General features: G+C 42.5%; 11 protein-coding genes and 1 long non-coding RNA gene across 32 annotated transcripts; 6 read left to right on the top strand and 6 right to left on the bottom strand.

Annotated features, from left to right (window-relative positions):
* Nucleotides 1-754: 754 nt before the first annotated feature.
* rg (A kinase anchor protein rugose) lies at nt 755-452,738 on the top strand. 19 transcript variants are annotated; one of them, XM_033467852.2, is made up of 53 exons: nt 755-4,157; nt 202,866-202,970; nt 277,171-277,297; nt 277,403-277,503; nt 278,876-278,971; nt 280,801-280,922; nt 282,895-283,021; nt 284,181-284,300; nt 284,472-284,618; nt 285,416-285,523; nt 286,587-286,727; nt 286,836-286,981; nt 288,506-288,719; nt 292,780-293,032; nt 294,575-294,717; nt 294,823-295,019; nt 295,090-295,198; nt 295,275-295,356; nt 295,881-296,197; nt 296,284-296,505; nt 297,732-299,589; nt 299,821-299,986; nt 300,135-300,288; nt 300,408-300,587; nt 301,616-301,756; nt 301,942-302,049; nt 302,173-302,344; nt 305,557-305,925; nt 309,012-309,142; nt 311,190-311,300; nt 312,521-312,728; nt 314,117-314,455; nt 315,976-316,102; nt 316,251-316,359; nt 316,458-316,633; nt 318,109-318,383; nt 318,525-318,661; nt 414,981-415,098; nt 421,111-421,213; nt 424,952-425,067; nt 432,765-432,877; nt 433,541-433,681; nt 437,073-437,192; nt 437,360-437,512; nt 438,443-438,515; nt 440,409-440,593; nt 441,866-442,085; nt 442,245-442,325; nt 442,993-443,160; nt 443,384-443,647; nt 444,101-444,297; nt 444,411-444,562; nt 444,694-452,738. In XM_033467852.2, the coding sequence occupies exons 1-53, from the start codon at nt 3,954-3,956 to the stop codon at nt 444,782-444,784; spliced, it is 10,137 nt and encodes a 3,378-aa protein (XP_033323743.2). In that variant the 5' UTR covers nt 755-3,953; the 3' UTR covers nt 444,785-452,738. The 19 variants fall into 19 exon arrangements, with proteins under 19 accessions (XP_033323743.2, XP_033323752.2, XP_033323751.2 ...); XM_076520763.1 differs by having other exon boundaries at nt 756-4,157; nt 285,416-285,472; nt 292,810-293,032; ... (1 more) ...; nt 305,554-305,925; nt 441,887-442,085; XM_033467859.2 differs by having other exon boundaries at nt 756-4,157; nt 285,416-285,472; nt 292,810-293,032; nt 294,823-295,013; nt 305,554-305,925.
* Nucleotides 317,126-318,115, bottom strand: LOC143259285 (uncharacterized). Its single transcript, XR_013033098.1, has 2 exons — nt 317,456-318,115; nt 317,126-317,379 (listed from the first exon to the last, which is right to left on the bottom strand). It is a non-coding gene; the product is annotated as an uncharacterized LOC143259285 (long non-coding RNA).
* Nucleotides 388,617-390,929, bottom strand: LOC117219025 (protein mab-21). Its single transcript, XM_033467869.2, has one exon. The coding sequence runs from the start codon at nt 390,579-390,581 to the stop codon at nt 389,487-389,489; it is 1,095 nt and encodes a 364-aa protein (XP_033323760.1). The 5' UTR covers nt 390,582-390,929; the 3' UTR covers nt 388,617-389,486.
* Nucleotides 394,774-397,103, bottom strand: LOC117219024 (protein mab-21). The gene has a single exon (XM_033467868.2). It carries the CDS (start codon nt 396,754-396,756, stop codon nt 395,659-395,661), a length of 1,098 nt encoding a protein of 365 aa, XP_033323759.1. The 5' UTR covers nt 396,757-397,103; the 3' UTR covers nt 394,774-395,658.
* A 7,406-nt stretch (nt 452,739-460,144) lies between the features above and the next one.
* Nucleotides 460,145-553,186, bottom strand: LOC117219017 (synaptotagmin-10). Its single transcript, XM_033467846.2, has 10 exons — nt 552,956-553,186; nt 477,569-477,831; nt 476,281-476,427; nt 475,383-475,514; nt 467,866-468,020; nt 466,352-466,520; nt 466,137-466,257; nt 464,594-464,765; nt 464,282-464,482; nt 460,145-463,101 (listed from the first exon to the last, which is right to left on the bottom strand). Exons 1-10 carry the CDS (start codon nt 553,038-553,040, stop codon nt 463,098-463,100), a joined length of 1,449 nt encoding a protein of 482 aa, XP_033323737.1. The 5' UTR covers nt 553,041-553,186; the 3' UTR covers nt 460,145-463,097.
* LOC143259284 (adenylate kinase 7-like) lies at nt 492,976-495,131 on the top strand. Its single transcript, XM_076520755.1, has one exon. It carries the CDS (start codon nt 493,120-493,122, stop codon nt 493,585-493,587), a length of 468 nt encoding a protein of 155 aa, XP_076376870.1. The 5' UTR covers nt 492,976-493,119; the 3' UTR covers nt 493,588-495,131.
* Nucleotides 495,683-500,317, top strand: LOC143259338 (adenylate kinase 7-like; the record flags this gene model as incomplete). The annotated part of the gene is made up of 2 exons (XM_076520996.1): nt 495,683-495,895; nt 499,376-500,317. Coding segments are annotated over 2 exons (669 nt in total), but the record flags the coding sequence as incomplete, so codon positions are not given.
* LOC117219018 (adenylate kinase 7) lies at nt 500,450-541,207 on the top strand. Its single transcript, XM_076520754.1, has 6 exons — nt 500,450-500,954; nt 511,140-511,454; nt 514,796-514,947; nt 515,189-515,328; nt 520,224-520,382; nt 540,091-541,207. Exons 1-6 carry the CDS (start codon nt 500,761-500,763, stop codon nt 540,466-540,468), a joined length of 1,338 nt encoding a protein of 445 aa, XP_076376869.1. The 5' UTR covers nt 500,450-500,760; the 3' UTR covers nt 540,469-541,207.
* Nucleotides 553,187-574,070: 20,884 nt separating the features above from the next.
* On the bottom strand, nt 574,071-646,962 carry LOC117219019 (uncharacterized). 3 transcript variants are annotated; one of them, XM_033467850.2, is made up of 5 exons: nt 646,825-646,962; nt 644,189-645,967; nt 598,934-599,167; nt 582,634-582,699; nt 574,071-574,700 (listed from the first exon to the last, which is right to left on the bottom strand). In XM_033467850.2, the coding sequence occupies exons 2-5, from the start codon at nt 645,923-645,925 to the stop codon at nt 574,527-574,529; spliced, it is 2,211 nt and encodes a 736-aa protein (XP_033323741.2). In that variant the 5' UTR covers nt 645,926-645,967; nt 646,825-646,962; the 3' UTR covers nt 574,071-574,526. The 3 variants fall into 3 exon arrangements, with proteins under 3 accessions (XP_033323741.2, XP_033323740.2, XP_033323739.2); XM_033467849.2 differs by having other exon boundaries at nt 644,189-646,200; nt 646,825-646,952; XM_033467848.2 differs by lacking the exon at nt 646,825-646,962 and having other exon boundaries at nt 644,189-646,818.
* Nucleotides 646,963-656,669: 9,707 nt separating this feature from the next.
* Nucleotides 656,670-722,746, bottom strand: Gycbeta100B (guanylate cyclase soluble subunit beta-1-like). Its single transcript, XM_033467824.2, has 14 exons — nt 722,620-722,746; nt 722,237-722,310; nt 711,760-711,860; nt 708,783-708,901; nt 703,728-703,883; nt 701,437-701,590; nt 699,878-700,032; nt 696,944-697,072; nt 696,744-696,826; nt 686,803-686,973; nt 684,110-684,347; nt 680,940-681,080; nt 679,115-679,272; nt 656,670-661,776 (listed from the first exon to the last, which is right to left on the bottom strand). The coding sequence occupies exons 1-14, from the start codon at nt 722,620-722,622 to the stop codon at nt 661,647-661,649; spliced, it is 1,812 nt and encodes a 603-aa protein (XP_033323715.1). The 5' UTR covers nt 722,623-722,746; the 3' UTR covers nt 656,670-661,646.
* Nucleotides 663,574-669,544, top strand: stops (SOCS domain-containing protein stops). Its single transcript, XM_033467825.2, has 2 exons — nt 663,574-663,812; nt 668,306-669,544. The coding sequence occupies exons 1-2, from the start codon at nt 663,683-663,685 to the stop codon at nt 669,208-669,210; spliced, it is 1,035 nt and encodes a 344-aa protein (XP_033323716.1). The 5' UTR covers nt 663,574-663,682; the 3' UTR covers nt 669,211-669,544.
* Nucleotides 722,747-785,936: 63,190 nt separating the features above from the next.
* Nucleotides 785,937-895,891, top strand: Gycalpha99B (guanylate cyclase 1 soluble subunit alpha 2). The gene is made up of 12 exons (XM_033467842.2): nt 785,937-787,327; nt 847,791-847,864; nt 848,681-848,757; nt 885,359-885,704; nt 888,211-888,598; nt 889,658-889,837; nt 891,282-891,420; nt 891,499-891,665; nt 891,885-892,028; nt 893,159-893,313; nt 894,070-894,286; nt 894,625-895,891. The coding sequence occupies exons 1-11, from the start codon at nt 787,148-787,150 to the stop codon at nt 894,266-894,268; spliced, it is 2,049 nt and encodes a 682-aa protein (XP_033323733.1). The 5' UTR covers nt 785,937-787,147; the 3' UTR covers nt 894,269-894,286; nt 894,625-895,891.
* Nucleotides 895,892-975,175: the final 79,284 nt, after the last annotated feature.

Genomic DNA, 975,175 nt, shown 5'->3' with positions numbered 1-975,175 from the left:
CATTACAAACGAAAAGAGAAGGTAAAGCGTACCTTACTCACGCGTAACAGTTGCAAAAAGATAAGCAACTTTAACTCCTGAATCTCGCGGGATCCTGCGTCCGCCGGCGCGGTACGTTAACAATTCAAGAGAGAGAGAGAGAGAGAGAGAGAGAGAAGAGCAACGACCTGAAACGTACGGAAAACTTGCCTGAAGTTCGAGGCTCGTCTGTCTCGGTAATAATTCGTCCGTGGAACCGTGTACACTTATCATTCAGGAAAATGATTGCCTGGTCTTAAACCACCACCGTGTGGCATCCGGGCGATCGCAGAGGGATCGCGACGTTGCGAGAAGATGAGCAGAGGGAAAGGAGCCGCGAGGACGATGAAGAATAAGACGTGGGTGGCCGGCTGTGCCGGTTGAGTCGGTGTAAACGACGAGGGGTTGGCTCGAGCGGGGCTGAGCGTCAGTCGAAGAAGACGGACGCGAAGTAGATCGGGACGGAGCTAGAATGCAGGATGGAACGGTGTGGAAGAGACGCGAAGAGAAGCGAAGAGAAGAGCAGAGAAGAGAAGAGCAGAGAAGAGCAGAGCGGAGCGGGGCGAAGGAAGGGCGGTGGGGAAAGGGCGACGGAGTAGGTTGGTGGATTTTCCGGGCAGAGGAGGGGGGTAGCTGGGGGTGGCGCCGCGGGCCGCGCCGTCGCCCAGCATCCCTCGTTTCCACCCGCCCACCCTCATAAAGGCGCACCCTCACGCCGAGAGTATCTGGTAGTCATACGCTGGCCCGTTGCGAGCCCGCCGATATACCGCGCCTCTCTCGCACGCTCGCGCGCCCGCTGCTCCGTGTGCACGCTTTGATCGCGACGACTGCGTGTGCCAGTGCGTTGACCCAGTTCGTCCTTCACGTTTGTTCTCGGAGCGACGTGTGCCCGCGACCATAAAGCCAGTGAAACGGAACGCAACGTAACGCAACGGAGCCGCAACGGAACGGAGGCGGGGCAGCGGAATAATCGGCGGCCTTCCCCAAAAGACGCCGGCGGAAAAACCGCGTCGCCGAGGGGCGCGAGTGTTGTAAACACGCGAGCGGCTCGCGGCCGAGTCGCGCACGCCGAGTCAGGCAGAGGATCAGCCGAGCAAAATCCCTCCTCGAGGCAGTGTGTCGTCGTCGTCGTCGTCGCTCACATGGTCTGTGTTTTGCTCCCCGTGGCACCACCTCCCTCCCCGTAGACGGTGCGAGCCCCGCGAGCGAGCTGAAACGCCGTCGACACGCTCGTCGAAACACGTCGACCCGGCCCCCGCGCCGCGTCCTTTACCCCTTCGCCGCCGTGCAATGACCGCGCGACGCTGCCTTCGACGTGGCCTTCGGCGAGACGCGCGCAGACGTTAAAATCATCGTCCGCGTCCGATCCGCCTTTGACGTAGTCCCCCGGTTCTCGTTAGTCCGACGTCACTGTCGTCGGGACACCCGGCAGAAGGCTCTCCCCGTCGACGTGTGCCGCGTCGGCGAACCAGCTTCGGCTCGTCGAACCACGTCCGCGCTTCTGCGGTCCGCCGTCAATCGACGCGCTGCCACGCGAGGTGTGCACCTGACAGCAGTCTGCCCCGTTGATATCGAGCCTCTCTCTCTCTCTCTCTCTTTCTCTCTCTCTCTCTCTCTCTCTCTGTCTCTCTCTGGGCGACTCTACCGCGGGGAATCTCGGTCGCTCGGTGGCTCGCGGAGCTGGCTGAAACGGCTCGCTAAAAGGCGAGCAGCGTCGCCGACGAAGATGTCGCGCCGTTTGGCCCACTGAAACGATCGTTCGCGGCGACGAGGAGAACGATACGCAGCGAGCGAGCCGGATACTTTCGGCGCCGGGTACGGCGACCCGTACGAATATGGATACGTTCCTGATAATGGGCATCTTCTTCCTGTGCTACGAGGTGTGCGATCTGATCAGGCGTTACGCCACACCGCAAACGGCCGAGCCGCGCCGCTCGCTCGAAACTTCCGCAGCACCGCCCTCGCAACGCGTGTTCTCGATCTCCCACAGGATGCAGAACCGTCCAGCCTGTTGCCCGCAGTAAGCCTGGGATCATCTGCCTCAGCCGACACACACACGGTCTCTCTCTCTCTCTCTTTCTCTCTCCCGTGGAACCGGAACTCCGAGCGAGACGCCGGACGAGAGCGATCCGTCAGCTTCTGACGCGCGGGGATCGCTGTCTAAGGAGCGAGCCGCCGCCACGAAGACACGTACGTGTCAGCTGATTCCGGCCGGATTACCCTGAGGAGAGCCAGCTCGCGACACGGAGCGACGCTCGACGATTAGCCGACACGTTCCCGTTAACGAAGCGAGGAGGAACAGTTTCGCCGAGTGAGGCAGCTTCGCGAGGATTCTTCGGTGACAGCTCGGCCGTTCGGGCGACCCGAAGAAGTTGGATCGTTCAAGGAGCCTCGAAGAAGTGAAAAGACCTCGTCGACGACGTCGCAATCGGCTTTGGGAGTTTACAAACATTCGTCTGCTGCCGCTGCTCGCGTGCCGGACGAGCGACGAGATCTTAAAGCGTGCCGAACGCGGGTCGAATCGAACGTGTTCCTGCGAATCCGTCGCCTCGAATTGAATTCACCGGGGCACCCGGACCACTGTGTAGGCTGGAACAGATCGAAAACAGCGTCGGGCATCGTCGGAATCGATCGCAGAAGCGTCGCGGGACGCGTAATCAACGCGTGCCGACTTGATCGCGCCGCTACTAGCGAGCCGAGGCGGAAAGTCGAGTCATCCCTCAAAGATTCGGCAGCGCCGGTATTAGCCTAAATTCCCGGCGGTCCCAAAGGAATGCGGGATTGCGTCGCGTCGGCCGAGCGCGAGGATTAATCCGATCGAGTGACGGACAGCGCGAGGAACATCGGCAGAGCGGCCGAGCACCCAGCGACGTTTACACGAATCAGCATGACATTAGGATCCTAATAGAGTCGGCAGGCATCCGTCAGACAGAGCGCGACCGGCACCCATCGGTAGGCGGGGGGAACGGCCCTGACGGCGATCGGGGCCGGAATTGTGCCCGACAAATGTACCGAACATGATGGAGCGTGTACCAGGCCGGATCGATAGCGAGACGACGCGAACGCGATAGAGAGAGCGAGAGAGGATCGCCCGGCAAACCGGCCCCTAATCGATGCGATCGACGCGATCCCGATTGATGTAGCGCGACGACGCTCGTCTGGGAGACGACGCTCGCACCGGACCTCGTGCACCGCGGGAAGATGCGCGTTCGAGCGGATACGAGCGGAACGAGACACGGAGAAGCTTGCCGGCCGTGCGTGCCGGTGTCGGTCTCGCGTTGCTCGCGCTACCAGTGAGCTGCGTTTGCCCAGCCGAATCGACGTCGGTTCGTTCGTCAGGCCACAGCTACTGTGCCCTCCTCTACGCGTCTGTTTACGCTGCAGCGACGAGCTCCGGTTCCGCGCGGATGCACGGCAACACGACGGCGATCGATGATCCCCGGATGTCGCCGGGATCTCGACACGAAAAGAAGTCCCGAGTTCGCCAAGAGACGTTGAGCTGGGATCGAGAGACCCGCTGGCAGTCTCCACGTGGCGTCGCTGCGGACGATTGTCGTCCTTGGAACTGCACGACGATGCGCTCCGTTCTTGGGCCCGACCTAACACTACGCCGTCAGAACGTTCCGCGGATCGAGTAACGCCGCTCCAGCCGGACAGTTCTCCTCGTTTGTTTCGCGACAGTGTTTCGCGACCTTGACAGTCTCGCCTGGTTTCAGTGATTGACCCTAATGTGCCACTGTTCGCCGGTGTTCGAATTCTCGCACGGTTAAGTATCTGTTGTTGTTGTTGTTGTTGTCGTTCCGCTTCTTCCTGCCGAGAGTTTCGTTAGAGACGGATTGTTCGGAGCGAAGAGGAGTTTTCGAGGTGTTCGAGAGGAGAGCCAAAGCGGGGATCAGAAGATTCAGAAGAACGCGCCGCCCGGTCCAGAGAGAGACATGGACTCTCTGGAGCGGCTGATGAGCGCAGGATTGCACCAGCCTGCCCTGATGGCGGTCACCAGGTCGCCGAACGCGTTCGTTCAGGCTAACCTTTGCTCCGTGGTCGGCAGGAAGGGTCGTCACCTCACTGGCACCTTCTGCCTGACCGGGGACACCATGGAAGGCATTATACAGTGCCTCGTGTTCCTCAAAGCGTTCTCGGTAAGACTTCGTCGACCTGTTTTAAGGATTCTTAAGGACTTTTAGAGGATACGCGCGCCGACGAGACGCGCGGCTAACTTTGTCCTCGAAGAAAGAGAGTAGGCTGTAAATATAATACGTGCTTATATTTAGACCGCGGATTTTAAGCTAAAAATTGGTAAACGAAACAGAGAACAGCGAAGACGCGAGAAGAATCTGCGAATACAGTAATGTCTTCCCAACCGACGCTCAGATTGCGCAAAAAAGTGGACAATTTGGGAAGAGGAGATGCGATTATTCGAGTCATGTAGCCCGTCTTTATAATTGTTGAGAATCAATGACCATAAAAACGATCCTAAAAGCTCGAATATTCGTATCTCCTCGTCCCAAATTGTCCATTTTCGTGGACAATCCGAGCATCAATTAGAGAGACATTACTGTACTGTCGCATCGCTGTCGCTGCATTGACAGCGTCGAAAGAAGGAATACATCTTTCTTCGACTTCTATTTTGTACAACCGTTTGTATCGTCCGTCGAGGACAATTTTTATTTCGCATAAAGATCCGCAGTCCAGATATTTCCTTCGAATTTTCGTCGTTGACTAAACTGGCGCTCGGTTTTCGCTTACAAGCCGCGATCGAGTTTTATATATTTATATTGCTTGATTGGAACATGTTATCGAATCCATTAGCCTCTAAAGTGTCTTTGAAAGCAGCACACGCCGCTTTTTTGTTATAAATCGAGTAAATTGCGCTTCGGTGATTCAGTTTTAGTACGAAGCGAACGTATACCTGCTCTATAAAGGTTCACGTTGCAGCCCAGCGGCTCGGTCTTCGTTCTTTTAACAGAGTTTACCGTCTGTAGAGCGAACGTGTGTTCAACGATGAACGGTTCGAGGAGCAAAGTGGCCTCGCGAAAATTGCTCCTCGCGGAAAGTCGTAGGCTCTGTCCGCGAGGAACGATGCTACACCGAAACCGGCTTGTCTCTGTTCCCCGGAATATCAGACTAATACCCCGGGAGCCTGTTCCATTTACCAGCGGGCCAAGTGGATGGGAAACAATGTCGAAATTGTTTGCCAAATATTCGTGGAACGTCGGTTGTAGAAAGCACGTCGCTAGGGAGCGCGATAATGACGGCGATACATGCCGCGAATGAGAGACCCGTGCTCTATACCTCGAATCGGAAGATTTAGGCTCGTCGAGGCGATGCGGGAAACGGGCCGAACATTCGACGAGATTATCGTGCGTGCTGAAAATGACCGGAGAGCGGCCTGATTAGAAAGATAACGACCCGGCGAAAGTGCGAGGGCTCCGCGCGCCGCGACGATCCGCTTGTGTTTGTCCGAACACACGCAACCAGAACTATTGTGCTGTTGCCGGAGTAAGCACTGGCCGGGACTACTGATGCACTCTGCACACGAGATGCGCCGCCGAAGTAGCGCAATTCTATGCACGAGGGTTTACCGTTCGACATCGGATCGCGGAAAGCTCGCGTTGCTGCAAAAATTATTATCGCTGCTGGCATCGTTGCCCGATGATCTACGATTCGTGCTACTGGAAGTACTGTAAATTCTCTCCAATTTTTCATCAGCTTGTAAGCAAAAGTGGAGAATCTGAGAAGAGGAGATGCGATTGTGCCTCGTGGCTCATTTTTATAGTTGCCGATTGTCGGCAATTTATGAAAACGAGGCTTTCCTCTTTCCAAATTGTCCATTTTTGTTTACAAAGCTGAAGGAAACTTAGGGAGAAATTATATTAAATTATATTATTATATTCATTATAATATTCTTCTTTTCGCATACGAGATCGCATACGATTGATGCTACTGTCATTTCTAAAGTCCATTTTTGTTTGCAAGGGAGAATTTTAATATTAGGATGGATTTATTGTACACTTCTTTCTGCACTCATCTTTGACAGTGTACGATCGCATACGATTCATACTACTGTTGCAATCATTTCTGAAGTTGCTATTGTCAGTTTTTCGTCGAGTTTGCATTCGTGTCATTATCAATTTCTGTGTCTATTTTCGCTCGATCGCACAGGTTTCACATTACTGCAACATTTGTCAATGTCTGTCCATATTCAGTTTACTCTACTGAAGGATCTATTGACTCGTATATATCACACTGCTGTCTTTTCCTGATCACTAGACTGCGGATTTGATGCATTCACGATAAAAATGAGTAGTTTCAATTTAAGAGAGATTGAAAGAATTGTCAAATGTCACTGTGTCATTCCCAATCTAATAAAATGATTTCAGAAGAAAGAATGAACTTTTTATTTAGTTTCTATTTCTTGCAATTGATGCAGACAGTCTATATTTTGCAAACAAAATCAGCAAGTCTACTGATTACACTTGATTGATATTATTGTCTGAAATTGTTAGTAATAAGTATTATTATTTATATATATTTATTTAGTTTCTATTTCTTGCAATTGATGCAGACAATTTATATTTTACAAACAAAATCCGCAGCCTACTTATTACACTTGATTGATATTATTGCCTGAAATTGTTAGTAATAAGTATCATTATCTGAATTCACTATTATCAGTGCCTGATCAGACACCTTCTACATAAATACAAGCAGCTGTTTGATTCGCACTTTTGCCAACAATTCGTTCGAATCCCATACATTACTGCAAACATTCTTTCCAAAATTGGCTCCTCGAGCCATCAAACTTCCTAATTACCTCCGCAAAGATCCTCGAATCTCGGCGGACCACGGGGTCAGCGGTGTCTCGGACTAATTACCATCTCAATTAGACACCTCGGGGCGAATCTGATAAAAGAGATCCTGCCCCGCGATGCGAAAGATTCTGTACCGAAGAATTCGCGCGTCCGCCCACGATTGTAATTCCTGCAGCTCTGTTACGCGAACAAAGAGAGAGAGAGAGAGAGAGAGAGAGAGTGCAGCTATCCGAAGCAATTAATTAGCAATTAGTTTCCCGGGAGTTTGAAGTAGAATTAGAGATTAGAAGTTCTCTCGCGAGTTCCCGCGATTTCGACTTTTCCAACAATTCGCGATCAAAACGGAGAGTCTTCCTCGGGAGCGTTCGTCGTGAATCGGACGAACTCGGCCGAGAATCGCAAGAAACGTTGCCGTTCGATTAAAGAACAAGCACGATGCTTCCTCTCGGCTTATTGAAACCCCGCGAGTGAGTCATAGCTTTCAGGCTTTCATCGATTACAGGGCCAGGAAGAACGCGAGCCCTGAACCATCCCTTCGACTCCAGCCGCGGCCGCCCCCTGCACATAAATCTGTGCCAAAGCCCTTCGCTTTTCGCTGTTCGCCCTTGGCTCCACCTCGGCCCCCGTACACCACCCACGGAATCTCCCTCCGACGTAATCGGAGCCCTCGATCAATGGGCACGCTCCTGCCCCCGGGATGGAATTTTTTCGTCATTGTCAATCAATTTTCCCGGAAACGCGAGATCCGCTCGGAAGCGAACAGTCATTCGAATATGAAACGTCCAGGCCATTTATTTCGCTATATCCGGCGAACCTATCGGGCGCATTACAAGCTCTCGACGGGACTCGAACCCGCGAATTCGGCGAGCCCAGAAATTTTATATTGCGTTGGCAACTAAGTAATTGCCGATTTGTTCGATGAAATAAAAAATTTGTTTTTACTTGGGACGAAGTTTAATCTGTAATGTATTTTCCATTTTGTTCGACGACCTTTTGCCATCTCGACTTTGCCATAATCGACCCGAAATGGAATAATCGAGTCCGATTTATTTTACTGAACTTCCGATAAGGTTTTAAGAGAAACTGCTCAGAATATCCTGGGATTTCTACTCCGACATTGTTCATCGGATAGTATGTTTTGATACTGTATAAACTTTTTTTGCGAAAAGTTGCGGCCTTCGAAGTTATTTAACAAAATATGTAGCCATGTATGATCGTATATGTGGCCCGCGTGTGCGAAACGATCGCTACGAATTTTCAGGCACGAAGGCAAAATTAATGAAAATATCTTGGATTGACGATAAATCGACTAACGATAAATCGTGTGAACGAAAATCTGCGTAAAAGTTAGTAAAAGTTTTATTCGATAAGAGATAAAGGCGACGACAATATTTTCTATGAAATCGTATCATTTTGGTTACACAAATTCGATGCATTTTTGCATTTTCTTCGACAAATTATCGAGGCGTTTCCGTCGAAAATCGATTAGCTTAGAAGTTATGGTTTTTGTCCCGAACGCCCGTACAAGCGTAAAATGGCGCCTTCCCGTAAACTTTTCAAATGTTACAATATTTGTACGATCACTTTTACACGTGCCGCTCGAATTTATTTGCCAAAAATACGAACATTCACGGACAATAAAAAATAACATAATAATAATAATAATAATAATTTTATAATATAACATTTACGGATATCATAAAAATGGGAGTGAAAGACATCTATAACCGAAATCGGCAATTACTTAGTTGCCAACCCAATACATCGGCACACGGTACCCAAAAGCCTTTTAAATAATTTCGTCGGCGTTGTTTCACCCGATTCCCTCCTCGCACACACCTATTCACAGTTTATCGGCTGCCGCTGAATCGAACGAGCGTTGCCTTCGCGCATCTGTTATTGTTTTTATTCCGATACTATCGACAACCACTGTTTTACGACGAAGTTCTTCCGGTTGTTTTAGCCGATCTCGAAGCTTCTTTGCATTCCTTGGACGAAATATTGTCGGGCGAGAATATGGAGACGGGACGGTAAATTTTCTGTAATTTTCCTTCTGCTTGTAGACAGAAATAAATGATTTATAGGGAGGAGATTCGAGACCTGCGCCTCGTTTTTATAATTGTTGATTTGTTGATTGAGAATTGTCTGTTTTTGTTCGCAAGCTGAAGGAAAATTAGGGAGAATTTATCGTCCTGTCCCAATTAGGGAGAAAAATTTTGTTCTCCCAAAATTAGGGAGAATTTTTACTGTATTTCCAAATTCTTCTGACAATTTCGCTGCTCCGTCTTTAACCCTTGCCGTACCATTTTCGTTAAAATTTTGATGTTTAGAAGTTTCAAGATTATAATAATTTCTTATAAAGGAGAACAAAAATCGTATTTATCATGTGCCTAAGTTTTCTATGTAACTATGTTTAACCGTTTTAGCGCCGAACGACGATATATCGTTGCCGCGGCTGCATTCGTGAAGATGTTTTCTTAAAATTTTTAATAAGCAACTGCTCCGTTTCGTATTTCTTCTTTCTTTTTGAATTTTCTAATTGTCGGATTCGTAACGTTTCTGCAACTTCGTCGCGAGAGTTTACTAAATTACATCAAACAGGCTCGCTGCATTTCGTTCTGGCAGAGACGTCTCCTTTCGCCGGCGCTAAGTGGCTTAAATATTTAATGCAAGAAAACAGGATTTTATTTCGATCTAGAAGCGCGGAGTCGTTCTTAAGCTGTTAACCGGGAAATTAACTTTTGTTCAACTTGGTCCGCGATTTCTTCTCTCTTCGCAGTGAAAAGTTATGTTATCGCGCTGATAGCAACGAAAGGAAGTAGCTTTTCACTTGTTGCTGTTTTATTTGGAACAAATGTTTTATTGCATATTTAGGAAATATATACACGAGTCAAATGTTTGCAATGTCCCGACGCTGCTTCACACTTTTAAAAATGTCCTTAACGAAGAAAAATCGCTATGCCCATTGCAGTTGCTCTTCCTGGTATAACGAAATATTTCGTCTCTAGCGTCCATTAATACTAAATTGCCGGAGCTAGTCAATTTAACTCATTTACGATTTTATTGTAATATATATTATATTATTATAATATATATATTATAATAAAATTGTAAATGAGTTATTGTACTTTATATTAATAAATAAATATATAAGTATAATAAATTATTATTATACTTTATACATATATAATATTATACTTATACTACTTTATTATTATATTACTTAATATATATAATATATAATATATTAATATATACATATAATAATAATAATAATAATTTTTAAGTATATATATTATATATATTAAGTAATATAATAATAAAGTAGTATAAGTATAATATTATTATATATGTATAAAGTGTAATAAATATTATATATATAATAATAATAATATAATAATAATTTTTAAGTATAATAATAAATATATATAGAAAAACTTAAATAATTTGTTTTTAAATATATGTTGCTTTTTCGTAGAATTATGACCAACATATATTTTAAATAACCAGCATATATTTTAAAAAAAAAGTTATTTAAGTTTTTATATTATATTATTTTATATCGATTGTTTAAAATACACGATTGGTCATAATTCTGTTAAAAACCAACATATATTTAAGTTCTTCCATATATAATAAAATCGTAAACGAGTCAAACATACTAGTATTTGTTGCAATACATACGTAAATGAATCGTTGTTATAAAATTGAATAGAAAGCGGTCTGAACGCGGCGAGACAATTTAACGCTTATACGACACAAATTGAAATTATTCTGCCGTCACGAAGATGTTTTCACGCGGTTGAAATATTCTTTATGACGGTTCCGCGATATTATTCCGGGAGACAGGAGGAAGTCGACACAAAACGGTGGCCGGCGTCAATCTCAATTCCAGGGCAGTTAGCGGACCGATCAAACCCGGTCGATGAGTCCACGCTGCCCTCGGCACCTGTCCAGTTCCATCTGTCAGCTCCTCTATGGGAGACCTCAACAGCCGCACGCGACCTCCGACCGCAAAGGACTCTAAGTTCATCTGGGTCATGTGCCGTACAAATCGAAAACAAATTGTACACTTGCAGAGACCCCCTTTTCGGAACACGCTCATCGCGGTATCGGGGAGATACCGGCCCGTTCTGAAACCGCACAAACTCCCCCAACAAAGCTGTCCGAGCGGGCGTCTTCGGCGAGAGCCGTTCCGTTTGTAGGACACTTCAATCTCCTGCCCTTTGAATTCCCGGCTTTGATCGGAGGATACGATATCGCGAGGTGACAAGCCGACATTTCTTACGGGCCGGCGAGAGAACGGTCTAAAAATAAAACACCAATTGCCGGGATCATACGGCGACGTCTCGTAAATCCTTTCAACCTGTGATCCACGTGCACGCGTTCTCGGGAGAACGATTTTATTTTGCGGAAAATCGCGCCGACACTAATTACCGGCACCGTTCTGAATCCCGACGAGAAATTTACTCGGTGAAACCGCGAAATTGTTCGAACGCGAGCGGACGTTTCTTCCGAAAACAGCGACACGTATTTCAACGATTCGACGTTAACCTTTTAGGTACGGCCGAATTCTGCGCGAGGCGAAGCGTTGCTTTCGCTTGCGATCGAACTTTGATTAAATGCATATCTCTAACTTGCATAATTCACGCGATCTAGCACGTCGATTGCATTGCGTCGAAAACAGCCAAATCGCGCGCTTCGTTTCCAGCAGGTAACTTTCGAGGAAAATTCATCGCAGGCCACTCCGAACTCTCTTCTTACCATCACGGTGATCGTTCAAATTTCGCTAATTTTTTCCGCCAGCCGTTTTGTAAGAAACGATCGGCGGTTCGTAGCGCCGGCAAACCCAATTGTCTTCGAAATGGAGACAAATCGAAGCGAGGCGCGAGGTCCGCGATTGATACCCGCCGTTGGAGCGCCGCGTCACGCCATCCTCCCATGAAAGAACCTGGAAAATGAGGGACAGGGTTATGCGAGGTCGGGTCGCTAAATCGTCGATAATGAGAATTCGGTGCCGGCTCGGAATTATCCGTGAGCGGCGTCGCGACGCCCCGGTGACTTCGCGGGAATGGCTTTCGACAGTCGGATAAGGAGATAATCTGCGCAGGTTCGACATGCAAGAAACTCCTGCACCATCGCCCGTCTCCTATCTTTCGAAAGAAATTTTCCGTTCTCGGAAAACCCCTCGACCGCCCACGCGCCGGCAACTGGGTCAAAGAATTTTCATCGTGGCACACCGATGCAAATTGCACGCGAAGAGCTCGACGAACTGTCATGCACCGACGGAAAAAGCGGTTCTTCCATTAGAGATACATAGAAATCAAATTTGTTCTGTCGAATGTTTACGAAGTTATCTTTGGGCTCCGCTGTTTTTTTAATACTTTGGTCACTACGGATCTCTCTCCCTCTCTTTCTCTATCTCTGTTTCTCTCTCTCTCTCTCTCTCTCTGTCTGTCTTTCTAGATCTCTCTTTTTCCCTCTCTGCCTCTTTATATCACTCTTTCTATATATATCTTTCTCTCTCTTTCTCTCTCTGTCTTTCTCTCTCTTTCTCTCTCTGTCTTTCTCTCTCTCTTTCTCTCTCTTTCTCCCTCTTTATATCTCTCTTTTTCTCTTTCTATATCTCTCTTATTTTCTTTATATTTCTCCCTCTTTCTCTCTCTCTCTCTCTCTTTCCCTCTTTATATCTCCCTTTTTCTCCTTCTATATCTCTCTTATTTTCTTTATATTTCTCTCTCTCCCTCTCTCTTTCTCTCTCTCTCTCTCTTTCTGCCTTTCTAGATCCCCCCCCTCTCTCACAGTCTTTCTATTTCTCTTTTTCTCTCTCTCTCTCTCTCACTCTATACTCTCATAAAAAAACGATTGTAGCCGAACTCATATTCTATTATCTCTGAAATGGTATTCTGTTTTGTTTTTTTGAAAGATTACTTTCCTTTCTCGAGAACGCGGCGACTTTCGACTAGAAACTTCTGGTTTCATTTTTGCAATCCGATTCTGTTCTTACACGGTAAATACGTTCCAGAAAAAAAAGCGTGTAAAAAAAACAACGTCCTTTTCACACAGAAAAACAGAGAATTAGTTCCATGTCTAAAAAATATTAACATTGATAACATTGAACATACGCATGGTTAGTGGAAACAATTGTTCGGAAAATTTCAATCAAATAACTTTGTTAACCGTGCCAAATCGAATGAAAACGTGTAAAAAAGCAAATTGAATTTATGTTTCTAAACCGTGTGAAAACAGAATTGTGTATACGTATTTGCCTTTTCTCTAGTGTATTGCGGAGGCTTGCAATTGTTTTGTCTACTTTATTTATACACAGCATATTCATCCTTTTATTAAACTGAAAAATAACGAGAGAATAGCAAAAAATACGATCCTGGCACGAATGAAAATTGATCGCGTAAATTCGGATCTATACAAAAGAAATGCCGACGCATTGAAATTTGCCGATTCCATTGGAATTTGTTCGCACCAACAATCGATTTTATTCACATTTTGTGAACACTTTGCTGGGAAGCTGATTGTTCAGTGTAATATGAAGAGGTTGAAGATGATCCAGTGTCTTCTAAGTATTGTTGCGCTTCTCATACCAGTTTCTCCCGCACAGCAATAATTCGGGCTCCAGTCTGCGAACGAATGAAGCTTTAATTAACGATAAAACGAATTCTCGCAGAAGAGAGTCTATGGACGCTGCAGAAATTCCAGCGTTATAACCACCGTACCGGCGCTACAATTGCTAAATCGCATTCAAGTTTGATTCGTTCGGAGAAAAGATAACAACGCGGGTTTCTTGTTTTGGAACGGCTCATTGTGGACATTTCAGTCCGCCGCGACGCCGAACGGCGTATAATTAATTCTGACTTCTTCATGGAGCCCGAACGTTGTTATTCGACTGCGAATTCCGCGCGTTCGTTCCGGGATGCAGGATGAATGGGGCACAATAATATAATATGGGAATATTAAACAAATTTCCGGCACTGTTTGTTTATCTCCTTCGACTCGCACGATCCATCGGCGCTTTCGTTTTAATAACTGCTTTCACGCGTCGTTGTGCGAGAATATCAATTTTTGCAATGCAATTTCGATTTATTTTGACGCGTAAGCGGTTATGTGTTACCGCGTAGACGTTGCTTAAAAGCGCAAAAATAAATAATTTGGGAAGCAGAGACGCGATTATTAAGCCTTTGCGGCTCATTTTTATAGTCACCGATTGTTAATAACTATGAAAACGAGACGCAAGGCTCGAATAATCGTATCTCCTCTTCCCAAATTGCCAATTTTTGTGCGCAATCTGAGCGCGAATCAGGGAGAAATTACTGCATTTTGATGCACCTTGTACACGTTATGCATAATATAATTATATAATTATATTGAAATAGTTAAAAGAATGGAACCTGGACAATAATTTGTTTCGTGATCAAAAAATTTCGAAAATACATTTCTCGTTTTACACCTTTTGCGTCAATGCATATGGTTTGCTTTATATCTAAAAAAAATATATGCGATAAGAGAACAGTAATTCTCAGCGCATAAATTAATTTGGACAAACAAACGTCGCCAATTTACAACACTCAATCTGAAAGAAAATGACACACGGTAACAAAGTAACATACCAATGTACTTTACATTATTAGCCCATGAATTTTTTGCATTTACAATAAAATGAGTAAATCAAATCCAAAGCCAAATTCAAATGAAAATGCTACAAGAATTTAAAGACACATCATCTCGAACTTGTTACAAAGTTTAAAGAAAGAAAGAAATGTATATCTAGCTCTTGTACGTTCGTAATTAATGAGAATTTACTGAAAATTTATATTTTCCATTAAAATCTGCAATCTACTCATTACACTTTCCGATATTCAGCGTATTTTTCGCGCACAACCGTCATATGCATATCACATATTTATAGTGCATAAACTTCCACAGTTTAATCATGACAAGCCCAGGCTCTGACGATCGCATGACGATGACGCTTTGCGAATGGTCGCCCGTTGATTTACATTGATCACAATACTGCAGCGTGCAGCGAACGATATTCCGCGCCGGAGACAGAAGGCCTAATTATTGCATGCTCGAGGCCTAATTATTGCAGTGGACAGCAAGCATTCATACGTGTAATGTATCTTGCCCGCGATTCGCTTCTATTCGTCCATTTTTACCCAAATTCGTTACACGATTCGCATTTTTTGCAGCATTTATTTTCAAAGAAAAATGAAGTCGATGCAGCAATTTCTCCGTAATTCGCGCTTAGATTGCGCGCAAAAATAGACGATTTGGGAAGAGGAGATGCGATTATTGTGCCTTGGAACTCATTTCTATAGTCACCGATTGTTAATAACTATAAAAACGAGACGCAAGGCTCGAATAATCGTGTCTCCTCTTCCCAAAATGCCAATTTTTGCGCGCAATCTGAGCGCGAATTAGGGAGAAATTACTGCATTTTGATGCACCTTGTACACGTTATATACAGTAAATTAATAATGTACAGTAAATTCTGCCCAATTATCCTTCAGTTTATAAATAAGAACGGTCTCGCGGCTTATTTTCTCAGTTACCAATTGTCAGCAATTATAAAAACGAGATGCAAGGCTCGAATAATCGTGTCTCCTCTTCCCAAATTGCCAATTTTTGCGCGCAATCTGAGCGCGAATTAGGGAGAAATTACTGCATTTTGATGCACCTTGTACACGTTATGTACAGTAAATTAATAATGTACAGTAAATTCTGCCCAATTATCCTTCAGTTTATAAATAAGAACGGTCTCGCCGCTTATTTTCTCAGTTACCAATTGTCAGCAATTATAAAAACGAGATGCAAGGCTCGAATAATCGTATCTCCTCTTCCCAAACTGTCCATTCTCGTTTACAAGCTGGAGGAAAATGAGGGAGAATTTATTGTACCGTCAAAAATCAATACAGTAATGTCTCTCTAATTTTTGCTTAGATTGCGCGCAAAAATAGACAATTTGGGAAGAGGTGATGCGATTATTAAGCCTTGCGGCTCCTTTCTATAGTCACCGATAATAGATTAATAAATTATAGAATATGAATAGAATAATGATTATAGTCACCATAATCATCGATGTCAATAACTATAAAAACGAGACGCAAGACTCGAATAATCGTATCTCCTCTTCCCAAATTGCCAATTTTTGCGCGCAATCTGAGCGCAAATTAGGGAGGAATTACTGCATTTTGATGCACCTCGTACACGTTGTGTAGTTCTCTCGAGGGTTCAGGATGCTACAAACCACCGAAACCATCTTTCGCAAGCCATTCGAATCTCTAAGCTATCAACCACGGTGGCATCATCTCGACCATCGTGGCAAACACGACCGATGAAGCGTCACGCCAAAAACTACGAGGATGGCCCGGTGTTTTCAACGAGGCTGCCGCTTAAAACACAAACACCGGTGCACTTTGCGTTGGTGCAGTCAGCTTCAGAATATGGTTCGTTGGCATACAGGGTGCTCAAAATGTGCGAAGCCGGAAGGAACATTCCAAATTCATCTACGAGACCAATTTATTTTCAATTCGGATAAAATTCATTCTATTTTATTATTCGATCAGTTTCCATCTACGAAGCTTGGAAAATTGTTTATATTTAATTTCCGATTCTAAAGACTTTTAAAAGATACACATTGTTAGTTGTGGTTTATAAAAAGAAGCACTGGACAATATTTCCAATTGTTTCAGACTCTTTTGAGTCTAAATTGACGCGTTTCATGCGACCGAGAAAATAATGGAAACTCGTACCAGCGTTAAATTAATTATTTTAATTATTTCAGTATTTTCTTGTTGTTCGAATGATCTGAAACTTTTGCATAGATTCTGTTTCTATTAATTGGAAAATTATGGAAGGATAGAGAATTAAGAAGTAGTATAGCACGGATAGCTAAATAAAATTTTATTCAACCGAATTTTATTCGAATGAGTTCTGCGAATAAAGTTTTATTCGAGTAACGATTCGAATAAAGTTTTATTCGAACAACGATTTGAATAAAGTTTTATTCTAATAAAGTTTCATTCAAATAAAGTTTTATTCGAATAAAGTTTCATTCAAATAAAGTTTTATTCGAATAAAGTTTTACTCAAATAACGATTCGAATAAAGTTCTATTCGAACAACGTTTCGAATAAAGGTTCTGTTCCAATAACGATACGAATAAAAATGTATTGAAATAACGACACGAATAAAGTTTCATTCGACTAACGATTCGGATAAAGCTTCTGTTCGAACAATACCACGAGAAACTGTAGGAATAAAATTTCATTCGTTATTCGTTATACGAATGAAGTGTGCCCAGCTCGGATGAAGAGTGCCTTCCGACTCCATATTTCTGGAGCATCCTATAGACGGGGCGGCTGTCGTTCTTCGGTCGAGTAGATGGCATTCTTCGTTTGCTTCGCGCTGCTCCGAGACGAAGGGTGCGAGGAAGGTGACGATAACATCTCTATGAGACCGGCTATGAATTTTTATCCAGGCCTGGCCGTGGGCTACGGGCCTACGGGCGAGTAACGAACGAATCGCGATGGCCTCTAAAGAAAAAACCACTTACCCCGGTGAGCTCGTTTGACGATAAAAGTTATTGGCGCGGCGATGACGTAACGGGAGGGATGGCTGGGCTTCAGAGAGAAGAAGAGAAAGGAAAAGAGAGAGATAGAGAGAGCGAGAGAGAGAGAGAGAGAGGAAGGAGGGGTTGGAAGAAGATACCAGTCTGAATGGCCGGGAGTTGAAACTCCCCTGGAAGATGGAACCAGGAAGAGGAATAAAGAAGGGGAACGGTTTAAGCAGAAATCGGCCGGCTCGTGGTTCCTCGGTCCCGGTTAACGATGAATCACGTTCCGCGGCTCTCTTTTTAATACGACTTTTCGCTTCTCGAGGATCCACCGACGCCGACGCCTCGCGCCGAATCCCGATCCGGCCGGGTATTAGGCGAACCGACGACCGCGAGATCGGACGCAATACCGAGTTATGAACTTTCCGCGAAACTGACGCCGGAACTGCTAATATCGCTGAGTGTGTTTTCCTGGGAATCCTTTCGGCTCGTCCTCCTCCCCTCTCCGCGCGGTCAACGTATTAATAAAGTTCCCGTTTGAATTAAGCTGCGGGATCGACTCGGGATTCACACAGAGTACAGTATTGTCTCCCTAACTGACGCTCAGATTGTGCAGAAAAATGGACAATTCGGGAAGAGGAGATACGATTATTCGAGCCTTGCGGCTCGTTTTTTATAATTGTTGACAATTCGTAACTGTAAAAACGAACCGCAAGGCACGAATAATCGTATCTCCTCTCACCAAATTGTCCATTTTTGTGGTCAATCTGGGCGTCAATTAGAGAGACATTACCAAATCGAATGAAAACGTGTAAAAAAGCAAATTGAATTTATGTTTCTAAACCGTGTGAAAACAGAATTGTGTATACATATTTGCCTTTTCTCTAGTGTATTGCGGAGGCTTGCAATTGTTTTGTCTACTTTATTTATACACAGCATATTCATCCTTTTATTAAACTGAAAAGTAACGAGAGAATAGTAGAAAATACGATCCTGGCTCGAAAATTGATCGCGTAAATTCGGATCTATACAAAAGAAATGCCGACGCATTGAAATTTGCCGATTTCATTGGAATTTGTTCGCACCAATAATCGATTTTATTCACATTTTGTGAACACTTTGCTGAGAAGCTGATTTTTCTGTGTAATATGAAGAGGTTGGAGATGAACCAGTGTCTTCTGAGTATTGTTGCGCTTCTCATACCAATTTCTCTCGCACAGGAATAATTCGGGCTCCAGTCTGCGAACGAATGAAGCTTTAATTAACGATAAAACGAATTCTCGCAGAAGAGAGTCTATGGACGCTGCAGAAATTCCAGCGTTATAACCACCGTACCGGCGCTACAATTGCTAAATCGCATTCAAGTTTGATTCGTTCGGAGAAAAGATAGCAGCGCGGGTTTCTTGTTTGGGAACGGCTCATTGTGGACATTTCAGTCCGCCGCGACGCCGAACGGCGTATAATTAATTCTGACTTCTTCATGGAGCCCGAACGTTGTTATTCGACTGCGAATTCCGCGCGTTCGTTCCGGGATGCAGGATGAATGGGGCACAATAATGTAATATGGGAATATTAAACAAATTTCCGGCACTGTTTGTTTATCTCCTTCGACTCGCACGATCCATCGGCGCTTTCGTTTAATAACTGCTCTCACGCGTCGTTGTGTGAGGGTATCAATTTTTGCAATGCAATTTCGATTTATTTAAAGCGGTTTTGTGTTTACTCGGAGAAGTCGAAGAATCACCATTCGATCGACAAAGGTTTCGTCGGTAACAATATTCATAAATCGACGTTATCAAGTCACCGATAACGTTTGCGTTATGTTTACCTGTCAATGGTACTATTGAGGCACCGCTAAAATTGTTATATCACGATTCCAAAATCATTTCTATATTATCAAAGCTCAGATTTCAATAATTGTTAAAAATGTAACCTGTTCTACGAGTCGCAAGACTCGATTTCATACGCATAAAATGCACTTTGTGATATAAAATGGAAATACTGTATAAGTCAGAAAAATTATTTTAGATTTATGATTAAAACGGCTTCAAGAGTGCAAAGGGTTAATGTCGGGAAAACGAGGATCGATATACAAAAAAAAAATCATAAAAACAATGTCGGTTAAGACATCGTCGGCGAAATGATTGTCGGCGATTTGGTACAAATATCCTCCGCGCAGCGTTCCACCAAGCGACGCGATGCGCAATTAAAATATTTTGATAGGAAATTGCGTTCGAACGGAATCGAGCCAGTCTATCGGTTGCCCGAAACCAATTTGAGAACGTCGGAAATCGCTCCAAGTTTCCCGCCGTCCCCGCTGCTGAAATTTATTCCTCGTCGAGCATACCTTCTCCCACGCCGAACGTAATGTTGTCGAATGAAAATCACGTAATTCAATTACACCTGGACGAATGATCGACTCGTTTCCCAACGCCGCTGTTCGATAGTCGTAGCCGATATTCGTTGGAGAATTTTGCCGCTGATGAAATTGCAACCTCGAGCGATTTTATGCTAATTGTAATTTCGTAAATTACAAGCTGACGTATTTTTTACTGTATCGAATCGGCTTGTTCTTTACTGATTTTTGGGACACCCTGTACAAGCTTAAAGATTTCATGCTAACAGAGGGCACTAAAAGTGCATGAAATAGTGAGCTAACTTTTTCACAGCAGATAATTCGACGTTTATTGGATGTGTGGCTTGCAGCAACGATGACAACTTTGAGATTCAAAGGTTTTTTAATTTCTGCGGTTTGGTTAGCATCTTTGCCGTTGCCGCTGTCTGACTATTGGTCGACGTATTCCACTGGGGCGACTACAAATTGTCTTTGTGTTCCTTGTTCGAATACAAATTGTCTTTGTGTTCCTTGTCCGACTACAAATAGTCTTTGTGTTCCTTGTCCGACTACAAAATGTCTTTGTGTCCCTTGTCCGACTACAAATTGTCTTTGTGTTCCTTGTCCGACTACAAATAGTCTTTGTGTCCCTTGTCCGACTACAAATTGTCTTTGTGTTCCTTGTCTGACTACAAATTGTCTTTGTGTCCCTTGTCCGACTACAAAATGTCTTTGTGTTCCTTGTCCGACTACAAATTGTCTTTGTGTTCCTTGTCTGACTACAAATTGTCTTTGTGTCCCTTGTCCGACTACAAATTGTCTTTGTGTCCCTTGTCCGACTACAAATTGTCTTTGCGTTCCTTGTCCGACCACAAAGCAACCTACTCTACTCGTCTGATCATGTTTTACTCATTCCATTGCAATTGGAATTCTCTATTCTACTTGTCTGACCATATATGAGCTCCATTCTACTTGTGTAGACACTGATCATCCTTATTCCACTCCTGCGACGATGATTCCACTCGTTCCATTTATGGAACAATAATATTACATTTTAATTACTTGATAATTCACATCACAAATTATTGGCACATTATCGATATAGTTATAACTAGATTGCAGATCTGAATGCAAAGTGACAAATTTTCAAGATAATTGTAAGAGATAGACACTCGATAAAAATAAATTGTCTCTTTTAATCATTCTGATCATTTCAAAATAATTTAACAGTATTATTAGATTCTTTTCTGTGTCTTCATAATTTCATATATCAGTCACTCATTTTTGTGGTAAATGCGTAAAACCTGCAGACCAGTTCTAATTGGATTTATTAACTTAAATTAATCAGTAAACGATACACGTGTTAAAAAGGACGACATTCCTTGTTTTCCCACAGCCAGGAAAATGTGATTCGCGCCGCCATGTTAACCCTTAGAGGACCAAAACTATTTCCAGTTTACACACTGCCAAGTCCAGACTGTTTTTCAGACGAAGGGTAATTTTTTACTGAAAATTTTTGTATCAAATATAGAGAAGAGATATTCATTTTTTCAAATAAAACTTCGTCGATATATTTTCATCGAAACAATCGTGCCTATTCTTCCAATGTTTCCTGCCAGCTTTTACGGTTTTATTGATTTCTGCCGCGTGTATGGCGGCATTGGGCCATTAAGGGTTAATATAAAATTTTTAATATTAAAAGCACGCGGTAATCAGTGGTAGCTACAATGATTCACGAAACTCCGTATTAGCGAACAATCGGGGCGAAGTCGCGAGAAGTAAAATATGGCGAAAAATAAAAATGCCGGATGCGTTCGGTCATTATCGAATTCGCGAGCGGGAGCTTCGCCGCGTTCGCGTTGAATTAAAAATCAGGTTAAATAATCGAATCGTTCCGACGGCGGCTGGCGACGCGCATTCCCCTCCCCTCCCCCCTGGCCCCTCCGCACACAAACACCAAGAAATAATTCACACGGCTATTATCGGACGACTGCGTCCGCACGGTGTCCCGGTTTCCCCGCGGGGAACCGAATTATGTACGTCCCTGGGAAAGTCCTGACCGCGTTCCGCGGACTGTTTATTTAAAATTTCCAACGAAAATATACTTCGATCCATTCAATAACGTTCCGAATCGCGGCCGTCGCCACCCCCCTTCGCCCCCCTTACTGCTCGCTGCCCAACGTATTTACATTCATAAAATCAAATTCCGGTTTCGCGTGGAAATTGAATCGCGCGACGCTCTGAATTACTATGGTGACCCGATAACGCGGTCGGATTTGCCCGATTTAAGGCCGACGGGGGCTGCCCGAAATATTATAAAGGACGCCGGGCATTGTTGGCTGGCGCTCGGTTTCGCTTTGAAATAGTTTTATTCCGGCCGGCGGACGCTTTGAACCGGCCATAGAGAACCGTTCTAATTATGCGACGGAATCTCTGTTGCTCGCAATATTGAATTTCTGGTTATCAAACTTTCTGTATCTGCGTTCATGCTCGGAGCACGCGGCGCACGCATTATCGAACACCGAACGGATATATATCTGCGTATAGGATCATAATTGCGACGGCGTTGCAATTAATTTAATCCGGTTAGTCTAGATGCTGCGATAGGTGTACAATAGTTTGAAACGTTATGGAATTTCTGATAGATATTCCGGTGGAAAGAGTCGGTCCAATAGAATTTAGTGGAATAGAATCGTGGCGGCGCGTGTCGCATTTTCCTGGTTGGGGAAAACAAGGAGGGTCGCCCTTTTCTAACACGTGTATCTTTTGTTGATTAAGCTTGAATTTTTAGGATAATTTGGGGTCGCGTTAATTTATAGCGATTTTATGATATATTTCGCTTGTCTGTTTAACTTTAATACCTTGTGAGGGGGTGATATTGCGGAAGACATAAGTGGAAGTATTTGAAAATGCGAGTTACGCCACCTGCGATTCTAATACACTCATTTAGGAACGTCTTAAGGACGTAATTTCTCTCTAATTCGCACTGAAATGGACAATTTGGGAGGAAGAGACACGATTATTCGAGCCTCGCACCTCGTTTTTATAGTTGTCGACAATCGGTAATTATTAAAAACGAGCCGCAGTGCTCGAATAATCGCATCTCCTCTTACGAAATCGTCCATTTAGTAGTATAGCAAGTAGTATAGCACGTGTAGTATAGCTAAATAAAATTTGATTCGACCGATCTTTCGAATGAGTTCTGCGAATAAAGTTTTATTCGAACAACGATTCGAATAAAGTTTTATTCCAATAAAGTTTTACTCAAATAACGATTCGAATAAAGTTTTATCAAACAATGCTTCGAATAAAGTTTTATTCGAATAATAATTTGAATGAAGTTTTATTCGAATAACGATTCGAATGAAGTTCTATTCGAACAACGATTCGAATAAAGTTGTATTCGAATAACGATACGAATTCGTTATCGAGTCGTTATCGTTTTTATACTTGTCGACAATCGGTGACTATAAAAAATAAGCCGCAGTGCTCGAATAATCGCATCTCCTCTTACGAAATCGTCCATTTTTGTGCGCAATCTGACCGCGAATTAGGATGAAATTACCGTAGTCGCGATTGTTTCGAAGCAGGTCCGCCGGTTCGCGGCGAATAATTTCAAATCATACGGCATAACAAATGGCCGCAGTTTGTTTCTCGGTTTGGAATTACGGCGGAGCGTTTAAGTGCTCGAAAAGTAAAAATTACGGGCATGTTAATTAACGCATTCCTGGTGTCCGCTCTAATTCTGGGAACGCTAAGCGGTCCGAAACGAGAGATTAAGGGCGGCTCATAATACAGACGATCGCCCGCCGCGGCGGTGTCCCAGAAGTTTTGCAAGTTTAATATTGCTAAGGATCTTAGCCCGGTCCCCGGTCTGCTTAAGAAATCCTGTACAGTCGCTTAAACGAAACTTTAAACCGCCTTAAAGGAACAGTGCCGCGTGCACTTCTTCCCCACCGGGGTCTACTTAAGATTCACCGGGTAGATAGTAGCACGCAGGGAACTATTTCAAGTCCGATTCCCCTTATTTCCATAATGGCTCATGTCCTCGCCATCTGCTCGACGAACAAGGATACCTGTTCGAGTCTTCCAAGTTCCGCGGAAAAATGAGTTATTCCGGTCCCATCGCGATGCCTGAAATCCGATTTGCTTTCATTGTTAAATTCTGTACAAACGAGTCGCCTTTCTTCCGGCTCGGCGGAAACATTGAAACAGCAAATAAATCAACGGTGGTTAATTGTCTCTCTCTCTCTCTCGAAACTTTGGACACACTTTTCAAGAAATTGGCTGGTCGTCTGGGACTACAAAGCTGCCTAGATCGAAGGAAATTCGTCCGAAACATTGCTTCTAAATAGCAACGATCATTATAGAGGGTGTTTCATAATTATGTTCACACTTGGTAGAAGATGATTCCCGAGATCATTTGGAGCAACTTTTTCCTCAGCGAAAATGCAATCCGTTGCTTCGTTCACGAGTTATTGAGGAAAAACAGTGATCAATGAGAGGCGAGCTCGGCTGGCGCGCGGCGATCGAGCCAGTGGGCGGAACTGTGCTTCGATCGCTCACTGGCTCGGCCGCGTACCGCCAGCCGCGCTCGCCTCTCATTGGTCAGCGTTTTTCGCTGATAACTCGTAAACGAAGCCTCGGATTGTATTTTCGCTAAGGAAAAAGTTGCTTCAAATTACCTCAGGAATCTCTTCTTTCCGGGTGTTAACATAATTTTGCAAGAAGAATAATTCAATGACGCCTGACTCTGGAGCCTTCGCCCAGCCAGTCGCGAGTATCAGCAAGGCATGTATGAACCAGCAGGAATTGTATCTATCTCCCAGTCATCTCATCATCTGCCACATAGCTCGAAAGTGCTCAAAAGACCTCGTGTAGCTGGCGTGTGACGGCTATGCGAAGAACGTCGCGGTGGCAGTCGCGTATGATCCGAGGACGTTAATTACTCGCCGACTCCATGCCTGCTCCAGGGTAATTAAAGGAGTCCCTTTCCTTTGTGCGGCGCACTTCGGTGCTCGTGTTTTAGCTTGTCGCGCCGCCTACGGTTGAAAACTTCGCCGATATTTCAGCCGGGGTGCGTTCACTTTCGTACGCGCGCAACAAGAACCCCGGGTCCCGCCGAGAGTTCCGTCTTACGCTGTTTGCAACTTCAATATTATTCTAGACCGTTGCGAAATCTTACGGCAAGAACCCGTCCAAGTTTATGTCTCGACAAAATTCTCTCTTTTCTACAAACTGGAAACCTTCGAGGCTTCGATCTTCGGTGCATATGATTTTGCGATCGCGCGCGGTGCTTCGAAGGCGAGCGAGATTAAACTCCTTTGTTATTTAATATGAAATATAGTATGACGTTTAATATGAAGTATCAGATTTCGTAAATATTGACACGTTCGCTGCTAGAGTCACGCATGCGTCACGATTTTGTACTTCGCGTAAAGGACATGGAATTAATTGCGAGTATGATTGTCGTATATTATATACAAAGTTAAACAATAAATAAAGTTAAAATATATTACATATGAAGTCTATATAAAGTTGTAACGCATAGCATGGTACAGTAAATTCTCCACAATTGTCCCTCGACTTGTGTACAAAAATTGACGCGAAGTCGCGTAAAATCCACGCAAAGTCGTAGCAATGAAATCCTTCCACGCGTGACAATGTATAATACGAAGAGCATGATGCGATCCTGGTGCGTTTCCAACAGATTTAAAACAATAAAAATAAGCGAGCTCGCACTCCTCGAACGTCGCACGACTTCACGCGATACGGCATTAGTATGTTTCTGCCTTAAATCGCGCCAACTTTCGTGGGCTCGAACGAAGTACCCGCGCCAAAGATTATGAAACAAACTTTGCAGAAGTTTAAGTGCGTGAAAGTAGAGTAGTTTAAAACGAGCGCGGCCAGAACGTTGTAAGATTCTCTTACACGAAGTTACAGGAGTTTTGATATCGACAATGTTTTCGTCTTAACGGTTACCGTAATTTCCGTCGCATTGTCCCGCAGCTTCGGAGTGAAAATGGACAACTTGGGAAGAGGCGACACAATTATTCGAGCCTCGCGGCTCGTTTTCATGAGTCTAATTATCAACGAGTATACATATAAACGAGTCGCAAGGCTCCGATAATCGTATCTTCTTCTTCCAAGTTGTTCGTTCTCGTTTCAAAGCCGAGGGACAACGTGAGAGAAATTACTGTACTCGTTTCCCCGATGCGCGCGTGCTCGCGAATAAGGCTGCGAATTTTATGCACTTATGGCAAAAGTGGAGAGACGGAACGTGGAAGAGTGAACCGATTGAGAGAAAGTAAGGACGTTGGCGCGATGCAGTAATTTTTCCTAGAAGTGTTCGGAGATCGGAATTGAAACCGGCAGATATGAGAATAATATGTCGCGATTTTTCGGGGCTCGCGGCTCGTTTTAATAGAAACTCGGGGCAGTCGGCAATAAAAAGCAGGTGATGCTAGAATAAAAACGATGACTTAAATTTCTTATTTCTAATTTATTTGACTTATTTCTAAGGCAATTTGGAGGCCACGCGCCACAATTTGAAAGCAATTCCGAGGTCAAAAGACACTATTCGAAGGCAATTCGAAGGTCACAAGACACGATTCGAAGGCAATTCGGAGGCCACAAGACACGATTCGAAAAATGATGACTTAACTTTTTTATTTCTAATATTTTGCCACGATTCGTAGGTAATTCCGAGACCACATGACGCGATTCGAAGGCAATTCGGAGGCCACATGCCACGATTCGAACGCAATTCGGAGGCCACATGCTATGATTCGAAAGCAATTCGGAGACCACATGACACGATTCGAAGGCAATTCGGAGACCACACGCCAGGATTTGAAAAACGATGACTTAACTTCTTTATTTCTAATATTTTGCCACGATTCGAACGCAATTCGGAGGCCACATGCCATGATTCGAATGCAATTAGGAGATCACATGCCACGATTCGAAGGCAATTCGGAGACCACGCGCCAGGATTCGAAAAACGATGACTTAACTTCTTTATTTCTAATATTTTGCCACGATTCGTAGGAAATTCAGAGGCCACAAGACACGATTCAAAGGCAATTCGGAGGCCACACGACACGATTCGAAGGCAATTGGAAGGTCACGTGACACGATTCGAAGCAATTCGGAGGCCACGCACCAGGATTCGAGAAACGATGTCTTAACTTTTTTATTTATAATTTCTTGCCACGATTTGAAGGCAATTCGGAGGCCACCTGACACAATTCAAAGGCAATTACATCAATTACATCGCGTACCTCGTAGCTCCGCGCTTTTCCTTACCCGACTCGCACCCAAACAGACCATTTTGTATCGTCTTCCAAGAATTCGCGTTGCGCGCCGCATCACGCGCTTGACCGACCCTCATCATCGACGTAGCAACAAATTACATAGAACGTAGAACCAGCGCAACGAAATTCACAGCAACCCGAAATTTGGCATTTCCTTGCGAGATTACCGTAATTCCAAATCGATCAAATTACTTCAAACGGACGAAACGTAGACCTTGGCACCCGACGTTTTGATATTTCTACAAACAATTTCCGCTTTCCACGAAGATTCACGATCTACTCATAAATAATCCCACGATTACGTGACGCGCAGGAGCAATTGCGACAGATCGCAACCAGTCCCGAGCAAATCGTACGGTCTCGTATAATCCGCGACAAAAGCGAGAAAACACTCGACAGCCCGATGGTTGTACATCGGGCAGGGTGTACAATTTCGAGACCGTCCGGGGGGAACGGGCGCTATCAAATGCCGTTGGAGCGCCGTGGGGAGCGTTGTCGTGGATTTCCGAGAACCGATGTCGATCTGATTACTTTTCGCAGACACACCTCGTACACGCCTATTCGCGTTCCTGTGTGCGCGGGTGGTGCGCGCATCTGCGACAGACACCGGCGGCTCCGTGTGTCTGGGTGGGCGGACCACGGGCTGTTCGAGGCTTGACCCCGTTCCAGGTGTTCCGTCACTCGGCCTCTCGCCCCTTCTCGCAGTTCTCGGGCTGTTCTCGTAATAATAGATTTATATGCATAGCTTCCCGCGAGCGGTACAGGTGGTTCCGTAACTACGGGCACGACGAGACGACGGCGAGGCGGCGGCGAGGCGACGGTGAGGCGGCGGCCGTGCGAACCGCTTTGCGACTTCGTAATGCACCGGCGTGATAATTGTATTTTAAACGACGCCGGCTGACGTCACCGGTTCAGGCCCCGGGGCTGTTCATCGGCGACGATGTTCGCGGGCTACCGTCGCCCGCTCCTTCGCCGCTACCGCGTTCAAGGGACCACGGATCGTCGTAGGCCGTAGGGTTCCGGCCGCCGCTGTTTCATTACCGGCAAATTGCAACGGACATTGTTTCGCCGGCCGGGTCGCACGGCTACTTTGATCCGAGCCGCCACGCAAATGGATTGATGGGGCTCCGCTGCTATCGGATAGTGCTCGCCGGATTCACCCGAGGCCTATCCGCCGTCCGAGGATCGTGATTTGCTTCGTTACGCGTCGGCGCGGTTCGCTCGGAAGCTTATTGCGTAAGTCGGATCACTTCTGGCTCCGTGTTTTCGAACGATCGGAATTGCGAAGGTGCTAAAATTGTGTAATACGGGGACCTCTCGTGTGTCATCTCTAGATATACTGTTGTGTCTTAAAAATGGTGAGCCTGCAATTATTTTTAGAAATAATGGTGCATAGTGAATACAATGAAGTTTAAGGTTTATTAGTTATCTCTCTCTCTATAGTTGAAGATTGAAAAGTTAACTTGAAAATTCCTTATATCCGGAATTTTGTTGTTTTATATTATTGTCCTAAATATATATATATATATATATATATATATATATATATATATTATTATTATTATTATATATTAGTATATATATAATAATATTATTGTCCTAAATATATTATATTATATTATTATATATTATTATATATATAATAATATTATTGTCCTAAAATTATGGTACTTCCGGGAAATATGGGGTTCCTGAGATCATTTGAAGTAACTTTTTCCTTAGCGAAATTGCGATCCGCGGCTTCGTTTACGAGTTATTAACGAAAAACAGTGACCAATGAGAGGCGAGCTTGGCTGGCGCGCGGCGGCCGAGCCAACGAGCGCACAGAGCTCGGTTTCGCGCCCGGTCGCCTAGCGCCGAGCGAACTCGCCCCTCATTGGTCAGTGTTCTTTTATGAATAATTCGTAAAGGATGCATCGGAGAAAATTTTCGTAAAGGTAAAAGTTGCTTCAAATTACCTCAGGGATCCCTCATTTCTTGGAAATACCGTAATTTTGGGACACCATATATGTTCTTCTGGATAAGACATTTTCAAGAAAAATGTGTAGGAAGTGATGGTTTAATTGAATATGATAAAATTATTCTGAATGATGGAAGCGATTACGAAGAAAATTATGGTGGAGAATGTTTGTTTTACACAGATCTTTGCTGTTCAGACAATGGGTTCAATGTATAAAGCGCTGCCGAAATAAATTGTCTATGCCCAATGTGTGAAAAAAGGGAAAAGAATATAATTTTCTGAAAAAGTCAAATTGGATCTCGCGTTGCGGACTCATTCTTCAAATCCGTGAATTTGCATACTTCTAGTTTTTTCTTCACTGCGAAGACGCGGAATTTTTTGTCTGTATTTTTTCAGTAGATTGTAAAAGAACACGATTGTAAAGATTGTAAAGTCCTACCGCTCTTATTGGAAGGTTATTATTTCATTCATCTTATTTATTCACGTTTTGAAAAGTCGGCTTTTAATCTGCCACTCAGCAGCTGCTAATTAGTCACTCTCGTTACGTGGGAGTTCTAGAGTCGAGCTCTGTACTTAGCACGCAATCTGATCTAGTAATAGAGTAATAGCAAGTAATAACAAGTAATTAATAATAAAAGTAAGAAATTAATAATAACAAGTAAATAATAAATTGGAATCGAATGATGCATTCGCACGTTTTACAAACAAATGGTTCAACGAAGCATAGTAGCAGCGAAGTAACGAAGTCGTAACAAAGAAAAGGGTTAAGACGTTCGTGAACAAATCAAAAACTAATAATAAGTAATTAATAATAACAAGTAAATAATAAATTGGAATCGAATGATCCGTTTGCACGTTTTACAAACAAATGGTTCAACGAAGCATAGTAGCAGCGAAGTAACGAAGTCGTAACAAAGAAAAGGGTTAAGACGTTCGTGAACAAATCAAAAACTAATAATAAGTAATTAATAATAACAAGTAAATAATAAATTGGAATCGAATGATCCGTTTGCACGTTTTACAAACAAATGGTTCGACGAAGCATAGTAGCAGCGAAGTAACGAAGTCGTAACAAAGAAAAGGGTTAAGACGGTTCGCGAACAAATCAAAAACCATGGTAAACGAGGTGGCCGTTATTGCACCCCATTCAAATATTAATCCGAAGCGACGTGCATTTGATAATGAATTCACCGATGTGCATGGAACGTGTACAAGCCACGAGCGAATTTCGCGATGTTACGGCTGGTACATCGATGTTACGTGTAGTGTGGTGCGCCGTAGTATGTTGCTCGAAGTTTATGACACGGCAATTGCTATTGAGTTGGAAAGTCAAGGTACCGGGGAGCACACAAGTTTACCGTAAAGTGACTTCCAAGGGTTAACTCGAAATTAATTCGCCCAACCGGTGCACGCTGCTTGTCCATAAAATCACGGCAAGTGATAAAGCCTTTCTCGAACGGAATTCTTACGGAAGCCTAGACGCGGCGCCGCGATGCTGAAATATTTAGACGGAGCATGTTCTTTGACGCTTAGTCGATAGAGAAAGGTCTCTTTGGAACCGTTTCGCGTGCAGATGTGCTCAGTCGAGGAAGTTCTGCGACCGTGTGCCGGCAGACGGATTTCTGTACTTTGAGATTTTCCGGCTTTCGGGCCGGTTAAGCTTCTTGTTTGACAGCGAAAAGGACCCATTAGGCACTTTCGTATTTTCTTTTTTCTCTTTTCTTTTTTCTTATTTTTTTCTTCCCAAAGAACCTGCGCGCCGCATTTCTCTCGACCAGGAGAAGGAAAGAAGCAATTCTTCTCTCTCGGATGATCGTTGAAGCGGACCTTAGCCTCCTCTCTGTTTCGATAACACTTCAAGGGAATGTCTACAATGTGGTTCACTTTGAAAATATTATTTTACAAGGTGTTTAACGGCTCTTGAAAGTTTCAAGAGGTAAGATCCACGATAAAAGCAGCCGGAGATGCTTGACCTTACGCTGTTTTCGTTCGAGCGATACGAAGAAGTAAAAATTTTACGTTCCTCGGTGACGAATTCTGGGAACATTATATGTGTATGTACGTAATGGAACTGCATTAAATTTCGATCGGGAACACTGAGAACCGATTGCCTATCATTACGCACTTATAGCTCGTAAAAGTACCGCGAAAGGTTTTCCGAAGAGAGTATAGCAATTTTACGCACGGTTTTATAGAAGTCGGAGTTTGAACAAACATCTGCGACTTTCCTTTAAAACCTCAATCGTTGCGTTGCTCTCTCACCGAGTCATTTCTTCCGAATCGAAACATTCGATTCTTCCGTTATCAATGCCTAGGAACGAAAGTAAACGATGACATACGAGAGATTAAAAGTGTCTCGTTCTATTAGAGAAATGATTAAAGATACGTAATTACTTTTTCCACGTCGAATACCAATATCGCGATTTTTTGTAAATCTTATTTTTATAACAATGTAACAATGGTTTCAGAAATATTCTAAACATCTCAAAATATATTTGAGAATATGTTTTTGTTTTCACTGAAATTTAGTTTTTAAATAGCCAATGGTTACTACTTTTTACGCACGACGAGTATACTCGTCGACGAGTATATTCGTCATGACACAAAATACTTCCACTTCTTTACGACGAGTATACTCGTCATGACACAAAATAATGCATCTTCTTTATGACGATTACATTCGTCATGGCACAAAATACTTCTGCGTCTTCATGACGAGTATACTCGTTATGACACAAAAATGTTCCACTTCTCCATGTCGAGTATAGTCGTCAAGACACAAAATACTGTCACCGACGAGTATATTCGTCATGACACAAAATACTTCTGCATCTCCATGACGAGTATACTCGTTATGTGACAAAAAACTTCCCCTTCTCCATGACGAGTATACTCGTCAAGACAAAATATCGTCATTTCTCCATGACGAATATACTCGTCGTAACAAAAAATACTATCACTTCTCAATGACGAGTATACTCGTCGAGACAAAATATCGTCATTTCTCCATGACGAATATACTCGTCATGACACGAAATACTACCACTTCTCCATAACGAATATACTCGTCAAACACAGTTAACTGGTTAAGCGAATATCACGGGACAAGAGCGAAAACATTTACCATGAACGCAACGAAGCGTTTCTTAAGCGATCTTATCATCCGCGGACTACAAAACCGTCGAGTTAACCCTTCAACGGTACACCTATTACCAGCGACCATAATTGTCAGTATTTAGTCATTCTCGGCCCTGTTAAAGTCCTTCACGTCTATAAGCGCACGTCAAACATCAGAGACAGACACGAAAATTACCCTTTTACGTGGAATAACGAGCCATCGCGTGGGTGTTCCACACACCCCAGTCTCCGTAGTATGTTTCACCCAGGGATCCCGCGACACCGTGTGCCCCGCCGACGAACGATAAAACCTTCACCTGCATACATTGAGAACCGTGGCAGCGTCTAGTAGAATCGCCGCTCGTAAAACCGTATCGCCGACCGATCGTTTACCCGCGGACTCGAAAAGTTTTCCCCGTCCGCCGCGCGTCGTAAAGCAAGCCGGGCACGTTCGCGCTACCAACATGCTGTTATGGTCGCAAAAACTTCGTTTCCTGGCCCGCACAAACAAAACGCCCTCCACGCTGACGAACAGATTTTTCATCGGCTCTGCAACACGGCTGCGTTTCAAATATTTTCTCTTCGAGTGCCCGAAAATATCAGCTTTTTTTCTATCAGATTTTTTTCCTCTCGCAAATTCGAGACTTTCATACTGTGCTGTTATTATTAATCGACAGATTGTGGATTTTTCTGTGCAGAGTATACTTCTCTGTGTCATTGCTAGAAATGGAATTCGAAAGGAAAGTTGATTCTTTATTTGACGGTTTTAACCCCTTAATGCACAATTAAAAAAAAAAAACCGACCAAAAAAGATCAATTTTTTTTATCTAAGAAAATACATATTTGGACCTTAATTTCAATAAATATTTAAAAAAAATGCAAAAATTACTAAAAATTCAATAAAAATAGTGGATAAATAATTATAGTGAATATTGAATCGCATTGCAGATCGAATTTTGTACCCATCGTACTGTTTTTCATATATTCGAATCTGAACATTTTAGCGACATAAGTTGCGACGCCGACCGTATATATACGGGTCTGCACATTTTGGCCGGTTTTGCACGCCCGTGTTAATACGTTTCTGCGCGTTAAGGGGTTAATGAGTTACGCGAGAAATGTTTGACGGACTATTGTTTCGTTCGATTTCTGCGAAATACAGTAATGTCTCACTAAAATGAATAATTTCGGAAGAGGAGATACGATTATCGCGACCCGAATCTCAATGTGAATCTCCTCTTCCCAAATTGTCCATTTTTGTGGACAATCTGAGCGTCAATTAGAGAGACATTACTGTATTTTCGTTTCGCTTAAAAATCCCCTAGAATTGCATGAAACGTTCGATCGCATAGATAAATGATAATTTAGCAGAATAAACAAATATCTCAAATTTCTCAGCAAAAATGCAAAACTCGTTGAGTCAAGTTCATCAGCGTTTCATCGCTTCGATCGCCACACAAACAGCGTAAAAGCTAACAGGAAATTCAAGTATTTTATTAAATCGACTAAAAATTGAAAAGTTAGATCATACACATCGCATCGATTACGTTGTCGATGTTCATACGTTTTGCGAATCCGAGTCTGAAAAAATCTGAAAAATCTAATAGATCAACGTAAGAATTAATACTTGTTGCATCCGATTGTTCAAGATTGTCGGAACTAGACAAGAGCAACCAGATTTCCCGCACGCGTAATCTTTTGGGCGACCGAGTTGAAGAATTCTTGGAGGCTGGCACCGGATGGGAAGCAAACGTTCGCTTAACACGTTCCGTGCCGAGGTTTTTTTACTCGAATCTTCACACTTTGATATTTTACTAAAACTTGATGTATTACGTGCAATTATCAATTCTCGTACACATAACAACGTAACAAAAACTTATCAACGCCCATTCTTGCGGTGGAAATTGATTCTTCGGTTCTAAATTTCTTGTAAACAATTTGTTCAGTTCACTAAGTAAACATGCAAGCGTGTACCATCGATGGTACACGTGGCACGGAACGTGTTAATAAGTGTTTCGGCCGAATTAATTGGAAACGCGGTGTGTTCGAACGGCCGAGTGTTTCGCGAGTGGAAACCGAGGAAAGAGGGAATTGGGTCGCGCCGAACGTCGCGCGCGCGTTAAACGAACGCAGGAACAGGGATTTTGCAGCGGCAATCGGATATCACGTGCGCGAGAACAATCTGCGATCTCCTGTTTCTCGCGCGGAGGCCTCGTTCCCGCGCTCAAACACAACGCGTCCGCGCTTCTGTCCCGCGGAAAAAGGGGTTTTCCACGGATTTTTATTTGTTCCGCGTCGGAAGGTACAACGTGTATCGATGACGGAGGAAGCACGAATAATCGAACTCGGTCACCTATATCGGCGCTCCTCTTTAAATCAGCGGAATAAGAATACGATGATTGTGCGCTGACATCTGGGGTAGTCATCGACCCAAAATCTTCTCGTATACGGTGAATTGTTCGCTCTGCGGAGGGACACGTTGCACAGGATCTCTGTGTGTGTGTGTGTGTGTGTGTTTTTTTTGTTATTGAACTCGTTCTTTTAGCAGTTTTGCCTGCTGGCAAGTCGCGAAATAAAAATCTTCAAAAATACGTGTCCCGTATACAAATACGGGATAATAATAAAAATAAAAAAAATAATAAAAATACGGAATAATACAATAATAATAATAATAATAATAATAATTTTATTTATACATATAGTAAAAAACACGTTTTTACAAGAAAACAGATTTAGGATTTAAAGAGAAGTTTTCATTTTACCGAAAAAGAAATACGAAAAAGAATTTTGTTCCAACTTCGAGGACATTAACATAAACAATAGTCGATAATATAAATATCATTGTCGAAAGTATTTTTCCGAAAGCTGTCTGTGTACTTCGTGCAGTCTGTTTTTTGCAGAATTTGTTTGATTTTGATATAAAATATGAAATATAAAATATCGAACATAAAATATCGAGCATAAAATATGAAATATAAAATGTCAAGCATTAAATATCGAGCACAAAATATCAATTATAAAATATCGAACATAAAATATCAAGCATAAAATATCAAATATAAAATATCGAGCATAAAATATGAAATATAAAATATCAAACATAAAATATCCAGCAAAAACATGAAATATAAAATATCGAGCATAAAATATGAAATATAAAATATCAAACATAAAATATCGAGCACAAAATATCAATTATAAAATATCAAACATAAAATATCGAGCATAAAATATGAAATATAAAATGTCAAGCATTAAATATCGAGCACAAAATATCAATTATAAAATATCGAACATAAAATATCAAGCATAAAATATCAAATATAAAATATCAAACATAAAATATGAAATATAAAATATCAAACATAAAATATCCAGCAAAAACATGAAATATAAAATATCGAGCATAAAATATGAAATATAAAATATCAAACATAAACTATCGAGCACAAAATATCAATTATAAAATATCAAACATAAAATATCGAGCATAAAATATGAAATATAAAATATCAACTGAAAGATAGATGGAAAGATATCTATTGCAAAAACATTTCTAAAAGTTTGATACAGTTTGATCTGCGCAAATGCCGCCCATAAATCGAGTTCAGACCTCCAGGAATCCTGCGCGATAGATTGCAACATGTGCACAGTGCGGCGTATCTCCCTTAAAAAAACATTGAGACGTCCGGTTTCTAATTAAATCGGGGTACGATGTACACAGAACCGACTTCCGCGGGATGCGCTAATTTAATTGAATATGTACATACGTACCACGCGCTATTCTCAGCCAAATGTTCAGCCGCCGAGCGGGCACAGCGAAGTGTATACGCCCTGCAGAGAACACCCCTAGATTCAACAATGCAAAGATCTCAGTTTACCAACCCGTCCAACCTATACCCTTTCGTGCCCACATTGTGAATGTGAATCCTCTCAAAGGATCCACGAGTGTCAAGTGACCCGTGTTTGCGCTGAGCGCGTAAATATCGCGGAACAAACTCGCTCGTGAAAGTTGCCCGACGTTCAAATTCGACGTTCTCTCCGCGTTCAATATCTTTCGCGAGACACGTCGCGCGTGTTCTCGATCGTAGAAATTTAAACAAATCAATTCTTCTTTTGTATCTTCTGATAAAAGTCGGCACAGATACTTCTATGTTAATGTTTAGGTAAAAATGCTTGTCCACTTTCTCGTTTCTTAATTATTAAGCGAGACTAATATTATTATTGTGACTTATTATTATTGCGACTTATTATTATTTTTATTATTATTATTATTATTATTATTGTTGTTGTTGTTGTTGTTGTTATTATTGTTATTATTATTATGACTAATGAAATATACTATTTTTTAGAAATTTAATTTACAGATATTCCTTAGAAAAAAGCTTTTCAGTCGTCAAGTTCGCGAACTGTACATTCTACAGTTGTTATCTTCGAATGTGCATCGCATTTTAATTGTTTGCTTGCGATGATTAAGTAAAGGCTTTTTACGAAGTAATTGAAGTGGCGTTCTTGCAAGATAAATATTTAACAAGTTTCTAATTCTGCGTATAGTTACATAAAATGCAGTAAATACCTTATGGGTTTTTCATTTACAAATTTTATAAAATTGTCTTCAACCGGCGAAAGGAACCGAATCCGAAGACAAGTATCAAAAGACTGGAGCATGAGTGTTCATATGTACCAATTAATAGACATATTAATTTTTCAAATATATATCGATTTAAATTATATGCAAAAAGAAAATATATCTCAATTTTATATCCTTTAACGAGTTAATAAATATCTTACTTGTTGTCAAAATCGAAATTAATCTAAAATACAAATTAATTGTATGCTTGAGGTAAGCAGATCTTCTTGACAGAATTATTAAATTCTGTGTGAATTATTAAAATGTATTGCAACATTTTCTTCTATATGATACATGCTTCGTTCAAAACCACCGTTCTTTCTCTTATGAATAGAAATGTTTAAAAACCATTAAACAATTTCATCAACAGCCTAATTACTAAATACAAAGCTCAAAGTTCACAAAAATATAAATCGATGTCGAAATCACCTGGCACGTCCACATCACCAGAACATTTACCTTAAATAATAATTGACGTCTACGCGCGCCGAGATATTAGAACGTCTTCCGAAGGCGTTCAACTTTCCAATTCTTAAATTGATTTGATTTGATGGAACCGGCGAAGTTGCTCGGGTCAAAGTATCGGCAGACTCCAAGAAAATTGAAGAGGAGCAAAAGGAAATTTTCTTGGCGGACACCGAGGGCTGCATCCGCGTCCGGGGGATGGGGTTAAAACTGGATCAATCGAGGGGGTCCGCGTGAATGCCAGCCAGGAGAGGGTGCAGACAGTAGACAGGGGCGCGCGCCGAGATTCGAAGCATCGTGAATGCGGCGCATAGAGGCGCGGCAGCGGTGTTGTTTTTGCTGGGTAAACGCGGGACGACATCGACGGTTTCATTTGGCGGAAGCGCAAACACCGATCCCCTGCCAATAAACATTCCCAGCCCTTGGTGGCCGGCCCGCTTAAGTATTCAAAGCCTGCTCGATTTCCGCCACGCTTTGAGGCCACAGCCTCTCCCCTCGCCCGCCCACGCCCCTTTCCCGTCCCTCCTGCTCCCAGCCATCCGCGAATCGCTCTGCGCCCCGCGTTCTGATAAGAAATTGTCGGATTCGGCGGGTGAATGGGTACCTGCATTCGGCAAATGAAATCTTTGATCTTTCTGTGTTACACAGAACTCGCCCTAGCAGCGCGCGTCCTTTGCATCTCAGGCGCATGCAGCGAACCCTAATCCAAAACCCCACCTTCGTCGAGTCCGTGAAAATCATTTTGCAACGAATGCATTCTTTTGAAACGCGCGACTGTGCAGATAAGTGTTGCAAGTACGAATGAAATATTATTCGACACTGTCGAAGAGATATTCAATCGAATGAAAATTTATCCGGATAAATATTTATCGAAATAAAATTCGATTCGACGCTATCGAAGAAATATTCAATAACAATCTATCCGAATACAAGTTTGTTCGAATGAAGAATTATTCGAATGAATAGATGGAATAATTTATGACGAAGTCCAATAATTTATATTGAGGATACATAATGATGTTTACTTCGGTTTAACAGGTGTAACATTGAATTAGGTAGGTAGGAGTTCACAGTACAGAGTGTCCCAAAGTTATGTTAACACCCGGAAAGGGGAGATTCCTGAAGTGATTTGAAGCAACTTTTTCCTTAGCGAAAATGCAATCAGAGGCTTCGTTTACGAGTTATTAGCGAAAAACACTGACCAATGAGAGGGGAGCTCGGCCGGCGGTAAGCGGCGCAACCAACGAGCGGTCGAAGCCCAGTTCCGCCCACTGCCTCGACCGCATAGCGCCAGCCGATCTCGCTTCTCATTGGCCAGTGTTTTTCGTTAATAACTCGCAAACGAAGCAGCGGATTGAATTTTCGCAAAGGAAAAAGTTACTTCGAATCACCTCAAGAATCATAATTATGGGACTCCTTGTATACTACTATGCAATCTAGAACCGAATGTACTATCGTTCCTCGAAGCACAAAGATACAAATCAGGATAAAGTCTTTCGTCGAACTATCGCAAATCGTTGATCTTTACGATCCCGAAAAGATTCGTCGAATTAATCGTGATCGCAACGATCGAAACATTGGTTTGATGATTTCATTGGCAGCGCAGGACGCTCTATGGACAAGGTATCGCACGGAAATGGAATCAGCTCGATGCGAGCAGAGTATACAATCTAATTCAGCAACTGAAACAGATCCTGTAGGGACGATATTCGAGATAGGTATCGAATAGACTTCGCCATGGAGACACACCGAATGAAATCGATATACAGCTTCAGACCATCTGGCGATCCAGGTCCACGTTAAAGTCTTTCCGAGTCCATTGAATTCAATCCCATCGCATCTGTGCGATTTATTTGGTGTACCAATAAGTAGACTGCGACTTGTCTTCGTAACATTGCAATGAATCCTCGTTGCATTACTGATGCAAAACTGGATCGCTACTTTCGGATGAAACTTTCACGATCGCCACGACTCGTCGTTTTCGTGGATACGCAAGAATCGCGATACAATATTATATAATAATATTATATATTATATATTATATATAATAATAATAATATATATATATATATATAATTATAATAATTGTTACATTCGCAATAATTTGCGTAATAATGTATTATATTATATTATATTTTTGCGATATACATATTATTACTTGTAACCGAGAATATCCTTATAATAATGATATTATTATTTCTGCATTGTAATAATAATAATAACGCAAGTTATTCTTATTACTGCATTGTAATAATAATAATAACGCAAATTATTGTTATCACCGCAATACAAACTGTGATCGCATTAATTCGCAGAGTACTGTAGAGTGTTATGCTTGTAGCAAGTGGAAAAGGTCAGCATTAGTCAGACAGAGAGTTTGCATTGTTCGACTTCGACAGAATTTTCTCCTGATATTATCATCAATCTATTAAAACGATTAAAGCAGAAAACATTGATGTATTATGAAATTCAGTTGCTAATGTTTAATATTAACAGTAGACAGCGGATCTGCATGCACAATTTGTCTGCAATATTTGCAAGATAGAGGAGGTGCATAGACATTCATTTCTTCTCTTGACAACTTTAACACGTTCAGCGCCGACAATCGACCACTGAAATTCCCAAAAAATCGAAGCAATTTAATTCATCAAACCGAAACTAGAAAGTTAAAATTGATCAAAGCGGATGACATTAGAACTCTTTCGCATACGAAACATCCTAATCAAATTCAGTTTGCTCGAACCTATTGCAATGAATATGAATTTTCAAAATTGGTCAAAAATTAGGGTCCCAATTTAACCCATATTTGACCGACGCGGCGCTGAACGTGTTAATTCGCTAGAAATAAGGCAACAATAGTTGTCTATTATTTAATTAACTTTACCATTTGGCAATGGGTCTATCAATTTTTCTTGTAAACGCATAAAATCCGCTGTCTAATGATCGCTATTGTCTCTGCTTTAGGAAGCAGTAACTGGCCTTGAACTTCACGTGTTACACAAAATTGTGCAATGGCGCAACGTAGCGCTGTCAAGACTTTAGAACGCAAAGCCATCAGCTAATGATGATTGAATATTTATTTAAGGCTTTTCTAATTCAAATTTAATAACAATAGTAATATTAAACAGAAACGCAATAACCAACCGGTGCATTCGCGTAGTAAGTTGCACGACGATTCGTTTCCCCAGCCGCAGATTATTTTGACACAATATCTTGATAAAATATAAAATATTAAATCGTACAATCTCTTATAAGTTCGTGATTATTACATCAACATTTATTCAAACTCTGTTTTATTTATTCAAATTCTGTTAGGGAAAGATGAGTATCTCACTTCGATCTCTGTAACAGAATAAGAGAACATCCTTTTAAATCTTTGCTATACTTTGGCGAGTCTGACTCGCTTTGAGTCTGACTGGCTCTGATTTTGTAATAATAACCTATTAACGCGTTAAGTGTCGAATATTCGCGCAATATCAAAATCAATTGATTAATGAAACCGAAACTGAAAAGTTCATATTTACCGTGGAAAATATCAGCTTGACTCTTTCATATTCTAAAAATTCCAGTCACATTCGGTTCGTTCGATTTATTATAATATAAAAATGAATTTAGAAAACCTAGTGAAAAATTAGACGAAACGAGCCGAATAATTATTATTATTGCACTATTAATAAGGCTCGAATAATCGTATCTCCTCTTCCCAAATTGTCCATTTTTCTTCACAGCCTGAGCGTCAGTTAGGGAGACATTACTGTACTTGCCGATCCTTTCATGTCGCCGTGCAGCGTGCGTCGAATGTACGGTCGAGCCGAGGATCGGAGAATGCTTAAGATGATATCCAGACTCGGGCCCCGGGATCCGTAACACTTGCTTTAATGAGTTTCGCGGGGCGAGTCGCGTGCATCCCCGTGTGATCCAGCGCGCGTGATTTAAACGGACATCATGGATAAGCACGAAACGCGGCCGCGAATTCGGATCTGAGCTCGATACGGCTCGGCGAGCCTCAAAAGAGGGACCTAGATTCAGATCTCCGGAGGCGGCCGCGTTTCCCACGATCAGCACGGATTCATTAAAAGCGATGAGCCCTCGATTCGCAGTTCCGCGCGGCGAAATCAAGACGCCGCGCCGCGTCGCGCCGGCTCCACCCTATCCCCCTAACAGCTTCACCCTCGCCCCCCTTCCCGGGCCGCCGTTTTACCCGGTGTCACCCTTACGGCTCCCGAGTCGAACTTTAATTACACCTCGCGTGCCTGTTTTAAGTATGCGCGCGTGAAGTTACTACCGCCGCCGCCAATTAAGGTGAATTAAACTTCGACGAACCGACACATCGGCCGACGCCACGGCGCGCCCCGGCGTCGCCTTTCGTTGTCCACTTTTGCACAGTGACACCGTTCCTTTGTCCGTTTTCTGGAGCTTCTGCTCTTATTTTTCGATGACAAACGCGCTCCGCTGCGGCGAGCTTCTATCTAGTCTGCTCCAGAGATTGCAGCAGTTCCGTCGATCGCGGGTGCTAGAGTCTTTCGGATTAACGAGCTCTCGATATTTTAATCGTTGACTTAGCTTGGGTATTTTCGTTTTATTATAGTCGTTACATTCGCTGCCGACGCGTGAAATTGTTGAATTTTTACAGGCAACGTTAAATAATCGTAACAGAGTTAATTTTTATTGGAAACAAATTTTTGGCCGTAGGAGCCTCGAAAAGAAAAAGGCAACGCAGACAGTAGACAGTCGTCGCACTCTCTCGCCAGATGCGACGCAGCTCATCATACAACAATGTAATACCATAATTTAAAATATCATGTCCGTCGCAGGGCAACCTTCAACAGAAATAAAAGGGATTACCAAGCCCGTTCAAACTGACGATCCCTAAATGTCCAGTTCCATATGCTTTGTTTTATAATTTGTCGAAATTAGAGTGACTCGTTCATGGGAAATGATCGAATAAACTCCTAGATTGAAGCGCGCATTGTAATCAAAATGACGAAAAGTCTGAGTTAGTTCGGGCTTTGTCGTTCTCACAAAGCGACACTTGTTTAACCTTTTCTTTTTTTTAAATGTAACCTCTTTTAGAGCTCGCTAGGATTAAAGTTAAGAAACCGGAGACATTCCGTCGATGTTCGTAGATTTTTTAGATTTTTCTAATCTTTCCGTCGTGCTCATCTGTTCGCTTTTCTCGCGAGTCTAATTGCGGCTGGCGCGAGCCCTCCGCGTGTTAATCAGTCATAAATCGGCGGGATAAGGTTTTCAGAGGCGAAGTTCTTAATCTCGAGAAGCTACCGAGAAGTATGTTTGCGTCATAAACCGGTGCATGTAGCGATCCTCATCAAAATATGTTCGCAGCAGACTCAGTTTCGCGGAGTTAAGGTCGCCGCAGCTGAAATTGCAAAGTTTAATAACGCGGATGCTTACAGAGGAATACGATCTTCTGTTTAAAGAAAGTTTCGCCGAGGGAAACCTTAATATCCCTTTCACCCACTTCTGCAAACTATAGCGGCTTCGCTATAAACGCTGTTTAATAACTACCATATCGCCACCGAGGTTCCTTCTAATTTCTTACTAGCGTGGTAAGACGCTGTTGCAGGACCCAATTGCTCGATACTTACACGTGCGAATCATTCGAATGCTACGACACAACCATTGCATGCGTCGTTATTTATTGTATAAGAATGTATAAATTATCGCAGTTTAAGCAACGAAAGCGTGTTCGAAGCGAACGCTTTGTCATTTCGTCGCGACCGTGTTCATAATTCACTTAACAAATTGTAAATTACTGGTAGGAAGAGTATCTGATTAACACTAAATTTACACTATCGAATAAAAATTTATCTGGATTACAATTGATGCGAATAAGTATTTGTACGATTAAGATTTCATTGAAATAAGATGGCATCTTTTATTTGAATGAGTATTTGTTCGTGCAGAGAGCAATTCGCTCAGAAAATAGTCGACTTGAACAAAGTAAATAGAATGTAAAGTGTTCTTTTCACAATTTATTGATTAATTTCGTCCCTGTTAATTTTCAATTCCCTGTTAATTCCCTGTTAACAAAAATATATTGTTATATTTTGGTTATATATTGTTATATTGGTATATACTGTTATATTTTGGTTATATATATTTTTATATTGTTATATACTGTTAAATTTTGGTTAAATATTGTTATATTGTTATATACTGTTATATTTTCGTTATATATACTTTTATATTGTTATATACTGTTAAATTTTGTTTATATATTGTTATATTGGTATATACTGTTATATTTTGGTTATATATATATTTTTATATCATTATATACTGTTACATTTCGGTTATATATTATTATATTGTTATATACTATTACATTTCGGTTATATATTATTATATTGTTATATACTATTACATTTCGGTTATATATTATTATATTGTTATATACTGTTATATTTACATTTTAATCTCTATATATATAATCTTATTATGTAAGAAACCTTAGCACAGCTCTCGCAGTCGAAGCACAGACTATGTCATAGTATAGCCTTCCTCGACGAATAAGAAAATTGCTCAGCGATCAGAATTTGTTTAGAAATGCTCGCTCGTTCGCCAGAGCATCGACAACCGTCCGAACTTTCGTCGAGATATCCAGCACATGAATATGACACGTTGTCGGCGAAAGTTCCGGGCCGAATGGGTGCCGTAACGAAATTACTCTGTATCGATGATAGGTGCGAGATACGATGTCCGATGTTATAGCCGACGATACTCCTCGGTGGTCTTCACGGTAAATTAATACCGGCGGAGAGGATCGGGATAGTCGGGACCGGCGCTGAGAGATTCGATTCCGACTGCAATAACAAGTTCCGGGTGTTTATTCGCGGGAACTTCGCCACTGTTATCGGAGCGCGGTCTCTCATTCGATTTTTCGAAGTCGCCGCTCGAACGATTTCACCGCGACGCCACGCCGGAAAGTTTTTATTGTCGGCCGCGATTTTCATCGAGGTGAAAGATTCGCGTTCTTACCGGAACAATTTAGTCAGCTTTTCGCGTCGAGCTCGCTGCTCTCGGAGATTCTGCAAACATCGCAATCGCCGGATACAATCTGTCGAAATATTAGTGCATCGCGTCTGGGTGTCCCGAAATTATGGTACTTTCGGGAAATTAGGGATTCCTGAGGTTATTTGAAGCAACTTTTTCCTTTGCGAAAATGCAATCCGAAGCTTCGTTTGCGAGTTATTAGCGAAAAACGCTGACCAATGAGAGGCAAGCTCGGCAGGCGCTAGGCGGCCGAGCCAATCAGCGGAACTGGGTACCGGCCGCCTCGCGCCAGTCAAGCTCGCCTCTCATTGGTCACTGTTTTTCGCTAATAACTCGTTAACGATGCCTCGGAGAAAATTTTTGCAAAGGAAAAAGTTGCTTCAAATGACCTCAGGAACTCCTAGTTTCCCGGAAGCAACATAATTTTGGGGAACCCTTATAGTCGTTCTGGAACAGACGTTTCGCCGCATTATGAAATTGCTTGGAACACAATCCGTGGCGACTTTTGGCAACTCTCGCATGCAAAATGTTAGTTTATGGATACGAGAAGCTGTATACAAAGTTTCATACATTTCCCACAAGGTTGAAAACTTCACTTTAGTTCGTGTTTTCGGGGATCCGTGCCACCGTGCGGCGTAGAATGTGCATCGCTTATGCGAAAATCGTTGAGAAATGCTGCGATGCTGATGTCGTCTTCGATGGTCCAGTTAGACGGTATCGTCTCGTCGCATACTTTTGGAATTTAAAAACTTAAAAATTAAAAATTTGAATTTTAGAATTTAAGAACGTATTTAACACTTCGCCGGCCGCTTATTTCTCGTGTCGCCTTTACGCTGCCGCCGGCGAATTTCACGCGGATTCTACTGCTAGCGACGGTGATATTTACGCTATCCGTCGTACATGGGGTATGGTTGTTATTAAAAATGGCACTAAAATTAGTGTTACATAAATTTTAATGCATGTTTTTATATCTCAAAATTATCACTTATATTATTTACTTACTTATATTATACTTATATTTATACTTATTATTATTATTATTATATTATACTTATATTTATACTTATTATTATTATTATTATATTATATATATATTATTATTATTATCATACTTATACTTATATTATTATTATTATTATTATTATTATTATTATACTTATACTGATATTATTATTTATAATTTTAGGTTTAATATTTTACAAAAATGTTAAGAAACATCGTCGCTGCGCTGAGCCGGTGACACGCGAACGTGTCTCCGGCCGATAACCGTCGGGGAGCAGAAGTCACGCCAGCGTGACAGCGGCCGGCAAAGTGTTGAGAAAATATTACTAACAATTATACACATTCGACGAACGATAAAAAATCTCGCAAAAATCGATGAAACGAACGTACGATCGTAGAGGTCGAAATTAGCGAAGAACCTTCGAAATTGTCTCGTTCGATCGAAGTGCAAACAGCACACCGTTTCAAACACCGAAGAACCAATTAAATTGATTTTCTCCGAGGTTTCGCCGGTCCCGTGGCGCCTCTCTCTCTCTCTCTCTCTCTCTCTCTCCTCTTCTCCCGTTATTAATTCGCCCATTACGAGCGCGAAGCAGTGCTCCCGACGAATTTACGATATCGCCGCGAATTATACGCGCTCATTGTTTCTCGCAGCCGACTTTCGCCAGCCCGAGAACGCTTCGCCGCGGCGCGGCGGCATGACTAATCGGTGCCGAGCGTATTTTGTTTCTCGAATGAATCACCATTGTTTCGGGCGCCGAAACGCCGCCGCGCCTTTATACGTCCCACGGAGAAATGGATCCCCGGCTACCGAAAGCATGTTCGCCGTCCCCTCCGCGGGGGGCGTAGCGACGCCCTGCGGTCGGCAGGCTTTCGGAACCGCCGTGAATAACGAAAGTATCGGAACGATGAAGTTCCGCGCGGACGATGTTCGAATAAATTCTCTGGAACACGAGCATCGCCGGCTCTCTCTCGAGTGTGTTCTGCGCGAATAAATTCAATGCGACCGCGATCCGCCACGCTTTTGATCCCGGATCATGGAAATATCGGTGATAAAAGGGGTGGCACGGTTTTATGCCTGTTATGGTAATCGAAGGAAATTCCTTGTAGCGCTAGATATCTATCTGCTTTTTACGATTAAAGGAAACGAGAATTCGCGCGAGGATTCGGAACTCTCCCCTCTCCCCCTCTCTCTCTCTCCCGTTGGATTTAGCAATCTTTACTCCCCGGAGCTAGTTTGTTCGGGTTTGTATTCATTTTGAAATCTTTAATGTAGCTTCGGCGATTACCACTTTTTAACCCTTTCGTTACGGGTGCCGACTATAGAATTCAGAACTCCCCCCTCTCCCTTTCTCTCTCCCGTTGGATTTAGCAATCTTTACTCTCCGGAGCTAGTTTGTTCGGGTTTGTATTCATTTTGAAATCTTTAATGTAGCTTCGGCGATTACCACTTTTTAACCCTTTCGTTACGGGTGCCGACTATAGAATTCAGAACTCCCCCCTCTCCCTTTCTCTCTCCCGTTGGATTTAGCAATCTTTACTCCCCGGAGCTAGTTTGTTCGGGTTTGTATTCATTTTGAAATCTTTAATGTAGCTTCGGCGATTACCACTTTTTAACCCTTTCGTTACGGGTGCCGACTATAGTCGGCGGCCGCGAGACGACCCGTGTGTACGAGTGCCGACTATAATCGATGTTCGCGCGACGATCTGTTATTAGAGCGACATTTTCCATCGCTCTGTCTCGTTAAGATGACTCGTTATCATTTTCTTGACTGCTCGTGAAATGCCGGATGGCTAAAAATAGCCAAAAATTAATAAAACAACTGAATAGTCGAAGCTTTAATTTTGTTTGGAAAATAAGAACCTCTTTTCTTAAGAAGCCCTATTGTGTTAAGTATAAGTATCATTCCGTTCTCTTTGGACTATAAAAACGAGCCGTGTGGCTCGAATTCCCAAATTGTACACCTATGTTAACCCTTTCGTTACGGGTGCCGATTATAGTCGGCGGCCGCGAGACGACCCGTGTGCACGGGTGCCGACTATAATCGGCGTTCGCCCGACGATCCGTTAATAGAGCGACATTTTCCTTCGCTCTGTCTCGTTAAGATGACTCGTTATCATTTTCTTGACTGCTCGTGAAATGCCGGATGGCTAAAAATAGCCAAAAATTAATAAAACCACCGAATAGTCGAAGCCTTAATTTTGTTTGGAAAGTAAGATCAGTTTGAACGATTCGGTAACATATTATTAGACTCGATAATTATTTTACGCACGCAATGCCTAAAAAAAAGAAATCCTCGAAACGACCCGCTTTTAATCATACGGTCGAATGCCGCGTATAGTAATGTCTCTCTAATCGACGCACAGATCGTCCAGAAAAATGAACAATTTGGGAAAAGTAGATACGATTATTCGAGCCTTGCAACTCGTTTTTATAGTTGTTGACAATTCGTGACTATAAAAACGAGCCGCAAGATTCGACTAATCGTATCTCCTCTTCCCAAATTGTCCATTTTTCTGGACGATCTGTGGACGTCAATTGGAGAGACATTACCGTAACGCGCGGCCGAAGGGTTTCCGCGTTTCCGGCGTTCCGCGCTCCCGTCGGATACCTGGCAATCCGGAGATTAATAACGCGGCGGTTGCTGCGGTTTATTTGCCGTGCGGCTTCGTCCATGAAAACATCAAGCTTCCTCTGCGGATGACACGGCCGCGGTAAGAGCGAAATTATTTTCATTTCCACCGGGGGCAACGCGTTCGCGGAACGCTCGCAACTCGCTGCTGCTCGTTTCGAACGGTCCGGTCGGATTTTACGCGCATCGATCGTGTAACGTCGATTTGTTCCACTTCGTCGTCGTCGGGGAACGTCGTCGGACTTTTTCTTCGCCCTCGGATGCTTTTCGTTTTGGAATACTAAACGAACCGCGAGGGCACCGGGCGTCGATCATTCTTGTCGTCTCGCGTGTCGTCTTAAGGGTCTCGGTTTTGCATACGAAATGTAAATTATGACTTGCCGAGCGAGTTTCCGTTACTCGCGAAATTCGAAATGTTGAGTGTATTAATTAATATCTCGGGAAATATTAATTCTCGCCTGTTTTTTCGAGGGCGAGTGTTTATATTTTTCGTGACATTTTCAGATGTTTTAACCCTTTCCTTACGGCAGCCCGCTACGCTGGAGTGACGCCACTAAACGGGGCACCGAGCCGCGAAGCGTGCACTTTGCGATTGTCTTGTACGCACACTTTTTTAAGAGCTACATGACAACTGTTTCATCGTATTATATGAAAAACATGAAAATGAGTATATCGTACGAATATTAATCCTTTGCACTCGAAGCAATTTCATCTGTACATCTAAATTAACTTTTCTAACTTATAGTGTTTCCATTTTATACGACAAAGTGCATCTTATTCGTATGAAATTGAGTCTTGTGGCTCGTACGACAGTTAGACTTTTAACAATCTTTTTATATCGAAGCTTCGATAATATAAATATCATCTTGGAACGTGATACAAAAATTTTAGTGTTGCCTCAGAATCGCCACTCGAGTGCAAAGGGTTAAGTTATCTACGTATTTAGAAAGTTTGCTATTGTTACAAGTAAAGATACAATTTGAGGTGGTTAGACATCAAATTATAATTCTTAGTAATTTCATTCGGTATGGTAAATTCTAAAACAATGGTCAACGCAGAGGCCTACGTTACAATTTTTGCATTCGTATCTAGACTCGCGTCTTTTGTCGTTTGCACCGCGAACAACGCACCTTCTATTTCGGTTTCTTTTCCAACTGGTACACAGAGCGAAGGAAAATGTCGCTCTATTAACGGATCGTCGCGCGGACGCCGATTATAGTCGGCACCCGTGCACACGGGTCGTCTCGCCGCCGCCGACTATAATCGGCACCCGTAACGAAAGGGTTAACATAGGTGTACAATTTGGGAATTCGAGCCACACGGCTCGTTTTTATAGTCCAAAGAGAACGGAATGATACTTATACTTAACACAATAGGGCTTCTTAAGAAAAGAGGTTCTTATTTTCCAAACAAAATTAAAGCTTCGACTATTCAGTTGTTTTATTAATTTTTGGCTATTTTTAGCCATCCGGCATTTCACGAGCAGTCAAGAAAATGATAACGAGTCATCTTAACGAGACAGAGCGAAGGAAAATGTCGCTCTATTAACGGATCGTCGGGCGAACGCCGATTATAGTCGGCACCCGTGCACACGGGTCGTCTCGCCGCCGCCGACTATAATCGGCACCCGTAACGAAAGGGTTAACATAGGTGTACAATTTGGGAATTCGAGCCACACGGCTCGTTTTTATAGTCCAAAGAGAACGGAATGATACTTATACTTAACACAATAGAATTACAATAAAATTAATAAGACGATATTAAAAAATATTCCATCAGATTCCATATTGCATAACATTCTCTCTTCTACGATGTTTCAAAAATTCGATGAAAAAGAAATTAAGGACCTCTTTCGATCATGATTATTCGACTACGAATCTTCAGGCAAAATAAAAATTGTTTGCACTAATTACAAAATATAGAAACTATATAGACAGTAATTTCAATCGGTTGATGGTAATGCAACAATATTTTCAAATTGTTTAATCGCTACCATTCGAAAGCAATTAGACCGTTCGTCGACTCGTCGTCGACCCTTAACATCGACGTAGCAGTGAATTACATAGGCGTAGGACTAGCAGAGTGAAATTCACGGCAACCCAAAATTTAGCATTTACGAGAGAAATTACTGTACCGAAAATGAAAGTTTTCTGCACTAATTACAAGATGTGGGACCTACTTAGACAATCATTTCATTCGAAGGCAATTCGACCGTCCGTCGACTCGTCGATCCTTGACATCGACGTAGCAATGAATTACATAGGCGTAGTACCAGCGCAGCGAAAATTCACAGCAAATCTGGCATTCCCGGGAGAAAATGTCGTTTGCAGACGCCTCTGTCGCGATGCAATCGAAAAAAAAGGGAAAAAATAACAGTCCGAGCGAAAAGCTTGCAGTCGCATCGCGATCCGTGAAACTAATATCCGCCAAAAAATATCGAACCTCGATTTCACGCAACCACCGATAAAAAAAAATCATCGCAGACGGTCCGTGGGCAGCGGCGTCGCGTTGCTCAATTATAGCGACTACGCGCGGCGACCGGGCCGCCATAGTTCCGCCCTCGGGTCGCCAGTTTCCCAATAAAATTCGGGTTAATTGGTGAAGTTAATAAGTAGCCGGACGACGAAACCAACTCCCGAACGGAATTCCCTTTGGCGCCGTTCGTTACCGGACGCCTTCGCGCACGAAATCGCGCGTTCTCTATTGACAAGCAGATTACCTGCGAGCGAAACTTCGAGCCCGTTCGACGGAGCGGCCGTTTATTAGCCGACGGGGGAATGGGTTTTACGTTTCGCCAGCAGCCCGACCGTGTCCGGCACCGTACGGTCCGTGAACCCATTCGCTGCATAACAAACAACTGCGATTACGCGCTTATCAACTAGCCGCACGCCGGTTAATGCAGCCGATTATAATATTATAATACGCGTGGCCGTAAACGCGCTCGTTCCCGCGGATCCCTGGCCCGATGACGACATTTCCGAGCCTTTGGCCTCGTTAAACGTCTCCACCTCGGTGTCCCTCCGGCGGATTCAACTCGCTGGAATTGAGAAAAATCACTGCGGCGAACGGCGCGACCGGCTACTAAAAATAATTACTATTGTATTATTGTTACTGAAAATAATTTTTTGAAATCGAGAAACGAGGTTCAAGGCGTTTAAGGACTTGCGATAAATTGCTTACTGCAAGTGTAGTAATAGTGTATAATATATAATAATCACATATAGGGTTTCCCAAAATTATGGTACTTCCGGGAAATTAGAGATTACTGAGGTCATTCGAAGCAACTTTTTCCTTTACAAAAATGTTCTCCGAGGCGCCGTTAACGAGTTATTAAAGAAAAACACTGACCAATGAGAAACGAGCTCGGCGGGCGCGAGGCGACCCAGTTCCGCTCATTGCCTCGGCCGGCTAGCGCCAGACGAGCTCGCACCTCATTGGTCATTGTTTTTCCTCAATAACTCATAAACGATGCGTCGGAAAAAATTTTTGTAAAGGGAAAAGTTACTTCAAATCACCTCAGGAACTCCTCATTTCCCGGAAATGCCATAATTACCCTGTATAATAATCGTGCCTCCTCTTCCCAAATTGTCCATTTCTGTTCACAAGCTGAGGGACAATCGGAGAGAATTTACCCGAATTTACTAGAATTTTACCTGTTTGTTCGATGTTTGTTCAGAAACACGTGCCAGGATATATTATGCAGCGATGCCATTTATAACTATGTTATTGCACACCGAAACGCGCATAAAAACGCACACTCGCACAGCTCCAGTTGTAACGTCGAAGCAACGAACACGCGTCCCGGCGTCAGACGTCTGCAAGGTTCCCGAGCACGAGCCGACGGCTGTGATTATCCTGAACGTGGCTCGATCGTCGCAGAAACGCGGAGAACAAAAGTCTCGCGTCATCGATAACGTCGGCGTACGTCGCCGGCAACACCGTTCGCGGATAACGCGCGTGTCCGCCTGCCACCCTCCAGAGATCCCCGCGCATAACTAAACTTAATTACGGGGACCCGCGCCCCGGATTATCCGCAGCGTCAGCCCCGAGCTCGTAAATATCGCGATCGTGCGCCGCTACCGATACACGGAGCACGTTCATTAATGAACGTTGTCGAATCGAATCAAGGGGAGCGCAGCGCACACTTACCGATCGTCAGTCTGCCACTATCGCGCCGCGCGGCTGATTAGAACAATATTTACTCGCGATGCGGGGACATTTTTTTCTGTTTTCCCAGCCGTTCAGCGATTCGACTATCTGACGAATTTAGCGATCTACTTTCATTTTTCTTTTTTGGAACAACCGTGTGTACGTTTTGTTGTAGGGTTCGTTTCAGGGTTTCCCGCAAATTTCAGCTGAATGGAGTAATGTTTCCCTAATTGATGCACAGATTGTGCACAAAAGTGGACAATCTGGGAAGAGGAGATACGATTATTCGAGCCTTTATGGCTCGTTTTTATAGTTACCAATTGTCGACGATTATAAAAACGAGTTGCAAGGCTCGAATAATTTCCTCTTATACATATACGGGGTGTCTCATATTTGGGTGTCGTGTGTACGTTTTGTTGTAGAGTTCGTTTCAGGGTTTCCCGCAAATTTCAGCTAAATGGAGTAATGTCTCCCTAATTGACGCTCAGATTGTGCACAAAAGTGGACAATCTGGGAAGAGGAGATACGATTACTCGAGCCTTTATGGCTCGTTTTTATAGTTACCAATTGTCGACGATTATAAAAACGAGTTGCAAGACTCGAATAATTTCCTCTTATACATATACGGGGTGTCTCATATTTGGGTGTCTCAGTAACTCTGTTACAAAGCGATATCTCCATTATTGTTGACAACCGGTAACTATAAAAACGAGTTGTAAGGCTCGAATAATATCTCCTCTTCTCAAATTGTCCATTTTCGTGGACAATCTGAGCGTCAATTAGGGAGACATTACTGTATACAGTAGCCCACAAAAGTTCATACACCTTCTAAAACGTGATAACTTTTTTAGCATTCGACTAAATGATTTGAATTTTTTTTTAGATTACAGAGGGTCTAGTCTACTAGACAATGACTGTAATGCTTTCTTTTTAAATTTTCTTATTACCTGAAATGACAAAACAAATGAAAATCTCTCGTTTCTTAACTTTTTTATCTGAGCCTATAACGAACAGAGTTGGCGTTTAACGTGTTCAATTATTTTTGGTACAGAAATGTTATTCAAAACCACAGGCACGTATATCAAGCATTTATAAACAAAAAGTTATCCGATTACCGATTTTTTAATACTAATTCCGAACCCAAAAGTGACAATGAGTATTTCCCTGAGAATTTTACGAACGGTGAGCGCGAGGGGACCTCCCGTCATTTCCAGGATTAAAGCAGCGAGGCCATCGAGAAATTATGACCTCCTCGTTATTAGGACAATTGTTATTCAAACAACTAGCTTCTGTTTCCGAGGAAAAGAAGCTTGCGAGAGCGATTCAGGGGCCGCGACGGAAATGTCTCGCCCTCGAACCTCGTGTCGCAAATGAACGTCACGCTCCGTCGGTCAAAAGAGAGAGAGAGAGAAAGAGAGAGGGGAGAGAATGGTGTCGCGTTTGAATTGCTCTCGCGAACGAGCGAAAATACACCGGCGAACAACAAAAATAAAAACGGCATCGTCTCGCGAGTATGGAATAAAAGGCGTGTCGCCTTGAACCACTATCCCCCCACCATTGCCGGTTCCGGTTCGTTCGCCATTTATTAACACGTTCCGTGCCGAGCTTTTTTTACTCGAATCTTCACACTTTGATATTTTACTAAAACTTGATGTATTACGTGCAATTATTAATTCTCGTACACATAACAACGTAACAAAAACTTATCAACGCCCATTCTTGCGGTGGAAATTGATTCTTCGGTTCTAAATTTCTTGTAAACAATTTGTTCAGTTCACTAAGTAAACATGCAAGCGTGTACCATCGATGGTACACGTGGCACGGAACGTGTTAATGAAAACAGGGTCCGTTTTCCTCCCGGTCCCCGTTCCACCCTGCGCCGACGAGAGACTAACGTCCGGACAATTTATCCGGTCGCGCGCTTCGCGGAATTGGAACAATGAGCGCGCGATGCTCGGGCCAACCTCGGGCCGACCTCGGGCCAGCCTCGGGCCGATGAAGACGACCCGGCCGATTCCTGCTGAATTGCATTGATAAAGCCCACGGGTAGACGGACGTCGCGTCGAAATTGCGTGAAGTATGCATGCGGCTGTTCGGCGCGACCTGTGTTCTCCGCTCTCCGCATCCGCCGAGCCGCCTCTCAGCGCCGGCTTGCCGTGCGAGCGTGGAAAATCAGGGCTCGGCAGGCCGCTCTAGAGACCGGCGAACCTGGTACTGACGCTTCTCACTTCTCACATTAACCGGGTTGATATAGAGCCGGTATCGATGTCAGTTTCCCACCGAAATACTGTGGCGGACGCCGCGCCAGGACGTTTCGGCTGTTCCGCGCGCGCGCAAATTCCTCGCCCGATGAGAACCATTTCGACGAGCCCTCTGGTTCGCGGAAATTGCTGCTTCCGGGAATCCTCTGTGACGTGTGGAACGTTTTTAGACGGACGCTCTGATACCGCACAAACTCGTCGGCGGGTATTTAAGTCAAATTTGCCAGCGGTATCTGTGTGGATGGTTTGAGATTAAGATTGAGATTAAAATCGCAGTCAAATTGAAGTTGCATCTTGCAGTGAAAATTTGTGTAATGAAATAAAAATGAAGGATATAAATAATATAAGAATATAATATAATATAATATAACATGATATAACATAATATAATATAATATAATATAATATAATATAATATAATATAATATAATATAATATAATATAATATAATATAATATAATATAATATAATATAATATAATATAATATAATATAATATAATATAATATAATATAATATAATATAATATAATATAATATAATATAATATAATATAATATAATATAATATAATATAATATAATATAATATAATATAATATAATATAAGAAAATAAGAATATAAAAATAGAAATAAAAATAATAGTGAAAAAAGAGAAAGTGGCAGAGTTCAAAATTTGCAGCAAAATTACACGTATTTCTCGTGCAAGTGTACATTTGTTTACCTTCGTACAGGCTGTATAGTGATCTAGAGAAAATAAGAAACTTGCTGATGTCTGCTAAATGTTTTACTATTCCGAGTGTCAGCGAATCGAAAATGTTACAAACGCATGAAATTCTCAGAAATTACAGTAGCACGTTGACTACCGCGTCGATCATATATAGGTGATACTACTACGTTTTTTACCGTATATTAGCAAAACAGTTAAAATACCTTCCAATATAATCAATTTTGTTGTTGACATATTTGAGCTCGATTTTCGGCACTTGGCGTGTCAAATAAAAATGGCTAGCATTTCTACGAGTGAAAATCCGACGTCTGTGAAATATTACACAGAATGTATCGTAGTCCAATTGAAAATAAGAAATTTTCTTGCTTACCGTTCCATTGTTTCGATCGCCGAAAAAGTCGAAAATGTCGCGAACGCATAAAAATCCACGTTTTGAATTGTTCAGCTGAATGGAGTTCGAATGATCGCAGCCGCGGGCTAAATACGATGAGAGATTAACGATTACATCTGCAAACGCGCTTCTATTAGATCCGATTGACGGCAGAAAAAATTCAAGGTTTGCGAACAGTCGCTAGAATAATGGAACGAGAACGACGAGAACGTTTCCATGGAGCGTGCCCGGCTTTTCCCCCATTAGAGCGCGGCGAATTCAATCGCGGCGCGAACGAACATTGGATTTCGGAAAATTGGGAACGCACAGCCGGAGAGAAATTTCGAGATACATAATTGAGATCTATCAATTAGAGACTATTCTAAATCGACCATGGAGCAAAAACGTCGCCCTTTCGACGGTTTACCGGCCGGGTCACAAGCCGCGTGGAAATACAATTAAACGCGAAGTCGCGTGCGTTTAATAAAGCATTAATTAAAACGGATTGCAGGCGTCCCCGTTTCTATGGCTATCAATTTTCCGGTCTCCGTTCGTCGATAACCTCGTGGAAAACCGGCGTTCCCGCGCGCCGATGTAAATCCGACGAAAAATAGTGCGCCGGCTGACGGAATTTCGCGCGGTTTTAACGGCAGACCGACGTCTTTACAGGCCGATTATGTTTCCACGGAATCAGCGAAATCGCGCCATCGAAACGGTCGATCGATCGGAGCTCGTCAATTCCTCGATAAATTCCTACGCCGGATTCTCGAAGAGCTGTTCCAGCGCGAATCTTTGGAAAATCGATTTGCCAAACATTTTCTTCAAGAATGTACATACCGCGTGGGTCCACAAATTCGCGCGGTTGTCATCTCGATTTTAATTTCATCGCGTAACAATAGGCTGACAGTCGCGTCTAGTACGTCGTCCGATTGCTTCGGTTTTCTCTTGTTGCGCGATCGTTAAGCTGATTAATTTTCTGAAAATTATGAAGCGTCGAGTTAACGAGAATCCGACGTATTTTACTGTACGATTAACCATTTGCACTCGAGCGGTGACTCTGACGCACCATTAAAATTGTTATATCACGTTCTAAGATAATTTTTATATCATCAATGTTTAGATATAAAAATTATTAAGGGTCTAACTGTTGTACGAGTCACAAGACTAAATTTCATCTGCATAAAATGCACTTTGTCATGTAAAATGAATATACCATAAGTCAAAAGAATTCATTTAGATTTACAGTTAAAATGGCTTCGAGTGCAAAGGGTTAAATTTGCTTTCAACTTACCGTAGTTCTCGAAAAATTGATCACTTTGTTACGATTTTAATCGTAAAGCTTCAGAAATGTATATGCGAATTCCCGCGGAGCTTATTAGACGAATTATGGCTGTTCGAAGGAAGCGACGTCAATGGTATTGTTACTGCGGATAGATTTCTGCAGTAATTGACGAAATTTAGAAACGAATGAATTTTTTTATCGAACCCAAGGTGTACTTACAAAAGTATAAATCATTCGATGACTTAAAGAAATCAGAATCGGGGCCTATAATTTGCACTCTTCCATCGAATTATGAATTCCATGAAACGATAAATTTCTTTCATGGTTATTTATACAGAAAAGATTCAGCAATCTGCTTAACTGCGAATCTTAATACATTGTACTATAATGAACAGAAATTCGCGTCTTCATCTGTCTCATTGTATCGCGCCTGTGTTTCATGGATTCAGACGATCGCAAATGCTCAAAATCGTCCGCCGCCGACACCGACTGCAGAAGTTGCAAACGTAACACGAACGAGGAGACTGCGGATAACTTGCACAGCGATTCGGGGAATGACGAATGTAAACCAACTGCGAAGTTGAAGTAACAAGTTTCGAAATTAGTTATTACGTAGACAGCAGAATCAACAGAACGTACCGGATACGTACTTCCTAAAATAACAGTTTTATCATATAACCATTATCGCATTCGTGAAACACGGGTCTCGTCTCGAGACACATACACTTCGGGACAGAAAGATAACCTGTCGAAAATTAACGTGATTTTTACGTATTTAACATTGAAGTCAAGCTTTCATTTTTACAGAAACTCGTAAAATATCGCGATAAACACACGCACACGCACACACAAGTGAAACAGAATTGAATTCCGCCTAAACAATTTTATTCGACAAGAAAATAATTTTTGTGCAAATACAGGGTGTCCCAAAAATGTCTCGTAATCTGGAAATGGATGATACCTGAAGTAATTTCAAGTAACTTTTTTCTCAGCGAAAATGCGATCCGCCGCTCCGTTTACGAGCTATTAACGAAAAACACTGACCAATCGGAGAGCGACTGCGGCCGGCGCCTCGCCCTTGCGGCCAATGCCGCGTCGCGCCGGGCAGCTGACGCAGTGGCAGTGGTCGCGAGGGCGAGGCGTCAGCGGTCTCTCATTGGTCAGCGTTTTTCGTGAATAACTCATGAACGGTGCCTCGCAGAAAATTTTTGCAAAGGAAAAAGATGCTTCAAATGACCTCAAGAAACTCCCATTTCTGGATTGCGAGACATTTTTGGGACATTACATTTAATAACAGTCATAAATTTTGGTTAAATGTGTTAAATCATTTTGTCCCACTATATTTCCAGAAAAATTCGTTCGTCAAAGAATTCGAAATTCGGTTCTACCTCATTTCCGTGCGTTTCTAACGGTATTTCGCAAGCTTTTTGTGAAAGCAAAACCTTGGCAGTAACGTCGAATAAATGAAAATCACGTTAATCTCAAAGTGGGCTATCTTCTTTTGCCCCAGAGCGTGGCACAATGGCAAAGAATCGAGCGCGTGTGCGCGCACCACTACCACCGACAAAGACAACGTGGATGCAGCGTTTCAGAAAAAAGGAAAAAAAGAGAAGAAGGCGCAAGTGTGTACGCGTGGCTCTGTGTTACGGGAGCAGGAGCACAGTGCGTGTAGGTCCGAGAACAATATGCATGGCGAACAATGAGATGGTCCATAAAAAACGCGGATGATGCTTAATGGCGACGTGCTGCGCGGGTACGTGTCACCGGTTACTTGAAAATCGATACACCGTTGCCTTTTTCTTTTCCCTTCGTGCTGCTCTACTCGCCCGTTAACCTGAATACCATCGAGGTCTCGATACCGACCACATAAACGCTCGCCGAGCTGCTAAATTAATTAAAAATCGTTCGCTCGGCCGTCCTGTTTTCTCTTAATGGGCTAAGATTGCAGCATGTGGCGCGCAACAAAATAACCTTGTTAAGCCCTAAACCAGCGAATAACCTTGGCGAAGGGATGGCAATTTGATAAGTGGAAAAGTTGAATATATCGGGGAGGTTTGTGCGATTTTATAGCGCGAGATGCGTCAGCGGAATTTTGCAAGAGCTTTAGAAGCTAGTTGTAGTAAATTCTTCGTAATCGACGCTCGATTCGGGAGCTCCTGCGAAGCAGGATTATTATATTATTAATAAGTATTATAATATAATAATAATAATAATAATAATAATAATAGTAGTAATAATAATAATAATATTATTATTATTATTAATTATTATAAAATAACCGAGACAGTGCAAAATATAGATTTCAGCCAGTTAAAGTGTAAAAGTACAGTAAATTCTCCCTAATTTTTCATCAGAAAAATGGACAATTTCGGAAGAAGAGATTCGTTTATTCGAGCCTTGCGGCTCGTTTCTATAGTTACCGATTGTCAACAACTATTAAAACGAGCCGACAAAATCATATCACCTCTCCCCAAATTGTCCTTTTTTGTGTACAATCTGAGCGTCAATTAGAGGTAGAATTTACTATGATTTATCGTCGCCGGCGAAATTCGTGTTCCATTTAGCGGCTAAAATTTCTTTGTCCTTCTGAATTTAATATTCTCGTTGCAGCATAAAATAAGAGAACGCGAGTTAATTGCATTCCGCAATTTTGCAATCGCCGCGAACGCATAAATATCTGCGGTAGAATTTTAAATCGCCAGAAATAGCGTGATCCAGATAAATTTGAAACGCGGCCACAAAAGGCTAATAACCGCGATTATATTTTCGCGTGCTGGACAACACACGATCGGACCGCGTTGCGGAAGTTAATGGTTCGGATAATGTAGATCCAATTGGAATCGTTAAGACCGGGACAGCGCGGACGAGCGAGCAACGCGTCCGAAAAGTCATTTGCTCGTCTTTTTGCCCCTCCATTTAAATGGAGATTTTAATTGGCCCGCCGGTTTTCCGGTTAACGCGGCTCCGTTATAGTCTGAATCAATTTCGCGTCAGACATTTCGCCCGACTATAGTGGTTTCGAGCGATTACACGGCCGCGGCCGAGCGTTCGCCCCGTGAACCAAGGCAGACGATGGATCAAGCTTTCACCGAGATTATTCGCGACGCTTTCGCGCAGTCGGGCCACGGCCGCGAGCATGCATATGAAAAATAATACTCGTTTCGCTGACAACGAAATGCACGCCGGTTCATTGTTTCGCGACGCGGAAAAACTGGCGGGCAAGCTGCGGTGGTATATCGGCCCGAAGAATTCTGCGCGACGAAGTGCTCTTTTCACTGCTTCGAATTGGAAAATTGTTTGACTATAGAGCGCACGATTTCTACAAATTGTAAATGCATGCTTCAAGGGAAAAATTATTAGATGCATATTTACGGTTTCTAAGCAATTTACGTCTTACCTCGGTCGCTGTAGAACGTGTAAACACATTTCCCATCGTATCATGCTCTTCGATATTTATCTTTCCGAAAGTCAACGACTACTTTCGTTCGTATATCCCAAATATGTCTCGCAATCCGAAAGTGGCGGGTTCCTCGGGTCATTTGAAGCAACTTTTTCCTTTACAAAAATTTTCTCCGAGGCACCGTTAACGAGTTATTAACGAAAAACAGTGACCAATGAGAGGCGAGCTCGGCTGGCGCGAGGCGACCGAGCCAATGAGCGGAACTGGGCTTCGCGCGCTGGTTGACTGGACCGCCTCGCGTCAGCCGTACTCGATTCTTATTGGTTACTGTCTTTCGTTAATAACTCGTTAACGGTGCCTCGGAGAACATTTTTGTAAAGGAAGAAGTTGCTTCAAATGATCCGAGGAACCCGCCACTTCCGGATTGCGAGACATTTTTGGGACACCCTGTGTAATGAATATATATAAAATATTTTTCATTTCTTTTTTGTTCGTATATATACAATATTTTTCTATTTTACCAGTGAGAAGAAAGAACGAATTACACACACACACACACATACGTACTATGCAACGTTTCGGCGTCGCAGCCGTTCGCATTCATCCGTCACGGAATGCCGGATGAAATCGAACGTTATTGATTTCGCGACGGTGACATAATAAATCGGTTTCCCGCGGGTTGTCACGCGAAAGAACATCAAAGTCGGATTGTGTCGGGGGCTCCCGCGACCCCAAGATGCAGAGAGAGATCCTAAGAGCAATCAACCGTCGAACATCTGAAAGCGACTGGCGCGTGTATGTTTTAGTATTTGCCGCGGTCGGCGAACGGCTGTGTGTCGTCGTTTTGATTTATTGATGGGGCCGCGCCGGTGACAAGACGTTGACACGGTATCGCGGAAAAGCGTGCGGCTGCCAGCGAAATTTTACACGTGCACGCGTGCTCGTGTTCCACCGTCGACGATTTAAATGCGACAGAATTCCCCGTGGCAAGTCGAAACATTCCGCAGTAAAATTAAACTCCGTTTAGCCATTTTCACGGAGCTTCGCGACACCGACCACCGAAATCCCGTTTCTCGGATTGCTTCGACATCGAAGCTCGAGTTCGAGTAATTCGGAACTAATCTGTTTATTTTCTCAATTAATAGAAAAATATCGAGAATTCCAAACTATATCAGTGACTTAGTAGCTTAAAACTGTTTCTACCAAGCACCATGTCTCTGTTTTTCTTGTTCAACGCAATATCGAAGCGTGTGCATGTGCATTCTATTATTCTAATAGATTTATATAATATTATTCTAATATAATAATATTATTCTAGCATAATAATATTATTCTAATATAATAATATTATTCTAACATAATAATATTATTCTCTAATATAATATTATTATAATATTATTCTAATATAATATTCTAATATAATAATATTATTCTATTATAATATTCTAATATAATAATATTATTCTAATATAATATTCTAATATTCTACTATTCTACAAGCGTGTGCATTCTATTATTCTTAAAATCGTATAATAGAAATGTATAAATAACCCATGAATTACTATTACTATTTTACGATTAAGTACATTCACTTTACTGTACAGCGAATCAATCTCATCCGAGATTTGGAAGCTTATACAGTAATATCTCTCTAATTGACCCCCAGATTGACCACAAAAATGAACAATACGGGAAAAGGAGATACGATTATTCGAGCCTTGCGGATCGTTTTCATAGTTACGAATTCTCAACAACTATAAAAAAACGAGCAACAAGGCTCGAATAATCGTATCTCCTCTTTCCAAATTGTCCATTTTTGTGCACAATCTATGCATCAGTTAGGGCGACATTACTCTAATAAGAAAAAAAAGTTCGAGTAATTATATCGGCTACGAATCTCTCGATCCTCTTTAACAAACAAATGGATTTTGATTCAATGGCGCGTCCTAGGCTCGCCTAAACACGACGATTCTTTAGGTCGATTCGGAATAAATCCCGCAGAAGGGAAACGAGAACACGCGACCGTAGAAACACAGCTGGCTGCGTTCAAAATCCGTTCTACCCGCAATCCCGGGACACTCGCGACTAAAACAGTCGCTGCTTGTGAACTTTGTTCGCAGTTCAGTCTTGCTGAAACCATCCCGAACTTCGTAGCATCTCCTCAGACTTCTCTAGTACACCTCCGCCCGTTGTACCACAGTCCCGCGGAAGTCCTCGCGAAAAATATCACTTGCAGATGCGACTTCTTTCCGATTAATTTCGCGCGACCGAAACAGTCGTTCGAATGGAAATATTCCGACGCTTTCCCGCAGCTCGTTTCCTCTAGTACCGTTGCTACGAAGAAAAAAAAGTGACACATTCGTGTTCGACAGATTTTATCCGAACGTTTGTTTCATTCGTACCGAGTATCTCGCGCGGTCGACGACCATTAGGAATACAAGGATACAATTTTTAAGAAGTTAAAGTTTCTAATCAGTGATTCTGTAAATTGAAAATAATTGTGTGACTTGATTTATTACTGTCTGGTACGTATTATTGATAAGCGCTGCTTTGTTTTCTGTAATTATTAGCGAAATAATTGGAATCATTGGAAATCATTTCGAAGGAATTTTTCTCTTCAACGATGTGACAATATGCAAAATTGTTTCGAATACTAGAGACACGACAATTACGTATTAAGGTTAGATAAAGATGTAAAAACATGCGTCTCCTATTTTTTCTGTCATTCCAAGTAATAGCAAAGTTTTAAAAAACGTAATAGACTACTCCTTCTGTCATTAAAAAAAATTCAAGTCATTAAGTTCAGTTTTAAAAAAGTACCATCTTGAAGGGTGTCTACATACAGGTTAGTCCCATAATTATATTAACACCTGGAAAGGGGTGATTCCTCAGGTGATTTGAAGCAACTTTTTCCTTTACAAGAATGTTCTCCGAGGCATCGTTAACGACTTATTGACGAAAAACAACGACCAATGAGATGCGAGCTCGGCTGGCGCGAGGCGGCCGAGCCAACGAGCGGTCGAAGCCCAGTTCCGCTGATTCGCTCAGCCGCCACGCGCCACGTAATCTCGCCTCTCATTAGTCGCTGTTTTTCGTTAATAACTCGCGAACGAAGCCGCGGATTGCATTTTCGCTAAGGAAAAAGTTGCTTCAAATCACCTCAGGGATCACCTCCATCCGATAGTTAACATAATTATAGAACACCCTATATTTTTGACCCGGAATGTATATCCACGGCGATTAAGAAATCTAATAAATAGTAAGCCTTTCGAGCAGTGTCAACTTTTGCCCCACTTTTTAGAAAGAAAAAACCGACCATTTTACAACGTTACACCGTGAATGCGCGATCCCTTAATTCCGTAACCGAATCGGGAAAGTGAATAAACGTCTCCGGCTCGATTGGCCGTTCGATCGATTATCGGTGACCGTGCGAAAGACTATTATACTAGCACGAAATTCGGCCGGTTCTCGTTGGCATTAGGACAAATTAGAACCGTGCTTGGACCGTGGAATCAATTGTTGGCCCGTAATTCCCAGTGGCCAGGCTCGCCGTTGTCTCCACGCGTTGTAATGACCGAAACCGTGCAATTCCGGCACTCCACGAACTACGGAGGTCGAACGAATCCTTTCGGTCGATCGTGTGCCGGCTGGTTAATTGCTCCTCATCACTGTCTCGCGTAATTGGTGTCGAACGGAGGACGCACGAAGACGCGCAAGGAAACGCTAACGAACTGTCGCACCGGCGCCCCTTAAATTCCGTTTTCGTTCGCCCTCCCCGCTCTGAAAACAATCCCACCCACGTACGTGACCCACGGACCGCTACGATCCGCCTCGGTTTCACGATCGACGGACATTCGTCACGATCGCAATCCTCCCGGATCGTTAATTACAAGCGGCGGACGGCAAAGACGGCGGACTTTCAATTCTTTGACCCCTGAGCAGAGCGAAGGTATGGGTCTGGAAGCTTCGGTTATTAGATCAACCCTTTCCTCGGTCTCGTTGATCGGCATTTCAACCGGAGCGAGCTAACTTGCCGTTTTCGTTAGTTAAAAGTGACAATTTTTCATACACTTCGGGGAGAAGTCTGCGATTTTCGTGAATTTTTTTAACCAGCTACAGTGAATTCTTCCTATTTCGACTGTCGGTTTGTACACAAAAATGGACAATTTTGGGAGAGGAGATATGACTTTAATTAATATTATTGTATTTATATTATATTCACATTATATTTACATTATATTTATATTATATTTATATTATTATATTTTTTATAGTTACCGATTGTCAAGAACTATAAAATCGAGTCACAAGACTCGAATAATCGCACCTCCTCTTCCCAAATTGTCCATTCTTCTTCCAAGTTCAGGGTCAATTAGGGAGAACTTGCTGCAGCTGCTTTTTGACAAGATGTTGCCATTTCGTCGTGACGAATATACTCGTCGAAAACAGCCTAATCATATATTTTATAAAACTGTTGTATTTGAACAAAATACGATGAAGATCAAACATACACGGTATAATTGCAGTAATTTACACACTTTTCGAAGAGATTGTAACAGCTAACTGATCAAACGATAGCTTGACGTATCTTCTTGATATTTTTAGCATGTTTTCATTCATCGTGACCGTTGCAAAGTTATCGCAGTCGGTGTCGAGTCGTGCAACATTTTCAAAGCCCAGCTCGTCGCGTATTAATTTTTGATAAATCGACCGAAAATCCCGTAATTCGTGTAATTTGAATCGAAGTGGTTCGGTTCACAGCATATTCTGCACAGAATCGCGTAAATTCAGTCGACGCACGCTACTAAAAACTTCAAAACATTTAATTTCTTGATACTTTCGCGAAGGAAGTCGTCTCGAAAACATTCTCCGGGAATTTCGAAATAATCTGAGCGAAACTAACGTACTTACAGGAGAGTTTAAAGCGTGTTTTCGAAAGCGCGCTTCATAGTGCTTCGAGTACTTTGATTGCGCATTTCTCGTCGCGACTGCAAACTTCGTAAGCTTATTTCGAAGATGAAAAATTCCGAAGTCAACGAGGCATTTAGCATATTTCTTTTTTTTCCCCTCGGCGCTCACATTGCACGCGAAACCATACATTCTAGAAGATTAACCTCTTTGCACTATTCAATTTAACCCTTTGCACTCGAGACTACTTTAACGCGAGAACGAAGACGTTCGTTTCAATCTGCAGTATTTCCATTTCGTATGATTGCTTTTATTTGATACATATGAAATAGAATTTAAATAAAAAAATAGTATAAGTTATACTATTTATTTATACTACTATATATACTACTACTAAACTAATACTAGTTATACTACTATAGTTATACTATATTATATATATATATATATATATATATATATATATATATATATATATAATACTAATATTATATTATATTATACTACTATTATACTATATATATACATATATTAGTATACTATAACTAAGTTATTATATAGTATATATTTACTTATACTGTAAGTTATTACTTCTATTATTTGAAAATGTATCAAAATTTTAATAACGTGGAGATTCTTTTGGAAATAGCATAGCAATTTTCAGCGTCACCTCAGAGTCGCCGCTCGAGTGCAAAGGGTTAAATCCACCGAACAATAAATACGACCGATGCGTGCTGTCTCATAAGAACGAAAAGCGAACGAAAAGCGAACATCTGCATCGTGTTCCACGAGAAACATTCGTGATTCGCAAACAGCGTTGAAATGCAGCTCGACGATCGTGCCGAATTTTTGAAGCCGACAGTTTCAGCGGGTCTCGAAAAGATTCTCGAGAATTCGAGATAGCGTGCGGGACTTTTCGTCGAATTTGATTTATCGCGGGAACGCGGGAGTTAAGCCAAATATAAAGTCGGATTAAACGGTGAACGCGGAGTGGGATTTTCTGACGCGTCAGGGCCGACTCGAGATTCCTTTGATCGTTCGCAGATTGCTTCGCGAATTTCTCCGCTGGCGGGAAATCGGATTCCCGAGTATCATCGATATCGGCGAGCGTGCACGGAGCCGTTTGCTCGAATTTCGAAACGCGGCACGCGGAGCATTCGCCGAGTCGGAGCTCGTTATAACGGAACACGTACGTCCGATACGCATCATTGGCCGGCGCGAGTGCATTTTCGCCTGCGCCCCGCGATGCATCGGCTGCAAATTTTCACGGGCTATGAGCCTGGAAATCGACTCGCGGCCGCAATCACGGCCGAAACGCGGCGAAACGTCGTTCCGCGATCGAATCGGAACCAAGCGTAATCGGCTTATCTTCGACTCGGTCGATCCCCTATGTGTGTTCCGCATCGCATGAACTGTTGCGCTGTCTTACTCGCATGATTATTACCGGAATTTCCGGAAATAGAGGCGGCGCTGTAATTGCAAGCATCGCCCGAATTTCCGCCGATTTTCCTTCTGCACCGACTGCGCGGATTTTTATGCAAAATGCTGACGAAACACGAATGTCGTCGCTTCGCTCGGTTGTAAAAATGTAGTACATTGTCCACTAAAATGGATAATTTGGGAAGAGGAGATACGATTATTCGAGCCTTGCGGCTCGTTTTTATAATTGTGGACAATTTATAACTACAAAAATAAACCGCAAGGCTCGAATAATCGCATCTCCTATTCCCAAATCGTCTCTCCTCTTCCTATTTTCGTTTACAAGCTGAAAGAAAATCGGGGAGAATTTACTACTACAGCACAAGTAAATTCTCCCTAATTTTCCTTCGGCTTGCGAACAAAAGTGGACAATTTGGGAAAAGGAGATACGATTATTCGAGCCTCGCGGCTCGTTTTTATAATCGTGGACAATTTATAACTATACAAATAAACCGCAAGGCTCGAATAATCGTGGCTTCTCCTCCAAAATTGTCCATGTTGACAATCTGAGCGTCAATTAGAGAGACATTATTGTACTTCCAAAAATCGCCGCTCTTTTTGTAACGTGTCCTAACATCGCGATGCCAACAAGTATTGTAAATCGATCGGCTTGTTCCGTTGAATTTTCAGAAACATTTGAGACCAAATTTGGACGAAAAATCTCAAATTCCTTAATTACCTGTAATTGATCGGTACGCTGAAGGATTCTTATCCGTAAATAAATTAGATAAAAATGTCTTCCTCCTTTTAATAATTGTAATAATAAGTAATAATAAGTGATGCAACAATATCTATAAAGCCTTCTAATTTCTTTACGGTTTTGTGTTTAGCCTTTCGATTTTCGTCGTAAATTGTACCGTGATGCAGTTGGCCAATAATTCCTACGGCAAATTATTGATTTCCTTAAAATTACATAGGCTTCGAGGCGTATTTTCGGACGGCAATGCCACCGAATTCTTTGATCCGCGGTGCACCGTGCACCATCTTCCCGGAATATGTGATCGGCCTCGGGCAAATTGAACGCCGGAGCCACGCAATCAATTGTCAACCGCAATTCCCCAACCAGCTTCGTGAAACGTTCAAGACCAGGGAAACACGTTTCAGGGAATATCAAGGTTTAACGGTGCCCCCTAAGGGATTCCTAATTGCACAACGACGCGTAATCGACGCTTTTCTCGACGAGCTAAGCGAAATTCGTAATTTTTCCCGATTCGATGCACATTGGAACTGTGGCGAGACTGCTCGACGCTTTGAATTTAAATATCTCAAAAAATCGTAGATTTTCTCAATTGGATGTCATGCTCGACGCATGATTTTACAATGTTCATGCTTACGACACTTACTTTAATGGCAGCAGTATGTTTCATCGATGAATTTTTTTGGGTCAATTTTCCTGGTACAGTAAACATGCTTCAATTTTCAAGACATTGACAGGAAACAAATTAGTCGATTTCGACGAACCATGTGGACACTTCCTTAATTAACATAGCTGTGAAAAGAAAGTTGTGACATCGTTAATGAATATTATTATAATTGATGATATGATAATTGTAATAATTATAATAATTATTTACTTTGTGCCATATCAGAGGCTATCTTTTACCGGTAACGTATTTAATATTGTACTAATAATAACAGAGAAGCAATTTAATTGTTTCACTAAAATATTAGTAAATTGTATTAGTATCGTATTTTATTGTCATGTATTAATATCATATTTTAGTATCATATATTATTATTATATTAGTATCGTATACCAAAGCATTTATATTCATTTAAGCAAACGCGAGAATTATGCATGCTAATTCATAATTATGCTTAGCATTGACCATGCTAATGCGAGACAGGAAAACCTCTTCGCGTGGTCAACGACCGCCCGCAACGTAACAATGCATTCTTAACCTGTCGCTGACGCTTTTAATTACATAATAGACTTGAATAATGAAATCTCCTAATTTAACGTTACTAGTTGTCAGTGAATATGCATGCGAAATAGAATTTGCCGACATACACGCATTAATTTCTACCGTACAATTCATTAAAAGCGGCAAGTGTCCACATACTTATGTTCTCGCATCTCAACAATTAATCGATGGTGCATTTAAAAAGCTGCTCTCGATGCATGCGCGTGCATAAAAACGGTTAGGAGAGACTGCTACGTGGAACGAAAATTACGGCGACGCCCTTTCGCGCGACCATAAACGAAGTCCGAAGTTCGCCACGCCTGTAAACGATCGAGCGTTTCCAGCGGAGTGCTTTTTTTTCGAAGACTCCGCTTCGACTTCGTCGTTGGGATCCATTAGCATCGTAAACAACGATGCTAAATCTGTCGTTCACTCTCGACAAGCCAGCTGCTCCTAGAACCAGAGGAACTTACCTTTTTTCTTGCCGGGGACGGGGGTCTTCGGACGCCATCAACGGAGCTCATAAATCGTGCCCCAGGCTTCTCTCTCTCTCTCTCTCTCTCGGTTCTTCACGACCCACTTCTTCACGAAAACGGCACTTCTCTGACGATGTCCTTCATTCGTCATCCGAAGTGCCGCTGTAACGCGGACGCGTAGAATGCTTCTCCGTTATTCAGCCACCTATCGATCGTTCTTCTGTCAATTTATTGTTAGCGATCAGCGCAATCTCTCATATATTGCACGAGAAATGATTATATATTCATATTCTAGAGAAATGAATTCCTTACTTTTCGATGTAGAAATCATGCTGCATTGGTCCTCTTTCAAAGCGCATTTCAGCGCATCATAAGTAACGATGGAAAGTATATTCTACGATAAATATTATTAAATGGATGAAAATTCTGTTATATTTCCATTCAAAAACGGACAGAACTTTCCGGTAGACCTAATAGCAATCGCAACGCGCCGCAAGCACGTTAATGGAGGCTCCATTAGAATTTAGAATGTTCCCGGGGTTAAGATCGATGACACCGGCGCACCGATCACTCGATTTCGATGATACGCGCGTTCAGTCCTCGCAACGAGAAACGCGTGCCTCGCGCCGGCTGATGGACGGGATGCGCGCCGATCGCAGTAATCCTTCGTAGATAGTGTGCAGCTTTCATCGCGCATTCTGCAAATACCTGTAAATTGGTTCGAACGAGGGGAATCCTGAGGATAACGCGCATTAAGGTATCGTTCGGTGTTGCGTAACGTGCCCGCTTTCTGCTAATGGAACTCGCAGTGTACAACATGAAGCTTTATCGAGGCCGGCCGACAGACAGACAGACAGACAGATAGACAGGGTTCGTCATTAATAGCGATGCTTAGATCTGATCGAAATTGACTAATGACTAGAAGCAATCGACCATCATTCGGTACAACGATATTCTGTCATCTCCGTTCGTAATTTCGTAGTGAACTAATCGCAGAGCCAGCTTGAAATGCGATGTTCCGACAAAAGCATTTCCACGATATCGAAGTCGTTTAACACTGAACCTACCAAGCCGGTCAGAATGACCGGTTGTATTTTAAAATTGCTGAAATTATAAGAGACTTTTTCATCGGAAATTATTAAACGAATTTCACGGTCCGAGTATTCGTTGCAATCAAAATTATGGGAAGTCTAAATGGATTCGATTTTATCGTTCTTACAGAGCAACAGAGACTTGTCGCTTTTAGTGCTCGGTAGGTTTAGCGTTAATTAACGATTGGTTCCGCTCTTTCGTATTCTAAAAATTCTAGTAACATTCGGTTTGTTCGATATATTGGAATGAGAAAGATTTCCAGAACCTCGTTAAAAACTGGGCTCAATCTAGACTTTACAACGAGAATGTCCTCAAAATCTAAGCAATTTGTCCAGTGAAACTGAAACTCGGAAGTTCAAATTTATCGTAGTGTATGGCATTTGAATCTTTTTTGCATTCTAAATATCCTGGTCGAATCCAGTTCGTTCGAATGTATTGTAATGATAATGAATTTCGAGAACTGGTGACAAATTAGTGTCGTTTATATGCGATCGACGCTGCACTCAACGTGATAAGATTCAATATACCAAGTAAAACATTCGTTCTTCGTTGATCTAAGAATTCAACGATTTCACTCAATAGCCAACAAAATCAAATACAGTAAATTTGACGGTAAATGATTTCGCAGTTTCCCCAAATTCCCAATGCAAGCTTAAAAAATGGCGCTCTCCGAACGGGAGCGCAGATTCTCGCGGAGAAACTTCGCGCGACGGAGATTCCACGGCGAATTCCTCGCGTATCGCCATGCTGCCGTAACCAAACTGCGTTATCAAAGGCTAACAGGGATGACAAGGTACACGAATATTTTCGAAAAACGCGAACAAATTGACCGAGGCGAACCGAGCGCATCGGCTCAGAAGAATCGCAAACAGAGGTTCCGCGAAGTGATGATCGCTGCGCCAGGTAAACGCTGGATTATTTCATTTGGCGTGGCGATAACACGACGCAAACAATTGCGGCGAATCAATTATTGAGGAGACATCGATTCGCCGCGAACGGACCGGCCAATGTATATTTAAATCGGTCGCCGGATCGCCTGTCGGGAAATGTCGCGTACAAGCGAGAGCCTAACCGCGTAAAAGTTTTAATTTCGATAATTTTCTATTTGGTGACTTTTGATGTTTTTATGTTAACAAGTTCCCAAGGATCGTAAGTTTGACCATGTTGATATTTTATTATTGATATTTTACTATATTTATAGGTTATATATTCGTAGATTAATTATTATATTTTATTTTACCGATTAATTATTACATTTTATTATATTGATATTTTATTATATTTATGAGCTATATACTTATGATAATTAATCTATAAATATATAGCCCATAAATATAATAAAATATCAATATAATAAAATGTAATAATTAATCGGTGAAATAAAATATAATAATTAATCTATAAGTATATAGCTCATAAATATAATAAAATATCAATATAATAAAATGTAATAATTAATCGGTAAAATAAAATATAATAATTTCAATTAATTAATTTCAATTTACGGATTAATTATTATATTTTATTATATTTATGGGCTATATATTGATAAATTAATTATCATATTTTAATTTACGGATTAATTATTACATTTTATTATATTGATATTTTATCATATCGATATTTTATCATATTGATATTTTATCATAATGATACAATATTTTATCATCCCATATTTGAAAGAAAACAATTCTGCAAAATCGCAGCCTTCAAATCCAACTTATTTCCTACGATTCGTCCGCTTTCAAGTTGAAGTACAGTTTCGAGCGATCGGACGGCCATTTTAAAACACCGCGCGGCGTCTGGAAGCAACAGTTTGTCCGTAACGATGATAGCCTAATTGCAAGAGTCGGGTTGCCGTTCGACGAGCATAATTTATGAACGGCGTTCGCGAATGAATAACTAACCAGCCCTCGACTTCGCGACCCGGTTCTTCAACCCCTTCTTCATCCCCTTGCCGAGCGGCAATCCGTCACTTGGAGACAGCCGGCGAGCGGCGACGACAAACCTCCCGTGAAGGAACGTCCGAGGAGACTCGCGCGCGGCACCGTAATCCGACGATGATGAATCCTCTTGTCTTGTAATCCGTTCCCGTCAATCAACCCGGATAAAACTTCATTACGCGATAATAATAGAGAAATAGATGGATCCTCGTCATCCATAAAGCGTTCGCGTGCTGCCGTCGTCGTCGCCGAATATCGCTGTCGGCTCGCGTGAACGCACCTTTAATCCGTTGACGTACGGATAAAACGGAATTCGATGCGTCCGAGAAATACTGTTTAATTTTCGGCTCGACTGAACAATTATGTGCGAGCCGAGAAAGAGAATGTTTCATCCCGAAATTTGGATCGTTATATATTAGGTCTACCGGAAAGTTCTGTCCGTTTTTTAATTGAAATATAACACAATTTTCATACATTTAATAATATTTATTGTAGAATGTACTTTCCATCGTTACTTATGACTTCTTGCCAGCGTGATGGCAACTTGTGAATGCCATTTTTAAAAAATGATTTATTTTTAGAGGCGAAGAATTCGACTAGTGCTTGGTTGACATCAGCTTCAGTTTTGAATTTTTTTCCTGTAAAAAGTTTTGCAAAGAGAGAAACAAGTGATAATCGGAGGGTGCTAGGTCTGGGGAGTATGGTGGATGCGACAGAATTTCCCAGCCTAGCTCTGCGATTTTCCGACGAGTCGCCAAAGCAGCATGTGGTCCGGCATTATCATCGGTAACCATGTGTTCACGATCGCGTCTCGCTTAATAATGACACGAGACATCTTTGTTTCAGTTTATTTAGGAGAGTACATGTGTGTAAATGCAACGATAAAGAGAGATAGTCGTATATGTCTCAAATCAACATGCGCATATGGATTGAAACTTGAAGTGACACTATCGGACAGAACTTTCCTTTGCACTCGAGTGGCGGCACTGAGGCGCCACTAAAAATTGACATACTATTTGATTTCACAATCATTGCAAGAGAGTATTAGATTCGTTTATATTTTTTTAAAAAACTGTTAAAATTGCATTGTACTATATAGATAGTACATTGAGTATATAGTATATAGATAGTATATAGATATATAGTATACAGGGTGTCCCACAATTATTTTAACAGCCGAAAATGAGGGGTAGCTGAGGTCATTTGAAGTAACTTTTTCCTTTGCGAAAATGCAATCCGCGGCTTTGTTTACGAGTTATTAACGAAAAACACTGGCCAATGAGAGGTGACGGTGCGAGAGAGAGGGTCCGCGAGAGAGTCCGCAGCACGATGCTTTGACAGAAGGTCGGGACGGACTCGAGCCGCGTTCGAAGTATTGAACAAGTCACGAAGCGAGAACTTTCCGGATTTTTTTAACTACATAACAGTGATATTTTTAAGATAAACGCTGTTCACCTTTACTTTAGAACGTCTGAAGAATATTCACTAATTTTTCGAAATAATCGCGTTAAGGTACGTAAAGGATTTGTTTTTTAGAGAAATATGAAAAATATTATCGATAAGAAACTCACCCATTTAGTTGAGGATGCATTTGCTAACTCGTACGTACTGACCTCGTACAACGAACAGCTGATCCCAGGTCGATGACCGCAACATTCGAGGGATACTGTCGGTGGAACCTCCGGTATGGTTATTTGCGAAGTTCACTTACACTGCACTGTCACCAAACACTGATCAGTTATTTAATCACTGATAATCCGAATCACTTGTGGATATTTAAGAAAGATCACTGAGACTCGTTCGCGGATAATCGTTTATTCGACGCGTTCGTTCGGAAGTCGACGTTTCACTGCCGAAAAATTCAGGCCTTGACTGTGGGTCCTTGTTGTTCTTCGTTCGGCCGTCCGAGGAAATGACACTCGATACCATTTTCTTCGCACGGCCATTAATTACGTTCTAAGAGCGCAGGGTGACAGCGGGTCGGACACAGTTTACGTCTGTGCATATCTTGTTTATTTCATTTGGCGGTACCCTGCGCTTCGAAGAAAATAGTATCGGGTGTTATTTCCTCGGACGGCCGAAAGACGAACGACAAGGGCCCACGGTCGAGGCCTCGATTTTTTGGCAGTGAAACGTCGACTTCCGAACGAACGCGTCGAATAAACGATTATCCGCGAACGAGTCTCAGTGATCTTTCTTAAATATCCACAAGTGATTCGGATTATCAGTGATTAATTAAGTGATCAGTGTTTAGTGACAGTGCAGTGAAAGATCAGCTGTACGTTGTACAAGGTCAGTGCCCTTCGACATCATGAATTTCAGCCAGCAAATGCATCCTCAACTAAATGGGTGAGTTTCTTACTGATAATATTTTTCATATCTCTCTAATAAACAAATCCTTTACGTCCCTTATTTATTATTAAATCAGCTTTGCAAATCATTCGTTAATCTTCACTGTACACCTTGCATAAAAATTTCATATGGTACACATAAGGTGTCATGCACACCAGAAAATTAAAACGACTGTCACGGTTAAACTACATATTATTTCGAGTCCGAAAAATTAGTGAATATTCTTCAGACGTTCTAAAGTAAAGGTGAACAGCGTTTATCTTAAAAATATCACTGTTATGTAGTTAAAAAAATCCGGAAAGTTCTCGCTTCGTGACTTGTTCAATACTTCGAACGCGGCTCGAGTCCGTCCCGACCTTCTGTCAAAGCATCGTGCTGCGGACTCTCTCGCGGACCCTCTCTCTCGCACCGTCACCTCTCATTGGCCAGTGTTTTTCGTTAATAACTCGTAAACAAAGCCGCGGATTGCATTTTCGCAAAGGAAAAAGTTACTTCAAATGACCTCAGCTACCCCTCATTTTCGGCTGTTAAAATAATTGTGGGACACCCTGTATAGATATAGTATATAGATATATAGTATATAGATAGTATATAGATATATAGTATATAGATAGTATATAGATATATAGTATATAGATAGTATATAGATATATAGTATATAGATAGTATATAGATATATAGTATATAGATAGTATATAGATATATAGTATATAGATAGTATATAGATATATAGTACATAGATAGTATATAGATATATATTGAGCTTATAGAGGCTCAATTTCATATGCGTAAATCGCAATAAATTATATGAAATAGAAATACTATAGATCAGAAAACGTGCGTTGGATTTCGAATTCAAATAGCTTCGACAGCAAAGTGTTAATCGGGTTGGCATATGACGTTAATGGAGAACGATTGAATAGCATTATACGATAATAATTTAGTGGTTCTTTAAAGTGCGAAACATTTCCAAACGTTGTCGCATATTGTCTAGTATGACATTCGCCGTGCGAGATCATTGCTATACTGAATATACAACGTGCTTCTTTCCGATTTACTGATTTGTAGATGCAACTTTATTATTATTGGTATTGCGGAGAAGGGGGAGGGTGGGGCATCTTGAACATTGTAAACAAACCAGAATCTGTTATTCATTAGAATTACCGAGAAAACGATAACTAATCGAGCGTAGCCAACAACGATATTTTGTTGCTTCTAAGATAAAACAAAAAAGTTTCTAATGAAACATGTTGACATTGAATTTTATTATAAACTCGACTTGAAAGTGTTCGTTAGAAACTCGAGTTGTTGCGTCGAGTTGTTTCAATCGCGAGATTGAGTTTGTACGTCGAATGAACGGCATTTTTATCGTACGATGTACCATAATTTTTCTCTGAAAGATGGAAATTGTAAGCGAATGTTACTTGATATACGGAACGTTATTTAATATCGGCGTATTTACATGCGTCCGGTACCGATATCCGTCGTACTGCTATAGATAGGGTTTGTTCCCGTGCAATTACAGATAAATACAAACAAACAACTATCGCATCGATGTTGATCAATATCATCACGTTCGATAAGCGTTAAATTGTAATTACCTTGTGCTAGCGCCACAACTACAACGATATTCATATTATGTAATATTACTGGTTTGCGCGGAATGAACCCACGCGAAACGTAATATCTAAATATATATCTGTATTGAAATTGAATAGGATAGAAAATATCGAATATCGCGTGTGTATTAATTAATGCATTAATAATTCGGTTTTTAACATGTGATGCTGATGTTTCTGGAAAATTAGTGAAATATAATAGAACTTTGCAATACATATAATATATGTATAGTACTCGCGTGTTACTTGAACATGCTGCGCGATGAAGAATTCATTTCGTATTGCAATGCTGCGTACAAATGTGCTGACAAGCGTTCATTAATTGATTCATTAAGCATTCAACGGAAAACCCCTAACTGATTGGTTTCTTTCACCCGGAAACGAATAAATATTATTTGTAATTGTAATGTATATTATTATTATGTGTTAATTACTATTATTATATATAAGATAATATTATTTATAATTATGATTATTTATTTACGCGTAAAAGAAACGTTATGGAGTACATATTACAGCGACAGATTAAACTGAAATAATTAAATATAATATTATTTATATTATTATTATATTATTTATATTTATATATAATATTATTTATAATTACAATTATTTATTTACGGTTAAAGAAAACTCATCAGTTAAGGAGTACATCAACAAGCGACAGATTAAACTTAAATACTTAAATATAATATTATTTATATTATTATTATATTATTTGTATTTATATATAATATTATTTATAATTATAGTTATTTATTTACGGGTAAAAGAAACTCATCGATTAAGGAAACTTAAATACAATAGAAATATCGCATAGCGAAGATTTGAGCACGGAAGAAAACGAGTTATCGGAATTACTTAAAATCGTGAATGAAAAGTCGAGGGAAAAATAATACCAAGATCGCGGAAAACTATACTAAAAACTGATCGTTGTTCTTCGCACATTCGCTCCCGTCATCCAGACCAAAATTAACGTAAAGTACAACAGACACGACACCTTCTTCGCCACCTCGCGCGTGTTTCACTTCAAGAGAACCAAATTCCCCCGCTGCGAGCTGTTCGAATCGCGTATTCCATAACACCAGCGTTCGCTGTATCTCTCAAAAAAAAGAGCAGCATTCTTTCGAGCACCCAAAATTCCTTAAGAGGAACGATATCGACAACCGTGCGCCGCTCCAGCGGCTCTCTCGTAACGGCGGAAAAGAAGCACCGCGAATTTCCATAACCGCGAGCGAACCGCCGGCGGTTCGCCGCGGCAAGCGATCCTTCACGGTCCGCTAAAGGAGCTCCAATTCCGAAACGACATTTCCAGGTGGAACAGCAACAGTTTCGTTCGAACGAAATTCCCGAATCGTAACCCCGTTCCGCTCGGGCCGGTTGGAATTCTCGCGGCTGCAGTCCGCGTCCGTTGAAACGGCGCGGCGGCGAGCAGCTTGTGTCCACAAAAGCCGCGACTTCGAGCCTGTAAAAACTTCTAAGCTAGTGGTCGAGGCGGCGGGAAGCCCGTCGGCCCCGGAATTTATGCGACTCGTTCCGGCGCGCGACTTATGGCATCGGGGAACAGCGTTCCCGACGCCGCGCCGCGGCGCGAAACGCGGATCCGCGGTCGAGCATAATGGCCCTCGTAAAGATGGAATTGAGGCGATGCTCGCCGGCCGGTTTACGGCCCTGCCGAGTGATAATCCCGCGGCCGATTCCCCGCGAAATGACAACCTATCGCTCCCGCACGGCGTGCTCTAATTAATTTTATTAACCGTCCGCGGCTGGCGAACCGCCGACACCGGCGATCCGAGAGTCCGATATAACTTCTTCGTAGAGCGCATCTCCGCGCGTCGAGACTGTAAAACGGACACGCCGTCAGCTATTCTGTTTTAGGAGGCAAGGCATTTTTGTTCGCCCCGAACTTCGACCTAGTTTTCGTTGCTCGGGTTATACGGGATCGTTTATAGTAATCGGCGCGAAGTGTGCGCGGTTTTACTGTATCGCTTACTAAACTGGCCGTGTTTATTCGAACTGGAAGAAGTTCGAAGTATAGAACGAAGCTTGGTATAGTGTTCTGTAATAGTAGTACATTGTGAACGAGGTCACGCTGTGTCAGGCCATTGAATTTTAGAATTCGTCGTTCTCTGACGCGCGTTGCACGTTTTTGTGTTGTAGAGTAATTGGTTACTGTAAATTATTCGTAATTGGCGCTAAGATTGCACGCAAAAGTGGACAATTTGGGAAGAGGAGATGCGATTATTCGAGCCTCGCGACTCGTTTTTATAGTTACCGATTGTCAGCAGCTAAAAAAGCAGCATAAAAAATCGTATCTGCTGTTCCTAAATTGTCCTGTTTTGTGTACAATCTGAGTTCAATTAGGAAAAATTTGCTATACTCCGAGCGTATTCAGAGAAATCAGCTGCATTTTCATTGAAGTGTTATCTAGAATGCATTAAAATCTTAGAAAAAATATCTGCTTCTTTCCGCCAGCAGAGAAAACGCGAATACAAAAGCATTAACCCTTTGCACTATATTAATGTCAATATATATTCATATCAAAGTGGCATCTCTTTTTAATTATTATTTTCATGCACATTGTAAGGTAATCCCGTAAAATGCATAAACAGGAACACAAAATCTTTTATTTATCAGTACTCATAAAATTTTCGAGCAGCATAATAATTTCTCAATTCTTTCAATTTCTGTTCCGAGTGCAAAAGCATTAATACTTACTCTAACGGCGAACCTGTTGGATTAAAATATAACTGTGCACGTTTAGGTTGATTCATATTTTCGTTCATACAACATTCATTGATACAACATATGTTCAACGTACTTCTTAATGCTAGAAATACCAATTGATGGTCAGTCAAAATGTCTGGTTTCTCGTTTTTCATTTGCAATTCCTGATACTACAAGATTGTTTTTGTCAGAAATTGTTCTATGAATATCTTCGTCCAAACACATATTATAATAAAAATCGAAGGAAATTGAAATAAATCCAATCTTCTCATTGTTACAAAACAATATACATCAGTCATATTTAGGATTCGGTAGTTCTATCGTTAATATTCGTATAAACTTTAATTAATCGTGTGAAAATTTCGATTAATTGTGGGGAAACTAATTGGCCGAATAACAATATCTATATTTCGGATCCGAATGGACCCGAGGCCCGCCGTGCGAGCATTAATCATCGATCGGATTATAGTTGTCACGATCCCCGTGTAACATTAAACATCGTTAATACACGCATCAACGTAATTACTTAAAAATTCACGAGATCCTCAATTAACTCGTCGAGCTCGCAATGTTTCGATGTTTTCAGAATTGCTCGCAGTCACTAATTCGGAAACATGTAATATTTACCGAAACGATAATCGCCGGTAATTGTCACAGCCCGGTTAAATGATTAAACTGCTTCAATTTACATGCCTGTAAATTCAAGCTTCCGACCCTAAGAGCCGGTCTCGAATAAATATGGAACGCAAGCGAAACACGATTCCCCGAGGAATAGTACACTGGGAACGGAGAATGAAGACATTTATACGGGATTCGTCCCATAAAAGCAAAGTCCGCGATTACCTTCATGTTTATTTCCCACATTTCCACGCCCATCATCGCGCATTCTTCTCGCGCGAAGACCCTACTTTATTAGAGAACATTTCACTCTACCCGTAACTATTCCGTGAAAAGGACCGCGGCGAAGACAAATTTGTCGTATTCAGGCGTTACGAGGTGGGAGGGGAGGAATAGGAGATGACGGATGCGTACAGCGATTTAGCGAGCCACTGCCAGATAAAAGGCGCGTGGAAAAGACGCATAAACCGGTTGGGCTTCACCAGATTACCGAATAGCGAGATAAACCATAAAATTTCGTTGGGATTCAAGCAGCCGCGAATTTGTAGAACCGCGCCCCTCTCTCCCCCTACCGGGGGGAATACAAATTTTACACCGCGTCTGCCGCGGTGCTGTGCCCGCTCGGCAACGACCATGAATGCGCCACTCCGCCGACGTCGTAACATGCAAATGGGAAGAGTTCATGGCGACGCATGAATTTGTCCCCGGTATACATATTCATCCGTCATTTACATTTCCGGCGCATTACACCGGCCGCGCCGCGCCGCGCCACGCGATTCGTTTCAATTCTTCGCCACAGTCAATTTTCCGGCGGCATTCGCGCGACGATCAACGCGACTCACGGGTCTGGTCGGCTGCCAAAGATCGGCCGAATTAGAGCGGATTTTGCATCGTCACGGATGCTTCGTAATCGTTCGCTCGACACCCGACCGTGCACGCACGTGTCCGACGACTTAGCCCGAACTCTCAAGTGGACACTGATAACAGCCCTGTGTGTCTTGCGCGATCATCCTGCCGATACCGATGCAGTTGCCTCCGAGGTGTTACGTGACCCGAGAAGCCCGCACTGCATCGATAGTTAGCCTTTTAGGTACGGCTGAATTCTGCGCGAGGCTATTTCTCTGGACGGCAGAGTCTGATGTGTACTGTGCAGAGTCTGATACTGTATATACAGGGTGTCCCAAAAATGTCTCGCAATCCGAAAGTGGCGGGTTCCTCGGGCCATTTGAAGCAACTTTTTCCTTTTCAAAAATGTTCTCCGAGGCACCGTTAACGAGTTATTAACGAAAAACAGTGACCAATGAGAGGCGAGCTCGGCTGGCGCGAGGCGATCGAGCCAATGAGCGGAACTGGGCTTCGCGCGCTGGTTGGCTGGGCCGCCTCGCGTCAGCCGTACTCGATTCTCTCAATACCAATGTTTATATTAAGAAAAATTCACGCGAATCGAAAGAACGTGCGATTTCTTGCGAACACGTTTGCTTCTGCCGCGTCTAACGAACGTAATTTTTCTTGTTCCAGGTACGTATAAACGATGAAGAGCGCAGGAGATCGGGATTGAAGTGCGCTGGATGCAAATGCGGTGAGACGTCGGCGAGTCGCATAACAAACGCACGGTTAACACTCTGCAAACGACCGTAGAATGCAAACAAATCGTTTATCATACTTTCCCCTCCCTCTCTCTCTCTCCCTCTCTCTCTCTCTCTCTCTCTCTGTTTTTCTCTCTCTCTTTGTCCCCCTCGGCCTGTCAAACTGTGCTTTCATAAACGGGCTCAGAGGCGCCCAGAGGCGGTGCCCGACGATCGGCGGCCGAACAAAGCTTTCAGGCCGCACCGATTATTTATTCAGCTAATGTACATTAGAACGATTGGGCGGCGGCACTCGTTACAACCGGCAGCGAGTGTATTCGGAAATTTTGGTCGGAATCAGCGAATCGAACGGAACCCGGCCGACATTCGATCTCTCGCACAGGAGGATGAATTTGGCTCGGCGTGTCGAACGCTTCGTCGCGTTTGTCCATTCATCCCTGAACCCCCGTTGATTAATTAAGTATTTCCGTGAATGAGAACGTGACTCGTTTGATCCATCGTTTGCTCCGGGCACCGCCTTTTGCACGAGTCGAATCGAGAAACCGGTTGACAAAAGATTGAATACGCTTTCGGGCGATTATTTATTATTGCTTTTTCGCGAGAATTTATGGACGTGTTCCACACGGGAAATGTCATTGTTGCGTTGTTCGCGGTGCTGGTTCACGAAATACACTAATGTCTCTCTAATTGACGCTCAGATTGTCCACAGAAATGGACAATTTTGGATAGAGGAGATACCATTATTCGAGCCTTGCAACTCGATTTTATAGTTACCAATTAATATATATTATAGTTAGTATATATAATATATAGTATAGTATATATATAGTATATAATAATATATAATATTATAATAGTAATATATAGTATATAGATATCTCTATATAGATATCACTTTGTAACAGAGTTACTGAGACACCCCATATATGAGACATCCCATATATGAGACACCCCATATATGTATAAAAGGAAATTATTCGAGTCTTGCAACTCGTTTTTATAATCACCGATTCTCAACAACTATAAAAACGAGGCGCAAGGCTCGAATGATCGTGTCTCCTCTTCCCAAATTGTCAATTAGGGAGACATTACTGTACTCCGTTTTCTAAGGTTTTTTCTTCGAGGAAATAGCATCCTGAACGATATGCGAAGATTTATGGATTCGTTTGTATCGAAATGGAGAACGACTCGCCTCGGATTTCTCAAGTTACAGGACGGGGATGCCTTTGCAAGTGGTTGTTTAATCAATCATTTTGCCGTACAGCGCGAGTCGTTATCTCGATACACACACACACACACACACACACACACACACACACACACACACACACACACACACACACACCATTAACCAGTTAAGCGCATTTGTCGTGTATACACGATTCAAGTCGTAGCTTCGTGTGCGATGGTAAGTTCAATTATTATCTAGAGGACTCGCCAATGCCAATTCTTTCGCAGCTCGAGAAACTCTTTCGCGAAATAGCGATGCTTTATTTGCACGCGACGGACTGTTTTATTAGAATTAAATTTTGAACGACTTCATTGTCTCGCTGCACGTGTTCCGGCGATCGCAGCGATCGACCTCTGAACCCTCCGTTTATCGACTAGTACATCCATTCACGGAAGCAGTTTTCGTGCTTTCGTAACTCGATTGTTTAGCGCAACGTTCCGCGAACGCGTCGTCGCGACGCAAATATTGGCCGAACATTGCGAGCATTCATCCGCGCCGCTCTTGTTTATACATTCCAACTTGCTTTACTCTTTTAACCCTTTCGCTACGGCAGCTCCATCCGCCGAAGCACCGTCACCGAATGGAAACTCGCACCGGAAATATGCACAGTTGCGCGTGGTTTCTGTGTATATGTTGTTCCAAGTCTTAAATAACAATTGTGCCGAATAAAACAATCGTTGCTCTAATGTAACAAGTGTATTCACATTTTTAATTTAAAAAGACTTACAAAATTATAGGTAACATAGGTAATTATAATTATAGGTAATTATAGGTAACATAGGTATTTGGCTGGGCCGCCTCGCCCCCAGCCAACCAGCGCACGAAACCCAGTTCCGCTCATTGGCTCGGTCGCCTCGCGGCTGAGCTGGGATTCGACCGCTCGACCGCTGGCGCAGTTGGGTCGGCCGGCTCGCGCCAGCTGAGCTGGGATTCGACCGCTCGACCGCTGGCGCCGTTGCTCGATCGCCTCGCGGCAGCTGGTCTCGCCTCTCAGTGGTCACTGTTTTTCGTTAATAACTCGTTAACGGTGCCTCCGATAAAACTTTTGTAAAGGAAGAAGCTGCTTCAAATGATCCGAGGAACCCGCCATTTCCGGATTGCGAGACATTTTTGGGACTCCCTGTATAATTACGAAGCCTAACGATTAAATGTTTAATATAATTAATAATGAGACGAAAATTATTAAAAGATAATAATATGTAAAAACTAATAATACAATTCTGTGTGATGTATTTGAAAGCAAGGATCTATACAAAGGCCAACATCGCAATCTTTGCGCTCGTACCGCGAATCCGTTCTTTTATCATTTTTGCTACAAATTACACATCCCCGTCTTCTGTATACACTTCATTTCGATGCCGCATATACGCGGCGCCCGTACCCACGGGTCGTCGAGTGGATGCCGCCTATATGCGGCGCTCGGCGCGAAAGGGTTAAGAATACAATTCCGGCCGCTGAAACATTCGCGTTTCGAACAAGAATCACAAGCTCGATTTCACCGAGCTTATGGCACTCCGTAAATGAGTGTTTACATCGTGCAGCACCAGAATTTTTCCAAAGGAGTTCATGCCGCGAATGAATTCGAATCTTTTTCGGGCAATTTTCCGCGCTATTGAAATCGCAAAACAAAAAAATAATATCCCGACCTGTCGGAAGTGTTTTTTTTTTCGGGAAAAACCGTGCAACGAATTCTTTTGAAAATTTTCCGCCAGTTTATCCTGCCATTGAAGCATCAAACGAAATACCTTTTGGACAGAAAAAAATGTTTCCAGTTCAAATAAAAATATTTGTTCGATGCGTTGCCGCGCGCAACGGTTGTTTGCGTATTCTCTTGGAGCTGAAAATATCAAATGATGCTTTATCCGCCAGCGCCTGTGCGCTGCTTGAACTTATATTTCACGGGAGTATGTACAACGGACGGGCCGCGCGAGTTCGCTGAAAAACGAGCTCGCGGAAACTTGTTCGTTTCGGCCGAAGTGTTGGTACAGCGTAGCCCCTCGTTGCCGAAAATTGTTCCTTATAAAATATGAACATCAACCGCTCGTCTGTTCCTCGCCGCGAGTGCCTCGCCGAGCACCGACGGAATTTTTGCAATCCGTTCGTAACTTTGTCCGCGCCGCCGTCGAGCATAGTACAGTAATGTCTCTCTTACTGACGCTCGGATTGTCCACTAAAATGGATAATTTGGGAAGAGGAGATATGATTATTCGAGCCTTGCGACTCGTTCTTATAGATACCGATTTTCGCCCGTCGTTTTTGTGTCCTAAGACGCCCTCGGAAGTTCGATGCGTTGCTTTCTGCAATTGTCTTCCGAGGATCCTCTACGATCGTAATTGAACTAATCAGACACGGCAGATGAAGATAAATCGTTTTCATCGGCGAAATATAGATATACAGTAATGTCTCTCTAATTGACGCTCGGATTGTCCACAGAAATGGACAATTTGGGAAGGGGAGATACGATTCATCGAGATCTTGCACCTCGTTTTTATAATTGTTGATAATCTGCCACTATATAAAAACGAGCCACAAGACTCGATCAATCGTATCTCCTCTTCCCAAATTGTCCATTTTTAATGCGCAACCTGAGCGCGAAAATTATGGGAAAATTACTGTAATTATAGTAAATACTTTGGCTAGTTGGCGCAACTCGTCGCTAAATACAGTGAATTCTCCCGAACTTTCCTTTAACCCGTAAACAAAAATGGATAATTTGGGAAGAGGAGATACGACTATTCGAGCCTTGCGGCTCGTTTCTATAATTGTGGACAATTTATAACTACAAAAATAAACCGCAAGGCTCGAATAATCGCATCTCCTTTTCCCAAATCGTCTCTCCTCTTCCTATTTTCGTTTACAAGCTGAAGGAAAATCGTGGAGAATTTGCTACTACAGCACAAGTAAATTCTCCCTAATTTTCCTTCGGCTTGCGAACAAAAGTGGACAATTTGGGAAAAGGAGATACGATTATTCGAGCCTCGCGGCTCGTTTTTATAATCGTGGACAATTTATAACTATACAAATAAACCGCAAGGCTCGAATAATCGTGTCCCCTCTTCCCAAATTGTCCATTTTTGTGATCAATCTGGGCGTCAATTAGAGAGACATTACTGTATTTTCGTTTCGCTTAAAAATCCCCTGGAATTGCATGAAACTTTTGATTTACCGGAATTTCCGGAAATAGAGGCGGCGCTGTAATTGCAAACATCGCCCGAATTTCCGGCGATCTTCCTCTTGCACAGACTGCGCGAATCTTTATGCAAAATGGTGAGAAACACGAATGTCTATCACGGATCATCGCTTCGCTCGGTTGCAAAAAAGTAGTACAAAATGTCTCCCTAATTGACGTTCAGATTGTCCACAAAAATGGACAATTTCGGAAGAAGAGATTCGGTTATTCAAGCCTTGCGGCTCGTTTTTATAGTTACCGACTGTCAATAATTATAAAAGGGAGCCGAAAAATCGTATCTCCTCTTCCCGAATTATCCATTTTTCTGCGCAATCTCAGCGTCAATTAGGGAGACATTACTGTAATCCCGTACGATTCTCGCGGCTTTTTGATGCGGGCTGAATAAATCGAACGAGCACACGGCTTTTCGACTTGTTCCCGAGTGAAATTCGCGTCACGTACCGAACAACGCGCGACATTTCTAGGTCTAAAATGTTTTTCTATCTGCGCGGATACTCGACGGAAGAATTGGATTGCCCGGGGCTCGGCCGGCGGCGGGATGATGGTCGGGCGACTTCAATATCTCGTTTCACAATTCAACGCCGATGGAATTCATACTGTACTCGACAAAAGTTACAGCCGAGCTTTATGGCCGGCCGCTATGGATTCTTCGTTAATTCCGAATACTAGACCGCCGAACGGAACCCATTCGCGGAATACTTCAATGCCGGGAACAATTTGCAGGATACGCGTACACTTCGTTCCCTCGCAATCAATACAATTCTCTACGCGCGACAAAAGCCCGCGAAGCTGGTCAATTACCGAGTTATTCGCAATTAACCGATTGCGCGCGTGTACCGCGATTATTGCCGATCCCGGCTCGGTCTGTAGACTGCGGGGCCTGCCAATGGAACAACTTTGTCATTTAGTATTAATAGGGTCGGTGGGCCGACGACGTTCCACGAAGTTTAGTGCCGCAAATTCTCTCTAATATTCCGTCCGCTTGTAAACAAAGCTGGAGGGTTTGGGATGAACCGATCGTCGACAGTTATAAAAACGAGGTGCGAGTTTCTCTTTTCAAATTGTCCTCTTTACAGTTTTGTTTACGAGCTGAAGGAAAATTAACGAGAATTTACTGTACTCGTTTCGTCGTTCGGCCGTTTCGATTGATCATTTTGGAAGAACGCGGAAAGGAGCATTCGTCTCTGAACAGTACAGTTACGAATGGAATCATCGATTGGAATTATTGTGACGCGAGTTATATTTCCCTTATTTTGAAAAACAAGGGGTGTTGTTGTTTATTAACACGCGTGTTGTTAACCGTTCGAGTTTCATTGAAAAAACATGGTCGAACATGGCCGAACAGCGCAACCGCGCTTGTCTCAATATATGCATCATTAGTTTATAAATATTTCAAGTTTTGCTAATAATAAAAATTATTGAGGAGATAACGATGAAATACAAAATGTGTTGATTGTATCATTTACATCTAAAAAAGCAGCTATGCGATGTACGTGCGGAGTCAGTTGTCCATAGCGTTCACATGTTCTGAGACTTCGTCACAAAATCTAACTGAAACGGTTAAGATAGATTAGAGTTAAGTTAATTTATAGTAACTTTTTATAATCGATTTCACTTGTTAAATTTGTATTTTTTCGATCAAACATGTCTCTCACCCAAATTGTGTTAACGGGAAATCTACCGTGTCAAAATGACTGGTCGCATATCTTCTATTTTACAAATGATTGAAGTTATAAAGATTCTTTTATAGGAAATGCTTCGATAAACTTAAATTTAATTGATTATCGAAACATATCCTATAAAAGAATCTTTATAACTTCAATCATTTGTAAAATAGAAACTATGCGACCAGTCATTTTGACACGGTAGATTTGGTGACATAGTGATTGGTGTGCGTTGCTGTTATAAGAACAAGAGTGGTTTCAATTAAACTTTTCGCCATTTCCACTATATTTAAAACTTAAATTTAATTGATTTAAATATAGTAGAAATGGCGAGAAGTTTAATTAAAACCAGTCTTGTTCTTATAACAGCAACGCACACCAGTCACTTTCAATGGCCAGTAGATTTAATATTGAAAAGGTATAACTTTTTTAAATCACTTGAACTCGGAAAACTGTCACCAAATCGTACATTTTTGCAACGAAAAAATCCAGTCACGGTTGAAGTATGATCGCACAGTGAAGCATAAATGACTTATATCGCGACCGGTATACTACCGAAAATAAATTCTGAATTCGGTAACATCGACGATTCCGAGGCTTGGCACGAACTTCGAACCCCGTAAAGTAGTTATTCGGGGACCACTTGTCTCAAAGTCGCCGTTCACGAGCGATGGGGCCGGAAGTCGTCGGGGTTAGCGACAGAAAATAAATCAATATCGATATGGCGATCGGATCAGCTCTCGGAGCAGAAGTGAGGTAATGGTCCACTCCGGCGCTATCAAATCTGTCGAGATTCTCCGGCGTCTCGTCCCCGGCCTCCCTATTTTTTCCATCCCCGTTCCCATCCCTCAAGACTCTGTTTCCACTTGATTTTCCCGCGCCCTCTCCCCGACCTCGTTCCAGTCCGCCCTATTTATCCGAGCACCGTGCAGGGCTCCGACGAAAGGTCCGAACATTTTGCTATTTTCTGCACCCTCCATCCTCGTTCCGCTTCACCTAAACCCGACCCCGGCCGCGCTCGCCGCCTTTTGTGCCATGCCAACCAGATCGGATAAACTCAGAAACGACCCCGGCGACCATTAAAAATCTCCAACTTCGGTTCCGCTTTGTGCACTCTAACGAATTTTTTGGAAGTTTGCAATTGCGACGCGACGCGACGCGATGCTATTAAAGGATTGCGTTAGGATTAAAGCAACGCACGCGCACTTGTGCGCGGGTACATTCATTTACGGCGAAACGACGGCAGAAGAGGAATGGTCAACATCTGTCGCCCGAGATTTGCGTTTTTTGCCCGGTTGTTTCACTTGCTTGTGTGATCAGGAGAACGTGGATGCTCGAATAATAGAACTTTGTAGATAAATTCTGCCTAATTCTCGCTAATTGACGCTGAGATTCGGCACAAAAATGGACAATTCGAGAACAGGAGATACGATTATTCGAGCCCTTTGACTCGTTTTTAGAGTTACTGATTGTCAACAACTATAAAAACGAGCCTCAAGGCTCGAATAATTATGTTTCTCCTTCTCAAATTGTTCATTTTTGTGTACTGTGTTGATGTACTGTATACAATCTGAGCGTTGATTAGGGAGAATTTACTGTACTAGAAATTTGGTTGTACTGTTGTGAGGTCATTTTAACTCTTTACACTATGATTTCTGTCATGACTGCGTTGATTAGCACCTGCATGCTACTGATAAATTCCTAGCTGATAATTTAGACATATAATCTATCTTTATCGAATGCCAACCTTTACTTAAGCTCTTTTAATAATGTTTTCTTAATATTTTGTATAAATGACAGTCTCATTTCTCATTTCTTCTTCCTTCTTGAATTTTCTCATTACCAGATTCTATAAAATTCTTGCAATTTTTGCAATTTCTTTTCGAAACTTTACCAAACTATATCGAACGGGTTTGGTATATTTCGGTCAGGTATACGCGACTCTTTTGGTCGGCACTAAGAGGGTTACCGTTGAAATATTGATAATGAAAGGTTATGTCAAGGGTACAATGTTGGTATAGTGTTAGATAGGGCTGATTCCTGAGGTGATTTGAAGTAACTTTTTCCTTAACGAAAATGCAATCCGCGACTTCGTTCACGAGTTATCAACGAAAAACATTGACCAATGACAGGAGAGCTCGGCTGGCGCGAGGCGGTCGGAGCCCAGTTCCGCTGATTGGTTCGGCCGTCTTTTCTCCGCAAAGGCGCACCGATGGAAATACGATTTTCAACCAATTCTCGACCAGCCTGAAACATCGAAGAATATAACCTTGGCGTAAACACGCTTTCCCATATCGTCCTAGACAGCTAACAGTTACGAAACACGGCACGTAAGACGGCCACGCGGCGTCGAGGGGCAAAGAATTTCGCCAACTGCGAGGAAGATCAATTTTCAGCGGAACATCGGCCATCGCGAAATCACGTAACCCACGCGCCGGCTGCGATTAATGGCGCACACCCCGAAACTTTTTCCATCGTTCGATCTGCTCGCCGACTAGGCGTCTTATTCGGCCTTGGGGAATTCTTTTTCGGCGTCGCGACGCTTCGCCGGCCGTGCGACGCGTTCCCGAATTCATTCTTCCCGCCGGTGGACCTTCTATTTACCGACGAATTAAGGGCCCTCGGCGAAACGGATTCTCCCTTCCCCCGTGAATTATTGAATCACTTAGCCTAACTAGGCCCGACCTGTTGGCCTCGTTGACGCCGGGACCCGTAGACATCCGGCTCGTGTTTGACTTTCGAATTCCGCGGACTTGGCCGACTCTGTTAGTTCCGTCGTTTGCCTCCTTCGGAGGCGAGTAGAATGTCTGCTGCACGTGGCGGTGCCTGTCCTTGATGAAGATGTCTCATTTTGTTGACTTCTTCGGGGACTCCTTCAATCGTGTCTCGGATGCTTAAGTTTTTCTCGAGACCCGGCGGAGATCGGGATAGCCTCATCGTTTCAGGTTTGGCAACCTCGCACGTTTCCGATCACTTTCAGACATTTTTAGAATTAATCATTTCGATAATTTTCCACGATTCACATTATCATCAAGTTGGCTTACTAGGAGAACCTCGGCTTTTGTATGGCATCGTATCGGACTCGCGAAGATTTGGAACATGATCTACTAACTGTACAGGGTATCCCTTAATTATGTTAATGCACGGAAAGGGCGGTTTCCTGAGGGGATTTCAAGTAACTTTTCCCTTAGCAAAAATGTAATCCGAGGCTTCGTTTACGAGATATTAACGAAAAACAGTGGCCAATGAGAGGCGAGCTCAGCTGCCGCGAAGTGGTCGAGTCAACGGCGCCAGCGGTCGAATCCCAGCTCAGCTGACGCGAGCCGGCCGAGCCAACGGCGCCAGCGGTCGAATCCCAGCTCAGCTGGCGCGAGGCGACCGAGTCAATGAGCGGAACTGAGCTTCGACCGCCCGACCACCTGGCGCCGTTGACTCGGCTGCCTCGCGCCAGCTGAGCTGGGATTCGACCGCCCAACCACCTGGCGCTGTTGGCTCGGTCGCCTAGCGCCAGCTTGAGCTCGCCTCTCATTGGTCACTGTTTTTCGTTAATAACTCGTTAACGGTGCCTCGGAGAACATTTTTGTAAAGGAAGAAGTTGCTTCAAATGATCCGATGAACCCGCCACTTTCGGATTACGAGACATTTTTGGGGCACCCTGTATAGATGAACTGCGAAACAAAGGAAACATGAGAGAAGAATAGGTACACCGTTACAGTGTTTTAATCGCATAGAAATCGCTATTCGTTCGACTTCTGCTCCTTGCAATCGACGAACGCAGTCTTCGTTTTGCATAATAATCTATCGACAACTTTGAAACTGTTCGGATCAGTGGGTCACCGACGTCCCCAAGAGTTTTGATAGCGTGGTCGAGAAGATTTCTCGATAATAACGATTCGAAGTCCTCTTCATGCTCCGACTGGAAACTATCTGTGTCGCGGCTATACGGTCTCCTTTTTCCAAACGGAGGGTGGTTTGTGTTTGTCTTTACTTACCGATAGAGGCTCTTACGTAGCAAAAGGAACGGGTGTTTGCGGAGCCCGTGTTAGTTTTAACTTCATTGTATCCGAGAGAAAGATTCCCGCGACGGCAGCAGCAGCAGCAGCAGTAGCAACCTAATTCCATTACGCATCGGATCGATTGACCGCGAACGGATACACAAAGCATCGGCGACGATCGATCCGGCAAACGAACCGCCGATCGCCGGGGATCGGTAATTCCACTGTTCCGGGAAGAGGAGGATACTTCCTCGGCCTTCTTATCGCGAATGTTCGCCCGGCACGATAAGTAGAAAAGATTAGGGTTCAGTGTCCCGGCGCGCAACCTCGCCGAAGTTACGCTTTTCCTTTCCGCGGCAATGAAGCCAAGATTATAAGTCCATAATGGAAAAACTTTGCTCTTAAAGAACGGCCACGCCGATTCTGCACCGGCAGCTGGCCGACTTCTTTATTTACCCTCCGCGATGGGCCGAAATTAACGAACTTGCTGCGTCCACGGGAAAGAAGGATCCACGACGGCCGACGGGACCGTCAGGTTAAACAATAAACCTCCCCGAGCCGTAATTGCAATCCTCTTCCTAATTGGACGCCGAAGCTCGGGACGCTTCGCTCGAGTTTCTCGGTACCGTTATTACAATAATATCGCCGGCCGACGAATTTTCTGGCGAAGTTCGTCAACGTCGCCTCCGAGTTTTTAAGAAATTAAATTTTCAACGATGAGGGCCAACTTGAACATTTTCTACCCTCTTGCAAGGGTCGAAGTTGAACGCTTTAAATGCTGAATAAGGTAAATTCTCGTCCGATTGTTCTTCGGCTTGGAAACGAAAGTGGACGATTTGGGAAGAGGGGATACGATTGTTCCACGCGGCTCGAAATAATAACCTTAATTACTTAAGTTAATTGTATCTCCTCTTCCCAAATTGTCCATTTTCGTTTTTCAAGCTGAGGGACAGTTGGGAAGAATTTATGATAGTTGAACGATTCTTTCGACTCTCTCGAATGCAATGGTTACCTTTTTTCGAATATTATTTCGATTTTTTAGCAGACGTAACCCTTCGATATTTTAGCAGATGTAATATCGTCGGATTGCGAGCGAAGCAAAATAAAATCTTAATAATTTCAATATTATTTATTATCTCCAAAAAAGGAATCAAAAGCTCGATACAAAAATTTGTGATAGAAATTTTTAGAAAAAATTCCTAATGTTTTAGTAATGGTTTCCTTTTTACGAACATTATGAACATTAAACCGTGTTCAACCCTTCGATTTTTTAGCAGAAGTAATATTGTCGGGCTGCGAGCGAACTAAAATAAAATCTTAATAATTTCAATATTATTTATTATTTCCAAAAAAGGAATCAAAAGCTCGATACAAAAATTTGTAATAGAAATTTTTGTCATTCCTTCATAAAGCAAGCCATGAGTTGGGGGCGGGAGGGAGGGAGAAGAAAATTCCCAATGTTTTAGTATTCATTTACACGTTCGCGGGCAAATTAGAAATTTTGTGGGGTCGCCGGCGACCCTGGAGGATCGCCGCAGGGTTAATCAACATTCGAATTAACCAGCCAATTTTTTCTACTTTATTTCCTACTTGCGTACACTTTTATCTAAAATTCAGACGTACAAAACTACGTGCACGTATTATGTTCATAAGAAAATGTATTATCGAAGCGTGCAGCAGGTAATTCGAGATCGAATAAGCGAAAATCTCAATAAAACAGCGATAATATTCGATAAACACGGGATGAGTATTACCGGTCCGAAGTGCCAGCCATTTAGTTCCCGTTCGGTTGGCCCGCGATTTCGAATTCGCCATTAATTTTGCATTCGTTCAACGACTACGCGGACCTGCGTTCGAAAAAGGAGAAGAAAAAAGGAGCGGAGGCAATATCGGCGCGGAACTCGGCGTACAACACCGCGGGCTAAATGTTCGTCGATTTAATATCGTTCCCCGTTAAACTCGGATTACCGTTGCGCCGGCCGCCGGCCCACTTTTTCTGCTTAAAAAAAGACGGTTCACCGTCGAAACACCGGTTAACCTGTTGGCGACGGCTGATTAGCAATCGCGGCTGGATCATGAAACCGGAAGCACGCGCGCGGCATGTAATTGCGAAGAGATTTCGCGGAGCGTTTTGCCCGTGCGGGCGAATATCTATGCGCATGAATTTGAAACTTTTCGAGCAATCTTTCCGCGTGTACAAAACGTCGATGAGTATTTGCGACGCGCAAATAATCGCGGGCCCGATGCCGTTTCTTTGCATCGGCTAGCATTCGAAGCTCGGTAACCACGGGAATACAGATCCTCCCGGTTCTGATTAATATTCATTAACTGATGCGAACCGCGAGAACGCTTCGCCACTAGATATAACGATCCCTCCAATTAAAACTCCGTCGCGTCGAGTTCGTTCTATTTCGGCGATCGCGAAAATAGCCGCGGCTTTCGTCGCCTTGGGCGGCTGTCGTAAAATAAATTGCTATCGTCCGGACACGATGCTGCATTGTCCTATCGCGACGTTTAATATTTAATACCGTTTATTGATAAATGGTAGCGATAATAGAAATATCATTACCTAATACCATTCGTTTGCGCAATTTGTTTTCGTTTTCATTGTACGATGACGTTCGCTTGACGATTAGACTGTACAGTAATGTCTCCCTTACTGACGCTCAGATTGTCCACAAAAATGGACAATTTTGGAAAGAGGAGACACGATTTTTCGATCCTTGCGGTTCGTTTTTATAGTCACGAATTGCCAACAACTATGAAAACAAGCTGTACGATTATAATAATCGTATCTTCTCTTCACAAATTCTCCATTTTCATGAATAATCTGAGCGCCAATTAGAGATACATTACTGTATATCCTTATGAAAGTCAACTTCGCTAAAATCCTCAGCGTGCATACACGGAACGCCAAAATCTAAAAAATCTAATTATGTAAAAAATGTAAATTTTTGTTACGAGTTCACAGAGATAAAGCTAGAAAACCTCGTCTATCCGTCATTCCAACCATTTACAATTTTCGGAAAAGCTTGTTCGCTGATTGCTCGCGAAACTAGACTTTGCAACATGCGGAAGGAAGTCGTTCGCTCGAGTCCCTAAAAAGTTATCCGGTTTCAAAGGGTGCACGCAGACCTTCCACGCGCGAGTACGTCGCAACGACGTCGCGAAACAAATCGGATTCGCAGCGGACTCGCGGCGTACTCTCGGTCGCTCTCGACCGGTCCGCGGCGATGAGCGACGGACAAACGAAGCTCGCGGAATTTAATCAGCTAAATAATAAATCCAGAATCTCCGGAGACATGCGCCGCCGCGGCACGCGTCCACGTATTACGGGGAACCGCAGCAGCTGGCCTGGCTCGTCGTTGCGAGTTGCCCCACAACCGTAAATTATGAACCGCACTTCTGGCCCCCGCGGCTTTCATTTTTATGACGAGCGTGTGCCGCCGGCAAAAGTGGAAAAAAGAAAGCTCGTTTTCGTTCTACATCGGGGAACGAGGATTGTAAAACGAGCCGGGGCCAGCTTTCCATGGGAACTGCGATGAGGAAACGGAACAGAGCCGCGGCCGCGACCGAGCTCCGCTTTTACGGCGCAATTCCGAGCTGTTAATTATCGTCGCGCCGCGTTTCCGCGTTGTACGCGCGGCCGCGTTAATAAAAACGGCCATAGTTCCGCGGCCGCGCCTTCCGCGGGCGAATTAATTCCTGTCGTTCGCGGCCTCGATAGGGAATCATTAAAAATACGCGATCCTATTCCGCGGAGCTCCCCGTTCCATCGACGCCGATCGTCGTGTATTTCCGATCGTGAATCGTCGAGAACAGCTGTGTCATTCGGAACGCCGTTCTCCTCCGCGGGAAATCGCACGTTTTAGAAATAGATCGGACCATTTTAATTCCCGCGTATACAGCGAATTTCTCCCCGATTTTTCTTCAGCTTGAACAGAGAAATGGACGATTTGGAGAAAGACGTTTCGGGACTATTTATTCGGGCGGCCCGTTTTTGTGGTTTCTGATTGTTAATGGTTATAAAAATGAGGTGCAAATTGTCCAATTTTTGTTTGCAAGCTGAAGGAAAGTGGGGAGAATTTATTGTAATAATTAGTTTATTTATTTAGGCGTAATTTCGGCATAATTTAATAAGCTCGCGATCGGCGCTCGTTGTTAACGATAGTCTGGGTGCAGCGTTTTAATAAGGCAGATCGTCTTATGAAATATAAATAAAAATATTATGTTACCGGAAGATTGGGAGTTTGTGAAGTATGATGTTAGGAATCACAATTCTGTGCAACGACGAATGCAGAATTAATTTTTTCTGTGCGACGCACAGAGTCGTAGCTCAACATTAGACTGTGGATTTTTATGCAAAATAAATGTCGTCTGCGTCAATTATAAGAAGAATAGAAGAAGAATATAAATATTATTTTTGCTGTATAGCAATCATAACAACTAGAAAATACTTTATTAATAGTCTTAACTTCTTTTTTAACCTCTTCACAGTTTTTTGGCTTTCTCATTTTTGTCGTAGATGTCACAGATACGAATGGAACGAGACAAAAGTACTATATAATTAAGCAATGCAGTTGAGAGTACGTCGATAAATAATTAACATTCATAAATCTAAAATTAAATATGCAAAAACGATGCAATATCCTTGAAAAAGCCTGCGCGAACAAAAATTATTAAATTAAACAGAGAATGTGAATAAATAGAACAGCATAACGTCGTAGACAAACTGCAACTATTCGTAGCTTTTTCTTTAATATTTCTCTTTTATATTTTGTATTTAATATTTGGACGCCTGTTTAGTCAAATGACAGCTCATAAGAATAAGAATAATCGTTCTAAGTAAATTAAATATGTAAGTAAATCTAAGTAAAGCTATTTTAAGTACATTTTAAGCCTTAAAAAAGTAAATCTAAGTAAATCTAAGTAAAGCTATTTTAAGTACATTTTAAGCCTTAAAATAGCTTTACTTAGATTTACATAGATTTACTTAGATATTTAATTTACTTAAAATATATTTACTTACTAAAAGATATTTACTTTCAATATCTAAGTAAATTAAATATCTAAGTAAATCTAAGTAAAGCTATTTTAAGGTTGAAAATGTACTCAAAATAGCTCTCCTTAAATTTACTTAGATATTTAATTTACCTAGAACGATTCGAAAATCACTAATCTAATCTAATCTTACACGCTGCAAGCACATTTTAAACCTTGCAGCGTGCAACATCAGATTAGGTTAGTGATTTTCTGGTTACCATGGCGTTCGAAATTGTTGCGAGTTCGGCACTCGCTCGGACGTAAAGTATATATCGCGTTGATTCCGAGCGCGCGAGCGGAAGAGAAGGATGCTCGACATAAATTCTGATCAGAGATATCCACTTTGCGGGGAAATTCTTCCGCGTGATTTATCTCGCTGAGCAGCTCGTTTCAATTTGCCACCAACCAGCCGACAACCCTTCGTATCGCGCGTTGCCCGGCCATCGTGGGAACCTCGGACACCCTTGATTATTTCATTCGCTTTTACGGACCGACCTGGAAAAACCTTCCGCGTCGCGAGGAAATCAAATACCCTGGAATTTCCATGAATTGTTCATGGTTTATTTGCTATCGGGTGGGTGGGAAATATCACGTCCACCGGAAAGTTCAGTCCGATAATGTCATTTCGAGTTTCAATACGCGCGCACGTGGCAATTTCGAGCGTATTATTTTTCGGAAATGCTAATTTACAAATCGCCAGCGCGCTGGCAATTGGTCGTAAGCGACGACGGAAATTACATAGGACAATAAATATTATCGAATGTATGGAAAATTGATTGTTTTCTTTCGCTTTTAGGTAAGCCTAATAATTTGCAAATATGTGGGAAAAATATTCTGATTTGGAAGTTCGCTCGAAATCATGCTTACACGCTATTTTATATCTCTTTATGGAGACGACAATGATCTACGCGCATTTTCAGCAATTTTTATCGTGATATTTGTTCCACTTAATTATTTCATTAACACCAAACCTACCGCGGTCAAAGCGACCGCTTTCTTATTTTGCAATTCTGCAAAGTTCTGAGATTGTTTCGTGGAGAACGCTTGAATAAGTTATATCATTGGAGCAAGTTTTATAATAAAAACTTCACAAATTCTAAATAAATTCGGTCTTCTCACTTTTGTGAAATAATACATGCCAGTTAGTATTACTGCTTTGTAGGTTTAGTGTTAAATAAATTTCTTTTGAAGAGAGGTACCTTTAAAATCTCAATACAGTAATGTCTCTGTAATTGACGCTCAGATTGTCCACAAAAATGGACAGTTTGGGAAGAGGAGATACGATTATTCAAGTCTTGCAAACTCGTTTTCATAATTGTTGACAATTGGTAACTATAAAAACGAGTTGCATGGCTCGAATAATTATTACGGTACAGTAATGTCTCTCTAATTGACGCTCAGCTTGGAAAGAAAAATGTGGACAACTTGGGAAAAAGAAGTACGATTATTCGAGTTTTGCACCTGGTTTTTATAATTGCTGATAATCTGCCACTATAAAAACGAGCCGCAAGGCTCGAATGATCGTATCTCCTCTTCCCAAATTGTCCATTCTTTATGCACAATCTGAGCGTCAATTAGGGAGACATTACTGTAATTGTGAATTAGAACATTTGGAAATCGTCATTTTAAAGCTTATGTTTATTGCGTTTCTGAACCTATTTACAGTAGTCAGTAATGTCTCCCTAATTGACGCTCAGATTTTGCACAAAAGTGGACAATTTAGGAAGAGGAGATACGATTATTCGAATCTTGCAGCACGTTTTTTTGTATAGTTGTTGACAATTCGTAATTATAAAAACGAACCACAAGGCTCGAATAAATCGTACCTCCTCTCCCAAAATTGTCGTATACAATCTGAGCGTCAATTAGGGAGACATTAGACTGTACAGTAATGTCTCCCTTACTGACGCTCAGATTGTCCACAAAAATGGACAATTTGGAAAGAGTAGTACGATTGTTCGATCCTTGCGGTTCATTTTTATAGTCACGAATCGTCAACAACTATGAAAACAAGCTACAAGGTTATAATAATCGACATTACTGTACATCGTTATGAAAGTCAATTTCGATAAAATCTTCAACGTGCATTCACGTGAATTGGAACATTTGGGAATCGCCATTTTAAAGTTGACGTTGATAGCGGTTCTGAACCTATTTACACCAATCAATCGGTGTATCCATGTTCACAATTAATTTGAATGAAAAGACTGAAACGTTTTTCGCGGAGCAAATCCTCTGAAAATTTAAGAACACGTTTCCCTGTCTCGGTGACATTATTTCTCGGAAAAGTGGCCTGGGATATATAGAGCTGTCAGTTTCGGAGGGACTGTAGAGTACTGAAGTAGTTGAAAAGCAGAAACTATTTTGATTAAAACTGCTGCAGGTGAAACGGCAGCTCGGCATGCGCCAGCCGAGTAGTACGAATCGTAGCTGGCCGGACAGGATTCTTAGCGGATCTATCTCCATTCGTATCATGTCCCTCGAGTATGGCGGAAGTTCATACATAATCAGACAGTATATTTAACGTTCGCATTCAAGATTAGTCGGGCGGATGATCAGAACCGATCTCCCGACTGCACAGACACAGCTGTTACACTTTCTACGTGCTAGCAAACCGAAGTGCGGATACTTCAACGGTTCAAAAGTTCACGGACTTTTCGATTTGGACGGTTGCCATTTCATTAAAAACACTATCCTTTTTTTCCGCTGATCGTAGGCCAAGCGATAGCTACGCGAAATAAAACCTAATTGGAATTTTTCATGGCAGATAAAAACCGGACGACAAATGTCGCGTGGAAGCAATTTCGCGGAACGTCCTAGTTCACGGGCGACGCGAACCTCCAAATTTCTAAATAAATAGAATTGAAAACATTTCTCGGTAAGACAAAGATTCCGGATTCGTACACCTCGATTTCTATTTTTAACACTATACCTACCGCGGTCAAAGTGACCGCTTTCTTATTTTGCAATTCTGCGAAGATCCGAGACTCTTTCGTGGAAAACGCTGGAATAAGTTATATTATTGGAGCAAGTTTTATAACAAAAACTTTACAAATTCCAAATAAATTCGGTCTTCTCACTTTTGTGAAGCAGTACATGCCAGTTAGGTTATATATATAATATATAATATAATAATAAAAATATAAATATATATATCATATATATAATAATAAAAATATAATGAATATATAATTATATTTTTATTATTATAAATAATACTATATATAATTATATTTTTATTATTATATATAATACTATATATTATTTTCATTGTTATATAATATTATATATTACTATATTATTATATGTACTATTATTATATTATATTTACATTCACTTAAACGTTTAAATATTGCTGACAAGAGAACAAAATTGTATACACACTTCGACAAACGAAATGTCACATTCGCACTTAATTACTAGAAATCTGTAATTCTAATTACTAGAAATCTCGATCGCGAGTCAGACTCGTCGAAGTATAATACAATAAAGGATTAATACATCGAGAGTACCGCTACGATCGCATTCAGTAATCTTCGACTGATTATCAGAATTCATTTTTCATCCATTCATTCAAATTTCATTTGGATGTTTACATAGACCGCCAAAGGGTTAAAATACGATCCGCTCCGATAAAATATATCCCTCAGTTTCGCAAATAAAATTGCTTAGATTTTCAAGAATCTTTCGTCGTCGATCTTCGCCGCCGCACCGTGTTAAACTAAAGTCAACGTCATGTGCGGTACATTAATGCGATTTTTCTGGACAAACATCGTAAAAGGCGAAAGCTTTGGCCCTTCTCGCGCAAGCTGTTGACCTCGGAGGAGGAATCGTCGCTCATATTTTCCGACTCGACCGTGTACGTGTCCCGCGTGTTGTCTAACAACTTTATCCGGGAGAAGCGTGCCCGTCGACAGCGACCTTCCTCGAAACGACGAGAATTCCTCGGGCGAGCCGGAGTGTGCAAACGGACTCCGCATTTCGCACTTTCGTTACCCCCCCCCCCCTCCGACCGGCGCTCCTTTCCGACTGCGCAGGCGAGACCCAGAGTGACGAGCACGTCACTGCGCGTCGCGGCCGTGTAATTCGAGGCACGTTTCGCAATACGTGGAGAGAGAAAGGGTCGCGGAGACGAAACGAGGTCGCGAAACGCTTTTTTACCCTCTCTCTTTCTTTCTCTCTCTGCTCTCTCTAGTCTCTCTCTGCACTCTGTGCTCTCTCTCTCTCTCCCTCTCTCTCTGCACTCTCTGCTCTCTCTCTCTCTCTCTCTCTCTCTGTACTATGTGCTCTCTCTCTGCTCTCTCTGCTCTCTCTTTCTCTCTCTGCTCTCTCTCTCTGCTCTATGTGCTCTCTCTCTGCTCTCTCTGCACTCTCTGCTCTCTCTTTCTGCTCTCCTCTCTCTCTCTCTGCTCTCTCTCTCTCTCTCTCTCTCTGCTCTCTCTCTCTCTCTGCACTATGTGCTCTCTCTCTGCACTCTCTGCTCTCCCTTCTCTCTCTCTCTCTCTCTCTGCTCTCCTTCTCCCTGCTCTCTCTGCTCTCTCTCTCTGCTCTCCTTCTCTCTGCTCTCTCTCTCTCTGCACTCTCTGCTCTCTCTTTCCGCTCTCCTCTCTGCTCTCTTTGCTCTCTCTCTCTCTCTCTCTCTGCACTATGTGCTCTCTCTCTCTGCTCTCTCAGCTCTCTCTCTCTCTCTCTGCACTCTCTGCTCTCTCTCTCTCTCTCTCTGCTCTCCTTCTCTCTGCTCTCTCTCTCTCTCTCTTTGCTCTCTCGAGGCATGCCAACGTCACGTGCCGCTCCCGTGTAGCATCCGGTTTCCACGAAACGAAATGGAACGCTGTTGCGCGATTTAAAAAGGCGGCCGCTGCATCGAAAGCGGATTTACATCGCGCGCCGGGATAGAATGGAAACCCCGCGTCGTGCGCGCGCGAGTAACCGGTCGCACGGTCGGTTCCCCTTTCCCCTGGTTTTTCGATCGGGAAACCATTTTTCCGCGACCACCTCGTTCTCGCGGGCAGAACAGCAACGGAGATCGCGCCGTTTCCTCCCGCCGCAAAGTCAGATATTTGCCCGATTTCCCTGGCCGATGTTATTTTTCTCGCTGAACTCGTCGGATATGCATCCGCTAACTTTTTTTTACGGTGTTTTAACTCGGAGAATATGATTATAAACGAATAAAAATTAGGAGTAAAATATACGAAATATTGTTTTTATTATTCGATGGATTCGAGACGGGTCGTTTTTATTTATTTATGGTGTTTTGACGTAGTGGTAGTAATGTTAAACGTTAGGAGACAGATATTATTATTATTATTGTTCTTCTTCTTCTTCTTCTTCTTCTTATTATTACTATTTTTTATTATTATTATTTGCTTTGTATGATGGCTATATGTTTTTTTATTTATTTACGGTGTTTTGACATAGCAGTAGCAATGTTAAACATTAGGAGACAAATATTGTTGTTATTATTATTGTTATTATTATTATTATTATTTGCTTTGTGTGAAGGCCATATGATAATTAAAAAAGCATGTAAAAGAAACTGAAAACAATTAAAGACAACTTAAAGATCATAGAAAACTGTGCGAAACTATTCGAGAGCATTAAAAACCATTAAGAACTGTTGCAAAGTATAAAAAATAAATTAGAAACAATTAAAAGCTACGGAAGACAATTTCATACTCTGTTTTTGTTCATCGTACCTCCTCTTCCCAAACTGTCGTTCGTTTCCAAGCTGAGAGTCAATTAGAGAGAATTCACCGTACTCCCCCCCTCCACTCCGGTTTCGTCCCCTTTTTCGCGCGCTCCGAAAGCTCGTCTCGCGCGTTTGACTGGTAACCGTGCGACGAGAAACCGTTCTCCCAGCTTTTCCCGTTGCCTAACACCGTTACGCCGGCGATCTCGTTTCGCTCGCGCTTTGCCGCCGCGAATTTATCGCCTCGGGCGAACCGGCGCCGGCTTTGCGAGCCCGCGAACCGAAGGAGATGCACGGGTACAAGCGCCGTTTACTCTCGGTCTCCTGATCCCCGAAAAATCCTTTCTATGGGGATTAATATTCCCGGAATGGGGAATTAGAGCCGCGCCGCGCGTTTTACGCTCGTCTGCGCCGCGACGATCGCTCCTGGCCCGTTGGGGCTTAGGGTAACGCGGGTTTCTGGTTGCGAAAAAAATGAGTGTTCTCATTACGGAGGGGCCGCGTAAATCTGTTTATCGAAACTTGAAATTATTCGTGAATCGATCGCATCGCAAGCAATAATTGCATCTTGAAAATACTTGTTTTTTGAAATTATTGGTGAATCGATCGCATCGCAAGCAATAATTTCATCTTGAAAATACTTGTTTTTTGAAATTATTGGTGAATCGATCGCATCGCAAGCAATAATTGCATCTTGAAAATACTTGTTTTTTGAAATTATTGGTGAATCGGTCGCATCGCAAGCAATAATTTCATCTTGAAAATACTTGTTTTTTGAAATTATTGGTGAATCGATCGCATCGCAAGCAATAATTGCATCTTGAAAATACTTGTTTTTTGAAATTATTGGTGAATCGATCGCATCGCAAGCAATAATTGTATCTTGAAAATACTTGTTTTTTGAAATTATTGGTGAATCGATCGCATCGCAAGCAATAATTGCATCTTGAAAATACTTGTTTTTGAGATACGTGTGTTGGAATTCGATAATACGAATGGCGCTTGATGAGTTAATATTGATTCATATTTAATGTTCTCATGGTTTAATATTTTCGATTATATTTCGACGTTCGTAGATTTCTTTCTTTGTAATTAGTTTCATTGGTTTCGTATGATAAATTTAACTATTGGAAGCGTGAATATTGAACTGTTATTTTACGGCCATGGAGCGTCGCAATAACGATTTGGAAAATACATTATAAAAAATAAATAATTAATAATATATACATAAATAAATAAATAATAAATACATTATAAAAAATGCATACAATTTTTGTGTAAAAATTATTCGTAAAACAATTTAAGAACGTCGATGCACAATTGTCAATTAATTGCAATCAGGAACGAATGAAATTTCTATTTGTTTGTTATCATTGCTGCAGAAAATTTGTATTTCGAAGAAAGATCCTCGTTCCGCTGATCATCGATTGTAGATAATTAGAACGTTATTTAACGGATGCACGTTGTAAATCGATTGACCGTGTTCGTAAATTCTTCGGCGAGTTTAATTTAAATCAGTTTATTTCCTCTTCTCTTATCACGATGTTGTAGATTAATTACCTAAAAAATGAGCTGAGATTTCGATAATCGAGCTTCGGTAAAATCGGAACGAATTCGAATCAACGCCTTTCCAAAGTATTAAATCGATTAAAAAATTGTCGATGCTAACAAATTTGTATTTCGAAGGGAGATCCTCATTCCGCTGATAATCAATTGTAGATAATTAGAACATTATGTAACAGATATACCTTATAAATCGATTCATCATGTTCGTAAATTCTTCGACGAGTTTAATTCAAATGTGTGTGTGTGTGTGTGTGAGAGTTGATTTGATAAAGAATAAATTTATTTCTCTGATGAGATTATTTTCTTATTTTCTCTTTTCTTATCATGATGTACATTAATTACCTTAACACGTTCCGTGCCACGTGTACCATCGATGGTACACGCTTGCATGTTTACTTAGTGAACTGAACAAATTGTTTACAAGAAATTTAGAACCGAAGAATCAATTTCCACCGCAAGAATGGGCGTTGATAAGTTCTTGTTACGTTGTTATGTGTACGAGAATTAATAATTGCACGTAATACATCAAGTTTTAGTAAAATATCAAAGTGTGAAGATTCGAGTAAAAAAAGCTCGGCACGGAACGTGTTAAAAATGAGCTGAGATTTCGATAATCGAGCTTCGGTAAAATCGTAACGAATTCGTATCAACGCCTCTCCAAGACCTTAAATCGCTTAAAAAATTGTCTATACCAAAAAGATTACCAAAGACAATGAAACCGAGCAACGCGATTGTTCGTTCTCTTCCAACAAAGTCATCGTTCGAAAGCAGAGGAAGATTCCAGGAAATATTACCGCAAGAATGAAAACTTGAAGACACGAACGCCCACTCTGGCACCGGGAAGATACGTCGAGCGTGTCCCGTCGCTTCTTTCAAGCAATCTAAAGAATAACACCCCCGTGGCGCCGAGTTTCCCGACTTCGGATTAAGCCGCGACTGCGAAACGATATTAAAATCGCCCCGTAGCGTGCTCGCGGGATATATAAGATATTCGCGCGCGTGCGGAAGGAATAAGTAGAATATTCGCGTCGAGTCGAGTCGAGTCGAGTCGCGACGCGTCGAGAAAAGTTCGCGGCGAAAGGGAAGGTGTCGGAGGGTGCGAGTTAAAAAGCGAACGGGCCGTTGGGATGGCCTTTTCCACGGGTCGGCGATGCAATACTAAAAACTCCGGCGTCTGAAAGTTTCTCACAAAAGCACGCGAGACATGGGAGAAGCGTAAGACTCGCGTCTTCCAGATATATCCAGGCAGCACCCTCTTTCGCCCATTCCGCTCCAGCGTCGAAAGCGAGCAGACACGCCGGTTTACGTTTCCGCCGTCCAGACGCTTTCACCGTTGAAAAGCGTGGCTCTTCTTTCAGCGTCGCCCTCCTCCCCCTCCCCTCCCCCCGCCCCGAAGCAACCCGACTTTTGTTTCGCCCGTAATTTATCTTCCGATACGAAGAGCCAGCTTTATGATAAATGAAAGTAAACCGAGCACGGACCTGCTAAACCGGCATCTTGCTCTCTTCCTCTCTCTCTCTTTTCCCCTTTCTCCCCCATCTCCCTCTTGTTTTCGTCGTTCATGCTTCTTCGAAAATAAAACGCTGCCGCGAGCGATGTTTTTAGCGTAGAGATTGTTGTCGTCCTTATCGGAGAACGATCTCGTTTATTTTCGAGTATTATTTATTCTATGGTGCTTTTAGGCGAGCGGATAATATCCTTTTTGGTGGAAAAGTGCGTCTAGAAGGCAGCGTGCAAAATTCAATAGGAAATTGTGGGTGGCTCTGATTATTTTACGGTATTTTAATTATTTTTACAGGTTAACACATTTTACATTAATACCGAATCTATTGTGTCAAAGTGACTAATTTTACATTCTTTAATCAGTTAGTTGTTCTAATCTCTTTGAAATGCGCGTAAGTTACTGTAATTACATTGAACGTGTTTGACTTTGTTCATATTTTGGTTAAATACGACAATTTCGTAAAATGTATAATTTAATCCTTTGTAATTTTTCGATTGCAACAATTTCTTAGAAGTGACAGAAAATTGATGTTTATTGTGTACCTAAATTTCCTCGAATGTTTAAATATCGATGACCACCAGCGTACGATTTTTGCACAATCGAGCAACAACGGGAGCTCCGAGCTCCTTTAAAATTGAGGTCGCGTATTCTTCGCGAACTCTTTCTTCGTCGATGACCGGTCGGCAATTCTCGCGGAACGGAGCACAAGAACGGTTCGAAGCGGCGATAGATCCGTGTCTCGCGGCCGTGATTTAATTAAAACGGAAGAGGGTAGTTTATGAACATCGTCGGGGCTGATTAAACGCTATTCGCCGACTGCCTCCGATTAACTTTTCTTTTCACAGAAGCCTTTGCCTTCGCCGATTCGTTTGACCGCGCGGTTTTCTCTCGATTCGCTCTCTTTTTCTTCGTACTTTCCCTCTTCCCCCCTCTCTCTCGTCGTTCTCTCTCTCTCTTTTTTCACGTAACGGGGTATCAAAAGCAACGCGGACTCTGATTAATTCCTCGTTAAACGTTTCACCGCCGGCCGGAATACCGGTTCCAGGGGCGATTCCACCGCGGATTCACTTTACGCCGTAACGACCACCACGACCTCAATTTCTGTAAAACCGCTCGGCTTCGTTCTCATAAAGGATTCGATTCCCGTCTTCGGTATCATGTCCCGAGCCAACGAATTTTCTCCGCACACTATCTGCGCGCGTTCGACGTTTGTTTCAGTGTACGACGACCGCTTTTACGGCCGAGCCTCGCCGACCCGCGGGCCGAAGTTCCACCGAACTTGATTGCACAGAGGCAATCCCGAATTTTTCGTGGCGAATTTCCGGACCGTATTAACGGCGGGCTAACTGACGTGCTGCGAATAGATCCCAGATTTTACGTGTTCCCGCCGGGCTCGCCGGAAACTCGTTCGAACCCCCACTGATCTTTTTTTTAGCGCTCGTTGAGAACACAAATATAAGGATAAGAATTTCTTTTTCAAATTCCTTGGCTCCTCGGAAGGAATATACGTTGCCTTCTGTACAAATTTCAAGAACTTATGGCAGTGAATCGACTGGTAGGTGATTGCTGCAACGGAATGAAACGTTTTCTGTGCAGCTTTGCGCAACGTAAAAAATTGTCCGCGCTCGTTGCAAGAAACGATAGTCACTTAGGTACTTATGTCTTTGTTTAATCGCTTTAACAAGTCGATAACGATGTATTGTTGTCCTCGAATTACTCGAATCTTGCATCTGTCTTAAATTGCACCTTCTCATTTTTCCCAGGAAAATCGACTGGCTAAAAGTAGAAAATAATTTCCTCGCGAATCGACCGCCGATGATTCCTTGGCTTCTCAGAAAGAATATACGTTGCCTTCTGTAAAAATTTCAAGAGCTAATGGTCAATTAGTAGGCGTTTATTGCAACGGAATGAAACGTTTTCTGTGCAGCTTTGCGCAACGTAAAAAATTGTCCACGTTCGTTGCAAGAAACAATAGCCACTTCTGTCTTCCTTTAATCGCTTTAACAAGTCGATAACGATATATTGTTATCCTCCAATCGCTTAAATCTTGCAACTGTCTTAAATTGCACCTTCTCATTTTTCCCAGGAAAATCGACAGCCTAAATAGAAACTAATTTTCTCGCGAATCGATAATTTGGCGAAGCCGGATGAAATCGACGATTCGAGAGAAATCGGACGGTGTCGAGTTGCCGAAAGTTTTAATGAAAAATGGAGTTTCGCATAACGATCCGCAGTGTGGCTATAATGAGTTGCCATCGGTAGCGCGCGCGTTCGACGTGATAGAGAGGTCACGTGTCAACGTTACGGCGGCACGATTATCGATCAGATTCCCGGTACCAATTTCTCCGTGGGTAAACAGTGCCGCGAGAATATCGGAAATTCGGTGTCTGGGAAGAAGCATTCTCCGACGACGGGGACCTGCTCCGCTCCCCGTCTTTATTATTATTTATGGAACCAGTAATTGCATGCGTTACGGTACCTCTTGCAGGCTCAACGACTCCGAAAGCCTAGCCGAGCCGGCGAGCTTCGTGGCTTAATCTGGCAGAGCCGCAGGAAAATCTACCGAAACTTATGAACGACTTCGAGCAACTTCGAATCTGGACGTGAATTATTGAAGCGGCTTTATTCTTGAAGCAGTCGTTTGGAATGAAGCGTTGAACATTTTGTCTGTGTATTAATCGAAAGAGAACGGAAAATATCGTAATACATTTGTCGCGTTTTATAATCTGCCTTGTTTTGTGCAAATGTAAGATATTTCAGAGTCGTTGTTGCAAAAATAATTGCGCTTTTGAATCATCCGTTTGCAACGGAGCGTCATCGATGTCCAAAATTATGGTATTGTTGGGCAATGAGGGATTCCTGAGGTCATTTGAAGTAACTTTTTCCTTTACGAAAATTTTCTCCGCGGCTTCGTTTACGAGTTATTAACGAAAAACCGTGACCAATGACAGGCGAGCTCGGTTGGCGCGACGCGGCGGAGCCAATGAACGGTCGGAGCTCAGTTCCGCTCGCTAGCTCGGCCGCCTAGCGCTAGGCGAGCTCCCCTCTTATTGGTCAGTGGTTTTTCGTTAATAACTCGTGAACGATGCCTCGGAGAAAATTTTTCTAAAGGAAAAAGTTACTTCAAATGACCTCGGGAACCTCCCATTTTCCGCTTGTGCAATAATTTTAGGACTTCCACCTAAGTACTTCCACGCAACAAACGCCTGATAGAAATCATTTCGAATCGGGTTCGTTGAGAATTAGATTTCTGATCGTTCGCAGATTCCGAAATATCCACAGCTAAGTGACGATGCGTCACGATTGCTTCGATGGAACATGAGAATCGCATCACTGAAATCTACCATGCCCCGCGCACTGTTCGTCGACTGCGGATATCGTGTTCTCGATATCGAGAGGAAAGTATTATTCCACGAATAGGGAAAAACACGATCGGACTTTGTTGCCCTCGCCTGGCAGCAGCTTGCGTCGGAAACTTCGAGGCAGCCTCGAAAAAAAGACTGAGCCTGTATCTCCGTGCGCATGTATTTGGAGATCGCGGTTCGAGGCACAGCTGGCAGAAGACGAATTGCAAAGCCACTCGGCCCTCCATCGGCAGATACGATGGTTAACTTATTTCCGCAGAACGAAATTCCATCTCGATTTCTTCTTCTTCCTTCGAATCGCTGCATTTGTTCCAGCAACTTTTCTCTTTCCAAAATTGCCACGGAATTTCAAGTGGGCGCAAAACTAATCGGAGTCGCAGAAAACTCTGTGCCGAATTACCTCAGGAACCCCTCATTTCCCGCTTGAATAATAATTTTGGGACACCTTGTATATATTACGGGTGTATTATGGAAATGTTATATTATAGTAGAAATATTATATTATTTGTCAATAAATATTGTAAGTCGGTCGACTTACTCCGTTCTAAGACTACGTTCAGACGAAACGCTTTAATTGTCCCATTTACCTGCAATTAATTGGTAATCAACGATTGTATACCAAAAATAAGTAATAATAAAGTAAATATAAATATAAATAATATATAATAATATAATAATAAAGTAAATATAAGTAATAAAATATAAATAAAGTAATAATAAATAGTTTCTACGCATAAATAAATAATTACGAGATGCGCTGATTTCTGTGAAATTTTAGAACCGCATAGAGCTCGCAGCAATTTGACGATACCTTTTTCAGACTTTCCCTCGATGCCGTATCATTTCTGTTCGCGAATTAATTAATTCGCAGAATGGTTTCAAAGTTTCGATCAATAGGAGTCAGCTCTGCTGGGAAAGAATTTTTATTTTTTACACGAAACGCGTATTGGATGGAAGTATAAAAAAGAGGCTGGGGAAAAAAAAAATGTTATTCAAAAGCCCGCACCGCGTACCGGATCAAAATTAAAATTCACTCGTACCGAAAATGGGCTTTGAATTCGTTATGGAATTTTTTGCAACATCCGCGTAACCTGCGTTCGCTGCCTACGGTCGAGTAATACGATGTGCAAAATGTAGATAACAACGGCGGTGAACACAGTTCCGTCATTTCCTTCGCGCAGAGGCGCCGCTTCGAATAGATGTGCATCGCGAACGCGGTGCTCTTAACGCTAGATTGTTTCGGCGCGATCTCTTAGCGATTTAATCCAACGCGGCGACGAAGTTGTAACTGGACCGTGAAGTTCTGCGTCATTTTTAAGCAGCACGTCGAAATTCTCGAAATTCGCGAGTCCGAATATTCCCGACGATATTCGACCACCGGAGCGAAACTCGATTTTCGCGCAGCAAATTGTTGAGTTGGTTCAAAAATATTCGTGCGTATTTTGTAACGCAAGAACTGCGGTACATTTGATCATGTATTGGGTTGGCAACTAAGTAATTGCCGATTTCAGTTCTAGATGTCTCTCGCTCCCATTGTTATGATATCCGTAAATGTTATATTATAAAATTTATTATTAATTACTGCGATTGCTGCGCTACATATATGTCACAAATTATCGATATTAAACACATACAAAATTATGAGATTCATTTTTAGAAGATCGCACACGATAAACTGTTATATTTTATTTATAAAAAACCGCAGTATTTGGGGTGTCCGCAGTAATACCCGCACTAACGATATTTTCCTAGCGATTTTTCCGGTCAAAGTCGACGATCGTTCGACGCTCATCCATCGGCTCACCCCGCCAAAATGTAAATTCCTGCAGCTTACAAACTTATTGTACATTGACTTTGATTAGAGAATCAAAGCGAGAGATCGAAATCAATTTATTTATGTTGCAATTTGATGCATTTGATCATGTATTTGATCTTTTTATTATCGCTATAAATGCATAGGATCCGCAGATGCGAATGCATCAGATGCAAAGGTGCAATCGAGTTGACTTAACAAAACATGAAATATAATTTTCGTAAGTCGTGTTTGAAAACAGCGCGCGGCAGATCGAAATCAATTTATTTATATATTATTTATTCAATCTGATGCATCGAAAGAACAAATCGGCAATTACTTAGTTGCCAACCCAATAGTTTCGATGCTCGGCGCTTGTAGCGTCAAACCACCGAAGAATCTGCGTTTATTACAATAAATCAGATAAATAAATCTAGTAATAATATTGTTGCGAATCACTCCGTTTCTCTCGCGTCGTGGCATTTTATTTACAATAAAGAATATAAACTGTGATACAACTCAATTGAATTATGTTACAGATCTTTGAATTTGAAACGTTGATCGTTCGACGGTCCGATCTCGACTCTTTGATTGTCTGTTGGAAACACTCTTCCTTGGCGACCCCTATCTTCCATTATTTTTAAGAGGTTGTTCACAACAGGGTTTCACATTACAGCGACATTATTTGGACAGTGACAATGTTTTGGGTCGACGTAATTCATTTCAATGTTTCAATTCATAATTTCAATGTTTCAATGGTCGCCGTAACAATGTTTTACCGACAGGTTACCCAGTTATTAAAATTACCTAATTATTAATAATAAAAACTTTCTTGGTCTAACTATATCCTAATGCAAGCTGGAAGCACGATCACGTGGAACCAAAGTACCGCAGCGTTCTCGAAGTAGTCACAAAGGTGGCGTCATGCGGATAAACTTTCGTTCGATACAACTTTCGTCTCGTCGAATTCTGAAGGAACTGCTTTAACGAACGTGTGCCAAGAACGAGAGCCCGTCAAGCAACTTCGTTAAATCTTAATTATCGAACCATAGTGTGTAACAGAGCAAAAGCAAGCGCTGTAGCGACGCCTGATCGATCAGTCGACGTTCAACGCTCGATGAAGACGTTCCTGGAAAGGTATCAATTGCCTGTGTCAAGCGAAAATGAAACGTGTTCAGAATAGGTGTTAACCCTTTGGAGCCTGTCGGAACGTATGTGTGCCACCTATGTATTTCGTACGCCTATTGGGAGAAATGAATCCCGTTTTGCTAGAATACTCCTAGCCCTTAACATTAAAAATGGATAACCTACACTAAAAAAATCAACATTTCTTGTTGCTAGTATCTTCACGAGCGTAAAACTTGACTTCAGATATAACGCAAATTAACAAAAAATAAATCAGATAAATGAATCCGATAAATAATAATAAATCTGATAATCAGATAAATAAATAGTAAAAATATTTTACCAGAAAGTTACCTAGTTATTAAAGTTACCTAATTATTAATAATAGAAACCGTGAAAGGTGTTGCAACCGTTCCATATTATGATACAGGTTATTCTTATATATTCTTTTTTTTTATAGATTTCTGTTCTCTTTTCTCTCAGTTTTTCTTTATATTTTATCCCTGTCTTCTACAATCTCCTGATTAAGATCATTAATATATATATACATATAATAATATAATAATTATGATATATATATATGATTAAGATCATTAATTAAGATTACCAGAAAGAAAAATGTCATTGCTTGCACATGAAATAAGTAATCACAATTTTAAAACCTTTTAAAACCATTTTATTTACATGTTAATTAATCGCGTATCTAAAATATCTATTCGATTAAAGTAACAATTTACATTATAATTTATAACAACGTATAAAAATCCATACGTTGGAACAGTAATTTCTCACAGAATATATCTAAAATTTTTAGCGATAGCTGCGGTAGAGATTCAAAACGATTTACAATACTACTTTCGTATTATTTATCACTATTTATTATTATTACTTTCTATTACGTCCGGAATTATTTTCATCAGTTAAATCGTTCGAGTGCGAGATTAATCACGCTAGTTAAGCGTTCGAGTAGCATGCGGTTCGTATAATATAATCAAAATTCAATTAAAAAACGAGGAGTCGAGTGCGGCGGGAATATTTTCATTAAATTGTGACAATATATAGAACAATTAATATTAATATATATATATATATATATATATGTATATATTAATATTATTAACGAAATATTGTTAGCAACACAGCCCGGTCTCCGCTACAATGAAACACGCCCGATAACTCGCGCTAACAACGTCGAGCCGGACAGAATCGCCGACTATCCTAGTCCGGGAGGAGGAGGAGGGGCTAATAACTTTTTCGAGGGAAGAGGGGGGGGGTCTAATCGAGTACATTCTATTGGAACTATCCCCGGACGTCATTATCGAACGGCACTAACGCCTCGAACGAGCGATAAGGCGGCCAGACGCAATAACCGTTCACGAACTTGCAACTCTGCCGGCTGCGGAGGGTGGGGCGCATCGACGGGCCGGAGTTAACGAGAGTAATTGCATAGCTCGCGCAAATTTGTAAACTCCCGACAGGGCGGCAGCGTGCGGCAACGGGCGGCGACGCGGATTTTCGGTCCTGCGGCGCTGAAAATGTATGCAAACCGCCACCTCGAGGATTCGCCGTCCCTCCCTCTCCCTTACCCCGCCCCTCCGCGCTGTGCGCGAGTTCCACGGCCGTGTTATATTGAATTTCAAATGCGACCCGATGCGATAAATAAACTTACCGGCGACGCGGGAGTTATCGCGCGCGCGATTTTACCCCGCGCGGCCCAACGCGGCCCCTCCCCTCCCCCCTCTCGCGGCTCCGGCGACAACCCGTCGCGGCGCGAAATTGTGAAATCCTGCGGAAGCCTCGATATCGGCGCGGCACGGGGACGCGACGGCCGATGCACTAGCGCCGCGCAATATTTATTGGCATCCGCGGTTCGCGGAGCATATCCGTGAACGACACGCGCGACCTTTGTCCCGTCCGCCGCCGTCGCAGCAGAACTATTATGCAGCCCCTCGATCGGGCGTGTCTCTTTTGTCGCGAGCCTGGAGGACGCGTCCTTCGAAGTTCCTGCGGCCGGGATTCTGTCGACGCTCAAAGTCAAGGCGCACCATCGACGACGGAAGCTGTTCATTCGCGTTCGTATCGGTCGACGCTGTTGGCGCACGAAGAATCCCGCGAGATTAAAGTGACGCGGGTATCGAAGCCGGAGTTCGATAGGGAAAAAACGTGGTATAGTGAATTCTTCAGAATTGTCACTCAGCTTGTAAACCCCAAAAAGGAGAACTTATTACTGAACAACAATATTACTAAACAACATATTACTAAATTCTCCCTAGAATGCCAAATTCCGGGTTGCTGTAAATTTCCCTGTGCCAGTCCTACGCCTATGTGACTTATTGCTACGTCGATGCTAAAAACTGACGAATACAATTTTGTATATATTGTATATAAAAATATTGTATAATGTATATTTAATTATCATATATTATTATATATAATAATATAATAATATATTATAGTAATAATTAAAAATATATCCATTGTTCGTCTTAATTATTGTATCTATTTATTAGAATACAATTTTATGTATACTGTATACAGTATTTTATATATAATAAAAAATATATATATATATATATATATATATATATTCAAAAAATATATATTATATATATTTATTTTTTATTATATATAAAATATTGTATATGGTATATATAAAATTGTATTCCAATAAATAGATACAATAGTTAAGACGAACAATGAATAATTCGAATAAAATATTCGACTGAACGGACAATTATAAAACATGATTATTCGATCGTCAACTGCTTTCAGCGTTGTCTAAAATATAAAAAGAAGTATAATATCAGAAACATCTACTTTTTCATTGAAAAGATAGCAAAATCTCCGCCCCTCGTGCACCGGTGTTTCAACAAAGTTTTCAATGACTTAACAGTCGGTTGATAGGCGGAGAAAATAGATTGACCACCCTCGCGGCGCTAACGCGATCCGGAAGATTAGCAATTCCGCTCACGAACGTTCCCCTCGCACGCTCAGTTGTTCAGCGAAGCTTTCGCGAGTCGGCGCGCTTACGACAGATCAAGATCCCGGGGTCTCGAGGAGCTTGCACGGGGATTCTTAGGGGACGTGGAGAAGGGCGGGAGGGAGGAAGGGGTCCGGTAGCGCCGCGTGGAACGCGCGCCTTGGGAAAGCTCGGAGCTATTAGAATCTGTTTTGCGGGGCCGCGGCGGATAGGAGAGCGCGTAAAACGTTGCACGGCGAGCGGTAATGAATGTAGAACGGTGAAATCTGGCGGGTCTCGCGAGGGCGCTTCCTGTCGGTGATTTATCGTTCGTGAACGAGTCGTAAAGGACGCTTCCGAGCTCGGGGAACCTGATACCGGAGCGCGATATAGGTATTCAGATTCGCCGGATAAACAGCGGCGGTTTGTGCCGGCGACCGATTAAGATTCCCTGGACCCTGACCCTCCCTCCCCGCCCCACGCTCCGCCGATAAAATCCCCTTTGTTTTCCATCCGCCGCTGATTAAATAGTTCCAAATTTAATTCCGCCGTACGGCTGGCCGCGGAATTACGCCCCTTAATGGACCCTTTTAAAAGCACGTAATACACATAAAAGCGGACACGTTCTCCGGACCGGTGCTCATGCCAGTTTTTAAGTGGTCCTCCGCGAGAGAAAGGAAAAAAAGGGCACCGGAGCCGGGCGATGGGGGACGAAACAACGGGGATACACCGAGAAAGAGAGAGCTAGAGAGAGAGAGAGAGAGAGAGGGAGAGGGAGAGAGCCAGTTAACCTCCTTTTCAGCCGGCAATTATGTCCTTTGTGCTACTTCCGCGAGCACGTTGATACGCGAACGAGGCGACGTGATTTTCACCTGGGACCCCGAAATTTTAGGCACAGATTTAACACACGGAAAAATGATAACGCCGAGATATCGTGTTTTATAGAACGGGGCACGGTTTGCAAATGCCACGATTAATTGGATTATTAAAGAAAAAGAAAAAAGTATATTATTATATATATTATATATAGTACATATAGTAGTAATAGTAGTAGTAGTAGTTATATATAGTATATTATATTATATTATTAATAATATAATATAATATAATAATAGTATAATGATATATAGTAAGTAAGTAATATATAATAGTATATTAATAGTATATATTATATATTATGTATTATATTACATACTATATAAATATACTATATGTATACTATATATATTATATATTATTAATAGTATATATATTATATATAGTATATTATATTATTAAAGAAAAAAGTAATATTAATACTGGATTCACGGAATCTGTCGAAATGGCGGGCCACTAATTTTTTCATTCACGATTATTCATTTCGTAAAGATACATTTATAAGTTATTTATTCACTATTCGCGTTACTCGCGGCAAATATTACAACGACATTCGTTAAAAATCGGGATAAATTGTCTTACTGTTACTTTTCTAAACTAATATAAAACAGTTTATTGTGCTCCGTAAATCTAGCGTCAACCCTTTGCACTCTCGAGGCCAAATTAACGCAAAATTTAATATAGTTTTCCCGACCTACTGCATTTCCATTTTATATAACCTAATGCATTTTATACGCGTGAAATTGAATTTTATGACAGATGCAACAGTTCTTCAAATATGACCAAATTCGATTGATAAAATTATTCCGAAACGTGACGTAACAATTTTTAATGGCGCCTTCGCGTCGCCGTTCGAGCGGAACGGGTTAATATCGCTGAATAAACTAGTGGCGAATCGAACGAGGTTCGTTCGACATCGATCTACGAATTACGTCGCCGCGGATCTGCCATAATTTGTACAGCTGTCGAAACGAACGTTAACTCGAGAGGAAAAAAGCGTGTTCTCTTTCGAAACACAGTTTCGTCCGGTTTCGCACAGTATCTTATAGCATTGTCATGAAGTGGAAAGAGAACGCACCGGCGAAAGAACGAGCGCGCTAACGAAACCCGGTGAATTTCCAGCCGATGAACGCCGCGCGAAACAAACCGAAATTGATTGCACAGACTGCACGGTTCACAGTACACGGGCATATTGTGTTGTTTCGATGCTGGTTCTTTCCGGGCTTGTTTCGCTGCGCTTTGAACACGCGTAAAAGGCTAATCACGAAACCGGGTTAGTTTCGTACTCATTTCTCCGGGTAATCCGGCCGGAACGCGTTGTCGGAGAATGCGACCGAAAAAGTGCCGAAAAAAGCGTCTAAAAAATTCTCGGAAACGGGCAAAACTTTTGCGCAAACTATTACAAACTCCGTGACGTGGATTTTTCAAGTTCGCTGTACAATTATTTCGTATAAAATTGTTAACCCTTTGCACTCGAGTGGCGACTCGGAGGCGCCGCTAATATTTCTTGTGTCACCTTGTAGGATAATTTTGATATTAACAAAGTTCACACGTTTGAAGAATTGTTAAGAGTGTAATTATTGCGCGAGTCCCAAGAGTCGATTTTCATATATGCATAAAATGCATTTTCTCGTATAAAATAGAAATACTGTAAGTTAAAAAAATGATTTTATACCGGGTGTCCCAAAAATGTCTCGCAATCCGGAAATGGCGGGTTCCTGAGGTCATTTGAAGCAACTTTTTCCTTTACAAAAATGTTCTCCGAGGCACCGTTAACGAGTTATTAACGAAAAACAGTGACCACTGAGAGGCGAGATCAGCTGGCGCGAGGCGACCGAGCCAATGAGCGGAACTGGGCTTCGTGCGCTGGTTGGCTGGGCCGCCTCGCGTCAGCCGTACTCGATTCTTATTGGTCACTGTTTTTCGTTAATAACTCGTTAACGGCGCCTCGGAGAAAATTTTTGTAAAGGAAAAAGTTGCTTCAAATGACCCAAGGAACCCGCCACTTTCGGATTGCGAGACATTTTTGGGACACCCTGTATTTTCAGTTGGGGTAGACTTCGAGAGCAAAGGGCTGATACAAAGCATCGACAATTTTACAACGAAACGTTGCCAACGTTCTATCTTTATGTTCGTTGCTCCGACACTTTCGTACAATTTTCTGCGCGTACAAAATGTTGCAAGCGTGGACAATGTTCAGCTCCAGCGAACTCCTTTAAGAAAAACAACATCGTTCGCATTTATCGAGCGTGGGGCTCCCGCTGGATCGTTCGGCAGGTTTCAGCGGCAACGTCTGCGCCCTCCTCTCGAAACGCGACGGTTTATCCAGCCGTGGTAAGTGTATTAATCCTCGCTGCACGAGGAAATAGATATGCTTAATGAAATGCGCTTTCGGGGCGCGCGGTGCCTAACTCGATTTATACCACTGCGGTAACCGGGCTCCGCAGTGCGTACACCGAGCCGCGGATGAACGCGTTACCATATTTCCCACATGATAAACCACGAAAAGCCGACGCTACAACCGGTCGCCCCGAAATCCGTAGCAATTTTCGAATGGCAATCTGCTCGACTGATTTTCCTCGGTAACCCCGGACACGCCATTGTTATTTCTACTTCCGGACCGGTCATTTCTAGTTTCGACGGTGAACTCGTTTCGCGTTCGATCAGCCTTCAGTCCTAGAAAATATTCCGGTGAAAATATGATTTAGATACTTACCTGTATAAAAAACGTTCCGTACATTTTCTATCGATTTTTTTCGCGTCTGTTCTGAATCCTTTCGTTATTATGTTCTTCTGTTATTCTACTTAATTTCCCTATACAGTAAATTTCGCCTAATTGACGCTCAGATTGTACACAAAACTGGACAATTTTGGAAGAGGAGATACGTTTGTTCCAAGCCTTGCACTTCGTTTCTATAATTGTTGACATTCGGCAACTGTAAAAATGAACCGCAAGGAACGAATAATCGTATCTCCTCTTCTCAAATTGTCCATTTTTGTTCATAATCTGAGCGTCAGTTAGGGAGAATTTACTGCATATCCTAATTAATCTCGTCACTTTCTTTTCTTATCTTTTTCACGCATTTCATCATTTCTTCTTTTCCTTCCTTTCCACTATCGCTATTATTTTTGTTTTCTATTTTATTTTATTGTATTTATATTGGTATATATATTACATGTTTCTTATAATATGTATATTACATGTTGTATATTATATGTTTTTTACAATATGTATATTAATATGTATATTATATTTCTTCTTACTTGCTTATTATTATTATTATTCTTGCGTAATGTATGTATTATATAATATCTATTAATGTATATTAATAGGTATATTATATTCCTTCTTACTTGCTTATTATTATTATTCTTGCCTATTTTATATTCTTCCAACTCATTTATAATCATACTCGTGTGATTCCTTTTATGTCGCCTGTGTTGCATGAATCGTCCCGTAAATATAACAATAAATTATTATTATTATTGCTATTATTATTATTATTATTATTTTTATCTTCGTTATTATTATCGGAAAGCTCCGTCCAATAACAAGAGCCACGTTCAATATTTTATACAGCGCTTTCGCGACCGATCCGAGGAAAAGACACGGAATTAACGTCAACGTTCACTATAACACAGTAATCGACCGGAGCCCGCATCGTCGTCGATTCTGTAGCACGACAAAGGATCGATGAGCCCGTCGTTCGAGTAATTAATGCTTCATGTTTCCCGAGTCGGATGAAACCCGAGTGGCTCCGGCCGCCGTGAAATCGGGTTCGACGCTCCTAATGAGACGTGAACTTAAAAAGAAAAAGAAAGAACTGTCTACCGGCGAGCATCTTCCGCGTCTTCGCAGGACCTCGCGGAAAAATGGGCGGAGAGGGGATCCGTCGGGTCGATCTTGACAAAGCCGCCACTTAAAGCGGCCTCTTAATTGCGAGGCAGGCCGGTCGGTCGATTTCTTGTCGGGCTCGTTTCACCGTCTTCCGCGGCCGTCCTTTGTAATTTTCGATGGAAAACCGTGAGCGAGCCGAGCGGGCCGAACAGACGACGAAAAGCTGCCGGAACGGAGCGGAAAGGAGAATAAATTCCGACGGCGGATTTTCCAAGAGAAACCGATCGAAAATCCTCGACGGCGGAAACGGACTTCGCCGATCGAGAAGTGGACGAACGTTCCCACGGCTCGATCGAACACGCGGACCAGTCGCGACAGGCGCGGGAAGAAGTTTCGTTAGGAGAAGCGAAAATAAGCGGATAATGGTACTATTGGGTTGGCAACTAAGTAATTGCCGATTTCAGTTATAGATGTCTCTCACTCCCATTTTTATGATATCCGTAAATATTATATTATAAAATTATTATTATTATTATTATTATTAAGACAGATGTCTTGATGATTAAGACAAATGTCCGCCTTATTAAGGCAGACATTTTCACCTAGCTTACATTCTCAGCAATTAACGTGCACAACTTTCATTTCGCATAAAGATCCGCGGTCCATATAGAACCTTCTATCTGCGGCACGCCGAACGACAATGACGCCTCGAACATGGTGTACGGTTAAAAAACAGACGGTCTCCTAACTTGTGTGTAAGCTGGGCAAACCAGGCTCTTTCGAAACAATCGCGTCGTTATCGATCAACCTGCAGCCGGGCGAGCGTTCTGCGCAAGAACCGGGCAAGTAGTTCGTAGTTCCGGCAAAGTTATTGTTGTTAAATTCACCGTTACGGTCGCGGTCCCATAACCGTATTAGAATCATTAATCGGCCCTCCGCCATGGAAGAGTTGCTAACGAGTGTTAATGAGGCCGCGCGCGGATAAACATTGAAATTAGTTCGGATCGAGAGACTGCACTCCCCCCCCCCTCCTCCCCCGAGAAGACTTCGTCGAACGTCGTTACGCGCCGTGTCCAAAGTTGCCGGGAAGTTGGCCGTGCCCTAATCTCGTCCTGCTGAAAATCTACCGCCGGTGAAACTATTGGGTCGGCAACTAAGTAATCGCCGATTTGTTCAATGAAATAAAAAATTATTTTTTACTTGGAACGAAGTTCGATCTGTAATGTATTTTCCATTTTGTTCGATGACCTTTTGCCATCTCTCCGACAACTTGAGCAAACTTCTCAATCTCAAACAGGACAATAAATTGCTCATTTTTCTGCACAATCTGAGCGCCAGTTAGGGAGACATTATTTCATCGATTAAGAAGAAATAAATGAGTGCAGCGTCCCGAGCGACACAATAAAGAAGGAAGAAAGACAAAAGTAGTCAGCGCGTCCAGCCTCGAAGCATTATGCATCGAACTTTGCAGCAGAACATATTTCTTTGAAATATCAAATTCGGCGATTCTTTAATCGAGATATCCGTTCGGAAGACTCGCGATAGGGAATCCCACGCGTATGTCCACTTGCAGTAGGCAATTTATCGCAAGACCTCAAACGTCTTGAATCTCGTTTCTCGATTTCAAGAAATTATTTTCAGTAACAATAATACAATATTATGGTTCAGTAGCGTAAATAGAATTCGTTTTATCCTCGTTTTCTTGAAATGTGACTGCAAGTACGTGCAAGACCACGAGTACAAATATCCGCATTTCACCGATTGCCAACAGATTCCGGTCGAATTCGCGCCCCGGGGGGCTAACATATCCGTCATCGTCGAATCGTCACGTTTCCATTTCGACACACGCGGGGTGTGGGGGGACAGGGTCGCGGGGGCCGGCTGGGGTGGCACCGTGGTTAGCGACTTGCGTTCCAAATAAGAACAAAAGATAAGTACCCGGTACCGGTGTCGATGCTCGAGTTTCCCGCAGTACGGCCATTGTGCCGTGCACACACGTAAAAGCGACACTTTGCGGTGCAATAGCTGGCACGATAGCATCCTTCGAATCGCCGCGCCGATTCAGCGTATCGCCAAAGGCGGAGAACGAGGAGGGATTGCTAACCCGAAAGGTGTGTCTGTACATTGCCCAACAAAAGTCCGACGAGGTCTACGGGATCTACCGATTCCGCCAGAATAGCGTCGCTGACTATGTCATCTTTCGATACTTCGTTTGCGGCCATTATCATCGTTGTACAGTAATTTTTACCGGAAATGTTCGGAGGTCGGAATTGGAACCGGCAGATCCGAGAGTACTAAGTCTCGATTCTTCGGGCCTCGCTGCTCGTTTTTGGAGAAACTCGGGGCAGTCAGCGGAAAAGGCAGCGGCCTTTTCATTTTTAATTTTTGGCCACGATTCAGAGGCTATTAGGAGGCCACGTGAACACGACTCGAAAGCAATTTGGAGACCACGTGACACGATTCGAAGGCAATTCGGAGGCCTCGAGCCACGATTTGAAGGCAATTCGGAGGCCACATGAAACTATTCGAAGGCAATTTCGAGGCCACATGATTTCGATTCGAAGGTAATTCCGAGACCACATGCTATGATTCGAAGGCAATTTGGATTGTATGCCATGATTCGAAGGCAATTGGAGCACGTGACACGATTCGAAGGCAATTCGGAGGCTTCAAGCCACGATTTGAAGGCAATTCGGAAACTTCAAACCACGATTTGAAAGCAATTCGGAGGCCATAAGCCCCGATTTGAAGGCAATTCGGAGGCCACGTGACACGATTCAAAGGCAATTCGCAGGCTATATATGCCACGATTCGGAGGCAATTCGGAGGCCACATGCCTCGATTCGACGGAGAACTTGACCATAAACCGTCGCTGTGATCGATCTTTAGCACCGACGTAGCAATGAATTACATCGGCGTAGGACTAGCACAGGGAAATTCACAGCAACTCGAAATTCGACATTTCCGGGAGAAATTACTGTATCAGATCAGTATCTATAAAATGTCAGATTTTTAAACGAACAGTACAACCATCAAATATTTTTCTGAAAGATATTTATTCCATCAAAACATGATCCCCACACAATTACAGTAATTTCTCTCACATTGTCTCTCAGCTTGGAAACTAAAATGAACAACTTGGCAAGAGGATATACGATCATTCGTGTCTCGCTGCTCGTTTTTATAGTTGCCGATTACGAACAACTAGAAGAACGAGTCCCTTCTTCTCAAGCTGTCTATTTTCCTTTAAAAGCTTAGGCACAATTCCAGAGAAATTACTGTACACGTTCGTGAAAATGTTCGAAAATAATTCGTACCGCTTCGACAAAGACGTTCTTACGATCTCGTTTCTATACACTTCTGAGATTCTGAGAACGTCTTCACCCCCCACCCCCCCATTTGCTGCGAAGCTGTTGTTTAAACGCTGCTCCGGGGAACCGCCTGGCGAAAGCAAACTGTATTTATTGCTCGGCGCGAAAGGTGTTTCAATGGGAACAAAAGAACAATGGTTCCCTCGAATCCCGCAGGCCCTCGCGTCGAAGGATTTACAAATGTCATAAAGCTCGGCGGATCATGAACCGCGAAGTTGGACTACTCGCTTTTGACCGGCAGTGTACTCGCAGAAGGGCTCGCGAGGGAAGAAGGGAGAACGGCGGAGACGGACGAACGAACGTGGGCAAACAGAAGGAGAAAATAAACGCGGAAGGATATCGCTAAACGGCCAGGAAAGAAAAGGGATGAAGAAGGGGCTATTCTTGATTTGCCAGGGGCTCCCTGAAGAGGTGCGAGCGAGACAGGCGCGGCCAGGTTACCCGGCAGCCACAGAATTGTCTATAGAAGCCAGAGGAGTAGGTGGCGCGTGACGCGAATGCCATGCCCGCGCGCCGCCGACCTCCGACCTCCGTTTTGTCTCCTCGTGCACCTTATTCCTGCGGCTTTGTCTTCCTTCTCCGTTCGTCGGAAGGAATCCTTCTGGTACGACCGCGATCAGCGTTCATCCCGATCAGCTCGGACATCGTTCGATATTTCTCTTTTGCCCCCCGCCTCGTCCCCGCAATGCGCCCTTTTGTCCTCCGAACTGATACTACGCGGCCTGTAATGCGATTTCGAGACCTTCGATCCTTCGTTTCTTGCACCCTCTGTGTTTTCATCTCGGCTTATCGATTTCTTACGTCGCGTCGGACGTTGTCCTCCTTTTTGCCGGGTCCCCGACGCTTCCAGATTGTTCTGCTTCGGTTCATTAGCTGGATGGCACGGCATTGGCTCCCGATTCCCGAAGTCATTGACTCGAGCACGGCAAAATCAGTCTTGTCAGAATTCCTGTTATCCGAATAGTACCGGGACGTTTTGTTGCCCGGGCTCGTGGCTCTTCCCGGCGATAGAGGATTCCGAGAGGACTTCGAACGGACTTCGATCATTGGCTAGCGGATTCCATGCATTTAAAACGACGGAATCCAGGCAATTGAGAAATATAGATGTATATGGGAGTGATATTTAATACTTTCAGTATCTTTTTACAAGAGTAATAGTTTCTTTGAATTATTCATTCAATTAATTCAATATTATTCGATTCGATTAATTCGGTATTATTCAATTCAATTAATTCAATATTATTCAATTTTATTAATTCGATATTATTCAATTCAATTAATTCGATATTATTCAATTCAATTAATTCAATATTATTCAATTCAAATAGTTCAATATCATTCAATTCGATTAATTCAATATTATTCGATTCAATTAATTCAATATTATTCAATTCAATTAATTCAACATTATTGAATTCAAATAGTTCAATATTATTCAGTTCAATCAATTCAATATTATTCAGTTCAATTAATTCAATATTATTCGATTCAATTAATTCAATATTATTCAATACAAATAGTTCAATATCATTCAATTCGATTAATTCAATATTATTCGATTGAATTAATTCAATATTATTCAATTCGATTAATTCACTATTATTCAATTCAATTAATTCAATATTACTCAATTCAATTAATTCAATATTCAATAAATTATTTACTGTATTCACAAATTAAGTAAATTTATTTCTTCCACGTGTAATTTCAGTAGCTTCAAATTATAGTTTCCACTGTTTCGTATTCCATCCGTTCGCGTCTCTCACAAATGTGCAAGATTCGCAGTCCAATGACGCGCATCCGACAGAACATGAAGTATGTTCGGGGTTTAACGATGTGTTCCATGATCGAGAGCGAACGCAGCCAAACCGGATAAGAACGTGGTGACGAGCGAAGCCTGGTAAGCAACGAGAAGGGAACGAATAACGCTTAATAAACGTCGGGTATATCGCGAATATCAATAAACATTAAATGCGCCGGCCGCGGCTTTATAACGTCGAGTCGGACGGCGACGACAATGGATTCCGGTCCGTTCGCGAACGAAATCGCGGGATATATGCAATCCGTTTACGCGGACGTAAACGGAACACACAAATGAAATATCCGCTGTTCCTGACACGAGCTTTCTTCGGGCTTTTCATAGAGGCGGATGCGAAAAGGGATAGAGATTGAAAAGTGTGTTCCATTTATGTGACAGACGGGTCCTGGCGTGGAAATGCACGGCGACCCCGCGGCTTTGCCGAATCTCCCGCGTTGATATACAACACTTGAAATTGATTCCAAAGAAAATCCTTCCGAGCACCGGTCGCAACGCGCCTGAACCCGGCGATCGCTGGTCGCGCGATCCTCTCCTCCCCCTTTTCGCTTTTCGTTTCGATTCGGCGAACTCTTTTTTTTTACGATCGTTTCGTTTCGGTAAACGAACGAGAAGCGGAAACGGTCCCCGAAGGATTTTACGGTCAGACAGAAACTGGTTGAATTAAATAGGACATAAAATCCGACGGCGAGCGAGCGGTCGCGCGTTTCGTCGGCGCAGAGAGGAATCGGAAAACAGTGCCCGATCCTTCCCCCCGCGCCAACTTTTTATTACGCCCGGCAAGTTTTACGTCCTCAAAGGAAAACTCCTCCGACCGCGGCCCGATGGTACTCTGTAATTTCGGTATGGAACTCGAGAGCTGCGCCGGAAGAAGATGCGGCTCCCTATAAATTGAAAGCTTTCCATATTTCTCGGCATGATAAAGATTGAGCCCTGTAAAGTTAACATGCCCGGAGTCGTGCCATCCGGTAATGGATAAGGTGCTCCCCGGCTACTCGACTTCGATACGAATCGTTATTTCGATACGGTGATGATCTTCGCGTGTTAAACACCCGGTATATCGATATAAGTGTAACGTGGCATTGATTAACGCGGGAAGCGTAGAACATTAAAAGCATTAAAGTCACTTGTCCACTGAATTGGGCAAAATTTTGTTCGGATAACCGATACGGGAGAGATATTAAAAATTATTCTATCTTTTTATTCGAATGAAATCTTATTCGAATAAGAATTCGTTCAAATAAGAATGCATTCGAATAAGACTTTATTCAAATAAGAATTCATTCGAATAAGAATTCATTCGAATAAGAATTCATTCGAATAAGAATTCATTCGAATAAGACTTTATTCAAATAAGAATTCATTCGAATAAAACCTTATTTGAATAAGATTTTATTCGAATAAGAATTCGTTCGAATAGGAATTCATTCGAATAAAATTTTATTCAAATAAGAATTCATTCGAATAAAGTTTTATTCGAATAAGATTTCATTCGAATAAAGTTTTATTCGAATAAGATTTCATTCGAGTAGGATTTTATTCGAATAGGAATTCACATTCGAATAAGATTTTATTCGAATAAGAATTCATTCGAGTCAGATTTCATTCGAATAAGAATTCATTCGAGTAAGATTTCATTCGAATAAAAAGATAGAATAATTTATAACGAATAATAAATAATAATAAGTAATCGTTATTCGAATAAAATACTCGACTACAAAGAATTCATTCGGATAATTATCTTAGATAAGTATTTATCCGAAATAATTCGAATAACGTATAAATATTGCTCGCTGCAATAAATTAGGAAAATTCTGAAACAATCATAAAATTCTCATTCTTATGATCATTATCATAATAAACAGAATTTGCTAAATCCAGTACAATCCTGTGAAATTCTCAACCAGTAGAATAAGAACAACCTGCAGTCAGACAAGTAGAACAAGCATGTTTATAGCTCAGACAAGTAGAACGAATAAAGTCTACGGCCAGACAAGTGGAATAGATCCGAATAAAAAGCAGAGCGAAGTTGTGTTCACTGTTTTATATTTCAGCTGTTCATTATTCATATAAAAGCATAAAATCCACGCTGATAGTTATGATCCAGGACCAGGCGAGTAGAATCGGGTCTACGGTCGGGGCGAGTAGAACAGCTGCAACCGAGTCGGGCAAGTGAAATGGGAGAATGTAGCTCGAGTAGGTAAAAGGAAAATAAGATTGCCCATAAATTGAAAGCTTTTCATATTTCTCGCGGTAATAAAGATCGAGCATTTCGTGCCTGGAGTCGTACCCACAGGCGCCGGATATTTTCCGGATTTTCGACAGAAAATGTAATCATTACTTCGGTGCAGCAAAAAGAGAGAGAGAGAGAGAGAGAGAGAAAGGAACAGAACTACATTTCGCGGAGCTTTTTTTCCCAGCATCGTACATAAAACGTCGCGGAACTTCCACTCTCCGGGCGCTTTATTTGCCGTGCAAAAAACGATGGATCAGCAACGGGGATGGCATTTTTCTTCAGCCCGAAACCTTTATTGTGAATATTGATGGATGTCGTGTCCCATGTAAATGAAATGAAAGTGCTGTCACCGTGGTTATCATCTGCGGGATAAAAGAGGGATGGATGATCCGTAAAGGATTCTCCTCGCAAATTCTTGTTGCGAATTTCAATTCCTGTTGTCCGTGACACGTCGCGCGATAAAAATTGCTCGAGATGGATTATACGAGCATTCGCCGAAACTGCTATTATATCTGCTTCTTTGTGAATATATACGAACTCATCTCCGGGCCTCTTATCAGTCCAATTTCAATCTTCAATTATTCGTCGCGTCTTCATTTATTTGCACAGATATTGTTTCACCGAAATCTCGCCATTAAAGAAATGCTGTTACACTATGAAATGGGTAAAAAATAGCAGCTGGAATGCAAATATTATAATAATGATATTATAATAACATTATAATCAAGATAATATTATAATAATATTACAATCAAGATAATATTATAGTAATCTTAGAATCAAGATAATATCATAATAATTTTACAATCAAGATAATATCATAATAATATTAGAATCGAGATAATATTACAATAATAATATTATAATCAAGATGATATTATAATAATATTAGAATCAAGATAAGATTATAATAATATTAGAATCAAGATAATATTATAATAATATTAGAATCAAGATGATATTATAATAATATTATAATCAAGATGATATTATAATAATATTATAATCAAGATAATATTATAATATTACAATCAAGATAATATTGTAATAATATTATAATCTAGATAATATTATGATAACATTATTAGCATAATCAAGAGGTTGAAACTGTTCTCTAACGGACTAAGCAAGAGAAACTAATCAACACAATATTATAATAATATTATTAGCATAATAAAGAGATTGGAACCTTTCTCTAACAGATGAAAGTATTGTTACGGCGACTTGTCCAAATCAAGTCGCTGTAATGTGAAACTGCTCTGTTGTGAGCAACTCCATAAAGAAAAATAGAAGAGAGGGGTTGCCACGGAGGTGTTTGATCAACGGACAATCGAGGAGTCGGGATCGGACCGTCGAGCGATCAACACCATCTAATTCAAAGATCTCTAACATAGTTTAATTTAATTGTATTATAGTTCGTGTTCTCTATTGTAAATAAAATGCCGCGACGCGGGAGAAGTGTAGTAATTCGTAACAGTATTATACTAAACAAGAGAAAATCGTCGAAACGCGTGACGGAATAGCAAAGACAAAATTCAAGAGTTTCCAAGAGAATGTCCGAGGAGACTCGTTCAAGAGGCACGGCGATGTTTGAAGTCGGAGGTGTTTTGAAATTTAGCAGGACCGTTTCGCAGTACACTCTGTCTGCAGATTGTTCAGAATTCGAGTCAGAATTCGGACCACGTCGGGCGCTGAATATACGAGGCACACCCGACAACGAGCTGAAATTTAATAAGCAGCGTCTTTACGAACGCGGGTCGACGTCGCGAAAATTTCATACGCTCCCGCTTCCTCTAACCGTGTAACCCTTGCCTGGGCCCGTACGTGCGCGCGAAATCCTTTTCCACCCCTAATTCTTTTCCCGCCCCTTGATTGAATGGACGGCCGTCTTGGTAGGTAGCTCGCGCGAGCCCAGCGCGAAACTGGTTTTACCATTCGCCGGCGAGGAGAGTCCTTCATCCGCGGCACGTCGCCGAGTAAACAAGTTATTGCACTCGACTTGTCCTCTTCGCACGCCGAGAGAAAAGGATTTTCCCGGAGAATTATGGCCGCCGCGGCACTTGTTCGTTCGACCCCTCCGCTGCCGGAACTGGCGGAAATATTGGGTCGGCAACTAAGTAATTGCCGATGCATGAGCGTCGAACGATCGTCGACTTTGACCGGAAAAATCGCTAGGAAAAATCGTTAGTGCGGGTATTATCGCGGACGTCCCAAATACTGCGGATTTTTATAAATATAATATAACAGTGTATAGCGTGCAATCTTCTAAAAATGAATCTCATAATTTTGTATGTTTTTAATATCGATAATTTGTGACATATATGTAGCGCAGCAATCGCAGTAATTAATAATAAACTATTCATTTTAGTAAGTAGTCATTGCTTTGGTAAAAAATCGACGTACACTGTCACTATCATCTGTCCTTAAATATTTTATTTAAAATTTTATTTAGCTTTTATTTCGAAGAAAATGAGTTATGTCAACTATGGCTCGCAGTGATAGGTACATAACCGCGGTAATATATGCACACGTATAGTTTCTTTATATTACGCGTTTGAATGAAATTTGTGCTTTCAGAGATCCAATATTTGGGAAAAGTAAATGTTCAAGTTCAAGAATAATAGATATAGCTGAAGTTATCAATTCATTGGCGTAAAAGGTCTTATTTTCTCTGTCGAAGTTCGCCTTTATTAAGAAACCGCAGTAATACGTACACTTAGCCTACACTTGCCCTTTACAAAAAAAAGAAAACAATAAATAGTTGCACTTGTATCAACCACGGAATGGCTAAACATAATACGAAAGATTATAAAAACAAACAGAATTGAATGCAACAATTAACTACTGATATCAATCTCCTTTTTCAAATCTAGCTGTAATAAAAATTGCGCTTTGCCCAAAAAAACACAATCCCACGATCGAAGACACGAGAACATAAATTGTCATTCGCGTCGTTGAACTCCGACACGTTCTGTCCTTGCGCGCACAACAAGTACGTTGAACAGGAATTTTTTTAGACAGAATATACAAGATTTTTGCAAGAAGATTGCGAAAGGTGAAATTACGAGTTCGCCGTATTTTTACAAGAGCGTAAAAAGTGTATCGCATAACCTCGCGCGCACGAAGATCGGATCGCGGCTTACGTTTCTTTTTGTGTGTGTGTTTGCACTGCGGAGCAGGTTCGCGCTGCGCCATTTATTGAAACATGTTTTTTATGGGGCTAAAAACCGGGCCGCTTGAATATTCTTTTTGAATTTCTCCGCCTTTGCCGCGGATCAGTTTCTAGAAGCCCTCGGCAACACGTTCCGCGATAACAGTAAAAACATTTTCTGTTCGCAAAGATATACGCCCCCCCCCCCCCCGGAACACACGTATCCATTTTACGTACGCGGAATTATTTTTTTCCTCCTGGCGCGGTACGTGCGATTTGCACTGTGCATACACATATATACACTGTCTACTCTAGTTTCGAACAAATATAACCGGAAAAGGAACGGGACCGGCACGAGGATCCCCCCGGTTATTGCAGTCGACTACTATATTCGAACTAGAGTCTCTCCGCCGAAGAATCTGCATAAAAGCTTCCGCCGATTGCATCGCATAAATTGCAATCGGGTATCTCGCGACTTTCTCGTTCGTCTTCGTTCGACGAATATGTGAGCTATCGAAGGAAACGCGTGTCGATGCATGGGCAATCCGTGTCTCGCGAATCGATGCGACAATTTTAATTGAGATCTCCGTCGAGCTATATTCGAAGCTCGGATTTGGGTTTTTTACTTGCCGCAAGTGCGGTCGAACCTTGACGTAAGAAAACTAATTCGGTAGATGGTTGTTCGTTCACAAATTTGACGTACATGAGCCGTTTATTTTGAAAGTGGCATAAGTCACTTTTTCGAAAAAATCGAGTTAATGGTAACTCCGTACCGTAATTACAATTAAACGGTATCTTTTCATTTAGAAAAGAAAAAAAAGTGACTTATGCCACTTTCAAAATAAACGGCTCACATCCAGGCGTTTATTATCATAATTATTAAGTAAAATAACATTTGATTAGTTAGGATCTTCGATCCATGAAAATGAAGAGGATCAAGCGAACAGTAATTTCAGAAGACAGTGACGATGATTATTGAAGTGTAAATATTATTAAAGTATTGAAGTATTGAAGTATAAAAGTGTTATTAGAATAAAGAGTTATTATTACAGAAATTATGAAAGTAATTTCAGCATTTTTGAGATTTGTACTTAATTTTACAAAAATTGTCCATGCTTGTTTCTGTCTTATAAAAAATCATTAAAAATACTTCGAATGAATTTTTTGGACCTCTGTCGTTTTGAAATTTCTCTCAAATATATGACAAAATACAAGTAATTTCAGCATTTCTGAAATTTGCGCTTCTTAATTTTACGAAAATGTTCCATGCTTATTTCTGTCTTATAAAAAATCATTAAAAATACTTCGAATGAATTTTTTGAACCTCTGTCGTTTTGAAATTTCTCTGAAATATATGACAGAACACTTTCGATAAAACACGAATTCGTATCAGTTCTAGGGGTCTTCTAACACGGTTTGTACAGCACAAAACCAATCTATCTATCCATCTATTTGTCTGTAGAATGATAGTAATCAAGCAAGTAGAACAAGGGCAGCATAAGCCAGGCAAAGTCGAGCGAGTAGAACGCGACGACTTTGTTTCGGACAAGTGGAGTTTATCAATTTAGGTCGCGAACAGCCACGTAAACTCGGGATTTGCTGTCTATAGACGATTCGTAACCAGTAATTGAAGGATTAATGATATCGGAAAGCATTCGCGTCGCCTTTGTTCGTCCTGAAATAGGAGATCGAAGCTGCTCCGATCCGAGGGAGATCGACGATCTTAATTATTTCGAGGCAATACGTCGTTCCTCGTTGCCCGGCGAATTCATGGCGCAGAAATTCGAAGCGTTTTGCGGATGCGCCTTAACTGTCCGTGCTACGCGAATAGAACAAGAAGAAGAATCAACCGAAATATTCCGAACAGGCCCATTAAGATCGTCCGATAAATACCTCGTGACCGTAGTATCGCGAGTCCTATTGCAATTAAATTGTTCCCGATAATTTGCGACCGACAGGGACCGGGCAAGAAGAATAGATAGATAGGGTGTATAGAGAAAGAGAGAGAGAGAGAGAGAGAGAGAGAGAAAAAGAAGGGATCTATCTCTCTGTCTCTCTCTCCCTCTCTCTCTCTCTCTCTCTCTCTATATATATATATATATCCTCTTTTTTCTCTCTCTCTCTCTCTCTCTCTCTCTCTATATATATATATATATATATATACTCACTCATCTCTCTCTCGCGCTCTCTTTCTCTCTCTCTCTCGCACTTTCTCTCTCACTCTCGCGCTCTCTTTCTCTCTCTCTCTCGCACTCTCTCTCTCGCTCTCTTTCTCTCGCGCTCTCTCCCTCGCGCTCTCTCCCTCTCGTCCTCTTTCTCTCTCCATTCTCTTTTCTCTCTCTCTCTCTCTCTCTCTCTCTCTCTCTCTCTCTCTATATATATATATATATATATATATATATATATATATATATATATATATAGAAGAGAAATATATATATATATATATAGAGAGAGAGAGAGAGAGAGAGAGAGGACGAGAGGGAGAGAGCGCGAGGGAGAGAGCGCGAGAGAAAGAGAGCGAGAGAGAGAGTGCGAGAGAGAGAGAGAAAGAGAGCGCGAGAGTGAGAGAGAAAGTGAGGATGAGAGAGAGAGAGAAAGAGAGAGCGAAAGAGACGGAAAGAGAGGGCGAGAAAGAAAGACCGAGAGGGAAAGCGAGGGGGAGAGGGAAAGAGAGATAAAAAGGGGGAAAGAGAGCGGGAGAGAAAGAGAGAACGACTGCAACTCGTGGAGAAGTAGTAAATACAGTGTCGAAGAACTTCCCTGAATAAAATGGCTGCAGCGGCAGGGTTCGATGGTCTCGTTTATATCCGGCCTGTCAATAAACTGCAAATAAATTCTCTGCTGCTTACCGGGGCTAATGCATCTCATTTCCAGCCGTTTGCGTTCGACCGCCTTTCGCTGCTCGTTCCCGGGCAAATCTGGCCCAATAAAACCTAGCGAACACAAGCAGTTACATTAATGCGACCTCGAGGAATCGATTTTACACCGGGTACATCGTTTCGCCGGAATTTGCGAGTTCACGGTCACATTATGCCCACCGGTGCAGTTTAGTTTGCACGCACACAGAGAATATTAAAAGCAATGATAATGCTGGGAGAAAGAGAGACAGGGAAACGCGATTTAATCGAATTCTCACGCCAGTACATTCGTTTGGTCACTCGATTACATTAGTTACCTTGCGAAACTACGTTTTAACGCGGACAGCTTGCATTTGCTCTCTTGACGATTAATCGTTTCGTTAATCATTTTTCCAGCCTCTTAACATTTTATTTACTGGACGCTTGTTAAACGGACTTTTCAGTGTCTGAACCGTTTATAAGAGAAGCTCGATAACTTTCTTTTAACCGTTTGGGGCTTCGAGCTCATTGAAAATACACGGGCGAAAAATAACCGAACAGCGCGATAGCGCTTGTCTTAATATGCGTATTATTAGTTTACAGATGTTTCAAGTTCTGTTCGATGGAAGTTATTGAGAAGATAACGATGAAATACGAAATATGTTAATTGTATTATTTACATTAAAGAAGAAGCAGCTATGCGATGCACGCGCGTCAGTAAAGTTGGGCGCGCTATTTCAAGTTTTGCTGAATAAAACTTACTGACAAGATGACAATGAAATATTTAATCGTATTATTTACATTTAAAAAAGAAGCAGCTATGCGATGCACGCGCGTCAGTAAAATCGAGCGCGCTACATCGACAGTCCGAAAGCGCGCCGTCGGTTGTCCAGGACATCACAAACGTGCTGGGACTTTTCTACACAAAAGTCCAAACAGCAGCGACTACGCTGCTTTTGAACTCGCACGGTAAAATAACAATACGGATAGCAAAGAAAGCCAGCGTGCATCATCTTCCTATCGAACGTAAGCGATGCTTTCCAACCGCGACCTCTTTAACCAGTCGGAACCCCAGCGCCCGTGTCTCGGGACACGGAACAAAACGCGTCCCATTGCTAAACAAAACTGCGCATTTCCCGGGCGCAGTGTCTGTCTGTCCAACCGATCTATAAACATATTATTTATCGAAAACGAAATCTCTTTCATAAAGGTACAACCGAGCGAGCACGTTCGAGCCCGCTGTCCCGTTTCGCCGCAATACGGAGAATTTTATTTCCCGGCCAGCCGAAAATGCAATTCAATCTCGAACAATAGAATGTTTCAACCGCGACGCCGGTAAAGCGAGCTCGCGAGCGCGCACGAGAGAGAGAGAAAGAGAGATAGAGCTTCGAATAAATTTATTGTTCCGCGTCGATTCCGTTCACTGGTTCGGGGATAACGTATTGATTAACGCGATTCCGTCCTCGCACCCGCGCGGAAATCACGGCTCGGCCGCGGAACCGGTTCTTCCTGCGCCATTATCCGGGGACCAGGGGGCCTCGTTCGGCCTTAGAAAGTTCGCTACGTGATTTGTTAACGAGATTAGCCCCTGTTGCGACCTCCTCCCTCCCCCCCGCGCGCCGGAAACTTCGGCTCTGTCGGTTACGAGATCGTGCGACGCCCGCAGTTTCGTAACGTGTCCGCAATAAAATCAATCCGACGAGCGAATTCCTTGGGAAACGAGAGAGTCCCGGGTCCGCCGTCGGGGCCCCACGATTTACGCGGCCCCCGTCGCTCCCCCGTACGGTGCCGCGCTAATTTCGTTCGGCCGAAACCGAACGGCAAGCGCCGCGCGTATCTGGCCCGGCCCGATTCGGCCCGACCCGTCTCGGATCCTCCGGCGACGCCCTCTCCGCCGACCACCACCCGGCAAATTAGCGGCGATGTCGACGGCCAATTAATTTTCGAACAGCGATTCATCCGATCCACGAACCCGCGCTCGTTACTGTTACGCCGGGACAGCATTGGTTCTGCAGCGGCTTTTACGCAACGCTGCGAATTCTAGACGATTCGTGACATCGGCGTACCTTCTTTTTGTTTCTCGGAATATTGCCATTGGCGGAAAGTATTGCATAAGTATAGAAAATATTACGTTGCCTTTTAAAATGCAATATAATTAATTAATCAATTATTATTATATATATTATTATTATATATTATATTAATTAATATTATTATATGTTATCATTATTATAAAATTTATTTTAAAAATTAATTTAAACACAAAATTAAATAATAAATAAATAAAAATTAACATATATCATTATATATATAATATTATTATAATAATTAATTATATATTATACATTATTATTATATATTATATTAATTAATTAATTTAATCAAGTCCAATCGACTGGAGTCTTTTTTTAAGCGTTAAAGGGTTACCAGTTTATGATACAGTATACTTTAGTATACCTTGTTTAGTACTACAGTACTAGCATACTCCTTTTTTTAATTCTGTTACTATATAAAATGATAACGAAAGATAAAAGACGCTCGTTTTTCAAGATTTTTATGCGAAGCTGGAAATTTAAAAAACGCGACGTTTGTTCTAAATTGATAGATTTTAGCTTGTTTTCTAAGGCTCGTTGTTTCCAGAGAGGACTCGTGAACCGGTCGCTTTTAAAGCCGCGTTATCTCCTGCGAACCATTCCGCGACGCCACGCGATAAGAGAACGAATTTAACGAAACATCCAACGCGAAGCACAAACAGAGACCGACGCGCAGGGGCAAGCGAAAACATTTCCGCTTTTATCCAATCGAGTTCGCGATGCGGAGTGATAATTGCTTCCACGGTAGCACAATTTTATGATCGACAGACAATTACTGGCTGGGACGTACTCGAAATTGAAAAGTTCCGATCCTCGATCCGAGTTTAATCAATCAGCTGTTTTGCGACCTCTTCGAAGAGTGTGTATACCTAAAGTGTGAACCTAAAGTGTGCACATAAAGTGTGTCGCATAAAGTAAGCCATCACGAGTATGCTACTCAGACACTATACATATATATAATACATAGTTTGTTTATAATTATTATTTATATTTTTATTTTTATTTCGCCTTGTCTTTCAGATATTCGAAACGTCTTAAAATTTAATAATGTATTTCGGATTCGCGCGAAAATTGCAATTTAGACTTTTTTTAGACAAATTTTTATGTAAATGACGAGCGTAAAAGAACGAGTATACTTGAAATAATAACAGGAAATATTGTCACTTATTCGTGACGAGTGCTTTTATTCGTCGAAAACAGTTCACTGATTAAATCGCTGTGAAACGAAGCATTTACTTTGCGCTCTTATAAAACAATAATTTCTCCCTAATTCGCGCTCAGATTGCGCACGAAAGTGGACGATTTGAGGAGAGGAGATACGATTATTCGAGCCTTGCGGCTCGCTTTTGTAGTCGTTGACAATCGGTAACTATAAAAATCGTATAATCGGTAACTATAATAATCGTGTCTCCTCTTCCCAAATTGTCAATTTTTGTGGACAACCCGAGCGTCAGTTAGGGAGACATTACTGTAAATAGTCAAATGACGCGTTGACTCGTCACCTTCGGCTAAACAAATTGAATGAAACATTGGACTACGATAAACCAATAGCCGTACAATTGAATGCAACAAAAAAGCGACTTTCGAAAACATGATCCAAAAACTACAGCCGGTCAAAATTGTGCATCACGGTAAATTCTCTCCGATTGTCCCACAGCTTGCAAACAGAAATGGACAATTTGGAAAGAAGAGATACGATTATCCGAGCCTTGTACCTCGTTTCCATAATCGTTGACGATCGACAACTATGAAAACGAGGCACGAACAATCGTATCTCCTCTTCCCAAATCGTCCGTTTTTGTACGCAATCTGTGCGCGAATTAGGCAGAAATTACAGTATTACGCCGAAAGGAGAGAACGCCGCGACGATAATCGGGGAATCAAAACTGACCCGTTGTCATCGGAGCGATATTACGTAACGGTATCCGTGGGCGTCCCGATATTACAGTGCTATCGCGGAATCAGTTTTATCGACGCGATTCGCACGCACAGGAGCGTCGAACGCGGGCCGCGATCGATCAATAACATCGCGTAATATCATCGAATGTCAGGGGGCTCCCGATTCGCACGTTTTCTTCGCGAGTTTACGAGCGGTGCCGAGGCGGATAATCTGAGGCGGCGCTCGGCACACGCGCGCGAGCGTGAAATTCGCGCGTATAATAGAATTTACCGCGGTTTTTTCCGCGGCGGGGCGCCGTGCCAAGCAGGAAGGGTTTTCTTATTAACCCTTTCGCTACTTCGGGCCACTATAGTGGCCCTCCATAAGATGCCACCGAGGTACTACGGGCCACTATGGTGGCCCTCCATAAGATGCCACCGAGGTACTATGGGCCACTATAGTGGCCTTCCATAAGATGCCACCGAGGTACTACGGGCCACTATAGTGGCCCTCGATAAGATACCACTGAGGTACTACGGGCCACTATAGTGGCCTTCCATAAGATGCCACCGAGGTACTATGGGCCACTATAGTGGCCCTCCATAAGATGCCACCGAGGTACTACGGGCCACTATAGTGGCCCTCCATAAGATGCCACCGAGGTACTATGGGCCACTATAGTGACCCTCTATAAGATGCCACCGAGGTACTATGGGCCACTATAGTGGCCTTCCATAAGATGCCACCGAGGTACTACGGGCCACTATAGTGGCCATCGATACTACGGGCCACTATAGTGGCCCTCTATAAGATGCCACCGAGGTACTACGGGCCACTATAGTGGCCCTCTATAAGATGCCACCGAGGTACTATGGGCCACTATAGTGGCCCTCCATAAGATGCATTATACAGGATTTCCCAAAAATGTCACGCAATCCGAAAGTAAGGGATTCCTGAGGTCATTTAAAGCAACTTTTTCCTTACCGAAAATGCAATCCACGGCTTTGTTTACGAGTTATTAACGAAAAACAGTGACCAATCAGAGGCGAGATCATTTGGCGCGAGACGGCCGAGTCAATGAGCGGAACCGGGCTCCGTGCACTCGTTGGCTAGGCCGCCACGCGCCAGCCGAGCTCGCCTCTTATTGGTCAGCGTTTTTCGTTAATAACTTGTAAACGAAGTCTCGGAGAAAATTTTCGCAAAGGAAAAAGTTGCTTCGAATGACCTCAGGAATCTCCCATTTCCAGATTGCGAGACATTTTCGGGACACCCTGTATTGCACAATGTTATTTCCTCTCATACTGTAAATTAAAGAGCGCGTGCTAAGACGTTATAAAATACCCTGGAATACCCTTTATTTATAAATACGCTTTGGAGAAAAATGTTTTCGTCCCGCGGCGCTCCGTTCAGCGGAAGTACCGCGGCGGAGAACCTGCCCGTAGCGAAAGGGTTAACGGCGACGCGGCCGGGTCATATTTCCCGTGAGAAAACGGCGGCCTGAGCAGCAACCGTTTTTTGGTAAACTGCGAGTTCCGGCACGCGAGCCGGGACAAAGAACGCGCGCGCGAGCACGCGGGATCGAGACGCGGAAAATTTCATGCGGCGTTCCGCTGCGGCCGGAGGACGATCTTCTTCTCGTTTTACCGGAGCCGAGAGATACGGGGCAAGGTTTGTCCACGGCGGAACCGTTCGGCGGGTCGCATCCTACCGGAACGCATCGAATGGCTCCGGCAACAGCTGCGTATCCGAAATGCGTTAGCATAATCGAGTGCATTAGCGATTACGGTTATTACCCCGGGACAGTGTGTCTGGCGGCCATGAAACACCTTTGTCCTCCGAGCGTCGCTGAACGCCGCGCCGCCGGAGTGCAAATTTGATGGGGACTTGTTGAAAAGTTGAATCACAAGTGGAACTTAACTGTCCGCATAAATTTTTCATGGTACCGTTTCTTCTTTTACGACGCGATCTGAAATTCAGTTTCTGGCCGCACGGAACTGATGCTCCGGGACAGGATGAAGCGGACGCGGCGCGGATGAGGTTGCCGAATGTGTCTAACAGGATCTGTAGAATCTAAGAACTGTCCATCTAAAAACGCAAATTGATTGGCGTAATGATGAATTTTCAAGTCTGAGCAAGTAATGCTGTCACGTGCATACAGTGGCCCGCATAAGTATTCGTACACCTCTTAAAACGCAATAATTGTTTTAAAAGCGAACTGAGTGACTTGAATTTTTTTTTAGGTGATAGAGGGAACTTGTAGACGATGACTGAAATGCTTCTATCTTTTAATTTTGCTATTACTTGGTACGACAGAAGATAAGAATCTATCGTTTTTCAACTTTTTTATTTGAGCCAATAACGAAATTTTTTAAAATGTTTTCTGTAGATCTCAGTAACTTGCATGTTGAAAAAGATCGCAGTTTTATCACGATTTTGACCAAAGACTGTAAGAAGTCTGCAGTTGTTAAAATCCTCCGGTTTTTAAATTTTCGTTATAGGCTCAGATAAAAAGGTTTCAGAAACGAGGGTTTTTAATTTTTTCTTTTCATTCCAAGTAATAACGAAATTAAAAGAAAAAAGAAAGCTTTTTAGCCACCGTCTAGTAGACTAGTCCCTTTGTCATCTAAAAAAATTCAAAGTCATTTTTAGTGCAGTTTTCAAAAAGTTATCGCGGTTTAGATGGTGTACGAACTTGAATTTGAAGATTTATCTTTACGCTAATCTATTATAGTAATTAATGTTATAAAACTTTACTTTGCGATTTTAGTTTTTAATTGAACAAAGTACTCTAATTTTGTGAAATTTTCGAGGCAGTATAGCATGGAAACGAAGCAATTCGAGCTACAAAAAACTAATTCCTGTTGATCAAGATACAGAAGAAATATATAATGTTGTATATGAATATATAATATATAAATATATAAATATAAATATGAATATATAAATATTTAAGTATAAATATACAATATATAAATATATAAGCATAAATATACAATATATAAATATATAAGCATAAATATACAATAGATAAATATATAAGTATAAATATACAATAGATAAATACATAAGTATAAATATACAATAGATAAATATATAAGTATAAATATACAATAGATAAATACATAAGTATAAATATACAATAGATAAATATATAAGTATAAATATACAATAGATAAATACATAAGCATAAATATACAATAGATAAATATATAAGTATAAATATACAACAGATAAATACATAAGTATAAATATACAATAGATAAATATATAAGTATAAGTATACAACATATAAATATATAAGTATAAGTATACAACATATAAATATGCAATGTATAGATAGAAATATATAATACTCGTGTCGATTGCCGTAAACACGGTTACCATCGGAACAATCTGGGCTCATCAAAACCCTGCTCCCCATGAACTCTGATACACTCTTGTCCGCAACGGTGCACTGCGGATACGCAAAAATCGACGATCACGAGCGCGGCGCGGCGCGGCTCGTTATGTTCTACGGTGGCGCGATAAATCGCGCGATATGAGTTTCATAAAGCGGGGACGAATTATGGCTTCAATGGGGCAGCGGTAGTTCTCCGCGGGCGCGTCTGGGCGAAGCGAGAAAGGAAAAGGGAGCAAAACACGGCCGTGCGAAAGGAACCGAAGAAACGGCTAGAAAAATTTCCGACCAACTCGGAAGCTATCGATCGACACCTCTCGAACGTACTTTCCCCCTTTCTTTTATGCAACCGCTTCGGCGCTGCCGCCGCCGCTCACGCTTTGCTAACGCTGATAAACGTGACCGCAGAATTTAGCGCCGGAGTCCGCAGCTCCGGCGGGGAGAAAGGGCTTCTCTGGATAAGTGGGTGTTACGGTCGAGAATTTCGGGGAAATCGATTTTTTTTCCAATTTCGTTTGAAAATTTCATTTCGCGCTGGCTTGAAAATATGTGCGCGAAAACCATTCGCACGACTACGTAAAGATATCGTTGTTACAGAAGTTCGATCGTAGACGAACGCACTTTTTTATGAAACTGGTGTGAAAAGCTTTAATCGCGTTTTTATCCAACGCGTGCTTTTTAAACTGGCGTTCGTGATATCTCGAGATCTAGTTGACCGATCGACTTAAAAATTGGAGAGTTTAAAAGATATTAAATAATATATTATATGTGATAAAAATATTAAATAATACACACACATCATATATAATAAAACTATTAAATAATACTTTTAATATGCTGAAGGCAAAGGAAAACCAAAAAATCAAAACAATGATTTTCAAGGTGCCACTATTTTTTAATCACCGAGATGTTTACTTCATTATAGTTTCTGCGAGAACTGCACCTTTTCCCACGCTGTTTAAGAATTTCGGAACGATTGGAATCGTGGAAGCCAGTGGGCCATTAAAGCCATTAAAGAAGTGGCTGTAACTTCTGAAATTTTTAATATCTTCAGACGACAAATATATTACTACTTTTTCCGTTTGAAGCTTCGTTTACGAGAAAATCGAGTTCGAAAATTGTAGATAATATGTTTATTATCATCCACATATATAAACGTGTTATCTGCACATCTTTAAACTCGATTTTCTCGTAAACGATGCTTCGAACAGAAAAATGTTATTTCTCCTTTTCAACGTATTCTCGCAGATAGGATCATTAGATGCTCAACAATGGTACCACTTTTCCTGTAATATATCTGTAATATAATTATATTATAATATATCCTGTATACAGGATGTTCCATAATCATCTTCACTCCCGGAAAGAAGAAATTCCTGAGATCATTTGAAGTAACTTTTTCCTTAGCGAAAATGCAATCCGCGGCTTCGTTTACGAGTTATTATCAAAAAACAGTGACCAATGGGAGGCGAGCTCGCTTAGCGCTAGGCGGCCGCGCCAACCAGCACTCGAAGCCCAGTTCCGCCGATTGGCTCGGTGGCCTCGCGCTAAGCGAGCTCGCCTCTCATTGGTCAGTGTTTTACGTCAATAACTCGTGAACGATGCCTCGGAGAACATTTTCGTAAAGGAAAAAGTTGCTTCGAATGACCTCAGGAATCACCCTGTCCAAGTATTAACATTAATTATTATGAACACTCTATATATCAGCGGAATCCCAATACAATACAATCTGTATATTGAAATAAGAAATGTCTCAGTCTCGATAAATAAATATACATTTCAGCTCGTAATTCCGCCCTTAAGCTCGGGTCAAATCACGATCCCCCTAGCATACTGCGCCACGCGGCAGGCCGGCGTCGTGCTCGGCTGAAAATATTCGGCAATTCCGGTTAGGAGGAGAGGATATCCGCCGGCTCTTGCCCGGCCAGCTAAGTTGATAGGTAATGAAGATAAAAGCTCCGGAGCTCCGGCAGAAAAGACGCCGCCGGTTCGGCCGAGGGCAAAAGGAGTGCGGGCCGAAGAACTGGGAATTCTGCAATTAAATCCCGTGCCTCCGCTGTTCTCGTCCTTTCCCCGCGATTCGCCGATCCGCCCTTTCCTCTCGCCTCTCTCCTCGCGCAGCCCGTCTGCCTCGAATCCGCCGTTCCGCATCCCTTCCTACCAAAACCCCCGAGCTCCCCATCCCCCCAATCTCGTTGTTGCCCACCGCGTTACCGCCTACAACAGAAACTAAATCCTCCAGCTAGAATAGATACCCCGCTGGAAGTAATTCCGGATTTGTAAGCCGTTTTACCGGGGGGGATCTGCTTTTTTCTTCCCACCCTACCGCCGACCCTGTCCAATGGCCGGGACCTGGCCACTGCACCGGTTCTGGCTACCTTCACAATTATTGTGCTTCGTTCTTTTTTTGTTCTTTTCGGTTTTTTTTTGGTTTTTGTTTCTTTCGTTTGCTCTGTCCGAGCTGACTTCGCCGGAGCCGTTCGAGGAACTCCGCCGTGGAAACAATTTTGTTGGCCCTGCTGTTCGGCAAATTGAGCCGCATTTATTTTTATATGCAATCGTGTCTTTTTTGCGAAGAATCGCGGGAGTTGCTTTCGTGGTTGCGGTCGCGCGTGGCGCGGAATGATCGATATTCACGCGTTCGCGCGGCGAACGTGCTTTCGCGCGCGGTTGAGAAAACGGCGGCGCGATTTAACCGGTTAACTGTGTTCGACGAGTATGCTCGTCATGGAGAAAGGGCGGTATTTTGTGTCGCGACGAGTATACTCGTCATGGAGAAGCGGCGGTATTTTGTGTCGCGACGAGTATGCTCGTCATGGAGAAACGGCGGTATTTTGTGTCGCGACGAGTATACTCGTCATGGAGAAGCGGCGGTATTTCGTGTCGCGACGAGTATACTCGTCATGGAGAAGCGGCGGTATTTCGTGTCGCGACGAGTACGCTCGTCATGGAGAAAGAGCGGTATTTTGTGTTGTAACGAATCAATGGAACCCGATTTGCTCAATTTTCCTTTCCATCTAAGCGTACAATAAAATAAGTAAGCAAAAGTACAAGGAAAAATAGCATACATTGTACTCTATACTGTTATATTATTATATTGTACTTTAAAACATCTGTTAAGAAGTAAATGTTCCTCCAAACTTCTGATCAATCAGATACAGAACAACCGTCGAATTGGAACTTTTGTAACACAATTAATGCATTCACATAAAAGTTAAAACTCGAAACAGGAAAAGCAATAATTCAGAAGTTAAAAGTTTACAAAAATATCTTACATTTATAAAAGTCTCCAGTTAAATTACAATGAAATTCAAGCTTCGCTCGCGAAGGTTTCGTCAAAAATTGAGAAAGAAGATATATTTGCAACGCCCTATTCATTTGTCGCAACATCTGCATGTATGCATGCACACGCATCCTTAGTCACGTGGTTCCGAAAAAAATCACGCGGCATTTAAAACAATCAACCGTCGCTATTTCACCGCATCTACTTAAACATTCGAGAGACCGCACTTTTCTCCGCCGCTGCTGCAGCTATCTTCACGAACCGCCGCTGCAGCTCTGAATATTGCTCAAAGTGGCCGCGAACGATGCATCCCGCGTCGGGATAAAAAATGAATAACGCTCGGGTGCATCTCTTGCAGGCCGGTCGAGCAATACGCGGCGGCAGAGGCCTAGGCGACGCCTTCTGCACGCCGGAAGTAGCAAGGGATCGCAGGAACCCGGTTAAATGAAATATTCCGGTAGCTGGGAATTGCGCTCCCCTGGGCCCTCCCATCGACGGAACGGCCGGTCCAACATTTACGAGGCGTTGCATCCCGCGACTCCGCGGTCGCAATTGCGCCGTACCGCTTCCTCGCCGGAGGAATAATAAAGACGCGGCCCGGCCCCGCGTTTGTTGAATTTAACGCTGCAACCGGAAAAACAAGCTCGCCGGATGGTTTATAGAGGACGCGTCCCGCTGCTTTACGGTCCGAAATATTTTCATTCTGTTTACGAGCCGCGGCCGTAATATAGTATGCAGAAAGAAGTGAAACGGTCGACCGGCTCTTTTGTTTATTGTGTTCCGTGGATCGTTGTTTTGCATCGAGGAGAGAGGGCGCTGCTTTTCTCCGCAAACGACTTGCCGAACCGTGAAACGATCGAAAGACGATCTACAGCATCGATTGTGTCAGAAATGGGGTGATTATTGGGTTCCAAACCTGGGTAAAAATAGTTGAGAAAGTATTGGAAATCGTTAACGAAATATTGTGATTAATCCAGGAAATGCCAAATTTCGCGTTGCTGTGGATTTCGTTGTGATAGTCCTGCGCCTATGTAATTTATTGCTACGACATTTAACAGAAACGTGTAACTTCTGTTTGCTTTCTTGCTTTTAACAATATACATACCAAAAACAATACATATCTCGAATGTACGCACGAATGTTAAGATACAATCAAGAAAATATTTATTTCAATTAAATGTTTCAGGTTCGTATCGTAAAACCTATATTTTCAATATTTATTACACGTTTGTAAAATCAGTCAAGTACGTCAAATAGTATTTCATTTAACACATAAATAAATTACTATCTCCTCTGAAGCATACAGGGTGTCCCAAAATTATTGTACGAGCGAGAAATGATGGGTTCCTGAGGTCATTTCAAGTAACTTTTTCCTTTACAAAAATTCTCTCCGAGGCAGTGTTAACGAGTTATTAACGAAAAACAGTGACCAATAAGAGGCGAGCTCGAGTAAGTGCGCGGCGACCGAGCCAACGAGCGCGTGAAGCCAGGTCCCGCTGATTGGCGCGGCCGCCTCGCGCCAGCTGATCTCGCCTCTCATTGGTCAGCGTTTTTTGTCCATAACTCGTTAACGGTGCCTCGCAGAACATTTTTGTAAAGGAAAAAGTTGTTTCAAATGACTTCAGGAACTCCTCATTTCTCGCTTGTACAATAATTTTGAGACTGTATATAACACAGTTGAGAGAAATAGTATATCCGCAAATATTTCTGTTTCTTAGTTGAAATAGTTTAGTTTTTACCCAAATCCGCTTCGGGTTTCGTACGTCTGACCCTGACGTCCGTTTCTACCGAATCTTCCTACACGTTTCTTACGCCGCTTTGCACCTTTCGAAAGCAGTTTGCGCATTAAACTTCGACGTAATCGTGATTTACGCGAAAGAGCGACAAATTCGCGCGACGCGAGCGTACAGTTGCGAGTGAGAATGAAAATTTGCGCGAGAGATGGCGGGAGCGAGAGAAAGAACATTTCCCTATTATCCGACGGAGATCCAGAAATGGGATAAAATCCAACGTAAGCTGACTTCAACGTCTGCCCTCGCTCTTTTCAGGGTTGATCTGCTTTCATTCCGGCGGCGGCACAGGAGAGCGCGCCGAACATTTTTCGACATGCATTAACGGCGCTGCCTGAAAACCGCGCTCCCATTTATCGAAAAAAACTGGCGGACAGCTCCGAGCGACAAAGTTCCGCGTAGTTAGCGGAAAGGTACGAGCGACGACGACGCATCGGATATTAAAGGAAGCCTAGGCCAAAGGGAAAACGCGCGCGCGCGTGCCCTCAAAGGGTTTCGTCACGCGACACGACCGCGCTTCGCTTGTCAGTTAACCGTCAAAAAGATACCGGAAAGCCGGCCCGAAGGAAGCGTTATTTTATCTAGCCTTTTCTCTAACGACGGGGAACACAAGAGGGGCTCCCCTTTCAATGGGACGCAACCCGACACTTTTTGCAGGGCGCGCGGATGCGATCTGAAATTAAAAACTTGGAAACGCCGTGAACGCCGGGGCTCGCCGTTCCGCGAGCCACGCTGTCGCGGAAGTTATTTCGAAAATGTGATTATTAGCCTCCTCGAAGGAAACGCTCCCGTCGACTGTTACCCGGCTGAACATTTTTCTGGAAATAGTTCCCGAAGAATCCCACTGTCGCCTCGACCCTTCGAATCGGCGAATTCTTCCCGGCTGCCTCGTGTGCGACTACTCGCCCGGAATCTCAAAATTTTCCGATTCGACGGAGCTTTTCGGCATCGTCCGCCGAACGACGGGCTTTCGAAGCTCTCGACGACGGCGCGTCCTCGAAGACATCGAGTTCGCTTCGAATTAAAAAGCATTTCTTGCAATAGACGAAACTCGTCGGATTTTTATGCGCGCGTTATGCGACAGATATTCTGGAATGCGTGATCGAACGAAGTCGTTCCATGGTGGAAGAATACGCGTTGCTGTGTACAGGGTGGTGCGTCAAGATCTGGCGTCTAGATTACGCGAAAATCGTTTCGTATTTAGAACAATGTTTCGAACAGGAGTTGCAGAGTTTGGAATGGGGCGCGCGTTGATGGAATTAATGTTTTCCTGTGGTGCTTTTTGTCGAGATTTTATCTTTACTTTGAGACACACACATCGAATGAATGCAAAATGAATGCAGAATGATTGTAGAAAGAATGCAGAATGGACGCACAACAAACGCAGAACAAACGCAGAACAGATTCAGAACAAATGCAGAACAAATCCAGAACAAATGTAGAAAGAATCCAGAATGAACGCAGAATGAACACAGAACAAATGTAGAATAAATGTAGAAAGAATACAGAATGAATGCAGAACAAATGCAAATCAAATGTACAATGAATGCAGAACAAATGCAGAACAAATGCAGGATGGACACAAAACAAATGCAGAACAAATGTAGAAAGCACGCAGAAAGAATGCAGAACAAATGCAGAATGAATGTAGAAAGAACGAAGAATGGACGCAGAACAAATGCAGAATGGATGCAGAATGAATGCAGAACAAATGTAAAAAGAATGCAGAATGAACGCAGAACAAATGTAGAATAAATGTAGAAAGAATACAGAATGAATGCAGAACAAATGCAAAACAAATGCAGAAAGACCACAGAATGAATGCAGAATAAATACGGAACAAATGCAGAAAGAACTAAGAATGAACGCACAACAAACGCAGAACAAATACAAAAAAATACACACACACACACAATGCATTTCGTTTAAGACGCCGAAATCCGAGACCCGAAAGTCCGCCGACGTTCTAACGCTAACACGTCCAGCAAAACGAATCCCAGCAGCTCCCGCCTCTGCGGCAAAAATATCTCTGACCATGGTTTAGCAATATCTATATCGAGCGAAAATCATCCCAGCAGGCTTCTCGGGTTCGAGGGTCATAATTTTGGCCGCGGTCCAAGAAATTTCGTTCGACAGTGGGACTGGGATCGCGCGTTCGCGACAACGCTGCCTGTGAAAGCCAGCGGATTGCGGGCCGGAATTGCGGTACCGACACCGGCTTCCGCGAAAGACGGTGTCTGCGCGGATCCGCGGAATTACTTTTTTGCTGGATAAATCCATTTCCGGGATGGCCGACGAGCGCGACACCGTTGCGAAAAACCGGCGGGGGTTGCGAACACAAAAGAAAGAGAGAGAGAAGAAGCAAGACAGCGAGAGAGAGAGAGCGCGAGAGAGAGCGCGAGAGAGGGAGCAAGAGAGAGAGAGAGCGCGAGAGAGAGAGCGAGAGAGAGAGAGAGCGCGCGAGTAAGAGAGCGTGAGAGGGAGAGAGCGCGCGAGTAAGAGAGCGCGAGAGAGAGCGCGCGCGCGAGAGAGAGTGCGAATAAGAGAGCGCGAGTAAGAGAGCGAGAGAGAGAGAGAGAGAGAGAGAGAGAGAGGAGGCGAAAAATGGAGAGAATGCGGAAAACTCGGATGCAGGGAGCGGGCCGGGGGTGTTTCGCTCGCGAGGAGCGGCGGAGGGGGGAGGCAGGGATGGAACGTGATTAATCGATGCTAGCGAGCAGACGAAGCGAAAGAGGGCGCCGTGACAAAGAGCGACTTCGCGATGGCGCCTGCACGCATAGCGCCATTGGATTACCGTGGGTTAACGAGTTAACGACGGAGGCCAACTCCCGTCGTCACACCGCAGCCCATTACCCGTGACAAATACCGCGCTGTGACGTTGACTTTTTCCACCCGCGCACACCCGTCCTCGATCGCACCTCGCCCGTGTCCCGCTCTCCCTCGTTCACCGTCGCGTCGTGGTGCCAGCTCCCTCGAAATCTTTCTCTCCGGCCCGGCAAAATGAATCTCTTCGGCGCCGAGATTCTTTTTTTTTCTCTGACCCGCGATCGTCCCGACACTTTAACCATCGCGCACATGGGCATTCCACGCCGGGCCGTGATTCGTGATCGACGCCCGGAGAATTTCTGCCCGTCAAAACCGCGTCCCGGACGAGCATCGACGGTCGACCCGCTGAAATTGTTCGATTCGGCTGGTTGCGATGCGGTGTTTTCACGGTCTCTCTCTCTCTCGATCAACGTTTCTCGACAACGCGCTCGCCGGAAACAGTGTCCGAGCGATGGTATTAGGTCTACCGGAAAGTTCTTTCCGTTTTTGAATTGAAATATAACACAATTTTCATACATTTAATGATATTTATTGTAGAATATACTTTCCATCGCTACTTATGACTTCTTGCCAGCGTGACGGCAACTTGTAAATGCCATTTTTAAAAAATGATTTATTTTTAGAGGCGAAGAACTCGACTAGTGCTTGGTTGACATCAGCTTCGGTTTTGAATTTTTTTCCTGTAAAAAGTTTTGCAAAGAGAGAAACAAGTGATAATCGGAGGGTGCTAGGTCTGGGAAGTATGGTGGATGCGACAGAATTTCCCAGCCTAGCTCTGTGATTTTCCGACGAGTCGCCAAAGCAGCATGTGGTCCGGCATTATCATCGGTAACCATGTTTTCACGATCGCGTCTCGCTTAATAATGACACGAGACATCTTTGTTTCAGTTTATTTAGGAGAGTACATGTGTGTAAATGCAACGATAAAGAGAGATAGTCGTATATGTCTCAAATGCAACATGTGCATATGGATTGAAACTTGAAGTGACACTATCGGACAGAACTTTCCTTTGCACTCGAGTGGCGGCACTGAGGCGCCACTAAAAATTGACATACTATTTGATTCCACAATCGTTGCAAGAGTATCGGATTCGTTTATATTTTTTTTAAAAACTGTTAAAATTACATTATACTATCTATTGGCTCAATTTCATATGCGTAAATCGCAATAAATTATATAAAATAGAAATACTATAGATCAGAAAACGTGCTTTGTATTTCGAATTCAAATAGCTTCGACAGCAAAGGATTAATCGGATTGGCATATGACGTTAATGGAGAACAATTGAATAGCATTATACGATAATAATTTGATGGTTCTTTAAAGTGTGAAACATTTCAAAACGTTGTCGCATATCGTCTAGTATGGCATTCGCCGTTGCGAGATCATTGCTATTTAGGAGAGTACATGTGTGTAAATGCAATGATAAAGAGAGATAGTCGTATATGTCTCAAATGCAACATGTGCATATGGATTGAAACTCGAAGTGACACTATCGGATAGAACTTTCCGCTAGACTTAATATTTTCGGGAATTTTTCGAAAGCTTTTTAACGCTGTTCGCGCATCGTCGCTGTTTCGGCGGAATAGTCTCGTTCGAACGGAACGCGTCGAAGATACACCGTCGAGAATTCTCCATAGAATACGACGCCGGAATCGACGCTCTCGAAACCCCTCGCCGTTTAGGCGTTGATTGCGAACAGGGAGTGGAAACGGTCCCGAAAATGACCGATTCAAGCGTTTTTGTGCACGCTGGGACCGAAATCGCGGCGCGAGCGTCCTGGCGATGATTCTGTATATAGAAATAAGCCGGAAGGAGAGCAACGTTCTTTTTTGTTTAACTCTCCGGGGCACTGGATTTCGGGAAATAAAATAGTCTCATGCCGCGCAGAAATTTTATCGCGTTTTCAATTCAATGAAATTGGTATATTTTTATTAACGAAGGAATCGTATAATATAGAGACATAAAAAGAGGGATGTTAAAACATGGACGATGAATGAAAATGTGTTTCTTTGTATTACTTCATAAGTTGCATAGTGAGACTAGAATAAGGTCCCATCATGCTTTCTCATCATTCACAAACAAATTTAAGCTTTAATATTTATTATACAACTCTTCGCTTGCTTATATCGAAGTGCTTTACGATTTTTCACATAAAACCGGGATGAAAAGATAGACGCCACAAAAATTTCGCTTGCATATATAATAATATATATAATATAATAAATTTAATATGTATAATATATTAATAATATTAATAATATAATATATATAATATGATAAATTTAATATTAATGTGAAACTCTTTTTATTATATATATTATTCATTATATTATATAATATTATTATATAATATTCATAGCAATTCGGTTCACAGAAATAAATAACATTGTTTCAATGCAGCGAAATTCAGTTTTTTTATTATTAAAATATGTTATCACAAAAGTGCATCCAAAAGTGCATCCGTATGGTACAGCCGGTGCATTTCAAAATCTGCCGTAGTCAAAGGGTTAAAAGTGTTATTCTTTTCTACTGGCTGTGTACACTTCGGACGACTATGACTCGCAGCCGGCGCGAGGCATTTTTATTCAACGTAGACGTAACGATCGTCTTGTGAACTGAAAACGGATCCTGGGAATCTTATTTACGAAACAGCGGGTGGCTCGCGCGTCACAGCGCAAAGAGGATATCTCTCCGGAGGGGTTCTGCAGCGGTTACAACTATCGCGCGCAGGAGGAGTATCTGTATCGTAAAATTTTACCGGGCCGTTCTCCTTGACGCGCGACGGTCCTATCTCCCGGTATTTGTACAGTTTCCCCGTTCCGAGCTCGGGATGTAGGAATCCCGGTTTACACGAGCCGGGATTAGGTCTTAACGAAACTGTCGGGAGTTAGGGTAACGAATGGTCTCGTTGAAAATTCGTGTTCCCTGCACGGTGATAATAAAATGCGCGCCGACAGTCGCTTGCTTCCTATTCTCGGTCGGAATGCCCTTTCTTGAATACGCCGGCGAACAGCCGGCATTTATTCCTCGCCTCCGCTTTGAAATCCCCGTACTTTGCATTCCGCTGATTCTTTTTACAGTATAAATAAAATGGAACGAGCCAGTGACATGTCTCGGGAAACCTTCTGCTCGGTAACTACAGGGTGTCCCAAAAATGTCTCGAAATACTCGAATAGCGGGTTCCTCGGATCATTTGAAGCAACTTCTTCGTTTACAAAAATGTTCTCCGAGCCACCGTTAACGAGTTATTAACGAAAAACAGTGACCAATGAGGGGCGAGTACGCTTCGACCGCTGGCGCCCTTGGCTCGGTCGCTTCGCGCCAGCTGAGCTACGATTCGACCGCCTCGACCACTGGCGCCGCTGGCTCGGCCGCCTCGCGCCAACTATATATATATATATAATTTTGCACACATGAGTTTTTCTTGGTCTTCTATCGAACGGTATAATATTAAAAAAGACCTCTACGGGCAATTTTGACCATCTTAATCGGCTAGGCCCTTTTTCGAAATTGTGACGTCAGGCCACAGATTTCCCCCTGCAGAATTTTGAGCGAATTAATCAGAATGTCTCAGCCGGAAACGAGGTTTCTCAAATTTATCAACGTTGCGAGCGAACAAAGTTCAGCGGTCTGTCAAGATTTCTCTGCTCGACGAAATTCATTTCACATCCCGGCAGCCGCTTTTATTAAATGCTCCGAGCGAACGAAAAATATAACGACGATACAGAGAGTAATATACCGCAGCCACGGGATCAGAGATGGACCGGGGATCTTCGTTCCTGTGTTTTCCAATAAATTCCACGCGCCAGACAATTTATTCCCGATATTATCGCCTCGCAGAGCACGCAGTTGCCGGCCGGCCGACTTTTGCCCTCGAACTTTTCATTAAAACCTCGAGTGGCACGATGACAAGGGAAAGTTTGACGCGGAAAACATGTTTTCCAACGGCGCGGCTGCAAAAAGTCGCTCTCCTCTCTCGCCGCCACCCTCTTCTGCTAACCCTTCTGTCTCCCCCGGTCCTCTGCAACTCGAACTCCCGACTTGGGCCCGTCCTTTCTGTGTCCTAAGACACCTCGGAAGTTCGATGCGTCGCTTTCTGCAAGTGTCTTCCGAGGATGCTCGATCCTCCACGATCGTAATTGGACTAATCAGAAAAGGCAGATGAAGATAAATCGTTTTCATCGGCGAAATCTAGATATACAGTAATGTCTCCCTTACTGACGCTCGAATTGTCCACTAAAATGGATAATTTGGGAAGAGGAGATACGATTATTCGATTCTTTCGGTTCATTTTTATAGTTACGAATTTGTCAACAACTATGAAAACGAGCTGCAAGGCTCGAATAATCGTATCTCCTCTTCCCAAATGATCCATTTTTGTTTACGGGTTAAAGGAAAGTTCGGGAGAATTCACTGTATTTAGCGACAAGTTGCGCCAACTAGCCAAAGTATTTACTATAATTACAGTAATTTTCCCATAATTTTCGCGCTCAAGTTGCGCACTAAAAAAAAAAAAATGGACAATTTAAGAAGAGGAGATACGATTGATCGAGATCTTGTGGCTCGTTTTTATATAGTGGCAGATTATCAACAATTATAAAAACGAGGTGCAAGATCTCGATCAATCGTATCTCCTCTTCCCAAATTATCCATTTTTTTGTTTACGGGTTAAAGGAAAGTTCGGGAGAATTCACTGTATTTAGCGACGAGTTGCGCCAACTATCCAAAGTATTTACTATAATTACAGTAATTTTCCCATAATTTTCGCGCTCAGGTTGCGCACTAAAAAAAAAAATGGACAATTTAAGAAGAGGAGATACGATTGATCGAGATCTTGTGGCTCGTTTTTATATAGTGGCAGATTATCAACAATTATAAAAACGAGGTGCAAGATCTCGAGCAATCGTATCTCCTCTTCCCAAATTATCCATTTTTTTGTTTACGGGTTAAAGGAAAGTTCGAGAGAATTCGCTGTATTTAGCGACGAGTTGCGCCAACTAGCCAAAGTATTTACTATAATTACAGTAATTTTCCCATAATTTTCGCGCTCAGGTTGCGCACTAAAAAAAAAAAAATGGACAATTTAAGAAGAGGAGATACGATTGATCGAGATCTTGTGGCTCGTTTTTATATAGTGGCAGATTATCAACAATTATAAAAACGAGGTGCAAGATCTCGATGAATCGTATCTCCCCTTCCCAAATTGTTCATTTCTGTGGACAATCCGAGCGTCAATTAGAGAGACATTACTGTACATATTCGAGCCTCGCAGCTCATTTTTGCAGTTGCCGATCGTCAATAATTATAAAAACGAGGTGCAAAGCTCGAATATTCGTATCTCCTCTTCCCAAATTGTCCATTTTAGTGCGCAATCTGGTCGTCAATTAGAGAGACATCACTGTAATTACGTTCATTCTTTTAGCCGCAGCAGAGTTACTGTAACAAAGCCGTAAACAATGCTTCGACTAGAACCGGGAAAACGTTGTTCGTACTGCGACAGAAATCTCGGGAAAGGCATTTCGGTAACGAGGAAGATAAATGCGTTTCCAGACGCGGACACAGTGTGGCTCCTTTTTATCCGAAGCGACCGATCGCGCCGCGCCACGCATTCGTCCATAAATTTGCGTTCGGCCGGGTTCACTTGCGCAAGAGGCTGGCATTCCCGAACGAATCAGCGTTACACGTGTTACTCGAGGATGTCTCATTCATCCTGCCCCTCGGCCCGTATCGGGCCGGCTCTCGATGCTCGTCCACCACGTCCAAGCCCTATCTATCGAGCGTAGGGTGACTGCTGTGGGTGGGCGTCGGTCGGAAGAAGGACGAGGCGCGCGGAGATTTATCGACATTTTGAACCGTTCGTCGGTATTTTCAATTAATGCGGACGCTTCGTACACTCGCGGAATGATAATACAAAAATCAGGCCACCGGATTTTTACATCCTTCTCTATATATATCATTGCTTCGCAGTTTTTCCGCGCGCTTCTCGCGCTCGTTCCCACGCGCTGTTCCCGGGGTTACACGGGATTCTACGACCCCGACGACGCGACGCGCCGGTCGTCGCCATTATCCGGTGTCCATTGTGCGCGATGAAAAGAGATTGCGCGTTCCGAACGCAGGTTCTTCCAGGCCCGGCGCTGGTTAACGACGACGCGCCGGCGACAGTTGCGTTAATTATGCGCGTCGCCCGGCTGCTCGGCTAACGATGGATTCGTCCAGCGACAGGGAACACGGGCACTAACTAACTAACCGTCCGGATGTTTTACAGCCGCTGGGAAGGCGCCGGCAGCTCGGCCTCGCACGGATTTATCGTGCATTTCGAATTTCTGTTCGCCGGGTTCAACATTTGGGAAGTACAGCAAATCCGTCCCGATTGTCATTCGGCTTGTAAACGAAAGTGGGCGATCTGGGAGGAGGAGATATTGTTATTCGAACTTCGTGGCTCGTTATTACAGTTGCTGAATTTTAACCCTTTCGTTACGGGTGCCGACTATAATCGGCGTTCGCGCGACGATCCGTGTATCGGGTGCTGACTATAATCATAAACATTTGGGAAGTACAGTAAATCCGCTCTGATTGTCATTCGGCTTGTAAACGAAAGTGGACGATCTGGGAGGAGGAGATATTGTTATTCGAACTTCGTGGCTCTCGTTATTACAGTCGATAAATGGTAACGCAATCGATACGATTCCTTTCATACGATTAGGATAGTGGAGCCGGTTACTGTGGGGTGATCAATCGTCGCGCCTTCGGATTGTTTTCGGGGATCATCAACATTATCTTCATAGGATAAGGGCATATTAACACGTTCCGTGCCGAGCTTTTTTTACTCGAATCTTCACACTTTGATATTTTACTAAAACTTGATGTATTACGTGCAATTATTCATTCTCGTACACATAACAACGTAACAAAAACTTATCAACGCCCATTCTTGCGGTGGAAATTGATTCTTCGGTTCTAAATTTCTTGTAAACAATTTGTTCAGTTCACTAAGTAAACATGCAAGCGTGTACCATCGATGGAACACGTGGCACGGAACGTGTTAAATTCGTCCAGTCTTTTATTTCCTTTACTTTTGAGTACAGCAATTTGTTGCGCCGGTGACCGGCGCGCCCAAATTGATAGAAATATATATATATATAATTTCAAACAAACGTCAATATCTAAAATTTTGTGTTATTACCATCGTCGATTCAAACGGTGGCCCCTGTCGCAATTAACACGTCAAACATAGTTATACACTGTAACTATTGCAGATAATATTTCAACATTATATGTATCGCATAAAAGGAAATTCGTCGTGGCGCCACGGACAATTTCTGTAAAACCGGCGTGGCATTGAACGTGTTAAATTTCGTCATAAATACGAAACGATAACCCGCAGTATATTCTGTCGCTATCGTCAGTGTGTGTAGATTGCATTCAGTGTAGAAACAATCGCCGCCCGATCAAACAGTCCGGCGAAAGCAGAACCCGATGCAGGAATACACGGCCGGAATTGTTCCGTTCATTGTAGAAGCTATCGATATATCTCGGAGCTTCGTTAACAGAGACGCGATCGCGCGATCCGAAAAGTAACACGGAAACGGAGAAAAAAGCGAGGCTGCAACGTGCAACGTGATCCAGGATCGATCCAATCTCGGGGGAATTAAAGCGAACGGAATAATTTAGAGAGGGTTACGAATCTACGCTCCGTCGAAGTTAAACAGCTTATCCGGCCCCGACAGCGTTTTTTTTCGGCGGATGAAAAAGCGGAGAAACAGCAGAGGGGTGCAGAGGGGAGAATCAAAGGTGAGGTTCGTTCGTTCACTTGCCGCGGCGAAAAAGCCCGCAGGAACAAAGCGATTCCGAGGATAAACGTGGCAATCCTGTCTCTCCGCTGCGCCGATTTTTCACCCTTTTCCGCTCCGCAGCTATGCCACCCTTCGCGTCGGCCCTTCAACGTTTCCATTTCTCCCGCCAATTCGATTCCTTCGACCCGGCCGATCGAGAAGGCTGACCGACGTGGATCGCGGGGCCCGTCGATACGGCGAACGGTTTCGTTAACATGTTGCAATTTCGATGAACCGCAACTCAATTTGTATTACTCCGGCACCGCCGAGACACGGAGTGAGAAACTCGAGCGTGCACAGCCGACGATGCATCGCGACGCGCATCCTCGTTTCTACGGTGTGTCCTCTCTCGTTCGAGGTGCAGAAAGTTCAAAAATACCGGACGAATTTATTGATGGAAACGTGCTGCGATCGCATTCGTGGTTGGATGCGAACAACTCGCGATCAAAATATTTCAGCTAGGATATACAGGGTGTCCCAGGTTTTAATGTTCAAACTTTGTCGGTATGTTCTATGGCACGAAGTAAGAAAAAAATGTTATTTAAACATAGGTCATTTAGAGCTTTATTAACAAGATATAACAAAAATTCAGAATAGGAATAGCAATCAACTTGCTGTTACTGCGAGCATTGGCTTGAATAGATCAGCACATACCGTGTGTTTACATACCTTCTCTTCCAAAATTGTCCGTTTTTGTTCTCAAACTGAGCGTCAATTGGAGAGAACTTTCTGTAGTTCTCTGTTATTTTAAGATATTTTAGAGCATTTAATTGTTCTCTCCATAAAATTGATTATTTTAATATAATAAAATTGATATTTTATTTTACTATTTATATTTATTATTTATATTTTATTAATTATATTTACAAAATTATATTTTTTTGATTTCTGAGAAGATATTTTTGATTTCAAAGAAGGCGTGAAATATTCCAAGGATTTTTTGTGCTGCTTATTTTCAGATACCTTTGAAAATTCAAGCTTTATTTTTCGGATGTTTGATTCGAGCGCGTTTATTATACATATTGTGTCACGGTTGCACCGACGGAAATACGAGTCATGAATATCGGAGCACACTATAGATCTCGGTACTTGGTAACCCCTCTGTGAGTTTCGTTAGCTCGCGGTTTCGAGAGTTTGCGGCTCGCTGGCTACGTGCTTTGCCGGAGAATGCAACCTGATAAACGGAAATAACCCACTCCCTTATCGGCACAATTATTAATTGCGAGCGCCCGTCGTTGTTACCTTGAGAAAAGCTTGGATCCTGGAATCGAATCGATCTAATTAGCAACGCGCGGCGTTCGCTGTTTCGTCGAATCCCGGTTATTTGGTTATCCTAAAATCATCGTTCGAACTACTATGTAAATCTTCGTGTAGAGTACAAATTTTCCAAATCGATTCTGAAAAGCTGGAGCTTTTAGAGTTGGTCGCATTTTCTTGGAAATGCACACAAATTGCAGCCCGGTCAAAAATTTGTCATTTGAACGAATCGAAGCAGAAAATTTGCAGCATGACAGTGTGTTGTCATTTCAAAGAATTGGGGGACAAATTTTCAAGATGTTGCACTTTTAAAAGGTACAATTAACCAGTTAGCTGTGTTTCTTCAGTATTTTACGTCACGACGAGTATACTCGTCGCACGTAAAAGATAGCGATCCTTGGCTGTTTAAATTGCAATTTCAGTGAAAACGAAAACATATTCTCAAATTTCAAGATGTTTAGAATATTTCGAGGCCGATCCTGCACGAAGCTGTTTGCATTGTTATAAAAATAAGATTAGAAAAGTATCACGACTTTTATAAGTATCTGATTTTTCCTGCGTTCTTCGTTTATTATACATGTAGTATGTGTTAACATTAAGCGAATTAGTAATAAAATCGTTAATTTTATAAAATAAAACCGTCTTTTAGACTCAATATTTGAACAGCGACGCTTACTCTGCGTTCGACGAGTATACTCGTCATGGAGAAGTGGCAATATTTCGTACAATAATTTTGATAACAATTTTATTCGTAATAAAAGTGTTAATTTCGTCAAATAGAACCGTCTTTTGATCCAATATTTTGACAGCGACGCTTACTCTGCGTTCGACGAGTATACTCGTCATAGAGAAGTGGCAATATTTCGTACAATAATTTTGATAATAATTTCATTAGTAATCAAATTACTCTGCGTTCGACGAGTATACGCGTCACCATTCGATAGATGACGTCACAGCTAACTGGCCTATTTCTTCGTCCCCCGGATTGAGAATTCCTCCTCCGGGGATTCGAGAGCTGAACTGCAACGAACTTTCGAATAAGTCGAAGTGTAAATAATTAGGTTCGCCGTGAAACTTCCATGCATCGTCGACGAACCAAAGGGGATCGCGATCCTTTGTGACGGAATACCGCCGCGGGAACGTTTCGAAGACGCCGCGTGTGATGGATAAATGACGGAATCTGAAATTCGCCGACTATCGAGCACTGTTCTAAGAGCGCGCATATCCGGCGACGCTCGGCGAGTCATTGATCTCTTCGCCCAGGAGGATTCCTCCATTGTCGCCCGACGAGCGACAACATGCCCGGCATATTTCGACGCGATGACACAAAGGTGCGCGCAACTTGAAAGCACCTGTACACCGTTGCGCTCCATAGAGGAAACTGCGACGTAAAATTTACGTGGCTCCCTTAAGAAAGTCGTCTGGTGGAGCCTGCATTATTCCGTAAACAATGGGCCCGGATCGTAATCCCGTTGCGCAACCGGCTCGAGAGCCGGTCTTCGATCGATCGCGGAAGATGATCGCGAATACTTTCACAGTGATGTTTAACCCTTTCGCGTCGAGCGCCGCATACAGAGTGTCCCAAAAATGTCTCGCAATCTGGAAATGGTGAGTTCCTCGGATCATTTGAAGCAACTTCTTCCTTTACAAAAATGTTCTCCGAGGCACCGTTAACGAGTTATTAACGAAAAACAGTGACCACTGAGAGACGAGATCAGCTGCCGCGAGGCGGTCGAGCCAACTGCGCCAGCGGTCGAGGCGGTCGAATCCCAGCTCAGCTGGCGCGAGGCGGCCGAGCCAACGGCGCCAGCGGTCGAGCGGTCGAATCCCAGCTCAGCTGGCGCGAGGCGGCCGAGCCAACGGCGCCAGCGGTCGAGCGGTCGAATCCCAGCTTAACTGGCGCGAGGCGGCCGAGCCAACAGCGCCGGCGGTCGAGGCGGTCGAATCCCAGCTCAGCTGGCGCGAGGCGACCGAGCCAATGAGCGGAACTGGGCTTCGTGCGCTGGTTGGCTGGGGGCGTGGCGGCCCAGCCAAATACCTATGTTACCTATAATTACCTATAATTATAAATACCTGTGTTACCTATAATATTGTAAGTCTTTTTAAATTAAAAATGTAAACATACTTGTTACATTAGAGCAACGATTGTTTTATTCGGCACAGTTATTATTTAAGACTTGGAACAACATATATACAGAAACCACGCGCACCGTGCATATTTCTGGAGCTAGTTTCCGTTCGGCGACGGTACTTCGGCGGATGGAGCTGCCGTAGCGAAAGGGTTAAAATTATCCTTGAGAGAAACGCAATGTCTTGGAGCGTCTAGAGTAGCGGTGTATTCTTATTTAAAGAGCGCGAGAGGATTAATTCCGAGAGAAAATGGAGGTTGCCGATGGAACGAACAAAGAACGCCGGTTTCTTTAAATATGAAAAAAATAAGCCGGCTTTAACGAAGGCGGCAGCGGAAGAAAGCCCTTGTTTCCGGATTCAGGAAAAATTGAAACGGGAAGAGTCTGAGAAGCCGAGCACACGGGAAGGATTACTCCGAGCATTCCCGTTGGAATATTTCTGTTTGCTCTTTTGGTTATACGTTCAACGTTACACGGAGTCTTCGATAAGGATGATCATAAGGGCGCCGTTTAAATTAATTACGAGCGACTACGGATGCTGACAATGCCTCGGCGAAACTTGCGGCGATCTTCTCGAAACTCGCTCTTTTCGTCTCTGACGAGTGAATTCTTTGAGATTTGAATTTATATATATATATATATATATATATATATATATATATATATATATATATATATATATATATATACGTCGACGAGATAAACTGGACCGTGCAGGAACCGTGCGATATTCGAAGCGCACCGGCACGTATAATTGTTTACTATTTCTGGTTACACGGCAAGCCTTTCTCTCCCCTGACACCGTTCTCCGCTTCCCAGATCCAGCCTTAACGTTAACGCAACGAGTATACTCGAGTTCGACGAGTATACTCGTCATGGAGGAGTGGCAATATTTCCTACAATAATTTTGACAATAATTTTATTTGTAATAAAATCGTTAATTTCGTCACATAAAACCGTCTTTTCGATCCAATATTTTAACAGCGACGCTTACTCTGCGTTCGACGAGTATACTCGTCTTGGAGTAGTGGCAATATTTCGTACAATAATTTTGATAATAATTTTATTCGTAATAAAATCGTTAATTTCGTCAAATAAAACCGTCTATTCGATCCAATATTTTAACAGCGACGCTTACTCTGTGTTCGACGAGTATACTCGTCATGGAGTAATGGCAATATTTCCTGCAATAATTTTGATAATAATTTTATTCGTAATAAAATCGTTAATTTCGTCAAATAAAACCGTCTTCTCGATCCAATATTTTAACAACAACACCTACTCTGCGTTCGACGAGTATACTCGTCATGGAGTAGTGGCAATATTTCCTACAATAATTTTGATAATAATTTTATTCGTAATAAAATCGTTAATTTCGTCAAATAAAACCGTCTATTCGATCCAATATTTTAACAGCGACGCTTACTCTGTGTTCGACGAGTATACTCGTCATGGAGTAGTGGCAATATTTCCTGCAATAATTTTGATAATAATTTTATTCGTAATAAAATCGTTAATTTCGTCAAATAAAACCGTCTTCTCGATCCAATATTTTAACAACAACGCCTACTCTGCGTTCGACGAGTATACTCGTCATGGAGTAGTGGCAATATTTCCTACAATAATTTTGATAATAATTTTATTCGTAATAAAATCGTTAATTTCGTCAAATAAAACCGTCTTCTCGATCCAATATTTTAACAACAATGCCTACTCTGCGTTCGACGAGTATACTCGTCATCATTCGATAGATGACGTCACAACTAACTGGCCTATTTCTTCGTCCCTCGGATTGAGAATTCCTCCTTCGGGGATCGAGAGCTGAACTGCAACGAACTTACGAATAAGTCGAAGTGTAAATAATTAGGTTCGCCGTGAAACTTCCATGCACTCTGACGAGTGAATTCTTTGAGATTTGAATTTACGTCGACGAGATAAACTGGACCGTGCAGGAACCGTGCGATATTCGAAGCGCACCGGCACGTATAATTGTTTACTATTTCTGGTTACACGGCAAGCCTTTCTCTCCCTTGACACCGTTCTCCGCTTCCCAGATTCAGCTTTAACGTTAACGCAACCGGCACAGTCACGAAACGTTACAATGTACTACTTCGGCACGGTGCAACAAACCAGCGAAAAGTCGGGCGTTCACGGTGCACGCGCGGCGCACGATGCCTAGTTTATTGGAGCACGTGACGCGGTATTTCTTTTGAAGCGCGCCAGCCAATGCCTTCCAACCTCCGGCGAAATTACATTCCTCCTACGCAACGGATATTTCGCGAACTATCTAGTTGCCATTTTCTCGAAGAAGTAATTACGGTCGAAACTCCCTATTTCCCGGTGAACAAGTTCACGCGGCATTGGCGTCACCATAGTCGGCCAATTTCGCCGACCGAAGACGTTGAAACATGCAGGAATATTTAGGTATATATCGCAATGTATAATATTGCAATGTGCATATCACAATTTTTTCTTTCTCTTAAATCGCGTTTTCTAGGTTGAAAAAATTGCTCGTTCCGATGTGATAAGGTTTAAAATTATTTGATTTATACTCGCGGTAATCGCGACAAGTAACTTTCGTCCTCGCAGCGAAAACGTCGATATTTTCAGTTTTTGTCAACGATGTCGCAGTTCTGCGAAAAATTTGAGAAAAATTGAACGCGCTGCTTGTGAGAGTACCTTATCAGGGAATTAATTCCAGGCTGGCGCATTATTTAGTATAGTATATATAGTATAGTATTTTTGTTTTCGAGATATCTCCGATTTTTTTTTTGGTTTTCCTTTTTTGATAATCACAGCTTGCAACCGAAAAATCTGAAAAATTTCTGTAATATGCGGCTTGATGTCCGAAATAAGCCACATTTGTTTTCAAAATTTTAGAAAGTCGTCGAAGGGGGGAATGAGCGGAAAAGTTCGGCTAGTTCGCGAAAGGACGAGCTCCTGACCCTCATTCTTTTTTGGCTGACCAGTAATACTTCATATATATAATATAATATATATACTATAATAATATATTATAATATAATATTATAATATATATAATATAATAATAATATACTATAATAATATATTATAATATAATATTATAATATATATAATATAATAATAATATATTATAATATAATATAATAATAATATAATATAATAATGTAATATAATAATATAATATATACAATAATACCCTATAATAATAAATAAAATGGTCCACACGTGAGATTCAGTGATTAGGAACAGAATGAACGACCTAGAAACAGGAAGAAAGTACCAGAGAAGAAAAGAAGGGATTAGGATGAGGAGAAAGGACCTCAGAACTCATCGGAAAAATAACAGTTTGACCGAACATAACAACGAATAACAGTGAATAACAGTTTCGATCCGAAGCCCAAACGACGCACGAACGATTCCAGATAATCGTACGCCTGCCGCGTTCAAACAGCATTTGCGGCGGTGTTATTACGAATCGCGGCGCGGCGTCGTCGGTTGTTTACAATCAATAAAATCGTTCGCCGTCTAAAAGCATGCGCATGATAAATATCGCGTTCGGTCGTCATTTCCCGTGGCACAATGCGCCGCGGCACTGTATATATGCATATACATATATGTCCTATATACATATATATATGGAAGTACTGTTCCATTTTTCTGGATCCTCTTACCTGGCATCAACAAAGAGGGATAAGACGGAGAAACGAGGCCGGTAGACAGAGCGCGAGCCGAACGCGGGAGCTGAAAACGGGAAACGCCGGGCCTCCGTTCATGCGACGCGAGCAGCGCCGCGAATCGAAAAAGCGCCGTTCGTCGATTTGAATTTTGATTCGAGCCGTACGAGCCGTTGAAAACTCACTCCGTGCACCGTTCTCGCGATTAGAATGGCTGCCCTCCAGCAGGCTGCCGGCCCGAGGAGGAGGAAACTCGTCGGTCGCGAGCGCACGGTAAAAGAAAGGTCGGCGAAGCGTACGAGAATCCGGGAACGGCGAACAAGGATCGCGGGGCTGGCACGGATGCACGACGATAAGTTGCGAGAATAGGAACAGCCGGGTACCAGAGAAATGCTCGGGGATGAACGCTTTGGCTCCCAGATAGGATCAAACGAAACGCGGGGAGCTGAAACGTTGCATCCAACCACCCCCGAAGTTGCTTCCTTCCGCGCCCGTCTCCGGCCTACGCTCTGTCTTCTCCCCCTATTCTTTCGCGTTTCATCACGCTTCGAGGAGTAGGACGCCGTACGACCACCGAACTTCTCCACCTGGGAAATTTCAGAATTTCACCCTCGGGGGTTAAATATCCCCCGTCGCCGTTTGCTTGCAACTTTTTGCCCGGCTCGCGACGGAAAAGTTATTTTCCGAGATTCGTGAAAACGGACGCGCGCGCTCGCCAGTTTGCTTCGCGCTGTTTGTTTGCGCAATTTCCTCCCGGTGAGTTTACTCCGGCTTGGAATAACATCGTTTTAAGTGGTTTCGCCGCGGGTACGTGTTCCAGCGATTCGGTTTGCGCGCGAACGACCTTGCAAGAATTATCAAACACGAATGTCGAAATAAGGAATTGTATCAACGGCCGCGATCGAGGGCTATTCGGAGGCCACGTGATGCGATTCGGAGGCAATTCGGAGGCAACGTGATGCGATTCGGAGGCAATTCCGAGGCCACAAGACACGATTCGGAGGCAATTCGGAGGCCACGTGACACGATTCGAAGGCAATTTGGAGGCCACACGCCACAATTTCAAAGCAATTGCGAGGCCACAAGACACGATTCGAAGGCAATTCGGAGGCCACGCGCTACAATTTCAAAGCAATTCCGAGGCCACAAGACACGATTCGGAGGCAATTCGGAGGCCACGTGACACGATTCGAAGGCAATTTGGAGGGCACACGCCACAATTTCAAAGCAATTCCGAGGCCACAAGAGAGTACCATTTCGTAATAGCAACACTGGTCACCGTCATTACCCTAATCTCTCTCCTCTCTCTCTACATATTGATAGAATAAGAATCAATCAACCAAATTTTCCTCGTTTTTCCGATGTCCAGAAATTGCGTCACGAAAGACTGACTTTGCGCGAAGATCCAGTCTCTTCTCGCGGTTCGATCAACGTTCCGCTGGACTCGCCACGAATGGAAATTCTCCGGCAACGGTCCGAAATCAAAGGTCGCGTTCAAAACGGCAGGATAGCAAACGGCCGCGTAGTTTCCCACCACTTTGTCATTAATGGTCACTAGCTTAGGACAATCGCGGGGTCGAGCGGCGCAGGTCGCCGACAAACGGCGAGGGCTCGTTCACGCGGGAAATCGCGTTTGCCGTCGGAACACGTGTCGGCACGCATCTGCACAGAGAGAGAGAGAGAGAGAGAGAGAGAGAGAGAGAGAGAGAGAGAGAGAGAGAGACCATGGACGCAAAGTAAACATCGGGCAAACGGATATCGATCGGATCGAACGTTATACCGTGCGCAGCAGATTTTCATTGAACGCTGCGAGCAAATACGTCCACCGGGCCGGGCTGAATGGAAAACTAAAACTGTCAGTGGCAGCATAGAACTGGGCAGAAACTGGTGCGGAAGCTGCCCCCGCCGCCGCTCCGGCTTCGATGAGAACCTCTGTGCCCGGTTTATCGAATCGATCTTCGTGCATGTCCGCGCACACATGCACGAATATGTACAGGGTGTCCCAAGGATGTCTCGCAATCCGAAAGTAGAGGATTCCTGAGGTGATTCGAAACAACTTTTTCTTTAGCGAAAATGCAATCCGCGGCTTCGTTTGCGAGTTATTAACGAAAAACAGTGACCAATCAGAGGCGAGATCATTTGGCGCGAGACGGCCGAGCCAATGAGCGGAACCGGGCTCCGCGCACTCGTCGGCTGGGCCGCCGCGCGCCAGCCGAGCTCGCCTCTTATTGGTCAGCGTTTTCCGTTAATAACTCGTAAACGAAGCTTCGGAGAACATTTTCGCGAAGGAAAAAGTTGCTTCGAATGACCTCGGGAACCTCCCAGTTGCGGATTGCGAGACATTTTCGGGACACCCTGTATATTCGCCTGTGACGCGCGCTCCTGCATCAGGAAGATCCGACGCCCACGCGCGGAACTATTACTCACGTCTTAATGCAGATATATCGCGTCTGAGCGACATTAATCTTTCCAACGGTCGTGTAAAGCAGCCGGCCGGACATCAATCATTTTTTGAGAAACTTCTCTATTAACCGGCCCGCGTGTCCGGCCCGCCGTGACTTTGGAAATCGGTTTGCACGCCTGTGTACGCGCGGTAATTTATGGCGAGCTGCAACATCGTAAACGGATTGGCAAGTACTTTTCTTCTCCAATAATTCTAATAATTTGAGAGAATAATACATTGACATTTTTTAATTCTCTGAACGTGTCTACTGCTTTAAATTGTAATAAACTAAATTGGCAAGTACTTTTCTTCTCCAATAATTCTAATAATTTGAGAGAATAATACATTGACATTTTTCAATTCTCTGAACGTGTCTACTGCTTTAAATTGTAATAAACTAAATTGGCAAGTACTTTTCTTCTCTAATAATTTTAATAATTTGAAAATAATAATACATTGACATTTTTCAATTCTCTGAATCTGTCTACTGCTTTAAATTGTAATAAACTAAATTGACAAGTACTTTTCTTCTCTAATAATTTTAATAAGTTGAAAATAATAATACATTGACATTTTTCAATTCTCTGAACGTGTCTACTGTTTTAAATTGTAATAAACTAAATTGGCAAGTACTTTTCTTCTCTAATAATTTTAATAATTTGAGAATAATAATACATTGACATTTTTCAATTCTCTGAACGTGTCTACTGCTTTAAATTGTAATAAACTAAATTGGCAAGTACTTTTCTTCTCTAATAATTCTAATAATTTGAAAATAATAATACATTGACATTTTTCAATTCTCTGAACGTGTCTGCCACTTTAAATCGTAACTACGCAATTTTGCCGTAAAATCATAAAAGTCGCAGTCTATTTACGAATCTGTGAACGACGACACAAATGAGGACAGAAACAAATAAGCTACGTTTTATTCCCCATTAAGAACAAAGCAGCATTAAGTGTTCGACAGCTGTGAAAATTCGGAAACGCGGTTGTCCAGAGATCGACGAAAATTGTATAATGACAGGCCCCCGGAATAAACCCGATTCAGTCCCCGGGGAGATTTCGGAAAGAATCCGGCGCATAGTCCGGAGATAGTAATTCCGTGCAGTAGCTCAATAAGTGGCTTTTCATTACGGTCCCATCACGGAAGATTGAACGCCCGCGAATATTGCTCTTGAGAGTGTAATTAAAAATATGCTGCGGCAGTATGCGCGCCTCGGCCACGAACAGCCACTGTTCCGATGGAAATTGTCGGAGCCCGTCGAATTAGTCGAAATTGCTAAAAGGAAGCGCAATATAATGGTCCGGGGCTCCGAGCTTCGCGTTCTGGGGCCGCGTTCAAAATGAAAATGCCAGCGAAATATGAAGAACTTAATATCCCGTCTTACCGGATTCTATTTAAATTTCCATTAGAATTCACGGAAGAAAAAGGAGAAACGTCTGTCCCCTCCCGTCCCCGCTTCTCGGATGGGCGACAACAGCTCTAAGGTGGAACACATCGCGAGACATCGGGGAAACCGACAGTTCCCGATGCACCGTTTTAATTATACGACCGGCAGATCCGTCGAAGAAAAAGTTAATCCGAGAGGCTCCGGGAGATTCCTGAAGACGACCCGGTAATGGTCCAGGCTTAGTTCTCTGCACACGGTCCTAAGCGGACTCGCGTTTCCAGAGCTGGAAACGAGCTTCTCCTCAAAGCGGAACCGTAATCCGCTTGTTTAATATAGACTACGCAGTTGTCTATGTTCGAAGGGTTTTGCGCATAATTGAATCCCGCATTCCGAATTTCGATGGAGCCATCATTAACTAGACTGCGAATCTCGGCGAGCCAGAAATGTTCTGCATCGATTCCGAGAAACAGGAGATAAACAGAAATGCATCATTAACCTCAACGTCTGTAATCTGGAATCCAAATAAATAGGCATCTTTCGTTTCTATCAACGTCGTTCTTTCAAAAAGTTTTAATTTAACTTAATTTAATTTAATATAATTCGATTTAATATAATTTAATTTAATATAATTCAATTGAATATAATTTAATTTAATATAATTCGATTGAATATAATATAATTTAATATAATTCAATTGAATATAATTTAATTTAATATAATTCAATTGAATATAATATAATTTAATATAATTCAATTGAATATAATATAATTTAATATAATTCAATTGAATATAATTTAATTTAATATAATTCAATTGAATATAATGTAATTTAATATAATTTATTTATATATGCGGATAAACACCAATTTTTATAACAACAGGAACAATAATATATCTAATTTTGAACGACGGAGAATCAGTATAAATTAAAACAGATTGTCCTAAAAATTACTTTTAAAACAGCTTGATAACATCTCGTTCCCTTCTCGCTTTTCATCTCAGAAATTTCGTGTTAATTGTTTGTCCGAGGTCGCCGTAATTGCTCGGTTATTAATCGACGCCGGACCTTAATGGATTTTTACATTCATTCATTAAATGCCACTGAATAAAGTCCACCAAGACGAAGATTTTAATGAACTCGAATACAGAGTTGGTATTTCTCCTACGCCATGGCTTTAGTTCGCCTTCATTAAAGTAGCGAGCTTTCGCATAATTCCTTCTTTCATCAATCAGTCTTGCAAAACTCGGATCTCCATAAAGATTCGCAATCCAGGTTATTAAAGATCGTCGTTGATATCTCCACCGTTGGAAGTCCGCGTTCCCGAATAAGTTTTTTAACCGTTCTTCGACATTTCTCCACGGAATATTTCTGTGAAAATTGCTCGCGAGCTTCGCGCGTTCGGATAAAAGTGTTTCGCTTTTCTGCGTACACAATATTGAATTCGACACATAAGGCTTCCCCGCCCGGCCGCCTCTCATTCTCGATCGAAATCAAATCAAGCATTGATAGCTCATATTTCTCGCGGCACGAACCTCCGGGAAACAAAACAAAGAATCGCGGTCCTCAATTTCATGCTCGTTTCCAATACGATCGTAGCGATTCGTTCTAAAAACAATATCAACTTTCACGTTCCGGACGAACAATCTCGTCTCGTCGACGATCGAACGAATGCGATTTCAGCCGGGATGTGTCCGACAATTTCTTTTTTCGCAGATTTATTTGCCTCCGCATCTGGAAATCACTTTTCGCGCCGATACGTGATTAGAGTACCGAATTCGGTCTCGATCTGCAGGATGCAAGAAGTTCGATGCAGCGCGTCTCAACTATGCGATTACGATCTCGCGTTCCCTGTCCAACCGCGTTCGCGAAGCGTCATCCGCGCCGCGAGCACCTAAAACGGTACACGCTACAAGGTTTAACACCCTGCGCTCGAAGCCATTTTTATTCCAAATTCAAAACAGTTTTTCTGATCTACAGTGTCTTCACTTTTACATGGCTCGATGCATTTCGTGCATGCGAAATTGAATATTTATAATATTTATTTGATTTACGAAAGAATTACTCTTTTAGCAGTTGTTTAAATATAGATCGAGATAATGTAAAAATTCCACGATTTCTAAGGGTGCCTCGGAGCCACCACTCGAGTACGAAGGTTTAACCCTTTGCACTCGAAGCTATTTTAACTGTAAATATAAAATCATTTTTCTTACTTACAGTATTTTTATTTTATATGATAAAATGCAATTGACTCTTGAGACTCGCAACAGTTACAATCTTAACAATTTTTCAAATCTAAACTTTGTTCATATGAAACTTATCTTAAAACGTGATGTAACAAATTTTAGTGGTGCCTCTGAGTCACCACTCGAGTGTAAAGGGTTAATATAGAGAAAAAAAATACCACTTGGCATAGAAATGAATTTCAGCGTGTACCAAAAGCGTGTATCATGTTCCACAGTGTTTATTTCAAAATTGTTGAAACTGCAGAGACGCTTTCGTAGAAAATAATTGAATGAATTTCCTAAGTCGCGCGAACATATATTATCGTAAAAACGGCGAAGCGTTAAAATAAATCCGGAATTATCGTTCCTGTAAAGCAGTGCTCCGAATGCTTCGGGGCGCGACATTGGGCTCCGCCTCCTGACTACCGCCGCAGCGTTTCGCTCCCCGCGTTGCTCCCAGCGAGGCGCAGCAGCGGTAGTCGGGAGGCGGAGCTTAATGTTGCGTTCTAAAGTATTCGGAGCACTGCTTTACAGGACTGATAAATCTAGATTTATTTCAACGCTCCTTTCAAGTTGCTCCTGAGAGCAACGCGGGGAGCGAGGCGCAACGGCGGTAATCAGAAGGCGGAGCCTAATGTCGCGTCCCGAATTATTCCGTGCACCGCCGCAAAGCACTGCACGTTGGCGTCAAATAAATAACTTCATCGTCGCGGAATGTTCTAGCTTACCTACTTCGCAGTAAAATCGTTCAAAAATGTCGTCGCAAATGTCGTGCATGATTACGCCACACTGATCTCAGCGAATGAATACACCGATCCCCGATTCGTCAGCGCCGCGATCGGTGTCCGGGCACGCGGATCAGAAATTACGCGGTGCCCTCGCGTCGCGACGCGAAATTACGAGCCTGCTCTCGTCCCCAATTAAGCCGAGGCTCTCCCTCCGTCGTCCGCGCCCCCTCGACGGGCAGCTGTAAAGCTCGACGGGCGGCCTCGTGACGTCGAGCCTCCTGCCCCCGGTTCTTCATCTCGTCCGCCAGCCACTATCTTAACCGTGGTGGCAGATTCCCGGCCCTCTTCCGCCTTATGTCACGCAGAGATACTTACCGCAGGATACGAATCCGGTTAATTGACCTATTTCGTTCTAATGGGCTTCTTTGTGGTCACCGCGTCCAAGGTTGCGGTCTTCCAGCCGCCGTCCCCGCCCTTTCAGCCCCCACGCCCTCGGTCCTCGGGCTCCTTTCACCGCCGACGATTTCGCTGGGGACACGTCGACGTGGTCTCCGCAAGATTAATCGCGTCTCGCCGGTGACGCCCACCACGCGTTTTTATCGGTTAACGTTCCCCGCCCTCGCCGGGATCAATAAGAATCAGCCGCGAGCCTGGTGAAAATGATTTCAGCGGAAAAAGGGTGATTAAGAGGTTTCCCGGCGCTGTAAGAAGAGACGATATTTATGTGTCCGTGACGCGGAAGGGTCGCGGTAAATATCGTGCCCGGGTTCGTCCCTGTTAGACCACGCATAGAGCTCTGGGAATTCGCTTTTTGTGGGTGAAATTATTTTAGCGTTCCGTCAAGGATTGAAATTATAGTAATGATACAAATTATAATAGATAAAGGACAATAGCTCGTTGAATTCGGATCTTGTATAAAAAGTAAGAGAAGCTTGCTAAAGCCATTTTTATTCCAAATTCAAAACAGTTTTTCTAATCTAGTGTCTTCACTTTTACATGGCTCGATGCATTTCGTGCATGTGAAATTGAATATTGTGATTTACGAAAGAATTACACTTTTAGCAGTTGTTTAAATATAAGTCCAGATGATTTAAAAATTCCACAATTTCTAAGGGTGCCTCAGAGTCACCACTCGAGTGCGTCTACTTACTCAAGTCACCACTTAATGCTAAAAAGAATCCAGGTGACCAGCATTTTTTACAAGGAAAATATATCTTGCAAGTTATAGTTAATATAATAATATAATAATAATAATAATAATAATAATATAATAATAATAATATAATAATATATAATAATAATAATAATAAGTTATATTTTGCAAGTTATTGTATATAGAAGAGCGAATATCGACCAACTTTCGTTGTAAACATTTTCTTGCCAGATCGTTGGAAATATCTATAAAAATTTTAGTTTGCTTCGAAATCGCATAGGAGCATTATAATCGCATTATTGCGTATTATTTATTATTATATACGACAGCCTAGAACAAAATCATCTCCAAATCATCTGCTTCTAAAAATCCGCAAGAAACTGTACTTCGAATTTACGCGATCATTCGTGCGATTACATTTAGCTGTGCTTCGACGATCGATCAATCGAGAAGTTGCAAACATTCCGACGCAACGGTTGAAACAAGGAATACGAGAGAAATGAATCGACAAGCTATGAAAAAAGGAAAAACGCTTTATATTCGTTCGTACGTGTTCAAGTCGGTCGATTATTTTTCATACGAATAAATTGCATACGAGAAATGTATTCCAGTACGATTAAATTCTCAGTCGAATGAATTCTTACGCGAATTAATTCTCCTTCGCGATTGCATATTCATTCGTTATTTATCTCTATTTATCTCTTATCCTTCATAAAGTCTTGCCCACTTGCGGCCGAAGGAAGGAACATATCTTCGACGTTAGAACATCTCGAATTTTCCAGTAATAACGTCCGACGTAATATAACAAGCCTGTGTCGGCTTGTTGCCGCCCGCGCGAAAGGAAACTGCGGCCCCCTTAAAAAGTCGGAATCGAATGGGCCGGCTCCTATTGCGACCGGGAAACGTCTTTCGCGGGCTGGATAGCTAACGAGGCTGGATTTCGAGGTCGAAAGGCAAGCCACGCAGAAACGCGGTAACTCCACTCCGGGATGAATGATCCTCGTGTACCGGTCGGAGGTAACATGGCCCGAACACAAACAGACCCTGAGCCTGGCCGGTGCCTCCGGATTGAACCACTAGATTTCATTGCGTCGAGATGAGCCACTCGAGAGAGAGAGGGAGAGAGAGAGAGAGCGAGAGAGAGAGAGAGAGAGAGAGAGAGCGGCGCGTTCGCTACAGCCAAGCCACTCGTCCCGATTAGAACGCGACTCGTGACCAGTGTGTCATTATATTCCGACCGATAACGAGGCAACGGGAATGGCCCGGCAAAAATACGGTAACGACACGAAGGGATCGAGTGGCCCAGCCAATTACCGCGTTACACGAGATTAAGAACAGCCACCCGCCACCCTGGTGGACGCTCTTTTGTCATCGGAGCTGCAGTCAATTGAAGAATTGCCGGACGAGCTTCATTGCCAAACTGATCTCGACTTGACGCGGAAACTTTAAGGAAAAGGAAACTTTAGCCTCGGACAAAAATTAATCTACAGAGTGTCCCAAAAATGTCTCGCAATCCGGAAATGGCGGGTTCCTCGGATCATTTGAAGCAACTTCTTCCTTTACAAAAATGTTCTCCGAGGTACCGTTAACGAGTTATTAACGAAAAACAGTGACCAATGAGAGGCGAGTACGCCTCGACCGCTGGCGCCCTTGGCTCGGCCGCCTCGCGCCAGCTGAGCTGCGATTCGACCGCCTCGACCACTGGCGCCGCTGATTCGGCCGCCTCGCGGCAGCTGATCTCACCTCTCATTGGTCACTGTTTTTCGTTAATAACTCGTTAACGGTGCCTCGGAGAACATTTTTGTAAAGGAAGAAGTTGCTTCAAATGACCCGAGGAACCCGCCACTTTCGGATTGCGAGACATCTTTGGGGCACCCTGTATAGTTTACTTAGGACTGAGATTCGAAAATATCAGATTACATTTCCGCCGGTTTCGTCAGCGCGCATCGACGGTGATATAAACTATATTATAGATACCGCGATACATCGTCACCGGTGTCGTTTAGAGCACATCGTGCTCCGACTGTTAGCGATCCCAGTATCGCGTATACACTGTAAAACGCGATGAATGACCGTCTTTGATTGGTGGAGAAGACCACACCAAAGAGGGTATATAAGCAGACGATTTTCAATCGCCGGTTACTTAGTTGAATTTGGTCGCTCAGTCATTTCGTACATATACCTTCCCTCAAATAAAAGTAAAGATAAAACTTTTAAGTAAAAGAATTAACATCATATTCATTTGAGAAATAATCCAAGCCATAATCCCAATAATTATTTTCGAACAATCGTACCTCCTCTTCCAAAATTGTCCAATTTTCTGTACAAGCTGAAGGAAAATTAGGGGAGTTTACTGTACTCCGAGCGCGACGCGGATCGTTCAAAATCAACAAGACCCGAATGATATACAAATTGCCTCTCGTTAAAATCATTTATTCCAGCTTGCGCGCGGCTCTTTTTACCGGACAATGCGCTTTCAATAATTCCGTGTCCTTCGAGAGGAAACTGTTCCCGGCCGTCACTTCGCGTTTGAAAGACCGGGTTTTCCCATTCGATCGGAGCTTTTTAACGGTGAAGGGGGCTCGGCGACACGCGGACTGTTTACGATCCTCGCACCTCCGTCTGTCGCCACGCTAATTGCGAATGGCTGTCAGTGCGAAATGTTCACGTGGAATGAAATATGAGCCGCGTGGCCGGCGCCTCGCCGCGGAAAACTCCCGGTAAATAGTTCTTCGTCGTTTATTCATCGACTCCAATTATCAGCCGGGGCTTCGATAAATAAGCTGGGCCAAGCTCGGTCAATTATTCATATCGCCGCAATTAGCCGCCGGTAGGTAGGTGTTAATTATAAAACGATCGAACCGCCGCGCCGCGCCGTGTTTCGAACGGTGCGCACACACGTGGGCGATTCAAGTTGCGGAGAACGATCGTTCCTGTACGATCGACTTTGTTTCGGCGAGATTCATTCTGATGCGGTGACTTTGAAAGCAGAACCGAACAGAACTTCAAGTTCACCAGACCGTGTCATTCTGCATAAAATGTTTCTGTAAATTACCGTTTGCCAAGCTTTTCTCGTCCTTTCGGAATTCGCTATTACCGTATACGAAAGAATAAATAAATTAATTGGATTCTATTGTGTGCGTGCTTTGTGTTCAAAATGATCGAGTTTATTTATACAAAGTGATCAAAACACGGCAACATACGTTCCTGATTACAAAGAAATAAAATATTAATAAATATAATAAATATTATATAATAATAAATATAATAAATATTATATAATAATAAATATAATAAATATTATATAATAATAAATATAATAAATATTATACAATAATAAATATAATAAATATTATATAATAATAAATATAATAAATATTAACCCTTTGCACTCGAAGCAATTTTAACTGTAAATCAGAATTAATTTTTTGGTGTGCATTTTATGCATATGAAATTTAGTCTTGTAACTCATACAACAGTTAGACGTTTTTATACTTTTTCTATCTAAACTTTGATAATATAAAAATAATCTTGGAACGCGATGTAACAATTTTTTAATCGTGCTTCAGAGTCACCGCTCGAGTGCAAAGGGTTAATTATAAAATAGTTTCGCAGCGAACGATATGTTCCAAAACGTTTTGGCAAGCGATGCGACGCCTCGCATTTTTTGCATCGCCACGTTGCGCCACCAAAGAGACTCTTGCTCTTCCTTTCAGACATTTTTACATAATTGGAAAGCTTACAACTTGGTCTTTTTCAACAACACCTCGCGTATTGTTCAGAAGTCCGATGCTTCGCACTGAGGCACACAAACGACAGAGAGCAGACTGTTCGTTGCACGCGGATAAAAAAAAAGCTTAACCCGAGAGAAAAATGTTATAAATAGCTCGAAGGTAACGTGAAAGGGTTAAGCGAATATGCAACGAAGCAGTGAAAAGGTTGCTCTCGCCGTTGTAAGAGCGCGCGCGGACGTATCTGTAACTCGTTACCGATAAAGAAGACGCGTTCTCCGTTCGGTGTAACAATAAATCGCGTGCACGGCAACCGTATAGGCAAACTTTCGTTCGTAAACGCGTGTTCGCAGCCGGAACAATATCGTTCGTCGTGCAAACAGTTAGATTTTTCTGGGGGGGAAAAAACACGCGTAAAAACGTAACAAACAAACAACACATCGATCAATCCACACGGATGCTGTTTTTGCATGCGATTCGTTCCCACGTGCAGGCGGAGGCAATAACGATCTTCCCTGCATTTGTTATTCGGGAGTGGGGCCAGTTGGCAAACAGAGGCTTTTCCGGTGGAAATCCGAGCTTGAATTAATATCTCGGATACCGAGCGGCATTAATGCATTCACTTGCACTGCGAACATCTGTATCGATTGCGCCGGCTATTATTTTCAGGAGCGATAACGGATCCGTGTTGATTCGAGGTGACGCATGACGTCGAAAATTTGCGCGCTCTGTCGATGCGGCCTCCTCTCTCTCTCTCTCACGCGCACTCTCTCTCTCTCTCTCTCGCTCTCACTCTTTCTCCCGCTCTCTCTCGCGCTCTCTCGCGCTCTCTCACGCGCTTTCTCTCTCGCGCGCTTTCTCTCTCTCGCACTCTCTCTCTCTCGCTCTCACTCTCTCTCGCGCTTTCTCTCTTTCTCGCTCTCTCTCGCGCTCTCTTTCTCGCTCTCACTCTTTCTCCCGCTCTCTCTCCCTCGAGCTCTCTCTCGCGCTTTCTTTCTCTCGCGCTTTCTCTCTCTCGCGCTCTCTCTCTCCCTCTCCCTCTCCCTTTCTCTCTCTCTCTCTCTCTCTCTCTCTCTCTCTCTCTCTCTCCCCCTCTCTATGATTCTCTCTCTCTCTCTCTCTCTCTCTCTCCCCCTCTCTATGATTCTCTCTATTCCTCTTCCTTTCTCTATCTTCCTCGCATCTATATTCTTTCATTAATATTCGCAGTTTCAACGGTTGGGCGTTCGCGTGCAGCCCCACGTTCGGGTCCAGAGGGACCCATAGAACATTTTGAACTAAAATTTTCTTATCATTATTATCATCATCATTATTATTATTATTACTATTATTATTACCACTATAATACTATAGTACTTCTTTTTTTAATTTCTAAAGAGACTTATAATAATTATATAATTGAACAGTATAAGAGTATAAAAAATTGGTTATCGCACGAACATAAATGTGTATGTTCTTGTACAAGCATATACTCTTCTACAAGCATACACATTCAATTTCGTATGTACCAAATAAAAAGAAGTCATACCAAATGGAAATAGGTCGAAACGAACGCCTTCATTTTGCAATTAAAATAGTCTCGAGTGCACAGAGGGTTAATATTTGATTTGGTAAATGAAGTGTCAGTATATGCGTACATGTCAAAGTTTGTACTACAAACTTTAACTTTCTACAAAATTTTTAGAAAAATGTTCTTATGATATCAGAAATTGCAAAGGAAAAAACCGAACAATAATAGAGTCCCTAATTGACACTCAGATTGTACACAAAAATGGAGACTTTAGGCAGAGGAAATTATAGCTTTATTCAAGCCTTGCACATCGTTTTCATAATTATTGACATATATTATTATTGACATATTATATTGTTATTTTGTTTTTATTTGTTATTTATTTGTTATTTTATTTTTATATCGTTATTTTTTATTATATTATATTATTATTGACATATTGACATATTATTGACATATTCATAATGATCAAAAACGAGTCTCGAAGCTCGAATAATCGTATCCCCTTCTCTCAAACTGTCAATTTTTATGCGCAATCTGAGCGTCAATTAGGGAGAATTCACCGTGGTTCCATTGCCAAACGAAAATGAACAACAACTTTGCACTCGTTTAACGTAGAATCCTGAATTGTTGCCGTTCTTCGTGAAATCCTTTGAACAGCGTGAGCCCAGAATATCTCAGCAGCCGGCCGGCGGAAAAAAACAGCGGAGCCCCGAGGTTTTTTCCTGCGCGAACGTAGCACCGACGATCGCGCGAACACGATGCCGTAATTAGGAGCGTTTCGCGTTAGGAGTCGTTCGCTGCAAAAGCCTACTAATTGCGGCCTATTAGGGTCCGACAGCTCAGTTTCAAGTTTAGCGATGCTCACAGTTCATCTCCATCCCCCCGGTGGCGGGGGGGGGGGCAACTGCAGTGCCGGCTGACTATTTTCGCTCTTATTTTTATTAGCGAGCTGCAACCGCAACGTTTCTCATTACGCCCGGTGACTTTGAAATGTGTAATTAACACCGAACTTGATACGGATAAATTTCAGCGCGGATCTCGGCGTTGAAAGAATTTTTTTGTCGGCGGGGGTTGATCGTCGCGCGATTAATTACACCCTCGTGGAGGAATGGGCCGCATCAGCAATTTTTAATGGAGTATTTAAACATTCAGAGGTTCCTCGTGTAATCACTTCACACGCTTGTTTCCACCTCTCTCTCTCTCTCTCTCTCTCTCTCTCTCTCTCTCTCTCTCTCTCTCTTCCTGTTCAGATTTCGCGACGCGCTTTCAGCCACGATAACGAAACTAAATGAGCCGTGTGTACAAGCGTACTTTAGTTTTTCGTCCTGCGCGCGTTCGCTATGCTCGCAGAGAGTCTGACACCTTTGACTCTTTTTTTGTCTAACGTCGCTGGTTTCACGCCGCCTCTTTCGAAGCAGCTTTTTAACCCTCGTCCCATCGTGGTGTCAATTTAACACTATTTTCAAGCTTCAAAGTACAGTAAATTCTTCCCAATTATCCTTCAGCTTGTTAACAAAAATTGACAATTTGGAAAGAGATGCGGTTATTCGAGCCTTTTGCTACATTATTTATTTATTTTCTGCTATGCTTCTTGAGTTGGTGCACATATCATTGCGGTTTCGAAGCATCAAAACACCTTCAGTGTTGACTAAGATGTAAAAGCGTCTACTTTTTATATTGATTTTGTGACTTTATATTATAATTGTGTTATATGCATGCAATTGGGATTATGTTACTTACATTTACCATTATACATTAAATAAATTCTTGCCAATTGTCCTTCAGCTTGTAAAGAAGAATGGACAATTTAAGAAGAGGAGGCTCGTTTTTATAGTTGCCGATTGTTAAATACTATAAAAACGAGCCACAAGGCTCGAATAATCGTATCTCCTCTTCCCAAAGTCTCCATTTTTCTTTACAAGTTGAAAGAGAATTTGCGGAGAATTTGCTGTTTATTATTCTGCTAGTTTTAGAAAAACTGATTTCGGACTCCATGACTTCTACATGAAATATAAAATAATTCTAACGCGAATTAAATAGATGAAAACGAATTTACATGAACTATAAAATCGCCCGAAAATCGTATCTCCTCTTCCCATAGTCTCCATTTTTCTTTACAAGTTGAAAGAAAATTTGCGGAGAATTTGCTGTTTATTATTCTGCTAGTTTTAGAAAAATTGATCTCGGACTCCGTGACTTCTACATGAAATATAAAATAATTCTAACGCGAATTAAATAGATGAAAACGAATTTACATGAACTATATAATCGCCCGAAAATCGTATCTTCTCTTCTCAAAGTCTCCATTTTTCTTTACAAGTTGAAAGAAAATTTGCGGAGAATTTGCTGTTTATTATTCTGCTAGTTTTAGAAAAATTCATCTCGGACTCCGTGACTTCTACATGAAATATAAAACGACTCTACGCGAATTAAATAAATGAAAACGAATTTACATGAACTATAAAATCGCCGAAAAATTTTCAATTTTTCTGCATACGTGTTAATGTTATCAGCAAATGAAGTACGCCACGTTCGAGATCGTAATTTATCTGTCGTGCCGGTGCGACCGAATCTCGGTAATCCCCGAATCCGTTTAATAAGTTTTCATTTGCCCGGTTTCGAGATCAGCCAGTATCTTGTATTAGAGGGGCGGTCACGTAGCAAGCAACTTTATTGTACACTGAAGGAAGCTAATAGAACGAGTTCAGCGAACGAAGACTATAATTAGCGAAAGCTTCTTATTTTGCCAGCGTGAGGCTCGTATTGTGCCGGGGGAGGCTGATAAATGAAGAAATTAACTCGTGGAGTGGGTGTTGCGTCAAGGGGCAATCTGCAGATAACGAAAATAAATTGTCAGATTTCCGGCAGAAAACCTGCAGCAATTCGTTACTCGCCTTCGGTTTCGTGCTCGCAATTTGTAGTCTACTATCTTCGCGGCACAAGGAGGATGCACTTTTCGCTCAGACATTTTAGAAACAACTGGCCGGATCGTCTGAAAAGTTCTCGTGCTTTTTTTGTTCTCTCGAACTCGCATCTTGATTTTTTGCTTTCTGCACAGCTTTCCACCGTGGCACAATTTTTCTTCGAAATTTCCACCATTATTTTACGCTCTCCCCTGCTTGCTCTCCCATTGTATCTCTATTTTATTCTCTATTTTCTCTCCTCTTTACATACTCCTGCTTTTCTTGGGCGATTATGTTTCCTTCTTTGATATTTTCTTTTTTCTATTTTCTCTCTTCTTTACATTCTCCTGCTTTTCTTGGGCAATTACGTTTCTTTTTTGATATTTTCTTTTCTCTATTTTCTCTCCTCTTTACATTTTCCTGCTTTTCTTGGGCAATTATGTTTATTTCTTTAATATTTTCTTTTTCCTATTTTCTCTCCTCTTTACATTCTCCTGCTTTTCTTGGGCGATTATGTTTCCTTCTTTGATATTTTCTTTTTTCGATTTTCTCTCCTCTTTACGTTCTCCTGCTTTTCTTGGGCGATTATGTTTCTTTCTTTAATATTTTCCTTTTTCTATTTCCTCTCCTCTTTACATTCTCCTGCTTTTCTTGGGCGATTATGTTTATTTCTTTAATATTTTCTTTTTCCTATTTTCTCTCCTCTTTACATTCTCCTGCTTTTCTTAGGCGATTATGTTTCTTTCTTTGATATTTTCCTTTTTCTATTTCCTCTCCTCTTTACATTCTCCTGCTTTTCTTGGGCGATTATGTTTATTTCTTTAATATTTTCTTTTTCCTATTTTCTCTCCTCTTTACATTCTCCTGCTTTTCTTAGGCGATTATGTTTCTTTCTTTGATATTTTCCTTTTTCTATTTCCTCTCCTCTTTACATTCTCCTGCTTTTCTTGGGCGATTATGTTTATTTCTTTAATATTTTCTTTTTCCTATTTTCTCTCCTCTTTACATTCTCCTGCTTTTCTTAGGCGATTATGTTTCTTTCTTTGATATTTTCCTTTTTCTATTTCCTCTCCTCTTTACATTCTCCTGCTTTTCTTGGGCGATTATGTTTATTTCTTTAATATTTTCTTTTTCCTATTTTCTCTCCTCTTTACATTCTCCTGCTTTTCTTAGGCGATTATGTTTCTTTCTTTGATATTTTCCTTTTTCTATTTCCTCTCCTCTTTACATTCTCCTGCTTTTCTTGGGCGATTATGTTTATTTCTTTAATATTTTCTTTTTCCTATTTTCTCTCCTCTTTACATTCTCCTGCTTTTCTTAGGCGATTATGTTTCTTTCTTTGATATTTTCCTTTTTCTATTTCCTCTCCTCTTTACATTCTCCTGCTTCTCTTAAGCGATTACGTTTCTCTCTTTAATATATTTTCTTTTTTCAATACACGAATTTTTACGTCGCGCATTTACAAACGATAGAAAGCACCTGGATATTTTCACAGGACAGTGTACAATAGAAAAATGACGAGAGATAATAAAGAAAAACGGACTTTCCATATTCATTTCAAAGTCAAAGGCCCGAATGAAAATCTGTGCAATATACACTTTGACATTTTTACCCTTATTTTCGTTCTAACTAGTTTTCTTTTAGTTCAATTTTCTCTACTTTCTCCCCTTCTCACGTTCTTCCGTTCTCCCGCGGGCGTCTATGCTTCTCTTTTTAATACGCTTCTAACACGCCACACGAAAATATGAATTTTAATACTACGCATCACGCTTTTCCAAACAGTGGAAAGAGCGTGCTCGCATATTTCCCAGGGACGGCGTGTGCGCAGTGGAAGAACGCGGGATGTTAATAATAAAGAAAAGTGGACGCTTCAACGTTCATTTCAATGTCAAAGGCTCGCCTGAAAATCCGTGAAACAAGCGTCGACATTTCATTTCCTGTGTCACGAGATACATTGTCCGGATTCCGCGAGTACCGTCGGATCGCGGACCCGCACTCGATAAAAGGAACGGAAATCCGAAATGCAACAAATAAATAGGTCAAAGAGTAATAATAAAAGTAATAATAATAATAGTAGTAGTAGAAAAATAGTAGTAGTGGAATAATAATAATAGTAATAAAAACAAGAGAAATGTACGAATCGCGACGACGCCGTCATGTCAAAGGCTCGACGACGACGACGTCGACGACGACGAACACACGTCGCCCGCACAGCGTCCTCGCGGCGACGGGAGAGTGTCGCGGAGTGTCGCGCGAGATGTTCCATTAATTAAGCGTGGGGATCTTTGAGAGAGAATAAGTGGCGAGACGCGTAAGGGTGCGGGAACGCGCGCGGCAACATCCAGCGTCGGCGAAGGAAGTGGATATTCCGAGGACGATCCGCACCACCGCAGTCGTCAAACGAACTTCTAAAGTCAGTGACACGCACCACTCGCCCGGCCCCCTTTTATCGTTACGCTGCCCTTATTACGGCGTCTACGTACAATGGCTTCTCGCTCCCTATCAATTACCCGACGTAATAAGTGCTATCGTCGACTCGCGGCGGCGGCCGACCTTTTCCTAGCTCCTGACGATCCTCGCCCCGAGATGTTTCACGTTCGTGCGCGCGGAAAACCGATGCGACGGCAAATATTTCTCTCTGAGAATCGCCTGGGAAAACTAAGCGGTTCGTAACCGTTGCGAAAATTTCAACAGGCTTGGAATCTGTAAGCGATATTTTCCTATGTAGGTATTACTGCGGTTTTTGGGTGAAGAGGAAGTTTGATGGAATATTTAATAATATTGTCTATTTAGGGAATATTTAATAATGTTCTCTGTAAAGATAGAGAATATTTAATGATATTCTCTGTAAAGATAGAGAATATTTAATAATATTCTCTATTTGGAGAATATTTAATAATATTCTCTATTTGGAGAATATTTAATAATATTCTCTATAAAGATAGAGAATATTTAATAATATTCTCTGTAAAGTTAGAGAATATTTAATAATATTCTCTGTAAAGATAAAGAATATTTAATAATATTCTCTGTAAAGATAGAGAATATTTAATAATATTCTCTCTATAAAGATAGAGAATATTTAATAATATTCTCTGTAAAGATAGAGAATATTTAATAATATTCTCTCTCTATAAAGATAGAGAATATTTAATAATATTCTCTGTAAAGATAGAGAATATTTAATAATATTCTCTATTTGGAGAATATTTAATAATATTCTCTATTTGGAGAATATTTAATAATATTCTCTGTAAAGATAGAGAATATTTAATAATATTCTCTATTTGGAGAATATTTAATGATATTCTCTATAAAGATAGAGAATATTTAATAATATTCTCTGTAAAGATAGAGAATATTTAATAACATTCTCTGTAAAGATAGAGAATATTTAATAATATTCTCTATAAAGATAAAGAATATTAATTTCTAATATTCTCTATTTTCAGTTAAATATTCTCTATTATTCTTTAACTACTTTTCTGAAAATATCGGATCTCTGAAAGCACAAATTTCGTTAAAAAGCATAATGTAAAGAAAACATACGTGTATATATATATATATATATATATTACCGTGGTTATGTATCTATTACTGCGAGCCAAATACTGCGGACGTACCGATTACTGCGTGTCAAGACTGACATAACTCATTTTCTTTTAACTAAAAAATAAATAGAATTTTAAATATAATATTTAAGGATAGATGATAGTGACATTTTTTTATCAAAATAATGATTACTTACTGAAATGAATAGAATAAATAAACGAAGTTCTAGCATAAGTTCGTAAGATATTTTCTCGACTGAAATCGTCGCTAATAAAGAAACAGTAGTAATTTCTCCCTAATTCGCACTTAGATTTCCACACAAAAATGGACAATCTGGGAAGAGAATGTACGATTATTCGAGTCTTGCATTTTTATCATTATTACAACCTTGACTTTTTATAATTATTGATATATTTTATAGTAATATCAGTAACTATGCAAACGAGTCGCAATCTCCTCTTCCCAAATTGTCCAATTTTTCTGCGCAATCTCAGCGCGAATTAGAGAGACACTACTGTACCTCTGATCTTAGCAAACTTGCCCAGACTAAATTCAGATGGAAAATCGTCGAACTGTTCGAACAATCGCAAGCGTTCGTAAGAGAGAAGCTTCGCCGTTTAAACAAAAATTTACAGAGAAAAGTAACTGCAAACATGCGCGAGAGATTTGCGGTTCCGTGAGCCGGAGAACAGAAATTCGCAACAACAACGGAGCACCGCGTGTGCCCGGCGAAATACGGTGATCCCGAAAGATCGTTATAGAGGATCGCGGAGCCTCATCAGCGATAACCAAGCACAATTTTCGCGCCATCCACGGCGGACCGTTGAATAATACAAACGGATAACTTTGGTCGTTTCGCAAATACACCATCGGGACGCAGAATTTCTCGACACGTGGACGCGGGGGCTCGGGAGACGGGGGAAACCCGTGAGTGGTCGACCGGTCAGATTGACCCCGGGCTCGAACATTGTTCCGAATGCAAATCGTAGTTTACACCGGGACCCCGTCGAGACGGGTCCCTCCCTATCGTACTCCCTGATGCAGGCTCGAGGACGCCCAGCCGGCGGCTCGTATTAGTCTGGACTCGAAAGCGACGGAATGCTTGCGTGGCAGAGACCCTCGCGGTCCAATTCTACTCGAGACATCCTTCACCCCGTTATCTCTATCCCTCGCCGCAGACGCCAATCCGTTGGATATCAGCCGTTCTTAGGAAACCTCTGCCCGCCGCGAAATAACGATCGGCTCCACGGACTGCGAAAACGGAGCCGGTACTTTTCGAAACCGAAAACTGAGCCGGTCTTTCTCGAAAGCGAAAGCTGAGCCGGTCTTTTTCGAAACCGAAAACTGAGCTGATTTTTTTCAAAACTGAAAACTGAGCCGGTCTTTTTCAGAACGGAAAACTGAGACGGTCTTTTCCAAAACCGAAAACTGAGCTGTTTTTTTTCAGAATCGAAAACTGAGCTGGTCTTTTCCAAAACCGAAAACTGAGCTGATTTTTTCCAAAATCGAAAACCGAGTTGATTTTTTCCAAAACCGAAAACTGAGCCGGTCTTTTTCGAAACCGAAAACTGAGCTGATTTTTTTCAGAACCGAAAACTGAGCTGATCTTTTCCAAAACCGAAAACTGAGCTGATTTTTTCCAAAATCGAAAACCGAGTTGATTTTTTCCAAAACCGAAAACTGAGCCGGTCTTTTTCGAAACCGAAAACTGAGCTGATTTTTTTCAGAACCGAAAACTGAGCTGATCTTTTCCAAAACCGAAAACTGAGCTGATTTTTGCCAAAAGCGAAAACTGAGCTGATCTTTTCCAAAACCGAAAACTGAGGCAGTCTTTTGCAAAACCAAAAACTGAGCTGATCTGTTTCAAAACCGAAAATTGAGCTGATTTTTTTCAGAACCCAAAATTGAGCTGATCTTTTCCAAAACCGAAAACTGAGCTGATCTTTTCCAAAACTGAAAACTAAGCCGGTCTTTTCGAAAACCGAAAACTGAGCTCGTTTTTTTTCAAAACCGAAAACTGAGCTGATATGTTTCCAAAATCGAAGACTGAGCCGGTCTTTTTCAAAACCGAAAACTCGAATGCGGATCAAGAGAGTCTCGCGGGAACTGTTCCGATGCTGCAACCGGAAAGGTTGCATATTTCACGCAAGTGCATCGCTCTCTGACCGCGGGCAACGTGGAATTCGCGTTCTACATATTTTGTAAAATTTAGCAGGCAAGATATTTTCTAAATTCATGTCTCTTTTGCTTCTTTTTTAAAATGTAATAGTCACGTCTTCTGAAAACGTAACACGGTGTTAATAAAAATTCTTATTCTTGTTATTTTTCGTTTCACTTTTTACGTCCTTTCTCATCTAATTCTTGGAACGCATCTGTGTAACGAATAAAACTCGCACGTGGTTAGACGGTTAAATCAACTCTTTCAGCGAAAAACGTTGCACCTAAGTGAAAAATACTGAGTCAAGTTGATGTAATTTGCTGAAGGTTTGAGAAGAAAGCAAAAATAACTTTGTGAAAATAATTGGAATATTCACGAACGAGCACACTGAGAAATAAAAGTTAGATTTATTAAAAATATGAAGAAAACAAAATCTTATCCTTCTAAAAAAACAAAAGGTTTGATTACCATTATTAGTTACCATGATTTTCAAGTGCTTTGTAACATGAACATAACGTAAGCACGATTAGTACAATCAGAATAGCATTCGTAATAATTTCCTTAATAAAAAAATCACATAAAAAATGTAACCAGTTCCATTTTAGTCAGCACTGAAAGTGCGAGCTAAAAGCAGCGAACACAAGCGTCGGACAAGTGACAGTAATTTCAGATCTCCGTCGAATCTTCTTTTTCCCCCGCGAAAATCGCCTAACGAGAGTTCCTTAAAGGGCTCTGTATCGGCGCGAAAGATTCGATTGTCGCGATTGTCCGTTTAATGAAATATTAGACGATCATCCAGGAACGGGACAATGAGTCCCTTCACGGAGAAAATTAGCCGGCAACTGGAAAGTTCAGAGGCGAAGCCGGGTATTCACCGTCTGTTCGACTGCGCGGCAAAGGCACGGGGCTCCGGCTCCGGCTCCGGCTCCGGCTCGGCTCGACTCGGCTCGGCGAGAACAATGCTTGTGAATTTAGAGCTTGTCAAGATGGCGGCCTAATTAGGAGGAACGCGGCTTAAATATGAATGTCGGCCGGAAAGAGAACAAGGACGCGGGAGGGAAGGAGACAGGCCCGAAGAGGGGCCACGGGTTGCGCGGGCTCTCCCAATGAGTCGGCGGCATCTCGTTTCTCTTCTTCCGCGTCCTGCAGCTTTCACGGGGAGGAAAAACTGCGGTTGTTTCGCGAGGTGCGCGTACCGAGATACATAATGTACCCGTTTTAATAGATAATTCAGGCAACCGGGCATCGGGGAACACACTCCGCGGTGCACTTACACTGATGAGCGAATACTGCTCCATCGACGAACGTTCTCCCTATGAGGACGCAGAATTAATTGTCTTCCGAATCGAACGCTGGAATACTAGAGAATATACAGGGTGTTCCACGCGGTCTTCGATGCGAACCGTCTCGCAACTATTGGGTTGGCAACTAAGTAATTGCCGATTAGTACAATGAAATACAAAATTTTTTTACTTGGAACGAAGTTTAATCTGTAATGTATTTTCCATTTTGTTCGATGACCTTTTGCCATCTCTCCGACAACTTGAAAATTCCACGCTCGTAGAAAGTCTGATCCCTTTTTTGTTTCGGTATCGCGAATATGTTCCTCAGATTTATAGTATCATACAATCGAAGTACTATAAATCGGGAGTGCGCGATATTAAAAATTCGAATACGGCATCATAAAGTGGAGACTTCAAGCTTTAATTTAAGATGAAAGTCATGATTTTATGATAGTTTTTAACGGAGTTATAGCTGTTCAAAGATCGACAACTTTTCGGCCCGAAATTAGCGATACTTTACTCTTGCTATCGAGCGAAGTTCAGTGAATTCCCCTAATTTTCCTTCAGCTTGTAAACGAAAATGGACAATTTGGGAAGAGGGAAACGATTATTCGGGCCTTGCGGCTCGTTTTTTATTCGTGCGCCGAGAGTTCGGGGTCCTGCTTCTACAGAGCGGAGATATTGGGTTGGCAACTAAGTAATTGCCGATTTGTTCAATGAAATAAAAAATTTTCTTTTACTTGGAACGAAGTTTAATCTGTAATGTATTTTCCATTTTGTTCGATGACCTTTTGCCATCTCTCCGACAACTTGAAAATTCCACGCTCGTAGAAAGTCTGATCCTTTTCGGCCGAAAACTGAGTTAAGTGAGATTTTACAGCGTCGTCGTCATTAAAAGTTTTACCACGAAGGGAGTTGTCCAGGGATCGAAATAAGTGGTAATCCGATGGCGCGAGATCAGGGCTATATGCTGGGTGTAACATCAATTCCCAACCAATATCCATGAATTTTTGCCGAGTGGACAAAGACGTGTGCGGCCTAGCATTGTCCTGCTGGAAAATGACACCTTTACGATTGACCAATTCTGGTCGCTTTTCCTTGACCGCTGCATTCAATTTGTCCAGTTGCTAACATTCACGGCTAATAAAAAATAACATAATAATAATAATAATAATTTTATCCACAGATCTGGACAATTTGGGAGAAGGAGATACGATTATTCGAGCCTTGCGGTTCGTTTTTATAATTACGAATTGTCAACAACTATAAAAGAAACGAGCTACAGGGCTCGAATAATCGTATCTCCTCTTTCCAAATTGTCCATTTTTGTGCACAATCTGAGCGTCAGTTAGGGGGACATTACTGTATTTAGTTCAGTTTTAAGATAATTATTGCACACTTTTGTGGGTCACTGTAAATTAGATGAGAGTGTCTTTCCGCTGTTAATAATTGCAATAAGTCGGACCAATAATTGCAATAATCGACCAATTCTGGTCGCTTCTGCTTGACCGCTGCATTCAATTTGTCCAGTTGCTAACATTCACGGATAATAAAAAATAACATAATAATAATAATAATAATTTTCTAATATAACATTTACGGATATCATAAAAATGGGAGTGAGAGACATCTATAACCGAAATCGGCAATTAGTTGCCAACTCAATACGAAACCACCAATAAATTTTCGGTTCTTATGCATCGGTGTTAATACTTTATTCATTTACTTATTTATTTTAACAGTTAGCCAACCGAATGGGGAGATCTCTCCGTTTTAAATTCAGTCGATCGATGACCGAACATGGATGATTAATGAAAAATTGAAAGTGATCGCTTAATTTTATTCAGATTCGCAAGAGGCACTGATACTGAAGAGATAATTCATGCCATGTATTATAAGTTTGCTTCGTAATTTTCGCTTAATTGAATTAAAATATTTTAATATTATGAACAATTTTTGAGGTTTCTAGCGCGGTCGTAGAAGTGTTAATGGCAAATAGTTTTTGTTTAAAGTTCCTGAGCCTTCTCGAATGGGATTTCAATGTTCTTTAGATCTACAGTGGCCTGCAAAAGTGTTCGCACACCTTTTACAATGCAGTTACTTCTTGAAAACTGAACTGAATGACTTGAACCTTTTTTAGGTGACAGAGGGACTAGTAGACGATGGCTAAGAAGCTTTTTTTAAATTTTGTTATTATTTGGAATGACAAAAAAATTAATAACTCTCGATTTTTAACTTTTTCATTTCTTTTTGTCATCTCGGGTGATAGCAAAATTAAAAAAGGCATTTTAGTCATCGTCTAGTAGATTAGTCCTTCTATCTCCCTCTAGATCCACTATCTAAAAAATAATTCAAGCCATTCAGTTCAATTTTAAAATAGTTATTGCGTTTTAAAAAGTGTACGAACCCCTTTGTAGACCACTGTACATTTACCTCGTTGTTATTTTCTAAAATTTCAATACTATTGAGATTATTTTCGCAGAGAGCTATATTTTCATGTCTGCCTAACTCGCTTCGTAAATCACTGATTCAAAAGTTAGAGTCGAAGGGACTTTTTATTTCGTTGATTTGATTGATTTGATTTTATCGCCGACAGAAATTGCACAGAGATTTTCTGAAAGTTTCTTGTCGTTTCCGCAACGAAATATTTTCAAGTACTCATAGATAAAGTATACACGAGAACGTACGAACCACCCTGTATACGCTGGCGGAAAGGCGGGGAAAAAAGAACGGAATCGCATGTTTTATGGAATCGACGGTGAGTCAGGATTCGGTAAGTGCACGCGTAATTAAGGATAGTTCGGTGGTCTACGTTTATGAGCGGTGCGCAGCGAACCAATCCTCTTAATCCTTCCTTCGAGCCTGCCTCGAGCTCCGTACATTATTACAATAGGTATTTCAGGGTGGAAATTTGGCTGCGCGGCTGGAGTAAGCCTTCAGACATTTTAAAGAAGCAATTTCACTTAGGAAAGTACGACTAGGCTGCAACGATCTCTTTGTACGATGAAGATTTTCCGGGCGCGACTGCGGCAGGCTGGAACTAAATAGAAATTTACTTCACGATTTCGGAATTTTACCAATTTTCGTGCTCGCGCGGCTGGCAAATTTTGCAGCGAAGCCTCCGAATTAGGAAATATTTATATTTATATTTATATTTATATTTATATTTATATTTATATTTATATTTATATTTATATTTATATTTATATTTATATTTATATTTATATTTATATTTATATTTATATTTATATTTATATTTATATTTATATTTATATTTATATTTATATTTATATTTATATTTATATTTATATTTATATTTATATTTATATTTATATTTATATTTATATTTATATTTATATTTATATTTATATTTATATTTATATTTATATTTATATTTATATTTATATTTATATTTATATTTATATTTATATTTATATTTATATTTATATTTATATTTATATTTATATTTATATTTATATTTATATTTATATTTATATTTATATTTATATTTATATTTATATTTATATATTTATGGAAATATTCGCTGCGAAAGAAGAAATTCGGACGTTTATTAATCGCGACGCTTTTTCTTCGGTGTAAAAATTTCTCTTCCGCATTTGCGACTCGTTTTCTCTCTCTCTCTCTCTCTCTCTCTCTCTCTCTCTCTCTCTCTCTCATGTAATTTAAAATTTTCCCTCGCTACCTTCCTTTTATTAAACTATTACGATTCATTCTCGACGGAGTGAAAGTAAGATAAGAGTGCTTGAATCTTTTATGAAGCACTCGTTTTTTTTATAAGTGCTGAAAATTCGCGATCGCGACGCGATCTACGAAGTTAAAGAGATCGCGCGCGTCCGGAGCGTTGGTAATAATATTAGGCATCAACTAAATCGTTCCGCGCATCGTCAACACATCCCCGTTGAAGCCAAACTACCGAGACATATCCGATAAAGTGGCGGCAGATCTATAATGGAGGCGCACTGTGATTCGCCGCGAGCACTAATTGCTTTCGAGGATGAAGATTGATCCGGGTCTGACATCTCACCGGTTTCATCAAATTGGTAACCCATCAACCGACTGGCCAGTGGCTGTCTGCCAATTTCGGGAACGATTAGGACTTAATGCAAGTAAATAGACGCCAACACCGCGACTCGGGGCCGCGGCGCGAACGCGAATTATTCGTGAAATATCTCGCGGAAAAGTAAATCTGTCGCGAACGAGCGATCCCCGCTCGATCTGCCGAACGAAAGTCGGAACGAATCGTTCGACGAAAACTATGCGCGAGCGACGGACGGAGAACATTTTTTTCCCCCACATTTTCATTCATCGAGCAGAGAAATGTCCGTCCGGGAAAACAGGCGTCCGCGTTGAGAAATTTTATTCGGGAAAGCCGGAAAACAGAGATGAAATGGAAGACGAACGGTCGGGCAAGCGGAAAAGCGATGAGTATAAAGGGACACGGTGGAAGAGCAGCAAGATAGGAAAAAAGAGCAGCGAAGATAGAGGAAGACGACAACAAGCTGGTCCACTGAAATTTCCCGGGATCGCAGTTTGCAAATGTCCTGTCGAAATAACCTCTGGCACGCCGCCCCGACGAGAATTCACTTTGGCAGATCGAGTGGAGCCGAGCCGTTCTCAAAAATTGCATACAGACAGTTCCGTCGGATCGACGGGATTAAGAAACGATATGCTTGGAACGGAGGTCTCCCTGAAATTTATCGACACGCTCTCCTGTAAATAACAATTCAACACCTCGTCGAGTCTTAGAAATCATTTATAATACGATACGCTACACTTACACATTCTTTTCTTCGTATTACAATTCCATTTTCATTCGGAATCGTAGAAAAGGACTTGCAGAAATTAATCTTTGTGCGCGATCTTTTGTACTTGTTAACTAAATGTCAGATAAATTGTTCGATGTAACTACTCGTCACGCTTCGTCAGTACTTGCCTGATACATGAATTGGTCATACTACTAGTCCGACGTATTCATTGTATTATTTTTAATTCATTAAAATCGTCAAGAGAAGAATGAACTTGCTATTTAGTTTTTATTTCTTGCAATTGACTTAGGCAATTTTTATTTTACATACAAATGCACAGACTAATGTCGATGTACAGGGTGTCCCAAAAATGTCCCGCAATCCGGAAATGGCGGGTTCCTCGGATCATTTGAAGCAACTTCTTCCTTTACAAAAATGTTCTCCTAGGCACCGTTAACGAGTTATTAACGAAAAACAGTGACCAATAAGAATCGAGTACGGCTGACGCGAGGCGGCCCAGCCAACCAGCGCGCGAAGCCCAGTTCCGCTCATTGGCTCGGCCGGCTCGCGCCAGCTGCGCTGGGATTCGACCGCCTCGACCGCTGGCGCCGTTGGCTAGGCCACCTCGCGTCAGCCGTACTCGATTCTTATTGGTCACTGTTTTTCGTTAATAACTCGTTAACGGTGCTTCGGAGAACATTTTTGTAAAGGATAAAGTTGCTTCAAATGACCTGAGGAACCCGCCACTTTCGGATTGCGAGACATTTTTGGGACACCCTGTATATGACACACCGGTCCGACATTTCAGCTGGCTATACTACTTGCTGAACACATTCTGCAGCAGTACACTTTGCCTGACATACAAGTTGCTTATACTACTTGCTACCAACTCTGTAAGACTCTCTAATTGTTAACAACATCCTCGACTATACTACTCGCCCGACACGTTTCTCGCTAATACTATTATACTATATACTATTATACTATTAATAATACATTACATATATACATAATATAATACTATTATATATAATATTATATATATTATATATATTTTATATTATATTATATATATAATATATATGTATATTATATATATTTTATATTATATTATATATATAATATATATGTATATATCATAAAATAATATAATATATTATATATAATATTATATAATATATAAATAATATTATAATATATAATATATATTATATATAATATAATACTATACTTTTAGCAAAATTATTTAATTAACGAAAAACCTTCGACGCTATAAAGCACCATCAATTAAGTACGAACGTTTCGATGAAGTTGCCGCGGCAAAGCTAATCGCGCGCAGCCAACGAAAAAAATCATTCCCGGAATTTCAGGTTCGCGTGTGCAGTGTAAAATTAACTAAAATTAGAATCGAGTGCGCTCGAAATGTTCGATTAAACGAAGCGTATTTCGGACATGTGTTCCCCGCCAAACCGGGATCACCGGTGAATGAAAAATTGATCAACTTAGTGGAATTAACTGCGCTCAAGCACCGGCTCGTTGTTTTACGCACGACGAAGCCTCGCGCTCGCGATCGCGCGAACATACATACACGTTCTTTCCGAGCCGGTCGACATCAATACATACTGCAAATTCAGAGCATTGTTCTGGACCATGCTTCTTGACAGTGATTCGCTGGAGAACTGACGTTTCGGAACACACGTTCGAATCGTTCCGTTCGCGCAGAGCTCTCCCGCCGCTGAAAGTGTGATCGCAACGCACCGCTGTCGATGTTAATCGATTACATTTTGCATTGTTCCGAGCTCGGCGCGGTATTCTTCCGTGCTGAATTTTTCGTACGAACAAAAACATTCGGAAACAAGCTATCGTACACACCGAAATAGAAAACATCGTAGTGCTGCATTTATATCTGCGCGAGTAACGAGAATGCGGTAAATTCTTGCACTTCGTTTTTATAATTGTCGACAATCAGTAACTATAAAAATAAATCGCGAGACTCGAATATCCTCTTCCAAAATTGAATATTTTTGTTTAGAGAGTGAAGAAAAATTGGGGAGAATTTATTGTAACCGCGGGTAACGAAAGCTTGCACGTTGTGGCAGCACCCAAGGATCGACGCCCGGGCACCCAAGGATCCGCGATATCGAGAGGAACGGTCTTCTTTCTCCGATACTGTAATAATAACTGTTAATAATAACTATTGTAATAATAATTGTAAAAATAGAGTGCGTTGTAGGTCTCGGAGAATCGTCGGCGAAATTCGCGAGCCGAAATTTTCCTTAGAAATAATTTGATCTTTATACATAGTGCGATAAAAGTGACTCCGACTGGCAGCAATTAGGGCAGATGTACCTATTACCGTACGCATTACTATTTTTCCCATGAGATTAAAATACGTAAAAATACATTCGTTCGCCTCCGATAAAATTGTACGATCCAACGAGAATGTGTCCTCGTCGAAGCAAAAGAAATTGTAAACGGCTGCCCATTTTCGTTTACAAGCTGAAAGAAAATTCGGGAGAATTTGCTGAAATTGCTGAACTTGCTCGATATTCGTTCGAGCGCTTCTACGTGAACAGCCCCGCGTTCCTGCGACGCCGTCAAACAACCGGGCAACAATCGCCCGGACAGAAATCGATCTTTCGGCAACATTTATTTGCACCCGCTCGTTCCGAGCTATAGTTAGCCTGCAATAAATTATGCTTCAATAACGACGGGGCACGCTCGAGATTAGGTATCGGGTTCCGATAATAACGAGGTATTAACTAAAGTTCAAACAGCTCCGCCGATCGCTGCATTGTCGGGCGCTTCACGGGCTTCCGCTTTCCCTGGTCGGAAAGATGTATCGATCGTCCGATATGATCGAACCGAATGTCAGAACTTCGTGTCAGAGCATCGGCGCAAAAAGAAAAAAAAAAGAAAATTGTGTAAAAAAGAATTCGAACGAAGTTTGTGCTCGTTCGACGATCGCGAAGCAGGGCGGAATTTTTTTTTTGCCCGTTTCCCGATGAACGTCGTTGATTATCCTCTGGAGGACCGGAATGTTTCTGTTCAAACTTTAAGATCTTCCTTGTGCTAAATTTACGCGTGCGGAGGGCGCGAGTCTTTTCAAACGATTACGAAATTATACGTAAATCGTTCGACTGTTGGAAAAATGTTGGAAACTGGAGCCGCGTGCTATTGGACAGAAAATTGAATTAATCCATTTCGAGCAGCGGAAATTGGAGATTTAGAATTCGTCGTTCTTGTTAATATTTTCATTGTTTTGGAAGATTGTAGCAATAACCTGTTAAGTGTGAATGTTATTTCGTTTTCTTGATCAATTTGCTATTGCAATCACTTTGCGAAGTATCTCAAGGTTTTTTAAATAATATAAAAGAATAATAGTATGATATAAAGTATAATAAAGTATAATAATATAATATGAAGTATAAAGTATAATAATATAATATAAAGTATAAAGTATAATAATATAATATAAAGTATAAAGTATAAAGTATAAAGTATAAAGTATAAAGTATAATAGTGTAATAGTATAATATAAAGTATAAAGTATAAAGTATAATAGTATAATAGTATAATATAAAGTACAATAGTATAGTAGAAAGTATAAGGTATAATATAAAGTATAAAGTATCATAAAATATAATAAAGTATAATAAAGTATAAAGTATAATAGTATAAAAGTACAAAGAGAGAGAGAGAGAGAGAGAGAGAGAGAGAGAGAGAGAGAGAGAGAGAGAGTATAATAGTATAAAAGTATTAACATAAATAAATATAAAAGTACGTAAGTTTAACTGGTGAAATAATAACAATAAAATTCTATTTTCGTGCCATCGATATTTAAACGCTCGTAACCAATCTATCTAATTCCGAAGACAACGATATTTATACGACAACATCTGTATGGCTATACGTTAGAAATAGTTGTCCTGCAAGTAGTTAGTTCTCTGGACACTGTGTATACACGATTGTCCAAAGATCCTCGCGTGGGTGCGTCTGATAGCACTGTATCTTCAGTATCGGATTCACCGCCGGCCACTGTGTTTTCGTTGCTGAATAAGCACGTTTGGCACGTACCGTACTAGCTGGCTGTTTTCGACTGACAGAAACATAGAAGGTGTAAAAGCAAGTGGTATCCAATTAGCGGTCGGCTCTGCTGGCCAGCCCTAATTCACCGAATCCCATTCCGCCTTCCCTCGCCTGTCCATTCTCCCGCGAATTCGAGTGTGAACGATCGAGCCGCGTTCGCACATATATACATGCACGTGCGCGCATCTCTATAGGCCGACCTATACAAGGTGCCCCGTGAAACGCACGCGGCACTTAGAACGCGATCTTTCCGCGAAAACCTGGCTTTCTGTTCGCGCGCGAGCATCGACGCCGAATCAGGAAACGAGTATCTCAAAATCGAACGAGCAGTCCAGCGAGTGTAATTGGACAGCCAATAGCCGGGACATTAAATGACATTTTCGAAGTCGCCAATTTCGGCAAACACGAAATTCCCCGATGTTCAATTATCTCGTAATGCGGGCATCGACGAAAATACAAATTTTAACGAGTGCCGGCGCGGAGTTTTGCTTGATTTTTAATGTACGGGAATTACTCGCGCGCCGGTAATTATCATTATCCCCTTAAATTAGCCGGTGAAAATGTAAATTTATATGAACGCCTGCTATCTAATTATTACTTCCATAATCGATTTTGAATGCACGGAAATGTAGGCACGGAAAACGAAGATACGATATTAGATTTGTTCTGTTCCAAGTTGAAATGACACGGCATTTATACAAATTAGAGGATACGTGCTGTATAGAATTATTTTTGATCCTTTGCACTCGAAGCTGTTTTAATTATATTTTAAACATATTTTCTGATCTACGGTGTTTCTATTTTATATGATTTATTGCGATTTATGCATATGAAAGTCTATTGGCGAGCACAAAACTTGCAATTTTAACAGTATTTTAGATATAAACGAGCCTGATACTATTACAATTATTTTGAAAAATAGTATAGCAACTTTTAGTGGCGCCTCAGAGTCGTCACTCGAGTGCAAAGGGTTAAAACTCGCCGATTATTGCTAGAAAAGCTATGAAAGCCTATTGGCAAGTACAAAACTTGCAATTTTAACAGTATTTTAGATATAAACGAGTCTGATACTATTACAATTACTTTGAAAAATAGTATAGCAATTTTTAGTGACGCCTCAGAGTCGTCACTCGAGTGCAAAGCGTTAAAACTCGTCGATTATTGCTAGAAAAGTAGATTCTGCATTCCCATCACGGGGCCAATTTCTCAAGTGGACTGCGAATTTAACGCGTTTTTGTGACAAGAATGGATATCTATAATTTAAAAAAAAAACGAACAATTAAAGAATTAAAAAGTATCGATACGTTGCTTTCGATCTGCTGTGATTATTAATTAAAAGAAGGAATTCCAACGTGACTCCGAATTCTTGCGACAAGCGTACGCAATTGTTATCTCGCGTAAATTCGCGACGCACCCTCGTCCATTCACGGGGCACCCATGTATCGGCATCGGCGCGCGAACACAGCTGAAAAATCGTAAGTCACGGCGCGCCTACTTTTTTCGCGGTCGCGGCGAGAACGTTTTAACATGTCGGCCGGGGATCCCTTTGTACATTCGCTGTGTATTGGTTGTTCGTGGAAATGTCATCCGAGAACGTTCGCCCGGGAGAACAATCGGGACCGGTCGGGTCCGTGTGCCACGTCACAATCAATTTGAAGCGGCGGTGTCAGCGGCGAGTGCCGGTCGCGTCGAGTGCAAACAGTGTACCAACGACATTACTTTTTCGGGGAAGGGAAAGGCTCTTACGAGGCTTCCTGTTCCTCGTGATATTGGAACACGTTCCTTTCAGAATTGTCGAGTGGCCATTTGAATGTAGGACGTACCGAGCCGGGGCTTGGCGTGGAGATCAAAGGAGATTGTTATTTGTACGACCCCGACCGCACCTGCCCACCCCGAGACACCTTAAAATAATTACCTTGTCCGTCCCACGTACCACGCCAGACGTCATCAAATAATTACTTGCATCCTTCGCGCGCGGTCTCTACGACACGAAATAGTTGTTCCATCGTGAAAGCGATCTAGAAATCTGTAATTTGAAAACTTGTACGGGACGTTTGTAAACGAGACAAACTTTACAAGACATCTTGAAATAATTACATGCTTCAGCGTAATACCTGGATCATGTACGACGTCTTAGGATTATCGTTTGCATCCTTCGCATGATCTTGGGTTTACATAATTTTGTTAGATAGTTACATTATTTAGTCTGGACCGCGCAATGAAACTTCGGAAAACTGTTTATATTTTTCGGATGATCTAGATCCCATAAGCCGCTATAAAATCGTAGTGACATCGTTGTAACCATCCCGTGATCATCCCATGAAGGCTCGAATACAGTAAATTCTCCATAATTCGCGTTTAAATTGCGCATAGAAATGGACAATTTTGGAAGAGGAAATATTATATTATAGTTACTATATTAATTATATTATTTAATTATATTATAGATATTATATTATATTACCGATTATAATCACTGATTTTCAACAACTATAAAAACAGGCCGTAAGGCTCGAATACAGTAAATTCTCCCTAACTCGCGTTCAGATTGCGCACAAAAATGGACAATTTTGAAAGAGGAAATATTATATTATAGTTACTACATTAATTATATTATTTAGTTATATTACAGTTGTTATATTATATTACCGATTATAGTCACCGATTGTCAACAACTATAAGAACGAACCACAGCTCGAATAATCGTATTTCTTCTTCTCAAATTGTCCATTTTTGTTTACAAGCTGAGCGTCGATTAGAGAGAATTTACTGGAATTCTTCGCATTGCTCGAAAAGTTTAGAGCACTATTTTAGAATAATTGATTAAAGTCTTCAATCATTTGTACTGTAATCATTTCGTACATAATTTACTAAATCGAATGGTATTCGTTTCAATCGTCAACATTTGCGAACGAAAGCAAACATAGACACATAAAAAGAAAAAAAATCGTCTTCTTCTATTAGATAAATTATGGAGAACGAAGGCTTTAAGAGAGCACAGTTCCAACTTGAAGCGTTGCAAAATAGGTCATTTGCACTGTGATAACGTTTGTGCAACACGAGTCAGACCGATGACGAAGATTTCCTACATAATTCACTAAATCGAATGCTATTCGTTTCAATCGTCAACATTTACGAGCGAAAGCGAACATAGACGCGTAAAAATAAACAAAAAGTCGTCTTCTTCTATCAGGCAAATTATGGAGAACGAAGGGGTTAAGGGAACACAGTTCCAAGTTGAAGCGTCGGGAAATAGGTCGAAAGAATTCTTCAGATTTTTCGAAGAGCCTCGCCCTAGTTACGTTATTATTTGCACCGTTCAAAAGAGCCGTCGACGCGCTTGAATTTCAAAGGACACCTCGTGCAGGCGCCGACTGTTCGGATTCTGTTTAACGTCAGCTTAGGTAATAGGAGAAATCGCGTTACCTATACGGCGGATGATGCAGTCACCGGAGCGATAAGCGGGAGAAAAACACGGCACGCCGCGCCGGGAATTTCGGGAACGTGGAAAAATCTCGTTGGCAGAAGCCCATTTTCGGCACATCCATCGTGGGTATTTTGGCGAACGTCGTCGGATCGATATTCCCAGGAACCCTTCTATTTTTCAGCATCGTACCGCCACCCTTCTGATCCTCGGCGTACGTTCTCCGGAATTTCGTCGAGTGCCGCGGGGTCGGACCTCGAAGATGGTGGCCGGGCGTCGCCGTACGTGAAATCGTTGTACCGAGTCTCTTATACCCGGCAACAAGAGTCGCTTCCCCATCTTTTCTTCCCCGCGAAATTTATTTTTCTCGAGGGCCGCACGTGAACGACGACTACGTGACAACGAAAGCTGCAAGTCATCCCCCTTCCCCGCCACTTGGACGCCGACCGCCGGGAAACCAGACACCGCCGCGACCGTAACGTTGTTGTTGCACCTGCTACGAACCGCATCCGCGAAACAATGGTCACCGTTCGCATAATAACTCTAGAAACGATCGACTCGAAATCGCGCGATTATTTAACCAGTTAGCCGTGGCGCGTTCTCTTTCAGAGCGCGCAGCTATTATGTATCGCGAGAATCAAACGGCGACGAGTATACTCGTCGAGCACAGAGTAAGTGTCGCTGTTAATATATTGGATCGAAAAAACAATTTTATTACTAATGCTTACTTATTCACTTAACTACATGCATAATAAACGAAAAACGCAGAAAAGGCCAAATGCTTATAAAAGTTAAAAAATTCAAATTGCTATTGTAGAATGATATTCAGGAAAGCAAGGTGTGATACATAGTGGCGCTTTGGACGTCGAACACCAATATCGTGATACTTTTATTCTTCTAATCTTATTTTTATAACAATGTAAACACCTTCGCGTATTCTAAACATCTTGAAATTTGAGAATACGTTTTCCTTTTTCACTAAAATTACAATTTAATTTGAATTTCGCTATTTTTTACGCGTGACGAGTATACTCGTCGAACACTGCTAACTGGTTAACGTAACGGACTCTAGAATTTTTTCTGCAGAGCTTGTCTCAGCTGACCAACAATTTTAACGCCTAGGCAAATAGACGCACATTTTTCAAATTGGCACTTGCCATAAGAATCTTTGCGCAAATTCTTATTTTCAATAAGAAGATTTAAATAATATTTAATAAATAAGATTTAAGGAGGATAAATGTTAAATTTTAACATCGAATAGAAAATTCTTTGTACCGACCGTAATGAACTTTTACTAAAAATTTATAGTCTGTATATAACTACGCGGCGAACTTTATGCATTCACGACAAAAATTATTTAAATTTGAAACGTTAGTAAATTTTAAACGATTCAAAGATTCCAATATGGCAATTTTAAAATATTAAAGTTATTGTGAAGGAGGAGTTATTAAAGTTATTGAGGATTTTCTATATAACTTAAAAAGTTATATAGAAATCCCTGAGCAACTCTTGATTTTTGCAATGAATTTCTGCATAAAGGAACAGTTTTGCGTAAAGATCCCCGGCCTAGTCATCGATTTAATTAGGACTAGTGTGATCTAGAAATATCGAAGAAGCGATACGTGTCACATTTTAACCCTTTGCACTCGAGACTATTTTCATTCCGAAATGAAGGCATTAGTTTCAAGCTACAATGTTTCCATTTGGTATGATTGTTTTTATTTGGTAATGAAAATTGAACGTGTAGAAAACCTCTATTATCCGACAATTTATCGAATACAGAAATGTCTCCATTACTGACGCTCAGATTGTCCACTAAAATGGATAATTTGGGAAGAGGAGACACGATTATTTGAGCCCCGCGGTTCGTTTTTATAATTGTGGACAATTTATAACTACAAAAATAAACCGCAAGGCTCGAATAATCGCATCTCCTTTTCCCAAATCGTCTCTCCTCCTCCTATTTTCGTTTACAAGCTGAAGGAAAATCGGGGAGAATTTGCTACTACAGCACAAGTAAATTCTCCCTAATTTTCCCTCGGCTTGCGAACAAAAGTGGACAATTTGGGAAAAGGAGATACGATTATTCGAGCCTCGCAGCTCGTTTTTATAATTGTAGATAATTTATAACTATAAAAATAAACCGCAAGGCTCGAATAATCGCATCTCCTTTTCCCAAATCGTCTCTCCTCTTCCTATTTTCGTTTACAAGCTGAAGGAAAATCGGGGAGAATTTGCTACTACAGCACAAGTAAATTCTCCCTAATTTTCCCTCGGCTTGCGAACAAAAGTGGACAATTTGGGAAAAGGAGATACGATTATTCGAGCCTCGCAGCTCGTTTTTATAATTGTAGATAATTAATAACTATAAAAATAAACCGCAAGGCTCGAATAATCGCATCTTCTCTTCTCAAATTGTTCATTTTTGTGCGCAATCTGGCCGTCAATTAGAGAGACATTATTCACTAGACAAATAATATAATTACAGACAAATTTAATAACGTGAAAATTCTTTTGGAAACGGTGTAGCAATTTTTAGCGTCGCCACGGAGTCGTCGCTCGAGCGCAACGGTTTAACATTCCGGTTTCTGTTGCGTCGAATTAAATCATTTCGCGAGATTCTTTAGCGGTTCGGTCGCTTCCATTTAGAAGCATAAATTCGAACGACTCTGTGCAACCTTAACAACAGCGAGAATGGCAGATGCAATCTCTCCGGTTCGAGACTTTCTCGGTGAACGAACGCTTCCGAAAGATCAAAGTTACAAGAAAGTGGGTCGGGTTAGATCGGTGTAAAATAGGTTGAGTGCCGCATTTTATGTAATAGCATCCACGAAATCTGTGTCAGAACATTTTGCCGAAAATAATGCATCTCTGCGGAACAACGCGGCCGAGTGAAACGATTTTCCTTTATGCCTCGGATAACCGTACCGCGACGAGGACAAAGTAACAAGAAGAACGATCCAGGCCTCGTCAAACGCCGGTCCCCGCCGTCCGTATTTAAATATACCGCCACTTCTAGCTGGCCGATGCTCGTAATAATTCACGAGCTCTGTCGCTCGAAGCTCGGTGGTCCGGGTGCAAAAATATTTTTTTATGGAACCCCGAATGATCCATAAATCGTGCGGCGGCGGCGGCGCGCACGTGCTCGCCGGCTACAGAATTATTCCAGTTTTCTGCCGGCGTAAGTCCGTTCGCGGAATACGTTCAGCCGGCTCTTCCTTTTTCTTTTTTTTTCAATTCTGTAAACGGTCTCGCGTTATCCATGAATTTTTACGACCGATCCGCGATCGTAAAAATGGTTTTCTCGCGGCGCGACGCGGCGCGGCGCGGAGCGTAGACGGCGCATAAGCGATTCATGATCGATATCGCGGGTCGCCGAGGTTCGGCAGACGACGGGACAGGGGGCAGAGGGCGTGTAGGATGGTACAGTGGCAGAGTGTAGGGCGATCCCGCCGGAAATTACGCTCTCGGGCTGGAGACGGAGCTTCCGGTTTCGCGGAACGTAAACTGGTTTTTTTCTTTTTTTTTTGTGCGCGCGCGCTAGAAGACACCGCAAATACACGCGGTCTTGCAGACTCTTCTCCGTGCTACGCGACTCGATTTATCGGCGACCGGGTTGGATAAGTCATCGATTTGGTCGCGTGGACGCCGCGAAAACACATAAATTTTGCGAACGGCGCGCGAGAAAACCGAAAATTTCTATCGCTCCCGTTCCACTTTCGATTTATCGGTAGAAATGCGGTTCGTGCTTTTCGACGGTGTCGAGACGTTCCGGTCTGGTGCTATTCAGATGTATGCACTGTCCGGCCGAGAAATCGAAAACATTCTTCCCGGACGTTCTCGAACAGATTTTAAGAGCGGCGATGTTGTTATCGCTATTGCAAATTACTGATTCGGATAAGTGTATCGGTAATAAAGAATTGTTCGAATAAATAGGTAGAATAAGAACGGACGAAGATTTTATTCGCATAATTGCCGACTCGCATTGCCTCGTAAAACGGAGAAGATCGAATGCATTTTTAGATTCTGTGAACTATCTGTTATAGCCGAATTATTATTATAGCTGAATTATAGCTGAATTTGCCCTAATAATGTAACTAATTTAATCGTTTCTCACGAGAAAGTCTAGAATTGCAAAATAAAAAACCGGTCATTTCGCTCTTCGAAAATACGATAAAAATGTCGTCGATAGCAAGCTATAAATTCTCTAAATACCATGCCACGTGTTAGAATTTTAAATAATTATATTCCGAAAATTAATTTGATGTTCTTCACGTGAAACAGAAAATTGTCACACAATTGGAGCGTGATACGGTAATGTCTCCTTAACTGACGCTCAGATTCTGCACAAAAATGGACAATTTGGGAAGAGAAGATACGATTATTGGAGTTAAATAGTTGTTGATAATGCGTGACTATAAAAATGAACCGCAATTATCGAATAATCGTATCTCCTCTTCCTAAATTATCCACTTTTGTGGACAATCTGAGCGTCAATTAGAGACATAGAAAACTGCACTTTTATTCGACACTTTATTCAGCAGTTTATTCAAAATTAAACTAGAATCAAAATAGAAATGTTGGGGTCACTCACGAGCCTAGCATATCGGTAACAGATTTCGAAATTAGCCAGTTATAGTTTCGAGAAGAAGAAGAATTCGTTTTAGACTCATTTTCTCAAAATGGAGAATTTTGGAAGAGGAAATATTATATTACAGTTACTATATTAATTATATTATTTCGTTATATTACAGTTATTATATTACCGATTATAATCACCGATTTTCGACAACTATAAAAACAGGCCGTAAGGCTCGAATACAGTAAATTCTCCCTAATTCGCGTTCAGATTGCGCACAAAAATGGACAATTTTGAAAGAGGAAATATTATATTACAGTTACTATATGAATTACATTATTTCGTTATATTACAGTCGTTATATTATATCACCGATTATAGTCACCGATGTCAACAACTATAAGAACGAACCACAAGGCTCGAACAATCGTATCTCCTCTTCCCGAATTGTCCATTTTCGTGGACAATCCGAGCGTCAATTAGAGAGCACATTACCGTAGACAGAGTCGAACATCGATAACCGCAAAGTGGTCAACGACGTCTATTTTCTGAAGACTAATGTAGATACTATCGGTCGTATCCTAAACTGAGACGCATCGCTGCAAAGTTTCTGCTACAAAATAGTGCGACTAAACCAGTTGAAGGATGTATCTGCGGGACTGCGGAAAGTTTGCTCCCGCAACGGCAATCCCGCAGATCTCTTATCCCGACAGTGGTTGCGAAAGACTCCTCCCTAACTATATTATTCGCTCTGTTTACAGCTGGTGGGCGGTGAATTCGACATGGAGCTGAACTTCGTGATTCAGGACGCGCAGAACATCAGGCACATGCTGGAACTCCTCGATCATTGCCCGCCGAATCTCCAGGTAAGCAATGGGCGTGAACGACCGGGCTCGATCAAACTAATTAGCGAAACCGGGGGCCGGTTGTTGTTCGGCCGCCGCCGATTCGATTCGCGGCGGGAGAACACGCGCGATCGATACGAGTCAATATCTCGTCAACCGGTCGGCGGCGCGTAATTAATTTCTCTCGCGCGGGGGGCTTTCGCTCGTTTCGTATAATTCCGCGGATCTTCGTTTTAACGTGGCAGGCTGGTGGTCCGACGCGGGCCAAGTCCGGCTCTTATCTTCGACGGAACAAAAGCGGGAACCCGTTCGGGGACGGGCGGGCGGGCGTTCCGAAGCGCGTTCGAGCACGCGCGCCGAATTTTCGGCCCGGGGACGAGGAACGGCCGGAAGCCGAATTTTTCTCTCGCTTCGCGCCGACACTAGGAATTTGTCAAGCGTTGTCAACGTCGCTCTCTCGTAACCCGACTCGAACCGGATCAATCGGAATTTCTCTCCGATATGGCCGGAAGAACGGGACGTTGTGAAATACGCCGCTCGTTAGGGGAGAGCGATGTGCAGCGACTCGTTGCGATCGAAACTGTGAAGCTAGCGAATAGACTTTCTCTCTCCCTTTCTCCCTCTCTCTCTCTCTCTCCCTTTCTCTCTTTCTGTCTCTCTCTATGTTTCTCTCTCTCTCCCTCTCTCCCTCTCTCCCTCTCTCTCTCTCTCCCTTTCTCTCTCTCTCTCTCCCTTTCTCTCTCTCTCTCTCCCTTTCTCCCTCTTTCTCTCTCTCTCTCTCTCCCTTTCTCTCTCTCTCTCTCTCTCCCTTTCTCTCTTTCTCTCTCCCTCTTTCTTTCTCTCTCTCCCTCTCCCTTTCTCCCTCTTTCTCTCTCTCTCTCTCTCTTTCTTTCTCTCTCGCTCGCTCTCTCTCCCGCTGGCACAGAAGAATAAATCGACGCAGGTTTCGAAAATTCGGAATAGATTGATCGAAACGGGGAAAACTGATTCCCGTTTCTGTTTGAAGCATCGAATCTGGTTCCGCGAAGAATCGTTTGAAATTTCTTCTCTGGAAAATCGAGTGGCAGAACCTCGATACCGAAGATACCTATGAATTCACGCACGACCCACTTTCTTTTAGCTTTCCATCGTGTTTTATAAATGGTATCGAACCGCGCCGAGAGGAAAGCGGTATTTGCAATTAAATTTTCGCCTACGTACGTTCCGAGACCGTGGATTCTACGATCGCGGTCCCTTATTTCGAGTTTCAAATTGATTTCTTGGCAACACACGTCGACCGTCGGCTTATTGACGTAACCTGAATTAGCTGTTGCAAAGTTTTTGAAAACTGCGCGAGTTACTGCGGTTATTCTACCGTACACGTGCGTTCGATTTCCTTCGTATTTCGTTGAAATATTTGTGTAAAACATTCTAATAGTTTACAAATATAAAATATGTAGTATAGAATATTCTAATATATTTTGCAAATATAAAATATATAATATAGAATATTCTAATATATTTTACAAATATAAAATTTATAATATAGAATATTCTAATATATTTTACAAATATATAAAATGTATAATATAGAATATTCTAATATATTTTGCAAATATAAAATATAGAATATAGAATATTCTAATATATTTTACAAATATAAAATATAGAATATAGAATATTCTAATATATTTTACAAATATAAAATATAGAATATAGAATATTCTAATATTTTACAAATACAAAATATATAATATAGAATATTCTAATATTTTACAAATACAAAATATATAATATCAAATATTCTAATATTTCGCAAATATAAAATATATAACATAAAATAATCTGTCTTTTAGTTTTCGTAATTAGCATATTATTACCGCGACGTTGACGCGTAAAAGCCTATTCAGCGTTCTCGAAGCGGTTCGGTCTCTTTGAGAACGCGGACAGAATGCCGGAACGGAGACATAAGGATAGAAAAGTTTCGGAAATAATAGCCGGTCCTCAGTTGCCGCGTCAAGCAGAAGAAAACCCATTTACTCTTTCTACCGGAGTGTTGCTAAACTTGCGCTAGCTTGTTCACGTCCCCGCGAAAGAAGTTTCGATGTTCCAAGTAAATAGAAATTTAAACTGTGTACACGGGGGCGCAAGGTATAGAGGGAGCTTGTTCCACCTTTTCCGCATCCTTCGGCCGTGGCCTTGTCTCGCGTCGAGGAAACCCCGCTCGACGGCGAAAGCAACGACGATAAGCAATCTCTCCGCGACTCGTTTGTTACGTTTTGTTCCCCCTCGGCGAGCACTTTAATCGAGAAAAGTAAATGTGTAAGACAACTCCACGAGGTGTAAATACAACGCGTTCGCCGAACACCGGGTTCGCTGAAAGCCGTTTCACGCGATGCAGATTACGTTGGTGATTAATATGCCGCGTTTGTAACATAAATTCGTTGCGTCATTCGATGCAAAAACAATGTGAACCTCGGACGAATGTGCGTTGCAACGTAATATTTGCAATACCGTTGCAAGAAATATTGGATTGTAACTCTGTCCTAGTTTTTTTTTTTTGTTATTTTTAAAGCGAGACAAAATATTGCGCATCATAAAACACAAAGATTTATAATATCTGTTTTTTCTAAATGAGAAAACAACATAGGAACTGATATTTGAATTTCCACGTGCAATCAATAATTGGCGATGTATTGGCTGCACTTGAGAAAACGTTGCTTTCTTAATATTTTCAACCCTTAGGTTCCGAAGGCTCCGCTGCGGAGCAATTGTTATCTGTAGTTAAAACGTGCTGAGTCTGTACCATTACGATTAAACCATTTTTCAACCTTTTCTATGGTTAGCAACATGGAGAAAAATAAATATTACGATGGGAATTTAGAGCCGAGCGATACCGAAGACGTATTTGATTTTGAAGAGTTAAAAGACATTGTGGAACACAATGTTGATTATGATTCTGACACTTCGAGTAGTAGCAGCGAAATTATACTACCGAAGAGACGAAGAATGAGAATTATTGAAAGCGAAAGCGAAGATTTGTTACAAGACTTCGACGAATGGCGCGATGTTACGGAAGAATTACATATTCCAGATAGAATACCTTTTAGCGTATTGCCACAGGTCATTGGACCACAAGTTCCTACAAACGTTGAACAGCCGATACAATATTTTTAATTATTTTTCGCGGACGAATTGGTAAATGAAATTATAAAGGAAACCGACAATTACGCGGAAAATGTTCTAAACTCGAAAGAAATATCTAGTAACTCTATTTGGCAAAGTGGATACTGTGACACTTGTCCAAGTAAACCCAGAATGCGCATGGGAGATTGTTAGCAAAGATATCGCACCATGGTGAATTACAAATTTGAAAATTTATCTTTTATTTGCGATAGGAATAATATAATATAATATATATATATATATATATTATTATATATATTACTAATATATATAATATAATAATATAATAAATAAAATAAAATGCATTCACGAGGACGTGTAATCTTTTCCGCTAAAAATAAGACTTCCTTTATCTGAGGCGCTCCGCTCCAAAAATGTGCCGGAGTTGCTGGTATGCAGTACTCGAGAAACGCGCGGAGCGTTAAGGGTTAATAAATGAGCCGTTTATTTTGAAAGTGGCCTAAGTCATTTTTCAAAAACACCGAGCTAACTATTATAACATTCGCATTTCTACGTTACACATATAATTTCATGTCAGCAAAGCTGAAAGAACGCAGTGACCCTCGGGAACACAAATACATGATACCACCATGTTATCAATTAGCAATATTTTTAAATTTATTAAAACGTAAAAACCTTAAATATCTGAATTTTCAAATGAATGGACTTGGACCACTTTCAAAATAAACGGCTCAAATAACAGTCTCATTTCGTATTTCATCTTACTAGTTCAATTTTCTTATTATTGCTCCGTTTGTTATCGGTCTTACTGTTGTTTCTTACGTTGGTCTGTTTACCGAAGAAATACGCTCACTGAACTTTGTCGGACCGTTCGCCCTCCTGACAACGATGTTGACAGTGTTTCTAATTACCTGTGTCGCAGGAAACCGTTTTGCTCGGCGACGAAAGAGGCAATAATATTGACTCACAGTGTGAACCCCCTGCGCCGTCCATACAGTATCAGCAGAGGGTGACATAATCTATTGGAGATCGATTTCTGGCCTCCTCAGAATCCCGTTCAAGCACGTCCCTGAAATGTTAATACTGTTAACGGAGTTTCCAGGTTACTATCCCTAACTGTACACGGCGGTCCCCTATGCGCGTGTGCCTCTTATATACACCGAATGTCCGCAGAAATACGTACATACACGGTGGGTATATATGTATATATACATATATATGTACGTGTATGTACACACATAGGGGGGCACTCCGTGTCATTGAAATCGAAGCCAGACGCGGCCGAATATATTTGAAACGTGTCGTCCCGATCAACACATTTCACGTATTTTTATAGTATCGGGATACCTCGGCTCGTGACTCGAATCGCCTATGGTCGCTCTTTACAAATGCTCTTTCAAACTGTCGATGTTTCCTATTGTCTCAGTCTCGTATACAGGTGACCCTTCCATAATACGGTAGACAGGTTCCTGGAAAATGCCTTGTGTTGCGTGAAACTGTGTTATTTGAGACCCAAGAGTCAGTACAAAAAGGGGGGGGGGGGAGTTACGTACCGAAATACTGATTAAAAAACCAACATTTTTGTTTTAATTCCATATACAAGCAACTCTTATCTTTTATTAAAAATGTAAATTTATGTATAACATAAAACGAAAAAGAAAAACAAAAAATATTATTTTCATATAACGTAACCTTAATTTAATCAATTCCTTCCAAAGACTAAAAATAGAATTTCTAATACTGTAACAAATACGTAATTTGTAACAGCAAGCACGAGTCGCATTTTACACGGTGAAAAACGTGTAACGCGACCGAGTGAAACCAAATGGAATGTGTCGAAGCGGAATAAACGAAGCTTGTTAAAAAAGAACGATGTAATAGTTGAACGTGCGAGAACATGCTGTGTAAAAAGATATCCGAGTAGATACAGAATTGCAGTCGACAAAATGCATCAATGGTCAAGTATTGAACTGAATTTGAATGAAATCTAAAAACGATAAACAAGAACAAGAAATATTTACAGGGACAATTCGTTAAATATTTAGTGGAATAAGATATTCTAATAAAATATCTAAAGAGTACTGTACAAATATATTTTAATAAAATAGAGTTCGATCGTTTAAAATCGTCTGAATTTGAATGAAATCTAAGAACGATAAATAAGAACAAGAAATATTTGTAGCGACAACTCATTGTCGCTGTAATATTATATATTACATATTCCATATCTAGTGTGTGTGTGTGTGTGGAATGAGATATTTTAATAAAATATTTAAAAGGTACTGTCCAAAGATATTTTAATAAAATAGAGTTCGATCGTTTAAAATCGTCTGAATTTGAATGAAATCTAAGAACGATAAATAAGAACAAGAAATATTTGTAGCGACAATTCATTGTCGCTGTAATATTATATATTTAGTAGTACTTATATATTACATATTCCATATCTAGTGGAATAAGATATTTTAATAAAATATCTGAAAAGTACTGTACAAAGATATGTTAATAAAATAGAATTCGATCGTTTAAAATCGTCTGAATTTGAATGAAATCTAAGAACGATAAATAAGAACAAGAAATATTTATAGCGACAATTCATTGTCGCTATAATATTATATCTTTAGTAGTACTTATATATTGCATATTCCATATCTAGTGGAATAAGATATTTTAATAAAATATCTGAAAAGTACTGTACAAAGATATTTTAATAAAATAGAGTTCGATCGTTTAAAAGTAGGGCTTCCATTGGACTCGATAGAATAGGAATAACGTTTGATCGGACAAGCAGAATAAGGACGGTCCGTGTACGGTCAGCGGGACTAGCAATAAGTGGAACAGTAGTAGTGTATTGTCAGACGTGTAGAATGGAAACTGCACACGTTCAGGCAAACAGTATAGAGAAAACCCTGTGTCGTGGTACAGTAATGTCTCCCTAATTGACGCCAAAATTGTGGAGAAAAACGGACAATTTGGGAAGAGGAGATACGATCATTCGAGCTTTGTTGCACGTTTTTATAATTGTTGACAATCGGTAACTATACAAAATAACCGCAAGGCTCGAATAATATCGTATCTTCTTCTCCTTAAATTGTCCAGCTTTGTGGACAATTTGAGCGTCAATTAGAGAGACATTACTGCATTTTGAATAATAAATTAAAAAGAACGGCGCCTCTGTAAATAAAAAAGTAGTATAATTTCCATTTCTTCCAAACATAAAATGATTTTTACGAGATTTCGCGAGGACGAAAATTCTGCATTACTTTCGAAGGACTTCTCAGATTACTTGCACTTGAAATAAAATACAGTAAATTCTCACTAATTGACGCCGAAATTGTGAAGAAAAACGGACAATTTGGGAAGAGGAGATACGATTAGTCGAGCCTTGCAGCTCGTTTTTATATTTCTTGACAATTCATAACTATGAAAACGAACCGCCGAGGCTCGAACAATCGTATCTCCTCTTCCAAAATCGTCCACTTTCGTGCACAATCTGAGCGTCAATTAGAGAGACATTACTGAATTTTGAATAATAAATTAAAAAGAACGGTGCCTCTGTAAATGAAAAAGTAGAATAATTTCCATCTCTTTCGTACAAACATAAACTGATTTCCACGACATTTCGCGAGGACGAAAATTCCGCATTACTTTCCAAGGATTTCTCATATTAGTTGCACTCGAAATAAAGTACAATAAATTCCCTCCAATTGTCTCCGAGCTTGTAAAGAAAAATGGACAATTTGGGAAGAGGAGATACGATTAGTAGAATCTAGCGGCTCGCTTTTATAGTTACCGATCGTCGACTCACTGTAAAAACGAGCCTCAAGGCTCGAACAATCGTGCTTCCTCTCTTTCCAAATTCCCCATTTTTCTTTCCAAGCCGAGCTTCCCAATTAGGGAGGAATTTACTGTAGCAAAATTACGAACTGGAACGCGTAGCAGAGTTATTATGTCAGCGTCGATCCGAGTCCCGAAGCGAAAGACGCCGCGAACTATATAAGGTAGAAAGGACGCCCTTTTTTGTCAAAGGGCGGTAGCATCGTTTCTCCATCAATCGATCAGGATTATGAATTACGTAACACAATTTCTATTCAGTGGTGCGGCGGGAGCCAACGAAGCATCGCGGTTCGACGGAAGAAATTCAATTTAAATTTCCAATGAAGTAAGAGCCGATATACACCGGGCGTACACTTACTCTCAAAGACGCAGCCAATAACGGCGGCGGCGACTTTCATTTCGACACGGGTCGCCGTTGCAGTGCCAATTTACGGTCGGCGTGGTCTCCCGGTACCGGAGATCGAACGTCCTCTCCTCTCTACCGAGTATCCAGGAATTACAATTAAATCCGGAGTACGTTGCCTCGTTATTTGCCGATAGCCACCTTACAAGCCGTCCACGGTTTTCAAAGGGACAATTAAAATGGATGAGACATCGTTCAGCCGGTGAAACGGAACGATCACGGTGCCCCCGGAGAAAATGCGCCGTTGGTCGCGACGCAGTCGCGCGACGGCGAACGCGAGATAAAGAACAGAGAACGAAACGAAACGAGAGCAACGCGGCCGCGCCAGTAGAATTTCATATCGAATCTTTTCGTTACGGAAATCCACCTTCGCCCCGTCGATCCAATACTCGTCCAATCGAGTTCCGCCCTGTCCATTATCGTATGATCGTGCGGGCTCAAAGGGCCGAATAAATGAAACCGTAGGAAACAACCGCAATCCTTCAATCCACTGTCCTTTCCCACCCCCCACCCCCTTCCCCGTGTAATGCATTTCTTTGTACGGCATTACGGGCTAACGAACATACTGCTGAGTTCCGTTACTTTAGCCGATGGCGGTTGTGTCAAAGTTATGTGAAAAATAGGCTCATGGAGCCTCCGCTTATTTTATGGTACGAAATTAATTTCAAGGTTATGTCAGGGTTGTGTAAAAATTATGTTAAAGTTATGTCAGTGTTATATCAAGATTATGCTTTTTTTTTAAACGTGTACCTATTTTATGGAACTCGGCGCCTTCATCCATTTCTCGGTAGCCTCTACTTATTTTATGGTACGACATTAATTTCAAGGTTATGTCAGGGTTATGTCAAAGTTATGTCAAAGTTATATCAGAGTTACGACAAAAATAAGCTCATGGAGCCTCCGCTTATGTTATGGTACGAAATTAATTTCAAGGTTATGTCAGAGTTATGTAAAAGTTATGTCAAATTTATGTCGGGATTATGCCAAAGTAATGCCAAAGTTATGTCAAAATTATGTCGGAGTTATGTCAAAGTTATGTCAGGGTTATGTCAAAGTTATGTCAGTGTTATATCAAGGTTATGTTTTTTTTTTTAAATCTGTACCTATGTTATGGAACCCGACGCCTTTACCCATTTCATGGAAACCTCCACTTATTTTATGGTTCGAAATTAATTTCAATGTTATGTCAGGGTTATGTCACAGTTATGTCAAAGTTATATCAGAGTTGCGACAAAAATAGGCTCATGGAGCCTTCGCTTATGTTATGGTACGAAATTAATTTCAAGGTTATGTCAGTGTTTTGTCAAAGTTCTGTCAGGGTTATGTTAAAATTAGGTTAAAGTTATGTCAAAGTTATGTCGGGGTTATGCCACAATTATGCCAATGTTATGTCAGGGTTACGTCAAGGTGATCTGACCACCGTCCGCATTATTATCGCGTTTCTAAGAGCTGTTATCTCAGCGCGCCGCAATTAATCGCGCGGACGGAAATTGGAACGAAATTGGATGGATTTACTGGCCGCCCGATAGTGTTTCTGATTTCTCGATACTTTCAGTGTCCCAGGAAACGAGAAATCCGCGTTGTATCCCTCGAGACTCTCCCACGGCGTTCGTTAAAACTTACACTAATGATCGTCGACTAAAAATATGCAAGAGTATCTTTGGAAACTGCGCTGCAACACAGTGTTTTCAAGCTCGTTACGTAAAAGGATATAATAATTAATATGAAAGCACCGAGGGGAAAGTATAGAATTGTATTTTTCGAAATTTCGATGTCGTCGGAGTTTTTTATATGGAACTAATATAAAAATAATTAATATTATTAACAATAGATTTGCGGAGCACAGAAAACAGCTATATTTATATTAGTTTATAAAAGTAACGTAACGAACTAATTAAAAGTAATTAGTTTATAAAAGTAACGATAAGACATTTATTCTGATTTTTAACAAGTGTTATTGCAACATTTGCTGTAAATAACATACAATATTATATATTATATTATTATATTATTATTATATTATTATATTATATTATTATATTATTATATTATATTATTATATTATTATATTATTATATTATATTATTATATTAATAATCGTAAATTGAGAAATTAGTGACCCGTCATTTTGACGGGTTCCGTAAATCATTAAATTTACTAATTTTAACCGCCACGATACGACACAGCTGTGTGCAAAAAAGAAAATAGGAAATAAATACCAGGTTCTGTAATCATTTTAATTTTCTTTAATCATTTTAATAGATACTATGTTAAAAATGAAGTGAGAATAATACATACTACGATCGTTGCGTGACCTAGAGTACAAGAAATTAAAAAAAGAAGCAAAGCTTCTGTGAACAAGGAGACAGATATTATGAACAATTGCTGCGCCCATTGATTTCGTGGACAATTAGTGATTTCGTTGTTCGATCGAACAGGAAAGCTCGGATGAAGATTTAATAGGTGCCGTGTCTCTAATTTGATTGCACGCGAGCTATGGTTCTACGGAACGTTCGGCGATCAATGCTCCCCGTTCATTTTGTACACTTGTCCGTACATTCGCCGGGCAACTCTAATATAATTGTTAGTCGCGCAACGGGAGCACGGTTAACCGTATTTAGGCGAGCACTACTACTTCAGGTACACGCAGCTACCGGTGTCGTATCGATGAAATGTAAATTTGGATAACTGCTTGCAAACGTCATTCACGCCGGTTGCACCCTGCACCGTGTATTTGTCTCATGTATACGCCTCTCGCATCGACGAAGACTGTGCACTGTTATCTCCCTATTGGCCCCTGTCCGACGTTCATAACTGTTACCCTCGATTTGCAATAAATTTGTAATACACGCTCTTGCAATCGCAATTTAAAATACCGATTGCTATACCGCGGACTTTTATGCATATTAAACATTTTCGTCATCATTTGCAAACAAAATAGAAAATAAATAGCAGGTACTTTAATCACTTTAAATTTTTTGAATCAATTTGAGTAGATTATAAATAATACCTTAATGACATTACTAAAGGAACTTCGAAATCATCTCGGAAATAAGGAGCTTACAAAACGAACCGCAAGGCTCGAACAATCGTATCTTCTCTTCCCAAATTATCCATTTTTTCGTGGACAATCCGAGCGTCAATTAGAGAGACATTACTGTACTTCGTTGGCTCGGACGATCTTTCATCGTCCCATTAACCCTTTGCACTCGAGTGGCGACTCTGAGGCACCACTAATATTTATTATATCAGCTTTTAAGATAATTTTGATATTAACAATGTTTACATTTGAAAAATTGTTAAGAGTGTAACCGTAGCGCGAGTCCCAAGAGTCGATTTTCATATATGCATAAAATGCATTTTTTCGTATAAAATAGAAATACTGTAAGTTAGAAAAATGATTTCATGTTTTCAGTTGAAATAGCTTCGAGTGCAAAGGGTTAACCCATTGACTGCCACGCAAATTTAGCGCGTCTTGTCCTGGGTGCCACGATTTTATTGGAAAGAAAAAACATGAAGTTTTACAAAATATAATAATATTAAGTTACTGATATAATATTGCAATGTTGATATAATATTAATACATTATAATATATATTGATATTGATATATATATTATAATTATATATAATATTGATATATATATTTTACAAAAGTTTTACAAAATATAATAATATTAAGTTACTGATATAATATTGCAATGTTGATATAATATTAATACATTATAATATATATTGATATTGATATATATATTATAATTATATATAATATTGATATATATATTTTACAAAAGTTTTACAAAATATAATAATATTAAGTTACTGATATAATATTGCAATGTTGATATAATATTAATACATTATAATATATATTGATATTGATATATATATTATAATTATATATAATATTGATATATATATTTTACAAAAGTTTTACAAAATATAATAATATTAAGTTACTGATATAATATTGCAATGTTGATATAATATTAATATATTATATATATATATATCAACATCAATATATATTATAATATATTAATATTATATCAACATTGCAATATTATATCAGTAACTTAATATTATTATATTTTGTAAAACTTTTGTAAAATATATATATCAATATTATATATAATATATATATATATATATATATATATATATATATATATATATATATATATATATTATAATATATATTGCAAAATTGATATAACATTGCAATGCTTTATTAATAATCAATATGTTCTCTACACTATATACATTTGTCATTCATCCTTCCTAATAGTTCCTAACACAAATAACCATTTGCAGCCAATCTAAACTTGCAGCACCCACTACGAGATATCTCGTAGCTGGCAGTTTTGGTGCAGACGCTTACCACGAGATATCTCGTAGTTGGCAGTGAATGGGTTAAAAAAGGTGACAATTTCTTTGCTACTGGAACCAAATAGTTGATTAATAAATCAGATTTCTATCATCACGAAACAATTTATCGAGTCGCCGTGTACGAGCATCGGTATTCGCTAATATTTAATAACAAGCTGCATAGCTGAATCGTAACTGATCAAGCTTGATCACCCCGATAAAGGTGTTGCGTTGTTTCCCGATATCCGATGTATCCCGATAACAATTCTGAGAAATAAATGTATTCCGAATTCCGCGTGCGTATCGACGGAATTCCAGCGATTATTGATCGAGACTGATGGACCATCGGACGAGCTAAATCGAGGCTGCGCGTTCGTTCGTTGATTCATCCCCGGCGAATAAAAAAAAAAAAATGTATCGCAACAGGAACGAACGTTCAGGGGGGAATTTATAGGATCGATCCGTTGGTCGCGGGACAAACTATTAAATTCGAAACGGCACGGCGCTGGTGCTAGATTCCTCTGGTGCTACGCGTTCCGTCCCGTTTATGCGAACAATTCGACGTCGATGCCGGTGTGTGCCGGGGCTGATTTAACAAGTTCGCGATGCCTGCCCAAAGTCCATGAATAACTCCGCGGAACTATCGGCATGATTTAAGCTCTCGAACTTGGATATCGCTGGATTACCCTGCGCAGAGGGTTCGCGCGTTCATAAATTGCTCGACGAGTTACAGAGTTAGGAACTCTTTCGATGCCGGTGCGTACAGCGCGCCCATAGGGCGCGACGATTTTACCCCGGCGAACCGGGAACGAGCGGTCGAAAATAAAACACGGAGAGAAGAGAGAGAGAGAGAGAGAGGGAGAGAGGATTCCATCGAACGGCCATTTGTCAAAATTCGGAACTGTGCTAACAAAACACGGACGCGGTGCATAAATCTACAGTATTGTGCCGGGGATCCGTCGAAACTGGATCGCTTCCAAACGGACCGAATAAAAAGAAAACACGTGGGGATTGTCAGCCACGCCGTATTATCATTTTAATTCACTAGCAAACGCAATCTGCGAAACGGTAGACGCGATGGCATAGAACAGGGGTGTATACGGTGCGGCTAGTGAAATTGGACTGCTATTGGTCGGGCAAGTGACACTTTTCGATATATTCAATTTCTGACGAATATAAAAGATTATTCGAATTAAGATGTAGAATGATTTATGACGAATATTGAGTAATAATTTATAATATGTATAATATGTATTTGTGGACAAACTAAGCGTCAATTAGGGAGACATTGCTGTATATGGTGCGGCAAGTGAAATTGGACTGCTATTGGTCGAACAAGTGACACTTTTCGATATATTCAATTTCTGACGAATGAAAAGGAATAAAGAAACAGGATAATTTATAACGAATAATGAATAATAATTTATAATATATATTGTATATTTTATAATAATATAATTACAATAATATAAAATATTATAATATATATTATAAATTATTATTCATTATTATATATATTATATATATTGTTGTATATAATTATAATAATTATTGTTATTATATACATTATTATATATTATTGTTGTATATAATTATAATAATTATTGTTATTATATATATATATATTATTATAAATGATTATTGTATATAATATAATATAATAATACATATAATTTCTATAATATAACGTAATAATATATATAGTTTATACAATATAATATAATAACATAAATAATTTATAATATAATTTATGACGAAAATAACGAATAAAAATTCGACTGAAAAGTATTCATTCGGATAATCATCTTCAACAAATACGTATTCGAAACAATTCGAACAGTGTCCAACACCGACACATACTATTGTAAACGTAACGGTACAATTAACGTAAAGACATTCGAAATGTACATGCAACATTCACAAATGCCGTTTCGAACGTCACTTCCTGCGCGGGAAAAGTCCCCTAAACCACGGTCGAATTATGCCGCAACAGTCAGCCGAAACCGGATCGAAGTTCGAACAACGCCGCGGACGGGTTTTACGCAATATTCATGTCGCGGCGCGCGGCCGATGCGACCACAGCGAGAAATCATAAGCGTTGCATAGTGCATGACGCAACCTCCGCGCGAATTAACCCCGTAAATTTCCGGGACAAGAAAATCTATGTGTCCCCGAGGGTTGCGGAACGATTGTCGCCGCATGCAAATGAAGATCCATCCCGGAACGAAACGTCGCGTCGGGAGGTAAAATCGATTAACCGGGAGGTGCACCGCCATAATGCAATTAACCAACAAAGGCCGTTCGGACCTTAGCTTTCGCCGCGGCGCATTAATTCCGCTCCATGAATTTACGCTCCGCCGCGCCGCGCCGCACCGCGCCGGCTGCAATGTACATTTCATTTGCTCCGACGACAAATTAATAGCGCGGTTTCAATTACGTCGAACGGCTTCGATTGGCCTATCAAGAGAGAGAGAGAGAGAGAGAGAGAGAGAGAGAGAGAGAGAGAGCTGCGAGCATGATCAAGGACACTCGAAACGGTTTCCTTGAATTCGCGGCCGCCTCGGCCGGAGGAATTGCTGGTCCGACCATCTCGAGATCGGAGGATCCTCGTCGCCGCGGATTATTTATTTCTCGCACGCGTTCGACGAATCGCTCGCGTCTGGGTGCATCCGCTTCGGATTCGTATCGGATAAACTGGATACGCCGCTAACGAACGCGCCAGCTGAGAAAGTTCGCTCGACTACGTCGCGTCGCCGACTCATTAATCACGCAATTCCACAGGCGTAACTGGGAACCATAACTACTACGCGTCCTATACACGGTACACGGAACAGTACAAAACATCCCGCTCGGCGTAGTTAATGCAACATGTCACCGGTATTATGCCGGTGCACTGGGCGCAGGACACACAGCACCCGGCAAGATAATAACGAGGGCGTGGAAGTGAAGTCGAAAGCGCAAGACGACGAAATATTGGGTCAAGTTTAACTGGCTGGCATCGGCTGCAGACACGCCGCTTTTCTCCCGAACTTGAAACTCGCATGATGAACGATCTCCCGTCTCGTTCTCGGCTTACATTCCTTCTCGATGTCCGTAACTGCGTTTTTAACCTTTTAGGTACGGCCGAATTCTGCGCGAGAATTCTATTTCTCTGGACGGCAGAGTCTGATATGTACTGTCTGTATGTACAGGGTGTCCCAAAAATGTCTCGCAATCCAAAAGTGGCGGGTTCCTCAGGCCATTTGAAGCAACTTTTCCCTTTACAAAAATGTTCTCCGAGGCACCGTTAACGAGTTATTAACGAAAAACAGTGATTATTATTTATTATTGCATCATTTGCAATATTCTTCAGTGCAGTAAATTCTCCCTAATTGGCGCTCAAATTGTACACAAAAATGGACAATTTGGGAAAAGGTTTTTATAGTTATTCACAATCGGTAATTATAAAAGCGAGCCGCAAGGCTCGAATAATCGCGTCCGCTCCTCCTAAATTGTCCATTTTTATGTACAATCTGAGCGTCGATTAGGGAGACTTTATTATACCACCGTTAAGGATCTCAAAAATGGCAAAAATATGCAATAATATTCGTTAATTCGCAAATTAAGAAATGGAATTAACGATCCGTCGGCGTTAACAGCCCGTCGCCCGTTGTAACCCGCGTCCGTCAAACCCTCTATCTCCCGCACTTTCTCTCATCAGCGATAACAAACGTGATCACAAAGTTCACGTGTCCCTATTGTCCCTATCCAGGAGAATACGTGGTCGGAAGCGGCGAAATTGCGCGCGGCGGGCCGGCGCGTTCCCTAGCGTGCCTATAATTTTCGCGTCGCCGTCACGGGAACGTTTCGTGACCGTTTCACGGTTTGCGATCACGAACACAGTCTCGCGAGTTCACACGCACGAATGTCTTTGGTTATTAGCCCGGCCGGGATATTAATCCCGGTTAGTGGCAAGTATCGCGATAATGGCGACGCTCGCGTTGCGGTCGTCTCGGATTTACGTCGACCGTGGATAGCTTGGTTGATTCGCCGGTCTGTTGCAAGTCATCGTCGCGTTGCATCGCGTCGCGTCGCGTCGACTGCATCAACGTTCATTCCCGCCGCGGCGAGTTAATTGCCCGCGGATCGGCGCTACGGGAATCGCCGGTCGAATTAAAACATCGTTGCCCGCCGAGAATACGATAACATATTTCCCATCGTTAGCAAGGTCGTTAAAATTTTCTGCCGAAAATGGGAAAGCTGATCGGCAGGGAACGGAAACGGATTCGAACTCGAACGACGATGCTGGAGCAGAAATTGCAAAAGATAAACGCACGCTCTCTCTCTCTCTCTCTCTCTCTCTCTCTCTCTCTCTCTCTCTCTTGGCTATTTCGTCTTATTTTCAAGGATTTTTTAATTTTCGTGAACCTATTGGCTTGGCAACTAAGTAATTGTCGACTTTAGTTATAGATGTCTCTCACTCCCATTTTTATGATATATATATTGTACAATATTATTATAACAATATTATAATATTGATATATATATATATATATGTTATATCATATAATAATAATTTTATAATATCATAAAGATATATCTATATATATGTATATAGATACATCTTTATGATATTATAAAATTATTATTATTATTATTATTATTATGTTATTTTTAATTATCCGTGCTAGGCCGCACACGTCTTTGTCTACTCGGCAAAAATTGATGGATATTGGTTGGGAATTGATGTTACACCCACCATATAGCCCTGATCTCGCGCCATCGGATTACCACTTATTTCGATTCCTGGAAAATTCCCTTCGTGGTAAAACTTTTAACGACGATGACGCTGTAAAATCTCGCTTAACTCAGTTTTTGGCCGAAAAGGATCAGACTTTCTACGAGCGTGGAATTTTCAAGTTATCGAAGAGATGGCAAAAGGTCGTCGAACAAAATGGAAAATGCATTACAGATTAAACTTCGTTCCAAGTAAAAAGAATTTTTTATTTCATTGAACAAATCGGCAATTACTTAGTTGCCAACCCAATATTATACTTCGACAGAATTCGTACAGCCTATCGTCGCAGTGCAGATTTCAATTTCGAAAATTTTGTAACGATTTAATAAAAGTTCCTGCGATAAAAAGAGAGAAAGAGGGATGAAATAATTTCGAACGAAATCGACCACATTTCGCTGTTCATATTTTCTACCATAAAATAAAGCTACAAGAATTTTGCAATACACGAACGTTTTAACAAAAAGGGCCTGCACTGGTGAATTTTTATTTCAGAATCCACGCGTTGAATTGGCTCGCGTGCCTGTTTTTTATCCGAATCAGCAAATTCCGAACCGTTTGCCTCATTGAAAATCAATGTTCGTTCAATGTTAAAAATGTTAAATAAACTTTCGTTATACTTTTCACGGTGCAAACGCTGTCGCGAATGGTTTAAAATGCGCGTACTAATAATCGCAATGTTTACCGCGCGGAGAATAAATTCGGGAATAAAAACAAAATTGCCGATATGAAAATTTGCCGTTGCAAAATCTGGCGGCCGAAAATTGAATACATTTTTATCAACGGCTTCGGAAAACTGTTTTCCACGTTTCCGACCGCGCGTTCGGCGCCTTCAAAGAAAATAATTTACGACGACCAGCGTCGCGTGGGACGCGTTTACAGTGGTTTTCTGTATCAACGTGGCTCGCACACGGTTTCCGCGGGATTACGAATGTGTTCAATAGAAGTATAATAAAGTTTTCCTTCGGCGCGCGCGCGGTCCGGTGGCAACAAATTATATTCCCCTCGACAAATAAATGGTCGCGGTCGCCGCCGGGAAACGTATTACCGAACGAAGTAGCAACATTTTATTCAATGTCCTGTCTTTTCCGAGAAAGAGAGAGAGAGAGAGAGAGAGAGACCGGTACGCCCGGTTTTTACGACAGCGCGTTATTTATGCGCATTTCCCGGATTTATTTGCAACCGCCGCGAGAGAAAATGATCACACGCGCGGCCGCACGTAACGAAGAACCAACCGGTAACGCTTCCATCGGAATAATTTTTCGCTCCGCCTTTGTTCCCGTCGTTCCCGCCGCGTCTTTTATCCGAGCCGCGCGTAATTCCTGCGCGCTTCGAACCGCGCGCAACGGAGACTCATTCGCTGGCCCCGAACGCTATTTGTTATTAACGCTCCGCTGGAATCGAGCGGCGAGAAGTTCTCGAACGGTCCCGGAAGTTCCGCGGCGAACATTTTTGCGAAGTTATCCCCCCCTCCGGGGGGAGGGGTTCGCGCGTGTTAATGCTCGTCCGTCGACGAAGCCGTGAAACTTTCGTCGAAAATCGCGTCATAAATCACGCGGCCTCGCATCTTTCGGCCGGAAGAAAATTCGGCTCAACAGATTGGTCAAACGCGGGGGCGTGTCTATCGATTGCCGATGAATTACGCTGTCCGACACGATTTTTGAGTTCCTACAGCCACTATGACATTCTTGTAGAGCTTCACTCCCCGAACAAGAATCCGGAAACCGAATTGCTTCGTCACTCTCGGTTTTTTAAATAAACGAACTTTTGTAAAAACCCAGAGTTTTCGACAGAAATGAGGTATTGCATGAAAAGTACAAACGTTAGAAAGTTCTAATTGGTGTTGGAAGATAGAGGAGAGTTTCCCGAATATAGCGGCATGCGATTTATTAATTGTTTTTGGTCCTGGATAGCAATAAATTGATGTCAAAGTTTAAGAAAGTGTCGACGCGTGCAGTTTCTGCGCAATGTTTTTGTATTTTTACGAAAAGTTCTTTGTTCGGCACGAAAACTCTACCCAGGATCGGATTCTGTAGACATTTCTGAAGAAGAAACGGCCCGGTAAAAGTGTCGGAACGATATACATTTCGAGTAGATCGAGAAAATGTTCGACGGCTGCTCGATTCTCTCTGTCCGACAGGGCCGAAGCTACGCGTGATCAACACCGAGGGAGTGATCCAATGGGGCACCCACTTTTCGTAAATAATATTTGAATTTTTATATATTTTCCATTTTATATATATTTTATAATATTCCTCTATCTTTTAACACCAATTAGAACTTTTTTCATTTTTGTCGAAAATTTTGGGTTTTTACAAAAGTTCGTTTATTTAAAAAACTGAGGGTGACGGAGCAATTCGGTTTCCGGATTCTTGTTCAGGGAGTGAAGCTCTACAAGAATTTCATAGTGGCTACAGGAACCCAGAAAAAAAGTTTGATTTTGTCGGACAGTGTTATCGGTGCCTCAGAGGTATACGCCTGATGTACAGGGTGTCCCAAAAAATGTCTCGCAATCCAGAAATAGGAAATTCCTGAGGTTATTTGAAACAACTTTTTCCTTAGCGAAAATGCAATCCGCGGCTTGGTTTGCGAGTTATCAATGAAAAACGCTGTCCAATGGAAAGCGAGCTCGGCTGGCGCGAGGCGGCCGAGCCAATGGGCTTCGTGTGCTAGTTGATTGGGCCGCCTCGCGCCGGCCGAGCTTGCCTCTCATTGGTCGGCGTTTTTCATTGATAACTCGTAAACGAAGCCGCGGATTGCATTTTCGCTAAGGAAAAAGTTACTTCAAATCACCTCAGGAATCCCCCACTGCCGTATTTCGAAACATTTTCGAGGCACCCTGTATACATCGACGATATCGTTCGAGCGTCGTTAAAGCGAATAACAGGCGGCGACGAGTTACCGTGCGACGTAATAACTCTTTGTGGCAACTTGTCGCGGGACTCGCGCTCCCGTTGTAATCGCAATTTGCCACGGGAGGAATTACCTTTCTTTGAGAAACGTAATTGAATGCAGGAGATATTTTCCATACAGCGCCGGGCAAGAGTAATTTAATAGCGCGCAATTTAACAATGAAGTTTCGCGTACAGCCGCTTGCTTCGGGTTCGGTTATTACGACAGAATTCATTTTAGCTGGAAACTTCTAGCGGGATGAACTTCGAGCCTGTGGATGATTAAAAATTCAAGTTAGCCGCGTGAAGCCGAGAAATTGGACGGAGCCCGTGAAAAACATGCGGTAAAATACGCGCGGTATACGTTGTCTAAGATGTTAATAATTGATTTCATTCGTGTTGTTTGTCGATTCGATGATTAGTGTTAAATTGTCACACGTATAATTACACGATTGTTTATATAGTCCGCGCGGGATACGTCGTCTGAGATGTTAATAATTGATTTCATTCGTGTTGTTCGTCGATTTGATGATTAGTGTTAAATTGTCACGCGTATAATTACACGATTGTTTATATAGTACGCGCGGGATACGTCGTCTGAGATGTTAATAATTGATTTCATTCGTGTTGTTTGTCGATTTGATGATTAGTGTTAAATTGTCACGCGTATAATTACACGATTGTTTATATAGTACGCGCGGGATACGTCGTCTGAGATGTTAATAATTGATTTCATTCGTGTTGTTCGTCGATTTGATGATTAGTGTTAAATTGTCACGCGTATAATTACACGATTGTTTATATAGTACGCGCGGGATACGTCGTCTGAGATGTTAATAATTGATTCCATTCGTGTTGTTCGTCGATTCGATGGCTGATCTTAAATTGTCATGCGTATAATTACACGCTCGTTTTTATAGATGTCGAAAATCGGTAACTAGAAAGATAAGAATAATTGTATCTCCATTTTTCAAATTGTCCATTTTTGTGTACAATCCGAGCGTCAATTAGGGACAGAAGTTTTTTAGTTGTTAGTTGGAGCCGACGTCCGATTGTCGTGAAAATTTCGAGGTAATTCGCAGGCCGTTTATCAAATTTCAATTTTACTATAATTACTCGGTCCGATTGCTGTTAAATACTGCGCTGCTTGTTGTCAACACTTTCTCGACTTTCGGGCTTTTTTAAGGGAATTAAATAAACGTATATGTATGGTTTTAAAGCGTTGCGGCTTCATTGAATCAACGCTATTTTTGATAAAATTTTATAAAATTATTTATTCGGACATCCAGTATTAATAAAATGTTAACGAAGTATTAATAATGTACGAATACAAATTCAAGAAAAAACGTAAATCTGCGTTGTTCGTTCTAGAAAGTCAGAATGGAAGAACAGAAATTTACCGACGAAATTTAGTGACCCGTTCGTTAAGCGTTAACCCTTTGCACTATAATTTTTATATTATCAAAGTTTAGATTTGAAAAAGATTATTAACACTATGCCGTCCGGTGGCATCACGCTGGTGCCATGCAAAAACTATTTGTTGTATGCCGGTGGTACCACTTTGGTGGCATTTTAAAAAACTGAAATAACATTTGAACTATATTTCTTTGTGTTAAAAGGCAGCAAACTGACTATAGCATTGTGCTTATTTAACTGAGAATTAAGTACGAAAATTCTTGGACGACTTATTTCAATTTTAGCAATTTATATTACCGTCATCTTCGAAATTCTTTTAAAAATCTAAAATTTCCAAGCTATTACGCCGGCGTCGAACAAAAGAATCATATCTAAGATCTGCGGATGGCGTAGCGTTAAAAGCGTAACTGTTGTACGAATCGCGAGACTCAATTTCCTATGCATAAAATGCACTTTGTCACATAAGATGGAAATGCTATAAGCCAGAAAGATTGTTTTACATTCACAGTTAAAGCCGCTTCGAGTGCAAAGGGTTAATATCGTTTCGTTAACGCTTGCAATGTTCGCAGATCGCCCCCGACAACATTATCGTAACAGCTATAGAAATATAAAACCGTATTAACCCTGTCACATCATGAAACAGCAAGCCCAGCTGAACCACGTTCGAAAATCGAAGCGGACACATTCGATTCCATCGTCGGAATGGAAGCCGTTTCGCGTTGAAGAGCTCGATCCGTTCGCAAGCGGAATAAATTCTCTTGATTACGATAAATATTTATAATTTCCCTGTTCCCTGCGCGGGGGCGGGGGGGGGGTGTCCCAACAATCGGCGTTTATAGTTCGTAAATAATATCGCAACAACCCTCGGGGAAATTCATAACGCCGGCATTAAAGCCTTTCCACGTCGCTGTGCATGACAGATACAAATTTCAGGCACGATGGCGGGATATTCGAGACGCCGCCCGAGATAAAATCTAAATCACCGAGTACTACGCGACAAGCTCTTTAAGCGCCGGAGAATGATGCGACATTATGGGCCGTTCTCAAAGGAAGAATGGCAGACAGTTATGATTCGGGGGCAAATACGTATCCGCAAGAAATTCCAGACGGGGGATTCCGGCTTCCCCGAAGAAAAGTAATTAAGGTCGTTCTTACCTACCCTCCTCCTCCTCCTCCTCCTCCCCTTTCCCCCGCGCTATCTGCTCAAACACTACTAACGACACGACCTCGTTATTGTACGAAGATAATGTTAATCTCCTGCGGCGTCTCAAAATTACGTTTTTAATTAGGCTGTATCCTCAACGGTGCGCAAATTGGAGGACGAGTATTAGCCGAGCAAGGCCGGTGGGAAATTCTCTGGAAAATATTTTCATCAATTCCGAAGGGGATCTTCAATTCCGATTGAAACATTACTGAAAGGGAGACCCTGGAGCTGTTTGGGCGTCAATTAGGGAGAGATAGTAATGACAGTAGTACAGTAATATAGTAGTATAGTAGTAGTATAGTGGTATGTACTGTATACTACTATACAGTAGTATAGTAGTACAGTAGTACAGTCTCCCTAATTGACGCTCGGATTGTCCACGAAAATGGACAATTCGGGGAGAGGAGATACGATTATTCGAGCCTCGCAGCTCGTTTTTATAAGTTGTTGACAATCGATAATCATAAAAAACGAGCCACAAGGCTCGAACAATCGTATCTCCTTTCCCAAAATTGTCCATTTTTGTAAGGCAGACCCGAAGCTGTTTCGAGCGGCGACGAAGGATTCGTTCCGCGAAATTATGCGACGGTGATTTAGGAGGACAATTAACCGCTTGCGCTGGCAAAAAATTCACCGACGCGTGTTACACGGTCCAGTGTAACTCGCTGGGAGGCGACACACAGTGTTCGATGCCTGAGAGAAATCGGAAGAAGATTTATATTTTCTAAACTAATTTATTTTCCATTTTAGAATATGCGTTAAATATTGACAACTGTACGCTGTGCAGTGCAATAATAATCTGTGCTCTGGCAAACAATCCCACCCGACGTGCTATGCACGTCAATTTCTGTGACAATTAGGGCGTCAATTAGGGAGACATAGTAATGACAGTAGTACAGTAATGTCTCTCTAATTGACGCTCAGATTGTGCACTAAAAGAGGCGATACGATTATTCCGGCTTTGCACCACGTTTTTATAATTGTTGACTATCGGTAACTATGAAAACAAGTCGCAAGGCTGCTCTTCCCAAATTGTCCATTTTTGGGGACAATCTGAGCGTCAGTTAGAGAGACATCACTGTATTGCGCAAAAATAATGTGAACGAACGGTTGTCCTTTCCACCGCGACCCATTTTATCCGCACACTTTTCGAAAAGGTCGCAAGAGTTAATTGGTTGAACTCATAATTAACGACAAAAAAACGACGCACTGTGGCACAGTGGAAATTTCTCCGGAGAGAGAGCGAGCGAGAAATAGAGAGAGAGAGAGAGAGAGAGAGAGAAAGAGAGAGAGAGAGAGAGAGAAAGAGAGAGAGAGAAAGAGAGAGAGAGAGAGAGAGAGAAAGAGAGATAGAGAGAAAGAGAGATAGAGAGATAGAGAAAGAGAGATAGAGAAAGAGAGATAGAGAGATAGAGAAAGAGAGATAGAGAAAGAGAGATAGAGAAAGAGAGATAGAGAGATAGAGAAAGAGAGATAGAGAGATAGAGAAAGAGAGAGAGAGAGAATCTCTTTCCCAGTATTCGCCGAGTGCATTCGAGCCAAGGATTCCCGGTTATCGCGAGTCAGGCTATCTATTTCTCCGCGTTAGCGACAGAATCGCGATCCACCTCGTTTTTTTGCTCTTGTTGCTCTGTCGCTAACAATCTCCCGCGCCGCGAGCTGCAATGGGACGGTGGGAGGGGGGAGGGGTGGGGACGTATATATATCGTGAAGAGCTCTATTCAAATAGCGCGAGTCCTCGAGGCCGCGCCGCCTGAACATTCCTGGAACGTAATCTAGTCGACGGGGTCACGATTGTGCGGCAAGAGAACGCCGCCTGCAACAGAAATCGTTCATGGGACAACGCCCCGGCGCGGCGCGGAGCGTCGCGTCGCGACGCCGGGCGTTATTCTTGCGTCGCGCCGGGAACACGCCTGCTTCGTCCCGGCGAAACGACCAACAAAAACCGCAGAAACGGAAAAAGGAGAAACACTCGGTGTCCTATAACGTCACGAAGCTCGCGCATTAACTTTTCAGCCACGTCCTCCATCGACGCTGCGCGATTCTCCGGCGCGTTCGAATTCTGGAAACCTTGTGTCTGTTTTATTTAGACGATTCTTTTACTACGCTTTTCAACTCGCATACGGCAATGCGTTTATCTATCGATTATTTGTGCATTCGAATTCGATCTTGGATACGTGGCTGCATACAATCGAGTTCGAGATTTTAATTGATTCGACGAGTCAGCTGTTTTCGACTCGTCGTAACACGAAACGTTGCGATTTCTTCGTGACGTGTATAATCGACGGAAACAGCTGATTGGTTAAATAAGATATTTGTTGTTAAATTATATATCTTATAAAAGCGTTGGATTTGTACGAAATATGAAGAAAATCAAACGCCATACAGTATAATTTATATTATATTATAGTATGTATAACATATATATAATTTACATTATATTATAAATGTAAATTAGACACTCTTTAATTAATTGATAGAATTTATTGATAGAAAATTATTGATAAGATAAATCAAATTATTGAAACTATTGATAAAATTTAATTGAGAGAAGATAGTTTTAAAATTAGGATACACAGAAAGCGAAAATAATGAATCCGTATATATTTTCAAGATGGTGTTAAGATTTTTATTAGCGCGAATGGTTTCGCGGAGAATAAATGCTGATTTAATATTAAATTATTAAAATGTAATGGTAATGGAATAAAATCTCATCGAGCATCAATGAGAAACGACAGAAAAAAATTATAACTTCCGTTCTAAACAGTGGTCTGTTAATTTAATCAGCCGATTAATCTGCACATCCGCATAGACTTACTAGGCATATTTATTAGCGTAAGAATTAAAAAGTTAACTTGCTGAAATTAATTAAGTGTTCGAATCATTTTAAAAACAATTATTGAATGACAAATTCTAACATACTCGTAAGGCAACTCGTAAAGGCAACCTGCACCATTATGTTTCGCCCTTTCAACAATGATTCTCCTGAAACGTCGATTGCTATTATAAACGACTCCTATATATGAAGCAAACATTTTAGAGAATAATTTGCACTCTATTTAAGCGAGACAAGAGTGCCCGGGAAATAGCAGAATGAAAAGTAACGACGGGAATCGGTGCATAAAATAACACGAGTACGAGTGTCATCAAAGTTCAACGTCACGCAGATAGTTGAACATTCGCAGGTCGAAACACGGAATTTCAATAATCCGGCGTTTAATGAACCGAACACACAGCCCGAAACTTGCTGAATAGCTCAGAATCCGACTTCTATAGCCGGGCGTTTCTCAGACTTCCCGACATCCGGCAACTTCCAAATCTACGGAGATCTTTGAAATCTCCGAAGTTCCCATCCCCCGGTGCTCTCTCTCTCTCTCTCTCTCTCTCTCTCTCTCTCTCTCTCTCTCTCTGGAGACCGGCGCAAACCTTCGGGACCCTATTCTCAGAACCCGTTCTATTCGGACTAGTCAAAGTTACCGTCCGAGCGAAAATATGGAAGACCCGCGGAAGGACGAAATCATGACGGATGAGCCGTCGCGGCACCGTATCAAGAAGAGAGGGTCGTACTCTTCTATCGGATGCTCGCGATCTGTTACAGAAAAGTGAGACAAATCGCTCTTAATGGGGGACGATTTGTTTGGGGATACGGAGAGTGCCGGTCGAATATTCCACGGGTGTGATATCGCCGTTAAGAGAGTGAGAGAGTTAGAGGGAAAGAGACAGAAAGGGAGAGAGATGGAGAGGGTGACAAACAGGGTAAGAGAGAGAGAGGGAGACAAAGAGAGAGAGAGAGAGAGAAAGAAAGAGAGAGAGAGAGAGAAAGAAAGAGAGAGATGGCAAACAGAGAGAGAGAGAGAGAGCAAGAGAAACAGAGAGAGAGGGGAGAGATAAACTAAGAGAGAGAGAGAGAGAAATACACAGAAAGAAAGAGAGAGAGGGAGAGAGAGAAAGCGCGACAGAAACAGAGAGAGAGAGAGAGAGAGAGAGAGGGAGGAAGGGAGAGGGTGTCAAACAGAGAGTGAAAGAGAGAGAGCGGGAGAAAGAGAGAGAGAGAAGGAGATAAACAGAGAGAGAGAGCAAGAGAAGCAGACAAAGAGAGGGGGAGATAAACAAAGAGAGAGAGAGAGAGAAAGAAATACACACAGAGAGAAAGAGAAAGAGACAAAAATACACAGAGAGCAAAAAAAGTAGAGAGAGCGTGAGAGAAACACACACGCAGAGGGAGAGTGAGAGAGAGAGAGAGAAAGTGCGCAAGAGAAACAGAGAGAGAGAGAGAGAGAGAGAGAGGGAGAGAAACACACACATAGAGAAAGAAAGAGAGTGGGCGCGCGACTGAAACAGAGGGAGAGTGAAGGAGAAAAATACAGAGAGAAAGGGAGAGAGAGGGAGAGAGGGAGAGAGAGAACTCTGATAATAGTCTGCTCGCCGGCGCGGCGCGACAACTTGGTATTACCAGAGAAAAACGAGCTGCAGCGTTGCAACCTCGAATAAACAACGCGAGTCCGACGCAGCAGGATTCGAGAACGCTCTTGCGACTACCATTTCCGATCCCGAACAACCACGAGTTTCTCGGGCGAAGGAAGAAACGCTCGGGAAACCGGGGATGCCAAGCAGAGTCGTAAAATCCAGACGCCGGCTGCACACACGGACGGTCTTTTATGCTCCGCTGTTGAGGATTAACCCCCGTCGCCTCTCGGTGTAGAGGTGCGAATATCGATAAACCTATCGATGAATGTCTATAACATCGTTAAGATATCGTCTACGAGGCTATTCCATTTTATTGGCCGTAAAACCGTCGACTTTTTAGCAATGCCTTATTAATTCTCGGAATTTATTGAATCATGGTACGCGTTGCGGAAAAATATATTTATTGAAAAATAAAAATTCATTGAAAAACACTTGTAAACATTGTTTTCGAAATATGTATCGAGCGAATGGTCCATTCGATAGGGAATATTCGCAGGTTATTTTACAATCTATACAAATAATTACATTCAAATTTTCAATCACAAATCCTTCGCTTTGGCTGACAATCCAGTAACATAACAATTTTCATAAGATTACAATTAATCGAGTAGGTTGGAATCATATCGGGGTAAGTCACATTTTCGAAAAAACGAGTGAAATAAATTATATACAGTTACCATAAATTAACTCATGAATTAACTAACTCTAGATTATCTTAACAACAAATTTGGTTGATAAACGAACATCGAAAATGTTTTCTCAACCTTTTAGTTTTTCACGAGATATAATAATATTTCAAGAAACATCGACGTACAGTTGCTCACAAAATTGAGCGATCACCTTTTAAAACGCGATAACTTTTTTCAAACTGAACCAGATGACTTGAATTTTTTTTTTAAATGACAGCGAGACTGGTCTGCTAGACGATGACCAAAACGCTTTCTTTAAATTCTGTTATCGACAGTAAAATAACAAAAAAATTAAAACTCTCGTTATTTAATTTTTTCATTCTTTTCTTTGTCATCCCAAATGATAACAAAATTAAAAATGGCATTTAGTCATCGTCCAGTAGACTAGTCCCTCTGTGAACTGAAAAAGATGCAACTCGCTTAGCCCAGCTGTAAAAAAGTTATCGCGTTGTAAAAGGTGCACGCTGAATTTTATGAGTAACTGTAAGTTCGCATAACCTTGCTCCGATGGAGGAACACTTGCTTCGACTATGTTCAGTGAAAGCTCGATTTACCTAGCCACTCAATTGCCAGCGGAACGAGGTAGCCACCCTACGCACTATGCGTGCATCGAAGGCTTCGCATCCGCCTCGCCTTTCCCGTTCCCGGAACGAATGAACCGCACTGACAATGACGAGCATCGAAATCGAGTAATTACGCGCAACGAGGACAATCAAGCTCGGAGAGGAGAACCCTGGTTCGTTCGAGAGTTTACCTCGATATACTGACGAGGGGTACGGTTTCGTATTTCGCACCCTGCCTGACGACACTGTTTACGATTGAACGAGGAAAGGTTGTTTATTTGGCATCCTAATTGCGCGCGACGTCCGTCGCTGAGGATCGAATTTGTCGCTATGAAACTGCCATGTCTTTTGTTGGCTACGTCACCCTCGAGGTACAGTAGAGTACAATGTCTTCGGTATACAGCAGGGGTGTCAAACGCAAAAGCTAACTTGGGCCAAATAAACAATGCTTAACCCTAGAAAGATAACCATATGACAACGTACGTAAAAGATAACCATACGCTTCAGAGGCGCATGCTTTTCTAAGGCGTCAATTTTATACTAACAATGGATATTTATTTAAGTTCATCTAGTCATTTTAAAGGTTTGGCATTATTGTAAAAATAAAATGCATTTATATTATATTTTTTTATATTTTAAGTAATTTTAAACTTAAATCACTAGACCTCTATGAAAACGGTGCAGTCAGTTGTTTATTTCGCAGGCGCCTCTGCGACGTAGGTTATCTTTCTCGGGTTAACTTTAGGTGGGCCGCAAAAAAAATCAATGTTCATAGAAACAAATATTTTTATTTTGACTAGTACATTGTAATAAACATGTATGAAGTTAAATTATTGTTTACGTCCTGATACTTGACATCTCTTCTCTGATACTATCTCTCCTATTTCGGGAGAAATTTTATTGGCCGAGACTACTTTCAACATTTCTAATTCACGTTTCTATTTTATTTTTACTTTGCATCGGATATATTGACTGGGCCGCAAAAATGTTGCATCTCGGGCCGCGAGTTTGACACCCCTGGTATACAGTAATGTCTCTCTAATTGATGCACAGATTGTCCACGAAAATTTGGGAAGAGGAGCCTTGCTAATTCAAGCCTTGCGACTCGTTTTTATAGTTACCGATTTTCAACGATTATAAAAACGAGCTGCATAGCTCGAATAATCGTATCTCCTCTTTTAGTGTGCAATCTGAGCGTCAGTTAAGGAGACATTACTATATCTTGAATGTACAGTAATGTCTCTCTAATTGAATGATTGTCCACAAAAATGGACAATTTTGGAAAAGGAGATACGATTGTTCGAGCCTTGTAGCTCGTTTTGTATGGCTATCGATTTTCAACGATTATAAAAGCGAGCTGCAAAGCTCGAATAATCGTATCTCCTCTTCCCAAATTGCCCATTTTTGTGGACAATCTGAGCGTCAATTAGGGAGACATTACTGTAATCTATAAATCGCGCGTCGCCGAGTGACCTAATTGATAATTTGACAGTTATGTTTGTTTCTTTAATAATTAAAAAATTAGAATTTTAAACTTCTGTTTAAAGTTTGTAATTATATTGTTGTGATTATATTTCCTCGATGAAATTGATTTCACTATTAAGAAAAAAAACTGTTTCAAGACGAGGACACCACTGACCCGAAACCTCTTCTCAATGGTCACATTGAGCAGCAAAAGGAAGGTTATGTCAATACAAATAAATAAATAAATATAATAATATAATATAATAAGTATAATACGTAATTAAATATATTAAATATTATATTAAATTAAATATTATATAATAATATAACTTAATAAAATAAAATAATAATAAATGTCAAGGTTATTTGAAACCTATACGTTTTGATTATTGATAGACGTCATCGACAGTTAATTTTCCCATGTTTCATCAAAGTCAATAGAAAAAGTAACGCGTCTAGACTGCCTTGAAAAATATTTTCAACAAATTCGTAAATAAAATTGTACCACATACCGAGGTACATTTTTCTCAAAAAGGTCTGCCATTCGATCGTCAATTCGCTCCCATAAATAATTTTATTTGCATACCCATTATTCCAAGAATACTATGATTTCGCGGTGATAAATTCCCACAAGCGACCTGCTTTCCCGCGACTCGATAAGAGTTATCCTCGAGGAGCAACTGCTGATCCGTCGATCAGACATTGTCAGAATGTTCTCGAACCTCTCTACAAGAACGAATACGTGAACCTGATCGCTCGATTCAAGCGTCTGCGATCTCGGACTCGCTTTGATCCAAGCCCTCGGGAAGCCTTCAGCTCCAGCAAGCGCCCAGGGTTCTTCTATCCGGCTAACTTCAGGATCCAGCTATCCGTTCCGCACGGGCCGGCATAGTTCGCGACTCGCGCAAGATAGATCGGATCGAATCAGACCTATTCCAGCGGAAAATTATTCGCGGGCGTCTCGGGGCCAGGTGGAGTGGAGTCTCGGCCAGGTAGCTGCGCCGACGAGATCGGCCGAGCGATGGCAGACGAGCCGTGGCCGAACGTCACGGGTCTCGATAACTCAGAAATTTCCGACGGCCAGTAAAACCGTGGCCACTGGCCCGGAAGATCGGGGAACAGAGAAGGCTTTGCGCGTTTAATGGGGTGGGGGGGAGGGGGGTTAGAATTATCGGGGTATCCGCCGCTCTCCGACGTCCTAAATGTTGCCGGCGCAAAAACGTCGCCGGTGCGATCGCCCCCGCAGAAAAAGATCGATGCGCCAGGTTGGATGAACGATGAAGACGGGCGAAGGCTGCGAGATGCGACCGGGCTACGGTCTCTTTGCTGTCGTTTCGCTTGGTCCCGGGATCAAAGCGTCGTGACAGGTTAACAAACGTTCCTGTTAGAAATTTAACACGTTCGGTGGCGTCACCATCGTGATGCGCCCAATGCGCCATGGGTGAAGCATGGTTGCGATAGGTATTGGAGAGCATTTATGGCTGCGATCGGTATTGGAGAGCATTTGTGGTTGCGATTGGTATTGGAGAGTATTTATGGTTGCGATCAGTATTGGAGAGCATTTATGGTTGCGATCGGTATTGGAGAACATATACAGGATGTCCCAAAAATGTCTCGCAATCCGAAAGTAGGGGATTCCTCAGGTCACTTGAAGCAACTTTTTCCTTTACAAAAATTTTCTCCGAGGCTCCGTTCACGAGTTATTAACGAAAAACCGTGACCAATCAGAGGCGAGACCATTTGGCGCGAGACGGCCGAGCCAATGAGCGGAACTAGGCTCCGTGCACTCGTTGGCTGGGCCGCCGCGCGCCAGCCGAGCTCGCCTCTTATTGGTCAGTGTTTTTCGTTAATAACTTGTAAACGAAGCCTCGGAGAAAATTTTCGCAAAGGAAAGAGTTGCTTCGAATGACCTCAGGAACCTCACATTTCCGGATTGCGAGACATTTTCGGAACACCCTGTATTTAACCACCGTACACTCTCAGAAGTAGATCTTGTAATACAGTAATGTCTCCCTTACTGACGTTCAGATAGACATAGTCAATTAGAAAGACATTACTGTATAGTTCGTGCTACTATCTTTTCTCGAGCAGTTGATAAAAATATCTCACTATTCCTCTCACTCTGCGGACCAGTACACGTTTCGATCTAAACAACGAAAATTGGGGAAACATTTTGTAAAGGGAGTCAAAGTACGCTGGCAAAAGGGGTTGTTTCGGGGTCTCCTGTGCGATGAAATGGATTTTCGATTTTGATATCGGTTCGTCCAGCGTATGGATTAATAGTTAATTAAAACGCGAAATTAAAGTGAAGTTACGCGGGACAGGTTAATTAAAAGTTAAAATGGAAAAAGAACTCAAAGTGCGGGGGTTGAAGTAGAAATTCGACGCGAGCACAAGGGAGTTAATTAATAAATAACGGCAAGCTTCGAACTTCGCCGTTGAAGTCGCTGATAGCGTGTTAGACAGGCGATGCGAATTTAATGAAATAAACGAATTCTGTCAGTCTTGTACATCCAGTGTAAACTGAAAATTTCCGATTCTGCAATTACATTTGTACCCTCCCCTCCTCCCCCTCGCCGGAACGCAAACGCGAATAGGAAGCGGACAGACCAAGACGCGTTACAAAATTAATCATTGCAACAAAGCCACATTACAGCCAGATTGTTCCAGTAGTAGAAACGTTGTTACCGATATTTTTATTCGCCGGACAATGCGAATTGCTTTTATTATACAAATAAATGATCAAAGGACTGAATAGCGCGGAGAGCCATTATTCGAAATTTCTATGGGAAAACCCTCCCATCGAGCAGGCTTTGTTGCATTGCCGGACGCAGTCCTGGTTCCCGTTTCGCATGATCCGCGAATGAATCTCGCAAGCAACGGTACTCGCGAGTTGGTCCAGGATCGCACTTGATAATTAATAACGCGCAGCTGTCTAATTATTGGAAAAGTAGAAACACCGCGCCGATGACGAACTGTAATAAACTGGTTCACCTCGTTCGAACTAAACGCATGAAATTCGCGGCGAATTGTTCGCCTAACGTCTCGGTCGTGGCAAAGATTACTCTAAGTGGAATCGAAAACAGTTTACGAAATCATGAAGAACTGGTTTTACTGGCTCGTTGTAAATTATGCTAGTTCTGTCGGTAACCCTGGACGAGCTCGATCAGTTTTTAGATTGCCAAAGTTGTACGGGGCGTTGTATAACGGGTGGCACGACCGGACAGGGGTTGATTCTACGTCAGAACATATATTCTATATTAATAATATATTCAATATTTATTCTATATTGCCGATTTATTTGTTGTCGTAGAATCAGCCCCTATGCGACGTATCACGAGTCGCATGACACCCTGCGTACGCTGTACATATTTTCGGCTCCATTCTCCCTCAATCAATCCTCCGACATCAAACATTCTACAGAGTGTCCCAAAATTATTGTACCAGCGAGAAGTTAGGGGTTCCCGAGATCATTTGAAGTAACTTTTTCCTTTGCGAAAATTTTCTCCGCGGCTTCGTTTACGAGTTATTAGCGAAAAACGCTGACCAATCGGAGAGCGAGTGCGGCCGGCGCTCCGCCCTTGCGGCCAATGCCGCGTCGCGCCGGCCGTCTGACGCGGCGGCAGTGGTCGCGAGGGCGGGGCGTCAACCGTACGCATCTCTCACAGGTCAGTGTTTTTCGTTAATAACTCGTAAACGAAGCCACGGATTGCATTTGTGCCAAGGAGAAAGTTGCTTCAAATGACCTCGGGAACCCCTCATTCCTCGCTTGTACAATAATTTTGGTACACCCTGTATAAAGCACGGGTAGCCTCTTTCACGTCCTATTTCAATGAACACGTCTACACGGAAAACCAATGCCTGCAAATACAATGAACGCCGCCCACTTCACGGTCGAACGAACGTTCCAAGAAGTAAAATAAGAAAGTCATCGCGGTCTTGGACGCTCCAGTTGCTTTCAAGTTTCCCTCGAATTCCGAAGTCCGGGGAGAAAGGGAGCAGAGGAAGAACGGTCCGCGACGACTTCCCGGCTGAGAACGAGGGGCGGTTTTCCAGCGGCGCGCCGGTGTCGAAAAATGTCTTGACCCGGCTCGATCGTGGCCGCGGTTTATTGGCAATCAGGGCCTCGGAAGGGGAATACGGAAGGGGGTGGAAACGGCGCTCGAGAATTCGCGAACGAAACGAAGTGGAAGTCCCAGGCAAAGCCGGCGCTCCTCCCCGGCCGCGTCGGCTCTCCCTTTGTGCGTCTCGGAGAAACAGAAAACGGCGCGCGGGCTGCATCCGACAAGGCTCGGCTTTTGATTAAGAGTCGACGCGATAAAGTTTCGGGGGCCGGGAAGAAGCCTCGGGTACAATCGGCTCTCTTCTTGCCCGGTGCTCCTCCCCGTCCTCTTCCGGGCGTCGCGGCGGGGCTCGTTTCGACGCCGACGAGACTGTTTCCGAAGACACGCGACGGAACGTCACGGTCCGTCGCGCGGAAGAATTCGCCGCGACGCCATTCCGACCCACACCCTCACCTCCCCCATTTTCATAAATCGTTCTGGAACGCGATGAGTCGAACTCGCCGCGTTCCTCGTTGTCTGGAGGAGGGTGACGAACGCGGAGATCCCGCCGGTGAACGCTGCCCGGATTAGGCGGTGAATTGCACCTTCGTGCGAACTCTCCGCCGCCGTTGAAGGAGACGATTCTTTTAGGCGTCGCGAGCTCTTGTGTTTGCCAAGCGTTTTGTGCTCCCGTGGACAATGCGGGGTAATTTGGAAGATTTAGGGTTGCGTCTTCTCATCGAAAATCGATGCTCTTCGCTCGTTCGAATCGGGGAGTGTGTTCTATAATTTAATAGTGTATAATCTTAATGCCTCCTTATTGCGGTTTTTGTTCATCATCCTTCGACCTAACTTTTTACATTTTTTTTTTTTATTAATCCTTCTTTCGTATTCTTTTTATTTTGGCGGCGGTGCTTCTTGCGCGTCTGTTAATTTTACGTTTATTATATTTGCTATTGCTATATTTTGTATTGTGTTATTACATTCATGTTTTTATTGTGCTCGCGCGACAGCTATGTAAAATCTCTCGTTTTTATAATGAATTTATTTTGTCGTAAAATTATTATTTTATAGTATCATTATAATATCATTATTATATCATTATAAATCATGTGCTTTAACAAAGTGAAGCGACAAAAATCAAATGTCAATTTGAAACGAAAATGGTAATTTACAGAAAAGTAACATCCGGCACCCTGACCCCTCTAGATTAAATGAAGAAAAATACTTTATACAATCATTGTACTGTTTTCTTGTATAACAAACGCATTTTAGTTTGGAAGCTTTAGAAACATCGTTTTCTAAAAGATCAAAAATTGTTGCTGCGAAGTACAGTAAATAGCCTCGCGCAGAATTCAGCCGTATCTAAAAGGTTAAACACCGTGCACAACAGTAAAAATATAAACGCGCTGGCACGTTCGGTGAATTTCTAGCGACCACGGGGCCCATGGCCGTGTGTCTTGCTCATCCGTCAGAATTTCTTTCCTTGTACCGTTAACTATGCTGTTGGCAAAGGCGAACGGACGCCGCGAACAAAAAGCCGAGGAATAAAGGAAAAGGCAATCTCTGGAGAAATAGAAGGGAAAAGTTTCTCATAGTCTGCCGTCCCGGAGGACGCATCTCACGTAACGGTGAGCCGCTCTTAGGTCATTTGATAATGAATTATTATTCCGGGCCGCGCCCCGTCGAGACACCGCCATTAGATTAAAGGGCCGCCAACATGACGCCCCCCGGAGACCCCCGCGCCCGTCGTCCACTCGAGAATAAAATGACAGTAATTAAATCCTACGTTACATATAAATAAAATACGACGAGAGAGGGGGGACGCTATCGCAAAGCCCGAAGAAGAAAAAAACGAGGATGGAAAACAGGGCGAAAACCACTGAATATGGAAGTGGCTAATAGAAAAGGGAGTTCGCAAGAGCACGCCGTTCTCGTATTCGCTGACTTTACTACTGTACAGCGCAGAACTAACGATCCCCTGAAAGCTCTGTAATGAAAGACTAACTCGAAACGTCCGCGCGTGGTTTTTTTGCTCCGCCGTTTAAAGTTAAGCAGAGTTCACTGCGACGAGCTTTTCTACGTTGATCACGTAACGGTTGATTGAGACCCTCCAGCCCCGTTTTTGCTCGAAGATTATTCAAACAATTGGAACTCGAGTGTATTTGCACTGGAAACGATTAAGAGAGAACTCTCGCGTGAGACAGTCGTCGCAAATGTCGTCCTTTCTGAATTGTTCTCCCGACAGCTATCGGCAGCCTGGAAATAAACTTTCTTGGGATCTGGGGGTGCATCGTCGAACTATATATATATACGTGAAAAAAACAGTTTTTCAGTAGTGCATACTCGTTTGTATAGTTATTGGATTGCGTACTATTGTGAGTACAATTTTCTAGAGATCGTGAACAAAGTGAACGACTGCTGACACTTTGAAGAAAAATAACTTTTTTTCAATTGAAAAACTCATTCTAATATTTTCGGTTATATACGAGGACGATCTTGTAATCGAATCAGCTTTATTGGAAATTGATCGATCAACTGCTTTCTGAGTTATTCGTCGTCGTTGTCAAGTTTCAAGACCTCGAGTCACGCATCTTGCCGAACGATCTAAAAGATCGTTACCTCTCCGAATTCGATCGTAAAATTTCGAGAGAGGAAATCGATTTCTTGAAGCTAATAATCAGTCAGCTGTTGCAATCTCTTCGAAAAGTGTGCAACTTTCTGTAATTATACCGTATCCGTTTGATCTTCATATTTCGTTTAAATATATAATCGTTTTGTAAATATATAATTTCGTAAAGAATATCAAAGTATACAGAGTCTCCCAAAAATGTCTCGCAATCCGGAAACGACGGGTTCCTCGGATCATTTGAAGCAACTTCTTCCTTTGCAAAAATGTTCTCCGAGGCACCGTTAACGAGTTATTAACGGAAAACAGTGACCAATAAGAATCGAGTACGGCTGACGCGAGGCGGCCCAGCCAACCAGCGCGCGAAGCCCAGTTCCGCTCATTAGCTCGGTCGCCTCGCGCCAGCTGTGCTGGGATTCGACCGCTCGACCGCTGGCGCCGTTGACTCGGCTACCTCGCGTCAGCTGAGCTCGCCTCTCATTGGTCATTATTTTTCGTTAATAACTCTTGAACGGTGCCTCGGAGAAAACTTTTGTAAAGGAAAAAGTTGCTTCAAATGACCCGAGGAACCCGCCACTTTCGGATTGCGAGATATTTTTGGCACAACCTCTATATCGTTCTATTTAAGCAGTCAGCTGTTTTCGACGAGTATACACGTCACGAAGAAATTGCAACGTTTCGTGTTACGACGAATATACTCGTCGAAAACGGCTGACTGGTCGAATCAATTAAAATCTTGAAGCTGATTATACGTCACCACTTTTCCAAGATCGAATTCGAATACACATAATCGATAAATAAACAGCTGAAAAAGACTGAAAAGTGTATAAAGAATGAATTATTCAGCTGAAAAGTGTATAAAGAATCTTCTAAGTAAAGTAGACACAAGGTTTCCAAAATATGCACCCAAAATATGCAGATTTGGCATCAGAATTTGGCCGCGCTGGAAAACCGCGCAGCGTCGAAGCTGCCTTCCTTAGCCTGTTTTAACCCTTCTTTAGCAGTTTTCGACGAGTACACTCGTCACGAAGAAATGCCAACAATTTATATTATGAAATGAACACATTAAAGAAGCTTCCACCCTAAAGATTCCCGCGAAACGTTCGAGCACTGCGTTCGTTCTACGATTGTCGAGGATAGGCCTGATCGAGGCAAGAAGTCGAAAACGCGTCGAAAGGTCGCCGCCGGCGGCAGCAGCCTTTATTTGGGATTCACCCCGTCCCGGTTGGTTCATAAGGTTGCATTTCAATTCGAGAAGAAGAGAGAGAGAGAAAGAGAAAGAGAGTGCGGAAGAGAGAGAGAGAGGAAGAGAGAGAGGCAGGGTCAGGACAGGGTAAAGGGCGAGAGGCGGCGACAAGCTCCTCGCACGAAATATCCGTCAACGTGCTCCGAATCTCGAGCGGCGTTCAATCTTATTTCGGTTTATCTCCATAAATCCCCGTTAAAATTGAACGTTCTAGAAGCCTAGGAACGATCGCCGTCCCGCGCCACGTAAATTTCCATCTTGCCGAAAGTGACTCGAGCCTGGGGAAATCTCGAGAGCCAGCCGAGGAGAAGATACCGCGCGCCGGAATATTTCCGCGCGGATCGCTCGCGGTTGGTTACTTCTCCGCCTGTTTATGAACAGCTCTTCCGCAATTATAAATTCAAATCGACCTCTCTCTCTTCTCGGGAACCCCGCTCGCCGACGAGATTACAACGTGACCCGAGCTTTAAGACAACGTTCTGCCGAATTCGGGACGAGAATAACCGCGTCCAGCTTCATTGTCATTTTTACTGACAACGATAAATTAACATTTCACCTGGCGGCGTCTACTTAACGCGTCGACTTCCGCGCGAGCAACGTTGCTCCCGGAAACTCGGTATTTTAATTAAATTTTTGTTCGGTGAAACTATAGCCGCAGGTTAGCATTCGTTAGGCTAATTTTAAGTAGTCCGTCGTCCCTTATTTCTTTCGCAATCCCGCCGCGCCGGTCAAAATGACCGATTTCCCGTTGTTCCGTTCGAGATTTATCGTTTACAATTGTAAGTGAAAACTCTGTCATGAAAAATAATTGAACAAATCGATGAATCACGGTGCTAACGTCGAGAAGTCTGAGCAAATTCAGCTTCGTAATTTTTATGCTAAACTTGATCGTCGAACCTTGACATAAAATTGTGTCGTAAATTATGACCAAACTGCAGTCTTTTATGCAGAATTAAAATTGTCTGCATAAAATGCAAGATACTGGAGCTATGTAAACATTTATCTCCTCCCTTGAAAACGTTGATGCGTCGAACACGGTGCAATAGTATCTCGAAGTCTTGAATTATTCTCTCCGTTTTTAGTTCTACTTTTTAATTCGCGATAAATGTGCGCCATAAAATCCGCGGTCTAATTGTGACTCGTCAGTCGTTGCGTTCGTTAAGTAACCATTTCTATCGAGCATCGTATTCTCCCGTTGACGTTTCATCGCGTCAACGAACGCCATTGACCCGCGTTGTTTTACCGATGCCAATAAATTCGATTATCAGAGAAACGATCATAATTTTTCGCGAGGATGGCACCCGCAGGGTTAATTGGGCGATGCAGTTTAGCAGGAAGTCGACAAGGACGGCCGTTGTCAGCGACTGAATTCATTGTCCCGCCCGGAGAAATCATTGACCCGTTCCATTTTAATTATTCAGTTTATCGAGTACATAGAGACAGCCGAGACTCGGGCACGGAGAATCTTTGTTAAGTCGAGGAAACAGTAGCTTTGAGGCGACGTTTCCTTTAAGTATAGCGAAAGACATCGAGGGACATCGGTGACCTTTTGCGCGCGATCCTTTCGTGGCCTTCGTACGATCCTTTGCGACCAGACAAGACATCATTTGATTCGCCGGGAAGATGCCGGTATGTTTATACAATTTTCCTTTTATGAACGCGTTTCTCCAGCTAGCATCCCGCTATTTAACCCTTTGCGATCGGCAAATTTCTCTGATGGGAGTGCCAGCTAGCCGGAGCAAATTTAGCTTTTCGGCGTTATTTCTCCCTTAGCGATTTAAAGCAAATGCATGGATATCAAAAAGCACAGAATTCGTTGAAACTGATTTGTTGTCTTTAATAGTACTTATAGTACGTAAAAACATAAATTTTTAATTTCTGTAATTTTCCAAAGTGTGATGTTTTGCGAAACAATCACCGATACGAAGTCCTGGCTTCCGAGTACAGGTATCACAGTACGCACGCGTTTCTCGTCTTTTTCATGGAGCTTTCCTGTCGGAACATACTGCACGGTCTTTTTTTATTCCTAAACGACTTACACGAAGCTGATTGTTTGATCTAATGTCTACGAACGATGTCGAAGGTTGCGCCGTAGGCGATGTTTGGTGCCGGAAATTTCCTACCAACTCATCGACGGTAAACATTTCACAAAATTTAAGTATGTGTGCATCATAATGCATATGTGCATTATGTACGCATCGATGAAAATAAATTTAAATTTTCAACACAAATTTTACGATATACAGAGTCCTTTTTAACCGCGTACATCTCGCCGCCAGACCGGCGGCACCGACTTTTACGACGACTTGCGAATGCCGCCACTGTTGCGGCATCGACCGCAAAGGGTTAATGTTTGATATTACTTTCTATCCGGCTCGAACCTGGCTGGCTCCGAGGGCGGCGAACGAGCCGGCCCTTCCATCGCATCGTTCCGATTCCATTCGAGAATTTAAAGTATTGCTCGTTCATCCGTAGAACCGATGATCACGGGCACCCGGGGAACAAAAGATTTCAGACAAGAGATATATACGCCCTCTATTCTGTCGCGCCCGCGACCACCCACGAAAATAACTCGCACTTGACCTGGCCATTTTCCTCCTCGGCCACGTGAAAAATTGTCCGTTTCAGCTGGCCAAGCTTTCTTTAGCGAGCAGCAAAGCGGAAATTCTTTGCTGCGTCCCGCTTCGGGCTCCGCGAATTTGCATGAAGACGTTGTCGCTGCAGAAATATTCTATCGGGTCTACTTGCACAATAAAAATAACCGCGGTACTTCTTCTGAAGAATGCTCTTCTATTAGCAGGCGCTACCACCCTCCGTTTCCACGCGAGAAAATGACGCGGCGAAATGTGTTAAAGACGACGGGAAAATGCAATTTCAAGCACCGCGTTTGCGTGGCGCGTCGCTTTCAAACATTTCCCGTGCCTCTGTCTTCGCGGTTACAATGATTAGAACTGTTTCGATTACGATGATTTCTTAGAAGAAAAAGGAGACTTAGAATTATTCGTTTGCCTACATTTTACTCGAATGTCCAACGAGCGAATAGAAATTTCTTCTCGAAATAAATAAATGACGTATACGCGTTGCAGATTATATATAGTAAAAATATATAAATATATATAATATATTATATAATATGTTATTATAATATATATAATATATTATTATTATTATTATATTATTATTATTATATATTATTATTATTATTATTATTATTATTATATATTATAGCTATATATATATATATAAAAATATATAATAAATAAATCCCCATCACAAGTCGGACGCATCGCGTATTATAAAAAGAATGACGTTTATGTTTATGCATAATAAGAGACCTTAACACAAGCTGATCTATCATTTAACGAAATTACCAATTGTACGAAATATTTCATCGCGAACGCAGAATTCTAGCGGAACGCGGAACGCGCGATGAATTTTTTTGCGGAATATCCTGCCGCGAGATAATAATACTCTTTTTAGATTCAATTCCGGAACACGGTTTATAGCAGGTAAAAATTGTGAGCGTCGCTAAACGAATGGCCGGTTTAATGCGACGCGAAACATTACAAGGTATAATATCTTGTCGGGAAGCGCAGGACTAGCAGCTGTTTTGTCGCGTCGCAAGAGAGGAACGACCCATAAATATTTAGATTAACAGAGTAACGAGACGCGCGCGGCCGCGTTGGAAATTCTCCTTGGGACTTGTGCACCATGAACGATGAATTATTTTGTACTATTAAATAATGCTCGATGAATTAAAGTGAATCGTCGAAATTTTCCGGTAACCGATAGGGAACGTTTCTCGAGCACCAAATAGCACTGTTCTAATTTTATTGAATTATTAATAATATTATTCTAATTTTCCACGGTTGAATATCTTCGACATACATCAGCGTTAATCCTTTCAATGTTTAATACGTGGTACGTGGTACAAATAAAAAATTTCATATACCATTATCTTTATAATTTATTTAATTTAATATCTGTAATTTAATGTAATTTATAATCTGAATATGATGTAAGAGTAGCATAATGGCATTTATATGGTATGGATATAATATATAGTAATATATATTTATTACTAATTATTACTATTGTTATTTATACGTACTATATATATATATATATATATTTATATATTTACATATACTATTATATATACTATTATTATATATATTATTTTATACTATTATTTATTATACTATTATTATATACTATTATTATTATATATTATACTATATTACTATTATTACTATTATTAATTATAATAAAACTAATATAAAAAGTAGATATTACATTTTCATTACATTTCTACTACACTTTCTCATTTTAAGCAACCCTGAACTGTGGATATTTCTGCGAAATAAACATTTTCTTAACGAATTGTAAGGAACAGGATCTAAACAAATACACATTCTTTCTTTGAATACTTTCAATAAATTGAGAAGAATGTAAGAAGATTCTTCGAATGTCTTCACTATAGCTTCAATTGCAGCTTCAATCACAGCTTCGATTACAGCTTCAATGCCCAAAATCCGCAGCCCAATTATGAGATATTCCGCCATTCACACCCAAATGTAACACCCTATATGCAAGCGATCGCATCGCGACCAAGACCGTTTAATTAGCGACGTTCCATCTTCCCTGTTCGATTCGTTTTGGATCAGCTTGCACGTTCCGATTCGGCAGGCCTCTAAAATCGCGGATATCCTGGCCGAGTATCTAGACATTAATCGCGGTTCGATTGCTTTCTGATATATTGTATTCCGATACTTCAATTACATCTGCGGCTCGATACGCGCGGCGGTACACTTTGCAATGAAAGAGAGTCGCGGAGTTACGGTATTTCATATCGAAGTGGATAAAATTATGGTCTCTTGTTCCTTAACGATCCTTCTATTTCATAGAAATGAGCACGAAAATGCTCTCTTCCGTTCTACGGGCTGTCTCGTGTATAATAGTATGCTGCTGGAACCCTCGACGCATCAAAATTACGCGCTCCATGGACGTTTCGCTCATTACACGTAACTCGTGCTTAAATTACTTCGAGAAATATCGTTCGTTCGTTTTCCTATATTCGAGAACGTCTGTGTGACCTTAGAAACGTGAAGTTGAAGAAAATGTGAAATGTTAAAATGTTAAAATTTATTAGAAGATCGTGGGTTTTTATAATGTACACGTAGAATAGCAGAGCCAGTTACTGTGGGGCGACCAATTGCTGTGTCCTTGGTTCGTTCTCGGGTATAATTGACTTTATATTTATCTTATATATTATTATTATTATATTAATATATTTATACACGTAGAATAGCAAATCGTATATATTTATATATTATTATATTATTATATTTATACACGTAGAATAGCAAAGTCAGTTACTGTGGGGCGACCAATTGCTGTGTCTTTGGTTCGTTCTCGGGTATAATTGACTTTATATTTATCTTATTTATTATTATTATATTATTATATTTATACACGTGGAATAGTAAAGCCAGTTACTATGGGGCGACCAATTGCTGTCTTCGGTTCGTTCTCGGGTATAATTGACTTTATATTTATCGTATAAGACATATTAAATTTTGTTATTTTATCATTTCGTTTATCTTGCATACAAAAAATGTTATTCCTTTATTCTGCGTATTTTTAATAAAAAAATGTATTCTTCTATTGCGTTTATTTTCGAATAAACAAATTCAATATATCTTACTAAATAGATATAACGTTAATTATGCTCGAAAAGAAACCAAGGGTACACACCGCACAGTAATCGGCTCCACTAGCCTACTCCTTCGATCACAAACAACTGGAGTTCATCTCTTGGCAATGCGACAGTATCAATAAATTCTTTCGTTTCACGTTTCTTCGATCTGATTAGAATTTAGTATAAAACTGTGATAAAAATCTGTTATCCTAGCGATACCATAATTAGCGGCAATCGTGTCCTCTTGGAATGGACATCCGATCGCGAAGGCTCGAAGATAAATCGACTTTAAGAATTAGAATACAAGGAGTCGAGGGATGGAGGAAGGAGGAGTTCGAGGACGCGGAAACGTTTAGAAGAAATTTGTTCAATTACGCGCGGCGCGTCGAATCGCCGGGTCAAAAGCACATCAGAGACCAAAGGAATATTCCGTGAAAGTTCTGGCCGTAATGGAATCGGCGGGATTGCCTCGATCGGAATGCAATCGAGCGGAAAGCTATCACACGCAGCGCTGGCCAGGCCGCGGTCCCCCGGCTTCATCACCTCATCGCAGCCTTATCGGCTCCATATATCAGGGGGATTTATTCTTACGTATCTTGACCTTCGGGGGGGAGGGAGGGTGGCCGGGCTATCTCGTCGAAAGTGGCGCGCATACGGTGATCTACGTTCCGATTCATGGGATTGCGGCAATTCCGCGCACCAGTTCTACCGGGCAGATCCGAAAAGAGCCAGCCGCGTGTGCAGTTCCAGAGATTGAGATCCCGGTTTACGAGCGGGAAAACGAACCGAAGGAATTGTTTTCGATCGCGTCGCTCTCAAAAGCTCGTTCGACCGTTCCGTAAGCGTATCGCAAAGTGGCTCCGGTTATTCGACGGATACCGGGGAAACAAAACCATCGGCAACGTTGACCTCGACGTTCGACTAAAACAAACCCCGCAGATTAGCCCGCGTAAGATCCCCGAACATGGTTGCGCGAGTTAGCTTCCGCTTAGTTTCGTTTTAGATCCTATTCCGTTCTCCGTTCGACCTGATTTCTTCGATCTGTTTTCCGTTTTCTATTCGAGCAGTTGAATTTCTACGGACTGGTTAGTTTGCAAAACAGTTGCAAAAGTGTAGATCAAGATGTATTGTTCATTTTTCTCATTATTTAAGTCTTTGATACGTAATCTAGTTCTATGGGCAAAATGTTATTGATGCTTTGATAAGTTCTTATCCGCAAGGAATTAAAGCATGAGAAAATATGTATGTTAATTAGATATTAATATAGTATATTATTATCTTATATATTATAGTATATTATAGTATATTTTTATAGTATATTATTATAGTATATTATAGTATATTTTTATAGTATATTATTATAGTATATTATTATATTATAGTATATTATAGTATATTATAGTATATTATTATAGTATATTATTATAGTATATTATTATATTATAGTATATTATAGTATATTATAGTATATTATTATAGTATATTATTATAGTATATTATATAATTAGATATTAATATAGTATGCTTTAAAAAATTCTCATTCACAAAGAGTTAAAGCACGAGAAAACATGTATATAACATGTATATATAAAACATGTAATCCTGCACGAGAAAGAACGTTCATATTTATTTTATGCCAACCTTTGCTTTAACGCTTAGATATAGACAATAGAACAGTAGAATCGTATTTCAATTCATATTTTTAGCGTGAAATATTTAATTTTCCATAAATAATTTAATTATCCGTGAATATTTCACGGATTATTTCTCAAATCTCCGAGACTAGTCTGACGCGATGTAGCAGTGCAAAGGATCGACAACCATTAACGAGATTTCCACTTTACTTTCGCCATAAACAATTTTCCCGTTGTCAACCTGAATGCGTTCTCGATTCCAATTTGTTACGAAAACATCCACGAAAAGCGAGATTTCCGAGAAGACTCGCGGTCTGGTAACCGCGTAACAGATTTCACGGAGAAGATGAATGATTAAGAACTGCCTCTAGGCCGACGTGAAAATCATGATGAAAGCAAACGCACGCGGGTCACTGATGAATTAGAAATGTTCCAGATAGACGTCCATTTATACGACGCGTAAATTCGTCGGAAAATGCGGAGCCGGTGACGAAAGGATTAATTGCGTTAGCGTCGCTGAAACAACAACGTCGCCCGTTCTCTCGAAGGACGGCGTCGGTTTCGAGAAGTTGGGAAGCCCGAACGCAAAAAAGTTGCTCCTCGTTAATATCCTTAATCTGTTCGTTGACAAGTTGTACGCCACTTTGCGTGAACAAGCGAGCCTGACGTTAAATTCAACGTTCCCGACGAATTTCCCGGGGGAGGAACCTTAAAAACCCTCTGCAAACCTTGTTTGGCGGGAATCAGGTTTGCGAAACGTGTTTCCCTCCGGCCGGACATCTTTCTATCCATTCGTCTTGCATCCGCGTGCAGGCGGATCGACAACTGCTGAAAACGGCGAACTTTAATTTTCCAGTTCCGGTTTTATCATTCAAACGACTTTGACTTGGCGGGAATTTAATGGGTCCGAATTTAATGGGTCTAATTGACGCTCGGATCGTCCACGAAAATGAACAACTTGAGAAGAGGAGATACGATTGTTCGAGCCTTGTGGTTCGTTCTTATAGTCGTTGACAATCGGTGACTATAATCGGTAATATAATATAACAACTGTAATATAACTAAATAATATAATTAATATAGTAACTGTAATGTAATATTTCCTCTTTCAAAATTGTCCATTTTTATGCGCAATCTGAACGCGAATTAGAGAGAATTTACTGTAGTCGTGCCTTACGGCCTGTTTTTATAGTTGTTGAAAATCCATAATTATAATCGGTAATATAATATAATAACTATAATTTAATTAAATAATATAATTAATAGTAACTATAATATAATATCTCCTCTTCCAAAATTGTCCATTTTTCTGCACAGTCTGAGCGTCAGTTAGGGAGACCGACGCGACCGACGCGTCAGAATCTGTAACGCGTTCTTAGTACTTAGTCAACCGAATGGGGAGATCTCCCCATTTTAAACTCAGTCGATTGACGACCGATTTGGGAAATCTTGCACGTCTAATTAAAAATGACTGCTTAATTTTATTAAGATTCGTAAGAGATACGAATGTTGAAGAAGTAATCGATGCCACATAAGTTTGCTTCGTAATTTTTGTTTAATCGAATGAAATACTTCAATTTTCGGAAATTTTTGAGATCTCTGGCGCGGTCGTGGAAGTATTAATTTCCGAAACGCGTTTACAGAAAGAAAAATATTTGAATTCCGCGACACGCCCGGTTGCTGTAGTCGGCGCAGTTCATCCATTATGGAGCTGCAAGGACGAACATAATCGGCGCGCTGCACTATTCATAATTCAGCCCGACTTTGAATTGTTTAACAACGGTGCGCGTCGGGAAATGGGATTGTCGAATCGATTGCATTATAATTAAATCGGATACGATATAATTTCGTGTACGCCGCGGAGGATGCGCGTTTATAATTCAAATCCCCGCACAAAAAGAAGATCGTTGCGGGGGGGGAAGGGGGGGCACGTGATACACGGGTTCGATAATAAACCGGGCGGAGTGGATTGACGCGAACGGGAAATTGCATGTGGAATTGTTAATTACCGTGCGAACGTAACCTAATGACGCGGCTCGGTTCGGAAGATACTGCCGCTGCACTCAATGCCTCGTAATTCGCTTCTCGTTGTAATCCTGTGTGTACGTCTCTGCAATTGCAATATCGTGTTTTACACAAGGCCACTATTAACTCTAGCTAGTTGTCCGACGATCACCCGTTAGAGAATCATGCGAGACGCATCAGGGTTGACTTTGTTGCTCGTTTCACACTGGAGAAACTCTGTCGGTGGCAAAGTGTCATCGAATCAAATATTGCAGACAGTTCTCGATGGGGGTGAAAACACAGTTGACATTTTGTCTTTATCTATACTTTTTTTCTGTGTTATTATTAACCACTTGCAGTCGAGTGGTGACTCCGAGGCACCGGCGAAATTCGTTACATCGCGTTCTAAGATTGACAAAATTGACAAAGTTCAGATTTCAGAAGATAAGATTGACAAAATTGACAAAGTTCAGAGATTTCAAAGAATTAAATAAAATTTAAAAAAATTAATTAATCAAAAGCATAGCCCGTTGTGTAAGTCGCAAGACTCGATTTCGCGTGCATAAAATGCACTTTGTCGTATAAAATGAAAATCCTATAAGTCGGACAAATTATTTTAGATTTACAGTTGAAACAGCTTCGAGAGCAAAGGGTTAATATTTTTTATTTCAATTTGGCTACTGTTCCTGGCGGTCAAAGTAACTTCCACCGAGTACGCACAATTAGAACAAAAAACAAGAAACATTTTTTCTACATCACAAAACGTCCTTAGTAGAGAACCTATGGTTTTTCGTTTTCTCTAAAGATTAAAATTGATCTGTCAAAACTTGCACATATTTTACGTAATACAAGACTTCCAGAATAATTGTATATATTAATAAGTAACTAATTTAACCCTTAACGTTGCCCCCAACCAGCACGGATCGAGCTTAACGTCGCAAGATATTGCAAGAAAAATCGTGAAGAAAATTCATGCTTCGAAACAGCGTACGAGCAAAAAAAGGGTTCTCAAGTTATGTGACGCGATTAAGTTGTCCGTTCGAAATTCTGGGGAACGGGTATGCAACAGAAATTTACGTGCCGCGCGTGTGTAAACTCTTGGAACGCGTCGGACAGCACGAAGTGGAGCTGCTGCTGACCAATGAGTTTCTCATCCCCGGCGAACTAAGAAACGTTCGGGGAACGTGTGACGGGAAATAGACGAGGCTGCGCGTGAAGACATCCAGAAAATAAAGCGGCGGGTTTCGAGAGAGGCAGCCCGGAAAGGCGAGACCGTTCGGAAACAGCGAGCCGAACCTGTCGTTTCGTCGTCCATGACGTCGAATCTTAGAAACGCCTCGCTGTGCAAGGAGCATTCATCACCCCGGGAAACCCATTACGCTAACGATTGGTCAGCGTCGACGCGAACAGCTTGCATTATCTTCTTTTTAACCCTTTTAGCGCCATGCGAAAAAGAGGCGCCTATGCGAGGATAACCGGCCGAATTTCACGGTTTTGCTAGGGTTTGGGAAAATGCTCGTAAAAACCAAACAAGAAACAATATTTACATGATTCGAAAAGCAGTAAATTAAGGACGAAATAGAGAACAAAACGATGACACTAGATTTTCTGTATTCATTGAAAATTATATAAATAACAAAGGTATAAAGGATCGTAAAGAAAGTAAAAGTCCAGTTCTCTCTTACAAAATGTATCTGTGCATACAAAAAGTCATCTTTTCATCATAATTTTATATAGGTCGTTTATTACGAAGTATATAATTTGCATTTCTGATATATTTTGTGACAAGATAAATAATATTACGTAACAAACGTAAAAAATAACTCGAAGGTACATGGTAAACGCCGGACGGATTATCTCTTCCGAGATATGTAATTGTTATAGGTAATATAACATTGCTGAAACAAAATTATGTTGTCATAAATATATTTGTGATATAATTTTGCATAATACTTCGTTATAATAACATAAATATTTATATTTATATTTATATATTGTAAATGTGTAGAATTTTGTTATTATAATGCGCTACAAGGCGCGGGCCGATATATCGGCTCTGGCACTTCTCGCCAGTGCAGCAAGAGCCGATAGATCGTCCTCCGGCACTAAAAGGGTTAAAATAACTCGAAAGCACCGTCGAGAACGAAACACACTAAAATATACCGTCGAAACAGGAATATCTCGTTAAGTCCTCGGTGGACAGCTGATTTCCAATTCAAACGCTAACGGTACACAATCGGCGGCATACTGTGAGCCTGAAGGTCCTGCGGGAATCAGCCTCGCATAATTTAGTCGAATTCAGGCTGCGTGGATTGCCCGAAGAGATCCTTCCACGTAATCAGAAGATCCGATCCTATTTTTACGTCGGGATTTATCGGGGACTCGCGGGATCAGCGATTCTGCGGATTATGGAAGAAGGGTCTTCGACGGACATTCTGACTCATGTGCGGTCGGGACTGCCTAAACGAGACGGGAAATCCTTTTATCAGAACGCGGACAGTGTGCGCGTGTCTTGTATCTCTCGGCTGAAATGCGGCATTTTTAATTTTCGTCCATCGTCGAAACTGTTGCTGCAACCAGTTCGAATACGTGAACTCCGAAATGACTTTGCGAAGCTGAACATTTCTGACGATTCCGCGGGGACGACGCAAGTATCACGAAGTTGTTACGCTCGAAGGAAATTAGAGATTAACTGAGATTCGTCTGTTCAACATGTTCGCGAACATAGACAGCCGCGCGCGATAGCAGAGACGGCGTTCGTAGAAAGTTGAATGAGACTTGGAAGATTAACAATTGCTGCGTTCGCGCGATACTCGCGGAAAGATTAATGCTCGCCCCTCGCACACGAGATGAATAAAGTTGAACAGCGGGCCACCAGGATTCCGTGCGACTCGGTTATAATTTCGCGATTCAGCCGGTGACGTTACGAGCGGCCGAGATTACATCCGAGACTTGCATTTTGATGCGTCCGCATCCTTTCTTCGGAGCCACGGTCCACGCTGGAAGCAGCTAAATTAACATTGCCGCGGTGAAAAATGCTCGATCGAGCACTCGACTGGCTTATTTCTTCAATGAACGTTTTCTTTTTCTTTTCTTTCGTGGAAGCTCGGCAAATGCTTCATTTCTTAACCCTTGGCGCTAGGCGCGTTTCTCGAGCACTGCCTACCAGCAACTCCGGCACATTTTTGGAGCGGAGCGCCTGAGACAAAGGAAGTCTTATTTCGAGCGGAAAAGATTACATGCATTCGATATTTTATTTATTTTATAAATATACATTTTCCTATTGTAAATAAAAGATAAATTTTCAATTTTGTAATTCACCATGGTGCGATATCTTTGGTAACAATCTCCCATGCGCATTCTGGGTTTACTTGGACAAGTGTCGCAGAATTCGCTTTGCCAAATAGAGTTACTAGATATTTCTCTCGAGTTTAGAACATTTTCCGCGCAATTGTTGGTTTCCTTTATAATTTCATTTACCAATTCGTCCGCGAAAAATAATTTAAAATATCGTATCGGCTGTTCGATGTTTGTAGGAACTTGTGGTCCAACGACCTGTGGCAATACACTAAAAGGTATTCTATCTGGAATATGTAATTCTTCCGTAACATCGCGCCATTCGTCTAAGTCTTGTAACGAATCTTCGCTTTCGCTTTCAATAATTCTCATTCTTCGTCTCTTCGGTAGTATAATTTCGCTGCTACTACTCGAAGCGTCAGAATCATAACCAACATTGTCTTCCACAATGTCTTTCAACTCTTCAAAATCAAATACGTCTTCGGTGTCGCTCGGCTCTAAATTCTCATCGTAATATTTATTTTTCTCCATGTTGCTAACCATAGAAAAGGTCGAGAAATGGTTTAATCGTAATGGTACAGACTTAGCACGTTTTAACTACAGATAACAATCGCTAACGCCGACGATAACGTATGCTGAAAACATTTTGCTCCGCAGCGAAGCCTTCGGAGTTACGGAACAAATGACGAATGTCTCCGTAGCGGAGCCTTCGGAGCGCTAAGGGTTAATTAATCTTGCTGGAGAGGACACGCCATCGTCCATATTCTCAAGCTTGTATTCAGAGATAGCATCCTTCTGTCAGTTGTTTTACATAAACTCGTAAAGATGGCCCGGGTCATTTGAAAAATTCATTCGCATCGCCGCGTTCAGGGTTAAAGCGGGCGAGTTCTTTTTACTCGCACCGACCTCCAAGTTCGAAGACCACCTTCGCCCTCTGAATATGAATGATTCCTTCTAAAAAAGATACGTGCCGAATATTTTCGGGTTCCATATTCCATGTAAATTTGATGAGCCCTCAAGACGAAGTGCACTTCCAACGGTATACGAATAGGATCCGGCAGACTCAATTTTTCGCCTACGTGCCTTTTAATATGCAAGCGCTGGGCCCTTTGTCCTACAACAAATTCTGAGTAGAACCGACGAACGCGGCGCAACTTGGATTCGACGGAACGGCAGAGATCGCGAGACCAGACGGGACAAGATAAAATAACGAAACGGTATGGAGAAACACGATCAAATTTGTACCGAGTTTCAGCTTCGAATGTTATATGAATAGGTACGTCGAGCAGTCTAATTTCGTGTCAACGAGGCCCAATTTCGCCGGTATTGTTTAATATCGTCGCGCGCGAGCCAAGAGGGATTCACGACCCACCTAAATTCGGCCCATGAATTTACGGTACAAGTAAATTCTCCCTAATTTTCCTTCGGCTTGCGAACAAAATTGGACAATTTGGGAAAAATCAACAGTTATAAAAATGAGCCGCAGGGCTCGGAATAATCGCATCTCCTTCTCCCAAATCGTCTCTCCTCTTCCGATTTTCGTTTACAAGCCGAAGGGAAAATCGGGGGAGAATTTGCTACTACAGTACAAATAAATTTTCCCTAATTTTCCTTCGGCTTGCGAACAGAAGTGGACAATTTTGGAAGAGGAGATACGATTATTCCAGCTCGTTCCAACTCGTTTTTATAATTATTGACCATCGGCAGTTATAAAAATGAGCCGCGAGGCTCGAATAATCGCATCTCCTTCTCCCAAATCGTCTCTCCTCTTCCCATTTTCATTCACAAGCCGAAGGAAAATCGGGGGAGAATTTGCTACATTCGAGGAGGCAACGCCCGCCGTAAATAAACCAAGGAACATCCTTCTCGTTAAAAGTTCGCAAGCAATTGATCGAACAACGACGCGATCGAGTTTATCCGAACGAAACCCGACTTTCGAGGCGAGTGAAAAGAAGGTCGTGACGCGGCACGGATGAAAAACAAACAAAAGGGATAACGAGATACCTTTGTGGGGGTTCGAGCGGCGGGCGCGGCGCGAGTCAGACAACGAGCGATTCTACGAAATGATGAGCGCAATCTGATAGCGAATGCCTGCCCGGCTTCGCGTATTGATTGACGCGTTCCAATCACTCGGAAAGTAGCGTCGTTAATCCGCAGCACGATCCCGTTTCCTCCTAGCCGGTAGTTTTTCCTCGTTTTCAGGCCCTGTCTTTTCAGCCGTCTTCATTTTACATGGACTCGGGCCGCTGACAGAGGCGCGGGAGAACGCTCTATTTTCTTTCAAGTTGCCTCGCTGCCGCCTGACATGACAGTAATTGTGCTCCCAGCTTCCGCTCGCGCTGGTTGCACGCTCGCGGGAGCCGTTCCGCTAAGCGGGCGAAACGTTGCGGCCGCGATCGACCGTTCCGCTGAATTCTCGCGGAACATCGCGAGGAACCGAGGAACCGTCCCAGTCATCAGAACCATCCAATCTTTGCCTGCTTTGAAATTTCACGGCGATACAGGAACGTTGGGACTTCCGTGCGGAGATTCTGTGCGAATTTAATGCTGGTTATATTCCAAGGTTAAATAGAAAAGAAGCTAGAAAAGCTAAGATTAGAAATTAAATCGTTCATAGCTGACGTCTCGCGTTGTTTATTATTATTGCAACAGATTTGTGGAATTTAAGTCAAAATATTCACCCTCGCGTGTACTATGAGGCAGCTAGATATTCATTTTTATTTCTTCTTCGGCAGTTCTTAGTCATTTTTGACAAGATATTGCAAAATTCTTACGTTTCGTACGCTTTCGCGTCGATTAACGTCTCGTGAACGAAATTTATACAAATTATTTTATAAAATTTTACGGACATTATATATATATATATACATACTGTGCCTTAATCTCGTGCGCGTATTCAAAATGTCCGTAAAATTTTATAAAATAATATATATATATATATATATATAACTGGTTATCCGACAATAATCGCTCCACTACCCTAATGGGAATACGGTGATTTCGTAATTCAGTAATTCGAGGCTTACGGCTCGTTTTTCTCGTCACCGATTCAAGATGCAAGATGCAAGGCTCGAATTAAGTCATCACCGTTTAACCCTTAAATGCATGATTTTTTGTTTTGAATTTTAAAAAATCGTTTTTTATAGGAATGTAGTCGTAGGTTGCGTTTCCGGCTTCGAGTGTCTCGCGTTTACAGCAGGCAGTGTTCCGCAAGTTTGTTAAAAGTGTACAATTGAGGCGACGGCTGGCAAAACAGAGGCCCCGCTCGCGCCGTTATTGCACCGGCGTGCAATAAGGTTTTCTCGTGGTTCCCGGTGCGCCGCGAGTCTGTCGATGCATCGTCAAAGTCCGCGCGGCGCGTTGGCCTGCCAGCTCTAGGGAAATAGAGTTATACTGGGCTGCTACGTTTCAATTACCGTGGTAGCTCGTCCCCCCTCCCCCCTCGCCGCCGTTCTGCAACTACCTAAACCGATATGCGGAATTTGCCTAAGCCCACGGGTATGCCGTCGCGAAGCTAGATAAATATGACGCGGTGGTGCAAGGGAGCCCCGGACCGTTTCCCTCTTAGCGGAACGCAATTTAGATTCTATCTCATCGCTCGTGCTCAAGTCTTTCGTCCGGATCGCGTTTTTCCTCCCCGACCGCCGCCACCACCGCCATCGCCACCTCCCCTCATCCTCCTCCTCCTCCTCCTGCCCATCGCTTCCCTTGCTTCCCCAGCTACCACCGGCTTTATACATCTCTACACGGTTTTCATTTCTCCCGGTTGGATTTCCAATCTCCGTAAATTCGAGACCCGCGCTAAAACCTGTACCGTGACTTAACCGGATGAAAGCCGTATTATTTTCCGATCGCCCGCTGCGGAACCCGTTGCCGGGGCGAATATGCAGGCTGCATCTGCGAACTGCTCCGATTTCTATGCCGATCCTGGTCGCCGAGGAAAATTATGTCGATCAACGTGTGTTGTATTAATTCACGTATATTATGGTAAATTGTGTTACACGTAAGTTATGTTGATCAACGTATGTTGTATTTATCTAGGTATGGTGTGTTATACTAATCGCAAGTGTATTCCTTTAATGCATAGCATGTTTCGTTCGTATGCTGGAGACGTTACATAAATTCTTTGTTCAACCCTTTGCTGGGCTGCGACGTGCCTGGCTTGCGATGGAGATTTTTAATAATAGACATTTCAGTGTGTCTGTTGTTCCATTCTTTGGATGATAAGGCTCAGGTTATTTAGAATTTACAATATATATTGTAAATTCTCAATATATATATTATTATTATTATTATTATTAATATTATATGTATATATGTATACATATATTGAGAATTTACAATATATATTGTAAATTATAAATAACTTGAGCCTTATATATATATATATATATATATATATATATATATATATATATATATATATATATATATATATATATATATATTATTATTATTATTATTAATATTATATATATGTATACATATATTGAGAATTTACGATATATATATACATATGTATATAATATTAATAATAATAATATATATGTATATATAATATTATGATAAGCATGGCGAAAAGTTTAAATAAATTCAGCCTTGTAATCATTGTAAAAAAGCACGCGTTAATTACATTTAGAGGCCGGTAGGTTTAAAGGATGGAAGAACAGTCATGCTTGAATAGTTATTCGATCGTTTAATAATAATATTAATAATAATTCATTTATCTTGATAATAATTTATTCGATCGTTTCTTAAGAACGAGTCATTATAATTCCGATATTTCAAAAATAAAAGATACACGAGATCGGTCATTTCGACCGACAGTCGGTTTTTAGCATTCAAGTAAAGTATTTCAAGTATATAAAGTATTTAAAGTAAAGTATTACTCGCGATAACTATTTTTCTTTCTTTTTTTCTAAGGAACGATGACGATCGAAAATGTCCTAATCGTCGTAACTGCGAAGAAAATTGTACCGCAAGGAGCTAAGAGTGAGAATGAAAAATAGCCTAAAGGAAAAAAAAGAATCTGAAATGATCGTACGAACGAACAGGAATAAAGTAACCATAAATATCGATTTACGAACAAATCGATGAATAGTCGGGTTCTAAAAGTGACATAACTCGAAGCACAGTTGCTCTTGGACTTGCTCGCGCACATGTGCGCGCTCGGAGCGTTCGTGAAATAGCGATTTCCAGGTGAAATCTCGCGAGCTATACAGTTCATCGGTCCGGTCGTGCAATTAGCTGCGAATTGTCTTTCGTAGCGGGTTGTCGGACCTGCGGCAATTTCGGGTCGCGTCAAGAAATATCGATGGCCGCGAATCCGGAGCAAAGTTCTCGCGACGATACGGAGGAATCGTCAGTACGGACGAACACAGGAATGCCCGGCACGCCCCGGCCAATTCCTGGTTATTCCAGAGAATGCCGCAAGCCTCCGCGCTATCGCTAAGTTATGACGTCTATAATACCAGTTGGTATTTCATTGTTACCATTTACGAAACGACCATACCATTCCTCACCACTTTCGCAATTACGGGCCCGAAAAAAGAAGTACCCTCTATTTCCCGCGGCTTCCTCGTTTCGCGAAACTTTCTCGTCGGACGCAATCGGATCCCGCGTCTTCGGTAATCGCTGTTAACCCACTAACTTCTTTGAGAAATTAGGCTACTTTGGGAGCCGTTTAAAGAGAAAGAGAGTGAGAGAGATAACTTATTGTACTGAAGCTCCTATTGTATCTGAGCTTCTGGATAGAATGTACACGCGAATGAATCGAATTCACAATTTTCAACTCGTTTTTAATCATTTCAATTTACGCTACCTGCAATACTCGATCTGCTTCCACACCGTTGTAGCTTCCTCGATTTGTCACCAAAACTTTATGAAAGCCTAATTTCCAAGAATTTCCGAAGAAAACTAGAATACAGAAGGACTCCGCTTGTACAAACAACATTTATCGGCATCATCAGCGTTTATTTATATTTTTATTATCAGAACTGCTGTCGAGCATAACTCCAGTTCCATAATACCGTTCCATTCACCTTAAGTGTTTCGTTAGATCCATTTATGTTAACGCGAAGTATAGTCATTTGAACGAAAAGTTACAAGTTGTGTATCAGGACCGGTTACCGTAGAGCGACCAATTGCTGTGCCTTTGGTTTCCTTTATATTTATCGAATAGAACGTATAGTCCTCGCGCGAGAAAAAGGCGCCTTGCGTTTACATTCCCCCTCTCGCTAGCTGCGGCAGTGGGCGAGCTAGTAAGAGGGGGGATAAGACGTATTCAATTTTATTACTCAAAAATAAATAAAATAAAAGTATAACAATACTTGTGCTATAGTCTCCACGCGACGAGAAGACACCTTTGTGCTCGCATTCCCCCTCTTACTAGCTCCCCCACTGCCGCAGCTAGTGAGAGGGGGAATGCGAACACAAAGGTGCCTTCTTGTCGCGTGGAGACTATAGCAAGTATCGTTATCCTTTTATTTTATTTATTTTTGAGTAATAAAATTGAATACGTCTTACTCGATAAATATGAAGTAAAGCATGCTCAAAATATAAACCATGCCCGAAAAGAAAACGAAGGCACAGTAATTGGTTATCCGACAATAATCACTACCCTAATGGGAATACAGTAATTGGGAAAACACTAATTTAATACAGTAATTCGAGCCTTGCATCGCGTTTTTATAGTTGTCGACGATCGGTGACAATAAAACCGAGCCGCAAGCCTCGAATAATCGTATCTCTTCTCTCCCCATAATTGGAATACACTAATTTAATACAGTAACTCGAGCCTTGCATCGCGTTTTCATAGTTGTCGACGATCGGCGACAATAAAACCGAGCCGCAAGCCTCGAATAATCGTATCTCTTCTCTCCCCATAATTGGAATACACTAATTTAATACAGTAACTCGAGCCTTGCATCTCGTTCTTATAGTTGTCGACAATCGGTGACAATAAAACCGAGCCGCAAGTCTCGATTAATCGTATCTCTCCTCTTCCCACAATTACTGTAATCAGCGAGCTCCTATTAAATGAGCCTACGAACCGGTTGTCTCCCGAGTTCATATAAACGGAGTTCTACTCTATTAAGCTTTCCTCGACGGGGTCCTTTTAATTCCCTTGTTTAATACCTTAGATCGCCGCGGCAATTTGCGATCCATCGAACAGCGAACCTCCCATTCCGACCGGCCAAATATTTGCGATTCAATTAGTCGGAGAGAACCCGGGGCGTCGATGATCGCGAGGTCTACGACGCTAAAAAAAGCGCCCGAAGGAGGTGGCGAGGGCCCGATCCCGGCGCAAATATTGAAAACGCGAGCGGGAATCGTATGCGGTGCACGGTGCGCACTGTCAATGTTTGCCGTTCACGAAGGACCACGAAGCTGATTCTGCCCATCAGTCTCGCCATCAGCGGTAATACCGCTCGATCTCACCCCCAATTTAACCCGGGATTTACATAAACATTGATACGGGGCGAGGCCGGGACGCGAAGGGCTGCTCTGCCGCGCATCGCCCGAAGGAAATAAATTGAATTCGTCTGATTTCACGGCTCTACGAAGTTATTTCTATCAGGCCGGCGTTATCGTTTCCCGGTTAGATTTGTATATGTATATTTTATGTATATCTCCATGTTCCACGCGCGCGAGCGAGCGAGCGAGCGTTCTCGATTATTCGAACGTGCAGCGATACGAAATGCACGCGATAACCTGCGAATTCGTTGCTATTTCGTTTGAAGAGTTAATGGGAAAAGTTGCGAGCGAATATTGCCATATACGCTCGGGAAAATTTCTTTCTGTACGCGATACCGTCTCGTTTATTTTTCCGTTAAATCAGCGGAGTATTTGCAGAGCCGGAATTCGTGCGCGATACGGAAATATTTGCGGACGCGGTGCTGTAAAAGATCGTCGACTCTCGCATCGAATTAATAGAAATTCCTCTGTCTTATAACTTAAATAGTCATTCCGTGTGACGGCTATTTGCTAAAAATTTCATCGTGCTCGAACGAATTTTATTCGTAATATTTTGTTCGTTATTCAGTTTTACTGAATTCTTCGTTGTTTTTTTTATTAAATAAGTATACTTCGATAAGAGTGAAACAGAGATTCTTGAACTTTACGGATCATTTAACACTAGATTTACCCTTTGATGATGACACTACCCACTGGATGAATCCGTCAAAATGATGGGTCATTCATTTTTTAATTTACTATTGCTCGTATCGTAAAGATACATTTACGAGTTATTTATTCAATTTGCGTTTTACCAATGACAAACGTTACAATAACACTTGTTAAAAATTGGAGTGACTGTCTTATTGCTATTTTTATAAACTAATATAAAGCAGCTGTTTTTTATGATCTAAATCTAGTGTTAAGTAGTTCAACCAGTGACAAATGAGGTGAAGTTGTAAATCAAAAGTATGTATCCAAATATATCTACCCCTGCGAATTCAATTTGGACGACAAACGAGTTTGAAAATGGTGTTGCATGAAAACGCAGTCTCGCATGGAGCATACTGCGAATAATATCGATAAGATGAAAAATGATAGAAATGTATATTTTGTCCTATTTGTTACGTGCATTTTCGGTGAAAAAACGCAAGAATGCAGTGGGATCTGCAAAGGACGCAGTATGGCCAAGACCTTCGCGGGACACCGTGTGCAGAAGCAACAGAGAACTAATGACGCGATCGTCTTTAATTAAGTTCCCAATTAAGTGGACAGCGCGAGATTTGATAACGTTGCTTTAACGGCGCTGTTTTCGTTCGTAGGCACCGAGATAATTACTGTCTACATTATTAAAATGAGCGCGAACGGAGGAATGGAAACGAAACGGAAAATAAGCGAGTCTCATTGTTGCCGTTCCGTCCGGCAGCGGCACGAAAACGCACGGGAAATTATACGGCGCGATCGTTAAACCCGTCTTTAAGCCACGTTTTTTTCTTCTCTTTTTTTTGAATCGCATAACGTCAGGTTTTTACGTGAACAAAATTCGAATCGTCGGCGCGGCTGGAGAACGCGAGCGACGCCGATGGAAATTGAATTGTTCGGCGATGCTTTACGGGAACGGATGTGAAAAACGAGAAGCACTGCTAATTGGGGCGTGTCTATAGAGATACAAACGACCGGGAGAATTAAGCAGGTCGAGGATTTCGAGATTCAGAGATCGAGAAGTGTTTTCGAGAACTACCGACGCTCAGATTGTCCACTAAATTGGATAATTTGGGAAGAGGAGACACGATTATTCGAGCCTTGCGGCTCGTTTTTATAATTGTTGACAATTCGTAACTATAAAGACGTCTCAGACGTTTACAGACGTCTGTAAACGAGACAAACTTTACAAGACATCTTGAAATAATTACATGCTTCAACGTAATACCTGGATCATCTAAGACGTCTCAGGATTATCGTTTGCATCCTTCGCATGATCTTGGGTTTACATAATTGTGTAACATAGTTACATTATTTAGTCTGGACCGCGCAATAAATCTTCGGAAAACTGTTTATATTTTTTGGATGATCTAGATTTCATAAGCCGCTATAAAATCGTAGTGACATCGTCGTAACCATCCTGTAATCATCCCACGAAGGCTCGAAGACAGTAAATTCTCCCTAATTCGCGTTCAGATTGCGCACAAAAATGACAATTTTGAAAGAGGGAATATTATGTTATAGTTACTATATTAATTATATTATTTAGTTATATTACAGTTGTTATATTATATTACCGATTATAATCACCGATTTTCAACAACTATAAAAATAGGCCGTAAGGCTCGAATACAGTAAATTCTCTCTAATTCGCGTTCAGATTGCGCACAAAAATGACAATTTTGGAAGATGAAATATTATGTTATAGTTACTATATTAATTATATTATTTAGTTATATTACAGTTGTTATATTATATTACCGATTATAATCACCGATTTTCAACAACTATAAAAATAGGCCGTAAGGCTCGAATACAGTAAATTCTCTCTAATTCGCGTTCAGATTGCGCACAAAAATGACAATTTTGAAAGAGGAAATATTATATTATAGTTACTATATTAATTATATTATTTAGTTATATTACAGTCGTTATATTATATTACCGATTATAATCACCGATTTTCAAGAACTATAAAAATAGGCCGTAAGGCTCGAAGACAGTAAATTCTCTCTAATTCGCGTTCAGATTGCGCACAAAAATGACAATTTTGAAAGAGGAGATATTATATTATAGTTACTATATTAATTATATTATTTAGTTATATTACAGTCGTTATATTATATTACCGATTATAGTCACCGATTGTCAACAACTGTAAGAACGAACCACAAGGCTCGAATAATCGTATCTCCTCTTTCCAATTTGTCCATTTTTGTGGTCAATCTGAGCAATTAGAGAGACATTACTGTATAATGGATTTGATATTTCTTAGGAATGTCTCGGCCACCGAAGAAAACTAGCGAGCCCGTCGAGTTGCTTCGGCAGCGTTTTTCCGCCGCCGGAAAGCCGGAAAAATGTGCCTCTGATAATATTTGACGCTCGTCGGAAGCATAACGGTCCCGAAACCGTTCGTTTGTTTTTGCAAAGCGTCCGGCACAAACATTTGTACAGCGGGAGCCTTCCGTGTTCATTACTGTGCAATGCTACGGGTATGCAAATCGTTTCATAGAAGAAATTTATTTGCTCCGGAAACACGAGCTCCGTTCTCGCCGGTGGGAAAATGTTATCAACACACGGAATCGGATGGAATATTAGAAAATCATTTTCCGTCGAATCTGAAGGTTGCCACGGAAATCGTTGTGCTACGAAGAGTTCGCGAGAATGCAACGGTTTCACGTCGTTTCACGTCGTTTCACGCTTTCGCCGTGACGCGATTTTGTTGCTCGTCAATTCGGACGATTCGCGGGCAATTCGAAGCGTAAAAATGTGAAGCGGCACGCAGTTCGCTACAAGTTTCTCGGCTTTTGATCGCGATTATCAACGCGGACGATCGCTTCTATCGCAATCCGTAACTAAAATTAGCGCCCGTAATTCGCGTGGCGCGCTGTCGGAAACAATTGGCGAGAGTTTCGCGGCATAATCGCGTTAGAAATATTAGATTCCTCGTATTATCGTGCCTACGCGGCGGAGACGTGGACGGATGGAACGCGGCCGGGCGTTGACATCGCCGAGTCAATTAAAGGGAAAAAGTTGATTAAAAGGAACGTTGACGTGCTGCACGCCGTCGAGGACGGGTCTGAGATAAAGCCGGGATTGTTTGGTCGTTTCTGCAAATGAGCCGGTGCACCCCGTCGCTTTATTCACCTTTCCGTTTTCGCGACTCCACTTTTCTCCTCCAGCCGAAAAACTCATTGTTGTTTTTGCAGCTTTATTTAGCTCGTAGGCCGCTCCACGTAGAAGCTCGAAGATTCATATTCCCGTGAAACACCGTAATCTCGCATAATTGTCTGCTTACTGAGCGCGCTCTGTTTAAAAACTACTCGAGAAAAGAATCAAGAAAAATCCAAACTCCGTGCGCCAAGTGCAGACCTTTGTTCGGCCCTTTGTCCAGCCCTTTGTTCCGAACGTTTCGCTGGAACGTATCTCGCTGTCAATTCCACTAAACGCTTTGTTTTTCTATCGGACGTTGCTTGATTCCAATCCGCTGATTAACTGATTTTTCAGTGTGATCGCGTTTGGTGAATTTGGATGAACGCGAATCGTACAATTTTTCTTTTCATCGAACAGTTTCGACTTCGATAAAGAAACTATTCTGCTAATCGAAATACAAAAATATACAGAAAATGTAGACCGGTTAAATTATTGGCTCAACCCTTTGCACTCGAGACTACTTTAATTCCGAAATGAAGATATTTGTTTCAATCTACGGTATTTCCACTTGACACGATTCTTTTTATTTGATACATATGAAATTGAACGTGTATGCTTACAGATAACTTCTCTATTATTTGACAGTTTATCGAATACAGGTAAATTTAATCATGTGAAAATCCTTTTAAAATAGTGTAGCTATTTCCGACGTCGCCTCAGAGTCGCCACTCGAGTGCAAAGGGTTAATTTGCACTGTTATTATTAAGAATATTAATTATTAGTTATTATATATATATTAATTATATTTATTATTAAGGATAGATTATAGTTATTGCGAAGATTCTCGCGATAGTGGATCAGTTATTGTATTATATTTTTAGTCCGCATTCTTTCAGGAAAGATTATACTGTTACAGGCTTGTAACAGTATAATTACAATAACTTGCACATTTTCCAAAATGATTGCAACCGCGAACTCAGATTAAACGGCCCATTCACAGGAAAAATCTATAAGAATTTGATCGTTATTAGAGCACTTATATTATTGGAGCAAGTTTTATAATAAAAACTTGACAAATTCTAAATAAATTCGGTCTTCTCGCTTTCGTGAAGCAGTGCATGCCAGTTAGTGTTACCGCTCTTGGTAGGTTTAGCGTTAATTCCTTTATACGAACCTCGTCCAATCACAAGCTCATCGTTGTTAACAGAAGCAAGCCGTTCGGAAGTCTCCCTAATTCGCTGAAGCCATATTCAGAGGATCCCGAGCCGATGCATCAGCAATTTCGTTTCCACGAACGAATATAAGCTGGAATCCAATTAAGCTCGTTTCTCTTTTCTCGTTCGAATCGCTTCTACGATCATTATCTCTTATTACTATTATTTCCTCTAATTATCTCTTATTATTATCCCTTACAATTATCTCTCACTAATTATCTCGTATTTCGAGTATAAATAGCGCGCTGTTTATATCGAGGAAAGGGGGATCTCAACGGGTAGAATTAAACGAGGTATTACTTCCCTTAATGAGTAAGACATTCAGCCCGCGCGTTCGATGAAATCCAGACGCGTTCCAGCCCCGCCTAGAGAACTGCACCATAATACACGGAGCACGTATCATCCTAAATACGTTGTTAAAACATCAGAGAGAATATTTTATTCCCGGTCCTTCGAATGGCCGCGTTTTTATTCATGAGCGCGCGCCGTCAAAGAGAGCCTCTGTTATCGAAAAGCCAATAAGCTCGCAGTAAATAGATTGGAAATACATACCGTTTAATAGCGAAATCCTGTGTACGATTACGATACCCCCCGCATATGTCCGGCGTATTCCGCAGCGCTATAACAGAATATGTTAGTCAGCATTTGCATAACCGATGTAACTGCGGTTCCGGCGAACGCGGCGGACGCGTCCCATTGGACTCGCGGCACCGAGTAATCCCGGAAACGAAATTCTAGGGCAGGGGTGGAGATTAGTTTAATAGCGGCGGCAAGAAATGCTTTTTGCGGTTAGGTGAAATTTATGGAAAATTTACGGAAGCGATAGCCGGCGCATTCGCGCGCCGCGAAACATTCGCCGTCGTGACCCTGTCAAACGTAACTTGGGCTCTTCTTGTGCATCCGCTTATGCTCGAGCGGCTCGTATTCCCTTTGATGCGGGCACTCATGACTCTAATCTGAAGCGCGCTATAACTATACATATGTATGGACGTATACAGCCGGCGTTCAGAGTACATCAGTACTCTCTCTCTCTCTCTCTCTCTCTCTCTCTCTCTCTCTCTCGCGCGCGCTCTCTTACTCGCGCTCTTCTCTCTCTCTCTCTCGCGCTCTCTCTCTCGCGCTCTCTCTCTCTCTCTCTCTCTCTCTCTCTCTCTCGCTCACTCTCACGCGCTCTATCTCTCTCTCGCGCTCTCTCTCGCGCTCTATTTTTTTCACGTACTCTCTCTCTCTCTCGCTCACCCTCTCACGCTCTCTCTCTCTCGCTCTCACTCTCTCTCTCGCTCTCACTCTCTCTCGCTCTCACTCTCTCTCGCTCTCACTCTCTCTCGCTCTCACTCTCTCGCTCTCGCTCTCTCTCTCTCTCTCTCTCTCTCTCTCTCTCTCTCTCTCTCTCTCTCGCGGCAAAGGAAGGATATCGTAAAGGCTGCCGTCGCGGCGCGGAGTTCACGGTTCGCGGGTATCGGAGCCGAGCGTGTTCCATCCGAAGTTAATCGTTTATCATGCGAACTGCGAACGATCGCAGACCCCCCGTTAACAGCATTCCGATCATATTCGAATTTCCAGACTTCATTCGCGGCCAGGCGGATACGAACAATCGATCGGGCCCGCGATAAATACGGACACGGCGGCTACGCAAAATTCCAGCCACGCTCGTCGAATCGCTTCCACCGTACGGTGGAACTGTTTACGATAGCCGGGCAGCTCCCTGGAGCACAAACCAGGCTGCAGTACATTTGCAATTAATGCCGGCGATTTGTTTGACGTTGCGACCGGACGCCTGATTTATTAGCGAAATATTTGCTCCGCAAAGGCGGATCGCGCGATCGGTTCTGCGATTCCGAAGACGATCGAGGTTTCTGCGGTTCTTTTCCGTACGAAGTCGACGTTTTTCGGGAATGCGAATGCACATGGAATCGTAAAAGATGTTATCTATCTTGCAGGGTGTCCCGTAGCATGTGGAACTCGATGTATTTTTTGTAATTATATTTGTATTATTTGGAATTATATGCATTCAGATGTAATATCTATAAATTCGAAGAACGTTCGAGGAACACGAAGACGTTCGATTATCGTGCAATAGTCCCGTCAAAATTCCAAATGACATTTTTCCGAGAATTTCTACCGTGGAAAGCGATGCATTTGCTTCGCAGAGGCGGATTGCGATCGGTTCTGCGATTCCGAAGACGATCGACGTTTCTGCGTTTCTTTTCGTACGAAGTCGACGTTTATGAGGAATGTGAATGCACACGGAAGCTTAAAAGATGTTATCTACCATGCTGGGTGTCCCATAGCATGTGGGACCTAATGTATTTTTTGTAAGATTATTTAACGCTATATTTTTGATATTTGATATTGATTAATATTATTGTTACTGATTAATTATTTAATATATTGATATATATTTTTATGTTTTATATTGATTAGTATCATTATTATCGATTAATTATTTAATATGTTGACATATATTTTAATATTTTTATATTATATATTTTATAAAAGTACTCTATTCAAATAAAATAAAAAGAAAATCGAACGTTAATAGTATAATTACAATAACTTGCACATTTTCCAAGATGATTGCAACAGCGAATTCTGATTAAACGGCCACAGGAAAAATCCATAGGAATTTGATCGTTATTAGCATTAACACTAGAATAACGGAGCACAAAAAACAGCCGTTTAATATTACTTTATAAAAGTAACAACAAGACATTTATTCTGACTTTGTCCAAAGCGTTATTGTAACATTTGCCGTAACTAACATATAAATTGAATAAATAATGAACATACGAACATACAAATTGAATAAATGTATCTTTACGACATGAGTAATCGTAAATGAAAAAAATTAGCGACCCGCCATTTTCACGGGTTCCATAAATCCAATATTAACAACACCACTTGTAATTATTCCCAAAGAAAATCCATTCGGATCTAACACCCATAAACTCCGATAACGTTCGAAGTAACACAAAGTCGTTCGATTATCGTGCAATCGAATATAATCCCGTTGAAATTCCGAATAACATTTTTCCGAGAATTTCCACGATGGAAAGCGACACGCGCGCGCGCGCGGTGATCCGAGCATTCGAACGCCGTGCAATCAACAATCACGAGGGGGAGGGAACGGTGCCGGCTGCAGGCGTTCCTTTATGTTTGAATCAGCGCAGCCGTGGTAAAAAAGAAAGAAAAAGAAGAAAAAAAGAAACAACGCGGTCCATGATTATAAGCGATGAAAACGGAATCGCCGGGAAACGAGATTTAAATAAGATGTCAACGACGCCGTCGGCGATTCAATTTATCGGGGACAGTATCGGCGGAAGAATCGGGAACGCGCGCGACTGGAGAATCTGATTACCATCGGCGCGGAGGGGTATCTCGCTGATTTCATAACGATATAATTAACAGAAGGCGACGCGATCGGTACGACGTCGCCGAGAGTTCCTTTTCCCCGTCGCAGTCGATACTTCCCGGCGTTGCTTTCGTTATCGGATGCGACGTCGCGGCGCCGCGTTATCAGGCTCTCCCGGGCTCCCGGGATGATTAATCAAGAACTTTTCAGCGCGGCGTTTTTAAATATGCAAACGACAGGGGCGCGCGCCCCGAAGCGCCCCGACGCGCCGCTGGAATAATTGATAACGTCCGCACTAACGCGATGACGTGACTCGACGACGGGGATGCTGAGACCGAAAATGCGCCGGCTTTGCGGGGTCCGGCTGCGATTCTATCTGCAGTTACGGGTCCTTCGGTCTCTCGTGGTGAATCCATTTGCGGGGTTGCAGCCGCCGCGGCCGCCACCGCCGCTCGCATAGCCGTTCCCGGTGATCCGGTTTCTCCCGGATTTTCGGAATCGTTTTAGCAAAGGGAAATGCTTCTCCTGGCTCGATGCTTCCCGTTCGAACGATCACGCCGTTTCAGTCTATTTGAGTCAAAGGTAAAATGCAAATGTTGTAGCTCGGCTTCATGTATAAATAGAGGGGCGCAGGGAAAAATTGTCGCACCCTTTCGAGCAAACCTGGCGGACCTTCTGGGAGCTGATAGGGTGGGTGGTCTTGATCCTGGAAGCGTGAGAAGGACTTTATCATCCGTTTCCGAGTACTTTCTTCTCGTCCTGATCCCTTCTTCTCCTTTCCAGCTCTTTCTTTCTGTGTCTAAATCGTTACGAATCGATCAGAATTTTTGCAGAGGATTTTTTGAAGAGGACAGAAAGTGCAACAAATCTGAATGAAAAAGAAGGTTCGGGAAGTGGAGGTGATATCGTGAACGAAGAAAAGATTTTGTAGAGATTTCTAGAGATTTTGTAAAGAGATTGTACGGTAATGTCTCTCTAATTGACGCTCAGATTGTCCACGAAAATGGACAATTTGGGAAGAGGAGATGCGATTATTCGAGCCTTGTGGTTCGTTCTTACAGTTGTTGACAATCGGTGACTATAATCGGTAATATAATATAACAACTGTAATATAACTAAATAATATAATTAATGTAGTAACTATAATATAATATTTCCTCTTTGAAAATTGTCTATTTTTGTGCGTAATGTGAACGCGAATTAGAGAGAATTTACTGTATTCGAGCCTTACGGCCTATTTTTATAGTTGTTGACAATCGGTGACTATAATCGGTAATATAATATAACAACTGTAATATAACTAAATAATATAATTAATGTAGTAACTTTAATATAATATTTCCTCTTTGAAAATTGTCCATTTTTGTGCGTAATCTGAACGCGAATTAGAGAGAATTTACTGTATTCGAGCCTTACGGCCTATTTTTATAGTTCTTGAAAATCGGTGATTATAATCGGTAATATAATATAACAACTGTAATATAACTAAATAATATAATTAATGTAGTAACTATAATATAATATTTCCTCTTTGAAAATTGTCCATTTTTGTGCGTAATCTGAACGCGAATTAGAGAGAATTTACTGTATTCGAGCCTTACGGCCTATTTTTATAGTTGTTGACAATCGGTGATTATAATCGGTAATATAATATAACAACTGTAATATAACTAAATAATATAATTAATAGTAACTATAATATAATATTTCCTCTTTCAAAATTGAGACATTACTGTACTGAGTAGTGACGAGGAAGAAATTGATTAAACTAAGGTTACATTAACGCTAAACCAACCAAGCAGTAATGCTAACTGGCATGTATTCCTTCACAAAAGTGAGAAGGCCGAATTTATTTAGAACTTGTAAAGTTTTTATTATAAAACTTGCACCAATAATATAACTTATTCAAGCGTTTTCCACGAAAGAGTCCACGGAACTTTGCAGAATTGCAGAATGAAAATAATATTTTCTGTTTGTTTCTTATCGTTTTGTGTTACACGTATATTTATATTTTTAACAAAAGTTGAGTTGCTCGTATGGAATTAAAAAAAAATGTTTTTAATAAGTTTTCGGTACGTAAAGCCCCTTTTTGTACCGACTCTGGGTCGCATATAACAAAGTTTCACAGAACACCGCATTTTTAGACGGGTTAATCGACCTTGTTACAGGTGGGTTACCTGTATTTAAATACGTCGATGAACTATTTTTAATCTATTGAAACTATCGCGAAAGCAAAGAACTTGCTATTTAATTTCAATCTCTCGCAATTAACACGGACAATTATTATTTCGCATACAAATCTGCAGTGGAGCGTATAAAAGCGACGAGCGCAAAAGCTTCGAGTGTACTTTCTGCTCCACGGTTTCCACTCCGTTCCCTTTCCTAATCCTTTCTCTACCTATTTCATGAATCGTTCGTGCGAGCAGATCGCAAATGGAGCACTCCAGTTTCGGGTCGCCGTGCGGTGGGCGCGGGGTCAAGACACGAAACGCGAAACATCATTTTTTAGCGGGGTAATTCGCCCGGAAACGAGCCGAGATTACAATCCCGCCGATCAAAGAATCTATTCCAATTATTTCCATCGCATCACCGGGGGGGAGCTCCCCTTTTGTTCGCCACATTGTTCGGAGACTACGTTCTAAGAAGCGGCCAGCATCCGCGTTCGTTATACCCGATTTATTCGCATTTTCATCTCGTTATCGATATCGGATTTATCATTCTACATTTTGAGGACGGACAGCGGAGTAGTAGTGGCCCGTGTTTTCATCCACTTCGCGAAAGAACGGAGGAAAAAGCGAATGGTCCGGGCATTAAAAGACGCCGGGGAGGAAGAAGAGGGAAGCAAACAAACGTTATTGCATTCGATATCGATCCGTCCAATGGATTTCTCATGACAATAATACGAAAGCATTATTTCCCCTGGTATCGTTACGGGACGGTATTACGCAGACAGTTGCATAGTTGCGTTACGTGGCCGCGCCGGGGGCACGTAGGACGCTGGAACGAGATGTCGTTCGCCTAATACGAAATTCAACGGGGAAGTATAATAACGAGACGGGACTCGTCGGTGCACGTACTACGGCTTAAAGTGATTAAATAGAAGCGCGGCACGCTGACGAGTATCATTCTCGGAAAATCGTTGAAGTTTACGAAATTCTGTTATTTATGGTTCCAGTGGAATTCCATTTACGGTGAAATAAATAATTTTGCTAGGTGGATGCGAATAAAAGATTGCAGGAAATTCTATCGGATTTACAGATTTATTGTTGTTTAAGGGGGCAGACTCGAGCGAACCGTTAAAATAGGCATGATTTTCGGAAATTTATTTACAAAACGTAATACTCTCTTTCCACACGTATTCTTTGACGTTTCAGAATAAAACTTATTATTTTATCAAACATCGATCAAATGTAACGAAAAGAAAATTGATGTATCTTGGAAACTCGAAAAATACTTGTGGAAAGTGACGAAAAGTTTCATGAATGTTTTACGTTACAAAAAAGTTGCCGAAAATCATCCTTACTTTAACAATTTACTCGAGCCCCCCTCCCCCTTAACATTCGGCTCGTAGGACACTCACTTGGACACCGCGTTTAAATATTGTTGACCGTCCAATTTTAATGGATTTAATCTTTTAGGCACGACGCGCCACTAAAGTGGCTTCCGCGGATATCATCTTTTAGAACAACACGCCACTATAGTGGTTTTCGCGGATGTCATCTCTCTGGACGACGCGCCACTATAGTGGCTTGCTCTAGTAGCTCACTCGCTCATCGTTTGAACCAAATAATCGTCTTCATATGCATTGTTTCACACTTCTTTTGTCTTCACATCGATTTACAACAGTCTACAGGGTGTCCCAAAAATGTCTCGCAATCCGGAAATGGCGGGTTCCTCGGATCATTTGAAGCAACTTCTTCCTTTACAAAAATGTTCTCCGAGGCACCGTTAACGAGTTATTAACGAAAAACAGTGACCAATAAGAATCGAGTACGGCTGACGCGAGGCGGCCCAGCCAACCAGCGCGCGAAGCCCAGTTCCGCTCATTGGCTCGGTCGCCTCACGCCAGCCGAGCTCGCCTCTCATTGGTCACTGTTTTTCGTTAATATCTCGTTAACGGTGCCTCGGAGAAAATTTTTGTAAAGGAAAAAGTTGCTTCAAATGGCCTGAGGAACCCGCCACTTTCGAATTGCGAGACATTTTTGGGACATCCTATATATACAGACAGAATATACAGTATCAGACTCCGTACAGTACATATCAAACTCTGCCGTCCAGAGAAATAGCCTCGCGCAGAATTCGGCCGTACCTAAAAGGTTAAATGTTCAGCAGTGTTATGTTTCGATAAGCTCTATAGAAAAAAAACGTGTCCAAAAGGAGTACCGTAAAAAATATGTCGAGAAAAACAGACGAATAAAAATATAAACGATCCTAAGCGTATCCGTCAAGACGGTTCGCGTGTCGCAACAAATCGCGAGCCACAAATCCACGAAGATTCACGGCGCAGTAACGAGTTACAATAAAATAGTAATGCGGCCGAGGTGATCGACGGGTTTCATGTGGCCATCCGTATATCGAACGACGGCCCGTGCATCGATTTGGCACGACTATGTTTCCCGTGGGAACTCCGTGGCCCGACGCCGTCCATTTCGTCATGTGCGTTAAAACGCACTTGCGGGGGCGGCACCTACTTTTCCACAACGATGTCACGCTAAAAGCTGCCACCGCTGTACGGCTTTTAAAGCTCATTGCGACACCGAAGAGTGCTATTCTTCCGCTAACTCGGCTGTGTTTGACGGACGTCATTCGCCGGGCTCTCTCTCTCTCTCTCTCTCTGCGCATTTCGCGCGGAACAGTTTATTTGCCCTCCCCATTAATGAATTGGCCGATCGGCTGCACGCAACGTTTAAAAACCCCCCCGTGAGCGAACCGACGCACGCCGGAGCACGCGAAAGCAGCTCCGTCGCACAGAAAACGCATTACCGGAATTTAGGTCGGCTCTTTCGATCTGCCAGCCCGCGTTTCCCAGGTCAAGAATATTTGCATTGTCGGGGCGCGTACCTTTATGCAGTTGCGGCGTGCGAAAACCTGCGAAGCGCACGATAACTTCTGTATTTAATCTCTTGCCCTACGATTTAAGTTCAAGCATAAACAACAAGGTTGGCCACAAGCTGGTTCCTGCGCCCCCCACCCCACACACACATCCTGTAACTACTGATAAAACAATTAAGCGATGACAAACAAGAAAGCACAAAACACGTATTCCCTAATCTAGCACGAGCCTAACTAGTTATGTTTATATTTGGCCCGACTGACGCACCACGGCTCTCATTTCTGACCCGACTTTTTTACCACGTCTCCTAGACGTGATAATCACTTCTGGCTCGATTTTTTGACCACGTCTCTCAGGCGTGATAATCATTTCTGGCTCGATTTTTTGACCACGTCTCTCAGGCGTGATAATCATTTCTGGCCCGAATTTTTGACCATGTCTTTGAGACGTGATAATCATTTCTGGCTCGATTTTTGACCACGTCTCTTAGACGTGATAAGCATTTCTGGCTCGTCTTTTTCACCACGCCTCTCAGACGTGATAATCATGTCTGGCCAGATTCTATGACCACGTCTCTCATACGTGATAATCATTACTGGCCCGATTTTTGATCACGTCTCTCAGACGTGGTTGTAGAATAAAGGGTTAAAAACCTCATGACCATCTGCAACGCATTAACAATATTTTCATGCACGATATCGCTCCCCAGTTTCAAATCCGACGTTCACGCATACGGAAACATAAATCAGAAAATCCATCGTTCACCTTTGCATCTGGTAGAATAACATCCTGCAGGATTATACGGGAAATACAGTGTGCGCTATCTATCAGCACTTCGCCGATATAAGTCTACAAGGATTTACTGCGCTCGGAGCGAGCAGAGCGTGCGCGCGCGGTTTAAGTAGACCGACCCGATGGCGTCGAAGTGAAACGTAGGTGGTTTCTGCATTGTTGCAAATCGAAGGAGCGTCGCCGTCAGATCAGCCGGGTCCAATTTCCCGAGGAACGTAACCCCCGTAGCTAGCGCAATGGAATTATCCCGCGTGAAACCGGAGCTAAATTTTGAGCTGATTTATCCCCGACGTCTGCTTCACTCAATGAGACCGGATCCCGGGATGGCTCAAGATCCAAATACCCAACGCAAAATTCCCTTTCGGGGATTAAGTTTAATCACGGCGTCCCTCTGACTAGGGACCCGGGTGCGCATCCATTCACCCGGGAAAAACCTTTATATTCCGTTATCCGGATTCCATAACTTCCGCACGCGAAAAGTTCGGTTGCGAGCTGCGCGAATACCTCGCCGGAGAATTTCGTCAGCATTCTCGGGATTTGCGCGATATCCTGCGGATAATTCGCTTTCTCTTTATCCACCCCCGCCTGCCACCCCCGATCACGACGCAGTTATTTCGCTTCCTGACTTCAGCCACATATTAGCGACGGATTACACAAGTTTCGTCTGTTGGTTCGCTTTCGATCTCCGATCTCTCTCTCTCTCTCTCTCTCTCTCTCTCTCTCTCTTGCCCTCTCCTCTAGCTTAAACAACTTTTGATTCGCTTGAATAACTATCGCCACCGGTATAATAGTTTGACTATTAGCTGCACCGTGCGCTGCAAGTCCGTCGCAAGTTCGCGCCGTCGCTAATGCATCGACTAATTAGGAGAGTAATTACAATTTGCCGGTAGCCGGGCGAGCTCTGACACTCAGGCTCCTTGGGAAAAACCTAATGTAGAGTGTGTTTGAGAACGAAGTTAATAGCGGCAGCGAAGTTACGGGAATTGCGTTCGAAAAGCTTGTTAGTTGGAAAATATATGAAAAATTCTGCAAGATCGCGAAGAGAGGCAACTCGGTTCGGATATAAACGAACGATGTTTAAATTAGTTACGCGGCTCTCGCAGGGACTAATGTAACGGAACGAGAACATTCTTCTATCGTTTTGCGACGTGCGCGAACTTTAATTGTATTTTAATTCGACGGGGAATTCCTGAAGCATTCGTTACAATCACCGAGTAAATCGGGATTCATTATAAAATGCCTGCGCGAATGGAACGAAATATATCGTGTCTTTTTAATTTAATAATAATAACTTTTATTTCCGAAATGAAGACATTTGTTGCAGCCTGCAGTGTTTCAATTTGATACCCATGCTTTTATTTCATACATATGAAATCGAAGGCATATGCTTATAAAAAATTTCTCTTATTATTATTTGACTAGATTTAATATCTCTCTAACTGACGTTCGGATTGCGCAGAAAAATGTACAATTCGCGAACTGGAAATACAATCATTCGAGCCTCGCAGCTCGTTTTTTATAGTTGTCGGCAATTCGTAGCTATAAGAATGATCCACGAGGATCGAATAATCGTATCTTCTCTTCCGAAATTGTCCATTTTTTTGGCCAATCCGAGCGTCAATTAGAGAGACATTGCTGTACAGAGAGAAATTTAATAACGTGAAAATTCTTCTAAAACAGTATAGCAATTTTTAGCGTCGCCTCAGAGTCGCGACTCGAGCGCAAAGGGTTAACAAGGCGAACGTTTCGCGTCAGAATTCCGAAATGATCGCGAGCTTCTGCTGTTTCTATCATTTTGCGACGTACGCGAACTTTAATTGTATTTTAATTCGACGGGGAATTCCTGAAGCATACGTTACAATCGCGAGTAAATCGGGATAAATTATAAAATGCCTGCGCGAATGGAACGAAATATATCGCGTCTTTCTCGACGGAATTAACCCTTTGAAATCGAGACTATTTTAATTCCGAAATGATATCGTGTCTTTTTAATTTAATAATAATAACTTTTATTTCCGAAATGAAGACATTTGTTTCAGCCTACAGCGTTTCAATTTGATACCCATGCTTTTATTTTATACATATGAAATCGAAGGATTATAAAAAATTTCTCTTGTTATTATTTGACAATTTATCGAATACAGTAATATCTCCCTAACTGGCGCTCGGATTGCGCAGAAAAATGTACAATTTGTGAACCGGAGATACAATTATTCGAGCCTCGCAGCTCGTTTTCTATAGTTGTCGACAATTCGTAGCTATAAGAATGAACCACGAGGATCGAAATTGTCCGTTTTTCTGGCCAATCCGAGCGTCAATTAGAGAGATGTTACTGTACAGAGAAATTTAATAATGTGAAAATTCTTCTAAAACAGTATAGCAATTTTTAGCGTCGCCTCGGAGTCGCGACTCGAGCGCAAAGGGTTAACAAGGCGAACGTTTCGCGTCAGAATTCCGAAATGATCGCGGTCCCGGCGAGCTTCCGCTGCATTGTTCTTTCGCCGGAAGAAATCAAAAGCCCGCGCGCTCCGTCGAAATATCTATAAAACCGCGGATGGGTGCGGCGCGCCCCGTGGAATTTAATAAAATTCCCGGCGGGTTGTCCTCGAGAACGCTCTGACAAAAATTACACGTGTCCCATCGACCGTGGGTCCCATCGACCCCCGATGATCGTCCCTTTAATATCTGCATTTTTCGCGTACACAGGCTTGCTTGGCTGACGTGTTCGACCGGTTTCTGTTCCAGGCCGAAATATGGAGCGTCTTCATCGCGATCCTGAGGAAAAGCGTGCGGAATTTGCAGGCGTGTACAGACGTAAGCCTCATAGAACACGTGTTGCACCGGCTGTCGCGCGCGGAAACCGTTGTCGCAGGTAAGTCCTTATCGTCGCGATTGTAATCCCGAACGGCGCTGTACAACCAGCACCCTGTCGTGTCCCACCCGCGAAAGTAATCGCCGCCTCCTCCGCCGTCCGCAGATTTGCTGATCGATATGCTCGGAGTGTTGGCCAGCTACAGCATCACGGTGAAGGAATTAAAGCTTTTGTTCGGCGCTATGAAAGCTGTCAAAGGGAAATGGGTAAGGAACGAGACGGACGAGGAAATCACTTTTCGACGATGCTAATTAGTGGACAGCGGATTTCTCGTGCGTTCACAGGCGGAACGGATGTATAGCTGAAATGTAACATAATGATTAAACGAAACTGCGAATGCGTTGATTAGTAATCTCGATTTGTTCAAATTACTTCGGAAAGAACTTGCTCGTTATTTTGCACGAAGATCCGCGGTCGACTAATGAGAGAAGCGTCGCGGTAATGCAATCTGGATTTTTTGTATTTCCGTGGTCATATTTCTGTAACGGCGGACGACCGCTCGGTGATTAAAAGATCTTTAGACGAAAATGTTATTCAGTTTTATGAACGTACGTTATAATGGTGTGGATGGACTCGCGGACTATTTACCATGCATGGAAATAATATGCTGCGTGATGAAAAGGAGTAGAATGTATAATTAGAATGTATATAATGAATAATATTATAAGATGGACAACGTGAAATTCGTTTAGTCTTGCTGCTGCAGAATGTAATGAATTGTAATTTTTAAGAAGATTCTAGTATTAAGTATAAATAAATAAATAAATAAATAATATTAATAAATGTATTATTAATAAATAGATAAATGATAATATCTTCTTCATTAAGAAGATTCTAATATAACACTTTGCCGAAGATAAAAGTAGAAAAATCCGGACAACGAATTTGGAAAAATAAAATAAAATAAAAATGAGATAAAAATGAAATATAAGAAAATAAATCAATCGATAGATAGATAAATGATATTATCTTTTTCATTAAGAATATTCTAATATAACACTTTGCCGAAGATAAAAGTAGATAAATCCGGACAACGAATTTGGAAAAATAAAATAAAATAGAAATGAAATAAAAATGAAATATAAGAAAATAAATCGATCGATAGATAGATAAATGATATTACCTTCTTCATTAAAAAGATTCTAATATAACACTTTGCCGAAGATAAAAGTAGAAAAATCCGGACAACAAATTTGGAAAAATAAAATAAAATAAAAATGAGATAAAAATGAAATATAAGAAAATAAATCAATCGATAGATAGATAAATAATATTATCTTTTTCATTAAGAAGATTCTAATATAACACTTTGCCGAAGATAAAAGTAGAAAAATCCGGGCAACAAATTTGAAAAAATAAAATAAAATAAAAATGAGCTAAAAATTAAATATAAGTAAATAAATCAATCGATCGAGTACAAAATATATCCAGATTGACTATACGGTACAGCATCGAGAAATCCAGATTGTACTGCCACGTACTTCCTGAATTCAAACGACCATAAAATCGAAGCACGCCAATGGCTGCTCGATGTACCAGTCTTCATTACGTTTTTTTCTCTGTTCCCGTCAACAACAGCCACGGCATTCGGCGAAGCTGTTGAACGTTCTCCGCCAAATGCCGCAACGAAACGGACCCGACGTGTTTTTCAGTTTTCCTGGCAGGAAAGGATCGGTAGGTCAACTTCTTTTTTTTCTACCGTTCTCCTCTCGCGATCTTGGTCTCTCGGTCTTTGAGTTTGTGCACGGTTTTTCATCATCCCCGTTCCACCTGGATTCGTCCGTTCCCGGCCACGGTCGAACGACGACGTAGCTCGGTTCTAAACTCTATCAAACTTTCGATAAGAGAATTCGCCTTGTTCCGCGAAACTTCCACTTGCACTTAATCCGTCGAATCGAATGACGTATTGATTCTTCGGCCGGCGAATGCTTCGAAATTATTTGGGAGTTCTTTATCGGCGTGGTTGTCGAGGCGCGAAACGCCGCAGTCGTTTGGCAAAACGTGATATTAGCTTTGCGATCCGTCAATTTTTCGAGCATTGAATATTTTTCGGCTATCGTCGGATATAACTCTTGTCGGGAAAGTTTTAACCTTTTGCGGACGAATGTCGGCAAATAGCCGCCCAATTCTTTTTACCGTTTTTTTTATTAATTTATTAATTATTAATATAAATTTATTAATTTAATTTAAATTAATATAAATTTTTTAATTTATAAATTTATTAATTTAACAAAATTTCAGTTTGTCGAGTCAGTCTTTCAGTGTCACTACCAGAGAAACCAGCAAAGTTTTCCACATATTTATAACATTATATCTTATAGCATTTTTATTTTATATCCAATACCGGTCGTCCACAGCGACGCTCGCCCGTCGAGCGGCTTCATCCGCAAAGGGTTAAATCTTTTCGAATTTCTTATTATCTCGGTATCTTCGATCGGATGATGGAAAATCGTATGTCACTGTTATAAGCATTTTGATCAATTGAAACAGATATCGATGAAATTCTCAACGCGCGTGTACGTTGCGGAGACCTACAAAACGTATTGTTACGGCGACATGTCCAAATCAAGTCGCTGTAATGTGAAACTGCCCTGTTGTGATAATAGAATAATAAAAAATGATAGAATATTATATATATTATTATATAATATTATATTTTATTATATATATTATATTATAATATTATATAATATTATTATAATTATTATATATATATAATATTATATAATATTATTATAATTATTATATATATATAATATTATATAATATTATTATAATTATTATATATATATAATATTATATAATATTATTATATAATAAAATAATAGAAGATAGGAGTTGCCACGAAAGTCGAACGAGCAACATTTCAAATTGAAAGATCTGAGATACATTTGTATCAAGTTGTGCTATAGTTTACATATTGTAAATAAAATGCCGCGACGCGAGAGAAACGTAGTGATTCGCAACAGTATTGTTTAAATTTTCGTCGTGAGTTCAGATGAAAAAGTTAAAAAACGCGCGTTTTCCATTTCCTCTGTCATTCCAAATAATAACAAAATCAAAGAAAAAGGTTCCTCTAACGTCTTCAAAAAATTCAAGTAATCCAGTCCCGTTTTAAAAAAGTTACACCTCATCGAACGTGCACAAATACTTTTCGGAGCCACTGCACTCTTGCTATTTCTTATAATTTATTACACTAAATATAATTACTCGCGCGTTCGTCACGGAACTACATTTATCGCGGAATTTAAATAATGGTAGCAAAACAATTCCATTGCATTCGAACCGGGGACAATCGAATGAAAATTGTACATTTGTTAAAGTCTCGTTGGAATTGTCACAATGACGTCGCGACAACACAAAGCAGGAGCACAACGTTATCTGAAATTCATTCGCAGATAGAGAGACCGGTTGAAACTTTTCAATATTAAATAACCGATATCGCCGTACGTGTAGCTTTATGCATTGTTTTAATTTTCTGTCTGTTTATTGCAACTTCGCAGGCAATCGTCCTGCCGCCGCTCGCGAGGTGGCCCCACGAGAATGGCTTCACGTTCACAACGTGGTTCCGATTGGACCCCATCAACTCCGTTAATATCGAACGCGAAAAGCCATACCTCTACTGGTAAGTGTTCTTTACGTCGAGCACCCTCGCGGGAACCCTCTCCTCGACACCTCGACCCGAGTGGCCTGCTACCTTAAAGAATCGTTTACGTAGCCGGTTAGATTGAAATTACCGGCACGGGCCTCGCCGACGCGGGCCGCGTGTCGTCTCTGCTCGTGCCAACAAGAATCGTGTAAAATTCTATGTATCATAGCTCACGCGAATTTTCATATTCGATCGCATTGTTCAATTGTTATTTTAAAATTGAAATTCTAAAGAGTCTTTCGTAATAAATGATCGATTTGGTTTATTAACGCTAGAACTACCGAACCCTAAACGCGACTAATGTATATCGTTTTATATAGCAATGCAAAAATTTATTTGAACTGTGTATGATTTATACTATAATATACAGGATATCCCAAAATTATGGTATTTCCGGGAAACGAGAGGTTCTTGAGATTATTTGAAGTAACTTTTTCCTTAGCGAAAATGCAATCCGCGGCTTTGTTTACGAGTTATTAACGAAAAACAGCGACCAATAGGAGGCGAGCACTCGACTGGCGCTAAGCGGCCGAGCGAATGAGCGGAACTGGCCCTCGCGCGGCTGCCGAGCTCGCCTCTCATTGGCCAGTGTTTTTTCGTTAATAACTCGTTAACGATGCCTCGGAGAACATTTTTGTAAAGGAAAAAGTTGCTTCAAATGATCTCAGGAATCTCTAATTTCCCGGAGATGCCATAATTTTACGACACGCTGTATACTTCAATAAGGAAGTATACAATTATATAATTATACCTAAATGTTTCTTCGAGAAATATTTTCGCGACACGAGGAACCGTGGAAGAAAAGATCAGAAATCAGTCATTTCGACTGGTAGTTCTAGCTTTGATTCGAGTACGATAAAAATAGCAAGATGTCCGAATAAATTCGGTCCTGTAATTTGTGTGAAACAACGCGCGTCAGACATACTTCGGTGCTCGCCGGATTCAGCGTTAACAGACTTTCCCGCGCGTGCTGTCAATTAATACTGTCGCCGGTGACACCTGCGTCGGCGATTTCGCTATAACACTTACGTGACCGACCACCGACCCCGGGCGAACGAAAACGAGAAGCAAAAAAATGCGTGAAGCCCGGTCCCACCGGGTCCCTCCGATCGAACGTATCGGATTTGATTAAACGCAGCTTTGTTCGTAGTTCACGCGAAAAAGCTCCTATTGGAGCGCGTCGCGTCCTACACACCAATTTAATCACGTTCTTTCACGCGGAAACAATTCGATTTCCATACAGTTGACAACCGTTATTCCCATTTGCAAAATACATCGCCGGCTCCCCCGCCTCGGAAACAGAAAAAGCATCGAACGAACGGTGGTGGCTGCATTCGTTCCGGATAAAGGCAACATTTCACCGTCGATTATGTTTTCCGAAAACATGGCGAGTCGAATCGACGCGACGCAACGCGCCGCGTTGGAAACGGCTCTTTCTCTCGCGCTCTCTCTCTCTCTCTCTCTCTCGTGCTCTCTCTCTCGCGTTCTCTCTCTCGCGCTCTCTCTCTCTCTCGTGCCCTCTCTCGCGCGCTCTCTCTCTCTCTCGTGCTCTCTCTCTCGCGTTCTCTCTCTCGCGCTCTCTCTCTCTCTCGTGCCCTCTCTCGCGCGCTCTCTCTCTCTCGTGCTCTCTCTCTCGCGTTCTCTCTCTCGCGCTCTCTCTCTCTCGTGCCCTCTCTCGCGCGCTCTCTCTCTCGCTCTCTCTCTCGCGTTCTCTCTCTCGCGTTCTCTCTCTCACGCTCTCTCTCTCGCGTTCTCTCTCTCGCGCTCTCTCTCTCGTGCTCTCTCTCTCGCGCTCTCTCTCTCGGGCTCTCTCTCACGCTCTCTCTCTCGCGTTCTCTCTCTCGCTCTCTCTCTCTCTCTCTCTCTCTCTCGCGAGAACTCGCTTCTTCTTCGCGGAAATCGAGAAATACGCGCGCAATGATACATTTCGTCGTTTTCTTATTTCCAGTTTTAAAACTAGCAAAGGAGTGGGATACTCTGCACATTTCGTAGGGAACTGCCTGGTCCTCACCTCGATGAAAGTAAAGGGCAAGGGCTTCCAGCATTGTGTCAAATATGAATTTCAACCGCGCAAGGTACGTCTCGACTTTATGAAAATCGCGCAGAATATTTCATTTTTATTGTATCACATTTCATCTTATTTTCTCTCTCTTTCTCTCTCTTTATCGTCGATGAGAAAACCTGGCTCCCGGTTCACGGATCCGCGTTATTCGTTTCGCCGAACGTTATTGTCAGTGGCTAAATAAATCGTTCGTAACTCAGATAACAGTCTGGAGCCATGTTTAACTTCCTCCGCGCAAGGTACACACAATATTTTGCCGACCGGAAAAGCTGGCTCTCTTTTCTCTCCGCGCGTATCTTTATTATTTACTCTTGAAAAAAGTATATCGAGCCCTCCGCTTCATTTTTATTACAACAATGTACAGGGTGTTACGTCTAACACTGGGAACAGTGAAATATCTCGGAATAGATCGAAGCTACGAAAATAATGTTTGTACAAAAAGTGTTCGGTATAAAGTGATGTTTTAGGTAGTATCGATAATTTTTTTATTTACATAATGGTAAATGATATTTCAAGGTCAAGTTGATCGACCTCCCGCTGTTGCAGATTTAATTGCTTCTAATTTATGATCATCTGAAAGAAGTGCATACAACATTGTATTCGCATTGAAACCAGCTATCGTAATATGACTAAAAAAAATGTGTAGTCCTATTTAAACAAATCAACTTGATCTTGCAATATCATTCACCGTTATGTCGATAAAAAAATTATTTATATTATATATATTAAATAATAATATAATAATATAAAATAATAATATAAAATAAAAATAATAAAAATAATAATAATAATATAAAGTTATTTATATTATATATTTTTGTGTAAACATTGTTTTCGTAGCTTCGATCTATTCCGAGATATTTCACTGTTCTCAGTTAGACGTGACAGCCTGTATAGAATGTATACTCTACGCGAATGATTATTATCTGTTTCTTTGAAAATTCTGGCAAAAAGTACTTTCAAGTTAAGAGAAATAAAATGCAAGTATATCAGTTCGATGAAGAAAATAAAAAGCACCGGTTCGATCCAAAATGCAGCCTCAAATTTTACGCTGTCTCTCCGCGACAGACAGATCTTTTCAACCAATCTTTCTTTCTCGAAACTGTCGTTAAAATTACAATGCACCCAGAGAGAGAGAATATCAACGTAACCGCAAATGTTTGTTTCCACAGTGGTATATGATCGCCGTAGTGTACATATATAATAGGTGGACGAAGAGCGAAATTAAATGTTTGGTCAACGGTCAATTGGCTTCGAGCACCGAAATGGCGTGGTTCGTTTCGACAAACGATGTAAGTTGATTCATGTATTCGTCGTTTCGGCGCCGATCGGGTGTTCTTCTCGCGATTGAAAGCCCGTTTACGGGTAAAACGAGAAACCCCGGCGGGGCCGCGGCGACGATTTTCACGTTCGCGTTGGCGAAGCGTCGCGCGAATATTAACGCCGCGAACTTTCCTCCGCAGCCTTTCGACAAATGTTACATCGGAGCAACACCGGAACTGGACGAGGAGCGGGTGTTCTGCGGACAAATGAGCGCGATTTATCTGTTCAGCGAAGCTCTGACTACGCATCAGATATGTGCTATGCATAGACTGGGGCCTGGATATAAGGTAGAAACAACGTTTACACGAATCTCCGGATTAACGTCGGGTTGCCGCGGAATCTACGCGGTACCACGGAAATTCAGTTTGCCGCGATTACGGTGAACAGCGTGATTCACGTTGCCCCAAGTTGCCGTGGATATCGTTTCCGCGGAACTTGCCGCCACGGCGAAAGCATAATTAGAAAATGTATTTTTGTGTTTCGCGTGAAAATGCAAATCGCGCGCGGCACGAATTGCTTTCAAAATTTCACGGCGACCCGCCGCAGAATCGAGATCTCTCTCTCTCGCTCTTTCTCTCTCTCGCTCTTTCTCTCTCTCACTCTTTCTCTCTCTCGCTCTCCTCTCTCTCCCTCTTTCTCCTCTCTCTCGCGCTCTCTCTCGCGCGCATTCTCTCTCTCTCGCGTTCTATCTCTCTCGCTCTCTCTCTCTCTCTCTCTCTCTCTTGCGTTCTATATCTCTCGCGTTCTTCTCTCTCGCGCTCTTCTCTCTCGCTCTCTTCTCTCTCCCTCTTTCTCCTCTCTCTCGCGCTCTCTCGCGCGCTTTCTCTCTCTCTCGCGTTCTATCTCTCTCTCGCTCTCTCTCTCTCTCTCTTGCGTTCTATATCTCTCGCGTTCTTCTCTCTCGCGCTCTTCTCTCTCGCTCTCCTCTCTCTCCCTCTTTCTCCTCTCTCTCGCACTCTCTCTCTCTCTCTCTCTCTCGTGCTCTCTCTCTCTCTCTCTCTGTCTCGCGGCCCGAATAATTACGACTTGAATTTCTGCGAGCGCTGTTAACCATTCATCTTGTTTGCGTTTGTTCGGCGCGCAGAGTCAGTTTCGTTTTGACAACGAGTGTTACCTGAATCTGCCTGACAATCACAAAAGGGTGAGTGATGAGCCGGAGCTCACGAGCATGGTGGACCAAAGTATGCAAACTGTAAGCATTTTTATTTTCTTTTTCCTCCCGTTTACATTTGATTTGCACATTGTTTAATCACTCTGTTACTGCGTTCGAGACCCATCAGAGGTAATTACCCGAATAAATCGACCATCACTACGAAATGTCTTTTCCCAGAACAATGAGTTTACTTTGGACGTTACTGCGGCACCCATAAGTTTGTATATCCCGACGACTGGAGTGACTGTGCTTTTTGCTGTGACATTTTTTTTTCATTTCGTACCCTCGCTCTCAACGTGAAGCCGTTTCTTTCATTTCTCATTTTTTTCTCCCATAGCCACGAGTTTTCGTTGTTGCTCGTCCGACGCTTCTCTTCGTCGTTAATCACGTACCAGTTTCCAGTTTCTTTGCTGACTTTTTGCTAGATAGTTAGCCCCGTTTTTTTCTTGTTTTTTCTTTTTTTTTTTAGTTTCGTTGTGACATTAAACGTAGCAAGATTTCGTGTGACAGTATTTTGTACTCGTAGATTGTTTAGAGGATTGCGTTACTCGATGTGTGTGATTTCGTTCGGTTGCTCGTAGCGATGGACGCTGTCCGAGCGGGTAAACGGACTTCAGACGGGCGTTTACGGACACCGAACGCCTCCCCGAAGACCTGCCCGTAGAATATTTTATACTAACCGACACTTTGATATTATTATTTATGTGTGGCGGCACGTTTGTCACTTAATACGCAACCATTGTTCCCGATGGTCGCGAATTAACCCTCGAAGTTCGCAGTTCTACGAGCTGAAAAAATGAACAAAAACACGGCTTGTCGATATTTTATGCGAGCTTAATTTTTTCTGTACATTTTCTGCGTAAGCTTGAATCACGATGGAAAATATTCATCGGTGAGAATCATTCTTTTCTCACGCGATAAATTAAACTTGCGCGCTTCGTCGAGTTTCGTTCGTTCGATTCAGCGGAAACGCGCGAAAGACCGCGCGGTTCATTCTTGAGAATAACGCGCGCTGTGAACTGTCAAAGGTTAATCGCGATCCACGGTGATGGAATAATTGCAGAAGAGTTCCAGGAACACCGCTAACCCCGTTACTTTGTAGGTGCTTTACGATGGCAAGCTGTCAAACGCGATTGTGTTCATGTACAACCCGGTGGCTACGGACTCTCAACTTTGCCTGCAAAGTGCACCGAAAGGCAACGTCTCCTATTTTGTACATACACCGCATGCCCTCATGCTGCAGGTACGGATATATACGTATATACATATATCGCGCTTTGAGACCGCCGCGGCGGAACCAGCGTTATCAAAAAGAACTAATCAAATTCCTCTCTGTTATATCCTTTTGCAGGATGTCAAAGCTGTCATCACGCATTCCATTCACAGCACGCTGAACTCGATTGGCGGCATTCAAGTATTATTCCCTTTGTTCTCGCAGCTAGATATGCCTTACGATTGCATAGCGCCGAACGATGTGAAACGAGATCCAGCGTTATGGTAATTCTTCGGCTTCAATATCTATCCGCGGTCCACGAAGTTCATATCCGAGCGAGAAATCTAGTATCTAGCCTCTCTCGGGATCGGAAAGAAATTAATCGAAGATTAATCACAGTCGCGTGTATTGGGAAAGTTCGGAAAGTTGTTTCGTTCGTTCGCAAGAAAATGAAAGACGACTTGTTAACGTTTAGCGTAAGAAAGACTTTTGACATTTTTCCGGTAGCTTTGAAATCTTGTGCTAGTAGAAGGTCTTGTTTTTTATTCGCAAAATACTGAATCGAGCGCCTTTTAAACACCAGTACGAAGTTTTTGAGAAACGAAACAACTTTTCGAACGATCCGATACTTTTGATCAGAATTGCTTCGAAGAAATATTTGTCCAAGAAAAAAGGAATATGGAAGAAATGATCGATAAACTTTATATTCGAATTGATTATTCTTCGTATGAATTGCTGTACGAAGAAAATCTTGTTCGAGTGAACACATGTTCGAATAAAATCTTATTCGAATTAATTCTTATTCGGATAAATTTTTAATCAACTGTATATTTATTCGATAGCGTCGAATACAATTTTATTCGTTAGCCTTCATCTCTAAATCGTCGTCCGAATAAAATTTTGCTCAACTCTGCAATCGATGAACTTTCAGAAAAAAATGTCTTACTTCGCTCTTGTAATAAATATTATTCCACGTATTATCATGTGTATAATCGTGTCTCAAATTCGGTTAAATATTTGTAAATTCGTTGAAAGTTCTTGAAAAGAATTTAGAGTAATGATCTACAATTTAAGCAATAAAAAAAGTTCGTAAAAGTATTATTGGGTTGGCAACTAAGTAATTGCCGATTTGTTCAATGAAATACAAAATTTTTTTACTTGGAACGAAGTTTAATCTGTAATGTATTTTCCATTTTGTTCGATGACCTTTTGCCGTCTCTCTGACAACTTGAAAATTCCACGCTCGTAGAAAGTCTGATCCTTTTCGGCCAAAAACTGAGTTAAGTGAGATTTTACAGCGTCATCGTCGTTAAAAGTTTTACCACGAAGGGAGTTGTCCAGGGATCGAAATAAGTGGTAATCCGATGGCGCGAGATCAGGGCTATATGGTGGGTGTAACATCGATTCCCAACCAATATCCATGAATTTTTGCCGAGTGGACAAAGACGTGTGCGGCCTAGCATTGTCCTGCTGGAAAATGACACCTTTACGATCGCCCAATTCTGGTCGCTTTTCCTTGACCGCTGCATTCAATTTGTCCAATTGCTAACACTCACGGATAATAAAAAATAACATAATAATAATAATAATAATTTTATAATATAACATTTACGGATATCATAAAAATGTGAGTGAGAGACATCTATAACTGAAATCGGCAATTACTTAGTTGCCAACCCAATAATCAATAAAAAAGTTCGTAAAAGTATCGCAACGATTTAATTGTACTGTGACTTGAGGAGTCCGAAAAGATCGTTCGGATTGCAATTAAGCGACAATAGAGTCTAATATTGGCCTTCGATTTTCAGTTCGAAACTGTTGGGGTTTATTTGCGACCTGGTGGAGAGCTCGCAAACAGTGCAGCAACACATGGTACAAAACAGAGGATTTTTGGTAATTAGCTACATGCTGCAAAGAGCAAGCAGAGACCATTTGACAACCGAGGTCCTCGCGTCCTTCCTCGAGCTGACGAAGCATCTGGTGACCTGCCTGAGCGCGAACAGCGACTTGTTATTGAAACAGGTATCCATTTAGTCATGAGTTCGGTCGAAAATACTAATTAGAAACTATAATGACTAGAACAAAGTTACCCGAACAGCAGATAGAACGTAGGAGTCAGTGGTATAGACGTAGGTTTACGAAGGTCGAGTCGGGGGAGCTATAGTTTGCACGAACGTAGAACGACATCATGATACCGAACATTTTGCTGGCGACAAGATCAACAATCGTTGAATTAGTTACAATAGATCGTACGTAAACCCCTGTATACTTTATCGATCGATGCTGTTAAGATAATTCCGTCTTCATCCTGCGCGATGTAATTTTCGACGAAATTGATAATCGATGATAAAATGGAAATTGCGGATCTTTAACATCTTTGGAGACAAGAATCGTGAAACTGGCGAAGAGATGTTAGCCAAGTGAAATTCACAGAGAACGTGAAACTCGAAAAAGTGTTCGATACTTATTTTTTAAAGGTCATTGTTCATATTTGGGAACGAAAATTGGCTATTTTGGCGAAAATAGCAACAATTATTGCTATAATATATATATATATATATAATAATATACTTCTTAATATATATATTAATATATATTAATATATATATTAAGAAGTATATATATATAATAATATACTTCTTAATATATATATATATTATAATATATATATTAAGAAGTATATATATATATATATATATAATACTTAGTATAAATATAAAAAATATAAAATATAAATATGGTTACTATATATATATTGAAAAATAGTAATATACTAACCATATTTAATATCGTTAACTTCGTTCACATTCAGGGGATGAAGATAATCTCCCAGACCGGGGTTGCGAGCGACATTTAATATACTTAAATGCATGTAAATCATATCGGTGTTACGAAACGTATCAAATGTGGCTTAACACGGGGAGCCATTTTCACCCTTAATATACGGATGACGTATACATGCAGCGACTCCCATTAATATTCGGACACTTTTTAAAACACAATAACTTTTTTGAAACTAGAGTAAACGGTTTGAATGCTTTTTTAGGTGATAGAGGGACTATTGTACTAGACAATGACTAAACTATTTTACGAAACAAAATAAAAGACTCTCATTTTTTAACTTTTTTATCCGAGCATATAAAGAAGATTTAAAAAATGCATTTTTGTAGATCTCGGTGAGTTATATAGATGCTAAAATATTTCATCGAAATCGGTTAACGCAAAGTCAAGTTACAAGCGTTAAAATATGGTAAAAACTGCAAATTTCTCACACTTGTTGGTCGAAAGTGTTAAAAATCGGGACAAAGCTATGATTTTTGCAATCTTTAATTGTTCGCAGCTCGCACCAAGGCCAAACGATTTCAGCGAAATTTTTAACATGCATACAACTTCCACAAAAAGATCTACAAGAGATCTACGAAACACATTTTTTAAATTAATAAAATTAATAGAAAGAAAAAACGAGAATTCTTTATTTTCTTTTGTCATTCTAGGCAATAGCAAAATTTTCAAAAAGCATTCTAGCTACGGTCTAGTAGACTGATCGATCTACCATCTGAAAGAAAATTCAACTCTAAAAAGTCCACCTCTAAAAAGGTTACCGCGTTTGAAAAAGTGTCAGCCCTTGTCACAGCTGCGATAAAATTCGCGTAGAACTTTCGCGTCTCTCCAACGACGATGCGAATTATCTTAACAGCTACTCAACGAAAACACAACATAGATCCCAACATTAGGAGATTGTACAATTTAGAGGAACAAAACTCGATGTGTCGAGAGGTGTGCTTAGAAAGCCGAATTAGGTGATTAGGGTTTGTATCCCCGAAAGTAGTGTGTCCACACGAAGATGTCCTAGCAAGAACGTAATTGAATCATCTAGCAAATCACCCCGAAACAAACCGAATCCCCCCCCGTATATTGTGACGCATTTATGGTTTTCGCCCGACCATGCTACCGAACGCCTACCATCCCCGAATCCCGAGCCAGCCCGTATATATGAGCAGCATGAGCGCAAGTTATCCGAAACGCGAACGTACTACCGTAACATGTGTACAGTTCCCTACGTTTATACCTCTCTATAATATTCGTTGCAGTAGCTTGAACGCGACGATCTGCTAGCAAACGCTGTGAATGCTGCGCGCTGTTTCTAGTCTATGTGTATACACTTTGATTTCCCACCGTTTGATCCGTTCAGCATGGTTACATACTCTTTCATGGACAATATTATGTTTACAAACGAATCTTTGGATCGCATGCAATCTACCGACTTTTAGGCTTCCTGATTTCATAATATGGCTACGCAAGAACATTTCATTTTTTCATTTGTTTCACACTACGTGTGATGTCTCCCTTACCGACGCTCGGATTGTCCGCGAAAATTGGCAATTTGGGAAGAGGCGATACGATTGTCCGAGCCTTGCGGCTCGCTTTTATAATTGTTGAGAATCGGTAATTATAAAAACGAGTCGCAAGGCTCGAATTCGCAAGGCTCGAATTCGCAAGGCTCGAATTCGCAAGGCTCGAATTCTCAAGTCTCGAATTCGCAAGGCTTGAATTCGCAAGGCTCGAATTCGCAAGTCTCGAATTCGCAAGTCTCGAATTCGCAAGGCTCGAATTCTCAAGTCTCGAATTCGCAAGGCTCGAATTCTCAAGGCTCGAATTCGCAAGGCTCGAATTCGCAAGTCTCGAATTCGCAAGTCTCGAATTCGCAAGGCTTGAATTTGCAACGCTCGAATTCGCAAGGCTTGAATTTGCAACGCTCGAATTCGCAAAGCTCGAATTCGCAACGCTCGAATTCGCAACGCTCGAATTCGCAAGGCTTGAATTCGCAAGGCTCGAATTCGCAAGGCTCGAATTCGCAAGGCTCGAATTCGCAAGTCTCGAATTCGCAAGTCTCGAATTCGCAAGGCTCGAATTCTCAAGTCTCGAATTCGCAAGGCTCGAATTCTCAAGGCTCGAATTCGCAAGGCTCGAATTCGCAAGTCTCGAATTCGCAAGGCTTGAATTCGCAAGTCTCGAATTCGCAAGGCTTGAATTCGCAAGTCTCGAATTCGCAACGCTCGAATTCGCAAGGCTCGAATTCGCAAGGCTTGAATTCGCAAGACTTGAATTCGCAAGGCTTGAATTCGCAAGTCTCGAATTCGCAAGGCTCCTCTTCCCAAATTATCCATTTTCGTGGACAATCTGAGCGTCAGTAAGGGAGACATTACTGTATATTGCTTCCACGTGAGAACTTCCGAATATTATTTTTGCAACGCTGACAAATTCTCTCTCTCTTTCTCTCTCTCTTTCTCTGTATTTCTCTCTCTCTCTCTCTCTCTTTTTCTTCGCTGCGTCAAATCTTTCTGAGTTTCCTATGTTCCGAGAGAAACGAGAAGCGACACTAATTTGTTCTTTTATTTGTTCGATTACTGGAATCTGTAACGTTGCGCTTCGTATTCATACAATCGACGACGCCTACCGCCTTCGAGGAAGCTACTTATGATTATTTTCTCTCTATGCGCACACAATCGACTATATTCGGCCGCGTCCCCCTCGTTCGCAGCTACATCATGAAATGAAGGAAGAAGTGCGGGCGTGTCCAGTGGTCCGTTCGACGATCAAATTCCGCGATGTCCTTGTCACGCCGGTCCGACGACCGTGTCGACTTCAAAAAAATTTGCCCGGACCTCGGTATTGATTCCGATGCATGCGGCACACGTCCCTCCAACAAATCTGTGGAACCCTTTTCGTACGGTGACTTCGATCGGCACTTTCGATTCTTGAGACCCTTGAACCACCCCCCCACTCCGTGTGCTTTCCACGTGTTATACAGCCACCCTTGCACAGACCGTGATTGTTATCCGTCCCATTTGGAATCCCTGAAATCGGAACTCGCTCGCTCGTGCGAAGCAGAAATTTGCAACATGGTGCCCGACCCGAGCCGCGTCCCGACGACGACGGAATCATATGCGTACGAGTTATCGAGGCAGAAGTATCGTGCGAGAGAAAAAAGAAAAGAAAACAGGAAAGGCAAAAATAGGAAACTGATAAAAGTCGGCTAGATTGGTGTGTCCGAAGAACAGGCAGATCTATGGTGATGTAGTTGTTTTACTTTTCATTCCTAACATGGCAGCTATTGGATCACGTCCTTTTTAATCCCGCTCTTTGGATATATACGCCGGCGCCGGTGCAAACCCGGCTTTATTCGTACTTGGCCACAGAGTTTCTCAGTGACACGCAGATCTACTCGAACGTGAGGAGGGTCTCCACGGTATTACAAACGGTGCACACGCTTAAGTACTATTACTGGGTTGCCAATCCGCGAGCCAAGAGTGGCATCACGCCGAAAGGACTCGGTGAGTGTGCTGTTCTCGGTGACTTTGACACCGGGAGCACCAAAACAGTCAAAGTGTCTCGTGCCTAGTGTTTCGCCGACGAGTCCCGAGCGCGTGCTCGCCTCGATACTTCGATGGACTCTTATTATAGATTGCCTGGGAATCGATCCATTGTCTTCGTCTGCTAGCCGGGAAGACGAGCGGACGCTTTGTCTCTTGATTCCTTGCGTTAACGCGATCATTGCAGGCGACTTCGCCGTTAACCCTTTCCTTACGCAGCCCGCTCCGCTGGAGCGACGCCCTGAACTCGACGCATCGCGCCGCGAAGCGTGCACTTTGCACGTCGGTAGTCTTCGATGTTTGGACTTTCCTCTTTCAACGCCACTTTGCCATTTTCTTATAACAACTGTTTCATCGTATTATATGAAAACCATGAAAATGAGTATATCGTATGAATATTAACCCTTTGCACTCGAAGCAATTTCAACTGTAAATCTAAATGAACTTTTCCGACTTGTAGTATTTCCATTTTATACGACAAAGTGCATCTCATGCGTATGAAATTGAGTCTTGTGACTCGTACGACAGTTAGACTTTTAACAATCTTTTTATATCGAAGCTTCGATAATATAAATATCATCTTGGAACGTGATACAAAAATGTTAGTGTTGCCTCAGAATCGCCACTCGAGTGCAAAGGGTTAAGCTATCTACGTATTTAGAAAGTTTGCTATTGTTACAAGTAAAGATACAATTTGAGGTGGTTAGACATCAAATTATAATTCTTAGTAATTTCATTCGGTATGGTAAATTCTAAAACAATGGTCAACGCAGAGGCCTACGTTACAATTTTTGCATTCGTATCTAGACTCGCGTCTTTTGTCGTTTGCACCGCGAACAACGCACCTTCTATTTCGGTTTCTTTTCCAACTGGTACACAGAGCGAAGGAAAATGTCGCTCTATTAACAGATCGTCGCGCGAACGCCGATTATAGTCGGCACCCGTGCGCACGGGTCGTCTCGCCGCCGCCGACTATAATCGGCACCCGTAACGAAAGGGTTAACATAGGTGTACAATTTGGGAATTCGAGCCACACGGCTCGTTTTTATAGTCCAAAGAGAACGGAATGATACTTATACTTAACACAATAGGGCTTCTTAAGAAAAGAGGTTCTTATTTTCCAAACAAAATTAAAGCTTCGACTATTCAGTTGTTTTATTAATTTTTGGCTATTTTTAGCCAATCGGCATTTCACGAGCAGTCAAGAAAATGATAACGAGTCATCTTAACGAGACAGAGCGAAGGAAAATGTCGCTCTATTAACGGATCGTCGGGCGAACGCCGATTATAGTCGGCACCCGTAACGAAAGGGTTAACAATTTACTACACCGGAGAAGTAACAATAATAACAACACGCGAGTAATATAGAGCATTACCCTATCGGTTCTTCAGTATACAAGAAATATCCGAAACGACTCACTTTGACTAGTTTGGTAGTTCCATCAGCTCTAAGATCCACACGAAATGAAACCATTTAACCATGTAACTTTCGATGAAACGCAGATGGCCCGCGACCTCAGCAGAAGGATATTTTGACAATACGCTCTTATATTTTGTTATTTCTGAAACAACTGATCATGATCGGGAACGGAGTGAAAGACGACGAGCTGCAAAGCATTCTGAATTACTTGACGACGATACACGAGGTAATCTGAACGGAGGCCGCGCGAATCTCGGGCGCGAGAGCTCCGAATACAAAGGTAATCCGTGGTTTCGTGTAACTGTACGTGGACAATGATATCTTGCCGCAGGATGAGAACTTGCACGACGTGTTGCAAACGCTTATATCGTTGATGTCCGAGCATCCGTCGTCGATGGTGCCCGCCTTCGATGCGAAGCAAGGCGTCAGAACGATATTCAAACTGCTGGCGGCGGAGAGCCAGCTGATACGACTGCAGGCACTTAAGTTGTTAGGTTTCTTCCTCAGTCGTAGTACACACAAGTATGAGCAAGTACCTTGTAACTAAACGACCCGGTTGCCGGTGTTAGACAGAGATACAAGACGGTCTCGTTTGCAGGCGGAAGTACGACGTGATGAGCCCCCACAACCTCTACACCCTGCTGGCCGAGCGATTGTTGTTGAACGAGGAGACACTGTCATTGCCAACGTACAACGTTTTATACGAGGTACGCACGACCTTTCCGTGTGAAACAGCGCCGTGTCGCACACGTCCCGTATTCATTTCTCGAACGTTTCTTCCAGATCATGACGGAGCACATTAGCCAGCAGATCCTCTACGCCAGGCACCCCGAGCCGGAATCCCATTCCCGACTAGAGAACCCAAGTAAGTACCGCGAAGATCTCGATCCTCCTCGCTTTCCGAATAGGAATAGTGATCAACTAAAAAGAAAATAAAAAAATAAAAAGAAATCTTCGACCGATGTCAATCATGTATCGTCAACAACGGTTATTAATACATTTCGACATGTATTAACCCTTTGCCATCGAAGCTGTTTGAATTCGAAATCCAAAATATGATTTCTGGTCTACAGTATTTCTATTTTATATAATTTACTGCGATTTATGCGTACGAGATTGAGCCTATTGCAGCAAGTACAATGCAATTTTAAGTTTTTCAAATATATAAACGAGTCTGATGCTCTTGGAATGATTTTGAAAAATAGTATACCAATCTTTAGTGGCGTCTCGGAGTCGCCATTCGAGTGCAAAGGGTTAATAAACACGGCTTACACAAACGCACGGCATGTGCTGATCTGTTCAAGCCAATGCTCGCAGTAACAGCAAGTTGATTACTATTCCTATCCACGCTAACGAACGCTATACTGACTCCTCTCGATCTCGTTCCAGTGATACTGAAAGTGGTCGCGACACTGATACGACAATCAAAGCAAACGGAGCAACTGCTGGAGGTGAAGAAGCTGTTCCTCTCGGACATGACGCTGCTCTGCAACAACAACCGCGAGAACCGGCGCACGGTGCTGCAGATGTCCGTGTGGCAGGAATGGCTGATCGCCATGGCTTACATCCATCCGAAGAACACGGAGGAGCAGAAGATCTCGGACATGGTGTACTCGTTGTTTCGCATGCTGCTGCACCACGCGATCAAACACGAGTACGGCGGATGGCGCGTGTGGGTGGACACGCTGGCCATCGTGCACTCCAAGGTAAACGTCCTCTTTCGAACGACGACGGATCGGTTTTTCTTTTTTTTTTGTTACCGTGCCTCGAACGCATTTTCGAACGGTTTCAGGTATCCTACGAGGAATTCAAGCTTCAGTTCGCCCAGATGTACGAACATTACGAGCGGCAGAGGTCGGATAACATCACGGACCCCGAGCTAAGGCAGCAGAGACCGATCAGCACTATCTCCGGCTGGGATCAGCAGCATTCGGGGAATAACGGGTACAACAAACCGTCGCCCTGGGGCAACCAGCAGAACCACGAACAGCAACACATCGAAAGGAACTACAAGGTTCGTCTGTCGTCCGGCAATTAATCTGTTAAGCGGCGAATTTAGTTTTATAAAACCCCTTACAATGTGCGGAATTAAAATCAAGCGATGACGTGTATACACGACGAACGCAGGGGAAAATGGTTCTATCACAATTTTGAGGGGAAAAAGGAAGAAGATCTACATTTTTATTTAAGAAAAACTTAACGATTTGTAAACTTATTATTGTTTAGTATTATCAGCGAAGTTCCATCATGGCAGTAAAACCCGCAGTAAAACGTATGCTGATCGGTCGATACGTAGGGAGCAATATACAGAGTGTCCCAGGTTTTAATGTTCAAACTTTGTTAGTGTATTCTATGGCACAAAGTAAGAAAAAAATGTTATATAAACATAAGTTATATAGAGCTTTATTAAGAAGTTATAACAAAAATTCAGAATAGGAATAGTGATCAACTAAAAAAGAAAATAAAAAATAAAAAGAAATCTTCGATCGATGTCAATCATGTATTGTCAACAACGGTTATTAATACATTTCGAAATGTACTAATAAACACAGCTTACATAAACACACGGCATGTGCTGATCTATTCAAGCCAATGCTCGCAGTAACAGCAAGTTTATCATCTTCTTAACGAGTTATTAACGAAAAACAGTGACCAATAAGAATCGAGTAAGAAGCTCAGTTCCGCTCATTGGCTCGGTCGCCACGCGCCAGCTGAGCTGGGATTCGACCGCTCGACCGCTGGCGCCGTTGGCTCGGCCGCCTCGCGCCAGCTGAGCTCGCCTCTCATTGGTCACTGTTTTTCGTTAATAACTCGTTAACGGTGCCTCGGAGAGAACTTTTGTAAAGGAAAAAGTTGCTTCAAATGACCTGAGGAACTCGCCACTTTCAGATTACGAGACATTTTTGGGACACCCTGTGTAGTGTAGAGAACATATTGGTTATCAATAAAAAAAAAATACTGTAAATGCCATTGCAATATTATATCAGTAACTTAATATAATTATATTTTGTAAAACTTCTTGTTTTCTTTCAAGTAAAACCGTGGCACCCAGGGCAAGACGCGCTAAATTTGCGTGGCAGTCAATGGGATAACTGGTTAACTGTTTCTGTTAGTCATTGAGTCATTGAGTTATTATATATATCAAACGTATATTTTCTGTCGCCTGGAATATTTCTAGGAAGTCGTTCGTTAGAGCATACGAATAGATGATTTTTAGCTGAAGGAAAATATTGTTTCCAGGAGTACGACGCGCCAGAAGGCAACGACCGCCTGGAAGAGTCCTGCAGTTGCGATCTGAACTCGATAGACAACACCGAGAGCGACGGCAGCCCGGCGATCGTGAAGTCGCACAGCGAGGCGATGGACACTCCGCAATCCAGCGAAGTGATCTCTCTGGACTCCAGATTGAGCGACAAGCCGGAGACACCGACGACAGCGCGAGAAGTCCACACGGACACGCCGACGATCCTCGAAGAAGTGAACAGCGAGGCGGTGTCCCTGCCAACCACCCAGGAGGCCAGCGAAGTAATATCCATCGAGAGCTCCAGCGACTTCTACAGCGAGGTGCAGAAGGCCAAGGATTCTAGTCCCGACACGGTGGTAGTACAGGAAGTTTTAAAGGAGGACGAGGAGGAACCATCGGACCAGAAACTCGAAGAGGCCGCTGTTGAACCGGCGCCGACTGAACAAGCGGAAGAGAGCAAGAAAGAGGAGGAGCAAGAAGAGAAGACCGCGGTTAAAGAGGACGCCAGTGTGTCCGAAGCTGCAGCGGACGTTCAGGAAGCTGCTGCGGTTCCTGAAGAGAGCAAGGAGGTTCAAGAGAAGTCGGACGCGACGGAAATACCGGACACCAACGACGTTGACGATGCAAGCACCGCGGAGCTGTCCGAGAAAACCGAGACAACAGACGAAACCACGACGGAGATCGTTGCCACGATAGAAGAAGTTGCTGCTACAGAGAACGCGACGTCCGCCAGTGAGACACCGGAACCTTTGACTATCAAGGACATCGAGAAGCTACAATTGGAGAACGACCGGGAAATAATCGACAGCGACACCTCGGAGGCATACTTAACGCCCACGGAGAATCAGGAGAACATAGGCGATATAAAGAGCAAAGGTTTTGACGGAGAGAAAGTTGAGGAGAAGGTCGAGGAGAAAGCCGAAGAGAAGGCCGAAGAGAAGGCTGAAGAGAAGACCGAAGAGAAGAGCGAAGAGAAGACCGAAGAGAAGACCGAAGAGAAAGCCGAAGAGAAGATTGAAGAGAAGGCTGAGGAGAAGATTGAAGAGAAGGCTGAGGAGAAAATCGAAGAGAAGGCTGAAGAGAAGACGGACGTGGACGCGAACGCGAACGAGAAGGAGGAAGTGACCGAGACCCCGAAGAAGGAGGCGATCGCGGAGACCGAGGTCGGCGAGAACGATACCGAGGAGAACTCAAAGAATCCCAATTGCTCAACTAGCGTAATAGAAAGTACGGAAACCAGCGAGAAGAAGGTAGTAGAAGAAGTAGAAGAAGAGGCGAACGTGGAATCAGTAGTGACTAGCGAGTTAAGTAGTGAGAAATGCGCCGCGGACTCTGTAACGGAGGACAAAAGTGCTGTTATTAATGATAACGACGACGAGAAGGTAACTGACAAACATTCAAGGGAGCCGTCCACTATTTCTACTAACGTAAGTGATAATAAGTCAGACATTCCAGTGAGAACTGACGAGCTAGAGGTAACTGATAGTGTTTGTAGTAATAGCGATATACAAAGTTCTGTAGATAATGTGACGCAAGTGCCAAATCCTAAGCAGCAAATTCCAACAATATCTACGGTCTGTGATGCAAATAAAAATATGCCCGACGATGTGCCTCAAATCGTTAATTCTGCCGTGGTCGTGAGGGACAGTTCGTTAGCGAACGACGTAGCCCCGGATCACGTGGACACCCATCGCAGATCCAGCCTGCCGGCTGTACCCTCCGAGACCGCCGCTGATGAGAACGCAAACAGTAACGAACCTCCTTCTTTGCCTGTACCCTTGCGGAAAACATCGTCACCCCAGAAACGACCAAGGAGTGCCTCAACATCCACGCAAGTGGACCCCAATCATTTTGGTAAGACATCGATTTAATCGCTTAATTCTACGGCTTCGATCTTCGAACGCCTGGCCCCTTGAAGACTTCGTTAGATGTTATCGTTCAAAGTACAATACAAGCACGAGTAATTGAAAAGGTTTTAGCCATCCGAGGGAGAGAGAGCACAGCGAAGCAAATTCTAGAGTTCAATAGAGCTACCTTCGAAGTCCTCTGTGATAATGTCAATACATGTCATTCGTTTTGTTGCAGAATCAAAAAGAGCCAAACAAGGTAATCCTTCAACGAGACCAATGTTCAGTCCAGGTCCGACCCGACCTCCTTTCAGAATACCAGAGTTCAAATGGTCCTACATACATCAAAGACTACTCTCGGATGTTCTATTCTCGTTAGAGACAGACATTCAAGTTTGGAGAAGGTATGGAACTTTGAACATTAAGATGTTCAAAGAAACACAGATAATATATAATATAATATATAATAATATATAATACATAATAATAATATATAATAATTCATAAGAAACACAGCCGAATGATACGAGATTTTTAACGAACGTGTTCCAGCCACTCCACGAAGTCAGTGTTGGATTTTGTGAACAGCAGCGAGAACGCAATTTTTGTTGTTAACACTGTTCACTTGATCTCGCAGCTGGCCGACAATCTGATAATTGCCTGCGGAGGATTGTTGCCACTTCTAGCATCAGCGACCTCGCCGAACGTATGTATCCGTTGTTTATCGACTTTCTCTTTTACTTTACTATAGAAAGAGTGTAACCAGACGATGAGTTTCATTATTTACGGAGATCCTTTTTTTAATTCGTGCTTGGATATTCATAGAGCGAATTGGATGTAATTGAACCAACTCAGGGGATGCCAATTGAGGTAGCGGTTTCTTTTCTGCAAAGACTAGTCAACATGGCTGATGTACTTATCTTCGCCAGCTCTTTAAATTTCGGTGAACTGGAGGCCGAGAAGAATATGTCTAGTGGCGGTATTCTCAGGCAGTGTTTACGACTGGTTTGTATCATCGTCCACGTAGTAATTTAATTTCTCAGACAAACACACTACTCTTGCCACCATTTATAAAAAATTTCTCCCCCCTCTCTATCGTGTACTTGTCTTTGTCTTCAGAGATAGTTTACGAAAAGAAAACTTTCTACGAGGATTTGTTGCCTCTCTATATAAATGAACGAAGCAAAATCGTCAGTCGAGAAGAATCACGTTAAACGTTTGCGATGCACATTGATTAGATTCATCGTGTTGCTGCACTTCACAACAAACGATACCTGTTATAGATAAACACTGACACCGATTCCAAATTGGCCTGGTCTTTCACACTCCTCGTAGTAGTATTGTTCCGATTTTAATATATATATATATATATATATATATATATATTTTTATGATTACAAACTACGATTTTGTTTAAAATTTATTCGTTAATGAAAGACAAGGTTCATGTACATTGGGAATGTAATAGAAGAATCGTTCTGTTCATATACAGGGTGTTAATGTAAGCAAAATCATAGTTTCTTGATGTTCAAGATTGTCAATATTTATTTCTTTTAAATTTGTTAGAACGAATGTTCAAAGTTATTCTTCATATTTCTCTGACACCTAATCGGTTCGTCAAGGCAGATATTTCGAACACCCTGTATAATATTGTTGTTCAACATTAATTCTTTGTACACGTACACGTTTGTGTTTTATAGTACAGTAGATGGTGAAACTTTATTTATAAATGACAATCGATAATAACGATAGAATGAAAGAATAATAATTTGATTGGAAAGTCTGAAGGAACCCATTAAGTCCATGACACGAAGGTACAAAGATCTTGGAATTTTGTTTATCGAAATGTTCCCAAACCTGAACCCTAACACTCTAGTAGTTTACAAGTAAATTCTTACGAATAGAAATAGTCCTTAAAATCAGCAGTGTTAAATAGTTGTAATACTATCGGCTTCTGTATACGTGTGATATAGAACACCATCTTTTACACTCTACATTTTTGTTATATTCATCTGATGAAAATGCTTCTATAGGTCTGTACATGTGCTGTTAGAAACTGCTTAGAGTGTAAAGAACGTGGCAGATCGTACAGCATGTTAGGTCGGCAGATTGGTACTAGTAATAAATCACAGCACATACAGTCTCTCATACGAGGAGCTCAAACATCACCTAAGGTACGTTTCATCTGATCAAATTTAATTTACATAGACAGAATGTGTATTACTGTCATCGATATTCGACAAATTGCACACAATGCATACTTGTCCAGTGCCATATCATATAGAAGAATAGCATTCACAGTGATCATCGACACGAGCCGCTTAATATCCGAATAAAATGGAATTTTTATGCCCTACAGAACATTGTGGATAACCTGGCCCATCAATTAAGCCCCGTTAAAGATCCTGAAAAATTACTACAAGACATGGACGTGAACCGTTTAAGAGCTGTGATATACAGAGATGTTGTAAGTACATACGTATACATGTGTTTTACAATCCATTAAATCCTAAATGCCTCAAAATGAAATGTGGCTACAACAATGAGGAAATTCTAGATAATAAAGAGCGCATCGTCTTTATCATTTTAGGAAGAAACCAAGCAGGCCCAGTTTCTGTCCCTGGCTATAGTTTACTTCATCTCTGTACTAATGGTATCAAAGTATCGTGACATATTGGAACCGCCAATATCTCAACGTCCACCGAGCCCAGTTCAAACTATACAGACTAATGGCGCTAGTTTGAGACCAGGCAGTCCATCAGGTAAGATATAATACTGCTCTCCTATTAAACAATTCATTGCTACAAAGAAGTACATAACATTTTTTTAAAATGAAACTTATCGAACATTTGTTAGGCAGTTTTTGATTTCACACAAATAACAGTCTCATAACATTAACATTGTTGACAGTATTTTGAGGTATACGATAGTATCATTTGTAACAAATTGCATAGAATTTGTTGATCTCATAATTAGAAATAGGAAGTTACCAAGCGACAGGAGCTTTTGAAAAGATGCATTGATCAGACATGCAAGGAATACTTAACTTGATGTTGATATTCAAACATGCATGTTGAGTTTCAAACATATATATGTGTTAACCCTCTAACAAACTGTACACAGAAAATGTTATTGTTCTTTGACGGAAGATTAATATTAATTGTATCTAGTAATTACTTCAAAACTCTTACATGTCAGATATATATCTTGTTGTATTTATTAACTCTATTAACTCTATTGGAAATTAATTCACCTTCAAAATCAATTTCTCTATAAATGCTAAGTGTAACGCAATAGCGTGTTACATAATCCTATGTATACAGATTATATTAAATTGCGATGTATAAGCATGTCGGTTATGTTTTCTCAGCAATTAATAAATCTCGAATTCTTCAAATACGATACATTATAATAACTTTTACTCTCGATATAGTAAAATATTTTGCAGACTCTATCGATTAATCGATGAAAATGAAAGTATTGTACGTAACACAAATGTATGTGCAAATATGTAGCTAACATGGGACACTGTGCACTTTAATTGTGTAGCTGCAATTTCAAACAACAGCACAAACACACAAAATAGAGCGCATGTTCAATTGCACCGTATGAACTATTTTATATGTATCTGACAGTGAGAGTTTTGATGTTTGCAGAATGCATTAGCACTTTCTTTTACGTTCGGATACGTTCTTATTATGCCACTATTACTTTATATTAAAAAATATTCAATTTCTCCCCTGAAAGAATTTCAATATAATATTATATATACATTTAATAGTATAACTATAAAGTATAATAGAGAATGGTCTACATATATCAATTACATTAAGTGTTACTCCGAAACAAACCGACTAATTGATGACTCGTATCGATTAAATGTTATACTTTAACAATGTGTGTGATGTATAAACCATGAATGATGCTCCTGAATTTAGTACTTTATGTTTCTTTGAAATGATAGAGTGGTTTAGCCATTGTGCAAGGTAAAATATCATTCATTATCATTATATGTACCGAGTTTCGCTCTAGGAATGAAAATATTATTAATTTTAATAATGTTCCTTATATTTTTCGTTGCGGATGATAGTCGATGACATTGCGGACCAACTTTGTCTTGTGACATTTGAAAATTTCAGCGCTTACTCTGATGAAAATTTGAAGAGATTGGCACCCACCCCTTTAACTTTTAAATCCCGCTGAAAAAAATACTAACGGACCACTAATGAACTGAATTTTTGAACATTTGTTATACATTTGTTTAACGACACACCGACCAACACGATAATTCTCCAGTTCACCACTGTTAACCAAAGGGCGAAATTTTGGTCCCGATTCCTGATCACTGATTGCGGGGCCACTACGGTGAAGGCGCGTAGTTACATTAAATTTTGAAAAGACAAGATGTTCTCTGTGATTACGTGTCGTTTTTATCGAATTCAGTGCTTGAAATTCGCGTTTCTGCACCGGCAAACTATTGGATTGGCAACTAAGTAATTGCCGATTTGTTCAACGAAATATTATTCGAATTAATTCTTATTTGCATAAATTTTGATCTAGATAAATTTTTAATCAACTGTATATTTATTCGATAGCGTCGAATACAGTTTTATTCGTTAGTATTCATCTCTAAATCGTCGTCCGAATAAAATTTTGCTCAACTCTGCATTCGATGAACTTTCAGAAAAAAAATGTCTTACTTCGCTCTTGTAATAAATATTATTACACGTATTATCATATGTATAATCGTGTCTCAAATTCGGTTAAATATTTGTAAATTCGTTGAAAGTTCTTGAAAAGAATTTAGAGTAATGATCTACAATTTAAGCAATAAAAAAAGTTCGTAAAAGTATTACAATAGTTCAATCGAAAGAGAAATCCACCGAGAGAACATGTAAGTCAAGTTTCGTTTGAATTGTGCAATGTATAATCGAAATATTAGAAATCAAATATAATGTCATTGCGATGCGAATGCAACGCAATTACTACATAAATGTTTCTACTTTCACGTTAACAAACACTTGAACAAGAATTGGCAGACAGAATACAATTACAACAACAACAACATAACAAATAGAAGATTTTCCAAAACTGTTCTGATTTAGTTGTATAGTACGTTATGTGCCTGTACATACTATAATAATGCTAATATACTACCACTCCATCTTTCAGACATTTTTGATCATTTATCGATGAAACTACATATTCGAGTTCTCGGAATTTTCCAAACAAGAGACAAAGTCACCTTGAATTCAGGAACTGTGTAGATCGAAGTTTCTGGATCCAAGGTTGTCTGAAGATCATGCTAGAGCAGCTAATTGCTGCGACTTTATAAAGACAGAGATATGTCATATTGAGAAAAGTCCAGGTGACCTTGAAAAAGGATGGTTGTTTTCAGATACTAGACGTCCTGCGAGCCACTAACATTAAATGATCATGGTATCGCATAAAGATACAACATCTCGGATGGGTAACAGTGGTAGCTTTCGTCAGTTAATCCTCCTTAATACCTAACTATCTCTAGCATCAGCTAGAAAAAAAAAATGTTTTCCAATACACCAGAAAATTATACTCTCTAGAAGCTTAAACTAATGGTTGCACACCAGACAGAGTGAAACCCAGTGTTTGAAGCTAAACTGTACCGAGAAGCAAAAGTTTATGCGTCTCCTGTAACGTCATAGATAGTCCTGTGTAAAGTCAGCTTCCAGGTTTTAGATGCGAATTCGAATAAGTCAAAGTTTCCTGGTAAAATATTTGCACTTGCTTCCTTTGGGTCGATGGAGTCACGTCAGTCACGTGGTTTTACAAGCGACGGGGATTTAAGGGTAGATTAGGTCCTGAACTTCGGGGTACGGAGACGCCTAAATTTCTGTTCTCGTCCACGTAACACGAAGATAAGAGAGAATGCACGACAGATAAGGGGGCTTAGCGATCGAGAATCGGTGGTAACGTGGTAAATGTGGTTCCTCAGCAGATGGGAATGGTGGTGGAGGAGGGCGGCCCCTGTTTCCACAGTGGTCTCACCACGTGTACCCACAGTTCCTCCCGGGATCTCACCCTAACGCCAATGCGAATGCCAATGTCAATGCCAACCACCACATCAACCAGCACCACCACCAGCACCCGCTACCGGCTGCCAGGCACTCTAACCGCCAGCCCCCCTCCAACTATTATCTCCCGAATCACCACAGTAATCATTATAACCATCATCCGAATAACCATAACTATCATCGTCATCATCATTACCATCATCACAATAACAACAATCACCATCATACGCTTCAAAAGCATATCGATCAGCCCCGAAATCTCTGTCATAGAAACTCCGGTGTCGGTCTGCAAGGTAACTCGATTGCCCGAACGTTGTTCCACGGAATGCCTCGAGTTCTTTCTTTGGCCTGCTCGTTCAATTTCTTTTTTACTTTGATTGCCGTCTCGAACAGAACTATTAACTCTATCTCTGTCTCTCTCTCTCTCTCTCTCTCTCTCTCTCTCTCTCTCTCTCTCTCTCTCTATCTCTATCTCTATCTCTTTCTCTTCTAACGAGACTTTCTTAGCGTTTTCTGTTTCCCGTTTTTCCGTTTTTTTCCGTTCTTCTCAGTTGTTCGTTTCTGTGTGTGGTCTTGACGTCACGATCTCTTTGTCCGCATGTCGCTGTTCACTGGTAAAGAGACTCGAGCCCTTCTCAGACGAGACACTCGTCGGACCAAGTAAAGACTCCAGACCGTGCATCATTGTGCAACGTAATAATTTTCTGCAACATTTGCAAGAGACCGGTGTCGGACTGTTTAATCCTCGTCCGATGCGTTCGAATTCATTTTCTTGAATTCATTCTAAAATTACTATCTATCCAACTTCGCCACGAATGCGCGAACGTCCACAGTCTGACGAAATCTGCGCGTAGCTTCAGTAACAATGAAAACGACAGATAAGCTGAATAATTAATTGAAACGAAAATTGTTCAGACTTGAGAATTTATAAGCGTCTCGTCTGAAAGGGTTTCCAGGTTTGTTCTACACACACACAGACACAGACACATGCACGTGCACGTACATTGACACACATGCACACACACACACAAACTCGCAGAATTGTCCTTATGGTTTCGTTTCCCAGCAGCATTTTGTTTTGCAGGAATGACACTGTTTGAATCTCACCGCTCCCTCGTGGTTTCTTTGCTGGTTCACTCTTTGTAGATAGATCCTTTAATTTGTCGATCGAACGGGTCGATGCGTTTTTCGCAGCCTGGAAAGTTTAAGTCCGCTCGTGGATGCTTCTATGTATTTCGAGTCTGCTAGGCGTCTATGAATGGACGTGTTTCGATCGTGAAACTTCTGTTTACTAAACGAATGTTTATGCGACGCCGTCACTGAGATATACTAAACGGCCATTATCTGATCGCTTGAGACGCATAAAACACTCGCACAGAAACTTTGTATGTGGAAAAGACGCACCAGTTGCATACCATTTCGCGAGCAAAATCCACATGCTTGCATGTTCGGTAGAACGCAGTTGTATTTGATGCCATTAAAGTTTTTTCCTGAACGAGTCCTAAGCAGGACTTAACCAAAATAGTGATGCGTGCTATAATGTTGACTCTATTCGAACACTTGGAGATTTGCGATATTTGCAAAATTTGTAACACCGAATGCGGTAGTTTCTGTCTAATTCGCGCTCTCAGATTGCGCACAAAAATGAACAATTTGGGAAGAGGAGGTACGATTATACGAGCCTTGCGGCTCGTGGACGATTTGGGAGGCATTGATATGATTATTATTGTCCATGAAATTGTCCGTAAAATGAACTATTTGGAAAGCATTGATATAACTATAAAAACGAGCCGCGAGGCTTTTATAGTTACCTGATTGCCAACATCTGTAAAAACGAGCCGCAAGGCTCGAATAATCGTATCAATTCTTCCCAAATTGTCCATTTTTATGCGCAATCTCAGCGCGAATTAGGAAGAAATTACTGCACCGCCATTATCGGTTCGATAACTTTCGCGAAACTAAAATTACTAAACACGTGGTAAAAGATTTCAAGCGACCACTATCAGTTGTTTCTTATGTTCGCTATAGTAATCACGTATGATTTGAGAGATTGATTCGAAGGGATGAGAAACCGTCGTTATCAAGATGCTCCATCGAAAAATATTTATTACCGTATTAATCACAGTGGAACCTGACCTAATTACAATTTCTCTGCCCTTCAAATCGTTGAGCAGTTTTGAATGCTTTATAATGACACACCTATTGCTTCGTTTGTCCCATCCGTTTTGAGACTCCTGCACTATAATTGACCTCCTTTCCTACACGATGCAATCGACGTCTAGACCCTCGAACCATGAAAATAACGTACAAACAAAAATGTTCAACCACCTAGAGAGATGGTCCTTGAAAATTTCGAAAGAACCTTTGAACCCTTGCGTAGGCATCCAGAGACACTCGTCTGCCCGTTTCTACGCTTTCCTCGACGAGCTATTTCTTAACCTTTTAGGCACGACGCGCCACTATAGTGGCTTCCGCGGATATCATCTTTCAGGACGACACACCACTATAGTGGCTTTCACGGATGTCATCTCTCTGGACGACGCGCCACTATAGTGGCTTGCTCTAGTAGCACACTCGCTCATCGTTTGAACCAAATAATCGTCTTCGTATGCATTGTTTCACACTTCTTTTGTCTTCGCATCGATTTACAACAGTCTACAGGTTGTCCCAAAAATGTCTCGCAATCCGGAAATGGCGGGTTCCTCGGATCATTTGAAGCAACTTCTTCCTTTACAAAAATGTTCTCCGAGGCACCGTTAACGAGTTATTAACGAAAAACAGTGACCAATAAGAATCGAGTACGGCTGACGCGAGGCGGTCCAGCCAACCAGCGCGCGAAGCCCAGTTCCGTTCATTGGCTCGATCGCCTCGCGCCAGCCGAGCTCGCCTCTCATTGGTCACTGTTTTTCGTTAATAACTCGTTAACGGTGCCTCGGAGAAAATTTTTGTAAAGGAAAAGGTTGCTTCAAATGGCCCGTGGAACCCGCCACTTCCGGATTGCGAGACATTTTTGGGACACCCTGTATATACAGACAGAATATACAGTATCAGACTCTGCCGTCCAGGGAAATAGCCTCGCGCAGAATTCGGCCGTACCTAAAAGGTTAAGAAAGTACGCGACCATTCCGTATTCCCACTAGAACGAACTCGTGAACTCGATGAAGATGAAAAGGTCTCGGTTTGCTCGCGCAAAGGTGCAACAGAATTCAGATTTTCGAGTAGAATTTCGCCGGTCGCGGCGGCGCGAAGAGAGTGTTTCCACGCGAATGCAATCGTCGATCGCATCAGCGTTCATGTCATGTGCTTTGCAAGAAAATGATTATGCCCCGATAACGACGGCCAGGCCGCACGCTGTCACTCTGTCCAACTGTGTTCCCAGGAAGCGGCGGTATCATGAGCCAGGCTGGTTCTCAAGACGACGGCGAATACGAAGTAATAATCGTCGACGAGAACAACTCGTCGATTCTGGCTGATCACGACGTTACGTCGTCCGGGCCCCCGTCGACCAAGGTAAGCGACCAAGAGAATCCTCGGTCCCCCTAAACGAGTACCCGTAGCACCCGTTCGATAAGATGCAACGTTTCGCTGCACCTTGCTCGTAACGCGTGCGACGAGATTAAAGAGAAAAGAAATAAAACGTTCTACCTGTACGAAAGACGTGCGTGTACATCGGGATTTATTGATCCGATATTGCTCAGGTAAAACTCTCTTCTGAACCTATTGCTCTCAGTATCTCTCTGCCGTGTGCTCAAGCAACGAGGATACGAGAATACCGGGTCTTAATCTGTCCACCGATGAAATTTCCTCTTGATAATCTTTACTCGAGAACTGCATGCTGTTCCCTCTGAGAAGGAATGCAATCCCGTTTCACTCGATACTGTGATCTTTCAGCTTTTAATTGTACCGTAGACTGTATATCGCCGAAGCGTCGTCCAAATTACCGTTCGTGGAATTTAACGATTGTCTCGCAGCCGTGATCTTTATACGGGGTGAGCCGTCCGAAGCGGATCGTCGGAATAATAATTGGATCTCCGACGGGGGGAGAAAAAAATACGTTCGAAGCTGTTCACTTCTGCGGAAGCAGAGCCGCGTTTGTAAATTGCGCCGAGTTCGGTTAATTGATTTTCCTTTTCTTCTTTTTTGTTTTTGAACCGTTGAACTGTTTCTTTCGGCTGCGTAAATAAATGGTATTATTAAGGCGATCCAACTTCGAGCGTTCACTCTTCACGTTCTCTTGTACATATCTAATTCCTTTTCGATACTTATTGCACCTTCCTAACACGCACGATCTGCGGTCGTAATAAAAATTGAACACCTCTCGCAAAACACGGTACGCTTTGCATTCGTTCATTATTAATCCGATACTACTTTCCGACTGATTCTTCTCCCGTAGTCATTCGAAACTGAGAAACGTACACTTCGAACTTACTGTCCGTACCGATCACGGACAGACTGCATGCGAGTACCAAAGAACGTGAAGTAACGAAAGCAACGAAATCAGATGAATTTCGGCGCACAGAATCATTCGACCCAGTCCCTGTTCGAGCTCTCTTTTAGAAGTAGTTTATATCATAGTTCGGACACTAGAGAACCCTTGAGTAATGTTCAAAGAATTACCAGTAAAATACTGTTCTTGCTACGTGCAGCATGTAGTGTGTACTTAGTGTTCTTCTGCACTTGTGTAGTCGGGAACAACAGTTCTGTGTAATTATACAGCGTGCGCGACTGGGACAGGCTGTAGCTTCGAGATGGTGAAAGATTTCAGTTTTTCGGGAAGGATCGAATACGCGGAATTCGTAAAAGGGGAATTCGTAAAATTCGGGAAGAATTCGGAAAGCCTCGAGACGATGAAATTGCTGGTAAAATGCACCGAAGTCGAATCAATCTTCGACGCGAGCAACTTAAAATCGCAAAATTTCGACGCTTTAATTTAAAAACATCGAAACACAGGTTGACGTTTCCTACAAGCAATCGTTTGTTTATCTTTCATCTTCTCAACCAGTTAAGTGCGTTCGACGACTATATCCGTCATGGAGATATGGCAGAATTTTGTATCGTGACGATTATATCTGTCATACGTAAAATTCTGTTACAATTTGCTATTTAAATTGTAATTCTGGCGAAAAGGAAATTATATTCGTAGATTTTAATATGTTTAAAATATTTAGAGGTCAAGACGAAATGAAACAAAACAAATGAAAAATCGCTTAATTATCGCGACACACACCGGTGTGCGCTTTGCGAGAAGATCGCCACAGTTAACTGGTTAAAAGTCTGCGGCCTGTTCTAATCGCTTGACGATTGAATATTTTCCATATTTAAATATTTAGCATAGAAACGAACTATAAAAGTTACATAAGATAACGCGACAACGAACCGAACGTAAGCTCGATCCAATTTCTTGTACATAATTCGACCGTCCCGAGAGATAATTGTGCCCGGTTTCGATCCCCGATTAGCAACGAGAGCATGCGATCTCCTTTACTTTCGAATTTCTTTTCTGATCGTTAACTTCCTCTGCTTGCATTGCTATGCGTACTAACTACTGGTTCTGAAGGGAGGTCACAGTGGTGTACCTCGGCCACGGACAATTCTCGAGGATTACACCTCGTCAGAACCAACGCTTGGCTCTACGACAAGGCCCGAACCACTGCCACGAACAATCCAGGTAAAATTTGACTTGTAAAACGGACCCGGTAAAAACGATTATACTCTTATTAAACACGACGTAACCGCCCTCCGATTCCCCCCGCCCCCCCTCAATGTCTCTTTGTTGTTTCCACTTTATTGTCGATGTCTCTCCGCCACCCGTTGACCGTCCGCCCGTTTTGGGAGCGTTCGAAAATACTTTGCAAAATACGTTCGCACGTTCTCTGCCCGTGAGAGCAAGAAGAAACGCGCAGAAGGAATGCCCACTCGACGCGGTATGATAAACAAAGATATTAGTTTCTGAACGGTGAAAAAAGAGAAAACGGTTCGTCTGTGTCCGACAGTTCTTCCGTTTGATTTGCCACGAAAAAATGGTTTGCGGGCGTAACATCTGTGCGGCCGGGGCGTAAACTTAGCTTGGAAAGTCTCCTAGAGGAAGCTTTTATTTCCTGTTTACACGTATTAGATGACTGCGTAATCATAGCGATGTTACGTTGACCCTTTGCACTCGAAGCTATTTTAAAATGAAAATGAAATCATTTTTTTCCGACTTACAGCATTTCCGTCTTATGCGACGAAGTGCATTTCATGCATACGAAATCGAGTCCCGCGGCGACTCGTGCAACAGTTACACCTTTAGCAATTTCTTAAGCGTAAACTTTGTTGATATAAAAATTATCTTGGAACGTGGTGTAACGATTTTAGCGGCGCCTCGGAGCGCACCGCTCGAGCGCGAAGGGTTAATCTGCATGACGTAAACTGTGTGCATAGCACGCGAGACATCTCGTCGCAGAGTTATATCGTTCGATTCCCATAGAACGTTCCTAAGACTGTTTAAAATAGACTTTAATTATTATCGATGACACTAGATCGTTCGTTGGAACGGAAGCTAGGCTTCCGTTTAGAAGTATTCGATATTATCCAGTACCGTAGTAGACCAAGTAGACGTAGCACATTTTTCTCCGAGTAATTGTTCGACCAAAGTCACTTATCGTTCGACACCATTTATTCTTTCTTTCTCTTCTCGCCGATTTCCATTCTCGTACGCCGCCGGTTTCCCAATGTTCGAGCAGGAAAGAGTTTATTACCTCCGCGTAACTATTGCACTAGCACCGCTAGATGTTGTCCCATGAATGAAAACAATCGACTCCAAAGATCGGTGTTGCCGCACAGCCGCGAAGCGGATTCGCCCGCCCACGAATGCTTTAACCGTCCCAATTTTGTGCGAATTTCTCCCAGAGCAACGACTCCAGCGAGGAGACAGTGCATCGTAGCAATATCACCGCGGATGCAAGTCCGTCCGACGTGACCACCGACAATGAGAACAAGCATAACTCGTCCGAGGAGGCTTGGACCGACGTGAACCTGAACGAAGATGGGGACACGATCCCGATCACCAATCAGAGAGAAGACCCGCGGAATATTCACAACATCGCCCATTCGCGCGGTAAGTACTTTCGTTTGCACCGTCTCTCGCTCGATCTTTGAACTTTGACCTTTTCAATTGCTTAGAAATTTGTCCGTTCCGCCGGGTTTAATTAGACTGCGGATTTGTATGCAAATTCGTTTTAGCAGCGTAGCAACATTTTTAATAGAAAATTAACCGAGCTTGCTTATAACGTTACTTATAACGTTACCTGTCGATCTTTTTTTCGACGAATTTTTTAAGGCGCGCGTTAGATTCTTTATAGACGCGAACGGAACGCGTCGAAATTCAAATTAATCGTCGGAATCGCGATAACGAAATGACAGTATTTACGGTCTGGGTCCTAATGGACCCTGCCGTTCGAGTGTTAATGTTTGTTACAGGTTTCTTTTTATTTAATAATTCTGTACACAGCAAAAATCCACGAAGATCGATGGTTTAACTATGACATAAATTCTGTCCAAGTTCTAACTAGACTTACTTATGCGTTTGTGTGACAAAAATGAGTTGGAACAATTTGTAACAGCGCGAAGGATAAAAGAATCGAAAAATGTCGATATACGGTGTGTCTCAATCGGCTTGAACAACTTTGAAATTCATTAAAATCGAAATTAAGCTCCAACTGTTGCATAAGAAATTACTAGATGCGAAATCCAAATTATATACATCGATTGCACCAAACAGGAACGGCATTGTTCATTTTTGTCATAAAACTCGCTGAATCTATTGGGTTGGAAACTAAGTAATTGCCGATTTGTTCAATGAAATAAAAAATTCTTTTTACTTGGAACGAAGTTTAATCTGTAATGCATTTTCCATTTTGTTCGATGACCTTTTGCCATCTCTCTCCGACAACTTGAAAATTCCACGCTCGTAGAAAGTCTGATCCTTTTCGGCCAAAAACTGAGTTAAGTGAGATTTTACAGCGTCATCGTCGTTAAAAGTTTTACCACGAAGGGAGTTGTCCAGGGATCGAAATAAGTGGAAATCCGATGGCGCGAGATCGGGGCTATATGGTGGGTGTAACATCGATTCCCATCCGATATCCATCAATTTTTGCCGAGTGGACAAAGACGTGTGCGGCCTAGCATTGTCCTGCTGGAAAATGATATTTTACGATCGACCAATTTTGGTCGCTTTTCCTTGACCGCTGCATTCAATTTGTCCAGTTGCCAACATTCACGGATAATAAAAAATAACATAATAATAATAATAATAATTTTATAATATAACATTTACGGATATCATAAAAATGTGAGTGAGAGACATCTATAACTGAAACCGGCAATTAGTTAGTTGCCAACCCAATAGAAATGATCTTGCCGATCTAGAAATGATTTTGCCGTGAAAGCATCGAGCCTTCTGTTTTCAAACGAGTTGATACGAGCACTTGACATGCTGATGCGCAGGGGACATCCAAGACAGCGAGGGCAACGTCCTGGAGCAGGAGATGCTCGGGAACGCGGAACGCGGGGAGAAACCGTCGGCGGAGATCTCTGTGGTCCGCGTGCCGGACAGATTGGTAGTGACCTCGGCCTCGCCCCGACCCGACGAACTTCCGATCAAGGGGTTGGTGGATCACCTGCCGGTGCCGACACCGTCTCGCGAGGCGTCGCTCACGCAGAAGCTGGAAATGGCGCTGGGCTCGGTGTGCCCTCTTCTGCGCGAGATCATGGTCGATTTCGCCCCGTTCTTGTCGAAAACGCTGGTCGGCTCCCACGGACAGGAGTTGCTGATGGAAGGAAAAGGTGCGTGTCCCATGGCGGATCCATCGATCGATTGATACCGCGGCTCCGCTTTCCAGCAACCTGAGATCATCCGGCGCAGTTGCCTCGCCGATCGGTTCAAAAGTACAGTAATGTCTCTCTAATTGACGCTCAGATTGTCCAGAGAAATGGACAATTCGGGAAGGGGAGATACGATTATTCGAGCCTTGCGGTTTGCTTTTATAGTTACGAATTGTCAACAACTATAAAAGGAGTCGCAAGGCTCGAATAATCGTGTCTCCTCTTCTCAATTGTCCATTTTTAGTGCGCAACCTGAGCGCGAAAATTATGGGAGAATTACTGTAATTATAGTAAATACTTTGACCAGTTGGCGCACCTCGTCGCTAAACACAGTGAATTCTCCCGGACTTTCCTTTAACCTGTAAACAAGAATGAAGGATTTTGGAAGAGGAGATACGATTATTCGAGCCTTGCAGCTCGTTTTCATAGTTGTTGACAAATTCGTAACTATAAAAATCAACCGAAAGGATCGAATAATCGTATCTCCACTTCCAAAATTGTCCATCTTTGTGCACAATCCGAGCGTCAGTTAGGGAGACATAACAGTGTAATCGCCGGTCGTTCGACCCTTTGCACTCGAGCGACGCGAGTTCGAGAATCGCTATACCCGATTCTTGAAAATGAAACAGCGACAGTACCAGATTCGTTTGCGTATTCGTAAAACCGTTGAAACTGCGATTACCGTGCTTGCCAACAGGCTAATTTTCATGCGCGTAGCTTGCGATGAATCGTGTAAAATGTAAAACACCGTAGACGAGAAAACATATTTTTCGGCTCTCTCGAATTAACATAAGCCACGGCTGCAAAGGGTTTATAATCGCTTGTAGCGAATATTAAACAGGCACGCGATAATAGATAGAGAAATAAAACGAGTAAATGGGAGAAGCATGGGACGTTCGGACGGAAATTTAGATACGTCCGCGCGATAAATAAAATTCCGACGGAGAACACCGGGATGCGCGGTGAGGACGCGCCGTGATTTTCGTCACTTTTGCCGGCCCGTCTTCCCGGTCGGTGCCTGTCTTTTCCCCGCTCGTGGCTCGTCCCGGCCGAGGGTATTCAAATTAGTCAGTTTATAGTTTCGCTTAGGAAGATGGAACGCGTATTCCGGATAATCGGCTGGCATTGGTATTCCCGCGGCGCGGCCCGTCCGCGCCACTTCGCGGACATTTTATATTCGTGGAACGTCGCGGATGACGGTCGTGGCACGTATCGATGCGCTTTATTTTCAACGAGGCTCGAAGCGATCCATTCGGAGCGTTGTTTATAAATCACGCGGGTACGATCTCCCCCCCCCCTCCCCCCTCTCCTCCCGCCTGCTCCGCCGCCCCGCGTTCACTTGTTCGCCAACAGTGTCCCCGTATATTTTACAACTGATCCTAAACAACCGATCCTTTTTTCGTCCGTCTGGCGACCTTCGGCCGGCACCCGATACGCCCGAGCTCTCCTCTTAACGATTCCCTTTGGCTCTTGATTGCTAGGCCTGACCACCTTCAAGAACAGCAACTCGGTCGTCGAGCTGGTGATGCTACTTTGTTCCCAAGAATGGCAGAACTCCTTGCAGAAACACGCGGGCCTCGCGTTCATCGAGCTCATTAACGAGGGAAGGTAAGAAGGCTCATTATGATCATCGTTAGAACGACAGAGTTATAGGGCGTGCTGTTAAAACGCCGCGCGGCGCCGCGCCGCGTCGGTGAGATCCCGGCGAAAACATTCCCGTTCCTATCGTAAAAGTTTACGTTTATGTTGCGCGCAGGTTGCTGTCTCACGCGATGAAGGATCATATAGTCAGAGTGGCCAACGAGGCCGAATTCATCCTAAATCGGATGCGAGCGGACGACGTCCTGAAGCACGCCGACTTCGAGGTACGCGGATCATTTTCGAGTTCCAGGCCAATTTTAGTTTCCGGCGCGGTTAGTCGGCCGGCTGTTTCGGGTAATTATCGCGATAATTTTTCTCTTAGTCACAGTGCGCGCAAACGTTGCTCGACCGACGGGAAGAGGAGCGAATGTGCGACCATCTGATCACCGCCGCACGCAGACGGGACAACGTGATCGCCAGCAGGCTGCTGGAGAAGGTCCGGAATATCCTGTCGAACAAACATGGCGCTTGGGGATACATGGATCCAATGGCTGCAAAGTAAGGAAAACTGTCGTGCCAGATTCAATCTTTGATCGAATGATTCCTGCTGAAGTCGGAGTTGGGCAAATTTGATTTAAAATGATAAATAATAAATTACGGATGGAATTGATACTTCGTTTGCAAATGCTGATTAAATATCTTATTTAATTAAGAACAATCATTTAAATGATTGCACGAATTACCTATTTATTATTGTTTGCAAGTAAAACGTCATTTTTTAGTCGAATTTAGGTGAAAAGCAAATGATATATAAGTAATTGCTCCTTTTTTTCGTTTATTGTGAAATATTAATTTTCATTTATTATAATCGAAGGACTTGCGTCTTTCTTCGTGAATTCAATGATAATCGCTTAAAAAGATCGAAGACCATTATCTTCTGGCAACGACGTGTTATATATATATATATGCCGACTAAAAGAACATATAATAAGCAATTAAATGAGATTTAATAAGTAACAAATTAAATTATATTTATAAATAAGAAATACGTTTTATTATTTGAAATAATTTATTTAGATCTACATAAATAATAAGGAATTATTTTCGTCTTCCACTTAAATTTCCAAATAACGAATAATTTCTTATTTAAATGATAATTTCAATGAACATTTACTTAAACGCTACCCAATTCTGGCTGCAGTTGTATTTCTTAGGCTTAACGTTTCAATGAAACTCGATGGTGGTCCTATTCACTCTTTGCATTATGATGTCTGCAAAACTCTTGATCCAGCTCATAGAACAGTCTGTAAAGTAATCAATTAAATACGTTAATCACGTTTGTAGTCGTTGTATCACAAATGTCTTTCAATCTATCATTACTTGAATCGATGAAGATATACAGTGATGTTTCTCTAATTGACGCTCAGTTTGTCCACAAAACAGGGTGTCCCTTTTGAGATTTTGAGAGATTTTTATCTCTCGCAATCCGGAAATGGCGGGTTCCTCGGATCATTTGAAGCAGCTTCTTCCTTTACAAAAATGTTCTCCGAGGCTTCGTTTACGAGTTATTAACAAAAAGACCCTGACCAATAAGAGGCGAGCTCGGCTGGGGCGCGGCGGCCCAGCCAACGAGTGCACGAAGCCCAGTTCCGCTCATTGGCTCGGCCGCCTCGCGCCAGCTGAGCTGGAATTCGCGCCAGCTGATCTCGCCTCTCATTGGTCACTGTTTTTCGTTAATAACTCGTTAACGGTGCCTCGGAGAAAATTTTTGTAAAGGAAAAAGTTGCTTCGGATGACCCGAGGAACCCGCCACTTTCGAATTGCGAGACATTTTTGGGACTGTATATCGCGAAATCCCCGCGATTTACAAACGAAAGCATACGACCGTTAGACGTCTGATCGAGCAGGTAACCGTGCGACTAACCAGAAAATGGGCACTGGCAAGATGAGTCGTAAGACAAAGGGTTAAGAGGTCGGCCGAGTGAGAAAAAGAAACATTTCGGTTAATGAACGCGATAATTGTGCAAACGCAGACTGGCCGAATACTGGAAGCTAGATGCTTGGGAGGATGATGCACGTAGACGCAAGCGTTTCGTGCACAATCCACTAGGCTCGAGCCATCCCGAAGCTACGCTGAAAGCGGCCCTCGAGCACGGTGCACCCGAGGATGCGATCCTCCAAGCGCGTGAAGAGTTTCACGCGCATCTCGCAGCCTCGCGTGCACATCAGCAGCAATTGCAGTCGGCGGATCTCATGGACGACAGCGAGCTGTTGTCGGACGACAGGGACCTCGACAACGACTTGACAGGTGCGCCTCAATTTCTTTCTTCTTCGCTCGTTTCGTTTCGTTTCGTTTCGAGTTTCGTTACCGAACGCGAACTTGCCGGCATGCCGTATATCGTTCGAACCCTAATACACTTAACGCTACAACGAGGTCGTGTTCTGTCAGGCCCGGTGAACATCAGCACGAAAGGAAAATTGATCGCGCCAGGTATCGTGGCTCCCGGAATTATCTCCGTCACGTCCACGGAACTTTACTTCGAGGTAGACGAGGACGACCCCGAGTTCAAGAAGATCGACGCCGAGGTGAGTCACAGACACATCACGATCAACGTTTTAATCCGTGTCGGGCGTGCTGGTGACACTCGCGCAGCTTTTTACCCGTCTTCGCGAATTTCGCAGAAATGAGTAAAGGTTAAAAGAATTAGCTGAAAGATTAGCAGACTGCGAAATAAAAACGTTCTGCTTCGATTGCAACGAACCGAAGTAAAATAAAAGTTTGTTTGCTTCTTTAAGTTCTTAGCTGTGGACGTCGCGTATACAAGTCACAAGGAAATGGCAATTTAACATTGTACAACAAGAATATTTCTCCTACGATTTAGGTTGAAATGTTTGTGAAACGTATTGATAGATTTCGCACATTTTAGAATCATTCTAGAACAACTTGCAACAACGAGGAAAGTGCAGCCAGTGTGATCGATAAAACGCGTACAGAATTGGTCTTAAAAATAGATCGACGCAGCTAAGTGTTTAATGTGTAATAGATTGATTAATAATACAGTAATGTCACCCTAACTGACGCTCAGATTGCGCTCAAAAATTCACAATTTGGGAAGTGGAGATACGATTATTTCGAGCCTCGCGGCTCGTTCTTGTAATTGTCGACAATTCGTAACTATAAAAACGTACCGCAAGCCTCGAATAATCGTATCTCCTCTTGTCCTCGTCTCCCCCAAATTGTCCATTTTCCTGCACAATCCGAGCGTCAATAAGAGAGACACTTAATGTATATATTTCATGTACTCAATTGTTTTAGAAACGCGTAAAAAATCTGCAGTCTAGTTGAACGTGTTTATATTCTGCTGTCAGAAAAATGTCAATTTCTTAATAATCGACCGCATTCTGACATAAATATATATAATAATATATATTATAATAGTAATAATATAATATTATTATAATATAATTATATAATATTATTTTATATATATAATAATAAATAATATATAATATATATTATTATTATTATATATAATATAATAATATATATATATATATATTATAATAATAATATATATAATAATTCTCGCATAAATATACGTTGTTATAATTGTAAGTACAATTCCAAGTATCGACGATCACATTATTTAACTCGGTGACATCAGCACGCCCGACGTAAATTTAGTTAAGCAACGAAGTCCAAGAGCACTGTTTCAGAAAGTACGATCTGCAAGTTCGATAAACGTCCCGTGTTAGAACTCTCGAATTCGCGAACATTGTACGCTCAAGACCGGCGCGTGACTTTTTCTGACGTTGCGAAAGAGAATTTAGAATTCGAGCCGGCCTTTTACGTGGCCGGCTGCATTTCCTTGCTCGCATTTATCACGCGTCATACGCAATCTTAATAATTAATCACTGTGCCAGTTCCTCCGCGTTTAGATACCGTCTATTACATGCATTTGGAGCAACTTGTTGCGTTCGCGGAGCTATCTCTTTGAAATATGGTGGTTCTGCAGATAATGTCAACCCAGCGCTGAAATACAGGATCGCGCGTAAACAAATTGCCAGTGGCGAGAAGCCGTTTCTTGCGGGCTCTTCTTGCGAAAGGAGGCTCGAGGGGAGGCCATAAACAGTTCGAATAAAAATCGTGAACTTTGCAATCGTTCTCACGCGTGATCGCGCGACGAGGAAAGAGATCGGTTGCGCCACCAACTTCGTAAACATCTTTTGCCTCTTGGTTCACGAATGGCGTATAAATCCAAAATTATGGAAAATTAGTTAAAGTGCAGAAATAGTTGCTATTAACACTATTGCTATTAACATCACGCTGGTGCCATGCAGAAACTATCTGTTGTATGCCGGTGGTACCACTTTGATGCCATTTTAAAAAACTGAAATAACATTTGAACTATATTTCTTAGGTGTTAAAAGGCAGCAAGCTAACTATAGCATTGTGCTTATTTAACTAAGAATTAAGTACGAAAATTCTTGGATGACATATCTTAATTTTAGGAATTTATATTACCGCCATCTTCGAAATTTTTTTTAAAATCTGAAATTTCCAAGCTATTATGCCGGCGTCAAGCAAAAGAATCATATCTAAGATCTGCGGACGGCATAGTGTTAACCGCGAGGAATTTCGTATTCATCGAAAGATATTTTTCCATTCTTCTGACTTTCATTCAAATGAAATATGATTCGCAGTCTAAGTTGCAAAACGGGCTTTATAAAACCACGGACAGTGTTCGTTTTCTATAAAAAAGAGAATTGCAGATTTCGCTAAGCACCGCAGATTTAGAAATATGTACAGAATGAGGGGTGGGGAGTAATTATATGCCACGACCACCCCAACGAGAATCTACGCAACAAAAGAATCATATCTAAGATCTGCGGACGACATAGTGTTAAGTGTAGTTGTTTTATTTATCGATTGAAATTGCGTATATTTTCTTTCACGTTAACATAAGACGAGGACGTGTTTTACACGATCAATATCGAGATTAGTTACATTATCTGGAATAGTTGCTTAAGTCCAAATTCTGGACTTATTTCACTATACCACGCGTAGAATTAGAGGACAGAAGAGCACAGTAGAATTAGAGTATAGTGTGTTAAGTGGAATTGTTTTATTTATCAATTGAAATTGCGTATATTTTCTTTCACGTTAACATAAGACGAGGGCGTGTTTTACACGATGAATATGGCGACTATTGCATTATCTGGAATAGTTGCTTAAGTCCAAATTCTGGACTTATGTCATAATTCCACGCGTAGAATTAGAGCACCTTTTATATTCGGGCAAAAGAGTCTCCAGCCTTTCCTCATTAAATAAATGCATTAAGTAAATTCTCGTTGCTAAAAAGAGCGACATGCTATATTCGCTGAGAATTCCTTCACTTCGTCACGCATGTTTCGAAGCATTGTGAAGCACTGGGAATGTATAAAACGACGAGGAATCCGGCAACGAATGCGTTTCCCTAATATTATCGTAAACAAATGAGAGAACAGATGGACACATTCGACGAGACGCATTGAAATAGCAAAACCGAAAAACCATCGTTTCCATTGGAGGACAATCGAGACGGAAGGCTGTTAGTCGGTCACGACGAGGCGTACAAGCTCCGTCCGTTCAGCACGGAATTCGAATAAATGCGACTCATAAGCGAGAAGACGTGACGAAAGGTTCCACGACATTGACCCCGCCGGCACGGCTCTCCGAATTGGTTCGGACGTGTCCTTGTCTATCAGCGTCCATAATGTGGTCACGTTTCGCGAAGGTGGTCATCCTCGAGGAAAAAGGAAAGAGAGAGGGCCCGAGATAAGGGACGGGAACCGAGAGAGAAGGCCTGGGAGTACCAGAGGCCCGATTATCATATATCGGTCGTAGATCTCGCGTTTGTATAACTAGGGAATAAAACAAACAGGGAAGGGCCCCATGGGGTCGGCCGATCTTCAGGGTCGGCAATTATGAGCCCCCCGCGGGGCCCGGTATCCACCTAACCACTTCTCCGTCTCTCTTTGGCATCGCCTTCCATCGCCTTCGCCACGTACTAACCACACATCGGTGGCATAGGTGAACAGACAGCTCTCCTCAGGAATGCATTCGAACTACCATGCTTTCCCATCTAGTAACTATCGCACGTCTACCGCTGGCATCCTGTTTATGCGTCACCGGACGATTCAATACGGACAGATGGACCGATAATCGCGAATCCACCGCCGCGGATCCTGCGAAACCGATTCGTTAAAGACGAGAAAATTAAACGACGAATCTTACCGGCCCCCGGCCTCTTCTCTCTCTCTCTCTCTCTCTCTCTCTCCGTCCTCCATCGATACTCGTTAGCATTTTCGATGCCTCCGACAGAGACGTAGAGATTAGGCTGGAAACTATGAAACGGGCGTTGAATAAAAATAAAAGCAAAGAGCGCAATTTTTCACATTATTTATTATATTCAGCCTATATATATATATATGAAAAAAAATGAAAAATGAAAATAATGCTCGATATTGGTTCCAAAAATATATATATATAAAAATGCTCGATATTATATATATATAACTATATTATATATATATATATTATATAATGTTATATAATTAATTTATTATAATTATAACTATATTATATATATATAATATAGTTATATATATATATAATATCGAGCATTTTTTTCATTAGCGGATCCATCTCCGAATGCGTGATTAATGTTTCTCGAAATTTGAGCTGCGCTATATATATATGATTCAATTTGAACTCGTACAAGAAAAGTAGATGTAAATTGCGTTTCGTTTCCATCTGGTTTCGGAGGAAAATAAAATAAAAATGGGAAACCAACATAAAAAATGTTACGAAATGAGTGAGAAGAATACCTTTGAAATTTATAAATAAAAATATTCAGCGCACGTTACAATGTACCTCTCTCAGTCGTAGCTGAAACAAAAACGCCCGTTTCATGGTTCCCAACCTAATACCTTGATTATATTGAAACTTAATGAAAATTAATTGAATTTGAATTAATAATCTAGCTTGGCGCTAGACAGCCGAGCCAATAAGCGGAACTGGCCTACGCGCGCTCGTCGGCATGGCCGCCGCGCGGCCGCCGAGCTCGCCTCTCATTGGCCAGTGTTTTTCCGTTAATAACTCGTGAACGGTGCCTCGGGGAAAAATTTTGTAAAGGAAAAAATTGCTTCGAATGACCTCAGGAATCTCTAATTTCCCTGGAGTACCATACTTTTGGGACACCCTGCGTATTACCTATCTTTTCTATCTTATTCTACACTATCGATTGAGACACGTGTTTCACGATCGCATAGACAGCATGAATTTTGTCACCGAAGTGTTCACACGAATCCTATTAAATGTTCAAACATTCTCGTAACCGGCTCTGAACCATCGAAGCACAGCTCGTTGAACCGTGCGTTCAAAAATGAAATTGCACAACATCGGATCTCTTCCTTCCAGTCCCAAAGTACAGTTGGTCCACCAGAACGATACAACGCCCAGAGCGAGAAGGAACCTTCCGAACGAACTTCCTTCAGTACGATAATCGGATCCAGAGGAAGGTCCAACGATTCCCAAGACGTTCACCCGATCCGAATCGTCCCCGGTCCGAAATTCTAGCTCGTAGAACTCGGCCGTGTCCACCTGTCGTCTCCGATTCATCTCGGGCTGGCCGTGAATAGGAGCACGAGCTCGTTCGGCCTCTTAATTGGAATCCTTTTTAAACAGAAACGGTGAACGCACCTGGGACCGTTCGTAGGGATAGGCTGCGGCCGAGCGGTGGAACGAGCAGCGAGGAAGATGAACAGTGATAAAAAGGGAGAAAAGAGGAAGGAGCATGCGAGGACGGGAGACGTGGAAGCGGAATAGAAAGGGAAAAAGAGAGGGAAAGAGAAAAAGAGAGAGAAAGAGAAAGAGAAAAAGAGAGAGGAAGAGAAAGAGAAAAAGAGAGAGGAAGAGAAAGAGAAAAAGAGAGAGGAAGAGAAAGAGAAAAAGAGAGAGGAAGAGAAAGAGAAAAAGAGAGAGGAAGAGAAAGAGAAAAAGAGAGAGAGGTAGAGAAAGAGAAAAAGAGAGAGAGGTAGAGAGAGAGGGAGAGAGAGAGACTGCGAAAGATTGAGAGAGATTGAGAGATAGAGAGAGAGAGAGAGAGAGCGAGAGATCGAGAGAGGTAGAGAGAGAGGGAGATAGAGAGAGAGAGAGAGAGAGAGCGAGAGATCGAGAGAGGTAGAGAGAGAGGGAGATAGAGAGAGAGAGAGAGAGAGCGAGAGATCGAGAGAGGTAGAGAGAGAGGGAGATAGAGAGAGAGAGACTGCGAGAGATCGAGAGAGAAAGAGAGAGAGAGACTGCGAGAGATCGAGAGAGATAGAAAGAGAGAGAGAGAGAGAGAGAAAGATCGAGAGAGAAGGAAACGGAGAGACTAGTCGGTTCACGATCGAGACACGCTCATTAGTCGAGGATGTCCCGAGGGTAGGCGGGAGGCTTCGTCGAATTCGTAGGCGATGGATCACTCGATAGTCGAGCCGAGACTTAAGCGATCGTAATGCGCGGCCGTGGAGGAAGGCTGCGTCGGGAGTCGGGAGTGGCCCCAGGCCAGGGACTGCATATCGGTGAACTCTCTTGCCGCCCCTTCTGCTCCCCCCCTGCCCCCCTCCCGATCGCGTCGATTCCTCCCCCCACCCCGGGCCACGGCTTTTATAATGGTCCGGGCAAACGTATTTATCGTGATTTATTGTTTACACGGGTCTCCTTTCTCTCGGCTGGCCGCGTCCTCCTCCATCCCTCTGGTCTCTCTTTCAACGGGTTCTGCGCTAGAGATAGAGGATGCACACCGTGCGATTACGTCCGAGGTAAATTATTGATCGTCCACGAGGAACATTAATATCTAAAACAAATAATGGACTGTTACGGGCCCCCTGGCCCCGCGCCGCGCTCCTGCCCCCCACACAATCGAACCTCCTCCATTGATGCCGCTTATTTTCTCCTCTTCGCCGCTTTCGCGGCTCCTACGAATTTTTCGTTACTCGGCTGCTTTCGGCTTTTCCTGCTGTCGTGTGCCAACACGGTCCGGTTTGTCCTCGCTCGTCTCAACGCGGTCCATCGACTACTCGCGAAACTGTCCCTTGATAAATCTGTACCGTGAACGTTGATCAGTCTCGTCCGCAGCCTCGGCGAACCATCGACAACTCGATCACTCGGACCCTGTAATTTCCCTTTTTCCCGGATTTGCTTCGCGCGGTCGTTCTCCGCACAGGTCAGGCACAGGCGTGTCGTTCGAACAATTACGGCGATGATTCCACTGTTGTTTTTTGGGAACGTTAAGTTATAGTTCACGCGTGAACGAACGTAACAGAATGTTCCGCGTCAACCGCAGGAAACAGACGCTCAGAAAATTCGATCTCTCTTTAATCGTTGCAACGAGTTCGAGACGGTAACGTCCATTAATTCGTTCAATCTCGTCTGCTGTTTTCAATTTTATCTTCTTATTCTGGTTACGAGCGCATAAAATATGCGAGAGCGTTCCTGGATTTTTTCGGCCAAAGGCGTCAGCATGTTCTACGAGCGACAGTAGGAAAAAGAACGTCGCATAATCGTAGACTAAAAAACCGTTCGGTTGAATAAACCAGGTACAGTAATGTCTCTCTAATTGACGCCCGGATTGTCCACGAAAATGGACAATTTGGGAAGAGGAGACAGTTGTTGACAATTCGTAACTATAAAAACGAACCGCAAGCCTCGAATAATTGTATCTTCTCTGCCCAAATTGTCCATTTTTGTGCACAATCTGAGCGTCAGTAAGGGAGACATTACTGTAATCGTTAATTTCGCTTTGACGAAAAAAGATGTGGAACATTCTGACCCGGTGTGACAGGGTTAAAAGGGTTAAAAAAAGATAATTCGATCAAGGTATTTCCGAGAAATAAGGGGTTCCCGAGGTCATTTGAAGTAATTTTTTCCTTAGCGAAAATGGATTTCGCGGCTTCGTTTAGAACAGTCTACAAAGCTCGAATAATCGTATCTCCTCTTCCCAAATTGTCCATTTTTGTGCACAATCCGAGCGTCAATTAGGGAGACATTACACTCGTTGCAATAACTTATCCTCGAATAGAGTAATTATTCCCAACATTGTATTGTTTTTACATGTTATTCGAATCGTTACCAACCACGTACTCGCCAAGTTTGTAAATGTTTCCGAGTTGCTGGCAGGTGATTTGAAGAAACTCGCCGGGCGCAGAGGGTTGAGACAATAATAACCGAGTCGAGCTTGAGAGAGTACAGCACACCGAGGCTGTTTTATTCCAGAAAACCATTAAGTCATTTTCTGAACGACGATTCCCGCACGTGTCCGCGGCCGCTGGTTGTGCGATAGAGAATGCTAATTTCGCCTATTAGATCGAGTCGCGCGTCTCGTTTTCGAAACGTTCCCGTACACGCGGGAAGTGTTTGTTGTTAAAATCCTACGTTTGCGCGGTTATTAAGTCGCTTTATACCTTGCTCGTACGGTCCTGTTCGTGGCTCGCGTGCTCTTCGTGAGACCAGCTAGCCCGGTAATTGCAGTGCTTTCAGACACGCACGATACTCTCGTTACGCAGGTACGCCTGGCATCCGTTCGACTTTGTAAGAAACGCTCGCCTCCGAGTTTTAAGCGTGTTTCTACCTGCGATGTGCTCGTCGAATCTTCCGATCCACGATGGTTCTGTTCTCTCAACGAGTCATCTGTTCTACCTGTTTCTCTCCCGATCAAATTATTCATCCTTGAAATCTCAGCGTCGTTCGATCCTACAATCTGCGCCACTTCCGAGAGAGACGAACGGACATATTTGCAGCGAAGCTAGCCTAAAAAAGCTAATTATTTCAATTGTTCTGCTTTGCTTGGTTTTTACGACAAGTATCGCCTAATAATGGAAGTAGAAGTGAGTACGACATTTATAGAAAAAACTTAGCTCAAATATTCGAAGCTAGCCTAAAAAAGCTAACTATTTCAATTGTTCTGCTTTTGCTTGGTTTTTAAGACAAGTATCGCCTAATAATGGAAGTAGAAGGGAGTACAACATTTATAGAAAAAACTTAGCTCAAATATTCGAAGCTAGCCTAAAAAAGCTAACTATTTCAATCGTTCTGCTTTGCTTGGTTTTAACGACAAGTATCGCCTAATAATGGAAGTAGAAGTGAGTACGATATTTATAGAAAAAACTTAGCTCAAATATTCGAAGCTAGCTTAAAAAAGCTAACTATTTCAATTGTTCTGCTTTGCTTGGTTTTTAAGACAAAAGTCGCCTAATAATGGAAGTAGAAGGGAGTACAACATTTATAGAAAAAATTTAGCTAAAATATTCGAAGCTAGTCTAAAAAAGCTAACTATTTCAATTGTTCTGCTTTGCTTGTTTTTACGACAAGTGTCGCCTAATAATGGAAGTAGAAGTGAGTACGACATTTATAGAAAAAACTTAGCTCAAATATTCGAAGCTCCACCATTGCGCGAAGGCTGATCAAAATGTCGGAGCTGCACCTGGGACCTCCGTTTGTTAGCGCAGCATAAAGAGTATGGCATCGCGAGCATCGGGGCCTGGCCAGAACTCGAAGACCGAAGAGCTAAAAATCCGGTAACTGAAATATGTGGTTGCAATCTGTTTCCCTCCTTGAGAGATGGATGCCCAAAGGTAGCCTGAAACGTAAGGTTGGTTCGCGGACCCTCGCCTCCTTATTTCTTGAGACAAATAACGTCGGGGCTGAAGCAGATCCGTTTAGGGATTGCCAAGAGTCACTCGAAAGGGATAAAACTCGTAAGAAGCCCGGGACATGCAAGAAACAGCCTCGAGGCCCCTGAAAGGAGGTGCAGGAATACGGTAATAGCGAAAGCACGGAGCCAAAAACGACTCGGCAGGGGGAATAACTGAATCGGAGACGAACGGCAAACCTGGAGCGGCATTCCCCGTATGAATCTTATAAATTATGTGAAAACTATTCGAAAAAGAAAAGAAACGAAAAAAAGAACAGAAGGCGCGAGTGGTACGAAGATCGCAAACGAAATCCCAGTGATCGAGATCGCGATGAAAAACGGCTAAGAGCGTGTGTCCGGTGATCCAACATCGAGCCGGGTCTCCTAAACTCGAATCGTTATCTGGCGGTTCACGAGCCACGGCTCGAAAAACTGTTGCCGTTGCCAGCTAATCAGCGCGCGTCCGCGACAGCCGCTCCTAATTTACAAGCCTGCGATCGTTTGAACAAGAACAAGAACGGGGAACAGAGGACAGGGACAGATCCTCGTTCGGTTTCGCGTCGTCGAAGCCTCCGCCGTCCGGGAAAGTCCCGATCGGCCGTGGACGGCCTCGACGGCGCGTCGTCCGTATTAAAATTCACCGGTTAAAATATGCGGAAAAGAACGCCTGTTTGAATACAAATTATTGTATTTCGGAGACGAGCGTGTCTCGCTGGCAGATATAACGGGGCGACGTTTTCGAGAAAAGGGGTAGATCTCTCGGCGCGGGGACATTAAACTCGCCGTGTCGCGCGGCCGGCACGCATTTTTATGGAAACTCGGCTGGCGCCTAAAGCTTCCCAGCCAGGCCGGTATAGCTATCGCAGACGCACGCTGCGGGTATCCCCACGGGATACTGAGGCCGCGCGAGCAGGACACGGGAGAAGATGCAGCTCCGAGCCGGAGAAAGAGGGAAACCCGGACCCACCGGACAGGTGGTCCGGTGCCGTACGCTCGTGCATACTCATTCGCAAGGCGAGATGCTATTAACGGGAGTACAATATCGCGAAAAATCGAGGAACATCCGATCGTTTATCAGCTGGCCCGCGACGAGACGCCCGGCCATATATCATGTCGCGGATGAGATTTTCGATTTATGGATAGAGAATGCTATTCCCCGCCAGCAATCACCTTAATAGGAAAACGCGCGGTGCGCCCTTCGACGAGTCTCTGCCTATTTCTGGATTCCCATGATTGCACTCTCTTTTCTGCTCCGTAATTTCGGTCTACAGTAATGTCTCTCTAATTGACGCTAAGATTGTCCACCAAAAGTGGACCATTTGGGAGAAGGAGATACGATTATTCGAGCCTTGCGGTTCGTTTTTATAGTTACGAATTGTCAAGGTTATGTCAAGGCTCGAACAATCGTATCTTCTCTTCCCAAATTGTCCATTTATGTGCGGAATCTGTGCGTCAGTTAGGGAGACATTACTGTATTTCGTAGCCGGTTCGTCCGCATCGCGTTAGAAACAATGGGAGTTGTTAGTAGAAAGTAGAAGATTCGCCTCTCAACAGTTCGACTGTCACGCGACCACCGTAAAAAGTATCGTAAAATGAATGCATCTGATTTAAAATCAGTTTCAAATCGAAACTGAGAAGCGAACTTGTTTCGCGTCTCTCGTTAAAGTTAGGAAGATACAGTAATGTCTCCCTAACTGACGCTCAGATTGCGCACAAAATTGAACATTTTGAGAAGATATTCGAGCCTTGATATAACCTTGCCGTAACCTTGGCAATTCGTGACTATAAAAACGAACCGAAAACTCGAACAACCGTATCTCCACTTCCAAAATTGTCCATTTTTGTGGACAATCTGAGCGTCAATTAGAGAGACATTACTATACAGTAAACTAGCGTGAAAATCCATTTTCAAATCTGAGCGAACAATTCCGTCACCCACGCGTGGATCAAAGCGTTGGACTGACACAGGTGCACAAATTTCTCACCGATCTTTGCTGAAAAATAAGTCTATAAAAATAAGTCTATAAAAATAAGTCTATAAAAATAAGTCTATAAAAAGTCGAAAGTCTAAAAGTCTAAAAAATAAGTCTATAAATAAGTCTAAGGTTACGGCGGGTTCAATATGGACAAGGTCTGACGCAAGAAACGAAGAAGGCAGGTGGAAGAGAAGAAGATCCTCTTTGCTTCTGATACATAATCTTTCCTTGGGCGACACGACGACCTTTAGAGACATGATCATGATATGATTATGAGAATTACCCGCGGCCAACGAGTGCAGTAATTCTCGCTTGTGCAGCATACGCCGTCGAAGTCTCGAGCACGGGCACACGTGACGCCGTTAGGTTTCCTCGGTATCCTTGCCGGGAACTAGGAAATTCCGCGGGCAACGAGTTTCGCAAGCGAGCACTCTTTCCCGGAGCAAGGTTAATCGTTAATTGAGCGCACGCATTGCAACATCCATCTTTTTCGCCAACTGGTCGTTTTACCGGGCGTGGTCTCCCAACCAGTTCCTACGATTATTCATCGATGTATGCAAAACGCTCGGGCCGCGAATTAGTTTTTTCCCCTCCGAATTGATAAGGCGGCCGGATATCGTATTCATTGACTGGTCAACAGGATTATCAACGGTTGACAGCCGTTCAACGGTTGATTAGAACCTTCTCGCAAGGATACCGTCACGCATGCAAAGTGGCCACCGGCCTCCTCGATCATTTCGTTCGCGGATCGCGCGCACCCTTTCAACCGGCTCGCGAATATGCATCATTTCTCGCAACGTTCTCCTCTCGTATTACTCTCATTACTGTCCGGCAACCACGAGATCACCGCGCGGAGATACACCCGCGGCTAAAGCGATTCATTAACGGGGCGAACACGTGCAATCATCGTAATTATACCTCGTACGAATTCATTGTTTCCGCTCGGTATGCCGTGCGCGCGCGCGCACTCGCGCTCGCTCGCGCGGACGCGCTTTATGCTCGGGCCGCAAGAAGAAAAGAAAGCGGCAGACGTAGGAACGAATGATCGCGGAGGGCGTGCACTTCTAAGGAGACCGAAGAGAAATGGCGGGAAGGCGGGAAAGTAACCGTGAACGAGTACCGATTTAATGTTATGCGATTATGCCCTTCCGCGGCGATGCATATGCATGGTTAGAACGGCCGTGATATATCGGCGGTGACGTGGCGATAATGCAACTGTAATTATCCGGTGCCGGATACCATCGGCACAAAAATCCGGCGCGGGGCCCGGCTCTTCGTAAACACAGTCATCGAAAGCGCAATCGCGCCACGCTAGTTCCGTGGATTACGAGCGACAATAATTGATAGTTCTTGTTCGCTGCTCGCGCGCCCGATTGATGGCCGAGTAACTATCTTTGGCGCCGGACCTGTCGTTTTCTTTCTATCCTTCCTGGAATTTTCTCCGATGTCTTCATTTCTTATGTGCGCCCATCGGTGCGCGCGGCGCGTATCGAGCCGTGCCAGAGTAATGACGAACAATTTAATCGGTGCTATTTCTCCGCTGCGATTTTTCGCGAAACCGAACACGGAAGAACCAGTTCTTCGCCCGTTCGCGGTGCTATCTCTCTTGGAATCCTAGGGCGAAGAACATCTACGGCTGCAACGAAGTGGCAAGCGAAATGTGACTGTTAAGAAGACGTTCCGGGTCAGTGGTTGAATTCGTGTCATGCTAAGGCAGTCTTTTAGCGAAGAGTCGGATCAATTTTATTGAGATAATGATCAGAATGTGCTTTCTAACTTTGAACGCGAACATTCGAAATCGTAATTATGATTGTAATAAGAACGAATGTATTGTAATAAGAACAGTTAGATTGTAATAAGAACAGTTAGATTGTAATAAGACAGTTAAATTGTAATAAGAACAGTTAAATTGTGAAATGTGTCGCTTGGTGGCCAACGGGTCATAGGTCGCCAACGCTTGCGTTAAGGCGGCGGATAGCCGTACACTATGACGACCCACACATAGCAGAAAAACGTATATTAGTAATACGTATATTATACATTTATACACTTATATGTATACATTTACGTATATATTAATACGTATATTAGTTTGCAGAGGTTTACATACACTAAAACTGACGCTTTAATATCGAAGTGTGCAGTTCGCAAGTGAAAAGTTTAGATTCCTAAAAGACTAAACTTGGGGGCTTCGGTTGTAGAAATATCCGTTTTGCAGTTATTGAGGAGATATTTGCTTCGTTCTCTCGGTCGCCTCTGCCCCTTCGTCCTCCATCTTTTTGCTTTTCCTTCCTCTATCTATTAACCAATAGCGCTCCGCGCGTTTCTCAAATACTGCCTACCAGCAACTCCGGCACATTTTTGGAGCGGAGCGCCTGAGATAAAGGAAGTCTTATTTCGAGCGGAAAAGATCACACGTCCTTGCGAACGCGTTCGATTTTACTTATTTTATAAATATACATTTTCCTATTGCAAATAAAAGATAAATTTTCAATTTTGTAATTCACCATGGTGCGATATCTTTGGTAACAATCTCCCATGTGCATTCTGGGTTTACTTGGACAAGTGTCGCAGTATCCACTTTGCCAAATAGAGTTACTAAATATTTCTTTCAAGTTTAGAACATTTTCCGCGTAATCGTTGGTTTCCTTTGTAATTTCATTTACCAATTCGTCCGTGAAAAATAATTTAAGATATTGTATCGGCTGTTCAATGTTTGTAGGAACTTGTGGTCCAACGACCTGTGGCAATACGCTAAAAGGTGTTCTATCCGGAATATGTAATTCTTCCGTAACATCGCGCCATTCGTCTAAATCTTGTAACGAATCTTCGCTTTCGCTTTCAATAATTCTCATTCTTCGTCTCTTCGGTAGTATAATTTCGCTGCCACTACTCGAAGTGTCAGAATCATAACCAACATTGTCTTCCACAATGTCTTTTAACTCTTCAAAATCAAACACGTCTTCGGGATCGCTCGGCTCTAAATTCTCATCGTAATATTTATTTTTCTCCATGTTGCTAACCATAGAAAAGGTCAAAAAATGGTTTAATCGTAACGGTACAGACTTGGCACGTTTCAACTATAGATAACAATTGCTAACGCCGACGATAACTTATGCTAAAAACATTTGGCTCCGCAGCGGAGCCTTCGGAGTTACGGAGCAAATGACGAATGTCTCCTTTGCGGAGCCTTCGGAGCGCTAAGGGTTAATTTTATAGCCAACGCAGTTCCGATTCGTCAACCGTTCGACAGAAATCGTCGATTTCTCAAGTTGATGCCATTTCTCCGTCGACGTCTCGTAAAGCGGTCTCAGAAGAACCAGTTTGTCTCCTTGATCGGTACCAGTTTGCCCGATCGCGTTCATTAGATTCTATTTCACAAAACGACCGGGCTACGAGAACGGGCCGAGAATCACGTGCACGAAATTTAATCGAGGCTTTCGGCCAGGATTCGACGTTATAGTAGCTTATGGCCGACGGCCAGGCTGCACCGAGAACAGGCAGTTATATAGTTTGGTAAACATCCATCAATTCGTGGGCAGGGCACCGTAAGGCAAAACAGGGTAGGGACCTGAACAACAGGCAGTCTGGAAGGAAGCGGGCGGATTCATTCTCAACAAGGCAGGGTAATCACTGCTATTAGTGCGGACATTACTCCGGTGGTCCGCCAATCTCCTTAGCACTCCATCATATCGGTACCTTCGGGGCCCTTCTCCACGTTGTAGAAAATAGGCCGCCGTACCTCTTTCGCGTGCAACAAGTCTCCCCTTGTTTGCATTCGGCCCGGTGATGACAGCTACCACTTCGGTTCCAAACTTTCATTACCTAATGAATTATAATTAGCTATCGGATTCCACTGTGTTGTCGATAACAACATCGTCTCGTTGCAATTAAATATTGAATTTTCTTGCGCGCCGCAATTTTTTCACGCACTTGGATTTTGCTGGAGAATTTCATCGACGATCTTCGTGCGTTTGCAGCAAAAACAGCTGCACGTTATTTGAATAAAATCGACGATTTAATGTTCTATTTTGCTAGGACGAGGTGACAAACTTCGGTGACACTCAGGATAGCGGAGCCGAATACTGTGGGGTGAGAGCAATTGCTGTGTTTTTGGTTCGCTTTCGGGCAAAATTAACTTCATATTTCTCGAATCAGATGTATCAAATTTTCATATTAAAAGATAAACAGAAGAGAATAAATACAAATTTGTCGTATCGAAAGATAGACGAAATGAAGCAATATCAAAATATTTAATACGTCTTATTCGATAAATATAAAGTTAATTGTGCCCGAAAAGAAAGCAAAGGCGCAGCAATTCGTCAACCTACAATAACCCGCTCCATTACCCTGGTCACCGTAAAAATGTTAACAGAATTAATAGAATCAACGCGTTTGATTTCCTACCTCGTCACTTTCGCGGTGATCAGCTCTCGTTCAATTAGTATTTCAAAGCCGTGGACACGCTTAAGCATTAATGACACAGCACAATGTCGTGAGTGAGACGTCCCCCGGACGCCTCGTGGACATCCTGCGAGCATCCGTTACGGTTGATTCCAACAGCGGATGATCCTTCTCTTGTACGATATTCTTCATCGTTCGTTATAGGCGTGACCAACGATTATCCTCGGAAGGAGCGATGATGGATATCATAGGCAACTGTCTCGTGCCACATCAGCGCTGTCAGCAGCTGCAGGTAGGCGGGAAGATTGTGGGTGTACCCTTTCCGTGCAAAGCGAACGCTCGGAGGCGCAGATGCGTTCGGATCTAATGATGCATTAACCTCCTTTTCATTCTGTCTCGCATTATTTTTTCATTCGCTGCTCGCCTTTCCGTCATCGCGAACGGTTCTTCATTTCTGCCGAATTCGTTAACGCCTGGTACACGCGTCTCGGAGTCTGCGTAACGTTTTATCTGTGCGGCGAACTTAACGCTTTCGCTGTCATACAATTTGTTGAATTTTCACAGGCAACGTAAATAATCGTTTTTATTGAAAAAAGGAACAGGAAACACACATAAAGCTAACTGATATTACGGGCGATGGTTCGGTAGGCACAAACTACACACCTCGCTCGTCCGCAGGCAACTAACTGAAGAACAAAATTTTTGGCCGTAGGAGCCTCAAAAAAAAAAATTTTAAATATTATGTCCCTCGCAGGGACAACCTTCGACACAATTTTCAAACAACTGTCGCTCAAACATAAGCGATGCCATCGAAATCCAAAAATTTGAGAACACAATTTGAACGTTCCAGAACATCGTTTCTTTGACTAGAACTCGATATCTCACTTCCAAATGAATGCAATTACAATAATGTCTCTCTAATTGACGCCCAGGTTGCGCACAAAAATGGACAATTTGGGAAGAGGAGATACGATTATTCGAGCCTTGCGGTTTATTTTTGTAGTTATAAATTGTCAACAATCATAAAAACGAGCCTCGAATAATCGTATCTCCTCTTCCCAAATTATCCAATTTAGTGGACAATCTGAGCGTCAGTAAGGGAGACATTACTGTAATCGTTAATTTCGCTTTGACGAAAAGAGATGTGGAACATTTTGACCCAGTGTGACAGGGTTAAAAGGGTTAAAAAAAATAATTCGATCAAGGTAATTCTGACATCAATATACAGGCTGTTCCAAAATTATGGTATTTCCGGGAAATAAGGGGTTCCTGAGCTCATTTGAAGCAGCTTTTTCCTTAGCGAAAATGCAATCCGCGGCTTCGTTTAGGAGTTATTAACGAAAAACACCGACCAATGAGTGGCGTGCTCGCCTAGCGCTAGGCGGCGCAAGACAGCTGAGCCAATGAGTAGAACTAAGTTTGCACCGCTCGTTGGGAGCTCGGTCGCCTTGCGCTAGTCGCTCTCGCCTCTCATTGGTCACTGTTTTTCCTCAATAACTCGCAAACGAATTCCCGGATTGCATTTTCGCTAAGGAAACAATTACTTCAAATGACCTGAGGATTGCAATAAGCTCCTCATTTCTTGCAAGTACCATAATTTTGGGACACCCCGTATATCGAAAACCTGCCTCTAAAGCTGCAAACTTGATTTGGCACGGTGCTTGACGAATTATTCTGCGCACCTCTAAATAATTCTCGTCCGGTTGAACGGTTGAACGGACAACGCGTCGCGCGTCGCATAGATCAACAGATTGGCCCAATTGTCGGTGCATCCGGTGCATTCCCTTAAAAGCTCCGGACAGTAATCCCGGCGCTCTGTGCCGCATTAATCTCGAAATCACGGTGTAAAGTTTCACGCGGTACATACCTGGTATGTACCTGCCGGAGAGGGAACGAGAGAGAGAGAGAGAGAGAGAGAGAGAGAGAGCGCTCCGCAAGAAGCTGCAGCCGGGGGCAGGGTGCAACAAGAGGCCCCGTGGGAACAAAGGAGACAAATTGGCCGTGTCGATTGAATCGGGTCCACGAGCTGGCAATTTGTGTATCGCGGGGCGCTCTCGGTTACCTTGCCGAGAGACGAGCCTGGTGTGGAAGAATGCTAGTCGGTGAATAGGCGGAGCCAGCCAGGCTGGATCCGATTCAGAGTGTGACGGATGGCGCCCACCTGTGGATTCATTCACTAATCTGCTCGCTAAGCAAACAGCCCGAACACACCCCATCATTATCGCTGACGGCGTAAGTAGCGCCTGATCTCGTCCTTACCCGATATTTATTATGTCCCCCCGTCCCTCACCCTCGTTCCCCATCCACCCCCCTCCCCCTCTATTCGCAAGCTTTTCAAAGGGGCCTACGGATCGAACGTTCAGTCCATTTTCGCGTCACCCTCTCTCGTTGCAACCATCGATGCTCGATTCGCTTGTCGGACCCGCGCGCTGCCCAGTGATTATCCTGCAAGCTGGTACCACCACTGCGTATCGCTGGTTGCGTACGCCATATGGATCTCCCGGCAATCTTCGTATCCTCGGACTCGCAACTTGCGAACAGAAGAATCTTCATTTCGTAGCTCCCTTCGATTCGAATTTGTCTTGATTACTTGGCGGTGTTTGATCCGTTAATCCATTGACCGACAGTGTGTAAACTGGAAATAAATAGTTTTGGTCCCCTAAGGGTTAAGAATATCAACTTGAATTCGGTGTGATATTTCTCGAAACACGGTACCACACAAAGTGGCACTTCGCAGCAGGTCTTACACCAGTATCTTGACTCCTTACGGATTCCATTTTTCGAACAGACGGTACATCTTCTAGCACGCCCTCCGTATAAAATACTTAGCAGTTCTATTGGTAATATATATATATAATAATGGTAATACATATATTACCATTATATATATTATTTATATATTATTTATATATTGGTAATATATATATATATATATATATATATATATATATATATATATATATATATATATATATTACCATTATTATTATATTATATATTACCAATATTATTGTATTTTATTAAAATTTCAAGTTTTCATTGTCAATGGTAATTTTATGTTATTAACGACGAGTAAACACGTCGAACGCGCCGTAATAGTGATTTGGTTCGACGTGTATACATGACAAACGCGCTTAACCCATTTATTGCCAACTACGAGATATCTCGTGGTAAGCGTTTGTACCAAAACTGCTAGCTACGAGATATCTCGTAGTGGGTGCTGCAAGTTTAGATTGGCTGCAAATGGCTGTTTGAGTTAGGAACTATTAGAACGGATGAATGAAAAATGTATATACTGTAGAGAACATATTCATTATCAATTAAAAAAATACTGTAAATGCCGTTGCAATATTATATCGGTAACTTAATATTATTATATTTTGTAAAACTTCATGTTTTTTTTTTTTTTTTTTCTTTCAAATAAAACCGTGGCACCCAAAGCAAGACGCGCTAAATTTGCGTGGCAGTCAATGGGTTAATCCTTTGCACTCGAAGCTATTTCAACTGAAAACATGAAATCATTTTTCTAACTTATAGTATTTCTATTTTATATGAGAAAATGCATTTTATGCATATATGAAAATTGACTCTTGGGACTCGCGCTACAGTTACACTCTTAACAATTTTTCAAATGTAAACTCTGTTAATATCAAAATTATCTTAAAAGCTGATATAATAAATATTAGTGGTGCCTCAGAGTCGCCACTCGAGTGCAAAGGGTTAATGGGACGATGAAAGATCGTCCGAGCCAACGAAGTACAGTAATGTCTCCCTAATTGACGCTCGGATTGTCCAGAAAAAAATGGATAATTTGGGAAGAGAAGATACGATGGTTCGTTTTTATAGTTTCGAATTGTCAAGGACTATAAAAACGGGCTACAAGGCAATCGAATCTCCTTCTCCCAAATTGTCCATTCTTGTGCGCAATCTGAGCGTCAGTTAGGGAGACATTACTGTAGCTTTCTCTGGTCCGGCGAGGCGCTTCGTCGATCATTGAAACGCAAGAATCTTGGATAATCGAGGAAACAATGGTTGGGAGCAGCTAATGAAGCGTAGTCGTCGCGAAGAAATGACAAACCTTTCGTCGTGTCACGACAAGTACGCTCGTCGATAACGAGTGAAAGATTGGCGAGAGATTACCTCTGTCGGTGACACAAATCGCATTAGGGACAAAGATATTATCTAATTCCTGAAGTGTTACAGTCATTTGGTCCTTCAGTGACCATCGAAAGGTGCGAAGCTGGTTGAAAGAAACGATTCGTTTCAACCGACGAAGCGGTTGCCTCGTTCTTCGACAGTGCTACAAAGTACCACCACGCCCGGTGACCGAGTCATAAGCTCGTTTGCGTGTGCGACCATTAGCTGGGCCGGTGCGCAGCGGTCTTATCAGTCGAAAGAATTTCCGGCAATCAACGCGGCGTCACCGGAGGTTAATGAAAAGATCGGGGCAATCACCGCGGAGGAAATCGATTCAGTTTTTACGGTCGCCTAACGAAGGCAATATTGTAGCCCGTGTTGCAGACACAATCTTCGACGGCGCGGCCGCGAGCCTACGAGCAATTATTTTTGTCAGCGATGGGAAAACGGCGGTCGTCGGGCTAGCATTCCCGCTGCTCGCCGATCGTAACGACGGAAAAACGAGCAGCCCGCTCGTCCGCCGCGACGCTACCGAACACCGTGGCGAGCCAATCGCGAGATAAGGGAAAATCCTACCTGCGCGCGGAGCTCACCTTTCCGCCATTTCTACCATTAATCACGGTTGCGTGCAGACACGCGGCTGCCCGAGGCGGGTTTCCAGGCATTGCGAAACGGCCACGTGACAAACGAATCGATTAATATTAATGATCGCCCGTGAAAATGAACGCGCAAATCATCGCGTCGGGCACCGCTTTACGCTTATGTTGCAGATCGCTTCTAAGTGGACATAATCCAACGAGCATAATCCTCCGCGGACGTTCCTATAAAATGGCATCCGTCGATCACTCGACCACGGTCGTAGAAATCTTAACCCTTTGCACTCGAAATCGAACATAGTTTCTCTGATCCGTAATATTTTCATTTAATATAACTTACCGCATTTTATACAAGGTGTCCTAAAAATGTCTGGGAATCCGAAAGTGGCGGGTTCCTCGGGTCATTTGAAGCAACTTCTTCCTTTACAAAAATTTTCTCCGAGGCACCGTTAACGAGTTATTATCGAAAAACAGTGACCAATGAGAGGCGAGCTCAGCTGGCGCGAGGAGACCGAGCCAATGAGCGGAACTGGGATTCGACCGTTCGACCGCTGGCGCCGTCGGCTCGGCCGCCTAGCGCCAGCTGAGCTCGCCTCTCATTGGTCGCTGTTTTTCGTTAATAACTCGTTGACGGTGCCTCGGAGAACATTTTTGTAAAGGAAGAAGTTGCTTCAAATGACCCGAGGAACCCTCCATTTCCGTATTGCGACATTGAATTTTGTAACTCTACAATTGTTTAAATATAAACAAATTCGATGACGTTAAAGTTATCTTGTAACGCGGTGCAGCAAGTTTTTACGGCGCCTCAGAGTCGGCACTCGAGCGCAAAGGGTTAATACGCGTGTTCCGCGCAGAATAGAAATAGAAATAGTCGCTTTAAGCGGATTTGCGCTCGTTCTTGTTTCATTGCAGCAATGGCGCAGGTTTCGCCTGTCAAACAGTATCAGCGAATTGAATAGTAATTTAACACGGTGTAACCACAATCGCCTGAAATATCTTTCGTCCTGTATTTAATTCCATCGCGGAAGTCCGATTAGATAAGGCGCGGAACTATGTTTTTCGTAGCAAAGTGTTACTTATATTCGAATCGTCCGTGAATGACAGACGTCTCGAGGACAAGAAAATTGTACTGTCGGTAAAATCGTCGCGTTGCATCGCGAGAAAATGCGGATCATCGCCGCGGAAGAGATTGCGAAATAACAAAGACTCAGGCATCGCGAATAATAATCAATCGTTTACGTGCCCCGGATCTGTTCGCCGGTCGCTTCCTCGTTTTCATCGCGGTAACACCCTGTAGATCATCGAAACACCTGTCTCTCTTTAATTTTATTCGCAATTAAAATTGAATTGCTCCCCTCGTATGAGGCACCGCCGAGGCGGTGTTACCTATCAAGCGTTCAAATCACCGGGACGGTATTAATTACGCGTCCGATTCCGTTGTATTAAATATAGAACTTATTAATTTCGCCTCGCAACGGTGCCACCGCTAAAAATTTCCACGTGCTCCATTAAACGGCACGTCGCAGCCGTGCGACTACAAACTCGGATCGATTCGCCGGTGAAACAGGAACGGCTACTCCTCGGACGGATAAAAAGACTATACGCGGAAAAATGAACGATCTTCGTATAGTATGTAACCTCCGCGAAACGGATCCATAAACTTCGACGTGGCCGTAACGTATCTCGTCCGGCCTCGCAAATTAGCACTGGCAGATTGATTTTATTTCCCCGCCGTGGACTGTTTACCCAGCCGGAGAGCCGGCGAATTATGCGCGACGCGATAATTGCTAGATCAAAACCGCCACGTAATAATTAAATCGGGCTATGGCAGCGTCGCGTTTACGACGCGTGTGCTCCGGGCCTATTAAACCGTTCGATGCGAGCGAATTATTATCTGCTCTATACCGAGCGATGTAAATTCCTTCGGATCTTTCTTCTGTTTTTATTGGAACGATCGCGATATCGCTGTTTACGCAACGCCACGGTGATTAATTTATTCAGAGATAATTGAGCACCGAAAAACACTTGCTCGATGCATAAAGTATTAGACGTGTATCGTGGACACGGTTTTCAATTCTAGAAACAATTTTGTCGCAGCCTAAACCGTTCGAAAAGTTATTTAATCGTGTTCCGTTTTACATGGAACACTCTGTATATGCGTGTCGCGTTCAACGTTCTAAGGGGATACGATATTCGAACAGCTAAAATCAATGATTTCTTCGGAATTAGATTGCTTCGACACGGTCCGTTGAACGTGCTAATATTTTTACAAGCAATTACAAATACCTGTATAAGAGAGTAATTTACCACAAAGTAATTGCCGGTATGTTTTACATTATGGAGATCGTGGAATGATAGAGACAGCGCTGCAGATTGCGCAGCTCTAATTGGTGTACATTATTTCGAAAGAATTTATTTATTGTAATAGCATCGATACGCTATGCATCGAAGTATACCAGGTGTTCGAATACTTATAAATCGCGACATTGTTTCGTTAATTGTATCCACGTGGCTGAATTGAATTTTCGCCTGAAACTGCAGAAATATGATCTTCGCGCGACGAAAGCAAGGAGACATTGATTTGGTGAAATCTAAAAGAATCTTAGCAACAAGCAGAGGTGTACGGGCCTGGGAAATATCGAGATCTCGATGTTCGAGACGAGACGATTCCTCGAAAGTTTCTCGACAGTCGAGAATATCGAGATTCTTTAGAATTTCGAGACTTTTAATTTTCATTTAACTCTTTTAGTGCCAACTAAACTCTTATGTTATTCGTATGATTCTCAACAAATGTTTAAATACAATTGGCGTTACTTTATTCTCCATTTACTTGGTAATATGCTTCTTTTTGAATTTTACAAATATCATTCTTACTTTGGTTTTTATCAGCTTGTTCCCAAACCTTAGCAAATTCGTCAAATTGGTCCGGTATTACTCGCATAGGTACGATACTTTTGCTCGCCACCAAAATGGTTAATTATTTATTCAAACGAGCAGAATAAACCTAATAGTACTTTCTCAAATGTAATCTCTCTTATAATCTTAGCAAATTCGTCAAATTGGTCCGGTATTACTCGCATAGGTACGATACTTTTGCACCAAAGGGGTTAATTATTTATTCAAACGAGCAGAATATAAACCCAATAGTACTTTCTCAATAATAATAATCTCTTGTAATCTGCGCGCCTAAGGGCCTTTCGTTTCCACAATCTTGCTAACGCTCTCGCCACTCACTTATACTCTGCAACATTCTGTAATGTAATATGTAATATGCTGTAATAAATCTCACGAGAGATTTCCCACAACAAAAAAGAGCCCAATAGAACAATAAAATCCGAAATCCGTGTCACTCGATCCGCCTTGTTCGTTCAGGCATGAGATTAAATGAAATAACGTCGATTATCGACGTTCGATTTTTAAAGAGAAGAAACAAACAATACCGCCGGACAAAGTGTTAATTGAACATCCGGCGAGGCCAGAGCGTTGTCCTCGAGGTATCCCCAGGTCGGCTTTCATCTATCATTCGCGTCCAAAGACGACGAAAGTCCCCGTTGTCCCGATGGGTCCGATGGCCGCCGAAATTCTGACGAGAATTAACGACCGTGGGGCATCTCAAATGCGGCGGCCTCGTCGAAAATTCTAGGGACAGGAATAAAATAACAATTACACGGTCCCGCGCGCGGATGTTCTTCGTTCCGAGGTGAATTTTATTGTCGCATTAATCATAGAGGGCCCGATAATGTTGCCGGCGGCCGCGTCAACTGTCCCGCGCGATTTTCATTCGCCGCATGGACGGCGGGCCCCGCGCGCCGGTGCCCGGCCCGATGACTATAGGCGAAGAGGAGGAACTGTTCGCTGAAAAACCTGAAACAAGGAAAAAGAGAAAGAAAAAGAAGAAAGAAGGAAAGACAGCGGCAGAACCGAGGAAGCCCAGGTATCGGCGACGGCGAGATGGGACGCGCGGATAGGCAGGAAACGGGAATGTTACTGACCCGGGGGAACCGAGCTGGTAGTTAAAACTGTACGCATCCCATAATTTAGCGATTATTTTGACAAGGGTATGATCTCTTGACAGGTTGTTGGCCTTACGGCTACGGCCTGAAATATAGCTATTTAAATGGGCACTTAGAGGACCTGTAATGAATACATACTTTTCACTGCGCGGCCATTTCGAATGCGAATGGAACGCCCGAGATTTAAGGTCACTCGAATTTTTAGGTCGATATCGCGTCAGTACCCGCGCTGTTCGGTGCGGTAGGAGCGAAAGGGTTTATGGCGTTGTCGTTGCTGGTGTCGAAGGAAGTACCTATTCTTTGGTTGCGCGACTTTTGGGACGTTCTTTTAGGTTTTGGGATTAGGTTTTTCGCTCATAGTCAGGTTTATCTACAATCACTTTGTTCGTTGGTTAAAAAGGTTTCAGAATACAGTAAATTCTCCATAATTTTCGTTTAGTTTGTAAACAAAAGTGGACAATTTGGGAAGAGGAGATGCAATTGTTTGAACCTCGCGGCTCGTTTTTATAGTTGCCGATTGTCAACAATTACAGAAACGAGGTGCAAGACTCGAATAATCGCATCTCCTTCGTAAATTGACCATTTTTTGTTTGCAAACTGAAGGGAAAATTAGGGAGAATTTATTGTATTCTGAAATAAGATAAAAGTACCCATTACATCATCGATTTTGGTATAACTGAAAATTGTCATCGTTGAATATTTATACTACTGTTGGATAGATTGATGTTTCTGGATAACGTATCGCGCTTTCAAATATTTATCTAATACGAACAAAAAATAATTACACCAGTAAAGTGTTAAGCATGTACCTAATAAGGAACAAGTATTTCAAATGCCCGTTCCAAGATAGGAACATCGAATATGAAACACAGATGCCAACTGTTCAATAAATCGGGACATCGAGAGACGTGGTTAGAATTTTGATAATTATTAATTGAAATAGGAACATCGAATATGAAACACAGACGCCAACTGTTCAATAAATCGGGACATCGAGAGACGCGGTTAGAATTTTGATAATTATTAATTGAAATAGGAACATCGAATATGAAACACAGATGCCAACTGTTCAATAAATCGGGACATCGAGAGACGTGGTTAGAATTTTGATAATTATTAATTGAAATAGGAACATCGAATATGAAACACAGACGCCAACTGTTCAATAAATTGAGATATCGAGAGACGCGGTCAGAACTTTGAAAATTATTAATTAAAATAGAAACATCGAATATGAAATACAGATGTCAACTGTTCAATAAATTAGGACATCAAGAGGCGCGATTAAAACTTCGACATCCACTTTCATATTCTCTATCTACATTTTATCTACATTTTATTCGTGCAATTTTGTCAAGAAGGGCACGCAACAGCGCGGCGTTTCCCAATAGATACTTCGCCTTAACAACAGTCGTTAGAGAAATCGCGGTGATTCTGAAAAAGGAATAACGATATGGCGCGCGCGCGCGCGCGTATATACCTGTCTTTCTCGAAACAACTTATAAATTATGAAATCACCGTGGCTCGAATAATTATAAGCAGTGTCGTAGGTGTTCCGAGAATCGTTATCTCTCTCTCCTTGAGTGCATCGGTGACGAGAGAACGAGAAATATTTTTGTGTGGGAATAAAGTAGAAAGGTTCGAGCTGTTCCAAGAAACGGTGGGTCGTTTCACTTCGCGAATATTGAGCTATCTCATCGAGAAAACCGAGAAAACTCTTTAATCCGCTGTCATCTATAAACACCCTATACAGGCTCTCCCCCTCTCTCTTTCCTCCGACACATAATTCCAAGGAAAATGTCGCCGATTATGGCCGCGGCCCGACTCGGAAAGAAACATAGTGTTGCACGTCGCGTAATGACAGGTTCGTTCGAGACCTTCCTGACAGGTAAACTCGATTGGAACAGCCTTGCTCGATCGCCGTAGATCAGTCGGGAGACTTGTCGCGTCGATTCGCCGCAGATCGCGTTGTCCGGACCGCGGGACCGTATAATTTCCAGATCTCGCCGGTCCCAGCAATTTATCCTACGGTTCGTAATTCGAAAACGTTGCGCGTACACGGTTGCCGCCGAGAGGAAGGGGGAGGGTGGGGGTGAACAAATTTTATAAAATATCCGCGCCGCTTAATTCACGGCGAAACGAGGCCCCGATTTGTCGTGGGCCGCGAACGCCGGCCCGGAAATTATATCCCCGATTAATTCTCGTTAGGGCCGATCATTTACAGCAAATGGGACGGAATGTTTATTAACAGCGAGGAGCCGCGTCTTCGCCCATTAATATTCGACCGGCATGAAGCACCTCGACGGCTCTCGACCGGCGAGAGCAACCATCGAATTGTTTCGATAGCGGCTGCAACGTGGTCGGGGGGGAAGAGGGGAAGATGAGCGCGATTTGCAGCGGCACCGTTTAGTGCAGAACTGTGTAAGCCGGTGGTCGATGCTGTTTTGTTGGACTTTTCGGAGATGCTCGGTTACACGAGGTAGCCCGCCAGGGTCTCGCCGGAACGATTATCCGGTTGTTAGGTGGCCGCTGGAATCGATGGTAGGTGGAGCTCCTTTCAATTTCGCTTTCGACGTGGTAGCCTCGACGAAATCTGTTTACGTTTTCATCGGTTCGGAATCCATAATGCATCCCGAGGCCCGACCATTGATCTTCTCCTCCGGGCCATTCTTCGGGCCAGCCACCAGGGCCTAGGACAATGCGGACGATTTTTCACGTAGAAATATGCCGAAGGAAAGTTCTTCGAGATATTGGATGAAGAAAAGCGCAGGCTTCTGGTCCCGTGCGTCTCGAATCGTCTGCAATTTACAAGATGAATTGGTTCAGCCTCGGTTCGGTTCTTCTCAACGAGTTCCGCTTTCTTACCTTGAACACCAAAGCCTACCGATCCCTAAAAATGACCGACGTTTGTTGCTTAACCACGATGAAAAGACTGACTGCATTCATTTGGACCTCCCGCCATTTTTATTGCAACGTATGCGCTGGGATTTCGAGATTCATTCAATCATCTTCTACGAAAATCTTTCTGATTTCAGCAAATTAAGATGTAGGATTCAAAGCGACTTCTTCGGCAGTCTTGTGGTGTTTCGTAAAAATAAATAACTTGCAATGAACTAATAATAACAAATAAATTCGCGCTCAATGCAGAAACTGTCTTTTTTCCAGACACGCTTGAATCTTTGAGGTATGGAAATTACCATAAACCGCTGAAATCCGAGAAAAGATTTCTATTAATTACTCGTTTTTTCCTAGTAACCACGCGAACATATCGCCGTGAATGAACTAATAAAAAAGAAAAAAATGGCACTCAATTCAGAAAGACAACTGTCTTTTTTCCAGACACGCTCAAATCTTCGAGATATGGAAATTACCATAAACCGCCGAGTTCGGAGAAAAGATTTCTATTAATTACTCGTTTTGTCCTAGCATCCGCGCGAACGTATCGCCGCGAATGGACCAATAAAAAAGAAGAAAATGGCGCTCAATTCAGAAAGACAACTGTCTTTTTCCAGACACGCTCAAATCTTCGAGGTATAGAAATTACCATAAACCGCTGAAATCCGAGAAAAGATTTCTATTAATTACTCGTTTTTTCCTAGTAACCACGCGAACATATCGCCGTGAATGAACTAATAAAAAAAAAAAAAATGGCACTCAATTCAGAAAGACAACTGTCTTTTTTCCAGACACGCTCAAATCTTCGAGGTATAGAAATTACCATAAACCACTGAAATCCGAGAAAAGATTTCTATTAATTACTCGTTTTTTCCTAGTAACCACGCGAACATATCGCCGTGAATGAACTAATAAAAAAGAAAAAAATGGCACTCAATTCAGAAAGACAACTGTCTTTTTTCCAGACACGCTCAAATCATCGAGATATGGAAATTACCATAAACCGCCGAGTTCGGAGAAAAGATTTCTATTAATTACTCGTTTTGTCCTAGCGTCCGCGCGAACGTATCGCCGCGGATGATCGATCGGCGAACGAAATTCCGCAGGACAAGCGAATCCGTGAATACAAAAAGTAACGGCCTCTCGAAAGAAGGCGCGCGCGTTCGTGGAGGAGAGGACGGGACGCCAGCCCGCGGCTGGAGGCGCGACGTACTTTGAGTTATGGCGCAGGTTAATTATACAAAACATTCAATTATACCTCCCCGAGAACTCACACAGGCCCGCGTGTCCTGTGCAAGAGGCCCCGGCTACACGAAGACGGCTACACGGTCCAGACAGCTGAACCGGCCGGCTCCGTAGGATGTTGCGGACTCGCAAACATGAAATCAGTCGCGATCTCGGCCGATCCCGTTTGTTTAAAAACGCCACGGAATAACGTTCTGTCGGACGGGACCGCGATCAAATAAAAACAGATGTTGCGCTCGACGATATCTCTCGGCTAAGGACCAGCAAAGTAATTGAAGGCGTCGATGAAGGAAAGAATTATGGGAAGATTCGTTACATGGCAAATTGGGTGTAACGATTCTAAAGAAGCCCCGACGTCTCGAGCCACGTTATCGAATAAATTCGACTCGTTGCTGCTCGACGTACCCGAGCCGACCGGATTGCAACCGCTGCTTTTTCTCGGTCTCCTGAATTATGCTATTATAGATCTGCCATTCTGATAGCGGGAGATCAGCCTTTCGGACTAGCCTTTTGCAATGACTAGAACCGAAATGGATCGCTGATAGTGTACAAAGACGGTAGAGTTTTTTGCGAGAGAATTCACATTTATTTCAGCGATATATTATACATAGTAATTAGAAGTTTGAACGACGAATCAGTCTCGTCATCCGTGACTTAGGAGAAAAGAGTGCGCGACGAGTCTCAGTCGACAAATGTGCTCAAGGGGTTAAGAGAAAGATTAAAGGCTGATTAACAATAATTAATAAAGCTGATCGAATAGAAACTGTAGAAAACTGTGGCGCCCGAAGGATTTTTGACGCCGAAGGCGATTCGAAGTACGTAAATTCAGAGTTTCGACGACGTTGTTGACTTAGGCGAAACGAGTGCGCGACGAGTCTCAGTCGACAAATGTGCCCAACGGGTTAAGAGAAAGATTGAAGGCTGATTAACAGCTGACCTCTTAGAAACTGCAGAAAACTGTGTCGCCCGAAGGATTTTTGACGCCGAATGCGATTCGAAGTACGTAAATTCGGAGTTTCGGCGGCGTTGTTCAATTTTCCGGGACAACGAAAAAAAAAATCTTCCGAGAACTATGTCAAGCCGTGATCGATTGGTAGTGGGAGTCCGTGGATTACTCTTTTCGAGGGAGGGCGAGGCGCAGCCTTGTCTCTCTCTCTATCCGCGTTGTGTCCGAATCAGTAGCCACGGCAACAACGACCAAACTCGCCGGCAAACCACTTTTGTCCGTGTTCTTTTGGTCTCGGTGTAAAACGAAAGTTCAAGGTCAGGGGATAAATCAATCGGTTAGGCGACGGGAACCGGTTGAATCGCGCGTTCCCCGCGCAGTGATACGTGCCCGCGGCACGATTAATAACCCGGGTAATTAATGACCGACCGTGAGACCATTCCGAAACGAAAACTCACGTGAGAGACCGGTACGCCCGCTCGCGCCTCGATAGATGGACGCGCGAGGATCGATCGTTCCAGCGACATGATCGATACAGAAGAATCGGCCGCGAGCCGGCGGCCCGCAACGATGCGCGGCGATCCATCGATCGTTTAATCGGCGGTCGTCGGACGCCGCGCGCCGGGATTTCTGCGTGGCTAAAAATGATGCTTTTAAAGTAACGGCATTAATCACGCCGATATTTCCCGGATCCGTAATAGGTGTCCACCGTACGGCGGTATATCAAGCGTGCGGGGACGCGAGAACCACGAAAGGGCCGACGGATCACGATAAAGGAGAAAATCAAGTTTCCGTAATTCGATCGTTATGTAACGAGAATATCAATAAAAACGTTTCGAAACGTCCAGAGGAAGGGTCGACCTCAAGCGGTGATAGTCCCAGAGATAGTCCCCGATGCACGTTCAGCCTCGGCATTATGGTTGCGGCGTCTGAGACCGCGGGGGGCGCCGGCGCCGGCGCGTAAAATCTCTGCCTTATGAGTCCCCTCTCGGCCCCCCACCACCTGTCCCACCTTATATACCGGGCCCCACGCCGTTCGCCTCGGAATCTCCACCACCTCTCTCTTTCTCTCTCTCTCTCTCTCTCTCTCTCTTTCTGTTATTCTCGCCGTCGCGCTCTCTCTCTTTTTCCTTCAGTCTCGCTCTCGCTCTCTCCTTTTCTGTTAGTCTCTTCGTCTCTCTTCCTCTCCCCGGTATCGGTCGGCCCGGTCCCCTGGAAGACATCCTCGGCTCCTCCACGGCCTTTTGTTTTAAGGTATCCCAAGGATCCCTCGGACGTGATAAATGGTACCCTTCCCGGCAGGGCCGATCGGTAACTTCACGTGTGCGACTATGCGGTGACACACTAGCCGCGCGACTATTCGCCTCGGACCAGAGTTCAACCGGTCAACCGAGATCAATCTTCCGGATGACAAAAGGTTCCTGGTTTTACGGACCTGTTCGCTGCCAGCTCGTCAAATCGGCCGACCCCTGTTCAAGTTCGTGGTCACGTGGAACCACGATCGCCCGTTTTCGAATTTAAAATTATACTTTAACCAGCTAGCTGGTCCGATCTTCTTAAAAAGCGTGTACCTAAAATGTGCCGTAAAAGGTATGATAACTAACTCAGGAGTCTTTATACAGTTTTTTCATAGTAATTGTTTATATATTTTTTTTATTTATGCGTTCTATTTCGTCTTGGACTCCGAATATTTAAAACGTTTTAAAATTTAACAATACAGTAATGTCTCTCTAATTGACGCCCAGATTGATCACAAAAATGGAGAATTTGGGAAGAGGAGATGCGGTTATTATAACCTTGCAGCTTGTTTTTATAGTTGTTGACAATTCGTGACTATAAAAGTGAACCGCAAGAATCGAATAATCCTCCTCTTTCCAAATTGTCCATTTTTGCGGACAATCTGAGCGTCAGTACGGGAGACATTACTGTACAGTCTAATATCTCCCTAATTGACGCTCAGATTGTATACGAAAAAGGAGAATTTTGGAAGAGGAGATACGATTGTTCGAGCCTTGTGACTCGTTTTTTATGGTTATCGATTGTCAACAACTATAAAAACGAGCTGCAAGGCTCGAACAATCGTACCTCCTCTTCCAAAATTGTCCATTTTTGCGGACAATCCGAGCGTCAATTAGAGAGACATTACTGCATATCTCAATTTTCATTGAAATTATAACTCAACGCATTAATGACTAGTTTTATGAATTAACACGTGTTCTTATGCTCTACATTGTGTAAAATTGTCGCTAAATAACAAAGTAAATAGCAAAATTTTACGCACGACGAGTATATTCGTCTTCGATGTTCCGGGACGCGCTGACTTTCGAAAAATAATTCGACTTTAAAACCAGCATTACTATTATCAGCCACGTTTACGTAAAAAACAATGAACAGTTTCGGAGAATGCTTGACACCCGCGCAATTTCGTGCTGGAAATACAGAGCGAACGTGAACGAACCACGTTGCTGGAACCACGTGGAATTCTCCGTATTCTGGGCAATCTAGGAGAAAGTGTTTAACCCTTTGCACTCGAGTGGTGACTCTGAGGCACCGCTAAAAAAAAATTGTTATATCTCGTTCCAAAATAATTTTTATATTATCAAAGTTTAGATGTAAAAAATTATGAAAAGTCTAACTTAATACTTGTTCACCGACACCCGCGCAATTTCGTGCTGGAAATACAGAACGAACGTTAACAAACAACACGTTGCCTGCGAGCCCACCACCGGTATAAATCGACTATGAACGAATTCGATGCGACAAAATCCGTGCTTTGGGGAACAAAATTTTGGTGCGGGCCGGAACAAGCTCTCGAGGGCCCGGAGAAAGGCCCCATAAGAAAGTGAAACGTCCGACGACGCCCGACGCCGCAATACATTCGGTCTCGAAAACAATGAAGGCGCGAGGCGCGGGTCGGGCCCGCGACGAGCAATATCAATGCGAACCGGACGGCGCCGATTCCCCCGAAACCGGGCGCGGGACTTTTTAGCGCGCGTTTACCGGTGTAATATACAGCTTATTGTATATCACCGTACGGTCGCGGTGCCCGGACGTTTACGAGCGTGGCTGAAGGCGCCTTTTGTAGGACAGCGACGGTACAATGTCAGGTGTCTCCGGCGGTTCACGTGGGCCCACGGTGCCGTGCCGTTTTCACGAGGCTGAAACCTCCACCTACTTGGCGGTGCCCGCCACCCACCGTCGTCGCGTATCACCGCCGGCCGCCCACGCAACAAATCAAGCGGATCTTTTAATTGCCTGGCATCTTTACGACTCCTATAAAACAATGAATAGGTAGGCACCGGCGAGGACGAGTCCCGCGGATCCGTATAGAGCCCGTGGTATCGGCCTGTCGAATGCCGGTATATCATGTTTACGGTGTCTCCGGGGTTAAGTCCCCGTTGATTCCCGAGAAGATCCCTAAAGATCCTCGGCTCGATCTCCGGGCACAACACGAAAGAACGCGTCGGACGCGCCTTCCCCGATGGCATCCGAGGCGGGCCCGGGGCCCTCGGTCCACGATCCGCAGAAACTCGAGACGATCCGGGGCCCTTTTCCACGCACCAACGATCCGCCGTTGTACCTGCTCGGACTCCCGGCAATGTTTCACGGTAATGGCGGTCCGTGGAGATCGGAAACGCGCGTGCGAATCCGGGCGAAAACAGAACCCGCGCCGTGTACAAGTGTAACCGGGCCCCGAGGAGTACAAGGTTTACGGTACGCGGCCCGATTGTATCTTTCGGGGCCCCGATCGCTCCGCGGGATCGGGAACGTGTAACTTTCGGCCTGATTCGTTGCACCGGTTCGACTATGTTAGGCTCTCGGCCGGCTACGAAATAAAAACTTGGGAACACGAATCCGCGCTGCGGAGCTCTCCGAGACGTCGCAATTTAGCCGCCGCGTTCGGAAATTTCCATGCGGCTGCTCGTCCGACGCCGCTGCTCGCAGGATTTATCGTTATTGTTTGCTTTTTCGATCGTTGTTTAAGGGCCCTCTTGTTCGATAAATCGGAATTATAAGCGAATCGGCGACGAACGAATGCCACGGAATAGTCTCTTTTTTCTGCCGCTGGTTGTGAAATAATGCTAGCATTGTTAACGAAGGCGAACGCGCTGGATTCTCGATGAAAATGAAGAATTAGAGCTCGCTGCTCGATGCAGCGATCGCTACAACGAAAGTGAACGCTATTTTTACGGGTCAATGTTTCCGGGCGAAGAATTGGGGAGAAAGTTTAGAAATGAATTTTAAAAAATCTAAAGTATCTGGAGACGAAGATCTATTTTTCCGATGTGTTTTGCGTCGCATCAACTGTTTCGGCTATCAGCGACGGTCTTTTGGAGCTAACTGTATCAAAATTTACTAGAGTATCATATACAGGGTTTCCCAAAATTATGGTATTTCCGAGAAATGAGAGCTTCTTGAAGTCATTTGAAATAACTTTTTCCTCAGCGAAAATGCAATCCGCGGCTTTCTTTGCCAGTTATTAATTAAAAACACTGACCAATGGGAGGCGAGCTCGCCTAGCGCTAGACGGCCAAGCCAATCTACTGGGCTTTCACTGCTCGTTGGCTCGGCTACCTTGTCCTAGCTGAACTCGCCTCTCATTGGTCACTGTTTTTCATTGATAACTCGTAAACGAAGCTTCGGGTTGCATTTTCGCTAAGAAGAAAGTTGCTTGAAATGATCTCAGGAACCCCTCATTTCCCGGAAGTACCATAATCCATATACACCCTGTATATAGAGTATTTTCGGAATAAAAGAATTTGGGTCATTTGCTCGTCGCTTCTGCAGTTTCTAGAAAGAGTTGACGCAATTTTGACTTCGATGTGGGGAATTCTCCGTATTCTGCACAATCTAGGAGAAAGTGTTTAACCCTTTGCACTTTAGTAGTGACTCTGAGGCACCGCTAAAATTGTTATATCACGTTCCAAGATAATTTTTATATTATCAAAGTTCAGATGTAAAAAATTGTTAAAAGTCTAACTGTGACTAAAAGTCACAGGACTCAATTTCATACGCACAAAATCCACTTTGTCGCATAAAATGGAAAAACTTAATTTAGATTTACGATTAAAACGGCTTCCAGTGCGAAGGTTTAATTCTGATTTGAACGTCGCAAATGTCGCGCATTGGAGATACAGATTCGCGTGAATTTAGCGCGTCCTCTTTCAATCCCGTCGAGCATTACTCGCCGTCTTCTGCCCGAACGGGCTCATGAATAACGTTCGGACACCGATGATTGAAGGAGACGAGCCGAAGAGGGTACGCAGAAGTTCCGTGGAATTTCGTACTTGGAAGACAATTTTAAGGAGCACGATCAAGAAACTTGCAACGCGATGCGAAGCGATCGTGGGCCCTTTTAGCCAGCGGAGCTACGGGCCGTCGGTCCGGACAGGTTGCCGACGAAAATTAAAAAATGGAGCTTGTCGGGGGCTGTCACCTCCAGGACGAGAGCGAGGATCGTTTCTTCGACGCTCGGACGGCAGCGTGATCAATCTCCGCGGCGTGCAGCGGCTCGAATCCTTGCTCGGCACCTATGTTTCTGGCCAGAAACCGACCAGCAACGAGATTGTATCTGAGGAGAGGAACTCGCGGTTACGCCATACGATCGACGAGAACTCGGTCGTAGGTTAGTCACATCGGAACGAGCCATCGGCAAAGGGACCTCGCAAGGTTGAGCTGGACAGAGAAAGAGAAAAAGAGAAAGAGAAAAAGAGAGAGAGGGAGAGAGAGAGGGCATCTGTGGGAGATTAAAACAATGCGGCTGGTCAGATAACGCGGGTGTGACAGCTCTCCGTATCCGCAGACCGGAGACTCGGCTACGCGGATGGACCTTAACGAGGTCCTCTAATAAATAACCGGCAAGTTCGAGTCCCCCTCCCCTCCTTCTTCCTCTTGGCGGTTCCTTCTCTCTCTCTGTCTCGCTTGCTCCACGAGGACTCCTCGTGTTTCAAAAGCCGCGCGAGGATGGAGGGCCATGGGGATGGACCTAAACAGGCCCCCAGCACAAAGATGGATGTGTTGCGAGGCGCCGCAGTCACCTGGCAGCCCTACCACCAGACTTCCATGGTGTACGCCTCGTGATGGAGCCTGCTCGGTCGCGACACCTCCTGCTCCAGTAAAAAGGCAACGTCCCACGGTAGTCGATTTTTCTGAATAATGGAACAATGGAACGGTGATGCTTGAAATCTTACTTCGTTGGAAAATAATATGAAAATTGAAATGTTTAATTATTGAGAATTTGTATAGCACATATTTCACCATAATAATATAATTATGTATAATTATATTATTATATACACTACTATGCAATTATATATATATATATATATACTACTATATAATTATATTATTATATATACTACTATGCAATTATGTATATACTACTATATAATTATATTATTATATATACTACTATACAATTATATATATACTACTATGTAATTATATATTATATAGTAAATATAGTAAATATATAGTATAGTATATAGTAGTAAGTATAGTATATATAGTAAATTATGCATATATTTGGACTTATTAAAATTATTTCAATTAAATTATAATAATAGTTTAAACGCTGTAGAATTTAGTATACCACTTAATCGTCGTGAGTGGACGTATCAGCGTGTCAAGTAATGATTTGACGTCGTCACTGAGCGTCATGGCTTTTTTTTAGCAAGCTACGTACCAATATTTAAATTACAAGGTATAGAAGAAATTGAATCTATTAGCTAAATGAATCATTGATTATTGTAATGCATAAAAGTCACACTTTCAGTTTTCTAAACAATTTTGCACACGATCATTTCTTTGTAAAGAAAGATTCCTTTAAAATGTTTTAAATAATTTCCGATGGTATATTGATTCGTTTGTAATTAGAAAAAAAGCGACGCTTAACAATTACACGTATTAGAAAGTAATAAACACATTGGTTAACACATTGGTAACACATTGGTTAAAAGTCACAAAGTTGTAGCAAAGGAAAATACGTCACGCAGTGGTTACTTAGTTTGTAACATATGTGAACGCTTACAGAATTCAGAACATTATTACTCCCGCGATGGACATTAATTAAGGGAAAAAACTATTAAAGATCTTAACTTTCGTGTATAAGTACAGCTATTTCTCATAACAATGTTCTCGCGGTTAGTTGTCTGCCCGTGAGGGAGATATACATCGTTACGCCTCGTCGGGAGCAACTATAATGAATAAAGAAGAGACGCTAAAACCCCTAACACTGCAATTGTATACTGCACTCGAGTATGTCATTAAACTAAAAGTATAGTTCGAAGAATAATTTGATAACGCGCGCGCTCTTCTTCGCTATAGAGCTGCCGCAAAATTCTAAGATAAATTTCTAAGCATTGAAAGTGAAACTTGCAGCCTCCTCGTTGATTATTCGCTTGCAAATAATTGAAGGCAGAGTTTTAGGTAAAAGTATATTTATTGAACACACGGAAACACAAGATCTAATCTACAGGCTTGCTCGTAAGAGCTTAGGGACAACGAGCGTACTCGCAAGCTGCTCACCGACGACTGACTAAAAACGCGGAAGACCCGCAAACTATGGCTCGGAAAATCCTTGGTGATCATAAATAACCAATCCGTGTAACGGACTTTCGAGTGAAAATATGCTCGACTCGAGTCGACGCGCGTTTAGCGCTCACGTGCCCTGCAGATGGGCCGCAAGGACCGTCTTACCTAAAGAACAACGGACAAGGCCGTAAAACATACAAATTACCCATTTTCAATAGCATCGAAAATGCCAGACATTTACACTCCTATATTCCAGAAACTACTCAACCAAACTATACCAAACCATACTGTACCAAAAAAGAACGATGCTTAGTGCAGGCATGGGCGAGCGGCATGGACATTGGGCCGCAGCCCGTGGGCCAAATCCGACCCTTGGCTCGTCCCTCGCACACTCGCACGAGAAAAGAGATGACATTGTTTCCTCTGTGCTCCACGCGATCCGTCCATGTATACGGTGTAACAATATGCGTGCATGTATGCACGGTTTGTTAGTAGCGGAGCTCGTGGCCCACGGCCGAAATGACTCGGCCATGCCTGACTCGGTGTATTTCGCTTGACGTGGACCGTTCGACGGACATAGACGAAGCAATTTCGATTCGCGCGTCCCAGGAACACGCTGCTCCGTGAGAAAGATGAGCTTGTAGAGTCGGCTCGAACGCGATTCGAGTAAGATGTTGAACAGGGCAACGTGTCCACGTACCGGCCGAATGATCTGCGATCCGAGCCGCGCTTTCTTTAGTGCGCCGTTCCGTGTCGCTTATACGGTTTCGTAAGGGCCGTATTGATAAGGAGTCACCTACGTGCCGCCGCGAATTTATCTTACGCATATTTTATTCAAACGAGGCCTTATTCCGGCCGGCCGAGTGCCGTAATAAAATAGTTGCAACGTTCGACGGGATTGGAAACGTTCGCGGGACCGTTACGATAAGGATTCGATAAGGGAACTGCGGTGTTGCTGCGCGGTGTTGATCGCGGGGAAAATGTAAATGCCGTTTGCACAACAGGTGCCGGGCCGCCGACGCGACGTCGTGGTCACCGTCGCGAAGCCCACCTCTTACACGCTCCGGTTCGTTTCGCGACTCTCCGATTTTCCCTATTCCGACAAAAATCGTTCTCTCAAGCTTCAAATTGTATTCTAAAACCTTTAATAATGCGCGTTCTAATGGACGATCTTTCCATTTGGGGCTGGAAAATCACGGAAACGGGATGAGACTTTTCGGTCGATCGATCAGACGAAAGACGATAGAAACTTCGGAGGAGGGTTCAAAATCACTGTTACGTTCGGTTATTATTTTATTACATTATTTAACGTTCGGACTTACAGACGACCTCTAATTGCGTGTCTGGTTCATTAGAGTCCAACAAGTCACAATAATGGTTAACCAGTTAGCTGTGGCGCCTCCTTTTCGAAGCGCGCACCTGTATGTGTCGCGAGAATCAAGCGACGACGAGTATACTCGTCGAACACAGAGTAAGCGACGCTGTTGAAATATTAGATCGAAAATACGGTTTTATTTGATAAAATTAACAATTTTATTACTAATATTTGCTTATTCGCTCAACATTATCATATACTGCATACATAATAAACGAAAAACGCAAGAAAAATCAAATACTTGTGAAAGTTAAAAATTCAAATCGCTGCTGTAGAGTGGTATTCAGCGAAGCAAGGAACGATACATAATGGTGCATTGCATGTTGAACACCAATATCGCGAATTATTCATATAATTGTGCATATGTTTTATTTGTTTGTTTTATTCTGGTCTGGCCTCAAAATATTCGAAACATCTTGAAATTTCAGAATATGTTTTCGTTTTCACAAAAATTACAATTTAAACAGCCAATGGTCGCTACTTTTTACGCGCGACGAGCATACTCGTCGTAACACAAAATACTGTCACTTCTCCATGACGGGTATTCTCGTCAAACACAGTTAACTGGTTAATCGAACGAATCGGACAAAAGACAATAGAAAGGAGGATTCAAAATCACTGTTATGTTCGGTTCGACTTACGGACGATCTCTAATTACGTGTCTGGTCCATTAGAGTCCAACAAATCCCAATACAGTAATGTCTCCCTTACTGACGCTCAGATTGTCCACAAAAATGGACAATTTGGGATTGACGATTCGTAATTGTAAAGACAAATCGCAAGGCTCGAGTAATCGTATCTCCTTTTCCCAAATTGTCCATTTTTCTAGACAATCTGAGCGTCAATTAAAGAGACATTACTGTATCGGACAAAAGACAATAGAAAAGAGGATTCAAAATCACTGTTACGTTCGGTTCGACTTACGGACAATCTCTAATTGCGTGTCTGGTCCATTAGAAGTACAACAAATCCCAATACGGTAATGTCTCCCTTACTGACGCTCAGATTGTCCACAAAAATGGACGATTTTGGAAGAGGAGATACGATTATTCGAGCCTTGCGGCTCGTTTTTATAACTGTTGACGATTCGTAACTGTAAAAACAAATCGCCAGGCTCGAATAATCGTATCTCCTCTTCGCAAATTGTCCTTTCTTTCTGGACAATCTGAGCGTCAATTAGAGAGACATTACTGTATCGGGCAAAAGACAGTAGAAATGAGGATTCAAAATCACTGCTACATTCGGTTCGGCTTACGGACAACCTCTATAATTGCGTATCTGGTCCATTAGAAGTCCATCAAATCCTAATAATGGTTAATCCACGAAGGAACGTGTTAAAAAGCGTCGACCGTAACGGTGCCGGGTTACAGTAGCCCCGAACAATTTTTCCGCCCTTCTTGACCCGATCCCGGCCCTATCGAGGATCCGAACACCGCTTTTTCTATTATACAGAAACTTCTACGCCGACTCCTCTACGGTCGTAATTTATTTCTCTGCGAGGCTCCGGGCGCGTGTATACGTGTGCAGGGCGGAGTATCACGATTCCCGGTTCCTGGCTACCGATAATATACGCACTTCAGATTCTATTAGGTCGCCGGTAGATCCCCGATACCTGCTTGACTCGGTAACCCAAGGGTTTCACTTATCGCGGGCCCGATCTTCTTCACGCATATTATACTCCGGGGAAAACAGCGCGAGTAAAAAAAAGGACGGGCACGTCTCCGCCGCTCTCTGTGGCAACTCTCGTGAGCGCCGCCGCGCGAATAACAGGATCAGGTTACTCTTTTGGAAAAAGGAAAAGGGGCCCGGCGGAGTGGTATTTCTCTCCGAGGATCCCTACTCTCTCTCTCTCCTGCCGGCGCGCACAGGCCCCGCGGCTTGTTTGAAAAAAACATTTCACCGGGGCAAGGGGGGTGGCGGTGGTGGCCCGATCCTTTTCCGGCGCGTTGCACGTACCGCGTTCCGTTGTTGTTTGCTTTTCTTCTACTGCGAAGTCGCCGGGGCTCCTGTTTCCGAGCCTTCTCTCGGCTCTTGCGCACCGTGCGAAACGGCGACGATGACGCAATTCTGCCGAAGGCGATGGAAATTGCTTGGAAAAAAATCTCTTGGAAATGTTTTCAGTAATTGGGGACGCGGTTTTGAATATTCGCGAGCTTTGTCGTTGCGATCGTCGGTCATTCGCGGTTCGAGGCGCTTTTATCGAGACACGGATTGTAGGTACAGTGCACATTCTCTCCAATTGTTAATCAATTTGTAGACAAAAGTGGACTATTTTGGAAAAGGACTATTAAGTATTAAAGGACTATTAACTATTAAATTCTGTTGTGCTGTACATCGTACGTAACGTTCTTTAGTTTAGATTTGTTCAAATTAGGCTCTTTCGTGAGAAACGATTGACTAATGGGATATAAAGTGTTTGATTCTAAAGATCATTTTAATCCCGTGTATAATAATAAACTTCACCTAATTGCACGAGTTTTGACGGTTAAATTAAATACATCGCTGTCATACCAGGAACAAGAATGAGATAACAGGTTTAGTGTTTTCGAGACTATGTTTCGGCAGGTTGATGAATAAAGCTGAGAAAAGTTGTAATTAGACTACGGATTTTCATGCAAAACAAAAATTATCGTTAAGTATACGATATCGCGTTAATTATTATTAATTAATCGCGTTAATTGCAAGATATCTGAGCTACACAGACGTTTAGCTGCTTCTTTAATTATTTTCTTAGGCTATAAATAATAGTATCTTAGTATTTTAGTATTTTTAGCATTTTTGTAGCATTTTTTTAGTATTTTTAGTATTTTGTTAGTATTTTCTTTTGTATTTTATAAAATTTAAAAATAGTATTTTAAAATTAGAATTAAAGATAGAATTTTAAAATAGTATCTTAAAATATTCTAAAATTATCATAAATGCATAAAATCCGTCTTCTAATCCAAGGATTAACGTAAATTCGTTCAGCCCGTCGTAACATGAAATATACGCAAAAATAACGAAGTTCCGCAACAAACGCATTCGTTTGCACATGGCACGGCACTTGTTAACGAACCAGCAAAATAATTACCATCTTCGGAAAAATGATTTTAAAACGCCAGCATCGAGCGATACGACATAAACAACAAAGCAAGAAATAATTGAAACAGAATACACGCGAAGAAATATAAATGCATCGACCGCGTGTAGAGCAGGCTCTCGAGGGGATTCGTTCCGGCGAGGATAGCTAAGACCAATAGATCAGATAAAAATTTGTTTGCCCAGCCGAGGCTCCAGTTGGAAATTAATTTGTTATCCTGTTGGGCATCCTATTGGTATCGCGAGCCGGGTCGCGCGGTTTATTAAAAAACTGTGTCCCTTCGGAGGGCCACCCCGACCGTCCAGTGGGAAGCATAAATCTTCGCCGGATCTTATGATTGACGTCTATTTAATAGAAACGCAACTACACAAGGATGGTGCGGAATAACATTAACTCGTCCGGGAGTCGAGGGGGCTGGTCTCGCCGCGACGGGTGGCCATTGTACCCCGTGGACCCCTGCGATCCACGGCCTTTCTCCCATTCTTGTGCCTGCCAGCTCCCTCGTAAAGTCAAACGTTGACACTAGCCGCGGGACACCGGCTCCGTGGCCCCACAAACCTTTCTTTCCCTTTCTATCCAACTCTTTTCCAACGACGAGCGCGCTTTCTCGTGCATCGTTATGTTATTATTACCGAGAGCACTCCGATACCAAGCCGCAAAACTGGGCGTGGTGTCATCGACCTGCGCCCCGGAATACTATAGGGACCGTCCATGGAACGTTATTTGCAGCCTGATCGCTCGATTAGATGATTGAGAGTTTCGCGTTACCGTTCATGCCCGAACCCGTTGTTCCGCAATCAACGGTGAACAAACTCCATAATCTGCGGCACATTTTGCTCTTCGCGTTGGGGCAACGTGTCCGACACGTGAGCGAGATTTCACGCGAGATTTGAGTCTTTTGGTGTCAAAATTTGGAAACGGGAGTTATTGGCAATTGATCTATCGGGGAAATTATTACCCCCTCCCCCCTCAATGTCGGCGCCACATAAGGAAATCTAGTTATGCCCAAAATATAATATAATTATAATATAATATATTATAATATATTATTATAGCTAGCTATAATATATATATGCTATATATAGCATATATAGTATTATACCATATAATATATAATATCTAATATATAATATATAATAATTTAAAATAATATAAAATAATAATAATTAAAAATTTAATATATAATATATATAAATGTATCATATAATAATAAATAATATCTTATCATTTTATATTAATGATTCATACGATAAGATTCATATGATAATAAAGTTGTGTTAACACTAGATTCACGGAGCACAAAAAACAGCTGTTTTATATTAGTTCATAAAAGCAACAATAAGACATCTATTTCGATTTCTGACAAGTGTTATTGTAACATCATATTCGAATAAATGAATAATTAACTCATTACAGAATAACTCATAAATGTATCTTCACGATACGAATAATCGCAAATTAAAAAATTAATGATCCAGTGTTATAAAAATCTAGTAAATCTAGCGTTAACGTTATAAAATTCTTATCAATAGCGTTAATCACGATTACATCATGATTACAAGCTAATTTTCATACGGATCTACTTAACGGATGTATAATACTTAAACGTTCGAATGTACTTCAGAATTCCATAAAAATTCCGATCGGAAAGCGAATCCTCTTTGCTGCTTTCAACAACCCCCCCAAAAAAGAGAAGCAATCGTAGAGATCAGCATCTCCGGACGAAGACTGATTGCGCGTTTTTCTCAGCGACGATCCCGTCGGCCGACCCACCCCCGAGACGTCGAAGACGAGGCATCGGCGCGGCGTTCGTTAAATTAGGGAGTTTATGGGCGCATTAGCAAGCTTAACGACCTAATCAGAGCAGCACGGCATCAGAAGTGCCGCGGCGGAATTGACGCGATCATCCTGACACGGGCACCCGACGCCCGGGGCTCGGGACCACGCTGGCAACAATACCTTTCATCTTCGCCGACCTTTGCTCCGGGTCACCCGATCCGCATCGCGACAACGCTTACGGTTCTGGAAACCTAGACGAACCACCAGAAAGAGTATACGGTCTCTTTTCGTACGGAACGATCTCCGACCGTTCACCCTTTCGGAATCGAGCCACCCCGGTTCGGGGAAAGTGGTGAGTGACGGGGGTTCGTGGAAAAGGGTAACGCGATCTTGCGAGATCGCGGCGGTTGACCGGTGACCGGCTCGTGAGCTGCTCGTGGGGGGGAGATCGCGGGGAACAGCCGGCCAACAAGAGGAACACGAGTCGCGGGCCGGCGGGGAGGGAGAGAGAGAAAGAGGAAGAGCGAGAGAGAGAGAGAGAGAGAGAGAGAAGGAGAGGAGGAAACGGCAAAAGAATGGGCAGAGGAAAGGCTCGGTTTGCGCTCGGTCGGCGAGATCAAGGCGGCGCCACGCCTCCGGACCGCCTCCTCTAATCATCGGCTCATTACTCATTAGCGCTAATGAGCCACGCGCGCCATCTATAGCTATATACCTACGACGGTACAACACCTAGGAGAGAGAGACCGAATCTACCTGGCACAATGGCTCCCACCGGGCTGCGTCGCGTTACTTGTGTGCTGAACGTGCACGCTGTGGAACCGATAAACGGCACGCAACCCCCCCTCGTGCACGATCCAGCCCCCGAGACAGATCGATAAGCCCGATCTAAAGTATATCGTGAAACGAAACCATTTAACGGAAGGTCGGCTGATGATGATTAACGATCCAGTTAATGGAGAACGTCTCCAACCGCTCGCTGTTGATTATGGTGATTCGACTAGAGCGCCCCGGACTCGGTTTTAGTAATCTACTACGGGCTGCGCGCAGGTCGTTCTAGGAGATTGAATATTTAAATGTCGGCCGTGTGTGCGAGAAGAGACGGTCTTGTGGTCCTGTGCTGTTCGAATCGTTCGAACAGATTCGACCGCGACTGATCTCAGTGTTACGGCTTTTAAACGCTTGTCGATATTTATGTTTATCGGCGATCCGATTGAATTATTTCTTTCGGCTTTACTTTCGCTCGCATGTTCGATCGGATGTTTTTTAATTATTCTGCGTTTCGGTGTTTTGGGCGAATATAACATACATCATGTGTCAAGCTTATATACATGTATTGTATGTATAACATTTTTAATTAGCACTGTATTGGAGTTTATTGAATTTTTCGAATAACTTCTCTTTGAATTTTCGTACTGATTGTTATATTCTTTAATATAATGGGAGCATTGTATTATAAAGATATGCTTGATATGTTTTTAAGCGGCTGAATGTTATTCGGACAGTTCTTATGAACATTGTTGGAAGGGTAAATCTTAGTTTTTGCTTTAATCTTAGTTACAGAAAATTATAGTTATATAGTTAATATTATAGTATAACTACATAACTAACTATATATAGTTATATAGTTAATTATACAAAACCGTCTTTATTGGAAATCGGCAGTTTCAGAATGGTAAAATTCTAGATGAGTAAAACTTTTGAGAAATAACCACTTCCAATTCGTCTGAATTTTTATTCCATTGACTTTAAAATATAGTGAAGAAATAACCGAAAGGCAGAAATTCCAACAACACCAAGATCATTTAATTAATGAAATCGAAAGTGTGCGATTAAATTTACCATAGGAAATATTAATTCAACCCTGTCGTATTCTAATAATCCCAGTAACAATCCTAAATTTCTTCAATATATTACAACAAAAATGAATTACAAAATCTAGTTAAAAATCTCGACTCCTATTATTTTCTCAGAATAAAAAATCAATTTTTACATTAATCTAATGCATCTCCCCAATTTTATTAAGATCCGCAAAACGCGAAGATGTTGAAAAAGTCAACTTCGCAATTTTCATTCGGTTAAATAATAAATACTTTAAATATTATATATATTAAATATATGTTATAATAATAAATATATAAATATATATATAATTTATTTTATATTATAATTATTATTATATATAATATATAATATATATAATAAATATATAAATATATATTAAATAATAAATAATAAATACTTCGATTTTATGAAATTGTCATGGTCGTCGACACGGCAGCCAAATCGTGGAACACAACGATTACAACAAAAAATATCTAAAATTAAGATTGCTGAAAGTCAAAGTAGAGCCGTCCCCTCGACGCGTCGTTACGAAATCCGTCGCCGAAGATGGAAAATCGGTAATCCGCGTGTAACGTGTTCACTGAGCCCGAATTCTTCGGGTTTCGTCACGGGGGAACGCCGGGCACGGTTCCTCGGGCAACGTCGAAGGGGGATGATTCTCGATCCGGCGGGCACAGCATCCCCCGGTTTTTCCCATAAAACCAGCCATGACACCGTGCCCAGCGAAGCGACCACGTGTGACGAACGCTCGCGCAGAACTGCGTCTCGTTACATCCGTCAGAGCCGTCGGTCCGTAAAATTGGCGCCACCTGCCACCCTCCCGAAATCGTGGACCCCGTTGCCGCTGGTGCGGATCCTGAATCATCCCGCGTCGCCCCGCGGTATTTAATGCATTTATAATACCGTATTTAATGACCCCTGTCCCGTCGTCTCGCCTGGAATTTATTACGAATCGACTGTGCCCGCTGATACAGACGGAAAAAGCACGGGGAGGAATGCGTTCCGCGGTGCGCGACGTGGAAACGCGGGGCGTTATCGCGTTCTAATTAGACAGTATGTTAATGCGCGAACGATCCGCGGTATTCACGACTTAAATGCACGCGACATTGGAATTCTTTTTTTTGGCGTTCCCTGCCGAACGCGTATCACCGGGTACAAATATTACTTTCTCTCTCTCTTGTCGTGGAATTTTAATTGCGACGGTATGTTGTTCGCGTATATCGATAACGAGGCCACCGTCAGAATTTGTAACAGTTTGTCGGGAGAACCCCGGTAATTGGACAAATACGCCGAAACAGAAGTTAACCAAGATTAAATACGGTCGCATCGTCGTTGCGCGTATATATGATTGTCGATCGCGAACAACGTCAAATATTAAAGTATGCGTTATAATCGATCAAATTACGGGCTCGTAAACAGACGCACAATATCGCATCGCTCTGCATATTATATTTATTATATGTGCTATATTTATATTATATTTATTATATTTATATTATATTTATTATATTTACTATATTCATTATATTCTTTACGTTCATTATATTCATTATATACATTATATCCATTATATTCATTATATACATTATATCCATTATATCCATTATATCCATTATATTCATTATATTCACTATAGTCCTTATAGTCATTATATTCATTATATTCATTATATTCATTATAGTCATTATATTCATTATATTCATTATATTCATTATATTCATTATATTCATTATATCCATTATATTCATTATATTCATTATATTCATTATATTTATTATATTTATTATATTATATTTCCGCTCGCGCGTAAATAGTTCCCCGTATTTTAATTAACGCTTTCGTGCGTCAAGGCTGACGCGCAGGAAATTTATTTCTCTGTCATCTTACCCCCCGCCCATTTCGTACTTCCCCCGCGATGCGGACAATGCGATTAAAAATCGCCTGTGTATTATTCCTTCGTGCCGGAATGACTCAATTAATGCAACGAGGTTCAGGAAGTCGTTAGTCCTTTCAGCTTAAAGGAATAAAGAATCATTACATTAGTGAAGTTCCGTAGGAGGGGAGTCAGGCGTTGTCGTTTTGTGGGGCGCGGGAGGAGGGTGGACAGGACTCGGTGTACAAAGTGTAATGTGATTGTTTCCGAGCCAACAACCCTGCTGGGGCTGCTGTCTCGCTTCAGCGGCGATGACTTCATCCCCATCTGATCCCGATTTCCTCTCTATTTTCGGAACGGCTGGCGTCGGGTTCTGTCCCGAATGAAACACACGTCGTGCCACCATCCCCCATACGAAATGATCGAATTCGAGATGATCATTTGAAATCGGAGATGCTTTTACACCCTCCAGAACGAGCGATTCCGAGACGCGCGCTGCGCTGCGGCTTTAACCTTTTAGGTACGGCTGAATTCTGCGCGAGGCTATTTCTCTGGACGGCAGAGTCCGGTATGTACTGTACAGAGTCTGATACTGTATATTCTGTCTGTATATACAGGGTGTCCCAAAAATGTCTCGCAATCCGAAAGTGGCGGGTTCCTCGGGCCATTTGAAGCAACTTTTTCCTTTACAAAAATTTTCTCCGAGGCACCGTTAACGAGTTATTAACGAAAAACAGTGACCAATGAGAGGCGAGCTCGGCTGGCGCGAGGCGATCGAGCCAGTGAGCGGAACTGGGCTTCGCGCGCTGGTTGGCTGGGCCGCCTCGCGTCAGCCGTACTCCATTCTTATTGGTCACTGTTTTTCGTTAATAACTCGTTAACGGTGCCTCGGAGAACATTTTTGTAAAGGAAGAAGTTGCTCCAAATGATCCGAGGAACCCGCCATTTCCGGATTGCGAGACATTTTTGGGACACCCTGTGGACTGTTGTAAATCGATGCGAAGACAAAAGAAGTGTGAAACAATGCATATGAAGACGATTATTTGGTTCAAACGATGAGCGAGTGAGCTACTAGAGCATGCCACTATAGTGACGCGTCGTCCAGAGAGATGACATCCGCGAAAGCCACTATAGTGGCGTGTCGTTCTGAAAGATGATATCCGCGGAAGCCACTATAGTGGCGCGTCGTGCCTGAAAGGTTAAAAATTCGACGTCGCGGCGCGCTTTAAGTTCGTTGATTTACGTCCTCCTCAAACGCTTCTTTCTTTCATGTAACGCATGACGACGACATCCGAGGAGACACGTTCGTTCCCCTGGCATTTGAGAATGTCAACGAATCGAACGTTTCGTCTGAAACTGACTTAACAGTGGCCGATCAACGTTTGCGGCAGATTTATAGTTGACTGCGAACGCACCGCGCTGCGTCATTTCTCGGAATTAATTGAGCGAGCCGAGGGACATGTTTTGAAGCGTATTCCACATAATGGCGCTGGAATTAGACAATTTTTTTCGTAATTCTAGCGACGCTATAAAATCTTGCGATTGCGATACGAGTACACTTGTTTTTACAATACATTTTTTTAATATCGTCGTAAAAGTAAAACGAGGTAAAAATCGATAAATCAATGCAAGCAGTATCGAATCATTGGAACGATTATCTTCCGGTAGAATGGAAAAATTTCTTGCGTCGCCTCGAAGATTCTGTGACGAACATAGAAGAACGATGTAATTATTATATTATATTATAAATTGTAATATAATTTATAATGATTGTAATATAATTTCTGCTGGTACAATTAATTTCTGCTCAAATTTTCTTGCTCTCCAATTTGCCAGTTTTAGACAAGTCCTAAGTATACAGTAATTTCTCCCTAATTCGCGCTCAGATTGCGCACAAAAAAGGACAATTTGGGAAGAGGAGACACGATTATTCAAGCCTTACGGCTCGTTCTTATAGTTACCGATTGTCAAAAACTATAAAAACGAGATGTAAGGCTAATCGCATATTCTCTTCCCAAATTGTCCATGTTTGTGCTGAATTACTATAGTCTCGCAAACAGCCCATTATCCTTTTGGGGACGAAAGGGCTCCGTAAAGGGAGCGGAAGAACTGATCGGAAAGAACAAAGCTCGCAGATATAATAGATACGGTTGCATTGCCAAAAGGACAATTTGGGAAGAGGAGACACGATTATTCAAGCCTTACGGCTCGTTTTTATAGTTACCGATTTATAGTTACCGAAAACGAGACCGAAATCGCATCTTCTCTTCCCAAATTGTCCATGTTTGTGCTCAATTACTATAGTTTCAATAATAATTACAATTACTATAGTTTCGCAAACAACTCGTTATCCTTTGCAAACATTGATTCTGAACAGGACTTCCTGTTTACGCGGGAAACATTAGGAACCGCGAAGGCCGCGTCCTTTTGGGGACGAAAGGGCTCCGTAAAGGGAGCGGAAGAGCTGATCGGAAAGAACAAAGCTCGCAGATAGACTCGGTCGCATTGTCCCGCGGCTGTTTGCGTCCGTTTCTGTCCCTACGGAGGAACGGAGCCGACTCTTTGTGCCTGTTGGTGTTTTCGGCGCGCACCGTCGGGCTCCGCTCGCCAACTGCGGCCAAAGGATTACCAGAGAAATCCTTTAATGGCATTGTTGGCATTTGAATAACACGAAATATGATACGAGATCGGAACTCTAGTCCTCTACACCCTTTCTTGCCTAATCTTTAAACTGGAACTCGGGGGTCCTAGGGTATAGGGTTACGGTCCCGTTCTGCGCCGTTGTTCGTCCGGATTAATTGTTGGCAGCTCGTCGATGCGCGCCGAGATACGAGAAATATGTTTTTTTTTCCCCCCGCGTCGCTCTGTTTACCGATGACAACCTTCGCTCGTGAGATTCCGCAGCCTCGGTGCGGTACACTGGAAGCAGCGCGCTATTGAAAGTTCGTGGAAAGTGTTGGGGTCGATGCGGGTATTACTGCGGACGCCCCAAATACTGCGGTATTTTATTAACCCTTTGCACTCGAAGCCATTTCAACTCGAAATCAAACGTAGTTTCTCTGACCCGTAATATTTTCATTTGATATAACTTACCGCATTTTATACAGGGTGTCCCAAAAATGTCTCGCAATCCGAAAGTGGCGGGTTCCTCGGGTCATTCGAAGCAACTTTTTCCTTTACAAAAATTTTCTCCGAGGCACTTAACGAATATTATATATTTTTATTATTATTATATTATTATATTATATATTATATATATTATATTATTATTATATTATTATATTATTATATTATGTGAGGCGAGCTCAGCTGGCGCGAGGCGGCCGAGCCAATCAGCGGAACTGGGATTCGACCGCTCGACCGCTGGCGCCGTTGGCTCGGCCGCCTAGCGGCAGCTGAGCTCGCCTCTCATTGGTCACTGTTTTTCGTTAATAACTCGTTAACGGTGCCTCGGAGAAAATTTTTGCAAAGGAAAAAGTTGCTTCGAATGACCTAAGGAACCCGCTATTTCCGAATTGCGAGACATTTTTGGGACACCTTGTATAACACGACTAGACTCTGGATCTCAAGATCGAGGTTTTCGAATGGTAACTTCTGGATTCAACACGTCTCGCTTAATGTTTCACGTTGGAACGTTAGAAATCGATTTTCTCGAAACGCTTCAATTGCAGCGAAGAACAACGGGTTCCGACACGGAGCTAGAAAATGAGCGTGGAATAACAATCGCGCGGACGAAACGTTCCGTGGCTCGTTCTACTTATCGGTGATAGCACCCCGACGGTCCGTGACGTCGGTATATGTATATATATATAAGAAGGTTTCGGAGCGGTTCCGCTCGCCAGGTGTTTCGTGCGAATTGGCGGCAGCGGAATCGGAGCCGAATAAATAGGCGGATCACGGTTAAATGAAAGCGGACGCGGATTCCGAAAGGGCTGGGTGGGGGAGTGAAAGGCCGAGAGGCACGAAACCGAGACAATCCGCGACGCGGAACCGAATTGAAAAATCGAATGCCTGAAAACGTTTTGAAGTTATTACGCCGGGGGGGATCAACTTGTTAACGTCGTTTCGCGCGTGAGCGACTACCGGTCACCACGACGTTGCCCGCGCCAGCCACGGCTGCTGCTGCTGTTTTTCCTGGGGAACGTACATAAACCGGACACTTTAGACCCACGGCGATCGCACCGCGGTCTATTTAGCATTCACGGCGGCGCGACGTGGCAGGGGACGCGGAATGAATACGGCTCGCGGGCCCGGCCGCGACTCTAAAGTTTATTTTTACCAGTTACGGAGAGGAATCGATGAGATAACACGCGATCCACGTCGAACCGAGTCGTCGTCGCCGTCGCCGTCGCCGCGCCGCCGCGGATAAAAAAGTTATTAACGTTTCCGATACGCGTCCCGAATCCGATAACGCGACACGGAAATGCCTTTACCTGCATTAACCTTAATTACGCGGCGATATCGATGAGTTTTGAGCATCGGGAGCTGCTTCACCATCGGCCCGTGCGCGCCGGACCGATATGTACGCGCGTTCTCTCTGTGCTGCACGGGTATGCTGTGAATTCTTGTTCGCGATTCTGCTTATCGGGCTCATTAAGCCGTCGGTGAACCGAATTCGGAAGGGACGTCGTAATTTTTCGATCGTCTGGCGTACGCAGTTATCTTCGAGAGCACGCTAAACTTGTTGTCGTACTCTGCCGTCGTGATGCGGGTTCTGTACTCTGTTTTTTTTTTCTTTTCTGTAGAGAAAAGCAAATTGCGCTGGGCGAATGGAAATTATACGACAGAAACGCTACAATGGTATTTTACATCGCGGTGGTGATTCGTTGAAAAATCGGCTATTTTTTGCTCGCATTCTGTTCTTCTATTCAACGCAAGAACAAAAGGTTGTCGGAGAAACAATATAGATTCAAAGTGAACCGTAAACGGTTCACGTAAAAGACAATGTTAATGTTTCGATGATTTTTAAACACTTTATTATCTATCTAGAAGTTATCCTTCTGGGATTTCTGCGTGGGCTATTAAGACAGTATTCCAGTGTTATTGAAATGTGCGTAATTAAACCTTTGTTGACACTAGATTTACGAAGATGGCGGTAATATAAATTCCTAAAATTAAGATACGTCATTCAAGAATTTTCGTACTTAATGCTTAGTGAAATAAGCACAATGCTATAGTTAGTTTGCTGCCTTTTAACACCCAAGAAATATAGTTCAGATGTTATTTTAGTTTTTTAAAATGACACCACCGGCATACAACAGATAGTTTTTGCATGGCACCAGCGTGGTGCCATCGGACCCATACCGACCTCTAAAGCAGCCAAAGTATGTTGCTTTATAACAACAAAAAGTCTGTACTTACTTACACCTTTCGTTATTTAGATCATAACGCATGCTCGAACGAAGAAATCGATTCAATCGCAACGCCAACCATTTGAAAATAAAAAGAAATGTGAGACCGGTCGTTTGACCGGCGATGACAGGTTTAGTGTTAGAGCTAAAAATGGACGAGCTTGCGTTTCCCGAATTCCACGAGACAAAAGCGCGAAGATCCCCGATCGGCGGATCGTTCGTTTGCAAACGGTGCCGAGCGAACACCGAATTTTCCCCGCGATCCCTAACTCACCAGCGCCGCGTCTAACCGCTGTTGTTCTTATTGTGATTTCAGGTGAGTAATCGACCGTCTCTCTACGTAGCGTTCGACAAATTTACAGGACGAGCCGTCGGGGCAAGGTCGGTGAGTAAGTTACATTATTTACCGTTGAACGAGTCGCGGGGCTCGCGAAATTAGTCGTTCCGTCTGGCAGATTCGCGCGTACTTTCCCCGGTCAACACCGCGGCACGGAATTTGGCTCGGTGAAATAGCTGCTCGGCCCGCGGGCCCGAAATTACGAGCGTAAACAGCCGATATACTCGGCGGCGATTTTCGAGAATTAAGAGGTAACTCCTCCTCGGGGTCCGAGGCGGAGGCCGGCGAGACGCGTTTTCGTCGAGCGGCGAGACGCGGCTCTTGAAAAACAGAAGTCGCCGGCCCGGGGTGAGAGCACGGGAGGGGAAGGGCGAGGGGAACGGAATCGTAGGACTCGGCAATAATTCAGGCAAAAGGACGCATCAATCCTGATGGCCCCCTCCGCCTCTCTCGTTCCTCGCCAACCGGCTCCGCCAGAAATAGAGCGATGCTCCTAGCGCTGCTCCACGCTCTGTCCTTCTTCCGACATCGGCCCCGCGCACCCCCGACCCTTCGCCTCTCCCCAGGGAAAAGCTGTGGATGACTACCGATTTTCCCTTATTGCCGCTTGCCACGCGACACCCCCGCCCTCGGACCTGCCGCTTCTTCCACATAAATCTCCGCTCGTTCGGCCGCAGCGCCCCGGAACCAATCAAATTTAACTTCGGATTCGACCGATTTTTACCGCGTACCCAAACAAAAGCGACGATCATCTTCGCGATCGGGTCGCTGAATAGATTCTTCTGTCGCTGTTCTTGCTGAAAAATAGTTTCGGTCGCAGTGTTTTGGAGACTACGATGTCATTTGGATTTTGTTACAGTAATGTTCGGGTGAACAGTTTCTTCATCGATGATCCGAATGTTTTTGAAGTAATTGGGGACAGGATAGGATTGTATTTGTGTGCCGAATTGACGAGGACTGTTTTATTTGTAATAGAATACTTACTCAAATCGTTGTATCAAGATAAGAGAATTCAAGAGCTATCAAGAATTTTGTCTTTAACTGTCAAATATATTATACCACTTCAAATGGTCTTTGTTAGGCAGATAGATTGTTTCTTTATCATTGCTTGTGTAGTTGAACATTTTCAATATAATGTGGAACAGGATAAAATTGATTTTGAATTCGAAATTCTGGAGGAATGTGTACTATTTTATTTCTATCAAGATACTTCCCCAAATTGTTGCATCGAAATAAGCAGCTACCAATAATTTCGTTTTTAATTGCTAAATACATTATATTACTTCAAATGGACTTTGTTAGTCAGATAGAATGTTTCTTTATCATTGCTCCTACAGTCGAATAGTTTTAACATAATCAAAAACACGATAAAATACATTTTGATTTCGTAGTTCTCAAGAAAAATATAAACCATTTTATTTCCACCAGGATACTTCACCCCGGACCGTTTCACCAAAATAATAAGTAGCTAACAAAAACTTCCCTCCCCAGCTCCCAAAGACGTTACCACTACCATCAACAATCTCTCACACACAAACTCGCACAGTTACAACCAACGTTCGCGAAGGACAGTTTCGTCGATCCTTCTGATAGATTGCGTTCGGTCTGCACTTAGCGTGTCCTCTACCCCTTTCATGTCTAATCACGTCGCAGAGGTCGACGTTGGGGTGTCGTTCGCGATTCAATTTATCTACCCCTTCCGAAGACAAATCTCCACCGTTACTGTCACAATACCCTCGACGCTCCGCGATCGTTCGAACACGATTTTCCCGAACGCTGTTCGCAATCGCCGAGCTTCGTGAATCATCCCCAAACACCGATGCATACGTACACTCGGCTCGATAGATCGGTCACGCGCGGGCTCCGATCGTTTGTATCAATTCCCGGGAAGCCCGTCCGTGGAACAGAAGCAGCCCCGGGGACGGGGTGCCATCATTTTCCGCGGCGATCGTGCCACGAAAAAAAAAAATGACAACGTCGCGTGTCGTTCGCGACTTTAATAATCAAGAGTGTGTCTGCTCGTAAAGAGGAAACCGCCGGGCGGCCTCCCGACGCTGAATTATTCAATCGTCCGTCCCCCCCGCGCCCCCCTTGTACTTCTCGTCGTTCCAGCTTCCGGCAACGTTAATAATAACACGCTGTCCGGGCCGATGGCGGTGGCGGCCCTTAAAAGCGGCGGCACTTAGCGCCAGGTCCCCGTCACTTAAAACATCGGTGGCCGCGTTCTAGCTGCGATTCGGGGGGGAACGGGGGTGGCCGGGCGGCCGAGAGTGGCCGGAAGATCGGGAGGCTGATTTATCGGAGCGCGTTTCAACGCATTTGCCCTAATACATCTCGCGGCGGCGGCGGGCCGCGTAGGTGGAGCCGCGCGTCTTGGGAAAACGGTGTTTAGACTCGGCGAGGACAAAGGGCGCCGCCTGTTCCCGCCGCGCAGCGCTCCTCGGCCTCCGGACATTAGCCAGATCACCGGATGCCCGTGACACTTTTCTCACCCACTCGAAACGTCGTTATCTCTGCGCCCCGACGCGGCGGGACCGTAAAACCGCGTGTCGCTGCCACGTTTCTTATTAGAAACTCTCGTTAATTTCTCGCGTCCCGTGGGACAACGAACTTGAAACTTCGCCGCGGTCCTCGAAAACACGGTACGCTCGAATGAATGTTCTTCGACATGGCGATGGGGGCTACCAAGTGCGACTATTAGGGTGCTGTCAGTTGTGAGGGATAGAAAAAGATGGAATGGTTATGATGGCGGAGCCGATTACTATGGGACGAGCGAATGCTGTGCCTTTGGCTTGTTTTCGGGGATAATTGATCTTATGTTCGTGCAATAAGATACATTGAATTGTTTTATTCTTTTTTGTTGATTTTTTAATACAGAGATTGAATATGTCTTATTCGGTAAATTCAGAAATGAGCTGAATAAAAAGAAGGGCGATGTTCGATAGATTGAAAACTAAGCAGAATAAAAATAGCGTGATATGTCTTATTCGATAGATTGAAAAATAAGCAGAATAAAAATAGTGTAATATGTCTTATTCGATAAATTCAAAAATAAGCAGAATAAAGAAAGGTGTAATATATCTTATTCGATAGATTGAAAAATAATCAGAATAAAAATAGTGTAATATGTTTTATTGAATAAATTGAAAAATAATCAGAATAAAAATAGTGTAATATGTCTTATTGGATAAATTGAAAAATAAGCAGAATAAAAAAAGTGTGATATGCCCCTTATTCGATCAATTGAAAAATAAGCAGAATAAAAATAGTGTAATATGTCTTATTGGATAAATTCAAAAATAAGCAGAATAAAGAAAGGTGTAATATATCTTATTCGATAGATTGAAAAATAAGCAGAATAAAAATAGTGTAATATGTCTTATTCGATATATAGATTGAAAAATAAGCAGAATAAGAAAAGTATAATACGTCTTATTCGATAGATTGAAAAATAAGCAGAATAAAAAAAGTATAATATGTCTCATTTGACAAGTTCCAAAATAAGTGGACTAAAGAAAGGTGTAAAGTCTCTCATTCAATAAATTAAAAAGTAAACGGAAAAAAAGATTGTAATACATCTTATTCGACAGATTGCAAAATAAGCAGAACAAGAGAATGTAACACACGTCTTATTCGCTAAATATAACGTTATTTACGCCCGAAAACGAATCAAAGGCACAGTAATTGGGCAATCGACGGTGACCGGCTGCGTTACCCTACATCCGCGGAGAAGTATGAACTGGATCAATTTATTAACGCCATTTATATGACAATAAAAACCGCGGCGTACACGCATTTGCGCAACGCGGCGCGCTATAAAGTATGCGATTAACATTTAAACTACAGAGGTAAAGTGGCCACGTTATCTCGGCAAGGCGAAGTCGAGTTACTTTATCCGAGCGGTTGCTCGCAGCGCTAAAAATCATTTGTAAATCGAAAGCACCGGACCAGCTGAGAAAGACCCTGGACCAATAAATAACACGTTGAGAATTCCATAACAATCCCCGCCGTTTTAATCAACGGCAACATGTAAAGCCACCAACTGTCCGGAGATAACGGACGCTTAGCTCTCGCGCTTCCGTACAGGTAGCATCGTTTTACAGCGGCACTCTGTATTGCCCCGAAAATACTTTTAGCTCTGACTTTGAACAGGAACGCGCCGGGGGAACCTTTCCAGCTGCTGCCGGGTTGTCTTAAACGGCGGCGAACACACGGTGTTTGTGTTCCGTCGCGACAGTCCACGGCGATTGCGAGTTCGCCGCGCGATCGTTCGCCGGCGCGATAACGCCTCGTGGTGGACTTCATAAAGGAGAGATTACCCGGCGAGTTACATTATCTTATTAAGCCTCGATAGCCGAAAGCCCGTTCCGCTTATCTGGCTCGTTAATATCCGGCCACTTATGCCAGATAAATCCTTTAACTGTGTGCAAGGCGGCCGCGCGACGGCCAGGTGATTAGCAATCTCGCGTGCGTATCGGGCCCCGGCGAAGTGGTCGCGGTAGCAGGAACGCGGATCCGTGATCACCGAGCGTTGCCACCGAGATGCAGCATCTGGCCACGCGGACCGTTTTTTTGCCGAGGGAGTCTGCCACGGGAATCGCCGTAGCAAAAGGTACACGTCGCGGGTTTCGTTCCTCGGTGAACGCTGCCGCGCGTTGCGTGGCGACGTTTCGCCAGCGAATCGCGTCCCTGCCTACTCGGAACGCGTTTTTTGCACCGCGCGAAACGTTTGCTATCGTTTTCGGCCGTGTGCCGGCCACCTCGGAAATTCCTCTTGTACCACCGATCCGAAAATAATGAGAGCGGAAGTCACCGCGGGGAGCATAAATTGCACCCTTGTCAGCCGTACACTGTGTCTCTCGCGGTTCTCATACGGGACGTCAATCGGAAATTCGTTTTTGATTTAAGTGGAGCGTAACATGCACTTCGCGGAGGCTAACAGTTCGGCGAGGGTTACTTCGATGGGATTCTTCGTGGTCACTGTGACTTTTCGAGAACGAATAACAATTCAATTTGGGACAATTTTGGAAGAGAAGATACGATTATTCGAGCCTTGTATAGCCTTCACGTAACTTTCACAATTCGTAACTATAATGTAATATGTGACTCAATTTTCCGTCAGCTTGTAAATAAAAATGGACGATAAGGGAAGAGGAGATACGTTCAAGATACAGTAATGTCTCCCTAACTGACGCTCAGATTGTGCCAAAAAGTCGACAATTTGGGAAGAGGAGATACGATTATGCGAGTCTTGCATCTCGCTTTTATGATTGCTGACAATCGGCAACAGTAAAAATAAGCCGCGAGACGTTCTTTTTTACAAGCTGAATTAAAATCGAGGAGAATTTACTGTAAATTATTGATTTACTGTACGTTATTAGCATAAACGAGAAGACGAATTAGACAAGTTCACGTTGACGATCCTAAAATGAAACAGTTTGGGAAGAGGAGATACGATTATTCGAGTCTTGCACCTAGTTTTTATAATCGCAGACAATCAGCAACTGTAAAAATAAGCCGCGAGACGTTCTTATTTACAAGCTGAATTAAAATTGAGAAGAATTTACTGTACATTATCGATTTACTGTACGTTATTAGCATAAACGAGAAGACGAATCAGACGATTTCACATTGACAACCCTAAAAACGATCCTTGTACTGTGGATTTTTCGCATTTATGAGGAAAATGAAAATTCCACTAATTCCAACGCATTAAAATAATTGAAACACGAAGGAAATGTTTACGCAGCTTTCGCATCTTGCAGATCACGCAGACGATTTCATTTTACGAAGAATTCCAGTATTCATCTATCGTATTATAGTAAAAATCAAGGTTGCATCGTTCTCCTCATTCCGATGATCGCATTCTCCGGAACGGAACGCGGCGCAAGCTGTTTTATAGGATCCTCTAGAATCTTAGTTACAATTTTGCGTCAGCCCAGCTCGAGATCAGAGTTAGAAAATTCGATCGGACTGTCCGCGTCGTAACCATATTACCTGGTGTTACTCTTCAGCGTTTACGAAGCTTCGGCTCCCCTAAGACCAGCGTTTCGAGGAAGGCGAAGAGCGATCTTTTCCAGCACCTGGGTTACGACTACGAGCCGCGACTTCCCATAAAATCAGAAGCCCGTAAGACAGCGCGTCGTCCATGGTTTAGCGTCCTCTGTTTCCCGCGGCGTTGCTCGGCAGGATTTCGCGGGATATTTTCCAGCGAGCACCTTGCGCAACTCCCGCCGCGACCTCATCAATGTTTCATTTGCATGCAACGACCGCGCAACCCCCGTGCACCAGCAGCGATACACTAAGTGGTTTTGCTCATAAAGCTGTAACGGTTCGTAGGATAATGTCTTCGGTAAGTGGTCTCGAGTTGGAGGGCGAGTGTCACGGTGGCAGAGAACGCACATGCGACCCCAAGCGTCGAGAGTTTTCGCGGAATCGGCGCGGCCGCGGACCGTCGCCCGCTTTCATCGATAATTCCGCTCGCGAAATCGATCCGAGCGGTTTTCCGGCCGGCTGCTCGATTATCGGATAATCTGGACGAGATAATCGGTGCGCGACAAGCGCGATCTATGTAAATGAGCGCGCCGTTACCATTGAAACGGCGCGCTTGTTTGACAGTCGTTTTGACGTACAGCGTCTTTCCAGAGGAAAATCGATAATGTCGCGGGCACGGATCGATGTGTAAGTGGCAAGATCAATTAAACGAACGGCTACCGATCGTTTCGCGTTTTCAGTTCCCAGGAAGCTTAGATTTCGCGAAAATAATGAGCCGGCTGATTGCATGGAAAGTGTCCATTACATGCGCCATTAACTTCGGCCATTATGTACACTTGCCGAGTTCGGGCCCCGATACCTTGCACGCTTCTATCGAAACATTCGTTCGGAACTAATTGCTTTTAAGAATCAATATTTATGAAGTTATTAAGTCGGTGTCAGTCCGCCGGGGCCCCCACCCTCCCGGCAATTTTCCTCGCGCGACCGTACGCGTCCGAGCGGAGTTGCAAATGATGTTTTTTCGTTCCTCGGCGTCGCCCCGATCTCATCGTCCTCGCGATTTCAACCGGACACGTGGTACGATCTGGTTGTCGCCGATCCCCTGGAATCAATCCGGCGCGCGAGAGGAAGAACAAACGCGCGTGTTTCGCCTGGCCGCGCGCGATCGAAAGCGGCCATTTACGCTCGGCTGAATCCGCCGCGAACGCGCGTACGCGAATTCCCACGGCGCATAAATCGGCGCCGACTTTTATAACCTTTCGTGCAACGCGATTACCGCGGATCGCTGCGCGCGGAATGTCCTGATTCGTAGAACCACATGTTTTCTCGCTAATTGATTGCCAAAAAAAAAGAAAACGAAAAAAAAGACGCAATCAGATACCGTGCGCGAGCGCGAAGAACGAAGCGAGAGGAAATAAATAAAAAAAAACTGACGGTTCGATTGCTTCGAAATTGGATAATGGAGCAGCGTTGATCGCGCGACTTTTTACGCGCGCTGTCTATTTACCAATGAGGAATTTGCGCTAAACTTCTGCGCCGCTGGTGTCGCGCCGTTGTACGGGCAGCTTTCGAATCGCAAAGGGACACGCGCCGATTAATAAATAAAATATGTCCGATAGAAATCTCACTGGTTCCTCGGCAACGTCGTATGCAGCAGCAGCAGCAGCTCGATATTAATGCGCCTGCATTGGAATTAACGCGAAATCGGCACCGGCGATCGGGACCGGCCGCGGCTTATCTCTCGTGCGCATCTATTCTGCGACGATCGTGTTCACTCCCCCGTGCACTCCCCCGTGCGCGCTCTAAAAAAGTTTCAAATTTCAAAGCCTATATTTCCCCTCCTCCCCTTCCTACCTCCACCCCGTCCACGGTACGACATGATTTGGTGTCGCGAACGGTCCCGGGGGCGCGAGAGACGGCGACACTCGCGTTATTTTTATAATCTCGTTTCGCCGGCCCCGGCTGTGTGGCGGTCTCAGCATGTCGCTGGCTCGGCTTCGCTGAGAGAAACGGAGCCAGAGAGAGAGAGAGAGAGAGAGAGGCGCGTGCATCAAGAGAAAAAGGAATCGTTCGTGGGGTATCGCGTTACCGATCGGTCGGTAAGGGTCTTGTCTCCGTCTCGCTTTTTTCTCTCCTCTTTGTCGAGAATGGGCCCTGCCGGAAAGGGGTGAAGGGTGCGCGCGCGCGGCAACGGCCAATAAAACTCGGAGATATCGGAGACGCGACACGCCGGACAACAAAACGAATGGACGGGCCCCGTTGAAATAATTATAGCCTGGATCTGATAAATTCGAGTTCAGATCCCACGGACCCATCGATCCCCTTCGTTTATTCTTCCGTGACGCTGGACGCTGATCGATCAGCTGGGGACAGCTCCTCTTCTGCCTCGTTTCGCTGAAACACAAACTATACTGACCGCTTGATTAGTGAAGGAAAGGACGAACCGAGGGATGCTCGATTCCAATCAGGATATCTTGGTGAAACCTTTTGAATCGATTATTAGTGTGATTCGTCTTTTTCCCAGAGTCGATTTTTTTTCGTGTAAAAATCGGAGATCGCTTCTTTCTGCCCGCCAGAAAATTAATTGTTATTCGTGAGAAGACTATAATCATAAATTTTAGTCATAAATTTAATCTAAATACTTGATGCGCAGGGCTTTCTCTTCGCATCGATTCTTCGGTTTCGATTTTTTAGAACAATCGATTCTAGAATTGGTTCGTGTATCGATTTTTTTTCGAACGAATCGAACATCTCCGGGCGACACTGCGCCACCACTCGGTTGTTGTTTATTTTTCGCAAAGTGCGATTTATAACTTGAATCGTCGGCGAACCAGTACGCTGTTATTTGCAATGGAAAATGAAGGCCCAAAAAAAGCAATTTATTTTGCAAGCCTGAAGTAATTAGAATGGGCGAGCAGCTGTTATAACCGCGGTTATCGAAAAACAGGCTACAATCCATTAGACACCAGATTGCATATCTTTATAGGACACAGATAACGAAAAGAAACTGAGTCGCAAATGCATAATGCATATAGTGGCAGTTGCCGCTACGGTAAACTTCGCTGAAATTTGCAATACGAAGTCTAATACGACGCACAATCGGGAAAGAATTCATAGATTTTCTTCGTCACCGATCCACGCACTGTCGATGCTGCGATATTGGATGCGCTATCGTACGCATCCAAGAATAACTCCGTACTTTTAGGGTATCAGATTGAGAAGTAATAATAATAAAAACTAAACTAAATGCTGCGAATACAGCTAGTTCAGCTCGTAATAAAAATTCAGGCAATCGAAGACAGTGTGCAATTTTTAATACGAGATTACAGTTCGAAAACTGAATTTTTATGGGTGGCCCTAATTCGATGGCACCGTAATATCGGTTCTGAAAAATCGAAACCGAAATAAACCATAACCGATGCACCTTGTATGACTGTTACGAGAGATTTTGGAGTCTCCAGAAGCGTTTCCAGAACCGAAAACGATGTCGCAACCGTTTCCAACCCTTGAGTTAGAAAGAGCGGATAGTCCTCGAGCGATCGCACACGACGTCGACGGTCCTCGCAGCCGAATCCCGCGATCGATAGGGCCCGATGAAGCCACAGAAGGGTTTAATAAGATAGCCGGGGCCCGCTCTCGCGAGATAAGCGCAGAGCCCCGCAGCCTGCACCGCGGCGCGGCGCATTCGTCCATGCATTCCTGTCCGGTTTTCTCCTTTTCTGGCTGCCCCCTTGGCTCCCCGACCTATCTACCGTCTTTGATACGACGCAGGCCTTCTCCTGCAAGGGTCCCCACCCCCAACACGCTTTTTCATCCTTCCCGGTTCCCCGTTCTCGCTCGTTCCTGGCTCGCCGCGTTCGCCGTCCTCGTCCGTCTGCTGGTTAAGGCCCCCCTACTTGCTCGGCAACGTCCACCCCCGGCTTTTGTCTTATTATTTTGTCGGCGCGCGGCCGCCGCCAGGTATATCTCTCCTTCTACACGGCACTCCTCTCTTCTCTCGCCGCGATCCCCGCATATAAACATCGCGGCTTTATCTGAGCGTTTTATAGCGGAGGGGTCCCGGCTGCCGAGGGGGCCCGGGATCGTCCTGAAGAACGAGAGAAGAGGCTCCTTCTTCCTACACGGTCCTCGCGCTTTCTCCTGCCCCCTTGCGCCCCGCGTCTAATCGATCGTTCCGCGTTGTGTTCCGTTAAAGAGGATTATTAACAACGGGAAACTTAACCGAAAACACGCTGGGAACGTAATGCGTGTTAGCGGAACATGAAGTAGCATGAGACAGTCGAAGGAAATGTGACTTCGGGGAACAGAGAATTCTCTGGTCTAAGAGAAAACGATGTGTATGAACGTCTAATCAATCGTTCCGTTGTGTTCCGTTAAAGAGGATTATTAACAACGGGAAACTTAACCGAAAACACGCTGGGAACGTAATGCGTGTTAGCGGAACATGAAGTAGCATGAGACACTCGAAGGAAATGTGACTTCGGGGAACAGAGAATTCTCTGGTCTGAGAGAAAACGACGTGTATATATAGGTTCTAAACTTGGGAAGGTCAGAGGCAAGGCAGAGATAAATGCAAGGTCAGAGTTTCGAAAATGATGTGGTCGAGCAGAGATTCTAGAAATCATCTTGTTAGATGGCAAGACCCAATAACGTACGCTATTCTGATTGGTGCTGTCAGGTTTACGCGCGAGTAATATACAGAATGTCCCAAAAATGTCTTGCAATCCGGAAATGGAGGTTTCTGAGGTCATTTGAAAAAACTTTTTCCTTAGCGAAAATGCAATCCGCGGCTCCGTTTACGAGTTATTAACGAAATCCCAGTTCGTCTCGCGTCAGTTGATCTCGCCTCTCATTGGTCACTGTTTTTCGTTAATAACTCGTAAACGAAGCCTCGTAAAACATTTTCGCTGAGGAAAAAGTTACTTCAAATTACCTCAAGAAACCACCACTGCTGGATTCCAAGCCATTTTTGGGATACCCTGTGTGTACACAGTACGACACAACAGTGTTGCCATTTTATTTAATTGTGCTTACTGCACGTGAATGTAGATGACACACAGACGTGCTGAAAAATTGCAATAAACGAGCTGATTTACGCGTTCGAGAATTGAGTCAAAGATGAAATCGTGAGTTTGTAGGAAATTTCGGGATGTTGGATCTAATGAAAAACAGGAAGCCTGGTGTGTCTCTGTATAATGAAATGACGTTGCTATACGACAGTTCTTTTCTCCTTCATTCTCGCGTATCTTCCTGCGATCGCCGCCTCGCTTTCCTCCGATTTGCAAGGACGATCGCCGGCGATCGGAAGGGCCCGTTTTCACGGGTTTCTGGCTTTGTTTCCAACGGCGAGACGCGAACGCCGAGACCGGATCGTGAGAGGCGGCCCCGACCTATAGAATCTTCTGTACAGGGCCCCGCAAGAACGCCGCGTCGCGACGAAAAAAGAGGAAAGCTGGTACCCTCATTAGCATACCGTGTCTGGATCTCTTCTTCCCACCCTCTCGCTCTCTTTCTCAGGCTGTCCCGCTCGCTGCACCGTGATTCTCGCCACTTTGATAACTTCGACGGGCCCGAGGGGACCCGAAGGGGACCCACGGTCCCCGCTTCCCTTTTGCCGAGCCGCGGACATGCATCGGGATTTCGTAATCTCGTTCGTCCGCGAGAAATCGGCTCGCCCGGACAGGAACAGGGCGCTGCGGTGTACGCCAGGTTTCTGCGGTTCGGTTTGGGTTGCACCCTGTTCCGATGCATTAATCTGATTCGTTTGCGTCGCAGCACTTCTCGGGGTTCGGCAGGAATTCGTGGGAATAGAAATTTTCGGGGAGTTGATGAACGTTTGGGCTAGTTTGTAGTTTCGCGGATAAATTCCGGAGAACCCGTATTTTTATTTTATTTTATTTTTCCATCCAATTGTCGCGTTATTTTAATTCGTTACCAGCGATGAATTCGACGTGTTTGCAGCCAAAATTGAGATCATTTCAAAATTGAGATCAAGAATTCGTAGACTGATTACGTAATTTACCGATCCTCTGTCATTCGAAGCAAGCTTTTAGTTCTGTTATTGTGAAAATGGGTGCTTAGCTGTATATTTCAGTGAATTAAAATTCAATTCAAATTATGTGGTGATGTACCTAAGAAAGAAATGTTTATTGACGCGTGAAGCGTTAGCGAAGATCAACGTCAAAAGAGTTCCCGTAAAATCAAAGTAACTTAATTAACGCTAAGTTTAGATAACGCGTCGTTTCGTTCAACGGTTTTTAATTTACAATTATATTATATTATATTATTATTATTTATTATTATTATATATATATATATTATATATTATATTATATATTACAAATATTGTAACAGTTTGCGAGCAGTTTCTTCTATGCCGGTTTGAGAAAAATCGAGCAACTCTCTCGGCCAACGAGAAAAAAACGTATTTTCCGCAAATTGAAAGCAAAGTGAAATCGCTGGTGGTGATTAATTTTCGAGAAGCATACGATATGCCCGATGGCCGCGCAGATAGCCGTTGAATTTTCCAATCTCTAGACATTTTATCCCGCGCGGCATTATGCGAATGCCAGCCCTCCCCCTTTTCACTAAAATGTGTTTCACGCGAGCAGCCAATCTCCCCCGCTCGATCGGCGTTTTCCTTGAAGAAAAATTCACTCGTCGCGACTAAAGCGGGAACGATAAGCTAATCTGCTGAAACGTTCGCCGAAAAATTCGCGTGCCATTCGCTCTTTATCCCGGGCTTCACGCGATCGATTTAATCTTGGGATCGACAGTGGCCGGGCCCGCCGCTCCGATCGTTCGCTAAATAAATAAAAGACGGAGTCCCCCGAGAGCGAGCGAGAGAAAGAGAGAGAGTGAGAGAGAGAGAGAGAGAGAGAGAGAGAAAGAGAGGACATTCCCCGCGCTAATTAAAACCGGAGACGAACGACGCACGCGACAAATATTGTAAGATCGTCGCTGAATTTACAACTTTTCAAGCGTGAACGCTATCGCCGGTGCCTCGTAACGTTCCCCCGATTAAATATTAAGCAGTCATGCGTGCAACAAATTACGCCGGTGAATAAATTTGCATGTTTATCGGGTTATTACTTTGACAGCAAAAGGAAAACGACGAAAACACGGCTGAAAACAAAAGTCCCCGCGGAGGCGACGCGTCTCAGAAAGTCTTGGGACGAGAGAACGATATACCGCGCGCGCGCGCGCGTATACGTGTCACGGTACATTATTTTTCGTATTATACCCTTAATTACTGCGTCCGTGCCGATAAAATCTGGTAAGTGATAATCCGCCGCATAATTCTGCGAATATCGCGAAACGGGATCGCGGGGCGCGCTCGCGATGAAAAATATAATTCGATTTCCCGTCGGGCTTTATTAATTGCGAGAAAATAACGCCGCCGATCGGGGTCGCGACGTCGCGAACAAATTATCCGGGGGAATAGTTTCCACATATTTTGCGTACGAGCCGTGTCGTAATTAATGAACGAGCGCAAAAGAACGGCAGCTTTTGACCCCATTCCGACGACCACATAGTTCACCATATTTGAACGTTTCTTCGGCGTCGGCCGAATGGAAAACCGATCGAAGAACGTTGCAACGAGTCTACGCTAATTAACCGGACGTGAAAAGTGACGCGCGCGATATAATTGCAATATTTTATACGATAATCGTGTCGCATTCGCCGAAGAGACACGGGAACAGGGGATGACCGGGCATCAGCGCCTGTCAGATATTTATCAAACATATCGCTCACGCGTCACGTGGAATATTCAAGGCTCCCGCCGTAATTACGCCAATTAATTCACGGATTAACTGTCGTGGGAACGCTAAACCGAGCCCGTTCGACTCGTTTTTTCCCGCAAAACTACAGGCCGCTTTCCGAAGTCATCTAGACACGCGATGATTTATCGAATCTAATTGCGCGTTCGACAGAACTATTAATTGTGTCGATAACACTTCTCGCTGCATAATCGATGGAAACTCCGTCGGCGATCGTTCCGACGCGGTAGCGGATTCCTATCATGCTTTAAAGACTGCAATGTTGCATTTGCATCTGAAAACCGCGAACTACGTAGGTTTTTCCTCTTCTTCGTAAACATTGTATAAACTTCAACTCGCTGTATCTTGAATCTTGGTCAAAGGTCCGTTAATGTGGATGAATCATACTATTTATACTTAATCTTATGGGATCCTTGTAAGTGGGAAAATAAATTTATATACAGTAATGTCTCCCTAATTGACGCTCAGATTGTCCACAAAAATGGACAATTTGGGAGGAGGAGCCTTGCGACTCGTTTTTATAGTTACCGATTGCCAACGATTATAAAAACATAGCACAAAGCCGGAATAATCGTATCTCCTGTTCCCAAATTGTCCATTTTTCCGCACAATCTAAGCGTCAGTTAGGGAGACGTGAGCCGTTTATTTTAAAATTGGCATAAGTCACTTTGTTTTTAAGTCGATATAAAGGTTTGCGTTTTAACACGTTTAATAATATGGATGCTAACTTTCGAGAAGATTTACTTGTATTTGTTATCCCAGGATACTGATATTTTTCTCAGTATAAATAATTTCGTATAAACAGTAAAAAATCACCACTTTTCGTTACGGTAAAGTGACTTATGCTACTTTCAAAATAAACGGCTCGCATTATTGTACGTCGAAGAAATCGCGAAACTCGGGCAGCGATGAAATAAATCGTTCGTCGAATTTTTGATTAACACATTGTTTAACACTAAACCTACCGCGGTCAAAGTGACCGCGTTCTTATTTTGCAATTCTACAAAGTTCCGAGACTCTTTCGTGGAAAACGCTTGAATAAGTTATATTATCGGAGCAAGTTTTATAATAAAAACTTGACAAATTCTAAATAAATTCGGTCTTCTCACTTTTGCGAAGCAGTACGTGCCAATTAGTATTACTGCTTGGTAGGTTTAGTGTTAAGGCGAAACGTGAACGAATAGTCAAGATTAAGGTGTGGCATACGTAAAAATTCGCGAGTAACTTTTTAATCGAGTACGATATCAAATTATGCAATTTTCAATCAACTGTTCGAACGTGTAAAATTGAAATTATCCGAGTAATTATCAGCGACAATGTGCGACCAGTGAAAATCAAACAGATTTCAGAACGTCTGAAATTCGTTCGGTGACTCGAACGTGTAACTCGCAAGTTGCTAGCCTCTGCTCCTTTAATTAAATGGTTGATTATATTTGGTCGAGGCAATCTAAAAAAGAATTGATTTGCGACCACGGGATCGGTTTTCTTCCCACAATGTGTCACCAGTTAAAATCAAACAGATTTCAGAACGTCTGAAATTCGTTCGGCGACTCGAACGTGTAACTCGCAAACTGGTAGCCTCTGCTCTCGTAATTAAACGGGTGATTATATTTGGTGAGTATATTTGGCAATCTAAAAAAGATTGATTTGCGACCACGGGATCGGTTTTCTTCCCACCGTGCATCGCGAGCGCACGCTGCGATCGCGCGTCCCGAACGCACGGGGCTATTTGAAGTTTCGCTGATGCACGCCCGGTAAACACGGATATTTGTAATTGTTGTTTGAATAGGTGCCAGGTTTGCGCTCGTTTGCGTCAGTTACGGGGATGTGCCCATCGGACGGCCGGTCGAAATCGATTACACGCGAAAATTTGCTTCTGCCTTGTTCTCGCGCGTTTCCCCGGGCTCTGCCAAGAAGAGACGGCAGTTCGGTCGCCGTATTAACTTAACCGTGAACGCGCGCCCGCGGCGTCCGTTTCCCTCGTCGGCATATCGCGTTCTGCGATCGGTCTCGCCGACGTTTCGCGGACTTTCCTCGTTCTTTTTTTTTTCCTCGGCGAGCGAACGTTTCCCGGACGACGCTGAAACGGAATGGCAAATGTCGCCTCGTGACTTCCCGACGCTATCGCATCATTCCGCATGTTGCGCGAGCGTCGGCGACTCTCTGTAGCGCGCGTTTATACCTCGTGGCGATCGCTCGGCTGCGAAGATTACCGCGGGGATTAGCATTTTAATAGATCAATTTAGAGAAACCGTTGTTAAATAACATGTTGTTCGCGATATTAATAGCCGCGGCGTGTCAAGAATAATCGTCGGCCGTGTCGAGTTTAATGGGACCGGAGTTTCACTGATTTATAGAATTCTTTTCGCAGAGATTCAAAGAGAGAGAGAGAGAGAGAGAGAGAGAGCGAGAGAGAGTGCCGCGTGTTGAGTAACGAGTTGCTTTCAATGCCGACAGCCTCGATAGATCGAAGATCTATTCGCACAACAAGCTAGAAAACCGAATTCAAGATCTTCCAAGATTTTTCAATATTCTTTGAATATCGTGAACATCCGCAGTCATCGGTAATCATCGTTGATTACCGATGAGCGATCGCTCTTTCAGCAGACATACTAATTCCGCCGCGGAACTGGTTGTCGATAAACGTCTTCGGTAACGCCCGCAGGTGAACTGTCTATCCGATGCGCGAGTCGGACGCGTAATGCAAACGATCGCTTGACAGACGACGAAAGTAAAGCTGGCAACGTTAATTACAAGAGAATAGACGAGAACGTAATTTTTCAGCGCGCGGATCGATCGAAGCCGCGGAATCCTCGAATCGATCGTCGGCGATCGCGTTGCCCGACGAACGGCGACTTCGGTGACTGCAAAACGTGGCGTATAGTTACATTGTTGTACCGATAAATTAACTAATAAATTCGCAGTCCGTCAACGGTGAAATAATGGCGGGCGAAGCACGACAAAAGCCACACGTCCGTGTCTCCTCGGGGCGTTTTATTGCGAGCCGCGGTTGCGCTGCGACAAGCGTTAAATTCATTCCGTTGCCTTCGTGTGCGAGCACGCGGCCGATAACGATTGCGCGAACGGCTTCGTTAGGCCGAAAGGATCGCTGCGTTTTCAGTGTTCGTCGAACCGTCGACAATACCGGACAACGAAGGAACAGGACACGGACAGCTCGGGACACTCGGTTGCGAAACTTGGGCGACAGCACGCGAGACCGCGTCGGGAGGAAGTATAAATTCATTTAGCCGTCTGAAGCGGACAGAGAGTTTCTGCGGGAATTTTTCTCTTTCATCGACAAGAACGAAGAACAACGCGGCCGGGGACCGCGACGGTGACAAAATTCAGCCAGACAAAACACGACGGAAATTATTGCGCGACCAGCGACCGCATTAAACATTCCGTTTCGGCCGGGATCGACTCCGTCGGAATTTTATTGGCGCGCGCGCAAGGTCTCGATCCCAGTTGGCTGGTCCGATCTCCAGTGGCGAGGCAGAAAAACGCGCAAGATCGAGCGTGAAATTTACGAGGCCTCGGTTCTCTCTCGCTCGCTCTCTCTCTCTCTCTCTCTCTCTCGCCCGATCGATATTCTCGCCGTTGTTTTTTTCCTCCCTATATTTACACAGTGGGGTGGGTTGCTCTTGAAATGACGACTACACCACGACGACTCCATATAAATAGCATTGTATTTCACAATTTTTTTCGTGTACACTTCAATAAATATCTTTTAAGATGTATTTACATAGCGACTGGGACAGAACAGCTGATTAGAGGAGAAGACTAAGTGACCCGCGACCGGTGACTCTTGGCGGCGGACAAGCGTTTCGGTAACGTTTCCTTTTTCTCCGGCGTCGCGTGCGGCTCGGTGAGATTTTTCCAATTCCGCCGACGCGAACGGAACTTTTCGACACGCTGAACAAGAAAAAAAGAAATAAAAGAAGGGGGGACAGACATCACCGGTCGGGGAGTCGAGACGCTGAATTTTCGACTGGTCGCTGGCTGCCGACGGCGACTCCCTCTCTCGAGTTCGCGCCTCGAACGGCGGCCATTCGTGCCGCGAATCGGAAACGCGTGGTTTTTATGGCACTGATTCGATCGTCCACGGCACACCAAATCACACGTGCACCCGCAATCATCGTCGAGCATCATCCCTGGGCAAGCACACACTGCACATCCCCCGTCACGAGCACGGAATACGCTCGCGTTGCTCCCGTCGTCCTCGGCGGATCCTCTTGGCCGGCCCCGTCTGCGACGATGCGTGACCGCCTCCGGATCGTTTCCAAGTAGGCTAATACAATTTCATTAGGCTACAACAGCTTCGGGAGATCGGTAGCTTCGTCTCTCAGTGGGCGATAGTACAAAATCCAAGCACGATCCTCCGGACTACAAGTTTATTAGGCTACAATCAGTTTCGAAACGATTTCTCCCGGCCGGCTCCGTACGCCGATCCACGCCTACTGCTTGTCGCTGCTCGACCTTCCACCTTGTGGCTTGACTTTCTCGGCAGCAGAATCGTCCGCGTGGGCCGCGGCGCTCGACTATAGTTTCTCTAGGGGACAGCTGGTCACCAGCCCCCTGATCAGTCTCCAGACTTGCTTCGCCGCGTTCTCCAGCCCGCTCGGCGACTTTCCCTTAAACAGATCGAGATTCGGCAGGAAGTAGTGGGGACACCTCCGGCACAGCAGATAGAAGATCAGCTGCAGCAGGATCCCGTTGATCCTCGCCGCGATGCAGGTCTCGTCCCATTCGGCCTCGTGCGGGTGCTTCTCGCACTCGTAGAGAAGCAAGGTCTTCATATGGTAGCTGGTCACCGGATTGCCGGGTAGATCGAGGTATTGATCCCTCAGGGTCTTCAGGATGCTGAGGCATCGCCTTCGGCTGCCACCTTGGAGCAGTCGGTTCTCGGCGTCTATGAAAGAAAGCGCCCAAGCGTCGCCCTCCATGGCGGACTGCTTGCCCTGAAGGCCGATACACTCTTTCGAGAGCATGTCGAAGCCCTCGGTTTTCACCTCGGCGACGATGTTAGGATGGGGCCAGGGTATGTGCGCGATGGGCCAGTGGGAGGCCGATCGGGGCCACAGGCCGGCACACTTGAAGGCCGGCGTGATCTGCACCACGTACCTCTCGCGGATTCGCAATTTCACCTCGGTGGTGTCCGCGATCATCTTCACGGAGTCCCTGTAAGCGCATTTGTCGCATGCCTGCGCCACCAGGGTCTGAAATCGCGAGCGGATCTTCTTGGCGGACAGGTAGCCGGACGCGGTGATGAACTCCACCCACAGGGACATGGATCGCTTTCGTCCGTCGCTCAGTTTCAACACCGCGCAGCCCGGCAACGTGCCGTCGTCCACGAAGTTCAGGACTCCCATCTGGTTCAAGTAGATCACGATCTCGAACTCCGTCGGCGATATCACGTCCAGCCCGTCGAAACGGCCGTTGTAGTCGGTCAGGGACGAGATGAACCTCGGCTCCTGCACCTCGACCTCCTTCAGCACGTCCTGCACCACGCGGCACACCTCGTGGATGGTGTTCATCACCTGGCTCTTCCTGGTCATCACCTGCTCCCCGAAGTACTTGTTGATCTGATAGACCATCTCGGACTGGGCCGCCAGCATGTCAGCCGGCAACAGCATGGTTGCGGCGGCCTGAAGCCTCCGGAGGCTTCTGTGTCGAGTTCTCTCCCGGCGATCACCGCATTCTGCCCCGGAAATCCTGGATCGATCTAGTTTCGGATCGTTTCAAAGCGAGCCGTCGCGCCGCTGCTGTCCTCCCATGTGGAGAGGTTGTCCCGACTTGCGAATATATCCGGCTCGGCTCGGGAAAGCGGAAAACTCGCTTATCACCCGGTGGATCGCGTCGCGCGTCGCGTCGCGCCGCCTAAGGACGCCCGGCACCGGCGGAGACACGAGCGAGGAGCGGGAAGACAAGGTGTGCGAGCGACTCCGAGCAGGAGCAGATTGTCGACTGCGCTGTCGTTAACCTCCTCCGCGCCACCCGCTCTCCAGATCCCGGCGAGGGCGGGCCGCGATCCAAGACCTAACCCAGACCTGACCGAGGCCACGCCGCGCGGATCCCCGCGCGGCCAATCGCGGCGCCGGGAACGCCGGGAGGCGTGGCCCGGCGCGGCAGACCGACAAGATCGATCCGTGGCCAGGCTCTACCTATACGTTATCCACCTCGAAGGACGAAGCCAGCAGCGCGGCTAACCCCAAAGCGAGCCCTTCTTCCCCCATGAATTATGTAGATTAGACTCGTTTTATTTCGTGCTCGTGGACACACGGCCATTCCTCCGCAACCCCTTCGAGCTGCCCCGAAATTTTCGTTATGGTGGTAGCAGCGGTGTTCATGCTGCGGTTCCGCGAACCACCAACTTTTTTACCGCCGTCGCCGACGCGTTTCGTTTCGTCCCGGACGAGAGATTATTTTGGAAGACGGCGTTGGTACTTTGCTCGACGGTGGACTTTTGGAGCTTGACGGGCGAAGGTACGGTTTTTTTTTGATAAGTTCATCGAATTACTGGATTGATCGTTTGGAATATTTTTGGAGAAATTGTTTAACGGATTTTTGGTTTTTCAGTTGAAAATTGTATGAGAAGGTTTTGAATTTGCAGTGGTTGGTTTAGTGTTGTTAACTGTGAGCCACGTGTCGGAGGGTTCGGCTGGTTTTCAGTTGATAAAAAATTCTGTCGATTTTATTCGGATGAAACCATTTGTATGTGAGATCACAATCTTATGGGAACTCGAGAATTTAGAACCGAAAATCGTTTTACAGAATATTCTAGTAGAAGCATCTCGATCAGTCTGACACTTATTACGAGTTTATTGACAGAAACTAATTGGCGCAAACTCGTCATCTTCGTCGCTTGAAATATTTGGATGTTGCACTTTATTTTCATTGTTCGTGTAGACTTTGTCGGATGATCTTTTCTCGATATTTTCCGTCACCAACGTTTCATTAAATTTTGTCGAAACTTGGAAGCTCGTTGAATATTTGGATCTATGCTGTTATGGCACTTTCTAATTTTTCGGCTAACGAAGGACTTTACAAAGATTTACTGACTGCATAAGTTCAGATCGCCTAAATTGATATCTCCTATGAAGAACACCGCGGAAGTAGTATGATAACTAGATCGCGGATTTCATGCATTTATCACAGTTATAAATATGTACAATGTGAAACAGTAGAAAGATGGAAAACATTTAATAACATCGGTATATTACACATTCGACCAACTAAAATTATTGAAAGAAAGAATGCAACTTTTAACCCTTTACACTCGAGGCTATTCTAACTCCAAAATGCAGACATTTGCTTCAACCTACAGTGTTTCCATTCTGTTACAATTGCTTCTATTCGATACATGTGAAATAGAACGTATATAAGTTTATAGAAGACTTCTACTATTTGATTACTTTTTAATCGAATACAAACAAATTCAATAACGTGAAAATTCTTTCGAGAACGCTGCACCGATTTTTACCGTCGCCTCGGAGTCGCCGCTCGAGCGTCTCAAAGGGTTAAGCTGCTACCATTCTTTGCAACAATGGCAACAAATTTTTATTTCGCATAAATCTCCGCGGTCCAGTTACAATTTACCGTGTGAAAATAGATGGAGACTCGCGTAAATCGAGAGAAACGGATGAATTTCCAATCGACATTTCGGTTCGAAAGTCGCAAGGACCGTCTGTTATCCACCATCCGCACGTTCCCGGTGACTTTGTTGGCCGGAACGTCTCGCGTCGAATCGCCGCGCCGCTAAAATAAGAAATTCGCTCGCGATTGGACGAGAGCCGGGTACCCGAAGGTAACAGGGTGGCACCGTTTGCGAAAGAGAGACGATTTTATTTACAGCCGTTTTATTGAGAACCGGCCCGCGGTGCCGGCGGAAGAAAAAAAAGGAACTCGGTATAAAATCTACGTTTAACGACAACACCGATAACTCTACCATTAAGGCTTGTAAATCGCGGGGCGAACTGCGAGATACGGCGCGTAAAGTGTGCTTCATTGGGTCGCGCGTTCCCCGGTGCCCGTCGTACGACGCTGCTTTCCTCCTGCTTCGTTTTACGGGGCAATAATAATAACGTAAACCCCGTAACGATCGGCCGCGTGGTACAACGTGGAAACTGAGTGGCACCGGCGAACGGATCGCCGTTGCAACGGCCGAAAGATAAGCGGCGAAATTTCAGGAGAGAATTAAGATAAGCCCGGTACGGTTCTCGTAGGCGTGCACTGCCCATGAAACTCGGTAGCGATGCTTTTGACGATGCGTTTCAATCTCACCGAACGCGCCGGGAAGTGTTAATATCGTAGATAATAATTACGTCCTGATGGTTTTATGTTCTTGGTCTTCCTGGCCGGGACCCCCGGCCCCGCTACGCTCTTACGAGCCACTCTGAAAAATTATCTACGATTCATTCACTGTCATAATGGCAATCGTTCGGATAAATTCGACGCGGCGCGCAACACTGCTCGTTTCGCGCTTTTTTTTGCATTCCTTCCGCGAAGTAACTGTCTTCATTCCGCGCGCTTTTTACGGCGCGATAGCCAATTTTCTGAGGAATAGATCGCGGTTAGCGTTCGTCGTAGAATATCGGGGAACGTTGGTAGAATGCAGAGAGTCTGCTCGATCGATGCGAGTATTCGAGGAATAAGTATTTCAAAGGAATATTTTTGTACAACGTTATGTGTCGATAGGAAAGTTGGTATATATATATGAGCCGTTTATTTTGAAAGTGGCATAGGTCCGTTAACACGTTCCGCGCCACGTGTACCATCGATGGTACACGCTTGCATGTTTACTTAGTGAACTGAACAAATTGTTTCCAAGAAATTTAGAACCGAAGAATCAATTTCCACCGCAAGAATGGGCGTTGATAAGTTTTTGTTACGTTGTTATGTGTACGAGAATTAATAATTGCACGTAATACATCAAGTTTTAGTAAAATATCAAAGTGTGAAGATTCGAGTAAAAAAAGCTCGGCACAGAACGTGTTAATGGATGAATCGTACTATCTGTACTTAATCTTATGGGATCCTTGTAAGTGGAAAAATCAATTTATATACAGTAATGTCTCCCTAATTGACGCTCAGATTGTCCACAAAAATGGACAATTTGGGAGGAGGAGCCTTGCGAATTCGAGCCTTGCGACTCGTTTTTATAGTTACCGATTGCCAACGATTATAAAAACATAGCGCACAGCCGGAATAATCGTATCTCCTGTTCCCGAATTGTCCATTTTTCTGCACAATCTAAGCGTCAGTTAGGGCTGCATGAGCTGTTTATTTTGAAAGTGGCATAAGTCACTTTGTTTTTAAGTCGATATATTTAAGGGTTGCGTTTTAACACGTTTAAAAATTCGGGCAGCGATGAAATAAATCGTCGAATTTTTTCGACAAATGCCGTACATTGTTTAACGCTAAACCTACCGCGGCCAAAGTGACCGCTTTCTTATTTTGCAATTCTGCAAAGTTCCGAGACTCTTTCGTGGAAAACGCTTGAATAAGTTACATTATCGTAGCAAATTTTATAATAAAAACTTTACAAATTCTAAAGTAACTTTAAAAAAAATTTACAAATTCTAGTAAATCTTCTATTTACTTGTATTTGTTATCTCAGGATACTGATATTTTCCTGGGTATAAATAATTTCGTATAAACATTAAAAAATCACCACTTTTCATTACGGTAAAGTGACTTGTGCCACTTTCAAGATAAACGGCTCATATAGGTATCTTTAGAATGTATTTCTCATGGTGTTCGATGATCGCGTCGAGTGCTCGTACGAATTGTTGAGGCAGGTGGTTTTCGAGTGATTCGTAGGCCAGATACCAGACGAGATGCGTTTATTAATTATTTACATTATGTGTTCGAACAGCGATTCGAGTAAAAATAAATATCGTTTAAATAATATAAAAAAGTATGTACATATAACAATGCGTAGTGTCCAACTACCGTCGGAAGCTCGCCGCTAACCGATTATAAACATTAGATGAATAACGACAACGGATCACACGACGATTCACGATATCAGCCATATCTGAACAGGTAAAGGTAGCCAACGGGAGCAGCGAATTAATCGTTTCGTACATTGCAACGCCTTACGCAATTAGGCAAATTCGGAGAGCGTCGTTGAAATCCGCGTTGACAAGCACCGGGAAACTCCGGGTAACAAGCGAAAGCATTCTAAACGTATCGAACGCAGTGATTTTCCAAAAAACAAAAATTTCCCCCCCTTCTCGGTCGAAAGATTACGAACGAAGAAGATTTCCGGCTTCCACATCGTCGCACACAGGATCGAAAACTAAAACCTAGCAACAACGACCCCTCCCCTCCGAGTCGAACCACCGAGTCTTAAAACCATTATTGCACCGTTGCATCAGTGATCGGAGTGTCAGGCTCCGACGTGTCCGTGCCACTTAAAAATCAAATAGAAACAACGATTAAAAGGTCTACGGCTCTAGTTTTGCTGGTTACACCATTCCCAGGCCTGGTATCGTACAGTCAACAAGCTGCCTATTTAGAAAATAACCGGTGAAAGTAGACTGTGTAACCGCGTTCTCGCGGTTAGCAAAAAAGCGAGCGAAGAGAACCGGCGCGAAATCATTGCCCCGTGATGATGCGCGCGAAACATACACCTCGAACCCTCGCAACTTCGGAGGAACTTCGTCGTTCCCCCCATCCGGAGACAGCGAGCGTAATCAACGATCCCGGCTAAAGTTTCTCGAGCGCCCTGCTGTTGGTCAACAGCACCCTGGTGAGTCTCCAGACCTGCTTGCCGGCGTTCTGCAGACCGCTCGGCGACTTTCCCTTGAACAGATCCAAGTTCGGCAGGAAGTAATGAGGGCACCTACGGCATAGGAGGCAGTAGATCAGCTGCAGGAATATGCCGTTGATGCGCACAGCCAAGCAACCCTCGTCCCACTCGGTCTCTAAGGGATGCTTCTCGCACTCGTACAGCAACAGGGTTTTCATGTGGTAGCTGGTCACCGGGTTTCCCGGCAGGTCCAGGTGTCTGTCCCTCAGTGTCTTCAATATGCTGAGGCATCTCCTGCGACAGCCGCCCTGCAACAGCCTGGACTCGGCCTCGGTGAACGAGAGCACCCAAGCGTCGCCCTCCATGGCCGACTGTTTGCCCTGTAGGGCGACGCTCTCTTTCGAGAGCAGGTCGAAACCCTCGGTTTTCACCTCCGCAACGAGATTAGGATGCGGCCAGGGTATGTGCGGAATGGGCCAGTGCGCCGCCGAGCGGGGCCACACGCCCGAGCACTTGAACGCCGGCGTAATCTGCACCACGTATCTCTCCCTGATACGGAGCTTCACCTCGGTGGTGTCCGCGATCATCTTCACGGAGTCTCTGTAGGCGCACTTGTCGCATGCCTGCGCCACCAGGGTCTGGAATCGCGAGCGGATCTTCCTGGCGGACAGGTAACCGGACGCGGTGATGAACTCGACCCAGAGCGACATGGACCTCTTCCGTCCGTCGCTGAGCTTGAGCACGGCGCAGCCCGGCAGGGTGCCGTCGTCGACGAAGTTGAACACTCCCATCTGATTCAGGTAGAGGACCACCTCGAATTCGCCCGGCGAGATCACCTCGAGGCCTTCGTACCGGCCGTTGCACTCGGTCAACGAGGAGATGAACCGCGGCTCCTGGACCTCCACCTCCTTCAGCACGTCCTGCACGACCTTGCACACCTCGCGGATCGTCTTCTGTATCTGGCCCTTCCGGGCCTGAACCCGTTCGCCGTAGTACTTGTTCATTTGGTACAGCATCTTCGACTGCGCCGCCATCATGTACTCCGGCAGCAACATGTTCGCGTCGGTTGCGGTGGTCGGGTCGCGGGTTCCGTTCGATTGCTTCCCGGCTCCGAAGATCAGCCTCGTTGTTTCGCGTGCGTTCGAGCCGGCCCGGTCGTCGCGTCGTTATCGTCCATGGTCCGGGTGGCTCGTAATCCAAAAACTGGATCGATCGCCGCGAAGATCGACGGACGCGAGGGGGACACTTTCCAGAACGAGTCACGGATCGGCTGAACCGCGCGCCGCCGAGCGATCGTCCGGCAGGTGTTGTACGTGGAACGAGCGCAACTCGAGGTGTTCCGCGCGCGCGACGACAGAGAGAGCGCCGGTGACCACCGGCCCGGCCCGTACAACTGCCCTTGTAGTTGTGTGCCGGACTGGCAAGTCCCGCCTACCGGGCCGATAGGGTCACGTGGAGCCTGCGCGGCCTCGCCACGCCCACTCGCGCCCCTCCCCGGCCGACGCGGCCGCCGAACGGCCCGCGCCGCACACCATCGCGCCCGCGCGCGCCTTTCCACCCTTTCCATTCGATGTACAACCCGCTTTTTTACCCTATTCATTTATCTAGCCGGATTGTTTTCGCGTTCGCGAATAAACGTGGAGAACGGAGTCGCGCGGTAAATCGACCGGCCGATGGAAATATCCGTGTGTTAACTCTGCTGAATACGGTGCCGGGGGTGGGAGAAAGCTCGATGCGAGCTTCATTGTTAAGGTATTAAACGAATTGTGAATTTTGTGCGTTTCTGAGAAGATAACGGGGAGATAAGGCTGTGCAAATTTTCGGGTGCTTCGAAAGTGTCGACTGATCGCGATCGACTCGATCAAGTTGTTAAACCTTTGCCCATCGAATTTTTTTTGCCCATTTTAACTGCATGTCTAAAATAATTTTACAGGCTCACAGTATTTCCATTTTATGTGACAAAGTGCATTTTATGCGTGCGAAATTGAGTCTTCCGGTGACTCGTGCAACGGTTACGCTTTCAACAATTTTTCCAATCTGGACTTTCTTCGTATAAAAATGATCTTGGAACATGGTATAACAATTTCAGCGGTGCCTCAAAGTTACCACTCGAGTGCAAAGGGTTAAACATTTCTAGTTTTCCGGTGGGCGGGTAAAAGAGCGAAGTCGGAATTGCTGTTTGCGCGGGAAGGAACACTTTTTGCGGCGCGTTAAGATCGGGCGTTTAGATCGACGCGTCGATGACGTATACTTCGACCATCAGACTCCTTTTTTAATTCGACGAGACATGTTTTAGATGACTGTTACTTCGCACGAAGTTCCGCGGTCTAACTTTTTGAATCTAAATTTTCGAATCTGATAGTATAAGGACAGTTCCGATCGGCGCTATTCTCCGGTTCGAAGTCGCCATTTCAACGAAAACCGCGATCACGCCGACGGAAATCGATTCGAGACATTTACGATTAATTCGTAGCCGTGATTCCGAGCCATTGTGATCAACAACCGCCAAGAGACACCCTGACCCACCCCTCGGCGACTTCCGTCCGAGCGAATTCCCCGAACAGAAACATGTCACCGGAGAACGTGTTTGTCCCCTCGACGGGGTCGCATGAGAATTCCGGGCACGAGCATTCGCGTCGATAATACGCGAGGCTCATTTGAATATCCGACGTTCGAATAAGAAGCAGAGGTTCCTTAAACACCGCCACCACGGCTTCGGCCTTTGTTCGCGAAACAGGAACAGCCCCCGCAGCTTGCAACGCCGACCACCGCTATCGATGCCAGAGTTCTTCGATGCCAGATGTCCGAGGTGAACGGTGCGGTGCGTCTAGCGCAGCAAGACGTGCAACGCGACGTTCCCCTTTTATGTCCCGATCGTAAAAATCCGCGCGCGAGAATACGTACACCTGAATGCGTCGATAACCAACGCAGATAATCCCACACGTCGAACATTTTTCCCATAAGATTCGACAGATTACAGTGTCCCCGCGCGTCTCAGAATGGCCGTCGTTCTTCCGGCCGACCTTTCCCCAACCCTTTCACTATCGACGGAAATCTATGGGACTTATGCTCGGCGGTGCCGTTTTGTGTTCGACGACGCCGCGGACGGTTACTTCGTGTAGACGGTAGCGAAGAGGCAGCTTTATTTTTCAACCACGTTGCTGTCCGATGTATACGCGTGTTTTATGATGTGCCGGATACTCGTTCTCGAAGGTGATCATGATATCTGTTCGATTACGGGCTACTGGGAGTCATCTTTGATTCTGGGACGTGAATCTTCGGTGGACCGAGTACGGTAATGTCTCTCTAATTGACGCTCGAATTGTGCAGAAAAATGGACAATTTGGGAAGAGGAGGTGCGATTGTTCGAGCTTTGCGACTCGTTTTGATAGTTACCGATTGTCAACGATTATAAAAAAAGAGCGCAAAGCCGGAATAATCGTATCTCCTGTTCTCAAATTGTCCATTTTTCCGCACAATCTAAGCGCCAATTAGGGAGCTTTGCGGTTCATTTTTATAGTTACGAATTGTCAACAACTATGAAAACGGTCTACAAGGCTCGAATAATCTCCTCTTCCCAAATTGTTAATTTTCCTGCGCAATCTAAGCGTCAATAAGGGAGACATTACTGTACGCATCTATTACAGTAGTGTCTCTCTAATTGACGCTCGGATTGTGCAGAAAAATGGACAATTTGGGAAGAGGAGATACGATTATTCGATCCTTGGAGTTTGTTTTTATATTTAGGAATTGTCAACAACTATAAAAATGAGCCGCAAGGCTCGAATAATCGGAAATTGTCCATTTTTGTGCATAATCTGAGCGTCAGTTAGGGAGACATTGCTGCTTCGTAGCTTCGCCGGAAACGAACAACAAGCTAACGCACACAGAAGCATAGCGTTTGCACTGCTTTCGAATCGTAACTGAAAGAAGACCGGCCTGCGCCGTCTACGTAACAATAGAGGGACTTCTTAAGAACAGGATTCCGACCTCGACGAAGGTTTCGAACCTCTGAAAGCGATACTGCATTCGTATCAAAGCTATATCCGATGTTTTCATAGTTTGTGAATGCTTTAGTGATGTTTTTTTTAGTAATATTTAAACGAAAATTTAATAATACACTATATTTGCATATTTCTATATTAGAAATAATAGAGAATAGAGGAGTATTTTGTCAATTTTTCGTTTGGATATAAATAACAATAAAGTAACAATAATACTATATATTTGAATATTTTTATATTAGAAATAATAGAGAATAGAGGAGTATTTTGTCAATTTTTCGTTTGGATATAAATAACAATAAAGCAACAATAATACTATATATTTGCATATTTCTATATTAGAAATAATAGAGAATAGAGGAGTATTTTGTCAATTTTTCGTTTGGATATAAGTAACAATAAAAAGTAACAATAATACTATTTAAAATTAAATTAATAATTAACAATAATAATACTATTTAAAATTAAAATTTACGTTCTTCGTCTGTCCACGTTTACTCGAATATTAAAACATCGACGCCAAGAGAGCATAATTTTATGCCGATATGACGAAACGTAATAATAACATTCATACTTAGCAGATTATTGCTAGATATTTTCGTTGACGAGTCAAACGCGTCGAAACACGGTGAAGGAGTTAAGAAAGAGGAGCGGCGTGAAGAAACGCGGTTTGAAAACGGTCAAACGCGTCAAACTTTTGTTATTTTTACGAGACGGTAAGCTGCAGCGACTGCACGGTGCTTCTAGTGTTGCAGACGCACAGCACGAGCCCGGCGCAGCTCGAATTATTCGCGGAAAGCCCTCAACGGCACGCCGCTGCTCGTTTCGCCGCGCCTCGTTCCCGGATAATTGAATAAAGTTCAGAAATCCAATCTACTTGAAGTTGGAGTGGTAGATCGGTGCCCACCAGGCCTGCTATGCCCCCCACTAATGCGACTTGATTCATGAGTCGAGCACGTGCGTCCGCCTCCCTTCGTCTCTCTCGCTCTCGCGCTCTCTCTCTCTCTCTCTCTAGCTCGCTCTCTTCCTTGCGCTCTCTCTCTCTCGCGCTCTTTTCCTCGCGCTCTCTCTCTCTCTCGCGCTCTTTTCCTCGCGCTCTTTTCCTCGCGCTCTCTTCCTCGCGCTCTTTTCCTCGCGCTCTCTTCCTCGCGCTCTTGCTCTCGCGCTCTCCCTCTCGCGCTCTCTCACTCTCGCGCTCTCTCTCGCGCTCTCTCTCGCGCTTTCTCTCGCGCGCTCTCTCTCACGCTCTCTTCCTCGCGCTCTCCGCTCTCGCGCTCTGCTCTCTCTCTCTCGCTCTCTCGCTCTCTTTTCTCTTTCTCTCTTTTCTCTCTCTCTCTCTCGCTCTCCCTTGCGCTCGTCCCTATCCTACGTGGAACAGTGTCTTCGCGCAAGGGACGAGGGGTCAAACGTTCTGCTACATCAGCCCCCGCATTAATGCAGGAGCCGGTCTCTCTTCCGCCGCCCTAAACGCGCCTTTCATCATCCCGTTTCGACTTAATTCGTTTATCATCTGAATTATTTGTACACCCACGAGAAGATACCGGTGGCTCGGTTTCGGGACGACGCGCACGACCATCTTTCATTCGGATATTAGGGGAGGCTTTCTCTTGGAGTTATCCAGCTCGAGGATCGATATCGGATGGGAATTCTGTTGACCCGCCGGATAACCGTGTCGAAAACCATAGCATTTCTCAGTAGCACGAGCAGGTACACGGAAATCCATTCTCTCTTGATCACCTGTTCTTCGTCTAGATTTACAAACAGTTCCTTCGATTACTCTAATAAATTATTACTTTAATAATTTATCTAAATTACTCTAATACATATTATTAGTGCGCGAAGATCATTCGTTGCGCAATGATCACCCGTTGTTCGTTTAGATTACCCTTAGTTCGTTTTAAATCGATGTACACAATTCTACGTCAAAATGTACTTAACGCTTCCACGATCGCGCTAGAAACCTGAAAAATTTTCATAAAATTAAAATATTTCATTCGATTAAACAAAAATTACGAAGCAAACATATATGGCATAAATTAATTCTTCAGCGTTCGTACCTCTTGCAAATCTTAATAAAATTAAGCAATCGTTTTTAATTTTTCATTAATCATCCATTATCATCCATTTATCATCAGTCGACTGGATTTAAAACGCGGAGATCTCCCCATTCTGTTGGCCAAGTGTTAAGATAGTAAGATAAAACAAGTGTTTGGTTATTATATTGAATTCTACATCCCTGCTGCAAAACGATTATCTCCTCTTGGCCATTAATAAACACGCGCATCTTATGCATTTATGACAAAAACGAGCGACTGTAATTTGAAACTACAAAAATATCAAAAGAATCGATGAGCGAGTTTATTCATTATTATCAACAACGTATCGAAATTATTACAAAAAGAATCGAATTCGTATATTCTATGCAAGACATTTTTATTCGACACAAAGATCCGCATCATCGTCGAAACATCTGAGCTCCGGTTTCGTTCGCCGAGTCGTCTAATGTCCTCGAAAATGAGACCTCCGGGCAACAACTCGAGCAAACCGCTCCATTATTCCATCTTCGACGGTCAAGAAGCCTTCGCAAAGCACCCCGAGCTAACGTACGGGGGGAGCAGCATCGTATCGAGGCTGCTGGCACCGGGGACTTCTATCTAATAGCCCGATCGGTCCTCCAAAAGACTGGTGGTATCCGATTCGCTGAAAAGAGCAGTTCTAGGCAAATGCAGTCTGCCAAAAACATTCCTGGGACCTCCTTTTACGCGACGGCAGGTAGAAGGACTCTCGGTAGAAGGACTTTCAGCCCCTGTTGCGTGCTGTCTCCTTATTGTGCGACGATCCCAACGGAGGAACAACGACGTCAACGACGTCTCCTCGCAGTCAGCCGACCGACCGAGCCGAGCCGAGACTCGATCGTCTGCCGGGGATCGAGTCGGCCTTGTAAATCAGCTCGAATGGACATCCTCGCGTAATCCCGTTCTAATCCAGGGCTCAGTGGTTGAGCCCCAACAGCCGGCGAAACTAGAAAGCGCCGCGGCGCAGTGCGTATTTCACGGTTTCCGTGGTTAATGATACGAGAGGAGAGCATCTCTCATCCAGCGATTCGATCTGGAGCGGCGCGCATTCGCGAGCAGCGGTGCGGAAAATTTGGAAAAATCGATGCTCGGCTTATCGGAGGAACTCCGATCGTCCAAGATGAGAATTGGGAATTCGGAACTCGTCGGGGAACATCGTAAATCGCGTGGCGCGGAGAAACTTGCTATGATTGACAGAGTATAGAGTAATGTCGCCCTTATTGACGCTTAGATTGCACGTGAAAATGGACAATTTGGGAAGAGGAGACACGATTATTCGAGGTTTGCAGCTCGTTTTTATAATCGTTGACAATTCGTGACTGTAAAAACGAACCGCAAAGATCGAATAATCGCATCTCCTCTTCCACTTCCGTCACCTACCAGCAACTCGGAAACATTGACAAACTTGGCGAGTACGTAGTTGGTAACGATTCGAATAACATGTAAAAGCAATATAATGTTGGGCATTACTACTCTATTCGAGGATAAGTTATTGCAATGGGTGTATAGTAATGTCTCCCTAATTGACAATTTGGGAGAAGGAGATACGATTATTCGAGCCTTGTAGACCGTTTTTATAGTTGTTGACAATTCGTATCTATAAAAATGAACCGCAAAGCTCGAACAATCGCATCTCCTCTTCCTAAATTGTCCATTTTTGTGGACAACCTGAGCGTCAATTAGAGAAATATCACTGTAATAGATACCTACAGTAATGTCGCCAAAGATATTCGATGACTCTCCTGTCTTTTCGTCGATCGGTTATCGCGTCGTGAACGATACATCATCGTCGATCCCATTCAGGAGTCGCTATTTATTGTCAATTTTCCCTAACTAACGCTCAGATTGTGCACACAAGTGAACAGTTTGGGAAGAGGAGATTATTCGAGCCTTGCAGCTCGTTTTTATAATCGTTGACAATTCGTGACTATAAAAACTGTTGGAATTTGTAATTGTTTATTTACTAATAATGCAATACAAATATAATACAGTGTTTAAAAAAAAAAGCACCTGGCGGATATAAAATGTACTTTATGTGAAGAAGAGTAACTGTATGTGAAGTCGCGGAGATACTGTCTGACTGATCGTCTTCTAGGCTGATGAACGCCTCTGTAGTTCTATGGGAAGTGGTGACTCGCACTGGAACGTGCAGTCCTTTTATACTATTCCTTTAGGTAAATTCCAGGTAAAAGAGAGTCCTAATGTATACCTAATGTTTCCCCGAGAAGACCGGGCTTGTGCCTGCATTTATGAAGCTCGGGCTTGTACCTTTATTTATTGCCCCTATGTAGACATGTGTGTGAATATCGTTGTATATACCAACAAAAACAAACCGCAAAGCTCGAACAATCGCATCTCCTCTTCCCAAATTGTCCATTTTCGTGCGCAATCTAAGCGTCAATAAGAGAGACATCACTGTAGATCCGTCGTTCCATTTATCGAGTTTGTCCGCCGTTTCCCGACTCTCGATGAAACCGCTCGGCGATTACAGTTCCTTGTACGAGAAGGAAGAACGCTCCGTTTTTCGGTAACAAATCGCGACGAGCCGCGGCATCGAATAATACGGGTTAATCGAACGGGGGAGACATTGTCGTTCGGGATGTACCGAGCGCCATTAACTCGGCTCGTTCTGTCCAATTACTTTCGTTCACCGGCTAACGATGTCCGCTCCGCGAGATCCACATTCCGTGTCCCCGAGGCCGCGTGTCCCTTTAGGGCCGACGTTGCGTACACGCGGGCTTAGACACCTTTTTGCCGGACCGGTAGCCGGCAAATCCGACGGTTAATAAGGGCAACGGCTCCGCCAGCGCATCGCCAGAAGCTCTTTGTGCGACCGATGCCGCGATCCGCTATCTCGTGTGAGATACGGTAATAAAGGTATGAGAACACGCACGTGGCACGCATAACTCATTGCCGCTCGGGATCGTCTTGATGGCTCCCGAACGTTTTGTTCGCATCCGGCGCGTTCACGCGACGAGCAGCCCCGAGCGCGCGTTCCTCGATCGTACGCAGGCCACGTTTTCTACATTTTTATGGTCCATCTTTTTTCACACTTCGGCTCGCGCGTTTCTGCCGTGCTTGTTCTACATTCGAAAACACTTTTACGGTCCCCCGAGAAGGTTATGGTGTTTAAGAACTGTTCCTCTTCTGGTTAACGCGCGACGGTTACGCCGTGTTTTCTACGATTCGATGCTCCGCCATTTTATTCGGAGTTTCGTTATTTCTTGTTTAGAGCAGTGCGATTTTATCGGAGTTCTATACCGGTTGATGTTTTTGTTGGATTTTCCGTTGCGACCATATAAATTTGTTTATTCGGGATTATTCGAGGATTGGAAGTCGAGACAGCCGGCGCCGCTAGGATTAGCATAACAGATGAAAAGATCGTTTGTGAAGTGCTTCCAAGGCGGAGATAGCTTTAACTTGACCGTTTTATCGTAACGAGGGTAGTGGCCTTAAACATAATCGCATATCGAATACCCTTATGAACTATTTTTTTTAAAGAGAACCAGACAATTACCGCGAGCTTATACATATGGAGTATTCCCGGTAATATACTCATCAGCGTACATTTCAACGTACGTCGGAAAAAAAGAGTTATTTCAGACAGATAACGTTCGACGATGCTCCGGAATATACATAGATAAACAGCTATTTCGTTATGCGAATTTTAAGCGAGCTCGCGTTCCACGCGCTGCGCCGGAAAGAATGTTATCGGAACAGAAGACAATTATAAATCGCGTTATCCGCGATCTTCGAGCACGTTTGAAATTAATGTTATTCGGTAGTGAATTCGCGGAGCCCAGCTTTTGCTACTGATAAATTTTCAAAGCGTCGGCTTTCTCGGCGGAGCTTTCTCCGCGGGTAGTCACGATATTCGATTAATCACCCTTCTAATTGAGATTAAAGCAGAATGGAGAATTGTATTTTCAACTTCGAGCAATTTTAATGAAGAATTAACAGTCTAGGTATTCTGTCGATAATTAGAGTCTCGCAATTTCAATTAAACTCGATCATTTCAATTATACTTCGCAATTTCGATTAAACTTGATAATTTCAATTATACTTCATATTTTAGGTTAAGCTTCGTAATTTAGATTAAAATTCACGATTCAGATTAAAATTTACAATTTAGATTAAAATTCATATTTTAGATTAAACTTCATAATTTAGATTAAAAAATTCACAATTCAGATTAAACCACGCAATTTAGATCAAAATTCATGATTTAGATTGAATTTCATAGTTTCGATTAAACTTCGCAATTTAGATTAAAATTCACAATTTATATTGAACTTCATAATTTCGATTAAACCTCGCAATTTAGATTAAAATTCATAATTTAGATTGAACTTCATAGTTTCGATTAAACTTCGCAATTTAGATTAAAATTCACAATTTAGATTGAATTTCATAGTTTCGATTAAACTTCGCAATTTAGATTAAAATTCACAATTTAGATTGAATTTCATAGTTTCGATTAAACTTCGCAATTTAGAGTAAAATTCATAATTTAGATTGAACTTCATAGTTTCGATTAAACTTCACAATTTAAATTAAAATCCATAATTTCGATTGAACTCAATTCTCCCTCAAAACACTTCAAAAAAAGCTTCAATATCCCATCACAATCCTCTCGATCACTTACCAGTGCGTCAAAAATCGTTTCCACGTAAGAATAAAGTTCGCGCGAAATCATAAACGATTCTCCACGGAGACAAGAAGAGCTTCGAGAGTCAAGCCTCGACGTTTCGCCAGTAATTCACTCCCCCCAATTACACCCAATCACCGGCGAGCATCCCCGTTAGCCGGTCGCTCAGTAAACTCCGGTAAAACACGGTCGTCGTGCCGGCGACAAGTTTCCAAAAGGAGGTTCTCGTAAAATTCCCGCGGCTGGTTTCCCGGCCGACGGCGTAGATAATTAATGATCGGGCCACTTTGGCTGTTGGTACACCGAATCGAATAAACCACCGTGTGCTCTGCCCCTTCCTCTCTCCCTCTCTCTCTCTCTCTCATTCACTCTCCACCTTTCTCTTCGTCTCTGTTCACCGCGAGGCAGGCACCAGGCTCTCGTGATTTCGAGTGGTTCGCACTTTGAAGAAGAGCGCGGAGGGTCCTTGTAGACAGCCGGGGTTCTCTCGGGCACGGTAGGCGAACGGGGGGTCTATTATTGTCCGGCGCTTAATCTGTTTGTTGTATACCGCCGGCGGGCTGCTAAGTGGTCCCCATTCTATGGTGCCCTATGGTGTACATAGAGGCTGCTGCGAGGGGGGCCCTGCGAACGCGACACATGTTGTTACATCACGACGCCCCATTGTCGTCGTGAAACCCCGGCGCACTGCTGAGTCGGGCCGATTTCGGGCTCGAGAGATGAACGCCGCATGGGGAACACTAATCGCGCACACCACTTGACACTCCGCCCGGTGCTCGAGCTCTTTTTAACCGCTCTCTTTCTTTCTCTCCCTCTCGCTCTCTTTCTTTCTCTCTCTCGCTCTCTTTCTTTCTCTCTCGCTCCCTCTGTCTCTCGCTCTCTTTCTTTCTCTCTCGCTCCCTCTCTCTCTCGCTCTCTTTCTTTCTCTCTCGCTCCCTCTCTCTCTTGCTCTCTCTCTCGCTCTCGCTTTCTCTCTCGCTCTCGCTCTCTCTTTCTCTCTCGCTCTCTCTCGCTCTTTCTCTTGCTCTCTCGCTCTCTCTCTCGCTTTCGCTCTCGCTCTCGACTCTCCTCTCGTCGCCGCATCGAGACGAGCCATGGCTCATCGAACGTGTAAACATATTAGTCGCGCGAGACCGGCCGCTGACGCGCTCCTTTCTCAACGAAACGCAGGGGTGCGAGCCATTTCGACGACTCACTCACATACTTATCGCCGTGTCTTACATTCGTCGAGTGCCGCTCGACTATTTATATCGATCCGCCGGTTGTTGCAACCGGCAGCCACCGAGCTGTTTTCTTTATAAACGTGTGACACCGCCATCGGGTTGCTAAGGGATGTTTCAGCGAGCTAATTAACTTCTTCCCCGTAATTAGTGTTTATAATAATATCTGGGGGGGGGCGAGTTAATATCTGGCTAGATCGTTGTTATTTGGCGGATTTCTTATCGAGTCTACAATTTTTGTTGTCAGAAAAGTACTAGAATTGGACGATAAAGACTGATGCTAGTTAATATCTGGCTAATTAATATCTAGCTACATCGTCGTTATTTGGCGGATTTCCTATCGATATCTTTCTCGACTCTACAATTTTTGTTATCAGAAAAGTACTACAATTGGACGATAAAGTTTGATATACGTTTGTTCAGTAGCCAAGGTACCCTTATAGGAGAAAATGATAGGAAAGGGGTAGAAATTCTCCGGACAATTAATGGAGATAGTATTTTATTACATGTGATATTAAATGTGAAACCAAGACGATTTAATATTTATTTAATTATTTAAAAGTACTGTGAGTGGACCTCCAAGGGCGCTGCTTAACTCTCGAGATGATTTAACCCTTTGCGGTTCAACGTGCGTCCTGTATTTTATTGGAAAGCTTGTTACTTCGTGCAACTGTATTTCCATTCTTTGGCGATCTGTGTAGAACACTCGATCATCCTTCAAAATTATTGTCATTGTAACGAATTTACAGGAATCAGGCTTCGTTACGATTACAAAATGTAAATGGAGAATCTAAATCGGCGAATTTGTTTGTTAACACCAAATCTATCGAGCCGATCGAAATTGACCCGTCTCACATTATTTATTTAACAATTATTCAGATCATAAGGACTCTTTCATCGAAAATGATTGAATCGATGTCTCGAAGCAAACATATGTTTGAATAAAAACAGTGTTAAACCTTTTAGCTGCTAATACAATACTCTGAACAACTTCGTCGCGTTTCTGTCTCGATATCTCGAAAATGCGTGTTCCCAACGTGTATCATTCGCGAAAAAAACATGAGAACCAGTGTACAGGTGCAACTACCACTAATTGTCATAAATGAAAGACGATCGATCGATATCGTACATTAAGATGTTGAGATGTAAGGACGTGTTTCTCAAAAAGCGGTAATAAAGGTACGTACTAAGCTGGTAATAAAGGTCAGTTTGTGAAATTGATGTACCTACTCTTGAAAATTAATAGTTGGACTGGCAAAGAACCAACAACCACCGTGAATCAGTATGATATACCGAGCGTGTTGTATCTACGTCACGATCACAGGCATCCGAACAACGAATGCCGTATCACGACGTGGCTTTTATCGGTTCCGCGCAGTGTTTGCAAAGAGCTTGCGCAGTTGACTTTAGGGGGTTGGCTCTCGGTTCCCACCCCTCGCAGTCTGCCGCGCGCGTCGAATCGACTGCGAAAATATTTTTAACAGTCAACACATTCTGCATTCAATTTTAGTCCATCGAATATCCTCTCCGCTACGTTCGGCTTCGATTCGTTTCGATCGTTATTACGCTCTCATCAAAGATTCGCTGCGCCATTTTTATACTATATATATACTATATTAATACTATATTATTTTTAATACTATATATTTCTAAATACATCTTTAATACATTAATAATCTATCATGCTGATCAAAATGATCGGATTTCGCATTTTTTATATTCAAATTGTTGAGATCGTGAAAACTCTTATCTTACGAAACGATCGAATGAATTCCTTTATTCGGACGTACATTGCGATAAAAATGGCAGGAAATATGACACATTTTCGGAGCTTTGTAAGATTACTGTTAATTACTGAGAATATGCTCTTAATCAATAAACAGGATCTAATAATTTTCTGAGAATTTTATTTCGCGCTTCAGAATTGTTTTTGTGATAATCCTGCGCCGCGAACTTACACGAAGTCGCACGAAATCGATCGCGATTCGTTACAATTTATTACGGCGGATTTTTATGAAAAATAAAAATTGTCTGCATCAATTGCAAGACACAGAAGCTGCATAGATATTTATTTCACTCCTCGATCACTGTAACAAGTTGAGAATAGCGTGTTTCTAAATTGTTTATACGTTTCTACAGCTTCGTATTAGATCTATTCATTTTGGCCATAGTTGCATAAAATCCGCAGTTTGTTTATTACAATCTCATCGTGTTCCTTATTTTTCTAATCCGTCGGAGAGGGAAATCAAAATTTAGCTGAACCATATCAAGCTTTATCGACGATTCGATTGCAATAAATGCGAATTCTATGCATTTACGACAAACTGGTGCAATGCAAAACAGCGAGACGATCGAAAGAATTTGAAAGTATCGACGTACCACAAGTGTCTCATTGGAATCATTAAACAAAGAATGTCGCAGCTCCCGATTCTTGAAATCGATGGATTTATAGTTCGCATAAAAATCCGCGATCTGGTGACGAAACTATGCTCGACGTTCGTCGTGTCTCGAAGCGCGAGAAATTCTCACGAACGATTCTCCGCGACGGAATTAAAAACCATTGTGACAACTTATTAATACAAACAGCACGCGTTGCGCGCAATCCCCCGGAGTTGACGCGACGTTTATGGTCCCCGGAGGCTCCGAGGCGCTTATGCTAGTGTAATTAGATTTGGACGTGCGTGCGCTGCAGCCCGCCACCCTAATGTCATCTCTCGTATTTACTTGATCTCCGGCGACTCGTAGGGAACACCGTTGATCCTGTCCCGCAGCCACGGAGACCTTTTCATTCGTATCCGACGTATTTCGTCGCGTCGCATTCTCTTTACGACGCGCGGTCGGTTTTTTCTCTCGATATTCATGGTTATGAATTATTGAATGACTGCCTCGCGTTTGAACTACCGAGACGATCGAACTGTTGCGATTATTCGTTGCGGGGACTTCTTCTGCGAACCGAAGCCGCAAGAAAAGAATACATTACCAAGTATTCGACGTGGAGCCGCGGCTGAAACGATTTTAGAAATAACGAATTAACCCTTTAATCGCGAGCAGCGGAGTCGGACAGACTCTGCAGTAAATATTATTATTTAAAAATTGTTCTGCCATAATTTCTCGACGAATTTTCTTCGGCTTATAAACAAAAATGGACGATTTGGGACAATTATTCGAGCCTTGCGACTGTTATTATTTAAAAATTATTCTGCCGTAAGCTGATCCAGAAGTTGTTACAGTAATTTCTCGTCGAGTTTTCTTCGGCTTGTAAACAAATATGGACAATTTGGGACAATTATTCGAGCCTTGCGGCTATTATTATTTAAAAATTATTCTGCCATTAGCTGATCCAGAAGTTGTTACAGTGATTTCTCTCCGATTTTTCTTCGGCTTGTAAACAAAAATGGACAATTTGGGACAACTATTCGAGCCTCACGGCTCATTTTTGTAGTTGTCGATTGTCAATAGTTATAAAAACGAGGCTCGAATAATCGTATTTCCTCTTCTCAAATGGTCCATTTTCGCTTTAAAGCTGAAGGAAAATTAGAGAGAATTTACTGTACTTCTTCCTCTCCTGCCAACGTGTACAATACACATTATATTTAATTTCTATGTAAGAATTAATATCATATTCATTTCATAAACGATATATTTTAGCGAACAATTGTCGGAAACTCGTGTCCGCAGTTAAGATTTAAGCAGAACCTTCGAAATAAGTGCTGCACGAGATGATTGGATCATCGATGAGCCTACGAATTCTTTGTTTCATATGCCATTTGTTATAAACGAAAGAGTTTAGTGTGTAAATACAACGCGTTGGCTGCCAAACGAGCAACAACAAAAGTTTCTACGAAATGAAAACAGCTTAAAAACCGAAGCAGCATCTTAAATAAAAATTGATTACGGTGTTTTCACCATTCTCCACCTCGCAGAGCCTAAATAAAATGAGTACACTCGATCGCAGAAATCACAGAAATACATTTACACACAGAAATCAATTTTCAAATCGGAAAAAAGTGATTTCGGGATGAAAAGAAATTCTATTTTATGCCAGTCTTCCCGCGAATATCATTGTTAAGTATACAAAAATCTGGCATTGTCGCGGCTTCGTTGGCCGGAAGATCGAGAAACGGCTCGTTTCGCCGGATTATATCGAGGATAATTTGATTTCCCGAACGCAAGGACATCGCGTCGGCGTCGGCGACGGCGACGGCGGCGTTGCCGGTCGTCGGCTGCTCATTAAGAAGGAAAAATTGAAAGGCCTGTGCCGTCCGTAGGGCGGTAAATTGGGGCTCTGTCCTTCTTTTGTCTTGTCCTTTGGCTCTTTCTCCTCCGATGCGCCTCGTCCTTTTTCTGCCTCCCCCTTTTCGCCTACGAGTTGTTCACGACTCGTTCGAGAGCGCAAGTCCGCGAAGTCCTGGGATCGATTCCCAGCTCAGCAGGAGGCTCCTCCTCTTACCATGACGGCCATCTTGCAACCGGCACTGGTCTCACTATATCACATCACACTTCACTGTATCCAGGTTGCATACTTACAGTCAGCCATGCGACCGCACCCTGACTTTGTACCTCTCGGTGTTCCTCGGTTCTTACCCCGAGAACGCCGCCTTCCTTCCGGTCGCTCCGCGTCCTTCCACCATCCCCGAACGATTCGTTATCGCGCGTGTTCGTTAACTTCGCGTCTACGAATCGCTTCTGACCCGTAACGTGTCGGGCGATTTCACAATTTCCGTCGCGGGAAGAACTCTTTGAATCGTTGCGCCTCTTGAAGTTTAACGTTGAATTCGGGATTTTATATTTTCGTTAAATTTCATAAACGTCGCGTCAACTTCGGGGGATTGCGCGCAACGCGTGCTGTTTGTATTAATAAGTTGTCGCGATGGTTTTTTATTCCGTCGCGGAGAATCGTTCGCGAGAATTTCTCGCGCTTCGAGACACCACGAACGTCGAGCATAGTTTCGTCACCAGATCGCGGATTTTTATGCGAACTGTAAATCCATCGATTTCAAGAATTGGGAGCTGCGACATTCTTTGTTTAATGATTCCAATGAGACACTTGTGGTACGTCGATACTTTCAAATTCTTTCGATCGTCTCACTGTTTTGCATTGCACCAGTTTGTCGTAAATGCATAGAATTCGCGTTTATTGCAATCGAATCGTCGATAAAGCTTGATATGGTTCAGCTAAATTTTGATTTCCCTCTCCGACGGATTAGAAAAATAAGGAACACGATGAGATTGTAATAAACAGACTGCGGATTTTATGCAACTATGGCAAAAATGAATGAATCGAGTACGAAGCTGTAAAAACGTATAAACAATGTAGAAACACGCTATTCTCAACTTGTTACAGTGATCGAGGAGTGAAATAAATATCTATGCAGCTTCTGTATCTTGCAATTGATGCAGACAATTTTTATTTTTCATAAAAATCCGCCGTAATAAATTGTAACGAATCGCGATCGATTTCGTGTGACTTCGTGTAAGTTCGCGGCGCAGAATTATCACAAAAACAATTCTGAAGCGCGAAATAAAATTCTCAGAAAATTATTAGATCCTGTTTATTGATTAAGAGCATATTCTCAGTAATTAACACTAACCTTACGAAGTTCTGAAAATGTCATGCTTTGGGCCATTTTTATTGCAATGAATAAAGGAATTCATTTACGGTTCGAGATCTTTTTAGAAACTAAAATAACGCACACGTTTACGACAGTGTTGTCGACATGATTGCATCCAGATTCGCCGATTTATAGTTGCGTCCACGTTTCTTCGTGCGTTTCAACTAATTTAGCATAGGTAATTCGACGAAATACGAACTCAAGACGCGTTTGGAAAAAAGCGAATAGAACTTTGACATATTCGCGTAGAATATATATACCTATATACATGTACACGTACATATACATATGTCTTGGCGATAGAACGTGTGTCAAATTGCGGGACTTTTCATTATCTCAATCAACCATGAGGAAAGCTGAGTTCCAATAAGGAAACCCGGCGCATCGACTTTCTCGACTGAATAAAACTGCTCAAATTAGCTTCGCACGGATAAGTCGGCGGCGAAACTCGAAATACAAGATGCGTTTGAAAAAGGACGAACAGAACCTCGAAATGTTCGCATTAAAAGATCCTCTTGGCTACGGAGCGCGTGTTAAACTGCGAAACTCTTCGTGCTATATCTTCGACCACGAGGAAAGTTGAGCTCCAATAAGGAAATTCAGCATCGCTTTTCCCAGCCAATCAAAAATGTAGTTAGCCAAACAAGTTTGTCATTTTATGACTGTGTTTTATCGCGAATTTAATAATATTATTCCCGTCAGGTTTACGTCTGTACTTTATGATCTTATCGCATAGTCTGAAGCGTTATTACGCCAATAACCTGTATTCGAGTTAATTGAATCAGAGTTGGTTTTTAATTGACTGGAAAGTAACTCGATACTTAAATTATATTGCACGGAGTTGTAAGACTAGTCGTAAGAATATTAAATTTCCCTTCGATATAGCACGGTTATGGAACATTTTGTGCATCCGGCAGATAAATCGTTAGAATTAATTCTATAAAGAATAGGATGGGTCATCTGTTGGTTTCTTTTTAAAATTGTTATAAGAAGGAAAACCGTTTACCATTTGCCGAATAATTGTGACAAATAATTTCATTTATATGGCTGTCGCGACTGGCTTGCCAATAGCTCGCCTAATTTTTCGATACAAGGTTTTTGCTTTATTAAAAAGAGTAACTTAATTATGACAAATAATGACACAAATTATGACAAATAATATCATTTAAATAGCTGTCACGACTGGCTTGCCAATACCCTATACTGTCGCCTAATTTTTTAATACAAGGTTTTTGCTTTGTTAAAAAGAGTAACTTAATTATGACGCATAATTATGACAAATAATTTCATTTAATTGGCTGTCACGACTGGCTTGGCAGTAGCCTATCCTGTCTTCAATATATATTTATAAAATAAATATAAATATATATATATATATAAAATAAATTAATATAATAATAAAATATAAATATATATTTTCCAATATATATATATTTTTTCAATGTATTTTTGATTGTTCTCGGCTCTATTTCACAAACAGCTCCATGGATATTTCCTTTAATTAACTTGTTTAGGGTAACAACTGTTAGAATAACAACGGCTCTCAGCATTTCCCCATAAAGAGAGGTCCAACGAAATCTTGGAAAAACACTAAACCGTTCCTTAGTATATTAACTTGAAAAAGAAACCAAGCACATGGCCCATCCTATAGAACTGCAGAATTTTCTGAAACTCGAGAATCGCGTTTGCTAAACGTCGTTTGTTTTCGTTTCTGTTCCAGGTTCTCAAGTACTGCGACCACTTGCACGGAAAATGGTACTTCTCGGAGATCCGGGCGATCTTCTCCCGTCGGTATCTGCTTCAGAACGTGGCCATCGAGATCTTCCTGGCTAGCAGAAGTAAGTCGTGCTGCGACTCGTTTCGTTTGTTTTCAGAGGATCGCGAAGTGCAAAAGTCGGCGGCGGCGGCGGCGGCTCTCAAACCGACGCGCATTCCATTTCTTGCTCGATCGGCCGTGCCTTTCTGCATTATTTCACACGACGCGATCTAATCTGGCAAAATGGAAACGGAATCCGGAGCTCGCCGAGAGCCGCGCGCCCCCGTGCGCTTTTTACGCAATAAATATCTGCTCCGCATTACGCCGTCCCCTTTTTTCGCGGTCTATCGGCTGATCCTGGCTACACCTGCTGTCCCTCAATCTTTTCCTATCATTCTGCAGACTGAAGTTTGCTGATACGGGACGCCCGATTTGGAAAGCTTGTCGAAAATAGCGGCGAACATCCATTTTTAAGCGAACACCCGTCGTCTCGAGAAGTCAACGATTCGAGCTTATTTGTGGCAGCATCGTGTTTGTCATGGTTTATTGACTGGAAATTAGACTTCGGAGAGGTTTCGATGCAAGAATGATACTTCAGAAAATGATACAAGAAGCATAGAGAATAGATCAAGCATGATAAGAATAAAGATTTTTCGCACGGCTGTCCGATCTCTGGTCTTTTATTGAATCTGGTGAAGCATAGATACTGTTTCTTCACACTTTATTTTTCAGTGAGATATCGTAGCTTGTCATTCGAAAAATAAGACAGCTCTTCGAACGAAGACAACGAAGGAATGAATTTTCATTCACTTTTATCATTTAAGGTTGGAGAATAAAGCAAAAGAATGGTCCCTCGTTTAATCGGTTACCTGTGGCGTCTCCTTTTCAGATGATCAAATAAAGGACGCTGTTAAAATGTCGGATGAAAAAGACGATTTTATTTGATAAAATTCACAATTTTATCACTAACATGTACTTATTCACTTAACATTAACATATACTGCATACGTAATAAACGGAAAACGCAGGAAAACTCAAATACTTATAAAAGTTAGAGATTCAAAAATTCGAACTACAATATAATTATTCGTATAATTATTCATATTTTTTGTTTGTTTAACTCTGAGCCGGTCTCAAAGTATTCTAAGCATCTTGTAATTTCAGAGTATGTTTTTCTTTTCACTAAAATTACAATTTAAATAGCCAATGGTTGCTACTTTTTACGCGCGACGAGTATACTCGTCGCGACACAAACTACTCCCGCTTCTCCATGACGAGTATACTCGTCGCGACACAAACTACTCCCGCTTCTCCATGACGAGTATACTCGTCGCGACACAAACTACTGCCGCTTCTCCATGACGAGTATACTCGTCGAACACGGCTAACTGGTCAAACAAGTAAAACGCGGATGTACTTCTGAATTTCACGAACGATTTTTGCCCGCGACTTCAAAGACGACGAGCGAAGCAACGATGCCAGAAGACGTTTTACATGGTCAACGAAGCCAGGCGATTACAGTTTTCGCTGTCTAATTGCTGGCCGGGTAACACAAGCACGTAGAACTCCCTCGCAGGGGATAATATCTTTTAGATTAGCATCGCGACGCCACCGATACAAGACGCCCGGTTGCTTCTTACTCGCTCGTTAAACTCTTCCAGCGCGGCCGATCGCCGCCGCGACAGACATAAAGCGTTCTGTCGTTCGTTACGGGGCGACGTTATGAAAGGAGGAAACGGACGGTTCTCGTTATCTCGATTTCATTGTGAGGTGTTAAAACATTCCTCGTGGCCGGTTCGGGGGCCTCGCAGCGGCGATTCGCTTGAAATATAGTTGTTCCTGCGAAGAGGATCGTCGCCGGCCGCGTACATACTTGGACAAACGTGGGAGAATCACTTATACCTGGGCCCCGGCGGGCCCCGCAATCCCGCTGATTATTTCTCCACGGGCGCAGATAAATTTCCGGCCTGGTCGTCCCTCGATTCTAATCTGATCCCGACATTCGATGCGTCGTGAAACGCTTGCCGCTCCGCGCCAGCGGAATGTCATCTCTGCGCGAGAACGGCGGAGGGGGAGGGCGAGGGGTGGCTGGTCGTTCATTAAAAAATTACTGGAAACGCGCGCGCGTTCGTTAACGGGACCGGTAAAATGCCACGGACCGGGCCGCGATAAATCCTGCGAACAATAAAAGACAGGAAAAAATTACGAGCCGGTCCGCTTTATGCCTCGAAACGCGACGGAACTTTCACGGGACTTATGCGGGACGCGAAGAAAATCCTTTCGGTTTATTCGGTGACTACTTGGAATCGTGGCCATCTTCCTTTTTCGAGGATCTTCTGGAGACGCTGATCTAAGCAATCGTCCGACGGTGATTATCCCAGTAGCACAGAGATTAACGCTTCGACTGACATGTTGTACATACGTCGGTGACGGAATTACGTGCTCAGATTTGAAAATTAATTTGTGCGCTGGTGCATCGCAATCTTTCTAATTTTATTAGGATCCGCGAAACGCGACAATAAAATGATAATGAGAAAGTCTATTACTGTCGTACAACTCTTCTTTGCAATTTTAATTCAACTCTTCGGATGACAGAATTGTTTGAAATTTAATTTGTACAAGTTACTTTTCACCCTGATCCATTATAATCTCTTAATTTGATTAAGATTCGCAACAGGTAAAAAATTTCAAAAAGTTAATCGATGTCATAGAACTTTGCTTTTCAATTTTAATTCGATCAAACAAAGTACTTTAATCTTATGAAATTGTCGAGGCGATCGGTGTTAAAGAAGACACGTTGAAGAAGAATTTTTAGTAATACGAATTTGCAAGTAAACCAGAGTATTCGCATCGCTGATTTTAATTTAACGCGTCGGATGACACAATTGTTTGAAATTTAATTTGTACAAGTTACTTTTCACCCTGATCCATTATATAATCTCTTAATTTTCTTAAGACTCGCAAGAGGTAAAAAATTTCAAAAAATTAATCGATGCCATAGAACTTTGCTTTTCAATTTTAATTCGACCAAACGAACTACTTTAATTTTATGAAATTGTCGAGGCGATTGGTTATTAAAGAAGACACGTTGAAGAAGAATTTTTAGTAATACGAATTTGCAAGTAAACCAGAGTATTCGCATCACTGATTTTAATTTAACGCGTCGGATGACACAATTGTTTGAAATTTAATTTGTACAAGTTACTTTTCACCCTGATCCATTATAATCTCTTAATTTTATTAAGATTCGCAACAGGTAAAAAATTTCAAAAAGTTAATCGATGCCATAGAACTTTGCTTTTCAATTTTAATTCGACCAAACGAACTACTTTAATTTTATGAAATTGTCGAGGCGATTGGTTATTAAAGAAGACACGTTGAAGAAGAATTTTTAATAACACGAATTTGCAAGTAAACCTAATCGCTGCCTTTTTCTCGCGATTCGAAGATTTCATTGTGCCGTCTCGGATTTCACTGCATGAAAAATGGCCCCCCGTTCCCCCGCGACAATGATCGTTACCGCGTTTTTTCTGTAAATACGGCGTGACGTGCAGGATTTTAATCGCGGTCCAAACACGGCCGGTTAAGTTATTTAGTTTATGCACGCACACGGCTCGTGTTACACGCCGCAAGAATGCGGTGTCTTCGTCGTTGGGAAACCCGCCGTAATTCGGATCAAATGGTGGCTCGTTGCTTCTCGCGAGTTTGATTCCGTATCTTTACGAGCCCCGGCGTTTATGCCGCGGCTATTATACTTTGTAATAGGAAATTAAGCAGCTATCATTTTTACTTTCAGATTGTGTTTTATGTTAATTGGGCAGGTCTTCCTGCAATTATGATGCGCGCGCGGCCTTGTACGATACAAGGATACCAATGTATTAACGGGCATTCATATTTATTGCAACATTTTTATTTTATCATCGTCACGGTTTAGCCTTGACAATCGTTCTTCTATCCTGATTTTTTGAGATTTCTCAGTCATCTATCACATACATATACGTATAACGGCGTTTCATAGCGACCGGCAATAGAGAATTTTTGCTAATAACCGCGCTTTTTTTCGTATCAGCTGAGAACAGATATCAAAGGAGGCCGTTCTTTTTTTCAAAAAGAGACTCGTCAAAAATGTTTACGCGCGTCAGCGGTGTTAGAAGGGTTAATAGATATGAAAAGGGGGCCAGTTTTTTAAAGAGTCGTCAAAAATGTTTACGCGCGTTCGCCGGGAACGCGAAAGGCAAAGAGGATGGCGAGCTTTCTTTGATTCCGCTACCTCTCTGTGATCCCGGCTTTTACTTTCCTTCTTTCTTGATTAAGACCGACTCGTATATTCCGCCGCTGTATTCGGCGTTACATAAATTACACGCACGTATTTATGGTAACTGTCGCTTCGCACGCTACCCTTTGAACTCGCGAGGGAGCTGCAGCCGATCCGGCCGATGGCTATTAAAGTCCGTGAAATTAAGTCCATCGTGTAACCCTTCTTTTCATATTTCCGAATTTAACTTCTCGGTCTAGCCGCGTGTCCGCGCACCAGTCATTTTCGATTCATCATTCTCTCCAATTAGATTAAAGACAGTCGTTCTTTCACGTGCAAATGAGTCACGACGCTTCGACGATTTAGATTAGTAATTCGTCGACTGTCGCTCGCTTGAATTGTTACTGGAAATACTAATACTGAAGGAATTATTTTTTTTTTCGTCGTGGCAAGGTATTTTTATGCATACTGTACCGATTCCTTGAAATGCTTTTAAGTGCTTCATTCAAATTGGTTACTGTGTATGTGGAAATAATAGTTATATTAATAATAAATAAATAATAATAATAGTTATATTAATAATATATTAATAATAGTTATATTAATAATAAATAATAATAGTTATATTAATTAATATTTCAACTTTTTTAGTACCTTGTTTTATGTTATCGTGCTTCCTCGTCGCAGTTGAAACATGATCTACTAAGTATAGATGTTTTTTACTCTTTCATCTATTATATCAGAATAAAATTCTATTCTTTCTACCTGGTATCGATATTTCAACATTAGAATAAAGCTTGATAGTCAATACAAAGCCGGACACTATTATGTGTTAATGTTTTAGTCGGGTGTTTTAACCCTTTGCACTCGAAGCTATTTTAATAGTAAACCTAAAATAATTCTTCTGACTTGCAGTATTTCCATTTTATATAACAAAATGCATTTTATGCATATGAAATTAAGTCTTCTGATATAAAAATGATCTTGGAACGTGATACAACAATGTTAGTGGTGCCTCAGAGTCACCACTCGAGTGCAAAGGGTTAATATTGGAATGGCGGACCCCTTACTGACAAAAATACGACAGAATATGCTTAGGATATACTTTTATTATATATATTATTTTATTATATATTATATATATTATATTATATTTAATATATATAATAATTTATGTATATATAAATTAAATATATATTTATAATTTGAATCTTTAACTTTTATAAGTATTTGACTTTCCCTGCGTTTTTAGTCTATTATGTAGCATATGTTAACGTTAAGTGAATAAGTAAATATCGGCAATAAAATTGTTAATTTTATCAAATAAAACCGCCGTCATCGCTTGATTCTCGCGACACATATAGGCGCGCGTTCTGAAAAGGAGGCACCACAGCTGACTGGTTAATTAGTGTATTTGTTCACCCAGAGACAGCTACGATGTTGTCGAATGATGCGTTATTATTAATTACACTATATCTATACAAACCAGATGTCAGATGCAATGACGGTACTGCTTCGTCGGTATAGATTTACGGTTACTTTCAACATCATGCTCGAGAACGTTCTGTGAAACTGTCGAAGCAATTTTCACGGGTCCGAAAGTTTGTCCGTGAGCCAAGTGTCAAGAGTGGCAAAGCGGCCGATGACCCCGTGGCGTGGTATACAGATTACGTGTTAAAAGAATCCCGCGCGCGAAACAGGGCCCGACGCGTCGGGGCCGGCGATGCGAGTAAGAAGTTCGTCCTTGCCTGCCATCCCTCCGAATGATTGACACACGACGATCCGTCGACGAAATTGGGCCCGCTTATAATCCGCGGTTTAACGCCTTTTTGTCCGCAGCCTCGATCCTGTTCGCGTTCCCGGACCAGGCGACGGTGAAAAAGGTGATCAAGGCGCTACCGCGAGTCGGCGTGGGCATCAAATACGGGATTCCGCAGACTAGGTAAGAACCGCCGTGGGCCCGGCATATAGGGCCGGAACCCCTTTTCGCCAACATCTGGATCTAGGGATCTCGGGCCTGGAACACGCTCCCCGCATTCCGCTCTTTCTTTGTCCCCGGCCGCGGGATTCCGATCGCGATCAGGATCGGATCTAGGACTTTCTTGTTCTTGGCGGCGCGTATGCGACCAGATCGAACGATAAAGGACGCGGATGGTTATCGAGAAGCTTCCCGGACAGATGGCATAACACGCCTGGAATGCGTCGCGACGACGGATCCGTCGACGTTATTGACTAATAGCGGTTTTTAGTTGCGTGCTGCTCGCGTCCTCGCTGCGATTGAGAAATTTGTTGCCAAGGATATTCGACGACTCTTCTGTCTTTTCGTCCATCGGTTATCGCGCTGTGAACGATGCTTCATCGTTGATCACATTCACGAGTCGTCGTTTATTGTCCATTTTCACCAATCGACGCTCAGATTGTGCACAAAGATGGACAATTTGGGAGGAGGAGATACGATTATTCGAGGCTTTCGGCTCAGTTTTGGTTAATTTTACACCCAAATGGCTTTCGACGACACGTGTCGCTTGATTGAACAGCACTTTCATTGCAAAAGCGTGAACTAGAATTGGCCACAAAGTAATCCGATTAACGACCAACGATTCTAACTCATTAGTTATAACAACAATTTATAATAATTAGTCATAACTAATTTGTAATAATTGAACACAAAGTAATTGAGCAAAAAGTAGCTACTTTTAATTAGTAATAATAACAAACGAGTTGCAATCGTTGATCATTAATCAGATTTTTCTCCGATTACCACAAATTGTCTATAACAAGTAACGAATTATAATTGTAATCGGTAATCAAATTACATTTTGCCCAACGCTGGCACAAACTATAAAACGAATTTTCAGACTAGATTATTTCGAAAACGGAGCCGAAAATAATACAATCTTCTTCCTTACATTTTTCTCATTTTTCGCGTAAGGAATCACCTTCACTGCTCTCTTCAACGCGTTATTCGGACGCACCCTGTATAGATGCCGACGCGAAACGAACAACCTAAGAGACTCTAGGCGCATAGACCGAGCAGAGAATCGACAATATTTCGAAGCGGAGGAGCAAATAGTCCGCGCGGCGGGACTAATTCGCGGAAGAGATTAGGATCGCGAGACGGAGGAGATATCGACGTGCCCGTTGAAAGGATCGTGTTGCTCTCCGCGTGTTCGCATCGCGAGCGTGTTCCAGAGAGGAGAGGAATCCTTTCTCGATACCAATACTCCCAGCCAGCCGGACGAGGACAGGCGGCGAGAACACAGGTTCGCGTATCCAGGCTTCGATCCATCCATTAAAGCGCTCCTATATACGAGAGAGAGCCGGCGAGAAGGATACGCCGGCCATAAATATACGGAGGCCGACTCCGACGTCTGATCCGAGGGAGATTCCTGGCCAGCAAAAATAATCCTCCGGCGTAGAGAAAACGTGCATCCGCGTCGTGACGCCCTGTACCACGCTCTCCGGCCGCGGGAAAAATATATGCGACTCCTTCGCCGACCATATTGGAAAACCCGTGGGACCGATATGGTGGTCGGTCGAGGCCGGCGCTCGAGACCACGCTCGAAATTCGCGCCGTATTTGAGACCGGGCATGATTTATATCGTGGACGATGCCCGAGGCGAGATAATTCAGCCTTCGAGCGAGCGGAAAGCGAATTTTTATTCTTTGCAAAACTTGGGACGTCTCGCTTGCGCTTATTTCAAAGGCTAGAGTCTGTATTTTCGAACTACAGGGTGTCCCAAAAATGTCTCGCAATTCGTAACTAGCGGGTTCCTCGGATCATACGAAGCAGTTTCTTCCTTTACGAAAATTTTCTCCGAGGCACCGTTAACGAGTTATTAACGAGAAACAGTGACCAATGAGAGGCGAGCTCAGCTGGCGCTAGGCGGCCGAGCCAACGGCGCCAGCGGTCGAGCGGTCGAATCCCAGTTCCGCTGACTGGCTCGGTCATCTCGCGCCAGCCGAGCTCGCCTCTCATTGGTCACTGTTTTTCGTTAATAACTCGTTAATGGTGCCTCGGAGAAAATTTTTGCAAAGGAAAAAGTTGCTTCAAATGACCCGAGGAGTCCGCCACTTTCGGATTGCGAGATATTTTTGGGACACCCTGTATAGTGAATTCTTCCTAATTTTTCTTCAGCTTGTGAGCAAAAATGGACAATTTGGGAAGAGGAGATACGATTCGACTGGAGTCTTGTGCCTCGTTTTTATAATTATTGACGATCGGCAACTGTAGAAATGAGCTGCGAGGCTCGAATAATCGCATCTCCTCTTTCGAAATTCAACATTTTACGAGCTGAAGGATTACGATTACTCGAGCCTTGCACCTCGTTTCTTTTATTGACGATTGGCAACTGCCGAAAAATGAGCTGCGAGGCTCCAATATATACAGTAACATCTCTCTAATTAACGATTATTTGAGCCTTGTTTTTATAATTGTGTATAAAATTGTATATAAAAAGGAGCCGCGAGGCTCGAACGATCGCATCTCCTCCTCCCAAATCGTCCATTTTTAATTACAGGCTGAGAGCCAATTAGATAGAATTTACTACATTAAACGTAGAAATTAATTCAGAACCTTTTTGTAACAAATTTCGTATTTATTTATAAAATAAGCTTACATCTATTGTTCTTGGAAATAGTTTCCATTGTTTTCGACGACTTTGGCCCCTCTTTCAGGCAACTGCCGAATTCGTTGACGAAAAAGAAATGGTGATTTTGATGCAACGAAGTCGTCAATACGATTTGAAAGATTGAATTGTACAGATTGAAATGATTTTTCTAGATTTTTACAAGTGTCAAACGTCCGTGTTACTATTAATAAACAAAATCGTAGATCTACTTTCGAGAAGTTATCGCAACGGACAGATCTCCTTTTATAATTTCGCACTGAGATCAATAATATGGAAAAAATTGTTCCGCCTCTGCAAAATTATTCGAACACGTAAAAACGAAGAGAAGCTTGCAGTTTCTTCCTCGCGGCTTTATTTGTCAAGATAATCGACCGAAGCAAAATATTTTCGAGACGAGAACTTATCCGTCTCGTTTTTCCGCGGCTCTGCAACGCTTCGACCTTTTAACGTAAAAAGAACGTTCCGCCGCTGCATCTTGTCACGATAATGACCGAATCTCTTTCCGTTCCGCGGCGATCGTACACGCGATCGCTTTCACGCGTCGCAACGCTACACGATCGCCGTTACATTCTTTTCCAACCAAAGTGATAAAAAGTTTTTCATAGTTTCGCAAGATTTGTGCTCGGCTCGTGCACCCGTGGAATTTATACATCCGGTTGTCGTCGCATGCTTCCCTCCTTTAATATCATCCAGCGTGTACGCCCATTAAAGTCTCCCGTATAAATTCTAAATCAGTGATCTCGGCCGTTCATAAAACCGTCCGGCCAGTTTTACGGCGTGAAATAAAGCACCGTGCCGCGTCTTGACGTAATGGATCTCGCGAATCGAGAACGACTGTCATCGTAATTGCGTAGAAGACCGGTGATTGACTATCCGCGGACGCTCGTACCATCGGGCAATTATTTCTCGCGCTTTAAAAAGAAACGGATCGCTTCCTAGGATGATTATTATCCCGGCCGGGAGACGAGCCGGCCCCCCCCCCCCCATTAATTTTTGACAATGTCTTCATTAATCACGGCGTATATTTAAATGCGACACTGTCCTTGCAGGAAAGCTTCGATGATGTCACCGCGCCAGCTAATGAGAAGCTCGAATATGACGCAGAAATGGCAGCGGAGGGAGATATCGAACTTCGAATACCTGATGTTCCTCAACACGATCGCTGGTAAGATCATCGAGCTCGTTCACTTAGTTCTTTTAGCTTTTCAATTTGCTTAAGCACGTCGACTGCCGACGATAACACAAAGTGGCGCCTTAAGAAGGATTATATTAGTACTATTCTCATATTTTATATATTTGATTTCATTAGGATTATATTATTACTATTATTATTTGATTTCATTAGGATTATATTATTACTATTCTCATATTTTATTTATATTTTATTATATTATATTATTACTATTATTATTTGATTTCATTAGGATTATATTATTACTATTCTCATAGTTTATTTATATTTTATTATATTATATTAAATATATTGATTAAATTAGGATTATATTATTACTATTCTCATATTTTATTTATATTTTATCATATTATACTATTACTATTATTATTTGATTTCATTAGGATTATATTATTACTCTATTCTCGTATTTTATTTATATTTTATCATATTATACTATTACTATTATTATTTGATTTCATTAGGATTATATTATTACTCTATTCTCGTATTTTATTTATATTTTATTATATTATATTATTACTACTATTATTTGATGTCATTATTACTTTTTACTTAATATTTTTTTCTACTTTTATTTCGGTTTAATAAAAATAACTTAGAGTACACGGTTATCGATCGAATCATCGCGCACGAATAGTGCACATGCATGACAAAATGCTTCATTCATAATTATCATCAATTATCTACCATCGAGATCTACAAAACGCATTTCTAATTTAATATTTCGTTATTTAACTCCGATAATCAAAATTTAAAAAGCGTATTTCAGTTATCGCTTAGCATACTAGTCTTTCTATCATCTGAAAACGATTCGAGTCGGTTCGCTTCACCGCGAAAACAATGCCATTGTTTTTCGAAAGTTGTGCGAATACTTCGGTCGGTCGACGCGCCTAATAATTACAGCGTGTCCCGCGCACCCACGATCTCCGTTATTTGTCGAAACGGCTGATCAGCGCCGATATCCGGCGAAAAGGAGGCAAGGGAGAGCCGGGAGTCTCGAGTTTCGTGATTTAGCCTCGCGACGCGCCTCACAAAAGGATCGGCCGATATTAAACCGAAGGAGAAACAAAGGCGCGGGGGGAGCGGAGAACAGTCGGTCCCTCGGGAGAGGATTACCGGGGCCCACCAGCCGGGGATTACTCGTATGGGGTGGCTAACGGAACACGGGGACTTGATTGAGAACATCCCTAATACGTCGCGACAGATTCCATCCGCCCGTGTGCAACCGTAGATCCTCTATCCTGCTCTATTTCTCTCGGTTGATCCCGCTGTCTTGCTCCGGGCCGCGCTAAAATCGAGCGACGATCGGGCCGGGCTGTCCGCAGACGTCGCATTTTCTTTCCGCAACCGGTAAGCCGATATGATTTTTTTTCTCGACGTCGGCCTACACCCTTCCCCTGCTTTTATTACTGTTATCCTATGTAACAGTTCGGAGAATTCGGCCGGAGGAGGATGTTGCGGTCGCGATGGAAAATAATGTCTAATCCGTTGTTTCTTTTTATAGTCGACCCCTGGCAAATGGCTTCGGTCGAACAAGTTAAGAATCCTTTTAAGGATCAAATAGACCAAGGGTGGCTAAAGCGTCGAGATTCCGTAACTATTCCTAGTCGCCCGCCTGTCTGATATTATCCACGATTATTTCAAATTTAATTTTTTTGGCATTAAATTACCGCCTTTTTTAATGATCACTTAACATGTAGGATATTGGTAGATCGCCGACTATAATGTAAAAAACAGTAGTGATCAAAAGTTTGTCCACCTCTGAAATAGACTGTGGACTCTTTTAATACATTATTATATAATAATAAAGAGAATTTAATGCGTTATCTTTCGCTGCATCAATTTCAAGAAATAGAAAGTACGAATAAAACATATTAAAGGATCGTTCAATATTATTATAAGATTATTATAATATAATATTATTATATAATATGTTGGGATAACAGTGAATTTTTTAAACGATTTTTCCGTGTGCAAATTGAGGATCGGCGTGTTTGTACTTGTGTGATTTAATGATTTAACAATTCCATTTAAATACATGGCAGAGCGATGAACTGATGATCAGACGCCATTGGTACGGCATTTTACAAAAATGAAGATCAATCAGTGATTTCCTCTATCAATTAGAATATTATTCCCTATAAAAAAAGCAAACATGCAATTTCACCTTGTCAATGTATACGTCCTGTTGCAATTTAAAAAGTTGTGTATGCCATAAATGCACAAAAATCCGCGAGATTATTATTTATTATTATTATTTATTATATATTATTATTATTATATATATTATTATTATTTATTATATATTATTATTATTTATTATATATTATTATTATTTATTATATATTATTATTATTATTTATTATATATTCAACGATTCTATCTCGCGATTTTTCGTTGCGATGCCGCATCCAACGAACATTTTCCTATCGAAGTGGCAGCAGTTCCACGGACGAGTCAGTTACATAATTAGCATGAAATCGATTCGACAGTATCATATTCCTTCGCAGCTGTGAAAATCATCGTAAACCAACAGCAGCAGTTAAAAAGAAAGAGACTCCGACCGACTCGTTCTCCGATCCGCGAATCGTTTTTAAAGCCGTCGATCGTTGACGACACGTTGTCGCGTACTCGTCTAGGATGCTAATGGGCGATCGTTCGCGAAGCGGACTCGTAAACAAGCCGATCGCGAATTATGTAAGTGAAGGATTTATGGCTGCCCACGCGCGGGCCGGCCCGCTTAATGACGAGGATCACCGCGGACGCGTAATTATTTGTACATCGACGAGGACGCAGCGAGATGCCAGAGGGTGGTCGTGTATTTACGAGCGTTATATATTAATTGCGCAAATAAATAGTGGTGCCGATGGGGTGGGCAGGGCGGCAGGGGGACGGGCGGGGGGCAGAGGGGTGCGCAATTGGGCAAGGCCCGGCGGGAGAACACGTTGCGAGAACGAACCGGTCCCGCTGCCAGGCTCCCGCATGCGATACAGGCCCCGTTGTTTATTTGCCCGGTCGCATCGGTTTATTAAAAATTAATGATAGTAGAGCCGATGTAAATACGATAGGCGGCTGCGTGTCCCGATCACGAGGCACGGGGATCGCGTGGGTGGAACCCTCTCGTTGCACGTACCGCCACCGCTCCATCTGTCCTCCTTCCGCCCGATCTGCTGCCCCATCCTCTTCGCCGACTTTCTCCCGCAGCTGATGGGTTTACGTTTAATTACATCTCTGCTGCTTCTTGCGGTATCCGCCTTTGCCGCGATGATTGCTTTACGAGATTGTTTCACGCCGTTTTCGCAGATAGAATCTCCGTACTTTTTCGGAGGCCGTTCAGAGCCGAAGCGATCGGGAAGATTGTGTGATACGCCGCGTCTCGTAACTGTATAAAACCACCCAAATATTTTCACTTTGTACACGCGATAACTGATGACGTGTAGCATGCGCGATATCGTGTTGAGAAACAATGGACTGACGAGATTGGGAAACGGAGAGACGGTGAAACACTGACTGATTTGAGGTGTGCAGAATCGAATATTTGAACAAATTATTGTTACAATAAGTAATAATATTCGTAATAATATAATTAATAATATAATAATATATATTATATTATTATAATAATAATTATATATATAATAAAATTATATTATATTATTATTATATATATTATTATTATAATTATAATATATATATATATATTATTATATATTATTATTTATATTATATATATAATAGAGTACTATAATATAATTAATACTCTATTAATATTGTTACAATATCGTTTCATTGTATTTTTCATTGAATTTTTCTGTAACGAAGTGTTCTATTCTGTCAGTTCCATATTTACGAACCAAGAATAAATTCCTTTTCTCTTTTTTTTCTTTTTTCCCTACCGAACAAAATTTATCCCTTTTCAGAAAAATATCGTTTTTTTTCGATGCACTCTCAAATACGGTATACTTCATTTTGATCATTCTATCAATCTACAGTGTATAAAAACCGAAAATTGCACGACCGTTTTATAGTTATACGGCGCAGCGTATTATCTGTTCACTGAAAAAAGCTACCGTGACTCGAACATGGTCCTCCATCGTACCTAATCAAAGACCCGACGCCAAAACCAGCTGTCCACGGATTTCAGTAAAATCGTACTCGAAGCTTCCCTCGTTCAATATCCGCGTAATCTACGGTCTCCCAGCTACGCGGCTTCGCGTCGCAACGCGCGCGTAAAATATCAAGATACAGACATTTATGGAGATCTCAGTTGTTTTAGTAGTCGATTCGCTTTTAAACAATGGCCCCGGCTTGTGAAGATGTAATTTCATCATTCTACCGTTGTATTATATTCGCGATCCGAGATAACGTTCCCAGACAGGTAATTGTCCTGGGCCTAACACCATCAGGAATGTCCGTATCGATAAATCTAGTCCCGACAACTTTGCACTTTCGATGCAGCGCCTTGCACTTTATCTCCTTCGACGGAGAGACCGCGGTGGAATGCGCGGAACGGCTCCTCGGCCGCAGAGATCATGTATCCTTTCTTGTTGTATCCTTCCGAGTACCAACGTTTCCATTCTCCAGTTCCCGCCAGACAATACGCACTCGTATCGTGTTCGTCGAGCTTTCCGTCGAGAACGCGCGATAACTTTTCCCCGAAAATTCTCGTTGTCTTCGCTTCAAATTAGAATTGACTCGATGCCACCGCTTAAACCCAATACACTTCAACTTCAATTTCAACTTCATCAGCGGGCTGTACCCTCTTATCGGCACAACAAATGATCGGCCGAAGCATTTTTTAAAAACCGCCGGGGTAATTACTTTAGCGCATTCTCGGCCTCTCTCGTCCGGACCGCTGAAATATTAATATCCAATTAAGAGCGGCCGTTTGCCCCGTACATATACGATCCCCCCGGGAATCCACCCACGCGTCGGATCCGACAACGGCCGAGACAAGACGACGAAACCCGGTGCAGTGCTTCGAAAGAAGTTTCGGCAGAACAATTGAATCTCCAGGCTCTGTGTGATTTCACTGTACGCGTTTTCATAGAATAGAATAGAAATCACATTACAGAGAAATCGCAATCAAATTACATAGAAATCACATTGATAAAATAGACAATTTGGAAAGAGGCAATACGATTATTCGAGCTTTGCGGCTCGTTTTTATAGACGTTGACAATCGATAATCATAAAAAACGAGCCACAAGGCTCGAGAAATCGTATCTCCTCTTCCAAAATTGTCTATTTCTTTTGGACACAATCTGAGCGTCAATTAGAGAGACATTACTATATCGCGGAATCAACACAAGCATCGGCCGGCTACCGAAACGTGAAACAGCTTGCGAACACAAAAAGAATTGGTTTTCGGCCGCGTAGCCATTTCGCAGGACTTCCTGCCAATTTTTCTCCGGGTTGTACGCGTCCTCCCCCTCCCTCCCAGCCTCTAAATCTCGGTAGAGTGGCGAGTTAAAAACGAGCCTCTCGTCGCGGCCGGCACTTATTATAACGTTGTTCCCGGCGGATCCGGCGGGAATGGTGCGGTAGGTAAAAAGTAAGGGCGAGCCAGAAGGGCGGGCGCGGGGGCGGAGTGAGCATGGGGAGCGCGTGTGTCGCGGGCATTCCGGTGTCGGGGAGCGTCCCGAGAGCGCTCACTCACCGCGACGCTACCATTAATAATCACTTTGATGCATAACGCGGCCTTACTATTATTTACGTCCGACCGTCGGTCGTGCAGCGTCAGGATTTACGACGCATTGTAGCAACGACGGGTCTTGTGCGGCGACCGCCTTACCGCACAGCGCACCGCAGACTCTCTCTCTCTCTCTCTCTCTCTTTCTTTCTCTCTCTTTCTTTCTTTCTTTCTTTCTTTCTTTCTTTCTCTGTTTCTCGCTTTTTCTCTCTTTTTCTCCCTTCCTCTCCCCACCTTTTTTTACTCTCGTCCACGACCGAATTGAGTATCCGGTGAGTTTCTCGGAGACAACCAGTCGGCGGCTTTGCCGGCGTGCAAATTGATGCCGGGAATACCGGATTCTTGGATACTCGGAATGCACCCTGTTTGCTATAATGTAGATTGCCAAGTATCGGCGTATTCGGCGAGGTTCCGTTCCACTGAATTCCTGCGGGATTCCGAAGTTTCCCGAATTTTTCAAGTCGCGGTAACGAGCGTTGCGCGCCAATCGACGGAGCTTCGATTTCGAACGTTTTTTGAGGCACTGCTTTGCGAGACAGTTGATGTAATGTCTCTCTAATTGACGCTCAGATCGTCGTTCACAAAAATGAACGATTTAGGATTATTCCATCTTTGCGGTTCATTTTTATAGTTGCGAATTGCCAACGACTATAAAAACGAGCTGCAAGGCTCGAATAATCGTATCTCCTCTTCCCAAATTGTTCATTTTTAGTGCGCAATCTGAGCGTCAATTAGGGAGAATTCACTGTATAATATTATTTACCGTAATGAATAATTCTGCGATTGCAAAGAAGAACGTCGCACATGTCGCGTGACTTTTTCTTTCGAGATGTAGTCGCTCAAAATTTGGTCACTGATGCTTCCGATCAGTATAGCGTTTCGCGTCGTCCGATTTGCGCGAGCTTATCGAATTTGTTTCCATGATTAATACATAATTTCCATGGTTAATACATTCCACGGCTCCATTAATGCATCGATTAAAACATTTCGAAATTGTCACACGTTTTTCCTGGGAGCCACAGAATTTGTCCAAGTATCGGTGGAACTGAATAAAAAAAATTTAAGAATTCAGCAGAAATTTAAGAACAGCACCAGCTTAAATGAGATAGACGCGAAATGAATTAGATGCTCGTTGCGATAACGAAGAAGGAACTTCCTCGGACACCTGTCGCCGAATTCGGAAACCGACTAGAACGAGGTACCGCGAATTAACCGTGTTCGTAAACGATCCGGCGGGAGGAGCAGCGGGGCTGACAAACTTGCTGACGGGTTTTAATTAGCGACAGGGGAGGAGATTAGACGAAGTCAGGCTTGCAGCCGGGCTGCCGTCACTAATGCACTTCGGAATGGGATCCCGGGCAGGGGGAGGGTGTATGGAAGAGTGAGACCTCCAGAAGTGACAATTTCAGGAACGATTAGCCGTCACGGTCTGAGTTATGCGCTTACTAAACGGGGAGCATCCCGTTCCCCCGGGAGCGCGCATTTCGTAAAAATAGAATTGGAAGGAGGCACTTCGCGCCGCGCCGCGCGCGCTTTTTCATCGCGGCGAAGAGAAAGGTGACCGGCGGAAAGTTAGGCCAGTGATTAGGAGCATCGAAAGGAAAGAGATCGTTTATTTTTGGTCGCGGAGGCGGGCAATTCGGGCAATAAAGTAAATTCTTCCTAATTGACGCTCAGTTTGTGCACGAAAATGAACGATTTCGGAAGAAGAGCCTTGCGGTTCGTTTTTATAGTTACCGATTGCTAAAAACTCGGCAAAAAGTCGTGAGGCTGGTACAATCGTACCGTCTCTTCCAAAAGTTAAGGAGAATTTACTGCAATCTTAACTTCGCTCGTAAAGATAAACGTTGCAATCCGCGCAAATATCTTGCAAGTTGCGCGTTCTTCGCAACCTTCGCATCGAAGACTGCGATACGAATTTCTTGTCCTGATAAATTTTGTTACAAAGATGAACATACTGTTTTTCGTGTTTCAGGACGAACATACAACGATTTGAACCAGTACCCAGTGTTCCCGTGGGTGTTGACTAATTATGAAACGAAAGAACTCGATCTCAGTTTGCCCAGCAATTACCGAGACTTGTCAAAGGTAAATAAGAAAAGTCGAACAAAATTATTGGGTTGGCAACTAAGTAATTACCGATTTCAGTTATAGATGTCTCTCACTCCCACTTTTATGATATCCGTAAACGTTATATTATAAAATTATTATTATTATTATTATGTTATTTTTTATTATCCGTGAATGTTGGCAACTGGACAAATTGAATGCAGCGGTCAAGGAAAACCGACCAGAATTGGTCGATCGTAAAGGTGTCATTTTCCAGCAGAACAATGCTAGGCCGCACACGTCTTTGTCCACTCGGCAAAAATTGATGGATATTGGTTGGGAATCGATGTTACACCCACCATATAGCCCTGATCTCGCGCCATCGGATTACCACTTATTTCGATTCCTGGACAACTCCCTTCGTGGTAAAACTTTTAACGATGATGACGCTGTAAAATCTCACTTAACTCAGTTTTCGGCCGAAAAGGATCAGACTTTCTACGAGCGTGGAATTTTCAAGTTGTCGGAGAGATGGCAAAAGGTCGTCGAACAAAATGGAAAATACATTACAGATTAAACTTCGTTCCAAGTAAAAAAAAATTTTTAATTTCATTGAACAAATCGGCAATTACTTAGTTGCCAACCCAATACATCGAATGTTTCGAACATGTGTACTAATAGGTTTCTTATGCTTTTTGACAGCCAATTGGGGCGTTGAATCCAAGTAGAAGAGCGTACTTCGAGGAACGTTTCCAGAGCTGGGAACACGATAGCATACCGCCTTTCCATTACGGCACGCATTACTCGACTGCTACTTTCGTTCTGAACTGGATGATCCGCGTGGTAAGAATCTACGAAGCTGACTATAGTAATGTCTCCCTAACCGACGCTCAGATTGTGCAGAAAAATGGACAATTTCGGAAGAAGAGATACGATTATTCGAGCCTTGCAAGCTCGCTTGAATAGTTGTTGACAATTCCTAGAGACTTGAATAATCGCATCTCCTGTTCCCAAATTGTCCATTTTTATGGACAATCTGAGCGTCAATTAGAGAGACATTGCTGTACTTCCAAAGTGAATTTGAACCATACTAAAAATTCTGTAATGGAAGGAAATATTTAACTGATCATAACATCGTGTAACTTTAAAGTGTGCAATATTTTTGTTAATTGGGGTTTTCAAGTATTCTCTCGTTTTCTATCGTTTTATAATAATTGTACTAACAAAAGGAAGAAGTAATATAATATGACGTATGATACACTGCGACGATCTTCGTGCTGCGATAAGAGTGGAACGTTTAAACGAGGCGGAGGAATTATTGAAAAGATCAAGAACTGTCTTAAGAACTGTTCGAAGCGAGACACAATCGGTTTAGGCAATTGAATAATCGCTTCAATTTATCGCTAGAGTATTCCGTATAATTTATTAATCGACCATCATCTCGTAGTTCAATAATCTTTGTCGACACTCGAGCAGACGCGAAATTAAAACCGTAGAGACTACAGTAAACTCTCCCCAATTGTCCCTGAGCTTGTATACAAAAATGAACAATTTCAGAAGGGGAGATGCGATTGTTATTCGAGCCTTGCGGTTCGTTTTTATAGTTACGAATTGTCAACAACTATAAAAAAAAGCGAGCTACAAGACTCGAATAATCTCCTCTTCCCAAATTGTCCATTTTTCTGCACAATCTGAGCGTCAGTTAGAGAGACATTGCTCTTTTCGTCCTTCTCGTCCCATTTGAACTGTCCGCCGCATCCGGAAGCCTTGAGCAACCTCGGTATTATGATAAATTGTCTACGCACGAGGGTAGAAGAATTCACGGGCCGGTCGAACAACAGCTCGTAAAAGCAAAAGGCCAGGCATTTACGGCAACGACCGGGCGATCACGAAGACACGGTGCGCGAAGAGGCCCATGAATGGCTCCTCTGTCGCAGGGCGTCGCGCTTAGAGTCTCCTCTGACAGGCTGACGAATGTTAACAGAGGACCTCCGAAGATCGACGCGCGTTTCGCGCGTAGCCGTGGGCGGCCCCGTGATTTATGGTCGCGTATAAAATTTTCGACAAGTTCTCGGCCGTGCGCGGTCGTTCGCGGAACAGCGGAAAGTTCGAAGCTCGCGGGCGCGCGATTTTCTCGCGGCGGAGAGCGCCGTCGTGGAATCGTTAATGGTATTTATAAAATAGTCCGAAAGAGACAACGAGCTGCACAGTTATAAAGCAATAAATTGTTTATGGTGCAGTATATCGTCGGGCGAACAGCGGGGTGTCGCACGGCCAAAGGAATAATAAAATCCTTATTGATGATTTGCATGCAAATGCGCGTTCACCCGTTCGAAGCGGACATGCGCACGCCATTCGCGTGAAATTGAAACCGCGGCGAGCTCGGTCCCGATTTCGCGAATCTGGAAATCCCGGCCGAAAGAGGCGACCGAGGATCGTATCCGAATTCTTTGGATTTATCTCGTGCGATTATAATTCTTCGACTCGACTTCAAGGCTTGCGTCGCCGTCGTCGTAAAGACGTTGCGGTTTAAAGTCGACTCGGCGAGCCGAATTTCTCTCTCGCCGAACCCGTTTCCGTGCGCGCTGGTATACATGGTGAGGTCATTTGAAACAACTTTTTCCTTTGCAAAAATTTTCTGCGAGGCACCGTTCACGAGTTATTCACAAAAAACGCTGACCAATGAGAGATCGCCGACGCCCCGCCCTCGCGACCACTGCCGCTGCGTTAGCTGGCCGGCGCGACGCGGCATTGGCCGCGAGAGCGAGGCGTCGGCGATCTCTCATTGGTCAGCGTTTTTCGTTAATAACTCGTAAACGGAGCGGCGGATTGCATTTTCGCTAAGGAAAAAGTTACTTGAAATTATCTCATGAATCCTCCATTTCCGGATTGCGAGACATTTCTAGGACACCCTGTAGATACGTCGCGGGAATTCGCGTTCAAAATCGGGGACATTAATTCGAAGGGCCGCGTCGTTTCGGGGAAACACGCGATAAAGTAGCCGGCGAAAGAGGAGCGTTGCTCTTGCGAAAATTAACGCAGTCGTTAGTGTAATGAGAACGGGGGGGGAGGCGGGGCGGCGGGAGACGGCGCGTATTTTTGCGCGGAATCGTTCGAAACGGGCCGCGCGTGAACGCGACCCACAGGAAACGCGGCAGAAAACAAATGCACATATTTAACGGGAAGGCGGGCTTCGTTGACTCGAGGGCGTTCCGACGCCCCCAAATTAGCGTGCAGACACTACCGAATGCGTCGTTGAAATTTATGGCACGAACTGGACTGGTCTCTCAAATAGACGGTCCAAGAACCGACGATTGTCGGGCTGTTCCTCAGGGTATAACGATGCTCCGGCCGGGAACGACTATCGGGGCCCGGCATATTGAGTCTTGTTTACAAAATATCAACTTCGGAGAACACGTAATGCTGATTTTATTTACGCGGGAATACGGTGTACGATTTCTGGAGATATAAAGCTTAACTCCTCGGAGTCCGATTTATTTTTCGTTAATTTGCCTTATATCCGAAGTCAAAAGTTTTACGCACATGTAAATATTTGTTTAAGTCCCAAGCAGCGCGATCGCGCTGTTCAGATCTTGCGTCACGATCAAACTTTAGTTACGCACGTACATCGCGTAGCTGCTTTTTTTCCTTTTTTTTTCTTTTTGTTTTGTTTGTCAATCTTGACGAGCGCTGTCGCACCGCTTGGTTCTCTTCGCAATCAATTAAGACAAGCGCTATCACGCTGTTCGGCGCATTTTTCGACCGTGTTCTCTGAATAATCCCTGGGACTCGAACGGTTAATTACAAGAAATGTTGATTTTATTAGTGTAGGTTCTCCCTTTCGGACGCTAAGGGCTGGGACATGTGTGTCCCATTGGTTACATGTGAACAAATATACGTGTGGTTTGGATTCTAAGACTGGTATATTCGTCTATTGTGGGAAAACAGGGTTCGTTTCTTCCAATAGGCGTACGAAATATTAGGTCTACCGAAAAGTTCTGTCCGATAGTGTCGCTTCAAGTTTCAATCCATATGCACATGTTGATTTGAGACATATACGACTATCTCTCTTTATCATTGCATTTACATGCATGTACTCTCCTAAATAAACTGAAACAAAGATGTCTCGTGTCGTTATTAATTTATTTTATTCATATTATATTCATTCTATGCGATGAAAGATGAAATGAGAGAAAGCATAACGATTAACGCTCGCGACGAACGAACATTTCAGGAACCGATGACCACGATGTTCTTGGCCCTCCAAGGCGGCAAGTTCGACCACCCGAATCGACTGTTCTCCTCAATCGCTTTGTCTTGGAAGAACTGCCAACGGGACACTTCCGACGTGAAGGTTCGTTCCATCCGAAGCATCGAAATGCTGCGAGCTTATTAGTTACACCTCCGCGAGCAAAGGATGCGCGCGTCGCTATTGTTACTGTTCGCGAATAAATTCTCGGGACGTCGCGGCGGCGTCCCACGGCGATACAGATACGTATAAATTAACCGGCTTGTTAACAGGAGCTGATTCCGGAGTTCTTCTTCCTGCCAGAAATGCTGGTGAACAGCAATCGGTATCGGTTGGGTAGGCAGGAAGACGGAAGCTCGGTCGGCGATGTTGAGCTGCCTCCGTGGGCCTCCTCGCCGGAGGAATTCATAAGGATTAATCGAATGGTGCGTTGTTAATTAATTTAACGTTGCTTCTACAGAATTGCTACTTCGTATTGCATCGTATAGCTTCGTGTGAAATTCAGGAATTTACAGTAGTCCACGAAAGTGTAATAACTGTTTTAAAACTCAACTAAATGACTTGAATTTCTCTTTTAGATGACAGGGAGGTCAAGGTTAAATTAGAAAAGCCCTAAAATGGCTTTGTTTTATTTCGTTATTATTTGGGATGACGAAAAATAAAGAAAATAAAAAACTCTCGTTGTTTAACATTTTTATCCGAGTCTATGTATAACAAAAATTTTAAAAATGCCTTTCGTAGACTTAACTCTCGTTAATTTATTAATTATATTTATTATAATTATATATATTAACTATATATATATAATTAATTATTATATATTATATATATTATTATAATTATATTTATTAAAATTATATATTAAAATATATTATTATTTTATATAATTATATTATATTAACTCTTGTTAACTTATATGCGCGCTGAAAATGTGCTCGAAATCCCAGAGTCGATCCCGTTGAAAGATCTAAAAAAACTGCAGATTTCTTTCAGATTTTGGTCAAAATCGTGATAAAACTGCGACTTTTGCAGTCATCTTTAATTGGTTATAACCGATAACAGCGTTAATTGATTTCGATAAAATTTTCAGCATTAAGCACAAGTTAAAAGACACGAGTTTCTTTTTTTTTTGTCACTCCAAGTAATAGCAAAATTTAATAAAAGTATTTTGATCATCGTCTAGTAAACTAATCCCACTGTCATCTAAAAAAGATTCAAGTCGCTTAGTTCAGTTTTAAAAAAGTTATTGCGTTTTAAACGGTGCACGACCACTTTTGTGGGCCACTGTATACATTTTTCACAAAAATGGCTTCTATTTTAATCTGTACGCTAACTGTAAATCTTTGTATCTGCAGGCGCTCGAATCGGAGTTCGTGTCTTGTCAATTGCACCATTGGATCGACTTGATATTCGGTTACAAGCAGAAGGGTGAGTTTTAACCAAGGACACCGTTTTTAATCATCGTTCGAATCTCTCAATGTTCCACTAAAGAATAGCATCACCGCAGCGGGTTTTCATTTCTTTTTATTTATTTTTTTGGACAATTACAAATTTCTTTATATTTGCGAATGAAAGATATACACTTCTTTAATGTTGTAGAAATTGTTGGGTATCGATGTAAACAATAACCCCCTTGCATCATTGAAACGAAACATCATTTTTATTTCTCGCGCGTCCTCGTTTATTTTCATTCCTAGATTTCGATAACGGAGGAAACATTTTGTTTCGAGGTAGAAGGAACAAATAACATTCGTATTCAGTAGATTACGTATAAAATCTTCGTCACGAGTGCGTTATTCTGGCTCCGTGTGCAACGGGTTCACTGATAACGATGCTTAGCCAAGCTAGCCGTTCATTAGAGAAACGTTGTAAGCACATTTTTCCCTAATTCGCGCTCAGATTGCGCACAAAAGTGGACAATTTGGGAAGAGGGGATGCGATTATTCGAGACTTGCGGCTCGTTTTTGCAGTCACCGATTTTCAACAAACATAAAAAACGTGCCGCAAGGCTCCAATAATCGCATCTCCCCTTCCCAAATTGTCCATTTTTGTGCGCAATCTGAGCGCGAATTAGGGAAAAATTACCGCATCCCTCAAGAATCCGAAGTCGAAGTCCAGCTCGATCCATTCGATCGTGAAGCGCTGCTGCGATATTTACATAAATTGAGACACGATAACATCCGGACAATGGCGCGAGCGCGGTAGGAGAGGGAGGGGGAAGCTGTGCCGGTTGTTGGGACACGCGGAGTCGGGTCAAATTAGGCTTGCACCGATGGTAATTGCCGGTGGCGCCTCTATATCCGGCGCTTCCCCGAAGATGCTCGCGCCGAAGAAAGAGGGTGGCGTCGCTCGCCGCGCGTATGGAAGGAATTAGTTTTTCGTTAGCTTCCTCCCGGTCTTGTCCCGACCAATTAGGCACGTGTGCGGGCCGCGACAATGCGCGCCACCCCTAATACGTAGCACGTTTACGGACGGTCGCACGAAAGTACGGCCTGCAGGAAATGCCGGGCCGCGAGCAATCGACAGAGGGCCGAGAAATCGGCCGGGCAAACGTGGCGTAGACAAATGCTGCCCGTCAGCGGCTATTTATTTTCTGATCGTTCAACCGAACCTTCCAGCGTGCCCGACCGTTCAAAGAGATATAACGAGCCGGTAGCGTCGTTACAATTTTTTTCAGAACCACGGGACAAACGTTTATAGCCTTCTATTACGGACTCGCGGATAAAACGATTTTACGTATTTATAGACTCGCGAGGAAACTGGAAGATTTGACGCGACTAGATTCATACTAATTTTCGCTTCTCAGTTTTTCTTTTAGATACTTTTCAATTTATTTGATGTTTATGTTTATGCTAGGATATTCATGGTTTATATTATTGTATATATATATATATATATATATATATATATATATGAATTAATTATGATTTAATATATTATATATATATTTGAATTAATCATGATTTAATATATTATATATTCATATATATATATATATATGAATTAATTATGATTTATATTATTATATATATTTGAATTAATTATGATTTATATTAATATATATATGAGTTAATTATGATTTATATTATTATACATATGAATTAATTATGATTTATATTATTATATATATGAATTAATTAAGATTTATATCATTATATATTGTATATATTATTACACATATGTATATATTTATCTTATTCATTATTTATACGTTTCTATGTAATTTACAAGTTCCAGTAAAATTGTAGGAATTCCCTAAATTCTGTGCGACCCTATTCGAGCGTCTGCAGCAACCGTGTAATTCTGTCGGGTTCATTGCAGGGCCGGAAGCAGTGCGCGCAACGAACGTGTTCTACTACCTAACGTACGAAGGCAGCGTGGATCTGGACACGATAACGGACCCCATGATGCGCGAGGCCATAGAAAATCAAATCCGAAACTTCGGCCAGATACCGTCGCAGCTGCTGATAGAGCCGCACCCACCGCGGAGCTCGGCGATGCATTTGGTAAACGATATTTACTATTCACTGTTCCATTTGTCCACGAGCGTTAATACCGCTCACGATCTGACACATCGTAGAAAAACCTTTGTTGTAAGAAAAGTGTGCACCGTAATGTAGGTATTAGTATTATAACATGAATATAGTATTGTAGGTGTACTCCCGAGGAGCTCTTAATTAAGAGACCGTCCTGTTACAAGGTAGAGTCCCAACGATTCGATTACTCTTAAGCAAGAAGCTAGCCTAGAGATTCGATCGCTAGAAATAGAAGAGTTAGCGCGTAGCCTCGTAGTTCTCCGCCGCTAACCCCTGGGCGGAAACCTCCAGTACCTCTGGTCCCGTTTTGTTCGAAAGCGAAGCTTCGAATTGGCGAAGATTTCTGCGAAACGGGACCACGGAACTCCTCTTCCGTACGTAGAATTCGATTGGTTAGACACCCCGAGTTTCAGTAGCGTTAGATGAATAGAGACGGGTGTCCATGTGTGAGTAAAACTCACGACAGTCGCTCTACAAAGTGTCCCTAAATTATTGTACAAGCGAGAAACGAGGGATTCCTGAGGTCATTTGAAGCAACTTTTTCCTTAGCGAAAATGCAATCCGTGGCTTCGTTTAGGAGTTATGAACGAAAACAGAGATGCGTACGGCTGATGCCCCGCCCTCGCGACCGCTGACGCCGCGTCAGACGGCCGGCGCGACGCGGCATTGGCCGCAAGGGCGCAGCGCCGGCCGCACTCGCACTCCGATTGGACAGCGTTTTTCGTTAATAACTCGTAAACGAAGCGTCGGATCGCATTTTCGCTAGGGAGAAAGTTGCTTCAAACGACCTCAGGAACCCATTACTTCCCGCTCGCACAATAATTTTGGGACACTCTGTAATAAGTTTCGTATACGCGGGACTCGCCAGTTCTGTTACCCTTCCCCGCGTCTTGCCTAGCTTTATGCGAAGTCTCGTGGCTAGAGTCGTACTATCGTCATTGCCAGATAGCTACTCTCACAGTGCGAAACCAATTCCTTTTGTGAGAGCAGTTATCTGACAGTGGTTCTAGTATGACTCGAGCCTCGAGATTTCGCATACATTGACAAGACGCGCGGAAGGACAAAGGACCTGCCGAGTCCCGTATATACAAGACTATAGAGCAACTGTCGAAAGTTTAACATTCAGATGAACACCCGCCGGAACTCACCACCAGCTCGGTCATCCTCACGTCACTAAATGATATACCTACATATACGTGCAATGCACGCTTTTCTTTCTGTTCAAACGTACCGAACGTGAAGAGTACTGCAAACTTTGACAAGACGTTGCCCACCGTGTTGCAGTCGCCGATGATGTTCTCGAGCATCCCCGACGACGTCTGCATGACAATCAAGTTCCCGTCGAACTCGCCGATCTGTCACATCTCCGCGAACACGTACCCGCAGCTGCCGTTGCCGTCCGTCGTCACTGTCACCACCGGACAGCAATTCGCTGTCAACCGATGGAACACCAACTACGCCGGTAAGCAACGACGACTTTCACCGGGTCGCGTTTAATGAACAACCGTCCGCGACCGCGGATCGAATGTGTTCACTTCCGATAGATGTATCTGTTTTGCTACTAACGTCGACCGGCGAGTTATGAACAATGATTATTAAATCGTTGCGAAACAAATTACAGCGTCCGTACAGTCGCCGAGTTACGCGGACGCCCCGCAGGCTCAGGCTGCCAACCAACCGCTCTCCATGGATCCTGTTCTCTGTAAGTCAACGAAATAGTACTCGAACTGTCTTTTATCAAATGTTCTGGGTTGCATTGGTTTGTCCAAGCATGCGAGAGAAACCACTGAATAAGAAACCACTGAATTCTGTATTTTTATTCTCCGGTCAATTTAGTTCTTGACACAGGAAAATGGTAGTAGTAAATAAAATATAATTATATTATTATATTATTATATAATTTACTACTACTTGGTAGTAGTAGTAGTAAATGTTTAGTTCTGACAGACTGTTCCATAATTATGTTAACACGCGGTAATCGGTGATTTGAAGAAACTTTCTCCTTTACAAAAATTTTCTCCGCGGCTTTGTTTACGAGTTATTAGAGAAAAACACCGACCAATGAGAGGCGAGCTCGGTTGGCGCACGACTGCCGCGCCGCGGCCGAGTCAACGAGCGGTCGATACTCGGTTCCGCTGATTGGCTCGGCCGCCTAGCGTCAGCCGAGCTCGCCTCTCATTGGTCACTGTCTTTTGTTATTAACTCGTAAACGAAGCCGCGGATTGCAATTTCGTTGAGGAGAAAGTTGCTTCAAATGACCTCAGGGATCACTCATTTTCAGCTGTTAACATAATTACAGGACACTCTATATAGTATAACGATGAACAAAGTACGCAGTTTTTAAACACATTCGACGTCCGTTCTTATAGCACAAGCAGCGAACAGCTCGAATCCGACGCTACGCAGACACTTGGGCGACAATTTCAGTCAGAAGTTGAAGATTCGAAGCAACTGCTTCGTCACTACTGTGGACAGTCGATTCTTGGTCGCCTGTGGTTTCTGGGACAACAGTTTTCGAGTGTTCTCCACCGAGACTGGTAATCTTATCTGAATCCTTCTCGCGATTTTATAGCAACCATGACTGGTTTCATGATTTAGGTCCCTGAAACAACCGTGACTTAGGTCCTCCTGGTATATATGTATAATACAAGAAATTAATAGCTAGAGAGTTGGCTATTAGGAAATTGAAATATGGCCACCATTCGAGAGTTTTAATCGAAGAAAAAGCAAAATGACAGGGTGACTACCATTTCTTTGCAGCGAAAATCGTGCAGATTGTGTTCGGCCACTACGGAGTCGTCACATGTCTGTCCCGAAGCGAGTGCAACATCACTTCCGACTGTTACATTGCATCTGGTAGTGCTGATTGCACCGTTCTCTTGTGGCACTGGAACGCTAGAACGCAGACGATCGTTGGGGAAGGCGAAGCACCGGCACCCAGAGCGACCCTAACGGGACACGAGCAGCCTGTCACGGCTGTCGTTATATCGGCCGAGTTGGGCTTGGTTGTCTCCGGCTCTTACTGTATGTAGCAACACCGTCTTCCTAAACGTTTAACACTTCATCTCGAGCTAGAGGACTATCTACAGGTTGTCGCATAATTATGTTAACACTTGGAATCAGGTAATTCCTGAGATCATTTGAAGCAACTTTTTCCTTTACAAAACTTTTCTCCGAGGCATCGTTCACGAGTTATTAACGAAAAACGGTGACGAATGAGAGGCGAGACCAGCTGGCGCGAGGCGGCCGAGCTCCCAGTTCCGCTGATTGGCTCGGCCGCCCAGCGCTAGGCGAGCTCGCCCCTCATTGGCCAGTGTTTTTCCTTAATAACTCGTGAACGACGCCTCGGAGAAGATTTTCGCTAAGGAAAAAGTTACTTCAAAGCACCTCAGGAATCGCCCATTTCAATTGTTAACATAATTACGGGACATCCTGTATGGTCAAACTGGAGATCAGCAACTGAATTCTCGATTACAGGTGGACCAGTTCTCGTGCACACGACTTTCGGCGATCTTCTGAGATCGCTGGAGGCACCGAATGGGTTCTCGTCGCCAGAGAACATCGCGATGTCGAGGGAAGGTGTGATCGTGGTGAACTACGAGCGCGGCCACATCGCCGCGTTCACCATAAACGGAAAACGCCTCCGTCACGAGTCTCACAACGACAATCTTCAGGTAACATATGGTTTGAAATAATTATAGTTTCAAATCATTTTTCGCGAAACACTGAAAAATCGAGATTCAGATCTCTCGATGACGCATACGTATATCACGATCTATGTTTCCAGTGTCTTCTGCTCAGCAGAGACGGCGAGTACTTAATGACAGGTGGCGACAAGCGGATCGTCGAAGTGTGGAGGACTTTCAACCTTGCCCTTCTGTACGCATTCCCAGCTTGCGAGAGCAGCGTGCGTTCTCTGGCGCTCTCCCACGACCAAAAGTGAGTAGAAAAGCGTGCAGTTCGATGGCTCTTATTGAAAAGAGGCTGAACGCATCGGTAAGACGCATCGAGCGTCGAGAGTCTCGTGGCTGGTCCGTTCCTCGACTCCAACTCGAAAGCCTCTGTTCCAGGTTTCTCTTAGCCGGGCTGGCGAACGGGTCGATCGTGATCTTCCACATCGACTTCAACCGATGGCACCACGAGTTCCAGCAACGTTACTGAGATTGCTTCGCGTACGTCTAGCAGAATCGTACACGCACGAGCGCAGCCCATCCGTTATCCGACCTTCTCGAGCAGCAACAGCAGCGGATCATCCCGAAGCCGTGGATGCGTCGCAACGGTGACCGTCTTCGCGCGATCTGAGGAGCCGGCCACTTTCGAAAACCATCGCCGGCGTCTACGACACAGACATTACGATTCTAGAAGCAACACGAAATCGCATCGCGCAATCACACGCCGGTAACAAAAGAGGAAGAGGAGGAGGAGGAAGAGGAAAAGGAGGAGGAATAAACAGAAAAATAGTACGATCGAGACTGTGAACAAGGTTCGTCGGGTATCGCGGCCGAACCGTACTCCGGTTCGAGGTGTTCACTACAGATAGGAGCAACGAGCAACGACGCTTTCGTAAACCGTTTATTACAATCATGTAGTAGAGAGGGCGCAGAACGTAGCCGCGGAGCCAGCAGGTAAAACTAACAATATTCAGCGTTTAGCAATAAAAGCTCGCTTTCGCGACTCTTTCACAATTCAAGCAGTGCTTCCGTGAAGCGGCGCGAATCGACGGCGACGCGCGAGCGAACAGTAGAATCGATCTCTCGAACCGCGGTGCCGACCGGCCTCCTCGAGTCGGCAGGGAGACGGTTCGCGTACCGGCCGCTGAATTTTTCGATCGGCGGGACAGGGCCGCGGGACTCGGCTCGAGCGGGTCGAGCCTCGGAACCGGTTCGAGAGGACTCGGAGAGAAAGCCGGACGCGTCTCTCAACGCTAGTCAATTACGAAGACTCGGATCAATCTCTACGCTTGCGATATGTTCGAAGGCCGATTCTCTTAGTCACTTCTGCGTCGGAGTGTGCGGCGCGCTGATCCGACGACGGATAGATCACGACGGGCGAGGCCCGGCGATCTCCCGTGGGCCGCGGAACGGGGCCCGGCCGTTCTCAGGCGACCCGTCGATCATCGTCAATCCGCCTGGAGCCGCGCGGGTACGGCCCTCGACACCTCTAGCGCTGTAGCAAACGTCCCGTTGTAAATACAAGAGGAAAGTGGCAGGAAGGGAACGAGACAAAAAAAGAGAAAAGAAAGAAAACGATAATCTCTGCGACGTATAAATATACATATATAAATATATTATATATATATACGCATATAATTCCGATTATAATAGGGTGGCGAGCGAATGAGCGAAAGTTTGGGGGAGGGAGAAGCGTGTAACCATTTCGAGGATGAAATGTTTCCAATTGTATTAACCGCGCCGATGTCGTAATTGCCGCTCGTGATAAAAAAGGAAAAAGAGAAACACTTTTTGGCTAAGCACTTAGTGAATTCAGTTTAACGATACGTGGACACCTCTAGAGAAACACGGACCTGGCGCGCGCGCGCGCGCCCGTGCACGCGCGCAAAGGTGTATACGCGCGTGCACGCAGGCGGAGCGACCTGTGTGTTACCAGGCCTGCACAAGATGCACTTCCGCGAACAGATTACGATTTACAAAGGGGCGTCCAACGCTTTTCCGCAGCGCCCCGATCTCTCTCGAGAAACCGCAGATCCCAACAATCACCGGTACAACCACCGCCAAAAACACCACCGAAACCATCCTTGCAAACACTTTTCCTATATATTCCCCGACGTTCACGTCCTTCGAAAGAGATCCTAATTTTTATCAAAGCCGTCCAGCTTAACTTTTCGCGAGGATATTTCTTGGTATTTTCGCACGCGAGGTATAATTAATCAGCAAAGACAAACGTTATATAGGCTTAAAAAAAAAAATGAAGAAAAGGAAAAAAAGAAACGAGAAATCACATCCCGAGTTCTCGCATTCCCCCAGCGATCCGAGATCGTACGGGGATCGACGTTGTTCGTGCGTGACCGTGCCGCCCGTATTCATTGTTCGAGTGGAACATTCGGACCGGTTCGGGCGTTAGTTTCGAGGAAACTTGCCGAGAGAACATTGCAGAGAGATTCACGAGTTGCGAGTAAACGCGGCGTCTCGGGCTCTCGTGGTCTGAATCGTTCGGATCGATCGTGATCGAGACTTCTAGATAACGGTGTACTTAATAAAGCGATCCGAAGATGTTATAGATCTTTCGTTTGTAGAATCGTTTTCGATCGGACCCAAGCTGTTTGGCTGCTTACGTTCTGAAGAAAGTACTTAAAGCGTTTACCGATAATTATTCCAATTGTAATTCTGGCTCGGTACTTAATTTATATTCTGTCGCACACGCATGATATCCTGTGAAAATCATTTCTGTGATATTTCTTTTATTTCTTTGTATTCTGAAATGTGTTACCTACTTTTGTCACCTCAAAGAAGGTTGCTATTAGGAATTTACAGGAAAAAGATTCAATCTGTCGCTTAACAGTTTTCCTGTACTCGGTCGAATCTTATAAATAATAGTCGCAAAAGAGATCATTGCCGCTGCTGTACACGTTATCACACTTTGAACGATGCATCTTCAATTTTCCTCCACTTTTCTGGAACGCATCTTCCAAGATAAATACCAGAGAAGATTCTCGAGCAGCCAATAAACTCCAATTTGTGATCGTGGTTAATATATGAAAATTATTTCTATGATATTTCTTTGTATTCTGAAATGTGTCACCTATTTCCATCGCCTCGAAGAGGGTTGTTATCAGTAACTTTCAGAAAAGAGATTCAAGATGCGTTCTCTCATCAATCTGTCACTTAAGTTTTCCTGTATTCGATCAAATCTTATAAATACAGCCACTGCTGTACACATTATCAAACTATGAACGATGCATCTTCAATTTTCCTCCACTTTTCTGGAACACATCTTTCAAGATAAGTATTAGAGAAGATTCTCGAGCAGCCAACAAACTCCAGTTCGTGATCGTACTTAATACATGAAAATCATTTCTGTGATATTTCTTTGTATTCTGAAATGTGTCATCTATTTCCATCGCCTCGAAGAAAGTTGTTATCAGTAACTTTCAGAAAGGAGATTCAAGACGTGTTCTCATCAATCTGTCACTTAACAATTATCCCGACGAATCTTACAAATAATAGTCGCGAAAGAGATCATTGCCACTGCTGTACTTACACTTATCAAACTTTGAACGATGCATCTTCAATCTGCCCCCACTCTTCCGGACCGCATCTTTCAAGATAAGTACAAAAGAAGATTCTCGAGCAGCCAATAAACTCCAGTTCGCGTTACCATCATGGCAAAACGTGTCAAAAGGTCTCGATCAGGTTCGATCGCCGAAAGCGTAGCGAAACTCGGAAAGTACGGGGAGAGGGATAGAGAATAAGTTCGTTCGCGTATGATCCAAGCGACTCTCGTCTACTATAGATTATATCGCCTACGCCGTAGAACGAATGCTAGTCACTCTCTTCGCGTTTTGAAAAAACGACGGAACAACGGCGTTCGCGAGCAAATGATTCGCTGTCGAGTTCACTTACCAAATAGAGATGGTAGCGAATACATAGTGTTCTTCTGTCCACGATACACGAGAGCCGATTGTTTTCACGCATGCACATTCTCACACGTACGCATCCACGCGCACACAGTTACACACACACACACACACACACATACACATGTACACAGCAGCAAAGCAAAACAGACACGCGCTTAGTCGTCGCAAATCTCGATGTGTTTCCTTTCGTGTCGGTGATGTTTCACGCGAGTCGAAACTGTCTTCGAAACGAGACAAAAGGGAACGAAATCGGTGAACGAAGGGAGGCGAGGGCGTGAAACGGGGACAGTGTGAGAGGGACGCGCGTACATGATTGATAAAACGAGTGTTTATGGTGGCCCGAGGGTGGCCGCCGCGACGCCCATCGCTTGCGATTCGCGTGGGTCTATGCTCCGTGTACAGTCGCGTTTCCAAAATATTCGATCTGGCCGCATCGCTTCACCGAGTATCTTACGTTCTCAACGATGGCAACAGCCTTCCCTTAAGTATCTCAACTATTTTTAACAAGGCCGAACGAAAGCCTGTCAGTAATACACGTTGCTGCTTCAACGGATTACCAATACGGGGTGCAATATTCTCGCATTTCGCGCGGCGTACGTTGATCATCGCGCCTTCCGTTCGCTCGAAGAAACGTAAATCAGGGTACGGGTCGGAGTGCTGTAAAATCAAAACATGGAACGCGTGTGGAAGAGGCTTCGATCGATCGGAGAAGAAGATGGAATTCGGTCGGCTCGGGTCAGTTGTTTTCGCAATCGTGGAAGGGAATCGAGGGCAGGGGTCGCGAACGTCTCAGGATGTATTCTCTAGTCAGGACTCACCGGTCGAGGATGGTCGCGGGCCACTGTCGGGCCCACCCCCTACTTTCTTAGATGTCGATACACTTAAACCATATACAGTAACTGGAACTACGTGGTAGGATATAACGGATAAGTCGCATGGTGCCGTGGATTCTAGCGATCGATATCACGTTCCCGAGCTTGCGGAGAATCGCGATAATGTAACTTGTAATTGTTAAACTAGGTATCGCTGGATCTTAATTGTGTACCCGTCTCGCCTCCGATCGGTCCGGCGGATCGATCGATCGTTATCGTACAATTTATACACGCGTGGGACGGTGTCACGTGTGCCGGCGAAAATCGGAATGGGGGAAGAGGAAGGTGTCGGAGGAGAGAGAGAGAGAGAGAGAGAGAGAGAGAGAGAGAGAGAGAAATAGAGGCACACGCGACGGTGTATTAATCGCTAGCTCGTTGTGGGCGTGCTTATGCATGATTGTTCTGTATTGTTCCGTTCCGCGGAGTGATGAGGGCGGGGCTTGCGAAGTAGCGCGAAACGCGAGTGGCTGAGAACGGGGTGAATGAGCAAATGAATCGTGCCTGGGTGCTTCGGAGAACGTTAATTTCCCGCGGGGACGAGTCGCTCTCGTCGCAACTGTTTACTTGTTGTACTTAATGTACAGTCGCGTAGTATCGACACCTTATTTTCGCTACGATGGAAAAGGGAGAAAGAGAGAGAGAGAGAGACAAATAGAGAACGAGAGAGAGAGCAAAAAATAGAGAAGGAGAGAGAGAGAGAGAGAAATAAAGAGCGAGAGAGAGAGAAAAAAAATAGAGAGCGAGAGAGAGAGAGAGAAAAAAAATATAGAGGGAGAGAGAGAGAGAGGAAAAAATATAGAGGGAAAGAGAGAGAGAGAAAAAAAATAGAGAGAGAGAGAGAGAGATAATGGATCGAGGAAACCGGTCGAAAAGCGTCCCGCGCGAGATTCCACGCGCGCTTCTTGTTCGCGAAACGCAAACCGCTGGAGAACGAGACAACTTTTGAATTTTCCCGCGTTCCCCAGCGCCAATGAGACGCGCGCGTGGGAGGCCCGCGCGAGCCCGGAAGATTCGAACACCGGGATCGCTTTGGAAACGATAAAATTGCGAGACCGGTGAGGACGTAGAAAAGTACGCAAAAAGTACGAAAATGGACGGCGAAATGTAGAAGCGAAACAAAAAAAATTTTAAAAGAGAGAGAGAGAACGAACGAGCGAGTGAGAGCGGGAGAGAGAGAGAGAGAGAGAGAATGGAGTTTTTATATTTGTTTATAGGTGTGTGAGAACGCTGCACTTTTCGAGCAAGTTGTTAGTGAATTCCCTCCATATTGCTATTATACATAAAGGATGTTGTAAGAAGGAAAGGCGAGGACGACGACGACGACGATGATTAAGAAGATGAAGATGATGATGAAGACGAAGATGAAGAAGACGAAGAAGAAGAAGATGAAGAAGAGGAGGAAGAAGTGGATTTCTCGTCCGCGAAACTCGAAACCTCTCCGTATGACACACGTAATAAGAGTTTAAACGCTAAACTATTTTAAATAACGCTAAGTACAACGCTACAAGACAAAGGTTTCGCCTATAATGAATTAATTGAAAGCGCAACTATACTTTATTCTCATTAATTAATATCGATATTGATTATTACTATGATTATTATTCGAATCATTAGTGTTCTCATCACGCGTGTTTGTGGTTACAAGTCGACGTACTTAAATAATATTAAATAAAAGATAAAAAAAAGAAAGAGAGAGAGAGAGAGAGAGAGAAGAGGAGAAGAAGAGACGAATGCAAACGGAACCGCGAAGTGGACGCCGTTATTTGTATATTCGACGAACGATTCTAGGGTCTCTCGTCCTACGGTTTTCCGTGTCGTGCCAACCGTTTGTTCCCGTTTGTTCGACGTTGTTCGTTGCACACCGAGCCGTCTGCCGCGTTCCATGGTGAAACGACCGCGCAGAGGGCTGAAAAAGCGAAGAGCGTAGAATCGAGGGATGACTGGTTCGCCTGGGATACGGATAGCTGCCCGTAGAACGTACTTATTGTAGATTTAATCGGACGTCTCGATGGGGCGCAATCACGGGCAAATGAAAGAGGGGAGAGATAGAGAGAGAGAGAGAGAGAGAGAGAGAGAGAGAGAGCGCTCATCAATGCCGGAATAACACTTACTCGGACGCTTAGTCGTTAGATTCGTAAACTCGTTCAGTATTTAAAACAGCGACTCGGAGAAAGGGCGCCGGCTCGGGCGCTCTTTCTTCCGGTCGCCGAGTAATTTTTCCAATCGATCGATTAAAGAGAAAAAAAAGTCAATATAACACGCGAAAAACCGTAGAGAAAGCAAAGAGATTACACAAGCAGGATAAGAAACGGAGACAAAAAATATATATACACACGCACACACACGTACACGTACACACACACACACACACACATACACGCACGCACTCTCTCATGCAGGTGAAGGGAAGATAAACAGAGAAAACGCGTAGCGAAAGAAAATAGGGTGAAAAAAAGGAATAATTAAAATAAGTCGTAGTGCTGCGAAATCGTAAAGAAGAAGAAGAAGAAGAAAAAAAATGAAGAATTAACGAGAGATCATCGAGTTCATCTTGCGTCAAAAGTAGCGTTTTATAATCGTGAAGCCCGTTTCTTAAATGATAAGCGATACAATTTAACACTTATTGTACAGCATTTGTAATGCTACACAGGAGAACAGTCGGACAGGGACAAACAGACAGAGTACATATACAGAGAGAGAGAGACAATGCACACACGGAGGATATACACACGCGATAGATAGACACGCGAGCCATCCGCGCGCTCTGGATCAAGCTTAAGCCCATCCAGTTTTCGCGCACGATTTACCGATCATAATGCAGTTCCATTTATTCAAGACTGAACATCGTTCCGGCGGCATATTCCACTCTTCTAATTCGCCGAATTCGCGTCCGGTCGATCGTGATCGTCCAACCGAGGGCGTTTAGCGTCGGAAGTTCTTTCTCTTAATTAGAAGAGCCGGGGAGGGGGAAAAAAAACACAAAAATTTCGGCGACGCGCGCACATTTCAGCGCGCCGCGCATCACATTTTCTGTGCAGCAACATGCGACACGCGCTGCTCCGCGAGCCGTATCGATATGGCCTAATTCTTGTTCACGATTATAAGGCAAACACGTAGAGAAAACAATGTAGCAGAGACAGAGAGACAGAGAGAGAGAGAGAGGAGAGAGAGACAGAGAACGCGAACGGAAAAAAGAGAGGGATCGATGTTCGATCGACGAACAAATGACTGCAATCAATGGAAATAAAAAAAAAAACCCTTTCTTGAGGAAACCTCGATGCTTGTCCAGTTATGATTTTCCGATTGACGAAACGAATTGAAACGCGGTAAAGGTGAGAAAGCCAAAAAAAAGAAGAGAAACACAGAGAAAAGAAATGAAAAAATTCGTACAACACCCACGTCGATCAGTCTCATCGTCGACGACACGGACGACGCAGGTTTATTCCCGGCAATTTTAAAGAGAGTACTATTAAGTAGAGGTACTTAAGTCGTTGCTACATACCAATATAAGCTCTATTGCTTATTTTATACTTAGTATTATCGTAACGTTTCGATTAGAGGTAACATAATGGGAAAGTTGTATCTTAGCATAAGGTAGGACTAATCTGTAAAGATAAGTAGTCAAATAAATGAAAAGTACATTTGATGTTGCAGACGGTTTCAATTTTCATTGGCATCGGTAGGCACTATCTCCTCCTGCTTATCCTCGTCGACCATAACCGTTCAACTATAACGTCAAAATATGCTTCCAGTAGCTTTACCAAATTCGTCGAAATTCGTCTAATTTCTTCGGAAACATTCGCGTTGCAATCGATCTTCTATATTACTAAATAATAATAATAATAATAATATAATAACAATAACAATAATAATAATAATAATAATAATAATAATAATAATAATATAATGGTTTATATCGCAGACCTAATTTCAGAGCAAAGAACCATCATGGCGACATATCATGGCGACAATTATGTCAACAGATTTCTACGTCATGTCCGAGATTACTATACTTACAGTTATTCAGTCCTTTTTGGGTTGAATAAAGTTAATTATTCCAGAATAATTATATGCTTTCGTAATTCGATCTTCTATTTCATTTAGATGAAATCATCTTTTACGTTCTTTTTTCTTTTTCTACGTTCTTTCCATTCGAGTAAAATCGCGTTTATGCTACTTTTACAAGGTTAAAAACTCTACTTCTACTTTTACAAGTAGAAAAGGTGTCTGTTCGCGCTTTCTTCGTACTATTTAATGCAACGTGCCACCAATTTTCTCGCCTTCGTTAGTCGAACTAAGGTTCTGATCCGTGCTAAAACGTGGAACTAGGTTCTGATCTATGTCGAAGCAGCGTGGAACCAGCGTCCGAAAATCGCGTCAACACTCTCATTTCCTCTTCGCTGACAGACATTATCGACGAGGGGAATTCAATTTCCCCTAATAATGATTATTATATGCACAATGATGCATTTTTTTACGATAGAAATAAGTAAGTGAAACATAAAGTAGGAAAATTCTGGTGACACTGTTTCATCATCAACTCATTGAAATTAGAACTGAAGAAATTAGAATGAAATCAATCTTCCTGAAATTAGAATTACAGAAGAAAGAAATCGCTATTTAACTCTTAATAATCCGAAAATCGCGTCAACACTCTCATTTCCTCTTCGCTGACAGACATTATCGACGAGGAGAATTCAATTTCCCCTAATAATGATTATTATATGCACAATGATGCATTTTTTTACGATAGAAATAAGTAAGTGAAACATAAAGTAGGAAAATTCTGGTGACACTGTTTCATCATCAACTCATTGAAATTAGAACTGAAGAAATTAGAATGAAATCAATCTTCCTGAAATTAGAATTACAGAAGAAAGAAATCGCTATTTAACTCTTAATAATCCGAAAATCGCGTCAACACTCTCATTTCCTCTTCGCTGACAGACATTATCGACAAGAGGAATTCAATTTCCTCTAAGAATGATCAGCAGTAGCAATAAATTTAATCCATATATGCACAAGGATGCATTTACGATAGAAATAAGTAAATGAAACATAAAATAGGAAAATTCTGGTGACACTATATCATCATCAACTCATTAGAACTGAAGAAATTAGAATGAAATCAATCTTCCTGAAATTAAAATTACAGAAGAAAGACAATCACTATTTAACTGTTAATAATTGCGATCGCTATCGCACTGAAATGAAAGGCGAATAAAAATTTGCTCGATCGATTTCCGCAACGATTTAAATGAAATGCAACGATATCGCGATATTCCAAGGAGCCATGGGGAGGATCTCTGAAGAAGAAAGCATCGTGGACATGGTACCGATTTATTTATGTCATTCACAATCACGAAGAGGCTACTGCGTGCCCGGCTATACAGTACAGATACACATACTCGTTAGAAAATGCATACTATCACCGGCACCGGCTGGTAATCCGTTTGATCCGCCTGCGGCTTGGTTAAATACGATTACGAATATCACTTTCATGATCAGAGTAGATTTGAAACAAGACCTGGTGGCTGCCGGCTGTTACTGTTGTCCTATTTTGCTGGGAACGTGTTTCTCCCCGGCAATTCATCTCTGTGTACAGGGTGTTGCAGAGCAAGCGATCCGATTCAGCAGCAGGTTGTTCTATGTGCAAAAATAAGTTGAGGGCGGAAAGAGTAGAATTGTTTCGCCGAAGGTCTTCTCTTCGTAGCATTCGCGAACGTGGAAAGAAAGAACGATTCTATTGCGTTGAATTTCAGCAAATAAAATTGAATAGAAATATCAATCTGGCGCTTTTTTTATTTATAGCTTTATTCTAGCTCTTTTTCAGACGTAACCTTGACATAATCTTGAATTTCAGCAAATAAAATTGAATAGAAAAATCAATCTAGCTCTTTTTTTATTTATAGCTCTATTCTAGCTCTTTTTCAGACGTAGCCTTGACATAACCTTGAATTTCAGCAAATAAAATTGAATAGAAAGATCAATCTAGCTCTTTTTTTATTTATAGCTCTGTTCTAGCTCTTTTTCAGACGTAACCTTGACATAACCTTGAATTTCAGCAAATAAAATTGAATAGAAAAATCAATCTGGCTCTTTTTTTATTTATAGCTTTATTCTAGCTCTTTTTCAGACGTAACCTTGACATAACCTTGAATTTTAGCAAATAAAATTGAATAGAAAGATCAATCTGGCTCTTTTTTTATTTATAGCTCTGTTCTAGCTCTTTTTTCAGACGTAACCTTGACATAACCTTGGATTTCAGCAAATAAAATTGAATAGAAAAATCAATCCAGCTCTTTTTTTATTTACTCTCTTTTTATTTACCAGCTGATCTGATTTAATCGCGAAGGCGTGCGATAATGTATTTTATCTCTTCTAATCGTTATCGTTTTCACCGAGTTGAATCGAGTCAGTCAACGCAGCCATCTCGTTAAGAGAGAACATATTTTATACCTTCTTTAATTAAATAACAGTTCCAATTAAAAGTTCAAATGGTAAAACGTATCAAAGTTATTTCCACGAGTAAATATAATTCAATATATCGAAATCCTTGGAACACTATCGTCATCATAAATTCTACGATTAAACTAGGCTTTTACGAATCTGTATTCGCACAGAAATGCATCGTAAAGATTTATCCCAAACCGAGCAAAGAGTTGAAGCAAGATTCCTTCGAATACCTATTTTTTTTATTTTTACTATACAAGAGATACCTGCACGAATCGATATTTACAGAAAGCAGAAACAACAAACCACGCCGCGGTATTCGCGGAAAAGAGAAAACGTTGCGCGAAACAATCCGATCATATCCTTTTCCCTGACTTCTCATCTGGTAGAATCGTCTTCTGCGATCCGCGGACTCGCTGTCCCGCGACACCCTGTACAACGACAACTCAATGTGTTCTCACGCAAACGGTTCTGATATGTGTGCACGTACACAGACATTATTGTTCGTCGTTGAGATCGGCAACGACGGCTGCGTCAAAGGATGCCGCAGATCGTCGCTCGTTAGGATCGAAACGATACGCGTGGTCAACGCCATCCGCGTGTCGCCGCTGACGTACAAAAACAACGCGTGAACATCGACGCTACGCACATTAAGGGTTACATGGGAACGGATACAAAACCTGACAGGTCCAATGAAACGGTACATCGATAAGTGTGGGACAGAGTTTCACGAGTTTCCTAGGTACATCGAGTGTCTTCTTCTAGCATCGACTAAACGCCTCTCTCTTTCTTTCTCTCTCTCTCTCTTTCTCTTTCTTTCTTTCTCTCTCTGTCTTTCTCTTTCTTTCTTTTTTCTCTCTCCCTCTCTCTTTCTCTTTCTTTCTTTCTCTCTCGCGCTCTCTCTCTCGCGTTCTCTCTCGCGCTTTTCTCTCTCACTCTCTCTCTCGCGCTCTTCTCTCTCGCGCTCTCTCTCTCACTCTCTCTCTCTTGCGCGCTCTCTCTCTCTCGCGCTCTCTCACTCTCGCTCTCACTCTCTCTCTTGCGCTCTCTCTCTCTCGCGTTCTATCTTTCTCGCGCTCTTCTCTCTCGCGCTCTCTCTCACTCTCTCTCTCTTGCGCTCTCTCTCTCTCTCTCGCTATCTCTCACTCTCGCTCTCACTCTCTCTCTTGCGCTTTCTCTCTCTCGCGTTCTATCTTTCTCGCGCTCGTCTCTCTTGCGCTCTTTCTCTCTCTCTTGCGCTCTTTCTCTCTCTCTTGCGCTCTCTCTCTCGCGCTCCTCTCTCTCTCTCTCTCTCTCTCTCTCTCTCTCTTAGTATCCAAAATCGTCGAAATCATCGGCGTCCGATACTTCGTTCGCGCGATCTAGCATCGCTGCTCTAAATATACACAAGGCAACTCCTGCGAGTAGAAAAACGCTGCCATCATCGGGTCGAAGAACTTTCTATTGTTTATTATAGTATTTTATAGAGGTCGAAGCCTTTCGTTACGAGAAATCAGCAATTAGAGCGGCGATGGCGAACCTATGATCCGCGGGTCAGACACTGACTTGTGTACAGGCTTTCTAAATGACCCACGCGTTGTTTCTTATAAAAACTTATTTATTTATATCATAAAAGAGAGAACGGACAATTAGGAGAACCCGACAAAGTAGCTTTTAACCAGTTAACTGTGGCGATCTCTTTGCAAAGCGCCCACCGGTGTGTGTCGCGATATTCAAGCGACGACGATTACGAGTTAGCTCTCGGGAAGTTATGAATGCAACTGAAATTATTTATAATTTTCATTTGTTTTGTTTCATTTCGTCTCGACCTCTGAACATTTTGAACATATTGAAATTTACGAATATAATTTAGTTTTCGCCAGAATTACAATTTAAATATCAAATTGTAAGAAAATTTTACGAATGACGGATACAATCGTCATGACACAAAATTCTGCCACATCAAACACGCTTAACTGGTTAACCATCCTCCCCTCACCTTTTCCAAATTACGTCACTGACTCAGTGACCAGTACTAAAAAAGCTAGTACCACAAAGCTAGTACTAAAAAAAAAATAATGAACAAAATTCGAGCCACTTCTCAAAAAGGTTATGTAAAGGTTATGTCAAATGACGTCTTTTCCAAATGACGCCACTGACTCAGTGACCAGTACTAAAAAAGCTAGCACTACCAAGCTAGTACTAAAAAAAAAATAATGAACAAAATTCGAGCCACTTCTCAAAAAGGTTATGTAAAGGTTATGTCAAATGACGCCTTTTCCAAATGACGCCACTGACTCAGTGACCAGTATTAAAAAAGCTAGCACTACCAAGCTAGTACTAAAAAAAAGTAATGAACAAAATTCGACCCACTTCTCAAAAAGGTCATGTCAAGGTTATGTCAAATGACGCCTTTTCCAAATGACGCCACTGACTCAGTGACCAGTACTAAAAAAGCTAGCACTACCAAGCTAGTACTAAAAAAAAAATAATGAACAAAATTCGAGCCACTTCTCAAAAAGGTTATGTAAAGGTTATGTCAAATGACGCCTTTTCCAAATGACGCCACTGACTCAGTGACCAGTATTAAAAAAGCTAGCACTACCAAGCTAGTACTAAAAAGAAAATAATGAACAAAATTCGACCCGCTTCTCAAAAAGGTTCGCCATCGCTGAATTACAGGCTACCGAAACACGCGTTTATAGTTGCGGCTGAAACCTATCACAGATCCTCGCGGTATCAGCAGAGACGCGATTCAGCGATAAAGTAATCCGATCAGCGATTAACGTTCGCAACTGACGCGAAATCATGTTTACCGAATAAATCCAGCATCGACGAATAAATCGAAACGATTATAGAGCAAACGATCGAAAATAGATCCGGGGGAGGGAATTGTCGATCGACCGAACCGAACTTGGTCCTCGTTGTCCACAAATTCCTGAAAAAGAAAATAGTCGCCCTCCATAGTTGTCATACTTCGATCTTCGGCTGCGAGGCCGAGATAATGAATTTTGTTCTTCGACCCGACGTATGTATAGCTGATCGAAACGGCTACGATACAGTAAGTGAAACGATGCACCGGTTCGTCGCACGGAAGTTACTGGAGTAAGCTCAGTCTGTAGTAGAATGTTTCGCTTGTACGAAAAATACTGTTATATATTCTCTGTCTTGTTCCTCTGATGCGGTTCACATGGGCATCACTGGAGCAATAGATGAGAAGTGATTCCGCGAGATCACGGAGTTTACAACCATATTGAGAGCGGCGGGCAGCCATGACCAAATTGACTGTTGCTTGTTTTCGTATACGAGGATACAAATATATATGTATATATATCTATATATATAGTATATATGCCCGTATATTATACGCGTGTATATGTACCTACAATATGTACGTATATACGTTTGAATGAACTACTGGAAGCGTACGATCGTCTGCGGCTACGTTTTGTCTATGCTAAACGCCTAAACGCTACTTGCGCGTACCTTGGCACATTTGTCATCATTTCGCTACGTTTAAGAGAGTGTCGTCACCACCGCCGTGTCACCGGGTGAGATTTGCTCGTTATCGTTTCTCTAATCTATCTATTGATACGGGTCGGGTATACTTTCGACCAGCGTGTCGATGAAAAAACTGTCCATAATACTTGTTGCGAACGTGCAATCAATTCAGTCATTGCCATACGTGCGTTTATAAGCGAAACGATTTCGTTATACGCCGGTATCGCGAACGATCGTTTCGCCTGTCGAGCTTCTCGAATTCTCGCTTTTAGGTATTGTTCACTCTGTTCGATGTCCTCCCTCCATCCACTGTCCAGAGACGCCCACACACGCGATGGATACTAATACAATCGGTATCTCGCGGTACAAATTCAGGTCTCCGATTGCGTGGCAACTGAACAGAATGCCGTCGACTAATTGCAAGGTGAACGTCCCTATCCGCAACTGCGTCCATCTTACGATCGTTCTATCGCGTTGTCGTAATTACGTAATCGTAACAATCTAATTTTTATTAGATTAAATATAGTATAATTAATATTATAATATATACATATATATATATATATATATATATATATATATATATATATATTATATTATTAATTATAATAATATATATATTATATATTATTTATATTATATTATATATTATATAATATATATATAAATATAAAAATATATATATAATATAATATAATTTCTGTATCAAAAACTTAGAGAGTTGTCATTACACGCATCAATTAATAAGAAATACAGCGAACTCTCCCTAATATTTTCAGCTTATAAACGAAAATAGACAATTTGGGAAGAGGACGATTATTCGAGCCTAGCACCTCTTTTTTATAATTGTTGACAATGAGCCGCGAATAATCGTATCTCTCTCCAAATTGTCCATTTTTGTTTGCAAACCAAAGGAAAATTGGGGAAAATTCACTGCATCGAATTGCCAATTAATTAGAACAAAGGCAGTCTCGAGAAGAACGAAAATTCTTCTACTCGAAGATGCGTCGAGACGATTTTAATATGTTATAACGAACTGATGAAAGAATTAGCTTCTCGCTTGAACCAATTCCACGGTTGCCGATAGAGTCGCTTACCTCGAATGATCGATCGAAAAGGTACAATTATGCTGGTTTATTTTATATTCTTCCTTACTTCTATTACACATCCGTCGTCCTCGTTCCTTAAACATACTTGTATCACCGGTAGGTGAATGGATATCGTACATGCTTCGTGTGGATCGCGCTGATTCTCTTCTTCATTGCGTTCACCGCAATCTACGAAACTTAGGAACCTTCTCCAACTGTTATTTCCGTCAGTTCCACTGCGGCGCGTTTCCGTCGAACGCCTTGTAAATTGAGAAAAGACTCGCAAAGGGTCCCACTCATGGGCAGCGCTTAGTGTACACGATCAGGTGTCATGCATGTTGTCCTCTGAAAACTACGGTTCGCACTCGCGTTGACCCGGCTCCACGGATCCGCGTCACTCGACGAAAACGCTGTATCTCGAATTTATCAGAAATAAACGTCTTCGACCCACTAATTTTCCGTTTGAAATTCACTCACCGTGTCCCGAGTTTCCCAATATCCCAGTTTCATCAAAGTATTAATTTGATATAGGGTGTCCGAAAAATGTCTCGTAATTTGGAATTGGAAGATTCCTGAGGTGATTTGAAGCAACTTTTTCCTTAGCGAAAATGCAATCCGCGGCTTCGTTTACGAGTTATTAACGAAAACCGCTGACCAATGAGAGATCGCGTACGGCTGACGCTCCGCCCTCGCGATCGCTGTCGCTGCGTCAGTCGGCCCAGCGCACGAAGCTCGGCTCCGCTCATTGGCTCGGCCGCCTCGCGCCAACCGATCTCGTCTTGCATTGGTCACTGTTTTTCGCGAATAACTCGCGAACAAAGCCGCGGATTGCATTTTCGCTAAGGAAAAAGTTACTTCGGATGACCCCAGGAATCTTCTACTTCCGGATTACGAGACATTTATGGAACACCCTGTAGATAACAGATAGTCCACGTCGATTCTACAGAACAATAGTTAAACACAAAGTTAAACAAGTTCTTCGAACAGTTGCAATAAATGAAAAATTTGCGAGAAACGAAACACGAGATTCTTACGTTATGTCTTTGGCGTTCCGTATTTTACTCGCCAATTTTTTGCGGCAAATGCACAAAATCCGCGGTCTAACGACAGAAGACTCGAAGAAAAGAAAGAAGATCATCGAGAATATCTTTGAAAGACCTCGTCGAATCAAGAAGCTCGAACGATGCTCGTCGAAACGAATTCGTTGAAAATTTCTGCAGAATTCTTCGAAACGATCGATCGAGCGATTAAAGTGCACGCGATTCGAGTCCGCGGAGCGAATCCCGGGTCATCGTGCGCGCTTTATCACAAACGGTGCCCTCCGACGAGCTTTGTAATTAAACACGTATCGGCGGTGAACAAGAACATTTGCGCGAGCGTGGCTGAGGGGGAGCGTGAATTAGTAAACGTCTGTCCGGCATTTCGACTTGGTCTCTGCGGAACATCTCGCCGATGCAGCGCTACCGTTAGGAATATTGCTATTACGAGTCTAGAGAAGGATTCGTCTGGTTTACGCGGGGCTTATTGTCGTCAGAACGTTCTCTTCGCGGTGTTGTTTAGTCGCAGGCGCGGTGGTGATCAGAGCTGTGTTGCCGAAAGCGCGAAAGAAGAGAGACCCGCCGCGAGATCCTCGGAGGACATTCGGCACATTCGAAGCAATTATCGTACGTACACGGTACACATTAACGGTAAATACGATACTCTACAGCAAGTGATAGGCAACTACATTATGTTTCACGTATAGTTTGGGTTCGCCGCGCCAGAGCCCTTCGCCGTGATCGACGTCGTTGCTCTGTGCTCGTCGATTCCAATATTTGTACAATTATCGTAAAGCAACGTGCTCCGCCTTCCGGTGCACGTTGAACAAAAAGTATTATTCGTTCACCGAGCGAAACAATTTTGAATCGAAGGTTGCGCACACGTTCGAAATGATTTCTTTCCCCCTTTTGTTTCCGGCACGACAATTATTTTTTTTAGAAAGTAACGATAATTTCTGCTCCGTACGGACCTCGACGGATCCGTTCGGATCAGTGTCGACACCTGCCATTGTGTCTCGCTTCGTCCGATCGGGAAGCAAAGTTTCGCGTAATAGCTTCCTCGCAATTTACAGACAATTCGCCGACCAACAGCTGTCGAAGAGCAAACGGTTTCCTGCTGCGCTACATGGGTCGCGTAAAAATCGATTCACTCGCTATCATCTATCTATTGAATTCGCATGTCTTTCTCTCATTCTCTCTCTCTCTCTCTCTTTCTCACATTCTCATTCTCTCTCTCTCGCTCGCTCGCACTGATAAAATATGAGTATAGTCGGCAGACGATTCATCTTTTCGCGCATGGGTGAATATGCAGGGCCAGCCTGGATTCATCTTCAAAAAATAAAACTATTCTATCTTTATTTCTCCTTCTCTTGCTCTTTTGTATTTCTTTCTTTATTTCTTCCTTTTTTTCTTTCTTTCTTTCTTTCTTTCTTTCGATCCTGCATTCTTTCTTTGTTTTTTTCTCTTTCTCGCTTTATTTCTTTCTCTCTTAACTTCTTCCTTTCTCTCGCTCACTCTCCTCCTTTCTGACTAGTTTCTTTACTGTTTTCCATGGTTCCCATCGTCCTTCGAAACGCTCCACCATCGTGATATAGTTTTGAGCAACCTCGGCTATCATCGTTTCTCCCTTAAACTACCGCTTTTACAAACATTCTACTACAATCTACTAGTCGTTTACTATTCCACGCTCGCCACATGATTATAATCCAAAGCACAGAGTGTTTATTTTTTCGCTTTTTGTTTTCTTATAGGGTTGTTGTTTTGTGGATTTTTTGCTTGTTTCTCCGGAGCCCTTGTTTTTTGTTTTTTCTTTTTTTTTTTAGATAGAAATTGTACTTAAATCAGTCAAGCGGTGTGCATTAAATGACGACAGAAGGAAACAACGCCCAAGCCGACGTCCGACAATAATTGCGATTCTCCGCAAACCTTACTCTGGACGCGCTGTCTTCATCTGAAAAAAAAGCCACAGATGTTAAGCGGTTTTTTGGAGAACTTTGTTCGACTTGCGTTTAATTGCTACGGATTGAAACGTGGAAGAAATTCGGACCAAGTTGTAACTAGCCGGCGGATCTTCGTGGAAAATATAAATTTTACGAAACGATTGCGAGGACCAGAAATCAACTGAAAATGAGTTGCTTTATTTAATAATTTTGATAAGTTGGAAACGGGGTTACACGATAATATTAAATTCTTCTCACGTGTTCGAACTTTTGTATTTCAGCTACTCATTTTTGCCATAAAAGCATAAAATCCGCAGTCCAGTTGTAATATTTTAAACGTCGCTTCTTTCAAAACCATTTTCCTTTTTCTCTAATTATACAATTTTGAGCTTCTTTTCTTTTCAAACCATAATGGATTCTTTATTATCATTTAAATATGCATTTATATGAATTTGTATTTAAATGTATATTTATATAAACGTGTATTTAAATGTATATTTATATAAGCGTGTATTTAAATGTATATTTATATAAACGTGTATTTAAATGTATATTTATATAAGCGTGTATTTAAATGTATATTTATATAAATGTGTATCTAAATGTATATTTATATAAATGCATATGTATTTTTTTATTTAAATGTATATTATAATTTATACATATTATCTATAATATTATTTATTATTATTTATGCATATTTAAATGTATATCTATATAAATACGTATTTAAATATTATTTAAATACGTACTACATAAATATTCATGTAAGCTATTAACCCTTTGCACTCGAATGGCGAGTCTGAGGCGCCGCTAAAAATGGCTATATAATATTTATATATACAATTATCTATTAAATACATAATTAACTGTAATATCGAAAGAACTGTAAAAAGTGTAGTTATCGTACGAGCGAGTAAACTGATTTTCACATGCAAACAATAGAAAAATAATACAACATCGGAAGAAATATCTTAGTATTGAAGTTAAAACAGCTTCGAGTGCAAAGGGTTAAAACAGCTAACAACTGAAAATGGTCGATGCCTATATTTTGAAAACCTCGAATAAAAATAGCGAAATTTATCTGTAACTTTTTCAACAGGCAACGAGATCATTTGACCGACTCGACAGATTTCAGATCGGAATAACGTTGGGAGAATGAGTAGGCGTGTTGGAAGTTCGCCGACTCACCTTTTATTTAAGCAGCTCAGACTCATCGGAAGCGGTTCCGAGTTCACAGACGGGATGTGGCCAGCGACTGTCTCCAGCAGAGGATACCATTGCGCGACGGGCTGCCTCGGATTGTCCAGCATCTCCAGCCAATGATCACGTCCGATTCCAATGAAGCTGGAGCCAATCGCTGTGCAACCCATTAATTCGTTCGAGCCAATCCTGGAAAGAAGATTGAATAGCAGGGTTCGTGATCGAGCAGCGATCGCGGGCGCATCGCGTGCGCTTAAATCGCCGGAGAAACACGTCTCCTTTCGGTTTTCCGTCACTCACCTGTCATAATCGACCACTTTTACTATTAGACTGACGTCCTCTATGTTCTCCTCGGGCACGTCGAACACGAGAGCCTCATTGTACGACGGGAACAACGTGTTCTTCTTCACCGAAGTCTTCTTCTTCTTTATCCTCTTGCCCTGGCAGAGCAGGTACACCTTCACGTACGGATCTGGAATTTATTTTTATATTTATATATAATATAATGTAATATAATATAATATAATATAATATAATACAATACAATACAATACAATATAATATAATATAATATAATATAATATAATATAATATAATATAATATAATATAATATAATATAATATAATATAATATAATATAATATAATATAATATAATATAATATAATATAATATAATATAATATAATAATATAATAATATATATAATATATTTATTTATTGTATAACGTTCATTTAGTTTCCCGAAATTTAGTAAATTGCAAGAATGCAAGTGAGCTGAAATTTTGCTCGCTTTGCTGTGCACAAATGCACTGATTTAATACGCCATAAAATTTATACAACTCGAAAGCGTCGAATATCAAGATCGAGGTGTAAATTAACGTGGAGTTCGCAATTTAAGAACAAACATTTGTTGCGGCGCGCCGAGCGAATGTTGAAAATTACAGTGTGCATAAGGTTTCCGATTACGAGGGGGAAATAACAGAGCACTTTTACTTCGCTGTTGCTAAAAATTAAATTTGGCTGAGAAACCTGATATGCCTGTGCGTCACTTGTGAAAGTTACACTGAACTGTTGGGGATTGACCCTTTGCGCTCGAAGCCATTTTAACAGTGAATGTAAAATAATTTTTCTAATTTACAGTATTTCCATTTTATGCGAATAAAATTCCATATTAGTGAACTTCGTGCATATGAAATTGAGTCTTGCGGCGACTCGTGCAACAGTTACACTTTTAACATGATCTCGGAACGCGATGCGACAATTTTAGCGGCGCCCCAGAGTCGCCACTCGAGTGCAAAGGGTTAATACCTCCGACGTCGCTTACAAAATTAAGCCAGAAAAGTTTACACCTATGAAACTTTAAACGAATCTTTTAAGTAATTTGTCTGTAAGAAATCCTCAACTGCGAATCACGGGTTCGAAGGAACGATCGACTGGGTGCACGTAACGCGTCCAAATCGATGACGAGTTTCAATCACGCGAAGTAGCGTTAGAGCAACTGGACGTCTGCGGCAGGAAGCCTTCACCGGTGCTCAGATTAAGTGAATCGAATTAGGCGATTGCGAATGCTGCTCGGCCAGTTTACCTAACCACCGTGTTCTTGTTTCTCGCAGTCGGCGTGCACGCGTTATTTGCCTTTGCACAACCGTTCCCGGTCTTACATCGGACGCTGTGCAAAGCGTATTGTGTCAAAGTAATCACGAACGGGGGGGGGAGGGGGACGGCGGCGCGTTTAAATGAAAAACGTCACGGTGTTACGTTCTACGCGAACGCGGGCATTGCGTAAGGCGTTGCGCAATCTTCCCGCGAGAAGATTCTACGAAACAATCGAGATCAATTTACCGGATAATCCTGTTATGTCCATGGCTTTCAGGTTCCTAGCCTTGATGACGGTCACCGTTAGCCGTCCCGCCGTCGGTAGATAGCAGAGCGACAGCATCAGCTCTCCCAAATCCACTTTGTCCTAAAAATCGCAGCCGCGACCGTTGGGTCGAGATTAATACGAAGACGAATTTCATAGGGAATATGATCACGGTTTCTAAAAACAACGAATTTACCTGCATGGCGCACATGATGTCCATCATGTACTCGATCTCTTGGGACAGATCGGTGCACTCTAACAATCCTTTGAACACTACTTGTCCAATCAGATCGTGCCGCGAGAAGCGATCGAAATCGTACACCGAGAATTGGAGGTATCGTTCCCGCAGTTCATCGTACGATACGCTGGCGACAGATTTCGATAGTGAATTATCGTCGAGCCGCAGATCGCTCGCGTGCAATATTTCGAAAATGTTCGCAAAGTGGAAATCACGATCGTCCGCTGATTCGTTTAACCGGTTAGCCGTGCGTTCGACGAGTATACGCGACGCGGACAAGTGGCAGTACAGTAATGTCTCTCTTAGTGACGCTCGGATTCTGCACAAAGATGGACGATTTGGGAAGAGGAGATACGTTTATTCGACCCTTGATGTAACCTTGACAATTCGTAACTATAAAAACGAGCTGCAAGGGTCGAATAATCGTATCTCCTTTTCTCAAATTGTCCATTTTTGTGGACAATCTAAAAACGAGAGATTTTTATTTTTTTGTAATTCCAAGTACAGTAAATTCTCCCTAACTGGTGTCGAGATTCTGCGCAAAAATGGACAGTTAGGGAAGAGGAGATCCGATTAGTTGAGCCTTGCAGCTTGTTTTTATAATTGTTGAAAATCGGTAATTATGAAAACGAGTCGCTAGGCTCCTTTTCTCAAATTGTCCATTTTTGTGGACAATCTAAAAACGAGAGATTTTTATTTTTTTGTAATTCCAAGTACAGTAAATTCTCCCTAACTGGCGCCGAGATTCTGCGCAAAAATGGACAGTTAGGGAAGAGGAGATCCGATTATTTGAGCTTTGCAGCTCGTTTTTATAATTGTTGAAAATCGGTAACTATAAAAACGAGTCGCAAGGCTCGAATTCGCAAGGCTCCTTTTCTCAAATTGTCCATTTTTGTGGACAATCTGAGCGTCAGTTAGAGAGACATTACTGTACATTGTTATGAAAATATGATTAGAAAAGAGTCACGATATTCCTTGCTTTGCAAATACCATTTTACAGCAGCTGTTTGAATTGTTAACTTTTACAAGTATTTGATTTCCAAATGACTAAGTAAATATTACTATAATAAAATTGTTAACTTTATAAAATGAAACCGTCTTTTCGATGCAATATCTAAACAGCGACACTTATTCTGTGTTTGCTTTCGCCTTTTGCTCTTTTCGTCTAAAAAAGAGGCGCGCCGCAGCTAACTGGTTAACATTCAATTTTTATCGAATAAGCAAAGATAATTAAACTTTCGGTTCTCCAAGCTGTCCCGGAGACTAATTAATGTACGAATCCCGTGAAAAGTCGTATCTCTGATATCGCCGAACATTTTTCTCCGCAAATGTCAGTTCGCATACGGATCTGCAGCTCGGTTACTATTATCATCTGCAATCTCCTGGCTGTCAATACCGAGATGCTCAGCCAGGATCGTGCTAATGCTCGCGCGAAGGGTTTCTACGTAGATTGTCGGATGCACTTTAATCACCTGAAGATGAACGTCTCGTTGAACACCGGGTTCAGATTCTTTCGATGCACCTTCGTCTGATACTTCTTCTTTCTGTCCGGCAACAGGTATATCTTTACGTAAGGATCGCTGCTGCCCGACACATCTTTCACCGGTAGTTCTCGAGCATCTAGAACCTGACATCGACAGGACGAAACGAAATATATATGTAGACACATGCCAGATATCCAGAAATGCAATCAGGTGGGAGAGGGAAATCTTAATAACGCGAACATCAAATATTAGAATCTTTTATAACGACTCAAAGGCAATCGGTGAAAACACGTTTCTTCGAACTGTTGATTAATGATTTCGGTACGGTGAACGCGAATCGACAGAATTCTTGGTAAATTGTTTACCTCGACGGCTTTGCCCGAAATCTGTTTATTATTAAACCCTTAACGCACAGTTTTTTTTAAAGAAACCGGCCAAAAATATCAATTCTTTTTTATATGTAAGAAAACAATTTAGAATATTATTTTGGCAAAAAAATTAAGAACATACAAAAATTGGAAGTAGATAAGCAATATAATATAGAGATAGATATAATATAATATAATATAATATAATATAATATAATATAATATAATATAATATAATATAATATAATATAATATAATATAATATAATATAATATAATATAATATAATATAATATAATATAATATAATATAATATAATATAATATAATATAACATATTATAATATAATATAATATAATATAATATAATATAATATAATATAATATAATATAATATAATATAATATAATATAATATAATATAATATAATATAATATAATATAATATAATATAATATAATATTATATTATATATCATATATTATATTATATTATATATATATAGATATATATATATATAATATAGAGAATAGATAAGCAATATATCCAACCAAATCCACATCCTCAAAGGTTTCCATTTGTTACCGCCCCTGATTCAACTTTTCTTCTGGTGGAAAATTATTGATATACTGCGCTTTTGTTCCACGGAAAAAGGCTATATTTTATTCTTGAATAAATAAGTGTTATAGCTTACAATCCCATGTAAATGATAAATATCAATAAAATGATTTTTTTTATTTGCTTTCACATTGTTAATTTCAATTCTCGATTATATTCGAGTGTGAAAAATTATAGCAGAATAAAATACAACACTGCTCGAATTAACTCGAGTGTGCACAGTTTGGGGTTAAACATGTAATGTGAATGTATAAATAACACATGAATTACTATTTAAGATTTATGATTAAGTACATTCATTTTACTATGCAGCGAATAAATCTGAGATTTAGAGAGCTAAAAAAGAGAGAACAAAAATTTGTTTATTCTTCCCAGCGTTTTAAAAATACGAGCGGAGTCGAAGTGGCGGCAATCTCGTCTCCTGCAATATTCCTAAAAATCATCCTAATCGCTCCATACATTTTACAGTTCCTTTAAATTTCACCTTTCGTTCTGTCAGAAAGTAGCAAAAGCTTTCGTCCTCCGCCGATCTTTCTTCCTAAGATCAAAAGTACAGCCGTTTATGAGAAAATTCGGCAAGAAAGAACAGAGCTACGAAAGTAAATATTCACCGAATTCTGTCGACCGTTTCACATTCAACGTGAATTTAATCAAAGTCGCTGAATCTTTCAGCGCGCAATCTTTAAGACGAAGCCGGGAGGGGTGAATGATAAATGAATTCTCCTGTTAATTAAACTTCCACCCGCGTTATACCAAAGCAAGATGAATATTCTCAATATTTAATTCGCCATGAATCTTCAAGGGGAGGCAGCTTACTCGCTCCGAGGAAGTTCCAAAAAAGTGTTGTCGGGGCAGAGGTAAATAAAAGGTAGTCTCTCGCGATAATTGTTCAACGATTACCGCTGCTTTTTTCCCCCCGGGGATTACCGGAGAGACGTATAAATTGAGAATTCCAGCATCTCTCGCAGCCAGCTCGAAAGAGCAGAAACTCCGGCGCGCGCGCAAGCGGATCGTAACGCGGACCACCGTCGTTTTAAAGCCGGCGTGCTCGTTCCGAGAAAGCGGGAAGTACGGCGACGCGTTGAATATTACTTTTAAAGTAATTCGACCGGCGAGCCTCCTCCGCGAGGAAGCGGGACCGCGGTATCCGCTTTTAATGACTCCTCGGCGCAACGTGTGCAACACGTACGCGAACAAAAGGAAAGGTGATTAACCCTTTCGCTACTACGGGCCACTATAGTGGCCCTCCATAAGATGCCACTGAGGTACTACGGGCCACTATAGTGGCCCTCTATAAGATGTCACCGAGGTACTACGGGCCACTATAGTGGCCTTCCATAAGATACCACTGAGGTACTATGGGCCACTATAGTGGCCTTCCATAAGATACCACTGAGGTACTATGGGCCACTATAGTGGCTTTCCATATGATGCCACTGAGGTACTACGGACCACTATAGTGGCTTTCCATTTGGTGCCACTGAGGTACTACAGATCACTATAGTGGCCCTCCATAAGATGTCACTGAGGTACCACGGGCCACTATAGTGGCCTTTCGTATGATGCCACTGAGGTACTACGGGCCACTATAGTGGCCTTTCATAAGATGCCACTGAGGTACTATGGGCCACTATAGTGGCCCTCCATAAGATGCCACCGAGGTACTATGGACCACTATAGTGGCCCTCCATAAGATTCCACCGAGGTACTACGGACCACTATAGTGGCTTTCCATATGATGCCACTGAGGTACTACGGACCACTATAGTGGCTTTCCATTTGGTGCCACTGAGGTACTACGGATCACTATAGTGGCCCTCCATAAGATGTCACTGAGGTACTACGGGCCACTATAGTGGCCTTTCGTATGATGCCACTGAGGTACTACGGGCCACTATAGTGGCCTTTCATAAGATGCCACTGAGGTACTATAGGCCACTATAGTGGCCTTCCATAAGATGCATTATATTGCATAATGTTTTATTTCCTCTCATACTGTAAATTAAAGAGCGCATGCTAAGACGTTATAAATACCCTGGAATACCCTTTATTTATAAATACCCTTTGGAGAGAAATTTTTTCGTACGGAAACATTCAAGCAGCTTGGGTTCTCCGCCGCGGTACTCCCGCTGACGATCGGCGTCGCGTAGCGTGCAGTGATGTCACGGCGCTCCGTTCAGCGGAAGTACCGCGGTGGAGAACCCGCCCGTAGCGAAAGGGTTAAGAGCGCGGAGAGCAACGACGAGAACAATGTAACTTACGCGGAGTCGTTAACAGTTATATATAACCCGGCACTTCTTGGAAAAAGCTTTCGATCGATCTTATTTTACATTTTGTAGATATAAAAGTGCGTCAGGATATTAATATTGCCTTTAGACGAAGGAAGCCGTGTCTAAATATACCGCTCCGAGTTAGCGCGTTCCGTGAACTCTTAATTAACCCTTTCGGTACGAGCGCAGAATTCACAAACAAATTCAAACAAAACACGCGTAATTAAAAAAGAAGATTCGAAGAAAAGCATTTTATGTCAGCAGAGACAAACGAATGCAGAAACGCGGCCGCATTGAAGTTCCACTGGACGCTCGTAGGTCGAGTGGTTTTAAAAACCGGGCGAACCCGACGGAGTCCTAGACGGTTTTCTCGGCGATTTCGAACAGCACTTGATTCGCGGGTATTACCATAATCGCACGGTCACGGGAGATAAATTCCTGGCCGCGTGGGTCGCGGCGAACGGCCGCGTTTCTTTATCTCCGTCCTCGGTTAGATTTATGAATGAGCCAGATGCACGCACGCATGTCATATTTTCTGTGCCGCGGCACACGTGGGTCCCGCGTCCTATTTACAACAAAATTCAATCCGGCCGCGATATCGCGTCCCGCCGCAAGAATAACACATCAGCATCGATATTGCCTAATCGCCGGCGGAATCGTAATCGAACGGAAGCCGCGGACGCGCACCTGCCCACCGGCTCTACACTTCATTATCGTTATCCAATAACGCGGACTAAATAGGACGGCCGCGCAATTAGCCGGCGAGAGCGGTACCGCCGCGCGGAATTTGCCCGCGCGAAAACGCGTTCGCGGGAACGCTTTCCAGCGGTGCCACCGTTAGCCGACGATGCTCGGAAACGGCGGCGAGCGCGACGTCATGCTCGGTTTCATCATTTATCAAATGATTCGAGGAGCATGACGGTGCTGATAACTCGTTCGCGTCGTCGGCCGGGTTAAATTAGACTTTCAGAGGCGCTGGATCGCGCGAACTAGGATACCGGCGTCGATTAATGATTCGAAGTGGATCGTGATTATCGAGAAGAGAGCGTCGCTTTGCAAATTTGTCTCGTGGTTATTCGAACAGAAATATTAGATGCTATTACATTGTTTATTACAATGATTTATTGTATTATTTATAATAATTATTGATTGTAATATTAGATATACAGAAATATTATCAATTGTTTTCTTATTTTTGTCAATACTGTTATGTACTGGGTTGGCAACTAAGTAATTGCCGATTTCAGTTATAGATGTCTCTCACTCCTATTTTTATGATATCCGTAAATGTTATATTATAAAATTATTATTATTATTATGTTATTTTTTATTATCCGTGAATGTTGGCAACTGGACAAATTGAATGCAGCGGTCAAGGAAAAGCGACCAGAATTGGTCGATCGTAAAGGTGTCATTTTCCAGCAGGACAATGCTAGGCCGCACACGTCTTTGTCCACTCGGCAAAAATTCATGGATATTGGTTGGGAATCGATGTTACACCCACCATATAGCCCTGATCTCGCGCCATCGGATCACCACTTATTTCGATCCCTGGACAACTCCCTTCGTGGTAAAATTTTTAACGATGATGACGCTGTAAAATCTCACTCAACTCAGTTTTTGGCCGAAGAGGATCAGACTTTCTACGAGCGTGGAATTTTCAAGTTGTCAGAGAGATGGCAAAAGGTCGTCGAACAAAGTGGAAAATACATTACAGATTAAACTTCGTTCCAAGTAAAAAAAATTTTTTATTTCATTGAACAAATCGGCAATTACTTAGTTGCCAACCCAATATTTAGTGGACTGACAGATTGGTATCGTTGTCTCGCTTCGTTTTTCTAAGACGTTGCCGGTAATCTGCTTTTTTTGCTCGAAGTGGCAGGGATTACCGAGACAGACGACGCTCGATTTAAGTAGATTATGCTTCGAATGATCAGACCGAGAGGGCTTCTTGCTTTACAGACAGACAGAGGATCTTCGCGCGTTGCTGCGTAAACTCCCATGTCACGAGACAGATGTACGTTATCCAACGTCGACGCTAATTTTGCTTTGTTTAAATCCGAGGAAACCGCTTCGTCGCGTTTGAAAAATGAATTTATTACCTCGTTCCAATTTTCACAAAATAAAAACTGTGCGCGACAGGTTCGTTACCGAAACACGGTTTCCATGCAGTACGCGGCAGAAAAATGTCACGCTAAAGTCCAAAGCAGGCGATATTAAATGGGAATTGTATTTCCATTGAGCGCAATCGTATTTTGCATTCGATATTTATGAATTTCCGCATTGTCTTGTTCGTAACGTTAAATGAATCGGTTTTACGGTTCGTTAATACAATGAACGGATATTTAATTGCGCAAAAAGCCGACCGGGTGCTGCACCTGTCTGCCCTCCGGAAAAGCCGCGAAGGTGACAATAACGGAACCACGCTTTCTGAATAATGTAAAATCTCTTTGATGATAAAATATGCGCATGTAATTTCAAGCGGATACCGCGGTCATGGTCAGACCCTGTTTTATATTCCGCGAGACTCCATAGAAAATTTCAGTTCGTACAAAACATTTAAACGCGAGAATAATATGTACATTTCGGAATCACTTAAAAATGCATGAAACGAACGACATTCTCTTAGAGAATAAAAAATTGATCGTTTATAGATCCCAAATCACGTTTCTGGTTTATGTAACTTTAATCTGTAATGTATTTTCCATTTTGTTCGACGACCTTTTGCCATCTCTCCGACAACTTGAAAATTCCACGCTCGTAGAAAGTCTGATCCTTTTCGGCCAAAAGCTGAGTTAAGTGAGATTTTACAGCGTCATCATCGTTAAAAGTTTTGCCACGAAGGGAGTTGTCCAGGGATCGAAATAAGTGGTAATCCGATGGCGCGAGATCAGGGCTATATGGTGGGTGTAACATCAATTCCCAACCAATATCCATCAATTTTTGCCGAGTGGACAAAGACGTGTGCGGCCTAGCATTGTCCTGCTGGAAAATGACACCTTTACGATCGCCCAATTCTGGTCGCTTTTCCTTGACCGCTGCATTCAATTTGTCCAGTTGCTAACATTCACGGATAATAAAAAATAACATAATAATAATAATAATAATTTTATAATATAACATTTACGGATATCATAAAAATGGGAGTGAGAGATATCTATAACCGCGAAATCGGCAATTACTTAGTTGCCAACCCAATAGTACACGTGGGATTGACTAATTAAACCTGTCAGACAATTCGATCGCAGACTAACTCTTTCCTCGGAAGAAAAATTTCTTCCGACCTCTCTGAACGATCCTGGTATACTTTCAGCGGGACGCGTGTACGAGATCTATCGATCGAGAGCCGCGCCCGGCCAGCCGAACGGTTTCGCTTGTTCGCGGCTCCGGAAAAATCCTGGCCCGATGGCCGCGGCGCAGCCTTGAGACATATATCCAGGACCTTGTCAATGCAGTCGCACGCGATCGAGTATATCATAAACCGGGTCCGATATAATTCTGAGCAGACGGACGAAACTGGAACGCGAAAGTCGGTCATCGTTTGCGTGGGAAGAATTCATCGCCGCCTCTGCGCGTCCCGCGTTGATTTCGCGTTACGTGCGTCGCTTGTAAGAAAAACTCGCGACCCTGGATGGTCCGCGGATGCTATATCTTGTATCCTCGGAATTGGTATACGGTAAATTGTCCCTAATTGACGCTCAGATTGTGTACAAAAATGTACAACAATTGTACACAATTTGGGAAGAGGAGATACGATTATTCGAGCTTTTGCGGCTCGTTTTTACAGTCATCGATTGCCAACAATTATAAAGACTAGTTGCAAGGCTCGAATAATCGTATCTCCTCTTCCCAAATTGTCCATTTTTGTGCACAATCTGAGCGTCAATTAGGGAGAATTTTTCTGTACTCCGAATAACGTCGCGACTACGCGAAAAGAGAGCAATCTCGACAAAGAAATTTTGATCGCGCTTGAATCGGTTTCTTTTCCTTTGAATTTTGAAAATTCCTTTGGATTTTATCGCGGCAACAATACCGGTCCCGTAACAATAATTCGAATCCCGAGGGGTTATAACGGTCGTGAAATATTTCTGGAACTTCTTCGGACGCTTTAATTGCGCCGCTAATTTCTATTACTTTCGCGAAATCAAATATTCCCTTTGAGTCGAATCGGGGCTCCACCGCTTCGGTTAGCTCGGCGAGGCCGATTCCCGGCAAACCGGCGGGCATCTATTAAGAAAATTATGGAACTCACTTTAACGACCAATCCCTCGATCTCTTTGTCGTAGAGCAGAGAGAAATGCAGCTTGCCCGCGTACTCCATCTCCGTGGTGCTGGAGCTTTCCGCGCTCTCCTGCCTCTGCAGCTCCTTTTTGTAAAGTTCCGGCTGCAATCGCGAATAATTAAAACTTCAGCGAGCTAAATACGTTATTCTGTTTCGTTCTGGCCGGGGCCACGAGATTTCCCGGCAGCAAATTTAGGGGGGAAAATTCGTCCGACATATTCGGCCGCGCGCTGCGGTCTCCGGTTATTTGAACAATCGCTTATTTGGGACGAAGCTAATCGAACCAATAGACCCAGTTCTCTTTACTCAATTGGAACAGCATGCCGCTTGCTTTATGACGGATCACTGGGACATTTATTTTCGTTTTTGTATACATAACAAATTCAATTTAATTTAATTTAATTTAATTTATTCGAATTTTTTTAAAACATATTTTCATTTACTTCGATTCATTTTAATTCATTTTAATTCGTTTTAATTTAATTCAACTTAATTTAATTCGATCTAATTTAATTTATTTACGAGTTCGATTCCCTTGTATACGCTTATTGCAAAAAGTATACATCTATATACAATTATAAAAAAATATAAAAAAATATTTCTATAAAAACTTACAAAATTTTCGTAAATATATATATTCATGAGCCATTTAATGATGTTGACAGGCATTGATAGCGAGTGAAGAATATCTGTCTATACATGCTAAATATTTAAATAAATGCGTCGTTGCTTCTAGCATTTCTAGCAAATTCTAGTCTACCAAATGAGTAAATCAAATAAATAAATCTACCAAAAATTGCGAAGCTTCTGTATCACCGAAATTAATTAAAGAAGCGAATTAAAGGGGAAAGAAAGTGACTGTGCGTACCTTGATCAATCCGAGGCTGGAATCGCTGCGATTCTCCAGGTTGCAGATGCTGAACTTGATATTCGGCAGGTCGAGTCGGTGGGAAAGCTGTCTCTGGAAGCTCTGGTGCCTCATCGGGACAATGGGTAAAGTTGTCTGGCGCAGCACCTATGCAAAAGTCATGGTTTCGTACGTTTGCCTAACTTCGACATTTAAGAACCCTCGCGCGGAGGCGGTTGGTCTTGCGGTTCCGTCGCCAAACGTTTAACGAGCGACGGTTTTCCACGCATCTCAAAATTTCGTTTGTTTGTCTCCGATCTCCAAAGACCGAGACAGAGTTGTTTGTTCGTTGTTTATTCAATGGAAGCGACAGCGAAAGATTTTCGGAACAGTATGTAGTAACTTCTTCCTAATTGACGCTTAATTTGGAAACAAAAATGGACAATTTGGGAAGAGCAGATGCGATTATTCGAGCTGTGCGCCTCGTTTTTATAGACGGCTAATTGTCAACTAATAAATAAAACGAGCCATGAGGCTGGAATAATCGTATCTCCTTTTCCCAAATTGTCCATTTTTGTCCACAAGCTGAGGGACAATTGGAGAGAATTTACTGCATTTGCATTTGGTCTGCATATTTTGCGACGGAAAAATAGGGAAGTTTTTTACGACAGACGAAATTATATTATTAACTTTCTATGATTATGAAAAATACTGAGAACGATATATCATTTTTAAGCAATTTAATCGGTGTATTGTAAAATGTTATGTCCTACGTTTTCGCTAAAACTTCACAAAACTGCGTCAACCTGGTTCGGTATTTTTTGCATAAGTAACTGCAAGGGTTAACTCTTTGCCCTCGGAACAGATTTTGCAAACATTGACATTCGCAAACGTTGAGTCGAATTGCAAGAAAAATCATTATGCTGCTCGAAAATTGTATAGGAACTGATAAATAAAAAATTTTGTCTTTTTAATTACGCGTTTTACGTGATCACCTTACAATATTAAGGGAAATAATAATTAAAAAGAGATGCCACATAATTAAAAAGAGGTACGCGAATACATTTACTAATAATTAAAAAGAGATACGAATACATTCTGTCGTCGTATCGGCGACATCCGAGTGCAAAGGATTAATAGAATATTGCATCAACTAAAACTCAAGATAAGTTCTTAGGAGATAAAATCTTATATAAAAATTCATCAACGTGCTTCGATACAAATCGGCGAACAAGTTGGAGCTTGTAAATGGGACCTTCTGGGTAATGGAACGAAGCTCCTTTGTAAACGGGATCTATTCATGGTGTACCTTCTTGTTATCCTTCTGTTCTTGGACGTATTCGTGAGTGATGGGTTCAGACTGGAGATCCGGTAAGGAGTGACTGATGCGTATGGCGTTTTGCTGGGACAAGTCGTTCTCACCGTCGTCCTCCTTCATGTACGACCTCACCCATGTCATCCATCGCCAGCTAGATGAGCACTGGAAGCTCACGGCAGCCAGCAGTAACAAAACCATCAACGTGACTCCGCTGCCTATCATCAGTTGATACGAGAATGTTTCCGTCCATTCTTCTGCGAACAGAATTCGCATGCCTTTAACATCGCTTCTGACACGTTAGGGGAAAAAAGGAATCAGCGTGAGAATTTTACGGGGCGAGAAAATATATATTCTTCGCTTAGCCGCGGCTATCTTCGAAAACCCTTTTGATCCTTGAGCCTTACAGTGCCGAACAACGATGGCAATGCTTCGGAAAATGTGCTTTCCTCAATAGCACTAATAAATAAGTGATTTATCTTTTAATTTATGCTAATCTTTGAATTTTCCAATTATCAATTTTTACAAAACTATACATATTGTACAAAAATATATAATATAATATAATAAAAATATAATAATATAATAGTATAATATAATAAAAATATAAGAATATAATACAATAAAAATATAATAGTCTAATACAATAAAAATATAATAGTCTAATATAATAAAAATTGAGCTCTAATTGAGCGCCAATTAGAGAGAGAGAGAGAGAGAGAGAGAGAGAGAGAGAGAGAGAGAGAGAGAGAGAGAGAGAGAGAGACATTACTGTACAAAGGGAATAAAACGCTTCACCCAACTCTGACCATGATCAAAAAATTACACGATCAAACAAATCGTCGCGAGCCACCTGGAATACCTTGCCCGGTCAGTTAGCAAACTACCGAAGAACATCTTAAGAACATTTTGCTCCCAGGAGCCATCGAGGCCACCGGAAAACGTTCGAGGATCCGGGATCCGGTCTGTCGCAACTGGGACACCCATCTTCGCCCTCGGAAAGGCGGGTTTCCTCGTCGCCGGTCGAAAAAGCGAAAGAGAATATTCCTATTGTCCGCGCCTTTTAAGCCGACGTTAAGGAGTACGCGCGACGTCGGCTGACTCATTTATTGGCGCAACGTTCGCCGGCCGGTTCTAGCAAAGCTCGTAGACGAGGAGCTTGCGCAACGAGGGCCGCGCGAGGACGATGCAAATGAAGAGTAACGCGCGCTTCACGCACGCCTCAATGACTAATTGCGCGCGGCGCACTCCGCATTGTGCGGCTGCCTACGACGAAAGAGAAAGCCGGGCTGCGCGGATCCTCGGGGACAACGACGCCTATCACCGTCGCGAGGCTGTGCCGACGTCGTCCCGCGCCGTCTATTAACCGCGTCCTTAATGACGGGAACTTCTTTCCGTCGGCGGCGGGATCGCGCAATAATACACCGGCCGCCGCGGATAATGCAAATAAGACGGGTCCCCGACGGCCGAAGATGGTTCATTAGTCATTCCCCGTTCCCCTGACCGAACAATCCGCGCGCGGTCGACGCCTCTCCGCGTGCCGATTTCAATTCCGCGCCCCCGGGGACCGGCATCCTCGGCATCGTTTCAGTAATTACCGCCGCCACGCGATTCTTCCAATGATTCTGCGCGCGATAGGCTAAACAGCGATTCCAGCTGGGGAAAAATCATGCTCGTCGGGAAAGGTTAAATTGTTGCAAGTCGAACGGAAGAACATTGCTACGGCTGTAATGGAGGAATTGGTAGCTAGGATGTCAGAAATTAATGAAAGAAGCTTTAAGAGCACGCGGCGAGTCGGCAAGAAAATTTAATTGTCTTCTCGTTGCTATTGGCGAAATATTGAACACGTTATCGGTTAAATATATTGAAAAATATGGTACAAAGTACAGTAAATCCTCTTCAATTCTCTCTCTCTCTCTCTCTCTCTCTCTCTCTGAGATTGTACATAAAAATTGACGATTTGGGGAGAAAATTATTCGTTAATTATTTGTCCAATTTTTGTATCGTGCGTCGACCACCTGAACTGTTTCTCTGTCAAACATGTTCGTACAATAAAGACCGCGGACGTCAGAGATTCGGATAATCGCGGTTCTACCGACGTATTGTGTCTACTGAAAATCTCACTTGCCGGTGGAGTGTTCATGGAAATCGTATCAATGAAGATAGAGAGGACTCATCCCTCGGAATGCTCGCAAAGGATTCGCAGTACGATTTTCCGGCGGATTTCGAAGACGCTCGCGAATGGAACAATACTCATTCGCGAACTAGACTCTCTCGGTTGTTCTCCTAAATGCCGTCGTGAACGCTTCCTTAGCCTTAATGCACCTTCGCTCCAGATATCCACACGCTTCATTGTCGTCCTCCTGGCTGTCGTTTAGTCGAACAGCACGTGCCGGCGCCACGTGCCTATTACCGTGGGGCGTTTGAGCCAGCTGCGCCGATAGATCACCGGATAGATCGCTCGCTTTATGCTTTTATCGTCGACGAAACAGGATCAGCCGATCAAATTTGTTCGCCCGGGAGCTTCGATCTTTCGGCTCCAACCAGTTCGACTATGTAGGTCGCTGGTCGATAAACGGCCGGACAATTGGTTCGGCTCGAATACTCTTTGCCGTCAACTTTCGCTCGAAAATAACACGAAATTTGTCGATCGAAACGTTTACCGTCGTCCGGCTCCTCAGATTTCTGTTCAGAGCCCCGAGTATAATATACTATATATACTATATAATATATATATATATATATGCTATATATATAATACTATATAATATACTATACTATACTATATACTATATATTATACTATATAATGCTATATATATAATATATATAATATACAATACTATATATAATACTATATAATACTATAATATATACATATAATATAATATATATATATATATATACTATATAATAAGTATTAATTTCGAGCCGAAAAACGGAGCCAAGGCAGCGCCGGCACCCTTTATCGGAAGTAGGTCGATAGAATTATACGAGAAATTCCGGAAGTTCTGCAACATTTCCCCCTCCGGGTATCGAATTCTCCTCGCGGCGAATCTACGCCGTTTCTACGCGGCGAACAACCGTTCGGTAGCGCGCGGAATTATGCGTGATAATATTTAGAATAAACACAACGAGACCGGCTCGATTTTGATTAGGCAAACAGCGGCTGTAATTCCAGCCCCCGCGAAGTGCTCGAGTTCTCACGGGCGAGGGGATACGAGGGGGAGGGAGTGAGGACACGTCTCGCGCGACACCCACGCGTCGAGCCGCGATAACCGTTCCGCAGGTAAGAGTGTTCCGTTGCCGCTGGAAGCTGCTGGAACCACCAGGAAATCACTTTCGAGAGGCTAATTCAACGTCGGACGGTTTCGCGCAGGTTTTAGACGCCTCCGCCTCGTTCCCGGTCTCGATCGCTCGACGCTTTCGAAGCGTCGTCGGGCGACCGCTCGAACGACGTCCGGCCGGGAGCGCACAAGGCGGAGGATCGATAACTTCTTTTACGATTTTCCACAGACGGATATTCCATTAAGCTTGTTGTCTACGTATTTGTCGCTGGCCGGCTTTCACCGCGCCGGGGAGGATCGGTTATCGTAAACCCGCGAGGGGCATAATAGGGGGCTAGAAAGAAGCCGGACATTAAGCGACCGCCCGGGCATCGTCGTTTTTATCGCGCACATCCACACGCACTCGGCTGAAAGTAACCGCCAATAATCGCGTGACGCCGCCGATAACGGGTGAAGGTTCGGGCGTAAACGCGATTTACGACTTACTTCTTGGTCGCAGCTCGTGCCCGTCCGCCGCACCCGACATACACACTTAAGTGATTGATGAGTCTCGCCGAGCCGCCGCGCGCTTTTACCGGCTTCGCGTTGCTCCTGCCCGTCGTTGCCACCCTGCCGGCCACCCTGCGAGCCATCCCGCGGTTTTTAGTGTCGCCCACGACCTCCGAAGCTTTCAGAAGCCCGTCGCGGATGCGAACGATCGTGCTTCGGAAAGCTCGCGGGCTAATAGGCGTTGATGATAGAGGACAAAGTTCTTGGACACCTTGGAAAGCATAGCTTAATTGTTTAGCAGCAAATTTGTAGATCATCGCGGCGAGGATTACAGGGTGTACCAAAATTATTGTACGAACGGGAAGCGAGGGGTTCCTGAGGTTATTTCAAGCAACTTTTTCCTTAGCGAAAATGTTCTACGAGGCTTCGTTTACGAGTTATTAACGGAAAACAGTGGCCAATCAGAGGCGAGATCAGCTGGCGCGAGGCGGCCGAGCCAATCGGCGAAACTAGGCCTCGACCGCTCGTTACCTCGGCCGCTGCGCGCCAGTCGTGCGCCAGCCGAGCTTGCCTCTCATTGGTCACTGTCTTCCGCGACGCGGCATTGGCCGTAAGGACGGAGCGCCGGTTACACTCGCTCTCCGATTGGTCACTGTTTTTCGTTAATAACTCGTAAACGAAGCCTCGTAGAACATTTTCGTTAAGGAAAAGGTTACTTGAAATGACCTCAGGAACCCCTCGTTTCTCGCTCGTATAATAATTTTCGGATACCCTGTATATTTTTATATGTGTTTCGAGGAAAGTTGAGACACGCGCTTTTCTCGATACGATCGAAGACAAATATTGCAAGGGTAAGACGGGATCGGAGAAAAATCTTTTTACTCGGCGAAAGTTCGATTCAGCGAAGCCCAGGAAATCGATACAGACGCGCGGTCTTCCGTTTTCCGACGAGCCCTTCGAATCCGCTTCCTGCGCGACGCGGCGGTGCACGTCGATTAGAACGAATCACCGTTCGAACAGCTGGATCAATTGTTCCGGATCGGAACAAACATCGGCGGTGTTTCGTTCGGGAATTCACGATCTCGCGCCGGCCCGGTTCAATTATCGATTCGCCGCAGCTTTTTATCTTTCGCGTGGCTTTCCCTCCAGCCTTGACCCTCGCACCCCCCGGTCGCGTAGGCGACGAGGACGAGCGGAACGGCGTGCACACGTTACCTGTGCACGCGTGTTTTTGTTGAAAAAATTATTGAAATTATAGGGTATATAAGAAATTGAATCTATTAGCTAAATAAATCATTGACTATTGTAATGCATAAAAGTCACACTTTCAGTTTTCTAAACAATTTCGAGCACAATCGTTTCTTTGGAGAGAAAGATTCCTTTCAAATGTTTCAAATAACTTCCAATGGTATATTGATTCGTTTGTAATTAGAAGAAAAAAACGAAGCGACGCTTAACAATTAAACGTATTAGAAAGTAATAAACCAAGTAACTCATTGGTTAAAAGTCACAAAGTTGTAGCAAAGGAAAATACGTCACGCAGTGGTTACTTGTTTTGTAACATATGTGAACGCTTACAGAATTCGGAACATTATTACTCCCGCGATGGACATTAATTAAGGGAAAAAACTATTAAAGATCTTAACTTTCGTGTATAAGTACAGAGCTATTTCTCATAACAATGTTCTCGCCGTTAGTTATCTGCCCGTGAGGGAGATACTCATCGTTACGCCTCGTCGGGAGCAACTGTAATGAATAAAGAAGAGACGCTAAAACCCTTAACACTGCAATTGTATACTGCACTCGAGTATGTCATTAAACTAAAAGTATAGTTCGAAGAATAATTTGATAACGCGCGCGCTCTTCTTCGCTATAGAGCTGCCGCAAAATTCTAAGATAAATTTCTAAGCATTGAAAGTGAAACTTGCAGCCTCCTCGTTGCTTATTCGCTTGCAAATAATTGAAGGCAGAGTTTTAGGTAAAAGTATATTTATTGAACACACGGAAACACAAGATCTAATCTACAGGCTTGCTCGTAAGAGCTTAGGGACAACGAGCGTACTCGCAAGCTGCTCACCGACGACTGACTAAAAACGCGGAAGACCCGCAAACTGTGGGTCGGAAAATGCTTAGTGGTCATAAATAACCAATCCGTGTAACGGACTTTCGAGTCAAAATTTGCTCGACTCGAGTCGACGCGCGTTTAGCGCTCACGTGCCCTGCAGATGGGCCGCGAGGACCGTCTTACCTAAAGAAGCATCGAAAATGCCAGACATTTACAGTTTTTACGCAAGGCGATCCGCGCGATTAGGCCAGTTTATACGCGATCCGGTCGCTCGCGGAAATAACGAGAAAATTCATCGATGTCGATCGATCGACGTCGAAACGAGTTCCATATGCGGCGATGACGTAGGGACCGCGGCGGCTCGTGTTCGAATCTCATGGCCGTGCGGTGCCACGTAACGCAATGATTCCGCCTGTGACGAAATATCCATGGCCCTGACCACACACATCGTTCCAGCGCGTGCAGTAATCTGGAAGCGGACATCTCCGAACTGTCACGTTTCGTCGCATTCACCAGAACAATGCCGCGACGATTTCGGCTGCGGTTGCAGTCGGTGCATTTTTCGACGGATATGGCCGAACGGTTGGTTCCTCAGAAAATGCATCCACTGCAACTGCAGCCTCGGCCACATTTTCGGGTCACTCGGCTCCGTTTTCCGGTACGAGGACGAGCATCGTCAACTAGGACAGACACGTGGTAGACTTCGAACGGAAAATGGTGATGCAGCGTCGTGTCTGAATATTATCATTAATATTGTTATTAATATTATCATTCATATTATTATTATTATTATTAATATTATCATTAATATATTATCATTCATATTATTATAATTGTTAATATTATCATTTATATTCTTATTCTTATTAATATTATCATTTATATTATTATTCTTATTAATATTATCATTCATATTATTATTATTATTAATATTATCATTAATGATAATATTATTATTATCATTAATATTATTATTGTTATTAATATTACCATTTATATTATTATTATTATTATTAACACTTAGCCAACCGAATGTGGAGATCTCCCCATTATGAAAATAAATTAATGAAAACTTAAAAATTATTGCTTAATTTTCTTAAGATTCGCAAGAGGTACAAATACCGAAGAAGTAATTGATGCAATACAAGTTTGCTTTTGTTCAATTGAATAAAATATTTTAATTTTATGAAAATTTTCGAGGTTTCTAGCGAACTGTTGTTCGAGTCATAAGACACGATTTCATATGCATAAAAAGCACCGAGTCACATAAAATGAAAATATTGTAGGTCAGAGAAGCTACTTCGGATTTAGTATTGAAAAGGTACCTCGAGTGCAAAGTATCATTTTTCAATAATCGACAGTTCAAAGAAATCTGCCGGGACCAGGATTTTTCTTTACCAAATATTCTCCCATGGAAAATATTACAGAATTCGTTCGCGATGTTCTTTACTTTACAATATTCAATTCCGACATTGTCTTACGATATTTGTGTTCGAACGAACTTGGCAACCGAGGTTCAACGACGCAGATTCACGTTGAACAGCCTTAACCTCGACGAACTTTCGGATCAGCTGCATACCTCGCACGCAAAATTATTACTTTCCTAGAGACCTAGAGAGCAAAGGCTGTAATTATGATCGCCGAGAACGGTGCCGGAACACCGAAGAAGTTGCCAACCGAACCGCCGGACGACAAACCAGCGGAACCCTCGTTCAAACCGTGGCGAGTGTTCATCAATCACATCGACGGTTACCACGGGAAGAAATTGGCCGATGTGAGAGCACTATTTAACCGCGTTATTAGCAGAGACCGACGTTCCGTGAACGATTCATCAAGCGTCCCCGCGGTTTAGCATTGAACTTCCAGTCTCGAGCGCGAGAGCCGCGGTGCAATGTCTAGGTTATCGGTGCAGCCGCGGGGAGAGAGACGGAGAAAAAAGACTAGGGGGAACACCTCCCCGTGTGGTGTATCGATTTCGAATTAGTTACGGTACTTCCCCTTTAACGTACCCGTAAGCCCGATCTTTTTTTAACGACGGTGCAACGCGGCCCGCACGACAAACGTACACGCCGGAAAAATTACATATTTATTTCAGCGTTTGACCCCTTTTTTATAGCCGCAATAAGGAAAAGGAAGAGACGGTAATAGCCGAAGGACAGTAGGGTACAGCAGGCCGGTAAGATATCTCCGAATTGTCTGCTGCCCTACTTTTTTCATTAGTCCCGGTTGTTAACTTGTTCCTCGTTTCGAGACGCGAGATCGGTAATCTTTAATTTAGCGGAGCGATAACGTTTCCGTGGCACGCATTCGTTTCAGAAATTGTACGATCGTTTTTGTCGAGGTTATAATATAATAATTTCCGACATTCGTATTAATGTTACAAGCTTGTAAAATGGATTGTGGAAATGTACCTGGACTTATTTTAACTCTTTGGGCTCAATAGATTTTTTTAATATACATACATTTTTCCATAATTATGTTAATACCTGGAAAAGGGTCATTTGGATACCTGAGGTTATTTGAAGTAACTTTTTCCTTTACAAACATTTTCTCCGCGGCTTCGTTTACGAGTTATTAACGAAAAACACTGGCCAATGAGAGCGCGAGCTGGCGACAGCCAACGAGCGCGCGACGCCCAGTTCCACTCATTGGCTGAGCCGTCTCGCGCCAGCTGATCTCGTCTCTCATTGGTAAAGAGACTGATCTATTCGCCGGTGTAAATAGTCCGCGAATAGAGAACGATTATCGGCGAAACGTTTCCGCGAAAAATTAATATCTCCGGTTTCGGTTTTTGCGGGGAGGATTAAACGTCCAGGACCGAGGCGAAAAACTGAATTTAATGAACACGAGTATTTAAATATAATATAATATAATATATAATATATAATATATAATATATAATATAATATAATATAATATAATATAATATAATATAATATAATATATATATATATATTTTGGGGATTTGTGAAAGAACTTGTCTTTGTAGCACCTTTATCTACAAGTGTAAATGAACTGAAAAAACGCATTTGTGATGCTGTACAAACAATTACCAGAGATACATTACACTGTGTTCGGCAAGAACTTTCATATCGCAATGATATCATACGTGTAACGAAAGGAAGTCATATTGAACGCTTGTAAACAAAAACTCACACATTTTCCCGTTATATTCGTGTTCGAATCGCAATTTTCTGTGTGTAATTTTTTAAAATATAAATTTTTGAAATCGGATGATTCTTTCCGGGGAACCCTGTATAATATAATACAATACGTCGCCGGGCCTTGGGGACGTTTCGAAACGACGCAGCGCCGCGTGCGTCGCTGCACGCGTCACGGCGAACTCGTTAATAACCAGCACGAAAAGCTGCGAGCCCTCTATTCGAGGTCCATGGAAGCCGGGAAGTTTTTTTGCTCGGCCGTGGCAATTTTCGCGCGTAATCTCGAGCGGCGCGTCCGTAAATACATGTTCGAAGTGGAAAAGCGAGAGCCGATAAGATTCCGCAATAATAGCGGCTGTAATGCGACACGAGGCACGATCACCGTTGCATAAATTTCTGCCGTCCTCCATCCCTCCCGCCCCACGGGCAACTGCATTAGCCCTGTTAGCCATTGAGCAGGACTGCGATGGGACGCGATCCGTTCACTTAACTCATTACCGACAACATTACTGAATTTATTCCCCGACCGACGCAATTTGCCGGCGAATAGCCGAAGAAAACATTGTTACGCTCCCGGCAATCCAATTTCCCTTTCCGAGCCGAAAACACGGTAATCACAATTAGAGGATCGGCCGGCTGGCGCCACGGTAAGTAGGTGTTTAACGACAGTTCCCTTTAAACGATCGAATTTCAGCGCTGCGAGAGGAACTTAATCGACGGGACGTCTCTCTCTCCGTAGCGCCGGTAAACAATATCGTTTATACGCAAATCTTCTGTTCACGGTGCCGCCGTCGCCCCCCCCCCCCCCGATATGTGTCTTCTCGGAACGACGTCGAGCTGGGTTCGATGGGACGTGTCGAGCGAATTTTTTTGCAATACAGGCTCTATAAAGATTATTCGAACTTTCATCGCTTCGTAATGAAAGATTGTGCAACAATTAATTGGACTTATTAAGATAAGCTTAAGATAAGCTTAAAGCTCGACGTGTCTGCATCCTCGATTGGGTTATTTTCCAGGATGATCGCCGTTATGGCTCTCGATTGCTCTATACTGATCCTTTGAACAGAATTCTCACTTTGGTTAATACTTGTGATAACGACATTTTCAATTCGATGATTTTCATCAATTTAGATAACAAGTCCACGTTATGATGTTACCAGAAGTTAGAGTGTTTAGTTTGTGTTCGTTTTTTATACTGTAATTATATTGCTTTCGTCTTCATTTTCATTTTTATTGATTACTATATTGTTATATTTATTGATTATTATTACCATTATTATTACTACTACTATGACGGATTTTTTTAGAAAAATTAAGTAGGCATTCGGCTCGTTAATGCTAAATAAATAAATAAATAAATAAGACATTGTTGTGTGATAAAGCAGAAGGGAAACTGCTTTACCCATTTTCTCTCGAAAGAGTTACGAAATGAAACCTCTTTAAAAACATTGAAAAAAAATTTGCCCATGATTGAATCTGCGATTAAAAAACTCCCCTTTCGAACGCTCCCTCAAATCATAATGCACGATGTTTCTTAAAAATTTTATTGAAATTCGAATGAAAAGCCGATTTTACAGTAAACGACTTATAAGTCCAATTCGCATAAATCCAGTAAGATTCGATCGTCAATTATGGTATCAATTATCGTAATTAAATCGATGAATTAATATCTTAATCTCGCTAATCAGTGCGTAATCAGATCGCGATGTGCTGATCATTGATGTCGATCCGGGTCGAGCAAACACCTTTGTGTTTAAGTAGCCTAAGGTCAGCCGTTACAGCCCGCAATAGATCACGCGACCGGTTACGCTTAGGTCAGTTCGAACGTGGACCGAATGCTAACTGAACTCTGGAGGATCTTCTCTCGAAGGGGCCAACTAACATTTCAAGCATATATCGATTTCTTCTAGATTGCCGGAGCTACCTGGGTCAATCTTTATTCCATCGAGGATTGAATTATTATATTAACACATGTTCCCATAATTATGTTAACACTCGGAAAGAGGTGATTCCTTAGGTCATTTGAAGTAACTTTTTCCTTTACAAAAATGTTCTCCGAGGCACCGTTAACGAGTTATTAACGAAAAACGGTGACCAATGAGAGACGAGCTCGACGCGAGGCGGCCCAGCCAACGAGCGCACGGCGCCCAGTTCCGCTCACTGGCTCCGCCGCCACGCACCAGCTGATCCCGCCTCTCATTGGTCACTGTTTTCCGTTGATAACTCGTAAACGAAGCCGCGGATCGCATTTTCGCTAAGGAAAAAGTTGCTTCAAATGATCCCAGGAATCCGCCATTCCAGATTGCGAGACGCTTTTGGGACACCCCGTAGTATCGATTTGCTATGTCAACTCGAACTTTCTCGCGCCAGCGATTGGTCGGTCTAATCGCAAATCCCTCGGCTGGGGCACGCCTAACGTCAAGAACTGATAATTTCAGATGTTATCGGACCGAGACTACGTTAATCCGCAAAGTGCCGACGACGAGGGCGAAGAGGAGGAGGAGGAGGCGGAGGAGGACGAGGACGAGAGGCTCATGGAGCGTGGACATAAAACCGATGACAAGGATGAAAATTTTCGCAGAGTAGCCTTGAGCTTGCAGAAGGGAAAAAAGTACGAGGTGATTGGTACGACTTCGGACCCCGAGGTAAATAATACTTGCTACAGCTTTCCTTTTAGTCTGATTAACGCCTGGCCTTTCCCTGCTAATCCGCCGTGCCCTGGCCTCCTCAAAGCGTCCCATGGTGTTTCTCGGTTAATTTATTTCTCTCTGGGGCCGCGTGCCGGGACACCAGGCAATTTCAGCGATCCTGTTTACGGCCGCTCTGACCAACGCGAAACGGTACGCCTTCTCCAACGGTAACCGATTTCACGGCGTTCGTTCTCGATCATGTTTTTATTACCGCGGATTCAACGGCGCCACTGCGATGACGCGGCACCGAACCGTTTCCGTTTTCTTCCGACGGCTTTTATTTTTTTTATTTTCACCCCGACGGGCTCATTGTCGCTCTGCAGCGAGCACCTTTAGCCAGATGTGCGGGACACTCGAGTGCTCCGGCAGCCATAAGCTAGAGCAGAGTAGCTGAAATGCATGTTCCATCAGCATGTAAGATCGCCACATGTGGACCAAGGATCCTGATGGATTCGTAGCATTAGCGTAGCTTTAAACGACAGAAGGCTATTTATATTAATAACAATTTATTTTACCTTACAGGATTTTTTGTGAATTTTTCTCTCATTTCGGTTGTTGTAAAATAACGTGTAAAATATGCAGTAACAACTCTAATCGTCGCTTTTAATGCAGATCTTGATATTCGATGTTCGCTTTTTAGTATCCTTTGCCCGAGGGCGTGTCGATGATTATAAAAGATTCGAGGGATCGGGAGACGCTGTTCCCTGTGCTTATGAATTGCGGGATCGTGGTGTACGATATCACGCAGGACAAGAGCCAGATTGAAGAGGCTAATTGGGCTTTGAAAGGTTGGAATCAGAGGTTGCAATAATTCGAAACTAATGATTGGCTGTAGATTTAAAAAATGTGATTTAATTTAGTAGATAAACGTTTGATCTAATTGATGAGTGTAGCAGATTCGCTTTCAACGAGAACCTTTTCGATTCAAAAAAACAGGCCTAAAATTGTGCTAAATTGTGCATACTAATCTATCTCGATTTGAATTTTTATTAAAAATCTATCTTGATTTGAATTTTTATTAAAAATCTATTACAGTTTGAATTGTTATTAAAAATCTATCTTGATTTGAATTTTTGTTAAAATCTATCATAATTTAAATTCTTATTAAAAATCTATCGCAATTTGAATTCTTATTAAAAATCTATCGCAATTTAAATTTGTATTAAAAATCTATTACGATTTGAATTTTTATTAAAAATCTATTACAATTTGAATTCTTATTAAAAATCTATCACAATTTGTATTCTTATTAATGATCTACCACGATTTGAATTTTTGTTAAAATCTATCACAATTTAAATTCTTATTAAAAATCTATCGCAATTTAAATTTTTATTAAAAATCTATTACGATTTGAATTTTTATTAAAAATCTATTATACAATTTGAATTCTTATTAAAAATCTATCACAATTTGAATTCTTATTAAAAATCTATCACGATTTGAATTCTTATTAAAAATTTATCACAATTTGAATTTATAATAAAAATCTATCACAATTTGAATTTTTGTTAAAAATCTATCACGATCGAAATCTTTATGAAAAATCTATTATATAATAGAACCTTCGCGAGAGTATTTTCCATCGGAAGATCCGGCTCGATTATAAACTGTTAGCCCGGTAGGAGCTGAAATCCTTAATGAGTAGTTCAGTTCGCCGAATTAATAATGCAAAGTATCGAAGTTGGCCCCCGATAAATTCTAGTTTGCATAAAGATCCGCGGGTCGGGTAACATGATAAAGTATAAGAGAGCCGGATCGAACGTGCGCGCCGCACAAATTTCAGCGTGTTCATAAATGATCCAGCGCGAGCATCCGAGAGCCGCGGCCGTCGGTCGGAGACCCGTTAACGGGGATTCGATCCATTTTCCACGCGCGTTACGTTTAATTATTCCGTCGGAGGAGTTCCGATTCGGGTCTAATTTAAAATGGTAACCGGATCGGACGGTTTCCTGATAATTATGACCGCGCCGATGAAAAAGAAAAAAAAAGGAAGAAAGAAAGAACCGCCTCGCCGAGAGATAAATGCGAGAGCCGTGTCCCGGCCGGAACGCGAGCACAAGCTTGAAATATGGAAAAACAACGGGACGAGGGAACCCGTGTACAATTTCCTCTAAAAACAAAGAGCAATTCGCTCGGCGCGGTGCGGCGCGGCGCGGCGCGCCTCGGTCACGGCGGACAATGAGATATGAAGCGGAAGTGCTTGGCCTGATGCGATTGTTTCCTCGATGAGCATTGTTCTGCCGGTGGATACACTTTTACTTGCTCCGATGAGAAAAAAAATGTGTCTATTAAGACGTCGCTTTTCCCCTCGCGCAACCAAACAGCGCGTTCCTCGAGAGAACCGTGAACAAACTGTGCGGATCTTTGTGCGTTCGTGGCGACTTTTAACCGCGTGTTGTGGGATTTAACGCTTAACACGTTCCGTGCCACGTGTACCATCGATGGTACACGCTTGCATGTTTACTTAGTGAACTGAACAAATTGTTTACAAGAAATTTAGAACCGAAGAATCAATTTCCACCGCAAGAATGGGCGTTGATAAGTTTTTGTTACGTTGTTATGTGTACGAGAATTAATAATTGCACGTAATACATCAAGTTTTAGTAAAATATCAAAGTGTGAAGATTCGAGTAAAAAAAGCTCGGCACGGAACGTGTTAAACGACCGCTCACGAGATTTCTCGTGCTTTCAATGCTGAGACGAACAATCGACGAACAATCGGAAAAGGAAGATGTTTGGATAACGAAGGACAGAACTATAAATCTAGAAGCTCTTGAAGACAATTCTGGAGTCAAAATTTTTCCAAAAGATGTTCAAAGCATATCGTGGTCTTAGAGTATGCCTACGGGAAATAATATGGGTCATTTAAGTGTTTTAACATGCTCTAATTAGAGCATTACGCTACTTTGAACCAGCTCGAATATTTTCTTTTCTATAACAATTTTTTTCTAATATATTTTCTCTTATTTTTTATTTTATTCGATTTTAGTCTACGTCGATGAGTATGTAGGAATATTCTATTTATGTTCGCTATACTATGAGTGGTGCTTTTTTCTTAATGACAGTGAAATATACAAGATGATCAATTCAGGCGGGACACTCGATACACAGATTTGGGCGCAGAACGATTCCACGATTTCAGGTTCTTATTATACAGCGTGTTCCCGGGTTGAAAATCGCCAAAATCTATAGATGAACTTAAGATTGTAAAACAAACAAATTTTTTCCTTCGGAATTTCGATCGCAAATGCTTCCTTCAAGAGATATTTCTTTCTACAGAAGATGCGATTATTTTCTACAGTCGCAGATTGTCAACAACTATAAAAACGGGCACAAGGCTACAATAATCGTATCTCCTCTTCCCAAATTGTCCATTTTTATGCGCTACCTCAGCGCGAATTAGGGAAAAATTACTGCGTCTCTCAAGAATCTGAAGTCGAAGTCCAGCTTGGTCCACTCGATCGAGAAGTTATTATAGCTGTTGACAATTCGTAACTATAAAAACGAACCGTAAGGCTCGAATAATCGTATCTCCTCTTCCAAAATTGTCCCTCGTCCCTCCCAAATTATCTTCTGGACAATCTAAGCAATCAATTAGAGAGACATTACTGTACTTCGACTAGCATTTCCTTTCGCACAGAGAACTAAATCACAAATTCAAGCATATGCAACACACTCTCCAAAAAAAAAAAAACAGTATATATATATCCGCGAGTACTTGTATTTCTTAGTTGAAATATCTTTAGCCTGCTCGCGCGTCTCCCGATACAGTTAAGTCGGGTTAACGATCATTTTCAGTGGGCGTCTCATATCCTCGACACCTTTCAGGTATCGTGAGCGAGTTAGAGCGGATGGAGCGAGAAACACCGAAAGCTTTCAAGCGTAGCGAGGACGTGCGGTATTTCGTTTTGATATCCACCGTGATGACCTGGGCCCTGACGAAGCCGTTGGATCCGGAGGATCCGAGCCTGGCCTTCACCGAGGACGGCTATCGGAAACGGAAACCGCATCCGAATTTCAAGGAGCACGTCCAGTGCGAGAAGAACGTGGTCGTCGCGATGAAGAAGCCGAGCCTGAGGAAGAAATTAAAGACCCTGGTGATCTGCTCCGGGATCACCTACGGCGACCAGGAGGGTCCTCTTCATTATCTGTTCAAGAGGGCCTGGGAGAACGAGCCGTTCCTGCCGATTATCGGCAACGGCGCCAACAAAATCCCGCTGTTGCACGTGCGCGATCTAATCACGTCAGTGTCGAACGATGCAATTTCGCGGCGCGCTGCGTTAATGGTCGCGCTACCCCTAATTCCGGCGGAACGTTAACCGAAACCGGCTGCAACGTTTATCGCGATTTAGCGGCGGCGAAACCGCCTGATAAACACGCTCGCGCGCCGCATTCGTCATTGAATAACGGGACGCGTTACGCGACTGCATCGACGCCGCGCCGTTCCGCTTGTTAACAAGGGGACAGTTATCGAGTCATTCGCTACTGGCCATCTTCCGGCTCGAGTTCTTCCTTTATTCGATATCGGAAACATAATTGCCGGGCTCTATCTTTATGCGAATTCCTGGTTTCGTAGTGCATTTTGTGATAATTGATGGTCGTTGACTAGAACAGGTGTGTCAAACTCAAAAGCAAACTTGGGCCAAATAAACAATGCTTGACTTTAGGTGGGCCGCAAAAAAAATCAATGTTCATGGAAACAAATATTTTTATTTTGACTAGTACGTTGTGATAAACATATATAAAGTTGAATTATTGTTTACGTCCTGATACTTGACATCTCTTCTCTGATACTATCTCTCCTATTTCGGGAGAAATTTGATTGGCCGAGACTACTTTCAAAATGTCTAATACACATTTCTATTTTATTTTTGTACTTGTACTTGTATCTATTACATTGTATCACTCTGTAAAATTCTTGGAGTGATAAGGGTTAATCCTGCAGGGAGTGTGGGACTACAGTCAACGTTAAAAGTTCACTTCGCGCGATCTTCGTTTTGTGACATTTTTATATTCAGCAAGTGAATTTATAATTGCTATTATATGTCATATTTATAATCTCTATATTTTTATTTTTATATTTTTATATTTTTATATTTTTATATTTTTATATTTTTATATATTTATATTTTGATATTTTTACATTCAGAATTTAGAATTACGATTATTTCCAAGTGAATTTATAAAGATAGTTTGTACGGTCGAACAAATTTATATGTCGGTGAAACAACCACCCACGTAGGCATCTTTAATGTGTCTCCCCCGTAAAAGGGTACCTTTCAGTTTTTTTGTTCCGAGCAAGCTTTAAATGCTACGAAGGTGGGCATAAAAGCTGTGTCCCCTTAAAAATGGCAGTATCTTTTTATTCGCTTCGACGTGAGCAGCAATTGTCTGTGCTATTACAATACGTATCGCATTTTTATTACGATACGAATTAGATGTTCATATGTGTTTATTTTTATTTATGTGTTTATTAGTTCATACTTGTTTATTTGTGTATTCCTTGCAAATTCATAAGTTTGTTAAAATTATATTTATCCTCTGGATACACGGTTCTAAAAACGATGGACGTATAACAGTCGAATGAACATAACACGACGTCTGGTTAGTGCTGCGTGGGTGTTTACAAGATAACTACAGACAAGGTACAACGTTGCTTAAACGCGTTCCCAACTTGAAGGATCCCAGTTAATTGTTATATTCAGTTAGAAATTCAATTACGAGTTCGTCTGGCCATGAACGATAGTTTGTTAGCAAAACTATGCACTATGGTATCCGACCTCGAGAGGAATATGTGTGTGGAATGTGTCCTATCTATATAGGCTTCGCGATCGAGACTAGTGCACATGCTTTGCTTGAAAAATTAGAGCGAACCCTGAAAATGCGATGTTCTCGTTACGGAAAGACTACAATAATTTCTCCTTAATTCGCGCTTCTTATAAATAACTTCGCTATAAGAACGAGCCGCGAGTCTCGCGAGGCATTTTTGTGTGCAAGCTGAGCGTCAATTAGCGAGCTTTATTTAATTAATAATAATTATTATTTAATTAATTTAGCTCGAACGGTAAGTAAACATCAAATACAGTGAATTCTCTATTAATTAATTAATTAATTCTCAATTATCCCGCTGTTCGTAAACAATAATGGATAATTTTAGCAGAGCAGGTATAATAATTTAATTATCTATTATACCTGCTCTACTAGAATTATCCATCAAAATTATCCATCGAATATTTATTCGAGCCTCGCGGTTCCTTTTTATAGCTCTCGACAATCTTTGGTAATAAATACGAGCCTCGAGGCTCGAACAATCGTATCTCTTCCAAAATGGCCATTATCGCGAGCAATTCGATCGCTAATTAGTGAGAAATTACTGTAATCGGGATGTTAAAATATCCGATCAGAAAAATTTAATTCACTGTTACATCTTGTCCGTGTAAATTATACACGATTCATCGCCCAGTTGATCGTCTAGATTTTAATTATCCAATTCAACGCGCGAAAGTTCAATCATCGTTCTCTCGTTCTGTTCGCAGAGTGATAATCAACGCGTTGCGAAGTTGGCCCCCGTTGCGTTACATCCTAGCGGTGGAGCAGGAATCGACTGCTCAAAGTACGATTGTCAAGGTAACGTTTCCGTACAGATCGATTCAATTTTCAGTAACAATAACATTCCCAGCGTACACCGTACCGAGCATCGTTCGCCCGTTGAATCGATAAAACGTTCACGCGATTCTGCGTGTTGAATCACCGAGCAAAAAAAAAAGGTGTTGAAAAAAAGTATTTCCCACCATCCAGACACCTTTTCTTTTCCGGAGTTATCAGGCGTAACGGCCGCTTCTTTTTATCTCTTTTAAATGGATCCCGCGTATTTTTATCCCGTGCAACGTTATAGTTCACACGAAGGTGGGCTCAGTCGTGCGTCGCGATCCGACCTTGAATTAGAAAGTTTATAATAAGGAAGCGGTCGAGACTTAAAGCTCGGCTATCCGCCGAGCGTATTTCGCTCGCGACAGGAACCAATGTTCGAAGCTAATCGCCGATCGGTAGTGTTACGGTAATGTCTCTCTAATTGACGCTCGGATTGTCCACAAAAATGAACAATTTTGGAAGAGAAGATACGATTGTTCGAGCCTTCCAGCTCGTTTTAATAATTGTTCAAAATCGGTAACTATAAAAACGTGTTGCGAGGCTCGAATTCGCAAGGCTACTCTTCCAAAATTGTCCACTTTTTGTGGACAATCTGAGCGTCAATTAGAGAGACATTATTGTAATCTGAGCGTCAATTAGATTACGCTTTTTATGGTTATCGATTGCCAACAATTATAAAAACGAGCTGCAAAGCTCGAATAATCGTATCTTTTCTTCCAAAAATTGTCCATTTCTGTGGACAATCTGAGCGTCAATTAGAGAGACATTATTGTAATCTGAGCGTCAATTAGATTACGCTTTTTATGGTTATCGATTGTCAACAATTATAAAAACGAGCTGCAAGGCTCGAATAATCGTATCTTCTCTTCCAAAAATTGTCCATTTCTGTGGACAATCTGAGCGTCAATTAGAGAGACACTACTGTAATCTGAGCGTCAATTAGATTACGCTTTTTATGGTTATCGATTGCCAACAATTATAAAAACGAGCTGCAAGGCTCGAATAATCGTATCTTCTCTTCCAAAAATTGTCCATTTCTGTGGACAATCTGAGCGTCAATTAGAGAGACACTACTGTAATCTGAGCGTCAATTAGATTACGCTTTTTATGGTTATCGATTGCCAACAATTATAAAAACGAGCTGCAAGGCTCGAATAATCGTATCTTTTCTTCCAAAAATTGTCCATTTCTGTGGACAATCTGAGCGTCAATTAGAGAGACATTACTGTAATCTGAGCGTCAATTATAGAAACATTACTGTAATCTGAGCGTCAAATAGAGAGACATTACTGTACCTTTCATTTCGTATCTCCAACACATCGTAAACAGAAATGTATAATTTTGGAAGAGCAGGTATAATAGATAATTCATTCGATCCTCTTGGTTCCTTTTCATAGTTCTTGACAATCGGTAGCTACACATCGTCGGTTCATCCCTTCGACGGTTGACCTGTTTTCAGAGGGTGATCATAGAATCGCCGAGATCAAGGTCAGTCGAAGGACCGCGCAGACCATCGCCGGTATCTCCGCGATTACCCTTGACCCACCGAACGCGGTGCTTCGAGACAAAGTACGAAGTTCCAATGATTCGCTCATCAATTTCGTCTCGGCGCGTATTCGTCGATTCATTCATATTGCTCGGCCCTGTCTGTTACGATTCGTCCGCCCCTTACCGGAGGAGGCCGTTCCCTTCTCGCCGATCAATCATCGAAAGCCCGTCAGCTTGCTCGTCGTTAATCACGGTCTCCCCAACTTTTCCTTTTTCATTCCCCAGTTGGTTAATCAATTAGCTCCGCGGCGGCTGGCTGTCGGCCGGTGTCTTGCTTCCCAGGAAGCGCGGCTATCAGCCGTATAGATCGCAAGCGCAGAGTTCATTGGAACGATAATGGATCTACATACGTCAGCGAGCGCAACACGTACCCTGGCCGCCGCCACGGCAGGTTCCTCTCGCAACGCGAGGAACAAGCGTTAAATCTCGATAGTGTGTTCCGTATCGAGAGGCCGGGCCAGCGCATAACAGAACATATCAATTTCGGGGCCGCCTATTAATTAACGGCCCGCAAATCTGCCGCCGTATCAGCTGCTCCGCAGACCGCGTGCGCGCGCGTCTGTACACGGATAGGACAACCTCGGATTTGATTAACCGAACATCTATCGGAACTATTGGCTTCTCGACACGGCCGATTAATAGGAGCCTCGAACTGTCTCCACTCGTGAATCGGGGTCATGTTCTTCGTTCTAATGAGTCGGACAGTGAATTCTGATCGATCGGATTAGAACCGATATCAGCGATCGCGATCGACCTGGTTCGAAGACCGTCTACGCTGTCGTTAAGTTTGCACTCGGTCGTGAAATTTATATGCGTTTATAATCGTCGATTTTCGTCTGAGATATTCTTGAAACTTGTCACTGATAAATGATAATTACTAGGTTGAGTTTACGTGGACTTTTCTGCGATCTTTGGACGACCGTGTGACTTTCGGAGTGACGAAATTTATTTAACGATTTCTGACGACGGCACCGTCGTGATTTCAATATGCAATTGTAGAATAAACATTGTCGAACCGGCAATTGTACAGTTAGTGTGAAATGTAGTATATTTAGTCGTAAAAAATTCTTTAATATAAAAATATTAAGAGACGTTTCAGTTTGTGGCATTTGTTGCTGAATATTCATTTCATAAAGACATTATTGACCGAATCTGAATTCACTGAAGTATCCACATATGATTAAACTGTTTTATCACATAATCACAATAATAATTAATCATAATCACAATAATAATTTTATCACAAAATTATGGTGCTTTCGGGAAATGTGGGGTTCCTGAGGTGATTTCGAGTAACTTTTTTCTTAGCGAAAATGCGATCCGCGGCTTCGTTTACGAGTTATTCGCGAAAAACAGTGAGCAATGAGAAGCGTGCTTGCTTGGCTGGCGCGAGGCAGCCGAGCCAATGAGCGGAACCGAACTTCGTCTACTCGTTGGCTCGGCTGCCTAGCGCTAGGCGAGCTCGCCTCTTATTGGTCAGTGTTTTTCGTTAATAACTTGCAAACGAAGCCGCGGATCGCATTTTCGCTAAGGAAAAAGTTGCTTCAAATGATCTCAGGAACCCCCTATTTCCCGGAAGTATCATAATTTTGGGACAGCTTGTATATGTGAAACTGTCTGCATATGATACCACAGTATTCCAATATTATCACGAATAGGTATCGAAAAACCTTATAAAATTTACAGTAAATTCTCCCTAATTTTCCCTCAGCTTGTGAACAAAATTATGCGATTATTCGAGCCTTGCACTCCGTTTTTACAATTGTTGATAATCGGCAAAAGTAAATCTTCTCTTCCCAAAATTGTCCATTCTCGTCGACAAGCCGAAGGACAATCGGAGAGAATTTGCTGCATCCGGCGAACAATGTGTCAACGAAGAGTTGCAATGTCGTTTCTCCGTGTTTCCAGAGAATCAGCCGAGCGCTCGGCACCGGCAAGGTGAAGAAAATCCCGCAGGAGGAAGCGTTCTTATTACCGGATGTCACGCAACAGATCTACGATCAGATGACACTGAACTTGAACGCCGAGCCCGAGTACATTGCCGATCAAATAACTTGGCACCAGGATTCACCGTTCCGCGATAACATCGACGCCGTCGTGAAGGAATTCAGGACGGCCCGGGGACTGCATCCGCTGAAAATAATCGTTTTAGGACCTCCCGCATCCGGGAAGAGCATCGTCGCCCGCTATCTCGCGGATTACTACGGCGTGCACTACGTTCACGCGAAGTCGTTGATCGAGGAGACCGTGCAAACGTTGGTTCGTCGCAAGTACTTCGCCGTTCCGTTGTTCTCGGAGCGCTTTCCTATCTGCAGTCGGTCGGCGCAGCATTGTCTTCGGAAGCATAGCGCTTCTCCCGCGTAATCACAGTTTCCATCGCGATTTGAAAAACGAGCCGCTCGAATGTTTTACGGCCTCCGAAGAGATTGAGAATGCTCGTTGGAACGTTTAGCCCGCGCTCCCGCGGAACAGTAAATTCAAATGCAGGACCTCGATTAAGTGGCTTAATGGCCGCTAAGGTGGACTGCGTAATGTATAAAAGCACTCCAGGGGATTCTGAAATTTATGAAAGCCCTCCCCACGCCTGAGAAAAAGTTTCTGCTCGTTTGTCGGACGCGCTGCTTAACCGGACATCGCCCTAAGCAAAAATATTGCCCAAGTTCGTACGAACGACTCGAAGATTTTTTTTTGTATTTTCCGCGGCTTTTGCGCTTAATAGCGCATCGATTCTTGGGGCGTGTAAATCGTGGTCTTTAGGATTTTTCTTTGGAAAAATCGATGGACTTGCTAAAAATCAATGATCTTATTAAAGAATAAATAAACTAATGCTGTGAACTGTTCAATGTTCAACTGTTCAACTGTTCTAATAATTTTACCTTAATAAAGTAAAATATTTTATAATAAAATAATTTTATCTTAATAAAGTAAAATATTTTATAATAAAATAATTTTACCTTAATAAAAAGTAAAATATTTTATAATAAAATAATTTAATCCAGAAGACGAGAAAGTATTTTTGGAAACATTGATTTCGCACGAATTGATTTCGCCATCAGTATTCCGAAAAAGAGTTACTTGGGCATTTCTGAAGATTTCACAGCAACAAAATTACAACTCCCGATACAATCCACGCACTTTCAGATAACGTACTCGTTAGAGAAGAAAGTCCACGAACTTCTGCCGAAAAAAAGTCCTGAAAATCACTGAGCGCGATCCCTTAAGCTTCTGCTCGAGTCGCGGTTAAATTCTCTCGGCGTCTAAATCCGCGACAGGTGGCTGAGATAGAAGAGGCCATGACCGCGAAGGAACAGGTCAAAGACGAAGAAACAGGTGCAGGCGACGACGACGACGAGGACGTGGACGAGGACGAGGATCTGGAAGGGGAGGAGGAAGGCACGAGAGTCGAGAAGCTCCGCGAACTGCTGGACGAAATAGAGCGGAATAAGGAGAGGAACAAGGGCCGTCTGGACGACCCTCTTTTGAACAAGTTAGTGGAAACTACGTTTCATTGGCGTTCTAATGTTAAGCTCGGAAATGTTGGGATCGCGTCTGCTAGGCCGAGCGCGAAGAGATCGCTCCGATCAGATACGATCTCGAAGAGGAAAACGAAGAAAGAAGGAAACGCGCGCTCGAGCTATGCACGCGCGATTTCGTTTGTGTTTCTTTGCACGAGGCTCTTATGCGATATCTTTTTATCTTTTTATCTTTTTATCTTTCCTCATCTGTCCTCATTCCTTTTCCTCGCGTCATTCTACGTACAGTAATGTCTCTCTAATTGACGCTCAGATTGTCCACAGAAATAGACGATATACAGGGTGTCCCGAAAATGTCTCGCAATCCGGAAATGGGAGGTTCGTGAGGTCATTTGAAGCTACTTTTTCCTTTGAGAAAATTTTCTCCGAGGCTTCGTTTACGAGTTATTAACGAAAAACACTGACCAATAAGAGGCGAGCTCGGCTGGTGCGCGGAAGACCGATTAAAAAGCGTTGCGTGGACCGAAGCTCGCCGAGACGCGCAAACATCATCGGACCGTGGTCCCAGCAGCATCGACGGCAAATATCGCGCGTTCGAATCGCGCATTAAGCTCGTATTTAGGTGGCCGCGGTCATTTAGCTAACCATCGTGTTCGGTTGCTATAGCGGACACGTGCGCGCCCGGGTCCGCCGATGCGCACACAATTTGATTTATCGAGCGCCGACTCGCGGCGATCTCGCAAATGGAACCATCGTCGAGTTTAAAGCTTGTCGGCCGGTGCGGTTACGCGGCTGCTTTTGCTCGTCGCATTCACCGCACGTAAGAAATTTCATTTCGATGGGGTTTGCTCCGGGTTACGTGTCGCGCGCGGCGCAACGTAATACACGCTGCAGCCAATCTCGCTGCACGAAATGGTGGATCCGCGACGTTCCGCGATTCCCTGTCATGCTGCCGGCAAATTTCGTCGACGCCGCAAACGCGCAAACCTTTTGTCTCGGCCGTTTTCGCGGCTGCTATTTGAGCCGTTTATTTTGAAAGTGGCATAAGTCACTTTACCGTAATGAAAAGTGGTGATTTTTTAATGTTTATACGAAATTATTTGTACTGAGAAAAATATCAGTATCCTGGGATAACAAATACAAGTAAATCTTCTCGAAAGTTAGCATCCATATTTCTTAAACGTGTTAAAACGCAAACCCTTAAATACAGGTCGTGGTAAAACTATTAGGTCTACGATTTCAATGATTTTTGGTGGGAGCGTTTCGGTTATCTGGGAAAGGGTTCCAACGAAGCCGGGTTCGTTTACATTCGAACGCGAGGAAGAAACGCATTCAGTTCACGGCCACAGTGGACCGAAAGCTTTTTTCCAGCGAAGTGCGATCTTTGATTGGAGCTCCAATATGAAACGAGGCAGAAATAATCGGTGGTCGACGATTCAACGGCTCGAGGACGAACGGACCAAAGCGATCCCGTAGCGAAAATTGAAAAGCGAGTTGTCGAACCGCGACGCTTCAAGATCGAATTCAAATTTCATCGATTCCCTTCACAGCCAGTTCACACTTTTATTTTCCGCTGCAGAAAAGTAAAATGCTTTTCTAGACAATTTACGAGCGAGGTTTTATGGTCCGCGGATATTTTATCATTATGGAAATTCTTTCATAACGATTTGATTCGTCGAATGTTCAATATATTAGGTCTACCGGAAAGTTCTGTCCGTTTAATACTTTCCATCGTTACTTATGACTTCTTGCCAGCGTGATGGCAACTTGTAAATGCCACTTTTAAAAAATGATTTATTTTTAGAGGCGGAGAACTCGACTAGTGCTTGGTTGACATCAGCTTCAGTTTTGAATTTTTTTCCTGTTAAAAGTTTTGCAAAGAGAGAAACAAGTGATAATCGGAGGGTGCTAGGTCTGGGCAGTATGGTGGATGCGACAGAATTTCCCAGCCCAGCTCTGCGATTTTCCGACGAGTCGCCAAAGCAGCATGTGGTCCGGCATTATCATCGGTAGTCATGTTTTCACGATCGCGTCTCGCTTAATAATGACACGAGACATCTTTGTTTCAGTTTATTTAGGAGAGTACATGCGTGTGAATGCAATGATAAAGAGAGATAGTCGTATATGTCTCAAATCAACATGTGCATATGGATTGAAACTTGAAGTGACACTATCGGACAGAACTTTTCGGTAGACCTAATATATTCAGAGCGTATGGGAGACCATGACACTGAAAACGTGCGTTGTAAAGAATTACGTTCGTTTCGAGGCGAATAGTATGGATTGCGAAAAAATAGTAATTTGGATGCTTCTCGCCTTTTACTTGAAAAATTTGTGTCGCACGTATAAAAGATGAAGTGGAAGTTCAACGCTGAAGTCCCATAACCATCGGCAGCGTTCTTTGATCTTTCCGGTGGACCTAATATAAATTTCGCGCACATATTTTGCAAGAAGGTATCGCCCTTTAAGCGACTCGTGCATTACCGTAATTAAATCAATCAAGCAGGATTTCCTGCAACTCGTCAGGAAATTCTGCAGCTTTATTGCCTTATCGTCGTTATTCAAGCAGCGGTATATCGTAAAATTACGAGCGACTCGTTTTATCTTTAATAGATTGGAATGATTCGCGAAATAAATGTAATTTCAGGAAATGTTCTGCCTATAATTTCAGGAAGCATAATCTAATTTAATTGCGAAATTGCTCAAGATTAGGGATAACTCGGGACACGTTCGTGTGGCCAATGGTAAAGCCGAACACTCCGGAAGAACAATAATAACGACGATAAAGCCTAAACGCTCCGAGAAGGAAGCTAAAAGTATGCGGAATGCGTCTGCCACTCGTCAAGCCTAATTGCGTTTCGCTGAATTTCAATCGTTGAACCGCGTTACGAAATACCAGCTCGACTACAATTTTCTATTGTTAGACCCCTTAGCAATTTGATTTCCGCGCTCGTTAAGCTATCGGAACGCGTTCTTATTCAGCGACTTAGTTGCACACGAGCCGCGCCAGTCCACCTGAAACTGCACCCTTCGACGTTGATTCACATTCCGCCGAAGATTGCGCCGCGTTTCGGCTCGAATCAACTTCTCGTTAAGTCATGCGTCCGCTGATTCGCGAACAATCGTCTCGAAACATCCTCAATTTCATCATAAATGTATCGTCAAACGGACGATGTCCTCTCAACTATCTTCGTCAGCTTTTATTTTCGAAATGGATGTACAGTAATGTCTCTCTAATTGACGCCCAGATTGCGCACGAAAATGGACAACTTGGGAAGAGAAGATGCGATTATTCGAGTATCGCGGCTCCTTTTTTTATTGGCTCACAATTGGTTGTCTATGAAAACGAGGCGCACAGATCGATTAATCGTATCTCCACTGCCCAAATTGTCCATTTTTGCGAGCGATCCAAGCGCGAATTAGGGAGCAATTACTGTAATTGCAGTCAATTCTTCACGATTATCGCGCAGCTTGTAAATAAAAATGCACAATTTGGGAAGAGAAGATGCGATTATTGGAATCTCGCGGCTCGTTTTTCTAATTGACAATCGGTAAAACGTAAAAACGAGCCGCAAGGCTCGAATAGTCGTATCTCCTCTTCCCAAATTGTTCATTTTTGTGGACAATCTGAGCGTCAGTAAGGGAGACATTACTGTATTGGATTGGTTTAACGCGAATTTCCGTGCAAAAATTGGTTTAATCGCTCTTCATCGAACTCAACTGGACGGTCAGAGCGAGGCGCGTCTTTGAGGTCAACGTTTCCATTCTTGAACTCGGCATATCAATCACGAGCGGTTCTTTCAGCTACGGCAGCCTCTCCGTACACACCATAAACATCGCGAGCAGCTTTCGCGGCCTTAGAACCTCGACGAAAAGCAAAAAGAAGGCGTCGAAAATGCTCGTTTCTCTCAACTCGACGTTCCATTAAAATGACCTGAAAATTACCATGAATTACCTCGAACGAAACAAACGAAACATACATTCCGTTAGAACGAAACATGCTCTTTCGAATGATCTGAAACATTATGTCGAAAAAATTTAACAATCGAATGATAAAATTAAAAAGAAAACGACGGGAACTCGGTCGCCAACCGAATACTTCCATCATCGGCTAATTCCGTCCTCGAAATCCCCTAAGCGAGCAACTATTTCCAGGAAGTGTTAGCAGCACTTCAGCCGGGACAGCTCGCTCGACCATTTAAAAGCTCGTCGCCTGTTCCTCTCGTTTCGACTTTCGCGATAGTGTGTGCTCGTCGCTTGAACACACAGCGGCCGCCTGGGGCACCGGGTATCGTAACCTCGGTTTCGAGGCCGAGCCGCTTGAAAAATAAAGGAAGAGGACGAAAGCAGAAGAACCGAGGGAATTTCAGCGAACCGAAAGCCTCCGGAAACGGCCATCCTGTTAACGGACCCTCCGATACTCTATCGAGGCGACGTTCCCAGCGATTCCCCGTTTAACCTTTTAGGTACGGCTGAATTCTGCGCGAGGTTATTTCTCTGGACGGCAGAGTCTGATGTGTACTGTACAGAGTCTGATACTGTATATACAGGGTGTCCCAAAAATGTCTCGCAATCCGAAAGTGGCAGGTTCCTCGGGCCATTTGAAGCAACTTTTTCCTTTACAAAAATTTTCTCCGAGGCACCGTTAACGAGTTATTAACGAAAAACAGTGACCAATGAGAGCGAGCTCGGCTGGCGCGTGGCGATCGAGCCAATGAGCGGAACTGGACTTCGCGCGCTGGTTGGCTGGGCCGCCTCGCGTCAGCCGAACTCGATTCTTATTGGTCACTGTTTTTCGTTAATAACTCGTTAACGGTGCCTCGGAGAACATTTTTGTAAAGGAAGAAGTTGCTTCAAATGATCCGAGGAACCCGCCATTTCCGGATTGCGAGACATTTTTGGGACACCCTGTAGACTGTTGTAAATCGATGCGAAGACAAAAGAAGTGTGAAGCAATGCATACGAAGACGATTATTTGGTTCAAACGATGAGCGAGTGAGCTACTAGAGCAAGCCACTATAGTGGCGCGTCGTCCAGAGAGATGACATCCGCGAAAGCCACTATAGTGGCGTGTCGTTCTGAAAGATGATATCCGCGGAAGCCACTATAGTGGCGCGTCGTGCCTAAAAGGTTAAAGCGTTCCGCTCGTCGCGCGGCCGCAGCCGCGCACAATATAGCTGGCCGATGAGTTTAATCGTCGGGATCCGTGAAATTAATGAAGTCTTCGGTTCCGTTTTAATTCCCTTGACCTTGTTTCGCCTTCCTTCCCGGCCCCGGGACGATATCGCCGACCGGGTATTATTGTCCCCTCGCCCGGAAACTTATTGCTTCTCCGGGTCCGATTGCTCCCTTTGAGGTAAACGCGTATTGTACCCTATTTGCGATTGGTTGTCGGCTCCGAGCGGATACCACGATTTACACAGAAAGACTGATATCGATGCACACCCCCGTGCAACGAAGTCTCGGTACGCTTATTCCGACGGGAATATTAATCCCGATGCAGCAGCCCCCGACGATGCGCGGCGCGCAAGCTTCTTCTGGTCAGCGAGATATTATTGCGTCCTCGATTCCGAAGTGAAATTTGAGAAAAAGAAAAAGGAGCTCTTCTAATTAACACTATGCCGTCCGCAGATTTTAGATATGATTCTTTTGTTCGACGCCGGCATAATAGCTTGGAAATTTTAGATTTTAACAAAAATTTCGAAGATGGCAGTAATATAAATTTCTAAAATTAAGATAAGTCATCCAAGAATTTTCGTACTTAATTCTTGGTTAAATAAGCCCAATGCTATAGTTAGTTTGCTGCCTTTTAACACCCAAGAAATATAGTTAAAATGTTATTACAGTTTTGTAAAATGGCACCATTTGAAGCAACTTCTTTTTTTACAAAAATTTTCTCCGAAGCACCGTTAACGAGTTATTAACGAAAAACAGTGACCAATAAGAATCGAGTACGGCTGACGCGAGGCGGCCCAGTCAACCAGCGCGCGAAGCCCAGTTCCGCTCATTGGCTCGATCGCCTCGCGCCAGCTGAGCTCGCCTCACATTGGTCACTGTTTTTCGTTAATAACTCGTTAACGGTGCCTCGGAGAAAATTTTTGTAAAGGAAAAAGTTGCTTCAAATGGCCCGAGGAACCCGCCACTTTCGGATTGCGAGACATTTTTGGGACATCCTATATATACAGTATCAGACTCTGTACAGTACACATCAGACTCTGCCGTCCAGAGAAATAGCCTCGCGCAGAATTCAGCCGTACCTAAAAGGTTAATATTCCGCGGGAGGTTCTCGCGAAGTAGAAGAAGCAACCGGTTCGCTCCTATTTTTCCGTTTCGAGGTTCCCGTTCTCGTGGAAAATAGCTTGATCGAACCACACCGTCCGGTATTGTTTTAATTCGACGTGCGCGCCGAGAGAAATTGAAACTTTCCCGAGCTACCGAGGACTTTATTACCGCCATCGTTCATCCCATCACACGAAGGTTACTCCCTCAAGGATTGTTTTAAAGTTATCCACCTACAGTTCTGCCCCTTTCGCGTCTATTATTATAGAAACTTCGAGGAACGTCGTTGGTTACCCGATTCTGCTTTATTTATTTCCGCGGCCGTAATAACTTCAAAGAGTATCGGACTTCTATTCAACAATAGACGAAGTTCGTGCGCGAGTTTCATGTGCTTATCTAGTGCGTTACCGTCGTCGTTGCGAAACGTCGCGTTCAGAAGATCGTATGATTTGTTTGTTTGCAACGCGATTTTCGCAATTCGAAATTTATCATAAATTCGCTGCGATTGTCCTCCAGCTTGTAAACAAAAATGGACGATTTGGGAGCCGATTTTACAGTTGTTGACAATCGGTGAATACAAGAATGAGTCGTGAGCCTCGAATAATCGTGCATTTGTCAATAATTGTCCAGTTTTTAATCGTCAAATTGCCTATTTTTGTTTACAAGCTGGAGGACGATTGGAGAGATTTTACTGTATTTCGTTTTCGAATTTACAAGACTCGTTGGCATAGACATTTTAATAAAGTAGATTGAATCAAGTCCAATTTCAAAGAAATAATTAAGAAGTTGAAAGTCTACTAAATAATTTATCTTTATAAAAAGTTTACAGAGTTACATGACAGTTCGATTCAAGCCTTGCTCGCAAACTCTTCAGAGATGCGTCTTGGCTCGGTCGAATATTTTCCAGAGCAATCGTAAAAAAGCCGGTGACTCGAAAGATAATGAGACGCGTTACGCGGTACAGTAAATTCTCCCTAATTGACGCTCAGCCTGGAAGCAGAATTGGACCATTCGGGAACCATTTCTGTTTTCAAAACAGAGGAACAATTGGAGAGAATTTACTGTATTACATTAACATAGACATTTTAATAAATCAGATCAAATCAAATCCAATTTCAACGAATAAATCAGAAGCTGAAAAGTAAACAGTTTACAATTATATGACAGCTCGATTCAAGCCCTGTTCACAAATTCTTCAGAGATGCTTCTTGAGTCAGTTGAATATTTTCCAGAGCAATCGTAGAAAAGCTGATTCGGAAGATAATGCGACGCTTTAAATTCTCCCTAATTGACGCGCTCGGATTGTGCAAAAAAGAACAGACAATTTGAGAAGAGGAGACACGATTATTCGAGCCTCGTTTTTATAATTGTTGAAAATTCGTAACTATAAAAATGAACCGCAGGGCTCGAACAATCGTATCTCCTCTCCCTAAATCGTACATTTTTGTGGACAACCTGAGCGTCAATTAGAGAGAATTTACTGTAATTGGCGCACTTGTTGATCGATCTACGTCTGCGTGCACGTAACCGGGGTTGACACACCGTTAAAGGATCCGACCGAACTCATTATCCAACCTAATAGAACTGCGTTTCGTGACGCAGAGAGAGCGAGAGAGAGAGAGAGAGAGAGCGAACCGATTCTTTTACGCGAAGTTGTCGCAATGCCGCTCAGCAGCAGTATACTGAATGGGATAGGGTCACCGGTATAATTGCGATCGATTCCCCTTCGCGAGTGTCGCAGCTCATCGGATTGTTTCTCGGAAAATTAACTTTCCGGGTTATTATCGGAAGTCGAACTTCCGCGAGCCGTGCAACGCGCGTCCACGCGATCTCCGTCGAACATTGGTCCCGGTTAACACTTTATCGTCCGGTCGTGGTTGAGGCTGCCACTCAGTAAGGACTGGCTTAGTCGCGCGCGCATTTGCTCCCAGTACCGGCTAAATGTTCGCTATTCATTGTGTTGTGCTTATTCCTTTAAAAATAATAATAAATAATAATAATTATTATAATTATAATTCATAAGGATATGGGGAGGTCAGCATACAGGAGGTCAGCTACTAACAAAACAGTAAAGAAGCGAAAACCGTCGATAGCTAAAAGTCGATTAATAGGCTATCGGTCGATAAGCATTGGCAATCGAAAAGCCGATTAATAGGCTAGCGATCGATAAACATTGGCAATCGAAAAGCCGATAAATAGGCTAGCGGTCGATAAAGTGTTAAGGAACGGGAGCCCGCCGATTAAGCACGGTAAATTACGTCCCCGTTCCGATACATTAGCTATTCGAGCGACTGTCGAATTGTCAAATCGTTCAGAAACTGCGCCTTTCATTTGTCGGTTTGACGAGCTCCTTGATCGAACGATCGAACGATCTTCGATGCCTCCGTCGCATCGGAGAACGAAGATTCCGAAAATACTCGATTCGATAGACTCTTAGATTCAATTTCGTTTTTACTCTAATTATTACATGAATCGATGTTCTAAATATCGACTACGTTGAACGCTAATGTTTCGCATCCGTTTCGAAGTAACGAATTTTATCTTGTTCCGCGGATATGGAACGATCGAAGATATCGTAACAGCTGTGAGAAAGTTGTTTCAGACAATTCGCAGCAAGATTTGAAATCTTCCACATTGTCACGCGAAACTTACAGCATGAAAGTGCGTCGTTTAAAATGCACGCAATTGTGGTTTTCGGTAAGAGATCATTGTCTGAATACTAGATTTGAGGTAGAATCTAGATATAGATTAGAATTAGATTTGAATTAGATTTGAATTTGAGAATTAGAACCCGTCGAAACGACGGGTCACTAATTTTTTCATTTACGATTATCGTTCACATCGTAACGATACATTTACGAGTTATTTAATTCGGCGTATAAATGTGTCAGTCGTGGCAAATGTTACAATAACGCTCGTTAAAAATCAGAACAAATGTGTTATCGTTACTTTTATAAGCTAACATAAAACAGCTGTTTTTTGTGCTCTGTAAATCTAGCGTCAAAGACGTTGTCCTCTGCTGGTCGTCACGCTTAATTAAAACTGGATATATAACAATATAATATACTAATATATACTTTTAATAATAATAATATACTTTTATAAGCTAATATAAAACAGCTGTTTTCATATGCTCCGTAAATCTAGCGTCAAAGACGTTGTCCTCTGCTGGTCGTCACGCTTAATTAAAACTGGGTATATAACAATATAATATACTAATATATACTTTTAATAATAATAATATACTTTTATAAGCTAATATAAAACAGCTGTTTTCATATGCTCCGTAAATCTAGCGTCAAAGACGTTGTCCTCTGATGCTCGTCACGCTTAATTAAAACTGGATAACTCAGTTCATTCTTTCGTGTAAAAATTATTAAAACAATCTTCTTTAACGAGCGTTATCGTAATATTTGCCACGACCGATACATTTATACGCCGAACAAATAAACTCATAAATGTATCGTTACGCTACGAATAATAATCGTAAATGAAAAAATCAGTGACCCGTCATTTCGACGGGTTCTAATTCAAATTCAAATCTAATTCTAATCTAAATCTAGATTCTATTTCAAATTGTTAAAACAATTTTTCCAAAAAAAAAAGAGAAAATGAACCGACTTATCCAGTTTTAATTAACCCTTTGCACTCGAGTGCTGACTCCGTGGCACCATTAAAATCGTTACATCACGTTCCAAGATAATTTTTATATCGTAAAAGTCCAGACGTAAAAAGATTGTTAAAAGCCTAACTGTCGAAAAGCCTAACGAGTCGCGCAAGACTATAAATTTCGTACGCATAAAATGCACTTTGTCGTATAAAATGGGAATACCATAAGTTAGAAAAATCAATTTAGATTCACAGTTAAAACGGCTTCGAGTGCAAAGGGTTAACTTTGACTGTAAATCATTCCGTTGAAGATTGTACCGGAGGAAATTGAGTTCGATGGAGTGTCAAAATCAGGGGTACGTCATCGACGGTTACCCGAAGACGTTGGAGCAGGCGAAGAAGCTGTTCGGAAAGTCGCAAGCGGAGGATCTGGACGAGGAGGAAGAGGATTTCGGCGAGGAGGCTGCCGACGCGTTAGGCAATTACACGATCATGCCCGAGCTGGTGGTGTCGTTGGACGCGAGCGACGATTTCTTGAAGGAACGAATTATCCAACGGCCCGAGTGGGAGATCCAGGGCACTCATTACACGGAGAAACACATGATGCGTCGTTTAAGGGAGTACAGGTAATGGAACGGTGCCGGCGGGCACACACATTGTTTCTTTGCCGGTTTCGGCGAGCTGGACGGTGTTCCCGTTGTCGCCGGCCGAGAAAAAGAGTGTTAATGGAACGGTAATTAAATTCCAGCACACGTAGAGAGCACCTGTTCCCGGTCCATTTTATTTTAATGGCGAGACAACCGACGTAACGAGCTTAATTAACGCAAAAGTTCTGGCATAATAGAGCGGTTCGCGGATTTTAATAGCTCGGCGAAACGCGGAGAAACGAGCAACGCGTTACGGATAGAATTTATATAATATGTGTACCGCGAGTTTATATTTGGCAATTTCGCTTGCTTTAAATAGAACGCGAAGGCGCGGGATACGTACATGCTACGAGCGTATCAATGGAGAACCCGTGTACATTCGTTTTTGAGACAAAAGACACGCGCGTCGATGCTTCTGATGTCGCGGTCTGATAATGTTTTGTTTGCCCGATATAGAATATGCGGGTTAAAATGTGTGGATCGTTCACGTAATCTGATCTTGTCGATATTTTAATACTTTCGAGTAAATAGAATCGTTGTTCCGATTCTATCTTGGTTCTTCCTGTATTTCACTCTTTCCGTTGGCACTATTAGCTAATACGGTTATAGTCGATGCTTAATTGTTTTAATGCCACTTTTAATTGTTTTTGCCACTCGTGTATATGCACGAGTGCATTTTAATGTACCTTCTGCGTCATTATACGTAGGTAAGTATTGCTCGTCTGCCAAGTACTGGTGCCAAATTTATTTAAATATATATTAATTATTTATTATATATATAATATAATATAATATAGTGTAATATAGTGTAATATAATATAATATAATATAATATAATATAATATAATATTATATAATATATTATAATATAATATAATATAATATAATATAATATAATATAATATAATATAATATAATATAATATAATATAATATAATATAATATAATATAATATAATATAATATAATATAATATAATATAATATAATATAATATAATATAATATAATATAATATAATATAATATAATATAATATAATATAATATAATATAATATAATATAATATAATATAATATAATATAATATAATATAATATAATATAATATAATATAATATAATATAATGTAATATAATGTAATATAATATAATATAATATAATATAATATAATATAATAATATATATTAATTATTTATTATAATATTTAAATAAATTAAAATAAATTTACAATTAAAGTATCCTCCCCTTAAAAAGGTTATATACATTTAATAATTTCGTGCCGATTACTTTTTATCCCGCGCACAAATTAGTTCCGTTGTTCTCCAACACTAGATTTACGGAACCCATCAAAATGACGGATCATTGATTTTTTAATTTACGATTGTTCATAATGTACAGTTATTGATTTATAAGTTATTTATTCAATTTATACGTTGCTTACGGCAAATGTAAAACGAACGCTTGTTAAAAATCAGAATAAATGTCTTCTCGTCACTTTTATAAACTAATGTAAAACAGCTGTGTTTTTTGTGCTCCGTAAATCTATTGTTAAAATCGTAATATTCCGAGCGTAAATATCGCGATATTTCCTCGAACTTTCATACCTCCCGATTTTTCGACAACGTGACGCGCGAATCCCCCTCCCCTCCCCCCGCCCCTCTCTCCTTTGAAAAATGGACATCCAATGTTTAATCAAATCCGTGAAATCGCATTGCAAAAAAGGTCGCGCTCGCCGGTCGCAATAACGCGGTAAACTGAATTCTTAAAAATAATAGATTTATTGTGCTGGGCACAGAGCGCGCACGGTTCAACGGTTCCCGCGCGCAGCGAATGCTTTTAAAATGTCATCGCGCATGTTTTCCGATTTAATAACGTTTCCCCGGCGTCAATTATTACGTTATTCGAAAATATTTCCCTGCGGACCGTGGTCATTTGCCCTGCACCGCGCGGGGATACGTATTACGGAACGCGGCGCAAGGAACGACGTCACGCGAACAATGTTTCCAAACTCATTGGCTCGTGGCCAGAAAGCGTTGAATTTCGCATTTCCGCTAGTAATATGCTCCGCTTTATTATTGTAAAATAGTGTGCGCGCAGAAATCGCGTACACGACGGATCACTCTATTGGAACGGACGATTTCTGCGATGCTAAATATAGATATAGAAATTATAGAAATATATATATATATTCTATATTTTCTGCGAGAAAAATGTTGATTCGTCTGATATTGAATCGTTACAGATAATTTATGTATATATAATATACACATACATATAATATAAATTAATAAATAAATAAAGATTCGACCATCAACAGCTTTACTACAATATATACAGGGTTATGTCCCAAAAATGTCTCGCAATCCGAAAGTGGCGGGTTCCTCGGGTCATTTGAAGCAACTTTCTCCTTTACAAACATTTTCTCCGAGGCATCATTAACGAGTTATTAACGAAAAACAGTGACCAATGAGAGGCGAGCTCGGCTGGCGCGAGGCGACCGCTCGACCGCTGGCGCTGTTGGCCCGGCCGCCTCGCGCCAGCTGAGCTGGGTTTCGACCGCTCGACCGCTGGCGCCGTTGGCTCGGCCGGCTCGCGCCAGCTGGGCTCGCCTCTCAGTGGTCACTGTTTTTCGTTAATAACTCGCTAATGGTGCCTCGGAGAAAATTTTTATAAAGGAAAAAGTTGCTTCAAATAAAAAAATATATAGTGTAATATAAGATAATATAATATAATATAATATAGTATAGTATAATATAATATAGTGTAATATAATATAATATAATATAATATAATATAATATAATATAATATAATATAATATAATATAATATAATATAATATAATATAATATAATATAATATAATATAATATAATATAATATAATATAATATAATATAATATAATATAATATAATATAATATAATATAATATAATATAATATAATATAATATAATATAATATAATATAATATAATATAATATAATATAATATAATATAATATAATATAATATAATATAATATAATATAATATAATATAATATAATATTAATATATATAATATTCAATATTTTCACTTTCGGATTGCGAGACATTTTTGGGACATCCTGTATAATATACACATACATATAATATAAATTAATAAATAAATAAAGATTCGACCATCAACAGCTTTACTACAATATATATTTTAACCTTTTATGTAATTCAACCTTTTTAAGGGGAGGGTACTTTATGTGTAAATAGCACTCGTTTTTCTACTCTCGCGACCATTTCGACGGTGTAAATTTGCTTCCGTTGGAATCGTATGCGATCGACCGATTTCAGAAATATGAACACGGACGAGAACACGCCTCTGCAATTTTTCGACGAAATTGAAATTCACCCACTGATCATCCCAATAGAGGACGACGTTTGCCCGGACATGTTCCCGACGATTTATCAATGTCTCGAGAGGCTGGGACCACCGTCGGACTACGGTGAGCAGAGGCTGCCTTCGATTTTGTCGGTTTCATCGTTTGTCACGCGCCGCCGGGGCGAATAACCTCTCCGACAAATTGATCCGCCGTGAAAACTTTAGTTGCGCGAGGACACCGCGGAATCGGCTCGAGCGTGGCCGTTGCGAACGCGAGATCCGACGGCGCACAATTTCGACGATAGTTTTTTTCCCCGGGGCTCGTGCCGACTTGTAAATCTTCATGAAGCTTTTTATGCGATCAGGATTAACTGCGGAAAAGGCGAGAAATCTACGGGCGACGGCGCAGGCGGAAGCGAAAGCTTCAGAATTCGCCGCGAAGCAACAGGCGGAGAGAGAATTGTTGGAACGTAAGAGGCAACGGGAGAATAAAATGGCAGAATGGGTAAGTGCTCTTTCCTTCGAATTAAAAATGCAACTGTGGTCGCCGCCTGTGAAGTAGAAAACAGAATGGAAAATTCAGCGTACATGAAAACGTGAAATGTATTTATCGGAGGAATATGTACGCGGTGCTTAAACAATCGGATATTGCGAGTCTTAAAAAAATATCCGAGCCATGCGGAAATAAGAAAAATCAATTTATACCGTCGATTGTTATTTTTGCAGAGAAATAAATTGCGCTTGATTTATCAGCAATTTTTGGCTGTTAATAAATCTCAGTTTATAAATATGGTCTCTGCATGTAAAATAGGAAACAATAGAAAATTCAGCTTACATAAAAACGTAAAAAGTATTTACCAGATCAAGAAGTACGCGATGTTTAATCAATCGGAAATCGCGAGTCTTACAAAAATATTCGAGCCATGCAAAAGTGACAAAAATCAATTTATATTGATTGTTATTTTCGTATAGAAATAAATAATGTTTGATTTATAAGCAATTTTTAAGAATAGCTCTCAGCTTGTAACTGTGGTCTCTGCATGTAAAATAGGAAACAATAGAAAATTCAGCTTGCATAAAAACGTAAAAAGTATTTACCAGATCAAAAAGTACGCGGTGCTTAATCAACCGGTCATCGCGAGTCTTACAAAAATATTCGAGTCATGCTAAAACGATAAAAATCAATATATACCACCGATTTTTATTTCCGCATAGAAATAGATAGCGCTCGATTTACGAGCAATTTTCGGAACATCTCTCAGCTTATCCAAATGATCGATAACGCTTTCCATAAGCTCTGGAAAATGTTTCGATAATAAAGAAACAGCGTTTGGTTAAATTTGAAACCGACGTGTCGCGCTATGTCACGAAAAGAATGCAACGCGCCGCGGCGCGCCGCGTGCGAAAGTTGCGGCTGTTGCAAAGTCCCATGCATCAGCGAAACATCAACTTCTGCGGGCAGAAACGAAACTCATGATTGATGCTCGAAACGTTGCCTCACCGTATTTCGACACGTGGCAACAACTTTCCACTGTCGCGTTACTTTTAAACTCGCCCGAGAGCTACTGAATCCTTAAACGCGACCCCTGACCCTATAAATCATGATCATTTGTCCCATAAAAAATGCGAAGGCTCGTAACTGTCCCGCGTCTACAATTCATTGGCCTAACTCGTCGATTTATTAGCAGTTCCCAGATGGGTCAAGTAACTTCGCAACTTCATAATGTAATTTATACCGAAGATAAGAGGAAGGCGGGGCGCCCAGGGTGTGTCAAATCGGATGTCGCAATCTTTTTAATTCGAGAGATCAGCTTCCGACGCGTCATTTCGCGCAGCCTCCATCGTAAGCGTTGCGCTTTTTTTCACACGATCTTCGATTTCCCGTCACGTTTTCTTCGGTCGGTTTCGTATCGTTTCGGTTTGTTGTATCTGTGTATTCTCCTTCAGCCAACTTTATTTCGTTGCAAGATTTATTTTATTTCAAGTTGAAATCGCTGTGAAAGCTGTTTTAGATCATTCACTGCGTGTTTTCGACGTAACACTTTTACACGGTCTTTGCACGGTCTTTCGTCTTCCTTCAAATTTTCCTATGTCGCTTTTTGCATCGTTTCTGCTTGTCGAATCGACTTTTTTTCAACATTTTCTCCAAGAATAAGGCGAAGGAGAAGAAAATTACTGCGATATTCGAAGCGTAGGGTGGAATCTTCAACATCGTTTTTAGGTCCTGTATCGCTCTACCATCTCTCTCTCTCTCTCTGTCTCTCTCTCTCTCTCTCTCTCTCTCTCTCTCTCTCTCTCTCTCTCTCTCTCTCCAAGAATGAGGCGAAGGAGAAGAAAATTACTGCGATATTCGAAGGGTAGGGTGGAATCTTCAACATCGTTTTTAGGTACTGCTATCGCTCTACCATCTCTCTCTCTCTCTCTCTCTCTCTCCAAGAATAAGGCGAAGGAAAAGAAAATTACTGCGATATTCGAAAGACAGGATAAAATCTTCAACATCGTTTTTAGGTCCTGTATCGCTCTACCATCTCTCTCTCTCTCTCTCTCTCTCTCTCTCTCTCTCTCTCTCTCTCTCCAAGAATAAGGCGAAGGAGAAGAAAATTACTGCGATATTCGACAGACAGGATAAAATCTTCAACATCGTTTTTAGGTTCTGCTATCGCTCTACCATCTCTCTCTCTCTCTCTCTCTCTCTCTCTCTCTCTCTCTCTCTCTCTCCCTGTATTCAAAAAACACAGGTGCTTTTATTGCAATGAAACTGGCGTATACATCAATTGCCGTGGACTCAGAAACGCGGAGGGCGGCGAACAATTCCGCGCGAATAAAAATTACGAAATAAAGGGACCGGCGCGGCGATGGCCGACGGAATCGCTTTCCATCGATCCTTCATATCGTCTCTCTCTTTTCATTAGCTAAGTGAATACAGATTATCGTTACGGACCAGTCGATATTTTATAGGAACCGATTGATCGCCGGCGACTTCGTTTAAACGCGGCTATTCTACGCCGCAGCCATAAACGCGATTGCACGGCCGTCGGCGTCTCTCGAATGTAAAAAACACCGAGTTTCCGATAAATCCATACGATTCTTTCTCGCTCCGGACACGGTCCCGCTGAAATATCGCGCGATGGTTTTTACTAGATCGCGGTTCTTCGCGGCGGGATCCATATATTTTCCGCCGGCTATTTGTCGAAACAGCAATCGAATAGGCAGCGTGCTATAAAATTCTTGATAATTGTTAATTAATAGTGTTGATAGTGTTAATAGTGTTAATAATTAATTAATTAATAGTTAATAATAATAATAATAATTAATAGTGTTAATTAATAGTGTTAACTCGTTCTCGATGCTCAAAAGTCATTGAATTTCAGGAAATTTCAGGAAATTTGATTCATAGCTTATTGTTGCAAATTACTGTGAAATCGTAGACGGTGCGAAATAAGTTCAACAATGTTCTCGAATCCGATTTCAGTGAAACATTTTTCGCTTGAAAATTCGAATTCAAAACGGTGCTTTAACGTTTATTTAGAACGGTGAATATTTGCAAACACCCTGTATTTTAAAATACGATCGTCAAATCAGAGATTTGATCTCGAGAAACGAATAAGGCTTAATTTCTTCTGAAATATTTACTGTTCCACGTTCCGCCGTTCCATGTTCGTCGCGAACACCTAAAAGTCCGTAGTTTATTTATTACCGTATCGCGCATAATGCTTTAGGAATGACATATCAAAAGCTTGTCCTTTTACAACGGTGAGAGAGAAAGAGAGAGAGAGAGAGAGAGAGAGATAACATTTACAATTTGTGTCGCGTAAAACGATCGACAACGTTTTTTTCCCCGTCGCGCTCGCAACGAGGTGTCAGGTGTCGCAAATTTATGACGCGTTCGCGCTCGTTCAACTTTCGAGGGGCAGAAGTTGCTTCTGGAGTAGAAAAAGTGGCTCGCGAAGCCCGGCTTCCTAGAAACCATCGTAGCCGGGACGCGCATATGGGGCCATTTTGCAATGCAAATTCGGTTTTTCTTCTGCTTCCGTGGAAGCGACACGATAAATCGCGTCCACGCCGGTTCTACGCTTTGGAGAAACGGTTTTTATCCGCTTGTTGCTTCTTTTTTATCGAGACGCTTCCGACAAAGGTCTTGCTCGCGTCGCGTGACTTTTGATGTTTCTCGCGCGACGGAACACCGTAATTTAATCGTTGAAAATAGTTCGAAATATCTCGCGGTGGCTCGCGTTTAATTATCGAATACGTACATATAACGCGGACGAAATGTTAACACCGTCGGATGATGTTTAATCTCGTGTTGCAACAGTGTGTACGCCGCTATTGGGAAAAGAATTTACCAGCCGATTTATTGCGAGGAGATATTAATTCTCAGTAGAACCATTTCACAGTTTTCGACGCAAAGTGAATACTGTGACACTTGTCCAAGTAAACCCAGAATGCACATGGGAGATTGTTACCAAAGATATTACACCATAGTGAATTACAAAATTTAAAATTTGTCTTTTATTTACAGTAGGAAAATGTATATGTATAATAACCATGTATTTGCTTTAAATCATTAAGGGAGAAATAACGCCGAAAAGCTAAATTTGCTCCGACTAGCTGGAACATACTCTCGTCAGAGAAATTTGCCGACCGCTAAAGGGTTAAAAGATCGCCCACTGAACCTTGCATCTCGATAAGGTGCAATTTGCGAGGCAGAGATTCGTAATTCTAGATAATAATCATTGTGCGCTTCGAATGAAAATCGGGGCTTGCCAGAAATACTTGGCCTCGCTCTATCAATATTAGCTATTGGAAAACGTCAATCATCGGATTCCTATCACGAAGTACGTCTATTGGCTACCTACTCCACTCTCTCGTACAATATTCGCGTAGATGGTATTCGATAAAGCACGGCGTGCATTAGTTGCATCGTTCGATCGCATAATTCGCATCTAATTTCAGAGTTTAATAAACGTTCGAATATTTTTCTACGACAAATTCTTCCTCGTTTGTCCCGATTTCCATGCAATTTAATACTCGTCTGTATCATAGTTTTCTTCGTTTATCTTTGCCGACGTTTATTTCAACGCTCCTCTGTAACAGGCTCTTCTTCGTTATCTTCAAAGGAAGAAGATTGGTTTCCTTAAAAATACAACGAAAAGCGCGAAGACCGAGCGGAGTAATCACTCAATCGATAGTTTAATATAACGTGGAATTGAGAATACATTTTCTCGTGACAAGTAAATTTTGCCGCGCATCGCAAGGGATCGGCTTTTGCCGAATAATCCTATTCGTCAGTAATTACTACGACTCTCCGGCGCGAGGCAACAATGCATCGCACGCAGAACCGCGCGGTGAAAGATTAATGCGTCGACCGTAACGGTGTCCAATAGATTTTCGTGTTCGCAGACGGAGCTGATGGAGAAGCTGAAGGAAGAGGAGGAAGAAAGACTGTGCCTAATGGGAATGCCCCTGAGACACTACCTGGTGAAATATATCTTCCCGACGTTGACGCAAGGCCTCATCGAAGTTGCGAACCTGCGACCGGACGACCCCATCGACTTTCTAGTAAGTGATTGCAGCTGCGAGTACTGTAGACGATGATACCTTGCGATAGAGACAAATATGATCATTCGGGTCGTATTTGAAATGTCCTTGACTTTGAATGTGTGGACGGCTGATAAGATGGAAGATGTGAACGTAAAGAAAGGGAAGCGTTTCGTCCTGGTTGTGGCAGAGCACTCGTTGATAAGGACGTATAAAAAAGATTATAGTCTTTCCAGGCAATGAGGGGTTCCTGAGGTTATTTGAAGCAACATTTTCCTTAGCGAAAATGCGATCCGCGGCTTCGTTTACGAGTTATTAGCGAAAAACAGTGACCAATGAGAGGCGAGCTTGCTTGGCTGGCGCGAGGCGGCCGAGCCAATGAGCGGAACCGGGCTTCGTGCGCTGGGCCGTCTGACTCAGCGACAGTGGTCGCGAGGGTGGGGCGTCAGCCGTACGCGATCTCTCATTGGTCAGCGTTTTTCGTTAATAACTCGTAAACGAAGCGGTGGATTGCATTTTCGCTGAGGAAAAAGTTACTTCAAATCACCTCAGGAATCACTCCTGTCTGGCTGTTAGCATAATTATGGGATAGCTTGTATATACAATTCGGGACGGATCAGGTAATTGCGAGGAAAGGTGTCTAGCTATTTTTCTAGCTACTTTGCTGGCGAATGCTGAAGTATGTATAACGTATAAATGTATCATGACGAACAGTGATCTATAGACTGCAGATTTTTATGCAAAATATTATATATTTTTATATAATAAATATTATATATTTATTATATTATATTAATTGCAAGAAGCGATGTAGACGTTCCAAGTAGGTATCTAGCTATTTTTAAATTCTTTAAATGTTCAATTGTTTCGTATTTAACGTAGCAATTATTATCGTATATTAACAAATCCGCGATCTAGCGATCCAAGTGTTAGATTCTCAGCAAATTAGTAGAAAAAAGAAACACGAATGAACTTACAACTAGAGGATTGAGTAACGAGGATTTACCGAGCCAAGACAAAATGAAGATGCATTTGTTTTTGGGAAAGCCTCTAGACGCATCCAGCATCGCGTCGCGAATGTTTCATCTTGCTGAAAGCTTCGCATGAAAACTCGTCTTTTCTGCATTGTGGGACCCGCGGTACAAGGCGGAAAATAATCAGAAAGACGGGTAAACGTTCAAAATCAGCTGCGCTGATAATGGAACTACGCGACGTTGTGTATTCTACACAGTGTTTATACGGCCATAATGCCTCGATTTCAATTTCCACGTTGGCTAGAATGGCTCCTAGTCGTCGGCTGCAAAAAGTTCATGAATAAATATGAACAAACACGAAACCTATGAATAAACGTAAAAATAAATGTGCCGCCTCGACAACGTAGCCGGCGACGCGTATGTCTCATGAATAAAGAACTCCGGGTAAAAATGTACAGGGTGTGCCGGACAAAGTTGCCAGCTGTTTTCCGCGTTGTAAATCATTGAAAACAATGCAAGCTGGCCGGTCCTTCGTGTACGATTTCAATGATTTTTGGTTGGAGCGTTTCGGGTATCTGGGAAAGGGTTCCAACGAAGCCGCGTTCGTTTACATTCGAACGTGAGGAAAAAACGCATTCAGTTCACGGCCACAGTGGACCGAAAGCTTTTTTCCAGCGAAGTGCGATCTTTGATTGGACCTCCAATATGAAACGAGGCAGAAATAATCGATGGTCGACGATTCGACGGCTCGAGGACGAACGGACCAAAGCGATTCCGTAGCGAAAATTGAAAAGCGAGTTGTCGAACCGCGACGCTTCAAGATCGAATTCAAATTTCATCGATTCCCTTTACAGCCAGTTCACACTTTTATTTTCCGCTGCAGAAAAGTAAAATGCTTTTCTAGACAATTTGCGCGCGAGGTTTTATGATCCGCGGATATTTTATCATTATGGAAATTCTTTCATAACGATTTGATTCGTCGAATGTTCAATATATTAGGTCTACCGGAAAGTTCTGTCCGTTTTTGAATTGAAATATAACACAATTTTCATACATTTAATAATATTTATTGTAGAATATACTTTCCATCGTTACTTATGACTCCTTGCCAGCGTGATGGCAACTTGTAAATGCCATTTTTAAAGAATGATTTATTTTTGGAGGCGAAGAACTCGACTAGTGCTTGGTTGACATCAGCTTCAGTTTTGAATTCTTTTTCCTGTAAAAAGTTTTGCAAAGAGAGAAACAAGTGATAATCGGAGGGTGCTAGGTCTGGGCAGTATGGTGGATGCGACAGAATTTCCCAGCCCAGCTCTGCGATTTTCCGACGAGTCGCCAAAGCAGCATGTGGTCCGGCATTATCATCGGTAACCATGTTTTCACGATCGCGTCTCGCTTAATAATGACACGAGACATCTTTGTTTCGGTTTATTTAGGAGAGTACATGTGTGTAAATGCAATGATAAAGAGAGATAGTCGTATATGTCTCAAATCAACGTGTGCATATGGATTGAAACTTGAAGTGACTGAAATGACCCATTTTGGTGGTGTATCGGATACTACTCTCTCTTGGCGGAATATATTCGATCGGAATTGTGAACGTTGTCACAAAAGTATCGACGATATCCGAGGGAAAATAACTGTGCAATTTTTCTGATTAAAGATAAATATCTGATAAATATCTAATCACGATTTCCGGTGGACCGAATATATTTAGAGCGTATGGGAGACCATGAAACTGAAAATGTGCGTTGTAAAGAATTACGTTCGTTTCGAGGCGAATAGTATGGATTGCGAGAAAATTGTAATTTGGATACTTCTCGCTTTTACTTGAAAAATTTGTGTCGCACATATAAAAGATGAAGTGGAAATTGAACGCTGAAGTCCCATAACCATCGGCAGCGTTCTTTGATCAATTCGCATCTTTTAGGTTAAATTAACTCTTTGATCTAGTCGATTCGATCCCGACTTGTCACTTAAAAGCTCCTCCTTCATTCCTTTATTAACAATTGAGTGTTGGTTTCTCTCCATTGAAACGAGGTAAAATAAATACGCAACACTACCCATTCATTAAAATGATTTTAGAATCTCATTAAAATCATTTTACAAATTCATGAAAATGATTTCAGGAATTCATTAAAATTGTTTTACAAATTCGTGAAAATGATTTCAGAATTTCATTGAAATTATCTTAAAATCTCATTAAAATTATTTTACAAATTCATTAAAGTTATTTTACAGATTCATTAGAATTATTTTACGGACTTATTGAAATTATTTTACAAATTCAATAAAGTTATTTTAGTAATTCATTAAAGTTATTTCACAAATTCATAAAAATAATGTTAGAAATTCATGAAAATTATTTTAGAAATTCGTGGAAAAGATTTTAGAAATTCATTAAAGTTATTTCACAAATTCATGAAAATAATATTAGAAATTCATTAAAATTATTTTACAAATTCGTTAAAATCATTTCAAAAGTTCACCGAAACTGTTTCAAAAATGTATTAAAATTATTTCACGAAGCACTTCGCCATAACAATCCATAAGCACGGAAAAAGAAGGCGAATTCCACGGTTCGTCGAAGTGCCGATTCAGCAGAGCTAAAGCAGGTTTCATTTGTTCGGTATCTGCTCTTTGGTTTAAAGGTGCCATCGAATTATTCAGATCGCCTTCTAACGTCGTTCGGAAAGGGAACTTCTTCCCGAAGGCGAGGTAGACGATTCCGTGGGAACCTCGTCCGATAGATTCTTCCCCTATCGCCGATAGACCCCGATCACCCGATTAGGCGATCCGCTACGGGGCATCGAACCGCGATCAAAACGGGAGCATGTCGAGTCCCGGATTAACCGAGAATCGGCTACGGTAAAACTCCTCCGTGACGATAGGATCTCTTCAACTTTGCCGGCAACTTCTGGACACTTTCGTTTGCGACTCGATGTACAGTCGCGGACAAAAGATCGAGACGAAATGAAAGAGAGAAAGAAACGCGTTCAATGCACTGTGGCTGTAAGTCTTCGAAAGGATGTATCACATGTCGCAATCCATTAGGCGAAACACGACTAAATTTCGATTCATTCGAGAATTATATTTTTTTCCAATTTTGATTTATTCAATTGTTTATGATGCTTGGCAAAGGCGAATCTGATTCAATCTTGTAGATTTGAAAAGGAATCGAACTAAAGGCATAAAATATAAATATATGAAATATATTATAGCCAAAAGTAGGAATGGAAAAGCAAAATATTGAGAAAAAAATTTCTACTACTAACTAAAGGTATAAAATATAAATATATGATTGTTAGTGTGCTTTTAAGTAATTATACTACAATCTCATATAAAATAGCCAAAAGTAGGAATGGAAAAGCAAAATAGTGAGAAAAAAATTTCTACTACTAACTAAAGGCATAAAATATGAATATATGATTGTCAGTGTACTTTTAAGTAATTATACTACAATCTCATATAAAATAGCCAAAAGTAGGAATGGAAAAGCAAAATATTGAGAAAAAAATTTCTACCGCTAACTAAAGGCATAAAATATAAATATATGATTGTTAGTGTGCTTTCAAGCAATTATACTACAATCTCATATAAAATAGCCAAAAGTAGGAATGGAAAAGCAAAATATTGAGAAAAAAATTTCATCGTCGGATCTAGACGAGTTTGTAACATATTTTCAAGGTCATTGGCCTAAGTAATCGTGAATCCGTTCAATAGTGTTCGAGCTTGTCTACGCTTCTCAGTTTCTGGTATTTTTCGCCCAGAAAATTGAAAATATATTTCGAGGATGGTGATTACGAGAATTAATTATTTCTTCTTCTATAATTATGTAGAACAATTTTACTTCAGCTTGAAAACAAAAATGAAGCATTCGGGAAGAGGAGATGCGATTATTATATATTATTTATTATTATATTATTATATATTATTATATTATATATATATTATATATATATTATTATTATATTATTATATATTATATTATTATATATTATTCGCGGCTCGTTTTTATAGTCGCTGATTGTCAACAATGAATAAATGCAACACTTGAATAATCGTATCTCCTGCTCCGAAATTATCTATTTTCCTTCACAAGCCGAAGGAAAATGACGGAGAATTTACTGTATCGCGTAGTTTCGTCCAGTTATAGTAACGAGAAGACCTTTTTACATCGCTCTTCGTTGGAAACGTAACGCGAGCCAAACTCGTTCGTAAATACTGTATATTCCGGACTTCGCCTCGGCGTGCAAAATATCTCCTCGGGCGATTTTCAGTTTCGTAACAAACATGAAATATTTAAAAGGGACCGAAACCGGAAGGCTATCTGCTGCTCGAGAGGTCTATAAATTTTATTATTTTGCCACGCCGAACCTCCGGTAACACTGACCCATTTTGGTGGTGTATCGGATACTACTCTCTCTTGGCGGAATATATTCGATCGGAATTGTGAACGTTGTCAAAAGTATCGAACGATACAAAAGTATCGACGATATCCGAGGGAAAATAACCGTGCAATTTTTCTGATTTAAGATAAATATCTGATAAGTATCTATTCGCGATTGCTAGAAACAAGCGAATACTTTTACGATTGAAATTACAATGTTTAATTTTTAATTAGGTGTCGAAATTCATTTTTATTGTGACAATGAAATTAATATGTAACTAACGAACTAAACGTTGCTAGGATTTTTTGAATACAACAAAGTTGAGCTAATGTTTCGTATGGTAAAATGTAACTTTCTGGTTACAGTTTTATAAATTAATTACTTTTGGGATTTATATTCGAGATTTGGAAAGGACATTATTTAACTGACGACGAAATCGCACCGGTTTTTTTATACAGATCGAATTATGTGCTGCAAAGGACGCAAAAATGTAAATTAAAAGTGCAATCAAGATGTAGTTTGACCTTCAGAGGTCAACAAAAAAGGAAAAAAAAAGTGAGAAAAACAGGTATGAGAAATCGTCTAAATTAATAAATGACAATAAGCAATAATTAGCAGAGATTAATAAATAGATGATATTATAATAATAGGATAACAAATAGATGATATTATAATAATAGAATAACAAGTAGATGATATTATAATAATGGGATAACAAGTAGATGATACTATAATAATAGGATAACAAATAGATGATATTATAATAATAGGATAACAAATAGATGATATTATAATAATAGGATAACAAGTAGATGATATTATAATAATAGAATAACAAGTAGATGATATTATAATAATAGGATAACAAATAGATGATATTATAATAATACGATAACAAATAGAAGATATTAAATAAAGATCACCAAAAGATAAACAAAACTCCAAACAAAAAACAGCACCCTTATTTTTCCTTCCTTCTTCGTTGATCTCTCAAGGTCAGATCAGACCTTGATAGCATCTTAAATTTACATTTTTGTGATCCTTCTAGCATGTACTTTCAACTAGTATAAAAAAAATCGGTTGCGATTGTGTCATCCAGTTAAATAGTGTATCTTTCTAGCCTGTTAAAGTGCTCGTAAATTTGTATTCGCAAGCCAAGCATATACCCCTTTCATGATTGATTTATCCGATCGAACGCTTCCGAGCCAGGATCGAGGCGCGCAGTGGCGAAGCTACCGCTCGCTGAAATTCTTTCGCCATAACTTTATTATTCCCCGTTTTTCGAGCGAGCAATCCACCACCAATTCCATTTGGTTCCCGACTTCCAATTCGCCAATTCGAAGGTTGAACGGCTGTGGATGTAACAAATTCACGCAACGCTCGCTCTTCGAAGTGTTACGCTCCGCATACGTTTCCCGGTTTTACGAGCATGAACATCGAAGGCTGTTCCCGATTCGCCGTCTATTCATCCCCGTCCGACGTCCGCGCCCCGCCTTGAACTTCCCTCGACCCTTTCAAGGTTATTCTGCGCCGTGACGCAGAATACGCTCCGAACGATTTCCGAAGGACCGAGAGTTTCGAAAAAAAGGAAAAAAAAGACTGGAGTAGTAACGCGCGTGGCGCTGTGCCTCGCAACATTCTCGTTTCCACGTAACGCTGCGAAATCGTCTCCTAACACATATATTCGACTGGAAGTCGACACGAGACGCGACCATTCGATCTTCCCGATGGCAACTTGCGAGCTTCTTCGAAGCACGGACACGTTTTTCCCGGTTCACTGATCGTGTTTATCTTTTATCATCCCATATACGAAGTAGAAATTCAACAATCTTTTTTTAGCATTCGTCTCCTTACTTTTTTGATGACCGATTTTATTTTTATTTTCGATCGAAGGCTGAGAGAGATTCCCGATTTTTTTCGGAACGATCTCTTCGCGCGTTGCGTGTAAAGAAATTCTTAAAGCTGCCTTCATTTTACAGAGATTAAAGTAATAATATTACAGTAATAATAATATTACAATAATAATAATATTACAGAATTAGAGTAAATTCGCCCTTATGTACAAAAGTGGACAATTTGGGAAGAGGAGGTACGATTATTTGAGTCTCGCGTAACCGTATCTCTTCTTCCCAAATTGTCCATTTCTGCGAGCGATCTAAGCGCGAATTAGAGTGAAATTACTGTAATTACAGTAGATTGCAGACAATTATTAGAGCGTTGCGACTCGTTGCTTTTTTTATTGAGATTTAAACAGATTTATTTATACAAATTGAAAGCACATGCTAGAAAGATCACGAAAATGTAAATTTAAAGTGTTGCCAAGGCTTGATCTTGCCTCGAGAGATCAACAAAGAAGGAAGGAAAAATAAGGGTTTTTGTTTGCAGTTTAATTTACGTTTTGCTAATTTTTGTTTAATATCATCTATTTATTATCGTTAAGCCTTCTCGGCAATCGTTAACTACAAAAACGAGCCGCAAGTCTCGAATAATCCGAGCGTCAATTAGCGACAATTTATCGTATTATCGATATTCAAAATATACAGGGTATCCCAAAAGTAACTCGTATTACGGAAATGAAGGGTTCCTGAAGTCATTCCAAGCAACTTTCTCCTTAGCGAAAATGCAACCCGCGGATTCGTTTACGAGTTATTAACGAAAAACGGTGACCAATGAGAGGCGAGCTTGCTTGGCTGGCGCGAGGCGGCCGAGCCAGTGAGCGGAACCAGGCTCCGTGCGCTGGGCCGTCTGACGCAGCGACTGTGGTGGCGAGGGCGGGGCGTCAGCCGTACGCGAACTCTCATTGGTGAGCGTTTTTCGTTAATAACTCGTAAACGAAGCTGCGGATTGCATTTGCGCTAAGGAAAAAGTTACTTCAAATGACCTCAGGAATCTCCCATTTCCGATATATATATATATATATATTATTATTTTAAAAAATTCTTCTATTTAAATATCGCAAACGCGAAGAGAATGAGAACTCGGCTGGCGAACGAAACGAAGGAGTAAGAATTTAGTAAAACGAAAGCGCTATTCCATTTTCGGGGAATGATTTGAAGCGTCTATCGACTTTGCTACAACCGGCGAAACCATCAGCCGCTTTGACGCGGCCGGCCGCGATGTTTCTAGGAAAACGTTTCCAACATCTTTTCCCGACGGGTCTCGTTCACGCGAGAACGCTGCGCGAGCGAACGAGATTGAGGATTTCGTTTCCGAGCGACGACTGTGTACCGTCGCCCACGCCCTTCTTCCCGGCGTTCTGCACCCGACCAGCAGCAGCAGCCGCCCCGTTGCCTGTCAAACTTTTGAATCCCTTCGCCGATAAAAGCTTTCGAACTCGATACCCGGCCGTATCGCCGCTCGTACCGACGTTCTCGCGTTCGCTCACTTTCGCCACCCTATTCGGGGGTCGACGACCTTGCTCGGCCCGCGGTACAAGATGCCGCAATGCTCGTGGCCACGGCCGGAGAGGATTCCATGGGAAAAGTTTAGCCGAAAGCGTGGAACAAAATTTGATCTCGGCGAAGCTCTGTTTTCGAGAAAATTGAATTCGAAGCCGGATCGCGCGGCGTTAGTGGACGCGAAGTCCCAACCACTGATATCATCGTGCAAGTAAAATAACGCGAACAAGATGAAACTGTTGTTATAATGTTGTACATTTTCATTCCTTATGGAAATGAAAATGAAGTAAAATGCTCGTTAAAAATGAACTGTCGACGCGTTTGTTGCTGAGCGAGCAAAGGTATCAGCTTTTCGGCATACATTCGGAATTAAAATATAGAAAATAAAATAAATAATAATCGATTAAATTGTATTAAATAATATCAAATAATAATAATAATAAATAATAATAAATTCAATTGTATTGAATAATATCAAATAATAATAATAATAAATAATAATAAATTCAATTGTATTGAATAATATCAAATAATAATAATAATAATAAATAATAAATTAAATAAATTGAATAAATGATAATATAATTCTCGCTATTGCACCGCGAACATGGATTTCGTTGACGTAGAAATACATCGCTAAATTGTTGCAGAATTCTCAGAAAGGGATTTAATAATAAATTAAATTGTATCAAATAATATCAAATAATAATAATAAATAATAAATTAAATAAAGTATAATATAATTTTCGCTATTACACCGCAAACATGGATTTCGTTGACGTAGAAATACATCGCTAAATTGTTGCAGAATTCTCAGAAAGGGATTTAATAATAAATTAAATTGTATCAAATAATATCAAATAATAATAATAAATAATAAATTTAATAAATTATAATATAATTCTCGCCGTTGCCACCGCAAACATGGATTTCGTTGACGTACAAATATCAAAATAAAATCGCTAAATTGTTAAGTTAAAGTCAAAGTTAAACTGTTGCAGAATTCTCGGAAAGATCCTAAACGACAGTTCGTTGGCTCGTTCAGGCTTCCAATAATTTTCGGCCTATTTTTTCGAACGTAGAACCGCCGCTTTCGCGATTATGCCATAAACGTTAGGATACCGCGCGTTGGAAGTAGCCCGAGTAACATTAATAATATTCCGTCACGCGATAAAACGTACACGGTTCAACGTACGCTTTCGTGCACGGAATTCCGAGATATCATCGCTCGTCGTAACAGTGAAAGTTACGCGGCCGGTAAGCATTAATAACGACGAATGCGAAAGCGTTCGCGAGACAGGTGTGCGAGGGGTGTTGTTGATTTGCTTCGTGGTGGTTTTAACGACGAATTAAGTGCGTTAGGAATTGCACAGCTGTAGGGAAGCAGATCATAAATACGATGATTCCTGCGGATGCTGGAGGACTCCGCCTGGCACATCGTACGAAATAATCTCTCTCAAGGATCCTGTTTTACGATTATTGGAAGTGTAGCACTCATGGAAAATGATTAAATAAATTGAATCGTCCACGTGGACACCTAATATCGTGAGTTTATTAAAATTTTAATTAATTTATCGAATAATATAAAGTTCATTTACTCTAATTTGCTCGATGCTATTAGAGAGATTAAACGACGCTATAAAATCAAATGAATCTACAGGGTGTACCATAATTATGTTAACAGCTGGAAAATGGTGATTCCCGAGGTCATTAGAAGTAACTTTTTCCTCAGCGAAAATTTAATAAACGTAATTATTATTATGGAACGTTATTGTGGAACATAAATTAATTAAATATTATGGAAAATATTATCCATTAATTATAATATTATGCAATACCATTAATATTAATTATAATAATAGTTAATTATAATATTATGTAATGCCGTTAATATTAATTATACCATTATCATTACCATTAATATTAATTACACCATTACCATTACCATTAATATTAATTACAATATTATGGAATACCCTTTATATTAGCGCGTGGAGATTGATCAGAAAAAAATATTACACTAAAATCTCCCTAATTGTCCCTCAGCTTGTAAATAAAAATGGACAATTTGGGAAGCGGTGAGAAAATTGTCCAATTTGTTTACAAGTTGAAGGACAATTTCGGAAGAATTTATTGTATATATCACAAAGAAACCGGAAATTAATGATCTTAATAGAAGCTCTCAAGCTTCCGAGTAACGATTTCCGTACAATACAGCGGGTGCTCTATAATTCTTATCGAATAAAAAGGTAAAGAAATATCCGTGCCCTCAGCATTAAATAAAATTTGGATAACGCGTCTGTTAGTGTCTGGCCACTTATCACATTAGCAAAAGAACATCCCGTTTGTGGCCGACCTTCTCCACGTATTCTTTTGGAACGGAATTACCCCGAGAACCGCGCGCATTATCTAATTAAATTTCATTTCGCGTTCCCAACGAATTTTCGTCCGAGCATTAATTCCATCTTAATTCCACGGAACCGGACGTGCTCGAAAATTTGACGAAACGCGGCAAATTCATTCGGTCTCGCTTCGTCAATTTTTCATTTCGAACGACCGAACGAACCGTTTTCGACCGCTGTGTACGCGTCGCGGGCACACGCGGGCGCAATTACCGCTCGCCGTGAACGATAAAAGCGCCAGCGAGATATTACGACGCTCGCGTTTATTATAATTTAACCGGCGCGGCGAGGTTTCGTTCTGCCGGCGCGTCAAAAAATATTCGAACGCCCCGTAATTCTGCGACGCGCAAATGAAAACCATGGAACGGCTCGCAGAGAGGAGAAGTTCTTTTTCACGGTTTTCCCGGTCTGTCGGCACCGGGAGATCCAGCGGCGCGCAGGAAGGCGCAGGAAAAAGAAGCTTTTCGACGACGTCGCGGCGGTCTTCTCGTTACGCGAAGCCGCTTCTCCTCGACGGATCGCGAATAACTCGCGTAAATAAAATGCAAGATAAAAGTCCGGGCTGAATAAAAGACCGCCGCGGATTACGGGGCCTCAATTTACCGGCCTGTCCCGTCTACTTTCGCGTAGACCCCGATAAAGTAGACGCCCCTGTTTCGAGTAGAGAAGCTATTAATGTGATAACTATGCGGATAAAAATGTCCGCCTCGCAGAATCTGCACGCGCGGCGGTCTTCCGCCGCGGAGATTACGAAGTTTACAACGCCGGGATTCTTTATGGAAATCGGTGTTCTACAATCTTCGCGGAACACCGCGTTCATTCCGTCACCAACTAATTTAATGAAGAACGACGATAAATAATAATTTAACTGTCCGTGAAACGCTGCGAATTCATCAGCTGTTCTCGACGACCTTCGCGCTCCACGAAACAGCGCTGTAAGCTCATTAAAAAAAAAAAAGGAAAAATGTGTCGCACGCAAATTTCTATTTCTTGCTGCGAAAGAAAGAAAATCCTGCTTCGTTACGGCGCCCTAACCGTCGTCGTTAAACTCGTTATACGTTGCATCAAACCATAAACTTGTCGCAAGTTTTTACTCCTGTTTTTTAATCCGTCTTCGACGAATATAAAATGTAAGACGAATTTCTTTCGCAGCGACCAAGTAATTCTTCGCGAAAATGTTTGACCAGAAATACACCGTCGGTCTAAATAATTTATTTAATGCCTTGGTGTACTATTTTTGTAGTTGTTATTGTTATTAAAAAATTTCCGATTGCGATAATTTCTTAGAAGGAGAAGAAAATTCATGCTTATCGTGTGCCTAAATTTACTGGAATGCTTAAAAGTATCGATGACGAGAGATTAGAATTTTATTCCTATTTTAAAGGACAGAAATTACTAGAAATTTATATTACAGAAATTGCAGAACTAGAAAATGCATGCTTATTGAGTGCCTAAATTTACTGGAACGCTTAAAAATATCGATGACGAGAGATTAGAATTTTATTCCAATTTTAAAGGACAGAAATTACTAGAAATTTGTATCACGAGTCAGACTTGTCAAAGTGCGGCGAAATACAAATGAAATAAAAATTGCAGAACTAGAAAAATGCATGCTTATCGTGTGCCTAAATTTACTAGAATGCTTAAAAATATCGATGATGAGAGATTAGAATTTTATTCCAATTTTAAAGGACAGAAATTACTAGAAATTTTCATCACGAATCAGACTCGTCGAAGTGCGGCGAAATATAAATGAAATAAAAATTATAGGACTAGAATGTTCATGCTTATCCTGTGCCTAAATTTACTGGAATGCTTAAAAATATCGATGACGAGAGATTAGATTTTTATTCCAATTTTAAAGGACAGAAATTACTAGAAATTTGTATCACGAATCGGACTCGTCAAAATACGGCGAAATATAAATTAAATAAAAATTGCAGGATTAGTAAATTCATGCTTATCGTGTGCCTAAATTTACTGCAATGCTTAAAAATATCGATAACGAGAGATTCGAACTTTATTCCAATTTTAAAGGACAGAAATTACTAGAAATTTTCATCACGAATCAGACTCGTCAAAATACAGCTATTAAGGAGTTAATAAAATAAAAATTGCAGAACTATAATACACGATACCAAAATGTTCGCTATAATTCACTTTCCACATTCCCGCATTTTGCAGACCCGAACAAAATTTCACGTACCGAATTCATCAGCCCAGAAATTAATTTGCAAATCCTCTCCGTCCGCCGTTTTTGAGATTCGCAGCATCGAATCTAACGAACGGATTGCCGTGTAACGCGTCAAAGAAATCATCCGCAATCCCGCCGAATCAGCCGATCGAATGGCGGCTGGTCGGGGTGCGACGGGAAGATGCAAGTTCTAGTTGAGCGCCAAATTACGCCGGGACAGACAAGCGCGCCGGGAATATCCGGATGCGTCGCAGCGACCGGGATAGTAATAGCGGGTTGTGCGTACCGTGAGTAACGAGATGCGAGTCGTAGACCGACGCGGAAGTTTAATAAACAAACTTCTGTCATTTGCCGTTACACGCGCCAGTCAACTGTAAACCAAGGCTGGAAATTAATGGCGAGCCCATGAATCCTTGTTCGCGTCCAGGACCGTCTCAAATTACCAGTCGGCGGGCAACAACGTGACGACCATTGGAAACGCGAATATCAATCTTACGCCGGGGGTCCATTACGGTTCTTCGAAATTGTATCGTCACGTTCCACGGAAATTGGCGGCGTAGCACCGTTTCCGTGCGCCGCCGTTGCGCAACGCCTCGACGATTATTCAACGCGCCCTGCCGACGCATTGTAAAACAATGAGCGCCTCGTAGAGGTTCGTCGTTGTTGGAACTTCTTGTCTCAAATTAGAGACGTCTTTTCGACTCTTTTTTTTTCTTAGAAATTTCGACAACATTATGCTGGAAATTTTTCATCGAGAAATGACCTGTTTCTGCTTGAAATTCCAGAGAAATTGTTGTTTAAATATTACCGACAATGAGCCGTTCAAATCGATTAACAGATTTCAATATTAATTCTCAGTATGAACCGGCAACGAACCGAACCGTTCGCGAATTACGAGATAATGCACGCGCGTTATTTATCCGGTCCAGAATATTTTTGAGAAAATAATAACGCACCGCCGGTATTTAAAAATTTATAATACGATATGTAATATAATATAATATATATAATAATATAATATATAATATATTACGAAATAATGCACGCTCATTATTTATCCGGTCCAGAATATTTTTAACAAAATAATAACGCACCGCCGGTATTTAAAAATTTATAATACAATATATAATATAATATAATATATATAATAATATAATATATAATATATTATGAAATAATGCACGCGCATTATTTATCCGGTCCAGAATATTTTTAACCAAATAATAACGCATCGCCGGTATTTAAAAGTTTATAATACAATATATAATATAATATAATATATATAATAATATAATATATAATATATTACGAAATAATGCACGCTCATTATTTATCCGGTCCAGAATATTTTTAACAAAATAATAACGCATCGCCGGTATTTAAAAGTTTATAATATAATATATAATATAATATATATATATATATTTATTTATTATTTTTATATATACAATATAATATATAATATATAATATTAATTAATAGTTAATCAATTAATTAATAATTAATTCGAAGCTGTTTGAGCATAAGCTTGATCGAAAAGTAGCAGTCTGCGGGAACAAGTTCCATGGGAAAGTTCTGGAAAAGTCGCAATGAAAACACGAAGAATATAATAATATACCGTCCGTCTGTCTTCGGATGTCCATTGAGAAATTGAAACACAATAACCTCTTATACGTATCTCAAGAGTAACAATTTCATCCGGCCGGGATGTCGGATGTAAAGGTACAAAAGGGCCCTTTACTACGGGGCAACGGAAAACAAAATAAAAGCTGGGAGAGAGAGCTTTGTGCGCACACAGCAGAAATCGCTGTGATTTTTGTTTTCTGTGACGGCTCTCGAGAATTGATCTCGCGTGAATGGTCGGTCCTCGGTCGAGGCTTCGTTTTTCTAAAAAAGACCGAGCTGCTCTTCGAGCATGCTCTTCGCCCCGCGATCCCAGCAGCCTCCACTCAAGGAAACGCGTGTCTGTTATCGATCCGCGCCAAGTAGCGCATCGAACGACGGACGGGAATTGAAATAATAGAATGTGCTGGATCACCTTCGCCACCAGAGCGATCTTTTTCTTTCGGACGAGCAAGAAATTAAAACGATTTAATGCTTATGGGACGAATTACGGATTTTATGCATTAATGACGAAGAATTTTTTTAATTAATTTACAACACTTAAATGATATCTGAAATTTCAGTGTGTTATTTTCGATCCACAGTAATGTCTCCGTTACTGTCGCTCAAATTGTTCACTAAAATGGATAATTTAGGAAGAGACGATAGTACGAATATATATAGTTACGAATTTGTCAACAACTATGGAAACCAGCTGCAAGGCTCGAATAGTCGTATCTCCTCTTACCAAAGAGAAATTATGGCACGGAATGACGAATCTCTTGTAGAATTTTAAAGTTCGTAAAACTGCGCTCCAAGTAGAAATTCGGCCAATATCAGCACGCCAATATAAGCCACGTTCGATGCAAGCAGTGCAGGCCACGTAGTTGTTTGTCAAGGATCTTTGAGCTCCGTAGGAAATCCTTCGAAGAGTTTAAGGTAGTTGTAAAAGGCTATGGAGCCGTCTTAAAGAATTTCGAGAATCCTTGCGCATGGCTTCAGGGTGCAAAGGTAACACTTTAACTGCGCATCTACACGTCTGACCTTTCGGATATTCTGCAATAACTCAGTTCACAGGATTTGATGGAGCAAGAAATAACGAAATCCAACGTGGCTATCAAAAAGCCTCCAGTTTATGGTTAAACGAAATGTTTGTATTCGAGAGTAACATATTTTGCATCTGCGGTTGAGTGTGTATACCGGGACAAATTCGTGGAAAATTGTGATTATTATATTAAACATTTCATCTTTTTTAATGGTCAACCACTTGCAGTATTACGACGAGATATGAATTTTACTCGTGTTTTCTAAAGCGAGACAAAATTTGATTTTACTATTATTTGTTAATTCTAGCAATTCTAGCAACTCTAGCAATTCTGGCAATTCTAGCAATTCTGACAATTCTGGCAATTCTGACAATTCTGGCAATTCTGGCAATTCTAGCAATTCTAGCAATTCTAGCAACTCTAGCAACTCTAGCAACTCTAGCAATTCTAGCAATTCTAGCAATTCTATTAATTTCATTAATTCTATCAACTCCATTAAGTCTATCAATTCTATCAATTCTAGCAATTCTATCAATTTCATTAATTCTAGCAATTCCATTAAGTTTATCAATTCTAGCAATTCTAGCAATTCGAGCAATTCAAACAATTCTATCAATTCTATCAATCCTAGCAATTCAAGAAATTCTATCAATTCCATCAATTCTATCAATTTCATTAATTCTATCAACTCCATTAAGTCTATCAATTCTAGCAATTCTAGCAATTCTATCAGTTTCATTACTTCTATCAATTCCGTCAATTCAGTCAATTCCATCAATTCCATTCATTTCATTAATTCCATTAATTCCATTAATTCCATTAATTCCATTATCTATCTTCTATTATATCTCGCAATGAAAGCAAATCGACACGTTCCATTAGAGAAATGATCAAGCGCAAAGAACTGCCGATCCATTTCGTTTGAATCGTGACATCCGCAAGTAGATCCGCGAGTCTCGAATGCGAGCGTGTTAAAAGCGGCTCTCTCGATGCAGTCGCCGAGAGTGTGCTAGTTAGTTCCGCGGCGGGTTTTTCAGCGAGCCGATTCCGATTGAGGGAGCTCGAAAGAAGGAAACGACGCGTCGATCGTTGCACGATATATACGCATTGTACAGCGGGGACAATGTAACGCGGGCGAGATTACGTGGAAAAAGTGGGTCGGAAGCTCGCGGGGACACGAGGTCCGACCCATTTTTAAATGGACCAGTAAACGCGTGCACGGGCATTGTGCACGCGCCGGCGCCGGCCGAGCGTTCGCGTCCGCGTTCTCGGGAAACCGTATCGAGATACATGGATCCAGTTAGGAGTATTGTCTATCGGGTATTCGAATTGCACGCGACCAGCTTCCATCGAGCCGTTTCCCCCCCGCATAGTTGCATCGCTCCGACGTCAATAACACGCCGTTCATTTTTATTGGAAATAGAACAGGCTGTCTGAGAATAAAGCGGCGCGTCAATAGCGTGTGATTTATTACGGGCCGCGCGCGGAATACAAAGTGATTTGCGACGCGCGATTCAACGGCGTTGTCCGTTGTTTGTCCGACAATAATTTACGGCAGGATGATTCATGTTTCTAGGAATACCCCGGCCATTTGAAAATCGCCCGCTCATAACACGCCCCGACGTCGAAAAGATAGCACCGAAGCGCGCGCCGCGGCGATATTCGTTTCGGAAACACCGTGTTCGCGATCGCGAACGATACGTCGATTCTCGGCAGATTTCGCTGTGCTTTGTAATTTGAAGTAACGCCGTTTGAAAGTATCGGAAGAAAATTCTTTGAAACGCGAGGGAATTAAGAACGTCATCGTTCACCAGACGTTCGTGGCAAATGCAATTACTCGAAGTTTGATAAAGTAAGAGTCGCGCAACTTTCGTTGCATCAGCGCGCTCGAAATAACGCTTGTTCCCGGAATTCGAAGAATAATTTTCAACTTTTTGTACCGACTCGGTAGAAATTATGGTCTGACGGTAAACTTAGGATGATATTTGAACACGTTCCGTGCCAAGCCATTTTTGCTCGATTTGTCGTACCATTTATGGTACACGTGGCGCTGCGATCAGTTGGATTGTAAAAATCAGTCGGTTCGAAATTCTTCGATTAGTAAAAAGAACCTGCTGTATTCGAATTTGTCGAGTAAAAAACGTGGGACTGAAGTAGCAAGACAAAAAACTATAACGTTATAAAAACGTTTTGCAGGGATTGCCCGAAAAAGCCATTTTTATGCATCTCTTGTTTTAACAGTCAACCATTACATGTAATTATTAATTATTGCATAATATATTGTATAATATATATTGTATTATATTATTATATGTATAATATATTTTATATAACAATTAAACAAACTTATGTGCTTTGTTTTATACTGCATTTTTTATAATGCCTCATTATTTTGGTGCTCAACCATTTACATGTACTTATTAATTATTATATATAACAATTATATATATATATCAATTAAACAAAATTATGTGCTTTGTTTTATACCGCATTTTTTATAATGCCTCATTATTTTGGTGGAAATATATTTTACAGAATTAAATTTCTCATAGAATATATGTTTTCAGCGCATTAAATAAATATGTCTGCGTGCACCATCGATGATACACGTGGCTTGAAGATCACGTAGTACACGTGTTAACACGTGTGTAATGTGTTAAGCAAACAAATGGCGATGTAGATAAATAAACGAAAGCTAATGAAACGAAACATTGGTAAAAAGACGGTCGTGTCATTCGAGAGCACATTCGCGTCGCATAACAGCATAAAACGCGCATATTACGGACATATTATTTGCCACAATCTAGTATCTCGAGGAAGAGTCGTTTCGCACACATCCGTGTCGCGCACTGGGCACTCTGTTCCGCATAACCAACGAATTTGATTTGCAGCTTTTGTTTTTGATCTCGCGCCGCCACTCCGAAGTATTCAATCTTCTCAAATACGTATTTTCATAGCGTGAAAACATGTTTGTTCCACGGCTGCACGGAAAGTAATCAGTGGGCTATTCAGAGCTCAGCTTTTATTTTCTTGCTTTTTTACCTTTTTTTCTTCTTTTTTAAAAATAAACTATCTCCGACAAAAAAAACATTCGACGAAATTTCACGGTATAAGAAGATTCGCGTTGCACGTGCAAAACGTGTTTCATGAATACCGTTTTAATTGTCGCCATGTTCTTCCCACGTGTCAACTCAGCGTAAAAAAATCGTTCTATGTTCTCGAAGAAACTTCTCAGCTTACTTGGAAGTAAGCTGACCGCTTGCGGTCTAGTTTGAAGCGAATTACACGACTTGGGTGTTACACGACTTGAGTGCTACGCGACTTGGGTGTTAGACGACTTGGGTGTTACGCGACTTGGGTGTTACGCGAGTTGGGTGTTACATGACTTGGGTGCTACACGATTTGGGTGTTAGACGACTTGGGTGCTTCACGACTTGGATGTTACGCGACTTGGGTGTTACACGACTTGGGTGCTACACGATTTGGGTGTTACACGACTTGGATGTTACACAATTTGAGTATTACATGACTTGGGTGCTACTCGACTTGGGTGTTACACGATTTGAGTGTTACATGAGTTGGGTGCTACACGACTTGGGTGCTACACGACTTGGATGTTACACGACTTGGGTGCTTCACGACTTTTCCGTCGAACGATCGCAGAACAAAGACGATTCACTTTCTGGTCAAATTCGAATCCAGAATTACGTTTTGTTCCACAGGCCGAGTACTTATTCAAGGAGAATCCCGAGGGCAAGATGTTCCATCCCGAGCACACGAGGGTCATGAAATCGGTGCTGGACGCGATCGAGAAGTTCCAAGACGAGCTGCTGCCTCGGGACGAGTTCGACGAGAGGGTGAAAGACTTTTTGAAGCAACAGGCCGACCAGTCGGACGACGATAAAACACCGGGCACCAGCGACACCGACGTCTGCGGCGGAAGAACCGAGCCATGTGTTACACCGTGCTTTCGGTACGACAGCATATCGATGGAGGCCGAGGGCGAGTCTCGGTCCGATCGACTCACCGATCCCGATTCGGACTACGTTAACTGCGGCCTCGCTGGATCACCGTGTTTCGGCAAACAACCGACTAATTAATTAATCCGCGCGTCGCCGGACTACGGTTATATTTGGCTGGTCGCGGATACTCGGAGTTCCCACAATCTGTTGATGCGCGTTGGATAGCGGCTCGAAGCGGCTTAAGACGATGGGACATGCTCTACAGAGTTCCGTTCGGTTGCGGTTACAACTTAGGCGTTGTTCGAACGATTAAAGGATCTTCCGCTTGAATAGTTCCGCTCCTGTGCTGGGTAATTTCGGACGGATCGTTAGACCGCGGAATTTGCGCTCGTATGGGAACCATGCGCGGTTAAAAGCATAAATGTTTAGTTATTTTTTGAATGCATTGATTAATTGATTGAATACATTGATCGGAGAGGTTTCGAATTTTTACTTCGCCGAGGGGACACAAGTTGTAGTCTCTTAGTTTTGACAAAAATTTTGAGTAGTAGAAAGATAATGCGAACGTAATATATTATTTCCAAGTTAATATATAATATATGGTATATTATATTTTCCGTCGTCAATATATAATATATAATATAATATATTTTCCATCGTCAATATATAATATATGGTATATTATATTTTCCATCATCAATATATAATATATAATATAATATATTTTCCATCGTCAATGTATTATTTCCAAGTTAACATATAATATATAATATATTTTCCATCGTCAATATATTATTTCGAAGGTAATATATAATATATAATTTATAATATATTTTCCATCGTCTCTCTCAATATCTTATTTCCAAGTTATTAAAAAAAACGATTAACGGAAGATCTAAAATTTTTGTGGTGACTCGTGCAACAGTTACAGCTTTAAGAATTTCTTCAATGTAAACTTTGTTAATATCAAAATTATCTTGGAATATGATGTAACGATTTTAGTGGCGCCTCAGAGTCACCACACGAGTGCGAATGGTTAAACAGAATTTACAATACGTGGCTGGAAAAGTTATGTTCGTTGGATATTCCCTCCGCCGTCTACGATCATCATAATGATAAAATAGCGAAGAAAGCGAATAAATCGAAATAAATCGGAACTTTCACGCCCCAGGGTGCTTCCGACATCCACAGGTGGGTGACAGCGCCCACGTTTCGTCGCGTATATTTATTGGCTATTTCTACACCATGCGTTTCGGTATAATAATTTTCAAAATACCGGACAGAGCACTTAGGGCCGCAATAATCAGATTAGAGCCCGTCTTTGCGAAACGTTGAAACAGTTTTAGTGTAATAAAGTAGCCGTGAAATTGCTTTCTACGTTGAATAAATATTTGCGGAGCGCGGGATAATACTCGGCGATAAAATGATTTCAAAATTATCCGTCGCTTGTAGCAGCTTTGTTGTCGGAGAAAATATTTGGCGATTAGCTGGATAAACGCGTGCTTGAAGATGGTCCGACCAAAGGATCTCCCGGAACCACGGAATTTCAATTTCCGACTGTACTGCGATGCTTTGCGATGCTTTGTATCGTTGCAAATGCCTTCCGATTGTCGTTCTCTCGGTGTCTCGAGCGTTCTCGCGCTAATTCGAACGGATCTCGAAAGAAAGGAGACGGGTGAAACTTCCCTAAGCAAATACTAATCGCAAAAGTCGCAAAAAAGCTATTCGAGGAACAGGAAAGTTGGTCGACGACAGCATGATCGCAAATAAATATTGAAATTACTCGAGCCTTGTTGCAAATTATTTTACGGAGTTTAAAGCAGACACCATAAAATTGATTATAAAAATTTAAATTATTGCGTACGATTTCTTTTCGTCCATTATTGCGCGCTTCTCAGAATTCCACACGTCGACTGCCATTGCAATGTTAAAGATATTGAAATTAAGATCGTTAAAGTTTACACCCTAATTATACTGTTATAGCTAAATATCGGAAAATCATAGATATTCGCAGAAAATATAGCAATTTCCGCATTTTTCGTATTCAAATTCAGCGGCCAGAAGAACGCGAATAGAGCGTCGATTTTCATAAAAATCGCACGAAATTATGAATTCCGGCCAACTTTCCAGGGAAAGGTATGTCGTACCCGAAGGGTTAAACGCGTGGAAAACTATCCGAACTATTTGACCGCGACCATCGTTCAAATGGTGGCCCAGAGAGGCTGTGCAGACCTTGCGGCTAAATGTGCATCGCGGAAAGTGCAGGAATATCTGAAGGTGCCGCGTCCATTAGGCCGCAATGTCAAGGTGAGATTTAATCAGTGCCGTTAATGAAGCTTCATCGGCCTGTTCCAAGGGTATACATAGTTCTTGGTCAAACTATATCCCCTGACCATCGAGATAGAAGACTTTACTTCGCGGGAACGGCGTTAGAAACGAGTACCAAAAAAAGAGAAGGTAACTTCTTGATCTTATTAATCGAACATAATTAATCGAGATGATTATATTCTTCGAAAACTTGTGATCAAAATGGAATTGTCAGTAAATGAGGAATTGACAGCGCGACCTAACTTGAAAGTTTGAACGCGCGTAATCATGTTCTGTAATCGTCCGTACATCGATCTGTAGATCGAGTAAAGTGGAGAAAAATGTACAAAAGATTAATGATTTTGTCGTTGCGTGTCTGCATTTCATGTTTCAAAAGTGTGAGACAGAATATATGCTTCGACGTTCGAGCCAGCGAAAACGCAAAGAACGTCGCGTGCTTTTCGATTAAATATTAAATTATTATTAATATATTTATATTATATATATAATATTATATATAATATAATAAATATTAAATAATAATATAATATTATATAATAAATATAATGTTATCAAAATTAAATAATAATATAATATTATATAAATATATATATTTATATTATTATAAATTAAATATTTTGGTCCCTCATTTTCCAATCTAAGAGTCGAAAAAATAACAGAAATTACAGTAACGCAGCAGAAGATCGTCGATCCAAACGAACCGCGAATTCCAACTGGAAGTAGCTCGTTCAGTTGTTCCGATCGATTTGGATTAATCCGAGAGCAGCCGATATTCCTTTCGCGATCCGATGTTCCGACTCCGATCGGAAGTCCGTTTATCGAAAGAAAGAGTAAAAAGTACGCCGCTTCGAAAATAACTCGTGAACTCGCGAACAAGGCCGTCAAAGCACCAATTTAGTCGAATTGTATAGTCGGACGGTGTCGGAGCTAGCACCGACGCCAATTACAATCTTTTGCGTGAGCACGCGTTACGCGCCGGAGTCACGAAAAATCGAGCGATCCTTGTAGACCAAAATAAAATAGAAATGTGAATTATAGACATTTTGAAAATAGTCTCGGCGAATAAAATTTCTCCCGAAATAGGAAAGATAGTATCAGAGAAGAGAGATGTCAAGCATCAGGACGTAAACAATAATTTAACTTTATATATGTTTTTATTACAATGTACTAGTCAAAATAAAAATATTTGTTTCTATGAACATTGATTTTTTTTTGCGGCCCAGTCAATATATCCGACGCAAAGTAAAAATAAAATAGAAATGTGAATTATAGACATTTTGAAAGTAGCCTCGGCGAATAAAATTTCTCCCAAAATAGGAAAGATAGTATCAGAGAAGAGATGTCAAGTATCAGGACGTAAACAATAATTTAACTTTATATATGTTTTTATTACAATGTACTAGTCAAAATAAAAATATTTGTTTCTATGAACATTGATTTTTTTTTGCGGCCCAGTCAATATATCCGACGCAAAGTAAAAATAAAATAGAAATGTGAATTATAGACATTTTGAAAGTAGCCTCGGCGAATAAAATTTCTCCCAAAATAGGAAAGATAGTATCAGAGAAGAGATGTCAAGCATCAGGACGTAAACAATAATTTAACTTTATATATGTTTATTACAATGTACTAGTCAAAATACAAATATTTGTTTCTATGAACATTGATTCTTTTTTTGCGGCCCACCTAAAGTTAAGCATTGTTTATTCGGCCCAAGTTAGTTTTTGAGTTTGACACCCCTGTTCTAGACAAATGAATAGAGAGAGAGAGAGAGAGAGAGAGAGAGAAAAAAAGAAAAGATTGGCGCTTTTTTCGCACGGAACGCGATGTGTCAAGGATGCGTTTCCCGCGGCCCGCACAAAATTCGGGACGGGAAGCAAATATCTTTTCACGTGTATTTTCGGCTTTCATAATATTGGCTTAGAAAACTCGCGCGGAAAATTCGCCGCTGTTTCTACTTGCGCGCAGTTTTGCCCTTCGTTGTCGCGCTATTGTTTCATTAGAACCTCGCCGGATGGTGTCGTGTTGCCGAGAGCGTTCCGTGCTCGATTTTATAAATACGAATATTGTTCGCGCAGGGAGAGAGAGAGAGAGAGAGAGAGAGAGAGAGAGAGAGAGAGAGAGACGAGAAGAAAGAAATATGTATCATCCTCTCACGTGCGCCACGAATATATCACTCATTTTTCTTGCGAACGAGGCCATCGGTGGGCGGACGATTTATAAACATTCCTGGAATTGATTAGCGGTCGAGTTAAATTCTCGGGAACATAATTGTCAAACGAACGGGGGGGGGAGGGTAGGTGAAGTTCATAATACACCTGATTTCAGTCGGAAACTGCGCGCGTTAATTAAACGCTACGTGCTTACGCTACAATCAGACGTAGCGCCGGCTCGATTACTCTATCATTTCTGGGAAATACATCGTGCCCAACTAAATTTACGCGTCGAGACAAAGTTAGGATAATTAAATATGTTTCGAATACTTGTGTCACATAAAATACTTTTACAAATCAAGTTAAAAAGTTGGATCAAAGTTACGCGACGCGAACGTTATTTTTATAAAATGCATTTCTTAATTATACTTAATACTTGAGATTTGAGTATTTATTAATTAATAAATATAATAATAACAGTATTTATTAATTAATAAGTATAATAATATCGGTATTTATTAATTTTTAAACATAATAATAACAGTATCTATTAATTAATAAGTACAACAATAACAATATTTATTAATTAATAAATATGAAAATAACAGCATGTATTAATTAATAAATATAATAATAACAGTATTTATTAATTAATAAATATAATAATAACAGTATTTACTAATTAATATATATAATAATAACAGTATTTATTAATTAATAAATATAATAATAACAGTATTTACTAATTAATATATATAATAATAACAGTATTTATTAATTAATAAATATGACAATAACAGTATTTATTAATTAATAAATATAATAATAACGGTATTTATTAATTAATATGTATAGTAATAACAGTATTTATGAACTAATAAGTATATTAATAATATTATTTATTAATTAATAAATATAATAATAACAGTATTTATTAATTAATAAGTATAGTAATAACAGTATTTATTAATTATTAAATATAGTAACGACAGTATTTATTAATTAATAAGTATAGTAATTACACTATTTATTAATTAACAAGTATAACAACAATGCAAGTTCTCTTCCATTTTCACTAGATATTACGAACGCTGTTCGAAAGGCATAAAAACAATTTTTCCAGTGTTTCTCAAAAATTCCGAGGAATTACAATCGGATCTCAAATGTTCCGAAAAATCGGGAACAATAGCGTCCCGTGGGAGAAAAAAATAACGTCGTGTTTTTCTCGGGAAGGCATAAATGCATGTTCAACGAACTCTCCGCGTTCGTCGGGCCGGAAAAGTGGAAAAGTTTAGGCGGCGGTGAAACGCGGTTCGCGCGGCGTGCCTGCGGAGCGGCGTGAAAAATTTAAGCGGATCAAACGCCGGGGCCAGCCTGTCGCGTTGATTATCACCTCGGCTCGCGTTAATATTTCTCTGTGTGAGAGGGACGCCCGCTGCAAAATCCTCCGCCGCGCCGCGGCAGAAGACCGCGCGCTCTATATCGAGCCGTACGCGCTCTTAAGAGGCCAAGGACGATTGTACCACATTGTTCCGCGTCTTTACTATGACGTCGTCGGTTTCCTCCTTTCCGCCTCGGGCACTTGTGTATCACCGGCCGACTTTTTCATATTTCCCTTGAAAACAAACGGGAAATTACGGTACACCGGGAAAACATCGGGGAGAAACCTTTCAAGGTCGCCCGAGAGCTCCACCGGCTGCTCCAAAATTAATGGTCCGCGCTCTCCGTGCAGAAAAAAAAAGAAGGCGAGAGATTCATCGGGACCGAACGCCAGGCTGCGATAATTCGCGCGTTCTTCTCTTCACGGGGAAAGAGGATAAATCGCCTTCGGCTTCGTCGACGTTTGCAGAAAAAATGAAAAAGTGAACGACGCGGTGTTAAATTCTGCTGAAATTGTAAAATATAAAATATGGAATATATAAAACATATAAATATATATAAATATATAAATATATAAATATATAGATATATAGATATATAGATATATAGATATATAGATATATAGATATATAGATATATAGATATATAGATATATAGATATATAGATATATAGATATATAGATATATAGATATATAGAAATGTAGATATATAGAAATGTAGATATATAGAAATATAGATATATAGAAATGTAGATATATAGATATATAGATATATAGATATACAGATATATAGATATATAGAAATGTAGATATGTAGAAATATAGATATATAGATATATATATATATATATATATATATATATATATATATAAAATATGAAATATAAAATATATAAGTATATAAATATATAAAATATAAAATATGAAATATAAAATATATAAATATATAAATATGAAATATAAAAAATCTGTCTCGAAATTATTTCTGACCGATCTCCATGCTTTCGTCGAACGATCGGAAAATAAATGAAATTGTTCTTAACGTCCGCGATAAATTGAACGTCGCCGGGACGATCGTAAATCCCACCGTGAAAAAGAGAAGAATAAAAATCATCAAAAATTATCTCTAGCTTGGGAAAGTTTGTGCGAACTTATTCTCTTCGTGAACTGGTTCAAGGAAAGTGAAGTTAAAAGTGATTTTCTCTTCTTCGCCGATGCTTGTAACAAACGAAAAATAAATTTGAAAGAGTAATAAAATCTACTATCTCTGGTAGTCTCGTGAAAAGTTCCACATGCTTTAACCGTTTAAATGCATAAGGCTGTACAGTCGAGTGGTCCCGAACATTTTTTTACTGCTACGGATAAATCAAGATACTTCGTGCGTTTGAAACGATAAATAAAAATATAAAAAAATGAGTAAAAAGTAAATAAAAGATAAATAAAAAATGAATGAATAAAATAAATGAATAAAATAAATAAATAAATAAATAATGAATAAAATAAATAAATAAAAAATAAGGGAATAAAATAAAAAAATAAAAAATAAAGGAATAAAATAAATAAATAAAAAATAAATGAATAAAATAAATAAATAAATAAATAAATAGGTAAAGTATAAAACAGAAGAGCAGCGTTCAAATGATTTAACAACGGCAAATCGACAGCAGTCCATGCTACAAATGTAAATGTAAGAACAAATCATCCGGATTATTCGTAGAAATGTATTCCGAGCGAAATTTCATCAACATTATCATGTTAAAGCATTAATAGAATCACCGGGCACATTCCGTGCCCGGCACGCGAACCGCCGCTCATTGATTAGTATCGTTACTACAATCGGCAATCACGCGTGGATTTATTCACACGCTTCGTTACGCTTCATTTGTACATATTTACATATCGAGCAAGGACAATGCTGTGTCGCGTGCAAATTAAATTCACGTTCGACCAGTCGTTACATACGATTCGCATGCGATCACCGGTTCCGACAACGGATATTCCGCGCTGCGTCGCGGACGCCGCGATAGAAATCCGATTCTTTTTCGAGACTTAATTGCACCAGCGGCACCGATCAAAATCTTTCCTGGCGTCGCAAGGCCAGGGTGCTCGACGATTCGCCCGACAAACGGGCCGCCGCGAGCTCGCTTTTTTTCACTCGTTCGTCGCGAAAAAGTGTGCCGCTTTTCTTTCTCGCCACTTTCACCGTGGCGACCGGCCGACACCGGTCGGTCGCTCCTTTAAAGAAACCTCGCGTCGCATAGTATCGATTGTTCGTAAATATAAATAGGATTGGTGCGTCCCGCTGTCGGGATACACGCGACACCTACACGTGCCCGCTCGTTCCTCCTTTCTTTTTCTTTTTTTATTCAGTCGCCAAGTATCGCATGATAAATCGCGCGCGTCGCGCGAACTTCGCCGGACACGCGTCGCCTGTCTGTCCATCGTTCGTCCGTTCGGCCCGACTTTGAGGAACGCGCGTCGAAATGGCCAAACGGAAAACACGCTCAGGCGGTGTTTAAAGGTGGTCGGTCAACAAGTGGTTTCAATACTGCATTGATTTATCTCGTCAAGCGTAGTATATTTTGCCAGCGAAATGTTCCCGTTGTTGTTCGTTGCGGAAGCATCGAAACGCTGAATAAAATTGGACAGCTTTCAGCAGCTATTTTTTTGTTATTGCTCATTTCGTAATGAATCGCAATGAATGGATTCGGATCAGGCATTTGGGGCCAGAACTGTTGACCCTAAACGCGACTAATGAACAAACACGACTTATCGATCATATTTTTATTTCAGATCTTTGATATGAGACTTTTTTTAAATAGTAGAATTTATGTGGTAAAATTAAGTAGTAGTTAAATAGTAAATTTAAATAGTAGAAATTTAGATAATAGTAGAGGTAATAATAATTTAGATAATGGTAGAAATAATAGTAGTAAAATTAGATAGTAGTTAAATAGTAAATTTAAATAGTAGAAATTTAGATAATAGTAGAGATAATAATAATTTAGGTAATGGTAGAAATAATAGTAGTAAAATTAAATAGCAGTTAAATAGTATATTTAAATAGTAGAAATTTAGATAATAGTAGAGATAATACTAATTTAGGTAATAGTAGAAATAATAGTAGTAAAATTAAATAGCAGTTAAATAGTATATTTAAATAGTAGAAATTTAGATATTAGTAGAGATAATAATAATTTAGATAATGGTAGAAATAATAGCAGTAAAATTAAATAGTAGTTAAATAGTAAATTTAAATAGTAGAAATAATAGTAGTAAAATTAAATAATAAATTTAAATAGTAGAAATTAAAAATTTTAAATAGTAGAAAGATAATGCGAACGTAATATACTATTTCCAAGTTAATATATAATATATAATATATTTTCCATCGTCAATGTATTATTTCTCCAAGTTACTAAATAATATATAATATATTTTCCATCGTCAATGTATTATGTCCAAGTTCATATTATAATATACAATATAATATATTATCCATCGTCAATATATATTATTTCCAAATGAACATATAATTTCCAATGTAATATAATCTTCTAAAATTGTTGTTCGCGTAACAATCCGCAGGCTGCTCACAACAATGACAAAAGTTGCATTTAATTTAACTTCGTCCGACCATTGTCACAACGCACGCTCTGGCCAGGAAGTTCGGCAGAACAGTTCTTACAGAAACGTTTCCACAATTCCGCTAACGTTCAGCGATTTCGCTTCGGTCAAAAAGTCAGCTTAGATCGCGCGAGACGATGCGCGCACAGTCGCCGAAAAGTTTCGACAACAACAAAAGAGAACGGCGCGGCGCGTAGCTAGAAAAGGTATCGACCCGATTGTTTCGCAACCGGCCGCGCTTGTTATTGGAAAAACGTCAAATTGGTTCAACGTCCGCATTTTTTTTCGGCCAGTTAGTCGTAACATCGAAAGGGAGTCGACGAGCAGGGGGGGGGGGGAACTTTCCGCGAGTCACTTTTCCCGTTAAAGTTGTGCCGCGACTCCGGCCAGAAACGGGACAACAACGTCGACGTAACGAAAGAACGACCGACCGACCGACCGTAGGAAAGACATCGTATTTCCAGCACCGTACAAAAGAAACTGTTTTTTCTTTATCGTCGCCGTCCCGCGTATCGAGTTGTTCGATCGAGATTATGGAAATCCGCGAGACACGAATTCTTTTCGAAACAGCGGCGGAACAGCGCTCCGCGGCGACGGATTACCGGTAAAAAGACGATTTCCATCTGTATACCGTTTGCATTTCAATCGTGTTACTTTAACGAAGCATTTGTCCCTGCCGTTCACCCCCGGCTGCACCACTCGGGCGCCTAAGACAGTCGCGCGAAAATATTACGACGTAATAATTCCGCTTGGAAATTCCGTGTTCGCGCGAGCAATTCTATGGGGCCGTCCTCTCGGAACAATAAACATACGCGCTACCGTCGCACGCGTGCCCGCGCTACAGAAATCATTATAATTCACCTGGCGGCCACGCACGGCTTGCGCGAAACAATCGCCTAGTGATTGCATTGAAAACGCACAGTAGTTAATTACCGTCGTAATAATATTCCCTAAAAACACGGAAAACCATATAATTAAGCTGCTCCGGCGCTGATAATCGCGCCGCGCCTTTCGAAACCGTGACTGAAATTAATTGTTTGCTATCGGGCACGAATTTGACACGTCGCAAACAGCCGGATAATGACAACAATTCAGCGTACGTTTCGTTCTGCCACGCGCCCACAGAGTAAACATTTGCGCGGCTCGTCGAATAAGCTACTCGATACCGCTGGGCCACGTTGCACCGGGTCCCGGCTGACCCGAGCACAAAGCATCCGCCGCTCGAGATCGTCCATCAACTATCGACGTTTGTTTGCGTTGGCGCGACAAGTGGTTCGTAGGTTACACAAAACGAAAAACTTCGTATCTAGGTGCTTTGGTTGCGATACGAACGTGCAATGTTCACCGGACCGTCGGTATTTACAGAGAAAACGCCGAATTATTAGAAATATTGCTCGGAAGTACTGTATCACAAGAGGAAGCATTAACGATACCCAGTGTCGATACTTTGGTCTCTAACGAGAGATCTTCCTTTCAATTTATCTTGAAAATTTTGTGCACACTTGTGACGTAGTAGAGGCGTTTTTTATTGCTCGGCGCATTGAATTATAACACGTTTTATCCGATAAATATCAAATTAAATCTGCCTGAAAACGAAGCCAAGGCACAGCAATCGGTCATTGGACAGTAACCGGCTCCACAATAATAAATTAACATATTATTGTATCCATATATATCATATATAAATGCCATAAAAGCATTTTGATCATCGACACAATTTCGCAGTTTGCACCGGCTGTAATTTATCTTGAAAATTTTGTGCACACTTGCGACGTAGTAGAGCCATTTTTTATTGGTCGGCGCATTACATTTTTGCATTCTTTTATCGCGTTTGATTTTTAACGAAAGAATTTATAACACGTTTTATTCGATAAATATCAAATTAAATCTGCCTGAAAGCGAAGCCAGGGCACAGCAACTGGCCACCGGATAGTAACAATTGGTCACCGGCTCCAAAATAATACATTAACATATTATTGCACCCACAGCTATCATATATAAACGCCATAAAAGCGTTTCGATCATCGACACAAGGGTTTCGGAGTTTCCGCCGGCCGTAATTTATCTTGAAAATTTTGTGCACACTTGCGACGTAGTAGAGCCGTTTTTTATTGCTCGGCGCATTAAATTTTTGCATTCTTTTATCGCGTTCGTTTGTTAACGAAAGAATTTATAACACGTTTTATTCGATAAATATCAAATTAAATCTGCCTGAAAGCGAAGCCAAGGCACAGCAATTGGCCACCGGATAGTAACAATTGTTCACCGGCTCCAAAATAATACATTAACATATTATTGCACCCACAGCTATCATATATAAACGCCATAAAAGCATTCTGATCATCGACACAAGGGTTTCGCAGTTTTCGCCGGCCGTAATTCGTCGGCACGCTCGATTTCCCAATAAAATCGAGCGGACCAATTCATTTGGCCGCGAGAACGTTCGCGTGTCGCGCGGCGACAACAAAAACTTCGGACGCGAAATGGGTCAGAACGGCCGCGGCGTTGTTTCCATTATTAGTTTCCAATCACGAGGATCGAGCGGCGATCGCGTCTAAAAATAACTCTTCTCCGTACGCGCTCGAGAATAAACGTCCCGCGACGAAGGCGGCCGCTGATCCGCGGCGAACGCGCGAAACCGCGAGCGTTCGCCTAATCGGTCGTCTTCTTAATTCCCGACCCGGTCCGATCTTAATTCCCAACACGGCCAGGATCCGCGCGATCAGCGGCCCGATGGATCGGGTTAGCGCGAGAGATCCTTAATAATTCCGCGAGCAAAGTCGGCCGCTCGGTGCGACGCCTCTGGCATCGCGTATAGACGGAAGCGCGCGCGCGGCCCAGTATATCTGTATCTCCGAACACCTGTTAGCAGTGGTTCGTGTGGGCGGCTCGACACATCGCGTTTAAATTCTCGCCGCGATTAATCTCGGTGTGCGGACAACACGCTGCTGTCGAAAACAAAACCGACGAAAACGAGAACCGAGCGAAACTCGTGCCGTGCCGCGGCACGCGTCTTCCTTCCCAAAACGCTGCGACGGCGGCGACGGCGACAAATTTGATCGAGTCGTCGGTCATCCGGACGAGTCGCGGCGTGACACGAAACGAGCGGAAAATCGTAAGGGATGCGAGACACTTACCGGCGTGACCTTGCACGGAATAGTTGGCTTCCTCGCTGGGCAGGATCGTCTCCTCGAGGATGCTCTCGGTCTTGAGGACTCCCATGGCTGGTCCGGGGGTGATCCGTCCGGCGGCGTTCCTGGTGCGGTTCTACACGCTGAAAGGGGATGCGACGTAATGAGATCGTGGCACGACGTTTACCTCGGCTTGGATCGTGCCGCGTTGTCTGCCGTTGCCGGAATGCTCGGCGCCGTTTCGCCGACTTATTGCGTCTGCGTCCGCGCCTGCGTCCGCCCGACGCTCCCTTGAGCCCTCCATCCTGCTCTTCCCTCCTTGACCCTCGTGTACATCCTACCCCTGTGCTTCCTGCCCCGCTTCCGGCCCTAGCCTAGGCCAGGCTACGCGTCACGACGCGCCGCGCCGCGCCGCACCGCGCCGCGAGCCGTGGCACACGGACGGAACGGGACGCGTTGGGACGGGGTGGCAAGGCAATCCCTAGGCCAGGGTGAACAGAGAGCCAGCGGGAGAGCGGCGAGGGGCGACCGAGGGCTTTGCCGGTCCGATCGGCACACGGCAGAAGAGGGGTAGGTGGTAGGTTCAGCCGCTTCTCCCGCGTTAACCGGCGCGGCGCAGCCAGGGCGGGGTGCGGCAGCCACAACGCACAGGGGCAATGTCGACCAACTGGGTCTCGGTGAAGGTCTCGGCTGGCTACCCGTGCCGACAGTGCACCTCCTTTTTCCTCGACGTTTTTCCCTTTCGAACTTTCCCGTTTTGCTGTTGTTGTTGTTGTTGTTGTTGCTGCTGCTGCTGCTCCTCTCCCATCTTCGCCGCGGCGCTTCGGCTATTTATGTACCGGGTGTCTCCTGTCGGCCAGGCCGCTGCCATCTAGACGGCTATGTGCTTGGTCGATTCTGCGATAGAGAGTTTATTTATTGAGGGATTCGTATCTTCTGGGCAGGTTTTGTTCGTCGCTCGAGGCCTATTCTTCTTATTCCCTGTTCGCTAGTTTCTGCTCTTTCTACCTCGATTGTACGATTATCTCGTGCGATGTTCTTTTATTGAACAGGTCCCGTGACCCATTTTATGGCTACTTTACCTTTATTTGGACGTTATTGTTCGTTGATAGTGAATCTGTCATGCTGGTCATTTTGACCGGTTTCGCAGTTTTCATTTTGAGATCGTTGACTCTTCGTGAAGATGGTTTTATAGGAAATGATTGAGTAAGTTTTTTAACCGGTTAGAGCCGTGTTTGATGAGTGTATTTGTTATGGAGAAGTGACAGTAGAGTAAATTCTCTCTAATTGACGCTCAAATTGTGCACAAAAGTGGATAATTTGGGAATAGGAGGTACGATTATTCGAGTCTCGCGGCTCATTTTTATAATTGACAATCGGGGGCGAGGCTCGAATAACCGTATTTCCTCTTCCCAAATTGTCCATTTTTGCGAGCGATCTAAGCGCGAATTAGAGAGAAATTACTATAATTACAGTAAATTCTTTACAATTGTCGCGCAGCTTTTAAATAAAAATGGATAATTAACCATAAACGAGTTTCAAGGCTCGAATAATCGTATCTCCTCCTCCCAAATTGTCCATCTTTGTGTACAATCTAGGCGTCAATTAGAGAGAATTTACTGTATTTTGTGTCGAGTATACCCGTCGTGCGTAAAAAGTAGCAACCATTGGATATTTAAATTGCAATTTTACTGAAAACGAAAACATATTCCGAAATTTCAAGAATATTTTAGAATATTTTTAGGCCGACCCTACATGAAGATGTTTACATTGTTGCCGGCGCCATAGCTAATTGGTAAATACTAAACCTGCCGTGCCGGTCATTTTGACAAGTTCCACATTTTTTTATTTTGTGATCTTCGACTTCGCGAAGACACTTTCATACGAAATAATTAAATAAATCTAAATATTAATTGATGCATACATTGCAGTAAAAGCGTCGTGACGTCAAAATAAATTCAATCTCGCCATTGTTACGGAACAGCACGCGTCGATCAGTTCTAGTGCTCGGTAGATTTAGTATGAACACGTTTAGTCGTTCTCCGAGTTCGTCGACACGTGAATTTACTTAGTTGCCGATTTCCGTATCTTCGTTCGAGAAGTGCCTTTATCTTCGCATTAAATGGGCGTCACGTCGGCCGAGCGTCGACTATTATTATCATTGATGCGTACTGTATGCGGATTCACCGGATTATAGAGGCATTGATCTGCATGTAACAACCTACCCGCCGACGTAGGTTCGCCCAGAATGTAAATATTATTCACCCGGAGTGACACGAATCGCGAATAAACTGCGTTTCACGAAACAGCGAACTGTAAACGTTGAGCGAAATTTTCCTATGCGAAGCACAGTTCGTAAGGTGGTTGGACTGTGAATATTTATGTGTATGCACCGCGTTCGCTTATTTAACAGACGGTAAACCAAAATCAGAGGCATCATGAAGGAAACTATGTATGTAAGGACAGCGAGCGATCGATTTACGTCGAGAAAGAGATTCAGCCCCTATCGATATTACTTTCTTCGAAGCTGCAACAATTACGATTTCTTCGTTTCTTGGAATTATTTCAGTGGTTAAGAAAAGGTCACGTTGTAAGTCTAGACTTTGATACCGATATGCTGACGGTAAGATACAATTTGATTTCAATCGAAGAGAAGTGATATTTACGATGATCCACAAAAGTGTTCGTACCCCTTCTAAAATGTAATTACTTTTTTAGCACTCGACTAAATGATTTGAATATTTTGTAGATGATAGAGGGATTAGTCTACTAGACGATCACTGAAATGCGTCTTTTTTTTAAAATTTTGTTACTTCTTGAAATGACAAAAAAAATGAAAATCTCTCGCTTTTCGACTTTTTTTATCTAAGTTTAAAAGGAAAATTTAAAAAATGCCTTTCGCAGATCTCGTTAACTCACTGGCGTCCTGAAAATTTGGTCGAAATCGGTTAACCCAGAATCGAGCTACAAACGATGAAAGATTTTTAAAAACTGCAGATTTATTTCCAGCTTTTGGTTAAAATCGTGATAAAACTGTGATTTCGATAAAATTTTCAGCATGCATACAAGTTACAGAGATCTTTAAATTTTTGTAATAAGCTCAGATAAAAAAGTTAAAAAACGAGAAGTTTCTATCTTTTTTGTCATTCCAAGTGATAGCAAAATTTAAGAAAAAGCATTTTGGTCATCGTTTGATAGACAAGTCCTGCTATCATCAAAAAGAAATTCAAGTCACCTAGTCCACTTCCAAAAAAGTTATTGCGTTTCAAAAGGTGTACGAACACTTTTGTGGCCAACTGTGCTCGAACAATCGCGCTTCCTCTTTCCAAAATTGCCCAATTTTGTTTCCAAGCTGAGCGTCAATTAGGGAGAATTTACTATATAATATAGTATAATAAATGCTGTTAATAGTATTATATATAATAAGTGCTATTTGAAAGACATCCTGATTCGTTATCACACGCGTAAGGGTTGAAAAAAAACAACCGTTCCGGTCGCTTCCAGATCGTACCTCAGATATATCGCGTCACCCGGTACAAAAAGCTGTTCAGAAGCTGATTTCGCTACCGCGATCGAACGAAATTTTTTTCGGTTTTATCATCCCCCAATCGCGCGCAACGCGTACACGTGTCCCTCTCCTTTAATTACGATATCGACGGCGTATTCTCTATATCCAGCACGCTTCGTTTACTCTTACGTGTTGGCAAACGGTATCCGTTTTCACTCGCCGCGGTTCCAGCACGTGCACGACCTTGAAACCGTACGCCGCGAGGCCGGGGGTGTTTGAACTTGTACGCGCGGCCGAATTATCGTCACGCGTTCCCGCAATTTTACCGACCCCGTCGTCGTCCCCGAGCGCGGTTCCGGTCCCGCGTGACCAGAACTGCCTGCAGAAGTAACGACGAGCTAACATTCCTAGAGAGCATCGCATGACGAACGACCGTGTCCCATACGATGCGGCGATAACGACGACACGCGATCGCGCGGCATCATAACACGGGGCCCCGGCTGGCTAATGAAAAAGCCCGAGCGTTACCTAATCACGGTTCGAGCGCCGCTGATTTCGAGACGAGGAAGCTCCGTCGAGCGAGCGAGCGAGCGAGCAAAAGCGGACGCGACTCGGTCCCAGCACGGCCGCGCGGCGGTGCGCTTTAAGGGTAAAAATAGCCTTCCAAGGATGCAGAGTCGGGTTTATTAATCGGAGCATATCTCGCGAGGCTGCCGGCTTTCAACGCCCCCCCTCTCCTCCCCTTATTCTTCATCTCGTTTTTTTTCTTCCACCGAAGATCATCCCTTCGGCCCGTACGTCCCGGTATTCCATCGTTATTATCCCCGGACTCATTGAATTTCTTTGCTGGTCCGCGGACGTCACGTGGCGCGAGGTCGCGCACTATACACCCTCTCGCCGACACCCGGCCGACGAGACTTGTTGCTCGTAACAGCGGAAGAAGCGCAGCAGCTTTTCGAAGGAGCTCGGATCCTGCTCGTCTAGCACCCAGACGCTCGGCGGACACGTGGGCTGGCTGGCTGGCTTGGCTGCTCACCGGATAAGGATGCAAGGATTTCAAGGACCGCTTCGATCCGGGTTCACCCAAGGTCGTCTCCTACCCTGGGCCTCCGTTCGCCCGCCGTCGGCAAGAGCCCGGAGGCGCGCCGGCGTCCCCTCCGATTTTCGACACCGACCGCGACCCCACCCTCCTCCGTGCGGAGGGTGGTGGTCTCGCCACTCTCTCGTCCACGCCGCCCCTCCTCCGCCTGCTCCCACCGTTTCCCCCCGCCAGCTCCACTTTCCCTGCTCCGCGACCTTACGTTTACACGGCTGCCACCCTGTTACCCTGTTACCCTGCACGACGTGGCAAATTTGTCCGACATCTTGGACGAGGTCCACTATTTCAAGGTTAATACTTTTCGAGACACTTGTGCGGGCTAGTTGATTTGTTTCTGGCTGATTCATTCTGTTGGAGGAAATTCATTCTTTTAGGAAGTTTCACGTCGGCATAGCTTCGTGCAAGGTTGTTTTCCAGAGCAAGTTTTTTGTTATAGTAATTATGTTAACACTTGGAGAGCGGTGATTCCTGAGGTCATTTGCAGCAACTTTTTCCTTAGCGGAAATGTTCTACGAGGCTTCGTTTGCGAGTTATTAACGAAAAACGGTGGCCAATGAGGGGCGAGCTAGGCTGGCGCGAGGCGACCGAGTCGATCAGCGGAACTGGGCTTCGTGCGCTGGTTGGCTCGGCCGCCTAGCGCTGGGCGAGCTCGAATCTCATTGGTCAGTGTTTTTCGTTAATAACTCGTAAACGAAGCCGCGGATTGCATTTTCGCTGAGGAAAATGTTGCTTCAAATGACATGGAGAACGCATATTTTGGGATCGCGAGATATTTTTGGGACACACTGTACAGAGACGGAATGGTTCGCTTAAACTTGTAAAGAAAAACATTTTTTCCAGGATATAGAATAGAAAGGGAAGGAGAAAGTAGAGAATAGGGAGAATAAATTGTGAGGTTAGGCTAATAAGCAGGTTAGGCTAGAGTCAAGTCCATTTCTGAGCAGCGACGACGAAATTCAGTATAAATACATGTAACAAACATTTTTTTTCATCTACTAAAAAGGAACAGTGATGGAAACGTTCACGTGAAATAACAAAAATGGCGTGCACTTACAACTACCAATATACAATAAATTCTCCCTAATCTTCCTTCAGCTTGGCTCATTTTCCCTCAACAAAAATGGACAATTTGGGAAGAGGAGATATGATTATTTGATTCTTGCGCCTCGTTTTCGTAATCGTTGACAATTCGAAACCATAAAAATAAATTCCCAAATTGTCCACTTTTGTGTACAAAGTGAAGGAAAATCGGGGAGAATTTGCTGCAATTAGTTTCAAACGATAAAGCAGGAAGAGAGCGGATTCAACCCTAATCCTATATTAATTTCGAAAATGTCGCAGCCTCGTAATAGATCACGAAGTTTCTATTAATTATGGTTGGGAAAGCCGATGCTATTATATCCCACGTCGAAAATCTGTGTTCGCGGGAAGCTGAGGAACGATAGTTGGCGAACTTGTTCGCTTTTGTCCACGATTTCGGGCGAATGTACCCCGGTACGGCGTCGTCGTCGGCGGCGTCGGCGGCGGCGGCTGGCATCGATCGAGCGATCTCGCGTCCCGATACTGATTCTGCGTGCGGCTGCACGCGTGCAACGGAGCAACTGGTGCAACTGGTGCAGCCGCCACGCCGCGCCGGGGATCGATTTGAGTTCATTGTATGCTGACGTAGCGGCGTTGCATCCTCGACTTTTTCCCTGGGTTGCCCGGAACAACGGTGCCCGTGCACATATGTATGTGAGTGTATATATGTGAGTGCATGTGTGTGTGCTCGCTTGCGCGCGCGCGTTCGCGTATATGCGCGTTTCTCCGCGTTTCGTCCGCGGCCACGTGTCCTAGACCGCTGCAACCTGGATACGCGCCGCCTTGTCTAGCACGGTCGCCGAGTCAAGGTCGCCGATGCTCGATCCCGTGTCGCGCGTCATTCAAACATTTTCATCTGAATGACCGGGTTCCGATTTTTTGGATTTGATAACGCGACACGACAGATATTGCGAGTCGATTCGACGCGACGAGTGACCTGCGAAGTTGCCATTTTCCTTTTAGTTGACCCCGATGCGTTCGTCGGGCTGTTCAACAATTCAGTTTGTGAATTTGTCGGTTCGATGCTGTAGAATTTTTATTAGCCGAATTTTTGTGTACGGCGCGTCTTATTGCGTGGGTCGTAATTAAGTGTATGCTCTACTATGCGAATGTCCATGCATCTTTGATTAGTTCAGGTTGCGCACGAAAATGGACAATTTGGAGAGAGGAGATACGATTATTCGAGCCTTGAGTCTTGTTTTTATAGTCTCTTGACAGTCGGTAACTATAAAAATGAGCCGCAAGGTTATTATTTCCTCTTCCGAAATTGTCTATTTTTGTGCGCAATTTGAACGCGAATTAGGGAGAAATTACTGTAATGAAATTCTCCGCAATTGTCGTTCAGCTTGTAAATCAAGCGCACAGAAATGGACAATTTGGGAAGAGGAGATACGATTATTCGAGCTTTAAGTTTCGTTTTTATAGTTCTTGACAGTCGATAACTATAAAAGGCCGCAAGGTTATTATTCCCACTTCGGAAATTGTCTATTTTTGTGCGCAATTTGAACGCGAATTAGGGAGAAATTACTGTAATGAAATTCTCCGCAATTGTCGTTCAGCTTGTAAATCAAGCGCACAGAAATGGACAATTTGGGAAGAGGAGATACGATTATTCGAGCCTTGAGTCTCGTTTTTATAGTTCTTGACAGTCGATATCTATACAAACGAGCCGCAATGTTATTATCTCCTCTTCCGAAATTGTCTATTTTTGTGCGCAATCTTAGCGCGAATTAGGGAGACATTACTGTAATTAAATTCTCCGCAATTGTCGTTCAGCTTGTAAATCAAGCGCACAGAAATGGACAATTTGGGAAGAGGAGATACGATTATTCGAGCCTTGAGTCTCGTTTTTATAGTTCTTGACAGTCGATATCTATACAAACGAGCCGCAAAGTTATTATCTCCTCTTCCGAAACTGTCTATTTTTGTGCACAATCTTAGCGCGAATTAGAGAGAAATAACTGTAATGAAATTCTCCACAATTGTCTTTCAGCTTGTAAATCAAAATTGACAATTTAGCAAGAGGAGATACGACTGTTCGAGCCTCGTGTCTCTTTTTTTTGTTGTATCCGATCGTGAACAACGATAGAAACGAGCCGCGAGACTCGAATAATCTTATAATAATAATCCTCCTCCCAAATTGTCCATTTTTGTGTACAAACCGGGCGACAATTGGAGAGAATTTACTGTATTTTCGACTGGATCGTAGCCTCAATTCATGGAAAATTGTTCTGTGTCTCGCGTGAGAAAGCACGCGAGGAATTGCTAGCGAATCGTGCGCGACCGCTCTGTTTCTATCGCAGACAGAAACAAAATTGCACATTGCAATTTTGCATTCTCATTTGTCGTCGAGCGATACAATTTTTCTCAGAAACGCCGCGGTACATTTGCGAACAACAGTGGCACAATTTTTGTCGTGCTCGTTCAATTCATCGTGCGGCAAGAGGTGTGAGCAGAAATCATGAAAAAAGTTCACCGTTTTCGGGAAAAATATTTCACAGACGCCGTGCAATAACCGCGAACATTGAAAAATCGTCGTGCCAAGCAATTTGATTCCGTCCGCGACATTAGATTCATTCCGTGGACGAGTATATTTGTCGGACGAAACCGTTGAACGTCGTTTCGTCGCGTCCCTGAAACAAAAGAACAGGGAAATGTGATTTATTTCGTCACGACGGAGGAGAATATTTCCTTCGTCGTTGAACGTAATAAGGCGAATGAAGTTTGAAACAATCTAAATTAACCCTGGGAGGTCTGAAGGGAAATTTCTCAGGCTTGTTCACCGCGAACTATTCGAAATGTATTTTTTTTTCTATGGCCAACTTTCGACAGCTATCTGCTATATACATAGCTTGTATCTATGGAAACTGTTGTTAAAGAATTTCAATTAGTGTAACGATGCCATAGTTTCTCGTACAAATACCTGTTTTATTGATCCAAGAAGAAGCAGGATCCTCCCGGCGCGAAGATATACATATATATAGGGATATTAGGGATATTTATATATCCCTATATAGATATAGGGATATTTATTATTATATATATAGACGATATTAGTTCTTAACCTTGGAATAATTAAGAGATTATTAAGAAGTTATATATATAACTTCTTATTCCAAGGTTAAGAACTAATATCGCTTATATTTTACTTTAACCATATTTAATTATATATATTATATATATATTATATTATTTTTATTTAATCATATTTTATTATATATATAACTTCTTAATAATTATATTATTATTATATTATTATATAATAATAATATAGTTAATATTATAATATTAATTTAATATAATATTTAATACTATTATTTATTAATATCAATATAATATAAGTTATATATATAACTTCTTAATAATCTCTTAATTATTCCAAGGTTAAGAACTAATATCGCCTATATATATTTTGCTTTAATCCCCGACGCTCGGTTCTCTGATATTACGGGACGTTAATTCCTGCTCGGAGCACGCTGCTAAGAAAAATTTAGAAAGTTACCCCATCTGTGGTGGCTTGTCCCAACGAGGATGTTGCGTTCCTCAAGGACTGCACCACCATTATCGGTACTTTCAGCCGCGTTTAATCAACGAGATAATACTTTCGCGATTATTAGGTGCTCTAGCCAGCGTGCAGCATCGTCGTTCCTAAGCAATGTCACTATATTAGAATTGTGCCTTCCAGGCGGAACACCGTTCGGAATACTACTATTGCTCCTCTGAGGCATTCCAGCGCGTAAACTATTACTGTTTATGCCCTTTGCTATCTTCCCTAATCCTCGAGCTCTTATGCACCGTTGATAACGATAAATAATTCACGGTCCTGATAACCCTTGATTTCTCGCGCGGTTGAAAGGTATATTTCAACCATTTTTTTGTGCTGACTAAAATGAAGAGCTGTGATGGAGGAAGTATCGTATGAAAACAATGGGAGAAATTTATTTGTACTTACAGTATTGTCATATCATAAATTCTATTATAAAGATCATGGTAGATCGAATTTAACAATGTGACACTCGCTCGCACTATGTGCACCATGTACGTACGTAACATTAATGGGCGTCGCAGAAATGTCTCGTAATTTGGAATTGGAGGGTTCCTGAGGTCATTTTAAGTAACTTTTTCCTTAGCGAAAATGCAATCCGCCGCTTCGTTTACGAGTTATTAACGAAAAACGGTGACCAATGAGAGGCGAGATCAGCTGGAGCGTGGCGGCCGAGCCAATGAACGTAACTGGGCTTCGCGCGCTCGTTGGCTGAGCCGCCATGCGCCAGCCGAGCTCGCCTCTTATTGGTCAGTGTTCTTTTGTTAATAACTCGCAAACGAAGCCGCGGATTGCATTTTCGCTAAGGAAAAAGTTACTTCAAATCACCTCAGGAATCTCCCATTTCTGCACCGAGTGCCATTTTTAACATCCTCGCAAGACGAAATCTTTTCAAAAAACTGAAAGAACTTCAAATCCATGGTCGATCGCCAAACACGACTTCCCAGCGAGAAATGAATTTTTCATGAACGGTCGAGGATCGCGCGTCTCCTAAAATATGCTGATCCTTTCGCAGTTCCTCGTTGTCCCCGTTCGGCGTCACGATTCCGGCTCGATCGAGCAGGCGTTCAGCGGACGAGACGTTGATTGCCGACGGTTTAGGATCGAGCGTCGCTGCTTAATAAGTATTCACGGCGAAACAATTCTAAATGTCACCGTGAACCCCGGGCGCGCTTAATAACGAGGCCTATTACGGGGTTGAGGGGGGAGGGGGAGCGTACACCACGCTCCGGCTTCGATCAAAGTTTTTAATAGAATCAAGGAAAGGCCAGCGTTCGGCTGATAGTTATTAGTTATGCACCGGAACACGTGCGGCCGCCGTCGCTGAAATTGTTTAATGGTGAAGTATAGCAATCGATGGCCGTCGATCGGCGCGCATTAGCTGCGTGCTACAGAGCCGGACGAAAGTTTAGAGCCGCCTGCAGCTTTCGTATCGATCGTTAACCCTTTCGCTACGGCGGGCCTCGCCGCGGAGTCCCTCGTGTAGAACGGAGCACCCTGCCGAAAGCAGGAACATTAAGCGCGCGCAGGCTTCAGCATTCGGGGCCAAGTCTTTTGCTTCAAAAACGTAGGATTAATATGACCAGATTTATTACAATTGATCGTAGTTTTTGGTAGATGATAGCGTCTGCGAACAGAGGAAAGCGAGGCGATAGCCCTTGTTTTAACTTCTGGCTCCATTGTTGTGACCGGTGACTATAGTCACCCGTGGTGTATAGGTGGCATCTTGTGGCCGGTGACTATAGTCACCCATCGTATGCAGGTGTCGTTTTGTGGCGGGTGACTATAGTCACCCGTCGTGTATAGGTGGCATCTTGTGGCCGGTGACTATAGTCACCCATCGTATGCAGGTGTCGTTTTGTGGCGGGTGACTATAGTCACCCGTAGTAGCGAAAGGGTTAAGGGCGGAACTGCTACACAGCGAGCAGCCGAAGTCGATGCTCCTCGAGACAATTCGGCGTTCCGACGCCGCTGAAAACGATTCCGCACGGCTTCGGAGCACACTTTGGCCGCGGTCCCGCCGGGTCGTTCGAAGAAATCGATTCGTTCGACGGGGAACAATCGACCCGGCGAATGAAAATCGCGGCCGGAAAGTGTCGTTCGCTCCGATACACGCGACAATGTACGTGACGTTCAGTTGACAACGCGAAGGCGTGCTTCAACGCAACCAGGCCGCCGATCTGACACTGTTAATAAACGGAATTTTAATAGAACCGTTGATCCGTCGCTAACGAACTTGCATAACTGCCGCGGCCTTTGTTCGAGCCTGTTCGCCTACCGAACCGCGATTTTCGATCTGCTGGCTCGTACCTGTCCGGCTGTGTGAAGCAAAGAAGTCGGTCTTGGCTGGCGTAGATACGCGATCTGCGCCTCACTTCGAAACGGCGAAGATCTGCGAATCAAAATTTTCTTCGACCTGCAATTTCAGGGACTCGGTTCGATCTTTCGCTTGGAAAATGTTGTCGAGGTTTCAACGATTCGAAAAATTGAGGCGATATATTTGCGATATAATTTGCGATGTAATTTGTAATATAAACCGGAAATCATGGTAGAACCGAATCGAGTGGATTCTACGTGCGAAGATAGTACGATAAGAAGGAACAACATTTTTTCCTTTGAGGCTTCGTTTCCAAGGAAATCAATGTCAGAGCCCGTTAAGTAGAGAAACCAGCTTTGATCGGGCACGTTGACGTACATACTCCCACCTGTTCGATGGATTAAAAGATTCTCGATTTTGTTTGATCCGTAGATTGGTTCGTTTTTACAATATAGGTGTCTCTGTTTTATCTGGCAGCTTTCCGAACAAACTGATATGTAATTTGTTTGAAAACAATTTGTTAGATTGTTCGGAAAGTTCGTTTTTGAAAGGGTTCGTTTCATATTTCGTACGATTTGGTTGTTACACATTACAGATTAAACTTCAATCCAAGTAAAAAAAATTTTTTATTTCATTGAACAAATCGGCAATTACTTAGTTGCCAACCCAATAGCTTACAATCCCATGTAAATGATAAATATCAATAAAACGATCTTTTTTCTTTGCTCTTTCACATTGTTATTTCCAATTCTCGATTATATTCGAGTGTGAAAAATTATAGCAGCATAAAATACAACGCCGCTCGAATTATCTCGAGTGTGCACGGTTTGGCCTGTGTTTAGCGCGCTCGAATTAACTCGAGCGCACAAGTTAAGGGGTTAAAGGAACGTCGCGCTCCAATTTTCTTTACTATTACCTGGAACTGTTAAACAAGACGAACGACGCGTCGTCGCAGAGCGAGTGGACGTTCGACGATGGTTTCGCGTTCCCCGATTTAGACGTGGCCGGTGTAGCATCATAAATACGACGGAATAGAACCGCGCATAGCGGCTAATTGCTGGCTGTCCACGTGCGAATACATTTTCGGGACGCAGCAGCATACTATCGATTCGACTTATGCACGCGCGATCGAAGATGCTGCGAACGGGACTGCAGTCGGCGCTGGGTAATGCACGTTAAAATCATTACCGGATTGTAGCCGTGCAATTAAACCGCTGTGTTTGGTCCGCGGCTGGCAATAAAATACCGAAGACACACACACACACGCATACACACACACACACGCACACACACACACACACACACACACACACACACACGCACGCATACACACTTTGCGTTCATTCCCTACTTTGTTCGTTTGCCTGTAATTGAAATCAGGCTGATTGCTCTGCTAATTTCCCCTTTAAACTCACCGAGCTATATCGCTCGTGAAAATAAAACAACAAGAACAGAGATTCAGGAAACGCATCTTTTTTTATAATACTCCATACGTACAAACATTTCTGTTTATGCGCGCCAGTTACTCTTCCTCTTTGTTTCTTTTTTCACCGTGCCTTTACCCGTGCATTCGCGATCGCTTTATGAAATGCTTTTCAGCTCGTTGCTTTAATCGTCGGTTTTCATAACGTTTATTCGTTAATTTTGATCTCTCCTTCACGAGCTAACGGACCGGGCCGGTTAATTAAACGAAAATTTACACTGCGATACTTTAAATTGCATGCAAGAAAAGAGCTCGCCGCAGAGTCGAGGCCGCGCGATCCGCGCAATCCACAAAGCTGAATTCGCTCGGCAACACAGAGAAACATATAAATCTCGTCGTGACATCTGTAGGTGTCTCATCAGCGAAGCGCAGCAGACACCGACGTTCCCAGGGCCGCTGTCAGATTTCTCACCTTGTCCGGCCGTGCGACGGAGCGGTTCACACGCGTGTGAAAACCGCAAGCAACGAAGAAGCCGCGAGTTCCGCAATTAAAGGTACGAGGGAACCGGAAGCGCGCCTTTCCGGGACGCCCGTCGCGCGACAATTCTCTATAGAACGTCTCTGTCCTATATTTTTCCTTTTTTCCTTTTTTTTTTTTTTTATTTCAGCATCGGGCAGGACAGAACCTACTTTACTCGGCGATTCAGCCGACGCAATTAAACGCGGCCGAGTACGAAGCCGCCATTGTGCCGTCTTCTTTCCTTGTACTCTTTACCTTTTTTTTTTATAAAGAGATAACGTTCGAAACCGACCTTTTTCCCGCGGTACGAGGCGTGCAATCGTAAACCAGATGCGTGTCGGAGGCTTTTTCTGTTCGCCGATCGGAATATTATCGAGGTCCCGACACGGTCGCCGTAAATTCTCCCTAATTGACGCTGAGATTGTCAACAATTTAGATTACAATCGGATTACCGATTGTCGATGATTATAAAAACGAGCCGCGAGCCTCGAAGAATTGAATCTCCGCTTCGAAATTGTGCATTTTTATTTACAAGCTGCTTTCTCCCTAATTCGCGCTTAGATTGCGCACAGAAATGGACAATTTGGGAGGAGGAGATATGATTGTTGGAGTTTTGTGGCTCTTTTTTGTAGTTACCCATTGTCAGAAATTATAAAACTAGTCGCGAGACTCGAAGAATCGAATCTCCGCTTCGAAATGGTCAATTTTTATTTACAAGCAGCTTTCTCCCTAATTCGCGCTTAGATTGCGCACAGAAATGGACAATTTCGGAGGAGGAGATATGATTGTTGGAATCTTGTGGCTCCTTTTTATAGTTACCGATTGTCAGAAATTATAAAAACGAGCCGCGAGACTCGAATAATCGTATGTTCTCTTCCCAAATTATCCATTTTTACTTACGAGCTGCGCGACAATTGTGGAGAATTTACTGTAATTTACAGTAATTTCTCCCTAATTCGCGTTTAGATTGCGTACTAAAATGGAAAATCTGGGAAGAGGAGACACGATTATTTGAGCCTCGCGGCTCGTTTTTACTTTTTACCGATTGTCAATTATAAAAACGAGCCGCGAGATTCCAATAATCGCATCTTCTGTTTCTAAATTGTAATTTCTCCCTAATTCGAGCTTAGATTGCTCGAAGAAACGGACAATTTGAGAAGAGAAGATTTGATTATTCGAGCCCCGTGACTCGCTTTTACGTTTTACCGATTGTCAATTATAAAAACGAGCCGCGAGATTCCAATAATCGCATCTTCTCTTCTCAAATTGTCCATTTTTATTTACAAGCTGCGCGATAATTGTGAAGAATTTACTGCAATTACACTAATCTCCCTCTAATTCGCGCTTAGATTGCTCGCAAAAATGGACAATTTGGGAAGCGAAGATACGATTATTCATTTTTATTTACAAGTTGCATGACAATTGTGAAGAATTTACTGCAATTACACTAATTTCGCCCTAATTCGCGCTTAGATCGCTCGCAAAAATGGACAATTTGGGAAGAGAAGATACGATTAATCAAGCTGTGCGCCTCGTTTCCATAAACAATCAATCGTGAACCAATAAAAAAACGAGTCGCGAGACTCGAATAATCTCGAGAAATAATAATAATAAAATAGAAATAATAAACAATCTCGAATTAACCTCTCGAATAATTAGGAAGAATGTTCCTGTTCAGCGTAATAACAGCGAACTTACGAATCGCCCTCAACGAAAAAACGCCGCGGAAACGGCAGAAAAAACGGGGCACGCGCGCGCGCGCGGCGGAATGTCTTCGGTGTTAATTGACGGAAAATCGAGATACAGTTTGCAGAGAGACGCGACTCTGGCCCGTGATTGCCAGGCGGAGTTACGTCGCCCGCGATCGATGCGTGCAGATGCCTGGGATGAAAACGGAAGTGGACCAAAAGGAGTAACGGAGCGCGAACGGATCATCGATGCAGACGTAATGGAGGCTATATTGATTGAATAACTGCGGGGCTGAGCTCCGGAGGTTGGAAACCGGTTAGGTTCCCGCGGGACCGATGATTAAGCGGGCTTGTAATCCGCGGAACTTATGACGAACGGCTAAGACAATATTGAACGAGGATTCTAGCCGCGGGAATGCCTTCGATTCATCTCTGCGCCGCGGCAGCCGGCTTAATTACGTCACATCGTCGCGGCCGCGGACGCGCGCGATTCCGCGAAGTCGGCACTCGCGTTCGATCGGATCGGTTCGTACAGTTAAATTTAGCCCGGAGCTTTCGCTTTCACCGCGGAGGAAAGTGATCGCTGCCTAGATTCTGGCCGAGTCCGTCGATTATATGCGCCTTTCAAATTGTCATTTTGCGGCACACGTGTCCGACAGGTACGGGCCGGCTGCGATTCCATTGCGTCTGGCCGGCGATATGGAGCCGTTCCACAGCGAACACAACGTGCAACGGGTTAACAAGTAATTCCGGTTTCGAGGCTCCCTCAAAGTTCTTCCGTTCCGTGTGAAATATTTAAGAACATCCGAACTTGAGCATCTGTTGGGTTGGACCTAATCCAGGGTCGACGTGCGAGCGAGGTCGGAGTCGAGAGTAACGTTGTAAATAATTTGATATGTCTGTGTTACGCTGTCGTTGCTGGTTTTGTGTGTTATGCAAAATTATCGTTTCCATGTGTGCGATTTAATAGTACTGCGATAATAATTAATAATAATATTGCGATTATATTTAATAATATAATTATATATAATATTATTATATATAATATATATTGTATATAATATATTATAATATAATTATATGTAATATAATAATATAATATAATAATAATATTGCGATTTTAATAGTAACTAACATTAATGTATACAGTGACAACAGTTAATATTCGGACACTTTTCTAAATATGCGATAACTTTTTTAGAACTGGGCTGAACGACTTGGATTTCTTTTTAGATGATAGAGCGACTACTAGACTATACTATAGCAGGTAGTAGTAGTACACGAGGTGGGTAGTAGTAGTAGTATACAATACTAGACCATAGAATGCTTTTCTTAAATTTTGCTATTGCTTAGCTAAATAAAAAACTCTCGTTTCTTAACTTCTTTATCTGAGCCTATAACGAAAATTAAAAAAATGTGTTGCGTAGATCTCGATGAGTTATATGCATGTTAAAAATTTCATCGAAATCGTTTGACCTTGGTATGAGCTGTAAACGATTAAAGATCGCAAAAATCGCGGTTCTGTCCCGATTTTTGACACTCTCGATCAACAAGTGTGAGAAATTTGCGGTTTTGCACAGTTTTCATATTTGTCAGGATCTACAAGCATCATTTTTTAAATTTTCGTTATAGACTCAAATAAAAAGGTTATAAAACGAGAGTCTTTTATTTTGTTCCATCATTCCAAATAATAGCAAAATTGTAACAAAGCAGTATAGTCATTGCCTAGTAGTAGTAGTCCCTCTATCATCCAAAAAAAGATTCAAATCGTTTATTCCAATTTTAAAAAAGTTACTGCATTTTAAATAGTATCCAAATATTAATGGAAGATAAATACCCTATATTTTATTATCAATACCCGATACTCTAAAGAACCTTTCCTCATAGATTAAAGATTGTAATTACTTATGCCACTCTTAAAAGATACAAAAAAATATCCATACAAAAGTGAAACATAAGAATAACCTGTAGTTACGATGATTTACGTTTCGTTTTACTTTATGTTCGCAATTATTTCAATTTTTACTGCAACTCTGCTTAATAAATCGATTCGTTTAAAAAGATATATTGCTATTGTTAATAACTTGAACACCGCTTGTCGCAATCGAAAATGCCGCGGTTAAGTAACGTCCGCGATAACCAGGTAGCATTTTAATAGTCTTAATAAAATTTAATAGTCTTTTGCGTAATCGTAGTCAAATTGTTACTTTCTAGTCCGATATCTCTCCTGCCGCAAACAACATTGACGCTAGATTTACGGAACCCGTCGAAATGATTGGTCAGCAATTTTTTAACTCACGAATATTCGTACCGTAAAGATACATTTACGAGCTATTTATTCAATTCATACGTTACTTGCGGCAAATGTTACAATAGCACTTGTTCAAAATCAGAATAAATTTCTCATCGTCACTTCTGTAAACTAATACAAAACAGCTCTGTTTTCTGTGCCCCGTAAATCTAGCGTTATATACAGGATGTCCCAAAAATGTCTCACAATCCGGAAATGGCGGATTCCTCGGATCATTTGAAGCAACTTCTTCCTTTACAAAAATTTTCTCCGAGCCACCGTTAACGAGTTATTAACGAAAAACAGTGACCAATCAGAGGCGAGATCAGCTGGCGCGAGGTGGTCGAGCCAACGGCGCCAGCGGTCGAGCGGTCGAATCCCAGTTCCGCTCATTGGCTCGGTCGCCTCGCGCCAGCCGAGCTCGCCTCTGATTGGTCACTATTTTTCGTTAATAACTCGTTAACGGTGCCTCGGAGAAAATTTTTGTAAAGGAAAAAGTTGCTTCAAATGACCCGAGGAACTCGCTACTTTCGGATTGCGAGACATTTTTGGGACATATATAACGCTATATAATATATATAACGCTGCATAATATTTCTCTTTCCGCGAGGATATAACGTGGTGCAAATTAGGCTAGTCTCCCCTATCGGCGGAACCCAATAACACCGCAGCCTCGGATCTCTCGGCGCCGAGACAATATCCTCGACAGGCCACTCGAGCGGATCGCCGGAGTAAGCAATCTGATCAAGACGACATGGTCCAATAGGCGGGAACGAAGAAAACAATTCCGTGAATTCGGCGAACGGAAGTATTACGGAAAATTATGCGGCCCATAACACGTTCCCGGGAGGAATAAATCGCGGCGGATCATCTCTCCGTAGTTGGAACGAACGATTCGTCTTTCGTTCCTCTCGACTTTCCTCGGTCCGCCGGGAAACTGCTCACGTCGACACTTTTTTAAACTTTGACATTAATTTATTGCTACTTAAGACCAAAAACAATTAACAAATTGCATGCCACTATATTCGGGAAACTCTCCTCTATCTTTTAACACCAATTAGAACCTTCTAACGTTTGTACTTTTCATGCAATACCTCATTTTTGTCGAAAATTTTGGGTTTGTACAAAAGTTCGTTTGTTTAAAAAACTAAGAGTGATGGAGCAATTCGGTTTTCGGATTCTTGTTCAGGGGGAGTGAAGCTCTACAAGAATTTCATAGCGGCTATAGAAGCCCAAAAATCGTGTCGGACAGCGTGATCAGCCGGAAGTAATGAAACTGGACAACGGACATAAATCCGGCGAGAATGGCGCAAAACCGATCGGCCGATCGAGCAGATTTTACGCGAGGCGGAAACGCGAGGCGCGCGGAGAAATGGAAAGGCCGCGAGCGTCGATCTCGGCGACTCCGAGCGGAATCCGGCGGACAAGGCCCGGGTAATCGGAGCACAAAGAGTTACAGCGCGGCACGGTTACCTTACTTTCGCTGCATGATCTGATTACGGGGGGCGACGGAGTCTAGCAATTAACGCGGAACCGGCCGTTTAATCCGTCACGGAACGAGATCCGAATCTTTCGCGCGGCGGGAACGAGCGGCGGCCGGCTGATTTATTGGTCGGAACTTTTCTCGATCCGATTTTCCCGCGGTCCCTCCTGCGGCGAACGGCCCGGCGTGCCGGGCTGGCGTTCCACTTCCACGGGAAACAGGATAGTCATCGATCTTCGTGCGGTTTCAGCGTTGATCGCCCGGCGAAGTTATGGTGTTACCTATCGGCGATTATTTAATACCTTTTAGAAATCCGCGTTTCGTAATCGGGGATCTCTGTTACAGCGGAATTTCAAAAGCTGGGCTTTCGATGGAATCTGGGACAGCGTGGCCGGTCACTGCGGTGACGCTGAATTGCTGTGCCTTTGGATTTTTGGAGGGCGTTTTTATTATTCGAAAATGAACGAGTCGATGAAATAAGATAATACGATAAAACGATTCGATGAAATGAATTAAAACGATGAAATGATTCGATAGAATAAAGTAAAGCGATGAAACGATTCGATGAAATAAAATAAAATGGTGTAACGATTCGATAAAATAAAATAATATGGTAAAACGATTCGATAAAATAAAATAAAACGATAAAACGGTTCGATAAAATAAAAATTCAAAGGTAAAAGAATAAAAGTGTTCAATGTATTTTATTGCATAAATATGAAGATAATCATGCCCAGAAAAATAAAATGAAACGACAAAACGATTCGATGAAATAAAATAAAACGATAAAACGATTCGATAGAATAAAATGAAGCGATAAAACGATTCAATAAAATAAAAATTCAAAGATAAAAGACTAAAACTGTTTAACATATCTTATTGCATAAATATAAAGATAATCATACTCAGAAAAATAAAATAAAACGATAAAACGATTCGATAAAATAAAATAAAACGATTAAACGATTCGATAGAATAAAAGAAAACGATAAAACGATTCGATAAAATAAAAATTGAAAGATAAAAGAATAAAAGTGTTTAAAATATTTTATTCCATAAATATAAAGATAATCGTACCTAGAAAGTTATGTCAAGGTTATGTCAAGGTTATGTCAATTAGTTCTTTTTGGACTAATATTGACTATCGTCCGTGACAATTTTTCGTTCGTTTCAACCCGTTCCCGCACTTTGACGTGAGTGTGACACGTGACGAAAATTTGTAGCAACAAACAGTCAAGTATAAATGTTATTCCGTTCTTTCGAGTCGAAATAAAATTCCGTTCTCTGTTTAATATTTAATATTCAATCATCCAAGTAAACGTCGGAATACGATCTTATTTTCTTTATCTACGAAATGATTGCGATGAAAAAAGGTCTAATCATTGCAATATCGTGAAGATAATGATAATGCAGCAAGTTAAAAGTTAAAAGTTCGTTCTTGCAGATCATTTGTCCAAACCGAATTTAAGATGGCTCCATTCTATCATATTTAACCTCGATTACACGCAGAGTCCTCAAGTTCGATCTTGAATCATCAATAAAAAGAACGCAGCAGTTTCCCATAATTCAAAAGAAAAACAAGAAAAAGAAAAATCAAAGTCAACATCTTTATTGCATTCGAGGAGAACAGCTCGCAACGTTTGCCATCGAGTTCGCGGCAGATCGAAAGCTGGACATACACATGGTGTCCCAAAAATATCTCGCAAACCGGAAATGAGAAGTTCCTGGGATCATTTGAAGTAACTTTTTCCTTAGCGAAAATGCAATCCGCGGCTTCGTTTGCGAGTTATTAACAAAAGAACACTGACCAATGAGAGGCGAGCTCGCCTAGCGCTTGGCGGCCTAGCCAATGTGCGCACGAAGCCCAGTTTCGCTCATTGGCTCGGCCGCCATGCGCCAGCATGTCTCACCTCTCATTGGTCGCTCTTTTTCGTTAATAACTCGTAAACAAAGCCGTGGATCGCATTCTCGCCAAGGACAAACTTACTTCAAATTACCTCAGGAACCTCCCATTCTCGGTTTGCGAGAATTTTTTTTGGGACACCCTGTAGATGCACGGACAGACACACAGAGACGAATCGTTTCTCATAAAGGCGCTATTGGCGTCGTATCGTAAAGAACGTGGTGGACAGGTCGCAGGACAGAGGGCGAAAGAACAACGGATCAGAGTTGCATATTACAAAACATTAGATAAGCTTTATTAGCCGATATTTTACAGTTCACGGTCGCGGCCGCGCACAATCAGCGTCCGCGTATCGTGTTCAGTAGTCGAGGTCGAGCATACAAGCGCCGCTTTAATCTCGAATCTCGCTGGTGCCAGTCGATTCGCCGGATCCGCGAGCGGGATTTCCGGGGGCCGTGGCGGCGATGGCGATTTCTCGGGCCGGGAAAATGCGAAGAAAGAAGAACGGCCTCTGCAGAAAGGCGGCCGCTTGCACGCTCGTGTACGCGGACTGGTCTGTGGTCCGCGAGCAGATTACTTAACGCGGTAATGCAATATACTCTCGGGTAGCACCTTAGTCTTAAATAGAGAGAGGTGTTGCGCGTAAGCCTGCCGTGGTCCGGGCTCGGCTTCGAAGAACGATGCTGTGTGTCCGCCGGGCACCGGGGGGCCCCTCTCGTCCTTCAGCAATGGGGACAGCGGATCAGACCGTTCACGTCGCATTTCGCGCACTTCAGCGCGACGAATTCCGCGGTGAAGTCGTTGCGGTGCACGGACCTCTTGCTACCGTTGCACACCGGACACAGCTGCCACTGGTAGCCGCCGCAGAACAGGCACACCGTGCACGCGTCCTCGCTCTGCAAATGAAAATGTTAGTCATTGCTACGGTTTTTTGTTCTGTTTGCGACTGTCGTCGCCGCCTCTCTCTCTCTCTCTCTCTCTCTCTCTCTCTCTCTCTCTCGCGAGCCGAACATCGACGCGTCCGCCGCGCGATGTTTGCTTTAAAACGCGCGCCCCGGTGCTTGCTATAATAAACGCACGCGTGTCGGAAGTCGACGTTGACTCGAGATGCATCAGCAAGAAATAGGCGATTTTCTATGCAAATTACAGTTCAGAATTGTACACGCGCGTGCACGTTCGCGGACGTCGTAACTTTTTACCGACAAGTTTCTGTTGTTCTTTTTCGTAAGTCGTTTGCTCGAGTATACAGGGTGTCCCGCATTTTTATGAGCGATTTTTATTTTTTTGCGACGATGAAAGGGCTGGCTTGCTGGACAATGTGCAATGACATTTTTGCAGGAATTGCAATTGCAAATAACGAGGAATTTTTTTAGGTATCGATAATTTATTTGCGTGCAGAAAATCGAGTTAAAATAAATGAAAATTTTGGAATAGTACAGTAAATTCCCCCTAATTTTCCTTCAGCTTGTAAACAAAACTGGATATGGGATATAGGATACGAGATATCGGATATTGGATATGGGATATGGGATACGGGATATAGGATATGAGATATGGGCTATGGGATATGGGATAAGATATCGGATACGAGATATGAGATATGGGATATGGGATATGGGATATGGAATATGGGATATGGGATATGGGATATGGGATGTGGGATATGTAATATGAGATGTGGGATATGGGATATTGGATATGAGATATCGGATATGGGATATGAGATATGGGATATGGGATATGGGATATGGGATATGGGATATGGGATATAGAATATGAGATGTGGGATATGGGATGAGTATCGGATATGAGATATGAAATATGGGATGGGATATGGGATATGGGATATGAGATGTGGGATATGGGATATGGGATATGGGATATCGGATACGGATATCGGATATGGGATATAGAATAAGGGATACGGGATACGGGATACGAGATATCGGGTATGGGATATGGGATATGGAATACGGAATATGGGATATGAGATATGGGATATGAGATATGGGATATGAGATATGGGATATTAGATATGGGATATGAGATATGGGATATGAGATATGGGATATGAGATATGGGATATGGGATATTGGATATGGTATACGGGATATTGGATATGGGATACGGGAGATGGGATATGAGATATGATAAATTTGCGCGCGACGATCCCGATTTCGATTAATTGTCGAATCCGCGTAGAAATGCGGCCCCGTCGCGGCCGGTTGCGCAACGTTGGCTTTCACTTTTACTCATTTTCAGCCGAGTTCTTTGGAAATAGCTGAAGGCGGTGTAGGCGATACGGGGAACGGGAATAGACGCATCGGCTCCGTTGATCGGCGTCTCAAAATATGGATCGACGAGGTGTGGACACTTTCGCTTCGCTATAATATCTCCGGGACAGAGTGAACTATTATTTCAAGCACGCCTTCGCAGCCGTCTATTTTCATGTTTTATAAGAGGAATCCTGTGGGTGACGCCGGCGCGGAAATGATCTTGCGATATTCATTATTCATGTATTAGGGTCAGGGGCGTCCCAAAGCGTTGATTCATTCCGATTCGTTTCTCGCAATCGCGTTTTTCAGTAACAAAAAACCCCGGTCTACATATTTTACGTCCGATTACCATGAAGCCTTAATACCAGTTCGAAGATTGCATCGAATAAAATTTAAAATCGTAAAAAAATGAGAATCGGAAAGTGCGATTTATTAGAAAAATATTTTATAGTTATCGCGAATTTTTAAACATTACTGTGCCCTTGTCTCCTGATCGGTTTGTTGCAGCAACGTTTGTCTTATATAAGCAATCGGAAATTTTGCAATTGTGCATGTGCAAATGCAAGCGAAACTGATTCAAAGCCGACGAAGATCACATGTCAGTAACAAAAATCCGCGGTCTGCATGTTTTACATCTGATTACCATGAAGCCTTAATACCAGTTCGAAGATTACGTCGAACAAAATTGAAAATTGTGACAAAATAAGAATCAGAAAGTGCGATTCGTTAGAAAAATATTTCATAGTCATCGCGAATTTTTAAACATTGCTGTCCCTTTATCTCCTGATCGGCTTGGTGCTCCAACGTTTGTTGCAAGCAATCGAAATTCTGCAATTGCGCATGTGCAGCGCGAGCGAAACTGCTTCAAAGCCGGCAAAGATCACTTGTCAGTAACAAAAATCCGCGGTCTACATGTTTTACATCCGATTATTATGAAGCCTTAATACCAATTCGAAGATTACTTCGAACAAAATTGAAAATCGTAAAAAAAATAAGAATCAGAAAGTGCGATTTATCAGAAAAATATTTCCTTGTCATCGCGAATTTTTCATGCTCCAAAGACTGTTCCAAGCGATCGAAATTCTGCAATTGTGCATGTGCAGCGCAACTGCGAACCTGCTTCAAAGCCGACGAAGATCACTCGGAGCGTTTTTTTTCTCGCAGCGCGCGGCCCGGCCGCGTGCAAAACGCGCGTTTCCCGCCGACTGACATTCGAACAGCCCGGCGGAAGTTCGCGAAACTTCGCCGGCTCGTGTCAAAAACTTCGGCCAATTTATCTCGCCGCGAAAAAAAGCTTGCGCAACCGGGCTCGCCGCGAGCATAAATTAAGAGGAGCGTTCAGCTTCGCCCGTTCCGGGCGGTGGACAAAAAAGAGATGTTGCGCGAGCGGCGTTTCTTCGGGCCCCGACGGGAAACCGTACTAAACGGAATCCGCCTGGGTATTGACACAACGTCGATACGCGAGAGTCTTCGGCGAGAGTTTCACCAGAGCGCGGATGACGGTGTACGCTTGGCATTCAGCGCGTTAATGAAATAAACTGCGCCCGCGCCGAGGACTGCGCATGCCTTACGAGGAAAGATGAGAATAGCGATGATACGTTACGCAAGAATTGCGTAAAGACTCGCTCCGGCCGGGGAAAGGATGCATCGTGGGCGTCGTTTAATTATGCATTTTTCCGACGCATCGAACCCTCGCGTAATCGCTCGGCTTTCAGAAGAAGAAGCCGCCCGGCTTCGTTCTGGCCCGATAATTTTCTAATCGATAGTGCTTGCGATTTTCGTATTCGCGCGGTCCAGCGAATCAAAAAACTTAGCTGAGACTGTCAAAAATGCTATTTTGTAAAAATCGAAATCTGTTCAATCTCTTCTTTTTCGATAACATCGAACCATGTTGATCGAAATGACCGGTGAAATTTATTTTAGAATTATTAAAATTGCGAAGCGTTCTTTTTGTTAAAGAAACGATTGGATAAATTTCATTAATCGAGATTGTATTAGAACAGAGACGACGAAAAGAAATTTAAACAAATTCAGTGTTGTCGTTCTTATTTATGTGAATGCTTTAGCAACGCAAGTTGGTCACTTTTAGAGCTCGACAGGTGTTAACCCTTTGCGCTCGAAGCCGAAATAACGTAAAATTTCAAATAGCTTTACCGATCCTTGGTATTTCCATTTTATAGAATTTAGTGCCTTTAACGGTTCTTGAAATATAAACAAATCTGATCGAGAAAATTATTTTGAAACGCGACGTAACAATTCTTAATGGCGCCTCGGAGTCGCCGCTCGAGTGCAAAGGATTAATTTCAAGAGACGAAAGTTCGACACTGGATATATATCCCAAAATTCATTAAATGTTTTTTATCTTTTCTTTCTTCTATTCATTTTGCTCACGAATGCACGAAGGCCTACCAAACACTATCAAGCAAAAGCCTATCGAAAATTAAATAAATCTCTTTTAATAATAAGTTAATAAATCTTTTCAGCTTCCGCGAAAGCTGGCGCGATAGCAAACGCTCTGTAAACTTCCGGCGGCAGAGGTGTTAAATCGTGAATGACGTTCGAAGTGTCCGATTCTTATCGAATTTTCTGCATCGACAGGTTTCACTCTCCGCCGAGGAAGTAAGTTTCTAATTGGAGAACGACGGCAGCTCTCTTTGTTCGAGCTTCTCCATTAATAAAATCGAGGTCGGTCGCCGGCAGAGCGGCAGAAGAAACGTAAACAGAAATTCCAGCAATTAAATGTCCTGAATGAGAAACGATCTCGCCGTCCGCGCTCGGGGAGACAGAGGCCGGAGAAATATACAATCGGGAAGAAGAAGAAGTCCGACGACACGCGACATTTCGCGAAGCGGTATCGCCGAGCAGGCCCCAAGGTCGGCAACTTTAATCAGCGTTGACACATGCGGCGACGCGAACAGCAGCTGCATACAACTGCAAACCGCATACCGTTTCCCTATCGCTCTCGAATTACAAGAAACGTCCGAGTGAAAATTTCACTGCGAAGCGTTTAAACAATATCTACTTTTCATCGGCTCGTTGTGTAATGTATTTCGCGATGGTCGAACAAATTTTTAAATCTCGCTCCCCTGAAATGGAATTTAATTTTCGACAGGCTTTTGTTTGATAGTGTTTGGCAGGCCTTTGTGCATTCGTGAGAAAGATGAATAGGAGAAAGAAAAGCCGAAGCGATTTATTTGAGGCTCGATAGGTCGCGGTTTGTGCGTAATTGATTTTTGGAAACAATGTCTTTGGGCAAAATACAGGGTGTCCCAAAATTATGATTCTTCTGGGAAATGAGGGGTTCCTGAGGTCATTTGAAGTAACTTCCTCCTTTGCAAAAATGTTCTCCGAGGCATCGTTAACGAGTTATTAACGAAAAACACTGACCAATGAGAAGCGAGCTCGGCTAGCGCGAGGCGGCCGAGCCAACGAGCGCGCGCGAAGCCCAGTTCCGTTCATTGGTTCGGCCGCCACGCTCCAGCTTATCTCGTCTCTCATTGGTCACTGTTTTTCGTTAATAACTCGTAAACGAAGCCGCGGATTGCATTTTCGCAGAGGAAAAGGTTACTTCAAATCACCTCAGGAACCCTTCAGTTCCCGGAAATAGAATAATTTTGGGACACCCTGTATATATCTTCTGCATCGATCGAAGAAGACAGAAGCGAGACGAGAAGGTATTTCGTCTTCGAATCGCTTCAATAAATCGAAAATAACGTGACAATTTCCTTAAATTCCTTTGGCGACGTCTGCGTAACTCCAGTCATTTTTCCCAGAAATGTTCGGAGCTTGGAATTCAAACCGGCAGATCTCAGAATACTGTAGAATGCTCGTTTTTATAGAAACTCGAAGCAGTAGGCAAAAAGAAGGCAGCAGCCAGCATGCCGGCGTACATTAATATGAATACACAGTAATGCAAGAATAAAAACGATAACTTAACTTTTTTATTTCTAATTTTTTGCCACGATACGAACGCAAGTCAGAGGCCAAACAGGACATTTTTTTGTTGTTTTCCGTCGAACCTCATTATTGACGTAGCGATAATGGAGGATAGCATAGGCGTAGGAGGAAATTCACAGCAGCCTGAAATTTGGCATTTCAAGGAGAAATTACTGCATCTCGTTTACCCACTTTTGCCATAAATGCATAAAATCCAATTATAACGTAGTTCCTCAGCTTGTAAACAAAAATGGACAATTCGAGAACAGGAGACATGATTATTGTTGACAATCGGCAACTATATAAATGACAATTATGGAGAATTTACTATAATTGCAAAATTTTCCCATAATCCTCGCGCTCAGATTGCGCACTAAAAATGGACAATTCGGAAGAGAAGATACGATTATTCGGGCTTTGCACCTCGGTTTTATAATTATTGACAATCGGCAACTATAAAAACGAGTTTCAAGGCTCGAACAATCGTATCTCCTCTTCCCAAAAAAATTCTCCATTTGTCTTCACAGATTAAAGGAAAGTTCGATAGAATTCACTGTATTTAGCGACGCAGCGACGAGGTGCGCCAACTGGTCGAAGTATAATAGTTAGGGCGAACGAAGGACCGAAGAAGTGCCCATCAGGAAAGTGATAGGTGGTAGCAAACAGTGTAAACGACCTTTACACGCTACAAGGTAAACCTCAATAGCCACGACATCGAAATTTATGATCGCGGTGGAAAAGGAAGGTGGTGGCAGGCTGCGGCAGATATCGTCGGATAAAAGTGAAAGGATCGGACAACCTTGCGTTCGCGATTGCGGTGCACGGGCAAACGCTGGCCAAGTTCCTTTTATACTCGTGCACAGTCGTATATGCTCGAGAGAGACAACCGTACGTCTATGCATGTATGTATGTACTCCGGTGTGTTCCATTCTTCTACGCAGCATAGATATTCCGCGGAACGTGGAACGCAGGCGCATGCGGAATTCTGAGAACCGGCGGGAGATTCCACGGGCTCAACCAAGGATTATATCGAAGGATTATAGACAGCTTCGTGCCTGCTTTCGCGTGATTACGCGCCGGCACGATCCTCCTATGGCGGATCTGAGAATTTCTTTCTTTCCTACGGCACTCGAACTCCCGCATTCTCGAAATTCAAAGAACATCGGTTTTCTTATCGAGGGTCAAATTATATTAATTATATTAATATAAAATTATATATATTATATATATATATATATATAATATATATATATTCATTATATTATATTATATTATACATATATTACAATATATATATAATATAATATAATATAGTATAGTATAGTATAGTATAGTATAGTATAGTATAATATAATATAATATAATATAATATAATATAATATAATATAATATAGTATAGTATAATATAATATAATATAATATAATATAATATAATATAATATAATATAATATAATATAATATAATATAATATAATATAATATAATATAATATAATATAATATAATATAATATAATATAGTATAATATATATATATCAAATTATATTAATTAATTATAATATTCGTTTCTCCGCGAATTATACAGTAAATTCTCTTCGATGTTGTGTCGCTCAGTTTGTAAACAAGAGCGGAGAATTTGGGGAGAGGAGACGCGATTATTCGTGCCTCGTGGATCGTTTTTGTCGTTGTTGACAAAATCGGCGACTACAAAAACGAGCCGCGACGCACGAACAGTCGTATCGCCTCTTTTGGAAGGTATTTACCGTACTCGAGAAACGCCTCTGGCAGAATGTTGTCGGACATGATTCATTTTACGATGAGAAGTGTGTGATGACGTCAATTACGTATTCTACTCTGTGGGGGGTTTGCAATTCTCGTGTAATAGTTATTTTCTGTCCAATGACAAAGGAACGTGAGGAATGAGGAGATGGACCAAGAATCTTTGCGGTATAATTGCTGCGACATTTTGTGAGATCTCTTTAAAATAAGTCTAGGAAAAGCAAAATTTATATAATCGATTTTGGATTGTTTCTGGCTTCCAAGATATTTGTACACTATAAGCGCAGGAATATCTGCAATCCCGAGCCTAGGAAATTTTAATTCGTTGATTATAATATTAATTATTAGTATTATAATATATTATAATATAATTATAATACTATAATATATTACAATATAATTATAATACTATAATATATTATAATATAATTATAACACTATAATATATTATAATATAATTATAACACTATAATATATTATAATATAATTATAATATTATTAATAATATATATTATATATATTATAAAATTAAATGTTAACTATAAAATTATATAATTATAATATAAAATTTCGATCTTATTATAATATAATAATATAATTATAAAATTATTACACCTATTATAAAAAGAAAGAAACGCGTTAAGAAATATATATATAAGATTAATTCAAGCGGATAAGTACTTATGAAGGTCAATGACGGTTGTATGCTACAGTAATGAAGAGACAGTTCTCGAATGATCACGGTATAATTATGATTAACTGCTAATCGACGCGCTGACAGGAGGGAAAAAATTTCAGTTGATTAGAGACCGCGAAATTAATGCGCAACTTTTAATTACCTGGTACGGCTTCAGCATGTCCCTCAGTTCGCCGGACTCGTTCAGCCGCTCGACGGTGTCGAATCCCTGCAAGAAGAAGGAACTTTTAATGACTCGAAGACTCTGTGTATCAACAGAGAGAAGTCGGTGTCGCAAAAATGTAACAAGAAGAATTACAATTTTTTTCGCTTCTTTGTACCATCAATCATCCCGACGGCGTGTATCCCGCAAGAAGTATGCGAGATAATTAACGAAAAAGATGACAAACAACCGTAACTGCCACGTGCTTCTCCAGGTTTTTCTCAGTGTAATAACTGCGTTAATGTTAATTGCATACGAAAGTATCGTGTTATATGATAATAATAATAATAATAATAATTGGAAAATGACGTGTAATCAAAGTTACGGCTCGTAGCTATAATCGATAACGTTTCACGATTATTGGCGAGATATCGAACTTGATTATCGGTTTCACCGGTGTGTTTGTTAATAAAGCGATAAATACAGTGTATATCAAATTCGCTGAAGTTGATCTCGACGATTTCACACCACTATTTTTATGTAATTATCGCGATTAGAAAAGCGTTAACGGCATCGTCCGGCGAATTTACTTTTTATTAGAATTTATTCGTTAGTAACTTATAGTGTGAATAAATAATTTATTCATTCTTTGCTCATTACACGGACAAGTAAAAACAAGCAATTTTTACACTTTTTTAGTGACTGTAGCTTGACTGCGAGTCAACCGATTTCGATGAAATTTTCTGTATACATGTAATTTAACCAAGATCTACAAAACGCACTTTTTGGATTTTCGTTCGGAATTCGAACAAAAAAGTTCAAAAAAACTTTCGATCGCCTTTTAAAACGCTACACCTTTTTTTTAAACAGATCCAAATTAACCTGAATTCCTTTTAAGTGTGAAAAAGTCTGGTCTTCGGTACATCGACTGAAATATATTTCCTTTTTATTTCTTTTATGTCATTTTAAACAGTAGCGAAATTGAAAAAAGAACTATTTTACTCGATGTACCGAAGACTATACTTTTTAACACCTGAAAAGAATTCAGCTAATCTAGACCTGATTTAAAAAAGCGATTACACGTGAAAAGACGATCGATAGTTTTTATAACTTTTCTGTTCGAACCCCGAACGAAGATTTAAAAAGTGTATTCTGTAGATCTTGGTAACTTAGATCCTTTAACGCTTGAAAAGAATTCAGGTAACTTAGACCCGTCTTAAAAAAAGTGATTGCGTGTTAAAAGGCGATCGAATATTTTCTAATAAAGCGATAAATACAGTGTATATAAAATTCGCTGAAGTTGATCTCGACGATTTCACATCACTATTTTTACGTAATTATCGCGATTAGGAAAGCGTTGACGGCATCGTCTAGCGACGCATTATGTTTGATAGGTTCGCTTAGAAATTTCAGTATAATTCCTCGAAATTATCCATCACGTCCGGCGACGGATAATTGTTACGAGTTTTGTATTATCACGGCGTTGCCATAACAGGCGCGCCATACGCGTCGTTTTCCCGGCGAAGTCGAGAGGAAAATCGTATTAAAATATTTACGATGTGTTGATAGCGGAGGCGGTAATCACTTTGGTTTCGGTGTTAAACCAATTTTCCGGGATTCGCGATACTTTATCGTCCGACCGTTTAACGGTGTCCCGTAAACTCGAACAGTGGTCGACGGTAATGAACATTTTATGAAACTCCGCGGTTCAAATGGTCACGTACTCGAACGGTTTTCACGCGTTCCGGGCCCGAGTTCCGGCGGCGAGTTTTCCGTATTTCCCGTTTTACTTTCGCAAGAAGAGTAGCTTTTACGATCGCTTTGCCGCTCGGCGTGATTACTTTACTGAAAAATATACTGTTTGCTCTTACGACGCGTTGACTGTCGCGTTTATCTGCGCGCGGCCGACCGAACTGTTTCTCCGAGACGTCGAGATTGATTCGATCGAACCGCGCCGATTTCGTCCCGTTCGAGAAATTCCTCCGATTTTTCATCGAATTTTTCGGGACCGCTGGACTCGATCGGCTAGATCTCGATCGTTGAAATGATCCGAGAGAAGCGAATGTGCCACCGATCCACGCGAAACGCATCCAAGGACGCGCGAATATTGTTCGCGAGCGCAGGAAATCTCGAAAGTCGTTTTTATGACAGATGTTCTGTGCGCGGCCGACCGAACTGTTTCTCTCAGATGTCGAGATTGATTCGATCGAACCGCGTCAATTTCGTCCCGTTCGAGAAATTCCTCCGATTTTTCATCGAATTTTTCGGGACCGCTGGACTCGATCGGCTAGATCTCGATCGTTGAAATGATCCGAGAGAAGCGAATGTGCCACCGATCCACGCGAAACCCATCCAAGGACGCGCGAGTATTGTTCGCGAACCCAGGAAACCTCGAAAGTCGTTTTTATGACAGATGTTCTGCTCATAGCCGACTGAACTGTTTCTCCGAGACGTCGAGATTGATTCGATCGAACCGCGCCGATTTCGTCCCGTTCGAGAAATTCCTCCGATTTTTCATCGAATTTTTCGGGAGCGCTGGACTCGATCGGTTAAATCTCGATCGTCGAGACGGTTCGAGAGAACCGAATGTGCCACCGATCCACGCGAAACCCATCCAAGGACGCGCGGGTATTGTTCGCGAGCCCAGGAAACCTCGAAAGCCGTTTTTACGGTCGATGTTCTCCGCGCGGCTGTCGCAACGGCGCGCGGCGTTACGAAAAGGAACGATTGATGCCTTTCACCAAACGCGATCCGCGTTTCTAATCCGTCAACGGCCGACCAGGAAGAAAAATCGGCGAGGGGAACGGCGGATCGACGGCGAAACAATGCGAAACCTATTCACGAAGAACTAATTGTTAGTCCGCCGATAGAACTTGTAATTCCAGCTCTCCTGTGCGTGTCTACGGAATGATTCATAACGTCGCGACTCGGACATACACATCTGGGTGGACAAGCTACCGTATACATCGACGATCCAAGTCGACCGCTCGAATCGTACATTTTTCATGGAAAAATTGTTCTCTGATATTAACGTTGTGGGAATCAGAGCTGAGCATTGTTCGAATTATTTCGGATAAATATTTATCGAAGATGATTATTCGAACGAATTCGTTTTAGTCGAATATTTTGTTTGTGTATGAGTGAAATGTTTTATCGATTCAAAGTCAATAAAAGAGAAGTTTATTCACTGGTAATTTAGAATATATAAATAATTTATTCATTGATAATTCAGACTATATAAAGAATTTATGCGTTAATAATTTAGAGTATATTAATAATTTATTCATTGATAATTCAGAGTATATAAATGATTTATTCATTGATAATTTAGATAATAATAAGTGTGAAGAAGTCTGGTCTTCGGTACATCGACTGAAATACATTTTCTTTTTATTTCTTTTATGTCATCTTAAACAGTAGCGAAATTTAAAAAAAAACTATTTTACTCGATGTACCGAAGACTATACTTTTGAACACTTGAAAAGAATTCAGGTAATCTAGACGATTTAACGACGATTTAAGAAGTGCATTTTGTAGGTCTTGGTAACTTAGACCCTTTAACGCTTGAAAAGAATTCAGGCAACTTAGACCCGTCTTAAAAAAAAGCGATTGCGTGTTAAAAGGCGATCGAATATTTTTTGCCGATGGTTATCCATCGCAACGTGGTCAGAAGAGCTCGACAGCCGTCAAAAGTAGCGTCCCGCGTGAATTGCTGCACGCGAGTCGCCGTCCTCCTATAAAGCGCGGCGGCAACTTGCCAAACCGCAGCGTCCGAACGAAAAAACCGATGATAATACGAAATCAAGCTTCTCGCGGTGCTCGGGGTGTGCTCGCTGGATAGCTGTCCATAACAGGACGATCGAATGCATGGAAATCGCGCGGCGTGGTCGAGCAGGAATGCAGTCGGAGCGCGGCCTCTCGTTTGCACACGAGAGAGAGACCACGTTGGATCGTAATGCCGTGTAACGCAAGCGGCTTCACCTTTCTCTCTTTCTCTCTTTCGCTCGTCTTGGCCTCTCTTTCACTCCCTCTCTCCTCTCTCTCTTTTTCTTTCTTTCTCTTCGTCTAGCCTCCCGGCCTTGGAGCGGCCTGACATTTCGCTTTTACGCGTTTAACCGCGCCGCTGACAACTGTCGCGAGCCTATTCGAGGATGAGCCCGTCGAACGTCGCCAGGGTCCCGTGTCATGGGAAATTGGGCAATTGCGGTGGCGATGATTGAACGAGCACACTCGGGCCCGCGACGCGACGTGTCCGGCAAGCGGGATAAGAGCTCACGGGCTCGGCGAGGATTCGACGGCGAACAAGGAGGAACGCGCCGGGAATCGCCGCGCCGAATTGTCTGCCGGGAATCGCCGCTCAGAATTATCCGCCCAAAATCGCCGCATCGAATTTTTCACCGGGAATCGCTGCACTGAATTGTCTGCTGGGAATCGCCACATCGAATTGTCCGCCGGGAATCGCCGCACCGAATTAGCCGCCGGGAATCGCCGCACAGAATTATGCGCCGGGAATCGCCGCATCGAATTGTCCGCCGGGAATTGCCATATCGAATTATGCGCCGGGAATTGCCGCACCGAATTATGCGCCGGGAATCGTCGCACCGTATTAGCTGCCGGGAATTGCCGCATCGAATTAGCCGCCGGGAATCGCCGCACCGAATTAGCCGTCGGGAATCGCCGCACAGAATTATGCGCCGGGAATCGCCGCATCGAATTGTCCGCCGGGAATCGCCATATCAAATTATGCGCCGGGAATCGCTGCACCGAATTAGCCGCCGGGAATCGCCATATCGAATTATGCGCCGGGAATCGCCGCATCGAATTGTCCGCCGGGAATCGCCATATCGAATTATGCGCCGGGAATCGCCGCACCGAATTATGCGCCGGGAATCGCCGCATCGAATTGTCCGCCGGGAATCGCTGCACCGAATTAGCCGCCGGGAATCGCCATATCGAATTATGCGCCGGGAATTGCCGCATCGAATTGTCCGCCGGGAATCGCCGCACCGAATTATCCGCCGGGAATCGCCGCACCGAATTATGCGCCGGGAATCGCCGCACCGAATTATCCGCCGCGAATCCTCGCGCGAAGCTGAATTCGAAGCGGCCGAGATACAAATTTGATTGCCGGAGGAAATAAAAGCTCGGAGTAGAAGGATGAAGGGGCTGTGGGAGGGGGAGGGATTGGACAGAAGGCGCGCAGCGGGGTTACCGTTATTGAATTTAGATCGGTTTCATATCGCGGTGAGGATTGCTCGAGTCCACGGCGGCCGATCAATTTATTGAGGATAATTCGAAATCGTCGTTCGTCCGGGGCTTCGCCAAGGATGAAATTAAAAATACAATCGCGACGATAACGCTTTTATTGAGAAACACAAGCGCCGGGTTTTTCAATCAACCCACTCGCGATCTTCGCGCGTTCTGTATTTTCGTTAATTATTTCGCGGAGTGCGCGGGACAATAATGTGTTTTCTTTCGCTGGCTAGAAATTTGCTGGCGGAAATTTGCTAGAAATGAAATCGGATGTTATCTCGGTTTTTCTCTGGCTTTTGGAATAGCTGGACGTACTAGTTTCGGATTGAAGTGAACGAATCAATTTCTTTGCTTAGGGGGGTTTAAATTAATTCAGCCTTTGACATTTTTGTAAAGCAGCATCCACACAGGCCGGTCGCTTTTTAGGCTCGGTAGAGCCTACTAAGCCCAGTAGGCTTCAGTGTCACGCCTGGGTCTATTAGGACCCAGAGCTCGTGACCTACTTCATAGTTTCACGATTGATGCCGTCTGCCGTTCATTTTAAGTTACAGTGACGATTAATTTTTTATACTCTTGTTTTGTTCAATTATATGATTAGATGAATATTAGTAATAATAATAATAGAAATAATAGTAATAATAATAATAGAAGTAATAATAGTAATAATAATAATAGAAACAATAATAGTAATAATAATAGTAATAATAATAATAGAAGTAATAATAGTAATAATAATAATAGTAATAGAAATAATAGTAATAATAATAATAGAAACAATAATAGTAATAATAATAATAGAAATAATAATAGTAATAATGATAGTAATAATGATAGTAATAATAATAATACAATAATAATGATGATGATGATGATGATGATAATGATGATAATAGTAACAAAATTTTAGTTCAAAATATTTCTACATAATAAAGCCATGGGTCCGTTTGAACCCAACCCAAGGATTTCGCCAATATAAATCGTATTAATCACACGCGACATCGAATCTAAATGCAAACGAAACACGTTCTGCATCCATTGCAAGAAACAGGAGCCAGCCAGGAATCTCTTTGCCCTTTAATTTCAGTTCAACGACGTTGAATCGAACGTCGAAACGTCGAACGATGCAATGCATTTAATCCTTTCGGTTCTCAAAGACCTGGATCGCAGAAAGAGCGCGAATCCTCGAGACTCGAAAATCCTCGTCCTTTTAATGACCGACAAAACGAATTCAACAGTCGAGGCACGCGATCGAAATGCGCAACCTTGTACGCGAAACGAATCTCAAGGAACAGCAACGATATCGCGGACACCGGCGACGCAGAGAATAAAAAAGAAAAAGCGAAAAGAAAAGAAAAACAAGAAAAATGAATGAACGTTGGCGAGGCAACGCTGCTCACGTAATTGTGTCGCGCGTTTCCATTACGAAAGAATTCCGTCGCGAATGAAATCGCGCGAGCCGGCTCGATGCGAGCCGGCCATTTATGAATATTTTACAACGATTGCCGGTGGCAACGGGTCGGCCTCTCTCCGTTATCATCCACCATTTCCATTGACCAACATTGGTCACGAAGCGAGCGCTCGGCGCGCATTAATTAGACGGGAGGAGGTCCTATCGTCGTGTCCGCTAATTGGGCCAAGGTAACGGCAACAAAGTCTAATCCGATTATTACACAGTTACACGGTGAGACGGTTTCCTTGCGAGCCGGCACCCTTTGTGGAACTTCGCCGGCGACCGAACTTTTCCGGAATTGCACACAACTATTCGGACACGGAGCTCTTTGTACGGGAGAGAATCCGCAGTCGCGGTATTTCGAATCTTATCTATATTCGGTATGTCCATGGAAATGGTATCGAGGCATTCTTTTTGATCTTCTCAAGGTTTACGGCGAATCGTCCGTTTGGACGGAAAATCACTATCGTAACATGCAGGACGACTGATAAGAATTCGATATTCGTGACTTCTTGACAGTTCTTCGCTCTCGATCACTATTTATTTCTGTACAACGCGAGTCGTGATGGAAACTGAAGGTACCCATTTAATTGTTAACCCGATTAATTATACTCTTGTACACTTATAATGCTATTTAAATTTAAAATGCACGAATAATGAAATGAAAATACACTGTTAATTACTGTTATACACGTGTATTTTAAATAGTAATTAATACTATATATTTATATATTCGAAATGCGCAAACTTGTACGCGAAATTTATATTTCTATGGGGAGTAATTAATATTGTACATCTTCGTTACGGTCGGTGTGCTACTCTGTACATGAATTCACAGGTACACGTGTATTGAGATGCACGGATAATACACGAGTACATGAGTATATGAGGTACATACATACATACACTGTGTATTGAAATGTATAGTAGTTAATATATTATGAATATCTATACTTTGTTTATATAATTATTTGCGGAGAATTCTACCACCAATTTATGATAAATGAATATATATATTATTTGCAACCTATCAACTGATGTTTCATTTATCATTAATTGGTGGTAGAATTCGATAGAATTCAATAGAATTCAATACATAATAATAAAATTAATAATATATATATATATATTATTATATTATATTATTATTATTAATTTTATTATATTATTAATATTATATATAAGTATTATATATAATACGAACATAATAATTACTGTTAACTGTTACCAATGAGTCGGACTCATGATGAAGATTTCATTCGAGCACTTCTTTTGCACACGGATAAAAACGGATATATTAACCCCTTGCACTCGTGTGATGATTAAAAATCGTTAAATCACATTCCAAGATAATTTTTATATTGACAAAGTTTAGATTTAAAAAATGGTCGAAACTGTAACTGTTGCGCAAGTCACAAGAGATCCGATTCCATATGCAGAAAAAGCACTTCGCCGTATAAAATGGAAACGCTATAAATCGGAAAAATGATTTTAAATCTACGGTTGAAACAGCTTCGAGTGCAAAGTATTAATTACACGCGTACATGTGTGTACACATGCATATATAATAAATATTCTAAATTCCAAATCGTGGTCTGCGATAAAAAACGTTATACGAGAACGTATAACGCCCAGCGCTTTTCAGCAGTCGAATAATTAATTGAACGGCCATCGGGTTTCCGCAATCACAACCGGCAAATCTCGATTTTTTCGTTCTATCAACGTGCCGAAGCAATTTTCATCAGAACGATTCTTGTTTCCTTAAAAAAAAAAGCTATTATTCGCCGGCTGCTTTATCGCGGCGTTGAAACAACTGGAAAGTATGTAGCTGCTTTCACGGGGGAGAAAAAAATCAGTCGAAACTGCGGAAAGAAATTTTTTACGCATTCGCTCGTTCTCTGGCCGGGAAAACGAATTTAAATAATTGTCAGAGGCACGAACGAGTGAACTGCTGCAGCGTCTGATCATTTCGCCCGCGGATTCTCGCCGGCGTTTGTTACGAACGCGAGCGCGTCGAATGAATGTTTCCAATTGAAATTCCTTGTGGAAAAGAAATCTTTTATTTCGCGATCATTGATGCAGCGTTCGTTATATCGAATTCTAAGAATACCGTAGGCCGTGCCTCGGTTTATACGGCCGTCTATTTACGGCGCTCTGTTTTCATTCTTCCGTTCGGTTACTTTTGAACACGCGCAACAAATGTACTCGTTAAGCTCTTCGATACTACGGGCCACTATAGTGGCCTTCCATAAAATGACATCGAGGTACTGCGGACCACTATAGTGGCCCTCCATAAGATGCTACTTAGGTACTGCGGGCCACTATAGTGGCCCTCCATAAGATTCCACCGAGGTACTGCGGGCCACTATAGTGGCCCTCCATAAGATGCTACTTAGGTACTATGGGCCACTATAGTGGCCCTCCATAAGATGCCACCGAGGTACTGCGGGCCACTATAGTGGTCCTTCATAAGATGCCGTCGAGGTACTACGGGCCACTATAGTGGCCCTCCATAAGATGCTACTTAGGTACTATGGGCAACTATAGTGGCCCTCCATAAGATGCTACTTAGGTACTATGGGCCACTATAGTGGCCCTCCACAAGATGCCACCGAGGTACTGCGGGCCACTATAGTGGCCCTCCATAAGATGCTACTTAGGTACTATGGGCCACTATAGTAGCCCTCCACAAGATTCCACCGAGGTACTACGGGCCACTATAGTGGCCCTCCGTAAGATGCCACCGAGGAACTATGGGCCACTATAGTGGCCCTCCATAAGATGCCGTCGAGGTACTACGGGCCACTATAGTGGCCCTCTATGAGATGTCACCGAGGTACTACGGGCCACTATAGTGACCCTCCATAAGATGTCACCGAGGTACTACGGGCCACTATAGTGGCCCTCTACAAGATGTCACCGAGGTAATACGGGCCACTATAGTGGCCCTCCGTAAGATGCCACTAAGGTACTATGGGCCATTATAGTGGCCCTCCACAAGATGTTACCGAGGAACTATGGGCCACTATAGTGGCCCTCCATAAGATACCACCGATGTACTACGGGCCACTATAGTGGCCCTCCATAAGTTCGATCGTTTGTAGCGAATAAAGTCAGTGCTTACTGCAGAAAGATAATTCACCTTATTTTTCTCTCAACAACGGATATAAATAGATATGATTATTATTATTATATTATTTCTTTCTATTTATTTCTTATTTTTTTCAATTTTGTTTAACTTTCTTTGGATCAACCCTTTTGCTACGGGCGGGTTCTCCGCTGCGGTACCTCCGCAACGATCGACGTCTTGTAGGGTGCAGTGATGTCGCAGCGCGCAGAAAGTTCAGCAGAAAGGGTTAAACAATTTTCGAGTTTTCGAAGCGAGCTTTAACGATGCAACGTGTTATAATACGATTTCAGGAGCGCGTACACGACCGGCAAAAGACCAGCAACAACGTAAGCGGTAAACTTTCTTCGCGCGCTCGACCAAGCAGGTAAAAGTATCGTAAACGTGGCGGAGCAGCGGCGCGGGACGAGCATAATAATTCGCGATACGACTATCGCCGGCATAAACGGAACAGCGCCGCGAAATAATCTGTTCCGCTGAATGGAACACCGAAACCGAGAGAACCTCTAACTGTATCGCGGTTTTCTGTGTATTTAGGGTCTCGCTGCGCCCGGCTTGGAATTCTATTATGAGTTTACTTTTCAGGTCTCTCTCTCTCTCTCTCTCTCTCTCTCTCTCTCGGTCCACGCTGTGTCAGAATTCAATTTCGTGCACAAACAATCGCGCATACGCGCGGCCGATACATCGTCGAAACAAAGTTGCTTTCCATCGATGCCATTCGTCGTCGGTTTTCTTGTTCCCTTGCGAAGATTTAGCAACGAAATCCTCGGAATCGATTAACGATTGACCAATTACAAATAGGATATACACTGTTGGAGAATTGTCTGTGCAACTCGGAGAACTGTTTAAAAAATCAGCATTGTTCGAGAATTTCTTTTAGAATAAATTTCCGCGTCGCGGGATCGGCTTTGAATCAGAACAATCGAGTTTGATTTGAGTTCACGATCGCGTCTCGCTTAATGATGACATGAGACATCTTTGTTTCAGTTTATTTAGGAGAGTACATGTGTGCAAATGCAATGATAAAATCAACATGTGCATATGGATTGAAACTCGAAGTGACGCTATCGGACAGAACTTTCCGGTAAACCTAATAGTTTTTTACCACGAGCTGTATCGGCGACCGAAGTGTCGGCGATACATGAGCCGTTTATTTTGAAAGTGGCACAAGTCACTTTGTTTTTAAGTCGATGTATTTAAGGGTTTGCGTTTTAACACGTTTAAAAATATGGATGCTAACTTTCGAGAAGATTTACTTGTATTTGTTATCTCAGGATACTGATATTTTTCTCAGTATAAATAATTTCGTGTCAACATTAAAAAATCACCACTTTTCATTACGGTAAGGTGACTTATGCCACTGTCAAAATAAACGGCTTATTTGTGGATAGCAGCGTAGTCGAAGGGATGACGGATACATTGTTGCACATTTTTAGTATGGACAGGTGGTTCTTTAACATCTCGCGGTTATAATAGCGATTGCCACACCGTAAACTGGCAGACGTTCCGCATTAATTACCGGTTTCACAGGTGCGCGATATTTCTTTTTGGCGCGTAGAGCTCCGGAATCGCCGCTTTCTTATTTCGAGAGTTCCCGCGATAAACTCGAGATTTTGACGGGACTTTTAACAAAGCCGGGGCCTCCTTGATTAATGGGCGTCTTTATCACCTTGTTTAACAGCTGCGAACAATGTTTTAACGCCGGTAAGAGGATTGTATCGTCAACGTAAGTTCTGCGGAGCCTACGAAGAGATTAAATATATTTTATGAAAAACTTCGGAACTTAATACTGTTACAATTTACAGTCTAAATTACTCCGGACAGCATTTTTAATATCTTCTTTAAACGGGTTAGATTGAAGTATTTAAATTTAATTAAAATATGGATAAAAATGATTTTAAACAAATATGAATAAAAATGATTTTAAACAAATATGTAAAATGATTTTAAACAAATATGTAAAATATAAATGAAAACGATTTTAAATAAACACGAAAAATATAAAAATGGAAACGATTTTAAACAAACACGTAAAATACAAATGAAAATGATATTAAACAAACACGTAAAATATAAATGGAAATGATATTAAACAAACACGTAAAATATAAATGAAAACAATTTTAATCAAGTACGTAAAGTATGAACGAAAATGATTTTAAACAAATACATAAAATATAAATAAAAATGGTTTTAAGCGAATACGTAGAAAAAGAATTACTTTTAATATTGTTCAATATAGAGTTCGTTCGAAAGTATTCTACGGTTCAAAGGTGAAACCGAAATGTCACCAAACTCGCAGATCCAGGCCACTACGTATCGATGCAGGATCCAACGCACGCGTACGCTGCGTACAAAAGCCTTTCCTCGGTTGCGTAACGATGCACCGATCGCAGATTTCCGGCTGCGGATCCGCAGAGAACGAGTCGGCGATCATCTTTAACATTTCGCGGGTTCGGTTTCTCTCGCCGCGTCCTCTCGACTTTCTCGATCGTTCGTTCAACAACCATTGATTATGCAACGCGACATCGGCCTTGCGAGAAATTCGCTCGCGCGAATAACAGCGACGAGCAGCGTTCCGCGACCAGGAATAAAAGATCTATTTCACCATAAAATATCTATTTTTCTATTCACAATACAGTAATGTCTCCCTTACTGACGCTCAGATTGTCTACTAAAATGGATAATTTGGGAAGACGAGATACGATTATTCGCGCCTCGCGGCTCGATTTTATAATTGTGGACAATTTATAACTACGAAAATAAACCGCAAGGCTCGAATAATCGCATCTCCTTTTCCAAAATCGTCTCTCCTCTTCCTATTTTCGTTCACAAGCTGAAGGAAAATCGGAGAGAATTTGCTACTACAGCACAAGTAAATTCTCTCTAATTTTCCTTCGGCTTGCGAACAAAAGTGGACAATTTGGGAAAAGGAGATACGATTATTCGAGCCTTGCGGCTCGTTTCTATAATTGTGGACAATTTATAACTACGAAAATAAACCGCAAGGCTCGAATAATCGCATCTCCTTTTCCAAAATCGTCTCTCCTCTTCCTATTTTCGTTTACAAGCTGAAGGAAAATCGGGGAGAATTTGCTACTACAGCACAAGTAAATTCTCCCTAATTTTCCTTCGGCTTGCGAACAAAAGTGGACAATTTGTGGAAAGGAGATACGATTATTCGAGCCTTGCGGCTCGTTTCTATAATTGTGAACAATTTATAACTACGAAAATAAACCGCAAGGCTCGAATAATCGCATCTCCTTTTCCCAAATTGTCCATTTTTTTTATCAATCTGGGCGTCAATTAGAGAAACATTACTATATGTCTCGCGTTAACCCTGTCGAGGATTTTTACGCTTTTCGTTGTCAGGCGTTTGTTGTTTCTCTTTTTTAATCTACAAGTGCTCATTATTATGCAAATTTTGCACCTTTTTACATGGTTTTTAGCAACGTTTAAAACTGTAAAACGGAGCAAACAGAAACAGAGCTGAGACAAATATACGTACGCGATAATGAAAGAATCAACCCGGCCGCAGAATCGAACAGTTTTATGCACCAAGAAGTCTTAATTGCAAATGTAATTCGTGATTCAGTGAACGTTCGAGCTGTATTTTCCACGATCTATTTTCAGTTGACAGCGATTTCGGTAGTTTCACGTTCTTAGGTCGACGCGTCGTTTCATTACTTCGCCGATTATTCAACGAACAGTTTAACCACATCTCTCGCGGTGTTTAATAATTTCACATTTTTAGAAAGTGCAACAGAAAAAAAGGTAATTGCAATCGTAAACGCGTTTCGCGTGTTGTCCCACATTTTCTGCAATCTATAAAAAGATCACAGAAACGTGTACGGACACACAATTACAATAATTAGCGTCCTACACTTTCTTTCGCATTCCCTGCAACCTATAAAGCAACATACAGAACGCTAATCGTCGCGATTATGTTTTCGTATTTCATTGCTGTCGCAATTAAAACGTACGTTCGCGGCGTATTCGAGCATTTTACACTTGCGTAAAGAATGATTTTTCTAGAAGCACGATCGAATGCTACGGCTCTCTTGGAGCATAACAAAACCCTTCAATAGTGAAAGAAATTGTTCGTTTCCTTTTCTTCCTCTACGAACTCTTGAATTGAAATTAATTTTCTGGAAAGATGCCCCGCGTAATTATTACGCGAACAATATCCCGCTGCTTTCCATTTATGCATGAGATACCGCGCGAAATTTTATTGCTCGATCCAAATTGATCGTAAAGTGAACATTAAATTTAATTAACGCAGTTCGAGCCATACACAACTATCAGTACACCGAAGTTAGCTCGATATCGATCGTTCGTATTCGGTCCGAACTTAATCGAATGCATCCGCGACTCGGTCGCGTCGAATTACAGTAATGTCTCTCTAATTGACGCCCGGATCGTGCACAAAAAATGGATAATTTGGGAAGAGGAGATCTCTCAAGGTCACAGTAGGCCTTGGTAGCACTTTAAATTGACATTTTTGTGATCTTTGTACCATGTGCTTTCGATCTGTATAGAAGAAAATTGAATCTGAATTTTAAAAAAGCAACGAGCAGCAATGTCTCTCTAATTGACGCTCAGATTGTCCACAAAAGTGGATAATTTTTGTAAGAGGGGATACGATTTTTCGGGCCTTGCAGCCCGTTTTTATAGTTGTTGACAATTTGTAACTATAAAAATGAACCGCAATAATCGCATCTCCTTTTCCCAGATCGTCTCTCCTCTTCCTATTTTCGTTTACAAGCTGAAGGAAAATCGGGGAGAATTTGCTACGACAGCACAAGTAAATTCTCCCTAATTTTCCTTCGGCTTGCGAACAAAAGTGGACAATTTGGGAAAAGGAGATACGATTATTCGAGCCTCGCGGCTCGTTTCTATAATTGTGGACAATTTATAACTACAAAAATAAACCGCAAGGCTCGAATAATCGCATCTCCTTTTCCCAAATCGTCTCTCCTCTTCCTACTTTCGTTTACAAGCTGAAGGAAAATCGGGGAGAATTTGCTACGACAGCACAAGTAAATTCTCCCTAATTTTCCTTCGGCTTGCGAACAAAAGTGGACAGTTTGGGAAAAGGAGATACGATTATTCGAACCTCGCGGCTCGTTTCTATAATTGTGGACAATTTATAACTACAAAAATAAACCGCAAGGCTCGAATAATCGTATCTCCTCTTCCTAAATTGTCCATTTTTGTGGACAATCCGAGCGCCAATCGGCGAGACATGACTGTACATTTTTTCCCGTGACACATAGAATCGATGTCGACGATGTCGTCGAAACGACGGTCGACGAGCAGCAGGTTTGACAAGCGTTGACGAGCACGGTAGCCCGCAGATGCTCACGTTTTGTTATTTATCGGTCCCATAAACGATGATAACTGTAAAACGTGCTCCTTATCGCGCGACACGTGCACGCCGCAACTATCGATAATCTACAGGAAGCAAAGTTTCATGGTAATTAAGGAGCCGCATAAATTAGCCGTTCCTGATGCGCGCTCCGTTGAGCACCGATAATTATCATCGGTCCGATTAATCGATCATTAGGGGCGCAACCGTTTGTCCGCATACTGTTCAACGTGACTTCCGACTGCGTTCGCCCATCGTGGGTGTCCGCGTGGGTGCACGTATTAATTATATTATTTGTGTTTCGACTTTTCCGAGAACTGGCCGCGCAGCTTCCGATTTCAATTTACGATAAGCCGTCCAGCCGATTTGTGCCGGCCGGCTGATTAATGCCGCAATAATGAAGCGAGACGCGCGGGCTTCGCTTTTTGTTTTTTCAACCGTCCCGTTCGCCAACGGCGACGACAACGTGACGTTATCGAGTTACAAAACCCTTCGTTACGATTTCGTTCGCTCGTCCGCCGGTGTTTTTCCTGTAAAACCGTTCGCAATGGAAGATGCTCGCGCGCGAAAAACAGGAAAAAAGGTGTTTTAAGCGATAAAGAATCTTTATTATGTGCTATGTTTTCGATGCACACTTACAGACTGAGAGAGAGAGAGAGAGAGAGAGAGAGAGAGAGAGAGAAGAGAGCAAGAGACAGCGAGGGTGACGGAGAGAGAGAGAGAGAGAAGAGAGAAGAGAGAGCGAGAGAGATGGAGAGAGAGAGGAGAAAGCGAGAGAAGAGAGGGCGAGAGAGGCGAAGAGAGAAAGGAGAGAGAGTGAGACGGGCAGAGAGAGAGAGAGAGAGAGAGAGCGAGAGAGAGTTTTATGAACGGAAGTAATAAAGAAAAATCATTTTTGTTTTCAGTATTTGAAACTCGTTAGGCGTGCCTAGCATTTTGCTAAAAAAAAACAAACAGAACAAAACAGAACAAATAGAACTGTTCGAGATTTGACGACTCCAAATCAAGGCCTCAGCTATCGAAATTCCTGATCATGCAAACACTATGACTTCAATGCACTTATTCGCATCGTTCGAACAGCTGATCGATATCGGAAACGTACCCCGATGTGTTGTCCATCGATGAAAAGCTGTGGCAATTGTATCGCGGACAGGCCCAGACGGTCCCTGAGCTCAGCCTGGAGCTCCGCGTCGCCGAACAGGTCCAGCTCGTCGTACTTCACCATGTGCGTCCTCAGGATCTGCTTGACCTTCTTGCAGTTGTAGAAGGTTTTCCGAACGATGCCGGACGTCGTCGTGTAGACCACCACTTTGCCCAGTTCCTTCTTTATGTACGCCTGTAACAGCGGACGAGGGTCTTTCATTAAAAATCGTGACCGTGTGGAACGCAACTCGCGTGACGGATTGCGTGTTACGCGACCGTAGACCAGACCCGAGAATTTTATGGCGTTCTCAAAGCGTCGCCGCATGTCGTGAAACTCTCGGATCGTGCATACGAAATTCGAGCATTTATTCGGGTCTAGGAAAACGTTGCATATTTAGGAGAGAGCGTCGAGAAAGTGCTCCTCGTCGAGTCGTAATGCGAGATAAATATGGTGAATTTTCTCCGATTGACAATAATGCTCAGATGGTGCACAGAAATGGATAATTTGGGAAGAGGAGACACGATTGTTCGAGCCTTGCAGCTCGATTTTATAGTTATTATTATATACTATTATTATACTATTATATTATTATATTATTATATTATTATTATTATTATTATTATATTATTATTATTATTATTATTATTATATACTATTATTATACTATTATATTATTATATTATTATATTATTATTATTATTATTATTATTATTATACTATTATTATATTATTATTACTATAACAAATGAACCGCAAGGATCGAACAATCGTATCTTCCCTTCTAAAATTGTCCACTTTTGTGGACAATCTGAGCGTTAGAGACATTGCTGCTCGTTGCTTCTTTTCATTCAGATTCGATTTTCTTTTATACAGATCTAAAACTCATGGCAAAAAGATCACAAAAATGTAAATTTAAAGTGCTATCAAGGCCTGATCTGACCTTCAGAGATCAACAAAAAAAGAAAGAAAAATAAGGATGCTAAATTTTGTTCGGAGTTCTCAGTTTATATTTTCCTGACTTTCATTTAATATCATCTAGTTATTATCGTTAAGCCTCGTTGACAATCGCTAACTATAGAAACGAGCCGCGAGGCTCGAATAATCGTATCTCCTCTTCCCAAATTGTCCATTTTTTGTGTACAATATGAGTAAAAATTGGAGAGAATTTACTGTATTCCTTGTCAAAATATGAAAACAATTGTCAAACATTCATGGCAACAAAGAACGCATCTCATTGCATGGATAAAAATCGAGAGAAAGTATGAAGCAGAATGACCGAGACAGCTCGAATGGAAGCAACTTTAACCTCTCGAACCGCGGCGAATTGCTTCGTCGCGTGTCGCTGCGACTTTCAACCTCGCCGATCCAAAACTCCGCGGATTTCATTTCAGTTCGAAAGTCGGGCGTTCGTCGGCCCGATGAAACCGCGGTCGAACTCGAGCAACGAGTCGACGCTGAGATATTTGTTCAATTGCATCGATTTCTCAATCTTCGAAGACTGTCAGACTTCCATCGAGAAGCGATGTATTTCGAAGAAGCTGACGAAATGTGACCGCGTTTTTAGATCGATACCATAGGTCACCGTTAACGGAAAGGTTACGATTTTCTGGACTCGCCGCGCGTCGCTTTTGCGTGGCGTTTGCGCGCGTAGAACGCGACGCGGAACTTCGCAACGTGGAATTACAGATTCCCGGTCCGGGAACCTTTGAAACGAAACACCCGGCTTATAGCGGCGATCTGCCGAGCCCCGCGATGTTTTGCACTCGAGTTTCCGTGGAACGCTGAGAGAGAGAGAGAGAGAGAGAGCGGTGCTTCGATGGACGACGCGCGTCGCATTCAAGCGCTACGCGTCCAATGGAATTGCTGTTGCAGCAACCAGCTGCTCGAAGAACCGTTCGGTTTTTGCGGAAACCGATCGGCACCTTTGCCGATTACGACGTTTCTACGGGAATGTAACGGTTAACCCTTTCATGGGCACGATACGAATTTTCAAAAGATCGGAACATTCGCTTGCCATAATTTTATTTCTATTTTTACGACGATACAGCTGTTATTCGTTTTCCTGGTATTTTTAATATCTCACCCCTCAAAATTAGGGGTGGTGGGACCTACATACAGGATATCCTAAAATTATGGTATTTCCGAGAAATGAGGGATTCCTGAGGTGATTCGAAGCAACTTTTTCCTTTACGAAAATTTTCTCCGAGGCGTCGTGAACGAATTATTCATAAAAAAGCACTGACCAATGAGGGGCGAGTTCGCTCGGCGCTAGGCGACCGGGCCAATGAGCGGAACCGAGCTCCGTGCGCTCGTTGGCTCGGCCGTCGCGCGCCAGCCAAGCTCGCGTCTCATTGGTCACTGTTTTTCGTTAATAACTCGTAAACGAAGCCGCGGATCGCAATTTCGCTAAGGAAAAAGTTACTTCAAATGATCTCAGGAACCCCTCATTTCCCGGAAATATCATAATTTTAGGACACCCCGTGCAGATGCTAGCAGATTTCGACGGTGGGAATATTTGAGCCTGGCGTCCATGTGCACCCTACAAGTGGGTGGGAAGCTTCCTGGTGCCTACGAAAGGGCTAAACATCGGAGCTTTATACAATTCCTGCTCCCGTAAGCTGATCCATGAAAATTTAGAGGAAATATTCCGTTGGCTCCAGGATTCCTGATGTTAACTCTCGAACGGCGGACCATTTTCACGATACAATTTTCACTGTACAATGAAATTGATGATATTCTCAAATATAACTCTAACTTTCGATCAGCTCGAGTACCGCCGCAACTTCGTTGCAGGAAATATTTAATCCGCCGAGACAATAGAAATTCGATCTGATCTCAACCGAACCGATAGACGCGTCGTCGTTTCTAAGCGCAGCGTGCACAGGGTGCCTCACTTTGACCGATGGGCGCAACGCTCTCCTAGACCGTCCGAATAAAGCTCTTGAAATTATGCATCAAGATTCCGAGACTGAACTTTTTAAGACGAGGGTAACCGTTCTTAACGGCAATATACGACCTTGAATGGCCTTCAAACACCAACGTATTACAAGCCGATGATCATGGCTGGGTATAGACTGCGTACTTAGCGGACCGAATACATTCAATTTCATTTAAATGAATAAGTTTTGCCTCGAGATCCCGGCCTACTTGCTAAACCATTATCGTCGTAAAAGATGGTTTCTCCGAACAAGATTTCTTTGATATGCGTACAGTTTCGAATAACGAGAACTGCTGAAGATAATTGGCGGAATAACTTCTGCGACGAGACACACGTCGCAGACACGTTCCGGTCCTCCAGCTTTTGCCGGTCTCGAGAACGAATGAAATCGGAACAGGCTCGCGAGTTAATTCCTTCGGGGCGTTCCGTTAGGCGATAACGAGTCGATAATAACACTCGGCGGAACGATTAAACAGCCCTTAACCGTTTGAGTTCCAAGCAGCGCGATCGCGCTGTTCGGATTTCGTGTCGCGTCAAACTTTAGTAACGCGTGTACATCGCATAGCTGTTTCTTTTTTCTTTCCTTTTCTTTTCAGTTTGTTTGCCAATCTTATGACGTTGAATGCTACGGGGGTCACCGGTGACCGGCACTTAACTTGGCGCTCACGCCATGGAGGCCACCGATGATCGGCGCGCCAAAATTGATAGAAATATATATAATTTAAAACAAATGTCAATATCTAAAATTTTGTATTATTACCATCGTCAATTCAAACTGCGATCCCCGTCGTAATTAACATGTCAAACATGGTAAATGTAACTTATCTATTGCAGATAATATTTCAACATTATATGTATCACATACAAGAAAATTCATCGTGGCGCCACGGGCAATTTCTGAAAAACCGGCGTGGCATTCAACGTGTTAACGAGTGCTATCGCGCCGCTTGGTTCTCATTTTTGGAGCGGAGCGCCTGAGATCAAGGAAGTCTTATTTCGAGCGGAAAAGATCACACGTCCTTGCGAACGCGTTCGATTTTATTGATTTTATAAATATACATTTTTCTATTGTAAATAAAAGATAAATTTTCAATTTTGTAATTCACCATGATGCGATATCTTTGGTAACAATCTCCCATGTGCATTCTGGGTTTACCTGGACAAGTGTCACAGTATTCGCTTTGCCAAATAGAGTTACTAGATATTTCTTTCAAGTTTAGAACATTTTCCGCGCAATTATTGGTTTCCTTTATAATTTCATTTACCAATTCGTCCGTGAAAAATAATTTAAAATATTGTATCGGCTGTTCAACGTTTGTAGGAACTTGTGGTCCAACGACCTGTGGCAATGCACTAAAAGGTATTCTATCTGGAATATGTAATTCTTCCGTAACATCGCGCCATTCGTCTAAGTCTTGTAACGAATCTTCGCTTTCGCTTTCAATAATTCTCATTCTTCGTTTCTTCGGTAGTATAATTTCGCTGCTACTACTCGAAGTGTCAGAATCATAACCAACATTGTCTTCCACAATGTCTTTTAACTCTTCAAAATCAAATACGTCTTCGGTATCGCTCGGCTCTAAATTCTCATCGTAATATTTATTTTTCTCCATGTTGCTAACCATAGAAAAGGTCGAAAAATGGTTTAATCGTAATGGTACAGACTTAGCACGTTTCAACTGCGGATAACAATTGCTAACGCCGACGATAACGTATGCTAGAAACATTTTGCTCCGCAGCGGAGCCTTCGGAGTTACGGAACAAATGACAAATGTCTCCGTAGCGGAGCCTTCGGAGCGCTAAGGGTTAAGCATTCGAGTAAATTTAGGCACACTGTAAACATCAATTTTCGTTCCCTTCTAAGAAATGATTGCGATCGAAAAATTTCTAGTCGCAACAACCGCGAAGAAATTGGTATGTCAAGGGGTTGATATCGAGAGAAATCGGATGCAGAAATATACCGCGCAGATGTTGTTTTTCCAGGGAAACGGAGTTGTATTTTTTACACGCATATACTTCGACGAGAGTATAAACAGAGCGCAACAAATGAATGGTAATTTTTGTCCGCGGCGCGCGACGATCCTCTTAAACGGAGCTTTAACCCTTTGCACTCGAAGCTATTTCAAACGGAACAAATGACAAATGTCTCCGTAGCGGAGCCTTCGGAGCGCTAAGGGTTAAGACAAGCGCTATCACGCTGTTCGCCACTTTTCGTTCGTGTTTTCTGAATAACCCCTGGGACTCGAACGGTTAACGAACGATCTTCTCCCTAGAAGGTCGCGATCGTCGCATGATTGTTCAAACTTCGATCATCGTTCCAACATTTGCACGCGCTCCGCCGTTCGAGGATAGATTCGCGAGCGGGAACGACGACGCGCGGCGTCGCGGCGCGGCTCGGCTCGGCTTGGCGCGGCGCGAGCGGTCCATTGTATCGCTAAACCCATTTCATTAACCTGTAAACGGTAACCGTTTACGCCGATACGTTCCACAAGCTTGCCCGCGATTGTCTGTCTACTCTATTTACATAGCGCATTCACTATGCACGATCGAGCGAAGTTAATGGACTTCGCGTAGGCACGAGCGTGTGGGCGTTACGAGATAATGACAACGGCCCCGCGATCCAAAGAGTATCAGAAACGGGACTGGCATGTGAAGAACACGCGCCCCCACTGGAGCACACGATTGCATAATTGAAACGGGAGACGGTTCGAGCTCGATGAACAGGTGGACAGTGGCTTGCTAAACCGCCTCGCTTCTGCCGCGGATTCTACTGACCTGTTTCGAGCGAGTATCCGCTCGCGACAAGATTATTTATTCGTCGTCGACTTTGTACGAGCCATCGATACGTCGCGCCGCGGCGTGCTCTCATTAAAACGTTATTCGGAGAGCCGGGACCGGAATAATGTATCGAATCAATTTCCGAAACGCTGTATCGCGCGGATGCGAACCGATGAATTTATGGAGACTTCGACGGAAAGCTGCCGAATTTGTTAACAGAATCTGCCAGCGTGTTTTCGCCGTGGAAGTACAGAAACTATCCTCGAATAATAGGTAACAAAATGCGCGCAACTGATTTATTCAGAAGTTATCGATTCGGCTACGAAAATATTCCTAGCTTCGCTCGAGAAATCCGACTGTGCTGTCGAAGTAGCCAGCCTCTAACTATCGATACCCTTGAACTATAGAAGAAAAGAAAATGATTGAACGGAAGCAATCTTGTGTAGTTGTATGTGGCGAGAGTTATATTTTTTCCTGTTGTACAAGACAAAGAGTGTTGTTGTTTTATAATGCGTGCATTGTTCACCGAACACATTTATTGTTCCGATGATTTAGAGTTGTGTTAAGTTGCAGTAATTTTATAATTGCGATCTGCAGTCTTTTTAATAGATTGACGTGTGTGGATTATGTTTTGGAGCGGAAGTCAACATTTTCGAGAATTATCGGTCGATCTGTCGATCACGAAATGTTTATTACATTGTAATATTATATTGCAATATTATTTTATTGTAATACTGCATTGCGATATTATTTTATTGTAATATTATATTGCAATATTATTACGTTGTTTATATTATATAGCAATATTATTATACTGTAATATTATATTGCAATATTATTATACTGTAATATTATATCGCATTATTATTATACTGTAATATCATATTGCAATATTATTATACTGTAATATAATATTGCAATATTATTATATTGTAATATTATATCGTGTAGTATTATATTGCAATATTTTTATATTGTAATATTATATCGCAATATTATTATACTGTAATATTATATTGCAATATTATTATACTGTAATATTATATTGCAATATTTTTATACTGTAATATTATATTGTAATATTATATCGTTATATTACTATACTGTAATATTATAGTGTAATATTATATTACAATATTATTATATTGTAATATTGTAATATTATTCTATTATATATATCACATTGTAACAGCTGATGATGGTACCATAATTTCCGTCTTATTTCAGCAACGAGTCTGCGCGCAACAATTTCCAGCGAATTCTAAAGCATATTTCACGTTCATACCTATTTTTCGGTTAATCAGAAAGGATCGGAAATCTCTGCTCCACCGTCTAACAATAAGTCAGCCTATAACTGTGAAGTGCGAAAAACTGTTGCCACGATCACGGTATTCCATTAGCAGTACCATCCCGCAATTTCCGTCCATCCCACAATTTCGATACAGTTAACGCAACGGCGCGGCGTTCCAGCGCGGTTCTACGCGCCGCAAGAATTCGCGGACGAACATTTCGAATATCACGCGGCGAAAACTCGCGCCAGTTTCCCATAACGCGTAGCGGGACATCCAGGTTCCAGTTATATGCGCCAGTTCGCTCGCGACGGAACCGTCGCGTCGCCCGGCGCGGCGTTTCTGATTCGCGAACAGCCCGGCTCGTATTTTTTCCCGCCGGATACCCCGTCGCGCCGTCGTTAACGAACGATTTCACGCGACAAGCACGCGCTATCCGGCGAATCCTCTCTCGTAAACGATAACCCGATTAACAATCCATTATCCCAGTACGCAAACAAACGTTTCCCCCGTTCAACTACGATCCCGTTTATTTTTTCTTTCTTCTCGAGCAAACAACGGGATCGGTTTTAATCCGTGTTAGTTAGCGTCAATAATGCAAAAATACGATGTTCAAATCATATATGAAAATGAAACTATATTTAAAATTATATATATAAAAATATGCTGCGTAATATAATAATATTATATTGTAATATTATATCGCAATATTATTATACTGTAATATTATATTGCAATATTATTATACTGTAATATTATATTGCAATATTATTATATTGTAATATTATATTGCAATATTATTATATTGTAATATTATATCGCAATATTATTATACTGTAATATTATATTGCAATATTATTATACTGTAATATTATAGTACAATATTATTATATTGTAATACATATATATATATATAAAATTGAATGAAAATGGAACTTTAGACTACCGGATTTTACGCATTCATTCATTATTATATAATAATATCATATTCAAGATATATGAAGATAAAATAAAATAACATAAAATAAAGTATAAATATGCTTTACGCGGTAAATGCGCGGCGGATATGCAAAGTAACAACGACGAAAATGGCGGAAGTTCTATGCCAGCCCATAGCGCTGAACAGTCACTTTCGATGGCCGGCGATCGCGGCGCGCTAATTATAATACAAATCCCGCGGAATTGCCGTAGTCCGACGTTTTTTGCGGGTCGGTCGACTGCGACCGGAAACAAAAATGTGTGATATAATTGATGAGAACGGCAGGCTCGGCCGAGCCGAATTTGCAATCGTGACGCAGTTCCCGCGCGTCGTTGGCCAATCGGCGTGCAAATCGATCAAGGCTGAGGAATATTGTAGATCTCCGCGGCGGCCACTTTCAACGGGACCGCTAATGAACACGCATTACACATTCGCGGCTCGCGGTGTAAAACCGGATCCGTCGATCCAGGTGCATGATCGACGCGATAAAAGGAAACTATAATTGCGCAGGAATTCTCTCGGCTGGATCCTGCCGGTTTCGTTTCGTTTCGTTCCTTTTTTCTACGCAGCCGTGGCACGGCTGCTTGCGCCACGCCACCCGGCCAGTATAATTCTCTAATTACGCGATTTAACGCCGGCGAATCGTTTCGCCGGACCTGATCGGCTGGACGACCGAGTCGCAGGTCTCGGATACACGGTCGGATTGTTTCTTCTCTTCTCTGTGTCGCTCCGCGCCCCGTTCTCTCGAGGACACGCCGTCTATCGCCGAGAGTTGGACGCTCTATACAGGGTGTCCCGAAAATGTCTCGCGATCCGGAAATGGGAGGTTCCTGGAGTCATTCGAAGCAACTTTTTCCTTTGCGAAAATTTTCTCCGAGGCTTCGTTTACGAGTTATTAACGGAAAACAGTGGCCAATCGGAGGCGAGCTCGGCTGGCGTCGAGCACCAGCGTCGAGCGCCAGCGCTGAGCAATTTGAAGCAACTTTTTCCTTTACAAAAATTTTCTCAGAGGCATCGTTCACGAGATATTAACGAAAAAACACTGACCAATAAGAGGCGAGCTCGGCTGGCGCGCGGCGGTCCAGCCAACGAGTGCACGGAGCCCAGTTCCGCTCACTGGCTCGGCCGTCTCGCGCCAAATGATCTCGCCTCTGATTGGTCACTGTTTTTCTTTAATAACTCGTAAACGAAGCCGCGGATTGCATTTTCGCTAAGGAAAAAGTTGCTTCAAATGACCTCAGGAATCCCCTACTTTCGGATTGCGAGACATTTTCGGGACACCCTGTAGACACGCAAGGACTTCGTAATTTGCATGAAGAATGTCGCTGCACCCCTCGAGCCGAGAAAGCTTCCCCGCACCGCCGCGTGGAAGCTGCTGAACAAATTGGTCAAAGGCTCTCGTTCGTTGCGCTCGGGCTTGCGAGCCGCGCGCACAAATTTAATGGAGAAGACGCTACACCTTGGATTGTTTATCCAAACTATCGTCTCTGTTCTTCAATTTTGAGGAACCTAAATTAGATAGATACCGGCTCACGGAATTCACTCCTTGACCGTCGCGTCGATCAAAGGCGCGATGATTTTATCGAATTTGAGGGTTCATTCTATCGGTGAAAAAAGGCTGAGTGTTCGTGTTTCAGAAAATTAGTTGGTACGACTGACTAGGTTATTCTGCAAGAATTGTAAATTAATCGAAACTGAATTGAAATGTTAGCTCGTGCACGATTCTAGTAGATTATCCGAATCAGCGTTTCTCCACGCTGTTTATAAATTGTTTCGGTTAACTACCGATTACACGCGAAGGAATTCCATTAAACATTGTACAAATCAAACTGTCGGATAATTAGTAACGGGTAGTTCTGCGCGATGGACGCTGTTCGCGAAGAAGCGCGCTTCGTTTGCGAGGAATTATAATTACAGAAACGGAGAGAATAGAATTCTAACGCGAGAACGGCTGAATAAGAAGCGAACTTCGCGGAATGCGGAAAACGATCACATGTTACGAAAAGGGTTCAATTGATTTTTCAACGCGACGTTTGTCGCCCTTCTTCGGTGCGTAATCGATCGCTGGAATCGATAATCGATTCTGATAGAGGTTACAGAAATCTCGAATTTTGAAGCTTTCGATCGGTTGCAACAGTTATTTTTTGTACGCTTCGACTGCAGGTCACAGATCTCGAAAGTATTTAAGATTGAAATTGAATTAATAAATTAATATATTAATGAATTAAATTACTAAATTAATAAAGTGGATTACTAAATTAATAAAGTGAATTAATCAATTAATAAATTAATAAATTGAATTAATAAACTACTAAATTGAATTACTAAATTATTAAATTGAATTACTAAATTATTAAATTGAATTACTAAATTATTAAATTGAATTACTAAATTATTAAATTGAATTACTAAATTACTAGAATGAATTACTAAATTACTAAACTGAATTACTAAAATGAATTACTAAATTACTAAATTACTAAATTGAATCACGAAATTAATAAATTGAATTACTGAATTAATAAATTGAATTACCAAATTAATAAATCGAATTACTAAATGAATATATTGAATGACTAAATTAATAACTCGAATTACTAAATTAATAAATCGAATTACTAAATTAATAAATTGAATTGATGAATTTAGAATAAAAATCGAGGAGATAAGTTGTGCGACGCCGATTCTCTTTTCACCATTCCTACGTTCCGCGTATCCTAATAAAATTGGGGGAAACGCGTACATAACAGATTAGCGTAAGAATGAATGTTCAGATCCGAGCGAATAATTCCGTCGGCTCTGCGTCGGCGACGCGGAAGTCGGTAGTATTAAAGTTTCACGAGTGCTTCGGCATTCGTGCCACGAGGAGAACTTCTGGTACGCGCGGTGCGTCGTCAGCGCTGGAAAATGCAGAACGCCGATTGAGTAATGTTTGTTTTCCTCGCAATCCCGGGATCAAAGATTAATTACTCGGCGAACGACTGGATGCGTTCCGCCGGACGAATGACATCAGCGACGATTTCTCTGTAAGTGGGATAATGGTTATTCGCTGGATCGAGTCGCCGGGTGACTGGGACTATTTTCTGCAACGAGATTTTCTGGAGAGCTGCGCATCGTCGTCTCTCGCCGCGAGCAGATTTAATGGATTGAACCTGACGGGGCATTACCATGCTCGGCGCGCGGTCGGCCGTTTTCATATTTTAGAAAGGAAAAAAGGGGGACCCCCCCGTGGCAACTCGGCCAGACAGACGGCGGCCCGGCAATGAAATCGCGGGACCCGCGTATTTACCTTAACACGTTTACCTTAACGCGTCGATCACACACGGGTGACACTAATTTTTGACCAATTTTGAGAATTCATTTTCATTGTAATATATTCGAACAATCACAATTTAATTAGGATGTCTCGGATACGAAAGCGTTCTAATGTCATCCGCTGTGATCAATTTTAAGTTTCTAGTTTCGGTTTTCATTAATGAAATTGTTTTGACGTTATGGGAATTTTAGGGGTTGCTTTTCGGCGCTTAACGTGTTAACACGGCGATCGTTTTTCTTTTTTTCGCGTCCGTTAATTGCGCCCGATGCGACCGTGAGAATAGAGCACGGGCGCGCCCGGGTTCTATTGGGTTGGCAATTAAGTAATTTGATCAATGAAATAAAAAATTTTTTTTTACTTGGAACGAAGTTTCATCTGTAATGTATTTTCCATTTTGTTCGACGACCTTTTGCCATCTCTCCGACAACTTGAAAATTCCACGCTCGTAGAAAATCTGATCCTTTTCGGCCGAAAACTGAGTTAAGTGAGATTTTACAGCGTCATCGTCGTTAAAAGTTTTACCACGAAGGGAGTTGTCCAGGGATCGAAATAAGTGGTGATCCGATGGCGCGAGATCAGGGCTATATGGTGAGTGTAACATCAATTCCCAACCAATATCCATGAATTTTTGCCGAGTGGACAAAGACGTGTGCGGCCTAGCATTGTCCTGCTGGAAAATGACACCTTTACGATCGACCAATTCTGGTCGCTTTTCCTTGACCGCTGCATTCAATTTGCCCAGTTGCTAACATTCACGGATAATAAAAAATAACATAATAATAATAACAATAATAATTTTATAATATAACATTTACGGATATCATAAAAATGGGAGTGAGAGACATCTACAACTGAAATCGGCAATTACTTAGTTGCCAACCCAATATTTTACATCGGGTAATAAAATACAATTTACGGTAATTTATGCCGGCCGGAGCAGCAAAGACGATCGCTCGCGAATGCGCGTCGCATGAATCCGTGGAACAACGCTTTAATCCCTCCATAATTCATTTCCGTTCCTCGTATAAGCGAGCCCGTGTCTACACGATAAAGATTCGCGATTTTCAATAAGCATATTTCAAATTAAAAACGAATTGAATACGCTCTCTTGGAACGACCGGTTGGTTCGTACGCGTTCCCGTATCTTTATCCATTCTGTAATTAATTTCTCCTTCCGTTTCCTTCTTCTTCTTCTTCTTCTTTTGTTTTTTTTTTCGTATCGCGTTCCCGGGGTTACCGTTTTATTATTATTTCTAAGCCGCTACTTTCCCGTCTGGTACAATACCAGCTCTCCCCTTTTGTCGAATGCCACGAAGACGACGCCGCCGCCGCCGCCGTCGCTACTGTTATTATCGGTCTGCGGAAGCTCATGCATTTATAGTGTCCTGTAACCCGCAAAAGACACCGGGAGCAAAGTTTTGTTCGAGCCTGTTCCTCTTTTCGCCGTCGGCCGCGCACAGATGATATAAAACAGCGTGTGCCCTGAATACCGACGACAAAGAATACAATAACCGGGCAACATACTCACGGAACACCGTCGTTTCTCTAATAATAGGCCCTCTCTGTTCGGCGACTTTCGCCCGAGAACAACGCGACTCTGCGAAAAGTTTCTCGGCGGAACGGGAACGGCCGACCCACCGAAAATAAATGTGCTCGGCTAACCCGCGAAAGACCTGCGCCTGTCCACGGAACTGTTAAATACTTTTGCCGCACGGCCCGTGTCATGCACGCGGGTCAGGGCCAATTAGCACCGCGAACAAAGCTCGAAGATCCGTCTCTTTGTGCTTGCTGCGATAAACATCGTGGAAATCGCGTTCGGTTCGTGCGAAACGATCGAATGGAATTTTACGTGAAAATGGGTATAAATCGATATAAATCGTACGTTGCAGTACTGTTATTCGATAGATTATAATTATTATAATTATTATATAATTATATTATTTATATTATATATTATTATATTATTATATTACTATATTATCTTATATAATTATATTATTATATATATTATATAATTGAGAATATAGTATAATTTTATTATAGAATTATAATAGTAATAAATAATTATTATGCAATTATAATCCTATTATAATTATAATAGAATTATTACAATTATTACAGAATTTTTATAATCATTACGATTATAATATAATTAAGAATACTATAATTTTATTATGGAATTATAATCCTATTATAATTATAATAGAATTATTAAAATTATTATAATTATTATAATAATTATAATATAATAATTATAATAGAATTGAAAATAGTATGATTTTGTTATAAAATTATAACAGTAATAAATAATTATTATGGAATTATAATCCTATTATAATTATAACAGAATTATTATAATCATTACAATTATAATACAATTAAGTATACTATAATTTTATTACGAAATTATAATCCTATTATAATTATAATAGAATTATTATAATCATTACAATTACAGTAGAATTAAGAATACTATAGTTTTAGTATGGAATTATATTAAAATTATTATGGAATTATTATAATTATAATAGAATTAAGACCAGTATAACTTTATAATTATAACAGTAAAAGTAACGCCATTAATTTTGTTTAGCGTTCACATTTGCCCGTGCTGACAAATTGGGACATGCCATCGACGTACAAAACTTCGCAATCCATTGATTGCGAGAACGAAATTCCGGGAGAATCCGTGAAGAGTTTCGGCGGCGGAGAAAGCGTGCATGTAAGGTACTTAATGTAACTGCGGCGATAAACGAAAACTATCGGGGACTGACGTGGGACGAATTTCACGGTCTAACTAGCAGAGAAACGGCGATCGAAGATTGAAGGGCCGTGCGAAGAAACGAGCCGCGAGAATAGGACCGGAAATTGTAGGGCGACAGGAGCCAATGACGTCAATTTTCAGCGTACCGGATACGAAATTTTTCGTTGTTCACGTCAAAACGTCCTAGTTCGCTCGAATTTTTCTCTTTGTAATCGGAAATTATTCGCGGAACCGGCCATCTCTATCCGAGACCTCCAAATTTCATATTTAACCTCGGTTCTTCTTTTCCGGAAAAATGTGCTTCCACCGACACATTTCTCACGGGATACAGAGACGAGAATTTGCGACACGACGATTCTCTTAATTGAACTGTTACGTTGAAATTACGAGGTACTTTCTAAAATCGATTTGTTTTTTTTTCGAGATAAAACACGATGTAACATTATCGAGAACGAAATTCTCGGACAGCACTTTAACTCGAGTTATTCGAATGAGAAATCAGGCGGTCGGCAATCACGTTGACAGCCATCGCAGCTTACTTCTATTTAGTTAATGAAACTTTTCAGATAGGAGGTAAGTAGATCGACATATCACGCCGCGAAGGCATTGCTCCCGATATTGATTGGCTGCCACACGTTCGCACAGCCAGGACCGAAGCTCGATTGGCAGGCATTCGATATGTTCCGTCGATAAACGTCACGGTTACTTAACCCGAATGTAGAACACTTTGACGGACGTTTCCCATAAAACTGTTTAATAAACGCCAGCGAGACAAGGTCGACGAACCAGAAGGACCTCGACAAAATCGACTGCGAAACGAAAAGTCCATTCTGGATTCCTGCATTGAAAAAGTCGACTTTTTATCGGCTAGATCGAAACTCGAATATTATAGCGCAGATATTTTTGTTTAAGCAATTAGAGATTCCACCGATTTGGGTTATTACCATTACCATGTTTATACAAAGTGTCCTAAAATATTGTGCAAGCAGGAAAGAGGGGTTCCTCAGGTCGTTTGAAGCAACTTTTTCCTTCACAAAAATTTTCTCCGAGGCATCGTTCACGAGATATTAACGAAAAAACGCTGTCCAATCAGTGGCGAGCTCAGCTGGCGCGAGGCGGTCCGACTAACGAGCGTGCGAAGTCCAGTTCCGCTCATTGGCTCGGCCGCCTCGCGCTGCCGAGCTGGTCTCGCATTGGTCAGCGTTTTTCGTTAATAACTCGTTAACGAAGCCTCGGAGAAAAATTTTGTAAAGGAAAAAGTTGCTTCAAATGATCTCAAGAACCCTACATTTCCCGGAAATAACATAATTTCGGGACATCCTGTATTAATGACAAATCTACTTCGTGTTTTTATTTCGAATTAGCAGAATGGCTGAAATTATGTGCGTTAGCCTGTAAGATACTTTTTTACAAAGAACTGTAGCATGTAACTTTAAGTATTCCGACTTTAAAAAAAGAAAATACGTTAAACACTCCAAGTAGGAGAACACGTGTGAACAAGATTAGTTAAAAACTAGTATCCAGATTCATTCGTCGAAATCTTGTTCGATGCTTCGAAAGTGTCACTCCCGAACACATCGATCGACGACGTCCCGCCGTTCCGCTCGACACCCGGATTACCGGACGGGATTAGATCTCGGCTCGGGGAAGATTAGTTTTTTCGCGTCTCCCGTGAAAGGACTCGTTCTCATCTTTCGCCGCTAGAAAGTTTCCAGACGTCGCAACGCAGCGCATTCCTTTACGATTCATAAAGACGCCGGATAAAGTGTCATTACCTTCGCTCCCCCGTGTTCACGTGCTGGAAATTTGCATTTAACGGGGCGAAGATCTCGGCGCGGGCCCTCGCCCGTCTCCGCGAGTTCGTTTATTATTGCACGCACGCGCGATGAATCGAGAGAACTACGGAATCGTACGGAACTTTTCTGCCGTGAAGGTCCAGAATTTTTGTCGGAAATACCGGGCGAGAAGCATCGCGCGCGCGCCTAGCTGGGTAGAAAATTTAATTTTCCAGAATATAACGCACGATCTTCGAAACGCGTTAACCGGAGATTTGATTCGCTCGTTTGCGAAATTAACGAACGGATATTTGTCCCAGCGATGCCCGCGGCGAAATTCGACAGTTTACTGCGACGCCTGCGAAATTGAAACGAGGGATAATCCGAATTTTCCAAAAGCGAGAACATGATTATAAAAATGGTTACAACTCTATCAGTTCGATTAATTGCCCAATTAAAACGCAACGTGTACTGCAGTATGTAAGCAATATTTATTTTCTCGGAATGTAGTTCGTAGATTTATGAAAGAAATTCCTGAAACATAGAAATAAAAATTAATATATTAATATAATTAATATAATATATTAATATAATTAATATAATATATTAATATATTAATATAATTAATATAATATATTAATATATTAATATAATGAATATATAATAACAATTAATATAATAATTAATCGTGGACTTAATTTTTAAAAAAGCCATTTAAACAGTTGGAATAGCTAGCAACATTAAAAATTCCGCCGCTGCTACTTTGTATTCCATTTGCGCGGTGAACAGAGCGCGTTTTCTATGGCCGGCTCGGCGGAAAGAATTGCGCTGGAAAAAAAACGTTCTACCGTTTCGCATTAATTATCGGCCGTTTTGCCGAAGAATCGTATCGATCTCCCCCGTTCTTTCTTAATTAACGATTCCGTCGCCGGTCTAACGCGGCGCCTATTTCACTTACGCGGAGTTAATATACATGAGCATCGGTTTTTTTCGCGCTGTTTTGTTTAACGAAGCGAGCCGCCGCTGCGTGAATTTCCAACGACATGCTTTCACTGGTCATTATTCCTTGCGTATGCGTGCTCGCGATCTACGTACCGATTCTTCTATCGAGACAAGAACACCGTTCTCTAATTGGTTAGAAAGAACTGTATCGTGCCTTTCAGGTCTTTCTTTTCGCGTATCTGCGAAATTTTTATGTAAAACTGGTCACATGTTGTGGTATAAAGTATAAATTGAATAGTGAAAGACACTCGATCAGTTATTCAAATATGAATAGTTTAAACAATATCAGTGAATGAGATTGTGGTTAAACACATCCTAATAGAACGTCCAGTGAAGAAAATGTAATAAAAAGGAAAACAAGTAAAAATGCCCAATATCGTCGAAGAATGTTTGGACAAACATTGTAAACAAACAGCAAAAGTTATGTCATATTTAGATTGAGACCAAATTCTTTCGCGAAATTATACAGGATGTCCCAAAAATGTCTCGTAATCCGAAAGTAGAGGATTCCTGTGGTGATTTGAAGTAACTTTTTCCTTAGCGAAAATGCAATCCATCGCTTCGTTTATGAGTTATTAACAAAAAACAGTGACCAATCAGAGGCGAGCTCGCCAAGCGCTAGGCGGCCGAGCCAATCAGCGGAACTGGGCTTCGACCAGTCGTTGGCACGACCGCCTTGAGTCAGCTCAACTCGCCTTGCGCCAGCTTAGCTCGCTTCTGATTGGTCAATGTTTTTCGTTAATAACTCGTAAACGAAGCCGCAGATTGCATTTTCGCTGAGGAAAAAGTTGCTTCAAATGATCTCAGGAACCTCTCATTTCCCGGAAATACCATAATTTTGGGACATCCTGTATAGTAACTGAAGAAGCCTAGATTAAGAAAATAATATAAAAATTTAATGCAAAGTTAAATCAATTAAAAAATTTTTTATTTCATTGAACAAATCGTCGACCCAATAGATCCGGTCTCTTGATGATACACCGTCGAATCTTCTACAAAACCATAAATGTAAAAACCATCGACCATGTAACAACGTCGACCAGACTTCGTGAAATCTAAATTTCGCGTTCCAATTTCGCCCGCGTCCTCGAACAAGTCGGCCGCAGCGGTTGTTCGTATCTCGGCGAAACGGACGCCGAAACAACAGAAGAAACTCGCGTCGCATAAAAACGTCAGCATTGTCCGGATCGAAGGCACAATCGGCGTCGCGCGAAAACAGCTGCCAGTGGCGGCAGAAGATACAAAAGCCCGAGGCGGTTTCCTAGCGGATTCCTCGCCGGGGCCCGTTAATTGGCCCGAGCGTCGTAGCCGGCGGGAATGCCGAATTCGCGCGGTGGAAAGTCGCGCGCTTTCATAAGCTCGGCTCAATTATTTATGCACGAACGAGCGCGGTCGGCGTGCCGCAGAAATGTCAACGACGGCGTGAATGGAAAGTGGCAGCCGTCCATTGTCGTTCCACAGCCGGGGCCGACCATGGAATCGTTTGTTTCGCACGGGGTCGTTGCAACGGCGCGGCGCGGAGCGCGGCTCGTTCTCCATGCACCGTGGCCAGCAATTACCGCGTTTCTTCCATACGCGACGGGACACCTCTGTCAAGGATGCGGCTCTGTCCCGATGCAGAACAGAGATTCGCATTCCTGTCGGCGCGAACGGGGCCGCGATTTTCCACGCAGTCGCGCCGCGTCGCGTCGCGTCGCGCCGATTTTCCCTCGCCGAGTTTCCCCGGGCGATTACGCGCCGCCACCGCACCGCCGTGGGAATTCTTAATTAATTGCGCCGGTCGAATTTGCATTCACGGTAAAGTCACGGTCTCGTGGGAACCGGCTGCGAAACGCGGCACGCTTCCACGAAGTGACGCAAGGGTAATGATGCAGCGCGGCTCGGAGGAGGCTGATCGTTAGGCCCCGGCCCAGGCGTTAAGGGAAGAAGCCTGCCGCTCGTCGGCTTTGCAAGAAAGATCGCCGCTCTTCCTTTTTTCGATGGGAAGATCGCACGGGCTCGCCACGTCTTCGCCGGATCGACGATTAACGCGTCGAACGGCGGTACCTGTCGGCCAGGTGATCGACAAGCTACCGACGCAAATATACGCTCCGTTCGATCCTGGGATCGTGTCAGCGAGATTTTGTTCTGTCCGAGATGCAACGCGGTAAATGCTTTGGTTTCTTTGCGTGTCGAATCGGTGACGTAGTCGGACAATGTAAGTAACTGAATTTGGAATCGACTTTCTGGAAAATCGAAATTTAAGGAAAATACGAGATTTTGGAATGAAATGAGGTTTGATGTTTTTGAGATGATCGAAGGAGTTGAATAATGAATAGCGAGGATTAACTATAGTTTGTGAGCATAGATTCATTGGAGAGAAGAGAGAAGTGTGAATTACAATTAAATAATTTGATTTTTCATTTGATTTATAATTTGATTTATAATTCAATATTGATTTACTATAGTTAATTATATATAATTTGATTTATAATTGATTATATACAATTTGATTTATAATTGAGTATATAGAATTTGATTTATAAGTGAATATATAGAATTTGATTTATAGTTGAATATATACAATATAATTTGATTTATAATTGAGTATATATCATTTGATTTATAATTGAATATATATAATTTGATTTATAATTGAGTATATATAATTTGATTTATAATTGAGTATATATCATTTGATTTATAATTGAATATATATAATTTGATTTGTAATTGAGTATATATCATTTGATTTATAATTGAATATATATAATTTGATTTATAATTGAGTATATATAATTTGATTTATAATTGAATATATATAATTTCATTTATAATTGAATATATAAAATTTGATTTACAATTGAATACATATAATTTGATTTATAACTGAATATACATATATAATTTGATTCATAATTGAATAATCGAATGATGTGTGAGAATGTGTGTGAGTGGTAATAGAGATCGTTAAAAACGTGTTTAAATATGTGCATGAAATCTGTGTGACAACCTTTTAATTTTGTACATTATATTCTCACTAAAATATTAACATGCATGCATTCATGTCCACCATCGATTATAATTTTCACAATTTTTAATACAACCTCGATTATAATTTTTGCCGAGCCCCACGTTGCCGACACATTTCACTATTCGAAATGTCATCGGAATCATAAGAATCCGGGCGTCGACGCGCGAAAAACGATTGCAATCGAACGTATCTTCTTCAGCTTACGATCCGCCTTCGAAAGGTCACAGAAACGGATAAGAGGTCGTTGTTCTAAACTACCTGATAATGAGAGCGCGAGTAGCTATTACTTCAAAGGTCATGGAATTGCGAGGGGGTTTCAAGTTCAAGGGTCACGGAGTCTGCAAATTGAGCGGGCTCAAGCCGCCGATGTGCGGTGCAACGTTCGCCTGTACAGAGATCCATGTAACAATGGGCCGAACTTAAGTTATTAGAAAGTTCCAAGACGGTGAAATTGGAGGGAACGACTTGAATATCCGATGTCACGTTGCCCCGCATTTTCCGCTACATTCTACGGAGTAACTACACAACCACAAATTGGTCCTGAGGGCTGGGATGATTTCGGAGCCGTCTGGGAAAACGCGGCGGCACACAAATATTCCGTCGCACATGGGATGCAACAACGGTCGTTGCAACTTTGATGCGGCAATGTGTTTCGCGTACACTGGAAATAATAGCGACGTTCGAACGTTTCAAATCGCTCGGTATACTATTTCAACATATTTATTTCCTTGGGAAAATAAATTTCGACTTGAGATTCGATGGACTCGCGTAACATTTTTATAGACTTCGCTATTATGTTTCCACCTAATCTATTACATTCCGAACACTCCGTGATAGTGTAGATTATTGATAAATAATTTTATTGTTTATTTTGATAAATAACCTGCAGATCTTCATGCGAATGAAAAATTGTCGGAATTAAATTTTAAGATTAAAAATCGGTCGAATGAAAATGTATTTTTTCCTTTCGATAGTTAATATATAATACGTAATATATTATATATTATATATATTATATATTACTATTATTATTATTATATATACTATATGTATAATATATTATATCTATATTTGTACATTATTTCATTATTTATTTAGTTATTTATACATTATATTATTATATTATTAAATAATATATATTATACCATATACAATATATATATAATATATAATATTTAATAGTATAATAATATAATGTATATATTATATATTTATTATTATATTATTATTATATTATATTTTATATTATTATTTATATATTATATATATTATTTAATATATATAATGTATAAATAAATTTCAATAGTTATAATATATTAACAATATTCCAACAATATTTTAAAATACCTTAAATGTCCCCACAGTCTTTGCATTTCGTACAAATTCCGCCACGAATCAAATTTCTTTCGATCAGAGACTTCTGCATCGAATCCGCGATATATCGAATCGTCTAGAAAACCATGAACCGTAAATCCGCGTGATCTATCCGTACAATATAACGTGCTATCATCCGAGAGATCGGGGCAGTTACATTAATTAGTGTGTTAAATTGCTTAATCGAGCGCGTAAATATTCGTGCAAGCGGTTCGCGTGCACATGGTACAATGGAAATTCGAAGAATAGAAGTATCTATTACGTTGTGTTATTGTTGGAGAGTGTCCGAGATGGTATGTCTGTTAATTGAATGAGCCATAGCCGCATTGGAAACACGGTATCTCGATCACGTACTACAGGTTTACGACCGCAAGGCCTCGGCATCGCGGGCTCACCTATATTTTCTCGATCTCAGCCGTGGAGATCGTCGCCGCGTTCCCGTTACGGCTGGCTTTCCGAAGGTTCGGCGTTTCCGTTATAGATTTGACGAACCGGTTTGCCGGTGTCAGCCGCCAGATTCCCGAAATTTTGGGTTACCAGTGGTGGCCCGCTTACGCTCGCGCACCTGTGTTATGTAGCTCGTCATTGTATAACGGTACGCGAACGAATCTCCTCGGCTTACTTTCCTCCTGCGGCGGCCCTTATCCGGCCGATTCGTTACAGCCTGCTCCGATAGCGACGCCCAAACCAGCGACCTTGCGCATTGCTAACCGGAAATCGTGGAAGAAATTCGTATTTCCAGCGTCTCGATTTGCGGTGACAGGGTAAGCGTAGGTATTACTGCGGATTCTCGATGAAGGCGAACTTTGACAGAGAAAATAAGATCTTTTATTGCTAATAAATTGGCGACTCCAGATATACGGCAATGTCTCCCTAATTGACGCTCAGATTGTGCGCAAAAATGGACAATTTGGGAATTCTGTATTTCCGTGCGATCATATTATTTACACTCGCGAGATTCTTTTTGTTCATTTCCGTTCATTTCGAGGATTTTACTTCAGCTTTGTACATTCACTGAAAAATATGCAATGTCTCCCTAACTGACGCTCAGATTGTGCGCAAAAATGGACAATTTGGGAATTCTGTATTTCCATGCGATCACATTATTTGCACTCGCGAGATTCTTTTTGTTCATTTCCGTTCATTTCGAGGATTTTACTTCAGCTTTGTACATTCACTGAAAAATATGCAATGTCTCCCTAACTGACGCTCAGATTGTGCGCAAAATGGACAATTTGGGAATTCTGTATTTCCGTGCGATCACATTATTTGCACCCGCGAGATTCTTTTTGTTCATTTCCGTTCATTTCGAGGATTTTACTTCAGCTTTGTATATTCACTGAAAAATATGCAATATCTCTCTAACTGACGCTCAGATTGTGCGCAAAAATGGACAATTTGGGAATTCTGTATTTCCGTGCGATCACATTATTTGCACTCGCGAGATTCTTTTTGTTCATTTCCGTTCATTTCGAGGATTTTACTTCAGCTTTATACATTCACTGAAAAATATGCAATGTCTCCCTAATTGACGCTCAGATTGTGCACGAAAATGGACAATTTGGGAAAAGGAGATACGATTACTCGAGCCTTGCAGTTCGTTTCTATAGTGCTTGATAATTCGTAACTATGAAAACGAATAATCGAATAATCGTATCTCCTCTTCCCGAATTGTCCATTTCTCTGGACAATCTGAGCGTCAATTAGAGAGACATTACTGTATTTTGATCTATTAGATTGTCGCACAACCTAAGCGGTTTTTCGCAATTTAAACATTCCTCCTTTGTGGTTTAGTTTCAACGCAGCACATTGCGCACATACGTTGCGACGTTGCAAAAATTTCAGCGTCGCTCAATCGATAAAAATTCGGGACATTGGCGGCGAAATTGGATCGGAATGTGCCGCTGATAACGCGTAATTAACCTCGGTGTTATCGAACTATTTCTCTTTAAGGCGCCCTTGGAACAGATTGGCTACATTGTGCTAATCAATTTATTTATTATATAAATGTTGTATATAAATATTTTGCTACGAGGGCGAAATTGTAGAGCCGCGATAAATAAAAAATCACTTCATCGGTCAGGATCGGACCGTAATCTGAAAAATTTCGACGCGACAACGTTTATGGATATTGTGCAATGCGTGTAATCGAAGATCGTTTTTATTAAATAATAATCGTTTCAGTTACTCTGCAGTAGTTCTCAAAGTATTCGAGCAACCAGGTTCCGCGTCTCGAAACTCGAGGAAGTTTCTGCACTCATGGAACAATTAATCTTCTAGCATAGCTAGCGAAAGATCAGCGGGTGCTACTTCCGTATGTTTCTCAGCGAGTTGCTGTCTAACTGTACACAGTGTTTTTACATTTCGATCGGACAAATGCAGCTCCTCTTGCTGCTTGCGTACCGTTCTGGTATTACAGGATAAGTGTGGGTATTACCGCGGACGTCCCAAATACTGCGGTATTTTATAAAAGTGATCGAATCTAACATTTCATAGTGTTTAATCTTCCAAAAATCCATCTCACAATTTCTTACGCGTTTAACCTTTTTTACTCGAGTGGCGACTCTGAGGCACCGCTAAGAATTGTTATATTATTTTTCTAAATAATTGTGGACAGTGTCGGATTCGTTTATATGTGAAAAAACTGTTGAAATTTCAAGTATTAATTAAATCATATAACATGGAAATACTATAGATCGGAAGATATGTTTTCGATTTCATATGTTTTGAAATAGCTTCGACTGCGAAAAGTTGAAATTGATAATTTATGTTATACGAGCAACAACAAAACAGCAATTTTAATTTATTTATCGACTTTTGATATTCGGAAGCTTGTTAAAACATTGAGTCTTACGAAATGAACGCCGATTCGAAAGGCATTTATATTTTGGTAATCAACAATAAACTACTCGTTTTAGCGTTATTTTTAGATAAAGTAATCATTATTATTTATACCAATTTATTTACTCAAATATTATTTACCAACACAGTATTTGGCGCATAGTTTTTTACCATGTATGTACATTGCTGCGGTGCTTTACCGAACCGCGTACCTTAACCTATACGGCGCAGTTCTCGACGAGCCGGTACGAACACGCTCGATCGTAGAGTACCTCTCTACACCTAATTCGTAAAGTGCTACAGTGAGAATATCTTGATCCTGGGAATTGTAGCTGCGTGTGTGTACATTTAGAAGGAAATGGGTTATGTCAACCTTGGCACGCGGTAATCGGAACGTCCGCAGTATTTGGCCCGTAGCAATAGGTACATAACCGCGGTAATATATGCACACGTACGGTTCCTTTGCAGTACGCTTTTCGATGAACGTTCGTGCTTTCAGAGATCCAATATTAATAAAAGTATATGTTGAAATTTTAGCCTCGAACAAAAATTAATTTATAGTTTACTTAGTAAGATATCTTCAGTTAAGATATCGGTTTACATTTCGCCGGCTCCGTCAGCGGGCAGCGACGGTGACGTAATCTGTATATATTAGATGCCGCGATACATCATCGCCGGTACCTTTTGATGTACATCGTGCCCTGACCGTCGCGTATACAATGTAAGACGCGACAAATAAAACGTCTCTGATTGGTGGACACGACGAACCCAAAAAGAGTATAAAAGAAGCGTTTCTTCTTACCGGACTCTCAGTAGAGTTTGATCGCTCAATCGGTTTCGCTCATATACCTTCTCTCATTAAAGAGAATAAAATAAAGTCCTTTTAAGCAAAGTATTAGAATCATATTCATTTTCATTCCATAATCCCAATAGTATAAATGTTCAAGTTGAGGAATAATAGGTACAGTAATGTCTCCCTAACTGACGCTCATATTGTGCGCAAAAATGGAATAATTTGGGATTCGAGCCTTGCAACTCGTTTTCGCGTTTTATCGATTGTCAGTTATAAAAACAAGCCGCGAGACTCCAATAATCGCATCTTCCGTTCTCAAATCGACTTTCGTATCGCGTCGCGAACGCGCGGAGCTGAGAACGCCGCGCGTTTCTTTCGGCGATTGCCGACGATTCCCGGTTGAGCTTGGCGTAAAAATATTAAGCGATGCATCCAGTCGTAGCCGTAACCGTAACCGTAATCACACACGGAAAAAAGAACGTTCTCTTCGTTTCGATGCCTTCGAGCGTAACAGTAGTTCCTACCGCGGGGAACAGCATCTTATGCTTTCATGCGATTCCGTACTTTTATCCTGTTTTACTTGTTTCTGTCCCGCTGCGTTCGGTATTTTCACGCGGCCACATTATTTGCAATCGCGAGATTCTTTTTCTTCACTTCCGTTCACTTCGAGGATTTTACTTCAACTTCGTACATTCACCGAGAAATGGGCAATGTTTCCCTAACTGACGCCCAGATTGTGCGCAAAATTGGACAATTTGGGAAAAGGAGATACGATTATTCGAGCTTTGCAGATCGTTTTTACAGTGCTTGAGAATTCGTAACTGTGAAAATGAACCGCAAGGCTCGAATAATCGTATCTCCTCTTGCTAAATTGTCCATTTTTGCGAGCGATCTAAGCGCGAATTAGGGCGAAATTACTGTAATTGCAGTATATTCTTCACAATTGTCGCGCAGCTCGTAAATAAAAATGAATAATCGTATCTCCTCTTCCGAAATTGTTCATTTTTGCGAGCGATCTAAGCGCGAATTAGGGTGAAATTACTGTAATTGCAGTAAATTCTTCGCAATTATCGCGCAGCTTGTAAATAAAAATGGACAATTTGGGAAGAGAAGACGCGATTATTGGAATCTCGCGGCTCGTTTTTCTAATTAACGATCGATAAATCGTAAAAACGAGCCGCGTGGCTCGAATAATCGTATCTTCTCTTCTCAACTTGTCCGTTTCATCGGACAATCTAAGCGCGAATTAGGGAGAAATTACAATTTGAGAAGAGAAGATGCGATTATTGGAGCCTCGCGGCTCGTTTTTTTAATTGGCAATCGGTAAAACGCAAAAACGAGTTGCAAGGCTCGAATAATCGTATCTTCTCTTCTCAAATTGTCCGTTTCACCGGACAATCTAAGCGCGAATTAGGGAGAAATTACAATTTGAGAACAGAAGATGCGATTATTGGAGTCTCGCGGCTCGTTTTTATAATTGACGATCGATAAAACGCAAAAACGAGTTGCAAGGCTCGAATAATCATACCTCCTCTTCCCAAATTATCCATTTGCATCCAGCATTCTTAGATCCGCGCATTCGCGACGCAATACGAAAGTCGCTCTGTCCATTGCTGGTCGTTAATATTCGTACGAGAACCATCGCGGGGGGTTTCGTGAAAGGCGGGCTTGTACGGTCCGACGATTATTTTTTTCCCGCGGCTTTCCAACGATATTAATTAATTTCGACGATTCCGACCGACCGCCGCTCGTTTTCACGACTGCGCACCGTCTCGATCGAAAAATGCATCCAATCTCTCGCTTTACGCTCCGATTACCGTTGCATTGTGCCTTGGTCGGTCGATGTTTATATCGCGGCGGATGCTCGGATATCGGAGAGCGATGTTCTCGTAAAAGAAAAAAAGGAATTGAGAAACGGCTTCGCGAAGCTTCGATTGTTCTAATGATACTTCGTGCACGCGCGATTAATATAATTGTCGTTAATTCTAGAAAGTCTGGCGAACTAGATTCCCCCGATACCGTGGACCATGTTGGTAAAACTTTTCTTCGCGAAAGATAATTAAATTTTCTATTGTAACAATTGTTTTCTATTTTCACCGATTCTCGAGAGATATAACGAAGTATGTGCTTCGTTCTTTACATCGATATTTTCTCGGGCTATGTTTCGCGGTAAAAATAAAAATCAAGAACCGTAAAAGTAGGATTCGTTTTCTGAGATCACCGAAATTAGGAGCAGAATTATCTGTGACGCGTTTAGGAACATATGATGCGATAGATGATCACGAACATCTTCAGTCTTTCTAATCATGCATCGTTACTCGTAAACCTACTTCGAAGGAATAACAGTAAAACCATCGCTACGAACAGGTCGCGATGAACCGATGTGTTAATTGCCGTAATTCTAGCAATAATCCTTCTCCAGAAATATTTGCTCAGACAGAGGTTCTCCCTGTTCCAAATGTAACAGAACTATACCTAATCATCAGTGATTTAGTATACCCACCGGTGCGAACTTCGGAATAATATTACGTTTGATGCAAGGGTTATCTTGTCGCTTATGTTTTAGGCGTAATTTGATCTCGAAATTAAACATATTTTTTTAACGCACGCCTTTCTCGTGTTTCGTATAAAAATCTATGCAACGTTTTTCAACACGGCGTAATCGGAGAGTTGCGATGCTATTGTATTTAAAAAGTTCATTGAACTGCTGCAGCAATAAATGCAATGTCGAACGCAGAACTGAATAATACGGAAAATCGATTGTGTCGTTTATGACCACAATTGAAACGAGTTTTCTACCACGAGTTACCTTGTCCCGAAATGTTCTTTCAGCAAAGTGCACGTAAGCGATGCGGTTAAGCAACACGAGCAAGTACGAACTCGTTTTTGCGAATGTTCTAACCATATCTCAAGGTTTCGCTTCATCGATGAGATCATTCGATTGGAAAACCCTTCGAAATTTGATCGTGTGCATTTACTGTGTCTGACGAGTATACTCGTCGTGGAGAAGTGACAGTATTTTGTGTCATGACGAGTATACTCGTCGTGGAGAAGTGGCAATATTTTATACTATGACGAGTATATACATCGTGGAGAAGTGGCAGTATCTTGAGTTATGACGAGTATACTCGTCGTGGAGAAATGGCAATATTTTGTACTATGACGAGTATATACGTCGTGGAGAAGTGGCAGTATCTTGAGTCATGACAAGTATACTCGTCGTGGAGAAGTGACAGTATTTTTTGTTATGACGAGTGTACTCGTCGTGGAGAAGTGGCAATATTTTGTACTATGACGAGTATATACATCGTGGAGAAGTGGCAATATCTTGAGTTATGACGAGTATACTCGTCGTGGAGAAATGGCAATATTTTGTACTATGGCGAGTATATACGTCGTGGAGAAGTGACAGTATTTTGTGTCATGACGAGTATACTCGTCGTGAAGAAGTGGCAATATTTTATGTCACGACGATTATACTCGTCGTGTGTAAAAAGTGGCGACCATTGGCTATTTAAATTGCAATTCTAGTGAAAACAAAGACATATTCTGAGATTTCAAAATATTTAGAATATTTTGAGACCAATCCTGCACGAAAGTGTTTACACTGTTATAAAAATAAGATTAGAAAAGAATCACGAAATCGATGCTCGTTGAGTAAATATTAGTAACACAAAATTGTTAATTTCATAAAATAAAATTTTTTTCCCAATTCTCTTCGATCCAATATTTCGACAACGACACTTACTCCGCATTCGACGAGTATACTCGTCACCGTTTGATTCTCGCGACACATATAAGCGCGCGTTCTCTGAAAAGGAGGCGTCACAGCTAACTGGTTAATCGATGCCCAATGTTTCCAGCGAAGCGTAAAATTCGCCAGCAATCTACAAAAGCGTCCGCGTTCGTAAGTAGATTATGCCGGCGCGGCGACTTGTATGTATGGCAGGCGGCTCGATAGCGTGCAACGGGTTAGCAGATGGAGGATTACAGAGCCGCGGAGCCGCAGCAGCCGGGAAAGAAGACGAAATAAGCGGTTCAAAGAGAAGGTTGAACGAATCGAAGAGGAGGTTAAAACTGTTGGTCGCCGTTGCTGTCGCCACGGTGGCCTCTTTGACCCGCTTTCTCTTTTCCCACCTGATTTGTCTCGCGGACATGCCTATCGCGTTTTCTTTAACCGGGAAATTCACGATGCCGGTCTCGCCACCTGCCGCGCACCTACCTCCCCCCGCCCCTCTCGTCGCGTTGCACCGCGTCGGTTCCTCGCCGCCGCCGCGGCGTGTCCTCGACGGAGAGGAATTACAAGAACGAAAAGGCGGAAGCCATCGCGAACAAGTAGGTCGACGACACTCGCACGATTCCGATTATTGGCTAGCTCTCGGTTCATTCAACCTTTGCCAGCAGCGCCGGTTACATCGCCTCGCATCGCCTCGCATCGCCTCGCATCGCCTCGCATCGCCTCGCATCGCATCGCATCGCATCGCATCGCGTCATGTCGCGGCAACCAAGCACTTTCGAAAATTGTTCGGTAAGAAACGCATCAACCGGAGGTGTATGCGGGAATAAATTTACGTTACAATGATCTGGCGGGCCCGTGCTGTGGCGCAATCGTCGAAGAATTCGTTGTTTCTCGGTGGACGTGGATACTCTCGATACGCATTCGTCGGGTTTTCGCGTTACAGTAATGTCGCTCTAATTGACGCTCCGATTGCGCAGAAAAGTGGACAATTTGGGGAGAGGAGACACGATTATTCGAGCTTCGTTTTTATAGTTGTTGGCATTCGGCAACAATAAAAATGAGCCGCGAGGCTCGAATAATCGTATCTGCTATTCCCAAATTGTCCATTTTTGTGTGTAATCAGAGCGACAATTATAGAGAATTTATTTGCATCGGTGAACCTGGGAGATTTTTATCCAAATTAAAGTTCTCGCAATTTCTGAATTTTCGATAATTTTTATAATATATAAATATATATGTTATAAAAATGTAATTATAAATTATAAATGTATTTACATATAATATAAATACAATTATGTCTCCCTAATTGACGCTCGGATTGCGCAGAAAAATGGACAATTTGGGGAGAGTAGACACGATTATTCGAGCCTCGCGCCTCGTTTTTATAGTTCTTGAGAATCGGTAATTATAAAAACGAGATACAAGACTCAAATTAATCGTATCTCCTCTTTCTAAATTGTCCATTTTTGTGGACAATCTGAGATTGTCAACTTACGCGTTAATTAGAGAGACATTACTGTATTTTTTATTCGGATTAGCATCGAAGATGGAACGAAAAATGATCGAAAATTCAGGAATTATCGACCGAAGCAGTGAACGAGGATCAGAAGGAAGGAATTTATGAGAATTTCCAGGACCAGAAGGGTTTAACTTGGGCTATTTTGGGCTCGATCGAGGGTCCTCCAAGCGTTCTTGAGCTACCTTGGGCTGCCTTGAACTTCCTTGAGCTACTTCAGCTGTTGGTCAGATGTTCTGCATAGCTTCCTCGGCCTGCCTTAATCTAGCTCGGTGTGGACTACGTGTCTTCCAATGTTATAAGTTAACCCTTTGCACTCGAAGCCAAATCAACGGAAAATTTAGTGCAGCTTTTTTTGACCCACGAAAATTACTCCGAAACGCGACACAACAATTTTTAATGGCGCCTTGTCGAAGCCAAATCAACGGAAAATTTAATGTAGTTTTTTCTGACCCACTGCATTTCCATTTTATATAACCTTAGTGCATTTTATACGTATGACATTGAATTTTGTGACAAACGCAACAGTTATCCTTTCAACAGTTCTTCCAAATATGAACAAATTTGATCGATAAAATTATTCTGAAACGCGACACAACAATTTTTAATGGCGCCTTGTCGAACCCAAATCAACGAAAAATTTAATGTAGTTTTTTTCTGACCACTGCATTCCCATTTCATATAACCTTAGTGCATTTTACACGTACGAAATTGAATTTGAAAAACAATTTTGAATGGCGCCTTGCAGTCGCCATTCGAGTGGAAAGCATTAAATCGTACAATCTCTGTTCCAACAATCATTGTTTCCCAACTCTTTGCACTCGGATTTCCACTCTCGGGGGAACATAACAAGACCGCTGATAATTATAGCAGTATCAAAATTTGAAGACATTTGCTTGCAATCTGTATTTAACGCGATCTTATACCTGGCTCTATTCGATACATCGATCGCCGCGTTCGATATCCCAGAAAATCGAGCCACAATCGCATCTCGTTCGTGACATAACTTTTCCTCAGTCCCTTTGCCTCTGTCAGGAGCCACGTTAAGTAGCACGAGACATTGGCAACAGATGGATCTCTGCTCGATCGACCGGCGTTGCATATTCTCTCGGATCGACCCGGCGGCCGTTACGACAGCGATAAGTCGTGACGAACGCCGCGGACTAAATTGTGATTCCCATCGACCCGGTTTTCGCTTCCAGAACACGCAGCCGACCGCGCGCGGGCTTATAAAGAGCATACGAATCTTTATTTGCCCGGCGGACCAAATAAGTATCGCGGTGAAATAGAACATGAAGCGCGACATGCCGCCTCCTGCCCATAAGTGTCGATTTCTAGACGTCCGCGCGACGCGCGCTGGAACGTTCGGCAGAACTCTCGACACGACGCGGAGCAAAGCCAATCGAACGTTTTGGTATCGATACCGAAACGCCGAGGAACGAGAGAAAAATAATTGGAAAGAACGACGAAGAAGTTTGAGCCTCGAAAATATTTACCGAAATTGACCTTTCGCGAAGAAGCTTGAGAATTGAAAGCATTTCCGATTCCCGAAAAATTGTCAACGCGCGCAGACTTTTATCAGTGGACTTCGGATTTTTATCCAGAATCGAACGTGTCTGTATCGATTGTGCAGAACATGAGTTACATAAATACGTACAGTAAATTCTTCCTGATTTTTATAATTGTTGAAACTATAAAAACGTGCCGCGTGGCTCGGATAATCGTATCTCCTCTTCCAAAAATTGTCCATTTTCGTTTACAAGCTGAAGGAAAATTCGGGAGAATTTACTATACTTCTTCTTTTAATGGTTTCAATGGATCGAGAATAACGTAACAAGATTCCGAAATTCTTCTGTTATTTTTATCGATCCGTATTGCATTTATCACAGAAATAAATCGGAGCTTTTTGTTCGCCGACTCGCACAATCAATCTTTGACAAGCTACAAGATTCCTATAAATCGGATATATTCGAAGAAAGCAGCTCGTAACACTTTAGCACAGTCTGTACATTGATTTTGCACCGCTAAATCCTGATTTGGGACGATCGTATCTCTTCTTCCCAAATTGTCCATTTTCGGGAGAATTCACTATACTTCTTCTTTTAATGGTTTAAATGGATCGAGAATAACGTAACAAGATTCCGAAATTCTTCTGTTATCTTTATCGATCCGTATTGCATTTATCACAGAAATAAATCGGAGCTTTTTGTTCGCCGACTCGCACAATAAATCTTTGGCAAGCTACAAAATCACTATAAATCGGATATATTCGAAGAAAGCAGCTCGTAACACTTTAGCACAGTCTGTACATTGATTTTGCACCGCTAAATCCTGATTTGGGGCGATCGTATCTCTTCTTCCCAAATTGTCCATTTTCGGGAGAATTCACTATACTTCTTCTTTTAATGGTTTCAATGGCTCGAGAATAACGTAACAAGATTCCGAAATTCTTCTGTTATTTTTATCGATCCGTATTGCATTTATCATAGAAATAAATCGGGGCTTTTTGTTCGCCGACTCGCACAATCAATCTTTGGCAAGCTACAAAATTCCTATAAATCGGATATATTCGAAGAAAGCAGCTCGTAACACTTTAGCACAGCCTGTACATTGATTTTGCACCGCTAAATCTTGATTTGGGACCACTGTGCAGCGGCGAGGCCAAGAAACGATCGGGAAAGAAAGTTGCCGGCGGAGGACGACTGGGCGGACGATGAAGTGGGTCGTGTTTCTGTCGCGTTTATCATCGATCGTTTCACCTTCTTCGTCAGGAGGTCGTCGCCGGTATCGAAGGGGGGCAGCCAAGTGGGTTGCTCCCCCCCTCCGCCCCCTCGCGTGTATGCATTTGCGTTCGCGCGTGTGGTATCGCCGCGAATTAGCCACGCCGAAAATTTATGCCGCGGGAAAGTAACACCGATTCAATCTCGTGACATTAACACGCGCGTGCATGCTCGCCCCGACGACTTCGCCGCTTCGCGAGCAGAAAACGTCCGACAGCGCTTTTCTTGCCGGGCAGAAAATAAACTGCTTTCAACCCTCGCGAGAGTATCCTTTTTCCTTGGATTCGCGTGAAAGTATTTTTTAGCCTTTGAAGATCGTACGCTTTAAGCTGCTTTAAGCAGCAGGTGGAAAATTATTATTATTATGTTGCGTCGTTCTACGTTGTCGAAGTTATTGTGTCGTTCGGAAAGTTGTTTCGTTCTTTCGCGAGAGAATGAAAGACGATCTTTTTAATGTTACGAGTAAAAGCAATGTTTTCGACATTTTTCTGGTAGCTTTGATATCTTATTGTTTTACATTTGGAAAAATACTGAATCAAGCGTTTCTTTAACACCCTCACAGCATGAAATTTTTATGGAAAATCCATTACGCAATCCGAAAGTGGCGGGTTCCTTAGGTCATTTGAAGCAACTTTTTCCTTTACAACAATTTTCTCCGAGGCACCATTAACGAGTTATTAACGAAAAACAGTGACCAATGAGAGGCGAGCTCGGCTGGCGCGAGGCGACCGAGCTAATGAGCGGAACTGGCATTCGACCGCCTCGACCGCTGACGCCGTTGGCTCGGCCGCCTCGCGGCAGCTGATCTCACCTCTCAGTGGTCACCGTTTTTCGTTAATAACTCGTTAACGGTGCCTCGGAAAACATTTTTGTAAAGGAAGAAGTTGCTACAAATAATCCGAGGAACCCGCTATTTCCGGATTGCGAGACATTTTTGGGACACTCTGTATTGAAAGTATACTGAAGATCATGATGCACGAGTCCAATCAGATATCGATGCATTAGTTTCTCGATTTCAATTGCAACTGTCGCACCAATTTTACGATTCTTAGTTATTCTTATAATTGCAGATAAAATTTACAATGAAATTTTATATGGAAATTTCATACGAAAATTTTGGATAGGAAAACGTGAATTGCTTAGTGAATAAAACAATGCCGAACTACTTCCACGTTGACGTCTTTATAATAAAAAGAAATTTTTTTATAAATTTCATTAAAAGCTAGAAAGAGAAATTTTTATAAATTTTTTAAATCTTTCTTTTGTTTCTTTTTACGTCTTTGTAATAAAGATATTGGAAAATTGTGAATTACTTGAATACGTTAACTATAATATTCTACGTTTATTTTGAGGTATATTTTAGGTATATTTTGTGTTCCATGACGGTTCCCAGAGGATCTAAAACGTCGGACCCATTTAGCCAGGACGATTAAAATTCTCGCGGCTGCGAGTTACGTAAAATGAATTTCGAAACTGTTGGATCGCTTTCGCAGTTCAGGGAAACTGTTCGATTCGCATCTGACGGGACGCGAGCGAAAAAAAGGAAGAACGAGGGGAACAAGAAGTTTCATCGACCGAACCTCGTCGAAAAGCATTTTCGCCGTCGACTAGGTACACGTCGAAGGTCGTATTAATAATTCCGCGCGCTCCCCCTCGAGCCTTCGCCTCTTTTTCCGAAACGACGAGACGTCGAGAACGCGGCGATTCGCGTCGGGAAGCACGATTCGCGGCGAGAAGCATCGCTTTTGATCGACGCGACCATAATACAATATCGCCGGCACGCGATCGCCGGATTCAAAGGGATTGGTTTGTGCGAAGCTTTTGTCAATTATATTATGTCACGAATTACGGTTTCATTAGCGTCGTCCGTCGTTGCCACACGAGACGCCTAACGAGGAGATTTTAATTAAATTCTGTCGCCGGCGAAACGAACCGTCCGGTCTCCCTTTTGCTGCCTTAATTCAACCGCGGGCATTCCGAAACTGGATTATTCGACTATTAAGGCCCCGGCGTTTTAATTACGCGGGACAACATTGGTTAATCGTTCGCGGGGCACGGTAACGCGCGTGCCTTTCGTTTGGCTAGCCTGGTTTTATCGCGTCCACGCCGGTTATACATATTTTCAGCGCGCCGCCCCGTCCGCCGAACAATTTCTTATGTAACGGGTCCGCGTCGGTCGGCTCGTGTCCGTGCCTGTCGGAAAAAACAGCTGGAACGTACACACGCGTATACATATTCGTTGGACCGCGTTAAACCTTGTTTAGGAATTCACGCGGGACATTTATGAGCTTGTTAAAACGAACGGGGAAACGACCGATGCGATTTAACCTTTTAGGTACGGCTGAATTCTGCGCGAGGCTATTTCTCTGGTCGGTAGAGTCTGATGCTGTATATACGGGGTGTCCCAAAAATGTCTCGCAATCCGAAAGTGGCGGGTTCCTCAGGCCATTCGAAGCAACTTTTTCCTTTACAAAAATTTTCTCCGAGGCACCGTTAACGAGTTATTAACGAAAAACAGTGACCAATTAGAGGCGAGCTCGGCTGGCGCGAGGCGATCGAGCCAATGAGCGGAACTGGGTTTCGCGCGCTCCGTCAGCCGTACTCGATTCTTATTGGTCACTGTTTTTCGTTAATAACTCGTTAACGGTACCTCGGAGAACATTTTTGTAGAGGAAGAAGTTGCTTCAAATGATCCGAGCAAATGGATGATGATCCGAGAAATGATGCAAGACATTTTTGGGACACCCTGTAGACTGTTGTAAATCGATGCGAAGACAAAAGAAGCGTGGAACAATGCATATGAAGACGATTATTTGGTTCAAACGATACTAGAGCAAGCCACTATAGTGGCGTGTCGGGTCTAAAAGATTAATGGCTCCGAGAATCCGCGAAACGCTGATCTGCGAAAACGTTAACAGCCTTCGCGAAGCTGCACGTCCAATCCCTAATTCGTTCACGATCCCGCGAATATTTTTAAGCAAAATGAACCTTAAACTCCGCGGACACCACTCAATATCATCGACCTTCTCGCGGAATCTCGATCGAACCGCAATCACTTCAGTGTAAAATAAAAATCTGCCGCCACAAATTTCATTCGCCCTCGAACGTCGCCTTCGCGAAATAAAATCACGGCGACGCGATCGGCGATCACCAAAAGCGACTTTCGACTATCTTTTTACGAGCCGGGTAATCCTCGGGAGCATAACGAACGAGTTCTAACGAGGACGGTTGGTTCAACGAAAGCTGAAATTTCGATTTTTGATTTGAAAGTCTTAAACGAGCGTAGCTCGCGATTTTCGGTCTTCGATGTACATATACGTTCCTGTAAACCGGACGATAAGATCGCCAATTAGCGGGAACGTCTGCCTGTTTAATTAGGCTAAAACGAGTTCGACGAACAGCCAAACCCCCACCGCTCCCCTAGAATTGTTTTCTTACTGGCTCAGTCGGGGCGGCCGAGCACCGATGCCGTAACTTTCCATTTAATACCGATCCGTTCGCGTGAAACTTAATAATCGCGATGATTACGGGCCGCGGATCGTAACGAGCCGCGCGGCATTAACATTACATCAACGTTAATACGCGATAACGTTGATAGCGCGGCCGTCTACGAACTGGAGAGGATCTCTTTTTCCGTCGATGCATCTCGCCGCATAATGCACACCAGGAAATTACGACAGCGGCTCGCGTGCTCGCCGGTGTGTGCGTGCATTCTGGTTACGTCAGCCGCGGCGGAGGTATCAAAAGTGTTGGTGCCTCGTATTGTTAAGCACGCGGAAGAAATCCGCCGACTTCCTATCCGCGGGCTTTTCTCATCGTTTAAGGACCGTGCGAGACGGCCGAAGGTGGAGATCCCTCTTCTCGGCTGCTTCGATCCAGCGGAAGATTAACACCAGCTGCTAAACCCCTGTGTTCTGCTTTTATTCGCTGCCGCATGAGAATATTGCGCGCGGCAATTAAACGGAGCTGCGAACATTCCCCCCGATCCCGGAACCAAATCAAATTATCATTAACAACGCCGGACCGTTACGAACAGCTTGCGAAAGAACTGGCGAAAAATACAACGAAATGGAAACGTAATGTTATATTACGTTTTGCGCGGCGCTCGGCATTTTTTCGCGCGTGTAAACTTTAATTGTTGCACGATACGTTTCGTGCACGCGTTCGTCGAGTGACTGCGAACCTTTCGAACGTGCGTTTCGTGCGGTAATACGGTCATTTGGGTGTTCCGATGGAACCTCTTTGTCTCGCTGACTTTCGCCGAGTTCGAATTAATCGCGAATGTTTTTTGGACTGCGGCGTGTGCTCCGTGTTTCGCGCTTTTCGAGACGTGGCAAATTATTTGCACGATCTTCTGTTAACCCTTTGCACTCGAAGCCGTTTTAACTGGAAATCTAAAATGATTTTTCTGACCTACGCTGTCTCTGTTTTATACGACAGAGCGCATTTTATGCGCGTGAAATTGAGTCTTGTGACTTATACAACAGTTTATCCTTTTAAATTATCCGAATTATTTGTGCGATCTTCTGTTAACTCTTTGCACTCGAAGCCGTTTTAACTGTAAATCTAAAATAATTTTTCCGACCTACGCTGTCTCTATTTTATAGGACAGAGCGCATTTTATGCGCGTGAAATTCAGTCTTGTGACTTATACAACAGTTTATCCTTTTAACAATATTTCAAATCTAAATATTCTGTAAGAATTATTTTGGAATGTGATATAAACATTTTTTAGTGGTGCCTCCGGGTCACCACTGGAACGCAAAGTGTTAATTGTTCTTATTATCATTCCAAGACGCAGAGATGAAAAACAAGATTCGAAGCGAAATGGCTCGACCGAATACAATATGCAAACAAAAGGTAACAATATATTAAGCATGTAAAAAATAAAATATGAATCTAAATACCAAAATGAATCAACTAAAATAAACATAAAATGCGAAATAAAATACGACTGCTATAAAAATTGATTTAAATTAATTCAATTGATTTAAGTCGACTACGTCGATTCTATCACAGAACGAGCGCACCGTACTCGACGAATTACTATGTTCTAGCGTTTCGGACGCGAGCGCGCGAGGTTTTGCTTGGCGAGAAGGAACGAATGGCACTTTTCGTTCCCATTTTTCCACGCGGACAAAAACGGTACTGTTGCGTCGCAACACCGGCAGATTACCTTCCCGAACGAACGGTGTTACTCTAATCACAGCATCGCGAAAGAGAGAGAGAGAGAGCGAGAGCGAGAGCGAGACAGAGAGAGAGAGAGAGAGAGAGAGAGAGAGCGAGAGCGAGACAGAGAGAGAGCGAGAGCGAGAGCGAGACAGAGAGAGAGAGAGAGCGAGAGCGAGACAGAGAGAGAGAGAGAGAGAGCGAGAGCGAGACAGAGAGAGAGAGAGAGAGAAAAGGGGGGAGAGATGCCTTCTCCTCGGTGCGTGCTCGTTGTGTCAGAACATTGACCGTAACGCCCGTCGTTCCCGTTTTTACCCTTTAATGAAACGCGTTAAGAAACCGAGGAAAATTGTCGCTAAGTAAACGGCTCCCCGTAAACGTACCTGCCGCGAGAGGAAGGTTTAAGAAACATGTTGCGTAAGCAGCCATTACGCCGCGCTTCACCGGCGAATATTGTACAATCCGCGCGGCCTTCTGTGTTGCGGCACAAGCGTGCAGGTTGAAAATATTGCGGTGCGTCTGACAATGAGTGACACCGACCGATCGGACAACATACCATTCGCCTCTGCGAATGGAAACGATTTTAATCTGCCGGCTATACGATTTCGAAACGCCGCGTTCTAAGACGCGCAGCGGACTCGCCGGGCATCCGTTTGACTTTGTTCGGCGATTTCTAAATGGGATATTGCTCGTGTCATTCTGAAACTGACCGGAATCTTGTATTTCTATTATATATATATATATGATAGAAGTAAACAGCAATTTCAAAATTTAGTTAAAAATTAGTGTCTCCTATATAGAAGCGACGCGGCACTCGTGTTAAAAACGTGTTACCATACTTCTAAGCAACCTTTGCGCAACATCCGTTCAAGTGATCTCCTTTTTGAGTTTCTCTAACACTTCAATCCTGATAATACGAATTTTATATATAACGAAATAACTGTAATTTCTACCCGATTCCGCTGACTATTTACATTCCCGTGAAAATATCCACAGCTTGTCAGAGTTCGCTACTACCCGATGCTCGAATTCCTTAACCCTTTGCACTCGAGTGGCGACTCTAAGGCGCCATTAAAAATTTGCTACATCTCGTTTCAAAATAACGTCAACATTATCGAATCTGTTTATATTTAAAAATACTGTGCAAAGTGTAATCGCAAAATTCAATTTCAAACGTACAAAAGACACCAGGTTATATAAAATGGAAATACTATAGGTCAGAAAAACTATTTTGTCTTTCAAGTTAAAATTCCGTCGAGTGCAAAGGGTTAATTATCTTTGGAGCCCTGAGCAACGTCCCCAGTTTCCGCGGACCAGTGCGAACATTTTTTTTAATTAAAGCTCGATCCGCGCGCAAGAACGAGCATCGCGGGCCTCGAATCAGAGGGCGAAGACTATTAATCACGGCCCGTCCGGAGGTACACCTACGACCAGAAAATGGTAGAAAGGCGTCCCCGTCGGTACCGGTCGTACCCAAATGAACCACTTATTACGGCTCGGCCCGGTCTAAATGAGTTTCGTTGCAAGTGGACCACGACAAGTTGACTCGCTTTTTACCGGGCCGACAAAAAAGGAGCGTAATCACAGATTTCTCTTCTGGCCCGAGCTCTCGAAACTCCGCTCGCCCGTGGCCGCGGCGAGCCGTCTCGGCTGGAGCGCGTCGATCGTGTCGACGCTGCTCCGAAATCTCCGGGGGACGCGGATAAAAGAATCGCGATCTCTCATCGATCTCTCGTGCACGCGTTTCTCTCGCCGGGTCTCTAATTTCACGCGGCGTCGCCTCGGTCTTCGCGGAGATCCTCGGCCCTCCTAACAAGCTCTCCGCGATTAAATTGCGGAAAACTGGGAGCACCAGTTTTTGGGCCAAAAGGGACGTTCGGTCACAGAGAGGACAGGGCGCATGAATGAAGAGGGCGCGGAGGAATTCGGAAGAGCAGACGCGGAAGAGGCGAGGAGATCCCTCGGAAGACCGGTTTCCCGCTAGGGACACCGAGAGAGAGCACGCTCTCCGCTCGTTGCCGTAATATCGCTTTATCGGATCTACCGTTATGTCGATTCGTTCTGCATCGACGATACGATTCGCCGATGCGGCGCGTCCGCGCGGCACGCTCCGGCGCGGCAACGCCGGAAACGGTGCATCAGGGCCGAGGACGGCTCCCGACGTCATCGATCGACGCCGGCCGACGTCGCCGATCCGAACCGATCAGCCACCTGCACGCCGCGGCGGACAAGAGGTGATCTAACTGTACATCTAACGCTTTTCAAGAGCCGACAGAGTCAAGTGCACCCAGGTACGAGAGCGTGCCTGCGAACACAGCCGTTCGATACGACCCTGTTCGCGGCGCTGGTCAGCCGGTCTCAGTGTCGCAGGCTGATTAGCATAACAAATCGAGGATTCGCGCGAGACCTAAACCCCCCCGCGCGCGCCGAGGCTCTAGGCTAGGCTAAAGAGCTCTACGCAGCTCTTTGTCTCGTCGCTTAGCACCTTATTATTGCACGACCTTTGTGAATAGCGACGCGACGCGACGCGACGATGGCTCGCAGTTAACAGCTGGCGACGCGAACGCGGCGGTCTCGCTCTTCCGCGGCCAGAATCTAGACCGACCATAAGCCGATTTTTCGACACCGTACCCGTCTGACCTTTGGGATTGCCTTTCACCACCCTGGCCCCGGTCGCGCGGTCTATCTTGGTCAGCTGCGTTTCGAAGCAGCGGAACGGGAAATGCTGGAAAAGTTCCGCCGTTGCTGCGGCTGGGAATGTTATCCCGGATTGATTATGGATCGCGCGACATTTCACCGTGGAACACTTTCTTGCGATGCATTATAGTCGCTCCGCGCGCTTTCTAAAGTGTCGCGCGAACGATGCGTTTTACGAGATCGACGAGCACGGTCTTAGTAATTCGCGGTCTGATTGCGCACGAAAATGGACAGTTCGGGAGGAGACAGGATTGTTCGAGCATTGCGGCTCGAATTTATAATTGTTGACAATCGGCAACTATAAAAATGAGTTTCAAGGCTCGAGTAATCGTATTTGTTCTACCCAAATTCTCCATTTTTGTTTACAGGTTAAAGGAAAGTTCGGGAGAATTCACTGTATTTAGCGACGAGGTGCGCCAACTGGTCAAAGTATTTGCTATAATTACAGTAATTTCTCCATAATTTTCGCGCTCAGATTGCGCACGAAAAATGGACAATTTGGGAAGAAGAGACACGATTATTCGAGCCTTGCACCTTGAATTTATAATAGGCGACAATCGGCAACTATAGAAACGAGTTTCAAGGCTCGAATAATCGTATCTCCTCTTCCCAAATTCTCCATTTTTGTTTACAGGTTAAAGGAAAGTTCGGGAGAAGTCACTGTATTTAGCGACGAGGTGCGCTAACTGGCCAAAGTATTTACTTTAATTACAGTAATTTCTCCATAATTTTCGCGTTCAGATTGCGCACGAAAAATGGACAATTTAGGAAGAGGAGAACAGGATTGATCATTTTCATAGTTATGAATTCTCAAGAACTATAAAAACGAGCTGCGAAGCTCGCGTAATCGTATCTCGTCTTCCAAAATTGTCCATTATTGTACTAGTAATGTTTCTCTAACTGACGCTCAAATTACAGTAATGTCTCCCTTACTGACGCTTACGTTGTCCACAAAAATGGACAATTTAGGTAGAGGAGATACAATTATTCGATCCTTGCGATTCATTTTTATACTCACGAATTCTCAGCAGCTATACAAATGAGCTGCAAGGCTCGAATAATCGTATGTCTTCTTTCCAAATCATCCATTTTTCTGCATAATGTGAGCGTCAGTAAGGGAGACATTACTGTATCCACAGAAATGGACAATTCGGGAAGAGGAAATACGATTATTCAAGCCCTGCGGTTTGTTCTCATAATTACGAATTGTCAAGCACTATAAAAACGAACCGCAAAGCTCGAGTCGAATCGTATCTCCTCTTCCCAAATTGTCCATTTTTAATGCGCAATCTGAGCGTCAGTCAGAGAGACATCACTGTACACGTACAGCTTTATTTAGAATGCGACGTATGTTTCGACATTTCACGGAGATTCGCTGCGTTTATCGAAACACCGTATCGTTGTAAACGGGATTACCATAACAGAAAGAAAGTTCCGATAATGCAGTTATTTAAAGCATTCGCGTGGACGCGACCGAATTAATGGAAACGTTGCAGCGAGCCCTCCGTTAAATGATGGCGAGCGGAAATTATGCGCTCCTCGCTGATGGAATCCTCGCGGATCCATTGACAATGTTATACGAGCGGAGAATGTTAAATATCTCCATTAGCTTTCTTTCGATGCAACCGCCGCTGCGGCGCCGTTCTCTTCCATTAAACTGCAAACCCAATCAAGCCCTCCTTTGCGCCGACACGATCAGGGAAGAATCGCCGTGGCTCGCGACCTTTAACATTCGAGATAGCTTCTAGGAACTCGGGGTCGGCAAGAGAAACGGAATAGTATTAAAATCGCGTTAATGAGCGTCGAAAAAAATCGAAGTTCTTAACGAAGTACGCGACGACGATGCCTCGTTATCCCGAGGTATTCCGAGTTCCGGAAGTCGCGCTGCCAAGGTAAACAAAATAATTACAGGGAATTAAAAGTGCGCTCGCTCGCCGGCAACGTAACCAGGTAGGTTCATTCAATCGAACACCGGCCGCTCTCCGGCTTCCTCCTCCTCGGACTCAGTAATGGATGTTCCAGCGTATTCTTAAAAGTGCGTTACACTGTTGCGGCAACGAGGAAGCGCGGCGCACGCTCCCCGAGCGTCACCAATTAGAAGAAAAAAAGCCACGCGAGAATACCTGCACGAATAGGATATAAGTAAGCCGGCCGAGAAATAGGAAGCGGCATTAGATAACAATGATCGTTGCATCATGCTCGCCGTTTATTTACGGCGACGCGTAGGACGAGCCGGCGCAAAACGAGCGCAGAACTTTCTCAGGGCTTCCGCAGGGCACATACCCTCGCGAGGCTGCGATACGCAGATTTTTTCTCTCTAACAAACCAGTCCGCGCGTTTTCATGAATCCCTCGCCTCTAATTGCTCATGCATATTTAACGAACATCTGGGATTTTTTATTCCCCGCTGCAGGCAACACTGATGAAGCTATCGAGCGAATTATCGCGAGAGGAGATCGCTTCCCTCGAGCGACTAGTTTCGTTATAAATAGCTCATTGTTGCCGCGATATCTTATCGACGGTCGAGCGAATCGAGCGAAAAATGTCTCAGGCACGTTTAATTGTCAACCAATTCTGCCCTTACGAATTTCTTGCGACAGGTAGAGCAGGTAGCAGTTGCGCTAGCCGTTGCGTTCTTCTCGAGCGTTTGGCTCGTAGAAGAAGCAAAATCGATCGTCGGAATTGCTTACGTTTCGTTTAAAATTGTTGAACTTACGGAAGGCTGTCTGAATAAAAATCATTGAAACACGCAAAACCTGACAAAAATAACGTAAGATCGGAATACAGTAATGTCTCTCTAATTGACGCCCAGATTGACCACAAAAATGGACAATTTGGGAAGAGGTGATACGATTATTCGAGCCTCGTAGCTCGCTTTTTGCAGTTGTTGACAATTCGTAACTATAAAAACGAACCGCAAGACTCGGATAATCGCATTTCTTCTTCCCAAATTGTTCATTTTTGTTAACAATGTGAGCGTCAATTAGGGAGACTTTACTGTATACATAAAAAATGAAGATTACGTTCGTCACTGACAGCAAGAGTATATTTTTTAATGCAATTCCATCAGCAATTAAAATGCATTCAAAGACATTGGACATGGCCTCGCAGTGACCTCCGACTCCCAGGCTCGAAGATACGCGTTCAAGTTTCCAAAATATCGCGATCAAAGCATTTTTGGAGACTTTTATCGCATTCTGACGACAATTGCTGTACTCTCACGATTATTCGAGCCTCGAGGCTCGTTCTTATATATTTACCGATTGTCGACAACTACTAAAAACGAGCCGCAAGGCTCGAATATTCGTATCTCCTCTTCCCAAAGGATCCATTCTAGTGTACAATCCGAGCGTCAGTAAGGGAGACATTACTGTAACGCGAAAACTTTAATTTGGATAAAAATCTCCCAGGTTCGCCGATACAAGTGAATTCTCTCTAATTTTCGCTTTGATCACACACAAAAATGGACAATTTGGGAATAGCAGATACGATTATTCGAGCCTTGCGCCACATTCTTATTATTACCGAATGCCAACAACTATAAAAACGAGGCTCGAACAATCGTGTCTCCTCTCCCCAAATTGTCCACTTTTCTGCGCAATCCGAGCGTCAATTGGGGAGACATAACTGTATTTTTTATTCGAATTAGCATTGAAGGTGGAACTAGAAATCATCGAAAATTCAGGAATTGCGAAAACTTTAATTTTGATAAAAATCTCCAAGATTCACCGATGCAAGTGAATTCTCTCTAATTTTCGCTCTGATTACACAGAAACATGGACAGTTTGGGAATAGCAGATACGATTATTCGAGCCCTGCGCCACATTCTTATTATTACCGAATGCCAACAACTATAAAAACGAGGCTCGAACAATCGTGTCTTCTCTCCCCAAATTGTCCACTTTTCTGCGCAATCCGAGCGTCAATTGGGGAGACATTACTGTAACGCGAAAATTTTAATTTCGATAAGTTCAGCCGAAATATCGATCGGCTTCAAATTCGATGGGATTCGTCGCGAAACAAGAAGAAGAAGGAGAAAAAAAAGGACTGAATTCGAGAATCGAGAACGCCCTTAACAAGAAAAGTTCCGAGCCGCGCGCGTTTTCTCGCAGTTCTTTGAACCTGTTTCCCGGGTGGCCCGTCTATTTTTACCCCCTCGGGCAGGCTCGCGGTTCTACGCGCGGATAGCCTTCCGCGAGCACGGTCTCTCGCTCGCGGCCGATAAACATCGGCTAATTTAAAGTTTTCATTCGCTTGCCCGCGCGGCGCGGTGTTCGCGCCGAGCTGTTTAGAATTCCGAGGCGGGCAGGATCGGCCGTTAATTGGCACGCAACAGGAATTCCTCGTCGTCGTCGGCTGCGAGCGGAATACGGTATATAGAATATACGTCGGTAGAAAAGCGCGACGTTAGAGATGAGGTGTAAAAATGCTGTGTGTGGCGAGGCACCGACCTGCGAGGATGGTTTCTGCAGAAACGTCGCGATGCCGGCGCGCACCCTGTTTTTGACACCGCGCACAGTTCCCTTGGCACTGCGTATGGCTTCCTTATCGAGGATCTTGTACCCGGCAAAACATTCGTCGGTGTCCTTATCCCCCAACACCATTCCCCTGCTCGCGTCCTTATTGTTCCCCTTGAGCTCGTTCACGTGAAACTTGTAGAACCTGTCGTACTCGTACACGTACTTCTTGCCGGTCACCGGATTCACAGCGGTGTCGGCGTCGCCGGTGTTCACGGATTCCTGAACGATCCGCCTCTCCTGCTCCTGCTTCCTCTCCTCGTACGTGCACTCCTTCACCACCGGCGAGGACAACGGTTTCCCGTTCGGTTCGCAGCCGGGGTCCGGGCTCCTGATCCGCGGCGTCGACGACGCCTTCGACAAAGTGGACGCCGCGGACGGTGACGGCGAGACGCTGCGAGACCCGCTGGACGAGCAGGAATTCGACTCGGCTTCCGGTGACGACCCGGCGACAGACCCGGCGTCCTTGTTCGCCGGGTCCACGTGCTCGGCCCCGTCCGCCAGGTCCAGCCGGTTCAGGCTGAGAACGGTGTCCTTGGCACGATCCTCTATACCGTTCCCCAGGTGCTCCTGATAGTCCAACGATCGACGATCCGGCTCGATTGTGCCGTTCGCGTTGCGACCGACGATCCCGTCGCTCAGGTCACCGGCGTTCAACGAGTCGCAGCTGATGTTGCTCTCGTTGTCGTCGCTGTCCACGTCCGCGCCGCTGCTGGTCAAGCTGCCGGTCCGTTTGTGCTGGTCCGAGGACAGTAGAACGGTGCTGCTCGCGTTCTTTTTCTTCGGCAACGGCGGCGGCGTGCCGTCCAGGTCGCTGCAGGTGCCGCTGTCCAACGTGTCGCTCGGCGAACACTGGCCCGACGACATCACCATCCCGGTCAACGGGCTCTGATAGTTGTAGTAGAAGCAGGCGTTCGACCGGTTGCTGCCGGAATTCAAGGGGTCCGAGGTGTCGCGGTGCACCATGTCCTTCTCCGAGTTGTTGCGATCGTGTTTGTCGTGGTTGTTGTTCTCGTTGCTGTTCACGTTGTTATTCGTGTTGTTGTTGTTGTTGTTGTTGTTGCTGTTGGGGTTGTTGTTGTTGCGCTCGAACGCGTTGCAGCCGACACTGATCCTCACACAGCCGTCACCGGCACCGGCACTTCCACAACGCTGCTCGTTCACCAGATTCGTCGCACTCACGACCACACCACCGTCACGCTTGCTCGAACGTTCGCACGCGTTACCGTTCTCTTTCTCGCCGGCTTCCTGGCCGATCTTCTCGTCCAGCGTCAGCCTGACCGTCGAGATCACCCGGCCGTTCTTCTCGCCGTCCGGATTGATCTTGATCTTAACCACGTGAGCCGCCTGCTGTTGTTGCTGTTGCTGTTGCTGGGGTATAGCAGCCTGTTGCTGGCACTGCGCCGCCGACTTCACGCTGCTCTGCTTACCGTAGCCGTTCGCGGATTGCACTTCCGGGATTCTTCTCCTGCAGGCTGCCGCGGAATCAACGCCAGGAGCAGCGGCCAGTCCGACGAATACCGTTGCTCCGGCCCCGGTGCTCAGAGTGGCCGTGGGGGGACTCGAAACAGTCCGGATTGACACAGTCTGTCGGGCAACCTGACTCGCATCCCGGGCCTGGGCCTTCGCCGGCAGTGTCGGTGGAACGGTCATCGTGGCGGTCTCGTCCATATACACATCCGAAACCACTGTCACTTCTTCATGGAACTACACCTGACCACCGATCGAACCAGCTATTCGGTTGCTCTCTTTACGAACCTTCCCCCACTGTCGCCCGCCCTCTCTCTCTCTCTTTCTCTCTTTCTCTCTTTATGCGTCTCCGTCACTCTGTCACGGTGTCCCTGTGTCTCTCTCCCTCGTTCTTTTTCTCTATCTTTCTCTCTTTCTCTCTCTTTCTCTCTGTCCGCGTCTCACTCGTTCTCTCTTCGAAGACACCTAACAGAGCTCTACAATTTATGAATGAAACCTCCGCGTTAATGAGTGGTCGCCAGCGAATCTAGGAACGCTCGGGACCGTTCCCTTTGAAAGCTGAAAAGGCGCCGAAGGCGAAGCGATCTCCAGACCGTCTCCAGATGGATCGTTCATTCAGGGCACGCTTTGCAACAAGAACTCGTCACTTTCGAAACCGTGGACAAAATTTTTGGGAACGACCGCGACCGGCGATACCTCGATGCCAGTAGTCTCCGCTCGAGAGGAGAAAGGCAGCCGACTCGATCAGGCGCGGCTTTGGTCAGGCGAATCGGAGGATCGGGCGACGACAGCGCGACGCATCGGTGATCGTTATCGCGGCCGGAGGATCAATCGGTCGCATTTACAGCACTCGTGGGACGGCCGTGGTGAAGAGGTCCGTTTATTCGCGCGGGGCGCACCTGCGAACGGCGCGAGTTACAGAAAATCTGTCCCCGGGGACGATTGCGGCGGAAGGGACCGAGAAGAGACAGCGAGAAAAAAAGAGAAAGAGAAGGAGAGAGAGAGAGAGAGAGAGAGAGAGAGAGAGAGGACGAACGAGAGACGGCGAAGGGAGAGCGCAGGTGATCCAGAGAGCAAGATACGAGTGTTCCGACACTTACTGACTGCATATGTCTATCGAGTGCAGCGCATGGTAGAACGAACTCGACGACGATGTCAACGAAGACGACGGAGACGGGGACGGCGATCGTTCACGGTACGGGCCGTCAGTAACTGTACTGAGTGGCTCTGACACTTACTCATGCAGTTTCGTAGGCCGGGTGGGGGGCCAAGTTGGGCCCTAGCGAGGGGGCACAGGGAGTGGGAGCGTCGTCGAGTCGTTTCGCCGAGGAGTGGGGAGGCCGCGGAGCGTTCTCGGTGACTGGTAGCGCGATAGAGAGGGGCAGGAGAGAGGGAGACGGAGAAAGGGCCCGGCGCATGCTGACGATGAGGACGACGAGCGGAGGAGCGAGTGGGACAGATCGAGCCGTGGTGTGGGTAGGTAAATAAGCAGCCAGTGGGACGTGCGAGTGAACAAGTGAACACGTTAGCGAGTGAAAGGACCGGCTCCGGGAGCCTGTGCGGCCGATGAATAAGCGAGAAGGACGTAGAGGGGTGGGGAGAAACGGGGAACAAGGCTCTTGGAAGTCGTCTGGCACGTAAGCACTTGCCGAGGAGGACGTGGCGTCCTCTACCGAGCCAGGTAGAATCGACTATCCGGTTTCTCATTTAAATACCTGTTCTTTACCGTTCACCGGCTTTCTCGTGTGCGCGACCCTGTCCGTGTGCGCTCCCTCCCTCGCTAGCTCGCTCGTTCGCTCGCTCGCTCACGCACCGCGCGTACGTACCTGTTTCCACCTGTACACCTGCCGAATCTCCACCAACACCGACCTCTCCGGCCGCGGCCGGCCTCTCGAGGAGGCCCCAGCGCGGCTTCTCTTCGTGGAAGCTGCGCCGCGTGTGAATGGCCCTGTGAATGGAAAGCGACCGTCGCACGCTGCTCGAAGTTTTCGAGCTTGCCTGACCACCTTACGGCGTGCGATTGTTGCACCGTGGAAGGATCGATCCCGTGCAATACTTTGTAGTATTCTTTTTCGAATTTTCGAGAGATTCGTGGATTTATAATAATTAGGTTTAGTTACCTGGCGTTTTTCTAGGCACATCACGAGATTCATTTTGTTGCATTGGAAATTTAAAAGCAATCTACAGCGGGCCACGAAAGCGTTCGTACATCTTTTAGAACGCTGTAACTATTTTAAAATTGAACCAAGTGACTCAAATTATTTTTTTTTTAGATGATAGAGGGACTAGTTTACTAGACGATGATTGAAATGATGTTTTCTTTTTTTTATTTTGCTATTATTTGGAATGACGAAGAGATAAAAATTTCTCGTTTTTTTAAGTTTTTTGTCTGAGCCTATAACGAAAGTTTGAAAAATGTCTTTCGTAGATCTCGGTAACTTGTATCCATGTTGAAAATTTTATCGAAATCGGTTCACGTTGTTTCGAGTTACGACAAATTGAAGACCGCAAAAATCGCAGTTTCATCGTGCGATTTTTACCAAAAACTGCAAGGAATCTGCAGTTTTTGAAGTCCTTTTCAATGCTTTTATTGCATAGCAAATTTTCAGCTCGAATTTAAGTTACCGAGATCTGCAAAAGGCGTTTTTTAAACTTTCATTACAGGCTCAGATAACCTTGATAACCTCAGATAACATAATCTTGACATAACATTTCCGTTTCATTCCAAGTAATAGCATAATTGAAAAAAAGCTTCTAAATAAACTGGTCCCTGGTATGATCTAAAAAGAATTCAAGTCATTTGCTTCAATTAAAAAAAAAATTATTGCTTTTTAAATGCTGTACGAACACTTTTGTGGCCCACTGTATGCAATTTGATCAATGGAGCTGAAACTGAAAAGTTAAAATTGATTACAGTTGATGCACTTTTAACTCTTCCGCATCGTAAGCATCCTATAAATATTCAGTTTCTTCGAATATATCACAATGTAAATTAATTTCGAAATCGAATGAAAAATTAATAATCAACGTGCGAACGATTCTAATCATACAGTTTGATCAACATCTAGATGTTATTAGCATATGTTACGGTTCCAAAGCATTTGATTAGTCGTTAATTGATAACACAATGTACATAGATAATGAATTATCAGAATTATTCGTCTCGGAACTCATACACTCATACATTTTCTCAATCGAATATATTGGGTTATAATAATATATTTATATAAATTTCAAGATACACGATATATCTGTCTGCTGCATAAAATTCATCTGCATCATCGTGCAGCTTTTGATACAGCGAGGAATTATTTTGGGTTGGGTTATATTATAAAATTATTATTATTATTATTATGTTAAGGTTATGTCAAGGTTATGTCAAGGTTATGTCAAGGTTAGCGAGGAATTATTGGGTTGACAACTAAGTAATCGCCGATTTCAGTTATAGATGTCTCTCACTCCCATTTTTATGATATCCGTAAATGTTATATTATAAAATTATTATTATTATTATTATGTTATATTTTATTATTTGTGAATGTTAGCAACTGGACAAATTGAATGCAGCGGTCAAGGAAAAGCGACCAGAATTGGTCAATCGTAAAGGTGTCATTTTCCAGCAGGACAATGCTAGGCCGCACACGTCTTTGTCCACTCGGCAAAAATTGATGGATATTGGTTGGGAATTGATGTTACACCCACCATATAGCTCTGATCTCGCGCCATCGGATCACCACTTATTTCGATCCCTGGACAATTTCCTTCGTGGTAAAACTTTTAACGACGATGACGCTGTAAAATCTCACTTAACTCAGTTTTTGGCCGAAAAGGATCAGACTTTCTACGAGCGTGGAATTTTCAAGTTGTCAGAGAGATGGCAAAAGGTCGTCGAACAAAATGGAAAATACATTGCAGATTAAACTTCGTTCCAAGTAAAAAAAATTTTTTATTTCATTGAACAAATCGGCAATTACTTAGTTGCCAACCCAATAGCTTTCAACAGTTGCGAATCATTGTTTCGGACCAGTTATCGCGCGGCACGAGAAGTTCGCCGTTTCTCGGGAATCTTCAAGAGAGTTTTTCGTCGGAATTGTTCGAAGCAGCATCTTGTTACACAACCGCTCTCGTCTTTTGTTTCCCCGTGTAAACGACCGTGTAATTATCCTCGCGGAAGCCAGAGCGCGTGTAATTCTTTAATAAATTCGTCGCGGGAGAGGTTGCCTGATAAATGATACTCGTGTTTTCTGGAGCTCCCTCGCCTCGCAAGGGAGAATTTTCTATTCTCGCCGAGAGATGGGTGCGTCCGAAAAAGATCGAGCGTCTCCCGAAACGCTGTTTCTATCGAAAAAACGGCGTTCGATGCCGGCGTCGAAATCGAAAATTAATTGTCGTCGAATGTTAAACGCCGCGAAAGTCTTTCTTTCATGCTCTGGTTGATAATAACGCGGAGATATAATTAATTACTGTCGGTTTCGAAAGCGAGGAACATGGTTTTCAGCCTCACTTCGGCAATTTTACTTTCGCGATTGATTATCTGCGTCTGGGCTGCGCGTGGCGGGGATATTCTACTTATGAGCAGAGGAGCAGGGTCATGGATCATTTTACGGATTCCGTCGTGTTGCAACGCGATCGGAATCTTTTTCTTCCTTAATGAAAGTGTAATGCGGACAGAATCTGCTCTGCTGAACGATTTTTTTTAATGAAAATGAGAACGGAGGATACTCGAAAAAAATACTACGAAAAATAAAATTTGGTGCAATTCAAGTACAATGTCGTGGTAATTTGACGAAATTAAACAAATGATTGAATTAAAAATTTAATAATAAGTAAGTAACTAAGTTAGCAATAAAACTAATAAATTAATAGCAAGTATTATTTAATAGCAAATAATATAAATTGATATAAATTTTCAACTCGACTCGAACTAAAATTATTATATATAATAATAATTTAAATTCGAATAACTAAAATTATTATATACAATAATAATGTATAAATTCGAATAACTAAAATTATCATATTATTAAATTTTAGTCCAAGGAAGTTCGAGTCGAATCACTTCAAACCGTGTACCCATGTTAAAAAATTGCGATTCCGAGAAAGATCACGATAACATTCGAATTTGAAGCTACGTAGCTAAATTTTGTTAATTATCGTGACACTTTCATGAAACTGTTTACCGTTTCGGACGCTCAAATACTTGACAGATGCTTAAGCTCGCTGATTATAAATTCCTAGAAATCTGAAGAAAGTTTGTCGCTTATATGTATCTTCGAGAGTTTCTATTTACAGAATTGCAAATCGTAATTAATTAACGCGATTTATTAACGCGTATTTATTAACGCGATTCTATAGTTTTTGCGCGAATATCCTGATACCGGTGCATCCCCGCGTTAAGATCAGCGAAGTACATTAATTAGGATTAAAAAGTTGAACGAGAAATATCGTATTAAACTCCGTAAAGAGTTGTTAAGGTTATATTTAGACTGGCGACCGCACGGGATCTTTCTGTTTGGCAACCCTGCCGATGCCGGTTCGGATGTTCGAGAGGGAAGATTCGAGAAACCTGGCATAAGTGCGACCTGTTCGAGGAATTCCGGGGTTATTTTTAGGAATGACACACCGTGGGATCCGAGAATGCGCACAAATGCAGAAGAAAGAAGGCGCGGAAAGAGCCGTGCATCTAATGAATAATCGAGACGCAATCGCCGACAGTAATGTACACGGTGTCCTACAGTTTCTCGAACGAACAAGAGAAAAAAAAACTGTAATATTTTATTATTAAGCACAGAATCAAACTTCTATGCTGAAATTAAATCAATTTCTTTCGAATTTTTTGTACAGTAAATTCTCCCTAATCTCCGCTCAGATTGTGCACGAAAATAAGTTATTGACGATTCGTGATCTTTCTAGCATGTGCTTCCGATCTGTATAAAAAGACCGAATCTGTATTTTGTCTATTTTATTATTAGATACACAATCAAACTTATATGCTGAAATTAAATTATTTTCTTTCGAATTTTTTGTACAGTAAATTCTCCCTTATCTCCGCTCAGATTGTGCACGAAAATAAGTTATTGACGATTCGTGATCTTTCTAGCATATGCTTCCGATCTGTATAAAAAGACCGAATCTGTATTTTGTCTATTTTATTATTAGATACACAATCAAACTTATATGCTGAAATTAAATTATTTTCTTTCGAATTTTTTGTACAGTAAATTCTCCCTTATCTCCGCTCAGATTGTGCACGAAAATAAGTTATTGACGATTCGTGATCTTTCTAGCATATGCTTCCTATCTGTATAAAAAGACCGAATCTGTATTTTATCTATTTTTTCTATTTTGTCTATTTTGTCTATTTTGTCTATTTTATTTGCAAGCTGAAATAAAATGAGGAAGAATTCACAGTATTATTTAAAACTCGATAGAATTATCAAGAGAAAAGACAAACGTCCATGCAACTCCTGTACCTCGCGAACAATACAGTAATGTCTCCCTAATTGACGCTCAGATTGTCCACAAAAATGGACAACTTGTGAAGAGGAGACACGATTATTCGAACCTTGCAGCTCGTTCTTAACTATAAAAACGTAAAAATTCGTAACTATAAAGACGAGTTGCGTCCATTTTCGTGTAAAATCTGAGCGGCAATTAGGGAGAATTCACTATAAATCCACAACGAATACTACAGTCACCGCTCTAAGGTTGGGCATAGCTTCTTGTATTTGCTAAAATCTTGATATCCGGCAGAAACGTCGAAAGGTTTAAATGTTAAACGTCTCAATTTCCTGCACCTTTCATTTGAAACGTACCCCGTTTCACATCGAATACAGCGCGCGCCGTCTAAGGCGTATGCTAAAATCCGAAAGTCAAGCTGGTATTACGACTTTCATGGTAATAGCCGCGGCAACAGTTCCTCTAAGCATGTACCTTTTGCACCGTCGGCCGGGCCGACGATTAATATTAGGTCTACCGGAAAGTTCTGTCCGATAGTGTCACTTCGAGTTTCAATCCATATGCGCATGTTGAATTGTGACATATACGACTATCTCTCTTTATCATTGCATTTACACGCATGTACTCACCTAAATAAACTGAAACAAAGATGTCTCGTGTCATTATTAAGCGAGACGCGATCGTGAAAACATGGCTACCGATGATAATGCCGGACCACATGCTGCTTTGGCGACTCGTCGGAAAATCGCAGAGCTAGGCTGGGAAATTCTGTCGCATCCACCGTACTCCCCAGACCTAGCACCCTCCGATTATCACTTGTTTCTCTCTTTGCAAAACATTTTACAGGAAAAAAAATTCAAAACTGAAGCTGATGTCAAGCAAGCACTAGTCGAGTTCTTCACCTCCAAAAATAAATCATTTTTTAAAAATGGCATTTACAAGTTGCCATCACGCTGGCAAGGAGTCATAAGTAACGATGGAAAGTATACTCTACAATAAATATTATTAAATGAATGAAAATTGTGTTATATTTCAATTCAAAAACGGACAGAACTTCCCGGTAGACCTAATATATAGGTCAGATCGTTACATTATCACCGAGATGCCCGTTTCACCGAACGGTTCTCGGGCGATTGTTACCGGTCCGCGTCTTCGGAGGACACTGGCCCCGTCGATTCGACGTCCGCCGCCTATTTTACCCGATAAGTAAGAGCCGGCTGAAAGGAAAGGAATGTCCAATTTAATCGGTCCGGGTGCCTGTAAATGGACGGACCGGCTAGATATCTGTATTCAAATGAGTAGAAATCAACCGCGGCACTGTCACTTTTTAACGAGGAAGCGTCCTCGGCAGAGCGAAGACACCGGCGAGCGTCGTCCGCAGCCACGACGACGACAACGACGACGACGACAACGACGACGACGACGACGGGTTTCTATCCCCTAAATATCGACTGTCGATATTCGAGTCTCGTTACGGGCCGGTTCTCGCCTACTCCTTCCACCCCTAATTTACCCTGAAAGCGGCCCGGTGCGCCAGTTTCGCGCGCGTTTCGCCTAGAATTTACGACGCGTTCTCGCCGGCTTCGGGAAAATTGCTGAAAAAAATCCGAGACTCGCGCTGCCAACGGTCTCCTCTCCGCGCAAATCGCTGTGCCCGACGGTGTATCGGCATCGATCGGTTAATCCCGGGGCGCTCCGATGTTTCTTTTACTCTTTATTATTTGGCCTTATTTTCCGCATACCTCACCCGGTAAACCAGTTGGCCAGTGTTCGCCTTTCTTTCCACGACGCGAAACCTGTATTCAGCATACCGCTCGCCGCGGCGCGGCGTGCGATTCAATAAGCAACTTTATAAACAGTCGGGCACGACGCGCAGCAACCATGTCTCTAGGAAACTGTAATAAACTCTTGGGAATTCTTGTTCCCGCGTTCCTTTTTTTCTCTTGATTACTCCCCCTGTCGCTACGTCTCCCTTGCTCTCTTTGCTCTCGCTCCGACTCTCTCACACTATTTGCTCTCTCTCCGTCTCTCTCGCTCTTCTTGCGCTCTCTCTGTCTCTCTAACGCTCTCTCGTCTCTCTCTCTCTCCGTCTCTCTCGCTCTCTCCCTCCGTCTCTCTCGCTCTCTCTCCTCTCTCTCTCTCTCCGTTTCTCTCGCTCTAACTCCTCTCTCTCTCGCTCTCTTTCGCTCTCCCTCGCTCTCTCTCGCTCTCTCTCCTCTCTCTCGCCCTCTCTCCTCTCTCTCTCCGTCTGTCTCGCTCTCTCTCCTCTCTCTCTCCGTCTCTCTCGCTCTCTCTCCTCTCTCTCTCTCCGTCTCTCTCGCTCTCCCTTCTCTCTCTCTCGCCCTCTCTCCTCTCTCTCTCCGTCTCTTTCGCTCTCTCCTCTCTCTCTCCGTCTCTCTCGCTCTCCCTCGCTCTCCCTTCTCTCTCTTTCTCGCTCTCTCCTCTCTCTCCATCTCTCGTTCACTCTCCTCTCTCTCTTTTTCCCTCTATCTCATTGTCTCTTCCTCTCTCTCTCTCTCCGTTTTTTTCTCCCTCATCTGCTCCTCCCTCATCTCCTTCTCGTTTCCACCCCGCGCGTTTAACGCGCAATATCGTCCGTTTCGCGGTTTAATGCGGGACACGTGCACACATACGCGGCGACCGTGTAATTCTCGATCGAAAGGCTGCGCAACAGGGGAAATGATTTTCGAGGTTGTACTACCGAGATACGGCGAACGGATGGTGATGAATGTTGCCGGTAACTCGACGAGCAATTTCTGACTTAGCTCGGCTGCCGCTGGGATTGTTGTCATAAGCAGGGCTGGCTACGTTTCGCGTTCGAAGCATTGGAAGCAGTCGTTGCAATGATTTTTGCTCTATTTACCGACTGTGAACGGTGTGCCCACATCTTATCGCAACTTCCGCTGTTATTGTTAGTCCACTGACCTTTACGTCGATTGCGTTGCACACGCGTTGATTATGTTTCCATGGCTCTCTTGCTTGGAAGATTCGAAGCGAGGAAAATATTTCTTGTATGGAGAGACGCTTCGGGGGAGGAAAATGATTTGTCGACGTAAGCATTCTCTCGTGTAACTCATAATTAGACCGCGGATATTTTCGCGACAGAAAAAATTGTCTTCGTTAGCAAGTTTAATTAATGTTAAAAAACTTGATGTAAATTCGTGAAATAATTCATTATGCGATAACATATGCGTAAAACGAAAGAAAACTGCAACAATAATAACAACATATTTAATGCAACGAATGTAATATTTTTCCTTTGTGCGAGAATTGTTAACGCAATCACCTACGTAATTATTGAAGCATGATTATTAAACGCGTGCCAAGAATTTCGGAATAACAATTTTTTAGTGAGCCGAGAATAATTCGTCGATATTCTGAAATTCTAACGTTTCCATTGTTTTCCATTTCATTTTGGCATTTTCATCAGAAGTGCATAAAATCGGCAATTTACTTATCAAGTACTATCACGTGAAACAAACAATTGAACGGCGGCAATGAACACGAAATTAATAAATTAATAGTACTATGTTCATCCCTGAAACAAATAAAGTTAATTTCTATCCTAACGCCCTGCGACTTAAATTTTATTATAACGAGAGAAGGATGTTGCAAGGAATAATAAAAATAATAAAAATAATAAAAATAACAAAATAATAAAAATAATAAAAATAACAAAATAATAAAAATAATAAAAATAATAAACATAATAAAAATAATAAAAAGACGATTAAAAATTGGAACGTTCCGTTTCCACGTGGTTCGCTTGGAGCACTGTGCACAGAATTTTTTCTAGGATCGCCAGTGAACGTGCAGAATCGGAGTGTTCGATCGGTGGACCGAATTCAGCCGCGACACAATTAAGCCGAGAATGGAGCCTTCCAAACGGAGCAAAACGATTGCCTTTCCATTTACTAGTACCTACAGAGAGACCAGCTATTATTCGCGCGTTTCCGACCAGTTCCCAGAAAGCAAAAGAAAACACACGCCGAAAGGAGCCGTCGCGCGCTCGCGCTCGAGAGAGTCGTTTTCTTCCCTGATAATAACCGAAGCAGAACAGGCTTGTAGAAGGCTAATCAGCGCGAGGTACACAGAGCCCTCGCGGCCTGCGAAGCCGTGCGCGCAGGTATATTACCCGGGCAGGAGAGATGGAAAAATGATAGCTGGAATCTGTGCCGTATCGGCGATCGCGTCGTGAACGAGGATCGATGTATTGACCTTGCGCGGTGCGTGGGACGTGTTCAGTAGAACAGGTTCCGTTACACCTTTCAGCGTCCAGCATTCCATCGGGCCCTGTCCGATCGCGCGTGTTCCTCTCCTTTCCTCTTCTTCTTCCTCCGCTTCTTCCACCTCCTCTCTTCTTTGTCGCATCCTACCTTTTTATTTCGCGAAGAGGATGTGTTTCACACTCGCGCGACCGGCGACGATGGCCCGTTCGCCGGCCGCGCTGTGTGTGGCGAAAACGGGAAAAGAAACTTCGCATACCTCCGGGCGACACTCGGCCGTATCAGTGACACTTATATTTGATTGCCTCTTACATTTACAATTGGTAAACACGCCGTGCAGAGCCGAGCCGAGCCGAAGACTCGCCGTCGAGACGCCGCGTCGTCGTTCGTCTAGCTTGGACGTACAGGTGAAAAGAGCCGCACGGACGTGTTTCGGGCCGGGTCCGGGCCCACGCGGACCCTTCGCTGACCCGACACAGTTGCGGGCTAGTCGAGAAAGTAAATTTTTCATTGGTCGTGGCGGCACGTGATCGATCGCGCTTCTTGGCCAAGCTGATATCTGCCGGGATCCGCGATTTCGTACGATCGATTCTCTTTGATCGGGAACGATAGTGGACAGCGATACGAAGCCTGCGCGATTCTCCGACGAACGAGACTGTCTACTGGTCGCGAGAACAGCAGGGTCGAAGATGGAATGATAGCGAAAGAGAAAGATGTACGGCAATGTCTCTCTAATTGACGCTCGGATTGCGCACAGAAATGGACAATTTGCGGAGAGGAGATACGATTCGACTCGAGCCTCGCGGATCGTTTTTATATTGGGTTGGCAACTAAGTAATTGCCGATTTGTTCAATGAAATAAAAATTTTTTTTTTACTTGGAACGAAGTTTAATCTGTAATGTATTTTCCAATTTGTTCGACGACCTTTTGCCATCTCTCCGACAATTTGAAAACTCCACGCTCGTAGAAAGTCTGATCCTTTTCGGCCAAAAACTGAGTTAAGTGAGATTTTACAGCGTCATCGTCATTTAAAGTTTTACCACGAAGGGAGTTGTCCAGGGATCGAAATAAGTGGTAATCCGATGGCGCGAGATCAGGGCTATATGGCGGGTGTAACATCAATTCCCAACCAATATCCATCAATTTTTGCCGAGTGGACAAAGACGTGTGCGGCCTAGCATTGTCCTGCTGGAAAATGACACCTTTACGATTGACCAATTCTGGTCGCTTTTCCTTGACCGCTGCATTCAATTTGTCCAGTTGCTAACATTCACGGATAATAAGAAATAACATAATAATAATAATAATAATAATAATAATAATTTTATAATATAACATTTATGGATATCAGAAAAATGGGAGTGAGGGACATCTCTAACTGAAATCGGCATTTACTTAGTTGCCAACCCAATAGTTACGAAGCGTCAACAACTGTAGAAAGCGAGCTACGAGGCTCGAATAATCGTATCTCCTCTTCCCAAATTCTCCATTTTTGTTTACAGGTTAAAAGAAAGTTCGGGAGAAGTCACTGTATTTAGCGACGAGGTGCGCCAACTGGTCAAAGTATTTACTTTAATTACAGTAATTTCTCCATAATCTTCGCGCTTAGATTGCGCACTAAAAATGGACAATTTGGGAAGAGGCGATACGATTATTCGAGCCTTGCACCTCGAATTTATAATTGTTGACAATCGGCAACTGTAGAAACGAGTTTCAAGGCTCGAATAATCGTATCTTCTCTTCCCAAATTCTCCATTTTTGTTTACAGGTTAAAGAAAAGTTCGGCAGAATTCTCTGTATTTAGCGACGAGGTGCGCCAACTAGTCAAAGTATTTACTTTAATTACCGTAATTTCTCCATAATTTTCGCGCTCAGATTGCGCAGTAAAAATGGACAATTTGGGAAGAGGAGATACGATTCGATTCGAGCCTCGCGGTTCGTTTTTATAGTCACGAAGCGTCAACAACTATACAAAAACAAGCTACGAGGCTCGAATAATCGTGTCTCCTCTTCCCAAATTCTCCATTTTCGTGGACAATCTGAGCGTCAATTAGAGAGACATTGCTGTACCGAGAACCAAGTGACTGTAATCGCTTGTTCTTACAGCCGTGCTGGTCTCTTGTCAGGGTCCCTATGGGTGCATAAAGAAAGTAGATAAATGGCAGCCTTCTCGACCGTGGAGAACGTTGAATAGTAATTTAAAGAATACTGAATTCCTCGACGAGAGGAACGTGGAAAATATTCGGGAACAGCGGAATTAAAAATCGAGAGGAACAAGTGAAAAAAGAAAGAGTACATATTGAGAAACAGGTAAAATTGACCGATCGATTCATTAACCGTGCTGTTCTTCCGGAATATAATACATAAATATGCTCCTACATAAAAATATCTGTGATCGTATTTTTCAATCAAATTGAAGCTTTTTCATCGCAAACGCGCATGTTCGAGGAAAACAGCAAGATTGAAAATTAGAAAAGGAGGAACCGAGCTTAGAGACAGTATACAGTAATGTCTCCCTAACCGACGCTCAGTTTGTGCACAAAAGTGGACAATTTGGGAAGAGGAGATATGACTATTCAAGCCCTCGTTCTTATAGTCGTTGACAATCGATAACCATAAAAAACGAGTCACAAGGCTCAAAACAATCGTATCTCCACTTCCTAAATTCTCCATTTTTTGTGGACAATCTGAGCGTCAATTAGAGAGACATTACTGTAGATAGACTGCGAATCTTTATGCGTCTTATAAAAATATTTAAAATTCATCAGACAATCGATACTCCAGATAACAAATCTTAGACTCTTTAAAAGCATCAATGAGAATTTAGATTCGCATAAACGTGCACAGTCTAGTGGTGCACGATTCATTTACTATTCAAATAGCTAATATCGAGGAGTGTAATATTCAGGACGATAAAAGAAAGATTCAGAACTTCAGTAAAAGATTGTCCATGATTCCTGTGAGATCGAGGGTGCTCATGAAAAGAGGAAAAACAGTTCTAATGAAAACGAGTCGATAAACTAATATTTGCGAACTTACAAGTTGCTTCTAACGAGTACAATCGAGTACTGCCTACTTGAAATTCTGAATCGTTTGTTTTGCCTCGCTGCTTAACAGGCCGCTCGGACAGTCGTCTTACATCCTACAACTTGTCCGAAAAGCTTCACACGGGGCCTCGGATTTGCTCTTTAGGTTCGCGCGCAAGTATTTGAGCGTTGCACCGACCGAAGTAGACCATCGTTTGCAAACACCATGAAGTGGAATGAAACGGAACGTTTCCGGAACGTTTCGCGATGCCGAGACTTGACGCGTCGACTGGACTGCCTTACATTTGCATTAATTTACCTTTAGTCTTTTGCATTAATTTACCCTTACCTAATTACATTGCACTGATTCTGCTTTAGTTTGTAAGCAAAAACGGACAGTTTCGGAAGAGGAGATGCGATTATTAAATAACTTTGCGTCTCGTTTTTATTGAGTTGCCGATTAGTCAACGATTATAAAAACGAGGCGCGAGACTCGAATAATGGTATTTTATTTTCCCAAAAAGTCTGTTTTTGTTTACGAGCTGAAGAAAAATTAGGCAGAATTTCCGGTATAACGTGATAACCAATCGCTCTCCCGAATTCAAAGATCAATTTTCTGACTGCGAATTTTCACGCATTTGCAGCTTATAAAGTTTCGAAACTAAGAGATACGAAATTGTTGTTGGAATTAAGACAGTGTCGCGAAAACTGGAAACGAGAACCAGCAGTCTAATGATTAAAATTAATATCCGACTGCGAATTTTCACGCATTTGCGGCTTACAGAGTTTCGAAACTTAAAGATACGAAATTATTGTTGGAATTAAGATAGTGTCACGAAAACTCCAAGCGAAAGCCAGCAATCTAATGATTAAAATTAAATTCTGACTTCGAATTTTCACGCATTTGCGGCTCACAGAGTTTCGAAACTAGGCAATACGAAATTTTGTTGGAATTAAGACAGTGTCACGAAAACTGCAAACGAAAACCAGCAGTTTAATTATTAAAATTAATTTTCGACTGCGAATTTTCACGCATTTGCAGCTCACAAAGCCTCGAAGCTAAGAGATACGAAATTATTGTTGGAATTAAGACAGTGTCACGAAAATTGCAAACGAGAACCAGCAGTCTAATGATTAAAATTAATTTTTGACTGCGAATTTTCACGCATTTGCGGCTCACAGAATCTCGAAACTTAAAGATACGAAATTCTGTCGGAATTAAGACAGTATCACGAAAATTGCAACCGAGAATCAGCAGTCTAATGATTAAAATTAATTTCCGACTGCGAATTTTCACGCATTCATTAAGACGGTGTCACGAAAACTGCAAACGAAAAACCAGCAGTCTAATGATTAAACCGAACCTTCCGATTGACGCTTTATTCTTCGCAAACGACGAATTCCCATCAACAAGTAAACTACCCTCTCCTGTTCGAAAGAGATAACATTTCCGTTGTTTGCTACAATATTGCGAGCACGGATCGCCGCGCAAGAACCGCGTCCAGATCGGAGACTCCTCGCACGATTGTTCCGGATCGAGCACGCTACTCTCGTCGACCAATTTTCCGCGTAAGCGGTGCGCGCGTGTACGAACGAACTGTTGCAAGTCGTCGGACGATCATTAAACGCTACAAAGCATTCGCGAATGGCCGCGGGGAGAGATTTGGCTGGTAATCGTATCAGGACGGATGATGAAGCGAAAGATGCGACCTTAAAAGCGGCGTCGGCGAATCGGACGTAAACTCATCGCGGATGCAATCTGTAAATTGGTTCCCCGTTATAACGAGCGCTTGCAGATGTTCGCGAACTATATTCCGAAGTAATAGTCGCGCGTTCGGTTATGCTACCGATAAAAACCGTTCGTTATCTCGGTTTCGAACATGGAGCGGTAATTTACCGGCCGACCCGCTCTTTCCGCTTTGATTTCGCGAGACATCCGCGATCTTTCACATCTTTCGTCTTTCATTCAAGTTTCCCGATCCAGTCGACGCATCGATCATGTTCACGGCGAAAGTAGGATTTACAAAATCGGGGTTCTCGAATGGTTCGTGTGACGCGTCCCGTTCTCGTTGGAAATACGTTCGCCGCGCGCGGTACAATCGGCTGTGTCGCGCGTACAATTTTTTCGTTACGGTGTGTACCGGGACCATAAAAATCCGAACGCTCGCCGAGAGCCGGCGTTAGAGTCTGAAGAATCCGTCGCAGCAGATTTACGCGGCCAGCTCAAAATCCCTGGACAGGAACCATACGTTCATCGGCTCCGACTTGCCCTTCATGGTCACCGGTCCTCTGTACTCCAGCAGAAATTGCGGGTCGTGGTTCTCAGGCATGCACAGGTACCTGGGGACAAGCGAACGGTAATATTATTGGCTTGTTAACCCGACGGGCTCGCCGATGATCGCGCTGCCCTCTCGCCGCTGAAAGAATGCTAATTTACATGGGGCATCTTGCGCGGGTCGCGAATGTTTACGCCGAAATTATAATATAAATTAATAATAATAATAATTATTAGTATTTATATGTTATATATATATAGTTATTATTATTATAGTTATATTTATATATATAGTTATTATTATTATTATTATATATATTAGTTAGTAGATATTTCCGGAAAATGAGGGATTCCTGAGGTAATTTGAAGTAACTTTTTCCTTAGCGAAAATGTTCTACGAGGCTCCGTTTACGAGTTATTCACGAAAAACAGTGACCAATGAGGGGCGAGCTCGCCTGGCGCTAAGCAACCGAGCCAATGAACGGAGCTGGGCTCCGTGCGCTCGCCTCTCGCCAGCCAAGCTCGCCTCTCATTGGTCAGTGTTTTTCGTTAATAACTCGTAAACGAAGCCTCGGCGAAAATTTTTGTAAAGGAAAAAGTTCCTCGGAATGGCCTCAGTGATCTCTAATTTCCTGGAAATACCATAATTTTGGGACACCCTAATTCGAATTTGGGACACGATGCCTCGTAGAAAATTTTTGTAAAGGAAAAAATTGCTCCGAATAGCCTCAGTAATCTCTAATTTCCCGCAAGTACCATAATCTTGTGACACACTGTATATTAGAAACAATAGAAAATACAAATATACAAATAATGATATATCGTTAAGATTTCTTTTAAATATCGCTGAAAGCGTATTGAAAGTTACTTCGAGTCAATAATTATTCGCACCGCCGTATCCGCCAAAATGGCGGCGTGAAATCACGCTACGGTGGTCGCGGCATCTAATTCCGTGACTCGCGCTGCGTGAAACTATAAAAATCCATCGGTGCCGAGGACTGGACGATAAAAGGCGACTTTACTACTGTATAAAGTGGTTTCTTATTAGACGTCTCGTTAGACGAAGATGAAAGGATACAGTTAAGTAAATTGCTGTTCATCCGCGACATCGCGGGGAACGATCGAGTGTCCCGAGCTCTCCGGCAAAGAAAAAAGGAAAAAAGAAAAAGAAAAAAAATGAACAACCAGCAGGTTCTTAACGATCTCCTCGCAGCAGTTCGCAGACATTAGTTCCCCCTGCGTAAATACTAAACAGAGTATACGAACATTCCCGTCGCCGTGCACGCATCGTGGCACGGCGCACCGGTTTAATTTGTAGAAACGTCTGCTGCTCGGCGGGCCGCGAACGTTCCGCCGTTTAACGACTTCAATCAGACCCGCGAAATGGCACGCGACCCGAAACTGGCCGCGCCGCGAACAACTATTCGACTGTTGTTCCGCGTTAAAAGTATATACAAGCTATCTATCTTAACCCTTTCGGTACGATCGCGTTGTCCGCCGCGACACTCCCACTGTACGGGGTGCCGCGCCGAAAATGCGCACATAACGCAGAGTCCGCCGCACGTAACACACGTGTCCGCCGATTCGAGACCGCAACCGCGAGAAGTATCCGCGTCGCAATTTAGCGCCGCGATCGGCCAATAAATTAGCCGGCCGGCCGGCGACTCGCTGCTAATCGGCGACGTGGCCGCGCCTAATTGGCCATGTTTATCCGCCTTCCGACCAGGGATGAAATATTTACCGCGTGCTCGGCGACGCGCGTCCGCCGAGCAGGGGACGGGACCAGCCGTCGAAGCCCTTCGACTGCTTCTTTAACACCTAATCGAGTTAGCCGGGCCGTCGTTTGTCCCTCCGTTCATCGTGTCGGCTATCATTCCTGGCCGATCGAGTGCGAAGTTCGCTCGCTCGTTAGGCGACGTGAAATTTGTGCATGTCGCTGCTCGAGACCGCTTTCCGGCCGATCGGGAAACGATGGAGGTGCTGATCGACTGCTATTTCGACAGGCTGTTCGCCGAGATGGAGCGCAGCTGCCTCGCGTCGCGATACAAACGGCGAGAGATGGTCGGATACTTCTCGGACGTGATAAACAGCTGCGCAGCAGGTAACGTTCTCGACCCCGTGCACTCGGTGCTTCCGGATTTCGCGTCGGACTTTCAGTGACTGCGCTCTTAACCTTTTAGGCACGACGCGCCACTATAGTGGCTTTCGCGGATGTCATCTCTCTGGACGACGCGCCACTATAGTGGCTTGCTCTAGTAGCTCACTCGCTCATCGTTTGAACCAAATAATCGTCTTCGTATGCATTGTTTCACACTTCTTTTGTCTTCGCATCGATTTACAACAGTCTACAGGGTGTCCCAAAAATGTCTCGCAATCCGGAAATGGCGGGTTCCTCGGATCATTTGAAGCAACTTCTTCCTCTACAAAAATGTTCTCCGAGGCACCGTTAACGAGTTATTAACGAAAAACAGTGACCAATAAGAATCGAGTACGGCTGACGCGAGGCGGCCCAGCCAACCAGCGCGCGAAGCCCAGTTCCGCTCATTGGCTCGATCGCCTCGCGCCAGCCGAGCTCGCCTCTCATTGGTCACTGTTTTTCGTTAATAACTCGTTAACGGTGCCTCGGAGAAAATTTTTGTAAAGGAAAAAGTTGCTTCGAATGGCCTGAGGAACCCGCCACTTTCGGATTGCAAGACATTTTTGGGACACTCTGTATATACAGTATCAGACTCTGTACAGTACATATCAGGCTCTGCCGTCCAGAGAAATAGCCTCGCGCAGAATTCCGCCGTACCTAAAAGGTTAAGGGAGGGGAGGGGGCGGATTGCATGTATGACAACCCACACATAGAAGAAAAGCCATATAGGTATATTAGTTTTCGAGGTTCACCACTAAATTAGGATTATCCACTAAAACTGACGCTTTAATATCGAAGTGTGCAGTTCAAAAGTGGAAAATTTAGATTCCGAAAAGACTAAACTCTCGAGGGCTTCGGTTGTAGAAATATCCGTTTTGCAGTTATCGCGGAGATATTTGCAATATTCGACCAGAGTGGTGTCAATCTCATGAGCATGACGTCACAAGATGTCCGTCGCTAACAGTTTTTTGTAAATATCAAAAGATTTAGAGCTCGAATCGAAAATTCACAACCGAAGTCGCCGAGATAAGGCTTGTACAAAGGCAGTGGAGTGTATTTTCAGTTGATTACTTAGTTAATTAACTTGACTCTTTTGTGCTGCGAAGAGTTTCCTCTGTCTCGCACGATACTGTTCGGATTCCAATGGGTAGCTTCGCTGACCCGTTCGGAACAGCTGGGAAATTAGTAGAACTGCTGCTAGACGTGCCAAGAAATGAGCCGTTTATTTTGAAAGTGGCATAAATCACTTTTTTTTTCTTTTTTTTTAAATGAAAAGATGCCGTTCAATTGTAATTAGTGTTACCATTAACTCGATTTTTTTGAAAAAGTGACTTATGCCACTTTCAAAATAAACGGCACAAATCGTGGAATCGTTGATGAATTAAGTTAAGTCACCCGATACAAAGGTCAATGTCGAGACTGGCTCGACGCGAGACCGGGAGGGTTAATCGTCATCGATCGTGCTGCCTTCTAACGCTGATCGTGCACCGATAAACACGCATTTTTGTTGCTTAAACAAAATCTCCGTGCTGTTATTCCAGTTCTGCGATATTTTTACGACACTCAAACAACGATCTAGAGATGCATTCGAAAAGCTACTAGACTTTGGTATGAAAACATTGATGGTAAATCGTTGTCTCTCGTAGTGACGCACAATGTTAGAGTAGATTCTCCCTAATTGACGCTCAGATTGTACATAAATATAGACAATTTGGGAAGAGGAAATTATAAAATATTTATATTTAAATATAGATAAATATATCGAGTGCAAAGGGTTAAATATAAATTCGTTTATTATTATTTATTATATATATATTATTATTATATATTAATAATATATATAAATATATATATATATATATATATATATATATATATATATATATATATATATATATATATTTAATTTAATAATATATATAAATAATATATATATATTTATTTATTTATTTAATATACGATAATTTGGGCCTTGCGACTCGTTTTCATAACTCGAATAATCGTATCTCCTCTCCCGGAATTGTCCATTTCCGTGCAAAATCTGAGCGTCAATTAGGGAGAATCGTGATTTCATCAACTGTATCAAGGTTCCTATCAAGTCCCGAAAAAGAAATACCTAACTTAACCGACTTCAAATGATTAATCCTCGAACGCCGGACCATTTTCGCAGCTTTATTATCAACGACGTTTACGGCAATCCTGAACTTTATCCAGCAATTCTGCGAAATATATTTTCGAAAATACGTCTGTCAGACTTATCAGCCTTTCTATCGTTCCTCTATTCAATCGCCGAGAATCGGATAGAAGAATCGATCAAGCGAACACGATCTGAACACTCCGGCACAAAATGGACCCCGGCCAACCGCCTCGCGAGGGTTAATCGATCGGCCGGCGAATACCCGCCAATCGACGACCGATTCGACGAGACGGTTCGGTTTTCCTCGAAATCGCGACACTGGCTCGCTGATCGATCGGGGCGTGATCGCGAAATCGTGGGTCTCGGAACGAATCCGCGTGATTTACCGTACATCTAACGGGGTTCCGTCGCAGCGACCGGCTCGAATCGAGCTCTCGGACCGTTCCGACGCGGCCGTGCAGATTTTCCGTGCCAGTGGCCGCCAGGTTCGTGTCCACCAGGCCGGCGCAAATTCTATTGTGCGACCATGAAAGTGATTCGATCGAGGATAGCGGAAGGAAAGTGATACCGCGGTGTAATGTTAGACGCGGGAGAAACTTCTGCAGTGTCGTCGTCGTCGTCATCGTCGTTGTCGTCGTCGTAGTTTCCGTTGCCGTGGTGGTCGTGCACACCGATATTCGGCTTTCTTCGAAAAATTATGCGAGACGCTGCCTCTGGAAAACGCGATCGAAAGTATCGGCACGAGAAAGAAAAAGTCCCGATCGTTCACCCGACTGCTTATACCGTGACCGCGCCGGAGAAACGGGTGCCGCGGTTCCGACGCATTCGTGGCAACGATATATTCGTGGTTCAAGGTCGTTTCGTGTTCATCCCCGATCGCGGTTCCCTCTCAAATCCTTCTGGATGAACTTCTGGACCCGACGAGGGTCTGAAAAGTCGACAATGCGAGAGTTCCGCGCGATTCTGTCAGCGAAAACTGCCCTCGGAGAACGCGAAATTCGGCTGCAAAGATCGTTTTCCAAGGCTTTCTGCCGCGCACACTAGAGAGATCGATAGCTCGACATCGATTTGTCAGTATCGCGGAAAAAATATTTCGACTTTCGAGCCGTTTGTGAGATTTTTCAAGTGTCGTCGTTGCGTCCAGCACTGTACAGGGTGGCAGGATATGTCGCGTCACGGCTTTCACAGGTGATTCGATGCTCTCCGATCGACGGCGATAGATCGCAAACTTTCCAAACAATTGATCTTTCCCTGGAAATTCGAGGTGAAATTCTTCTAACCAGCCGAAAGTCTCAATGTCGCTGTATTCCTTAAAATGACGACCGATTGCTTGTTAATTGTTTTCGTGGACCGGAGCAGATGTTGCAATGATCTAGCCTAATCCAGCGACGGCGATTTTGAGAAGTGGGTCAAATTTTGCTCATTATTGTTTTCAATACTAGCTGGTGGATCAGTGACGTCACTTGGAAAGGAGGATGGTTAAAAACTAGTCTTTTTGGTTCTCACTTTTAAAATCCTCTAAATAGTTTGCGTTTCCTCTTTGTTTTATAAAAACTTTAACTTAACTTTTACTTTTGCAAGTGAAGAGCAAAAAGTGATGGTCGAAGTTAAAAAATTGGTATAAATGGAGTGGCACCATGAATTACCGCACTAGGTGACACCATGTCCTGGCAGTCGGTCCTCCATTTGGAAATATTTTTTTATAAATTCTAAATAAATATAGCTCGAATAATAATATGTTTCGTACATGTATAAAGATCGACGTGAAAAAATTGATATAAATGGAGTGACACCATGAATTACCCCACCAGGTGACACCATGCCCAGTTGGCAGTCGGTCCTCCACTTGGAAATATGTTTTTATAAATTCTAAATAAATATAGCTCGAATAATAATATGTTTATAGTATATATAATAATAATAATAATAATAATAATAATAATAATAATAATAATATATATATATATAGTAATATATATATAATAACAATATGTTTTATATATATAAAACATATTATTACGTGTATATATAAAATTTTATATATTATTATTATTTTTATTTTATATATATAAAACATATTATTATTCGAGCTATATTTATTTAGAACTTAATAGATAAAGATCGACGTGAAAAAATTGACACAAATGAAGTGACACTTTTCTTAACATTTTCGATTATGTCTCCTCCTTCACAATATCAAAAATAAGAGTTTATAAAAATCAACGCATTGCTCGTTTAAAAAGCCTCTATGAATCTGACCCGCGGATCAAAGTTTCACCACCCCTGCCCCATTCTAACCGAAACCGTCCTCTATCTGCAGCAGAGAACCTGGACAAGCAGGACATCTGCGAGCGGATAGTGATGTCGGCGCTGCGCTACCACAACATCGCGATGATGGAGAACGGCTACGTGTGCATGCTGGGCAAGTTCCACAACGTGCTGTACGTCGCGGCGAAGCTCTGCTACGACTGGAACTTGGAGAACAACGAGATCGTGTCCCGCCTACTGAACGACATGTTCTACTGCGAGAAGACGTTCGAGCGCATCCTGGTCGGCGCGATATTCGGCACCAGGGTGACCCACTTCCTGTCCGGATGGAAGAGCGACTTCGAGGACCGGGAGGAGAACATACGCGCGTTGGTGTACTTCCTGCATCACGCGACCGTCGGCCGTCTCGAGTATCGGTGCGAGTCGTCGACCATTAAGAGACGGTTGATCGACGTCCCCATGGAGTCCTACGGACAGGCGTGGCCATTAAGGGTGGCCATTCAACACGGCTCGCCGGACATCCTGCTGGTGATGCTGCGATACGGAGCCACCGTGGAGTCCGACAAAATAGCCCCTTCGCCGTTGGAGATGCTGCTCGCCAAGCTGAACGAGTTCGAGCCTCAGCCTGGCCAGGACGAGATCGTCTATCCGGAACAGTTGCTCGTCTGCCTGCGACTGGTCCTGAGAACCATCACCACCGCCTTCGTCAAGACGCCCAGCCACATCGCGGAGCAGAGCGGCGTCCTCAGCATCTCTTTGTACGAGCAGTACCCAACGTTGATGGAGCAGAAACTGATCCCGCCGGAGAGAAGCGGGCTCAGCCCGCCGGAACTGAGACACCTGTGCCGATGCTCGATCAGGGAGAGGCTGTTCCAAAACTGGGCCCTGCCGCACGGTATCAAGACCCTGCAGATCCCGGAGTCGCTGAGGAACTACCTGGACCTCCTCTGCGACTGATGTTCGAGGAGTGTTCGTTGGATCGGCGCGCGAACAGCTGATCGAGCCCTGCGCGACGCTTCGGGCAGCGTTTATTCTTTCAACGAAAGCGTCGATGTCCTTCAGACTCGGTATTTCAGATCGCCGGTGATCGATCGAAGGTGCGAATGTTTGGAAATTGTTTGCCACGTTTCGTAGATTTGGAAAGAGACGTCGATTTTATACGGAGGAGCGAAAGAGGAGGGAGAACGCCAAAGATGCCTTGCCACCGGTCTAGTCTAGCCTGACGAAAGTTTCTGTGTATATTTTTTCATGTATCGAATCGCTGAGAAGTAAAGCAAAACATAATCTCGAACGTCAATGGTAATCTTTCATCGTAGAGCTAGAAATATGTGCAGTTCGAGCGCGGAGATCTAGCCGGGTATCTTTCTCTTTCTCGCGGGAGCAGCGAGATCTGCTATCTCGTTCGTTTACAGCATCTGCCGAGAGAATAGGCGCGTCTAGATTCAACACTTGGGGACTGCGATCGTGTTTCGAGAATTCTCTGAAAGTTCGTCGAAAGAGTAATCGAAACGGTCGTCGGCACGAATCGGTCGACGCGATCGGACGGCGTCGAGTTCCGCGCGTCGACGCGCGAAACGCGTGCGTCGGCTGGAAGTATCGACTAGAGTGTCTCGAACTTCCCGCTAACTTTTCAATGGAATCTCTTTCTCCGATGCTCCCGCGTCTCGCGAGCCAACGAACTTCCTGATCCAGCGTGGAACGGGAAAACAATGGGACAACCGACGAATTCCGGCAGAGGTGCGCGTAACTAACTTTTCCGCGCGCGTCTGGGACTCGCGCTCTCGCTCCGTTTCGATGTAAGTCGCCTGTAAGATTTGCATCGAGTTACTCTAAACGGATCGTCTTGATTCGGCAATTCGATTTCGGGCGACGAAGACCTCGCGACGGAAGCGCGAACGCCGCGAAACTTGATCGATAGCTCGAGAAACGGAGAGAAGAATCGTCGCGAATATACCGTGGATTTTCACGCGGAATAAAAATACTCTGCCTCGATTGCGACAGATGGGAGCTAAATAACAATTTATATTCGTTTCTTACGTTTTTAATGAGTTGAAAGCAATGCAACGGCGTTGTTAAATTTATTCCTCGCATTTACCGTTTCGTATTCCATTTATAGTAAATTCTTCCCAATTTTCCTTCAGCTTGTGGACAAAAATGGACAATTTGGGGCGAGGAGATACGATTATTCCAGCTGAATAATAATATATTATATAATGAATAATAATATATTAATTACCTCGATATTTATATTATTTATATATTATTTCTGAATAATAATATATTATTTCGATTGTGTCAATAATCATAAAAACGAGGTGCAAGGCTCGAATAATAGTGTCTCCTCCTCCCAAATTGTCCATTTTTCGTGCACAATCTGAGCGCGAAAATTATAGGGAAATTACTGTAATTATAGTAAATACTTTGACAAGTTGGCGCTCGTCACTAAATACAGTGAACTTTAACTTGTAAACAAAAATGGAGAATTTGGAAAGAGAAGAGAGGATTGCAGCTCGTTTTTATAGTTGCTGGCAATCGGCGATTATAAAAACGAGCCACGAGGCTCGTACAAGCTGAGGGACAATTGGAGAGAATTTGCTGTATTTTCTATTTTCAACTAAAATACTGTGCAAATAATAACTATTACTAATAATTTTCAACTAAATAATGTGTTGCGTCGATCAGGGTTAAATGAAATTGAATCGGACTCGTTTGGAATTACAGTAAACTCTTCCTAATTAACGCTCAGATTGTCCAGAAAAATGGACAATTTGGGACGAGGAGATACGATTATTCCAGCTGAATAATAATATAATATTATTTCGACTGTCAAGAATCATAAAAACGAGGTACAAGGCTCGAATAATCGTATCTCCTCTTCCCAAATTGTTCACCTTTGTTTACACGTAAAATTAGGAAGAATCTATTGTACACGCTTTCGCGTCATAGATGCATAAAATCTGCAGTCTAGTCACGAACGAATCAGTTAATCCACGAATAACAAAGCTCGAATAACAACGAGCATACCGTTGACATTTTTAACGAAATTACGAACACATTTCTCCAAACGGTAAACGGTGGATCAAAGAAATCGCGCGGCCAGCGTCGAACAAATCTGTCGATTCGACAGGATTTTAATGCAACGGTGACATCTTGGCGAAGAAAGCAAACGCGATTCGTTAATAAATTCGATCTAATGGATTTCGGAGTAGCAAGTCGATTATCTGTTCGCAAGCGAGTGCGAAAGTCAAAAGAGGATTACAGAGAGGAAGTAACCTTTTCATTTGAACCCGCGCCGCGGTCCGAAGAGGATCTTCGCCGGCTGAAAGGAAAGTCAGGTTCAATGGGTTCACGATAATTACTCGGCGAGATGGTGCGAGTTTAATGAGTCGAGTCCCCGGTGCCGAGAGAAACTGTGGCCACAGAGGAAGAATGCCGATCGCGAGTGTCCACGTGTTTCACTTCCGCGAAGTGCGGCTTCCACTTTTATATAAGACACGTGACACACGTGGACTGAACTTTTGCGTGGCTCGTCGCATCGAGCGCCGAGGTCGCGGCTGATCTAGGCAGTTGCGATATTACTTTTGTTACGATATTGTAACGAGAAACTCGTCGCAGTCGACGCGAATGTGTTTTATACGCCGACACGAAGATCGCGACACGATAAGACGAAAGAATTTAACGGAGAGAGAAGTAGCAGCGACGAGGAATTAATATTAAAATAGGAATTAAGGGAATTAATATTGATATTAAAATACTCGGGAAGGTAAAAAAAGTGTGCTCGATCGTTCAGAAATGGATGTTTGTGACAAAATAGATTTCTGTTAATTCACTTCGTTGTGTCATATTATGCTCATATTATTTGCTATATCATTTCTCTTTTTCTTCTTTTTTCTTGTTTGCTCTTTGCTTGATCGTTATTCTAATTTTCTGTTGTACAACGAAGAGTTCATTCCACTAAACGAGTGAACATTAATAATAAAACGAAAGAATTTAATGGAGAGAGAAGTAACAGCGACGAGGAATTAAGCTGACTTCCATGATGAACGGCTTAATGATCGTTTAAATACTCGGGAAAGTTAAGAAGTACGCTCGATCGTTCAAAAATGGACTTTTATGACAAAACAGGTTTCTGTTAATTCACTTCGTTGTGTCATACCATGCTCATATTATTTGTTATAACATTTCTCTTCTTTTTCTCTTTTTTGTTTGCACTCTGCTTGATCGTTACCCCAATTTTCCGTTGTATAACAAAGAGTTCATGCCATTACACATTATTAAACAATATTACATTATTAAAATATCACGATGTTGATATGCGACAAAATTGCACAGTCGCAATACGAAATTATAAAAATGGAAGAATACCATCTCCGAGATATCATAATCATGCGAAAGCGAAAGCGCATCCTCGTCTATCTCCTGTTTTCCAGCGATCGACTAAACAGAGGATTTGTCCGTCGCTCGAACGTCGCTCGAGCAATCCATAAAATTCATTAAAGTCGAGACACTGTCTACGAATTTCGGATCGTACGATTGTTGCTCCGTTTATCGTTGCGAAACGTCGCGGCGAAGTCAATCGAAACGAGCCGACAACGAGAATAGATCGCCGCGACGGGGCGTATAAATCCTGCGGGACGCGCGGCTGGAAAAAGTAATAAATTTGATTTTCGATATTTTATCCGGCCCTCCGTGAGACGTTTAATGAATTCGACTGGCGAACGCCAGTCCGTCAATCACGGTTCGATCTCGAGCGATCGCTGCGACTGCAAAACATTCGGCGGATCGGATGACAAGCGATGTAATCGCGTCGTTATAAATGCTGTTATGCATTAAACGTTGGCCCGCCCGTCCTGTCCTCTTCTCTTAATCCCCGCGGCACATGGAACTCCCAGAGAGATGTCAACTCGCAATTCCCGTTGGATTTTAGTCTGCTCGGCCGCGTAATCGAATTACATACGCCCTAAACAATTCATTGCCATTGTAATGACAACGCGCCTGATTAGCGATTATCCGATATCGGTTCTGGATAGATCTCCTCCTCGTCCATATGTTTCGTGCTGTTCGAGGAGAAATTACCTGGTTCGTCCTAGCATAATTCGCTCTAGCGACGTTGCACATTCTTGGACATTTTGCAGTTATTATTTTGCACGATAATCTAAATTCTCAGTCGGATGAAATCCATTATAAATTCTGAAACTAAGGAACCACGATTTCCGGCAACGAAGGAATCACTTTGAAAAGACAATTGCACGATCCCGATAAATAGTTCGTAATTTATCATTATTAATTACTTGTGTAAATATGAATTATTAACTCGATATATCGGATCTGGATAGATTTGCTCCTCGTCCATTTGTTTCGTGCTGTTCGAGGAGAAATTACCTGGTTCGCCCTAGCATAATTCGCCCTAACGACGTTGCACATTTTTTGAACATTTTGCAGTTATTATTTTGCACGATAATCTAAATTCTCAGTCGGATGAAATCCATTATAAATTCTGAAACTAAGGAACCACGATTTCTGGCAACGAAGGAATCACTTCGAAAAGATTCTTAACAATCGCACGATCCCGATAAATAGTTCGTAATTTATCATTATTAATTCCTTGTGTAAATATAAATTATTAACTCGATATATCGGTTCTGGATAGATTTCCTCCTCGTCCATTTGTTTCGTGCTGTTCGAGGAGAAATTACCTTGTTCGCCCTAGCGTGGTTAGCAGAACACGACGTTGCACATTTTTTGAACATTTTGCAGTTATTATTTTACACGCTAATCAAAATTCTCAGTCGGATGAAATCCATTATAAATTCTGAAACTATAAGGAACCACGATTTCCGGCAACGAAGGAATCACTTCGAAACGATTCTTAACAATCGCACGATCTCGATAAATAGTTAATTAATTCCTTGTGTAAATATAAATTAAACTCGATATATCGGTTCGGAACAGGTTTCTTTAGATTTTTGTATGTTCCGATTCGAAACAGATGAATATGCTGTAAAATCTCAGATTACGAGGGTCGTAAAAGATCACGCAGAGAATCGAGGGACCAGCGGAATACCGAGATAAAGAAATACAGGTTTAATTAAGCGTTCGCTGCAGCACACACACACGCGCGCCGCAGTACTATAAATTTGTATTTTCCCGTGCAAGATGCGCCCGGCAATAAATGAACGTAATGAACGGAACAAATAACGAGAATCTACGGAGAGGGCACTGAAATCTTAATCTGAAAAATAGCGAACGAGTCACGTTTGTATCGTAAACCTGATTAACCCGTGCACCCTTAGTAGCCGCGTGATAACCGTAAGATGTTTCAACCGACGGAAATAAATAATAAAATTAAAAATCGCAGCTGCGCAGCACGAACAACACCGTGAAAAATTTACAAAATAATAACTTGGTCCCGGAGTTGAATGGATGAAAAACGAGCTCGAGATTCTCTCGAAAGCCAACGTTTCGATCGTGGGAAATGCGCGAGGACCGTTGATTTCTTTCCAGAGAAGAAATATTTGCAAATGGAAGACACTGGGGTAAGAAAATAGATCGGATTATAAGATAACAACCGATACACGTATATACGTGTTATCGTATCGCGGCGTTCCCGTCCGAGGAGCAATTCAACCCTCTCCCCCCCGCCCCGAATCCAATAAAAGCGGCTCTTAACATAAATATAGAGACTCGTGTTGCTTCCAAGTCGCAGCAATTCTTACACTCGAGTGGCTCGCGTCTGTTTGCATGCCCATTATCCCACCCGGAATGACCATCTTTCGTATCGCGCAGCAAGGCCGCACGATTATCGATCGTTTCGTGCAACCAGATTCTCTCTTTCTATCTTCGAAGTTCTCTTTCTCACTCTTCGAAGCTCTCGCTCTCTCTCTCTCAATCTCTCTTTCTCTTCGAAGCTCTCTCTTTAAAGCTCTCTCTCTTCAAAGCTCTCTCGTCAAAGCTCCCTCGTCGAAGCTCACTCGTCGAAACTTCCGGTCTTTCTCACTCTCTCTCTTTCTCTTCCAAGCTCTCTCTTCAAAGCTTTCTCGTCGAAGTTCACTCGTCAAAGCTCCCTCCTTGAAGCTCACTCGTCGAAGTTTCCGGTCTCTCTCTCTCACTCTCCCTCTCTCTCTCTCTTCGAAGCTCTCTCTTCAAAGCTCTCTCGTCGAAGCTCACTCGTCGAAGCTCTTTCGTCGAAGCTATTTGGTCGAAGCTCTCTCGTCAAAAAGCTCTCTCTTCGAAACTCTCTCTTCAAATTCTCTCTTAGAAGCTCTCACTTCAAATTCTCTCTTCGAAGCTCTTTCATCAAATTCTTTCTTCGAAGCTCTCTCTACAAATTCTTTCTTCGAAACTCTCTCTTCAAAGCTCTCTCGTCGAAGCTCACTCGTCGAAGCTGTCTTGACGAAGTTCACTTGCCGAAGCTCTTTCGTCAAAACTATTTGGTCGAAGCTCTCTTGTTGAAGCTCTCTCATCAAAGCTCTTTTTTCGAGGCTCTCTCTTCGAAGCTGTCTTTTCAAATTCTCTATTCGAAGCTCTTTCTTCAAAGCTCTCTCGTCGAAGCTCTCACATCGAAGCTCTCTCATCGAAGCTCTCTCTCCTCCTTTCTCTCTCTCTCTCTCTCTATCTGTCTCTCACTTTGTTCTCGAAGCCCTTTCTCTCTCTCTTTATCTCCGAAGCTTTTTCTCTCTCTCTCTCTCTCTCGTCCTCTCTCAATCTCTTCCGCACTCTCTCGGAAGCTTTCTTGTCGAAGCTCCGACTCTCTCTCACTCTCTTTCTTCGAAGCTCTCTCTTCAAAGCTCTCTCGTCGAAACTCTCTCATCGAAGCTCTCTCATCGAAGCTCTCTCTCTCTCTCTCTTCGAATCTCTCTCATCGAAGCTCTCTTTTTCTTCGAAGCTCTCTCTTTATCTCTTCGAAGCTCCCTCTCTCTCCCCCCTTCTCCCTTTCTCTTTCTCTCTGTCTCTCACTTTGTTCTCGAAGCCCTTTCTCTCTCTCTCTTCATCTCCGAAGCTCTTTCTCTCTCTCCCTTCCTCTCTCAATCTCTTCCGCACTCTCTCGGAAGCTCTCGCTTTCTCTCTTTCTCTCTCGCTCCCGAGCTCTTGCCTGTAAACAATCCCGTGTTCTGGCAAGTCGTTGCCAAAAAATCGGCTACGACTCCGGAATCGGGTCGAACCAGTAACACGTTCGTGCGAACTTCGTTTATGCCTTGTAAATATCGAATTCGAAAGTGGAGCCAGCGCAAGGAAACACTCCGCACCATTAAACGATCTGCTTTATAGATTCGCGGCGGATAGCGTTACTCTGTTACTCGATTGGCTCACCAGCTCCGAAACAACTTTTACCGAACCGATATTAAAAAGCGACCGGATAAACCGGGCGACGCGATTATTCTCCGACTGCCGCTGTCACGTGCTCGTGATTTTCTCTCTAGAGTCATTGCGAACTCCGCGAGTACGTATTCACGAAAAGATAGCACATTTCGATTTCGAGGGATCTTTCATTTTGAATTTCTCCAATCAAGTTCCTGCTTCGATATCGAAGCAGTGGATTAGAGTCATAGTGAGTCACATTTTCGAAGATGTCGAGCTACGTGTTAGAACGTAATCTATACACGAAATAATGTTAAAAAGACGAGTGAAATAAATTATGAAGCTACTATAAGTTAACTTGATTCTAAATTATATTAACAATAAATTCGGTCGGTAAACAATATACCTGTTAGTGAACAATACAATGACGTAATGCTTGTTCCTGACAATTAGGAGAATGCGACCACTGTGATTCTAATCCACTTAAATAGATACAATATTTTTATAGATTTTTTCACCTATTTTTTCCTAATCTTTAACACATTAAGTGCCAAATATCAGTCCCAAAAATTCTTGCAACACGAAAGTCGTTCAATTAATAAAATCAAAACCGAAAAGTTAAAATTTACCACTCGAAATATTAATTTAACTCTGTTACATACCACAAATCCTAGTAACATTTGGTTTGTTCAATATACAATACAGAAATGTCTCTCTAATTGACATTCAGATTATCCACAAAAATGGACAATTTGGGAAGAGGAGATACGATTATTCAAGCCTACGTTTTTATAGTCGTTGACAATTCGTAACTATAACAAATGCACCGCAGGAATCGAATAATCGTATCTCCTCTCCTAAATTGTCCATCTTTGTAGACAATCTAAGCGTCAATTAGAGAGACTGTAGATGTCTGGCATTTTCAATGTTGTTGAAAATGGGTAATTTCTAGGTTTTACGACCTTGTCCATTTTTTTTAGGTAAAACGGCCCCATCCGCAGGGCACGTGAGCGCGAAACGTGCGTTGTCTCGGAAGTCCGTTACACGGATTGTTTATTTATGACCAATAAAGATTTCACATTGACTCATAGTTCGCGGGTCTTCCGCGTTTTTAGTTAGTCGTCGGTGAGCAGCCTGCGAGTACACTAGTTGTCTCTAAGCTCTCACGTGCAGCCAGTAGATTAGATCGTGTGTTCAATAAATAATCAACAGACACATTACTGTATTAACCCTTTCGCTACTACGGGCCACTATAGTGGCCCTCCATAAGATGTCACTGAGGTACTACGGGCCATTATAGTGGCCTTTCGTATGATGCCACTGAGGTACTACGGGCCACTATAGTGGCCCTCCATAAGATGTCACTGAGGTACTACGGGCCACTATAGTGGCCTTTCATAAGATGCCACTGAGGTACTATGGGCCACTATAGTGGCCCTCCATAAGATGCCACCGAGGTACTATGGACCACTATAGTGGCCCTCCATAAGATTCCACCGAGGTACTACGGACCACTATAGTGGCTTTCCATATGATGCCACTGAGGTACTACGGACCACTATAGTGGCTTTCCATTTGGTGCCACTGAGGTACTACGGATCACTATAGTGGCCCTCCATAAGATGTCACTGAGGTACTACGGGCCACTATAGTGGCCTTTCATAAGATGCCACTGAGGTACTATGGGCCACTATAGTGGCCCTCCATAAGATGCCACCGAGGTACTATGGACCACTATAGTGGCCCTCCATAAGATTCCACCGAGGTACTACGGACCACTATAGTGGCTTTCCATATGATGCCACTGAGGTACTACGGACCACTATAGTGGCTTTCCATTTGGTGCCACTGAGGTACTACGGATCACTATAGTGGCCCTCCATAAGATGTCACTGAGGTACTACGGGCCATTATAGTGGCCTTTCGTATGATGCCACTGAGGTACTACGGGCCACTATAGTGGCCTTTCATAAGATGCCACTGAGGTACTATGGGCCACTATAGTGGCCTTCCATAAGATGCATTATATTGCATATAATGTTTTATTTCCTCTCATACTGTAAATTAAAGAGCGCATGCTAAGACGTTATAAATACCCTGGAATACCCTTTATTTATAAATACCCTTTGGAGAGAAATTTTTTCGTACGAAAACATTCAAGCAGCTTGGGTTCTCCGCCGCGGTACTCCCGCTGACGATCGGCGTCGCGTAGCGTGCAGTGATGTCGCGGCGCTCCGTTCAGCGGAAGTACCGCGGTGGAGAACCCGCCCGTAGCGAAAGGGTTAAAATAAAAATGAATTTCTGAACCTAAATAAAAATTAGCGATCACCCGCGCGAGACTAACACAGCACTCGATGTGTCAATTCTCTGTTGATATCGAGGTTGCAAAATAATCTGTCGTTTTGAAACGCTGACATCGGCGTTCGTAAGACTGGGAAAAAGAATCGATAATGCAGAGGTAAGCTGAAACCGACGCAGGTTCCAAGGGGACCGAGGAGCTGTTCATGCGTCGCAACGTGATTCAAAGTAAACATTGGCTTTAGACGGTGGTAGAGATCGGTACCTGTAGGCATCCTCGGAGACATTTATTTTTCCCGGCTCGCCGGTGGTCTCGGTCCGGCTGGTCAGATTGACGGTGTTTCCGAACAGGCAATAACGGGGCATGCGGTGGCCAATTACTCCGGTTACGACCTCGCCGCTATGGATCCCGATGGTGATTTTCTGCGGAACAGTTCACGAAACCGCTATCAGCAGGGTATCTTGGCGCAGTAGGACGCCGCGCCGTTGCAGTCGTGTCACGTAGCGCGCGTTAAACGATTACCGGCGGAAGCTTTCGCGTCGGAACAGGAAGAGTGCTAAGCCAGGAAGACGAACAAGACTCTCTTTACGGATAATCGAATGCGCGAGATCGGCCGAACCGCGTTCCTTGGGGCACGATGGAAAAGCAACGCAAAACGTTCGTGTATTTGATGTTGCGTTTTATTTATTTCTTCTGTACCCTCGGTTGACTGAGGAAAATCGAAAGTCCTCTGTTACGAGAACTTCGAATGATCTGTCGAGCGTTGAAAAGAAACTATGTACAGTAATGTCTCCCTAATTCGCGCTCAGATTTCGCGCAAGAATGGACGATTTGGGAAGAGGAGATACGATTATTATTCGAGCCTCGCAGCTCGTTTTTTTATAGTTGTTGACAATTCGTAACTATAAAAACGAACAGCAAGCCTCGAATAATCGTATCTTTTCTCTTCTTAAATTGTCCATTTTTGTGGACAATCAAATTAGAGAGACATTACTGTAGTCGGTTTGAGAGGTTACGCACAGTGACACTCATTTATATTCGGACGCGTTTTAAAACGCGATAACTTCTTTAAAACTGAAATAAACGATTTGATTTTTTTTTTTAGGTGATCGAGGGACTGGTGTGATAGAAAATGACTGAACTATTTTGTTACAATTTCGTTATTACTTGGAGTGACGAAACAAAATATAAGACTCTAGTTTTTTAAGTTTTTTATCGGGGCCTGCAACGAAATTTTAAAGGAACGTGTTTCGTAGATCTCGGTAAGTTATATGAATGTTAATAATTTCATCAAAATCGGTTAACGCGAAGTCAAGTTGCAAGCGTTTGAAAGATCGTAAAAATTGCAAATTTCTCAGAATTATTGGTCGAAAAAATCGTCAAAAGCGTCAAAAATCGGAACAAAACTGCGATTTTCGCTATAGTTTCTTTTGTCACTCCACGCTATAGCAAAATTTGCTATAGTGCATAGTCATGGTTTACTAGCCTGGTCGCTCAATAATCTAAAAAAAATATTTAAGTCCAAAGTTCTAAAAAAGTTATTGCATGTTGTAAACCGTTCGAATATTCATCACAGCGGACCAAATTACAACACTTTCGCATCCGAAACATCCTAATCGAATTCAGTTCGTTCGATTCTATTACAATAAAAAATGAATCATCGAAATTGATGATAAATTAACGTCTCAATGCGTTAATAACAAGAATTAATCTTCGAATCGACAGTGGAAATGAATTTCTACTCGATCTTCGTGGCTGAAAGAGCCCGGAAATTCCGCGTCCGACGCTTCGAATAGCCTGCGGCGCTTTCAAGATTCGGGAACCGTGTCGAATCGAACGGTTCAAAAAATAAATGTTTTCGTCCGCGGATAAGTTGCACTTGTCTCTCTGCACTTAATCTTTCACGGGGTTAATGGACGAACGATGTATATCCGGAGGATGATAGATGAAGTTCGTGAATGTAGAATAGAATCTCGTTCTCTCTCTCTTCTTTCTTTCTTTCTTTTTTTTCGGGCTTGGATTCGGAGAATGGCGTCCTAAAATAGGAACGGTCTGAAAGGGGAACGGCGTCAAATATATCGAGACTTACCACGGGCTCGCCATCGATCTGCACTTCCTCCGTGGCGAGATCCATCATATCCAGCGCCAGCCGGGCGATGCATCGTGCATGGCAACTACATGGTTCCGGTAATCCGCTCACGGCCATGTATTTGTCACCAACAGTTTCGACCTAGTCCGAGCAAAGTGGATCAGCGCTAACAAGCCTTCTCTCGTAAATTCAAATATATATCCGCTGTCCGGCGATGATAATTCTCCGTCCGGTAATACAGTAATGTCTCCCTAACTGACGCTCAGTTTGCGCGCAAGAATGGACAATTTTTGGAAGAGGAGATACGATTATTCGAGCCTTACAGCTCGCTTGTTATAGTTCTTGACAATTTTTTATGGTTACCGATCGTTAACTATGAAAACGCGAGGCTCGAATTTCGGGCGCAATTTGGGCGCGAATTTGGGAGAAATTACTGTACAGACAAATGTTGAAATGTTTTTATGCAACTAGTTTAATTAGTACGACTAGATTAGAAATTATTGCATACAAATTTTCAGATAAATCCGTCGCTATTTCGTATTTTCACTGATTGACGTATTTTGACTCCTAATTGACTCTCCCTAATTGACGCTCAGATTGCGCACTAAGAATGGACAATATGGGAAGAGGAGATACGATTATTCGAGCCTTGCAGCTCGCTTTTTATAGTTGTTGACAATTCGTAACTATGAAAACGAACCGCAATGCTCGTTTTTATGGTTACCGATCGTTGACTATGAAAACGCGAGGCTTGAATTTCGGGCGCAATTTGGACGCGAATTAGGGAGAAATTACTGTACAGACAAATGTTGACATGTTATATGCAACTAGTTCGATTAGTGCAACTAGATTAGAAATTTTTACATACAAATTTTCGAATAAATCCGTCGCTATTTCGTATTTTCGCTGATTGACGTATTTTGACTTGATTGTTGAGTGATTTCGAGCTTTTATACCATTGTGCAGCGATAAGTTCTCCCTAATTGACGCTCAGATTGCGCACTAAGAATGGACAATATGGGAAGAGGAGATACGATTATTCGAGCCTTGCAGCTCGCTTTTTATAGTTGTTGACAATTCGTAACTGTAACAAATGAACCGTAAGGCTCGAATAATCGTATCTCTTCTTCCCAAATCGTCCATTTTTATGGACAATCTGAGCGTTAATTAGGGAGAGTTTACTGTAATTCCAAATGAGTTCGACTCAATTTTATTTAACCCTGATCGATGCAACATTGCACAGCTAATGCAGTAAATTCTCTCCAATTATCTCTCAGCTTATAAACAAAAGTGGACAATTTGGGAAGAGGAGACACGATTATTCGAGCCTTGCAGCTCGCTTTTTATAGTTGTTGACAATTCGTAACTATAATAGCGAACCGCAAGGCTCGAATAATCGTATCCTGTCTTCCCAAATTGTCCGTTTTCGTGGACAATACGAGCGTCAGTTAGGGAGACATTACTGCACAGAGTTCCCGGCCCGCGTTCGGGCCCGAACGCGGATTTCATCTCGAAATTTATCTCGAATTTTATCCGGTCTCCCGAAGATATTAGCGGTAAGTTGAACGGCAGCCTTCTCTAACCCCGGCTTGTTAAGTGACCCGAAGTACGCGACAAGTTCAACATTCATTACGCCGGCTGGCGAACCAGTTACAAAGTGCTGCTAGTTTGAAAGCAAACTCGAGCCGACGGGGATTCGCGCGAACTTCGTATCGTCGCGAAGCAATATCCCGAAACGATTATGTGCAATGAAAGAAGCCGCTAACAGTACTAGAAAGTTCGCTATTCAAACAGCTATATAACAAACCGCGGCGGTTTGCATTTCATCTTTTCACTCGGCCCGCGGGTCCTTTCCCCTTTCCGCGAACGCGACATGTATGTCACGTAGGATTTTTGCGAATCCGCTCACGAAACGTTCCCGTGCTTCATTCTCAACAAACGCGGCCGATGCGGTCCACTAATGGGACCTGCACACACCGGCGATCGCTTGGAATCGCTGCCCCGGAATTTTCTCTCGAGACGATGTATGTATGTTAATTCTCGTCGCTGAACTCGCGAGAACTTCGTCTCGGTTTTACTGCGCGCGACTAAAAGTTTGCTCGATTTTTTCGGAAAAATGGAAGTGCGCTTTCGAGGATTTGGAAAAAGAAAATGTTGCAGAGAATCGACGAATGAAACGGCGGGGAAATATTGTTATTGGATATAATAATAATATTAATATTATAATAATAATATTAATATTATAATATTATAATTCTTAATATTATAATATTATTAATATTATATATTATAATATTGTTAATATTATAATATCATTATCGGATATAATAATAATATTAACCCTTTGCACTCGAGTGATGACTCTGAGGCACCGCTAAAATTTGTTACGTCACGTTCTTAGATAATTTTCACGTTAAAGTTTAGATTTGAAAAAATTGTTAGAAGTTTAACCGTTGTGTAAGTCGCAAGACTCAATTTCGCATGCACAAAATGCACTTTGTCATATAAAATGAAAATACTAAAGGACAGAAAAATTATTTTAGATTTGCAGTTAAAGTAGCTTCGAGTGCAAAGAGTTAATATTATAATATTATTATTAGGTATAATAATAATATTAATATTATCATATTATTATTGGATATAAGAATAATAATATTAATATTATAATATTATTAATATCGAATATCGTTCAATGCGTTAACACTAGATTTACGGAACCCGACAAAATGGCGGGTCGCTAACTTTCTTCATTTACGCGAGATGCATTTGCGAATTATTTGTTCAATTTATATTGCGGCAAATGTTACAATAACACTCGTTAAAAATCAGAATAAACATCTTATCGTTACTTTTATAAACTGATATAGAACAGCTGATTTTTGTGCTCCGTAAATCTAGTGTTAATTAATTCGATCGATTTCGTCGAGTCGTTCAGCTCAATTTACAATTAACATCGTGCACGAGTGCAAAGAATTTCATTCTAGGTACGATAAAATTTTGGCAAGCATGAAATGAATCGTTCACGTGACTCGAAATTAGAACGGAATTTTTCGAAGAGAAGCTATTTTTTTTCTCCGGCAGGGAACGGCGCAAGCTCTGGCCGTGAATCTGTTTGGGGATTAACGCGGCCAGCATCGTGCTGCCGTGGATACGGGCGACCATAAACTCACCTTGTACACGTCCGGATATTTCTCCGGGTCGGTTAACACGTCGAACGCTGTGTACAGTTGATTGAGCATGTTGACGATCTTCATTGCACCGTTGGAGTCAGTGTGCGCCGCGCAATAATCCCCAAAACCGACGATCCCGGAGAACAATAGCGTCACACAATCGTACTTCTTCGCTGGGACCGGCCTCGAATGCCGGAGTTCCTTTGCCACGGAGACTGGCAGCACCGAGTACAGCAGGCTGTCGGATAATCGGATCTTTTCGTAGAAATTGCGTATCATAGAAAATTACTGTTTCTAATTACTCGGCGATAATGCATTCTACAGGGTGGCCACTGAGAAACTGTAGAGTTTGGAAACTATAGGTGTGAAACTATAACTATATAGTTATAGTATATCTATATCTAGCTATATCTAGTATAGCTATGCTATGCTATTTAACCAACAAAACAAGGAAATAAAACAGATTAAATGTATATACATTCAATCTGTTTTATTTTCTTGTTTTGATGGTTAAATCATATAATAAATCATATAATAAATTTCATTTTTCATTATTTTATTTGGAAATATTATTAGTGGATATTTTGCAGAAAAACAGTACTCCTCAACTGATATATCAACTGATAAAAAACAATTTACCTCCGAGTTTTAATAATTGATTTTTCACCGGAATAACAAATTTTTCTTGTTTTGTTGGTTAAATAGCATAGCATAGCTTGGAGACTGAAATGACTATGTGCGATGACAAAACTCGTTGAGCTTTTTTTATTCCGGTGAAAAATCAATTATTAAAACTCGAAGGTAAATTGTCATTTATCAGTTGATAAATCGGTTGAGGAAGATTGTTTTTCGGCAAAATATCCACTAATAATATTTTCAAATAAAATAATGAAAGATGAAAGAAATATGTGCCTGTAAAAGTTATTTTTGTTTTATATTGTTCGGTGCAAGCAAACGATATTGATATTGTAAATCTCAATGATTTAATATTGTAAATCTAAAATGATCGTAAATCTGAATTTATATTATTGGTATCAGAATATACAGGTTATACATTATTAATTATTAATTTTACAATATATTAATTTTAACTTTACTTTTTATTAAATTACCAAAACCATGGTAATTCCGAGAAATGAGAGATTCCTGAGGTGATTTGAAGTAACTTTTTCCTCAGCGAAAATGCAATCCGCCGTTTCGTTCACGAGTTATTAACGAAAAACGCTGACCAATCAGAGAGCAGCTCGACTGACGCTAGGCGGCCAACGAGCGCACGAAGCGCAGTTCCCTCCATTGACTCACCGCCTCGCGGCAGCCGATCTCGCCTCCGATTGGTCGCCGTTTTTCATTAATATCTCGTAAACAAACCAACGAATTGCATTTTCGCAAAGGAAAAAGTTGCTTCAAATAACCTCGGGAATCCCTCATTTCCCGGAAGTGCCACAATTTTGGGTCACCCTGTTCAATCGACGATATAAAAGACGATGCTTTTTAAATCGTCAAACGCACCCCGACACAGTCGTTGAAGGGTCAACGAAACGAGTACAGCTGGGAATAGTCGCCGAATGCAAAAGGAATAGGCTTCTTCCTTGGTACAAAGAATTGGAGCACGGTTCGGCCGCGTCGAGCTAATCAGAATTCATTCTGAAGGTGTCTACGAGGTGTGTTAGCAAAGTATCAAGACCAAACGTGTGACGGAAAACTGGCAGCAATATAGCCGCGCCTCCCACACGAACCAAGCTGCGCATTCCTACATAATAATCAGCGCGCATTGCAACTTTCAATTTTACAGTCTCGTCACGAGGACGAGTTTCCACTCTAAAAGTCCTACGGAACATCGTACGTTCGTTTCTTTCTTATTGTTTCTTTTTTTACATAAAATCGCGTTCGCTACCGAAGCGAGAGGAGTCGCCGAACGTGCGCGAACACTTTACAAAGTTTATCGGACCGGCGTCTCGAGCAGCCTGCGTTTCCAGTCGTGGAATAAGAGATAGACGGTGCTATATTTTTCACTATCTCGAGCGAACGTCGCCTGTTTCGATGTTTAAGGACGGCGCCGTTCCTTCTGCGGTGGGAAAAAAGAGCGAGAGAGAGAGAGAGAGACAGAGAGAGCGCGAGAGAGCGAGAGAGAGAGCGCGAGAATAGGAGAGCCCGAGAGAGAGAGAGCGCGAGAGTAGGAGAGCGCGAGAGTAAGAGAGCGCGAGAGTAAGAGAGCGCGAAAGAGAGCGCGAGAGAGAGCGCGAGAGTAGGAGAGCACGAGAGTAAGAGAGCGCGAGAGAGAGAGAGTGCGAAAGAGAGCGCGAGAGTAAGAGAGCGCGAGAGAGAGAGAGCGCGAGAGAGAGCGCGAGAGTAGGAGAGCACGAGAGTAAGAGAGCGCGAGAGAGAGAGTGCGAAAGAGAGCGCGAGAGTAAGAGAGCGCGAGAGTAAGAGAGCGCGAAAGAGAGAGAGCGCGAGAGAGAAGAAAGAGTGCGAGAGAAAGCGGGAGAGAGTGAGAGAGAGGGTGGGAGGGAGGGAAAAAAAACGAGCGCGATCCAATTTCCGGCGAGGAAGAGTATCCTGTCAAGAAATTGTACCGCGAAGGGAAAAACTGGCCGGCCGTCGCCGGCCAGAAATTGCGTCAGGATAAACGTCTAACGAGGCCAATGGGGATTTCCTTAATCAGAAAATTACGCCGACGGTGGAATCCTCCTTACCTGTCGGTCTTCTTCTTCTCGCTGTCCAGCTCGCGATACGTCTGCTGCAATTTATCGGTAAGAAGCTCCAAGTTCACCGTTAATTTGTAATCAGCCTCGAACCGCTCCGACATCAGCACGAGATCTCTGGTGGCGTCGTGAAGGGGGATGTCGCTCAAGTACAGTCCCCACCTGCGGTGATCGATGGCGTCGGAAGCGAAAGAAGAAAGAAAAAAGGTATACGGATTCCTTGATTTCACGCCGACATTTCGGAGGAGAAAGTGTCACCGACTCGGTGACACGGCGGAAAATAAATGCCGCGGGAGCTCGTTCCTATGTCGATAGAAATTGATCGAATTTCGATTAGCGCAATTTTCTGGGAATTCCGTGATGACGCGATTTTTACGCGAAGACGGGAAATTAACGAGGCAACCTCGACGACCCGGAAATACCGATTTAATTTTGAACCCGTGCGAGTTTGTTCGCGACCATGAAAATTGTTTCCAGCTCCCTTTGTTATCGTTTGTTCGTGTTTTTCGTTTCTTCTTCGGAGTCAAAATACCGCGTATGCATGAAATTTGGTGTATCTTATCTATTTATACAGGGTGTCCCAAAATTGTGGTATTTCCGGGAAATATGGGGTTCCTGAGATCATTCGAAGTAACTTTCTCCTTTACAAAAATGTTCTACGTGGCGTCGTTAACGAGTTATCAACGAAAAACACTGACCAATGAGAAGCGAGCTCGGCTAGCGCGAGGCGGCCGAGCCAACGAGCGCAAGGAGCCCAGTCCCGTTCATTGGCTCGGCCGCCACGCGCCAGCTGATCCCGCTTCTCATTGATCACCGTTTTTCGTTAATAACTCGTAAACTAAGCCGCGGATCGCATTTCCGCTAAGGAAAAAGTTACTTCAAATGGTCTCATGAACCCCTCCGTTCCCAGAAATACAATAATTTTGGGATACCCTGTATATCTATTATACTATTGTATCAGTCTATTATGTTGTAGTATAGGATTATAGTATCTATTATTATCTTATCTATTATTATTATAGTAGTAGAGTGCCAAAATTTGTCAAACTTCCTTACAAGTGTCTAACATTGACTTTTGGAAGCAAATATTGTTATCACTGACGACGATGATTTTTATAGATTGTTAAATAACGAATACGTTATTTCTATACAATACGTTATTATTAATATTTTATAATGTTTACATTTATATATCTCGTATATATCTCGTTTATATTTACACGTTATTTTTTTGGAAAGCTTACGAACGTTACGAAGCATCACGGCAACAGCCGAAAGAAATTCCTATCGGGACACGTGAATATTTAAAACCGATCAGCATTGCTAATATTGATAATCGTTCGCTAATAAATTCGGCAATTCGATCATCCGCTGCAACGGGAACACGCCGGCCGGGAAAATCGGAGGAGAAACGTCGGAGGTCGACGGGGCGCGCGATAAACGGGCGCAATGATTCGCATTTCGCGCGGCGGGGGCTCCGCGAGAATGCAAACTGAAACGTAGGCGTTCCCGGCCGGCGGGGTTAGCAAACCGCGAAAAATATCTCTTCCGCCGTGGCCGGTGAAAATTTATATTATAGTAATATATATATGTATAATATTATTTATATTATTATATTATTATATATTATTATTATTTATATATAATAATATTATATTATTAAATTTATATTATAGTAATATATATATATAAAATATTATTTATATTATTATATTATTATATATTATTATTATTTATATATAATAATATTATATTATTAAATTTATATTATAGTAATATATATATATATAATATTATTTATATTATTATATTATTATATATTATTATTATTTATATGTAATAATATTATATTATTAAATTTATATTATAGTAATATATATATATAAAATATTATTTATATATAATAATATTATATTATTAAATTTATATTATAGTAATATATATATATATATATAAAATATTATTTATATTATTATATTATTATATATTATTATTATTTATATTACTGTATTATTATATATTATATTATATATAAGTAATAATATTTATATAAATTTATATGATATACGCCGGCGCGCGTGTTTTTCCGGCGCGTTGTGCTGCCAGCAAGCTAATCCAGCTGCACGTAACTCGCGCGCGTTCCCGCCGTCTAATCCAATGCACGCCGGACATCTGAGCTCGCCGGCGCGGCGGCGAGCACAAAAGAAAGTTGCCGCGGCGCGCAGGTGACGCGTAATGAGAGCAAACTCGGTTAAGCTCGAAATTTATCCGCTAACAAGCCCGACGCTCTGAATAAATCCCCGGACCACTCTGACTACGCCCCCAGAATTATCTGGCTGTTAATCGGTTGGCTATGTTGCGAGCGACGCCACGGCCGCAAAAGCTTGTCGCTCTATGTGTCGATCGAGAGATCGAGCTTCGTATCACGAAGCGCTCTAGTTTGACAACGGCGCGAATAAATCTCGGTTCTAATCAATCCTTGTCGGAGAGACGGCTGTTAATTTGCGGCACCGTGGTAACACGATTCGCAGCGAAACCTACGGATTGATTCCAGCCGATACGTTTCATGCATTTTTATGCTCTGCGCGGCCTGGCGAAAGGTCAGAGCTTTATGCGCGCGATGAAGCTTTGCATTCGAATACAGGTAACCCTAGAAAATGCCGTGTCGCGCGAAACCGTGTCACACGAGACCCAGAGTCGGTGCAAAAAGGGCACCGAAAGCTTGGTAAAAAAGAAACATTTTCTTTTTTTAATTTAATGTGAGGAACTCAACTTTTACTTGAAGACATGAATGTATGTAGAACAGGAAACGAGAAAAATAGAGAAAATAATTATTATACCAAAATTGTTACACATTACACATTATATAGATAACAATTATTATAGAAAGAAAATATTATTTTCATTTAATGTAGCAACAATCGAACGAGAATGTCTTTTCGCGATTGAAATTATTGATATAAAAAAAATATTAAAATAATTGAACGATGTCAGCTTCACTTTCTGAAGCTTCTTCTTCTCGTTCAGACTTTTTGCACCTTCTATCCCCTTTAAACAATCTGTGATTTTGGTTTGTTTGGTGCTTCTTACAAGGTCATCGTAGATTTCATGGTATGAAGATAGACACTTTTGCAGCTCTCTTTTGAATTTTCGGCTTCTTTCAGCGATTTATATTTATATTTATATAATATAACATAAATTATATTATATAATATTACATATTTATATTTATTATTATTATTAGATATTTATATAAACCCTTAATTATAACAAATATATTTTCATGTAAAGTCATTATATTTTTATTTATATACGGTTTATAATTATATACCCTTAATTATAACAATTATATCTTCACGTAAAATCATTATATTTTTATTTATATACGGTTTATAATTATATACCCTTAATTATAACAATTATATCTTCACGTAAAATCATTATATTTTTATTTATATACGGTTTATAATTATATACTCTTAATTATAACAATTATATCTTCACGTAAAATCATTATATTTTTCTTTATATACGGTTTATATTTATACACCCTCAATTATAACAATTATATTTTCCCGTAAAAAGTCATTATATTTCATTATTCCTTCCCGTCATTATTTTAAGATAATTCAGTTTTTCAATATATCAAAAAGAAAAATCATTATCTTTATCCAATGCTGTAGAAGTACAGCGTCGTACAAAAGTCTTCGCAGTTTTCTTATCGCGTTAGAGCGAAACAGTGTTGCAGGTTGCACTGCTATATATAGGATTCCCGCAATTTATATCCTATCGTGTTAGAGCTTTCGCTATAGGATGCCGCCGTGTTGTCGGAGGGCTGCCTGCACCAAGTTTCATGAATCCTTACACTGTACGAACCGGTGTTGCGAAAGATCAACGAACGTCGAAGCTCTGTCGCGACATTAAGGAGAAAGCTTTGAGAGCGCGGGCTCCTCGAGAGTGATTTTACTGCACAGTTCCTGCGAAGGTCCTACTTCGAAGCAACCATAAATATCCTGAACGGTGGCGACGGTTCTCGACTTTAACCACGTCCCCTGTCACCTGTACCAAATTTTCCGGACCAGTGGGGGTGAAACGCTGCGAGGAAAACTCGCTGCGAAGATACGAACAGCGCGAGTCGGACGGCGCACATTTATCAAAACGGACACGTTCGAAGAAACGTGGAAACAAGGAGAAAGCTATTTTGATTCCGCGAGGTTCGCTCGTTGGTCAAAGGTCACCACCGGTCCAACGGCGAAATACATAACAAACCGATAAAGCAGACCGCGTCCGCGAGACATTCCGATGACACCGCGAAACAGACACCGGTGTCGGATTGCTATGGAAAGACGGTACTGTTCTCGCGTGTCAGCGTGAAAATGCATAGAGCGTACGGTTGTCGGGGACACGTCCGTTGCATCCGAAACGTGGCACGCGGACTAACGAGGCGCAGGCCGATCGTAAAGGGCGAAAACCCCGTGAAAAACGAGAGCCGCGGATTTTATTCGAACGAGGCTAATTCGGTGGCGCCGTGACAAGAATTAATGGGGCCGCGGCGCGACAGAACGAGACACGGGGATGACGGTAATTACACGAGCCGTCGCGTCCGTTTGGTAGCTATCGAATCGTATCTACGACCGTTATCGCCGCGGAAAGGCCAGGCGAAATATTTTAGCGGCGGGGACGGGGGACGCCGGCCGATGAATTAATACGCGCGAGGCCTATTTAACACTTTCCTTATGGCAGCCCGCTCTGCTGGAGCGACGACACTGACCTCGACGCACCGCGCCGCGAAATGTGCACTTTGCACGTCGGTAGTCTTCGATGATCGGACTGTGTGCTCACTTTTTGGGGGAACCCTGTACCACGGAACGGTCAAACAAACGTTCGAAACGAACAATGTCGATGTTTTCGGTGATCATTTGCTGGTGTATGTTATTCGGTTTTGCGAGTACAGTCAATTCTTTCCGGTTGTTCTTCAGCTTGCAAACAGAAATTGTTAAATTCGGGGAGAGAGGATGCGATTGTTCGAGCCTCGCGACTCGTTTTTACAGTCGCCGATTGTCGACAACTATGAAAACGAGCCGCGAGGCTCGAATAATCGCATCGCCTCTTCCGGAATTGTCCATTTTTGGTTGCAAGCTGAGGGACAATTGGAGAGGATTTACTGTACAGTACACTCAGCTTGTTAACCCTTTCCTTACGGCAACCTGCTCCGCTGGAGTGACGACACTGAACGGGGCACCGCGCCGCGAAGCGTGCACTTTGCACGTCGGTAGTCTTCGATGTTCGGACTTACGTCTTTCAACGCCACTTTGCGATCGTCTTGTATGTACACTTTTTTAAGAGCTACGTAACAACTGTTTCATCGTATTATATGAAAAACATGAAAATGAGTATATCGTTTGAATATTAACCCTTTGCACTCGAAGCAATTTCAACTGTAAATCTAAATTAACTTTTCTCACTTATAGTATTTCCATTTTATACGACAAAGTGCATTTCATGCGTATGAAATTGAGTCTTGTGACTCGTACGACAGTTAGACTTTTAACAATCTTTTTATATCGAAGTTTCGATAATATAAATATTATCTTGGAACGTGATGTAACGATTTTAGTGACGCCTCAGAGTCGCCACTCGAGTGCAAAGGGTTGAGTTATCTACATATTTAGAAATTTTGCTATTGTTACAAGTAAAAATAGAATTTGAGGTGGTTAGACATCAAATTATAATTCTTAGTAATTTCATTCGGTATGGTAAATTCTAAAACAATGTTCAACGCAGAGGCCTACGTTACTCCGATAATCATTTCACACAGATCGATGATTTAACCATGCAGAAATGTGAACGAAAATATCGGTATAAATCAGACCCAATGCTGCAATTAGAGCGTAATGTAATTACCAAGAAGAATTTCACAATTTATCTCGAATAAACATTTCAAATAATCATGAAATACAATGCCATGTTATTTGAAATAATATTTCCATCGATGTTATTTCAGGTCCGCGTGGAACAAGTATTACGACGGAAAGAAGGATAAAAATCGAAATAAACGCGTTATTGTCAAATAAGATTAACAAATTTTGGTATCACCCTAATTTCTAACTGTTTCAGGCTTTCGCGAGCGAATACGTAAAAATCATTTGTACCGGTTGAAGGAGCACGATGAACGGCGAATTTCAGTAAATCTTGATCGAAGTTACAAGAGCGATATATCGAGGAGGAAAGGAAAACGTGTGTTCTCGCGAGACTTTGTTTTTGAGACAATCGAGTTTGAAACGATGGCAGGCGCATTAGTATTTAGGAGAAGTAGAACCAGCCAATCATGATCAGGCACGTCAGCCGATGCCCAGAGATTCAGCCATAAGCTCGGGGATGAGTCCTGTCTTCGTGATACCACTCCGAGACGTTTCTCTGTACGTGGTCTGCGTGAGGAATTCGAAGTTTCGTTTTAATTATGTTTCTTGGTAGATCTGGGACTCTGAGATCCGTCGCTGTTTCTGCGGTTATACGTTGAACCATTTTTACTGTCTCCGACAGAAAATGCTTGCAAACAGAAGAGGCTTCATTCTTTGGAACTCGTACACATCAAAGTTGGCCAAAATTTTATTTTTATTAGAGTCGAATAAATGTTATTTTAACGAATCATGATTTATTTGACACCGTCGAATAAATATTCAATCAAATACATATTTATCTAGATAAAAATCTACTCGAATAAGATGTTATATTGGAATCAGAATTTATCCGCATAGGAGAATTCGAACGGAAAATAACTCATTCGAATGATATATTCGAATACACAAATAGAATAATTTATGACGAATTTATATTCGAATAAAATATTAAAATTAAAAAAATGCGGTCTTAAGAAAAAGCGGATTTCAGGAAATTCGAAGGAAATTCCGAGACCACATGACACGATACGAAGGCAATTAGGAGACCACAAGGAACGATTCGAAGGCAATTCCGAAGCAATATGTCACAATTTGAAGGCAATTAGGAGACCACAAGCTACGATTCGAAGGAAATTCCGAGGCCACATGATACGATTCGAAGGCAATTTAGAGGCTTCAAGCCATGATTCGAATGCAATTCGAAGGCAATTCGAAGGCCACATGATACGATTCGAAGGCAATTCCGAAGCAATATGTCACGATTTGAAGGCAATTAGAAGACCACAAGCTACTATTCGAAGGAAATTCCGAGGCCACATGACACGATTCGAAGGCAATTTGGAGGTCACAACCCATGATTCGAAAGCAATTCAAAGGCCACATGATACGATTAGAAAATAACTTATTCGAGTGATATATTCGAACACACCGATATAATAACTTATGACGAATTTATATTCGAATAAAATATTCGACCAAAAAAAGAAACTAACTCTAACAATTATCTCAGATAAATATCCACTCGAAACGATTCGAGCAATGCCCAACTCTGGTGTACATTAAATGAGAACAAACGTTCTCATCGCGTTCGTCTCTGTAAAAAAAAGTCCAGGCCCGAAGTATGTAGCCAGTCGATGAAAAAAATGCGGTCTCAAGAAAAAGCGGATTTCAGCTCGACGTATCTGGCTGCGCCGCGTCGCGCGGAACGGTTTGTCGAATGCTTCGCAATCCGAGCTGAAAACGGCGGGAGGCGAAGTTTTAACAGTGGGAATCCGATACGACACCGCCGCGGCGTCGTGTATCGGCCCGTTAAAAACAGAAGCAACGCGTTCGATCATTTATAACTCGCCGGCCGTGTGATCGCGTGCGCGCGCCAATGTTTCGCGTTTTGTAAGTGGAGACCCGTCGCGTTGCATTCTTCGCGGTGACCATTTGTTTGCGCTGATTTACGATGCTCCGTCGACAGTTTTACAGGTTTCAGAACGTTCCACGGGAAACTTGAACGGTGATCGACGCGTTCCCAGCGTAACCGATCCGAACAATGCACTCGCGTTACTCACGCCGTGCGGGATTCAATTTATTCGCAGCTCCATAATTACGGCGCGGATTAACGTGTCCCTGCGAGCAAGGAAATTAATTCGACTGTCCGGCGGCGTTGCGACACGTTTGATTGAGGGGCTTTTCGGTTCGTTCTGGCCATTGGTGTAATCCAATTGTTTTCAGCGTTGTTGACGCTTTTGGTTTCGCTCTTACGTGCACGATAGACGTTTTTTTCTATGTAAATTCGTGATTTTACGGCGAAACAGGATTTTTAATACGAAATAAAATAGAATGTTGTTGCATGAACAGTTTCAAGAGGCTGATGCAATTTTATTTTGCAGTTTGGAGAAGATTTTCTGAGAGACGCGTAATTGTCCACGATATCGTTGTACAATTTCTGGAAAAAATTATTCAACCTTTCAAAATGCAATCACTTTTTTCGAGCTCGTCTAATTGACTTGAGGGGCTTTTCGGTTCGTTCTGGCCATCGCTGTAATCCAATTGTTTTCAGCGTTGTTGACGCTTTTGGTTTCGCTCTTACATGCACGATAGACGTTTTTTCTATGTAAATTCGTGATTTTACGGCGAAACAGGATTTTTAATACGAAATAAAATATAATGTTGTTGCATGAACAGTTTCAAGAGGCTGATGCAATTTTATTTTGCAGTTTGGAGAAGATTTTCTGAGAGAAGCGTAAGTATCCACGATATCGTTGTACAATTTCTGCCAAAAATTATTCAATCTTTCAAAATGCAATCACGGTTCGTTCTGGCCATCGCTGTAATCAAATTGTTTTCAGCGTTGTTGACGCTTTTGGTTTCGCTCTTACATGCACGATAGACGTTTTTTCTATGTAAATTCGTGACTTTACGGCGAAACAGGATTTTTAATACGAAATAAAATAGAATGTCGTTGCATGAACGGTTTCAATAGGTTGAAGCAATTTTATCTTGCACGTTGGTGAAGATTTTCGACGCGAAAATATCCACGATATCGTTGTACAATCTCTGGCAAAATTTATTCGTCCACCTTTCAAAATGCGATCACTTTTTTCAATCTGGTCTAATTGACTTGGATCTTTTTTTTCAGTGATTAAGGGACTAGTTTACGGTACAATGATCAGCATTTTTTAACTTTTGCTGTTACATAAAATGACAATAGAAGATAAAAAGTACTCGTTTTCCAACCTTTTTAATTTGAGCCTGAAACGAAAATTTAAAAAATGTGTTTCGTAGACGCGTTATTTAAATTTTCGTTCCAGGTTCAGATAAAACAGTTTAAAAACGAGCGTTCTTTATCTTTGTGTTGTTTCATTTTATGCAATAGCAGAATTGAAACAGTCAAGACGCTTGAACACTTAACAAGAGATTCAAGTCGACTGGACCAGTGTGAAAAAAGTTATCGCGTTTTAAAAGGTGATCGAATACTTTTAGCAAGTGTTAGCAATATTTAAGTAAAATTACAACGTAATAAACTGTCGCAGAAACCGCATTCTTTTCGAGGAACGACGGTTCCCAAAATTTTGGAAAAATCCGGTCGATTTTAACCCTTCGCACTCGACGCTATTTTAACTCGAAATCCAAAATAGTTTCTCTGACCTACAGAGTATTTCCATTTTGTATAACCTAGTGTATTTTATACATTTGAAATTGAATTTTGTGATTACACTTTGCACAGTTTATATTTTTAAACATAAACAGATTTGACAATGTTGACATTATTTTGAAACGAGATGTAACAATTTTTAACGACGCCTTAGAGTCGCCACTCGAGTGCAAAGTTAAAGGGTTAAACGAAATGTTTGTCGTTCCTTCGTAACGAAAATCATTTCAGAACTATTATACGAACACGTTCGAAGAGATTTCGGCGGTGTCGGAAAGCTAGCTTCGCGTTCCTAGATATCATAATCAAATTGTTGACTCAGTTCGCGAGACTCGTAGTCGTCGCGAAGATGCGAACGTAGTATAATAAATCCATGCGAAAGCTCTCACCTGGTTAAGTCGTCCAAATTCATGACGCTGGGGTAGCAAAGGAAGATGACGAGATCCGACTCCGGTATGTACAACATTTGTCCCTGGAAAAGTGACAAACACCGCCGTGACAACGAAGCACCCTTAATCCGCGAGCGCGGCAACGAATTACATACGTATGTATGCACGTGTGCGCGTTGCAGCGCTGGATTTCTACTAACTTTTAGGCGCAGATACGGATGCTTCTTGGACGTGTTCACTCGTGTCACTCCGTCCTTCGTTCGCAGCACGTACACCGTGTTTATGTGCGACAATATGTTCTCGAATGTTAGCTCTAAGTGTGGTCGGACCTATGAAAAACAGAAAACTGCGAGTACTTTTTACGTGCGCGCGTGTAACCATGCTCCATCGACTCTCGTTTAACAACAACATCAAACCCGCGGTGTAAGAAAAGCGAACGATAGTTTTACTTCCTACTCACGCCTCTGAAAAAGTAATAAAATCAACGGATCCCTGCGACACATCCGGAGAAAAATGATGGAAAAATAAAAATGTATTACAACCATAAGCCTTGGCGAAAGGTATTCGAACGGCTTCGAAACGCAATGACTTTTTTAAAAGTGGGCCAAATGACTGAAATTTTTGGTAAACGTTCAAGGACTAAAATACGTCTTTTTTCATTCTGATATTACTTGGAATGACAAGAAATTTTGTGATTTTTATGAGCTTCACTTGGTTGTAACTTAGAACAATGTTAACCGATTTCGGTGAAATAATAGGTGTGCATAGAAGTCATCAAGAGCTATGCATTTTTCAAATTTTCGTTCCAGGATTGTTAAAAAACGAGAGCTTCTTATTTCAACTTTGTCATTCCAAGTAATAACGAGATTGAAACAAAAGTATTTCCTAAAAAAATTATTGCGTTTTAAAAGGTGCTCGAATACTTTTTGCCAGATTATAGTACTTTTTGCAGCTGAAAATTGTCAGATTAGTAGCAAAGAGAGTATAAAATGTTCTTACGAAGTAACGAAATACAGTAATTTCTCTCTAATTAGCGCTCAGAATGCGCACAAAAATCGCCATTTTTCGAAGAGGAGACACGATTATTCTCGCCTTGCACCTCGTTTCCACAGTCGTCGACAATCGTCAACTATAAAAACGAGACACGAGGCTTAAATAATCGTGTCTTCTCTTCTGAAATTGTCAATTTTTGTGCGCAATTCGAATTAGGGAATTAGGGAGAAATCGCTGTAAAAATGATCGAAGCGATTTTCAAATAGAATTTCCATTTGAAAGTATCACCGCGAGGATCAATTTTTGGCAACAGTTCCCAGACGATCCCGACTCGACTGTTCGCTGCATCATGATTTGAGCCGTCTATTTTGAAAGTGGCATAAGTCATTTTGTTTTTAAGTCGATATATTTAAGGGTTTGCGTTTTAACAGGTTTAAAAATATGGATGCTAACTTTCGAGAAGATTTACTTGTATTTGTTATCTCGGGATACTGATATTTTATAATAATAATTATATAATATAACTATATATAACTACATATAATAATATATAACTATATATAACTATATATAACTATATATAACTATATATAACTATATATAACTACATATAATAATATATAACTATATATAACTATATATAACTATATATAACTATATATATAACTATATATAACTATGTATAACTATATATAACTATATATATAACTATATATAACTATGTATAACTATATATAACTATATAAATAATTTCGTATAAACATTAAAAAATCACCACTTTTCGTTACGGTAAAGTGACTTATGCCACTTTCTGAAAATAAACGGCTCATTTATCGGAGCGCGAGAACGGGCGCTCGATGTCTCGCTCAGCATCCGAATTTGTCAGCAAGACGTCGCCACATAATAATGCGGCGGGAACAAGATCGTCCCGCGGTGGCTGGAGATCGCGGATTCCTTGAGCTAGAGACAATGGGAATCCGGCTATGGCGGAGGGATAACAACGACGGCCGGATAATTGATTACGCTCGCGGCCGTATGCACCGGCGACTATGCAAATGCCGTTAAACGATGCCGCTGCAACGGTGCGTGTCACATCGTTTGAAACAAACCGCGTTTGAAAGATATATGATCGCGCGCGCGTACGAATCCGCACGAATTATAGCCAGCCGTTGGCCACGACCTGCCCGAACAATAACGTAATTTCGCGGCGGCCGCTAATTAACGCGGCGTTTAGCGAAATAAAACGCGGTTATCGATCCGTCCACCATCGTTACGTCCGCGGGAACGTTTGACACCGACCCGCTTTACGACGGCCCCGACTAATTTTTCGTCATTATCTCATCGCGAATGCACAGGGTGCACCGCTTAACTCCGGCAACGCGGGCGTCTCGCTTTTTTATCGGCGGCGGAGAAGAAGGTCGGAGGGAAACAATTACGTTTAAAGGGACGAGTATTTAAAAACTTCGAGACCGATCATCCCTTCAACTTTTCCGCCAAGCGAATCGAGCGCTCAATTTGAAAGTCGAGTTTTAAACCGAATTAGATTCTCGTTTAATTCTTCGCGGATTTCATTTCTCGGCTTAATCCGTTGCGCTCTAACGAGTCGGACTCGCTATGAAGATTTCATACGTAATCCAACAAATACGAATGTTATTCTTTTTTTTTTAGATTGTAACAAGATTTGATTTTTCTGTTATAAAAACACGAGGAATGAAAGTAAACGAAGACATATGAGGAACGAAATTTCTCTTCTTCCATCCGGAAAATTGTTGCATAAGCAGTTAATCTCTCACGATCAGAGTCTATTACATTTAGGCGTGTTAATCGTCTATTTTAAAACGAAATAAGATTTAATTTGTCCGCTAGAAATACTTGATTGTTAAAGTCAACGTAAACATGTAATATATGTAAATTTATCCGCGTTTGAAAGAATCGATTAACGACTAAAAAATTAGAAGTAGTGCAGAAGTAAAAAAATACGATAGCTAAAATGAACATGAAAAATTGGAGCAGCGTATAGCCTGATTGCGTTCACTGTACCGAACGTTCGAAATGGAGGCGAATCAACGAGGCTAAACGTGCACACCGATTCGGAGAATTACCTATCGCGTCCGGAAAAAATGACAGAGAAGCAAACTCACTGTCCAAAGGATGTCGTTCAGCTTGCAATTACCGGAGCACACTTGGGGGATGACGCGGGTGATGGTGCATCCGGTCTGAACGATGTCGAGGTCCCTGTTGAACATCAGATGGAATGGGAAAACTTGGCAGAACGTCATGGGGCTCACTTTCGGTTCTGCGGGAAATTCCGTAACAAAGTTTCAGCGAACGCACCCGACTACTGTCCACCTGGTAATTGTTGTCGCGCGCGAAGTCAGCGTATACAGTAATTTCTCCCAGAAATGTTCGGACGTCGGAATTGAAACCGGCAGATCTGAGAATACTAAGCCGCGATTCTTCGAACCACGCGGCTCGTTTTTATGGAAATTCGGGGCAGTCGGCAAAAAATGGCAGTGGCTAGCATGATGGTGTACATTAATATGAATATAAAGAATGATAGAGTAAAAATGACCACTTAACTTTTTTGTTTTTAATCTTTTGCCACGATTCGAAGGCAATTCGGAGGCCATGTGACACGATTCGAAGGCGATTTGGAGGCCACGTGACGCGATTCGGAGGCAATTCGGAGGCAATTCGGAGGCCGCGTGACATAATTCGAAGGCAATTCGGAGGCCATGCGACGCGATTCGAAGGCAATTCGGAGGCCACAAGCCACGATTCGAATGCAATTCGAAGGCAATTTGGAGGCCACATGATACGATTCGAAGACAATTCTGAAACAATATGTCACGATTTGAAGGCAATTAGGAGACCACAAGTTACGATTCAAAGGAAATTCCGAGGCCACATGACACGATTCGAAGGCAATTTGGAGGTCACAAGCCACGATTCGAATGCAATTCGAAGGCAATTCCGAGGCCACATGACACGCGATTCGAAGGCAATTTGGTGGCTACATGACACGATTCGAAGGCAATTTGGAGGCCACAAGCCACGATTCGAATGCAATTCGAATGCAATTCGGAGGCTACATGATACGATTCGAAGACAATTCCGAAACAATATGTCACGATTTGAAGGCAATTAGGAGACCACAAGCTACGATTCAAAGGAAATTCCGAGGCCACATGACACGATTCGAAGGCAATTTGGAGGTCACAAGCCACGATTCGAATGCAATTCGAAGGCAATTCCGAGGCCACATGACACGCGATTCGAAGGCAATTCGGTGGCTACATGACACGATTCGAAGGCAATTTGGAGGTCACAACCCACGATTCGAATGCAATTCGAATGCAATTCGAAGGCAACATGATACGATTTAAAGGCAATTCCGAAGCATCATGTTACAATTTGAAGGCAATTTGGAGACCGCAAGCTACGATTCGAAGGAAATTCGTACCACGTACCTCGTATCTCCGCGATTTTTCTCACCTGACTCACACCCGAGCAAACTTTACCATTGACGTAGCAATAAATTACACAAGCGTAGCACCAGCACAAGAAAATCCCCAGGAACCCGAAATTTAGCATTTCCGTGAGAAATTTCTGTAATCCGACTTTCCGCCGCGAACACCTGCCGTCGATCCGTCGAGATCGAACGATCTTGCGGATAACGAATGCTGGACGGCGCACTCACCCACGGACAAAGTCTCCAGCTCGGCGATCATGGGATTCGAGACGACGCCGGAGCCGGATGTGTTCGTTATCATGAATTGCACGTGGTCACACTCGTTTTTCGTCTTCAGTATCCGCATCTCTATGTCCGTGTTGTGCAGCTTTTCCGCCACCGCCTGCGCCATGGTAAAAGTTTGAAACTTCGTTTAATCAAGGCCGGCTCGCTTACGCCCGGGAGGATTGGCCAAATTGAAAATTAAACCGACGAATAGTGTAACTATCAATCTCGCTCGTGATTCAACTGCGTGCCGGCCAAGCGGCGACGCGGGTTGATCGAGAAGTTTCGCCGCTCGGACATTCGCTACCTTAGTTTCGGAGTTTCCGCGCACCGACGGTAATCCGTTATGATTTCGTTCGGTCCGATTCTCCGAGCGAAAAGCGTACACAGATCCGTCGATGGTCGTCGAAAGTACGTGACGTGATTTTGATTGAAGAATCACAATTCGCAGCGGCGTGTAACAGCGAATCGTTTCGAGCGAGCGAGCGAACGAACGAACGAACGAAGCGTAAGTCGAAAGATGCAATGAAATTTTGTTGCAGCGTGCGTGTAGGATTAACGATCGAATATCAAACTTCGGGAAAGTGGAACGGTATTGCCGGGGAAACGATTTGTTGCTGATCAATCGACGTGTCCGCTGATAAAGTGCATTTAGACGTTGCATATTTCATGAGCGCTCGATGGAAAAATCTGCAACAGAGACGGCTGAAAATTCGCATAGCGTTACATTGAATAATGAACTGTTCACCTGCAAAAACTCAATTCATTCTCTTTAAAGCAAAAAAAAAAGAAAAAACAGGAAGAAAAAAAAACAACAACACCGTACGCCGCGGCGATCAACTCGATATTTCACGGCACGCGATGCCGCTGCAGCTATGAAAAATAATACCATTAACACTGTGTTCGAACGCTGCGGGCGTGAATCGGTCAATTTCACATAGATGGGTTTATTAATTCTATCGAGGAGCTGCATCCGGCCTGTCTCCGATGAAACTCGAAGCATGCAGCAGATATTTATCGGGCAAGGTAATCTGTTTCGAGGCGTCGTATAAATCATAATCTCTTTCTCTCTGTGCGTTACCCCGGAGAAACAGAAAAACTCTGTTAATTAAATCCCTCGATTGGACTTTATCTCCCGCTTAATCTGCAACGCCAACATCCGTCTTCCGTGCCGTGGCTCGATTCGAATAAAAATTACTTCGGTTTATGCCATGGGAACAATGCTAATAAACCGTGGCAGATCAACGAGAAATGAACGGCCGATTTAACTTTGCCATCTTTTAGCTTCATCGCGGAGTGCTTATTATCGAGTGCCTTATTGACGACTTAACCAGTTAGCTGTGATCGACGAGTGTACTCGTCGCCGCTCGATTTTCGCGATACAGTAATGTCCCTCTAATTGACGCTCAGATTGTCCAAGAACGTCGATTATTAAACATCCTAATTTTACGCATTCATGAACATTAGGCGAATTATTACGTCAGAAATGCACTTTGTACAGAACTTTAGGAAGACGTGTAATATTTTCGAAATGCAGTGATGTCTCTCTAATTGACGCTCAGATTGTCCAGCAACGTCGATTATTAAACATCCTAATTTTACGCATTCATGAGCATTAGGCGAATTATTACGTCAGAAATGCACTTTGTACAGAACTTTTGGAAGACGTGTAATATTTTCGAAATGCAGTGATATCTCTCTAATTGACGCTCAGATTGTCCACGAAAGTGGACAATTTTGGAAGAGGAGAAACGATTGTACCAGCCTTGTGACTCGTTTTTTATGGTTGTCGATTGTCAGCAACTATAAAAACGAGCTGCAAGTCTCGAACAATCGTATCTCGTCTTCCCAAATTCTCCATTTTTGGTGCGCAATTTCGGCGTCAATTAGAGAGACATTACTGTACGCATAGATTCCGCCCTTCTCTAAAAAGACGGCACCACAGCTAATTGGTTAAACGAGACGTGTTCACAGTCGATTGAAACATTACAATGAACGCAATGCTAAAACAGAGGCGACGATACGTTTAATCAAGCGTTCGATAAGATAATGCAATCTTTACATGCATCGTATATTTTTTAGCATTATTTTTCATAGAAACGTATCGAAACGTATATGCGCTCAGCCGATCCATTTCGCGAGGATCTTCGAAGGGACTCTGAAAGCGTTCAGGGATCCTCGGTAGTTTGCCATTTAACGGAGCAAGCCTCGTGGATTTCGGTAACCATGCTGCACTACGGTTTCGCCAAAAATACCTTAACGATGCCGATGACGATGTGCTCCAAACCAGGTCGGTCAGAGTAATAATGTAATATGAGCGCCCCGTCTTCTGGCCTCTCGGTGCATCGGAAGGAGGGCGCCCTCATTCCCGGGTACAAAGTGCCTAAATGGTCGTGAAGGGCGTCCAAATTCTGCAATTAAGCGACACCAGGTTTCTCGTCAGGCCGGCAGCCCGTGAAAGATTATGGGAAAATGGATTTCCTTTCGGGTCAGGGAAAGGGCGGACACGCCATCGCTTTCACGCGATCGAATTTTCTATATCGTCGGCCCTCGGCCGTCGGCTGGGGACGGGGACGGAGGGGGTAATTGCACGATATAATATCTGTCAGCTGGTATCAATTCCGGCGCGACTATCAATGTCAATTACAACGGATCGATACACGCGGCGTGCGACCCGTCGGCGTAGGCGTGACGGCTTTCAATTTTTCGACGGGACCCGAGGGAGGTGAAGGGAGAAAGAGAGGGAGAGAGCGTCAGAGAGCGAAAGAGAGCACGAGAAAGCGAGAGAGTAAGAGAGTGCAAGAGAGAGCGCGAGAGAGAGCGAGAATAAGAGAGCGCAAGAGAGAGAGCGCGAGAGTGAGAGAGCGCGAGAGTAAGAGAGCGAGAGAGAGCGAGAATAAGAGAGCGCGAGAGAGAGAGCGCGAGAGTGAGAGAGCGCGAGAGTAAGAGAGCGAGAGAGAGCGCGAGAGAGAGCGAGAGACAGAGAGAGAGAACGCGAAAGAGCGAGAGAACGCGAAAGAGCGAGAGAGCGCGAGAAAGAGAGCGAGAGAGAGAGAGCGCGAGAGAGAGCGCGAGAGACAGAGAGAGGGAAACGAATTACAGGGTAACAGTTTGCGCCCGACACCGGTACCGGAAATGAAACCTCGCGAAGAAAAACGGCACGATAATAATCTCGTTCTGCGACGGCATTCCGCAGCTCGCTAATCGCATTGCGCGCATTCATTGGCATCTTCGTGTTTCTTCTTGCGCGCTCGGTCTCGTTCGCCCTTTGCAGATTTCAGCGTCGAACACCGGAACGAGTTTACTCGCCCCTTTCTTGCCCGGTTCCCCCCGCAGCGGCGGTCATTAATTCGAGCCGAGGAACTTTCGTGCGAGCTCTTTTCACCCGGTAATGTATTCGTCCTCTCTTCGTAAGAGGGTTGCAGCGTTTAGAATATTAATTTTCCGACTTTATTTCGCGCCGTTGCACGTTTCGCGAGTGTAACTCTGTGGACGGAGGCAGCCGTTGTTCAGCGCGAGGTTTACGGAAGTCTGAGCTTGAAGAACGTGGGAAATTCGTTTTTGTCTGTTGTAAAATTTATGTAAAATCTACTTCGTGTATTTTGTAAATTTTTGTGCTTAACTCTTTAAATATAATATTTATTTAATATATTTATTTGATATATATAATATTATAATTATATATAATTATAATAGTACATAATTATAATGATATATAATTATAATAATATATAATTATAATGAAATATAATTATTTGTTTAATATATTAAATAAAATCGGATATTCTGATTGATTGTTAATATTGGATACATTAAAGACTATGGAATATAATTAGATGAGGAATTTTTTTTAACGTCGCCTCTATATTCTAGAATAATATTACTTTTCACTGAACACTAAAAGCGTTTGACGTGTCTTATTTTATAAGAACGACAAGACTGATTGTATATAGACAGTTTATCATTTTTATTATAATGTATAATTGTATTAAAAGACCTATCGAATCATTTCCCATAAAGGAAGGGAACGTACAACATTAACAATGTTAAAATAAAAAACGTGAAGCCGGTCAAAATAGTCGTTATGGTAGTTTTAGAATTAAAAATTCTTCCAAAAATTTCTTCTCTGCTTAATACATTTATATTATACAAAAATTTTCGAGGTTTACCATTGTCACATTCTAAATACCCTAAATTCACTCTACCAACTCGATTAAACAAATTGGCTAGATTCGACGCGAATTTTACGAACGCCGATCAACGAATTCGACTCGTATTTCGTTCGAACGGAACCGCGCGGTCTCGGCTAAAAAACAAATCGAAAGGCGTCTAATATGAAACAGCCGTGCACGCAGTGTCTTCCGAACGAACTATAGCAATCAATCGAGCAGGTTCGACGACGACCATTAATCCCGCTGAAAGGATTGGAACGCGTTCTTTGGCCGGCTGAAAAAGGTGTAATAATCCATCAATCATGGACAGGAAAATTCTGGCGATAATTCCGTGGCCGTATTCCGCGCGCGCAAACGAGTTTACAAGCTTTTTGTCCAATTACTCAGCGGCTCGTTGCCGCAATCGCGGACTGGTCCGGCGTGTTTCCCTGGAACGGGTCGTGTCCCGGGTTTAGAAATGCATCTGCGGCCGCGGAATGCGCGAATGAACATTCCGCGGGGTACGCAGGTGCACGTGCGCCTTCTTCGAGGCCGAGCTCTCGATGACGCTGCCTCCCAGGCCAGAATCGTCGACGCGATCATGAAAACAAATCGTGATAGAACCGAAAGGAACCGAAAGGAACCGAAAGGAACCGAATGGAACCAAATGGGACTGAATGTAACCGAAAGGAACTAAATGGGACCGAATGGAACCAAATGGGACTGAATGGAACCGAATGGAATCGAATGGAATCGAATGGAATCGAATAGAACCAATTGAAACCGAATAGAACCGAATAGAACCGAATGGAACCGAATGGAACCGAATGGAACCAATTGGAACCGAATGGAACCGAATTGAATCGAATAGAACCAATTGAAACCAATTGGAACCGAATGGAACCAAATGGGACCGAATGGGGCCGTATAGAACCGAATGGGACCGAATGGAACCGAAAGGAACCAAATGGGACCGAATGGAACCAAATGGGACTGAATGGAACCGAAAGGAACTAAATGGGACCGAATGGAACCAAATGGGACTGAATGGAACCAAATGGAACCGAATGGAATCGAATGGAATCGAATGGAATCGAATAGAACCAATTGAAACCGAATAGAACCGAATAGAACCGAATGGAACCGAATGGAACCGAATTGAACCGAATGGAACCAATTGGAACCGAATGGAACCGAATGGAACCGAATTGAATCGAATGGAACCAATTGAAACCAATTGGAACCGAATGGAACCAAATGGAACCGAATGGGACCGTATAGAACCGAATGGGACCGAATGGAATCGAATGGGACCGAATGGAACCGAAAGGAACCAAATGGGACCGAATGGAACCAAATTGGTCTGAATGGAACCGAATGGAATCGAATGGAACCGAATGGAACCATTTGGAACTAATTGGAACCGAATAGAACCGAATAGGACCGAATGGAACCGATTGAAACCGAAAGGAACCGCATGGAACCGAATTGAACCAATTGGAACCAATTGGAACCGAATGGAACCGAATGGGATCGAAATTCCACCGTGAACACCGGTCAATCGCGAAACGACTCGTGACGCTCTCTGCCCACGTGTCATCCTTTCTGGCAACTTTCACTTGGTCCGCGAGCAAACGGATTCGATGGAATCCCGGGAGTCGGTCACCGGGCGATCCGTAGCCCGAGGGAATTTCGCGAGGGTCGGCCAGAAACTAACGATCCGATGCCTGCGAAAAAATGCGCACGGAATTCTTCGGAGCGTGGTGTTTACCGTACGCATACAGTCGGCTGAGAAAGTCGGCGCGCATCCTTTGGAACTGAATAACTTTCGTAAGACCGATTCGAATGGGCGCGTTAATGAGATTAGTTCGGTAGCTGATTAGAGATTCCGCCGGAATCGCGACCTTCTGACCGGGAATTTCATGAAATACGTCTTGCGGAATCGAAAAATTTGTTGCAGAATGCGTCGATTTTCTTGAAACTCGAAACAAGCGGACATCGAAATGTATAAAAATTGTTAAATTTGTTAGTCATGGGTAGTACGCGGAGAAATTGCGGTGCGAACAATTTTTAACTATTTGTGGCTCGTAGCGACGTTCCTCTGTGTTGTTAATTATTTTGATTTAGATAAAAATACCGAAAGAAATGAATTAACCCTTTGCACTCGAGCGGCGACTCTGAGGCGACGCTAAAAATTGCTACGCTATTTCCAAAAGAATTTCCACGTTATTAAAATTTTGATGCATTGTCAAATAATAGAAGTAATAACTTACAATATAAGTAAATATATATATATATATTTATATGACACATATGAAATAGAATTTAAATAAAAATAGCATAAGTTATACTGTAAGTTATTATATTTAATATAATTATAATATAATAATATAATATATTATTTATATATATATTTATATTATAATATATTATTATAATATAATATAATATAGTTATTATATATAATTTTATTTAAACTCTATTTCATATGTGTCAAATAAAAGCAATCATACCAAATGGTAATACTTTAGATTGAAACAAACGTCTTCATTCTCGCGTTAAAATAGTCTCGAGTGCCAAGGGTTAAAAGAAAAATACAATAGCAATACATTAGTAGTGGCAACGATCACAATTTTTCAGGTATCTTCTCCTAAAATCTCCAGTCTACAATTCTTCGAACTTTTAAAAAACTTTTTAATCCTCGTCGAAAATCACGACACGTCGCAATTGTAAACAATTCATTCTACTTCAAAAAAATTGTCTAAATACTTAAAAGTCTGCACGCCAAATGGTCAAGCATTTGATGAAATTTTAGCACGTCCAGCGCCGACAATCGAAATTCAAAATTCTCACGAAATCAAAGCAATTTAACCAATTAAATCGAAACTAGAAAGTTAACGTTTATCACATAGTATGACATTAGAACTGTTTCGCGTGCGAAACGTCCCAGTCGAATTCAGTTCGCTCGAATATATTACAGTGAAAATGAACTCTCAAAATTGCTGAAAAAATAGTGTCGGCGCTCGACGTGTTAAACAAGTTATTCCACTTTAAACAGTGTCTAAATATTAAAAAATCTACGAATGGAGAATCCAGCAATGTACGAAAGAACTTTTGCAAGAGAAATAGTGGTCCACGATAAAGGGTACACGAATTTACCTGCAAAAAGTCCCAGGGCGTTGCCCCGAGCACCTGCAGGATCTTGTCATAGCCGGAGTCCTGGCAGAACTCGAAGAACATTCGGCCAAACTGCTCGAGGATCTCGTTGGCCGGCATATCTGGAACACGGTTCTCTCGTTACTCTGTGGCTCCGAATTTCGCGTTCACCAATTCGATTTCGAACGGTTCGACTTAATGGGGAAATCGCTGAATGGCTGTCGAGTGTCGCTTAAACTGGATCGCGGCGGGCCGATTGGGGGGGAGCAAGGGGGCCGGGTCGCAATTTTAACGAGCAACGTTCGAAGTTCAAACGGTAACTCAATTCGACGAGGCCTTGTGTGGCCTGAGTCGGTTAGATTGTTCTCTGGATCAATCGCCGATCACCAGCTATTCGGGGTAAACAGAAATTGCGCGTTCCATCTTGTTGCAATCTCACGGAGGAATCTCGCACAGCGCGCTCTAAAATGGGAGACCGATCGATGGTCTTCTTTCGTAAAGAAGAATAAATCATGTGCGACCAATCGGTTTGACAATTTTTAGCGTGAATTACTGACGAGGTTTGAACGTCAACAGAACCAATTACTGCGAACCATTATCGCCAGAGAGTCAATTGACCCCTTGGAGTGCTTTGACGAATCCGATTCGTGACGGAGATTTTTAGGAATAACTCGTTAACACAACGTTTTAAGATAACTCGTTATCATTTTTTTTTGACTGCTCGTGAAATGCCGGAGAACTAAAAGTAGGCAAAACTTAACCATTTGCACTCGAAGCTGTTTTAACTGTAAATATAAAATCATTTCTCTAACTTATAGTATTTCTATTATACGCGACAAAATGCATTTTATGCGCACGAAATTGGCTGTTAGGACTCGCGCAATAATTGCACTCTTGGCAATCTTTTAAATCTAAACTTTGTTAATATAACAATTATCTTGAAACGTGATGTAAGAAATTTTAGTGGTGCCTTAGAGTCACCACTCGAGAGCAAAGGGTTAATAAAACAACCGAATAGTCGAAGCTTTAATTTTTGTATGGAAAATAAGAACCTCTCTTCTTAACAAGCCCTATCGTATTAAGTATAAATATCATTCCATTCTTTACAGACTATAAAAATGAGCCGCCTGGCTCCAATTCCCAAATTGTCCACTTTTGTTAACCCTTTCTGTTAATAGAGCGACATTTTCCTGCGCTCTGTGTACCAGTTGGAAAAAACCGAAATAGAAGGTGCGTTGTTCGCGGTGCAAACGACAAAAGACGCGAGTCTAGATACGAATGCAAAAATTGTAACGTAGGCCTCTGTGTTGACCATTGTTTTAGAATTTACCATACCGAATGAAATTACTAAGAATTATAATTTGATGTCTAACCACCTCAAATTCTATTTTTACTTGTAACAATAGCAAAATTTCTAAATATGTAGATAACTCAACCCTTTGCACTCGAGTGGCGACTCTGAGGCGCCACTAAAATCGTTACATCACGTTCCAAGATGATATTTATATTATCGAAGCTTCGATATAAAAAGATTGTTAAAAGTCTAACTGTCGTACGAGTCACAAGACTCAATTTCATACGCATGAAATGCACTTTGTCGTATAAAATGGAAATACTATAAGTCAGAAAAGTTAATTTAGATTTACAGTTGAAATTGCTTCGAGTGCAAAGGGTTAATATTCATACGATATACTCATTTTCATGTTTTTCATATAATACGATGAAACAGTTGTTACGTAGCTCTTAAAAAAGTGTACATACAAGACGATCGCAAAGTGGCGTTGAAAGACGTAAGACCGATCATCGAAGACTACCGACGTGCAAAGTGCACGCTTCGCGGCGCGGTGCCCCGTTCAGTGTCGTCACTCCAGCGGAACGGGTTGCCGTAAGGAAAGGGTTAACAAGCTGAGTGTACTGTACAGTAAATCCTCTCCAATTGTCCCTCAGCTTGCAACCAAAAATAGACAATTCGGGAAGAGGCGATGCGATTATTCGAGCCTCGCGGCTCGTTTTCATAATTGTCGACAATCGGCGACTGTAAAAACGAGTCGCGAGGCTCGAACAATCGCATCCCCTCTCTCCGAATTTCACAATTGCCGTTTGCAAGCTGAAGAACAACCGGAAAGAATTGACTGTACTCGCAAAGCCGAATAACATACACCAGCAAGTGGTCGCCGAAAACGTCGACATTGTTCGTTTCGAACGTTTGTTTGACCGTTCCGTGGTACAGGGTTCGCCCCAAAAAGTGAGCACACGTTACGAAAGTCACAAACAGAACGATCAAACGCGACGGTGAAGAAGGGTCGGGGGGTATAAGAGAATCGCGTTTCGAGAGCAGCTGCCGCTACGTCGGATACGCTGAAAGGACTTTTTCGGCGCCGAGGTCGCCTCGTTCGCGGATAAAGGCAGTAAAGAAGGTAAAAAAGGGTTGGCGAAACGGGCAGGAAAAAAGGAATCGCATTTCGTGGCAGGCTCTGGTAGCCTACTCTGCGAGAAGCTCCGCAGGTCGGACGGCAGCGGCGCTTAGCGTTAGGTCGCCGGATCCGTAGAATGGTTTCTTCTTCTCCGAGGTCACCGAGGTTGGGCTAATAAAAAAAAGAGCCGAACGATGAATGGTGGGGGACGAAAAGTAAGAGGGATCGAGGAAAGACGAGATCCGGTGGCTTGGTCAACTATAGAGGCTGAATCAATTGGTCTCCGGGAGTCGATTCCCCGACTGCGAATCTTGTAAGAGGAGATTGCTACTTTTGCATTCCTTTTACCTTATTGTTTGAGGAACGGGGGAAAACGGATGTCTGGCAATCTTGCCATTTTCTTTCAGCGGGGCAAAAGACGGGTCGAGGCAAGCGCAGAATAAATGGAGGAACGACGGAGAACGGTATCGGTTTAATTACTCTGGAAGAGCGGTTCACCATCGCCGGTGAGAGCGTTCGACGAGCATTCGACGAGCGGTCGAGCAGAAATAAAGAAGCCCACATACCGAGCAGTTTCGCGGCCGCCGATATAATGTTGTACGTGATCTCGTCGTCGTAGATCTGCCGCACCAGGAATTGGCCCTCCATATTAACCGCCGCATCTTTCCTGGATCAAGAAAATATGAATAAACATTGCGTGGAAATTGAGACGATTACGCCGGCCGCGGTATCGCGGCGACTGGACCATGGACTCGTTTGCAAGTCTAGCAGCCGGATAATTCATAAAGCTTATTAGCGGCACGCTTTAGAAAGCTGGGGGACTTTTGGTGCGTGGACAACAATATGCATCGAGGATCGGATTGGAAAAGATACTAAGTGGACGGGATGGTACGAACGCGAGCTATCCGTGCATGTTGCTGCAGTTTCGACAAGATGTTAGAAAACGGTAGAAAAATATAAAAAAGCAGGCGAGACATTCGATTTCTCTATTTGCGACTGTTCTTAGATCCTGTACATACAAAAATACGGGTTAATAAGATTTTACTCTGGAGATGATAGTAACATGAGGCACCCATTACTCGTATTTTTGTAATGGGTGCCTCGCGTTAGTATCGTCTCCAGCGAAATTACAAAAGGAAAATAGTAAATAAACGAACTTTATGCAGTCGCATAAGCATGCAATCATTAGATTGAAATTCTCACTCGTAGAAATCAATTTATCAGAGTTGAAAATCTTATCCAATTAAGAACATTTCTTTCTTCGCTAATGAAATACGGCTTCGAAAGTGTTAACGCGTTGGTCGGTGGCTTCTGCGAGAGTGTAATACAATTATTCATCGAATTAAAGAGGCTGTTGGCGATAATTAAAATTGATTGCTTCGATATTCGACCCTTCATTGCAGAATAAAGATAATTGCGAATTCGCGGCTTTGTCATGATAATTAGAAGAAGTCTTGGTTACGCCATCCGGCAGCGACAGGGATCGCTGTCGAACATTTTTCATACAAACGATTTATTATACTTTCAAAAGGCTTCTTTACGCTCTTATGCTAATGGCAGCCAGTGTTTCGCGCGCTGTCCGCCGGCGGGACGAGGCGAAAAGGCGGCGTTAAGAGGGATCGTGATTGCGCAATTATCGAAAGGTTTGTCGATCCCGGCCGAGTTGTTTTGATTGGCGTGATTGTGTCGCAGCGAATTAATTAAGGCTTTGCGCGCCGGACAAAGTAAATGTTTCTCGGCAAGCGAGAGCCGGCCGTTTCAACGGGCTGCCGGGCCCTCCAGGCGGTTTCTATTAGATTCACAAAGAACGGATAAAAAGGCTGCCCTCGCTGTTTGACATGGATATGAGCTGTCGCTCCGAGCACAATTCGGTATCTCGATGCAATTTTTCGAGAATCTCTGGCACGGGCATTCAACTCGAACAGCCTGTGGAATTAACATTGCAATCGGAAGAATCGATGTACTTTCTTTAGAGCCGATTCGCCGTAACATTTATGCATCGTTTATCTAATCGTTTCAGTATCTACAGGGTGTTAATTATAATATAATAATATAAATATAAATATAATAATAATTATACAATATAAATATAATAATAATTGTATAATATAAATATAATAATAATTATATTAATACCTAGAACGATACGATTCCTCAGATCATTTGAAATAACTTTTTCCTTAGCGAAAATGCAATCCGCGGCTTTGTTTGCGAGTTATTAACGAAAAACAGTTGACCAATGAGAGGCGAGCTCGGCTGGCGCAAGGCTATCGAGCCAACGAGCGGTCGAAGCGCAGTTTCGCTGATTGGCTCGACCGCCTAGCGGTTGACGAGCTCGCCTCTCATTGGTCAGTGTTTTTCGTTAATAACTCGTAAACAAAGCGATGGATTGCATTTTCGCTAAGGAAAAAGTTACTTCAAATCACCTCAGGAATCACCTCTTCCGGGGTGTTAACATAATTATGGAAAACCTTCCATATACCATCGATATGCAGTCCGATGTTCACTTTATTCCATGACTCAATTTTAGTGAACCTTGCATTGATTACGAATTCGCATTCGCGCGAATTCAAAGCAATTTATTGCAAAATGAAAATTCGAAAAATCCGGTCATTCGATCATCGATTGTATATGTAAAGTTGTTAATACGAATTTGACGCATTTATGACAAAAGTGAACAGGTGAAATTTAAAACAATAATATTATATTGTTTTATTTAATATTATTATATCATTTTTATTATTATCTATTTAATGTTTCCAACTTAACGAAAATGTTAAGAATGATAATAATGCAATTATGGCACAGAATTTTTATTTTCTATAAATATCTCCGAGATGTTAGGTGAATCATACTTTCGTGCAAATTGTGTGTGAAAGACAATCGCGCGGTTCACGCCAATTCAAATTCGACGTGGTGCACGTGAAAAGCAGGGACGCGGTTTTCGTGGATTACGAAGCGAACAAGCAGAATCTCGAAAATTATATCACGCAATTTGTAAACACGAGGCAGACAGGTATTCTCTGAAACGTCATTTAGGACGGCTAAAGCGACCCTTTCTAGTCGAGCTTTTAAGAGTCATTTAGCGATCTTGGTGAGCCGGTAACCCAGATCTCGCTGTCCCACAATTCTGCGGTTTATTATCGCCGTGTGAACGAGTTATTTTACTCCGCGAGAAGGCACTTTTCTTTCTGCTCGATTGGGCCGAGGATTCTTTTGTTTTTAGATCGTTTACACGCTGTTGTATCGTTTAAAGAGAAACAAAATCTCGATAAAAGTACATTTAGGTAATTAGGAACATCGGAATATCGTATGGAATATTCTATACGATATCTGTGATTAACAATGGTTTCAATAGTAGTCTTCAGAGTTCGAATATTTTTCAAAGGATCGCCTAATTACAGTAAATTCTCTCCAATTGTCCCTCAGCTTGGAAACGAAAGCGGACAATTTGGAGAGAAAAGATACGATTATTCGAGCTTCGCGTCTCACTTTTATAATCGCCGATTTTATAGTCAACAACTATAAAAACGAGGCTCGAGGCTCAAATAATCGAGTCTCCTCTTCCTAAATTGTCAATTTTTGTTTAAGAGCTGAGGGACAATTGTGGAGAATTTACCATCGCTTCGAACAGATCAACTGTAACCGAGAGCTAGTTTGAACATTGTACAAGCATTTCCACTTCCTTGACAGCCGGCCCATGCTTTACGAGCATAATAGAATTTACTACAGTTATTATTATACTACTTCAGAAGGTAATCCGCGTATACCGCGAGACATAAAACAGCAGAAAAATATCGTATATCAAGCTTTGGAGTGTCGTTGGAAAGAGGAGACTTAAATCTTCGAATTTATGGTAGATCCTGACGAAAATAAAATTTTCCAATGTTTTTTACAGTCGTTTCCAAGCTATGGTTCGTTCATTAAATCCTGGTTTTTTAACGTGAAAAATGTATGAATTTACTTTTGTAGCGGAAAGAAAATATACATCTCATACTAATTGCACAAAGAGAACATGCTACAGTAAATTCTCTGTAATTGACGCTCAGATTGTGCACAAAAATGGATAATTTGGGAAGGGGAGATACGATTATTAGATAGTTATATATATGTCAAGGTTATGTCAAGGTTATGTGAAGGTTACGTCAAGGTAATGTGAAGGTTATGTGAAGGTTATGTCAAGGTCATGTCAAGGTCAACATATGAAATGGTTGGCAAAGCTAATTTAATAAATAATAATCGTTTTACAGGACGTGAGGGATATATGTTTGTTAGAGAAATATAAAGAATATTATCAATAACATTGACATAACCTTGACATAACCTTGACATGACCTTGACATATCAAGATTTTGTACACCTTGCTTAAAAATGTCACATATGACACACAAGGTGTCATGCACACTAGAAAATTAAAACGGGTCCGAAAAATTGGTAAATATTTTTCAGACGTTCTAAAGTAAAGGTGAACAGCGTTTTTCTTAAAAATATCACTGTTACGTAGTAAAACAAAATCCGGAAAGTTCTCGCTTCGTGATTTGTTCAATACTTCGGAGGCGACTCGAGTCCGTCCCGACCATCTATTAAAGCTGCGAGCTCTCGAACTTCGTGCCGTCGCCTCTCATTGGTCAGTGTTTTCCGTTGATAACTCGTAAACAAAGCCGCAGATTGCATTTTCGCAAAGGAAAAAGTTACTTCAAATGACCTCTGCTACCCCTCATTTTCGGCTGTTAAAATAATTGTGGAACACCCTGTATAGTTGTTATATAGCTATTATTATACAGCTAGTATTATATAGTTATTATCTAGCTTTTATTACATAGTTATTATATACTTATTATTATATAGTTATTATATAGCCAGTATTATATAGATATTATATACCTATTATTATATAGTTGTTATATAGCTATTATATTATATAGTTATTATCTAGCTATTATTATATAGTTATTATATAGCTAGTAGTATATAGTTATTATATAACTAGTATTATATAGTTATTATATAGCCAGTATTATATAGATATTATATACCTATTATTATATACTTGTTATATAGCTATTATATTATATAGTTATTATCTAGCTATTATTATATAGTTATTATATAGCTAGTAGTATATATAGTTATTATACAATTAGTATTATATAGTTATTATATAGCTAGAATTATATAGTTATTATCTAGCTATTATTATATAGTTATTATATAGCTATTATTATATTTCGCCAACATTCAAGCAAAATATGTGGAAGCGGTCATTTTGCCCGGCTGGGCAGGTATAACGCTTACGAGCAATAAACCACGGCGCGGACGGATTAAAAATCTGTCGGGTTTAAGGTTCGTAAAGCTGTCAACGAAATCGCAAAAGTCAATTTCGTTCGGGGTCCGTGCACAATGTGTCTAGATGCCGCGGGTTCCGTCCTTTCGCGCGCGCAGCGTACACGAGGGAAATTGTCCGTTTAGGACACGCGTTCGCCGATAATTCCCGCGTGTTTTACAGCGAGAGGGCAGGTTTATGGTGTTGTAAACCAGTATTACGAGTCGGTTGTCCCGGCGACAACCTCCTTCGCCTTTCGTCTCGGCCGCGTCGACGGAAGAGTATCGCGGCTCGCGATCTTACAAGCCGGGAAAGCTCGAGAGCTCCATTGACGAGCGAGCGAGCGAGCGAAACTGCAACGGAATTTTTCACGTGGAAACGGGACCGGAGGTTCTTGCCGTGCCCGCGCAAAAAGTTTCGCTCTCCGCGGGTTTTATACACTTTTTCGCGTTTCGCCGCGCGGAGCTGACCGGAGCGGCGGCGGTGCGGAGCCGGGAGGAACGGAGGCTCGAAAAGTTTCAGCAACGGGCATTGTTTGCCTGTTCCCGAAGGTAGCCTTGTTGTGATTTCGCGAATAAACGAAACCCGTAACGCGATTCCCTCGAGCGGTGCTTCGAAGAAGAACTCGGCCCGACCTGTAAACATCGAAATATTTATGCAAGCCGTGCCCAGGGCCGGGATTTAAAGGGTCCGACGGGTGTGGACCTTTGAGCCCGTGGACAAACAGACGGAACGCGTGCCAATATTTCGACTTCGTGTCGCAGAATCAATAAAGCCCGAGGATCAGGTAAACAGAAGTTTTATTAGGCGAACTTGTTGATCCAGCAGGGGTCAGGAGGAGTGTTATGGACTTCTGCCTACGTGCCCCAGTTTCTGACTCGTCTTCCGGGAGCGGTTATGATTTGCTAACCCTCGTATGCTCGTCGAGTGAAAAATTACCTGTGTCTTGGATTGGGAAATGTACAGTTCTTTCTTTCGCTATGAGCGTGTTGCGTTGTGTCGCGTTCTTGTATGACGCTGCTCGACGTGACTATAGTAAATTCTCCCTAATTGATGCACAAATTGCACACAAAAATGGATAATTTGGGAAAAGGTGATACGATTATTCGAGCCTTGTGATTCGTTTTTATAGTTACAAAATATGTGAAAAATGTCGACAACTATGAAAAGGAGACGCAAGGCTCGAATAATTGTGTCTCCTCTTCCCTAATTGTCCATTTTTCTGTACAATTTGTGCAGAAATTAGGGAGACTTTACTGTAATGCAGTCAATTCTCTCCAATTGTCTCTGAGCTTGTAAAGAAAAATGGATAATTTAGGAAGAGGAGATACGATTATTCGAGCTTTGCAGCTCGTTTTTATAGTTACAAAATATGTGAAAAATATGGACAACTATAAAAACGAGCCGCAAGGCTCGAATAATCGTATCTCCTCTTCCCAAATTGTCAATTTTCCTGTACTGCCACTTCCCCACGACGAGTATATTCGTCATGCCACAAAATACTGTCGCTTCTCCATAACGATTATACTCGTCAAAAACACAGCTAACTGGTTTTAATGTAGCCAACTGAAAGCGCATAAACGTCAGATTTCAGAAATAATTTTTAACGTGCCCGCGCGCGTATGCGTCGACGGCGTAAAAATGTCATAAAATCCGGGGGCGCATTACGAAAGCATCGAGCGAAGTTCCATAATGGCTTTTCCAGCGAAGAATCCCGCAGTAAAACGTATGCTAATCGGTCGATACGTAGGGAGCAATATATATTAGTTTACGAGCGTGTCACAAACGTGACAGCGAATACGAATGAAAGTTTCCTCGTTTAAAGAACAAATAGAACACCGTGACACCCGATTCGAGGAGTCTCGCGAAGAGGTAACATCCATTCTCCTAAGTTCTCAGCCTCGTATCACTTTCACTCCCTCGGGCTTAATTCCTCTTCTTCCCGGAATTATTATATTTAATTCGCTGCATTAAAGTCCGACGAAGGTTATCATTATACGATCGGAGATCGTTCCGTCAGCTGTCTAAACGCGGAACTTTCTTTCTTCGTTTCGACAATTTTCCGCTTGTTTATCCCTGCGCGAGCCGATCGGAGAAACTTCGGATGTTTAAAAGTTCGAGGGAACTCGATTGTCCGCTTCTCGCGGTGAGCGTTAATGAAGCGCATTCGACGGATTCGGTTAACCCATTGACTGCCAACTACGAGATGTCTCGTAGTAAGCATCTGCACCAAAACTGCCAGCTACGAGATATCTCGTAGTGGGTGCTGTAAGTTTCGATTGGCTACAAATGGCTACTCGAGTTAGGAACCATTAGAAAGGATGAATGAAAAATGTATACAGAGTGTCCTAAAAATGTCTCGCAATCCGAAAGTGGCGGGTTCCTCGGGTTATTTGAAGCAACTTTTTCCTTTACAAAACTGTTCTCCGAGGCACCGTTAACGAGTTATTAACGAAAAACAGTGACCAATAAGAATCGAGTACGGCTGACACGAGGCGGCCCAGTCACCAGCGCACGAAGCCCAGTTCCGCTCATTGGCTCGGCCGCCTCGCGCCAGCTGAGCTGGGATTCGACCGCCTCGACCGCTGGCGCCGTTGGCTCGGCCACCTCGCGGCAGCTGATCTCGCCTCTCATTGGTCACTGTTTTTCGTTAATAACTCGTTACCCGTGCCTCGGAGAACATTTTTGTAAAGGAAGAAGTTGCTTCAAATGATCCGAGGAACCCGCCATTTCCGGATTGCGAGACATTTTTGGGACACCCTGTGTAGTGTAGAGAACACATTGGTTATCAATATAAAAAAAAAATTGTAAACGCTACTACAATATTATATCGGTAACTTAATATTATTATATTTTCTAAAACTTTATGTTTTCTTTAAAATAAAACCGTGGCACCCAGGGCAAGACGCGCTAAATTTGCGTGGCAGTCAATGGGTTAACCGAGCGAGCGAGTAAATGAAAAAATGTTGATGCGCGAGTGCGCACGGATGCTCGTGCCCGAATCGCATGAAATCGTAAATTCGAGTGGCCAAAGTGGGAGCGCGTAAGGATGATAACCACGGCGCGCTGTCGCAAAGGATCGCTGTGTAACGCGTTCAACGAGGAAACAAACTGATTGCGAGACGGTCGGTAAAGCGCTTTCATGAAATATTCAGAAAGATTAAAAAGGCTACCGGCAAGCATTGTTCATAAATCTTTCACCGAGCGCATCGTACTGTCTATGTTTAACGGCGGTGAATTTCCGAGCATAAAAAGTACATTTCTCGCACTTTCGCCGTGCAAGAAACAGCCAACGGATCTCGGAGCAAGCGAAGCAACGCGTGAATTTCGACGGTGGATGATCGTTCGATGAAATTAGAATCGCTGTCTCCGAATACGCGAAACGTCGAACAGCTCGTTTTTTACGCTGCCGCGCGAAGAATCCGATTTCGATCGCCCGGAATAATTAGTTTCGAGTATTTTGATACGCTGCAGATCTTTCGGGCACTTTCGCACGTCCCCGAAATTCAATTCCCGAATCTAATCATCGAAGCCCGCCCGGGGCATGTTTGCCATTCAAATTATCAATTTCGTTCGGCATGTTATCGAACACTTTGCAATCCGTGTCATACGTTTATTCTTCGCCTAGATTGGAGAACGAATGTTTGCGCCGACGTATACGGGGAACGCAATTTTTTTCAGGCTGTTCGTTTCACTCGGAATCGCTAACGAAATAATACACGCACGTTCTCCTTTCATTCTATAAAACCGATTAAAAGTCCCTCGAAAAATAAACAGGCTGTGCCACTGAAGATAACTTGATAGAATCATTAATTAATGAATTAAATTTCTGGTAGCACTGACATATTTACAAATATGGATAATCTGGATAATCTTTGACGTTCAATGATTAAGTCATCCAGCGAGATGAAATGTTAAGCTCTCTAATTTAAAGTTACGAAAATTAGCTTCGTTTAAAGCTAGATAAAAATGTCGAACTTCGAAATCCTGTATCTTCGTGTAAAAAAAATCTTGCTACGTCCCGCCTATGCTCGTTTCAAAGAGCGAAATCTCTACTTTCGCTCGACGAGCAGACGAAATATTCAAAAAAATGTTCAACGAGGCAACAAGCAATTTTTCGATCATAATTCAGCGTTTCCTTAATTTTGCGCAATTTGGCCTTTCGCTTCCTTCTAAAATCAAAGTTCAATTCTCTTTTTAATTCGAATCTAAATTTACTTAACATTCGATAAAATTATTATTAACACTTCCACGACCGCGCTGGGAACCTCAAAAATAGTCATGAAATTAAAATATTTCATTCGATTAAACAAAAATTATGAAGCAAACTTATATGGCACCGATTACTTCTTCGGCATTCGTACCTCTTGCAAATCTTAACAAAATTAAGCAATCGTTTTTAATTTCTCATTAATCGTCCATTCGGTCGTCAACCGACCGAATTTAAAACGGGGAGATCTTCTCGTTCGGTTGGCCAAGTGTTAATAATATGGCAATTGTTCGACGGTCGCGTCAATTTATCTACACGCGCGAAATATTGGATTGGCAACTAAGTAATTGCCGATTTCAGTTATAGATGTCTCTCACTCCCATTTTTATGATATCCGTAAATGTTATATTATAAAATTATTATTATTATTATTATGTTATTTTTTATTATCCGTGAGTGTTAGCAACTGGACAAATTGAATGCAGCGGTCAAGGAAAAGCGACCAGAATTGGTCGATCGTAAAGGTGTCATTTTCCAGCAGGACAATGCTAGGCCGCACACGTCTTTGCCCACTCGGCAAAAATTGATGGATATTGGTTGGGAATTGATGTTACACCCGCCATATAGCCCCGATCTCGCGCCATCGGATTACCACTTATTTCGATCCTTGAACAATTCCCTTCGTGGTAAAACTTTTAATGACGACGACGCTGTAAAATCTCACTTAACTCAGTTTTTGGCCGAAAAGGATCAGACTTTCTACGAGCGTGGAATTTTCAAGTTGTCGGAGAGATGGCAAAAGGTCATCGAACAAAATGGAAAATCCATTACAGATTAAACTTCGTGCCAAGCAAAAAAAATTTTTTATTTCATTGAACAAATCGGCAATTACTTAGTTGCCAACCCAATACAATTAACGCTAACAATGAACGCGAAAATTAGCTTCGTCAGCGTACTCTGTCTCGAATTAAGCTAATCGCGGCAAAAAAAGCGGAGAACATTGTCGCATTCGGAGACGAAAAATGTTCAGCCGACGCCGTGTGTGGGCGTGCGACGCGTTAATAAATCAGCGAAATAAAATATTCGATGATTCTGTCCGCGTCAGCCGGCAGTTCAATATAATTCAATATAAATTCCAGGAGCGTGTCGCGGAGCGCGGAAAAGTGGCAGTCCAGGCGGGCGAAATTTCCGCGAAAGAATGCGAGGGATTCGGGTCAGGGATGCGTGGAGCCTCCGAGCGGTGTCACGCTGCCAGTAAAATTAAGCCAGGCAAGAAGCATGGGGACGACACCACGTGGGCTCGGTGAAGCGTCCCATTCGGCGATCGCGAGCAGAATCGCCGCGTGTCGGGCGAACGGGACGCGCTTTTCAAACCGCGAAACAGAGACACCCGCGTATCTAGCTCATGCAAATCTGCTCGTAATTATTAAGCTGCTAGAAGCGGCTTGCAAGACAAGGCACGAAAATCGGCGCTCTAAGGGTCAGCTGTCGTCCACGTTTTTTTACCTACTTTATCGCCTCCCACCACTCGCTGCCGAACGACTCCACAAACAGCAGCTCGAGGGCGTAATTCACAAAACCGTACTGCACATAAGAGAAAAATATTGTATATCCGAGCGAGAAACGTCGGGAGCAACGTCGGCAGGATCGATCTCGCGCGCGAATCGCGGTGCCGCGATCGGTCCGCCGATGTCCGTCGCTTCGTCGACCGAACGAAGTTATAAAACGGCACAAGAAGATGACTGTCAACCGGCGATCTGTCGGTTCGTCGTTCACGTTAGTCCCAGTCCCGTCCGGTTCGTCACGACGTCCGGTCCTCTCCGTCGTCTCGTTCGCGTCCCGCCGCGATCCGCGCGCGCGTTCGCTCTCGCTTCTCTCGTCCGCAGAACGTACCATGGTGACCAAAGAGAGAGAGAGAGGTTCGCCGCGTATTATCCCATTCAAATTTCCATAGGAGCCGTGTTTACCTCGTGCACACGAGCCGCGTACTGGAAAGTCGGCCTGCCTTCCGTCAGAGACGATACGTATCGATTTTCCACCCTCAGCTGCGCCACCTAGACGCAACCCTGTTAGCCGGGACCGCCGACACGCGCCTCCTACACCCTTCCGCTGCCAATCCGCTCTAATGCCATTTTCCGTTGCGGAATCGACAGTGATATTGTCGCTCGACCGACCGAATACTTGCGAGAGTTCGAACGTTCACCTTTTAGGTACGGCCGAATTCTGCGCGAGGCTGTTTCTCTGGACGGCAGAGTCTGATACTGTATATTCTGTCTGTATATACAGGGTGTCCCAAAAATGTCTCGCAATCCGAAAGTGGCGGGTTCCTCAGGCCATTTGAAGGAACTTTTTCCTTTACAAAAATTTCCTCCGAGGCACCGTTAACGAGTTATTAACGAAAAACAGTGACCAATGAGAGGCGAGCTCGGCTGGCGCGAGGCGATCGAGCCAATGAGCGGAACTGGGCTTCGCGCGCTGGCTGGCTGGGTCGCCTCGCGTCAGCCGTACTCGATTCTTATTGGTCACTGTTTTTCGTTAATAACTCGTTAACGGTGCCTCGGAGAACATTTTTGTAAAGGAAGAAGTTGGTTCAAATGATCCGAGGAACCCGCCATTTCCGGATTGCGAGACATTTTTGGGACACTCTGTAGACTGTTGTAAATCGATGCGAAGACAAAAGAAGTGTGAAACTATGCATATGAAGACGATTAATTGGTTCAAACGATGAGCGAGTGAGCTACTAGAGCAAACCACGATAGTGGCGCGTCGTCCAGAGAGATGACATCCGCGAAAGCCACTATAGTGGCGTGTCGTTCTAAAAGATGATATCCGCGGAAGTCACTATAGTGGCGCGTCGTGCCTAAAAGGTTAAAACGAATAATCGCTGGGCCCGCGTCCGACGGATCGAGCCTAGCCGTTTCCAAACGTTCCTTTCCGCGACCCTTGCCGGGGAAGCTTCTTTTCGTTGGAACGCGAGCAAGCGGAAAGTCGAGGGAATTCAAGCGGGAAATCAACCCGTTATATGAGAGACTGTTAACATCGTAACTTCGTAGGGAAAGGTAGAAGAGCGATAAAGCCGGAGTCATTTTGCGGCTTGTAGTCTCTGCAATTAAGCGTTCGGAAATTCGTCGTTCATCGTTCAGGATGCGACGAAACTTCGACGATCGTTAGACTGCGGATTTTTGGGCAGAATAATGATTTTCCATGTTAATTGCGAAAAACGTAAATCTGGCAGGAATGTCTTTCCTGTTTATGTCATTCTAATAAGATAATAAATAATAATGGTCCACGAAAGTGTTTATAGACCTTTTAAAGCGCAATAACTTTTTTAAAAGTGGTCTAAGTGAGTTGAACTTTTTTTTAGATGATAGAGGGATTAGTATACTAGACGATGACTAAAATGTCTTTTTTAAATTTTCCTGTACTTGGGATGATAGAAAACAAAAATAAGGAACTCTCGTTTTTTTTCACTTTTTTGTCTGAGCCTATAAACAAAAGTTTTAAAAATGCCTTTCGTAGATCTCGATAACTTATATGCTGAAATTTTGCGTGCTGAGAATTTGATCAAAATTGATGATGTTGAAAGATTATAAAAAGTTTCGATTTCTTCAAATTTTTCGTCAAAATCGTGATAAAATTGCGATTTTTGTCATCTTCAATTCGTTACAACTCATAACAACGACAAATGATTTCGATAAAATGTTCAGCGTACAAATAAGTTACCGAGATCTACGAGAGATATTTTCTAAATTCCTCAGAATTAAAAATTGCTCAGATAACAAAGTTAAAGCACAAGAGTTTTTATTTTTTTGTTTCGCCATTCCAAGTAATAGCAAAATTCAAGAAAATCATTTTGGTCATCTAGACTAGTTCCTAAAAAAAATTCAAGTCACTTAGACCAGTTTTAAACAAATTATTGCATTCTAAAAGATGTACGAACACTTTTGTGCGCCCCTGTATATAATACAAAAATAACCTGAGAACTCTGCTAATATTTTCACAACTTTGTTTTCGATCTGGTCATTGTTATCAGAAATGCGTGCAAATCCGCAGTGCAATGATCATGAAACTGGGAACCGAATATTCTCGTCAGAGATTTGATCTCCGACACTTTCGTACTACCATAAGCCATAAAAGACACGTAGAAAGAACTGTTCCGTATATCGTGGACGTCATAACATCTAAAAGACTACCAAAACTTTCTAAAAAATTGCCCATTTCATTTTCTCTTTCTTTTCTACTTTTTATTTTCCACGGCAAGCTTGGCGATATACAACTCAGCTCAAAAGAAAGGTTTCGACGAAGCTCAAAGCCCGCGAAGTTCAATGCGAAGTCCGGTCGGTACCTGAACAACCGCGCGGCTCTGTTGTTATCAAACCAGAGATTCTGCAGGCAATTTCTATCGTATTGCTGGCGGAGACCAGTTTGCCTAAAGACGAGAACATAAAGATAGCAAAAGTTCCACGAAGCTCCGCAACGAAACTGTCGCCTTTAGAAATCCGTCCGGTGTCTTAATATCCGAGTGGCTCGTCGCCGGAGCGTTTCCACCCCCCTATGCCCCTATGCCGCGACGTTTTTTCCCGATTCGGTCGTCATTTCGATTCAGCCACCCTCCTGACAAAGTGTTCCTCCTTGACAGAGGACGCCTCATTTGGTCGGATGCCTGGCTTCCGCCGTCTGAATAGAGGAGCGATGCTATCGCGAGTCTTCGGGGGATTTTATCTCGGAGGCTGCCTCGGCCTTCGGAAAAACAAGATGGCGCGTGTCTACTTTCGGCGCGACCGGAAGCACGAGGCGACGGTGCTTTCGGCGCTGGGAACCGAACGGCGTCGGGAGGAACGGCGATCAATTTTTCAGGGACTGCAAGGGAAACTGGAGCGCGAAGGAACGTTTCGGCCGCGTGGGGCGCGACGATATCCGCCTTCTGAAATCTTGACTCCGGGGGACGCGCGCGGCTGCTGGTAAGCTCGGCTTAAATTGTAATTAGAAAGGAAGGCAGAGGTATTCGCGGCGCTTCAGCCGACGCTCCGCGATAGCCTCTTCTGCTCGACGAGCCTGCTTTTCCGAGGCTGGCATTGTCGTCGGGCGAGGCTGAAACGGAGAAACCGGAAATTAGAGGGCCACCTGTGTTAAGGTTTCATTATTAGTCGCGTTACAGGCGGTCGCGAGGTCCTCGTTTTCTGAATCTGGAACTATCTGGCACTGCGTTCGGCCGCGTTGAATCATGCGCCTTGCACTGGCGATGATTTCATGCTAGTTTCCAGGTATACACACTGCTAAATTGCAGTGAGCGTTGCGCGAATGTGTTCCGGGTTTGCCGTGGGAAAAGCAGCTTCGAGTTGTCACAAAAGAATGCAGTCGCCTAACGTTTGCTCTACAAATATCTTTGTGCTTTTAAAGATGCGTCGAGTGTCTTGAAGACGAAGTTGAGTTGTTCAACGAAGCTGAAGCTGGAGCTGGATGTTTACCAGAATTTTTCTTAATGGGACAATCACTTTTTTAAATCCTTGCGATGATAGTAATTTTTGTTAGGGATTCGGTGACCATAATTGTTATTTAAATATTTTAATGCTTCTTTTCTCTGTTTACTCCGTCAAGTTGAATGATCTTAAATAATTATAGACAATGAATTCTTAATCAGAGGAACAAATATTGTGCTCTATTAAAACATGAAGACATTTCATATACTGTTTCTTCTCGTCCTGCTTCCAGCGTACACCTTTTAAAGCGCAATAACTATTTTAAAACTGAATTAAATGACTTGGATTTTTTTTAATGATATTATATATATATATATATATATATATATATATATATATATAATATAAATATTATTATTATTATATAAATTATTATAAATATTATTATTATTATATATATATATATAATATAAATGAGTAAGTATATGAGTAGTATAAAAGACTCCCGTTTTTTCACTTTTTTATGTGAGCCTATAACAAAAATTTAAAAAATACCTTTTGTAGATCTCTTTTGTAGATATATATATATATAACATCATATTATATCATATCATATATCATATTATATATATTATTGAGATCTACAAAAGGTATTTTTTAAATTTTTGTTATAGGCTCAGATGAAAAAGTGAAAAAACGAGTCTTTTAGTTTCTTTTGTCATTCCAAGTACAAGCTAAATTGAAAAAAAGGCATTTTAATCATCGTCTAGTATACTAGTCCCTCTATCATCTAAAAAATAATTCAAGTCACTTGGTCCAGTCTTAAAAAAAGTTATTGCGTTTTAAAAGGTACCCTCTCAATTTTGTGAGTAACTGTATCTTTGAAAAGGACGAAGGTTATTTGAGTCGCAACCCTAGATCACTCATCCTATACATACGCGAAGATTCACTGCTTGTGCTTACAAAAAGTCACCACAAAATCGCTACTCAAAAAATGTGCAAGTCAATATTTTATCCGAACTATCACAAAAAGTTACATATTACGACTGCGATGTTTATTTTGATAAAACACCCGACATTTCAACGAGATCGAGCGTCCCGAAAGCGCTCCCGCCTCTTCGCCGTGATAAAGTTGCACGGTTTTGTTGCCTCGAACAGCGCATCGAAAATTATTAGCGGGCTGCACGCAGCAGCACAATGTGGCTCTCCGGACCCGAACGAATCTATCGATATCGGAACCTGCGCGTTTCACCTCGCGGGGCTCGTAATGATTAATCGAGTGAAACTTCCGCGGTCGTAAATTGCGAGCCACCGTGAAACCCGAGCCGGGCGGCCGACAAATAAATTACAAAGCGAAACTGGCCAGAAAGAATTTTTAATTAATTGGCAGGGCCACTTTAATCAGCTACCGTCGAAACAGTCTCCGGAGCAGCCGGCCGCGCGGGCCGGCTAAGAAAGCCCTGAATTCCCTTTCAGAGGCATCGCCGGATTTCTGGCTTCGCCTCGGTCCCGGACGAGTGCTTGCCGGCGGATCATTAGGGCGAATAAAAATTTCACGGAGCGCGGAGGGCGTCTCGGAACAAGGCTACGAGCGCGGCTGTTCCACGTCTTTCGAGGACAGCCCTCCACGGCACGGAATTTTGAAAATTTCAACTACCGTCGGATACGGCGATCGCCGGCGGCGCTAAATATTTGATAACCACGGAATCCCGGTCAAACTCGCTGGGACTCGTCGCCTTTTTCAAGAGCGTGCAGAGTTTGACTCTGGTCTATTTAATAAAGCAACTTTATGAAAGGGCAACGCTGCGCGAGCATTGTCGTTCGGCGTTTTCTACGTTCGTAATACAGTTATTTCTTCCAGAAATTGTTCGGAGGTCGGAATCGAAACACACAGATCCGAGAATACCAGGGCACGATTCTACGAGTCTCGCGGCTCGCCTTTATAGTTGCCGAGACATTGTGAAAGAGAGAGAGAGAGAGAGAGAGAGAGAGAGAGAGAGAGAGAGAGAGAGAGAGAGAGAAACTATATACTTGGAAATGCAGCACGCTGCATGCTGGTGTACATTAATACAAATACATACATACATTGCAATGCTATAATAAAAACAATGACATTTTTATTTCTTATTTTTTATTCACGAAAGTTTGTTTAACATATCGCTGAGATTCTCCCAATTAAAATGAGTCCAAACACGACATGCTTCAGTAGAGAGATATAGTATATACATATAGTATAGTACAGCACATATACTATAGACATATTTATTCAATTACATCATGATCGATCTTAATATTTGTCCAAACTATATCATGTTTGGTCTCATTTTAATCAGAAAACTGTCAGCAATATGTTGAAAAAGAAATCAGTTTCAAAACGATAAAATTAAAAAAAAGTTACGTCCTTGTATTATTCGTTGTCTTCCGGGAATGCGAGTCAAAGGGACCGCGTCGCGTGCCGCAGCACACGCGTTCACCGGACTTCGTCGAACCTCAGCATCGGCGTAGCAAGAAAATCGATAAATTACAGGGCCGTAGCAATGTAACAGCGTAAATCCCGGAACACTGAAGTTCGGCAAATCCCGGAGAAATTAATGTACATGTACTTTGTTCGCAGTTAGAATGATTCAAACATCTCCGATTCCAATAATTAGACTGCGGAAAGTTGCCCGCAGCGATCGCAGGGCAGCCGAGCCAAGTATGATTTTCTTTTCTCAATAGTTTTCATAAGTTTTAATTAGAGCATCAACGATCTCGGTTCTCTCGAATCTTTCTACTGCCTTCAGTTCCGCCCACTCGCTTTTGCCATAAACGCATAAAATCCGCGGTATAATAATAATTACTCGAATCATGAGGATTAGTATTTAGAGAGATGAAAATTAGTATTAGTATTTAGGCGTAGAATTATTCCAGCGCTTAACACTAGATTTACAGAGCAGAAAAAATAGCTGTTTCATAATAGTTTACAAAAGCGACAATAAGACATTTACACCGATTTTTAACAAGTGTAATTGTAACATATAAATTGAATAAACAACTCGCAAATCTATCTTCACGAATAATCGTAAATTAAAAGATTAGCGACTCGCCATTTTGTCGGATTCCGTAGATCTAGCGTCGACCATTCATGGCAACGAGACAAAGCTTTATTCCGATCCATAAGAATGGAATTACACCCGACGGTATCATCCGAATTAACCAATGACCATAATTTCCCGCGGAGTTGCAGCGATGCGTTGCAACGTCGTGTCCTAACGTTGCGGAGCACGTTATCGGACACGATGCTAAGCGACTTCTCCGTTCCAGATTTTCTTGTTCCTCGGCCCCGGGACATCGAGGTCCCCGTTTAGATCGGGAAGAACAAATTTTCGGTAATTTCGCAGCGGTCGGACCTCTTAAAGCTGACCTCTTTTCGCGCGACTTCTCGGAGCGCGGCGCGGCGCGGCGCGGCGTCGCGACGTCAGGGAAATTGGGCGCCGGTTTTCGCCGTCCCGCGTCTCTCTCGGCGCGGGCAAACTTTTCCGCGCCAGTTCCCTTAATCCCGTCTGAAATTTCCTTGTTGTCCTCGGGATTAGATCGCCCTGCCACGGCGTCTCCGATCCCCCCCTCCCCCCTCCCGTCTATTACCCCCCAAGGCGGGCGTGCACCGCCGCGTCGACACACTTTTACGCGCGGCACCAGCCGCAGATGTTTACCTTCGCAGCTGTCGCGACGAACTTCGGAGACGTATTTGCTGGCCGCACAGCAAAGCCGGGAGACATCGGTATATAGGGCACCCGGCGGGAATTGCGCAGAGCTCGGCCCCATTATCAAAGGCCGAAGGGGCAGGGCAGGACACCCGTCGACGCGACGAGAGAATCGAGGGAAAACGATCTTGGGGGAAACGTAATCGACGATCCGACGGAACGAACGCTTCGTTTCTAGCAATTTCGCGACGCGTTTTCGCCAGTCACCCTGCGAGATAGAGTTCCCGGAGCCACTTTCGCCCGGAATGCTTGCCCGGACAAATGTGATAACCGTCGCGGAACTGCATGAAGCACCCCCCTCCCCCTCGGGCGATATTGTTCCGGTACATTCGGTGTCGATAATTGAATGACTAACTAACTCGGATTCCCGAGGATTGTCTCAGTTCACGAATTTAACACTTTGCAGGTCGCAGATTGGGTGCTTGATCAGAAATTATCCGTCACCGTGTTCGGGTGTCCTCTATTCCGTTATACAGGGTGTCTCAAAAATGTCTCGTAAACCGGAAACGGAGGGTTCCTGAGAACATTTGAAGCAACTTTGTCCTTAGCGAAAATGCAAACCGCGGCTTCGTTTACGAGTTATCAACGAAAATCAGTGACCAATGAGAGGCGAGATCTGCTGGCGCGAGACGGCCGAGCCAACGAGCAGAGCTGGGCTTCGCGCGCTCGTTGGCTCGGCCGCCTCGCATCGGCAGAGCTCGCTTCTTATTGGTTGGGGTTTTTCGTTAATATCTCGTTAACGATGCCTCGGAGAAAATTTTTGTAAAGGAAAAAGTTGCTTCAAATTGCTCGGCGCCAGCCGAGCTCACCTCTGATTGGCCACTGTTTTTCGTTAATAACTCGTAAACGAAGCTGCGGTTTGCATTTTCGCTGAGGAAAAAGGTACTTCAAATAACCTAAGGGTTCCACCATTTCCGGATTACGAGACATTTTTGGGACACCCTGTAGAGATATGTGTTGCGGGTCGGCCGAGCCGAGCTGTAATTCGAGAACGCTAATTACAAATACGCGAGAGTAAAGGGTCATTCTAGCAGCGAAAACATATTTAATGGCCCGTAAACAACGGGAATGTCGCTTAACGGGTCATTTGAATGGGTATTAGGGATATTATCGTATTCGCTTCGCCTACAACTCTCGAACTGCCTATTGGCATCGACTAGTAGCGATAAAATAAGATGTGCAGATGGAATTATCATCTATGGGTAGCTTCGACGTGGCATTCTATAGCACGGTTTCGCTCTAACACGATAGAATAAATTTTTTTCGTTTTGTGTTATACATGCATTTATATTTGTAGTAAAAGTTAAGTCGCTTATACAGAATTTAAACAAATATTTGTTTTTAAAAAGTGTTATAGGTGTTACCGTATTATAGAAGGATTACCTGTACTTGGGATTATAAATTGATTGTAATTTATAAGTTACATTTTTGAGAATCTCGAATGATTCTTTTGGTTTTTTGCCATCTTTTAGAATCTTTCTATCGTAATTGCATCATTTTACGGGACCAAAGAATTATAGGCCTTGGGAACTACGATCCTTGAACAGTAATTATCGCGGCCCTTTACATTCCTCGCAACCTTGACGTGGCCCTTGGCATTCACCGGGCCCTTGGTGCTGTACCACTTCAACATTCTTGGGACCCTTGACATTCTATCCCTTCCCACGCATTCCTCTGGCACCTGAAGTATAGTTCCCTACATTTTCAATGACCTAGGAATGCCTCGTAGTGCCTAGTATCTGAACTTCGACCCTTGAAACCCTTTAGGTTAAATATTCATTTTGACAGTGTTACTGAGATTCAGGAGCAACGCATCTATGGGTATATGTTGGGTAACTTTCCCTCTGTACATAGGAAGTCTCTTAACTTCTTGGAAAGTACGTCTCGCTAAATTAATAGCTTTACATGCTCGCCTCGCGACATCTTTCGCAAGTTCGCGAACTTTTCGTCATTAAAGCTGCGTAACTTTGTCGTAATTTAGTCAAACAAAAAGAAATTCTACTTTCGTTGCAACTTCATTGTGTGCTCGGTGACGTCCGATGTCAACGAGTCGCCGGTGAAGCCTGTGTACGGTGACTCTCATTAATATTCGGACACTGTTTAACACGCGATCACTTTTTTAAGACTGGAATAAAAGATTTGAACTTTTGTTTAGATGATAGAGAGACTCTAGTATATTAGAAAATGACTAAATTATTTTGTTACGATTTTATTGTTACTTGGAATGACAAAGGAAAGTAGAAGACTCTCGTTTGTTAACTTTTTTATCTGAGCCTATAACGAAAATTTAAAAATAATGCGTTTCGTAGATCATAGTAATTTAATATGCACGCTGAAAATTTCATCGAAATCGGTTAACGCAAAGTCAAGTCACAAGCGATAAAAGATTCTAAAAAAACTGTAAAAACTTCTCACACTTTTTGGTCGAAAGTGTCAAAATTCGGGACAGAACAGATTTTTGCGATCTTCAATTGTTCACAGCTCGTACTAAAGTCAACCGATTTCGGTGGCATTTTTTTTAACTTTTTCTTATAACTTACCGACCTTACTACAAAACATATTTTTTAAATCGTCGTTGCAGGCTCAGTAAAAAAAGTTAAAAAACGGGAGTTCGTTATTTTCTTTCGTCATTCTAAGCAATGGCAAAAATTTTAAAAGACCATTACGGTCTAGCAAACTGATCGCACAATCATCTAAAGAAAAAAATTCAACTCATTTAGTCCAGTCTTAAAGAAGTTACCGCGTTTTGAGAAGTGTCCGAACATTAACGGGGATTCGCTGTAGGTGGTTTTCATAGTACCCGTAAATCTGCATAACCTCGTGAAAGTATAATAGAGAGCGACGTAAAGATTCAAATTAGTTACAGCTTTTCATTCCTCCGAAACTGCGAAAGTTCGAAGTCCCCGCCGCGAGTCTGCCCCGCGGCAACGGGTTAATTTGATAAAGCAAACGACTTGCCCGCGTTTGAGGCGCGCTGTTTGCGACGGCAAAACGAGAAATACGACCTCGCTTTGACTGCTCGAATCGAACAGCTAAACGGAAGTGATAAATGGCCGGGCGAGACACTAAAAGCGGGCAATCTTCGTGGCACCGCGGTGTCTCGGTCACGCCGGCCATCGCGCTTCGTTTTATCCACGGATGTGCTCCTCCATGAATTACAATGTCCGCTCGGTCTCTGGCAACGCGATGAGAAAAAAGCTTGTTATCCAAAAGTCGTTGCTGTCGACGCGATACGACGCGGCCCGACGGTTTCCGACATTTCCGAGTTCATCTCCGGTGATAGCGCTGTTGAAAGGCACCGACTATATGCACGGAGCCTCTTCCGGGGCCCTTTTCCGGGGCCTGCACTTTATTGCGACCCAAACGGCTACGAGGGCATACTAAAGGGACACTAGGAACGGACTGATGCACTTTGTCCGGCAAAAGCAATCGCCAAGATGCAGCAAATTTTCTCTGATTCGCGCTCAGATTGAGCACAAAAATGGATAATTTGGGTAGAGAAGATACGATTATTCGAGTCTTGCGGCAGGTTTTTATAGGTTTTGACAATCGGTAACTGTAAAAACGTATCTCCTCTTCTCTAATTGTCCATTTTTGTGCAGAATCTGAGCGTCAATTGGGGAGAATTTACTGGACAGTAATGTCTCTCTAATTGACGCTCCACAAAAATGGATAATTGGGGAAGAGGAGATACGATTATTCAAGTCTTGCAGTAAGTTTGTATAGGTTTTGACAATCGGTAACTGTAAAAACGTATCTCCTCTTCTCTAATTGTCCATTTTTGTGCACAGTCTGAGCGTCAATTGGGGAGAATTTACAGTAATGTCTCTCTAATTAACGCTCTACAAAAATGGACAATTTGGGAAGAGGAGATACGAATATTCAAGTCTTGCGGCAGGTTTTTATAGGTTTTGACAATCGGTAACTGTAAAAACGTATCTCCTCTTCCCAAATTGTCCATTTCTGTGCACAAAAAGAGAATTTACTGTGCTGCAGACGTTATCTTAGCACGTTGTAGACGCGGATCACAAGAATTCTCGCATTTCCTGTTCTAGAGTTTGTGACCAATCACGAGAAATCTCGAATTTTTATTCTTGCCATTTAGCAGTGTAAAACATGAGCTGGCAACGGGGCAAAGCCAGCTGTAAAGGTACCGATCCGCAATCTGTTAATCCCTTGCACTACGATTTCTTTCACAGCTTCTTTGATTTGCTTTTCTTTATCGTTGACAAATTTCTGCTTCGAGAAAGAACGTTTATTGCATGTCAACCTCCTTTTTAATATTTCAATATTGATAATAGAAGAATAGAATATTTATCTTTCTCCCTTAGTGTTTAAAAAGTTAAAAAAGTTAAAAGAAACTACTTGCGAGTATTTTGGTGTCTCTTAAAAAGTTCAGGATTTTTTTAATTTGTGTTTATAATTCATTCTATTGTTTTGTATTTCTGTCGTTCGAATAGTAGATGATTGATTGTTAGTACTTTGCTACACGGATTGCGGAAGACTAGTTCCGTTTTTTCTTTTTTTTTTAGTAGATGCTCGTGAGTTATTTTACAATGTCCTATAATCCGAGTCTTAATTATTCTCTCCTAAAAGTAGAGAGATGTACATATGATGTACATATGTATATATTACATAATTATTTTCTCCTAAAAATAGAGTTTTAATTTCCTTCAAAAGAAGTAATACAGTAGAAAAATAACATTCATGTTTAATGAACTGCGTGTCAAGTCTTCATAAAAAGTACGTCTCGACGTCATATTGCAAACGGTCTCGTGCAAAGTTCTCGTTCGTTAACGTTATATTCTCTTAATAAAGTTATACTTAAAAGTTACTTAAAAAAAAGAAGCTACACTCAAAGTTATACTCAAAGTTATACTATTATACCAGCATACGCTACCCGCCGTTGCAACAGTTCTTTTCTTCGATCAAACGTCCGTTACTTATGCAACAACATAGAGCTCGCTCGGTAGACATCGTGACCGTGGAATTAATGTGGCAATACCGGCGATAAAAGTTAATTATACACACGTGCACACGTATCGAACAAAGCGTTATCTCGGAAAACGAGGAAACGTTTATCGGACGGCGCATCGAGAAAAGGAGATGACACGTGGAAGATAAGCCTGAATAGACTCGATGAACGTCGCGACACTGCGAGCTACGGAACCGATGCAGCGGCAACGGCGAGATTTATGAACCCTATCGCTATCCTGGTTATGAGCTAAGATATAGTTTCATCGCGGGGCCGGTGTTTGCACGTGAAAGCATGAAAATAATGGCTGTTATATAATTGCGGGAACATTTACGAGCGACAGCTTTACGAGTCCGACCCGCTGCCATCACGCCGGTCGAAGAAGCAATCGTACGTGCCCGTCGAAAACGAAACGCGCAGCCCGAAGCCGTCCCGGATTAAATGGCGGCCGGTGATTCACAGGGGGTAGCTGGTTTCCCGAGGCCGATAATCAACGACGACAACAATAAAACGGTTTCCCGGACGCGAGGGGTTGGCCGGCCCCGGCCCGATGAAGAATCGCAGGTGATCACAGGGCAAAAAGGACCCGCCGACAGGGGAGCCACTAATACGCCGTGATACGGGTTAATGACGCGGCGAGATGGCCAAGGGTGGGGGCGCTTGATCGCCGCAAAAAAAGTTCTTCGGCAGAGCCCCGACCTGTCTTCATATCGTCGAATGAGCTTCGATTAAAGTTTGATGGGCGTGAAATGTCCTCTTACGGGCTCGCCGGAGCACGTGATACGCTGAAGCGTTAATCCCGGCGATAATAGTTCGGGCGTCGTTAATTGAGCGGCTTCGAATACCGTAAATTTAGAATGTAAATTCGGCCGGCGACGGCGAAACGATCTTTCACGAGAGGAAATAACCGAGCTGGCCGTGTCACACAGGCACACCGGCACGCCGACCGAAAATATTTTCACGAGAGATTTTCGACCAGCATTTCAACTCGGCCGCGATTTGTATTTTTAACGCCGAGTCGGAAATCGGAATCCCGCGGTTTCACTTTTATCTGTTTAAATCGACGAAGTCGTAAAGAGAGATGAACGGCCTCGCCGATCTTTTCTCGTCGATCGGTCAACGCGTTCGCCATCGCGCCGCGCCGATCGTGCATGGTTCGCGTTGTTCGCCTTTGTGAACGGTGAAACATTAACCCTTTGCACTCGAACGCCCTTTTTAACTGTAAATCTAAAATGATTTTTCTGATCTATGCTGTCTCTATTTTATACGACAGAGCGTATTTTATGCGCGTGAAATTGACTCTTGTGACTGTATAAGTCGCAAGAGTTCATCTTTTTAAATTACCCGAATTATTTGCACAATCTTCTGTTAACCCTTTGCACTCGAAGCTGTTTTAACTGTAAATCTAAAATGATTTTTCTGATCTACGCTGTCTCTATTTTATACGACAGAGCGCATTTTATGCGCGTGAAATTGAGTCTTGTGACTTATAAAACAGTTTATCCTTTTAAAATACCCGAATTATTTGCACGATCTTCTGTTAACCCTTTGCACTCGAAGCCATTTTAACTGTAAATCTAAGATGATTTTTCTGATCTACGCTGTCTCTGTTTTATACGACAGAGCGCATTTTATGCGCGTGAAATTGAGTCCCGTGATTTATAAAATAGTTTATCCTTTTAACAATTTTTCAAATCTAAATTTTCTTTATATAACAATTATTTTGGTATGTGATATAAACATATTTTAGTGGTGCCTCGGGGTAGCCACACGAGCACAAAGGGTTAATTGTTTTTATTATCATTCCAAGATGCAGAGATGCAAAACAAGATTTATTGTATCTCTATCTTATATGACACAGTGCATTTTATGCATATGAAATTCAGCTTTGCGATTCATGCAACGGTGACACATTTAACAATTTTTTAAATCTAAACTTTGATAATATAACAATTATCTCGGAACGAGACCATTTTAGTGGTGCCTCAGAGTCACCACTCGAGTGCAAAGGGTTAATTATCGTCGTTGCGTCGCCGCGGTATACTTTAACTCTGCGGTTTTTGTCTTTTTAACCATTTGTCCGTTGCGCGATCGACCTGACAAAAGGTTCGCAAGATCAAAGTATTTTATTTAATGAAATTTAAATTGCAATGTTCGGTTGTGTGGCATCGATTACAGTAATTTCTCTGAGAAATGTTCGGATTCTCCGAGCCTCGCTGCTCGTTTTTATAGAAACTTTCTTGCAGCCGGCAAAAGAAGGCAGCGACCAGCATGCCGATGTACATTAATACGAATACATAGCAGTGCTAGAATAAAAACGATGACTTAACGTGTTTTTATTTCTTATTTCTTGCCACGATTCGAAAACAATTCAGAGGCCAAATGCCACGATTCGAAGGCAAGCAGAGCTTTTTGCATTGTCTTCCAGGAATTCGCGTCCATTCCGCATCGCAAGTTTGACCGATTTCATCGACCCTTAGCATCGACGTGGCAATAAATTACATGGGCGTAGGATTAGTACAGAGAAATTCCCGGCGACCCGAAATTCGACGTTTCCGGGAGAAATAATTGCTTAACTAATAAGGCACGATTCGAAGGCAAACAGAATATTAGCATTGTCTTCCAAGAATTCGCGTCCATTCCGCATCGCAAGTTTGACCGATTCCGTCGACCCTTAGCATCGACGTGGCAATAAATTACATGAGCGTAGGACTAGTACAGAGAAATTCCCGGCGACCCGAAATTCGACGTTTCCGGGAGAAATAACTGCCTAATTAATAAGCCACGATTCGAAGGCAAGCAGAGCTTTTTGCATTGTCTTCCAAGAATTCGCGTTCATTCCGCATCGCAAGTTTGACCGATTTCGTCGACCCTTAGCATCGACGTGGCAATAAATTACATGGGCGTAGGACTAGTACAGAGAAATTCCCGGCGACCCGAAATTCGACGTTTCCGGGAGAAATAACTGCCTAATTAATAAGCCACGATTCGAAGGCAAACAGAGTTTTAGCATTGTCTTCCAAGAATTCGCGACCATTCCGCATCGCAGCTTTGACCGATTTCGTCGACCCTTAGCATCGACGTGGCAATAAATTGCATAGGCGAATACGAAAATCGCGTTAAAAACGCTAAAAATTGCTTCGTCGTCGAGCAACGTCCCACAAATTCTCGAAATCTCGAGCATCGAGTATTGTTTTCGTTCCTCGAAACGTTCCGCCCCAACGTCCGAAAATACGCTGCATTGATTGCTCATGCTTATCCGGCGGGATCATTCCACGTCTCGCGGATTTATCTCGGAATCCGGACAAATCGCGAGGTTACGGGTTGTTTGAGCGTCCCATTTTCAGCTCGATCGCCGCCATTTCGTCTCGGGCAGGAAAATCGGCTTTCCGCGTGGCGGCGGAGCTCGCGAGCGTCGCACGAGCGAGCGGAACCTTCGAGGAATTATTTAGAACGGGATCCGCGAACGTGCTCGATACCGATCCGCGGGGGCCGGAGGGGCCGCGCGGCCCGTTCTTCGAGTCAGTTTGAATTCGAGCCGATAGCACGCGGATACAAGACAAACAAAAGGAGCCGGATAAGCAGCCCGAAGTGTTATCCCCCTCATAAACCATCGATGTGCAAATATTGAAGGAATCCTGAAACTCGTTCCGCGGCGACGCTCGCCGATTCCTCGCGTTCTACGCTCCTTTACACTCCGCTCCGCCCCGCTCTGCTCCGCGACGAAGGAGCAGGGCGATTTATTTACGAAGGAATTTTCTGCCGCGGCAAAAGCGCCGGTTGACGTTTCGGAATCGAGGACTTCTTCCGGACATATGCAAATTTGCCCGGCACTTTCCGCGCGCGTTTCCCGCGCGCGCTGCTCGCCGCGCGTCGCGTTACACCGCCGCGTGGATACTTCTGTTATGCAAATGCCCGTCGCCGGCATAACGAACACGGACCTCTGCCACGATATTATTGGTGTTATTTTGTCAGACGGAGTGGCCGCTCGCCGAACTCTGGATCGAAACCGATGCTAATCCGTTTGTTGCGTCTTCCACTGGAATGTATAGATGGTATTGGAGCTAGTTACTGTGTGATTATCAATTGTTCTGTGCCTTTAATTTGTCTCGGGTATGATTAACTCTATCTTCGACGGACAAAACGTATTAAAATTGTTGTATTCATGTCTTGGTTTATTTTTTGATAACGAAATTTATTACATCGATTAAATTTATTACATATAAATCGCATTAATTAAATTTATTACATGTTAGTTATATTGATTAATTTTATTACATATAATTCGCATTAATTAAATTTATTACATATAAATCACATTAATCAATTTTATTACATATAAATCACATTAATTAAATTTATTACATTTATTATTCGATAAATATAAAAACGTGTATGATAATGTCAGATGTTTAAGAGATGCGAATTTAATGTGCTCTGACCAGGGACGTGGACGTTTATGTAGACTGTGGATTTATGCACAAAAAATGAGATGCGCGACGAATGGGTGAAGTCAGCAATTTTGATAACAGTCAGCTCTCTGTGACGCTGTGATTTATGCGATCGACGTATATTCTGTATTATAACAACCGGTCATAAATGCGACCATCGATTACCGTCGACCCGCCTTCGGCAAATGTGTCCATGCAACTGTTTCCAATTGTTTTTAATAAACAATAAGCCACCGTAGCGTCAATATAAACTTCCTTTCGCGCCGATGTCGCACTGCGGTCGCATTCAGTACGCCAATGTGTCTCACCGCCGGTTTGACCAACTAGAAATCACGGAAACCAGCGTTGACCGACGGCAGAGTTCATATAACCGGCAGGAATGTTCTCTCGGTGATCGTACTTTTGTCGCCGGATGGTCGATGCATTTATTTCGAGCGACGCAACTTTAGGGTTCGCATTGTCCAATTGGCAAATCTGTAGAAATCGCCGAATCCTCTTCTCACGATTATGACAAACCTATGGATAACCTGAAGAAAAATGGACAATTTTGGCAAAATGGCCTCATAGAGCATTACGTTTATTTATAGTTATAGTATATAACTATAATAGCTCTATACTCTATAGTATAGAGCTCATGTTTATAGTTATAGGATATAACTATAATAGTTCTATACTCTATGGTATAGAGCTCATGTTTTTAGTTATAGTATATAATTATAATAGCTCTATACTCTATAGTATAGAGCTCATGTTTTTAGTTATAGTATATAACTATAATAGCTCTATACTCTATAGTATAGAGCTCATGTTTATAGTTATAGTATATAACTATAATAGCTCTATACTCTATAGTATAGAGCTCATGTTTATAGTTATAGTATATAACTATAATAGCTCTATACTCTATAGTATAGAGCTCACGTTTATAGTTATAGTATATAACTATAATAGCTCTATACTCTATAGTTTAGAGCTCATGTTTATAGTTATAGTATATATCTATAATAGCTCTATACTCTATAGTATAGAGCTCATGTTTATAGTTACCGAGTGTCGTCAATTATAAAATCGAGGTGCAAGGCTCGATTCTTCGAGCCATCGTATCTCCTTTTCCTCCAAATTGTCCATTTCTGTTTCCAAGCTGAGCGACAATTAGGGAGAATTTACCGCACTTGTCGGGCAGCGAAGATCAGAGAATCATATTTTTCTCGGAAATTAAGTTCAACCGGTTGAACAGCCACCTGAAAATTACCACCCTCGCGGCTATCTTGGACGCTGTTACAGATAAAGGTGTACTTTGAATTGCAAAGTTGCGTGTACCTTTTCGGGAGAATATTGTGGTTGAGATAACATTCTGTGCCTCGGACATGGAAATTAAGGGGAAAAATGAATTAACGGAATTTCGACGATAAGACGTGTCCACGAAAATATTAAGAAAATTATAGAACGCGCTCGTGAAGTTCGTGCAATTAATAGAAGTCGTGAGAGTTACCGAGTCGCGAGAGTTCTATGTAAAAGTACTATTATTTATCGTTGATCCTATGTACGTATATATGTACGTCTCTTTTCTCTCTCTCTCTCGCTCTCTCGCGCTCTCTCGCTCTCGCTCTCACTCTCTCGCTCTCTCTCTTTCGAGCGCTCTCTCTCTCTCTCTCGCACTCTCTTACTCTCGCGCTCTCTCTCTCACGCTCTCTTACTCTCGCTCTCTCTCTCGCGCTCTCTCTCTCACGCTCTCTCTCGCTCTCTTACTCTCGCACTCTCACTCTCTCGCGCTTCCTCTCTCTCGCTCTCTTTCTCTCTCTCTCTCTCTCTCTCTCTCTCTCTCTCTCTCTCTCTCTCTAAATACGGAACTCGAGGCGCTTGTAGGCACGCCCTCTGGAAGACGTGAGGAAACTTCTTCGAAACCTTGTTTAGAACTGTTGTAGCATCGCTCCGAATCGATTCCAGAACATCTAATGAAGTTCCGCGCAATGGCTACTTCTCGCTGGAGGCTACGAACGAAGCGGGCGAGTGTCAGATCCGATTATTAAATCATTCGAAATGTTTCCGCAGGAGAGAGTTGTATCACGCTTAAAATAAAACTTGGTTTCAGCACAAGGCTCCGTGTGAAAGATCACGGTGCATCTTCGTGCACCGAACGACTCGATTAATCTTCGATAATTAACAGAATAAGAGTACGGTAATAATACGGTACTTTCTCCCGTCAAATTTCGGATTGTTGCGAATTGGCCTTAGAATTGCCTTCGAATCGCGTCACATTGCCTTAGAATTGCTTTCGAATCGGGTCACATGGCCTCCAAATTGCCTTCGAATCATCTCATGTGGCCTCGGAATTACCTTCGAATCGTAGCTTGCGGTCTCCGAATTGCCTTCGAATTGCTTTCGAATCATGGCTTGTGGCCTCCGAATTGCCTTCAAATGGTGACATGTGGCCTCCGAATTGCCTTCGAATCATTTCATGTGGCCTCGGAATTACCTTCGAATCGTAGCTTGCGGTCTCCGAGTTGCCTCCGAATTGCCTTCGAATCATTTCATGTGGCCTCCGAAATACCTTCGAATCGTAGCTTGCGGTCTCCGAATTGCCTTCGAATTGCTTTCGAATCATGGCTTGTGGCCTCCGAATTGCCTTCGAATAGTGGCAAGTGGCCTCCGAATTGCCTTCCAATAGTGGCACGTGGCCTCTGAATTGCCTTCTAATCGCCTTCGAATCGTATCATGCGGCCTCCGAATTGCTTTCGAATTGTCTTCGAATCGCATCACGTAGCCTCCGAATTGCCTCCGAATCCTGGCAAAAATCTCGAAACGAAAAAGTTAAACCATCGTTTTCATCCCACCATTACTACATATTGTGAAAAATTACCGTACATTACCCACCTACGATCCCGTTCACAACAAATAAATATAATGAAATCCTATTTCTCGTATAAACTTGCGATATCGCTACAAACACGCGCGCATCCGCGTAGAAACTTCGTGCTTACCAGGCTCGACACGTTTCTCTCGGAACAAATTCCCAAACATTACGCCGCGAACGCTCGTCTAGACCGGAATACCTCCCCCTAATCAGGTTGATCAATATTTTTGCGAGTTAGTACCAGCTTCGCCGGATTTCTTGTCGATTAATGCGGTCCGATATAACCTGTCGCACGGTATCCCATTCGGGGCTGAACGATGACCTTTTCGGCCAGCTCCTGATTCGACGGTAAGCACGCTAACAGGTAGAGTATGTTCGCGAAGTGGCCATTACGCGAAAACTACGAGAGCCACGCTGCCGAACCTGCGGCGAAAACAAATTATGGCGATGGCGCGGGAGCGTGGCCAACTGCTTTGCATCTTCGATCCGATATAAACTGAAAATTGGAAAGCCGCGGCGCAGCGCGGCTCTGCTCGGCTCGGCTCGGCTCGGCTCTGCTCCGCTCTGCTCTGCTCGGCGCGGCTCCGTTCGGCTCGACTTGGCGTCGAGTGGAACGTCACTCGGCTAGCTAGTCGTCGACGGTGTTCTCATTAATCGATTCGCGTCAAGTACGAAACAAAATTATCTGCCATCTTGGCTCCCATCGAAATTAATTAGTGAAGGACGTTCCCGCGTAATTCGGATCCTCGGGGTGAGCCGAGCGATGATGAATAGCGTTCCGAAGTTAATTAAAAATACCGTCACGCGTCGAATATCGATGACTCTCTCTCTCTCTCTCTCTCTCTCTCTCTCTCTCTCTCTCTAACCGGAGACCCCTGGTCTACGGACCGCCTACTTCGATCCACCTTCGCCGGGTCCATAGAAATGCGTGAACAGGCCAGCAACGGCCGTAATGCCGCTGCCGGTCATAACACAGAAATGACTGACGTCACCGAATGCCTCGGGTCGTCCTTGCACCCGTGGAACTGATCCAATAACACGGGTATTAACGTGACTCACGGGTACATCCGCCGGTGTCTGACATCGCGGAATTATCTCGACCAGTCTAGCGTCTCAATCGGTTTCGCCGGTTCGCGGGTCTTTATTCGCCGCAAGCTTGCTTACGTACGCTCGCGGGAACGTACGTTGTTATCAGTTCGAGGAAAGGAATCGCGATAAATCCTGAAGCCATTTCGAAGCTTGAAACACCCGCTTTCGCGATCCGTCGTTCGTTTCACTGTGAGATGTTGCCTTTGGACGATGCGGTGGCTGGGAGATTGGAGTCGCGTTCTCCTCCTCGAAAATGGTACACGTTGAAACCGCTTCGGGTAGACCGGGAAATGTATTCCGTGACTATTCTATTATATTGGGTTGGCAACTAAGTAATTGCCGATTTGTTCAATGAAATACAAAATTTGTTTTGCTTGGAACGAAGTTTAATCTGTAATGTATTTTCCATTTTGTTCGACGACCTTTTGCCATCTCTCTGACAACTTGAAAATTCCACGCTCGTAGAAAGTCTGATCCTTTTCGGCCAAAAACTGAGTTAAGTGAGATTTTACAGCGTCATCGTCATTAAAAGTTTTACCACGAAGGGAGTTGTCCAGGGATCGAAATAAGTGGCAATCCGATGGCGCGAGATCGGGGCTATATGATGGGTGTAACATCGATTCCCAAGCAATATCCATCAATTTTTGCCGAGTGGACAAAGACGTGTGCGGCCTAGCATTGTCCTGCTGGAAAATGACACCTTTACGATCGACCAATTCTGGTCGCTTTTCCTTGACCGCTGCATTCAATTTGTCCAGTTGCTAACATTCACGGATAATAAAAAATAACATAATAATAATAATAATAATTTTATAATATAACATTTACGGATATCATAAAAATGGGAGTGAGAGATATCTATAATTGAAATCGGTAATTACTTAGTTGCCAACCCAATATTTCGCGCGTGTAGATAAATTGACGCGGCCGTCGAACAATTGCCATATTATTAACACTTGGCCAACCGAACGGGGAGATCTCCCCGTTTTAAATTCGGTCGGATGACGACCGAACGGACGATTAATGAGAAATTAAAAATGATTGCTTAATTTTATTAAGATTTGCAAGAGGTACGAATGCCGAAGAAGTAATCGATGCCGTATAAGTTTGCTTCATAATTTTTGTTTAATCGAATGAAATATTTTAATTTTATGACAATTTTTGAGGTTTCCAGCGCGGTCGTGGAAGTGTTAATAATAATTTTACCGAATGTTAAGTCAATTTAGATTCGAATTAAAAAGAGAATTAAGCTTTGATCTTAGAAGGAAGCGGAAGGCCAAATTGCGCAAAATTAAGGAAACGCTGAATTATGATCGCAATTACTTAGTTGCCAACCCAATAGAAGAGTGATAAGAGCGATACCTTCCTTTTTACGGAGACTCGTTAAAACTTGATGCACGATTACTTTAAAGCTTCGAATTTTACGCGCATTGCCAACTCGCCGATAACGGATGCGCTAAGAAGCGTTTTAAGCTGCCGAAGATACTGCTAATTTCTGTTTCACGAATGAGCTGGGAAAGTACGATCGTCAAGTTTTAGGAGGTCGTTGCGAAGAGGACGTCTCGAGCTTTGATACGAGTCGAGGTTCATCGTTGTGCGATTGTTTTTCACAAAGTTACGACAGTTTGAATGTCAAGTTTACGAAAATCGGAAAAGTGACGGAACGACGCGCTTTAATTTTAGCAGCCACTTAGTGAACCAACGTACTAAGCCAGTATATTTTTATAATTGCTTGTCGATACAGCTGTTCTCAGTGAGGCGTAACAGCCTGAATGCGCGGCAGCATCTCCGTCGAAAGCCATCAAAACAGCGCCAATGTTTCTTGTTGAAAATTGAAACGCAATCCCTCCCACACACGAATGCGTAACGTTCGCGGCAGATTACAAATGTAGAGCGCGTTAATTTATACAAATGCAATATTTAGAGAGTCTACAACTCGATCCATTCAAAGCAAACAGTAATATGCTCGACGCGGGCGAAGGTGTTCCGAATCGCGGTACCGCTGGAACCAGAATCCGGCCTCCAGTGGAGTAGAATAGGTCTATTAAACGAGAGACTACGCGGCGCGTTAAAATTCAGCCGGAGGCCCGGTTGTCGCCGAAAATTTGTCACGCCCCAAACGTGTCGCAAGATACAAAATTGGCTGTGTGGTTCAATCACCGCGGCTCATCATCGATTTCCCACGCGGTGATAACGCGCGCGAACTCCGAGGGGCCTGTCCCTTGTCAATTTTTATAATGAAACGGCACTTCATTCGACGGAACGTGGTCATGTTAGGGTATCCCAGGTCGACCATCAATTTCCCTCTTCTATGATCTCGACGGAGGGCGAAGATTAATGTCGACTTTTCGCGGTTTTTTTCTCGCAGCCCACTGGTCGCCGGACCGACCCAGTCGAGTGCTCCCATTACCCTCGCTCTCTCGCTCTCTCTCTTTCGCGCTCTCTCTTTCGCTCTCGCGCTCTTTCTCTCGCGCTCTTTCTCTCGCGCTCTCTCTCGCACTCTCTCTCTCTTCCCTCTTCTCTCTCTTCTTTCTCCTCTCTCGCGTTCTCTTCTCTCTCGCTCGCTTTCTCTTGCGCTCTTCCTCTCGCGTTCTCTTCTCTCTCGCGCTCTGTCTCTCGCGCTCTCTCTCTCGCTCTCTTCTCTCTCTTCTTTCTCCTCTCTCACGTTCTCTTCTCTCTCGCGCTCTCTTCTCACTCTCGCTCTCTCTCGCTCTCTCGCTCTCTCTCTCTCTCTCTTTGTCCCTCTAATTCTCTTGCTCCCGAACCCTCTGCCCATTCGGCCCAGAGACGATTAGATGCGCGACTTGATTGAAGTTCGGTGTAAGTGGATCGATCGATGCTGGTTTAACGTTCCAGGAGACCAGCTGGCCGCACCTGTTCCGCGAAACCGATTGCCTACTAGCTCCGCTCTTTTAGTTCCGAGCCTCCGGACTGGTCAGAAGTTAACTTTAGATTGAAAGCTGTTTACAGTTGTACACCGACTTTCGAATTAGAGCTACCCTCTCTCCTTACCTGCATCGTTATTCCACTCCTTCCTTCTTAGAATTGTTCACGGTCCGAGCGATGAGTGCGTGAGCCATGAATGGCAAGGTGCCAATCATCTTGCAAATTAATAGACGTGCGACCTGAACGCTATCTGCATATTGAGCCGTATTTCTCTTTTCCTTTTATCTTTTCCTTCTAGGCTGTACCTGGCAGTGTATAAGTACAGTGGTACGTCTACATTGAAATTAATTGTAAAGGCTGTCACATAATTATGTTAATAGTCGGAAAGGGGTGATTCTTCGGGTTATTTGAAGTAACTTTTTCCTTAGCGAAAATGCAATCCGCGGCTTCGTTCACGAGTTATTAGCGAAAAACGCTGACCAATGAGAGGCGAGCACGGCTGGCGGTAAGTGGCCGAGCTAATCAGCGGAACTGGGCTTCGCGCTCGGCCGCCTCGCTGCAGCTGATCTCGCCTCTCATTGGTCAGTGTTTTTCGTTGATAACTCGCAAACGAAGCCGCGGATTGCATTTTCGCTAAGGAAAAAGTTACTTCGAATCACCTCAGGAATCACCAATTCCAATTATGAAATTCATGAAAACAATTTCATGAATAATTACTCAAGAATATACAGGGTGTTCCATAATTATTTTAACACTCAGGAATATACAGGGTTTACAAATAAATGCAACCAAGTATAATTTGCTCGCAGGCTTTGCTCGATAAAAAATTAACATGCAGGAATTATTGGACGATGTTTTAAGAAACAATGGTATGGATTTATACAATTCAGCATACAGATGACTCCAGTAAAAATAAGATTATCAACGGAAGACTAAGATTTAATCTCCAGGGATCTATAATACTAATTCTAATACGCTCCTCGGGAATAATTGCAAGTCGATTAATATTTCACTTTACTTTGCACCATCATTCAGTTTATACTTTGTAATATAATATTATATATACTTATATACTATATATATTATACTATATTATACTATATTATACCATATATATATATATACTATATTATGTACTATATATATATACTTTCTAATATTATATATAATCTACGTACTTTATCGACGATTTCATATTACACAAAAATATCTGATCGCAATAAATTAAGACGTCGATGATAGTGTCAGCCACGAGCACACATTTCTCTGTTCCGTTCGCGTAAAACTTAATTTTTATATACCTGAAAGACCAGGATCCGTCGAGTATAAAAATTTAAAAGCATGTAAATCCGTGCGCGATTCGACGGCCCGCCGATTAGAATCTCTTCCCCGGCGGTATAAAAATAAATGAAACCGTGGAGAATGCAAATCGAGGAATTCGACGCCGCGGCTCTCTATAAATGTCCGTGTTCCGCGTCCTCGACGAATATTCGCGGTCCATCGGGAGCTTCTATCATCGTCACGAATACTGGAAATATAGATTTGCATACCGTCGCTTTGACACGGTTACCGGAGCCATGGGGAATCGGCGATTCGGTATTCGATGTTAATTAATGAGAAGTAACGTTAATTGTCGCGACGATCGGGGATCGGCAAGGACGCCGCGGCGATTCCCCCCGTTCATGCTCTCGGCCGCGCGCTCGACCTTCTTCGTTGGAATTGCAAAGGAATAAGCGCGGGATATTTTAATGTATTCCATTAATGAAATGGCACCGAAAGAACGTGTCCGACCGCGATCGAACGGGGAGCACCAGGTGCGGGCCGGCGACAGCTTCATCGAGCTGCTCCCGATCCGGGACTTACAGTTAACTGGAATTTGAATTTATTGTTCGACCTCTGAACTGGAAACGGTGATTTTCACTCATCCGTTATGCATTTCTGCTCTTAAACATTTTCGAAATTCCTGCTCATGCGAAACGCACGCTTTCGCGGGTTATTCCAATAAAATTCGAATCGAGGAATTGAAATAAAAAATAAGCGTCGAGATAATAATGAAAAGGAATTAATGAAACAAAACTGCCGATATTTTCACTCGATGCACCGAAACAGTCCTTGTATCCTCGATTATTTTGAACAATTCCTGAAAAACTTTCCGCATTATTTTCAATTCGTCAACGGCAACGGCAACAAAAAATGCCTCCTCATGCGAAACGCACGCTTTCGCGGATTATTCCATAAAATTCGGATGAAGGAATTGAAATAAAAAATAAGCGTTGAGATAATAATAAAAAGAAATTAATGAAACAAAACTGCCGATATTTTCACTCGATGCGCCGAAACAGTCCTTGTATCCTCGATTATTTGAAACAATTCCTGAAGAACTTTTCGCATTATTTTCAATCCGTCAACGGCGTCGGATTAATTTGCTTCTGTAATTGATGACGCTGTACGAACACGACAATACAGAGATAATGGTAAATTTATTCCAACGTTCAGCCAGTTACAACTGTTCGAAGTTGAAAGTCTCGTCGTACAACAAGACTGTTTAACTTCCGCGCAGCGCGAGGATCGCGCACACAACGGTAACTGGCGAGACACGGATTCATAATGAAACGAGTAATAATCCTTGGAAGTCCCGTCGGCGAATCGCCGATGTTCCCACCGCGCGTTTTTTACGAGACGAATCCGCGACGGTTTCAGCGTGATTTTACGCTCCGGTTTATTGAAACGTCGCCGGCAGACGTCCGGGAAATATTCCTGACACGATTGTCCTTCGTGTTCCACTTTTGTCTTTTCCCTTTTAACTTTCGACGAGGCGAAGAAAACGACGGAGAAGACGATGCTGTATTGGGGAACGGCTGAAACATCGGCAAGAATGATTCCCACGGGGAAAGGTACACCGACCTAAGTTCGAAAGATTAGTTTACCGGCGAAGATACAGAAGGGACAAAAATTGCGATTCGCGAAGACAATGCTAAAGATTTATTTGTGATCTTTTCAGCCGTACTTTTATCGTAAATATTGTAAAAATGGTAAAAATACTTTTCGTTCAGCACTTATAATTTATATAATATATGAACAATAATAATATATGCAATATATAATAACATATATAATATATAAAATAATATATTTAATATATAATAATATACAATATATAATAACATATATAGTATATAAAATAATATATATAATATATAATAATATACAATATATAATAACATATATAGTATATAAAGTAATATATATAATATATAATAATATGCAGGCTGTCCCAAAATTATTGTATTTTCGCGAACTGAGGGATTCATGAGATCATTTGAAGTAACTTTTTCCTTAGCGAAAATGCGATCCGCGGCTTCGGTCGCGAGTAACTAACGAAAAACAGTGACCAATGAGAGGCGGGATCAGCCGGCGCGTAGCGGCCGAGCCAATGAACGGAACTGGGCTCCGTGCGCTCGTTGGCCGCCTCGCGCTAGCCGAGCTCGCTTTCTCATTGGTCAGTGTTTTTCGTTGATAACTCGTTAACGACGCCTCGGAGAACATTTTTGTAAAGGAGAAAGTTACTTCAAATGATCTCAGAAACCCCACATTTCTCGGAAATACCATAATTTTGGGACACATGTGCAGTATAACATATTATAATATTTCTCTCATTCCATTAACATCGATGATTTTGCAGAAATCGATGAGAACGTCAATCACACGTAGATGGGTAATTTGACGATCGTTATCAGCTCTGTTTATCCTCGTAAAAGACGTCCAACAGCGCGATTCTCGTTCGGCGAGCGCCGAGAAACGCGACGGTGGAACGCTAAACGCGCGCGTTATTTGTCCGCGACGAAATTGTTCCGCGACATATGAAAGTCTAATGCCGGAAAAAATGTAGGCAGCTGCTCAGGTAAATATTATGCGGGTGTTTCTCCGCGATATTTACCGTCCTACGGGAAACAGAATAATGTTTACATCGGGCCGCGGGAGCTCGCGTCTGGCAACTGTAAATAAATAGAAACTGATCCGGCCGCGGGTTTCCCCTGAAACCACGGTTCTTTAAATGGTTTCACACATACGCACACACAGATTGGTCCAGTAGGTGGGTGGATAAACAGCGTCGTTACACCAGAGAAAACAATCCTCGGAAGTGCTGGATAATGTATAAAGTATATCGAATAATTTCGAGGCATGTAGCATCGAATAATGCGATTGGAAATAACGATTCCTTATTCCGGCGCGTTTTATCTCATCCAACGATATTTATACCGCGGACAAACGTCGAATAAAATTTGACTTCCTTTCGATCTTGTTAACGTTGGATTTACGGAGCACAAAAAACAGCTGTTTTGTATTAGTTTACCTCATCCAATGATATTTATACCGCGGCCAAACGTCGAATAAAATTTGACTTCCTTTCGATCTTGTTAACGCTGGATTTACGGAGCACAAAAAAACAGCTATTTTGTATTAGTTTATCTCATCCAACGATATTATATCGCGGATAATCGTCGAATAAAATTTGACTTCCTTTCGATGTTGTTAATGCTGGATTTACGGAGCACAAAAAACAGCTGCTCTATATTAGTTCAAAAAAGTAACAATAAGACGTTTATTCTGATTTTGAACAACCATTATATTGTAACATTTGCCGTAAATAACATATATATAAATTGAATAAATAACTCATAAATGTATCTCCACGATATGAATAATCGTGTAATCAAAAAATCAGTGAAATAAATCTAGCATTAAAAAGGAAGACATTTAAAAATGTTGTCCCTCTTTAACGCTAGATTTATTTCACTGATTTTTTAATTACACGATTATTCATATCGTAGAGATACATTTACGAGTTATTTAATAAAATTCAATATTTATTCAAAAGTGATTTAATTTAAGGAAGACATTTGAAACTGTTGTCCCTCAAATTGAATCACTTTCGCACTAGAATATTTTCGGGCAAGTTGCTTCGACCAACATTGAAATTGCGAGATCGTGCGCGCACACAAGCGTGCACGTGTAGAATACGTGTAGACGGACGCAATTTATTGGTTTCCCAGAGCACAAATTTTTTTGGAATTTTTAAAAAATCACACGTAGGCCGCTTTTGCTTCTCGAATGGAAATCGGTTCGCCATCGGTCGATCGAGCTTTCGTTCCGACTCGCTTTCTGTGTACGCGCACGCCTCGTAAATTCTCATCACGATCAGACAGACTCGTCCCCAACATTCAGAAAACCGTTCGAACCGCCGACGGCCGTCGGTCGACGGTCGGCGAAAAAATCCTGCCGTATTGTGCGTCACTTATTAGTTTTTCGAAAAATGAATATCACCGCGGCCATATATTCCGCGAACGGGCTTCCAATATTTTTAATAAAACGCGCAGCGGAATTTCATTACGATCCTTTGTCACGGCGCTGATGACGGACGAATAAATTGTAAAATACGGCCGCGTTTGATGAAATTTTTCCACGTGTCGTTAACGAACGATCGAATTTATGGGAGATTGATGAGCTCCGACGGCCGATTGGCGCCGTCAGCATGCGCGCAGGCGATTCGCAAGATCGTCCCGGCGATGCCCCGAGAATACGTAGCCGGATCGCTTCTTCATCCAAATCCAGGGTATCCAAATGGGAAATCTCGCGTGCCCCCTTCCAGAAGTCGCGCGTCTCCTTCGGGAATGATTTTTCAATATCGGCCGCGTGACACCGGTATGAATGCCGTCGCGATTTCTCAAAAGAAACGGGAACGTCGGCTGAAGTATCGCGCCCTTCTGTCTCAGCGCAATATGTCTCAATATGCGATTCCCTGCAAAACCATGGACGCTTATCCCGGCATTGCGAACGCGGGGGTCTAGTATTTTTACAATATAGTAAATTCTTCCAGGTTGTCCCTCGATTTCTGAAAGAAAAAAATGGACGATTTGGGAACAGGAGACTCTTACTAAAGAGGAGACTCTTCTCTGCAATTGTTCCTCAGCTTGCAAGCAAAAATGGACAATTTGGGGAGAGGAGACATGATCATTCGAGTCTTCGTTCTTATAGTTAGAAAACGAGCTGTAATTTGTGCCGAAATGATCCGTGATAATGATAACCCGTACCAAAGGACAACCGTACCGAATTAGTTGAAATGTTACAGAATCATTCTACAGAAGAGTGGGGGAAATCTCATCCGCTAAAAAATCGTGACACAAATTCAAGTGCCGTGAACGTTGCACAGAAATACAGTAAATTCTCTCCGATTGTTCCATAGCTTGCAAGCAAAAATGGACAATTTGGGGAGAGGAGACACGATTATTCGAGTCTTGCGCTTCGTTCTTATAGTTAGAAAAAGAGCAGTGATTTGTGCCGAAATGATCCGTGATAATGATAACCCGTACCAAAGGACAACCGTACCGAATTAGTTGAAATGTTACAGAATCATTCTACAGAAGAGTGGGGGAAATCTCATCCGCTAAAAAATCGTGACACAAATTCAAGTGCCGTGAACGTTGCACAGAAGTACAGTAAATTCTCTCCGATTGTTCCATAGCTTGTAAGCAAAAATGGACAATTTGGGGAGAGGAGACACGATTATTCGAGTCTTGCGCTTCGTTCTTATAGTTAGAAAAAGAGCAGTGATTTGTGCCGAAATGATCCGTGATAATGATAACCCGTACCAAAGGACAACCGTACCGAATTAGTTGAAACTTTACAGAATCATTCTGCAGAAGAGGGGAAATCTCGACCGGCAAAAAGTCGTGCTACGGATTCAAGTGCCGTGAACTTTGCGTAGAAATGCAGTAAATTCTCTGTAATTGTTCCTCAGCTTGCAAGCAAAAATGGACAATTTGGACCAAATGGACAATGAAAGAGGAGAGATACGATTATTCGAGCCTTGGGGCTCTCGTTTTTATAGTCGTTGACAATCGGTAACTATAAAAACGAGCCGCGAGAGGCTCGAACAATCGTATCTCCTCTTCTCAAATTGTCCATTTTTGTTTACAAGCCGAGGAGCAATTCGGGAGAATTTACTGTATTTCAAGAATCGTTTCCTGCAAAGACCAGACGTCTTCGTGCGAACAGACTTTCTAGTTTTATTCGCACGAACGATTTTCGACGAACAAATTTTCGTTCTTGGTAGAAAACTTGAAAATAGAGAGTTGCATAAAAAGATTGCGGCGTGCAACGACACCTTCGTACATTTGGGAAGAGGAGAAACGATTATTCAAGCATCACGGCTCGTTTTTATAGTTGTTGACAATCGGTGACCATTGGCAAATTTTCGTGTATTTTAACATTATTTCTACCGATGATGTCGACAGATACTTTCTAATAATTTCTATTTAACGCTATCTTCACCAAAGGGTTTAAAGGTTACGTCAAGATCAAAGGAGATATTTTAATAACTTTTAATAAAGTACTTTCCATAAAGATTGTGCAAATGTGTAAATAATAATAATCGTTATAGTTATAACATTCTAACAATGTAATCTAATGCAATAATGTAATGTACTCTTGTAAGAAACTAGAATTTTAGGAACGAGTTATAAAATATTCTGTAAACATAGAATTGGAACCTGTGTATACAACTTCCCTAATTAACCCTGAACTTATACTTAAAGTAGACAATTTGAAAAGAAGAGATTATTCGAGCGCCTCATTTTTATAGCTCACGATTATGTCAACGACTATAAAAACGTATAAATCGTACCTCCTCCTCCCAAATTTCCCATTTCTTTTTCCAAGCTGCGGGTCAATTAGGGAGAATTTACTGCGCTAGGTCGTTCCCCTAATTGTTCTGGGCAACAAATCGAATGCGAGTCGAAACTGACCCGCCTTCGCCGCACGCCTACACCCCGCAAACCATCAGCTATCCGACTGTTAAGTATGGCGCAGACGACAGTGAAGCGTTTAAACAAGCTCTCGGGGGTTCGAGGTCGCTATTGCGGGCCTGCGATCTCCGTGGAGAATCTTGCCGAGTGCGTCTAATTGCTTTTCCAAGTTGCCTCGACTCGCTCCATCCACCAAAACACGTGTGAACTAGATGGAACTAGTCCCCGCGCGTTCAAGCCCATTTCAATATCCACCTCTCGCTTCCGGCGCTGCTTCGGCGCTCGCCTGTACAACTCTATTGAATTTTCAGCGGCATTCACAACTCTCTTACGACGTGTCTTCCGGTCTTAGCGCATAATTTTCGCTGACAGCCGCGGCGGTGCTCGCTTACTCGCCGTATGTAAAACACGGGACCGCTTCGGAATCTTGTTTTAACATGCAGAAACTCCTCGGCCGACGACCCGCCCATTCTCCGTTTGCAGATCCTGCGAAATTTTCCATTTTATTCGCGGCTATTTAACCGCCATAGCGCCAACGAGTTGGTTTGCTTAGCCCTGGAGATGTTAGTTTCTTAAAACTTTGCACTCGAGTATTGTACAGGGTGTCCCAAAAATGTCTCGCAATCCGGAATTGGCGGATTCCTCGGATCATTTGAAGCAGCTTCTTCCTTTACGAAAATGTTCTCCGAGGCACCGTTAACGAGTTATTAGCGAAAAACGCTGACCAATGAGAGGCGAGCACGGCTGGCGGTAAGCGGCCGAGCCAATCAGCGGAACTGGGCTTCGCGCTCGGCCGCTAGCGCGCCGTTGGCTCGGTCGCCTCGCGCCAGTTGGGCTCGCCTCTCATTGGTCACTGTTTTTCGTTAATAACTCGTTAATGGTGCCTCGGAGAAAATTTTTGTAAAGGAAAAAGTTGCTTCAAATGACCCGAGGAACCTGCGACTTTCGGATTGCGAGACATTTTTGGGACACCCTGTATATTATAAAAGCCTAGACGTAAAAAATTGTTGAAAGTCTAACTGTTGTACGAGTCGCAAGACTATAAATTTCATATGCATAAAATGCACTTTGTCATAGAAAATAGAAATACCGTATGTCAGAAAAATTAATTTAGATTTACAGTTAAAATGGCTTCGAGTGCAAAGGGTTAATATTTTTAAGAAATAACAGTTTTATTTCGTAATTCATGTTCGCTTTTTCTTTACATTTTCTAATGATTCGTTTTTAAAAGATTCGAACAGTTTCTTTTTGAGGTTTTAGCGAACTGCGTCGACCAGGTTTGCTATTTCTCGCACGGCTATCTTTCGATCGACGCTGAAAAAGTGAAATCTCTGTCTATAAGGAAAAGTGCCATGTGTCACAATTACAAGCATTATTTCAGCTGTAGAATATAGGATTTGCGTCTTCGTTCGTTAAAATCCCTGAAAAATCAATTCGACAGGCTCGAAAGAACAACGCAAATTACAACGATGCCGATACGAAGAATTAGCGGTCAGAATTTTAAACAATATAGTAAATTCTCCTTAATTTTCCCTCAGCTTGCGAACAAAAATGGACGATTTGGGAATCTGGCTTTTTTATAATTGCTGACAATAGGTAACTAAAAAACTGAGTCGCTCGAGCAATCGAATCTCCTCTTCCCGAATTGTCCATTTTTTTGTTAACAAGCCGAAGAAAAATTAATTTTGTTAACCATTCAGTGGAATGAAAGATGTGTTAAACAATAAAGAATCTTTATTAGGTGCTATTATTTGTTTTAAACAAAACGCGCGAGCAACGGTCACCGCTTCACCCATCATAATCTTTACGACGATAATAATCGATAAATTTCTACGTTGCTATACATCGGATTCTTAACAAATTCACCGTATCTCGAAAGCGAAAGCTCAGTGAAATTGTCCCGATTCTCTCGAATACGTCACGGCGACGTTCCCGAACAATGGGATTACGTCAGAGACGTGAAAATGTTCTCGAAGGCTGCCCCCATCTCGATCGCTAATTACTTTCTTTCCAATCCAGCCGGTAACATCTGGCATTCAATTACTGTTGACTAGTTTTCCAGGGATTGCAACACCGTCTCTCCGTTACGCAAATAACGTGTTTTCTTCGGGCGTTTCAAGCGTTCGACGCGGACGGTTCGTTAAGCCCTTTCTTTCGCCAAGAGAATTTATTTAGGTGTCGCCAATCTTTCTTTCGATTTGGCGCAGCTGCTACACTTCGGCCGGACGCAACGATCTAGGTGGCAGGATAAACTAATTTTTTTTTTAGAGGACCGGCTGACCTGGTTCGCTTAAACCGCGTCGCATTTTATTCAAGCAGAGAAAAGGATCCATTCGATTACTGCTGCGACTAGGATACGGGTCTAGATCCTCCGAAGGGTTACTTGTTGCACCCTTTGGAGTAATTACCGGAGTGCGGACCTTTATGCAAAGCTCCGTTCTTGGAGATTACGTCGGGGAATTATATTCGTTTCGTGGACGAGAAAATGCTTATGGTGAAAATAAAAGGGAAATTCGTTTCATTAATTTCGAATTTTCAAAATAGTTGGAATAAATGTTCTTCAATTTATGTTTTCAGGAAAATCGTAGAACATTGGAAGTATCATTTGAGAGAAAGAATGTTTCTTTGAACGCCTGATTATAGATTTGAAAAATTGCAAATCGCTACGACTATAGTACTTTATACGATAGTATTACTGCCGCTCTAACCGCTCAAAATTTGATATGTCGTTTCTTAAAACAATTGTTACATTATTAAATCAGTTTTCATTTAAGGAGTCGTTAAAAAATGCTATAGTACGATCAAATAGGCTCAATTTCGTACGCACGCGATGAAAAAAAAACGTTGCAAAATCGCTACAAATTTGCTACATCGTTTTTGAAAGCAACTGTTACATTATCAAATCAGTTTTTATTTAAGGAGTCGTTAAAAAATGGTATAGTACGATCAAATAGGCTCGATTTCGTACGCACGCGATGAAAAAACGTTGCAAAATCGAAGCAGTATTGTATCATACATTGCACGAAATATCGCAGATTTGCCCTTAAAATAGCTAAGATAGCGCGAATGATCAACCGTAAAATCACGTGCGCGTAAAACGAGAAAATGGCTTGCTCGAGAATAATACGCCGCGACAGTCTTAACGAAACGAAAACACGAGTACGCCGGAAAAACAGCCGGAGAAACTGGGGTAGATGCGATCTTTTCGAATCAATGTATCAGAAGTGTTTGCGTAAAACTTCCGCGGAGCAAGGCTAAGCTAATTGCCAGCGGGACGCCAAGAAAGGAGAAGTCCGGTGACTTTTGCGAAGGCGAGTGGAACTCCTCGGGACAAGTTTAAGCCGAATCAGAGCGGAAACAATTATAATTAGAACTTGTAGGGGAGTGTTATTAAATGAAATGAAGCGGAAGATATGGTTGTATAAGTCGAGTGAAGCTTTATCCGCGGATAAAGCGGTCGGCCTGAATGCGGCTGAATAAATCCGATTAATTTAGCGAAGTTCCCGGCGACGGGGAAGTCCGAAGTTAGGATCTAAGGCGGGGCGTGGGACGAATTAAAAGATATCGGGGAAAGTTGGACAGTGCCGGAGTACGTCGTCACGTGAAATCATGTCAAGCAAGTCTTAAGCGACTTACCAGAAGCAGCGCCGGCGGAATCTCGAGCGTCCGTGGGCGAGTTCCCGTGGAACAAACAATTTTAGCGCGCGCCGCGGCTGCTAATAGATCTCGAACAAAAGCTCCGCGAAAAGTTGCGAAACGACCGGCAGGTACAGACCTTTCGGACCGAGTGGAAAGCGCGGTCCGAGCAATTCGATGATAATTTCTCGGCAAAGTGTAATCATTGTTGCGCGTTGTTGGCACTTCGCGCGGTCGCTTCGCTTCACCGTTCTCGCTGAAAACGCGACACAGGAGAGCCTTGATTGTTCTCCGATATCAAAATTATTATATACTATGCGGATGCTTTTTACACGCGATCAGTTCGATCTGAAGCGAGCAAAGTGCAGAACGATTTGCTGTGCAAGTTAATGTTGACCCTTTGCAATCGAGCGGCGATTCCGAGGCACCATCGAAAATTGTTAGATTACGTTTGAAAATACGTTTCTAACATCATCGAGTTTGTTCATATTTAAAAAACTGTGCGGACTGTAATTGTTGCTTGAGTCACAAAATTCAATGTCGCATGCATAAAATGCAATAAGTTGTATCAAATGGAAGTACTATAGGTCGGAGAAACTGTTTTAGATTTCGAGTTAAAATCGCTTAGAGTGCAAAGGGTTAAACCTATCGTACTAGTCGAAATGACCGGTTCCACGTTTCTCATTTTAAAATTCTCGAGGTTGAAAAGTGTCTTTATAACTCGTTAATAATTCTCCGTGACAGATTACAATAGAAACAGCGAGACGACCGAATATATTCAGTCTCGTAATTCTCGCGAAGCAACGCGTGACAGACATCTCTAGTGATCGGTAGGTTTAACGTCGATGAAAATGATATCTGACACTGTAATTAAGTAACTGTTCCGTTATCCGAACGTCCGTGTCACCTTGCTTAGCCCGGATAAAGAAAGTTCTATCGTATTCCATCTATACTCGTCGCGCGTAAAAAGCAGTGACCATTGGCTATCTAAATCGTAATTTTAGTGAAAACGGAAACGTATACTCAAATTTCAAGATGTTTAGAACATTTTTAGGCCGATCCTACGTAAAAGTGTTTAACATTGTTATAAAAATGAGATTAGAAAAGGATCACGGTATCGTTCCTTGCTTCGCTGAATTCCACTCTACAGCAGCAATTTAAATTTTCAACTTTCACAAGTATTTGATTCTTGAGTACATATTAATGTTGAGCGAATAAGCAAATACTGGCAATAAAATTGTTAATATATAAAATAAAACCGTCCTTTCGATACAATATTTTAACAGCGACTTACTTACTCTGTGTTCGACGAGTATACTCTTGATGATTCTCGCGACACGAATAGCTGCGCTCTCTGAAAAAGATTCGGCACAGCGAGCTGGTTAAAAAATGTTCAATTTCATGTCACTTAATATCCTTCCTGGGATTTCAATAAAATGGCAATTAATGCGCGAGCGCTGAGCGTTTAATGTCCGCGATACCAAAACGGAACCGCCGCGTCCGCGTCGTTTCAGCACGCAGTACAGTAATGTCTCCCTAACTGACGCTCAGAGTGTCCACAAAAATGTACAATTTGGGACGAGGAGATACGATTATTCGAGCCTCGCAGCTCGTTTTTACAGTTGCTAACAGTTCATAACTATAAAAATGAACCGCGAGGATCGAATAATCGTATCTTCTCTTCCCAAATTATCCACTTTTGGGGACAATCTGAGCGTCAATTAGAGAGACATTACTGTAACACGGTGTAACAACGCCGCCGGGGATCTTCGTTCTCATTCGCGTCGGCCCGGAATATCGACGTAACGCTGTTCCCGTAGCAATCCATTCTGCATGTTTTCGCCGCGTTTATGACGGAAATGATTCCTCGGCCCGGTCTGGATAAAAGGATTGAACGGAAGGGTGATGAATCGTTCCGCGCCTACCGGATCGTGTTACAAGCGGCGGCGGGATAGCCGTAATGACTCCCGGAGACAGAAGAATGGCCTGGAAGCCAGGAGGTAAACTCATTGGAAAGTCATGAGAACGAGCGGAATTCAATGGAAAGCGATCGGAGCGCGTCAAAGCGCGCGAAAGCGAGCCGAGGACGGGGCACGCCGGGTCGGCGGGATCGAGTTTGGCTCCCCGGGGGTTTATCAGAGGGATCGGTTCGACAAGGTCCGAGGCTAATCAGAACAAGTTTCGGAAGTATAGACGCGGCTCTAGCCCCGGTGTAAGCCCGCCGGATGAATCGGGGCGGATACTGGGATGGCTCGAGGCGTGTCCGGCCAAGTCAACGAGGGTCTAAGTCGATTGAGGGCATTTAGATAAGTTGCTACCGGCCGGCTCTATCTTCCCCGATACATAAACATAAGACTTAGCTCGAAGTCGCCCGTCGGATCGACGGGACAATCTATTGCGCGACGCCGGACCATTACTTAAGCCAAGTGGTTGCTGCGTATGTTGCATTTAATTGGCGGTGTGTGGCGCGAGCCTAATTTCATTAGAAAATAGCATTTCCCGGGAACAACGGAATTGCGAAAAGGAGACTGGAAATTAGGGCACCGTGGACGTTAACTGGCTCGCTCGTAAATCTGGCAGCGCTCGGGTGAAAAATAACCTCTGAGAGAGAAAATTTGATTCTCTCGGTTCCGTTCCTGCATGTTTTCTCGTATCGTTGTAACTCCAACCCTTTCGTTACGGGTGCCGACTATAGTCGGCGGTCGCGAGACGACCTGTGTGCACGGGTGCTGACTATAATCGGCGTTCGCGCGACGATCTGTTAACCCTTTGTACTCGAAGCTATTTTAATTGTGAATCTAAAATAATTGTTCTGACTTCCAGTATTTTCATTTTATATGACAAAGTGCATTTTATGCATGCGAAATTGAATCTTGCGACTTACACGACGGTTACGCTTTTAACAATTTCTTGTTAATGTAAAAATTATCTTAGAACGTGATATAACAAATTTTAGCCGTGCCTCAGAGTCATCACTCGAGTGCAAAGGGTTAATGGAGCGACATTTTCCTTCGCTCTATGTACCAGTTGAAAAAAAACCATTGTTTTAGAATTTACCATACCGAATGAAATTACTGAGAATTATAATTTGATGTCTAACCACCTCAAATTGTATTTTTACTTGTAACAATAGCAAAATTTCTAAATATGTAGATAACTCAACCCTTTGCACTCGAGTGGTGACTCTGAGGCACCACTAAAATTGTTACATCACGTTCCAAGATGATATTTATATTATCGAAGCTTTGATATAAAAGGATTGTTAAAAGTCTAACTGTCGTACGAGTCGCAAGACTCAATTTCACACGCATGAAATGCACTTTGTCGTATAAAATGGAAATACTATAAGTCGGAAAAGTTAATTTAGATTTACAGTTGAAATTGCTTCGAGTGCAAAGGGTTAATATTCATACGATATACTCATTTTCATGTTTTTCATATAATACGATGAAACAGTTGTAATGTAGCTCTTAAAAAAGTGTACATGCAAGACGATCGCAAAGTGGCGTTGAAAGACGTAAGTCCGAACATCGAAGACTACCGACGTGCAAAGTGCACGCTTCGCGGCGCGGTGCCCCGTTCAGTGGCGTCACTCCAGCGAAGCAGGTTGCCATAAGGAAAGGGTTAACAAGCTGAGTGTACTGTACAGTAAATCCTCTCCAATTGTCCCTCAGCTTGCAAACAAAAATGGACAATTCGGGAAGAGGCGATGCGATTATTCGAGCCTCGCGGCTCGTTTTCATAGTTGTCGACAATCGGCGACTGTAAAAACGAGTCGCGAGGTTCGAACAATCGCATCCTCTCTCCCCGAATTTAACAATTTCTGTTTGCAAGCTGAGGAACAACCGGAAAAAATTGACTGCACTCGCAAAGCCGAATAACATACACCAGCAAATGATCGCCGAAAACATCGACATTGTTCGTTTCGAACGTTTGTTTGACCGTTCCGTGGTACAGGGTTCCCCCAAAAAGTGAGCACACAGTCCGATCATCGAAGACTACCGACGTGCAAAGTGCACATTTCGCGGCGCGGTGCGTCGAGTTCAATGGCGTCGCTCCAGCGGAGCGGGCTGCCGCAAGGAAAGGGTTAAAGAACTGTAACGAAACTGCTGCGTCTGACTATGTTCTACGATTTCTACTTAATATACAAGTACCGCTCGCTGTTCCTTGTACCTCGAAGTGGGACGGAACGACATATGGGTGACACTGAAGCGGAATAGGGACGGCCTATAATCAGACAAAAGTGAACTGGGGACCACAGAGTCCATGGTCGGACAAGTAGAATACGAATCGTTTACGATCGGACAGGGGCCAGAGAAATTGACTGCACGAAAGAAATAGAATAGGGAGAGCTTAGGATCGTCGGACAAGTGGCACAGGGGGCGACGTTCAAATCAGCCGAGTGAAATTCGGAATTCTATCGTCGAACGAGTGGAATAGGTATGATTATTAATCGGACAATTCATATGGGGATTACGAGACGTAGAATAGAGAGTCTTCGCGGGCAGACAAGAAGTGGAATTGCATAGGCATGATCGGGCGAGTAGAAGAGGAACGTGCTGCAGTAATTCGACAAGCGAAACCGGAACGTTCTGCGGTTGGACGAACGGTGTAACAGCACTTAATAACTAAGCAGGTAGAATTGGGACGGCTTTGTGGTCCGATAAGTAGAAATGCGGATGATTTGTGGTCGCGCGGGTGAAATACGGGCGAAGTTTGTCAGCTAGAATGAAATGTTGGAACAGCGCAACCGCAATCTGATCGCATTCGGCATTGTCCGGTTATTAAATTTATCGAACCAATAACACGCGATCGAGTAGAACGAATGCAATCGAATGCGATCGAAGGGGCGTAGCATCCTAGGGGGCGTGGCATAATTTTCTGCTTAAAAATTACGAAACGAGTTTCGGCGATCGATTTGTCCGGTTTTCGAAGAAAACCAGGCGATAAATAATTGATAAAGATACCGCGACCGAATCAACGTTACGAGACACGTCGCAGCGTTACGGTCCGCAGCATCCTCTCAAATTAAATTTACACATATACGTCGTTATCCTGCAGAAGATTAATCTTCCGCCATCCCACACACGGATTCCCGGCTCGCGCATCCATAATGTATCCGGTGAAATCTACTTCTTCCACCGCGAACAAACGGATGGTTGATAAATGATCGCAGGAACATCCCCCACAACATGCGTCATATTTCAATGCATTCCTGGCGACCTTAATACTTTGGCAACTGTGAAATTCGTGGAAAAATATTTTCAGGTGCCCGCCAGACCGAGTCCCGGCGAAGAAAATATTCACGGCGGTCTACGAACGCTACAAAACCGAAGCGAGCGAAAGAGAGAGAGAGAGAATGTATTTCCTTGTGACAATTTCCTCTTGCGGAATAAGTAACGCTTGCATTCGTGCGGGGCTTTACAACAAGTTCGCCTTATCGGCGACTTATCCTGAGCCAGATTTGGGTCGATCGAGGTTGCGTGCGTGGCCGTAGACACATCCAGGCCACTCTTCGTCAGATTTAGGCAGATCGAGGAGGTGTTACGAAGATCGCATTTCTTTACGCTTTCGCGTTGCTGTTTCAGCGTTTTCTTCCTAATTTGCGCTCGGATTGCGCACAAAAATGGACGATTTTATTATAACCTTGCGTCTCGTTTTTATAGTTGTTGACAATCGGTAATTATAAAAACGAGCCGCGAGGCAAATCCAGGCCGACCTTCGCCAGGTTTAGGCAGATCGAGGAGTTCGGTGTTACGACGATCGCATTTCTTTGCGCTTTTTTGCGTTAGTATTACAGCATTTTCTTCCTAATTTGCGCTCCGATTGCGCACAAAAATCGGCGATTTTAATCGAGCCTCGCGGCTCATTTTTATAGTTATTGAGAATCGGTAATTATAAAAACGAGCCGCGAGGCTCGAATAAAATTGTCCATTTTTGTGCGCAATCTGAGCGCGAATTAGAGAGAAATTACTGTACTTCGCAACCATTCGATCCATTACCGCGATCGATCGTCGAAAACGCAGCAACGTTTCTAGAATATGCACAAAGGGAACAAGAACATAAATAATCTTGTCTTAAACCATTTTATGAATCGACTATTTCAGTTAATTTCAAGTTAATTTTTATGAATCGACTATTTCAGTTAATTTCAGTTAATTTCAGTTAATATCAATTTCCTCTGCAACGATGCATTGATACATTCTGCATTCACTCCGAAAACATTTTACAATAAATATAATTAAATAACAGATTCTTCGTACCAGGAACAGTTATTAAAAATTCAATGAACACGTTTTAAATGAATATTAAACAACCTGGCCCCAATGTTAATATCAATTTCCTCTGCAACGATGCATTGATACATTTTGCATTCACTCCGAAAACATTTTACAATTCGTCTCGCACGTATTTTCAGAAATCGACGTTTACAATACGTAAACAACAAAGATCATAGTATATTTTAGTATTTTTTATATCAAGCAATAAAGTGAAATGACGATTCTATAAATCGTAAAAGTCGGAAAATGTATCGTCTCGCTCGAGTGATTCCCGCCATATTTCCGTCGTAAAGTGTACAAACCGTTCGATGAAGATTCGATAAGCAATTCAGATTGATGTACAACTATAACCTAACTCGAACCTCGAGTGCCTCGGACAAGTTCTCAGATCGATGCCGAGCGAAGCTGTCGATCAGAAACGTCGCGGCGCGGGGAGCCGTTGTTGCAGCACGCTCGCAGACAAAGTTCCTTGTCTTCGGCCGATTCGAATTCGAAGTTCCGAGTTCCGGCGCTGCGAATCAACTGCAGCGAAGTTTCGCCATCGTCGACGAAGTTTCGGCCCGACGTCGGTTGGTTCCCGGCCGAAAGAACGAGCTCGCGGAGCCGGAGACCGGCTGTCCTTATTGTGCTGGCCTGTTCGGCGTGCGGCTGATTACAATTGCGAGTCGGCCGTGCAACGCTGCCGAGTTAATTTCGAGGGCAAAACTGTAATTTCTTGCTCCTCGCTTGCGCCAACATCGGCACTTAAACGACGAGAAAACTTTCCGGCAGTCAGCCGTTTTACGAATGTTAACATTCGGTTACCGGCACTCTACTTTTCGGCCGGATGCTCGCGCGTGGCTTCCGCGCGGCGAGTTTCCTCGTCGGCTTAGACCGGATCTAGAACTGTTTTATCACATTTTCCCGGTGAGATCGAACAGTGAAACTGTTAGATCTACGGAGGTCGTAAGTCTCCGATTCAATTTTGTATGACACCGAGTCTGCGCGATTCCCTATGACTCTTTCCAGCGATACGGATGACAGGTTGATGAAGAATGGTTTTAACACTGGGATGACTAACTGTACTTGGCTTAGAACGAATTGAGTTGAACTGACTGACCGATGGCCGACGAATGACTAAAGACTAAATGACGATGAACTGACAAGTGACAACTGACCCAAAGAAGAATCGGTTTCGAGTTTGTATACTGTTTCGTGGACAGAAGACTAGAAATTGATTGGCCAGTGACGCGATGGAACGGGCGACCGAAGCGGTGCGTGCTAGCGACCCTGTTATCAAAAATTCTGCCGATGCAGAAATGACTTTATTGCCGGAAAGAAGACGGCTCGAAAAAATCATAAACTTAGAAACTGCAATGAAGAAGGATACGGCTCTACGAAATCGAAAGCCTAACGAACGTGACCTTTTGTCGATTGCGCGTCGTTCGTTGAAGGACTGTTAATTTGTCTCGCTGAGCCGAAGATTCCTCGTCAATAAATGTTTTTTAGGGATAAGCGGAAAAGGTAATTCGTCCTGCAGCACGAAAATTCCGTTGAAGGACGGAACAAGAACATTCGCATCGCCGAGATCCGGCGACGACGTTCGTCGGTAGAATTTTCCTCGTTGGTAGACTTTTCCAAAATAGTAACGCGTTCGCCGAAATCAGCAGTAAATGCTCGCTTTTATAGAATCGCCGAATAGGTTTGTTATTCTACAGAACGATTTATGTTCCCTTCAACTTACCTGCCGCGAGTTTTCTCGTCGGCTTAGAGCGGATCTAGGACATTCGCATCGCCGAGATCCAGCGACGACGTTCGTCGGCAGAATTCTCCAAAAATTTAACGCGTTCGCCGAAATCAGCAGTAAAAGCTCGTTTTTATAGAATCACCGAATAGGATCGTCATTCTACAAAACGATTTATATTCCCATCAACTTACCTGCCGCGAGTTTTCTCGTCGGCTTAGAGCGGATCTAGGACATTCGCATCGCCGAGATCCAACGACGACGTTCGTCGGCAGAATTCTCCAAAAATTTAACGCGTTCGCCGAAATCAGCAGTAAAAGCTCGTTTTTATAGAATCACCGAATAGGATCGTCATTCTACAGAACGATTTATATTCCCATCAACTTACCTGCCGCGAGTTTTCTCGTCGGCTTAGAGCGGATCTAGGACATTCGCATCGCCGAGATCCAGCGACGACGTTCGTCGGCAGAATTCTCCAAAAATTTAACGCGTTCGCCGAAATCAGCAGTAAAAGCTCGTTTTTATAGAATCACCGAATAGGATCGTCATTCTACAAAACGATTTATATTCCCATCAACTTACCTGCCGCGAGTTTTCTCGTCGGCTTAGAGCGGATCTAGGACATTCGCATCGCCGAGATCCAACGACGACGTTCGTTGGTAGAATTTTCCTTGTCGGTAGAATTTTCCAAAATGTTAACGCGTTCGCCGAAATCAGCAGTAAAAGCTCGCTCTTATAGAATCACCGAATAGGATCGTCATCCTACAAAACGATTTATATTCCCATCAACTTACCCGCAGCGAAAATAATTTCGCGATTACGCGCGTCGTTTACTAAACGGTCGGTGATTCATAAACGATCGAATCCGCAATATAAGCCGATTTAATGAAATTACACAGGCAGGCGGCGTGGGATCGCGTCGGGATTTGCGCGGAAAGATGGCGCGTCGAAATTGTAATCATCCGCGCGATTGATTTAATGTTAAACACGAGAATTCCACGAGCTCGGCTCATGATTGTCAACTTCGTTTCGGTACAAGGAGTCACCGACTCGAGGGTGACTAATCGTGGAAGAAGCCGGAAGCGCAGGGCGGCCGTTGATTAATGAGACAACGCGAACCGAGCTTCTTTTCGCGAGTAATTATGCCGGCGACCATTATTCGCTATCGTCGTGACCCAATGAATTGCGATCCCGGTTCCGTTGGATTAATAGCGACAGCTAATAGGCCACGCGACAGCCAACAGGATAGATTTATTTTACGGGAAACGAGAGCCGCGATTCGCCGGCTCTGAGGATTTAGGAACAATTACGTCCTCGCATGACCGGAGAGAAACAGTCTCCTCGGCGGGTGCACTATGCACATGTGCCGGTAACTAGATCAATATTTCCTTGGGGCTGAAGGGTGTTGCAGCGACGAGTTGTTGCAATTTTCGTTAACGATCATTTCGAGCAGCTCTGATCCCTGGGCGCGCCCTGTCTCCCGTTTCCGATGTTCGCAGTATTTATCGCTGAACATACTCGATGGATATTCGTGCTCGTCGAAACCGCGTCGAAATACGTAGCGATCGCGATCGATCCATGGTCTGAATTAAATAAATTATAGGAATTCTTGGTACGCTCCGAATAACGAATCGGTGATATCTAACGGGGATAATTTACGAGCGGAAATCGAACGTCGTTTATTGTGCGCGAAGCGGTGATTTAAAATCGAATATTAAATACAGCTTATTCCCATTTAATGTTCCGACGCGACGAGCTAGTCGCCGTCAATAGTTACATTGATTTTGCTTTATGCAGCTGCATTACGTGATTGCAAACCAAACTACGCTGCAGCCGCGTTCGTTGCATCTCGCGGATACGTAGAACGCGCGACGGTTCGATTAAATAGGTGTTTAGCGACATCGAGTGGGTGAAACGCGTTTTAGCAAATGCGCGTGAAATATTCCGCGCGTTTTGTCGAAATGCGCGTACATGTCTCTCTAATTGACGCTCAGATTGTCCAGAAATATGGACAATTTGGGAAGAGGAGATACGATTATTCGAACCTTGATAATTACGAATTGTCAACAACTATGAAAACGAGCTACAAGGCTCGAATAATCGTATCTCCGCTTCTCAAATTGTTCATTTTTGTTTAGAAACTGAGGGACAATTGGAGAGAATTTACTGTACAGTACACTCAGCTTGTTAACCCTTTCCTTACGGCAGATTGGGCTTAAAAATGAACTATTTGGGGTGAGGAGATGCGATCACGATGATAATATACTATTATTATTGGGAAAAAATATACGATTATATGGTTATAATGTACATATATATATTACAATATAATATATAATATATATTTTACATAATAATAAAATTGAAAAATATATTAATAATATAATATAATATATTATATTTTTTCATTTATATGATATCGTCGGTAACTACAAAATCGAGTCGCGAGGCTCGAATAATCGTATCTCTGCTTCTCAAATTGTCCATTTTTGTGTACAATCTGAGCGTCAATTAGGGAGAGTTTACTGTAATTTCAAATGCGTTCGATTTAAGTCATTTAACCCTGATCGACGCAACATTGCACAGCTAATGCAGTAAATTCTCTGCAATTGTCTCTGAGCTTGTAAAGAAAAATGGACAATTTGGGAAAAGGAGATACGATTATTCGAGCCTTGCGCCTCGATTTTATAGTTATTAGAATCGACGACTATAAGAACGAGCCACAAAGTTTAAATAATAATATCTTCTCTCCCCAAACTGTCCACTTTTGTGTACAATTTGTGCATCAATTAGGAAGAGCTTACTGTAATTCCAAATGCGTAAATTCTCTCCAATCGTCTCCGAGCTTGTAAAGAAGAACGGACAATTTAGGAGAAGGAGATACGATTACTCGAGCCTTGCGCCTCGTTTCCCAAACTGTCCATTCTTGTTTTGCAAGCTGAGAGACAATTGGAGAGAATTCACTGTACTGCGTTACTATAGTACGCGGAACAAGCGGAACCGAGTTCAAGTTCCCCCGTGTTAATCCGCAGTTTCCTACCAGATTCTGTTTTACTTGAAATATTCACAGTTAAGTAACTAACTACCGCGGACCGCGAAGCGCGAGCCTAAGAAGCCTCGAGCTTGATGAAGCACATAATACCGTTTCGCGCGGCCTCCCAGGTCAAATTAACAGAGAGACGAAAAGAGCAAGTCGGTTAGAGAGGGTCTTTTTGCATGTTGTATGACCGTCGCGTCGCGCCGGCTTGGAATTCCATTTTTCACCGTGGATGTCAAAGGCCGAAGACGAAGTCGCCCCTTTTATCGCCGGCCTGAACGATGGCCCCCAGGAGCGAGTGATAAAATGCAGGAAACTGTCTTTAAAGTTTTGCACTCCCGAGGATCGTTCCACTTCTAGAATTTAGTGCCGGTACAATTCGGGCATTTCGAACGCATTGCGGCTTCTGGCCGAATTAACTTGCACATTCGTCGGTGATCCCGTAGTAAATTTCTTCGCGGATTAACCGCGACCACCGAAAATTCAGCGACTTTTACGAGCGGCGGCCGCGTAAAGACTCGCGGACGTAAACATTTCGTATCGCTGTTTACGAAACAATTTCTACGAAGAGAATCGATAACGACTAGATTTCAGCGTTTGTTATTGCCCGAGGTGACCGATTGTTGTGCTTTCGGTTCGTTTTCAGGCGTAATTTGCTTTATATTTATCGAATATAAGACGTGTTGAACTTGTTTATTCGTTTATTTTGTATATATTAGGTCTACCGGAAAGTTTTGTCCGTTTAAGAAATGAAAGGAAATATTAATAGATTAAAGAAATATATTAATAGATTTTTCATAAATTTAGTAATATTTATTGTACAATATAATTTCTGTCGTTACTTATGACCTCTTGCCAGCGTGATGGCAATTTGTGAGCAACATTTCTCAAAAATATATGTCTCAAATGAATATGTGCATATCTATTGAAATTTGCAAGGACATTATCAGACAGAACTTTCCGGTAGACCTAATATTTGAATAATAACCACTTAATACGTCCTATCCGAATAAGACGTGTTAAATTTTTGTATTCTTTTATTTTGTATATAGTTGAATAATAACCACTTAATACGTCCCATTCGATAAAAATAATGTTAATTATGTCCGTAAAGAAACGGCTGCATCTTCCTGATCGAATTTCGAAAGGTTCTACAATTTGTATCGAACGTTATCTATGAAAATGTTCAATGAAAAATTCTGATCATCGACGGAATTTTAAGCACAGTAATTTCTCCCTAATTCGCGCTCAGACTGCGCACAAAAATGGACAATTTGACAATACTTTTGTAAGGTATCAAAGAGATATGAGTGCTTCCTACTTAGTACTCTGGTATCGAATCGATTGAATATAATCAATGGTATTAGTATCGATCCGATCACTAATTATAGAGAACCGTACAATTTTGTGTTTCATGCAATTTCCATAATTTCAGGTATTAATTTAGTTGCACCAACTAAACTAGTTGTATACAACATTACAACATTTGCCTGTACAGTAATTTCTCCCTAATTCGCGCTCAGATTGCGTACAAAATTCGAGCTTTGCGTCTCGTTTCTGTAGTTGTTGACATTCGGTAATTATATATATGAGCCGCAAGGCTCGAATAATCGTGTCTCTTCTTCCCAAATTGTTCACTTTTGTGCACAATCCGAGCGTCAATTAGAAAGAATTGACTGTACCGATGAGAAGCGTAGATTCTATCGTTGATACAACTAATTCGTTAAAAAATGTCCTACTATTAGGAGTAACCTAATTATCAGCGAAATTATAGTTCGTTTACACAAAAATGTGTCAAATGAAACTTGCTCTGTTTCGAGGAGGATATCTTACAATGGTCGCAAATGTTTGCTGAGTAAACCCATTTCCGAGATTCCAAGGTGTCCTTGGTGATCTTAATGGAACAGTATATTTTTTATGTAAACGGATTGTGCGTGTGAAATCGGAGTGATTTCGCATCGAAAGATCGGCTATTTTTGATTCATTCGATTACTCCCAAAAACTGTCATTTATTTATCGACTGCAGGATATCCCGGAATTTTCCGGCGAAATTACGGGAATATAATCTAGGTGACAAAAGGAAGACAAAATGTCGCACGAGAAGTTTGCGAGAAACGCTTTGTTACAGAGATATAAACCAATGAAAAATGGCCACTCGTTATTCTTAAGCGAAGGAAGGATAATCTCGGGGCTTCGCTAGCACTCAGCCCGGTCCGTCCTAGAAAACATCTAGCCAAGTTCCTCATATAAGATTTTTTCCTTCATTTCGTCACCAGATTAAGTTCTCACGGTTCAACTCTTTGGGGCATTTCAGAAAATAAAATCGACCCATGTTGCGCAGAAATCTTATTGCCTTTGAATTGAACAAAATTGATACATTATTAAATTATAAATTATTAAATCTTTCAAATTGAACAAAATTTATACATTATTATATTATAAATTATTGAATAGACTCATGTTGCACAGAAATCTTATTTCCTTTCGAATTGAACAAAATTGGTATACTATTAAATTATAAATTACTAAATAGACCCATGTTGCACAGAAATCTTATTGCCCTTCAAATTGAACAAAATTTGTATATTATTAAATTATAAATTACTAAATAGAGCCATGTTGCACAGAAATCTTATTGCCTCTCAAATTGAACAAAATTGATATATTATTATATTATAAATCATTAAATAGACTCATGTTGCACAGAAATCGTATTGCCCTTCAAATTGAACAAAAATGGTATACTATTAAATTATAAATTATTAAATAGACCCATGTTGCACAGAAATCTTATCGCCCTTCAAATTGAACAAAATTGGTATACTATTAAATTATAAATTATTAAATAGACCCATGTTGCACAGAAATCTTATCGCCCTTCAAATTGAACAAAATTGGTATACTATTAAATTATAAATTATTAAATAGACCCATGTTGCACAGAAATCGTATTGCCTTTCAAATTGAACAAAAATGGTATATTATTAAATTATAAATGATTAAATAGAATCGCATGACACAAAAACATAAAAAAGCAATAACAATAATTCAATCCAATTCGTTGTTACAGAATAAGTCTGAAATAGTCCCACCGTGCCACGCGCGTTCCCGAATGCGCGTACAGCAATCGCAATATTTCGCGGTGGGTCTAAAAACGTCTCGCCATGCATTACCGTGCGCCAAAAAGATCGGACAGTTTTACATTCGATAGAGTTAACCGAAAAATTCACGGGGCACTCTGCGGAATCCTGGCGGAATCGTTCTCGCCACGTCGATCGCTTCGCGGAACTTCGTGGCTCTCCCGGTCGAAGCAAATTGAAAAGCATTCCGGCGGTATCGGGAATCACAGTTGCCGATCGAGTCCCCTTTTGCGACGTTGAGCGGCAACGGTCCCGGGCCGTTTGCGGGCCGTTTGCTTCCGCAATTGCCATTTCTCCGCGTCGCGTCGCGTCGCGGTCGAGAGTTCGAGGATTTGCGGAACGGCTAATAATTCGTCGCGGCAACCCTCGGCGCCCGGTTTTCGTGCGCGCCGCAGCGTCGACGGAAACACCGTCGGAATTCCCAGCGGCTCGTTGCTTTTGTCGGCGTCGAAGAAGAATAAACGCTATCGGCCGGTTTTGTCCGGCATTCGTCGGACGGAGCCGCGCGCCACCGGCGAAAAAAGTTGCTGACATTTCGGAACCGGAGCCTGCTCTCGCTCGGCGGGCCCGGACAAAGGGCTTTCGTTGCGAGCGGCCCAGCGCAATTAAAGCAATTCGCGTGGCCGCAAATTTCCACGTTTACCGCCGCGCAAGCTGGATACACTGTTACGGGAGCATTCGCGTGAGAGATTATTGTGCTGGCGGGCTGTTTGCCGCGCGGCCCGGCCCGGCCCGCCGCGCCGCACCGCGCCGACCGGCTCCCTCGTCGCTCGTGAGATATTAACGTCTTAATTAAATTAACAATGGCCCCTGTTTTCTATGCGCATCGGGCCGCCATTGTTCCGCGGAAGAATTAAGTGTTTCATCTCGGGGTCGCGCGACCCGCTTAAATTAACCCGGCGAGCTTTCCGTCTCCCGGGCGATATTACGTTATCAAGCCTTTAACCCCTTGACCTACAATGACGGGCATAGCCCGCGTACGATGATCGGGCCAGAAGTAAATATTACGGGCATAGCCCGCGTACGGTGATCGGGCCAGATGTAAATATTACGTGGAATATTTGATACGCAATTACAGTCTGATGCAATAATTGTGGTAGACGCAAGTATTACAAAATATTTATTTATACAAAACTCCAAAATACAAAATTAGTAATCTGTAACGGTATGATATATTTCAAAGCATTCTGGTACATGTAACGGAACTTTACACTTTTTACACTCCCACGTTGTTTCTTTACGTTTTTTATTTTTGTGACAAACTGTACAACGTTTTGACGGTCTTAATTTAGAGGGTGTTGGATCAATGTGCTTTGGAAAATGACCCTATTCCTTCGCGTAAAGTCTGTCTGGCGCATCTCCGGAAGATAATACGCCTCGTTCTCTATAAATCGGTTTTGGCATTTTCTTTAGTAGAGAGTCAGCTATGTTGATCTTATAGTCGACATAATATTGTTTCTTTCCATCATTCAGTTTTTTCCATAAGATGTAAGAATTAAAAAGGCCAATATCAAACGGGCGATGCCCGTCATGTTTACAATTGCCCGGATTGGCGTGTTACACAAGTCGTGCGAACGTCCCGAACGCTGCGCGAGCTTGTATACAATTTCGGCCCAACATCTTCGAATCTAAATCGTAGGTTAAGGGGTTAAGAACGTCATGATTCTCCCTTTCCCTCGGAACGTTCGCCCATTCGTCAGCGCTTGATGGAACGGTTCCCGACAATGGTACCGCTGTTGGCTTCGCCGAAAAGTAATGCCTGGATTTCTGGTAAGAAATGGATTTCGATATTCCTAATATTTCAGCGATTCCCGCCGGCGACCTGACAGCGAACGCGTTTTCACGTTCCCGTTGTTCGGCTTCGAGTCGACGCGAACTCGAAACATTTTTCTTGCGAATGTGACGAGCTGTTTTTAAATTGTATTACGTCGGCGACGTAAGTTTCCAACGTTTTATTTTTTTTTAATTGTAACATTCCCCGTGTCTGAGAAAAAGCTATTTGCAATTTCTGAAACCCAGGTGCCGCTTGAAGATTGAGATTTTAATGTAGTTGGTTTGGCAACGAAGTTCCTTTTTTTTTAAAGAAAAGCCTTTTTGAAGCCTTTTTTGAAAAGCCTTTTTTTACAGATTTCCGCCAGAAAGTGGAGGACCGGATGAAAAGTTCAAGCTTGTCGAACGGATGCCTCATTTTTTGCGAAAGTTCTACACGTACGAAAAAACGAGGCAGCGCTCATTTACGTTGATTTTTTAAGTAAGTTTTCGTTCTATCGGAAATTCTTTCAGACGAGCACGATTTGTCGGAAAAAATGTATAAACAGCGAGTACGATGGCTCGCCGAAAGCTCTAAAAGTTTGTTCGCGCAGGGAAACGATAATAAAACCTTCGGCGAAATATTTTTATCAAACTTAGAAATACCAGACGCGTCAATGTACCGTTTTCGCAGGCTGCATCGAATCAAAGTTCGCCTCCGTTTAACAAAAGGTGCGTAGTTTCACTTGGAATTCGCGCCGACTAGATTCACCTTCGGATTCAACTCTTTGCACCCTCGTGCGTGTGTCGCTCCATCGGCAGAAGATCTAAAATATCATACGTCGATCATTTCTCGATCGCGATTTAGCGAAATCCGCTAATGATTTTCACTCGTTTCACTCGTGGAATTAATTATGTCCCTTGTGAGCTGCTCGAAATAGTTGTTAAAACGTTATTGACACGTACAAACTAATTATGATGGATTAGCACGAGCTCGATAGGGTGCGTTTGTGATAAATTAAATCGAAGCTAAATTCTCTACGGCGGAAACTGCGTAGAGGCGCAGTAATAATAATAATAATAATAATAATAATAATAATAATAATAATAATAATAATAATAATAATAATAGCAGTGTGTTCTGTGCTATTTACAAACAAGCTACATTAAAATTTAAAGCACTCGTGTTCCCATCCAATCGGACTAAATTGTAACCAATTTGCTAAACACGCTCGGAATTTAATAATGCAGAGGCTGTTTCCGGATGTATAGCAACTGCGGACGTATAGTAACTGCGTGATGTGTACGCTAACCCGCGGTCGCCGTGCTAGCTCAAGAAGACAAAACCGCTGTTAAAACTTTCACAAGCCAAGAGAACGCGCCACGCGACGGGAATATTTTGAAAAATGCAAGGGCCTGCACCATGCGCGAGCAAAACGACGAATCGCCGCGGTGACGGGCGGATTAAACCAGCTGCGCAAACTCTGGCCCGTGAAAAAATTGTGTCAATTAAAAATTTCATAAAATGCGACGTGTTTGCACGATGCAACAACGTTCGAGCGACGACTCGCGAAAGGATCGACGCAACCTCGTCGAGAATCGCGTCTGCAACAAAACGCTGAAAAAAGCCGAGTTCGAAAACAGCGATTAACCCTTTCGGTACGAGCGCGTTGTCCGCCGTGACACTCCCACTGTACGGGGCGCCGCGCCGAAAATGCGCACATAACGCAGGCTCGGTCCACTTTTGTACGAAGATTTTCTTAAGCGTTAAGTAATGACTGTGCTTAATCCGTTTCTAAATCTTTCTTTAACCTTTAGGTACGGCTGAATTCTGCGCGAGGCTATTTCTCTGGACGGCAGAGTCTGATGTGTACTGTGCAGAGTCTGTGTACTGTATATACAGGGTGTCCCAAAAATGTCTCGCAATCCGAAAGTGATGGCCATTTGAAGCAACTTTTTCCTTTACAAAAATTTTCCCCGAGGCACCGTTAACGAGTTATTAACGAAAAACAGTGACCAATGAGAGGCGAGCTCGACTGGCGCGAGGCGACAGAGCCAATGAGCGGAACTGGGCTTCGCGCGCTGGTTGGCTGGGCCGCCTCGCGTCAGCCGTACTCGATTCTTATTGGTCACTGTTTTTCGTTAATAACTCGTTAACGGCGCCTCGGAGAACATTTTTGTAAAGGAAGAAGTTACTTCAAATGATCCGAGGAACCCGCCATTTCCGGATTGCGAGACATTTTTGGGTCACCCTGTAGACTGTTGTAAATCGATGTGAAGACAAAAGAAGTGTGAAACAATGCATATGAAGACGATTATTTGGTTCAAACGATGAGAGCTACCAGAGCAAGCCACTACAGTGGCGCGTCGTCCAGAGAGATGACATCCGCGAAAGCCACTATAGTGTTAAATGTTTCCTAAAAAAGGTTAAATGTTTCCTGTAAACATTCTGTAAAGGGCCCACAGAAATATGGCTTACAGATGTATTCGGCACTCGTTCATATTGGTCATCAGATAGATGCCGGATATATCCGGCGCTCGGCCACACAGGTGACCAGATGGATGCCCGATATATCCGGCGCTCGTACCGAAAGGGTTAATATTTCACATTCGAGTGTCACGGATGCGACACTTAGCGCGAACGGGATGTAAACGATCGTGAAAAACGGCGGCGGCCGCCGCGCGGGCGATCGCGAGCGCCGTTTTTCTCGGTCGCGGCGTTCCGTGTACAAAGAGTTAATACAATCAAAAGTCTCGTTACCGAACGCAACGGCGACAGCGTAATGAATGGCGAAAAAAGCTTGTGGGGGGAAAAAAACGGTAGGAAGCAGAGGCGAACAAAAAATGCGGTGACACACGGTCGCGGTGCGCGGCGGCGGCGTTGTTTATTCCCGGCGCGTTTTCGGTTGCTTCGCCGCGGCGCGTGGGTGCTCGCGTCTCCGCGGAGAAATATTGCTCGCGTTAAGCTCATCAATCGCGCGCAACCTATTGTCCGCCGGCGGATCTAACGTCGTTCCGACGCGACATAACAAGCCGTAAAAAAAGGCTATTCGTTCCGTATATTCGACGGGTCGCTCGCGATCCGTCCGCGATACGCGACTTCCCCGTCGATTTTTCGTAATTGAGGCCGCCCAGCTCCGGCGGTCTAATTTGGCGAATCCTCCGGCGAGGACGAAGGACAAATTAGTGACCCCTAATTAGGCTGCATCGATCCCGCTGCCGCGCACTCGGCGGAGCTCTCAAGTAGTGCGAGCGCATATAGCGGCATACGTGACACGAAAACACGGGACGGGACGGGACGGGACGGAGAGAGGAGCCACAATGCTCCGTCGCTATTCCGGCGCTATTCGCGCGACGATTTATACAAATCTGTGTACCCTGTGCAGATGGATGTTTGCACGGGGGGGGAAAAGTGAAGCAAGCAGGCCTGAATTCCGCGTCGCGCGACTGCCAGGAAATCTACGAGGAATCCGAACGGTGCCGATGGTGCAACAGTTTCGCGTAGGATAACGAGCTCGATGCAAAATGAAGCAGACGAAACGGGATCCGGCGAGGCCGGGAACGAACAAACTTTCTTAATTAATCGAGTCGTTTGTTTTGTTTTTTAAACGGTCAACGAATTCGATGCGGATCGAGTGGAACAGACGCGGCTGAGTTACTGTTGGGTGCGCCGGAAAGTCACGAGAAATCTAAGGGAATGTCCTTTAATAGAAGAAACTTTCCGACATCCTCGCGAGTGCACCGAACGGCCGCTGTTTGCTTCCTTTTTCGGAGAGAGCCGAACTTTTTAATACAAGTTCGAAGTATTGGAAGTCGTTCGCCGCTTATCGGCCGCGTTTAACGAGTTCGCGGAATCGAACACAGTGCCGGACACTGTCACGATGATCGATTTCAGCGATGTTCTCGGTAACAAACTATTTCTCCGTGGAGAAAAAAACAGTTGCACTTGTTAAGATGAACGGAGGCGCGGTAATTTCTCCCCGATTCGCGCACAGATCGCGCACGAAAATGGAAGACAATTTGGGAAGAGGAGATACGATTATTCGAGCCTTTTTATAGTTGTTGACATTCGGTAATTACAAAAAACAAGACGCAAGGCTCGGGTAATCGAATCTCCTCTCACCGAATTCTCAATTTCCGCGCGCGCTCTAAATTCGGATCGCTGTCGCGAAAAAACACCGTAAATCGCGGAACTAATGTCAATGAAAATTACACGCGAGATTCTCATGAATTTCTATTACCGGGGAGCCCGGCCTCCGAGCGCAGCATCTTGATGCAATAGTAAATCAGCCGCGGCAAGAGTGCAGCGTTCCCTAAACACCCACTAAATTATTGAATCTAGGTTACACGTCGCGATTCCAGCGCGCCGTGTTGATAACAGGTAACCGAGCAAATAAATTTCTCGGAGAATGCGGCACGGTATCGCGGAAGGTAACCCCTTCCTCGTCGTTATCATCGGACAGCGGCGAATTAAGTGGCAGCGAGAGTGGGTCGCGTGCCCGGGCCGCGTTTCGCTTCGCGTCGCCGAAAATTGTTTGACCATCAGCGGATTCCATTAGCGGGCCCCGGGGCGTTAGGTTCACTTGCTCCGCAAGATATTTGATTTCCCGACCGGGACCACCTCCCCTCCCCCCCGGGGAATTTCTACCGCCAATATTCGCAAACGCTCCCGTCGATTGCAGCCTCGGCGCCGTACTCGTCGAATTAGCGTAAATTGCGAGCCCTCCGGTCGACCGAAGGAAAATGCGGCAACGCGTTTCGTCGACGCGGCCAGCATCATCCTAGGACGGAAGGCGTTACGTCGGGGGCATTGCGTCGCATCGTCACCGACGCACAGCGGCCCGAACGGCCGTTTCGGAGCCGCGAAAATGATCGCGGAATTTTTTATGCCACGGCGCCGAGCCCCCAAAAATTCTCTTATTGACAGAGTTTTGAACCGATTAAATTGGGGAACTAATTTTTGTTCGTCTCGTTGAGCAATGGGGACCGTTTCCATCGCAGCGAGAACAGTGTCACGTTGAAAGTGATAAAAATAAATCGCTTTTCACTCGTTGATTATTTCAGTTGACAAGATATTTTATGACATGTTTACAAAATATATAAGTCAAATATGTCCGATGTACGAAGAATTAATTAAACGAATTGAACTAGATATTTTGTGAATTTTTATTCATCCCGTTTCACAATGAGAACCATTTCCATCGCAGCGAGAGCAGTGTCACGCTGAAAGTGATAAAAAGAAATCGCTTTTCACTCGTTGATTATTTCATTTGACAAGATATTTTGACATATATCATGACATATTTAAAAGATATATAGATCACCTATGCCCGATGTACGAAGAATTAATTAAGCGAATTGAACAAAATATTTCGTGCTTTTTTGTTCGTCTCGTTTCACAATGGGGACCATTTCCATCGCAGCGAGAGCAGTGTCACGCCCAAAAGTGATAAAAATAAATCGCTTATCACTCGTTGATTATTTCATTTGACAAGATATTTTATGACATATTTACAGAATATATAAGTCAGATATGTCCAAAGTACGAAGAACTAATTAAACGAAATGAACTAAATATTTCGTGGCATAAAAGCCTAATTCGTCTAGATTCTAACGAACCTATAAACAATCTGCTTCCTCATATATCGCGATAACAATGAATTTGAAAACTTGAAAACCTGGTTCAAAATTAATGTCAGCCCCTACTGGAAGGTGCAGCCAGCTCAAACGAAAGTATCCATCGATAATACAAGCTCGCGATGATATTCTTTCATAGATGTTTAATGGAACCGGTGAAATTGAAACGGCTCTGAGCAGTTTTGCTACGAAAGCACACTATCTCCGACGAAAACGTTCGCTCGAAATGGCCGCATGTTCGCAGAAAACGATCATGAGTGGAGCATGATCGATTTCGCGATAAAATTTCAAGATACACGATATATCTGTCTGCTGCATAAAATTCATCTGCATCATCGTGCAGCTTTCGATACAGCGAAGAATTATTGGGTTGGGTTATATTATAAAATTATTATTATTATTATTATTATTATTATTATTATTATTATTATTATTATTATTATTATTATGTTAAGGTTACGTCAAGGTTAGCGAGGAATTATTGGGTTGGCAACTAAGTAATCGCCGATTTCATTTATAGATGTTTCTCACTCCCATTTTTATGATATCCGTAAATGTTATATAATAAAATTATTATTATTATTATTATGTTATTTTTTATTATCCGTGAATATTAGCAACTGGACAAATTGAATGCAGCGGTCAAGGAAAAGCGACCAGAATTGGTCGATCGTAAAGGTGTCATTTTCCAGCAGGACAATGCTAGGCCGCACACGTCTTTGTCCACTCGGCAAAAATTCATGGATATTGGTTGGGAATTGATGTTACACCCGCCATATAGCCCTGATCTCGCGCCATCGGATTATCACTTATTTCGATCCCTGGACAACTCCCTTCGTGGTAAAACTTTTAACGACGATGACGCTGTAAAATCTCACTTAACTCAGTTTTCGGCCGAAAAGGATCGGACTTTCTACGAGCGTGGAATTTTCAAGTTGTCAGAGAGACGGCAAAAGGTCATCGAACAAAATGGAAAATACATTACAGATTAAACTTCGTTCCAAGTAAAAAGAAATTTTTTATTTCATTGAACAAATCGGCGATTACTTAGTTGCCAACCCAATATATCGCGCAAGTGCCTGACGCTTTGTACGCTGTGCCAGCACACGTTCTAGCGTTTCGAACGAAAATCCATCCGGTTTTTAATATAAATCGTTGCATCGCGCGGCTCGGTCGCAGTCTTTATTTAGTTCGCTGCCGTTCACTTGGTCGCCTAATTGATATTCGAAAATATGGAATCGAGAACGGTATTGACGGGACCGTTGCCAGGAGATTATTCCCAGAATGCACCGGCAACAACGGAGATAGCAGGAATTAACAGAAAAGTCCTAGAATCGTTTGAGATTACATTGAACGCGCGCTTTCCTTTCGTGACAGCGTTTCAAACGGCCTGCGAGATTTGTTTCGGCCGTGGAACGATTTTCAAGCGTGTAATTAACGCTGTATTTGGAGCATTGGAAATTCCGGAGAGACGATTTACGGAAGAATTGAAACTCTTCTCTTCGTGGACATTGTACAGTGGCCCACAAAAGTGTTCGTACATCTTTTAAAAGGCGATCATTTTTTTAAAAACTGGACCAAGTGACTTCGATTTTTTAAAAACGATAGTAGGACTAGTCTGCCAGACGATGATCAAAATGCTTTTTTTAAATTTTGTTATCACTTGGAATGACAAAAAAGAATGAAGAACTCTCGTTTTTTAACTGTTTCGTCCGAGCTTGTAACGGAAATTTAAGAACTGCCTCTCAAGTTGAAATCAGTTGACGTCTGATTCAACTCATAACAATGAGTTATAACAAATTAAAGTTGTCAAAGATCGCAGTTTTATCACGATTTTGACACAAAAATTGGAATAAAATCTGCAACTTTTTAAATCTTTCAAAACCTGTAACTCGACTCTGGGTTAACCTACTTCGATAAAAGTTTCAGCACTCATATAAATTACGATCTACGAGATCATAGTTAGATCATAGTTATAGCTACGAGAGGAATTCCCGAAATTTTTACGATAGACTCGGATAAAAAAGTTAAGAAACGAGAGCTTCTTATCTTCCTTCGTTATCCGAAGTAGAGCAAAATTAAAAAGAAGCCATTCCAGTCATCGTCTAGCAGCACTTCAGAAAGCAATTCGAGTCACTTAGACCAGATTTAAAAAAAGTTATCGCGTTTCACAAGGTGTACGGAACACTTTTCTGTTCCACTGTACATGTATATAGCAGCGTTTCGGTACGCGTATCTCTCTCGACCGAATCTAAAATCCCGTAAAACTACTTAGGAAATTGGAGCCGCAAGTAAACCCGAACAAACTTCCCGCTCACCTACATTTAGTGACCATAGGGAAACAAAGAAAGAGAACGCAATCCCGGTGATTGCGTTAAAAGATGAAAGGCCGAAGGCAGTTTGTTTTTCAAGCCGAACAACCTTTCGGTAAATAATGCCGGACAAGCAGGACAATCGTCGGCCGAGCACGTCGCGAACGAATTAACCAGTTAGCTGTGGCGCCTTCTTTTCAAAGCGCGCACCTATATGTGTCGCGAGAATCAAGCGACGACGAGTATACTCGTCGAACACAGAGTAAGCGCCGCTGTTGAAATATTCCATCGAAAATACGATTTTATTTTATAAAATTAACAATTCTATTACTAATATTTGCTTATTCGCTCAACATTATCATACACTGCATACATAATGAACGAAAAACGCAAGAAAAATCAAATACTTGTGAAAGTTAAAAATTCAAATCGCTGCTGTAGAGTGGTATTCAGCGAAGCAAGGAACGATACATAATGGTACATCGCACGTCGAACACCGACATCGCGAATTATTCATATAATTATTCGTACGTTTTATTTGTTTGTTTTATTCTGGTCTGGCCTCAAAATATTCGAAACATCGTGATATTTCAGAATATGTTTTTGTTTTCACAAAAATTACAATTTAAACAGCCAATGGTCGCTACTTTTTACGCGCGACGAGTATACTCGTCGAACACAGTTAACTGGTTAAGTACTCGGAGACAGCGTCGGACGGTGCAAATGGGCCATTGGGCGCGAGACGCTTTTTCTCTCGGCTCCCGACGGAAGAATGCCGCGCGCTGCGAGAAAACCCGTGGAAACGGAACACGCGGGGTTCCTCCATTCTCTGTCTACGCCACGTGGCCGAGGATGAGGATCCGCAGCAGCTTGCTGCAGGTGGCGGCGACGGGGCCGGAGTTATTAGAGTCGCAAAGAATCCGTCGTTTTAACGTATCGCTTTCGAGCGGAGCGAAGCCCCAGTTTCCCAGCGCCGCCATTAAATATGTACAACGGAAAGAAAGTTATGTACTCCACGGAATCCGACGTGGCTCGAAGACAGGAACTCGGGAAAGAGGGCCGCGGAACAACGCTCTGAAAGCGTTATTACTTTCCGAGTGGCAATGCCGGCCGGATCCGAGCTTCTCTCTGCGATATTCGGTGAACTTCGACCGCCGGCAATGGTGTTCCGCCGGTGTTATTTACGGGAAGAGAAAAAGCAAACGGAACGGAACGCTCGGAACAGCGGGCCCCGCGCGGATAAAACGCGGGTCGAGAGATTGGAAACGGTGGGACAACGTTACCGAACAAAGCTCTCTTTGTACGCGCGATACCCACTGAGATTATTCAAACGACTCCGGTTTCAGCTCTCGAACTATGTACAAGCCGTTCTGGCTTTCTTATACAGGGTGTCCCGAAAATGTCTCGCAATCCGAAAGTGGCGGGTTCCTCGGGTCATTCGAAGCAACTTTTTCCTTTACAAAAGTTTTCTCCGAGGCACCGTTAACGAGTTATTAACGAAAAACAGTGACCAATGAGAGGCGAGCTCGGCTGGCGCGAGGCGACCGAGCCAATGAGCGGAACTGGGCTTCGCGCGCTGGTTGGCTGGGCCGCCTCGCGTCAGCAGTACTCGATTCTTATTGGTCACTGTTTTTCGTTGATAACTCGTTAACGGTGCCTCGGAGAACACTTTTGTAAAGGAAGAAGCTGCTTCAAATGATCCGAGGAACCCGCCATTTCCGGATTGCGAGACATTTCTGGGACACCCTGTATATCCCCGACGCCACGAATACGGCGAGATCGCTTCTTTGAAGCCGTTCTTGTTTATCGACAGCAATTATTCGGCGTCCCGGCTTCCGACGATTCAATGGGATGCTTCCAGGGCGAATCTAGGAACTGCCCCATAACTCCGTTTTTATTGCGGACGGAATGCATCGAGAAAGATGGTGCGGGACGCGATGTAAAAATTCTTGCGAAAGTTAATGACGTGTAAATGCGCTCCGTGGATGCGCCGCGGTGCGCTGTTCGTAACAATCGAAACCGATAAACGATGCGATTGTTCGAAACGTGCGACTTTCGACTCTTTTTTTATTCGTTGCAGAAACGAAGTTACAGCCGGCCTAGTTCCCGGATCGTGCAATTTCTGTTTCCAACGTCATCGCGGATCTCCGGCGAATAGAAGAAAATTTCGAGCGCACGGAAATATGGCGAAGGTCAGCGCTAAAAGTAACTAACTGGGTTTATTAGTATATTTTAGGGCAGCCAATCTAGGGCAGTTGATGTTTAATTTTCATGGTAATAGATGCTCCCCGTTCCGGAGGAAACGCGTCTAAGGCTTTAAGGCTGGCCGCGCTTCAAACAAAATTACCGAGTCTGAACTTCAACAATAGGCATCGCTCAACGATATTGCATTGTATCGGAGATTCAACAAGATTGCGAGATGCCTGTATACTTTCAATCAGTTCGAGAATACAACGACACGACGCGCAGTTCGTAACTTCGTGCAATTGTTATTGACAATTGGTGCTCTTATGTTTCTCAGGTTGCTGAGTTTGAATATGTTTGAACTGCGAAATTCAAAATGGGAAATCTAATATAATATTAAATCAAATCGATCATTAATCATTTTCCGATGTTTGGCTATAATTATATAATTAGGATATCAAAACGACGAGCTTAAGTTCAATACATATGTTTGAACTGCAAAATTCAAAATGGGAAATCTACTGCCGCAAACATCGTTTTTAACTTGTATTTTGTGAATGTCAATAATTTTCAGATGTTTGGTTATAATTATATAATTGGAATATCAAAACGACGATTTTAATTTCAATACATATGTTTGAACTGCGAAATTTAAAATGGGAAATCTGCTGGCACAAACATCGTTTTTAACTTGTATTTGCGATTATTAATCATTTTCCGATGTTTGGCTATAATTGTATAATTAGGATACCAAAATGACGATTTTCATTTCAGTACATTTAAGTATTAAGTCACGAATCTTGTTAGATTAAATCTTTCGATGACTGTCACAATTTTTCCTTTACTGTTATATTCCATTAAAGTCCATCTTCGTAATATATGTTCCAATGATAAAACGCTCTGCAAACGATTTCTTTAACAAACTTTAGCTTGACACATTAAAAAAGTTACAATCCTTAATATAAAACAAACGGATCGCGTAAATTTACGTTTTTCCATTCTGACTTCCTAGAACTGACCCCGCAGATTTACGTTTTCCTTGAATTGTTAGTAACACTTTATTAACACTCTACTAATATTTTATCAATACTAGAGTTATGTAAATAAATAACTTCGTAAAATTTTTATCAAAATTACTGTCTCGACTTAACAAAACTGCAACGCTCTAAAATCACCATCATATATATTCATTCAATTCTCTTAAAAAAATGCCCGAAAACCGAGAAACCCAGCCAAAAAAACAATCCGTCTTTTAAATGTTAAGATCACGAAGCATGCTCAGCTCACTCCTCACTTAGCTTACTCCACAAGCTCACTGACCGCGCACGCTATTCGAAAATTTCAATCGGCATCCGATGCTCGGAACAACGCACACCACACATATACATACAAACAACACCGACGTTTCCGCCGCCACATACGATCCATCGAAAACTGCATTTTCTCCAACTTTCCAACTCAACTTTCAAAACTAAAGCTTCCCGACGCGCGACGTTGGAAGCAGGCGACCGGAGAAAAAAGCCGGCCTAGCTAGCCAAAAACCAAGGGATCAGCAGGAACAAAAGCGGCTCGCAGCGAGGCGTCCCAAGAAAGACACAGTCGAGTGCCCCTTCCCCCCCGTCCATGACCCAGATCACCTATCAATAAGCTTCCTGACCCCAGGCTGGTTACAAAGGCGTCGAGGCAGCAACAGCATCGAGGCTACTTCGGAGCGAAAGCTTTGTCGCGGAGGACAGAACCGGGCGCAGTAGTTGGCTTTGGAACCGTGCTGGCACGTTCTCTCGCGGAACGAACCCGATCGGATCGAGTTCCATCGGACAGGCGGTCGCGTGCGCGAGCCTTTCAATCGGACGGGCTCTGAATCGGGGCAAGAAAAGAATGCGATACGGGACGAGGCGATACGAGGCGAGCGTTGGCTAGGCTGCGGGCTGGTCGAGCTACGCGTCAGCTGGTAAAAAAGGAGCGAAGCTGCAGAGAAACTGGCATACAGATAGTCGGACAGGCGGACAGCCGAGTAGTGCAGGGTAGCGCAGGTTTTCGTTTGCGGTTGGAAGAGCTGCACGTAAAGAGAAAAAGCCAGTCTCTCTCTCCCCCCTCTCTCTCTCTCTCTCTCTCTCTCTCTGGCGGTGGGTTGAGAGGGGCTGAAAATTCGCGCAGGCGTTTCCAGCGGCGTTCATCGTGGCGCCTCGACGCTCCTCGACGCTCCTCGACACCCCCGTCGGGTATCCAGCCAGCGTCGTCTCCCGCCCCCGTCCATCCCCCACCAGAGGGTTGAAACGGCGGCTCGGCGCTGCTCGCTGCGCCTCGGTCAATCCGCGACTAATATGGCGCTACGCGCTCGACCCGGCACCGTACGTAGCGTGCTTGTCAATCGACGGCCGATCGTGCACACCGCGATTTCGCACTGGCGCAAACGGTGAAACGCGCGCGAATTTCCATCGGCGAGCAGCCGACCAGCCGTTTCCACCGACGGGAAATACCATCCGGCGGAGAGGCCGTTCCACCGGGAACTCGAAGAGGACTCGATTGTTTTCGAAGCGTCGGCTTCGCTCGGCGCGGCGGTGAGAGAGAGAGAGAGAGAGAAACCGACCGCCGAGAGAGAGAGAGAGAGAGAGAGAGAAAGGAGAGAGGAGACGGTGCGAGGAGGCGAGCCGACAGGGACGGAAGAGCCCGAACCCCCGAGAGTTAGGGGATGATGGTATGTAACCGCGTGCACCGCTCGGCCGACCCGTTCAAGAGATCGTAGAGAGGACGCCGGGTGGTAAGTGCTGATTGCGTTGCGGTACCACGGACTCCGATAAGCGCGTGCGGCCAGTAATAAGTGAAATGATAGCGTCGTTAGCTGCGGCCTGGCACGCGAGGACGGATGGTAGATGCTGCGGCAAGGTGGCCGGTCCGCCGCCAGTTCTGAGGCAACGATGCTAGAGAAGCGGCCGACACTGGGACCAGACAGGATCGAGAGGAGCAGACGTAGCCGAACAAGCGACTAGGACCGAAGTGACGTAGATATATCGCGTGCGAGAAGATCGTCGACCACACGTTCGAACCGAGCGAGATCGTTAGAGACATTGTCGCCTTGCTCGCGCGAGGCGGCCGACCTCGAGCTCGTTGTTGCCGATCCAGCGTTCACGATCCAGCGTCGACGATCCAGCATCGAGGATCCAGCGACGGTCCTCTGTTTCTCGGGAGCACCATGGCCCGTCACGCGCTCGTCGACGCAGTCCGCGATTAGCCATCGGGAGACAAAGTCGTGTCAGAGAATCCGCGAGTAGACTCGTTTAGTCGGATCTCTGGTTTAGTTAGGATCTCTTCGAGGGATTCTGCGAAACGTTGGGACGAGAGAGGAGCGAAGGAGGAGAAGAAACGGAAGGAGACGGCGGGGAAGAGAGAGGGCGAAGCGTCACGCGGCACTTTTCAATTAACGCGATAAGGAGGACCCAGTGTCCTGCGCGACCACCGATCGGCGGCAGGGATCTCTTTGACGGCTGACCGAAACAAAATGGCATGTCCTTTCTCCAGAGATTGCACCAACTCGAGGCACCTAGGCGGAAACCCGTCCAGACAATCCTCGTTCGAGGTGACCGCGTCGACGACCCGCGAAGAAACCGAATGTGCCAACAAGGAGACCATCAACCTGCAGCACCTGAGGAGCGTCGTCCTCATTCTGACCAATCCACCGGTATGAATATCAATTTTAATAGCGTCGAACTGAGAATTTTTCACAGGATCCACGGGATAGACGGGCTTTTCTTTATCTTTGGAATACGTCCGAATAGCGAGAGTAAATTCTTCTTCTTTATTCTATCGCGGAGTTAGCGACGACGTTATTATCAGCAAGGAGAATCGCATTTGTCGATTAACAAATGTTGGATCGTTCGGGCTTCGTCGTTGCCGATTAGTTTGTTGCGCGATGAAAAAAACTGCCGGATCGGAACTGCGGCTTTCGGATTGTCGACCACTGGGAAATTCGTCGAATTGGCTCTTGCTTGCTGCACTTCGCGCAGACAATTTCATTTCGCAAAAATATCGACGGTCCGTTCGTAACGAAAGATTTATCTAGAACATAAATGAAAGTCTACACGGAAGATTCGTCAGTTGTATCATTAAGAAATCTGGAAATTAGTCTAGAATATCCTAAACTGCATTATCTTGCTCTTCTAAAGAACCAATTAAGACTTGCAATCTACGCTATTTTTGCATTGTGAAATCGAGAAGGGCACTGAAGATTTCAGCCTTTTCAATTAGTATTGGCATATTATCGCTTGGCGGGCGAACGATCAAAAATTCCAGCGCTCAAGCGAAGCTGCGGCTGACTCTTCGCTATCTTCGATACTGCAAAAATGCGCGCATCACGTCGTGATCAGCGCATTATTTCTAGTACCGAAAAAATGCACGAAGCTTCGTTTAGTCGCTGGAATTTTTCATTGTTTGCCGGGCAAACAATAATGCCGATCCCAGTTGCAAACGCTGAAATCTCCGGCGGCCTCTTCGATTTCGCGATCGAAGAACGAAAGAAAAAACGACGAGCATCTTCGCGTTGTCCCTCCGGCGAGAGGCTCTCGAGTGCGCAAAAATCTCGCGATTAGTTTGTCAGCCGCGGGAACAAGAACCCGAGAAGCGAACTTCAAACAGAACTGGAACACGAAGTTTGTTCTGCCGTGCAGGGAAACGGAGAGACTTTGTGCGTCTTCCTCGAGTACGGCACCCCCTACCTCCCCCTTCCCCGAGGCCTAAGTTCATCTTCTACTCGATGAATTTTTCAGAAAACTCTCCGATTCAATCTTCCCCCCGGGTAACGTTTCTTTATCTTGCCGATTGTTGGCCGCGAGAGCTGTGGAAGCGTTCTGTAAATGACGCGGCCCCGCGCCCCGCGCACGTCCGCTGGTGATCCTCTTAGACGGTCCTCGAGAATAAGAATCATGAGATATCGCGTGTCATCAGGATAGAACCCTCAGGATAGAACCCCGGGGCCCCGGTCGCGCATCTCCTTTATGCCCGGTATCGATCAATGTCTTATTAAACAAAATAGAAAGGTTGTCTTCGGAATGCGCGATTCCAGCGGAAACCCGTCGTTTTTCTTGGTCACTCCTAAAAATACACCCTGGCCAGAAATCAATACCGTCGGAATAAATTTATCGTGCAACGTCCATCGGGGAGGATGATCTTTTCGAAAAAAAAATAGCGAAAGCTCGCGAAAAGCTGTGATTCTTTATTTTTTGGGGGGAGGGCGCTCTGGGAATGGACATCGAAAGTATCAGAATTTCCTCTTTAAAAAATTTGTAGTCTGTCAATTGATTACAACGGACTTCGAGAATATTACAATTCTGTGGTCCATACATTTGTACTGTTTTAATTGATCGTAATGGACTTCGAGGATATTAGAATTCGCTGTTCAAAGAATTCGCGTTCTTTCAATTTATCGTTTCATTCGCAAGCTCTGCGAGCGTTTTATCTAACTTTTTGCGGAGGTAATGGACTAAAATTGCTTCGTAATTATCTGTAATCTATCGCAACTGTCTATTAATCTTCTACAATTAACCGGAAAATTCTCAATAATTTCCAGCAGTTTAAAGAATAATTTGTCTTCGAGGTACAGTGAATTCTCCACGATTTTCCTTGAGTTTGTAAACAAAAGTGGGCAATTTGGGAAGAGGAGATACGATTATCCGAGCTTCGTGGCATATTTTTATAGTTGCCGATTGTCAAGAATTGTAAAAACGAGGCGCAATGCTCGATTGATTATTCTTATTATCTTCTTATCTTATCTTATTATCTTATTATCTTATTATCTTCTCTTCCCAAATTGTCTATTTTCGTTTAAAAGCCGAAAGAAAATTAAGGATAAATTTATTGTACTAATTTATTGGCAGAGTAACTATAAATAAAAGTGCAGCAGCAGTCTTCTCAAGCGTTAATTTAAACTAAACAGAATCGAATTTGCTTTGAACACCGTTGGCATGTTTTTCTAAAGCAAAAATAAAGTCGACCAAATTTGTCTGAAGCGTCGAACGAGTAATTTAAACTAAATAGAATTGAATTTGGTTTCAATACCGTCGGCATGTTTTTGTGAAGCAAGAATAAAGTCGACCAAATTTTTCTCGGGCGTCGAACGAGTAATTTCGATGTTCCCCGTGGTTGTGGATGTGGAACATTGATAAGAGGGAGCGAGCAAGGGTGGCTTTTCTACCCTCGCGACGCTTTTCCAGCCGGCTATCTTCGCGCTCGCGTCTTAACGTTTCAAGGTGTTCATTTAGAAATTTGCTTTTTCACGGTCGGATAAATTCAGATAGGATTCCGCGTCCCGGCGCATCGCGTCCAGCTGTCGGGATCATAAAAAAACCGGAGGAGGGCTCTGATTAAAAGCGCGCTTACTTTCTCCGGCGTGCTGATTAAAAACTGTGAGATACATACAAAATGGCCCCGGTACGCATCGACCAATGATGTTTCTTGCCTTTCCCGGCTCGCTTAAACAACGTTAACAGTCTCCGGTCTCCTCTCGTTTCATCGCCGGGGAAATATAGAGCAGCTGAATGATCAGCCGACTTCGCGGCATGGCGCAAAATTCGCCGGTTTTGTAGGCGAATTAAAAGTATATAACTGGAATTAAATAAAATTCCATTTATATCGCGAGCGTATTCGTCGAATGAATATCAGTGCAGCCGGTGATCATCTCCTCATTCCGCTCTGTTTTATGGCGGTTCATAATACACGCGAGGTGTCGAGCTCTGTCAATCAAATTTTCAACGAATCATCATCTCTTTCTCCTTCCGATTTGAATTACGTTGATTCTCTTTTAACGCGGCGTTCGATTCTTTTATTCCGCCGCTCAATTCATCCAATTACGAGCATTTCACCGTTTGAGTCCCAAGCAGCGCGATCGCGCCGTTCAGATCTTGTGTCGCGATCAAATTTTAGCGACGCACGTATATCGCATAGCTGCTTTTACTCTTTTTTTTTCTTTTTGTTTTGTTTGTCAATCTTGACGAGCGCTATCGCGCCGCTTGGTTCTCTTCGCAATTAATTAGGACAAGCGCTATCATGCTGTTCAGCATTTTTCGACCATGTTTTCTGAATAACCCCTTTTCTTTCGGTTTCGGTTGCTCGGTATTTTTTTTGTGGAATGTACAGGGTGTCCCAGAAATGTCTCGCAATCCGGAAATGGCGAGTTCCTCGGATCATTTGAAGCAGCTTCTTCCTTTACAAAAATGTTCTCCGAGGCATCGTTAACGAGTTATTAACGAAAAACAGTGACCAATAAGAATCGAGTACGGCTCACGCGAGGCGGCCCAGTCAACCAGCGCGCGAAGCCCAGCTCCGCTCATTGGCTCGGTCGCCTCGCGCCAGCTGAGCTCGCCTCTAATTGGTCACTGTTTCTCGTTAATAACTCGTTAACAGTGCCTCGGAGAAATTTTTTGTAAAGGAAAAAGTTGCTTCGAATGACCCGAGGAACCCGCCACTTTCGGATTGCGAGACATTTTTGGGACAGCCTGTAGATTTTATTCGATCCTCTTGTAGATCCCTCGCTGCGAAATAACACGGTTTCCTCGACCGAGAACAATCGTCGACAAGATTCAACGGCTTCCTGTTTTTTTGTTTTATTAGGTCTACCGGAAAGTTTCACTTCAAGTTTCAATCCATATGCACGTGTTGATTTAAGACATATACGACTATCCCTCTTTATCATTGCATTTACACACATGTACTCTCCTAGATAAACTGAAACAAAGATGTCTCATGTCATTATTAAGTGAGACGCGATCGTGAAAACATGGCTACCGATGATAATGCCAGGCCACATGCTGCTTTGGCGACTCGTCGGAAAATCGCAGAGCTAGATTGGGAAATTCTGTCGCATCCACCATACTCCCCAGACATAGCACCCTCCGATTATCACTTGTTTCTCTCTTTGCAAAACTTTTTACAGGAAAAAAGATTCAAAACTGAAGCTGATGTCAACCAAGCACTAGTCGAGTTCTTCGCCTCTAAAAATAAATCATTTTTTAAAAATGGCATTTACAAGTTGCCATCACGCTGGCAAGAAGTCATAAGTAACGATGGAAAGTATATTCTACAATGAATATTATTAAATGTATGAAAATTGTGTTATATTTCAATTCAAAAACGGACAGAACTTTCCGGTAGACCTAATAAATACGGTCGTCTATGTTTTTTACATTAATATACCGGTGAAACACGCTTTGTGTCCCGTATCCGAGGATTCTCGACGACACAGAGCCTGGAACAAAGCAATCTAGTTATGAACCGAAACAGTTCGCGTATTGTATATCGGTTCCTGTAACGGTTTCAATATTGCTCGCAGAACATTCATAACATCGATTCTGCTATCGTAATAATATCGGTCCCGCAACTGCGATATTGATCCTAACTATTATCTTTGCAAAGGGTTACCGAAGTATGTATTCCGAGTTTGCAGAGGAAACTTCGCAGTTTTCATCGTTATTAAATCCCTGTCGCATCTTTCTCAGAAGATATTCTCCTGCGATCGGTTTTTGCGACACCGTCGCTTGTGAATTCAATCGTTGTCGAGATTGTTCGTCTAAAATATCGTTGCGTCTCGCGCCGTAATCCTTATCGTCGCGGCATCAAAGCAATCCGACGCGATCCGCTCGAAATTGTTGCAAAAAAGCCGTCGCTCTCGCACGCGATTAAACCACGGTATCTAAGTCCCCTATAATTTAATTACGCGATTCTTGCAAATCTAAACAGCCTAATTCCTGGCCGATCTCGCCACGCTGCACGTACACATGCACACACGTACATGGGCATTGTCGCGAATGCATATCGCGCCGTGACAACGTCTGTAACTGGATTCTGCCCCGGGGCTAATGCTGATATTATTACACGCGGACACCTGTTCCGATGAAATTATAACCGAAAAATCGCACGGCTCGTATTAATAATTAACTCGAGCGATTTACAATACATTTAAATAACCTGGTTTTATAATTAATGTCGAGCGAAGTGACTGTAACGATTTAACCCTTTCGCGATTAAAGGAAACATTTTTCCCGTTTTAAAACCGGCGATTGTCGTATTTAATTATCGCAAAAAGCGGGAAAAATGGAAAGATGAAATCAAATTGTGCTTACCATTGGCAAAAATATATTCCATAAAATTCCCCCAAAAAACTAGACATTGTTATGTATTTTTCTTATGATTTTTATTTATGTCTGAACGAGAACTATAAAATAAACTTATGATCCTGTAAGACCATAATGATAAATTCTATCGTCGTGTAAATGACTTTAAATGCTGACTCTGAACGTGAATGCTAAAACTTGTTCGTTCAATTTTCTTCTAAAAAGAAAGCAAACGTCAAGATTTTACATTTTTTACCTTTTTTTAAGGTACGCAAATTTTCATAGGGCGTTACCGATCCCAATTAATCCAATTACCAAAAATATTATCGACAATCTCTCGTCGAATTAGCTCGGAGTCTTTCGTCCCGAATCACGCTTAGCGCGAGTAGAAATAATCGCGGCGAAAATCGTCTCGGAAGCCATAAATTCTCGAGAACAAGGCGAGCCTGCGACGGCGCTGCGATCATCAAAGATTCCATCTAGTTCATCGGCAAAACCATACGAGGCACAGCGAGCACGGTCGCCCCAGGAATGCCATGATCGTCTCATCATCGCCCGCTGAAACTCCTCCGCGTTACTCTTAACCTTTTAGGTACGGCTGAATTTTGCGCGAGGCTATTTCTCTGGACGGCAGAGTCTGATATGTACTGTACAGAGTCTGATACTGTATATTCTTACTGTATATACAGGGTGTCCCAAAAATGTCTCGCAATCCGAAAGTGGCGGGTTCCTCGGGCCATTTGAGGCAACTTTTTCCTTTACAAAAATTTTCTCCGAGGCATCGTTAACGAGTTATTAACGAAAAACCGTGACCAATGAGAGGCGAGCTCGGCTGGCGCGAGGCGATCGAGCCAATGAGCGGAACTGGGCTTCGCGCGCTGGTTGGCTGGGCCGCCTCGCGTCAGCCGTACCCGATTCTTATTGGTCACTGTTTTTCGTTAATAACTTGTTAACGGTGCCTCGGAGAACATTTTTGTAAAGGAAGAAGTTGCTTCAAATGATCCGGGGAACCCGCTATTTCCGGATTGCGAGACATTTTTGGGACACCATGTGGACTGTTGTAAATCGATGCGAAGACAAAAGAAGTGTGAAACAATGCATACGAAGACGATTATTTGGTTCAAACGATGAGCGAGTGAGCTACTAGAGCAAGCCACTATAGTGGCGCGTCGTGCCTAAAACGTTAACTATCGGCACTCGGATGATTCTCTTGATATATCTAGCAGGAATTTCCATAAGACATTTTGCAAACATTGATATTTTGATGTCAACGAAGTTGAATTGAAATTGAAATGATTATACTGGTGTGTAAGTTAAAGTAATAATGATTTAGCGTCGACGTGTCAGCGACGAGTTCGAGTGCGAAGGGTTGAAAGGAGCTACGACGACCGTGCTAAAAAACAGCTGTAGATTAGTATGGTGTAGTCGACTGGTCGCTCTATCGTCTAAAACAAAATTCTAGCGGTTTAGTCCAGTTCTAAAAATTCATCCGCGGAAGCCACTATAGTGGCGCGTCGTGCCTAAAGGGTTAAAAACGTCTCCGTCGAAGAACGAAGATTCTCCATTTAGCGAACGCGATCATCGCCGACGTTACGTTCCGATTAGGGCGAATAGAATAGAAGTCGTTCAAAGTGCGCCGATATTCATGGGAACGTTCCACCGTACGACGAAACGAGGGTAGCGGAGCCATGGTGTTCTCTCGATGGCGGCCGAGCCCGGCGCGTTCGTTATTAAATACGATAAAATCAGCGGCCCCGTTCCGCGAGAAATACGAGCCGCGTCGGCGGTCCCGCTACAAATTAGAATTCTTCTGCGACGAGAATTAGGTCGGAAACGTGCAATAAACGCGTGCCGCGGCTGGTTCCTCCATTGTTCCGTCCCTGTGGCAGCGCATTTCCAAAGTTTCGTTTCGCGATCCGTGCCGCGGCGTCGATTAATCGCCGGTAAACAATGTTTCCGCGCTCGCGGAAATAGTTTCGCGAATCTTTTCCCGCCGCGGGAACAAAAACCGACTCGCTCGCTTTCACGCGTTTCCGTCGGCGCAACGGTGATCGATCGACCCCGCCGTACGAGCATTCTCGAAGAAAGACTTCTCGTTCGATTGATATTGATGCATGTGTGCACGTATATGTATACATTTCGGGGAAATAAATTCGTCGGTTCCGTTGCCTTCGTTCGAGAGCAACGCTGAAATTTTGTTTGAGGCACTCATTGAACCTTCGTACAAATAAAACGGAATTTAATGCGTCCGAAAAATACTATTGAATTTTAAGTATTAAATACTTATTAAATTTTAATTTGGCTCCACTGAGTGCTGCATTTGGCATCACTCAGCTTGTGTGCAAGCCGAGGAAGAGAATGTTTCGTTTTGAAATTTGGTTTGTTATATATCATTTAATCAGGTTGATGGATAATGTTAATGGAGGACAATTGAATGACATTATAGAATAATAATTTAGTAGTTGTTTAAAGTTTGAAACATTTCAAAATATTGTCACATATTGTCCAGCATGGCATTCGCAGTGCGAGATCGCTGCTATACTAAATTAGTATACACACACATTCCGGGAAAATAAATTCGTCGGTTCCGTTGCGTTCGTTCGAGAGCAACGCTGAAATTTTGTTTGAGGCACTCATTGAACCTTCGTACAAATAAAACGGAATTTAATGCGTCCGAAACATACTATTAAATTTTAACTATTAAATACTTATTAAATTTTAATTGGGTTCCACTGAGTAGTTGCGTGCAAGCCGAGGAAGAGAATGTTTTGTTTTGACATTTGGTTTGTTATATATCATTTAATCAGTTTGATGGATAACGTTAATGGAGGACAATTAAATGACATCATAGAATAATAATTCAGTAGCTGTTTAAAGTATGAAACATTTCAAAATATTATCACATATTGTCCAGCATGGCATTCGCAGTGCGAGATCGCTGCTATACTGAATTGCACTGCCTTCAAAGTGCTTCTTTCTGATTCACTGATTTGTGAATGCAACTTTGTTATGGGTACTGTAGAGCAGGCGGCAGGGTGGGGGGCATCTTGAACATTGTAAACAAACCAGAATCGACGCACGAGTGAAGCGACTGCGTAATGTTATTAGATTATATTATCATATACTACACAGCGTCCGCCGAAAACAGTTCTTGAATTAGACTCGTCGAAGTCTACAAAAGCACATGAAATGAATGACGAGCCTAACTGGTCATTGTATGTCAAGGGGTTAAAATTGAACCGACCGTGTCCTAAAGTAACCAGTTTGTGTTGCTTCATACCTAGACTGCCGATTTGTATGCAATATAAACACTGTCAGCATTAATTGCAAGATGCAGGAGTTATATGCACGTTCGTTCTTATTCTAAATAATTTCATTTAATAATATATATATATATTTACTAACGCTCGGTAAATAATCAGTAAACTGCGGATCATTGTGCAAAATAAAAATTGCCCGAATCAAGTGTTGCAAGAAACAAGTGTAGTCACTTAGGTATACCCTCCTTATATATATAAAAGAATAATATATATATTATTATTATCATTATTATTATATATATATCGATTGTTTCGACTATTTCACGAATGCGATCAAAGATTAGTGTGAAAAGAATAATATATATATTATTATATTATATACTATATATTAATATAATATAATATAATTATATATTATTATATATTATATTATATTATTATTATATTATATTATATATATATATACATATATTATTCTTTTTACATTAATCTTTGATCGCAGTCGTGAAATAGTCGAAACAATCGATATATATATATAATAATAATGATAATAATAATATATAATATCGCACTAAGGACGGATTGAAAAGGGATTGGTTAGTTTAAGGAATTAGTTATTTAATTAGTATATATATTTATATATATGTAATCTTTTACGCGACATCTATTTGTCGAGGTGTGGAAGTTTTTTTCTCCTGTTCCGTCCAAGAAGACTTATAATTACGAATCGCGTTCGCGCGTCCTTTGTGCGGACGTCTTGACCGCGTCGCAGCGATATTCGATTTCCGGCAACTATAATCGAGATTTCGTCGGCTGAAACGCTGCGGATCAGCCACGTTCCGTCGCGTCGATTCGAAAAGAGATTAAAACCATAGGGGAGCCGTTCCATCGTTATTGTGTATTTTTCTTTGTCGAAGGTATCGGAAAGCAATCCGAAACTTTCTCTTTGTGCTGCAAAATAGTTCCGCGTAACCGTCGAACGCTTTTTGGACGCACTTTTGAAAACCTTGATTCCCTACGGATTTATTTCCGTTTACCCTTTACGCGCAAAGCAATTCGAATAAATCGGTCTCGGCAAAAGGAAAACAAAAGCGCCGAAATAAAATGCTGGAGAACGTTTTCCAGCGGCGGCGGCGCCGCGAGCACAGAAAATCGTTTTGAATAAGGTCCCTTTGTTGCACCGTTGATTCTAGAAAGATAATTACGCGATGATACTGTTATTTGCTATTTAACATTGATCAGCGGACCGCGGATTTTATGCGCTTACAACGAAATTGAGTAGCCGTAATTTTCAAGCGGAGAAAGAATAAAAGTATCGAGGAGTATGGATACGTTACTTTCGATTTACTATAATGATTAAAGAAAGGAGGGTATACCTAAGTGACTACACTTGTTTCTTGCAACACTTGATTCGGGCAATTTTTATTTTGCACAAAGATCCGCAGTTTACTGATTATTTACCGAGCGTTAGTAAAACCTTTTAACACCTGTTAAAACGCAAAAACTTTTCTAAAACTGGATTAAGTGAATTTAATGTTTTTTTTAGATTATTGAGGGACCACTCTACTAGGGGATGACTAAAATGCTTTTTTAAAATTTTGCTATTACTTGGAATGACAAAAAGGAGAATAAAAGACTCTCGTTCTTTAGGGAGCTTTTTCTTATAGCAGCCTATAACGAAAATGTAAAAAATGCCTTTCTTAGATCTCGGTTTGATTGAAATCGGTTAACCGAGAATCGAGCTAGTAAAAACTACAAATTTTTCACACTTATTAGTCGAAAGTGTTAAAGTGTAAAAAATCGGGATTTTTGTCATCTTTAATTTGTTGTAACTCGCAACAACGTGAATCGATTTCGATAAAATTTTCAACGTGCATGTAAGTTACCGAGATCAACGAAAGGCATTTTTTTAAATTTTCGTTATAGGCTCAGATAAAAAAGTTAAAAACGAGAATATTTTATTTTCTGTCATTCCAAGTAATAGCAAAATTTAAAAAAGACATTTTAATCATTGTCCACCACACTAGTCCCACTATCATCTAAAAAAGATTCAAGCCCCTTGGTGTCCAGTTAAAAAAAAAAAGAATTATTGCGTTTTGAAAAGTGTACGAACACTTTTGTGACGTACTGTATGCGCTTTCGACTGCGACCACGTCTGTCCCGGTCGTTTTTACACTATCTTTTTCATCCGGTGCATATAGACTGTGGAATCGTCTTGAATTACTGCCAGGAAACTTCCACTGGGAGATGAAACATTTCCGTTTGAAAAAAATAAAAGTAACCTCCGCGTCCTTCTGCGGGAAAGTCGGCGCGGATTCAGATTATCGTTTGCCCGAGACTGTTCTCCCATCGACCGACACGATGGGAAACGCAATGCTACCCGAGCAAGCGCTCGCTGAAGCTCCCTGTCAAAAGATTGTACAGAGCGTGTTTCGCGGGTTTCAGCACAAATTTCATCCACAGCGCGTTCGAAAAATTAGATTAAAAGCTGCACTCGACGGGAACTCCGGGAATGCTTCATTGAATTGCCGCAATAAAAATATGAAGCGAAGAACAATCCATGCAGCATACCCCATGTATCGTGCATTCATTACAACAGTTCGGCGAAGCTCGCGCGGAGTTTTTAGTCGAATAACAAAATTTCGTTTAATAGGATTTTCCGCATTCCGTGCTCCAGCGAGAACGTTCGATCCGCCGAAGAAATCGCTCGCAGACGGTCTATTTAACAGCAATGTAAAATAACATTTCTGTATCTGCCTTGTTTCTAAATCAACGCTTCAAATTACTGGAAATCTCTCAACAGGCTTTCCAATCATTTTTCTACATGCAGAAGGAGATTTGCATTATTACACGGCCTTAAATCTAAATGATCTACCAAATTCCGTATAAAAAATTTCTGCCGCCTTTGCACGATTTTTCGTTATAGGCTTTCTCAACCGTTGAATTTCGAGTGTCAAACAATTATCAGCAAACTGCCAGCGCGCAAAATATTCAGAATAATAAAGTAGCGCGCTTGATACGCAGCTTCTTCGTTATCTTTTTCTCTCCGCAGTGTTCCGCATCGACGAATCACTCGACTTCGTCGCAGAATAAAATGACCGTTCCCGTGGCGCCTGTAAATAAAGTACAATGAAACTGCGGAAATGACGTTCCCCGTTCGAAATGTTATCTTTTCCCTTCATTACGAATTAAAGTTCTCTGTTTACTCGGTCGAAGATCGGGCAGGAAGAATCGCAACGCTCTAACGCAGTCGGTCCGACAGTTGTTCCGCAGAAATATTCCCAGCTCGCCGCGATCAAAACCAACAAATCCGCTCGGCGTGGCCGCCGCGCTACGCCGAAGCGCGCGCGTTTTCGCTCGGCCCGATGTTTGTTTTAGTGCGATTTCGAGTGGGCACGATGGGTTCCGCGCGACGCATCCCGCATCCCGCATCAAGCTGCAGCACGGAATCGCCGGACGGGACTCGAAAAGTTAATACAACGGCGCGGAAACGGCGTTAATGAAAGCCCCCCCGGCGCGCTTAGCTCCGTTTTAATGGAATTGAAACTTGAAGAATGGCCCGGGCCGGGCCAATTCTGTAGCTGGCTTCTAATTTCCGGGCGCAGACGGTTCCACGCACGGCCAATCAGAGAAACGGCCCGCGATAAATTCTCGAAACGGACGCGGCAACCGACGAATTTATTTTACACCGTTGCTGCATCGTTTTTCCGATTTAACCAGTTAGCCGTGGCGGCTCCTTTTCAGAGAGCGCACCTATATGTGTCGCGAGAATCATGAAGCGACGACGAGTATACTCGTCGAACACAGAGTAAGTAAGTCGCTGTTAAAATATTGGATCGAAAGGACGGTTTTGTTTTATAAATTAACAATTTTATTGCCAGTATTTGCTTATTCGCTCAACATTAATGTATACTCAAGAATCAAATACTTGTGAAAATTGAAAATTTAAATTGCTGCTGTAGAGTGGAATTCAGCGAAGCAAGGAACGATACCGTGATCCTTTTCTAATCTTATTTTTATAACAATGTTAAACACATTTACGTAGGATCGGCCTAAAAATGTTCTAAACATATTTAAATTTGTGTATACGTTTCTGTTTTCACTAAAATTACGATTTAGATAGCCAATGGTCACTGCTTTTTACGCGCGACGAGTATAGATAGAATACGATAGAACTTTCTTTATCCGGACAAAGCAAGGTGACATGGACGTTCGGATAACGGAACAGTTACTTAATTACAGTGTCAGATATCATTTTCATCGACGTTGAACCTACCGATCACTAGGGACGTCTGTCACGCGTTGCTTCGCGAGAATTACGAGACTGAATTTATTCGGTCGTCTCGCTGTTTCTATTGTAATCTGTCACGGAGAATTATTAACGAGTTATAAAGACACTTTTCAACCTCGAGAATTTTAAAATGAAAAACGTGGAACCGGTCATATCGACTAGTACGATAGGTTTAACCCTTCGCACTCTAAGCGATTTTAACTCGAAACCTAAAACAGTTTCTCCGACCTATAGTACTTCCATTTGATACAATTTACTGCATTTTATGCATACGACATTGAATTTTGTGACCCAAGCAACAATTACAGTCCGCACAGTTTTTTAACACGTTCCGTGCCACGTGTACCATCGATGGTACACGCTTGCATGTTTACTTAGTGAACTGAACAAATTGTTTACAAGAAATTTAAAACCGAAGAATCAATTTTCACCGCAAGAATGGGCGTTGATAAGTTTTTGTTACGTTGTTATGTGTACGAGAATTAATAATTGCACGTAATACATCAAGTTTTAGTAAAATATCAAAGTGTGAAGATTCGAGTAAAAAAAGCTCGGCACGGAACGTGTTAAATATGAACAAATTCGATGATGTTAAAAACGTATTTTCAAACGTGATCTAACAATTTTTGATTGCGCCTCGGAATCGCCGCTCGAGTGCAAAGGGTCAATATTAACTTGCACTGCAAATCGTTCGGCACTTGGATTGCTTTAGATCGAACCGATCACATTAATAAAGCATCCGCATAGCATATAATTCGGATATCAAAGGTTAATCAAGGTTCTCCTGGCATCGTCTGCCACTTCTCCATGACGAGCATGCTCGTCGAGCACAGTTAACTGGTTCATTGCTCCAATTTTTCGACGAATATTTTGATGCGGCGTCTCTCGCTTCAACAATCTCTTAAAACTCGAACCGTTTTCTTGCAAAATTACAACGTTCGTTCTGAATTAATTCACAGCAATTCGCTCGGCACTTTTGCGCCGCGTTGCTCTCGCAAAATGGTTCGCAATGGTTTGCAAGACAAAATTTGCAACGCGAGATGAAAAGAGGTCCGAACGAACCAGCGAACGCGGACGGCCGACTAATGGACGGTTCTGCGGAAGATCGCTCGGCAATTACGGATGCCTGTGTACATCGATTCGCATCAGTTTTACTTAGAGCCGCCGCGGTTGTTCCGGCCGTAGGCAGCCGGAAACCGCGTCGGCATCTGCGGAAAACGGGCGGTGACGTACGCTCGGTGCTTGTATTATCCGTTCGATTAAACAACACAGCATCGAGCCACTTCGATTCGAGAGGAAATGAAAGGCTATCTACAACGAAAGCCAAGGATACCTGCCGCCTTCGTCGATATCGCCGCCGGGATGCTATTGATGTTTATGCCAATGGAACGTCGGCGATTCAACAGGTTACGCTCGAGAATAACTGTTAAACATTGTACCATCTTTTGTTTGCCGCCAGTCGTCCAGTGGGAGATTGATAATTGTTCGGCCGATGTCTAATGTCGGTTGAATCGCGAAATGTTTAGGCTGTCGAAGATCTCGTTGACATGTAATTAAATTATTATAATTAACCCCTTGACGTACCATTTTCTTCGCAATTAGTGCGATTAGAAATTTTTCGATGGCAATAATTTCTTAGAAGGGAAAGAAAATTGATGCTTATTGTGTGTTATTCAAATTTACTTGAATGCTTAAATATTGATGCCAAGAGATTAGAATATTATTCCAATTTTCATAGGACAGAATAATATCTGTATTCAATAAGTTATTATTAGAAATTTTCACGACGAGTGGGACTCGTCAAAGCACGGCAAGGAGTATATCATAATATAATATAATATAATATAATATAATATAATATACTATAATATAATATAATATAATATAATATAATATAATATAATATAATATAATATAATATAATATAATATAATATAATATAATATAATATAATATAATATAATATAATATAATATAATATAATATAATATAATATAATATAATATAGTATAATATAATATATTATAATATATATAATATAAAAAATATAATAATATAATATATTATATATATAATATTAATACAATATATAATTATTATTACAATTAAATTAGTCGAGTGAACGTTTCTCGTCAGCAATTGGCCCTTAAAAATTAGTCGCTGTCAGATATAATGCGCTGAATTGTTGCTCCAAAAATTAATTGCAAATCTGGACGGCAACTTGTTCGCCTCTATACGGTCCTAATGAAATAAAACCTTAGCCGGGAGTTTTGTTATCTTCCGCGAACGTTTAATGGCCAGTCCCTCAATCCCTGTGCTTTACTTTCTTTATCGTTTAACACCTCCTCTTAATTTTCCAGTGACGTCCCCTCCTTTCATTTTCCGTGTCAGCCATTTCTTTTTATGATATCCCCTTCGGTCTCTGGTCTTTTCTTTTTCTCAGGAAACAGATTCGTTGTCGAGAAGAAGACACTATTTTTTAGGTCACGCAGTGATACATTTGATACAGTGTATCAAATGCCGCTGTCGTTGTCGTTATTGTTAAGGGAAAGCACAGGGAAATGATTGTAAATTACGAGCATACATTTCCTCCGTTGTCGAGGCGATTATCATTTTTCTCGTTAGTATTTAATGATTCCGCAAATGAAGATTCCGTGGGAAACCGGCTATCGATTAACAGTCGACATTTAATTGGTTTCGTTACCCGTTGAATTCAACTATACATTTTTAATTAAGAAGCATTTAACGCAAGGGATGGAAAATGTTGTGGAACTTTTTAATAGGTTATTAAATATGATAAAAATAATGTAAATATATTAATAATATAAGTAATAATAGTATATATTATTCTATTAATTATATATGAATAGAATAAAAATTATATAAGAATAATATTAATAGAATATAATAATTAATATATATTATTCTATATATCTATTATTCTATATTAATAGAATAATAATTAATATATATTATTCCATTAATTATTCTATTATTAATTATATACACATATATATATCATCCGATAAATCGGATTTCAGTATCGTTCAGCTTTTTCAAGTACAGTAAATTTTCCCTAATTTTTCTCCAATTTATAAACAAAAATGGACAATTTGAGAAGAAGAAATACAATTATTCGAGCCTCGAACCTCATTTTTATAATTATTGGCAATCGGCGACTATAAAAATGTGCCACGAGGCTCGAATAATCGTATCTCTGCTTCCCAAAGTGTCCAGTTTGATTTACCAACTGAAGGAAAATTGGGGAGAATTTACTATAATTCTCAGACGCCGCACCAAAAGCCCGATTATTTTTCGATCCGATAATGCGTCGCGGTACCCAGCAAGACGTAGAATAAGCCGAGTGCCAAGAACGACGATTTAACCCCTAGATAATAGTCTCAGATTTCCCCGTCGACTATGTTAGATGGAATTCTGAAATCAACGGGAGCGAGCAATGAATATTAATAATTCCCGGCAGAATGGTTGATACTTGAAACGCGGTCCGTCGCTCGAAATGTAAATCCCGTTGTTGGAAGTTCGCGGTATCAAATTCGAATTAAGTGCTTGTAGCCGAAACGTATCGGGCAATATGCGCAATTTTAGCAAACCGGGAGACTCCAATTTGAAATTCATATTACGTATTTCGCCTGTATATTAGTACGTGGCAGCACGGAAGGGCCGCTGCCGCCGGTTTTCCGCGATCAGAAATTTCGAGTGGAACGAACGGTTGGGGACACGGAAGCGTGTCGCTCTTGATTTTTTTCAGGATCGATGGATCCGGTTCGATCGTAGAGAACATCTATCCCCTTCGACGCGCGTACGTACCAAACGGATCGACGCGAAACTAATGGCAGTTCCATGACGGAACTGCGCGCAAAAAAAAGGGATGCGCGATGCTCAAACGACACTATGCTTTTTGCGGTTGTTAAACACTTTTATCTAGGAGCGCGCACCTATATGTGTCGCGAGAATCATCAAGCGACGACGAGTATACTCGTCGAACACAGAGTAAGCAAGTCGCTGTTAAAATATTGGATCGAAAGAACGGTTTTGTTTTATAAATTAACAATTTTATTGCCAGTATTTGCTTATTCGCTCAACATTAATGTATACTCAAGAATCAAATACTTGTGGAAGTTGAAAATTTAAATTGCTGCTGTAGAGTGGAATTCAGCGAAGCAAGGAACGATACCGTGATCCTTTTCTAATCTTATTTTTATAACAATGTTAAACACTTTTATGTAGGATCGGCCTAAAAATGTTCTAAACATCTTGAAATTTGAGTATACGTTTCCGTTTTCACTAAAATTACGATTTAGATAGCCAATGGCCACTGCTTTTTACGCGCGACGAGTATAGATAGAATACGATAGAACTTTCTTTATCCGGGCTAAGCAAGGTGACATGGACGTTCGGATAACGGAACAGTTACTTAATTACAGTGTCAGATATCATTTTCATCGACGTTGAACCTACCGATCACTAGAGACGTCTGTCACGCGTTGCTTCGCGAGAATTACGAGACTGAATTTATTCGGTCGTCTCGCTGTTTCTATTGTAATCTGTCACGGAGAATTATTAACGAGTTATAAAGACACTTTTCAACCTCGAGAATTTTAAAATGAAAAACGTGGAACCGGTCATTTCGATTAGTACGATAGGTTTAACCCTTTGCACTCTAAGCCATTTTAACTCGAAATCTAAAACAGTTTCTCCGACCTATAGTACTTCCATTTGATACAATTTACTGCATTTTATGCATACGACATTGAATTTTGTGACTCAAGCAACAATTACAGTTCGCACAGTTTTTTAAATATAAACAAATTCTGTGATGTTAAAAACGTATTTTCAAACGTAATCTAACAATTTTTGATGGCGCCTCGGAATCGCCGCTCGAGTGCAAAGGGTTAATATTAACTTGTACTGCAGATCATTCTGCACTTGGATCGCTTTAGATCGAACCGATCACATTAATAAAGCATCCGCATAGCATATAATTCTAATATCGAAAGTTAATCACTTACTGCATTTTATGCATACGACATTAAATTTTGTGACTCAAGCAACAATTACAGTTCGCACAGTTTTTTAAATATAAACAAATTCTGTGATGTTAAAAACGTATTTTCAAACGTAATCTAACAATTTTTGATGGCGCCTCGGAATCGCCACTCGAGTGCAAAGGATCAATATTAACTTGCACAGTAAATCGTTCGGCACTTGGACCGCTTTAGATCGAACCGATCACATTAATAAAGCATCCGCATAGCATATAATTCTGATATCGAAAGTTAATCACTTACTGCATTTTATGCATACGACATTGAATTTTGTGACAAAACTAATGGCAGTTCCATGACGGAACTGCGCAAGAAAAAAAAAGGATGCGCGACGCTGAAACGACACTATGCTTTTTGCGGTTGCCAACACGGCGGCGATCCCGTTCGGAAAGTCTGAGCGACGTCCTCGTTAAAAGCCTCGCCTGGTTCGCGACGGATCTTCCAAGGCGTCCGCCCATTAATTGTCGATCAATCGTGCACGGCCATTAGCGGGAACTACGGTCTTCGGGATTTCGCCCGCGAATTACTCACGGCTCGCTGAATATTTCGGGTACATTTTTTCGCCGATGCATGCACGTTTCGGGATACGCGACTCCGGGCTCTGCCAGGCTTGAAAGTCGCGTTGTGTTTCGTTTTTTAGCACGTTCACTGGAAAACTCGGTCACCGGCGTGAACTAGACACCCACGCTCGGGTCAAAACACTTAAGAAACACGTAGCAAGCACAGAGGAAAAAGAATGCGAAAATGATGCTTTCCGAAACGGAAGAATAAGCTGTTTTATTCAGAAAACGCGTCTAAGTCGCTGAAAAATGATCATATAATCGACTTTTTAGATACGTGTATTTTTTTATTCTGTTTATTTTATTCTGTTATTCTTTTTTTTAATTCTGTTATTCTGTATTTTACCCGGATTACTGAGATTACGCGTTTTGTTACCGAGCAAACACTCATAGCAAACGTCGTAATAAATATTTTCTTGGTCCGTGAATTGTGTGGATTCTTTCGTTTTTTTAAATAATATGGTATATATCGAGACATATATGTATATAATAAATTATGCTAAATAATTTAGTACGGAATATTTCACGTTTTTATATTTTACAAATGTGTGCATTCTTTCCTTTTTTAAATAATATGGTAGATATCGAGACATATATGTATATAATAAATTATGCTAAATAATTTAGTACGGAATATTTCACGTTTTTGTATTTTACAAATGTATGTATTCTTTCTTTTTTTTTTTAATAATATCGTGAGTATTGAAACATACATGTATATGATAAATTATGTTAAATAATGTAGTACGGAATATTTCACGTTTTTACATTTTTATTACAGGATTATTCACTTTGAACTGCTCGCAGTAATTAAAGCACAGTACAAATTAAATCAGTGTACAGAAATTTACAGAGAGTAACTAAAAAGGCTCAGTAATCGAAACGTAGAAATTAAATTTTGTATCTTTTTAAAGGCAGACTAACTCGTTCGAAAGCTGTATTGCCTAATTTGTTAAATATTTTGTGTCCTTTACATATCTCAATCATGGAAAAATTCGTACGTGACATAACCATGAACTGCTCATAGTCATTGAAGCACGGTAATTAGATCAGTGCACAGAAATTGGCACGCAGTAACTAGGATTGATATATAGAAATTAACCCTTAAATGCATGATTCTTTGTTTTAAATTTTAAAAAATCATTCTTTATAGGAATGTAGTCATAGGTTACGTAAAAAATAAATACAAAAATCTAGATAATAATATCGAGTATTTATTTTGAAAAAAGTTGCATGTAGACTTTTGGCAACAATATGCGTTTATTACTAAAATTATTGTAGACGTAAACAAATGGTCATGTATTTATATTATCTATTAGTATAGGAATTTTCACATTATTTATAAATGAAATGCAGCAAAGCAATTGCGATTTTTGTTGTGACACAAAGCTTTCCTTTATAGGAAACTCGAAAAAAGAAAATGTCTCTCCAAGTAACACATTGAAGGTTATCACCCACCACACTCAAATGTCAAAAAAACATATAACTTACTCGCCAAAAGTAATGACAAGTCTTTTATTTCACACATGGTCTATTGTCCATTGTTATCAACGTTAGCTCGGAAACGCACATACTCAGGTTTTTGAATAAAATTAAGTGGAACTGGAATGTAGACAATTGGCAACAATATGCATTTAAGGGTTAAATTCCTAATCTTTTTAAAGGCAGAGTAACTCGTTCAACAGTTTCATAGGGTTTCTAGGGTTCTTCAGAATTTAGGTCGTGCCAGTCGTACAGACACGGTGTGTTCTGCAGTCAATAGTACAAGCATTACATATGTATACAGTAAATTCGTTAAGTATTTTGTGTTCTTTATATATCTTAATTATGACAAAAATTCGTAGGTGACATAACCTTGAACTGCTCATAGTCATTGAAGCACGGCAATTAGATCAGTGTACAGAAATTGACGCACAGTAACTACAATTGACATACAGAAATTAAAATTATTACAGAATCTAAATTATCTTTTTAAAGGCAGAGTAACTCGTTCAACAGTTTTATTGCCCAATTTGTTAAATATTTTGTGTTCTTTATATGTTTCGATCCTGATAAAATTCGTGCTTATATATAAAAAAAGTCAACATATAATTGAAGTGTTTCAAGAGGTACGACGTAGATAAAATAGACTGTTTAATTTGTCGAAAGCTTCGGGCGTCACTTTAATGGGCACAGTAATTGACACACTTACCCTACGTCAACGCTATCTTTTCTTGCTGCCCTCGCTCTCATAGAACCGCAACCGATATCGTTAACGTTCTCAAAATCCCTTTCACCTTTCCTCAAAGTAACGTTTATGTTACACATAAACGATCCCTGCACTTCTGGCAAATACTTCAACCATAAACGAGCACCGTTCGCCGCGACCATTTTAGCCTCACCACTAAATAACCTGCCATTCACGTATGACACATTCACCTTCGTGAAACACGTATTTCTTGGGGGGGGGGGGGCGAACATTTAAAATGTGCAGTGACCTACGAACGCGTTTTTGCTCTTCTTGAAAAAAAAGGGAAATTACGAAGAACGCTCATGCTCAAAAAATAAATGCCCGAGCATGAAACTGCGAGAAGACATCCTATTTTCTACCTTAAGGAAGAACATCTCCGTGAATTTCACGCAAGAATTTTGATGCAACACGCAAAAGGCAGGTTTTACGGCAGCGGAGACCGTAGGAGGTTGTTAATTGCTCGTTCTCGGAGACATAATTACCTCCCAGCTAGTTAGAAATAACTTTCTGGCTTACGTACACACAGACTTTGAACGAATTTCTGGCGAATAAGTCGAACACAAAACTGCGAAGACGTTGCAAGAATTTATGAATATTGTTGGATTATTTTCAATCGATTGCAATTGTTGAAAGACGAAAGGCATTTTCATTTAACTTACATTTTTTTGAGGTTGACAACACGAAGTTAGATGGTTTTTATTTTGTATTTGCTAGCGACAACGCATTTTTATCTGAACTCTATAGAAATTACGATGCAGAAATTACTCTCCAATTGTCTCTCACATTGTACACAAGAATAGACAGTTTAGGAAGAGGAGAGATACGATTATTCGATCCCTGCGGCTCGTTTTTATAGTTGTTGACAACACAAACTAGCCGCGAGACTCGAATAATTGTCTTTCCAAATTGTCCATTTTGGTCGAAAACGTGGCACACGCTTGTTTATGGCTGAAGTATTTACCAGAGGTGCAGAGATCGCTTATATGTAAAATGAACGTTACTTTGAGGAAAGGCGAAATGGATTTTGAGAACGTTAACGATATCGGTGGTGGTTCCGTGAGAGCGAGGGCAACAAGAAAAGATAGCGTTGACGTAGGGTAAGTGTGTCAATTACTGTGCCCATTAAAGTGACGCCCGAAGCTTTCGTCAAATTAAATAGTCTCTTTTATCTACATCGTGCCTCTTGAAACATTTCAATTATATGTTGACTTTTTTATGTATAAGCACGAATTTTCTCACGATTGAAACATATAAAGAACACAAAATATTTACCAAATTGGGCAATAAAACTGTTGAACGAGTTACTCTGCCTTTAAAAAGATAATTTAGATTCTGTAATAATTTCTGTATGTCAATTGTAGTTACAGTGTGTCATTTCTGTACTCTGATCTAATTACCGTGCTTCAATGACTATGAGCAGATCAAGGTTATGTCACCTACGAATTTTTATCATAATTAAGATATATAAAGAACACAAAATATTTTACAAATTTACTGCATACATATGTAATGCTTGTACTATTGATTGCAGAACACACCGTGTCTGTACGACTGGCACGACCTAAATTATGAAGAACCCTAGAGACCCTACGAAATCTAAATGTTGTCTAGAAAGAATAATAAAATAAATATAAATAAATAAATAATAAAGTAACCCTGATACAAAGAAAATCTAAAAATCCAAGCAATCTTAAGAACAACTTCTAATCAGCTTCTAAACTGAAAATGTTAATGCGTGCATCATTTTGCCTACGTTGTTTCACCTGCTTTTTTAATTTAATGGACAAATCGTTAATTAATTTTACTATCTACAAGTAGATGCAGCAGAGTACAACATAACGCGGAAACTCCGTACGTACGTCGCACTTTGAACATTTCGAACGTGTCACCGAGGATCCAACGATATCTAACACGTGCTACAATAATGTCTCCCTAATTGACGCTCAGATTGTGCACAAAAATGGACAATTTGGGAAGAGGAGGTACGATTATTCGAGCCTTGCAGCTCGTTTTTATAATTGTTGACAATTCGTGACTATAAAATTGAACCGCAGGGCTCGAATAATCGTGTCTACACTCCCCAAATTGCCCAATTTTTTTGGACAATCTGAGCGTAAATTTGGGAAGAGGAGATACGATTATTCGAGCCTTCCAGCTCGTTTTTACAAGTGTTGATAATTCATGACTATAAAAATGAACCGCAGGGCTCGAATAATCGCGTCTGCTCTCCCTAAATTGCCCAATTTTTTTGGACAATCTGAGCGTCAATTTGGAAAGAGGAGATACGATTATTCGAGCCTTCCAGCTCGGTTTTACAATTGTTGACAATTCGTGACTATAAAATTGAACCACAGGGCTCGAATAATCGTGTCTCCTCTCCCTAAATTGCCCAATTTTTTTGGACAATCTGAGCGTCAATTTGGAAAGAGGAGATACGATTATTCGAGCCTTCCAGCTCGGTTTTACAATTGTTGACAATTCGTGACTATAAAATTGAACCACAGGGCTCGAATAATCGTGTCTCCTCTCCCCAAATTGCCCAATTTTTTTGGACAATCTGAGCGTCAATTTGGGAAAAGGAGATACGATTATTCGAGCCTTACAGCTCGGTTTTACAATTGTTGACAATTCGTGACTATAAAATTGAACCACAGGGCTCGAATAATCGTGTCTCCTCTCCCCAAATTGCTCAATTTTTTTGGACAATCTGAGCGTCAATTTGGGAAAAGGAGATACGATTATTCGAGCCTTACAGCTCGGTTTTACAATTGTTGACAATTCGTGACTATAAAATTGAACCGCAGGGCTCGAATAGTCGTGTCTCCTCTCCCCAAATTGCCCAATTTTTTTGGACAATCTGAGCGTCAATTTGGGAAAAGGAGATACGATTATTCGAGCCTTCCAGCTCGGTTTTACAATTGTTGACAATTCGTGACTATAAAATTGAACCGCAGGGCTCGAATAATCGCGTCTGCTCTCCCTAGATTGCCCAATTTTTTTGGACTCGTTTTGATTTGGAGCTCTTTTTTATATTTGTTGACAATCGACAACCATAAGAAACGAGCCACAAGGCTCGAACAATCGTGCCTCCTCTCCCCAAATTGCCGAATTTTGTTGAACAATCTGAGCGTCAAGTGTCTCGTTGTCAGCGAACGTAGATCGAGAGCGTCGGATCGCGCGCGCGGATCGACCGCAGAGATCATCGAACGGGAAGGTCGCGAGTGTCTTGTAATACCCACATTTATTTCTTTTGTCGAAATCCTCGAGGCCGAGTGGTCTTATCGAGCGTTTCTAAAGAGGAGCGTGGAGTAGGTTGCTTCGGCCGAAAAGGGTCGAGTGCAATTAACCTAGGAAGTGGCGCTGGGTCGCGGGATATTATTTTTGCGCTCGCCGGTTCCACTTTTAATTTCGTCGTGCAGCTTCTTCTCTTTTTTCACCGCCCGTCCTCCCCGGCCCCCGGCCCCCGTCCCTCCCCCGGCTTTAGCCCGTTTAATTTGCCGGATTTACGGAGCGTTAATTCAATCAGCCCGCATTCGCGTGGAATTCACGACAATCTTCTTGGCCGCGGAATCGCGGTGGCCCATTGTTCTCCGGCATTTTCGTCGCTAATTCCACGAGAACCGACGCGGAACTTCGATCACAAACGACGAGGGATGACGGTCCCGGGCAAATTGCTCGCTTCCACCGGTTTTTCATTGTACCGCCGTTCGCCGTCACTGCGAACGGGAAAACTTCGATCTGCCGGCTAGACTTTCTCGGTTTATTGTGCGCACTCCCGACCGCGAAATGCTACTGTTCCAGACGAAATTAAGCGTCCACCTCGCCGTTACAGGCCGACGGAACGCCCGCCGATAAGGTGTACCTTGCGCATTTTCACCGAGTAAACAAATCCCCATTGCGGAGGCAATCGAATATAAAGAGCTATCGATAGGTTTCGATACGAGCACGGTAATCGATACAGTAAATACTTCGTCATGTTAATACTTCGCGATTGTTCGAAGCATAGTATATTACAGTAATTTTATTTTATTCCAGGAAGCATAGTATATTATAGTAATTTTATTTTATTCCGGGAAGCATAGTATATTACAGTATTTTCTCCCTAATTGACGCACCGTTTGTGCAGAAAAATGGAGGATTTGGGGAGAGGAGACGCGATTATTCGAGCCTGGCGACTCGTTTTTACAGTTATTGAGAATTGGTAATCATAAAAACGAGTCGCAAGGTTAGGGAAAAAAGTTAGGACACCGGTACGAATGTATTTGCTCCGGGAAGTATAGTATATTATAGTAATTTCTCCCTAATTAACGCTCAGTTTGTGCAGAAAAATAGAAAATTTGGTGAGAGGAAACGCGATTGTTCGAGCCTTGCGACCCGTTTTTACAGTTGTTGACAATTGGTAACTATAAAATCGAGTCGCAAGGTTAGGGCAAAAAGTTAGGACACCGATGCGAATTTCTTTGCTTCGGAAAGCATAGTATATTACAGTATTTTCTCCCTAATTGACGCTCAGTTTGTGCAGAGAAATGGAGGATTTGGGTGGAGGAGACGCGATTGTACGCGAATCGTATCTCCTCTTCCTAAAATGTCCATTTTTGTGTACAATCCGAGCGTCAATTGGAGAGAATTTACTTTACATTTAATAATCAGCTCAAAACTAGAATTTTCGAACGCTTGAGCACAGCTTATGGTCGCCAAAATTAGCTCTCGAAGTACTAAATATGGGTCACTAATTTGTTAATTTACGATTATTCAGTTTATAAAGTTATGTTATTTATTCGATATATTTACTTGCGGCAAATATTAACAATAATACTCGTTAAGAATCGGGGGATAATTGCCTTATTATTATTATCTGCTTTTAACGCACCGTGAATCTAGTATCAACATCCTTCTTTATCCAAACGTCGAAATAATCAGCTCGAAACTAGAATTTTCGAACGCTTGAGCACAGCTTATGGTCGCCAAAATTAGCTCTCGAAGTACTAAATATGGGTCACTAATTTGTTAACTTACGATTATTCAGTTTATAAAGTTATGCTATTTATTCGATATATTTACTTGCGGCAAATATTAACAATAATACTCGTTAAGAATCGGGGATAATTGTCTTATTATTATTATCTGCTTTTAGCACACCGTGAATCTAGTATCAACATCCTTCTTTATCCATACGTCGAAATAATCAGCTCGAAACTAGAATTTTCGAACGCTTGAGCACAGCTTATAGTCGCCAAAATTAGCTCTCGAAGTACTAAACATAGAAGCAGCGTAACGTAATGCGGTACGCTTTGGAGCCGTTTTCGGTTCGAGTGGCTACATGACTAACCACGTGCGCGATTATTTAGCGAAATATTACGTGCACAGTGAATCCTCTTGACGCGGCGAAGTGGCGCGAATCGAAAATACCGGACACACTATAGGCGATCCCGCGCGTTTTCGACGGCATTTATTGGCCCGTTCTCGCAGGAGGAATAGGGTCGGGCGAAAAATTAACCGGATGCGAATCGAGGGATACCGGCGCGCACGCACAGTGAAAAAGTTAATGGCCGGATTAAAAAGTGCCGCGGAGAAATTGACTTGTCAATATCACGGGCCGATGGCGCTTCGCCGGGCGCGATGAATTTTTTAACGGAACGCTTCCTCCGCGCCGCCGGCCGGAAGACAGTTTCATAAATGGGAATTAAGTGGATTGCGCCGTTCCATGATAAATTGAATAATGCATAAACACGCACCGAAGATGACACGTTGCAAAAGAGATTTAATGGAATGCCTGTCCCGTGGGAGATTAATGCGGACGTTAATGGATGGAACGAGATTTCTCGACGTACGCGTACTCATCGGAACGCGAGCCCGCGCCCCGAGATTTCTGCGTTGACTTTGTGTACGCAGGGTCAACCAGCAGCAAGCCAGACTGCGGAACGTAATTACGTCCCTCGAAGATAAGGCTCCAACACCTGGGATCTTTTTCGCGGAAATGTTGACGACTCGATACCGACAAGGTCGCCGACGCGTGCAACGCGTTTCATACGCGATCGCAATATTGTCATCGAACACAGCAAATTCTCTCCGATTGTCCCTCGGCTTCTGAACGAAAATGGACAATTCGGGAGGAGGAGATACGATTCGTCGACGACTATAGAAACGAACCGTGAAATTGTAATCGTAAATAAGGTTAGCAATCGTAGCTTCTCTTCGCAAATTGTGCACTTTTCGTTTCGAAGCTGAAGGACAATTAGGGAGAATTTACTGTGCTGTCGAAAAAGATTTAAATCGATGGAAGCGAGAGTCGCTTGGTCGAAGTAGAACAGAAATTTCGAAGATAAAGGTAGTGGTGTCCCAATTGTTGAGCTTAGCAACAATTGGTGATTGTACCGTGTAGTGCCCAATTGTCGAGCTTTCGGTTCGTTTTTAGGCACAATTCACTTTGTATTTAGCGAGAAAGACATGTTAACACGTCGAACGCCATGTCTGAGTGAACGTCACCCATATCTGGGTTAATTAACAAATTGTATACTAACAAATTATACTTACATTTAAATTTGTTTCTATAATATTATAATATTTTATTAGTTACGATGGAATTCGTTAGAACATTATAAACATAATTAGGGTGACTCTGGATACTCAGGACAATATGTTATAGTGTTTTGTAAATTTTGTCACGTTGGGCGTTCAACGTGTTAAACTTGTTTATTCTTTTAGTTTGTATATGTATATTTGAATAACTACATTTAACCCTTTGCACTCGGAGCCATTTCAACTGTGCCATTTCAAGTAATTTTTCTGACTTATTGTATTCAATGATACGATTTTTTTTAATACAATTATTCGAGCCTTGCGGCTCGTTTTATAGTTGTTAATAAGCGGCAACGATAAATACGAGCCACGAAGTTTGAATAATAGTATCTCCTCTCCTCAAATTGTCCATTTTTGTTTACAACTGGAATGATAATTCAGAAGAATTCACTGTAACTTATTCGAAAAATAGCACAAACACAGTTGTTCATTTAAAGTGCGAAATAAAAGTATGTCACAAATGGAAACGTATTTTGATCGCGATGATAACTCGTCGTACAATGAAGAGACGATTATAAAACCTATTAAAATAGACGAAGTTAAACGTTCGATCTCGAACTTTTCGTAGCGCAACGAGGAAATTTGATTTTGCATAATTTCGTACTCGCACGCTATTACTCCGAGGTTGACCTCTGCCGGCAAAGTATCATCGATTATTGGTGCACAACAGAGACCATGGGGGCTCCGTTCCAGGAAAATAATGAAGTAGGTGATCAGACTCTGTAAGCTGACCAATTTGCAGGAAACCTCTAAATCTCGCACGAGTCCCGAGGCTTTGGAACTGCGGGCTCGAAGAAGTTCGTCGCATAGCCACCGTCGCCATTATCCTCTCAACATTTGCCCACGAGCCCCGCTGGTGGGGCATTACTTTTGGATAGCTAGTCAACCTCAGCGAATCTCCTCGAGGGGCACCTTGGGGAGATCTTCGACAGAGATTCTAGTTGTTCCACCTGGTCCCTTTAAAGACTCCTAAGAGTCCACAACAGAGATTCTTTCGAAAGCCTCTGCGCATGTCCTTGCAGTCCCATAAGGAGATTTATCTAAGAGCTTTCGAAATTCCTTCGAGATTCTTTCGGCATCCCTTTGAAGGGTCAAATCAACAGAGTCCGAAAATTGAATAAAAACGAGCCCTGCTGGTGGGCATTACTTTTGGATAGCTAGTCAACCTCGGCGATTCTCCTCGAGGGGCACCTTGGGGAGATCTTCGACAGAGATTCTAGTTGTTCCACCTGGTCCCTTTAAAGACTCCTAAGAGTCCACGACGGAGGATCTTTCGAAAGCCTCTGCGCATGTCCTTGCACTCCCATGAGGAGATTTATCTAAGAGCTTTGAGATTCTTTCCCTTCGAAGGGTCCAACGAACAGCGTCCGAAAATTGAATAAAAAATTTCTTCGAGGTGCCTCAATGAGTCCTTTTTGGAAGAGAATGTAGCAGAAGTTCTTGGGCAGGTCTAATTGAAAGGCTATATGGAAAAATGTAACAGAAAGTGCTTGGGGAACTGAAGAAGATTCATCGTAGGTTTTTCAGGGATTTTTTTAGAAGGTTCGGTCGTGAACCGTTAGCGAACGATTAGGGAAATCCTGGCAAGAATTTCCAGCGGTCCCAACGAAAACATCTGAGAATACCTCAGGGAGATCCCTACAGAGCTCATGAACGTGCTCGGTTGGATCTCTGGATCATCAGGAGTTTCTTAGGGGGCGCACCGTTTCATTTACTTCGTAAACGTGCTTAAGGGCGAGTTTTCCTGCGCGTAAGTGATTTTGGTGAAACATTTCCCGGAGGACTATCCACGATATGGGAATACACTTTCTTGAATATGTAAATAGGTCTATGACACTTTATTTATCGGAAATCTATCAATGAACTGGTCTGAACCGACCGAATTGTGTATAAGAAAGGCTCGATAATTTTCTTTCAAATAATAATTTCAAAAGACACTATTATTGTTACATTACGTTAATCTATTGGGTTGGCAACTAATTTCTAACTAAAAATGTTCTCCGAGGCACCGTTAACGAGTTATTAACGAAAAACAGTGACCAATGAGAGGCGAGCTCGGCTGGCGCGAGGCGACCGAGCCAATGAGCGGAACTGGGCTTCGCGCGCTGGTTGGCTGAGCCGCCTCGCGTCAGCCGCACTCGATTCTTATTGGTCACTGTTTTTTCGTTAATAACTCGTTAACGGTGCTTCGGAGAACATTTTTGTAAAGGAAGAAGCTGCTTCAAATAATCCGAGGAACCCGCAATTTCCGGATTGCGAGACATTTTTGGGACACCCTGTATATTAATTGTAAATAAAATGGCACGACGCGAGAAAAACAGAGAGGTTATATTATAAGATAGTTAGATATATAGATAGATAGATAGATATAATATATAATAAATAGAAAAGATATAATATATAAGAAAAAAATGGCACGACGCGAGAAAAACAGAGAGGTTATATTATAAGATAGTTAAATATATAGATAGATAGATAGATATAATATATAAGATAGTCACGAGAAAAGCAGAGAGGTTCGCAACAATGTATAAGATAGTCGCGAGAAAAACAGAGAGGTTCGCAGCAATGTATAAGATAGTCGCGAGAAAATATTCGTAACGGTTGCGAAATCCGTTGCAAAATATCCGGAGCATATTTTCTCCTTGAATGCGGGCTAGAGGAAGTAATTGCTGGGAATGTTCTTTTTCAATGAGGAACAGCGGCAGAAATGTCGGGCCGATTGCGAAGCCACGGGAACTAATGCACGGTATTCGAGCACGAGCATGGAGAACAAGGGACACGTTCCATTGAAAATAGTGGCCTCCATTCGTTTTCCCCGCTGTCGTCGGAGATTTAAGGCAGCTTCGCGCGAGCTACCAGCCGGATTAGAAGAGGTACGGCTCTCGTTCAATTAATACACGGCTAACGGATAAATAGAGCGGTCGCATGAGATCCAGTCATTAACGTGGAACCGACGGACGCGGCGGAGGGCCGAAGTTGCTCGCCGCGCGGACGGAGATCTATTATTCGAACCGTGATAAATGCAATTTTACGATCAATTTGACACGCATAAAAGAAAACTACGTTGGCCGGATCGCGGCGCTCTCGAACAGTGATAATTACGAGCGATCGGAGGACTCGCTGTCGATGCTACCTTGCTTTCAAATTACTGCTCCCACTGTACGCCTCTGCGAGGTAGAAAGCGCGGCTGACATGGAAATACAGTAATGTCTCTCTAACTGACGCTCAGATTGTCCAAAAAGAATTGGGCAATTTGGAGAGAGGTGATACGATTATTCGAGCCTTGAGTTTCGTTTTCATAGTCCTTGAGAGTCGGTAACTATAAAAGAGAGTCGTGACGTTATTATCTCTTCTTGCCAAATTGTCTATTTTTGTGCGCAATCTGAGCGCGAATTGGGGAAATTCTCCACAATTGTTGCTCAGCTTGTAAATCAAAATTGACAATTTTGGGAAGAGGAGATACGATTGTTCGAGCCCAGCGGTTTGTTTTTATAGTTACGAAGTGTCAAGAACTATAAAAACGAGCTGCTGCAAGGCTCGAATATTCGTATCTCCTCTTCCCAAATTGTCCGTTTTTGTGGACAATCTGAGCGTCAATTAGGGAGAAATTACTGTAATGAAATTCTCCACAATTGTCGCTCAGCTTGTAAATCAAAATTGACAATTTTGGGAGAAGTGATACGATTGTTCGAGCCCTGCGGCTCGTTTTTATAGTTACGAATTGTCAACAATTATAAAAACGAGCTGCTGCAAGGCTCGAATAATCGTATCTCCTCTTCCCAAATCGTCCATTTTTGTGCACAATCTAAGCACAAAAGAATTCACCAGCGAGAATGGTTGAATTCGCCCAGCGAAGCCCACGCGTTTTGCAGCGGCCTGTACAGAAGATTCATCGAGAGTTCTCGCCGGTTGCAGAGAAAAAAGGGGGAAGAAAAGGAAGAGATGTAGCCCATAATTTCATATGAAACCATGGCCTCGTTAGCACCAGACGGCGTCGTAAACCGGCACCCTCGTAAGATGCTACGGCCGTCAATCCCAGGAGCCAACGACTTCGTCCACCCTTACGGACAATTAGGGGTTTCGACCGATGGACTTACACACCCGATATAGCTACCATCAATCTTCCCCGAGTCCGGGCCAGCATCGGGAATCGATATTTCCGAAGAATGCAGGAGGAACTCGTGTCTGCCAGCTACAATTCGGTCTGTAGGTGACGCGACCCGTCACGAGGGACTCCGAATAGACCGTGGCTCGCTCCGGTTCCATCGTCGTTTCTAGTCTCGTCGTCTTCGCCGAATGCTTTGGACAATAGCCGTCCACATCGCGAACTTTCTGCGTCTGACTCGACGAAGACCGTCGCCGGTTTTAATTCGCTCGACAACCAATTTGCGTCGCAGACTGTTCGAATAAACCAAATTACCTTCGGATTTTCCGGATTTGAAAGTTCGGGGCTTTGCACACACATACACACACACACACACAGTTTTGGTTTCATCGACTAAATTTACCGTTCGCGAGACTCAGCTGGCTGATGATGGTTCAGCGATCAGCGCGATAGCGCACGAAAAATTGTACGTCGCCACCGCAACTGCCGCGAAGTTTACCACAGTGATAGTTAACACAATTATTACCAAGTTATTATTAGCGTTGACTAGTACGAAGATGTCTCTTACGGTGGAAAACAGTTGCGGAAATGGTAATACAGTGATGTCTCCCTAACTGACATTGTGCACAGAAGTGGACAATTTGAGAAGAGGAGATACGATAATTTGAGCCTTGCAGCAGCTCGTTTTTATACTTGTTGACGATTCGTAACTATAAAAATGTGCCGCGGGGCTCGAATAATCGTATCTCCTCTTCCCAAATTGTTCATTTTTGTGGAGCGTCAATTAGAAAGACATTACTGTACAGTAAATTCTCCCTAATTGACGCTCAGATTGTGCACAAAATGGATAATTTCGGAATTATTCGAGTCTCGCGGCTCGTTTTTTATAGTTACCGATCGTTAACTATGAAAACGAGACGAAAGTCTCGAATTTTGGGCGCAATCTGAGCGCGAATTGGGGAGAAATTACTGTACAGACAAATGTTGTAATGTTGTATGCAACTAGTTTAGTTGGTGCAACTAAATTAATACCTGCAATTATGGAAATTGCGTGAAACACAAAATTGTACGGTTCTCTATAATTAGTGATCGGATCGATGCTAATACCATTGATGATATTCAATCGATTCGATACCAGAGTACTAAGTAGGAAGCACAGATATCTCTTTGATACCTTACAAAAGTATTGTCAAATTGTCCATTTTTGTGCGCAGTCTGAGCGCGAATTAGGGAGACATTACTGTGCTTAAAATTCCGTCGATGATCAGAATTTTTCATTGAACATTTTTATAGATAACGTTCGATACAAAATGTAGAACTTTTCGAAATTCGATCAGGAAGATGCAGTCGTTTCTTTACGGACATAATTAACATTATTTTTATCGAATAAGGCATACTAATAATATATGACATATTAATAATTATATAATAAGACATATTATAGACTATAGTTCTTTGTTATAAATTCTATGCAATACTACGCGGGCCTATGCCCGTTTATCAATAAATAAATAAATTAATTAATTGTTGTTATTTATATATATGTAAAAAAAGAATAAACAAGCTCGCATATGTCTTATTCGATAAATACGAAGTTTATTACGCCTGAAAACGAACCAAAAGCACAGCAATTGGTTATGTCAAGGTTATTGGCAATTGGATATTCCACGGTATCTGTGTGTGTATTGTGTATGTGACCCCACTATCCACCCTTTATCATCGAAATCTCTGTTCTACTTTGACCTAGCGACTCTCACTCGCGCCGATTTAAATCCATTTAGATAGCACAGTAAATTCTCTCTAATTGTCTTACAGCTTCTGAACAAAACTACTGGACAATTTGAAAAGGTGTTGCCTGAAAATATACAGGGTGTCCCAAAAATGTCTCGCAATCCGGAAATGACGGGTTCCTCGGATCATTTGAAGCAGCTTCTTCCTTTACACAAATGTTCTCCGAGGCGCCGTTAACGAGTTATTAACGAAAAACAGTGACCAATAAGAATCGAGTACGGCTGACGCGAGGCGGCCCAGCCAACCAGCGCGCGAAGCCCAGTTCCGCTCATTGGCTCGGTCGCCTCGCGCCAGCCGAGCTCGCCTCTCATTGGTCACTGTTTTTCGTTAATAACTCGTTAACGGTTCCTCGGTGAAAATTTTTGCAAAGGAAAAAGTTGCTTCGAATGACCCGAGGAACCCGCCACTTTCGGATTGCGAGACATTTTTGGGTCATCCTGTATACAAACCAGTTGTGGTTTTTCGCACGACGACCGAGTTCTGAGCCAGGTGCAAATGGAAAACACACGATACTGCCGATCGATAGCCAGCTTTTACGGTGCTTCCGCGTCTCGGAATAATCGCCGGGGTCAGTACGCGTTTCGTACCGGATACTGGGGGCCGGCGACTATTGCGGCGAGGCCGCGAGACTGTGGAATCGTCGTGATCGATTCGGTATTGTGGCCTAGGGCAAATACGAGGCCGCCACATTCCGGCGACTGCTTTAACGTCGCAGCGGGGCTGTGCTTGCGAATTAATCCGCAGGGAGATCGCTAAGTAAATGTTGCTCTTATCTCGGCGCGCACGCGGTCGTTAGCCCCGAACGTTCGTCTCGCGACGGTTTTATCAATGGGAAATTATTGGCGAGTGATTAACAGCCGCGCGTGATCTCGAATAGCACGCGACGCTGTTTGCGGAACGTTTCTGATCCTCGTATCCCTCAAGAATACAGTGACTCGCATTCGCGTTCGGGCACCAATCACTTTTTTTAACCCTTTGCACTCGAGCGGCGAGTCCGAGACGCCGGTATAAAATTGTTACGTCTGAAAATAATTTTATCAATCAAATTTGTTCGTATTTAAAAAGCTGTTGATAGCGTAATTGTTGCACAGGTGACGATATTCAATCTCATACGCATAAAATGCATTTTAAGTCGTATAAAATGGAAAAACCATTTTCGGTCTGAAAAGCTATTTTAAATTTTGCGTTAATTCGGCTTCTGGTGCATACGATTAAAACTGAATGAATTGAATTTCTTTTATATGAAATTAATACAGTATGTGTGTGAATTAATCTTGGGGAATTAATCTTGAATTATCAGGCAAGATAGTGATTTTTTACAGAGTGAATCGATTCGGAGCTTCACGATGCTCGTACGACACTAATAATTTAACACTGTGTTCTACGATGAGCTACGCTTGCGAATCTGCCGGTGGTCTGCGAAATAAATGTTAACCTTATCTATCTAGCAGGTCGTAGCGAGAATCGAGCATTTATTTCGCGAGATCTTTGTGAATTCAAATGATTGATTTAGCATGTCAATAGCGCGCAAGATTCGGGAGAGCGCTGATCATTGAACACTACGCTTTGCAATGAAGTGTTTGCGAATTAATTCGGGAGTAAGTTGCAAAGCAAATGTTGCTCTTGCGACCTACGTCAGCTATGTATCCTGTCCCCCCTCCCCCCAGACACTATATTACACGAGTGACATCACAATTCCATATGTGGGATTAATCTAGATTTTTGAAGAACAATTCTGTTCAGAAAGAAAACCAAATCGTTTCTGTTATATGTGGGATTAATCTAGATTTTTGAAGAACAATTCTGTTCAGAAAGAAAACCAAATCGTTTCTGTTACATGTGGGATTAATCTAGATTTTTGAAGAACAATCCTGTTCAGAAAGAAAATCAAATCGTTTCTGTTATATGTGGGATTAATCTAGATTTTTGAAGAACAATTCTGTTCAGAAAGAAAATCAAATCGTTTGTGTTACATGTGGGATTAATCTAGATTTTTGAAGAACAATTCTGTTCAGAAAGAAAACCAAATCGTTTCTGTTATATGTGGGATTAATCTAGATTTTTGAAGTACAATTCTGTTTAGAAAGAGAACCAAATCGTTTCTGTTATACTAATTATTTTTGAATGGTCGGAAGATCAAACTCCGCTCTAGTTTTCTTCATCCTTCAATTTTCTAAAGAATTATCGTCCACCGTTACCACTTTCGCCCGTAAGTAACGTTGGAATTAATAAATCAACGGAGGTTTGTAGCCGCGATTGGCACAGTTCCAGTTTCAATTTCCGCGGATAGTTTTCCCTTCAAACTCGAACCGATCGAAAAATATATGATACCTGTCTGTTCGGAGAGCTTGCAAAATTATATTAAACCTGCTGCTAATTATAGTACTGTCGACAGAACAAATTCGTATCGCAGAGAATTTCTGCGGATGCCGTTTTCTATGAAATTCTACTTGGAAAGAGCAATCGTTGCCAACGTGGCACCATTTTACAGTAATGTCTCCCTAACGGACGCTCGGATTGTGCAATAAAATGGACAATTTGTGAAGAGGAAATACGATTAATATATAGTCTTGCATAACCTTGACATAATCTTGACAATTCGTAACTATAAAAGCGAACCGCAAGGCTCTTGCAAAAAAGCAACTGCTTTGGCAATCTGAGGCACACATTTGATTACATTCCTCTTTTTTAAATCGCTCGCGCAAAGCAGATTTACGAATGTTCCCTTCGTGAAATTCGCGAATGTTGCCAGCGCATTGGCGCGAAACAATGCGCCGATTGAGAAAAAATATATTTCGGTTTCACGGCAAAAATATCCAAGGCCGACTCCAAATATCGCGGCGGCAAATATCAGGCGGATGGCACTATAAAAATCAACAATGATCGGCGGTTGAACGCGCAAATTCGAGAGCGATTTCTGGGCTGCGGCGAGCAATTCGACGAGATATGCAGTCTTTATTGCAGTTGAAATAGAAACAGCGTTACAACGGAGCAAGTGAAATGAAAAATCGGCGGTGCGTGACAACGCGCGAGCGCCAAAGAGATTTTCGGTCGGTGTGCTAGAAAAATCAGAGCCACGATACATGCATATGCGCGCGTGTATACGCGCGGAAAAAAACTAGCTTGTGTTCCGGTAACGAGTGGGACGCAATCGATGAACGAGATAAACATTGAAGTGCAAACACCGCACGGTATTCGGGAATTCCTCGGAACCGGATTCACCTCGTGCGCGAAGAAACAGAGGAGCCAGAGAGCAGAAACACGTGTAGCAGCTTAAACAATACCGTGCGATGTTCGCGGAAACTCTGTTGTACGTGTGAACATTCGCGCACCATTCCATGAGCAACGGTGGGCATTCTTCGCGGTTTAAGCTTTTAGGCGCGACGCGCCACTATAGCTTGCTCTAGTAGCTCACTCGCTCATCGTTTGAATCAAATAATCGTCTTCGCATGCATTGTTTCACACTTCTTTTGCCTTCACATTGATTTACAACAGTCTACAGGGTGTCCCAAAAATGTCTCGCAATCCGGAAATGGCGGGTTCCTCGGATCATTTGAAGCAACTTCTTCCTTTACAAAAATGTTCTCCGAGGCGCCGTTAACGAGTTATTAACGAAAAACAGTGACCAATAAGAATCGAGTACGGCTGACGCGAGGCGGCCCAGCCAACCAGCGCGCGAAGCCCAGTTCCGCTCATTGGCTCGGTCGCCTCGCGCCAGCTGAGCTCGCCTCTCATTGGTCACGGTTTTTCGTTGATAACTCGTTAACGGTGCCTCGGAGAAAATTTTTGTAAAGGAAAAAGTTGCTTCAAATGGCCTGAGCAACACGCCACTTTCGCATTGCGAGACATTTTTGGGACACCCTGTATATACAGTATCAGATTCTGTACAGTACACATCAGACTCTGCCGTCCAGAGAAATAGCCTCGCGCAGAAATCAGCCGTCACAACTACGGTAATGACTTTCTAATTGGCGCTCAGATCGTCCAAAAAAATGGACAATTCGGGAACAGGAGATACGATTAATCGAGCCTTGCGGTTCGTTCTTATAGTCACGAATTGTCAACAATTATAAAAACGAGCTGCAAGGCTCGAATAAAATCGTATCTTCTCTTCCCAAATTGTCCATTTCTGTGCACAACCTGAGCGTCAGTAAGGGAGACATTACTGTACACCGGTTGAAGTACCAGACAAGGGGTTAAAAGATTTGATAAACGCAATTCCGACGCGTCCCACGAACCAAGTGTTAAGCACATATCGCCTGAAATATTTCCGACGATCCCACGTTGTTTCCCGTCGAGCAGCGCCGTCTCCGCGACGATCATTTTCTGGCGAGCCATACCGAAACCACCTCGTGTACACAATACCGGGGATCCCGGCGCGGCGTCGCGGGGAGAAAATCTAATTTTCGCCGGTACGAACGTGAAAGAAAACCGTAATTCGTCGGTCGGGCGAAATTTTTACATCGCGCGATCCTCATAATTCTCTGACCGTCCGCGTCCGCCAGGAATCGTAAACAGGGGACTGCATCGGAGAGGGATACAAGTTTTATTGAGTTCAGGGACGCAGGTCGCATCCCGAACAGAGAGAGAGAGAGAGAGAGAGAGAGAGAGAGAGAGACCGTGTTCCGACCGCCCGTCGAAACGAACAGTCGGTGTCCATTGTGTCGTTTTCCGGGCGAAATTGCTAGAAAATCGAGCCTCCGGCGTGAATCCACTTACCGGAAAAGCGTCGCGGCCGGAAGCTCCGCGTTGCCGCGGGGTTCGCGGCTGCTCGCGACAGAACTCGTTATTTTTCGCGAGCTATCGCATCGATTACGATCCAGCCGCGGTTCAGTCTCGCGATCAGATCCGATCCGATCCGATCGGATTCGACGATTCAGCTTTTCGCAGCCCTCCGCGACCAATTTCTTCGGCTCGGTGGCTGCCGCATGTCGCGTCGGAAACATCGATAATTACGGGACGGGGCTTTAATGCGCGGGCAAAAGGGTGAACGTGGGCACGGATCAGTCGCGTGGATACCGGAGATGGAAATAATTGTTCCTGCGTACGGTGCACGCGTCATTTGCCGCATCCATTTCGCTCGGCTCCTCGTGCGCGACCGTTTCACATTTTTGGCGGACGAGTTCGCATTCATCGATACTTCTCGAGTCGCGGTCGATTAATTATTCACGGTCCCGCGCAGCGACGAGCAATTTCTTCGAAAATAGCAAACGTGGCATTTTCTTCGCTGTTCCGTGCTTTTTATTACAACGTAGAAAGAAACGAGGTTTGAAGGAGGTGAAACTGGTTGGATATTTTTGACCTCGTTTTTCGAGTATAATAATGGCGGCAGTTTACCAGCTTCTGGTAAGCCTGTGCTCTAATTGACTAAACGCGCTACCGAGTTTCGTCGTAAAATTTAACCCTTAGCGCTCCGAAGGCTCCGCTACGGAGACATTTGTCATTTGTTCCGTAACTTCGAAGACTCCGCTGCGGAGCCAAATGTTTTTAGCATACGTTATCGTCGGCGTTAGCAATTGTTATCCGTAGTTGAAACGTGCTAAGTCTGTACCATTGCGATTAAACCGAGCGATCGAGCATATTTTTAGTTCGCGACGAAGATCGATTTTAGGCAATTCTTTCACACCTCGCAGAGTTTCGCGGCCAGAATTTTCGATTCGCGTGGTTGTTGGTAAAAGTAGTTCCGGAATTCGATGAATAAAATATGTATGGATGTTCGAAAATTCATTCGGAGTAATCTTTAGAGACTTCATTCGATGTTATTGGATCCTCCGTTCGACGAAACGACTGGTTAAAAATGCACGAAAAGATGTGCACTGCGCAAGGAACACAGCAACAGAAATGCATAGCTTTCCGCCCGCGTCCGACCAAAACCGGCTAGTTCTACTTATTGTATAGTTTGACGCGGAAAAAGCTGGAATCGAATGAAAAAGGCGAACAAATTGTTGTCGCACGTTCTCGAAAAATACAAATCGCTTCTCCTGAAAACCTTATTCCCATTTCACCGGTGTTGCTGTGCACGTGTTTTTCTAAAAACAATGCAACTAGGGGCCAAACTTTGTACTTCATTTTCGTTTCACGGATATTAAACCAACCGATAAAGCATCGATACGTCGAATCAGGATATCTGCCGCATCATTTTCCCGTATATGCGCCCGTTATCCCGGACTTTTAACCCGAGAAAGATAACCTACGTCGCAGAGGCGCCTGCGAAGACTGTTGATTTTTGTTAATTTTTCATAGAGGTCTAGTGATTTAAGTTTAAAATTACTTAAAATATAAAAAAATATAATATAAATGCATTTTATTTTTACAATAATGCCAAACCTTTGAATTGACTAGATTAACTTAAATAAATATCCATTGTTAGTATAAAATTGACGCCTTAGAAAAGCATGCGCCTCTGAAGCGTATGGTTATCTCTTACGTACGCTGTCATATGGTTATCTTTCTAGGGTTAAACAATGTTCTACACCGTTCCGTTCGCGAAGCTTTCGTTATCGCGCTAATAAGTTTTCATTCGAATGCGATTGTTCTCCCTCCGCGGCATCATAAAACGCTATCGAAACGAATTGTTGCCGCGCCGGATCCGCGTAAGCTCGACGATTGTTAATTAATCGTCGCGCCGCGAATCCCGTCGTCAACGGGATTTCCAGTAGGATCTCGAGTTCCGGGAGATGTAATCGCGGATGCCGTTACATCGCGTAATGAGTGCACGATTTTGAGAACGCCGGAGTTTCGGGACGAGTTACGTTAGGTTTGCCGGTAACGGGACCTAATTCCTGTAAATAGATCCTCGCCGGAGTGTTTGGGAAACGCGTTCAACACGCTTCCACCATCGATTCTGACCTGGCTGTAACGCAGCCGGGACCGCTCGAACTTGTACAAGCCGTTCCACAGATTGGGATTGTTTGGCGCAACGGGTACACGGGACGGTAACTTCGCGAACAATTAATCACTCGGACGTCTTCGCGGGCCCGGAACATTTTAAAATTCCCGTGTAACCCATTTAAACGGAATTATTCTGTTCCCTCGCTCGCTTTAGAGATTCATTCCGCTTGTTACCCGTAACAAAAATTATACGACGCCGCGGCGCGGCGCGGGCGGTTCTCGCCGATCATTTTTCATTCGGCTTATCTCGCGGTAACAGAAAGTCGTTTGCATTTTCTCTGCCATTGACATTGTCTCGTAAAATGTTCCCGCTTTAACCGCAGATTCGTTCCGGAAATTGAACACCGAATTCCTACGTTCGTTCACGCTGTTCAACGTCGTGGACGAGCGTGCCTGAACGCGCGGTGAATTAACAGATTACCTCTGTTCACTTGACCAGTTAGCTGTGTTCGACGAGTATACCCGTCACGGAGAAGTGGCAGTATTTTGTGTTACGACGAGTATACTCGTCGCGCGTAAAAAGTAGCGACCATTGGCTGTTTAAATTGTAATTTTTGTGAAAACGAAAACATATTCTGAAATTTCACGATGTTTCGAATATTTTCAGGCCGATCCTGCGCGAAGTTGTTTACATTGTTATAAAAATAAAATTAGGAAAGAATCACGGTATTGGTGTTCGACGTGCAAAGTGCCATTATATATTGTTCCTCGCTTTGCTAAATACCGCTCTCTCTACAGCAGCAATTTGAATTTTTAACTTTTACAAGTATTCGATTATCCCTGGGTTTTTCGTTTATTATGTATATAGTATATGTTAACGTCGAGCGAATGAGTAAATATTAGTAATAAAATTATTAATTTTATCAAATAAAACCGTCACAGCGACACTTACATTGTGTTCGACGAGTATACTCGTCGTCGCTTGATTCTCGCGATACATATACAGGGTGTCCCAAAAATGTCCTGCAATCCGAAAGTAGGGGATTCCTGAGGTCATTTAAAGCAACTTTTTCCTTAGCGAAAATGCAATCCGCGGCTTCGTTTACGAGTTATTAATGAAAAACAGTGACCAATCAGAGGCGAGATCATTTGGCGCGTGACGGCCGAGCCAATGAGCGGAACTGGGCTTCGTGCACTCGTTGGCTGGGCCGCCGCGCGCCAGCCGAGCTCGCCTTTTATTGGTCAGTGTTTTTCGTTAATAACTCGTAAACGAAGTTTCGGAGAAAATTTTCGCAAAGGAAAAAGATGCTTGAAATGACCTCAGGAACCTCCCATTTCCAGATTGCGACACATTTTTGAGACACCCTGTATAAGTGTGCGCTTTGAAAAGGAGGCGCCACAGCTAACTGGTTAATAGTTTTTCAAACGGCTGCGGTTACCTGGCTTTCTCGGTTCATTTTGCTATATCAATTTCAACGGAGAGAGGCAACAAATCAACCAGCGAAACGTAACGCGTTAATTTTTCTCGACGTTGCCCGACAATGTTTGAAGTTCCCGCGATCCGTTCATCGCGGGTTAATCCTTTCTTTCTCCTCGGTAATTCGCGCTTTTGTAAACCGTACGATGGAAAATTAACAGATCGTAGGGCCCGACGCAGACGACGAGAATAACTTCGAAGCACCGCGTGCTAACGATAATATTGTGCCTGGATCACTTTGCCTTTCAGCGCGTTCGAATAATGAGCTATTTCGCGGAATGAAAGGGCGAACGGAAACGAAAGAAAATCCAGGCTTCGTTAAATAATACAGCCACGGTAAGAATCGTAAATATTGTCGCGATACGATCCTCCGGCTAACTCTATTCGTTACCAGCCTTGCGAAAAATACGAATTGTTCCTGCACTAGAACCTGCATTGTTCGAACGTTTCGGTTAGGAGGCTGCGGATCTTTGTGCAAGATGAAAATTCTCTGCATCGATCGTGGGACATAGAAGCCAAGAGCACAAGTTTTTACTTCTACTGATAATAATTTTAATATTTTCAAATAACACGTTGGGATACTTAGTCTAACTAATTTTTAGTTGCTACGAATTTTTACCATAATTGCATAAAATTATGGTGGTCTATCCACTAGAAATCGGCTACGACTTTGTAACTTATAAATTGCTTTGAATGAAGCAGTTACGAGCTACACATCTTTGTAATAAAATAATAAATAATAAAATAAACAAATATATATAAAATAAAATAATGAAATTATATGAAATTTATAATAAAAAAACTTGGAATTAGAAAATGATATAAAATGATATAATATCAAATTATATAAAATAATAAAAAAGTAAATAAATGAAATCATAAGGTTTCCGATAAAATGTTCCCTAATTACCCTTTTTTTCGATCCTTTGACTGAGCTTTCTTCTTAACTCTTAACTTCTATTTCCGTTCCCTCAGAACGCCATTAATTCCTCCACTATTAATACGCAAAGTAAGAACAATTGCTTTTGATTTTATATTTAACGCTTTCATGTCGATAATAACGTGATAAACATTTACGATCCGTGAGACCGCAGACCCAAGTTTTAATAGCCGTAGTAGTAAAGAATTAATCAAATCACGGCCGAATATTCGGTCCGATCGTTCGCGATTTCTATCGCGTTTTATTATAAGCGATTCCTCCGCTCCGCCTGAACGTTGCCGAAACTATGACGCACATCGCCGTAAAAACTCATTACTCAGTCCCGCGGTACACGGATCGAATGAGCTTTACGACGTATCCCGCTTCCATTCGGCCTGGACGACGGAAGAGCGCCGGAGAATAAAAGGAATCAAAGGACGAATAAATATTTATTATCCGACGCGACGTAAGAACCGAATCTCTTTTCACGGTGATCCCAACATCCTGACCTGATTTCGATTGGCGTTCCGCGTTGCTTTTTTTCAGCGACTCGCTCGAAGCGGAATAATCGCGGCAGCTTTTTCCGGCCGGGGAGCCATAATACGCGACGATATTTTTAGGCAACGGCGTTGCTCTCGTTTCGCAAAAAAAAAGGAAAAAGGAAAAAGGAAAAAAAGAAAGCAGGAATTTGGCGGAATGGACTCTGTGTATCCCGTACGCTCGTACAATTCAAACGGGTCGATGAAAATCGACCATTCGCGCACGCTCGCGTGCCAAAAGGTCGTTACGAATTATCCCCTATTTTCGCGATCGTTAAACGATACGATTTCCAGGGGCTTTTCTAAATGCAACTAACGAACAAATTAAATCCGAAACATTCAGTTTTTATTCGTCGATCAGCAAAGGATATTATAAAATCATTTTTGGAGATTTCCTTCATACAAAATAATTAATTATAAAGAAATATTATTATACAGGGTGTCCCGAAAATGTCTCGCAATCCGGAAATGGGAGGTTCCTGAGGTCATTCGAAGCAACTTTTTCCTTCGCAAAAATTTTCTCCGAGGCTTCGTTTACGAGTTATTAACGAAAAACAGTGACCAATAAGAGACGAGCTCGGCTGGCGCGCGGCGGCCCAGCCAACGAGTGCACGGAGCCCGGTTCCGCTCACTGGCTCGGCCGTCTCGCGCCAAATGATCTCGCCTCTGATTGGTCACTGTTTTTCGTTAATAACTCGCAAACGAAGCCACGGATTGCATTTCCGCTAAGGAAAAAGATGCTTCAAATGACCTCAGGAATCCCCTACTTTTAATTATAAAAAAATATTTTTTTGGATACTTGCACGAATAAAAATATCGCCCAGTATTGTTATTTGTAATCGACGAATCGGGAAGTAGCATTGTCAGGACGAAGTTCCAGCAGAAAAATTAAATTCTGCTGATATCGACTTCGTTGCGGTTCGGACGAGGCGAGGACATCTGCCGACGTTATTTGCCAAGCTATATCGAACGAATAGTTTTTGAGGCATCTTGGCAAGCATCGTTGTTTTGAGAAAACACAATTCAAGTTCCAGATACCGTTACGAAGAAGTGCACGGCTAACGCTCCGTTTCGAAAGAACCAGAATCGCGCGGTCTCTATCTCCGTAATATTTCCAGGATCGCGTTTTATTGTTCCGTCATTCGCCAAGGTCGGTCCCGCCCACGAAGTTGCGAACATTTGAATTCGTCGCGAGGTAGAACGAGCAGTCGAGCTGGACCCTGGACCGATCCTACGGAACCGTAAGAAAATGCCAGAAGGGCAAAATTTGGTTTGAAGCAGTTGAAGCAGGCAGGCCCATTATAACCCTTTGTTTAACTTCAAAAAGTGGAGCAACGAACGCTGGGGAACGCACCACGCTGCGGCTTTATCTTTCGGCATTGTTAACACCTTTCAGTCCTTTCCGCGTTTCCTTTCTCTCTCTCTTTCTCTCTCTCTCTCTTTCTCTCTCTCTCTCTCTTTCTCTTTCTCTCTCTCTCTCTCTCTCTCTCTCGGCCACGACGAAACCCTTAAATTGCGATTCTTTCTCGTCGGACTGCTGCATCTGCAAACTTCGCCGCGCATCCCTTCGGGCTCGTTTTAATACAGCCAAACCGGTATTTATCCTCGTCGTGTAGGTACTTCGACGGCATTGACTAGTATCGGACGAACTTAAATGGGCGCATGTTGCCGAGCAATTCTCGTTCCAACTCGCTCCGTCGCGAATTTCGCCGAGTGGAGGACGATTAGGCTGCTTCGATAACAGTTTCGATTCGCCTCTGTGTCTGAGAAATTAACTAAAAACGACGGACGGCAGCCAATCCACCGAATTATTCTCAGGTTCCGTTGCTTCGATAAATAATTTCGAATATTCGTTCATTTTTCTGCGTTATATTCGCAAGATATCTTGAATTGAAACTTGAAGAGAATTCGATCATGATACAAGCAGAGTTAGGTATTGTTCGAACTGCTAAATATTTATCTAAGATTGTTAACCGAATGAATTCCTTTCAGTCGAATATTTCGTTCGAATAATTCATTTAATCGTGGTAATTTATTTGATCTGTTTATTAGAATAATTCTTTATTGCAGGATGTTGTCTTGCACAGTGGTGTTTGAGGTACAAGAGTTAATGAAAATTTGAGGATTTACAAAGCAGGGGCGGCGCGAGTTGCTAGGCAACCGTAAGGAATGGCCGTGACGCGAAACAGAACTGCGGAACAATGAACGAGACCCTCATGATTCAGCACTGAACGAAGTTGTCAGCCGTAGCTTTCTTCGATGGGAAACGAAGATTTCCACCGAAATACCGAGATGTAAACTAAATGCGCGCGATGTCCCAGTATTCGACCGTGAAACATATGTTTCCCGCTATTCATTGATCCGCTATGCACGGTGTGCCATAATAATGTTAACGCCCCGAAAGGGGCGATTCCTGAGGTGATTTGAAGCAACTTTTTCCTTTGCGAAAATGCAATCCGAGGCTTCGTTTACGAGTTATTAAGGAAAAACAGTGACCAATGAGAGGCGAGCGCGACTGGCGCGACGCGGTCCAGTCAACGAGCGGACGAAGCCCAGTTCCGCTGATTGGCTCGGCCGCTTAGCGCTAGGCGAGCTCGCCTCTCATTGGTCTTAGAAGTTTTCCGTTAATAACTCGTGAACGATGCGTTGGAGAAAAAATTTGTAAAGGAAAAAGTTACTTCGAATGACCTCAGGAACCCCACATTTCCCGCAAATACCATCATTTTCGGACACCTTGTTAATAACTCGTGAACGATGCGTCGGAGAAAATTTTTGTAAAGGAAAAAGTTACTTCGAATGACCTCAGAAACCTTTCATTTCCCGCAAATACCATAATTTTGGGACACCATATTTATCCGTATTCGCGTCCTCGCCTGTCCTTCCGACATCCCCGCGCCTAAGGCAGGGGGCCCGCTAGATAACTTTATCGACGAGTCCTCCAGCTGGCCCAAAAGGAAACTCTTTTCCTATGGAAAGCTCCCTCTCTTTTCCATATCTTCCATCATCCACAACGCCGTCGTCAAACGTACTTCGCGACTAAATCCGATAAACCCGTCCACGGTGAATTACGCTCGCGGTGCTCTGTATATATCGCGAAGAAATGCGAATCCGTCGCATCCGCGCGAAGCCCTCTCGGCTGCATAAGTCATTCCGTTGGCGGGCGGGCCGGATGCAGGCGCGCGCGCGCGCTCTCTTTCGACGACAGGAAAAGCCGCGAAGCGATTCCGCGAGTGCACGCGCACGGGAAACCTGATTTCCCGGCGATTTGACTAAGTAACGAAGTTCTCGGCTCTGTCCATCCGAATTCGGCGGAACACGGACGGACACGGCCACTGTCAATTTACACGTCGTTCGATCGTCATTTCGCCGCCCGGTGTCCTAGAACTTGAAGAGGTACGAGGCTTCGGGACAATTAGCTCCGCGTTATCGTCATCGGTGTTTCCCCAAAGGCGAGACGCATTTTTCGCGGCGGCCAGGACCCGGGGGCGGGCCACGTCGAAAAATCCAATTACTCTGACGCGATCGTCCCTGGAACGCTCTCGCACGTGTCCCCATTGTCGGCGAATTCGCGAGAGAACGGTGAATTCAATTGATTGGATGCGTATCGACCGCGATTTCCAATATTTTTTTCACGGTGCAAATATTTTGCGGAATATTGGCCGTATTGTCGCGTGCCCGTCGGCCAAATGTGTCTTCTTTGTCATGCTGAAAATGGCCTCTGGTTCATCGAGATATTCGTCACCTGCTGGCAGTCTCTTGCTTTGACAGTGAATTCGGGAAAATCACACTGTCAGTGGCGAAGCTACTTTCGCCCCGGGGTAGGCGTAAATTGTAGAACGTGTTAATTACGGTCTAGCCTATGTTAACCTTTTAGGCATGACGCGCTATTATAGTGGCTTCCGCGGATGTCATCTTTCAGAACGACGCGCCACTATAGTGGATTACTCTAGTAGCTCACTCGCTCATCGTTTGAATCAAATAATCGTCTTCACATGCAATGTTTCACACTTCTTTTGTCTTCGCATCGATTTACAACAGTCTACAGGGTGTCCCAAAAATGTCTCGCAATCCGGAAATGGCGGGTTCTTCGGATCATTTGAAGCAACTTCTTCCTTTACAAAACTGTTCTCCGAGGCACCGTTAACGAGTTATTAACGAAAAACAGTGACCAATAAGAATCGAGTACGGCTGACGCGAGGCGGCCCAGCCAACCAGCGCGCGAAGCCCAGTTCCGCTCATTGGCTCGATCGCCTCGCGCCAGCCGAGCTCGCCTCTCATTGGTCACGGTTTTTCGTTAATAACTCGTTAACGGTGCCTCGGAGAAAATTTACAGGAAAAAGTTGCTTCAAATGGCCTGCGCAACCCGCCACTTTCGCATTGCGAGACATTTTTGGGACACCCCCTGTATATACAGTATCAGATTCTGTACAGTACACATCAGACTCTGCCGTCCAGAGAAATATCCTCGCGCAGAATTTAGCCGTACCTAAAAGGTTAACTACGGATAACAATTGCCAACGCCGACGATAACGTATGCTAAAAACATTTGGCTCCGCAGCGGAGCCTTCGGAGTTACGGAACAAATGACAAATGTCTCCGTAGCGGAGCCTTCGGAGCGCCAAGGGTTAAAATACATCTTCCACAGACGTATTACCGGAATGTTTCGTACGAGATCCGATTCGTTTCGTGGTTTGCCCGTGCAAGTATTCGTAGAAACTGTTTTGATTTAATCCGCGCATTAAGTCGCCGGCATTGGAACGCGTATCACGAACGAAAACGCCGGTAAAACGTGTTGCAGCGAATGGAGAAATATTGGATTTAATATGCAAAGGTGGACTGCAATGAATCAGGTGGACCAGAGTGTCCGCATAATAAAACGGAGCAATTCACCTAGGAATTTATGTTGCCGAAGATAACGCGTGGACACTTTTCACGGCCGTGGCACGATTAATTATCGAATTTATTATATTCCCCGATCGTGCGTGTTTTATTAGTTTTTGTTTTAATATCGCGGCCACGCGACAGTTCGCCCGTGCCGCTGGCAGCGATAACCATTTCGCATGATCGATGACACCTGTTCAGCGGCGGCGTTGTGCGCGCGTTTCTCTACGCCCATCGTTTCCACGAATCCCCGCGACAAGTTTTCGCGGATTTTCGCTAAGCGAGAACGCGTTAATCACTTCGCGGAGCGCAAGATGTCGCCTAATTAATTGCCGCGGATCGCGTTGGAGCTTGATCGATGGCATGGATATACGCGGATGCTTTAATTGGAAATTCCTGCGGGTCGGCCGACACACTGTGTGTGTCGCCGACGATGCGCCGGAGTTCGTACGATTACAAAATGACGTGGAACGAGCGAACATCGGCGCGAGCCACTCGACGATCGCTGTTGTTTCGCGGGGCGAGGCGCTGTTAACCGACGAACGGCATGTTGAAGCGAGTTTGGCAGACGCGGCATTGCTCGAGCAAACAATGTCTGAATAGACGCGTTCCAATTGCAGCCAGAATCGATAGAGGTTCCATCGGAACGATAACGGAAGGTCGGTCGAGCCATTCGCGAGAAAGATGCGTCTCCTCGGGTCGCCGTTTAGAAAATTTGTTTCCCTCGCGACGGGCCGAAAAAGCTCGCGGAGAAGCTTCCGTCGCGTTCGTCGTCGTCTTTAACCTTTTTCCGAGGCGTTCGGCCGGTTATAAAGTTTTTAAAGTCCGAGCAGTTTCGGTACGTACGAGAGATCGCCGAGTTCGAGGCGCGGAATTATGCATCGCGGAAGAGGTCGCGACGAAAGAACGCCTCCTTAATCTTTGATCAGTCGCAGCGACGGCTCCTTTTTAACACCGGTTGACTCCGTTCTGGCTCTCGTGTCTTTTCTCCCAAAACCTCGGCCGACGCGGTGTTTTCTCATTCCCGGTTTAATATTTGACGCGTCGTTATCGCATCGGCAAACTCGCGTTTCCTCGTTTCGTGTTTATTGCAAGAACGGAATATATTAAACATGTACCGGTAACTTGATGCTTCGTGCAATCCCTGTTCCTGGAGAGCAGTTCAACAATGTTAACAATTTAATGGCCGCTCGCGCGACTGTGTGCGCGATGCTTCGATAATTATGTAGGTGATTGCTTCGATAATTATCACACAAAGGGACAACATTAAATTGGTTGAATTAAATGCGTCGTTATCGTTGTTCCAGTTTCTTTCTCGTTTTATTCGTAGGTTCATACAAGGTTGAATTATTTCGTGAATTTACCGTAAACATTGGCGACCGCTGGCGACGTAACATTAAATTTGTTGTATTAAATGCGTTGTTATCGTTGTTCTAGTTTCTTTCTCGTTTTATTCGCGGGTTCGCGCATGAATTATTTTGTGAATTTACCGTGAATATTGCCGACCGCTGGTGACCTAACATTTAAATTTGTTGTATCAAATGCGTTGTTATCGTTGTCTAGTTTCTTTTTCGTTTTATTCGTCGGTTCGCGTATGGTTGAATTATTTCGTGAATTTACGTAAATATTGCCGACCGCTGGCGACGTTCGACTGCGTAGACGTGCGGCTATTAAAGCGTTAACATAGCACTCGAATAATACCGTGCTGTTTCCAGATGCCAGAAGAAATTGTTAAAACGCGAAGCACGTCTATAATCGTTTGTTCTTCCACGTCTTTGAAACCGAGCAACTAACGAGCAAGAATCCGACGGAATTTAATCGACGGGAGGCAGTAACAATGATTCCTCCGAGTAAAGAAAGTATCTTAGCAAAGTTCGCTAAAAGTGTTGTTTCTAGAATGCTGACTTATACTTTCGCGCTGTTTCCCCTCTAATCCATTCGTTATCGACGAGAAGATTGGCGGAAACCACGGCCGACGCTAACCGCTGGAAATTGATGGCAGCCGAACAAGATGCATTTAGCTCCATCGACCGTGGAACTTTCTTCGGCGTTGCTTCCTTCGCAAATTGAACAATAGATAAACACAATTTAATCGGCCGATGTTCCGTTAGAGTTTCCCGGCCCATGAATCTTCATTCGTAATTGCATTTGTAAAGTTATGCAGCGTCGATTCTTAATCAACGCCGTCGCGCGAAAATTCTGGGAACAGGATCGCTTGATCCTTCGAACATGTGTAAGCTCTTGCGACGAGAGTTGCCAATTATCAGCAACTACAAAAGCGAGCCGTAAAGCTCGCATAATCGCAATTACTCTTTCCAAGTTGTCCACTTTCGATTCCAAGTCGAGGCGCAATGTGGGAGAAATTACCGTACTTTGAACCACACCGAGACCTAGACTGGTCTCAGCACCTGATTCGTCATTATAATTCGTAAGGAAATAAATGAATTAACCCTTTGCGCTCCAAAGACTCCGCTACGAAGACATTTGTCATTTGTTCCGTAACTCCGAAGGCTCCGCTGCGGAGCCAAGTGTTTTTAGCATACGTTATCGTCGGCGTTAGCAATTGTTATCCGTAGTTGAAACATGCTAAGTCTGTATCATTACGATTAAACCATTTTTTGACCTTTTCTATGGTTTGCAACATGGAGAGAAATAAATATTACGATGAGAATTTAGAGCCGAGCGATACCGAAGACGTATTTGATTTTGAAGAGTTATAAGACATTGTGGAAGACAATGTTGGTTATGATTCTGACACTTCGAGTAGTAGTAGCGAAATTATACTACCAAAGAGACGAAGAGTGAGAATTATTGAAAGCGAAAGCGAAGATTCGTTACAAGACTTAGACGAATGGCGCGATGTTACGGAAGAATTACATATTCCAGATAGAATACCTTTTAGCGTATTGCCACAGGTCGTTGGACCACAAGTTCCTACAAACGTTGAACAGCCGATACAATATTTTAAATTATTTCTCACGGACGAATTGGTAAATGAAATTATAAAGGAAACCAACGATTACGCAGAAGATGTTCTAAACTCGAAAGAAATATCTAGTAACTCTATTTGGCAAAGTGAATACTGTGACACTTGTCCAAGTAAACCCAGAATGCACATGGGAGATTGTTACCAAAGATATCGCACCATGGTGAATTACAAATTTGAAAATTTATCTTTTATTTACGATAGGAATAATATAATATAATATAATATAATATAATAATAATAATATAATATATATATTATTATTATATATATTATATATAATATATATATTATTATTATATATATTATATTACTAATATATATAATATAATAATATAATAAATAAAATAAAATGCATTCACGAGGACGTGTAATCTTTTCCGCTAAAAATAAGACTTCCTTTATCTGAGGCGCTCCGCTCCAAAAATGTGCCGGAGTTGCTGGTAGGCAGTACTCGAGAAACGCGCGGAGCGCTTTATGCGGTTAACTATTTATGCGGCGCGCGCGTTCTTCATTTTACAATCGCTGACGTTACAAGGATGATTTATCGCCACCTACTCGAGCTCGCGTTGCGAAAGAAATCGCGGTGAGCTTAAGTAAAAGCAATCTTGTAATTTGGACAGCGCCTATATTTAGTGCTCGATAAAGCTACTGTCTCGATAGTACCTGCCGTACGGGCACAAAGGTGCACCGTGGCGCAGCTATGAATACTTAAAATTTAATCGTATTAAGCTGGAAGGCGTCACATTACGTGCTGTAAGCAGCAAAGAACCCTATTATGTGCTGAACCGGAGCGATCCATTTCTCACGGCTAGACGCCTTTGACGACTTTTCCGATAACACTGCGCAACGAATTTTAAAGCGGAGCCACTCCCAAATGCACAGCGTCGTGTTTCTTTGTCTTTCTTTTCCTTTTTTTATAACATCCAAGTTTCTTCAAAAACTGCGAACTCGCGAGCGTCGAGATTTATGAGTCGTCCGCTGACTATGAAACCGGTGTTGCACGGTGTAATCAATTCTGACGGGGATTTAAAGTAGCGATCACCGTTTCACGTCTCTATGTGAAATACACGTGTGCACACGTGTAGTTCGTGTATCCGTGTTTTAAGCCGTGTCATTTTTAATACACGAGTACGCGTGCATCGATGTACATGGAAAATGCGAATATTTTGGTCTTGTCACGTGAAAATGAACGATTGTATATTATTAAACGAAATTACTGTGTTTAATGTTTTCACATTATTTACGTAAAATCTGAATTTCGGATATTTCGTTAAAAAATAAGTTATGGACGCATTAATCGTACCGTCTCATATATCCATAGAGTACGTTCATTAATCAGAGTGTCCCAAAATTATGGTATTTCCTGAAAATGAGAGGTTCCTGGGGTCATTTGCAACAACTTTTTCCTTGGCGAAAATGCTCTACGAGGCTTCGTTTACGAGTTATTAACGAAAAACACTGACCAATCAAAGACGCGCCTCGCGCCAGCTGTGCTCGCCTCTCATTGGTCACTGTTTTTCGTTAATATCTCGTGAACGAAGCCTCGTAGAATATTTTCGCTAAGGAAAAAGTTGCTTCAAATGATCCCAGGAACCCCTTATTTCCCGGAAATATCATAATTCTGGGATACTCTGTATATATACATATATTCAAATATACATGTATATGGATTAATGTATTCATAACTTATTTTTTAACGAAATATCCGAAGTTTTAGATTTTACGTAAATAATGTGAAAGCATGAAACATCGTAATTTTGATTATGTCAATAACACCATGTATATATATATTACGATCCATGTATTTCGATACATATGTACCAGTGTATTAAAAAGTATACTTCCAACTCAAAAAATGCCCCGCGTCATCCGAAGCTTCCCGCGAATCTTCTTACGTAGCCCGACCCTCCGGTGATTGAGTGTGCCGCGTGCACAGAAATGCCGGAGTTTACTGTGTTACGCGTTCGCCAAAGTGGTAGCCTAAAGCAGCTAAAGTCTCGAGGTAAAGCTCCGCCTCGATAGCAAGCTCCAGCCGCGTTCGCGATGGAATTTTCGCCGGGCGAGAGTAAAAATGTCTCGTTGGAAATTCAATTGTTTCACCATCGTCGGCCGGAGCAAAAGAAAAGGAAAATATAATTTCCATCGGCCCGAATCAGTCCCGGAACGTTTGCCGTCCATTTCAGAAGGCCTGCGCACCGGCAATGAAATTTAATCAAGCCGAGTTTCGCGAAGGCCGAAGCCTCTCGGCCGAAGCCGGCCGGCCGGCCATAAAGTCAAACAAAAGTTGCTACGTCCAGCGGCGGGCATATTTATCGATAATATCCGGGACACTCCAACGGTGACCCCGGCCCTTTCGGGGTCCTCCAGCGTAGACCCGTGTACTTGCTTTCGTATGAAATCCCTACGAACGAGGCATAAAACGGAGACGGATCGATCGGCCACTCGAAGTTGTCAGCGCGACTGCACGGATCGCGCGGACTTTTTCTCCTGGCTCCTGGAAATTGCCGGTTATCCGAGCCGTACTTACATCTGTAATTTCCAGAATTTCCAGGTCTCCCTTTCTATCTCTGCTCGCACGTCCGATTCGTTCTGGTTCGATGCGGCACAGCCTCCGAGAGAGTTGTTAAACCATGTATTTCCCTGGAACGCTTCGTGCAACTATTGCACCAACACGATCCGTTTCTGTCTCTTCTGTCTTGTATTTACTCGAGTACCGTGGAAATCCAGCTTGCCTCGGATACGATACAGGCTGGTCCACAAATATCCGTCTTTTACCGGTGCCCGTAATTTCACCAGAATGATTTCAAACGTTGTAATAATGTACGTCGGTATTAACCCTTTGCACTCGAGTGGCGACTCTGAGGCGCCACTAGAAATTGGTATACTATTCTTCAATATTATCGTAAAAGCATCAGATTGTAAAAGATTCCTTTATATTTAACACGTTGAATATCACGCCGGTTTTACGGGAATTGTCCGTGGCGCCACGATGAATGTTCTTTTATGTGATACATGTAACGTTGAAATATTATCTGCAATAGATAAGTTACAGTGTATAACCATGTTTGACATGTTGAATGCGACAGGGGCCACTCTTTGAATTGACGATGGTAATAATACAAAATTTTAGATATTGACATTTGTTTTAAGTTATATACAGGGTATCCCAAAAATGTCTCACAATCCGAAAGTGGCGGATTCCTCGGGTCATTTGAAGCAACTTTTTCCTTTACAAAAATTTTCTCCGAGGCACCGTTAACGTGTTATTAAGTAGAAACAGTGACCAATGAGAGGCGAGCTCGGCTGGCGCGAGGCGATCGAGCCAACGAGCGGAACTGGGCTTCGCGCGCTGGTTGGCTGGGCCGCCTCGCGTCAGCCGTACTCGATTCTTATTGGTCACTGTTTTTCGTTAATAACTCGTTAACGATGCCTCGGAGAACATTTTTGTAAAGGAAGAAGCTGCTTCAAATGATCCGAGGAACCGGCCACTTTCGGATTGCGAGAAATTTTTGGGACACTCTGTGTATTTCTATCAATTTGTGCGCGCCGGTCATCGGTGGCCCCGATGGCGTCACCGCCAAGTTAAGTGCCGGTCACCAGTGACCCCCATGGCATTCAACGTGTTAAACAAACAAAACTGTTAAAATTGCATTGTACTTGCCGATAGGCTCAATTTCATATGCATGAGTCGCAATAAATTATTATATATAAAATAAATAATATCGTAGATCAGAAAATGTGTTTTGGATTTCGAATTCAAGTAGCTTCGACTGCAAAGAGTTAAATGAAGAATTTGCAGATCTAAATCGTGTATTCTCTTCGTGAACGAATACGTTCCTTTTTCTCGTACTCGAGTTGTGAAACATTCGTGTAGCGTAACACGTGCCATTTTAATCGTCCGATACCATTACAATGTAACTTGCTTCTCGAATTACCGTCTACGAAGATCTTCAAGAACGAGTGAAACGCCAATGCGCGGAGTTCTACAAATCGGATCTAACTTTGAATATTAATTACATCGATTCCATTAATTCAATCGTTGATAGTGCAACGATTTAATCGTCTTCGCCAATCATTTAATCGGATCGATTTAATAAAAATACGGATTCGATTGGTTTCAGGGGATTTATTGAATTTGCATGGACTTAAGTATTTGATTTAATTTTCATAAATGGATTATGGCTATTATTGAGGCGAATAAAAATGTATTACACAGTTGGATATTTAAGCTGTACAATCATATAAAATTCCAGAATTACAGCTACAAACCTGCACTGCTATTTTAAATCTATTGCTTTGTACTGAATTGGCATTTGCCCAAAACTTAATATTTCCTAATTTTAGAGCAATCGAATTAACTATTAACCCCTTGTTAACTAATTAACTATTAACCACTTTTCTTCATAGTTGCAACGATGAGAAGTTTTTCGATTGTAATAGTTTCTAAGAAGAAGAAAGACAATTCGTATTTATGGTGTATCGACATTTATTTGAACCTTTAAATACTGATAACAAGAAATCAGAATTTTATTCAGACTGAAGAGAACGGAATAGCATTCATATTTAACAGGTTATTACTAGAAATTGCCATCACGTGTCACGACTCGGCAAAGTATGGCAAGGGGTTAATAGTTTACACCTAACTGAGCTAACAACCTCACCTAGTTAACGCTAGATTCGCGGAATCCGTCAAAATGACGGATCACTAATTTTTTCATTCACGATTATTCATATCGTAATGATACATTTATGAGTTATTTATTAACACTGTTAAAAATCAAAATAAATGTCTCATCGTTACTTTTATAAGCTAATATAAAACAGCTGTTTTTTATGCTGCATCTAGTGTTAACATCCAACCAAATACTGCTGCGATTCTTTAACCAGTCAGCTGTGGCGCCTTCTTTTCAAAGCGCGCACCCATAAGCGTCGCTGTTGAAATATCGGATCGAAGATACGGTTTTATTTTATAGAATTAACAATTTTATTACTAATATTTACTTATTCGCTCAACATTAACATATACCGCATACATAATAAACGAAAAACGCAAGAAAAATCAAATACTTGTGAAAGTTAAAAATTCAAATCGCTGCTGTAGAGTGGTATTCAGCGAAGCAAGGAACGATACATAATGGTACATCGCACGTCGAACACCGATATCGCGAATTATTCATATAATTATTCATACGTTTCATTTGTTTGTTTTATTCTGGTCTGGCCTCAAAATATTCGAAACATCGTGATATTTCAGAATATGTTTTTGTTTTCACAAAAATTACAATTTAAACAGCCAATGGTCGTTACTTTTTACGCGCGACGAGTATACTCGTCGTAAAACAAAATACTGCCACTTCTCCGTGACGGGTATACTCGTCGAACACAGCTAACTGGTCAAGTGAACAGAGGTAATCTGTTAATTCGCCGCGCGTTCAGGCACGCTCGTCCACGACGTTGAACAGCGTGAACGAATGTAGGAATTCGGTGTTCAATTTCCGGAACGAATCTGCGGTTAAAGCGGGAACATCAACGAGACAATGTCCATGGCAGAGAAAATGCCAACGACTTTCTGTTACTCGTCAAACACAGTTAACTGGTTAACACGTTCCGTGCCGAGCTTTTTTTACTCGAATCTTCACACTTTGATATTTTACTAAAACTTGATGTATTACGTGCAATTATTAATTCTCGTACACATAACAACGTAACAAAAACTTATCAACGCCCATTCTTGCGGTGGCAATTGATTCTTCGGTTCTAAATTTCTTGTAAACAATTTGTTCAGTTCACTAAGTAAACATGCAAGCGTGTACCATCGATGGTACACGTGGCACGGAACGTGTTAACCATCAATTTTATCAACTTCGATGCCTATCTCGCGGATGATCGCCTGTAGCAAACATCGGCGAATGCATGAATCTCGAAATTTCCTAAAAATCGATTCGTTCCTTACAAGAATACCTCTCGATGGACTTCTAGAGGCACAAACGAGCGCAGTTTATCGTTGTCGAAGCGCCGATAGTTGCCGAAGTCGAAGAAGAAACGAAATTGCGAGCGGAATTCCGCGCGGCGGTCGGAGACAGATAACGCGGAGGATCGTAATTCAATTCGGCTCGACGGTGCGAACTGGTCAGAAAATGATTCCGCGTTTAACCCCGGCGAGCATCGAAGGTCGCGTAGGCAAAGTAATGTCCCACATAACCGCTTCGGATCGGAATTCCCACGGGAATAGTTGCCCATCGCCGCGCGCCAAGTGGGACGATAAATTCTCGTCGGGCGAGGCGGCGCCCGTTATAATTTACAATTAAAAGCCGGATCGGACGGGAGTCGCTTTTACCAAATTATCAGGCCCGATTATTAATTTCGCCGTGTCTCGTAAAGTAGAAAGTACCGCCGCGCCGCGGCGGGCCGGGCACAGCCCGCCGCCGGTCGTTCGCCGAGGGAAATGTTCCGCGCGGCGAAAAAGAAGCCCGGAACTTTTCGCGTTCCGCAGTTTTCGGCGACAGCTTTCATTTACACATTCCCGCCAGGGAACTTTCGAACTACGTTCCGCCGTGCTTCGCACCCTACCGCGGACCGATGCGATTTATGCACGGTTTTCGAGAAAAAAAAAAAAGAAAAAATCCGCGTCCCGGAACGCCAGCTGCGCGCTGACTTCGCTGCGGAAACTGCCAAAGTCGTTCCCGTATTCAGATAGATGCCGAAAGAAAAGTTTCGACTCGTTAGACCGCGACGCAGGCCGGAGAGTCGACGAAGTCGGCGAAGTTTCGAATGCCTCGGATTACGTCGATACGACGGGACGATTTTCTACATGACGGAATTAGCGGCTATAGAATCCGGCAGACTTCGCGGCATGCGTGTGAAAGGAACGCGCTGGACCATGCGTAATTAGTAAACCACCGTTTCGTGACACAGTTCGTAGTCCAACCGAGATTCTACCGCGCGGGCTCGGACAACTTTGCGATCGTTCCAAATCATCCGAGAACTGAAACACGGATGAAGATATTTGGACGTTGTAGAGACAACGAACAAAATTGCATTGTCTTGGAAAATGTTAGGGAGACGTTCCAACGCGATAACTGCACTAAATGGTTTTATATACAGAACACAAAAGTGTTCGTACTCCTTTTAGAACGCGATAACTTTTTCAAGACTGAACCAAATGACTTGAGTCTTTTTTTAGATGATAGAGGGACTTATCTATACTAGAGGGTGGCTGAAAAGGTTTTCTTTTTCTTAAATTTTGCTATTACTTGGAATGAAAAGAAACTTTGACTTTTAACTTTTAACTTTTTTATCTGAGCCTATTAACGAAAATTTAATCATTTTTGCCTTTTGTGCATCTCGGTAACTTGTATTACGATTTTTAAAACTGCAGATTTCGGTCAATATCGTGACGAAACAGCGGAAGACATTTTTTAAATTTTCATTACAGAATAAAAAAGTTAAAAAACGAGAGATTTTTATTTTCTTGCAATTCCAAATGATAAAAAAATTAAAAAAGAAAGCATTTCACTCGCCGTCTAGTAGACTAGACTAATGTGGACTAATTGTCCACTTTTTTGCACAATTTGAGCGTCAATTAGGGAGACATTCCTGCACGCCCTTCCTGACATGCTTGCGAGCCAAATGTTTGGCAGTGCATTATCGCGGTCCGCAATCTAAAATCACGACGTCCGCCGAGATGGCACAGAGAACCCGGAGAAAGCATAAAAGAAAGTATTATCTAGGAAGTCGTACAATAGTATAGGGCTCGTGCAAGAATCACCGAAATCCCGCGAATCCATTGGAACTCTGCGGACCTTTGAGACCTCCGGGACCTCTCGAAGTTTCCAATATCATTATAGCTCGACTCGGCGCTGTGGCTGTGCGATGCCAGTGAATCGAACCGGGACGCGATCTTCAGGTTCGAAGATCATCGACGTCGATTCTGCTCGCCGAGAATAACAAAGCGGGGAAGCGAACCCGTCCTAGAGAGTCTGTGTAGACTCTTCGATCATTAGCATGACGTTTGCCGTGGCTCGAGAGGAAAATAATGCGATCGTCGAGATACTGCGCGCTCGGGTATCGAATGCGTTTCGATTTTATGCGGAAGATACCGGGCGGAGATACTGCCTCGTTTCGACGTCGCGCCGGTTCAACTCATCCAGCGAAACGACATCAACGTCTAATAAGTCCGCCGTTATCAATATCGCGGCCATCAAGGTTTTTTGATAAGCCGGATCCCGTTACAAGAACCTTCGATAATTGTTATCGGATCCGCCGCGCTTTCGATATTCATGATCGTGTCGAATGACTCTCGGGATGCTCGTATCGTATTCAGTACCACCGGACTGTGTCCAATATTGATTATTCCCCGGCCTGTGTTGCTACTGCGGCACATAGTCCCTTTTATGACGGCCTCCCTCGGATGCGCCGGCTTCTCGCAAGGGTAGCCAATGACATTCGCGAATTTTCTCTCATTCGATACGGTGTTCGCGACGGATCGTTGCCATCTTTGCGTCAAATATTCCATTTTTAACCAGTTAACTGTGTTCGACGAGTAACAGAAAGTCGTTGGCATTTTCTCTGCCATTGACATTGTCTCGTTAATGTTCCCGCTTTAACCGTAGATTCGTTCCGGAAATTGAACACCGAATTCCTACGTTCGTTCACGCTGTTCAACGTCGTGGACGAGCGCGCCTGAACGCGCGGCGAATTAACAGATTACCTCTGTTCACTTGACCAGTTAGCTGTGTTTGACGAGTATACCCGTCACGGGGAAGTGGCAATATTTTGTGTTACGACGAGTATACTCGTCGCGCGTAAGAAGTAGCGACCATTGGCTGTTTAAATTGGAATTTTTGTGAAAACAAAAACATATTCTGAAATTTCACGACGTTTCGAATATTTTGAGGCCAGACTAGATTAAAACAAACGAATAAAACGTATGAATAATTATATGAATAATTCGCGATGTCGGTGTTCGACGTGCGATGTACCATTATGTATCGTTCCTTGCTTCGCTGAATACCACTCTACAGCAGCGATTTGAATTTTTAACTTTCACAAGTATTTGATTTTTCTTGCGTTTTTCGTTTATTATGTATGCAGTGTATGTTAATGTTGAGCGAATAAGTAAATATTAGTAATAAAATTGTTAATTTTATCACATAAAACCGTATTTTCGATCCGATATTTCAATTTTGAAGAAATTCTTTTCGGCAAAATACGACGCTGGCAATGTACGATTCGAACGCGATTTCTTGCGCATTTCTTGCACGATTTGGATTTTCGACAGTTTTTTAGTCGATGTCGACTTTCGGAAATTGGATCGATAGTTGATAAGAGCGATCCAATGAATCGATAAATCACTGTCAAGTAAAACTTGTTCTCTAGACTTCTTACAGCAGGAAAAATTAGATCGTTTCACGTCTTTATGACACCGAACCTCGGCTTTTTACGTGCCGAAACGTGTCCACCAAAGACGCAATCCTCTTCGACGAAGCGGAGAATCTGATCATTCTGATTTTCATTCCAGAATTTGTGGATTGCCACCGCTTTGGGAAACGTTCTGCGAGCGAACGAGGACCTGATACCATGTTCCGGGTTTCTGTAAGTATTTCTCTCGAACCGATTTACTCCTCGAACTTCTTCCCGAACGCGCGATTTAATTTGCAATCGAGCATCTAAAAGTCATCTTTGTCGATGACTCGCAATTGATACAGCTTTGATAACGGGTTATATCTCATTATTATATTATATTATTATATTATATATATATTACATTATTATATTATATTATATTATTATTATATATATATTACATATATATTATATATATTATATTATTATTATATTTATTATTATATTATATATATTATTTCAGCACAAATTACTGCACTTTTTTTATATGCCTCAGTCGAAAGTTCACATATTGTACAACATATTCTAAGCTTGTCCAAGTTTCGGAAATTGAGTTTCTTAACACACTTGGATGTGTACAAGCCATTAAACGTTTAACGAGAGACAAGGAACATGCGACCGAACGGGCTGTAAATGGAGATGAATTTTATGAACGACGGTTCCAACAGCATCCGATTCTCTGTAATTCACGCGAGCGACGATTTTAATGCGATCCGCGAGTTATTGCCGACTGAAATTTCAAACTCGAGCCAGAAACGTGCATCACAGCGAATTAGGCGACTATTGATCTCGACAACGGGATAATAAGATCGTCGGCAAAGATATCGCATGTACGCCGGACAGCTTATCTGGTTAATTGAACGTTATTGAAATCGAGACTGCCCCCTCCCCCCGCGCTCTCTGCCTGCCCGTTGCACGTATCGAAAACAATACCTGCAACAATTCGATCTCGGAGGTGTACGGCGAGAGAGTTGCGACGCTAACTTTCTTTGTCTTCCGTTTCAGAAACTCCGTGTTCCACGAATGCAACGAGGAAACGGACCTGCTGATGGAAATTTACGACGCTGCGAATTTCGAATTCGGTAAGAAATAATGTTAAAGTACACGAAAATTTGCCAATGCTCGCCGATCGTCAACAACTATAAAAAGAGAGTCGTGACGCTTGAATACTCGTGTCTCCTCTTCCCAAATATACGAAGGTGTCGTTGCACACCGCGATCTTTTTATGCGACTCTCTATTTTCAAATTGTCTACCAAGAACGAAAATTTGTTCGTCGAATGTCGTTCGTGCGAATAAAACTAGAAAGTTCGTTCGCACGAAGACGTCTGGTCTTTGCAGGAAACGATTCTTGAAATACAGTAAATTCTCCCGAATTATACCGAGGAGACACATTTTTATATTATAAAAGTCTAGACGTAAGAAAACTGTTAAAAGTCTAACTGTTGTACGAGTCGCAAGACTATAAATTTCATAAGCATGAAATGCACTTTGTCATATAAAATGGAAATACCGTAAGTCAGAAAAATTAATTTAAACTCACAGTTAAAATGGCTTCGAGTGCAAAGGGTTAATACGAAAAGTTAGTCGCGCGTCAGCGTCGCAGTCTTTCCTGTACAGAATTTCCATAATAAATATGTGAAATTACGTTTATAATTGGGTTAACACGGATCCTTCCGACTGCGAGATAACGCGTAGCTGGCGTAAGCAAGAAATCTCCTGCTTAACCTTCCAACTACGAGATAACGTCGAAAATTTTTTCGCGGAAAATGGGTCGTGACGTTACACGAAACAATACGGAGCTAAACTTGCATACTAATATAATCGCATATTTGACCAGTTAGCTGTGTTCGACGAGTATCCTCGTCATGGAGAAGTGGCAGACGATGCCAGGAGAACCTTGATTAACCTTCGATATCAGAATTATATGCTATGCGGATGCTTTATTAATGTGATCGGTTCGATCTAAAGCGATCCAAGTGCCGAACGATTTACTGTGCAAGTTAATATTGATCCTTTGCACTCGAGCGGCGATTCCGAGGCGCCATCAAAAATTGTTAGATTACGTTTGAAAATACGTTTTTAACATCATCGAATTTGTTCATATTTAAAAAACTGTGCGGACTGTAATTGTTGCTCGAGTCACAAAATTCAATGTCGCATGCATAAAATGCAATAAATTGTATCAAATGGAAGTACTATAGGTCGGAGAAACTGTTTTAGATTTCGAGTTAAAATCGCTTAGAGTGCAAAGGGTTAAACCTATCGTACTAGTCGAAATGACCGGTTCCACGTTTTTCATTTTTAAATTCTTGAGGTTGAAAAGTGTCTTTATAACTCGTTAATAATTCTCCGTGACAGATTACAATAGAAACAGCGAGACGACCGAATAAATTCAGTCTCGTAATTCTCGAGAAGCAACGCGTGACAGACGTCTCTAGTGATCGATAGGTTCAACGTCGATGAAAATGATATCTGACACTGTAATTAAGTAACTGTTCCGTTATCCGAACGTCCATGTCACCTTGCTTAGCCCGGATAAAGAAAGTTCTATCGTATTCTACCTATACTCGACGCGCGTAAAAAGCAGTGACCATTGGGTATTTAAATCGCAGTTTTAGTGAAAACAGAAACGTATACTCAAATTTCAAGATGTTTAGAACATTTTTAGGCCGATCCTACATAAAAGTGTTTAACATTGTTATAAAAATAAGATTAGAAAAGGATCACGGTATCGTTCCTTGCTTCGCTGAATTCCACTCTACAGCAGCAATTTAAATTTTCAACTTTCACAAGTATTTGATTCTTGAGTATACATTAATGTTGAGCGAATAAGCAAATACTGGTAATAAAATTGTTAATTTATAAAACAAAACCGTCCTTTCGATCCAATATTTTAACAGCGACTTACTTACTCTGTGTTCGACGAGTATACTCGTCATCGCTTGATGATCCTCGCGACGCATATAAGTGCGCTCTCTGAAAAGGAGCCGCCACACAGCTAACTGGTTAAACATTCACGGTGTTTACCATGGATCTTATTGCCAATTAAGCAACCGCTTCCGAGCATTACTGCACAGAACTACTGACGCAGTGATTACAGTGAAACTTTGCTATCCGGTAATACACGGTCTCTTCGCCGAGATCTCCTCTGATCTCGTGCAAGTCTCTCTCTCTCTCTCTCTCTTTCTCTCTCTCTCTCTCTCTCTCTCTTTCTCTTTCTCTCTCTCTCTCTCCATCTCTCCCGCGAAAAAACAAAGATCCAAAGAAACAGCCGAGTTCGTAACTAGAATAAGCAGAGGGATCAAAGTTTCCAAAGAACTCGGCCCGGACCGTAATGCCCTAACGTCTTTAGCGTAGTCCACATTCTGGCCGCACGGCCAGCACACACAGCGAAGGATACTTATTTACCATTGTTTGGAGCGTCGCCGCGCGCAAACGAAGAACGTGCGATGATTATTGGCGTCCCGCCGTTTCCCGAAGCCGTACCCGGCAAATCTTCTCTTGTCTAGAGTTGAAAAGTTATGCGATACTTCGCGGGCTTCGTGTTCCGCGTACCGAACCGGTAAGACGGGGGACGGTGGTAATACACTTCCAGATTTCGCTCGCTGCTATTTTACACGCGCGAAAGTCTCAGCCACTCGGGGACGCGTGAACTTTTCCATTTCGAGTATGCGAACCGTATGTTGCATCCCGCGGATGCCGGTTTTCCTCGACTTTCCCGCGCGCCGTCTTCGCGCGCCTTCGTATATCAGAATAGTTTTCCCATTTCAGCCGAATCTCACGAAAATACAACTGTCCGGATCCGATGCGACCGTTATTTAAAAAATCGAAACGCCATAACGCCAAGCAGGTTCGAATGCAAATGTTTTTCACGGATGTTTAAATTAGATGTGGTTACATCGGTTGATTGATGGAAGCGATGTTGGAATTATGTGAAATGCAAGAGGAGAAGAAGAAGGTACGATTTCCCATTCCGTTTTATGATGAAACGGGGCTGGCATTTATCGGTAGATCGCGGATTTTTATTTGAGCCGTTTATTTTGAAAGTGGCATAAGTCACTTTACCGTAATGAAAGTGGTGATTTTTTTGATGTTTATACGAAATTATTTATACTGAGAAAAATATCGGTATCCTGAAATAACAAATACAAGTAAATCTTCTCGAAAGTTAGCATCCATGTTTTTAAACGTGTTAAAACGCAAGCCCTTAAATATATTGACTTTCAAAATAAACGGCTCATTTACATTTATGACGAAAAAGTTGGTAATTAAGATTAGAAACCGTATAAATATTAAAAGTACTTAGGAAAGAGATCACTTAGATTATTAAAGAAAGAAAAAACTTTCTGGTTGATATCTCTCTCTCTCTTTCTCTCTATCTTTCCTTTTTGTTGAAATTGTTAAAGATCGTTTAAAATTTGTTTAGGCGAAGTTACGGTAACTCGGTGATACGTTTATTATCGATATATTTCTTTAGCGATATATTTCTTTAGTGGTAGATTTACTTAGTGACAGATTTATTTACTGATAGATTTATTTAGTGATAGATTTAGCGATACGGTTCATTTTCGCGTTTAATCGAACAAGTAGAATGAGGGCACACCCACAGCGGAGCAAGTAGAATAGGAGCGTCTGTGATCAGACAATGGGAAACACCGACGTATCTTGACCTTTTGCACTCGAGTGGTGATTTCGCGGTGCCATTAAAAAATGTCATGTCGAACTGTTGCACGAGTCACAATAGCATATGAAAATAAATTCAAAATGCATTATGTTATATAAAATGGAAATCTACCGTGGGTCAGAAGAACTATTTTCAATTTTCCGTTGATTTGGCTTCGAGTGCAAAGAGTAAAATATTCTGTCTTCAACTATTCTTCCGTACAAATTACCGCAGACAATATGTCATAATTAAAAATAAACAACCGATTTCAAGATAACCCATACTTTTAAATTCGCCCAATGTTACTACCACTTTCTATTTTATGCAGTATGTAAAATGATCCGAATTGGAAGATAGAGAACTTACATAGACTTTAATAACCTTAATAAATATGGTAAAAAAAAACATACAAGTAGATAACCCATATTTTTAAATTCGTCCAATGTTACTATCCCTTTCTATTTTATGCAGTATGAGAAAATGATCTGAATTGGAAGATACAGAATTTACATAGACTTTAATAACCTTAATAAATATGTTTAAAAAAAACATACAAGTATACATTTCGAAATCTTTTAATTACCGTTTCGCATCCATTTACGCCATTTGTAAGACGTTCGTCGCTTTCCGACAGCACCGCAAACTCTTTAAAAACGCGATTCGCTCGAAGAAAGCCAAACAGATAGAATTTCTAATTTCGACGTAACGAAGATTAGCCGCCGCTCTCTTTCGAAGACAATGATGATCTATCGGACCGCTCGGAAGCTCCGGAGGTCCGAACACAATCTACTTTCGTTCCGAGCCGAGCCCAAGCAAAAAGGTTCGCAGAATGCAATCGATTTCCAATTAAGCTTTTTTCGGCCGCTTTCCACCGAGCCACTTGAAATCCAGTTTTCGAGAGTGTAATGATTAATCGGGCATCGTTTGCCTAGCTCGACCAACATCGCCGGGCCCCGAGCCGCGCGGAAAAACGACGCTTTTAATATGCGCGCCAGGCTAACGCGCTCTCGCTCTCTCGTTCGATTCCGCCTGGAATCCGTTTCGGAATCGAAGGATCCCGCGACTTCGAGTGGCGGCTTTCGATGTATCGTTCGGCGCGCCAGCAGCGTGATCGCTCGGGGAAACAATTCTCGGTCTTGTTCGTTCGCGATACAATAATGTCTCCCTAATTGACGCTCAGATCGTGCAGAAAAACGGACAATTGGGGAAGAGGAAATTTTTTAGGAGCTCGTTTTTACAGTGACGCTCAGATTCTGCACAAAAATGGACAATTTCGAAAGAGGAAATGCGATTACTTGTGTTCTGCTTCTCGTTGTTATAGTTGTTGACAATTCGTAACTATAAAAACGAGCCGTAAAGCTCGAATAATCGTATCTCCTCTTCTGAAAATTGTCCAGTTTTGTGGACAATCTAAGCGTCAATTAGAGAGACATTACTATAATTGTAAAAACGTGCCGCGAGGTTCGTAAAATAGTGTCTCTTCTTAATAAGTGCGAGGTGCTCGAATGATCTGATCGGCTCGAATTCTTACGCTTTGTTTATCACCGATATTTCAATATTTCGACGGGACGAAGCCTTTGCGGTACGAAGCTCGAATAGAAAATAATAACTAAGATAATAAATCTTAGAATAAACGAGATTGGAGAATAAATAAGACTGCGATAAATTACTAGAGAATAAATAAGATCGCGGGTCTTTGTGGAAAAAAAATTGTCTGCATCTCTGTTGCAAGCAGCATAAGTTACTTGAAAGATTTCTAGCGTCAATTAGAGAGATACTGCTATAATCGTAAAAACGAGCCGCGAGGTTCGAATAATCGCGTCTCCTTTTCCCAAATTGTCCATTCTTGTGCGCAGTCTGAGCGCGAAAATGGTAAGACAGTAATGTCTCCCTAACTGACGCTGAGATTCTGCACAAAAATGGACAATTTGGAAAGAGCAAATGCGATTATTTGTGTTTTACTTCTCGTTGTTATAATTGTTGACAAATTCGTAACTATAAAAACGAACCGCAAAGCTCGAATAATCGTGTCTCCTCTTCCAAAAATTGTCCATTTTTGTGGACAATCTAAGCGTCAATTAGAGAGACACTACGATAATCATAAAAACGAGCCGCGAGATTCGAATAATAGTGTCTCCTCTTCCAAAAATTGTCCATTTTCGTGGACAATCTAAGCGTCAATTAGAGAGACATTACTATAATCATAAAAAACGAGCCGCGAGGTTCGAACAATCGTGTCTCCACTCCCCAAATTGTCCATTTTTCTGCGCAATCCGAGCGTCGATTAGAAAGAATTCACGATAAACGGTTCACGAGTAGGCGACTTGCACGGCGCGAAGAGACCCGTAAAATAAAATAGGCGTTCCGCGGCGCATTCGTGCTCGCCGAGACATTTTTCTGGACGAAGATCATGCTCGTCGGGGACAAGGGCCAGCAATTTGCGTGCCGCTCGAGGCATGCTCGGCCAGCGAAATCGAACGTAATTACTCCTCCACACTCGTTTCTCCCTTTTCAATCTTCTTTTTCCGGGCGAGCATCCTCCCCGGCGGGGCGGATCGCGGGGCCGACGTTTTTAACAGGGCAGAACGGAAAATTGGAGCCCGATGAATGAGACGGCGACCGTATCTATTCATTCCCAGAATCCGGGGCTAATTTCGTTGAGCTTTTGTGTCCGCCGGAGGATAGCTTCCTCCGAGGCATCTTCGGCCGCTCGCTCGCCCGCGCGCGCGTTTTCTCCTTCTTTTTATCTCTTCATCATTTCCTTTCGCCTGCTCGTTTTCTTTCGCGCCGGCCGCGTTGATAACGCGGGATTCGTTAATACGGACTTGACCGAGTTTTTAATTGAATGACCGCGGCAATAGCGCGAAAACCAATCGATACGTAGCCTCGCGGATATAAAATATTCAGAGGCGTTTCCATCCCGGTAACAGGGCCACGATTTATAATCCCGTTCCCATCCGCTCCTCTCTCTCTCTCACTCTCTCTCATTTTTGCCCGTCATCAACGGCAAGATCGATCTCAGCCCCGGTCAAAGAAACACTCGATTTAACGACCGCGACGACGACGACGATGACTACTAAATACGTCACGGCTCTTCGGACGCCTCTCGCTCGTTGAAACCTGCTGCCGCAGAGCTGTGAAAGGAATGTTGGAAAAAATGCTGATTTCACGGGCAATTACCTCGCGGAACAGCGCGAGAAAGGGCACACTCGGCACCCGACGACAGGGTCCTCTCCGCGTCGGACCTCGCCGCGGGTTTATTAAGTTTTTCCACGGCGGAGGAGAACCGTGTACACGCAGCCCCGTAATATCGCGCGATACCTCATTAATCTTCCGGATGATACGGCCGATTTGATGATGCCGCTGGTACGACACGTATCCTCGATACGCCCGGAATTCGCCGGCGGGACGGTTCATTAGCTGTGGATCAAAGACCGCCGAAATCTTCGGAATTTTGTATTAAACGCCTCCATCGACCCAGCCAAAGTCAATCCTAGTTGATCACGCTATTAGGTAGCGAGACAGTTTTCTCGCCTCTTCGGGCGTGAAGGAGACGAGGGCGACGTGTGAAACATCATCTTGGAGAGATCACCGAAATCTTCGAAGTTCTGTTTTATGCGCTTCCATCGACCCAGCGATGTCAGATGCTTGTTGATGGCGGCGTTGGTTAGTAGGACAGCTTGCTTGCTTCTTGAGGTGTAAATAGATGGAGACAACTTGAAAATACCATTTTAAAAGGATGCCGGAAACTTCGGGAATTTTTGATCGAATGCGAGCATTTGATCGAACGAAATTCGATTCTACGTGAGGATAGTTTTAAGAATTGAATAGAGTTAGATGATAAGTTTTCTCTAGTTGACGCTCAGATTGAAAAGTGGACAATTTGGGAAGAGTTGATGCGATTATTCGAGCGACTATTCGATACGATTATTTCGGAAATTTTTGATCAAATGCTTGCATCGATCGTATGAAATTCGATCATTGAAATCATTGCATTGATCGAAGGAAATTCGATCCTAATCGACGACAGTTTTAAGTATTAAATACAGTTACAGTAAATTCTCCCTAATTAACGCTCAGATTGAAAAGTAGACAATTTGGGAAGAGGTTACATCGATCGAAGGAAATTCGATCCTAATCGATGACAATTTTAAGTATCGAACACAGTTATCTCGTTTCGCGAGGTGTAAATAAATAAAGACTTTCTATGAACACAATTTTTCTGAAATTCGTGTTCCGGGATACGCGTAAATGTATCCAGAATTAACGAAGATAAACAGGAGCGGTAATTCGGCGAGAATTAGTTAAGGGAATAAGGGAGATGAGTTGGAAGTTTTCATCACAATTACATTATTTTTCCTCCGGTGCTTGTCGCAACGCGTAGACGGGCGTTATCTTGCGAGAACAAAGTTTCTCGACGATCCAATTTGAATCGTTAGTTCGAAGTTTTGATTCGTAAAGCCGAGATAATGAATTGTTGCGCAAGTCGACGGTGATTCGAACTGTGGAACGCAGGCGGGATCGACGGAACTTTGATTAGCTAATACGATTCGCTAATGTTTACCTCGACAATATTTGGGTCGTTTATTTGCGACGAAAATAGCTAAAATTAGATTGCGAAATCGAACTGAGAAAAGTGTCCGTGCAGCTCTAGTAACCTCCGATCGATGTATTGGGTTGGCAACTAAGTAATCGCCGATTTGTTCAATGAAATAAAAAATTTTTTTTACTTGGAACGAAGTTTAATCTGTAATGTATTTTCCATTTTGTTCGATGACCTTTTGCCGTCTCTCCGACAACTTGAAAATTCCACGCTCGTAGAAAGTCTGATCCTTTTCGGCCAAAAACTGAGTTAAGTGAGATTTTACAGCGTCATCGTCGTTAAAAGTTTTACCACGAAGGGAGTTGTCCAGGGATCGAAATAAGTGGTAATCCGATGGCGCGAGATCAGAACTATTTGGTGGGTGTAACATCAATTCCCAACCAATGTCTATCAATTTTTGCCGAGTGGACAAAGACGTGTGCTGCCTATCATCGTCTTGGTGGAAAATGACACCTTTACGACCAGTTGCTAACATTCACGGCTAATAAAAAATAACATAATAATAATAATAATAATTTTATCCACAGAACTGGACAATTTGGGAGAAGGAGATACGATTATTCGAGCCTTGCGGTTCGTTTTTATAATTACGAATTGTCAACAACTATAAAAGAAACGAGCTACAGGGCTCGAATAATCGTATCTCCTCTTTCCAAATTGTCCATTTTTGTGCACAATCTGAGCGTTAGTTAGGGAGACATTACTATATTTGGTTCAGTTTTAAGATAATTATTGCACACTTTTGTGGGCCACTGTAAATTAGATGAGAGTGTCTTTCCGCTGTTAATAATTGCAATAAGTCGGACCAATAATTGCAATAATCGACCAATTCTGGTCGCTTTTCCTTGACCGCTGCATTCAATTTGTCCAGTTGCTAACATTCACGGATAATAAAAAATAACATAATAATAATAATAACAATAATTTTATAATATAACATTTACGGATATCATAAAACTGATAGTGAGAGACATTATAACTGAAATCGGCAATTACTTAGTTGCCAACCCAATAGATAATGTTTGCACCGCACAAAAATGTCGGAGAAGCCTTTCATAAAATCTCAAACCCTTTGACGCATCGTCTTCGGAATACACGAATATTGGAAATGATATTCCGTTTCATTCTACGATCGAGATAATTGCGGTGGAAGCACGTGGTTGCATAAATATTTACGGAGCAGCGATTATGTTTGCAGCGCGAATAACTTCTTTCGAATCAGGCCGGCCTCTCTATCTCGAAACGTCGAACAAATATACCAGTCGGTAATCGCGTTAACTAAAGGGAACGTATGATGTAACGAGAAAAACTAATTAAATCGCGATCGAAAATTCTCGCTGTTCTTGTACCTTAATTAAACCGCACGTGTTGAATTATAAATATTGTAGAGCAGGTACAAAGGTTCTCTCCGGCTACGCTAATACAAACTTTGCGATATACGCGGACCGATATTAACCTGTTTAAACGCGGCAATTTTATTCGGCTTTAATTATCGAGCGAGATTCGTGCCGCGATATTAACGCGTCCGTTCGCTGATAACTGTAAGCTTCTTTCTTCCCTCGTTACCCTATTTTGCTCCGCGTTCTCTTTTCCGTTTCACGCTATCATTTGATTTCTATTCAAATTCGTCGCAGCCGAATAAACCTTTCGGTTACCGAAGCTCGAATAAACGAACCGTTTATTTTGAAAGTGGTATATATGTCAGTTTTTCAAAAAAATCGAGGTAATGGTAACACTAATTACAATTGAACGGTATCTTTTCATTAAAAAAAAATAAAAAAATTATGCCACTTATGCCACTTTCAAAATAAACGGCTCAAATATCGTCGACAATTCTGAGTCTCGAGAGACAGTCGATTAAAAATGATTTCCGTATTACGACCGGATCGTTCCGCTGACGTCCGAATAACGTTCGCAACTTGATTGGCTTAATGCGGCTTCTAAGATTACTTTCTTTTTCATACGTAAAATCCAGGTTTCGTATCTATCGTTGGAATACGTTCGATCGTTTCAGACGATTCATAGCATTGCACGAGAGAAAGAGAAGCGAAAGAGTCCTATTGAAAGATCTATTGTATCATGATACGGACTCCGCCATTACTCTTTTAGATACGGATGTGTAAAAGAACAGCGAAGAAAGATGGTAGTAAAAGGTTTTCTTCGCGGAACGATTTATTCGCGTTTCAGCATAAAATCAGTCGCCGCTGTTGCTTCGCCTTCTTTAATATTGATTTAACAAAAATAGGAACGGCCACTTTATTGGGCACTATTCTCGGAACCTCTGTCGTAGGTCTTCGCTTTCCGACTGCTCGTGTGCGGCTACTACATTTCCACCGTTACCAACCGCATTCATTCGCTTTTATTCGCGCTCGTTCGACGGTTCTCGCGCGTGGCGCGTTCTCGTATCTTGACGTATTTCACACTCTGCACGTTTCAGAACTCCCACGTACGGTAACTTCGACAGGAAATTTACGAAAAAACGTACCACCGATGAGCGAGAGATTTTACACGAAAATGGCAGATGAGAGAGCATAGATAGAGCATAGATAGAGAGCATAGATAGACCGAGAATTAGAGTGCGCGGAATCTAATCGCGAGCAGCTGTTTATAATTGAACTGCAGATTTTCTGTACTCGCGGTGGAAAAACGAGGAAAGGTATCGGAGTCATAGCGTTTTCGACTTGATATTATTGAACAGCGAATTTTACGCAATTATACAACAGAAACGAACACGTGAGATACACAGTTGCAAAGGTGAAAAAGAAGAATGCAACCACTGAACCTATAATCGAGCCCGAAAATTCGTATTCATTTAGATCTTTCACCGTTGATATTGTAGCATATGCTTGGATCAAGAAATCTATTCTAATCATTCGCTGTAATTTCAGCGAATTGAAGCAATTTCGATTCAATTCAGTTACGAATTAAAGCAATTCCAATTCAATTCAGTTTCGAACTGAAGCAATTTCAATTCAATTCAGTTTCGAATTAAAGCAATTCCAATTCAATTTAGTTTCGAACTGAAGCAATTTCAATTCAATTCAGTTTCGAATTAAAGCAATTTCAATTCAATTCAGTTTCGAATTGAAGCGAATTATAGCGATTTCAATTTCAATTCAGCAATTTCAAAGTAAAAAATGTGACACCGATCGTTTTAACCGATTTTAACCGATCATTTTAGGCCTTGCACTAAGAACATTGTTATACTGTCTTCAATTTATTAAAATTATAAGGAATCGAGACGTATTTCTTTTAATAATAACGATAATAATAATAATTACTTTTACTATTATTATTACTATTTCCAATTGATTAAAATCGCTGAAGGAAACAGATCATTTTTATTTCATTTCTGTCTCTTATAACGGAATAGTAATTAATACTATTAGATTGCGGATCTCAATGGAAATGAAAAATTTGCTAAATCCATTATAAGAGACAGAAATGAAATAAAAATGATCTCTGTTTCCTTCAGCAATTTTAATAAATTCAAGATACTAATAATATCAGTAAAAATAATAATTATTATTATTATCATTATTCTCTCTTATTCTCTCTTATCATTAGTCTCTTCTAACGCAATAATAATTAATACTATCAGATCGCGGATCTCAATGGAAATAAAAAATTTGCTAAATCCATTATTATTGAAAAATGAAATGAAATAGAAATCATCTGTTTCCTTCAGCAATTTTACTAAATTCAAGATAGCAATAATATTAGTAAAACTTCTAATAATTATTATTATCATTATTATCAGAAGAAACACGTCTCGATTCCTCGTAATTTGGTTATACACAGTCAGCCAATTTTTGCGGCGAACGCATAAAATCGCAGCACATTGATGTTCGTTGAACAGCCGTCCACACCTCGATTCTAACGCATTCAATCGGCTCGAAATAACACCGCTCCCTATCGTCGCCGATTCCGCCGACCGAATCCGCGTAAACCGCTGGTTAACACGAAAACCACGGTGTCTCGATAGCGCACAAGCCAGTCCGAGACACGAACATCCTGCACTGTTTGACGGTAACAAGGATCGGTCGGGTAGCCGAGCTCTAGGATCCGATGTAATCGGAATCGGCTGCGGTTCGCGGAGTCGCCTGGGACGGAGCAAGTAGATTACGCGCGTTCCGGGGAGTGGAGGGGGGGCGGGTCCGAAGTTGAATCGCGGTCGAATTAATTTGTTATTCCCCGGTGGCAAAGTCGCGAAGTAGACGTCGTAACGTCGAACGAGGCTGCTTGCACCGCAGCCGATTTCCGCAGCCGATTTCCGCGGCATGATATTCGAACTGTGTGTACATACATACCCGCGCGGCGGCGGAGAGGGGGTAGGGGAGGGGAGGGGGGCGTAATTACACGGGCGGAATGCAAATTCGCGATAACGCGAAAATACCGGCGCAACTATGCCGACCACGCGCGACCTTATCTCGATGATGCAGCCCTAACGAGATCAGCCGCGCAACAAACGATCCCGTAAGAAAGTTCCCGCGAGCGTTCTAACGACAAGTAATCCCGGCCGTTCAAGATTAATGAACGAGGGGCTGAGCAAGCGGCCCGGCAATATTGCGTTCGCGTTACCGATCGTCCACTTACGACCAGACGCTGATCATAATTTATAAAGACGGACAGGCCACTGCCACTCCGACCGACGACGCTTCACTGCTATTGGCTTGGCCAGCAAGCGACGTCGGACTTGTCACTCGAGCGAACCCTCGCTGCTCTTCAGGCTACCGATTCAGCAACTTGAAAAAGATCGAAGGGAATTATTTCGTGAAATTAGACTTGGAAAGTTTAGACGTTCGATACTGATTACTTTATCAATCTTGTCGCATTTTGTGGATCTTGATATTTGGTTCATCGAATAGAGCAACGCAAAATATGTGTCCCAAAATTATGGTATTTAAGGGAAATGAGAGGTTCCTGAGGTGATTCGAAGTATCTTTTTCCTTTGCGAAAATGTAATCCGAGGCTTCGTTTACGAGTTATTAAGGAAAAACGGTGGCCAATGAGAGGCGAGCACGGCTGGCGCGAGGCGGTCCAGTCAACGAGCGGGCGAGGCCCAGTTCCGCTGATTGGCTCGGCCGCCTAGCGCTAGGCGAGCTCTCATTGGTCAGTGTTTTTCGTTAATAACTCGTAAACGAAGCCGCGGATTGCATTTTCGCTAAGGAAAAAGTTACTTCGAATCACCTCAGCAATCACCCCTTTCGGGTGTTAACATAATTATGGAACACTCTGTTTATGGTAAGACGACAGTCAACGTGACATCAGCTGAAATTTTATCTTGGTTTTAGAGTGATTAAAGAGCGTATGCACTAGTCTATTTTTGGACCATGTATACTAATTTGTTCCAGAAATGTTCAACAGTTGGAATTAAAACCGGCGGATCTGAGAATATTAAAATGAAAAAGCTAATGTTAGCTTATTTATTTCGAATTTTGTGCCACAATTCGAAGGCACAACAGGTCAAACAGACCATTTTGTATTGTCTTCTACGAATTTACGTTGCGTGCCACATGACACGCTCGACCGACTCCGTCGAGCCTTACCATTGACGTAGCAATATGTTACATAGGCGCAGGACTAGCACAGGGAAATTCACAGCGTCCCAAAATTTGGCAATTTCGAGGGAAATTGCTGTATACCCCAGTGCACTGAATTTTGTTCAATTGTCAATCCAGGAAGATTATATGCGTTCATTTCGAAAAACGAATGATGGAGAAACGAACGACTTCAGAAGAACTTAAAACACATCTGAAACATTTAAAACACCTTTTGTTGCTATTTGTCCAAATTATTCAAACAAGAAATACATTTGTACCGAACTTCCAATTCTGACAACTATCATAAAAGACATTTATTTGCTGTATGAGATTACATCTATCTATTATTTACTACTATCTATTAGTCTATATTAATCTATATTAATTAGTATTACTACCTATTAATTACATGGAATAAAAAAGCGATTGCGTTTAGTACCCAGGGCCACGACAAAGCGAATTTCGGCCAGGAATGCAATTCCGAAGTTGAACTTGGTCACCGACCTATGCGCACGCTGTTCTCCGAAAGTTTGCCCTAACTACGTTAGTCGGCGTGGTTAGTTAGGCACAAGATTTTCGTGGTCGGCAGCAAAGCGTCATGGTCCCCGGCGCATGGTAATGAAAGGACGTCGATATCTGATCCGTGCCAACAGAGGAATATCCCCTTAAGACCCCCCGGCTATCGATTCGTGTTTAAAGGAAACCGCGTCAAAGTGCTGCTCCCCTTCTTAATATTTTCCCTCGTCGTTCTCGCCGGTCCCGGACAATTTCCACGGTGTTGTTCGGCTGGCTGACACATTCCGCTATTTCGCAGGCTTCCTTGCAGCTGTCGTTTCTTCTCCAGACCGCCGCGACGACGGTAGAACGAATTCAGAGGCTCTGTTTCCGCGCGCGAAAACTAGGACGCCAAGACCGACAGGCCTGAATATTTCATCGGCGATACATCGGAAGACAGTGCGCGGGATAAGAGCGAGCGAGTGAATCAAATTCTTTCCGCGTTTTCCATTTCCCTTTGAAATTCTACGGGATACGTGCGAACGTCGAGAAGAATGGCCCGCGATATAAACGCTTCAGTTGGGAGAGAATTGCGAAGAAACGGCCGCGTTTCCCGGAAAATTCCTGCACGAAAAATTGATACGCGAGGCGTCTCGGAGGGAACCTCCTGATCCGTCTCCTATCAACGGTGCGCCGCTTTTTTAACGCTTAGCGCTCCGAAGGCTCCGCTACGGAGACATTTGTCATTTGTTCCGTAACTCCGAAGGCTCCGCTGCCGTGACAAATGTTTTTAGCATACGTTATCGTCGGCGTTAGCAATTGTTATCCGTAGTTGAAACGTGCTAAGTCTGTATCATTACGATGAAACCATTTTTCGACCTTTTCTATGGTCAGCAACACGGAGAAAAATAAATATTACGATGAGAATTTAGAGCCGAGCGATCCCGAAGACGTGTTTGATTTTGAAGAGTTAAAAGACATTGTGGAACACAATGTTGATTATGATTCTGACACTTCGAGTAGTAGCAGCGAAATTATACTACCAAAGAGACGAAGAATGAGAATTATTGAAAGCGAAAGCGAAGATTCGTTACAATACTTAGACGAATGGCGCGATGTTACGGAAGAATTACATATTCCAGATAGAATACCTTTTAGTGCATTGCCACAGGTCGTTGGACCACAAGTTCCTACAAACGTTGAACAGCCGATACAATATTTTAAATTATTTCTCACGGACGAATTGGTAAATGAAATTATAAAGGAAACCAACGATTACGCAGAAAATGTTCTAAACTCGAAAGAAATATCTAGTAACTCTATTTGGCAAAGCGAATACTGTGACACTTGTCCAAGTAAACCCAGAATGCACATGGGAGATTGTTACCAAAGATATCGCACCATGGTGAATTACAAAATTGAAAATTTATCTTTTATTTACGATAGGAATAATATAATATAATATAATATAATAATAATAATATAATATATATATATATATATATATATATTATTATATATATTATTACTAATATATATAATATAATAATATAATAAATAAAATAAAATGCATTCACGAGGACGTGTAATCTTTTTCGCTAAAAATAAGACTTCCTTTATCTGAGGCGCTCCGCTCCAAAAATGTGCCGGAGTTGCTGGTAGTACTCGAGAAACGCGCGGAGCACTAAGGGTTAAAAAACGCATTTTTCACATCGGAGATCGTCGATTTAACCGGTTCCACGCTGTGTCCTAATTACATGCCACGTAACGAAAGAAAAAAGGAAATCGCGTTGGCATCCAACGCGACGAGAAACAAACGAAACGCGTCTTACGATCGCGCCGCATCGGCGGTGTGTGACAACCGCAGATTTTGTTGTCGTTTTTGTCGCGTTCATCGGTCGGTCGGATTTGTCGTCACGCGACAGGCAATTAGGACGCGGCTCTGACCGAGCGCTGAAATTTTTGTGCCAAGTCGGTTGATAGACACATGAAGTACATCCGTCCGACAATTTTCGCGACGTATCCGTTCCGCGTGGGTTTGTTTTATGAATAAAAAAAAGCACGTAAATAGAGCCTGCGAGTACAGAAGAAAAAACATTGGAAACAAAAGCTGCTATAAATTTTAGAAATATGTATTTGCTGCAGAAAAGTTTTCATTGCTCAATTCTGAAAATAATTTCAGTCTTCGTAGCTTCCGAAGAAAACGTTTGTTCTATTCAGGGGCAATACCAATTCAGGAACATCCGATATCTGCTGAAACGAGAAAGGAAAGGAAGCGTCGAAAGCCGCAATTGCTGGGAAAATTAAGCAAAATCGGTTCGAGGTTTGCGGCGGAACGCGCGCGCCTTTGCAAAACGGAACAGATTTCCTACGATCCAACGGTACACAAGACCGCAACAAGTTGCAAGAGATACGTGTCGCGAACGTTTTGATGTCCCCAGTGTTGCAACAAGGTGCTCGAGAAATGCTTCGCATATACAAAATAAAAGTCGGAGGAACTGGTTCCGTCGCACGTGGGGAACGTCGTACGAGTCGCATCCAAGTAATTCGCATCGGTTGAATAGGATTTTTCAGCGTTCTTCCACTTAATTCCACTATCTGTGCTTTAGTGTATCGATTTTAGTTATTCTCGGATGTGTTATTACTACGTCTGTCATGTACAGTCTGCCAGGAAAATTTCCTCCAACTTGTCGAATTTCAAAGCTTGAATAGATTTCGCGTGTTTCATAGCTGTCGCATAATTTATTATATAATAGTGGACAATCGTTGTCATAATGTTTCAGTTTGTATGCAGTCCTTTTCTATTTCGGTTCATTTTGTTTTTCTTTTCTTTTTGTAATTTAAGCTTTTTAGCATGCTTAAGGGAGGGTCAGAAAACGTGTACTTTTATTTATATTTATATTTTTATATTTATATTTTATTTATATTTTTTATTTTAAACGTGTATTTTTGTTCCAACGATGCTCCTTTATAACGTTTTCATATTTTATTTTTGCATTAATAGCTACCCAAGCGTATTATTTAACAATACTGTATAAATAAATATACAACGAACAGGAAAATAATATCTCTCTTTTACGCTAATAAAAATAATATCTTCCAAACGCTTTCTTTCACACAAAATGATCCTCCGTTGAACAGACTTCGAAGCTGCTAATAAGCTGCTCGAACGTCCTAGAGTTAATTGGTAAATGCGCGATTGTTCACGCGACCAAACCGATTATTTATTAATTATCGAGCTTCTGTGAGCGCGTTTTGATATGACAGCGCGTCCGGCGCGGCGACCCGAACGAATTCGAAGCACAAATTTCTGGCCAATAAACTCCCGCAGAGAGTTTTACGCAGCGAATTATTTTCATTATCGCGGAACCCGTTTAAATATCGTTGCGCAATCGCCGCGTTAATTGCACAATTTCGTGTAAACGATCCGCGCGGCGATCGCAGAATTTAAAACACGCTTAAGCATCTTCCCAGTCGCGGCCGGGTTTACGTTTCTGTAAACATCGAATGGCTGTAACGCGTTTGCCCGGTGATCTATAGGAGCATTAATTAAACCGCTCGAAACGACCCGTTGTAAAATAAGCCGGCGTTGTTGCGGACCACTTTCGAAGTAGTTACTGCAATTATCTCCGTGCAGAGTTCACCGGTGATAGGCATTTATTGCTTTCGAAGGCTGTCGTAAGTTCGTTCGGCGAGACTTTAAAAAACGTTGCTACGGACGAGTGGCGAACGTTTACCGAGCCAATACGATCCAATTTGCTGTTCATACATGAACTCGTTACAACGGGCCCCCGAGTTCTGATGAAATTCAACACTTTAATGAAGCGCCCTAATTCTTGCCCCGTTTGCGTTCCGTATAGAGCAATCATTCCTTTATAATAAACCGCCAAGTTATGATAGACGCCGCGCGTTCGCAAGCGCGGATTTGATTCGCGCGAATTGAACGCTTTTCGCTTAGTGAAGAGAACGCGCGCGCGCGAGCGCGCAGATGGCCAACGCGTTGTTGTTCGGTTTATCTTCTTCGAACGTGGCGCTCTAATGAATGGATCCTCGATGGATAAAGTGGGACCTCGATTGTCCGGGATAAGTAGCGTGGAATTAATGTTCGGATAATGGAGCGGTTACTTACTTGCAGCGCCAGCTGTAATTTTTATCGATTTGTGCAGCGAATCGTTTTGCATATGGGTCGCCCTCGATTCGGCTGACTGGATGCGAAACGTATTTGAACAGTAGAGAATTCTGATATAATTTATTGCACGGAAAATTCTCTACGATGTTCCTTCAGCTTGTAAACAAATTATCTAAATTGACCATTCAATTTCGAAATACGGAATTTCGAATTAAAATGCGTTTTTAATAATGTGTTTGCGTGGGATCTTTGGAACTATTGAGAGCTCGAGTGCTATTACTATGAATTACTATATTGAATTAGTACAGGGTGTCCCAAAAATGTCTTGCAATCTGGAAATAGCAGGTTCCTCGGATCATTTGAAGCAACTTCTTCCTTTACAAAAATGTTCTCCGAGGCATCGTTAACGAGTTATTAACGAAAAACAGTGACCAATAAGAATCGAGTACGGCTGACGCGAGGCGGCCCAGCCAACCAGCGCGCGAAGCCCAGTTTCGCTCATTGGCTCGGTCGCCTCGCGCCAGCTGAGCTGGGATTCGACCGCCTCGACCGCTGGCGCCGTTGGCTCGACCACCTCGCGGCGAGCCCAGCAGCTCGCCTCTCATTGGTCACTGTTTTCCGTTAATAACTTGTTAACGGTGCCTCGGAGAAAATTTGTGTAAAGGAAAAAGTTGCTTCAAATGACCCGAGGAACCCGTCACTTTCGGATTGCGAGACATTCTCGGGACACTCTGTATATCTCCTACGCGCTTTCTTAGATATATTTTTTTATTCAAAGTAATTCAATAACTGAGACGAAACGTCTGATAGGCTACGAAAAATTGTTTATCCGTTTCCTTGAACTGAATTCAAGTTGAATATTGCAACCGAAGTATTCGAAGAATTGATTTCAGTTACAATCGCAAAAATCAATAAATAAGGAGGCAGTGTACCTCCACAAAGAGCTCCGAAAGTGTCCGGAGAGTGGCCACCGGTGACCTCAGGCTTGACCAAGAATGGATGCTCTCAAGGTAGACCTCATCTAATCTCTCCAGAGACCCAGAATCGACTGATTCTCGGAATAGGATTGCTGGGCTTAGATAGATAGGTGATCGATGCTGGGAGTATCTCCTCCATGGACACCGGCAAGTTAATGTTAATAACAATTTCTTTTGTACGCGATATCGTTAAAAATAACTGCGGATTTTACGTAGTTATGGTAAAATCGACGGGTTGAAATGTCAAACAACGAATGCAATTACAAGAATTTGTAAATGTTCTTGCATTCTCTTTAATTTATTGAAACGATTAAAGGCAGAATATTATTATTTTGCACGAAGATCCGCAGTTTACTAACAAAACATTAAATATCGAGTAACTTCTGAAATATATGAATGTTTCGAAAAGTTATAACAACATAGTGAATACATTCGATCGATAAATTGATTTCAACTATATGGTATTTACGATACCGATTTGTTTTAGTAATGGTGCTATTAATTGTGTTACCTTGCACGATTATGAAACAACGGTGTTGTTTCAAAACTATTTGATTCGTACTAAAATATTAATCTGCACCGTTTTATTCGCGCAAAAAGACGAAACAGACGTCTCCGTTACATCTGACACAGACGATCAACGAACTGCAGTAATGTCTTCCTAACTGACGCTCAGATTGTGCACAAAAATGGATAAAAATGGACGATTGTACGAGCCTTGCATAACCTTGACATAATCTTGATAATTCGTAACTATAAAAAACGAGCTACAAGGCTCGAATAATCGTATCTCCTCTTCCAAAAATTGTCCATTTTTGTGGAGGGTCAATTAGAGAGACATTACTGTACAATCGGAATTCTCCAAACGACGAGCTTAAGTACAGTAATGTCTCCCTAACTGACGCTTAGATCGTGCACAAAAATGGACAATATGGAAAGAGAAAATACGATTATTCGTGTTTTGTTTCTCGTTCTTATAGTTATTGACATAACCCGTTATCAAAGACTGCTGTACCAAATTACTTGAAACATTACAGAATCATCCTACAGAAAAGTGGGGGAAATCTCATCCGCCAAAAAATCGTGACACAAATTCAAGTGCCGTGAACATTGCGCAGAAATACAGTAAATTCTCTCCGATTGTTCCATAGCTTGTAAGCAAAAATGGACAATTTGGGGAGAGGAGACACGATTATTCGAGTCTTGCGCTTCGCTCTTATAGTTAGAAAAAGAGCAGTAATTTATACCGAAATGATCCGCGACAATGATAACCCGTATCAAAGACTACCGTACGAAATTAGTTGAAACGTTACAGAATCATTCTGCAGAAGAGGGGAAATCTCGTCCGGCAAAAAGTCGTGCTACGGATTCAAATGCCGTGAACTTTGCGCAGAAATACAGTGAATTCTCTGCAACTGTCCCCTCAGCTTGCAAGCAAAAATGGACAATTTGGAACAAATGGGCAATGAAAGAGGAGAGATACGATTATTCGAGCCTTGGGGCTCTCGTTTTTATAGTCGTTGACAATTCGTAACTATAAAAAACGAGCTACAAGGCTCGAACAATCGTATCTCCTCCACCCAAACTGTCCACTTTTGTGGAAAATCCGAGCGTCAGTTACAGAAACATTACTGTACTTCGAAAACTCGGTGCGGCAAAAATAGTCCGGCCATATCAAATAAAATTTTCCGCTCCCGTTATACTCAACAGATTCATCCGGTATAATAAATTACCGGAGAACGAAAACCGCGCGAGCGTCAAGGGAACGAATCGAAGTGCCCGGTCTGTCGACAGAATTTTTCAATCTCGTCCGTCGACTGGAAACTTGGAAACGATCGCGAGCGAACAGGCGGTTTTAATCGGCGTTTCTTCTGCCAGCGTCGACGAGATAATTTCCAAGGGTGTAGGGGAGGGTGAGTCGACGAATCACGTCGGCGACTGTTAGAAACCCGAGCGGCCGTGTAATAATACGTCCCGTCGGCGCTCGATCGACGGACCTTAATGATCCGCCGGGAATTTCTGGCCGGCATGTTCGACGGGAACCAATATACGTTGTCAGGTGGTTCTGTGACGATCCTTCATCTTCGAGGACATGTTAACCTAATTTGCATTCGGCTGTCGAGTACTGTAGTTACAGCGGAGCATGCTTCACGAACGTCCCATTAATCATCATGGACAATCAATACGGCGCGCTTAACGTATTCAGATTCGACTTCCTCGTCGAATCGCGTCAACGATTTCCCGTTGGGGAAAGGAGATCGTCCGACGGAGCCCCGACGTAATCGCGGCCGGCGACAATTCCGCGAGCCGATATCTACGGATACCCGTTTCTTCCGCAGAAACGATCGCGGCACGGCGAGCATCCCGTAGATAAGAATTGATTCCCCGCGGAACCGACGCGACGCGACGCGCGATAACGCGAGAAAGCGCGGCTACACACCTGCCCTTTGTGACCGTGGCGCATCGCCGGCAACGCGGCAATTAGACGAAACCACCGTAAAAGATTCACTTAGGGCGCTAATGAAGTTCCAGCTTTGAATACATTACTATCGCGCGGGCGTGCGCGCGCGCTTTAAGGTCGGCGGAACACAGTTTTTCAACTAAATGAAAAGTTAGGGAAAGTGGGAGCGCGCGGCGACGGAGGCGGCGGCCACGTTCCCAGGGAGAATCCTAATGATATTTAATTATTACTCGGATACCCTTTGTTTAATCTCTCCGCTGGAAACGCGATACTTCCATGAAATTGGATCCCCCCCTGGTACAATGCCCGCGTAATTTTTTTCGCGCGCGTACCCCGGGGTGTTTAATGTAAATCTGTTGCGGGCCGCGCCCGCGCGGGTTCTCGTGCTTTTATTGTCGGCCCCCGGAGGCCGAGCGAGATTCGGTGCTAATGAAATAGCGACGAAGCCGAACCCGCCGGTGTTCCCTTTATCAGAAAACTACTCGTTAGCGGGCTTGCATTATACATTTCTCCGACGGTACCTCGCGCGAACGTTATTCCACGGCGGTTCTTGTTGATCGATCTCGGCGATCTTAAATTTAAATCGGTCGAACCTTCGATCGGGGAACAGGACGGCGGAATGGGAGAAAAATAGTCGGAGTGGCGGATAGGTGGGAAATGCTCGGAACGCGAGCGGAGAGCCTGAAATCCGGGAAAATAGTGTTCGCGGCGCGGCGGAAACACGGGAAAGTGGAGCATGCATTGAAAGGAGGAGGGGAGGGAAAGCTGCGAATTACGTGAAGATGGATAGGGAACGTCGGAACATGCGTTATACCCTCGGAGTGTAAAGAGTTGGGAGAGCGAGAGTGCGCGCGAGTCGGTTGGCAGGGCGAGCGAAAAAGCAACGAAATGGCCGAGGAAAGTGGCGAAGATAAGGAAAGATAAGAAGCGTATAATGGGATGTACGTCGGTGTGCGCGAGAAGGTTACTCGTGCGCCGAGAATTAGATCTGCGATAGGCATATCGCCTTTGTATACAGGGTGTCCCAAAAATGTCTCGCAATCCGAAAGTGGCGGGTTCCTCGGGTCATTCGAAGCAACTTTTTCCTTTACAAAAATTGTCTCCGAGGCACCGTTAACGAGTTATTAACGAAAAACAGTGACCAATGAGAGGCGAGCGCGGCTGGCGCGAGGCGACCGAGCCAATCAGCGGAACTGGGATTCGACCGCTCGACCGCTGGCGCCGTTGGCTCGGCCACCTCGCGCCAGCTGAACTCGCCTCTCATTGGTCACTGTTTTTCGTTAATAACTCGTTAACGGTGCCTCGGAGAACATTTTTGCAAAGGAAGAAGTTGCTTCGAATGACCGCAGGAATCCTTCATTTGCTGGAAGTACCATAATTTCGGGACACTGTATATTTTTATGGTCACCGATTTAGTCAACTATAAAACTATAAGTAGTAAACTATAAAAACGAGCCGCGAGGCTCGAACAATCGTATCTGCTCCACTCAAGTCGTCCATTTTAGCGCGCGATCTGAGCGCTAATTAGGCAGAAATTACCGTACATTGAAATTCTACTCGTTTCTTCTGCACGCAATGCAACCGATTGCAGTTCGTGGATGACACAGTTTCGGGAATCTCGCGCGTAATTCGCTAAAAAACGATGTTCCCAATGGAAAAAAAGAACTTAAAAAAATAGGGTTATTAGAAAGAAGTAGGTCTCGGGTGATCGCACCGATCACGGTACGGGGAGCAATAACACCGCGCCACGCCCGCCATTTCCGAATTGCGAGACATTTTTGGGACACCCTTTATACAGTTTACATCGCCATCGGTGCGCGCTGACGGAACCGACGGAAATGTAAACCGATATCTTAGTATCTTAGTACTAAGTAAACTATAGATTAATTTTTGTTCGAGGCTAAAGTTTCTGTTTTAATAGTTTATATTGCCATTTGTTGCGCGAAGCAGAGTCCTTTTTTCAAAGTTTTACGCTTTACGTGCAGCGAAGACGCTCGCTTCGGAACGCGCGGAAATCGTCGGGACGAGGACAAAGATGCCGTGGATAAAGTCGAGGCGCGATTAACCCGCAGAGAGAGAGAGAGAGAGAGAGAGAGAGAGAATGCTTCGGAATTCCGTCGACGGTGACCCGATAAAAATTTTCGCCGGGCGAGCGTGCATAAAATGGAGGAAGGGACGCCGCGGCGACGGCGGCGGGCGCGGCGTCTTGTCCCTACGTGGCGTGATCATCCAACATTACGGATAACGGGCAAGTAGGTAGACAGGGGGCGGGCGGAGAAAAAACATGGGGAAGAAAGGAAGAGGGAACGGTTGCACGGGAATAGCACGAGATCGTTCTTCGGAGTCGGCGGAGCGCAAAAAGGATTTCTCGTGCAATCGTGATGGAGCCTCGGAGAGTGCCTCGAGTTAGTTCGCTTCGAAAAGGCGCGCCGGTATTAGACCTCTCCGTGCTATTGACTCGCGGAAACGCCGCGCACACAATCCTGATACATTCGATAGAACCGTGCGAGCGAGCCTTCGGAGGAAATTTATCGGAGTAAAATGTCCCTGTCCATCGGGACACAAATCTTCCGATGCACCTTTAAATTGTAGCCGCGCCTTCCCGTCTCCGCGTCACGGGACCGGCTGGCTATCTCTCAGGACGGCGAGTCGTAAAAGAACCGCGAAATAAAATTTCTCGGCGCACATCGCGGATCTTTATCCATTTACAGCGAACGATGCTGAACGATGGCCATCGAAGGAAATGTTCCGGGGATCGAGCGAAACTAATGCTCCTCTTTCTCCGGTTGCACCGTTCACGCGGTGACGGCTTTCCATTTTGGAGAATCCTCGCGGGCGATTCGTAAATAAAGACGCTGTAACGTCGATCATCCGAACCGATCGGAAAACACGATGTTCGAATAGACGGTTAGGCGATCGAAGCGATGATGATTGTAGTGAGATTTAGAATAACTTATAGATGTATGTAGATCGTTTTAGATCAAGCTACAGTAAATTCTCCATAATTTTTCTTCAGCAGACAAAAATGGATAATTTGGGAAGAGGAGATACGATTATTCGAGCCTCGCGGATTATTTTTATAGTTGTCGATTGTCAACAATTATAATAATAATTTGTTTCTCCTCTCCCCAAATTTGCTATTTTTGTTTAGAAGCTGGAAACTTCTTCGATTTCTGCTAACTTTCAAATTCGAAGGCAATTTGAAGGATACATGGCACGATTTGAAGGCAATTCGGAGGCCACGTGACACGATTCGAAGGCAATTCGGAGGCCACGTGACACGATTCGAAGGCAATTCGGAGGCCACATGATTTCGATTCGAAGACAATTCCGAGACCACACGATTTCGATTCGAAGGCAATTCCGAGGCCACATGCTATGATTCGAAGGCAATTTGGATTATATGCCATGATTCGAAGGCAATTCCGAGGCCACATGCTATGATTCGAAGGCAAATCGGAGGCCACGTGACACGATTCGAAGGCAATTCGAAGGCCGCGTGACACGATTCGGAGGCAATTCGAAGGCCACGTGACACGATTCGGACGCAATTCGATGGCCACGTGACACGATTCAACGCTCTCATACCTAGCACCTACCCCGTACCTTGTAGCCTCGCGGTTTTCCAACATAATCACGCACAGTGATTTAAAACTGATTAATTTTTATATTTGTTCCATAAGAAATTAAAATCACCAGCTACCTCAAAATCCTTATAGATGAATATTTCAGAAAAATTCGTAGAACACATTTTCCCAGACTGAACCCAATGAATGTTGTTCCAATGAAACACCCATACGGCAAGATTTACACGAAAATCTTACGTTTCACCGAGTAAAGCATTCGAAATGAAAAGCTTCCACGGCAAAATACCTGTGGTACACGTTAAAGGCACCCGCGTGCGAGATAATCCTCGATTTTAAGAATTGAATAACCCGTTCTCTCGCGACTTGCCGCGCTTTAAGGAGCTTTCGCAAGCCGTGCGATAGGACCGGGTAAGATTAACGGATTACGTTCTCGAAGCTGGCGTTCACGCCTCGGGCAGTTTCGGCATCGGGAGCCCTGCAGACAATGATTATTGTCCTCGACGGAACGAGGTGGGAAGCGACTTTCGCGCGATTTATGTGGGAAGAAGCGCCCGCGCGCTGGCCAGGGCTGTCGATTCGGAATGGAAACGAATGCGTATTTTCTGGCAGGATGAGCCGGATCTTTTTCGTGGTGACCGTTTTCGCATCCGCCATCTTCAAAGAAACCGCGTGCCAAAGGGAGCCCCCCCGGTTATAGACGCGGCTCGTTCTGCATAACAAGCTGGGTGCGCGGCACCGTATCGATTCCCAAAGTGTTCCTTCTCGACGTATTGTCCCAATTCAGTCAGGCATGCAGATCAATGTTCCCGTCAAGCGACTGTGCCGAGCTCCATCGGAATCGTCACGCGAATAACCGCCGGATAAGATCACGCGCGCGATCCTGTCCCCTTTCCCTTGACGAGCGAGCGGAAGACACGCACACAACTGTACCGGGTGATTCACCCGTGGACGTGGCCAAATATGTATTACCTTCGGCGAGAGAACGGTGAATTAATTTATTGCTGTAACAATCCATTTTTACAAGCATGCGACGCATATAGCTACACAGAATTCTTACAAATTCTTGTAAGTTTTTTGTAAGTTATATAATTACTCGTTGATAGAATAGATTGCGGATGTTTATGCGAAATAGAAGTTGTCTGCACGAATTGCAATAAATAAATAGTATACATATTGCTGTCCTTCTTTAATCATCTTGATCAGTTGCAAATAATATGTTGACATTCTGAGATGCTTTTAATCTATTTTTTAGTCTATTTTCTTCAATCTCTTTTAATAGTATAAGAGATGTTCCAAAAATGTCTTGCAATCCGGAAATTAGGGATTCCCGAGGTCATTTGGAGCAACTTTTAGCGAAAATGCAATTCGCGGCTTTCTTTACGAGTTATTAAGGAAAAACAGTGACCAATGAGAGGCGAGCACGGCTGACGCGAGGCGGTCCAGTCAACGAGCGGGCGAAGCCCAGTTCTGCTGATTGGCTCGGCCGCCTAGCGCTAGGCGAGCTCGCCTCCCATTGGCCAGCGATTTTCCTTAATAACTCGTGAACGAAGCGTCGGATTGCATTTTCGCTAAGGCAAAAAGTTACTTCAAATGATCTCAGGAACCCCCCATTTCCGGATTACGAGACATTTTTGGGACACCGTGTATATTATGCTATTTTAAATTCACCAATCTGTTCTTACCAGAAGTGCATAAAATCTGCAAACTATATTTGTCGTTCAATCTACATTGCGTCTAAAAATCAACCAAAGTATATTTTTTGCTAATGCTATCATTTCCCGAATTTTTAAGATCGTTGGTACGTTTTTACGTATGCATATTATTTGCGTCGAAGATGTCTATTACACGGTTCTGAAGTGATCCGTGTCTTAAAATGTTGACTACCGAAATTAATGATGTAATTCGTTTTCGGCAAATTGCAAAGAAAACGTCCGGAACGTTATCACTCGCGAAGGACTGTTTTAAGTGGCTGTCTCTAGATGAATCAGCCTGTACACATAATATAGGAGTACTTTATCGAGTCGCGTATCGTTTCGTGAACATTTCCAGCGACCCTCCGATCCGCGTTTCCGATTTCCACTACGCTCTTCGTTTCTGTTCCGTAAATGTTGATGGCTGCAAGCTGACAGCCATCCCAGCGCGTCATTCCTGCCTCGCGTCGAGCACCTCTTCAAAACGCGAAGAACGCTCTCGGATTCGTGTTTTTTTTCCTTCTTTTGGCTCACGCGAAATATGGCTCCCGTTGCACGCCTTTTCCCGCGTAATGATACCAGTATTTCTCTTTTCTTTCCGTTCGGAACTTTCCGGCCGTGCTCGAGAGTCAACGCGATTTTAATCTCTGCGCGACTTAATCGTATTTTATGGAATTGTTTCTCGTACGCTGCGATCCATCTAGTTTAGGTGTCTTGTATATTGCTGTTAAACGGAAATGATTTACTCTAGTTCGAGTTGATACAATGAAGTTTAAGAGTTTCTTTTGATCTAACCGTTGCGACTTTGCAAACGATTCTGTGGACTCTCTCGAAAAACGATAGTATACTTCTTTTTATGACATATAAATTGAATGTGTTTAACTCGGATTTATGCTAGATACATTTCAACGCGTTTAACTTATATTTATATTATTCTACGTTTCAACATGTTTCACTTATGTTTATATTATTCTACGTTTCGACATGTTTCACTTATATTTATATTATTCTACATTTCAACATGTTCCACTTATGTTTATATTATTCTACATTTCAACATGTTTCACTTATATTTATATTATTCTACATTCCAACATGTTTCACTTATATTTATATTATTCTACATTTCAACATGTTTCACTTATATTTATATTATTCTACATTCCAACATGTTTCACTTATATTTATATTATTCTACATTTCTACACGTTTCACTTATATTTACATTATTCTACATTCCAACATGTTTCAAATTCATATTTATAATATTTTACATTTCAACATATTTAACTCGTATTTATATTATTACACGATTCAACACGTTTAACCCATATTTAAAGTGCTATGCACAATAGGAGACAATTTTGGATACGAAACGTGTACGAGATAATCAATTTAGAAAAAGTTCCTCCATTGGGAAACCGATGATTCATATATTATATCGGCAAACATTTGATTTATACGTTGCTGCCCGCCCACCGGAGATCTATGAGAGACGATTTGATAACGGTAATGAATTATTTTTTAGCGAACCGCAGTCGCCAGGGTGCAGTTTCCGTGAACGCGTTGATCAACAGAATTAATCATCTCTGCCAATTTTGGGACCGGTCGTCGAATGTAATCACCAACATATTCACAGTCGACCGACCTGGAAGCAGATAACTATAGTCTATTCCCGGCTCTCCTACATCCCATGATAATTATCATTGTATATGAAGGCAACGTGGATTGATATCGTACTGTATTCTCTCTGCGCTCAATTAATACCACAGAGCCCATCTTGGCTCGCATTTCATAGGAACAGATGGCATTAAGGATGAGCTGTCATTTCTTCGTGAGCTGTCACTTCTTTGCACTTCGCTCGCGATGTTCTAGTTTATTCAATTCGTGTTTCTCTTAGCTTCGTGATCTCGTCAGCCGTTTCTTCCGTTCTTCTTCGATTTCGGCTGACTTTCTTCTCGTGTTACTTCCGCTCTCAGTTTCTGCAATTTGTGGTATAGTAATTTCTCTGAGGATAGATAGTAATGCTAGAATAAATACGATGACTTAATATTTTTATTTCGAATTTTGTGCCACGATTCTAAGGCAATTCCGAGGCTACTTGGCACGATTCGGAGGCAATTCGGAGGGCACGTGACATGATTCGAAGGCAATTTCGAGGATATGTGGCACGATTTGAAGGCAATTCGGAGGCCACATGATTTCGACTCGAAGGCAATTCCGAGGCAATATGACACGATTCAAAGGCAATTTAGAGGATACGTGACACGATACGAAGGCAATTCGGAGGCCACATGATTTCGATTCGAAGGCAAGTCGAAGGCCACACGCTATGATTCGAAGGCAATTTGGTTCATATTTCCATGATTCGAAGACAATTTGGACCGTATTCCATGATTCGAAGGCACGTGACACGACTCAAAGACAATTCGGAGGCCACACGCCATAATTCGAAGGCAATTTGGACCGTATGCCATAATTCGAAAGCAATTTGGACATTATACCATGATTCGAAGGCAATTTGGACCATATGCCATGATTCGAAGGCAATTCAGAGGCCACATGATTTCGATTCGAAGGCAATTCGGAAGCCACATACCACGATTCAACGGTCACGTACTTTTACTCCGCGGTTTTTCTTGTCTGACTCACACCCAAACAGACCACTTTGTGTTGTCTTCCGAGAATTCGCGTCGCGTGTCGCATCACACGCTTGACCAACTCCGTCGATCCTTAGCATCGATGTAGCAATAAATTACATAGACGCATGGGAAAATTCACAGCAACCCGAAATTTGGCATTTCCGGGAGAAACCACTATATTCGTATTTCGAGATTTGATATCATCGAATCCTGAACAGTTGATCCATCTGATAAGAGTTAAACCGTCATGTCATCCTCGTATAACAAAGTACTTTGAGAGTTGTCCGACAAAAAGTGTACAACACGATGATCACAAACACCAGTTTGATATATATATATATATATATATATATATATATATATATATATATATATATATATATATACTCAGCAAGCTATTTTTTTTTACTTTCTATATTTCTACTTAAACAAGATGTAAACACCGTCTATCAGAAATTCGATCTAGTTAGCGGCCAGCTTAAACATATCAGCTGTTTCTATCGCGTCCAACGCGGACGAATCAAGCGTTAATTCCCGGTTTATTCGCCCGATGTAGTTCGATGACAGAGAGCCCATTCTCATTCGCGCAACATCGTAACAGTTGATTTCACCCCGTAAAGCGACACTGACGACTCCTTTGTTTCCCTAAAGTCGTCGCTTGTTCCGAGTCGCCACGTCTCGCTTTCCGGGGCTCGCCCGTTCCACGAGCGGCTTCCGCAATTGAAAAATCCGATAAAAAAGAAAGGCCGCGCGCTTTGAGCCGGCGGCAACAAGTGATCCGTCGATGATCGTATCATAGAATCTATTTCAAGATTTTTCGATCTTCGCTGTATTTTCAGCTAGATTTATCCCGGCAGCCGTGGCTGCTCGGCCGCCGATGGTCCGTGGCTAGATAGACGATAGGCGATATGCGACGAACGAGAGAGAGAGGGAGAGAGACTCGGGTGGCGATGGGCCATCGATTTGTCAACGTTTACCGGCTGATTTGGCGGGCCGTCACAGAAACATCGAACGATGTCCCAGACGGTTGACTGGACGCATTGTACAGGCCGCGTACAGGCCGCCTATTGATTATCGCGTCCTGATAGTGACATTCGGGTAGGAAATAATGCGCGCCGGCATTAGAACAACCCGCAGCCGGTCGCGTCGATTTCCGGATCTGCAAGGGAGCTAACCTTCGATTCGAATCTATCGGTCGTCTATCGACCGCAGAGCCGGGCTCGATGGAGGACCGTGGAAACTTTCGCCCGCCGTTCCGCGAAACGTTTCGACGCGCCGAGCAGAATTTGTCGCCGGGCTCATTTCCAGGCGGCTAGACGAAACAACTGCGGGAAACATCGCGCTGGGATTCGAAGTGCCGGCTCGGTTATTCAATAATCCGTTCCTGGAAAATCGTGGCGGAGCTCGCGATTTTCTGTCTTGAACGCGAAAGCTTAACACTTAGCCAACCGAATTGGTAATTTTAAATTCAGTCGATCGATGCCCGCCGGAGGAAATTGTCCACGTCTAATTAACCCCTTCGCTACGGGCGGATTCTCCGCCGCGGTACTTCCGCTGAAAGAAGCGCCGCGACATCGCTGCACGCTACGCGACGCCGTTCGTCAGCGGGAGTACCGCGGCGGAGAATCCAAGCTGCTTGCAAATGTTTTCGAACGAAAAAATTTGTCTCCGAAGGGTATTTATAAATAAAGGGTATTCCAGGGTATTTGTAACGTCTTAGCATGTGCCCTTTAATTTACAGTATGAGAGAAAATAAAACATTATGCAATACAGAGTGTCCCGAAAATGTCTCGCAATCCGGAAATGGGAGGTTCCTGAGGTCATTTGAAGCAACTTTTTCCTTTGCGAAAATTTTCTCCGAGGCTTCGTTTACCAGTTATTAACGAAAAACACTGACCAATAAGAGGCGAGCTCGGCTGGCGCGCCGCGGCCTAGCCAACGAGTGCGCGGAGCCCAGTTCCGCTCATTGGCTCGGCCGTCTCGCGTCAAATGATCTCGCCTCTGATTGGTTACTGTTTTTCGTTAATAACTCGTAAACGAAGCCGCGGATTGCATTTTCGCTAAGGAAAAAGTTGCTTCAAATGACCTCAGGAATCCACTACTTTCGGATTGCGAGATATTTTTGGGATACCCTGTATAATGCATCTTCTTATGGAGGGCCACTATAGTGGCCCGTAGTAGCGAAAGGGTTAAAAATGACTGCTTAATTTTATCAAGATTTACAAGAGGTACGAGCGTCGAAAAAGTAATCGACGCCATATAAGTTTGCTTCGTAATTTTTATTTAACTGAATGAAACACTTTAATTTTACGAAGTTTTTTAGGTTTCCGGCGCGGTCGTGGAAGCGTTAAGACACAGACGGTCCCCGGTCCGACTCTCGCTGTCCTCTTTAGTCGGCCGAAAGTTTCGAGCGTTAATTAAATTTCATCGGCGATCGAGGCACCGGTAACCTTCTAAGTGACGCGACCAACTTCCCCGAACTTCGGCGACGAGTGGCCGTGCAGAAAAAGGCCCTGTTAATTAACAAGAATAGAATTTCTGTGGAATTGCATCATTCCTCGGACGATGCTCGTCGGACGTTGCGACGTCGCGCGACTCTTTTGGCGAATTGAAATGTTTAGGACGCGGTTCAACTAGATATTCTGATTAATGGTCAACGATTTTAACTCGTCGGTTGTTACGAATTATTACAAATCAGCGACGAGAGACTCGATAAAGTGCGTTGGGTCGGAGTTGGGCAAAAAGCAATTTGATTAATAATTATTGAGTATACATGATTCGTTAGTCGTTACAACTAACTTGTAATAATTTATTGTAATTAGTTTACGATAATCTACTCTAATTAATTTTTCGATAATGTATTCTAATTAATTTACAATAATCTATGCTAATTATTTTACAACAGTTCGTAACAACTAACGTGTTATAATCGTTGATCGTTAATCAGGTTACTTTCCGCCAAACTCTGAACCACCGGTACTTCATCGAGTCGTAAATGAAATCGAAATCGAAGCAGTAATCACATATTACATGTTAGTGTAATGTTACATTATATTATAATATGATGTAACATTACACTAACATGTAATATGTGATTACTGCTTCGATACTACGATACTACCGTATCGTGTTTGTAGATTTCGCGCATTTAGAACGCTCGTGATCTCGTTGAAAACATAATATTAATTAAATATTATAATAATATTATATTATATTATATTATTATATTATATATATTATATTATTATATTATTATATTATTATATTATATTATATTATTACATTATTATATTATATTATAATAATATTATAATATAATGTTGTAGTGTTTTTAACGATCACGAGCGTTCTAAATGCGCGAGATCTACAAACACGATACGATAGTATTTTCCACTGATATCTCCTCTAATTCCTAATTACACGAAATCATCTGTGGAGAACCGAAATTGCGTGCGCATCGATCTGTTATTCAGAACAAGCCCGTGACCAAGTTTTCCGTTGCAGCGAACCTCCGATTAAGCTCGAAGCTAGGCAACGTTAAACTTGCACGGGGTGACCGTCCCAGATTCGAAGCGAAGATCGGAGCACGCAACGTTCAACTTTCCGAAACCCGCGGGAGCGGAACAGTCGGAGATTAGTAACTCTCCCGTAACGATTGGAATTTGCATCCGACTCCCTTTTTTCCCCGATCCGCAGGCCCGAAAGAGAGAGAGAGAGAGAGAGAGAGAGAGAGAGAGAGAGAGAGACGGGAAAATGTTCGCCGACTCCCCCGTCAGCAGAATTACGATTCCATTCAACGCAGCCAACCAACGGCTCGGTCGAACGAGAGAGACCGAAACGAAACGTATTATAGTTGCGGTTTCTCTTTTATCGGTTCCCTTTCGTTGAAAAATAATTGCGGGCCCACCGAATCGAGCCGATATCAAAAGCCCGGCAGAATGATATTTATAAAGAAATCGCTGAGATTTCGAAAGCGGATTCGACCGCTTTTCGGAAGCCGCCACGTATTTTCCAGCGCGGCCGTGAATCTTGGATACGATCGATCAAGCTGCAAAGTGGAAAATCATCGGGTTACCGGTGTCAAGGAAAATACCTTGACTGTGGAGAAGCTGCAGTTATGCTCGGAAAGTCGAAAGTTCAGAAGCTGAGTCTATAATTTGCGAATTTTTCACGATTCCAGAAGAGTAGAATAATTTTTCACTAATTAGCGCTCGGATTTCGTACAAAAAATGAACAATTTGGGAAGAGAAGACACGATTATTCGAGCCTTGCGTCTCGTTTTTATAGCTACCGATTGTCAATAATTATAAAAACGAGTTGCAAGGCTCGAATAATCGTATCACCTCTTCCCAAATTGACGCTCAGATTGTCCAAAAAAATTGGGTAATTTGGAGAGAGGAGACACGATTATTCGAGCCCCGCGGTTCATTTTTATAGTCACGAATTGTCAACAATTATAAAAACGAGTTGCAAGGCTCGAATAATCGTATCACCTCTTCCCAAATTGACGCTCAGATTGCCCAAAAAAATTGGGTAATTTGGAGAGAGGAGACACGATTATTCGAGCCCCGCAGTTCAATTTCATAGTCACGAATTGTTAACAATTATAAAAACGAGATGCAAGGCTCGAATAATCGTATCTCCTCTTCTCAAATTGACGCTCAGATTGTCCAAAAAAATTGGGCAATTTGGGGAGAGGAGACACGATTATTCGAGTCCCGCGGTTCATTTTTATAGTCACGAATTGTCAACAATTATAAAAACGAGTTGCAAGGCTCGAATAATCGTATCACCTCTTCCCAAATTGACGCTCAGATTGTCCAAAAAAATTGGGTAATTTGGGGAGAGGAGACACGATTATTCGAGCCCCGCGGTTCATTTTTATAGTCACGAATTGTCAACAATTATAAAAACGAGTTGCAAGGCTCGAATAATCGTATCACCTCTTCCCAAATTGACGCTCAGATTGTCCAAAAAATTGGGTAATTTGGGGAGAGGAGACACGATTATTCGAGCCCCGCGGTTCATTTTTATAGTCACGAATTGTCAACAATTATAAAAACGAGTTGCAAGGCTCGAATAATCGTATCACCTCTTCCCAAATTGACGCTCAGATTGTCCAAAAAATTGGGTAATTTGGGGAGAGGAGACACGATTATTCGAGCCCCGCGGTTCATTTTTATAGTCACGAATTGTCAACAATTATAAAAACGAGTTGCAAGGCTCGAATAATCGTATCACCTCTTCCCAAATTGACGCTCAGATTGTCCAAAAAATTGGGTAATTTGGGGAGAGGAGACACGATTATTCGAGCCCCGCGGTTCATTTTTATAGTCACGAATTGTCAACAATTATAAAAACGAGTTGCAAGGCTCGAATAATCGTATCACCTCTTCCCAAATTGACGCTCAGATTGTCCAAAAAATTGGGTAATTTGGGGAGAGGAGACACGATTATTCGAGCCCCGCGGTTCATTTTTATAGTCACGAATTGTCAACAATTATAAAAACGAGATGCAAGGCTCGAATAATCGTATCTCCTCTTCCCAAATTGACGCTCAGATTGTCCAAAAAACTTGGGCAATTTGGGGAGAGGAGACACGATTATTCGAGCCCCGCAGTTCAATTTCATAGTCACGAATTGTCAACAATTATAAAAACGCGTTGCAAGGCTATCGAATAATCGTGTCTCCTCTCTCCGAATTGTCCATTTTTGTGCACAATCTGAGCGCGAATTAGGGAGAAATTACTGCAATTCCACGAATCCATTTGAACAATAGCAAAATACAAAGTCCTGAAAGCGAATTTGTGAAAGAACAAAATTTATTCTCGTATTTTCGACTTATCGACTTACTTTCTGACGTACAAACAGCTCCCATCCGGTTGTACAACCAGTTATACGTGACAGGCTGACTATTGTTCCAGTTCGTGATAATTCCGTTTGCTTGCTCTGCTCGTCGTTTCGCTCAAGATCCATTCTAAGATTTAATTACTTGCGAACCATCGCGAAGTTTCAAGCAGATAAGGGCGTTTATAGCTGTACTATACAAAATCCGGTTGATAGTTGACCGACCCACGTTTTAATAGCAAGACAGCGCCTCGTTCTTATAATTGTCGACGATCGGCAATTTTTGTCTAAAAGCTGAAAGACAATCGGAGAGAATTTACTGCATTAGTCGAAAATTCGTGCCACTCTGCTTAACTCGAACGATCTAGGTTCTACTGTATTAGTTTATTCAATGATTGCTTGTACCAGATTCCTTACGATTACAAACGATACCTCGAATCGAAAGTTGAACCGCGTTTCAAATTCTTTTCTTTTTAATATTTTCACGGTGAGCATAGCTTCTTTGTGAATTGTCGTAGGGTAGAGTCAGAGGTGACAGAAATTCCAGAGAAATCATTGAGTCAATCGAACAGTAATTTCGCTCGATTTACGTGAAAGAGAAACAACTCTTTTTATTTAAAAAAAATGGACAATTTGCTATAACGTAGCGAATTTACTGTAACCGAGCGAAAGCGATCGACAGAAATTCCAGAGAAATCATTGTTACAGTTAATCGAAAAGTAATTTCGCACGATTTGCGTGAAAGAAAAACAACTCTCTTTATTAAAAAAAAAAAATTCGACAATTTACTGTAACGTAGCGAATTTACTGTAGTCGAGCGAAAGCGTTCGACAGAAATTCCAGAGAAATCATTGAGTCAATCGAACAGTAATTTCGCTCGATTTACGTGAAAGAGAAACAACTCTTTTTCTTAAAAAAAAAATGTACAATTTGCTGTAACGCAGCGAATTGACCGTAGTCGAACGAAAGCGTTCGAGATAAGAGCCAGCTGTAAGATCTCGTAAGCAGGCGCGCTGTGATTTAATCGCGGCGAAATGATTTCAGACGTAGACAACTTTAGACTGTTCGATGAGCTCGGCCAGCAATTGATCTACACCGCTTGCGAGGGTCTGATCGAGCGAGCATTCCGTTGCCTCGGGAACGATCTGACAGCCTTCCTGACCACGCTCGACGGTGTAAACGACGTTGTACAACACCAGTCCGGATCAGAAGTGGAGGCAGCGTTCGTATGCAACACCACGCCGGAAGCTATAGTGCTTGATTTCACAACGCACCACCAGTCTCGCGCCTACTTGCTCATTGGCAGCTTGAAGGGCATCGCCAGAAAGTTTTATAACGACAACGCGTCCGTGACCATCAGCGGCAGCCGATACAAGGAGGACGAATATAGGTAAGACTTGAACGTCGTTTGTTCTTCCTAGATCATCTCTCGTTTGTCTCCGAGAACAATTCTTACGCAATTCCTTCGCAATTTTTACGCAATTCTTATAGTAAATTCTTCCTAATTGGCGCTCTGATTATGAACGAAAATGATGGGAAAAATGGAATTTCGGAAGTGGAGACAAAATGGACAATTTGAGAGCAAGAGACATATTACTATACTATACTAATATAGAGACTATTACTATTATTATTATTAATACTATATTAATGATATTATTATTATTATTATTATTATTAATATTATTATTACTGCAACGCTCAAATAGTCTATTGTCTAATAATAATAATAATATAATAATATAATAGTAATAATAATAATATTAATCAGAAGAAGAAGAATATAGTATTAATAATAATATTATTAATAATAGTAATAATATAGTATTAATAATAATAATAATATAGTATTAACAATAATAATATTAATATAGTATTAATAATAATAATAGTGATAGTCTCTATAGTAGCATAGTAATCTAAGCGCCGATTAGGGAGAATTTACTGTACATTCGTACACGTGAAAGGCAATTTATCGCATTCCTCTCTTAATCACAATTGACAGTAATCAAGAACAGGAATCTTGAAGATTCGCTAGTTCGCCTCGATCAGACTTCACGCGGCAGACGTTCAAAAGAAACGCGCTGCTAATACAGTAATGTCTCCCTTACTGACGCTCGTTTGATTGCACAGCAAAATGGACAATTTGGGAAGAGAAGATACGATTATTCGAGCCTTGCATAACTTTGACGCAACTTTGACATAACCTTGACTATAAAAACGAACCGCAAGACTCGAATAATCGTATCTCCTCCTCCCGAATTATCCATTTTCGTGGACAATCTGAGCGTCAGTAAGGGAGACATTACCGTACATACATACGTCGATCGACTCGTGCGAGATTCGAACGGATTACGGAGGGGGAGAAAAAAAGCCTGTTTCGCAGGAAAAAGAACAATGTTTAGTATTTGCAGGCGGGATCGATACCGGCGTACCTGTCGACATTCTGTTACAAGAGCGGAATTCAATTTACACGGGAAAAAGTAGCGAGAGGGCCATGAGACTGCGGCCGAACAAATATTGATCGGCGATGTTCGCCGGCATTTGCATCGAACACGCTCGCGCGCTGATTTCAGTCGGCCGACCCATTACACATTACCGTTCGGAAGGAATCCGTCGACGACTCTCCCCCTGCCCCGGTTGCCGGTGGCTAACTCTCTTAATTGGATTATTTTCGCGAGTTCGTATCAATTAAAAGTTTCCCCGAAAAAAAGAACCAGCTTGTTAATGAGACGCGCATAATCCGATATACCGAACAGCTTCGCCGTTGTTTCCGTCGAGCGAACGCACTCATAACTCACGAACAGCGACTCCGACGAGCCGTTGATGAAGACTCGACAAAGCGGATAAATAGTGTTCGCCTAATTCAACTTCCCTCTTGTTCGAAAGAGGGCACGAAAGAATCTCGCGGCGCGGAATGCCTTTCCGATCGTTTCGTCGGATTTGACAACTCGTTCCGTCAGCAGATCCGCGAATATCGAACTCTTATTTGGACCTTGCTGAAGAGACAGCGACCTGTCTTTGCGTTGGATCGGATTGTCATTGGATTTTGAGGTAAACTTGCAGGGACGAACTAATGGAACGCTTTGCGACGTGTTTCGTTCATTCGCATTCGAACGAGGAACTCGCAAGCCTTGTGTTTTCTAAAAATAGCTCGTGGCGTATGAGAAACGATAACTATCTTGGAAACGAAGTTGTTCTTTCTTTCATTGCTTCCTGGACTGTACAAAGTGTCCCATAATTATGTTAACATCCGAGGGGAGGTTCCTGAGGTGATTCGAAGTAACTTTCTCCTCAGCGAAAATGCGATCCGTGGCTTCGTTTACGAGTTATTAACGAAAAATGGTGACCAATGAGAGATCGCGTGCGACTGGCGCCCCGCCCTGATGCTGCGTCGGATGGCCGGCGCGACGCGGCATTGGCCGCTAGGGCGGAGCGCCGGCCGCGCTCGTTCTTCAATTGGTCAGCGTTTTTCGTTAATATCTCGTAAACGAAGCCGCGAATTACGATTTCGCTAAGGAAAAAGTTACTTCAAATCACCTCGGGAATCGTCCCTTTCCGGGTGTTATATAATAAAACAAATAATTGTTATAAATTATATATATAATATTATAATAATTATAATAAATATAAAATAATAGATAATAACTAATAAATAAAATATAATAGTAATATAATAATTATATATAATTATATATATATAAATTATATAATAATTATAATAAATATAAAATAATAAATAATAATTAATAAATAAAATATAATAAAATTATAATAATAATATAATAATTATATATAATTATATATATATAAATTATATAATAATTACCATAAATAGTTATGATACGCCCTGTAGGCGATGATTCAAGTATAACCACGGCATGATCGTTTCGCAGGTTCCACATCGTTCCCGAGCACTATAACAAGCGCCCAACAGTCGATTGGGAGCTCGACCATGACAGCGTCGAGACAAGCGCGTCGTCTACTTTCCGTCCACACTCGACCAAGGCCACAGACTTTCCCATGGGGGTCGCCAGCTTCTGCAAAGCGTTTCCATGGCATTTCGTCGTCGACCGGCAATTGGAGCTGGTGCAGCTCGGGGTCGGATTCATGAAGATTTTCGGGCAGCACCTGAACCGGCTTGGCCGAAAGATATCGACGTACTTCGCGCTCACACGGCCGCGCAGCGTTACCCTGTCGTTCCGCGAGATATTGAAGCGTGCGAACACACCTTTTGTCCTGACCCTGCAGAAACCGCAGGGCGTCGATAAGTATCCCGCGGAGGTGCGTTAACACAGTTCATTACAAACTTAACGTAATTGGTCAACGTAAGTAATTACGAACGCTCTGATTAAACTTCGATTGGCATAGCCGTTGCTCGTTTGCTATGTCGCATCGATCAGCGAAAACTTCTTCGACAACCACGTGTATTTGCGATTATTGGACCACCGATCGAAGTACGTGCAAAAAATCAGAAGAAATGCAATAAACACGATTGCAATAAACACGAAATTCGTAGACATTTATTCTACTGTTTTGAATGTAATTCTAATCGGTTGTAAATTACATGATCAAATTTGGTGAATTCTTACTCTAACAGAGTCACTGTTTCGTGTTTCAAGTACTCATTTTTATTATAAATGCGTAAAAGCCGCGATATATAATGATATACTACGTTGTGCCTCGAATGAAAATTACGTTGCAACGATGTAAAATGTGAGATAATATATGAGAGCTTGCAGCGCTCCAAAAAGCAGCTGAAATAAATCGAGTTTTAGGGTGGTCCTTGTGCGGGAAATTTTTTCAGTTTTCGAGCCAACAAAAATTCAGTTACGAGAACATTTTTCGGAAATGATTAAAGTGAAATTAAAGCGCAAGGTAGAAGGTTATATTATATAAATGATATATAAATATATTATGTATATTATTATTATATTATATTATTATATTTACGTATATTATTATTTATAATTATTATTTAGTATTATTTATATTTATATATTATTATTATTATTATTATATTTTTTCAATTTTCAAGCCAACGAAAATTCAGTCACGAGAACATTTTTCGGAAACGATTAAAGTGAAATTAAAGTGAAAAGTAGAAGGTTATATTACATAAATTATATAATATATAAATATTATACACATATTATATAATAATATAATATAATAATATTATATAATAATTAATTATATAAATATTATATATATATATTATATAATTATTAAATATTATATACATATATTATATAAAAAATATTTCTTCTCGTATATGTATCGTCGTCGCGCGTCCCCTGAATTTTTCTACCGATGGCATTTCAATCGTTTCAATCGTTCCAGGGCCTAGAGATGAAGGGTCAGATGGTTCATTGTCCCGAATCGGATTCCATCCTGTTCGTGAGCTCGCCGTTCCTGAACGGTCTGGAAGGGCTGACTGGCCGAGGACTTTTTATATCCGATATTCCATTATACGATGCCACGAGAGAGGTGATTTTGGTGGGGGAACAAGCGAGAGCACAGGTAAAACTGCATTTGCATCCCATTATAACGTCGTTAAATTTATATTTATCGAATCCATGTACCAGCGCATTCGATCGATGAATGCACGCTATAAATATCAACGAAAGTCAAAGAGATTTTAAACCAGCTAGTCCCGATTCGCGATGGAATACGTGTTATTCGTAATTTTCATAAATGCTTCGAATTATATTAATCGACAAATTATTTCGAACCTACTATATGGTCAATTTTCAATCACGTTTTCCTGCATTACCGAGCCAGTTCCTCGGCGTAGATGTCGCTAGCATACAGAGAGTACGATCTAGGTGGCACCTGCGCTGAATCAGCGGTTCAATTTCGAACGTGTTTATCGTTTAAACACGCTTTGAAAATTCATTTTAAAAATAGCAATTTAATTAATGCATTCAATACTCGATTTTCTATGCTGAAATATTTTGATCGTTTTCAGTTCGATTTGAATTATTTCACTGATCATTTAACACTGAAATAACATAGATAGTTACGATCTCTTTTAATCATCCCTTAAATGGCAGTTCCAAGAAAGAATAATTAACCCCTTGCTATATTTTAACGAGTCTGACACGCGACGGAGATTTCTAGGAAAAATCTGTTAAGCATAAATATTATTCCGTTCTTTTAAGACGAAATAAAATTATGTCTCTTGGCATCGATATTCAAGCGTTCGACTAAATGCAGGTATACAAATAAATATAAATTGTCTCTTTTCTTCTTAAAAATTATTACAATCGAAAAACTTCTAATCGTTGCAACTACGAAGAAAATCTGGTATAGTACAGTAATGTCTCCCAAACTGACGCTCAAATTGTGCACAAAAATGGATCATTAGTCCACATTAGTCTAGTCTACTAGACGGCGAGTGAAATGCTTTCTTCTTTAATTTTGTTATCACTTGGAATTACAAGAAAATAAAAATCTCTCGTTTTTTTAACTTTTTTATCCTATAATGAAAATTTAAAAAATGTCTTCCGCTGTTTCGTCACGATATTGACCGAAATCTGCAGTTTTAAAAATCGTAATACAAGGAAGAGGAGATACGATTATTCGAACCTTGCAGCTCGTTTTTATAGTTGTTGACAATTCGTGACTATAAAAACGAACCGCAAGGCTCAAACAATCGTATCTTCTCTCCGATCTCTGCGTCAATTAGAGAGACATTACTGTATCTACCATTGCTATCGAAGAGTTGATGAAAAATCCGCCAATCCTTAACTTTTAATTTTTAATGTTTATAGACGCCTCTCTTGAAACGTGTACACTGTATATTATTGTAATAATAATGTATATTATAATATATAATATATAATAATGTATATTATAATATATAATATATAATAATGTATATTATAATATATAATATATAATAATGTATATTATAATATATAATATATAATAATGTATATTATTGTAATATTTGCTGTTGCAGGACGGTCTGAGAAGGAGGATGGACAAATTGAAGAGCTCCATAGAAGAAGCGAGCCTGCTCGTGTCCGCTGAAAGGGAGAAAAACGTCAGTTTGCTTCATCTTATATTCCCTCCGGACATAGCGAAACGCCTCTGGTTAGGTACGTCGCTCAGAAATATTCTCGCATCACTCTCCGATCATTCGAACGTTAACAATAATAACTTTTTTCCCCCCCCAGGTGAAACCATAGAAGCGAAAATATACCAGGACGTGACCATGCTGTTCAGCGACATCGTCGGCTTCACGGAGATTTGTTCAACGGCGACGCCAATGAACGTCATCAATATGCTTCAAAATCTTTACGAGCAGTTCGATTCGTTTTGCGGACAGCTGGACGTGTACAAGGTGCGAACTGTTTAAATGTAAATGTTTATGCTAAAGTAATCGCGAGTCGCCGTGGCACCGTGAACGAAAATGCGAATGCAAATCAATGGAAATCGACGCGCGTCCGTTGCTCGATGCTCGCCGAACACGTTAGAATAACAAAAGGAACTTATTTCACGACGATTCGCGTACAATGAGATTTATGCTACTTACGAACTTTCCATCCGACCATCACCGCAGGTGGAGACGATCGGAGATGCTTACTGCGTTGCCTGCGGCCTTCATCGCGACACCTTCATACACGCGCAGCAAATAGCTTGGATGGCCCTGAAAATGATACAAGCCTGTTCGCATCACATGACCCACGAGGGCAAGCCGATAAGGGTACGAATGAAGTGAACTCTGTTTGCTAATTTCATTTTTAATTGCATCGCAAAGACTTCGACCGCCGCGTCGCGCGTATACGAGTGACGGAATTGTTTGTTCAGATTTGGAGATTAAGTTTTACGCCGATCCATTGTAAACCTGGGTATCAAAATATTTGAAACACTTGTTCGTACGAAACAATATTTCAAGATTTATTCGACATTCGAAAATAGTTATTTTGATCGCGGTAGAGAAAATGATTAATTCGAATGGTATTTTCGTAAGGTGTACTTGATATAATTAATATAATCTAAATATAATCTCTCTCTCTATTAATATAATCTTAATATAATCTAATTAATTATTTGAAATTCTATTTCTTACGATTAGAATGCTTACGAGAGAAAGTAAACCTGTGGAAAAAGTGCAAACGCAGAAAAATAAACTGCTTTTATGTATCTGTTAATCAATGAATGTAATTGGAACGTTTATCATCTGTTTGCCTATGACAATGTGCGTATCTCAAACAATACGTATCACAAATGTAAACACAAATGTCACGACATGCTCGCAGAAATGTCGGCGAAATTTTGTGGAAGTGATGTACAAGTGTTTCATTTCACGCAGAATGAAGAAAATATTTATTTCGATCAAGTATTTCGGGATCGCGTTGCAAAATTTATATTTTAAATATTTATTATATGCTTGTAAAATCAATTAAGCATTTCAAAGCTAGTATTTCATTTAATGCAGAAATAAGTTGCTATTGCAAGTGAAGCATATGTAACACAATGGACAGAAACGGTATTTGCAAATATTTTAATATTATTTTTTAAATATTATTTTGTAATTGAAATATTTTTACCCAGGCCAGATCTGTCATATCATACTAAATTTATTAGCATCTGCAGAACATAAGAATATTGAGAAAGTAGTTTACGTTATACGATTCAACTTTTCAATTTTAATCTCATTTTAACAAAATACTTCAATTTTATGAAAACTTTTTAGATTATTACCGTGACAGACAAACTGTTAAAATGGCTTGTTTATAGTAATTTTCTGATAGAACTTTGCTTCCTAAATGCTTCGCGATTACTCGAATCTAATGGAGAGATTTTGTGATAATCTATGCATTGTTTTGTTAGATGCGGATTGGCATTCACACTGGAATGGTGTTAGCGGGCGTTGTCGGGAAGAAAATGCCCAGATATTGCCTGTTCGGGCACAATGTTACCTTAGCGAATAAATTCGAATCCCTGAGCGAACCTCTTCGCATTCACGTCAGTCCAACGACTTACGAGTAAGTAATCGCCCCAACAAACTGTTGTCACTATAGTAATGTCTCCCTAACTGACGCTCAGATTGCGCACAAAAGTGGACAGTTTGGGAAGAGTAGATACGATTATTCGAGCCATGCGGCTCGTTTTTATAGTTAACGGATTGTCAACGACTATAATAAACGAGCTACACTCGGAATGAGGTGATTCCTGAGGTCATTTCAAGTAACTTTTTCCTTTACAAAAATGTTCTCCGAGGCATCGTTTACGAGTTATTAACGAAAAACACTGACCAATGAGAGGCGAGAACGGCTGACGCGAGGCGGTCGAGCGGACGAAGCCTAGTTCCGCTGATTGGCTCGGTCGCTTTGCGCTGCGCGAGCTAGCCTCTCATTGGTGAGTGTTTTTCGTTAATAACTCGTAAACGAAGCGGCGGAGAAAATTTTTGTAAAGGAAAAAGTTACTTGAAATGGCCTCAGGAATCACCCCATTCCGAGTGTTAACATAATTATAGAATCCCTTGTATTTGTATTGCGGATAGGAGAAGATAATAAGAGAAACTTTTGTAGCGATACAGTTTAACGAACTGTGGATAATAATAATAGTAATAATTGTAATAATAATAATAGTAGTAATAATAATAGTAGTAATAATAATAATAGTAATAATAATAATAGTAATAATAATAATAGTAATAATAATAATAGTATAATAATAATAATAGTAATAATAATAATAAACTGAAATTGTATACTTACGGTGACGTTTGTTTATCGCAGATCGTTGAAGTATCCCTCGTCAGGATTCGAGCTGGAACCACGGAGTAAAGAGTTCTTGCCGAAGGAGTTTCCGACGGACGTCGAGTCGTCTTACTTCCTGAACGATTACAAGCACAAGGACGCCGATGTAAATCTTCCGCTCGATGTTCACATTCAGAACGCTATCCGAGATTACGGTCTTGGCACCAGAGCCGATTGAACTGCAAATAAAAGAAAAGTATTGAAAATAGTAATTTGAAATACCTTTCATTTAAATAAGACAATATCTCGAGATCTCTTTCGTTTCGCAGTTTAACATATACCGGAATTGATAAATCTGTGTGTTACGTATATATGAGTTCGAATTATTAATTGAAATAATATATTTTGTAAGATGTATGTTAGAGAAACGCTTGTTCGAAGTGATATTTCTTTTTTTTCTTCGAAATGTACCAGAAACGACTGTTTGAAATAAAAACGTTTGGGTATAAACGAGGATATCATTATTTCAATTAATATTTCTCACGCTGCCAAAACTTTGCAACGGATGGTCACCTGAAATATTATTTTTTAAAGGTTACTATACATATAAAAGAAAGAAAAAGAGAGAAAAGAAGGAAGCGGCTAAATGCATACAGCGCGCAGAGGAAACGGATGTAATTATCTACAACAATCAAAACGAGGCGTATCTTCGAGGAACGAAGATCGATTTAAACGATTCACTCAATTTTCGTTTAATATCTGTTAAAAAAAAAAAAGAAACGTATTCGTTTATTTCGGCTGTTCGCCTTTAGCAACGTACACATTTCGAACAGATGATAATATACATACAATAAAATACATATTTCATATACATACATGTAGAGTCAAAATGAATATTTCAAATAGTATTTCCATCGATATGAAAGTGAAAATAAGATGTAATTGAAGATACGATATTGCATATACATACATGTAGAATTAAATGATTATTTCGAATTAACCAATGTAACGAACACGTTAGGAGAACACACTTTAAAGATATTTCTATTTTTTATTTCGAAACACTATTTTACCCCAGCACTGCTTGACGCCGGCACGCGCAGTGACGAGCGAAACTGGACCCACACGTTTAACCATTTTTGTTTTTTTGGAAATACGTTCGTTTATTCCAGATCTACGAAATTGTAATATAAATAATTGTAAGCTGTACGAATAGGAGTAGTATACGCACTGGCTTACTTTCGTTCCATCGATTTTCCACGGTAATGAAAAATGTATTCATTTATATTATTATTATATTATATATATATTATTGTATATTATTATTATTATTACTTTTATTATATTATTATTATTATATATTATTATTATTATTATTTTATTTATAGCTCAACTATTCTGAGTTTATTTATTTAATTTATTACTTCTTAAATTATTATATCTTAATTTATTACCATTTACTTCTATGTAAATAAGCATAATTTCATTTCAAATATACGATGTTGATACATTTCTTGATTTTGTTAGACTTTCTTGTATCTCGAAGTAAGATTAAACTAACATTATCTCGTGAACGCAATCTCAGTTTTGCTCATCACTGTAGATATCTGACTAAACCGTCTCGACAGCGACCGTGTGCCGCTCGTGAACGTCGCTGTACCAATCACTACTGTCCGTAAAACCACAATAAATCCGGCTACAATCTGACTCCTATGAATTTACTGACTGGCACTGAGTAACGATGCTAATTCTACCAGCCTAACGGCCACTCGACGGCCGACGATATTTATACGCAGAGTTTTAGATTACAATTATTGTATACCCATGACCATATGAGCAAATAAATCTGCATGACAAAGTACGATCGCCCTTCGTCCATTTCCTCGCGAACCTTGCCACGATAAAACTTTCGCCGCACGTTTCTCGCGGTAATCCGCGTTCCGTAAAATTAAGAAGCTGATCGTCGATCAGGAACAATAAACAGAAGCATAAGCGATTGAACTGACTCAACAACTCAAAAACTTTTTGCATTACAAACAAATTATGAATATTATATACGACGAGATCGTTACAGTGATCATTAATTGATCTGAATATTAATTCAATAATACAAAAGGACGAAAAAGTAGAGTAAACAAGATTTTGCAAAGAGAGAAAGAAATTTCAGAAAAATAGGAACAAGGGAACCAGAATAATGATTTTCGAATGTGTTTATAGATGCAGTTAAGATTTCGAAGTATCCTTAATTACCGAAATGATGGAACGTTCGAAGCCATCCACAGAAGTAGAGAAAAAATCGACGGATATAGATAATAGGCAATAAATAGATCTGCGTAAATCGTATAACATTCGTGATCTGTGTGCTTGATTGAAGCAAACTATTGATGTTATATCCTAGAGAATGAACAGTTATCATATCCACGTTCACTTATTTAATCCAAATTCGCATTTATTAAGCAATTATAATTTCGGTTCTTGTACTAGATTTTTTTCGCGGTACAGAAAATTCTCCGCAATTGGCGCTTAGATTGTGCACAAAAATGGGTAATTTGGGGAGAGGAGATGCGAATTATTCGAGCCTTGCAACTCGTTTCCATAGTTACCGACGATATCATATAAAAGAAAAAATATAATATATTATATTATATTATATTATATTATATTATAATATATATTATATTATTAATATATTTTTTAATTATATTATTATGTAAAATATATATTATATATTATATTGTAATATATATGTACAGGGTGACCGACAAATGTCTCGCAATCCGAAAGTGGCGGGTTCTTCAGGTCATTTGAAGCAACTTTTTCCTTTACAAAAATTATCTCCGAGGCACCATTAGCGAATTATTAACGAAAAACAGTAACCAGTGAGAGGCGAGCTCAGCTGGCGCGAGGCGACCGAGCCAATCAGCGGAACTGGGATTGGACCGCTCGACCGCTGGCGCTGTTGGCTCGGCCGCCTAGCGCCAGTTGAGCTCGCCTCTCATTGGTCACCGTTTTTCGTTAATAACTCGTTAACGATGCCTCGGAGAAAATTTGTGTAAAGGAAGAAGTTGCTTTAAATGATCCGAGGAACCCGCCATTTCCGGATTGCGAGACATTTTTGGGACACCCTATATATTATAACCATATACTCGTATATCTTTACAACAGTATAATTAACAATATAATTATCTTAATAACAGTATAATACCATCGTATCTCCTCGTCCAAAATCGTCCATTAAGGAGAATCATCATCGATATTAAGGAGAATTCATTGCGTTCTAAAGTCGTGTAATCCGTTCGATCCTAGAACCATTTGGAAATTGATAACAAACTCACAACCGGCGTATAAATCCGTGAAACTGCAACCTTCGTATTATCAGTGGCAACTGCGTTTCCTCTTAATCTCTGTTTCGAAAGCAAGACCGGCTGGTTCTTTGACGCCGAGACGAGAGACCAATATCTTGGAGCGAATAAAGCACGTCTGCAGGGCGCGGTTCATTCTTCAGTTTCTTAGTTGCCCCACGTTCTATCGGTGCCGGACGACAGCTTTTATTTTTGATAAGGCGCCCGATCCAGATTCGAACCCCATACAGGGACCGGTCTTTGTTCACGAAATAATAGAACTATTTGTATTCTTTACCACACCGCAATACGGCCATCGCCGCAGAGCGCGCGCGATCGTTGTCCGGCTCCTGTTTTTCTCTCCCGGGCCGCGGCTGAAATGAAACTCCATCGGCGGTGCACTTTCTTCGCGACATTACTTATTTACCGGCGCGACCCGTTACGTTCCCGCGAACACGTTCGTTCCGCTTTCCTCGGCGATCCCGCAATTTTCCTTCGTTTCTGCCATTTAACCGTGACATTAAGAGGGTGCCGGCTCCGTTCGCGGGAACGGGGGAACGAGCCGGTAAAAACCGAAGGAGAACGCGGCGCGTACGTTGACTCACAAAAATGGTTGTAACTGAAAAGAATAATAAATTAAATAAATAAATTGAATAATAAATAAAATAATAATTTAAGAAATATAAGAATAATCAAAATTTTTATTTTAATTTTGGATTTCGATCCACATTGCAGAAAAGAGCCGAATATTGCAATGTTGCACGTACATCGACTTTCGTATCTTTCTTTTCGAATTGCTATTTCGGAGAAAACATATTTTTATCAGTAAAGATATTTATTCATACTTCTAAATTTATACTTATAAAAATTACTCAAAATTTTCTTTCGTGTGATATATTTCGAAGCAAGGTGCAGGTTATATTATAATATAATGCAGGTTATGATATAAGTGTTATAGCTTACAATCCCATGTAAATGATAAATATCAATAAAACGATTTTTTTTCTTCGCTTTCACATTGTTATTTTCAATTCTCGACTATATCCCAGTGTGAAAAATTATAGCAGCATAGAATACAACGCCGCTCGAATTATCACGAGTGTGCACAGTTTATCCTGTTTAGCGCGCTCGAATTAACTCGAGCGTACAAGTTAAGGGATTAATCGCTTTTCAAACTCGTTTCAATATCTCGAGAAATTCTTCTTAATTACGATAACTTAGCGTAAATCGAAAGCTTCGAAATCGTATCAACAAACGAACGAAACGACGGAGAGCCAGGTCTCGCAGTTCCCGGCTAATTGGATTTTTAAATGGCGCGGCTCGGCGCGCTCGAAAATAAACGAACAAGGGCGAAGCTTGTCCACAGACCCGTCTCCGATTCGCGGAGTAGAACGCATTGCTAATTAACGCGACCGACGCGTGGAACGTGCTGTCGCAGAATTGCATTGCAACATTCTCAGACAGAGCTCCGCGAACGTTGCCGCGGCATCGCCGGCGAAGCTCTGCGCTTCGAATTGTCCTTCCGCAAGCGCTCCCCAGATGTCGTTACAGCCACCGTAGAAGCTTTAATTAAACAAATCCGCCGGTACCACGTCGATCGTGTCCGAATTATCGAGCCGGTCGATTAACGAAACATGTTGCAAAGCCTCGCTTCGCCGGGGCCTGCGAGAATCATTGTCGCAGAATTTTACGAGTCGCGGCACGCGGCCGGCGAGTCCGTCGAATTTCGATCGATCCGGGACAATCGGCTCGGCATTGTTGCTCGGAACAATAACTTTCGGCGCCCGCGGCAAGAGAACGAAGAGAAAAAAAAATAGCCGATCTTTTAAACGCGTTTCGGGCCGCTCGAACGCCTCGCGCTGGGCGGTTCTCGGGTTTTACGCGGCGGTGTACACATTATTCCGGCGCTGCGGCGGCAAAGTAGCAAAAGGGAGTACAGAGAACGAGGTGGAGGGTAGGGGGGAATAAAGAGGAGGCAGCAGTCGCGGGCGTAAAACTAAAAAGCCGGCGAAAGAAATTACAAAAGACCAACACTCTGGGCTCCGCCCGGCCGGGCCGGGCCGGGCTTGCACGTGCACTGGATATTTGTGTCAGGGGGCGTGCTTTCTCGCGTGTTTGCCTGTGCAAACGTACCTTTACTATTTCTTATGCTGCCATTCATCGCGACGGGACCCGCCGGCCCGTGCAAAGAGAAAGAAAGAAATTAAACATTTGGCCTTCCGGCTATACGGCCGCGTAATCAAACGCCGGTGAAACTAACGAAGCAACCGCGGAAAGCAGACAGACACCGCCTGATATCAGAATACAAGGAGCGAACCGGGGGGGGAAAAAAAACGAGAGACGGAGAGAGAAATAGGGGGGAGAGAGGGAGAGTGAAAGTCCCGGAGAGTAGGCATAGCGGAATAATAACTTAGATGACGTGCAACAAAAACCGCACCCGCTGCGCCGGCGAAGAGAGAACGAGGTCCTCGCCGCGGCGCTCGCGCGACGCTTTCCGATTAATGATTCCTACTAAAATGTGGCCGCGCTCGGCGATCATCGACCGGCGTTCCACATAATGCGATACAGATGCGACGCGACCGCGGAAAACGTCAAGAACCCCGGGCCGAATTGTTCCTTCGAATTTTAATCCGTTCGCAGCCGCGATACGTATTTATCGGGTCGCGTCAAAGTTCTGCATCGTTCTTCTCCGAGTGAAATCTTTTTACGACGCTATTATGGCATTTGTTGCATTATTCATAGGCCGGCGCTCGTAAACGTTCAGGAAGAATACATAATAGATTGACTCGTTTATCCTTTTGTTGAGGATGAGTTATTCTCGAGAGACAGACCCGGCGAGTTCCCGGGTCGATCGATCCGTTAGATCGCGATCTCCGATGTTTAATCGTTCCGGGTAATTGTTTATCATTTCTCCGGGTCGCACCGTTTCCGATCCGCGTCTCTTCGATCGATTCGTTAGCTTTAGATCGTTATTTAACCCTTTGCACTCGAGTGGCGACTCTGAGGCACCGCTGAAATCGTTAGATCACGTTCCAAGATCGTTTTTGTATCGACAAAGTTTAGATTTAAGAATTTGTTGGAAGTGTAACTGTTGTACGAGTCAAGATTAAATTTCAGTGGAATTGATCATTGTAACACTATTCTTCAGTGGAAGACTCAATTTCATACGCATAAAATGCACTTTCTCGCAAGAAATGGAAATATTGTGAGTCGGAAAAGTTATTTCAAACTTACAGTTAAAATGGTAAAAATATACTGAAAATATAAAATCATTTTTCTAACTTATAGTGTTCCTACTTTTTATGACAAAATGCATTTTATGCGCATGAAATTGACTCTTGGGACTCGCACAACAGTTACACTCTTAACAATTTTTTACATCTAAACTTTGTTAATATGAAAATTATCTTCAAACGTAATATAACAAATTTTGGTGATGATCCCTCAGAGTAACCACTCGAGAGCAAAGGATTAATTGTATTTCGCGGCATCTATTGATCTCTAAGATTTGACCGCCGAGTCTCTGTTCGGCTTTAATTAACCGATCGAACGCAGCGGAGACAATGAAATGCACGCTCGTATGTATGATATTATATATGTATATGTATATATAGAAATGTATGCTCGTCCGCTGCGTGAACACCAGAAAATGAGATGTGGTGTTTTAATGCTAATAGCTGGATCGCGTTAACTGTTATCGCAGGAATGAATGGCGCGCGTTGGTCTCCGAAATGTGTACTCCAGAAACGGGCAGAGTTGAACAGAATTGCGGCTAATGGCACGAAGTGGACGGAAGGAAACGAGGGGTTGAACAGGAAGGCGACCATATTGGCGAACGTTTACGCGGAGAAAGACAGGCAGAGAAAGCAAGAGAGAGAGAGAGAGCGAGAGAGAGGAGAGCTAAGGTCGGAGATAAAGAACTGAACTCGCCGTGGCCACTGAAAGGAAAATTACTTGGATTACGCTGATCGAGGCGGCAATTTGGGTAATCTCTCTTGCGAGTCTTTGTACGATGACACCCATTCGGAGCATCGACCAGAAAGTCTTTGAGAACGGACCTGCGACCAGTTGGAACTGCGACGAGTTAGCGGACCCGGAGGAACAATAGCCCGAGAACTTGCGTTCGGGCCAAAAGTATCGGCATGCACCGCGAAAACCACGTAACCGAAATTCTACTACTACTACTAACACTACTACTAACTGTACATATATCTCCTCTTCCCAAATTGTCCACTTCCGTGCACAATCTGAGCGTCAGTTAGGGAGACATTACTGTACTTAAGCTCGTCGTTTGGAGAATTCCGATTGTACAGTAATGTCTCTCGAATTGACGCTCAGATTTTCCACAAAAGTGGACAATTTTGGAAGAGGTGATACGGAAGAGGAGATAGTTACGAATTGTCAAGGTTATGTCAAGGTTATGCAAGGCTCGAACAATCGTATCTCCTCTTCCCATTTGTGCATAATCTGAGCGTCGATTAGGGAGACATTGCTGTAATCCGAACCCGGTGATCGCGCGAGGCAGCATTTAAAGGCGTAGATAATTATTAACGCGCGAACAGCTGTTTAAAGGAGCCCGAGTTCAATGGCGGCAACGGCGGCACAACGTTACCTGGTCAGGTGATACAACATATAACGCGATATAACCGCGTATGTGTTCATAGATAATGGTCTCGGATGAACGGTGGTCCGGCTGCAGTGAACCGGGAATAATACAATCACGATCATAATCAAAACGATAATTTCTTTGTATCGTGGGGATGATCCAGAACAACGGGGGCGGGAGGGGACAGCGGCGGCCGGCAGCAAATATATTCCGCATTGAAGTTTAGAGTATCTCCGCTTTACACTCGAAATGTACATTATTCCGTTCCAATGAGCGCATTGTTCCTGGCCAGCAGCAGCTCCTTGCGATAGATTGCTGGCTGCGCGCAAATGCATCGAAGTAACCGATTCGAAACCGTTCCGCCGTCTATAGCATACGTTATTATACATACATATGTATGCATGCATGCATGCATGCATGGATGCGTGCATGCAGGTACGCGGGTTCTGAGAATCCGCGGCCGCGCCACGCCAGCGCGGTTATTAAACAATTAATTTCGCGGGCGATTTCGCCCGAACTTCCGCGAGTCAATTTTCAGAACGTCCGGTTCGACCGGCGGAGCTTCGACTCGTTGAACGAACAGTTAATCCGGACACGCGCCGAAATCGAGTAGGCTGTATCGAATTGAAATATTGGGTTTGGTAACTAAGTAATCGCCGATTTCAGTTATAGATGTCTCTCACTCCCATTTTTATGATATCCGTAAATGTTATATTATCAAATTATTATTATTATTATTATTATGTTATTTTTTATTAGCCGGGAATGTTAGCAACTGGACAAATTGAATGCAGCGGTCAAGGAAAAGCGACCAGAATTGGTCGATTATTGCAATTATTGGTCCGACTTATTGCAATTATTAACAGCGGAAAGACACTCTCATCTAATTTACAGTGGCCCACAAAAGTGTGCAATAATTATCTTAAAACTAAACCAAATACAGTAATGTCCCCCTAACTGACGCTCAGATTGTGCACAAAAATGGACAATTTGGAAAGAGGAGATACGATTATTCGAGCCCTGTAGCTCGTTTCTTTTATAGTTGTTGACAATTCGTAATTATAAAAACGAACCGCAAGGCTCGAATAATCGTATCTCCTTCTCCCAAATTGTCCAGATCTGTGGATAAAATTATTATTATTATTATTATGTTATTTTTTATTAGCCGCGAATGTTAGCAACTGGACAAATTGAATGCAGCGGTCAAGGAGAAGCGACCAGAATTGGTCGATCGTAAAGGTGTCATTTTCCAGCAGAACAATGCTAGGCCGCACACGTCTTTGTCCACTCGGCAAAAATTGATGGATATTGGTTGGGAATCGATGTTACACCCATCATATAGCCCTGATCTCGCGCCATCGGATTACCACTTATTTCGATCCCTGGACAACTCCCTTCGTGGTAAAACTTTTAACGACGATGACGCTGTAAAATCTCACTTAACTCAGTTTTTGGCCGAAAAGGATCAGACTTTCTACGAGCGTGGAATTTTCAAGTTGTCGGAGAGATGGCAAAAGGTCATCGAACAAAATGGAAAATACATCACAGATTAAACTTCGTTCCAAGTAAAAAAAATTTTTTATTTCATTGAACAAATCGGCAGTTACTTAGTTGTCAACCCAATAGAACGCGTCGTTACGGTTAAATTCGAGCGGACGGATATATGAGCGGTTCATTTTGAAAGTGGCATAAGTCACTTTACCGTAATGAAATTGAGTCGAATCGAAGTACGAAATTGAGTCTTGCGACTCGTACAACAGTTAAACAATTTTAACAATCTTTTATATCTAAGCTTTGATAATGTAAACATCAACTTGGCACGTGGTGCAACAATTTTAGTGGTGCGTCAGAGTCACCGCTCGAGTGCAAAGGGATAATTTACATTTGAGAAATTTCACGTAGTTTTCGAGAAATTAAAGATAGCACATATGAGCCGTTTATTTTGAAAGTGGCATGTCACTTTAACGTAACGAAAAGCGGTGATTTTTTACTGTTTATACGAAATTATTTATACTGAGAAAAATATCAGTATCCTGAGATAACAAATACAAGTAAATCTTCTCGAAAGTTAGCATCCATATATTTAAACCTGTTAAAACGCAAACCCTTAAATATATCGACTTAAAAACAAAGTGACTTATGCCACTTTCAAAATAAACGGCTCCTATTTTCCGGGAATTCCGCGCGCGCGCGCGCGAGCGCGTCAGCGGTAGGTGCCCCGTTCCAGGAGAACGGTAAGACAGCGGATAACGGGGGGGAAATAAAAATTGAAGCACTCGGTCACGCCTGGTTTGCCGACAAGGCCAGCATATTCGCACGCGTTTCTGCGTTTCCCGGTGGGTCCCGCGAGTCGCCGGATCGTTGAAATAGTGGCGACGGATATTTCAAGTAAACGCGGGCCGAATATGCACGCGGCGTTGTCCACATTCTCCGCCTTAATTACATTCTCTTAACGGTTCGCAACAGTTCCAAGTAAACCGGGCTCTCGCCGAAATTAAGAGAAGCCCGCGGTAATCAACGCCCCGGACGTATGGAAAGTCTCGGGCGCGAAAAGCCCGGGCCGATCGTTCGGAGCCCGGGGGCCCGCCCGGACGATAATGAGAAGAGACACGATCTGATACGATCCGCGTTCGGCGCAGATGCAAATTACTCGGCGGAAAAATCTCGGCCGCCCGCGACGCGCCGCGCCGGAACGGCGACAAAGCGACGGGAAGTTTCGCGACCGGGGAGTTTTATATTATAGTACGGCGAAGTGCGTTAATGAGAGGAGACTTGGCCGGACCCTGAAATTAATTGAAGTAATGAAAGTTCGCAAACATCGCGCGCGCGGGGGAGCGGGTTGTTGGGGGGTAGAAAAATGCTTGTTAGATACTTTGTGCGTTCTTCGTGCCTCGAACGCGAACTAATCCCGCCGCGCGTAATAACAGACACGGAATTAAACGTCACGCGAGCCGACATGATTACGTGCTTAGCTGCGACGGTTCAATGTCGCCCGCCGCGAATTACATGCATACACGGACGGGGAGGACGGGGCGATCCGCCGCGCGAAAATAACTGGCTGCGAACGGCCCCGGGAATTCGCAGGCAGTTTCCCGGACGGTTCGGAAGTCACCGATATCTTGGAACAGAGATCAAAAGTTTTCGCAAGATGTTATGAATTCTGATATTAGAGAGACCCGGGAAGCAAGAATTTTCGCGAGAGTTCTCAAAGGTTTGCATTCGGCCGGTGTCTACCGTGGAAAGTCGAGGGGGTCAAAAGTTTTCACGAGGTTGAAGCCCGAAGATTGCGAGCTCCCGCAACGAAACTAGACGATTCGAGGGGCCAAGAATACGAAAGGATTTCCCACGGCTCTGTTATCGTCAGGTATTACAAAAGAAATCGGTTGGGATTCCGTGGGAAACTGTGACTCCGAAGATCAATAGTGTCGCGATAGTTCTCAAAGGCTCGCCAATCGATAAGCTGCGCGGTCCTCTACTTCTTCGAATCGATATGAATGTTAATTCATATTAATGTGCAATATAAGTCACGCGTCGATTATGGTATAATTAATTGTAAGCCATGTAGAGTCAATTCTTCCTAATTTAACTCTCGGCTTGGAAACAAAAATGGACAATTTTGGAAGGGGAGATACGATTATTAGTCTTTTTAGGGTCGATACACATCTACGTGCTAAGCTCCGATCGTGCTAGCAGCGTGCTCGATCGACAGTGTTCACATTAGATGTGCGAGCATGATGCATACAGGACCGAGATTCGGAATTTAACTTTATCTTTCTCGGATTTACCAATGGAATTGTGAGCTTTTTCTGATTCAAATAAGACCAAACGCGATATAATTTTATATAAAATATAAATATACTTTTCATACTAATATTAACTTAAATATTTTAGAAAACCAATAAAACGTCATCCTACACAAAATCTTTATTTTTGTAGTTTAAACAGCCATAATTATGCCAAGGTTATGCCAAAGTTATGCCGAAAGTTATGTTTGGGGTTATGTCAAGATTATGCCAAAGTTATGTCAGGGTTATGTCAGGGTTATGCCAAAGTTATGCCAGAGTTATGTCAGGGTTATGCCAAAGTTATGCCGAAAGTTATGCCAAAGTTATGTCAAGGTTATGTCTGATTTATAAATTTACAACGAAAGTTAAATAAATGCTTATTATACTCGAATGTAACTGTTTTAATATATATATAGTATAACATAATAATAAATATAAATATAACAACATAATACAGAAAAATATCAAAAAGTTATACGCAAAAGCGTGATGTTGGTCAGAAAATGTTTTCTATCGCCTTTGGGTGCCGCTCGGGCGCTCTGTGCGGCAGCCTGAATGCTGCGCCGGCGAAGAATGCAGCGCGCGTATCGTTGCATCGCCGTTCGCTTCTGTCGAGAATGCACGGAGGAAGAATCACGTAAATCGGAAAGCGCATTGCGCGAAATAGCCCGTGCGCCGGCAGTTGATTAAGATGTTCTAATTGATAGTAAGAGCCCGAACGTTACCTTGGCTCCGATTTCGAGCACGTGTCCGATAAGCGAGCGCGCGCGCGCGAAACCGCGTCGATTCCGATCGCAGAAAGCGAGAATCGAACGATCCGCCCCGAACGGTGGTCCCTGCGGATCGTTGAATATTTTAGAAGATTATTTCTAATTCTGCGGAAACGAATTCCGTCGCCGCACGCTCCGTAGAAACGGTGTCCCGGTGTTTGGATTTTTTCGGATTGCCGGTGGCCGCGCGAAGGCGAGGGAAAACACGATACACGTATACGCAGGTGCGAAAATAAATTACGAACCGCTTCTTAATGAAACTGCGCGCGGCAGACAGAGTGGCGCCGGGCAATGTTTCAAGGCTGTCTCATACTTGTCCGGCCCTTTTTGTAAAACTGCGCGCGGAACGGAAACGGAAACGCGCCAGCGTGAACGGGATCGAGCCGCGCGCACCGAAAATTCATCGCGATCGAAACGAAGTGACCGGTTTTTATTAAGCGATACTTCGAGGTACCGGCGCGAGAGGAACGCCCCACCGGACAGCTCGGGGAATTTTGCGCCCGGCTTCTCTCCGCTCTTTTATCGGACCGCTCTAATCTCCCCGGAACCGTTACGTAGTTCGCCCGCGCGATTCTCTAGAGCGCCGGGGACTTCTGAGAATTCGCTGTTGCGGACCTCGGGAAATCTGGTCTCATCCACTCGGTCCGTTTCATGAGACCTTTGTTGCGGACCTTTGAGACGCTCCGCGAATTTTTGATCTTCGGGGCTCCACGGTCCCGCGCGGCGCGTCAGAGTATACAATTTTCAGATCTGCGCCAAGCAGGAACTTTCATCCGTTTGTGACTCGTTTTGCGAGAGATCTTGGTTATTTATTGATTTATCTATTTTTATTTTTGTTTCTATTTGTAAGTTGATTTGTTTTGGAGCGATCGCACTCGCTGCGAGATCATTAACACGTTCCGCGCCACGTGTACCATCGATGGTACACGCTTGCATGTTTACTTAGTGAACTGAACAAATTGTTTACAAGAAATTTAGAACCGAAGAATCAATTTCCACCGCAAGAATGGGCGTTGATAAGTTTTTGTTACGTTGTTATGTGTACGAGAATTAATAATTGCACGTAATACATCAAGTTTTAGTAAAATATCAAAGTGTGAAGATTCGAGTAAAAAAAGCTCGGCACGGAACGTGTTAAGAGACTACGATAAATTCACTCAGCTCGTACACGAAAATGGGCAATTTGGGAAGGGGATCTTTATAGTTACCGATTGTTAACGACTATAAGGGTCGATTCGCATCCACGTTCCAGGCTCGGCTGTGCTCCAAGTCTGACCAAGGCCGAATCATTCTTACATTTGGTTTACATTTTGGAGATTTACATTTTCTGACCGTGATCACACATTTACGTCCAACTTATTAATATTTTTCTCTATTATATTATTATATTTATTATTATATTATATTATTATATATACATATTTATTATATATATTATTATTATATTATTATATATATTACATATTTGTTATGTTATTATATTACATGTTATTATATATCTGTACCCGCTAATATAGAACGAAGAACAGAAACGAAAGAGAAATTAATACCGCATTGCGACCCGAATGATCAGCTAACTATCCGCCACGGTTTTATCTTCCTTTTTTTTTTTTTTGATTTCGAGGACATTTATAGAAGGGGACTTAATTCCGCTTTCGGACGGCTCTTGCCCCAGTGCGCGGCGCGGCGCGGCGATCGATCGGCGCGTTCGATTAAATTGCAATGACGGCCGTCAGCTTTTCGCAACAGACCGAATATTAAATATTTAACGCGCATCGGCCCGCAGAAACGGCGGAATGATTTTTCACCCTTTCAACGGCCCGAGAACCAGGGGGGAGGGGCGAGGAGGGGAGGGTGGGAGCGGGTAACGGAGGTTAAAAGCGGGCACCGGGGGACGGGACAAATGAGAGAAACGGATGAATCTCATATGCGGCCGCTGTCCGATCGACTATCGAGGCACGCGTGAACGTTAAAACTGTCAATATCAACGATTCGAAAAATCTGTCGCGTTCGGCGTTCCGCCGGCCGGGCAGCGGCGCGGTCGGCCAGATTTTCAGATTTGTAATACAAAACGTTGTTATCATAATAAGTCCTCATTGTAGGGAGCCCGATGGCGGGACGCATCGCACCGCATACAAATCCTTTCTGAAAAATATCCCACGCGATCGGAATACCAACGCGCCCTGCATGCCGCATTTTTTTCTCTATCGTGCGGTGCGGCGAGGGTGAGGGGCGGAGGCCCAGGAGGGCGGCTGATTCGTTTATCGCGTCCTCGAACTCGAAGAAAAGAGTGTATATATATATACATTCGACGGTATTTTATGCTGAAATATCGTTGAAAAGATTTCATTATCGGCCGCGGATTCGAGCTAGCCGAGGAACGATGCGTGAAGCATGCGAACGCGGGGGAAAAGGGGGGGGAGAGCATCGTGAATGAAACGTAATTTATTCAATTGGTTCTAATAAATGGTGCACGCAGTGCCGCGCCGGGACGCGGTAGATACGACGACAAATTTTTGTCTGACGGCCGCGCCCCTCCGTTTGTCCGGCACGGAGTGCCAAGGAATACTGATTACGACGTCGATCAATTGTAACATCGATACCCGCGGCCCTCGTAAATTGACCTAACTAATCTTTTCATTTCCACAATTGACCATTCATCTTCGACAAAGCATTGTTCCGCGCGCGGGTTATTTATGCGCCGCGGCGCGCGTCAGTTCAAAGGTCGCCCGGTGCCCGTTGTTTTGCAAACCGTCGGAGGGGACTGTTAAATGAAGGGCTTGAAAACTGTTGCCCTAATTAAGTGCTCCGCAGCGACGAAAACGTTGGTAGGCCTGTACGGAATTGCCGCGACCCGCGAGCTATGCTCATTTCGACACCATAGAACGCGGCTTTGTTCGTTTCTTTGTCGCAATTTTTCCCGTTGCCGCGCGTCGCCGTGATGTTTCATTGGCGCGCGTTGCCCTGTAAATGGTAAATGGCCTTCTTTACGATCGTTATCCGTTTCCGTTGCCATTTCCATTCCGATCCCGCGTCGGTTTCGTAATTGTATCCTTTTCGATGCTGTTGGGTTGTTCGGAAAGTTCGTGCAGATTTTTGGTAGGTGGCGTAAGGACAGGTCTGAATGTACAGTAATGTCTCCCTAATTGACAATATGAGGATTGTGCACAAAGATGGACAATTTGGGAAGAGGAGGTACGATTATTCGAGCCCTGTAGCTCGTTGTACTATAATTGTTGATAATTCGTAATTGTAAAAACGAACTGCAAGGCTCGAATAATCGTATCTCTTCTTCCTTAATTGACGTTCGGATTGTGCACAAAGATGGACAATTTGGGAAGAGGAGATATGTTTATTCGAGCCCTGTAGCTCGTTTTTTTATAGTTGTTGACAATTCGTAATTATAAAAACGAACCGCAAGGCTCAAATAATCGTATCTCCTCTTCCCTAATTGACGCTCGGATTGTGACACAAAGATGGACAATTTGGGAAGAGGAGATACGATTATTCGAGCCCTGTAGCTCGTTTTTTTTATAGTTGTTGACAATTCGTAATTATAAATACGAACCGCAAGGCTCGAATAATCGTATCTCCTTTTCCTAAATTGCCCAATTTTGTGGACAATCTGAGCGTCAATTAGAGAGACATTACTGAATATCGGAACGATTGAAAGCAAATGACACGCGTACGTATATTATAAAAGACGGTATTTTCAGGCATATTTAGAAATAAATTTGGTTACGACACGATCATTTTTGTCAGTTTTATACACCTTCGAATACCGAAGAAAACAAAATGCGCGGCCTCGCGTGTCTTTGATGACTCGAAAAAAGTTGTCAGAGCTCGGCTGAGATGTTCTATCCCATCCACCATATTCACCGGACCTCGCGTCCTCTGATTTCCACCTATTTCAAAGATTACAAAATTCTCTTAGTGGAAAAAACTTCAACTCTTTGGTCAAGATAAAAATATCACGGGGAAAAGTTTTCTGCTGAAAAACCTGAGAGACTCTGGAAGGACGGAATTTCCAAATTGCCTGGAAAATGGAGAAAGATTGTAGAACAGGTGGGTAGAGATGGCAGGTAATTAGGTAAATTAGGTAAAACGAAAAGTAAACAAAATTGTTGCTTGTTGGCGAAAAACATTTATTTATTAAAGAAATCCTACATTTTAATCGACAAAATAATTTCCATCATTTTTAAACACCTTTTGCCAGCGTATAGGCAGTTGTTCGATGCCTTTTTTTAAAAAAGTCCTTCGATTATATATTATATATTATTACTAATATACAGGGTGTCCCAATATTATGGTACTTTCGGGAAATTAGGGATTTCTGAGTTAATTCGCAGCAACTTTTTTCTTTACAAAAATATTCTCCGAGGTATCGTTAATGAGTTATTAATGAAAAACCGTGACCAATGAGAAGCGAGCTCGGCTCGCGCGAAAGCGCAGTTCCGCTCATTGGCTCGGCCGCTTCGCGCCAGCCGAGCTCGCCTCTCATTGGTCACTGTTTTTCGTTAATAACTCGTAAACGAAACCACGGATTGCATTTTCGCAAAGGAAAAAGTTCCTTCAAATGACCTCAGGAATCTTTAATTTCCCGGAAATACCATAATTTTAGGATACTCTGTATAATATAATAAAAGTATACTAAAATATAAATCGTTTGCGTTCCAAAATCGCCACGAACTTTCCGTACAACCCAATACTATATCAGCTTCGAAATGATTCTACGACCAACTCTATTACACGATAACTGTTTGAAACGCGCAGACACGGAGTCTTTTAAACTGGAAACTTATTCTGCAATCAAAAGGTGCGTCGAAAATGAACACGCATCCCCCCACGGCGGGGCGGCGGCGCCGAGCCTTTTCGGTCGGCGACTTTAGAATGAATTTAGCAAACGTGAATACGGTCTAGTTGACAGGAGCTGAAGGGAAACATTATTTTGCGCTTATGAATACAGAGCATTTACGGTAAACACGGGCGCGTATAACGAGAACGTGTGGTTCCGTTTCCTGCTAGGAAATTATTAACGGCAAAGAGACCCTTGCCAGCCGCGAAATAATAAATCACGCCGCGGAGCAGTGAACGAAAAATTATTCGCAATTAAACGGACGCGGCGGCGTGGCTCCGCGATTCAATGGAATCGCGCGACCTGTCGCAGAGACTTTTGCCGGTCAGCGGCGCGCCGCCGCCGGTTTCGCGAATGCCGAACGAAGAAGAAGTCTTAGGATTGCACCGCCGCGGGGCATCCGGCGCGGTGAATAAATTCTGAGGTTAACAAGGGGGTCAGGTTTAAGTTGTCGCAAAAAATTGTTACATCTATACGCGGCGGCGCGGGGGGCGAGGGGCCGGGCGAGGCAAGCTGAATCGCGCGCCGCGGAAAACTTTACCAGAAGCCGGCGCACCGCGCGACATGTGCTCGCCAAATGGGGGGAAACGTGTGTATCCACCATATTTAAAAGAAACTGTTTACAGCGGCGTGCACACCGCGAATGAATGTCGGCCGTATTTGTCGAGAGACTTTCAGAATTTGTTCTCAGAAACGAGGTAAAAGCGATAAACAAACTGAGCCGCGATGAGTGGTTACGCGCGCACCGCCCCGTTTCCCAGGTGCAGTCTAAATAAACACCGCCGGCCCATACAGAGCCCCCGCGATATTTTTCGCGAGCCCCGAGCCCCGGAGCCGTGTAATTCCGAATGCTGAATTATTCAGCCATTCGGTCGGTTACATCGAGCTTAAATACAAAAAGAAAGAAGGAAAAGGAAAAAAAAGCGACGGTTAAATGTGCATATTTTATCGCCGACAATGGCCCCGTAAATTTTTCGCCGCTCTCGAAACACGGACGGACGGGGGCACCCTTTGCAAAAAGGAAATTCTGGGTCAAATATTTTCGACGCCGAACCGGGCGTCGCGGCTCGCTCGATACGCGCCGACACCTTCTGCAATTTCGATTCACAAATATTAGCGCAACTTGTTGGCAACGTTGACCCTTCGATTGTGGCGGGGCACTAACTCACCACCGGCCGGGCATTGTGTGCGCGCCGCGATATTCGCGTAACAATCGCTGCGCGCCCGGCTCAGATAATTCACGATTCGATTAGCGCGACAGCTAAACCAAGGATCGCATTGTTAAGGAGCAGAAAACGTCGGAACGGCACTCGAGAGTCAATTAGTGTATGGAGTCGAAGAGACCGGCCGAGATAACACAATGGAGGTGTATATCGGAGAATGTTTTTCAGACGCGGAATTATGGTTCAGGCGACGACCATTGTTAGCGCCGTTTGGTAACACGGCCGGTTATTTTCTCTTGCGCGGTGTCACTTTAGAAAATTATCTTTCACATGGTTTTCGAATCTTTCATCGCGTGGCAGGAGATCGAGGCGTGGTTTTAATCAGTTTCATCAAAACGAGGTAGCAAACGATATTTTCATCGCAGCATCGCAGAATAAAAATTGGAACTTTGCTTGTTAAACAATGAGATTTTATAAAATTCTCTTTGTCAATTTATAATTGATTTCCAGCAATTTATTTCCATTGCTCCAGTCAGAGTTGCGCTCATAAATTTCACAAAGTTCTATTCTTCAAAGTATTTATTTAACTAACTTAAAATAATAATTATTATTATATATATATATATATAATATGTTTAAAACATTTTCTACTCCAATACTGAAAAATTGATTATAAAAGACGATAACTTCTCAAATTATCGTTAAAATTCTTTAATATAGAATTATAATATATTTATAATATAATATATATTATAATATATATAATTATTAATTATAATTAATTATTAATTTTATATATATTATAATTATAATATAGAATTTAATAATAGAATTGCAGTTGCAAATAGTAATTGCAGCATAAACTCACAATTTCCATTACAAAAACATCAGAAACAAAACATCTTAAAATAACATTACCCCTTTCAGTTAAATTTTACTTGCACACAGAGCTGTAAAATTATTTACAAATCTCAGTTGCTTACCCACTGTTTAAAACACGCGAATACAATTAACAGCATACTCCTGTAAATTCCAAACAATAAAACAACCCTCGACAGGGACCAACCGCTTCCACTCGCTCACATTTAACCGCCATCTTCTCTCCGCGATGACGTCACAGCCGTTCGAACAAAGTCTCGTTTAATACACCTCTCCCGACTCCGGGAACAATCGCCGCGAGAAGCTGTCCAATTTCCCGCGAAGCGATCAAGGTGATTAGTACGTAAAAAAGTTCTCGGCTAATCAGCATAACAAAAAGAACGCGTCCCTCCTATACGCACGGATCACGAAAACCACGCATGCACTACGTCAGACTGAGAAAACATCCGGTGGCAACGGTTGTTGTCGTCGTCGTCGTCGTCGTCGTCGTCGTGCCGTGGTGCACGGCAATAGAATCGACTCGGTCCCGCAGAGCCGCGCGTCGCGCGGTTTACGTTACGTTTACGAAAATCGAGATTGTTATTCCTGGATGAGATTTTCTGCATCGCCGGGCCGCGCCGGGATTTGATTTAGCATGTACGCGGGCGAGACGCGCGACGGTGAGTATAGTACGCGAGCGTATTACTCCAGTTTCTAAGGAATCGGAGCGCGAGAGGGACCGGCGAAAGACGCGTGACGCCTGGCCTCGGGTATCGGCCGCGAGGAGCGCACCAATCGCGTACGCTAGCCCCAAGACTTTCTCGGCGCTCAGTCTGCCGGAGTCTGCAGCGCGCGAAACTTGCACGCGCGTCGCGTCGCTCGAGTTAGTGTCCTTACCGGGCCCCCGTGTATCAATCCGATTAAATCCCCCGGATCGCTGGTGCGTCCACCAGAAGTGGCATATATCTCTCTCTTTATCTCTCGCAACCGGAATACGTTCGCGACCGTACCGCGTAGTCGACGGCCGGGTTTCTCGGCAGGGCGAATCGGAACGAACGAGAGTAAATCGAGTCGTAAAGTGTTGCGCCGATAAACGACGCGTCGCCACGTGATTTTTTTCCTCTGTCAGGTAACGCGGCCCCGTCGCCCCAGTGTGTGTTCGACGATCTACGAAGTGCTGCTCCGTTCGAGCCTGTTACCCATTCGTAATCCCTCCGTATTGCGATCGACGATGGTATCATTGAAGCACGATGTTCGCGCGTTACAGTGAAACGTGAACGGCTCCGGAGAATTCGAACGGGAGTGGCAGAGTTTTTACCTTAAAAAAAAGAAAAGAAAAGAAAAGAAAAGAAAAGTAAAAAAGAGTTTCGTCGGGACCCGTGGTCCTCTGTCTGTGTGTGCTCGCTCTGCCGCCGCAGCGTCTCTCCATCTCTCTACCGACGGCGAAGGAGGAGCGAGAGAGGGGCGAAGAGTCGAGGCGGTTCTCGCTTCTTTCTCCCTGCCAGCGGCTGGCCGGCCCCACGATTGACGGATACGTACGCACGCCGCCGGTTTCCTGCTCGAAATACCACGGAGCTGCTTCGCTAGGTGGTAAGCGGACCCCTTCGTCTCGTTTTCCCCCGTTGCCTTCGGTTTGATTTTTTTCGCGCGCGCGCCACGGTCGTTCCTCCGACGAGTCATCGCCGATGACCTTCTTCGGATGCTCGCGAATCACCGTGTTAGCCGAGAGAGCCCCCTTACCTTAGCCCCCCTCTCCGTGGCACACGAGGCCGGCCCAGGACACCAGCCGAACGCGGCGCTCTTTCTTCGAGTAACCTGGACTCGCTCGGAATGGAATCTTGCCTGGGGAACGGACCTCTCTGTACGAAGAACTTGAACGTTGATCTCTCCCGGGATCTCGCCGGCCTGAACTTTGGCGAGCGGCGACAAGAAAAGGCTCCCGCCATCCTTTTCTGTTCTTCCGTTCCCTCCTGCCCCTGTCTGCCAGCCCCCGTTCCGGCCACAGCCTGCTCTTCTCTGGCCTTCCCCCCGCTGTAGTTCGCCGTAGACCACGATTCTCTCTGTGCCCTAACATCATCGACTCGTTTCTGCGGCAATTTTCTGCATCGCGGAATTATGGATTTTATTGGGAGCCTACGATTCCGGGAAACATTATCGGTGTCCGCGATCGGAACTGTTCGCTCGAGGAGCTCTTCGGCGCGGTGGTTTTAATACTTTGTGCTCGAGTGGTGATTCTGTGACACCATTGAAATTGTTACAATACGTTGCAAGATCATTTTTATACCATCGAAGCTTAGATATAAAAAGTTGTTGAAACGAGGCTCAATTTCATATGTGTGAAAATGTACTTTGTGACGTAAAATGGAAATACTATAAGACAGAAAAGCTAATTCAGATTTACAGTTGAAATAGCTTCGAGTGCAAAGTGTTAACCGCTTCCACGACCGCGCTAAAAACCTCGAAAATTTTCATTAAATTAATATTTATTTTTTTATTATTATGTAGTGGTTTCTTTGAGGCATCATTGAAATTGTTACATCACGTTCCAAGATAATTTTTATATCATCAAAGCTTAGATATGAAAAGTTGTTGAAAGTCTAACTGCTGTATGGGAGTCACGAGGCTCAATTTCATATGTGTGAAAATGCACTTTGTGACGTACAATGGACATACTGTAAGACAGAAAAGCTGATTTAGATTTAGAGTTGAAATAGCTTCGAGTGCAGGGGGTTAACACTTCCAAGACCGCGCTAGAAACCTAAATCAATATTTAGTCTTTTATTATTATTTTAATGATTTTAACACTTTGCACTGGAGTGGTGACTTTGAGGCACCATTGAAATTGTTACACATCAAGATAATTTTTATACCATCAAAGCTTAGATATAAAAAGTTGTTGAAAGTCTAACTGCTGTATCGGAGTCACAAGGCTCAATTTCATATGCGTGAAAATGCACTTTGTGACATAAAATGGAAATGCCATAAGACAAGAAAGCTAATTTAGATTTACAGTTGAAATAGCTTCGAGTGCAAAGGGTTAACATTTAACACGACCGCGCTGGAAACCTCGAAAATTTTCATGAAATTAATATATGTCATTCGATTAAACGAAAATTATGAAGCATGTTGGCATTTAAGCATTTAAAGCATTTATGGCATCGATTACTTCTTCAGCATGAGTATCTCTTGCGAATCTTAATAAAATTAAGCGATCATTTTTCATTTTTTATTAATCATCCGTTCGGTAGTCAATCGACTGAATTTAAAGAGATCTAAGGCTAAGATCTTGGCTAAGTGTTAATATTAGGTCTACCGGAAAGTTTTGTCAGTTCGAAAAATGAAAGGAAATAATAGATTTTTCATAAATTTAGTAATATTTATTGTACAATATAATTTCCGTCGTTACCTATGACCTCTTGCCAGCCTGATGGCAATTTGTGAGCAACATTTCTTCAAAAATATATGTCTCAAATGAATATGTGCATATCTATTAAAATCTGCAATGACATTATCAGGAAGAACTTTCCGGCAGCTTCGCCTAATATTAGGTGAAGATAGCCGAATTTGAAACAGAACGTTGGATCGATGAATTTACGGTTCATGGTTGTTCGGTGGCGCCGCTAATAATATCGCGAATGCTCTTCTTTAATCCGAAACGTAATCTTAGGCTATTTGTTCCGCTGATAATGTTGCAAGTATTTTTCTTTCTTACGGTATATGTGTCAAAGTGCGTGTTGGATTATTCTTGCGTGAATCGTGTTGTACTGTGTGCTGCCAGAAATGATTAGGCTCTGAGATATCGGCAAAAGGAGCCGTACTCGAGGAAGATTCGTGAAACAGGTCGTGTTTGTAAATACTTTTTAGTTGGCTGCGAGACGACATTGTCGAGCAATGTGCGGGAATGTTGCCAATGGAAATTTTGGAATTTAAAGATATTTCAAGATATTAAAATATATATATATATATTATTCTATCGAAATAGAGTACACGAAATTGGACGTTATACTCTAAAAAACAGGATTCACTTCTATTCACGTTTACCTATTAGTATTATATATATATGATATCATATATATACTATCATATACTATGTATATATATAGTACTATATCTATACTATATAGTATTACTTACTATATAGTACTACTATAGTATTACTTACTATATAGTACTACTATAGTATTACTTACTATATACTACTACTATAGTACTATCTATACTATATAGTACTACTATAGTACTATCTATACTATATAGTACTACTATAGTACTATCTATACTATATAGTACTACTATAGTACTATCTATACTATATAGTACTACTATAGTACTACTATAGTACTATCTATACTATATAGTACTACTATAGTACTACTATAGTACTATCTATACTATATAGTACTACTGTAGTACTATATAATACTATCTATACTATATATAGTACTACTATAGTACTATATAATACTATCTATACTATATAGTACTACTATAGTATATAGTATAGTATATAGTACTACTATAGTACTATATAGTACTATATATATATATATGATACTAATAGGTAAACGAGAATAGAAGTGAATTCTGTTTTTTAGAGTATAACGTCCAATTTCGTGTACTCTATTTCGATAGAATAATCCTGAATGAAAATGAGCTCCAAAATTGTTCGTTCCTTGGAATGGGTGCCATTAATGGGTGTACATTTAGTTTGTAATTGAACGTCAACCAACGCTCGATACAATTTACACAATATAAATGACAAAGATTGAAAAAGTGTGCTTTAGATTCGCATTCGGTGCTCATTTAATAATTCCTTATAATTACATTTTTAATCGCTTCTGTTTGCGTTAATTTTTCGCCGATCTTTCGATTGATCAGGAAATGCTTCTGACATTCCGGGTCAAACTGGGAGCCGTGGCGCAACGGTTACTGATCTTTGTCTTTAAGTTTGAACCCCGTCAGCATCCTGAATCGACTAAACAAGTTTCCGCTTCGTTCCAACGTTTCTCGATAACTCGGCAAAAATTAACATTTGCATAAACGTCCACGGTCCATTAATCACCTTGGCTAAATGGACAGATTATGAGTCGACGGGAGAATTAATCTGTCTGCGACACACATGGCAGTGCTCGTATACGTCTTATTTCAGTCTGGATATAATAGACTAGGATCTTCATTAAATTCTATAACTTTTGTTGGCTATACAAAGAGAATTTCACAGTTCGATGGAAATACTTTCGTTCCCTCGCTGGCGTTTGTCATTTAATTGTAAACGCGACACCGATGCCATCGACAGTTTCCTGGATTATTCTGAACAGTGTAATCTAATAATTGGCTTCGGAATTATCATTTAAAGACAACTGTCGCTGCTTCTTTTCAACGCAACAGTTATATCCGCTCGTGCGAATTTTCTTTCATTTCTGAAAGTGAAATGTGAGAAGTAGATTGCTGATTTTATGCACCGATGACAAAAGTTAGTAGGTCAAATATAAAACTGACTGAAGCCGATAGGAGAATCTAAGTGTAGTGTCGCATTATTTTCATCTCAGTACAATTATTAAAAGAGAAACAGAACGTTTTCATTAATGATAGTTCAATTAAAGTCTCCCTAATCGACGCTCAGATTGTGCACAATAATAAATAATTTGGGAAGAGGAGATACGATTATTCGAGCCTTGCAGTTAGTTTTTATAATTACAGATTGTTAACAATTGTAAAAACTTCGTATAATAATCGTATCTCCTCTTCTCAAATTATCGATTTTTGAGCACAATTTTTAGGTGACAATTAGAGAGACATTACTGCATCACGTATTACTGAACTGAGGATGCAAAATAAAAATTGTCCAAAGTCAATTGTAAGAAATAAAAGTTGAACGAAAATGTTTCTTCTCTTTTAACCCTTTGCAGTCGGAGCAATTTTAACTCGAAATCCAAAATAATTTCTCGGACCTATAGTATTTCCATTTTATATAACCTAATGCGATTTATACATATGAAATTGGGCTTTGCGACAAAGGCAACTGTTACACTATTAACAGTCTTTTAAATATAAACAAATTTGATGGTGTTAAAATTATTTTCAAACGTGATACAACAATTTTTAAGAGCGCCTTAGAGTCGCCAGTCGAGTGCAAAGGGTTAAAACCCTTCCCCCCCGAATGGCGACTCCAAGGCGCCATTAATAATTGTTACGTCACGTTCCAGAATAATGTTATTAATCGAATTTGTTCATATTTGGAAGAACTGTTGAAAGGATAACCGTTGCATCTGTCACAAAATTCAATTTCATACGTATAAAATGCATTTATGTTGTATAAAATGGAAATGCAGTGGATCGGAAAGACTATATTAAATTTTCCGTTGATCCGACCTCGAGTGCAAAGGGTTAATAATTCTAATAAGTTGAAATGAACGAAACAATATCGTCAGGTTGCCCCGAGCCGGGAAGGCGAAACGTACAATTTTACGAAGTACACGAATTGTACGGGGAGACCGATTCAACTTCCAAAAACATGAAAGGCAATTCGCGCTAGCTGCGGAACGGCCAAATAAATCGTTGGTTAACGTGCGCGAAATCGCAATGCCCTCCATCGGTGCGTTAGTCGGCCAAGAATAGTTTCGTCTTCGTCGGTACTTAAAACCTGCAGCGTGAAGTTTGAATGATTCCCGGCCCCGGAGTTTGTAGCAACGACCTGCAGTTCGCAGGTATTCACCAGCAGCAGGTCGGCCAACCGAAATCAACGTCGATTCCAGGCCGTTCCCCAGCCACTACATCCGAGCATTCTCATTGTGTTTAGGGCCCTTTCAAACTTCCTCGGCGCATAACGTTCCGCATTCGAACGTAGTGGCTTGACTTGTATAGGAGCCATAAGCGGAACGCGTAAAATAGTAATCTGCTTCTTTTCTTTTCGTCTTTTTCTTTCTTCTTCTTCGTTTTTTGTTGTTGTTTTATTTTCATTCCTTCGTCCCGTCGACCGGAGAAAATACATTTACCGTGGATTATTGTTGCCGGGAGTGCGCGATTGAAAAGGGACAGCGCGGCGCGGTGGCTTCTCTTTATCGAAACAGGCTTTTGTCGGATGCTCGAGTCGGTTTCCGGCGAACGTCTTGCTGCACCGGATTCTCGAACTCTCGGCATTCCGTTCGCGAGGTTTAATGCGAACGTCGCGGACGATTAGATTGTGCTCGTTAGAAAATATAGTAATGTCTCCCTAACTGATGCTGAGATTGTGCACAAAAATGGACAATTTGAGAAGAGGAGATACGATTATTCGAGCCCTGTAGCTCGTTCTTTTATAGTTGCTGACAATTCGTAATTATAAAAGCGAACCGCAAGGCTCGAATAATCGTATCTCCTTCCCGCAAATTGTCCAGTTTTGTGGACAATCCGAGCGTCAATTGGAGAGACATTACTGCAGTCTTCGCGAATCTCGTAATTTTGATCTTCGATGCGATGATCTGTTTGAAACTACAGAGAGAGAGAGAGAGAGAGAGAGAGAGAGAGAAAGAGAGAACTTAAAAAAAGCGGGTTATGTCAAGGTTATGTCGATGCCATCGACAGTTTCCTGGACTATTCTAGACAGTGTAATCTAATAATTGGCTTTGGAATTATCATTTAAAGACAACTGTCGCTGCTTCTTTTCAACGCAACAGTTATATCTGCTCGTACGAATTTTCTTTCATTTCTGAAAGTGAAATGTGAGAAGTAGATTGCAGATTTTATGCACCGATAACAAAAATTAGTAGGTCAAATATAAAACTGACTGAAGCCGATAGGAGAATCTAAGTGTAGTGTCGCATTATTTTCATCTCAGTACTATTATTAAAAGAGGAACAGAACATTTTCGTTAATGATAGTTCAATTAAAGTCTCCCTAATCGACGCTCAGATTGTGCACAATAATAAACAATTTGGGAAGAGGAGATACTATTATTCGAGCCTTGCAGTTAGTTTTTATAATTACAGATTGTTAACAATTGTAAAAACGAGTCGCGAGACTCGAATAATCGTATCTCCTTTTCTCTAATTGTCCAGTTTTGGGGACAATCCGAGCGTCAATTAGAGAGACCTTACTGTATTCTTCGCGAATCTCACAATTTTGATCTTCGATGCGACGATCTGTTTGAAGCTACAAAGAGAGAGAGAGAGAGAGAGAGAGAGAGAGAGAGAGAGAGAAAGAAGATAAAAAACGCGGGTCACCCATTTTTTGTTTCGTTTCAACGAACTTGTGATTTTTAAGAAGAACGTCATAAATATTGTCCGGTAAACTAGCAAAAGTCTCTTCCAAGAAAATACAAGCCGTTTTTTCCACTGTTAAAAAAAAACTAGGAAAGACGCCCGTCGCTCCGACATTCTTCGGAGATTCAAAGCCCCCCGTTCGGTATTTTTCTCTTCTAATTTACTCGTCCCTATTTACTTTCTAATTCGGCACTGCCCGTGTTCCTTATTTCGGTGCAACGCGTGTACACTATTATTTCACCTCGCCGTGACCCGTGGACCAAGCGTAGAGAATGTGACTCACGTCAAACTTTGTGCTTCGAAATTCTTCACGCTTCCCACCCCGACAAACGATGGTAAATGTTCTCGATTCCCTTTTCCCCGTGTTTCTACCCGCGCACAATATATCCCCCGGCCTGCCTCTCGCTTCTTCCCTTCGGGGAACGGACACACAGATTACTCTGATATTCGAAGGTTCCGCCGAATACCAAACATTTCCGATAAATGTGCCGGAGGAATTTTATCTACGATGTTCAATAAGATCGTTGTATGTACCACGTAAGGGAACAACTCGTACAGTTGACACCAAATAAGAAGGAATCTGTTTCCCGCGTCTCATTCCGACGGCGCTTTGTTTCACGGTCTCTGCTACCACCTCACTCGATCACTCACGGGCCAATGAACGAGCTCCTGTTGTCTTTGTGTGCGCGGTTCAAGCGTTAAATTCGTTACTTGTCACCTGCACCTCCGCGCGTGTTTCGTGTCACATTTGAAAAATCTACAGCTGTTCGGCCACTTTACGATACGCGAAACATTTATTTATTTATCTATTTAGTTATTTATCTATCTATTTATTTATTTATCTATCTATTTATTCATTTATCTATCTATCTATTTATTTATTTATCTATTAATTTATCTATTTATTTATTTATTTATCTATTTATTTATCTATTAATTTATCTATTTATTTATTTACTTATTTATTTATTTATCTATCTATTTATCTATCTATTTATCTACTTATTGATTTATTTATCTATCTATTTATATATTGATTTATTTATCTATCTATTTATATATTTATTTATTTATCTATCTATTTATCTATTTATTTATTTATTTATCTATTTATTCATCTCTTCATATATTTATTTATTTATTTATCTATCTATTTATTCATTTATCTATCTATCTATTTATTTATTTATCTATTAATTTATCTATTTATTTATTTATTTATCTATTTATTTATCTATTAATTTATCTATTTATTTATTTACTTATTTATTTATTTATCTATCTATTTATCTATCTATTTATCTACTTATTGATTTATTTATCTATCTATTTATATATTGATTTATTTATCTATCTATTTATATATTTATTTATTTATCTATCTATTTATCTATTTATTTATTTATTTATCTATTTATTCATCTCTTCATATATTTATTTATTTACTTATTTATTTCTCTATTTATTTATTTATTTATTTATGCATTGCACGGGCAAAGACTCATTAGTACGCAGTGTCGAAAGGCATTTAACCAGTTCTGACAGAGAACAGAGTTTACAAGAAAGTAAAAGAATGTAATATAATTATAAAATCTGTGTGCATCTTGCGGATAAAAATGAACGTTCAACGTACGAAGTTCGGTCATCGATTGTACACACGGTCTCCGAAGGCAGAAATTTCTGCGCCAGAAAGTTCCAGTCCCGTTGAATATGGTCGTCGGCAAGACTGCGAATTCCAGCTCGATGAATTATCTTGCCGGTGGTCCGAAACTCGATGGAATTTCCGTCTCGCGAAATGTATGCGATTACGTACTCGGCAAAAGAAAAAAAAAGAAAGAAAAGGAAACGCGTAATCCGTGAACGGTCAATGTAAACGACCGCCGCGTTAGATCACGGAAATTTATCGGTGTAAAAGCGATTGTCATATTATCTGCCCCGGCGCTCTTATCTCTCTGCTAATTCGGATAGGAGAGGATCCCGCGCGTGCCCTTAATGAATTTGATCCAGGCTCGAAAATTCTCCGGCTTTCGGCGCGTAGACGGAATTAAATCCATGATTTAAGTCCCCGGCATTTCCCGGTCTGCTGTTCGCGCGTTCCATCGTTGAGTCAATTCGGTAAAAATACTCTTAAAAGGCGCTCGCTCGAGAGCGCGCGCGGGCGCGCGGCCTCGGGCATCTCTCGATTTAAGATTCTTCAGGATCGCCTTCCGAAGTATTCAACGTTCGCGAGCCACGCTGCATTTTTCATTGCTCGCGCTATAACGGCGCAAAACTATTTCATACATCCGAGGAAATTATTCCCGCGGAACACGATTTCTCCGGGGTCTTCGTGCCCGGGAATTCATTACGTTTATCTGAATGGCTCGCATGAATCTTTCCACCGGCGTTAGGCTCGCATTCGCGCCGCTCTCGCGCAAATGTATTTCAATTAAGCCCTTCCGAAATTGAATTCCATAACAGTTGCTCCGCGAACGGGTCAATTACGCGGCTCCGATACAAGAAGCCTATTGTTCGCGTATTATCAGGATCGATGCAGGGCTGTATTATACTGCTCGCAGGCCCTAGGCATTCTCCTACAAGGTGTCCCTAAAATGTCTCGCAATCCGGAAACAGCGGGTTCCTCGGATCATTTGAAGCAACTTCTTCCTTTACAAAAATTTTCTCCGAGGCACCGTTAACGAGTTATCAACGAAAAACAGTGACCAATAAGAATCGAGTACGGCTGACCGCTCGACCGCTGGCGCCGTTGGCTCGGCCGCCTCGCGGCAGCTGAGCTCGCCTCTCATTGGTCACTGTTTTTCGTTAATAACTCGTTAACGGTGCCTCGGAGAAAATTTGTGTAAAGGAAAAAGTTGCTTCAAATGACCCGAGGAACCCGTCACTATCGGACTGCGAGACATTTTTGGGACACCCTCTTGTATTCTGGCCGCCCATGCTCCTCCGCACCCCTAATTTCGTCCTGCGAGACACGAAGCTGGCCCTGCGAACTTTCGTATCGTCGATGGAATCCCGTCGATTTCTCGCTGGTATAATCGTTCGTTGCGCAGTAACGTTTGATGAAATTCCACTGCTCGCATAATGACCGTGTTTTTACCTTCGCGCAAACAGTCGCTGTTTGAGTTATGACAATATTGTTGCGTCGAATTATGCAGAACCGTGAAAACGGCGTGACAAAACAATTTAGCGCGACTAACGCGTTTGCAATGCATTTATACACTCGGGTTGACTGTATTTATAAGTTTCGCCATCGATTATCGAGAGTTTCGTGCAGCTGTGTCGATGCTCGCATATGCCTTGGATTTTGTATGAGACGTCTGGCTTGTAAATTCGGGCTATCAGAAATTACAATAATGTCTCCCTAACTGACGCTCGGATTCTACACGAAAATGGACAATTTAGGAAGAGGAGATACGATTATTCGAGCCTTGCGTCTCGTTTTTTATAGTCATTGACATTCGGTAAGTATAAAAACGAAGTACAAAGTCTCTAGTAATCGCATCTCCTCTTCCGGAATCGTCTATTTCTGTGGACAATCCGAGCGTCATTACTGTATACAGGGTGTCCCTGGAAGATATGTACAAACGGGCACCGGGTGACTCCTCATTATAAGAAAGAAAAAGGCACGGAGAAAATACAGAATAACTTTTTTTATTTGGGACCCAGTTTTCGAGAAAATCGGATTTGAAAATTCATTTTTTACGTGCTCACTTTTACGGCTAAGATACGCTTCGTCGAGCGACAAACTCGATTTTCAGTGATTTTCTCGGAAACTAAGTACCAAACGAAAGAAAGTTATTGTGTATTTTTTTCGTTGTTATTATTTGTTTGTATTATTATTATTATATATTATATTATATATTATAATATATTATTATATATTATATTATTATTATTATTATATTATTATGTATTAGTTGTTGTTATTTTATGAGGAAGCACCTGGTGCCCGCTTGTACATATCTTTCATGAACACCCCGCATAGCCCACAAGAGACTGTTCGTTCGGTTGCCTTGAAGAATATAATAAAAACACCGGGTAGTTTAGTGCGAGCAACAATGTAGGCGGTTATTAATATGTGAGCCGTTATAACAGTACTAAAATTCCAAGAAAACTGAAGAACGTGGGAGAATCGAACGAGGAAAACGAACGCACAGCTTTCCCGAGAAAAATTAATGAATGGGAGCGAAGGTCGGTGTTCGAGTTAGGGCTATCGATAAATAGGCTAATTAGATAAGGAGGAAGAGAAAAAATGAGATAGACTTTCCGACGGGCCGTAAGAAATGGATAAAAGTATCTAGAGCAAAGGGCGCACGGAAAATGTTAACGAAATGCTGCATTAAATGGACAGTAAATGGATTCTGGCCGAAGGAAGAAAAGAAATTTTCTAGCAAGTATCGATGCTCGCGAAAAGACCGAAGATAAAAGACTGAATCGAGAGGCGAAGGTGACGGGGAGCAGAGAGAGAGAGAGAGAGAGAGAGAGAGAGAGAGAGAGAGAGAGAAAGAGAGAGAGTGAGAGAGACGATCTAATTAAGAAAAAGAAAGCAGTATCAGAGAAAGTACCCACGTTGCAACGTTTTTAGAAAAACGCGTCTTTACTTTCGAATTTACTTCTACTTTACGCTTGTTCCAAGTTCTAATCAGCCAATTTCTCGATGATTTCTCGATCAGCCAATTTCTCGATTACTCCGCTTGTTTTCTTTCCGGCGGTACTTGCTCGAAATGATCGAGATCGCGTCGATCGGGACACCGAGGAGCCAATAATTGGGCAAAAATATCTACATTCTTCGTTAACGGATTCGCGGAACAAAGGATCAGAGATAAAGCATCCGTTCAGCATTGTGTCTCAAAGTTCTCGCAGATTTTTATACTCTTCGAAACTGGAGCCATTGTATCGCGAGAGAGAAGAGGCGTTGTCTTTCAGCAGAAAAAAAAAGGTAGAAACAAACTATTGGAGGCATGCGAGCACTCGGATTTCACGAGCCGGCCCCGAACTCTGTTCGATTGTTCGTGCCGAGTCAAGCTGAGTTTCTCGAAATCGGCAAACTGTTCGAAAAATTGCGAGTGTTACGGTAAATTCTCCCCAATTTCCCTCCAGCTTGCGAATAGAAACGGACGATTCGGGGAAAAGAGCAGAAATACGATTATTCGAGCCACGCGGCTCGTTTTTGTAGTTGCCAATTGTTAAATTGTTGGGCGTGTCTCCTCTTACCAAATTGTCCATTTTTGTTTACGGGATGAAGGAAAGTTAGGGAGAATTTGCTGTACTTGAAAAAACCGAACGATACTGGAATCTGATTTATCATGATAATAGAAACGATTTTTTAACTTTAGGCTTTGTATTTCTGTACTTGTCTGTCATAGTGAGCACTATTTGTTACTATTTGCCACTTTGCTTTTACTTGTCCACTCGACAATTACCACTAGACTGCGGTTATTATGCACTTAATGCACTTAAGAGAAAAATGAGTAGCTACAATTTAAATTGATAGCAAAATTTAAACAATACGGAAGGACATTGATATAACATTTCTAACTTGTTACAGATATTAACCCTTTGCACTCGACGCCATTTTAACTCTAAATCCAAAATAGTTTTGGATAACCTACAGTATTTCCATTTTGTATGACTTATTAGTGCAATTTATGCATGTGAAATTGAGTCTATATAACAATTATACTTTTAACAGTTCTTCAAAAATAATTGTATCTTCTCTTCCCAAATTGTCCAATTTTGTTTACAAGCTGAAGACAAATTCGGGAGAATTTACTGTATTTCGAGCTGCGCGGACGTGTTGAAAAGTGGAGCAATAAATCACATAGGCGTATGACTAGCCCGAAGAAATTCACAGCAACCCGAAATTTGGCATTTCTGGGAGAAATTACTGTAACTATAAAGACGAGCCTCGAGTCTCGAATAATCGTATCTCCTTTTCCCAAATTGTCCATTTTTGTGGTCAATCTGGGCGTCAGTTAGAGTCTGTATCCACAAAAGTGGACAATTTGGGAAGAGGAGATACGATTATTCCAGTCTTCCGGCTCGTTTTTATAATTATTGACGACTCGTAACTATAAAAACAAACTGCAAGGCTCGAATAATCGTATCTCCTCTTCCCAAATTGCCCATTTTCGTGGACAATCCGAGCGTCAATTAGAGAGACATTACTGTATCCACAAAAATGGACAATTTGGGAAAAGGAGATACGATTATTCCAGCCTTCCGGCTCGTTTTTATAATTATTGACGACTCGTAACTATAAAAACAAACTGCAAGGCTCGAATAATCGTATCTCCTCTTCCCAAATTGCCCATTTTCGTGGACAATCCGAGCGTCAATTAGAGAGACATTACTGTATCCACAAAAATGGACAATTTGGGAAAAGGAGATACGATTATTCCAGCCTTCCGGCTCGTTTTTATAATTATTGACGACTCGTAACTATAAAAACAAACTGCAAGGCTCGAATAATCGTATCTCCTCTTCCCAAATTGCCCATTTTCGTGGACAATCCGAGCGTCAATTAGAGAGACATTGCTGTAGCTCGAAAAATTCGAACTCGGCTCGCGAATGATTCGTCGGAACTCGAACAAATCGACAAACCGTCTATCGCTGAAATATCGCAGTGTGTCCGCAGTGTTCGCAGCGACTATGTATGCGGAATGCAAACGAATCATGTAAGATACAAAATGCACAGGCGACACCGGGCTCTCGGCGCCCAGTGACACGGATAGGAGCCGCAGGTGATGCGCCGGGTGCACACACGCTCCTCGTGCACCTGCAGCAGCGCTCTCTCGCGTTTCGGGTGTGTAACCGGTGCGGGAAACAAAACGTAAAAACTGCTGTCCGGGGGTAGAACAAAAAAAAAGGATCGAGCCGTCGGAAAAAGGCGAAATAAAAGGAAAGACGGGCCGGGGCCGGGGCGAAAAACAGGTCGAAAAACCGGGGGCCGCTCGGAATCCGGAGTTGGTGGCGGCGGCCGCGCGCGTAAATCTGCCGCGGAGTCCGTTAGTCATGCTTTATTTCGCTTTAGTTTTCCGTGCACGGTGAAATAGCATCAACTTTCCGGGAAGGGGCTGACTCACGCGCTTTTCAAATCCATTCAGAAACTGACGAATGCCCATGCACGCCACGCATCGCCTCGCCTCGCCTCGCCGCTCCTCGCCTCGCCAAGCCGTGCCTGGCCGAGCGCCACATGTGCGCCGGCTAATGGCTCGTCTTTCGTTTTATTGCTGCATACGGTGACAATGAAACGCTCCACGGATTCCTTTTACGCCGGCCCAGTTATCTCCTAACGGGGATATTGAATGCCTATCGAAGGACGTTCCTGCTTCATCGGGCTCCGGGCCCGCGAGCCGAGCGTTATTGCCTTTAAATCTTAGGGGCACTTGTTACTTTTTACGGGAGCCCGCCGCCCGTTCACGAACTCCTCGCTGATACACGCCGCGAGACAAAACGATGAGACACCTCTGAATTTTTGTAGCGTTTCTTAAATCGATGTAGCGTGACTTTTTGAACAATGCGTCATGATTATATCATTAACTAAATCTTTCCTGTTTATGTTATTAATAAGGTATATCATGATTGCACTATTATAGTTATAACCGCCGCGACAAAAAGATGAGACACCCCTGAATTTTTAGCGTTTCTTAAATCGATGTAGCATAACTTTTTGAACAATGCATCATAATTATATCATTAACCGAATTTATCCTATTTTATATTATTAATAAGGATATATATTATATTATTATAATATAATATATTATTATTCTATATTATATATATTTTATATATTATTATATATTAATATATATATATATATTATATTATTAATAATTATCACTATTATAATTATAACCTTTGACCACCGCGACGCCCACATCTGGGAAACAGAGTTATTTAAAATTTAATTATCGAAAATTAATTTCTTTATTTTATTAAGATCTACAAGACGCAAGAATGTTGGAAAAGCAATGCATATGCCACATAAATTTGCTGTGCAATCTTTATATTTCACCGAATAAAATACTTTAATTTCATGAAAATTTCGAAGTGTTTGCCCCGCGGCCGTCAAAATGTTTAATACCATGGACACGTACAAAGTACAGCAATTTCTCCCTAATTCGTGCTCGGATTGGCCACAAAACTGGACAATTTCAGAAGAACTCGCGTCTCGTTTTCACCGATTGTTGACAATCGGTAATTATAAAAACGAGCCGCGAGGCTCGAATAATCGTATCTCCTCTTCCCGAATTGTCCATTCTTGTGCGCAGTCTGAGCGCGAATTAGGGAAAAGTTACCGTATCCTTACTTCTACGGTAAACAGTTTATAAGAAATACGGATGCGACGAAACTATAAAACAGGTTGGCTCCCCGAAGAAATTGAATATCAAGCGGCAGAAACTTTATGCGCCTGCGAGCCAGAGATTGTTGCTGAAGTTACAGGAACCCCGTTCTCCGAATGCCGCGGTTTCTTACGAACTTTCATGCCGGAGAAGAACTCTATTATAATTACACCGCTGATTTTTATGGGAAGCAAACATCTTCTATCTCTCAGTCGTAAGAAACTGAAGTGAAACAAAAGTGCGTTTCATTCGTAAATTGAAATGAAGATAGCAGTGCTCGTAAATTTTTCTAATGTGTTTACACTTCGGTGTTTTATCTCGTTTATTCTTATCATGAATACATAAAATCCGCGGTCCGATTATAATATTCTGTTTGGCCTTGGAACACTTCTGACGGAATTCCGGTTTCCGGAATGTTTTGATACTATCTTTACGTCGTGATCGCGCGTATTTGGGCATGCTGATGTAGAGACCACGATGTTGTAACGTTACATTAATTTGCTCGTCTGATTACAGCCAGTTTGATCGCAGCCAAACATAAGGTTTCTTTGTCTTGCGATGCTGCGTTAGTCCGATCAGTTTTCGCAAGCCATTCCTAATGGATTCCTCGTTGATCCATTACTCGCCGCAATTAAAAAATGCAAACAAAAAAATTAAATCGAGATTATTAGTTTCAACCATAAGTTTACAATGACTTGAAACAAAATAGCGGGATTTCTTGATACTTTCACGGAGCACGCGATATGTTCTCACTATATTAATGCCTGTATTTTATTTAGAAGTTGCAGTTTTTAATAGAAACAAATTTGAAAGTGCCCCAAAAATGGGACATTGACGGATAATGGGTTAAATCTGTCGCTAAATTTCTGCTATCGCGGTATCGATTTCCACTTCTGATTCGAAGATTTTGTTGTCAATGTAATATAATAATAATAATAATAATAATAATAATAATAATAATAATATTCGAAGATTGTCCACAAAAACAGACAATTTGGGAAGAGGAGATACGATTATTCGAGACTCGAGGCTCGTCTTTATAGGTACAGCAATTTCTCCCAGAAATGCCAAATTTCGTGTTGCTGTGAATTTCCTCGGGCTAGTCATACGCCTATGTGATTTATCGCTCCACTTTTTAACACGTCCGCGCAGCTCGAAATACAGTAAATTCTCCCGAATTTTTCATCAGCTTGTAAACAAAATTGGACAATTTGGGAAGAGAAGATACAATTATTCGAGCCTTGCATCTCGTTTTTATAATTGTTGACAATTCGTGACTATAAAAACGAACCGCAAGGCTCGAACAATCTCGTATCTCCTCTTCCCAAATTATCAATTTTAGTGGACAATCCGAGCGTCAGTAAGGGAGACATTACTGTGTACATTGGTTCGAGCAAAAATTGTCCAAGTTCTGGAAGCTATTTCAAGAGAATCGAGGTTTATATAACTCTTCGTAGGCGTCCTAATACCTGTGGACACAATCGAGTTGCGCAATCTGCCGAGGTTGCGTGCTTTCTACAATGAAGCTTTCGCTTGATAATCTCTCGTTAATCGTGGAACGCTTTCTTCAACCGAAGTCACGCTTGCTTCGGCGCGATTTTCCCAAGAATCCTGAAATTTTGTAACAGTTTCTAAGCTCGAAATATGTCGAGCAATTCGCTCGATTCCTTTCGAAGTTCCATTAACCTTTTGCACTCGAACGGCGACACCGAGGCGCGACGCTAAATTGCTGCGCTATTTTCAAAAGAATTTGCACATTATTCGATCAGTCTGTATTCGATAAATTGTCAAATAATTCGAGAAGTTCTCTGCAAGCATTCGCGTTCAATTTCATACGTATCAAATAAAAACAATCGTATGAAATAGAAATATTGTAGGTTGAAACAAACGTCCTCGTTTTGGAATTAAAATAATCCTCGAGTGCAAAGGGTTAATATCTGCGGTAACTTTCATTCTATGATTCCTCTTCGTTCCAACACTTTTCGCCGTCTTCCTTACGGTTTCTTCGGACCAATTTTCTTCGTCTCGAAATCTCGAAATCTCTTCGATCTCTCGAAGCCTCGTCTCGAAATCTCGGAGCAAGTTGCTCGGCCCGGCCGAGTCGCGCGACTCCTCCGACGGTTCTTCTTGCCCGACGCGTGTCATGCCCTTCTCGTAAACGTAGCGAACCGCCAAGGAATAAATAGAACATCAATTAAAAGAACCGCGCTCGGATTTCTAGAGCGGAATAATCGATTCGGTGCATGTGCGCTTTCCTCCGCGAGCCTTGCTGGCAGGTACTTGCCAGTTTCAACGGAGCCGCGCGGCGTTCAACCGTTTCCGGAGTTACAGTGAAATTTTACAAGGTGCTCGGGCAAGTGGTCGGAAAGCGTTAATTAATACACATCACCGAAAGCGCGACTACAAAAGGTGGGCACGCGAAAGGGTTTTAATAAATGTCATATCGTGTTTGTACACGTAATTAACGTAAACTCGTTTCGCCCGCGTCTTTCCGTTCTTGCGGAGATAAAACGCGTACATCTATCCGTCCCGGGTTTTCCGCGCGCAATTCCCCGGGCCGAGCGAAGGCGGGAAACGTGCCGCAACTTTCGCGCTAATTGCTTTATTTCTTAACCTTTGTCGGCGAGGGTATAGCCGGTCGGGAAAAATGCGCGGCCGTTCGCGATTCGTTCGCTCGGCTGTCGCCGTAAGTCGGACAACAACGTTTCGAACGGACAGAAACAAGCCTCGGCGTAATTATTACGTCCCGCCCGGACAGAAATTCGTATTTCGATATCGACTCGACACTTTCAATTAGAGGCACGCGCGTAGGTTCGCCGACTTGCCGTCGTTCGAATTTCCGTCGAGCGCGGCTCCTATCCGTCCCGGTTTTCAGGCCCGAACGACAAATGACAAGTTGACCGTGTTATCGGCGGCCCCGCAAAGCGTAAATCGATCAAACGAAATGTTAATGGGCTCGGGCTTGTGTCACGGCAACCGCCGAGCGACGACGATATTACGCGCGAGGAAACAAGACGCAACGAGTGTTTCGTTAATTACGCAAGGAATCGCGCGCGGCCCAGCTTTCGCTGTTCTCTGCCGCTCGATGCCACTTATGCATCTTAAGCCCGTGATCTGCTCGAGCATCACGTGATAAAGGGAAATGAGATACGGCGAGCGGGGAACCGGCTTCTTGAATGGAACGGTCCGAGCGTGTAATGCAGTTTCCGTTCGACTCCTCGAAATTAATTGCAATATTCAACCGGCGGACTGGGTCAATTCGATCGGGACACAAATTAACCTCCGGGACGGGAACTCTTAGCTCGCCGGCATCGGGAGAGGAGGCACAATACTTTCTCGTCACGGTATCCGCGGCGGAATCCTCGACCGCATGATTTACTGCTCATCGATTCGAATCTCGGATAATAACTTTATTGATTAAATCCGAGCGAGGGGCTTCGACGTTTCCCGAATTCCTCGCGAGACGCCTCGAATACCGTCGATGGACGAAAGTGTTTGGCGAGAGTAGCAATTTGGGAAGTTAATGGAACACCGTTTCTCGTCGCGATGAAAGATCGAAATGTTGCGCAGGTTCTAAAGGATTCCAGTGTCTGATCGCTAAATAAAGCTAAGTACAGTAATGTCTCTCTAACTGACGCTCAGATCGTTCATGAAAATGGACAAGTTTGGAAGAGAAGATACGATTGTTCGAGCCTTGCAGCTCGTTTTTATAATTGTTCACAATCGATAACCATGAAAAACGAGCCACAAGGCTCGCACAATCGTATCTACTCTTACAAAATTGTCCATTTTTTTGGACAATCTGAGCGTCAATTAGAGAGACATTACTGTAATCTGAAACATTTTTTGCTACGCGCAACAATCGCGTGAATCTAGGTGGCACCCATCCTGCATACTGTACAAAAATACGATTTACGCGCTCGTAAAAGAGCTTAGAATACGTGCATTATGAAAATACCAATTCGAATGCATGCTCCAGGAAAGAATAAAGCGTGCAATTATAAGACTTTGCGGCACGTGCTTTCCAAAAGGGTAAATTATGCAGAAGCGTGAAATACGTATTTTGCAATGGAAGAAATTGTCCAATTACGTAAGATCACTATACATATTTTAGCGCGGTGAATTATGCGCGTATAAATTGGTAGCCCACTTACAACGCGGTATAAAATAAGACTGTTTCGTTCTAACACAAGAAAATAAGAAAGATATAATAGAAAAAGAAAGAAAATGAGGTAAGAAAATTCCGAAAACCTTTGTACGACACTGTAGTTCTACGGCACGGGATAACATGATTTTTGTTTAACATATTTAAGAACTAAATTACTTTAAAATAATAGGAATAATGAATAGGAATAATGAACTATAGTGCCTTTACATGAAAATGCAATTATTATAAATAAGAAGCCGAAAGTTCAAAAGGGAGCTGCGAAATTGTCTATCTTCATACCATGAAATTTGCGATGACCTTGTAGGAACCAGCAAACAAACCAAAATTACAGATTTTTTAAAGAGGATAGATGATGCAAAAAATCTGAATGAAAGAGAAGATTCAGAAAGTGAAGGTGATATCGTTCAACGAAGAAAACGTTCTTGTTTGACTGAGAAGTGACGAGAGGAAGAAATTGATTAAATTAAGGTTACATTAAATAAAAATTATATTTTTCGTTTTCTTTTTCTTTTTTTGCTACACATATATTTATACTTTTAATAAGAGTGAAGCTGCTTACACAGAATTAAAAAGAAATGTTTATTTTTAATAAGTCTTCGGTACGTAACCCCCCATTTTTATACTAACCCTGGGTCTCATATGACCCAACGCAATCGCACAACAAGGCACTTTCTAGGAAAATGTGTGCTACAGGGAAGGTTACCCGTCCGCGAATTCGCGAAACACCAAGTTCAACAATGATTTATTAACAACGCCCGAGAGAGAGTATCTTGTTTAACGAAGCCAACGTTCAAACAGTCGTACAATTGATTAACTTAAAAAGCTTGCCGGTGACAAACACTGCCACAAAAAAAAGAAATGAAGTTAGAGCGCAGGTAATAAAACCATCGGCAGGAGAATGTTATTGCTCGCAGGTACAAACATTTCGTTCCTCTCGGCGTCGAAGCCGGCAACTTTTATTCAACGCGCCGTTTATACTACAGTTCGCGATGCAGCGTTCAATTAAATATTTTTCGAACAAATTTCCGTCGAATGTTTAATACGGAACTTTTTATTTCCGCCAATATTCAACGGCGCGGTTAACAAACTCTGTTCCCTCGGAATACGTTGTCCGGATGCGCACAGAGCGAGCGATCGCAAATAAGCAGCTGTCCCAATTAAATGAAGAGCACTCCGACTGTTTATTCGATGAGGTTCTATCCTTCGAGTTCTGTCCCAAATAAGCGGAATCCGCTGCGCCATGGACGCGTATAAAACTGGTTGAAGCTGTTGCGCGCGATTACGATCGCGCCGGGAAACGAAAGCAACTGGGTCAGAACGGGGGAGGGAGGAGGGGGAGACGAAGGTTAGAAATATCAATAACAATCAAGGTGTATCGCATTAACATTAAATAATGCAAATCCGTCGGTCGCGTTCGCCTCGATTTTCCAAACCGCTTCGGAGCGGAATCGTGAATAGTGCATCGTGCGAGGATTGCCCGGGCCGGGTCGGGCCGGGCCGCGCTCGCGAAAGTAAGCAAAATGAACGTACTCCGTACCTCAACGACAATGGAGAGCACCCTTGCGAACAAAGTGTTACCGGCAGCCCGGAAAAATAAAAGAGTATCCGCGCTTCCTGCGCGGATGACCCCGCAAGAAAACTGGCATTCTCGCGGGTAACCCTAACGCTCTCCCGGCCCCGGCAACTGTTTTAAAAGAAGCGGCATTGTTCCCGCGAGCATTGCGACTCGCGTATTCCCGGTGCCCCGGCTCGGCCAGGTAGGAAAACGCGCGCTGGCAATCTGATTTAAGGTCCACTACCAAGTGTAGCAGTTCGTTGACTCTCGGCGCGGGATGCGGGCGCGGCACGCAACCGTGATCCACATGCTCGATAAGGGAAACTGGGAATTTTTCGTGACACGAAAAATGGATTATACCTTTCTTTCTTTTTTCTTACAGCAATTTCCGCCACGTTCTGCCCGGATTATCCATTTTCTCTTTCTTCAAAGCATCGTGTGTTCGGGAGCGCCCTGTCCGGCGAGCCTTGATAATTGAATGCGAAGCTCGAATAAGGGTTTACATTGTGTTTCCGACTGTCGGAGATCACGCGGTTCGAAGATGTACCTGTTTGCACCGTATTTGGCAGGTTGCTCGGCGACGTAGAGCCTCGTTTCGGATGATTTTTAGAGACATTTTGTCGGGAGGTTCGTTCGCAATCGCGTTCTCAATTCGTACAAGGTGTGCCTTTCAATGAGATCCTGCGATATCCAGGGAACAAATGCGGTGAATTCTCCCTAATCGACGCTCAGATTGTACGCAAGAATGGGTCGATCTGCGAATAATCGTATCTCCTTTTCCTAAATTGTCCATTTTTCTGCACAATCTGAGCGTCAATTAGAGAGAACCATCTTGTATCTTGTAACTCCGCGGTCTTTCTTATTCAACTCCGACGACTCGTTTTTATAGGAACTCGGGGCACTTTTTTATTTCTAATTTCTTTGCCACGATTCGAAGGCAATTCGCAGGCCACACGACACGATTCGAAGGCAATTCGGACGCCACATGCTATGATTCGACGAACGGTCAGGTTCTCCCTAATTTTCCTTCAGCTTGTAAACAAATCTGGACAATTTGGGGAGAAGAGATACAATCATTCAAGCCTTTCACCTCGATTTTATAATTATTGACAATCGACAACTATAAAAATGAATCGCGAGGCTCGAATAATCGTATATATTTATTTTTATCCATCTTTGTCCATTTTTATTTACTAGCTGAAGGAAAATTCGGTAGAATTTACTGTACCTATCACGTACCTTGTAGCTCCGCGGGTTTTTTTACCCGACTCGCACCCAAACAAACCATTTTGCATCGACGTAGCAATAAAAACTCGCATAGGCGTAAGACTAGCACAGGGAAATTCACAGTAACCCAAAATTTGGCATTTCCGGGAGAAATTACGGTACCTGAACGAGAAACCGTAAACCCGAATAATGTAGTTTTGGTAGGAAAGAAATGGTTTGAGAAAGAAATTGATACAAAATTTTGTAAAAACTGACAACTACGAAATGTCAAGAACCAACAGAAAATGAAGAAATAAAAGATTATTCGGAGAAAATATTAATCATTATTATCGTGAACCAACAGGTTTTCATTACTTGGATAAACTGTCGCTAATCCAATACAGTAATGTCTCCCTAATTGACGCTCAGATTGTGCACAAAAATGGAAAATTTGGGAACTGGAGATACGATTAATCGAATTTGCTCTAATCGTTCAATGGTTTCAAGTTTCCGCCGAATTCGAAGTGCACACTCTCGAGACGAGAAAAAGTGGAACACGCGCGAAACTAAAGTTTATTTTCAAGATGTAATGATCAAGCGGCGGGCGACAGGGATTATGCGTGATTGATTGTTGCGACGAATAATTTGTCAGTTTGATAGTGATTCGGATGAAGGTGGAGGCCCCCGTTAAGAAAGCTTTTCCCGGCGGGCTCATTTCTCGGCAGCCGCGAAGACGCCGACCCGATAGGATTACCATGAATCTTCAATATTGTCACGTCCGAATCATTATGCCCTGTCAACACGATTTACACTTTTCCCCGTGCATGCGTAATACGAAGAATTACGGTCGTGCCGCGTGTCTCGCATAATAATGCGGCCTCCATAAAAATGCAGGCGACTTCGGGCTTTTTCTTTCAAATGGATTATAAATGATACCCGTCAAACAAAAAGTCACGGCCCGGGCCCGGAAATAATGGACAAATTTATGGGATATTCCCGGCGTTGAAGCGCGTCAACGACGGCGTCCAGCCCGGCGAGCTCCGGTTCGCGTTTCCTGGCCGCGCACAGAAATAATAATTCAATGACGCGAAATAGAGTCTCTTTCATTAAATTTAACGGGGTTATATTCGGCGGAACGACGGATATAATTGCGTGATACGATTCATTTGCGGTCGCTCTCATAAATATTATATTATAAATAAAACTCATTTTTATGAGCGGCGGGGCAAGCACGTTTCGCATCCCGCGGCCAGGCGACGCGACTTCGCCGCGCTCCGCGATTATTTATCAGCGATGCGGATTTGCGATAAACGTCCTTCGTTAAAGCCGCAGAGCCGCCGATGAGAAGGAAACCGTTGTCAAAAATTCATTCGGCGCTGATTTCGATCGTACCGCCGGGACGCGATTAACCCCTTGATAGCCTAATTGGATTACCAATCCCCTAAGAGCAAACGAAAGATAATGCTTTATCGGCCGCTTCTCTAAAATCGCGTCGTAACACCGCACGGAAATCGAAAATCCCCGCTGCTGCAACAGAAATGTGACGACATTGTTATAAGATCTGCAATTCACATAAAACTCAGTCTCCTGATAATCTGGTAAAAAGTATTCGATCGTCTTTTGAAACGCGATAAATTTTTTAAAACTGGAAAAATACAAAGAAAACTGGAAGAAACTAGAATTTTTTGGAGATCTCGGAGAGACACATGTACAGTGACCAAAATACTTTGTTTTTAACACTATGCCGTCCGCAGATCTTAGATATGATTCATTTGTTCGACGCCGGCATAATAGCTTGGAAATTTTAGATTTTAAACAAAAATTTCGGAGATGGCGGTAATATAAATTCCTAAAATTAAGATATCTCATCCAAGAATTTTCGTACTTAATTCTTAGTTAAACGAGCACAATGCTATAGTTAGTTTGCTGCCTTTTAACACCCAAGAAATATAGTTCAAATGTTATTTCAGTTTTTTAAAATGGCACCAAAGTGGTACCACCGGCATACAACAGATAATTTTTGCATGGCACCAGCGTTATGCTACCGGACGGCATAGTGTTAATATTGCTATTACTTGGAACGGCAAGAAAAGATAAAAATTCCCTTATTTTTAACTCTTTTATCTAAACTGGAGAACGAAAATTTCAGAAATACGTTTCGTCGATACGTTTCGGTGTTGCGAGCAGGCTTATAATTTTTCAGATAATTAATGTTAAAGTTGCTAATAAAGGGCCCAGAAAGGCGCACTGGATTACGTGGCCCTGCGGGGCTGGAGGTGAGGTGTGGTAACCTTGGGACCTTACCTTGTTAGTGCAGTATCGAAATAATTATTGCCTTTTAAAACGTGTTCGAATACTTTCTATCGAGGTTAGAATTTTTTTTCAATTTATGGCATTAATTATTTATGGAACTAACATTCCGCGCGATGATTCACCGACGCTCTGAGATCGTGAGATGATCTCTTACGAGTTTAACAGCTGCGATCACGCTTGGATGGAGATATTAAAGCAGCTTCGGATTTATTCTGCCGAGGTTCGAATATCGTTGAATCGCATCTAGGCATTTATTCCCCATTTTTGTTCGGTATCGCGGGGCAATCAATGCCCGAATATTAATCAAATTTATCGTAATGACGAGCGCTGCGCGATATTTTCGCCTCGATTGCGATCGCATTGCTCTTGAACTCTGAAAAGGTCCGGCATTCGTGACTAGCGCGTATTTCGCTATTGGGCAAATTGCGGCGCCTATGGCCACGTACACGGCGAAATCTTCGTTTAACACGGAGCCGCAGTATGCCATGCCGCGCCGAAATTGCAGCAATGCTCGTGTAGTGTTGCGAAAAAGCAATGTAATTTATTTTTATCAGTGCGGCGGGCTAACATTGTCGGCCTTGACCGGGGCTACTTATCCAAAAGAGAGAGAGAGAGAGAGAGAGAGAGAGAGAGAGAGAGAGAGAGAGAGAGAGAGAGAGAGAGAGAGAGAGACTGTAACTTTTATTTTATTTTCTTCCCGCGTGTTCTTCCTCACTTATGCGTCAGCTTTCTCGCCGACTTCGTTCTCGAGTTGTTTTCATTTTTCGCCTTCGACCAAAAAAGATCACCGAAAACCTTTCGACGACCGCAGAAGCAAGTCGGCCGAAATTTTGATACATTCGCTCGCGATGCAACCGGCCCTTTTTTCCGTCAATAAAACCGAACAATTTGTAAGTCCGAAATCGAAGTTTCCGGTTCGAATGGCTGGAATGTTTCTAAAAATTGGAACGTTGAAAAACCGATTGCTACAAGCGTGTGTTTTCCGATCGTTTTGAAGGCGCAGATTTTTGTTTTTTTATTCGGTTTCAGGTTGCTACCTACGGATGTTTCTGACGCCGCGGAACTCGATTTTCAAAGCCCGGCACGGCCGTGTTCATCCGGCGCTGCTACAATTTTGCAGATTTTCCGTACGAAATCTGTAGAAACCTGCACAATGAAATCAATTTCGCTATGAAATACAATATCATGCCCGTAGAACACGTGTTTCGAAGTGCCGCGCGATGCTTTACAGCTGGACTCGAGTGAAACTGTTAAAATTTTCGGTTGGTTCTGACGTAACAAATTTTTTTCGAAACTGTTTTTTTAACTTTTAACTTTCACGTTTCAAGAATACAGTTATAGATCCGTGGAAATTTTTATCCCGTATGTCCGGGCCTAAACAGAGATTTTCTGCTATTCTCCCTGCAAATTTTCCTTTTAATGTCAGCGTACGATAAAGTAAGCGCATAAAAATCACGACTTGCTTAATTGTCTATATTTATTCCGTTTCCAGTTCCTTAAATAATGCTAAGTACATTGAAAAATAGCACGAACTTTTCTGTTAAGAAATAAATGTTACCCCGGAATTTTTATCGATCGATTAAAACAGCTGCCAACGTTGAACTTTTATAACAGAATTAAAGAGTCGTCTCGCATTTCTATTAATATTTTATCAAATCCAATCAACTTATTTTTAACGAATTATTCAATTCTCTTAAAAGATTCCCAGAAACCGAGAAAAACAGAGAGAAAAAACAACCCGTCAGTTAATCCTTTGCACTCGAATGGTGACTCTCGGGCAACACTAAAATTGTTATAACACGTCCCAAGATAATTTGTATATTAACAAAGTTTAGATTGAAGAAATTGCTAAATTGTTTATTGCCGTAAATTGCCGTAACTGTTGTACCAGAAGACTCAATTTAATACAAAATGGGAATACTATAAATCGGAGAAATTATTTTTGATTTACAGTTAAAATGGCTTCTAGTGCAAAGGGTTAAGCGTTAAAACAAAAAAAGAAATAATTCAGAAGTTAAAAGTTTACTAAATAGCTTATAATATTAGATCTGCCGGAAAGTTCTGTCCGTTTTTGAATTGAAATATAACACAATTTTCATACATTTAATAATATTTAGTGTAGAATATACTTTCCATCGTTACTTACGGCTTCTTGCCAGCGTGATGGCAACTTGTAAATGCCATTTTTAAAAAATGATTTATTTTTAGAGGCGAAGAACTCGACTAGTGCTTGGTTGACATCAGCTTCAGTTTTGAATCTTTTTTCCTGTAAAAAGTTTTGCAAAGAGAGAAACAAGTGATAATCGGAGGGTGCTAGGTCCGGGGAGTATGGCGGATGCGACAGAATTTCCCAGTCTAGCTCTGCGATTTTCCGACGAGTCGCCAAAGCAGCATGTGGTCCGGCATTATCATCGGTAGCCATGTTTTCACGATCGCGTCTCGCTTAATAACGACACGAGACATCTTTGTTTCAGTTTATTTAGGAGAGTACATGCGTGTAAATGCAATGATAAAGAGAGATAGTCGTATATGTCTCAAATCAACATGTGCATACGGATTGAAACTTGAAGCGACACTATCGGACAGAACTTTCCGGTAGACCTAATATTTACACAAGTTTCCAGCTAAATTCCTCGCTCTGGAGGAACAATTAAAGAGGAAACTCCGGTTCCCGATCGCGCGTGACCAGAAAAGCATTCGACGAGGCCAGAAGGCCCGAGCCTCGCGAAATCTCGGTCTCGCCGAGCAACTCCCGACCCCTGACCTTACCAGCAAAAAGCAAGACGTTCGAAGTAAGCGGCTCGCGAAAGGTCAGGAATCGTCCGTTCTCTCCGGCGTATCTATTTAAAAATCGGCCGTGTCCGGGCCGCACCGTTGCGCCCGATTATTTTCACTTTAATCCACCATCGCGGGGCACACCCGCGCGGCGAGCCGACTCGCGCGCGGCCCGCTCGCCTTATTTGTCGTGTTAACGCACCGCGTTCGCGATATCTCCCTTAAACCGACGCCGGAGAAATCGGTCGCCGCGATCCAATGGCGATCGTCCGATAATACACGCGAGCCGCATGTACGCAATCTGAACGGTGGAATTACGGGCGCGGCGCGGCGCGGCGTCGCGGGATCAGCCGTTTCGGATTCTTTATTTTATCGGAACCGTAAAAGCGCTTTTCTACGGAATTATCAAATTCAGTTGTGTTTCACGCACGTGGCCCCCGGTTCCCAGACGTAGATAGCAAGTTCCTCCACCGAAGAATAAATTGTACGATTATCAGGGACCCGGCGTACAACTTTATGCAAACACGAATCGCGTAGTTGTACAAGACTGGGATATACAGGGTGGCTCACACCGCCACGGTGTGGCGTCCACATTTACGTCATTATTGTTACGCGTGGCGGAAAATGTTTCGGGCGAAATCTAATGGTTTCGAGAGTGGAACGTTTTGATGATACTTCTTTAATGAGTCTTTTTATAGGTGGACGTGCAAAGGACATGTGAAAGCTGTTCGTCTTGTTTTCTAAATGGAATTATATATTTATATATTTTTGGAATATTTATTGTATATATTTGATATATTTATATTGCATCGGTTGATGCTTCTCGATATTTTTTACAAAAAGGTATTAACCTGTTTATCAGATATTTTATATTTATATTATATTTTCTACTATTTTTATACTGTTATATATTTATATTATGTATTATGTATTTTATATTTTTATATTATTATCGTCAATCGGTGCAATACAAAATATATGATTACATTTAAAGAATTTATAAAATATATGATTACATTTTATATATTTTTATATATTTATATTGCATCGGTTAATGCTTCTTGATATTTTTTACAAAAAAGTATTAACCTGTTTATCAGATGTTTTATATTTATATTATATTTTCTATTATTTTATTTTATATTTATTTACTTTTATATTTTATTACTTCCATTTTCTTCTTGTATTTTTATGTTATTATATATTTATATTATGTATTATATTATATATTTTATATTTTTATATTATTATCGTCAATCAGTGCAATAAAAAATATATGATTACATTACAAAAACATATGATTACCCCTACGAGAAAATTAGTATCATCAAAATGTGCCCCTTTCGAAAGGGCTTACATTATATTATATTTAATCTGAAACATTTTTCGCTACGCGCAACAATCACGTGAATCTAGATAGCACCCATCCTGCATACTGTACAAAAATACGATTTACGCGCTCGTAAAAGAGCTTAGAACACGTGCATCATGAAAATAGGAATTCGAATGCATGCCCCAGGAAAGAATAAAGCGTGCAATTATAAGACTTCGCGGCACGTGCTTTCCAAAAGGGTAAATTATGCAGAACCGTGAAATACGTATTTTGCAACGGAAGTAATTGTCCAATTACGTAAGATTACTGTACATATTTTAGCGCGGTGAATTATGCAAATACAGAAAATGGAAATAGTCTTTTGATGAGGACGGACTGGATAACATGTGGATAGACGAAACGAGGACAAGCGTGTTGGATATGACACCGGGTCAGCGTGACAGCCGAATGGCAATGAAACATTTAATGTCATTTGAAGAAAGGCTCTAGCTTTATACGCTCCTCTTGCACGATGAAACGTGCCACGTTTCATTATCCTTGCTCGTACAGTAAAACTTCGATTATCCGAACCACCGAATATACATATATATATATATATATATATATATATATATATATATATTAAAACTTAAATAATATATTATATATATATAAATTATATATATATACAGGGTGTCCCACAATTATTTTAACAGCCGAAAATGAGGGGTAGCTGAGGTCATTTGAAGTAACTTTTTCCTTTGCGAAAATGCAATCCGCGGCTTTGTTTACGAGTTATTAACGAAAAACACTGGCCAATGAGAGGTGACGGTGCGAGAGAGAGGGTCCGCGAGAGAGTCCGCAGCACGATGCTTTGACAGAAGGTCGGGACGGACTCGAGCCGCGTTCGAAGTATTGAACAAGTCACGAAGCGAGAACTTTCCGGATTTTTTTAACTACATAACAGTGATATTTTTAAGATAAACGCTGTTCACCTTTACTTTAGAACGTCTGAAGAATATTCACTAATTTTTCGGACTCGAAATAATATGTAGTTTAACCGTGACAGTCGTTTTAATTTTCTGGTGTGCATGACACCTTATGTGTACCATATGAAATTTTTATGCAAGGTGTACAGTGAAGATTAACGAATGATTTGCAAAGCTGATTTAATAATAAATAAGGGACGTAAAGGATTTGTTTATTAGAGAGATATGAAAAATATTATCAGTAAGAAACTCACCCATTTAGTTGAGGATGCATTTGCTGGCTGAAATTCATGATGTCGAAGGGCACTGACCTTGTACAACGTACAGCTGATCTTTCACTGCACTGTCACTAAACACTGATCACTTAATTAATCACTGATAATCCGAATCACTTGTGGATATTTAAGAAAGATCACTGAGACTCGTTCGCGGATAATCGTTTATTCGTCGCGTTCGTTCGGAAGTCGACGTTTCACTGCCAAAAAATCGAGGCCTCGACCGTGGGCCCTTGTCGTTCGTCTTTCGGCCGTCCGAGGAAATAACACCCGATACTATTTTCTTCGAAGCGCAGGGTACCGCCAAATGAAATAAACAAGATATGCAGAGACGTAAACTGTGTCCGACCCGCTGTCACCCTGCGCTCTTAGAACGTAATTAATGGCCGTGCGAAGAAAATGGTATCGAGTGTCATTTCCTCGGACGGCCGAACGAAGAACAACAAGGACCCACAGTCAAGGCCTGAATTTTTCGGCAGTGAAACGTCGACTTCCGAACGAACGCGTCGAATAAACGATTATCCGCGAACGAGTCTCAGTGATCTTTCTTAAATATCCACAAGTGATTCGGATTATCAGTGATTAAATAACTGATCAGTGTTTGGTGACAGTGCAGTGTAAGTGAACTTCGCAAATAACCATACCGGAGGTTCCACCGACAGTATCCCTCGAATGTTGCGGTCATCGACCTGGGATCAGCTGTTCGTTGTACGAGGTCAGTACGTACGAGTCAGCAAATGCATCCTCAACTAAATGGGTGAGTTTCTTATCGATAATATTTTTCATATTTCTCTAAAAAACAAATCCTTTACGTACCTTAACGCGATTGTTTCGAAAAATTAGTGAATATTCTTCAGACGTTCTAAAGTAAAGGTGAACAGCGTTTATCTTAAAAATATCACTGTTATGTAGTTAAAAAAATCCGGAAAGTTCTCGCTTCGTGACTTGTTCAATACTTCGAACGCGGCTCGAGTCCGTCCCGACCTTCTGTCAAAGCATCGTGCTGCGGACTCTCTCGCGGACCCTCTCTCTCGCACCGTCACCTCTCATTGGCCAGTGTTTTTCGTTAATAACTCGTAAACAAAGCCGCGGATTGCATTTTCGCAAAGGAAAAAGTTACTTCAAATGACCTCAGCTACCCCTCATTTTCGGCTGTTAAAATAATTGTGGGACACCCTGTATATATCACGTGAATCTAGATAATATAAATATATATATATATATATATATATATATATATATATATATATATATATATATAATTTATATATATATAATATATTATTTAAGTTTTAAGATGCAAGTCGAAGATTACAACAAGTGAGAGAAATTATAAATTTACCATAAATTCATTTGACTCTAAATTATCTTAACAATAGATTCGGTAGATTTGAAAACACTCGGCGTTTCTGGCAACAAAGGAAATGTGACTTATTATCATATTATTATTATCATATTATGTAATATTTATTACCATATTTATTATTATCATTATTATATTTACTACTATTATTATTATCAGATTTGGCAATACTCTGTTTCTCGCAAGGAAAATGTGTCTTGTTATCATATTATATCATATTTATTATAATATTTATTATTATCATTATTACATTTACTATTATTATATCATATTTATCATCAGATTTGGAAACAATCTGAGATTCTCGCAAGGAAAATGCGACTTATTATCATACTATTATTATCATATTATATCATATTTATTATCATCATTATCATATCTATTATTATCATTATTATTATCATATTTATCATATCAGATTTAGGAACACTCTGAGTTTCTTGCAAGGAAAATGCGATTTATTATCATATTATATCATATTTATATATTATCATCGTTCTCATATTTACCATTATTATTATCACATTCATTATCATTATTATTACCATCGTTCCCACTCGTCGCCGGTAAATAAGTTGTCCCGATCTCGAACGGCATTTACGGTCGCAATCGTGTTGATCATTCGCAGCAACCTCGACAGCGCGACGTGATTGCACCGGCTGAATTTCGCGAGCAACTTCTAGTAAGGAGAGACGAGTGATCAGCCGACGATCGCGTGTAGTTGATCGGCTGGGGTATCGATGGTTCTCGGAAAAGGAGGCGTCACGCTCGTGTCGCAGTGGGTCTCCGGTTTTCCCACGTCGGTTGGCCTTCGTGTGAAAGACACGACTCTTCCATGAATGGCCTTGCCTTGCCATCCGCACGGCGCTCGGAGCAAGTGCGTTCTCTCTGTTCGCGTATACACGAGCGGTCGGGACGCGCGCGCGGCGCCGCTCGTTTCTTTCCTTTTCCCTTTCCTTATGTACGAGCTACGTGGGTGGCTGTTACGGCCACTCGTAATAATATATTCAACGGCGCAATCGGTGCCGGGGACTCGCGATACTACTCCCGGCCGAAGGCGCGGGATACACCAAACAATTAGGGGATCACGTTTCTGGACAATTTAGCAGCCCCGACGGAGAACGCCCGCCTCGAGAGGCCTGCCCCTTTCTCTTTTCTCCTCGTTCCCCCGTCTCAATAGGCCGCGTTTTACGAGCCTCGGAATTGTACGACACTGTGATTATTATTTATTTCATTGAATGGGCCCGACGGCGAATCGGGCGGAACCTTATTGTTCCACGGATCCCGTTTCTCCGCGGTGAATTCGATACGCTCCGTTTTCCTCTGACCCTTTGCTCTGCAAACACGTCTGAGAGACGTGGTCGAATAATCGAGTCAGAAGTGATTGTCACGTTTGAGAGACGTGGTGAACAAAATCGGGCCAGAAATTATTATCACGTCTTGGAGGCGTGGTCGGATAATCGGGACAAAAATGATTGTCACGTCTGAGAGACGTGGTCAGATAATCGGGGCAAAAATGAGAGACGTGGTGAAAATAGTGGGCCGGAAATTGTTATTACGTCTCGAAAGCGTGGTCAGATAATCGGGACAAAAATGATTGTCACGTCTGAGAGACGTGGTAAAAAAAGTGGGCCAGAAATGGTTACCACGTCTGAGAGTCGTGGTCAGATAATCGGGTCAGAAATGATTGTCACGTCTGAGAGACGTGGTCAGATAATCGGGTCAGAAATGATTACCACGTTTCAGAGACGTGGTCAGATAATGGGGCCAAAAATAATTGTCACGTCCGAGAGACGTGGTCAGACAATCGGGCCAAAAATGATTATCACGCCTAAAAGACGTGGTCAAAAAAGTGGACCAGAAATGATTACCACGTCTGAGAGACGTGGCCATAAAATCGAGATAAATCGAGATAGTCGAAGCAACGGCGATCTTGAAAAAACTCATTCTAGTTATGGTCCAGTATACTGGTCGCTCTATCGTCTAAAAAAAATTCAAGTCGTTCGGTCCAGTTCTAAAAAACTTATTGTGTTTTGAAAATGCACAATTTCAGACGGTTTCGCGCAACCGTGAAAAGACCCTGACCGATCTTTTTGTTGTTTTGCGGTACACGTTATTGAAACTTAAATCGTAAGGCAAGGAGTTAACCGGTTCGCATCGGACGCGGATGAATACTTCGTCCCGCTTCGCTTTTATCGCGCACAATCCGAAATTATTCAATTGTCCTACCGTTTCGGTGGAAATTCGCATAGTCGGCTTTCGTTCGCCGGGCGCCGCTCCGTTCGAACGGTGCTCGAGAAACACGGTCGTCGTATCGCGATGACCATAATCGCGCGTCCTTTGACCCGTCTCATTGTGTTCGGTCCCGCCGCGCCGTTTCCGCAGCGATATTTTTTAGCGAGCCTCCTCGATCGTTCTTTTTCGGAGCCGCGTGTTTATAGCTCGCGCAGATGAGAAACGTGTTTGACGCTCGGTTTTGTGGTTGACTCTCGGAAAAATAACGGCGCAATAACAGTGTTAGGACGCCGGGAGTAGGGGGAATCGACAGGCTCGATATTTGTAGCCGCCGAATGAGAATTTAACATTTATCAAAGCGCGTATCGCGGGCGCGATACGCCGGAAATTGAAAAGTGATTTCCGAGGAGATTAAATTACAGTTTAGGCGCCGGTAAAATATGATAATGATCCCCGTCGATGCCCGCGGAACGCGATATTTATTTATATGTAATCTGTACACACACGAGCGGCGAAACCAATTTTCTACGTCCCGAAAGTGCATTCAATCCCGTTCGGATAGAACGAAAATAACCCCTCGATTTTGTTGTTTACATCATCGTCGAGTAAATCAACGCACGTTCGCACGTTCCGTTCGGTCGCGTCGTGCTTACCATTTCGCGTTTCCGTTTACAATTACAAACGATTCTTTTCGGGTTACTTTCAGGCTGGAAACTGTCGGATGCTTTGCGCTCGCCGCGATCAATCGCGCACCCGAACGGGATAAAATAGAGCACACGCGCGTTTCTGTGTAACTAACTGCAGCGCTCGTTCGATTCTGCAGTTTAGGCGAGCTATTTCAACTCTGCGACCGCATGCCGAACCCATTACACTATTAAATATCCTATTCGAACTGTCGGAATATCCTTGACGTTACAAAGCCTCGAAATTCCGAAACGTTGGAAGAAAATTCTTCGAAGAGGGAATATCTTTTTTATCGGCATCCTGTCGTTTATGTGGACAATCTTTCTTTCGCGTTTAAATGCATTGGAGCGGCTTATATTTGACAGCCAATACATAAGCCAATCGTGTATTGCTCGAATAAGCAGTTGAAGCAATTGAAAGATATGATAAATGATGAAATATAATGTGGAAAAATGAATAAACTATTGAAATTGCATGAACTAGGCAAGAGTTTTGTTTACAATTCTATCTTGGTGAATTAAAGCAGCGGAAGGTTTTCACGCGTCGTTCGAACGACCATTTCAATTATAATTTTATAATATATAATTATAATATTATAATATATAATTATATTATATAAAATATATTCTATAGTATATAATTATACATATGTACATAAATTATTTTGTTAAATTGTTGTTATATGTAAATAATTGTAATATATATGTAAATAATTACATTGTTATTATGTAAATAATTATACATATACATATGTATATAAAATATATTTTATAATATATAATTATATATGAAATATATTTTATAATATATATTTAAACCTTCCATGCATCTTTTCAATAAGCATAGCAAATTAAAATTGTCGTTGTCTGAACAAGACTTTTTTTTTCTTCTCCCTTGATACATTAAAATGGATTATTCCACTAAAAGTCCACTAAAAAATGGATTATTTGGGAAGAGGAGATACGATTGTTCGAGCCTTGTGACTCGTTTTTTATGGTTATCGATTGTCAACAACTATAAAAACGAGCTGCGAAGCTCAAATAATCGTATCTCCTCTTCCCAAATTGTCCATTTTCGTGGACAATCTGAGCGTTAATTAGAGAGACATTACTATATATTGAAATGTTGCCACAGATTCTTCAAACGAGCAACCAAATTAAAATCGTCTATCCTGAACAACAGTTTAGTTTACGCTTGATGCTATAAAACATTAAAAAATCGCTACCGGCAAACCGACAAGTTAGAATAAAAAAAAACTATTCCCTATACAGTAATGTCTCCCTAAATGACGCTCAGATTGCCTATAAAAATGAACAGTTTGGGAAGAGGAGATGCGATCATTCGAGCCTTGCGGTTCGTTTTTATATTTCTTGACAATTTATAACTATGAAAACGAACCGCAAGGCTCGAATGATTGCCAATAGTCAATTCGAATAGTCCGATTTCATCGATCAAAAATATCGATCGCACGTTCTCTGGACGCGATCGTTCCGATTAGAAGAAACTGTCCGTTCGGACACGCGGTCGAATTATAGTCGACCATAACTACATAAGACCGGTCGACTATAATTCGACCGCGTTCAACAAGAGTGTTACGTGTGTACGACGGCGTGTATGCCAACAGGGAGCAGGAAGTAGGGGATGGCAGACGGGCTTCTTAAGGCGAAGCACATTTCCATTTGTATGACACATCGCGTTCTGCCCCGTACCCCGATTCCGTAGCGTAAAGAAATGCCCCCGCCTTCTTTTGTAATCCGATCTGTAACCCGTTTTTCTCGCGACAAGCATTCTCGATCACGTACAGAATGCTATCTGATTACAGTCACCTTCGGTCGTCTTTTCATACCTGTTTGACTCCCGTCTACTACGAACAGCCGAACAGTCGTCCCAGTGATGTCCTTTGATCCGGGACGGAGAGAGTCTCGAACGGCGAATTAACCCTTTCGGTACGAGCGCGTTGTCCGCCGTGACACTCCCACTGTTCGGGGTGCCGCGCCGAAAATGCGCACATAACGCAGGGTCGGTCCACTTTTGTACGAAGGTTTTCTTAAGCGTTAACCCCTTGGCCTACACGATATCTGCCAATTGCGCGAGCTATAGTAAACAAGAAAATCGGTCGCGCGCCGTGCCATTCAACTGTTCAGCCGTGTACCTGAACTGGCGCAAAATGTGTACCTTTCATGACATATATATTTCAGTGCAACGAAAGGAATTGCGAAATAATAAACAATGTTTAGGTACAAATAGTAATTTTAAGACGTCTAGGGTGCAATCATAATCAATTGATCAGTTGACAAAAATAATTTATTTTTGCACAAATTTGCACGAATTCTTTATCACGAGTCTGACTCGTGGCTTTCGTTTATGCCACAAATTCTTTACCACGAGTCAGACTCGTGGTTTTCGCTTATGGCACAAATTTTTCACCACGAGTCAGAATCGTGGTTATAGGCCAAAGGGTTAAGCAATGACTGTGCTTAATCCGTTTTGTAAATCTTCCGTTTCCTGTAAACATTCTGTAAAGGGCCTACAATATGTTCAAATCTATGAACAAGTTTCGAAGAAAAATGTAACCTGAAATTTGTTAAATCGATTCAGATCGAACGACGATTATACCTGTAGCTGTTTTCTCGGAATCCTTGTTAGAAAAGACTTTATCCGTTCGAGTCCCAGGGGTTATTCAGAAAACACGGTCGAAAAATACCGAACAGCATGATAGCGCTGCTTGGGACTCAAACGGTTACTAGAATAGTTTCTAATATGTCAGAAATATGGCTTACGTGGATGCCAGGTGTATTCGGCACTCGTCCATATTGGTCATCGGATGGATGCCGGATGTATCCGGCGCTCGTACCGAAAGGGTTAAAGGCTACCGTCGTTAAAAAACATTAGACAGCGAGAGGTTCTCGTTCGATTCCGAGGCAACGATAACATTCGACAGGGAGACTGCCGGCGCGCGGTTTATCAAGGAAACCGTAACTCGCGGAAATTCTAATCAATATCCGGTCGCGCCGTTCGATTCCGGGCTTATATTCGAACCGGTCAGCGGCCGTTCTAGCCAGCCCCCGCAGTAGTCGTTTTGATCTCGCGCTCCGTTACAGCCTTTTTATTTCTCGTTTTATAGGTCACCGTGTGTATATATATATACAGAGGGCCGAGATCCTGCGACCGACTTCTGCCTCTCCTGTTTAGTTCAATCAGAATAGACGCATGAAAAAGAGAAGGGCAGAGCCGCGGTATATACACAGTCGATCTTCCAATGACCCAAATTTTCGAACGCTGACGCATCGGTGCACAAAGCCGTCGTTCCCTGCATTCCTTTATTTTATTGAAGCCGCGTGTCCCCGCGCAAAATATCGCCATGGAAACATCGCGAACTAGGCTGCCGGAAAATTGAAACCGAACACACCGTGTCTACCGCCGAATCCGCTGAATAAGACGCCGCGGCGGCGTCGCCGTCTCATTGAAAGCGTTCGCGACGCGGCCGACGGGTAACAAGCATTTCGCAAATCTTTTCTCCGCGATCCTCGTCGCGACCGCTAAGCCGCCCACATTCTCCCTCCATAGAATCCATTTTCATTTCCTTTCGAAAACCGAAGCGCGCGCCCGAGACGTCTTCGCGGCAGCAACTTAAATATCCCACCTGCGAGACATTCGCCGGCGAAAATAATTCATTCGCCCTCGCGCATCCGGCGGCGTCGATTAACATTAACGTTAAACAATCCGTTTAAACATGCAGCTGCGCATTACACTTGTAAATAAATAAACGCGGCCCCGCTGCCAAGAGTATTCCCCGGCGAATTCGCCGCGTTATTCATCTTCTTGATATTTCGAACCGCTTCGCTCCCGCTCCCCGGCGCACCGCAGTTATTTCGATCTACAGGGTGTCCCAAATATGTCTCGCGATCCGGAAATGGCGGGTTCCCCGGATCGTTTGAAGCAGCTTTTTCCTTTACGAAAATGTTCTCTGAGGCACCGTTAACGAGTTATTAACGAAAAACAGTGACCAATGAGAGGCGAGTACGGTCGGTCCTGCTTTCGAAACAGAGATTAAGGGGAAACGCAGTTGCCACTGATAATTCGAAGGTTGCAGTTTCGCGGATTTATACGCCGATTGTGCGTTTGTTATCAATTTCCAAATGGTTCTAGGATCGAACGGATTACACCACTTTAGAACGCAGTGAATTCTCCTTAATATCGATGATGATTCTCCTTAATGGACGATTTTGGACGAGGAGATACGATGGTATTATACTGTTATTATTGGGGAAAGATATACGAGTATATGGTTATAATATATAGGGTGTCCCAAAAATGTCTCGCAATCCGGAAATGGCGGGTTCCTCGGATCATTTGAAGCAACTTCTTCCTTTACGAAAATGTTCTCCGAGGCACCGTTAACGAGTTATTAACGAAAAACAGTGACCAATAAGAATCGAGTACGGCTGACGCGAGGCGGCCCAACCAACTAAGCTGGGATTCGACCGCTCGACCGCTGGCGCCGTTGGCTCGGCCGCCTCGCGCCAGCTGAGCTCGCCTCTCATTGGTCACTGTTTTTCGTTAATAACTCGTTAACGGTGCCTCAGAGAAAATTTTTGTAAAGGAAAAAGTTGCTTCGAATAACCCGAGGAACCTGCCACTTTCGGATTGCGAGACATTTTTGGGACATCCTATTTATATTTACCGGTTCTAAAATTTGTTGCACAAAAACGCGAATCAAAAGAAATTGTTGCGAGAACGCGGAGCGCATAATTCAGGTCGGACGACAGCTGCGCTGTTATTAAGGGATCCCTGAGTTAGGTTTTTCGGCTCTTTCTCTCTCTCTCTCTCTCTCGCTCTCTCTCTCGCAGCTCTAGAAAATACATCTCCGGTGAAAAATGTTATCGTGTTAAAATATACAAGATTATTTGCTATTTCGACCGTCCCGAAAATAAGAGAAATCGATATCGAAGCTCTGGGTGCCGAGCTTCAAAGCATCAGCGGGATCCGCGAAGTTGAAAGAAATATTTATAAAAAAAAAGCGTAACGCGCTTTCCTATCGTTCCAATTGCGCGGCGCATTGTCGTCGCCGGAGGAAAATTCTGGATAAACTCCGAAGCGAAAACAGATGCATTTCTCAGTCTCCGAAACTGGGTTGAGCGTTATTCGAATAACGTTTTTATCTGGATAATTATTCGACCGAATTTTTTGTGAATAAGCTAGTATTAACTTATTCGTGAATAAATTATTAGCAATTATAGCAAATAATAGTAGAAAGAAGAATAGAACATTCAATATTTGTTAAAATTATTTAATGGAACTTCGATGGTTCCTTTCGACTTTGGACGTAGAGATTCGTAATTATTCGCGAATAGTTTCTTCGCGAATAAGCTAGTATTATATTACCTTATCCGTGAATAAATTATTCTCGAATAATTACGAATCCCTACGTCCAAAGTCGAAAGGAACCATCGAATCCATCCATTAAATAATTTTCAAAAATATTGGATGTTCGATTATTCTTTCTACTATTATTTGCTATAATTGCTATCATTTATTCACGAATAAGGTGATACTAGCTTATTCACAAAAAAGAACTATTCGCGAATAACATTATACAATTATTTATTATTATCGTCTACAATTATTATATGTTATTATCGTCATTCGCGAATAACGAATAAAAATTGTCTTCTTATTCGTCAATCGAACGAATTTAGCCGAACTCCGGCCCGAGAGCAAAAGGTTTTAACGCTGACTTGGGCATGTGGCGTAACGCGAAGCCCGCAAAAAGCGGAAATTAATAATCAAGTTTCGGTCAAGCGTACGGTGCTGCGGCAATTTTTCTTTTCCGCTCGTTCGACGTATATCTGGCGACTAGATATCTGGGTAAAGTGCATGCATTTTGTCGGGGTTGGCTGGTCATGATTACATGAAGCGGCGTCCCCTCACTCTCTCTCTCTCTCTCTCTCTCACTCTCTCTCTCTCTCTCTCACTCTCTCTCTCTCTCTCACTCTCTCTCTCCCTCTCTCTCTCTCACTCTCTCTCTCTCTCTCTCTCTCTCTCTCTCTCTCTCTGATTCTCTCACCCTCTGCAGCCGGCACACGAGCAACACGAAACTTTTTCTTGGGGCTCCCGGGCCTCCTCTCGACGGCCGCACTGATATTGGAAATACATCGGCCGTTACCTCGACAGCCTCTAATATGAAAATGATTAAAATACGGGAAGAAGTCCGCGGGAAAGTTAAATTAAAGATGAACCGAACTCGGCCGGGAAAGAGCGGCTCCCCGAGCCGATCGGAATTGCATTTTTACCGGGCGTCTGGCTGTTTTGTCGACTGTCCGAGAGAGATAGCGCGGGACGCGCGGCCCTCCTCCCACGAAATTTATTGGCCGACCTTTTGCAAATTTTATAACCACTTGCGGCGATGCTGCTCTCTCGTTTATTGGCACCTTTATTCCTCGATATCCGAATCCGTGGATCGGGAAGATTAACCTCATAAATTTCACTCGCGCCGGTGCCGAAAGTACGGGTCCCTTAACCCTCGGATATAATTTCGCTCCAGAGACACACACACAGAGAAAGAGTTAGAGAGAGAGAGAGAGAGAGAGAGAGAGAGAGAAACTGAGGGAAAGAGTTAGAAATGCTGGGAGATAGTGAGAGCGAGAGAGAGTGAAAATGAGAGAGAGAGCGAGAGAGAGCTAGAAATGCTGGGAGAGAGAGAGAGAGAGAGAGAGAGAGAGAGAGAGAGAGAGCTAGAAATGCTGGGAGAGAGAGAGACAGTGAAACTGAGAGAGAGAGAGCGAGAGAGAGCTAGAAATGCTGGGAGAGAGAGAGAGAGAGCTAGAAATGCTGGGAGAGAGAGAGAGAGAGAGAGCTAGAAATGCTGGGTGAGAGAGAGTGAGAGGGAGAGAGAGAGACTGAGCGAGAGTGAGAGAGCTAGAAATGCTAGGAGAGAGAGAGAGAGAGAGAGCTAAAAATGCTGGGAGAGAGAGAGAGAGAGGGAGATATTCGTGACGAACAACCGGCTAATTAAGAATCAAATATTAAATTTCGCGCTGCTCTGTCAAACCTCGCTGCACCTTTTTCTACTTAACCGTTGGAAGTTAAATGTTGCGATAAATTCGGATTTCGTGGGTAATGGTTACTCTTCTGGCTGAGTAATTTGCCCGGAAACGGTTTCGAACGAATTCGTACGGATTCACTTTGTGGAACGAAATATTCGCAGTATTTCGTCGCGTTCGCGGCCCGGCAAAGCTTCACCGTCGACGCCGGCTGAAATATTATCTGAAATAATAAGTCGCCAATTTTATTGGAAATCGCTCGACCGAAAGCGGAGTTCTTATTTGACGTATTAGTCTCGAAAATAGTGGCCCGCGCGGCTCCCGACCAATTCTATCGCTTAAATTGAAAGTAATTGTGCTTTGTCGAGTATCGTGAATTCTCTCGCGTCGCAATTACGTTCGCCGACGGTATTTTTCATGTTTCGATTCGCTGCGCAAGTATTTTTTATGGATCGACGACGTCTGCCTTCAATTTTTGGAATATTCATTTGAACGCCGCGCGGCATATGATATTTCTAATAAAATACGATACGTATTTTTCGACATATATATATACATACATAACCTGCAATATTTATCAATTAATATAAGAAACGCGCGGCACAGAAACTGAAAATATTAATAACCGCGACATACAAAAATGTCGCGTGCAACGTACGTGCGCGCGTACGAAATTAAACAGTGCAACGTTGTGAACAGTTCGCGTATTTTATCGCTTTTGAAGCCCCGCCGGAAAGAGTAAAAACAGAAATTTGCACATTCGATGTTTCGTGTTTAACTAAAAAAAAAAAGAAGAAAAATAGATAAAAACGGGAAAAAACGGTGTAAAATCGTTACACAAAATCACGCGCATTAATTCCATTGTTAGTATAACATTGTTAAAATTGTTCTCATCATCGTTATATCACTTGACCGACGCTTCAATTACCGTTTTCATTATTACTCCTAACCTTGACATAACCAACGTTCACGATTATCGCGATCGCTATCCTCTGCTGCATTCTTCGCGCATTTTGCCGCGATAATTGCACCGACAGAACTTCGATTATAATTCACGATCTCTGAACTCTCGTGCGCCAGCTCGTTTTTTCGCGAGATGGTCGTTACATAAATTTAAAAAAAACGAGGGTATATAAAATCTTGACATAATTCTAATGATTCCGCGCGCACCAAAAGGGTCCCATTATTACCAGGTACACATCCCGACAAAAGCGGCGCGGCGCTCGAAGGCGGACCGAACTCGATAAGAGGGAAACAGACGCAGCAATTTTCGTGCGGCGTCGAAACCCGGCTCGCTCTCTTTGTGCCGTAGGAATCGTCGCCGACAATTTATAATAACGTCTATTCCGGCCGTGTGTCGTCGTAATACACCGAAACTCCGCGAAAAATGTGCCCGGTTTCGGCTCTTTGTGTGCGCGCGCGCGCCGCGGAATTACTGTGCCCGCGAAGACGAATGTCCCGGGGCCGTCGAGGAGACACATTAAACGTCACCCGCGGCGCGCGCGTGCACGCTTATTAGCGGCGTCTGTCACGAGAAAGCGTGGCACCCACCCCTAATAAGCTACGTCGGATCGGTATCAGCGAATTAACGCGCGACGCTCGTGCGAGCACGAGAACTCTTTTGTTTTTTCAGCGGTGAGGCGCGTTCGGCAAGAGGGCGGAAAAGGGCGCGAATAAGCGTAGGGGAGGTCAAGGATGACGCGAGCACCCACCTGATTGGTTGTTTGACAAAGTACAAATATAGTAATTCTGAGAATTTCTCTCGGAAATGCCAAATTTTTTGGGTTGCTGTGAATTTCTCTGTGCTGGTGGTACGTCTATGTCATTTATTGCTGCGTCGATGCTAAGGATCGATGTTTCAGTGTGAAAACAAGCGGAGATACAGTATATGTGACCAATCTCCGTCGAATCGTGGCATGTGGCCTCCGAATTGCCTTGGAATGGTGTCACGTCGCCTCCGAATTGCCTTTGAATCGCGTCACGTGGCCTCCGAATTGCCTTCGAATCATGGCATTCGGTCCAAATTGCCTTGAAATCATGGCCTGTGGTCTCCGAATTGCCTTCGAATAATGGCATACGGTTCAAATTGCCTTCGAATTATGATATACAATCCAAATTGTCTTCGAATCATAGCATGTTGCCTCCGAATTGCTTTCGAATCGAAATCATGTGGCCTCCAAATTGCCTTCGATCATAGCATGTGGCCTCGGAATTGCCCTCGAATCTTGTCACGTGGCCTCCGAATTGCCCTCGAATTATGGCATACTGTCCAAATTGCCTTCGAATCATGGCATGCAATCCAAATTGCCTTCAATCATAGCATGTGGCCTCGGAATTGCCTTCGAATCTTGTCATGTGGCCTCCGAATTGCCTTCGAATCGTGTCACGTGACCTCCGAACTGCCTTCGAGTCGTGGCAAAAAATTAGAAATCAAAAAGTTAAGTCATCGTTTTTATTCCAGCATTACTATGTACAGTAATTTCTCCCTAATTCGCGATTGTGCACAAAAATGGCTGGTTTTTATAGTTACCGATTGCCACTGACTATAAAAACGAGCCGCAAGGCTCGAATAATCGTATCTCCTCTTCCCAAATTGTCCATTTTTGTGGACAATCTGAGCGTCAATTAGGGAGACATTACTGTATTCCGACTAACTTGTTAAGATGACTACAAGAGAGAAAACATTTCTACCAGGTTTACGTTACACTTAACTTAGACAATTCTTATTCTGCACGAAAATCCACAGCCAACTAGTTAAAGAGGAAAATTGCGCGCGAGAATTCGCGGTTCGCCCGACACGCGGACGTTCTTCCGAGAGGTCGCGTATTAAGCACTTCGATCGTCGTCGATATCGCCGCGCTTAGCGCGTCGTCGACGAGAGGCAGGCTGGCACCCTAAGAAACTTCCACACCCGACGACTTCGAGCCACCCACTTATCTCCTCGAAAGTTTGAACCGTCGTAACAAACGCGCCGCGTCGCGCCGGCTCCGCGCGAGATTTCAGAGGTGAGAATCCCATGGAACGGCGGCCGCTGTTTTTTTGCAAGCTTTTTTTCGCGAGCGCGTGCGATCCAGCGATTCGATCGTCGTCGCCTTGATGAAGCGACTCGAAAAGTACCGGGCAAGAGGCGCCCGGTCGAGCGGAGGCTCCTCTCTTAGCCGCTCGGCGGGGCGGTACGGGCGCGCAGTTAATTAAAAACCGAATAACGGTAATATCGTCGAGAGAAATTTGTCCCCGGCTGTATCGGTTCTCCGATAGCCATCGTTCGACTTTTAATATCAGGATTTAGCCCCGGCGATCGGGTTACGAGGGCGGGAGCCCCGCGTTTTTCTGTCTCCGGATCCAAGTCACGTTCGTAATAACCCGGGCTCGATTGACATCGGGCTACGGTTCCTCCGGGACGCCACCCCTCCCTCCTCCCCGCTCCCCTGATTTTCAATATTTTGCGATTCGGCCAAAGGGGCCTTGTTTCGCCCGAACGGGCCGGCTAATCTCCGATTTACGGCAGGTGATCCCATTCGCGTGCCGTCGACGCTCGCTTTTGAACTGTTCCGGCACAATTGTTCGTCGGTTTTCAACGTCCGCCGAATTTGGAACTTCACACTCCTAATCGGACGTGCGGTTTTTGGCGTTTCCGTTTACAGCCAACTAGGATAGACTGCCTAAGCCGACGTTCGCGTTTCTGTTGCCGTTTTAACGGCCGCGAAGATCGGCTCGAGCCGCGCGCGTTGCCACGAAACTCGCGCACAAAATAGTCTCGCGGGCGTCGCGTTTTCGGTTGTTTGTCGAATAACAAACGGATCGGTGGTGCGAAATTAAACAATGTATCGTTTAACATATTTATCCTTTTTAAACATATAATATAATATAATGTAACATATTACAAAAAATATATTTGTATATTTACGAAAAACATATAATATAACCTTGACATAATCTTTTTAAACATGCCCGGTATAGTGATTTTTTACATCGTGAATTTCTATTATATGGTGAACAAAGTTTGACGACAGTGGACAGCAGACTTTATTACCCAATATTTATATGTTGTACAGAAAGTCACAAAATTCTAAGAAATTGTATCATTATATGCATAATTTTTTGTTCTAATTGAAATTAAAAAGCAGTCAAAATGACTTCCTTGGGCAATAATCTAGTGTTAAATCTGTCCGAAGTTCGATGGGACAGAGTCGCTGGAAGAGAAACTGCGCGAATCCGACGATAATGGGATTCGAATTCCGAGATCCGTCATTACGTCGGTCGCTCTCGGTCGGCGGTTCCGTATCCCGGGCCGTAGTCAAAGAGAATTATGAAGTGGCAACGGTAAACATTTAATGCGAGCGAAATGCAGGATCTTGCGGTCTACGGGATCGTCGCGTCGGCTTGAAATTCAAGGCGATGTGCACGTTGCCGCGGCTTCCACGCCGGGAGCGCGCGCGGCCCGGCAAGAAAGACCTTCGGACTTAACCCCATTTACGGTCGAACGTTCGGGTTAATGGGTTAAAAGGGTGCCTACACGTGTAAGCACGCCCTTCCGGTGCTAAATTTCTTTTGTTACCGCTGACGTCGATTGCGCGCGATCGGCATTAACCCTACCTCTCACGGCGCGCTTCGATTTTCGATGGAAATTTTTGGCAGCACCCCAGCCGGTCGATCGATTTCCACGGCACGGCAGGGCGGCTGCGGCGGCGGCGGGAATTCCGGGCTCTAATTGCGACGAGATTGCCGGTAAACACACGTAGCTCGCGTTTCGGGTATTATTGTGATTACGTTACCGGCGCGCGCGCGCGCGGAAAAAACAAGACAGAAAAATTGCCCGGTTTAAACTGTGCCTCTAATGTAATAACGTGTCCCGGGAATAACCGAGCTTTCTGAAAAGAGCGGCGAAAAAAGGACCGGCGAAACTTCGGGACGAGGCCCTCCTCCTCCTCCTCCTCCTCCTCCTCCTCCTGCACGCATTTAGTACATTAATATCTGAATGTGAAGTGAAACTCTCGGCTTCAGAAACTCGGTTAGCGGAAAGGACAGGCCTATTCCTTTTCATCCCGTTTAAATTGAAGCTCGCAGTCTATTCGAAGCTCGTTAGTTTTGTTAAGGGGCTATTCTAATCTTGTACGCGTTTCTTTCTTTCATCTCGTTTTGTTACAAAGAAACTGTGCGACTTCCATACGTGTTTGACACTGTCTCGACGATGTTTACAAATTTTTACGGAAAAAGCTGTTATTTCCTTAATATTTTTGACAAATAATAGCTTCGGTTCTTCTTTATTATTATTTTCTTTATTTTCTTTATTATTATTTTCTTTATTATTATCTTATTATTTTATTACTTTTGTATCATTTCCTAATTATCAGATTTTACAAAATTTTCGTAATTCCTTTCCACGAAAAAGAAATTGCAGAGAAACTATTCGGTTAATCCAAAAGTAATTTCGTTTGTTTTTCGTGAAAGAAAAAGCAACTTCCTTGATAAAAAGAAATGGATAATTTGGAAAGGGGATACACGCGGCTCGTTTTTATAGTTGCTGACAATCGATAACCGTAAGAACGAACCGCGAGACTCGAATAATCGCATCTTCTCTTCCCAAATTGTCCATTTTTATTTACAAGCTGCGCGACAATTGTGAAGAATTTACCGTAATTACAGTAATCTCTCCCTAATTCGCGCTTAGATTGCTCGCAAAACTGGACTATTCGGGAAGAGGAGATACGATTATTCGAGTCTCGCGAGTCACGTGGCCTCTGAATTGCCTTCGAATCATGACGTATGATCTTCGAATTCCCTTCGAATCGTGTCATGTGGCTTCCGAATTACCTTCGAATCATGGCATACAGTCCAAATTGCCTTCGAATCATGACGTATGATCTCCGAATTCCCTTCGAATCGTGTCATGTGGCTTCCGAATTACCTTCGAATCATGGCATACGGTCCAAATTGCCTTCGAATCATGACGTATGGTCTCCGAATTCCCTTCGAATCGTGTCATGTGGCTTCCGAATTACCTTCGAATCATGGCATACGGTCCAAATTGCCTTCGAATCATGACGTATGGTCTCCGAATTCCCTTCGAATCGTGTCATGTGGCTTCCGAATTACCTTCGAATCTTGTCACGTGGCCTCCGAATTTCCTTCGAATCTTGTCACATGGCCTCGGAATTGTCCTCGAATCGTGTCACGTGGTCTCCAAATTCTAGACATAACCTTGTCATGTGGTCTCCTATTCTTTTATAGTCGTCGATTGTCAACAACTATAAAAACGAGCCTCGAGACAAGAATAATCGCATCTCCTCTTCCCAAATCGTCCATTTTTTAAATAAAATCTGTACATCGATTAGGAAAAATTTACTGCAATCGCGTAGCCTAACGCAGACGCGTCTCGATAACTTCGAACAGCGACCGCTCGCGGTAATTCGCATTCATGCTGGTGCTCGAAATAAAAAGAGAACTACACGGTCGAACTACACGCTTCGTTTTTTTACGAATATATGCAGGAGAGCTCGCGGTGATCTCCGATGACTCCGAAATTTCGGGCGAATGCCGTCGCGCCGGCACGACGGTGGTAAAAGGGAAAAGAAAACGGCGATGCAAATGGGCCCTCGCGAAAGTGGAGAGAGAGAGAGAGAGCAAAGGCGGTCGCTTTGGCTGGGCGTGGCCGGTGTTAAAGATGCGCCGTCTAAAATATTCATCGCTCATAAGAGGGTTGAAGCGGATGCGACGCTCTGCAGACCGCGGCCGGCGAAATCCAGCTAAGATCCGGGATATCGAAGGGTCGCCATCCTTTGCAAATTCACGAGAGGACAAAGTTAATCCGGCGCATCGCGAAGTTTCCAACCGGCGGATCCACGGTCCCGGTTGCGATAACGATTTCGTGTACACCGGCTCTCCCGGAAATGCGAGCACCGACCGCTAAAAGGTTGGAGGACCTTCTAAGTTCCCCGCAGCGCCCCAAGTTGTTGAAACGTTCGGTTGTTTCTCGCCTGGTCGCGTTGTATCCACTGTTCCGCGGTGTGGCTCGAATTTCAGCCGGTTGTCGGCGATCCTTCCGTAATCTTCTCCTCGATCGTTTACGTTTCTCGCCTTCCGCTCCTCTCCTCCTCCTCCGTTAATTTCTCTTTACACACTTCCGTTTCGGGGCGACGCGATTAATTAATCGATCTTTTGCGAAATCGCTCGCTCGGCTTCCGCCGCGGTGCTCGCGTTTGTACAGCTGATCGAGCCGAACGGTGTCTTCTTTTTTTAAAAATAGTTCGCGGATTTTGCGCACGAACAAAAATATGGAAATATAGGCATGCTATTTTCTAAATAATTCGAACTATTGATAGGTGACTCAGGTGACTCGATATAGCACTCGGCACGTTTAGCGTTACAGCGAATTGCTTTGATCTTGCGAAGCTTTCATTGGCACAACACTTCAGATGTTAACCCTTTGCAGTCGACCGGCGACTCCGAGGCGACACTAAAAGTCGCTGTACCATTTTTAAAAAGAGTTTTATCAAAGTTGTGCATTCAATAAATTGTTGAGAAATAAAAATATTCTGCAAGCAAACTGAATTTAAATCTCCGATGCATCAAATAAAAATAGCCATACCGAATGGAAACACTGTAACTTGAAACAAACGCTTTCATTTTCGAGTTGTAATAGCCTCGACTGCAAAGGGTTAACATCTGAAGTGTTATGCCAATGTAAGCTTCGCAAGATCAAAGCAGTTCGCTGTAACGCTAAACATGCCGAGTGCTATAATCGAGTCGCGTGTGTTACTCTGTAAAAGCGAGGAGACTGCATTTATTTAGGATCTTCGTCGTTTCGATGACAACGATCGTAGCTCGATTAATCGATCATTGCTCATATGCACGAACAATATGGACAATTTTAAATGAATTAGATGTTTTAAAGAAACATCTGATTATTCGCATGGCACGAGAAACTGTGAATTCTTTGCGAACAGAAATTGAAATTTTTAAAATAAAACTCTTTTTAAAAATGGTGCAGCGACTTTCAGTGTCGCCTCGGAGTCGCCGGTCGGGTGCAAAGGGTTAACATCTAAAGTCTTGTGCCAATGGAAGCCTCAGTTTTAGATCTGCAGAAATATCTGAGTTTTCGCACGTTATGGCACGAAGAACTGTGAATTCTTCGCGAACGAAAATTCTGCTTCTTAAAGGAAACGAAATTAATGAAATAATTGTGACGTCGAGCAAAGAATTTCGTACCTTAAAAACAAAATAGAAATGCGGCATCCGTGAGCTTGCGAAGACCCCAGTGGCAAATAGAGAATCGAGATCGATAATAGCCCGAACCCGTGAACAATCATGCTATTCGGAGCCAGCCCAGAAGCTGCAGAATTCTTTAAAGTTTTACCATCCGACCGGTTCGTTCGAATGTTGAGATGTAACGCGTATTCCACAGTTGAATTTCCCTCGTCTATATCATCTAAAATTAACACCGCGCCGGAAGAGCAATTTAACTGTCTATCGCGTCCATTCACGGGCGGTCTTTTCGGACGATTCTGGGGAAGCTCGCGATTTTATCGGTAAAAGGGGTTATTTGATTTCAAGGGAAGCACTGCGCGGCGCTGAAAGTATCGTGTCGTGCCGCGATGCGTTCGATTAGATTTTTCATTCCGACTATCTGTGCATACGGAATTGTCGAAGCGGGCGCACGGCTAATTTTCGTACTCGAATCATCGAATGAAATCGCCTCGATTAATCCGTTTATTGTGACGATTTAGTTACGGTTGCAATAATTCTGATACTATTTATAACTTTTCATAGATTTTGTATTCTTTATTATCGAGGTAGATTTTACATTTTAGATAATAATTCTTAAAGATCTTGGATAATTAACTTAAGCGAACTGGACATACCTGTTAATTGTTTGAATTTTAGCATTAGGTTTCGTTTTATTTCGCGTATGCGGAAGTTTTATGCATTTGTTTTATAAGAGGCTTCTCGATCGATTTTTAAGAAGACGCGTTCAATTTCGTAAAAATGTAGTCTGGGTGCAAAAATCTGTTCGCATGTTGCACCGCGTTGCAATTGTACATTGTGTATGCATTTGTACAACCATATAGGTTCGAGGATTATTTCAAGAATTGAGATCTTGTTCGTCGATCATTCCCCGATAGCAAGGATCAAATTTATAAAAAGTTATATAAATTGAATTAGAATTATTCTACCCATAATTTAATCGTTTCAATACCGTTCTTAATGGGCAAATTGAACATCTTTCCCTTTCGAGCGACATGCATCAATTTTCAATGAAACTTCGCTGAGTTTCTTTCAATCCTTCCTTTCATACAATTCTAATGAATTAGTCGCTAGGAATAGAATAATCTCGATTCATCGCACGTAATCGACTAAAAATATAATCTCTCACGGTTGATGACCGCCCGCCGATGCATAAATGCGGCGAACAAGGAGCTGTTTTCCCGCCGTCTCCGAGGTTTCGCTCGCAATGATCGCATAAATTTCCTGTGCAATTTTTATATTTTGCCGAATAAAATACTTGGATTTTATAAAACTTTCAAGGTGTTTGCCGCGGCCGTCAAAGCGTTAATAAGCGAAGATTCATTGTCAAGATGCATTGTCCGCTGAAATTCGTATAAATTCCAAGTCTGAACCGTCCGCTGAAAACAGCCGGTAATCGACTAACAATAATAATTTCTCACGGTTGACGACCGGCCGCCGATGCATAAATGCGGCGAACGAGGAGCTTGTTTTCCCGCCGCCACCCCGGAATTTCGTGAAGGTTTCGCTCGCAATGATCGCATAAATGTCCTGTGCAATTTTTATATTTCACCGAATAAAATACTTGAATTTTATAAAACTTTCAAGGTGATTGCGCGCGACTGTCAAAGCGTTAACAATAACCGAAGATTCATTGTCAAGATGCATTGTCCGCCGAAGTTCGTACAAATTCCAAGTCTGAACCGTCCGCTGAAAACAGCCGGTAATCGACTAAAAATAATAATTTCTCACGGTTGACGACCGGCCGTCGATGCATAAATGCGGCGAACGAGGAGCTTGTTTTCCCGCCGTCTCCCCGGAATCTCGTAAAGGTTTCGCTCGCAAATGTATGCGTCGCGTCGCAACCTCGTCCTTTATCGAATTTAACCGGCAGCCCTTCGAAACGATTGCAGCACACAGCGAATCGATTGAGATTCAAACTCTCGCTTACGCAGCAGCGTCGCGTAAATATTAAGAAGGACGCTCGAGGAGAATTCGCATAGCGGCGTACCGGGCCGCGCCGCCAGCAGAAATAAATCCCGCCGGAGATTCGTCCGGCGACGTGCCGACATATTTTTCGAATCACAGTGTCCGTTGATCGCATCAGATTTATTATACTCGGGGCCGGTTTTGCCAATCGGTACGCAACCGCCGCGTATAAATCACGCCGCGCCGCCGCCGTCGCCGTCAGCGACTCGTCGGAAAACTTTATAGGACGCGCGATCGATGTTCCCGAGGATATTATGACGAACAATGCGTCTCGCCGTGTTATCAGAACGAAATTAACCCTTTCGCTACGGGCGGGTTCTTCGCCGCGCTACTTCCGCTCAACGGAGCGCTGCGACATCACAAGACGCCGATCGTTGCGGGGCTACCGCAGCGGAGAACCCGCCCGTAGCAAAAGGGTTGATCCAAATAAAGTTAAAGAAAATTGAGAAAAATAAGAAATAAATAGAAAAAAATAATATAATAATAATAATCATATCTATTTATCCGTTGTTGAGAGAAAAATAAGGTGAATTATCTTTCTGCAGCAAGCACTGACTTTATTCGCTACAAACGATCGAACTTATGGAGGGCCACTATAGTGGCCCGTGGTACCTCGGTGGCATCTTATGGAGGGCCACTATAGTGGCCCGTAGTACCTCGGTGGCATCTTATGGAAGGCCACTACAGTGGCCCGTGGTACCTCGGTGGCATCTTGTGGAGGGCCACTATAGTGGCCTGTAGTATCTCGGTGGCATCTTATGGAAGGTCACTATAGTGGCCCGTAGTACCTCGATGGCATCTTATGATGGGCCACTATAGTGGCCCGTAGTACCTCGGTGGCATCTTATGGAGGGCCACTATAGTGGCCCGTAGTACCTCGGTGGCATCTTATGGAGGGCCACTATAGTGGCCCGTAGTACCTCGGTGGCATCTTATGGAGGGCCACTATAGTGGCCCGTAGTACCTCGATGGCATCTTATAGAGGGCCACTATAGTGGCCCGTAGTACCTCGTTGGCATCTTATCGAAGGCCACTATAGTGGCCCGTAGTATCTCGGTGGCATCTTATGGAGGGCCACTATAGTGGCCCGTAGTATCGAACGGGTTAATATCTATCGTTGCCCGGCCGGACGACGCGACCGTTCCCGAATCAGCCGCGAGGCGAGATTATGCGTACAGTGAACTGTAAATTACGCGGCGACGAATAATGCGACGTACAGGATAACACCGTAAGTGCTCGTTCCGCGGCGCACAAAGACCGACGCTAAACCGCGGTTTCCACTCACGCATTCCACCTTCAATTTCGTCGTGTTGCAGGATAAATTAAAGTCACTTCTCTGTTTGCTATCGAAATTAATTTAATTCGGTCTAGTTTTGTGTTTCTTCCTTTTAATGTTATAACTAGCTTGGTGTCGATATTAATTTAATCTGATTTAGTTTTGTGCATCTTCATGGATTATCTTAAAATTGGAAGTTCGTCGATTATTTTACAGAAACTGTGTAACTTTTTACAGAAACGGTGTGTAAACTTTTATAGATTTCTTTGGAAAATAATAAAGAAATTGTAATGTTGGATTATACGGATATGTATAATTAATCTAGCTATGTGTTAGATTTATAGACATTTTATAGACACTTTTATAGACATTATAGACACTTATAGACATTTATAGACGTTTATACACATTATAGACATTTATAGACATTTATAAACATTATAGACGTTTATGGAGATTATAGACATTTATAAACATTATAGACACTTTTAGGCATTATAGACACTTTTAGGCATTATAGACATTTATAGATATTATAGACATTTATAGAAATTATAGACATTATAAACATTTATAAACATTATAGACATTTATAGACATTACAGACGTTTACAGACATTATAGACATTTATAAACATTATAGACATTTATAGACACTTTTAGACACTTTCAGACCTTCGAAATGAAAGAATTTCGAACAAATTAATTACGCTTTGCATCCACAATAACGCACCAAAGTCAACGCGTAAACGCAGAACGAAGATACAATCGAATGTGATCGGTTCGAAGTTTCCGAATCTCGACAAAAAAAGATGATTCGTTCGGTCTTTCCATTATCATCCTGTACACGTACTTAAACTTTTCACGACCACCACTAAGATCGAATAGAACTACTGTCTATCGAATCACGATCACCGACGCAACAGCTCCAGCATATTCCCGACTTCTTCGTGCTGGAAATTCTGGAATCATGTATAAGCGGATGCGTGACAGCTGAGAATATCGTCTCGCAAGAACATCAGAGCGACGTCTATCCTGGAAGAAAAGTTCGAGGATAATCTGCAGATTGCTTGACCGTCGAAACGTCTGATAAATGTAAAAAGTTTCAACAGGATAGGAGAAGAGATTCATAAGGTTTCCTCATTACATGTTGCACGAGAACGAGCCATTCCAGGAATGCCAATATGACGAATTTCCCCAGGGACTCGCAGACCTGCCTCCTTCTCTCACCCTCCCCCTCTCTCTATTTCTCTCTCTTTCGCTCTCCCTCGGTCTCTTCGGCAACCTGAACTCTAACTTCGTCTCATCAGTTCTCCTTTTCACCCTCTCTCGCCTCCCCGCGTCCGAGCGATGCATCCGAAGCCGTCGATGCGACGGTGACTTATTTGATCGGTTAACGCTAATGCTGCGCAGCGAGCGCGCGCGCGCGATGCTGCACGCAGCTGCGTGCATCGTTGCGTCGCAGCATGCGTCGAATTGGATGCTGTTGTTTCAGGCATTTACTTAATGCACGCCTTTGGGACCCGTCCCGACGTGTCCGACACGCTGGCGTGCGGCGAATGGCCCAGAATTTCGTCCATCTATGCGAAAGCTCCGCTCCGCACCGCTCCGCCGGCCAGGTCTATGCAGCCATCCGGCCGAGCCGATCCTCGGCCATGCAATTTTACCCTCGCCGTACAATCACCTGACACCGGTTTCGGGAGAAGAAGAAACACGTTCCATAAGCTATTCCATTCCGAGAGTTTGCCCGCCGCGAGAACGGAAGTGTCAATAATATCGCGAACGCCAGCCACTGCCGCGTATCCCCGGCTATGAGCACACGGTTTTGAATATTTTCCCGGCCTCCGCGAACGTTTCCTTGGCAACATGGGACTCTTCCGGCCTACTTCGGACCCCGTCGGTGCTTCTCTAATTTTCTCGGGAACCGTGAAACCCGTTGCGACTGTTCCACGTTAACCCTTCCGAGCTCTTCCTGCAACGATGCGATCGGCGATGCTCACGGCTTCGTCGATTTTAACGCTTTCGGGTCGGAAGTTCTACACCGCCCTTTTGGCTTAGAATTCGCTGTAACGTTACGGTAGCATTGCTTCGCCTGTTTGGAACTGCTGAGAGCGTTGCGATTGTTCTTGCACGCCGTACAATCGTTATTCGTGAACGATAAAATGAGCAACGGCCGCAGAACTTTTTGCACTCGAAGCTGTTTAACCTACTTTAAACGTCTTTATACGTCTTTAAATGTCTTTAAATGTCTTTAAATGTCTTTAAATGTCTTCAAGGCAGACATTTCTTCTGACCTAACAATTTCGTTCATCGTTTTCGTTTCCATGAAACGCAATTGAACGCATTTTCTCGTAGCACGTTTAATTTCGTTTGCAATTTATTGCTGTGATTTAAGGCATGTTGAATTTTGTAATGGTGCTTCAGAGTCGCAGTTTGAGTGCAAAGGGTTAATATACGTATGACCACAACATCGGGAACAACAGAGAATTTTACAACGCGAGTATTCCTCGTGTGGGAATCTTCCTATCTGCGTTCGAAAACGTGTCTATGAAAATGGAACAAGATATCCGTTCGAAAAGTACACACTATACAGGGTGTCCCAAAAATGTCTCGCAATCCGGAAATAGCGGGTTCCTCGGATCATTCGAAGCAGCTTCTTCCTTTACAAAAATGTTCTCCGAGGCACCGTTAGCGAGTTATTAACGAAAAACAGTGTCCAATAAGCGTGCCAACCAGCGCACGAAGCCCAGTTCCGCTCACTGGCTCGGTCGCCTCGCGCCAGCTGAGCTCGCCTCTCATTGGTCACTGTTTTTCGTGAATAACTCGTTAACGGTGCCTCGGAGAAAATTTTTGTAAAGGAAAAAGTTGCTTCGAATGACCCGAGGAACCCGTCACTTTCGGATTGCGAGACATTTTCGGGACAGCCTGTATATTATTTTATATTTAGGGTATCGTAATCAGTATCGATTAACGTGTCCAATAATTCGTTCTCACGTTACATCCTAGAATCGAATCGCTTGCCGTGGATTCTTGAAAATTTCGCAGCTTCGCCCACGAGTTCATATAACAGCGCAGCGAACCGATGGCGGGCATTATTCGCGAGCATTGTGACCGCGAAACGCGCGTCCTTTATCACGAATTCCCTTTATCGCGGAGAGCAGAACCTTGGATTATTGCGCGAATTTCTAGCCGCCGCTCGGAGCCACCCATTACCGCGCAGTTTACCCGTTCGGTTAATTTTGTAATCGTCGAAACGTCCGTATTTATTGCACGCGCGGCACCGCCCCGGCTAACTTTCCGTTCTGCTAATCCGCTTGAACGGTTTAGCGCCGCTCGCGCCGGCAGCCGCGGTCGCGCTCGCATAATTTCGTTCGCGCTGCCTTGCCGAATTTTGCAAGACCGCGGCTCCGCGTCGACGGAACCGCGGTCAGAACCCGTCGAATCGCTTGATATTGACGCCGGAAACAAACCGGCCGAAGGAAAATCTGAATTGAAAATCTGCACCGCCGCCGCGCACACGCGTCGGCGGTTATTCCGCTGAAATCAGCCCGATTGATTGGCCGCGCGTGACACGGATACAGGAGATTTAAATTCCGAAACGCAGACATGTGCGCAATGAGTCGCCGAGTCGTATAAATTCGAAACCCGGCCGGAATTTTCAGACGGCGTGTCTGCGACTTCTCTCGCCGGGATCGGACTACATACGTCGGATATCAAACGCCACGTGTTACATAGATTGCTGATCGGTTTTTATCGCATTGTTCATTCGATCGCGGCGAACCAGATACGTACCTCGTTCTCGGAATATTTCTTCGTCAGAGGTTTCAACCGTGATGATCCCCCGCGATCGCGATTTTGCAGACGCGCCTAATTCGGTTGACGAGCGTTCTCGACGATCAAATGAAAATCTGCTTTGGTACGACGCGATATTGTAATCGCTGCACTGCGGATTCGATGCATTTTTATCGGGTGTATGTTTCTTACGATCGAGTCGGACTGTTTTTATAAGTTGGATTGTTTGATATATATATATATATATATATATATATATATATATATATATATATAAGTGCAAAAAGTTCTGCGGACGTTGCTCATTTTACCGATTACGTTAACGAATAACAATTGCACGGCGTGCAAGAACAATTGCAACACTTCTCAGCAGTTCCAAACAGATGAACTGTACTTCCTGATTTTATGGTTACACGTATATCAACCCTTTGCACTCGAACTGCGACTCTGAAGCAGCATTAAAAAATTGATCATAGCTTAATCCACAGCAATAAATTGCAAACGAAATTAAACGTTATAAGTTGGACTGTTCGATAAGAATCCGCAGTCTGATTATTACTAGATGCTTTTATGTATTTTATACTGAATGATTTTACTCAGTCGTTTTTTATGTAATCACAACGACAATGAATAGGTGAAAAAAGACGTGAGCAGATTCGAAGAAAATCGATGTATAAGAATGTCGATATATTTATTTCAACTCATTCAAATTATTTAAGGAAAACAAAACAAAATTGTACCAGGCCCCTACGTCTTGCGGAGGGGCAATATATAATATAGGGGCAATATAAATATATAATTATAATATATAATATATATTGCCCCTATTATATAATTATATGAATTATAATCCATCACGGATTATATGCAATTTTGTTGCATATATTTTTTATCTTTCACAAAAGTTCTTAGTCTAATGACACGGTACAATTTTTCAACGATCGCTAATAAGTGGACTGAGCCAGAAAACTATTGTCCGCACGAACTGCAACACTTTATGTCTTAATAATTAATTAATAATAATAATAATCTCCATGCTCCGTCTACTAATTTTCGTCGTAAATGCACGGAAATCCTACAAAGATCCGATGCTACGTAAAACCAGGATTGAAAAGAACCAATTCGGTTAAGATCGTCGAATGAAATTCTTCCACGTACATATTGTCAAACACGATGCGCGTTCCTTCGGTTTATTGCACGGGGAACAGAGAAAAGGCTAATCGCCGTCCACATCGTCCAGTTTCGACGAACCAATATTCTGTTATCGCTTTAATTGCCCGTATTATTTATTGTCCCATTAGGCGGACTTTATTAAAACGCGTTGCCGCTTTATCGCGTAATTTCACCCCGAACAATGTTCCTCCGCCCGGAACGACGTTACGAAATTATGAAAAAAAAAGAAAAATATAGTAACAGCCACTCGGCGGAGATGTTTAAGAGCGCGGTTACGGGTTCTCGTTATTTCTTGGTTACGCAACGCATCGGTACACGCGAACCCGGCTGATGCATGGAGCATTAATGCGCTCGCAACACAGTCGATTTAATGTCGTAATTGCGATTCTCTTCCGCGAGCCAAGCTTACAAGCGTCGACTCGCGCGCAGTTGATTATGCGAGACAACGCTGTGCACGGCTCTGGGCCGTGCTGCAACGGGCATCGTGCTCGATTTTCCCGATGTTTGAACACGATCGTCGTGACGCGTCCGGTATAGATTTTCCTTGATATCGTTTCGGGTCGCGCGCGGCTGCGAGCAGCGCGACTTCGTAATGATACGTCTCAAGTTCAAGTTTCGTCGAATCATCGTCGATAACCGTACGAGATACTACGTCGCCGAAGTGGTCGTTGAATCATCCAGAGCCGTGGACAGTGATTCAATCGAGATGCAGAAAATTCTCTGCAATTGTCTCTCCACTCAGATTGTAAACAGAAATGGACAATTTGGGGAGAGGAGACACGATTGTTCGAGACTCGCGGCTCGTTTTTATAATCGACGATTTTCGATAGTTGTATAAACGAGCCTTGAGACGCGAATACTGTAATTTCTCCCGGAAATGCCAAATTTTGGGTTGCTGCGAATTTTCCTGTGCTAGTACTACGTATGTGTAATTTATTGCTACGTGCTTATGGCATGTGGTCTACGAATTGCATTCGAATCTTGTCACGTGGCCTCCGAATTGCCTTCAAATCTTGTCACGCGGCCTCCGAATTGCCTTCGAATCATGACATATAGTTCAAATTGTCTTCGAATCATGGCATATGGTCCAAATTGCCTTCGAATCATAGCATGTGGCCTCGGAATTGCCTTCGAATCGAAATCACGTGGCCTTCGAATTGCCTTCGAATCGGCTCATGTGGCCAATGAATTGCCTTCGAATCATAGCATGTGGCCTCGGAATTGCCTTCGAATCGAAATCACGTGGCCTCCGAATTGCCTTCGAATCGTGTCACGTGGCCTCCGAATTGCCTTCGAATTTTGTCATTTGGCCTCCGAATTGCATTCGAATCTTGTCACGTAGCCCCTGAATTGCCTTCAAATCGTGTCACGTGGCCTCCGAATTCTTGTCATGTGGTCTTCTATTCTTATAGTCGTCGATTGTCAACAACTATGAAAACGAGCCTTAAGACACGAATAATCGTATCTCCTCTTTTCCCAAATTGTCCATTTCTGTTTACAAGTCGAGGGACAATTGGAGAGAATTTACTATAGTAGTTTCAGACCATCTTCCATGTTCCATTCGGGTTCGACACAAATATTACGATCCTTTCAATAACCTTCGACGATTCTCTTTGCAACGACGCGATGCTAAATTGTTTAATAATCATTTCTGCGATGGTCTTGTTATTATTCCGATTTTTAACAAGTATTATTGTAACATATACATTGACTAAATAACTCATAAATGTATCTTTACGATACGAATAATCGTAAATTAAAAAATTAGTGACCCGTCATTTTGACGGGTTCCGCAAATCTAGTGTTAATTGAGTTAGGATTGTGAGAAAGATTCTACAGTCTTAATTACATATATTCCTGGGTATCTAAAAAGTGTTTGACAATCTGAACAGAGTTGAGCAAAATTTAATTCGGTCGACGGATAATAGATGAAAATTAACGTATACAATTTTATTCGATAGAACAAGCATACGAGTAAAAATTTCTCTAATTAGCAATTTATCCGACTCGAAGAATTATTTTAGCGCTTAAATAATTTAAAATAAAATAAAGTTAATAAAATAATTCTTCGTTAATATAATTAGCAATTTATCCGTCTCGAAGAATTATTTTAGCACTTAAATAATCAAAAATAAAATTAAGTTAATAAAATAATTCTTGTTAAAATAATTAGCAATTCATCCGACTCGAAGAATTATTTTAGCGCTTAAATAATCTAAAATAAAATTAAGTTAATAAAATAATCCTTCGATAAAATAATTAGCAATTCATCCGACTCGAAGAATTATTTCAGCGCTTAAATAATTTTCAATAAAATTAACTTAATAAAATAATTCTTCGAGTCGGATAAATTGCTAATCGGTGATATTTGATTCCAAACAGTACGAACAATGCCCAGCTCCGATTCTGAACACACACGTAAAGTCCCGCCGCGATCGCGCGTAATGCGTAAACCGTGCGACACCGAGAAGAGAATGATTCATAGCATCGGTTGACTAATATCATCTTTCAATTAGTCACTCGAGCATCGGCACAATAATATTTCAGTATCTTGTTTCCCTGTTTCGCGTCGCGGACACGATTTCGCAACCAAAATATCCGCGGGAATTCTTTGTATTTAATCGGCCGCGTAACTTCGACCGATGATACGACTTTGTGATTTGTGCATCGTCGGTGGATTTATTCATTTACGGCACAGTTTTCAGCGCGCACGCGCGCGCTTAACGAGCGCAGATTTATGCCGGCGCGATTTATCGGTACAATAAATTAACAGATAACAATGCGCGCGCCGCTTGAAACACTCAAGGCGAT

Source organism: Megalopta genalis, chromosome 4, assembly GCF_051020955.1.
Source record: "Megalopta genalis isolate 19385.01 chromosome 4, iyMegGena1_principal, whole genome shotgun sequence".
NCBI classification, from domain to species: domain Eukaryota; kingdom Metazoa; phylum Arthropoda; class Insecta; order Hymenoptera; family Halictidae; genus Megalopta; species Megalopta genalis.
Note: the sequence above shows the minus strand (reverse complement) of the source record. Positions and strands in the feature narration are given on the sequence as shown.

What these genes read in the sequence shown, in the direction of transcription:
- rg (XM_033467851.2), top strand. Translation starts at nt 3,954, where the DNA reads ATGGACTCTCTGGAGCGGCTGATGAGCGCAGGATTGCACCAGCCTGCC. An exon ending in CATCACGCCGAAAGGACTCG is followed by an intron (nt 293,033 to 294,574) that starts GTGAGTGTGCTG and finishes GATGAAACGCAG; the next exon opens with ATGGCCCGCGACCTCAGCAG. An exon ending in CTGTGATATACAGAGATGTT is followed by an intron (nt 302,050 to 302,172) that starts GTAAGTACATAC and finishes TTATCATTTTAG; the next exon opens with GAAGAAACCAAGCAGGCCCA.
- LOC117219025 (XM_033467869.2), bottom strand. Translation starts at nt 390,581, where the DNA reads ATGCTGTTGCCGGCTGACATGCTGGCGGCCCAGTCCGAGATGGTCTAT.
- LOC117219024 (XM_033467868.2), bottom strand. Translation starts at nt 396,756, where the DNA reads ATGTTGCTGCCGGAGTACATGATGGCGGCGCAGTCGAAGATGCTGTAC.
- LOC143259284 (XM_076520755.1), top strand. Translation starts at nt 493,120, where the DNA reads ATGGAGCGAGAAACACCGAAAGCTTTCAAGCGTAGCGAGGACGTGCGG.
- LOC117219018 (XM_076520754.1), top strand. Translation starts at nt 500,761, where the DNA reads ATGACCGCGAAGGAACAGGTCAAAGACGAAGAAACAGGTGCAGGCGAC. An exon ending in GGGACCACCGTCGGACTACG is followed by an intron (nt 514,948 to 515,188) that starts GTGAGCAGAGGC and finishes TTATGCGATCAG; the next exon opens with GATTAACTGCGGAAAAGGCG. An exon ending in AGAATAAAATGGCAGAATGG is followed by an intron (nt 515,329 to 520,223) that starts GTAAGTGCTCTT and finishes TCGTGTTCGCAG; the next exon opens with ACGGAGCTGATGGAGAAGCT.
- LOC117219017 (XM_033467846.2), bottom strand. Translation starts at nt 553,040, where the DNA reads ATGGGAGTCCTCAAGACCGAGAGCATCCTCGAGGAGACGATCCTGCCC. An exon ending in CCAGCCTCGGATTGATCAAG is followed by an intron (nt 475,515 to 476,280) that starts GTACGCACAGTC and finishes TCGCGATTGCAG; the next exon opens with CCGGAACTTTACAAAAAGGA. An exon ending in GGACATAACAGGATTATCCG is followed by an intron (nt 464,766 to 466,136) that starts GTAAATTGATCT and finishes AATAAATTCCAG; the next exon opens with ATCCGTACGTGAAGGTGTAC.
- LOC117219019 (XM_033467850.2), bottom strand. Translation starts at nt 645,925, where the DNA reads ATGGACGAGACCGCCACGATGACCGTTCCACCGACACTGCCGGCGAAG. An exon ending in TGCAGAAACCATCCTCGCAG is followed by an intron (nt 599,168 to 644,188) that starts GTCGGTGCCTCG and finishes CCGCTGTTACAG; the next exon opens with GCGTACATAAAGAAGGAACT. An exon ending in TCGATGGACAACACATCGGG is followed by an intron (nt 582,700 to 598,933) that starts GTACGTTTCCGA and finishes TTCTTCTTGCAG; the next exon opens with GGATTCGACACCGTCGAGCG.
- stops (XM_033467825.2), top strand. Translation starts at nt 663,683, where the DNA reads ATGGAGGTGCTGATCGACTGCTATTTCGACAGGCTGTTCGCCGAGATG. An exon ending in GATAAACAGCTGCGCAGCAG is followed by an intron (nt 663,813 to 668,305) that starts GTAACGTTCTCG and finishes CTCTATCTGCAG; the next exon opens with CAGAGAACCTGGACAAGCAG.
- Gycbeta100B (XM_033467824.2), bottom strand. An exon ending in GGCGGCCGCGAAACTGCTCG is followed by an intron (nt 708,902 to 711,759) that starts GTATGTGGGCTT and finishes ACCGTGTTCCAG; the next exon opens with ATATGCCGGCCAACGAGATC. An exon ending in AATTTGGACGACTTAACCAG is followed by an intron (nt 686,974 to 696,743) that starts GTGAGAGCTTTC and finishes CGATCACCGCAG; the next exon opens with GTGGGGACTGTACTTGAGCG.
- Gycalpha99B (XM_033467842.2), top strand. Translation starts at nt 787,148, where the DNA reads ATGGCATGTCCTTTCTCCAGAGATTGCACCAACTCGAGGCACCTAGGC. An exon ending in ATACCATGTTCCGGGTTTCT is followed by an intron (nt 847,865 to 848,680) that starts GTAAGTATTTCT and finishes CTTCCGTTTCAG; the next exon opens with AAACTCCGTGTTCCACGAAT. An exon ending in GGGAACAAGCGAGAGCACAG is followed by an intron (nt 889,838 to 891,281) that starts GTAAAACTGCAT and finishes TTGCTGTTGCAG; the next exon opens with GACGGTCTGAGAAGGAGGAT.